Source organism: Tympanuchus pallidicinctus, unplaced genomic scaffold, assembly GCF_026119805.1.
Source record: "Tympanuchus pallidicinctus isolate F22 unplaced genomic scaffold, pur_lepc_1.0 scaffold11, whole genome shotgun sequence".
NCBI lineage: Eukaryota > Metazoa > Chordata > Aves > Galliformes > Phasianidae > Tympanuchus > Tympanuchus pallidicinctus.
Window position 1 is genome coordinate 9,762,641 of NW_026294627.1, and position 995,188 is coordinate 10,757,828.

General features: G+C 36.1%; 1 protein-coding gene, 1 long non-coding RNA gene and 1 other non-coding gene across 5 annotated transcripts; 2 read left to right on the plus strand and 1 right to left on the minus strand.

The window, feature by feature from the left end:
* Nucleotides 1-311,815: 311,815 nt before the first annotated feature.
* On the minus strand, nucleotides 311,816-332,504 carry LOC128074825 (uncharacterized). Its single transcript, XR_008203472.1, has 5 exons — nucleotides 332,440-332,504; nucleotides 330,395-330,434; nucleotides 321,129-321,336; nucleotides 317,514-317,649; nucleotides 311,816-313,097 (listed from the first exon to the last, which is right to left on the minus strand). It is a non-coding gene; the product is annotated as an uncharacterized LOC128074825 (long non-coding RNA).
* CNTN5 (contactin 5) lies at nucleotides 332,416-912,210 on the plus strand. 3 transcript variants are annotated; one of them, XM_052670906.1, is made up of 25 exons: nucleotides 332,416-332,712; nucleotides 502,459-502,598; nucleotides 587,514-587,643; nucleotides 681,789-682,007; nucleotides 690,356-690,479; nucleotides 695,721-695,896; nucleotides 736,905-737,000; nucleotides 759,546-759,749; nucleotides 770,207-770,309; nucleotides 784,468-784,649; nucleotides 790,264-790,400; nucleotides 792,227-792,356; nucleotides 794,372-794,522; nucleotides 850,257-850,384; nucleotides 850,815-850,990; nucleotides 863,436-863,556; nucleotides 876,531-876,689; nucleotides 877,090-877,239; nucleotides 888,135-888,205; nucleotides 890,993-891,227; nucleotides 899,197-899,306; nucleotides 907,946-908,132; nucleotides 908,606-908,718; nucleotides 910,062-910,230; nucleotides 911,640-912,210. In XM_052670906.1, the coding sequence occupies exons 3-25, from the start codon at nucleotides 587,586-587,588 to the stop codon at nucleotides 911,741-911,743; spliced, it is 3,303 nt and encodes a 1,100-aa protein (XP_052526866.1). In that variant the 5' UTR covers nucleotides 332,416-332,712; nucleotides 502,459-502,598; nucleotides 587,514-587,585; the 3' UTR covers nucleotides 911,744-912,210. The 3 variants fall into 3 exon arrangements, with proteins under 3 accessions (XP_052526866.1, XP_052526868.1, XP_052526867.1); XM_052670907.1 differs by lacking the exon at nucleotides 332,416-332,712 and adding an exon at nucleotides 332,736-332,868; XM_052670908.1 differs by lacking the exon at nucleotides 681,789-682,007.
* Nucleotides 627,003-627,110, plus strand: LOC128075027 (U6 spliceosomal RNA). Its single transcript, XR_008203571.1, has one exon. It is a non-coding gene; the product is annotated as a U6 spliceosomal RNA (small nuclear RNA).
* Nucleotides 912,211-995,188: the final 82,978 nt, after the last annotated feature.

Here is a 995,188-nt window from a genome sequence, read left to right on the forward strand (position 1 = left end):
TGGATTATTTCGTGTGTGAGGAATTAGCTGGATGGTCACATTCAAAGTGTTGTGTTCAATGGCTCATTGTCCAAGTGCAGACTTGTGGTGAATGGCATTCATCAGGAATTGGTACTGGGACCAGCACAGTTTAAGATGTTTCTTGTTGACACAGGCAGTGGCAGTAAGTGCACCTTCAGGGATTTTGTGGATGACACCAAGCTGTGCAGTATGATGAGCACATTGGAAGGAAGGGATGTCATCCAAAGGGAACTTGACAGGCTGGATATGTGGGCCTGTAGGAACCTCAGGAAGTTAAACAATGCCAAGTGCAAGATCCTGCACCTGAGTTTTGGCAATCCCAAGCATAAGTACAAGCTAGGCAAAGAATGCACTGTGATCAGCCCATGAGGAGAAGAATTTGGTGGTGTTGGTTGATGAAAAGGCCAATGTGACCTGATAAAGCCCAGAAAGCCATTCTTATGCTTAAAGGAGGTAACTGTCCCCTTCTACTCCAGTTCTGTGAGAGTATCTGGTAGTCTTTGTACCAGGAGTACATTCAGCTCTGGGGCGCCCCCAGTGAGAAGGATGTTAATCTGCTGGAGTGAGTCCTGAAGGTCACAAGGATGATTAGAAGGTACCTCTCCAATGAAGATTACCTTAGAGTTGGAGTGGTTCATCTTGAAGAACAGGAGGCTCCATGGAGATCTTAAAGCAGTCTTCCAGTACATAAGGGGTACCTACAAGAAGGCAGGAGAGGGACTTTATCAGAGAGTGTAGTGATAGGAAAAGATGTAATGGCCTTAAATTAAAATAGAGTAGATTTAGATTAGATATTAAGAAGAAATTCTTTACTGTGGGGGTGGTGAGGCACTGGAACTGATTGTCCAAAAATGCTGAGGATGCCTCACCCCTGAAGGTTTTCAAGGCCTTTCAAGTCCTCCATGTTGAATGGAGCCCTGGGCAATCTGACCAGTGAGAAGTGCCCCTGCACATGGCAGGGAGGTTGAAATTAGGTCTCTTCCGACACAAACCATTCTGTAATTCTACAGAAAAGAAGAAAAAAGAGAAAAAATGAAAATGATGACAATGTAAGACAATATCCAAAGGGGATGAAATCTTTCAGTTAGCAGAAACAGAACACTACGTGATTTTGGGATAGTTTTTTTTTATTTTTATTTTAGGGCAACCTAAAATTTTGTGCTTCCTGTATTTCCTACTTACTCAAAACCAGTATTCATCTGGGAGCCATACAACTAGAGGAGTAAAAAGTCATTCAGCTAGGATAAGACAGTCTTATATGTTAATATGTTGTTCACACTCTTAATAGATTTTGAGTGGAATTCTGACTTTAGATAATACTTAACGAATCTACTATTTTTTTTTTTTTTTTTTAATTTTGAACAGTGACCAGTCTTGAAGGGAGGTAGAGCTGTAAACGAGATCTTAACGCAGAAAGCTTCCCCAGTAAAACAAGTATAAATATTATAGTGATACGCACATCTTTGAGGGAATAAATGCCCCCAAACATCTTTATAGAACCCATTGAGTGAAAATTGTTTCCTGCCAAATTGCCAGGAGCTTAAGCAGGAGCTAGTGCTGTCTAATGCCATGTTCAGCTAAAGGATTCTTTGGCAGCTGCAGACTAGGATTTTTTCCTGCATTTCAAGAGAGTCAACAGGGCTCTTACTGCTCTAGGTGTTTATCCCACAACATTGCTATTCTTTTTTTTTTATATCTCAGATTGAATATCTTCAGGTGCAGTTGAGAAGTCATAGCAATATATCCCATCTGTATCATAAAGAGAACTATATAATGATATTATGTAACTTGTTAATTAGAATAAGATTTCATACAATGTTATGGAAAGAAGAAAAAACAATTTTCAGCAGTAAGCTGTAATATTATTAACCCTTGCGCTGCACAATGACTGTGAGAAAGCAACATCTGGCTTTTTAAAAACTACTGAATTCACATGGAAAACCTAATACAATTTGCTATAGGATATTTAATGTTTCATAATAATAGTAAAAAAATTATATTTAAATAGCATTTAAATTTTATGTTCAAACAATTCTCTCATTATAGAGAGGCTTTGTAGATCTCAACAAATCAAAAGTATGGGCAGTCATCCAGCACACAAAGTTCAAAAAGATCAAGGGCTCAATACTGCATGAAGGATGAGATAATCCTGGATATGTATACAGAGATGGAGACAAACCTGCTGAATAGCAAACGTGCAGAAAGGGATCTGAGGGTCCTGGATGACGGTTGACTGTGAGTGTCCTGGCAGCCAAAAGGGCCAACTGCAGCCTGTGGCACATCACATGCAGCACTGCCAGTTGGGCAAGGGGAGGGATTGTGCAGTCTCACCTTCAGCACCGGGTGTAGTTTGGATGTCACAATGTCAGAAGGACAAAAAGCTCCTTGAGAGCACCCAAAGGAGAACTGTTAATACCACGAAGGGTCTGGAGGGCAAGATATGTGAGGAACAGTGGAAATCCTTTGGTTTCTTCAGACCAGAGAAGAGAAGGCTGAGGAAGAGGCTTCATAACAGACTACAGCTCCTCTGCATAACTTAAAAAAAAATGTCGCAGATTTTCTTGATGGCAAGTTTTATAAGAAGCCATCAATTTTAGATTTATTGACATTAGGTTACTAAATTTGAGCAAACATAATGCATAATCATCAGAAGGTGTTCATCGATCTTTAAAAATAATCCACATTAAATATAGAAAAAATCATAATTTACTTTTTCCTCTAGTTTTTTTTTTCTTTTTTTTTTTTTTTTTTCCAGATAATTTCTTTTATGATATCCTTACATTTGAGAAATTAAGCTTATAGTTCAACAAACATATGGGTACCCTGAGGTGATAGTATTTGATAATTGTGATGTGGCTTTGAATTTGTTTCATCACACGGTGATTGCAACATCTAAAGAAAACATATGCTGTTTAAGAGTCTTTCAAAAATTCAGGAAACAGACATACGCCAGAACTATTAATACAGTGTTATAGTAATTTGTAATGTGCATATATCTTCTGATAGAGAGGATGTAACACTTACTAATCAGGAAGATAAATGTATGCACAAATCATTCATGGAAGTTTTCAGAAATAACTTTGTAAAAAATCTAAGTATTTTAAGATCCCTTACTTAATACTTAACCAGAAAAAAGTCAAACATCTCAGTAAAACTTGGCAGCAAATTAAACATTTTTTCAAGTGGAGGAAAGTGGAGTAATGAAGCTATTAATTAAAAGAGTAGATGTGTAATTACAAAGCACAGAGGCGTGGATACAGAAAGATCTAGCAATTTAACACACCTCATAACAAATAAAAATAATAATTAAAAATATATATCAAATTAATAGGAATACATTAAAAAATGTCTTACCAACATGCCTGCTGTAAGCACCAGTCTTTAACTGTTGGAAGTATAAACTATGGCTGAATTATGCTATGAAGTGAAATGAATTTTGTAGAATCAGCTCCAGATCAGAAAATAGTGTAGGGCTCAAACCTTTATGATTTAATTCAACACAACTGACAGAACTGTTCAAAAGGTCTCCACAACTAAGCCCCCTTCAGTAAAGGTTATTTATTGGACAGCGGGGTCACAGAAAGTTTTAAAAATAAAACTAGTCCCTTGACCTTTGTTAGCTCAAACATTCACTTTTCTGTAAAACGATCATGCCTGCCGTGCAACATCAGCACAGCTTTTTGCCATGTAATATAATAGTTGAAGGCTCTTATTCCCTGCCCTAGTGGATTCTGAGTGCTTACTGATATACAGTTGATACTGATAAAGAAGGCTACTGACTGCATGTGACTATGCATCCCTCTTCATGAGGTTTCAAAAATAACTACATCCCTTTTTTCCTTAGGCATGGGAAGAGTTCATCATTTAGTTTATATCTTTCTCTAGTCAATAATTCATTTAAACATATAATAAAGAGAACTAAATAAGAATAACTAAACCTAGCTTCTTCTGACATCTGTTGACTAGATTTTTATTTAGGCGTGTAGGCAATTAGGTGGATTTGCAGGTATGTTCCAGAAATTGTTCTTTTTCTGCACACCTGAACCACTGAAAATGGCTCAGAACAATTTTAAGAGAGCTACATACCAATTAGACTAGTACATTAAATGGGACTGGAGCTGTGGTATGTCCTTAGGCCTCCTAAACATGTACTATGCCCAATGAGCTCATGAAGCAGCTGTGACAATTCATGCTGGCAGACATGCTTTCGTGGATGGTCTATACATGCCTTTACCTGCATTGTAGGTAGAACAAAGAGTTGCAACTTTAAGAGGAAAAAATATCTTTTAAAACCTCCTGATCTCTTTGAGAGAATCTCACAGGAAATTTTAATGTTTCAGAGACACCAGGAGGATTGTATCCTTAGAGCTTCTTGTTTCTAAAAGCTGTTGACAAGCTCAGGGGAACAATTACTTCCAACAGAGTTGTTGGTGTTTGTGAGGAAAGAGAGCTTCTGCACAAGCAAACAAAGATGTAGTAGTCAGATACTGCAGAACAGCCTTTTGATAAAGTTTATTCTTTTCATGGTTCATCATCAAGCTCCCACATTTGGACATGTTTTTAAATATCTGTAGGCAATGTATCAAAAAACCAACAAACAAGAAACACTGTAGAGTTGCTTTATCTCTTGACAATGTATGTTACACTATCCCTATTAAATATACCTTATGAAGTTATATTTGATCACAAAGAAAAAGGAAATTTATTTTAAGAAGACTGCCATTAACCTCATCATCAGCATCAGTGAAATGATGCTCACTGATCTCAGTAGTGTTGGGTTTAGAATGAAAAAGGAACAGCAGGCAAACAAGCAAGAATGTAAACATTTAGGTCTAAGTATTACGACAAACTGCCTTAAATAGAGAATGAAGATGTTGAAGATTAATCTGAAAGTCTGATTTATTTGCTTGATAAATTAGTCAAGGCTTGTTCTGTTTTCATGAGGCCTGTCGGCGCTACAACTTTTCACTAATGTGTCTTCTTCACAGAATAGTTTAAATTGTACCCAAAATCTCATCTCTATGTCAGCTGCTCTTTCTGACTTTGGTGCAAAAATAAAAGGAGCATTTAATTCAGTGTCTCCATGAGGATACAGAACAGGCCTGCCAGAAAGGACTTGCGGGTACTGGTTGGTGGGAAGCTGGACATGTCCCAGCAATGTGCCCTTGTAGCCCAGAAAGCCAACTGTATGCTGGGAAGCACCAACAGAAGCCAGCAAGGCAAGGGAGGTGATCCTGCCCCTCTCCTCTGCACTGGTGAGGCCTCTCCTGGAGTGCTGTGTCCAAATGTGAAGACTTCAGTACAGGAGACACATGAAGCTGTTCGAGCATTTCCAGAGGGCCACAAAAATGCTCCGAGGCATGGAACACCTCCCCTGTGTGGACAGGCTGAGACTGCTGGACAGGCTGGGGATATTCAGCCTGGAGAAGAACAGGCTCCAGAGAGACCTGAGAGAGGCTTTTCAATATCTAAAGGAGAGCTGCAGGAAATAAGGAGATAGACACTTTAGCAGGGTCTGTGGTGATAGGACAAGGGAAAGTTTTTCAAACTAAAAGATGGAAGATTTATCTTGGATATTAGGAACAAGTCTTTTACAGTGAGGGTGGTGAGACACTGTAACAGGTTGCCTGGAGAAGATGTGGAAATCCTGCTCCTGGAGACTTTCAATGACATGCTGAACTAGATTGTAAGCAACTTGATTTAGCTGTAGATGTCCCTGTTTGTTGCAGGGGGTTAGATTAAATGACTTTTAGATGTCCTTTCCAACTTAAACAATTCTATGATTCCATGCTATTGATCAGTGTTCAGCAATAACATGAAAATTGTTGGCAATACTCTTTAATCCATAAATGTGAATCACCGTTGGGTCATTATGAGGGAATTAAACCCCATTCCAGAAAGACCTACTGTAGAAGTTCATCTTATGCAGAGTTATAAGAAGGACTTAAAACCCCTAGAGAATAACCACAAGAGGGCTATTGTAATGAAGGATCTAGAGGGTAAGATGTATTAGTACCAGTCTAGGTTCCTCGGTTTATTCAGCCCAGGGAAGAAGAGACTGAGAGGAGGCCTCATTGCAGTCTACAGCTTCCTTATGAGGGGAATGCAGGGCAGATGCTGATCTCTGTTCTCTGGTGACGGTGGTAGGACTTGAGGGAACAGCATGGAGCTGCACCAGAGGAGAGTCAGGTTGGACATTAGGAAAAGGTTCACCATTGAGATAGTGGTCAGGCCTTGGAACAAGCTTTCTACAATGATGATCACGGCTCCAAGCCTGGCAGAATTCAAACAGCATTTGGACTCAGAAAATGGTTTAAATTTTGGATAGCTCTTTGTGGAGCCAGGAGTTGGACTCAGTGATCCTTGTATGTTCCCTCCAACTTAGACTATATCTATAATTCTATGATTCTATGGTCTCTGAATAAGCAGTTGGGCTAGATGATCTCCAGAAGTATCTTCCAACACTTCTGTGATTCTTCTGTTCCATTCTTGCATCCCAAATCCTATGCTATGTGAAATCATTGTTTTTAATGATTGCCTTTATCTGTTTTGTGACCACTTGAATGTCATAAGATTGCTCAATACTCTCACCATGACCCCCAAAATCAGTTCCTGTGCAATGTTTAATTTATAGAATTATGAACCACAAATGTTTAAACCTGAAATAATGCACTTGAACAGTGAACATAAGCAATGAATATAAACTGTAATCACCTTAAACTGTCGAAACCCATTTGGCAATATCCAGGTCAGCAGACAATTTTTACCAATAGATTATTTTACAATTACTGTTATCTTGCTTTGTAACTTGACAATAGCTTGGCCTAAATTTCTGTCTCTATTTCTCCATCATGCCTTGAGGGATACTGTCTTGTTTTTATGTTTGCAGAGGAAAGGAAATTATTTTTCTTATAACTTAAAAAAAAAAAAATAAATAAAAAAAGAAAAAAGAAAAGAAAAATCTCACTCAACGTAAAACAAAACCTTTCATTTCAGTTTAAGACAAACAAGATTTAAAGAATACAGCATCATAAAACTCACAATGAAAAATTACCAAAATTGCTCTAAAGCTTTAAATCATTACAGTCACATTGTCATCACTTTTTTTTTTTTCTTTTTTCTTTTTTCTTTTTTTTCTATTCTAGACATATTTTAACTGGTATAAAGCTAGAATTTGCATGACCCATGTCCTGTACACTTTGAAAACCTGATTACTTATTTTCTTTATGTTTTTTTAATTTTTTTTTTTTTTTAATTCTATTGGATAATGGATGTCACTGAATTTAGATTTACATCCAGGAATGTACATATCAGATCATTTGCAACAACAGACCAAACTCATGTTTACTCACATCAAAATAACTTTTTAAGGTATTAGACAAAACTGACAAACCAAGTTTTGAAAAATTACATGTTGCTGGCATTTCCAAAATGCTACATTTTGAAATTCAGTATGATATTTTTGCAACTCAGTTAATGTCTGTTGTATGCTTTCTATCAAGTATTGTCCTAAGACAATATTCCATTGCTGTAGCAGAACAGAGACCCCAACTCTGTAAATGTGACAGCCTCCCAGCTAACTTATTGCAGTATGTATTCAAGATACCAAGGATGAAGAAAGCTTTATTCAACATGTATACGTCTACAGCCTGTGAGAGATGAGGCAACCTGCGTGTCTGTTTCAGTTTGTCCTTTTTTCTGTGAGAAAATGGTAGGGGTTTACAGCACTGTAGAATGAGATTGCTCATTGAGAGCTGATACAAAAATTAAAGGAGGTAGTTACCTCCTGCCACTGCAAATAAATGAAATTCAAGGAGAATTGAAAACGGAGAAGCCTTTTGAGAGAGGCTTGATAACAGAAACAAAAATTCATGTTATCAAAGTCATTTGTTAAGTTGGTCTCTTAAAGAAATCAAATTTGTTTTTTACCTACCTTCTACTAATTTTCAACTTGTGAGTGACATTTGTTATAAAAGTGTTATTTTAAGCTAATGAAATTTGTATAGAGCAAAAGTGTTCCTAAACATTTCATTTGGAATTAAGTACAAAATTTATACTCAGGCTGTAAAAATCACAGGTAATGGCTCAGATATTTTGTTGCTCATGGAAGTGCTTATTTTTCCTTAGAAGATTATTTCTTTTTCCATGTGCTTTGTTATTATTGTTTTTAACATTAAAAATTATTTAAAAGGATTTTTTTTTTCCTCATCAGAAAGCAAATTGTAGCATCCCAGTACAGTCTAAATGTTTATTATTCTCCCTTTTAACAACTGTAGTATTCTGCAGTGAACACCATGACATTAAGTAGCCAGTTTGGATGATTTTATTCCTTCAGAATTTAAATAATCTCCTCAGACAATTATTTTAAAGCTATTTTATGTCCTACAAATAGTTGGCCATCTTATCTGGCACATGTGGAAGCAAAACACATTAGAATGATTTGTTCAGTTCTGAGCAGTATCATTGTCCAGTTTTGCTTTTGTTAGACGAAACACTAAATACAGATAAATCACTACTTCTCCTTGTAGGCTCTGAATGTCAGCAAGCCAATTTCAGAATCAAGATGAGCTATACATAGGTTTGACTAATTCTAAAGGCTTAATGTTTCCTGTATGGTTTGATGAAGTCTAGCTTGTAATTCAAAGCTGGGTGCTGCTTTTCTACATACTTTCACGTGACACTGCCTTGTGAAAATGTTGGATAACACACATTTACTGTACAGTTTATTCCTGACCTTTCCTACATTCTTGGGATCATCACAATCTTCCATATTAATATCACACCTGAGCAAATGGAGTTTCTGAATGACAGGTTCATACCATCCCAGTTTGTCAGAATTATCAGAAGTACAAAGAATTTTCATGGGTGCTTTTTACAGAACTTTATAATGCCAGGTGTCTGGAATTTCTTCAGAAATAATTTTTGCATTACCTCAGAGTAAAGTGCAGTTTGTGTGGCATAATACTTGGTGACTTGAGAGTTCGGTATTTGCCACTGTATGGAATAATGGTCTCTAGAGCAAATTTAAACATATTATGTGCCCATCAGAATGAAAAAAAAAATGCCCAGTTTCATTTTAAGCTCTTCATTCCTTAAGGAAATTCTCAAAATACTCAAGTACTATGGTAGTCATTGCCTGCCAGCTTTTTAATATCTTTTCCTTAATTCCACTTTGGAGACCCAACAGCTTATTCAGAATACTTTTGCATCCAGAGACTCTTTCACAATATTGAGTTAATCTTGATCTCCAGTCAGTTACATTTTGTATTTGATCTTCCATGCTTTATGAAATAAATTCCCTTTAAACTTCCCCTAAAACTTTGATTCTATCTGAGCCCATCCACTGATTACAAGGGCCTAGTCACTACCTGTGACTCCATCCTCTATTTTTAGTTTACATTTTCTGGGTTGGAAAATTAGCATATATACCATTAAAAATCACTTTTGTTGTTGTTTTCATGTCTCTTAAGGTATATCTAGAGAATGCAAGGTTACAAAAGTGTCTTAGATATCACAGAACAAGGCAATTCTTCTACCTGGTCCTGTGCTGCGAGGGGATCTCCATGTGGCATCACATTTGAGCTAGTTAATCTTGCCCTTCCTCCAGGCTGACTGGTGTTGTTATGATGTTGCTGCTTACGCTCCAAATGAAATAGACTTGGCATTCAGTTCATGCTGTGCCACCTTATGTTTTGCACCATGTGCAATAGAGTTTCAGGTAAAATAAAAATATTTTGAAATTTGGAACTTAACTCTATACAACTGATAGAGGGGATAGAGGATAGAGGAGAGGTGTATTTTTGGAGGACAAAAACTATTTTAAAGCACCAGCAATAATGATTTTATATATTACTATTGCGTATTTATTTCTGTATTTATACATATATAAGATACAGAAAAACTTTTTCCCACACTTCTCATTTTCTGATTTATTTTTAATCAGAATGCTGTAATTCATTTTGTCAGTGAATTTATACTAAAATTGTATCTCACATTCTTCCTCCTTTATTTTGCTTTATTATTCTTCTTGTTTACTGAATACTTTCAGGTTATTTGAATCCTTCCCCAGATAATCCTGATCTTTCATCTTCTCTCACACTTCTTCAACAAACAGTCATTTTCTCTCTCTTTCTCTCTTTATTGTATTTTTTTTTTTTTTTTTACTATTTTATTATTATTATTACTTTTTTTTTTTTTTTTTTTTTTTTTTTTTTTTACTGCCAATTTTAATCCATATTTTGAGCCCAGGAAAGATTTCCCATGAGTAGCAGTAAAAATGGTATTATGAATATTCATAGATTGCTGTAATCTTTGAATTTTAAAATAGAACTGACTATTGTCATTCCAATGCTTATTCTCTCTGTTATAAAATATTCAATTGTGCCTATAGTTGATCTTAAATATCCAGGGGACTTAGCTCTATTTTTTAAATTCTTTTGCAAGACTGATTTATTAATTATTACTTACCACAAGAAGACTTTTGCAATTTAGTGCTTTAATGTCCTTTTTCTTCTTTGAGATTTTGAGGTAGATGATATCCTAGTGGGGAAGAAAAAAAAAAAAGATCTTTCTGTGAAGCAGAACCAGAATAGCTATTTGTTGCTTAATTTATGTGACAATTTTGCTCATCAATTTCTAACACCATCAACAAATAGAATTAATGTCTTTCCAGGCTTTTCTGTCTTTTTAATCCCTCATTTCCAAGGATTAATCTGGGCAGACTGTTTCCTGCATCTTCATCCAAACGTTTGATTTTCTGTTTCTAAAACTGTACACAACTTTCATATTTAAATAATGGATTCAACTGTACAGGTCATAAATTACTGCTTAAACAATTCTGACTAACTTTTTCTCCTTTGCTTTCTTCCTCTTCATCCGTACATGCATTACTCATCTTTGTTTAGAATAATATGGAGTAGAATAGAATAGAACAGAACAGCTGGATGGGTTCTACAAAGATCATTTAGACCAACTACTTAAGCAACTCAGGGCTAAAAAAAAGCTATCATTGTGCATTATTATCATCAGTTCAAAATGACGTCATACAAACATTTTTTTGGAAATTGATGGACATGGGACATCAACCACCTCCCTAGGAAGTCTGTTTTGATATTTGACCACTCTCATGGTAAAGGAAGTTGTTACAATGTCCAGTCTGAACCTCCGCAATTGAAGCTTTGCGTTGATCCCATACATCCTTTGAATGTGGATGAAGAGATTGATTTAACGTAACATAGAGCAATACTGTCCAGTCAGTCTACCACTATTAGTTGCTGTTTGATTTTTCCATAAGTTTTGGAAATATTTCATGGCCTTACATAGTGCTGTATAGTTTCAGAGGTACTGTATTTCCCATATCTAGAGACATTTTAATTGCTTAAATGCTAACATCAAGTATTATTTGCGATTTGTTCTTTTTCTTCTCTAGGTGCAGAACTCCTGGAATGGCTATATTTACCATGAGAGTGTACAAAGTGCAGTTCACTTTGTAAGAGTGCAGTATTCATACAGATTATCTTTGGAAAACTTTTGATTTTACAATAGTGTCTTTTCTCCAAAACATATTCTTATGCCTGTCTGCCACCAGTTCTGCTCTTGGGACACTGAGCTGGCTGTAGCTCATGCCGCTGTAGTAACCCACAGTTCAAATGTGTCAAGGAAAGACATTCCAAGCACCCTGCCTAGCAGGTAGAAATATCTTTTCAATTGAAGTTGGACTAGAGAGAGAATGACTCAGAAAAAGGCAAAGTAATGAGCCCATGGTAGAAAGGGTTATTTAACCACTGGAATGAATAGTGACTGCAGCAGAAAAGAAGCAACAGTGCAAAGTTCTGTGAAGCTAACAAGCAAAAAATGTGTAATATTGTTCTATCAAGGCAAATAATGCAGATATACAGCAAGGATTCCCATGCTCACACTAAACATCATAAGCAATAATATCTGATTCCTCTAGGCAAACTGGAGACAAATGTTAATGAAAGCTATTATATTTCTGAAATAAAAATCACTATTTGGGATGGAAATAATTTATGGCTACAGTTCACAGATTTGCTTGATTATATTTTCTATCGCTGGCAAGATTTATCTTCTTACAAAATTAAAACTACAAAACCAAATTTTAGCCATCAGGGCAGGAAAACTACCATACACCTGTGGAAGGGTAGAAAGGAAACTCGAGGTGCGCAGGGAAAATTTTTGCCCACAGATTTATTCAATTGCACGACCTTTTCTTTCAGTATCAATGTGAATCTGCGAAACATCACTGTTTTTATACAGACCATATAATCTTTCGCATCTCTCCTATTGTAAAATTTAGATCATACCTCCACACTGAATACAATTTCTTGTATTACACTGAGTCAAGAAAATTGATATCAGAATGGAGAGAATGACGGGGAATCTGAAGGCTATAATGAAGTGTTTTTATTATTATTATTTTTAAGTTCCCTAAAGAGAACAGTTCTCAGTTCTCAGAGCAGAGAAAGAGAAAAACCAACAAAAAATTGAGAAAAAATATCACTGCTAAAAACAAAAACAACAACAAAAAAAAGCAAAACAAACAAAAAAAGGAAATACTCCCCATGATGCACAATGGAAGTGAAATTTGTCAGGATATAATATAGCAGTAATGCTACACGGTACACTGGAAGCCAAATCTGTCTTCTTATATTGAGTTGGTGAGCTATTAATTGCATAAGGGCAGATAAAGATTTGGTATCTTTGCAAATTATGACAGTTGAAATCATATGAGATATAATTACTGCAACTTAATGTATATATATGTTATATCTGAATAACTGAAAATATATGCATTGAAGAAGATATTAAACTCAAATAATATACACAATACTTAATTTATTTGAATGTAAATAATCTCAATTTTTATAAACCAAGTGGAGGAAGAAACAAAACTAGTTAGGAACTAATTTTCCATTCTCTGAAGAATAAAACTTGTACTTATTTAGATCTTTTGAGATGTTATGGAAAGCTAAAATTTTAAATTTTCTCATGGCATTTGATATAGAATTTCTTTTATTTATCTATTTATTTGTTTGTTTGTTTATTTATACTTGAGCAGCAATCATTTTTTTGCAGACATTTTCTTTGACAAGATTTTACATTTTTGTATGAATAATAATAGTTATGTAAGGTAGTAGATTATTTTATATGTTTGTTTATCTCATGTTAATAGATACATTATTATATTCCTAAATTGCATTTTAGGTATAGTTTAAAATAATGGATACAAAAGTATTTATGTCAGAAATACAGAAATCAGCACACTTGCCTTAATTCAGGTAATCCTTGAATGCACAGTTAAAGTGATCATTAAAACAATATAATTTTGACTGTTTTTGCACTGAATAGGATGGCATTGTTAAGACAGAGGTGTCAGTGAACAACACTGTCAGTCCATTTCAAGACTATGTCTACAGAACTATATAATCTTTAAACAGATAAACAAGTTCATTGGTACCGGAAACCTAAATGATTTCATTCAGAAGCACATGAGGGGAGAACATATTATCTGTCTCCAAACTGAACAATGAGAGTGACAGTGCCTGGAGATGAGCCATATCACACAGAGGTGATGTATGGCATCTTCTGAGGCTTTGACAGCTGTTTCCAGGTGAACTGTTCAACCACAACCCACGCAGAAGCACAGTGGATGCAGTAAATTGTAGAGCGCTGTATCTTTATTTCCACCTACTTACAGAAAGATATTTATGAGTTTATTCTAAAAGGCAGAAAACCAGCTTAATTTAAGGAGTATGATTTTAACAGGTACATGATACAGTTATCTCTTCTGTCTGGCAAACCAAAAAGGGTGCTACAAGCTTCTGTCTGTAAACATTATAACAGAAATAGGGAAAGCTTTGATACTGTAACTTAAGATTACACTGAAGACAAATTCTTTGAAACCAAAGTCACAGCTGGAGGCTTTCTCAAACAGAAGTGTAAAAAGGCAGTAGTTAAACTCCTAGGTTTTTTGCTTGTTTGTTTCATTCCTTGTTTCTTTTTGATTTGTAGAACAAACCATTCAATAAAATAACTTTCAAGTCTTATGTTTGTGTAAATCATGACATATCCTAGAACCTAAAAGAAACCTACATAAGACCAAGCATCCTTGAATTTCTATCAAAAAGAACAATTACCAATAACTTAGGTTACACTATTTGCTTTGCTAAAATGGATTTTAATTAGGTTGGGGTAAAAGCAATTAATTTGGTGCGTGAGTCTCACACATAAATACTGCTATTGTAGAAGCAATGTGCTCTTCCATACAAATCACTCAGTAGCTCTTCTTGTGACCTCAAACCAATATCAGTTTCATATATACACAACATCAAAATTCTTCTTTACTTCGGGTGGATTTTTCTGTTATCACTGCTCCCAGAGTTGCCAGTTAAACTAGGTAAATATCATGGCTTTTCTTATTTATAAATCAGTTGATAAGGGAGATATAAAAATTGCTATCTATAAATCGCACATGTTTGCAAGACACATAAAAAAATAAAAGTCATCGAGAGTATTTATAAGTAATTAAAGTGGTTTGGGATTATTTATTTATTGTACAACCAAAATGTGCAGGATTTTTTTGTTTAGTTTTTATGAGTCTGCAAAGGCAATATCCAGATTATATGTAAATAATAAAGATCTTTGTAACATCTCTTTCATTCTTCATTCTTCTGCTTCTAGGTAGCCAGGATTTAACAAAATGTTAAGTGTATTTATTAATTAAAATTATTAATTAAATGAAATGTCTCCTTTTTTTTTTTTTTTTTTTTTTTTTTTTTTTTTTTTCCAAAAAGGCAAAAGTTATTAATTCTGTATTCATTTCTGATAATCTTCTGTTTCTTCCATCGATGTAATCTTCTTCCATTCATTCTTCCATCTTGATGAAGTATCTTAACATTTGTTGAAACAAATTCACCCTGGAATAGGGCTAAATATTTCATAAGCTTGATTTAATTGCTGTCATATCCAATAGATTCTCTACTCAGGGGACACTCTTTTTATAGCAACCCAATCAGATATTTTACTGTCGATAAAACCTTTTTTAATATCATAAAGCTAGATTTTAAGGGTAAAGGAACCGGTACAATTATCCTGTTGTCGGTTAATTTCAAATCTGCAATACTTATTCCTCATATATATCTTAGATTCATTTCAGGCTTAACAAAGAACACAATGGTCAAGAAATATATACATACTTAACTATCTTTTTTTGCATGTTAACCACTTTTATCTACTCTGCTTTGGACAATTATATTTTCCATGCATATTTTCAACATAGGTATTTGAGGGAAAAAAAAGAGGAGAGGAGAGGAGAGGAGAGGAGAGGAGAGGAGAGGAGAGGAGAGGAGAGGAGAGGAGAGGAGAGGAGAGGAGAGGAGAGGAGAGGAGAGGAGAGGAGAGGAGAGGAGAGGGGAAAAGAATTACAACAATCTAATAATTAAAATATATGTATTAGCCTGTTATTTTGATAAGTTGCTTTTGCATATTGCTGGATTTAATCCTATTATAGACTCTTAACTGTAAAGAGATATTAAAATGTTTTCATTTACAACACCCTTTTCCTGTTAGATATTTCTGCCAGAATATAATAAATGTTATCAACACTTACATTTATCTCAGTCAAATACTCTATACCTTCTTAGGAAATGATCAAATGGAATATTACTTCAAATCTTTTTCCATGTGTATGAGTATCTATTGTTGTGCATGCACAAAACAGCCATTTAGCCATAAAATTACCCACCCAAATTAAGAGCTCATGTCTTCAAGAGTACATAAAATGCATTTTCTATAAACTGTTCAGCTTAAAGGTGAGAGGTATATTATCACTTAAATAAAACCAAACCAAAACAAACAAACAAAAAAAACCAAACCACAGCAAATCTACTGTAATTTAGAAAAAAAAAAAAAAAAAAAAAAGAAATTGAAAATGTAAAGAGCATATTTAAATAAAAATACTGGATTGCTCTTGTTCTGAATAATTTCTTTTGCTGTTTTCTGAACAAGCAGAAAATTTGGAGACTTGAAAAAAATATATATTTTGCCCTCTTTAAGGCCAAAGATGATTTAGGTACGTATTATAGAATATATAATGGTTATATTTTCTAATGCTTTAAGATATTTTAGGTTGTTTTAGTGATCTTTTAGCTATGAAAGAAACACAAATTAGTATAAGTAGGTTTGTTTCTTCCTATCATTTGGAAAGTGCAACAAATTATTCATTAATATATCATAAATAGATGTGTGTATTTGTACCCACATCATTCATCTGTCATTATATACGTACAGATTAATTTGCAGATCAGTTTTACATTTAAATGAATAAATAAGTAAATACAAGATTTCCACCTACTTTTTCTTATGTTCCTTTCTAGTTTGATCAAGCATCTCATTCTATTATGTTTTATTTATAATCCATTTAAAACTGTGTAGAGGTAGCTATAAAACAAATTACATGTCCTATAAAAAAGCAAAGCGTTGTAATACACATCAGGAGAGAATCAAAAAGAATGAAAAGGTTTTGTCCCGACAGGAAATATAAAAATCACATAATACGAATGGCTGAGACTTTCTATGCTCGTGTCCCACAGGATAGTTTTTATAGTTTCCATCCCTTTCACATAATATCAAAGCAGATGTCGTTTATTTTCAGAATCTCAAAAATGCTGAGCCAAAGTATCTTAACGGATTTACAAGTTGTACCTGTAAACTCTTGTGAAACCTACTAAAACACTTATAATGGCCTTCCAGAACCTGAAAAGGGCCTACAGGAAAGCTGGGGAAGAAATTTTTATAAGGGGAGGTAGCGACAAGGTGAGGAGAAATGGCTTTACATTGGAAGAGGGAAGATTGAGACTAGATATCAGCAAGAAATTGTTTACTGTGGGGGTGGTGATTGAGTGGAACAAGTTGCCCAGTGAGGTTGTGGATGCCCCCTCCCTGGAAGCATTCAAGGCCAGGCTGGATGGGACTGTGAGCAAGCTGGTCTAGATGGAAGTGTCCCTGCCTATAGCAAGGGGTTTGGAACTTCATGATAGTAATGGTGCCTTCCAACAAAAACCATTCTATGGTTCTATGATTCTGTGACTGTAGACATGTGAAAACAGTAGATCTGTAGAGTCCAAGTGTTCATATTGAGGACCAGATATCTACACAATGCACATTTCAGAAGATTGTTTTTTCCCTTTTCTTCTCACTGTCTTATTCTGAAATGGATTATCACTACAGTGTCTGAGAACCTTCTGAGAACTTCTAAAAATCCTGTGTTTATTTTGTAATTGTTTTAGTCATAAAAATTTAGAATGAAAATTAAAGGTAATAATCTTGTAAATAAATTAATATGAAAACTATATTCCCTAGATAAAGAGGTCTAAAATTAATTATAAAGTCTTCCAAAATGTAAAGTTACTGAAATAATAAACATTGCATGGAAGAAATAAATTGAGACATCAGGTGTGCCTTGTAACACACCACGTGCTCTATAAATCAATAACATTAGTTCAAGTGACTATTCCCACACCTTTAAGCATAAACTGTAGTTTATTTTGAGCTTTTACTGATATATAATAATAAAAGAATAATAAAAATTGTAAAAATGTATGTGTGTGATATGTTTAAACTAAACAATTAAATGGAAAATGGGAACTTGATAATTATTTCCACTATAAAGAGAAAGAAATTATGGAGTTCACTATTTATGCTTTAATTCTAACATTTTTCCAGCCTTCACAGTCAAGCTATTAATTCTTTCAATTTATTTTTGCTTTCACTTCAGTTCTGCTTTTTAATTTTATTCACATAGATGTTTGTAATTCCAACCATCCCCATACTGCTGTCTATGTGATAGCTAAAGATTAATCTCTCACCACAGCCTCATTTGAGGTTTGCATAACAAATGTGAAAATCTAGAAGTGCAAATCGCAGGAAAAAGAGAATTGGAAATAAACATCAATAGATTTTATGCGCGTCTCCAATATTTGTTGTGATCCTTCTGTATGATGTTAATGGGTAGACAGCATTGTTCTGGAAATGTGAGATCATCTTATTTTTGTGTTCAATTCTGTTTCAAGAAAAGAAAAGGAAAAGAAAAAATGTTACTCCTGACATAAGTACCATGTGTCCTGACTAATTTACTCATACAAAACTATAGTGGCATTTTCATATACTTTCTTCAAAGTAGAGACTGTTAAACAGGTACTGTGGGAGAAATATAAGGATGTTAGGCTGTGTAGGGATGGTTTTCTGGAAAGTCAAAGTCCAGCTTGAAATATATATGGCAAGGGGTGCCAAGAAGAATAAGAAAGGCTTCTACCGGTACCCTAACCAGAAAAGGAAAGTCCAGGGAGGGTGTACTATTCCTAATGAGTGATACAGGCAAGGTGTTAATAAGGGGAAGGCTGAGGAACACATCTTTTTGTCTTAGTCTTCTCTGATTACTGCTCATCACACAGCCCTTAAGCAATTGATTTGAAACTAGGTGACTGGGGAACCAACATCTCTCCCATTGTAAGTGAAGATCAAGTTTGTGACCTCCTAAAGAAATAGAACATCCATAAGTCTATAGGTGTCAGTAAGATGCATTCCAGAGTCCTGAAGGAATTGGCTGATATTGTCACCAAGCCATTCTCAATGATGACTGAAAAGTCATGATTCTCAGGAGAAGTCCCTGGTGACTGGAAAAAGTGGCAAAATCACACCCGTTTTTAAGAAAGGTAGAAAGGACAAGCCAGGGAACTACTGATCTATTATCCTCTACCCTCTGTGCAGGATAGATCATGAAGTACATCTTCTTGGAAGATATTCTAAAGCCCATAGAATACAGGGAGTTAATATATGAAAACTAGCGTGGCTTCACCAAGGGCAAATCCTGTTTAGCCAAACTAGTTGCTTTCTATGATGGCATAACTGCATCAATGGAAAAAGCCACTAATGTCGTCTATCTGGACATCAGTAAGGCCTTTGACACAGTATTCCACAACATCCTTCTCTCCAAGTTGAAAAGGTATAAATTTGATGTGTGGACTGCTCGATGGAAGAAGAAACAGCTACAGGATTGAATTCAGAGAGTGGTGGTGTCTTCATCCATGTCTGGATGAAGATCAGTGGCAAATGGTGTCTCCCAGCGCTGGGACTGATATTCTTTAATATCTTTATCAGTGGCATTTACAGTGGGCTTAGTGCACCCTCAGAAAGTTGGTGGATGACACCAAGCTGTGGTGTGCAGTCAACATGCTTGAAGGAGAGGATGCGGTGCAGCGGGACCAAGGCAGGCTTCAGCAGTGGGCCCAGGAGAACCACAAGAGGTTCAGTAAATCCAAATACAAGATTTTGCACCTGGATTGCAGGAAGTCTTACTATCTGTACAAGCTGGGGGATGAAAGGGTTGAACACAGTCTTGCTGAAAAAGACTTGGGGGTACTGGTGGATGGGAAACTGGACATGACCTAGCAGTGTGTCCTCACAAACCAGTGAACCATATCCTGAGTTGCATTAAAAGAAGCATGGCCAAGAGAGTGAAGGAGTTGATCCTGCCTCTGTATTCTGCTCTGGTGAGGCCTCCCCTTGTGTACTTCCTCCAGACCTTGAGTCCTCAGTAGAGGAGAGACAAAGACCTGTTGGAGGTCATTCAGAGAAGGGCCACAAAAATGCTCCAAAAGATGGAACACCTCTCCCACAAGGACAGGCTGAAAGAAATGGGGTTGTTCAGCATGGAGAAGAGAACGCTCCAAGGTGACCTGAGAGTGGTCTTTCAGTATGTTAAGGGGAGATGCAGGAAAGAAGGGGACAGACTCTTTAGCAGGATCTGTGGTGATAGAACAAGGAATGTCTTCAAGCATAAAGAGACTAGCTGGATTTAAGAAAAAAGTCTTTCACAGTGAGAGTGGTGAGGCACTGGAACAAGTTGCCCAGAGATATAGTGGATGTCTCATCCCTGGAGGCATTCAAGGCCAGGCTTTGAGAAATCTAATCTGTCTGTTCACAGAATCACAGAATCACAGAACTGTAGGGGTTGGAAGGGACCTCCAGAGATCGTAGAGTTCAACCCCCCTGCCAAAGCAGGTTCCCTACAGCAGATCGCACAGGTAGGCATCCAGGCAGGTCTTGAACATCTCCAGAGAAGGAGACTCCACCCCTCCCTTGGCAGCCTGTTCCAGTGCTCCGTCACCTCACAGTAAAGAAGTTCTTGCGCACATTTGTGCGGAACTTCCTGTACTGCAGTTTCCGCCCGTTTCCCCTTGTCCTGTCTCCACTCACCACTGAAAACAGTCTGGCCTCACCACTATGGCCACCACACCTTAGATATTTATAGACCTGGATCAGGTCCCCTCTCAGTCTTCTTTTCTCAAAGCTGAACAGACCCAGTTCACTCAGCCTTTCCTCATAGGAGAGATGCTCCAGGCCCTTCACCATCTTTGTGGCCCTCCGCTGGACTCTTTCCAAGAGATCCCTGTCTATTTTGTACTGGGGAGCCCAGAACTGGACGCAGTACTCCAGATGAGGCCTCACCAGGGCAGAGTAGAGGGGGAGGATCACCTCCCTCGACCTGCTGGCCACGCTGTTAATTGCAAGGAAGTTGGACTGGCCTGTAAGGGACCTTTCCAACTCCAGGGATTCCATGATTATATGATTTTATAAACCTAATAACCTAGTGAGCTATGTGAACAATACATTATCCCACTCTCCTCAACTACAGGCGAGGTAGGAATCAAAATAACATAACTTGTTTGACTCCAAACTGAAGGAAATGAAACATTTCATTCAGAGTCAGTTTGCAAACAGCACTAGTATAGTTGTATTCCAAATTCACAGTAGATTTTAGTTTCAGCATGACACTGTACTTCTCTCCAACCATTCATTTAGTAAGAATTATTATTTCTCTAAACTTCCCATGAGATCAAAGTCAAATCCTTCTCTTTCTTCCTACACTCAACAAAACAAGACACAAAGACATGTCACAAAACTAACCAAACACTAACCTCAATTGCTGTGAAACTCTGGGAAATTACTTGAATAATCAGTTCTTCTGGCATCTATTAGTTGTGGATTCTTTTTTGTGCCTTAATGCCTAATGGAATTATTTTCACAATTTGGAGAAATTTGGAGCATTTATAGAAGCCACAGAGGGTGATGAGGCACTGCACAGGCTGCTCTGAGAAGTAGTGGATATGCCGTCCTGGGAGCTGTTCAAGGCCAGTTTTGATGGCACCCTAGAAAACCTGACTGTCTTGCCCATGGAAGGGAACTGGAACTAGATGATCTTAATGTACCTTTCAATCTAAGCCATTCTGTGATTCCGTCTTTTAAGCATTTAGGGAAAATAAGTTAATGGAAAAGGATACATAAACTTACAAAAAAAAAAAAAAAAAAGAGGGATAACAATGTGCTATGCTTATTTATATGTATCTCAGTGAATCAGAAAAAAAAAAAAAAAAAAAAAAAAGATTTTAAATCCCTTTAGAATGCCAACAAATTTTACATTGGAAAGTAGTCACATGGATGTATCGTCAAAAATCAGAGCAAGAAATCATGCCAAAATCCCTAATAATACTCTAAGCTTTGTAATTAATAGAAACCCCTTTCACTTCTGGGCTGAAAGGGTCACTGTAAATCTACATCTCTGGCTGCAAAATCATTGGAAATTTTACATCTACTGATGTCTAAACTACATTAGGTACTGTTTTCATGCTGACAGGCTTTTCCTTTGAATTAAACATTAAATCAGTCTTTTCTGCTCTGTGGGCTTTATGGATAACATGGCATGACAAAAAGGAGAGTAATAATGATTAGAAATCTCCAGAGACTATTGACTTGATACTTATCAACTGTACATAGCAATGAAAGCAGTTCATAAAGACTTCAGTATCCAGTTTAATATACAGAAAAGGGAGCTGGAGTTGCTGGGAATAAATATTCCATTCTATTTTAAACAGAGATTCAATCTATAGAAGAGACACAGACTAATGTAGGAAATTTTGCGAACATCTATGTGTCTTTATATGTTCTACTGATTTCAGAACTCATTTTTATGTTTCTTTCAATATTTCTGTTTAGCAAATTTTGGTGGAAAAAATGGCAAAAAGAGATAGATTTTAGAAATCTTAAAAGATATTAAAAAGATAGGGTGGAATTCTGAATAAATTTCAATGTGAATTTACTTTATAAACAGATAAATTATTTATCTTTGTTCCATTGCCATATCTAATGCTCCATGTATATTCCAAAGCTATAGTCCATTAAGCATATTGCTTCCCACAAATTAAATTTCAAAGCTTGCAAAAGAAGTTATCTGCTCTGGATATCATGCTTCTGTGAAATGATGTGCATTTCAATAACACTGTACAAGCTTACAAAAAATGAAGCCCCTGAATTGAGTTGCAATATACCAGATTTAAATAAGGTATTCCATTCAGTCCTAAACTCTAATTTTCACACATGACAAAACTTGAAAGGTGGCCTATAGTCTTTCAGTTTTGTTGTAAATCACTCTAAAATACAAAAGAGAAATGTTTCTAGTCAGAAAAATATTAGCTGTTTTTGGTCACAGTGTTAACAACTATTTTATTGGTGTTGTTTGTTTGTTTTAAGAATAGAGCAAGATAATATTCTCCTTGACGGATGTAATATATTTATATATTTCTATTTAACTTTCTTCTACTAAAAAGTAAACAAATATCTGCAACATATATTACAGTGTGTTTTTCTAGTGTTTGTCCCATTGTTCAACTATATGACTATTTCTTTTGTGGTCTCTGTGATCTGTTGCAAAATATTTTCTTTCACAGCACAAATTCTGAAAATATTGCCATGAACCAACAAAACGCTACAATGGAAGAAGACTCAGAGGAGGAAAGCCAGGGTCATATGATGGGCATATACCAGGGAAGTACTTGAATCAAAAGTACCTGACCGTTGCAAAGAAAGCTGAATTCATGTGAATTAAAAGGGAATGAGAGAGTACACTGTTTGTTTTAGACAAAAAGTTGTATCAGTGGATCAATTGCTAAATGGATCAAATGGTTCTGTAGATAAAATCATGGAATCATAAAATCATAGAATCATACAGTCGTAGAATGGTAGAATCGCAGTCACAGAATCACAGAATCATAGAATGGTTTAGGTTGGAGGGGATCTTAAAGATCCTGCTGTAAGTGAAGATCAGGATTGAGGCCATCTAAAGAACCTCAAGGTGCACAAGTCCACGGGACCCAACAAGATCCATCTATGTGTTCTGAAAGAACTGGTGGATGAAGTTGCCAGGACTCTATCCATCATATCTGAAAGGTTATGGCAGTCTGGTGAAGTTCCCACTGACTGGAGAAGGGGACCTTCATTTTCAAGAAGGGGAAAAAAAGATCCAGGGAGCTACAGGCCAGTCAGTCTTACCTCTGCCACTGGCAAGATCATGGAGCAGATCCTCATGAAGGAAAGCCCTAAATAAAGACAAGGTGATTGGTGGCTTCACAAAGGGCAGGTCATGCCTGACACACTTTTCAGCCTTTTATGATGGAGTTACAGTGTCAGTGGAGAAAGGAGGAGCAATTAATGTCATCATCTACCTGGACTTGCAAAAAGCATTTGATACTGTCTTGTATGACGTCCTGGTTGCCAAGAGTGAGAAAAATGATTTTGATGGATGGTCCACTTGCTGGATAAAGAGTTGGCTGGATGTTTGTACTCAGAGGGTTGTTGTCAACAGCTCAGTGTCCAAGTGGAGACTGGTGATGAGTGGCATTCTTTGTGAATAGGTGCTGAGACCAGTGTTATTTAATGTCTTCGTAGGCAACATGGACAACGCGATCAAGTGCACTCTCAGCAAGTTTGCAGACAACACCAAGCTGAGTGGTGTGGTTGACATGCTACTGACATGCTAAAGGGAAGGGATTAAATTCAGAGTGACCTGGATAGGCTTGAGAGGTGGGCCCATGCCAATCTCATAAAGTTCAACAAGGCCAAGTGCAAGGCCCTGCACCTGGGTTGTGGCAATCCCAAGCACAGATACAGATTGGGTAGAGAATGGCTTGAGAGCAGCCCTGAGCAGGAGGATTTAAGTGTGTTAGTTGATGAAAAATTCAACATGAGCAGGCAATACTCTCTTGCAGCCCAGAAGGTCAATTGTAGCCTTTGTTACATCAAGAGAGTCATGACCAGCAGATCAAGGGAGGTGATTTTGCCCCACTACTCTGCTCTTCTGAGACCCCACCTGGATTACTCTGCCTAGTTCTGGGGGCCCCAACACAAGGACGTGGAGCTGTTGGAACAGGTCCAGAGGAGTGCCATGAAGATGATCAGAGCAGCTCCCCTATGAGGACTAGACTTTTCAGCCTAGAGAAGAAAAGGCTCCAAGGAGACCTTATAGCAGCCTTCCAGCACCTGATGGGGGTCTACAGGAAAGCTGGGAGAAATTTTCCTGTTTGTAATAACTAGTATAGCCATAAGTGATAGGATCTCCAGAATACTATTTCACTTTTCTTTCCTCACTCTTTTTCTTCTTTCCTTCTATCTAGTATATTAATAATATTATGGTCTGTGTATGAAGGGTTTGAGCCATAGAGTGGACTGCAGCAGAGCTGTGGAAAACACTTTGTCTATGATATGCCTGGAATTGACTCAAACACATGCAAGATAAGACCATCGCCACCACAAAAGCTAAAGGCTAAAGGCATGAATGAAGCAGGGAATCCAGTGAAGTCAGGGGAGCCTTGATCTGTCTCAAACTCCCCTACTGAAGCGAAGTTGTTTACTGTGACAGTGTGGCTGTAAATTTGTTGACAATGAATCCTGAAAATCTAGGAGGCATAAAAAGGTGCCCAAAGAAAACTTGGGGTGAGCTTCGAGACTTCAGTACTTTGGAGCTTCAGGACATCTGGATAACAACTGGATAAGTGCTCTTACAGGCTGAGAACCTCTTCTTTTTGGCTAGCACTAGCACTGGAACCTGAACTGGTGATCTTTGTCTCTCTTTCCTCACCCTCAACCCCCATTCAATCTCTCTCTTTTCTCTCTTTTTCCCTTATGAAGTTGTTAAGTAATGCAAGGCTTACTTTGATGTCTTATAAAGGTGGATAGTTTAGCCAAACAGCTTAGTAAGATATAATCGGAAGAATGTCAGTACTTCTAAGATAATGGTAGTACAGAGAATCTCATTAAAATTGATGGCTGTGCTTGGACCTTGAATGTAGATGTACCTTAATCTAACCATAGCTTTGTGAATCTGGTAATCTTTCCATTCCTTTGTATGTGGGACATAAAACATCCAACATATTGGTGGCTGAGGTTCAACTGTCTCATGTGCGTGACTTTGTGTTTCCGCATATTTGATTTCATGAGGTTTCTGTCAGCCTGAGCAGCCTGTCCCCCATAAAGGTGTATTGTATGAAAGAAATTGACATTATAAGGAAGAAAAAAGCATATCAAATAGTATTTTCAAAAAAAGTTCATTCTTTTAATTTATTTCAGCTTAGTTTATTTTGTCAAGATTGATTTAAATACAAATCTTTAGCAAGAGAGACTTAGTAACACTTCAGTTCTAGTGCTAGACAGTCTACTCTGGAACTTCTGAACTGAACAGAATGAATCTGAGACTGTTGCTTTTCCAGGCTGCACAGAGAGGAACATATGTCAGGAACTGTTATTGCTAAACAGTTGTGGAGAAGATGTGCCACATGTTGCGAACAAAGAAAATGTTTACAGCACAGTACTCGTAGAATTCTACAGATATATCAGGCACCGACGTGAAACAAAAATGCAAATCAGCAAATGAGTGACAAGCATCTATAAAAACACCATAAGAAAACAAAGCCACAAATACAGTTTTGGGGGGGGGGGGGGAAGGGAGACCCAGAACCCCAAACACATAGGTCTTGTTTATATAACATATTCCTTTCTATCTGTCATGGTTTTATGATTTTTGGTCATCAGTATTCCACACCATAACATCATGTAATGCACTGGGAGGGGTATGACTTCTGCCGAATGTTCATCCGATGGAGAAGAACTACATTTCCCCAGGAGGCTTTGCAGTCAGCAAGGAGATATAACTCTGGGCAAGGTCACCTGATTCTTCTTCTTCGCCTGCTCTTCGCTGTCTGCGCTTCGCCATCTGCACTTCGCCATCTGCTTTTCTTCAGTCACTCAACTGGACTGCAATTCTAACCTCATCATTGTGGTGAGGTCTATCTACCATCCAGACAGACTCTCTCTCTCTCTCTCTCATTGTATTTTTTTGCTAATACTATATTTAGTAAATCATTTGTTCCACCTCAGATTATTGCTGTTGTTTTCAAGTATTTTGGAATCCCCTGTTTTCCCCTTTCCCGGAGGTGTGGATCAGCAGATCCCTCCGCCCTACTGGTCATGGAACCGGGCCGAACCAGCCTGTAAGCCGTTGACACTATCTTTCTGAGATATTAAATTAATTATTATTAAGGTAGATAACTCCATTTACACAGCAGCAGTTAGCCCTAGGTCTGAACTCAGTGCTATAACTATAGAATCATAGAATCATAGAATGACCTGAGTTGAAAAGGACCACAATGATCACTGTGTTTCAAGCCCCCTGCTATGTGCAGGGTCACCAACCACCAGACCAGGCTGCCCAGAACCACATCCAGCCTGGCCTTGAATGCCTCCAGGGATGGGGCATCCACAGCCTCCTTGGGCAACCTGTTTGTTGCATTGCCTCCTATGCTACTAACCCTAACCAGGTCAGGACCAAATAAGTGCACGTACACACCAATATGATGAACAGCAAAATGGTGTTTATTACACATGAACTCTAGCTTATATATCTTATGTGCCTCGTCTATGCCCCTAAGGCATGTGCCACACATCAATCATAGAGCTGGGAGGGCCTGTCGCGTCACATCCCGTGGGGCGGTCTCGCATTCGCCTACAACACCTGTTCCAGTGTGTCACCACCCTCTGTGTGAAAAACTTTCTCCTACTATCTAACCTAAACTCTCTGTCTCAGTTTAAAACCATTCCCCCTTGTCCTATCACTGTCCACCCTCATAAACAGCCATTCCCCCTCCTGTTTATACACTCCCTTCAAGTACTAGAAGGCCACAATGAGGTCTCCCTACAGCCTTCTCTTCTTCAAGCTAAAAAAGCCCACTTCCCTCAACCTTTCTTCATAGGAGAGGTGCTCTAACCCTCTGATCATCTTAGTGGCCTAATAATTTTTTAACTACTTAGTGAATGGAGAATTTGACAAAAGGTGTACACATCTACATTAAAAGGGAGATACAGGAAAGAAGGGGACAGAGCCTTTAGCAGGGTCTGTGGCAGTAGAACAAGGGGAAATGATTTCAAGATCAAAGAGGGTAGATTTAGGTCAAAGAAAAAATCTTTTACAATGAGGGTGGTGAGGCACTGCAATCTGTGCCCAGTGATGTGGTTGATGCCCCATCTCTGGAGACTTTCAAGGTGAAACTGGATAAGGCCCTGGGCAACCTGATCTAGCTTGGTGTCCCTGTTCATTGTGGGAGAATTGGACTAGATGGCTTTCAGAGGTCTCTTCCAACTCTAAGGATTCTATGATTCTATAACAGCAAACTGGTTGCAGACAGAGCAGATGAACTCATGGCAGCAGTTAGTGTAGTAGCCCCTTCATTTTGTTTTGAACTAGAGTTACTCGTTTCTCCTGAGCTGAATATCTGCTCTATGCACATACTCTGAAACTGTATGAAGGATTCATAACTTATTCACACTCTTTCATCTTTATTAGAGAAGGGAATGTGTTTGGTGTTCTAAACCTTCCTTTTTAACTTCCTCAGGGATCTAGTTTGTACATTCTAAAACTGACTTTCAAAGTGAATTGTCAAAGAGTAAGTGATGTCCATGGATACACAGTACGTGAATGTCTGGACCAAAGCTGTGCTGCTGATCTGGACTAGTGTTTTGTTGTTTTTCTAAAACATAGTGGAATGCTTCTCACCAATTCTCAAGGTAACCTTAGCATCTGGGAATCTGTGAGAGTGAATGCATCCACAGTGGCTCTCAGATCACAAGTCTGATTCTGTAGTGCACTAAAGGAACTAACAGTAAGGACTGAGTTAACCTGCTTGATATTTTTATTTCTTATAATTCATAAAATGTGGATCCTAGTAACAAAAGCCACACTTTTGCTTTCTGTATTCAAACAATTACTCAGAATTAGATTCTTGAGTATTTTCAGTCACTTCTTGACATAAATATTCGTTGTCTGAACATGATCTTGTGCCAAATGTGTTAGAATTTCTCCTGAATGTTAAACTTACCTTATTCCTTCAGAACTCACATTTTGTTTTTACTGACTTTCCTCCCTCTGCCCCAGTGGCCATTTTCTATCCATAGCTTTTGGCATTCTTTTATCTTGATTCATTATTACTCATCTGAGAGTAATGAGATGACAAAAGAGATGACAAAAATCGCTTGATGAAAAATGCTAATTTTCTTGCACTAATTGTTTTAGGAATGATTTTCTAAATTGCAATTCAAATTTGAAATACTGAAATTCTTTACAAAACTTTCTAGATTTTGAAATTTAAAGCAGGCTGTTAGGTACTGTAATCAGCCTATAACATATACATACAATATATATAACATATATATATGCAACATATATATACAAGTCAGTTCATGTGTGGCAAGTAAAACCAAGTTGTAATATCAGATCATATGTTATTTTGCAATGTTGAATGAATTAGAAGAGGATTACTACATCATGATATATAGTATGTTGTTGAAAATTGTACATGTTAACAACTTCAAGAAATGTGAATAGATAATTCTGTTTCAGGATGCAAGATTAATGAAGTCATCAAAGAACTAAAGCACATATTTTTAGGAAGGAATAGGATAGTAGAATGAACCTACAACTTTTTGAAAATGATGTAAAAATAATTCAGCCATTTTCTGTCAGAACAGTTATGCAGATGGATGTTTTATTGGTTTGGTTTATTGTTTTTTAATTTATTTTGGGCCTATCCAGCCATCAATCATGGTTATACAGTACACAATCACTTTAATATTGCATTTTGTATATTGATTTGTTGGCTACCCAGCCAGTTGCAATTGTATTTCACATCAATTTGGGTGGCTACAGTTCACTTCCTAGTTAACATTGACTGAATAATAAAACACATTTCCTTCTTTTAAGTAGGGATAAAAACTTATGTCGGAAAGAGGATTAAAGAATAATGGTAGAATAAATGTTGAGAAAAAAGTAGCATGCAAAGGATGAGTTTGAGTTTGAGTCCTGTTTCATTCTTTGACTTGTTTGGTATGCCCACTTGTATCACTAAGCAGATAAACAAAATATTAAAATTGCATTTTGTAATGTAATTAAAAAAAGAAAACCTTGAAGAAACCTTGTTTTTCAAATGATTTGTTCGAAAAACTAGTAAATTAAACAAGAAACAGTTTTGAATTTTAATATATAAGATTCAGTCAGTTACGTTAAGATGAAAGAAAATTGACGTTTAGAGGCATTTTAGTGTCACCAGTCTTGATGCAAATCTAGACTTTAACATACTTCACAGAAAAACAGAAAAATCCTCAGTATATTAAAAAAAAAAAGATTTTTTATAGCATTAAATGAATGATGTTGATAAGGCTCTAAGTCACTAGAACGACTGTTATGGACACAACTATTAAAAAAAAAAAGAACAAAAATAATAGTAGTTATCCATGCAAAATTCTGTCTGAGTCTTGTAGAGGAATCCCAGGTAAATACTGAGTGGTTTGTTTATCCATCTAAAGATGTAATACACCTCCTTAATTCAAAAGTTCTGGGTTATTATATGCCATATTTGGTATCTGTTTGATATATATTTAATATTTATATGTATACTTTTCCTCTTCTTTGTTCTTGATTTTTTTGTTCACTAGGTTTTCTATCCTAGGTGACAGAACAGGTCCTGAAATAGAAGACAAAAGATCTGGTAATTCAGTTGGGTAGAGGTGTGCTTCTAGAACTGGAAAACTGTGAGGAAAATAAATCTAAAAGGGGTCAGTGAGAGACATAGGAAATTCAGTGATAGTTTCAAAGGTCTTGAAAGGAATCTGGAGGGATGCTGACCACCTGTGAGAAAGGAGCTGAGAGAAGTGAAGACAAACTGGGATGAGAAGCTTGAAAGATGAAGGTGACTAATGCTATGATTTCTTTCTGATTGAGACACAATAAATTAGTGTTACAGTTTTATATCTTAATTTTTCAATGATAAGTATTTTTAGAATACTTAATTAAGTTATTTGGGCCATGATCAAAGCCTAGGGCTTTGAATTAGATAGGCACTCAAGCACATATATAGAACCACAAACACATGGGAATATTCACAAACTTCTGGTTTTACATACTCAAGTCCTGTGATAGATCATACTTTAAGCACTGTCAACAAAACTATTAATGTATATTTTGTCCAAGAAAGAAACCTACTTTTTGGAGTTATAGCTCCTGGCCAATTCAATTATGTCTTTTAGAAAGCACGGTTCAGACTGGTAGCCAGAACCAGATCTCAAACATTTTTACAGTGTTGTGGTATAAAGATATGAAATGTAACTATAATGTAACATCCATGCTTCTTTTGCTCCTAGAGTAAGGGCAGCATTCCCACTTTTTTTTCTGGAGGTGTTAACAGCTAGAGACAATATTTCACCATCTTGGCCTTTTCCTGCAGACTATGAAAGACTTCTCTGCACATTTCCAGCTCCCTTTATTTTGGGGAAAGAATAATCTGCATGGCACAGTATCTGCTCAACACTGTAAAACCATTGGTCTGTATAATTATACTATTGTTATCACTATCATATTTTAACAGCTCCTAAAGCCTCCAGTATCTTACCGTACTTATGTATATGCAGCCAATCATTTGGTTCAGTTGCTTACTTGGTACTAAATCAGCAGCTGAAAAAGCATTCTGTTGCCTCTGCTTCCAAAGGTGTTGCGTGAACAGAGCACAAAGGAGTCTGCTTGGCTCAGCAGAGGTAGGAAGGATTAAAACCAGCATCTGTGCCTCCATCAGTTCGGTACGTAAACATACAAATATGTCATGAATGAAGACAGCAGAGAGAACATTCAGATCTTGAAGAAGGATAGATAGGTCATAGTTTAAATACACTCATCTGAGTGAGCAAATGACTGAAAGTTTCGACTAGCAATAAAAGGCTGCACAGATGCAGCAGACAACTGTTCCATGGAAATGACTTACCATCTTTAGAAAAAAGCCCATAAATAATATATTTGCATGTCTTTATTGGACAAATGCTAGATTTGAATTCAAAATTATTGTGGAAGGGAAAATGAATGTGTTGCATATTAATAATATTTTTTTTCTCAAAAAGCTGGATTTGCCTTTTATGTACCAGATCACTCAAATCTATATCTCTAATTTCTGAAGAAAATTGTTTTATAGTTCTAGGTGTACTTAAACAATTTTCACAACTGGACAATAAGGATATATATAACCAATAAATTTAATTTTGTTTGTTAATGATGCAAGTTTTGAGAACTATTTTAAGTGATGAGCCAGAGAAATATTTGGAATAAAAACACTTTGATTAGGATCTTAATTTCTAGTTCTGAAGAAAATGGTAGTATTCTGAACTTCATATTTTACCAGAAGGCAGAGCAATGAAGCTGAATTTGACACTGTTTACTCAACTTTTCTCTCCCATTTCCTGAATGATAAGAGTTTGTTAATTTTTAAAAAGCAGAATGAAATGCTCCAAGTACGCCCAATTGTAAGTTACACAGAACACACTGCCTCATGATTTATCTCTTATTACTTGCAATTTACTACTAACTCTTTAAAATGAGAATGTTCTAGAGGGGTTATATATATTCTTCAAGAATAAGAACATATTTGCATTTACAAGCAGAGGGAGTAAGACAATTGTAACGATTTATGTTCATCCTTCATTCACAGCACTGTAAATTAGTCTAGCAAAGTCAATACTACTATTTAAATTATGCAAAGTTAAATCATGTCCATAAGTCAAGAAAAGATCGTGAAAAACTCACACTTATTTGCAAGGTTGTGAAAACAAGTTTGATCATGAATTTGGTCATCTCAGTTCTGTGAATCTTCAGAGAATCATGACAGTACATAGGGTTGGAAGGGGTCTCTTAAGTTTATGTAACCAAACACCTGCACTAAGCATGTCTGCATGAAGGGGTAAGTCAAAGCCTCCTCATGAATGACTGTAAGGGTAGGGAGTCCTGTGAAACCTATGTAAGAAATTATACTCACATCAAAAATGTTTCATCTGCACATATAATCATCTATACAAATAATCATACGGCATCTTGGGTCCACTGCTTCTCATCATATTTCTGAGCAATCCTTATATGAATCTGGCTCTGTTTTCTCTGCGTCTTTTCATCAGGAGGTTGAAGACAGTGTTAAGCTCTCTCCTTTGCCTCTTATTCCTAAAGCTGAAGAAAATAGTTTCACTAAGCCTCTTCCCTTTCCTCCTCCATCTGGACTGTCACAAGTCCATGGCACTGGACAGGCTTCACCTATGGTGCTGAGGGAGCTGGCGGGATGATTGTTGAGCTGCTCTCTGCCATCTAGCAGCACTGCTAGTTATCTGGAAAGGTCCCAGAGGATTGGAGGCTTGCTGATGTGACTCCCATCTACAAGAAGGGCCATAAGGAGGATCCAAGGAACTACAGGCCGGTCAGCCTGACTTCGGTACCAGGAAAAGTTATGGAGCAAATCATCTTGTGTGAGATTACATGGCATGTGCATGGATATTCAGGGGATCAGGCTCAGCCAAGCACGGGCTTATGAAAAGGAAGTCATGCTTGACCAACCTCATCTTCTGTGTCTGGGTGACCAGGCTGATAGATGAGGGAAAAGCTGTTGATGAGTCTACCTAGACTTCAGCAAAACCTTTGACACAGTCTCTCTTAGTATTCTTCTGGGGAAACTGGCTGCCTGTGGCCTGGACAGGTATACACTCCTTTGGATAAGAACTGACTGGAGGGCCATGCCCAATGGGTAGTGGTTAATGGAGTTAAGTCCAGCTGGTGACCTGTTACAAGTGGTGTCACCCAGGGATAAGTACTGGTGCCCATCTTGTTTAATACCTCTATTGATGACCTAGATGAGGGGATTAAGTGTACTCTCAGTAGGTTTGCAAATGACACCAAGTTGGTCAGTACTGTCGATCTGCCTGAGGGTAGGGAGGCCCTGCAGAGGGATCTAGATAAACTGGATCACTGGGCTGAGGTGAATGGGGTGAGGTTCAAGAAGGCCAAGTGCTGAGTTCTAAACTTGGGCCACAAGAACCCCATGCAGTGTTATAGGCTCGGGGCTGAGTGGCTGAATGGTGTGAAGAGGAAAGGGACCTAGGGGTGTTGGTTGATGCTCGGCTGAACATGAGCTGACAGTGTGCCCAGGTGACCAAAAGGGCCAATGGCATCCTGGCCTGCATTAGAAATAGTGTGGCCAGCAGGAGCAGGGAGGTAATTTTCCCTCTGTACTCAGCACTGGTGAGACTGCATCTCAAGTATTGTGTTCAATTTTGAGCCCCTCACTACAAGACGGACATTGAGGCACTGGAACGTGTCCAGAGAAGGGCAACGAAACTGGTGAGGGGTCTGGAGCATGTCTTATGAGGAGTGGCTGAGGGAGCTGGGATTGTTTAGTCTGGAGATGAGGAAGCTCAGGGGAGACCTCATTGCACTCTACAACTTCCTGAAGGAGGTTTAGATGAGGAAGGATTTGGCCTCTTCTCCCAGGCAAGAAACAGAACCAAATGAAATGACCACAAGTTGTGCCAGAGAAGGTTTAGATTAGACATAAGGAAGAACTTTTTCTCTCAGAGAGTGGTCAGGCACTGGAATGGCCTGCCTAGAGAGGTGGTGGAGTTACAGTCCCTGGCAGTGTTCAAGAGGAGTCTGAATGAGAAGCTACGAAATATTGTGTAGTAGCTTGTGGTAGCAATGGTGATGGCAGGATATTTGGACTAGATGACCTTGTAGGTCCTTTCCAAATTTGTGATTCTGTGATTCTATTATTCTATGATTCTTTGATTCTCATATAGCACACACTACTGACCTTCTTCGTAGCCCTCTCGACTGAACCTGCTAGTCATAGGTTCAGTGAGACAAATCAGTTTTTCTGATTTGATATTACCAAGGTTAGACTGATGAGATGTAGACTTGGTAAGTGTACGGCAGGCATGAAATTGGCTGTGCTACCATGTTCAAAGGGCCATGATCAGCATCCAGTATTTTGGATGTTTACTTAGAGAAAGTTACTGATATAGAGAAACAAGTCAAGTGTAAAGCTACCAAAGTTGTCATGGAAGATATGAAGTACGACATCAAGAAAACTGGTGTCCTTTACACTTAAGAAGGAAAGGCTAAGGGAAATTTTTCCGCTGTCTTCTGCTCCCTAATTGTAGAATATAAAGAAAACTGAACCAGATTCCTCCAAGACATTGAAGGAGAGATGGATTACACAACCTTTAAAGATCCCTTCCAACTCAAACTATTCTATGGATCTATGGAAGGCAATATATAAATTTCTTCACAACAAGTACCTCAGATGTGTCTCCAAAACCGCTCATTTCTAAGAGACAGAAGAAAAAGCATCACAAGCTAGAGGAGAACTCTCTGAAATGGTCCATTCTGGCTTGTAACCAAACCAATGTGCAGTGTAGCTTCTTAACAGCACAGTTTCAGATGAATATTTGATGTGGGCAAGGATCTATTCCTCTGTTTGATTTCTGGAATATACACTCAGCCATAAATCTTGTCTGTCTTTGAATTCTTATCTTTTTTCTTTGTCCTAGTTATTGATGTACTGAACATTTTACTCTCAGCTGATATAAAATAGTCTGCTTTCATCCCTGAAACACAATAAATTCTCATCATCATTCCAGAATGACAATCTCTACATTTTAAAGTGTTCTTTGTCACTTTCCTCCTACATAGGTCTCTACTTGCTACTCCTTTTCATAATAATCTGCACATATTTCTATCTGGAGACTTGCATCTAGAAAAAGCAAACCTGTATCCAGCATCAACACATAAATCAGAGATGCATATCTGTTTATATCTTGAACCTTGTTATATCAGAGATGGGCACAGATCCCTAGGTGGGGGTAGAGATTTTTACCGGTCAGGAATGGAGATTGTAGTGAGAATTAGTCTGATCAGAATTGGAAGATTAAGAACAACAGATGTAGTTTCAATCATGGAAGAAACAGTGATGTACTTCTAAATATCTCTGATCAAAGAATGGCGTTTTCTTTTTGTACAGAATGGAGATTAGAATGTATCATATATAAGGAATCAATTTCAACTACTTCAGCATTTGAACAGAAGCTTGTTACAGTACAGATTGGTATGGAGACTGAAGATAGAGACATAGCATCAGAAGTTGGATTGCAACCATCTTGTTGTTCTGACTCTACCTTTACTCATATTAATCTGGCAAGGTAGCAGAGAGATAGAAAACTGAACACTTAGAGCCAATCCTGGACCCACAAAAATTTAGCAGATGGAATTGCAGATGGGCCTGCAATTCATCTGTGCCTCTGCCCAAAGTAGTGATGATGCTGCAGGCATCTGATTCAATTTTACAGTAAATGCACAGGTAAGGAATGACTGTGGCAATCAGAATGCTTGAGTTATAGGACAGAAACTATGATGATATTGCTAACCATTGTAGATGTTTATTATAGAAACTTTTATATTACTATGTGAAAATTTGTTTTCTTTATGCGATGATGTGGGAGGAGTTCTGACTGTATTACAAAAAGGGAACAGGGGACCCCAAAATAATTTAAAACAGTGGCAACGGTCTGAGGATAAACAAACTAATTTACTAAATATGGTATCGGAATGCAAGATAACATACTATAATGCAATATAATTAGAACTGAAGCTAATAAAATCAAATATAATGAGAGAGAGAATGTCCAAAAGGTGGATACGCCTAATTGTAACACTGAGGTGAGATGCGCAGTCCAGTTGAACAGCAGGGAGACAGGAGGAGAGCTGATGAAGAAGTGCACATCAGGTAACCTTGCCAGGAGTTATATCTCCTCTCTGACTGCAAAGCTCCCTGGGGAATTTAGTTCTTCTCTTCCAGATAGGTACCTGGAACTTGAGCACTACATGATGTTATGATGTGGAATACTGATAACCAAAAATCATATAACCATGACATTCCCTCTCCTCATCTGCCTCGTCTATCATTCCTAAAGTTTCCTAAAGATGTTTCTCAGTTGAAATAGTCTAGTCATGGGAGCCATCCTACCACATCTCTGTTATCTGAGACAGTTCGCGATCTTGCAACTACACACAGATCTTTAGAACATTATATTTATCCCCTATACTGCATGCATTAGTATACAAACCCTGTTGAGAGCCCCAAAAGCATTTTGACTTTGTACAAAGGGTTTGAGGAAATTTCTCTATGATTATGTATAGGCACTTCCTTGTTTATATGCAAATGCCAGAGGTGATCCTATTTAAGATCTGTTTTGTTGATTTTATGATCGCTTTCTATCAAGGTTACTGAGTGCTTTTTCTCATCACCTCTGTTCATCACTCCCGCACAGGGATGCTGGTTATTAACAATGACAATTATTATGACAATCATCTGTCATCCTAGTTTAAGTCGTTTACAGTTTCTACCTAGCTTCAGAAACAAGGTTCATTACATTACAGAGGGTGCAAACAATAAAGAACAATATTTCTAGCTACTGTGTCTGTTTGCTAAATACTTGAATAGATGAAATGTTACAGATCTCCATAAATTATGATAGAAAATAAATATATATATGTAAATGTGACAGTGTACTTTCTACAGACTTGCCTGTTACATATTACTAGATAATAGTTCCTGTGACATAGTTTAATTAAACGAAATATTTCAGCCTTATGTGGGAACCTTTGTATACTAATAATGTGAATAAATCAATTTTCTGATATTCTTTCAAAAATTATGTTCTCGCTGTATATTTCAGCTTTGCAAGCTGTCTTTGAATGATTAAAGTGGAGTTAAAACTTACAAAACAGAGGAATAACAGGATCTTCAGTCTCAGACAACTTCCAAACACTTCAGGACCCTGCCAAAGACAGGCTGATGGTCAGCACAGTTCTTATAATTTCAGCCAGTGGGTTATATTTTACTACTCTTCAAGCTATGATGAAAAATAAATGTCTACATTCTACCTAAACTAGTACACTTTTAGCTACAGTATTTCCAAATCAATGAATCAACCAAACATAAATGGATGGTTATATCCCTATCTGTCTGACACTATCTAGTGCTTCCAAATCACCTTAAACAGTCAGTTAAGAAGATTTACGTGTCTTTAAAAATATGACAATACAAAATTTCACAGCACTCATTTAGGATATGTAGAAGTTGGAACTCTTCCAGTAGCATTTGTGCGCATCTATCCTCCCTCTCATATATTACTGAGTTAATGAATTAAAGTTTTCTCTACTAAACAAACTCTAGGTGTGTTCACGACTACATAATTAAAATATCACTCACCAGTAAAAAGAGTAAAACAATAAAGAGCAGATAGGAGTCAAACTTCAAAGGAGAAAAAGCTATGGGAAGCTTTTCTTTTTAATCTTTTTTTTTAAAATCTATCTTTAAGTAAATAAAGTCTATCTTGAAATCCTCTACTTCTGATATTATTTTCTTTTTGCATACATAGTGAAGACTATTTACATTCTGGTCTGCATATAAGTATATGCTTTGTGCATATCTATTAATAATGTCTTGGAAGACCACTTCTTTCAATCCTTGTCACTGAACACCTTTGCTCCAAACCCTTGAAGTGAACTAAATCAAACAGCATCTCAGCTGAAGACGTGTCTCAAAATAAGCGCTCAACTGAAGAGCTCACTGCTGCTTCTTCCTTGCTTAAAGGAAAATGTTACAGCAAAAAGCACGACAATCAAACAAGCATATGGAAGCAGAGCACTAACCAAACAGCATTTCTGACACTCATTTAACAACAGCTGAACTTTAGGAGATCCTGCAAGTTGTAAGCATTTGGACATACAAGAAGATTATTTTTTTTCAAAAGTGCACATAAAATTCTGAAATGCTCTTGAAGGTCAATGCCACAGATGCATAAACGCTGTGAATCTGAACAACAACTACAGTGGCAAAGACTGAGTCCCTGTATTATCTCCTGGGCCACGAGACATTTGTATCTTGCAACCAGTATACAAGTCTCCCCTTTAAATCTTTCATCCAGCCTGTGAACTAAAGTAGAACTAAGATTCTGCATCATTTAAAAAAATCTGGTTTGATGTCCCAGTTGCTCAGTCTTACTTACAGACATGGACTTCAAACACAGCCAGATAAAATCCCCATGCAAACACAAAAAGTTCATTGTCAAGCTGGAAAAATAAAGCAGAAAATTCCAATTGCTTTATTAAGATATAAATTCAGGCATAAAACTTCTTTGAGTGTATAGGTTATTTTTATTCTTCCCATTCTAGAACTAATTACAGACATTTGTTGTTACAATTAGTAGACATATTCTGCTAGCTTATTTAATCTTTCAAAATCAAATATGATGTACATAATGTATTCATTACAAGAAAGCAACTTGGCTATAAGCATAAGAAGCTTTGTCTATCTAAATCTACATCTCTTTTATTTTGATAGACTAGCTTTAAATTTATAGTCTGAAAAAAATCTTTAAAAGACAGTGTTTAAAATACATTGCTCTTATACGAATAGGCTCATTATATAGTTTTAAAAAGAAAATTCTCTTTTTCTTTTTTTTTTTTACATTTAACATGTGACCTTACCTCAAGAATAAGGTAGAATGCTACATGCGCTTTGAAAGATTCATATTTCAGAAGTTAAAGGACTCAGCACCGAAGTGTGAGGGAAATTAAAAGCAGATACATGTGTACATCTTCACTGTTGGCTAGCTTTTGTACAAATATGAGTTTCATATAATTAAATCAAGTCTGCATCTAAAGTCAACATCAATAGCTATAGAAGACAGTTACTAAAAAAAGCTGTTTCCTTTAAAACAATTATTTTTTCCAGACTTGTTAAAGACACTGCAAAAAGCAGTACTTAGATAATTTTCATTTATAAGTAATTTGTGTATGCAACCTGTTAGAAATAAAACTTTTTGATAGTAGCCATAAAAGGTGAATTAGTAACAGACAGCACTAATCCAAAGTCTGCAATTAAATATAGCTCATTAGTTTGATACTACCAGAGAAGTCGACATTTTGAAATACACAGAATTCAAATGTAGTTGGCAAAATTTCAACACCATAAACTCAGTATTTAGAACAAACAACCTGTACACTCACATGAGATAAGACAAGTAACTTCCACTCTTGGAAGTGCCTTCAAATCACACTTTAACAAAATCTTCTAGTTTTATCAAACAAAATCAGGAAAGTAATCTTGTCCCTGTACTCAGCACTGGTGAGGCCGCACCTCGAGTACTATGTTCAGTTTTGGGCACCTCAATTTAGAAAGCAAATAGAAGTGCTGGAGCAGGTCCAAAGAAGGGCAACAAGGCTTGTGAAGGGCTTGGAGAATATTCCCTATGAGGAAGGACACTGAAGGAACTGGGGTTGTTTAATCTGGGGAAGAGGAGGCTGAGGGGAGACTTTATTGCTCTCTTCAAATACCTGAAAGGTGATTGTGAGACAGTGGGGTTGGTCTCTTCTCACTGGTGACAGGAGACAGGATGAGAGGAAATTGCCTCAAGTTGTGCCAGGGTAAGTTTAGGTTGGATATCAGGAAAAACTTATTTACAGAAAGGGTTGGTAAGCACTGGAATAGGCTTCCCAGAGGGGTGGTTGAGTCACAATCCACTGATGAGTTTAAAAACAATTTGGATGTGGTGCTCAGGGACATGACTTAGTTGTGGGTTGTTAGAATTAGGGTAGTATGGTTAGGTTGTAGTTGGACTTGATGATCTTTAAGGTCTTTTCCAACCTGAGCTATTTTATGATTCTATGATCTTGTTTCATTCTTTAGGAATTTTCATTATTAATATTAATGTGATCAAAATGTGATAAAACTTCATTCTTACCTATGGATTAGCTATCTCTGAATGTACTCCCTCCTATTTATTGCCATGGAAACTACAACAGGCACAAAGAGCACAATAACACTGTGCAATAGAGCAAATTCTCTGCTATGAAACACTATTTTTTTCAACATAGTCACTGCCATCAGCTATGCATTTTGACCAGCAATAAAAAAGAGCCTTCAAGCTCTTCTGGCTGTTCTGAATGTGGCTTGACTTTTACACTGCTATCATTCTGTTGAAATGCACCACTCACTGCTCATTGTGTTTACATTCACTGTTTGGTCTCCATAAACATTCAGCAAGCATCAATGAATGTTAATCAATGAATTTTTTTTCCACATGGAGGAATTCAATTCCACACCTTCTCTTCATATGCACTTTCATTTGTCAGACTGCCCCTCTGCACCCATCTATCAGATGGCAACAAAATGTAATGGATTATTGGTTGGAAAGTTCAACTTCTACTGTCATGCCACCAACATTCACCTCTGACATCATAGGCCAAGATAATAAAATAGGAAGCATTACTATTGGAGCAGCCTTTGTATTTCAAGCTAAGAATGCATTTTCAGTCCTATCAGTTAAACTGTTTTAAGGACCAAATAATTACATTTGCCAATTTTTGATAGTTGGCATGAATTACTCACTTCTAAATATAGGTGAAAACTTTGAAAAAAAATAACGCTGTTAGGGATATTTTTCAAATATTATTCTTTGTTTTTATTTCAGTTAATTTTTGGGAACGTGAATGAAGGACTGAGGCATCACTGAGTATATAAAAATTTCTGGACATAAAGCAATGATTTTATAAACCAGGCTAATCAGCATTAACAAAAAAGAAGAGAGAGGAAGCATGGAGTATTGAAGTGAAAATTAGTAAAATAAATATTTCATTATTTTTTAAAACAAATATTTCATTATATTTTAAAACAAGTTTATCTGTATAATTTCATCATCAGCTCTGTTAACTGATGTATAAATAACGTTCTGAGACATTGTATTATGCTGGTGTCTAAGTTTAGACTGCTCAAATATAAACATATCCAACACTATAAGCAAGATGAGTAGGCCATTTCATATCTGATTAAATTCTTCTGAACTCTTAATTTCCATGATGCCTCCCATAGGGACTTCAGTATGCCTGGGGCCTTTTCCAATGCACTCTGAAAACCACAGAGTTTGCTGATTTCAGTGATGACTACAAACAATAAGAGGTAAAAGAAATCTTTGATCAAGTAATCTTAAGCTCTAAAGAATTTGGCCCAGCAAAATGACAGATATTTTTGGACATATGAAGAGTCATCTCAGTTTCCTTGGAAATAGCAAGGTAAGTAGCCATTTATGTGAACTTTCTAAAGCTAAGCAGTTCTCAAAACATCTGTTCCAGAGTGCCAAGTGGAAGTTAAATCTGACTTTCACAGAAGACTTATAAATTTGTAAGTCCAAGTGTGCATTTCAGTTTTAATGTATTTCACATCAAAATCAATTGTACCAGTTTTTATTTTCAGAATATTTTTCATATATGAGCTAATTCATACTTGTGGTGTTGTGCTGAAATGGGTGACAAAATAAGCTTAATTCTTGAATGGAAATATGAAGAACAAAACTGATCCACTCAAGTCAAAATGTAAATTTATGTCAGAAATAGTCTAATTGTTTGTAATTTCAGACTAGGCAGACTAGTAATGCTTTAGAGACTTAAAACAGCTTATCTGCTCTTGAAATCACCAACTAAGCACACAGAATAATTTCGAGCATCTGAGTTTGTGGTAAAAGAAGAACCATGTTTTCCATCAGTGTGTCCACTTCTAAAAATTTCCTGGTAATGAAAGAAATTTTGGCCCTTTCCGGGAAGCTTGGATGACTCACTATATCTCAAAAAACACATAATATTTCACAAGGTCCAACTCTTCAAATAAGCAGATTTACTGATGTAAATCATCACTGACTGATCACTGAAATAAATATTTTTAAAGTGCTGACTTTCTTAAATGAAAGAATAATAAATGAACATGACAGAGAGACTGTAGAAGATGAAACTGTGAGCAATACAGACAACAAATAAAGCTATAATATTTTATAAAATCAGTGGGAAACACAAGAATGAAACCTTGGTTCTATTAAAATCAATGAGATTTTCTTCCTTTGACTTCATTTTCACATCAGGAAAATATATACAAAAACCTCTCTTAAGGATTAAAGATTCCACAAAGAAGAAATACACACACATATCACATACATTTTTGAAGTCTGAGTATTACCCTTGAAAGCTATTTTACATAATTGCTTGTTGTAGATGGAGGAGGATAGGTTCCTCAGAACTCCAACTGCTTTTAAAGACTCAAAATTCAAATTTTTCATTTCCTGAAGAGTTTGGGGTTATTCCTGTTGGAAATATTCTTTTCTAAATATACAATATCTATGAAAGATTAGATCTTTGAAGGTGTTACCGCTTTGTAATTCCATCATGATTGCTGAAATTGATTATCATCTCCCTGTGGTGTCTTCTAGTAAAACCACGAAACTGTTCATACACCTATGTATTACAACTAGAGAGCTCCAGTATTCCTCATAAACTGCTAGTTTTATTCATGGAGGTAGATTTATTCTTATCTAAATTCTGACATACCTTGTGATGAGAATGAGCTTTTCTACAACACAGCATGGAATATCTGGGTTCAAAAGATCATTTTTCTCTTGAGGTGAAATTCACAGCAGGAATTAAGGTTCAGCATTGCAGTGCCTAAGTTTAAGACATTCTGTAGCTTAGCAGTTTTCTTAACTCCAAGTATTAGAGCTGGATCTAATATGGAATGTTAGCATTTAAAACATACCTTCAGGCAAGCAGTCCTTGGGGTGCACTTCAAGCCCCTAAATTAGATATTTAAACTTTCTTTTACTGTGTGTGTTCCAGAGATAGAACCCAAGGAACAGAATGTATTCAGTATGCTGATTGCAGACTCTACCTAAGCTAACTCTTCAAAAAATGCTGAAGAGAAGTATATCAAAGGAACAGGTGGTAGAAGATGGATTTACATCTAAATATTCAATAGAACATGGTAAGAAAGGAAACTGAATGACAACTTCTGACTTTGCTAGTATGAAAGTGCAGGAAGCAGTAGTGTAAGTACAACTGAATCCCTGACAATTAATGAGGGATAATGCATAATTTTAACGCAAATTAATGTTCAATTTTTTTCTTTTTTTTCAATTTCCTTTTATTACCTCAAATTTTGGTAACAATTAAAAAAAAACATTTGGAAGAAAATTGTATGTATTTGACAGCTTTTCTGTTTTATCCAGCTATGTCAGTAGCAAAAAAACAAAAATCCCACACTTGTCTTACAAAAACTTCTTATGTATGTATCACTGGACAATCACGTCTACAGCAGCTCTAAAAATCTGAAAAAATATATATATTAAACGCCACAGTCAAGTTCCAGAATCCCTTATCATCATGGACACCATGGTGGAGGCTCTGCTCTGAAGACCAGACGTGCAAAAGGATCTAGATTTAGAAAGACGGCCCTTTCAGCCATTTTTCCTGAAGCACAGTTTAGCACCTTGTGACAGAAGAATTTAGTATTTTCTACCACACATCAACTTGCATCGAATAGTCTTATTTCCTATGTAGAGAATGTAGCTGTTCTATGCATCATTCACTAGAGAAAATGAAGCAGGAAACAGGGATATCAAATTCTTGCTTTTACTTGTTTTTCTTGTCTCTGGCCACATGAAGGAAAATAAGAAAAGTTCCAGCCACTGGAATGTGACTTTCTTATTTTTCTTACAGATTTCTAAAAGTATTAACAGATGTGATTAGAAAAACAACAACAACAAAACAAAACAAAACAAAACAAACAAACAAACAAACAAACAAAAAAACAACTTAAGCAGTTTCTGAAGCTACTACTGCAACTACATCTGAGATTCATGCTGTCTCATTATGCAGAGACAAAATAAATCTTAAATGTGTTCAGCTCCCCAAGCAGATTCCTGCCTATTCCCTTTATCTCTTATGTATCTTTAAGATCAATAGCTCTCTGGTGAAGTTATCATTTCTGATATATGTTTATAAAATATTTAGCAAACTATGGCCCATTATTTGATGCAAACAATTCATATAGAAATCATATGCAAATTTCCTTAGGGATCATCCTCAATCCAAAATGACTGCTCCAACAGAATCAAAATTTCCTTTGGGAACCTGATGATTTTACTGAAATAGGAGCTCTCATCAAATGTTTCAAAAACTTTTGTTTCTTTTATTGTGACTGAGTATTTTGAATTTTTGTTTCTTCATATCAAAACCATGTTATTTTTCTTCCTCACTATAAATTAGGGAATCATAGTATTACAGGATAACTCAGGTTGGAAGAGATGCTTCTAGTGAAAGCTTTTATTCCAAGCAGAGTCCTGCTGCATCTGATGCATGGACTCAGATGTGAATGATCCAAATCATTTATTACAAGTTCTCACATTCCTTATATACCTTCACAAGTTTTCTTATTCTAGCTTTCCCATTCAACCCTAAAACTTTCCCATCCACTTTTAGACATCAACAGAGCATTCTACAAAGCACTCTTCAACCATTCATGCAGGCGCTTATCCAATCAGAGCCGTGAGACATTCTTTCTTCTTCTAGAGGTGTCCTTGGTTCTCATTCTGCTAGGTGAGGTCCTGTCAGGTCTACACAAAGCTGTTTCTACTTCAGGCTGAACAAGACCAGATCTCCTTGAGGAGTCATGGGGCGAATGCTTTTACCCCCATCATTTAGGTGGCATCCATATAGTTCTCTTGTGTCCTCCTTGTAGTGGGGAGCCTCACCAACTGGACACAGTATCTATGATCTATGTGTAACATGTGCTGAATATAGTGTTATAATGTTTCCCTGAATTTCCTGGCTCTCCCCATCTTCCTACAGCTCAGGCTGATGCTAACCTTTTGCTTCCAAGGCACTCTGTAAGCCCACACTCAATTTCACTTCCTAGCAGTACTGTCAGGGCTTTTCTTGCAGAGCTGCTCCCTAGGCAGGCAGTGCCCAGGCTGTACTGCTGCAGGGTCTTGTTCTTTCCAAGTGAGGAACTTTGTACTCTGGAGTTTCATGATGTTCCTTCTGGCATACTACTTTGTTCTCTTGGTTGTCCTTGAGTTCTTGAGCCCATTTACTGGTACCCATGCAACTGTCATCTACAAACTTGATAAGAGTGCACTGCCACCTTCTTCTGGTCCTGACAAAAGTTATTAATCTTAGATACCAAGTGTAATCAGGCTCCATTATTATTATCTAGTATTATTCATTGATTGCTACCCTCCAACAATGATCATGCAACTACCTGTTTGTTTGTTTGTTTGTTTGTTTGTTTGTTTTTTAAACTCTTTTTCCACCAATAACACTGGAAAAGCATGACTGGGACAGAAGATTGCTGTGAGATACAATGTCAAATCACATTTTTCTCCTTAATTTTCTCAGAAATTAGAGTATAAACTATGAAGTATTTTGGATGTTGCTTCCTATGCATTCTATTCAATTATGTTTTAAATGGATATGAAATACAGAATGCTGTTAGCTGTTCATTGTGAGGAAGATGAGCTGAATTAGTTGCTCATAACTGAAAGGAAAGCCTTAGTCACACATAAGACACTGGGCAAAGAACAATTCCATTGTCCACTTCCACTCAAACATGGTTTTTTTTTTCTCCAGTTAAGCAGCCACTAAATATCTGTACAGTCTTTGGGCATGTGTACAGTGGGCAAGAAATAATAGCTCAGAGAAAACTAGAAGCAGTAAAAGGACATCAGTGGAGCACTGATATCAGATTATTTAGCTTTACCTACAGACTTGCCTGTGACAAGGCTCATCACTCCCTTGCCTGGATTGTTCTGAGGACAAGGGCTTACCCTTCTGCCCTTCATATCTTGTGCTCTTATGGAGGAACCTTCTATCTTTCCATACCATAGAACCATAAATTTGGAAAAAACTTCTAAAATCATCTGTCCAACTGTTCATCTACCATAAATATTACCCACTAAACCATGTCCCTGAGAACTAAACCTGTCCTTTCCTTAAACACCCCCAGGGATGGTGACTCCACCACTTCCCTGGGCAGCCTGCTCCTGTGCATTATCACTCTTTCTGAGAAGAAATTTTTCCTAATATCCAACCTCATTCTCCTCTGGTGCAACATGGGGCCATTCCCTCTTGTCCTATTGGTATTATCTGTGAGAGAAGGCTGACTCCCATATCACCACAACCTCCTTTCAGGGGAGTCACAGAGAGTGATAAGGTCTCTTATACATGTTCAGGTATACACAGCAGTGTGAATGTATTAGACTGTGGGAGCTGTTGTTTATCACTGTCCATTGCTGGCCTCTTGGTCATTTAAGAGTGGCTGAGATGATAGATGGGTGAACTCTTTCTTTTTCTTGCTGAACCTCGTTCTAAAAAGGTCAATACACAATCTTTTTGCAAGCTTATGTCACTTTACCTGCACTGTATATAAGTAGATGGTAGCATGATTGAAATGCTGATTTACCATCAAACTATTTATCTTTGAAGATACTGTCTGGTTATTTAGTTCCTTACATAAACAGACAGATTCTGTTAGGGAATACAAATATCATCATCCAGCAAGCATTCTTATTAGGGAAAAAAAAAAAAAAAAAAAAAAAAAAAAAAAAAAAAAAAAAAAAAAAAAAAAAAAAAAAAAGAAAAGCAGTTTTTTACTTATTAAAATTCAAAATCTCTGTTTTTTACTTATTAAAATTCAAAATCTCTTATTAGCATGCTTGAGAGAAACAAAGAACACTTTAGTGCTGTCCAAATCCTATGTTAAGAAAATTTAGTATTATCTCTATATGCATTAAGGACAAATTGATGAAACCCCCAGTGAATTCTTCTGAGCAGCAGCCAGGGTCTGCACAGGGATTTTACTTACAAGTCAGGAATGTAGCATTGCATAGTAGTGATATGCTTTACAGATTTCTTGTATTCTTCTGGTAAATTTCCCTCTAACAGTGTTTACTTCCTTTTGAAGTTGAAGACTCTGGGGACTACTCTGAATTTGTCAAATCCCATTTCATTGTCAGCACCATCTCTTGCTACAACAGATAAATTTTGTCTATTTATTGCTCCTTAATATGTTTATTTCATTTTTATCTTTTTCAGCTACATTTTCTATTTATCTAGTCCAGATACTTAATTAGTAAAAATCCTTTCATGGTTTGATTAATTGTTAATATCTTATTCTCCTATATCTGCCAAGTCAACACTGTCTTGCTTTCATTTCCAAGCTATTGAAAAATATGTTGAGGGGCTGGGAAAGCCACAGTTATCTTAGCAGAACTGAGTGAAATATAAATAAATAAATAAATAAATAAATAAATAAATAAATAAATAAATAAATAAATGGATAAATAGATGGATAGATAGATAAATAAATAAAAGCACATTTTATTGCAGGAATCCCAAGTTGGTAATATCTCCCTGGGAAATAACGCTTGACAATGTTTTTGTTTTGTTTTGTTCCTTTTAAAGAGAAACAGAATCAAATGGTATTTGTTGCACTTTTTTAACATTTGACCTCCTGGAAAATAGCTTAGTATTTATCATAAGTTTTTACATGACTTACAGACTTTCTAAAGAAAAGAAAGAAAGAAAAAAAAAAAAACAGAAAAAAGAAAATAAAATAAAAAGTAAAAGCGAAAAAGAGATGATAATGGAAAACTAAAGGGAAAACAAGAGAGGGGAAAAAAATCTTCTAGAAAAGATCATAGAAATCGTTAATGTAGAGGCAAAGATTTGCATAACCCATACCATAGAATCATAGAATCATTTCAGTTGGAAAGGACCAGTAAAGGATATCTAATCCAACCCCGTCTGAAATTAACAGAGACATCTGAAGGCAGATTAGAGTGATCAGACCTGGTTCAGCCTGGCCTAGAATGTTTTTAGGGATGGGGCATCCACTACATCTCTCGACAAGGAGGTCCAGTGCCTTACCATTCTCATTGTAGAAGACTTTTTCCTTATATTGAATATAAAAATTCACCTCTAAGGATTCTATGATTCTAAATGTCCCTTCTTTAAGTCTGAAATCATTTCCCTTCTTATTTCACAACAGACCCTGATAATGAGTCTAACTCCTTCTTTCTTACATCCCCCTTTAGATACTGAAAGGTTCCTCTCAGGTCTCCTTCTCTCGCCTTCTCTTCTGCAGCCTGAACTGCCCCAGCTTTCCCAGTCTGTCCTCACAGGAGAGGTGTTCCACCATGCGGAGCATTTTTGTGGCCCTTCTCTGGAAGCACTCTAACAGGTCCATGTCTCTGCTGTACTGGAGGCTTCACACCTTGTCTCGCTCCAATTTATAGGAGGGAGAGGAGGGTCTTTTAATATCTATATACCTGGTGTGAGATTAAGAAAGAGTGGTTCAAATGTTGGTCTGACCAGTTTATTATAAAACCTAATCAGGGAGACAAGGAAAGGAAGGACGGCGACTATTACGAATTAGGGTGACAGGGAAGAGAAGGAGGGTGATAGGAAAGATAGGAAAGAAGCAAGAGTTGTATAAAGAGGGGATAGTCACCACTAGGATCCAGCAGAGGTCCCGTTGCACGATGTTTTGAAGGTCTGAGGCAAAAGCAGCAGGGGGAGAGCAGCAGCAGTGTGGCCGGCCTTGGGCAGCAAGCAGGTAACAGGAAGAAGTTGCAGGGTAAGTCCGGGAGAAAGCAGCAGGACTCAGGTAGCAGACCCAGGAGAGTCCGTCAGCATGCAGGAATTCCATATGAGGGATCTGATGGCAGACATCTTTGTTCTTCTTCAGCATGCAGGTAGAGCACAGAGCAAGTCCAGCAGGGAGAGAGGCAGGTCATGAGGCTTCTCATGTCAGAAACCTCTTCTTCTTCATGAGGAATCTGTTGCCAGAAAACGTCACCTCATGGTTGTAGGTCCCCTTTTTATCCTTCTTCTGCCAGCGTGGCATTCCTGGGCACTTGGGTAAGAGTCATGTGCAGCACCTCCTGAGATCTTCCTTGAGATAAACCCACACAAAACACTGCTTCCTGGCCATTAATCTGCAGTTTATCTCTCTCTCCTTGCCCCTGGCCTTGTCCATCTGTGTCCCTCAGACAAAGAATTTCTCAATCCTTGCCCAGGACTTGCTTGGACTTGTTCATCTGTGTCTCCAGCAAGCTTTGAGACAATGATGTAAAACAATAATCTCTTACACCCCTGGACACAGTATACCAGGTGAGGCCTCACCAGCACAGAGTAGAGGGACAGGATAACAACCTTTGCCCTGTTGGCCACATTCCTTTTGATACAGCCCAGGATATAGTTGGCATTCCAGGCTGTGAGGGCACTGTGCTGGCACATGTCCAGATGCTGTCCAGTAGTACCACTAAGTTCTTCTCAGCAAGCCTGTTCTCAATCCTTATACCACCCAGCTTGTCTTGGTAGTGGGGGTGGCCAAGACCCAGGTGCAAGACCTTACATTTGTCTTTGTTGAATGTCATGAGGTTCACATGGGCCCTCTGTCTAGGTATCTCTGCATGGCATCCCATCCCTCTGGTGTGCAGTCCGTACCTCACAGCTTGGTGCCATCTGTAAACTTGCTGAGGGTGCACTTGACCCCATTGTCAGTGTCACTGATGAAGACATTAAGGAGGATCACTGGGTAAGCAGTGACCCCTGGGTAACACCACTTGTCACCAGTCTCCATCCAGACATTTAGCTATTGACCATCACTCTCTGGATACGATCTCATAACCAGTTCCTCATTCATTCATCAAACAGTCCACCCATCAAATCCATATCTTTCCAGTTTAGAGTGAGTGATGTTGATGTTGACTGTCTGAAAGGTATTACTGAACTTCAGAGAGATGACATCAGTGGCTCTTTCTGTGTCCATTGATGCAGATACACCATCATAAAAGGTAACAGGTTTGATCAGGCAGGACCTGCCTCTGGTGAAGCCATGCTGGTTCTCCCATATCAATCATATTAACAGGCTCTGCTTAATCAGGCAGCCCATAATGAACAGCAACCACAAGGCTCCCTTTGTTGCCTTGTTCTCTAACTCTCAGTTTTTTACTTGTTGCCATTCTTCAGGGTCAGCTCTTCATACTACTGTTTTGATGAAGAGGTAATTTCTCCTCTCCTCTTTCCTTGCCTGTCCCTTCAGAACAACTAGTAGCCATCAATAGCCACATTCCAGTAATGGGAATCATCCCATCAGGTTTACATGACAGCAGCTACATTGATGTTTTCGAGCATCACAGGAACAAGAAACTTACAAATACATCGATGGTAAGAGAAGGAATAAGGAGAATCTTCATTCTTTACGGGATGAGGCTGGGAATGTGACCACTGAGGATAAGGAAAAGGCAGAGGTTCTCAATACCTTCTTTAGGTCTGTCTTTAAAGGTCAGACCAGTTATCCTCAGGGTACTCCACTCTCTGACCTGGTAGTCTCAACTGGGGTGCGGATACAATCCCCTGCGATTCGGGAGGATGCAGTCAGAGACCTTCTACTCCAGCTGGACTGTCACAAGTACGTGGGGCCAGATGAGATTCACCGAAGAGTGCTGAGGGAACTGGCGGAGGTGATAGCTGAGCTGCTTGCCATTATCTATCAGCACTCCTTGCTGACTGGTGAGGTCCCAGAAGAATGGAGGCTTGCCAATATGACTTCCATCTACAAGGAGAGTTGTAAGAAGGATCCAGGGAACTACAGCCTGCTAGTCTGACCTCAGTGCCAGGGAAGGTTATGGAGCAGATTGTCTTGAGGGTGATCACGGAGGATCAGGCCTTGCCAGCATGGGTTACGAAGGGCAGGTCATGCTTGACCAACCTGATTTCCTTCTATGATCTAGTGACCCGTCTGGTAGTCGAGGGAAAGGCTGTTGATGTAATCTACCAAGACTTCAGCAAGGCCTTTGACACTGTCTCCCACAGTATTCTCCTACAGAAGCTGGTGGCCCGTGGATTGGACTGGTACACTTTTGGCTGGATAAGGAACTAGCTGGAAGGCTAGGTCCAGAGAGTGCTAAATCCAGCTGGCAACCTGTCATGAGCAATGTTGTCCATGGGTCAGTGCTAGGGCCGGTCCTCTTCAATATCTTTATTGATGACCTGGATGAGGGCATTGAGTGCACTTTCAGTAAGTTTGTGGGTGACACCAAATTGGCTGGAAGTGTCAATCTGCCTGGGAGTAGCAAGGCTCTGCAGAGGGATCTGGACAGGCTGAATAGCTGGGCTGAAGCCAATGGGATGAGTTTCAACAAGGCCAAATGCCAGGTCCTGTACTTTGGCTGCAACAACCCCAGGCAATTCTATAGGCTTGGGGCAGAGTGGCTGGAAGACTGCATAGAGGAAATGGACCTGGGGGTATTGATTGATGCTTGGCTGACCACAAGCCAGCAGTGTGCCCAGGTGGCCAAAAAGTCCAATGGCATCCTGACTTGCATCAGAAACGGTGTTGCCAGAGGAACAAGGAAGTGATTGTCCCCCTGCACTCAGCTCTGGTGAGGCTGCACCTCCAGTACTGTGTCCAGTTTTGGGCCCCTTACTGCAAGAAAGACATTGAGGCCCTGGAGCGGGTTCAAAGAAGGGCAACAAAGCTGGTGAGGGGTCTGGAGCACAGGGCTTATGAGGAGCAGCTGAAGGAGCTGGGATTGTTCAGCCTGGAGAAGAGGAGGCTCAGAGGAGACCTCACTGCTCTCTATAATTACCTGAAGGGAGGTTGCAGTGAGCTGGGGGTCGGCCTGTTCTCTTGTGTAACTGTGATAGGACTAGAGGGAATGGCTTCAGGCTGTGCCAGGGGAGATTTAGGCTGGATGTTAGGAAATGCTACTTTTCTGAAAGAGTGGTCAGGAACTGGAATGGGCTGCCCAGGAAGGTGGTGGAATCACTGACCCTGGAGGCATTCAAGGAACGTTTGGATTTTGCATTGAGGGACATGGTGTGAGAACTATTGGTGATACGTGGTTGGTTGGACTGGATGATCTTGCATATCTTTTCCAACCTTGGTGATTCTATTACTCTGTGATTCTTTGATTCTGTGATTCTTAGCCTTGGAGGATTGAGGTTGGTTCTCCAAAGTCCTGTACAAGTGATATATATAAATTAATTGTAAGCATTTTGAGGTCCAGCTTCCCCAGTTTCTTTAAAAAGAAAATAGAAAGCTTTTTAGACTAAGAATGTAACCACTTGGCCTACTTGGGGCATGTACTGTTGATACGACTGAGTCGTTGGTAAGTATGAAGACTATACAACCAAGTGCAAAAGAGATGAGTTTCAGAGACAACATTCCTTGTTGGAAATTAATAACTTTGTCTGATCTTGGCTGTCTACCTACTAAGTAATTTTTTTATAGCTTTTATGTGATACTCACAGCTGCTTTACACCACAGTGTGAGGTAAAAGCATCAGAGCTCAGGTCTATCCCCACAGTAACTAATTATTTAACATTATGAAAGTTCTACACATATGTCAAGGTGTTGTTGCCAAATTTATTTGCTGAAATAACTGGTGTTAATCCAGGTCTAAGTGAGATTAAAATGTGAGAGCTAGGAAGTTATGATGCTAGGTTCCTTTTACAACTGTTTCTAGGATATAGGCCTCACTAAGCAGTTTAATAAATGCTATCAAGCATTTCTCTTTTGCAGAAGTGAATTGTTATGCTTGGGATTTTTCCTGTTGTGAACATTCATTCTAACTGATTTTTACTTTCTAAATTTGGTACCCAAACTGTATCCTGTAAGCACTCTAACAGAAAAAAAGTTGTCTCATCCTGGATTAATTCCATACAACTAGGGCAGCTTAATTGCAGTGGACTCCCTGTCTTTTCAGCGGAGAGAATGAAATGTAAGTTGTGTATTTGGCAGGCTGTCTCTTCCTGTGTAGGTCAGCAGACCTCCTTCTACTGACCACAAAAGAAGCTTAAGGGGAAAAGCCTCTGAAGACAGATATCTAAATTAATCTATGTGATTAAACGCTAGTATGCAGAGAGGTTAAAGACAGAAGTTTTATTTTCATTTGGACTTATTTTTACAGTTTATGTTCATTCCAGACTTGTTCACTGATAAAACAGTTGTTGATTGTGTGAATTTTTTTATTATTATTGATTTTTATTTTTAGCATACTCTGCTTTCCTAAAGTTTGCCCATCAAGGACTCCATGTTTACCTATGTTAGCACCACATTTAGAAGGTTCAAAAAGGGGGTCAAAGTGTCTCTAACTGAGAAGTCCTGGGACTAACATCCAGAAAATTAATAATTAATAGGTACACTCAAGATAACTTGTTAATTTAGCACAGACTTCAGTAAGGAAGACCATGACTTCTCTGTCTCTGTTAGAAACTGCTGCTCTTCAGATAAACTGTCCTTGTCACAGAGTATTTCTGAAGTGCAGTTGGAATGCACTTACAATTGAATGCAATTACTTCAGAAGTCAAGTACTTAACAAATAAGTCCCTTGGGAAAATACTCTGAGACTTACTTACCTGTTTTCAGTGAGAAACTAGACCCTAATTCTCTCCACCCTTACGCATACACTCATACGCCCCCACATTAACACTGTAGTCCTTTTCATATTTATTTAATGTAAATTTTAGCTGTTCAAATTGTTGATACAGCTTTCTTCATAGTCCCACTATAATCCTAAAATTGAATAACCGGCCTTGGTAGACTGGAATTACCTATCAGTCTAAGTTCTGGGGCAAAGCCTTTGTAGAATGTTTTGCATTGGAAGGGACTGTTAATATCATCTAGTTCCAAACCCCCTTCTATAGACAAGGACAGCTTGCCTATTCTAGATTGGGTTGTTCAGAGCTCCATCCAGCCTGATGCCTTGCTACTTCCAGTTGATAAAAGTCAACTGGAAGTTTTCTTTCAACTTTCAGCTTGCAAGTTTTCACTGTAACACATACAAATATACAATTGATGGATATGAGAAACGTGCATCCATATAGTTACTCGGTTATTCCCCTTCCAAGATTCCTAGCAATGGTTCCCATACTAAGTCATGATCATGGACAGTCTCTATCCCTCAGTCTGCTACATTCACACAAACAAAACAAAACAAAACAAAAAACTGTAAAAATTCTTGTATATTTGCTAGCTGATATTAAAAAAGATTCTAGTTCAGGTATTTCCACATCACAATTTAAAAAGAAAAAAAAAATTATATAAATTGTATGAAGTTTCTTCTACGCAGTATTGTGATATTCTTTAATCAAGACTTTTTTATTTATAAAGATAATTTAATGAGACACTTGAGCATACTTTTGAGTTAGGGATATTATCAAGACCAAATATTTATCTCAAAAATTATTGCATTCAATTGACCAACTTTTTCAACTCGAAAATTTTTTCTTCAAATTGGGAAGAAAATGTCATCCCTGCTAAGAAGAAAGCAGTGCATCATAGTAAGTCTTCCAGAATTTCTGCATGACTGAAATGTGACAACATTGCCAGCTCCCAACAAGGTGCTCTTACAGGAGCTGCAAATGCAAACTACCCGCTGTCATTGAAATTTTACTTTCTGGTCTACCTGTCCATCCTTGTATAAATTGTAAAATGTATTTTTTATTTTTCTTGCTTACTGAGACAAGAGGTTGTTACATCAGCTTCTCTAAAAACAGAAGAAAGTCGTTACTTCACATGCATGCTGCATTCATATTTTAGGTATTTTTTTTGTATGTAAAAAATTGTGTGCCAACTTTTCCAGTGTTTTGACCACTTTGCAAACATTAAAATAAAGAATGGTTTAAGATCAAACCAGGAAAATACCATTCCTTCTTGTACTTTCTGGAACAAATTGGAAACAAGAAAGAAAACGTGAATTTATCTGCCAACTCTGGTCATAACTGTAAGGGAATATATGAACGCCTGCTCTTTTAAGATTAAGGACCTTTTCCCAAGAGATAAAAAGGAAAGGAGGCAGTATTGGGAACCAAGACTGATCAGACACAGTCATTGATGTGAGGACATTTGAGAATGTTGGAAAGTTTATCTTAGCAGAGTTATCTGATTGAGGACTTTTAAGGTGGAAGACATTGACCAGAAAGCCTTCCACTCACACTAATGGTGGGTTAACCAGCAACTTCTGGGAAGGATGAACCCTGCAACTAATAAGACTGTGAAATAAGTTGCCCTAGACTGGGAAGTGGCAGAAACTGAGGGTCTCTGCAACCCACAGGGAGTGTGCAGAAACAACAAAGAGGAGATAGAGGAGATAGTTGGAAAATAGTAGAAAAGAGCTGACCCTGTGAAAAATGCAGCTGGTCAGTATGGCTGAGCCCTGTGACCTATCACCAGTTTGTCCTACCTTCATGTTTTTTCTCACATCCTCTTTTCTTTAACTATCTCTCTGCATATTCACTCTCTCTATCCTGTGTATGCATGCAGTACACACTTTCCACAGCTGGTGGGATGTATGTGTGTGTAACAGATGACTGATGCTAATTACTGTAGTTGGGGCAGGAGAGCAGTCACCTTTGGCCTATGATGCTCGCTACTAGAGTAAGGAGTTTGGAGAACCTACCATCAGTTCCTAATTTCTAATTTAAATCTCCACTCTTTGTTTAAATCCATTGCCCCTTATTCTATCATTATCTTCACATGTAAAAAAAGTTAGTCTTCCTCCTCTGGCACCCTATGCAGATGCCTCACCATCTTCTCTATGAAATACTTTGTGAGAGCAGGGTTGGTCTCTTCTCACTGGTGACAGGTGACAGGATGAGGGGAAATGGCCTCATGTTGTGCCAGAATAAGTTTAGGTTGGATATCAGGAAAAACTTCTTTACAGAAAGGGTGGTTAAGCACCCCACCTCCTCAAGGGGGTGATTGAGTCACCATCCATGGATGAATTTAAAAGCAATTTGGATGTGGTGCTTAGGGACATGACTTAGTTGTGGATTGTTAGAATAAGGGTAGTATGGTTAGGTTGTGGTTGGACTTGATGATCTTTAAGATCTTTTCCAACTTGAGCTATTCTATGATTCTATGAAACTTCCCCTTGACATCTAATCTCAATCTGCTCTCATTCAGTTTAAAACTATTCCCCCTTGTGCTATCACTACCTACCTGTGTAAAAAATTGATTTCATTCTGGTTTATAATCTCCTTTTAGATACTGGAAGGCTACTGTGAGGTCTCCCCGCAGCCTTATCTTCTCCATTCTGAACAAGCATGGCTCCATCAGCCTGCTTTCCTATAAGAGTTCTGCAGCTTACTCTGAACAGCTGCTTTACATGTGAATTTGTGATTGTTTGGAGCTTTGGATTGAATATTTTCTACACATAAGAGGAAAATGAAACACTGAGATTTGTTTTTATAGTAAAATTTTTAAAGTTTTTTTATAGTAAAGAAGTTTCCAAGCTGTTTGATGCAAAGGCAATTTGAGTAGCAACTGCCTGTAATGACTGAAGCATAGTGAAGAGCCAACTTATTAATGCATGGTCATATGAAGAAAAATAGACACAAGATAAAATAAATAAATCGTATGAAGTGCGGAAGTAAACTGAAAGTAAAAGTAGTATAGATGCCTAAGTACATTTTGGATTTTCTCTCAAAGAGTGGCCAGGTACTGGAATGGCCTGCCCAGGGAGGTGGAGAAGTGGCCGTCCCTGGTGATGTTGAGATGATTAAGCCATGACATATGGTTTAATAGCTTAGTGGGTAGTAATGGTAATGGGAGGACAGTTGGAGTTGATGATCTTGTTGGTTCTTTCCAACCTTGTAATTCTATGATTCTATGATTCTAGATTTGGATGTTAAAAATACATCTTATTCAGAGTAAAGACCCAAGAAGTACCTTTCATTTATATGTCCCCACTGTGAATCTTAGATGAATGAAGTTACATTGTTACATATGTAAGGAACAGATCTCTCCCTTACATTTTCAACTGACTTGTGTTTATTAAAACCTAGATTTTCTGTTTTTCTTTAACTTTCAGAAACAATATACCTCATGAAAACTGATCTCATTCTGGGTCTTACTCGTCTACGTCCTACAACATGGATCTTAATAATGTACAAGGCTTTCTTCAGCACTTTTTGATGAAGGGAGAAAAAAGCAAAGTCATAACTAGGACATCTGGATAGAGCAGAAGAGTGATACTGGGGTGTTTACTTCATAAGGAAATATCTAAATGGACATTATAAGACAATTTGGAGTAAGAATTAGGTTCTTTTTATTTATTCAGTTATTTAGATGAGGAGGAAAATCTATCAACATTTCCCTAGAAACATACTAACAATCTGTTTTGTTTTGTTTTTGAGGAGTAATCCGAGATTATACGATCTTCACATTTTGATAATCCAGTAATTATTTATCTGTGGCCCAGGAAATACAAGTGATGGAATCCAATCTGTAGAGCTATATGAAATTCCTAGACTTCCGTTTTTTGGAACTAAATTTTGGATGAAATGCTATGCCACAGCCTGCAGGAAAACCGATGGATTTTTTTGGAAAGAGAATAGGGGATTGCTCTCATCTATTTAAGTTCAACCATTTTAACATGTGGAATTCATGTCAGAAGACACATTTCTCTATATCTTGATTTCATCCATTATGGTAACAGTTTGGAAATGGGTCTTATTTGAAGTAGAAAAAGGGTGAATGTACTATGTGCATTAATTTTACTGTTTAGACACAGGCATTCTTGATTTGTACTTGAAGTTTAATCTGTTCTGATCAATTTTTAAATTACTTTATATTTTAAACATATTGATGAATCATTATGATTCTAGTGAGCTGTTGAAGAAAATCCTACAATTCAACTTCTTTCATTAGATCAAAATAATGATGCTAATATTTTCAATCATTTGTGAAGCCAAGGAAAAAAAAAGAAAAGAAAAGAAACATTGAGTGTTACAAATAATATTGGTGACAGGTATTTCCCTTTGCCATTACCAATGGAGTCTGTAGGCATTGCTTTAAAAGTGAAGTAAGAGTTGATCCAGCATCACACTGTTAAAGTGTACACTTTGAGCTAAGGAGCCCAAAGTTCTTCAAACATAAATCAGCAGTGCTGAAATGTATTCATCTCTGGGGACTCCAACACATAGTCATATTACTACAGCTTAACAATTTATAATATACCGGGTTGCAAATACCTCTACCTAAGTGCCATGTGACAAGTGCATTGTAATGTGGTTTACCTTCACCCTTTCTCATTGTTAGCTCATCTAACTTGAAGGACTTCTCATCTGCCATGGTCTGAGAGTGCACACAGAGAATGTTACAGCTGCTCAGAAATGTGATGGATTTAGTTATGGATTAAAACTGCAGAAGACAAGATAGTAAACTGCTCATAGTGTGAATCTTAGATGAATGAAAAATAAATTAAATGGAAGAATGAAAAATAGATGAATGGAAAAACAAAACTTCACATCTACTCATAGCAGATGTGAAGGACATACCTGTCCATAATGATACACCTGTAAAGGAAATTCCCTAGATCTTTAAAATTTACTCATTTCTTCATACAAAATTACACTTTTGACTTTGACATGAACTACAGGAAATTCTGTACTGGAATTCTGGATCAGATTTGCTTATCTGTTTAAAAATTGGCTAATAATACTCCCTACATTACAGGGAGTCCTTCCTTCTCTGTGGTACTGTCAGCAAAGTTCTGCAATTGGCTTTTTGTCATAATAACGAAGGATAATGAGGTGTTATTAGAAGAGTCCCTGTAGTCATAAAAAAAAAAAAAAAAAAAAGACTAAAAAAATGGCAACATAAGCAATTGAAAGCAGTATGTGATATGCACAGACCACAAAAGTCAGACTTTGCAAGTTTTTCAGCTGTGCTGAAAAAAAAAACAAAGCTCAAACCAGGAGAATGCATTCATTCTGCAGATATCACATTTGGAAACAACTTCCAACATCAGAAAACAAAAATTCACACTGAGGTAAGAAAAACAAATGCTACTACTCTTGCCTGTGCTCTGCAAGCACATTCACTTGAATACATATATCGTACTGATGTTGTTGGCTGACTGCTGCCAGAGATGTTAAGTTATGGTTTTTGGGTGTGCATTCAATATTAAAAAAAGGATGGGGAGTTAGTTCCTTTCAAATTACTAGCACTGGCATCCAGGAAGCAGTAATCATTTGGGTTGGTATGGCAAACCCAAGGGCACAACTAAGCACTGCACAACTCTCAGTGTCGCAGAAAAAAAAAAAGAAAAGAAAAAAAAGTTGTATCTCATCATAGATGTTTTTAACTCCCAGCTTGTCTGCTTGCCTGATAATGCTGAGACAGCAGTATGAGTATATTATATACTGCAAGACATGTGGAAACTTTTTCCAATGAAATAGTGTTTCATTGGAAATTATGGATTGGTTGAGTCTGAAAATTTTTCACTGAAAATCTCCTGAGCTTTAAGTGAGCAAGCCTACACTGAAGAACTATGCAGTTCCACATAACTCTGCACAGATTGCTGGCATATTATTCCTTGTTTAGCAGATTTGGGGCAGGTAATGCTGAACCCCATGCCTGAGTTTTGAGCACTGCTGTCTCTATTTGTCATTAAGTCTCTTATATTTGAGAGAACAAAACAGATTCTATCAATAGACTGATTTTCTGCCACAGATCTTGCAAACGTCTGATTCCCCACTTCCAGTTAGTCTGCTGCAGGCTTTCCCTCTCATGGCCCATAAGAATGTCTGTGCATCCTGTGTAATGAGTGCTGGCAGTGACGGCTCAGAGGAAGATTTAGGACAGGTATCCACCACAGGAGTCAGAGGTGGAAAAGCCCAAAACTTGTAGCTGTATTCAGATCTCAACACTCAGGGGAAGTGAAGCTCTGGAAAGAGTAACAGAACAAGAGTAATTTCAGACAGATCCTAAGGATTCAGTGCTTTGGACTAAGGCTTGCATGTTCAACCCATGGCCGACAGGCCACATGTGGCCTGGCACAATTCATATGGCCTACCCCTGCCCTGTGCCATCATAACAGCTGCTATTCCTCACTGAGCAGCCTGCCCTAGTCCAGGGCATGCATCCACTGCTCAACAGCAATCAAACAGTGATGTGTGGTTGGCACTGTCTGGGCTGAAACCAGGACATCAGGAGAAGCGCAGAGCAGTGCTACCTCAAGTGATGACAAATAATTTCATGCATTTTGATACACTGGCTAAGTATAGTCCTGTGAACAGCAAAAAACATACAGCCTTGCTTTCTGTTTTGATAAAGGAATTTGAGAATAGACTTCAAGATGGCCAAAAATAAAAAATAAAAAATAAATCATCAGTTTATATTTCTGACTCCGTTTTCAACTGACATAAGTACATTACCTGTATATATCCAAATGGAATGTACTGAGTTGCAATGAGACATTGATCTAAAAAATCTGATCATGTCTCATTACCAGATTTTTATTAGTCTTCTCTTACCAGACAAAATATCCCTCTTTTCACAATCAGATCTCATTCATGTCGTCACTTTTTGACAGTATGTACATTAGTGAATAATTAGAGTCAAGAATTAATAAGTAAAATTTCATCAAAAAGTCTCTAACAAACTCCTTCTGACATTCATTAATGTTTGGTGGACATTTATAGACACAAAACAATGAGTGTGAGTACAGTGAGGTGGTGGGTTGTGCATTTCAGCTGTGGTGACAGTGGGTCACCTCAGCTGATGCAGATTTTTGTGTGCATGGCATGCAGACTCTTGTTCTTTGCTAAAGAGAATGCATAGCTAATGATGTGACTGTTGAAAAATAGTGTTGTTTAGCTGAGAATATGCTTTATTGTACAGTTACTGTGCTCATTTTATGTGTTGTAGTCTCCACGGAAATAAATAGCAGGCATTACTTTTGCAGCAGCTTACATGTATGCAGACCAGGACAATTCTTTAGTCAGTGTGGTCCAGGCAAACCAAAAGGTAAAGGTACCCATGTAATGGCTCTGTTGTTAGCAGCTGCGAGACCTCCCCACGGGATGTGACACGATAGGCCCTCTCCCTGCTCTATGACTGATGTGTGGCACGTGCCCTTAGGGGAGTAGATGAAGCACATAGGTTATATAAGCTAGAGTTCACGTGTAATAAACGCCATTTTGCTGTTCATCATATTGGTGTCTGCGTGCAGTCATTTGGTCCTGGCCTGGTTTTAGGTCAGTACCGTAGGAGGCAATGCAACAGGGCTCTGTGTGACAGAGGACTGGCTTTTCTAGAGAGTGATGCAGGCTTTCCCCTTACACACTTCTTTAAAACCATGTCTAGTTGTTCACTTCTTACAGTATTATGCAGTAGAGCAAGGAAATATCTGAATTCCCTGGAAAAGAAAAATGCAGCAAGCATTTTTTCACTCAGCTGCACTTGTCATGGGTTTTCTGTAGGGTAATAAGCTTTCTTACATTTCAGCCTCCATCCAGCATTCCCGGAATTTACAGGCACAGCTCTGTCTTTGTCAGACTTTTCTACACAGAAATTTTTTAGTGAGGTTGATTGGTTTAGAAAGAGATTGGTTTAAAATATTCAGTCCCATTACACTGATCCAAAAGGTTTTTTATTATCCGTTAACAATCTACTCCCTACATTCTCTCTACACAAAAAAACAGATGTAGACTGGCATTCAAAACTCACTTTTTAGGGTCTATCTGTAGCTGATGGGAAGACACATGCATCACAAGACCTGGCAAAGTTGGGCACTGTGGTTTTTCATTTCTTGTTTTTGTGGTATGAATCTGCATTGACAGCCTTCATTCTGATGTTGCAGATATCTTTGTCTAGATTAGATGATTGGACTGGACTAGACAATTGTTATTTTATACATTTTAGGACTACCCTGTAGTTTCATTTTGCTTTAAAAATCTTTCATGGAATATTCATGAGTCCATTGAACACTCACGAAGAAAATTATATGCAGTGCTAGGCAGAAGACTGTGCTGAGGAACCTGCTTCCACTTTGTCTAAGCCCTGCGGCATGGACTGCTGGGGAGCTTCCTCAGCATGTTCTCTTTGCATTATTGCTGTGCCCAGGGCTGAGAACAGTTCCTGGAGAGTTTTCTGCTGAACAAACAGCTGGAAAGAAAATTTTCATGCAATACAAGTTTGCTTTTCCAAAGTATTTCATTAATCTTTTGTTGTTTCATGCACTATCACCTCACTGCAGCTTTTCTCAATTATGGCACTTCAGGCACTTCACAAGCAATACTCAGTGCAGTTCCAATAAGGACATCTGTTTTTACAAGAGATTAAGAGAGGAGTTCCCAAGTAGACTTCAATTCTCAGTTGATATGAAAATTTAAAGTTAGAGATACCGTAAACGAATTAGGAAAATGAATACATTTGTTCAACAGCTTCCTTTTTATGCAAAATATTATGTCATATTTACTTTTTACTTGAAGTTCTGTTGGAGTATAATCCTATTGTTAAGGCACATGAAGAACAAAAAGATGATCCAAGACAGCCACCATGTCTTCACCATGGAAAGATCATGCCTGATCAATTTGGTGGTCTTCTATGATGGAGTGATGGCATCAGTGGACAAAGGGAAGGCAACTGATGTCATCTACCTGGAATTCTGCAAGACCTTTCACACGGTCCTCCACCACATTCTTATTTCTAAATTGGAGAGATACAGATTTTAAGGATGGACTATTAGATGGATAAGGAATTTGTTGGAAGGTCGCATCCAGAGGGTTGTGCGTGATGGCTCCACATGGAGGCCAGTGATGAGTGGTATCTCCCAGGGTTTGTCTTGGGTCTGGTACTCTTCAGCATCTTTATTGGTAACATAGACGATGGGATCAAGTGCATCCTCAGCAAGTTTGCAGAAGGAAGGGATTCCATCCCAAGGGACCTTGATAAACTCAAAAAGGTGGGGCCGTATGAACCTAATGAGGTTCAACAGATCAAAGTGCAAAGGTTTGATTTGGGTCAAGGTAATCCCGAATATGTATACAGGCTGGGAGAAGAATTCCTTAAGAATAGCCCTGCTGAGAAGGACTTAGTGGTTCTGATTGATGAAAAAATTAATGACCCAGAAATATGTACTTGTAGCCTGGAAGGCCAATGGTATCCTGGCTTCTATCTGAAGAAAGATGGCCAACAGGGTGAAGGAGGTGATTGTACCCCTCTATTGCACGCCTGTGGGGCCCAAGCTGGAGTACTGTGTCCAGGTCTGGGGCCCCCAATGAGGAAAAGATGTTGAGCTGTTGGAGAGGGTTCAGAGGAGAGCCACAAAGATGATCAAAAGGCAGGAGCACCTCTCCTATGAAGATAGGATGAAGGAACTGGGCTTGTTCAACTGGAAAAGACAAGGTTGTAGGGAGATTTCATCGCAGCCTCCCAATATTTAAAGGGAGTTTATAAACATGAAGGAAAAAAACTTTTTACAGAAGTAGATTGTGATAGGACAAGGGAGTATAGTTTTAAGGAAGAGACATTTAGGTTAGATGTCAGGGGGAAGTTTTTTACTGAAGGTGGTGAGGTACTGGAACAGGTTCCCTAGAGAAGATGTGGATGCCCCATCCCTGTAGTTGTTTAAGACTGGACTGGGTGGGGCCCTGGGCATCTGATCTTATACTTGGTCTAGCAACTGGCAACTCTGCTTGTGACAGGGGGGTTGGAACTTGATGATCCAATCTAAGCCATTCTATGGTTCTGTGATTCTATGATCCTATGATCCTATGATTCTATATTGCAAAGGAGAATTTTAGGCAATTTGAACACTTTCTTTACGTAATCAAAAGGGGACTTGCAAGTGTTTGAAAAGTTTTCAGAAACAGAAAAATGATTTTTTTCTGGGATCTGGAAAAGGATCAGGAAACCTCTCAAATAATAATTCAATTTGTCATTTCTATGAATTAATTTTTTTTTGTGTGTGTGTCTTTTCCCACCTTATGCTCCTATGGATTTTGGTTAGTGCTGCAAAACTGCAAAGAAATATATTGTTTCAATGTTCTAAATGAGAACAATGGAAAATTTAGACCGAAGGCACAGCCCTGTATGCCAACTGTGGCAGTCATTATCTACTATAGTTTTCCTTGCATACTATTTCTTTGGTGTTAATGGAGGAAAGGAGAATATACCCTCAGCTAAATCTCTGTAGAGTACAGTAGTTTAGCAATATTTTGTCAGGGCTGAAGGAGTGGTTAAAACACAATTGTTGGCTTTTGCATGGAATTCTTGAGAATTCATACAATTGAAGGCATATCTTGCAAGGAAGCTATAATTACAAACTGGATTTTGGTAAGATAACTGTACTTTGGTGCTTTGCCTCACTAGAGCACATCAGCGAAAATCTGTATTTTGGATAGCATTCGCCCTGGTTCCTTTAGAATCATCTATTCAGTTCCATAAGGGTGAGTATAATGGTAACAAACTTTTAAAGGGGAATAATATACATGAAAACAAATATCATGAGGAAGAATGAGCTTTGGGTGACAATTGCCACATAAGCAGAGATTGAGATTTTTGGGGGAGATTTCTTTGTCATTATTGTTTTGTGGGTTTGGGTTTTGGTTTTACTTTTTGATAGAATACTAGGCAAAAAAAAAAAAAAAAAAAAAGAGTAGAAAATGAAAACATAATCTAGAACAATGTTACCAAGAGAAACAAGAAAGAAAAAAAGGAAGAAAAAAAGAATAAAGGTTACCTAAATAGAGTACCATCTAGGTGAGTTCAGTGAATGAGGACCTTTAATTAATAGATATTTATTAGACAGTATCAGTGAAAACTATAATAGACAATTATAGACAATATCAGTGAAAACTTTTTTTTCATAGATAAATAGTCTCCTGCATCTGTGGAGGCTCCTCATGACCTATTCATAAAACTGGACACATTTTTTAATCAATGGCAATTTGGTCCAAAAAATGAGAACTTTTGAAGGATATAAATTACCAATAGTATCATACTTTAAATCTTATAAATGTACTTCTTTTTTTTTGTGGAAAGAAGTGCTCAAACATGTCATTTTGACAGCTGTAATACATGGCTGTGTTTTTTTGTTTGTTTTTTTTTGTTTTCAAATGTCTTTTTTTTTTTAAGCAAAGAAAGATTTTCAGTCTTCTAGACTTGAATTGATCAACCATTTATGACTTATTCAGTAGTGGTTTGTTTTTGTTTATTTCATTTCAATATGATGTGAAAAAACTACGTTTTTCCACTCAAAATGATATATACACCAGATTTCATTTTTGGCAAAGTGAACTTATTTTTTCTTGATATTTCAGCTGCTGAAGTCCTGAAACATATCTGCCCTTGGCTGAGAGTCCCCTCATTTTTCAAGGTCCCAAACTTGTGAAAAATCTGGGCAAATTCCAGTGAAAAACTACCATCAGCTCAGCAGAAGTTAGCTGAATTCAAGTTGTTTTAAATTAAACACATCTGGCAGGTAAAACTATTGTTTTTACAGCTTTAGGACTAGTCTCCAACACTGGTTGTCAGAAGAGAGGGAGGCTTGTAAATAGTTCTTTCAGAAGAGGAGAAGACTAGCAAGCTTTTTTTGTTTAAGATTAAGCGAATTAAGTGTTGCCTAACTCACTCACATCCATTTTATCTGCTCTTTTGTTGTTACAAGAAAGGACCTTGGCAAAGCAATATTTCATAGCTGAGAAAACAGCATCACAGGCAACATTAGTTCATTAACTAGAGTGAGCCCTCTGACCCTGAAAGAAAACATGACTGTTCTTCATTAAAAAATGAAAAGTGATCAATGTTCTTTGCATGCTGCAGCATGGAGACACTCCAAAAATATATTTAAGCCTCAGTGGTACTTTTATTATTTTCTTCTATTTATGACAACATGGTTTATAGATCTGATTTGAGAAAAAAATATGTGATCTCACTTTAATTAATGGACTTGTAACCTGTTAAAACCCCAATGCATTTTCCCTTACTGTGAGCCAGTCCTGCCTGAGTAACATGACTACTACAGAAATACAAATATAATACTGTATGTGAGCTAAAATTTCATCAGATGCTATGTTGAATATATATTAGTTATCTACCTCATAAATAAGTTCCTCTGTTAAGTATAAGGAATCTCACAAACTGAACTGTTAAATTTTTCAGTAGTTATTTTGATAGCCAGTTTTACTGCTAATTCTTTCCCCTTTGTTTTGGTTCTCTCTCATCTCAGCCAGCAAAGAAGACATTAAAAGAAAAATGCACTATAGGAAGTAAAATTAAACCAGAGTAACCACATCTGCTAAATATGAGATCCTTGGGAGTCTTGCAGTTAATGCAAGACTGGGAGTCAAGAGATCTTGACTTAGTTTCTATTTGCTCTACCAACTCATATTCCATTTGCTCTAGTTTCCCACTGTAATTCTTTAAGCATATTTTAAGTAGCAGAGGCAAGGATGGAGTTAAGTTGAAGAATATTAAACAACAAAGCTATACTAAATTTCTTGGTGTTCTGGGAGCCAATTTTTCACATTTAGAAATGTAAATCAAATAACCAAAAACCAACATTTTAATTATAGAAGTAAAGAAAACTCTTACACCACAGATGAAAATGATAGCAGTAAACTATTTTTGAAGCCAGTGTCACTCTGCAGATTATTTACAGCCTCTTTAGCTTGCAGAAACATCTTAAACAGCATCTTCCATGTTCCATAAACATTACATCTAGACCTCTGACTTCTTCTTTCCCAGCCTTCACCTCTGGTACTTCAGTTTTGGAAGCAAAAGCTAGAGGTTGTGTGAGGATTCTCCATTGGCACATTCAGAGTTGCTTAATACACTTCAGTCTTACAAACCTTTAACTTCATTGTAAAGAAATTTCTTTTTGTATCTCAGTCATTACATCTCTCTACATGTAATTAAGTATTTTAGGACCTACTTATCTGTAGCTTTTATATTTCTCCTCCTCTCCACCAGACTTCAACAGAATTATCTTCCCTATCTGGACAATCTTCAATTTTGATTTTCAAGTGATGGTATGTTTGAGTTTTTTCTTAGGCTTAAACATCAGTAGTGTACATTCTTTTCTACCCTACTATCCATGCAAGTGTCTTGTTTTCCCAGTTCTATCCTGTTCATTTTAGTTGCCAGCAAAACAGTTCAATTTTGCACAAAGTTGTTGTTTATTTGCTTGTTCTTAATGAAGGGGAGAACAATAGTTTGAACTTTTACATACCAGAAGAAGAGGAGGAGAATCAATGACAGGATGAGGCCACCCCTGTAGGGTGCTTGCTATTTCTGAACTGTAGCATTGCAATTGATATTTCTTCTTGACTGCAGTGAATGCACAATCAGCTTAGAAAAAAAGTTACTATCCTCAGCTTTGGGCATTTCAGAAGACAGAAGCCAGTGCTGATCAAGCTTTAGTCTTTTCACTGTGGCCTAAAGTTAAGGTATTTTGTTGTATTTTTTAGAAAAATCAATTTATTTTGAAAAATAGTGGCTAATTCTTTCCCTGTCCTTTTTTTTTTTTTTTCAGGTGAATTTTGATGGCTGTCTACATCATCCTAGATTTTGAAAACCTCAGAAAATGTAGGATGTTTTTTGCTGCTGAATGAGTTAGGGCAGTAGTCAATCAGCAGAGAGCTGCAAAAGATCTTGGTATCTAAAGAGGTGCAGGATGCAACAGTCAGTTTCAGAATGACTGACCATCTTGCTGTAATAAGAGAATGAAGGCTTCTATCTAGGTCTTTGGAATCATATTCTAAGACCTTTGAGAGATACAATTTAAAGAACTGCCTTTCCCATTATGCTAGTAAAAGAAAATGGAAGCAGCTTTTGAGTGGAAATTTTGAGAATTTTTGACAAATAGAGAGGCAGAGGTGAAGCTGAAGAAGAGAGACACAGCTGAGAGGAACTTTGTTATGAAGTCAGAAGATGAACTGAGTTATGTGAAAAGTGGAGAGCTCTGGTCTAATAGGCTTTGGAGCAATTTAAGCAATCTAAGGGATCAGGATGATAAGAGAGCAACAAATCATGCCTCTTTGGTTGAGCTCCTTACACTATGCACAGCATTAATCTGAGAGCACAGTTCAAGCTATGCTATATACCTACTTGAGAAGGACTGAGCACCTTCATGTTCTCCTCATATCCCTTGTAAGTCAAGAAAAAAAAAGATGCACCTTCAGAACATTATTTCTCTGCATATTTTGAGCTTTTTGATTGACTTTTTATGTTGTTCTGTTAACATTTCAAGCCTTTTGGGTAGAGCATAAACAGTACAGTGAAATCTACAGAACTTAGTATAAAATTTTCATGTTAACTAAGTCTTCCACTGTTGCATCTCTTTCGTTGCCAACCCAATTTAATATTTTATTTAACTTGTCTGAATGTTATTTTATTCTACATTGTTCTAAAACTCATCCTATTTTCGGACACTGATTACAAGCCTTACACTTCCTATTTGTTTTATTCTCACTTCTTTCAGCCTCATGTGTTAAATATTTATGTATCTGTATGATTCATAATTATCTATCACTGTTTCTTTGCTTCCTGAATTTAAAATGAACTTGCAATCATATTACAGGGCAGTGGCAAAGTCTGAAGTTGTGACTTGACGTCAAGTAGGAGAATGCAGAAGTCATCTCTCTAAACATTCATTTCAATCAGTAAATCCCAGAAGAACCAAATCAAAAGAGTTTCCACTTTTGTACTAGTTTGTAGTAGCTGATCACTGCTAGAGAGGATGACAGAAAAAAAACATCAAATGTTTTCATTAAAATTTGAGGGTTTTTATAATGTATTTAGACTCATTTTTGTTTATTTTTTTTAAATCAGAAATTATTGAAAATATTATGTCCCCAGAATGGAAATGATGGGGATTCCTATGGACCTTAAGCAGTTCATATTCAAGTTCTTACTTGTCCCTAATCGTAGGAAGTGTCTGGGTGTGCTGAAATCACAAAAGTAGAAAAATGGCTTAAGATTTGTTTTGCTAGGAAGAAACTGACTTTTAACACAGCAGGATTAAGCACCACATTGCATATTAAGTCTCCACGTTCAAATCCAATAGCCAAGTAAGAAGAACTAGGATTTAAATCTCACCCTACTTCATGCTAAGAGAAATCCTTGACTACTGAGATAATGCTACTTTTGGAAAAAAATACCTTTTATTACTCTCTACAAAATGTACTTGGGACTGAAGTTAGATTTTCAACACAAGTTTTTTTCTAATCAAACTTGTTTTTATCTTGTGTTATTGTCAACGGTCTACGGGCTGGTTCAGCCCAGTTCCGTGACTCATGAGGCAGAGGGATCCACTGATCAGCACCTCAGGAAAAGGGAAACAGGGGACCCCAAAATAATTAAAAACAGTGGCAATCATTTGAGGAGAAACAAACTAATTTACTAAATATGGTATCGGAATGCAAGATAACACTCTATAATACAATATAATTACAGTTGTAGCTAATAAATCAAATATAATGAGAGTATGTCCGAAAGGTGGAAAGACCTCACCATAATGCTGAGGAGAGATGTGCAGGTGGAGCAGTAGGGAGGAGAGCCTGACGAAGAAGAGAACATCAGGTGACCTTGCCAGGAGTTATATCTCTTCTCTGACGCAGAGCCCCCTGGGGAATGTAGTTCTTCATCTCTTCCAAACAGGTACCTGGAACTTGAGCATTAACAGTTAAACTCCCAGTGCACTAATGATGTTATGATGTGGAATCTGATAACCAAAAATCATAATACCATGACAATTATCCCTCCAAGAAACTCTAATAAATCTTTTTTTCAAATGTCAGGCAGTTGTCATACATATCTACGAACCAGCTGCTACTTCACTACGTGAAAACGGAAAAATGCTGCCACACTGACTGAGGTCCTGCTCCTGCAAAAACCAAAATACTGCTCACTGCATTTCTTCACATTATTTCTTTCATTTTTCTTCTCTGTACACGTATTTACATGTCTGAACTGAACTATGCAAATATCCAAGATGTATCATTAGTAAAATGCTTGATCTATTTCAGTACCATCAGGTAAATTACTTTTAAAATACTGTAGAACATCTACTGGCAGCTCCCATTTTTATGACATTTAAAACAAAATTGCATTTAGAAGGAAATACTCTTTCCCTTCTTCAAGGAATATTTCTTCCTAAAAGATATAAATCCAATATATGATATAAATAATAAGTACCTGATTCTCACCTAAGATAAGCTTAGTTTCATTTAGGAACCTTAAGGTGCATGTGTGTGAATTTTAGTGATATAATTTACTTTGTTTCCATTTTAACTAGTAGGTGATGTAAAGTGGCATTCATGTGAAACAAGAAAAAAGCATTGATACATCAGTATTAAAGAATAATATAAGATTTGAATGTGTTAATATGAAATTTTAAGTTGTTTGAAGTTATAAACAGAATTTTGTCCTTTTTCCCTGTCAAAAACAAACAACTTTATACTCAGAAGAATAGAAAAATATTTAAGGAACAAAATCCTAATAACTAGATCTATACAAAATATTGAATATTTCTTTTCAGGAAATTTTATTTTATTCAAACAACAATACTGTATGAATCAGAAACTTGATAGATACAGAAGAGAATTCTGAAAATTTTGCTAGGAAATGCATTGCTTATAGGCAAGAGAGACATCTGATATGGTATGATATTTTGATTTACCTTAAATAAAGTAGTTTTGAAAAAAAAAAATCCTTTATTGACATTTTAAAATATATAAATGTTTTAGCACAAGATGAAATACTTTTTTAGAAGTTTGTGTTTCTTAGTAAATATAAATACTAAAATTCAGTCAACTCTCGCGTGAATATCTGTGTGGTTACCTAGTTACATATCCTATAATATTGATTACTGGATTTTAAGTGATTATAAATGAGCTACAGACGACAAAAAGCACTCTACCTTTTGAGAGCAATCTCTTTGAAAATAGACATATAGCCTCTTGCACTATAATCGTTAGAATAATAATTCTTATTAGAATAATAATTCTAATAAGAATTAGCTGTTTCAGTACAGTCTGATCCATCCCCATAGTGAGACACTTGTGCAGCAAGCCGTTTGGAAGCTCTAAGTGTAGGAAAGGATCATAGTCTCTCAGCTTCCTTTTTTATCCTGAGTGGATAGAGTTTTATGGCTAGAAAAATATATTTGTGCTCTCTCACAAGCTACTAAGCCATATCTCAACAGTCCTCAACAGACTTGAAAGGTGGGCCTGGGTGAATCTGTTGAGATTCAGCACAGCAAATTGCAAGGTTTTGCACTTGGGCAGGAGAAATCCCAGGCCTATACACAGACTGGAAGGAGCGGTCCTTGAGAGTAGCCCTGCAGAGAAGGACCTGGGGGCCATGGTGGATGAAAAACTTCACATGAGCCAGCGGTGTGCTCTTGCAGCTCGGAAAACAAATGGTATCCTGGGCTCCATTAGAAGAGAGGTGTCCAGCAGGGACAGGGAGGTGATTGTCCCCCTCTACTCTGCTCTTGTGAGGCCCCATCTGCAGTACTGTGTCCAGGTCTGGAGTTCCTAGTACAAAAAAGATAGGGAGCTGTTGGAGAGGGTCCAGAGGAGAGCCACAAAGATGATTAGGGGACTGGAGCACCTACCCTACAAAAATAGGCTGAGGAAGCTGGGCTTGTTCAGCCTGGAGAAAAGAAGGTTGCGGGGTGACCTCATTGCAGCCTTCCAGTACCTAAAGGGAGTCTACAAACAGGAGGAGGTGAACTCTTTGAAAGGGTTGATAACTGCAGGACCAGGACAAGTTTGGTTTTAAGTTGAGGGAGGGGAGATTTAGGTTGGATGTCAGGGGGAAGTTCTTTACTATGAGAGTGGTGAGGTGCTGGAACAGGCTGCCAAGAGAGGTTGTGGATGCCCCATCCCTGGAAGTGTTCAAGGCCAGATTGGATGGGGCCCTGGGCAGCCTGGTCTAGTATTAAATGGGGAAGTTGGTGGCTCTGCCTGTGGCAGGGGGGTTTGAGCTTCATGATCCTTGAAGTCCTCCCCAACCTGGGCCATTTTCTTTGTGATTCTGTGATTCTGATCTGATAGCACCTCATCCAGATACCTCTTGAACACTGCCAGGGATGGTGACTTCACCTCTGTGGACAGGCAGAAAGTTTTTCACAGAATCATAGAATCATAGGGATTGGATCTACCTCTGTAGATCATTGAGTCCAACACCTTGCTAAAGCAGTTTCCTTACAATGGGTTGAGCGGGAAAGCATTCATGTGGGTCTTAAATATTTCCAGAAGAGACACCACAGCCTCTCAGGACAGATTGTTCCAGTGTTCTATCACCCTCCCAGTAATGAAGTTATTTTGCATGCTTATGTGGAATTTCCTGTGTTCCAGTCTTTTCCCTTTGCCCATTCAAATTTTAGAATCTAATCCACAGTATGAGTTTTATTTTCTATTTCTATTTATCCTTCACTGAATGAATCTTTGCTTTCATTGTGCATACTGATCATTATATGCATTTATAGGCATAGTGTTTAAAATGGCAAATACTTTTAGTTGGTGAGATATGTGGATTGTTCGGCAATAGAACACAATGCTATATTTGAAAATCCCTAGAATAAAAGAGTTTGATTTAACATTTCTTTCTTTTGAGGAAAATATAAAGGTTTCTTTGTATATGATGTTTCGTTATACACGAGTTTTTCTTACAGACTAGAATGTCACTGCTCTACAGACACAAGATTAGAACCCAGCCTTTGTTTCAAAAAGTTTAATATCAAAGTAGTGGCTTAATTACTAGATTAGATAAGAACTACTTATCAAGTTATGTATTTTTGTCTACATTTTCCTTTTTTGCTTCACTATGTATTGTAAACCAGATATTGATCCCAAACTCTTACACACCTTCTTGATTTTACCAGCTAATTCAAAGAATCTATTAAAATTCACAAAGTTAAGCAGCTGCTCTGTAAGTATTTGCAGGGTCAGGGCCTTGTAGTTTAAATCTTTACTACACGTGTATGCAAAACCTAGCAATAGGGGGGCAGTGAAGTTTCATTTGCATCTTCTTGGAAGAAACCTGAGAACAATTCTTTTTCAGTAGTCCAACTCTATGTTTGGAAACCTTTAAAGAAAAAGGAAAAAAAGAGGGGTGTGATCCTTCTTAGAATGAGAACATTTTTATAAGCAAGTTTTATAACACAAAAACTGCTTCCAGAAAGCTTTTCAAGTGACAAGCTTTTTACACTCTGTCATTCAAAATAGGCCTCTATTTCCCAGGGAGGTAACTGTGCGGAATTTCAGATTCACCTTGAAAAAATTTTCTATTAATTGTTATGAATGCATTTAAGAAAATATATGTGTTATTTCATTTTATTTTATTTTATTTTATTTTATTTTATTTTATTTTATTTTATTTTAATCTTTTAACTTCATATTTGAAATCTCAATTCTTTTTTTTCTTTTTTTTCTTTTTTTTTTTTTTGCAGTAGATAACATATTTACATTTCTTAGTGTTGTTTATTACCGTAGATATTTCTAGAAACTCACATGCAGACCTATAGGATGTGCAGAAAATTAGTAAACCCATGAGGAATCCTCATGGAGGATGGCCTGATAATGGGCTGTGAAAACAAACCAGTTGCAAAGACTTGGCCCTGAAGAATACAGATGGGGAAGTGATTAAACTGCTGTCACTTAGATATCTCAGACAAATGCTTTTCATTTCTGTAGAAGTGATGCTGTATATCTTAGCCTTTGCTTTGAATTTTTTTTTTTTTTTTTTTTTTTACCTCATTTTCTATCTTTCCTCTACCAGAAAATACCATTTTACCAAAACTTGTATGTATAGATTGAATGAAATTTTGGTGGCTTTGTAGGAAATTTCATTTGCTATATCATCTGAAACAAAAATAGAATTAAAATAAACATAGAAAAAATAACAGATCATTAATTTAGACACTGCTACCAATGATGTTTACTAAGTATTCATCAAGAGTCAGAGGAAATTTCTATGTGACAAGTGGATTTTCTAAAATTTGGTTGTCTTGAATTTGCTTCATTAATGCAATACAGATTGAATTGATTGGTTAATTTGCATAAGATTGCTTATATGAGACCCAGAGTAACTTGATAACATCACCCTCAGCATTTTTTGTACTTCCTTCCCTATAAGATTTGTGAGCATACATGCTTGTTTTCTAGTCACAGGCTAAACCCAGATGTAGGATTCTGACCTGTAATATTTTCAAGTATTGTGAACTGCAAGGTCCACATGTACCTATAATCATGCAGCCAATGGGTGATGCTGTATCAGTATCTTTGTACTGATACTACTGTACTCAGTATCTTTGAATCTACAACTTCATCTCTTCGGACTGCCTTACAAAATGTGGAAACTGAAATGCTTTGAATTGAGTAGAACAACTTATGTCCAAAATTGCATCACTTTCTATCTTTATATTTGTTTCACCTGGGAAGAAAAAACAAAACACTTTCTGTTGGATTTGAATGCAACCTATTCATGAATGGGGCCTACCAGGGGTGAAGGAGATCTCCAGATCATTGCAAGGCTAAAGATTTTACCTTGAACTTTAAAAATATTCCTCAAGCCTCTCCCCATCTCAATAGCTTTCAATTCTTTATTTCCTTCCTCTTGTGGTTTCTGATTTCCAACTTCTTTTCAATCCAAATAAATTTAGTAGGGAAAGGAAAACACCATTGAATATTAAATAAGAAATAAAGTTACACTTAGACAAAATATAAAATCTTTTCATTTTGAAGATTTCTTTCTGTTTCTTTCAAAATGCTTCCCTTCCTCTCCATTTTTTCACAGTGAAAATCTATGCAAGGTAATTAATTGCTGTTCTCTATAGACTCATAGAATCATCTGTGTTCGAAAAGATATTCAAGATCAAGTTCAACCATCAATCTCACTTATGGAGTCCCATCACTAAATCATTTCCTTTAATGCCAATGTCACACAACTGTTAAGTGCCTTATGGTCTCCTGTCCAAATTGTTTTAATCCATTTTTTGCACAGTGCCAACTGGGATCCTGCGGGCTGTTCTGCTCTTTTCTCTGTCACGTCTTCAGCTCCATATCTTGCTTTCTGGGAGGACAGAGCTTATACAACTTTATTTCATGAGTCTCACATGCTTCTATTGATCTCATACTGCTGGAGATCTACACTAACCTTGCCAGCCCCATTGATGCTGTCATTTTAAAAGCAATAAGAATCTCAAATTTAGTGTAGTAGCACTTGCCATTTGGACTGCATGCAAAGAAAACAAATATGAATCTTATGCAAACAGAAATTAAATTAGCTATTCATAAGATTTTCAACAAAATGGAGAAACCACTTTATATAAGAAACTCTGATTTCTGTTCAAGATGCTACTGTCCAGAAAGTCTTAAATAGATTCAAGTGGTATTTTTTCAGAGATCAATTGCCTATATCCTGTAACATTATGTGAAATCTGAATAACTGAAAGACTGAAGACTGACTGGTCTGTAGTTCTGTGGATCTTCTTTTTACCCTTCTTGAAAATGGAGGTTGTTTCCCCTCTTTCATTCAGTGGGAACTTCACCAGCCTGGCATGACCTTCTGAATATCATGGAGAGTGACATGGCAACATTATAAGCAAGTTCCCTCAGAACCTGTGAGCAGATGTCATCAGATCCCATGGATTTATGCATCTTCAGGTTTTTTTGAGGTAACACAATATTGGCAGGAAGGTTCAACCTCTTCTGCCATACATCAACATCTGCCTCAGATGTTGTGGTCCAACCTAATAAAACTGGAGACATTGTTTTCAAGCAGTTATCATAATACAACAATTTGAATCTTTCTCTTCTTCTTGTCCTCAATGGCCAGGAATGCTCCTGATCTAGTTATTGTCATAGGTGTAATTTCTGAAGTATATGATTGCTCAGAAAGTCATAGGTGGATTAACGATTTGCCAATTTGCATTGCATCATGACAAAATCTATTGAAGCTGATATTAGTTTTTTTTAAGGCACCAGCTATCCATACTATAACTCGAGAGAGCTTGAAAAGTAACATATAGCATTTTAATGAATTAATTCAATATGAAATGTTTTAAATCATCTGAGAATAAAATTATATAATTTCCATTGAGTTATATCTTATATTGAACTCAGTACTGACTTGGAGTATGAACAGCAAAATTGCTGCTGACCTCTTACACCAATATGAAGGTAATTCTAATCTAAGACATCTTTTCCATTACAGCTCTTTTATTCTGCTTAACTAATCTACTTGTTCTAATACAGACTCGTAGTCTATGTTAAAGATGTTACTCAGAATTCACTTTAGCAACTGCCAAATCTGTTGAAAACTTTAAAGATGTAGTTCTTGAGCATGAACATACCCATAAATTTAGGCTGAAAATCTGAACAATGTATCTGGCCATGCCAGAAATATAATTTTAAACAGTCTCCTCATGCAAGTATGGAAGAATAAGTATTGACTTCAGAGGTTATTTTAACCAGGAATTTGCCCAGAGTACCCCAGGAGGAGACTCAGATTTGGGATCCCTTCTTTTCTTCTCCTCACTAAGAAACTACTCAGGTCATTAGTCATTTATCTTTCAGTCCATCATGATCAGTGACTATTTTTAAATTTTACTTGTTTTGAGACTTCATATATTTCCATTACAAGGGGGCAGACCACATACTGCATTAATTAATGTGTTGAAGATGCTTGATGCAAATGTTGTAATTTAAGAAATGAAGGAAGTAGGGTAAAGAAGAATCATGAGATAGCTGGGAGGCATATAATGCAGAACTAAAAACAAAAGAGCAGCAGTTGCTTTACCAAAAGTGATATTGTTAAAGTTGAACACATTCCATTATTCAAATAAGACTGCTTAAAGTTAACATGTTCTGGCTGTTTCTGTGGAAACAGAGTCAGAAAACTATAGGTAGTCAGCATGGAGCCATTAGCTGAGAAGGAGAGCTCTCACTTGCAGATTTTAGGAGCTGTCTGCCTGCTGGAAAACATGTATGGAAATGCAGCTTCCAAAAGTAGCCTGAAGGGTTTCACAAAGGGATTAGAGGATGCCAAGATTTAAAAAAAAAAAAAAAAAAAGGAGGTAATTGTCAAAAATGTGTGAAAAAACTTTTTTAATATGTACATCTTTAGAAAAATTATTTATTAAAAAATAAAGTAATATTAAAAGTCATAACAGTTATACATTATGAAATAACAACATTATTTCAAAGTGGAGATTTCAGATAATTTGACATTTTTGTGAGAAGTTTAATTGTGGTAACAGCAGATACTGCTTGTAACAGTAAACCCATACTGGTGATGGATACTGGGATTTATTTAGGAGTCAATGAGGTGAGATCTTTTATCCTTCTTATTTATCACGTATTCTCCTTTACTAGCTAGAACTTAGATCTCAATTTTCTTTCTTGACAGAGAAGTAGCTGCTGGTTCAAGAAGGCTGCATGAAAAGATGCTGCTGGTCCAAACTTAAAATTACCAGTCCAAAGATTCCCTGCTATTCTGGGCATCACCTGGCACATCTCTCTAGGCATCTCCAGAATACTCCCCTCTTCCAGAATTCTTTCTGCAGTCAACTTGTTCATTCCTGGTCCATTTCTTCCAAGGGCACTTTTTGGGGAACCTCACTTTCCACCATTAGCCTATAGCTTTCCTTATCTAACTCAGCTGTGGAAACACAAGTGATAAGTCTCCTAACATCTGGTTTCTTTCTCAGGTCTTTGCCAGCTGGAATACTCACGATGTGCCATTTGTGTTTGCTGAAAGTATTAATAAAAGGTACAATCAACCCATATCCATTGCATCTAGCGAGTTGCAGGTTTCTGCTTGAGAGTTCAGAGGTTAAGTTTTGGACATTTTTGCCCTGCACACAAATACATACTCAATTATCTGTTGCCTCTTAGCATTCACAGTTTAAATTCTTTTCCTTTTCACCTACAACAATTTCACTTATAACAAATAGCAGCACATACACTAATGCCTATACTCTCTGGGCAAGAAGCATTTGAATAAGGTTCAGTTTTCTGAATATAGTGTCTTTGTGCTTTCAATAAATCAAGTCACATCAAAAAGAAAACACACAGACATTCTGCTCAAGGTTTGAGAATTGGAATGAGAAGAAATAAATAAAACAAATGTGGAAAAAGGGACAATTAAAGTGACTAAGTGACCAGCCACAGTCCTTGGATCAGCCTCCAAACTCTAGGCCTCATGATCCTTGTCATTCTGTTGAGTTTCTGTCTTGCTCCAGAGGTTTATCAGAGGGAGAGGAGGTTCTTTGATATATGTATACCCAATATGAGATCAGTAAATGATTCAAATGCTGGTCCAAACAGCATTTATTACAAATCTTAATCAGGGAGATGAGGAAGGGGAGGACGGTGACTATTATGAATTAGACTGATGAGGAAGGAAAGGAGGGCTATAGAAAAGAAGCAAGAATTACTTAAAGCAGGGATAGTCACCATCAGGATCCAGCAGCGGTCCCGTTGCATGCCATTCTGATGGTCCAAGGCAAATGTAGAGGGGGAGAGCAGCAGCAGTGTGGCTGGCCTTAGGCAAGAAGCAGGTAGCAGGAAGAATCACAGAATCATAGAATCATAGAATCATAGAATCACCAAGGTTGGAAAAGACCTAAAAGATCATCCAGTCCAACCGTTCATCTATTCCCAATAGCTCCTACTGAACCATGTTCCTCAACACAACATCCAGCCTTTCCTTGAACGCCCCCAGGGTCGGTGACTCCACCACCTCCCTGGGCAGTCCGTTCCAGTGCCTGACCACCCTTTCTGAACAGTAATACTTCCTCATGTCCAGCCTGAATCTGCCCTGCCGTAGCTTGAAGCCATTCCCCCTGGTCCTATCACTAATGACACGAGAGAAGAGGCCGACCCCCAGCTCACTACAACCTCCCTTCAGGAAGTCATAGAGAGCAATGAGGTCTCCCCTGAGCCTCCTCTTCTCCAGGCTGAACATTCCCAGCTCCTTCAGCCTCTCCTCATCAGCCCTGTGTTCCAGACCCCTCACCAGCTTTGTTGCCCTCCTTTGAACACGTTCCAGGGCCTCAATATCTTTCTTGCAGTGAGGGGCCCAAAACTGGACACAGTACTCGAGGTGCGGCCTCACCAGTGCTGAATACAGAGGAGCAATCACCTCTCTGCTCCTGCTTGCAACACTGTTTCTGATGCAGGCCAGGATGCCATTGGCCTTCTTGGCCACCTGGGCACACTGTGGGCTCATGTTCAGCCGAGCATCAATCAATACCCCCAGGTCCATTTCCTCTATGCAGTCCTCCAGCCACACCGCCCCAAGCCTGTAGCGTCGCCTGGGGTTGTTGTGGCCGAAGTGCAGGACCCGGCATTTGGCCTTGTTGAAATTCATCCTATTGGCTTCAGCCCAGCTCTCCAGCCTGTCCAGATCCCTCTGTAGGGCCTCGCTACCCCCAGGCAGATCCACACTTCCAGCCAATTTGGTGTCATCTGCGAATTTACTGAGGGTGCACTCGATGCCCTCATCCAGGTCATCAATAAAGATATTGAAGAGGACAGGCCCCAGCACCGACCCCTGGGTAACACCACTCACGACCGGTCGCCAGCTGGATTTGACTCCATTCACCACCACTCTCTGTGCCCGGCCCTCCAACCAGCTCCTTACCCAGCCAAGAGTGTATCCATCCAAGCCTCTGGCTGCCAGCTTCTGCAGGAGAATGCTGTGGGAGACAGTGTCAAAGGCTTTGCTGAAGTCTAGGTAGACCACATCAACAGCCTTTCCCTCATCCACCAGATGGGTCACTAGATCATAGAAGGAGATCAGGTTGGTCAAACAGGACCTGCCCTTCATGAACCCATGCTGGCTAGGCCTGATCCCCCGGTCACCCTGCACATGCTGCATGATCTCCCTCAAGACAATCTGCTCCATAACCTTCCCTGGCACCGAGGTCAGGCTAGAAGCAGCAAGGCAAGTCCAGGAGGAAGTAACAGGACTCAGGTAACAGGGCCAGGAGAATCTGTCAGCATGCAGGCATCAGCTCATAAGGTTTCTGATGTCAGAAAAACCTATCTGGGGAGAGCAGCAGCAGAGCCAGCCTTAGGCAACAAGCAAGTAGAGCACAAAGCAAGTCCAGGAGGGAGAGGCAGGTTGTGAGGCTTCTCATGTCAGAGACCTCTTGTTCTTTTTCAGCATGCAGGTCTCAAGTCATGAGGAATCTGTTATCAGAAAACCTAACCTCTTGGTTGTAGGTCCCTTCTTATCCTTCTTCTTCTGCCAGTGTGGCATTCCTGGGCACTTGGGTAAAAAGACAAAGGATTTCTCAGCCCATGACTAGGACTTCCCTGGACTTGTCCATCTGTGTTGCTCAGACAATGGATTTTTCAACCCTCGTCCAGGATGTGTCCACCAGTGTTCCTCAGCAAACTTCAAGACAATGGTGCAAAAGACTAATCTCCTACACTTTCCCAGATATCACACATGGAAGAAGATCTTACTTTTTTTCCTTTTTTTCTTAGTTAATTTCTTAATTACTGATGATGCAACTGCATCAATGGACAAGAGAAGGGTCATGGGTGTCATCTGGACTTCAGCAAGGCCTTTCAGATGGTCGACAGCAACATCTTTCACTGCAAGTTGGAAAGATATGGATTTGATGAGCGGACTGTTCGATGGAAAAAGAAATGGCTGCATGATTGAGTCCAGAGAGCGATGGTCAATGGCTCGATGTCTGTATGGAGATCAGTGCCAAACAGTGTTCCCCAAGGATCAGTGCTGTGACTGATACTATTCAATATCTTCATCAATGACATTGAGAGTGGAGTCAAGAGCACCCTCAGCAAGTTTGCTGATGACCCCAAGCTGTGGGGTGCAGTCAACATGCCAGAAGAATGAGACACTATTCAGAGGGACCTAGACACGCTTGAGCAGTGTGCACAGGTCAACATCATGAGGTTCAAAAAATCCAAGTGCAATGTGCTGCACCTGACTAGTGACAACTTTCACTACCAGTACAAGTTGGGGATGAAAGAATTGAGCATAGCCCTGTCGAAAAAGACTTGGTGGTTCTGGTTAATGGGAAGCTGGATATAAGCCAACAATGTGCCCTCACAGCCCAGAAAGGAACTATGTCCTGGGCTGCATCAAAAGAAGTGTGGTCAGCAGTGTGAAGGAGTGATCCTACCCCTCTGCTCTGTGCTGGCATGGCCTCACTCACTCTGGAGTACTACATCCAGATCTGGTGTCCTCAGTACCAGAGAGACGGTGTGTCCAGAGGAGGGCCACAGAAAATAATCCAACAGATGGAACAACTCTACTGTGAGGTCAGGTTGAGAGAGCCGTGACAGAAGTTCTGCTGCTGAGTAGCAGAAATTTCTGTGGCACAACTGGAAACACAAAACACAAGGCAAGAAACAAGAGGATAATTTTGTGGTAAGTTTCAAGCACTGGCTCTATTTTGAGCTAAAGTCTTCTGACTGAAGACACAACTGAAGATCTATACTAATATAAACCTGTCAGTGGTCTCGAGTTAATGCATGTTGACCTTAAAGAAGGCATAAAACAACTTCCTTTACATTTACTTTTTAACCAATACTAAACTGAAACCTGTTTGGCATTACTGCAAAACAGTATTTTGTTTTGCTTGGATTTGTAGGGCAAATGCAATACAGGTATGTAAGATTTTCTCAAAATGCTGTCTTAGTGCTCTTGTTTTTATGGCTCCTTTCTTATCATTTATTATTCAAAGATCGCTGTGATGCAGGAAATTCTCTGACTGATTGCTCCATGCTATTCCTATTTAATCTCTCCTTCTATTTCTGTGACCTTTATTCCCATGGGATTTTTGAATATTGCTCTCCTTAGAGTCCCTGCCTCCTTGATATTCATCTTGAATGCTACTACAACTGCAGCTTCTCTTCAGCCTTTTACATACTGAAAGGGTGAATGAATCACAAGAGAACTGAAACTGATAGATGCTGAAAGATGTGATAAGAGTGCAGCGTTTTCTTTTCTTTTCTCACCCTTGCTTATGTGTTTTCTCTATTCCTTGCAGTTTTTATGCAGGGGCATTTTTCAGGGTAGCCAGACATGCTGAGATGTAAAATGAAACAATGAAAAAAGTAGGCATATGCATTAAAAAAGAGAAGCTGACACTGCAGTTAAGATGTATCTGTCAGAAGTACAGGGGAAGAGCAGGGAGAGGGGGATTTTATGGCAATTTCCCTTTTAGTGTTGTGTGATCTCAAGATATTTTGTTTTTCCTTAAAAATTCTAGAATGCCACAATTGCCAGAGAATCTGAAATGTTGTTAAAAAAAAAGGTGGACAAAAAGTAATTTTCTCAGCCCCATACCTGCAAAGATAAATCTCTTGACTTTGAAGCCAGTTTTGTTTGTAGATCGAACAAATAGTTGACAAGAATACCTGAAACAACAGCTCTATTCCTTTTGAGTAGATGGTAATTGGCTACTTTGTATAGTATTAGAAGTTTCAGTGTTATGAAGTTGGTCCAGTATTTCTTCACAATATCATTTTTACCTATAAAAAGATCAGTTTGTCAAGCTAAAATGTTTTTAGAAAGTATAACTGAAATTATTATGAAGTTAGTTACAGATATTATTTCAGATAAAATGGTATATTAGGCCATTAAATGGAATTTTACTTCCAAACTGGACCAAGAAAATGCTTGGATCATGTTCCGTCCTTCCTTCTTCCTTCCTCCCTTCCTCCCTTCCTCCCTTCCTCCCTTCCTTCCTCCCTTCCTCACTTCCTCCCTTCCTCCCTTCCTCCCTTCCTCCCTTCCTCCCTTCTCATGAACATGACTTAAGTGCTTGCTTATTAATTTATTCATGCATGCTTGAAAACTTCTACATGTTGAGGGGGTTTCTCTGATGAAAATCAAGATCCAGTTATACAGTTTCCACAGTGTTTTTCGTACCTGATACAGAAAGTTGAATGAGACACTTTTGCTGAAGACATTGCTCCAGTATCCAGTGTCATTCTTAAAAAGTCAAGCTTTGAATTTGTAGTACAGCAGCTAGTGAATTGCCTGCCTCTCACTGAATACGTCAACTTTTTGGTGAAATAAATGATTTTTAATATGTATGTTGTGTTAGCAGGGGTTTTGTGAAAAATTATATATGAATGTCTGTACACAGACATGCACATAACAAAAGAAAAACACATAAATGTCTTTTTTTATTTTTTATTTTTTTTTAATTGTTCCCAGTATTTCTGGGAACAATAAGAGTTCTGAATACTACCTACAAAAATTCTTCTGGTGGAGCCTTTGATCCACATGCCACTATTGAGAGACTACTGTAAAATGTTCTGAATAAAAAGATTATTTGAGATACATGAACCAGAAGTCTAACTAACTTGAAGTTTATACCAGCAGCTTATTCACAACTGCTCCTGAGATTTCTTGTTCACACAGACTGGAGACTAATTCTGGCTCTTTGCAATTCCTTTCTGCACATCAATTTTTTTTCTAAATGGACTAAGTGTATTGAACAAGGCTACAAGCAAGTTTCAAATATGGGAGATGGGAAATACTTCTGAATCTCCCCACACATCCGCAATGCTCAAAGAGCTCTCTTTTTTATGTAGATAATGTAGGATCAAAATACTTGTCTTGTTGTACTTGATGTAATTTCTTATCATCTGTCCCTTGTGTTTCCTAACTGCCAAGGCAAAAATAAAGGCACAACTGTGGAAAAACTAAATGGGTGAAAAAAGGGCATGAAAATGCCATTTAGACAGCTTTGCATTATGAATAGGTTTCTTACTTCTGTTTAGCTAATTCTGAGTCAAAACTCTGCTATCTAAAGTTATCTGCACACTAAACTGGCCAGTTACTGCACAGTAATCTTGCGTATATCAGGACCAAATTAAAAGTCTACACTTGTTACAGTAATTCCTGAGACTTTGTTTCTGGTTAAGCATTTTTCATACCATAGTATAGATTACACCCTGCAAGAACATATGTTGAAAAGTGAAGAAACTAACAAGGTGAAGCATAAAGCTAAAGATCTATCAGAGCTTCCATCTGCAGCAGACATGCCCTATAGTGTATACTATAACCTCTGAGTGAATTTTGAGAAGAATCAGAGTTTCCTGTCTTACAGCTGCTTAAAAAAGAGAGAGAGAGAGAGAGAGAAGAATACTTCAGTACTTATCAGTTCCTAAATTTCTTTTCAATAATTGATACTTTGCTCTAGGAGAGGATCTTTGATCACAGATGATCAAAGAACTTTAGAAATGTTACTGAGTTCATCTATGAAATACCTCTGTAAAGCAAATTTTATTCTCCTGTTTGAAAAAAAAGTAAGCAAAAAAAAAAAAAAAAATCTTAAACATAAAAGGTTATAGAGCCAAACTGGAATTAGAAGTCAGTAAGTTTATTTCCTTGCTAATTGTAGGCCAAAACTCTGGATTAATTTTAAATTAAATCCTACCTCTTACTGAATACAGAATTTTTCATCATATATATCCCAAATCTCACTTACTTCCTTTCCCAGTCATGTACTTTGGTCACTGAAATATTTTCCCTAGTCTCTCAAGACTCTCCATGATACCTTTTGTGACTCAGATACAGTTATCATTGTACCATGAAGTTAAGAATCCCCAGAGGAGGTAACAGAATGATAAGCAGAATTTCAGCCTTTGGCCTCTTCAAGGTTCTTCAAAGAATCCCTGAGATACAGCCCTAGAGGGAAGGTGGATGCAATAAAGCTGGTTACTATTCATGGATACTCTCTAGAGATTGCAAAGAGGATGGAGCCAGGCTCTTTTCTGTGGTGTCCAGTGCCATAAGAGGCAACGGTCACAAGTTGAAACACAGTCTAGTCCATATTTTCACTTCCATTTGAACATCAGGAAGCACCTTTTTTATTTATTTATTTTTTTTTCTCTCTGAGAGGATGACTGAGATACTGACCAGGTTGTAAAGTCTTCTTTTGGATGTCAGGGGAAATTCTTTACAGAGAGAGTGGTGAGGTGCTGGAATAGGTTGCCCAGAGAGGTTGTGGATGCCCTGTCCCTGGAAGTCTTCAAGGCCAGATTGGATGGGGCCCTGCGCAGCCTGGTATAGTATTAAATGTGGAGGTTGATGAGTCTGCCTGTGGCAGGGGGATTGGATATTCGTGATCCTTGAGGTCCCTTCCAATCCTCGCCATTATGTGATTCTGTGATTCTGTGATTCACCCTTGGAGATTATCCTTCTGGATGTGGTCCTGGACAACATGCTCTGATTGGACGTACTAGAGTAGAAAGACTGGACAAAATGATCTCCAGAGCTCCCTTCCAATGTCAAGAATCCTGTATCTGTGTTCTTATGTTATATACTTAGGCTGCTTTGGTAATAACACCTTTATTGCAATCAGACAGGGATGTGAGCTACAAGCTTAAATCTGCTTCTATGAAGAGTTTCTGGAGGCTGCCTAATCTATCTCCTAATTCAGTTCAATGTGTTAAAATGCTCTTTTGTTTTTAAAGAAAATAAACTTCACAAGAAATATTTTCTCATCTTTTAGATGATGCAGACATAATAAAATTAACTGAAAATCTGGGAAAAATGTATTAGAAAAAGAAAAAAGAAAGAGAGAGAATCCTCCGAATATATGTACTTGCCCAGGGAATTCTGGTGCTGCTGCTGGGAGGGCATGGAGGACTCTTACAGACCTCAATGGATTGAGCAGACCTCACCTGAAATGCTTGCTTTTTTTCTGTCCACTGGCCCATGAGCACCATTTCAGCACAGTCATCTTAAGCTCTTTTCTAGGTGGGTCTCATCTCTGGTCTCTCATTACCACAGTGTAGCCAACAAATCTGTCACCACTCCAGCCTTTCTTAGCTCCTGTGGGATTGTGTCGCACCACTGAAGTCTCTCTTGGCTCCCAACTTACCATCATTCATGAGGCAGTTCTGTTCTTGCTGCTCCTGAATACATGAAGGTAGCCTTCTCTACCTCCCCAATTACTCATGTCACTCACAATCTCTCAAGTCAGGTTTTTTCTTTTTTTTTTTTTTAAACTAAATCTTTCAATGTATTTGGATTTTTAACACGCTTCTCCTTTTAGACATGATTCACTTCTAAGATATTGCTGTGTCTGATTGACACTGAAGTCAACCCCTCAAGAAATTCAGACTGTTACCTTGCCTTCAGAGCAAGTTCTCTCTTAGGTGAAACTCTTGTTTAAAAAGCTTTTGAAACCTTACTGCAGAGCTCTAAAACCATACAGACAACTTTTCCCCAGAATTAAAAATATAGCTGAAACACTAAGCATATTTTTTTCCACTGGAAATGAGCAGAATAGTAAAAGGGTGAAGAATGTAGAACAGCTATTCCATAAGAAAATGGCAATAATACATGAAGCCTGGATGTAATACCCTGCAATTTTTATCAAAAGAAGTGTAAGTGCAAAGTAAGCGCTGATAAGACAATACAGAATTTGGGGCAATAAAGAAAGTGTATTGTCTCATCTCACCACACTGTGTATTAAGATTCCTGCCTAGATTTTTAATATGTTAAGTATTCACAGAAAATAGTATTAATAAAATGTGGCTAAATTCATTCTCACCTTCTCATAGAATTTTTATCTTCTTCTTTTTAAGTTCTACTTATTCAGACTGTATATTCTAAGCTCAAGACTAATTTTCATAATTATAAAATTATGAAAAACCAATATTTCAAGAAGATGAAAGCCCACCACAGTTTCCAGACAATACTGGTGTAATGTACTGTATCTGTATATCTAATTTGGCAATTTTTTAGAACACACTAGGGGTGTTAGTAATATTTTAATGCTAATCCCCTTAACACACAAATATAAAAATGAAGATCCATTAGATACCAGTCATCATAACCAAGAATGCTTCATTTTCTGAATCCTTATGTAGGATATCTTTGGCTGATTTTAGGAATATTACCTGTACGCATCCAGGAAGCAAACAGTCTTATTAAACTATTTATTTTTCACCTGAGCTTTTAGTTATCTTGAACAAGTTTCTTAATACTAAGTTTCCCACAATGTGCTTTCACAGACAAGTAGTGTTTACTTCTTCTTCCATTTTTTTTTTTATTATTAACTGCTTAATCTATAATACTTCTAATTTCATGCTCAAATGAAGGGCAGCAAGAAAAATATGAAAAGGTCGTCAATAACACAAAAGACATTTAAAATTAGGTGGCATGAGAAGAAGTGGACCTTGCCAAACCACATAGCAACAGGATCTTTAGTATTTCAGTAGTGGAAACTGTTGACTTGCCAGTTATTAATGCAGTTGGTGCTTTTCAGAACAATGACATTACCTTGTTATTTAACTGATCAATAGGTGGCTTATAACAAAAGTATAACATTTCCTTTAGATACTTCTCATAAAGTCCTTGTGACCATACAAGATACTACCTATGACAACAAGTAAGTGTTTTACATATGTTAGTAAATGTTCCTAACACTAATAAACAGCAGTTTAATATCAATCATGGCCAAATATCCACTGTTACCAGCCTGATTGTATTGCTCAATGTTGGAGTATGACAGTCCTTTTCCAGTTTACGTACCTATAGAAGCCTTTCTTGTACTTCTTTTCACACCTTGCCAAGTTCAGTTCCTGTTGTGCCTTGACCTTCCTAACCCCATGTCTACACAACCTAGCAGCATCCCTATACTTCTTCCAGGTTACCTGTCCCTGCTTCCACTGCCTGTACATTTTCTTCTGGCTCTCCAGTTTGACCAGCAGGTTCCAGTGCAGGCATGCCAGTTGTCTTTCTTTCCTGACTTCCTGGGAATGGAGAGCTCTTGTGCCCTAAAGGAAGTTTCCTTTATGATCTGCAGTTTTGTTGACTAACTCCTAGAATAACTGAAAGTTTGATTTCCTAAAATTTAGTATTCGCATCCTAATTTTACTCTTTGTCTGAGAGTCTGCAATCACAACATTCCTGTACCTGAAGGAAGAAGGCTTTATCAACAGGCTCTACTGTACTTTTTATCTTCTTGGATAATAACTCTTAATTCCTTTGATGCATTTAACTTGACTTTCATAGAATTTTAGAATGGCGTAGGTTGGAAGGGACCTTAAAGATCATCTAATTCCAACCTTCTGCTGTGGGTATGGTTGCCCCCCACCAGATCAGGCCATCCAGTGTCAATGCTAGTAAGAGAGAGCTCTCAGCTTCTTGTAGCATCAGAATAGATCTACTTTATTTTGTTCAACATATATCTTACATACCATTCATTTATAAATGGTAAGTTCCTGTTCATTTAACTGTTCCTCTAACAGTTAATTGGACCTAAGTTCTCCCAAACAACAGTGATAAAGGATGAAAAGTTTCTCAATTGTGATAAGATTAACAGCACATACAAAAGAACCTACCATTCATCCTTAGACTCTGTTGGCTCTTTGTCTTATATTCCAGTCTCCCAAGGCTTCACAGAGATAAGGTCTATTAAGGAGCCCGTTAAGCCCTTTGGTGACTCATGGTTACATTTTCCCCCAAGGTCCAGGGCCTCATCCAACCTGGAGTTGAGCACCTCCAGGGATGGGGCACCCACAACTTCTCTGGGAAGTCTCTGCCAGTGCCTCATCACCCTCTGACTAAAAAAAAAAAAAAAATTCTTGCTAGCATCAAAACTAAATCTCCCCTCTTTCAGTTTAAAGCCATTCCCTCTTGTCCTATCTCTATTAGACCATGTAAAAGTGGGTCCCCCTCCTACTTATAAGCTCTCTTCTATTACTGAAAGGCTAAGTACTGGAGTTTGCCTGTTGCTTTCTCACATTATCTCAGTGCTCTCTGGCTCATTGACATAAAACTTCAAATTTGCTGCAGTGTTGCCAGCAGATGTCAGGTCATGGTGCTATGCTAGCACTCTGTCCATCTAGCCTAGCTATGCCATCCCACACCTTATCATGGTTAGGTTATCACTGTGTCCTCCCTCCCACTTCAAACCTAGTATACAGCCCTGACAATGAACCCTTTCAGTCTTTCCCCAAGCCCTGCAAGTTTTTCCCCAAATAAATGAAAGCACTGGAGCAGAATTCAATTTCCCAGTATCATAAAGAGAAGCAACACTTTCCCGGACTTTGAGATTCTGATCCAGCAATTACCTTTGCAAGGAACTACATCCATCAATTATATCCATTAGATTACACATGCCTTGGCAATATGGCTGGTTTATATCCACTATAATTCAGTCAACGAACTCAACCCATATAGAGCTCAGACTGTGCATCCTTTTATTAACCTTGGAAATCTAAGAATACTCTTTATCATTCAATAACATCAGGGTATTACACCTACTTTTTTACATGTGTCAAAGCTCAAGTTGTGCACTGACAGATCGTGTAAAAGAGTGTACAGAACTAAGTACTTTCAAAATTATCTTCCACAAGAGTCAAAAATAGCTTTTTGACTTCAAAAAATACAATTATTTCAATTAAGATGTAGAAACAAAAAACATGAGGATAAAAACCATAGAAGTCTGGAAATCACATTCTTTTTCATATTTAATTTGTTACGCTTTTCATAAACAGTGACACTTATTGCATTTTCTCCCTTTTACCATTTGTATTACAATATGATCATTTCAACAAACAGTAGAATAGCAGTATGTACAGACAAAAAAGTTATAAAAATAATTTCTGTTATTATTATACAAAAGTGAGGAGAATGTAATCTGAATTTTTATAAGCACAGTAGACAAGTGTGGCAGCATAGACATTCAGCCCACTTAAATACAATCCTGGGCTGTTAATATGCACACTGTATCAGCATTTTAAGAAAGGGGATATCTGTGATGTACAAAAGCACAGAAAGCCAATATCTTTAATGCCTAGCAGAAATCTATCCTTTAAACCAGTGATTAAGCACACTAAATAATAATGTCGTGTCTGTCTTTAGTTCTTCTGCTCTGCTTTTTTTCAGTCCTGATCCCAAGCTGCTGTTGCTCTCACAAGCCATCACCATAGAGTAAGCAAGCAGTCCCAGATAGATAACTTTATAATGTTAGAGGTCATCTTCAATATTACGTTTCCCCTTCATTCTTTCAATTAACTCTTTTATCAGTAAGTTGTAGAATGTGATTGAAACATCACAGGAGATTTTGCAATATGGGAAAATGTGGATTTCAGACTGATTTGCATCTACTGGTCCAGCTGTGCTAATTAATATTGCTGAATTGTTTATTCAAGCATCTGCTTTTTAAGAATACAAAGAATGAGAGGTACTTCAGCCACTTGTCACTGATGCATGCCATGTTTCTTAAAAGCATGAATTGCCATCTACCATGGAGCTATGGAAGTCTTCCAAATGCAATTCTTACAGGATTTTCTCTGATAACACAGTTCCCATGACTACCTTTATGGAAAATACAAAGTTCTTCAACGTAAATCAGACTTAGAGCAGGTTATATGCTCACTCTGGTAATCCTGTTCTGCCTAAATGGAATTCTCATGTAATTCATTTCTGCATTAATTGTGCAAGCATGAATGAAATCATCTTTTGAAAGTACTAAAGCAAAACAGTTCTGACTTTATAGCTTGCTCCAAAACTATTGCCTCCTATTTATTTCCATGGAAACTACAACAGACAAAATGAGCACAATAACAGCATTTGATGGAGCATATTCTCATCTACAAAACACTATTTTTCAACGTGGTCACCACCATTAGTGATTTGTGCAGATAAGCTGATTGAGACGCTCATTGTTTTGCGGTGTGACAGATGTTCATGGCAATCTGGAACATGGCTTGTCTTTGGTGAATGTACCACCTCATGCCTCGTTTTCCTCACATTCACAGTTTAGTCTCCATAAATGTTCAGTGGATGTGTGCGTGTGCAATTTTTTTTTTCCAGGTGGAAGAATTTGATTCCATACTTTTGCTTCATTCATACTTCCATGTCAGACACCATTTGGTCAGACTTCCTCTCTACTGACATGTATCACAAAGCAACAAAATGTAATGGAATATTGGTGGGAAGGTTCAACCTCTACTGCCATATCACCAACATCCACCTCTGATGTCAAGGCCAACATAATAAACGTAATAAAATAGGAAGCAATACTTTTGGAGCAACTCTCATTGTCCTCAGGAAGCTACCGTGCTCTTGAGTTATGATCACTGCTTCAGTGTTTTAATTTTCCTTTTCTTTACAGATTTTTCTTCCCCAAAATCATAACTAAATAACTCTCGCACTAACAAGAGTCATCCAAGAAGATAATTTGTCTTGGAGCTAATTTATAAGGGAAGAATAACGTTGTTAGGTTGCTATTTCTCCATAGTGTTGGAGTTAATTTGTTATTAGTACAATGCAGTGACAGATCCTGTTTCACTGCAGTATAAATGAAAGAATTTAAAGAACTAAAGCATCACTAAGTGCTGTCTCTATTCAAAGGCATTAATTTGCTGTGGTAATTGTTACATTATATAGGCAATAGCTCACTGAATGAAATGTTTTGGCTTTAGAACAATGTGATTTACAAATGTGCTTATAATACAATATTTAAATGAGCAAAGAAAAATTAAGCCAATGGGAGGCTAATTAAATTGAGACTATTAGAAGGTTTCAAAATGTGCTCAGTAAGTATCTGAAACAGAACACGAGAAGATTGTGTTAAGGGGCTTTCTTGCCCTTTGCAATATCATCAGATATCACATTGTTAACTGATAGGGGAGCAGGGCCACTCTAATTTATGACTTCATAAGACAGCAGATCAGTTGTTTGAAGAAGTGGAAATTCATATGTGAGAATGATATTATAATCTATTTTGAAGTGCCATGTAAATTCTTCTCAATTCAGCCCTAGTTTGAATAAAGAGATACTCACAAAGATTCTTGTTTACTCAGAAATTACTGGTAACATTTTGGAGAAATTAGGAATACATACTAGCAGACGCTGATCCCCAAATTTTGCTCAAGAACCTCTGAAAATAGTACACAACAAACAGCACCACAATTTATTCTCTTTCTTTGCCTGCTATTTAGCTTTTTAATATTGAGAAACAACACAAAAGTGATTGTGCATGACCTGCAATCTTAGTGAACACAGAAGACTTCTTTGACAGTGACAACAGAGTGCAGTGTTTGTGTTTTGCAGCAGCTCATTTTTCACTTCTCCTTTTTTTTTCTCTCATTCCCCCAAAAAAGAAAATGAAGCAAAGTAACAAACAAAAATGCACATACAAAAGAACAATTAACTTTCAAGCTCTTTCACAAGACAAAAATCCTCAGTGAAAGCTCAGTGTTTTTCATTTTGCATGATTAAGTTGTGAAAAATAACTGTGATGGCTCCAGTTGCAGCTTCCCCCTTTTGTTGAGGCAATCTGAAAAAATCCTGATGTTGGTTATGAAGAGTAAAAATGGCAAGGTGGATGAATATTCTGTGTTCTTTTGTTCTAATGAATTTAGATGAGAATCACTGAGATTATGGCCTTACAGCAGTCTGAATTTAGAAAATAGTTCTTTTTATTTTTTAAAAAAAGGTTAGATTTATTACCTTAATGTATATATTAAAAACAAAACAATACTAAAATATTTTATTACTGTTTTGCTAAATGCCACTAAATCTTAAGTACTGACTACAGAGAAAATTCCAAAGAAAAGAAAAACATATTGCTGTCTAAGGCTCATTCTGAAGACAAAAAATATTTCCTTTTGTTTTTTCCAATTTTAACAACAACAACAAAAAAGCTAAGGTTAAATAGCATGGAATCAACAACAGCTTATATAAAGAATACATAAATAAATAAGCTACTGGTCCTTCTTTACACAAAACACTGGATCAGTAAAAGGCTCAAGCAAAGGAATTTTTTCTCTTTGAAGTCCACATTTAATGCATCCACTTTCACCAACTTGTGTATCCCTACTGAATTTAACTATTTGATCTTGAGGAAAAAAATTCTATTCATCAAGTAGATATTAGTCATGCCACAGAGTACTTGACTAGGATGCTACACTGAGAAGTGCAGTATTCTAGCTGCATAAACTAACATGAATTTTCATCTGTATAAACTGTCAACAAGAGTTTGGTTTTCTCTAGAACATTCCCTGCATAGTGACAGCGATGAAACAATATTTATCAAAACTATTTAGCTAGTACATGGTTTTGTGATTAACTACTTGCTAGTTTTGGTTATATACAATTCAGTAGGATAGTTCCAATCATATATTAAGACTTACGTCAAAATACTTTTGTCTTTTATCAGATTAGAGATGATCAAGTTGCATATTTGGAAAGAAAAGTAAGTTAGCCAAGACAGGTTGACTTAATTCTGCTCAGTTCTATTCTAATTCATCAACAACTATAGTGTTCCCCAGTACACAGTACTGAACATGTAGAAAATACATGCGTCTCTTACTGCTGAGTATCTTTCTGTGGTAGGGTAGTGTTGGTTTGTCTCCAGATGTCCTCTGAGCAGCACACTCACCTCACTCCTCTGCTCCTTACCATAACAGGTGGAAAAAATAAGATGGAAAAAGAATTGTGCGTTGATAGGAATACCACTCACCAATTATCAAAACGGACTGAAATTGGGATAAATTAATTTAATTTATTGCCAATCCACAGCAGAGTTGGATAATGAGTACTAAAAGCAAAACTAAAGACACCTTCCCTGCATTCCCATTCTTCCTAGACTCACCCTCACTCCTGGTGCTTGAACATTAAGCAGCACAGAGAAATGGGCAATGGGGACTGCTGTCTGTCCATAATGCTTCATCTCTGACACTCATTCGTTGTCACTCCTCTGCTCCAGCACTGAATCCTTTGCCTTGAATGCTGTCTTCCTGAACTGATCCTGCTTGGGCTTCCCACAGGCAGTTTTCAGTTTATTGATAACACTGAGTAGACATTGTTAAATGCGTATTTACTTTCATCAAAGTACTAAGGAAAGTATTTTGAAGAAATAAATATAAATTAATAAAATAATAAAAAAATATTATATATTAAACATGATAAACATAATTGATAAAAGCATTAATAAACATAAAATAAGTATAATAAATACAATAAAAACAATAGAAATAAAAATAGTGCGATGGCAACTTTAATTCACATAAACTGTGCTAGAAAAGAAAGAATTGAATAGTAAATAGATGGAATATTATGTAGCTGAGATCCAGCAAAATCATTTTTAATCAAAACAATGGCCTATATGCCTGTAATCAAAACATTATTCATCACTGAATGATTTTAACAGAGCTAAAACAAATGTAGTAATTAAGGAACTTTTCAAATCTTAAAATTGCTTGACTCTAAGGTAACTAATTGCACTCATTCATAAGGTTATTTTCAGATTTATTCTCTGCTTTAAATCAGTCACTGTGGAAATTTTGTTAGTTGTTTTCTTCATATCCACTAGAAAGTCCTCCCTAACTCATATAACCCTGTAATGCCTTTGAGCACTTTTCACTGATTTCCATACCAAGGAGATTAACGTGACTGAATAATACTGTTAAATTCTACCATCACCTTTTTGCGATCCACAAGTTATATGTCGTTAATACATACAGCATTTGTTGTATGTATTAAAGATTTATTTATTTATTTATTTATTTATTTATTTATTTTTAAGAAATGAAGGTCAATTCAACTTTCTTGGAAATTTTAGTTAATGGCACACACAAGAAAGGAGAAATAAATACTGCTTGTTACTGTCCCATTAGGACTCAGGTTCTTATATCCTGCATCACAGAAGGAGCAGTAGATGTAGAATAGGCATAATTGCAGTTTTGGAAAAAAAGATGCTTGAAACAACAAGTATAGAAACAACTTTCTATTTAAAGAAATACAACATCTATTAAAAAATTCTGTAGTTTAAACACACCCTGAATTTTCTGATGATAAGGATTTTTTTTTGACGTAGTTAACAATAAGGGTTTTTTTTTTTTTTTTTGACTGCAAGATAGTCAGGTCATACACCAGCCTATACACCAATTTCTTGGAGTTATTGAAATTGATGCTTACACCAATTAACTGCCTCTGTGAAAACTCTGAGAATTTGAAGTGAACCACAGCATTATTTGCTTAATTATATTAATTACTAGGAAAGTAAATACAATATTTCCTGAGGAAAATGAAGAAAAAACCATGATCTTTGGACAGGAAAGTGCTGCAGAGCTCCCTCAGCTGCTCTTCATAAGACTTGTGCTCCAGACCCCTCACCAGTTTCGTTGCTCTTCTCTGGAAACATTCCAGGGCCTCAATGTCTTTCTTGTAGTGAGGGACCCAAAACAGAACACAATACTTGAGATGCGGTCTCACCAGTGCTGAGTACAGGGAGGATGATCACCTCCCTGCTCCTGCTGGCCACACTGTTTCTAATGCAGGCCAGGATGCCATTGGCCATCTTGGCACCTGGGCACACTGTCAGCTCATGTTCAGCTGAGCGTCAACCAACACTCCCTTTCCTCTGTTATAGTAGGAGTAAGCAAGGCATCGGGATGTGATGCATCAGGACCTCCCCTGCTCTGTGACGGATTTATGACACATGCTTTAGGGGTTTACATGAAGCACGTAGGGCATATAAGCTGCTGTGTAGTTGCAATAAACGTCATTTGTTACATTCTCATATTGGCGTCTGTGTTGCCATGGCCCTAGTCATTTGCTAGCCCCAGGTGGACTGGACATTGAAAACGGGGACAACATTCCTCTTCAAGTCATTCAGCCATTCAGACTCAAGCCTATAGCACTGCAGCGGTTATTGTGGCCAAAGTGAAGGACCCGGCATTTGTCCTTGTTGAATCTCATTCCATTCACCTCAGTCCAGTGATCCAGCCTATCTAGATCCCTCTGAAGGCCTTCCTACCCTCAGGCAGATTGACACCATGGCACACATGAAATGGAATAAGAAGTCAGTGCTGATTATGTTGAGATCAGGCAGTTGTGAAGAGTAATCAATCAGAAACTATCAGAATCCCCCTTTCATATTGTGAGTTTTGGTTAAACTTATTTTGTCAAGCATCCCACTGCAAATGTGGCAGTGAAAGTTCTACTGATGTGTTTTGAATAGTTTTTCCTGTCTGGAGAATCAAGCAAAATCAAAGAGAAAATGAGAAGCAAAAGCAATCACATAGGACTTAAAGAACATGTATCTTTAATTTATATCTTCCAGGTATAGCCTGAAGTAGAATCATAGAATCATAGAATCACAGAATCACCAAGGTCGGAAAAGACCTTCAAGATCATCCAGTCCAACCATCCACCTATCACCAATAGTTCTCACTACACCATGTCCCTCAACACAAAATCCAAACATTCCTTGAACAACTCCAGGGTTGGTGACTACACCACGTCCCTGGGCAGCCCATTCCATTGCTTGAACACTCTTTCAGAACAGTAATATTTCCTAACATCCAGCCTGAATCTCCCCTTGCGCTTCTTGAAGCCATTCCCTCAAGTTCTATCAGCAGTTACATGAGAGAAGAGGCTGACCCCCAGTTCACTACAACCTCCCTTCAGGTAGTTATAGAGAGCATCTGCAAACTTACTGAGGGTACATTAATCTCCTCATCTAGGTCATCAGTAAAGATATTAATCAAGATGGGCCCCAGTACCGACCCCAGGGGGAAAGCAATGGGGTTCACCAGCTGGACTTAACGTTTCGCCAGCTAGACTTAATTCCAATCGCCACTACCCATTGGCCCTGCAGCCAGTTCCTTACGCAAAGAAGGGTGACCTGTCCAGGCCACGGGCAGCCAGTTTACCTGGAAGAACACTGAGAGAGATCGTGTCAAAGGCTTTGCTGAAGTCTAGGTAGACTCCATCAACAGCCTTTCCCTGGTCTGCCAGTCTGATCACTCAGTCATAGAATGTGAAGAGGTTGGTTAAACATGACCTGCCTTTCATGAACCTGTGCTGGCTGGGCCTGATCCCCCGGACTCCATGCACATGTCATGTTCTCACCCAAAATGATTTGCTCCATAACTTTCCCTGGTACCGAGATCAGGCTGACAGGTCTGTTGTTCCCTGGATCCTCCTTACAGCCCTTCTTGTAGATGGGAGTCCCATTGTCAAGCTTCCAATTCTCTGGGACCTATCCAGGTTCCAGAGCGGCCTGGAAGAAGCCTCCCCAGAACACTGCTGTTAACTGCATTCAAACTTCAGCTGAAGGCTAGTTTAATATGCTGTAAAAGTTTCTAGCTCTGTACTGAATTAAAATTCCCTTTTCCTCAGCACTATCAGTATAAATACCTACAGTTTCCCTAACGCTTAATACCATAAACAGTAAGATAAAGAAGCATCTGCCAAAAACAAAGCTTCCCTGTTTAACTTCTTGCTTTCTGAATTCTTGTTGTTTTAAGGTAATTTCTCTACCTAATCTTTTCTTTTCCTACATCGAACTATTGGTCTTTCCATATGAAAATCAACTTTTACATTGGGTAAGTATAGGAAAAAAAATTAGAAACATTCACCTTTTTTTTTTTTTTTTTGTTCTTACTTGGATACAATATGACTGTACAGACAGATTTCATAATATAAATTCTTTAAAATATATGGTACCTAGTATGTTTGAAAGCATTTAGAACTCTAACTCTACTTAATTGCACCTAGAAACACATGGTAAAATTGTTGTTCTGCACAAGTAAATTAAGATTAACTTATATGAATCGTAACATTATGGATCTTCTTCCTTTGAGATTTAGAACAGACACCTTAAAATAGAATTTAAAAAATATATAAAATCATAAAATAAAGTTCTGCTGGGAAGAAGTGAACATTAACAAGAGAAAGAAAGAAACAAACACACCACAAAGGTTTACCTTTCTTATAGCTGCCCTTGTTAACACCTGCTATGTGAGACTACAAAGAGCCAATGTTCATGCCACTCCTGGAGCTGAATGCTGCCAGTCAGAATAGAAGTTTGATGGCTTTGACATGGTGAAATGTTTTTTTTTTAATTCCTTCTGGTGTTGCAGTAGAAATTAACTGTTAAAGAAGGAAAAATAATAATAATAATAAAAAAGACCATTTGAGACTTTTCTGAACTCTTATACCTTGATGCTGATAAATAAGTGCTTAAACTGAAATTTGTGCGAGTGTGATATACCATTTATCTTTTGGAGGGGTGAACATGTGTATTCCTGAACAGAGTTAAAAGTTTCTCTTTAACAGGAAAAATAAAATAATAAAAGAGTGTGTTTTTAATGTCTCTTACACATCTGTTATTCCACTGGGGAAGAAAAACTGAAATAAATGCATTTTCTGTGGTCTGAAAATAAAAATCAAGAATTTCCATAATTATGAGAAGAATCAGATCCTTGCTGAACAATACTGTGTAAATTTCTCATCAGGAAAGAAAATAAATAATATTTTTATCTATTGAGAAAAATATTTTATTTCCACTTTTGGAATCTCCAAATAAATATAACAGGAATTCATTTCCTTTCAGATTTCTTTGTGCAGAAATTAGCCATTTGAGTGATGCATATAAATCTTTATTGCACTTCAATTGTGATTAAAAAAAAAAAAAAAAAAAATAGCTGTAAAACCTGGAGTATAGTAGGGTGAAATTTTTAGTGAAACTTGTCTCTTTCTCACCCTCTCCAAACACTTAATTGCTTTCCTTCCATCTGCCTATTTTTAACTCTTACTGAAATTGCCATTAGGTGTATACTATGAGAAAACAAGTGTACATTTTGTCTTTACATTTAAAAAAATGTCTTTTTTAAAATTTCTTTTTATTTTTAAATGAAGTTATGAACTCTGTAGTTTGGCAGATAGTTAACCGAATAAAGCTCTTATAAAAACAAGAGCTGAACAAATCTTTCTATGCCTGTCAGAATGATAAGGGACTCTAGGGGAGTTGAACAGCAGAAAAATCAGGTGATTACTGTAATCCTCTTATCTTTATCAGCATTATCTTAGTAAAGCAGAACAAAAACCTATGCTGGAAAGAAAACTTCAGCCTAACTTGTGAATTTCATAGCCATTCATTTCATAGACAATATTCCACTAGTCTTGTTTCTCTAGTGGTTGTGGTAGATTCTCCAAATTTCCAGTCTTGCATCCTTCATCATTTAATGCAGACCTCTGATAGAAAATGTGAGAAAGGATAAGCCTAGAGAAACAGTTAGTGAGTTCCAAGCCAAAAATCAGGCAAATTTTCAATTTTTTTATGTTTTTTTTCTGTGTGTGCTAAAGAAAAAAAATAAAATTACTTTGGTTTCTGAGAAAAAAGGTAGATATGCGTACATATACATAATATGAATTCCAGTTTACTCCAGTTTACCAGACTACTCTGATTTTCCTTAAGAGGATAATTCAAAATCAAAATCAAAATGGGAAGAGAAAAAGGAGGGGAGGGAATGAAAAAGGAAGAAAGGGGAAGGGATGGGACGGGAAGGGAAGGGAGCACTTGTTTTGTGGGATGATGCCACATGATCAACAAAATCATATTTCTATGGTGATATAACAAGAGCATACGTGCTGTGAATATGCCAGGAAACCTCATAAACCAAAGGAAGAATTGGGACCATGTGCATATGGAGCAACAAGACTCAAATGTAAGAGCCAAGGGAATATTCAGTTAAACAATGGGAGTGTTTTAACAGGGCTGTGATATAAGTGCAATAGTTCTGTAAGGTCTGTTTCAGTGTCTGCATGGAAGATTTTTTAATTTCAATCATTCTCTCCCTACCACTGTATAATTTTCTTTGCCATGCGAAGCTTTCATGTCTTTATAGATAAAACCCATCTGATCTGATCTGAATTAAGCTATCTGAGGAAATAGGATTGGATTTCTTTGCTTGAACTTCAATCTGGAGTCTTCAAAGATTATATTATTTTTTATGAATAGTGTATAAAAATCTGTTAGCTTGAAGTGTGTAATAGTAGTTTTTTACACGGAACATCAGAGTTTTAATTATTTTAGAGCCTGACATGCTAATAGATAAACCAGGTCAAGACTGTAATTCTGCTGTTGAGTATTAGAAGGCAATACAATAAAAGCCCTATTAGAAGACTCCTGAAAAAATGGGGAAAGGAGACAGGTTTAGGCTTTCTAGGGGAGTAGGGATATGTGAAACTGAGGAGGATAAAATGACTATCAGTGAACTTCAGCAGAGACATGCCAATGTCAGCCACAGTGAGGCAAATTAAGGCTCAGCTTCCACCCTGTCATCTGGAAAGATCACACTCAGATTGTAGTGTTTCTGAATAAACTTACAAGTACTTACAAGTACAGTCGGAAGCTCAGGTGAGATAATAACGTGTATAACATAATGGCTCTCTGTGATATGTTTTCCCTTCCCTTTCTTCTTTTGTGTTTCAGTAGAATGGGATAGAGGTAAGGAGGTGTGGTAGTGAAAAAATCTTGTTTTAATTTTAATGGATTGCTCCCTTTCATGGGTGTTCTGTTAATGAAGAGAGAGAGTCCATGCCTTGCACTCATCCAGGCCCTACTGACTGATGTATTACCTGGTCCTTGCACTGGGTCAGATCAACAGGTTTGGATCCTTGGCCTACTTCATTAAGTGCATGGCTCTTGATGGGCACCCCCAGACACCACCTCCACTGGATTTGCACACACCGGCATCCTTTTCCCATTTCTTGACCTTTCTCTTCACTAGTCTGGTATTCCTTTTTTCCACCCAGTGTTTCCCTAGGTAAAGAACTCAAACCATGACTTCTTTTTCCCTACTGCTCACACTTTTCCTACATGTGTACCCAATCTGTTATTTCTGATACTGTTACCTAGGCAATCTCAGCTTTCTGTGGTATTACTGATGGTTATGTGGATGCTTTTGGCTTTAAAAGATTGTACTCACCCTAAGGGCTCCTAGTAATCCCCTTCAACTGTCTGTAGAATCTGTTAGTTTCTCACATACCTCCCATTATACCCCTTGTGACATTCTGCCATCCCTCACAACATTAACTTTTGCTGGATTCCCATGCTGGTATTTGTTATGTTCAAAAGCTTCTGGTGTCTTGTCTAGCAGATTTCCATATGCTGTTCAATCACTTACCCTGGACCTATGGCATCCTCAGCAGCCTGTGTATTTGCCCACAGCCTTAACAGTATGTCCACTGTGACTGGTCTGGGGTCTTAGGGTGCAGTTTGTTTCCCACTGCTTGCAGAGGATTTGTTGTGATTATCTGTGATGTTAAGCATGTGTCCTTGCAAATGGTTTAACTACTGGGAGCCATTATAATGATGTCCTCATTTAAATGCAATAATTGCAACTTTTGATTTGAACGGTCTTAACAGTTCTGACTTCTCCAATACCTGTTTGTGATGAATCTGTAACCTTTATTTTGCCTGAAAATTGGGCTTCTTCATCTGCCATTTTCCTTCTTGTGTTTGATGCTCTGAATTTTTTTCTTCACTATAGCCACATGTATCTTCTAGCTGGAAGGATCAGATATGTCTTCCACATATTTGTGATCCTTTGTAACATTGCAAACCATCATATCTGCTGGTAAAGTGAATAAAGCAACAAACATCTATAAAATAAATTTGTATTAGTCATCTATAAGATAAAATTGTATTAGTTCCTTTCCTACGTTGAAGGAATACCTAAATTCAGAATGCATGTATTTACAGCTGATACCTGCACAATTACCAAAGGATATGTTTTTCTGAATTTACAAATCACAACATGCTGCCCACTCATTGCTTCTCCTTGCACAGGCCCCCTGTGAAATATGATTAAACAACATTTATTGTTCTGTCTGATATTCCCACGTGAAACTCTTCCAATAATTTGTATGATCTTGAAACAAACTTGGAACAAACTTTTTTTTAACACTGGAGAATTGAGATAGACGAGTGAAAAGTACGTTCTGTTTAACAATGAGACAAGATCTCTATAGAGAAATTAAAATGATGACATGGCAAAGGCTCTGTTTAATAAAGAAAGAGATCCTCCTGGCCCTATACTGCAGTGATCCTATATTGGAGCAGTGCTGGGGAGAAGTGAGTTAATGTCAGATGCATTCACAATGAGTTACTCTCACTAATCTATGTATTACTGATATATTGTTATCGTCCTCTTCTTGCTTTTTACATAGTTTTTTTCTTAATGAGTGATAACTAAACAATCACTGCTGCGTTCCTGATTCTAAAGCTTGTCTCTTTCTCACTTTTTTTTTTTTTTTTTCTGAGTACACTCTTCACTGCTCCAGTCTGTCTTGTATCCTACTTAGATGTAACATAAGCACTCGATTAAGATATCTTTGAATCTCCAGAGCATTCAAACACTTGGCACCAGGATGACTCATTCAAAATGTTCTGCATCCCTATGTCACACAATCTAGCACTGTATTAAAGGGGATCATAATAACTGTGTGACAAAAAGTTCACCAGCCATACTAAAATTGTCTCCCCTTATGACAGATTTTCAAAAAAAAAAAAAAAGTCATCTATGTCATCTGTCTCACAGTACACTCCACAAATGACAGGAGACATAAAGCTTCACCTTTTTGTTGGCAGGATGCTCCAAACTGGGGGAGATCACTTGCCTCACAGCTTGACTTGATGCAGGTTTTTCTGGACTTACCCACAGACAACTTGTTGTGGTCAATCAGAGTAATGCATACTTCAAAATCTGCATCTTTCTTAATCTTCAAATATATGAGAAATGTCGTAACACAAATAAATAAATTACTTCTCATGTACACTGAAGATAGAACAAGAAGCAATAGTCTTAAATTGCAGCAAAAGATGTTTAGGACTTCAATGGGCTGGCAGCCTTGATTAAAATCAGACGTTTAGTTTTCATTTACCTTAATACACCAGTCTGAACACTGTGATAAGTCCGAGGCTGATCAGCTCTGGTTATCAGGCATACCTATACTGAGGGGCAGGGAAAGAGACAAGTTCAGCTTCAAGAGCTGTAACAGCTTCATCTATCTGATTTTGTCTGCTAATGCATGTATCTCACATTCCTTACATTAATCATTTAAGTTAAGCATCTGAATGGTAAGTAAAGTCAAACTTTGCAATCATTTCCCAAAGATATTTGCAGAAAATTTGTCATAAATAATCTGTAAAAAACACTTTAGGCAAACACTGGTCAGGAATGGCTGATGAGCATGGAAAGCCGGGGCTTGTCCTAGTGAACCTCTTCCCCTTCTGCTCGCTGTGATTTTGTGAACTGAATGTTTCATTTTGACAAAGTATCATCTGGGCCACTAAAGATGTCCGTAAACACTTGGTGACATACAAACCCCAGAAATATAACCTGACTGTTCTATCAAAGGCTAGGACTCTCCCATACTTCTATTGTTTTATAGATCAGCTTTCAAACTTGAGAGCTTCTAACTCATTTAAAAATGCTCCATGAAAAATGTTCAGTATTAGAATATAAACGTGAATATTTGGTATATTTATAAATATTTAAGTCAAGTGTCTCACTCCTGCAATATTTTTCTCAGACAAGAAAAAAGAGAGGAAGGCCATTTCCTATATGATGGAATTGACAGGACCTTTAATTCTAATTTTTTTTTTTCTTAAAAATGAAGAGCTTTGAAATGATGGCTTTGAGACACACCGAACAATCAAGTGAAGCACTCAGAACTATTGAGAAAATTAAGACTGTTAATACTTTTCTTAAATGCTTATTTAAATATACTAACTTACTGAAAATGAAGTAGTTCTTAAGTCAAAATATCATTTACAATTTTGAAATATTTCTAACTTTTATTGTCAGTTTTGGAATTCTTTGTACAAAACAACATTTTGTTTTGAATTTTCCTAAATTTGGAGTAATTAATGTTATAAAGGGAAACAAATGAGACAAAAGTAATTAACATGTTGTTTCCTTTATTTTTTTAATAGCTCACCTTCTTTTCTCCCAGTTCCAAATGCAAAGACTTTTGTCATTGTTATTGACTTCTGAAGAAATAAATCTATTCAAGCCTTACACAAGTTATGAGCAATTCCACCTTGTCTTGCTCCAATTTATAGGAGGGAAAGGAGGTTCTTTTCAATGTCTGTATAACTGGCATAAGATTAAGAAACAACAGTTCAAATGTTGGTCCGACCAGTTTATTATAAATCCTATTCAGGGAGATGGGGAAGGGAAGGAGGGCGATAGAAAAGATAGGAAAGAAGCAAGAATTGTCACCCCCAGGATCCAGCAGCGTCCCATTGCACGACGTTTCTAAGGTCCGAGGCAAAAGCAGCAGGGGAGAGAGCAGCGGCGTGGCTGGCCTTGGGCAGCAAGCAGGTAGCAGGAAGAAGTCACAGAGCTGGGAGGAAGCAGCAGGACTCAGAAGGCCCAGGAGAGTCCGTCAGCATGCAGGAATTCTGTAGTGAGGAATCTGATGGCAGACACCTTTGTTCTTCTTCAGCATCGTGATAGAGTGCAGAGCAAGTGCAGGAGAGAGAGAGAACAGAACAAATGCAGGAGAGAGAGAGAGGCAGGTCGCGAGGCTTCTCATGTCAGAAACCTCTTCTTCATGAGGAATCTGTTGCCAGAAAACCTAAACCTCATGATTGAGATCCCCTTTTTGTCCTTCTTCTTCTGCCAGCATGGCATTCCTGGGAGCTTGGGTAAGAGTTATGTGCAGCACCCCCTGAGATGGCCATCTTCCTTGAGATAAGTCCACACAAAAGACTGCTTCCTGGGCATTAAGCTGCGGCCTCTCACTCTCTTGTTTCCTCTGGCCTTGTCCACCTGTGTGCATCAAAGGATTTGAGGGACCCTTGCCCGGGACTTGCTTGAATTTGTTCATCTTTGTCCCCAGCAAGCTTTGAGACAATGATGTAAAAGAATAATCTCTTTCACAACTTTTTTTTCCGTTCACTCAATATTCCTTATAATATTATCCACGTTTTAACATTAACTCATTCTATTATTATCTACACTGTAAGAAACAGTAAATTTATTTTCATAGTCAATTCTGCAAAAGTCAGAATGTGCTTGAAATTATTGTTTTCTCAAGTATCAAACATTTTCCAATACAACTTTCAAGATACAGTCTTCAAAACTCTGCAAGGATAATATCCAATTGAGGTATTTAAGGACTATATTTTCTTTTCAGCATAAATAACTATGTGGTGTTTTTTGTTTCTTTTTTTTTTTTCTCATTAACAAGAATAATAAATAATGAAGCAGAAAAACTTATCTCAGGCTCTTTTTTTCTGTTAAGAATTATTATAAAAATATTAATAAATTAATAATATTTTAGTCATTGATACTTATGGGAACATATTTATAATTCTATTAGTTCAGTAGTTTCAAACAGCTCATCTAGAAGCAAAAACAACAAGTGACCCATGAGACATCACGATGAATGAGAAATGTATGTTCTAACTGAACAGTCAAAATTGTAGGCTTGAAAAATATCACTTCAAATTGTAACCATAATATTTTGTGTAGAAAATGCATATTATATTAACAGAGATCAGTTCAGTATATAGCATATGAAGAATCAACTTTTAGAAATGAAAACAGATTTAGAAATGTTTTTGCAATAACTAATTTAACTAGTTATATATAGTGATGAAATATGTTCACAATGTCTTCTAGAAGTTAACAACATTTTCACAAGAAGCAAATTAATGTGTTATTCTTTTTCCTGGTGAGTTTTATATCCTAATATCTAGTGCAAGGACAGCTAGTTAATTTTGTATGGCTTCCAATATGTGGGGAAATCTTCTGACTTGCCTATTCGCAATGGCCAAAATCTATTCAATGAATTTCTTGTGTCATACTTCAATTTGTACCATGCATAGTATATTTAGCTTTGTTTGTAGTCTTGTTTTGGAAAATGTGAAGTTTTATTTTTTTGTAGCTCTTTAAAAAGAGCACTGTAGGCAGAAGATAAAAGGGCTTGTCAAACTGATACACTTCAAAACTGTGTATTTATTGCCAATGCTGTTAATGCAAGTAGTGGAGTACAAACTAACAGCAGTACTTTAAAAGCAAGTTTCTACTGCTATTCCCAAATATTGTAAAAATATTACATAATTAATAATTTTCCATATGTGCAATTTGTTTCATGATTTATGCAAAATGGCTCTTTCTAGAGTTTCATTTTATTGCTTCAGCCTGAGATTTTTTGCTGAAATTTGTGACTGCATATTTCTATGGTAACCCTGGAGAAAGGAATGGAAGAGTGCCCAGGGAAAAGAAAGGAAGGATGCTGCAAGAAGGAAAACAACATGAAACTGAGAAAAACAACCAGTGATGAAAAAAAATGTATCACAACAGCTTTCAGAAGAGGTTAGATCTACACAGAGAAAACTCCACAAGAGAATAAGAAAAATAAATTAAAAGCGTATTTTTAATACACTTGTGCTGGATAAGGTATCCCTTTTATTATCTATGCACATTTAATCTGGGGGCAGTGGAAAGAAAAGAAGGAGAATATGATAGGTTTAACAGGTATTGTTAAGTACTCTAGTATCAGCCCATTTTCCTTGTGTAAAATACTACATTTTTACCTAGTTTTAGGTATCTAAGTGCATTCCTCTATATAGCTAAGGCAGATATAGTCATCTGAAAAAAGTGATTTCATCTCATCAGGTGTGCCCTGCTTCTCTCCATTGATTGTGTGAACTGACTGACTGACTTCTAATGCAGGTATATGATTTAGGCACTTACAGTTGCCATCTCTTTTGATTGTAGTGGGAAAAGAATAAAGTTGTTCCACTATCTGAATGTATGGTTTTATTAGTAGCACCTATGTATAATTTCAAAACAACCTGAATACCTATATATTTTAATGTAATTTGATATAATTTGGGGGAAAAAATGAAGTAGAAAAAATACAAACCTTTAGAGCCACTATAAGGACTGACTAATTCAGAAGAAGTTTTGTGTTTAAGCACTGATGTATTACAGAACAAAAGAATCACTGAAAGGTTAAGGTTGGAAAAGATCTCCAGATGTGGTTTTCTCCAACCTCTATTCCATCAGGAACACCAGAGCAGCATGCCCAGGACCATGTCCAGGTGACTTTTGGAGGTGAGAGGCTCCACAGTCTCTCTCAGCAACCTATGTCTGTGCAGCACAGAAGTGCTTCCTGACGCTCACAGGGTACCTTCCAAGTTCCAGTTTGTACTCGTTGTCATTGCATTGGACAACACTGACAAAAACTTGTCTTCATTCTCTTTGTACCCTCACTTCAGGTATTTATGGGCACTGACGAGATCTCCTTGAGCCTCTTGTTCTCCAGACTGAACAGTCCCAGCACTTTCAGACTCTCCTCATAGGAGAGGTACTCCAGGCCTTTCAGCAGTTTGGTGGCCCTCTGTTGGACTATTTCCAGTATGTCCACATCTCTTTTATACTGAGAGGCCCAGAATTGGACACACGGCTCCAGGTGCAGCTGGGTGAGGGGAAGGATCACTTCTCTTGACCTACTGGCAGTGTTTTGTCTCATACACGGAAGAATCTCATCAGTATGAATCTCAACAGTAGAAGCACATTGCTGGCTCATTTTCAACTTGATGTCCACCAGAATCACCATCAGGTTGGGTGTCTGAGGCTTTTCTTCCCCTGATGCAGAACTCATCACCTCTCATATATCTTTGCGAGATTCTTGTCAGCCCTCATCTCCAGGTTGTTGAAGTCTCTCTGGGTGGTAGCACTCTGATAAATCAGTGACTCCACTGAATTTCATGTCATCTGCAAATTTCCCAAGGGTGCACACTACTCCATCATCCAGACTGCTAATGAAAGTACCCAGCACTAATCTCGTGTATTCTGCTGTATACTGGCCTCCAACTAAGCTTTGCACCACTGACCATTACTCACTGGGCCTGGCTGTTTTCCAATTCACCTTATTGTCTGCTAATTCCAACCATATTTCATCAGTTTCTCTATGAAGATCTTGTGGGAAACAGAGTCAAATATTTTAATGAAGCCTAGGAGGACAATATTTACAGCTCTTTTATCAGTTTGATCAATTAGTTATAGAAGTTTATCAGATGAGTCAGGAATTAATTCCCCCTGGCGAATCCATGCTGATTACTGCAGGTAATTTTCTTCTTTGTGTGCCTGGAAATGGTTTCCAGCATTAGCTGTTCTTTTACCCTCTCAGGAACTGAGGTGAGATTGACTGACCGGTAGTTCTTCATTACTAAGAATGGCCTTTCAATGTCATCTGCCTGTTTCCTCAGAAAAAAAAAAAAAAAAAAAAAAAAAAAAACAACAAAAAAAAAAAACCTAGAAATCTAGAATCATGGCACGATACCAGATATTTAAGATCATTGGATTGTCAATAGCTGTTTACAGTGGAAGAAGAATCTCTTCAACATCAATTTTTCTTATTTCAGCCCTTTTACTACATAAGCAATGTCATATAGAGGCTATGAGTATTGAGTTTGACATACATATAGATGTAATTGAAATTGTGCACTTTCTTATAGAGGTCACCACAGCTCATCACCTTGTTATTCTACATCTAGATGTCCTTCTTCATAAGGCATGAGGATAATTGGAGGCAAGTACTTGTCAACATTTAAAATAGACAGTAGATTATTTAAAAAATGAATTGTCCTGCACACATTTCACATATATTGTTCAGAAGGATTGTTACGTAGAAAAACTGCCATGCAAAGTGCATTGTAACAGTAATGCCATTCTTGCAAGCAAAACAAATACCAGCTTTGATGCTCTGAGACTTTAGTTTTTACTCCAATAAGAACATTTACAGAAGTAAATGACAGAAGTTTGCCTTATTCCTGATCTCAGAGTCATTACTTATGAGAATAAACAATGATAAATTATGTAAAAATGTGGAACCAGATCTTAAATCATTGTCATCCATCAACACAAGGTTGTTTTTTTTTTGTTTTGTTTTGTTTTGTGTTTTCATTATGTAAAGAAAATTAAGTGATACTTCAGAAGTTAGGGCTTAAGGAAGGAAAATTACTTTAAAAAAATATTAGCTATGTCATGAGGAAAACAACAGAATCAAACTGTCAAATCAGTTACAAAGCTACTCAGAACAAATAAAATAATGAAAGCAAATTTTATTGAAGTGCATAACTTAATTATCCTCCATTTTTTGACCTGATGCAACAGGACAAACTCATAATTTTGCGTTAAATAATTTGTTTCGCATTTTGATGAAAAGCAATAATACAAGTAGTAGTATATGTATGTCCTCTATAAAATAGATAAATGTCTATGATGTTTGAATATATCTCACTTCATCCACTACCCCACCTATTCAAAATGTATCATTATGCACAAAAGGGATCAAGCAGTTATGTGCATGCTGTCAGTGCAGTAAGAGAATTCAAAAGATCATATATAAAAATGAGATTCCTTCCTTGCTGAATTATGACTTAAGTTAAACAGGATTATATTCTTTTCTGTCCTTTTCATAAACATCTAGGGGACTAAAGTACATATCTGAGCAGAAATCTGTTTGGTTATCTGTTTTCAGGTATTGAGGCGGAGTGATTTTTAGGTTTGCTTTTTACCATGAAGAATGTCTTAACCATCATCATTCCAATTACTTAAAAATTTTATTTCATCCACGTAGTCTCTGTCTGGTAATACTTACTGACTTTGCAAAAAAACATTTGTCTAGATTTGGCTATTTAAAAGAAAATATTTATGATATCAGTATTCTCTAAAAGACAAGAAAAAATAATTAAAAATAAGCATAGCAAAGAATACATTTTTCTCACATTTTTCTCACATCTTATAATATGACAAAAGGCTAGACATTATTATCAGATGATAATATTTTCAAAAACAATGTACTGAATCTCCATATATGATGCCAAAACTGAGTATTATTGCTATGCTTCTTCCCATAAATTGGTTGATTAAGTACACCACAGGAAGCCAATTAAGTAATAGCTAATTATCATAATCACATCAGGAATACAGTCTGATTGTCTGTCGCATTTCCCTCTGTGACGACGTTTGTCCGTGGAGGTGAACTCAGCATGATTTCATATTCCCTTGTTCACTTTCACGTATGCACTTGACTTGCAGCAACACACGTTTCATAATAATTGGCTACTCACGAGGGTGATAAACAGGGACACATGAGTTGGAGTTTCCTATTAGTCATTAATGGTTTGGTAGGGCTTTTACATGGTAAGACCAGAATCTCAAAGGGATCTGCTCAACGCATTTCCCCTACAGCTACACAGTACCAATATCCATACAGTATTTCTGGAATATATGATTTGATGTATTATGCATGATATATGACTGCATTAGTGTCTATGACACATCAAGAGAATGAAACGTGAAGTCCCTTACAAATGATAGCAATTTATGTACATGTGGACTATGCACATATTTGATTCTGTCTGTCTTTGTGGCTCACTGATAAGATAGCTCAAAACCAGTTCTCTGCAGACAGTCCCAAAAAATGCTTAAGCATTAGAAATAACGTTGTTTTCAATTTATATTTTTATTATTTTATGTGCCCTCCATGAGACAAAAATAAAAACAAAAAAAAATATGAAGATCAGAATCAGTTTTTACACATTACTAAAGCCAAAATGCTTACTGTTTTGATAATCATTCTGAGTTCAGGATTATGTTTATCCATCAAACAACTTCTTGTTAAGAATTGTAACAAAATGAAGATAGTATTAAGGGAATTAAAAAATAAACAACATGACACAGTTTGGCCTGGTTTGCCCTAGTTCCGTAACAGGCGATGAAGGGACAAACGGTCCCATGCTCCAAGACAAGAGGGAGGCGGGGAAAAGTAGGGAGATGGGACCTAGATGAGAAAAAAAGCAGTAACACTTATCTAACGGAGAAAACTAGTTTACTAAATATGATATAATGAAGACATCTGAGAGCTGTAGTTCATTCTTCTCTTCTGGATCATTTCTTCTGGGACCAGGCACCCAACATTATCAACAGTCCTCAGAACTACAGCACTAAATCTTTGACTCCAAGAGTCACATGATGTTATGAAGTGGAATACTGATAAAAAAAAAAAAAATCATAAGACCATAACACAATAGCACAAAAAAAAAAAAAAAAAAAAAGTATTTGGAATTCAAGGTACCTATAAAAATATGGAAACTGCTTATAAAGTGTCTAGAGTCTTTTCATCTGCTGAGCTTGTGACAAAATCCTGACGTGGGATGCATTTATGTCGCAAACACCTTCATGTGAGTAATCACAACAACTTTAATTAAAGTCCAGTGACAAAACCACCAAACAAATTCTTTTTATATAGTTCTGCACACTACAATTTCATTTATTTGTTTATTTATTTATGAGGTATATCCAATTCAAATGATACGTTCCTGTCCTTCAAAAAACAATTACCTGTCTTTAGATACTTTCATGTTACAGAATTGTTTTTGTCTCTTCACAGATATGCATCTCAGGAAAGAAACACAAGCACTGTTCAATAGAGAGAAAGCAACAGTCCATACTGCACCTTATTGTACATTATTCATTAGGGCACAACAGAATAATGAAAATATATAACAGAACATATATAATGAGAATATATAACAGAAAATGAAGACCGCAGCTCTGTCGATACAATTTTGATAGAATACCAGGACACAAAATATGTATTCAACTCAGTAGTGATTCACACTTTTGAAATGAATTGGAAATCTGGATAAGCAGAAAGTAATGATCCATGTGGGAATTTTACCAGGAGGAAAGAACTTTCCTGTAGAGCCTTGCTTAAAGTCTGAAAAGTCTTAAAAATCTGTGTGAGTTATAAATGTGAATTATGTCCTTTTACATTTTTGATTAATAGACTTGAAGAGTAATTAGTATCCTACTGCTTTTCTTCTTGCTGCAGAAATTGACGATTTCATCAAATAAAAAGCTAGAAATTAACAGAAATACTGTTTGTATTAAAAAGTCAAGGTTTGTGAGCAACAGAAAAACTAAGAAAAGGGAAAAACACCTTGTAGTCTACTAATAAAACTTTTGGAAATTATAGATTTTTTTTTGTAGCTGAGCTTGCAAGGGGTTTCTGAAAGTCATCAGATCCAACCTCCCATTCAGACCATGGCCAACCTCCAAACAATATAACTATATTTTGTTTCAGCTTTAAATCACAGTTGAGCATTAAATATCTCCAAGGGGGGAGGTTTCCCAGACTCTCTGAGGTACTTGTTGCAATGTTTGTCCTCTCACCTTGTGAATATATTTTTTTTCCTAACAACTATTCAGAATTTCTATCATTGTAATGTATGTCTGTTGTCTGACGAACATTTGGTGTACACCTCCAAGAAGAATCTAGCTCCATATGTATCTCTATATACTCTCCTGCTAGATATTTGCAACCATATTTTCTTCTCTCTTGGCTTTTTTGTTTGTTTGTTTGTTTTTTGTACGTATGCGTGTCCACAGAATCACAGAATCACAGAATGGCAAGGGCTGGAAGGGACCTCAAGGATCATGAATCTCCAAACCCCCTGCCACATGCAGGGCCACAAACCTCCCCATTTAATACTAGACCAGGCTGCCCAGGGCCCCATCCTACCTGGCCTTGAATACCTCCAGGGGATGGGGCATCCACAACCTCTCTGGGCAGCCAGTTCCAGCACCTCACCACTCTCTCTGGAAAGAACTTAACTTCTTAAGTTAACTCCTCTTTGTACAACCTGTACACCAGACTCCTCAACACCTTGATGGCCCTGAACTGGATAATTTATTCTTTTTTCCTTGTACTCAACAGCCCCAAACTTGGCAAAACACTTTGGATATGCAATAGAGAAAATCTCTACCACTACTTTTGAGAAACAGATGTTTAAATGTTTTTTATGTCTTTTTATGACAAGGTGCAAGGTTTCACAATTTATCACTCACTGGGTCAGTCACAAACAATTGTAAGGAATTATTCTTTATAAAAAAAAATTATTATGTGACGTGGGAAGTTCACATTATATTCATATTCTAATTGTACGTGAACATCTTCCACTTCTACTCTGTGCTGAAGAAAAGGAAGCAGGATTATAAGGCCTGAGCTCATAAATATCATAATGCTGTCATATGGAAGTTGGAGATCTCTGTTCATAGAGAGTACATTTTTTTTCATGTAATATGTATGCTTTATATATAGTCCTTACATAGCTAATCAAGACTTGTGAAACTGTGGAGTTTATCTAGGTTTCTATTTTCTTGCTTTATCTTCTATACAGACCACCACTTTGAATCACATCAGAATTAGGAAAACTTTCTTCACAATACAGCAGAGAGTACTAGAGGCAAAATTCAGCTGCTTTTTAATAAAATAGAATTACTCTTTAGAGTCAGAATAACGTGAAAATATATGTCATTGTAACGACTGAAATTTTACTAGAAACTTCTGTTTGGTTAACTATTCTAGTTGTTAAAAGCAGAACAGATTTTGTCTTCAAGAGACTTTCTGTCCCTCTATACCACATATTTGTGTTTGCGTGTATTTTGTGTGCATGTGTGCACATACACAAATGCACATACTGCGCAGTTATTCGGAAGAGCATTGCTTAGTACTTGTAAAGTAAAGATTCTTAAAAATAAAGTAACAAATTGCTAGGTCCAGCATGAGAAATGATGCCATTATATGCACATTTTTAAGTGAAGAAATGATGTTCATTTGTTTAAACTTATGCCTAACAAGAAGCTGTATTATATTTTCAAAAATATACAGCCTTTTCTGCCTCTTTTGTTTTGTTTTGTTTTTGTTTCTGTTTTTTTTTTTTTTTTTTTTTTGTGTTTTTTTTGTTTGTTTTTTGTTAAGAGAACCACACCTTGTTACATTCTGCGGCCTATTTCATTGCTGTGTCTGGTTATTTCAGTCATGTTTTGTTACTTTGCTGGCATAGCAGAATATAATATTACTAATACAATTGGATGTGCCAGATGTCAGATCAAAAATACGGTGCACCAGTCTGAGAAATTAAACACAGATTTTCTTTTCAACTGTTTTTATTGAGAAAAACAACAACAACACCCAAATGCAATAGAACTTTGTCAACACTTAGTTAAAACTATTTAAAATTCAAAATTTGCAATCTCAGTTATGATCTGTGTGTAAAACAAAGCATCTCCAGCCAAGAACATAGCAAAAGTGCTGTTTAATTTTGGTTGTTAATAAGGGAAGTACCAACACAGCAGGTTAGCAGGATGATCATATTTGGAACTATGTGACTTAAATCTGGCTCACTCAGTAGGGCCCTGTTTAGCAACTATTAGGCTCATGCAGCTCTGTGTGATTGAAAAGGGAGAACTGTGGCTTCATACAAAAATCTACCTCAGTTGCTCTGACTTCAAGGCAAATTTGTAGAATATGCATGCAAAAGTTAAGGAAATAAAAAATTACGATGCTGTAGGAATACAATTATATGTGAAAAATAAATAAATAAATAAATCAGAGAAAGTGAATTGATCTTTCCTACCACTTATGTTTATGTAAGACTTTTTCTTATCTTCAGGAAATAGTTTGGCTTTCTGCCTTCCACCAGTTGAAGAGCTGAAGAAACAGAAAAGGTGTTGAATAATTTCTGAGATAGCAACACAACATCATGAACAAAAGAGAGATTGGATGGTTAGCTCTTTTCACTAGACAATATCTTTTTTTTTTTCAGAGAAAACTGACTTTCTGCTTTTCATTTCTGTCCAAATTTTCATTAGATATCTGAGTGACAAGTAATAAAATACAATGATGTTAAAGTTAAAAATAGTTATGTACAAAAATTCTTGGAATGCTAAGTAAACAAGGGCAATAATGTAAAAAATGTCGAGTGTCAGAGTTACAAACCTATTGCACTTCCCTATTTCTTTACAAAGTGACTTCATAGGTGTGGGAACTTAGAAGAAACACAGTGCTAAAAATTCTGTTCTCCAACCAGATAAACCTCTACAGTAAGTTACGTTATACTTCAAAAATATGTATGTGAAATGTTTTGAGGGTACTGACTGATATTATGCTAATCTTATCTCATTAGCCAGCACTTCAGAAATTTGTAGAACAGAAGAAATTCACTCAATACTATGGATGTGAATAAATTCACTTCCTTAATGAATGCTCTGTGACAAGTATCTACTTCCTTTTGTTGCACTATCTGGCAATGGTGTTTTGTTGGAGCACAAGACTCACCATTAACAAGATTTCCTTCTGAAATTTTGATTTGTAATTACCTGGATTATTCTGATTCCCAGTAGGACTTCTCACCTGGGAATATATTTGCACTTATACTGAAAAATTCTGGTTTTAAAAGGGGTGATATTAAAAATTAAATATTTGAAAAGAGATTACTGTCCATATAGCAGAAAAGCATGGATACTTATGTACAAAATACTTGTATAGCAAATATGTTCATGGTAAATAAGTAACTGTATTACAATAATCAAAAGTTTAATGGTATTTCAGGACTATTATTCTGAACACATTTTTTTTGAGTCTAGTTTATATACAATCCAACTGTGCTTTAGGTGTCAAGATTATAAAAATGGTGCACAGTTAGCTAAGATCTTAATTTTGGAGCAGTATTTGGCAACATCTTACATACTGGGATGGAACCGCTGGCAACCTGATATACCTGATATAGTGGGTTTGGAACTATGTGATGTTTAAGATCCCTTCCTAGATAAGCCATTCAATGAGATTTTTGTTTTTACAAACAAACAAATAAATAAATAAAAATTAAAAAATTAAAAAATAGTTTTAAAAAAATTGCCCAGTAGGAAAAGTAGATTATTAACTATCTATGTATGATCTGTGTATATCACTGCTCATGTAAAAATCATGCATATAATAGCCTTATTAAAAAGCAACTAAATGCATATAAATGCATATAAATGCAAAACACAAAGGACTGTCACAAACTGTCCGTCTCTTCATAATTTGTAAACATTAAAGGAAGAAGAAATAAGACATCATAGCTCACACAAGAACCAGAAAAAAAGAGTTGAGTCATCACATCTGGAAATAGAACCTACTACTGAGGAGCAATGGGTCAAATGGTGTCTGCAAAAACAGAGTGAGCAAAGTCACACAATGATTCGCATCCAGAAGATAAGTCTCAGTCTCTGGGCTGAAGGTCTAGACATAGGATAGGATAATATTCTCTGAGCAGCTGCAGATTCCTTCCCTTTTCCTTAAAACTTCAAAAAATAGTGCCACTAAGATCTCTTTTGAAGCAGAACTTAAAACATTATTAACTGTAGGTGACATCCAGAAAGATTTGATCTTAACTAATTGAGGAACAGAATACTCTTTGATTTTAAATGTGATTGCTTTAATTTGTATAAGCCTTTAAAAAATTCACCTTATGGGTCTCTTTTGATCTCCAGGATGACTGTGCTCACAGAGTTCACTATAGGCAAGTACAGTCTACAAGGAAATGTGTTGTCTTCTCAGTCCTGCCCCTGTAATACATGAAAAAAGTCCAAACTAAATGTATATAGTATAAAGGTTAGATTAGAACACTCATGTGTTTCTTGTGCTTTATAAAGACAACATCCTGACCAGACCTCAGAATGTAGTATACACACCTAAATCTGTAAAGAGATTAAAGGAGATTATTGTTGGACACCTACTGTATAAAAGACAGTTGCAGTCAACTATTGTCTATCTATCTATCTATCTATCTATCTATCTATCTATCTATCTATCTATCTATCTATCTATCTATTTTAAGCAGGAAAGAAGACAGATTAAGGAAAAAAAGAAAAAAAGTTCATTATTTATAATGCTATTGAATTCTTAGTAGCTAAAATGATTGCTGAGAGTCCATAGATGACAGTATTCTGTGCTCACACCATCTCTCATGTTAATTTTTCAGCAACAAATTGACAGGCATTAGTTTATTATTCATTTGTTTTTCATTATTCTTTAGATAATTGGATATTTGTTTAAAATTGAATTGGCTGGAATTAAAATACTTTTCCTAACAATATATCCATCTGCCTTTGAGTTTATAAAGAATGAGCCTACTCATTACACTCTAAGAAAAATTGGACTGGGTAAGGTACAGTTTTACTACACTATTACTTGAAATAAATTTTGTTACAAATTAAAGCCTCAGTCATTCCAGTACACTAAAAGCTTTTGAAGATTATCTACATTTTGTACTGCACTCATCAGAAGGTTAATTTACTTTTGACTCTACTAAAAACTTTGGAGACTGGGAAGAATAAATAGTGAAGTTATGCTTATGGTTCACATGCTTCCAACCTTCACACTTGCAAGGTCAGCTTGAGGAGAAAGAAGCAGAATTCCTGTTCCTTTGTATAGGGAACACACAAGAAACAATGTCCAAACTTCACAATATCAGAATGTCAGTCTTCTGGGAACGCCTCAGAAAATTTTAAATAGATGTCATAAGTTAGTGAATAAATAGAGCCTGAATTTTTCATGAACAAGTTCTGTTTTTCAAGTATTTGTAGAACATGCTGAATGAAGGATTTCAATGCCATATCTTATTTGCATTGGACTGACAAGAAGTGTTGATAAGTCCTGGTAATCTATATCACTTTCCTATGTTTCTGCATCCTTCTCAGACAAAGTATGATATCCAAGTTATTAAATATTAAATTTGCAATAGAAAACTTAAATTAAACTCTTTGTTTGTGGCCATAACAGTCAACATGTTTAAGAAGAAAATCCTAAAATCTTCCCTATCTACCTAACTGAATATTCTGATTTCTGTATAGATTTTGGGAAGAGACTTCATTTTCCCATGTTGTTTTTGTAGACAATGGCATTCAAAAAATGAGAAATCTAATATTTGCAGAATATTTTTGTCATTGATCATGAAGTTTCCCAACTTGTAAGAAGTAGCTCATGACTAAAATGTTATTTAATGCTTTAAGTTTTCTTGAATTTTTACTATCTACCTGACAAAATCTCACAAGAAGATAATTCGTTCTTTCATGACTTGAAGTATTTCATAAATGTTGCATAAACAACAGAGTATGTATGCAGTATTTTTCAAGATCTCAGAATTCATCATTTGTAAAGAAGAATTTAAAAAAAAAAAATGAAAGAAAACTTTTGATATCAAAAATGGAAAATTATTAGTCACAACTTTAAAAAATAAAAAAGAATTAGCTTCACTGTATTTCATTTTCTGTTTTGTGTCATTGTCTGCTTTTCTACACTAAGCTAACTCATCTGTCCCTTATGAAAAATATAGAATCATGACCTAATCGACAGATCAAGCTTCCTTTGAGAAAGCAAAGCTCTCTATCTATAAGATTGACCTAATTTGAAAACCAGAAATAATAGCTCTGCTTCCTGAAAATTGCCTTATATCTTAATTGGAGGTAGAATTTTTTGAAAGAGATTCTAAGTTTTTCTGTTGCAACTGCTGAAATATGTTTTGGAAATACATGTGATTTTAGTCCAAAATGCCATATGCTTGATGTTTTATTAATAGTGATTACTTACATAGATAAAAGTTGTTTTTAGGGAAGGTAAAAACAATAAAATTCTGCTATTGCCTATATTTCACTTAATGTATTTCTGACAAAACAGTTGGACTGAAGTGAAGAGCCAGTTACAGTGTGTCATGGTTCTATGTTTTTGTTTTTTTGTTTTTGGATTTCAGTATTCCACATCAAAACATCATGTAGTGTACGGGGCATCAAAGTGTCACTGCCCCAATCCCAGCTACCTATCCCTGTACATTACAGCATCACGGGATCTGGCCCTTCCGGGTGGGGGCGCCGCTCTCTTGCTGCCTGGCAGTGGGTGCTGGAGGTGCTTTCCTGGCCGTTCCAAGCTTTTCAGGTTTGAATCGGTCCCGGGAACTCTCTCTCTCTTATCTTGTCTGATTTATTAATCTCAATTTCAACTAAATTGTATATGTTGTGTTATTTTGTATTCCGATATTATAGTAAAATAAGTTTTCCTCCATAGATTGTTGCCGCTGCTTTTTCCTCCCTCCCTTCCTTCCCATTTTTGTGGGACTGGGGTGGAGGGGGGGAGGGCAGAGGCCTGTCTCCCCTGTCACGGACATAGATTGATCTGGTCAACTCCGTGACACAGTGTGAGAAATATAGATCCCATTTCACTGTACTGTCCACTACCTAAAATAGGTACCTTCTACATTTTATTTACAATCCTTCAACCCCTTATTTTAGAGTAGATTGTAGATTCTCCTCAATGTTAAAGTAGAAGTCAGTGAACAAATTAACCAATTTATAAGACTTTTCTGACTTTGATAGTATTTCAGAGTCTGACCATCTGTCAATATAAAATTGTAATACCAATTCACTGATCATAATATTTCTGTTATGAAGATTTCAAACAAAAGCCTGCAATCCTTTCTCTTTCTTAAATTATGTGCACTGTGTAATTAGTGACGTGCAAAAAAAAAATTAATTATAAGGCATTATAGTCTAACGTAGATATTTCAGGTATAGATCTATTTAAGTAAATGAGAGCATTTGCCATGTTATAATCTGCTAAGGAGAAAGATATTCTTCCAGACATTAGAATAAATCCTTCATTTTCATGGAGATCTCTTCAAGAGCCTTGGGGAAATGATTCACTATGATTTATTTTCTTCCATTAAATTCAAGGGTTTTTAACAACTGAAAATCAAACCTTAGGAGTTATTACATGTAGGCTGAGATCTGGCATTAACGAAAGACTGCTTTCAGTTACAAGACTTTGTGGAAACACTCGTTTAAATTTCAAAATGGATGTCAGGACTCTTTGGTGAATCCACCATAAATGCTGAAGAATGTAATAACTTTTTCATGAAAACTGAATTTTTCAGAAGTCTATAGAAAAATTCAAACCTCCAGAATTCTTCTAATTAATATATATTTTTTACTTCTTTACTTCTTTTTTTTACTATTTGTATTTCTATTACTTGCATTTCTGAAGTTCTGTGGCCTAGCATTTCTGTTCTGTTTGTGTCCGACTTGGATACAGAATAGGAGTCTACTGCATTTACACAACCCAAAGGAAAACAATGCTAAGGGTAAATTGGAGCGAATATTATTTTTAAGCTCGTTTACATAGAGTGAAGCAAGGGAACATCTGTTTTCTATTTAAAGTCCAAGTAACTTTTTATATTTAAGGGCTTCCCCACAGGAAAATACGTTATTTATTTCAGAAGAGATAAGCAAGATAGGAGAGGTGTTGGAGTAGCCCTCTATGCTAAAATGTGGACCGAATACTAGGAGCTCTCTCTGAAAAACAGTCAGGAACAGGTGGAAAACTTGTGAATTAAGATAAGAGATGAGACCAATAAAAGACAGCTGGTGGTTATTACTGAGACCTTCTTGCTTCAGCTGCAAGAAGTACCAGGCTCAAAGGCTCTCATATTAAAGGAGAATTTCAACCACACGGAATATCTGCTGGGAAAACAACATGGAAAACTTCAAACAATCCAGGAAATTCCTTGGGTCTGTTGACAATGACTTTCTGGTTCAGATATTGGACAGAATCACCAGAGGCAAGCGTTGCTGGACCTGGTGCTAACCAACATGGAAGAGATTGTAGAAGAAATTAAGATCAGAAGCAGTTTAGCCTGTAGTGAGCATGCCCTGGTCAAGTTTGTGATCTCGGAAATGCAGACTTGGAAAAGAATAGAGTCAGAACCCTGAACTTCTGGAGAGCAAACTTCAGTCTGTTCAAGAAACTGTTGAATGAGATCTCCTGGGGAGCTGTCTTTACCAACAAAGAAATGGAACAAAGCCAGCTACTCTTTAAGGATGCCTTTCTGAGAGAACAAGAGCTCTCCATCCCTCAGAATAGGAAAGAAGGCAGAGGAGGCAGGAAATGGTCATGGCTAGGAAGTGACTTGCTGGTCAAACTATGGGAAAAGAAGGCAATTATAGACAGTGGAAACAAGGACGTGTCACCTGGGAAGAATACAGGGACGATGCCCAGTCATGCAGAGGTGGGATTAGGAAAGCTAATACAGAGATAGAATTGAATTTGGAGATGGATGTTAAAAACAACAAGAAGGATGCTGTATGTTCATTGGTCAGAAGAGACAGGCTGAAGAGAGCATACCTTCTCTGATAAATAAGAAAGGAGAACTGGCTACAACAGAAATGGATAAGGCTGAGGTATTCAGTGAGTTCTTTGCTTCATTCTTACTGGCAGCCAGAATTCTCATTTTTCTCACATCCTTGAATCTCTTGATGGGAACTGGGGGAGAAAACTGTCCCCCACTGTAAGAGCAGAACATGTCCAAGACATTCTCATGGAGACTGATTGTGTGTAAGTCTATGGGGCCAGGTGACACGTGTCCCAGCCCCTAAGGAGCTGGCTGTTGTTGCTGAGCTGCTCTCCAACTTATTATAGCCAGCTGCAATCATCAGCTGGGTAGATGGATGGAGAGCAGTTGATGTTATCTCCCTTGATTTCAGCAAGGCTTTTGATATTTTCTCCCACAACATCCTGATACTGAAGCTGAGAAAATGTGGGATAGATGAGTGGGTGGTGAGGTGGGTTGAGATCTGGCTGACTGGCCAAACTCAGAGGGTTGTGATCGGTGCAGAGTCTGGCTGGAAACTGGTGACTAGCAGTGTTCCTCAGAGGTTGGTGCTGGGTCTGGTATTGTTCAATAGCTTCATTGATGACCTTGATGAGGGGATAGTGTCCACCCTCAGTAAGTATGCTGATTATACAAAACTGGGAGGAGCTGCTGACACACCCGAAGGCTGCGCTACCATTCAACAAGATTTGGACATAGTGGAGAGTTGGGCAGCAATAAACTAGATGAGGTTTAACAAAAGCAAGCGTAGGGTTTTACATCTGGGGGGAATAACTGTGAGTATCATCAGTACAGTTTGGGGAATGACCTGCTCGAGAGGAGCTCTGTGGAGAAGGACCTGGAGGTCCTGATAGATGACAGGTTGGACATGAGCCAGCCGTGTGCCTTGGTGGTTGAGAAGGCCAATGGGATCCTGAGGTGCATTAAAAGGAACATGGCCAGGAGGCCAAGGGAGATGATCCTTCCCCTCTACTCTGCCTTGGTCAGGCCTGACCTGGAGTACTGTATCCAGTTCTGGGCTCCCCAGTACAAAAAAGACAAGGATCTCCTGGAGAGAGTCTAGCAGAAGGCCACAAAAATGATAAAGGGCCTGGAGAATCTCCCTGAGAGGAAAGACTGAGCAAACTGGATCTGTTCAGCCTTGAGAAAAGAAGACTCGGAGGGGATCTGATTAATGTTTATAAATATCTTAAGTTTGGGAGTCAAAGAGATATGGTCAACCTCTTTTCAGTGGGCTGTGGGGACAGGACAAAGGGAAAAGGTCATTGACTGGAGCATAGGAAGTTCTGTGACAGTATGTGAAGGAACTTCTGCATGGTGAGGATAAACACTGCCCAGGGAGGTTGTGGATTCTCCTTCTCTGGAGATATTCAAGACCTGCCTGGACATCTAACTATGTAGTGTGCTGTAGGGGGTCTGCTCTGCAGGGGGCTTGAACTCAGTGATCTCCGGAGGTTTCTTTCAGCTCCTACAATTCTGTGATTCTGTGATATTTGAGGAGTTATGGCTGTCAGATGAAGAGCCTGGGGACTGGAAAAAGGAAAACATCACTCCCATTTATAAGAAAGGAAGGAAGAAGAACCCAGGAACCTGCAGAACAGTGAGCTTCACATCTGTACCTTGGAAGATGATGGAATGGATCCTCCTAGATGACTTATTAAGGCACATGGTGGGTGAGCCAGCATGGCTTCACCAATGTAAGGTCGTGCCAGACCAATCCAGTGGTCTTCTCTGTAGAGTGATGGCACTGGTAGACAGAGGAAAGCTAATTGTACTCAAGACCTACCTGGACACCTACCTGTGTGACCTATTATAGAATATCTGCTTTAGCAGGGGGATTGGGCTTGATGATATCTCAAGGTCCCTTCCAACGTCTGTAGTTCTGTGATTCTGTGCAAGGTTCATGTGCAAGAGTAAAGAGACTGAGAGTAATCATCCATAACCAGTGTTGATGGCATTAAGATGTGGATCAACCACAACATGATACAGCTCAGCATGTCTTTGCTGTTAAGAATATATGAAGACTACAAAAAGCGATGTAATCAAGATGAGCCTAGAGCATATGAAGAGAACTCAAGAGGCAGCATCACTTGTCCTTTATACCCTCATCAGCAATAATTATCACAGAATATGCATGACTCATTTTTTCATGAGTATGAAACATTTAGTAATTTAGTATCATTTTCAGTTTTTCCATATTACTTACACTAACACACATATGATCACCATCATATAAATGAACCTGAAGAGTTTTAATACCAAAAGCATTGTTTCCACTGTCTTTATTGAGTTCTGAGTCACATTCTCAGTGGAATTTACTTCCTCTTTAGCGGTACTGATGAAGTTAATATGTTCAATCCTTGTTTACCTGGACTGTCAAGAGTGCAGAAAAATTTCATGACAGGAATGGAACAGAACTTACAGTGCAGGTTCACACCCACTGTAAGAACTGAAAGACAAATGGAGACTTTTTGCTTCTAGTTCAAATTCAACACAGATTCTAGTGCTCATGTACAATGACCAATTCAGTGCACTGCTTACAATGACTGAATTTTCTGAGTAACATATTTGCCTTGTCAGAAAAATGTACAAAATGTGGCAAAATATTTCTGGTCTGTTGTGTTAATGTTCTGGTTTCAGCTGGGACAGCTGATGTTTTTCATAGTGGCTTGTATGATACTGTGGTTGACTTGAGAATGAAAGCAATGCTGATGCCACACCGGTGTTTCAGTTGTTGCTGAACAGTGCAGTATAAAGCCGAGGACGTTTCAGTCTTTCATTTTCTCATACTATTCTACCAGTCAGGAAGTTAGGGATGCACAAATAGCTGGGATGTGTCAGAACCAGTAGAGCTGACCTAAACTGACCAAATAATTCCATTGTAAGACATCATGTGGAAAAAGTAGAAAACTGAGGAGAGTTTGCTAGAGGGGTTGCTATTGCTCAGGGACTGGGCATTGGTCATCAAGTAGTGAACAATTTCTTTGTGTGACAGGTTTTGTACATATATACATATTATATATAATTAGTGTTATTTTTTCTTCCTTTCCTGTCCTAGTAATTAGCTTTTATCTCAACCTGCAAGTTTTACTTTTTTTCTGATTTTCTCCCCCGTCCTGCTGAGATGGGGGGATTGAGTGAAGGGCTGAATGGTATTTAACTGCCTACTAGGTTAAACCACAACAGATTAACAGATAGCTGAATTTCTTATATTCCATCTTCATATGCACTACTTCCTTTCTCCATGTCAGCACTAGGATCACTTTTTCTTTTTTTTTCTTGTCTTTCTATTCAGCATCACTTTTATGTTTCTGTAATTAATTATTTACGTTATTTTAAAAAAAAAAAAAAAAAAAACACCCTGGAACTTGGATGATGAAATAATAATCAGATGCAAAAATTTATGTAATTATGAGCCTTCTTACTCATTTCAACAGAAATTCATGGAGTGATATACGTTAGAGGTTTAAAAAGTAGAGGAATCTCAGCTCACTGCCATAGATAATGCATTAATAGCAAAAGTTTTTGACAGAGAAATTTTTTTGTCATTTTCTGAATTACATGTGAAATTCTTACCCATTAAAGAAAATTTTTCTGTAAACTCAAATGATCTAGTCTACTTTAATAATAAAAAGGCAAAGCAATTATCTCTTCAGTTACATAACAGAGGGAAGAATTTGAACAAAATGTGTGCAGAATTTTTATATTGTTAAAAATTCAATTAAGTTCCTTGCAGAAATTTGTTGACAGATATTTATTTCATTGTACTTCAGAGAGCCACCTAAAAATGTGCAAGCATATTGTTTCAAGTGCTGCAATGACACTTTCAGTTGAAGATAGCACTTGTCTGATAAATTGCTTTATAAATCTCACATTAAGAAAATAAAAGTTATTCAAAGACCTTTTTTTTACAAGCATTACTGCCACATCTAGCAGGACAGCTAAAGATGTTAGTGAGTCAATAACATTTATATGACTTTACGACAGAAAATGCAGTTTTCAACACTTCCTCTGAATGATGAAGCTGAAAGAATTTCACATATTGTCTGGAGAGCAAGAACAATATCTTTTTTCACTGTCATTGTGTAAGAGCAAATCTTTTACTGATGGAAGGGATCAGAACCTCTAGTAGATGGCATTTCTTGCTTTAAAGTTCTGATTCCAAACTTATGATACCTTGATTTGAAGACATATATAAATAATTGTCTCAGTTTTGGCAGAGTTAGAGACAATTTTCTTGGATTTGGGATGAGAATAGTAGTGACACCACACCGGTGTTTTAGTTGCTGCTGAGCAGTGCTGCAAAGAGCTATGGACATTTTTGTTTCTCATGCTGCCCAGCCATGAGGGCTGGGCGTACAGGAGTTAGGAGGCGACAGAACCAGGACAGCTGACCCAAGCAGACCAAAGAGATATCCCATGCAGTGGGGGGTCATGTTCAACAATAAAAGTGAGGTAAGCTAGCCAAGAAGGCTGTTGCAGCTGCATTGGTTGATTGGTTGGCTGGTGCTGAGCAATTGTGCCATGCATCATTGATTTTGAATACTGATAATTTTTTTTTCCCCCTCCTTTTACTTTCCTATTAAACTTTTTATTTCAATACACAAATTTTACCTTTTTTTCACTTCTTTTTCACATGCCTCCTGGATAGGGACTGAATTAACAGCAGAAATGCAGACAGTGAATGAGCAATTAACCTACACTTTACATTTATTAATCCCTCCTCTGACACATCATCAAAGGTATACCTTTGATACTCATGTTTTTTTTTTTTTTTTTTTGTTACAGTCTTGCCAGAATGCACATTTCTTAGGAGGATCTCTCTCATATGTAAAATCTAATTGAAGCATCTGCATCTATTGATAATCGGCATCCATTCCTCAGTTAGCTTTGCTTTAATCTGTCATCCTTCATGTGATCCTGTCATTATTAAGAGCTTCAGACCTTTCAGTGCACCTCTTTCACTCCCTATCAAGCTTTTTGTTTCTGCAGACTGATTATTCCACTTACATGATCTGCTTATTTGCTACTGTTACTTGTACAAGGGAACTTTTACTCCTACCCTTTGGTTTCACTTTTTCTTTTTTTTAATTCCACAAAATTGTTTGTAAGTCCTGCTTCTCCTCTGTTATGCATAACCATAACAACATTGGATCATCTTTCTGCTCTAAAAAAGTTGATATCTATGGTAAGCACTTGTATTTCAAACCCACAATCTGAAAACTTAGTAGTTAATTCCAGACATTCTGATACAGTTACAATAGAATTTCTATTAGCTTATTTCACAATACATTTCTGTCACAACTCTTAATGATCTTGCAAAATCCTGCAGGAGTTATTAATGTCGTTGTTAAAGAATCTGACCTCATTTGACTGATACTGAAGAAATTAAAAGGAAATACTAATCCATAAAAGAAAATTATCCATCATTTATCACATACTGCAAAATGCATTAACCACTGTGGACTTGTTGTAAAATTACAGTCCTGCAATTAGTTTGTCTAAAGGTCACTGATATCAGTAAAACAAATGCTTCACAGCTCTTATAAATCTCTAAGTTGTCAAGGTAATTTTGCAACACACCATCTAATTATTGACCCTTACAAGGTAAATGCTTTGGCAATCAGTTTCAAGTCATGCCCTTTAAAGATTATCAGATACATAGAACTCATTATGATCAGAGAATTAAGTCTTCAACACTTAAGAACTAATGCCCAGAGAACATAGAAGAGTTGACACAGTTTCTATCAGCACTTTAATAGATGACAGAAAAGTACACACCAATCTTAACAAATGCACAAGTATTCACAGTATTCAGTACACAAAAAGATAGCTACTGGAGAGAAATGTGTGGAATCTAAATTAGTAGCATATCCAGTAGTGCAAGATCCATGAAAGAGAATACTCTGCAATGAAATAGTTTCACAGCCTTAATACTTCACTGGGCTGTGTGGAGTACTCAGTGTTTTTATCCTGCTGTCCATTACATCCCTTTATCATTTCACTGAGATACCATTACATCCCTTTATCATTTCACTGAGATACTCGTTTATTGCATCTAACAATAGGAGAGCCTCTCTCACTCTGTCATGCTTTCTTTCTCTAGGATGTTACCATGAGACTTAAGGTGTCTCAAGCTTTCTACCTCCCATCACAAGCATCAGTTGCACAAACCTCATCAAGAGTCCTTTGGTCACTGATATTTTCTGGAGCTACTTATTGCTATGTTAATAGCAGTTTTTATCCTCTATATTCCCTTTCAGCCATACTACCTGCCTGCCTTCCTACACTTCCCACCTTATTGCAGCATATTCATTTATGACAATTCATAATAAATCACTTTCGTTATTTTCAGAGAGAAAGAGCTGAACGTCCAGCTGTATTTGTTCAAGAGCTCCATCAAAGATCACTATGTGCTTGCTAAGACTTCCTGCACTTTGAAGCCTGGCACTTAAGAATTAGAGTTTTGAGATCTTCATTAAAATAATAATACTTAATTGATCCCATGATTACTTTATTTACCTTGCTGTTTCCTGGTTTTAATTACAAGGTTTGGGAAACTGTCTGAAGAGTGTAATTTGTCAGACCAAATAACACAAGCTGTTTAGAATGAAAATGTCCAGAAGATGTGTGGGTTAGACTGTGTTCAGATGAAGAGAGTAGTCCAGCATTTTCCTACTTTCTGTTCCCAGTAGTTGCTATCAAAAAAAGCAGTCTTAATGGATTACTAAACCAAAAGTAAAATAAATGAAATATAATGGCTTTAGGATTAAGCCTTCTTTTCACTGTTTCTTTTTGACACTACAAATTCTCCTATCATCAGTTCATTTCATGCCAATACTTATTCTTCAGATACTGGCATGACCGTCACTACAGTCGATGGCCGTTGCAGTAGCATTGGCACCTGTGAGAGTGAGGAAATAAGTTATGAGTAAAGCAACAGAAGAGATTTCAGCAGGCACCTGATTAACATCATTGCTTTTTCAGGCCTATTAAAAAAATATTTTTGACAATGATCAATTATACACAAAAAAAGAAAAAAAAAGAAAAAAAAGAAATCTGCCATGTCTTTTTCTTTTGTTCCCCTCTTCTTTTACCTCACGGTGACAGAAAACAAGGATCTGTTTGAATGTGAGAGGGTGCAGCTGGCAGAGAGATGAGCAAGATATTTCTGGAGAGTAGCTTATTTGTTGAAGAATACAGCTGCAGTTTAACTGTAATCACTTATGCTAATTTTAAAATATGAGAGTACATAAAAATTCCAGAATTATTAATTTGGAAAATTAAAAACGAGATTGAAAAATGAGTAATTTTTGCAATTTTCTGTTTCCATAATTTCCTTTGGAAATTTTCCTGAAATGTGTTTCTGAAGTGTAGAGGAAAAAGGGAAAATTTCATCAAAATCTTAGCATGAAAACAATGATATCTAACAAATAGAAAGAGGTGATTCTCCCAGTCTATTCTGGTTTTGTGAGACTCCACTTTCATCACTTCATTCAGCTCTGGGCCTTCCCATGCTAAGAAGACATGGATTTGTTAGGGTACATTCAGAGGAGGAACATGAAGATGATCGGAGAGCTGGTGTACGTCTCCAGTGACGCTCAAGTCCATTCAGTTCCAACCCCCTGCCATAGGCTGGTTTCCAACCACCAGATCAAGCTGCCCAGGGCTCCATCCAACTATCCAACTTGGCCTTGAGCACCTCCAGGGAGGGAGCACTGCAACTTCTATGGGCAGCCTGGATGAGTGCCTCACCACCTCAACACCCCCTGAGTAAAAAATTTCTTCCCAATATCTAAATTAAATCTCCTCACATAGTTTAAACCCATTCCCCCTTGTCCTATCACTATCTCTGCATGTAAAAATTCAGTGTTTCTCCTGTTTGAACCTATTGTTCTTATTTCTCCCTTCCCATTTAGCAGAGGAGGTGCAGTCTCCTTAGCCTTTCTCTTCTGCACAATGTATCTGTACAATCCCTTGTTATTTTTCCTTACCACATGAAAGCAACAAAAATTTTTGGCCTTTTTACTTGATTCCAGTTTGATGTGTTATATTTTTTTAATCCCACTCTGAAGTATACCTGATTCTCCCCATTCACTCTATAAGAAACATCATTGATTTACCTGGGGATCTGGATTCCACCAGGCAGGTAAGCACCAAACAGAAGTCAGGTGAGTTGGTGAGCATGATAATGTTCTTCCTGTGAACTCACTCTCCAAAAGTTCACAATTCTTTTATACATTCATTCTGTTTAATTGTGACTTCTTTGAAATGATTAAACTCTATACAATCTTATTGTAATAGATGCTCTCCTGTAGGAAAACAAAATGTCTCCAACAAAAACATAGCAATTGATTATGCTGAAATACTTAATATGTATGATGTAAAATCTGACTGATCTCTTCTATGTAGTTGTATTGTGTTAGTCACATCATAGATTTGCAATGAAAGTCTTAAATGTGCCTTCATTTAAGGTTGTTTTTTTTTTATGAAAGGTAGGCTTTCCTACACTCAACCCATTTAAGGAAAATTATGCATGAATTTCCTTTATCCCTTTCAATCAGTTAAGTATGTTCACATCAATGTTGAAATAAGAAATTAGTTTTATGGCATAGAAGTAATAGGATAATCGTTCCTTATGAGATTATAACCTTGAAAAATATAATAATAGAGGAATTAGTGTGTTCTTAAAACCAATTGTGTCAATTTTTTCTTGGCAAATGTTACTTTTATCCAACATAACACTATACTTATTTTGTTTAAAGTGTTTCCTCATACCATTAGGCACAAATTCCTTAGTTCTGTAAGAACTTCCAGTTTACAGATAGCTCTAGATTTACAGTTCCATCTGAATATTCGATGGGATTTCTCTTAAACAGCAAAAGTGTTTTTTATACAAAATGTGTGTTTTCTCTTGTAAATTTCTCTTTTCCTTTTGTTTTAAAAATGCACCTAGCCATTTATTTATTTATTCATTTATTAAACTTCATGTTTTAGAACAGACACTGAGTAGACGTTATTCTGTAGCAGAGAATAAACCATTTGTTTATCTTATTTATCTTCTTATGTAAAATGTAAGTCAGTAATGTTATCCTGTTCTTTTGGCTTTGAAAAGATATTTGTAACACAACTATGAATGACAAAGAGCTTCTATACACAAAAATAGCTTTGCAATAAAAGAACTTCTGCTAATCTCAATCATTGTACTGGCAGTTAGGAAAATTATACATTTCTACATGTTTCTTTCACGCATGTTTAACAAAATAGCTGCAATCTTAACTGTTTTCCACAAGAATTATCTTTCTTCATTATGAACTTCCTTGTAACCGACAGTAATCATATTTTTGTAATATCTTTGATGTTAAAAATGTTATTAACAAATAGAATGTAGATTGCTCTGAAAGTAATGTCTCCTACTTATTTCCATTGAAACTACAACAGACAAAAAGAGTACAATTAAACAATTTGATATAGTAAATTCTCAGCTATGAAACTCTATTTTTCAACATAGTCAACATCATTAGCTATACATTTTCAGTACTGATGAGCAAGAACTCATATTTTGCATAAATAAAAATTTGCAATTTCATCCAGAACATGGCTTGTCTTTGAGGTCACTGCCTCTACTGCTGAAACACCATCCACTGTCTCACTATGCTCACATCCATTTTTTTGTATCCATAAACTTTCAGCAAACATGAATAAATGTCAATGTATGCATTTTTCCCATGGTGGAATTCTGTTCCACACCTTTGCTTCACGTGCATTTTTATGTCAGATGCCATTTTGTCAGACTGCCCCTCTGCTGCCATCTGTCACATGGCAACAAAATGTAATTGAATATTGCAGAATCATTCAGCTTCTACTGTCATACCATACTGTCATACTGTCATCCACCTCTGAAATCGCTAGCCAACATAATAAAATAAGAAGCATTACTTTTGGAGCAAGTCTCATGCACACATATGTATACAATTGTTATTAGATTTATAATCTTCAGTAATCTCAGAGGAATATACTTTAGATTGTGTATGAATATAGCAGCCAGAAATTTTAGTTTTTTAGAACAAAGAAGTATGTAACTGCAATATTACGTATGTAGATATATGTAGATATATGGAAAGTCTAATAATCAAATTGGATCAAATAAACATTAGTTGCTTCATGTCAAGTAGACTGCAAATAGCACAAGTTTTTTATACATGGTACTATCCTTATGCACTTGTACTATTAGAATATCAAGGTAGAATTTATGACTCAGTCAAAGTATTTCAAGAAGAGAAGATTTTTTCCTTTAAGACCAAATAGAATGACATTCTAAGAGTACATGCAACAAGAACAGCTGGTGCACATTCTCCTCTGTTACCAAACCTTTCATTATACACAGAATTAATTACTAAAAACCTGGAAGTATTTAAGAGCAATGAGAAAAAGTAAACTGTTTAGAACTTCTCTCTGCTGTGCTTTCTGCAGCCAAGACAATATGAACAGTAGTTCACAATGAGACAGTTGAGCAGCCAAATGGCAAAGCTTGCGTTTGAACTTCAACAAACCCACACGGTGATTTGCTGTGAACAACAAATGATCTAAAAGCAACAACAAAAAAAATGCTTCCTGAAATAGCTTTTTCACATGTGGAATTTGAATTCCAAAGAAGTAGAAGCTATTTTTTTTAAAAAAGAAGATCCATAGGAAAGGGTGATACCTCTCAAGAACAACTTGTTTCTTCAAAAAACAAGGTAATAATTATCTTTCAAAACTGTGTTTTACAAAGCATTACAGTTTTAAATAACATGGGTTTTTTTCAGCTTCTTTCATGCAACTTATATTCAATATTTTGTGTAACATTTATCTCACTTAACAATGTATTCATTGCTGTTAACTCTTCAAGTGAAAAGAATGTTCAAATATCCATTTTTTTTAAGTATATATTTTAATTTACAGTAAATCACAAAGAAAATTTAAGATTTTTCCCAAAATTGAGCAACCTCTTCCATATTCTATAGGAATCTTGATGAATACTGAAACTCAAATTTACGCAGACAATATGAAAATAATGTTCATAATGATACTACATAAAGTTATCTGCAAATAATAATACTACTAGTATAACATTTCCATATCACATTGCTACAACACAAATAATACCAATTTAAACAGCTCAAAGGATGTACATGAAACAGAAGCTGAACTTTCCTTCTGTTTTTCTGACATATAAGGAAAGTATGACTTCAGCTTTAACATCAAGAGAGTGCAGGTCAATTAATTTAATGTAATTATAAATTGAGAATAGTTTGAACTATGATTCCTTGTAATCTTTAAGAATTTTCTTAATTACTGCAAAATCTACAGTAACACACACAAGCATAGACAAGTACAATCTTCTTTCTGTCATTAAAATTAGGAAAATGTAAAAGAATGTATGCATTTAGTTTACTGTAGTTTTTAAGAAAAAGTGTACTTTGAGAGATATTTTAGGAAAATACTTCTCTGAAAGTTCCATATTGCCAAATATCATTGCAAAATGATTTTTGCTATCTGCGCTTCCCACAAAATAAATAAGTAAATACCTAAAACTACTAATAAAAAATTTATAATAATAATTTTTAATAAATAAAAAATAGCACTAAAATGCAGATCAATGATCTGCAAATCTGGTGTCTGTTTCTAGTAATGTCTCAAATCAAAAGTAGCAAAATAATCAAATGTAATGTATGTATTCTTGGTGACATATGATAATGTTTCAGCAACTTCCTAAGTGTGCAAATACCATACAAGTAAGGTAAGAGTTGATCATGAATACTTTGGACCTAATGCTGAGGTGTGAATCTTATTTTAGATCTAATAAGGAAAAAAGCAGAAAGATGTCAAAATTCCACTTCAACTTTGGCTTAGAGGTACTGAATGAGCTAGCAAACTCCAGTCATTATTACCTTCCTGCATGACTTCTGAGTTCTGATTGATAGGAATTTTCATTTGACATTGGAAACAATGATTTCACTGGCATAGGTGCATAAATGTATTACATCTTTTAACTTAAAAAAACACGCAAAACATTGTTGCTGCTGTAAATCACAGATTATAATTCATAATAAAAATAATACTCCCAAAATCAGTCATTACTATAGTTAGTTACTAGAATGTTACTGTATCTTCCTTGAAAATACTAAAAAATAAATCAATAATTTAAGTAATAAAATGACTTTACTCAGAAAAACTTCATTACTAACAATATATCTTAAATACATCATGACTAACAAAACACTGCATGTGCAACAAGCATATTGTCATGGTTTCGTGTTTTTCATCGGTGTTCCACATCATAACATCATGTAGTACACTGGGAGATACGGAGTTAATGCTGCAGTTCCATGGATTGCTGATTTACTTCCTGAGTTCTGGTTTCTTGAACTCAGAAGAGAAGAATGAACTACAACTCCCAGAAGACTCCATTTTTCTGTTTCTATTTTCTGTTTGGAAACAGAGAAAATGTATAAGAAGTTGTCAAATGCAATCAAAAAGTCATATGCACACAGATTCTATGATTTTATAATTATTTATAACACTACAACAGCATTAACTGATAATGTAATATTAGTCAGCTTAAGCTAGACACTCAAAGACATTAAAATGCTTAAGGATGCAGATACAGTCTTACTAAAATTAGGTTTCTAACTGGCTTTAAAATAATTTGCATCTTTAGATACCTAAATGCTTTAAAAATCTACTGGATTGCCATTCCCTACTTGAGCAGTCATTAGAGTAGTATAACATTATGGTCATAGGTCTAGAAAAAAAGCCATTATAAAGTTAATGAAGATGTCTATACATGGGGTTATGGCTATATTATGGCAAACACCAATGTGTAATTTCTTTTTTGCAGTCAGTAATGTATCTTATGTCTACTCCTACAGAAGAAATCATAAAGCCCTGCAGTTTTCATGTATATGAGTAGATACTGAAAACTGTAGTGGGTAGTTATTTGTGTGCTAACTTTAATACCAAATTTTGATTCATTGATCAAGAGATATTATCAATACAGTTGTCTTTTTCACATGTGTAAAGAACAGTTTCACTCAAATTAATGACAGTTGTGCCCCATAAATAACTCGTCTTTAAACATAGTCATATTTATTCTATTGAGAAACGTGAACAGAAAAATCGAAGCAAATATCCTTTCCAAAGCTTTTTCATGATCAAATTGCTCTGCTCATTTATCACATTTTTTGTACTCTGTCTGATCACAAACATTTGTTAGACAATACTCTAATTAAACCTCAAGCTCTCAGGTAAAGCAGGGTTTAGAAGAAGTCTTATTCCATTGCTCTTTGTCTGTAGCAAAATGTAACCTAAACTACTATTCATTGTGCATTGTCTTTGAAAGCATGATGTAGATCCACTTCTTACAGAAAGAGTGAGATGTTGCATAGAAAATCAAGGTGAAACTGACAGCCATAAAAGAAATCCACGAGACATCTTAAAATTTCTCTTCTTTAGTGAGCTTGAATTTGTTGTTATAATTTATTTATTTATTTATGCAATGAAGTATTCCTGAATCTGTAGTGGACATATTCTCTATTCTTGTATTTTTAAAACTTTTTTACAGGTTGGTCATGTTGATGGAATGGAAATCAAATCATGCTGAGAGAAATAACCATAGGGTTCATTTCCTAGCTAACGTTTTCACTAGGGTGCTGTAAAAAGTATTAATGAATAGCTCAAGTTTCATATATAATATCCTTATAATGTAGTCCATTTGCTTTTGTAAACATACCAGGAATCTTTGGATGGCAGGTAATTCACAGCTTCAATATCCTCCACTAATTGAACCTGGATGAAATAGGGAGAGCACTAATCAGAACTGATTTCAAATGCTGCTCACTTGAGGGAGTGAAAACGGTATATTCTCCCATGAGGAAACACTGAGACAGCATTAAACAGACAAGCCCTCTGATATGCTATGTCTCTCAGGAGAAGCAGGAGTCTAATAAACTGCAGCATATTTCCCTGCTGAGTTAGAACTCTAGGAGTAAGGAGCAAATTTTAATGAAATGGCTTGACTGCAAATGTGCAAGATAATGGCTACCTTCTGTCAGCACTTGACTTCATTTTTCTGGATTTCTTCTGTTCCCCTAAGAGAAAGGTTGGTTGCCCTCTTTTACTCAGTTTGGCCAAGGCTGAGCACTGTTTTTTTTTTTTTGGAACAGAATCCCAAAGAATGAGTCTGCATCTTTAACTAAGAGTTCTTTTTTTGAAAGCAGCTCTTTGATTTTGGATCCACATAAGCCAGCAGTAGTGCGCTCTGGCAGCTCGAAAGGCAAATGGGATCCTGGGCTCCATCAGGAGAGGGGTGGTCAGCAGGGACAGGGAGGTGATTGTCCCTCTTTACTCGGCTCTTGTGAGGCCCCATCTGGAGTACTGTGTCCAGGTGTGGAGCCCTCAGTACAAGAAAGACATAGAGATTTTGGAAAGGGTCCAGAGGAGGGCGACTAAGATGATCAGGGGGCTGGAGCACCTCCCCTATGAGGACAGGCTGAGGGAGTTGGGCTTGTTCAGCCTGGAGAAGAGAAGGCTGCGGGGCGACCTCATTGCAGCCTATCAATACCTGAAGGGAACCTACACCCAGGAGGGGAGTAAACTCTTCAAAAGGGCTGACAATAGCAGGACTAGGGGAAATGGATCCAAGCTGAAGGAGGGAAGATTTAGGTTGGATTTTAGGGGGAAGTTCTTTACAAGGAGAGTGGTTAGGCCCTGGAACGGGCTGCCCAGGGAGGTTGTGGATGCCCCGTCCTTGGACGTGTTCAAGGCCAGGTTGGACGGGGTCCTGGGCAACCTGATCTGAATGTGTATGTTTGGTGGCCCTGCTAGGCAGGGGGGTTGGAACTACATGATCCTTGAGGTCCCTTCCAACCCGGATGATTCTGTGATTTTGTGATTCTGTAATCCAAACTATGTCTTAAGAACCATCATTGACTCCTTGCTTCTCTTTATAGCCTAGCTGTGCACTTATAAAATAATAGAAAGCTATATTGGAAGAAACATAAAGAAATCAGATTTTGGTGATCTTCACAATTCCTTCTGAAGACTTTTCATAGCTGCATAAAGAGCTTAAAATCTCAAGTTTGTTATCTTCTTTTTAATTGCTACACTCTGCTCTGGTCTCATCCGCTGCAGCTCTTCTTTGATATATTCATTAAGAAGATGCCTTCAGAGACTGTTTTCCTAAGCTGTTACTTTCTCTATACCATTGCCCACTGGTTTTCATGTTTCTACAGCATCCACACAATCTGCTTATCTTTTAAGTTGTGCATCAGCAGTTACATGCAGTTTACAGTTTCTCAGGGCAGAGGCTGCTTTTGTTCCATTTCTGTGAAGCTCTTGTCAAGTAGAAATTATTATTATGTTCTGTGTGATAGTAATAATAGTAATTATAATGCGTTTTTGAATCAATCTCTATAGAAGCTGTGATGCATATAACATTCAGGGAAGAGTTAATGGTTTAAAAAATGATTGGATTAAATTATCTTTCCTCAGGATCGCTGATCATCTGCTTAAACTATCTCACTGGTAAAATTTCTTCTTTCCATATTCCTTTGCAATTTTTTTTTTTTTTTTTTAATAATGCAGAGGAATAAATTATCTAATTAAAAATGTCCTCTCACATTCACTTTCCAACTATGTCTTCTTAACACAGAAGTAAATGTAAACAGTTTTAAGACAGCATGAGCAAAATTAAGAGTCAGTCTAACTCAGTTTAATTTTATGCTACCTCTAGTCTGACATTCAGTTCTTCATGTCATAATTTTGAATTTCCATTGGGCTTACTGTTACTGCATCAATGATCATTTTATAAACCATGTTTGTTTATTTTTGTTTGTTTGGTTTTTTCTAGTTTTCATTCCAAATGAAACAAATGAGAAATATTTGCACATCTTTCTTTGAAACTATCAATATAAGCTGGATTCAAGCTTTATGCATGTTCCAATGTGCTGAGCAGTATTCTTTGAACAGTGCAGAAGACATTTTAAGTCATGAAGGAAATATTCACAACAACTCTTCATTGTTGTTCTAAATGCTTATTTCGTGATGGTCTAGCATAACTTTAATTTTCTTGGGAAAAAGTATCCAGACTTACGGAGTGAAAGTTGTAGATTCACTATAGTTTTTTAGCAACTTTTTGTGCATAAACCTAGACCTAAAATCTCAGTTTTTACAGTGATGAACAGATTTCTTTCAGTCTGAGAAGTGTGCAAGTGTTCTATCTCAGATTTCTGCCTCTCAATTGAAATTTGACATTAACTAGTCTGTTATTTCCAGTTCTGAAAATGCTTCATGAAAACATGTGTTTAATTCACCATAGACTCATAGTATCATTAAGGCTGGAAAAGACCTCTAATGTATTCTAGTCCAACTGTCAGCTCATTTCCACCATGTCCTCTAACAATGTCCCTCAGTATCACATTTCCATGGCTCTTGAACACATCACGGGTTCATTAAAGGCAGGTCATGCTTGACCAACCTCATCTCCTTCTATGACTGGATGACCAGTCTGGTAGATGAGGGAAGGGCTGTTGATGTAGTCTACCTAGTCTTCAGCAAAGCCTTTGACATGGTCTCTCACAGGCTTCTTCTGGGGAAACTGGCTGCCCATGGTCTGGACAGGTATACACTCCTTTGTGCCCTGATCTGGATATCTGGGCTGACACGCAGAATGTCTCCCTGGAGATCGAGGTGGAGACAGTTAGAGAGCTCCTCCTTCATGTGGACAGTCACAAGTCCATGGGACCGGATGGGCTTCATCCTAGGGTGCTGAGGGAGTTGGTGGGGGTGATTGCTAAGCCGCTCTCAGCTATCTAACAGCGCTCCTGGTTGACTGGAGAGGTTCCAGAGGATTGGAGGCTTGCTGATGTGACGCCCATCTACAAGAAGGGCTGTAAGGAGGATCCAGGGAACTACAGGCCTGTCAGCCTGACATCAGTGCCAGGGAAGGTCATGGAACAAATCCTCCTGGGAGAGATCACACAGCTCATGCGCGATGTTCACGGGATCAGGCCCAGCCAGCATGGATTCATGAAAGGCAGGTCTTGTTTGACCGACCTCATCTCCTTCTACAACAGGGTGACCAGACTGGTAGATGAGGGAAAGGCAGTTGATGTAGTCTACCTAGACTTCAGCAAAGCCTTTGACATGGTCTCTCACAGTATCCTTCTGCAGAAACTGGCTGCCCATGGCTTGGACAGTTTTACCCTCCATTAGATAAGGAACTGGCTGGAGGGCCGTGCTCAGCGGGTGGTGATCAATGGAGTGAAGTCTAGCTGGAGACCTGTTACAAGTGGTGTCCCCCAGGGGTCTGTACTGGGGCCCATCCTGTTTAGTATCTTCATTGACGACTTAGATAAAGGGATTGAGTGTACCCTGAGTAAGTTTGCAGATGACACTAAGTTGGGACGTGGTGTCAATCTGCCTGAGGGCAGGGAAGCCCTGCAGAGGGATCTAGATAAGCTGGATCGCTGGGCTGAGGTGAATGGGATGAGGTTTAACAAGGCCAAGTGTCGGGTTCTGCACTTTGGCTACAACAACCCCATGCAGTGTTATAGGCTTGGGGATGAGTGGCTGGATGATTTTGAAGAGGAAAGGGACCTGGGGGTATTGGTTGATGCTCAGCTGAACATGAGCCAACAGTGTGCCCAGGTGCCAAGAGGGCCAATGGCATCCTGGCCTGCATTAGAAATACTGTGGCCAGCAGGAGCAGGGAGGTGATCATCCTCTCTGTACTCAGCAGTTGTGAGACCGCATCTCAAGTATTGCGTTCTGTTTTTTGGGCCCTCACTACAGGAAAGACATTGAGGCCCTGGAGCATGTCCAGAGAAGGGCAATGAAACTGGTGAGGGATCTGGAGCACAAGTCCTATGTGGAGTGGTGAGGGAGCTGGGATTGTTCAGACTGGAGAAGAGGAGGCTCAGGGGAGATCTCATTGCACTCTACAACTTCCTGAAGGGAGGTTTAGATGAGGAAGGGTTCGGCCTCTTCTCCCAGGCAATAAACAGGACCCAAGGATATGGCCACAAGTTTTGCCAGGGGAGATTTAAATTAGACATAATGAAGAACTTCTTCTCTCAGAGAGTGCTCAGGCATTGGAACGGCTGCCCAGGGAGGTGGTGGAGTCGCCATGTTCAAGAGGTGTCTGGATGAGGAGCTGCAAGATATGGTTTAGTAGTTTGTGGTAGTAATGGTAATGAGAGGATGGTTTGACTAGATGATCTTATAGGTCCTTTCCAACCTTGTCATTCTATGATTCTATTATTCTATTATATCCATGGACCATGACTCCACCACCTTTCTAAGCAGCCTGTTCCAACAACTCACTACTCTTCCTGAGGATAATTTTTTCCTAATATCCAACTTGAACCACCCTCAGTGCAACTTAACACTATGACCTCTCATCCTCACTATTACCAAGGAGAAGAGGCCGATTTCCACCTTGTCACAAACTCCTTTCAGGGAGTTGTAGAAAGTGATAAGGTCTCCCCCAAGCCTTCTCTTCTCCAGACTGAACAATCTCATTTCCCTGAGCTGCTCCCTATAAGACTTGTTCTTCAGGTCTCTCACAGCTTTGTTGCACTTTACTGGACATCCTCAAGAGCCTTAGTGTCTTTCATGTGTTGAAGGCCTCAAAACTGAACACAGTAGTCAAGGTGTAGCCTCAGCAGTGCTGAACAGAATCATAGAATCATAGAATCGTAGAATCATAGAATCGTAGAATTGTAGAATCATAGAATCATTGAATCATTGAATCATTGAATCATTGAATCATTGAATCATTGAATCATTGAATCATAGAATGGCTTGAGTTGGAAGGGACCTCAAGTATCATCAAGCTCCAACCCCCATGCCACAGGCAGGGCCACCAACTATCTAATACTAGACCAGTCTGCCCAGGGCCCCATCCAACCTGTCCTTGAACACCTCAGGGACGGGGCAATGACCATATACAATGACCATGACAATGAAATCTTCTTAAAATGTCCTTCACTGGTACTTGGAGAAAGCTTAGAGAAAAGAAAAAAATCCAGAAAGAGGCTTCTATGTTAGTGCAATTTATTTGCAACACTAAGCAGATCATTGAAAGAGCTGCACTTAACTTCACAGATTATTCCATGATTTACCTGGTCAAAGTGATAGACCAGAATTATCACATTAATGATGGTCTAGCATAAGTGTAATTTTCTTGGGAAAAGGTAAAAAAAAAAATTGCTGAGCTTAAGCAGAAATATTTTTAGCTAAGGAAGAACTCTGTTTGTTTGTTTGTGTTCCCTGCGTGCAAGGACTGCATAGAAATTAATTTTATTCCAGTGTGAATTTTTATAGTTTTGCATATAGAAAATACATTGAATTGATTAATATTAAATAATATAATGCAAAAAATATATTATTCTATTCATGTAGTTTGTTTGGTTGCCAGATTAAAATTTGTTGAAGCATTCCAGTGGAATTTACCCATTAACACAGAACATAGCACCTGTTTTACTACTTGATCTTTGCAGATTCCTGACATTCACGTCTCATTTAGACCATTGCAGCCAGCCAACAAAGAGATTGCTTCAAAAGAAAATGCTTTTTTAATTACATGCATGTGCTATGTGGAGCAACGGGACATGTCACAGAAGATGCAGAGCACTGATGTGTACCAGTATTGGACTACAGGATCTAACTAAGGTAGCGTCACTAAAAAGTGAAGCTTTCACTTACTATCACCAGCATGATCTGATTCAGATTTGCTAGTAAATAAAAAAGCAAATAATATTGTTTTGGAAAGTCTACTTTGATTAAAAGTCTAGTTATTATTATTAAAATATTTTTATTATTATCATCATCACCACAGGAAGATAAACATTTAATTTGGTTTCTAACTCTATCAAGTGTAAAGAATCTTTCATCTTGAATCTTTCATCAAAAAGCTGAAAGGCACTACCAAATCCTTTTCCCCAGGACTGCTCTCAAGCCATTGTCTTCCCAAACCATATTTGTGCTTGAGGTTGTCCCAGCCCACATGCAGATTTGTTGATCCTCTCTTGGCTTTGTTGAACTTCTTGAAGTCAGCATGGGTCCACCTCTCAAGCCTGTCCAAGTCCCTCTGGAATTAAATACCAGAAACTATTTCTTATGTCCTGAAATTCTTCTCTCCTGTGCTTGTATTGATTGCTTGTTGATGGAAGTAATGAATTGGCTGGATTTACTTTCTTGCTGCATCAACAAATGGGAAACCACATCTTTCCTTGTGCAGGTGTTTAAGGGAATGAACAGACAGCTGAGAGACAGAAAGAGTCATTCCACTCACCATGAGGTTAGAAGACACAACTATGCACAATGGTACTATTAGGCAGTAATTGACAAAAGAGAAAAATCAGTCTGTGAATACAAAGTTATTTAAATGTGCAAAGACAGCGTACAAAGGAATTCGATCAGACACTGTTAACATTTGCCAGCTTTTGCTAAAACTTTCCTTTAAATTTTCTATCTCATTAAAAATAAAGTGGCAGTTTTGGAGAAAGACATCCAAATGAAATCTTTACTTCACTGCAGTTGTTCGCAGACAAAGATTGAGATCCTTGTCTGCTGCAGGATTTCAGTATATGTGCCCTTCATTTATTGGTTTTCCACCCATGCACTAGCCATACGATTTCACTGGTAAGATCTAACAGAAGTTATAGATATTCACCTTATTAAATAGATAATATCCTAATGCTATTCAAAAATATTATAACTCTTTGTTTCTTTAACTATAACATTCATGTGCAAATAAAGAGAACTGGCAATTTGTGTGCTTTGGGTTGACTGCCTAAAAGTGAAAGTAATATATTGTTATCCAAACGTTCCCACTGAATTAATAATGAACTGAAAACTAATTTTACATGAAGCCAATTAAAAATTCCACCTTTAATATTTAATAGATATTAATCAGTCTCCTCCACTTTGCAGTGGTGTGGCAAAATTCTTATGCGGAGATCTCGTTAACATTAAACCAGATCAGAAGCAGTCTGTTTAATGCTAATAAGTCATGTCCCTTAGGAAAGACTAATGAAGGTGATATTTGTTTTTGTGTACTGGGAGTACTTACTGAACAACTGAACAACGACTTGAGGAAATAAATATGTAAAACTCTGTGTCAGCCAATGTATCACAGTAAATTATACAGCTTTTACTTCCAGTACAGAGCAGAATGACAGGTCTGTGTGCTTTCATTCACTTTTTATAGCACATTGTAACCTCTCTTTCTATGTTATTTTTTGTGTCCTAAAAAAGCATAATTTTGAAAAGGTTGCTGATAGAATTTCTTGTAATTAATTTGCTAATACAATTGTTTCTTTTAGAAAATGTCTAGAAAATATGATAGCCAGAAGTTTGCTTTAGGTCATAAAGAAATTTGACTGTGTACATATTAAAACACAGTGCAATACATAAAGTTTTTTTAATTTTCTTTATCCTGTATCCTCTTCTACAGACACGATTTTGAATTTTTGCAAGAAGATTAATCTATCTACATGACAAAGTACTCAGGCATATAAATACCTCTGGTGTAGCTGAATTCATCGTCTGTGATTCTATTCTGGAACCCACCAACTGCAACTAATGAAGACTGATGGGAAAGTGAAAGTTTCTGATTCACCTAATGAGCTTATTGGTGTATTTAAAACAATTCTTCTGGCAAATTTTGTAGCACATACATTGGGATGTTTCCACTTGCTCTGTGCTTTGGAATTTTACGTCCTTCTACTTTCATTTGCTTGAAAGATTCTGTTAGTCCCTTATGACAGATTTTATTTTTCTATGAAAATGTTTGTTTGCTTAAAATGGAGAAAATATAGGAAATAAATGTATGAAAACATAATTACATTTGAAAAAAAATCTCTTAACAAACTTCATGCAATTCTTCTTAGTGGGTAAATTTAGGCAGAAAAAAAAAAAAAAAAAAAAAAAAAAAAAAAGTACAGTTAGTATGCTTAATTAAAAGACAGAACAGGAGTTACATGCTCATAGCTTTAGTCCGCTTCAGTTTTATCAGAACAGAATTTGCTCAATTGCTGAAGCAATATACCCACACATACTGAAGTGCCAGATGTGGTCAAAACTTTTATCATTGTATGGGAACTGCTGAATCACAGCCTGAACCTCTGATCGATCACCTGAGGAGAGCAATGAGTCAGGCCTGGGAGCATAAGTGAAGGCAATTCACCTGTGCAGCCAGAAGGGGTGGAGCTTGGCTCCATCTCTCTTAGACTCCATTTAAAGACAAGGGTAAGCTCTTTATTCTTTTTTGGTGTAACAAGCTGCTTAACCAAACTCTCTTGTATATTTCTTAACTATGATAACTGTATATTCATTGATTAAACAATCATACAGATATACGAAAAGTGTCAGATCCCTTGCAAAATCAACCAATTTTCACCAGGCTGTTACACACAAAAGAATTCGGAGTTTAACTTCTTCAGCAAAACATTAATGCCAGAGAGACAGATGGAGGAGGAGGTATCCCCTACAAAATGATTTAAGGCGGTAAAACTGCCAGGACAGGCAAAATTCACTAGGGAGTACAAATCGTTTCAAGAGCCAGGGATCAACATATAGCTGTGATACATAGATCAAAGATGTGCTTTTTGAAGCAGTAGTTGCCTACATGTGTCCAATTTTCTCTAAGAGTCACTGGAGACCTAGTCAAGATACACAATCAACTCTGATTCAGCTTATCAAATATTTGGCCACGATTTATACACACAAATTTTGGCAACAATAGGTATTTTGTACACTCTGCTTTGTATGGATCATCTTAACAGGGGTGTCAGATATTACACAGGACCAGAGGGTTTAAGATTTCCAGACTAGAAGCTGGGCAGTCAAAACAGTTTGTCAACTTCTTTTGTCAATTTCTTTGTCCATCTGGGATTTGCAAAATTAAATTAAAGTCAAGTAAAACTAAAGTCAAGTGAAATAAACTTTTAAAAATTCCCTGTTTGAAAACTAACCAATCCTTTCATTTGTATAGACTTGTATTAATTACCTTGGAACTAACTCTGTTCAATCCTGTTTCCATGAAGACAAACCTAGTCTCTCTAACTCTCTCCTGGTCATCAGGAAGAGAGCTATAACATCACTGGCTTATTGGTATTCCTGTCTTAGATCCCCATCTGATCAACAGTAAAATCTGGACCTGAATTTAAAACTAAAGCCAAAACATTCTTAAAAATCCTTCCTAGGGTTTTGAACATGTGGTTAGATGGTTTCCTTGTTTTGGAACAGTGTAGTAAATTTGCAGGCTGCTTTCTGCCTTTGAAAATCTTTAAAAAGTGTCTAAAATGCAATCATTCACCCTCCAAAGTTCTATAATTCAAGTAATCATACAACAGCATAACTATGAAAGTAATTATGAATTTTTAAGTAGAAAAAGCAAAGATACTTCAGATGTACAATTATTCACAACAAATATTGCAAAATAAGAAGAAAAATAGAATGTAAGGATTTTTTGAAGATGAGAGAGCTGCATTTCCAAGGGACTAGAGAAAAAGGTATTGGGCTTAATGATGACATTAAAGAGACTTAAGAACAGATTTTTGTTGTTAATTTTTTCACTACTTACAGCTATCCTTCAAAAAATAAAGGTGAGAGTAAGTTTTTAATGTATAGGCATATAAATGAAAGCCTCCAGCTAAAAGAATTCAGCCCAGTAAGCTGACAGATTACTGATAGTGTTGTCTTTTATTATTCTTTTGAAGTGTAACAATTTGGACTCAAAAATTGCTTTGCTTCTCAACATTATGTCAGGTAAGTTTTGGTGCTTATGTAGAAAAATAACAAAAAATCCAAAGTCATTCTCATTTGGAAAAGATCCTTTTAAAAGTGTAAGTAGCAGCATTTCTGTCAGGTCAAAAATGACTACATTCACTTGTTAGTAAAGGTGGTGATGGATGATTGGACTAGATGATCTTAGTATTCTTATCTGTTCTTAATGATTACATGATTCCCTGTCAGAATGAGAAAGATGAGATGGCACCAATTCAGCGGTAAATGAAAAGCTGTGTGTATACCTGATTTTTGCAGTTCTCAAAGTCAGCCATAGTTTAGAACTGGATTGTTGTTGTTTTGATTGGTTCTGCTTTTCAGTAAGATTCTTGATCACTATTTTTTTCTACACCATTTAAGTCTAAATTGTTGCATATTTTGATCATACGTGCACACATATGTTACTTATATATATATAAATAGATTAGATAGATGGATAGATTGATAAATAGATAATGTTTGTGTTTGTGTATTTCAAATCCTTGTTCTTGTCTACTTCCTATATTACTCCCAGCATCCAAATCATAGCAGTTTACTTCCTCCACTTTAATCCCTTACTTCAGCAATGTATGACAGTAGCAATGAAAAGCTAGATTCGAACAAGTTCAGGAACCACTTGTGGTGAAAACATGATGATATAGTTTATATGAGTTAACCACAAACTTCACTATCTACTGGAAAATGTAGTCAGGATGGACTATGTGGCCCTTGCAGAGCACTGCAGGCTCAACTGCTCTGCAGACCTCAAATGGATAATTCAAAGTTGTTTTGTGAATTAGTACAAATATAAAAACAGAATGAAACTCCTCAGGACAAGATTACTAAGTAGCCCCTGTTTTGTTCTCATATGCAGAGATGTGGAAACAGAGCAAGAAATTCAACAGTAATGCCATTGCTGTTGATCTGAGTTTCAACTGTTGTAGCTGAAAGCAGTTTTGGATTTCAAGAAAATATACTGCAATGAATACAGTGTAGCTTGCGTTTTTACCTCAACGTCTCCTTTCCTGAAATAAATATTTGCATATAAATTGCTTTGAAGAATATATTACCAACTAAGGATGGTGGAGAAAGAATTTTGAATGAATTGTAAATCCACTTGATGTTTTCAGGCTTTGAAATTTACTCATAAAATGGAATCTCTCTGCAGAACACCACTGCTTTAAATTGCCAGCACTCCCGCATTTCAAAACGATGTCATTGCTGGAGAAATAAAATACTACGGAAAGTGGAATAATTAGTAAATCAGAGAGAACTTCTCCTCATGCTGGCTTGGAAGTTCACTATTTTTGAATGCAGTAATTATTGAAGGAAGAAGCAGATTGGTGCTAAATTGACTTGGTTTAAAAATTTTCGGAATGAGGAAGCAGCAGGCATTGGGTAGAAAACTTCCAGGGGGAAAAAAAAAGAAAAGATTAGACTCAGAAAGAATCCAACTAGGAATCTAAGCTAAGGAGGAACTGTTAAAGGGAAAGATCATTTTCAAACTGTATAGAGGCAAAGGTAGAGTTACACATGGCCATACATAATATCACTGCTGTTTCAAGAAACTGTTTCTTTTTTTTTTTTTTTTTTTTTTTTTTCAGAGCAGAACTGTTAAAAGATCTGTTGTAAGATATGTTTGAAATGAGGTGGGGACATAATTCCAAAATATCATCTAAGGTCTCTATTCGGAGAGTTAGTGCAGAAAGCCATAGAAGGGATATACAGATTAAACATAGCAACTGAAAATTGGGGATTGGGAAAAAAAAAAAAAAAAAAAGGATGAAGAATGGATAAAGACATGGTACGCAACATCCTGAATTTTATTTCATAGTACTATGTGGCAGAATTGCATTTTTATTTTATTTTTTATACTAAGAAGTAGTCAAACATTAAGTAGGAAGTCACATTTTTACTTGTTTGTCTTTTTAAGATTGTAGGATGCATTTGAAATTTCATACATGAGTATTGGCCCACTGAATAATGTGAAATCTTTATCTACCACTTTCATCTGCTTGTTCTCCAAAGAAAAAAAAGCTAAAAATTGATTGGAAAATAAAAGTAATATGCTTGATTAGAAAAAGGAAAATATCACTCCCATATTCAAGAAAGAGAAAAAGGGAACTACAGGCATGTGAGCCTCATCTCTGTGCCTGGGAAGAACATGGGGCACATGTGAGATGTGGAGTTGATATGAGACAGACAGTATGGCTTCACCAAGGGCAGATCTACCCGACAAATCTGGTCGCCTTCCAGGATCGCGTGACAACACTGGTGGACAAAAGAAGGGCAACTAATGTTGTCTACGTGGACTTGTGTAAGGCCTTTGAAATGGTCCTACACCACATCCTTGTCTCTAAACTGGAGAGATACAGATGTAAAGGCTGTGCTACTAGGTAAACAAAGAATTGGTTGGATGGTCATAGCAAGAGAGTTGTTAATAGCTCTATGTCCAAGTGGAAGTTGGTCCAGAGTGGTATCCCCCAGGAGTTCATCTTGGGACTGGCACTCTTCACTATCTTTATCAATGACAAAGACAGTGGGATTGAGAATGCTCAGCATGTTCACTGATGGCACAAAGCTGAGAGGTGTAGCTGACAAAATAGAAAGGATGTACGCTATACAGATGGAGCTAGAAATGCTTGAAAACTGGGTATGTGAGAATTTAGTGAGGTTTAATAAGGCCAAGTGCAGGATGTTGCACTCATGTTGAAGCAATCTCAGATACGTATACAAACTAGGAGAAGACCTCACTGAGAGCAGCCCTTTAAAGAAGAACTTGGGGGGCCTGATATATGAAAAGCTTCCACTACCTGAAAGGATTTTACAAGCAGGAGAAGACCAACTTTTTACACACATGCATAGTGATAGGACAAAGGGGAAATTTGTCCTTTAAACTAACAAGGGAGATTTAGGTTGGATATTAGGAAGACATTTCTTACTCGGAGAGTGATGAGGCACTAAAACAGGTTGTCCAGGGAAGATCTGGATACCCCAGCCCTGGAGGCATTCAAGGCCAGATTGGATATGATCTTGGGCACCCTGATTCAATGGCTAGCAACCCTGTCCAATGCAGAGGAGTTGGAATTAGATGATCAGCAAGGTATCCCCAACTTAAGCCATTTTATGAATCTATGGTTCTATGTACTATGGGAATTCTGCAGGACATTTGGTGGGAAGATCTCCTTCAGAGCAGCCCTGCAGAGAAGGACTTGGGGGTCCTGGTGGACAAGAAGCTGGACATGAGCCAGCAGTGTGAGCTTGCAACCTGGAAGACCAACTGTGTTCTGGGCTGCACTAAAAAGGGGTGGCCAGCAGGGAGAGGGAGGTGATTGTCCCCCTCTACTTGGCTCTTGTGAGGCCCCAACTGCAGCACTGCGTCCAGCCCTGGGGCCCCCAGTACAGGAAGGACGTGGAGCTCTTGGAGTGTGTCCAGAGGAGGGCCACTAAGATGATCAGAGGGCTGGAGCTCCTCTCCTATGAATAAAGGTTGAGGGAACTGTCATTGTTTAGCTTGGAGAAAAGAAGGCTTCGGGGAGACATATTGCAGCCTTGCAATATTTGAAGGGTGCATAAAAACAGGAGGGAGAACAGCTGTTTATGAGGGTAGATAGTAATAGGACAATGGGGAATGGCTTTAAACTGACACAGGAGAGGTTTAGGTTAGATAAGAGGAGGGAGCTTTTCACATAGAAGGTGATGAGACACTGGAACAGGTTGCCCAAGGAGGCTGTGGATGCCCCATCCCTGGAGGGCTTCAAGACCAGGCTGGATGTGGCTCTGGACAGCCTGGTCTGATGCTTGGCAGCCCTGCACATAGCAGGGGGGTTGAAACTTGGTGATCATTGTGGTTCTTTTCAATCCAGCCCATTCTATGATTCTATCATTACAAAGAAACTTGCCTGAAATCATTATATCATTCCTGAGAAAGCTGCTTTCTAAAACACGATTTTTTTTTCACAGAAATTTAAGTAGGAAGGACAAATCTTAGTGATTTTTTTTTTCCAGCTATGAAAAGAGTAGGAAGAAAGCCCAACTTTATATTTCCTTCAGATTTGTATGTTGATTTTTAGGGAAAGTAGGTATAAAAGCTTTTTCGTCATGGACTTCTATTGCAGAAGACTTAGTGATAGACTATTAAACAAGCAAACATTCACAAAAATGTGATTCTATTTTATTACAACTTAAGCAGGAAAAGTTCCAGTTTCTGAGAAGGGAGATAAAAAATTGCATGGTTGACGTAAGAAACGTAGTTGAATTTTATGAAAAGTTTCTGAAAATTACAGACTAAATGGAGATAGGTTAGATAGCACACATGAAATGGAATAAGAAGTCAGTGCTGATTATGTTGAGATCAGGCAGTTGTGAAGAGTAATCAATCAGAAACTATCAGAATCCCCCTTTCATATTGTGAGTTTTGATTAAACTTATTTTGTCAAGTATCCCACTGCAAATAAGACAATGAAAGTTCTACTGTTGTGTTTTGAACAGTTTTTCCTGTCTGGAGAATAAAACAAAATCAAAGAGAAAATGAGAAGCAAAAGCAATCACATGGGACTTAAACAACATGTATCTTTAATTTATATCCTCAAGGTATAGCCTGAAGTAGCATCAGTCAGGGTCTGATGAGAGGCTGCCAACAGATTTTCCTTTTGGACTCCTCATTTTTCTCATTCTGAGACACTCCAACTCTTTTCCTATGGAGGAGGGAGGTGAACAGGAAAGAACTCAAAAATGGAGCAAGGACAAAATGGATCTCATAGGACTCTCAGTAAAACTTCAGTTAATTAAGCACTATAGTTTCCTGCCATTTTTAGTTCTGCAAAAGCATCAAACTAATGTCATGGTGGTTTTTAACAAATAAACACAATGCCAAGGTCACTGCAGAAAAGTGAAGACCTAAGAACCTTCTCTTGTCTCAGAAGAATTTTTCCAAACTGTTTCCTTTGCCTTTCTCGTATCTAATTGCCCTTTTATCAACTCAATTAAGAGGCAATTAATAGATTAATATATTCTATCAGTGTGTTTTCCATTAACTGTACCCAAGTTGCAGAAGACTACTTTTGCTTATTGAGTTTTGACTTCTTTTTCTTCTTCTTTTTGCTTTCTTCTCTTTCTCCCCCTCCCCCCCCCCCTTTTTTTTCCCCTCTTTTCTCAGACATAATTCCCAGAAGAATCTTCTGTGTGCAGATTACAGATGCAGGTCTTTAGCAGCAACTAATTTAGTCAACTGCATTTCCATTGCATCTTCTATCCGTCCTCAGTGCAATAGTGTAGAATATTTTAGAACACTCATAATCTTTTGTTTAGCTCCTCATTTTAAACTACTGGTTAGGAATACAATTGGTTTGCCCAAGTTAGTGAAAGACACTATTGTAAGTGCATGGTGTTCCGTACAAGAATAGGTCTCTGGGCCTGGCTGTTGCTCTGATTGCATCTTGCTGACAGGAAGGGAAGGAAAGGACCTGCGTTGATGTGCTACATAATGAAAATGCAGGAAACGTATCTGAAAGCCGACTTCAAGGAAGCAAAGAATGTCAAGAGGGGTCCTGTTATGTACAATCCTCCTAGCTTTTGAAATGTCAGTTTTACTTGTCGTGATGAAATTGTACATTAAAGAGCTATTAACCAAAAGACCTCTAATGAAGGCACACTGGATGTGAGTTTCTTCAGTCTGCTGATACCAAGGTCCAATATTCGGACAGCATTGCACTACTGGGAGAATTTATCCTTCAGATAAGATATTAAAATGTCCCATCTGCTTATTTCTAACATCATTTTGAGATGATAAAGATCTCATGCTACAGGATGGACGCAAGTAAGGGTGGCAGGGAGGAAAGGGAATAGGGAATGACTTGTTTCCAGCTGATTGAAACATCCTTTGTTAAATAATATCATCACAGATTAATTGGCAATGTTACAAAACCTGATGACTGTGCAAGATGAGAGATGTTTTGCAGGGCTGACTGGTGAATGTTCTGGTCTGTCTAATAGTTTAGCTGCTAAGTTACCCATGAAAGTGAAAACAATATACATATGCATTAACAAATTTAAAGCAACATATTTTGAGTACAATTCTGCTTGCTTTTACAACAAATTCTACATAAAATCCAGTAGAGTTTAAGAAGTTTAAGAGGTTTTGAAGATGAAGCATGTACTTAAGTGCCTGATGATGGATTTATGTGAATAACACTAAACAGACATTTTTGTTATCTGATTTTCAATATGTGAGTAAAAAAATTATAAATATAATATTTGATCTATATTTCTGAATTATAGACTCTAGTAACTGCAGCAAGTATAATTGATCACAGTGCACTAGCATTCTTTTCTATGGGCTGCCCTGGACTAGGCTGTATAGCAAGTAGAACTCCTGAAAATACACTTGCTAACCGTTAAGCACTCCAGTGTATAAGTGGTGAGTAGCACAGTGGAATGCCCTGATCATTAATATGCAGACACAAACACTGAGCTGATTATCAGAGATACCCAAATATTTTAATTATTCATTCTGGAGATATATATGCTCCCTTTCTCACATTATTGTTGCACCTTCTCTGTCTCAAAGTTTAGGTTTAAGAACAAAAGGAGTGAAAATGTGAGAACACGTGTCAGAATCAGAGGTATGGGAAGTACAAAGGGAATCTGTAATAAATAAATGGAGACAAAAACGGAATTAAATTGGTAGCAGGCAAGTTATAAGTTGCAATAAGATATTTTCCACACATATTATAGCTAATTATAGCTAATTCATGATTAGCCTCTGTTGGAATTCAAGGCAGGAACTGAAAACTTGTTGTAATAATCTATTAATTCAGTTAATAGCATCATTTTAATTTCCTGTTAGATAGATAAAGTGGGTTAAACAAATCCAGAGAAGAAAAGGTCAGTTGTTTAACTGTAAGCTAATATAAAGCTAAGTATATAAATATACTTTGTGTATATTTGAAAAGAATCTTGGTAGTACTGCTATTACATTTATATGCTACCTCTGTGCAGTACATATACAAGTATATGCTTAAACAAACAATGGAATTTTATTTACAAAGAAGCTAAAATATTGATACAAAAAGTGTTGTTATATATTACTGTTTATTATAATTACGAGTTATTAAGCACATCTACTAAAGTTTGAGAAATGATCGCAGGTAATTAAACATGAGTACTGTTCCAAAAGTAATAACTCTTATTTTATTATGTTGGCCCAAGATGTCAGAGGTAGATGATGATGGTATGGCAGTAGAGGTTGAACATTCCCACTAACATTACATTATATTTTGTGGCTATGACAGATGGCAGCAGAGGGGCAATGTTACAAAATGGCATCTGACATAGAAAACCATATGAAGCAACAGTGTGGAATTGAATTTCTTCATGAGGGAAAATATAGCACCCACTTATTGATGCTTGCTGAATATTTATGAAGGTCAAACAGTGGATGTGAATATAGTGAGGAATGTGAATATAGTGAGGAGGTGAGTGACAGCAGCAACAGTGACATGAAATATAAGCTTCATTGTGGATTTCCATGAAGACTTTTAAGAACGTGGCATAGAGGCACTTGTTCATTACTAGTGAAAATATATACCTAAGGTGGTGATGATGTTGGAAAAAAATGTTTTGAAGCAGAGAATTTGTTCTATCAAGTTCTACTGTGCTCTTTATGTTTTTGTGGTTTCAATGGAAATAAATAGGAGACATTATTTTCAAAGTGACCTGCATGCATGATACATAACTCATAGCTGTAGTAGTTTTAAAGAATATTCTTTGGAAATAATAAAAAATTGTCACATAGAATGTATTTTAAATACAAAAAAATGCATATACTTCTATGGGTTTGTATATTGATTGAATTATAACTTTATAAAACCTCTGTTTAAACTCCAAATTATTTTCCCTTGTATTATCATATCAACAAACAAACAAACAAACAAATAAACAAACAAACAAATAAACAACATAATTCAGTTATCAATCTGTAAATCACAGAAGCACAGAATCATAGAATGATTTGGGTATAGACCTGATTGTTCAAAGTCCCATCCAGCCTGGCCTTGAATGCTCCCAGAGAGGGGGAATTAACAACCCCAAAGGGCAACACGATCCAGGGTGTCACCATCCTCACAGTAAAAATAATTCTTCCCAAAATCTAGTCTAAATCTGCCATCTTCCAGTTTAAAGCCACTTTCATCCTGTCAATACATGCCCATATAGAAAGTCTCTCCCCATCTTTCCTTTAGGCCCCCCTCAGGAGGTGGAAGGCTATCTGAGGAGCCATTTGTTTGCAGATTTTAGATTGACTGAAAATATTAGTTTTCAGATCCATGGAACTGATTATTTGTGTGACAACTACTTTGTACAAAAGAGAAATTTCAACAACATTTGATGGAAAAAAAATTCAATGTCACCTTTAATTTTAAGGAATCAGTGAGGACTTCAGCTTCAGTCTTGGATTTATTCAAATTTTAAAAGCTTATTCTGTGAAATAAAGGATATTATTATTTAAAGTAGCTATTACATGCATTTAATCAATTTTGAAGCCAAAATTTACCTTTCCCTAAACCGTAATGAAAGTAAATCAATATTTGAAAATAATGTATCAAGTAAATAACTGTTGATTTTAAACAAAGTGAATCTGAAATATTCAGAATGATAGTTACTTACATTTAGGTAACAAATTTAATCACAGATCTGGAGTATGACAATTTTAATGCACATGCATTAGCATATTTTATATTCAAGTAGTCACCATGAGCCATGAAATATAAACAGCACGTGACATATGAATTTATCCAAATATTGGGAATATAAAAGAAAAATGTACTACGAAATCCCACTTTTATGCATATTCCTTCTTTATAAATAGTTTTTTCTTATGTAATATTTCTTGTGATTTCTCTCACCCAAGTTTAGACATTTATGGTGTGCCAAATCAATTTCTGAATCACTCACCCATTCCCCTTTTAATGGATAAAGGCTTGATTAGTCCTATCTGTATGGATCTCTGAATCATAATTATTTTGTTTACTACAAATTATTATTTTTTTCTGCTAACTTCAGTTTATTATTCAGTGTTCATAAGATTGTTAATATCATTGCCAAGACTACTAAGAACAAAAGTGCATAGCAACAAGGTCAGTAGCAACCCAGTATGTCAATGGTGTTGTGGAAACGTGCAAATAAGCATGACTAAGAGGACAGGGAAGGATTTTATTCTCCCACTTTCCAAAAACAGCCAAGATGTGCAGTATTTTTGGAATCAATTGATTTCATAATATCATAAGTTTACTGTCTGAAGGAATTTTTACAGTAAAGTAGAAATTAATGTAGTTAATTTACTACTTAGAAATCATATAATTTCAACCAGCAGTCCAGCAATTCAATAATCAGGGCAGAACGTGTTTAAATCCTCATCTCCTGGAAAATTCACTCAAGTCACTTACAAAATAGAAGGATTATCTTATGAACAAATTTTCAGTAATGGTACTGTTGAGCACTTACCCAAAAACTGGTTTTAATATCTAAAGAGAATAAAAGAGAAGATAGAGTCAGAATATGCTTAGATTAGTACAGTGGAATGACAAGACATAATGACTGCAAGTTGCAGCAAAAATCCAGTTTGATATAAGAAATATAGTTTCAGAATGAGTTAGTAAGGACTGGAACAAGTTGCTTAACAAGGCTGTGTAACCTCCATCTACTAGGACTTTCAAATTTGACGGGGATGGAGCTTGCTCATTTTGATCTAAGTTGAAAGCTAGTACTGCTCTGAGTAGGAGGTTGGACTAGATGATCTCTAGAGATCCCATCCAAATGAAATTATTTTATGAAACTATAAATGTATTGTCTGCTTCCTATTGGAGTTCTGAACAAATGTATTTTCCAGTCATTGGCTACTTTTATGCATTAAAAAAACTCTCTGTTTTTTTTTGTTTGTTTTTACCATGTATGAATTTGTAGGCAATTACTTCACACCATTATATTAGCTATACTTTATTAATTTCCCAGTTCTTGAGCTTTTTATTTTTCTCTTAATCATTTAATATTTCTATATTCTTCTTCAAGATGGTCACCAAAACTATCTGTAAGTATACTTGTAAAAGTCTGTTAAGTGCTGAACACAGAAATAGCCTTCCCTTTTCTGTTTAACTTTTTTTTACTCATGCATCTTGAAAATATGTTCACCTACTTAGCTACAGTGTTGCCTAGGGAGCACATGTTCAGTTAATTAGCTACTATTTCCTAGAAGTCCTTCAACGTCACTGAACACCAGAGGACCATTTTCTATACTGCAGGTGACCTATATATTTTGCTCCTTGCTGTCTGCCCTTTCATTTGGCTGTGTGAAAACACATACTGTCCAAAGCAAAACCATTTTCCTAAGCAATCTAAGTTAGCAGACTTGGTCTTTCCTCATTAATTATCACTCATTAATTATCCATTCTCAGCAAATCTGACCACATAATTGATGATGAAGTTAAAAAGCAAGAACTAGCCTATCAGTGGTACACAGTTAAGCATGCAGTTGTATAATTACTATTTGAAATATATTTTGTGGTTTGTATTTAAGCTTTGTTGATTTTGCACAGTGATATTTTATTCAGAATTTAATGAAAGAGGACAACTGCTTCATAGAAATTTAACTTGATTATATCAGCACAGTTATCAATGACAGTGCTTAGCAAGACACCTTCCATCATTTATCAGCAATCCTGGTAATCCAGAGACATCCCAGATGACTGGAGGTTTTTTAACATGATGCCCATCTAAAAGAAAGGCTAGAAGGAAGACCCAAAGAATTACTGGCCTGTAAGTCTGACCTTGGTACTGAGGAAGGTTATGGAGCAGATCATCTGGAGTGTGATTATGAAGCATGTCTAGGACAACCAGAGGATTAGGCCCATTCAGCATAGGCTCATGAAAGCTAGGTCCTATCTGACCAATCTGGTCTCCTTCTAGGACCAGGTGACCCACCTGGTGTATGAGGGAAACGTGTATGAGGACAGTTGATGTAGTCTACCTAGTCTTCAGCAAAGTTTTTGACACTATCTTGCACAGCATTCCCCTGGAGTAGCCATCAGTTCATGGCTTGGACAGATACATTTTTTGCTGGTTAAGAATTGGCTGGAGGACCAGACCCAGTGAGTGGTAGTGAATGGAGTTAAATCCAGTCATGAATAGTGTTTCTCAGGCCCTCCCCTGGGGCCTGTATGTTTAATATCTTTATTGATGGTTTGGATGAGGGGGTAGAGTGCATGCTCAGTAAGTTTGCAGATGACTCCGAGCTGGGAGGAAGTATTGATCTTCTTGAGGGTAGGAAGGCCATACAAAGGGATCTTGAGTCAACAGGCTGACGCAAAATGGATGAAGTTCAACAAGTTTTGGTCCCTGCACTTTGGTCACAATACCATGGAATAGTACAGGTTTGGTGCTCAGTGTCTCGGAAGATTTGTGGCAAAAAAGAATAAGAGGGTGGGAGTCAACAGCAAACTGAACATGAGCCATCAGTGTGCCCAGATGGCCAAGAAGGCCAATGTTATCCTGGCTTGTATAAGAAACAAGAATAGTCAGGGACATGATTGTCCCACTGTACTCAACTCTGGTGAGATCACACTGTGTACTGGGTTCTGTTTTGGGCCCCTCACAACAAGAAAGACACTAAAGCTCTTGATCATGTTCAGAGACAGGCAATGAAGCTGTAATGGGTCTGGCGCACAAGACTTATGAGGAGCAGCGCAGGGAATAGGGATTGTTTAGTCTGGAAAAGAGGAGGCTCAGAGGAGACATTATTGCTCTCTACAACTCTCTAAAAGGAGGTTGTGGCAAGATGGGGATCAGCCTCTTCCACCAGGTAACAGCTGTAGAACAAAAGGGAATGGCCTTAAGTTGCACCAAATGAGGTTCAAGTTGGATGCTAGGAAAAAAATTATTCTCAGAAAGAGTGATAATGCATGGAACAGGCTACCCAGGGGGGTGGTTGAGTCACTGTTCCAAGATGTTCAAGAAGTGTGTAGATACAGCACAGAGGATCATGTTTTAGTGAGCATGGTGGGGGTGGGTTGATCATTAGACTAGATGATTCTAGAGATCTTTTACAATCTTAATGATTCTAAGAGGAATTATAGCTTTTAATTTCTAATGTGCAAGCCAAGATTGTACTTTTCTAGTTTTCAGATTTGTCCAGTTCAAAGCTTGCCTGCAGAAACTGCACATTTGTAATTAAAAGCAGATTAAGGTAATTTTGTACTCTCTTGTCTGTTGCCCACTAATTTTCTTTCAAGAGAAATAGCAGCACACTTCAGGGATCAAGTGAACTAACCACTTGGATAGATAGAGTCCCCAGTAAATAACACAGTAATAATAATAATAATAATAATAATAATAATAGACATTATTACACCTTTTTCGTACTAATCTGGTAATTGGATTGATCTTTTCTGCTTAACAGTGACAAGGAAGGTAATGTTTTCTGAGAACAGAGATCCTTGGAGTTACTTTTCTAATCAAGAAGAGGATCCAGATTGCCAATGCCTTAATATTTTCAACAGGCACTTTTCATTTATTAGTAGAAAAGCCTGGGACTATCCATCTGAGGTGAGTACTAGGCTCCATGAATAGCAAAAAGCAATAAGTATTTTGGCAGGCAGTATACAACATGCACAGCGTAATAATACAAATCATGCCCTAAAATCTCTCTTTTTTTTAAAGATGAATAGTAAATAAGATAACTAGCTCAAGTATAGATATCACCACTGTGGTCATCTGGACTAACATTTAGAAACCTAAAGATAGATCTGTAGTGGCGTCCTGTGGATTACCTAAAACAAATATAGGAGCCTCACAGGTATGACACAAGGTATATGGGGGATTCTAGTGATTCTGGTTTGGTAGCTGGAGGTTGTACCATAATTACCCATGACTTTTTGTAACAGCTCCAACTGACTACACTTAGACAGCTGGCTTACACCCTTAAACAGTATAAATCCCATTCAAGCTATTGAATATATTATACTCTAATTCTCTCTTCACTGTTTCATAGCTCCTGCTACCTGTAAAATCACCTGGCCAAAAAACATTGATTCAATAATTGTATTATGTAAATAGTGCACATTATTTTTTATAACACAGTAACAGGGTTGTAGTTTCATTTTGCAAAAATTTGTTTTTCTCAGTAGAATAAACTGTTGAGCATTGAAGTTTATTCACTGCTTATGTCTGCTTAAAGCAGTGCAACATTACTATTATCTCTTCATTATGAATGTTACATATAATTTTTTGTGACACTAATACAAACTGTGGGATAAATATTTTGCTTTTCCTTTGGGATATATCAGCTACTTAACAACTGAAACAAAAGGAAGCAATCTACATTCCACAGTTCATGCTTATTGTTCAGCCTATTGAATAAATGAATGCATCTCTTAAAACCTGATAAAAAATTAATCACCTTTAGGATACACAAGACAATACCAGCTTCAGTACTGCATGCATTTATTTGGCATAGAATTACTGTATAATGTTTAAAGACAGCTGTTTCTCCAAAAGCCAGAGAAGGCAGGACAGATGGATGGGCAGAGGGATGGCAAATTCCACAGAGGTCTTTATCATCTGCTTCCCATTTCTGAAAGGTAGAAGATAATTTACATTGTAGAATGGATTACATTATGCAATCAGTGTAACTAGTTTGACTTGGTAAACAGATCAAGTCTTTTAATACTTGACTAATGCATCTGCCCTGTACTGACGGAGCTCTTTTCTGGCTATATATTTTGTAATGTTCAAAAAATACTATTTCAAGGGCACCAGCCTACTTCTCTTCAGCAGAAACTAATCAAACAAACATTAAAAGCAACCCACTTGACAGTTCAAGATACCGGAAACAACACAAAGTCAATGTTACCTTCTTGCATATCACTTCACTGCCCACATGGCAATTTATTATTATTATTATTATTATTGCAATTTATCAGTTCTGTTTGTGCCATTTATATGAAATGGGAGGATGAATGGGCCAGGCTTTTTTGTAATAAGATTTTTCTCATTGAATACTGAGGTTTCAGTATAAAATTATAGTTTATAAGGAAGAAAGCAGCCAAATGTGATATTCTGGAAAATTACAGAGTAGTTATTTGGGACATAAATTTATTATTATGTAGCCATGTACAAAATAAGTACTCCTTCGTTCTCTGTCACTGAATTAAAGCAGCTCTGTATGGTCTCCTTGTTACTTAAACCATGATTCATGAAGTCACCTTACCTACTGCATGGAGGAAAACAAAGCTATGCCCAGGGGATACAAGATACAAAGCACACATGAGAATCCAAACAATAGAGTGCTAATGCACATAACCACATGGCTGAGCTAACACTCTGTTCCAGCACTCCATGCACACACAAGTGTTTAAAATGGCTGTTACTTGCTTTAAAGAGCAAACTCTTTCAGACTAAATATAGAATATGCACATTGCAGTACCAGTTGAGACTCAAAAGGCTGACACCACTCCAACTTTTCTTCAGTTTTTACATGCAACAATTCTAATCCAAGAGAAAAGAAAAAAAAATTCTTAATTGCAATTGCAGGGGAATACATAAATAAAAAATTTATCTCACATTAACAATGATTCAGGTATTTTCTTTAAAAAAAAAAAAAAAAAAAGAGGATTAAAAAACAGCTGATTGCTATTTTTTGGTTTGGTGTTCCAGTGTCCCAGTTCATGTTAATTCCGATGTGTTTGTGGCAGAATTCTCATAGAAATAAATGATTAAGACATAGTTTTCAAACTTTCAGCTGTGAATTATTATACATTTAGATTCTTTGAGTAATTAGGATTGGAAAACTGCAAGCTATGACAAGATATCTTATTGTTGAAAGAGTAATCTATACTGAGATAGGAAAATGTTACCTTGGGGGCAGAAGAAATGTATGAAAAAATAGTAATAGAGGTGCAAGATCCAAATACAGATGAACCAGTCTTCCAGAAGGCTAAAATTAAGTTATATATTAAAGCAGTTGAATAATTTTGGAGGATTTGAAGATTCGGGGTTCTTCATTAGGCACTTGACAGTATTGACAGCTGAACTAAAAGATCTCAAATACCTTTGAGACAAACATTGGTTAATGTAGCTTGGAATGGAGGACACAAGGAAAGAGAAATGCTAAGAAAGAGAAGAACAACAGATGGTATAGCCAAAGTAGAGCCAGCAGCTCAAACTGCAAGGGAAACAAACAAATCCCAAAGGCTGTGAGTAATAAATTTGCACAGTGGGGAACACACTGTTCTGGAGAAACTTCAGTCGGAAAACAAACTGTGCATCAGACCAAGGCATTGTGTTTAATGCTAGTTGTCCTACTTGATTTTCAACAAGCCTTAAATTTTTTTTTCTCCTACAAGTCTGTTTTGAGATTTGCAAGCAATTTAGTATGATGGAAGCAATATGTTGATTCTGAGTCAGCTGCGAATAATGCTCTGCTTGACAGTAAATGTATGCCTACTGCCAAGTTGTGAGTCGGTGACCTGGCATCAGGTAAGGTCATATGTGAGCACTCATTTTTTGAAAAAGAATTGACAAGGCTTGGTTCTAACTTACAATGAAATAATACTGATGTGAAATCTGTTTTATAATAGCATGAGAAAAGTATCAGAGGGACAATCTTGCTATACTAGCATGTTGTTTTCATCTTGATAAGGCCACATCTTCCCTTCATGTAGTTTATACTTCAGCTTTAACAAAACCACTGTAATGATATAAAACAACAGGTGACAGGGTCATATCCACTGACAAAACTTAGCCTGTGATTGTAGTGCTCCTAAACAAGGTGGCTACAGCTCATGCTCATAACACAGTTGGAAAGTGCCCTAGGAGATAAAACAACACCCTTGCTGTGATTGGTACTTTGTTCTGAGAAACAGAAAATTGTAGTAAATTGGAGGCTGTTAGATAAATTTGGTCTGTATGCATAACATGGACAAAAATGTGGCATTACATGCTGTTTGAGACCTCACTTCTTAGAATAAATAAAAGTACTGCCAGAAAATAAAATATAGTCCAGCCAGAAAACTAAGAAGATTCTAAAGTCCTGTGTTAATATGACTGCACAGAACAGAGTAATATAAACAAAGACAAAAGCATACAAAAGAAAGAAAATATAAACAGGCAGGCCATCACACGACAGAGCATGAACATTTTCATAAGAAATAAAGATTTGCTATCAGAAATAATTCTGAGTACACAAACTAAAGTAGAATTTACAGATTTTTTTCTAGAAGAATTCACAAAGAATTCACAATACATTCAGTACAATTTCGGTCAGGATAATGTGAACTTTATCAATAGACCATTCACTTCACCTGCACAAAAACGGGAGAGACGTAGGAGCTGTAGGAGTCCATAATTTACTGAAACAATTTCTTAAAGCCAAGGAATATTTCCTAAGGAATCTCAGCTTGCTCTAGATACATATGTTAAGGACATTTTTCATTCCATATGTCCAATTCAAGATGAGATAAACCTCAACATCCAGCCTTTACAGTGTTATATTAATATGATCCCAGCTGATGTTTGTAGTTTGGCCTACTTCAGTTGTAGAGACTGGTAGGTAGACACCTAGATATTTAACACTGAGCTGAATCCTACTCTGATATTTATTTCATCTGATATTAGCACAGAATTATGCTTCTGTTAGCTAACGTGCTCCTGACACATCACTGAGTACTTTAGACAAATTTAAAGGGATAAAATACAGCAATGCAAGGAAAATATGCACTATTTCAGACTGACAGCTGGAGAACAGGGAACAGGTGAATACTCTTGCAGATCCATTTGACATTAGATACTTATTTAGACAATTAAGTTGATTGTGGGGGCCTATGACATTGCTACTTGTATTACAGCTAATCTCATAGATTACTTTATGGAACTGATAGAGAACTGAAAGAGGCTGACACTTCTGAAATGAAATTTGTTCTTCTGAAACAGTATCTAAATTAGGTCATAGCTGTAAGCTATGAATGCCTATAACTCTCCACTGACTACAGAGGAAATTAGGATGATTTAAGATAAAAGGGGACATTGACAAAGAGATTAGTTGAATCACGAGGTTTACATCCAAGAGCAATTCCATCACAGTTTAAGAAATTATGAATTTAGGGTCCCATTTCTGCCCTGTTAAAATCAGTACTTTTTTTGGACACTTTTTAAAAATGGGGATGAAATTGGAGTAATATTTTCAACTGATAGGAAATTTTTCACCAAAACAGTAAATGGCATCTCTGATCTACATATGCAAGCACAGGCATTTTATGATGATAATAACAAGTTCTTAAGGTTATATGCTTTTAAAATCTTTGCAGAACAAGATAGAATAACAGCAGCATGAAGTAGGGACTGAAATTACAGAATTTCATGCATTAAGTGACAGTTTTAGAAGCTCAATGAGTGGCAGAAAAGGCCCTCATACCTGCAAATAGCCAATGTACTACCATGATCTAGAGAGAAAAAGACTAAGAGAACAGTGGGAAACTAAACACCATTTAATTTACCTATTTTTATTTCCAGAGTATAGTAAAATATTTCTAGTGTTCCAAAGGATTGGAAAGAGACTTAGAAGATAAAACACAGAAGGACCACAGACAGACTCCACAGTCTTACAGAAAGGCTATCTGCTGTGTATAGAGAGCTGGAACATTTGCAGTTCAGTCTGCCTGGGTGTAGAGAACAAATCCACTCACAGTAAACACCCTCTACCTGGCTTTATGGTGCTTATTTCAGATAGTGTTTTGTGATATACAGAGGGATTCCTAGACATCTGGGTCAAAGAGCATGGCTTTCAGTGAGTATATCACATCCTCTATCATTCACCAGCCCGTGGGAAAATTAATGACATGGTGGACTGTAGCCTTTAAGACTACACTGAGAACAGTGAGTACTGAGACATTCAAACATTGGGATTCACATTTAGCAAAAACAACCTGGTTGCTAAAAATTAGCAGATCTGACAATTAAAATGGCCCTTTTCAATCAAAATCTATCTATCCTAGGCAAGACAGTCTGGGTTATTCCTCCCTTGGGTAAAGATAAGTTTATCTATCTGTTAGTCTGCCTTTGCTCAAGGACCTAGGTTTATTTGATGGATGATGTGAAATGACAGGAAAGTCTGCTGCATACTTGAAGGGTATTTGATTTTGGGTGAGAACAGCCAATGATTTGAATTTTGTGATGTTAACTGCTAAATAATGCCGCATTGTAATCACTACTATGGTTGTTATATGACTTATCAATAGTATTAGAGTAAGAGTGGGATTAATGAAAAAAGTTTTTTGCTGGAACTGAACAAAAAGCAACAGATAGACATCCAGATAAGAGCAGTGGTGCTGAAGCCAGTACTTGTTTCACCATACAACAATCCAATATTATATATAATTTTTCTTGCCTTAAGGGCTGTTGTGATGGAGCTCAAAGTCAAAGACTAAATAAACTGAATGTATTTTATAGAAGGATAATATATAGATTGAAGTAATGATATTTGTATATATCTATCAAACAGATGTACTAGAAAGTGTGGGACCTGAGCATGAGATAAACATTATGGAATAAGTAGTGAATATTGTCCTGGTTTCAGCTGAGATAATTTTTTTGTAGTGGCTGGTATGAAGTTGTACTTTAATCTAGGAGAAAAACAATGTTGATAACACACCAGTGTGTTATTTGTTGTTAAGAGGTGTTTATGCTCACCCAAGAACTTTTTGGCTTCTCCTACTGCCCTGCTAATGAAGAGTGCACAAGGAGCTAGGAAAGCATATTATCATCATTGTTATCATCATTATCATCTCTTCTTTTTCTGTTCTATTAAACTCTTTTTATTTCAGCTCAAGAGTTTTACCTTTTTCCAATTCTCTTCTCCATTCAACCTATGAGTTGTGAGTGAACAGCTGTGTGGTGCTGAGCTGCTTGCCAGTTATAACCACAGCACTTCATGAATGGTATTTGAGAATCTAGATATTAAACTTTTTCTCCAATAACTACAGTAATCCCTAGGGAATAAAGTATTTTCCCCTTCAGTTTAACTGCACAGCTTTCTGTTCAGAATAGTTCACACATCCTTATACTCTCTTAGCATGATTTTGTATTTCTGTATAAATGCCAAATGGAATGGAAAATGGAATGGAAAAAAAAAAAAAAAAAAAAAAAAAAGGATTAAGAAAAAAAAGAGAGAAAAATCCTTTTTTCACTGCATACTTAACATTAGAACCTATTCCTACTGAACATGTTAGATCCTGGGAATGTTAATGCTGCTGTTGAGTTACTTCTGAATTCTGAACTGCCTGAAAAAAACTGTCTCTGAGAGAAACAAACTGAAACTTTTATGGAAGTGTCAGAAATCACTTTTTCTTCAGTCGCAGTCAACTAGTCGAAAGAGAAAATCTACATAAGACTTTGAGGAAAAATGTGCCCCAGAGTCCCCTAACATACAGTGTCTACTCACTGTTCCATATCCTCATCATACTTACTCAGAATGCAGAAATATATGTGTAAGCAAATAAATAACAGAGATCCAAATTTTTAAAGTAAGTTTCTCGTGTTTACATTTACATTTTGAAGACAAAATCTGGAGAAAACTCTATAGCTCACTTACAGCCAAATAGCTTTATCACTACTTGCCACTTTGCTATTAAATGAATAGGCTGACAACACAGAAGCAATATTGCTAGGAATGTATTTCATATGTGTATTTCTGCCATGAGACTCCTGTATGCAAATGTCAGTGGAGCCTATAAAAAAAAAATTCCATGCAGTACTGGTAGAAGTAGAAAGAAATTTATTAAACTTTAAATACAGTGTATAGTGATGGTAGACATTTCTGAAACATTTGCTTTTGTGCAACTTATTTTTTCTTCACAAAATTATCTTTGAATATGTTTCAGAGTTCAAAAAAGTACTATCAATGTTGTACTTTAAATGTCATGATTTCATGATTTGAAATCTCAAACAATTCAAATATAAACTTTCTGACATTATGGAAATATGCTAATAATCTTTTGATTTACTATGGATACTTAGAATTTCCTGTTTCCCCAAATTTTCCTGGCAATCCACCTTTTCCAATTGAAAATCTGCTCCTGGAGGGCCTCACTGTGGCCTCCCAGTACTTGAAGGCAGCTTACAGTAATAGAATAATAGAATAATAGAATAATAGAATAATAGAATAATAGAATAATAGAATCATAGAAACATAGAAACATAGAATCATAGAATCAGAATCATAGAATCATAGAATCATAGAACAGCCTGGGTTGAAAAGGACCACAATGTTCATTGAGTTCCAACTCCCCTGCTATGTGCAGGGTCGCCAACCACCAAACCAGGCAGCCCAGAGCCACATCCAGCCTGGTCTTGAAGCCCTCCAGGGATGGGGCATCCACAGCCTCCTTGGGCAACCTGTTCCAGTGTCTCATCACCTTCTATGTGAAAAGCTCCCTCCTCTTATCTAACCTAAACCTCTCCTGTGTCAGTTTAAAGCCATTCCCCATTGTCCTATCACTATCCACTCTCATAAACAGCCATTCCCCCTCCTGTTTATATGCTCCCTTCTATGAGGTCTCCCCAGGGCCTTCTCTTCTCCAAGCTAAACAATGCCAGTTCACTCAACCTTTATTCATAGGAGAGGAGCTCCAGCCCTCTGATCATCTTACTGGCCTTCCTCTGGACACACTCCAAGAGCTCCACGTCCTTCCTGTACTGGGGACCCCAGGGCTGGACACAGTTCTGCAGATGGAGCCTCACAAGAGCTGAGTAGAGGGGGACAATCACCTCCTTTTCCCTGCTGGCCACCTCTTTTTAGTGCAGCCCAAAACACAGTTCGCCTTCCAGGCTGCAAGCTCACACTGCTGGCTCATGTCCAGCTTCTTGTCCACCAGGACCCCCAAGTCCTTCTCTGCAGGGCTGCTCTGAAGGAGATCTTCCCCGAGTTTGTATAAATATCTGGCATTGCCCTGACCCAAGTGCAACACCTTGTAGTTGGCCTTATTGAACCTCATTAGGTTTTCATGGACCCACTTCTCCAAAGTGTCCAAGTCCTTCTGGATGGCTTCCCTTTCTTCCATTGTATCGACCACCCCGCTTCATTTCGTGTTGTCCACAAACTTGCTGAGAATGCACTGCTCAGGGTGTTGCAAAAAGATGATCTTTAATGTCCCCTCCAACCTAAGCCATTCTACAATTCAATGATTCTCTGATTCAGATTTTATAGCAGCCAGTGAAAATTTTACTGTTATAACCCTTGCTAGTAATCGTAGGACAATACAATTTTGTCTTTTCATTTTCAGTTGTTTGGATAGACATTTAGTGTATAATCTTAAAATATATATTTTTTTAAAATCAGTAAAATAAAGAGCCATTAATCAACTGTTGAATTTCAAGGAAGGAAAAACGATGAACAGAAGATTAGGTTTACTTCTACACTTATTCAGTTTATAGTTGTGATTTTGTTACCAGTCTGTAAATTCTGTTATTACAAAAGCATGAGACTGAGTTTGCAATGACTTTTCATCTTCTTCTTAATTAAGTCTTCTGCCAGGGATTGTCCCATTCCAAAACGGCATTACATAAATCAGTGTGTCCTAGAATTAACTGTTACAAACAAAATAATCTACCTATAGTATCTGTATGATTTTTAATATCTATTTTTTTCCATTCAAAACTAGAATGAAAGCCAAAATGTTCCACCACATTGACAGTATAGCTTCATAGCAAATAACTTCTTTCTAGACTATTAGAAAGAATAAAACACAAAGAGCTTTTAGCAACTGAAACTTCTACCCAGATAGACTAAATCCAGCCTCAGATTCTTCTCACTCACATCTGTGTTCTTAAAATAAGCATCTAACCCTAAATGGTAATCACCTTATGCTTCCTCTGTCACTAGAAGAATTAAAACTTATCCAAAAAGAAACAAGCTACCAGAAAAGTCTTTCTCTTACCATTACAGGATTGCATTCCTAATTTAAGCAACTTGTTACATGCCTAAATTTAGGTGAGTTCAAATCAGTGCTCAAAAGAGAGATCCTTCACTTTGCTCCGCTTTTCCACTTTGCTCCATAGCTCCACTTTGGTCTATACTGTGAATGTTTAAGCTTGTTTTTTCCTTCAGTTTCCCTATGTGAGTATGTCATTCCTTGCAAAGAAGATGCAATTGCTCACCCTTCACTTTGGGTTGAAATGGTACCAGGATACTAACATTTACTGTGGGTATCAAATGAGTTATCTATTTCTACTTTGCCAGCAAAGTAATCTAAGGGTAATGTGGGATCTTCCTTTCAGCATCCTGGGGGCAAGATAAGTAGCTTGTGTCATAATGTAGTTCACAAAGTACAAGCCTGTTAATGGAAGTAAATATCTGCTCAGAAAAAGAAATTAACTAACGATTAAGGGTCTCCTTTCATGGTAAACCAGAATTGGGTGAAAATGGGATTAAATACTTTTTGAAGGTACATAGAGAATGTTTTTGACCAAGACTCTTTCTTTCATGCTCTTTTCCTCTGCATGAGAAACTCCAGTAAATACAGTATTACAGTAGGAGTATCACAATGAGGGCCTGGGGTAAAATTATTGATGGAAAAGTGATCTGTGATAAATGAGCAGATGTGTAGTATCTGCTGCCTTTTTGCACATACATTACATTTGTTTTATTTGTTTCCTTCTTAAATAGCAATGAAAAGACTTGTAATAAAATGGTCAACTCAAACTCATGGAAGCTCACAAGAAATTAAGTTGTGCTTCACCCTGTAAAGTTACGCTGTGTGACCAAAAAGGGTTCTCCTTGTAAGGATAACTGTAATTCATGCCCACAGGTGTAGGAAGAAGCAAACCAGAAATGTTATATACTGAAATCTCTGGACTACTTAGTGCCCTGTAAAACAATCATATTACTGCTACAAGAGCCTCTGATGCCTTTCAGCTGTGAAATGTGCAAGGCACTTAACCATTCTCAGTTGATGCTTTGAAGAAAATGCAAGTGTTTTGGGTTCTTGTGACTCAACACAAACAGGTTAGAGAGGATCCAGATCTGAATAGAGTCCAACAGTTCCCTAGACTTGATGATGCTAATTAATTAAAATGCTACTCAGGGAATATCTTGGTAAATAATGTGCATGTGTGTGTGTGTGCAGAGGGGAGGGAGAGGGGATTATATTTGAAAGAATTTTACTGACACAACCTGTTCCTTATTTGTTCCCCTCACTAAACTGAACTTCTCATTGCTTGGTTGTGTGGTGCTTTTTTCTTCCCATGACACAGTGTTATCCTAGAAATAACTTGGAAGATTTCATGATTTTGTTTTATGTTCAATGGCCCAGTAATCTCTAAAAGCAATATATTTTAGTTAAGATATTAAACCTTCAATAAATATAGAATAATTTAGGCCAAAATTTTTTTTCTAACACTTTTTTCCCCTTCCTTTAAGAGGGAGCAGTTTTGGCTTATCCACTACAGAAGTTCAGATGTGTAAATGATCTGATCTTTTTTTTTTAAATCTCGTGTAGGTACCTGAAGATTCCTAAAGTCTTTTTCACCCTAGATTCAGATATTCAAATACTTTTTTAGTTACAGAAGTGGCTTCAAGCATGGCTCGTGATCAGTACCTGTCTAGAATGAGTTACTAACAAGACCTTATCTTCCATCTTGCTTTATAGAATCACAGAATTACAGGGATTGGAAGGGACCTCAAGAGATCATTGAATCCAACCACCCTGCTAAAATAGGTATCCTACAGTGGGACACGGGCAGGTTTTGAATATTTCCATAGGAGACTGCAACCTCCCTAGGCAACCTGTTCCAGTGCTCCATTACTCTTATAGTAAAGATGTTCTTCCACATGCTAGTAAAGGACTTCCTGTGTTCAAATTTTAGGCCATTCCTCCTCATCCTATTGCTACACACCACTGAAAAAAGCCTGGCCTCATCCAGTTGTCTCCCACGATGGGAGAAGGGGACAAAACAGGCCTCACAAGAGATGAGCCTAGGGGAACAATGCTTGAGCTAGGGTGAGGCAGATGACTCAGCTGAAGTGCATCTACACTAATGCTCACAGCATGGGCAACAAGCTGGACTTGAAAGCGTCCGTCCATCAGGCTATCTGTGACCTAGTTGCTGTTACTGAAACATGGTGGGACACAACGATGACTGGAGTGCTGTGATGGATGGGTACAAGCTCTTCAGAAGGGATAGACAAGGAAGGAAGGGTGGTGGTGGTGTGGCCCTTTATATTAAAGACCATTTTGATATTGAAGAGCTTGGGGTTGGGAATGATAAAATTGAGTGTCTAAGGGTAAGGATCAGAGGGAAGACATCTTGGTGGGGGTCTGTTGTAGACTGCCGAATCGGGATGAAGAGATGGACGAGGCATTCTATGAACAGCCTGTGGAAGTCGCACAATTGCCAGCACTTATTCTCATGCGAGACTTTAACTGCCTTGATATATGTTGGAAATATAATACAGCTCTGGGGAAACAGTCCAAGAGGTTTCTAGAGTGTGCGGAAGATAGCTTCCTTATGCAGTTGGTACAAGAGCCTACCAGGAGTGGTGCCCTGCTAGACATGCTCTTCGTTAATAGTGAAGGACTGATGGGAGATGTGAAAATTAGGGATTGTCTTGGGCACAGCAACCAGGAAATTGCAGAATTATCTATTCTTGGAGATGTCAGAAGGGTGACTTGCAAAACTGCTATCTTGAACTGCAAGAGAGTGGACTTTGATCTGTTGAGTACACTTGTAGATGTGCCTTGGGATTCACTCCTTAAGGGTAAAGGAATCCAGGAAGCCAAATGCTCCTCAAGATGGAAATCTTAAAGGAACAAGAACAGGCTGTTCCTGAATGATGTAAGGTGAGCTGTAGGGGAAGAAGACCAGTGTGTATGAACTGGGAACTACTGTTGAGACTCCAGAAGAAAAAGAGTCTATGCCCTCTGGAAGAAGGGACAAGCTACTTGGGAAGATTACAAGGAAGTTGCTAAGATATGCAAGCAGGAAGTTAAGAGGGCAAAAACCCAGCTTGAACTCAGATTGGCCACTGCAGTAAAAGAGAATAAGAAATCCTTTTACAAATATATCAGTGATAAGAGATGAACCAAGGAGAATTTCCATCCTTTACATGATGCAGCAGGGAATGTGATCACTGAGGATAAGGAGAAGACTGAGGTCCTCAGTGCCTTCTTTATATCTGCCTTTAATAGGCAGATCAGTTATCCTCAGGGCACTTTACACCCTGAGCTGGAAGTCTGGGATGCTACACAGAATACACCCCCAGTGATTCAGTGGAGACAGTTAGAGAGCACTTCCTCCATCTGGACTATCACCATATCACTGGTCTACGGGACTGGATGGCCTTCATCCTAGGGTGCTGAGGGAGCTGGCGGGGGTGATTGCCAAGCTGCTCTCCACCATCTATCAGGGCTCCTGGTTATCTGCGGAGATCCCAAAGGATTGGAGGCTTGCTGACGTGACTTCCATTTACAAGAAGGGCCGTAAGGAGGATCTGGAGTACTACGGGCCTGTCAGCCTGACCTCAGTACCAGGGAAAGTTATGGAACAAATCATCTTGGGTAAGATCACACAGCAAGTGCGTGGCATTCAAGGGATCAGGCTCAGCCACCACAGGCTCATGAAAGGCGGGTCATTCTTGACCAACCTCAACATCTTCTACATCTGGGTGACCAGACTGATAGATGAGGGAAAGGCTGTTGATGTAGTCTACCTAGACTTCAGCAAAGTCTTTGTCACGGTCTCTCTTAGTATTCTCCTGGGGAAACTGGCTGCCCGTGGCCTCTTTGGGTAAGGAACTGACTAGAGGGCCATGCCCAACAGGTAGAGGTTAGTGGAACTAAGTCCAGCTGACGACCCATTACAAGTGGCGTCCCACAGGGCTCAATCCTGAGGCCCATCTTGTTTAATATCTTTATTGATGACCTAGATGAGGGTATTGAGTGTACCCTCAGTAAGTTTGCAGATGACAGCAAGTTGGGAGGTGGTGTCAATCTTCACACATAGAAATTTCTCTAAAAATCTCAGAAATCTGCATAGTTGTCCATGTGTTTTGCCCGAACTGATAACGAAAGCAAGAAAGTCTTCACAGTGATTTGCAAAAGTATCTGAATAAGCGTACATTTATTTGAATTCCTTAGATTATAACTCACCTTCTCTTTCCCATAGATACAAATTAATCTTGATAGCAATAATTAATTTTCAGCTTCAAGGTTTAATAATACATTGAATGCAAATTCTCACCAGCTAATTAAATTTCATATTTGGGAGACCTGCAAACTCAGTTCCAAGATGTGTTGTTTCTGTTTCTTAAAACACTTATACTCTGAGCCTATTCTTTTTTTTTTTCCTTCTTGACAGTAGGCTAAATGTTGTTTTAAAAGTGTACCTTATGTTCATTCTGATAGAAGATTCATTTGGATAAAACAGGATTTTTTTCCTCCCAGAGGCTTTATAAACTTTTCATTCTGCAGCAATAAGGAGATGAGACTCTGCCTTCGGGAAGGCTAGGGAAATCTTCACCTATAGCTATTACCAATATTACTGAAGCATGGTCAGATGATACCATATTATTATGGTTAAAGAGATTAGTAACAAACTCAGAATGTGTGATGTGAATTCCTAATATATTTTCCTACTTAGACACATTCCCGTGGGCTTGATTTTGTGCTGGATCAGACCAGCATTTGCATTCTTCTTAGAGCAGTTTATGTCTGAGACATGTTACCTGATCATACCCAGATCTTTGGAAATGCAAAACCAAACCACAGCCCAGTTTCTCCGATCTTGCAAACTCTTTAACAGTGCTCCTGCTCTCCCCATGTGGTCTTTTCACAGTGCAATCATAATGTCCTTTGTTAGCTGGGATAAGTACCATGGTATTTCAAAAGCAAATGTAGCTCGATGTTTTGAATTAGGAAACAAGCCCATATGGTATTGTAGGACAAATTCGGAGAGGCTTCATTGGGAGCACTGCACAGCAAAGGCAAACACTGCAGCCAAGTCCTGTAGTGCTGGTAAATTCTTCACTGAAAGAGCTGGAATGCAGTAAAGCTCTAAGGTGTGTTTGCTGTTTCTTAGATTTGGAGTGGGGAGAATTATGCAACTCTCCTCCTCAGGGGTCACTGTCCAAAGAAGCTGGAGCTCCTGTGCATGAGTGTCATTTCTAGAGAGAGAGGTCACAAAGGGACACCAGGCTGAACAGACACGTACTCCAATCTGGTGACTGCAAATTGATTGCTGACTCATTGCGATAAATAGTTGTTTCAACAGTAAATAGGCTTAGGAAACATGTATCTTTCTTCATCATCAAAGCATATACAAAAAAACAGAAGCCCCTTAACTTATAATTTGGCATTTTCTTTGTGGTAGTCTTGCTGTAGTTTTCCAGCTGAACTAGCTACTATGCTAGTCTTTGAGCTAATGTCATTTTATCAAATTCAGTGCTACGAAGCTTTAAAAGTTCCCTCTAACATTTTAATTGGGGATCATCAGAAATGTTTCCTTATCCAACAGTGATTCCATTGTTATTCATTTCCTGTATATCTGATACAGGTTGTAAAGTCTTGAGTTTGAGCAGAATCAGCCACAGTTACACAGGTACTCGCTTCTGCACGAGAATCTTTGATCCTAAAGATTTTTTTTTCAGCTGTGACAATATAGGTATGATAAAGTGTTTGTCATGCTTCCAGCACTGTGTGCTATACTCTAAGGACTACTTTGGCTACATGAAAGTTGTCCTTTGTGTTTGTTGTTGAAATATAATTATATTGGTATAATCTTAAATATTGGTTTTGACTTATTCCACAGGGTATCATATGAGGAAAAAGACACTGAGCTAAAAACATTGAACCATTATTTACTGGCTAAGCACTTTCCTTAATGATTAAAAATTCATTGTGTGCATTGTCATTATTTAGTTATTGAAGTCTTTACTGTAGTGAAGCTTGAAGCCATGACAAACTGTGAAAGATAGTGTGTAGTCCAAATATAGATCAAAAAATAAATAAAGGCTGGTGAAAACAGAAGAACATAGCAATAATGTTCAGTTTTTTAGGAGCAACCCTGGTAACAGCAAACCTTAATCTCACTAAATTTAAGCCCCTGGTGCAGCAGTGGATGAGGGCTGAAGGAAGTACAGCCCATGGATGCTCCCACAGGAGCAGCCCATGCCAGAGCTGCAGTCTGTGGAGGGGTAGGAGGGCTAGGAGAGGTGTCACCTGTGGGGCTGTGCTGGAGTAGTGCCTGAAGGATGGGCTCCATGGGACTGAGCTGTGCCGAAACAGTGCTGGGAGAGCCAATGCCCATGGGAAGCCCTTGGAGGATCATTTTGGGAAGGATGGCATCGTGTGAGAGGGAGCCATGTGGTGCAGGTGCAGAATGACAGTGAAGGAGTGGCAGAGACAAAACACTGTGGACTGATTGCAGTTTCCATTCCCCATTTACCTGTTGCACTTGGGAGAGAGGAAGTGGGAGAGGGTGGGTGAAGGGAAGGTGTTTGTAGTTTTTAGTTCTCACTGCTCTAGTCTCTCAGCAATAGGTAGTAAAGTACATTTCCCTCCTTATACTCGCTGAGTCTGTTTTGTCCATGATGACAACTGGTGCAGGGTCTCCTGTTCTTATCTCTGTATATAAATTTTTTTCTATTGCATTTCCTTCCCTTGTTAAAGAGGGAAAGTAAGAGAGCATGGTGAAACCACCACAGAACTTTGCTGCTTCTCTCCACTGACAATACAAGGACCAAGCTACTAATTAAAATTATGTTGCTGAAGGTTAAACCTGTTGAATGTTTGATGTTGAATGTTTGATTTGATGTCTCAGCCTGTTACTTTTTGGGGGAGAGATGGGAATAGGCAGTAGGCATGATATGAGAACTGGAGAAATCCTCTAAAGCTTATACTGTTCTTGTTTCAGATAGCTGCATGAAACAATCTCTTTCACAAGCAGGTTGTGCTCCATCTTAAAAGTAGTTAAAATTCTCTGTGCCTTCTTATAGCTGTCAGAAAGCTATTCTGGACCTTCTGTCTCTCCTTGCTGGAAACCTTGTTCTGGTTTTGAGACTGAATTTGTTCAGGGATATTTAAACTCATTTCTTTTTGTGCCAATATTGTTTTTTTTCTTTTTTCTTTTTCTTTTTCTTTGTTCTTTTTTTTAATCTTTGTCATTTATCTCACTCAAAGATTTAAAGTGAGCAGTCATATTCCTCTCGACCTCTGTTATGCTAGAACAAATAAGCCAGACCCTGCTGGAATCAGCCTAGATCACAAATAGCACGGTAGTATACATTCCTTGACTTCCATCAAACCAGCCTGCTCTGGGACAAGAAAATACACCGTACAGAACAATATCCATGCTACCTTTTCTTCTTTCAAGCACAATTGAAATAATTGCAATGCTAGTGGAAATGGGATATGTTGTGTCAATTAGAAATACAAGTTCACTCAGTGAGACTACAGCACTTTGGAATAGTGATTCACATCAACACAGCTTAATTACGTCATAAAAAAGAGTTCCATCTCACTCACTGTTGTAGACCATCTCATGCTTGTTTAGCTATGAATGCAACTGTGTTGAGCAAATACAAATAAAAGTTTAATACATGTTTTAGGCATTGTACCTTGGCTAAATATTTGAGTTCAAGTCCATATGCAGTACTGATCAAACACTCCAACTACACTAGCATAGTAAGAAACACTTTGTTCAGTATCACTGATTCTTCTTATCGATATCACATCAGTGGTTCATTCAAACTCGTTTGTTTGTTTGTTTTTGTTTTCCTACATGAGTTGGTAGAAAAGGTTTAGACTGATTTCAAAATGACAAGAAAATGACTCCAACTTCACTACACTCAGAAACATACATTTTTTTCTTGTTAGATAATATACCGTAACTTCTATACTTCAATATACAGAAGCATGGTACTGTATGAAGGGCTTGTTACCTGAAACAAAACAAAACACACACACAAAACAACAGTGATTCTCTCCAAGATGCAAAACCAAGCAAGACCCCCTCAAAAAGATAGAAAGTAGCAATAAAAATTATGTGACAACATAATTCTCATAAAATAACAAAGATAGGAAAATTACACTATCTCAGCAGCAAGCACTGGAGACAACTCCTATCACAACGATTAAAATGCCTGATGTGAAAGAAGTGACCTCTTTCACTCACCTCCAAAAGAAAATTATTCTCTGTAGTTAAAAGAATTAGCTCAAGCAAATCTCAATTTTAAAAATAGTGCACAGTGCACTGTAGTATTTAAATGTATAAGACATTGAATTTGGAGAGACAGTAAATTGTCAGCTCTATCTCCTAAACAGAAAAATAAAGATAAGAAGATATATATTGCTGAGTTATTAAGAAAAAATATGGCACCACTGTCAGTGTGTTTTACTCTCTCATGATAGTGATGGGTGGTTATTGAGCTACTATGTAAAAGTGTGCATCCGGGATTTTGTTTATCCTTACTGATCAAAGGCAAAGCCAAGACCTTTATTGAACTGCTGATGTCAACTGTGACTCCTCACAGTTTTCAGCTATGTTCTCTCCTAAAACACAAAGCAGTCCTTCATCTTGCAATCTAAAACCTAAAAACTTGGAATGGTTGTCAAGCAGGTCTCTCCAGAAATAGAATAATTCAGTGCTGTATTTGAAAAAGTAATTTCAAACTCTTTGAATTAATTTATTTCTCTTTTTAAAAATATTTTTATATAGCTCTTAGCAAAATTGGATCTGAATTTGAAAAGATTATAGCAGGTTGCCGACCCCAGTGATGCATGCAAACTAACACTTTCAGCACCTGCCAAGCATGCACACTGGGGCAGAGCCAAACCATAGCAAGTGTCAGGACCTCATCTGGTTTTGTCACTCCTACTCCAGGGCTTTGGCACCATACAGTTCACAGCACTGCCATCACTGAATTCAGCTAGGCAGGCAGTATTTTCTCTGCTGAAACCAGCAGGCTCCGTATGACTTATACATGCAATCAACAGAAGGTTCTTATGCTTTCAAATATAAAAATACATGCAAAGAAAGTTATCTATGACAAATGGTCTTTAAAACAAAGAAGTTGAATAACAACCCTATTGTTGAAAATCTTAAAAAAAAGTAACTCTTATATTTATCAGACATGAATATTTTTGCAGAGCTCTTCTATGCTGTTAAAGAGAAAATATAGAAATCCTAAACTTAAATTCTTAAGTGTGGAATACAAATAATTCTTCTTATGTGCTGTAGTTAAATTAGCTCAACCAAAGTTGTGGGTGACTGGAAACAGGGAAACGTTACTCCCATTTTTAAGAAAGGGAGAAAGGAAAACCTGGAAAACTACAGGCCAATGAGTCTCACCTCTGTGCCTGGGAAGATCATGGAGCAGATCCTCATAGAAGTTATTTTAAGGCACATATGGCTGTTTACGAGGCTGGATAGTAATAGGACAAGGGGGAATGGTTTTAAACTGAGATAGGGGAGGTTTGGGTGAGATATTTGGAGGAAGTTTTTCACACAGAGGATGATGAGACACTGAAGCAGGTTGCCCAGGGACGTTGTAGATGCCCAATCCCTGAAGGCACTCAAGGACAGGCTGAATGTGGTTCTGGGCAGCCTGGTCTGGTGCTTGGTGACCCTGCACATAGCAGGGGAGTTGAAACTAGACGATCATTGTAGTCCTTTTCAACCCAGGCCATTCTATGAGTCTATGAAATTTGAATTTAATAGGAAGTGTGTGTGGTGCACTATACCATTGAAACATAAATGGCTTTACACTCTTTAGGTTGAGATTTAAAAAAAAAAAAAAATGGCTTCTCTGAAAAACTCCTTATTAATAAATTTTGTGGTTCATTGCAAGATAACAATTCAGTGATGCAGAGCAAGATTTGATGTCAGACAAAAAGTAAAATCTGATGTGCTGGTACTGAGCCACTGCTACCAGTGGTTCTACAGGGAGCAAGAGGTTACCCCAAAGGGTATTACAGAACAATGTAATGCCTTCTGGAGATGACACTGTAACACTTTAAATTCTGGACTTCTTTCTGCTCAGGAACTTACAGCTAAATGAAACATATTTAAAATCTATAATGGTGTCCTAAGATTTCCCAGTTTTCATTCCAAGAATATTAAATATCAAGGAAACAGCTATTTGAACATGGGAAATAATAATTGGTGCTATTATGTTTTGTTCTTTTATTTGCCTTATCTAAAGTGCTTGTAAAAGTAATAGGTGTGCATTCACCAGTCAAATTCAATAATACAATTTCTTTTGAAGAACAATTCAACTTTTAAGGAAAACATCTTGTTAATGGCATTTGCCAGTACTGTTTTGTGAGTGCCATTAAGTTTACTTGGCTAGTGATAATGTGTATTTTTGGCATATGGGAGAATCTTTAAAACTATAGCATCGTTACTCCACATTTATAATTCCTATTTTAATTTTATTCTGCCATAAGAGAAAATTGACAATGCATTAATTTAAGTATCCAATTTAAACCTGCCTGAAAATAAGTGCATTCAAACTAGTAATAGCAAAGACAACAGCAGGCTAAAACATAAGGAAATGGAAGTATTATTGAAAAAATGGAAATTTTGATGGTACCACAGCTCTATACAAGCATTCTTACAACAACTAAAATTGACTTATTATTGTTGATATTTCCTTCTTTACCCATCCTTAAGAAGCTGTAAAGATTTTCAAGGACTTAGTGTAGGAGGGATTGTTTTCTTCTTTCCATTTTTGAATTAGTACTGTATTTGAATCCAACAGCCCTGGAATACAGTAATAAATCAAAAGTTATTTTTCTGTATCAAATAAACCCACATTTTTTATTTCCCCTCCCCCTCCCCCTTCTCTTCTGTTCCCTGATGGAGAAAAGGGATACTGATTGTAAACGTGTTTTTATGTATAGGAATTAACAATTTGAGAATTAAAACTGGTGTTTTATTATTATTATTATTATTATTATTATTATCAGTTTTGTTTTATTAGAAAAGAGAAACCAGTGATTCCTTCTATTAAAATTTTCCTGATCACTTCAGATTTTCGAATAGTTGTAGTTTAGTAAGAAAACAACTTCTTCACAAGGATGTTTCTGCACTACTGTTCAAATTTAGCTCTTTAGGCAGTGAGTTTAAACTTTTATTGAAAAGTAGAATATCTTCCTCTTTCTAAAATGTACTCCTTTGTTATATTGTTTTATCATAATACTCCTGTCCCAGGACACATCTTGAAGGATTTCCAAAAGAAGAATACTATGTACAGTAAATGAGAATTAATGCTTCCTGTACCATCTCTATTTTTTACATGAATAGATGGAAAATACAGATTACATAAATGGAAATTGTCCTAAGCATAAAATATAGAATGCTATGTGGAATATTTCTGAGGCTATAAGATACATGCCCTCTTTTTTTTTTTTACAAAATTTAAATTTAAAAATAAACAGTTAAAGTCCTGTTCTGTCAGAACCAATTCTGATGGAAAAATAAGTTTCTGGCATCTTTAGATTTTACAGATTTATGCCAGGGGTCATTTATGAATTAGACTGCACAGACTTATTTTGCTAATGATTGCTTTTCACAAGTATAGAGGAATCACAACAGGAGATAGCAATGAAATATGATCAGTTGACTTTGTTTATGGCCACAGGCAGTAGTCATTTGAATTTCTTGACAGTGAGTAGCTATTAGCAGACTTATTTCAGCAGGTTAAAATATTTCAAACATAACTGTTAACAGAAGGAGAAGAAATTAAATAGTCAGACTTCAAGAAGTCTGAAGGAGGAGAGTTTTAAAATTATTTTTATTTTAACTTTCCATGAAAGGATTATAACATAGCAAGTATATTTTGAAATACTTCAAAGGATAGACATGCTTCAAGTCTGTAAGATTTTTTGAAGGAAATCTCAGATGTCTCCTTCCTTTATGTTTGGAACACTGAGGTAACTGGTAAAATAACTCTCCTCCATGTGCAGAACAAAGTTGCATAAAGTTTCCAGAGTCCTAAGAGAATTAGCTGATGTAGTTGCCAAGCCACTCTCTATGATATTTGAAAAGTTGTGGCAATCAGGTGAAGTTCCCGGTGATGGAAAAAAGGCAACATCACACCCATCTTTAAAAAGGGTAAAAAGAATGACTCCAGGAACTGTTGATCTGTCAGTCTCAACTCTTGCCAGGGAAGATCATGGAGCAAGTACTGCTGGAAGCTATGTTAAGGAATTTGGAAGGCAAGGAGATGATACAGGAGAATCAGCATGGCTTCACCAAGGGGAAATCCTGCTTGACCAACCTAGTGGCCTTCTATGATGATGAAACTGCATCAGACAAGGAAAAAGCCACTAATGTCATTTATCTGAACTTCAGTAAGGCCTTTGACACAGCATCCCACAACATCTTTCTCTCCATATTGGAAAGATATAGATTTGATGTGTGGACTGTTTGATGGGAAAGAAATGGCTGCAGGACTGAATTCAGAGAGTGGTGGTAAATGGCTCCATGTCTGGATAAAGATCAGTGGCAAATAGTGTCTCTCAAGGGTCAGTGCTGGACTGATACTCTAATATTTTTATCAGTGACATTGACAGTGGGACTGAGTGTACCCTCAGCAAGTTAGTGGATGACAGCAAGATGTGGGGTGTAGTCAACATGCTTGAAGGACAGGATGCGGTTCTGTGGGACCAAGACAGGCCCGAGCAGTGGGTCCAGGTGAACCTCATCAGTTTCAACAAATCTAAATGCAAGATCTTGAACCTGGGTCTAGGCAACCCACATTACCAATACAAGTTGAGAGATGAAAGGATTGAGAATAGTCCTGCTGAAAAAGATCCGGTGGTACTGGTGGATAGGATGCTGGACATGAGCCAGCAATGTGCCCTTGAAGTCTAGAAAACCATCTATATCCTGGGCTGCATCAAAAGGACTGTGATCCTGCCCCTCTAAGCTGGTAAGGCCTCACCTGGAGTATTGTGTTCAGATATGGAGTCTTCAGCACAGGAGAGACATGGAGCTGTTGGAGCACATCCAGAGAAGGCTCACAAAAATTGGATGGAACACCTCTCCTACATGGACAGGCTGAGAAAACTAGGGCTGTTTAGCCTGGAGAAGAGAAGGTTCTGAGATGGCATGACAGTGGCTTTTCAGTATCTGAAGGGGAGCTTACAGGAAAGAAGGGACAGACTCTTTAGCAGGGTCTGTGTTGATAGAAATGGTTTTAAACTCAAACAGGGTACATTTAGGTTAGATATAAGGAAAAAATCCTTTACAGTGAGGATAGTGAGGTGCTGGAACAGATTGACTAGTGATGTGGTTGATGCCCATTTCTGGAGACTTTCCAGGTGAGGCTGGATCAGGCCCTGGACAACCTGATCTAGCTGTGCATGCCCCTGTTCATTACAGGGGAGATGGACTAGATGGCCTTAGAAGTCCCTTCCAGCTCTAAGGGTTCTATGATTTTATGATTCTATATCAGCCTGGCTTGCCTCTGTCCATAATAGGAGGCAAAAGCTTGCACAAGTCATCTTGTCAGTTATGAACAGCAGTCTGTCTACTAACTACTGGTACCCATTTCTTAACACCCACACACAGAAGAAAACAAACCACAGACTATTTGACCAAAAATGCTGAATTAAGTGAAACGTGTTCCATAGGGACTTACAGCCCCAAATCTCTGTTTCTTTCAGTGTTTCTTTTTAGATTGATTCATCTTCTTAACAGAAGTGAGTGGGATAAATAGTAATGAAAATGAGTAAATGGTAATGAAAACATGCCCTAATATTTACTTTCTATGTAACAAGAGCAGACAGGTGAATGAGCAAAGTGACAAGCCAATGCAATGTACCTCAGGTTATAGCTGAAGAGGCTGAAAAAGACAACATTTTAGTGTATGTGTTTTATGATTTTCTAATTGTTCAAAATTCAGGGTGATGTGTCCTGAAATATACTACAATCCACAACTTCCCCATTCTCATTTCCATTTTCTTCTTCTAGATCACAGAAATAAGGGAAGGGAAAAGGAGTAGAGAAATTATCTACACATACATCTCACCATAACATGCAGGCAAGAAGGATAATCATGTCTGGGAGATAAGAAGCATTCCAGTGTTGTATGTTTTCCATATAGTTAGAGAAATATCAAAAGAAGACATTTAGGAAAATCAGATTTTCTGAAAATTACAATTAAATTATAAAATCTTTTCATATATATTCCACAATCACTTTTTAAATTCTTTTCTCAAGTTTGTGACTTGCAGTTGAGGAATTAAGGTTATAAAGGCCTGCTTACAAAGGAGGAATGAATAATAGGGTACAATTATCTCAATTCTACAATGTGCCTACCTATCTGCATTAGTAGCATAACAAAAAGGAATCTCTGACTCTTATTTTGGAAGCACATCAACACAATTGCATAGATTGGTAAGGTTTCATCATGAGAGTATTAACAATGATAATTATTAGGTTATAGAATTACAGTGTCTCCTCAGAGAAGGGACAAAAGAGAATATTTCACAGAGTGGGAAACACAGGCAACAGCAGTTCACAGGTAGAAAATAGAGTTGAGACTGGGACAGAGACGTGGTCTCTCAGAGACTTGATGGATGTATGATGAATTCAGAAGACTGATAAATGATCTTAAAATAGAAATATAACAAAATAAAAATAAAAGCATAATCGAAGTGTCTAGCGTTCTCTGTTGGCACAAGAAAAGTAAGCAGATGTGGAGAAGAGCATAAAATCAAGGGCAGGAAAACAGCCATGAGCCTTCTGCCTACTTTATTTATGCCAGAGTTCTGAAAACCAGGGTTTCAGAGGCTGCTGCTAATGAGACAAGAGCTGGGTCTACACAGCTGTCACTATGCAGGCAAGGGAGAGGGGCAGAAGCAGCAAGAACAGCAAGATGATATTCTAGTACTGTCATTTTTACTTACTGTCTTAGCAAACATCTCTCTCATGGTTAGGTTAAAAAAATGTTTTTTGTACACTTCTTAGAAAACTTGGAGCACCGTATGGTGCACTGTGAAAAACTGATTAGCTAATGTCACCTCAGGCTTTGGTAAAAATATTACACAAGTAATGCAAGTAATGTTTATGAAAAGATCTAGAAAACCAATTGCTCAGAAATGATCACCAAATTTCAGTGTCACAGATTTTAGATTTCCAGGTTGAAACAGTGGATTCCTGCCTCTCTGGATTTTTTTCTTTCTTTCTTTCTTTCTTTTTTTTTAAGACTTAAAGAAAGTTACTATCTGTGCAAATGAATCCCAGGTTGTTTTCAAGGGATATATCCAACATTCAAATACAGTTCTGGAAAGATTAGTTCAAAATATAATATTATTGTGCTTATCATTATCTGTGCTCATCGGTCATGAGTATCTTATGTTATGTTCCATTTCAAAAGGTTTTTTTAAAGCTCTAAAACAGCTCTGAAAAAGAACATCTTATATGTGGAACCAGACTGGTAATCATATTAGTCTAATTAGTGTCTTAATGGTCTAATCAAAATCCAATAGCCCTTTACTCTGATAGTAATATTTATAGAAAAAGAGTCAATTTACTATTAATTGCCATTAAAATTACTGTTAAAACAGATATACATAGTTTTTTTCAGTATCAATCCATTTATCTTATGCTTGTTCCTATGTGTTTTTATGAAAACTTGTCAAAAGCATAAGTTCTTTGCTGGGAGTAGTATGGCACTGAAGGTGAGGAGTCTTTGGTCTGTTTTGGTATTGGGTTTTAAGTTTTCAAACAGTCTAAATTCTATTGTTTTTTTGTTGTTGTTGTTTTGTTTTGTTTGTTTGTTTTTCCAGAGATATCTCAGTGCTGAGAAGATATTTAAATATTATTTGGGAAGATAACTCTTTGTAAATAGATTCCATCAGTCTTGAAAGCCATAATAAGAACAATAACAAGTTGATACTAACAGTGAGTTATAGAAAATCTATTCTGTGGGGTTTCCAGTATCTTTAGCATCTAATTCACATTGCTTATTTACTGGAACGTCGTAAGGACTTGTTTAATCTTGGAGGAAGGACTGCAAGAAAATTACATCTAAACCTAGAGTTGCAATGATTTGTATAATTTCTCCATTTTCCTCAGGTGGTATAATTGTTCACTCATACTTGTGTATGAAATGAGAAATTTTAAAGATGAAATAGCATAACATGCTTAGCAGAAAGTGTATTTTTTGAAAGATATGAATCGTTAGAGACAATGAGAGTGATCTGGCGTCCTTCTAGCGTGTTGTCTGCACCACACTGCTTGGTGTTATTGGCAAATGTACTGAAGGTGAACTCCATCTCAATTGTCCAAAGATAAACAGCACCAGTAACGCTGAGAAGCTCCAGTTCCTGAGAAATACCATTTGCCACTGGTCTCCACTTGAACATCAAGCTGATGACCACAACTTTTGGTTTGTCTATCAAATCCATATCTCTTAAATAAAGAGGCAAGTATGTAGTGTGAAACACTGTCAGATTCTTTTCACAAGGCTAGGTAGATGACATCATTTGCTATCCTCTTAGCCATTAATGATTTTAATAGAAGGATACCAAATTTGTCAGACATTATTTGCCTTTACATGTTAGCTGTCACCAACCACTTGTCTATTTTCCATGTACCTTCACAGGAAACTGGATTGACATTAGACTGCAACTTAGACCCAGCAGCCTGAATGTAAGATATGTGAGATACCCTATGATATAATTTTATTCCTACAAAATGTCTCTGATCGGCCTATCCTAAATTCACATTTTAGGGTAAAACCTCAAAATACAAGATCTGAGTCTAGCTCTTATGAAACAGTTGACAAAAAACAAAGTATTAATCTTTTTTTTCCGTTTGATATGTTAATGTACATTTGAGTTGTACACAAAAAACCTTGGAGTTTATGACAGCAGTTATAAGTATACTGTCATCCTCTACCTACCACAACTTTCAACAAGAAAGCATATGCTAAGAGAAAAGACTCAAGAGGTAGATTAAAAAAAAGCCAATAAAAGTAAAAGATATGAAAATATTCAGGATAATGACCAAAGTTTGATTTCAGAGAACTCAGCAGTCTACCCCCAGGCTAGTGTCCCTGAATTCAGGGGCGAAATGTAAGTTGTATTTCTAATCACTTCTCAAATCAACTTGTAAAGACACTGAATTTAGATCACAGGTATCACCCTCTCATTGCCAGTTACATACAGAGAGACAAAAACACAGCAAAACATTATTCATCCGCTAGGTATTGTATGTCTATATTGGTTTTCTTGAAAACGTAGAAAAATATGCTTAAAGAAAATTTCCTTGTTCCTAGAAGGAGACTAAAGAAGTATTTTCTGTGTGACTTAAGGAACCAGGAACCCCATTTAAAAATAAAAGACAGATTGAACAGTTATAAATCTGAACCCTATCCCTAACCCTAATCTGAATATAAATATACAACAGAATTGCAATTAATAACAAGTACATGAGAAAAAGATTATGTCTAATTCGGTAAGAAACACTCTAGGTATTAAAGAACATGAATTATTTTATAGTCCAAACAAAGTTGGATGTATCCAGTTTGTTGCCTGTAAAGGTTAGTAGGAAACTCAGAAATCTTTTACTTTGAAACACTGGTGCTGCTAGATTTTATCACTTCGGAATTAGTGAATACTTAAAAAAAATTCAGTTCACTCTTTCGTTTAATTATCTGCATAATATTTGACGTGGCCAAGCAACTTGGTTGGTACTCTGAGGATTACATGACTAGAGAGATTAATGAAAAGGAAAATCTTCTTGATGACTATTTGATGGTTCTTAATTCTACTTGTTAATTAGGTTAGTTGTGTTTGATTTGGGGGTACAATTTAATCTGTTGCATTTTTAGTTTCATTTGTTGCTGAAATGAACTTAATATGACAGAGACTGTTCTAATATTAAAAGTATGAAATGAATTAATCCCTTTCAGTATGACGGATACAAGAAGAAATTAAAGGGCGTGCTATTTAGTAACCTTCTTTTTTTAGCATATATATTTTTAGATCTATACTTGGTGAAATAGAATAGTTAATAATCAGCAATTGCAGAGCTCTTAGTTCTCTTTCAACTATTCAAAATTCAAAACCATGAGAGAAGCACAATCTAATTGTTCATTTGCTCACCTACCAAATTATAGCATGTTTTCTAACCCCCATGCTCCTGCACCTGATCAAATATCACCTTATTACGAATGTTTTTGAAATACAATGATACCTATATTTAGTTTTAAACGATCTTTGTTGATGTATATGAAATTAGGATCGAATACATACTTTTTTTTCTAATCAGTTCAATCTTATTTCTCTTCTAACGCCAAAGGTTAGGAAATAAATTCATAAAGAAAAATGAATTATATCTACATAAGCTGTACAATTGCACTGAAAATTCTTGTGTTACAACATTAAGATAAAGAGAGAAAGAAGAAAAGGAATCGCTAGTCTTGGATCCAATCCTGAGGCTGCCAACTGGGGTTTTCCATAGAGTGCAGAATGAAGTAAAGGGGTGGGAAAGGGTAGAGGCTGACCCTTCTGGTCCCTATGGATAGTTGTACTCGGCTTCAGTTCTAGGATCGGTTGAGAAACTCCAAGGAGGTGACTAACATCATTGTGCCCTTCCAGGACTTGACCATTTCTTGATCATTGTTATGGACTGTTCCAGGGTTCAAACAGCAGTCAAATTAAGGGGAAGGACACCTGGCTCCTACCTTTAGCTTGCCTCTCAGGATGTTGTCCAGGCTCACGTGAACAGTAAGCTGGGCCTTGTCTGTTACACCCACAGAAGTTGCACAGCGTCCGTCCTCAGAAATTTTCACATGCTGACTCACAACCACTTGAGGAACCTAATCTGTTCTCCTGGGTGACCCTGCTATGGAAAGGAAATAGGATTTGAAAGACCCTGAGACCCCTCCTAACAGGAATTATCCTGTGATCCTAAAAATATCTGCTCAGTCAGGTTATCTAAGCTATTTCATTCTCTTTTTCAAATCCATGCCCAAGAATTTAATTTGGTTTAATTATGTTTCTAATAGAAGGCCAGGCTATACCTAACTACTGAAAAAGCAAGGGATATTTCCAGAAATTTTATTTTAATCCACTTTACAGGCACACAATATATATATCATTCTTTGCTTTCCAAAAAACTTTGAAGAAATCATGACTTCTAAGCAGCCTGCATCCATTGGTGAAGGTGAGACTAATCTATTTAACTTATCTATCTAGGTCCTCAGACAGTGAAGGTGGAAAACAAGTAAAATGAGAATTTAAATGTGCTTTTTGAAGATTAATACTTCCTTAATATTGGAAAGTTCCCATATGTTATATTTTGTTTAATTAATAATTTTGTCCCTAGATGATAGAATTCTGGTAATTTCATGTACTAACTTCATAGAATCATAGAATCAAAGAATCATAGAATGGCTTGGGTCTTGCCATTATCTGCCCTTGTAAAGAGTGGACTACCTTCCTGTTTGTAGGCTCCCTTTTGGTACTGGAAGGCTACAATGAGGTCACCCCGCAGCCTTTCTTTCTCCAGGCTGAACAAGCCCAGCATCCTCATCCTGTCTTTGCTGAGGAGGTGCTCCAGGCTTCTGATCATCTTAGTGGCCTTCCTCTGGACCCTCTCTCAACAGCTCTGTCTTTCTTGTACTGGGGGCTCCAGACCTGGACACAGTACTCCAGATGGGGCCTCACAAGAGCAGAGTAGAGAGGGGCAATCACCTCCTTCTCCCTGCTGGCCACCCCTCTTCCGATGGAGCCCAGGATCCCATTTGCTTTTCAAGCTGCAAGAACACATTGCTGGCCTATGTTAAGTTCTTCAAACACCAGGAATCCTGGAGTCCTTTGGACTCTTTGTAGAAAAAAATTATTTTAAAGTGACTGCTACCAATAAAAATTTCTGAAGTCATGGTGCTATCGCTATAATAGTACTTACATTAAATGGTGTTACTTGATAAGAGCAAGGAAAGCAGAATCATAATATATCCAACAATCTGGACCAATTCTCTCCTAGTTGACACAAGTGTGCCAGTGGAAGTGACTACTTCCAGTTTCAGTAGAACAGCAAAAGTCATTAGTTCTCTTCAGGCAAAGGTCAGACAGAATTCTCTATGTGGGGTATAATGCTGGCTCCAGCTTTTCTGACTGTTCTTATCTGAAGCATATTGCAAGGTATATATATGAACGAAGCTCCTGTTAGATCAGTGGTGGCAATAATTTCTAGTAGGACACTGAAGGTTAGTAGCTAGAAAAATGATTTATTGTCATGACATGTTCCATCTTTGCCCTTATTTAAGGTCTAAGCAAATGTGTTAAACACACATTTGAATGGAAATATAACAAGACTGTGTTGATTTTTTAAAAATTATTTTGTTTTCCAGAATTGGAAAACACAATTCCAGTTATGTGGTAGGATTTTTTGTTCTTTCATTATTTTATTCCTGCAAAAGCTTCAGGGAAAGACTATCATATCAATTCATTTTGAGTTTGAACTTTCTCTGTAATTGTTTCACACTGCAAAAAGGAAAAAAAGTGTTCAGCCAGCAGCAGATAACCTTCTTACTTCTGCCTGGCTCACCTCACTTAACTCCTAAACCTCATGTGTGTTAATATCAAAAAAAGAATTTCTTAAAGTTGTAAATTGACTTCTGATGTTATCACTTGGCTAAATTCCCAAGCTGATATCACTGTATGAAAATCAATTCATCTGTGTCATCCTGGATTCATTTGTAATTTACTTTCTGAGATTAGATATTTCTTCCAGAGTGTCTAATCCCAAGATTGTTTTAATGATTTCTTGCTTATCTATTTGTAACATGGGAAAAATTTGTCAAATGATTTGCTATATATCAGATGAAAAAACTTGTGTATTTTTCCCCTCTGAAAGAGCAGTTGAAGGTAAACAGCAGAGGTGCTCAAAAAAGCCTGAGAGAAGGAATTCAGAAGACAGTTTTAATCTGTTATTTAGTCTGTTATTTTGAGAAATATGCAATAGTAATTTATACTGAAGAAACTCTAGTTATTCAATTAAAATAAGTAGCATGCAAAGCTGGAAGATATCAGGAGTTGATAAAAAAGTCTGAGAAATTGGTGCAGGACAGTGAGAAATTCAAGTTGAGAGTGAGGTAAGTAAAACTCTAAGCCCAGTGCCTGTGTTTGTAGCTTTGCTGATCTCACTTAGAGCCGTAAAACACAAGTCTATTTCAAGCATGCATCAAAGAATACTAGTCTTAGGAGTGGAATGGTATTGCTGCACAGGGGTGTTATGTATCATTACCAGTGGGATGATTTGCATGCACAGTAAGATCTTCAGGCAAAAATGTTATAAAGAAAAAGACTACAAACTGGACTCACTGGATATGGTCTTAGCTACTTCAAAGAAAAAAGTGACTACTTGCAAATTCGTGTTGAGTGTTGCAATGTTTTAGCCAGGAAAAAAAGCAGGATGAAAATCTGCAAAATAAATAATAATTAAAAAAACTGCTTTTGACATATAGATAATTGATTTTTGAATGAATTTCTGCAGAACATTTCTTCTGGCTAAACAGAAATAACATCAAAACCATCAGGGCATACTGGGTTTCCATAATGTTTATTTATTCATTTGTTTGTTTGTTTGTTTGTTCATTTTTACTGTGATAACAAGGAAAAAAAGTAGTTCACACAAAATATTTTAATTCCCAGAGCATTGGAAAGAAGAAATAACTGCACAGCTGCAATGTAGATTCTTTCTTGCATCTTTTTATTCACTTCTTAAAGTACCTTCTGCTTCATGTGGTTAAGCACATGATGGAGCACATAGTAAAGACACACTGCGTGCTTCCATCTTCCAGTTATTTGAGACTGAGTTGAAAATTCAGTGGGATGAAAATTTCTGAACAACTACATCCAGGAAAGGTGACCCAGAGAAAAGCAAAACTAAAGTAAAGTCCTAATTATTAACCAAAATAGAAATATAAGCAGATTTTTAAAAGGCTTTGTCTCTAGAGATATTTGGAAGAAGGTAAGAGAGCAATGCAAGGAATCAGAGCAGTGAAATGATATCATCTCAGCTCTGATGAAGGAAATTTGTTTTAGTGACAATTGCTGGATGAAGTTGAGGGGTGTAACAGAAGCAAAAGCAAAAGTTTATAAAGTAAGTGGCTGCAGTAGTCAAGGTAACAAAATTTGAGATGCCCAGAAATTTACTTGTCATATTGAAACAATTTGCCCATTATTAAAAAAAAAAAAAAAAAAAAAAAAAAAAAAAAAGGAAAAAGAAAAGGAGAAAGAAAGAAGTAAAAGAAGTAAAAAGGCAAGAAAAAAGGAGAGAAAGGAGAGAAGAAGGAAAAGGTGGGGGGAGTGGAGAGGATAGGGGGGAATCATTACCCAATTACTCATGGGAATCTTCAGCCTCTGTGTGTCTGTTTAATTCTTGGTAAAAGCTTCACAGGTGGTTACAGTCCTGGTCAGTCTCATAAAAGGCTTTTTATTCAGTGCTTGGTGAACTACTTCTAAAAAGCCTGAATGCTGTGAGATTTAATGACTGTTGAAAGGACTGGCTTGGATCACATTTGATAGACAGAAAATCTATTCCTACTAGAAACTTTCATCTAGATAATCTTCTGTTACAACTTTTAGAGGATTGTATCAAATTCTCTTCTAGAAATAATCCTGTGCTATTCCTCAGCATGCCTCATGCAGCTAACGAGAAAGATAGAGTGAATAGTCTTCGTAATTGGTGGTGAATCCTTCTTATAACATTTCTTGAAAACAAATTCCCTCATTCCCCTAAGAAAGCTAGAAAAGTAAAAAAAGCTCCAAAAGTAAGAATTGATTCAAATGGAGGGGATATTTAGTGTGTTTTCTGTAGTAGCAAAGCTACAGTGAATATCTTGCTAACTGGCTGTGTTTTACAGTAGTATCATACAATTTTTCAACAACGCCAAACTAACAAGCTTTGAGCTAAGGCTATAGCTGTCTGAGGATCATACATGAAACTGAAGGATTGGGGTGAGGTCAGTAAACATTTGATCTAGAAGGCCTGGTGCTATTGTTTGTACTTGTTCTGAGTTCCATGACTGCCTACAGGGCACCCTCAAGGATGTAGCATTTAGGTATAGACATAACTATAGATGCCTGGCATAGATATATATAGACAAACTCAAAGCAAATGATACAGAATATTCACCACACACAGCGCAGACAGTCCTCAAGAAGTTTTCCCTCCTGACAAACTCCCTAATTTGTTGTTCTGAATGAAGCCACAAGATAACTCTTTGGCTAGTTTGGGTTGGCTGTCCTGGTTCTGTCTTCTCCCAGCTCCTCATACACCTCTAGTTCCACACCCATGCAGGGTATCGTGAAAAGCAGAAATGTCCTTGGTTCTTTACAGCACTGCAAAGCAACCACTAAAACAACAATGTGATGTCAACATTGCTGTACTCTGAAGCCGAAACACAACACCATGCCAGCTAATATGAAGAAAACTATGTCCCAGCTGAAACTGAGACAGATTTGTTTCAAAAGCTGAAAAAAAAACCAAAAAAAAAAGAAGCCACTAAATATGCAGATCTAAAACTTAGTTTATTTTCTTACCTGTCATGCTTCGAGCTATCATTGAGTTATATAATATTTCTTAAAGTTAAAACATTTCTAGAACCTATAAAACAGCTTGAACTGCTGAGTATATTTCTTTTTATAAACTGTCTTCAAAAAAAACCAACCATATGGATCTGCCTCTTTCACAATGTATTTTACTGAGCTAAACTCTCTTTAAAGAAGAATTAGAACAGTAATAACAAGAAACATTGTCAGTATTTAAACATTTTGATCCCAAAGCATTTGATATGGATTTATCTGATGTACTATAAAGAAGAAAACCATTAACTAACATCCTATTGTCTGGCATATTTTGCAAGCACATTTCTGTAATTTTGTGATAGGTACGTTCTTTCTTGAAGACTAATAGCTATGAGGAACAAAATTGTTGGATTACCCTAAGCACCCTAAGTGCTTTTTTTTGTTTTGTTTTGTTTTTTAATTAGTTTATTTAAAAAGATAATTTCTGTCAATTTTGGTGTGGCTGCCAGAGAGCTGTGGTGCCCCATCCCTGGAGGTGCTCAAGGCCAGGTTGAATGAGCCCTGGGCAGCCTGAGCTGGTGGGTGGCAATCAGCCCAAAGCAGGGCATTGGAACAACGTGGGCTTTGAGGTTCCTTTCAACCCAAACCACTCTATGATTCTGTGATTCCATGATTCTAAACCAAAAACTCTCTGTATCTGCTTCTGGCTGAAAAACTTGACACATTTGGGAATTTAGTTTTTATTGAAAAAATAAAGAATAAATCTGCTGGTTATTCAACTGACACTGTATCTGTATAAGTGACTTAAAAGGTGTTAATTGAAAACATGGTAGATTTATTTAGAAACACAGACCTTGATTACCAAGTAAAATAATGTATAATTAAGGGAATATTTTACATCAAAGTTGAAAAATAGTTTCACTGCATTGAAATAGGAACTTCATTAATGGTTGGAGTGAGGCTAAATTTCATCCTTACGTGTTTAACGATTATCAAATACATGTGAAGTGCTGAACTCTGAATACCTCTGTGAGGTCTGTAGAAACATCCACCTCTCAAGCATTATTTTCTACAGTATACAACCTGAAAATAAACAGCATATTTCCTGCACTTGATTATGCAGTGCTTATTCTCAAGTTTGTAAGAATCTTTTCTCTATACTGGAAACTAAAAAGTACTTCCTCCTTTATATGTCTTCCTTATTAGAGCTGTGTCTTGCAGAGGATTGCAATGTGATCTAGCACAATGCTGCCCCACACCCTAGGGAAGATGATACTTAAAAACTGAGCCCATGTTCCCCATTCTGTTTTGGAGAGCTATCACCAAGATAAAGATGAAAGAGATGCAAATGAACCTGCACATTCCTTTTAAATAGAGTCATAGCCTTACTTTGCAGAATCTGGTACCTAAAATGTATCAGCTATAGTGGAAATAAATAATGTTTTATTTAAAAAGTTATAGATTGCAAAGAAGCTGAGTTATGCATCTCAAATTTTGTGTGAAAACAAACATTGTTTCTATTTCAGTCACAGAGAGAACTGAGCAATGATATGCCCTCATCTCATCAAAATTTATTTTCTGTCTCTCTTGCTGTGGAGCCTCTACTGCCATCTGGTATATTTTATTTTCTTCTCTTTCAGATCTGTATTCTTAAGAGCCAGCTGCCACACAGTTTTAAAATTCTCAGTGCCTCCCTCCAATAGTTCCATACTTGAATGACGCCAGCTATCCTTTTCACTGCTGGAGAGGCTTTAATGTATATTGACTCACAGAGCCCAGCATCACAGGTTGTGACCTGTGTAGGCTGTGACTTGTAGGTCACATCATAGGGTTTTGAGCCTACCATTGTTCAAGTTAAACACAAGCCAGGTGGATGAGCAAAAGTCAAGAGTCAGCTCTTTATAAAATAATTAATTCACCTTCATTCTTTTTTTTCTTTCTTTTTTTTTTTTTTTTTTTTGTAATCCATCTCATATTAGTTGTGTATCAAAACTGGAATCATAGAATCATAGAATCATTAAAGTTGGTGAAGACCACTAAGATCGTTTAGTCCAGCCATCATGCTCACTAATCCATGTTATTCAATGCAACATTTTTCAAATAACTCCAGAAATGGTGACTCCACCACCTCCCTGGGCAATATACTTACTGTTCTGTGTTCAGAGTTTGGAAGCGCTGCTAAGAAGACTCTCAAAAGCAATGTTAAAATAATTTACCTGGTTTACCACACGAATGGAAAATGAAGTCATCTGAAAGTAACTTATTTGAAGTTCAGTTTGAGTCTGTTGTCTTTCTCCTTTCTCCTCCATCCCCGTGCCTTTTACAGCAGTGGTAGAAGCCGAAGCAGTTTCAGTCTATAGACCAGATGTTATCTGTATGCTGATGACACCTGATAAAAGATTGGCCCGGCACCTGATGAAATTGGATCACCTTGGCAAGCAGATTTTCTGGTATTTCAGAAGTGCTTGGTATGTAATAAATTAGTACTAAACTTCGAGGGAAAGTTATAAAATTCACCTTTAATTCCAAATTAAGAACATTAGAAGCTCAGTTGCTGTTAGGTAATGCATATATTAATGATTTCTTTTTTTTCCTTTGGAGCTATTCAATTTCTTTAAATACTCTGCTATTTGCCCATCTAAATTACTTTTTGCCTGGACTGAAGTTAAGAATTTTAACATGGTCCTTTGGAATTGTACCTGAATATGTTATCTTTCAGGAACAACTGTCACTGTCCTTCATGTAATTACTAGAAACAGATTTCCTGAGCAAATTCAAATATAGAGCTCCTGATCTAGGAATCACATATTGATCCACAGAGGGAGCATGCTCACTGCCTGTCACAGCAGGTACAAGACGTTTCGAGATAAAACCCATTGCAGACCGGGAATACTTTTGTGGTCTTAAAGATCCGTGACATGGCTGCACTATTTGTACTCCTCTTTGTACAGTGACATGCTAAAACCTTTGTGTTGCCCTCACCTATGACACAGCTCTGCAGGATTTCTGCTTTGTTCTGCTTTATTTTCAGTCATAATAGCACCATTTCCTGATCTCTGCTTTAGAGGTTTATATAACAGGTTGGATGGGGGCAAGGTTTTAATTCCACTCTTTTAGGGTTGCTTTGCTGGACAGATTAGTTAAAACTGCTTGTCTTGACTTTGATAAATACTTTATTCTAAGATTTTTTTATTATTTTTTTTTTTTTTACATGAAGCAATCATAAGTTTTATTAATACTTATACATTTTCTACAGCGTCTTCTTACTTCTAAGATGTAAAATTCTATAAAATAAAAATGCAAATGAAGCATATAGTATCCAGTTATTTAATTGTTTTAGTATGCATTTTTGTGACTGTTGATTTCAGTCATATTGCACTTGCTGAACATTTTTTACTGACATTTCTGACATTAAATCTCTGTCTTGAATATTAAATCTGATAGTAACAATTACACTATCCATGCAGAAAATATTTTCATACTTTATACAAAACTCCTTGAGAAAAAATGGTTTGATTATTTCTATTGATATTGTAAATAAATGGTAACTTTCTTGCAACACTGTTAGAAGTATTAGTTTCAGCTCTGATACATGGAAAGAAGTATCAGAAAAGGCATGGGGAAAAAAAAAAAAAAAAAAAAAAAGGAGGGAAAATAGCAGAAGGAAGACTTACTTTGTGAATATTGGGAAGTGAGATGGCATGACAATATCTATGTACTAATATGAACAGTTCTGAATGATTGACTACTGAAGTCACAATTCCACACTTGTCTGATTGTATGAAAGTTACTACAGAAGAATAAAAACCAACAGGAATAATGATAAAAGACAAAAACAATAGTTATGTATACACCTTTACAGGTGTTGCTCACACTGTCCTGCCAGAGAGGAAGATGAGGGGACGCAAGGTGCTGGAATCACAGATCACAGAATCACAGAATCACCTGGGTTGGAAGGGACCTCAAGGATCATGTAGTTCCAACCCCCCTGCCTAGCAGGGCCACCAAATGTACACATTCAGATCAGGTTGCCCAGGACCCCGTCCAACCTGGCCTTGAACACGTCCAAGGATGGGGCATCCACAACCTCCCTGGGCAGCCCGTTCCAGGGCCTAACCACTCTCCTTGTAAAGAACTTCCCCCTAACATCCAACCTAAATCTTCCCTCCTTCAACTTGGATCCATTTCCCCTAATCTTCCTGTTGTCAGCCCTTTTGAAGAGTTTACTCCCCTCCTGGGTGTAGGTTCCCTTCAGGTATTGATAGGCTGCAATGAGATCACCCCGCAGCCTTCTCTTCTCCAGGCTGAACAAGCCCAACTCCCTCAGCCTGTCCTCATAGGGGAGGTGCTCCAGCCCCCTGCTCATCTTAGTCACCCTCCTCTGGACCCTTTCCAAAATCTCTATGTCTTTCTTGTACTGAGAAGGGGACAAAATGAGGACAGCTGATCAAAAATAAAGGGATATCTGATAGCATGTGGTGTCATAGAATCATTGAATCACAGAATCACAAGGTTGGAAACAATCTGCAAGATCATCTAGTCCAATGATCCTCCCATCACCATTGCTATCACAAGCACTAAGCCATATCTCGCAGCTCCTCATCCAGACGCCTCTTGAACACTGCCAGAGACGGCGACTCCACCACTTCCCTGGGCAGCCATTCCAGTGCCTGACCACTCTCTGAGAGAAAAAGTTATTCCTTATTTCTAATCTAAACCTCTTCTGGTCATGCAGAGCAATAAAATTTGGGAGTTTGACAGGGGGATGTTGCTGGTTGGGCTGGGTGAATATTGGCCACTGGGTGGTGAGCAATTGGATTATGCATTACCACCAGCATCTTTTCCCCAGTAGATATCAGGGTTTCCCTAACGTTGAGCATTTCTTTCCAGTTTTAGGCACTTTCTGTAACACTGGGAAGCTGTCTTCTGATTCAGGGGTACATGAGGACTCCAGATTTTAGAAGAAGCATCTGCTGTTTCAGGAATAAAAATGTGTCTGAAACAAGATGGAACACCTTCTTTACAAGGACAGGCTGAGAAAGCTGGGACAGGTCAGCTTGGAGAAGAGCAAGCTCCAGGGAGACCTGAGAGTGATCTTTCAGTAGGTAAAGGGGGTTGGGAGAGGGAAGGCTGGGGCTGTTAGAAAAAAGGGGACAGACTCTTTAGCGGGATCTGTTGTGATAGGATGAAGGAAATGGTTTCAAACTAAAACAGTAGAGATTTAGACTGGATATAAGGAACAAGCTTTTATGATTAGGGTGGTAAGGCAGTGGCACAGGTTGCCACGAGAGGTGTTGGTTGCCATGTCCCTAGAGGCACTCAAAGTCAGGCCGCGTAGGGCTCTGAGCATCTGATCTAGCTGTAGGTTTCCTTGTTCACTGCACGGGTGTTGGGCTAGATGGTCTTTATGGGTTTCTTCCAACTCAAATCCTTCTAGGATTCTAACATAATTTCTGAAATCTGAATTTCTGTTTTCCAGGCAATTTCACCCCTTTTTTTCATGCTTCATTTTGTACATTTTCATTTACATTCCTTGTGAAGAAAGAAAGAGATTTTTTTTAATTGGTTGGCATTCTATTGATTTTCTTCAGTTACCTGTGAATCAACTGAAATGAAACTGAAAATAAATTAATTAAAGATCATCCTATTAGCAGAAATCAATATAATTCAGCTTGTATTCAGTACTTTAAAACGTTCTTATATATGAATTATTGTTAAAGGTTAAATTCTTCTGAAAATAACACTATGCCATATCAAGCCAGAAATAAGATAACTTCGTAACCTTTATCACGTTCTTCCAAGTCAACAGTTTTATATGATCAAGTTGTCTGTATCTCTCTTTCAGCCCTTCTTTAATAAAACTGATATGAAACAGAGTTCAAGCACATTTTCTATGTGCTTTTCTATTTTCTAACAAAAGAAGTCTTAAAGAGATGAAATTTCTCCAGGTTTCAAGAATAACATTTGTAAGATGTCATTTCTTCAGTCATCAGAGCCCAGTAAAAGCAGGTAAACCATAGTAACTAATCCCCTCATCATCTCCAAGAGAACCTGACTCCAGAGAATCATCTGGACAATATATAGTTAAGTGAATGTTAAGTCAAAGCATATGTTGCCTCTGATTCAGACAGAAAAACTGGAGATTTGAGAAAGAGAAGTGTTTTGAGGATGAAAGCATGAAAGGGAGTTGAGAATAGGAGTATGATGATGGATAAAGAGGATTAGTAAAGAATTAGTCAATGGAAGCTGGAAATAAATCTGTGGACAGCTTGGTACCATTAATTCTAGTTTTCACAAGAGCAACTGCATCAGAATAAGGGGACAGATTCTTTAGCATGGTCTATTGTGATAAAACAAAGGGAAATGTTTTCAAACTATAAAGAGGGGAGAATTAGATTGGATATAACGAGGATTTTGCAATAAGGGTAGTGGAGCATCGGCACAGGTTGCCCAAGAAGGTGGTGGATGTCCCATCCCTGGAAAACTCAAAGTCAGGCTGGACAGAGTTCTGAGAAGTCTCATCAAGCTGTCAATGTCCCTATTCATTGCAGGAGATTTGGACCTGATGGTTTTTAAGGGTCCCTTCCACATCAAATGATTCTATAATTCAATAACATCATCTTTTATTTTCCCTTTGTGTTTGTGATTCTTTATTGCCAACAAAGTATTTATCTTGATGTCACTGTTTCTTTCAAAGGACTTTTTACTTGCTTTTATGACTATACTGACAAACATTTCAACTGGTTACAAAACAATTTTTGCTATAATTTAAATAAATAAAGTTTTGAAAACAAGCAAGCAACAACACAACAAGCAAACAACAGCAAGAAACAACACAGCAATTCTGAAGCTTGCCTTTCTGGTTCTGAGTAGGAGATGAAAAGGAAGAAATAGAGAAAAAAAGAATACACTGATGTTTTTAAATTTCACAGATGTATCTCTAAATCACTTAATCTTATTAAGTGCCTTGTTATCCTCATTTTTTTCCCATGAAACATCAGTGTTATGGCACCCCTGGTGCAAACCAGCTCTGAATCAAAGACTGACTGCTGAGCTGTGAATGCTGAGCTTTCAAGAACAAAGTAGGGTTCTGGGTTTTTTTGTTTTTTCTTTTTTTTTTTTCCCATCTGAAGGGATAAAGAATGGAAAACATTCACTTTAGCTTTCTTTTACTGTATCTTACCTCTGAGTTTACACCACTTGTGGTACACTCAAACTAAGACTTCTGAGAGAAACTTCAGAGATCATAACCTTATGGTGAAAAAAAAAAAAAAAAGCTTGCAACAGTTGAGAGAAGAGAATTTCAGTTAATGTAAATTGCAAGATATCTGTTTTGACAAAACAAAACAAAAAAAACCCAAACCCTACATATTTTACTTTGATGAATGCCTTCAATTCCTTGCTAGAAGACTCTACAGAGTATTAACTTAGCCTACAGAAATTTCACAGAATGGTGGGGATTCAAAGGTCCTTCTAGAGATCATCACATCCAACCCCCTGCTAAAGCAGGTTCCCAACAACAGGTAGTACAGGTAGATGTCCAAACGAGTCCAGAGAAGGAGACTCCACAATTTTGCTGGGCAGCCTGTTCTAGAACCCCTTTGCTCAGACAGTAAAGTTCTTCCTTGTGTCAGTTTGGGACTTCCTGTGTTCCAGTGTCTACCCATTGCCCCATGTTCTATTTCTGCAGCAAACTGAAGTTTGTCTGACTCCATCAATTTGACTCCCACACTTTAGATGTTTATAAGCAGGGATGAGATCCTCCCTCAGTTTGCTCCAGGTATGCCCCCTTCATATTCCCAGGTCTCAGCCTTTGTTGCATGGCAAATGCTATAGGCCCCTTGTCATCTTTGTGGCTCTACACACTAGATTCTTTCTAGGAGATCCCTGTCTTTTTTGAACTGAGGACCCCAGAATTGGACACTACTATAAATATGGCCTCACCAGGGCAGAGTACTGGTGGAGGGTTACTTCCCTCGACCTGCTGGCCTTTCTCTTTTTAATGCACCCCAGGATACCACTGGCCTTCTTGGCCACAAGGGCACACTCTATAATTTCCTTCATCAACAAGACTTACACTAACATTGTGCCCACATTTTATGTTTTGATCAGTTTCTCCTTTAAAATTTCGTATCCCAGCTGATATGTTTTTTTCTTGTTTCTCTCAGCCTTTATTACAAAGAAAATCTTGCAGTGTGAAAGAGCTGACTCCTTGGGTCAGCTGTCCTGGCTGTGTCGCCTCCAAACTTTTTGTTCCTCATGAGAAACAGAAAAACCTTGGCTCCGTATGCGCAGCAAGGAGAACAATGGCACAACTTTCTTACATACTTTTCCCAGCTATAATTGAGACAAAGGAACTTCTAAACTGCCTGGTATTGATCCTAGAAAATTCAGGCACTATGAAATGTATCAGTGGATATACAGTTCTTGCAGCTGGTGTTTAGCCACAGTGGACGGAAAGACCTCACCTCTTTCAAGTTTCACAAGCTGAGATAGGGGAAGATGAGAGACTTGGTAAGTGTGAGCACGTAACCTAGGGTAAGAATCAAAATCTAGTTTTGTTATATTGATGGTAAATATAAAGGCTATAGTAATGAAAATTTCATTCAGCTCTCACACGTGGGCTTTTTTTTCAGTAAATTTCCTGTGCGTAAATACATTGGGGGGTTGTAAAAATGATCAAGTTCCTAGCAGCAATTCAAAGTAAATTCTAACACTTAAAATTGGTTTTGAATATTGTGCCCTTTCGTCTCCTGCAAATGTAACGTTTTGCCAAACATATTTGATTTCAGTTTATTTGTTTGTTTGTTTGTTGTATTCTGGGACAACAGAGTTAAACTTGGTGATTAGGCATATGGGAAATTTGAAGCAACATCCAAAATTCTAAGGATATTACTGTTGGACTGCACCTGTATCCTATTCCAGTTATACTGGAACTTCATTCACTACGATCATACCAATTTCAGTAAAAAGCCGAATGTATACTGAATATTGCATGTCAGAAATCTACAGGATCAGTGTATGTGCTTAGAAACTGTATAGTGTCCCGGGTTATTAAAATATTAACATCTTAAGGGGCCTTTCATCTCAGCTTTTAGATCCTTCTTGTGAACTTGCATGAATGTCTGGCTTCAGTCCTCTGGGCCCTATCTATTCATTTGGGAAATCTTGGCTTCAAAGAACTTACTTGCAGAAGAGGTGCTGTGCCTGACACCACACCATAAGCAGTAGCACATCCTGCTGCGAACTTCAGTGCTTTTGTGAGTATGCTACAACTGTACACGTGAGCAATTTTCACAGTTAACAGTAGTTTGCTTGAAATTTTAGAGTAGAGTCTTAGGATTTGGTCCTCTTTGGATCAAAAGGACAAAGTACATATCTACATGTTTAAAGCATATATGCACACAGTGTATTTTGTCCTTGGTGAGCAGAGGCTCTGGTCCACACAGACCACACAAAGCCAAGTCCCTCCAAAGCAGTTTGGCCACATCCATACATCACTTGGTCTTGGTTCTATGTCACATGCAATGCTCCTCAAGTTCCTTTTCTTTATCAGCTGCATCCTTCAAATATTTTCTCCACTGAAAACAATCTCTATAAAAATTATTCCTCCTAAAAATGAATTTTTATCATAAGGAACTGATAGAAGGTGCTCTAAAAGAAAGCTTAGAAACAAACCAATGTTTATACAGTGTAGAAGATCAAGGAATGAGAGAATAACTCTTAGAAGCCAAATTATTGAGCAAGATAGTCAGGCTCCAGGTATATTTCTATCTAGAACACAGATTTTCAGTCAGGGCAACTTTGTCAGATCAATACAAAGTCTTGACTGGAATTTGGATATTCCCTACAAAGACACTGAATTTGTACAAAGAGGGATTTAAAATACTCTGCTTTGGTATTGCAAATGTTCTATTTGTTCATAAAATTTATCCAGGGAAACTCTATGAGGTATATGAAAGGATTTCTTTTTTTTTTACCATTATGATTTCTTTAAAACTATCTCTGATATCTTTTGAACAGAAGTTCAGTATAAATGTAATATATTATCATTATAAAAGCTATTCCTGTGTAATATGTTTATAGAATAAATATTTTCAGAAAATATAATTTTGTTGGTTCTTTGACTTTAGACTTTAAAAATAAAACTGTGGCCTTCACATTTTAATAATGACATGACATAGGGCAAAATAGAAGAGGGATATAAGGTCAAGCCAATGTTAATATATTTACCAGGCAAATATCTTCCACTAGATCTTTAATCTACTGAACAATGTTATCAATTAGTGAAGTACATTGATTAAGTAAATCAATAAAATTCTTTCTTAACAATTCAGATTTTTCTTTGGTCATTCTCTGACATTATGGTGTCTACTTGTTGCAGATAATTTTTTTTTCTTCTGGTAGAATATCCATATTCTACATTGAATGTACAGAAAATCTGTGTTAATATTTACAGTGATATATGAATATTGTTTGTTCATTACTTATTTAGATGTAAAAAAAAAAATAATACATCTAGTCTCAGTCATAGTTTCCTCGATCATACAGATTAATATGTTGAATTTCTTTTATTCTAAAATAAGGCCTTGGTTCACCTAGTGTGTATATCTTTTGTTACAGTTCAGTTCCAGTTAGGAACAGCAATAACAAAAATAAACATCAGACTGTTCACCACACAGGCAATAATACATGATCACATGTATAGAAATTATGAAATTCAGTAATTAATTAAGTTTTTGTCATCCTTTTGTTATGCAGGATGTTTCAGACATCCCATATATAAAATGCAAATCTAATTTCCAGTGTCACTCTAAAATGTTCCTGACAACTTTGCATCTATTTTTAAGGGACCAAAAAAAAAAAAAGACAATTTTTTTTTCCCCAATTCAAACAGATACATAATCTTGCTTTCTTTTTCTTTTTGTTTTTTTTTTTTTCTTTTTCTATTCACTTGCTAATTAAACAGCATATTTTCAAATAAAAGCTAATTTTATTTCCTTTTTTTTTTAAATGTTTTGTTGTCTGTAACAGAGGTTTAACTTGTATATACTGTTTTCTGCACTATTCAAATCTCAATGTGGTATCAGTTGTGATTTCTTTAATTTACCATTTTATTGAACTTTCTGACCCATGGAAACGAATATGAGTTTTGGCAATGACATCAACAAATGAAAGTTCCACCTAAGTTTATTAATGAAAATGTTAAAATAGTACCCAATTAAACGAAGAACCACACCTCATCAAAACTTGGTATAGTTGTTCTTCATCATTCTGTTTTACAGTCCTCTAGTTAGATTCTGTCAATATGAAAGATTAATTTGCCAAGTTGATTTTAATTAATTTTGAGAGTAAGATCATTCACTAGCTTTGTAATAACATCAAAAAGCAATCAGACTTGTCTGACAAGATTAAATGCTTATAAACCTATGATGAAGTATCACGAACATGTACCACAGGCGGCAGGGGTGGGCATTTCTTCCCTTATCCAAAGCCAGCACAAGATTGCACCAGCTGTACTATGCAAAGACTTTTTCACCAGTTGTATTATGCACCAGTTCTAAAGGAGGAAAATTTTGCTCATCTGTGTGAGTTCAGGAAGAAAGCACTGAATACAGGGCTACAAAGGGTTGTCAGCCCTAGCTTGCTCCTCAGAAAAGAGGAACAAATGAGGAACAAATGAGATGGTAATGAGGCGCGTTAAAGCTAATCCACACAATGCAATTCTGCACGGAATCTCTGCACAAGTGGCATATCTCTGCTGCATGATAGATAGGAAAGTTCGTAGAATGGTCAAAAAATGACTAGCAAGGTTAAAAAAATTGCAATGACTAGTAGAGATTTTTAAAAAAATGAAGCAGATGTTTTTAATGAGAGGTTGGAAATAATAAAAATAATAGAAGAAAAATAGGGCAATTCTCTAAGATTCTTCATTGTGACTGTGAAAGACAATGTGATTGCAATTCTTCATGGATTAATTTGTTTTCATACATACAAGCTGAATATTCTAACCAGCAAGATACAGACACAAGGGTGTTCTTTTTCATCTGTACTTCTGAAGAAACTAGACACCATTATTTCAGTTCTAGCAAAGAACCTAAAAACCTTTGAGGATCAGGGCCATACCACATTTAAAGAATTTATATTCCAAGATGAAGACAGTTATGAACAAAACTCAGTAGGAAGAAAAAAATAAGAAAAGTGTGGATGATTAGGAAATGTTTAAAAATTATTTACCCTGTGTTTTTCTAATTGCCTACAATTCCCAGTTATTCACACACCTGAAGGACTTTCATTTAAAAAATCTGGGTCAAGAGGGGAAGTGATAGTTACATTTAAATGTCTCCCCTTCTTACATTTGCAATGGAAATAAAGTACTTTAAAAAATCATAAAAAAGGTAAGTTAGAGAACACAGGTAATTTAAAGGTAAATAAAGTATATCAGTGAAAAGTTTCTGGTTAGCACAGATCAGTAATATGGAACAGAGCTATTTTAAGTATTAAGGACAAATAAGAAGATGCTCAGATCCTATAATACAATATTGCTTTTAGTCATAATTCAGACAAGAAACACATTATCTTTTTAATCTGAAAACCTGTGCACCTAGAAATGCTAGTTACCATTAAAGGAACAAGAAAGCCTGCATATACATATCAGTATAGGATTCTTTAAGATGTTTGGAAAACTTAAATGGTTGCAGAGATTAGTAAGAATGGAGAATTGAATCAATATTTTATAAAGCCCGAGTGAGCATCTTAATGCCTTTTAACATGATGTGCCTTCCAGGCAAGATTTTGAATTTGTTAGACTGGTGAAGAGTTAGACAAAAATGAATGCCTATCAGTGGCTTTAAGGAGCACAGATTCATCCTTAACCATAAAGTCTTTAAATTTACTGTGCTGATACAGTCAATTTCTTTAAGACATTTTACTTTGTTCCAGGAGATACTAATTTTAACTTTTGAAAAAGTAAAGCCGTGTAATTAATAACTGGCATGTCTGATACATTTCCTAAAGCAACCTAACCATGCATTAGTATTATTTTTATTGACTGTCTCATAAGACTGTACCCTTCAACCAACACCATCTGCCCACAAAATTTGTTGGTAACACAGCCCTGATATCAGCTTTTCTTGATAAGGCGTTCATAAATAGTGATCAGGGGAAATCTGTTAGAGTGATCTGAGGTCTGAAAAATTCTATTTACAGTAAGACACGAAGGAAAACTCATTTTGTTTATGCAAGTTATTTGGTAATAATAGTCTATTTTTTTTTGTTTGTTTTTGCATTTGCACTGTATGAATTAAATTCAAATAAAATTTACTGTATACAGGAAGATAAAATCAACATACAGGAAATGCAGATAATTCTACTCAGATGCTAGGAAAAAAAAGGTTTTACTGCAAGACTTTTCTAATACTGGAAAGGGAAGAGTCTGCTCAAAGGTACTATGGATTTTTTGTCCTTGGACCCAACTAAATGTATAAATAGTTCTATCTGGACATGCTCTGGCTGACACTGTTTGAACAGCAGGGGAGGACTGGGCAATTTCCAGATCTCTTCCTACCTCAGCTGCTCTTGGATTGTGTGGTCTTGTGACATATGTACATGGTGACTTCCATATGTTATGAAAGTAATTGCTGCATTTGAATAAACATAGCAGAGTGAAGTTACAAATCATAACTCTTATGAGGAAATTGTTTTTGTGACTTACATCATGCAGATAACACGTGTCCATTCATCTTCATGGTATATCATCTAAGATACTTATTTAACATTAAATACTATGTCTATGTATACAGAAATTAATCTAAGAGTAATATCTTATTTCAAATCCTAAAATAGTAATAACTCCTAGACACAGAAGATGGTTTTTTGTGAAGATATGAAGTTGTTTTTTAGCTGGGCATCCTGAACTTCCTTGACACTGGGGGAAAAAAAAAAAAAAAAGTAAAAAAAAAGTAAACAAGTTTGGGATACTGACTTCATGATTCATTTTGGATGTTAGCTTTAGTACCAGATGAATAACTGTTTATAAATGTCTCAGTAAACTCAAGGATATGTACAAATTACACTCTAAAATAATATTATTTTCAGTTGTTGCAAGTAGATGCAGTGCATTGCTTCTTACTTCACAGACTCGAAGAAGTTCGCGACTGAGAGATAATCACATCACTGTTTGTAAATACCTTCTGTATGGGAGTCGAGTGAATGGAGCCTGGCTCTTTTCAGTGGTGTACAGCAACAGAACAAGGGATCATGGGCAAAAACTGCAACACAACGTTCTGTTCTTTACTACGTCTTTACTAGGAGGATGACTAGGAGAGCAGTGGAACAGGATTCCCAGAGAAATTATGGATTCCCTTTTTCTGGAGATAGTCAAGACTTATTTGGATATTTTCCTGTGTAACCTACTCCAGGGAACTTGCTTTAGCAGGAGATCTCCATGATCTCCTGGGAATTCTTCCAACCCCCAAATGGCTTTATCTTTATTCTGTAAGTAATAACAATTGTGTAAAAGTTGTTTGGAGTTTTTCTTCTGATTGCTTTCCATTTTATGGATAACTCTTTCTTTCACTGGATTTTATCATTAAATAATACTCTCCTTCACTATTCTGGTGATTTCTAACCCTTGGTTGTGATTTGGTCTTCTACTAATTCTTCTGAATTGTTTCTACTACCAGCATTTCTGGAATAATAGAGGTGTCTACATAGACTGCACCAGGGATGGTTAAGCAGTAGGACACAGGCTGCTGAACTGATCAGAAATCATAGCTTTTTTTCCAGGACAGAAAGGAAGAATTACCTTCAGAAATTCAAGATAAGCTGAGAGATAGGGAAAAGCAGTCAAGTGTAGTTTATTGCTTGCTTGCTTGCTGCACTGCCCACTTTGAAAGCCTTTCTGAATTTATATTACTGACCTAATTCCAGTGTATCTATGCTTCTACTATATTTTGCATCTGTTAATTATGTAGCTAATAGAATATTTGTAAGGAAAAGAAAGAATTACCCAGAACTCAGATTCAGAATGTAGTCTTCTGTAAATTCACCGTATTGATTAATTTAGAGATAGATAGTGAAGGACTTAAATATTGTGTAATTAAAGGCTCCTGAGCTCATGGGATGAAGTTCTGAGTTTGGTGTATGACTTTTATGAGGCCAAATGAGATCATCAGTAAACTAACAAAAAATGAATGTTGACGACAGCAGTGTGTTAGAACTCAAATCTCCCTGAGGCTGTCAATCCTCAGACTGTAGAAAGACATCTACCACCCTTGCTTGAATTTTGCAGCTCTGAAACCAACCATCTAAATGGATATTTGAACCTTGCCTTTCAGGAAAGGAAGCAGTGCTCATGTTCTACCTTGAAAACTAGGAAAGGAAAGCAGCACTGCAGTTTTACTTTAACAGTATCCTCCCCATTAGGAGTGGGACAATGCTGGGTTCATTTCCTCTCTGCCTGTGAAAACTTTAATTCATCTCCCCCAAACATGCCAAGTAGCCAGTTGCAGCTCAAAGAAAGAAAATTATCAGGATAAATAATTGTTCCTGTTCCAGCTGTGATGTATTACATAACTAATTAGGGATTCGTAAGCTCAAAAGATAAATAGAATAATCTTGACTTATACATGTTTATGTCAAGAGGAAGGAAGGTGAAAATAAAAATACAGAGCTCATTTCCAGAAACTCATTCCAATACTTCTTTGTGTATTTCACATAAAGTAACTTTGGTGAATGCTATATAACTGCATGAGTACAGAGACCAGAACTCAGATTGTCCATTTCATATATTCTTTCCACTTCTGATCAAGCATCTCTTTACTTTTATCCAGCTATCTAGCCAAATAATGGGAGCTTTACTGAATCCCATTTCTGCTGCAACGTGTTGAGCACTGTTCGTGTTTGATTCCTCATCTGAGCTGTCTTCTCAGCAGTATCAAAATTCCACTTCCTTGTATTTCCCATGCAGCACAGAGGTAACAGTTTTGTAGGTGAAATAAATACTCAGGCTCAACAGCAATGCCAGGAAACATAAGAGATGTCCTCATAAGATATTTGGGAAATAAGAAGTGAAATATAGATGGCCTGGATGCAAATGGTTTTATTTTCAATAGGAAAAAAGTGGTTTATATATTTAGTTCTGGCTGATCTGTAGATTATTCTGAAGGCCCACATCACCACGGCTTCTGTTTCACACAGCATGCAGGATTTACTCTGCTACTTTTTAGATAAAATTTTTCCTACAGGATTACAAGTGCACCCTGTGGCTGTAGCTACAGTTTAATGCTATGGAGGAATAATTATTTTCATGAATATTAGCAAAGATGTTAAAAATCAACCCTGAAAACCATGGAGGGTGGGGAAAAAAAAAAGAAAGGAGAAGAAAAATATCTCTCCCTAAAAAGAAGATAAAACTCTCTCCAGATAACCACCTTATTCACATTAAAAAATACTTCTTTTCCTCTTCAAAATAATACTGTCCTCTGCTTCAAAGCCAATCAACAGAATGTGGGAGAGTGCTTTTTCTTAAATGTCCCTAAAAACATGCAATACTTTTTAGAAGATTGAGATGTCTAAAAACTGCACTGATATTCATATTCTTGCAGGTTTTGTCACCAAATTCATTGAGCAATAACTACTCCCTGTACGATTGGTCTTACTCTATGCTGATTCTCTTGTGATTTTTAAATTTTTTTATTATTGGTTTTTTTTTTCCTCAGAATCCATGGCTTTCTAGCACAAAGCATGGTCAGGTAGATCATGAAGCCTCCTTGCCCTCAGATTTAGGCACTACCTTGGCCTAGTACTCACAGTGAAAAAAGGAGGCAGAAAAGTCAGGTTGAGTTATGGGCAAAAATAGAATGGAAGGAAAGCAGGCTGCTTAGAGTAAAATCTTCACAAAGTCATTATGTGGAAAAAATAAAAAAGGACTTCATGAAGTACTACTTATATTGTCGATTTCCGGTGTTAATGAATGACACAGTAATAAACTGAAAATACTGGTGCCCACAAGGAGGTTATCTTTTGTGGATCCAGATCAATATGATGTAAGTGAAATGCAAGATGTGCATTCAGGAGACATACACTGGAGTCAAATAAAATGCAATCTGTTTACTCAGAAGATTCTAACGTAATTCTAACATAATTTTCAGCCGAGGCACTGACACAGAATCCCTAGAAACTTTACAGATTCCTTAGAAATAGGAATATACCTTATATGAACAGTAGTTCTTTCTTAGAAATCCTGCTGTAAGGAGAAGTATTTAATTTACTGTTTGAATATCATGTTTTGTGCTTTCTTACAAGTGCAAAATCGCGTCCATTGTGTACAGGCCATTTATTTAAATCAAAAGTGTTAAAGTTAACACTATATCATTTAATGAAAAGTGTGAAACGAAAAGGTTAACTGATCCTGAGTAGGTCATGGAGTTCATAACCTAAGAACATTCGCTGAATTAGCTTTCCAAATTTATTATGCCATTGCTTGAGTAAAATTTCAAAGTAAAGATAATGAGACTGTGGGGAAGAATAAGAGACATGGGGTATTAGAAGCTAGGAAATTCTATTTCATGCACTCGCAGAATTAAAGTGCAAAGGGAATTTGCCATCACACAAACCAACTTCCAGTCACCACTTTAGTAAGCTTTGAGCTAGACAACCAATCTTAAAATATATTTTAAAAATACTGTCTCATCTTAAACCTTAAACTGTAAATATTTAATGAAATAAATTGTAGACAGACTTAGTACAGAAATACTTGAAGTACAGAAGGCCTGGTATTTGTATTGCCCTTCTTATGAAAGAAGTAAAGTTTTTCTCATAAAGGGCAGTTTAAAATGTCTGTGGGCCTATTTACAGTTTTGCATCTTTGAGATGCACATTATTTGCAAAAATATTACTATTCAGTTTGATTCTAGTCTGCATTTCTTCTGTACAGATCCTACAGATCCTACAGATATTCCTGGAGAAAAAAATATCTAGTGCTCAAAGCTTACAACAAAGGGATGTGCTTCCACTGTTTTAGAAAGTGATAAAAATTTCATCACGATAGATGAAAGTAAACATTATAAATTAGTGTGGAAGGGAAATAGAAATGCTGATATTTATCATAGTAACATAAATTATAACTTAATTATAAGCTTAAATGAAGGACTTTGGAGGAAATATTTGGTTAGCACAAAGGTTCAAGAACATATTTCCAACAGTTACATTGTGAGGTGCCATGGAGTCTGAGCTCAGAATCAGGCATGTGGTCATAATTCCTGAACTCTATCTCCTGTTTTAATTTTCCTGCCACCAAAATGGGGGGGAGGGTGAAATCTGCTTTGCTCCCAGTGTCATTTTTTGGAATGGAACTCAAACATGTATTCTTATTAACTGTAAGGTAAATGTTAATAGCTATCAGTGAAAGCATGCTAACTCACTGTAACTCCATTCTGAACTTACAGGATATACAATGCCACCACTGTAAGTAAGCCTTCCACTTTTGGCATAATCAGGTAGTTGTTCTTGTCAATTACCTGACACTTGCAAGAAGCCAGACCATCCAATAGTAACTCACCAGCCAAGTGGCAATTTCTTACTTATCTGTAACTTGCTTATGTGTTTGAACTGTTAAGTTTTTGTATGCTTTTGATTTAGACAGAGCTATTTTGGTACTGAATTCTGGGAAGATATGAAGATCAGAAGAAGAGAAACATGTATAAAGGTGCTGGGGTCATCAAGTAAAGCCATGCATACAGAAAAGATATGTATGCTTCAGAAGGTGCAAATACTGCAATTTGAACTTGACGCAAAAAACAAAACAAAACAAAAACAGGCAAGTGTGAGGGGCAGAACAAGAAAAAAAGATACGAACATGTCCTCAGCATCAAAATGAAATATGGTTAAAATTAACTGATATTGAAAAAGTCTAATTTTTCTGTCTAACTAAATTCTTACCTTTATATGTGTATGCATTTATTTAACATCATCTTTCAGTCATTTTATTTTCTTTATCTGAAGACATATGAAATAAACTTTTCCTCAGCATAATTATGTTCCCCAAAGTGTCATGTATAAAAATCTGATTTATCTAAGAAAACATGCCAGGAAAACAAAAAAAAAGTAGCATGAAGAGAAGGCAGATAACTTATTTATGTCATTTTCCTTTTTTTTTTTTCTGTTAGTAAATAGCTTGCAGTCCTAGCAGTACTTTCATTATACTCATTTTTCTTAGTTATCTATTTGTCCTGAAAATGTATTTTTCCACTATTTTTTTTCTCTTTTAAAATCAATTCAATTGGAATGTAATTGAATTTGTGAAGTCTTATTTAATATTAGGAGAAGATTTCTTCTGATCTTACATGCGTTAATTGGATTTCCTAACTGCTGCTATCTGCATTCGGTCACTACGTTGCCATTTTTAATATGTATATGATTTCTGAATTTTTTTACTATGTACTAAAATCTGAGTTCTCTGTGTGGGATATTTCATTTAGAATATTAAAAAGTGATTATATAAAGCAGTTATGCTCAGTAGAAAAAAGTAACAGCTCAGATTAAATTGTGAACTACAATTCTAATTCTTTTTGGCCAGGCTTTTTGAATAAGAATTGGACTCACATTTCTATCTGTTTATACCACATGTTCAGCTATCAGCCTGGATAGCGATGATAATGGAGATATTCAGCAGTCTGATATAACCCCTGATTTATTCCAGAAATGACTAATCTGATTTTTGCACTAACTTTAACTTTTAACAGTATCACATTACTCATTGTTAAAAACTAACCTTGACACTTATCAAAAATTAAAAGAGGTAATAATGAGTGAGTAAGAAGCGGAAACGAAACAATCATAATCATGAGAATTAAAGCCAAGACCATCCTCAAGAAAGTACCTCTAGTTCTGAATATCTAGACCACCCTAAAATATTTGCTTAATTTGCTATGAAGCCTTCAACACTAAAGACTGCAATCTCTGATAATGTTGTCCCCTACTAAAATCATTGGAATGTTTTTCTTAGGCCTAGTGTTAATTCCTCTTAATTCATTACCTCATTTTATAAACACCAGAAAGAATAAAAATGAAGGATGAAGACCACCTGATGAGACTAAACATGTACAAGTTTATGGGGCCTGAAACCACGTATCCCAGATCCTGAAGGAACTGAGTGATGTGATTGCCAAGGTACTCTGTCATATTCAAAAAGTTGTCTACACGATGAAGTCCCTTGTGACTGGAAAAGGGTAAACATCACTCTCAATTTTATGAAAGAGAAGAAGGAGGACTCAGGGAACTGCAGGGCGGTGAGACTCAGCTCTGCGTCTGGGAAGGTAATGGAACAAATTGTCCTGGAAGCTATGTTAAGGTACATGCAGAATGAGGAGGTGATCCAAAAAATCCAGCATGGCTGCAGCATGGGCAGATTGTTCCTGACTAATCTAGTGACCTTCTAGGGTAGAGTGATGGCATTAGATGTCATAGAATTATAGAATGTCCTAGGTTGAAAAGGATCTCAAAGATAATCTAGTTTCAACTGCCCTGCCATGGGCAGGTTTGCCAACCACTAGACCAGGCTGCCCAGAGCCACACCCAGCCTTGTCATCTACCTGGATTTGTGCAAGGCCTTAGATATAAAATTCATATCTCCAAATTTGAATGAAATGCTTTCGAAGAGTGAACTATGTAGTGTGCAAGGAATTGGAATGTCATGACCAGAGGGTCGAGGTCATGTAATTTATGTCTGGCTGGAAGCTGATGACAAGTCCTGTTCCCCAAGGATCCATTATAGGACCAGTGCTCCTCAACTGAACATGAGCCAGCAGTGTGCCCAAGTGTGGCCAAGAAGGCCAATGGCATCCTGACTTGTATCAGGAATAGTGTTGATAGCAGGGACAGGGAAGTAATTTGTCTCCTGTGCTCAGCAGTGGTGAGGCCACACCTCGAGTGCTGTATCCAGTTTTGAGCCCCTCACTGCAAGAAAGACATTGAGGTCCTGGAGTGGGTTCAAAGAACATCAACAAAGCTGGTGAGGTATCTGGAGCATAGGCCTTATGAGGAGCGGCTGAAGGAGCTGGGATTGTTCAGTCTGGAGAAGAGGAGGCTCAGGGGGACCTCACTGCTCTCTATAACTACCTGAAGGGAGGTTGTAGTGAGCTGGGGGTTGGCCTCTTCTCTATAACCAGTGGTAGAATTAGAGGGAATGGCTTCAAACTGTGCCAACAAAGATTCAGGCTGGATGTTATGAAATACTGCTTCTCTGAAAAAGTGGTCAGGCAGTGGAATAGGCTGCCCAGGGAGGTGGTGGAGTCACTGACCCTGTTGGTGTTCAAGGAACGTTTGGATTTTGTGTTGAGAAACCTGCTTTAGTGAGTACTATTGGAAATCAGTAGATGGTTGGACTGGGTAATCCTGTGGGTCTTTTCCAACCTTGGAGATTCTATGGTTCTATGATTCAACATAATCATCAATTATCTGAATGGTAGAATTGAGTGCACCCTCAGCTAATTTGTTGGTGACACTAACCTGTCAACTATGGTGCAGTTGATACAATAGAAGGAAGGGATGCTCTCCTGAGGAATCTGAACAGGCTTGAAAAGTGAATTCAAAATAACCTAATGAGGTTAGCTGGGCAAGTATAAGACACTGCACTCGAGTCAAGGCAATCCCCCCCTCCCCCCAGATATGTGTACAGACTAGATCTCATTGAGAGCTGCTTGACTGAAAAGGACTTGGGGGTCCTGGTGGATGGAAGGCTGGACCAAGCACATCAGTAGTGTGCTTTTGGAGCCTGGAAAGCCAACAGTATCCTGGCTGCATCAAAACGGGGTGGCCAGCAGATCAAAGGAGGTGATTTTCCTCATCTAGTCTGCACTCATGAGGCCCCACCTGGAATACTGCATCCAGTCCTGGAATCTCCAGCACAAGAAGGACTTGTAGCTGTTAGGGTGAGTCCAAAGGAAGGCCTTGAGGATGATCAAAGGGCTGGAATACCTATCCTATGGAGAAAGGCAGAAGGAGCTGGGCTTGTTCAATATGCAACAAAGAAGGCTGAAGCAGACCTCATTATAGCCTTCCAGTACTTAAAAGGGATCTTGTAATTAGGATGGAGACATTTTATATAGGTAGTTAGTGATAGGACAAGGAGGGATGGTTTAAAACTGATATAGGGAGATTTAGGTTAGATATTAGGAGGAAATTTTTACTCAGGTAGTGGTGAGGCTCTCGAACAAGTTACCTAGCAAAGTAGTGGATTCAAGGCCAAGTTGGATGGGGCCCTGGGCAGCCTGATCTAGCAGGTGGCAACTCTGCCCACTGCAGGGGTGCTTGAACTAGATGATCTTTAGGGTTCCTTCAAACTCAAGCTATTCTGTGATTCTATGAGTAACTAATCCATGTTTTTAAGATGTTTTTAACAATTTATAACTATGCATTTCTTCACAGTCTTCTGTCTAGAAGAGAAGGCTCCAAGGTGACCTGATAGCACTTCTTCAGTATCTAAAGTGGACCTACAAGAAAGAAGGGGACAGACTCTTTAGCAGGGTATGCTATGATAGGACAAGGGGAAATGGTTTCAAAGTGAAAGTGGGGAGATTTAGATGAGATATAAGGAAACAGTCTTTTCCAGTGAGGGTGGTGAGGCAATGGAACAATTTACCTAGTGATATGGTAGAGACCTTCAAAGTCAGGCAGGACAGAACTCTGAGCAACATGATATAGCTGTGGATTTCTCTCTTCTTTGCAGGGCAATTGCACTAAATGACCTTTAGTGGTCCCTTCCAATTCAATGATTCTATGATTCTGTGATTCTATTAATTCACTCTAATTTTTTCAATCTTGCCATATCTTCCAAAATTTTTATGGTTCCTGTTAAACCTCACATTTCTCTAACTGGTTCGCGTGTTTCTTGAGGAATCACCCATTTCATGGAGAATTTGCTTTAAGGTATTTGGTAAACATCTGGGGAAAGAAACATCTACCTTTACATTTAGTGTTCATTGTTTAATTGAGATCATCATTATGGAAGATATCTTGTTTTAAAAAAGATGATCAATTTTTTGTATCTTTAAAAAGATATTACAAGCAGAATGGATACTATTAATAATGAAATGATATTGCAATGTTATAAAGTACATAAAATTAGGATAGACTTTAGAAAAGTGTGGAACAAAATCCAGTACCAGTGACACAAAGTGGTCAACCACTAGATTTATAATCCAAGAGTCAATATTGCAGCCAATATTGCTTAACATCTTCCTTAATGACCTGAATAATAGGACAGTGCATCCTCAGCGAGATTGAAGTTGTCACAAAATTAGGAGGAAAGACTTATAGACCTGACAGATATGCTGCCATTCAGAGACACCTGGATTTGCTGTATAAATGAACAAAAAAGAATTTCATGAATTTAAATGAGGGGAAAATGTCAGCTCCTTTTGCTGAAAGGAATAATCCCAAAAACCAGGAAAGATCGGGAAGTTTCAGCAGGAAAGTAGCTATGCAGAGAGGGACCTGGATGTCCTGGTTGACAGTAAGCTGTCCATAAACCAGCAACATGTCCTTGCATTCAAGCCTAACGGTCTATTGGGCTGCATTAGACAGATTGTTGCCAGAAAGTCAGGGATGGTTATCCTTTCCTTATGTTCAGCCCTGGTGAGGCACAACTGAGGTGCTATGTCCAGTGCAAGAGAAACACAGTTGTGCTGGAGTCCAGCTCAGGATTAAATAAGGAGTGGAAAATGATTGGAGTCTTAGAGAACTGGGACTATTTATCCTGCAAGAAGGGAAGGTTGAGGGGCAGATCTTATAAATGTATAGAAATATTTGATGAAGGCTTTAAGAAGACAGAAACAGTGTCTGGAAATAGGCATACATTAAAAAAAAAAAAAAAAAAAAAATTAAAATACACTTTTTTCATACGAGGAATGTTACAAGGTTTCTATCCATGGAAATATTCAAAACTTGACAGGAAAGGACCATTGATTAGCCTGCTGTTGGTTAAAATGGTGAAAATAATCACAGGAGGTCTCTTCCAACCTAAGTAATATTCTGGTTCTGTAAAATAGGACAAAAGCTTGAAATGAACATATCCTTTTCACTGAAGTCTGGAAAAAATGGAAAAATTGTGAGAATGACACAAAAGAAGCCTAAAAGATGACAATGGAGAAGGGAAACAAATGCACAACATGTTTACTTTGAGACAATTAATTTCCAGATAATCTAATTCTAATAGCCCAAATGCAGTGAATTTACTATCACTACCTCCAATTAAAACCTACATAATAAAAGCAAATAATAGTAACACAGGAGACAAATAGCAGTTTGGTAAGGTTGTTATTATTTCTTTTTTTTATTTCTTTTTTTTTTTTTTTTTTTTTTTTTTTTTTGCTGTTTACTGAAATGAAGTTCTAAATGTTTTCTAAATGAAGTTTCTAAATGTTTTATATAAAATGATATATAAATTGATAGCTCCAAAAGTAATGCCTCATATTTACGTCCATGGAAACAACAACAACAGATACAAAGAGCAAATTCTCAGCTGCAAAACTATTTTTTAATACACTCACCATCATTAGCCATATATTTTCACCAGTAATGAACAAGACCCTTCATGCTGCGCTTGTAAAAACCTGGAATCTGATTGACATTCCCGAATGTGGCTTGTCTTTCACATTATTGTCATCACTGCTGAAACATACCACCTCACAGCTTCACGATGCTCACATCCATTTTTTGGTCTACATAAATATTCAGCAAGCCTTGATAATTGGAAACAGGTACCTTTTTTTTCTTTTCTTCATAGAGGAGTTAGTTTGCACACTTTTGCTTCATACTCACTTCCACGTCAGACACCATTCTGTCAGACTGCCCTTTTGCTGCCACCTGTCACACAGCAACAAAATGTAATGGAATATTGGTGAGAAGGTTCAGCCTCTACTGCCATACCACCAACTCTGATATCAGATACTCTGCCTCTGATATTGTGGACCAACATAATGAAATTGAAACCATTACTTCCAGAACAGGCCTCGTATTTATTACTATCCAGGGTCCAAGATGAGCCTTATAAAGCATACATAGACAGGAGAGAGAAGGAAGGAAAAAAATCCAGATACTACTATTCACTTCTCCTTAAGCAGAAAAGTAGTCATTCAGTCTCTTTGAAATGGAAAAATGGGTTTGAGTGAACAGACTGAATTTCTGATGAAAAAAATGTAGGCATACTAGCTCTGTTCTGGCAATGTGATGGAAAACCCCATCTGATGTGGCCTAAAATGCAATGAACCCTGTTTTCCATTTGCTTTGATCATTCCTCGTAGTGTTCAATTTCTTGCTTTATGTAAAACGCTGTGGAACCTTCTTTGAAATGCTGAAAGTGAGGAAAGCTTCTCTATTTAGTTGGTCACAGACTTACTTAAGAAATGCATCACCTTTAAACTGAACATTCTTTATATGCATAATATTTAGAAGACAAAATTTAAAGGATACAAATAAAAATGAGCCTCTTGTGTAATCATCCAGGCAGTAACGTAATTACATTTACTAATTGCTCCTGGAAAATATTTGAATAAAAATGGTAGTAAGGAAATTAGAATGTATGGTATCTCGGGCTCACATTAGGTGATTTTGAAGATTTATCATGTAGAAGCCTACAACAGAAAATTTGTTATTTTAAAAAAAATTCTATTTCTCTAATTTGAAAATGCATAAGAGCAAAATCTTCACCGAAAAAAACAATTCTAGAAATAATGAGTATGGTTTTTTGTAGAAGGGAGAATACATCACTCTAATGTAGAGCTTATTGATTTTTCCTCGTGATTATTTGTCATTTATCTTGCAAAAAACTGTTTTAACATGACTGGTTTCTAACGGTTACTTTTCATGATATAACCATGTCTATGCGCTGCCATATTTAATTTACGATCTTTCTTTGAAATTGCTGTTATCTGTGAGACATTGAACAGAGATTGAACAGAGAGCCTTTATCCAGCTGGTCCTGCAAAATTCTGATGGTTCACTGAAAGGGAAGTAAAGACAGTCAGATGAAGAGTGTTAACAAAAATCTTCCCAAAGCTTGTAGAAAAATAGTAGGCAGTCTTTTACTGTTAATTTTTCTAACTCTCACATCTATACTACATATATCACTTAATTTGCATCTAACGTTAAAGAAATGTATATGAACTCACGAGAATTACAACCTTACTTGTAGTCTATTATTCTTAAATAATGCAGATAATTGTTTGCTTCACATCCAGATATGTATATATATGTATATGTATATCCAGAATTAATTTGAACGATTCTTTACATTAAAATTTAACTTGTCATATTCGCTTTCCAATCTGGGACTGAATTAAAAGTGATAAAGTAAATTAAGCTTTCACATCTACCTTTGTGTAATGCTGGTCCTAATGTAAAAAACCTTCTACATATTCTCTAGTTTTGTTTCATTTTGTTTAACCAAAGATATAAACAAGTGTGTATAAAAGTCTTACAAGTACAGTGTTCATAAATGCAGTACATAAATTAAGCAAACTGACCTAAAACCAACCACTCTGCTTTTTTGCTAGGGATATATCTTTGTAAGAACTGCATTTTAGCTCTAGTTTTTTTGTTTGTTTGTTTGTTTGTTTGTTTTTGTTTTAATACAGCAGACAGAGATTTCCAAACAAGCAAGAAAATTCTCTTCCACACATCTTCATGTACAGTGATAATAAGATAATAATATACTGGCATACAAGACGTTCATGTGTATCTCCCAGATATATCCAGATCATTTGCCAACACCTATTACAACTAAAACTTCTGTATTGCACAGCAATCTGTAAATGCTGAGTAGGAAAAGATACAAGTTGCCTATAGCAGAACCAAGCTTTCAATCTATTTCCCATTCCAAAAACTAATTTTGTTAGGAAGCATTAAAAAATATGCTTGTAATTTTGGAAGAAATACACTTTCAGTAATGAAAATCCTTAGATACTGGTGCAAAATCTTCATTTCAGGAGGCACTATTATTTAGAGATCATACTTCCTAGTATATGAGAATTAATTTGAATACTTAGATTTATTTCAAAATGGGCATAACTTCCCTCTTGGTTTTAGAGTTAAACTCCCTAAACTTCCATTTCCATTTCTCTCTGCTCATTATGCATCTTCCTTGGCTTCTAGAAACATATATAGTGAAAACAATCACATCTAATATGAAGTCCCAAAAAAACAAAGAAAACTGGTGTAAATGTCATGATACCATGCACTGAAACATTTCTGCATATCTTCTTGTTGCAGCTTAAAATGTCTCCCTTCTTAGCTGTCCTCCTTTTACCTCTACCATCTATAGTAATTGTCTTGAAGTGGAATCAGAACAAGAATCTCCAACAAAATTGGAGATTCTGCTCCAATTAATAATTAATTATTTTTCTTTCTGCTACCACAAATATAGGGGAGCTTTCTTGGTCGGCTGAACAAGTTCAGAAGTCATTTATTTGAACTCATTGGCTGTTTTAATAGAAAAATTCAGATTCATATGACTTAATAAAATATGTGTTGTATATCTAGATTCACAGCTGCTATTGAGATGTTTGCATGCATAAGAAAAGAAACAATGTAATTTTTTCTCATGTCTCCTATCCAATGTCTGAGAATTGTCCTCCAAAAAGCTGTATTTTCATGTACCTTATGTCAGAGCTTCCCCTAGAAGACGGATGTCTTTATTCGTTCTGCTTTGTTGAAAGTTTGGAGACAATAAATACATAAATAAATAAAAATAAAAATAAAGCCACCAAATTTGACATATGATCGGATATAAGATTTCTTATAGTTTCAATTTTGACAAGAGTTATTTTATTTTCATTTAGGCAGTCCACTGTAGATTGAAATTAATGATGTGAGCATGAAAAGCCATGAAATGGATCTGTCTGAAATCAGATCTATTATTGATGAATACAAATAAAATTATTTCTCATAGAACTCTTCACCTAGATAAGACAGTTACTATACATTCTGTATTATATAATGTACCAACAGCAAAATTTGGAGCAATGTAGAGACACTGTTCACTCTTTAAAACATTTATTTAAATGCATTATGATTTAGGAGTCAGTTATGTCCCAGTTCTGAAAATGGCTGCACTTATATCCATAGAGAGTTACACTGAAGTCTATGGGCATCATAAAAATAAATTCCCAAACTTAGAGTGTTTAATTTTCAACTCTGGTGATATGAACTTCAAATGGTAAATCAGAATGTAGAGAAGCTACTTTTCCTAAATACCTCAGCAATTTATTTTGTCACTAAACCACAGAAAATTTAACTAAAACAAACAAACAAACAAACAAACAAAAAAAAAAAAAATAAAAATATCCAGACAATGCAGACCAAGTAGAAGAACAGAAGAGAGCTACTGAGATAACTCATTGTTACTTGGCTTAATTATATATTCTAGTGCCACTGAACGTAGTAGAATGTATATGAAAGAACGGTGGTCTTAAAGATTCCTCTGAATATCTACCAGTAGTATTTTGATTCTACATTTTATTATTCAACAGGAGATCAGGGACTAACACAATGTAATAAAAAATATTTTCCCAATGGAAATTTCTCTATGACAATGTAATGTTCTAATTTCTTTATTTGTTGGATTTACAAACAAGAAAGAAATTGGTTTTTGCACTAAAATTAAGAGGTAATGGGCAGATTCTCTCTTCCACAGGTAACAACAGGCAAATCAATTAAAAAAGGCATGAAGATCATAAGAGGAGAAATGTGTTAGTTAACTAGCAAATGAGATTAATATAATAGTCATTAAAATTGCTAGCTTCTGCACTTGAACTGGTTTAATTTTAATGCATAGACTTATTTCCAAGAATGGAAAATTTGCAGCTAGTGAATGGCTATTTCATTTGTCTTTGGTTTGCAGTGTTTTTTATAACCTATTATGTTCTAATGTCTGAGGAAAAAAAAAAATCTATATGCATGTATGCATCAAAGAAAAATTTTCCCAGAGAAGCTGTGGAGTCTCCATTTCTTGAATGATTCCAGACCAGGCTGAACGAGGCTTTGGGCAACCTGATGTAGTGGAAAGTATCCCTGCTCATGACAAGGGGGTTGGAACTGTATGGTCTTTAAGGCCCCTTTTAACTCAAGGCATTCCATGAATTCACATTTCATCTCTATCCTTCTCATCAGGGATACTTTGTCAATCTATGATTATTCTCAAGCTGATTTTTTGCTGTCTTTTAGCCTAGCTAAATAACATTTGTTTTCCAGTATTTCCTTAAATCTTATTTTGAACTTCTAACAGGCAAATCATATTAACTCACATATCTTGATTAAGCTTACTTGGTACTTATATCAGGTGGTCGTGTTTATAAATAAAGAGTGAACTGTGTATGGGAGAAAGTCAATTTGACTTCTACTTTGTCTCCTGTTACATTCTGTTCCCAGTTGATTATTTGCTCACAAATCAGTTTCTTCACAAGCTTGTTACTCTGTTGAAGTTTTTCCGACTTCATTCTGCCAAGAGATCTTCTAAACTCTTAGCCCGCCTTTAAGAGATTAAGACCACCTCTGAAAGAATGTCAAGAATAAATGTACCAGAGAAAGTTAGTGAAATTTTAAATGTAGTAATGGCTGATGGTTTAATACTAATTGCTTCCTTTCTTATTTCAATTTACTTACTGTTAATACTCCTGTGAAAATACTATAGACAAGAGCAGCATTTACTTCCAAAATTAAATTAATAAGACCTATTATTCTTCTTCTGGAAAGAAGTAATATTGACAAATTTTTGAGAGATCATGATAATGTAGATAGTCAAAACTGTGCACCTATATTTTCAGAAGCTTTTACTAAGATCTTATTTCATAGCTTCACCAAAAGCTCCTAAAAAGACTGTGCAGAACTTTAAAGAAAGATGCTTTATAGACACTGAGTGGTTAAACAATCAGAAATAAAAAAAGAAGCTTGTCTATTCCACAAGAGATAAAAGTTTCCACTGGGATATCACAGGTCCTGAGACAAAAGTGAATTAACAAGTAGTATGAAATCTTCAATGAATTATCTGAAAAAGGAAGTAAATAATGTTAAATTCTCCAGATAGTACAAATTTAATTCCAAAAGTTATGTATCGATCTGAATTCAAAAGATTGCAGAAGGATCCAACATTACCAAATGCATATGCAATAGAATTCTAAAATTTATAATTGTGTTTAATAGTATAATTTTTAACATAAAACTAAGTTATAAAATGGAAAAACATTTTTTTACAGTAAAAAAAGTATTTGCATTTATTATTCTTCTCTATGTACTAGTCAAGTCAAATGCTCTGTAGGGATAAGAAAAATAAAAAATAAATTAATTGTTTATTTGAATGGTGCTGAGATGAAAGCAGTGATATAAAATAAGTGACATTCCCATCTCCTCCCATCCTAACAACACGTGCATTTCTGGTTATGTTGGCTATGATTTTTATGAGATACCTGGTAGATATTTATGTTTAAAATTGTTGAATTTGAGTTAGCCACCATTAATCCTTTCACAGCCAATATTACAAAATTAATCACTTTACTCTTTTCCCTTCAAATGCCTATTTATCTTTGCAGATTGTGAAAGAAAAGGATAGCTAATTAAAACATTGTTGGTATGGCCATGGTTGCCGATATTTTAAGTGTGAAATGGTTTTATACTAATTTATGAATCCACTCAAAAATGACTATCAGTTACCTAAACAAAAACATATATTCCTTAGGAAATTAATCTTCATCAAGGGGTTAATAAATATGGTACAGGGCATGCACTAGAAACATTATTTTCTGGACAGGTAGGTACAACCCAAACAGGCATCTCTAGGGCCTATCATACGGCACCAGACTCCTTCACCTGAAGAACTGAATCAAGCCTCTGCGTCTAGATGTAAGCTAAAAGTCTGGTTGTACCTCCAGTGAGTGAGGATCTATTTATTGTTGTCCAGTTGTTCAGAAACAATGCACTTGAACAGCCAGGAAATGCAGGATGCAGGTCTTTTAACACAATATCTAGTGAAAATACTTGTTTCCTAGAATATTCACTGGGTCTTACGTCCCTACTCCAAGAGGACTGAGAGTTCTCTTTCATGTCTAACAGCTGTATATAAATTGTGTATAAAACGTGAGGTGTCTGTAATAGCACTAGACACCATTTCTGGTCAATCACCATCATCAACAGAGGTTGATCACAGTGAGACATTAATAGTCTGGATGAATGGCTAGATGTAGGTATCTTAAGGCTTAGCTTAGTAACAAATATGTAGAGGTCTATTGCCATTTCGTGCCTTTTGGCCCTTTCCTGAAGTTCATATTCAACTCTAAAATGGAATGATGATTTCAGAGATTTGCTGAATGTAACTAATAGAAGCTGTAGATGTATGGTGATAATATCTCTCAAAGCTGAATTGCTAAAAGGGCTGTTTATATACCACTGTCAGCATCTGCGTAGCCTTGATGAACCAATTTAATTTCAAACAAATCAAATTCAGTTTTACTAAATCCAGTAGATTCTCTTTAAGCCAAGGGTAAACCTTGTTATATTAGACATAGAAATAAATGTTAATAATGTGTTCCACTATCATCAGGTATTTTATTTCGGGAAAAATAAAACAATATGTACGGAAAATGCGCATGTAACAAAAGCAGACAGTTTTTACTTTGGGTAAAAATAAAACACTCTAAATTCCACAGGTGTGGATTTGAAAACAAAATTGTGCCTCGTAGTATACTAAATCTCAAGATTAAAGACTGTTCCTGAGAAGTTTTTCTTGAACTTCTTTTCCAAAAAGGTTTGAGTTCAGAAAATTCTCAAAAATTCACAAACTGTGAACCCCTCTCCCACTCACCTCTAGTTTTCTTGAAAAATTCTTAACTAGTATGATTTCCTAACATGTATAAATCCTAAAAACCTCAGCAAAGATGATAAGTACTTATGTTCTCTTTGTTTAAAACAAACAAACAAACAAAAAGTTCATTTTGTCTCTGTATCTGTCCATATATGGTGTAAGCGGAGCATCCTCAGCGGGAGCTAAACAAGGAAAGCCACCTCTGGAGTAAGCAAGTCTCTGTAGGTCTTCCTCTTGCCTAAGCAACATTGTTTAGAGGCTCAGCAGTCAGTCTTTGAACATCTATGTGCTAAGAATGCCTCTGTGATCTCAGGAATAGATAAGCTCTGCTCTGTCCCATACAGCTATTTATCTCAGCTTGTTCGAAGGTAAACTAAAAATTTCCTACATGGCACAACATTGTACTAAATACAAATGTTAATAAGTTCCTAATACTTATTGAAAGAGCTGCCTTCACAACTAGTCATCTTCTAACTGCAAGGTAAAATTCACGTCCTGTTCCTGAACGTGCCTCTCTGGTAGTTATAGCAGTCATAAAGCTCCTGAGGTATTGGTCTGAAAATGACTGGGCATGACAAAAATTCAGTAATCGAGATTCTCATTAATAGATTGCAGATGAATCTTATTTTATTCTTGTCTGCTTTTGTTTCTTTGTTTAAATATGAAATAATAATAGAATCGGGAACTTCAATAAAGGTAAGGATTCTTATCATCCTTCTGCCTCAGAATGACATAGATGCAGAAAATGCCAAGCAGTGTGACATCGAGCCTCTTCAACTGAATGCCATGCTAGGCTGACATACATGAAATCAGTAGTTGAAGTGAGTTTTCAAAGTTCAACAAGCAGAAGTCACATAACTTGTGACTTCATCTTGCCAACTAGGAGAGAAACACATTAAGGGTAACAAGTTCATCCAGTTAAATGTAGAAAATCCCAGGCTAATGAGCATCATATCGTATAAAGTGACAGCACTCCCTTCCTTTAATTAAAAAGAAATAAGCATACTTTGTCTGCTTTTTTTTTTTTTTTTTTTTTTTTTTTTTTTTTTTTTTTTTTTGATGAGACATTTTGGCAATGTAACATACAAGTTTATAATAACAGGTGAAGGAAGAAACAATGCACTTTATTGGACATACAGCTTTTCTGATATCTGTCTGTGCTCTGTAGCTGCCAAGTCACACACAGAACAACCTCTGTACCATGCAAAATATCCTTCCTACAATCTGTAAATATAAAAAGAAATAAAATAAAATAAAAATAACCAGTAGTTTTCACATTATGTGTAAAGATGGTAAGCAAAGTCAAACGTATGCTATTTTAAAGACAGGAAAATATCTTGTTAAAGGGAAGGGTGAGAACCTAAATTTGTGGAGATGTATATGCTTAGTAATGACACAAATAATTGGAGTATAATATAATTAATTTTTACATAATTTTAGCCACTCATTTTGCAGCTCTATAATGCAAATTTTAAAATTAAATTTGTTATATGTGAATGGTTTCTTAATGCAAAGTAGATTTGCACTTATCTTTATACAAAAAATTCCAGTGCATTCTTTCTCCAAAATATATATAAATGACAATAATAAATAAATGAATCTTTAGAATAAAGTGAGATGCAATCAAAGTAACATGATCCTTCCATCTATACTTCATAAACTTGTTGTCTCCTACCTCCAAACTCTACGTAATTTTCAGAATTTGCCCTGTGGCTTTTGTGGTAGGTCACTGTTTATCTTAATTGAAAATGTACTTATCAATACTGAATAATCTTAACTGTGAAATAATCTTCTTCAGTTTTCTGTCTTTGGTTTTAGTGTTCCTTAACACTTTTAAAATTGACGAGATTTAGAAATAAAGCTATAATCTTAACCTCAAGACCAGGAGATTAATGTGTGCTTTGTTAAATAAAAGGTGTGAGGCTCTATGCAAAGATTTATTACTAAAAATCACATTAGTAAACAATATTTTTAATGTTAGTCAAAGGCTACACTGAACAAATCTGAATGCTTCAAAATTCAAAATTTTCTATATTATAGAAAAACATAATGGAAAAACATAATTTTCACTGAGAGCACTGCATTCTTTGCCTCTTGGAGTCTTGAAATCAATATGAAACAAGGTCTTTTTCTGCAGGTATTTTTTAGGTAGAACATAAAAGTTAGACTACTACTGATAAAATACATGTGAATTTGCCAGAATTCACAAGCATCAGTCAAGAAAGCTGTTCATGTCTTTCTGGCTTTCTATCATCTAATGTAGAAGAGGGAGAAGAGGGAACAAAAAGGCCTTTATGGAAGATCTTTGCATTGAAAAAAATACTTAATGTTTATGTATATGCTGTGGGATTCAGTTACAGACATTTAGGTCCCTTATGCTATATGAAGTATGTTCACATTCTGTTGGAATTGGTAAATAGGAGACACATTGTTGGAAAGTATGGAGAACTGAAAAGTAAATCAGATTCTGTATCATCCCCAAGAAGGATTTTTGGTAGGGAAATCCTAATAGTGGGGTAGAATTCATTTCAAGGCTAAAACAACATAACATCATGGAAAACCAATTTGACAGTAAAAATCACCTATACTTTTAACTGATGATTAGATTTTCTTTCATTAAATGATATTGGGATATCGCTCACATTTAGAACAATGCTAGAGGGAAGCAGCAGAGAGTCAAAACATAACTGCCACTTGGTATTGGTCTTGTTACAGCTGGGCTTGCATCACCTTGATTCTGACAGTGATGAAAGTAAGAGGAAATGAAAAGCAGTGTCATCTATACACACATTAGTGAAAATCTGAAAATCTTGCAAAGTAAAGGAAAATATTTAGACTTACAGAAAAATAATTAGAAGTACGTTTTTTTTTTTTTTTCACACCCTTCTTTTCCTCCTACCTGCAAACTTCTGGTTAGAAGATATCTAAAATTTGATTCAAAATTAAGTTTTCCCTTTCAGATAAAAATAAATAAATAAATAAATCTAAAAAACTTTTTATGTTCCTTAAGTAAAAGAATTAAGGTGAAGATCCGTGCATGGAAAGTCTGAAGCTTTTATTAGATTCACATTGTAAATGTATGAATGCATCATTTAATTGCATAAACACTAAAAGAAAATTAATCAGGGCAACAATGGACTGATGAATTGAAATGACCCATAAGTACTGGGAGGGAAATTGTGGGCACAGATTATAGTTTGTACACAGACTATTATACATTAATTATGGGATGAAATGCACCATGCTAAGGTTAGCAAACAAAAAGAAAAAAAAAAAAAAAAAGGAAAAAAAAGGAAAAAGAAGGAACTATATTTGAGTGGCTGAGATTATTTACATATCACTGTAACATAATGTAAATTATTAGAACAAGCTTGTGTAGCTCAGGATTTTACTAGACCTAAGGGCTAGGTAGCATCCCAGAAGCAGAAAAAAGAAAACTAAGTTGACTTGAGGAGGAATCAGGGAAGTGATGACAAGCATTCATTGGCATTGTATTAGAAAAAGGAGAAATGGCATTTAGTATGGTGAAGTCACCACAGCACTCCTAGAGTCATATAACAACCCAAACACTATGAAGTCATTCGTGAGCCAGGCTACCAAGAAACATATAAAACCCCAAATCCTCTACTTATGGCTAAAATAAATGAATCAGGAATGACAGGTCTATCACCCGAGACAAACAATTCAAGCACTTTGTTATGCAGGCAAAGAAACAGTATCTAGAATAGATGACATTCTCCCATCTGCAAAAGGTTCTTAAAATTCATTTCAGATCCAAAGGCCAGTATTTTTTCCTCATATTACATGAGTGAATAAACAAAGCAATTCACCCTGTATGTCACCTACCTCATTAACCACTACAGTTATTACTCCTATCTAAATACTTGCAGAAGAAATAAAGAAATAAAAGAAATAACTGAAATAAAGAGATTTCTTCTAGTATAGAAAGAAATTTAGATTCACTGTTTGCCCAATATCTGAATTTATCATTAACAATTTTAAGTTTAGTATTTCCTGTTATTTTTTCTATTTCTCTGACCATCCCTATAACTTGTGTTCAGTTATTTCACTAATTATTCACATTCACTCAATATCAAGGTTTTCCATATATCCCTTTCCTTTCTCACTTTAATTAGTCCTTCAGACTATTCTTTTTTTTTTGCTTTAATCCTATATTGAAATTACAAAGAGTAGAAACTTCACTCAGCATTCAGATTGGACTTTCCAAATGCAAATGGAACATTATACCAGAATAACAATTTCTAAAGGTAGTACACATTCTTACATATAAGGGTTGTCCTATATCCTGCAGCATATCCCTGTGCTTTCTTGAAATCTGTAAAAACTTAAAGATATAACTGACACTCATTCCAGTATTATGTCACTGATTTTTTTCATGAACAGTTTACATTTTTCCCAATAATCTTCTTTTATAAACGGATATCTGTAAATAATAAAGATAACATTTTATGTTCCATAATAAGGAAGGAGTTACAATATAATCTTCATTATGTTTCCTTTTCCAAAACAGGATACCTGATATCCTATATTTTTTGTTAATTCTTCAAAAAAAAAGAGAAACATTTCTGTAAAGTGCCTATGTTAATCATCCATTTACTTACTAGTTAACTATTAAAATACCTAATTATTTAGTGCTTTGTCTTTTTCTCCAAATTTTTCATCTTAAAAACAGTCCACATAGATGAAAATTGACTAAATGAAGTTGTCGTACTGCCTGTACCATCTAATGGCATACTGGCTGCTGAAGGAAGAGGCGTGAGAAAGATGAGTCATTACAGAAGTGAATGAAAAGCTACCTGAAGACTGGGAGACAGAGAGAAAGAAAAATGATGCAAAAAGAGAAGGGCTTCAGGAACAGAAGGTAACAAGGATGAGGAACAGATCAAGGAGAGCGGGATTGCTGCAGTTGTTTCAGAAAGTTAGAACTCACCTGAATCATAGTATTGCTCAGTTTGGAAAAAACCTTAAAAATCATCAAGTCCAACCACAACCTAACCATACTACCCTAACTCTAACAACCCCCTGCTAAATCATGTCCCTGAGCATCACATCCAAATGGTTTTGAAACACATCCAGGGCTGATGACTCAACCACATCACTGGGGAGCCTATTCCAGTGCTTAGCAACCCTTTCTGTAAAGAAGTGTTTCCCGATATCCAACCTAAACTTACCCTAGTGCAACTTGAGGCCATTTCCCCTCATCTCATCACACATCACCAGTGAGAAGAAATCAACCCTGCTCTTGCTGCAATCACATTTCAGGTATTTTGAGAGAGCAATAAGACCTCCCCTCAGCCTTTTTTTCCCCAGACTAAATAGCCCCAGTTCCTTTAGCTCCTTCCAGGGCATATACTCCAAGCCCTTTACCAGTCTTTTTTCCCTTCTTTGGACCTGCTCCAACACCTCAATGTCCTTTCTGTATTGAGCTACTCTATCAAACTAGCCTTGATGGCTTGTTTATCCATCTCAGTTGTACTGTGACATTTATAAATGTGTACTCTATGATCAAAACGTTTCAAATTTTAAATTATGATTGTATTGTTTGGTGTACTGCAATGATCATAATTTACAATGCTTTCAGAATAGTAATCCTCAGTAACAGAGAACGATTGGTGGGAGATGTGAAGGTTGGGGAATGTCTTGGGCAGAGAAACCACAAAATTGTAGAATTCTCTATTCTTGAAGATGTCAGAAGGGTGACTTGCAAAATTGCTACCTTGAACTGCAACAGGGTGGACCTTGACCTGTTCAGCACACTTGTAGATGGGTGCCTTGGGAGTCGCTCCTTAAGGGTAAAGGATCCAGGAAGTCGGACGCTCCTCAACATGGAAGTCTTAAAAACACAGGAACATGCTGTCCCTGAATGCTGTAAGGCAAGCCATAGGGAAAGAAGACCAGTGTGGATGAACTGGGTACTACTGTCAAGACCCTGGAAGAAAAAGAGAGTCTATGTCCTCTGGAAGAAGGGACAAGCTACTTGGGAAGATTACAAAGAAGTTGCTAAGATATGCAGGGAGGAAGCTAGGAGTGCAAAAGCCCAATTTGAACTCAGATTGGCCACTGCAGTAAAAGAGAATAAGAAATCCTTTTACAAATATATCAACGGTAAGAGAAGAACCAGGGAGAATTTCCATCAATTCCTTGATGCAGCAGGAAACATGAGCACTGAGGATAAGGAGAAGACTGAGGTCCTCAATGCTGTAAGGAGGGTCCAGGGAACTACAGGCCTGTCAGGCTGACCTCAGTACCAGGGAAAGTTATGGAGCAAATAATCTCGAGTGAGATCACATGGCATGTGTGTGGTGTCCGGGGGATCAGGTCCAGCCAGCATGGATTCATGAAAGGCAGGTCATGCTTGACCAACCTCATCTCCTTCTACGACTGGGTGACCAGACTGGTAGAAGATGGAAAGGATGTTGATGTAGTCTACCTAGATTTCAGCAAAGCCTTTGACACAGTCTCTGTATTCTCAGTATCCTCTCAGAATTCTTCTGGACAGGTCACCCTTCTTTGTGTAAGGAACTGGCTAGAGGGCCATGCCCACCAGGTAGTGGTAAATGGAGTTAAGTCCAGCTGGTGACCCGTTACAAGTGGTGTCACCCTGGGGTTGGTACTGGTGCCCATCTTGTTTAATGTCTTTATTGATGGCCTAGATGAGGGGATTGAGTGTACTCTCAGTAAGTTTGCAGGTGACACCAAGTTGGGAGATGGTGTCAATCTGCCTGAGGGTAGGGAGGCCCTGCAGAGTGATTTAGATAAGGATCGCTGGGCTGAGGTGAATGGAATGAGGTTCAACAAGGCCAAGTGCAGGGTCCTGCACTTTGGGCACAACTACCCCATGCAATGTTATAGGCTTGGGGCAGAGTGGCTGGATGAGTGTGAAGAAGAGAAGAACTTGGGGGTGTTGATTGATGCTCAGCTGAACATAAGCCAGCAGAGTGCCCAAGTGTGGCCAAGAAGACCAATGTTATCCTGGCCTGCATTAGAAATAGTGTGGCCAGCAGGAACATAGAGGTAATCATCCCCCTGTACTCAGCACTGGTGAGGCCGCACCTCAAGTACTGTGTTCAATTTTGGTCCCCTTGCTGCAAGAAAGACATTGAGGTCCTGGAGTGGGTTTAAAGAAGGGCGACAAAGCTGGTGAGGGGTCTGGAGCACAGGGCTTATGAGGAGAGGCTGAAGGAGCTGGGATTGTTCAGTCTGGAGAAGAAGAGGCTCAGGAGAGACCTCATTGCTCTCTATAACTACCTGAAGGGAGATTGTAGTGAGCTGGGGGTTGGCTCTTCTCTCATGTAACCAGTGATACGACTAGAGGGAGTCATACCAGGCATACGACTTCAAGCTGTGCCAAGGGAGATTTAGGCTGGACGTTAAGAAATACTACTTTTTTGAAAGAGTGGTCAGGCAGTGGAATAGGCTGCCCAGGGAGGTGGTGGAGTGACCAACCTTGGAGGTGTTCAAGGAACAGTTGGATTTTGTATTGAGGGACATGGTGTACTGAGAACTATTGGTGATAGGTGGATGGTTGGACTGCATGATCTTGAAGGTCTTTTGGTGATTCTGTGATTCTGTGAATTTACTACTATAATTCAAACGTGTACTACAAGAAACAGATGGAGATAAACTTGACTTGTTGTCCTAACATTCTAGTATAAAAATAGCAACTGTAAAAAAAGAGATCATCAATATAGTGGTAGAACAGAATGAAAAAGCCTCAGTCATATCAGGTATGTTCAGTTTTCTAAGTAAGGATCACAAAGAACATGAGAACAAACTATGCAAAAGAAATTTTCTGTTGCTCACATTCATCATCTTGTCAGACACCAGAGGAGAAGCCTTAGAAGCCTCTCAAGAGTATAGGAATAGCAAGTGGAACTTGAAAAGAAGTAAAAGGCTATAAAGAAAACAAAAATTCTCAAAAACCAAACTAAGGTATGTGACTGTAATCAGAAAGCCAAAGCTGCTGCAGATACAGAAGATACAGATTGATACAGATAAAGATTGATACAGAAGATCTGGTGAGCTACTGTCATGTGAAGGAGAAAATGCAGGCCACACAGCAAAAGAAAATCAAAATAGCATCATTTACATAATTTGAAAAGATATTTTTTATTATTACTATATTTTTAGAATAAACAACTTACAGACCACATATAGTGTTTCAACACTATACATTTAGAACAGAAATAATACTGTATTCTATTATGGTGTTACTTGACAGGGTAGTTACATCATCACTCATGATCTCCTTTTTTTTTGTTGTTCAGAAGAGAGGAGAGTAATTTCATCATATTGCTGTTCTTATTGTATCTTGCACAGCAGGATTTGGGTATAAATTACCTTATTTAACCTAGAAACCCTACCATCAAGTTAGAAATTTTGTTGCTTCTCTTTCTGAAAGAGTTCATTAAATATTTATATTCAAAGCACAGGCAATGTACCAACAGGCATTACTACAAAAATATAATTCTGGTCTGTTAGAAAAATATAACCAAAGTAGGGAAATGCTGCAATATTTTTTGATCAGATTGAAACAAAAACAAAATCTAAAAAATGATAAAAGTGATTTTGAACATCAAATATTTCAAAGTTTTTGACACAACATTAAATAATACCTTGTTTTGGGAAGGTATGCAAAATAGTCATGTATCACAGTCGGACAAAACCTGATGTGTTCAAAGATAGCAAATTGAATTTTGAATAGAGTGGCTCAGTTGGAAGGGACTTTTAAAGATTATTTAGAAGAACTTCCTGATCACTTCAGAAAAGAAATTATTTAAAGGAAAATAAATAATTGCTAGGTTTTATGATAGCTTAGAGCACTGAGAATTCTTCAGGGTCTGATACTGCTTAATATTTTAATCAATAATTATACTATATGTATTTAGATGATAATGTAAGGGCTTTGCTAGTGCGTTGAATAGATCAATGGACACAGTTTACAGTGAATAGAGGAGGATGTGCATACACAGTGTTCTAAATCCCCTGGGTAGAAGATTGTAACTCAGCAAAATGTGTTTCAGTGCAGCATTACAATACAAGATTCTAAACATGAAAAGTGATGCAGGCTTCAGCAGCAGAATCAGAATTTTCTCCTTGAAAAGTAGAGATTTGGGAAACAGAATAAAAATGATCAGAAATAACAGTGCCAATATGAAAGCTCAATATAATGTTCAATAAGCATTGTTACTGGAAGTATAAAAGAGAAAAAAAATAATCTCTTAAAACAGTGATTGAAAGAATTTGAAGAATTCTTCATCCTGTTTGAGGTCTGCACTTCAGGAAAGACATGAATACAATTAGGAGAATTCAGATGACCCAGACAGTAAAAACAAATCCTTGATGTGAGATGCATATGGAATTCAGGCTACTGCGTTATTGAAGAGGAAATTAAGTTCATGCTGCATGCATGGCAAAAGTATTTCTCATAAGAAGTTGTTTAAATTTTGCAGATAAAGACTTAAGGGTCTGGTGGCAGAAGTATAAAATGCTAAAATATACATTGGTGATGTTAATTAATCACTAGAACAACCTCCAGAAGAGATGGTCTTACTATTGTTTGGAGCCGTTAAAAGCAGATTCAGTATTTCTCCAAAAACCATATTTTAATCCAGCTTCTGGAAAAAATATCTGCATCCTGTATGGGCAAAACATAGGACCAGATGGTCCTTTTGATAGGAAGTGCTGGTCTCTTCTGCTCTCAGTGTCTTTGAGCAAGAAAAATGAATCTTTTATTATCGTCCTTCACATAGCAGCTCTCAGAGTCAGCATTTCCAGGATTAGTGAGCTAGAGTATACTCTCTCAGCAGAACTCTGTTTCCCATTTCATGCAGTGTGTAAACAGCAGGCAATAAAGTTGTCTACTTGCTTCCAGAACACCATATTTTGCCTACAGGACCCACATAGTGGGGATAACACAAAAAACAGAAAGAGATAATTTTATTCTGAAGTCAGGATCTATGTAAGAATTAAAAATATTGATTAAAAAAAAAGAGAGAAAAAAGAAAAAAAAAAACCAAAGCAACCAACAACAAAAACAGAGTTCTATATTGACACATATTCACATATTTAATGCACAATACATCATCTATTCACTGTGGAATTCTAATGAAGACATTTTTCCAATGAGAAATATTTTTCTAGTTGTAGCTATGTGTGTTTCATCTTCTGGATGGTTTTTCTTGCAAATTACCGTGTACTGAAGAAAATACCACAAATTTAGTTTTAAATTACAAATCTCAAATATACCTTATTGACTATTCTTTCAATTATTAAAAATAATTAATTGAGATATTTTCTACTGAACCTTTCATTTAAATTCATTTTCTATATTGAATTGAACAAATGGAACTCCTGCAGATTTTCTTCCAGGATTGTGTGTGCTTTCTATCAGACTTAGTTCATCAGCACTGGCAGCACGTTAATTAACTCAGCTGTAAATGTCCCCCTGCTATTTTACTGGGATTTCTAGTAGTAACATAAAATAAGAACAAAAAGAACAGATAATGTATTGTTTTTGCAGCCAATAGTGAATGGTAGGATATTTCTCTCATGATATTTGTTTCAGTAATAGTCTCTGTGGATGATTCTCATATCTGACATTTTGATGTCAGATAGTGACAGCAGTTGAAAGGGGATAATATAAAGTAATATACTATGTATGGACACACAGTGTCCTAAACATTGGAAAGAAAACCACTGGTGTGTAAATACTTCCTTCTCATTAAGCAGAATTCTTTTCTGAAGCCTGAAGAAGCATAGAATGATAGAATCACAAAGGATGGAAAAGAGCTCTAAGATCATCCAGTCCAACTGTCCAAATATCACCAGAATCTCCCACTAAAACATGTCCCTCCATACAACTTCTCAACATTTACTAAACACCTCTAGAGACAGTGATCGGATGTTGGGAAAAAAAAAAAAAAAAAAAAGGAGAGACAAAGGAGGAAAAGGAAGGGGTACTAATGGCTTGCCCTGGGACCCTGCCAGCTCTGGGGGAAGGGCAGAGAGCTAGCAGGTAGTTTTAACAAAGAGAAAACACAACGGCAACGATCTGAGGAGGAACGGTAATTTGCTAAATTTAATCATATCAAATGAAATGAAAGTACGAGTCAAATCACAATAGTGTGAGGGAAGCACGTGCTTTTCTCCATGGCCAGCTGAGACTGCTGAGCCAGGGCCAGAGGGAGAATCATACACTGGGGTCCTCCGGAGCTCCACCCCACTTCCCTCCAGGTCCTCTGGGGATGCTGCCCCTCCCCTCGCATCAGGATACTCAAAATGCCCATAAAAGGCAGCAAATGGAACCAGAACATTAAATCTTTAACTCCCACTGGCCCACATAATGTGGAATACTGACAACAAAGAAATCACAAAACCACAATACGTAAGAGGAGATATGGTTGGTCAAGCAGGACCTGCCCTTCGTGAACCCATGCTGACTAGGCCTTATCCCCCAGTTGCCTTGCACATGCCATGTGATCTCCTTCAAGATGATTTGCTCCATAACTTTTCCTGGCACCAAGGTCAGGCTAAAAGTTTTGTAGTTCCCTAAATCCTCCTTATGGCAATTCTTGTAGATGGGGATCATGTTTGCAAGCCTCCAATCTGCTGATACCTCTCTGGTTGACCAGGGATGCTGGTATATGATGGTAAGGCTATCACTTCTATCAGCTCCTCAGCTGAGGGTGCTGAAAAGAGTGCACAGCAAGCTCACTGCCCCAGAAAGATTTGGCCTTTTCAATGATATGCTTGGTAGAGGACCATGAAATAAAACCTTGGAGGGAAGAAGAGCCCATGAAAACTGGTGAATATTCAAGAATCATTTTCTTCAAGCTCAAGAGTGACGCTACTCATCAAAGAGAAGTCAGTTTAAAATGCTGGGAAGACTGCCTTGTTGAACAAGGAGCTCCTGGCCAAACACACACAAAAAGGAAAACTACAAAGGGTGGAAGCAAGGACAGGAAACATATGACGAAAAGAGATATTGTCAGGGAAGGAACAATTTAAGTTGAAGTCCAAATTAGACCTCACTAGGGATGTCAAAGACAGTAAAGAAACTTCTACAGTGATAAAAGGAAGATTACGGAAATTGTGTGACCTTTTCTGAAAGAAGACCTCATTAGCTGATACGGCAAAAATGCCAAGGTACCAAATGCCTTTTTTTCCTCAGTCTTTACCACATCAGCCTTCAGAAAGTCCTGGGTAGCAGAGAGCAGAAACCAGTGTAAAAGGTTGGAGCAAGAAAGATGTTGTCTTGGTGAATCAAGTCCAGGAATGGACATTCACAAGTCCATTAACCTTAATGAGATGCAACCATGTGTACTGAGGGAACTGACAGATATCATTTTGAGGCTGCTCGTTGTAATCTTTCATTAACATAGCAACTAGAAGAATAGAAGAAAGCAAATGTAACTCTTATCTTCCAAAAGCACACGAAGGAGGACTGAGAGAACTACAGGCCAGTCACTCTCACCTCAGTCCTTGAAAGTGAACCTGTTCATCCTGGAAACCATTTCCAGGCACATGAAAGAGAAGAAAGTCATGAGGAGTAGTCATCATGAAATCAACAAGAGGAAGTCATTCCTGACCCTCCTGATCAATGTCTGTAATGAAATCACCAGCCTGACTGATGAGGCGGAAGAAGTGGATATAGTCTTCCCAGAATTCAATAAGGTTTTGACACTATTCCCCATAATAAACTCATAGAGAAGCTTTTGGAAGTATAAGCTGGATGAGCAGATAATGAAGTGGATCAAAAACTGTAATATTTCTAACCAAACTGGTTATTTATAAACAGGAATACTGAACAGAAATAATCAAGTAATTTAACTTCTTTCCTACTAAGTGGGCTAGCGAACATATATGAAACAGCAATATTTTTTCTGATGATTTCTTAAAAATGTGAAAAATTAAGAAGCTTATGGCAGCCAAAAGAAAAGCAAATCAAATAATCAGATGTTTTAGGAAAGAAAAAGGTATTAGTTAGAGAACGCAGATGATGAACCTACTTCTGATGACTGCATGGAAGTCATGCCATTCAGCTCAGAGAATACGTTAATGTATCAGAAGATTCAAAGAGTGAAAGAGATAATCAAAGATAGAGAACATATTTCACACAACAACTGATTTAATAGACTAAGATTCAAAAATTACAAGAGAACCATAGCATGATAATAATCCGGAAATTTCCTTCCTTCCTTCCTTCCTTCCTTCCTTCCTTCCTTCCTTCCTTCCTTCCTTCCTTCCTTCCTTCCTTCCTTCCTTCCTTCCTTCCTTCCTTCCTTCCTTCCTTCCTTCCTTCCTTCCTTCCTTCCTTCCTTCCTTCCTTCCTTCCTTCCTTCCTTCCTTCCCCCTCTTCTTCTCTCCATCTCTCTGTCTTTGAAAAAGGGATACTTTCTGAAATAAAAAATATAATTGGAAATTAATAGCAAGCAACCTGTAGTAGAGTAGATTCCAGAAGATAACACTTTGCTGGTTATCTGCAGGTTAATATTTTTATTAGTGGCTTAAAAGACAACATTAAAAAAGCATTAATGAATGACACCAAGATTGGTGAAAAATCAGATCAGACTCAGTTCATAAGGTGGTAGTCAGTTTGTAAAAAAAAAAAAAATGGTGGACATTTTATTATAGACAATACAGACAGGCACAATCAAGTACCAAGGTTAAATCTTAAATAACTCTTAAATAATTAATTGGACAATGACGTTCCAGGTGGATATGCAAGAAGTAAAAAAAAATATGTATCTTCAGATATTATATTTTTTTCTCTCTTTGGTCCTACTGTGACACTTCTAAAATCTGTATCCAATTCTGGCATCCATCTTTGAAGATTACTGAAAAATTGAAGAAGTCCTAGAATAGATCCAAAATAATGAAGGATTATAAAATATGCATTGCAATGAAAGACTCAGGCAGTTCAGTCTATTATGATATCAAAGAAACAGTTACGGTTATTATGGACAATGAGTGCCTACACTTGCTAATAGAGGAACATACACTTATTAATAAGATGTTCTTCAGTTTGGAACATAATGATACATTACAATCAAATGGCAAGAGATTGTAGCTAACTTGAAAATTAAAAAAGATGTTGATTCTTTGCATGTCAAAATAATTAACTGTTTAAACACTTTATCAAGACTTTTGATTCTTCAGACTTTAAAATCAGGCTAGGATTTCTTTATGTTAAATTAACCATAGATTTTGATTTTCTGACATGAATTAACTCAGAGAAGTCTGACACCATACAGTATACTGAAGAATAGATAAGTCTCAAAATCTATCCTTCATTATACTTTCCCAACAGTAAAGATAAGCTTTGACTCTCCATGCCCTTTGTTTTCTCATTCTAGAATGAGGCTTTGTCTCTCATGACCTCCAGACATCATCAAAAGGATTATAATATTTGATTCTCAGACGATTGTGTTCCCTCATGACATGGCTAGAGCACTTTAAACTGGTTTAAGTCCACACTTAAATTAATCTATTTCCCACTTTTGGAGTTTATAAATATACTACACCTCTAAGCAAGGATATGTGTTTTATATTATCTATTATATCATTGGATAAATAAAAATCATTTTAAAACAAAGTAAGCAATATCACTTCCCAAAAGTTTTCTATCTTAATTCAGCTTAATTCTCTGAACCTCAGGACATAAAATCCATTGATCTGTCTCCTGGGAACTATTTTGTATCCATAGATTATGTTGTCAAGTCATGCTTATTTGAATGTGCATTCTTTTAACATTGATTGATTCTGCAAAAGTAGTTTTTATCTATAAATGTTTTCTGTACATCATATATATATATATATATATTTTCCATTTTCCAGTTTAATATAGTGCACACACTTTCATGATGGTTTAGGATTTTTCTTTTGATATTCATTCTTGTATAGCAATATTTTTCTTTTGACGCATCAAATTTCCTAAATACAAGAATTTGGATTGTGTTTAGTTATCTTTACAGTTACAAGTGATTATGTTTTTGAGGGAGATGTAATATATTTTATAAAATATGTAGGCAAACTTTGGAGAAACTGAAAATGTTTTCATTTAATATGTTTCAAAAAGATTAGTTCAACAAGAATTCACATTCTAATTTATCTGATTGCCTGTGATTTAGTTTCATTTTGTATTTATACAAAGTCACATTAGCTTTATGCAAATTCATTCACCCATCTGACAACTGCCTTTAGATATGCGTAAAGAAGAAAGTGAAAAGTACAACTGACAGCTCAAAAAAATCTTCATAATTGATACCCTTTTATAACTTTTATTTCAGATTTTTTTTCTCTTTCTTTTACATTTCCAAGCCATTTCCCTCCTTCTGTTTCAATATCTCAAGTGAAAAAAGTAAATAAAGTCCTGGACAATTGGACTCCAAAGCATCAATTTTAGATGTTTATTATGAGTTACCCTTCCTTCACTCTCTAACTTTCTCCAATTTCTGTTTCCTGAACTACGAAAACATTTACCCAGTATCTGCATTCTTTTGCCAGCCATCTGTTAATCCACCAGCCAATACACAAAAAAATTCTCATTAGTTTTTTAAACTTTATATGCTCTCATACCATATTGACATTTTCAGAGAGCTGACAGTCTTATAAAGTAGCCTTATAAAGTGATGAGTTATATCAGTGAGAGCTGTGTTTCTTAAAAGTATTTAAAGTTTGCCAAAATATTACAAAAAAGCAGGAAAAAAAAGAAAAAAGAAGCAGTTTGTGACAATTTCTGATTATTGCTGATATTAGGCTAGGAATATTGAAAAACATTTGGCTTCTATTCCTGCTGACCAAATTTTTATTCTCAGATGAAAAAGATAGAGGTAGGCATCTCAAATAATTTGAATATGTGTTTTGATTTTCACACACATGAAAAACAAACAAACAAACAAACAAACAAACAAACAAACAAAAAAACACGTTTTAATATGGTTAAAACTGAAAGATTTAATGGTTAATATGGTTTAAAAACTGAAAGAAAAAAAAATCCAAACAGGAGCTAGTCAATACTTCAGTGACCTCAATACTGAAGATATGTTTAAGCATTACGTACTGGTATGGTTAACAGCACACTGTTTTGACTTGAGTTTATACTTTTTAAACATGAAAAACATAATAATATTTTTACTATAACCAAGGTCATAATACTACACCACAAATGAAACCAAGGCTTGTAAACATGAACAAGTTATCGTAAGCAGGAGCACACCATGGCATTCTGTATTAGATATTCCTGATTGTGCTCCTAGCTCAAGTTAAATACTGGATCACTGAATTTAGAATGTCTTTTTCCTTACCTTTTCCTTCGTTAACTGGAATTATGTGTATTGATCTGAAAGTAATGCCTCCTATTTATCTTCATGGAAACAACAGCAGATAGAGCACCATAGCACCACATGATAAAGCAAATTCTTAGCTACAGAACACTATTTTTTTCTATGTAGTTTTCTCCATCATTTTTGCCAGTGGTTACTAAGAGCTGCAAGCTGTACTCGTTAAATGCATGGCTGTTTTGAACGTGGATTGTCTTTCACATCGCTGTCGCTACTTCTGAAACACACCACCTACGATCTCACTATGCTCATATCCACTGTTTGGTCTCCATAAATGTTCAGCAAGCATTGATGAATGTCAGTGGGTGCCATTTTTCCAGCATGGAGGAATTCAGTTTCACACCTTTGCTTCATACTCACTTCCATGTCAGATATCACTTTGTCAGACTGCCCCTCTGCTGCTTTCTGTCACACAACAACAAAATGCATCAGAATATTGGTGGGAATGTTTAACTTCTACTCCCACACCACCAACATCTGCCTCTAATATTATGGAACAACATAACAAAATAGGAGACACTACTTAGGGAGCACCCTTCAAACTATGTATCTGCTTTGTGCTTAGTTGCAGTTACATAATAAGCTGCCACAGGCCAGCAAATGTGTGCCTGCTTTCAACTCCTCAGCAAATGATTTATATTTAAGGCCCTCAATTATTTTATTAACTCTAACAAATAAATAGATTTTAATTGAAATTGTAATTGCCATTGAAAACCAATATCTTCAGAATGTTCATGCTTTTAATATCTATCACAGTGTGGTAATTCTAATGTAGAGTCATTTAAGTAACAAGTGTTTTTACATTTCCACTCTGCTGGTTTATAATTCCAACACGAGAATTTAGTAAATATTTTCTAGGTGGTCCTTCACCATGTCAAATGCTTGTCGTACTAATCAGACTTGGGAGAGTATCTTCTATTTTTTCTTGTTGGCAATGTCAAAGTATTCTACAGGGGAGATGATTTGTGTCGAAGCTTCATCAGGCTTGAAATGTACAGAGGCCTGATCTCCCATTCAGACACTAAACCTTTGAAATTTTGTTTCATGTCAGAACAGTACATCTGTTCCTGCTCAGGGGCATGGATTGAATGAAGGATTTACAAATCCCCAGAGAAGTTCATCTACTTTATCAAGAAATCCTGTCAGTTTTTCTGCAAAGTCCAACTTCTAGTTATACAATTTCTGCTTCATCCCTGTGTTTCACCAGTGGGTAAACTAATTTCCTACCTAATGGAAAGATTTGTGACAACTTAAATGTGACATGAGGCTAATGAATTGAACTGAGTTCATTTCAAAACTCATTCCAACAAGAAAGACTTTGTGACCTACAAATTATTTCCACAGCTACACGTCATTTTTAAATGCATATTTAGCTTTGCTCAGAAAAAGTCTTTGCAGTGCCATACCTGTGTCTGAAGTAACAATTTCTTTTGTTTTTTGTTTTTCTTAATTTTTCATCTTCCCTCATCCATGCTAATATCTGAACTGTTTTTCACTGGCTTCCATTCACACTTCACAAATATTTTCTTCTGCTGTGCTCCAGCTGGCAGGAATTCAGCAGCTCACAGTGTTCAAATTTGGAATGCATCCTGAGAATATGAGGGACTGAAGGCAATGAGAAGAGAGTTGGTCTATTTTCCCTATGAGCTTCTGCAGCTGAACCCACACTTCTCAAACAAATTTAGTTACTGATTTCTTGAATTATCATTTCTAGTGCTCTGCCTACAGAGATGCAAAGACAAACCATGTGAGTTTGTTTCACAATTCCAAGAGATGTCATGAGGGAAATATTTGCAAGGAGTGAAATATTTCCTAGGAAGGACTGTATTTTTGCTCTTACCAAAGTGATACTTACTATGCTGTGTTTAAGACTGTTGCAATAAAAGCTGCCTGTGAAATCATAATTTACTGAAGAAAAATGCAGAAAAGTTTTTTTTTTGTTTGTTTTGTTTTTTGTTTGTTTGTTTGTTTGTTTTTTTGCCAGCTGCTCAGCTGATGCCATGTTAGCATATGCTTCTTTTTGCAGAATCACTTTATTTCTGTTGTTAACAGATAAAAACGAACCGAAATTGCAAGCATAGGATTATGGCAGGAATTCTCAGCTTGAAGTGGGGTGATTCCAACCAGCAGACATATAACCACTAAGCTGCTCATTCTCTTCACCCTCAAACAGTTTAATCATTGAATAAAAGGTTGTGCATGCAAACAAAATAAAATAAGTATTTCATTCACTAGTTTTCATCAGCAGGCAGGTGTTTAATCATTCCTTGGGAAGCAGGGCTTCAATATATCAAAACTTGCTCTGGAAGCAATTTTTTGCCCATCCCTAGACTACTCAACAAGGTGAAGAGGGAGGTAGTAAGAGAAAAAGCCTTGACATTGTGCAAGCCCTGTTCACTCTAGCCTGGATATTGGTGTGTTATCATAATCATTTAAGCCACAAATCCAGAGCGTAGCACCATCTTGTTGGCCTCATCCTAGACACATGAGTACACAGGGTTATAGACATTTGTTTAGTTCTAGATAGAAAAAAAAAGAAAAAAGAATTCTGTTATACTTGTATTCCCCTTGTGATGTTAGCAAATGAATCCTTTTGTTACATACAGTTCTGACAGGTGTAAGTATATAAAACTCTGTCACACATTACAAGCTCTGCTCTGTTCTACTTTTGGCTGCAATCCGAGAAAAGCATATACATTTCATAAGATTAATACATTCTCTCTAAGGTAAAATTTTGGCACAGTTCCTTTTCAGTTTAGTATAAATGTCTGTATTATCTTTGTGTTAGGAACTGAGCAGTGCTTACTAAGCCAATTAGTGTGTCATGGACAACACCTACAATGTTCAAAGCAAAGATAACCTCAGATTTTATGCATTTTCAAAATGTCCATTTTTCCATGAAAGATACTCAGATCCTCACATTATGGATGTGAACATCTTATCTATCTTGCACATCAGAGGGATGGGATTAAGGTCCAGATTCAGAAACATAAATTAAAATGTATTTAAATGCTGAGTGTCTTAATACCCAGTATAGAAGTTGGAGATGTAGGAATTTATGAATTTGCCTAGTGTTATCTGAGATGATTGAAAGTATTTGAAATGCCCAAATTGAACTGGTAGATATTATCTGGAACACATAGGAACACATCCTTTTGTGCTGGCAGATGAACATCCTAGCACTGAGCATCCTACATGTCAATAGATGCTCATATTTACACAATTGAATCTAGTTGCTATGATCAATGGAGACCAAAGAGCTGTACAGTTGCCTAGGGAAAAATTCATTTCCTAAATATTCATGAGTGAAATGTCATTTTTGACACTCAGGTATCTGAAATATCTGGAGTAGCCTGATATAAGTGACATACAGCTGATAGTATCTATGGGAAATGCATTTATTTAGTAGCATTCATATATCAAGTAAAACACCTAAACATCCTCCAACTGTGGTAGATTGGTGCATCCACACACAAAAAACTGGATCCTCCTATTTGTTCATTACCACAGAATCACATAATGACTTGGATTGGAAGTGACACTATACCATCCAGTTCCAGCTTCTTGCCATGGGCTGGTGACCACCCACCAAATCAGGCTACCCAGGACCCCATCATAAATCATAGAATTACCAAGTTTGGAAGAGACTTCCATGATCATCCAGTCCAACAGTCCACCTACCACCAATAGTTCCCCACTAAGCCTTGTCCCTTAGACAAATATCTGAATGCTTCTCCAGGGACAGTGACACAACCACCTCCCTTGGCAGCCTATTCCAGTGCCTGATCACTCTTTCAGAGAACTAATTTTTCCTATATCCAATCTGACTTCTCCTGGTGCAACTTGAGGCCATTACCCCTAGTCCTGTGGAAGAAGAGGCTGACTCCTACCTCATCACAACCTCCTTTCAAGGAATTGTAGAGAGTGATAAGGTCTCCCCTGAGCCTCCTCCAGTCTAAGCAATCCCAGTTCCCTCAGCTGCTTCTCACAAGATTTGTGCTCCAGCCCCCCACCGTCTCTGGCTCCCCCTCACTGGACATACTTAAGGGCCTTCATGTCTCTCTTGTAGTGAAGAGCCCAAAACTGAACCCAGTACTCAAAGTGCTTGCCAGAGCTGGGAGGGACACCCAGTATGGCCCTGAGCAGCTCTAGCGGTGGTGCATCCACAGCTTCTTCGAGCGGCCTGTGCCAGTGCCTCACCACCCTTTCAGAACAAATTTTCCTCCTAACGTCTAGTATAAATCCCTCTGCTTCTGGTTTAAAACTGTTCTCCCTTGTCTTATAACTATCAGACTGTATAAAAAGTCATTGTCCCAACTGCATGTAAGCCCTTTTTTATGTATTGAAGGCCAACAGTGTGTTGTCAGAGCCTTCTCTTCTTTAGGCTGAATAACTTGAGCACCCTCAACCTTTCTTCATAGAAAAGGTGGTTCAGCTCTCTGATCACCCTGGCACTCATTTGGACCCTTTTAACCACTCTACATATTCTTTGAGCTGTGTACCCCAGGCCTGGACGCAGCACTCCGTTTGAGGCCTGATTAGGGCACAGCAGAGGTGGATACTAGGTAGTCTCTAGAGGACTTTGGCAACATGTATTTCTATGATTATGTGATTCTGTGAAGGCAAAAATTTATTGTTAACCTAGGAGTTTTTTACGGTTTGAACAAAATGGAACAAATAGTTATCATTAGCACAATTACATTAATACAGTCTTAGTAAAAATTATTTATTACAGAATAGTTTAATTTTAAAAAGTTAAAACTATTATGCATAAAATGTCTTAATATCTATATTTGTTTGCCTGGTGTCATGCTCCTTCTAATACTTAGCTCTATCATAAGGCCTTCTTACACAAGAAGAATGGTGGAGTTCTGAAGAGCCACCAGCATCCTTATTCCTTTGCTGAGAGGCCTATGATGGTAGGGATTACAGTAGAGGTTTTTTTTCATTCCCAGTATACTTTGTGCTAAATTAAAAGAAGTATTATGTGAGCATCTCAGTCAGTCCCTGGATTCCTGTGATGCCATGCATATACGGATTCTAAGACTAGTAGCTATCCTACTCAGCAGGAAAAAAAAGACAGTAAAAAAAAAAAAAAAAAAGAAAGAAAGAAAGAAAACATATTTAAGCTTATAAAGGCAAGGAAGCATCTATTATTATGAATGCCTACAAGCATACTCTTACTGACAAAATATTCTGTCCACAGGTAAGACAGAAAACAATAATTATAATAAAGGAATTTAATTCCACTATCCTGTTATCCAGATACAAAACTTTAATCTTCACCTCAATCACCTCCTGGGATCCCAAGCTCATATTTATCCCACTATTGTGTTATTGAGGTTTGTCTAGATAGAGGAAGAAATTCCATAGTCTGAGGAAAGAGGATGGAAACTTGACATATCTCTATGCCTTTTTCCACTTGTCAAAGAAAATGGAAGGAACAGAAAGGTCACTTACCATATTTTCAACATTGGTAAGTGCAACAGACATACAGAGTTTAAACTGAGCATGTGAGTCACAGGACTACTATTGAAGTCATTCATTTGGTACAGGGCTTTTTGAATTCAGCAATTTTGTTATTATGTACATTTAAAAATCATAGTTTTCCCATAATACAGAAACATTCAAATCGTTTTTATTTTAGAACTTTTAACCTCCCACAAAGAATTACTCCTATCCCATTAGTTAAAATTTTGCAATATGTTCTCCTCCCTTTGCAGAAAATTACTTCTACACCAAAAAGTGTAAATTACTTCAGCTTCCTTCAACATTGGTTTCAAGTTTTTCTATGCATTACCCTAAAAACAGACAACCATGAATTAATGTTTAATTCTAGCTTTCAAAAATTCCGAGATATTCTTTAAAACTCCATAAAATCTTAAGGTACAGCTTCAGACTTACCAATTTTATCAAAAGCTATCATGAAGAATTTATACCCTCACAAAATAATGTAAAATCATCAGTCACATATTTTAGCATCCATCAACTTCCCATTTCACTCATTCATCTCCAATTCTGCTAGTCCAATGGCTTTGTAGTAAGGCTTCTTTTTTTCTTTTTTTTTCTTTCTTTTTTTTTTTTCCTTTTTTTTTTTAATTTTAATTTTTATTTTTTAATACCAGTTGCATTCTGCTCTGTACCTACTCAGGCACAGGCTAAGGGTACTGGAGTTGTGGTAACTGACCTTTACAGACACACAAGCTTTCTTGTCCTTCCAATAATTCTGTGTCTTTTTTTTTTTTTTTTTTTTTTTTTTTCTCTTTTGGCAGAAATGACATATATCCCTTTAGAGGGAAAATTAGGCCTTTGGACTCATGTGATGAAACTCGTGAGAATTGTTAAGACAAGTCACAGTGCAGATTAAGTCTTCTGTTTGATAAAAGTCAATCTAAAGGTCTTGCCTGCTCCACTCACTTTGTGCATGATGTTTTCTCTCATTCTCCACTGCCAGGAGGGATGCATTCTACTGCCTCAATTAAGATCTTAATCATGGGACCATTTAAAGGGCTGATCTAATCTCATGGATCTTATAATTTTCCTTGCTGTGCTGTTTCTTATTCAACAAAATTCTTTTAAGAAGGAGAGATTTCAAATAAAAACATGAGATAGGAAAAGTCTGCACTACTTCTATTTATTAATAGTATGCCAAGCCTTAGAAAAGACAGCTAATGAAGACATAAGTGCAGAAATACAAATTTACTTTAAAAAGCAATCCAAATTGTAATTAATTTGTCCTTGCATTCTCCATCTCAATTTCTGAAAGGTCTTCTAATTTTATAAAATGAAACATATACTAATTTGTTTCCTATTTCTTTTGATATTTTTGGTTAAAATAAATAAGACAGTCACATAGACACAGAAGAAACAGACTGGAAACGTGTATGTTACATATGTAGAAACGTACGTGACAAAGAAGCATTGTATGAACAAACACTGGTTTGCATGGGAGCTTAGTTATCTCCAGGATATACTAGAATGTATCATTCTAGCCACAATTACTGTGGATGTCAATCATTTTATAAAATATTAAATAGCAGCCATAATTATACAGAACCATTAGACAATTATTTGTCTGTTGTGGCTAAACTAATGGTGGCATGGCAAGAGATTTCAGTTGTCTTTCAGGGAAATAAAATTCACAGAAACAAAGAGGAATATCAAACATCACTGAAATAGAAAGACATAAAACTGTGGAGCATGATTCCTTTAGAAATCTTATTGTCTTTGTCATATACTGATAAGCTTGTCAGTGATGTTAGACACCCTTTTTTCCTGTGGTCTTCCTAAACTGAATGCAAATGCAAATTTCATTTTCTTGATTAGACTGCCAGCTCTAACCTTAGTTTTTAAATAGTTGTGCAGGAAGTGCTACATTTGCCAGTATACTGACTTGAGTACCACTAAGAGCTAGATGTTACACTCTTCTATAACTAATTGAGTGACTCATGATCTGCACTACCTCAAGGCAACATGCTTTAAATTATGCACTCTGACACGTTTCCCTATTTCTCCAACCAGTTGTAAAAGTTTTAATACATATACATGCTAGATCCCGTAATATTTGAGTGTAGTGTGAGGTCACAGAGACATCTGAAGAATCCCTTAGCACCTGCCTGTGTCATCTTCCAATAGAATTACTAAGGCAAAGTATCATCTCTTAAGATTACCTAGATGAAACAGATGTTGTTGCTTAGTATTCTTCATTTGCAATGTTGTTGTCCTCTCGCTATGAAGTAACCATAAAACTGTATTAAATCACAGGAAATTTAAGATTTCTTTCCAAGAGAATTCTCCAGTCTCTACTTTTGAGCTCATTTTTTAAAATGTTTTTAGCCTACTACTGCTAATTAACATGAATTCCTTTGGTATTCATTGTAATAGCATTAATTATAATGGAATTGCTCAATATTCATAAAAATTGCACTGATCATAAAGAATTAATTTTATGTTTATGAGGACATCACATGTAGTTTCTCTACACACAACAGTAATTTAGCATCTATAAAGTATTACTTAATAAAGACACAGTGTTTGATGTCTGTACTGCTTTTAGATGAGTAAAATATGTGAGTGAAACTGCAGCAGAGGTGGAGGAGTCAGTCTAGATATTTGGGAGGAAATCAAAAGCAAATTTGTTGTGGTTTAGTTGCTGCTTTCAGTTTTTTCTACACGCCTTGAACAGATTTTTTTTACTCTGTAGTGATCACTACTCTATACTATAAAATTAAATTTAGATAAAATTTAATTTAATATATATCAAGTACGCTTTTTAAGGAAGAGTTAACTTTGTGTTTGTTATTCACTGAGAATGGAAGTTCAGCCACTGTAATAAACCCTTTTGGATATTTCAGATCAGGGCTAATTGCATGCATAAATAGAGAGAATTCACAGTTTTCATCTTACTTAGCTAACATACAGTTATATCGGCACAGATTTTCTACTTCCATCAAGCTCGCAATTTGGTAACTGAAATAATATTTCAGGAATTCTCCTTTCCATAGCTTTTAAGTGGTTCATATCAGTATAGTTATAGTACTATGTACAATGGAACAGTAAAACAAAATTTATATAAAGGAATGTGCATAATAATATGCTGTAATATATTAATACCAACAATTATCTTTGAACATGAAAAACATTTTGATTGTGAGAGCTGTCTGACAATGGAACAGGTTGCCCAGAGGAGCTGTGGAGTATCCATCCCTGGTGATATCCAAAAACACAGTGGCCATGGCTGTGTGCAAACAGCTCTCTTTGGAGAAGTTTTGGGTAGATAAATGGGACTAGAGATTTCCAGGGTTCTTATCCAAGTCACAGTGATGCCTTCCTTTATTTTATTATGTAGACTATAGGCATCTTCTTCTATATAAACAAAATTTATTTTAATATGAAAAATAAAACTAGACCATCTTCCAATCCAATTAGTTAAATTAATTTTTGGAACATGCCACAATATTTTGCACATGGTGTAAACAAGTAAATGCGTCAGTATGATGAAGTTTATGCTGCTTATAAGACAGATATCTCACATTACAACAAAGTTTTATGCAAATACTGATTATAACAGGTTGTTAAATGGATGTTAAACTAAATTTATTTAAAAGGTGAGATGTATTGACAAGTGTAATCGTCAAAACTTCATCTGAATATCTTTAGAGCCCTGCACCAGATCACTTAATCTAGCAACCCTACTAGCATCTCAAAAGCCTGTGATACTAAACTTCAAATAAGACTCTAAAAAAAGCCTTCACCTTATATCTTATCAACTTTTCTAAGGAGTGCAGAAACATCTGCATTTTCAGAAACTTCTGCATAAACCTTACTAATTAAAACAATACATTAAGAAATGCAAGCTTTAAAAATAAGTAACAGTGAAAGTGATGGTACAGTTGTTATTGAACTGTTGTTCTATTTTATCAATTTGCATATTTGAAGGCCTGTGGCATGTCCTGCACTACATTCTTATCTCTAAATTGGAGAGATATGGATCTAAAGGGTGGACTATTCAGTGTATTTATGATTGGTCGAATGGCCACATGCAGAGGGTTGTGGCTCTATGTCCAGGTTGAAGCTGGTGATTAGTGGCGTCTCCCAAGGGTCCGACTACAGATCGGTGCTCTTCAACATCTTTGTCAGTGACACAGAACCATAAGAAGGATGGGGGACTGTTGGAGGGGTCTTAAGGAGTGCCTCGAAGATATGAAAGGCTGAAGCACATTTATGAAGAAAGCTTGAGGGAGCTGGACTTGTTTAGCTTAGAGAAGGCTCTGGAAGGATGTGACTGTGACTTTCTAGTATTTGAAAAGAGCTTTTAAATAAGGGAGAAACTGTTTTTTTGTTTTGTTTTGTTTTGTTTTTTTTAACCTGGTCTGATAGTGATAAGAGAAGGAGGAATAGTTTTAAATTAAAATATGGGAGATCAAGAATAGATGTTTGGAGAAAATTTTTTATTCAAAGGGTAATGAGTAGATCACAGAATGGCTTAGATTGGAAGGGGCTTTAAAGATCTTATAGTTCCAACCCTTCTGCCTTGTCAGGATTGCCATCCACCAAGCTGCCCAGGTCTCCATAACCTGGTCTTGAATGTCTCCAGGAGTGGGGCATCCACAAGTCCTTTGAGCAATACTTGGCTATAATTTCTCTTTTTTTCCTTTTTTTCTTTTTTCTTTTTTCTTTTCTCTTTTTTTTTTTTTTTTTTTTTTTTTTTTTTTTTTTTTTTTAATATTTACAGATGTGTTTCAAAATTAAAATTAAGTGTATCAATATCTATGCTGTGAATTTTAGTTCCAACAGTTCAACAAATACAATGGTCATAAGACAACTGGGAAGTCACAATATGTACAAATTTCATTTCTTCTCCAGTGAATCTTTTTATTCCCTAAAATATGCTTTGTACTTATTATGGTCTGTTTTTCCCTAGTATTAGTGAGAAAGTGAAATAATCATCTAATATAAAAGTCTGTAGTTTGCCATGCAATGTTGAAAATGCACAGAGAAAATAAGGTGTAATTAACAGGCAGAATTCCCCTTGCACCCACAAAATGATTAAGTACTTTATTGTGGAAAGAGCTACAACAAAGGCATTTCTAAAAATGAGAGCAAGAGATGATTCTGCATTTTACACTGAAGAAACTTCTTGTCCATAAGTAAAGAGTGTTCTGCCTATGCCATGCAGTCTCTGGGAATGAACACTGGATGTGTAAAAGCAGAAAAAATAAAAATAAAAACTGACAACTGGTTTAGTTCATTAGAAATCATCCCCAGATTAAAGAAAAGTGAATAAATCAACTTCTTTAGTATTAAAATCTTAAGATGCTATTATTTTATTGTGGATGATTTTTGTATGGCTTTTGCAGAAATTACTACTGAATTTGACCTAATGAGGCCAATACTGAATTTTCTGTGTGGAAAAAAAACTCATTAGCTGTCACACAGAAACTAACAGTCATTTCAAACCTGGGAAAAAAACTTTTATTTTGAGTTGCCTCCGCCTATAGTACAAATCCATTATGTGCTTTGAAAGTAATTATACTGTCTCAGCTTTTCTGTAAACCAATCTTCAAATCATAAGCAACAGACCATTAAAAATGGGAGTGAAATACATACACAAGTCCAAAGTCCATAAGTTAGATCTATGAAGTGTTCTTTGCAGATGTCATAAGTAACTAATAAGTTGCTTTATTCTGCAAAATTACTGATCCCTCAGGTAACCGTTAGGAGTCGATGTCATATTTTTCCAGATATATTCTTCTTAAGTTTCTACTTTACCCTAAATTGCTGAGGGAAATAGGGCATTAATAAATAAACTTTAGTAGATTTTTATTCTTTTTCTATCTGCTATAATATACAGTAATGAAAAACATTGCTTTCCTAAAGTTATTTTCTTTCTAGCATCCATTTCCTATAAAGGCCATTAAAGAAAGATAAATAATTTGTCTGAATACAGTTTCCTAATTCTATTCTCTTCTGGAATAGGATGCTATAAGCCATTTCAGGATTTACAAGAAAACATAAGAGTGTTTTCTTGGAACTCTATCATAAAGAAATAGTCTTGTTAAGAGTGACACATAATTTACTGCAAAAATTATGCCAATGCTAAAATGTCTCTGTAAAAGTGCATGCAATAAGTACTGCATATCTAATGAAAGAAATGCTATTGCACGCAGGCTTTTTGCTTATGACAATAAATTTATTACTATGCTTACGAAAGCTAAGTGTTCTGGGCATTGATCATTGTAAAACTTTTTCTCTTCAATAGCTTTTCTCTAGAAACAATTCTGTTTCTTTAAAAGTAAGCATGAATGACAAATGCTAAATACATGTCTAGTCAATAAAGGAGTAAGAGACCATTATAGGCTTGAGAGCAAAATGCCGGTGCAGCTTCTGGTTTACCCTTACAAAGTAGTAAAAATTACACTTTTTAAGACTAGTACTGGAAGTAAATTTCTATACCATAGTAAATTTCTATGCCACTTAGGAAAAATATGTTAAACACAATATTATGTTTACCACAATATTGGCAGAGTGTACATCATTAAACCACAGAAACAGCTAAGAGTCTTCAGTATTAATGCCAAATGATCAGAACATGGCTGAGTTTCTTTTAGGAATTTAATTTATATTTGCAAGGAATAAAAAAAGCCATTTTAATGATCAATCATATCTTATACTGTTACATCACAAATCTTACAAAGATTGGTCTCTTTTTACCTTTATTTCCTTAAAAACTTGGTTGCTGTCTTCATGGCTATTCAACTGAGTGTGTATAGGGGAGGAAATTTAGTTGATTGTCAGTAAGTTGATTCATGCCATGGGAGATGTCTCCAGATCCACAGTATCTGAAATGTCTCCTCATAGCCAATAGATATGGACTGGAAATCAGATCTTACATTTCAGATAGTTACGTAGTTGAATGATGTCCTGACAGATTTATTTACCCAGTCATCCAGTTTCTGTGGGGTATTTTTACCTATCTTCAGCTTGTGATTTGGAAGTATACTTACCTTTCAGAACATCATTTGTAGATATGTTCAGTCTTCTGCAGCTCCTTAAACAGTACTAAACACATAAGATAGTAACTGTGTTCAGTTGTAAGGATATGCTTTAGAATGTCACAAATCACTTAATAGATCCATTTTAGCTTCAGGTCAGAATTATCTGCCTCTCCAACAACTAAATAATGGGAACTTACTCTCCTATCCATTTATATTGACAATGATATATATATGCTTAGTCTGAAACTGAGTCTTGATTGAATGAGAAAATGAAATTAAAATCTGAGTTACTTTTCCCCTCAACAATATCTCTTTTGTGAAAACTTTACACTATTTTATGTACAAAAAAGTTATTTATGATGGAAACCCTGCTTTTGACTGTAAAAATCAACAAACTATTACAAAAGACCATAAATATGATTGGCATAATTTTTTAAATATTTATGTTATGAATTTTTCACGTAAACATAGGTGTAAATATTTTTATTGTTCCACATGTACACACAGAACCATGAAGGAGATTGTCTTATCTAAATAAATATTTGGAGCACCAATATGCCAGTACATGATCACAAAAAGTTAAATAGTTTTCCAAAATGACTCTCTACCCTTTTTTGTCAGTTTATTTCCCAGTTGGTATTACTGGCATAAAGCACTTCTATGCAGGCCCTTCTATTCGATGAAGTTTGAAAAATCTACAATTAAAGGAAATTTGCTACAGAATAGGTTTCAAAACTTTGAATGTGCTTTTTAATTGCCATTACTGAAACCTATGAAGAAAATAATATGAGTTTCTTAATGGAATATATGCTTCTTTGCATTGCTTCATCATTATCATAATCTGTTCTAAACTTCATGAAGTAACGTAAAGTTTTGTCAGTTCTTCAGTACAGTTTATGAACCCTAGTAACTTTCACAAGCATGAATACACCCTTGTTAAATCCAGACTGAGTAGCACATTTCTAACATTTCTTTCATGTTACACATGATTTAAACTATAACAAAAATAAAAACTTCAAAAAGTATCATAGAAGCAGTATGACTAATCAAAGAAATATAATGTCACTTGAAATGAAGAATGATCTTAAACAATATTGTTTCTTATTTTCACAGTATAATGAGAATATCTAATTTTCCAGAAGTGCTTTTCTCACATACAATCAACTTCATTTTTCCACAACTGTGTTAGTAATTTATTTAATCAGAATCAATCACTAAGTTACATGCGTACAGGTAGACAACAGCATTCTATTTTTCACAGGTATTAAAACTCTTCAGAGTTCAGTGGATGTTATGGATATGTAACACCTTCATAAGTCAGGCTGTGAAATGCATACTTAAGCATCTAACAAAAGGTGACCTTACTGTCATAAAAGGTTGAGCATTCATACCGAAGTTAATGAAGCTGCAGCTCTTACTGTACTTTAACATCAGATTAAATTTAGCTGCTTAATTTTAAACTTAAATGCATGCAAAATTTTGATTAACATGGATAAAATTTTCATTGTGCTTTGTTATTAAACTCCTGTCATCTACATGCTTGTTTTTTCTTTTAATGTTTTTCTATCCTGAAGGTGGTTACCAGATGTGATACCTTTGATTTTTTCTTTTTATTCTTTTAAATTTAATATTTTCCAGCTTTTTACACATCTATAATCATTTGAATTGTAGCAGAAGTTTTCATTGAATTATTCAGAAAGACAAGTATATTTCTGGTTTCCTGTATGACTTGACAGTATTCTTAAACTCAATTTTGAAAAAAATTTGTACACATCACCTAGAAAAGCACTAGATTGCATGACCTCACTTGTAATGTTTTTTTCTTGAATTTACAGCTGTGAAGATTTTAGGTCCAAATTAAAAAAAAAATAACGCTTTCTTCTAACTGATCTAATGTTCAAAATCAAAGACGTGCATTACCCATTGAGAAACAGCAAATGTAGAAAGATGTCTACACTTCTTTTAGTATCCTTCGATGCTGCTTTTGTTGATATTTTTGCCTTTAGGTCTTCCCAGAAGACTTACAAACAAAATCACTTAATAACATAGTCAAAGAATTGTTGAATTTGAAAGGCAGCTCTGGGGATTGTCTACTCTGATTCCCTCTTCTAAACGCAGTCACCTAGCAAAGGCTGCTCAAAACCTGGATGTGGAATATCTCTAAGAATGGAAGGTCCAAAACCACCCTGCATAACAACCACCTAATACCTTGAGATTAAGCATTTACTATAAAGTCAGTATTTTCTAGCAAGTTGGCACAGAAAATTTCAGTCTTTTTGTGCGTTAGCTGGTAACTAAACATCATGACTTGATGTCACACTTGATGACACGACTTAATGAAGGATGGACTAAACAATAATAGCTTTGTATAAAAGCCCCATTATATTACAAACATAAAGTGAATTATATAATAGTGAGGAGACCTTGTTCTTAAGAGATTAAAATTAGAGAAAAGTTTTGCTATGCATTTTTCCTCCAGTGAAATATTCAACATGAAAATGAACTAGTTTTCTAACTTTGTAATTGTTTGATTTGCTTGCTTCTTTTGCTTTTCTTCCTTTCTTTCTTTTTTGGGCTACAGAGTTACTTTATATAATTTCCTTATTTTTACATGACAAAACCAGGAAGCTAAGCCTGATATTTTTCAAAAGATTTTCCTTTTCTCAACACCTCCTTTATATATAGGTCCACTTTAAACACACAGAAAGTGAAATTTCTTGTGGTTGTCTTGATATTTAGTCCATGTGATCCCAGCATAGGAAATATTATTATGATGTTTTAGACTGTACTGCCTCTGAGGCCAAAGCTCTACTACAGATTCTGTTCTTGATCAAAAAAAGTGGACTTGAGCCTTGGAAAGGCCCTTAGACTCAAGAAGGGTGAAGAATGATAATTTCTTCAAGAAAGAAAAACTACATTATTACCATTTAGCACTATTATACCTGTTAATAAAAGTCAAAGAAATCCGAGATTTGCAATTTGGTGAGAGAATCTGGTTCACATCGAATTATACTTACTCAAAAGTTTTCTAGTTCTTGCAAAATTAAATTTCATATTGAAAATGCCTTTGATTACTTTCGCTTATTTTAACTAGATACCATTTTGAGTTTCATCTACCACAGGATACTGGTTCGTATAAACCCTGGATAATGCCCAGGGACAAATTGTGTAAGAATGCATATGGATGAGTAAGTATGCAAAACACAGATATTAAGATTTTGCCCTTGCCTGCATTGTATATTTCTGATTATTTTTTTCTTAAAGCTTTTGTCTCAGAACTCCTGAGGCATTAATAAAGAATCATATATATAGAGATCATTATATTTCAATTCTGAAAGATTCTTCATATTCAACTATAATTGGAATAGGGAGGTGACTGTTCTTAAAGAAAAGCTTAAGGATACTGTAGCTCTACTTTAAGGACCATTCTCAGGGCTGTATGATGAAAAAGAAACTACATATACGACTTCTGCCTAGGAATATGCTGAAAAAGGAAAAAAAGTTATATAATTATTAAGTAAACAAATAATGGGATATTAATTGTAAAAGTAAATATAGAACCATAGCATTCTTTTTCTATGGGATAGTGGAATTATTATATCAGTTTAAAAATGTGGGTACAACTTATACAATCTAAGGGCTTTAATTCCCCACTTGGAGGCTCTCTATAAGTTAAAAAGCACAAGGACATCTGAACTAAATTTATTTATTTGATGTTTCATGTAATGTCTGAAAAAAATACACATCTCTTCACTCTGGATATGTAGGGCTGAGAAGGTTCTTTGAGTATGCATTATGTTTAAAGAATAATTATCTATTTTCATCTGCAGAATATAATGATTTCCATTTTAAATTATACACATCTAAATCACAAAGGGCATAAAAAAAGGTCACATCCTGTCTCTTAAGGTAATTAACAGTGCTCTGTACTATTGTTAATCTAAGAAGCATGCTTTGCCTCTGTTCTGTGAATACTTGAACATTTTGAACTTATGTGAAATATAATCAACTGGTATTTTTTTGATTCTAGAACAGTTCAAGTTTGCAAAATATTTCTGATTTATAAAATGCTTTCTTTCTGGTGCAAAATTTTGGTGTGACTCGAGCATCAGAATGTTCCTCCTTTGTTCTCTGTGTCTTCCATGTGAACATCAGGGAACACTACTTTTACTGTTAGAGTCGTCGAACAACAGAACATGTTCTTCAGAGAGATCATGGGATGCCCATCCTTGGAAACAATCAAAGATATCTCAACAAAGTCCTGAGTAAATTATTTTAGATGAAACTGCTTGAGCAGGAAACAAGACTAGGTGACACCTGGAAGTCCATTACAATGTCAATCACTCAAGGATTCTTTAATTCTCCATCTTTATTGCATTGCACTTCTACTTCTTCATTTGCTTAAGGCTACTGAGAATACTTAAAGCAAATTATGGCAGAATCATAGAATTGTACATGTTGGAAGGGACATCTAGAGATCATCTAGTCCTAAAGCAGGTTCGTTAGAGTAGATGATAATCCTGAAATTAAATCAGATTTCCTTGGTCCTTATCAGTCAGGCTTCATAATTAGATCTAATTCAGAACTTACATCTCTCTATAGATTAACTCATTCCTGAAGATGAAACAATAAAAATTTTCATTTTGTTTCCTACAGTGATATTTTATTCTTCTACTTCTATTGCCAGCCATAGGATTCCTACCAAGGGATACAGTCCTTCAGAAACAGACTGATTTTGCTTGGTTCTTCCACAGGCCATAGTTTCTGCTTTGAGCTTGCTTTTGTCTGATGTCTCTGCAAGCTGCAGTTTCCTTCAGGGCTCCTCCATATGCTTCAGCACTGATCTCCACAAGCTGCTCTGTGGAGACCTTGTTTGACAAGGTGCTGCCCATGAAACATTTCTGATTTTGGATACCATAAAACAGTTATAATGATGTTTTCCTCATCTGATTTTGGCTGCTGCTATCAGAAATGTATCTTTACTATCTATATGTTTTGTCAGATAGATTTTACTCTTTTCATCTTCTGGTGCTAAGAAAAATTAATATTTTACATTAAAATGTTTCTTGACCTAGAATTGGCTTCCTTCAGTTGTTGGCTGGAAGTGTCAATCTGCCTGGGGGCAGTGAGGCCCTACAGAGCGATCTGGACAGGTTGATAGCCTGAGTGTCAACAAGGCCAAATGCCGGGTCCTGCACTTCGGCAACAACAACCCCAGGCGAAGCTACAGGCTTGGGATGGTGTGGCTGAAGGATTGTGTAGAGGAAATGGACCTGGGGGTATTGATTGACGATTGGCTGAACATGAGCCAGCAGTGTGCCCAGGTGGAAGGCCAATGGCAACTTGGCTTGCATCAGGAACGGTGTTGCCAGCAGGGACAGGAAAGTGATTGTGCCCCTGTACTCAGTTCTGATGAGGCCGCACCTCGAATACTGTGTCCAGTTTTGGGCCCCTCACTGCAAGAAAGACATTGAGGCCCTGGAGTGTGTTCAAAGGAGGGCAACAAAGCTGGTGAGGGATCTAGAGCACAGGGCTTATGAGGAGCAGCTGAAGGAGCTGGAATTGTTCAGCCTGGAGAAAAGGAGGCTCAGGGGAGATCTCATTGCATTCTACAACTTCCTGAAAGGAGATTGTAGTGAGCTGGGGGTTGACCTCTTCTCTCACGTAAGCAGTAGGAGAACTAGAGGGAATGGCTTCAAGCTGCACCAGGGGAGATTCAGGCTGGATGTTAGGAAATACTACTTTTTTCAAAGACTGGTCAGGCTGTGGAATGGGCTGCCCAGGGAGATGGTGGAGTCACTAACCCTGTTGGTGTTCAAGGAACAGTTGGATTTTGTATTGAGGGACATGGTGTACTGAGTACTATTGGTGATGAGTGGATGGTTGAACTGGATGATCTTGAAGGTCTTTTCTAATGTTGGTGATTCTGCGATTCTGTGATTCTGCCTTCTAGTTTTATAGCCTGGAGTCATATAATACTCATGAAATGGGGAAAAGCCCATCTGTTTCTTCAGTTTTGCTTTCATTGGGGTGTAGCTGATTCATTATTTTCCTTTAAGTCCTCTATGATTTTGCTTTTTTTGTTGTTGGTGCTGTTGCTTTTTTTATTTTGTTTTGTTTCCTTTTTTTTTTTTTTCTTAAATAATTTGGCTGAATAAAGATGACTTTTTGATTGATCTAAGCATAGTTTTAGTTTTGATTTTCTCAAATCAATGGATGGAACTGTAATGGAACAAATAATTTTGGAAATCGTTTCCAAATATACTAAGGACAAGAAGCTGATTAATGATTGTTGGCATGGAGTCATAAAGTAGAAATGATATTATTAAAACTTGACAGATTTCTCTAATGGTAAGACCATCTCCGTGGAGAATAATGCCTTCAATCCTTTAATATTTTCAAAGAGAAAATGATGAAGTATGGACAAGATGGATGAACTATAATTGACTGGAGAGTAAAGGAATGATAGTGGGTTAGTTAAGGCTTGAATACTGAATGAACTCTTGGCTGAAAGGGCTTTGATTAGAGACAACAAAGCCCAGTGCAAGCTGAGTTACTAGACAAATGCCTCTAGTTATAGTCACCTTCATGTTAATGATGTCAATACTAATTAATATCTTCCTTCAGGGTGTGGTTGATGAGAAAGGGTGGGTCTTCAGCACTTCTGAAGATGATTCAAAACTGCGAGGGGTGACCCATGCACAAGAATGTTGTATTGACATTCACAGGGATCTCCATAGGCTGGAGAAGTTGGTGGATAGGAATCTCATGAAGTAGAAAGAAAATGCATATTGCTAAGAATAATCCCAAACACCAATATCCACTAGAGTTCGCTGGCTGGAAAGTAGTTTAGCATGGAAGGACCTGGGGGTCATGGTGACCAGTAAGCTGACCATGAACCAGTAAAACGTCCTAGTGGGATGCATTAATCAGTGAGCATTGTCAGCAAATCAAGAGTGATGATTCTGCCCCATTCCAATGCTTTACTCAGCCTTCATGTTGCACACCTTGTATTATATGCTCAGTGGGCTGCATAGTACGAAAGAATCATAGAGTGAAGCAAGTCTAGTAAAGGGCCATGAAGACTATTAGGGGCAAGAAAAGAACCAACAAAATAAACTGTAAGAGATTATGCTATTTAAATCAAAGAATTCTGGTTTTGTTTTCTTTTGTTTTCCTAGCCATTCTTTGTTTCTACATGCCAGTATTTGTACATGCTTAAAGTTCGGGCTACTGACAGCAATATGACTGGTGGGTATTTCTGGATCTCTTGAGTTATTGTTTCCAATGTCTTTGATAACACAGGACTTTGTTCTAGTATAAACTTATCATTCACCATGCAAGCTAGTGTTTTGTTAGAAAAAAAAAACTCATTTAGGTACCAACATTTTCGTACAACTTTACTAATTCTTTTATTAACAAAAAATGGACAAAAAACATTGTATTTTCACTAATTTCTGGTGTAAGCTCTTACACTCTGGAGGCTGTTCCTGAAATAGAAGAATCTCTGATAAGAATATAAGATGAAGGAGAAAAAGTGAAATGGTAATTATCAGTGGAAGGGATGATCTTTGCCAGGAATAAAACAAGAAGCTTTAGAACTCTGACTTCTGTTCATTCCCTTTAGCTCCTCACTTAGCAAACTAACTGACTGAGTAATGGGTCACAGCTGAGGTCACTGTATCTTCTAATAATGATCCAACAATTTCGTTGACATTCATCCTTGTTATTGCTAATTTCCTCCAACCACTTCAGGCCTAATATCTTCATCTAATGCTGCAGATGTTGTTGATTCTTATTCATCTTTCAAGTATAGCCACTTGTTCAACTCATTTACACAGAAGCAGCAAATTAGTATTGCTTCGCTACAGTAGATTATTGGAGCTTAATATACTGGTTTCTTTACAGCAGCTTAGTGAAACTATTTCAGATAATGTTTAGCAGTAGCTTTAGTCTTGCAAGTATCTGTCACTTTGTATCTGTTATGCTGGTCTCTGTGAAATTTCAATAGAAGTGATTTTCTGACGTTACGTAGTGTCCTTTTTAAAATCTTCTGAAATGACATTAATTTTCTTCTTCTTTTTTTTTTTTTTTTATTTTTTTTTAACACTATCAGAGTGTTCATGTTGAGAGCAGAAGCACCTATGTTTACTCATACACACTGATAGAGTTTGTGCAGATTGGTCCTGCCTGCAGTCACAACTCACAAAAGATATTATACAATATATGAATTTCAACTGCTGAGTATTCAGACAGCATCTTGGCTTGGCTTGTTTTTGTTTTTGTTTTAATTTCCAGCTAATTAAATTAATGAGCTTTATGATTTTATTCTTTGCTTATGTTGAAACTGACCAGTGACAAATGCTTGTACTTTAAAACTTGATCGCAATCAGGAACTGATCATTAATTTTCCTTCAAATTCAGTAGTTCTTCATATTCTTCCATGTGTCAATGTGACAAATTTTTATAGTCATGATTACTGTCAGCATTTCTTATTAGGAGATACAACATGGGTTGGGTTCATCTCATGCAATGTTAGGTATCTACCACATATACATCCTTTACTTATGATTTTTCCTCTAGATTCCCTTTGTAATCAATAGAGAAATAGCAACATTTGACAGAGTATGATTCATCCAATCTATTTTATTTGTCTACTTTAAAATGAGATGAATCATGACTTAGAAGTGCTTATTTATTGGCACTGACCAAACTAGAAAGAATGATATGGATGGTATCAAATCAATCTTATCAAAGTACTCAATTTTGTTTAATGTCTCCTGCAAATGAGATGATTCTTTTCTACTGAAGGTTAGAACAGTACAACTCAAAGCATTTTTACTTGAAAATATTTTCAGTGGAGAAGATGGCTTGTACTGGTCATACAACCCCACTCACAATATCTGTATAAAACTTTGAAACTTCAACTGACTGCTTAGGATGTAATGAAATCCCAAATTGTATATATGTAGCTTTGAAGTGTTAAACTTATAATTAAATTTGTGAATTGTAGGATGGCAAATTGTTCCAGTTTGAAGAAAAGCCAAATGTTTACAGTGTGATTCTCTAACCATGGTGGTTAACCATGGACTAAGAGATTTTTCTCTCTTCCAATTCAAGATAGTGTAAACAGTGGATATCAATGTATTATCTGGATCAGTCAAATTATTGAGAAAGATAACATGTTGTTTTATTCAAAGATGAGAAATAGACTGAGAATAATCTATCTAATCAATGCCTTGAAGAAAATATTGCTTATTTTTAAGAGCTTTTTACATTTTAATATTAAAAGCCTAATAAATACATATAGTCTTTTATTTTTGCACCTATATTTCAGAAACATTTTTAAAAAATTAGTTACATGCAATCTCTTCTTCCTGTTAGTCACATTATTTATGCATCTGAGTAGAAGGATATACACACACTTTCTTCTCTATAAGATGCAAGGAATTTCCTAACTTTTTAATGCATAATGCAACTAGATTTTTTATTTTTATTTTCTGTATGACTCTTTTATACTGTGACTCACTGCTGGTAAAATTCTAGCTGTCTCCAACCTAGTAACTCAATATCTTACAATTCATGTATCCTGGTATTTACAATAAAGTGGTGTATTTCCATGTTTTCAGATTTGTACAGATATGACACATACAAACACAAATATTGCAAGTAGGACTCCAAGGGAGATTTTTTTTGTTTGGTTTGGTTTAGTTTTCTGTGATATTCAAGCCCTCCACAAATAACACAATAATAAAAATAATTTTGAATTGAATAAATATTTATTGAAATTAATTTTAAAATGTTGAGATATGCTAGGAAACAGAATAAACTCTGTTGTTCAGGCACTAGATACATATGCAGTCCTTTTCCAGAAGGAATGCTAAAAAGTGTTTTCAACAGGAATCTTAAACTTGCAATAAATACTGGTATAGGTAGACCTTTCCCACTGCTGAAAACATCTGTCAGCCTTATCTCCCCAAATATACTCAAATATGGCAATATTGGTGAAAACAAATAAATATTGAGATAAATATCAGTGAACATGGTTTCAAAGGAAGGAATGTGATTTGGAAAAAAAAACAAAAAAAAACAAAAAAACAAGGCACCAAAAAGTCAGTTTTGTAGGACAGCAGCAGAGAAAGAGGCGAAAAGACTATTCCAGTAGTGTATCAAGCTTAACTAAAGATTATCCCAATTCCAGAGCATCAGGAGTTATCTGGGAAATTAACTTGCTGTGCTCTGTTATCTTATGAGTATTTTTCCCATGAACTTGTGTTGAATCTGTCTAACAAAGTCTAAGTTAAAAACTCAGTTAAATCTGTAAACATCTTTCTGCAATATTCAAAAGCTAAATGTCTTCTGGAGCTGTAGTAGTGCTTGTAAAGTATGTGTATCTTACATCATCTCGCTGACGTCATGAAAATATTCTCAATAGAAACAAACAAAATAGTCTGCAGCTTGTATCTCATAGAATAAGAAGCGAAGTGTAGAAATTGAAGATATTTATGTTGACTGGCTCCTCCTCTCTTGGAACTTGAGTCTGGAAGCAGCAAGAATGAAAAGTTGTCCTCGTGAGCCCAATTTAGGACATTTTTAATATACTTTTTTAATGTAAATTCTTAGTCAAATCAGGAAAACAGTTCATAGTACAGTCTTCTCTGTTTTCTCCATTTCTAGAGCTGGATGGAATGTATACATCTTCAGTTGAAGACTCCATACAGAATCACAGAATCACAGAATGTCAAGGACTGGAAGGGACCCTGAAAGGTCATCCAGTCCCATCCCCCTGCTGGAGCAGGAACATCTAGATCAGGGCACACAGGAATGCATCCAGGCAGGTTTTGGATGTCTCCAGAGATGACCCCATAGTCTCTCTGGGCAGCCTGTTCTAGTATTTTATTACCCTCACCATGAAGTTTTTTCTCATATTTATGTCGAACCTCCTGTGTTCCAGCTTGCACCTGTTGCCCCTTGTCCTATCATTGGATGTCACTGAGAAAAGCCCTGTTCCATCCTCCTGACACACACCCTTTATATATTTCCAAACATTAATGAGGTCACCCCTTAATCTCCTGATAAAAGTAGATTGTTGTTTTTCCATGTTCAGTCAGAGAATTTCTAATAAAATATCCAAAAACTCATGAAGAAACACACAGAGAAACCCAGACAGCAATAGATTTGATGTTTCCAAAATAAAGTTATTATGGCATAAGTGTAACAACAGTATTGGAACTAAGACTGTGTAGCTGAGAAATAATACTTTAATATTTTCCAGATTCTGTCTGAAAATTATTTTAACATGCACCTGCTAAGTGTTCATGATGAAGAGAGTTTGAGAATGGTGACAATATTTCTGTTCAGAATGCAGCAACCATATGTTAAGTGCCTACCTGTTATCTTTGTTTCAATGTTCCATTAACTGGTGACTACTCCTGATATACTTTGATGTCTATTGTTACATGAGAAAAATATGTCTATGCAGTATATGGTATCCTCAAAAACTTAAAAGTGTGTAGTGAGAGAGGAAGAAGGGATTTTTGCTAAATCTAACAAAATTGTTGTACTTGTCACATCGTGGCCATGAAGATTGGGAAGGGTGACCAGATGGTTAGATTAAGTTGAGATGACACTCCAGGTACATACATACGAGGGGAAAAACATCAACTTTATACGAAATTTCCATAAAATAGTTATGCTATGCACACAGGTCCTTCCACAATTATATTTACTGAAATTGAATGGTTTTATTGGAAATTCAAGTAAGCTTTGCATTACTTAAGAATTTTAAAAGAAAGAGAAAAAAAAAAAAAGAGAGTAAAAGAGGTCAAAATGAGGGGAGAGATCATGAATCCCAGGTCCAGGCCTGATGCTGGAGTGCTCCATGTGGCATAGAGCAAAGAAAAATGGTAGCAACAGCAGTGAGCAGAGGGGTAGCAGCAGAGTGAAAAGGGAGGGTCTGGGCTACCCCACCTTTTTTATAGTATCCATGCAAAAAAGGAATATTCTACTAATAGTTGTAGATGGCTCCAGTTCCAGGATTCACTGAGATGCTGGACACCAGCCAAATCAAAGGAGGTGGCATCAGGCCCCTTTCAATTATTTGACCTTTTCTCCTTTATTGTTCTAGACTCTTCCAGGAGTGGTTGAGACAATAGCCAAATTAAGGGAAGGGATACCTTTCTCCTCCCTTGACTTCATTGCCTCTCAGTGCATTATCCAGGACTCACATTAACAGTCACTTGGGGCTTGTCCCTTACAGCATTACATCATGTTTTGTTTTGAAATAGTTAGCCTCTACATGATGTTCCAAGAGGAAAAGAAAAATAGTCAGGAAAATAATATGTAGGTAATGCAATTACTGTTCTCGAAATAAGATGCAGAAGGTTTTATGAACTTCCTGGAAGCAGCATTAATCAAGAGCAATTAAAAATAATGATGCCACTGGTGGTTCAGATAGCTTGTATGTAGCATATTGCCTGGTGTCTAGGAGCACTGTGGAGGAAAGAAAGAAGAGGAGGAAAGCCGTACTGTTGCTTGCTTGTCATATTTTCATACTTTTATCTAGAACATATTATTAGTCAGTTCTGAAAGGCAGATATTGAGCTAAGAGGACTTCTAATCCACCCGGCTGCAGCCATTCTTGTGTTCCTATTTCTTGAGAAGATAATAATAAATAAAGACAAGAAATTAGAAGTCAGGAAAGTGATAATTAATACTTACAGTACAATTAAATTAATCAAAAGATGTGAAAAAAAAATGGGAGGAAGTCATGTAAACCTCAGAAGTACAATGGTAAACCCTTGGGAGACTATGCAGTGTTACACTGCAAGGAAACAGCACCTAGTAAACACAAGGGAAGAGTGTTTAGCTGTAGCAAAAATCATAGCTTTAACTCAGTCTTTCCTTCAGTACATGGATGAAGAGAAAGAATGGGACAGCATCCACTAAAGAAAATAAGAATACTAGTATACGTTTTAAGTCAGGGCTGAAATACATGTAAGGAAAGTACAAGCCACTGTGGTTTGAGACTTAATAAGGCATATCCCTGCTTTGTCTTTTTTAACTTAGTTCTAAAACTGAAATAGTGATTTTTTTTTCTTTCAGTAAACTTATAAATATATTTAAATATTATGTAAGAGTAAAACTGACTCCAGATGATGATCTGTAGATTCAGCATTTGTCCCCTACTGATGGGACCAGTAAAACAAAATATATTGAGATACTCTAAAAGGGCCATTTCCACACTAACTGGATATATTTCTACTTAGACTTCTGTAACAGCCTAGAGTAATTGACATGAGGTCCTGAAGGTGGAAAACAAATGCTTTCCTTATGCAAGCTGCAGAAGTTTTATAGAATGAAATAAAACAAGCCTTAGGGGACAAGCCAAAATGTAGTATTCATGATAGAAAATGTATGTGCTTTTTTCTTCCTTTTGCTTACTACACTTTTGCAAGTTAAACTTCTATATCTAATTTAAGTGTTATTTATTTCTTTTAAGCACAGAATGGTCTGACTTCATTATTCTTAATTTTTAAGAATAATGAAGTTTTAAAAGTTCTGTGTTTCTTAAGCACTTGTTGTTGACTGTATTGCCATCCACTTAATTGTAAGGAAATGTGAAGAGACAGCTATACCAGAAGGTTTTATTAAAGTATCAAAAGCCAGCAAGACATCTACAGAAGCCAATTAAATGGCACTGCATGTCCCCAAAGTAGAAAGCACATAGAATTCTATATAAGTTGATAATTTATTCAGCAAATAAATCAACCCTTACCCAACACATTCCATAAAAGTAATCGGGAGCAATATACCCCATATGGATTAACAGTCCCTTCACGCCAGGTATATTAAAAAACATGAGGAAAGCTACTTTACTTCTCTATAACCTATTACTGAAAGATTTTCCTTGGTGTTTCACAATCCAACAAGCCTCATCAGCACTAGCAATGAATCATTCATTAAAATCACTATTTGTGTAATGTGTTCAAATTCTTATTTCCCAGGCCTCTCTTGACCAGCGATTCAAGCCCACACAGGATTTTAGAAGGGGCAGAGAGTGACCATAGAGGAGCAGCAGAGATGAAGTGCTATGGGCTATCGGCTACGGCAGCTACCATTTCCCATTCCCCTTTACTACCTGAGGGGGAAGAGGTAGGAAAATGTTTTAAGAGGAGAAGATGTTCTTGCTTTCTGTTCTCATTGCTCTAGTCTATTAGTAGTAGGCTGTCAGACTGTGTCCCTGTGACACCATAGGATGTTGGTCTCCTCACTGATCTGCCCAGCCCAGATATAGGCCCTGCCAAGCCAGGCACATCTGCAGATCATTATCTCAGCCTGGCTTCACCTAGCTCCGTGCCCATAGTATGGCTCCTGGCTGAGGTGGAGGTGAGGGCCGCGGCTGTCAGGCTCTGCACTGCTGCTCCCAGGGAGCCTACAGCCCATAGCAGTTTGCTGGCTCTTGCTGTTCTCTGGCAAAAATATTGTGCCTGGCATATTCTTCATGCCTACAAATGGCAGGGAAACAAGTCTCAGCAGAGCGTGGCAATCCTCCAGCACTGCCTGCCTGACAGTTGATTTTCCAGTGTCAAAATAATTAGCACATACATGTGACAATGTGAGGTGCCCGTTTTCCAGGCCAGCTTCCTCGCTTCTGTGTGAAGCTCCAGGGCAAGGAAACAAAACCTAGCAGATATGTCCACTCAGGCAGAAGTTCTGGAATGCTGCATATCATTTCAAATATGGGAAACCATGTTATTCTACATTAATTATTCTTTCAGAAATTCTGTGGTGTCATCAAATAAGTCAGATCAATGCAGAGAAGATGGTTAAAGAGTTTAAGACATCTGGCAGCCTGGGCTGCAGTAACCTTTCACTGGTCAAGATCATGATCTTGAAAAATGTGAGCCTGACAAAGAGTGGAGTCAGAACCCTGAGTTTCAGGGTGGCAAACTTAAGGTTGTTTGAGATATTATTAGATGAGATCTCCTTGGAAGTTGTCCTTAGAGACAAAAGAGTGGAGCAAAGCTGGCTACTTTTTAAGGATGCCTTTCTGAGAGCGCAGGAGCTTTCAGTTCCTCAGAATAAGAAAGCAGGCAGAGAAAGCAGAAAACCAGCATGGCTTGGCAGGGACCTGCTGGTCAAACAGTGGGAAAAGTACGGCAAGTACGGACAGTGGAAACAAGGACATGTCACCTGGGAAGAATACAAGGATGCTGTCCAGGTATGCATAGATGGGTTTAGGAAAGCCAAGACACAGGTGAATCTGAACTTGGAGAGGAATGTTAAAAACAAAAAGGGTTCTATGTGTACGTTACTCAGAAGAGAAAAGGAAGGCAACTCATGTCATCTACTTGTATTTCCAAGGCCTTGGAAATGATCGCCCACCACATTCTTGACTCTAAATTGGAGAGATATGTATTTGAAGGGTGAACTATTCAGTGAGTAAGGAATGTGTTGGAAGGTCCCAGCCAGAGAGTTGCAGTCTATGTCCAGGTGGAGGCTAGTGATGATCAGTGTCTGTCAAGTGTCTGTCTTCTTTAACATTATTATCAGTGACATAGATGATGATGACAACAATCTGAGAGGTACAGTTGATACAGCACAAGGAAGGGATGCCATCCAGAAGGACCTTGATAATGTGGCACAGGAAATAAAAGTACAAAGTTTTGCACATGTGTCTGGGGAATTCCAGGTATGCAGACTGAAAGAAGATCCTTTTCAGAGTAGCCCTGATGAGAAGGACTTAGGGGTTCTGACTGATGAAAAAGTTAACATGAGCCAGCACTTGTAGACCTAAAGGCCAAAGGCACCCTGGACTGTATCAGAAGAGAGGTGACCATTAGGGCAAGGGAGATGATTGTCCCGCTTTATTCTGCCCTCGTGAGGCCTCATTTGAAGTACCGTGCCCTGGTCTGGGGATCTCAACAGAGTACAGTTGTTGAGCTTTTGGAGAGGGTTCAGGGGAGGGCCACAAAGATGACCCAAGGACTGGAGCACCTCTCCTGAAGACAGGAGAAGTCAGGCTCTTCTCCTCTCATGAAGACAGGCTAAAGGAACTGGGCTTCGTCAGTCTAGAGAAGAGAAGGCTGGAGGGAGACCTCATTACAGCCTTCCAGTATTTAAAGGGAAGGGAATAAACAGAATGGAAAACAACTTTTTACACTGGTTTATAGTGACAGAACAATAGGAAATGGTTTTAAATGAAGATTAGATGTCAGTGGGAAGTTTTTCACAGAAGAGGTTGTTGAAGTGCTGGAACAAATTTTCCAGAGAGGCTGTGTATTCCACACCACTGGAGATGCTCAAGGCCAGGCTGGATGGTGTCCTGGTCAACCTGATCTAATACTTGATCTAGCAGTTGGCAACCCTGTCTGCGGCAGGGATTTGGAACTTGGTGATCTTTGAGGTCCCTTCCAACCTAGCTATTCCATGATTCTATGATAAGTCTATTTATTATTAATCTTTGCATGCAGTGTGCTTAGACATTTTTTCAGTGACTACTGATTTTAAAAAGCTCCAAACATCACTTTCTGCACTATAAGCACCAAGAAATAACAGTTTCAAGGAAACTGTTATTGGCTAATGGGTCTTTCCACTCAGCAGCTCTGAGCACTGCTTGAGAGGCAAAAAAGTGAAACACAACAGCAGGCAAGAATGCCTTCTGCTCTGGAAAGAGGTGAATATTGAAACAAGGATCCTTTTCTAAGAGGTCTTTGTTCTGTGTGTCATTAGAATCAATTTCCTTTGATATACCATTGTGCTAGTCTTGAATATCAGTAAGGTAAGTGAAGGCACACATAAGCAAGACCTGAAACTGATCTGAAATACAGAGCATAATGCTCCACAATGGGACAGAAAATTACTTCCCTCTCCACATTTCTCCAGACAGAGAGGAGCTTCTTCTTTGCTACTGCATAGGTCTCACCAAAAGGCCCAGCAGACTAAAAAGAACTGCTTTAGGATACCCAGGTACTGCCTTTGTGTTTTACGTGAGATAGCTCACTCACTTCCTTGCACAGAGAAAAGTGTATGAAGAGCCTAGAGAATCTGCTCAGGACCAGAAGCCAGTAATAGACAATATTAGACTTATGCATTTTCTACTTTTTTTTCTTTTTCATTAACTTCACCTTTGCTTGCATTTTTTTCTTTGCTATACAGTTGCAGTTTCACCTAGCTGTAGCAGGTGAAATTTGTGTTAATTTATTTAAATGAAATTTCATAAAGATGTAGAGCACATATGAGAGTAGATCATCACTGGCAGCATTTGCCTGTCTTTCTGTCTAGAGTAATAAACTGGCTTTGTTTTTTCTTTAAAGACTGTACCTTTCTACTTCATACAGAAAACAACAAAAAAAGAGATTCCGTCTAATTGCCATCTTTCCATGCAGGATAAACATGCCTACTGGAACATGGAGCTTTACAGCAGAAGTTACATGTACACTTTGGCAATCACAGGAAAACTAGAAAGGATCTGATAGGATAAAAGCTATGAACACAGAGGAGGCAGATGGGAAGCAGATAAGGATAAAATAGCATGTGGGTCAAAATGTAAGAACATGCTGCTAGGAATGAGAAGGTTTTACGGGGGAAGAGAAACAGTTTATCTTCTGTGTAAATTACACACATTCTAAATTATACTCTGTGAAAGAAATGATGCCTTATGGAACTAGCTTAGTTTTTTGTTTTTTGTTTTTTTTTTAAATGCCTTTTCAGCACAGAACTTTGAAATGAATATTTACAAGGTGATTAATTTATTTGTATGAGAATGAATACTTTTCACCTAGGAAAAAAAGCACCCTTCCAATACACAAGTTTTTAATATCTGAAAAAGTGGACAGGAATCAAGTGACTGCAGTAGTGCAATGCTTTTCAGATTGGATCTAGTTTTGTAGCTCATTTTATCCAGACAAATAAGCAATGGTCATGCTGCTTTAGTCTCCCAAATGTGATTAAATTTTCTAAAATATATTCTGGGATGATACTGTATTCAATACGACAGAGAAGGAAGACAACTTTTTCCCAGCTGCTTAATGTTCAAAATACTCCAATTTCAGAACTTGGCCAATGTAATCCATTTCTAGTATTCTGGAGTTTGAGTCGTCTGAAAATTATCTCTTAAAGTACTCAACATCATAGAAGAATAATTGTCTCTCCGTAATGTTCATGTTACGTTCATGTTACATACCTTTTCAAGTACATAAGAACCCAATTTTGAGTCCTTTCTCAAGAATAGTTGTTGACACTGAGCCTATTTGTATAATTATTTACGTTGAGATTATTTTTCCTGCCATAAGAATTTCTTTAGAAATAAACTTCTTCCATACCACCTTCATAAAAAATTGCTTTGTATTGCATTTGTACTATAAAATGTATTGATATTTCTGACAGGAAAAACAAATGTGCTGGTCAGGACAAAGCTTTTTTTTTTTTTTTTTTTTCTCTCCAAACTTTCTTTCAGCATGCAAATCATGCCACTATCAGTTAACACTAGTAGTTATTCACTACAATTTTGAGATGATATTCATACATGGCTTCTCAAAAAATGTGTTGTTTGTGTACTTTAGTATAAGAGAGCTTTTATGGGCTTATTTTTTTCTTTTTTGTTTCAAATTTAGTTCTGGTGGAAATATGAAATCTAAAAAAACAGAGAAAAAATTATTATCTCTTTTTATAACCCCTGTTTTTTTCAAGTTGTATTAAATAAATCATAATATTCTATAAGATTTAAAATCCAGCAAGGATCTAAAGCCTTCGATAGTACTCATAACATTGTAGTTTAAAGGCAATCTGCTCTGATTCAAAAGAGTAGGCAACTCTTTTGAAGTTTCTCATCTCAAAGAGAAATTAGCCTTTAAATTGAAAAGGCAATTTTTATTAAAAAATTTTTTATTAGACCAAAGTAAGAGCAAAAGATTTTTGATTGGCGTGCTGTATGTGGACATGTGTCATTGTGTATATTTATAGTTATGTAGCTGGAAAAAAAAAAAAAAAAAAAAAAAAACAGTTTTGTGAATGGCTGCTTATAATTGAAGCATAAAAAAATCTTCTGACCTGTATAATGAAGCTGTCCTGTAGACTTTTTTTTTTTTTTTTTTTTTTTTTTTTTTTAATTTTGTGAAAAGGATTCTTTTTTTTGATTTACTGGTTCATTTTGTTGTTGCTGTTTGGAGGGGAGGGAGACCTAAGACCTGTAGTTTTTGTTTGTTTCTCAGATACTTTTATATGAATTAATACAAGATAGACAATTCTTCCTTTCTTACTCTGTGTTAATTGACAAAACATAAATACTCATGAGAAGAAATAACTGAAGAACAGAGAGGGAAGCAAATAAAGGGACAGAATCGTAGATGATTGAAAGGCCAATAATGTAAAAGAGATTAAACTTTGAAACAACTGTGAATAGGGAATAATATGAATAGAAACAAAATCAGAGTTCAATGTATCATCTTTATTATAAGCCCACAAAATTTCAGAGTTTTATCTCAATTTTATATGTGAAAGAGAACATAGGGAATTACTGAAAAAAAATCACCTACTTTAAGAGCAGCTGCAGATTCCTTGTAACTTGCATTATTTATTATTCCCAGCAATGTTTTTTTTTGTTGTTGTTGTTGTTTTTGTTTCCATTCCATGGTTCAGAAACTATTAAAATAAATGTAATCTTTTCTTCTCCATGGGAGTGACATCAATAGATAATATATCTTGAGAGTGGAAAAACTCAGAAATACTCCATAATCTCCTTTTAACTCATAGACGGAATGCATTTGAAACAGTTCATAGAGGGTCAAAAGCATTCGTACTGTAATACAAAATGGAGAACTCTAACATTGTCACTGGAAAAAAAATGAAAATGTTTATGTATGTTAGTGGGTATTTAAGAAGAGATAATTACATGCAAAGTCACTAGACCATATTTATAGAATAAATTCACCTTCCTCTGGATATTTTCCCAAATTGAAGAACCTGTAGCTGAGGAGTTCAAAACAATTTCTACTTAAAGGTCATCTGAATAGAATCATTAGAGACAAGAATGAAGATCTTATCGATTTGTAATAAATATAAAATGTGATGTGAATCGTGTGACAATAAGTGACAGGATTCTGTACTTTTCATAGAATCACAGAATCATAGAATGGCCTGGGTTGAGAAGGACCACACTGATCACCCAGTTTCAGTTCCCGTTATGTGCAAGGTCACCAACTGCTAGACCAGGCTGCCCAGAATCACATCCAGCCTGGCCTTGAATGCCTCCATGGATGGGTCATCCATAACCTCCTTGGGCAACCTGTTCCAGTGCGTCATCACCCTCTGTGTGAAAAACTTCCTCCTAATATCTAACCCAAATTTTCCCTGTCTCAGTTTAAAACCATTCCCCTTTGTCCTACCACTATCCACCCTCGTAAACAGCCATTCCCCCTCCTGTTTATATGCTCTCTACAAGTACTGGAAGGCCACAATGAAGTCCCCCCAGAGGCTTCTCTTCTTCAATCTAAATAAGCTCATTTCCCTCAACCTTTCTTCACAGAAGAGGTGCTCCAGCACTCTGATCATCTCAGTGGTCCTCCTCTGGATTCATTCCAAGAGCTCTGTGCCCTTCTTGTGCTAGGGGCCCCAGGCTTGGGTGCTGTACTCCAGATGAATGCCTCATAAGAGCTGAGTAGAGATGGACAATCAGATGGTACTTTTCAGATGTTCACTCTAGTTATATGACTGCTGTAACATAAGTGTAGTTACAGTTGATAGTGAAGTATTTCTCAGGTGAGCTTTTTAATGACAGAATTGATTTCCTCAATTTCTATGGGTATAGAAACCAAAGTCCTGATCAATCTTATCTCTATATAGTTAAAAAAAACCCCTTATTTCTAACCATATATGTTAGAAAGGTTAAGGAAACTCATCTTGATTTTGATGCTTAATTCAGTTTATCTGACAACAGATATTTATAATGACATGCTCTGAAAATTACTATGATGTGTGCAAACTGATAGATACTAACTTACTGACTACATAAGTGAAATTACCATGATTACAATATATTTATAGTACACACTTACATATGCATATGTAGAACTCCTAGCTCTGTAAATAAAGTCTGTGATCAAAATCAAAATTTTAATACTACTAATAATGATACTGTTACATTTAATTGACTGTTAAATGGAAAATATACTCTTATTTCAGTGAGATGTTATTATCACATTATTGCCTACACCTGGAAAAGTCTTAATGGTATGTTAATTCTGCAAACCTGCTTCACTATTAAACACAGATTTAAAATTCCTAACTATAGTTCTACATAACTGGCTTCATAAAATATAACTTCAATTTTTAGAAGAAGAGATCAGCTAGGGTTCATTAAAGATAGACAACTGACAGTATACAAGAGCATTAGAGAGCTCCACTCCATCAACTCACCAAATAAATCCTTGACAATTCAATCTCAATAAACAGTGAAAGATTTTGATGAATGTAAAGGGGACGGGTTTGACCTCATGGGGAATAAACCCGTAATTTATGAAATAAGTGGAAATATTGCTGCAAAGCGTAATTTGAGTGAGTACCAGGATCTAAACCATTTGCACCCTTCTACCTTTCTAGAATATTGGTCTGACACCACAAGTCGCCATGAAAATTGAATAGTCACTATCTGGAAAATGCTATACTTTTGCATTTTGCAAGAGTGACAAGCAAAATAAAAAGAGCTATAGCTAAACACATTAAATACTTAAACAAAACACTACTAAAATATTTAAATTTTATTACTCATAATCTTATTACTCATTTTAAGAAAATAGCTTAGTCACATATCAAACCCAGCAGGATTTAATTTAAACATCAGACATTTATTCCTTTTTCCATAATTACATATCATGGATGGGTGGGTTGGGGGGGGGGGGGGGGATTTTTGATTAAAAAAAGTGATTCTTTGCTTCCTTGATATTTTAGAAAATGCATGGTTCAATCTACTGAGTGTTTATTTCGCAGACTGCACAGAACTCCAGTTGTCTAAAATCCTATCTTTGATATCCCACATTTTCAAAAACTGTCATTAAGAAGTAAATCAGTCCTGAAATGAATTATTTTTTTTAAAAAAATACTGAATGGTGATAAAATACAGGAAAATAATTCCAAGCTTCCATTAAAAAAACAAGCAGTTACTCTTAATTCTGTTACCTATCTTTGTGCTGAGTTTTAGGTTTTTTGAAAGATGTCTGTAGCACTTGAAAATGCTCAGAAATACCAAAAAAAATCTGAAAGAGGAAATAATAAATGAAAATAGCATTCTGATAGCAATAAACTTTTCAATATAAATAGCTTGCTCCAAAACAAAGTGTCAGTGTAAATCCTTTCATTCTCTTATTCTCAGGTACTTCTAGAAATCCTTGCAAAAGGTCAATGCTGTGGACTCTATCTTCTTCAGCCAAGTGACATAATTCGTTCTACATCAGGGATGCAATTGTCACCCAAAATAGAACAACATAAAACAGGATAGTGTGATGTGCTAGAGTAATAATATCTTTCATGTAGAATGTTATTGTACTGTAATTTGTGGCACGAATTTTCAGAAGCAGGAGATTAGACATCCTAATTCTAATGGACATGACCATGGCGACAATCAACAATATTTTCCCTTCGTGACAATCTCGAAGGGAAATCATTAAAGAATGTGTCTGTGTTTTGTTTTGTTTTTGACTAAACGCAAATCTATCACTACTCCAAAATTGTGTTCCACATTGAGGAGGGATGTGCCTTAGTCTTACAGATACATCACTTATGTCTGTTCTTCTGTATCATTATTTTTTAATAGTTTCCCTTAGTCCAAAGATGACTGCAATACTGAATACACGCACATACAACAACAGAGCAGTTTCTTGTCTGCCAATTTTGTCATAATATAAGACAAGGCCACACAGCATAGCAAAATAAAAGCCTTAATCCAGCCCCCAGAGAATACAAACAGTGCAACAGGGAAAATAAGCAGCAAGAAAGCTGCTGGTTCCATGAGAAAAATCTCAAAGAGCAACATAAATAGGCAAAGAATTAACACTGTGACCAGCAATTATCAGAGTACCACAACACCCCCTGTTAACACTGTCTGGTAAGATCTGCTGTTATTTCAACATTTTGAGCCCTATGACTGCTCCAGCTCTTGCAACAGACCCTGCAGCTGCTCCAACCCCTGTAATGGGTTTTTCTCTGTCCATTTTGACATACTCTGTAGCTGCTCTAATACTTCTGATGAGCCCTGCAAGTGCCAGTTGCTGTTCTGTTTTCTTATTTATTATCTGAATTTCTTTGATCTTTAGGTTACTGTAGTGCTTTTTTGCTCTTGCACTTAAATTGTGCACTGGTGGTAGCACTACTGAGGAAATATCTCCTGTACACTTATAATGAAGAGGCTCAAAATGCTTTGTAAATGAAATGCTATTTGTCCCTTTAACAACTGAAAGTGGGAATTTTAATATATTTAAGGCAGGCTGAGATAACTTCTGGTAACTTAAATGTCTTTACTCCAGACCTTTACTCCACATTTCCCCACATATTTTACTGTAGCTGAGTAAAACGAAGAACAATTCCTGTTCTTATTACATGGACATCTAGTGGTATTCAGTTCAAGACCTTCAGTGCTACCCTTCTGAGATTTTTAGGCTAGCAAAAAAAATGCATTTCAAGAATTAGATCTACTCAAGCTGGAAAGAGAGCATGTCTATTTAATCAAAAGCAACCAAAGAAAATATATTTTACATCCTATAGTCTTCAGAAGAAGTTCAGGATTTTTACAAAAGACTCATGTTTATTCAAAAGGCAATTGTTAAGTTAAATGCAGGAATAATTAACTAAAATTTGTGCATCCAAGTAGATGAATTATTTGAGCTTCAGGACTTAAGAATTCTGTATGAGAATCTCACTGCATAGACAGTAGCAGGAAGAAATTATTATTCCTATTGTATAGGTGAGGAAAATCTTGAACTGATGCAAAATACCTGTACCAAAAATATGTATACAGTCCTGCAATTTTTTTAATTATTATTGTTATTATTATTATTATTATTTTGTGACATGTCAGAAATTTATTTCATGCTTAAAATATACTTCTATATAGAATTTGGCTATGTAGAAGTCACCTGCATGCTTCCTTGTACAGCTTTTATCTGTCTGGTTTTAATATATTCTTTATATATCACCATATTATACATGTTACTTGATATGTAATGTGTAAGAAAGAAAGCTGAGCAGTCACATCTGTGATTTAACCCTTATTCTCTGTTTTCCCAGTTTTCTCATGTTTGATGCTTATTGCCATTTCATAACTATTTGAATTCTTCCTGAAGCAGCCGGATCTCATTCATTTATCTATTTCAGCTACATTACAGTCATCAGAATCCCTGTACTCATTCCTTTTTTATAAGACTTAGTGTCAACATTCCTCCTGAAAAAAGAAGTATAATTCTCATGTAGAATTGTTTCTGCTGTGCAGAAGACATGTTTACAATATTTGCTGGAGGGTTCTGTTTGAGAATTTAGCAACCATGTGGTTAAGTTCTGGCCTCCATCCCCACAGTCCTTGCCAATGTACTAAATACCATCAGCATTCGCAGATGTATAGCTGTCCAGATAAGATGACATCCTCTGGGTGACTATTGCCATTAGGGATATTGCAAGTTGGATCCAGCTTTTTCACACAGGCCAGGAGGCTAAAGTCTTACAAACTCATTTATGCATTTTCCTCTCTGTGTTTTTTAAATTAATACAAAGACCCAAGGCAATCCTATTGTTCCTGCTACCATATTCTGTGCAGCTTCTCTGAAGCACATCATTTAGTGTGTGGCTGTGACTACTCCCCGCAGGCACAAAACTGATCTACAATGACCTTAATTGGCTTAGAAAGCCTGCCTGGATTACAGCATAATATCTACTAGCTATTTTCTTACCCTGTATTATTATATTAGATTGCAGAATAGAGCAAAAACTAATCAAGGTTAAAATTTTATTGTTCAGACATTGTAAAAATAACACAAAGTAAAATAAAGAGAGCAATAGCCCTTATTCTAATTTAAGACAATGTCCTAGATGGATCCAATTGACCCAATTAACTGAAGGACCTAATTTGGAAGCATGATTGCTGTAGGTACTGTCATCAGAGGACAGAGACAAGCATCTCTCTTGGGGATAATCTTAATTCTGTGGTGTCTTTCTCTCCCCTTAACTGTTAAGCATGCTTATGATATCAACTGATGTACTTCTGTTAGGTATGTAAATTTAGGTGAGATGAACGTGGTAAAAAAAAAAATAGAAATAAATGTGTAAAACAAGAATAACAGCAGTAAAATTTGTTTCTATTTTATGAAAAGCTGATCTTAAATTTCTTGATGGTCCCTCTGAGATATTAATTTTCTAGTGGTTTCCTCACTGTGTCCTCACTGTGTTCAGCATAACAATCCATACAGCTGGCTGTTTTTCCATGTATTCTAACAAAACATTCTTCTGCAAAACAAAGATTTTTGACCAAAACATTTTTCTTATCACAGAATGCCCATCCATTAAAGTTGAAAATGATGAGCTTAGGGAGACATATGCACATATTTCTTATAATACGCTGTGACAGAAATAGCTCTAACTGGGTTTTGTTGTAAATATCTCAGAGGCAGGGCACTCACCCAGACGGTCATAGGCTCAGACACCTCCTCGCTCATGGGTTTCAGGCTTGAGCCTTGGGCTCTAAACATGGGTCCATTCTTTGACTTCTCACACTAGCAAAGAACAGATGGAAACAAGTCTCAAATTTTCACTCCTATATAGGGTTCCAAGACTCACTGCTTTAGTACAAGTGAAACAGCTTCTAAGCATAAGTATTTGCTTTTATTTGAGAGATTAGAGAATTTGAACCAAACACAGCATCAAGCACTAGAAGGTCAGACCTTAATGATGACTGAGCTATGTATAACGTCACAAGTGTCCACAATGGCCACAATGGCCACAAGTTGCACTGGAGGAAATTTAGATTAGACCTAAGGAAAAACTTCTTCTTTCAAAGTGTGGTCAGGCAATGGAATGGCTGCCCAGGGAAGTGGTGGAGTCACTGTCCCTGGCAGTGTTCAAGAGGCGTCTTGATGAGGAGCTGTGAGATATGGTTTAGTGCTCGTGATAGCAACGGTAATGGGAGGACAGCTGGACTAGACGACCTTGTAGGTCCTTTCCAACCTTGTGATCCTATGATTCTATGATTCTGTCTTCCAGGAAGTCTATGAATTAAGGCATAAACTGATAAAGAAGCCTTCTGGAGGCCATATTCTTTGGGAACAAATAGGAACCCTATTATTAGGAAGTCAAGAGAGGAGATTCAAAGAAAGTGGCACAAAATTTCTAGATAAGTGTGAAGACTGAAGCTATTTGAAGGAAAAATAACTCACACTATTGATTCTGTGCTCCTTGTTTTACTAACCTAGACGTTCTATGCTATGCTCCTATATATTACAATCATAAATTTAGTGACTGTGCTAAGGCTTCTGCTCCAAAGATGCAGGTGAATCTTGTTTATGCTTCTGCAAAGAAAACAGCTTTCATTTAATTATGGACTTATGCTACTTAACTACATTAATCTTAAGGCCATTTTAAAATTTGAGGACCAGATTCTTTGAACTGAAGATCACCTTGGACCTCAGTAAGTTAAATTGGGGAACATGATAACATTTGTATATGCCTAGAAATCATTTTCTTGAAAAGAATTTTTTCACATACTTCAAGTTCACCCCAATCTCCCATCAAATCACAGTAAGAAATGATTCATTCTGAGTCCTCTGAGTTTTTCCCTAAGTTAACTACATATTATGTAACTACAAACAAAATGCTTTATTTTAACTTAAAACTGGTATGAGATCCAGGATTCCTTTATATCACAATCCTTCTCTCTTCTACCTTGCTTTTAGGAAGAAAACCTGGAACCATGGATTAGCTCAGTGTAAGTTAGAAGAATCAGAGTGCCTCTGAAAGCCTATAAATAACTATTTTGATTGGTTAAATTAAGAGTGCTTCCTGCCTATTGACAGAACCTCAGTATTTATTTTAGTTGCATAATGATTCTGGAAGTCTTCAGTTGGGATGGATAGGAATTTGATTAGGAGCAGCCAGCTCAGTACATGTAACATATGCAATGTGTCTCTATAGCTTCCGAGCTCAAAATAGAGCTAGCAGATTCCTCCAAAGTCTTACACTGCAATTTTCTCTTTTGAAGTAAGCATCAGTTGTTAAAGGTAGGAAACTCAAAGGATAATTTTGTGACCATTTTGGCAACTATTAGATTAAAAAAAAAATTATTTGCTTTCCTCCCCATTATAAAGAATCCATTCTTTCTCCAGTTTTGCATGTACTTTGCCAAACCTATTTAACTGTCGGCTAAAAGCATCTCACGACACTGAAGAGCAAACATGATTGTGAGATTTTTCAGTCAGACTGCCTGATGATGTTCTAGCAGAAACTTCACTTTAACAACAACAATTAAAAAAAAAAAAAAAAAAAAAATGCCCCACACCATTTCAACACTGTGTTTCCTCAATTGAAAGATATGATTTTACAATCTAAAGTTCTTTCAACATGTTCATGCGTGTGTGTGATGAGGGAGAAAAAAAAAAAAAAAAGATGTTACATAAATATAGATTATTCTATAAACACACTGAATACAGTAAAACAGACGCAAGTTTATGCAAAACCATCTTTAAAGGAATGCTTGAACAGTTCACACAAAACACGAAGCCCTATATTTGGATACAAAGCATGTACTGCTGCAAGTTACGCTGTAATATAGGCAGAACATAATTCTGAGATTTACAATTAGGAGATTTATTATAGTCTCAAGTACTGAATCTCAAAAATAAATTTCCAGCACTAAAATGCAAATGATTTAACACCATTGAGCATGTGGTGCAAAATGCATACAGTTGAGTTTTAATAGACAAATATATAGTTAAAGGAAATTATATACAATCTTTCTGTTTAATGTATCTATCTATGCACACACACACAATAGGCAACCTGATAACTCTAACTTCTACCCATCACTAGAGAATAATGGCACAAGAAATTTCTTATTTGACACATGATGAGAAAACTTGGTACAGTGATTTTGCTCCAAAACTTTTCCAAACTATATGAAACAGCCCCTCTAATTTAGGAGCTATGAAAGATGCTAAGAATTTTATGAGAAGAAGTGAGGCTTGAGATAAGCAGCAAGCGACTGCCCCAAATTAATGTCAGAAGCATGTGACAGAACCATGGAAAAAGAAAACACTGAAGAGATTGTAGAGCCACAAGCAGCATTAAGTATCTGTCTAGTCACATCTATCCATCAAATATACCAAAAGGTATCTGCAACAGATGGCAGTCTAACTCACTCTTAAAAATCTCCAATGACAGGGATTCAAAAGATTCCCTAGAAAGCCTCTCTTGTGCTATAAATTAATTATTCAAACAACTAATTATCCTGGTCCTGGCTTCTGATATTAATTTAATAATTGGTATCATATTGTTACTAATTATTTCTGTTAATTTTACTGCAAAATCCTCCAGATTTGATGGCTGGTAGCATGTTCAGCTTTTCAAATTGTTGTACGCTCTCCCTGTGACAATTACAGCTAGCTCTTCTGTAGTTTGTTTATGACAGTGCCAAATGGGACTGTGTGAAAATCCTTAATAATGTCAAGCTACATCAAATCTATAGCTTTTCCCTTGTCCACTAGGCAATTACCTTGCCACAGAAAGAACTTAGATTGATTTGATATGACTTTTTTTTTTCTTGACAATTCCATGTCAGCTGTTCCCTATCACCTTATCCTCAGGGTGCATCCAAACTAATTAACAAGATGTTCCTAAATGTTTCTGGTATAGAAGCTAAGCTGGTAGACCTAGGTCTTCCTTTTCACTCCTCTTTAAAAATAGGCACAATTATTGTCCTTTCTCAATCTTTGGGGAATTTTTCTGTCTTCCATATGTTTTTGAAAACAATTACAAATGACTTACATATTTTGTCTGTTTTTTGAGCACAGAATATGAATACCTCTAATTGTTAACTGTTTTAGCTGTTTTAAACATATAGTTGAAACTAATTACTCCAAAACAGGATATATTAAAAAAAAGGGCTTAAATTTAAAAATCCATGTGTAAATTTCTGAAAAAGATTCAGAGCACCTGATAGCTTTCATAAATCTTTGGATGCCCTGTTCACCATATTTAGATGATATCCGCTTTTTTAATTGTTAAGAGAAATCAAATATGGAGGTTTCTCCAGGTTTCCCAGGACGTTTCTTTGTAGCCTCTTTCTGCTGCCAAGTGTGTGTATTGCCAGCAGAAAGGTTGAGAGTGCGCTGTAAAGATGCAGACAGACACGATATACAAACACCCAGCCACATAGTCTAAAATGCACACATAAACATGAATCTGACCGCACAGATCAACATAGAGTGAGAGTAGTGTCTTTATTTCAACCCATAATTACACTAACAGAGCTTTAATCTGAAAAGTACCAAGGGCTGATACTGTATCTCCTCTCCATGTGATCAAGATTAGAGCTCACGTGCAGATGTACTCATACCTTCACTCTCCCAAGCCAAGGCCACGGACACAGTGTGAGTCTCTCAGTTCCATGGGCGTTTCAGAATCACTGCCCAGACTCAGTTTTGGGTCTGGCTAGATTCAGTCTTCGGCTCACCAGACAGACCTGAAATTCAATAGTAAACAGAGGTGTTATAGAGAACAAGGTCATACAGAAAAGAGACAGGGACAGAGTCTAGCAAAAGGACAAGGGAAAATCCACTGATCAGGTGCAAGTCTTGGTCAGGCAGTTGAGAATCTTATATGGGAATGGCCCCTCTTATCTTCTCCTTTCCATTTTTCTACACTGTCTTTGATTAGCTTTTCCCATCCACTTTGATCCCTCCTTTTCCCTGCCTTCAGCTCTTCCCCTAAAACTCACATAATAAATTTCATATTTCCACAATTCCTTTCAAACATCCCATTTATTTTTATTTTTATTTTTTCACATGAGACCTACACTGATGTTTTCTCAGTTATCAGTGACTGAGCTCAGAATGATGTTTTCTAAGACTGTGCTTCAGTGGTCCCTTCAGAGACCTCTTCTGGCCTTTGCTATTATCTCTGCTACCTCCTATTTGTTGAAGTTTCTGTATTTTTCTACTTAATTCACAATTTTCCTGTTTTTTAATTAATATTGTTTGCTTTTTTTTTTTTTTTAATGTTTTATATCCTTTAAGGAGATATTCTCACAAGCCAAGCGCCCTTGCATTACAGATGTCTATAAACACTTTCACTTAAATATTTGTAGTAATGCAGTGACATACTAATTCTTCAGGATCTTACTTTTGATTTCTAGCTATTTGTTTGCAGAATGATCAATTTTATTTCTAAAAGAACATAATTATATTGACTTGTTATAAATTTAATGTGTAATTAAAGACTTGTTACGAATTTAATATATAAAGATTATATATATAAGATTACAAATAAATAAATATTTAAATGATGTTATAGAATTTTTTTATTAAAACTAGATACATAATTTTTTATTTACAATATGCTTACTGTGTCTTCTCTTATTGAAAGAAAACTTGCTGCCAAAGTTATTTAGTTAACTAAATCCTTTAAAATAAATGGAAGAGTTTGATATGGTATGTTTGCCATTCCCTTCCTATCCTTCTGCATTAAGAATCATATTACTTCAAAGAAGTACATTATCTCCATTCTCAGCAGCTCTATTGGGTATATGGAGAGATTTCAGGCAAATGAATTGAGTGGAGTAAATAGATATAAGCATGACAGAACAGAGCTGTGAGAAATAATACTTTTAACTAGACTACTTTTTTAAGACTGAAGGCACACTAATAAGCTACTCTGAAGTATGTAACTCCAGCAGCCATGGGCACCTGAACAGACTCTATGCATGTCTCTTCATCACTTTCTCCTTGGAGATATGTCCAGATATATTTCCACTGTTTTTGTTCTATCCGCCATGTATTTGTTCAAGTAATGAAAATAAGTTATAAAGTAATTTTAGGGCCATATGAAGCCTGTATGGAAGAGTTTGACACAGCTGCCTGGTCTTACCTTGTACTGCGCAACTGAGTTCAAACTTGCAATGGATAGTTATTAGTGCCATATAGTTATAAGTGCCATGGATTGTTATGTTCCATTCTTACATCATCTTACACCTAGAAAACTCTTTTCAGAAGCTAGTGTTAAGTTTCTATCTGAAAGAGAATCTGTTCTGTCACAAAATTATATGAGATGAAGATTCTGTACGAGAAAACAGTAGTTGGCCTATGGTTTCTGGAGTCCAGACTCTGCAGCTGCTCTGATTCATTATATTCTGGAAGCACGAGAGAACCTTAAGGAAAGGAAACATTAGAGGACCTATCTCTTTAAATATAGGAATATTAAATATTCTCAAGTCGTGCTTACTGATAGCTATTTTTGAAAATTATACAAATTATTTTTCTTACATATCCTTTAGATACAATAGAATTCTGGTTTTAGAATCAGTATGAGATTTTTCCTTTGTAATTCACAACAGCCTGAGGAACTTAGCATAGGATTTGGCTTACTAATTTTAACCATATAAACACTAGGCATTGCAGCTATAGGATTTGTGCAAGCTTTCTTTACTGTCAAGGGAAAAAAAGAGGTATGTCTTGAAGACAGATTGTCCTATCTGTATCAGACAGAATCTTAGCAGTTGATGAATTACTTTCAGGAAGTGTCTCTCTCTGCATGGGCTGTAGTTATTCTTGTCGACTAACATAGACAAGATGTTTAACATTCAGAAGGTTGATGCTAAGAAAAATCAATCCAGTCTCCATGACTAACAATCAAACATATTTTTGTTTACTGGAATATTTCATTCATGGAGAAATGTTAGGTATCAGAGAAGCTCATTTATAAAAATGGTAAATTATCAAATTAATGGCAATTCAAAGAGCATTTGGGCAAAACTGTCAGCCATAGGGTTTGATTTTGGGGAGATCCTGTGTGGAACCAGGAGTTAGACTCTGTGATCCTTGCAGGCCCCTTCCAGTGTGGAACATTCTGATTCTCTGACCAATATCAGTTTTTAACCAGTTCAGATTTTGGAGATCTAAAAGTTACTTTTCAAATCTGGCAAACGTTAAATTCTCATAAGAAATATCTCTTACTCTGGTTTCACAGCTGAATGTATTTTGCTGTTAATATTCTTGATGCCATTGAAAATAGCATAAATAATAAAATAACTATTCTTAATCTTAATATCAGTTGCATCTAATGTAATCTGTCCTTGCTGGTTATGTTGGAAATTCTGACATCTATTTCCTCATTCTCATTTCTTCTTTCTTCATACTTTTCCATCTCATATGAAGGATCTTGTATTTATTTTCTATTTCATCAGAAAAAGGAAGAATTCACTGATTTCTACCAAGGTTTACTCATTTGAGCTAATGACAGTCTTGCACTGAGTTTCATATTCTCTCCATGATTTACCTTATGCCAAAACATGATCAGCCTGGCTCTTCAGAACTACTTCTCAGCAGCATTGGCATTCACTGAAGAAGCACCTGCCAGTTAGAAGTTCCATTCCACTGTCTGTATGGGCTTGTTTAAAATGAGAAAGGTATGGTCAGTGTTATTTCAGTTTTCAGTTCTTTATCAGTACAAGGTTTGATTTGATTTGAACGCATAAAAATGACAGATTGAAACACTTGTTAAACAGTTTTGATGATTCATATCCACACACCTATTTGGTATACATGTTTTCATGTTCCTATTTGGTTTTCATGTTCCTATTACATAGAGAAAAAAAATGTGAAATCAAATTGGAAAGAATTATATTTATTTAATTCATAACACTGGAAATAAAAAAAAAAAAAAAAAAAAAAAAAAAAAAAACAAAGCAAATCACTGGATTTTAAATCCATTGTATGTGATTAGTCACTGTGTGATTAAGTTTGGAAACATTTCTCAGCTATCAACCTCTCAAGAATATGCTGTCCGCTACTGCTGCTGTCATTTCTCCACCTACTTTCCCATTCTGTCTTACTACTACTTGCAAACAATGAACCAAATAAACTCGCACTGTAAATGAGAGAGCTCCACAGAAGCATCACTTACAAGCTTTAATAAGCTTTTGAAGAGAGTTTATGGACTTGCAAGTGTGAAGTTTAGTCTTTGAGTTGACAAGGTGACCTTAAAAATCTGATAATTTTCTGTTTCAAGATGGTACAATGCATGATTCTGATGTTATGAAATGATGATAAAAGGAGATATTATGCACGGATAATGGACATGTCCAGTCATTGATGACTACTGGAGACTAAACATTACATTACAAATTCTTGAATATTTATTACCAAATGGTCTTTTGGAAATTCTCCTAGGGCTGTCTCACAGCAATGGTCACGCTCATCAAAATGAATAATTTATAACTCACCTGTTAGAAACCTTGCAAAACTGATAGCTTTGTGAAACTTTTCTTTAGGAATAAAGACAGACTCAAATTACAGGAATAAAGGAAAATCCAATTAAGAAAAAACAAACAAACAAACAAGCAAAAAACCAAACAACAACAAAGCATGTTAAGATATTGTATTGCATAAAAGACAGCAGACAAGAATAAATTGAAATAGATATATTTGCCACAGCAGATGGTCAGAAGATACATGTCTCCAAAAACCAACAGCTGACCCGAGCTGAATCATGGTAAATCTGAGCAGCTCCAGGACTAATTCGTGCTTCAGTGTTACCCTAGGATCAATGAGCATTCATTTCTCATAGAAGACAGAATGAGTATTATGAAAATGGTTGATAGACAAAAATGAGCAGGAGTTTACACTTTTTGAATATTTTAATATTTTGTACTGATTAGATTAAAGCGGGGCCTCCAGGTCTCTCTTTTCTTTCCAAAGCCTTTAAAAACTGGGCTCTAGAGTGAGGATCAAAATTCTTGTTTAGAAGGTGAAGCAAAAATGGCAAATCTTTAACCACATGGAATGAGATGATCCCTGTTTCATCCCCAAGAATGAAATAATCTCATGAACAACGTGTGAATCTCTCACAAATTGAATAAAGTAAGCAATATTTCATTTGCTATTTATTTTCTAATTCATGTGTGTATGTATAAATTTATAAGTTAAACTCAGGATATAGAAGAAATGAGTTCCATCTGAAGGAGAAATTCTACTTTTGGGTGGAGATGTAGCACTTGTATTCCTGAAAGAGGTGGGATTAAGGATGCACTGATGTTTTTGTTGCTAGCTGTGATCCAGGTGTTAAGCCTATTGGCCTTCCCAGCATTCACACGACTAACTCACAGTATGGGCTAACTGTGTGCCCCAGAGGTAGCTGAAGCTCTAAATCCGTACTGTCATTAAGCATGTAGCTTTAAAATTAAGCACATCAATACTCAGTACTTGCCTTTCATTAACATACTCCAACCTGGACTTTGGAAAAAAAAATAGAATAATAATGGTCCATTAGGCTCACTGGTAGAATGTGATTTTTTCCTCTGTTTTTAAAGTTTAAACAATTTAATTTACAGGAAATACACTGAGGACTGATCATCCATTACTTTTTTTTAAGGTGTTCTTAGCTGAGTTTTTAAAGCAAAGACATCAAAAAGAAAGTATGTCTGACATTTTATGAAGATGAAAACATGGTAATCAACAACTTCATTGTCTGTTCCTAAACAAGACAGAAAAAAAATGTAATTTTAAAAGTAAATTAACAGATATTTAAACAAGATTGACTAAAAGTTGATCTGTGTCAAGTAGAAGATAGAACTTGTTCTTTGTGTCCAGAAATAATTGATTGTAATGATAGAAAACAACCACAAGGTGGAGAGAAACAGAACGATTGCATAGATGAGTCCTGGTATAAAAGTAAATTGTAAAATTATACAGTATTCCCACTGGGTCTTTGTTCTGAAGGAGAAAGCAGTGGCTTAGTCAACAGTTATGCATGATGGTTATTGATTTGAATGGATGATTTTGTCTTAAGGCCAACCTCTGTCAAAAAAAAAAAAAAAAAAAAATCGTGAGCTACTCAAAGAAACTGCTAGGAGCAGTGCAATGGCAGCTCAAAATATGCTAGAAGGCAGTTTTAGCCAAAGAAATGATGAATGGAGAATGCAAAGACCTTGAAAGAAAATAACTTTATTTTATAAATACATAGGTTTCTCCAAAAGTAATACCTCTTTTTATTTCCACTGAAGCTAAAACAGATACAAAGAACAAAACGATGCTATTTGATATAGCAAATTCTCAGCTAGAAAATACTATTTTTCCACAGTCACCACCATTAGCTATGTATTATTGCCAGAGATTATCAAGAGCTGGCATGCCACACTCTTAAAAATTTGCACCAGCAGAGGTGAGCCACAGTTTTACTGTTGTTATGATGGTTCAATTACTAGGAAAATGTTGCCCATACAGTCCAACTTTTGCTGTGCTAACATCCACTGTTTGGTCTCCATAAGCACTCAGCAAACATCAATGAATGCTAATGGGTGTAATTTTTTCTACATGCAGGAATTCAGTGACACACCTTTGCTTCATATGCACTTCCATTTCAGATGTCATTATGTCAGATGCCACCTGTCACATGGTCACAAAACATAACGTGATATTGTTCAGCCTCTATTGCCATACCACCATCCACCTCTGACATCTTGGGCCAACATAACAAAACAGGAAGCATTACTTTGGAGCAGTCCTCATGTAACAGTCTTTCAAAGAGCAAAATAATTGCCTGTCTTTAGCTCTTCACTGTGTTTGTTTTCTTTTGCTTTTCCAACCTAAGCAATTATGTGGTTCTATGGGTCTATGCCAGAGGCTTTTGTAAATGGAGAAAGACCAAAAGGCACATTATATAGCTGACTCATGATTATCTAAATCTTCTTTCATATTGAGGGATTTCAAATTCTATGTGAAAAATAATCATCACTAAAATGCAAATATATATATATATATATTTTTTTTTAATGCAGCCATACCAAGGGATTTTCTGTATCCAGCAATAATGAGTATATAAAAGTGCCTAGGGAATTACTGTAAATCCACCCAAAAATAGGTTTATTTGCTGTATATTTTATATAATTTCCCAGGCTTCTGTAAAGACAATTTGGGATGTTTGCTATGTAAACTATGTAAACTGTGCTATGTAAGTACATTTATTGCTTTTCAACATACTGTATATTAGGGATGTTACCAGATATTTTGTTTTATTATTTTGTTCATGAATAACATGAATAGCTTAATTAAAAGCAGAATCATATAATCTTTATTTTAACTGAACTAGTTAATAGGTGCTTCCACAATCTACATACATTCCTATCATTCATTCCTATCACTTATAAATCTGTATCTCCTACACATGATGGTTATCTCATTTACAAACAAAATTATTTCAGAAATTTGATTCCTATGGGAATTAAGAGATATATGATCTTGTTATTTCTGAATGCATATTTTTCTTAGCAATTTTTGAATCCAGTTCAGCTGAACTATTGTCCAAGTCTGTTGTGTGCCTACACAGCCCATGAAAATAGATAGCCAAGTAAAAATGTCCTCACAGAAAGGATCTGGAATGATCACAGTACAAAAGAAACTGGGGAATCAATGCAGCAAAGTTATTATGAATGACCTAGCTTTGGAGAAAAATTCAGGTACAATTCACACATTATTAAGTATGAGAGAATCTAAACTTCAGTCCAGGATTTTCTGTTATGTGCAAATTTTAGTGTCAAAAAAGATAAGGACTTCAACTCCTCCATACTGCTGATATTTATAATGTTATTATACCTCCCTCTCCACACCAACCGCCATTCTTAGAAGCCTAAGACGATGTTGACTCCAGCAGCAGCTTTAATTTAATTCATTTATAAAAGCAGTCAAGCATAAGACACAAATTTATAGGAAGCAAGGCTTCATTAACTGTTAACAGAACTTTTTGTTAAGTACATAAGTCTGCCTTTCACTGCATATCATCTTGTTATTCTTTTTCAATAACAAAAAAAAAAAAAAAAAAAAAAATGCCACCCACAAAGAGTTTTTCAAAAGTACTGGAAAAAAAATCATAGATCTAACTAATGGCATCTAGAAGCATCACATCATAACAAGCAGCTCACACATCAGCTAGGAAGGAAAGGCAGTGGAATACTTTAACATTCAAAGAAAATTTCATCTGTCTTACAAGGGATCATACAGAACATGCCAAACATCCTCAAGTGTTAAGTTAATGTTCTGTAGAAGAATAGCCACATCCATCTCCTGCACTGACTTTGCTATATTTTTCATAGTATAACTAGGAAGATATTTATCAGCCGGTAGGACAAAAATAAATCCTTCCAATGTGTTCCAGGTATGTAAAACTCAGATATGTTGTCTTTAAAATAGGTCTCTGGAAGTCTAGATTTTTTGCTTATCAGATACCATTTACAACTTCTTGCTCTCTTCAAAAGTCGGATCTTAAATTTTATTTATATCTGATAAATAATTTAAAAAATACTCATCAAAGCAGTTATGTTGAGCTCAGTAAATTTTTATTTTTCCTGATTGTGTTTCTTGAGTGCTTTTTAAATATCCATATTTAAAATCTGTTAAAAAAGGAAAAAGGTCCTGTAACTTTTTCAATGTTCTGTGAAGAGAGCTCTTAGATGAATTTTACTTACTCCCCTCAGAAACACTTTGCACAGTTCACAGATCTACACAGTCTTTGATACTTAAGTTCAGTGTTCATTTATTCTAATTGACAATCCCTGAAATGTACTTTGAATGATTTATCTATCTAATCTCATGCTGGCTGTTGCCTTTTTCTATCCAAAAGGTATATGCAGTAATTCCTTTAAAAATCAGAATCTCAGAATCTCAAATATTGGAAGGGGCCTCTGGGTCTGTCTAGTCAAACTCTGCTCAAACAGAGACACTCACAGCAGGGTGCCTAGGACCATGCCCAGGGGGGTTTTGAAGATCCCCAAGGTGAAGACATCACCACTTCTACAAGGAACATCTGCCAGTGATTCATCATCCGCATAGGACAGAAGATCTTTCCTGATATTCCTGGCACTGGGCACCACTGACAAGAGCATGGCTTCATCCTCTTTGCACCCCCCTTTCAAGAGGATGTTGATAAGATGCCCCTGTAAGATATTATTCTGTTACATCATTGTCTCAAATCTTGCTGGGGACACAGATGGACAAGTCCACGCAAGTCCTGAGCAAAGGTTGAGAAATCCTTTGCCTAGAGAATTTTGATGGACTAGTCCTGGGCAAGGGTTGTGAAATCCTTTGTCTGAGGGACACAGGTGGACAAGGCCAGGGGCAGCGAGAGAGAGATAAGCTGCAGCTTAATGGCCGTGAGGAGGTCTTTTGTGTGGACATATCTTGAGGAAGTTGGCCATCTCAGCGGGTGCTGCACATGACTCTTGCTCAAGCGCCCAGGGATGTCACATAGGCAGAAAAAGAAGGATAAAATAGGGACCTACAGTCATGAGGTTCGGGTTTTCTGGCAACAGATTCCTCATGAAGAAGAATAGAGGTTTCTGCCATGAGAAGCCTCACAACCTGTCTCTCTCCCTGCTGGACTTGCTCTGTTCTCTACATGCATGCTGAAGAAGAACAAAGGTGTCTGCCATCAGATTCCTAACTATGGAATTCCTGCATGCTGATGAACTCTCCTAGGCCTGCTACCTGAGTCCTGCTGCTTCCTCCCGGATTGGCTCTGCGACTTCTTCCTGCTACCTGCTTGCTGCCCAAGGCCAGCCACGCTGCTGCTTCTCTTGCCCTGCTGTTTTTGCCTCGGACCTTCGAAATTGTGTGCAACGGGATGCTGCGGGATCCTGGTGGTGACTATCCCTGCTTTACCCAATTCTTGCTTATTTCCTATCTTTTCTATTGCCCTCCTTCCCTTCCCAGTCTCCCTGGTTAGGATTTATAATAAACTGTTTGGACTAACATATGAACTGTTGTTTCTTAATCTCACACCGGGTATACAGATATTAAAAGAACCTCATCTCCCTCCTATAAATTGGAGCGAGGTACCCCTGAGGCCTTTTTTCAAGCTGAACACTCCAAGAGCTCTCAGCTTCTCGCAGAATTGAAGAATCACAGAACAGCCCGAGTTGGAAGGGATCTCAAGGACCATGAATCTCCACCCTCTGCACCACATGCAGGCCACCAACCTCCACGTTTAATACTAGACCAAGCTGGCCAGGGCCCCATCCAATCTGGCCTTGAACACCTCCAGGGATGGGGCATCCACAACCTCTCTCGTCAGCCTTTTCCACCACCTTACCATTCTCATGGTAAAGAGCTTCCCCCTGACATCCAACCTAAATCTTCCCTCCTTAAAACCATTTCCCCTTGTCCTGCAGTTATCAACCCTTTCAAAGAGCTGACTCCTCTCCTGTCTGTAGCCTCCCTTTAAGTACTGGAAGTCTGCTATTAGGTCACCCCACAGTCTTCTTTTCTCCAGGCTGAACAAGCCCAGCTTTCTCAGCCTGTGTTTGTACGGGAGGTGCTCCAGCCCTTTGATCATCTTTGTGGCCCTCCTCTGGACCCTCTCCAGCAGCTGTCTATCTTATACTGGGGGCTCCAAACCTGGACACAGTACTCCAAATAACATACTGCACAGTTCTCTTTATGGGAAAGGTACTGCAGTCTCTTCATCATAAAAACAGCCTCTTGTTGGAGTCTTTCATGAATGTCCATGTTTCTCTTTTACTGTAGGATGCAGAACTGAACACAAAACTCCAGGTATGGCCTCAGCAATGCTAAGGGGATCATCTCACTTGACCTGATGGTGATGTTTGGCTTACAGCAGCCCAGGATATAATTAGCCTTCACAATTGCAAGGTTACATTGCTATTTCTTCTTCAAGTTGATGTCCACCAGGACTCACAAGCCCATTTTGGCAGGACTGCTTTCAATTGGGTGCCTCCAGCATGTGCTGATGCCTGAGGATGACCCTCCCCAGTTGCAGGGCTCTGCACCTCTCCTTGCTTAACTTCATGACATTCCTGTAAGCCTATCTCTCCAGCCTCTCAAGGTCCTTCTGGGTATCTGGCCAGAAAAACGACATTTCAACCATATTGAGAATCACTTGCAGGGATACGAATGCATTAAGATAATTTTATATATTCAACAGAATTTGAAAGCCACTAGCTGTGTCATAGCAGCAAGGAGTTGCTGGAGAAAATGCAGTTTAAAGTAGGTTTCAAGTTGCATCTGCATTTTTAGTCCTATGTTCCTGTAAAGCTCTCTGGTGAATTAATTCTCTTTTATTCTGTTTTCAGTCACATATGTTCAGTATTTAATGCTGGAGTTTGTTCAAACAAAAGCTGTAAAAATTATAAGGAAAGCAAAGAGGATTTTTTTAAACTTTTTTTTTTTTTTTTTTTTTGTATATTTTGTACAATGGCAAAAATGTGAAGATGAGATGTGCAGCTGAATGATATGTTATTTTATTTTTACCACAGAAAAATTCAGCTTCCAGTAGCCAGAGATTGAACTCCATAAAGAGGAAATTATAGAACTTAGAATTTCAGATACAATAGAAAATGGGATATTTACCAAAGATTCTGGAAGAGATATAAATTGGCTTTTATACTTCCAAAAATAGGAAAATCTCTGAGGTGGAGATCTCTTTCTAAGAATATTTCCTTGGAGAGACAGTCAAGTGAGAATGGATGACTAGAACTTGTGCATTTTAATGCTGTTTTTTATTTTTTTATTTTTATTTTTTTTTTTTCCCCCATAGATTTCTTCTTCCTACAGACCCTGTGTTTGAATGATAGGATGCATTTAAGGAACCTGGATTCCAGTTCCCATTTCAATCCATTTTCTTTTATGTCAAAACAAACAAACAATTAGACCATGAAGTAAAAAAGACTATAACTTTAATCATTTCAACAAGAGCTATATAAAGAGAAGATTTTCTAGATCAGAGAAGGTTGATTTTAGTACTCTGAAGTACCTACAAATCTTACAGATTAAACATTCTCTTAGAAAAGAACTCTTCACACCTTGCTGGGAAAGGTACACTTGTGGGAGAATTATTAAAAGCAAATCCATGTGTGTGATTATTTTATTTTTTTTTTACTTTTAATCAGAGAGTAGTTTCAGACCTTAAGAACTCTCTTTTGAGTTCAACAGGAGTTCTTTCCTTTCCTAAATTTGGTTATTAAAATTCTTAAACATTTCTGGTTAATACCAGTGCAGATTTGTAGAATATGCAGACTACCTGGAAAGGTAATTTATTCCCTGATCTTTTCCCTTTGGATGAGGCACCAGACAACATTGCATTGATGATTATACTATTGTCACTAATTTCTGAGAGTCTTATGTCTGCCATTCCAACATAAAACCAGGCCAAAATTTAAGTTTTCTGACATAGAGGAAGATGTAACTATAAGCAAGTCGTCAAAGAGCTTAACAGACTCCTTGATAGACCTTATAAGTGTGAAGCCTTGGGAGTCTAGAATGTAAGATAAAGAGCAAAGGGTGTCAAAGGATAAACAGGAGGTTCTTTTGTATGTGCTGTTAAACTTGAGACAATTGAAAAACCTTTCATCCTTTATTACTGCTGTTTGAGAGAAGTTAGGGCCAATTAACTGTTACAGGAACTGTTTGTAAGTGGATGGTATATAAGATGTATGTTGAACACAATAAACTATTCTGATGCTACAAGTAACTGTGAGAGCTCTCTAGCTCACTGAGAGCCAACATTCTGATATTTGTTTTATAATTTTGTTTACCCTAGTAAAGATAAAATAATAAAATGCAAAATGCTCAGTGCAGGAAGACCTTGTTCCTTTTAAGAATATGTGAGCCTAGCTGTCCTCTAAATATTGAACACACAAGAAAACTTTCAAAAGTAGTTGACAGTGAGAAGTACAAAGTTATACAAAGTCTAAGACTTGGTAGCTCATCTAAGTGGTAGGAATATCTAGCATCTAAAAAAAACCCACCGCACAATATAGCTAAACATATAATATATAACAGTTTTACAATTATATAAACTCAAAGTCTCATTACAGATATTTTTAAGCTTTAATGTAATTCAGACTTTGCTAGTTCATCCATTCTAACATAACCTCTAGAATGTAAAGTAACAATAAGCATTAGAGGATTAATGCTGAAAGCCTATTAGGAAAGATGACTTCCACTTAAAAAACAATTTTGTGCTTCATAACTGGAATTGGAGTTGGTAATGTTTGCTATTGGGAATGAGCTTGTGCTTCTACAAATCTAATTTCAACATACAAAATATGCATCTCTTTTTTATCTCAGATGCAAATATGTTACACAATTTAAGTTCTGAATGTAATGAAAAAGATGTTTTGAAGTCTTAATTATAATTATATTCCAGATCTTCAAACAAAGTTTTATTTGTGCAGGTTTGTTGTGAAAACTAACTCCAAGACTAATTGTTTTATTTCTAGTAATCAACATTGATGTTTTCTTTGGGCAAGTAGTTAATGTTTTTGTCTTTCTTCAGCAAGAAACTTAACCAAGAGAATATACATCTGGCATTTTATCTTTCTTTTTTTTTTTTTTTTTTTTTTTTTTTTTTTTTTTTTTTAAATTAAATTTCACCTGTTCTTTCTTGAATCAAACATTTGGCTCAAATTTTGAGCTTAGCCTTTCAGATGAAACATTTCTGGAAAAAAGGTAATGAGTTTTATAAACACCTAGCCAGATACAATGACATAATTAAGCCTACAGTTTAAAATCTACCATTTAAAAATATTTTTGACTTCTCTAACCTCATGAACTCATGTTTACTATTCATAACACATTGATGCTTTATAGTAGAGTTCGTATCTATAAGATTAACACTTTTTTGAGAGGCTGCAGTTACTTCACATGGTAGGAAAGAAAACACTAGCTATCTTTTCAAGTAATTCTGTCCAAAGCATTTTCTATGAACAGATTTCCTGAAGAATTAATCTTATTATTTGAGACTGTTTTATTATTATTAATGTATTTTATAATTTTGTGTATATCTTAAAATATGTATTAAATTTTTTGTAATTCTGACTCTTGTCTAATTCTATTAAATTTGAATCCTATTCTGTAGAATGCTAATGTGGGAGTACTTGTTTCTGTTTGCAAACATTGCACATTAGGATTTCAAGGAGAGTTGTACTCAATCTTTGTGGTTGCTCTCCAATGCTACGTATTGTATTAGGTTCAAGACAATGAAAAACTTGTTCCTGTATGACTTATGCTTGTACAGAGATAGATTGTCCTCTGGTGTAGTTCTATGACTCCTAACAGCAAGATGACGATTTAGTGTTCTGCTGTTGTGACTTCCTGTACTCAGCAAGGACCTCTAAGCAGGATGACTTACAGGAAGAGCTGTAACTATTCATCATTTAAAAATGCCTCTGTGAGATTAAAAGAGGAAAAACATATGGTTTTAAATTTATGTTTTCTTTAGTCTTTAATATCTGTACTCAAGATTGTCTCTTTCTGCATACAGGCGCATATATATGTATATAAATCCAACTACACCCAAATATGTCTGCAGTTATTTAACAATACTGACATGAGTGACAACCCCAGAGGGAGAATAACAAAGAGACTGGTGAAGCCTGTATACTGAATCTCCATGTAATCTTATTGTAGTAAAATAGAAAGCAGCAAGGAGGAATTCTCTCTGGAAAATTACAGCAGAGACTATCTGATGTGTAGGTTATACGATAAATTTCTCACACCTTTATTGCTCTACACTGTCTTAGCATCTACAAATGTTTTTCTTGCTATGTTTCCTCAAGTAAATGATTATTTGAAGAGTTTATTTGAAAATAGCCACAAATACTGCAGATTATGAAACACACAATGCAACTCATCACTTTAGGTTATCTTTTGCATATGAAAGAAAAACAGTATGTATGTAGAAATTTGATTTTTATTAATTGTGATTTTAGTGGTTTTTTTTTTTTTTAATGCAAATAGTATTCCCTGTAGGAGTAGACAGGCCAAAGTAATTAATCAAAGGCATGTCTTCTGGCAAAGAAAGATCAATCTCTAGGAGAAGAAATGTGTGAAAGAGTTTGATAAAAAGTGGCCAACTCTTCATCCATTTCCTTTTTGTCTCTACATGAAAGAAAAAAAGCAATGATATCACTTAAAAGTTCAAATGGGTCGTGAAGTGACCAAAAAGTAAATTGACAGAAGTCTCAAAGCAAATTGTAGTGATTATAAGATCTTAAACAGAAGCTGCTGTTATTGTTTTCCTGGCAAAGAAAAACATGAGGTTCCAGTGCTTCCAAAGTATATACTGAAAGTCCCAAGTAGGCTTTTAGTCACAATAAATTATTTAATCATTTTAAAGAAATTTGGTTTAATTCTCAGTAGGCAAGTCCCCATTTCACAAAAGTCACAGTATCATAGTCGCCCTTGAGTGATTCCTGCTCTGCTGAGAATGAGAGTAGATTGAATGAAAATGAAGATCAAACCAGCTTCACATCTGTAGAAGTGGTTGGTGAAGGCTAGAATATGTGGAAAGAGCAGTGCAGAAGAGCAAGAAAGTTGTTGTACATGACACCAGGCAAAGGTTTTAATTCTCAGTATGAAACATGTTGGTATTTATTTCACAAGCAGGGTTGTGAATTGCAAAATAAAGCATACCCCAGAAACACTGTAGAGGAAAATTTTCAAACTTGGATATGTCTGGGGAAAAAAAAAGAAAAAAAAAAAAAAAAAAAAGATTCAGTGGGGGAATCACTAAGCTTGATGTATCTGATCCCAGCTCTGTGTTCAGTCACATTCTACTTCATCAGATCAAACACAAGCATTCGATCCTTGAGAAACAATACAGAACTTGCATGTAAAACTTACATGTGAGTTTCCTGATAATTGCTGAGCAGCACTGGCAGGGACTTCCTGTAATATCAGGAGATGTGCTAAATTTCAAATTCAGCCCTAGTCAGATGTAGAAATACAGACTAATTCAAGCACAGTCCCCCAGTCTGACAATGCAAATTATATAACTGGAACAGAAACAGTGCCACACAGAAGGTCTTGAAGCAAGTACCTGAACTCTTTGAAAATATGGATTATTTATAAACTTCTGTTTCAATATATGGCAATATTATGTATTAAATGCATGTCTGGTTTTGAATGGAATTTGATTTTCCACAGTACTGTGAAGTTTTCATTTAAAATTCTTGAATTTTTTTACTTTTTCTTTCAGTCTCAGGATTTTGTTCAGTTCACACATAAAGATCCACACTGTGAACTGGTTACACTGTGAACTAATCCTCTGATTATTATTATTGTTATTTAATTAATTATAAGCAGTGGGGTTTTTTTTGTCTGATTTGTATTAGCTGGGGTTGTATTTTTGACACATTAAGGTTCAATCTACACTCCAGTTTTCACTCTGCATTAGTTCTATGCATCAGTTCTCATATCATAAAAGTTTTAAGGATCCAAAGAGCTGCAGTAATTATTTAAAGGTGGTACTCTTTGCTAAAGACCTTTATAGAATATTAAGTTCTTTCAAATCTAATGTGCAAGTGTTTTCCATTCTCAGAAAGGGTTCCCAAATATATTTTGTATAAACATACTATCTCTTAACAAGATGTCTAAATCCAGTGTCAAGGTAAGAAATTCTACATTAAGTCTTAATTTTCATCTCAGTTCATGTCATTTATATATGATATCAGAATATTCTGAAATAAGAGGATGGACTGATCAGAGAAACATGACCATATAAGTAACTGGCCAGTCTGATTCTAGACAAGTTGTTGTACTTAATGCTGAGATTATAATAATTTTGGAATGAGCTTATTTTAGTTAAACAATTTAATTCTGATTATATTAAAAAAAAAAAAAAAAATACTGCTTCTGTGGCTTAGAATTCCCATTTAGTATCCTGAAATACATTGCATTACATGAGTCAAGAATTTTGATACAGTGCATTTTTTCCCACATTATAGCATAGCACAAAGAGAAGGAAGGGTGCTTTTCATCTGCGAAAAACCTCAGATATCACACCCAGAGCTGCTTGCTCTTCTGTAGAGTGTGATCTGCAAGGTAGGATTGTAATACATAGGAGTTTTCTATAACTAGAACTCAAATATTCAAATTTTTTAAAGAAAGATGAAAAATACCCTGTGTAGATGAACACAGCCAGCAACTAGCTTGGTTAGATGTGGTGTTCATCTAAACAAAACAGGTGTGCAGGACCCTAACAGAATTGTGGGATTAGGCCATCAATGCACAGTAAAAGAAAAATTTCATCTTGGGAAGAAGTGCACTGATGAAAGTTTCTGCTGGAATGGGTAGCTAGCTCATGTTAAGTCTCATTTTGAAAAAATTACTTAATATTACAAGCTGGACCAAGAAAATCAGATCTGATTCATCATTAATAACAAAAATTTGTTAATTGCTTTAAGTAAATCTGTAGTTTTCTTGTGTTGTCTCACAGCAAACTACATAACTGTACAATTTCTTTACAAGCTTCTGGATTTGGAGAACATTTTTCTGGTTTTTGTTTTTGTTTTGCTTTGCTTTCCATTTCTTTGCTTCACAGTGCTCAAATAAATAAACTGTGAATCAAAATACATACAGCCATCTGGGTCTCTAGGAGGCAATTAATGAAAAATTGAGCAGAGATTTGGAAGTAGCTACTGCGAACTTGGCCTGTCAGACTGTTTCTGTTGTCCCACACTATCGTCAGAGATGTTTGAGATTTTCCCATGCAAAAAAAGTAAGTTTTTAAAAAGTCTAATACTTCCAAAAATGTTATCTGTCCCAGCTATCCTAAGAAATTTTTTACTATCCTAAGTAATTTTCTCTTAACGTTTGTAGTAAGTGTTAAGAGAATAACTTTTCTTTTCCTTCCAATCATCTTCTTTCATTTTTTTCCTTTCGGAATTGAGAAAGTAAAAATTCAGGAATAGACAAATAGTTAATAATATAAATGAGACTATCATTCTTTCATCTCTTATAAAAATTGAGATTTTTATAATACATTGAAAAGTTTGCTTTTCCCCTAAGAATATATTTTTCACTGAAAATTATTGCAATTGAGATATTTTGACCAGTTTTGAAAGTCATTTGGTTTTTAGTTGAACAGAAATATCAGTGGAGATCAGAAGGTATGGAGGCAGTTAAAAAGTAGACAGATTCCTCCAAAAACGAAACACAACATTGGGATGCATTGTAACTTGTGAAAATTCAAAGCTGGTTTTTAATAGAAATTGAATAAATTGTATGTATTGGAGCACAACCATGGATTTGCAAACAAAGTTGAAAAAATGATAACATATAAATTACATATTAGCAAGATTGCACAAATTCCACAGAAATGAACATCTTTCTAATTGAAGTCATATCTCCTGCCTTTTTGAACTGAAACAATAAAATTTCCAGTTGCAAAAAGTACACTGGGAAGAATGTCTGCAATATTTCCTAATTTGAAAGAATTATGACTACTAGCAGATCAGTCACGAAAGCGAGTGTAAACTTACAAGGGTAAGGGATGCTTCAGAACTTTCTTTCTTTCTTTTTTTATTTTTTTCTGTTAATTCAGCAGTGAAAACTGGTTATGCATATACTAAAAGTTTTTGTTATGTAAGCAAAAGAATCCTTGTGATAAGCAGCCATCTAAATCATGAGAAAATATTCTTTTTAATATTTAATTAAGAAAACCAAAATTAGAACACTGGTTTCATTAAGAGAAGTATGTTAATCCCTCTTTAACAGTAACTATCCAGAAAGATCTTAAAATATTTAGTACTTTTTTAGCTGTTGCAATATATGGCATAGCAAATTCAGGACTCATATGGCTCACCACTTAAGCTGAACATGAATTGTGTAGATGAGGCTCTAAAAAGTACTTGCTGTTCAACGTTGGTTTAAAATGAAGATACGTATTTTTTCATGGTAAAAGTAAAAAAAAAAAAAAAAAAAAAAAAGTTCAAGCCTTGCTTGATAGTGATTTACAGATACCTCTTCCTGAGTCAAGTAAAAAAAGAAAATTGCTTTGGAAACTAAGAATTATATTATTTCTGGCTACCAAATAATAGACTTACTCTTAAATTTTCAGGTGTTTCATAGGGAATTATTTTGTCATGCAAGATTGGTAAATATTTTACAGTAGCCTTTGTGATTAATTATTGTGTGTATTATAACTAAAGTCACAACTATATATCTTGTACTTTTAAACACCTGTCATGATAAGATCAGTTCAAACACTTCCTATCTGCCTTATATTCCGTCTGCACAGAAGAACCAAAATCACAGAATCACACAGAATCACAGAATCACCCGGGTTGGAAGGGACCTCAAGGATCATGTAGTTCCAACCCCCCTGCCTAGCAGGGCCACCAAACACACACATTCAGATCAGGTTGCCCAGGACCCCGTCCAACCTGGCCTTGAACACGTGCAAATGAACAAGTTCAAGTTCTCTTTATTATTATTAAAATACTGATTTGGGATGCTTTGTGGATATTAAGAATATTAAACAATATGTAAAAATGTCTAGACTAAAATGTGGTGCTTAATGCATGTTTTTTGCTATATCTATTATATAGATGATTATTATTATTATTATTATTTTACTAAATAGAAGCTTAATTCTTCAAAGTATTTAAAAATAAGAAGAAAAGTGTCTCTAAACTCAAATTTATTGGCTTATTTTTAAATGTTTTAAACAGCAAACACACTGCTCTGCTAATGTTTATTGCATAAAAGTGAAATGTGCCCTGCAGATTATTCAATAAATACAAAGGCATTAAATATACATTCTGAAGAAGAAAAAATGTACAGATGTATTTTTTTGTTGAATGACTATTGTTACCATTTATTTCTCTTACTGTAAAAGGCCCTTTCTATAATTTCAATAAAGTTATTCTGGCCATGGCAAAAATCTCTGACTTGAATGTTAAATCAAGAACAAATCATTAGATTGGTGTTAATGTAAAAAAAAATGATGAAAAAAGAAATTGATCCCACAGTCTAATTGTTTATATTTCAGACATTCCCTTGAGTGAAAAAAAGGATTTTTTTTTTACAGTACCAGCTAATTATATCTCTGACTTTGCTAAAAAGAAAAAGCCTTGTAGCTTAATCTTTGATTTTTATACCATAGGTTAAAAAATAATATTTCTAAACAATAACAGCAAAAATTTAAGAAGATAAATGTTTATAATCAAGTGCTTTCCATGAACTTACAATTCAGGGGAATGGGGGGGGGGGGGGGGGGCAGAGAGGGTAGGGGAAGGGGAAGGGGAAGGGGAAGGGGAAGGGGAAGGGGAAGGGGAAGGGGAAGGGGGAAGGGAAGGGAAGGGGAGTGGAGGAGAGTGGAGGGGAGGGGAGGAGAGGGGAGTGAAGGAGAGGGCAGTATAGGGGAGGAGACAGGAGAGCGGAGGGGAGGGGAGGGGAGGGGAGGGGAGGGGAGGGGAGGGGAGGGGAGGGGAGGGGAGGGGAGGGGAGGGGAGGGGAGGGGAGGGGAGGGGAGGGGAGGGGAGGGGAGGGGAGGGGAGGGGAGGGGAGGGGAGGGAAGAAGCAGTTCAAACGAGGATGGAACTGGTGGGCACTGCAGATAATACTGGAGCATGAAAGCAAGAAGGGAAATCGGAGAAGGCAGAAATCTAGAGTACTTGTTTTGGACCCCTGGTACAAGAAAAACTTCTTTGACAAACTGGAGAAAGTTGAGAGGAAGCCACAGATTGGGTGATGGCTGGAGCCCTTGCCTTGTGTGGAGGGACTGAAGGAGCTGGGCTTTGGATGCCTAGAGAAAAGATAGACTTAGAGAAACAAACCAGAAGCCTCCAGTGCCTAGGACAAATTATTAAGAAGTTGGAATCCATGCTCTTCGTGGCATGGAAGGGAAAATGGGCACATGTTGAAATATGAGATGTTCAGACTAGATATGCTGAGATATATATTGAGTTCATGATGACTGTCAAGTCATAGCATGAATTGCTATGAGAGGTACAGCCTCCATTCTCTGAGGTTTTCAAGATATGGCTGGATAAAAACTGGTCCAGGCCCATTGCAAACTGAGCTGGAGATTGAACTGGGATCCTCCTGATATCTGTTCACATCTGAATGATCCGATGAGCCTACTGAGAATGTAGAAACCTTTTGACAGTATAGTTTTCTGATAAGTAGGACAAAGTGTAAATGAAAACAGTCAGGGCCAGTAGCATCTGCAACTCATATAACAAAATGCAGATAAAATATATAAGGATTTCCTGACGATTTTGATAAAGTCTGTGGCCCCAGGAAGATGTTCGTCTTAACAAATTTCAATGCAAAGCACATTTCAATCTTCAAAAAGAAATAAAAGATATGGCCTTGAAAGGAACATGTAGATAACCCTGTAAATACCCCTTACTCTATTCAGAAGAATAACTCCCTGAAGCTGTTTCCTTGCCCAGACATTTCCTGATTATCTTGATGGAACTAATTGAACAAGAATTCTTATGGCCTTTTTCAAAGCTGATGTATTTTTGTGCTTTTTTTTCTTTTTCATTTTTACAGACTGATATGATATCAGTATCAAGAGTAATTAAATGTCAGTTGATTGATCATTGCAGCAGAAAAAAAAAAAAAAAAGAACTACAGAGGAAGTAAAAAGAAAAAAGAAGAAAAAAAAAAAAGCTCTGTTATTTTGATTAAGTGAAATAAAAAATGAAGCCTGTTGAAGAACACAACTTAAGCTTTTGATGTCTGAAAGCCAAGATGTGTATAAAGCTTACATCAGGAATTACAGGCGCTATTTGGAAGGGGGATTAGGCACTAAGAGGTGTGGTTTTGGGATAAGTCTGATAGATCAGGTTGATGATTGCACTTGAAGGTAATTTTCAACTTACATGATTTTATGATTCTGTATATATATATATATATATACATATACATATATGCATAAATCTTTTGTAGTGACGGAATCTTTTGTAAGTGACGTAAGAAATTTTCTCAGCTGTGTTAAAAACTTTAAAATGAATGTACATCTTGGCATTCTTCTCCGCAGCTCATCCTACTGGTACTGCTTTTTCCCAATCTTGCAAATACAGCTTTAAATAGAAGCTGAACAACAAACAAAACACTGTGACTAACAAGGAATAGTGATAGAAAATAATACCTACAATATTGTGTTACTACTGCACAAAAGACCTAGTGTTTTTCTTTCTTAGAGCACTATTAAAAACAGAGGGATGTGAGACAAGCATTACAATTTTTCCAGAGAGAGGTTGAAGAGTCTTGGGCTATGTATTCAAGGGAGACAAAAAATAAAATTGGACGGGATGCAGATATAAAAAATAGGTAGGCTAACAAAAGTGTTATAAACCACAGCATAGATAGTAAGAACAGCTTTGACACAATTCAAAAACAATAAAAACAACAATTCAAAAACAACAACAACAACACAGCAACCAAAACAGATGTGCCTATAAATTCTTTACACTTAAGGATTTCAGTCACTTACTTGTAAATTATAAAAATAGGGAAAACTTTCAAATGTGATAATACCAGCACACAGTCTTGGATAAAATCTGTAGTTTCTTACTGTCCATTAGCTTGCCATGCAATTAAAAAATTTCAGAAAATAAAATAAAATGACAACAACACAAAAACAAAACCTGTAATAGACTATTTAAGGATAATCATCACCAAGAAATTTTTCCTTTCAATCTGCGGCTTAGTTTTAAAATCTAAATAACTGGGTTAATTTGTTTTTAAAAAATAGTAATTAGTAATATTTTTCTTATTCATATGCATTTCTTATCTTCTTTTCAATAGCACTAATCTCTTGTCCTGTAGATGTCCTGTGATAATGAGCACCACAGCCATGTTTTAGTTAAAAAACATACTTTCTTTGTTTCACGTTGATCTTTACTTTTGTTGTGTGCTCCTTCATTTCTGTAACAGAACAGAGTGCACTTTCCCTTCTTTAACAATGTTTTAATTCACATATTTTTCTCAGTCCATTATCTCAATCCACACATAAAAAGAAACACTTGCAGAACTGTACTGTATGGGTTTTGTGTGTCCCTTGATGCCATTTCTACAATAAAGAATAAATTATGCCAGAGGCAGAATTCTTTAATACATAGCCACAAATGTAGTTTAATTTTTTATTTGGTGGAAACCTGTATGTTGTGGTTAACTACTAAAAAAAAATTCTTCCAACCACATTCACTTGTAATTCTTTCTGTATACGCTTCCCATAATAATGCTAAAAGTAGAGCCAATAATGAATGGACAGATTTTGAAGGGAAATTGGCAATATTTCTTCTGCATATCTCTTTGTTTCATTAATTCCTTCAAAGAAAGTAAGCTTTCCCTTCATTTTCATATATTTTTTCCAGGTTATTAGTATCAATGATAATCTCAAGTAAAAAGACTGATTGGGAAAAAATATTTAAATCAAATGGTGGTTCTAAAGTTTCAAATATTGTCTTCTGACAAAATACCAGTAAAACTCAGTTTTTATTTTTCCTGCCTAATTCCTTTTCCACTTCCACTCATGAAAACATTATTTTGCTTATAGCACAGATCCTTTCCAGGTTTTCTGGATCTATGACTTTTCTGGATCTGGGACTATATATATATATCTGTGTGTGTGTTTACCTATTTACATATTTATGTATTAGTTTATTTCTAATAAAATATTATTTTTTCTCACATTAGTTCTAGCTAGAATATCATTTTACCATGTTTAGGTCTTGTCAATCTGTTCAGGTTCAGTGAAGTAACCTCCACAGCAAAACTACAGAAAGTCTTCTTCATATTTCTACTTACAAATGTTTCACTTACAGTAAGTTTCATACTTCTATACCATTTAAAATGCTTAACAAGCAAAACAAATTCTGATTAAAGCAATCTCCAAGCTTTTGCCAAAAAGAACCACAGTTTAATTCTCTGATTATTTTCTCAGGTTTTGAAACTGCATCTAAATCAGAAATGTACTACATACATGTTCATTTCCGATACAGTGGAACTATCTATTGCCTACTGAAGTTTTCAGATACTTTGAAAACACTGATTTCCCATTGCTGTGCTTAGACATAGATTTTCATGCCAGAAAATTAAAAAACTGAAAAAGACAGAGAATATTAAAATCTATCACAGTTTTAATGTACTGTAGTAGAGAGCATAAAGAAATCTATTCTTGAGAAAAACGTGGCATTTTCTTGTAAAATCTTGAAGTGAGGAAATAATAACAGAAAATAAGTGAAAATGTCAAAAACCAGTATGTGTTCGATATTGATGGAGAGCTTATTTCTCCTCAATAAATAGTAGAAAATTTTCAATATCAGTTCATCTTTGAAAAAATATGACCTTCTGTAATACTGCCACAGTCAAATAGACCTTTAGTGAACTTCTGAGCAAATAATCATCATGTGAGCTGAAACTGCCTAGGGTCACTTTTAACTGAAGCACCCAATTTCTCTAGGATTTCAAGCTAGGTTAGGAGAATAAACTCAGAATACAGTTACATACAGTAACTGACATGAATCAGCTATTTCCTCTTCTTTTTTTATTTTTATTTTTATTATCCTCATTTCTTTTTTCTCTTTGTAATTTTGAATATACATATTTAGGTTGCATCATGGCAGATTTCTAGGCATATAAGAAACTCTGGGTGGTAGAATATATTTATCAATTAATTGCAGTAGGAATACTACATGGTGCCTCTTCTTACATTCAAAGGCAAGACAGACCTTATCTATGAAAGAAAAAAAAGTAAAATATGCTGAGCATGCCTCTCCATGTTAATTATCTTGGTTACATCTACAACCTTGCACATTTGTATGCTCACTTTGTCATTCTGTAGAATCTGAACCTTGATATCAAACAGCAGGTGCATGGAGAAAGTATAAAAGAAAGTTAAATCAAAGGTCTTATAATTATGGTATGAGGAAAACAAGAGATTAGAGACAGTTTTTGATTTTATAGTGTGTGTGAAGAAGTTACACATTCACTCTGCTAACCCTTTTCCCTTCGTTCAAATCATGGAAGATACTCTATTCAACACACTTTTTTTTTTTTTTTTTTTTCTTTTCGTGTGTGTGTGTGTGTGTCAGTTTGTCATTTAGTTTATGAAGTTTGAGGATGAGGGTGGGAGGAGAAGATTTATCTTACTGCAGGCTTATGTAGAACTGAGCACAACGGAACTTGGCAATTGAGAATTAGCTCTACTAAAATATTGGAAAATAATAAAAGGCAAAGCAGAATAGAGATGCTCATATTTCAAGTAGCAAGCACAAATGGCTGTAGTATTACTGAATTTAACAACTGAAGGAGAAGTGGAATCAACAGAGCAGTAAACATTTTCCATCATTCAGAGACCCTAACAAGTGATAATGTGAAAGATCTCACAGATACTGTATCCAGTTCTGACTTTACTGCTTAATTCAGAAAGTTAGACATTAATGAAATAAACTTCAGTTATATGCATAAAATGTACTTAGCATTTTCAGGTTTCTTGATGTCACTTCACAGTATGTGCATATGCATACATATCTACATACAAATATATACTATATATATATATATGTACATACATATTTAATACTAAGAAGTGTTTTAGAGCTGTCTAGGACAAGAGATTTTCCCTTTAAATTACTTAAGGAGGAGTCATTAAATGCTATTGCAGCAGTTGGTTTGGACAGGCTACCTGCAGTTGGTAAATGTGTTGAAGTGTCAGCACATTTGCAACAGTACTTCAGGTCTAGTTTTGAGGTCTGTTAAATAATTTCAGTGGGAAAAAGCTTTGGTCTGAGTTACTATGAAAGAAAGCCATGGTGCATCAGGAAAAGATCCTGAAATGACAGATTCCTGGCTTCTCTTGTAGCTGATAGAAGAAATGCTAAACTATTCAGGCCTCTTTCAGGGAAAGAGAAGATGGGGTAGTGCAATACTGCTGCACATCAGGTTGTTATTCAGTAGGCAGCTGGATGAGGGCAGCTTCATAAGTAGTTTAGGGTTAATGATGTTTAATTTTTATTTGACTAATGCTGCCCTTAAAATTTGCAGGGTATCTAGAGGCTAATTTGGACATAAAAATAAATAGCTCTTAATAAAACCAACCTGAACAAAAATAGCATTTAATTGTGTTAAACTTATTGGCACAGAACTGTGGGTCTTTCAGATGAAAAGTGTGTCTAAGCTTTGACTTTTGTTACTCGACTTTTGGTAGTAGCAGGGAAATAAGCTTGTTAATAAAATTAATGTTGATTTGGCAGCAAAGTTCTAATTACTTTCCTGTAGGATTTTCTTAGCTTCTTTTTCTAGCTGTAGGAAGCTCAGGACTGTGTGTGACATAAGCACAAGATCAAAGAAACACCAAGTAAACACTGGTCTGTATGCAAACATGATACAAGAATTAATCTGTACATAAACATCAGCTAGTGCAGGTCTGTAAGAGGAAATACATGGCATGCAAAGCAGAAAGCAGTGAACCATAAAGCATTGAAAGAGAAGTTAATATTTAGATTTCAGGAAAAAAGATAATAACAGCTGTAGTAACACATTCTGTCAGTTTCTGTTATGGTTCAGGCAGTTTTCATAGCTTTTGTTCTGTATCTTGGTATCTCAAGTATTTGAATAATCAGCAAAGAAGGAACTGTGGGAGATTGTCATCCTGCCCAATGTTGTTTTTCTTAAATATTCTTATCAATAGATCAGCATGAGCTTTTTTGTTGGTTTGTTTTTCAGCAAATGTTGTGAAATCCCAATGTAGATCTATATTTGAAGGACAATCTGTAAAATTTATTTGTGAATAATGAAATGTGCAGGCATGTGCATAAGAATAAGTAAATCATTCAGGTCAAACCAAGTTCTATTTCCAAAACCTTTTTTGTTTATTAAAAAAAAAAAAAAAAAAAAAAAAAAAATTGAGAAAAATTTGAAACAAATGTAATGTAATTTCAAAAACTGAAAAAATTGTACCATTCCTTTCTTTCATACTTGCTTTAAACATACGTCCGGACACTGAGACTTATTTACAATGTTATTCACTATAAAATCACTGATTTTCACTGGAATTTCTTTCTATATAGTTTTTGTGTGTTATATTAGTTTCAGGTTTCAGCACCCTTATGTGTCCAGCTACTTCTCTTCAGAACTCAGCAGCAAAGAGAATATTATCAGTCCCCAGCAGAGAAAGATGCATACATACAGAGACTCAGCAGAAAACCTGATTTATAACCTGCATAATAAATCCAAAGGATCAACACAGTTGATGGTGAAGATGTTTTAATAAATTGTGGGCATGGTCCAATCTCTTTCTGGAAGCTAAATAGTATCTAGAAGGAAAGTTTCACAAGTGGAGCAATATTTGCTCTATCTCTTTGCAATCATACAGAAATCTCTAAACCTGCAGAACTTAACATTTGGCATTGAAAAGATTTCAAAAAGTGGAATATGACAAAGTTATAGTCTGAGGTCCTGCCATCATACTCTTAAATGTTTTGTATTATTTTGAATGTTGATCATCTCTTACTTTCACATAACAAACAGAAAATTCAGTTGAAAAAGGTAGAGAAAGCCTAAAAGGAGTTGGACGTTTCAATGGGAACCTCAGAGGGAAGTCAAAGGATAGTTTAATAGTTGTTTTCTCTAGAAGACTATGTAGAATATATATGTTACTTTATTCTTATTTTCAAACATTGAATGAGTTTTTTTTCCTCCTTTGAAAGTCTCTGTCTGAGAGCCTCCAAGGTTGAAATATTGCAAGGAAATGAAGAATGCAGCTAAGAGTAACCTTGAAACTTCAACATTTATCAAACTTGCTCTGTCTGGAAGATAAGACAAAGGTTCACAAAATTGTATATTGGTGAGTAGGTAAGTTCAAATCTATCAATTCGAAAATAAACAAAATAAAACTTCTGCACAATTTTTGATGCAGAACTCACAGAAATCCTTTGTGAACTTCTTCAATAGGAGAAAATAGATGGACTAGATGATCCTAAAGGTCTTTTCCCACTTTGGTGACTCTATGATACTATGAAAAATAAACATAAGTAAATTCTTAAAAAATGTATCATGTAAACTGCTATAGTAGTCAGTGTCTACAAGAATAAGGTATAAAAATTCTGTATTCAAACTAGATATGACGGTTTTCCCCTTCATCTGAAATCACTACAAACATTAGATATTTGACCACTGTGTAGAACAGTTATGTTCAGGGAAGGAGGAGACAGAAAAGTGCAGAAAAATAGGGAGTAAAGGAGGATCATCTAATTATCAGAACATCGTCTGTAACATGAGACGCATGTAGCTGGTCTGGATCAGAGCAGAGAAGGACTTGAACGTGGATCTTTACACATCTGAACTTACTATCACAAATATTTAGCTACCTATAAAGATAAGTGAAACTTGTCTTCTCAAATTGTCTATGCTTTCTACAAGCTCTAATTGGATAGAAGAATTATCCAAAAGTACTACAGATGGATGGTGTGAGGGTTCCAGCTGGATGTGAGTTAGCTTCTCTTTTTCCATTTCATCACTTAAAAAATGAACAAAGATCATTCCTGACCAGGAATGTGAATAAAGGAACCCCCTAAAATCTCAAGACCCTGCTAGGAAAAAAGAAAGTTGTGCAAGTGTGGGAAAAATATGAAGTTTATGTGGTTCTTGAGGTAATCGCTATTGGGTAGAAATCACAGATAGAGACAAGCTATCTCATCTATTGGCAGTTCTCTGAAAAGAATATTGCAGTAGCAACAGTTTAGGTAGCATGGCTCCCCTGAGAAACAACTGATTTGTGCTGGGTTGAAAAGGGAGCTTTTGTTCTGGCTGTGACACAGATAAGGGATAGAGATGAGCAGAGCTGCAGAAAGCAGAACTGGTCTGAGAGCTGGAAGAGAGCACAGACGGATCTCAGTGTGTTGTTGTGATTCAGAAACAAACTTAAAATAGCTTACTCAACTTTCAACCCAGCAATCAAATTAAATTTTAACTCACTGAATATGAGGGGGAAGAGGAAGGGAGAAAGGGAAGGGAAGGGAAGGGAAGGGAAGGGAAGGGAAGGGAAGGGAAGGGAAGGGAAGGGAAGGGAAGGGAAGGGAAGGGAAGGGAAGGGAAGGGAAGGGAAGGGAAGGGAAGGGAAGGGAAGGGAAGGGAAGGGAAGGGAAGGGAAGGGAAGGGAAGGGAAGGGAAGGGAAGGGAAGGGAAGGGAAGGGAAGGGAAGGGAAGGGAAGGGAAGGGAAGGGAAGGGAAGGGAAGGGAAGGGAAGGGAAGGGAAGGGAAGGGAAGGGAAGGGAAGGGAAGGGAAGGGAAGGGAAGGGAAGGGAAGGGAAGGGAAGAAGAACTTGTTGGGAAAGAAGTTCTGTCTGACAGTGATGTTCAGCTGCAGAAAAAAAAAACAGTGCCAGGATAAAATTGCAGACTGTTTTCCAAATGCCTCCTAGGTCTGAGTTCTGTGTAAAGTTGGTAAAGAGACCAACCTTTCAGATCCTCAACATTTTAAATATCTGCTTTTTGACTGCTTTTTTTGCAGTTCATCTTTATGCAAGAGGGTTTTTGTTTCTTTCTTAATGGCATTACCAGTCTGGGGTAGAAGCACTGGGAGAAATAAAAAAAATCTTGATCATTTTCTCCAGGCAATTATTACTTGAAATTTGATTATCTCACCAGAAGATTTTTTACCTACTTTTTGAGTCATGGTTTCATTCCTCCAGAAAAATAAAGGCCATGACTATCTGCAGGCAATTCTCCAAATTCTCTCATTTGGAATATAGCATTAAGTTTCTCTTCCCTTATTTGCTATCTCTTCATACAGCTGATTTTGTCTGTGCCCTGTGTCTTTGACTTTGTCTCTATTCTACATTGAAAACTCAAAATTTCCTTCAGCCTGAGACTGACATAGAACTGATATTATTATACTTGACTATAAGTCAGATGAAAATATTAATGATTGTGTTTGGATAATTGAAAAATAGACAAGTTCACTGAGAATAGCTCTAGATTAATGTTATGCAACCCTAATTGTCTGTGCACTTTCGTTCCTTCAAACTAGAAAATCCACAAACTCCTAGTTTGCAAGGAGTTTGTGGCTCTTAGATTCATTTGCATGAATATCCTTTATATTCATATGCCTTCTGATATACTTTCTGTGTATGTTATTCTGTTTTTTTAACAAGATAAATTGAGGTATATCTTAAAGTCTCTGCCCTTCCTCAGTTAATGAATAACAATGTTAAAATTTCACATTCTGCTAATACTAGAGGCACTACAGAAAACCTGAAAATATGTCATCAAGTAAGACAGGAGTGGGAAAGCTAGAAAACCATCCACCTCTGGATGTTTCTGAAACTTCAAAACTCAGAGTAGTGTGCAGAGTAATGACCTACAAACTTCACAATTTTTTTTCTGTGAAAAATGAAACTTCAGTGAATAAACTCTTCTATTCTTGTCTTTGACTACTGTATGCTTATACATATACATATACATGTACACATATCTGCACATATATGTAGGGCTGAATTGTAAAGCAAGACGACTTGTCTTTGCTTTAAATTTGAGAGAAAACTGTTTTCATCTATTTTAAACTCAAATACACTTCTAGTACTTCAAGCTTTTCTAGCAGAAAACTCCATCCTGTAAAGACTTGATTTGAAGCATAAATATTCCTGAAAATAGCTTAGATTGCAGGTAAAACAATTTTCTAACAACTCTCATTTGTGGGCAAACTGTAAGTGACCTCTGGAGCCTTATTCAGCAACAAGCCATCCGGCACAGCAAGGACAAGCTGGCACCTGCAATCTCTCCTCCTGTAAAATGCCTCCTCAAAGCTGTCAGTGCTGTCATTGGCTCCTTCTACACTGACCTGCAAGTGTGAGTGTCTTCTCCCCGAATAATATGGTACAAGATATAAGGTATGATCAGATCCCATCTGACCTACACGTCTGAAATTCCTATCTATGAAAAAGATATTATGGCAGAGAGCTTAGAAGTTCCTGGAACAGTTAGATGTGTACTCCTGTACTCCTGAGAAGAACCATAACAATTTTGTAATTGGTGCTTTTAACACAAGGATTGAATCCATAGAACATATTTTTTCTTCTAAATAGCATCTTTGGTACAAATCAAGCATGTTCAAGATGTGGGTCTCATGAGGCCCCACAGAGCTGGCAATGCGACTACCTTGCCCTTTGCTAAAAGGACAGTGGCACTTTACCATGGAGTGGTCACAGAATCACAGAATGACAGAACTGTAGGGGTTGGAAGGGACCTCCAGAGATCATCAAGACCAACCCCCCTGCAAAAGCAGGTTCCCTACAGCAGGTCGCACAGGTAGGCATCCAGGCGAGATTTGAATATCTCCAGAGAAGGAGACTCCACCAGCTCCCTGGGCAGCCTGTTCCAGTGCTCCGTCACCCACACCGTATAGAAGTTCTTGCGCACATTTGTGTGGAACTTCCTATGCTGCAGCTTATGTCCGTTTCCCCTTGTCCTGTCTCCACGTACCACTGAAAAGAGTCCAGCCTCACCACTATGGCCCCCACACCTCAGATATTTATAAACCTGGATCAGATCACCTCTCAGTCATCTTTTCTCAAGGCTAAACAGACCCAGTTCACTCAGCCTTTCTTCATAGGGGAGATGCTCCAGGCCCTTCACCATCTTCGTGGCCCTCTGCTGGACTCTTTCCAAGAGATCCTTGTCTTTTTTGTACTGGGGAGCCCAGAACTGGACACAGTACTCCAGATGAGGCCTTGCCAGGACAGATGCCACTATCCTCTCATCAAGGTCCCAGGCATGCACCCATCCCTCAACAATGACCAAACCAAACCATCAGTGAGCTATTAACAGTGTGTCTATTGAAAGCAGGGCACAGGGAGGGCAGTGCTGTGCAGTGCTGATTCAATTCTGATTCATATCTGATGAACACCTTGAGAGCTCACAGAGAGTTGTAACCATTGAACAAAACTGTTGGATTTGCTTCGTAAAAGCAAGGTCACATATCCCACTAATTTATGGTTTTGTTCCTCTCTTTTTTAATGTTTTGAGAAAAATATTAAAAATTAAGATGTTTTTTTATTTATATATTAATGATATTATATTCTTTACGAGGGCTGCACCAAAAGTAATGCCTCCTGTTTTAGTATGTTGACCCATGACATCAGAGGAAGATGTTGGTAGTATGGCATTAGGCTTAACTTTTCCACCAATATTCTATTACATTTTGCTCCCTTATGACAGATGGCAGCAAAGGAAAGTTATATCTTTGAATTTCTGTATATGGAAAAAAAGACACCCACTGACATACACTAATGCTTGCTGAATATCTATGGAGACCAAACAGTGGATATGAGCACAGTGAGAGAGGGTGGTGCATTTCAGTAGTAGTGACAGTGATTCGTCTCCACTAGTGCAGATTTCTATGAGCTCAGTGTGCAGGCTGTTGTTCATCACTGGTGAAAATGCATAGCTAATGGTGTTAATGATGTTGAAAACGGTGGTATGTTTTGAAAAACGGTGATTCCATGGAAACAAATAGGAGGCATTACTTTCAGAGCAACTTATGTATATGGTCCAAGACAATTCCTCTTTTCTCAGCGTGGCCAAGGAAAGCCAAAATGTTGGACATGTGTGGTCACAAAGACCTCCAGAGAGGTCTTCTATCCTCAAAGACTCTGTGAATCTGTGTTTCTATAAATATCCAACCGTCACCTACTGATGAAAACTACCTTTTTCAAATAAATAGTAATTAAAAGATGTAGATGCAGGACAGTTTATAGGGATGCATCCAATAACTTCAGCATCGCATAGGACTGGACTTTCTAATCTTAATTTTGTATCTCTCTTCCAAAAGTGTCACTGATTCATTTTCCTTGCACAGTCCTCTGGAATCTACCTAACTACCTTGTTCTCTGTCACTAATGATTTTTTATCTTCCCTCATGTGAGTAAAGGTGGCTAGTTTGATGCAAACGATCAGCTCATACAAAGCTTTTTCCTGGATCCAAGGTGATGGGAAGAGACAGATGCTGGCCATCAGTGGTCAGTTCAAGCTACTGCGTGTACTCAATTGAAGCATACTAATGCAGTTTACCTAGATCACCACAGAATTCTAGAGTCATAAAATCCTATATAGAGGTTCCCATATTCACATTCATTTGCTTTCTTGGGAAGTCTCAGAGAATCTTCTGAAATCATTGCTGATTCATGACTGCTAACCTAGAGGGAGAAGCAAATCATACATTTATGAAACACATGATAAAATTTGTCACCACTTGGCATAAAATTTCAGAACTGAAAATTTTAAAAACAAAATACAGAGTTCCATATACGGAGCATGTTGGTCCTGTCGGGGATTTCTTGGCCTTTTCCATCTGTGATTTTTCAATTTCGTTATGACTCTCAGACTCCTTGTAAAATCTTCATTGAGGCAACTATTTTCTGCAGGTCCATTATTCTCAGGGGTCTTATTAGGTTTGGTATAGTTTATATTTTATAAGTGTAAGACCTTACTGAAAAGAATGCCTTTGAGAATTGCTAAATCCAAACTGTTTTATGTGCTGAACTGATAAATAACGTTTAAAAAACCAACACAAATACAACATCTGTTTAAATAGACAGCAGCTACATCTAGAAGGGAGAGGAGAGGGAAATCAACTCGTGCAACACCTGCTTCAGGCTAAAACAGTAAAACTCAATTCATTTTCATACAGCATTTTCAAATAAAGCCTCTCAAAATACTTTATAGGAAGAGATAAAATGACAAGATAGCTTGTAAAGGAAGAGGTCATTGAAACTCACATTGACAGTAAGAGAAGGAAGCTGAACACTGGAATGCACTGGGCTAGGATAAAATAAATTAAAAAAAAAAAAAAAAAAAAGGAGAAAGTAATGTCTGTGCACAGTATAGCAAAAAGAAGAGAAAGAAGAGATGAGTGAGGATGGGGAGGGAGATGGAAGTGGGGATGGAGATGAGAATGAGGACAGAGATAGAGACAGGGATGGAGATGGGGATGAGGGTAAGAACACAAGAACTTGCTTCAACTGTTTCCGTGTAGTATTTAAATTTCATAGTTGTGCAGGAAAGGTAACTTCGTCATGCAAAATGAAGAATCCTAGACATAAATAAATATGTTACAAGGACTGTCTTAGCAACAGAACCAGCTTCCTACTCACAACAGTTGGAGGATAACTGAGACTGCCAATACTTATCAATACATGAATAGAAAATTTGCCTCTGTTACTTTAAACAAACACAGCACTTTCCAATTTTCTGGTGCGATAGTTTACAGGCTATTTTACCACAGATCCATGAGTGCTTGAATTCCAGTCTGAATGCTTGAATTATTTATTGAAATAACAATTTTCACTTTGTTCTGTTGTCTCTGAAGATCACAACGTGAATCAGTGTTAAGGACACGGATGTGGTTCAGGACTCGGTCCCCAGTGCTGAGCTCCAGATGTCAGGCAGATGGCACCAACACACAAAAGAAAGGGATAAGAATAGACACCAGCCCAGGAAAGCCAACTCTCTTCTACTTTTGATCACATCATAGCATACAATGAGTGTTCAACGATGTGACAGTAGGTGCAAGGAGAATTCATATTGCTTAGGAATGAAAGCAAGGGAAAGGAGTGCCAACTTCAGAGCACTACATTTTTACAAAAAAAAAAGAGAAACAATGTAGCAAACCAAAGCAACAGCAAGAATTAGAGAATAAACTGCAGAAATGAAAACACAAAATACTGGAAATAAGGCACATTTTTTCATTAAATTGTTTACATGTTTGAATTGTATACATGACAAGCAGATGGACACTCACTGTTACAGGCAGGCAGTGCACTGTTTATGTGCACTGTACTCCTTTAGAGGACCAGAAAAATATAAATTCTTCATATTTCATCAGGTTTTTTTTTTCCACTGGCATTTAGTTTTTATGTTTTTTCCTTTTTCTTTTTTTCCCTACTTGTTTCTTTGCACTGTAAATAATGTATACATGGCTTGCCATCTAGCTATTTATTGGACTCAAATACATTCTTGCAAAAGTGCTAACTTTCACATATTGATGTGCATTTTGGAGGATATGGATATTTCTCCATGACTGAGAAATAAGAGAATACTGACACATATCTTCACCATGCTCTATACTATTGAGGTGCTTTGCTCACACTTCCCAGGGAACCAGGCTGAGAACCAGCATAGTGTATATATTCCCAGACACAATAAGCCACCTCCCCATTCCAAAATTGGCAGCCCTATAGCAGTCCAAGACACCCAGTTACAAGTCAGCTGTTGGCCCACATGCCACTTGTTATGTGATATACCTAAAGGCAGAAGGGATGAGAGCGCCGTTGTGAGATCATGCAAATATTGTCTTTACATATTTTAATACAACAATGCTTGTAGTACATTACTGTAAGCAAAAAGTTCTTACTTCTTCATCCACAGTGTATGAAAATCAGAAAGAAATGTGACAGGTATACATATATATAAAAAAATTTTATATGATTTGATTTGTTTTAAATCTTTCTTCTTTAAAAATCTTTCTGTATTGAGGAAAGTTAGCTGTGTGCACTGTAAAGTACCAAATTTTATTACACCACAATGCCTTCAGATGGAAGAACAGGCAGTGATTATGTAGAACATAAAAGTAACAAATTCTAGACTTTTCTATGCAAAGCCACTACCCTGCCTTTTAGAAATATACCATTAATTATGCAATTACATAATTATGCTTGAAAAGTAGTAAAAGTATTTCATTTTTTTTCTGCAGGCTCCACTTTTAAAAATGCAATTATTTGATTTTAAGTGTTGTATTTTTTTCTTTGGAAGGCACATTTTAAGCAGATAGGAATTATTTTTAGCCCTGCTTGCCATAAGATAGAGTAAGTAGTGATAAATTAGTTAGGTTTTTTCCTTTTTAGATATGGCATGTTTATTTTATTCCAAATTAAATCCCAAGGTGATCTTAAATATACTGTTTAAACTTTCTTGTAGGTAAAAATGAGAGTACATAACACAATTCCATAATATTTGTATATTTAATACTGAATTAAAGTGGTTTGATTGAAATATCCTCTAGAAATGCCCACTTCATGACATGTTTTTTGTTATTAATCTGTGAGACCAGAAATAAAATAATACAATGGTCAATGTAAGCAAGAGCAACAGTAGGTATCCTTCATTATAGTTTATCCACAGGCTATTGATAGCAAATATCACACAGGCAGCACTATAACAGACTAGATAATTGTGGGCTTTGTCATGACTCCTACAAGTCCAAGGGGCTGGATCCTGGCTGGATGTTTAGGCCCAGAGTGTGGGGGTGAATGGAATTAAATCCAGAGGGTGATTGGTCATGAGTGGCGTTCCCCTGTGGATGGTTTTGGGGTATGTCCTGTTTAATATCTTTACTGATGACCTGACTGAGGAGATTGAGTGTGCTATCAGTAAGTTTGCAGATGACACCAAGGTGGCAGAAAGTATTGATTTGCATAAGAGTAGGAAGACCCTACAGAGGGAACTGGACAGGCTAGATAGATGGGCTGATGCCAATTTTATAAGCTTCAAGAAGACCAAGTGCTGGATCTTCCACTTAGGTCATAGCAACCCCAGGCAATACTACAGGCTTGGGGCAGAGTGGTTGGAAAGCTGTGCAGAGGAAAAGGATCTGGGCATGTTAGTTGACACCTAGCTAAACATGATCTAGCAGTATGCCCAGGTGGCCAAGAAGACCAATGGCATCCTGACTAATATCAGAAATAATGCAGCCAGCAGGAACAGGGAAATAATTGTCACCCTGTACTCAGCACTCGTGTGGCTGCATCTTGAGTACTGTGTCCAGTTTTGGGCTTTCACTGAAAGAAAGACATTGATGTCCTGCAGTCCAGTGAAGGTTAGTGAAGCTGTGAAGAATCCAGAGTACAGGTCCTATGTGGAGTGGCTGAGGGAACTTGGATTGTTCAGTCTAGAGAAGAAGAGGCTCAGGGGAGACCTTATTGCTCTCCACAACTCCCTAAAAAGAGTCTGTGGTGAGGTAGGTGTCAGCATTTTCTCCCAGGTAATAGTGATGGGATGAGAAGTAGTAGCCTCAAGTTGCCCCAGGGGAAGTTCAGGTTGGACATTAGAAAAAATGATCTCTTTAAAAGAGTGGTAATGCACTGGACTGAAGGACATGGTTAGAGGGCATGCTGAGGATGTGTTGACAGTTAGACTAGATGATCTTATCGGTCTTTGCCAACCTTAATTATTCTATTCTTATATGATTCTAACTCTCTCATTCCTCACAAAATAATCAGGGAAAGAAAGCCTTAAGCAAAGTATACTTAAATTCTTCTAAAGATAAATCTATACAAAGTAAGATTTAATTTTCCAGGCCCAGTTAGCAGATTTATTGGTCTTCACACTGCTCTATGAAGTATATTCTAAATACCATTTCTGCTTTTTTTTCTCGTGTTCTCAGACTCCTTCTTCCACAAAGAATTGGTTTTGCTACAAATCTTTTGTCATTATGATACTTCAGCCACGTCTGGTGTCTCAGTCAAAGCTGAACATTCCATTTTGAATCCTCAGATTAGTCTTCACTTTCGTGGTTGTAGAGAGGAGGATTTTTAACAGTTAAGCTATGCACTTACCTCTGGGAAGGGAATTATCTCCTGAATGGAACTGGTTTCCTAAAGCTTTTCCTTCTTACTTCTCTGCTAGCAGACTTTGAAATGGCATTGAGAGACGCTCATGGCATCCACTGACAGTATGACACAGAGAGGGCATCTGAAGATGTGAAAAAGAGAACAAAGTTTAGATGCCATACACTGCAAATGAAACTTCTATCATCATTTTCCACATATTTCTGTCTCACAGAACCCTTACTGTCTGCAGTTTAAGTTCTATTTCAGTTCACTCCTTCATGTTATTTACATATCCAATCCCCATATTTTAAATATATATTTTTTAATATTGTTTTATCAATTACATCTAAGTGCCCCTGAAAAACTATTTTTGGCATACATGGAAACAGAATATTTTCCAAAAGCCCCGACCATTGCCATGCTATGCAACACTTTAAATGCAGGATGGCTAGCTAAGTATCATTTTAAATTTATCATCTTTCATTGTCCTTCTTAGGACTATAATACTCAGGTATAGAAAGGAATATTAATAATTGATAAAATCCCTGTAACTTCACTATTGATTCCAGTTTCCTTTTTGTGTGTGTGTGTGTGTGTGTGTTAGCATGCTACCTACATCACAATACTGACTTTAATTGGTCAACTTGCTCTACCAATAGAATTTGACCACTGATGTGATCTATTGCCATGTTTAGCTTCCTTAATCACAGGCACCAATTTTTCTACCACTGATCTTTACTCTGGATTATTCATAGAAGGGCTTATAACTTATATATTTCCTATATCTTTTTTGTCCAAAAGACAAGACAATTCAACCTCATTGTCATAATAACATGTAATTTACATTACTAAAAATAAGCTGATTACTAAAATTAAGTTAAATTTCAAGAAATCTTTTTGACTTGTGGTCTGAGTGTAGGGTTTGGCAATCAGGCTTGCTAAACTGTAAACTGTCTCCCTCTGAGGGTAGTAATTCTGAGAAGACCTTTTAATTTTCCTGTTGTAATATTTTCCTCTGTTAACTTATTTACTATGTATGCCACTCAGAACTAATCAAGAGAACTAATCCTTCTAAAATTGTAGTTGGGATATCACTAAAAGAGGAAAGAAAGACTGGGATTTCCAGGGATTTTCATGTGATTATACTGAACTCTGGAGGGATAGGACTATGGGTTACATAGTCGAACAGTCTGCTCTTTGAGTGTGCTCAAGAGGGTGAAAACAAGGTATCTTTGGAGCATTCATAGCTTTTCATTTCATTTATTTGTGGCTTTACTTAATCTTCTGGGAAACAAAAGTTTCTTTTCCCACTTATCTATCTTTCAAGAGTTTCTTGCACTGAGTGCGTCAAGGTACTGAACACTGTAAAGTAAATGTGCACAATAATTCCAATGGTGTCAAGGTAAAATAAAGGAAAAAAGATTAAATAAATTATGTGAACATACGCACAGTGGCCACTTAGATAACATTAAGATAGCAAATGACCCAAAAACATCTGAAAAGCTGTAACTTGGAAGCAACTGATGTCGACACACATACACACATTCATTTATTTTGTGTGGTGCAAAACACAACATTAGGTTTTTTTCTATCATCCAAAAGTTCCCAACTTCATTGAAAATCACGCATAATTTAAAATAAATAAATAAATAAGAATGGAGATTCTCTGTCAAGTCCCCAGTCATTAAACTTATTCAGTATTTCTAAACTTATGTTGTATTGATTTAATGATGCTATTAGTAATATCTGTAGAGAATGTACAAATATATGTAATTGCTATTTGGGACATTATCTCAGTAGAAAAAATACCTAATTCCACTAATTAATGCTACTTCTGTTTCTGTTAACAGTACACTGTATACATGCTAATAATGTTATTATCAGCAGCAATGAATTTTAATTAGCATTTATGTGTAGAAATGTAATTCAAAATAAACACATACATTCTGATCAGTTCATTTTATTAAATTAGTTGCATAGTTATTTCCAGAGGTAAAACATTATTTCTAAGTATCAATTAACAATGAAATCCACCATTCAGTGCTTAAGTTAAAACCTCATACATGAATCAGGCATCTAGAGATCCTATTCTAACCAATACCCCAAATCAGACTGTTGTATTCAACTCTGCTATGAATACAAAATAGGAATTATAACTACATAGTATTCTGGTTTAGAGGGTGTACTTTATATGATGATAAAGTTAGGAAAAGTAAACTTGAAGAATAGAAAATGAAACTAAACAAAAGAAATAACAGATCCAGGGACACCCAAGGAGTATAGAACATTTCAAGAAACTTAATCCAGATCTTATGAAAGCTCATTCATTGCTTTAGCTACAAAACATTAGAGATATGACTGAATCAGAGACTGAATTTTTATAGAGACTTGAAATGTGTAGCAGATTCAGAATGCAATTTGAGCATCCTCCCTGCATGAAACTACAGAAACTGGAAGGAGAGACTTAGGGAATTTGATGAATTGGCAGTATCCTGGAATCCATCAGTCTACATTATTTATTTTAGTCCTCTTAAGGGCATGTTGCAGTGACCAATACTGATATACAGAGATCAGTACAGAATAAAGTACTCTTTTCTCATACTGCAAGCATAAATGTTTGACAGTATTCCTACATTTTGTGAACTGATTTGGAAGAAGATTAAAAATCTTATTAAAAAGCTAATAAAATGCATGTGAGCCATCTTTGACACTAAGGAAATTCCAGTTCAGTTCCTGAGAGGTAGATCAGACATAGCTGTGTTCTCTTATGATTCCTATATCTTACACAATTTGTGAAATATTAATACTCTTCTCTGCAGATTCTGGAAGAAAAAATTCATAAAAATGTTAGGTACTTTGTAAAACCCATGAAACTGTCTAAAACCAATCCTCTCTCAATTGAAACACTGATTATATTACATATATTAAAAAGTGCATCTATTATAATTGATTTTACTGTGTTTGCAAACTATATAGTTTGCTCTGAAAATAAGGTCTCCTATTTATTTCCGTGGAAACTACAATGGACACAAAGTGCACAAAAATACTATTTAATAGGGCAAATTCTCAGCTACAAGACACCAGTGCTTACTCTCTTACACTTACTCTCTGCTGTCATCTATTACACTGCAGACAAATGTAATGGAAAGTTCAACCTCTACTCCCATCCAACCAACATTTGGCTGTGACGACATGAATCAACAGAATAAAATAGGAGGCACTACTTTCGGAGCATCCCTTATAAATTCAGCACTGCTGTTTCAAAAATATCACCAGTATCAACAACAAAAAGCCTAAGGTGTGATTAACTTCTTCCTCTCTACCATAAGTTTGCTTGTTACTGACACGTTAGCAATCCTAATCAGTGTTGTTTAATCCTTGCTATGCACACAGTAAACTCAATTAGCAATCCTGTACATTTCACTGTTTGGATTGCACACACAAGGACATGAATGGACAGCATGGACTTCTTTTTGGAAACAGGAAGCTTCAGTAACATTAATAGTCAGAAGGTTGTTAAGAACAGACATATGGAAAAAAGCTGCGATTCCTCTCTGGGTGCAAGGGAAAACACAAAATGTCATAGTGCTACTAAGTACATTTAATAGCCAAGATACTCACCTTTTTGTCACTGTCAGTGTTGCAGAGTAAATCTAAATGGGCAATGGGAGCGCTCGCACATCATTAAAGAAATTGTCAGTAATCCCTTGAGTCCATCTGTGTTGTAATTGCCACTGGTGGAGGAGGGAGATGTGTCAGGTAGAAATATATTTGCACACCATCCTGAGATGGCAATACTGGTAGTTAGCACTCCTTCAGACTTTTATAACTGCTTTGGAAATAATTGAGAGGGGGAAATAAATAAGAAAAAGTGAGATGGTATTTTTTACAGCTGCTGCTCATAGTATCATGACATTTAAAGTGCATGTTAAAATCCATCAAGTACAGTAAAAACATAATTACTCCATTTATGTAACGTGCATTATGTACCTAATAGGAGCAGAGTTAGTCTACCAGTGTCTTGAATCTGTTATGGAAAAAATAGACCAGAATGCTTTGAAAAAACGCTGTTTCTAAGCTTATTATTAAATTAGCATATGTGTTCTCTCTAAGAAAATTAAACCATCTGATGGGCAAAAAATGTTTCTACTTCACATGTAGAGTACAAATTTAATTCTTAACAAATTGCCTTTGCTTTTAAACTGTGCTATTGGAATGATAAGAAAAAAATCTTATATTGCGTCATCACTCTTTAAATTTCACTAACTAGTACTTGGCTATATATTTACCAAAATGTTTTTCACACATAAACAGTTTTGCTTTCAGTTTGTTACATTTGCATAAATGTATTTGTCAAAACCCTAATCCTATGCTCATACAAATCCTATAGAACAGATTTTAGCTAATTTTATAGCTTTTTCATGTTTTTCCTTTGTTAAAGGTGCTTTACACTTATTGACTGATATTTCACAACAGCAATTGAAATTCTACTAAATACTTAATGTCCTTTGCTTAAACATTCAGAGCTAGTCCAGTGTGAAGTAAAACTCTTTCTCTCTTTTTCTTTCCTTAATAAATCTTCTGAGATGGGACCTTAAGATGCAGCTCTGAGGTAAATCCTGCTCCAAACTTCCTTTAAGAAAGAGACCACTTCCAAAAACACAAAATGTCTTTGAAGCTCAAAAGATCATAGAACCACAGAAACATAGAATGGTTTGGGTTGCAAGTTCCAACCCCCGTGCTATAGGCAGAGACACCTCCCTCTAGACCAGGTTGCTCAAAGCCCAATCCAGCCTGGCCTTGAGTGCATCCAAGGAGAGGTCATCCACAACCTCACTGGGCAACTTGTTCCAGTATCTCATCACCCTCACAGTAAAGAATTTCTTCCTAATATCTAGTTTAAATCTTAGTCTAAGGCTGTTTTAAAGAAGTTTTCCCTTGTCCTGTCACTACCTGCCCTCTCAAAAAGTCCCTCCCTAGCTTTCCTGTAAGCCCCATTTAGGTGCTGAAAGGCTGCTATAAGACTGGCCATCTATCAGCGCTCCTGGTTAACTGGTGAGGTCCCAGAGGATGGGAGGCTTGCTGATGTGGCTCTCATCTTCAAGAAGGGCCATAAGGAGGATCGGGAATTATAGGCCTGTTAACCTGACCTCGGTGCCAGGGAAAGTTATGAAGCAAATCATCTTGGATGAAATTGAATGGCGTGTGTGGTGTCCAGGGGATCAGGCCCAGCCAGCACAAGTTTGTGAAAGGCAGGTTGTGCTTGACCAACCTCATCTCCTTCTACGACTGGGTGACCAGACTGTAGATGAGGGAAAGACAGTTGATGTAGTCTACCTAGATTTCAGCAAAGCCTTTGACACGGTCTCTCACAGACTTCTTCTGGGGAAACTGGCTGCCCGTGGTCTGAACAGGTCTACCCTTCTTTGGGTAAGGAACTGGCTAGAGGGCTGTGCCCAGCGGGTCGTGGTGAAAGGAGTTAAGTCCAGTTGGCGACCCGTTACAAGAGGTGTCCCCCGGGGGTCAGCACTGGGTCCCATCTTGTTTAATATCTTTATTGATGACCTAGATAAGGGGATTGAGTGTACCCTCAGTAAGTTTGCAGTTGACACCAAGGTGGGAGGTGGTGTTGATATGACTAATGGTAGGGAGGCCCTTAAAAGGGATTTAGGCAGGCTGGATCGCTGGGCTGAGGTGAATGGGATGAGGTTCAACAAGGCCAAGTGTCAGGTCCTACACTTTGGGCACAACAACCCCATGCAATGTTATAGGCTTGGGGCAGAGTGGCTGGATGAGTGTGAAGAAGAGAAGAACTTGGGGGTGTTGGTTGATGCTCAGCTGAACATGAGCCGACAGTGTGCCCAGGTGGCCAAGAGGGCCAACGGCATCCTGGCCTGCATTAGAAATGGTGTGGCCAGCAGGAGCAGGGAGGTGATCATCCCCCTGTACTCAGCACTGGTGAGGCCGCACCTCGAGTACTGTGTTCAGTTTTGAGCCCCTCACTGCAGAAAAGACATTGAGGCCCTGGAGTGTGTCCAGAGAAGGGCAACGAAACTGGTGAGGGGTCTGGAGCACAAGTCTTATGAGGGAGTTGGGACTGTATAGTCTGGAGAAGAGGAGGTCAAGGGAGACCTCATTGCACTCTTCAACTTTCTGAAGGAAGGTTGCGGTGAAGAGGGATTTGGCCTCTTCTCCCAGGCAACGAGCAGGACATGGGGTAATGGCCACAAGTTGTATCAGAGGAGGTTTAGATTAGACATAAGGAAGAACTTTTTCTCTCAGAGAGTGGTCAGGCACTGGAATGGCTGCCAAGAGAGGTGGTGGAGTCGCCGTCCCTGACAGTGTTCAAGAGGCATCTGGATGACGTGCTGCGTGATATGGTTTAGTGCTTGTGGTGGCAATGGTGATCAGGAGACAGTTGGACTGGATGATCTTATAGGTCGTTTCCAACCTTGTGATTCTATGATTCTGTGATTCTATGGTATCCTGAGAGCCTTTTCTTCTCCAGACTGAAGGGCCCCAACTCTCTCTCTGTCCTTGTAAGGGAGATTATCCTCAAACTATAAAATAGCCTTTTTAAAGTAATGGAAACTGAGAATACAATGAAAAAAAGTAATAACAAAAATTTGAAATGCCTCCCCATGTTCTGTTATAACCCCCTAGAGGGCCCCCTTTCCACCAATAAATCCCATGTTTTTTAAAACTGTACATTTTTCTGTTTCTAAGCCCCCTCAATGAGGTCATTCTCAGAGGCTTCCACTATACTGCAGTTTTCCTGCCAACTTTGTTCATCTGTCCATCTTTTCTCATTTGCTTTGGAGTGACAAATGAAATTTTCCACAATTTTCTCTCCCTTAGTAGCTTAACTGCTCTTGGATATCTGCAATTTCTTCTCATAAGAGTATATCATCTAATTCAACCTATAGCCTCCAAGGCCAATTAACAAAATCAATATCTGTCCAACTTTGTGACCACTCCTAATTGCAGGGGCATACAATTGTGTGTAAAAAAAATTAAATCATTATTCAGTCTCTCACATCTTTTTCAAAGAACGTTAGAGTAAGAAAATATTTAAAAATCTTTATATCTCAATGTTAACACTTTGAAAGGAAAACAGATTCATAAACATTCACTTTCATTGGTAAAAATTAGTTGATAATATAGAAAAAAATTTTATTAAAGATGGAGCAAGTATTTTCTTTGGAGTTATTCTTGCTTGATACTTCCCTTGGAAGATTCTGTTTGAGGCTGCTTATAACTACCAAAATGTTAAACTTGGCATGATTTTTTTCTCCATTGGGTGTCTGTCAAGCAGAAGATTTACTTTAAATTTTTTATGAATGTTTCAGCAAAAAATGATTCAGCCATTTCTGAACACAAGTTAATGGAAAAATACTCTTTTTCAGTGATGTTAATTTACAACAAATTTGTCAGTTACATAGGTCACTCCAAATAATACTTCCTGCTCATTTCAATGGAAACTACAACAGAGACAAAGAGCACAATAACACTGTTTGTTAGAGCAAATTCTGAACTACAAAACACTGTTTTCAAGCTAGTCCACGAGCTCTGCATTTTCAATAGCAATGACCAAGAGCCTGCATGCTGCATTCAAAAACCTGCACCATTGGAGGTGACCCACTGTTGCTATCATCACAGCTGAAATGCACCACCCACTGCCTCACTGTGCTCACACCCACTGGTTTGTCTCCATAAACGTTCAGCAAGCAAATCATAACAGATGTGGAAGAACAGAAATGAGGAAACAGGGCAAAGGTAGTAACAGGAAAGTAGGACTTCTAGAAATTTGGAGGATCTTCAGAGACAGAAAGGAATCAATTATGTAATGTTGGTGCTCAGTCGAGTCAGAGAGCTCTCGCTGTTTCTTGTAGCATCAGAATAGTTCTCCTTTATTGAGTTCAACATAAATATTATATACAATTCACTTACAAACAAGAAGTTCCAGTTCCTCTAAGAGATCCTCTAATCAGTTAATTGGTCCTAGCTTCTCCCAGACAACAGTGATAAAGGATGAAAGGTTTTTCAATTGTGACAAGATTAGCAATGCAGTCAGGAAGATCCTCCTGTTCACCCTCAGATACAAACGTCCTTTGCTCTCTGTCTTACAATCCAGTCTCCCAAGGTTTCACAGTGATAGGGTCCATCAAGGAGTCTGGTAAGCTCTTTGGTGACTCGCTCACAGTTACATCTTCCCCCACAGTGTAAGGATATGATTTAAGTGTCAGCTCTGACAGACAAACTGAAACCCCCTAAGACACTGCTCATCAAAACTCAGAAGAGCAGATAGAAGGGGTTTTGTTCACCCTCAGATTATAGCCTGGAGGAAAACACATGACTGATGACTTAATGCTGTACAAATCCAATGGAATCATGCCTAGCTGGTATGCGTTTTTATGCCTCTTGTAATGCTCCTTAAAAAATCTAATATACTTAAAAATCTGGTACATTTACTTGAATGCCATCGTGATTCTGTATGTTGGGATTTCTGATTTGTGTATGTGGCTTTCTTTTAAAAGATGGAATTTACACTTTGAAATATGGATGAAAAAGACAGGGTTGCAGTGTCAAAAAGTAAGAAAGTAATTGTTAGCATAAGAATTTCCTATACTACTACAGTCTACTTCCCCATATTTGTTCTTGAGTTTTTGTTAATTCATTTGAGAAATTGACATGAGAGATGGAAAGAGAACATCAGGATTTTCTGTTTCTGACTTTGTTGCAAATGGAGGAAGTCAGGACACTTCCAATCAGAAATTATTGTGTGGCACATAATGCTTGAAGTTCCTTTGAAATAGATCAATTTGCTTCAGTGGCACGTGTAAGCATATTGAGGTAGCTGTGATCACAATACTAGTAAGACATCTTGTGCTTTAAAACCCAATAGTTTTGATTGTTGCAGATGGTATTGAGATATTAACAAAGTAGAGTATGTTCCATGGTATTGGTTATTGGTGCAGCTGTTAAGTTAATGAAGTCAGTATATATTCAGTTTTAATTGTAGACACATTTTATTTGAGCTTTCACAGTACAGCTGTTCTGTGAGTTATCCTGCAATATACATATATATTTTGTAAGTCATAATCTCCATTCAAGAGGATACCTTCAGGAATTTATTTAGTTAGGGGGCCTTAAGATGAAAGATCAGTTATCAGGAAGTTGTCCCTTCATAAAAGTTTATGTTGTCCCTTCATACAAGGTTTAAAGTTTTCAAAGTCATCCTCTTTTGTCCCTTCACCTGCCAAGTCACCATCAATAACATTTGTGATTAGATTAAATAAATTTATTTTATCAAATTAATGCCACCTTTGAATACCTATATTTGATCAGATATTCTGTGTGTTACTATTTGAATTAAACAGGCAGTGCTGGCTGTACTTGAAGAAAGAGCTTCACTCTAGTTTATGTTATATTATTTTCAAATAGGGTGTTTCAAATCCACTATTCCTCGTAAACTCCTTTATTTTCCTTATGTTTAATTCCAGGCAGGAAAAAAAAACAAATGTTCTGCACACTTGGGGCCATGGAAAACAAGGACATTTTTGATTATCTGTTGTAGCATCCTCCATCTTTGTGAGGCAGAATGGTATTTCCAGATGTATTACAAAACAGACTGCAATGCCTTGGTTTATAAGAGCAAAACTTTGACTACCATTGTTAGATATTCAACCAAAGGAATCTATTTTTTTTTTTTTCTAAATGCCAAAATAAAAAAAAAAAGAAAAAAGAAAAAAGAAAATTCCTCAGCATCTTTGAAAAAATCAGGCCACTTATATTTAGGTATTGAAACATGAGTTAAGAATCTAAATTTAGTATATACCTCTGCCTGCACTGAGACGACATGGACTCTAGCTGCTCTGCAGTCAAAAGGAGGGCAGTCTTTTCATTCTGCATGCCCTTGAATATTGTGAGATTTAGATTGGGAATGTAATGGTATTTCTCTTTGTCACTCTCCAGTTCCTCCTGCTGCTGGAACACTCAAATATCAGTTCGGATTATTCTTCTGAAATTCTGTGGTGCTCCAAGAGTCTTTAATTTCTCATTTTGTTTTTCTCTTCTTTGAGGACTCCAGTTCACTACGTCCCCTAACTTATTTGCTGTCTGAATATTTATTGTTAGACAGGGATGGCCACAGTGGTAAACTGATATGTTCTTCCCCCATTCGTCATTCCTTTGTGCATTTTGCTCCCACATGTAGCAGAAGTTATGCTCCCTGTTTGCAGAATCGGTCTCCAGGGGCCATTAGATCCTTCTTGTGCATATGGTGAAGATCAAGCTGGAAGGAATGAGCAATAATATGGTTTTGTTATTCCCAGCATACTAACTAATAAGTAATACCACAGCACCAAAATCAATGCATTGTACCTGAGAACAGATGTTCTAGGTACATCTCTCCCAAGATTAGGAAACCCATCAGAGAATATGATTCTCCAGATATCTTCTGAGATTTATTCTACCTCTGAAACTACAAAGTTATTTTGCACTTGAACAAACAACTCAGAAAAATAAGAGGAACTCTGCCTGATGATCACTTCTGTGTCAGAAGCCAAGAAACTAGTTTTTAAGAACCAGTCTTTCTGGCTTTTTGCAGATCGCTCCTCAAAAACCCTAAACTCAATGGAGAAGCAGCATATAAATGGGATTGGAATAAGACAAAAATATTCAAAGCTTTTGAATGGCTGTCCTACTGGCTGTGGTTTCTGAAGAGACATGGGAATTCCATCTGCTAAAACTGAGTATCACAGCACTGCTAGTCTATTCTTTGGTGTTCATAGTTTTGGTGGCAACATACAGAAAATATCTGCATAATATGTAATTAGGTAGTACTTAGCCTATTTATTCTTAATCTAGGCAGCAGTGGATGCTAACAACAAGGTTCCCCAACAAGGAACAAAATGTCCTCACTGCCTTTAAGTTGCGTGACTAATTGCAGAACAGCTCTACCACCCTCTCTTACTTAGGCCATGGATCAATGAAACAATAAATTCAATGTACAGGTTTCTGTTCCAGGATTAAAAAAGATATTCTGACTTGATATAAAGCTATGATATGGTATATGCTTCTTTCTACTGCTTCCAAAGTTTTTCAGATAGGTTAATTTTCTGCCAGTCTCTATGTTGGACAGTAGGCATCTGTCTGCACATCTAAAAATTCAGGAGTCTTCTGTCCCCAAAGATTGGTGATTTTTGTCTTTTTATTTGTTTGTGTTCTGCAGCAACTTCTTCCCCTCAGTTTGTTAATTATCTGCTATTGCAGAAGGCCTCCATGGTTGGCTCTGAATCTTTTGCTGTTTGCCGAATGCATATTTACACATAATTCTGCTTATCCCCCTAAAAATTTTCTATAACTCTAATTATGTAGCCATGAGGAATCGAGCGGTCCTACCCAGATATTCTAGAGGACAAAATCCTTCCAATACTGAAAATAACTTTACAAACAGGAGGGAAAGAGAGGAGATTTAGATTAGATGCCAGGGAAAATTTCTTTCTCAGAGGGCAGTGAGGCCCTAGCTCAGCTGCCCAGAGAAGCTGTGGATGCCCCATTCCTGGAGGTGCTCAAGGCCAGGTTGGATGGGCTCTGGGCAGCCTGAGCTGGTGGGGGGGGAGGATGGATGGAGGAACCAGCTCATAGCAGGGGGCAGGGATTGGGAGTGCTTTGAGATCTCTTTCAACAAAAACCATTCTATAATTCTATTAAAACTGTAGCAATTGGCAGTAAAATTACAGAGTACAGGGTACTACAAAGTGCTAGAACAGTGTCAGCACATGCTTGCATTAAAGAAAAAAAAAAAAAAAAAAAAGTAATTTTCAAATACTGTCCGAAATTACCCAAAAAAACTTAAAAACTTTTTGTTATAAATGGGAAGGGGAAGACAGAGAGTACCTCTCATGCCACTCTAACACAGCATACCCAGTGCTGTTGTAGACACAGATGTGGGGGAGAAACTTGTGCAACCAATTATTTTCTTCCAAATTTACTACCTATCTTTTGCTTATGTTCTATATTTGGTTAAGGAAGAACAATGAAATACAGCAGTAATAATGGTATTACTGAGAGAGTTATCCAGTGGCAAAGAGAAAGAATACTCAGCTTAAAAGAAGAAGAGTGACTCAATGAAAATGAAGGACGTATAAAACAAAGCAGAGAAGAGCACAGAAACAACTCAGGCCCTGCAGATGTGCTGCATCTGTTTGTTTGCCCACTGGGGACACTGAGATAGAAAGATTAAGGCATTTATATGGAGATAGATAGACAACTGGATCAGATAAGTGAACTGCAGCTAAATTGACTTAAAGTCTATAATAGCAATAATACTGAGAGAAAGGAGTGAAAGTTACTTGCTGTCAGTGCATTAAACATTGAACATATATGCCATAAAACAACTCATGATCTTACGTGATGGAGTGAGAACGGAACTGACCTTGCAAAGGATATACACAATCAGCTGAAATTTTAACAGGTTATCTTAAAAGCTGTATGTTCCTTCACTTCTGAAGAATACTGGTACTTATAAATATATTATCCATTCATCATTATATTAAAGGAAAACGTAAAAACATGTCCTTGTAGAAACACTGCTGATGGGTTATTGAAAAGAAGGAAGTAAATATAAAATGTTACCATTCAAAACAAATATGTCCCTTGACAAGAGCATAAGATAGAAGTGAGTTAAAAGCAAAAATGATGTAGCCCAATAGAGATAGAAATGTTCTTTATGGTAATTAAAAATAACACTAATCTGTATACTCCACAAGGGTAAAGGCTATAAAATTTTGTTCTTTGTGACTTAAGATTGATATATATATATGTATTTGTATTTTTTAATTCCATCACTATCTGAAAAATCACAAAGGGCCAGTGAAACTCACCTTTTCACACGTAATTCTTGACTGTTGTCATAAATGGCTACTATATGTAAAATAAAATACATTTATTAACAAAAATGCTTCTGGCTTTAATGTTCACTTTGGAAATATTGAGAAATGGAGCTTCATAAGTTATTCATACCATCAGAATTAATGCAGTGACTATTCCTGGCTTCTGATTAAATGCTGTCTTGTAGCCTAGTAACACTGGAAATAATGACCTGATGATAATGTTCTGAAAATTGAGTCAATGTAGAGAAGCTTTGACATGTCAAGTTGCAACATTACTTTCCCAACAGCAGTTTGCCTGGAGAGCCATGCAGAGCTGTGGGGGACGATTTTCTTCTGGTTTGTATGGGAGACTGAATTCAAAGTCAATTTCTAATGATGGGCTCATACTCAGCCTTTCACCATAAGAGTTAAGGTAGTGGTAACTAATAAATTTACAATTTTACTTTACAATAAATTTATAAATAAATTTACAATATTTTACTAATAAATTTACAACTTTGGCATTAAGGAGAAAAAAAAAAAAAAAGGGAGTTGAAGCTTGAAGATGAGCTCATTCTCAATGATATTATTAGTGGACAGAACTCATATGACTTGGATTTGTAAAGCCTCTGTCAGACTTTCAATATAGCACACAAGACCACAAAAGGATATAAAACTTTGTGACAGTGTTGATAAGTTATCTTTCTAGAGGTGTCAATATGAAATACATGAAAAAGACATCGGGAAAAAAAATTGCAGTGGGATTGCCAAGGTTTAAGGCTAGAACAGAATAAGAACCCCAGCAAATTCCCAAACTGAATGATTCTTCTTTCCTATTTATCTAAAACAAATAATGATTTCTTAAAATAAATAAAAACAAAATACATGACAAATAAAAGAAATAAGTAGAGAAAAACATACATACATATATATTTGTACATCACATGGGTTCAGAAAGCATTAACCACTGAAATGGAGTCACTGAAGCAGGGAAAAATCTTGGTGAATGGGAACTGGGTAACAGTTACTCAGTTAATGCAGAAGTTAAAAAAAGAACCTAATTACTTGTGTAAGATGAAAAAAAAAAAAAAAAAAAAAAGCAAGGGGAAAAAAAATTATAGAAGTGCAGAGAAACATCACATGTTAAAGTAGAAAGTTGCCGTTGCTACAGAAGAAAAAATAAATTAATGAATTTATATATATATATACCAAAAAAAAAAAAAAAGAAAAAAGAAAAAAAGAAAAAAAGAAAAAAAGAAAAGAATTTAATCAGTCCGGATCCTGAGGGTAGCCATCAGAGAGAGGCGCGGGGTGGAAGCGCGCACTGCATGCATAGATGACCACCGAAGCAGCCGGGGAACGCAGGGGACAACTCACAGAAGCACAGCCGGCCTGGCGCTCTGCGCAGCGGCGGGGCGCGGCTCCGCGGTTCGCGCAGTTTCCGCGCAGTGTACGGGGAGCGCTGTAGGGCGGAGCGGGGGTGCAGTGTCGGAACGGTGTGCAGTGAGAAGCGGGTGGATGGAGGGAAATGAGGAGGGGGAAGGAGAGGGGTCTGCCGGCTCCAGGGCTGTTCCAGTTACAGCTGCCGCGGCATGAAGAGAAGGACTGTGCTGTGTGCGATGAAGGCAACGGCGCAGGGTGTTGATAGGAGAAAGATCAGTACCAGACGAGAATAAAATGCATTTAAGCAAAAAAGAAAAAGAAAAAAAAAAAAAAAGAAAAAGAAAAGGAAATAAGAATTCTATAAGGCGGTGATGGGGGATAAAATGGTTACTGGGGAAAGCTGGTGGCTTGGGAAGGGTAGCAGCGGAAAGCGCTCGCCAAATCGTCCCTTTGCTGTGGGTATCCGCATGTGCTTAGGGATAGGAGCGCGGCGTGAGCGGGCGCACACACACACGCACACACACATGCACACACACACGCACACACCGCCGGGGGCTCAGCCCCCGCCCCCGGGCTCAGCCGGGGGAGGTGCCTCAGTACCCCCCACCCCGGCGGGGAGGGGGACGGCGGGGCCGGGAGGGGCTCGCGGGAGTCGGCGGCGCGGATGTCTTCACCTGGTTCTGTGCAGCAGTGAGCCCGGAGAGGAGAGGCGGTCGGGTTGGGAGTGCTACCTCTGGATGGTTTAAAAAAAAAAAAAAAAAGAAAAAAAAAAAACCAAAAAACCAAAAACAACAACAAAAAAAAGCAGAAACAACAAAACCAACCAACTCTGCAATCCTCTGCTCCCCACAGGCTGAACAGTATAAGGGACTGCTCTATTTGAGGCTGTCGGGAGGATGGGAAAGACAGACTGAGAGTCAGGGAGAGAGAGACGGCGCACCGCCGCGGTAAGTGTCGTCGCTGTTTCCCAACTGGCACTGATTTCCCTGTTACACTCCGGAGTGTGGGCAGATAATTTGTTGTAATATTCATCGCGGCATCTCCGGGAGAAGTCTGTGAAGCCAGCGATGGTGAGAGATCTCGCTTCTGGGCTCCTACTGCAGGTTGATGTTGTTTGCTTTTTGTTTAGATTCTTGCCTTGAAATTGCTGTCATAATTGAGCGGAAAAGTTGAGGCAGAAATTCCTGTGATCTGTTACATGCTCTCTGTCATCTAAATAGCTAGCAAACTACTGCAGTGAATGAGTTGTGAGGGGAGGTGTGGGGCTCTGAGAACAAATACATATTATGGAGAAAGAATGCCTATTTTAATGGTTTTTTTTTTTTGTTTTTTTTTTTTTTTTTAATGTTTAGAAGAGCTAAATAAGTGCTTGAGGGTAAAACAAAATAATGTACCATATCGAGTTGTTTATAGCGTTGCACTGAAAGTTGTTTTCTGAAGTTTGGAATGGTACTTGGCTTTGGGATGAACAATTATCTCCTGAATTAGGGAAGTGCAGTGCAAGCACTGCTCTCCTGTGCTGACGAGCAGAGGAGATGAAATTACATAAAGATGCACTGATTTCTCTCCTCTGAAGTGAAGTGGATGGGACTATCTGGAATGCCTATGAGATGGCTATGAACTGAATGTTACTCCTACAGCATACAGCATGAAGCAGTTACTAAGATTTTTATCAGTACCCATTACTCTATCTGTACTTACTGAGATGTTTAGTTTCATTCCTGTTGAGCACAGAAACTTCCTAAAAGCATAAGAAATACACAATTGTGTAAAGAGACTTCCTAGGCGTAAAGTTTTCTATGTGTTGCAGCCAGTCAGAAATATAACATTTTGGTAAAGTTCGTTTCCTTTTATGATCATTACTATTTAAAAGTTAATATGTTATTTGGATGATGCATTTTCAATGATGTTTTTAATGGAGGACCTGAGGTCATAATCTTTTACAGGACATACAGCATTCCCGTAGTCTTTTTTCAGCTTTGGATCAGATCCTTAAGTTTGAAACTATGGATAAATGACATGGTGACTGTTAGCCAAAAGCTATGGGGAATTCCTGATAATTAAATTTGGATGACATTTTCCATTTAATAAAAGTGGAATAAATTATTTTTGAGTTATAGTCAAACTCCTTCAGAAGTACTTTATAGCAATCAAGATTAGCGAAATCAGTTTGTCATGATTAATATCATTACAGTGAATACCAAAAGAATTAAGAATAATTGGTCCATTACTTTAAAGTGCTATCAAAATATCTATCAGAATTTGCAAATATATCCTTTTCATAATCTCTCTTTAATTAGCACTGCATTTATCAGCAGTTTCAAATACAAAAAAGCCCCACCTTTCAATATCTGTCCTGCATTAGGAAGAAGCATGTTTTCTAGTGTGAAGTATACTAAAAGGGAGATAGAAAACTGAGACATGAACTCTGGTAATTAAAGAATATTTCATGTGCAGTAGCCCTCTGTGGCAATATACCTCTAGCTGTGTGAGTGATTAAGAGATGTGGTTAAGCAGACAAAGTCTTAAGAGACAAGAAGTATGTATATAAAAGGAGAATGAAGTGTGAGGCATTCTGGAAGGTGATAACAGCTGAATAGTTTAAGAAGTGTGCTATTCAACATGTAGTTCTCCTGTCTCCTATACTTACAGAGCAAAAGCCAGTGCAAAAAGTCAGAACTAGCAGTGTGTGTGACAAAGAAGTGTGACAGTAGCTGCAGATGGTCTAGAAACTGAGACCTCCAGATTTGTTTATTGCTTGATATAAAGCCAAAGGTCTTATTTTTAAATCTATGTTAAAATGACAGAGAATCTTTGTTTCATTTTACAATGAGGGCAAATATAACAAGAGTGAAAATAGAAAATAGTTTTTTTTAAAAAAAAAATACAATTGTCTAAATTATGACTGACCACTTGGAAGGAAACAGCTCTGAAAGCAGTTCTTGAGGAAAAATAACCTGGCAGCTAAGTTAAAGGAGATGATTAAAACTCCACTGTTAGGAAATAATAAAGAACAACTTTAAGAAATACATAACTTAGACGTCTGTTAGTACAAGTTCTGCATGGGAAGGTCATGACTGGCAAATTTGTTGGAGTCTCCTGAATAAGTTGCTGACATGGTAGGCTACCAGGGAATTGTGATATGATTTATGGGGGTTTCAGAAAATGTCTAGTTCTGTGCTCCACAAAATATTGATTTGGAAAGTAAATTTTTCGGAGGAGTGATGGAGTAAATTCCAGCCTGACTTAAAGATAGGGACCAGAGGGTGTCAGTAAAGGTAAGGAGCTCTGGGTGAAAGAAGGAGGTTAAAAGTGTGATGCTTTAAGTGACAGCCTGAGATTCATTTTTCTTTCTTGCTTGTTGTAAAGCTGACATGTTGAAAAATAATAAATCTGATTTGCTAGCAGCATAGAAAAATCTGCTCTACTGAAAAGATTCGGCACACTGAACGTTTTCTGACTATGCTAATTATAGTGATGTTTATTTTAAGTAATTAATGCAAGTCTTTACTAAATGCATCATAGGAAACCATACGTTAAGGGTGTACATGCCAAAGGGCTGGCATTTAGCCAACTGCAGTGATTGATTCAGTGATATCGCAAAAATTGTTGTGGGTTTCTTTATTTGTTTGTTTGTTGTCTGAATGATTTAGTATTTCTGCATGTAACCTGCAGCACAGATACTTCAGTCTCTCTGAATTCATCACACAATTCACCCCTCTTGATCTTCTCATGCTTCTTCATGTGCTCCCCCTATCAGCTCGTGCTTTGCAATCAAAAATGAGGAGCTTCTAGACCTCCTCAGTCTTTTGAACAATTTCTTATGTTCTAAAGCACTAAACTGTAATCTGCCACAGTCTTTATTGTAGTTTTAAACCCTGAGAATCAACGTCAAATAGACTTTTGCTTGTTAGTGTAATATTGGCAACTGTTTCATAAAGTTTCCTTCCCCCTTCTGGATGTAGCTTTTCTGATGCTTTTTTCTCAGAGTCTGTTACACCTCTCATTATCAACTTTTTAGCACTTTGCAAGGAAAAAATACTCTGTCTGGAAGTGATGGAGTCCCTGCTGAGTTTTATCTTCTGACAATCTTGATCAATAACACTCCATTAGAGGCCAGTGCCTTAAAAAGAATAATTGTGAATTTGTTAAAACTTTGTAAGATAAATAAGATTTCAAAGCTCCGTAATGTGTGCATGTCTATGTATCTCTATGTGCTTAAACACCCACATTTAGTATATACTGGGGTAGCTGCTGTGTCTTTGCAAGCAAAAATAGAAACGGCAATGGCATTTTTTTTTTTTTGTTAATAGAAGAAAATGTGGTCTGTTAGATTTTTTAAATTAATTTCTTGGCTTATGTGTATGAATCATACAAAAATGGGATCTTTGCTTATACGCTGTTCTCTAAAGGGAAGTTCAGAGTGATCTTCTGTTGTACTTAATAAAAGCTTCAAATCAAGTTTCAGATGGATGTATGTGGATGCAAAACAAGGGAATATGATGCTGGATTCTGTATGCTGTGAATATAATAAAACATTAGTATTACCACCTATGTTACAGTTGATGTTCTTCAGTCACCTGCTCAGACCAACTCCAAAGCTTGAAGAGCCATGAGATTGTATCAAAATGACAGGGTTACTTATGCTTTCATGTAGTTTTTACCAACGCTGTAGTTCACATCTTCACATCTTCTTTAGGACTAAGCTTACATGACAGTTTCTGGAAAAATGCTTATTTTTTCTGTTCCCATATCTGGAAATAGAAAATGCATCAAACTCTTTCCATCCATCAAAAACATCTTCTGGGAGTTTCCTTTTTCAGGATACTTTTGAAGGCTTTACTGTAAATGGTGTTAAACTGTGATGGTATCTTTGGAGAACCTTCTGCTGCTAGAACTAAAAGCAGACAGATATTGAAGATAGTTCGCTGAAATTGCTGATGGGGAAGGGATGAGAATTTTTCATTTAACATATGAAAGACAGGCTTCAGCCCCCTTAGTGAGAGATGCTGTATACTTAATAGCCAGAAGTTTAAGATTTACTATATAGCTGACTGGACTCCTTGCCTACAAATCATTTTGGTGGAGACTTAAATGTACAGCTTTGTAATTGATGTAGACAGAGTATCAGCTCAGTCTTGCAATTATCTCCCCTTGCCAAATTACAACAATTTGCAAGAATTCACGAACCCCATTTTATTTCTGTTGGTTTTAGAGTCTCCATTAAGTACTCGAGGGACGAGAATTACCCTGTGGATGTGACGATCCTGATTACTAGCAACTTATTACACCAGTGCATTCAACCAACATAGGCTAGGTGAATGAAATAGACTTTATTCAAAGTGTCAGAAGTATCTGGTCTAACAGCAAAACCTCCTCATAATATAATTTTGAGAAGATATTCAAATACTATATTTAAAAGTCTGTAATTCTTGTTTAGCCATAAAAGGATATATTCAGAAGATGTGTGTTGCAATAATTTTTTCTCAAATTAAGCTTTCAGCGTTTGCCTGAAACTTAAAGAACAAAATCACTTGAAAATGAGTCAACAAAATTTGTAGTATATATATGGTATATGTATAGTAAATATATTGAAGTATATATTTTGCTGCTTCATCTGAGATGGCTTTCAGAGAAAACATCTTCCAACCATGAAATATTTAGTTGTCCAAAAAAATTATTCTGAAAATTATTCTGAACTTGTTGGAAAATTTTAGTGTAATTCAGTGCTGATGGGCTGCCAAAATCAATCAGATTTGCTACATTCTCATCATTGTGATCACGATTATTCATTCACCTTTACTTTTTGACATTTAGACTTGTGGAGGCTTTGGGTGGAGGTAAAGGGACAGTTTCTGAAATGGTTGGGAAAGAAAACATTGAAAATTTCATGAACCGCCCTATTCCTGAATAGGAATTTCAGTATGCCTAGCATGCAAAGATGTGATTGCTCTCCAAACAATCATTGGAACTTCAGAACAAAAAGAAACCCTACAACTGAGCAGAATTTTAATCAATTTTTGTTTGTTTGTTTATTTCTATGCTTACTAATTTCTTATGCACAAGCATTCACTGCTTGGAATATTATACAGCCCAGTTTCTGGTCCGAACTATCAAGGTTTGTCTCTAGGGCTGCAAATACATAGTTTGAAAGCTGAAGTAAGTTCAAAAATAATTCTCTGCCTACTATTTAAATTACTTTGATGTACAGATCACTGACTGCATATATAAATTGTAGGCACAACCTGGAAGTACGCATATTTACAAAAATGCATATTAATTTCCAAAAATGCAGATGTCAGTTTAGTATGCAGATGACCCAACTGTCTAATTCACATCAGAAGTCCATTCTAATTAGTATTTAGAATTCTGCTTATAATAGAAGAATTGTTTGTTTTTTGTTTTTTTTTTGAAAAAAAAAAAAAAAGTTTGACTCTGTTATAAACATTATCATTATTATCCTCATCATAGCAACTAGATGCTGTAATCATAGATGAATACTGCATTGTACTTGGAGCTGTAAATAAATGGCACCTGAATTAAAGAATGTATGTCTCAATTCAAGAGCTCTTTGTCTCTTCCTCTTTGTGGCCTTTGGAAAGCTAGCATCTAAGGGAAGACACCTAAACACCTGTGTCACACAGCCATTCTACCATGGTCTTTTACAGACTTCTTAAACCTTAAAAAAAAAAAAAATAAAAAAATAAAAAAAAATAGCAGCTCTATAATCACATACACCTGCTACAAAATGTCCACCAAATATTTCTGAGTTTGTTGTACTGGCAGTCCACAGCTGGACTTGTGCCTAAAGTGCATGCTATTTAGACTTCTTTTCTAAATCAATTCATTCTTCAGCTATCCAAAATCTCATGCAAAATGAATCTTATGGAAAACAAGTGTATGGACTTCCATTTTAGATTTGGTTTGAAGGTAAGTCTCCTTATTAAAATGTTGCATTTGTTTTCGTCAATCCAAAAAATGATTTAGAGAAGCCAAATATCCTATTCTTCCTGTACAATGGCTTTTCTTTATTTATTTACTTATTTTTCATTTCTGCACATCTGAGGTGAAACAATTGCTTGATTTTTCAGTCTCATGCTTTGCTAGGTGCTCAAAATGTTCTACTCCACTGTAACATATGCAGTGTCATGTTTTATTGGTTACATAAAGCTTAGCTCAGGGAATCTGGGAATAAAGCCTTAGCTTCTCTGATGTCATAACATCTCTTTGATGCTTGTGTGCACAGATTCTCAACTCGAACTGTTGTGTAGTAATTCTTCTATCTGGACTTTGAAAGATATGTATTGGACACTGAAGTATCTTTATGCTGCGAAAGTGACTGTTACATGGTTCTGAGAAGAGTCATAATTGAAAACTTAGGACAGATAAGATAATGAGGCAGGATAATTTATGAAGGGGACCATAGGCACATAAAGAGATAATTTAGAAAACATAATATATAGCTTAAATGTCTGCAGTCTTGTTTCCCCTCTTGCATATCACAACTGACTGATTGCTAACATCCAAGTATTTATTTGCCTTATCAATCACTTTGAGTCTGAGTCACTCTCTGATGGGCATAATCCTCTATTTGTGACTTCACAAGACATCTCTGGTGGAAATTTGAATGTCATCAGCAAGAAATTGTGACATTCTTGAAGGCATCAGGTAGGAGGTGAGTGTTTACACAAGGTGCATGTTAATCAAAAACATGATATGCAGCATCGAAATAGAATCATTTAGTTGAACTTGGATTACACTCTAGCATAATTTCTGAAAAGCAGAAGAAAGGCAGTTAGACTGATTGATCAAGCCCTGCAAAAACAAAACTGGAATGCTTTTCTGGACACATTAGCAGGAAATGTTGAGCAAGTTGTGAAGGATTCAGCAAATGGGGATATTGAAAGTCATTTCCCTTCGAAAGGTCATTTTCCTCCAGAAGTTAGGCGTCCAAAATTTCTGTTATCTGCAAATTTTCATTAAGTATGCTTAAAATACTTCCAAGATTCCTTCTCTGGCAATCTTTACAAAGTAGTTTTCTAGAAACAGCATAACTTCATTAATTAAGGAATGCAAAGAAATTTGTAGGTTTCTTTCAAGGCTTACAAAAAATGTTAAATATATTAAATGTATTTATATTTAATATTTATATTTAATATATAAGCAGTCTGTGATTTATGTGGATCTGTAAAAGAGTCTCAAGTATGACAGAAAAACTTACAAGTGTTTTGTTATTCTGCATCAAAAGGAAGTGAATATAGGTGTTCCATGTGACATTCTGTATCAAATAAAAATGGATATAAGAGAAAGTGTGGTTAGTTGAACATTTAATAGATATGGAAAATATTGTTTGTTTCCACAACTGTGCTTGTTTTATGTTATCTAAGATTTCAGGAATGATATAATTCTCTTTTTATGGAGGACTAGTTTAACAGATGTGGTTTAGGAGTAACCTTTCCAAAAAAGTGATGGACATGCTTGCTTTTCGCAACTTACAGTAGTGCAACTAAGCAGCTTAGTATTCTCTAAAATCTACCTGTAGGTGGTATAATAAGATCTAGAATATTTTGTCAGTGGAAGAAACAGAGTGTAAACAGTTAGATGTGAGGCAGTGATGCTGGGCTTTTAGTTATTCCCCGTGTTTTTGCAAAATAAAAAGGCTTCACTTTCACTGAGCCTAATTTTATCTTTTGAAGTGCATAAGAAAAAAAATCCATCCATTAATTTTGAAAAGAAGAAAATGAATCACACAAGTCCAGCTTCCAGAATCACTCTGCACATAGAGCTATCATACTTCTTTAGACCATACAGCAGATTTGAAGACACTTCACCTTTTTTAAGGAAATATTCTGGTCAGTAGAAACTTTGTCAGACTATGGCCACATGAGGTTTTTATTGCCTTAAATTATTTTTTATTTGAATTTATTAGTTAACCTCTATAAAAATATATGATTGGATTTTACAACTTTATTTATTTCTACCCCCAGTGCAATCTATTTCGTTGCCATTTTCTTTTAATTTCTTTATCACCTGAGATTTTCCCCCATGTTGCTTGGCATGCATTTAGTTTTCTTAATTTTTATGCCTGATGTGCCTTGTCTGTAGTTCGAACTCAATTGCAATGTCAGACAAAGAAGAAGGAGATCAGGGAAGTATTGAAAACACAACTCTTTATCACTCTCATTGCCATGTATGAAAGCAACAAATGAATGTATTTTGTTAATACAGTGAAGCCACAGTCCTTGTGTCTCAAGGTACATTAAAGAGACTCTCTCACACTCCAAGGACTGTCAAATTAGGTGATGCAGAGGGAAAAGAAAGAAAAAAGAGATAAGAAAAAAGCACTTTCACATAAAATTCACACTGCATTTAACAAGCTTAAGAGAAAAACACTTACCCGAAGCTGAAAGCACAGGTCACTGCAGCTTGAGAGCTAGGTTTTTCCACTGAGAGTCTGTAAACACAAGCTGTTTAGTTCAGCAATTATGGGGACCTTGTAGTTATGTGCCCCCCTTTCTCTGCTCGGTACTGAGTGGGGGGAAGAAGGGGAATATCCACATAAACTGCTCCTCACCTGTCACACAAATGTACCTGCAAATTGACAGTGTTGGAGATAAGGGGGGTCACACAAACTATGCAGAGAATAGATCGAGGTTATTGAGTTTTTTGGATGCACTGGTAGAAGCTGTCACCTGAACGTCACTGGGAATCAGAGCTGTACCTACCACCCTGTTAAGTTATATTTCTCCTAAAAGTACCTTTGTGATCCTTGTAATGTCTAGTTTAAAATATATCTTCTGTAGGTATATTTTTTCTCAATCAGAGCTTGTATGTAAAGGTTGAGTCCTTAAACACAGAAAGTTTAAGCCCATTTGAAAATGCTAAAGACTTCTTTCCTTCCTTGTCAGTGCATGTATCCAGTGCTGCTTCTAGCTCTCTTCATTTCTGTGGAGATAGCAGTACCTTGTTGTGAATGTGATCTGGCTTTTGTGGCTAAACCTTACCCAGGACTGAAAACCATCCTGAGCCAAATTCCATGCTGGCAGAAGTGCGTACTGTGCTGCTAATTCTGGAGTCTTCCCTGCTCATTTTATGATGATTCCCCCTGACCTTGAGTTTACCTGAGGCCCTCAACCCCAGCCACCCTGTGAATTACATTTTCACCGGTGACAGCAACTGAGGAATTCTAGACTGAACTTTAAATCTGCTACTAAATGGATTTGGGCTATGCTAGAAACCAGCAGAGCTGCACAAAAATTACCCATTTTTGTCCTATAAGTGTCCATCTGCAGCAATGATGATTTTCTGCCTAAATATTTTATTCTTCTGTGAATGTGCAAAAATGTGGATTTTTTCCCCTGCTGGTGCTGCTGACAAGCAGAACTTTCTCATACAGCCTTATAATTAGGCTCCAGAGTCCTGTGGAGACACACAGCAGAGTGGTAGGCTTTATATTCTGCTGCACTCTAAAGCTGCAATTCACAGGCATGTCGACTCGTATCTATCCCACCTCTTTGCGTAGCTTCTGCTCTCTTTGGATCTATCCCCCTGTGTCTAATAAAAAAGGAGAATTTTGAGTAGTTTTCCTAAGCTGCAAATCAGCATTCAATGACATGTGGAACTTCTGATGGAATGAAGCAAGACTTTCAGGTTCAAGTTGAAAATCCCAGTGCAGAAAACTTGCATTGCTCCAGGTTATGCAGTGAAAATATTCAATTCCATACCAGAAACATATAATTGTTGAGGGAGTTGTTTACTTTTTTTTTTTTTTTTTTAATTTATTTTTTTGGTTGGTTGGTTTTACACTGTTCTTTTCAGCACTCACGTGAGTTTTTGTTCTGATTTTTTTCACTGTATAGCATTGCTGATGGCACAACCAAGTGATGAGTATGTGTTGCTCTTAGAGGAGCATTTGCAAAACAATTGAACAATGATAGAAGTTGTGGGGAATTTTTTTTTTCCTTTAAAATAACCTTCAACTGAATTGTTTTGGAAGTACATTACTTTAGAGATGTGAACCTTTGCCAGTTGGCTCTATAGATACTTTTCATAGTCTCAAGCAGAACTAGAATCTCAAACTAAAAGAAGAGAGATTTAGATTGGATGTAAGGAAGAACTGTTTTACAGTAAGGATGAAGAGACATCTGGTAATTGCCCAGGGAGGTGGTGAGTGCCCTATCCCTGGAGACTCTCAATTCCAGACTGGATAGAGCTCTGAGCACCTACCTGATCTAGCTGTAGATGTCCTTATTCATTGCTGGGGAGTTGTATTAGATGGCCTTTAAGGATCCCTTCCACCTCAAATTATTCTATCATCCTAAATCAGTTCTTTCTTCAGAGCTAGAATCTGAACTTTCATGGCTAATAAGCTTCTATCCCAACCATTTTGTACATATGAACTAAAATGATTTGTTTAGCTTTGTTTTGGCCCAGTTTGGGGGAAAAGGTTTTCTTCTTATCACGTGGCTAATGAGAGTTACTCTTATTCTTCAGCACTATTACCAGCAGAGAAGAGCATTTCCTGTCCTTAGCATCTTTTTTAGAGGTTTAATTAATAATGCAGACAGTTGAGTCTGCCTGCTTTGACTAAAATAATTAGCAGAGAGTAAACAAACACTTAATGTTCCACTTTATGAATGGTGTGGTGCCACTTTAAATATTTAATGTTTGGATCTTAGTGACCAGTCAATTCTTGCAGGGTGCCAGGTTACAACTACCATCTGGATAAGAAAGCTGAGACGCGAACTCCCCAGCTGGCAAGAGCTGTGGGAGATGAACTCAGAGCAGAAGGTCTCAGAGGAGTTAAAAATGAGGGCATGAAAATGCAGAAGCTATGAAAAAAGAAATGGTAAAAAAGAAAAAGAAAAAAAAGACAGGAGAGGGAGCTAATAGAAAAAAAAAGTTCAGTGGAATGCAATGGTTAACAGTAATTAATCTCCAGGTCCTGTAGGAGATAAACATCTTAAGCACATTTAAATTGCAGGTGGTGACTTCTCATTTCTCTATATATTCAGAGAGAGAACAAGGAAAAGATGCATCTCTTGGCCAAATTTGCTGACATTTTATCATGAATGTTGATGCAGAGGAGAGAAAGCCGAGAGTCTACCCACAGAAAGGACAAAGACCCTTTGCTGAGTACGCTGGAACAGTGGTGATAACAAACGTGACTTGAACAAACTCACACTCACATATGTGTGTGATTTCACACATGGGCTTAAACTGCAAATCCACGTAAACAGCCTTGAGTGCTGTAAGGTTAATCTTAGGGGAAGTTCTGGACAAGTCATTAAAAAAGGCAAAAATATTGATTGCCTGTACTCTTTACGTAATTATATGGCATAGGACATTAAGAATTACAGCTATCCTGCATTTTTATCTTAAACATTCAATAAACATACTCCTTACCATCAAAAAATTTCTTTACATTTATGCTTTATATCTTATAAAAACAAACAATTCTATCAATGTGTTATTTTTTGTTTGTTTAGGTCACCAAAATATTCAAGATCTGAAAACTACATAAAAAAAATAATTTTAAGCAAGTTGATTGTTAATTGTTACAGTTCAATGTGATTCACTAGCAACAGCATAAAATAAACATTTTATTTATTTATTTATTTACCTGGAGAATAGATGGTGGTGAAATAGGTCTGATGAACAATAATATTTTCTGGCTAATGCAGCAGTTCAGAAATGTGTCCACAGGGTTCACCCACTGTGTCCACCTCTCTGAATCAGCTGTAATACTTCAGCCCACACTGAGGCTCCTGAGCTGTAACTTAGGACAAATTTTCTTTATAACTCCTTTGTTAATTATAATCACACTAAATAGATTGCCTGGCTTGATCTTCAAATTTCACACTGACTTTGGAGGGTTGACAGAAGCTCCACAACAAACCTGTAAACATGTTGTGCTTTGTACATAAAACACTGCAAGGATTACTGTGGAGCACTGCTGTGCCATTTGTATATATTTGTGTTCAAAGATTTATAGAACCATAGAATTGTTTGAGTTGGAAAGGACACTTAAAGGTCATCTGGTCCAAATCCCTTCCAGTGAACAGGGACACCTACAGCTACGTCAAGTGCTCGGGGGCCCATCCAGCCTGATCTTGAGTGTCTAGAGGGATGGGGCATTCAGCGTTTCTCTGTGCAACCTGTGCCAGTGCCTCACTACCCTGAACGCAAAAAACTTCTGCCTTATATCTGATCTAAATCTTCTCTCTTTTAGTTTGAAGCCCTTTCCCCTTATAGAAGAGGAAATCATTTTCTAGAGAAAGATTAAACTCCAGCCACAGTTTTCTGTTCATCCTGCTGCCTTCAACGTTCTAAAGGTTGTGCAACAAGTCATCTGCTGTTTGAGTAGGAAAAGTTTCCTGGAACTGTGCTCTTGAATGCCAGAAAGTTTTGTCTGAACACGGATATAGACTCCATGTCCTCCTTGTGCTGCAGTGAGAAACTTCTCACCTGTCAGCAGGACACACCAGTGATAGAAACGTAGTCGTAGAATCATAAAATGGCTTAGGTTGAAAGCGACCTTAAAGTTCATCAAGCTTCAACCCTTCTGCCATGGACATGGTAACAGGGTTAGATGCATGTGTAATTGCCTCTGCTTTCTGTTTTTTCCTCTCTCTTTGTAACAGTCAACCAAATGCCACACTCCTCTGGGAAAAAAAAAAAAAAAAAAAAAGGTGTGGGAGGGTGAGGGGAGAGGGAAGAAGATTTACATTATCTTTAATTGGAAATGGTTTGATTTTTCAATTTATAGCAATACTTACTGGCAGTATTTTGTTATTTGTTCATGAAGATACAAAGATTTACGTGAAAAAAACATTTTGTTCAAATGATTTGTTTGGTTTTCCTTGGCAGATTCAAAACATTCCCTGTCTGTACTGAAAATGAAATTCTGTTCCCCACTGGAATTTTATTAGTGATTGTCACAAAGCTAACAAATCTGGTTTTAAACCAGTTCATCTATTAAGTATCATTAGTTCTGGACAACCAGAGATCTCTCTGTCATAGTATGTTTATTCTCCCATTTGCTAAAACTGATGCAAACATAAGAGAAGGGGTCAGTTACTTATTTATCTACTCTTCCATGACATTTTCTGAGATACGGAAACCCCCTAAAATTGGCAGCAAAAAGCAGTTTCAACAGATCATTTAGTTGCCAAGGTAATAAAAATCATGAGCTTACAGAACAAGCAGATTACTTGTATGACGTTTCATGTTCATGGCTGACTAAGAAAAAAAAACCAACAGTAACAGCTCTTTGTAATAGATGAAGTACTTGTCTTTTGGAAGAGTGATTTGCAGTGTTTGGGCAATTTGCAGAGCTGCAGTAGATGAGGTGTGAACAAGGGAGGGGAGAAAATGATCTTTAAGTGCCCAAGTTGGCTGAGTCTGATGCATTTGTATCCCAAACAGTAATTTCAAATGTATGTATGAGTGCACAGGAAAGCTGACAATTTTTTCAGAATGGTGAGTAAAATTCAAAGGACTGTGAACTGTGACTGTCACCTGTGATTGCTGAGATACACCTTACTGTCCTCAGTATGGAAAGGTGAGCAGCTAGAAAGCAGTCAGTCTGTGAACTTAAAATCTCACTGAGATTTTGCTTGTGTTTGTGTTACTTGTAACCTCTGCTACCAGAGTATAAAAATCTGGCTTGAACTTTTGATTAATATGTTTTTTACTGCACCATTAAGCTTGCCTGGTTTACTAGCAGCACAGGGAAACTCACAAATGTAACGTCATTTCTAGTCCCAAATACAAATAAACTAGTTTGTGCAGGCATCCTCAAGGACTTGCACCCTGAAATATGTTTATGAAAGTTAATGTTCAGGATATACTTCTGGAAAAGCTTGAGTCATGTCACGGCTCATATTGGCTTTTTGCTGAAATTTGGAGCAAAAGAACAGATTTTAGTGGCCACAAAATGCTGCTTCAGTCACAGATATCATCAAATCATATAATCATTAATGTTGGAAGACCACTAACATCCCCAAGTCCAGACACTAGTCCATGACTTTGCTCTAGATCACGCCCTTCGGTGTTACATCTGCCCTTTCCTCAAACATCTATAGAGACAGTGAGTCCACCACTTCCCTGGGCAGCCTGTGCCAATGCCTCACCACTCTTTCTGGGAAGAATTTTTTCCTAACATCCAACCTGCACCTCTCCTGCTGCAACTTAACTTCTCATCCTGGGAGAAAAGGCCAACCCCCTCCTCACCGCAGCTGCCTTTCAGAGTGTTGTAGATTCCAATAAGGTCTACCCTGAACCTCATCTTCTCCAAACTGAACAATCCCATTTCCCTCAGGCACTCCCCGTAAGGCCTATGCTCCAGAACCTTCACAGCTCTGTTGCCCTTTTCTGGCTCTGCACAGATTCCACACACCATCAAAACCAGTGCAAAGCCTGCCCTTCATGGGGCTGTGATGGAGTTTTGCAGTTTTCATTATGGAACATAAGTTTTATAAGATGAATTCACTGCACAGTAAATAGTGATAATCTTTGTTAACTTTCATCTACTTCGTTTGTCAAGATGATGTATCTGTAGACGTTCAAGATTTTTAAAAGATAATATGGTTTGCTGTTGGTCCTAATGGGATTTTTTTTTTTTTTTTGCTAATAGCGTGGAATTTTGCTGTTCAGCGTCATTTTATTTTATTACTCTCATTTTTTGTGTAACAGTGGTGTATTGCCATTTGGTCAAACACACGCTGTTTTGCTACTGAAGCTGTTCATCAAAGTGGTGACATTTCATTTTAGGACACATTTGGAAAGCAGATATAGTTGCTGTGCTTTGACTTGGGAAATGCCATATAACGTATGTGAAAGCTGCTCTATCACAGGAGTGGTAGAAGTTTGCCTGAGCTCAAATTCACAGGCACTTTACAATGAAAATCAACCACTTTCCCTCGACCTCCTCTCACATGGAAATGAGGCCTGTATAATACAGGCAATGTTAAAGCAAATTAAAGGAAATGCTTCCACACACAGCATGAAGTCAGCCTGAGGAATCCACTCATAGTTCATAGATTTGATTTTTAAAAAGGCTGAATAATTTTATGACCAATAATAACATTTTTAGTTATGCATGCTAAGTTAGGTATAATTGGATTTCCTGCTTCACAGCATCACGGCAGGGCCAGGAAGAGATGTATTTACACACATATGCACCTATTCACACCCATGCATCTATAAGCAACAATAAATTTTGGTAATCTTTATTAGGGAATTTTTTGAATAATTGTGCATAGGTCACTAATTTTGAGTAGTTAAGGCTGAGATATACATATCAACAAAAGCCATGCAGTGTAACTCCAGTACTTACAGTGCACACAGCACACATGAAACTGTGGGAACTTTTGTTCATTTTGCAAATGTCAACAAGTGTGGATCCAGCTGCAGGAGAATGTGTCAAAACATCAGCTCTTAATCTTTAAAAATCTTATGGGAGTATGAAACCAGTACCAGATTGCCAGATGCTGGCCACACAGTCACTGAAATGAGATTGCCTGGTTAGTTAACACATTCTTTATTCACCCACCATGGTCGTTACAGGAATCAGCAGGGGAAAAAATGAAAACAAACAAACAAACAAACAAACAAACAATCAACAAAAAAAAATTCCATAACTGGAGACCATAGTTTTTAAGCTCTTTTTTAATTATTTGGTTTAAGTGAAAATATAGCTGAATATTATAAATTAATTTGAAAACTCAGAACTCAGAGGATTATTACTGCTATGAGTATGATGAAGTAGCACACTGGGCATCATTTTATTCTTTTTCCTAGCATGCTTTTTACTACCAACCCTGGAATCTGAACCTATGGAAGAATGGAGCAATTAATGAGATCATTAAAGGTATCATGTATCACGATCAGCACTTTCAGCTGCTGGGATAGTCTAAAAACCTTTCCTAGCACTTATGCCAGTTACACTGGCTAGGGAGAGAATTAGGCACCAGCAAGAAGCCAATTAAAGACTGCACATTCAGCATGCAGATGCCTAGAGCATGCCAAAGGCAAGCAATGATGACAGAGACAAGTCCTATATTCCACAGGGGAAATGCCAAACTGCAAGGCACCAGAAGCTGACCCAGTCATTCACAATGCATATCACTGACTTACTTCTTGAAAGTGTTATCATTTTAAATTAAATGCATTAAAATCATTGTTAAAATGCAAGAGGATAAATTTCATGACTGCAGTACCCTTCTGTAGACTTCATAGATCTCTCCCAAGGCTGAATCTTGGGTTCAGTTTCATGATGAGTCAGAGGAGGGATGCAAGCACATTGATGCATTGGCGCAGAATGGTACACACCCCTTTATCAAGCAGAAAGGTATTAGATGTTTGCTGTTGGATGGAGTCAAAGCGCATGCTAGAGGAAGCTTCAGTTACGCTAATGATCAAATTGCCAAGAAGGAGTCTTCAGTTGTGCTGCCAGGACTACATCTGATAAATAAACAGTAATGAAACTGTCAGCAGAGGATCCAAGTACTCCATCCTGAATGTTCCGTCTCTATTGACTTGCCCTGTTTGATCGTGTTCATCTTCAATTTCTGTTACATTCACTTTAGAACTAACAGTAAAGGATATGAAAAACTATTAGCCTCTTACAGATCACTTAGTTCCTTGCCAGCCTTCCTACACATTATTTTAAAACATGATAGTAGATAGTACAGTCATACCTGGAAAATCATGTTCAGAAGTATCGCCTTTTAGTGATCGTGCCTATATGCTGCGGGCAGTTTTTTTAGAATTAAATTATAAACACAAACTACACCAGGAAATTCAAGTTGATGAAGTATGCATTGTCTTCAGCAGAGAGTCGAACTCAATGATCTCTAGAGGTTCCTTCCAACCCCTACATTTCTGTGATTCTGTTATTCTGTGATCATGCTTTACACTGTTAAGCAGATATAAATTATGAATTGGATCATGCAGGTGACATTTAAATAGTCTGAGGAGTTGTAGACAAGAAGGTAGAAGTATAATTATAGAAAAGTCAAAAAGAATTTTACATTGATAAAAAACAGCACTGATAGACTTGACATTGAGAATTATTTCAATACATGATGAAACTATTAAAAGTATGTTAAATGGAAAGAAGTAGGTCAGCCTATTATTAGGCAAAGGAATATCAAGTGAATCCAGAGATAAGAGGAAGAAAAAAAAGGGAAAAAAAGAGAGAGAAAGAAATGCTTATAATTTTATTTTGGAAGATTTCTGATTAATCACATGGAGAATATTGGGAGATCAAGGGAAAAGCTGTCCTATGTTCTGTGGAAGAGTAAAACAAAACTAGCCTGTTACCTATAGCCAACACCATACAGTAATCCCCCTTATGCTGAGTCTGTATGACCCATGACAGTAACTGATGAATGATCTTTCTGTCTTTATGTCAACTTATGAGTTATTTTATCATCACGTTTTTTCTCCTTGTTCAGCTGATGAGTGGGAATGATAAAATGATGCTGTGGGGCTTAGTTGCTCACCTGTGTTAAATCACCACAGATATTTCTTCACTTGCATATTTGTACTCATTCCTTCCAAATGTAAAGCCAAGCTTCACATTTTATGATTACTAACAACAGGGAAATGGATTATATTATGTTTGTATTCGATATCATCATAAAATTATTGTTTTCAGTGTACTATTGGTTCAAAAAGTGGTGGATAGTGTGTTATGGGAAGATTCTGCATCTCATCACTAGGCAAGAAGGAACTGTGCTGGTTTGGTAAACTTTTCTGAATGCTTGTTTTCATCTATTTCTTGTTTTCTTGTAGCAATCTAAAACTAAGGGCATTCTGATAAAAAAAAATACGTTCTTCTTTGTGTCTGGAAAGCATAATCCAATTACCAATGCTTTAAAAGATTGGATTTAGACTCTGTTAAGCAAATTTTTATTTGTACTGGTGAGTTCCTTTGACATCTGTTTACTACCTAAAATATTGCTGCTATCATCTAATGACCAGACATTCTGGCTCCATTCACCAGAAGTGTCATTCAATAGCTGCTCTTTAGCACTCAATGTTGCATTACATGGAATGATGGAGTTTTATGCATTTAATACATTTTAATTAATTTTCAAATGTCAAGATTAAGCATTATGAAGCAGGTGTTCTAGTAAGAATTAAACCACGTATTATCTATGAAACAATTGTACTAAAATAATTAGAAATGTGGGCGTCTGAAGGCCTTAATATTCATGTAAAAGTTATAATCTGCCCAGTCATTTCCATCATATACGAATGTACTTAAGTCTTCAGTTCAACACACACAAGAATATTTCTAAGAAGATATGTGTTCCTTCAATTTTCTGTTTAATTTGTAAACATTCTAATTTAACATCCTTGCCATTGATGAATATGAAAAAAAAAATAATCCTGCAAGTCATTAGAAACACTGACAAAGGTTGGACTGACAACACAAACACAATATCTTTCTGGATGCTACGTTATTTTTATGAGATGCTGGATACATTTGGTATACACTCATTCCACAGTAACTACATTTGATTGTAAATAAAATAATTTACTTTTGGATTAAGGAGAAGGATATTAAATAGAAGTAAAGATGAAGCATGCTTACTAAATAATATTGTTTGTGTTGGATATTAGAGTCTCCTTATGCAGCAGTGTGATAGCAATCCCATTAGACTTTTGCTCAAAAAAGACTGAAGTAATCTTTCGGGGAGGGAGGGGAAATATTATCAGTCTTATCCTTAAATCAAGGCTAAAGGACTTCACTTTTATGCTATCAATAATCTGCATGTGGGTAGTGAAATGAAGAGTGAGGAGGAAAAGTAAACATGACAGGGAAAAGAAAGTGGGTGGTGATACTGTATTTTTAGACAAATTTCTTTCAGGCTGTCCTCTGAGGAAATAGATAAGCTATCAGAGGACTGTGGGGAAAAGCAAGAGGTCTGAGAAGAGGCAGAAGGCACATCCCCTTGTGCTAGGTAGGTAGTTTCAGAACCACAGCTTTAGACTGGGGGTTCATCACCCAATTCTCTAGGTAGTTTATGGGATGTAGCACCACACCTTGACCAACTACTGTGATGTGAAAAGGACAGAAAAGTCACAATGTTGATTTGTTATAAATAAGACAGTAACATTAAGCTAAGTTGTATAAATTGGTACATGAATTGCTAGGCATCTATTTTTAATTGATTTTAATTGGTATTCCATTACCAAAGAAAATGAGAATTCTAGAAAATCTAAGGATATTTGTATAGAATGTGCAGCTAGATTCAAAAAGAAATACGAATCAAAACAAAAAACCAACAAATTCAGATATCAAATATAAGTTGACTAGTTTTCAGAAAGCCTAAGGTGCCAGTGGTTCCCCATGTCTTCCTTCAGAGGCAGATTAATATCTTGCTACTTTACATAAATATATGTTTAGATTATATATGTAGGATTTTCTGAAACACTATAAAACAATGCTTTTGTGCAATTTGTGTCCTATTTAATTTATGACATATTTACTGAAGCATTTAGCTTAACCTAGACCAGAAGAGGAGATGCCAAGTCCCAGCACATGACATTCATGTAAATTTTTATTTCCAAAAGTACAGGCCAGAAGACACAGAGGGAAAGACAACGATCAGTTAGGCTGGCAAAAATATGACAAATATTCACTTTAAAAAAAAGTACTAAATTACTATGCCACTTTTTTTATATTTTATCACAACACCTATAGTAATTTGTGAATTAATACAGTTACTACAAAGTGCCTTGCATTCATTTACCTTTTTTTTCTTTTTCTTTTTCTTTTTTTTTCCTGCTGCTACTTTCCTTCATATTGTAACAACAGTGATAGAAACACTTCATACACACATGAAATCCCACTACCTGCATGCGCTTTGTGGCCATCTCCAGACCACTTGTTTGACCTTACCTTTAGAAAGATCTCAACATTTAATGTTAAATATTAATCAATTAACTGTGTGTGTAACTGGTATTTATACAGCAGCTCTGTGGTCATTGCACAGGTTTTTTCAGACTCGTCCTTGTTTCCAAAGAAGTTTTGCTGACAAATGAAATACTTTAGGGGCTTTTGCCCTAGTTTTGTTGTCATTTTCTGTAACCTGGACGAGTGGATTTTGTCAATTTGAGATGAATTTGTAAATTTTCTGCTGCTCGGTGGAAACTCTGTAGAATACAAAGAAGAAACACAATACAAAGATTAAGGAGAGTTGAAGTCAACCAAGCACTTGCTGTTGGAGGTGGGAGAGTCTATGAGCCTTAGGCTCACTGCATGTGGAACAGATAGCATAGTTATCTAGCTTTAAAAATTTCCAGGGACTATGGCTAGACAAATTTCATACTCATGTTTTTATATCTGAAGCCTAGCAGGAAATGTTCAAAATTCAGTTGAAGTAACATGTCCTGCTTTCTCAATCATACCTGGTGTTGAACCTAGTGAGAAGCACCTCATATGGACAACATAGACTTGATCGAAGAGTTACTGAACACAGTGGAAGCATTCCCAATGTGTTCATTAGGCTTTAATTCAAGATATCTATGCTGAATGGTAGCACGTTCTGCATTGTGAATGTTGTCTCTAGTGTTGTTTTCTATTCATGAATTCATGTTGAGTGTTGCTTTGTTTGTTGATGCAGCACAGTGGTTTGTGTATAGATTCTTTTCACTGAAAGCAGTAGAGATGTGTTTGACAAAAGAAGAAAATGCCCTTATTAAAGGTGGTAAATCTTTTTCAGAATGTTGTGCAATTTATTTTGAAATTTTGTCACAGATTTTTGTGTTGGCACTCCACAGTTGTTTTCAATATTTGAAAAATGACCCATTTAAAAAAAAAAAAAAAAAAAAGTGTATGTATGTCTTTTTGTTTTCTGTCGTATTCCATTTGATTTTGGATTTAATATTTTTAAGAAGCTACTTCAACACAGATAATCATCCTAACCTAAGTTTCATCTGTTCTGAGATGTTTGCAGAGAAAGCATTCCTATAAGAAAAAACAAGGCATATGTAGGATGTCACATCTTACAAAATGCAGCAAAACCTATTTTTTTATATATTTTTTCCTTAGTTTTTTATTACAAGTACTTTCATTATCAGGTATTTATTATTTAAATGTATATTAAAAATTAAGGAAAAGAAATCTTAACGTTAAGACTCCAAATAACAGGTCTTGGCTCCCAATTTACTTGTTATATGCATTAGACCTAAATCAGCATTTTATTTCAAATTCTATGTTTAGATTTTGAAAAAGTATACTTGGGAAGAAGTTCTATATTGGTGTCTTCTCATTTTCAATAGCATGTGTACATACATATATCTGTACATAATGTTTTAATGTATCTATACACACGCACAAACATATCCGTACACATGAAACATATGCTTTTCATTTTGTCTTAAAGTGGTAGGCTCATGACACGGGAATTAGCTGCTGTATCTATAATTCAGAAGCATAATAAAATCATGCATGTAAAGTTATTTCCAGAATAACTCTCTTCCCATCTCATTTTGCCCAATGGTTTTTATAGTCAATGCTTAGCTTCAGCCTATACTTTTCAAATATGTCAAACTGTTTATAAAGGTTCACACATTGAATAGAAGATGAACTTCACTACAAAAAGGACCAGATTCTGAGATTCCATGTATGTAATTTATGCCAAAGTTAAGTGCATTTAGCAAGATTAGCTGAATTTCAGAATTGTACCCGTGAGTCTGATATTTAGCCCAAATCCTAACTTATTGTCTGGGACAATATCCTGTTCAAATATTCCATTAATGCATTTATTTGATTCAGAATTTCATATTGATATTTAATTTATTATTGTGTTCACAACTAAACATTAATTGTTCAATTTTAGAACTTTTCTTTAAATTTCTTCAAAGATCTCAAAATCACGATTGAAATTATAGAATGGCCTGGGTTGAAAAGGACCTCAAAAATGATATTTTCTGAGACTTTGAACAGAAAAATAATGTTCCTTATTTGGCGTTACAGTGAAGGAATTGGGTAGCCTGCTTTTTTGTTTTGATTTATTTTTTTTTACTAAAGACATAAGCATAATTTCAAGCAGTAGTGCTAAAATTTTGAAGTCCTTTATCAAATCAACTTTTATGAATGAGAGATCAGGAAAAATCTTTTCTTATGTAAGAACCAGCTATTTTCAGTACTTTCATAACGTATCAATAGCTTTTTTAGTGACTCAGAATTTTTGACTCTTGAATATTCTGCTTTTTAGAATGTTCACTTTATATGTACATTCATTATTCCCTTTTAAGATGAAGAAAAGAGGCAGGTAACTTACATCACACTTATAAAAATGATCAGATTTCCAAATATTTAACAAAATCTTAACTTCAATAGATAAATACTACTAGGAGTTTAGCAGCAGGAAATGCTGAAAGAGTGAAATACATATACAAATTGGAATTACTAAATTCGTTAAAATAAGTTAAATTACTTTCTTGATAAAGCGCTGTGAATTCCCTCTTTACCTTCTCTTCTGTTTTTCTTTTCACATTGTAACTATATGCACATGGATTAAATGAATGCTACCTATTCATCAATAGTAGTTTCCTAGTAAAATCTCTAATGCCTCAACCTATATCCTACCAGTAGTATTTGCATATAGTTAATCATTACAGAGAAATATAAAAATATAGCAACAAAATGGATAATATTTCAAGGAAACATCTCCTTTGCCCATACTTAAGTTTTGATATTTATGGTGGTATCTGTATATCTACTAGCCAGGGATAGTCATCTTCAACTGGTAATATTTTCTATCTCAAATATATAGCTCAGTGTTTATAAGCAGTCCCTTTTAACTCCTTATTATTACATCCAAGACAGCACAGCAAACCATGAAAAGAAAAAAAACCCAGACAAATAGTTGTTCCTTTTCTAGCTGGATTTTCTTCTGCTCTTATATTCTCTGTATGTCCTGGTTTCAGCTGGGACAGTTATTTTTTCTTCTTAGTGTCTGATATAATGCAATATTTTGGCTTTAGAAAAACAGTTGATAACACACAAGTGTTTCAGTTCTAACTGAGCAGCGCTGAACAGACAGAGCATTTCAATTTTTCAACTTCTCATACTATCCTACCAGTGAGAAGGGCTAAAAAAGGCAAAAGGAGTTGGGATGGGACAGAATCAGGACAGCTGATCTAAACTGGCCAAACGGATATTCCATACCATATGACATCATATTTAAAAAAATTGGAAAAAAACATGGGGAATTGGCTATGGAGCAGCTGCTGCTTTGGGACTGGTTGGGCATTGATTGGTGGATAGTTAGCAACTGTGTTGTACATCCCTTGTTTTGGAAATATATATATAGTCATCATTATTAATTGTTTTCTCTTTTTGTCATAGTAAATAGCTTTTATCTCAACTTTGGAGTTATACTTTATTGCTTTTTTCCTTACTCACGCACTCACTCATCCTACCAGAGGGGAGAGAGTGAACGGCTGTGTAGTACTGAGCTGCCTTCTGGGTCAAACCATGACACTGCATGAAGAGTTCTGTACGTAACAAACCTTGTAAGACTACAGAGACAAAAGACTAGGTCTTAACTTTTCTGAAGGGTAAAGATACTCACATTTATTCATTTTCTAAGATGTAAAAGTGATTAAATGTATGTTCAAGGACATATGTTGAGTGCTATACTTCAAAACAGGCAGCATCATTCAATCTGATCATCCCTTGAATTTTAAAGGCGGTGCCAAGTAAATGATGTAAGTGAAGCTACAAGTTCATTTTATAAGTAATATCAGATTGTTGGTACTTAATTCTCCTTCCCTCACTTTGTTGAAAATTATTTTTTTTTCCCAATCAGGTTCAGATGACAAATATATTCTCAGAGTTGGGGTTTTATTTTTTTCAGTGATGTGTTAGTAAGTGTCTTTTCAAAGAGTAGTTTAGGTACTCTGAATGTTTTCTTGTATCTTGACAGAAATATGCTTATTGTAATTGCTTGCTTTGTGCCCTGTACATGGAAAGACTGTGAATCTTAGAAATAAAGTACTGTGTAATGAATTAGCTCCAGTGATAACTACTGTTTTTATTATACAGCAGAGTAAACAGTCATTAATTTAAAACATGTAAATTGGAAATCTGAGAACCATATCACTAGCTGTAGTGGGACATATTCCTTCAGAGCATGATTACTTCTATAATTCTTGAATATATAAGAACTGCTGTGAAGCAGAACAGTCAGATATTCCCAATAAGAAGCATCAGCTGTTACCTAGTTAAAGGAAGAATGAAAATCTGTGGACATGGGAAGAATATTTATTCTACAATTCATCCAATTTCTAAATTAAAACCTAAAATTGTTTGAGGATAATAAGAATAAAGATAAAAGTTTGAAAGCTTATTACTTCCAATGAAGAAATAACACACTCAGCATATGGTTGAAAAATTATGACAACCACTTTTATAACTTCAAAAGAGCTGCAATTGGTCTCTGAAAACTGGACATGCTTTTAATTGAAGATATTTTCCATGAAAGGAGAAAAACACAGAAAATGAAACTGTTAGGTATGAAAGAGAACGACAAAGGCAGTAAAAGCAATTATGTATTTAAAAGGAAATCACTGCCTTCTGCAGTTCCTTAAGTTTATTCCAGAGCTTATGCTTTGGATATTGGTAATTGCCAGTGATTCATTTATGACATAGGACAGTAAGTGGCTGAGGGCTTCCAGGGAGTACAAATCTAAAATTTTACATCTCAAACTAAAGGGATCTGAATTATATTTGAAGACCTCTGAGGTGCATCGCTTACTCAGCTGACCAGGAGTTTTAAGATCCTTGTTTAAGAAGCTGGGATTGCTCAGCAAGGAATAAATATCTCTGGTTTAGATGCCTGATAATCTAGATGTGATCCTGAAGGCTTCATTTATAGATTTAAAAGAAGTGATTTCTAGAATGAATCAGCATTTCTGAAGGATTTTCTGTGAAAAAGTTTTTCCTTTTGCAAAACCATTTTTACAAAACCCTTTTCTTTACCTCCCTTTTATAGAATAAAAAATAGTTAATTCCCTTTTTCCTTACAAATTAAAGGTTATAAATCACTACATTATATTGTATTCTACTAAGACAAAGCAAATGCAGTTACACAGTCCATGTACTATGTAGAGAAGGTTGCTTTCGTTAAGTTTTATAGCAGTCTTTCATATCCTGGCAAGTGATAATATCATTTGATTAGGTATATCTCACATTATGCAAGCTCTTTGACCAGTCAGTTTTGATAATGTGAAATTATAGTTTAGATTTGCACACAGTTTAGATGCACTTAAGGCTGTAACATCATTCCTGAACTAGCAGTGTTGCCTATTCTGTTTTTCTTCTCATTTCATTCTAATTCCAGACACCTTAATATGCTGTGCATTCATTTAAATGTGGTACTTGACAATGACTGGTATATAACAGAGGTTCAATGAAGTTCATTATCAGAGGCTGTAGGATGTACCCAGGACATGCTAACTCCTTACCTTTCCAGTCCCAGGTCCTGAGTGCAGGCTGTCCTTTATGATCTGTCTATCCCATCTCATTGCTAAGGCCTAAGCAATTCCTGCCCTAAAACTCTCTCCTTTCAAATTAACTGTCAGGGTCTGAATTATTTTTACCCTCAGGCTCTGTTCTTTCACACTGATCATCAGGGTTTGAATGAATGTTGCCTCTGGGTTGTCTCCTTTCAGTTGCAATTTCAGAGTTGGAGCTATTGCTGCTCCTAGATTTTAATCTCTCATTTTCAATATTAAAGACCTACTGGCTTTAAAACACATTCAGTTTTAATATATTTTATGTTATCCTTCACAGTTGCATTGCTTGCATGGATGACACCTCCCTTTTTACATTTTTTAGGTTTATTGGTAATCACTAATCACTTTGTTAGTTTTACATTTCCTTATTGTTTCCATTTCTGTTCTGTGTTGCAGTATGATATACTAATTCTGTATTTTTTTGACACCACTTGCAAGCTCATCCTCTATTTAAGTATGAGAAGTGTAACAGATGCAGAACATGCTTTTCTTTTTGTGAAGAAATGCAAGAGTTTCCTTAAAATATTTTAGAATGCCACACAGAACTGTATAGGATTTGTCCATCTCTTTATGTAGCAACCTTTAGTCCTTACTGCAGTCTTCAGTACCAAAAGACAAGTCTTCATTACTGAACTTTCCACGAATTACAGTGCTTCATGCAAATGAAATTCTGAATTGCCAGGTATTGGTGTCGTGTGTACAAACATTTGGGTTATTGCCTTTGTAATTCAGATACACTTCCATACATCACTTCTTACTTTTTTTTTTTTTTTTTTTTCCTGTATGCTTACCTCCCCATCCTAGATTTACAGAATGACAATAATAATAATAATATCGTTCATTTTCTCCATTGCTTCCTTGCCCTTCAGAATTTCATGCATGCTGTACTCCCTTCACAAGGAGAAACTTACTGGGTTGTACAAGGGCTGTGAGGAGATAAAGATCATGTATAATATAACTATGGCATAGAAACACATAATCACAGAGTGGCTGAGGTGAGATGGCAGCTCTGGAGATCACCTGCTCTAACTCCCTAGGCAGAGCAGGATCACTTGCAGCAGGCCACTCCAAGCTGTCTCCAGCCTGCCACTGAGTATCTCCAACAATGCAATACAACAGCCTCTCAGGGAAACTTGTATCATTATTTTACCACTTTTGCAGTAAAGAAAAAAAAAAAAAAGTTTCTTTTTAGCTGGAATTTCTTTTATTTCAGTTTTCACTTGTTACCATTTAATCCTTCATTGAACATTACAGCAGGTTTACGTTCAGAACATAGATACTTCAGTCCCTTCTATCTTCTGTGTTCACTTGCAATAAAAAGACAGCATGTAAAGGACATTTTGTGTTAAAACATTCCCACTGTAGATATGAACAAGCTTGATATTAAACTAAATCAAAATGCTGTCTCATAGTTAAATTCACAAAAGTGAACATGGACACAAGTAACCTTTTCAGAAGGAGATTTTATTTCCTTTTCCTTTCCCTTTTCCTTCCCTTTTCCTTCCCTTCTCCCTTCTCCCTTCTCCCATCTCATAGAATCATAGAATCATAGAATCACCAAGGTTGGAAAAGACCTAAAAGATCACCCAGTCCAACCATTCACCTATTCCCAATAGCTCCTGCTAAACCATGTCCCTCAACACAACATCCAGTCTTTCCTTGAACACCCCCAGGGTCGGTGGCTCCACCACCTCCCTGGGCAGTCCATTCCAGTGCCTGACCACCCTTTCTGAAAAGTAATACTTCCTAATGTCCAGCCTGAATCTCCCCTGCTGTAGTTTGAAACCATTCCCCCTGGTCCTATCACTAATGACACGAGAGAAGAGGCCGACCCCCAGCTCTCCCTTCTCCCTTCTCCCTTCTCCCTTCTCCCTTCTCCCTTCTCCCTTCTCCTTCTCCCTTCTCCCTTTTCCCTTCTCCCTTCTCCCTTCTCCCTTCTCCCTTCTCCCTTCTCCCTTCTCCTTCTCCCTTTTCCCTTCTCCCTTCTCCCTTCTCCCTTCTCCCTTCTCCCTTCTCCCTTCTCCCTTCTCCCTTCTCCCTTCCCTTCCCTTCCCTTCCCTTCCCTTCCCTTCCCTTCCCTTCCCTTCCCTTCCCTTCCCTTCCCTTCCCTTCCCTTCCCTTCCCTTCCCTTCCCTTCCCTTCCCTTCCCTTCCCTTCCCTTCCTTTCCCTTCTCTTTTTGTTTGTTTTGTCAGAAATAGTTTACATGTCTAAATGCTTGAAGTTCAGAATTTAAAGATATTTTCCTTTGTTACCCTTGAGAACAGCTACTACCTAAGTCCTCAAATGCAGGTAACTGTCATCAAAGACTCTTTAACTCTGGTTCTATATGTCATAAATATAAAATTAGAAGAAATCCACTGAAAAAGTTAACTGTGTTTCAGTGGAACAAAGGCTTTTAAGCCTTCTTTACCAAATCCATAAAGTTGTTAATAGGATCCCAAAGTATTTTGTAGAAACACTCACTTCTTGCACAGCTCAGCAATTTCAGCAAACAGATTCAGGAGCTTGAAGGATTATATTTGGCCAGGATAGGAAAACAGCAACCAGAACAGGGTCCAGCGCATGGATCTTTACTATTATTCATAATGGATATATATGTACTACATGTGTCACAGCACATAAGCTGTACTGGACGGTTTCCCCTAAGTTCTTTAAATTTCAGTAATAGTTTCCTACTGGCAAAAAGCTTTACTGTATATTTAGCCACATTCTGAATGTATGTCTTTTCATTGTCATCTACAGCTGTTTGACATAGCAACACACCATGATCTTCAACTCCTGTAATACATTCATATCTGCCTTATATAATGGATTCTTTCTTCACGAGTTCAAGACCACACACGAAAGCCCATTGGTACACTAATGATTAATTGAAGTACACTGAAGTGAATGATGTACAGCCATGGACAAAATCAAACTTGAATTATTCCTGAAATAAATAAATAAGTTTACTTGCATATATTAGGCATGTGATGTGATAATCTTGACTGAGTATACAGCAAAATGCAACAGTCATTATTTTCCAGAAATACATTTTGTGTGAAGTTTTGTACAAAAGGTCATACAAATCACTTCCAAATTAAAATAAAACTTCTTGTTTGAGCATCATTAATTCCATGTTGAATAACAGCTAGTGTGCATTCAGCAGCATGATGTGATGGGTATATGAAAAGATAAATATGAAAAGATTTTGTTGATTTGTTCTGAACAAAAGAATAATTTTATAGATGATGTTAAAAAAAAAATCGTATCTGGACTGCTAATGAGTGTGGAAACTTTAATTTTTTTCCTGTTGAGGATTTGGGATTTGAAAATTTAATGTGTTTAACATTTATTCAAGCTTGTTGGTTTTTTTTTTGTTGTTGTTGTTTAACAATTATTTTTAGGCTTATACATGTCAAACTAGGTTGACTTTTTTGTTGTTTTGAGGGTTTTTTTTAGGCCATTATTTTACCATATACTTCAAAAGTATTCAAGTTACAGCTGCCTCCTTTGACCTTTCATCAAAAGCTAAGACCAGTATACTACTTTGACATGCTATCTGTTTCTCAGAAGTTTCTGTCAAAAAGATCTCTACTGTGTCCTTGTATCCACACTTCTAAATTCAAATTCCTTTCAGACAACTTATGTTTTACATCAAGTCCATGTTTATAAGAATAATATTTTGAAATTGTGTCTTGAACTCATGGTAAGTTTAGAACAGCTAATATGGATTATTGATGAGTCTGTGTTTCCATAACACAATAGTAACTCTGACATAAGATACAATTTACACCTGAGAACAGATTTAATTTTACTTGACCTCATTGTATGAGTAAATGCAGTGTTAGGGCACCATATTGCTTTAAAAACTATTTAAAACTCCTAGCTCAAGGTAAGTGCTCTTTTGTGGGGGGTGGGAGGGTGGGGGGGGGGAGGAAGCATTAATGGAATTGAAAAAAAGAGAAATGAAAAATTCATAGTCTTTAAACTTTCTTACTACTGCTAAATACAGTTAAAATGTATGCATGTGTCTAAAGGGAAATGAAATTAATCTAAGGAAATTGCATACACAGATTTCATATATGATACACAAATTTTTATATACTAGAATCTGCAATGGTAATTCAATCTTGAATATTTTATCTCTGTTTAGCTGTGTTGCACTTTGCAGCACCCAAGATGTCATGGGAATCAGTGTTGTAGAGCAATATGACAGCAAAACTTCAATTATGCCATGAATGCACTATTATGTGCATATGTTCCAGTAAGAATTTCTTCTTAGTGTATAAATTTACAAAGGTGGCAATCAAAGACAGACAATAGTAACAATGTACTCTCCTGTGATCTGTTATTTACTGTTAATTTATACTTCTGAAATATGATCCTTTTATAATTTAGTTTCATTCTTACTGTAAAGTACAACAATTCTGGAAATGTTGTCTTTGTGAATGTCCTTTAATTACAGCAGTAAGTTCATTCATCCAGTGAGGAATCATAAAATCAGAAAGCTTTTGTTACATATCTCAGGGGGAGATATTTGTAAGTATGGTGTAGCATCAATCCAAACTGAAAGTGAAATTGTCTGTTTGACTGGTCAATGCAGAGATGTCATAATTACATGTTCCAGTGGGCATAAAAAAAATAAGAGTTAAATTGAAATAAGAAACTATAAGGCAGGTAATTTGAAGTTCATTAATTTGTAATGGGTAGAAAGGGTTTGGAGGAGATTGCTAGTAGAGCTTCTAACAAAAATGTAAGTGGCTGATATAATAAAATTATAATTTTACCTGTAGTTTTGTCTAACGTTTCAGAAATAATTGCACCAGAAGCATAAGTAACAATATAGGCTGCATTTAGGACACCATAGAAATGTCCATCTTTTACTTCAGTTAATATTCAGGTGATAATTCATAAGTACAACCAGATAGTATAGATTCATACCACAATGCTATGATTATTTAAAAAGCAATCAATTAATATAGCACATTCAGGAATGAAGGTTTAAATCACCATTGTTGCATCTGAATGCATTCTGGTTACGAAATTTTTTAATGATAAAGTTGTCCTATTAAAACATGAGAGCAGATTCAGGCTTGAATAGGTAAATAGCAGATTTTCAGAACTCCAAAAATAAATTTAAGATCTCATGTTATCTCAGGCGAAATCTTATCTATCATGTACACATTGTAGCTGCTTACACTGTGGCTTGAGTATCAACTAAACTAACAAGCATGGCTAGTAAAAACAAACAAACAAACAACAAAAAAAAAATCTGAACAAGAGCCATCAATCTGATGTTGAGCCAGTCACTAGGAAAAGTGAAAATGGTCTGAAAGAATCTCAGTATTGTTTCTCCCATGTTACCCAAAGGCATCAATTTCTCAGACAAGTGTAATAGCTTACTTTCATATGTTGCCTCTTCTTTTCCATCAGATAGAGAGGAAATATAAGAAACTAGGTAAGAAGACTTAGATGTGTAAAACTGGGTAACAGGAATCCCAATAAAAATTAGACCTAGGACAAGCACATGATATCTGGTGCTTCAGTAATTCCTCAAGACAGGAAAACTACTGGTGATCTCAGGACATCTTAATGATCAGTCACTCAGGCCGGTGTTATAACAGAGTGCAAGTCCTTTCTAGTTAGAGACTCTTTTTCCTCTTTACCAATTCACGGTAAATATGAAATGTGGCATGGCTACTTTTCCTCCTAGCATGTTTGAAAGAGCTGAACTCCTATACCAAAATGAAGGAACTGCTTGGTCATCTGCTGCTGGTCAATCTATACCAGGTATAATAGTTGCAGATCTTCATTATACTCAAAGGCAAAAGAAAGCATCATTCTTAGTTCTGGGTACATGTGGAGGTAGAAGACAGTATGTATCACAGAGGCAAATGATGGAGGAAAGATTCAGGTGAAATGTATTAACAATTCTATTCGTTGAAGAATAATATTATGTGTAACTAACAGGATGATAGGTTCATTGCTGCTGAAGAAAGGTATGATATCATTAAGAAAAGGGGTGCACTACTGCTTTTGGCATGAATATAGCGTGACCCAGGTTATTTTGCTTGGTGATATTGAGATCAAAATGAAACACGTCTATTCCTACAGGTACAGCTGAAAATTCCATCTATGCTTCAGAAAGATGAAATCTTTCCCTGTTTTATTTTATTTTAATAAAATTATTTTATTTTTATGTGTATCACCTATTGCAACCAGGAACATGCCTTCAGGTTTACTTTTATCTCCTTCTCTGGAGATATTCAAGACCCCCCTGGACGCCTACTTGTGCGACCTGGTGTAGGGAACCTGCTCTGGCAGGGGGGTTGGACTCAATGATCTCTAGGGGTCCCTTTCAACCCCTATAATTCTGTGATTCTGCTTTTTTATTTTTATTTTTCACAGAAGTAATTTTTTCTAAAAAACAGGTATTGTAACAGAACTAAGATTATTCTGTAGGAGCTGGATGTAAAAATAGCAGATTTTCATATTTGACTCAAGGAGTGAATTTTTGCTTAATAAGCAATCAATATAAAAGTGAATATATTCTTGTCTCATTTAAGAAAATGGCAGTCTTCCTAAGGTTTAGCACAGCAAAATCCAGGTGCATTACATTTACAAATGCTACCTGTGATGGCAAAGTAATAGAAATATGAGGGAAAGACAACTCTTCAACTAAAATTTAATTTGACGATTAATTACATTGTAAAATCTGCTTATATAATATAGTATTCTGTAAAATTCTACCTTCTTCTTTGGATAGAATTGTCATAAATTCACATAATTTCACTTCTTTTCAGTACAATTTTTCTTTTCTTAATTTCTCTAATTCTTGTCCTTCATTGTTTGAGATCAAAGTGTTAGGCAAACTGACTCCAAACCAGTTAGTTTACTTCATTTGAAAGTGACATTGATTTCTCACCTTAGCACCGCAGCTATCTAATACTTGTAAGCAACAGTGAAACTGTATTTTTATTTTTTTTTACCCATCACATTCCTTGCTATATCAGCTCTTAACATTGTCATTATGTATCTAGAGAAAAATGATCTAAGGAAATGAAGGAAATGTGTGTGCACAATGTGGATGTTTTCATCTGTTCTAGTCACCGTAGACCTATGTTACATATACTGTAAGAGCATAACATTTCACCTCATTGTAGATTTTGAAACTACACTGTATGAATTGTGTCCTGAAATTGACTGTCTTTCTCTGTTCTCTATAAAAGGACTTGAGAGTGACCCACATAGATATAAGCGAATAACATTAGATGTATGTAGGTAGGCGAGATGAATATTTTCCAGATCTTTTGTCTGTGAAAGTGACAGAAACACCACTTTTACTGGTTGTTTATGAAAAATGTATTCTTCTACACTAATGTGTATGTGGGCACATATGTGGGCAGCTTACCATTTGAAAGTATGACTCTTCTTTATGTCATGCTGAAATGCAAAGACCCCAAAACTATCTTCTTTGAGTAGATACCCCATAAGGCATTGAGAGTTAACTTCTGACAGTTCTGGGTTATAAATAATTAACAGTCTGAATAGCATCTCCAGTAACACATCAATAAACTGGAGACGTGTTTCAATTTTTACTTAAACTTTCTTCTTTACGCTAATTGAACAATCTCTGAAAAATCTGTAGGTACATAATCTTATATTTTTGCTGCTTACATGTATGCACATAGATCTGTATTGCATAAATGAAAGCTTTGCATGTCCTTGCCAGATGGTGCAGCCCCAGAAAAAGATATTTGTTCTACTTTCTTGAAATTAATGTGCATATTTTGAAATGTTAAAATGCATTCTTTGCAGACAAGAAAATTTCAAGAATTAAATGTCCATTTTCCATGATACAAATTTCCAGTGAATTTCCAGTGAATTATCTGTGTCTTGTTATTCAGTTTTACTACAACTGGAAGGAAAATCTATAGAAAAATACAAACCATTGATATTTTAGCAAATGAGGCAGTATATCCAAGAAGAAAATATATTAAGATTATCCATGAGGAAAATAAATACAAATTTTATTAAAAAAAAAAAAAAAAAAAAACACCAAAAAAAAAACAAACAACAGAAGTGTGATAATATTTTATGTACCCATTGTATACAAAATGAACACTTACATATGCCATAGCTGTCTGGATCAGCAAGGAATGGAGCAAACACTCTAATCTCAGCATGGTGCTTAACAAGAGCACATCATGGCTACTCTTAAAATCCCAATATTGTGGGATTTCAGCCAATTCAGTGCACTGTCATTTGCTGATAGATATTCTGTTATTTATATGCCTTATCTCACCATACTCAATTCCATTATTTTGCTCTGAGAAATGTTTTTTTTAGTAGTAAATGGTTTGGAAAACACAGAGAAGTATGGAAAGATTTCTATATGCCCAGAGCCCAGTTTTGCATATGCAGAAAAACTGGTGTGTGGTTTTTGGTTATGTTTTGTCTTGTTTTGCTTTGTTTTGTTTTGTTTCAGCTAAGCATAACTTACCTTTTTATAAGCTATGCAGTCCTAGCATTCTGTCAGTTTTCTTGTGTATATGGAGAGAAAAAAAAGCTATGGCCTCAGCACTAACTTCTTCACAAATCATAGCTGAGCATTCCCTATGTCCATTGTCTCTGATCCAGTGGCTGGGGAGTGCTTCTACAGCAGCAGTTCTGTTCACATCAAGAGTGCGCTGCTGAACTATGATTCCTTATCATCCCCACTAACAATGCTTTGCTTCAACCCCCTCAGCAGGGTTGTATAACATGAACTGACTTCCCCTTGGATGATCTAACCTTCTGCTCCTGGAGCACATACAGTGCGATGTAAGAGCTGATAAGGATTCAGCCCATGAGACCTGACTGTAGATACCCCCTCCATAAATAAATGTGAATAACCCAGGTCAGCTGCTGGAAAGCATTCATGTTGCTCCACGAGACTGCTCCTGATGGGCTACACTATTTACTAATAGAATCATAACCAATGTCATATTCTTCCTAGTGTAGCTGTTAATTTAACATGCATCTAGTCATAAAAAGAAAAAAGAAAAAAAAAGCTTACAGGGATTGGTGGATTTTAAAATCATTATTTAAGCTTGTTTCATCAAAAATCTTTCTTGCCAGACCAAAGATGAACATTCCTTGTCACTCCTATTTTTAGAAAATGCATGTAACAGTGACAGCGTGAAGCGACTCGTGCAATTCCTGGAGAGTATGGATTCTCTCTTGTATATAACACAACATGTAGGAGGCTCTTAAGATTCCTCTCAAACTGTGACTGGGGAACCGTGATTTGTAATGCTGATGGCAATGTGAAAGTGGTAGCACGTCTGGTAAATTGTAGTGGTGCTATGTACTGTTCCAGCTCCATTTTCTAAAACAGTGTCTCCATTAAGGAAAAAGATCCAAATATTGCTTCAAGTAAATATTTTCTGGCCACTTATATCGAACCAGTACTGGTGTTCCCCTTAGGTCTTTGCCCTTCCTCATATCCTTATGCTGTTCTCCATTATGTATGTAATCTCACTTATTAATATCTTAAGAGCAAGTCACTTTACTCAAGAGCAACAAAACGTGTCACTTTGTCACACCCTTCACATTTTTTTATGATTCATAAATCATAAAAGCCATGCTGTGAATTCAGCTATACCAAGACTTTTCTGGAACCTCTGCGGAAATGAGATTTTTTAAATTTATTTCCAGGATAAAAATAAGATTTTGATGAGATATAAAATTCTTCATCAAAATATGCCGATTTTTCCACATCGCTCATTTAAAATATGTATGATTTACTATCAAAGCATGTGGTAGTATTGATGTAATGTACAATATTATGTGTAATTTACAATTTTATATGTAATGTACATTATGTATAGTATTGTACATATAACAAGTAACACATTTCTGTAGAAGTGGAAACAAAGGAAAGGAATAAAATTGAAACAGTTAACAATTGAAAGCAGTTCAGCTTTTTAAGAAAAAAAAAAAAAAACAAACTCTCAAGTAATGCTTTTGAACTTTATATCAGATTAAAATTTTTTTAAAATAACATAATTTCAATTAAATATATATATATATATTGAAATAAATTGATAACCACTAAGAATTTTTCAATATCTGTATTTGAGAGGAAAATCAAGAATGAGTATTTCTTTTTTCTGATTTTAAACAGGTTTGGATTAGTTCATTTCCCACTAAGCTGTTCTTGTATTTATACCATAAGTATGGTAATCCCATAGCATCTGTTACTTTAAATGTTTCTTAGTGCTATAGAATACATCAGTGTATTCTATCAGTAACTTTATATTCTATTACATAATGACAAAGTGTATCCACTGAGAAAATGAGGACATTAAAGGCATAAAAGAGCAGAGTTTCTTCATCCCTGATAATTTTAGGAACAAATTTAGTTGGAATCCTCTGATTACAGCTACTTGATAGTAACACAGGCACCTTATGAATGAAAACAAAGATCTGTTCCATATGCACAGATGCAATGCAAACAGCTATGTATTTCAGAAACTTAGGAAATCTAACGTCTTACAGAAATATAGTGTTTTAGCCTTACAAACCTTTGTCTTTTCTATATTTTGTAGCAGTATTTATGTGTTCGCAGGATTTTTAACTTTTTTTGTCTTTTTAACTTTTAATTCATGTTGCAAGTAAGAACTGAGTGCTGCCTCACCAGTTACATATCTTTAATTTTTTTATTTTATTTTATTTTATTTTTTTTCATACTCAGGAGGCCTGAGCATAAGTATCATTAGTTTTAATCATATAAAATGAAAATCTAGGATTTTACTCAGCTTGGAGTATCTGTGGTTTGGCTGAAGATGTAAGTTAACACTTTTAGAAACAACAAGATGGAGACTTTTCTTCAGCTTGCACTGTTAGAACTATATTTTACTTAACAAAGGGTTTGGGATTGTATTAGAAAGCTGCATTACATGATGCACTGCAGACATGCATGGTCCATATCCACAAAAACTAGCCTGGGAGCTTTCATTTAATTCTATGCAAGCTGGAACTTGTCCAATAAGCCAACCACAAGCATGAGAATTGTACAAGTGTTTAGATAGCAATGCTGGTCCATTTGATATCAAGGTGTTCTATGTATCAGTGAAAGAAATGCTGCTGGTGACATATCTGCAAATATTTTTATCAGTATCCATTTATTTCAGAGCAGCTCATTCTGAAACCTCCAAAATTCTCTTTATGATGCCAGTCTGAAGAAATCAGCTTCATTCATCCTGCATAAAATCCTGCAGTCCTCAAAATTGCATGGTAGTCTTTTCAGAGGATCTTGACAGCTAAACTTGGACAAGGAAATAACATCAGTCCTCACCCAGTATCCATTTTACCCCCGTATGTAATGTTCCCTACATCTTTGTGTTTCTTATAAAGTGGAACACTGCCATGCCAGAAGTGCTTATATGGCCAGGATTGCTGTAATATATTTAGGTGCTGTAGTACATTTTTTTTTTTTTTTTTTTTTTTTTATAATTATTCTGCACTCAATAGAAAAACATTTAAAATCTTTGGATTTTAACTAGGAAAAAAAATAAATCTGAACTTGATGAATTACAATAAGCTGACCAGTAATTCTTCCAGCTTGTCAAGATAAAACTAATTTTAAACAAAATGTTTAATAGAGGTAAATAGATTGATACAGATTAATTATGTTTAAATTCTTTACCATAATATTCTTCTTTTAGATCTCTAACACAGGATAGTTAGGAAAAAATGAAAGATGAGGTAAAAATTCCAAATATGTTCTAAAAAGTACTGTACTTTATTTAGGACTACTTTCAGATATTCCAATAATTATTGTTATTCAACTCCTTGATCACGGATATCTATTACATAGGACAGGAGCTGTTCAAAATGCAAGTATCTCTTTAAGTCCTGGACCTTCAGCAAAAAGGTTTCCAGTTAAAATTTGTAAGATACATTTATCTCCATTTCCTCTTTTTCCCTAGTGAACACAGTCATCTTCCCTTTGTAAAATTATGTTGCTGTCATGGATTATGTCAACTTTAACCTTTATTACACCTTTTCTGTTGTAAGTTTTCATGAATGGAGTTCAAAACAAAAGAGGAAGAATGTCTCAGAGAAGGTCTGCTTCAAAACCCATTTGTTAAATTGCTCCCTCTACTTTTGGTGCAGTTTCACCTTATTATATTTTGCCCCTTTTTTGTAACATCCTGCATCTACGTGCTTTAGTGTCATCTTTCAGCAGACAAGTTTTCATTTTTCATTTCTAAAATTTTAGTTTCCATGGAAGGATTTTTAAGTGATTTTTTTTTTTTTTTTTTTTTTTTTTTTTTAATGAGATGAGAATGTATTCATGGTTGTGGTTGTGATTTGGAATATTAAAGCTACATGACTGTAGGCTGTAGCGCTAGTGACATTTGTTATGGATTATCAACAGGCAAGTACAGATGAAAGTTGTACAGTGGCATTTTTTATGTGGCAGTACTTTTGACATATTACAACCACAGATAAGTGTCTGTAAAACATACTTCAGAGAGAACTACATGTATTTGACACATTCATACTATAAATTTTATATCTGCCTACACTTTGATGGATTAAAAACATGCAGTGAACTAAAATTTCTACTTTTTGTGAATTGTATCACAGACAACTACCTCTCTTTTATTACTATTGACAGTCCCTCCAAGTGTGATTAACTGAGATCTTCCTAAACTGGGGATTTGCTTTCATTCATTTATTCATATTCTTAAACCAAAGTAGATTTATTAATAGCAAAATTCAGATATTCAGAGATTGAGCAGACAGGAGTTTTATCTACCAGCATTTGTATCTCAGTAGTAAAAAAACATTCTAGCAATCTCTAGTTTATTTTTCAGATTGCTTAGGATCTGAAATACTACCTCCCTTTTTCCCAAATACAAAATATGGCTCTTGTGTATATATTAAAGGTTTGGAATGAGAATAAGATATTTCAGTGATTCACTGGACATTCTTTTAACTCTTGAAATTCTGCTCTTAGGTGCTGGCTTTTTCAATATATGGTCATAATTCCAGAATGTACTCTTGATCTCCAATTGATCAGGGAAGGTCTATTAAGATCAGCCATTATATAAAATGATAGAAATCATTCTGCTAGTAATATGACAATACTTGTCAAATTTAGAAGTATTTTTAAAGTAGGAAAGACAACAAAAAGTGTATTGAGGAATATAACACATTTTTCAATGTTGTTATTTTCAACACGCACAGATATGATAAATATCATCATGCTAGAAAAGACATTCTACCTAGGAAAAGCACCTTAATAGAATTTAATAGCTGGAAATTGAAAGTAGACTGAAATAAATGAGAAATACAGCATACTTTTTTTGTGTTGTATGCTTCTGCGTTTTTTTAAGATTTGCCTTGTGTAAGTATTGCAAGATTAACTTCAGTAGTGACCAGCATATTTCAATAGCAGCAGCTTTTTCACAGCGCTGATAAGCCAATGTCTACCTATAGCCATTCTGGAGAATTTAATTTTGCTGTAGATCTGGGGCAGTCTTGTGACCTGAGTACTAGCTAAAATGTCTCATGCACTCCTAGTGTTCTTATCTTAATTGAGTTTTATAAAATAATCCAGTTTGCATATTTGGAGACCACTGTGCAATGGAAATCAAACTGATTAGTTGGAACAGTCCAGAGAGTGACTTCCAAATTGTGTGCTGATCCAAATTAGTGTGCTAGGCAGTCTAAGTATCATATAATCTCCAAAGCACTTTAATCTAATTTACAGTACTGGAGGTTAGAAAGAAAAATGGGATTGGTGGAGTAACAGTAGTCAGGTAAGACAGGGACCTACTATTCTAAGCCTTCCCACTCGCAGAGAAAGCATTTGCTTCATATGAACATCTTTGGGTGAAGTTCTTTGTTTTATGTAAAGGAAGAAGTCAGGTAGTGCTGTAATTGCTTTCTGACTCTGAAACATAAAAATAACTCTCTCATGAATAGTTCCTTAGAGAAAAATCAGGCTCTTCAGATGGGGAAAAGCTGCTGCTATGTCAGAGTGTTTGCAGAATCAAGGTATAGATAATGATTGTAAAGAATAATGTCTTCACTGCAGCCACACATGTTAGACACATTGTTCAACATCACTGCCATTATAATAGCCACAAAGGGAATTTTCAGGACAACCTGGTAAGCTATACTTGAGTTATCATTTGCTAAATTGTTTAATAAAATCAAAATAATCTTGAAATATTTATAAAACTGAAGAAATGAATTCTATAATCTCTCCCACTTGAATTGAGACTCCCACTCTTACGAGGCTAATGTATACAAGTGCAGAATGTCTTAAATGTTTTATTTTAGTACTTCTACTACCTTCTAAGTATTTTCATATAAAAAGTAGACATGTAATGAATTTCAGGAATGTAGTTCTGTGGACAATATACTTTTGAAACTAAAGCTTAAAATGCAGAGGTGAAAAAGGAGGATAGCAGATCAGAATGGTGTGTGGTTTTAGGAAGCTAAGTACCATCAACACAATGGGAGAAGAAAGGTGAAGAGAAAACGAGGAGGAGGAAAACAAAATATTAATAATAATATGCAGGTTTTGAGATGAGCTTAATGAAATGAAAAAAAACACAGGAGAAAAATTATTTTGTCTTGTTGCCACCAGCAATATTTAGCCATGTCTTGGGAAACAGTTCCTGAGTACACATAGCAGTTGCCCAGGAAGATTCACTATTTTTAGCAAAAGTTCTGGGGCTTTTATTGATGAGCATGACATTTCATGGTGTGGAATATCCCCTTCGTTTGTTTGGGCCAGGTACTCTGTCTATGGCCCCTCCCCACATTTTGCCCACCCTCAAACTTTTTGCCTTTGGGGCATGTTGGAGAGTAAGCCTTGATTCTGTGCCACCACTGCTAAGGAATTTCCCAAATATTGGTTTGGTACCAGTTCTGTTCTTGCTACAAGAACAGAGTACAGCACTATACATGCTGCTGTGCAGAAAATTAACTCTCTCCCAAGCAGACCCAGTATAACCTCTATCTCTTATTCCACTCGTCAGATAAGATGGATGCATGCCTTTCACTGAACAGATGATTTCATAGGTCAGTTGCTGAACCCCAAATTCTGTGAAGTAGATAGTTGTGTACTTTGTCTCATTTTTTAGTAATTCAAATGATTTTTCTGGGCATATCTGATAATATATTGGGAAAACAAAACAAAACCAACACACAACTAGATATACTTGTCTCCCTAAAGGGAATTCTTAGGGAAATCTAAGAATGGGAATGAACACACTGATTATGAGGAGATGGTTGCCATTTCATGTAATACTCTGATTCTTGTAAAATATATAACAGTCCCATTCCATAGGCACCTGTGACATGGAAGGTAAAAGTATTTCCTTTGTTTCAGATGCTCTTAATGGATGCTGAATAAAAATCACGGATAGAGGCAGTGACATTTCAGGTGTTCAGATAATTTCAATAATATAACTACTTTTAATCTATGTGCAGTGACTCCACATTGATTCATTACATTCAGTTGACTACAGTTGGTAGGATGCAGTAAGCTTCTGACAAATGTTTATTTGTGCCTGTAATTCTAAATGTTCAAATATCATAATTGAGTAATTGAGTAACATAGCATAACAAGTTAGAAAAGATCATTGAAAGTCATCTGGACAAAAATCCACTCAAAGCTCTGATGTGAGTAATGTATGCTGTGAGTAATCGTCTTCTTCCTCACCTGTTATCAGGCTAATGAGTATACTCTGCAAATGTTCAGCTGTGATGAAACTCACAAGATTCCTGCTTTCCCCTCCCTAGTATTCTGTATCCTCCACCTGTTCAGGTGCAGCTGTTAACTGCCATTCCTTTCACGTAATGTGCAGTTCAGGTTCTGGCAAAGAAGTTTTGATCCCCTATGCATCCTTGTTGGCGGGTTGTCCGCACACCTCCTCTTCCAGCTCCTCCATCACTATTTACTTCATTCTTTGGTTGCTGTTAGTCAAGACATACAGGGAAAATCATCAACGTGCAAACAACTAAAATGTGGTCAGATAATATTAAAGGTCAGAAAAGGAGAACAACTTCAGTGAAACACGAAGTTGTACATCTGATCTACAATACTAGGAGCTAATGCTGTTGCCACTGCAGAAAGTGATAGAGCTGCTTCAGCCACTGAAAGCACTGGCAACTGAATAACTTTAAAGTTTGGATGAGCTGATTGATCAAAGATAGTATTTTAGTCTCAAAGACGATCTCTTAAATAAAATTAAGATTGCACCAAATTCCCACTTATATTCACAAATGCCTACAGAGATTGGTAAATGTATGTATTTATAAGTGTACTTTTCACCAGAGATCAAATGATTTGACTAACACAAATTTTCTTTAAAGAACATAACTACTTAAATCTCATATTGGGCATCTTTCCTTGAAGTTTCTTGGTAAAATGTGAGCATAACTCCAAGACTATAAATATTTTCAAATATGGAAAAATACATTTAATCCAAAATTACTAAATGCAGTAAGTTATTTTTTCTTCTAAACTTCATGTAAAAGTAAAACAAAACAAAACAAAACAAAACAAAATAAAATAAAATAAAATAAAATAATAAAAGGCTGAGAGAATTGGGGCCCTTCAGCCTGGAGAAGAGAAGGCTCCAAGGAGACATTATAGCAGTCTTCCAGTACCTGTATGGGGCCTACAGGAAAGCTAGAGAGGGATTTTCTATAAGGGCATGTAGTGACAGGATGAGGAAATATGGTTTTGAACTGGAAGAAAGTAGATATCAGGAAGATATTCTTTACTGCAAGAGTGGTGAGACACTGGATGCCCCCCCCCCCCCCTTCAAGCATTCAAGGCCAGGCTGGATGGGGCTTTGAGCAACCTGGCCTATAGCCGGGGAATTGGAACTAGGTGATCTTAAACAGCCCTTCCAAACCAAACCATTCTATGATTCTATGACTCATTCTCTGAAAACAATAGAATAGAATAGAATAGAATAGAATAGAATAGAATAGAATAGAATAGAAGACTTTCTTGTTCTGATGTCTCCTGCAAACTGTGAATGTGAACATTTTATTTCTGTTTTAAAGAATCTAAAATAAGGTATTGTTTTTGTTTGACTTGTAACTCATTTTGAATTTACCAAACTCTCCTTGGGGTAGCGTTCCTGCTTACTAAATTTAATGCTTATGCTTCTCGAGAGATACAGAACTCATATTGTTTTATATCTCATCCACACTAAACTCTGACATACAGAAGCTAACTTTTGTTTTTCCATGTCTTTTCAGGATTTGTCATTATTTTCACACAAATTAATTATTATGTTAATTAGTTAATTAGCAGTAATAGCACATTTATGTATATTTTTATTCACCCTACAGATGCTTATTTTTCTATTGCATTTTTCCAAAATGGCTGTTTTTGGTTTCATATTTTTTATAGGTCTGAGTGGAGGTAGGAAGTAATAATATTTCTGCAAGATATTTTTTCTGCTAATTTTCATAGAGAAGGTTATCCAGTGACTTCAAAGGTAAAAAAAAAATGATATATTAACAACATTGTTAAGTGCAGCATAGAATGACCTTTAGGAAATTTCTCATGTGAATTTGTCAGGGAATTTTATTACATGCCTCTCAATGGAGATACTCACTATTGTTTCTCTTCTTACAATTTTGAGAAAGACAAAACAATTTTTGCTAAAGGAACATAAAATGAGAGAGTAGAAAAGCTGCTCTTCTAAATGAGTATGTCTGAAGAATTAATCTGCAGTACAAGATCGGAATAGAAACCCTTGGATAGAATGCACATCTCCTAAAATGAAAGACAATAGCCTCATTTTTAAAGTAATTATTGAGCCCCTGCAGTGGTGGGTAAAACTGTAAAAGGCAAAATTCCAGCTTTGATTTAAATGAAATGAATGCCATAAATCTGTTCAAATCTTTTTGAAAACTTAAATAGGAGTGTTGACTGAAAATATCTGAACTGAATTCCAGTAAGATCTAGAGAGAACAGATAGTTTTGAGTACAAGAACTCTAAACATTTAATACATCTTAGAGTATATCTCAGATTCATTATTCATCAAAGATCTTTAAATTTTCTGCTCTTTCCTTAGGCTCAGTATTGCAACATTCTGTTAATATCAGATAGTATCAGGATTGTGATTTAACACAGCTTGTTCCTGAAAAAAAAAAAAAAAACCAACAAAAAACAAGAAAAAAAAGCACTTTGATTTTGACTTGCTTACCACCAGAATTCTCTGTGATGATATAAAGCATTGACAATACATGTACTGAATGTTCTCATGATGAGGGGTTTGACTCAGAAGATTTCAGAGTACTACACATGACTGCAAAGAGGGACTGCACCACCGTGCTATGCGCCTGGAAATATTCTGATTTCACTAACATGACAGCATCTCTGTTATCCAGATGAGAGAGCCTTTAACTTTCTGGGAGAAAATTCAGTTTTTCAGATGATGAGATATGTCTTCTTCAGAACTTCTCCTCACTTGCTTTTGTGACTACTTTTACATGATTTTATTCATTGCCATTTGGACAATTGGTTGGACGGTATACACCATATATGGTCAAATAAAAAGAAGTGCTTTTATTAACTTCATTGCACTAGCTGTTTGTCTCATATTCTATTTCATTTTTATTCTGGTCTTCTACTTCCTGAAATGGAAAAGAAAAACAGCAATAAAAATGAAAAATTTGTCTCATTTTTAATCTTTTTTTATCGGTAACAAAACTACAAGAAAAGAATTTTTTATTCTCTTTTCACAAGGCCAAACATGGTCAGCAGCAAAGTGTAAGCCCCAGAGGAAGCTCTGAAATTCATATTTCCTCTCCTTAAATCCATCATCTTAGCTCTTTTCTGGTTACCTTCCAATATCATTTCATCTCAGATGAAGGTGAGCTGCTTTTTCTGTTTTATTGAGCTGAAGGTGAGCTGTAGGCTTTGCTTTAAATCTTTTAGACCTGCCTAACACTGAGCAGCTCCTTTTGAAACCCTCGGTTACAAAATGTAAAAACAGCAATCTACTAAACAGTCATTAGAAAGAAAGCTTAGTGAACTTTCAGCTTGACCTGGATCTTTGCAGAGAACAGAAGAGTATTGCTTGTGTGAGGTCAGTGGTACTGCAGTGAAACATGGCAGCTGAAGATGCTTATGGTATCTTTCTGCATTCATTCACCATGAGTGAATGATCATGGTGAAGAACCCAAAAACTAAATCAGTCATGTTTTTTAATACATCAGCTCAAACATATTTTTCTTTCAAGAAGGAAATTACCTTGCTCATATAACAATTTTTTTTTTTTTGAGTCCTTCCCATGAAATTTGCCTAGAATTAAGTAACAACCAGAATAAACATGATGATAATTGCTAAATTGCAATCTTGTAAATTTTAAAACAGATGTTGATAATCTCAAATTAAATTTGTGGAAATTCACAGAAACACTTCTTTTGTGGATTTGTAAACTACTACCACCTTGCATCTTGCCATCTGATCTCATCAGGTAAATAATTGCAAACATTTCCTGTTAAAGTAGAAGTGTTTTTCTATTGTTAAAGTAAAAATAATAATTATTTTGATTCTAAAGCTATCAACAATGAAGTTATTGAAGAAAAAGATAAAGAAGGCATGGGAGGATCCAGGTACTGCCTCATTACTCTCTGATCATTTATGAAGAAATGTGATACTCTTTCTAAAAGAGCACAAGCAAGAAGGAAGGGGAATGTTACCTCTTTCTGCATTAGTATCACAGCCATTATTGCCTTTAAGGCTTTCTCTGCAAAATAATCCCAAAATGGACCTGAAGTAGACCTTTCAGTATTATATTTTAGTGAGAAAATGATCCTATTTGTGCTGCTGCATATCAGTTTTCTTGGTCATTCTGCATTATAAAAATATTGCAAGATTCCCAAATTATAGCATAGCAGTAGTTGTATTTTTATGCTGATTTAAAAGTCTTTATCATGCATTACTATGATCAGGCTTCTGTCAAGCAGCATGATGCAGGTTGTCCCATCTCTTTTCTGTGCTAACACTGCTAATTTGAAATTTCTAATTGCATTTTTATGATCATGCTTCCTGTCAGACTGCTACATATCATGTAGGAGGAAAGCTAGATGGAAAGGCTAATTATGAACTAAGACAGTCGGGAGAGAGAGAGAGAGAGGAGAATTATTTTAGTTTTTAATCAATATTATATTTTCTCATGCACCACCCCTCTGTTGTGCAGATTGTGTCTTAATGAGATTCAGTCCTAATCAATGAGCATACAACCAAATTAAAGGTCAGATCCAGCCTGTGTAGGACTAGTAAATCATGGGAAACTCTTTGAAATGCCTTTTCTTCCTTCCCCCTTCTTCCATACACTCCAGGAAGAACATAGTTCCCTTACTAGAAGATAAGAAAGCTTTTTTTTTTTTTCTTTTTAATCTCCTGTAACATGTAGCAAAGCAGTAGAAAGAAGGCCATCCATCTTCCTTGTTCTTCTGATTTTACTATGGTTTGTTGACTGTCACTTTATTCTCTTGCACTTCTGCTCTTTGCCATGCTCCATGCACTCATCGTCTGACACAGTTCAATACTACTCACACACTCTTGCATTTTCATATATTTTGCATAACCTCCTATCATCCCCCAGGGTATGCAACAAATCTTGAGCATCATGTTGTCTAAAGAAGCAACATTTTTATAGGTCATAACACAAATCTTTGCTGTTTCTCAAACACTTTGAAAACATACACATACAAAAAACCTGTTGCATGTAAAGGCTTCAGGAACACCATATGTAGGACAAGTTTACCCAGCTCAAGTTCTATGTTGTGCAGAGACCATATGTTCTAATAAGAGTCTTTAAAAGAGTAGTACGCACATTTCATACTCTAAGACAGAATCTGATGCTCTCTTTAAAAGCTCCATTAACATAGTAGTGTTTCTGGATTTTAAATCACTTATTCTTTTGATTCAACTTCATACCAGCGGTATCAGGTTCTTCATGCTAGAATCTGACATAATTGATCTGATGAGACTAGAACCAGGAGTGGTGGCATGGATTCACAAGTCACAACACAGAGGAGTTTAACAGCTCTCCCACGCTAGGAACTAATGTAGCGAATGTGATCAGAAGCAAGATTAATTTTTATTTTTCTGAAACTCAGAAGAGATTTACAGAAGACAACAAATGATAAACGGGAAAAGAAGGCAGAAGCAGAACAGCAAGAGTTAGAAATCACAACTAAGCAGACAGGATGCAGAACAAAGGAAAAAGCTACAGTGGCACAGAGAGTAGCCAAGAGCAATCTGTACAAGGAACTCCTACATGCTGCTAGAAGACACTAACCAATCTCCCTGATCAATATCACACCATTTCTTCTGACTCTATCAGCCTCTTAGTGTTACAGTTTGGCAGTTGAAACAAGAACAGGTAGCCCACTACAGAACACTCTTACTTGTGATTGAAAAGAGAGACCTTTCATTACAGACATCTGTGATGTAGATTCAGTGATCTTTTCTAGTTCCTCTTTAAGTCAGTTTTCATGATCTGTTATCGATAATGGTACTGTGGGATTGCAAGACAAGAGCTTAAAACAATATAAATAAAGTTTGTTGCTTTTGGCTGCAGTAAGATTTTCCCATTCAGAATACTAAATGAAAAGTAGACAAAGAAAAAACATTCAACTTCTATCAGTAAAAAAATTAAGGGTGGTGGTGGTGGTTATGAGATTTTATTTATGTATGTATACATTTAGCAGTGTGCTGGACATGCTTTCTAAAATTCTTCCTAAAGATCAAGTTCATGTCTTGCTCAGGAAATTCTGGAAATGCCATAGCATATTAGCTGTGTGCAGTGTGCATTGTTCAAAGCATGAGCTTCTATTTTTATCTCCTGCATTTTACACCTTCATTTGTTCACACTTTATTGCCACCTTCTCATCTTCTCAACACATTCAGCATCACAGTTCTGTTGTGTCTATAGGGATCAAGCAAGCCACAGAAATGAAGGATGCTACTCTCCAGACTGTTTCATTTGATTCTCTGTCCATGGTTTCACTGGCCCCCAGACAGAAGTGAATTTAATAGGATCTAAGAGGATAAAGTAACCATTTAGAAACAACAGCTACAATGATAAGGGAGCATAACTCCAAACTGGGCAGTATTACAGATCTCTTTGTCTGAGCAGATGGGTTGCAAAAAAGCAAACTTTGCATGGACCAGCTGCGAGCTTTCATAATGAATGCAAACTGATGATAGCAGTCTAGACAGGCACAACAGCTAGAAAACACATTTCAATAATACAGTAGTCTGTTGTAGAAACCAAACTTGCTTCATTTGGCATTTGTATTAAAATTAATGTTAATATTAATAGAACTAGATTGTTATGTCTATGCTTATTCTACCAGCCTGTGCCAGTTAACACAAGAAAAGATGTGAAATATTACCAAGGTAGTTAGTTAGGTACCAAATACCACAAACACATTTTTAAATTTCTGTTTATTTACCCAAAGAAACCTGCAGTTTTCTCAAAATCAAATTATTAATGTGGAAAAAAGTCTGAGAAAAATCTAAATGTCATATACTGATCAGTTAAGCCGAAGAACATTTATTGGTTTTAGAACTGGTGCAGAATATTTTGGTTTGGAACATCAAAACTTTTAGAACTTAATTTTTTAAACAGTACTATGCCTTATGAAAATTGAATCACTTCCAGTTCTGAGGTATACTATTTAGTACTTTTATCCCCATACAGCCAGCAGAAATTCTATTTCTATCAACAGCAGGCTGCAGATCTCCCTCTAATAAAATAAAATAAATAAAACAATTCATCAGAAAAAACAAACAAACAAAAGATTCTGAATGTATTAGAGAACATAAAATGTTCTCTAAAGACATCAGGAACAACAGTCAAGACATTTATCCTAGCAACGTGGCACTTAGAGTTGCCATTTAGTAGGACAGTGAAAATTAAGCATTTTGTTTTGGAGAACTCAGAACCAATTAAAGATATCCTAATGAAATGCTTTCTAATTTCTAATGAAATTACTTCCTCAGAAGAAAATTTATTTATAATAACTTCCTGGAAAAAAATTTTTAAAAAATTAAAATGTAATCTTACCCTAACACTCTGGCTTCTCTATATTTCACTGTATTCTCCATCCACCTCACAGATTTTTTCCACTCTCTTTCCAAACATCTCATTTTATATAACTTAAATGTAAAGGGAGAAATTCCAAGAAACTTGTAGCTCTCTTGCAAGGGATTGTTCATTCATTCAGAGGAAAAAATCAAGAAATAACTCTAGTCCTGTGTATTCTTCAAATCTTCCAGTGCAGAAAAGAGATGTCATGATTGAATGAAATCATGTCATAGCTTAATCACTGTGTAGGAACATAGTTCCATATAATACAATTGTGTTTGGTAAATAATTTGGCATCAAATATCACAAAAATATCTGTGTAAAGCACTCTTGTGCTTTTACATTGTCCACTCTGTTCCTTCTCTGAGAGAGACACCAGAGAGATCAAGACCAATTTGCCTGTGCACTGCTTAGCTTTCCTTTAAGCTAACATGGTACTTGTGTATATTAAATACACAAATCTTAAACAGCTGTTCTCTAGACCAAAGGCAATGAAATAAATTTTGAAAATGTAAGGTTTTGAATAAACAAGGAAAAGATCTATGCATCTATTTTAGTGATAAAATATTCCAATCATGAATGGGTTAATTTACCTTTTTTTGTCACAGTTTTCAGTCAGGTTTCAGACAGTTACCTTAGGATATTTGTTACTAAAGAACACATTATTCAATTTTATGCATTAAATCTGAAAATGATAAGCAGAAATCATTCCTGAAGGAGGAATGTCACTGGAGTCAGGATTTCAAATATAGTCTATTATACAGAGATGTGAATATTTATAAACTGAACTATACAAAAGCACCAACTTCTGAATAGATGTATCAATCTTTTCAAACTAGAAGAGAGAAAAAAAAAATAATGAGAAAAATGTAGCGGCCAAAGTAGTTTCACTGACAGATTAGATTTTTACTATCAAACAATCAAAAAGATTGCAATTTTTAGGAAGATTAAGAAACGTGACTGACCCTCTGCAAACATAAAGATACCAACAATACAAACAAAAAAAAAACAACTATCATAAATTAAAATTTCATTTTAAAGTTGCTTGTTCATTTGTTCTCCTTTATAAACTATGGAAATTTAGAACAATTTCAATTCTAATTTTTTTTTTCCTGAGCATCTGTTTTATGCATAAAATATTAAACAATTCTGAAACTAACAACAAGATCAGCATGGAAAAAAATGTCTCTGTATTCATAGAAATTAGAAAAACTCTCGTTTCTCTGGAGGGAATTTTTTTCTATAAAGAGTGCCACAAGAATAGCTTTGCATGTGTATAACATGTGAGAGTTGCATTACCATAAATTAAGATTACTTGTGCTTTCACTTCCTTTTTTTCTTCGCAGATGTTCTTCTCTTCAGTCAAGTCTAAAAATGATTTTCTGTCTGAACTTCACATTTTTAATTGAGCTTTCATGTAATAAAACAAGCATAGCCATTTGATACTTTCTTATTACATAACAGGATGAAGAGTTAATTAGAATATAAATACTTGCTGTTTTTCAGATTTGTATAAGCAAATCTAATAACTCTGTATCATTAAAATGCTCTTATGTGTCAATCACAGACAAAGAAAGGAGGGGAATATCACTCATTTAAATTTTTAAGAATGAATATGATAATATTCATATATGATAATATAATGCAATGAGGTGATTCTAGCTGGAAAACATTACATGTTCCCAGAGTCTTTTCTCTCTCATTTTCTTTATTGCTTTTGTATACCTAAAAAAGAGGAAACTCTCATGAAGAGGAAGTTTCTTACCTGTTTGGAAGCTGATCATTTTCCCTGGAGGTGTTCAAGACCAGGGCAAATGAGCAACCAGGTGAGCAGGGCCAAGCAGGGGAGGACAGCATAGGGAAGCAGGGCACATGGCTGCTGCTTTATTCCTTCCCATCTTAGGGGAGATTTAGGCTGGACGTTAGGAAATTCTACTTTTCTGAAAGAGTGGTCAGGCACTGGAATGGGCTGCCCAGGGAGGTGGTGCAGATGCTGACCCTGGAGGTGTTCAAAGAAAGTTTGGATTTTGTGTTGAGGGACATGGTTTAGTGGGAACTATTGGTGATAGGTAGATGGTTGGACTGGATGATCTTGAAGGTCTTATCCAACCTTGGTGATTCTGTGATTCTGGGTGCTGGGTAACCTGGTCTGGTATCAGATCTGGAGGTTGGCAGCCCTGCCTGTGGCAGGGGTGTTTGGAGCTTGATGATGCTTGGGGTCCCTTCCAACCCAAGCCATTCTATGGCTCTTCTATTTTGTGGCTATTCTATTACTGGGTTCTGTGGTTCTATGATTCATCGAAACCAATGGAGACACTCCACCGGGTGTCAATGAATCAGCTGCTTACGTGTTATGAGAGCAATGTCTTGGCTTTCTGGCATTTGTATCAATGTACCTATGAGGAAGCAAAAAAAGATTGCAATGGAAAGGAGAATGAAAAGCTGAACAGTAAATTTCCTACCCCCTACTTGAGGCTTTCAAATCATGACTTGAACTTTTACTATCATTCTCTCAGTTGGATATACTATTCCTCTTCCGATTTTAGATTAAACAACTTTTAGTGATAGAAGAGAGACAGCAGGATTCAGGGCAAACGTGACTTTTTCCTATTCTGGTCTGAGCTTCTATGCTAACAACACAGGAGTAACCATGGCTGGCTTTCCATGAAGGGTCTAAATGACTTTGTTTCAAGGCATTCAGTCTTTAAGTATCTCATAGATGCCTTGCTATTATCAAAGCGTGGAAAAATGCCTAGGAGCTATGTGACAAACACAGTTAACCTGACTGAAGTGAATTATTCCTAAAACTCAGCATCATAGTAAATGCTTTTTCAGTTGCTTTGTTTCCTAACAGATGTTGTTGTTTGAATTCTGTGTTTGACTCTAGTTATTTTAATTAGGCATAGCTCCATCTGAGTCCCTCAGGTCAGTATTTTATAACTAACATTTTTTCTGTCATATTGTTGGTTTTCAGCCACTGATGTACCACAGTCAGTTTATTAGCATGCAGTGCTCATTTTCCATAAGCCAGTAATTCAATTTCATTAACAGACCTTACCACTGAAAAACTAACAGATGTGCCACTCCTACTCCTCAAAGCACCTGTGACTGCATCTCTACAAGCCTGGAAATTATTGTACATGTTTTTGTATTTTTTTCTTTTTAGTACTATAAAAACAGACCTGGTTGTCTGTGAGAGTAGTAGTACTGACACATGCATGAATGCACTTGTTCGTGGGATAAATGTACCATTCTAGGAATTTTCTCAGAAATGTAGTCAAGCTACCATATGTAACTACTTTTTTTTTTTTTTTTTCTCTTAGAACTTTAAGAGTGACTGAATTTAGTTACAGCTGAGCACTGAACATTTGTTCATCAGCTTTCCTACCTTACAAACAAAAAGTATTTTGATACACAGTTTCCTAATTGATTACATGTGAGATCAGTACAGCATGTTTATAAGAGTGATACGTGAGTTAATCAGAGGATATGAGTAAAGCTGATGTGAGAACAGAAAGAAGTGTTGTGAACGTACTGGCATTTTTGGGTAGGCTAAGAACCAGGTGACTGCTAGATGAACCAGTGAGTACAATGAAAAATAAGATGTTAGTGAGGAAAAGGGAGGAAATTATCTAGAGTTCAGGAAATAAAGAATATTTGGTAGATAATTAAAAAAAAAAAAAAAATTAAGAAAGAGAAATAAAACCTTTGGTAAGTTATATCAAAAAGATAAGATTTTGAATTCTTGTCTGACTTGCATTTAATAAATAAATAATAAAGTATTTAGATGTGATCTAATACAAGAAACTTTAAATCCTTTTGATTTTGAGGTAGCAAATAACAGTAATGTGTTTACTGTGACAATACTAGTCTAAAGCCTAAAGATGAAATGGTGAGTTTAATAACTACTGAACCTATTCCGGGGTCAATGGATGCTAGTTGTGATATATCTTAGTTAATAATTTTATAATCTTGATGACTGATTTTTAGTGCAGGAAAGAAAAGTCAGTATCCCACCACTACTGATGAGTCATACACTTTATCACAGGAGTCAGTGCTGCGTTGGAGTGGGACCTAAATGAATGTTTATACGTTGAAAAGCAATTTTCTTTTTCAAACCTGAAATATGTGCTTTTTCACAAACCAGTCAGATATGGCATTTTCAAGTATTTTTGTTTTCTATACACGGCTTCTATGGAATGACATTTATGTGTCAGAGATCATCAAATGATACCATTTCTTTGCAAGCTCTTTTTTTCTTAACCATAAAAGCAAAGGCCTTTTAGATCAAAGCTTTTAAGAAAAGCTGTGACAGATAACACAGAACAATCTTTCTCTCTAATGGTCTATATTTAAATACGTTCAGTGTAAATCTTCCTAAAAAGCTGAGATTTCTGTAGAAAACTGATTATCTTGATTAGATCAGCATATGTTATAAAGTTCATGTAAAATAGGTAAACAAAATAAAGTATGATGACAAAATTGTCCTCCTTAAATATTCAAATCCTATATATCAAGGTGTCTGCTATGACTAGGCACAACTATAATAACTACTTTCAGATTGAATAAAATAAGAATCTCAATATATTACATAAATCCTTATTAATTTTACTTTTGCTTACAGAATGAACTTCTGTTATTTTGTATAATCATGTTGCAGTGTAAAAGAAAATGTCAGAAACCTCTATCTTTGTAGTGGAAGGCTCATAATGACTTTACAACTTCTTGAGTTCAAATTTTTGTTGAAGATGGCATACAATCTCTTTCTCTTTTGAACACAATCTCTACAGTGACTTTGAGGCTTCTCAAGGACTTTTAGTACAGTCATACTTTCACTTAAGAAATAAGATAGGTTTTTTTTTTTTTTAATAGAAAACTGAAATTCTTGAAGCAAACATATTTTTTTTCATACAAAATATAGATGACTAAGATGAAACTCTTTAAAGAAGGGCTTTTGTGTGGATCTGTTCCAGAGTTCATAAATATATGGAACAAATTATAGATGAAATCTAGGAAGACTGCATGAAAGATTTCTCCTCCATTGGGAAGCCAACATTTATCATATGATAAAATTGTGAGAATGGGGTATGGTTCAGCTCAGGGAGGCAGGTGATTCAGTTATTGTCTTCAGACTCCTAGTGTGTGGTGGTTAGATACAGCAGGGACAGACTTTTCACGGAGAGGACAGCAAAAGGATGAGACAACGGATTCATGTTGCAGTAAGGGGAAATCTGATTAAAGTATGGGTGGTCAAGCATTGGAAAGTTTGGTTAGAAAAAACACAATCTTTCTTGTTAGAAATACTCAGCAGTCAGATGGATTTTAGATGGATTCTATTTAATATTGAGAAACTTCCGGAAACATTGAGGTTGGCCTGCTCATAGCAGTTGGACCAAGTGATCTCCAGATGAGTCTTTCAACCAAAATTATTATATGATTCTAAATTATTAGACTTCAAGGTATCAGAGAAAATTTTCTCAAGACAGTGTGGCAATCATCTCATGATTAGAGAGGCTTCACTATAAACATCTGACTCATCCAACCAGCCACATCTATTTCTCACTTGTGGCATGCAGCACTGTAGGCTTTTGAGGCCCAGGACAGCCTCTGTTTGCACTCCCTTCACGTAATCTTGTGGTGTACTAGGATCTGAAGGATCTGTTGCTATTGTCAGATCAACACTTCAGATGCAATTATGGCACTTCTGATTGTGACAAAATAAAAAACTTTTTAATTTTTATTTTAGTTTTAGTTTTTTATTCTCACTTAAATTCAGCACACAAATCTTTGCAGTTCTAAAAACTGCTTATTGTCTCTATGGTGATCTCTATTTACAGTGTTAGGTTCGTCTCTCATCTATTGAGATGGAACTGACCCTTTTGTGAAGATATTATAGTGTGATTAATAAAGCAATTGAGAAAACAAATACATAGAAAGGTAGGAAGAGTCAGATGCAATGAACAAGAGGCAATAAAACACATTAGACTAAAAAGCAAAAGAAGAGCTAGAGAGGAATAAATGCCCATTCTGCATTAGAGGTTTCCCCATTTCCTTGGCCATGGCATTTTCCTATCAAAATATTCAACCTGCAATGCACAGCTAAATTTTTAATGAATTTCTGACTATTTTATGCGGAGAGCATGCAGGGAGAAATTCAAACACTGCATAATGGCAAATAAGATAAAAACAACCACCTTCCATTGAGCTTTCTCCTTGCTGTTAGAACTGTTGTACATTTGTAACTGCTGGCAATAAAATGTCAAGAAGGAGAGAGAGGCTTGAAAGATCCTTGATTCAACAGGGGAAAAAGATGGGCTTAGGAAATAATAATGAAAAAGACACTGCTCCACACTGTTACAGAGCCTAATTACTAACAAACCAGACCTTAACTGAAAGCTGAGACTTTCATCTCCTGTTTGCAGAAGGCATGAGACTGCGTTTGTTTTGAGAGATAATGAGTCTGACACAGAAAGCTCAGCCTGGCTACCTTTGAGCTTGGCAGCATATGGTCTAAAACTCCACTAATGATGTGAAACCTTAAACTTCCAATTTGTGAAAGTCTATGTTCCATCCTTGGAAGAGGCTTACTTCCAGCCATCCATGAACACCACTTAATACTGCTGTATGTTTCATGTCATTAACAGAGAGTGGCAGAATCAGTAAACTGAATTTAGTATGAAAGACAGCTAGTAGTATATTTCCCATGCAAGAGATGTAAGCATTCAAGTTTATATAGAGTTTTCAGCATCATAAATCACTCTTTACTGGGACTAGCAAGTCTTCCTCACATATCAGCTTAAGTACCCTTCTTCTCATATTTAGTTAAATATCAAAGATAAATGTTATAGTAATGGACTGAAAAAATTCAGTGGCACTAGTCTTGATCATTCCAGGAGACAAAATACTTGGTGTTCAAATATAAAAGCTGGATTTTTAAAATCAAATATTTGTTACTGCTATTTTTATTTGAAGTTAATATTTCAGTTATTTTTAACCTTGCAGCTGCTCTTCATGAAGAAAACCAAAGTCTTATGCCATGCTTTGTTTTTGGTATTAAATAAATATCTAGAGTAACATACTGAATCAAATGGAAGCACACAATAAATATATACATAAATAAATAAAAAAGAATTAAAAATTGGCATATTTTATTTTACATTCTCTTTCAGTCCTCTAGAACCTGCACAAGGACTTTTTATGAGCTACACTGTAATCTCCATAAGAGTCTCCTGGGTTTCTAACATATGGTAGCAATATGACTCTGTCAATTCAGTTTTGCCAAATCAAAAATTTTAAGGCAGCCTCTTTATCTAGCTAAAAATGATTTAATAATGATTGATTTATGTCACAGAAGAATAATTAACCTTACCACTTACCATATGTAGTTATTCATTAAGAGTATCTCACACCAACTGCCACAAATTAAATGAAACCTCACAATAATTTTAAAGAAAGAATAATTATCCTCATTTTGCAGATGGTGAAGCTGATCACACACATACACAAATACCTACACATTCCAACAAATATGTTATGTATATGACAGTATAGATACAGATATATGTAAATAGAGGCCTAACTTTTTCAAATTGATTATCTAACATTTAGTATTAAACCCAAGCTTAAGTGTATAGCTTAATTTTCAGAAGTGCTGAAAATCTTTTATGCTACACTTCCATGGACATGGACATGAAGTTGATCGATGAAACAGGAGAAAAGCACACCTCAGCAACTTTGCACAGTCAAGTTTGGCTCAGAAAGCATGAGACGTGTAGAGAAGGTACAAGAAAATTTAACAGATATATTAGTCAAATATTAGACCTCTTGATTTGAATATTGTAACTGTGAATATCAGTTACTTAATGCTCGAGTTGTAGATTAAGGGACATTTTGATTATCCAAGGATTTTGATGAGAACTTGATACTATCTACCTATGAATTTCACTTTCGTCTTGAATTTTGTTTATTTTTACTTTATTTAAATAAGATATCTTATTTCATTAAAAGAGAAAAGACTACTCTTGGGTAGCTAATTTAACATCTCTTACTTCCTGTAGGCACAGTATTGTATTACACTGCTATGTTGCAAGAGATCATTTACATCATTGTCTCAAATCTTGCTGGGGACACAGATGGACAAGTCCAAGCAAGTCCTGGGCAAGGGTTGTGAAATCCTTTGTCAGAGGAACACAGGTAGACAAGGCCAGGGGCAGCGAGAGAGAGAGAGAGAACACAGATTAATGGCCAGGAAGCAGTCTTTTGTATGGGCTTATCTCAAGGAAGATGGCCATCTCAGGAGGTGCTGCACATGACTCTCACCCAAGTGCCCAGGAATGCCACGATGGCAGAAGAAGAAGGATGAAAAGGGGACCTACAACCATGAGGTTAGGTTTTCTGGAAACAGATTCCTCATGAAGAAGAAGAGGCTTTTATCATGAGAAGCCTCACAACCTGTCTCTCTCCCTCCTGGACTTGCTCTGTTCTCTACATGCATGCTGAAGAAGAACAAAGCTGTCTGCCATCAGATTCCTCACTATGGAATCCCTGCGTGGTGACGAACTCTCCTAGGCCTGCTACCTGAGTCCTGCTGCTTCCTCCCAGACTGGCTCTGCAACTTCTTCCTGCTACCTGCTTGCTGCCCAAGTCTGGCCACACTGCTGCTGCTCTCCCCCTGCTGCTTTTGCCTCGTACCTTCGAAACGTCCTGCAATGGGACGCTGCTGGATCCTGGTGGTGACTGTCCCCACTTTACACAACTCTTGCTTATTTCCTGTCTTTTCTATCACCCTCCTTTCCTTCTCCATCACCCTTATTTGTAATAGTTGTTGTCTTTTCCTTCTCCATCTCCCTGATTAGGATTTATAATAAACTGGTCGGACCAACATTTGAACTGTTGTTTCTTAATCTCACGCTGGGTACACAGATATTAAAAAGAACATCCTCTCCCTCCTATAAATTGGAGTGATGTTGGTCTGTCCAGTTTATTACAAATCTTAATCAATTTGGGTGATGGGGAAGGGAAAGCAGGCAATAGGAAAGATATAAAAGAATTATATAAAGCGGGGATAGTCTGCACCAAGATCCAGTAGCACCTTGTTGAATGCCATTCCAATGGTCTGAGGGAAAAGCGCAGGGAGAGAGGAGCAGCAGCATGGCCAGCCTTAGGGCAGGTACAGCAACAGAGCAATTCCAGGAGGAAGAGGCAGATTTCAGGTAGAAGGCCCAGGAGAGTCCACCAGCAGTCAGGCATCACATCATGAGGCACCTGATGTCAGATACCCTCTTAGTTGTTGGTTCCTTTTTTTATCCTTATGCCAATGTGGCATTCCTGGGTGCTTAGGGAAGAGTCATGTGCAGTACCCTCTGAGATTTCTGTGTCCCTCGAGATAAGCCCTGGCCATTAAGCTGCAGTTTATCTCTCTCTTCTTGCCCCTGGCCTGCAAATCTTCAGACGAAAGATTTCTCCAACTTTGACCAAGACTTGCTTGGACAAGTCCATCTGTGTCCTTTTGGCAAACAGTCTCTCAACCCTTGCCCAGGACTTGTCTATCAGTGCTCCTCAGCAAGCTTTGAGACAAAGGTGCAAAAAAATAATCTCTTACAGCCCATTGTTAAATAGTGATGTAGTTTATCTAATAGAATTCTTAAAGTGTAGGCTTTTATTCAGGTTATGTTCAAAATAATGAGGTACAGAGTGAAAGCAAATTGTTATAGAGGTTACAGACCATAAAACTGGTGATGTAAATACATGAAGATGGTCAAATTTGGCCAATCTTGTTTTTGCTGAGTAAATAAGACCTTACTTTCTCACTAGGGTTATTTGCAGAGTAGGAATTCTCAAGAAATAGGTGTGAGAATCAGCTGCATTGTGAGTGAAAAACCGTTTTGAATGTGTTCTGTTGGAAAGAAATTGTACTTGTCCTGGTTAATAATTTCTTACAAACTACAGAGTTGTAAAGAAACTCCTTTTTTTTTTTTCCTACTGTGAGGATTTTTTTGCAAGCTTTTGTAATATCTGATAGCAGATACAACTGCAATTTTTTTTCTACACAAGATAATTAGCAATACTGTTAATGAGCTAGTTGTCTTCTATATTTTTAAGGTACAGAAAATCAGAGCAGGGCCACACCTTCTCCTCTCAGCTAATTGATTCCAGACTCTGGTAAGAACTTCATTTAGTGAAGTGCTCCTACCTTATGAACAGGTGGGACGTTCACCACTTCTACTGTTGTAGCTGCCCCTTGATCTGCAGTCATGGATTGAGAGGAGTGAGTTTACGTTTGGATTCTCAGTACCTATTTTATTCTTGGCTGCTTGTCTCCTTCCTAAAATGTTAGATTTCTCTGTGCTTGTAATAAAGTTGGCGTTACCCTGGTGATTTCAGACAGAAAAAAAAAGCTATCAGAGGAAAGAAATGGTTTTCCTGAGTCTATTGCCTCCTAGTCCAAGTGTTAATACAAATTCAGTGTTCTGCCAAGATTTTATAAGGAGATTAATGATTTTGTATGCTTAATTTATGGAACATTTAAAGCCTCTTGAATTTTAGGAAGGGGAAGTTATATCTCAGCAAATTGATTCAAGCTGTCTATGCAAAAGCCAAATCTTTGAGATACATTCAAAAATATACATATGTAAATATGCATGCCCTTTTCTCTACTTTATTTGTATATTTGGTAGAGCATAAACTTGCTGATTCCTTTCTTCCCTTTACTAAAACTGATAAACAAAATTATTATGAATTCACTCACAACTGTAGCCTATTGATTGAAATTAATTCCTGTGTAATAGAAAGGTTCAAGAATTTCTCCTCATTAAAAAAAAATCTGAACCAATAATCCATTTGTGGGCTTTGAATTGGAAAAAAATTAAAAGTTGAAGATTCTATCAATTCACAGCATTTTGTACCTATGGAAATGTATAATTGCTAAAGAGTTTTCTCTACACATTTTTCTAAGTTGAGAAAAAATGCAGCCTTATATTATTCAACTTTTAATGTTTTATGTGCTGAACACTTCATCCTCACTAAAAGATGTATAACCATGTTTGGTGTTTCTTTATCAAAAGATTTATGAGGAAATGAAGATTCTTAAATTAAAAACTAACATAAGTAAGCTTACTTTCATAATAGTTTTCCAAAGCTCAAAATAAGTTTTGTCATAAATTTTTGTATGTGTGAGTTTTCATGATGTATTCTGATTAGACTGGAAAATAACCTGCACAGCAACCTGTCCTTACAATTAGAATTTCAATTAGCACTATTCTAGTTGCAAACAAGTCAGTAAGTTCAAAATAATTCAAAATTATAATTTAACTCCCATAGTGAGTTGTTTGTAGACAAAAATCTACTACTACAGTGGTTCAAGTATTTTTATTAAAAATAACCATAATTTGCAATGTCTTCTATTTTGTTCTCATAAATAAGTGTCATAGGAGAAGATTCTATTTTGTCAGCAATTTTTATTTAAGCCTCGTATTAAAAATGATCTATTATGGTAGAACTATTTACATGCTTTTATCTGAACACATAATTAAGTGATTGCAGTCAAAGGTCTCAGTAAGTCAGATAGATAAATATATTAATTAGATATGAGACTGTCCATATGATAGCAAAATCAATAGCATATGGAAGATACCAAGCAAAATACCAGCTTTCAGCCTTATGACTTACTGTTCACATTGAAGTTTCTCTCATCAGTTATTTCAGGTTTGATTTGGAGATTAGCATTGTCTTTCTGTTAACATGTCCTACATAACATTTAAATGAGTCACTGTAAAGCTCAAACTTTAGGGTGTGAATCCCAGTAGAATCAAAAGGCATTTTAAAATTTGACTATTATAATTTTTTGCACACTTTCTCAGTTCTAATACTCACTATTTAAATTTGGAATTGCTGTTGTGATAAACCCCAGTCACCATGTTCAAAGGACTGATGTAAAATAGAAATATGACTATCCAGAAATTAGAATTTAGCTTGGTGCTATGACCACCAGATTTCAGGGCAGGTAAATGGAGGTTTGTTCCAAAATTACCATTCTTCTCTCTTCTGATACACCAGTGTTTGACTTTGCACCCTTTAATTTTACTTTCTTAGGTTGATTTATTTTTTAACTGGTAATTGTCTTAATTTAATCTTTATGATGATGTGTCTCGCTCCAATTTATAGGAGGGAGAGGAGGTTCTTTTATTATCTATATACCTGGCGTGAGATTAAGAAGCAATGGTTCAAATGTTGGTCCAACCAGTTTATTACAAATCTTAATCAGGGGAAATGGGGAAGGGGAGAACGGACACTATTATGAATTAGGGTAATGGGGGAAGGGAAGGAGGGTGATAGAAAAGATAGAAAAGAAGAAGCAAGGAGTCTTTATAGGAAGCAAGAGGGACATAGTCACCACCATGGATCCAGCGTGGTTCGTAGTTCCGTCTTTGATCCTCAGTAGTGGTGGGTCGTCGGGCATTGTTGTTCTATTGACGACGAAGGACGACCATGACCATGGTGATGATGGCCCTTTTTCAATGCTTCAAAGTGGTTGAGTCAGCTGTCTTTGGAGTGACAGCTCAAATCCAAAGTGGTCGAATCAGCTCTCCTTTGAGTGACAGCTCAAACCCAAGGTGGTTGAGTCAGTTCTCCTTGCAGTGGCAGCTTCTGGCCCTGGGATCTCAGCAGGAACCTCCTTTGTTCTTATCTTTCTGGCCTTGCCAGCAGATAAGAGGAAGCAGGGAGGCACCAACTTGCATCTTGTCTTCGCAAGATACAATGATATCATCCCCCAGCCTTCCATACTTAGCTGGAGCGGTTTGGCCACAGGCCAGATCTTCCGCCAGTGAACACTCCTGAGCACTCTCTTCCGCTCTTCTACAGAGCAAGCAGCTCTGGGGAAAGGGGCTTGCAAAATGTTCTCAAAGCAATATCGATTGTCACACAGTTAGCACCCATCAGTTGCCTCCTTGACAAGTCACTTAGAGTCTTATCACAAGAAAAACCTCAGGAAGCAAGCTTTGAGCCAAAAAAAAACAACCAAAGGATTCTCACATGATGTCACAATGACTTATTTCATACACTGATAATACCATTTGTTTAGTATTTCAATTAATGTGTGCTTTTGAGAACTTTTGGAGTCAACTGATCATCAGTTGCATATTTATTACCCTATAAGTAATATATAATAATAATAATAATAATAACAAAGGAGATGAAATTCAAAACAATCTATGTGAATGTATCTGATGGAGATGAATAGATAAGGCGTCAGAGATGCAGGTTCTGCCAGCTGGGAGACATGTTGGTTGACATTCAAGCTCCACTTCTTCTTAGCTCAATTTTGGTGCAACCCTAAAAGTAAGTGTATGGGAACTGCTGGATTATGGCCTGAGCCTCTGATTGATCACCTGAGGTGAGCAATGAGTCAGCCCCGGGAGCACAGGTGAAGGCAACTCACCTGTGCTGCCAGAAGGGGTAAAGCCTGGCTCCACCTCTCCTAGACCTATTTAAGAGCTGGCTACCAGTAGGGAAGGATCTCTTCTGGAGATTTGCTCTGCTGGAGTTGCGTAAGTGAGCCCAGGATATGGGTAAGCTTTCTATCCATTCTTTTTGTCGTTATAAACTGCTTTGCCTAACTCCTTTTTTTATTTTGTAATTATAACATCTTAGTATTCAGATTATATTCAGATTATACAGTAAGGAATTAGGAAAAAGGCAGCAGGAGATCTACATGGATGAGCACATAGATCATGGAAAAAAGTCAAATAGAAGAAGAGAATCTATGGCATGTGGGAATGGAGTCTTGCCACCTGGGAGAATACAGGAACATTGTCAGGCCATGCAAGGATGCCAGAAGGAAGGCTAAGGCCTCCCTGGAATTAAATCTGATGACAGAAGTTAAGGGTAATAAGAAAGGCTACTATAACTGTATCAGGAAAAGAAAGACTAGGGAGAATGTGGATCCACTGGTAAATAGAAATGAAAATCACGATTAACCAATCTGGTAGCCTTCTTTGATGTCATAGCTGACTGGGTGAATGAGTGGAGAGCAGTGGATGTTGTGTACCTTGACTTCAGCAAGGCTTTTGACAGTGTTTCCCATAACATCCTCATGGGTAAGCTTTCAAGCTGTGGGATAGATGAGTGGAGAGAGAGGTGGGTGGAGAATTGGCTGACTGGCAGATCTCAGGGGGTTTTGATTGGTAATAGAGGGTCTAGTTAGAAGCTTGTCCCCAGGTTTGATGGTGGCTCCAGTGTTGTTCACTATCTTCACAAATGACCTGGATGATCAATTCTCAGAGTGGTTGTGGTGTCTCCTTCTCTGCAGATATTCAAAACCCACCTGGATGCTCCTGTATAAACAATTATTGGGGACTTGCTTTGGCAGGGGGTTGAACAAAATGATCTTGCAACCCCTACAATTCTTCAATTCTGTCCCCTCTGAGAGCAGGCTGAGAGAGTAGGAACTGTTCAGCCCGGAGAAGAGGAGGCTCCAGTGATACCTGGACCTCTGGAGATGAACTTTAAGTATCTCTTCCAGCCCTAGTTATTCTACAATTCTACAATTTTTTGTTTGTAGAGAATTGTCTCAATTACAAAAATACATTAAATTTGCATAGTGAATGAATAGTTTTGACTAAATGGCTTCTTAAATGATCTGTTGGTCTCTTTAAAGAGACCTTATTCTCAGGGGTTTGGAATCTAAGGAAATGGTTGTGCGAAATTACCTACTAATTTGTAATTGTTTTTCACGCTTTTGGACAGCACTTTGCAAGATAATCCTCGAATGGATAATTTTAGTATATGCTTAATTTTAAGCATTAGCTAAAATCCATTTATCAGTGGGACTGTTTTCTTGAAGAGAGCTAGATTTAAAATGTGTGTGCCTTCATGGATTAATTCTGTAATACAGGGAGACATAAATCTTGCAACAACTCAACTAGGTGTTAATTACACTTTTCTGAAAACTGAATCCTGTGTAAGTAGCTGAGAATCTGGACATAAGAGTGGAACAAGAGCTAGCCAAATAGGTTTCCTCAGTTTCCATTCGGTATAGTTGCTGTCAAAACTGAATACAAGTTTTGCCAAATAAATCTTTGTTCTGTGAGTTTTTTTTTTTTTCTTATAACTTGCACATTGAAAATGTTTACTTTTTTCTTCTTTTAAGCCTTAAACTATTCTTAAATGGGAAGAACTCTATGAGTGTCATCTAGACAAGAGCTTAAGCTAAGACTGTCTATTAACTTGGATAAAGAGTTATCAAATTGAATCTATTTTGCTTAAAGGGGGAAGAGAAATAATTGAATCCTTAGCTGGATACTGAAGTCTCATGTAGATGTGACAAAGAGGAAGAAAAAGAAACAATTATGGTTTCATAGGTTTAGGCTGATGCAAATTTTGGAATTGTCCATACTGTATTACTGCCTGTATTTCATATGGATGTCTTGTATCCTCCTTCGTCTCTACCAGTTACTGTTATTACAATTACAACCAAAAAACAGACTAAGTATTCTGCATGAGCCACTGTTGAACATTTTTATGTATGATTACTTGCTTTTCTGCTCCGTACCACTGGCAAGGCTGCTCAAATGAATGAACATGTCTGTGAAGTACTTGCTGGGAACTCTTCATGAAATTGTTTTCTTAAGATGAAACTTTTCCTAGAAATGAGTAAGCTTTAGTACAGCTCTTACGAAGAAGTTTTCTCATGTATAAGCCAGATGTCCACAGAAATGAAGTAGTATACCATGGAAACACTGACTTCTTTGTTATTTTTTTCCACAACATAGATAAATGCTTAATTATTGCTTAACACACTTCATTTAACTGTTACTTATCAGGATGGTTAGAAAATGCTAGGGGTTAAACCTGGCCTGTCTGCATCTAAAGTGGGGTTCACCATGAAGATTTTATTTCAGATTTCTCTCTCATTCTGAAAGATCTTCCCACCTACTCCCTGGAGTAACTTTTGAGAAAGCATCAAAAAATCTCAGCGAAGTAATTAAAACAGTGTTTGACTTTTCATAAAAAAGGAAAAGTATTTCCCATTCCTTCCTTAGAATTCTAACCTCAGTACTGTTCCTATTGTGTCTCCTGCCAAGCTTCCTTGTTTCTGGCTCCCCAAGCATATAGCAATGATTAAAAAAGAGGAGATATAATGATAGACATGTTAACATCTGCCTTTTGAGATAGTCAGAAATTCCACAGCTGTTGTGTAAGACTTACGAAACGTGACATTTATTCAGAGCTCAGTGCATAGTTTGAGTAATGTATGGTATGTAAGGTAAAGGTCATCCAGTAATTGATGAGCATAAGAGGACATAAAGAAAAAGTGAACAGCTGATCATTCCTTACTACCTATCCATCCTACAATGTTGTATAAAGTAAGATCTTGTGGAAGAAGTTTTTTTAAAAATCCAGCATATTTTTGAACAGAGGAAAAATAAGCTGTTCATTCTTGAAGATTTGCATTTACAGCATAAAAAAGTAGAATTTTCTGTGTATTAGTTCAATGAAGAAGTAAAATAGATTTTTCAAAGGCTTTTTATTACTATTCATCCACCCAAGTATTTAAAATCCCATCTAAGAAAGTTATTGGTTTGCCTACTCAGGTCAGAAGGGGAAGCGTGCAGTGGGTGGGTTCTGCAGACTGCAGCTCTTTAGGCTTGGTTCTTCTCTCGTTTAGGACAAGCGCAAAGCTCTACATACATTGTCAGCTCCTGTTAGTTACAATACACAATTTTTTTCATAATACAAATCCACATTTCAAGAAGAGCATCTCAGATTATTGGTGCCTTTTGTCCTATGTGTCTCACATAGTTGAAAATGGAGTAATACATGAGAAACAGCAAGGTTTAAAAGGCTTGCAACTCAGTTGAAAAGAAATGCATCCACCAAGAGAAGCCATTTCTCTAGCACAAAGGTCACATTTCAGTTAAACATTTTGGAACTCAACAAAAATATTGGCCATCTTTTGAAGTTGCATGGTTGTTTCTTTCCTTTCTCTGAAATTACCATAACTTTAACCTTGATGCACAGAGAAATTGACACAATCTCATTTAGATCATTTTTATTTTGCTGTTTCTGTTTAGAGTCTTTGAAGCAGACTCAGCAGACAATACTCTAACTAGTGGTTATACTTCTAAGAGGATGTTATAATTTGGCCTTCTGTCTCTGCAGGTTCAGCTCTTTCTCATTCTTTACTCTGTACACATCAGGCTTTTTTACTGTTCCAAGTTTCATGCCTTGCTGACTTGGTGGCTCTGTCTAGATCGTCTTTTTGATCATATACCTCATAGAGCTGCTAGATGTACATTTTCATTGGTGATTCATTCTGTGAGTGTCTCCTTTCATGCATTTTATGGCTATTTTATTCAGAAGACTGCAGAGATGATTGCCGTGTTAATGTTTTTATCCAGATAGTAATACTGCAGGTGACTACTGGTAATTAATCATCAAATCCTTTATTCTTTTTATAACAGAGGAGCTTTTTAACACTGTGCAAGAGTCATAACCTGTGAAAACCAAAAGTGTTGGAAGAATCGGACAGAAATAGCTAGAAGAGCTGTTAAAGAAATCTGTGTCAAATACTGAAACTAACCCTAAATATTTATAGGATACAAGTGTGTGTAAATGGTAGGAAAGCTATTTCTTCCTATCATAAGTTTTACAGGTGTAATTCCCATTAAAAGTAATGCAGCAACCATCATTACATGTCACCCCAATGTCACAGCAGTGTGTTAAAGTTGATAACACAGATTCTCCCTTGCAGATAAATTACACTGCTTCAGCTGTGTAAATGCACATTTTGTTTTGAAAAAAAACTGTACAAGCAGCCATTTTTCTCATCCTTATCTATAAAGACCATTAATGCCCATTCAACAAACCTTTCATTGCACTCAGTAAGAATATAAATGGCACAGCTGACAGCAATGTCAGGCAGTCAATGTTTAGACATGAGCTAATATTTTCCATTACAGACTGTGATTAATTCACTATGATTGCAGTTAGAAGAATTAGCAGAATAGTGTCATATTTACAGATTTATTTTGAATGTTGAGTAGCACAAAACATACTTTAAATGATATTCTACTATGTTATGTCTGTGCACTATAGTCAATAGAGATATCTAGAATAGCCCATTATTGTGTCTTCCAGTCATTATAGTGATCGATTAACACTGACAAAAGATTCTAAAAATCTACAGTATCTAACAGTCTTCCAGAGAATCCAGCATTAGGAGATGTTCAAGGTAGCTACTTGACACATCTGTTCTACTTACTACATATACTATAGAAAATATATTTTCTGTAACACTGTAGAAATATTTGTATTTTGAAATAGTACTGGATATTTTCATTGTAAGATGACAAGAGTTTTAAGACTCTAAAATAAAACAGAAGAACACATACAGACACACGCAAAAAATACATACTTTAATTTCTAGGAGAACATGTTTTTGACTGATTATACAACACTCTTATGTTAATATTCAAACAGATACTAATATGTGCATTTTTTTCTTAATTGTAAAGCACCTGAACAACGTTGTGTGAAATAGACTGTTTTCCAGCAAAAGTAAAAGGATCTTGTCTGTCTTTGCATTTCTGTGCTTTATTAGAAGACATAATAAAGTTTTCATTAGAAATCTATAATATTGCTTTATCCCAATTCTAATTTTTTAGAACTATTTTTGGTCAATCAAATTTGGGGAATTGTGGGTGCAAAAAAGTAGACAAAGCAACTGCTCAGCTCTTAAGACATTTACTTTGTGTTTTTGTATGTGTCTGTCTAGTGGTATGGTAGGTTTGTTACTCATTTTGTTTTACTTTGTTTTAAAGAAAAGTTTTCTTCCTATGACATTTCTGTGAGAATATTTTCACAGGAAATTTCCACTGGGAAAATTTGATAGATGTATTTACGTACAAAGAATTGCAGACAGGTATCTAGCAAGGTTTTCAAAAGATGCCTAAGCATCTAAATACACTAGAAAAGCACACCATGATACCTGCCCAAATTTAAAACACCTATATACCTTTAAAAAGCTAATCTTCAGCCTCCATGTGTGCAATTAATCCCATCTAACTTGAAACATCCATCCTTAATATGGATGTATTTGTCTGAGCCAGACAGCATAGTGACATTTTATAGTCAGAGAAGAGAAATAGCCACTTGTGGAACATGATTCATCTCATCATGAATTAGAAGTCTGAAATGTTCAGATGAATTGAGCCCAAAAAATGGCTATTCATCTACACTGTATATAGGATGCTGGGGTGACAGTCTGAGACATCTCTGGCTATATTCCCAGCATAGGAAGTTAGGCGAAAGTCTAAAATGTCTGATTTCTGCAAGAGTTGTGGATCCATTTCCTAGACTCAAATGGCTTAAGCAAATTATGTCCAAACTTCCTGTGAAGGAAATATTCAAGTGTCTATCAGTCCCTTTATGTGCCTCAGTTTCTCTGACTGGAAAGCTCATTCTGGACTGTAATGAAAGTATGGAACAGGACATGACTTATAGACGCAAATAGGTCCATGGGTTATGATGTGAATGCATCAGTTCTGTATTTCAGTCCTCATCACATAACATAATGCCTTTTCTCAAAAGTGTTATGGAAATGTGTAAGAGTTTGTGATTCATAAAGGTGTGTTACTAATAAGGGGATTTCTGTTGTCCTTAAGGAGTGAAAGTAAGGCCTTGAGAATCATGCTAAATTTACTTTGTGATTGACGCTTCAATGTTTTCACTTTATAGTTCAGGAAAATAAGAATTCAGATTTTGAATAGTTTTTTTTTTCTGACTTCAACATTCATCAACACTTCTCTGCAATAGGGAAAAGGTGGCTTTTACTGCTTGAGATGCTGGATTCTTTTCCCTCTCTACTTTGTAAGGAATTCTATTATGTTTCCCAGTTATCTTAGCAAGCTGGGAGTGTTATTTGCCTTTTCACGTTCTTATTTTCTCAAATATAAACCTATAAATAAAATTATGCAATAATGGTATATAATTGATTGGTAGATCCTAATCTTCAAGGCTTTGTATATTACAGAGATCAAGTATGCCTTCCCAGCTATTTTCTCTATTTAAGGAAATATTCACATCTAAAGTAATGCATAGATTCTTACCAATTTCTAAGTTTCAACATTACTTATTCCAGTATTTTTTTGGTGCATCAATACTTTCACCTGGATATCCTCTTATTCCTGACTTTTATCACATTTCCCCCCCCCCCAATTTTCTGTTTTTTCCTTCTGAAGAGGATTATTCCATTGGGTTATTGATCTTTAGTGTAAAACCTACTCCACTATCTCTGTTTTCCATTTGTGGTAAACACACAGCTTATTTCTAGTTTCTCAATCTTAGTTTTTTCTTTTGCTTTCTTCTGATCTGTTACCAAAATTTTGTATTATGTTTTTTTTTCTTCTAATATCTTTCTATTCACAATTATTTTATTTGTCCTAGCACAAATAATGTCAAGGTTCAAATTCTGTAAGATTTGATTTCTCCAAACAGTCTTGCAAACTCTTACAATTTCATTACAAGTTCTATGCTATTTCTTATTTTACTTAAAACTTCAGTTCCTAAAGGTATCTGAGAACAAGCAACTCCAAGCTTTTATCAAAATTACTAAATGCTTAGCCCTCAGGATTTGACAAAAAAGCCTAATCACAAAAAGAAAGAGTATATTAAGGACTCAGATACCAGAAGGCATGTAAAAATCTAGACTACCCCTCTTTTAATATTTCTCTTCCTTTATATTGCCAAGAAAAATAGCCTCATAGCTGAGAAATGAGAGAATTGCTGTTGAAGTTAGATATATAATTACATGAGGGAGAGGGAAGGAAAGAATATAAAATAATAATAATAAAAAAGTGCACTGGTATTAGGAACACTGGGTACCAACTATCACTACAAAAATAATCCACAAAAGTTAACTAAGATAATTTTTGTACTTGTCAAGTTGAAAAGTAAGTATGAAAAAGCTTTGTGTAAAACCAAACTAAGATTACCCTGTTAAATGAGAATGATTATTGTGATCATACAGGATAATTTTTCTGAAGCTCCTGAAGCTGCTCAGAAAACCACATACAGCTTCATGTAACAACTTGGGCAAAAAACAGTGGATATTGCTAGACAGTAAAGAAATTCACAATATTTCTGCAGACTTTTAGGAGCTATTTAACTTGGACTCCATTTTTGTCTTTTAGATTTATTTATCCCACAAGCTTGTGAACAACATTCCATATTTTCTTCTGCAAGTAGGTGGTGATATTTAGATTAGCCATTCAAGAAAACTGGAAAATATATTCAGTTATTTCTCTTAGTATGTATTCCTTTTTTTCCGAATTGTATTTCAACAGCATGTGTTGATTTCAATTACTATGGGAGTTTATCTTTAAATATAACATATTGTGCAAACATACTATTGCACAGTTGGCTTCAGTATCATTCTGCTTGCTTTACTGCTTTAATCACCAAGTATTGAGTCAGTCACATTTAACCATATCAGATAAGTGGACTGACTGAATATTCACCAGAGCTGTACATGAAAAAGAAGGAGAAAACAAGATTTTGTGAGGTTCTATTTTCTGTTACATGGTCAGTTGTAAATGCAGATTAGGCCTACACAGACTCACTGGAATTAGTCAAGTTTTCTCTCTTGCAACAATGCCTACATGTTTATTGTTAATGAAACCGTAAAGCATTCCTTAGAAGTGCTGCATTCTGAGTTCAGGGATGATTTAGAGGGTATTAGTGTGTGCTTTAAATTAGATTGCTGTTGGTCAACCCTAACACTTTCCAAAGATCAACTGTATATAATTTACTTCAATATATGCGAGATTATCACAGAGTATTTTAAAACTCAAGACTGCAGATTCATTTTCCCTACGTTAGGAAGATGGAAAATAAGTGTTTGTTTTTTTGATGAACTAAAAATAAACAACTGAGTTCTTATTTAACAAAATGTTAGTGTTTGTCTAAATGTTAGCATGCAAATCTTATTGACTTTCGTGGAATTGTCACTTGGTGCCATTTTAGTACATGTTGTAATTCCTTTTTTGTCTCTGATTTTTTTAATTAAGATTCAATTCAGTTAAAACTGTGCAGTCATCCTAGCCTGGTCAACAAGGAAGCTGGGCAACTAAAACAATTCTAACGTAGCAGGATAGAGAATTAGTGAAGCAGGGAGACTGAAGATTGAGTTGAAATACTGTAAGCGAAAATTCAACATCTTAGTACCTCTGGTATGTTGTTTATTTTTGAAGTTTCATTTTTAGGTATACAATTCTTAATAATTGGAATTACAGTGAAGATAGTTTGCAATTTTTTTCTGAAAATCAGAGTTCTCACATAATCTGACAGTGCATAATCATACCTGTATTTTGACTGAGACTTGTGAACCAGCTCTGGTTCTTTTATAGTGGTCGCTTTCCCATACTGATTAGTGAGGATCTGCTAAGCATACAATAATGGGAGGACCAATAATACCAATACACAATTAAATGAAAGGCATATCATCTGCACTTAACAATTGTGATTATTCATATTCAGAGACCAGATAGTAATTTTGCATTAAAGCATGAATGAAGAGATCAAATGAACTAAAACAGATTGACTCACAGTAATTGAAGGTGGTTATTTGGAGGCAACTGAGAAGAAAAACTTCAAACACATGGCTGAATCCTGATTTCTTACATAGGTTCAGCTATGTGCTGCAGCTTAGACTAACTGATTTATTGATGAGAATAAGAATGAAATTCTTAAATTATGAAGGTATAAAAAGCAGAAGAAGAAAATGAAGGGAAGATTTTTTTTCTTTGTTTTCTGTTGGAAGTCTTCTCTTAATTTTGCATCATAAGTATTCTGCTTGTGTGTGTGTCATTTATATCATGTGAAAGGTCACTAAAGAAACACTTGAACCACTTTCCCTATGAGGAAAAACTGGGGAAATCTGGGTTGAGTCAGCCATAGGGAGAACTTTGAGACCTTTTGTGGTTTGTAATAGATGAAAAGAACTAAGATCACATATATAAAAATTTAAATGTGATATTATATATATTCACACAGCAATGGGATGTACTAATGAAGGTCGGGATCCTATTCTATCAGAATATTCACAGTGAGTTAACATTACTTCCTGCCCTGGAGAACTTAAATTCCAATTAGATAAGATAAATACTAGTGAGAATGAGAAGTAGTAACATACCTTTTTAAAGTCCCTGAGTAATTTTTCTGAATAGCATCTAGGTCCCCTAAACGTAAGCCTTCCACTTATGTTTATTGCTTACTCTGTGGTCATTTTTTTTCACATAATTTTTCACCATAATCTGTTTTTCTATTTATTTTCAAGATCAGTATTCACTGATATTATTTACTGATATTGCACCATACCAGTAAAATTACTTATTAAGCCCTGAGATAGTCATGTTAAGTTTAGCATAAATTATTACACAATGTAACTATGAAAAAGAATTTTATGGGTATAATTTTCTGACTATAAATTTAACACTGTTAAGATCCAAGTTCTACTTGTGTTTAAATATGGTTACGTATTTTGTCTTTCTCTGTTTGTAAATGGCCAAATAATATTTCGTATTGTAATGTAGTTTTTCAGAAAATCACAATTGTATTCTAGAGAAAGCAGGATAAAATAAATAATGAAAAAAAAAATCTGTATAACATCTCAAAATTTGTATTTTATTTGAGCAGGCTTGTCACTGTCTTTTTTGAGATATCAGTCAAAATTGAAAGGAAGTGGATTGTTGTCATCCAATTTTACAGAAAAGCTACAAAAGAAACAAATTTAAGACAGAATTCATGTTATTTATCTCTTTATATCTGTAATGTAGCTATACACATCTGGAGTTGTTTCTTTTGGTTATTTTCATTCTTGTAGAAAGGTAAAAGATGTTATAGTTCAGACCTTCTATTTTCTATAAAAGGCAGAGATTAATTGCTTGTTAAAAGTGACTATTTACCTCTATAGACTGTAGTTCAAGGTTAAAAGAAATGTTTCTAATCTGAAGTCATGAGAAAACTGGCAGATGGAAAAATTGAACAGTCACATCTGAATTTCCAATCCGGTGTTCCTTCTGTAGGGCCCTCTTTTAACAAAAATGAGAATTATAAGGACTGCTCCTCAGGAAACTGAAAACATATTCATTTAAATGCTTGATAAAATCTTAGGTAAATCATTGATTGCTCGTGGAGATGTTGCTGGCTGGAATGGGCTTCCTAGAGAGGTGGTTAATTCTTTAGGCCTGACTGTTCAAGAGGCATGTGGATAAAGCCCTGTAAATTGGTTTTAGTTGGTTAGCCCTGAAATAATCAGGCAGCTATACTAGATGAAATTTGAATGTCTCTTCCATCTGAATTGTTCTGTTCTGTGCTGTTCTGCTTACTTGGTAGTCAGTCTAATCTCCTCGCAGTCTAGAAAGCTAATTTTATCCTTTACGGCATCCAGAGCAGTGTGGCCAACAGTTTAAGGGAGGTGAGCTTGCCCTTCTGCTCTGCCTTGGTGACACCTTACCTGGAGTACTGTGCTCACATGTGGAGTCTTCAGTACAGCAGATACAGAACATCCAGAGGAAGGCCACAAAAATGATCCAAAGGTGGAACGCCTCTGCTACGAGCACAGGCTGGGAGAACTGGGGCTGTTCAGCCTGGTGAAGAGAAGGCTCTGGGGAGGCTTGGAAGTGACCTTTTAGTATCTAATACGGGGCTGTAAGAAAGAAAGGGACAGATGTTAGCAGAGTCTGTTGTTATAAAACAAGGAGAAATGGTTTAAAATTAAAAGGGGGAGATTTAGATTGGATATAAGGAAGAAATTTTTTACAATTAGTATGCTGAAGAACTAGAACAGGTTTCCTAGAGATGTGGTGGGTGCCTCATCCCTGGAGACATTCAAGAGCAGGCTGGACTGGGCTCTGAGCACATAATGCTGTAGATGTCCATGTACATTCCAGGAGAGCTGGAGTGAATGTCCATTATGGTACCTACCAATTCAAGAGATTCAATGATTCTATGATTTATTTATTAATAATCTTGCACTGTAAATAAAGCATGGTAATGAGATTGACATCCAGTGACATAAGGAACATTTAAAATATCATGAGAAATGACTAAACAAAATCGAGGTATTTCTTAGTTTTCTGTACATTTAATTTATATTTTAAAATTCAAAAGCATGTTTTGAATGTTGTATTTCTTTCTGATTTCATAGCTTACAAGTTAAATAAAATAAAAGGTGCTGTTTGTATTTTGAGGGGAAAAAAAAGCAGAATTAGAAGTAATGGATAAAATCTTAGAGCTATTTTTGCTTAATACTGTTTTTTTTTTGTTTTTTTTTAATTTTATTTTATTTTTTCAAACAAAGCTGTACATGTGAAATCTAAGCTCTTAAAATTGTGGTGGCTGGCTGGCAGAGCTCAGAGGATTGTCATCAGTGAGAGTCTGGCTAAAGGTCCGTAAGTAGAGATATTCCCCGATTGGTGGTGCTGGGTCCAGTCTTCTTCATCTTCATCAGCAACCTGGATGAAAGGATAGAATCTATCCACAGCAAGTTTGCTGATGATACAAAGCTAGAAAGAGTGGCTGACACACCTAAAGGCTGTGCTGCAATTCAGCGAGACCTGGACAGACTGGAGAGTTGGGCAGGGATGAATCTGATGAGGTTAAACAAGAACGATTGTAGACTCTTGCACCTGAGATGGAATAACTGTGTGCTTCAGTAGAGTTTAGGAGATGACCTGCTGGTGAGGATCTCTGTGGAGAAGGGCTTTGGAGTCCTGCTGGATAACAGGTTGGCTATGAGCCAGCAGCATGCCCTTGTGTCCAAAAAGGCCAATGGGATCCTGTGGTGCATTCAAAAAGCATGTTCAGCAGGTGAAAGGAGGTGATCCTCCCCCTCTGCTCTGCCCTGATGAGGCCACATTTAGTCTACTGCATCCAGTTCTGGGTACTCCAGTTCAGAAAAAAACAGGGGTCTCCTAGAAGGCATCCAGCAGAGGGTCACAAAAGTGATAAAGAGCATAGAGCAGTTCCCATATCAGGAAAGGCTGAGTAACCTGAGTCTGTCAGCCTGGGCAAAAGACTGAGAGTTTATAAATATCTAAAGGAAGTTGGGAGGCAAATGGATGACGTCAGGCTCTTCTCAGTGGTGTGTGGCGGTAGGACAAGGAGCAATGGCCTGAAACTTGAATGTAGGAAGTTCTTTACTAACATGAAGAACTTCTTCATGGTAAGGGTGATGGAGCACTGGAGTGGAAGCACTTGCCCAAAGAGGTTGTGGAGTTTCCTTCCATGGGGATATTCAAGATCCATTGAATGCCTACCTGTGTGACCAGTTGTTGGGAATCTGCTTTAGCAGGGAAGTTGGACTTGGTGTCTTGAGATCCCTTCCAACCCCTGCAATTCTATGATGCTTTGAATGCTATTGACTATAGCAATCCATCTGAATTTACACTGACATATTTATCAACTAATCACAACAGTTAGAGTTAAGAAGATGATTGTTGTTCCCTATAGTACGTTTCCAAGTAGCAATATTGTATAGTGCTAGTTATATTTACTTAGCATGCCTTTAAAAGATACTGCTTTTTCCTTCGTCATCTATATTGTACGATGCACTAGATATGACATGGTATACATGCATGGAGTTCCGCATTTTTTCCTCTTTCAATTACATGCTAAAATATGTTATCAATTTCTTAAAAATTTTATTGATGATATAAAAGCATATTCTTGATCCTACATGTCCTTCGAATATTACTTAGGTGTTAAAGTTATTAGCTAGATTAATTTCCTTATCAATTTTTCATCAAATTCCTGTTAAAATATGTACCTACACAGTGACAGAAAATATGAATATTATTCTGACAGATGTGTCAGTGTTGCTATGTTAGAAGTATGGATACATGATGAAGTGAATAGAAAAAGGTTAATATATGCTATAGAATGAAGACTGAACTGGAAAACTGTTTTCACCACAGTTGTCAAAGGAACAGAAAGAGGAGTAGTAGAGGGTCTAGCATTCTGTATTTAACCATACTACCTGCTGTGTTGCAAGAACTTAGTATGTTAAAGTTAACAGTTGAATGGCTTAAGAGCAGGTCTGTGTACTGATGCTGTAGCCTACTGAACATGCAATTCAGAAATGCAATGATTCTTCCCTCTCTGTAGCATTTGCAAGCAAAGGCCTTGAGTTTTCACCCTGCCAATTCAGCTATGGGCTAAGGAAATTAAGTAGATACCAAATACATATTCTAATGGTGATACCTGTATAATCAATTTCCAAGCATTTTGATATCTAATACAAGTCATTAGCACAAGCATGACTACACCAAGTTACAAAGGTCAGTACTTGAAAGTGAAGTTTTTAATAGGAACACATACTTATTGGACTGTAGTCACTGGAGGACACTATTAATAGTCACTAGAGGTCAGTACAAACACAGAATTCTCCAGGTTCAGCAGTTTTTCCCGAAGATGGCAGTGGTACCCATGCAAACCATAAACTTGGATGCACAGCAGTACAGAGGTCCTGTAAAAACTCCCACATGTGAATGAGATGGGGCTTCAAAACATTTGATTTATATCCCATGGGGACGTTGGAATCCATGAGACTTCTTTTTTATTCTTTGTGATGATTCATTACATACTTTTTCTTCATCCCTAGCACCTTACCCAGACTTCTTTCCTGATGCAGTTCTTTTCTTTAACAATCTTCTTTGTCTTTCCACCTATAGCAAAAATAATTGGTCTTCTATAATGTTTCCTCTTCCCTCACTCATTTAAGTCTAGATTCACAACAGTTTCTTGTTCTTAATTGAAATACATATAAATAGTTTTTATTATTTATTCAGTTCTGGGTTAAGAGTCATAATTTTTTTACAAAATGTTTCACTTGTTCATTGTTATGTCTAAGATGAATCAGTGCCAAGGGCAAAAATATATTGGTATTTATTTGAGTCCTAGGAGAGAGTGTTGGTGGTTTTCTGTTTGTTTCCCTCCGGTAGGAAGTTACCATACAGTAGAAAATAGTGTGCAGAGTTGACAACCATAAAATGTGGATTCCAATACTATTTTTGTTATTGACTAATTCTGCTACCTCAGGAAAGCTTTTAACCTTTCTGATCTTCACTCTTTCCTCTTCTAAAATGTGAACATCAATCCCCAGCTCGGAGAATTGCTAGTGAGGTCTCCAGAGAGAATATCTAAAATACTATAGCATTTTGAAGAATCGCTATGTCCAACTAATCTTGCATATAGAATTTTACTGTTAGTTCACTAACAGGAGAGATCAGCAGTACATCCAGACATCTATTTATATGTAAACTTTGTAAATATTATCCTGTATTTTTCTATATTTAGTTTTTTTGCAAGAGGATTATTAAATCATCATGTTCAACAGCTTCAGTGATACTGACTTATAGATGTCACGTTTCTCTGTGTAAATGTGAGTATTCATGATAGTTGTAGCATTTAAATTGTCAATATTCATTTTTGTAGTGTCTAAATAATCTTAATGCAAAAGAAGAAATAAATATGGTGGAAAAAGAAAGAATTCGAATGTACTATTCATTTCTTAATAGAGCTTCAGATTCAGATATTCTGTATTCTCTGATGTATTTCACAAGTGAAAGTAGGAGAAAAATGCAAGAAATTTTTATAAGAAAATGTAAAAATCTCTAAAACACACCAAATACTGATAAAATCTTCAGCATCTATAATATGTAAGAGTAAAGAAGTTAGAAATGTTACATTCACTTATTTAAATGTTGAAACGTGTATTCTTGTTATCGCAGAACTATGATAGGCATGTGTTATTTAAAAAAAAAACAACAAACTTAACATGCAATTATTTTCTACTGTTTTATAACTATAAATAAAATTACAGAACATCTATTAATTTAACACAACCTTTTCAAGAAAATAAATAGAAATAAGGATTTTTATTTTTTTCTCCCTGGTTAAAACAAAAGGAAAGTCTTATACTGGACAGATAGCATTGCCTACACAGAGCATGTGACATGGTTTGGCTTAAATTCACAGTCAAAGTCATGGATGTCAGAAATGTTTTTATTTTTTTCTCTTCTGTGATATGCAAGTTGAAAAGAACATGCTTTCATTTCTGAAAGAAAAGAGAATTACTGTTTCAAGAAATGTGCAAATACAACTTTTGATATTGTGTTGTATGGTAGAACCTCCTAAGGAATATTTATTAGTGTAGTAGTTTTATTATCTAACAGACTTGGCATATTTAGTCTCTCCATGTGGCATTTTTTTGTATGGAAATATAAATTGAAATTGTAATACTTTCCTTTTTTTTTTTTTTCCTTTTTCTGTTATATAAAAAATCAATATTTCCATTTTCTCTTTTCATTCCTGACAACCAAGAGGATATTAAAATTTATACACTAAGATTTTATTGTAGTCTGGATTACTCTGTGGTTAGCTTTCAGATCACTTTGGTAGTTGAAGATCTCCTCAATGGATTAATATCCACGTATTGCCTAAAATTACTCTTAATACTGATATTATTTGATATATTTCACCCTTCAGTTGCACAGAGATATGCACTTCTCATTTATGACTAAAAAGGTATACACCATTCCATGAGAAAAGTATTAGCAAAAAAATTGCAGGACAGAAAAACATATATCTGATATAAGTAGACAGACTGCGTTACTGATCTTTCCACAGTAGAATTTTCCTACTGCTTTTTTTTTTTTTTTTTTTTTTGTCTTTTAATAGTGGGAGAACTCATTTTAGTTTGGTTTTTTATGTTTCTGGGTGTGGCTTTTAAGTATTAATTATTTATCTATATTTTCCCCAATATGGAATTTTACTTTGTTACTATGTTACTTTGCTCATTTAATGTTAGGTTCTCGTTGTTCATACCCAAATTTTCTTAGTGCAGATGTCAAAATTCTGTTCTAGGGTTCATCTCAGATATGTTAGATAATATTATCTGAAGAATTCTGCTGAAACACAGCAAACGCACAAAAACAGGAGGCAGCTGGAATACATTGAGAATGGAATGGAAATTAAAAGTTCATTTGGAAGAGACCATCTGAGTTCATCTAGTCCAACTATCTGACCACTTGAGGGTTAACCAAAAATAAAGCATAGTACTGAAAGCAGTCCAAATGACTCTTGAACACTGACAGGCGTGGAGCATCGAGCAACTTCTTTCTCCAAGTGAGAAACAAGATTTGCTATTCTGTACCTCATGCCTTAACAGTGTTATGTATAGTGTTAACTTGTTATGAGTGTGAAAGCTAAGGGAAGCCTTAGCCGAAGTGACCATCAAATGGTGGACTAGATATTATGAAGAAGTCCTTTATTGTGAAGGTGGTAAGACAATGGAACAGGTTGCTCAGAGAGGCTGTGGATGCCTCCTGCCTGGAAGAGTTCAAGGCCAGGCTGGATGGGGCTTTCAGTAGCCAGGTCTAGAGGGAGGTGTACTAGGGAGGTTAGAACGAGATGATTGCAAAGGTCGATGGGGCCAGATGAGATCCACCCAAGAGTGCTGAGGGAACTGGCAGAGGTGAGAGCCGAGCCGCTTTCCATCATCTGTCAGCGCTCCTTGTTGACTGGTGAGGTCCCAGAAGACTGGAGGCTTGCCAATGTGACTCCTATTTATAAGAATGGTCGTAAGGAGGATCTGGGGAACTACAGGCCTGTTAGCCTGGCCTCGGTGGCAGGGAAGGTTATGGAGAGATTGTCTTGAGGGAGATCATGCGGCATGTGCAGGGTGACCGGGGGATCAGGCCTAGCCAGCATGGATTCATGAAGGGCAGGTCCTGTTTGACCAACCTGATCTCCTTCTATGATCTAGTGACCCATCTGGCGGATGAGGGAAAGGCTGTTGATGTGGTCTACCTAGACTTCAGCAAAGCCTTTGACACTGTCTCCCACAACATTCTCCTGCAGGAGCTGGCAGCCCGAGGCTTGGATGGATACACTCTTGGCTGGGTAAGGAACTGGCTGGAGGGCCGGGCACAGAGAGTGGTGGTGAATGGAGTCAAATCCAGCTGGCGACCGGTTGTGAGTGGTGTTACCCAGGGGTTGGTGCTGGGGCCTGTCCTCTTCAGTATCTTCATTGATGACCTGGATGAGGGCATCGAGTGCACCCTCAGTAAATTTGCAGATGACACCAAATTGGCTGGAAGTGTGGATCTGCCTGGGGGTAGCGAGGCCCTACAGAGGGATCTGGACAGGCTGGAGAGTTGGGCTGAAGCCAATGGGATGAGTTTCAACAAGGCCAAATGCCGGGTCCTGCACTTCGGCCACAACAACCCCAGGCGACGCTACAGGCTTGGGGCGGTGTGGCTGGAGGACTGCATAGAGGAAATGGACCTGGGGGTATTGATTGATGCTCGGCTGAACATGAGCCCACAGTGTGCCCAGGTGGCCAAGAAGGCCAATGGCATCCTGGCTTGCATCAGAAACAGTGTTGCAAGCAGGAGCAGAGAGGTGATTGTTCCCCTGTATTCAGCACTGGTGAGGCCGCACCTCGAGTGCTGTGTCCAGTTTTGGGCCCCTCACTGCAAGAAAGATATTGAGGCCCTGGAATGTGTTCAAAGGAGGGCAACAAAGCTGGTGAGGGGTCTGGAACACAGGGCTGATGAGGAGAGGCTGAAGGAGCTGGGAATGTTCAGCCTGGAGAAGAGGAGGCTCAGGGGAGACCTCATTGCTCTCTATAACTTCCTGAAGGGAGGTTGTAGTGAGCTGGGGGTCGGCCTCTTCTCTCGTGTCATTAGTGATAGGACCGGGGGAATGGCTTCGAGCTACGGCAGGGGAGATTCAGGCTGGACATTAGGAAGTATTACTTTTCAGAAAGGGTGGTCAGGCACTGGAATGGACTGCCCAGGGAGGTGGTGGAATCACCGACCCTGGGGGTGTTCAAGGAAAGGCTGGATGTTGTGTTGAGGGACATGGTTTAGTAGGAGCTATTGGGAATAGGTGAATGGTTGGACTGGATGATCTTTTAGGTCTTTTCCAACCTTGGTGATTCTATGATTCTATGATTCTAAATATGATAGTTGTATTACACAATTTTTGAACTAAATTGAGTGCACATGAGGTACCTAAATAGCCAGATTTTATCCATACTGAGGTTTTCTGGAAATTTTCTTTAAAGTTTGTACTTGTAGTAGATTCGATTAACTTTGGGTCTGAGTCAGTATGGGAATATTTATTTCTCAGTTTAAACCTACAAATACAATCAGGGATTTTGCCAGTAATCTGAGAACTGGGAGAACTGCACACTCAAAAGGTCGTACTCAGATGGTCACTCAAATACAGACTCATAAGGTGCAATTTAGAACCAACTTTTTACATTCAAAATCCCTTGATGATATCTAATCCCTGAGTTATCGAACACTCTCTCTTCAGTGTGACTATTGCATCTGTCAGTGTGGTCAGTGTCAGTGTGGTCCCCTGCACTCCTCTACTTAATTTTCTTTATCCTAACACACGTGTTTAAAAATTAAATCCTTCTTCATGAGATCTTGCTTGATATACGTGAGTTCCAGAAGGAATGTAAATAGGTACATCTGTCTCATTCATTTTGTCATGCAATTATATTATTACCAGTGCTCACTGAATTTCAAATCCCTACCTTTGTATGATCCAACGGCTCTCTGATTTGAAACTCTTCTATGACAGTCCCTCAGCCATTGTCAGGTATTCTGACAATGCCTCAATGGTGCTGAATTTGGTCCATTTTATGCACAAAGATAAAGCAATGTGTTACTGTCTTCTGGGAAGCTGGATTTCTGTTTATAATCCAGTGAATGTCACTTTCATTCTTAACCATTCATTCTGACTCGTTTTTTTTTTGTTGTTGTTGTTTGTTTTTTTTTGTGAATCTCTCTCTAGGCTTGTAAGTCTTATTATATCCTCTACATGGATGTTTGGCATTTAAGGCTGGAGTATGAGTTTTTCCAAGTGGCAAAGATGCTAATTTATTCTCATTTCAGTTTTTTTTTTTCTTCATTCTGTAATGGAAGTAACACTATTATCTCAGAAATATTTTTTAGATTGAGATATTCAGACACTTAAGTGGTGAAGCTGTGTAAGTTTCTTAATTAGAGAATAAGATATTTTTGTCCAATTTCCAACATATCTGAATCAAGAACTTGCTTAAAATTAAATTGTACTCACAGCTGTTAAACACCAAACTGTTGTTTCTTTTTGCAAAGTGTTTACTATGGACCCAAAGTTAAGTCTCAGAGAGCTTGATTATTTCTCTTAGGCACATTCTTGATTCCTAAACTGCGTAGAAACTTAAAACTGAACAGTAAAAATGCTAAGTACGCCCTGTAGATTTATTGGACTGTTTTTCCGTAAGATTGGAAAGCTGACTCTGGCATGAAGGCCTGTTTGCTTAATTAAATCTTCTAATGTGTAAAACTGCTTTATGACTTTTACATAACTAATAAGCTTATGTTCTTCAGATAATTTTTCTTCAATATTATTGAGTAATTAACATTTAATTCTAATCAAATCTCATAATTTGCTGTTATGATTACCATAGAGATCCAGTTCCAGAACGCTCAAAGCAAACTGTCTTGCTCTGCTAAACAGGTACTACAGATCAGTAATGCTGCCCCAGAAGATTTTCTATGTGTATTCAATTAAAACACAAAGTTTATCCCTAATTTATAGAAGTAGATGCCTTTCATATTGGATAAATGGTTTTAGAATTAGTTCAAATTTCAACACCTCTATTAAAATACAGAAAGGCTAAATAGCAATGTGAATGTAATTCCTTGCTCTCTCCCTCCCCAGACAGTCTAATGTGGAACTAAACTGCAGTACGAGTACGTAGCAGTACTTATATCTGGCATAAAACATTGCACAAAGATAAGCAGAATGCCTCTTTTTTTCTTTTCTTTTTCTGAAGATTTTTTTCTGTTAAAAAGTACAATGTTTTGTAAACCTAAATTTTTACAACTGTTGCTATAGAAAATATACCATAAACAGAAAATCGTAGTTTCTAAAGAAGAGGATGCTCAGCGGAGACCTTATTGCTCTTTACAGCTTCCTGGAAGGAGGTGAGGTGGGGATCAGACTCTTCTTCCAGCTAACAGAGATAGTACGAGAGATCATGGCCTTAAGTTGTACCAAGATTCTAGGAAAGATTTCTTCTCAGAAAGAGTGGTAATGCATTGGAACAGTTTGCCCAGGAAGGTTGTGGAGTCACCATTCCTGGTGATGTTCAAGAAAAGGGAAGAAGCGGCACTGAGGGACATTGTCTAGAGCAGTTGCAGAGATAGGTTGAAGGTTGGACTAGGCGATTTCATTTTTTTTCCAACCTTAATATTTCTGTGATTTTATGATTCTCTGAAATCAACATGTGCATTTCCTTCTAACTGATAAAGTGAGGAAGTGGGCCCAAAGTAATCTGAAGCTAGCAGATGTTTAAGAGTGTTTGAACTCTGTGTTTGATAATGTTGCTTGTTGCTTGAGTGTTTGATAATGTTGCTTGTAAAGATCTGGGGCTGGGATGCCTGGAAGATCTGAGTCTACAAAACTAGGGGAAGTCTTCCCTCCAGGAGTGGGACCGAAACACTGAATGCCCCAATCTTGTTGTTCTTACCGGTGCCTGAGGCACGTCTGCTTCTGGGACTGACTCAGGCCTGCTGTGTTAACAACTCCAGAGAAGCCTGCTCCAGGGAAGATTGCATTTCCTGCAATGTGGAGGTAAGCTTTGAAGCCTCAAGTAATAGAGGTTGAAATAGGTCTGAATTCTTATTTCCACAGCAGGAAATCCAGGTGCTCTATGGACAGCATGGATCCCAGTGCTCCCAAGTTCATTGCAACAATTCCCAACTAGAGCCACAGGGATTTGTATCTAGGGGCAGTCATTGGGCCAGGGCTGTTAGAAAGCCTTGCTCCAGTAATTTCTTATCTGCCATTAACAGTGAATTGGCATGGCAACGGCACTGCACAGCTGTGCTGTCTGGAAACCATACTTCATTTCAGAAGTATTTTCCTCCAGTTTTCCTTGTTAGTGAGGGTGGAAATAGGAGAAAAATGCGAGATGCATACAAGTGCCCATTCACCCATTAGAGACCTTACAGCAACCCTACAGAGGAGCTCCTAGTTTAGATACGACTGCTTCATACAACAATGTTGTATAGGCAATCAGCTATAGTTTCAGTAGCACTCTCTTCTTGTCCTTGTTTTCCTTTTCCATTTTCACTGAAAATTCAGACAGGTGTTAATCATTCAGCATATTTTGCAAAGTGATGCATATACTTACACTTTTAACTAGGCAAAAAACAAAAGTGGCATCTTGAAAGATTTATTGAATAAGGCTGTAGCATAAGAACATTTTCCTCAAGGAGGATGAAAATAGTTAACAGAAAAAATCTCATTTAAACTTACTAGATCATAAGATAATTCCCATAACTGTGAGATTACTGACACCAGTGTGTATATTGTTCTTTTAATTGTTTGCTAATTAGCAGTTCTGGAGCAGACCAGATTGCTGTTTGGCAAGCTGCACTGTGGCATAGTTCTGGCTCCCCTTTTCTCCTACACTCCATCTGTTCTTCCCCTCTTTCCTTCCATTAGCTGTGAGTAGGGGAGTGTGTTTGCTCATGGATTCAAATGAGAAAGCAGATTTCCCCAAGAAGAAATCTGACCTGACCATTTTGGAATTTTAAAGCACAACTGAAGAAGAGTGGTTCTTTTTTTTCCTTCTTTTTTTTCCTTCTTTTTTTTCCTTCTTTTTTTTTCTTCTTTTTTTTCTTCTTTTTTTTCTTCTTGGTGTGTTTCCTAAAGAAATATTGAACTAAAATTATTATTAATTATAATTAATAACCTGTACTCCTTGTCTTCAAAGTTTCAAATCAGAGAAATATGCAGACCAGAGAAATGAGCAAAGAAATAACATCTCAGATAAAGGAGAGAAAAAAAAAAAAAGAAAAGACAGAAACATGAATAATAATAAAAGTAATCATTAGAGTAGCAATCTAGGTTTCTTTCCACTTTCTGTAACCACCAAGCAGTATGCACATGAGAAAAAGTAAAAATGATTAAAAGGAATTAAATAGAAGCAGCAGCAACTTCTCTGAATAAGCATGAACAATCACTGACACGAAACAAGTCTCTGCTGTCATTCCATGTCATCTCAGTCATTGCTTGAAATGTAAGCATTTAATTTACAGCCCAGAAGCCCAGTTATTATTCTCTGAGATCATACAAAGTTCTGGCATAAATGGTGTGTGCCTGACCTGAAGTCTAATTCTAAAGATGTAAATAACAGTCTGTTGAAGATGGACATATAAGTTAGAATATTTAAAACTGTGCCTCCCAATCACTTGCTATGAAATGTATGTGATTTTTTTTGTTCCTGGTCTTCATTATGATTAAGATGTTGTAGACTTGAATGAAATCAACAAAGGGAAATACATTTGGATGTGTCACAATATGGTTTCTATAAATATGTAGTAAAGAAAGATAGATGTAATACCAAAATTACTTTCTCTTCCTTATGAAATTGTTTACATCTTTGTTATGTTTGGCATGACTAAAGTGGTACTTGATGTCTTTTAGCTAATGGGTGACTTATATTTTTTACTTTTCCCAAACGAAAGTATTATAAGTTTAAAGGTTAATGACAAAGTAAGATGATTGGTGTCAAAATCAATGGTGGGTGAAAAGCTTGGTGTAAGCCAGCAGTGTGGTCTTGCAGCCTAGAAGGCGAGTGGTGTCCTGGGCTTCATCAAAAAGAGGGATGGCCAGCAAGAAAAGGAAGATAATTGCCCTTCTCTGCTCTGCCCTTGTGAGGCCCCATCTGCAGTACTGCATACAGGTCTGAGGTCTCTTGCACAAGATGCATGTGGAGCTGTTAAAGTGGGTCCACAGGAGGACGAAGAGGGCTGGAGCACCTCTCTTCTGGAGAACAACTAAGGAAATTGGGCTTGTTCACTGTGGAGAATGCTACAGGGAGACCTCATTGCAGCTTTTCAGTACTTCAAAGGAGCTTATAAACAGGAGGGAGACTGAGTTTTTACACAGGCAGATAGTGATGAGGGGGAAGAGTTTTAAAATTAAAGAGATGAGATTTAATTAGATGATAGGAGGAATTTCTTTACTTAGAGTATGATGAGGCACTGGCACAGCTGCGCAGGGAGCTGGAAATGTTCTATCATTGGAAGTGATCAAGGGCAGTCTGACGGACCCTGGGCAGCCTGAGCTGGTGGAGGGCATTCTGGCCACAACAGAGGGTTGGAACTAGGTTATCTTTAAGGTCCCTTCCAACCCAAGTCATTCTGTGATTTTATGAAACGTAAAACAAGCAGAAAATCTGAGGTACTGGGATTTGATTCCTTTGTAGAAATGGCAACTGTCTGCCGAATTTGTTCTTCTGTAATTGCACTGCTCTTTGTAAGCCTTGAGGTGCCACATCAAATACTGATCATGACTTCTCTTAATAAGTTAAACAGAAACTGTGGGTGAGGAATGGTTTTTTTTAGCACCTAGAATTCTGCAGGTCTAACCAGATAGCTATTGGAAGTTGTATTGCTCAAATGAATTGTGTTTCAGAGTTATTTCAAGGATAAAGAACACAGCAGTGTTAGCACTTTTTTACAAATGAAATGTAATTCACTGCTGTGGATTGCACATTTATTTTTGTTCTGCTGCCTCTCTCACACAGAACATTGGGCTTGTAATAGCGTTTGCATATATACAGATGTTAGATCTTTAAGATCATACTTTGTCTTGTTGCAATTTTTTTTAGACCTTAGTATGCAATTTTATCTAAAAAAATATATACATATATCAACATCCAACTAGATTCAAAAAATACTTGTTAATCAGTGTTTTTTTTTTTTTTTTCTTTCAATTTCATTTTTACTTGATTCAATTTGATTCTCAGCAACAGTGTTGGAATTCTGGCTGTACCAAACAGAGATTATTAGCATCTTGCTGTGTAGTTGACTTTGGGGAATTCATGGTTCCTATATAATGAAATGTACTTTAAGCTTCTCCAGCGTCAAGTGGTTGTGACCATGACTAATGAATTCAAATTGTTGAATGGTTTGGGTAGGTTTTTATATTTTGTTACAGAGCAGAGGGTTACATTTTACTTTTAAAGAGCTGTTTGCAGATTTTTAGGAAACCAAAATTAGATTATCAGACACTGCATGTAACATATATTTCAGTATGCTCTGAATGCCAACATGGCGTTCTACACTCAGTGGAGCTGATCATTAGATATCCTACTACTTTCATTTTTGGTGCTAGCCAGTTGTCTAGATCCTCATTGTTGTTTCCTACAGCACTTCCTTATTTCCCATACTTAATCAGGTTTTACAGTTAGCTATTACTAAATAGAGCTACTCTTGAAAAATCCTCTCTCCCTAGACAAACATGAAAGATAGGCATCTAAACTGCTCTATTTACATCTGTTCATTGTTTGTAACAATATCTTCCCTGAGATACCACAAAATTATCTGTAATATCCAATAGAAAATTTAAAATATATATAATTTATTTTCTCTGGGATAAATATACAATTTAATATGCCAATATTCTCAATAATGATATTTTTTTTCCTACAGTTTCCTGTTTCTCCTGTTCCCTATTCAATATGTGTGTTAAGCCAGTAAGCAGCATCATAAAATGCTACAGGCTTAAATGCCTGCCATATGCTCATGGAGCACAGCTGTTCCTGTTGTATCAGAAAACAAAAAATAGTATTGCTTCAATTTTCATTGCCTAGAAAAATAAAGTTCTGTCCAGAATATCAGTGACTTAAAATTAAGGATGATGTAGGTGGGTATAAAATAGACAGGAAATTTATGTAAAGGTTTCTTAAGACATTGATGTGATCATAGAATCATAGAATCACCAAGGTTGGAAAAGACCTAAAAGATCACCCAGTCCAACTGTTCACCTATTCCCAATAGCTCCTACTAAACCATGTAATGCCTCTTGAGCCACCTCTTCTCCAGATTGAGAAATCCCAGCTCTCAACCTTTTCTCATAGGAGAGGTGCTCTGGTCCCTTCAGCATCTTGGTGGTTCTCCTTAATACTCCATTATGTCCATGTCTCTCTTCTGTTGGACAGCCCAGAACTGGATGCAGGACTCTACGTGCAGCCTCACCAATAGGTGAGCAGAGAAGGATCACCTCTCTTGACCTGCTGCCAATACTTTGCCTAATGCAGACAAAAATATTTAGTCTTTCTAGAGTCAAGTGTTCTGACTCATGTAGAACTTGTACACCAGCGTATCATGGTGCCTGTGGCAGTTCCTCCCCACGTGCAAGTACTGTACTTTTCCTTTCTGAACATCATAAGATTCCTGTCAGTCCATTTGTTCATTCTGTCAGGGTCCTTCTGTATTGCTTGGTGGCCCTCTGCTAAGTCACTCTGTTACTGTACTTTTCTGTAATCCATGAATTTACTGAGGCTGCCAGATGATCAGTGAAGAAGTTAAACAAAACTGGACCCAGTCTTTGTGCCAGAAGTCTGGTGCCAAAATTGGTGTCAGTAGAGATTTAGGCTTGTTCTAGTATCAATGAACAACATTTGATTTTGCAATTACCAGCGGATCTCCATGAATGTAACTTTCTGTTAATTTGATATCAAAATTATCTAGTTCCTCTGCAAATAGAAGTACCAAAAGTCGTATATAGTGCTAAGGATTGTTTGAGAGGTCTAAGGAAGCATTTTAAAGCAAAAGTCTGTTTATAGGGCTGAGCACTACTGATAGATTCATTCAAACAGAAATCCATCAAAGGCTTTGCACTCAGAGTATACAGATTTTTTATTTGCACTAGATTTTATTTTAAGCAAACATGCCTCATGAAACTCAAGATATGTGTTTGTTTGTCAGAGAATTTAGTTCTAGCCATTTACTGCAGATTAAGAATCAGATTAAGATTGAATTACAAACAAAATCCAGCTGGATGGAAGGATGGAAGTGAAAAACTGGGTCATATTGACAGCTTTGACCAATGATTATCTAGATAAACACAATAATCTAAACAGAACATCATTGTTTAGATGTGTCCCTAAATACTGTATCTGTAATGATTTTAATACTGTTGTCTGTTTAATCAACTACTATAGCCACTCAGATAACCATCTGCCTTAAACACATGCTATGTATCTCACAGTTGGTTTATAAACTCAGTATGCTCAACATTTTCTTAATCTGAAAATATAATGTCTATACGAATGGTTTATTAGCAGCTGAAAGCTAGAATATGGCTGAGTTTGCCTTGTTTTCTAAAGTTTGTGGCATTCATATCTTCTGAAGAAATTTACGTACCCACCTTTGCCCTAAATAACCTGCTGTGTAACCAAAATATATTGAATTCATTTGGAATTATACATATTTCTCAAAGACATTTTTCTTTGTTAATGAAAAGTTTCTGAGCAAAGACCAGCTTATTCTGAATATTAAGAAATATACAGAATGTATAGAGAAACATAACCTTGTCTCTATTCCCAAGAAGTCAAAAATGCAGAGTAATATATTGATTTCATAAAGCAGGTACAAATGTTCTATAACAATGAGACTCGTCAAATGAAAAAGTCTAAAGGAATTACCATGGGAAAGAAAATGTTGTTTAATAAGGTATAATTTCTTTTTAGAACACAATTTATTAAAAGAGTCCTTAGAAATTTACTATACATGAAAATGCAATCACACAAAGCATATTTTTCAATGGTCTCTTCCGTATTTGTCTTCCACAACTCATTGTTAGTAGTATACATACACCTTAAGCAGAACCTGAAGTGTTTACTGACTGCACAGTGGATTATAATGACTCAAAATCAATTCTTGGTTTCCAATTAGAGTCAATTGTGGAGATTATTTTGGTAATAGAAACTAAAAGGAAATGGCATAATGACTCGTTCAGGGATTTTAAATACTCCACTAAAAAATCTAGCTTTATAACCATAAATCATCACAAGATAAGTTCCATTGCAAATGAAGAAAGAAACACTCTTTCATTAGTTGAAAGAGAAGAAATAGACAGTGGCATAGTAAACAATCTCTTCATTCGTGAGAATCATAGAATCAGAATTGCTGAATGATCTGTGTTGAAAAGGACCTCAAAGATCAGCTAGTTTCAACCCCCCTGGTACGTGCAGAGTTGCTACCACCAGACCAGGATGCCACATCCAGCCTGGCCTTGAATGCCTCCAGGGATGGAGCATCCACAACCTCCTTGGGCAACCTGTTCCAGTGTCCACCACCCTCTTTGTAAAAACTTTCTCCTAATATCTTACCTAAATCTCCCCTGTCCCAGTTCAAAACCATTCCCCCTTTCCTATCACTATCCTCTCTTGTACACAGTCATTCTCCCTCTTGATTATATGCTCCCTTCCTTTCCCCTTTTTAAGGTGAGCTGAACTCTTTTGAATTCCATCTAGCCCATAAAATTACCAGTATTTTGTATCTCAGAATCTGGGGATAAGTAATATTCTCTTGTTCTTATAAACATCTAAATCAGATCTATTCTCCAAAGCATTAAATTGTACACCCAATATATTGTTTGTTTTTCTTAATGGTAACATAAAAGTGCTAATCATTTTTAGATCAAAATCTAAAATAAGACAAATTATGTCTTAAAGTGATTGCTACACTCAACTATGAAGGACACCCAGCTGACTATCTCTGGTATGGACATCTGATCTGGGAGTGTCTGGGATAAGCTGGTATAAATTTTCACCACAGTGACAGTACAAGAGTATTTAATTCTTGTAGGACCAATTACATCTGATAATTAACAAAGTGAATGGAAGCCCTGTAGGGAGGAAGCAATATCTGAACAGGGAGAAAAACTGGGGAACTTAAAAATATCTGATAGGTCAGAAATGACTACTCTGAATAAATGAGGAGAGGAAGTAATAGAAGAAATGTTAGAGGTCATGCTCGAGAAGTGGTAATGTTGTACCCTTGACAATTGGATAGTCATTAAAAGCATTCATTCATCATTTCTATTTAATCACAGCACCTGAAGCATTGAAGTAAATGTCAAAGTAAACTTTAAAATTAAGTTAAATGCAGATAGTTGCGCGACCTGTCCCATGCAGCCTGTGAGGCCAATTAGCACAGACATAAAATTAATAGATCAACTGATTAAAATGTCTCTGTTTAACATAATTCATTGAAGGTAAAAAGAACTAAAATCCTATATTTTTAATTTTACCTAAAGAAATTATTGCTATCTGTGGTTTCTATGCACTGTAATTTGAGATATATTAAAGTTAATAGGAGATATATATTTTATAAAATATATGAAAGAGCCTTTTCTGTATTCCACTGTTTATTTTCCTATAGATACGTCATTTAAGATAGTAAATTTTATTTAACTTAGTTTCCATACAGTCATTGACATTCATAGATGGATAGTTATTCAGGTAGTTCTGTTGTTCATCACTGTCAAGTCTGTTATACTAAAATTAACTGCAAATGCAAAGGCAGAAATGGGAGGCAGAAAGGGCAATTAAACTCTAAATGTGCAAGCAGCTCTACCAGGCATTGGCATGTAGAAACTGTAGAAGACTATATAATATAAGGGAGTCTATCAGCCTTGTAAGTTATCTCTTGATTACCTCCAGATGTTTCAGGTTTGTGAATTTACACTTGAAATATATGGTTTTGCATTAGTATTTTAATGCATTCAAATGTTGTGCCATACAAAAATTGGTTCATGAAATAACTTGTTAACCAGTATCCTGGAGCAGCAAATACAGAATTCAGAAAAGCTCAGTAGTGTATACAGCAATCACAGGTTAACATCTTTAAAAGGATTGGCCTATAAATGATTTTTTAGGACTGCAGGATACAGCCATATAGTACAAATGAGAAAAAAAAAAGAAAAAAAAAAGAAAAAAAAAAGAAAAAAAAAAGAAAAAAAAAAGAAAAAAAAAAGAAAAAAAACTAACCTTTCAGAGACATGAAACAATCAATCAGACAGCATAACTTGGGCTCATACTCTTATATCCTAGTACTATGTGGAATTAAGTATCTTATGTCTTCAGGTCGGTTAAACTTATTAAAAAAAAAAACAAAAACAAAGCAAACAAGCACATAAAACCACATACAGAAAACCATTCTGAAGCACTGAATTATAAACATGTTGGAACAAGAAAGAAAAATATTTAAAGTTTGTCAAATTTGCAACGAAAAAATGAAATTAAAGACTACATTATCTTTTTTTTTTTTTTTGTAAAGCTAAGCCATTCCTTAGCCATTCCTTCCTCACCACATTTATGCTCATTCACCTTCTCACAAGCAATCATTTCAATGCACTTGTGCTAACAACTAGAGATGTCATATATACCCTAATTCTGAATTAATCCTGGATTCATAAACCTTCCACTCAGAAAAAGGCAAAGGAGAGAGAATCAAACAGGATCAAGAATATTTTTTATCTGTTTCTAGTGCCCCAATAATTATAATGTAACTACACATTCAGGGATTTCTCATAACTGATCGTAATGAAACATGCAGCAATTTTTTTGTCTGTGATTTCTATGGGAAACTGATTCCTTACCTTATATCTCACTGCTGTTTTAATGGCTGTTATCAGGAATATACTTAATCTAAGATTAAATATAGTGATAATCTAGCTGTTGGTCATGATTTTGTGGAAAACTCAGCATCTCAGACATGAATGTAATCTGTGATAATATCAAAACTGTAGCAACTAGCATAGCTATAAATTACAATTGAGTTTACATTTTCTTTCTAAAAATGAAATGCGAGTCCCTTTAATTATAATTTAATAATGACAGATGGCAATTTATCAAAATGTTTTACAAAATAATTCCGGTACTTTTTTGTTGTTAGTTTTTCTGTATGTATGTTCTGTGTTCATCATATCTTGTATTTATTTTCCATCAAGGTATTTAGGTACCTGGAAGTTTATGGGCATTAGATTTTTTCCTTCAGACATTCATAGAATAACAAAGCCAGTGTAACCTACAAGGTTCAGAATTTAGGGTTGGTGCTGATTCTTAGCTATGTTGAGCCTCAGAAAATCTTTTTGTGTGTGTCTGGCTCTGAAAGAGAACATAATATATACGATACCAGATTAAACTATGGGCAGTGAAGTGTCTGTTCTGCACATGCTCTGCTTACAGTAGAATAGATTTCTTTAGAATAGATTGTTTTAATTCCCTTGCTGTGAATAGAATGACATTAACAGTTATGCTGACCAGCATTCTGTGCGTTCAGGAAATGGTATACTGGGATCTTTTGCAGTGTCCTAAAACTTGAACGTATGAAGTTCTGTACTAATATGTGGAAGAAGTTCTTTATGATAAGGGTGATGGAGCAGTGGAACAGATCACCCAGAAAGGTTGTAGAGTCTCCTTCTATGGAGATACTGAAGATCCTTCTGGATGCCCACTCTTGTGATTTATTGTAGGGAACTTGCTTTAGCAGGGTTTTGAACTTGATGATCTCTTGAGATCCCTTCCAACTCATTCAATTCTGAGATTCTGTGATATCTTTTTGTACTGAATTTGTTGATTTGTGCTCATACTTATTTTCTTGATGTTATTATTTTTTTCATCTCCCATTAATGGGAGCTCAAGTGGTAACAGAATTAGAAAAATACAATAAACTTTTAAAAAGTGTACATTCTTGCAGTAAGTCACATGAGTATATTTTTTAGAAGACTTGTTTTGCAGGACACCAGATATTGGCCAGTGTTACATTTGAGACTCTTCAGTATGGCTGAGAGGCTGAGAGGGTTGAGAGAGATACACAGAGTGCAGTAGTAGTTGATTGGGGCAAACTCATTTTGGTTCTGTGCAGCAATAGAACAAGGGGAAATGGGCTGAAAGTGAAACACAGGAAGTTCTGTACTATCATGATTAAGATCTTTACTGTGAGGGTGACAGAGCACTGGAACAGACTGCCCAGAGAGGCTATGGAGTCTCCTTTTCTGGAGATTTTCAAGACCCACCTAGACACTTTTTTTGTGAGACCTGCTGTAGGAACTTGGTTTAGCCAGGAGGGTTGGACTCGATGATCTACAAGTCTGTGATTCTATGATTTTATGAGTCCCAGCCCAGTCTACTTCACAATGAGTCCATTCTGTAACAGGGAGTTTGATCAGACAGTAAAATGTTTTTTTCCTACATTTTCAATAATAAAAATTCTACATTTTTATGCTACTTAGATTATTCCCTAGTGTGGGATTCACGATTTAATATTACAAGAGCTATGGAGAACATGTGAGTATTTTCTGTTCTCAATAATATTTCCAAAGTAACTATAGCATTGAGAAATAACATCAGAAATTGCTGATAACAATATTTCTCCCATTCTCTTTATCTGTTTTGCTTCACTTGGCTTTAGATATTCTTATAGAGTCTACTTCTGTAGGGATTTTTATGTGTCCTGGTTTAGGAGCACAAATGCAATTCATTGCCTAAGGTTGCTGGATAACAATTGCTGGAGCTTCTAAGAACAGTTTAAATGAACTAAAAATAGGGTACAACAATATTTTACTGTGAATTAAACATTTTTAAAATTCCTTTCTTCAGCTTCTCATCAGCCCTATTCATCTCTTGTTCTGTACTTCTATGATTTGTTGATTATTCATGAAAACAGTGTAATGGGCACATGGTAAATGTGTACTTTATCAGAGTCGTTTCTTCTCTTTGTTCTTGTGGAAAAGTGATTGCATTACTTTCCCGTGTCACTGTTTTCATCATTTAACTATCTGGAAAATTATTCATATTTTCCTAATATCAATTTTAATCTTCTCTGTTAAACACATTTATTCTGTCTATTCATTTATACTGTCCCTAGTGAATGTGGAACATAATTGCTCACTGATGAAGCTCTCCTCATATTAACATAAGATAAAATAATAAAATGTAATGACTAACAGAGTCTATCTGATGCCCTTAGAGATCTTGTCAGTTCAGCCTTGTTTGCAGCAAAAGACAGAAAAAGTGTAACTCCAAATATTTCACGTATCTGTAGGAGTACTGCTTGTATTATCACTGGCTGATACTATTTTACTTATTGCTTTGAATTGAATGTATCTCTATCATTATTATTATTATTGTAATTGGGTTTTACTCCCATAGTTCTCATGTTTATAAATTCTTTAATTTTATACAGATATATATAAATATATAGAATTATTTCTAACTTGTAATAAATCTGCTTATTCTTGTGATGTCTTTATGCATATTGGCTACCGTAATTAGGGAAGAAATGTGTATTTTTAACATATACTCACACCTTAAAAATCTCTATTAATATAATATAAAATTTTTGTTCATGCAGTCAAGTTTTCATAAAATTTTCTCCCTAACACTTAATATTTTTTACTGAAAATCTAAATATTTTCTGGTAATATTTGCTAACCTTGGGCAAAAGAGGGAATTATTTTTCACCATGCTTTGCTTGATAGTGTTTTAAAAATTGTAATACTGTCTTTAAATCTCTTTGAACTTTTTATTTAAGGAAAAGTTTCTTCAAGCTTTTCTGTTACGTATTTTCTAAGCCTTTTTTTAACCTCCTTGATTTCCCTATCCTTCTTTCTATTTTAATAAAGCATATTGTCATATAATCATGGAATGGCCTGGTTTAGAAGGAATCTTACAGATCATCTTGTCCCAGTACCTTGCCCCAGATAGGAACACCTTCCATTAGCTGAGATTGACTATCCAACCTCGACTTGAATTTCTCTGTCCCTGTAATCAAAAACAGTGCTCACAGCCTGTGGAACCTCACAAGATTCAACTAGAATTTGTATTATTATCTTTCTTGTTATGTAAATAATTTCTTTAAATACAAATCAGATTGAGCTGTATTTTCTGTAATGGTAAGGTATATATTCAGTTTACATTCCATTAAAACTCTCTGTGTCCTTGGTATCACATCGCTACTAATTAGTTATTCTTCATTTTGGATCTGTCTTTCTGTTTTTCCTAATAGCGGTACTTTACAAATATCTAAATGATCATAAATATTTGAAGGCAGGTAAATGGATGAGGCCAGGCTGTTCTCAGCTGTGTGTAGCCACAGGGCAAGAAGTAATGGCCTAAAACTTGAACACAGAAAGTTCCATACTAACAGGTAGAAGAATATTTCAGTTAGGGTGATGGAGTACTGGAATGGGTCATCCAGAGATGTGTGGAGTCTCCTTCTACGTAGGAAATGTGACCTACCTACTGCAGGAAATGTGCGTTAGCAGGAGGGTTGAACTCAATGATCTCTTGGGGTCCTTTCCAACCTCTGGAATTCTATGATTCTGTGCTATCTCTCCTTATTGAATCAGGCTTTTTTTTTTAACCATTTTTTCAGTATATTAAAATCACGTTGAAATCCCATCCTGTCCTACAGATTGCTTATAAACTATTCTATATTTTACTTTAATTAGAAAGGCAGTGTATATTTTTCTATAAATGTCTAGAATGGACAAATAACGTGTTTTCTCAATAAATCATGGATAGTAATTCTTTGGAAACAAAGGCCTTCAAAGACCAGTATTTCAAACAAAGGGCTGACACTGAATAAAAGATTATCTGCTATTATTAATAATGCAGCATATACATTTCAGGATAAATTTAAATATTATACTTCCTGATTTATTGTTATAAAAGCTTAGGATAGGCACTTTAATGTCTATCAGAGGCAGTGTTTATTTCATTCCTAGAGCATTTACTATAAAGTGTTCTTGAAGGAAGGTATTGAGCAGGATTACTCTCTGGTCTGATCTTGTACTGAAAAATCTGAAATCCCCGCTGTGATGAGAAGACATATCAACTCTGAGTGCGCGCATAAGCTGAATCCTAGAATCATAGATTCATAGAATGTCCTAGGTTGAAAAGGACCTCAAAAGTTTCAACCCACTCTGCTATGTGCTGAGTTGCCAACCACCAGACCAGGATGCCCGGAGCCACATCCAGCCTGGCCTTGAATGCCTCCAGGGGTGGGGCATCCACAACCTATTTGGGCAACCTGTTCCAGTGCTTCACCATCCTCATCTTTCCTGTGTGAAGAACATCCTCCTAATATCTAACCTAAGCCTCCCCTGTCTAATTTTAAGACCATTCCCCCTTTCCTATCACTATCCACCCTCGTAAACAGCCATCCCCCCTCCTATTTATATGCTCTCTTCAACTACTGGAAGACCACAATGAGATCTCCACAGAGCCTTCTCTTCTCCAAGCTGAACAATGGCAATTCCCTCAACCATAGAGGTTCTCCAGCCTTTTGATCAACTTGGTGGCCCTCCTCTGAACCCGCTCCAAGAGCTCCACGTCCTTCCTGTACTGGGGGCCCCAGACCTGTATGCAGTACTGCAGATGGGGCCTCACAAGAGCTGTAGAGGGGGGGCAATCATCTCCCTCTCTCTTCTGGCCACCCCTTTTTTAATGCAACTCAGAACCATTGGCTTTCTGGGCTGCAAGCACACACTGCTGGCTCACGTCCAGCTGAAAAAGATAGCAGTGTGGTGGTTTAGTATTATAGAGATCTAGACATTTACAAATCCTTCATGAAATCAAGTGAGTTTTATTTTTTGCTTGTATTTATTTATTTAGCATTTTGTTGTTATTTTGTTTTAATATGGAGGTTATTTTGCTTGTAAATGGAGTACAATTGATGCACAAATGATGAGTCTATTGTCAAGAGATAATAGGTAGAAGACTGAGATGCTTTTTACGTAAGTTACATTTCGGAGAAGAACTGGTCTTCAAAGATTTTATAGATCTTGCTATTGCAGAACTGGAAGGCAAAAAGTGAAGCATTCATACAATACATTAATGCATATACACACTGTAACAGTGTCAAAAGAAGTCATATCACAGAGAGAGCAAATCTTGGAAACAGGCCATACAACCACTCAAATTCATTCCTGCAGGGCATGGGAATGTATCTGGAAATTTAAGAAGGAGCTTTTTCCTTTCTTCTCTGAAGCAAATTTTTCAATTTTTCCACTGTTGGTTTGCTCCTTTTGACTCCATTTGATCTCTTAGAAGTAAGTTGTCCCCACTTCCCTGGCCTCATGGAAGGCGCATCAAGCAATTGAAATGGGAATGTTCAGTCTGTGGAAATGTTCTGATAAACTCTAATGAACAGTCACCCTCTCCATTGTGTTTCACTTGCTTGTTTGTTTTTGTTTAGTTTTGTGGAAACGATAGATGAAGAAAGTGTGGAAATTAGTTTCAGCTGTTTGCCTCTTGAGAACAACCCTACTTGCAAAAGCTGGTACCCTCAAATCAGTTGTGATATAGATGGCAGAAATACTTGGATTAGAAAGCATAGAATTTCTGAAGCTGAAACATGACTCAGAAGATATAATTTTTTCTTTCTTGATTTACTTTAGTTTCATGTTGTGATAACCATTTTCCTATAAGGCTGCTACAGTATTTTCCATAGGTTAAAAATGACAAATTACTAATAATGCAGGCAATTAGGAAGAAATATATATGTATGTAAACTGTCTCAAGCTAACACAATGCTTTGTGATGATTCTAATTTCATCACCAGGCTTGAGCTGTTAATTCCTGATGAGAATCAGTGTATATTATCTGGGACTTTCCCTAACACTGCTATTCATTTGCAGTATTGGAGCTGGTTCATGGATAGTTCAGGATACAAGTAAATTAATAGTACCTTCTTACAGACAAACCAACTCCAGGGTGGGTGCTGAGATGTTTTCTTAAACTCTTCTCATTAGTACAACCATGAGCTACTGCAGAACGGCCTACTGAAGTTTTCAGCATTAAATGATCTGTACTGGTCTGCAAAATGATTTGCCCCTGACATCCCAGGCTTCAGTGCCATTACACTGATCAAGCCAATGGAGGACAATCCTCTAGAAAATTTCTTGTTTCTTGCTGTGCTGTACAGGTTTAAGTACAGTTTTACCCTGCTAATTTTCTGTAAGCTGGGACTAAATTTTCATTATATATGACAGCAACCATAACAAAAGAAGAAAATAGTGTATGTCTCCTTCTTGGAGAAATCAGGATCTAACTGCCTGTTTTCTAGAAGAATATTCTGACCATGTAAGGTATATTATTTCTTCTCTTATATTTGGGTTATGGAAAATAAAAAACTAAAATCAAATGATGAATTGATGGATCTATCTATCTATCTATCTATCTATCTATCTATCTATCTATCTATCTATTTTCATGAGACGGGGAATAATGACCTGAAAGTACTGGCAATGAATGATACTGTTGGCAAAAGTTATGTATACATGAATAGACAAAAACAGTCTATATGAAGTGATCTTGGGAATAGAGACAGTATTGCAGAAAACATCTATATATACACTTTACAGATATCTACAGCACTGCACATGAACAGTAAATTTGTCCAGAATGACTATGCATTGAAGATTGACTTGCATATTGAAGATTAAACAGGAGAAAAACATTTGGCATTCAGTTTCTTTATGTGATTAACGTATAGCTAATATAGAGAGAGTTTGTTTTTTTTTTTTTTTTTTTTTTTTTTTTTTCTTTTCTAATCAAATAGGCATCAGTAGAGAAACAAGAACTTTTTTCTCTCCATTTTTTCCCCCTAAAGATCCAATACTTCCCTTACATGCTTTGCATTGTGCCAGTGTGTTTGTGATGCTGTTCCCCTCCGTCTTCATATGAGTAGCTAAATGATTATGACTTTTCTAACATTGGATAGCAAGTACCTGGCATTCTGATAAAGAAACATGCTTAGTCCTCCATTTAATTAATTAAAGACCAGCACTCTGGTATGAATAAATCTGTTCTAAGACATGCATGCATTTCAAATTGTCTTGAAAATCCTTTATAAAACAGGCACTGCTGCTGTGTTCTGGCCAGGTAATTTTTTGTCAATATCAAGGCAGTCTAGAGTGGTACATTTCTGTTGTATAAAAGAAATGAAAAAAGCTAACATATGTTATTGTGGCAAATGTGAAAAGAAAGTCACAAAGCAGTTAACTTATTTATTAAAAAAAAGTATTGTCCTACATGAATTAATCTAAGCTTGTTAATGCACAGTAATAAAGATAATGCATTACCATTTTCTAAAGATCAGCTTTTTATTTATTTCTTCCATGAATTTACAATAAATGGATGATTAAACCTTTTGGAACTTGACAAGCACAAGTCTCTGTTGTTCACATTAGAAAGATATATAACCTTCCCTAGCGTGAAAGTGTATTTATTATGACTACAGTGAGCTCAATAAATGGTTATGATAATGATTCTGACAAAAAAGAAAAAGTAACATTCCATCTTTCTTTTTCTTTTTTTTTGTTTTCTTCCCTAGTGTTCTGTGTATACAGTAATAAGTTACTGAGATGGTACATTGTTCAATTTCATTGAAATTGCTAACACTGTAGAATGTTTCAGATGTTAAAATGTATGTGAATAAAGAGTCATAAGGTGGGAGCTGTGAAGGAAGACATTCTGCTCGGTGTGAAAGATAGCTTTTTGGAATTTCAGTCAGTGTTTTTATCATTTTGTGTCATTTATTCCAAGCTGGACATCAGTACATGAGAGCTCTCCAGGGAGGTTAGCTTGTTTGCATTGTGTCTGTAAGCAGAGCTTTAATGAAATTCAAGAATTGAATGTCAGAATCTCTTGGTAAAACTGAAGTAAAAAAATCATCAAAGCTAGATTGAATGAAGAATGGGATAGAGAGCAAAAGAGGTACAGAGATGAAAACAAGGGAGAGAATACTGTCTCTCACAAGAACAGTTGATTTTAGTAGACAACTGGAATGGAAATATTTTTTTTTTCATCTCATTACCTGGTAATATTTCCAATGAAATAATTCAAAGTTTAGAGTCCCTGACGGTTGCTCTGTTTTTTAATTATTTGTGAAATATCTATTTCTATTATTGTGAACACAATGCTAGTGGTTATCATTAAGACAAGCTGAAAATAATTCAAGCTGAAATATAATAAGTTATATTAAGATTTGAATTTTACAGATTAAGCCAATCACTGTTAGAGAGCAGGAAAATATCTATTGAGAAAGAGATTATCGGTGTCATTATTTTTCTTATGTACCTTCCCACAGCTCATGCCACATCTTAAGTAATGAACTTTGTGAAAAACATGAATCTGAAGATTTTTATTTCTTTGAAATAAACACTAATATTTTCGCCTGTCTGTTTTCACATCTGAGAACCTAAGAAATATTTGGAATCTATAGCATGGCTGAATGTTGCAGAATGTATTTAACCATACAGAACTCATGCATACCTATCTATGTATGCATGCAAATTCAAGCAGAGGATAAGTACACATACACACATAGAAATACATGCAAGATATTCTTCCCCCTCTGCTTATTTTGGTTTTAAAAAGTAATAAAAATGACGTTGGAAAAAATATCTGAATGCCTGTTAAGGTATTAATTTGTGTATGCAAAAAGAGACAAATAGAACCTCCATGATTAGCAGAATTAAGTAAAAAGTCTAAAATACTGAAAATACTTTATAGTCTTTCCAGTGCTACCCCTCTTTTCTGTCCCCATAAGTAAAACAAGTGGCCTATGACATGTCTTGCACACATTATTGATGACTTACGAACACCTCGTGCATCTGGATGTTTTACTCTGGTCTTATTTTCCTTCAAAATATAAAACCTGGTTCAATTTGCAATTTATTGTATTAAAATATTTAAGGAATGTTCTGTTTTATTTGGTCTACCTAATGTTTACCTGCCTTAAATGTTCACCTACTTTAAATTGTCAGTTTGAAAATTATTGATCCAAGAGTTAATTGGGTTTGCAGCAAGATTTGTAGCTACTTAGCAGCTATTTAAAGTTAGAAATATAGTACTGTATTTAACCTATTCAATGGATATCTCTGACGAAAGAATGAATAACTGTGTTTTAAAATTGTGCCTCGTGTTCTATTTGAAGTTCACCATATCCGAAATGTTATGAATTTTGATTCCTATCACAGAATCACAGAATCATAGAATAGTTTGGGTTGGAAGGGACCTTTAAGATCATCCTGTTCCAACACCTCTGCTATAGATGGGGACACCTCCCTCTAGACCAGCCCCATCCAGTGTGGCCTTGAATGTTTCCAGAGTGGACATTCGCAACCTCACTGGGCAACCTGTTCCAGTGTCTCATCACCCTCGCAGTACTAAATATCTTCCTAGTATCTGGTCTAAATCTACCCTCTTCCACTTTAAAGCCATTTCTCCTCTCCTGTCACTACCTGCCCTTTTAAAAAGACCCTCCCAGCTTTCCTGATGGCCCTCTTCAGGTACTGCAAGGCCACAATCATAAATTGTAGGCACTGAGAACTCTTTTCCTTCAGAGAAGTTGATGCGCATATGGAGCAGAGTAATGCCACTCAGACATTAAAGTGTTTTTCTGATTATTAAAGCCTCACCTTACTATCTTATATCAGAGCTCGTGGCCCACCAGGGATAACTATATTGTTTCTACTATGTAAGATACTGTAATTTGTATGTGATATTCATTTTGTTCAGTGAATATTGAGAGGGAATTATTTTTTATTCCATAAGGCTGAACTTACTTTTTAGAGTCTTCTTAAACCAGTATTTGAAGTGCAAGTAATATGAAATTCAGGGAGGAATACCAAGGCTTTGGAATCCTTCCAGGGATACGGGTGATATGTTGAACTGATACTCAAATGAAAGAGCCAAGAGGTGAAAGGAAAGTAGAAACCAGGGATTTATCTCACCTAATCTCAAACATGCAGTATAGACATCAATGTCTGAGCCAACCAGACATTGCTAATCAGATTCCCTTTATAGTCAAGGGAGAGAAACTGCTGCTTTTATAGTTGGATGCATTTGATGGAACTTGGATATCTTCTTTGGCATGATATAGTTATCAGCTAAGAAGTGTCTTTTTTTTCTCTCTTGACTACAAAGGAGCAGTCATTTCACTCCTTAGATGCAGGCCTTGTAGATAGCTATGCATGGTTAAATAAATGCCACTCCAAAACACTGTAAACTAGGGTAAGAACAAATTATTTTGCAGGTATTTTCATGCCTTTTTAATGAGATTCCAAAGCTTCTGGAAATGTGCAATGACAAGGTACAACTGGAAATTGTAATTAAAAAAAAAAAAAAAGAAAAAGAAAAAAAAATCAAAACCAGGAGAGGCTATTTCTGTAAGGATCTGCTTTGATTTTAAAGAAGAAAAATCCAAGAAAGAAATTACTAGTTAACACTTATTAATTTGCTGATATGGAGTGTTTTTGTGATTGCTTTAAAAAATGGCCACAGATCAAAGTTGGTGCTTCATTCATCAACACGATGTTCTGATTTATAAAAAGAAGCAATAGCTCAGATGAGCCACAAAGAACAAAAGAACAGTATTATCAGAAGCTTGTAAGCTGTAGGTGAACCTGAAGGAGCGAGTCTGAAACCTGAAGAGAAAACAGCAGAAATCTTTCGAAGCTGTCATAAAAGAGGCTGTGAAACTCAATTCAGGCTTACACTTTTATGAACATGAAATGAATTTTCCAAACTTGATTCAGTGGAAATAACAGTAATAAGCACAGATGTCTTATATAACCAAGCTAATAATATTCATATATACATATATATGATAATTTATAATATATGTACTCTATACTATCACAGGTCTTATTATTTCTTGTAAAAGAAGTTCATGCCTACACTCAATGTTATTCCTCTTTTCTGTATTTCCTTTTTCTTCCGCAAGAAGGAAATCTTATTGCAAGTTCAGGTAAAATAACCAAATGAGTCTGAAGCATTTCCTCATATAGAGGTATCAGTGTAGCATCTGGATTGCTCATTACCTTAATTATTTCCAAACATCTTATATAGTTTCCTTTTATTATTGCTGTTTCTTATAATTTGTAAAGACACCTAACCTCCTTTTCAAAAATGATGCTCTGGTCAATTTCTTTAACATTTAATCTGGAACATTTAGTTTTCCTATTTGCCATTTCTATGGAAATGTGTAATCATTATCAGTCCTGCTAACTAATGCAGTCTCATTTCGAAATTTTGCCTCTTTGCTCTTTGTTAAGGGGGTAAAACATAAAATAAGAAAACAAATTAATACACTCATTCTGAGACTTTAAGTTGGTCACTGTTGACCTTTACCTCAGGGAAACCCAGTAGTTCAATCTGACTTTGAATTTTTGCTCCTAGACAACCTTTAATCCATGGCAATACTGCCCTGTCTCCCCAGCTTAATTAGCTCATTTAGAGCTCTCTATCATGACATATCTCAACAAAGACCTTTTGAAAGTGTTTCTTCTCTATTCTTCACTTTCCCATTACAAAGAAATCAAGCACTGAAAAAATGATACCATTGTCATAGTGAGAAATAAAGGAATGTCTCATATTCAAGGTTAACTGTCTAGTCAGCTGGAGTTATTCTCACTTGGAGTTTCCAGCTTTAGAGATTGAATATCTTACACTGATTGTTTCTACACTTGATAGCATTTGTTTTACCTTTAGCATTTCAAGTAAGTGCAACAAGATATCTACTATCATGAAAAACTTTGAACCCAGATTATAAAGCTGTATTGGAATCAGAATAATTTTTATAGCAATCTATTTTGGTTTGTTTCTAGATTCTAGTTTTAATAATAATAATAATAATATTGAACCAATCAAACATTTTTTAAATTAGTGTTTTTCAATATTTGAGAGGTTGAAACTAGATAATCATTGTGGTCCTTTTTAACCCAGGCCATTCTATGACTATGATTATTTGAACAAATGTTTCATTCTTTCTGTTTGTGATGAATATTTTATACATTTATGTATAGATACATCTGTATATCTTTCAATACATATAAAAACTGAATTCCAGTTGGTTATAACAGTTTAGAAGATTCTTTTTCCAGAGAAAATAAATAAATAAATAATTGAAGTATTGAGGATTGCCCTAAGTAAGTATAACAAGATTTTGAAATCATTACAGTATTTTGAAAAGGAGATCGCTGAATTTGTAATGCTCCAAAGCAGTGCAAAGTCTCTATTTTGTTGTTGGCTGACTAACTTGAAAATAACCTAAAATCAGTTCATTTGGAAAGATGCACAGGAAAAACCTTACTGGTAGTGCCATATAGAATAATATCAGTGGCAGCCCTCAAAAGGGTAAAGCGCTAGGATCTGTTTTGTACAGTCAGAGCAGAAAATTAATACCCCAAGGATTAACTCGCCAAAGTCTGAAGTAATCAGTAGCGTAATAATTGTATCATAGACACTGTCACCATCCTTCTGCTGTACTGGATTGCTAATGGCAACACTATTTGCTAAGGAGGAGCAGTGACAGGTCTAACATTTGACCATACTCCAAATGACCACATTAACACAGGTAACTAATCATGATATCTACATAGCAGCTCTTATATTTCCTATCTTTTTATGTCATTTGTGTTGTGGACATGTTAATAAACAGCCTCACAAGTTTATGAATACTTAATAAGAGGTAATGCCAGAATAAGCCTGTTAGTCACATAATAGCTTTTCATATAAATAACAGACAGGGTGATTTTGGGGCTAATCACTCAGTGTTTTATAGTGATTTTAGACAATGTTTCTAGCTAGTCTGAGTGAAGTAATTTGGCTTTGATTGCCTGCACATGTTAACATTTTGTAGTACAGCCTTGCAGCAAATGGCTAGGTAAATCCTCACTTCTGCAGTGACCAGCATGTGTTGCAACACATCTAAACAAGGACAACATTCTGCTTTGCTAAATTAATGACTGAAAAATAATTTGTTTATGTTTTAGTGAGAGGGACTAGTTCTTTCATACATTTATTTTTTATTAATAAGGATGGTCTTTTTATAGCTTTAGAATAACCTTAATTACAGCTGAAAAATGGCTTTAGTTAATTAAGCACTAAGCTTTTTTGAATTGTAATATTCTATGCAAACATTTATAATTAACAGTATATTAGATTGATAGTTTTAATATGTTAAGTAACAGAGGCTGTTTTCATGTGAAATTGAACCATCTGTATATATATGTGTGTGTTTGAATATAATATATATATTGAGATCCCTTCCAATCCCTGACATTCTGTGATTCTGTGATACTGCAACATAAATTTGCAGATTATATAACTTATAGAAACAGAGATGGAGAGACTGCATTCATACGATTATTTACGGGATTCATTTTGTTTGAGTGTTAAATTTATATTCTTGTGCTGCGTGCTGAAGTGGTCACAGTAAACATTGGACTTTTGCATCTGGATTGTTTTGAAATAGAGCTATTTTGCCTATAGAGATCTTAATTTTGCTAATAGGTTAAGTGCAGTGAGATGAATACAGACATTCTGTCTGCACTGTGATAAAGCCAAATTAATACCCAAAGGATTAACCTTCTGTACTGTGATGATTATTATTCTAGAAATTGCTATTAAATGCTCCTTAAAACATGACTCCTACCAATAGGTTACTGGAATGTGTTTGGGAGGAGCAGGAAATGCTCTTAGTGTGAGATAACTAAACTTAGCATCTTTTAGTCTTTCTCATATCTGTTTTAACAATATTAAGTAATATATATATATTTTAACCAAAAATTCTGTAGAGAATTACTTATCTTAAAACTTATATATTATACTTTTCATTGCTAGCAAATGCAAAACTCAAGTTCTGGGGTCAATTTTACTCCAGTGAACTACCTTTCCGTAAGAATCTCCGACCAAAAACAATTAAGAGTGTTTCAAAATGATCCTTTGTTCACTTCTATCCATTCCTCTTTGTCAGCTGTCATAACAGGTTTTGGTTTCTGCTCTGGATATGAACTGCTGAAGTAAGTTAATTAAAAGATACTGGGTCAGCTCCCTTGGTATGCTTAAGCAAGAAAGGACTATTGGATTTGAGTCGTTCTCCCTGTGAGCGTACAACATGCTACCTGAAGATTGCTAATACACCACTGACCTCATTTTTATAAAATATCTTAAGAAAATCATACTAAAACCTCAAAAATTATTCATCATGACCTGTGCTGCAAACTGATATAGAAAAGTTGATTTGATTCAATGTTGAGAGTGGCCTAAAATTTCCATGAAATGTTTTCAGTCACACAAAGTATTTGAATTTAAACAAACAAGCAGACAAAAAGCACTGAGCTGATAGAGAAAATGCGATAATCCTATCACAAGTAATTGTTGCATTCTCATTGCTTAATAGAGGAAATATTGCTCGACTTTTTAATTATTTGTGAAAAGGCAAAGATGGCTTTATTTTCCCATTAAAACTTCCTTTCCCGTGGGTCTGTGTGCAAATTTGAAACATTTTGAAGGCTGATTATAGAGAATATTCTGCTGGGCTACCCATGAAATACTTCTCCAAATACCTTTACTGGTTTTTATATTTCACTATATTGTACTACGGCTCCTTCATAAAGTTATTACTTGTGACCTTCTCTGGCTAGCCTTCGTTTGTTGTCCGTTGCTCTTTCACAAGGCTTGGGATCCATCTCATGCTGACTCCCCAGCAGGGAGTGCCTAACCAGGCTGCTTTGGATGCACTGTCTACCCCGAGTGCAGGTAGTGGTGGGGAGTGAAATAAAATGAGACACCTCGATGTTCTGCTTCGCTTTTGAGGATTAAAGGATATGGTTTGGAGGGGAAATATTGGTGGTAGGTGGATGGTTGGACTAGATGATCTTAACAGGTCTTTTCCAACTGTAATAATTCTGTGATTCTATAATTCTATTTTACCACCAGGTGAATATATAATAAATTCAGGTAGTAATTAAAACATATTTCTGCATAAGAGTTAACTAATAATAATTCCCTGTTAAGCTGTCTTATATTCCAGAGTCCCAGAGATCTGTTAGTTAAAAAACCTTGTTGCACTAATGCATATCTGTTTTAGGCTTGTGGTCACTTTCTTAATTTGGCTCAATGCTTTTGCTTAATGCGTCATAAAAACATCTAGTTGCACCCATTGCACACCTTGGCAGGCATGGCCTAATTTTAAAGTCTGCCTTTTGAGTTGATAGCACATTTTATTTAAGAATTTGTATGGAATAGTTTGTCTTGTCTCATGTACTCAAATCCAGCACTGTTCTTTAGCTGTTCTTTGAAAGCTTTTGATTTCCAGAAGAACCATGTATCTACTTCTTGATTACAATCCTCTATAGGAAAAGGGTCAAAAATCAGAAATGTTGTCTGAACTTTTTTCAATTTTCTGTATGACATTCAGAGCACCTTTCTTACTGTTTTCAGAATATTTTAGTTGTACTATGATGTATTACCGAATTATTGTGCTAAGAGATGTTGGAAGAGATGTTTTTCTCTCTGATGTTGGAAAATGGCATGCAGATTCAGACTACTCACATGGCAAAGAATCTTTATTTTTCCTTAGCTTATTTATCAAAATACTGCTGACTCCTGCGACACATCTGGCAGAGCCCCTGATGTCAGGTGATGGGCAGCCAGTACCAGCCATGGAGCACTCTACTCATTCCCTTCCTTTTGCCTGCACAAAATGATCATGCGTGCACAAACTAGATAAATTTGTACTGACTCAGTGGGAGCAATTTAAAAGTGTATCTCAAAGGCAGCATACATAAAAGACTTTGCGCACGTTTATTACAGAGCATGTCATTGCTTGCCATACTGGCTCCCTTCCAGAGCACCTTAGGAATTTCAAGCAAACTATGAGAATTAAAAAGAAAAAAGAAAAGCAGAAAAAATCCACATATTGTACTAGAAAATATTTAGAATTATTTTTCATATCCCAGCAGTAGGATAAATAACATATAATGGTATCTAAATATTTGAGAATGATCTCATATTACTTTCATTGTGTAGTAAACTTCCTGTACAACATATGTAAATCGTTCATGAGTATGAATACAGCATCATGAAACAGAACATCATGATACAGAAATTTATTCATTTATTGCACTTTTTTTTTTTTTTTTTAGTCTGTGTGTGAACAGTGCTGAATACTTAGAGCATGAACAAATAGTACCTTTATAGCCAAATCCTTTCTATACCACCTATTGAAATACAGCCTTCTATGTAGATTAAAATTTCCCAATTGCAAATACAGATACTGAAATGATTATAGAGCCAATAGTGAAACCCCATATTTCTTCCCAGCCCTTCAATAAGCTGGAAATGTCTGTAGTTCAGTGCATTCCATACTACCAGTATCTAACATAAGAGCATGTTTCAGAGGGTTTTGCTAGAATGGTGATGAAGAGACAAAGATCAGCTATGATATCATTACTGTAAAATTGGCTTCCATAGTTTGCTTTTTTGTTCAGGTTTAAAGTTCCTTCACCCTATGCATATTTGTATTAATTTTTCTTTAACTGATGATCATCTCTGCTTGACTTCATGAAAAAATAGTGACCTGTATTAAAAAGAAAAAATAGGAGAATGATAGGAAATACAATCACATAGGACGGACATTTAAAAAATAGCATTAAAAATAAAAGTAGGAATTAAAATATAGCTATGGGATAACAACAATAAAGTGTCTATCTTATGTAGCTTTTCTTAGCTTTATGCTTGCACAGGTGGAAGAAAAAAAAACACTAAAAATCAATAAAGTCCAAAAGAAATTAGAGGAGAGAACAATTACACATAATGTAGGCTCAATGTAGTGTATCATGCAAGTTTCTTCCACTCTGCTACCTTGAAGCTACATTAAGACTGAAAATTGCAGTACTCAAGCATTAAGAAGTTTAATACAAAGGATCTTACATGCAAAAAGCCCCACATTATCATAAAATTAATGATTACCATAATATCAAAAAGAAAGGACTCCTGTAAATCTTTTGGATAAAAATAGCATTCAACAAATATTCTTCATACATTTCCTCTCTCTATAATCAGAAATTTAAATCTGTAGGTGTGCACCTACTGCTGGCTGGTTGTTACAGTGCACCAGAAAAATTAGAATCTTACAGTTTCAGTGAATAGAGGGGTTTGTACAATAGAAAAAGCAATGACATAAAACACTGAAGCTACATTTAGTCCTTAGACATAAAACAGTTGGAGTACGTGGAATGCTCTTTGAAGAAGCTTGCTAATGATCAAGAGTTGAACAAAAGAAGTTACAGGTTGGAATTATGCCAGTGAAACAAATTTCTGGAATATGAAATATTTTAGATGACATTTCTTATGAGGATTAAGCAGGGCCACACCATATTGAAATTATCTGTGGAATCAACTCATTTAGAAGATACACGGTTTTGCAAAGTGTAAATGAATTGTAACTTCTACATTTGGCTTCAGTTGTAAGCTGATATGATCTTTTAAAGCTATCCTGAAATTTTTCTGGAAAAATTATTTCATGTGAAATAAAAAATTAGGGCACCTACCATCTATGGATTCCATCATGCTCCCTAGAATCATTTTGTTTTCATGCATTAAAATAAGAAAATGATATTTTTTGACTTTTATTTTTGCTATTCAGCCTGATTTCCCATAAAACAATAAGATTATTTAGTTAGTTAGTTAGTTAGTTAGTTAGTTAGTTTGGATAGAAAAGAAATAATTATAGGTTAAAAACATAGTTTATCTCAGAGATAACTCAAAATTCTTATTAAAGAAAGTATGTGGAGGATCTAAAGTGATTGAAAAGAGCTTTGTCTTGCTCATCAGAAAAAGCCTTAAGTGTGTGCTGCATTGTAATGACTACCTTCAGAGAAAACATTCCAGGTGTAACTAATCAATGCTTTTGTCATGTTTTTCTGTTTGAGCTTGAACAACAGGCAAATATCTCAATGCTATCTTTGTATTGCATACACTGCATTGTATTCCAGTAGTCAAGCTATTATAGTGCCAAAGGAAAAAAATTAAATTTATTTTGCTAAAAAACACAAAGAGGATGAGCTCACCAAAACCTGTTTGAGCTTTTTGCCAAAAAACAAAACAAAACAAAACAAAAACATTGTAGAAGGATGCTTTACAATGTAAATCTTTCAGATTATCTGTATTTTGAAGCTAATGGAATAGAATACTATACTGCACTTTTCAAATATCTGTAATACTCAGTATAACATTCCCAAACTTTACTGCAGACTAAATGTCTTTAAAAGCTAATGTCAGGGGCTGTGCTTCAGAAAGTCTATCATTATCTCACTTTGTCAATATAAGCTATTCATCTTAATAACAAATGCTTTCCTGGAAAATAAATAAGACACTATCCTTCGCTCCACGGTGCTGTTCTACATATTGCCACAATCTTTCTTGATTTACTCAAAAGTAACTTAAAAAAGGGCTACATCTCACTGTACATGAAGGGAAGGAAAGGAAAGCTTTGACCTCTGGAAAAGTGCATTGGGGCTTGAGAATGGAAAGTTGGTGAAGAACTACTGAAAGAATTGAAGCCTTTTTACGTTACTAATGAGTATCTAATCCCCATGAAATATGAAGCGGAAACTAATTTGGAGATTGCAGTCTGGTGCTTAAAGCTTGAAAGCTACAAACAATATTTACTACCTGGCTAGCACTAGTAATAGTACAAGCTATACGAAAACTTTATGATTATTCTTTTAAAGCTGAATAAAGTCATTTTACATTCCATTTATTTATTAGCTATTTGCATCAGTACAATGCTGACTAATTCAGTAGTTTGAAGGAGAATAGTGTAAGTGAATCAATAATTCACAGCTCTGAATGATAGAACTAATACAGCAGCCTCCTAAAATGTCAGCATGCAGTGTGAAGCCTATTAATGAAAGGTTCTCTTTTTCACAGAGAAATTAAATAATTACTAGTCAGAACAACTCAGAGTACCCATCTAAAAACTTATGAATAGTAAACCATTCTTGAAAGGCTTTTCTATTGTTGTATCTCAGATAAATTAATGTTTCCAATACAGTAAATATTTTTCTTTATTCCAGACAACTAGGGGAACTGGGAATCATGATGTCCCAAAATGCTGTTGCGTGTTTCTTTTATCATATGGAAGTGAAGTGTAGTCGCTGGTCATGAATTCCACGTATCCATGAACCAGGGCCTAGCAAACTGCTCTGATCTCAGACTTTCTGTTCACCTGTGCCCAGGCTTGACAAAAAAAAATGCCCGAACCCACACACCAGATAGATTTTTAAAGAGCTCAGTTAATTTTGAAACAGTTAAAAAACAAAAAATTATTTTTCAGTTCAGATATATATATAAATAAATATTTATTATAGATAGAGAAGCTAGGAATCAAAATTTAGATTTTTGCAGATGAAAGAAAGTAAGCTAGCAGTTTATTGATATGAAAAAAAAAATGGCCATATACACTGCTTATATAGATTATAGACAACAGCAAATGTAGCAATGGAAGAAACACTGATAAGGCATTTAATGAAGATTTTTCCATTTATAGTCATTCTGCAATGTTCACATTACAAGTCATAGTCTTGGACAAAGATAAAACCCTCCCTAATTCAGGAGAAGCAAAGTGCACATCCCACAAAATGCTTAAATTTCCCACATGTAAGTTTAAATAGCAAATAGAATGTAACATGGAACAACTTCATATTCAGAGGGGTCAGATTCCATAGTATCATCATATTGATGAAGCCATATGTGACATTTATTGCTGCTTTGAGAAACCAAAGCAATGCTGTACGGATAACATGCCTCAGTATCACTGCTCTGATGCATAGCAAGTGTTACTTATTGTACTTCTTCACAAATTGCATCTAATCATTACCGTACTTTTTTTTTTCTGTGCAGTTTACACATTCCTTCAGATGACATGTTTCTAAGACATTGATCCCCTTCAGATATACAATTATTCCAGGTTAAATTTGACAGAATGCTGTTCCTGTGTTTCTTAAGCTTCTTTATATTATTACTACTTTTTCGTCCTGACTTTTTTGTAGCTTTTAGGTTTAGGATCTGTTATCTCGCATGGATTTGTTTGCTTTCTTTTTTGTTTGTGTTCCTTCACAAATGCAACAACATTATCTTTCTGCAATGGCTTTACCTTTTTTCTAAAACTCTATGATAACCAATATAAAACATCTGGATCAGAAGATATGGTGCGGAATTCTGCAGATACACAGCATAAGACAGTCTCAGGAGCACTTCCAAATAGCTGCTTAAGCAATAGGAGGGACAAAAATTATGTAGGGAGAACATGATACTTGATGTTACTTGAAGCAAAGCAATAGTTCTTAAAATTGCTATCCATTAACTCCCTGCAAAGACTAAATCATCATTTAATTGATTTCTCATAAAGTACTGAAAATATTACTGTGTGAAACAAATGTCGGTTTCATGGAGAACTCCAAGTAAATGGAAAATAAATAAGCATCAACTGAAGCAAAATTGTTATATCATTTTAAATACAGTTTTTTATTAATTGCATCACTTTCAGTATTATTTTAATTTTTTGTCACAAGCCACTCTGTAAGTCCATCAGGATATGTTTGAAGATTATGGACACTGGTGTTTCTGTTGAGAATATACATCATATATTATTCAAACTTATTTTCTACTTTTAATGTTTTTGAGTATTTATTTAAATTAGTGAATTATTCTTATACTTCAGATCATAATCATAGAATCATAAAGTCCTTAGAGTTGGAAGGGGCCTTTAAAGATAATCTAGTCCAACTCCCCTGCAGTGCACAGGGACAGCACAGCTAGATCAGGTTGCCCAGGACCTGATCCAGCCCCGCCTTGAAAGTCTCCAGGGATGGAACATCAACCATATCACTAGGCAATCTGTTCCAGGGCCTCACCACCCTCACTGTAAAAGACTTTTTCCTTATATCTAACCTAAATCTGCCCTCTGTAAGCTTGAAACTATTTTCCCCTGTTCTACCATCACAGACCCTACTAAAGAGTCTGTCCCCTTCTCTCCTGTAGCCCTCCTTTAGATACTGAAAGGCACACCAAGCTCACCTTGCAGCCTTCTCTTCTCCAGGCTGAACAGCCCCAGCTTTCTCAGCCTGTCCTTAGAGGAGAGGTGTTCCAGTCCATGAATCATTTTTTTGACCTTCCTCTGGACATTCCAATAGGTCTATGTCTTTGTTGTACTGAGAATTCCACAAAATAACTGTCTATTATCAGTTGTCTCTTAGCTAAATTTAACAATTTAGTACTAAATAAAATTAAATTTTTGTACTGCTACTGAGGAGTGATGAGTACATTCCAGCCTAATACCACAGTTAAGGCACATTGCCAGTAACATCTCTAAACTAACTCTCTTTCTTTCAGTTTTGAGTATCCTATCCAGAATGGGCTGTGGGGCTGGGAATTATTTGGTAAAATGCTAATTATTGTGGGCCAACATTCTCTCAGCAGGATGCTCAGAAATTGTATGAATTTATGGGAACTGGTATAGGAGCATGTAGCTTCATGGTCATGTTTAACTAATATCAATACATTTTTTTTTGTGGCTACTTCGCTACGGTGTGAAAGTATCACTATCAACATTAGCTGGAAAAGAGATAGATAAGCCATCACAGGGAGAAGAGCTTTGCAAAATGCTAATAATGTTGTTTTTTTTTTTTTTTCTGAACACTGTGACCTTTGCTCTAGAAAACTCTTACAAGAATGAAAACATCACAATAAAAAAAAAAATAAAAAAAAAATCCTGCTTAGTTTTCTGCTTGTTGTGGAATATTCCACAGAATCACAGAATCACAGAATCACAAGGTTGGAAACGACCTGCAAGATCATCCAGTCCAACCATCCTCCCATTCTTATCAGTGCCACAAGCTACTAAACCATCTCTCGTAGCTCCTCATCCAGGCGCCTCTTGAACACTACCAGGGACGGCGACTCCACCACCTCCCTGGGCAGCCATTCCAGTGCCTGACCACCCTTTGAGAGAAAAAGTTTCTCCTAATATCCAACCTAAACCTCCTCTGGTATAACTTCTGGCCGTTTCCTTGGGTCCTACTATTTCCTGGGAGAAGAGGCCAGACCCCTCTTCACCACAACCTCCCTTCAGGAAGTTGTAGAGTACAATGAGGTCTCCCCTGAGCCTCCTCTTCTCCACTGAACAATCCTAGCTCCCTCAGCTGCTCCTCGTAAGACTTGTGCTCCAGACCCCTCACCAGTTTTGTTGCCCTTCTCTGGACACATTCCAGGGCCTCAATGTCTTTCTTGTAGTGAGGGGCCCAAAACTGAACACAATACTCGAGGTGCGGCCTCATGAGTGCTGAGTAGAGGGGGATGATCACCTCCCCGCTCCTGCTGGCCACACTATTTCTGATGCAGGCCAGGATGCCGTTGGCCCTCTTGGCCACCTGGGCACACTGTTGACTCACATTCAGCCGAGCATCAACCAACACCCCGAGGTCCCTTTCCTCTTCACAGTCATCCAACCACTCATCCCTAAGCCTGTAACGCTGCATGGGTTGTACATGTAATGCTACATGTGGCCAAAGTGCAGAACCCGACACTCCAAAATCAGTTGTGATGCAGAATCTTTCGTGGCATACAAAGTTAAGGAATATATGGATTTGGACAGAAAGTTCTTACACATAATTATTCTGTGACTCACAAATAATAATTTTCAATATGGTTTTTATGTCATTGGATATGTGGCATTATTCAAGCTACAATATATATAGACTTAGCAAATATTTTGTTTAGGAAATTAATCCAGCTTTTCCTTTGTAAGTAACAGAGAGCAATCTCTATAATGTAGCATTATCCACCAGTGGCAAATCATAATGAACAACAGGAAACCTGGGGAACTTAAGGGAACTTAAGTCAGAGTTGCAGCTGGATGTATTTCTGCTTTTTGTTTCTTTGTTTGTTTGTTTTTAATCGAGTAATTAATTAATTAATTTAAAGTTTACATCAGAGTAAGGCTGAAGAAAAGCAAGTTTGTTTGTCCTGGAGTGCAAGCATTCAAGTAACAATGGCATACATTAATATATTCACATTACCTTAACAACTTAGAAGAACAATTCATATTTCAGACTAAACCAATTAAAGTGGTAACCACATTTAGTTTGTAAATAATTCTTTAAGACTTTGGCAATTTTCATGAGACTATTTTAGACAGCAGTATAGACTGTTCCTCCAAAAACTGCAAATGCAGATAGTTGTTTCTTCCTTGAACTGAAATAATATAGAGAAGGAATACTTTCTTCTTTGGAAAAGCCAATATTAATTAAAATATTCACCTTCTTCATAGTTAAGTATAAAAGATTTGTAGCAATGGAGATAGCACAACTACAGACAAACTTGAAGCAGAAAATTAATTATTTCTGATCAAAATTTTGACTCTAATGCAGACTAGGTGTTTGTTGCATTAAACCATATCAGGCAACCCTTAGAACTGGTCTCATATGGAACCACAGAAAACAGCTGTTGCTTTTGTCTTTAGAACTGTACCTAATCTTTAGTATGATCTCTTAATACAGCTTTAGCTGTATTAAAAACTCTTTGATTCAGAAGTAGGTGTGTTTGAAATTTAATGATGTCACTTTTTTTTTTTTTTTTTTTTTTTCTCCAAAGAAATCAGCAGCAAACTGATAGCTGTAAAAAAAAAAAAAAAAAAAAAAAAAAAAAAAAAAGGGTGTTACATAGTGTGACAGGGTATGAGAAGTGAAGGCAGACTTGTGTGTTGTGTGCTCAGGCATTGCATGTCTTCCACTTAGTGTACGGTGTGAACAGTGAACAGCATTCAGATTTTCAGATTTAAGGATCAGTAAACTTCAAACACTACGTTTTAATATAATTGGTGATAATAATTTGGTCTTATAAATATTTGAGTTATGAACCTGTCTACTCTTAAAATATATCATGTTAGCTATCCAGTCAAGAAGTCTCTTATTTTTATATATGATCATTCTGCAATCATTACAAATTTGCAAACCAAAGCTTTCTCCAGCTCTTATTTTAACTATAGGAAACATGTGGGGACACTGTGTAAATCCAGCCTGCACAACTTGCAAATCTGCTACATAACTTGTGCTACAGATGAGCCTTGTGAAAGTCTTTCACGTAGTGCTGAGTGAATATCCAATGGGAAGCATTATCTTTGAAGTCACTCTGAGCCACTCCTGTGAATACTGTGTAGTATTCAGTATTAGAATGAAGAAAGACCTGCTCTAAACTGCATCCGCCATTGGTGTCCACAAACTGCAGCACAGTCTGGTCATGACTTGTACTTTAATAAATAATGACATTAACTGCCCACTCACTGACTTTCAGAAGTGCTACCAGTCTTAACAGTACGGCACATCACTGATGTCAGTGAAGCTTATGATATGCCTTATTACACCAAAGAGATACAAGGGAAGGTCTTGGTTTCATATAGGCACTATTCACAAGTAAGGCATGACAAAATAACTTTCTTATATAGACCAGTAAACGTTCAGGATTTCTTGAATTAGAAAGGCACTATCTGTTTCCTCATTAACTATGGAAATCAGTGCCTTGTACAATGGCTCAGTTAGAAATACCTGGCAACAAAAATGTTTTCTCATTTTAAGAAGTAGAAGCTGTGCTTGATAGGTAGAATCAAAACTACAGTTTTTCTAATGTCACTGAGTCATGCAAATAAAGGTTTTGGGGTTGTTTTTTTTTTTTGTTTTTTTTTGTTCCTCCTTCTTCCTCCCCCCCCATATTTTCTATAGAGATTAAAATGTTCCATCAATTGTACATTAAGCAAAAGTTTCAGCCTTAGCAATATGTGCAGGTAGTCAGTAGGGTAAAGCCTCCTTCTTGTTTGAAATTCAGAATTTTACAAAGCTACAGTGGTACCTTATTGCTCAAAGACAGATTCAATCTCTCCTTCTCTCATTTTGTATTAGATTTAATAGAATTTTTTCCTGGAGTACAGGAAAAAATCCAGTCTCTAGTAGATAACAAACTGTTGTGAACACATAACAGAAGCCTATGCTTGGCAATTTTTCCTGATTTTACTATGCGATAATTACCAATGTTAAAAAATTAATAAAATAAAGCAAATCATGGACTTGGGTGATTCTTTCAGTACAAAATCTGTCTTGTACTCTTTTTTTTCTTGTCTTCAGAAAATAAAAGTGAAACTCTTTGGGGATGAAGGAAAGAGAAAAAAGTACTACTTAAAAAAAATACAGCTTTTTTATTATTTATTATATTTTTTACTTATAACGTATACATGTCTTCCACAAATATGGTACATTGACTTGCCCTATAATAATGCGATTTTTAACATAATTTTTGCTTTTCTTGCTATTAAAGAAACTTCTACTTTTGAGAATTTCCAGAAATGGCTGAGAGGCATTATTTGCTGAGGCTGCATAAATTCTTCTTACTCAGATGACAGTAATTGAGGATAGCTGCACCTGGAATTGGCTGAGTCTGACAGACACAAGGAGAACATAGCCATACTTAGGCAAAGAGACTAGAATTCTGTAGAATGTTAAATTATTAAATCCTTTATTGTGGTTGTTTGAAGGGTCACAGGGATAAATTGTAGATCTTTTTTGCTTTGACTGCAACTGTTAGCTGCTTCTTTGTCCTAGGAGTGAAAAATTCTACATATATTGAGTGAAAACTGAATATATCTAACATGAAGTAAAATTACAAAACTTGTTCACTTGCTGTGATGTTTCTTACAATTTCAGGAAATAATTTAAAAATAACAACATCAGTTATAATGAAATATTAAAGTGCAATTTAAGAAAAAAATCTCTTTGAGTGAAATAAGCTAATTAAATGTATTGGTTGAATATTTTTATGCTGGCTTAAGCAGCTGTTTTCCTCATATACTCAAAGGAAGATGGCTAGACAGATATCCTTGTGGAGAATTAATTCCTTTAAAGACTCAGTGTTTGGGCTAATGAAGCTATGCAGTGGTGTGAGCTATTCACATTGGTTATTATGTTATTCAGTATGTGTACAGAATAAACTGTATAGACTTCATAGCTGTGCATTGCATAGAGTATATATTCTCCTATGTAAAAATACTGATACCAAAAACTAAGCAGTGCTACATAGAAATTTTGGTACATAAACTTACTGATAAATCCATTAACCATTTCACTCTTAACTTGGTCTTGTACACCTTGAAGGTGGTAAAATAAAGTACTCTAAAACTGTTTATTCTGAGACCACTGTAGTTAAAAAAAAAAAAAAAAAAAAAAATTATTAAAGTGCTACATCAACATTTTTGTAACTACGGTGGTTGGTGGTCTCAGAATATACATAAGATAGTGTCTTCAGAAGGATATAATATTAAAATAGCACCCTGAGAAGGACAAGTATCTTCTCATGCAGCCAGTTCTAGAAAGAAACATAGACCTTCATCCTAAGAATACAGTTTTAGAAAAATGAAAAGAAAACCTATGTCAGGGAACTTGCTTTAACAGGGTGGGTTGGACTAGATGATATCCACCACTTGTGATTCTATGATTTTTAGTCTAGTTCAAAACAATTAAATAGATCTTCAGGTCTGAAAGAAAAACATAGGTTATCAAAACTAAAGGCTAGTTGGAGACAATTTCCAGGACACAGTCAGCTATTTTGAATCTTAATACACAGTACTATATGGATATACTGCACAATATGCAGTGCTTAAACTTCCCTCCTCTGTTTAGTGAACTGAAAAGTCATGGCTTCCCTCTCAGTATATCTTGTGGTTATTTTGGCAGTTAAACTCTGGACAAATAACAGATCTTAATGCAGTATGTAATGAGGGTGTAGATTTACTGGGAAGAGGAAAGCCTGAGTTTTCATGTCTTCTTTTTTTTTTTTCTCCTCTGAAATACTTCTGAAAACTACTGTTCTTCTGTGGAGATAAAGAGGTGAGCAAGTATCTAAATGCAGCTTTTGAGCAATAGAGGCGTTTGGACTGAGGACTTTGGACTGAGCTTCATCCTGCCTATCAGCTTAAGCTGTTGGCAGAGATGCTTAAGTTAAAAGTGCTGTTTCCTTGGGCTCTATATAATCTTTTATAGGAGAAAATCTATTTCTGCCTCCCTAACCTAACTGCCTGTGGAGGTGTCCAATTCTCTCCAAGGATGTGAGGTGAAGTAAAAGGAGCAATGTACATTTTTGAAAGATTATCCAAAAAAAAAATTTCAAAACATCAGAAAATCATGCAGGAATTTCAGGGACAAAAGTACATCTATTCACTGGAGAAATAAAAGATTATCTTGATAAGAAGCAGAGCTGAGTTTAGGGGAAGAGAAACAGCAGAAGATGCTCCATGAATAAATAAATAAATAGATAGATAAATAGATAGATGAATAAATAACAGGTTTTGGTACCTACATTTTAAGTAGTAGTGTCTAAATAATCCAATTTACACAAATTAGAACATTGTCATGTAAATATGTAAATATTCATAAGATGTTTCCCCTAGGTGAACATGCATTGTTAACACATATATGGATTCAGTAATGCAAGTAAATAGGGCAGCATTTAAGTATTTTGCTACTCAGTTTTTAAAGAACCTTTCCAGTTTTGAACTGAATAGGGGAAAAAAAAAAAAACATGTGCCGGGAAGTTCTACCAACGTATACATTCAATTTATTGCCATTAAAGCCAGATACGGTACACTAAGAGTCTCTCTGTTGCTTGTTTTGCCAAATGCCAGGGAAAAAAACCAAACTTTTTAGGGTACATGAGAAGCAGAAAGGAGTCAATGAATAAGGAATTATGACCATTGAGACAAACAGAAGAAGTAAAGAGAAGTTCAAATTCGATATTATGAGGAAAAGCAGATGAGCAACAATGCACCTGGAAAAAGAGAAAGGTAGGCGTATTAAAATGTGAAGTACTTTCCTGAGGAGTGGTGGTAAAGAAACACACTTGAAATGGAGATTAGCTGTATAATACAGATAAATCTGGGATATATGAGCAGCTGTTTAAAGAAAAGTGAGTTCTACTGCAGGATTTATAAGGTGCCTATATATAAATGCATGATATTCAGCAAAAGCCTATACATCCAAGTGTCATTCATAGAAAGAAAAAAACGTAAAAATCTGGGCTGAAATGAAATCTACATTGATGACTAAACTTTGGATACTGGCATCAAAGAATAAGAAGAAATCATGTTTTTGAAGAAGTAGAAGACAAAAAAAAAAAAAAGGATTTTTAAAAAATAACTGACTGTAGGTGTAAATCTCGTCACTCATCAACAAATAAATCCATATGGACTTTAGTTCTACCTGTCCTGTTGCATTTATGATACATCAGTAATTAGCTGAATCTGTTGCTAATCATTGTAGCTATATATGTAACATAAATTCACTGCAGGAAGCAAATGTACTTCTATTTATTATTCAGTAAATCCAGCTCCATATCACCAGTAACAGTGCACATGTTAATATCTGCCTTCAGTTTAACAAATTATAGCTACTTGTTCTAGGTATTTACCAAATTTTAATGACATTTAGATTCAGAATTGTATTTTAATATTCACTGTAATGAGTGTCAACTTCTTATACGTGAAAAAATAGACATAGACATGTGGATTCCAAATCTGCTAACACACATAATATATTCTAAACTATCAATTCTAAAATAACTTCCAAAGAAAAAGTCCCTTGGACCTAAGCTGGAGACAGCTATCAAAATCTGTTTATGAAATTAAGAGTGAAGGAACTTCAGAGGTAAAGCTTAGAGCTTTGCTGGATAAACAGTTCTATGAATGCTATTCAAGAGGTCATTTTGCCACAAATGGCAATTGGGATGTGAAATGATGGAACTTTAAAAAAAAAAAAATAAAATTATATGTCCTGAGTGGTAATAATGGAAGTTTAACTATCCAAGCAAAGAGTGAAAAATATAAAGGACAGGAAATAAAACTGAGGGTATGCTTGTGGATGTGGCACACAATTGATTTTAAACTGAATATGTGCATCAGCTGAAAGGGAAGGAAATAATAATTTATCTGGCATTAACTAACAGAGTGAAAGACATACACTTACATAACCTTGTACCACAAATGGATAAAGGGAGAATAATTTGAATCAAGGTTATTTGTTCCTAGTGAGTTTGGTTTTTTAAATTTTTTATTTGTAAGTTTAAAAATTCATCACAATTTTAGACAAAAGAGAAAATTCATTATTTAGATGTGCAGATGTCAAGGAGTGGCAGAGACACAAAGAGGAGGGAGAAAAGAAACAGTGACAGCTCACTACAAATGCCTTTTGGCAAAAAAATGAATATGGTGTTTTTCTTTCTGAAAATCATAGAATCATAGAATAGTTTGCATTGGAAGAGATCTTTAAGAAATTTAGTTCCAACCCCTCTACTATAGAAAGGGACTCCTCCCTCTAGACCAGGTTGCTCTCCATCCCGGCCTTCAGTGCTTCCAGAGAGGGGGCATTCACAACCTCACTTGGCAACCTGTTCCAGTGTCTTGTCACTCTCCCAGTAAAATTTTTTTTCCTAATGTCTAGCCTAAATCTATCCTTTTCCATTTTAAAGCCATTTCCCCTCATCCTGTCACTACATGTCCTTACAAGAAGTCCCTCCTCAGCTTTTCTGTAGGTCCCCTTCAGGTACTGAAAGGCCACTATAAGTTTACCCCAGAGCCTTCTCCAGGATGAAGAGCCCCAGCTCTCTCAGCCTGTCCCTGTAGAGGTTTTGCTCCAGTCCTCTGATCATCTTCATGACCCTCATCTCGACCTGCTCCAACAACTCCATGTCCTTCTTGTGTTGTAGGCTCCATTATGCCCAGGCACAGTGCTCCAGGTGGGTCTCAGTAGAGCAGAATAGAGAGGCAGAATCACTTCCCTCACCTTGCTGGTCACGCTTCTCTTGATGCAACACAAGATACAGCTGGCCTTCTGAGCTGCATAGCACACTGCTGATTCATGTTGTGTCTTTCATCCACCAACATCCCCAAATCCTTCTCAGCTGCAATGATTCTCAGTGTGTTGGGGAAATGATGGCTTTGTGGGGACAAGTGCCCTTCTTTAAAAGAATGTGAATTCCCTTACTGGTTACATGTTCTTTGCAGAAGGCGTATTCTTGTTCACTGAGAGTAGATACTGACACTGACCAACGAATATCACACTCTGTAGGAGTTTACAGTGATCAATTTGTTTGTTTGTTCTCTGTTTGGTATGTGCAGTATATGCCCTGCTTTATTTTGCTAAGAGGGCAGACTGTGGAGAGGGAGGCAGCCTGTTATCAGAGAGGGTCAGATAAAAACTTGACTAAGCAGGGATTCAGTCAGGGATTGCTCTTTTTCTGATAGAGCTTAGAAATTCGTAAGTGGCTTGAGGGACTTCTCAAGTTTACACTGAGATGTGCAGGAAGAAGAAAAGAGCACAGTGAAAACTGCAAGGAAACTGAACAGGCAGCCACAGAATGACCCTGGAGAAGGCCAGGAACAGATGTGCATGAAAGTCATGGTGAGGAATGAATGAGAAAAACTTCTATGGACCTAGATGTGTACAGTGGGATATTCCTTACTCACCTTTTTTATTACTGTGGCAAGCTGGAGATCTCATTTTTCATACTCTAGAATTTGGTATTCCAGTTGTGTTACTATTGTTTAACAGTAATGTGTAGGCAGATTCAGCTCATCACTGTTCTGAACCATCTCACAGTTCCTCATGAATTCTAGGCTAGGATTCTAACATGTATGAAATGACATATAAGCCATTACTGTCCCCCATGTCTGACAAGAGTTATGTTCATTCATTCACGTACTCCAAAATATAATTTGTTTAAGGTATATAAACCAAAAGTCTCTAGAAAGAATCTGTCCATCAGTCAACCAGAACTGATAGCCTCATGGAGCTCTGTCCATAATTTCTGATTCTACAAAGGTATTTTTAGAGTTATCTTCAAACTCCAGTCTAGCTGAACGGATTGCCTTACTTGTCCAGAAGATGCTGCTACAGCATTTGCTTACCTGCACTTCTGTACTGTAGCTAAGACTCTGCTTTGACAAAGTAACTGTTGTACACTTCATAGTACAACAGAACCATGGAATAGTTTAGGTTGGAAGGAAACTTAAAGTTCAGCTAGCTCCAAACCTCTGCTGTGGACTGATTGCCCCCCACTACATCAGGCTCCTCAGGGCCCCATCCAAACTGGCCTTGAGCCCCTCAAGGGATGGGGCACCAGAGCTTCTCATGGCAGCCAGTGCCAGGGCCTCACCATCCTCTGAAAAAATAATTTATTCCTAACTTCTAATCTAAATTTCCTTTCTTTTAATTTAAAGCCATTGTATTTTACTATCAGATAGTGTAAAAAATCCCCCTCCTGTTTTTAAGCTCACTTCAAGTACTAGAAAGCCACAATGAAGTCCCTCTGGAGCCTTCTCTTCTCCAGAATGAATAAGCCCAATTCCCTCAACCTTTCTCTACAGGAGATGTACTCCAACTCTTTGATCATCTTCATAGCTGTCCTCTGGACCTGCTCCAAAATCTCTGGGATTCTTGTGCTGGGAGTCCCAGAGTCCCAGGCCTGGACACAGCACTATAGATGGGGCCTCACAGAAGGGCAGATTGGAGGGTGAAAATAAGGTGCTGGGCCACCTCTCTTTTGATGCAGCCAAGGATGCAATTCCACATAAAGCTTTTCCTTGGATGAACTATTCCAAGATCACTTATTTCCTTAAAAGCCCATTCACAAGTATCTCAGATTTTAAGTCTCTTGACAGAAGAACTATTAGTTACAGGCTTCTCTGTAAATGTCTTTGGTGAGTTTTACATGCTTATATAATAGAGGCATAGTTAAATTCATTATCTAACACAGTATCACCACGAATTTTATTGAAGAGTATCAGAAAAGACAGAGGTGTTGTAATCAGTTTATTTTTTGAGCAAAGTCCACATCTCTAACCCACAAGTTAGGAGACTTGAGTTTTAAGGTTTTGTTTTACCCTGAAAGGTAAAATACCTTCTGGAAGCTTAAAGAAGAACAAACAGATAGAAATTTGATTCTATAGTTAAGTGGTTAAGATAACCAGCTAGCAGACAGCAGACCAAAACATTAGTTTGAATATTAGGGTTTTTTTTGTTTTGCTTTGCTTTTTTTGGTTCTGATAAAAATTTACAAACAGTCCAGAGATGCAAGATCCCAGGTTAAGTGCTATTATATGTATTCTCTAATAGAGATGGCAACCATGTGTGGATCAATAGCTCATATGTTTCTTGATGTTTCATATACATGTATTTCCTGCCTTTTTAAAGATGCACAGAAAATAGAGAAAATCACATGCAGAAGGCAGCATTATCACTAATTATATATTAAAATGACTGTACACTCTGCAGCAAAACTGAATAGGGAATTTTTCCCTTTCTAATTTCTTACAGTACTAGCAATATACAATGTTCCATGTAACAATAGCATATTTTTAAATCTTGCACAGAAAAGAGACTTTTAAATTGATGGTATTGCTTTAAAGTTGACTCAGTACAAACTAACTTCACTGCATGATACCTATCTATGACAGTACTTTACTGTCATCATCATAATTTCATGGAAAATGTGGAACTAATCATTTGCTTTGAATAAGATGAAGCTTGAACTTTCTGCTCATTTGTGTTTGCTGCCTAGGTAGTTAATATGTCTTGCTGAGTGATAAGATTAATATGACTGCAGCCTAAGGTCCCAGCTCACTCATATCTGTTTAAAAAGGATTACTGTCAAGAGTAAGGCAAGATTATTTTGGCCTTTGTATGTAGGCAAGTTAACTGTATGCAAGTAACACAGGAAGATGCCTATTGCTGGGGTATTTTGAGGAGACTTATTTGGGGAACTGTCTACTTTTAATACTTACTCCTGCGATTTGGAAAAGCCCCGTTAACAAGTAATGTAAGCTGTGGCTTTGGTGGAGGATGGCAATAGAAATTTTAAAGGGCTGCATCATTCTATGAGTACATATTACACATAAATTCCTCTCATTTAAGTAGCTCATATTTAAAATTGAAAGATAGTTTTCACAGAATCACAGAATCATAGGGGTTGGAAAGGACCTCCAGAGATCACTGAGTCCAACCCCCCTGCCAAAGCGGGTTCCCTATACCAAGTCGAACAGTTTTACAATTCTGTTAAACACAGCTGTTTATTAGTGTTGCTGATTTTTTATTTTTTATTTTAAAGGGATGTTTATTCCCAGACCGGATGCTTAGGAGTAATAAAATGCACTGAGATGTGGCAGTTAATCACTATTCTAGTACTGGGGTAAAGACTAGTCTGAGATAGCTCTATGAAAGGAAAAATGTTAACAAATGAGAAGCCATTCAAGCTTGTGAATATATCACCAGCATAGAGCCAAACTAATGCCATCATGTGAGGAGAAAAATAAACTGGCTCCATGTAAATCTATGCTCTCTAGATTACCATTTGGCTCTGGGAATTTGCATGACTCCGTTCAACTGGCATCATACATTATTCACATTAGATAATAAACACTGCAAGAATTGATTCTGTCTATCCTCTTCATCCAAGTTTAACTAAACTGCAATCCAGAAAAATTCTTGGTAGACAGTTTGGAGTTACTGAGTGTTATTGACTAGAATATGAGCTATACAGCTCTATTAAATCTTTCTCATTATACCTATGTTCATTCTATCAGTATTCTTTATCCTGTCCCTCCACATCTACAATCTCATGTCCATTATCCTCACATTATTTAATTTTCTATGTATGTCCTTATCTCCTCATTCCAGGGCCTCATCTGTTCTAGTTTCCTCAGCATCACATTAGTACATTCTGCCCAGAGCCCTGCACCAGTCAGACTAATTCCTGTCCTTGGTCCTCTTGCTGTGGTAAAATCATAAACATGCACTTGCGTATATTCAACAAAAATTGTTTATTACGTACTCCCTCTGTAGGTATAAGCTATATTTTTGTTAGCTGTGTTATACTTGTATTTATATAATTGGGATTTGGGCAACTGTGCTACTTTGAAATAACACAACTTGCATCTAGAGATCAACTTTTCAATTCTACGAATAGTATTAACTATAGTTTCTTCATTCCCCTTATGTGTTTATTATAGACATTGTATGCCTTTATGCAACGCTTCTTGCAATGCAAGGGGCAAAATGGCTTTCATCATTTTGGAGTAGTCCTTAATTAATCAGATCTTGTATTTCAGCACTTATTTTCTTTACTTTTTCTCACCTCTCTATAATTTGTTCCTATATTTCTAATCACGAGGGGATAATGTCACTTCATTACTCCAGTGGTCCACAGAATTCACCTGACTGCCACCACACCTTTGACATTGCTACTGTGTCCTATCTCTCTTCTCTTTCTTTCTTCTTGGAGCAATTTCAACAGAATAGAGATTTTGACAGGTCTCTTTCTCCACTTCTTACTTGAAGGTTTTCTGTTCTGTTTCAAGGATGTAGGTTAACACACCCCCTGGGCCAAATTTAGGCTGCAACTTGGCCAGCTTCACTTCATAGCCTTGTTGTATGAGCACAACTTGGCTAAATGAGCAGAACGAAATGCTGATTTCTGCCTTTCACTACAACAGTAATGATTCAGTACAGCTCCCATGATAGGCTAACATAAATTGCATCTATTTAGGAATCAGATAAGGGTAATCTTGAGCAAAACTTTTAGCCAAAGCTGATATCTATTTGTTAGATGGTAAGAAAGAAGTTAAGAGCAAACAAGAAGAAATGTTCACAGTTAAACATACCTGAATAATACAGAGATGTTTGGATAGTTACTGAGCTGTAAGCAATCACTGTGCCTTCAGATTGAATCTCAGCCGTCATAACAAAATTCAGTATTCTGTGTCATATCAGTATTCCACAAATCTTGCCCAAGATTCCTAAATCCTGAGTGTCCTTAAAATAAATTGTAAGCCTTGAGATATTTACTTTTGCCTATTACGCTAAGGCACAGAAGAATGTTGAGAATTAATTAAATTGAAAACAGAGTAGAGCCCGACAAGTTTTGGAGCATTAAATTAAGTTTGAATGGTGTTCAAGGTCATCAACTGTAATGGGGTCATCAACTCAATACCCTCTGCAGAGCTTGTTTTTTGTTAAGCAACTGTGTTTTTCATTGAGTTTGTGCCGATCACTAAATGTACAAGCAATAACCAATTTATTTATTTGACTAAATGTGTCTTTCATAACAGCAATAACAGAGTCTAGACAAGACCTTTTCAAGGGATTAATTTCCTCTCTAACTCAGATGGCCAAAATCCTTCTGCCATTTCCTTGATGCCTCACACTGTGTGGCCCATATATAAAGTTGTTCTTTGCATATGTGTTCCTTACTGTTTTGTTATGCTATACCAGAGGGTCAAGTAACCCCAGTGGAACTTGGAATAAGCAGGATTTCTATTGCTGACTTAAACTAAACATTTTTTTTTTTTTCCATTCTGGCTAGAAAGGCTTTTTCTCCTTCAGGTCTGGGGAGAAGAAACAATATGGAATCAATAGAGCAGAAGTAGCAGATGCCATTAGTTTCACAGAAGGGTTTCTAATCCTCAGGAAATAGATGTCTCGGATTCTTCACAGAGTTCTTACTCCACTGATATCTATTATTTTAAACCTATCCTGTTAAAAAGTCTCCAGCATTAAACTGCCTAGCATGATTATTTGTGGATCTTTTATGTCCTTGATTGTTTCTACACAATGCAAAGCACATTCTCAGCAGGAATCCCACTGGGGCATAGTGTACTATGCATATAATTGCTGAATATCACAGGTGCCCTCCAGCCATTGCTACCTTATCTAAATATTCCCTACTATTCAGTCAAGCATGTTTGCTTCATAGATAGTTTTCTCTGTGGGGAAAAACTTTTAATCAAATGAAATAAAGAAGAGCATAGGTGCAACCTTTATGTAAGCAATTATGTACTGGCACAAAACAGTTACTCATTCACATCAAGAACAACTTATATTATTAATCCAGTAATTTTTATCCTCACAGGAACTGAGTTTGTGGAGTTTTTCTTCTGGCAAAATAGTTACAGATTCATTTTTGGCAGATATAACTGATTTTTTTTTTTGCTCATGTAAAATAATTAATTTTAAAAAAATCATGTCACAATTTGAAATGGGGACACAATAACTCATTTTCTCATTGTGGCACATCAATAACTCTTAATTATGCATCTATATCCATTTAATTGCCTACCAATGTTATTGTTGAAATTATTTTAGAAAATTTTGAATAACAGAGAGCTCTCAAAGGAAAGGGGAAAAAAGCCAAGAAGTAAGCTTGTTTTGAGCATTCTGTGTGTTGAGAGATTAAACACAGAAGAACAAACAATCTAGATGTGAAGAATCTGTACAGCTTACAAACAAATGACAAATAAATTCAAGAAACTATTATCTCTTACAAGACCCGGACCTACCATTCAGTATTATCTAACTTCATTAACAAAGTTTATACTATCCCCCAAACCTTGATTATAATTTCAATTAAATTTTAATTTGAAAAACTTTACTGTAGTTTGAACCCTTTGATACAGGAAACCTGAAGCAGCATCTCATACCGCAACTCAACTGTGGAACACAACAGATCTTTCAGATTTTTCTATAAAAGATAATCAGTACTTAATACAAAATTAACTATAGTTTTTCAAAAACACTTAACCCTAGCTTTTTAAAGTTAAGAATCAAGTACAACTGCTAAGCACATAGATCTAAAAAAAACAAACCAAAACAAAATACGTGTTGTATTTTGCTAAAAGCATTTATCATTATTACTAATTCCAATACCCATTTGTTTTGAATCTATGATCTTTTCACAAAGAAAATAGCACTTTGATATCAAGACCAGAAAATGTTTCAGCCACTCATAACATAAATAAATAAGATCAGTTTGCTAAACCATCAGATGTTAGGATAGTATCTTGCCTGGGACATAAACGTAATCATCCAACTAAAAGAACATCATGACACAATCTCCTAAGCTATCAAAATCAATGCTAATGATGGAGAAAATCATATGTCCTATTGTATCCGAGAAACAGGAGGGGAAATGGTTATTTATGAGGGTGGATAGTGATAAGACAAGGGGGAATGGTTTTAAACCGAGACAGGGGAGGTTTAGGTTAGATATTAGGAGGAGGCGCTTCACACAAAGGATGGTGATGCAGTGGAACAGGTTGCCCAAGGAGGTTGTGGATGCCCCATCCCTGGAGGCATTCAAGGCCAGGCTGGATGTGGCTTTGAGCAGCCTGGCCTGGTGGTTGGCGACCTTGTCTATGGCAGGAGGTTGAAACTAGCTGATCACTGTGGTCCTTTTCAACCCAGGATATTCTATGTTTCTATGATGGTTCTATGCTTATGTCATAGGAAGTTAAAAAGTTTGATGTTTTTGTTGTTAGATTGTGATTTTGATTGTAATATAGTATGCTGCATTCCTCTTTTCCAAACTACAAATCTGTGGCTAGCATTGCTAACTCCATTGATTATACCCTCTAAAGTGATTATAAGATGTTCTACATGTAACTTATACACATGCAGATTCTTTCTGCACTGAAAAGACACCAAGGGTCTAATAAGGAAACCTAAAGAAAATTGTTCTTCAAACCCTCAGAAAATGGCTTCAGAACAGGTGCAAGTAGTCCACTACCTAAATTTCATGTAGTGCTTAAATTCTGATTTTTTTCCTGTAACCAGAAGATTCAAGGAGCATTCTGTTTTTAGTTAGGCCTGAACATCAAAGCACTCAGGTTGATTCCACAGCTTCCCTTCACAGAATGAGACTAATGTCTCCTTCAGCCCTATTGTTCTAAATGCTTATTATTCTAGATGTTTTATAGACATCTATCAAAATAATTAAATCATGTCAAAATGATTGATGAGCTAGAAAACAGATCTTGGGAGATACAAATGATAGGTGACCTGCTCTAGACCCTGCCCCCATCGAGCAGGAATTGTCTTTTAAATGAGAATACTTCTTCATTGTTAACTCTGTATTAGAATGTCAACATGTGATAAGACTGCACTAATCAGTGTAGTCTACCCTAGTCAGCTGAGTTAGAATAGCTCATACACTATGGATAACTTCTGCAAAGGCTTGTGTTCTATCCCCATGCATAACTGCCTTCTAGTGTGCATGACAGGTAATCCAGCTTTCACAGATCACCAGTTCTATGAGATCTATTTCAAGTAGGAAGAGAACAGCACCTTGACCTTGCAAAGCAAAGCAAAGCAAAGGGTTGGGATACCAACCATGACATAAAATTATGGTGTTTTTCACACCTCTCTGAGTAGCTCTTCCTAATATGGCTGACATAACATATTTAATGTGAGTTATTGAAGTGGAAGTAGCAGTCAAATAGAGGCATGAAATCTTGATCTAATTTCTAAAACAGATTATGACTGCTCCAGAATAAATGTAACATGGTGTTGATTAAAAGCAGTATCAGAACTTAAACTGAATATTTCAAGTTGATGCTGGAGAGGGAGGCAGAAGAAGATGATTATTCTCTTATAAACTTTACAGATAAGGAAAAGAAAGAAATTTCTTTTTTGCATGATACTGGTGTCTTACTGACATATTTGAGAGAAAAAGGGAATGTTTATACTGCTGTTATACAATGCTGTATGCCTTTCAGATGTTTGATATCTCAACATAAGAATGGATGCTGTAGAAAAGGAGTAATTTTCTGTGTAATGTTAAAGAAATAAAGATGTTTAAGCGTAGATTGTTAATTACGCAAAAAATGCTAAAATGATTTGTTCTGAGATAATACTCAAACACTGTTTCTATCTTTCCTATAAAACAAAATTCTGAAAAGTATATTTACCAAGAAGATAAAATCAGACCTTTTTTGATAAAATTAAAATATTTATCTATTCCTTCATGTTTAATTTCTAGAGATACACTCAAAACAATTTCCTTCATTAAGAGAAGTCCAAAAATGTGGAAAACAGCCTCTTCAGAATTTTTAAAATACTTTGTCACATTTGGAAAAGAGTTGATTATATATAGCATTTAATATTAAATATTTCAGCATTTCTGTTAAAAAACATGATCTTCTCTTTTATGAGATACATTCTACATCCTCACCAGTGCTTTTTTTGGGTCCATTATATAGACAATAGAGCAACAAATGGAGTGAGACTCAAGAGCACTATAGGGTGCTCTCTTTTAATTTGTATAATACTACGGGACTGCAGAACAGACATTCTATTGTGTTTATGCACTTCTGGCAAAATTAATCAAGGTACTAAAAAGCAGCTCTATTTACACATTCATACGAAAATGTCATTTATTCCAAAACAGTTTATGATGTGTGCAGGAAATCATTGATAAAACTAGAAAAAAATTCCAAAGTTGGTGAAGAAGCTGTTACCTTGCCCTCAGCACACACATATTGTGGACAGAAAGAAATGCTTAATCATAAAATCATTAAGGTTAGAAAAAGACCATTCATAGATTATCTAGTCCAACCATCAGCCCATCTCCTAATCACATCCCTCAGTGCCACACCTTCACGGTTTGTGGAAACCTCCAGGCACGATGCCTCCACCAGGTCCAAAATGATGGATGTTATTTACTGCCTGAATAAGTAACCAGCAAGTTATCAGTTCAAAACTAGACATTCAGAGTTTGACTAAATCTGATCAAGGCATAACCAATCTTTTCTTCTGAAAATATATTCAGAAAACAGCATGTAATAATTTCTTCTGTGTATAATATCCGTGCTATGGCTATTACAATTAGTGGCAAAATATTCAGCTCTTCACTAAGGAAGTCTGTAACTAAATAGACTCAGTACAGGAGTTCATGAACATTTGGGGATTATAGCCCCTTATATCACTATGATTTAGTAGTGATTCTCCACTAGAGAGAACTTCACTCTTACGTTACATACATGCAGTTACAGAAATACACAGAGAATCTTAATGTTTGAAGAATTCATGAAAAACACTGTGAAAACTGTTGAAACAAAGAAGACATATGTTTGTTTCCATGGCCATAGCAAACTTTCATTAGTTTACCCAAGTTTAAAATAAATGTTAAAATTTCAAGTTTAGCATTAGCATTAGCGTTCAACAAGAATTCTTTACCTAGTTCTACTGGTGTAACTATTATGTCCTTGTGAAAAGAGCTGAGGTTGCCTAATTTTGAAGCTGTTTTTTTCCCCTCTGATTTCAGTTTTTGTGGAATTCTGTTCTTTGTTTAGATATTATATAGGGATTATGTCTCAGACATAGATTTTACCTATACAAGAGTAATTTGTAAAAACCTATAGCTTAAAGATGTTCAGTAAATGTAGTTTATCTCTGGGAAATGTCAACATTCAGAATTTGTAAATAAGATAAAGCAGAATAAAATGAAACAAATAAAATTTGATTACATTTTTGGTTCATTTTATATCATTTTCATGTGTTGAATAGTATAAATATGTCAGTATGCTCATACATAACACTAAAAATAGAGAACACTTAAATATGTAAAAATTTGTAGTATTGTCTGAAAAAGTTTTATGCAATCAATAATTAACCTTTCTTTTTTCAAATCATCTAGAAGCAGAAAAAACTTACCCTGGAAATGATTAAACTGGTTCTTGATTCTTGAGATCTGTAATTTTCATCACAAAACAAAATGCACATAAAATCAAAATGGACATCAAAACAACAAAACATCAAAAAAAGTATCATCACGACACAAGCTGGGGACACCTAATGATGTAGGAGATGCTTTCGATGAAACCACATGTGGACTGAGATGCTAAGCAGTTACCAATATTTAACCATTTACTAATCACTCAGAATGCAATTTGATTTTCTGACAAAGGCATAGTATAGAACAAGGAAGCTGAAGATGATTTTAACTCAATAATTTATTTTAATAGCTATTTAGCATGACACTATATAGATTTCACAATGTTAACATTGTTTTAGCCACTAGCAACAATATGATATTATTGAAAGTTAATTTGGAACACAGGCATTATTATTTGCTAATCTAATTACTTAGTGAGTCTTAGTGAGCTGCGTAGCCCGAGGAAAATAAATGGGAACAGCACCAAATCAGGAGTCTGGTATGACAGGATCTTCAGGCCAAGTGATCTGAGGTGTTGCCATTTATGAAAAGCCATTATATTCTAGGTGCTTTGCTTGAAGTGTATTTTCTGTTTTGAACGCGTTTTTTACCAAAGTGATGTTTGATTTCATGACATCATTTTCTTAATTTCCTAAGAATCAAGCTCTTACTTTTTTTCACTCTTGTGACCTCTCTTCTCACTCAATGAATCATTTGAAAAGGTAATAAGGAAAAAAAAAAAAAGAAAAATTCCCTTTGAAAATATCACTTGAAATGCTTTAATAAATCAATGGCCTCAAAATGAATATTGTGTTGTGCTGCTGATAGGCAGGGAGAAAGGTTGCACCAGTTAAATGGAAACTATTGTTAATTTACAGTGCCTTATTTCTGTGCGGGGATCTTCTACAGACAATACACAGAAAGTCTGTTTAAAACTAACGATATCTGAAGAAATAGAAAATAGATGCTTTTTTACATTCTGTGTCATCATAATATCAAACATTCCATTTTGTGCTCATTCAAAACAGAAATACATATTATAGTAGATGGGACCTGTATATATTTGTGGTTTTCTGCTGATGTATGTTAAGATAAAAAGTAAAATGTTAATGTATCAGTAGTTTAATTTATGATTTGTTCCTAAAATCATGGTACCACTAAATAAAAGCTAACCTTTACATGCTCCTTCTCTTCCTATGCTTAACTTAAACTCTAAAATGGAATTTAATTAAAGCCCCTACTTACTTCAATATCAGAAGCCTTGTCAGTTTAATTGATTCTTGGTCAAAGTAATATTGATTAGCTAAAAGCAAATCCATTTCTTTCCCAACAATTAAAACATTTAAATAGGTTCTGTGTCCCTTTTGATATAAAGACATAAAACTGCTGGCAGCTATTCCTACGGCTGATGTTGATCATTAGCAAATGAGGTAATGTACATTTATTTTAGTACTTATCTTGTTTTATTATAATATTCAACTACATTAAGATCTCTAATGTTCACCTATTAAAACCTTGAGAATCATATAAAAAGTCCTTGCTATATTCTAATGTAAAAATTGTTTCAAATAAGTTGATAAGCTTTTTTGTTTTGTTTTGTTTTGTTTTTGGTTTTTTGTTTGTTTGTTTCTAAATCTCAGCCTGTGTGTGAGAGCTTTCAATTCTCATGAGTTACATAAAATGTTCAGCTTACATAAAATGTTCAAAAATTATTACAATGCCTTCTTTCAGAAATCAGGTCTAATTTGCTTGCAGAGAACTGCTCTAATGGTTCTTAAGGCTAAAAGTCTTCTCCCAGAACATTCTCCAACGACATCTCTCACATTGCATCTCAAATAAACTTGTCTAGAAAGTTTCTACTTTTTGCTTATCATATGTGTTCTAGCATATCTTTGTAAGACTTCTGAAAACACTAGAACATCTAAGATTTCGAAAAAAACTCGAAGAACATCAAAAGTGAATGTTGTATTATAGGTAAAGTCGATGTGCACCTAGAAGATGTTTCCAGCAGTAGCCAATACCAGTTCAGAAGTGCAGCATATATATAGAGTGATACTTTCCACTGTAGTATTTTCTTAGTGTTTTAAGCACTTCTGGAGCTGAACTTACAATTAGCCTTTATCTTTCAATAAGCCTTTAATAAACCCATGAATGCATCTGATACTCTTTGAGGTTACTGCATTTTTTTAACCTCTGCAGCATCACAAAGAACTACTTTTCAGAAGATAATTACCAGGGCACAAGAATGCCCTATTGTTTCTTTTAACCTTGCAAACTGTTTCAGTGAGTATTCAGCTTTTGTGTTATGTGAAACAGTGAAATGTAGCTCATTTTTTGTGTCTCCATATAATTTATGACCCAACTCTTTACAAAGCTAAAGAATTCTAATCTTTTTATTTTCCTATTTGTCTTTTTCTGCCTTTTCTATCTCTGCTAACACCATTTATAAGAAACCAGTATACAAGATGAGGGAGGATAGTTCTTAAGAAGTTGGTGCAATGCTTTTTTGTTCATCATTTTCTTCCTAGCAGTTCCAGTAAGTGTCTTTCAGTCAGTTAGCTGGGATCTTTCTGAGGAGAAGAAATGCAGTTCTCAAAAGTCTGGATAAGAGGGACTTTTGTCTATTGTCCTTCTAAGGAAGCACAGACAAATAACAAGAAGGTAGCACAAGACTATCTTTTCTTAGTATCATTTTATGAGTCCCCCTATATATTTCTGACTTTTCCAAAATTTTTCTTAAATGCACAAACAATAAGCAGGCCAAATAAATAATGCATATTCTAAATATTCCTGGAGTTTCCTAAGTGAATCTTTGCTGCATTTTTGTTTCTCCAGTATTATTGGTCTATAGTTATTTTTTCAAATACAGATATGTCCAGGTAAAGTAAAGAACAATAAAACTCCACTGTTCTATGATAGGTAAGAAGCACTGAACATGCTAATAAGCATTCTGGGAGTTGAATTCATGAATTTCTCTACACATCTACCTCCTAATTTTTCCCTGTGTGCCTTTATCTCTTTATTTTTACACCAGATGTGGTTAGGCAGGGCAGGTGTCTAGTCAGAAGACTGAATTACTACATATAATTTTACAATTGCTGCTTATCTAAGGGTTTAATAATTGCCTACAATAATTGAAATTTGTGGCACTATTATTTTTTTTAAAGCACTCAAAAGTGGGGAAAAAAAAGAAAAAAAAAAAAAGATTAAAAAAAAAGCAGTAGTCATCTGGAATGAGGTCCTCACTTGCTGATTTGCCAGCAAATCACACCCATCTTCAAACACCATAAAACCTTTTTACTCCATCCCAGGGATCCCACTCTCATCAGCAGTGTGGATTCTTATTTCAAGAAACTCCTTCAAACATGGTAACAAGCCTCTCCCTGCTTCTCACCTTTTGAAGAGCATTTCTTTAACTTTTCAATAACTGATGGTTTCATTCTGCCACAATTTCTAGTCATAAGGCATAGCAAAGTGTCTACAAAAACAGTCATTTTATTTCTTCTTCCTTCTCCACACTAGGCTGTTTTTTCATCATTGTTTCTTGCAGCAGTGATGCCTCTATGGTAGACACCTGCTCATCTCCGATGTCACCGTGAAGATGGAATAATTTGCATGATGAGATACAGGCAGGATAATGCTGGCAGTATTATCACCGGCATTGCAGCACACTGCAGTCACCCTACATGGATTTTTCAGGCAGAGTGAAGATTTCAGTCCAAATAGCAGGACTACTAACAACGCTAATAGAATGAATGGATATTAAAATCATGGGACAGCAACCTTCTCTTTTTTTTTCACTGCCCATGTGCTGCGATGGTACTGGTGTGTATGGCTGTCTCCTGAGAGCATCTGTCCGCCTGTCTGCATGTGTTCATGACTGATGCTGCTTTCTGGACACTCCACACACGCAGCAGCATGTGGTGATGTGAGAGGATGCGGCAGGCTGCATTTCCTTGGTTTTTGTTACTGTCAGATTAAAGACAAGGATAAAAGGTTACTGCATGTTCTTTTTCGTCTTACCTTTAAAAACTGTATTAACCTTCTTACAGAGGAAATAAAAGCTAGCTGTACCATTACAGTCTGACCTGCCCTTTTAAAATTAGACCCACTGACACTTCCTGAAAAATATCTAAAAGTACTCTATATACTCAGTGTGGGCTGTATAGTATGTCTTTTATTATTGACACTTTCCTCAAAGGAAGGATCAGTAGAAGATTTAATTTATATCTGGTCTTCGTTGTTTATCTTATTTTCATGCTGACATCACTTCCATTTCACACTTACTTGGCTTTTGATGTGCCTGATTCGAGGACAGAGGGATGGTGAATAATAAAAATGTCTGAACTATGACTTCCAGTTGAATATTTTGTGCTTACCCTGTGTTATATACAAAACAAACCTAGAAAATGATTGCCTGTGCAGATGTGTCTGCTGTCAAGAGATATCCACTGCATAGAGTGCAGACACTGGACAGGCTGGATAGCTGGGCTGAAGCAATGGGATGAGGTTCAACAAGGCCAAATACCAGGTCCTGCACTTTGGCCACAACAACCCCAGGCAATGCTACAGGCTTGGGGCAGAGAGTGGCTGGAAGACTGCATAGAGGAAATGGACCTGGGGGTATTGATTGATGCTTGACTGAACACGAGGCCAGCAGTGTGCCCAGGTGGCCAAGAAGGCCAATGGCATCCTGGCTTGCATCAGGAACAGTGTGGCCAGCAGGAACAAGGAAGTGATTGTCCCCCTGTACTCAGCTCTGATGAGGCTGCATCTGCAATACTGTGTCCAATTTTGAGCCCCTCACTGCAAAAAAGACATTGAGGCCCAGGAGTGGGTTCAAAAAAGAGCGACAAAGCTGGTGAGGGGTCTGGAGCACAGGGCTTATGAGGAGAGGCTGAAGGAGCTGGGAATGTTCAGTCTGGAGAAGAAGAGGCTCAGGGGTGACCTTCTTGCTCTCTATAACTACCTCAAGGGAGGTTGTAGTGTGCTGGGGGTTGGCCTCTTCTCTCGTGTAACTGGTGATAGAACTAGAGGGAAAGGCTTCAAGCTGTGTCAAAGGAGATTTGGGCTGGACGTTAGAAATACTGCTTTTATGAAAGAGTGATCAGGAACTGGAATGGGCTGCCCAGGGAGGTGGTGGAGTCACCGACCCTGGAAGTGTTCAAGGAATGTTTGGATTTTGTGTTGAGGGACATGGTTTAATGAGAACTGTTGGTGATAGATGAATGGTTGGACTGGATGATCTTGTAGGTCTTTTCCAACCTTGCTGTTTCTGTGATCACGTGATTCTGTGACACCTGTGAGGCTGGCAGATCTGATGCAGGCCATTCTTCCCAAAAGCCTGCTGAAAGGGATGTCTGGATTCCTGGTGAGATTCGCTAGAAAATCTGAGATTAAACCAAGTGTCTATGGGAAGCAACAAAAACATTCTCGAAGCAAGAAAGTCAGTGCTTAGAGAAGGTTTAAGCACTTGGCTGATCAGTGCCAATGCCTTGAGACCCTGGCATCTACTGTACATGCACCTACCTAAATACATACACCAAACTGTGACATGAATTTCACTATTAGAGATGCAGAAAAGAACATGCGTCAGCATATGTTTTAGGCATTGCAAGAAGTCTCAAAAAAAACATAAATAGTTTTGTTTCCTGAAAGTGACAGATCTAAGGCAGGAAACACTGCATGTAGGTTCTACCTCGTGATGGGATTCATGCATATAGTGGCAACATGGATCCACAAATAAACGCAAGATTGCATTGTAAAGGGATGAAATTAAGGTGTATCTTCATGCAATTGTGTAGCAGGAATCAACCAAGGGAGTTGTTTGATTCCCGCGTCTCTTGATAGATGTGCCCTCAGTTGGACCACCAACATCCAAATCCACTCTTTAATTACTCTTGAATAGATGTACCATCAAAGAAAATTCCAGTATGATCAGACTTGTCTTTACGCTACATATAAGATTTGGAAGATACGATCTGAGACATTATACAGTCATTGGTGGTGTAGACTTCATAATGCAATTAAGGATCGTTTCGTAAATCCTTCTGTCACATTGGTTCCAGAAACCCCGAACTTTGTCCTTTTATCATAGAACATTTTTTAAAATTCTCACGGAGTTTCATTCCATTCTTACTGTTCTGTCAACACCTGTTTCAAAATAGCCAACAATTTCTGTCTCTCTCTCCTGATTACTGCTGGTTAGGTTTTCCCATCTTTCTGGAATCCTATCTCACAGTGATTAGAGTGTCTGCAGCTGGCAGCGCCATGGGCCTTTCTGCCAAGAGCATCCCTAACTCCTGCCATCACCTGCTATCATCTACTCAAAGGAATCCTGTTCCTCAGTGTCTTAACCTCTAGCTCCATTTCTCCTTAGGGTAAATATCTGCTCCAAGAATCTTTCTTTGTGCTGTTCATAACAGAAAAAATGAATGATTTCAGTAACCATGATTAGATCTGACACATATAGCCAATCCTACTGTTGTTCTGTGCAGCAGCAGCACATTTCTTATTCAAGTGTGTTAATTCGCTGAGCTGGTCTGTAGTATTTCTGTACTGAAGATATTTTGATAATGTCATTATAAACTGTGTTTGTCTAGCAGTCATGGACATTGCTACACTAAAGCTATTTCATTTTTAACATAAAATGATGGTTTCATCTTTGCATTCTTTAAAAAGGAAAATACGTATGTGATGTTGTGGCTGAACTTCAGGGAGTTTTCTAGTGTAATGGTTTTTCCTAGGTTTTATATCTGATATAAAATTATACCAGTCCAGTGAATTGACAAGAGCTACACCAGATCATTATATCTGAGGAGCCAGTCGAAGTTTCTGACTGCTGATGAAGAGTCACTGGAACTGGTGTCACAATGCAGCAAAATTAAATAAATTAAATAAATAAATAAATAAATGAACAAAGAAAGAAAAGAAAGAAAAGAAAGAAAAGAAAGAAAGAATGAAAGAAAAAAAGGAAGGAAGGAAGGAAGGAAGGAAGGAAGGAAGGAAGGAAGGAAGGAAGGAAGGAAGGAAGGAAGGAAGGAAGGAAGGAAGGAAGGAAGGAAGGAAGGAAGGAAGGAAGGAAGGAAGGAAGAATCCAATAGATTCACAGCTGTGTTCTATTGATAATGACCAGCAGACTGCTAGTGCTTTTGACTTTAGGGACCAGGTTCAGATGATTACCCTGTTGTTCACAGTTTGAACCCCTAAATAGACTACAATAAAAAAAAAAAAAAAAAAAAAAATCCTTATCTCAAAAAACCCCAAACCAAGAAAAGCAAACAAATTTCTGAGCACATAACCTAAAGCCATTTCTTACAAAGACCACTAAGACCAATGCAGATCTGAATGTTGCACTAGAATAAGTGGAAACTGTAGGAGTCCAAATTGGCCTGTACATCAACAGTAGTGACTCACAGAATGATTCTTGTATACGATTCAGCTTTTGACTACATTCTTTTTGGAATTGTGTAAATGCATTCTCTTGTAAAATTTGTCTTTCTATAGAACTTGAGAATAAATGCCTGGCTTCACAGGGAGATGCTTGGTTTAAGTATATGTATGTGTATATATATTATTACAGGGGAATATATTATGAAAATGGAAAAGTCTCAATCCTAGAATTTTATTTGGGAAAATAAATGATAAGGAAGGAAAATCTAATTTGTCACCACTTTTTCCTTTTCAAAACAAAATCCACATCTAACTTGAATGAAAACCTTCAAAAACTTATTTTGTGAAGGAAAAGTATGAGTCAGTTACAGTCACCATGAACCATGATTTCTTCACTGAACTCGCACTGCTCTGTGGCATTCTTTCCCAGGCCTGTGCAGATAGTTTACCAAGTGTTGGCTTTGGACTGTCATAAGTATTCTGGATTTCAGTGCTGATGATAATCTGACATATACTACAGTGATTTCTATGAAATTAGTTGAGTATTTTGGCTGTGTTAGTCATGAGATACTTGTTATGATAAGAAATATAAATCCGAAGTACAAAAAGATCAATTTCTATAAATGATTATCTTAGTCACAATAAAAACTATGAACTAGAGGAAACATAACTATGAAACAGTACATTCTTCTACTGTCAACTGTTAATCGATTGCCTTTAACAAATAATATTTTCTCTGAATTATTTAACAGATCTGTGGCTTTATACAATTGCTACAGTTTTCTTTAAGAAGTGGTTTTCTTTATGAGACAGCTTTGAGATTATATTTTACAATTACTATTTTAAATATTTTCTAAAGAGTGTCCAATGCAGAGACCATATTTATGGTCATGTGGACATCATCAGCCTAAAAGACAACCAAAAGTTTATACACATTTCAAGAATTTTAAGTCCTCTTGGCCGAGTCTCACAGAACAGACTTGTTATTTATTCAGGAGTCTCATCTTGAGAGGATTTGCTGTCAGAAGTACTGTCTCATGAGACTTGTTGTAGAACTGAATGACAGAAATGTAACGGCATTTATCTTTCCATTTTGTTAACCTACTATATCACTTCTTTTCCAAGAATGCTGCCACATTTGTCAGGAAATGATTGTTGACAATAAATGATCCAAGAAATTAAAAAATTAGAAATATGTGAAATTGAAATAGTTATGGGAGATACTATTTAGTTAATATGTAAAAGCCAGCTTTTCCCATTTATTCAAAACATGACCTAATAGTGTTTGAAAGAAAAAAATATTCAAAACTTTTCTTTCCATTTTCCTTTCAATCCTTTTTTCTTTTTCTTTTTCTTTTTCCCCTCTCCTCTCCTCTCCTCTCCTCTCCTCTCCTCTCCTCTCCTCTCCTCTCCTCTCCTCTCCTCTCCTTCTCCATTCTCCTTCTCCATTCTCCTTTTCCTTTCTTTTTGTCTATTTATGAGGTTTGAAATGGTTTTCAGTAAATTTTCATTTTTGTTTTGCTCTACTGTTCTATTATCACAACATACATAGTGAATTCTACCCCAATCAACATCCTGTTTATTGATCATGGCTATCGTGGACCTGTAGCAATGTCAGTGACTTACCTAAGCATTAGATAAATAGACGTGACAAAGAAGAAAATAAGATACTTGTTCTTACTTTTCATCTTTTTGATGAACTACTGAAAAATGGAGATTCTTCTGAAGCTCTCACTCTAAAGCAAAGTCACGAATTTTCAGTTATGCAGACATGTATGAAGTCACGAACTTTTAGCAGCTGGAAAGTAATATGCCTACAATTGGGATTTTTCATTCTGCTTTAAATCTTTTCACTTGAGATCAGTCTGGGGCTAAAAGGAGATGTAAGAATCCTTAAAACTCAGATAAAACACAATTTTGATAGAGCATTCTGGTGTATTTTCCTGAAACATATCACACCACAGACTTTGAGATTTTGTCTACTTACTTTATAGTTAATGTAATTGTCAAAATAAGTTGTTTTAATTTTTATTTTCTTTAGTTTGGATGATAAAAAAGGCTTAAAGACTATGTATGATATATAACTTCAAACAACAAAAATGTGCAATAAAATAAAAGTACCTGAAAGTACAAGTTAAAACAGTGTAGACTTGTTAGCTTTCTTTATCATGATAGAAGTTTTCTTTCTTGAATGAGACCAAATTTTCTTGGATAGTGAAATTATTTATTATTTTCTCTAATGTTTCTCTCTCTCTGTAGTTGTTCTGTGTAAAAATGAAGAGATCAACAAAAATATGAACTTTCACTTTAATATTCCAGTATATTAAAATAGTTAGAATATACACAGGTGTATCTTACAAATGCTTCTCTTGATTTGTTTTCTCTTATCTGCCCACTTCTACCATGTGAGTGGAAGGGAAGGTGCATTAGCTTAGGTTTACTTTGTAAATATAATGCAGGTGTTAGGGCTACAGCAGAAATGGCATTCTAAACCAGAATACTCATGTGTCTCACAGGCTTTTTTTGTGTGCAACACAGAAAATAGCCTCCTACGGTGATGTAGTTTTTCTCAGTCTTTTCTTAAGCTCATTGGTAATAAAAATGAGACACACAGAAAGTTTCAGTTGTTACCTTCATGCATACATCTATTTTTGGTCCTTTTTTTTTTTTTTTTCTGCTTTTTTTTTATGGAGGTGAAATTACAGGATATATCTTCTCCTAGATACTTCCTTTCCCCTCCCTCCTTGAAGATTCAGAGGCACAAAGAGTTTAAAATTGCTACATTAATCTTATATTAAAGGACTAATATAACAATAGTGAATGCTTTGTACAGTGTCTAGTTCACAGTTTAACAGCCCAGTTTTGTTTGTGTGTTTGTTTTTTGTTGTTTGTTTGTTTGTTTATTTGCTTATATCCTTCATGCCTCTCCCATTGGGGCTGTCTAATGCCATCTGTAAACTATGTTTGCTATCTATATATCAACTGACTAAAAATTTAACTTCTTTTAAAAAATCTTAGGAAGCCTTATGCTTTCCAACTTGAGGAAGAAGCTGTTTCTTTAATTCATACTCCTGGTCGTATCGCATTTGAAGACTTGAAATGACCTGAAGTCTGTCACTGTTTTGTTTTCATAGTTTCCAAATTGTTATGGTTTAACCTGGCAGGTGGCTCAGCGTCACACAGTCCTTTGCTCATTCCTCTGCTTCCCAGTGGTATGGAGGAGATAACCTCCATACAAGAAATACAAGAAAACTCATGGGTTGAGATAAAACTATTCACTATGATAGTAAAAAGGAAAAGGAGAATACTTAGAACTCTCTATATGTGTATAAATGTATATAACAAGTGATTTACAAGCAGTCACTCACCAACCCAGTTAGCCCCCAAACAGCAGAAGAGAGTGAGATGAAATTCCATTCCCTTCAAAACTCCTTCTACATGATATCATATAGTATGGAATATCCCTTTGGCCTGCTTGAATAGCTGTCCTAATTCTGTTCCCTCTCAGCTCCTTCAGCCACCCACTAGCACTTCGCTGGGAAACTTGAATGGCCTTGGCTCTACAAAACTCCATGTAGTAGCAACTGTAAACATTGGTGTGTTATCAACGTTGTTTTTTCCAAGAAACAAAACATAGAATCGTACCAGTGTCTCTGAAGAGAACAATTCTGTCCCAGCTGAAACTGAGACATACTGGTTGTTTGTCTCTTCTCGAGAGCTGCCTGAAGTCTTAGCTGTTCTGTCAGAGAGATCTTGCTAGCTCTCTTCTTCCAGTTTATCTTATTGCTTGTCTTCTTTTTCATGTGTGTGTTGATGTTGAAAACACATTTATAATCCAAGTTAGCAACTGCAGCAAAAATTCAAGCTAACATATTTCTATGATAAGTGGCATAAAGTTGTATCTTGTAGCACACATTGCAATTCTTTGACTCAACAGAATAGATAATCAAACACTTCACAATATGGTCAATCTGGAGACCAAACACTTTTCAGGTTTAAAAAGGATTTGTCTTACGGTTCCTATTTTTATTTCCCCAGTTTTCCCCAGATTTTCCCAAGCTGACATCTTCTTTGTATCTTCTGCAGGTGAACTTGCAGCTTCCTCTAATTTAACAGGACAATCATAAAAAGAGAAATCTTTGCAAATGAAGTGGTGAATGTCAGCTTCAGAGTGCTCATTTACTTGTTAATTGTATCATATGGAATGTTTAGCATATCTTGTCTCCAGAACAAAGGAACTAAATAAATTAGGTAATATAGTCAGGTAGATAGATAAATATCAGCATTGTTCAGGCTAGATATTCGTTGTAATGAATTGAAAAAAAAAAAAAGAAAAAAAAAAGTCCTCGTTTTAGCACAGCCCTTTAATGAATATATATATATATATATATATCAGAAACAAAACCTGTTTCTGTCTGTGATTCCTTTAGGATGAAATTAAGAAGACATTTCCAAGCCTCAGTGACTGGGCTCCGCAGTCTGAAATTACATATTCATGTTTTAAAGCCTGTTGCGTGAAACAGTCTGAAAACCTTTTAAATCAGAGGCAGACTTTTCAATTAATTGGTAAGGAATAGAAGTGCAATGTATGGAAGAGTTTTAGAGTTACTTGAGGTAACATTCTCTTTTCAACTGTAGTTTGAGAACAAGTTTCTGTCTATAAATAGGACAGAACTTGTCTGAAATATGCAGAAACAACAGAATATCAGTGTAAAATTGTTTACTTAGTTTTTTATATATATCTATACAGAGAGACCTTAATACGTGAGTATCTCTAGGAAACTTCTCAGGAAGGGGTTGGGACTAAATGATCTCCAGAGGTCCCTTCCAAGCTCTATGATTCTGTACTATTTTGATTCTTTAATCTTTCTTACAAATGGGAAAAGAGAGACATAATCATTTCCATAGTAGCCAGTAACACCAGCTGCAGATTGTGCAAAACACAGAAAAAGGAAACTGAGAGGACAGTGTCACAGCTACTAAATATATCAGAAATAAAAATCCAATAAATCCAGGCAGTGTGCACATCTAATAAATTTGGATTTCTATCTGTCCTCGTGGAGTCAGTAAAGAATGGCCATTAATGTGCATTAGTCCTTATAAGACCTGGAAAAATGTCACAGAATTATCATATAGTCTTTTGAGTAAATGTATGTAAATGTATGTAATGTATGTATGAGTAAATGTATGTAAAACAGTAGCAGCTATGTCAGTGAAAAAGCATTTTCGGGGGTCAAAATCAGTCAGAGTTTTCCTTGGAAGGGAATTAGTGAGAACAATCACTGAGCTACTAGGACTAAAATGGGTTTTTTTCAAAAGCCCTAAGTGATGGTGGTCCAAAATATGGACAAGTGAAGGAGGAAGAAGTTGATGAGTGTTTGAGAAGGGCATGGATCCGTATACCAAGGGGGAACTGAACAGATGCAGTGTGCCTGAATTAACTGAAATGATAATATTTTTCAGATTCTTTTTATTGAAATAGGCTCTTGGAAGCAGTGAGTGGTGATTTGTAGCATCTCTTATAATGAAAGGTTCAATATATACTTTCTTCAGTCTTATACTAAGAAGATGGAGGCTTAAAAGATATTCACTTGAACTTCTACACTGTCATAATTGCATTTCTGTTTTTCTTCTTTTTATATTTTTATTGTTCTACTTTGTTAATATTTCTTTGATGCTTTCCAGCCTCTATTTCCTTTTCTTGATATGACCAAGTGAACACAGTCATTACAAAAACAAAACCAAAAGGAAAAAAAAAAAAAAAAGTTAAAAAACACCACAAAACCCATTATTTGATTTTAGTCACACTTTAAGAATTATTTTATATTTTGTATTAATTTTCAAGCTTTTGGTAATTGAATTATTATTCTTTTTTAATGATTATACTGAAAATGATCACATACTGTTTCATTTGCTATAATTTTTGCTTTTGCTCACCTGGAATCAGATTACGTCTCCCAGAGGCAGAACTCACAAAATAGCTGAGTCAATGAAAGCACAGCACACTGTAAATGCACCCAGCACTGTGCTTAAGCATCAGACAGCCTGCTGCGTGATGGCATGATGTGGAACACTGATAAAACCAGGGCACCTCTTAGACATTTAACAGGCTTATTGCGATGTTAGTTTCCATTAAATAACAGAATCGTTGTCTTTTTTAAATAATTCCTTCTCATTTAGCACACAAAAGCTTCAGCTTAGTGTAACAAAGTTAACTGTGCGTAATATATAGCAAAAGAGTTCAGTAGTATCATGGAGATTCAAGTATGTAATAATCACAAAAGATCTAGGTTTGAAATCTTTGCTTGGTAACTCACAAATGAAATCAATTTAATTCTAGATTCTGGATTTGCAGAAGTATAACAGCAGTGCTTCAGAACTCTGAATTGTACTGGATTGTACTTTTGAGTTCTTTCATTTTTACAGTTTTGTGTTAGTATATGTCCTTTAAGACAGGACTTTGTGTGTAGTGTTAGCGTGTAATGCCTTCCCATTGCAATTCCAAATACTATCTGACTGTAGCCTTAAAAAAACTGTTAAAGAAATTGAACAAGGCACTTCAATGAACTTGTAACAAGAAAAGCCCTCCATCAAGTCTTCAGATGAATTAAATCAGGAAAACACTGTTAATTGGAGCTCTGCTAATTAAATCCAGTTTCTGGAAGGTAATTTTATTTTACCAAAAAAAAGCTCAAAGATTCTGTATTTCTATATGTGGCCTTTGATCATATTTTCAGTCATTTTCAGTCACAATATGTCAATCTATTCCTGTTTAAAAGTCAAAACTTTGATCTCATGAATAAAGATGAGCTTTTTTCCATCTTTTTTTTTTCTGAATTAAAATAGTTTTGTTGGTGTTTCGTTTGTTTTTTTCCCTGCCTCGACTCAGAAAAGTCTTAAATGACACCTTCAGCTTATTATTGCTTCAGCTTATTATTGTTTCCGTGGTTTAACCTCAAAAATGTTGACTATTCCGAGGCAGAAAGCCTTGTCTATCATGAAAATATAAGTGTGCCTATATGAAGACTATATGCAGCAAGTTAAAATCTCAGCTAATACCAAAGCTAACCTGTAAATAAAGTAATTTTGAATTTGCAGGAGACTTATTTTTACCAGGAATCAAGAAAGGACTTGAAAAGCTAAAGGGTTTTATATTTGTGTTTTGCTCTATATCAATTATAATTAACTGAACTTCATTGAATATGATTAAGCACAAGTAAGCTATTGATTTCAGTGTGGTTATTTATTTATTCATTTATATATTTCTATTTATGTGGTTCTACATTTCCATAGAGTGGAACTAAATCACTTTTGTAGTCTTGGTGGATAAATGTCCCTTCTGCAAAATAATTGCAAAATACTTTATGTATGGAAATGTTATATTTCACATTATTCTTTTTTCTTGGTGGAAGAATACTGTAATTCAGAGTTAAGTAATAAAAAATAGCAACACTAGTATTAAATTGCATTCACAAATTAAATTGTGAGGTAATTTACACTTCTGTGTATTTTTATACAATTCTGTATATATGTAATCCATTTTGTAACAAAAATATCTTGTATTAGTGGTAACCTTAAGATCTATCAAAAGTCATTGTTCCCCATGAGAAGTCTAAAATTTCCTTAGTTCTGTAGCTGCTCTTTAGAAATATAAAAGTTTCTCTTTTTTAAGAATAAATTTAACAAAGTAATGAGAAGATTTACAGAGACGCTCCATTAACTCAGATAATTGCTGATAATTTTTGAAGAGTTAAAAGCTTATCTTCAAAAATTTTTTATTTCCTAGACATAAAACTTTCACTTATAACTTAATATTATGCTATGCAATATCCATGAAATTTTATTTTACATTGTCAATATATTTGCATTGGGTAATACTCCATCAATGTAACTTCAATTTATTAAATTCATAAACATGAGGGCTTAAAACAACGTCAAAGACAGGAAGGATGACAATAATGGATAATAGCTTGGCTGGAAGCTCAGAGCAGGCATAAGCTAAGTGGAAAGATTTGAGAGAAATGTGGGAAAACTGAAAAGAAAAAAAAAGAAAGTAAACTCCTACCAGAAAAGAAAATCTGTGATTAGTGGCTCATTTTTTCAGTAATATATGTTGTTATAGAACAATATTTTTAATGAAATAGAGTGCAATAGAAGCAAGTGTGTGTATGATGAAAAGTAAAAGAATACACTGTAAAAATGTGTTCTATGTTACAAAATGCACAACTGGAAAAGAACAAGCAAAGTAATGACCAAAATTCACTTTCTAATTGATAAAAGCACAAAATGGTTTAGAAAAAGTAATCTGTATGAGAATACAAGAGATTGACAGAGAACCTCTTTGACGGAGTGAATTACAGTTACAGTGGAAGTTCTATGATAGAATAGAACAGAAAAATATTAGTATTTTTCAAATTTAATCTTTTTTTTTTTTTTTTTAATCTTTGGACTTTAATGATAATTTTTCTAACTCTTTAGTTTCAGTAATGTGTTTCCTGGTCTTCAAATATTTTTTTGTATGTATCTTTGAGTTTATGATGCCAGATACTTTCATGACGTCTTCTCAGAGACACAAAGTTTGTACACTCTGCTGATAGGTTACTGGCTGAAAAAAAAAAAAAAGAAAAAGGAAATTAACATCAGCAAACAATATACTTCCACTCAAAAAAATATATATATTTTTTTATGTAAAATCTTTGGTAATCTTGCAGTATGGCTCCTGGACTGCTCAATAAACTTTACATATATTGGTCAGTTGGATGGATGTGCCAAAGTGAAAAAAACAAGGAAAAAAAAACATTACTATCAAAAGTTTTTACAGAAGAATAATGAAAGTATAAAGAAAAAAATCAACTGACTACCAGTTCTTTCTGTATTTTTTGCTTCTGATAATCTTTACCTGACCCATGTAACGATTTCAACAGTTGTGTCTGTGATCTTGGGAGTTTACTGAGTAGTTGGATGAAATTTCTTGAAGCCATTGGCTTTCTTCCTCCAATCTCCTCAACAAGTCTCACTTCTCATATTCGCAATGAGATTAAGGTCTCATTATCAAAGCCAGTCATCATTTTTTCCTCACTAGCTATAGCACACATGAAAGAGCTTTCTGATTAAGGCTCATTCAAAAAAATCTGACTTATAACCATGAATCCATTCAAAGAGTGCTCCCTGATTATAAATAATTCAGTAAAACTAGGTTTAACATTCACTTTATCTAGACAATAGAATTTTATAACTAGTAGTCACCAGTTATCTGTAGAGTTAAGCAACATGTCTTCCAGGGAACCTTAGTGAGACTCTAGCTCTTAGGCAGTTTAAATAAGGTCAATTTCAGTAAGTGCAGTGTCAGATTAAAAACCTGCAGCAACAACAGCAAGCCTTTAAGAAAAAAGTGATGAAAGCATTCATCTAAATTCAGTAATCAATAATTCTTTATTCTGCCATACAAAAATGTTTTATCATATTTCTCTTCAAGGTGAGTAAAAAGTCTAATTCAAACTCTTGTAAATGAAGGTATGAGACACAGCACTTGTGTACATGGACTATGGCAAAGGTAGGAACTAGGAGTGACAGAAGTCTGGATTTAAATGCTGTGTTACACAGCATAACTGTCTGTATGGGTGCTAAGGACACATGAACAACTGTAGTACAGTAACACAGTACATTCTACAATCTTTTTAATATCTTTTTAAAAAAAATAAGAAAAAATAAGAAATGCTGAAAAAGTTATTCTTAATCTAGAATGTATGTAGAAGTTCATTAACTAAACCTAATGCTGACATAACCACATAATTAATCCCTACAAATATAAACTCAGAATTGTAGTTAGAAGAAATTCCGAAGAAACATTAGCTGTTCTTTCAGGATCAGTGACACTGGAATCTGTTTTCCCCTGTAATTCCATTCCATTTGAATGTTTATTACGGCACTCATTGAAGCTGACAACTGCTGGTGGAACATTAATAATATCATTGCATTCAGTGAATTATTTGAAACTTCGAAAAGACAAAGCTCACAAGCTCTCTTATTAGATCCACTGACAAGGAATCTCTTCTCTCCAACTAATGAGTTCTTATTTTAACAAAATTTGTGGTTTTCTAGTAGTGTTGAGATTTCTGCTTTCCTGCTACGCTTAGTAGATATTGACTATGGAATAGAGAGGGACAGGGCACAGGCATGAAAACAGATACACACAAACACACACACGCATTAACTCTGATCATATGTGCTTCGTTTAATAGTGAAACCATGCTACAGACTCAGCCTGGGACATGTGATGATCACAGTCAAACATAGCTTATGCATTGCTATAGGGCATCAGAAAAATAGTCTCTGGACAGCCAAAACTAACTTACACTAGTTCTTTCCTTCTGAGTGAATTTAAGTATTTTAAATGAAATTCAGAATATTTTACTTGCTATTTTGGCTCAGATCATTGCAGCTGCACATTTAATCAATTTTGAAGCATAGAAACATTTCTCTAACTCATTATATAATGAAATCAGAAATTAGGAACATTGAAGATTTTTGTTGTTGATCTCCATCTGTTAAAGTGCTTTAATTTCACTTTATGAGTCCAAACACTCTTGTATCTTGTTTGATTCTGCTCTTTGTAAATCCTCATTTTTCCCTGTTCATAGAATCTTATCCCAAAATCTTCCACTCAGGTAAAGCTGAATGTCTGAGCGGTTAGAAGAAACAGATTTTTCTGTTCATCTTTTGATATTTCTGCTTAAAAAACAAGCATTGCTTTGTAAGTAAATGAGCCAAGTGATTACGGGTAATTAACTGGTTGGATATCTAAGTAATTGTTCAGTACTCATAAGCATTTTTAGTAAGATTATGCTATCATTAAACCACATTCATAGTGTATTAAATGTCTTAGCCAAGCACATTTTTCAGCACTTACTAGACGAGCTCTCATGGAGGAGAAGTAGTAAATACCAACAGGCTCTTTAATTTGATAAAAGAGGTATAATGAGAGCCAATAAAGGGAAGCTAAATCCAGAGCTTCAACTCAGAAATGAGGTGTGATTTCTTAATAATTGATCAGAAATTAGAAGTCATGGATTCTTCATCTCTTGAAGTTCCCAAAGGAATATCTTTCTGAAAATCTTGCTTTATACCAATACAAAATCACAGAATTGTAGAGGTTGGAAGGCACCTCAGGGAATAATATAGTGCAACCTTGCTGATAATGCAGGTTCTGCACAGTAGATTTCACAGGATAGCATCCAGGAAGGCTTCGAATATCTTCGAAGAATGAAACTACCCAACCTTTCTAGGTGGCCTGCTCCAGTGCTCTGTCACTCTGACACTAAATATGTTTGTCCTCATATCTGTATGGAACTTCCTGTGATCCGCATTTTGCCCATTGTCCCTTGTCCTGTTGCTGCACACCACTGAAACAAGCCTAGCTCCAACCATTTGACTCCAACCTATTAGATACCTGTTTACAAACTGTTTGTAAACAGTGATGAGATCCCCCTCAGTCTTCTCTACACTGAACAGACCTAGGTCTCTCAGACTTTACTCATAAGGATTATGCTCCAGGCCACAATCATTTTTGTGACCCTCTGCTGGATTCTTTCTAGGAGATCTCTGCCTTTTTGGAACTGGGCAGTCCAGAACTGGTCACAGTGCTCCAGATGTGGCCTCACCAGAGCAGAGTAGAAGGGAAGAAACCACACCTGGTTATGCCCTTTTTAATGCACCCCAGGTCCAATGCACCATTGGCCTTCTTGGCTGCAGAGGCACACTGCTGGCTCAAGGCCAACCTGTTGTCCTCCAGAACACCCAGGTCCTTCTCTGCAAAGCTCCTAACCTGTGCTGACGCATGTGATTATTCCTCCCCAGGTGCAGAACTATACGTAACTTCATGTGGTTCCTCTTAACCCAACTCTCCAGCCTGTCCATATCTTTCTGAACGGCAGCACAGCTTTTTGTTGTGTCAGCCACTCCTCTCAGCTTTATATCATAAGCAAACTTGATGAGAGTGGATTCTATCCCTTCATCTAGGTCACTGATGAAGATTTAAACCCTATACTGACACTTGGGAAATACTGGTAGCTACAGTGCTGCAACTAGATTATGTGGCAGTGATCAAAACCCCAAGAGCTCTGCAAGTCAGCCAGTCCTCAGTCTACCACAGTTTGTCTGTTGCATTCATTGCAATAGTAACTGGGTTAAATAATATGGCCTGTAGTATAGAACAGGTCAAACTTTATAATTTAATCATCCTTACCATTAAATTATACTTACTTAATTAAACTTACTGAAAAACACAGAGGTCTGGAACTGCAATAATAATACAGTGGCAGAATGTTAGTAGATGAAATAAATAACTATCCATTTCATATGTTAATAAAAGAGATTTTCATTTTGTACTATGTTATTATTTTGTATATTTCTAATCAGCATTGCTCTGGATAGGTGATTTGCTCCCTTACATGTTTTCTGTTCCTACATGTGCATTGATGTAGTTTCAGTTAGCAGGATCATAATGCTGGAGGCTGTGGAAACAGTATGTCTTCATCCATGATTAATTCAAATGCTAATTAAGAATTCAATTTGGACTCTAAGGCTGTCAAATCCCTTACTACAATCATTTTAAAAGCCTTCTGAAAGTTATATTAAAGATACTTTTGGGGTAGTAACATTATTAATTGTAGTCAAAATTTGTTCACAATTTTCAGAAATATGGAGAAAATGGAGAATTAATTATAGCATCATAGAATGGCCTGGGTTGAAAAGAACCTCAAAAATTATCTAGTTTCAACCCACACTGCTATGGCAGGGTCACCAACCACTAGACCAGGCTGCCCAGAGTCATGTCCAGCCTGGCCTTGAATGCCTCCAGGCAGGGGGCATCCACAACCTCCTTGGGCAACCTGTTAAAGTGCATCACCATCCTCTGTGTGAAGCACTTCCTCCTAATATGTAACCTAAACCTCTCCTGTCTCAGTTTAAAACCATTCCCCCTTGTTCTATCACTATCCACCTTCATAAATAACCATTTCCCCTCCTGTTTATATGCTCCCTTCAAGTACTAGAAGGCTGCAATGAGGTCTCCCCAGATCCTTCTCTTCTCTGAGCTAAACAATAACCCAGCTCCTTCAACCTTTCTTCATAGGAGAGGTGCTCTAGTCCTCTGATCATCTTAGTGGCCCTCCTCTGGACCCATTCCAAGAGTTCTACATCTTTCTTGTATTCTTTCTGAATAATACCCTGAATAATACAAATCATTGTAAATACTAAATACATTCTCCAGGCTAGTTTTCTTGACACAATCTGAGAAAAACAGTAACTATAAACAAGAGATGCAAAGGGTTGAAGTAAGTTCTGCGAGTTCACAGATGCATTAGGGATTAAAAGAAAGACTAACTTACACTCTTCATTTTTCATAGAATCATAGAATATTTGGAGTTGGAAGGGACCTTACAGATTACCTATCTCCAACCTCCCTGCCATAAGCAAAGGACTCCTTCTTCTAGATCAATTTTTCCTAAGATATACTCAGTCTTATCTTGAATATCTTCAGGGTTGAGGAATTCACACCTACTCTGTGCAACCTGTTCCAGTGCCTCACCATCCTGAGAGTTAAAGAATTTCATCCAAATGTCTAATCTAAATCTACCTTGTTTTAGTATAAAGCTATTAAGCCTTGTCCTATAACTATGTGCTGTAACATTTCCTGGGGAAAAAAAAAAAATCCTTCCTCATCTTTCCTTTAGGTTCTCTTTAGGCATTGTATGACCACTATAAGATCTCCATAGAGCCTTTTGTTCTGTAGAATAAATCACTTCAATTTTCTCAGCCTGATTACATAAAAGTGATGCTCCAACCTTCTGATTATCCAGGTGGCCCTCCTCTGGACTTACTCTAACATGTCCATATCTCCCTTATGCTGGCAGGAGAATCATGTAAACACAGAATATCCCAAGTTGAAAGGGATACAAAATTATTATCAAATCTAATTCCTGGTCATAGCCAGAGGGTTGTTGTCAACAACTCTACGTCCAGATGGAGGACAGTCAGGAGTGGTGCCCCCTAGGGGTCCATCTTGGCACCATCTTGGTGCTCCTCAATACCTTTATCAATGACATAGACAGTGGGATTGAGTGCACCCTCATCAAGCTTGCTGATGACACCAAGCTGAAAGGTGCAGTTGACACAGTGGAATTGAGGGACACCAGCCAGGGAGACCTGGACACACTTGAAAAGTGGGCACATGAGAATCTAATGATGTTTAACAAGGCCAAGTGCAAAGTGTTGCAGCTGAATCAAGGAAATCCCAGGCAAGAGTACAAACTAAGAGTACAGAATACTCACTGAGAGCAGCCCAGCAGAGAAGGGCTTTGGGATCCTGGTGGATGAAAAGTTGGACATGAGTCAGCAGTGCGCCCTTGCAGCCCAGAAAGCCAACAGCATGCAAGGCTACATCAAAAGAGAGATGGCCAGCAGGGAGGGGGAGGTAATTGTCTCCCTCTAATCTGCCCTTATGAGGCCCCGTCTGGAGTACTGCATCCAGGCCTGGAGCCCCCAGTACAGCAACAATGCAGAGATGTTGGAGTGAGTCCAGAAGGGACCACAGAAAGCACCTCTCTCATGAAGGAAGATTAAAGGAGTTGGATTTGTTTAGCTTGGAGAAGAGAAGGCTCTGAAGATGCCTCATTGTGACCTTACAGTACTTGAAGGGAACTTATAAGAAGGAAGGGGACTCACATTTTTCATGGTCTGATGGAGATAGGACAAGGAGAAATATCTTTAAACTAAAAGACAGGAAATTTAGGTTAGATTGAAGTAATTTTATATTCAGAGGGTGGTGAGGTGCTTATACAGGTTATCCAGAGAGTTTGTAGATGCCCCATATCTGGAGGCTTTCAAGGTCAGGTTGGATGAGATCCTGAACAAACTAGTAGGTGGCAACCCTGCTCATTGCAGAAGGGTTGGAACTAAAAGATTTTTAAGGTCCCCTCCAACTTATGTGAGTCTTCACACCAAAAAGATCCTTCATGCAGTCTTTCTACTCACATTCCCAAAAACAAGCATACAGTTCCAAGGAGATGTAAAATACTACACTTGATTCAGTTTCAGCAAGACATGTTCTTTGAAACACAAATCTAATTTAGTTTGTCTGAAAGTCCTTCCATCCAGCTTCCACACCATCGAATTACATGCTTAGGAAGCTATGCAACAGGTCTTACTACTGTGCCGAGTAGGGTAATTGTGTTTTTGTGGTATCAGTCTCCCTCCACTGAAATCAATGCAAGACGCTCCTGTTTGTTGGCCTACAACTGTAGCATCACAATTAAATTCTCTGCAGTACCTATTTGAATCAATAAGGGGCCAAGAGGTCTTGACAAGCTATATTTTTTCTACTATTGACTTTGATGACTAAGCTGGTGCCCTGGTGTCTGACCACTGATTCTATGAGAGGGATCTGTCAAGTTGGAGGCCAATTTTGTGCTATTAAACACATCAGAGTTTGTAATTAAAGAAAATGTCAGAGTGCCACATTTTTCATCATAAAGCAAAGCAATCCTTCTACCTGCATTAAAAAGAAAATGAATGGTACAGATGCACTGGAGATATATGCACTATTTTTTTAATTTTTCTTTTATAGACTACATTGAAACTTTAATCATGATAATTATCATTCCACTGTGTATGGAAGATGATTTACTTTTATTTCTCCTGAATTTAAAAATTTAACAGACCATTTTATGAATTATTTTTTTCAATTGCATGATCCGGCCCCATTTACTGTTAATTAAAGTGATTGATAAAATACATTTTAAAGTAAATACACCAATTTCAACAAGTCTTTTCTTTATGATTCAAAGATGACCAAATGTTGATCAGCCCCAACTCACTTTTGTGTTAAGTAACATGAATTAGAATTTTTAAATTATGTCCAGGGCATTTGACAGAAGCATGCATATCTATGAAAGCAGAAAAATGAATTACTTCAAATTCAATTTTTTTTTCTCATCATATGTCTTGAAATGCTACAACACTTGTTTCCTATACATGATAATATATGTTTAGGATGTCTATGAAAATATGTGCTACTGACTTCTAGAAAGCTCTTATCTGCATGCAGTTTAAATTATAATTTAAGACAGGTAGCATAATTTTTAGGAGAAATATACTGATTTCTTGAAGAATTCTGACCTACTGTCAATTTCCAAATACAGAAACTGATTTGAAATTGTTTAATAATATTATAGTGATTTCTCATTCTGATTTTGTGATTTTTTTTTTTTTTTTTTACTGGATTTGGCAATAAATTAAGGTTCGTGTGTACGTGTCTACGAAAATACATACCAGTAAATCCAGTAAAAGAGCTATTAGCTCAGCAAACTAGTTGCTCGAAGTAAAGGAGAAACTTGATAAATAAAAATAAATTTGAACTTTGAAATAGGGAAAGAGACACAGAGATATTTAGCAGAGAGTCATTTGAAGAAATTATTTTCGAAGGGAAGTCATCTATTCCAATCTGTGGCTCAAATCAGGACTAGCTTCAGCTTCTCAGAGTTCTTCAACTCACATTCAGGAATTACCAGAAAATGTTGAATATCAATATAGGTTTTGAATATCAAAATAGGTTTTGAAGTCTTAAGACACTAAATACTAGTATCACATCACATCAGGAAAATCTGAACTTTCTATAACATGTCTGGAGATGAGAGGATGGTAGATGTCAGGCCTTTCTTCATTTGTCCAAGGTCACACAGAGATTTCTTGTCATAGCAGGGTGTTTAACATGTCTGACCCTGAAAGTTTTGTTTTCTAGAACTTGCCATTTGCATTTCAATTTTCACAACTTTTCTTAGAGTAGCTTTCTGAGGAATTATACTGAAATTTCTTTGAATTGACTACAATGCTTTTAAGTTATTTATTTCTTAGGAATGCCCTATTTTCACGACATTGTATTGTAATAACATCAATAACATCATTCATGTACTAGAATATCCTAAAGATTTTTCTCAACAGTGCTTTTGCCTTAAAACACATATTCCAATAGAATTCTAGGTCATTTCTGAAAATATGAAAAGGAATTAAAATTTCTTAGGAATTACTTTATTAGCTGATTGCAGAAACTTTTATAGTTTAAATAACAGTACATTAATTTTATTGGGCAATTAATACTATTTTGGAGTCTTGAAAGATATATACAGAAAGAAAGTATATTAATAGATTGATAGATCTCTATAATGATAAGCAAGAAATTTGCTTATCATTAATGTTTTGCTAGAAATATTTAGTAATACTACAGAAATGCATTACCTGTTATTCGAGTTTTTTTAAATTGCCAATTTTTATCACTGTTGCTTTCTATTTACATTTTCTTCATCTTGGCAAACTCCTTTGATCTAAAACCTGGCATGTTTAATGCTACCAGAAAAGTTTGGCAAAGCTTGAAGACAACTGACAAATAATAAGTATTACAAGAAGTATAAGTATTATTCAAATGTCCCCTAACTGTAAAACTGAGCTTACTTAGTGTTCCCATTATTCATTCAGGAGTAATTTTCTACTGGAGTATTATATTTTCCATGGATTTTTATCTCAAAATTTGTATTCCAGATAACTGGCAGCATATATACACTGAGCTTGCTCTAATTAAATGTCTTTTCTGTTAGGCTCGTGTAAATAGTTTTCTCAGTGGAACTGAAAATTGATAATCTGACAGAATATGATGCTGTCACTATCTTTAAATATATATTAATTTCCAGAAACTCCTGTAAAGATAATCAAATCTGTCTGTTTTGACTAATTGGAAAATAAAATTTTGTATGCTTATCCCCATTTTTTGTAAAGTGTTTTGAGAATGACAGTTAAAAAAATATGAAGCACATATTACAAACCACTTTCCAACTCAGATAATGTCAGAAAAGAGTAATTCAAAGCTTACCTTGCTTGGATGTTACTGAAGGGTCAAAATTTGAGATATTTTAATTGCTTTCACTTCTCCTTTGACTTTCAAAAACTGTTAAAGAAATAAAAGCTTGAGAAGTAATAAACTGAGAACAGTGTTAAGATTTCCTGTCTAAATATAAAGGTATTTGATTCAATTTGTATAGCAATATAAAAATTTAATCTCTTATTCTTAGTTGTTTTTCCATTAAAATAAAGATTTTTAAAAAATCTATCTTACAATGTTCTGAAAAAACAAACAAACAAACAAACAAAAAAAAACAGATTACAGGTATATGGTGTATATCTAAATGTAAAGAATATATGCTACTATCTGCATTTTAACAACTCTTTCTACAATGAACCTCAGAAGTGAGAAGTCTTATGATTACAGAGAATTTGATGTGGCAATTTACAGAATGAAAGAAGATCAACGGATAGACAAGACAAAAAAAGGTTTGCTTTCAAATTAGAACTGGCATGCCTGCCCTGACTCTAGTAGTTTTCAAGTTCTATCCACAGTACTTAGTGATGCTAATTGTTTATGATCATGGAATCATAGAGTCATAGAATGGCCAGGGTTGAAAAGGACCACAAAGATCATCCAGTTTCAATCCCCCTGCTATATTCAAGGCCACCAACCACTAGACCAAGCTGCCCAGAGCCACATCCAGCCTGGCCTTGAATGCCTCCAGGGACGGGGCATCCACAACCTTCTTGGGCAACCTGTTCCAGTGCATCACCACCCTTTGTGTGAAATATCTAATCTAAATTTTCTCCTAATATCTAATCTAAACCTCCCCTGTCTCAGTTTAAGACCATTCCTCCTTGTCCTATTGCTATCCACACTCATAAACAGCTGTTCCCCCTCCTATCTGTATGCTCCCTTCAAGTACTGGAAGGCCACAATGACATCTCCCCAGAACCTTCTCTTCTCCAAGCTAAACAAGCCCAGTTCCCTCAACCTTTCTACATAAGAGAGGTGCTCCAGCCCTCTGATCATCATAGTGGTCCTCCTCTTGACCCACTCCAAGAGCTCCACATCTTTCCTGTACTGGGCATGATATCTACATTCCAATTATATAAGCACAATTAGTACAAGTAGAGGAAAAATTCTTCACACATCACAAAGGTAATAGTAATTTAATATAGATTTATGGGCATAATTTGGAGTAAATCATACCTTCATCCAAGAATTTGTGCTGCCATTGAAAGATGGTCGTTCTACTACTTCAACTCTCGTCTAATGAAAATATGTTAATTAAAGTAGAATTAATTGAAAAGACTAGGAAAAGTTCAGATTAGTTTTACTGGAATACCAAAATCAATTCATTTTTTAGAATGTATTTCAGATTCTTAACCACTTTCATTAATTTCATAGGTGTACATTATATTGCTGCTATTTGCTAAAACCCATAAGTAAAGTATATTTTGAAGTCATTAAAAAGGTCATCCAGGATAAGTCATCTACTTGTTTCACTACTGTTGTTAGCTACCTTGAAACCTGAATGGTAGTATGGCATATGCATTTATCCTTGCAATAATGGAATTTCATATATATATTTTTTATTGTGATAATATATGCCACATGTATTTAAATAGTGATTTTATGAAAAAGAAAAAGGAAGAGAAAGAGAAAGAGAAAAAAAGAGAAAGAGAAAGAGAAAGAGAAAGAGAAAGAGAAAGAGAAAGAGAAAGAGAAAGAGAAAGAGAAAGAGAAAGAGAAAGAGAAAGAGAAAGAGAAAAAGAGAAAAAGAGAAAAAGAGAAAGAAAAAGATATGCCATAGATAGAGTAATTTGGTTGGATAAAATATGTTCTGGAGAACTGGTTATTAATGGATAGTCTTGGATTTATAGAAAGACCTGTGCAGAAAATCTATTAGTATATCTTTTACTGTTTTTTACTAGTACTAGCTTTCCATTGAGAAATAACTAGGAACTTTTTAGTTCTACGCTTTCACGGGCACACACATAAGCACACTTCTATATCTGCTCACTTTGTAACTGTGCTATTTTGTGCAGTCAAAATAAATTCAAATAATTTTCATTTGTCATAACCCAGTAGTTTACTTTTTCACTTACACAGGAAAAAAAAAAAGATGTGCTCATCCTACATAATGATGATGGATCAATATTTTAAAGTAAAGAATTTAAGGAAAACAATGCATTGGAACACAGATTTTCTAAAGCGATATAATATTTATATATCTATATAAAGCAAATATTTAGTTATAGGAATGTATTAATTGTTGCAGCTCTGAGTTCTTTAATTCACTTATAAGTCTGCTCTTTCTACAATATTTACTACACTGTTTGCGCAGCAAGCTAATTCCTTGAAAATTCCCAGAAGTGTTAGAATTTTTTTTTCCTGTAACCAGGACAAAAGTGGCATATCCTTTCAAAAGGGTTCAACTCCAGTTCTAAGAAGATATTCTGCTGCTGCTGCTGCTTTCATTAATCTACTTTAGATTTCATTTCTGTCTGCTAGTGTGACTCAACTTGTACATAAAAGTGTTATAAATATTGATGATAATTGTTAAACATGATATAGTGTTCCATGTTAGCAGCTCAGATACTCAGGAGATAATTCTCTTCCCTGGGAAATCTCAATCAATCACAAGAAGTCCCCTGTCAAGGGAGAGGAGAGAGGAAGGGGAAAATGGAAGGCACAAGGAAATTCAAAGGGGAAGAGAAAAGCAGGGAAAAGACATTTTGATTCTAAACGCTAGCACAGTTTTGATGTACATAAATAGCCTGGTCATTCTTTTCTGACTGTTTTACAGTGTGCTTTTAATATAAGCCGGTCATATCTGTGGTCACATCAAATGAGACATAGCTATGAAGCTGAGGCAAGTGATTCTCCCTCTGTATTTTTCCCTGCTGAGAAATGAGCTGGAGTACTATTCTATTCACCTCTGGGCCCCCAGCAAAAGAACAGTTAGAGTGGTTCTGAGAAGGGCTACCAGAATGCTGAGAGGGATGGAGCACCTACTCTGCTGAATAAATACTGAGAGAGCTGGAGTTGCTCAGCTAGGAGGAGTGAAGACTCCTTGAAGGCATGACTTTTTTGATATTCTTATGTGGAGCCAGGCGTTGGACTCAATGATTCTTATGGGTTCCATCCAACTCAGAACGTTCTATGATTCCATGATTCTCTCATTTTGTGATTTTGTGAATGTATTGATATGAATATAAAAATGAAGAATCGGCAATTTCTAAATAGATAATCAGATTATCACAGAATGATTGAGGTTGGAAGTGACTTCTGTGACATAGACTTCTATGTTCATCTGCTTCAACCCTTGTTCCATGCACAGAGCAGGGTGCCCAGGGACACTGAGAAGAAATTAAAAAGAAAGGAAAAACATGAAAACACACAGAAGCACTAGTATGTGCTTAGCAGGGCCAGCAATTTCATCTGACTTTATAAAGAATTTCCAGATGTAGCAGTATTCCCTCCCATTTACTTCAGGTTCAATCACAGGTGAACTTCTAAGATGAATGGACAGCAGCAAGGGAAGGGGAATGGAGATGAAGATGTTCAGAACACCATGCATGAGGAGAAAGAAAGATGTAAAGAGTTTTCTGGGACAGACAGTTGCCCTATTTGCACCTGTGTAGGATTTATCTGGGTTCAAATACTAGTGTGGGTTTCAGTCATGTTTCTTTTTTTAATTATTATTTTAAATAATATCTTTGGCATTCATTCTTCAGTAGTTTTAAACCTAGGATTTGGTCCAACCAGCACATTTTGTCTATCACAATTTTAACACAACTTTAATTAAAATGGTATTTTTAGCAAGAAATTTTTTCTGTGCTTAAAACATTCAAAGCATGTGTCATCTGCTCCCAAGCCTTCAGTTAATAAATATATAATTTATTTATAATTTATTAATAAATAAATACTCTCTTGATCCTCCTCAGATTTTTAGGCAACTGATTGTAACATTTATTTCTGATTTGTATGTCATTTACTCCACCTGTTTAATTTTCATAGAACTGTAGCATCTGTGTGTCAATACTCAGTGTACTTTATTCATATTAGATTTCAGGAGAAAGTGCTGTAAATGACATAACAAAGCCACAGTGGACACCACCAGTGAAACTTTCTTCCCTCTGCAGTTTCAAGGTACTGCAAAGCAACTTCCTCTAGATTAGCGGGTGCTTTAGTTTCTTTTTGTCCTTTGTTAATTACAAGCACTGTGTATTGTCTGATCTTTACTCCCGCATTGCCCATTCTCTTGTGGTTTACTAAGCAATGCTATTTTCCTTGCACTTTTAATAGACCACTCTTCTCTAATTGAAGGATCTCTGCTATCTGAGAAGCAGCATGTTCCCAAATAAAAGTGCAGTGACAAGCAGGAGACTTAATTTATTATAATATTTATGCAATGACTCACTGTTTGACTTTGTGCAAATCACTTAGGAGATCCAAATTTACTGGCACCTGCGCAAAGTTTGGGTGTCTCCATTGTTTTTATCTACCACAGAATTTTGTTCTGAGAGTGCTCAATGTAGAGAACAGCATTTAAAGGCAGTAATAGTGACAGGTGTTTCATGTACTCAAAAATCAGGATACCATTAAAGTGTTTCAAAGTCAGCATCTTAAAACACCAGGTGATTCCAAGCATATATTTTTAACGTTGCCTTGAATAATTTCCCCTATCTGCAGATAGGAAATAATAGCCCTCACAAGATCTACTGATTGCAAATTTTTGCAAAACTTTTCAGTGTTGCTTGTGTTACAGCACAAGACATTTACTCAGCCATATTAGTATTATTAAATTACATGTACTGGAAACATTTCAAACAAGAACAGATGGAAATAATCCAGCTGAAACTTAGACTCAGTTTATTCGACTGTGGCCATTTGCCAGGACTTTTGATAAACAAAATTTAGTCAGTCACTGCACATGGATTCATGCTGTTGGGTACCTTATGAGTTGAAACAAAAAGTTAATTAGTTATAAACCTACTTCTCTTCCTAAAAAAGTGACATACATCTGTGAAAAATCATTTGTGGTTGCAAAAGGGAAATAAAGACTCCTGTTAAATAGAGTTGAGAGTAAGTATTTCGCCACAATTTAAAATAATCCAAGCAAATAGATGTAAAAGATGTTATGCTCAGAGGAGCTCATCATGATATGATTACTTACATTGGCAACCAGCAATGACAGTGCACTAGTTACCAAAAGGCATTGGCTTTCTGACAGTGACAGCAGCAGCAGTTTCGGGAAACATCTTTGGTCACAAGTTGCAGCAATGTGGCCTTGTCTGTGAATATGAAGATCTTGTTGGAGTGAAGCTTGATAGCAGTGAAGAAATTTGGTCAGAGTTTCTTTCTGTCATCACTGTGACCACTTTACTTCATCAGAGCAAACATAATTGCATGATAGTACATTTATGGAAGATTAAACTGACAAGAAAACGCATTAAAAAAAAAAAAAGAAAAAGATTAAACTCAGTAGAAAAGTTATAGTGTAAATTATGATTTGAAGAAATACAATCCTAAACTTTAGTTGTGTGCATAAACCATACACACAGCATGGTTTTATTCATCATTCACCTTCCACAGGCTTTCCTGTTGTTGATAGAGAAGCAGAAACAGAAGCTAAGCATGAAACCAGATGTAAACATTTGCCCACTGGACAGATTATCTAGATTATCTTTTTTAGGATCTGTGTGACAACACATTAGTAAGAAATATCTTGTAGACACTGAAACGAGAGGCAAAATTTATGTGGCTTGTGGACATCAAGACATCCTGTAAATGTAGTGATGAATCTGTTGCTATCGCCTTCTTGACCACAAGGGCACATGGTTGCTCATCGCCAACCTGTAGTCCACCCAGGTCCTTCTCTGCAGAGCTCATCTCCTGAAGGTCAGCCCCTAGCCTGTACTGATGCATGCAGTTATTCCTCCCCAGGTGCAGGATTTTACACTTGCTCTTGTTGAACCTCATCAGGTTCCACTCTTCCCAACTGTCCAGGTCTCGTTGAATGGCAACACAGCCTTCAAGTATGTCAGACAATTCTCCCAGCTTTAAATCATCAGCAGATTTGCTGGTTCTATCTGTTTATCCAGATCACTGATGAAGATGTTGAACAAGATTGGACTTAGACTCAGAACCAATTCCTGGGGAGCATTGCTAGTTACAGGCTTCTAACCAGACTCTGCACCACTGATGTCAACAATCTGAGCTCTGCCAGTCAGACAGTGCTCAATTCACCTCTCTGTCCACTCATCTATCCCGTATTGTCATCTATCCCGCATTGTCTAAGTTTCATAGCAAGGATGTTTTGGGAGATAGTGTCAAATACCTTGCTGAAGTAAAGTTACACAACATCACTGCTCTCTCCTCATTTACTCAGTCATTGATGACACTACAGGAGGCTATCGGTTTGGGGGTTGGAACTATATGATCCTTGAGGTCCCTTCCAACCCGGGTGATTCTGTGTGATTCTGTGATTCTGTGTGGTCAAGCATGATTTCACTTTGGTTCCAATCCAGATTGACTACACCTGATAACCTTCTTCTCTTCCAAATGCTTTCAGATGACATACAGAACAAGTTGTTTCATCACTTTTCCAGGGATGGAGGTGAGGCTGACTAGCCTGTAGTTCCCTGGATTCTCCTTCTTGCCCTTTCTGAAGACTAAAGTGACATTGGCTATCCTACAGTCTCCATGCACTTCTCCAGTTTGTGAGGACCTTTCAAAAATGATAGAGAGCAGTTTAGCAATCACCTCTGAATTCTCTCAGCAAATGTGCATCCCATTGGGACCCATGGATCTGTGTGCACTGATTTTGTCTAGATGCTCTCTGTCCAGTTCTACCTCGATCAATGGAAAGTCTGCCTTTATCCAGACACTCTCTCCTACCTCCAGGGTCTGGGATTCCTGAAGGATAGTCTTAGCAATAAAGACTGAAGCAAAGATGGCATTCAGAATCTCTGCCTACTTAGCATACCCTCTTAACAAAGCATTCTTTTCATTTAGTACAGTACACACATTTTCCCTAGTCTTCCTTTTACTGTTGACATTCCTAAAATCTTTTCATGTTATCCTTTACCTCCTCTGTATGGTTTAGTTCCAAGAGGGCCCAAGCCTTATTTCTTGCATCCCTACAGGCCCTGATAAAATTCCTATATTCTTCCCAGATGAGCAGGCCCTTTTTCCAAATCTCATGGATTTTCTTTAAGTTCATCCATGAGTTCCTGCATTGTATAAAAAAAATAGTTTTTAATATTATTTATCACCAAGGATAATGCATATGTTTGAATCAAATTGTTAGATTCACAGGTTTTTTAAAAATATTCCTGGATATTGAGTCTTTTTACTACAGAAGGCAAAAAATCACTCTCAGGGTCATAGTCTGCTGCTCAGAATGTGGCATGTATTATCCTCTTTCGCTTACTCAACTTGTGTCTATAGGTAACAAATCCTAACCACTGCAGGATATGGCTTTTAGTTTTTAAGGGGAATTATTTTCTTGTTATGCATTTTAGTTTGGATTAAACTAAGCTTTTATTGAGATCACCAAACTACTGCCCATCACACAAGTATGGAATTGGTTTCACATTTTCAAGTATAAATACTCTGCTAAGCTCCATGAAAATACATAATTACATAATTAATTCCTGTATGGATAAACATAAAGCAGAAATTAAAGGATAGTATGAGTTGTGAAAAATCTCAGAGTAGTTTTAAGTGCTGAAGCTCTATTGCAAAATATTTCATCTTTTAAATCGGTGAAATGTGACAGCCTGTATATTAATCAGTGCAGTTGCTGAAGAGTCTGAGAAGCAGTTTATTGCCTTTAAGACTTATTGGTGTAACTACCCTTGTGTTCCTTTTCAGATTCCCTTTTAATCTTCACCTGTGAAGGCTGTGTGGTATCAGCAATAGATGAAAGCATAAAAAAAGCCCAAACAACAAAAACCAAACATAGAAGATATTAAATGGAAAGCACTGCACCAAGAACTCAAAGGCAATCTCAAAACATTCTTGATGGAACTGCCTGTTTGTTTTTTTTTTTCTTTTTAGAAAAAGCATATTCTTCAGTGTAGTCTAGAATATAAGGAATCCCAGTGGGCACTTGGTAACACAGTTATTTTGATTTTAATGGAAACTGTATTTGCTGAGGAGGGTGCTATCTGCCTTGTAGTTCACTGGGTAGCCTGGTGCAGCAGCAGGACAAAGGATATGGAGTAATTCTCACCTGTAGTACAGACACAGTGAGACCTGCTTTGACTATCTAGTTATTCCTGAAGTTTCCTTAGGAACGATGTGGAGGCACTATATTTCTTAAAGAGGCTTCTTTCTTATACATAGCTGATGTTGCCCTGTCACGTTTTCAAATTTGTCAGTATCTGCAAGCTCACTTGACTCAACAGGAGAGAGGCTAAATGAAGTGGGAGGAAGGTTTAATTTAACTACTTCCAGAAGCAAAGTGAAATTACTGAATAGGCAGGTGAGAAAAAGTTAACTATTTTTCTGAACAGTGCTGCATCAGAGGTAGTAAATTTGTTTAATAGATGGAAAAGGGCAAGTCAGTCATCAGAATGTGCTAAGAAAAAATGAAGGGTATTGTACTTATATATGAAATGAAAGTGTAGAAAGGAATCACTTTCCTGTGAGAAGACAAAAGCAGGATAAAGAGCTGTACTATTTTTAGTGCGGTAACTAGAATTGTAGCTATATTTTTCTACCTACCTACAGCAGATCTCAATCAAATATCTCTCTAAACCTATTACCTCTCCATGTCCCTCTCCTACCTTGCCCTTCTACAATATTTTATAAATTTATCACTGCTTCCCCTTTGTAACATATAAAAATGCACTGATTCTTAAATGGGCATCAAAAGGCATGTAATCTGTCTTGTCTGAGGTTCACTGGCAGACTGCACAGCCCCACAGTGAGCTATTCTTCATGGCCTTCCTGCATAACCTTTTTGTGGATACTGATTCCACACCTCTCTTCTGCTCTAATTTCCTGTTCACCCTACAGCATAGCATCTATTTGTCACAGAATGTGGGAAAGTATAAAACTCTGCCGCTGGAGTACTCTAAGGATTGCAAATAGCCAAAGAAAGGTTTGAGACCTTTGAGTGTAATGGGCTGTAAAAGTAAAAGCTGTGATTTATAGTTTCTTCCAGTTACTGAAACCTAATGACCAGCCCACCTTATGTGGAATTCAATGATGTGAAGATGTTTATATCTAATAAGAAGTTTGAATAAATTGTGGTCATTCTCCTTTTCCTTTTAATGCATCATATTTTTCTGTCATTGTTCAACCTTTTTTGCACAACGATTTTTGTGACCTTCAGTTCAAAGCTGAAAATAATATACACAGATTTATTATTTTAAAAGCAAAATAGATGAATTATTCCTGTTTCTTCAGCTTAAATCAGTCTAAAAGTGAAAAATATTAATATATAGGCATATAGATATCCATAAATACACAATAAAAGTGTATGTCATACATGCACACACAGATGTTGGATATATACCACTGTAATTTATGTAAGAGAAAGATTAATGATTAATCAGATTAATAAAATACAGGAATTGGTTCCAAAAGGTATTGTGACAGTGTGAAATTATTATGTGCAGTTTATTTTTATGGAGAAAGAAAAGAGACATGCCTTATATGTAAATTCTATATTTGTTCTATTATTGTTATTTATTATTATTATATAATTCAAAAACTAACTGTCTCCTTGAGGCTTTCTCATTAGTCCTTATTAATGTTTTAAGCAGAATAGGTAAGAAAAGAGCACTATTAGGAGGAATAAGCTGAAATTGCCCTTTATGCTCTCTTGATATCTACCTCTTTCATATCGTTAAGTGCAGTTTTCTTACATCACCTGAATGCAAAGCTTGGTTTCATTCAGGAGTATGGCTAGTTCTCACAAACCTCAGCCCGCCAAAAGGATTCAATTACTTTTTCCTCCACATCAAAGATGCTTTGAGGCATTTTTATATATTTGCCTGCAATTTTTTATACTTGCCACAACTTGCTAATTCTTCAGCGGTTTTCAAGTGAATACTTCGTCTGAATTTAGCACTTAATATGCAATGAATAAAATCCTACAAAAACTTGACTGTTTTCTACATGGTGAGCATCACAGAAGTGTGAGCAGCCTGCCTTCATCCTACCTCACAAATCTAAATGGTTATTGGTCTGCAGACATGTCTTTGAATCTTTCAAGTAGTGTGGGATTCAGTAATATCTATGGAATTGGTAGTTACATCTACCACAATGTCTTTGGTTGAAGAACTTTAGACATATAATGTGGTACCTAACAATAACATAGACATCTATGAGTAGGAAAGGCAATTAGAATGTCTGTCACATTTATTTATTTATTTACTTATTTATTTATTTATCTATATTAGGCCTAAAATTATGTAATAGATATAGTTCCCAGCTGCTGACTAATTCCCAGGAAAAAGGCTTATGTAGAGAATAATTGGAACAGGAAAACATTCTTGTGACTCCTTTCATTAGGATAAAGCACTGAGAAAGTCAAGGCACAAGAAAAACAGGATTCAAAAAAAAAAAACAACAACTTGTTTTAAATGATTTTGCTGTATTTACTGTTTAGTCAGTTAAGGCTGTTGCTTCAGGAAAAAAAACAACAACAACAACAACAACAAAAAACTCTTTTTCAGCCCCCATATGAAAGTTAATTAACCCAAGAGCTCACATACTGTCACAACAGTGGGATGATTTTTTTTTCTTTTGTAATTGAAGATGCTAACAATTGTTGAAATTCACTAAAACAGTTGTGTTTTCTCTAGTGTTGCCAATTTAGCTTAACGGCTGGCTATTGGGGTAGAAAAAATTAATTCAAACAATTAGTTTAAGGGAGTATTATGCTGTGTTTTTTAGGAGGATAAGCTAAATGGTGACACATGCCTATAGCATCATTTCAAATGTCTCATTTGAAAATAAATAGATTAGTAATAGTTTTACTTGTATGTTATCTGTAAAAGGCTACTTATTAATATTAAGATGATATGGAAAATCATCTTTGGAAAAATACTCATGAGATCCATTAAAATCCAAAGAAAAAATATTTTAAATCCTTTTCATTTTGTCGTGACACAATAAACATGTAAAGTTTCCTTTCTCTTCTAAATACTACTCCTTTTTTATAGGATAGCAAATCATGGAATCATAGAATCATACGATCATTAAGGTTGGAAAAGGCCAGTAAGTTCATCTTGTCTAACCATCAGCCTTCACTACCATGACAACTAGCCATCACCTCTCAGTGCCATATCTACACATTTTTTGAACACCTACAGGGACAGTGAATCAAATACTTCCTTGGGCAACCAATAAATATAGGAAACTAATACATTTATATATGTTTGTTTGTTTGTTTGATCCCACAGATTACTGGAAAGGCACCCTAACACTTTTTGGTTCACTTCAGCTCCTGAGCATCATCACACTCCACCCCTACAAGAACCATCCTGTGGAGATAATCTTCATTATAAAGGGCAACATCTGTACGGACAACAGGAAAGCTAAGGTATCTGATATTTAAACTAAACTATATTTGGAATATGCTTATGATATTTATGGCTTGCACTTCTTAATTCATAAAATAAAGACCGATCATAGAAGCTCTTGCCAGCAATTCAACTTGCCTACTGGAGGAACTCAGATTAAAAAGTAAATAAATAAATAAACAAACCAGTTTTATGGATAATACTCATATACTTCCCAACATATATAGGTTTGTAGAAGGTTCTTTCCTGAATAAGTTTACCAAACCTTGTAAATATTTTAAAATAGTAACTGCAGTATTCTCTGAACCTGAGAGAAATTAACAGCTTTTAAAAAATAATCTTTCGCTTATGTTTAATTTTATCTAATTCACCCTGGAAAATTCTGGAAACAAGAATTAGATACTAAGTCTATATTGCTTTTTTAATCTTCATGTATTTCAACATGACTTGGTCTGGTTCAAGAATACAGTGCTTATTTTATCAGTCTAAATTCATAGACAAGTTCTCATGAAGGTAAAATTAAGATCAAGGCTAATATAACCTGTTAGCTAGTCAAAGTTTGTTCCTAAATAATCTTAAGTGTTTTGTGTTGCTCAGCACATGTTTTATTAGCATCTTGAAATAAATAAAAATGTATATTAATGAAGCAGGTGAAAGTGAAATGTGGTGTGCTCATTAAGAGCCTATTGTGATATAAACTAGTGCAATGAAGCAGCTGCAGGTATGAGACTCCTGAATCTAATATTCATTTTCCAGATGAATGATGGATATTCAGTTTAAATTTATCATGAATACAGCTGCAGATGGAAATAAGATGGAGTAAACCTCAGCAGTTGTCTGTTAGCAGCTGTGCTTCATCATATAATAGCTGAATGACTTATGATCATGCAGTTCGGAATATCTCTAATTAATTTTTAAGTTGAGTCTTTATTCTCAACCTCAAACTGTGCTTTATTAATAGGTTAACATAAAGAGCCTGCTGAAGTGTGATGTATGGCTGTACAAACATATTTGGAAATATATAGTTCATTGGTAGATGTCATCATTTTACCTGCTTACATAACTAATTGAGAATCATATCAGAAGACAAAATGAGACAGTGGAGTCCAACCAGACATAACTGAATTAGAACTGATGAACTTGATGTGAGGAGATTCAGAGTGTCATTTTAAATATAACATAATTTAACTCATTTTCCTGCCCTTGACAGCTTATTGCAACCACTAAAACCATAGGAAAGATTGGCAGGTGAATTTTAACTTACATTCACTGAATAATTCTTATTATAACAGCTGATTTACTGAAGGATAAACTTTACATTAAAAAATGGGTTTGCTCTGAGTTTGTGTCATTCTGGAATCAAAGTGTTATCAATAATATCCATGAGGAGCAAGAGATCATAGAAGGAGAGAAGAAGGAAGCATTTTTCCAAATATATAAATGAAAATCCACTCTCTGTTTGCTTTCTGTCCAAAGAACATTAGAGATAAATTTAAGTCATAATTTTATTTGAGAATTAAACATCTTGAAGATTTCTGTTTATCAAAATAATAGCTATAAGGTGCATACTCTATTTCAGAATTCTATAAGCATTTTAAGTATTATCTCTCCTACATGGACAAGTTGAAAGAGCTGGGGCTGTTTGGCCCAGAGAAGAGAAGGCTCCAAGTTGTCACAATAACAGCTCTTCAGTATCTAAAGGGGAGCTACAGGAAAGCTGAGGACAGATTTTTTAGCAGGTGTTAGAACAAGGGGAAATGGTTTCAAACTTAAAGAGGGTAGATTTAGGTTGGATACAAGGAAAAATTCGTTCACAATAAGGATGGTGAGGTCCTGGAACAGGATGCCCAGAGATATGGTGCATGACCTTTTTCTGGAGACTTTCAAAGCCAGGTTGGATTAGGCTCTGAGCATCCTGTTCTATTTGTTGGCATCCCTGTTTGCAGGTGAGTTGGACTAGATGACCTTTAAGGGTCCCTTTCAACTCTGAGAATTCTATGATCCTATGATTTAGAGTAGAGGCTTTTGATTGTTTGACGTAGGTAAATATGTCAGGATCATTTCTTTAGATATTCTTTCTATGTAAATCTATAGTATCTGAGGGCAGAACCAACTTCTGGCCTGCCAGATTTTGTGTATGATGGTAACTTCATGCTCTGTTACTCTGAGTCTTGTATCTTGTTGTTAAATCCATGTAGTTCATTTCTAATAAATGCTATCTTCAAGCATGCAATTATATAAATCCTTGTGTAAAATAATAATAATAATAATAATAATAATAATAAAATTGTGTTTTAATCTGATACAGAGCTAGATTTGCATAGTTATTTCTACACTGCCCACCCTCCAGTGCAATGAGCAAGCAAATTGCTTGGTAAAATGAAATAACTCCTGCGTTGAGTTAAAGACAATTTAGTAAGAAGGGAAAAAGAAAGAAAGAAAAAAAAAAAGGTTTGGAAAGGAGAAAAAAGCAGCAAAATAAAGAATTTAAAAGCATGTGATGCAAGACCTATCTCCAATCTGTCCCTCAGCAACATTCGCTTTCCCAGCAACCTCCAGTTTTGTCTTTCTGCATGACAACATACAGTATGAATTATCACTTTGGCCAATTTGAGTCAGTATCCTAGTTCTGTTCCCTCCCAGCTTCCTGTATACCACCAGATCCTTGCTGTCAGGTCAGTATAAAAAGTAGAAAAGTCCCTGATTCTGTGCAAGTGGTGATTTGCAGCCACTAAAACATCAATGTGTTATCAATACTCTCATCTTAAATACGAAAAACAGCACCATACCAACTGTTAGGAAGAAAAGTAATTCTGTTGCAGCTAAAACTAGGACAACATGCAGTCTAAATAGGCTAAACACAAATCCTGCTGCATTTTTTTCCACTTCTATAACGATGGAGATGATTTGGAATAACTTTGTGCCCAAATTTGAGTTATTTACTGGTGAAGAACATGCCCTTAAAATGGTATCTTTGCTATCTCAAACTCTCAGTAAGTACTCACTGTGTACTAAAAAGTGTTCGCTAAAAGAAATTTAGGGAAAACACTATTCCCTTGACTACAATTGCTTGAATTTTCACCCAGCTCTGAGCTACAATAATGCTTTCATATCTTCTTTCCTGAAATGCACAAGATTTCCAAGTTTTTGCCTAAAATTCTGATACTTCATCTGTTTCTGTTCTTCCTTTTCTATGGACTTATGATTGGTTAAATTTCCAAGGAATAATGGCTCCATGTACAATTGTGTTAAATCAGAATAGCTGATACATTTCAAAGTTCACATCTTCATTTTAAGCTAATTATTTATGTAGAACAGAAGAAAAGCTTATGTAAACAAAAAAACCTCTTTGATGCATATATTTGAATAGACCGTGCCAATTCTTTCATTGTATCTATCTTTACCATGTTGACTTGAGCATAATGATTACATTTAATACATATTTTCAGAACTGCTTTCTGTTTCAGATTTTACCTGAAGGGCAAAAAGCAAACAAACAAGCAAAAAAAAAAACAAAAAAAAAAAAAACAAAAAAAAAACAGCTATTAGAAAAAAAATAGTTGCTAAAATGAACTATATAGAATTTTTGGTATGTGGTTAGGAAAAAAGTATCAGTGCTTTACAAAAACACAACTCCACACTGTGTTCCAAATGTGAAAAGATTTCAAAAGATGAACATCTTGAGTGAATGGAAAGATCTGACATGTTACTTTCTGTACATCTGGAATTAAACAAATCTTAAATGGCTTGTGCTGGATAAAAGAAAAACAGGAAAATGACCTTTATCTTTGTCACAACTGCAAATCATGTTGTTCCATTGTTCCGGTGATGCATAGAGGTGGAAATAACGGAGATGAGTACAATAGACTTTTCCATAGACCGAGTTTTCCAGGTCATTTAATTCTCTCTACTGTCTTCAGAACCTTTTCAACGGAGCTAATGATAACAGATTGCCACATTATCCTGTTCACTGTGACCTGTTTGGGTAGATTCCAGAAATTCTACTCATTCAAATCTATGGTTGAGGAAAGGTATTTACTGAATTGATTTCTAATGGTAATGATAATGTATTCCGGGCAAATAAAACAATACATTGCTTATTGAGTGTTATATGTGTTGAATAATGATTCTGTTATTTTGAAAATTGATACTTTGGATCTGGATTACTGCTCTGTTGCATCTGGTTCAGAATTTTTCTTGGAGAATCTGGCCTTCTGGCAGTACACAATCCTTAGGAATATTTTATTTCCCCCAATCCAACAAGGTTTTGTGTTGTTTTTTTTTGTTTGTTTTTTTGTTTGGTTGTTTGATTGGTTGGTTGGTTGGTACTACTGACTCTCAGCAGCCAGCTTGAAATTTGCTAGATGCTAATTAGGCAGATGCTCATTCAGAATGGAGATAGATGTAGATCTTCAGGGCAGATAGATATTGGGGAAGATATTGTAATAATCCCTTCTTAAGAAATGAGCAATATAAAGTTTTAAATTGTAAGCTATATACATTTTGTGAACAGTATAATCTGAATATAAATTTTCAGAGCATCGAGGATCTCAGTCTTGAAGACTGTTTAATGATTGTCTTGTCAGTTGTACAGTTATCTTTTAGGATAATCATAATTCTTTAGCATGTGAGGAAATTACCTCAAGTTGCACCAGGGGAAGCTTAGACTGGATATCAGGATAAATTTATCCATTGAATGTATAGTTAGATATTAGAATAGGCTGCCTAAGGAAATAGTGAAATTGTTATTCCTGGAGGTATTTAAGAGATATATGGGTGTAGCATTTAGGAATGTTGATTAGTGATGAACTTGTTGATATTGAGTCTTTTCCAAGGTTGATCTTTTCCACTAAATTATTCTATATTTACACCTTACATGGGTTTCAGGTCTTTGAGTGAAAGCCAGATGTAGAAATGCCCGAGACAAAGGCAATTTCAGAATTTCTAGAAGCTGCCCATATTTTTCATATTTTTTGTTAAGTACAGCAAACTGATGGATTAAAATTCATAGTAAGAAGACATTGGAAAAAATAAAATAATATGTAGGTTTTCAATTCTATGTTTTACAGAGACATAACATTTCAAGCAAATTGGTTTCATATAAGATTGTCTCCATTTTTTAATTATATTCATATAAATTCAAAGTTTTCAGAAATACTTGTTAAATTTACAATTGCTTTATTTTTCCAACTCTAATAGTAATATAGTATAATGTAATATATTATTATTATTATTAATTATAATTATATTACTATTATTATTGTAGTAGTAGTAGTAGTAGTAGTAGTAGTAATAAAATACTATGAGAATGCTTATACCATGCAGCATTTTCTATGACTAGTAGGAGAGAAGATGTTGTCAGCAGATTGCTTTTTTCTCAGGTTTCAAACCCGAATCCACACCCATATCAGTCATAAATATTCACATGATTTAGTGTTAGATTTGTTTGTATAATCCATAAATTATTCTAAATATTGGAGATGAGTACGATAGATTTTTTCCATGGACTCTGTTATTTGCACCTTAATCTCTATAATGGAAAGATGTAGGTTCTTCACCAATTATTCAGTTGGTGAGGAATTGGTTGGATAGTCACAATCAGTGAGTTGTAGTCAACAGTTCTTTGTCCAGTTGGAGGCTGGTGATGTGTGTTTATCTCCCCAGGGTCCATCTTGGAACCAGTACTCTTTATAAAAGACATAGACAGTGGGATTGAGTATACCTCAGAAAGTTTGCTGATGACACTATGCTGAGTGTTGAAGTTGGTACAACTGAAGGAAAGTGTGCCATGTGGGGAGATCTGAACAGCCTTAAGAACTGCACCTACATAAACCTAATGAGATTCAACAAGGCCAAATGCAAGATACTGTGTATAGGATGAGGCAATCCCAGGTATATGTATAGACAGGCAGAAGAACTCATTGAAAGCAGCTCTGAGGAGAAGGACTTAAGGGTCCTGGTGAATGAGCTCATCATGAACAAATGGTGTGTGCTTGCAGCCCAGTAAACCAACTATATCCTGGACTACATCAACCAAAGGATGGGGGCAGGATGAGGGAGATGATTGTCTCCCTCTATTCTGACCATCTAAAGTATTATGTCCGGGTATGGGGACACACCACAAGAAAAATATGGAGCTGTTGGAACATTCCAGAGGAGGGCAAAAAGACAATGAGAGTTCTGAAGCACCTCTCCTATGAAGAAAAATTGAGGGAGATGGGCTCATTCAGCCTGGAAAAGAGAAGCCTCCAAGTTGGCCTTGTTGTGACTTTCTAGTACTTAAAGGGAGATTATAAACAGGAGAAAGACTAACTTCTTTCATAGTCTGAGAGTGACAGGACTAGGAAGAATGGTTTAAAACTGAAAGAGTGTCAATATTGTTTAGATATTAGTAGGAAGTTTTTTAAACAGAAGGTGCTGAGACAGTGAGAGAGGTTGCCCAGAGAAGTTATGGGTATCTCATCCACAAAGATACTTAAGACCATGTTGAATAAGACACGAGGCAGCCTGATCTGGTAGGTGACAGCCCTACCTACAACAGGTGAGTGGAGATACATGATATTTGAGATCCCTTCCAACCCAATCCATTATATGATTCTTCTAGGGTACCAGTAGTAACAAAAAAAAAAAAAAAAAAAGGAGAAGTATGGCAGATGGAATATACTTAATATATTTCAGGGCTCTGATATGCTTTCATGAAAATAAAAAGAAATCCATAATCTCACATAGAGAATCAAATATTTCATAGTATAAAATGACAATTTAAAAATATGCATCAAATATCTCTAATATGTATCACAGCTCCTTTATCAGCACTTTCAGGACAGGGGAATAATAACTTTTGTTCTGGCATGATGAGGAGAACTAAAGCTCACTATTATTAGCTGACATTTCACTAAAAATTAGTATATATTGGTTATAGCAGGAGTAATTTTCCTATTTAAATTTCTGATACTGAAAGTTATTTTCATCACTTTAATAACATATACAGTGAAATCTGTCTAGAATTTTTGTAATTAATTCCCTCAAATTCATATGCAAGTTGTTATTGCTTTAATCTAACATTTGATACTGATAGAAAAGAGCTGCAAAAGATTTAATGACATTAGGCAAGTAACATCTTACCAAGTTTGTCATTACCTCCTGACACAAGTAATTTTAGAAATCAACAGTCTTGTTTGTTAATGCTAATGAATTTAGCAGTCACACATTATTGGTCATGGTCTGGTTTTAATGTCTTTTTATAGGATTGTGAGGAGGTTGTTTTTTTTTTTTGTGATTATAGACTTGAGTATTATTGATAGTACTACTGTAAAAGCACTTGTAACCAGTTTGTGTCTAGATTTTCAGCCATATTAAAGAAAGTGTTTACATATAGAAATAAAGTCAATGGATTCTTAGATAGAAAAGGACTTCAAGATCTCTCCAATCCAACCTCCTATTCAGAAAATGACAGCTCAGACTGTGTAGGGTTATATCCGGTTGGAACTTCAAATTGTCTGAGGACATAGAACACACAGTTACTCAGGGTAGCTTGTAGCACTGCCTGAATGTCTCTAGAGTGAAAAAGCTTCTATATATCCAGGCTCAATGTCTCCCAAATTAATTTACATCTGTTGTCTCTCATCTTCTCAATGTGCATTGCTGTGGAGAGCCTGGCTCCATCTCCTCAGTGACTTCTCAGATGTGGTTAGGACTGCTGCAGTTAGGATCGCTGTTAAATATCTTTTAGAAGCTGAGGATGTCCAACTCCCTTTTCCTCACATGGCAAGTGCTCCAGCCCACACAGTCTTGATGGTCTGCTCTGAAATTCTTTTCAGCTTGAAAGCGTTTTTGTACTGGGTGAACAAATATGGACATTTTTCTGCATACAGAAATTCAGAATCATTATTGAGTTGACTATTTTTGTTGTATTATTAATCTCAAGCCAATTTAATTTGAAAGCATGAATCTTAAAACATGAATTAGACTCTGATGTACCAAAAACAGAATTTGGCTTTCAAACATATGCATCTAAAGAGTATATCTAATTTCTTGAAACTCAAGATTCTGTATTAATCCTACTGTTTTAAAATTTCTTAGAATGAGATAAAGATGTAAGAACCACAATGCTCCAATTTGATTTTTCAGGTGCTTTCTTTTTTTTTTTTTTTTGGTGATATTTGCACTTTTACAGTTTCCTGTAAACATCAGATTTTATCCCTTAAAGATAAACATCTTTATCTTGTTTATCTTTAAGGGATAAAGCTAACTGAACTCTAAATTTTAACTGATGCATAAGGCATCCTCGTATAACTGTTCTAAATGAGTGGGAACCATCACAGTTCTTACTATGAAACAAAATAGCTGAACTGTTCTGCTCCACTGATGTTGGCCAACAGCAGGTGCTCATGTACAACTCTGCTTTCCCAGGAATTCAGCCCTATCCTCAGATCAAGGACATGTCAGTCTTTGCAGCAGCTTTCAAAACAGTGTACATCATGAGAATATCAGTAAGAAACATATAAATTAGCATTGTACACATGCTTGGGCAAATTAAAGACTCGATTTTACACATAAATATGAAGTTGATTACCTTTTTTCCTCTCTTTGATATGTTTTAGATATGACTTATTTTGAAATCTTTTATTTATTACTAGATCTACTGATTAGTGTGACATTTTTGTTGTAGGCTTTGACCTCCGTCTTGATTCTTGCAAGTGATGGTATTCTACTTTCTTGATTATAGATATTAAAATACATCTACAATACTGTTGCTTTTTCTAGAGGCAAGAGAGAAAACAAAAATGCAAATGACAAAATTAAATCCTTCAGCCATAAACATCTGAGAAAGAAAACATTTGTGGTGTTGTCTCCAGTTTCCTTCTATTAAACAGAAAGGGAACTCAGTATTTATACATCAAACACAAAAATTACAGTCAATGGATGTTGTGCATATGTGAATCCTGCATTTAGTTTGATACTTTTTTTGTTGTTGATGTGTTGTTGCTTAAGTAAATACTTAAAGCGTGAACTTTTCCAATAAATTAATAGAAATAGTACATAGTCTTAATGTAGGATTCAATAACTGAAAATTTTAACTCATCACTTATTGGACTAGAATAGAAGCACAATGCTTTTACAATGCTTCTCTTCTTTAAGTCCAAAATCTATTAAAAAATCATAGTTTAAAATGAAAGAGTGCTGAAATTGTCCTTAATTTTTGCTAGAAATATGATTGAATTTATAGAAACAACAGAAGTAAAGCTTACTCTTAACCTCATTTCTTTGCACCTACTGTAATTGAACATTCATTTAAAAATCATTCCATTTCAGATACTATATCTAGTGATTTACTTTTCTATTGATGGTTAGAGAGATATAGTCTGTATTCATTTAAGAACAAACAAGTAAATGTGTTATCAGACAGAGTAGTTGAATATAATTGTATGATTAAACATTAGAATCTGGATAGATAATCAAAGCCATTATGATCACAGTGTCTTAAAATTATTTGTGAAGGAAATCACTGATTTCTTTACTAAATTATAAAATGTGGAAAGAAGCAAATACATTGAAGAACAGTTGTGAAAGAAATCTTAGTGGGCTTTGTGTGTTCTGGATTTCAATGACATTTTTTTGTATATATGAAGCAGAGAAAAAAAGGATGCTGGAAAGCTGGAAATCAAGGCCTTTGAAAGGAATTCTATCCCCCCCCCCCCCCCCCCCCTTTTTTTTTTTTTTTTTGCCAGACTGTCAAGGCCACTGTTTTTCAAGAAAACCCTTTAACAGAAGAGAAAGGAAAAAAAAACAAAATCTAATCATAAACTTAAACATGATAACTAAATAAAAGTACCAGGAAAACAATACAGAATTCATGCTTGGATAATTTGTAAGCACCAGGCTATGTAAAATTAAGTTTAGTTAAATTGCTGTTTCTAATAAGTAAAATGCACCATCTAAATGATATAATAGTATTCCTAGTAACTGCTTGAGATGTTTCATGCAGAAAATTCTATTTCCAGAATTAATAGTCTCAAAATATTTCACACCAAATTAGGAAAAGTGAAATCTTTTCTAAGTCTTGATTTGTGCAAATGTAAAAATATTAATGAGATGCAACCATAACTAGCAGAACAACAGAATGTCACTGCAAGTGTCAGCAATTACTTTGCAAAACTCATTTCAACTGGACACACACAAAGAAAACTGCTTAGTTCTCTGTAATAAATGTGAGCTAAGTAATTGTTTTACATCTGCAGAGTGAAATAAATCTACCTTTTAGTTTAACGTTCAGGAAAAAAAGCTAGGGTGATCATCTGAGATTCTACATGTATTGAATATATTTTCAGTAGCATGATTGACTGGACCCTGCAGCGTGGGAAAGTACATTTTTATCTGCCAGCTTTCGTTATCTACTTCACAGTGTAGAGATAGCATCCCTGTGTGAAGGACTTGATAAAGATATAAACATGTTGGGTATAACTCATTCTTCTTTAGGCAAATCTTCATTTTGGAGCTTCTTGTAAAGATAAAATTGGCTACATAAAATTCAATAAAAGGCTTCTGAACTCAGTTTCAAGGCATCCTTCTGAGCACTTCCTTTGCCTCCTCACTCCTTTAATGTTTCTGTACTAGTTCTAACTCTCAAGAAATGTTATAACATTCTATCCGAGATCATATATCAGCAAGTGCTATTCTTTTTGTATTAAATTGTTTTTTGATAATTAATGCATACTTCAGAAATGCTGTTCATTTTTATGTATACATTGATATGTAGATCTTAGTTAATTATTTTTATAATACTAAACTTCAGATAGATTCTTATCCTGCTACTCACAGATCAGTAAAAAGATTTGGCTTTATCACAGAATCATAGAGTTGGAACGAACCTCTGGAGAACATCTAGTCCAGCTGAAGCAGGTTCCCTAGAGTTGCTTACACATGATAGCATCCAAGTAGGTTTTGAATATTTCCAGAGGAGGACAATCCACAATCTTTCTGGGCAGCTTATTCCAGTGGTGTGTCATTCTCAAAATAAAGAAGTTCTTTCTCATGTTCAGATGGAATTTCCTGTGTTCCAGTTTGTGCTTGTTGCCCCTTGTCCAGTCACTGCCCACCACTGAAAAAACGTCTGGCCCCATCCTCTTCAAACCCAACCTTTTGATATTAGTAAATGCTGATAAAATCACCTCTTGATCTTCTCCAAGCTAAACTGTCTCAGTCTCTCATTCTTTTCTAATAAAGAAGATGCTTTAAGCCCCAGTCATCTGTTCGGTCCTCTACTCAGACGTCTCCAGTAGATCCCTGTGTTTTGTAAACCAGGGAGCCAACCACTGAACACAGTGCTCCATGTGGCCTCAGCAGGGCAGAGTAGGTGGTGAGGATCATTTTCCTTGACCTGCTGGCCAGTCTAACCTGCTGGGTTAAATCACAACAAGAGTAATTCATATTATTTATTAAGATAAATACAGTAAGTTATAAAGTAAAAATTAAACTTATTTATCTTTTTTCTTAAAAGTCACTTTTACTTTGTAAGTCACAGACATGAAGTTAGCTAATGCTATAGAGAAAAAATTGAATTTAATCTGCTAATCAGGACAATAACCCCTATACATAAGGTGTAAAGGCATTGTGCCATTTGAATAGACAAATATGTTCTCACTGGCTACTATATGCTGAGGGCGGTGAGGCACTGGCACATGCTTGCCAGAGAAGTTGTGGATACCCCATCTCTGTGGATATTCAAAGCCAGCTTGGATGGAGCCCTGGAAGCCTGATCTGAGTGACAACTCTATCCACAGTGAAGGGTTAGAACAAAATTATCTTTATGTTCCTTCCAATGAAAGCCATTCTGTGATTCCATAATTTTATGAAAATGCATACAGAGTCTTACAGGCTAATTTTCTATTTATTTATATAACAGAATCAGTGATCTGACTTGTTGGAATTAAAGAAGGGAAGGTAGAACAGCAGACAAAGTATCTGAAAAATCTGAAGCACTAGTTTTCATATGGTTACAGATTCAGAAGACAAAATTTATGGAATAGATAACTAAAAACTTGGTTCAAATTCCACTATACCTACCAGAAAAGCTTCTGGCAGTGACAAAGGTTACATCAGCCCATGTAATTTAAAGAAATTTACACCTTGCTCTCTGCTTGGGAAATAGAGAGCTAATTTCTTAGAATAGCAACTGAGTGGAGAAACAGATTTGCAGATAGCCAGAAGGCACAAGGTAGCATGGAACTAAATGGTGAAGTTGCAGTATATCCTTTATTGTGTTTTTTGTATCAAGAAACAAATAAAGAACCTACACATCAAAATTCTACAAAATTCTAATCAGAACTAAAATACATCTCAGCACTTAGAAATGGAGTAGGAAAGGCAGAGTGGCAGAAAACCCTCAGAGGAGGATCACATTATTCAAGTAATCTAAGCAGATAAATCAACAATTAATTAATTCTTTGAAGACAAACAGAAAGAACCTCTTAGAAAAAACAGGCAACAATGCCTATAAGGAAACGAATGGTCCAGAATGAAAACTGTGTGATGACTGTGAAAAAAATAATAGTTCTGCCATTCAAATAACTTCACAAATCATTTAATAAATAAAAGGCATGCCACACATTGTAACCCTGTAACATACTAGCATTGTGTGGAGAACAAAACATAAGAATTAAATAGAAAGATTAGAAACAAGAATGTCTGTTGTACAAAATCATGTCAAGCTTTTTTTTTTTTTTTTTTTTTTTTTAATTAAAATGTGCCTAGTGAGAAGGAAGTTGTAGGTGGAAATCTCAAAGAAGTTAACAACAGTTCAACAGTTAATTAATATCCACAGCATAGGTGATGGCTGTTTAACTGCCAGCTAAGTAACCATGTGGGTGAGAACAGTACTGTGTGAGAATAAGATTGAATTTTCAGGAATTAGGCTTGAATTTCCACTTCTTTATAGGGGATACATAATTGAGTAGCAGCAGAATGAGCAACTGTGAATATTGGCTTTACTAGTTATTTTTATTTTTCCTTTTGTAGAAAGGAAAATGAACATATTATCCCACTGAGTTTCTACTAAGTTGTTAATAATATTAAAAATTCAGTGCATAGATCACAATTATTACAAGAGATTTTTTTGTGAATATAGCAAAAGAATAATAGCTGAGAATGAAGAATGACTCCATTTTCAATCCAAATTCTTTAATATTTTCATGCTTGCATGAAATCTATCAATATTATTTCATTTTTTTATTATTTATAGATTTACATAGTAAAAAAACAAATGAAACCTTAGTATTTCAGTATGTGTAACAATAAAGTGGCTCTATTTGAAAATGTTGTAGCTGTCCTACAGAAGTAATCAGTCATGTTGCTAAATTTAAAAATAATTTGACTGATGAAGAAGAAATGTGTGTTTTTCGTGCATAATGCATTCATTTTCCATATCAAATTAGCTCCCACATAAATCCAGTCTTCGAGACAAATGAATGTTCAGTTAAACAAGAATCTGGAACTTATACATTAAAATAAAAGCAACTCCGCAGATCATAGTAATTGAATGAACAAATGGATATGCTCTAGTATCTATTTAGCTGTTTACATATATATTGCAATGTTGCATATAGTTAAAACATCCTTTTTACAAATCAGTGTTCATTTTTTGATGCCAGTTGTACAAGGTTAAAAATGCATGTATTGTTTAGAGAGTATGATTTCTTTATCTTCAAATTAGCATGTACAAAACATTCAGAAATAGTCATTCCAATTAACTATTTCCATTTACATAAGCTGTACCTGTCAATAAAAGAAACCTGGCATGGCTAGGTGAAAGAAATCTGAACCCAGTGTTATTTATTAAATTTTGTTTGATAACACTCTTCAGTGTGATGTTACAGAAGTCAAATGGTTAAGATTTTGCAAAATGCACACTGCAAAGCTATAACAAAACTTTAGAACTTTATAGTGTAACTGTAATATATAAATGTAATCTATGTTTAGTGTAAGATAGTATTCTTCACAGTATTGTTTGAATTATGCATTCAGTCCTTTTCCTATTCTGAATTGCTGATGAAATTACATCCTTATGGGTATCAAAACAGAGCTTTGCAGTTCTATTATAAAAGCACTTTTTTGTAACTTGGCTTTTCTTTTTGGAGTAAAAGCCTGTTACCTACAATTGACATACCTCGACTGATCTATCCAGAATCTTACTTAACTCTTAAAGAACTTTAATCTACTCTTAAGGTCTATATTATGGTACAGACTGTAACCACCTTCAGAACCACACATACGAGGTATCTGCTATTGCAAAGTTATATTTGCCATCTCTGCTGCAGTATCCTGATTTCAACACCCTTCTTCTTCTAACCACAACAATTGAATCCACTATTGAAAGCTTTTGCATAACATTTGGGTATGTATTGCGTACCTCTTTTCTGGCTCCTGAGAGTTCTTTCTTGGCTGTATATTTAGAGAATGAATACATACTCTTTGAACATGAAGTCTGCAACATTGTTGGACAAAAAAACTGCTCAACCCACAATGTGGAGCATTTTTTTGAAATCATGTTCAAAGTAGTTTACTGATTATATTAATGACACATAATTAGCCAGCCATCAATTAATCTTATTTTCATAATCAATAATAACAATGCAGAAGGTAAACCATAATGCTAGACATTTGTAAACTGTTAATAAATACACTTAAATTGTTGAACACCCTTTTATAACCAAATCAGACATATGAATCACACAGTCTCACAGTTGCAGATGTGATCCGGCTTTGTTTGCACTCACCATGTGAGATAGCACCAACAGGCACACACCCAAGGTATGGGTCATGCATTGCAGCCTGCACCCCACTGAAAATTTCCGTGATCTTTCAATGTTGCTTTTCAAGCTGACTCCCCTGTTTACAGAACAATCTTGGTAATGCCCTGGTTAGCAGTTAATCTAGGAGCCACTGGCCTCTTCCCCTCTAACATCACTGACGTCTGGACAAGTAGAATCTCAAATCTTTTCACACATCATGCACTTCCAGTGCTACCCTCCCATCCCCTTTTAGCCACAGTGAGGCTATGGTGTGGGCACCATGCATAGTTGCAATCCTGTTTTCTTTTTTTTTTTTTTGTCTTCTGTTTCTTCTGTACCAGATTTCTGTTTCTAGTTAGAAAGGAAGAGAAGAGCCTAAATGTGCATATGGGTTTGTTGACTGTGAATCTGCTGAAAGTGAATGAGAGGCAAGTCCTAGCACTACAGTTAGGAAATGAGAAACAGATCATGTTGTTTTGGGTGCTACAGGCTCTCCTACTCAGGAGAAATATGTGAGTCAGTTCTGTACATGGTTAAGTACAAAGTAGGCTGCTCAGGAATAATGCTGCCTACATAGGCCAGTCATTCATTACAGCTTATTTACCCTGTTGTAATTAGTTTGCATCGTTCTTCTAATTTCTGTGTTCTTTATGTAATTCAACCAGAGTGATTACCAATATTCCAATAAATGATAAATTGACCACATGTTGTATTGAGAAACAAATCCTTCGAGTCATTGTTCTAATCAAGTATATTTACACTGGAGTGTAATTTGCACTTTTTGTCATTTTGCTTTCAGATGTGAGAGAACATTTTATTTACTTTTTCTTTCTTTGACTGGGGCTTATTTTTCTGTCAAATACTGAGACATGATATATATTGTAAAAGTAATTGGATGTGGCTCAAGAAAGAGTAATAAATATCTAGCCAATGTTTCCTTTCAAATAAAAAAAAAATCCTGAACTTGATTTAGTACAAGCCTTAGTTAGTAACTGTGGATGCTTGTTTGACAAGGGATTTGGAGAGCTAGATGCAACAAGAAATCAAATATAGTTGACTACACAGCTAGGTATGAATATTTTGAAATTTATAGCCTTGTATCTTGAAAGGGAATTTTTTTGTTTGTTTGTTTTATTTAAAGAAATACAAGTAGGTCAGCTCTACTGATTTTGTTTAGTCCAAACTGAACATTTGTACATTTGCACATCTTTCAGCTTGTGGAACTCACTGTTTTTATAAAAATAAAAAATAAAATTAAAATTAAAAAAAAATCTGCATCCATACACCTTCAAAACATTATACCTGACTTTAGAATTGTTATGTGACTAATGTCAGATTCTGCATGTCTAAAAATGCCTTTTAAAAATGAATGAAAATATAATTAAGGTTCACAGAATAATTCCATGTTTTGAAATATAAACTAAAAGTCATAATAGCTGAGTTTTGGAAAGAGCAGTTAGGATTTAGTAGTAAGTGTGCAAAGCTTTCTGTATTAGAAAAGTCATATAAGAACTTCTAATAGGATTTGGAAAAGAAAATGCTTATAATCTTTATTCAGTTTTTACAGTCTTTTCCTTTTCGAAGCTTTAGTATTTACTTGGGTTTGTGCAAAGTATCTTCACTTTATCTCACTGTGGCCTAAATGCTGTTTAATGCACACCACAGTAAAGCAACGGCAATTCTGTGGAAATCATCAGCCTTTTTTAGTAGTAGCCTTTTTTAATTAGATTTTCATTTGGTGTCAGATTTCACCAAAAGATGATATTTTAGGCTTCCTTTTTTTCATGCAGTATTCTACATTTACACATATACTATTTACAGCTACTATTTACATAAGGTCATAGAATACCCCAAGTCAAGCATGGATCCAGGATGATTATCAAGTCTGGATCTTGTGAAACCTAATCTATGAGTGTTGTCCTAATGGTTCTTGAATACTAGTAGGCTTAAGGCTGTGACTACTTCTCTGGGGAGCCTGTTCCAGTGCCTGACCAGTGAACAACTTTTCCTAATATCCCATCTCCACTTCAAAAGCCACTCTGTCTGAGTGCTAGGAAATCCAGAAGGCAAATGTGGACCATGAAGTATAACAAAACTGCTGTCCTGATGAAATTCATTAGTACTTCCTTCAGTACCTAACACCAGGGACAAAAATTGACCTTGTAATAGGCTACTTGAATGCTCAATCTACTAGAACAAGAGCAAAGTTCTCCTTTCCATGATTGTTTAACTAAATTAAAGAGCCTGGCTTCTTGCCAGAAACTGACAGAAGATAATATGTTTTCTTCTAGTATGGCACACAGGAAAATGTAGCTTTAGATCTTTAATTCTTTGTAAAGTCTGGATGAAAGACTTGCATTTACGTTATACTGTTGTTTTAGTTCAGAGAACAAAAAACATATTCAAGTTCACTGGAGAGATCAGTTCTCTAGAATTATCCATTACCTTTCCTTTCCTACACTAATACGTGCCTTTATTTCACTCCTTATTATAATCTGTACCTTTATCATTTAAGCTGCTTCTTAGAACTGAGTTTCAAAGGTAGAATGTAACAGATATGAATTTATGAAGGTTGAAAGAGGATCTGAGTGTCCTGTATTAGTTCTGGTTGATAGGTTTCCATTTCCTGTAATGCAATCGCTGCTCACCAGCTTTGCCTCCTCAACAACAGACTGTCTGCCCTGCAATTCATGACCATTATTGATTATTTTGGGTGAGAAGTAAAACTGATATGTATTTCTTGGCATTTGTCTCAACAACTGAAGTAGAGCTGCAAAATGCACCTCTTCTGGGAGTATTTTTTTAAACAAAAGTAATTAAAAAGTAATGATACTTTAAGAAGTTCTGATACTTAGCACATTATGGGTGCTTATTAGAAGTTTGAAGATGAACAAGTCCATTCAGTAGAACTTTCAGATTGCATGGCTCTGGTAGAATGGCATGCTTAGGATAGCATAAGATTTTAATTAAGGTGAGAATTGTGTTTATTTTTCAAATGAAATATCCTATAACTCAATTGTTTGTTTGCAAAGATTAGAAAAATCAATATACTACATTTACGCTCCCAAACCAGAATCTGTGTTGTGAGATAATAAAAAAATTATTTTCACTATAAAGGTATTTTCACTGCTGTTTGCACCAACAGAAAACATGCTTGGTGCCAGAGGTGTCATTGATTCCTAACTGCTATGATCTGTGGGAATCTCAGCAGACGTTTCCCATTATATTTACTGTGTAATTTCTGTGAAATCTTTCTATTTTTCCCCACTTTCCTCAAGTTTTTTTTTTTTTTCTTTCTTTCTTTCTTTTTTCATTTGTTAAGTTAAAACACGGAATTCAAGGTTATCCTTATATAGTGCTATCCATACATTTTTCAAGCCACAATTATGAACGGAAATTTCAGAGCATCTCTAAAAGTATCTCCAGAGGGTGACACAAAGCAGTCTTTTGTTTTCAATGGCTGTTTGAAAAATAAAATCTAATTTAGATAATGCATCTACCATATGAATATTCTGATTTTGCTTATGCCTGGAGATACTTTCTGTGCTTGAAATTCATGGTACTTCCTGTTGGTACGTATTGTCCCTTTGTATCATTTTTAGTTATCTGCAATAAATTATTAAAATCTTTGAGAGATGAGATTTCTTGTAATTGTTTCAAGTTCATTAGGAAGATCACAGTTGAACTTTTTGAATGCTAGATAGCTGTAATTTTTCCTGAAGAGTGGGGATTTTTCTTTTTCTGTCTAACTCCTGGAAATCCAACAGCAGCCAGACACTGAGCTTGCACATGCTCCTTGAAAAAATCCATTCTTCAAAAACACCTTGGATTCTTTATTGGGCATAAGTACTGGTTTTGTAGTATTTAACCTCTGTATTAAGGATATAACATAAGATGACTGCAGTAGCAAATACTCTACTGCATATATTTTTATTATTGATTATAGATATGTCTACATCAGGTCCCCTGCAGCTAACAACAGTATTTGCTTTGCTGAAGCTGCTAACTGGACAACTTCAAAGCACGAGAATGCCAGCAGTAAGGATGAGAGCACTACAGTGAGTTTCAAAAGAAGGGGTTAGCAGCAGGAGTCTATCAATAACCCCTATCTCAGCTCACTCTCAGCTGTGATGGCTGTTTGACAAGGACACCCTCCTGCACATCAGATTAACATGCACACTGGGAGACTGTGAAACTTTACTGGGTATAAAAGAATACCCTGGAATTGCATTTTAATTGTCCTCCATGTACAGGTTAAATACTGTTATGCATTTTAGGCTGATTTTCTTGTTGGAGCAAGAGTAGATAGAGAGTAGAATGAAGATACAGATTCTTAAACATTTGATCCTTTATAAAACATTTGGTTTTACTGAAATTTTATTTTGCCTTAGAGATTTTGATTTCACATCTGTTTGAGCAAGTTTTAGAAAGGACTGACTTCCATATGAGGGAAAATATATATCTAAAATAAGACTAGGAAAAGTCTTAGATTGTTTCAGAGCAAGGTGTCTAAGCAACATACCGTGTCATATTTTCTTTGTGAAAAGTTTGTTCCCTAAGGTTTAAGGCAACATATTGTAAGTATAGGTAACTCAGTGAAGTTTTAATGACTGTTTACAAACTATGTTTATTACTGACTTAGAAAGTCAATAATATATTTTTTAATTCAATTAAATCCTGAAATCATGAAATTACCAATAATATTTATTTGGCAGTTATGTCAAGAATTCTGAAGTTATCTGCTATTGTCATTATTGTGACAACTGTAAATAATAATATATAATAAGATGTAAAATAAACTTCTAGCTTGTACTCATATAATTACAAATATTTTTGATAATTTTATAAAATTAATAAGAGCTACTGTGGAACTAACAAGGGAGATTTTTTTTTTTTCTCTCCTCCCGATTTATGCTAGTATAAGCACATCTTATTTGAATTAGACCATCTAATGCTGTTTGGTAGTCAGGATTAGAATTCCTCACAGGCTTTGCATTCTCACATGGATACCACTTCCATTTAGCTATTTTCCCGCTGGTAGTTTTAAACTGGATGTTAACACTAATTGCAGAACACTAAATAGTTCATTTTAATCTTTAATAAGTTTACATCTTTTCAAATTGATTCTTGGAGTATGAAATCTCTGTTTTTATTGCCATTTAATGTCTTGGCATTTCAGAACACGAATATGAAACTGAATTTTTTCCATTGTTTTGTAAGATGATTCAGTAGCTATTAGTATCAGAAGGTATAATGCCCTTTTTTATTTTAAACACAGTTAATGCTCATAATAATAAATTCCATTTATCAGAGTCTATCAGTGCTGACTGACTGATCTTGGCAAGCACCAAGAGAAGGCAAAGTCCAATGTAGTTTTGTAAATGTCAGTGTATGACATCACCATGGGGAGTAGGCATCTTTCTGTACTGACAGTACAGAGGTTGTAATTAGAAATGAATGACAAGGTGCTTTTCATCCTTGATGAGAAAAGATTTTTGTGTCAAAATATCTCACCACAGGAACATTTTTTTCTCTAAATGTTTCTTGTTCTGAATACAATTTGCATAAAAATAAGGGGAGAAAGGATGGGTGAAGTTATTGCACAGTGTTGCTATGTGACAAAATAGCAGATGTTCTGCATTTATAGATAACAAATGTTTGAATGCAATCATATTGTGATGTTGACAGATACCATTTGAGGGAAGGCATAATATATTCACTGTTTGAAAAAAAAAAAAAAGGAAAAGAAAATCAAGAATATTAAAATTTTAGAGGCTTATGTAAAGAGTTGTTTTAAAAAACACTCAAAAAATTATCAGAAATGTGCTTAAAGGATTTAATCACATGATACATAACCATTATAAAAAGATAAATGACCTAATTTATGTTTTTGTGGTCTTTTAAATAGCAGATCTACCTGGTCAGTCACTTGAAGTGAAATCAAATACTGTCTGAATTTAAGATACTTAATAATTGGCCTCCTAAATGGAATTATACTGGTAATGTTGAAATTAGTGTTAAAATAAATGACTGTGTTTAAATTATTTTAAATTAAATGATCTTTTAAAATTAATTTATATTTATATTTATATTTAAATTTAAATGATCTTCAAAGCTCTATGAAAACACTGCAGAAGGACATCAGATCTTTTCAAAAATATATATAACTTCAAGAATGGCTTAATCTGAAATCATGTTAGGTAAGAAAGTAAACTATCTGATAGAGAGTTTGTATTAACATTTGCAAAACTATCTGATCAGTGTGCCAAATGTTCCCTTTTCATAGTGAATATCATTGTTGAGAATTAGATGTCATATGGATTGTAACTTGAGCTTTCAGATTTAATTTTTCTGCAATTATTTACAATTTGGGTTTTGATGAATTTGCAGATAGTGTATTCTTTTGCTTGTCATGTCCTCTCCCTCACATTTCTTCACAAATCCCCAAGATATGAAATCAAATCCTACATCTGGAATGCCTGTGCAGTTAAATGAAACTTTTCTTGTATTGACGAGCTTTCAAATGTAACTGTCAAAGACTCACATCAGAGAGCCATAATTTAAAACATAAGTACAAAGCAAGTCAGAGATCTTGCAATAACTTTTGTCTGATTGCAGAACCCCATGAACTGTGTATGTATACAAATAAATACATTATGTACTAGATCTACTGAAACAGGAATAAGTGGCTTCTCCCAACAAGGGTTACAATTTTTGTTTGTACCTCTAGTGGGATTTTTGACATAGTCTACAATGAAAAAGTGTGAATTAGCAGTCTGTGGAGCCTTTCTCTGGTTGACTAACACTGACTTTCTCTTTTCAAACTTTTTTTTCAAACTTCTGAGTTTGAGTCTCATTTTCCTTTTCTTTGAAAATGGAAAAATTACAGAGAAATACATGGAGTTTAATGGAATTAGGTCAGTAACAGATGACATAAATGCAGTGGGACATTAGTGTATTTTCTGAGTAGATCTTTGATAAAGAGATCCAATTTTATTCTCATTTGTTTGATATACACTTTTATAGGTGGAATTTGAATACATAGTCTTTAATACATGTTTATGAAACATAAATGCATCAATGCAGTGTTTAGAACTCTGATATACTCTTCAAAGTTTTTATTACCTTGACACCAATGTGCAGTACATAACTATGAGTCATTTTGCTAAAATCTGAATAATCATTAAAGCATCCCATAAAATATTTTTAAAACTGCGTGTCACGTTAAGTGTTCAGCTGAGGTAAATAGCTATCAAAATGTTGTGGCATAACCCAGCATACAGCTCAGTACCACCTAGCTCTTAACTCCCTCCTCCACAATGGAATGGGGAACAGAATTGGAAAAAAGACAAAACGGTCTGAGATAAAGTTTAATAGGACAGCAAAGGAAGGAAAAATAATAATTTTAATAATTATAAAAGAATGTACAAAACAAATGATGCACAGTGCAGTCATTCACCACACACCAACTGATGCTGAGCCAGTCCCCAGCTAGCAACTGCCTGCCCCAGGCAGCTCCCCCATTTTCATTGCTCAGCATGATGGGACATTCTTCAGACCATTCTGTGTCCACAATCCTGATTCTGTCCCCAGCCAGCTCCTTGTGTACCCCAAGCCTCCTCTCTGGCAGGACAGTACTGGAAGAAGAAAAGTCCTTGGCTCTCTTGTAGCACTGCTCAACAATAACTAAAACATCAGTGTGTTATCAATATTATTCTCAACTTAAATCTAAAACAGCGTCAGGCCAGATGCTAGGAAGAAAATCAAAACTATTACAGCTGAAACCAAGACACTAAATTGATTGCTGCTGCTTGAAAATATAAAGCAGATAGAGAAGTCTGTGCAAAAATAGATCAGGAAGGGAAAATCATGTGAAAATGAAGGACTGGGCACTTAATAATGTGATTTCTCTGTTTCGGTTATCAGATTGACAAAAGAAAGACACTGGCTATGTAGACTCAGCTTCCTCCATCATTAAAATGTTTGTCAAAATTTTCAAAGCTCTCTGCCACTACCCTGTCTTTATTCCCTCTACTATATTTTTAGATGTTTTTATTGGTGTTAATAGTCTGAAAGATCATTTTGTTTAAGATCAGGAAGAACATTATTTTTTATTATAAACTAGCCAAAGCTTGGATGAATTTTTAGCACTTTTGTACATCTCTCTTTGAACATCGGGTAGGAAAGCTTAATTTGAGAATATCTTGAACAATGGATTTTAATATTCCATAGTTTACAGGAATTATGAGTATATTTGAAGATACTGATGAACTTCCATGTAGTGGCAAGGATGAGCAGATATATTATGTGCTCACTGCATAGTAGGCATTCTGTATCTCTTGCATTAGATGTACAATGAACCACTATAAAAAGTTTCATATTTAAGATCAGTCTGATGTCTGTTTCATTGTTTGTGTGACAACTGTAGAGAATATTTCTTTGTATCTCTATTTACTGCACAGAGATCTCCTTGGCAAAAATGATCTGTAATACGCACTAAGCTTCAATTTCTATAGGATTCTTGCTGGCTTTGTTGTAAAATGTTGCTGTCATTTATTTTGTATTTAGAGCACATATAAGTTGATAACAGTGTTTGTTTCCACAGGAAAAAAACACGAACAAAAGCAAAAACCACAAGTATTTGAATTTCAAATTATTGTCAATGAATAAGTGTGCTTCTGGGAGACTAAATAGCAATTCTGTAGTCCAATATTTTTGTCTCTGTGTTTGAGCTACTACTTGGTGCTGACCAAGTGCAGTTTCATGCACTGATTTTATTTTAATTTTCCTCTGAATTACACCCTCGGGATTCGGAGGGAGTCTCAAAGGCATAGAGAAAAAAAATATATATGTATTGTGGGTAATATCTGACTGTTCCAAATAATATACAATCCAGAAGACTGACTCTGCTTTAGACTAGAAGTATGACATTATTCCTTGGTACCTGAACATTATACATTATATCTATGGAGAAAGATTTCTGCAATGAAGGACATGTGCTTACCTCTTAGAAGGAAGTGGCAATTTATTAAATAAATAGAAGAAAGCTAATGAAATTAATTAGGTGTGTGCTTGGGTTAGATGACTGCAGTTATTTCTATATATGCTGAAACACAGCAATTTAGTGTTTGATTTTTGTTTCTTTGTTTTAGTTTAGTTTAGCTTTTAGCTTTTAGTTTTTAAATTTATTTTCATTATTTGTGGAGTATTATCTAATTTTATCTGTTTCTATATCAAGTTCTATCTGCTTTAAAGCAGACCTACCTAGTGCTATGTGTTTTATTCTGCACAGACATATAGAAAACAAAGAATGATTAATTTTCATGAAGGCTTGAAGATTCCAGAGTCTTCATTCAGATTAACTCCTCCTTGCTGCCAGTTAATTTGCCTCTGCAGTGTTTTCCTGAAATGGTGCATTGTTCCACTTTACTAGGGAGTTAGGTCAGAAGTGGTAGGTAGCAACTTTGCTATCCACTGTTCAGTTTTTATGCCTTATCTAAGAAGATAAAAGCCTGACTGTTCTTCCAGTATTTTTACATATTCTGCAGAACTTTAATTTAGAACAGGGCTTCAATTGGTTTCTGTTTCAGCTGTCAACACTTAGTATCCCTGCAAATTGAACTTCTGTTGTCTGAAAAAAGTAGTCCCTTCTAGTACAAAGTACCAAAATGAAGTAGGGATGGGATCCTGTGGGAAATACTACATGATATCATAACTAAAACTGTAACAGATTGCTGAGATATAACAGGGTAATAGCAAGTTACATGCATTCTGACACATTTTACTTTTTTTTTTTTTTTTGACTTGGCCAAGTACTTTTTTTGTTGGTGGTGCTGCTGGCTGTTTGATTGGTCATTTTTCAGTTTGCTGGAGATTTTCTTCTTATCTAAACAATAGGAAATTACTGTTTAAAAAAAAAAAAAAAAAAAAGCAAGAGAGAGTAAAAGTTATTTTCATCTTCAAAATGGGATTTTCAGGAGTAGTTGACAAAGGTATTCAGGTACAGAAGTATGTAGGTGAAACATGTATGTTTGATGTATGTAACTTATAGACACGGAAAATTGAGTTTTTTTCTGCTTACCTCTAGGGAAGTGCTGTAATTCACTCTAGTTTTCATAAGATTTTGACAGACCTCAAAAAAATGTTTTCTGTTTGATTTCTGCTAGAGTTCTTTGCCCCTTTGCTCCATCCTCTCTCTGTTTTTGTTTTTTGTTTGTTTCATTGGTTTTGTTTGTTTGGTTTCTTTGTTTTTTTTCCAATTTTCCTTCTTTTTCCATACTTCAGAAGTATGTTCCTGAACTCTGTTTTATTGATTATAGAAAAGTACAATAGTTCCTCCTAATGGAACTGTGCCAAGTTTCATTATGGTGCTTGGCCCTGGAAGATGCTTTTGGAAGCAAATTTTGCTTTCCCCACAAAGACAAGATTAAATATGATTAGTGGATTTAGAGGGTGTACAATGAAATATGCTGTGTCCTCAAAAGAGACCTAACAAATCTGACCACGTGTAAACTGACATTGCATAGATTTTTCAGAGCAGAAGGCTGCAGAGATTTTCACAATAGGCAAAGTGCATCTATAGCATCCAGAATACGTATTTCTCAGAACTGAAGTCCCAGACTTATAAGATGGATATGCTAGAATTTCTGTTTTTTTTTATGACTGTAACAGCCTGAGTTTTAGCACAAGCAGAACAAACTTTCTTTTAATTTCAGCAATAGTGCTTCATAAAATACTAGGAATTAACTTCAGAAAAAGTACAAACAACAACAAAAATGCATAATAATTTGGAGGCAAACAAACATGTAAAACAGTAACCTGAATCTTCAAACACATTCAATCACATTCAACAGAGAAGTGTTTATTCAAAGTAATCGCCACATTAACAGTGGCATAGGAGCCACCTGTAAAGGTAATTCCAACTATATAAAAGGAAATGAGTTATTATATAGAATTTCACTTGTTAGCAAAATAAGGTCTTATTTTCAATATGGAAATAACATTTAGGAAATCAGTTGTGCTTACTTTTTTTTGTTTTGTTTTCTTTAAGTTTTTCAATCGTGTTGTCAAATGCAATTTAACATTAAGGTGTATATGCCATCTGGGTTTGGCAGAGCTCGGTGAATAGAAATGGGAGAGCTGCTGGAGACGAAAGTTATTCCATGATACTAAATAAAAAGAAAATAAATTGTCACAGTTTATTTTGAGGTTGAAAGTCCATCTGGCCCAGCTCCTGCTCCAGCAGGGATAACTAGAGCAGAGTGCTGAAGACTATGTCCATGTGGCTTTTGAAATTCTTCAAGGAGCAGTCTCCACAACCTCTCTAGGCAACCTTTGCCAATGTTCCATCACCTGCACAACACACAAGTGCTTATTGATCATCCGAGAAATGTGCTTTTCATTGCCTCTTGTTCTGGTACTGGGCACTGCTGATAAGAGCCTGGCTCTGACTGCTTTGCAGCCTCCCTCAGGTATTTATAGACACTGATGATATCACCCTGAGCCTTCCCTCCTCCAGGCTGAAGAACAGTCTGAGCTCTCTCAGCCTCTGCTCACAGGAGAGGTGCTCCAATCTTATAATTATTTTCATCTCCCTTTGTTGGACTCTCTTCAGTACTGTATAGGGACTGTTGAATCATGGCCTGAACTGAATTGATCATCTGAGGCAAGCAATGAGTCAACTGTGGGAACAAAAGTGAAGGCAATTCACCTGTATGACTGGAAGAAGTGGAGCCAGGCTCCACCTCTCCTAGACCCCATTTAAGGGCTGACTGCCACTGAGGAAAGATCTTTTTCTGGAGATTGTGCCTCTTGTAGTTTTTTTTTTCTGCAAGCCTAGAGATGGGTGAGCATTTTCATTTATTTCCAATTATTTTCCAACGTGATTTTTTTTTAGCTATATGATCTCTGGATATCAATTTAATCACACTGCTTTGTATATGTGTTGGTTATATGAGTACATACTCACATGTATGTTTTATTGTTTTATGCGTGTTTATATGCATGTTTATTTTTTGAACGGAGGTGTCCAGAACTAGCTATGCTGTTTTCAGCATGTCCTGGTACCTGGGATTATTCTTTCTCAGTTGTAGTACTTTGTATTCCCCCTTAATGAACTTCAAGAGAGTCTTGTTAAGGCATTTTTCATGGATTGCATCATGATTGTCTGATATATTAACCACTCATAGTTTTGTGATAGCACTGGAGGTATGCTCTGCTCCATCATCTAGACTGTTAATGAAGATGATGTTAAAAAGGACTGGCCCCAGTATGGATCTCTGGGGTACTCTGTTCATTACTGGCTTGTAGATAGACTTTGTGCTACTGATTACCATTCCCTAAAGTTGACTGTTCAGCCAGTTTTCAATCTCATCCAGCCTATACTTCAACAACTGCTCTGTGGGAAACTGATGGAGGACAGTGTCAAAAGCCCTACTGAAGTCCGGGTAAATATAATCTCCAGGTTACCCTGAGTGATCAAAGATTATTGAGAGTGACCTTGTAATGACATCTGCCAGCCCCCTCAGCATGCATGGGTGCATCCTATCAGGGTTCATGTGTTTAATGTGTCCAATTTGCTTCAGTATTACCTGACCTGATTCTCTGCTTCAGGCTTTCCGTCTGGTTTTGAGGACCTAAGCTCCCTGAAAAGTAGTGTTGCTATTAAAGACTTGTAAATTATATGACACAATACTATTGTTTCCGGTCCAAATTATTCAACTCCCTTATTCCAGAGCAGTGACACTAGCACTGAATTCTTCACAAGTACGAGAATGTGTAAATTACTTCTTCGTGAAGTATTATTAAAAGAATAAGTTTAATATTAAGAAAGCTAATACTAGATAATAATTTTGTCCACTTGTTCTTTTGGTTCATATGATTGAGAAATATGATTGAGATGATTGAGTTATTATGGAAAGAGAATATATCCTCCTTGATTTAACAAAGGAAAATAACCTTTTTCAGGCATTAGATTTATTAAAATCTCTATTTTAGGAGAATATAATGACTTGATTTGATAAAGATCAAATGAAAACATCCTATTTGATTGTTGGAAAAAATCCTAGTGTGCTTCCCATATAGCGTAAACAATATTATGAAAAAAATTTAAGATCTAAAGCAATTAAGAATTAGTGATGGTCTCATAGGTGAAATGAAGCAGAAAATCCTGTGTTAAGCACTTGTAAAGAACTTCTTCCAAAGCACTGCTAAAATCAGGCCTACACATCAAACCTCATTTTAAAGTTAATAACAGGATTGAGTTCATAACTTAAAATCTGAGAATACTGAGGTAGACAGTTCATGCTGAGATTGAAACCCTCTAATGCACAATGTTCTGAGTGGGTGGTCGGCACCAGAAGGCCAAGTTTATTCTGAGTATAAAGTCGAAGTGTACAGAAAGACTGCATAATAATTCTTAATACCACATTTGGCTGAAATAATAATACACCCTGAAAGCTTATAGTTTTGTGAACTCTGAGCATTTTGAGAAGAGTTAGAGAAGCTGACTGCTTTGCATCTTTATAGTTAAATGTTTAGACTATGCTCAACTGTTTTGTCTGAGGTGATAATGAACCAAGGGATGCTGAGTGTGAACAAGGAAGACTGAATTACTACAGTCCTACAATACTAATGCTGCTGCTTAAAATATTTTCATAGTTGATATCACCTTGATCTAGAAGACAGGAAGTCAATTGTGATTTAGCCTTTTGGTTTTGCTCAGCAGGTAAATGCCATACCCCTTTAAGTAAAGGATGTGGCATTATTGAAATCTGAATATTTAGGTACCTGATTATGCAAAGATGAAAAGATAGTGGGGCACTCCAGAGTAATAGTGCTATTACTTTGTATTTCTGTGGGGAAAAGAAAGATTAAAGATAATAACCCAGAATACTGCTATACTTTATATAATTATTTGCTGTAAAATAGTGAATTATTGTATCATTTGTACTGAATGCTATTAGCTGAATAGTTAACTATTTCAAGAAATGGTGCTACATGCTTGTTCGTTGTCCATGTTAGTGGAATGGCTGGCAAAAAAGAGAGAGGCCATTGTGCTTATGTTCCATATTCAAACGATTAATTTAGTATGAACAAGGCACAAGCTGAAATATAATTATGAAATCATATTAAAAGAATAGCATTTCATAAGCATTTCCTTTAGACTTCATTACTTCTTTTTTTTTTTCTGGTAGGCTTAGGTTGATCGGTTCTGTTTAACTTTATAAGAAGGAATCTAGGACTGAAGCAAAATCACTGCAAAAACTATGTTTACTTCAGAAGATCTACAGCATTATTAATGATGGCTTTTTTTTTGCAAATATTAGTGGGGAAAAAATGCTTTGTAAAACTGTATAAAGACTAAGGGAGATAAAGGACATCTTTCATGTGCTAGCATGTGTTAGAACCAGATATTTGTAGAGTAGTTTATATACTTCATCTCAGAGAGTGATGAGAGTGATCTCAGCAACTCTCTTTTTCAATGCTCATGGGAATGCTTCACTTTAATTTTAGATTTTATTATCTGAGCAGTGCACTCAACATCAACAGGAATATACTAGCTATTTCTTAGTATTGTTAAGGAAGTCAGAGGAAGTAAGCTGAGGAAAAGTGTCTTAAATATCTTGCCAGAACTAAGCTTTAATTATTGGTGTTTATCTTTGCTAGTCTTTGGTAACTTTATGGTTATATACCTTGTTTATTGCCTGGTGTAATAATGTCTTGCTGAAAATTGAAAGAAAATCTGTGCGCATCCATGACTGCTCATTTTCTTGTATTTCCTTTTCCAGTAAGCAACCGTACATTTCTTTATGGAGATCTTGTAAACACTTACAGAGAAGTATCTATGTAGTAGTCATGCAAGAACACAGTGTATAGTATCCAGTTATAAAAAAGACCAATATGTCATCAAAATATTTGTAATTAATTTTAGTTTTATTGGAAGATATCATTTCAGCTCATAGAGATTCCCAATCAAGAAATCGAGTTTTGCTTGAACATTTTCTGAACTATTTCAGCAATTTGGATAGTTCTGTTTCTGGTATAGATTAAGTAATATTTCCAGAGACACACCGTAGATCTTGATATACTTATAGACAACCAAATACTAGTGCATAATCAGCCCATAAGAACCTGAGTAAACTTGACAGATCATTCCAGGAACTTTATTTCTTCATTTTCTGACAACTATACGAATTACTTATCCAATTCTGTAGCAACTTCCTCTAGCTCTTTTTAAAGTTTGTGAAATTTAAACTATTTCAGAAGAATAGACTTAGTAACAATAATTGCTAAATGTGGCCATCCTTTATTTAATTAAATATATTTTAGCTGGCAAACTGAAAGATCAGAAATGAGACATCAGAAAAGAATTATATGGGGAAAAATATAGATTTTTTTTCTTCTTTCAATGATGCTAAAATGCAAGAAGATTTAAATCACAAACTATTTTTTGCCCCTATGTGCTTAAGCAGATTATAATTAGCAAAATGAAATAATTGTTATTATTCATGATACAAGGTTTCATTTAACAATTCCATAAAGATTTCTTAGTTAGCAACATCACATTTACAAGAACAGTGTCATTCCTTAATCTAGCCTGAAAGTCTGGTTAACTTTGAAACTAAACGTTCAATTCAAGTCGGATATTAGGAAGAATTCCTTCTCAGAAGGAGTGGTGAGGCACTGACACAGGCTGCTCGGAGAGGTGGTGAAGTCACAGTCCCTGGAGGTATACAAGAAAATTGTGAGACGTGGCTCTGATGGATGTTGTCAGTGGGTGTAGTGGTGATAGGTTCCCAACTGGGCTAGGTGATCTCAGTGGCCTTCTCTAATATTAATGATTCTATGATTCTGTGACAATAATTGTTATAATCCTATTTAACCTTTGGAGAGCTGAATTCAATGAGTTATTTTTCATTTAATTAGGGCTGTTGCTCAATAATATATCAGGTGAAAAAATCCTGCAGTCATTTATGGCAAGATGATATTAAAATTGTGAGAAAAGACAAGTAGAGAACTTGTCAATTTGTGACAATTTCTTTTACAAAATAAGAATTCTTTTATATATAAAAATTTCTTAATCCCTAAAAAGAAAAAGTGTAGAACTTGTTTTAAGTCTTGAAAAGAACTAACATTGATTAATAGAATTTCAATACACTGTTAAATTTTATTTACATAGGGGTGTATTCTAAATCTGCAGAAATCTCAGATAGTGAAATTTAGTTACATTCAGAGTTTCAGTTGGTTAAGTGTATGATCAAGTTGCTCAAAACTGTAGAACTGCCAATGGATCGTTTACTTTAACTGTCTAAGTTGTCTGGTTTTTTTTTCCACAACCATCTAGAGAACTGACTTGAAAAGACTGTTTTATATTGTTTTTTTCCACAGTATGTCAGCATTCCTTGAATTTGCAAACTATTCAGGGGAAGAAAAATGCCTCAGAGTCCTCAGAAAGATAAATGGTTACTCTCTCATGCCTATTCTATAATTATAATTTCTGCTTTGCAATGTATAGTATCGGATAGAAGTGTTCTTATGTAGTATAAAAGGCTGAACATCTTCACAATCATATCCTAAATTAACACATCACAACAAAAAATAAATACGAAAATATATTGTTACAACTTATTCAGGTTCTTTTCCATGCAGTAAGGTATATAAGTAATCCTTACATGAGAGAAAACCTTGATTTCTGTAAATGATTAAGGACCTGCCTACCTTTAGGAACTAGTGGATTAATTCTTTGCTTTGCTTGTATGTGTAGTTTTTGCTTTACCTACTGAAATGTCTTTATCTCAATCCATGAGTTTTCTCAATTACCTAATTATCTATTCCTATGTCATTAGAGTCTAGTGCAGCTAATCCACAAGAGTTGTTATCATATTTTATTATTTTTAATTTTTTTTGTTTAGTTCTAAAATACTACTTTAAATTAAATAGTAATAACACTTTGACATGACCTTAATTTACTGTGAATTTCTCTTATTTAGATTTCTTTAGTTCGGATGTATTTAATCAGATCTGGAAATAGAGGATTTGAGGTTTTTAATGTTTCTTTTTTTCTCAGAAGTCTTATAAAAATATAATGTTAAAAAAAAAACTATTTTAGAAGGGCTTAATTGTTAAGCATCACATTCTCTGGAAAAACATCCCCCATCTTCAAACATCCAGAGCTCCGAATTTATTTTTAAAAATTAAAGTTAGAAAGAACTAAAAATACAAATAATATGTCTAATAGTATAAAATAATGAGACATAAAATTATGTGAATTCCTTTCAGAGAACTTGTAATCTATTCTTGTAGCAAAAATACAAAATAACTTCAAAAAGTACAGCTCAGAATTCAGCGCACCTTCTGAATACACTTGCATTTCAGAATTATGAATGTCTTTTAAAAGAATCTACTAATTTTCCTTGTCTATTATTATTCCCATTTTTTTTAATTGATTTTGATGGCCTTTCTGCTTTTCCTCTTCTACAGTTTCTACAGAAACTTTTCATATTCTTTAGAAATCAAATTGTATTTGAGAACCCAGGCAATTTTTTCCTTGTTACTCTGGGGGGTTACATCAAAATTCATTAGAAGTTACATTAGGCTATACAGGCATATAGGTTAGTAGTGCCTCATTGTGGAAAAATTCAGGCTTTACATACATACATCGACTTTTTCACCTCAGAAATATTAAAAGGTGATAATGAACACAAATTTGCCTGCAGTGTTATGCCTTTGAGTATAGGATATTGTAACGAGCTGTCTTTAGAGGTCCCTAAAAACACTAAAAGATTTTGTCTATTATAGAATTATGAAGCATAACTCCTACAGAGTACGCTACCAAAAAAACTGGAGATATCTGTACATCTCATACTTTGTTTGGTGTTCACAGTGACTCAGCTTGAAAGCATGTAAGAGAAATAAGTGGTCTTCCTTATAGAAATCAAGTATTTTGATTCAGAGATATATAGTTGTTTTACTATGATCATTTTGTACTATTATCAAATAATGTTTTTCACATAAATTCAGAGTTTTGTGTCATGTTGGAAACTCAGGCTACTTTTTTTTTTTTTACAACCTGTTTTGGATTTTGCTAGAAAATTTCTAAAATCATGTATGCTTTGCTATGCTTTGCTGTGTAATAAAATCAACACCAATACCAACATTGTGCAAATCCTGACATTTTCTACAATGTGACTCATGGACCTGCCAGAGGAAAGAAATTGATATTTCAATAGTTGCTGTATTTTATTTTTTGCTTCACTGGAATCTACTGGAGATTAATCTCCTACATCAGTTACATAAGAAGAGGATCTCCACACTGAGAGTCCTTAATATAGGAAATCTAAGCAATGCAATGAATTAGGGCAACAGATTACTGGAGAGTTAGCAGCAACCAGTGGCATTGGCCATAGTTCAAATGGTCCTTATAAGCATATATATGAGTATTGTTTTTTTTGTTATTTTTATTGCAGTTGCAATCAAAGAAAGAAGGGATTGCAAGGGATATCATCTAGTCCAACCCCCTTACTAAATCAGGTTCCCTTGACTAGGAAAGCATCCAGGTGGGTTTTGAAAATCTCCAGAAAAGGAAACTCAGCAATTTGTCTGGAAAGCCTGTCCCAGTGCTCTTTCACCTTCAAAGTATAAAGAAGTATTTGCTAATGTTCAGATGGAACTACTTGTGGTCCACTTTGTGCCAATAGCTCCTTGTTCAGTCGCTGCACCACGCTGAAAAGAGCCTGGCCCCATTCACTTGACCTTCTCTTTTGATATTTCTAAGTGTTGATAAGATTCACCTTGGTCTTTTCTAGGTTCAGCTGTCTCAGGTTTCTCATCAGAATGCTGCAGCCCCCTAATCATTTTTGTTGTCCCCCACACTACTCATTCAAGGAGATCCCAGTCTGTCTTGAACTGAGGAGCCCGGTGAAGTACTGGACACAGTACTACACATGTGGCCTCACCAAGGAAGACTAGACAAGGAGGATCACCTCCCATGGCCTGCTGGCCCTCATTCTTTTTAATGCACCCCAAGACACCATTGGCCTTCTTGGCCACAGAGGCACACTGCTGGTTCATGGCCAACCTGTTGTGCATCAGGACAACCTGGCCCTTCTCTGCAAAGCTCCTTCCCAGCAGATCAGGCAATAACCTGTACTGATTTGTGCAGTTATTCCTCCCACAGGAGCAAGTTCTTATTGCTTGCTCTTGTTTAACCTCAGATTCCTCTCCATTCAGCTTTCCAGTCTGTCCAGCTCTTGCTGAATGGCAGGACAGTTTTCTATTGTGTTAGCCACTTCTTCCAGCTTTGATCCTTATTTGAAGTCCTTTTTGTGTATATGCGTTCAACTATGATATGGATTTTTTGCTTATTTCTCAAATTTTGTCAGGAGAAATAATTTGTCATTAGTGCTTATAGAACTTCTTCATTCCTTAAATAATAATCTGTCCAAATAAATTAATTATTTAGGTAAAAATCTACGTTAAGAAGTTCAGGTGTATACAGAACAGCCATAAAAAGCTCTGCTGCATTACTGTATACATCATAATTGATTTCTAGTGACTTCTTTATGAAGAAATTCAAAATAAAAGATGTTGAGAAAGTTTTCATGATGAGAAATGGCATCCATTCATTTGTCTTTGAGGCATCATTTATATATTTTCTATATCTTACCACAAAATGTGAATATTATCCTCCCCTAATGCTTCTGTATTCCCTAATAATGAATGTCCCTCAGTATGGGACAATCTGTGCTCAGGGCTTACTGAATTGTCTAATTCCGTAACCCAGGTGTCTCTACCACTGACATTTAGTATACCCTATATCTGTACTTTTGGGTGACTGCCATTGCTGCATTAAGGTTATGTGACAGGGAGAAGTTTTGGAATCACAGCATATTGATGAGTGCTAGTTGCTAGAGACCGGGAGCAACAGATGGATACAAGCAAGCACGCTGAGTTGTTCTAAAGTAGGTGGGAGACTCAACTTAGCAGCTGTCAGACAAACCATCTCATCAGCTATTTAAGTCTCTTGTTCGTTTTCAACAGTCACTGAAAAGTAAAATGCTTTTTGTTCTATCTGTATCCTCTTCTCTGCGGTGATGTGGCACAGAAGCCTGGGGCTGCACTCAACATCGTAAGCCCAGCCTTAGGCTACATGCATCCTTTCTTCTTCCCTACTTGCATGTAGTCCTCAGCCCTTTTCTTAAGCCATTTTAGCACACTGGCACTACAGAATAGTACTCACTTTTCAAGTGAGTTTTCTCCCATGCTAGCACAAGGACTGAGTTTGCAGACTCTCATAAGTGCCAGAATTAGTGCAATTAATGAGGGCACAAACTTGGTCATTCTGAATAAATAAAATGTGTGTAAATTATTCATTTTTTTTAAATTAGCTCACTGATGTTACATAGGGTTTTTTTTTATACATGTATATCATTTAGCAAAATAATTACTTTATCTACCAGATAAAATAAAACAAAAATAAAAAGCATTTGGAGATAGGAGGGCCACATAGCCAAGTTAGAGAAGAGCATGCCATGCTGTTTACAGATGGGATATGGACTTCTCTGCAGCTAACGCCAGGCTGCACTAGTTTTCCTACCTGGCTTTGCAGTAATGGGAAATAGTTCCATTTAAAACATGACTGCTTTAAACCAGTGGATTACATCTCATAGTCAGGTTCTTGACTCCCTCCTTCTATATAGCAGTCTTTGTTTGCATTAGCCTCTTCAGAGTTGAGCTAAGAGAGATTGAATGTGAAGATTAATCTCTCGCTACAGATGGTCTCCTTTGCAAGGAATTAGTACATTTCTAAGAAGCGTGGGGCTAGTACTGTATTTCTCCATCATTTCATAAAGGCTATCAGTTTGTAGTGCAGGAAAAGCTATAAAAATACATTGGTTGGTATTCATGTATTTTTTTCTCCACAAAGGACTTCTTTAAATTCTCTCCCTGGGTAAGAGCCAACCAAGTTCTCATTACTGGGAACTTTAAAATCTGTGCTGATCTGCAAAACAGAGCATGAGTGATGTAGACATTACTTACATAATTGGTTTTGTGCATACTACAATCACATACTGGCTTTAAAATATACCCCCTTGGTGTGTTCATTATATCCATATCTCATCCACTTCAGCAATAGATATTTGCAGTAATTTATCACTGTTTATTTTAGGAAAGCAATGAATATTCAGCAATGGCCTGCATTCTAAAAATTCCCAAAATAACGTACCTGTTAAAATACAAAACATGTTATAAATTTAACATTTCTCTTATTAAGTTCTACAAATTACAAAGAGATGAGTTACTGTCATGTCATCTTCCCTTTTCTCTTTTTTTTTTTTTTTTCTTTTCATTTATTAGTGGTTGGAAATGAAACCAAGAGTCCTAGAATGGTAATTTGGGCTTTTGTTTGGTGATAGCGTAATTTATTATTCATCTTGTCTTCTTTTTATATTAACATGTTTTCATTTTAAATGATTCATGAGGTTTTATGATTTCTAGATTTATATCTGTAGAAGTATTCTACATTTTATGCAGCTCTTTAAAGGAATACTTAATTATATAAACACTTAAAGATACTGATAAATCTCTTGTAAGGCATGTACAGTATAAGTGGTAACTCCATAATTTAGAGCTTTATATCACAGCATGCTATAAAACTTTCTTATCAGCAGTTCTTGGCAATATAAATTGATATGTTTGGTACTAAGAAGTAATGTACTCTTTCCTGTAGGTCACCTTACTCTGATTTACCCTTAAGCTAGTCTCTGCATTGAGAGTAGATTTATTAACAAACTTATAGATGAACTGAAAGCAGTTCATCCATAACCATAGTTAGTAGATGACCATGACTTATTCAGTTGTGTAAATTACCCAAGACACCTCAATTGCTGCTCTGCGGCAACAAGGTGAATATTCAACTTTGTGAATCAGTGCAGTACTGGAATCAGTAACGGAAATATCCAGAGGCTCAGGGCACTGTGTCTGTTTACTCCAAATTGATAACCTCTTACTGCACTAATTCTCAAAGGGGTTATTTGCTGCAGCAGCAATTCTTAATACTCTTCTGATTGCAAAATACCTTGCATCAGTGCTTAAAAGTGATAAGGAAAGAGGAGATCCTCACTGCAAAACAGCAAGACCTTAGTAGGGATTTACATAAAGAGGCTATGTGTTATAATATCCTCCTATGAGGGATTTGGGGGCTGGACGTCAATATTCCTAGGTCCATTGTTCTACCAGAAAGAATAATTATACTTATGTCAGGGCCTTATAGAACTGGTAATGAACTATATATCTCATTTAGGCATTAGTTTCCACATTATTTATCAGCTGAGACACGTTAGAATCAATAGAGCAGATACCTCACACTACAGCATTTGTGTTACAAATGTAGTTGTTGCATGTACTACAACAGCAGTCATAAACTCATTCTACTCTTTTCTCACTCCCTACAAGCCAGACACTCCATTGCCTCCTTTCCAATAATTTATTCACAAGTGAGTTTGTTCCACCAGCAGATTGTTTGGAAAATGACCCTTTCATTTTATCCAAAATGAAAACTTCTTATTACATTATATTAGTTTTCACATAGATATAACATCAGGGAGCAGAAGGAGAAGAAACAATTGTTCCACTACTATTAAGCGGATGCCTGTGTTCTATTGCAATATGTACAAAAAGTCACCGAGTGAGAGACAGGCAGCCAGGGAATGGGTAGATTGTCAGTTATAAGAATTGATTTGATCTGATAAATGGATCTGATAATTTGTTGTTTCTAAGAAAGTGAAAGAAACCTTATTTTGATTCAGATGGATGGTCAGACTCTCTTCTGAATCTCTATAATTATGTTCAGAATCCATAAGAAATTTTTAGAAAAAAAAAAATAGAAAAAATCCTTGCAGTAAAATATCTAACTAACCTTGAGTGCTACAAAATAGACATTAATTATAAAACCATATCTATCTCCTTTTTTATTTGCAGTTTTCCTTAACTGAGCCTGATAAGAATAATCTTAAAATAAACAGTCAACCACGTGTTCCTTTCTAAAGAGTAACGGAAATCTAAAAACCTGACACTTGGTCTCCTCAAGTGCCGAGTTCCTTCATATCTTCTGAAATATCCCAATACAACCACAGAGTTTCTTCATAAAAACTGTGTAACTCTGATGAGGAGCTTGTGCTACAGAGGTCTGCATCAAAGAGAAAAGTTTTTACCAGATGGCTGTCTGGCTTCAAGTGGAATACAAAAAAAAAAAAACTTGCATGAATTCTTAGGATATTTTTTGAAAGTTTCACAATACGTGGAAGAATTTGACCATAAATCAGAAACTGACAATCTTTTAGAAGAGATGGGCTGAAGGTTACTTAGCAATTTGCAAATGCTAGATTTAATCAAAATAATTATGAATCTACATATAATTTTAAGACAAGTCATTAATGCATCAAAATGTCTGCTGGACGGAAAAAAAATACACATTTGTATTTCTTTCAAATATGTCAGATACATGCAAATTTAATCTCTAGTTGTCAGTAGAGATTCCAAGCTCGGTAGTATTTTTCTGCTATTCTTCTTATGGAAAAAATAGTTATTTCACATTTCAACTGACACTGATCATGGAGTACTTCAAGATAGAGACCACCACACACTCTATGTGCTGATTTAAAAAAAAAAAACAAAAGTCAAACTAAACCAATACTTGTAGTGTGTTTAGTCAGTGGAGAAACAGACTTAAGGAAGTGAACTCTGACTGTACTTCAAACTTTGTGTAACAAAGGAAAAAAAGAAAATAAAGCAGAAATAGATGTGTTGTAAGGGAAAGCCAGCTGAACTGAAATTCAGCTGTTTTACCCTCTGTGATTCTTCAGCTGACTTCTACATTATTTATGTAGAAATATCCAGATTGATCCAGAAGTTTTAATGTTTATGTTAGAAATCTCATTTCTCAGTCTTGTAACTATCGTTGGGAAGGCCAGAGTTGTAGCATATGGAATGATTAGAGCCCCTGTTCAGAATTTTCAGGTAAGTATTAAATATATACTAGATAAGTCTTCCGCACCCTTGGCAAAGATAAGTTTTCAGTCTCCTAGAAGTAGAACATTGCTTTCAATATTGAAGTATAATTTCTTTGTAAGAGCATAGAGATTTCATATTATTTCTCTCCTATAATTAAATATTTCCCATCTCGTGCTGAAGGCTGTTGAATGCATTGAGTAAACTTACTTTATTGCTCTGAATAGCTGAGCCTTGCAATGTATTTTATTTTTTAACTGGTGTTCATTTTCTCTATAATTTTGTTCCCATTGCAGGATTTTTGTAATTTTGGACTGACATAGCCATGGTTTTGGTTCAGTTTTTGAACTACTTTTTTTGCAAATCTATTTGGTGCTTCATTCTTTTCTGATTATGTCATATAAACTTCTGAGCAAGTGAATATATGCTGATGGTTGTCACATCTAACGTGAATGTAACTTACAATTTATTTTTGTTCTTGAAATAGTGTCTCTTTCAGCTGGGATGGAATTGTTTTCTTCAGAGTATCTGGTATGATACTATGTTTTGGTTTTAGGAGAAAAACAATGTTGATAACACAACAATGTTTATAGTTGCTGCTAAGCAGTGTTGTACAGAGCCAAGACAATTCTCAGTGAAGGGCTCAAGGAGCTGAGAGGGAACAGAATTAGGATGGCCAACCTGAACTGGCCAAAGTGGCATTCCTTATCATATGAAATTAAGACGAAGGACTTTTGAAGAGGATGGGAATTGATCTTGCTCTCTTCTGTTGCTTGGGGGGATAGCTGGGCAGTGGTAGGGGGGTGGTGAGCAACTGCTTGTGCATCACCTGTTATATACATTTGTATATACATTTGTCATAATTATTATCCTTTCCTTTATCTCAATAAGCAGTTTCATTCTCAACCCACAAGTTCTACCTTTTTTTTTTTTTTTTTTTTTTTTTAATTCTTTCCCCCATCCCACTGAGAAGAGAAGGAGTGAGCAAATGACTGTGTGGTGCTCAGCCACCTGCCAGGTTAAACCACATCAAATAGAAAAAGTGGTTGTCCTGCAAACAAATCTACTTTTTATCATAAATTTAACATGCATCACAAATTAATGGAGGCAATTTCTATAGTAACATCATAATCCCTGGAAGAACTGCAGCTGTCTATTCAGGTGCACTCCTTGATGTGAATAATTACCTTCCATCCTCACTGGATAATTGCCTTTTGATTGAGGTCATCAGACCAATCATGTCCATGAGAGCCAGAAACTATTGCTTGGGTGAAAAGAGATGGGGATGGGAAAGAAAGTAGAGACCAGAACATAAACTGTGGAAGGGAGAATCAGTAAAGAGAATTTGCATGTATTTTCCTGCTTCTTTGTTTTTACTGGTGTTTCAAATAATGATTGCATGAAATTGGGTAGCTATTAAATATGATAAAGCCTGTATCTATTTTTTTGTTACTTTCTTCAAAAGAAGAGTGTTATTTTATTAGTCTTTAAGCAGATAGTTTTCTAAATGCAGGCTTTCAAAATAGTGCCACCATGAATATGTGCATCCATTTGGAACTCCGTTGTTGTTAATAGTTTACACCAATGGATTTAGCAATTTAGTATCTTGGATTTTTTTTTCCCTAGGTCTTTAGATCCCAGTTTCTCAATATTGGAAATTGCTTTCACCTAGTTAGTTAGTTGACAGTGATACAGCTCAGAATGGCAGTTATTACTGTGGTATACATCTTTCCTATTATTCCATAAATTTGATATTGTTTGCATTGTAGGAAAAAATTAGCTAGGCTATTAGCAGTCAGTTTCAGCATCTTACTTCCAAGTTGTATTTAAGAAGGTTTTCCTTCTCTTTTACAAATTATGAGCAGGCAGTGGTGCACCTTGATGCTTCAAAATATTTTGGTATTTTTCATCATGGGTACTGATATTTATGATTTCCACATCTAGCAAGAAATTATTTCTTTGTACTTATGTACATTATTAATTTTGTCAATGGAGAAAATTCAGCATGATTCATGTTGATTGACTATGGAGAAGAAACTGTTGCATCATATACTAAATAAGCTTTATGCATTTTAAAGAATAGCCTTTGTTTATAGTTTGTTTTTTTTTTCAAGTTAATAATTATATACAAGGGTTAAATTTAAAACTGGGTGGTTTTATTTTTTGCCGTTGTAGATGAAAATGTGAATTCTGGCTATGCTGTTATTTATTTCTCTAATATTTAACAGAAAGTGTGTCTTGCAGGAAGTATATGCTAGCCATACTTCAGAAAGAATATCTCATGTTCAGAAAGAATATTTCAACCATCATGTAGAATGTACTTGCATAAACCATGCTTGGGCTAGTAAATTTACTTCCTCTGTTCAGAGCATCTTCAGCGAGTGAGTTGTTCTGTTCATGAGTGTATTACATTACATTTTAAACTGCAAATAAAACCTAGTAGTTTGTGATGAGGATGGGCGTATGGTAAATATTGAAAGAGTTTAGGGTTTGGTTTTTTTGTTGCTTCAGTATGAGATGAATTTTCATAAGTCTGTTTGGAAATAAAGCTTCAGATGGCAAATGTAGTGTTCTTGAACTGTCACCGTGTTAACATGAGCAGAGGATTTACTCTTTTCAGTGACTTTTCAAAAATTGTTTACCGTCAGAATCTGCTGCTGGGAGAGATATAAAGCAAGAACTTGTGCAGTAATTCTTCCTTTAACTTTTATAAATCTGCTTATATAAAGTGGATACTTGAAAATAAAAGCAAACAACATTTCAAGCAGTGTAAGGAATGAATATATATAAATTATAAAATCATAGACTATTCCAAGTTGGAAGGGAGCCATAAGGATCATCAGGTTCAACTGGCTTCACACAGGACCATCCAAAAATCTGACTGCATGTCTGAGAGTTGTCCGAACGCTTTTTGAACTTCGGCATGATCGATACTATCAGCACTTCCACTGGGAGCCGCTTCCATTGTCCAATCACCCTCTCAGTGAAGAATGCTTTTCTGATATACAACCTGAACTTCCCCTGTTGAAGTTTCATGCCATTCCCTTGACTTCTGTTGACAGACACCAGAGCTCTGTGCTGCCCCTCTTCTTCCACATTGTGAAGAGCTGCAATGAGGCTTCCCATCAGCCTCCTCTTCTCTGAGCTCAATAAAATAAGGGAACTCAACTGCTTCTTATACATCTTCCCCTCCATACCCTTCACCAGCTCTGTAGTCCTTCTTTGGACACTCTCTCTCTAACAGTTTTATGTCCTTTTTATATTGTGCCCTCCATGGAGTCAACAGTGCCTACCAATTTAGTAAGCAAGCTTGCTCTGTCTTACATCCAAGTCCTTTATGTTCACATTTAACAGAAGTGGTCCTATAATGGTGCCCTGGGAAACTCCACTAGTGACCAGCAACTAGCCTGATGCAACCCCATTTACCGCTTTTAGCACAACCCATCACCTAATTGCTCACCCATTGCATTATTTTTAATATTTTTATTTTTTTATTATTTTTTATTTTTTATTTTTATTATTTTTATCTAGGTATATGCTGGATCTTTTGTCCAGAAGGATATTATGAGAATCATATTGAAAGCTTTACTGAAATCCAAAAATGGTAATTTCAATTGGCTTCTCTTGGTCAGTTAGTTCAGTAAACTTGTCATAAAAGGAAATTAAGTTAGTTAAACAGGACCTTCCCCTCATGAACCCATGTTGGCTGCAACCAATGACCACATTATCATTCAGGAGTTTTACAGTAACTCCCAGCATAAAATCTCCATAATTTTATCAGGCACTGAAGTGTGACTGTAATTCTTTCTGCCCTTCTTGAAAATTGAAACAACTTTTGCCAGCTTCCTATCAACTGGAATCTTTCTAGATTCTCAAGACCACTGAAAAATAATTGAGAGAGGTATCACAATGATATCAGCCTTCTCTCTGAATACCCATTGAAAATCATGGACTTATAATGCAAGCACATGAAGTGGCAAGCCCCAGGGCTGACTGGGAGTTGACTGTTGCCATATTCATGGTCCTGCAACGTGGGACAGCTGGGGTCCCAGGCTCTATCACTGGTATGGAAAATAGGGGCAAAGAAGGTATGAAATATCTCTGCTTTGTCTATGTCCCTGTTTGTAAAGTAACCTTTCTCATAAAGCAATGAACTAATGTTCTCTCTGATCCTCCTTTTGTTGTTATCGTATTTTAAATAAACTTTATTGTCCCCCAAGATGCAGGTATTTGATGCATTAAGCTTCTCTGCTATTTTCAGTGTTTCTATAGCACAATTTGTTTTCTTTTTTCTAGAAAAATTTGACTGAAATATTTCAATTATTCTTACAAAACAGCTTATTTAAAACTTGTAGTCTGAATTTGCCATCTAACAGTAGAATTTGTGCACTTGAATGTTCATAGAAAAGGATAACTAAAGCTGTACTCATATGAAAACAGAGCTAAAAGAAATGCACTGGATTGCTGATAATCCTTCTGTATGAAACTAGAATACATATTTCCATTTGTTAATCCTATCTACATGAGATAAATCCCTGTGCTTAAGAGCACTGCCCACCACAAACTGCTTGGTGTTTGGCAGAGTAACACTGCAGCCTTGGCAAGTGAAGGATTCTGTCTTGCCTCTTCAAGGGTCAGAGCTGAGAAACCCAGTTAAGTGGGCCTTATCTACCACACTTGGGATCGCAGGATGCTTGATACTTTTGGGGTGAGTACAAGATAATGATGATGAGTTATCCTAGCGAGCAGCTCTTTAAATGGAGAGAAGTCTGGGCTTTTTCTGAGACAGAGTGAATCTGCTGGAGAAGATATTGGATTTGACAGAAAGACACAAAAGATATCATGGTGAGTGACAGTGGAAAGAAAAAAACGTTTGGAAGTTAATGATGTGTGAATGAGGTAGGTACACCAAAGTTCTGCATGTAACTGAAAGGAAATTGTTGCTGATAAACACTGACGGTGGCTGAATGCACAGGGTGCAGAGTTGGCTTTGAAACTCTAAGAGTTTTCGTGGTGCTCCGTCAAGGCAGTTAGTGTGAGTCACTTTTTATTCAAGCAGATGAACCACTACTATAAGACCACAATAGTCTGTACTTTGGTCTGTCTTGGTGGAAAAACACAAATATTAGAAAAACAGAGAGAAAAATCTATATTGATGGGTGCTTCTATGAGATGGGAACAAACTTTATTATCTTCATGAGGAAGAAATTACTCTGTGCTTCACTGCTTTATTTATTTATTTATTTATTTATTTAACTTGTCTTCAATAACTGCTTAAGTTTAATTTATGTCTTCATTAATCTCTTGTTGTTGTTAAATTTTATTGCTTGAAATTAGATGTAATTGGAATTGGATGAAATTGGATCAGGAGTGTGAATGTCTGAATAGTGCCCAGGACAAGTGAGTCAATGTTTGTGCCCAAGTATCTGTGGGAGTTCTGCTGTAACAATAAGCAGAGGACATCCTGTTTTTTAAAAGACCTTAATTTAGTTACCTTAGTACACTGGTAATACGACAACAAATTGTTCTCCAACTTTTTCCTTTTTTTTTTTTGTGATTATTGAGAACTTAAACCTGAAATTATATGTGGAGAGTTGGCCTTCTCTTAACCAATGAAAATGCTGCTTTCTTGACAAGATGAGAACAGGTGTGTGAAAATTGTGTTTTCAGTACTTATTCTGGAAAGAAACTGAAAAGTTAAGTCATGAAATCTCTTTGGCTTTTAATTCTTCACAAACTAATGTGAATTACTTGAAAGAGTGGCGGAAAATGTTCCTATCCATTCTCCCAAGCACAGATAAAAAGTAAATTAAATGACAGGACAATATCAGGAGAAATTGAGCAATACTGACCTTTTGTTATGTAAAAAGGTTAATACTAGACATCTTATTCTAAGTCTGACTGTACTATAATATGGTTAACTACGCCTGGCAGTCATAAATTCTCAAATATATAAAAGCAAGGTAAATGGAAAGGATTTTTATTTGCAAACTGTGGAAATTTAGAATAAAAAAATCACTTAAGCTAGAAAAGACCTTAAAGATTAAACATTCAATTTGAAACATTACTACTAAGCCAAACACTATGCCATGTCAAAGCAGCTCATCTACACATTTCTTACATACCTCCAGGGGTGCTGACTCCATTACATCCTGAGCAGCCTGTTCCATTGCTTAAACATGCTTTCTGTGAAAAAAGATTCTTCCTAGTGTCTAATCTAAATCTCCCCTGTTGCAACTTTAGAATTTTTCCTCATGTCCTATCACTTGTCACCTTAGAAAAGAGACCATCATCCTCCTTGCTGCAATCTCCTTTCAATTATTTTAAATAAATAAAATTAATAAAATAAATAAAATTTTAAATAAAATAAAATTAAAAAGAGTGAGGACAAAATGAGACTGAGGGGAGATCTTGAGACTAAAGAACCCTAACACCCCCGAAAGAAAATATGTATTGTTATGCAGCCCATTCTGTTGATACCCTCTCTTAAGATATTTGTACATATTACAAAGATCCACTCTCAGTCTCCTCTTTTCTAGGTAAACAGGCCCAGTTCTCTCAGAGTTTCTTCACAGGAGAGATGCTCCAGGCCCTTAATCATCTCTGCAGTTCTTTGGTAGACATGGTTTGGGAATGATCACCAATCACTTCCCTAGTCCTGCTGGTATTTCTGATGAAAGCCAGGATTACATTGGTCTTCACAGTCATCTGAGCACACTTCTAGCTTATGTTCAGTCAGCTGTCTTCCAGCACCTCAGGTCATTATCTGCCAGGAAAATGTCCAGCTGCTCTTTCCCAATCCTGTATTGTTGCACAGCATTGTTAATTCCAGATGAAGCACCTGGAATTTAGCCTTGTCAAATGTCATACAATTAGATCCAACCCACTGATGCAATCCGGATCCAGTTGTACAGCCCTCCTACTCTCAACAAAATCAGTAGACTCATCCACCTAAGTGTCTTCTGCAAACTCTCTGAGGGTGCATTCAATTCCCTCATCAAGATTGTTGATAAAAACATTAAACAAACCTGGCCCCAAAGCTAAGTCCTGGGGAACTAGTGGCTGGCCATTGCCTATCTTTAACTCCATGGTTGACAGCCTTTTTGGCCCATCAAATCAGCTAATTTTTTATTCAGAGAATAGTACATCCATTCAAGCTATGAGCAAAGAATTTCTCTAGGCAGATGCTGCGGGTAACAATTTCAAATATTCTGCTAAAGTGTAAGTGAACAAAACACACGGCCTTTTCCTCATGCACTAAATGTCAACTTATCAGAAAAGATCATGTTATACACTTCATAAACCCATGCAGACTGCATCTGATCAACTGGTTGTCCTATATTTGCCTGGAATAGCACTGGAGATGCTCCATAACCTTCCTTGGCACAAAAACAGACTGTCAGGCTTGTAATTTCCAAGCCATTTCTACCTGCCCTTCCTGTAGATGAGCAACATGTTGTCTCCAGTCAGTTTAAAAATATTTAATGAATCTTGGTGAAATACAAACTTGCTATTGTCTTTAGAATCTGTATTCTAAGGAAAAAGGAATGAGGATGGTAGATGTAAATTATTATGGGGCTAGGGTAAGCAATTTTGAATGCAAAATATGTTCAATGCACTCATTTGTAGATCAGTATTTTTCATTTTTTTCGACATACAACATAATCATGACGTTCACCATTATCTCAGTATAATCTCTCTCAATAATTTCCACCTTATTCAAATATTTGGTTTCAATAACAAATTGAAATATGTTCTTTTATTTCTCATTCAGACTACATGATGTAGACACAAAACTGAGTGGTAACAGCAGAGAAAAATGTGCTAAAAATAACTCAATTAATGAAATGAGTAAAGCAATTCATAATATATTTGCATAAAGTAGTGCATTTATTAGGATGCATGCTAGGAAAAATTTTGAAATATATATTTTTTAATTAATCATAAAATGGATAATGGAGTGATATGTTTAAAGACCAGTCTGGTTCTGTTAAGCAAAAGAAAGAATCTCATTGTCTTTTTCTGTTAAGTACTATACCTGGACAGAACTGATTAAAACTTCTCATTGATAAATACTTTTCATTCCAAGAATGAGATGCTGAAAGATCATGGTTTAGTAATTCTGCCACTGTGACTAGGAAGGTGTAGGTGTGTTGACAATGGTACTTGAAGCAAACGCTACTTTGAGAAAAACATCCTGCTTTTCTCTCTTCAGAGTAAAATATGTTACTTTGTCAAACTTCCATTCTTAGGTTTCTTTTTTTGTCTTTTATCAGATTGATTGTGATGTACCCTGTTTGGTACCTGGGAGTAAAGTGTGAAAGAAAGAAACTTATTACATTTCCTCAAGTAACATTTGGGCAAATAGACTTCAACTAGCTTTTGCATATTTGACTTGAATTGATTTACAAAGCAGATGATCTTTAGTCTTTAAAAGTTGGTTGTTTAATCTAGTTTTTTTGGGCAGGTATTCTTAGAAACTCCGAACTCTTCAGCTTCCACTGAGAAACAGAGCTCCAAGCAGGTGATGTCCTGGAAGGTCAGGTTTTAGGTCCTGGTAGGGGTGGATTTGGGGTCCTGCTTGGTTTTGGGTCCTGGAAGTGGATCTCTGGACCCTGGAAGGGTCAGGTTTTGGGTCCTGGAAGGGTCAGGTTTTGGGGCCTGGAAGGGTGAGGTTTTGGGGCCTGACAAACCTGAGCAATCATCTGAGGAAGAAAAAAGTTATAAATCAACCTATATAAATCTAAAATTATATTTCATATATGATCAATGGATTCACAGGCTTGAGAGCAACTATTTTGGCAAGACCTATCTAGAAAGGGTAAAATAGCACTATCTCAAGATGCACTTGCACAAGATCTGGGACAGGGTAAAAATATATAGAGAAAATATACAGAGAAAAAAACTAAAATATTTTTTCTTTGCTAATCTTCACAATAGCAGATAACATAAAACCAAACCAAACAAAAACAAAAAAAAAAAAAAAGCAAACAAAAAAAGGTGTTGAATGTGCCACAGATTAAGTCCAGAGGGAAAAAAAAAAAAAAAAAAAAAAAGAGCATAATTGGAGGCCTAGCAAATTTATTGAAAATTACTGCTGTTTACCTAGAAGAAGATAGAAGCCAGCTAGGACATAACCAAATCTTTGAAACAGAAGACAAAAGAACAAGTAATACTTATGATACTCTCTTATCTTCACAGCTACAGCTACAAATCTACTTAAATGTGGGGTAATTACTTCTTATGATTATTTATCTTATTAAAAAGCAATTACGATTGAGGTTGAAACAGTACCTAATGTACCAAGAATGAAAATGAACCTACTTAAAGATGAGAAATGGTCTATAGCAATCAATATAGAATGGCTGTAATAGGATGGTCTTGGAATAGTGCAGAAACCAGATAGATTTGGCATGATTCCTAAGGCATTTGTTCTGTATGGAGACTTTGCATTATGGGACTAAGTTAACTAAAGAGCACCTCTGTTGAATTAACATAAGGTCTCTTTTCAACTACTTGGAGAGTTTTATCACAATTAATAACTTTAATTTCCCAGTACAGTCTTTTTCTTCTGTAGAATGATAGAATTTTGAGTTATGGCAGGTTTTTCTTTAAATCATAGAATCATCAAGGTTGGAAAAGACTACAAGATCATCCAGTCCAACCATCCACCTATCTCCAGCAGTTCTCATTAAACTATGTCCCTCAACACAATGTCCAAACATTCCTTGAACAAGTCCTTGCCACTAGAGTAGGATTTATATATATATATATATATACTGTATGTTTTGTGTAAGTTGCTTTATTCATTTTTGTTTAAAACAATTTTATTTTATTACAAGATGACAATTTTGTCTCTTCAGGATACTTGCTGTTAATGACAAGAGATGTGTTTGTTTTTCATGCTGAATAGACCTGGGATAACTTCCTTCTGAATAACTACCACAATCTTAAGTTTTCTTAATCAAAACCACATCAAAAATATGTGGAAAGAAAACTATATGTTAATACTACACCTAAAAATGCAGAGTACTGTTAATACAAAGGCACATCTAATACTTTCTGAATTTAACTTGAATTGTTAGCACTAGGACTACCCTTAGAATATACTGATTTCTTTCTCTCTTTTCTTTTTTTTCTTTTTCCCATTGTATAAAATTCCTTCTTGGTCACAAGCATACTGCATTAAATTTAATGACTGGGTGCTCAGAATGTCAGAATATACTGAAATGCAAAAATATTGTAGAAAGAAAAAAGCAGCCACAAAAAAAAAAATAATCTTGATATGGAAAATACTTAGAAGTGTTTTTCAGTTCAGTTCAGTTCAGTTCAGTTTCACTATTAAAGTATGGGAGTTACCTTTCTTTCTAACCTCTGATATTTACATTGTGCACTGCTAGAATAAAAGGGAGCCAAAAAAAGTGTTACACAACCAAAAATATCTTTCTGTTCCTTCTGTGAGATATTTCCAAACTACTACTTCCTCGAGTTTAACGTTTCCCTGGATCAGTAAGATATAATACATATTCTGAAGTTCATATTGACAAATATGTTAAACCTGTGTTGTATTGCAGACTAAGCTAGTATTTATTTTCTGGTTTGTATGGGAGGAAAGCTTGATATTTCTGAAATATTAATAACTTTTGTAACCTAGTTGAATTTGGTCATACTTGTATGTTTTATACACATAACACCATAGTATGATTCTCAAACAGATATAAGTTAATGAAGTCTGATTTTAAGTGGATATATATGCATTTTTGCATCTAAATAACTGAAGGGTCATGTTTGAGTTTTTTGTTATTGTTTTGTTTTGATTTGTTGGTTGTTTTTTTTTTTCTTTTCATTTTACTAATGTGGATTTTGCACTCAATGAATTATACTGTTCTGGCCTTATTTTTTCCTGTACTTCTACAATTTTTTGGCCTTTAACCTGAACTTCCGAGTATTGATATACTTTATTGGATTTCAACAGATCTCTCAAAACAATTTTATTACCATGCTTTTTATTAAAAATGTCTTTTTTACCATCTTACAGCACATTAATCTAAGGCTTTGGGGGATTTTTTTAAATAGTTGAGGATTTTTGCCATCTTCTTACTGTTTTAAAAGATATAGATTATTTACAGTAATACTTAGAGGTTTCTACAAGTATTCCTAAACTGTTTTACGGTAACTATTTTAGAACTATTTTCTTTGATTGTTATCTTTCATTTAAAATTATAATTTAAGTAATAAATAGGGTCACATTTCAAAATTAAATAAATAAATAAATTTAATTTAAAATATATTTTTCAATTGTTTATTTATGTTTTTACCATTACTTCATTCAACCTCAAAAATAATATTTTGTGATATCTCATTATTTCTGGCAAAGCCAGCCTTGCAGAAGGTGAGGAGGTATATCAGTTGGTCCATGTGCCTGTCTTATTTTAAATTCAAAGGTTTGAGCACTCTGTGCTTATCTTGTCACCCTCAGCAAGTTTGCTGATGACACCAAGCTGAGCGGTGCAGTTGACACGGTAGAAGAAAGGGATGCCATTCAGAGGGACCTCAACAGGCTTGAAAGGTGGGCTCTGGTGAACCTAATGAGGTTCAACACAGCAAAGTGCAAGATTCTGAACTTGGGCCAGAGGAATCCCAGGTATCTATACAGACTGTAAGGAGCGGTGCTTGAGAGCAGCCCTGCAGAGAAGGACCTGGGAGTCTTGTTGGGTGAAAAGCTTAACATGAGCCAGCAGTTTGCTCTTGCAGTTCGGAAAACAAATGGTATCCTGGGCTCCATTAGAAGAGGAGTGGCTAGCAGGGAAAGGGAGGTGATTGTCCCCCTCTACTCTGCTCTTGTGAGGCCCCATCTGGAGTACTTTGCCCAAGTCTGGAGCCCCCAGTACAAGAAAGACAGGGAGCTATTGGAGAGGGTGCAGAGGAGGGCCACGGAGATGATCAGGGGACTGGAGCACCTCCCCTACGAAGACAGGCAGAGGGAGCTGGGCTTGTTCAGCCTGCAGAAAAGAAGGCTGCAAGGTACATTTTAGTACCTAAAGGGAGCCTACAAACAGGAGGGGAATCAATTCTCTGGAAGGGTAGATAACTGCAGGACAAGGGGAAATGGTTTTAAGTTGAGAGAGGGAAGATTGAGGTTGGATGTCAGGGGGAAGTTTTTTACAGTGGTGAGGTGCTGAAACAGGCTCCCCAGATAGGTTGGATGCTCCATCCCTGGAGGTGTTCAAAGCCAGATTGGATGGGAACCTGGGCAGCCTGGTCTAGTATTAAATGTGGAGGTTGGCAGCCCTGCATGTGGCAGGGGGTTTGGAGATTTATGATCCTTGAGGTCCCTTCCAACTCAGGCCATTCTGTGATTCCATGATTCTGTGATTTTCATCACAAATTGAAAAAAATAAAAAATGACTGGCAGCATTCTGAGCCATCCATTTCCTTACCAGAGTAAATCCAAATAGTATGTGACATAGAAAATTCATTATTCACTGTGGACTCATGCTATCTCATGTTTTCAACGTTAGAATATTCTATAAATAATAGATTTCTGTGATAAGATTTATTTATCTAATATTTTGATACCAAACATCGCAAAATTATTCAGAGTACCCTTTGGTTTGTCTAATATCTTTTGTAACAGTATCTCTGGTTTCTGTTAATGTCTATTCTGAAGCCTTCACTCTCTGAAGCAAGTAGTTGGAAATTTGAGTTATGCAAAGAAAACTGAGTATTGGCTATTCAAAGATGGAGATGAGTCAGATAACTAAAAAGAAGCCTAAGAGATACAAAAATCTCATTTGTCTAGATGTCCAGATATTTTAAACAGGATCTCCACAGATTTAAGATACACAAACTACTATAAGTAGTAACACATTTTAAATACAGTAGAAGCTCTCATTAACTATGCTTTAGCATCTGTAAATGATAGTCAAAAGTTCAGTCGCATTTTGAATGTCAGGAATAATTTTGACTAAATGGAATCATAGAATGAGTTTAATTGGAAGATACATTTAAAAATCATCATGTTCCAATTCTTCTGCTTTGAGCAGGGACACTTTCCACTAAATGAAGTTAATCAAAGCCACATCCTTGCTGGCCTTGGATATTTTCAGGGGTGAGGCATCCATAACTTCTATGATCAATCTATTTCAGTCCCTCAGCACCTCTATAATGTTATAAAGACTTAATATTATCTAATTTCAGAAATAAGAAAAAAAGTGAGGGAAAAAAAGAAAAGGATGATCTTATAAATTTGGAACTCAGCACATGGAAACCAGGGAGAAAATGATCTATGTAAATAGCAAAGTGATGAATATGGGCTACAGCTCTGATATGACAAAGAGAGAATATATAGTCTTATGTATTAAACAAGATATCTTCAGTAAGATTGGCTAAATGTTATTGCCATTTTGTCAGACACTTCTAAAAATTTCTGTGGAATACCAAAGTAGAGTTTGTGATCAGTGAGAAAGTAGATACAAACCATATTTACCAGTTAAGAAGTACCCAACATAAAATAACACAACACAAAATAAACACAACACAAAATAAATTTTAAAAAAAGAGTACGTCTTGTAAAAGAACACAAGAAATGCTATGGCCACAAGCCATTAAGGAAAACCAAGTATATGAAGAAAAGATCTATCAATGATGCTGCAATGTACTTCTTGGTAATTGGGGAACTTGGTTCCCCAAGTTCTTTTCAGTCTGCTGCATCACACATTCTACTAAGAGGATATAATTAATTCAGTGTCAAGGTAAATTAAGCTGAAATGGTCTTCTTTAAACAATATTTAAATAGAAAAAAATGCTATTAAAAATTACCTGCTAAAGGCTGTAAATAAACTAAACTAATTAAATCCAGAAATCACAAATACTCAAATACACATGTATTACCTAAACTTACGACTTTTGAATGGTTGTATTTAGTATTTTAGCTGTACACTTTAAAACAAAAAATGTTTGTATTTAATCATAAATGTCAATAATGAAAATGTATTTTAAGTATTACAACTGTATTTGAGGTCAAGCTTAAAGAGAAAAGAAGATTATAACATTAAAAAAAAAATTCTCCTTTATGCACAGAAATATTGGAGTTCATTCTAATCAGAAACTTTTTGTAGGGTTTCTAAGCATGCTTTTCAAAATACTTAGACAGATTGAACATTGTGACAAAGATCATTTCTCAAAAATGCAGCCAGGTGCCATCCTCAAAACTGACTGCATCAGCTCTGCTTCTAATATTGCCCTTTTATGGTCTTCCATAGGAACAGTCATTTGAATATTCTGAGGAGAGGAAGGATTTTGGTTTGTTTTGATATTGTTTCATAGATATTTTTACCTTTGTATTAGCTCTCATCTTAGAGATGAAGAAGCAACCAGATCGCTGAAGTATCTTGTTGCAATGTTAGTTGTTCTATATGTTGAGCCTTAAATTCTTGCTCTAAGCTGTGACAACATAAGACCTTCAATTTATGTTTTTGTACAGTTGTTTTTTTTTTTTTTCCCCTTTCCATTCCATTGAGTACTCTAATATTGAAAATAATGGCTCTTCTTGAGAGTGAGCTATTTTCCTAGAGTTTCTGTATTCTAACTTGAAAAACTGTATTTCTGCAATCTATAGCCCTTCTTCTAACTGTTGAGAAAGCAAGGGGAGAAGTCCTTACATTAGAATGCCTGCAGTAATTATTGAACTACACTAATTGCTCTGGTTTGGAAAGGGCACTGATGTATTTTTGATCTTTTTAAGGTGACAGAGATTAGACTCTTTAGCAGGATTTTGGCTCAAATGCTAAATTGAAAATTTCCAGGAAAAAAAAAAAAAAAAAAAATTTCAGATTTTATAATTTCACTTTTCCCCATTTATGTTTATCATTTATGTTCTAAAATATTTACAAAATTTGTATAATTTCATTTACTTTTATTGAAAAAAAAATCTTTTAAGACTTTTGAAAAAAATACACAGCTTTTCCATGACATATAAACTGAATTTAAGAATCATTTTGCATTCCAAACTAAAGAAATATAGATTCCTTGTTTGAAAAATTGGTATGTCTATTACTAGTTCCATTAGAGAATAACTACCATAAATACCATTAAAAGCAAAAAATAGCTTACTTTCATTAGCTAATACTACTAAAAACACTTTTCATTTTTTAAAGGTAAATTACAATTCTGATGTTTGAACTAATGCATTATTCTTGATGCACTGAATTATTGCTTCCGTTTTGAATCTCTTTTCAAACCAGTTCTTTGTTCTTTAATCATTCTACTGTGTTTCCACTGGTTGCTGATTCCAGAACTTTTCATATTATTGTCAGTAATACCCTCCCAATCTTTTGTAAAAGGATAGTTTAAGGATAATTATGATGTCTTGGTAGTACTGATAAATATTCTAACTGAAAAAATTTTGTCAAACCTTAGAAATAATAACTTGAGATAAGAAAAAGAGAATAGAAAAAAATGTGTATGGAATACATGGAAATTCTTGTAATTTGTAGCTTCATTATTGCATTAATATTAGGAAAATTAAAGGATGAGTTTTATCAGTCTTAAATTACTGAAAGTGCTGTGCATACAGACAGGGATCTATTTTGCATTTTAGATGTGGTATAAAAATACACAGTAGTTGAATGCTCATAATGTTTTACATGTGAAATATCTTTGGAAGAGTGATGTGTTATAATTTTACAACTCTCAAAGAGACTTGTGTCACTCCAGAAAACACTGCAATTTCTTGGTCACCATTGATAAGGAGCTTAAAATCCAATTTTTTCTTCCTTCTCCTTATCAATGCTGGCCACTCCTTTAACACGGGATGCTTTACACTTTGATAGACATCCTCTAATGAAACCAGCTACGCTGATGTGACACATCTATTTCCAGCTTTTCTGCCTTTTCACTCACAGTTTACTGCCTCTGCAGAGGAGGCAATGAAAAGAAAATGTGTTCTAGCACTTTCAATTTGTATTCTGATTCATTAACTTAACCACTAATTAAAAGATGGGTTTACTGTGGTTTTGCCAGAGTAAAATATGCAGTTCTCTCTTACAAAGCTAAAACTTTCTTCCATTAGGAAGGATATGCACATCAGGACAGGTTAAACAGCCCCTACAAGTGTATACTTGGAAGAGCTCTTTGATTTTGCCTATATGCTTTCTGACATATTTGCATAGGTTCTGCATCTTGGCTAAGTCTGGCGTGATGTGATGATATCTTTGCCATGAAAGTAGAACTTCATAGTCCAGTACATGAGGCATACTCCTCCGCCCTCCTAAGTAATTTCCCTTCCTAAGCTATTTTCAGCTTTAGTCTACTCACTTATTAGCTTTTCAATTTCAAAAGTATCAAAAATGACATAATAATGAAAAAGCCATTGCATGAAATCATGAGAAATTACAAAATTTTTGCACCCACTTTCAAGTATATGGAATCTGCACACTTACATTATTGGATTCCACAGTTCATATAAAGTGATGATGCATGTCATTGATAGACCTTTAATTTCCCAAAAGCTTCCAAGCAAATGCTAACTCAGCAGCATCCCCTCTTTTGCTTATAATATGTCTTTCAAATTCTGGCTCTGAGGTTAAAGTATTCTGAGCAGCAAATACTACTTTTATTTACTTTATTTTTCTACATGTTGTAAATATAAAATAGGTCATATCCAAATAAGACATTTATTTTTGCTTACAATAGCATTGTTCATCAAGGCAATAGCTTTACTATAAGTCCTCTAAATGAGAATAAAGGTAGGATAGTTTATGTCATAAAGCTAATTTTAAAAGTTTTAAACTAAGCCATATGTGAAATAATATGATTACAATGAAAGCTTGCCGAGCCTCTTCACTGAATGAAATCAGTCTCTCCTACATACACACATATACAGAGTTTTAATAGTGACAAACAATGCATGTCTGACACATTGAAAAGAACAACTGCATTTGTCTTTCATGCATTTAACCCTACTATTGTGTAAAGCTTACAGAATATATGCTTAATGCAGCATATTACCACACCACAATTAGTTCTCCTGGAAAGTAATTCTTCCTTTTTAAATCCATGGAAACTACAACAAATACAAAGAGTATAATAACTTTATTTGATAGGGCAAATTCTCTGCTACAAAGCACATTTTCCAACACAGTCACCACCATTAGCTTTGCATTTTCACTGATATTCACAGTGATCTTTCACAATGAAAGATCTACATGTCCATCTAGAAAATGACGTGACTTTCATATAACTGTTGCCACTGCTGAAATGCAAAATCCAGAGCCCACCAGTGCTAACATCCAAAGTTTGGTATCCATAAATGTTCAGCAGGTGTCGATAAAAGTCAGTAAAATGTCAGATAAATGCCATTTTTTTTCCACAGGGAGGAATTCAGTTCCACACCTTGCTTCAGACAGACTTCCATGTCAGACACCATTTTGTCACAATGCCTCATTGCTGCCATTTGTCACACAGCAACATATAGTGAATAGTGGTGGGAAGGTTCTACCTCTACTGCCATACCACCACCATCTGCCTCTGAGGTTGCGGACCAACATAACAATATTAAACAATAGGAGGCATTTCTTTTTCCCTTAGCAGCCCTCATAACTCTTGTCGTTTGTGGACTGCATTTGTACAGAAAAATTCATAATATTAAAATTTCTGCAGCAATGTGAAAGCTTGCTTGCTGTTGTTTATAACTGACAGTAGCATTCAGTAATCAGGAGAAACCTATAGACAACTGATTTCTCAATACTGGCTTTCTCAGAGTTTCTGCAGCTGCACAGATTTTGTTGTGGAAATATTCAGCCTTGAATTCAATATTTCACTGTTCTTGTACATGATTAAATGATAGAGGTTTTTTTTTTGTTTTGTTTTGTTTTTGTTTTTGTTTTTGTTTTTGTTTTGTTTGTTTGTTTTGAAGGATAATAAAGCGTAGTCCTTTCCAAAAATAATCTTGAAGTACTTCTTAAGACACTTGCTTACATACGGAGCAGATGTTTTTCCTTGAGCTTGCCATAACAACATTCAGATCTGCTTCTTTAATTGTCCATTTGGAATTAGGAGATGGCGTTCTATGAAAGAAAATGAAGTTGTTCTTTTAAAGAAGGCATTATCTTGCAATTTTAATCACTCAATTTCATCTGCTGTTGTAACCTTAAAATTAGATTACTGAAATAAGTTTTGACTAAAAATGTTTTAGTTATTCTGCTGATTATTAAGTGTTCTAACATACTGGTAACATCAAATAGAAAACCAAGTGATAACAATGAAATAATTCTGTAGAAATTTACTATTAGTACTATAAAGTACACTACTGTTTGGGTTGGGCTTCTTTGAAAGTCTGAGGGTCTGTTCAGCCCAGGGAAAACAAGATTGAGAGGGAATCTGATAAATATTTATATTTTGAGCAGCTCCTGCTCTTTGCTGGGTGATAACTAATACAAAGAGACAATGTAAATTTGTGTCCCATAAATATAAGTTTAAATATTCAGAGAAATGGAAAAATGACATACCTCCTTCAAACTGTACTGAAATATATTTTTTTGCAACTTCAGTGATCTTTAAATGTTCTTATGGGCAACCTTTCTGACTTCCTAAATTCTTCTTAAAAGAAAGATTTGATGAAGAGTTCTTAAAGAGCTCTAGTTTTCACTAAATTTGCTTGTTTCAGGTACTCATTAATATAAACATAAGGAGATAAACTGAGTGCTTTTCTTCTACTAAATACAGGAGGTTGTAATTTACAATTTTTTTTTTAAGTGGTAAAGTCAGGTGACATTCTGAAATCTCATTTTCATGATATTTAATTTGCCTTTTACACGCTCTCAACATTAATAACAATAAGCAGTCAGTTTATTAACTCAAGACTTTTATCTACAACTTTTAAAATATTTGCTATTTAATATATTCCTCTTCTGTTGTCATTTACCTATTCCATGGATATTTATTTCTTTTTGCCTCATTTCTTTAAATAGGTTAATAAGACCTTGGAGTAGAATGATAATCAGTCTGTATAACTTTGTTGTTCCTTGAAGTACATACATATGAAAGTTATAAATAATGCAGTGGCTGCAGCACTAGAGTACAAAACAATACATATGCCAATAAAGACACACAATGTGGGGAGTGAGTCTGGCAATACTATGAACGTGTCAGCAGGCAGACTTCCCGAGAAAGGTAGAGAGAGAAGAAAGAGGGAACTGTTTCCAGAATCCTTGTCTTGGAGAAAATAAATATTAATAATCCTGGTGCTAAGAGCAGAATGAACAAATGCTATTAATACTGTTTTCCCTAAAGGACAATACTTCACCATGTCAGTATTTCATCATGACAATACTTCACCTTCACAAAGATGATCAGAAGGCTGGAGCATCTCACCTATGAAGACAGACTGATGGAGCTGGGCTTGTTAAGACTGGAGAAGGAATAGCTTAGGAGAGACTTCACTATGACCTTCCAATACATAAAAGGCACTTATAAGCAGGAGGGAAATCAACTTTTTACACAAGTAGATATTGATAAGTCAAGAAGTAATGTCTTTAAACTAAAAGAGAAGAGATTTAAATTGGATGCCAGAGGAAAAAATTTCACTGAATGGGTGGTTATGCCTTGGCACAGGGTGCACAGGGTTTCGTATAGAAAGATTTTTAGTGTCAAAGAAAAGTTCTATGAAAGATAACTTTGCAGTGGTTTTGGTGCACTTTGAGGTGCAATTGCTGTGCTTCATGTAAATGTGAAGTCAAGAGTAGTCAGGTCTGATTTTTCTCTGAAAATCATGTCCTAGCAAACTAGTGGTAGAGTTCCTGAAATATTTTGAAGATAGTAAGCAGACCAAGCAAGTAGTAGAAAAAATTAATATCACTACATTTCATTAACTTTTGGAATTAATTTTCTGTTATAAATATTCATATTACTGCAAGAAAGACATTGAGGCCCTGGAACGTGTTCAAAGGAGGGCAACAAAGCTGGTGAGGGGTCTGGAACACAGGGCTGATGAGGAGAGGCTGAAGGAGCTGGGAATGTTCAGCCTGGAGAAGAGGAGGCTCAGGGGAGACCTTATTGCTCTCTATAACTTCCTGAAGGGAGGTTGTAGTGAGCTGGGGGTCGGCCTCTTCTCTCGCATTAGTGATAGGACCAGGTTTCAAGCTATGGCAGGGGAGATTCAGGCTGGACATTAGGAAGTATTACTTTTTAGAAAGGGTGGTCAGGCACTGGAATGGACTGCCCAGGGAAGTGGTGGAGTCACTGACCCTGGGGGTGTTCAAGGAAAGGCTGGATGTTGTGTTGAGGGACATGGTTTAGTGGGAGCTATTGGGAATAGGTGAACGGTGGGACTGGATGATCTTTTAGGTCTTTTCCAACCTTGGTGATTCTATGATTCTATGATCCTATATTTCTCCTTAGATTAAATTTACCTAATTGTACCCTCAAGCACATAACCTGAAGTAAAGAACAGGCCACTTTAGAGTCCCCCCCCCTCAAAAAAACAGAAACAAAAACAAAACAAACAAATAAAACAAACAAAAAATACTAGTACTTTGGGAACAGCTGACATCAGGTAATGAACAACTTTTTCCATTTCCTATTCCACCATCCTTAAGCTTCAGCTGTTGATTACTCTTGGAGACAGAAAAGTGAGGTGAATGTTTGGGTGTTAGAAAAGTACGTTTCTTTAGTTTCTTCTGTCATGTTTGATTTTGCATTCTTCCTCCATTTGTAGATCTATTTATATATATTCTAAAATTAAAGCAATCATTACTCATATGAAAAATGTTGATGTAGCCTTATGGGCAGAGCAATTTTTTGCACTTACAATCCATTTTTTTTTTTTTTGGTAGCATTCTGAAGTGCTTTGAATATTGCTGCCCAGCCTGTATGGCTGCCTTTTCAAGAACTGTATTGCATTGCTCAGTGGTACTTGAAGTGGCAGTCTGTGAGGTTTATATAAGAACAATTCAAAGACATTTAGCCCTTAGACTTTCTTTAGTCTTATGAAAACAACATCATCATATTCATGGAACCATATTTGTCACAAAAGATCAAGTCAGCAAGGGATCAGAACGTCCCCCTTTTAGCACACCCTTTGGTAAATCCTTGCTTGGTTGAACACATTCCCACATCTTATAGACTACTAACTACTTTCAGATTATCTACTATAACTATTTAATATGTATTTAATTTTTTTTCCTAATGATTGAAGAAGAAAGATGTGTGCTCTCTGCCTGGGTTTTACACTTGAGATCTGCTTTCTGTATCACTGCATGTAATACACTGGAGGAATTGAAAAATAGTAATTTACAATTTAAAAAAATTTATGTGGACTTACTAGATAAAATATAAATATGAACAATATGGTAGATCTTCTTTGTTTTATTGATTTTTTTGTTACTGATTTTGTTTTACACTTCCTTCTCTTCCTATGCTCCATGTCCAGTAATAAACTTTTCTACGTGACATGTTAATTCAGATAGGATAATATGATACGCAGTGCAAAAAGTCTATGAGAAAACATTTGGTTATGGAACAGCTATGCAGCACTGGCAACCTGAGGAAGGAATTTTGGATAATTTTGTCTAATGTATGTTTATTGAACGTACTAAAAGAGTAAATAATTAACAGTTTTACGTTTGTCCTTCTGTGTTTATGATGTGAAAGTAGTTTCATAAAAGTATCACAGGGTTTTGAACTCATTACTCCCACATCTGTAGTCATATAACAGTTTTTGAAAAAAAAAAAAAAAAAGTTCAAATTCTAAACCAACACAATAGAACTCAACCAATATAATAAAAGCAATTACCAAGAGCAATACTGTGAAATTTCATAGCTATGAGGTAATTTTTAGTTTGCTTTTTTTTTTTTTTTTTTTTTTTATGTAAGATATACAGACTTGGTCTTGCCACAGTATTTTACTTGACTACTACCAGTGAAACAAGAATATCCATTTTGATGCTAACATGGAGATATCATCTATAATCTCTCCTCTAATATATGAATACATTTAAATGAAGAGAAACTCATGAATTAACTGTTGTGTAGAAGCCAGACTAAATTTCTATTCATTGTCACCTACCTGCATAGTCTCATTTCATGTAGAAGGAGCAACATTTGTCTGTAGACTATTGTTTGTCGGGTCTCTACTCAAAACACAATGCCTTTTCTTTTGGTTCTATCACAGGTCTCAAGGACAGTTCTTAGTTGATGAAGGTTTTTAGTTTAGTATGGTAGTAACACTGTAGATGTGTTAGGTTTAATAATAATAATCACATGTTCTGCTACACTGAGAAAAATAATTTCACAACAAAATGTATCTTTTTTGATCAGTGCTATAATCTCACTTTCTTTTATTCCAGAAATATTTCACAGAATCACAGAATCACAGAACTGTATTTATATTTTTCTTAAAGAAATATGACGTTTTGTTTTTTTTTTCCCCCTGTTATTGTAGAAATTTAATATCTGAGATAAGTTAAGTTTTAAAGAAAAACAAGTGCTACTGAAAGGTGTCAATATACTTTACATCTGTAGCTCTGGTCAAATGCTTCTTATTCTCCAATAGAATGAAAGTGCATTTTCTACTTTTAGTTAGAACTGTATTTTCATATATGTCAAAGGTCTAATGAATCCTGTGAAATACAGCTTTTGCAAGGTATCCATGGTCTAACAGATAGGAATTACTTACCTTTAGCGTTGCTTCACATATAATATTAAACGATTATCTTGTTTGGAGAATGCCTGATAGATTATTTGAAGATTTTAATCTTATGTGCAGTATAAAACCTTTGTGTTCCATGAGCCAAACCTTCTTTCAGTATATGCTTCAACCCTGACAATACCGTAATTACAGAGAAAAAAATCTTAAATAAATTGATCTGTGATTCTTAGGTGTTTTTGCTTTTGTTTTTGTAGTTTAAAAACTACATTATTGTGTTTGTAAAAGAACACTTATTTGATCTACTTAGGCTAAATAGCAGAAATTTTCAGTGTTTTTATTTACTTGCTTTCTATTTATATAAATATTATGTCTATTATAATATTATCTTCATGAAACAGTTTACTGTTCATCCTCATCAGATGATGATCAAAAGATTACTGTTCATGTAATCTTTTAGAGCATTATACATATATATTAGAATATGCAACCTATTTGTTTATGCAACCCATTGCAGCCACCAGCTGGGCAAGAGCTGCAGCAGATAATTCAACTTTTCTTGCATCAAATTCAAAATCCATATGGTAGACTGTGAGTTGTAAAGTAAAAAATTAAAAACATTTCAAATCACCAGGTCATTTTCACCTGCCTACATAGTCATATTCTACTGAATGTAATAGGGAGCAATGGTTTGTTCTTCTGTTGCTATGCTATCTTTGTATTTTGGGTAATATTAAATTATAGTTAGCTACAGTTAGTAAATAACTAAAGCAGAATATGAGTTACATAGCATAGGATGTTTTTTACTGATAGGAATTATCTTCCTGGAGAAATGTTAACTAGATCAGACTCTTACATTGAAATCATAAAAACAAATATATACGTATTTCCTCACATTATTTCTTATAGCTCTGTTCTCCTAAATTAGAGATTCAAATAAATCCTGAAACTTATATGAGGAGAATATATTCTTTGTTTCCTGAAGTTGGAATTTATAGTTAGGGAAAAATTTTTTGTCTGAAGGAATATTCTTCAACAATAAGGCAGGAGAATTACTTTTAAGTAATTAAATAACCAACTAACAGGTATGTGGGCAGTTCTTTTGTGATAAGTACTTGATTACAGAAGCTGTCAAGTTTAATCTCATGTTTGCAGTTATAACAGTAATTTCCATTCCAACAAAGCAAGGATACAAAGGCAAAAAGCCATGCATATAGGATGCATTTTATATTATACTTCTTTTAGACATTTTTTAGGTTGCTTCTTCTTTCAAGCAACTGAAAACGTTAATCTTGATTTTCTTTTACATGCTTAGTACCAATATTTTTGAGGGTGATTGTTCTGTGTTAGTACTCAAATGTTTTGATAGGGTTGACCATGAGTTAATTGATTATGAAAGGAAATCATTTCAAATTTCAGTAACATAGTTGAGATAAAAGCCAAGGGAAGCTCTATAAACAGCTTAATTAAAGATTTCTCAAATGTCTGTAATCTAGGGAATTATATTACTTTCATATCCCAGTTGAATTCATCTGTTCATTCATCAGCAAAATGCACACTGGATTCTTTCCTTTTAAGAGGAAATTTTTAAAAGCACTTCCTAGAAAACCTAAATATACTTAAGGGCAAAAGTCACACAATGATCTGCGTACACTAGTATATTCATAGATTTAGCACTGTCAACTTTTATTTCATCTTGAAAAAATAAAGCTGTAATCTGTAGGAGATAAATGTGAAAAAGTAACATTTCTTTTATCTTCATAGATGAAAGCAATAACAATGTAGAACTAACTCTTCTAAGGTATTTTAATTATTTGCTGCTCTTGCCATTTACTCTAGCTTTTAGGCTTTATGCATCATACTTATCACAAGCACAAAGCTATATTCTGGAAGCAATTTAAAATAGTTGGAGCAAGGCTATTTGGTAGAAATGTTGTTCTCCATCCCCTTGCCATGTGGAGAAAAGGCATTTTCATTTGTGCTTCCACTTGGTAAATCTACTTGTTAGCCATTTTAATTAATGGAAAATTGCTGTACAGTAATACCAGTTTAATTTACGCACTCTTCTTAACAAAGGTTTTGCAGATGCAGTAGGCAATAAGCCACATGATGAGTCAGTCACAGAATTTTACAAATGGATTCCAAGATGTGGTTCTAAAATTGAACAAATACCTTATTTAATTGGACAAATACCCTATTTAAAATGAGCACACTTTTTCTTTTTTTCCAAACAAACAGATAAAGGAGAAAATCTGATGACCATATACGGAAAGTCAGGACATTTCTGATTCCAAATTCTACAAACTAGACTCTAGAAAATAGATGAAGAATTAAAGAAATACCCTCTAGGCTTTTAGACAATATCACTAACCCCTTAATAAACTGATAATTTGGGAACTTACATTGAAACTCAGAAATTATCTCAAGGACAAAGTAAAGGAAAAAAAAAAGCATTCTTTTGTTTGCAGCTCATTTAGTGTGCTATTAGAGAAGGCTAATGATTAAGGTGTCACATCAATTTAAATTCAGTATTCTAAAAGCAATATTAAGCATTCAGTGATGTATTTATATATTTGCCTCCCTTTATACCTCATAGAGTCAAACTACATTATAGTTTAATCTGAATGCCTGCCCACAGGGATACCATATGCAGCTGTCCCATATGACAGTTTCCAATGGGAAAATAATCAAGATGTTGAAAAGCAGTAGTATATTTTCTTCTTTTGATTATTGAGGCATTCTGAAATCCAGTAACACTAGTAACTGTTCTGTGAAAGAACAAAGCCCAGCACTGACTTTATACAAATGCTCAGCACCTACATTCCCTAACTGATCCAGAGTCTTTCAAATCTACATCTTTCAAAGATTGAATTCACTGAGACTTTTGTAGGTTGTCTATACAAATCCACAGTGCAAAAAGATCTCTAGTTAACTGACATATAGTATGGTCTCTTTTTGTAGCATCATGAGACCACAGTCTCAAATTGAGACCCATCCTTGCACTGTCATACTATGATTTTTGCAGGAACTGCATCCCATGTTTTCTTCTCGGGTGTTTTTTGTTTGTGTGCGTGTGTGTTTTCCATACTAGTTTCCAAACTAGTTATTCACATTATTCTTTTGCTAAATATTCATGCAAACCATAATCATGGTCTGCCTCCAATTTAGTGCATGTTCTATATCTGTTACAATGGCATGTTTGAAAAATTACTTGTCCATGTGCATATTGTGCAGGATGTCTATAGACAATGGTCAGCCATTTGGTATATTACCATCTTGCTCATTATTCTGACCTGAAATGTTTGTCAGTCACATCCTTCAGTTTTCTGTGATTCCAATTGATTGCATGACTAAATACTTAAATTTTATATTTTCAAAATTGTAAAGCACTGCCTCTGCCTAAAGCTGAGATAATCTTGAATGCCATAAAATGCATGATTCATACAATTCATTTTATTACTTGAAATGTGTTTTATATGAGTCTAGCTGAAATTTTAAATTGAGTCATTTCTCAAGGAACAATATGACCTGCAACATAAAAACAGTAAAACAGTAAGAAGAAATGTAATTTTTTTCATATAATTAGTTTGTTGTGGTTTAACCTGGCACAATTATTTGCTCACTCCTCCACCTTCCCAGTGGGATGGGGAAGAGAACTGGAAAGAAAAAAAAATGTAGAACCGATGGGTTGAGATAAAAACATTTACTAAAATAGAGAAAAGGGTAGTAGTTATGACTATATATACACACGGAAGTATATAACAAGTGATGCACAAGCAATTGCTCACCACCTGCTGACTAATGCCCAGTTAGTCCCTCTGTGAGCAAAAGAGAGCCAGATTAATTCCCCTTCAAGACTCCTTCCACTTAATGTTATATGGTAGGGAATATCCCTTTGGACAACTGAAGTCAATTGTCCTGGTTCTGTTCTCTCCCAGCTCCATGGGGCCTTCATTCTGAACAAATCAATTGTGTCCCAGCTGAAAATAAAAAATAGGTTTTTTTATTAAAAAAAAAATCATTTTAAATGTATTAAATGATTATGAAGTAAACAATATTAAGAAAAAAATAGAAAATTATTTGGAGTATAGAAACAAAATATTTTGTTTAACTTAAAAATCTTTTTTTTTTTCAAATGAATTGAGAATGTTAGTTTTTCTGTTTGTTGATATTTTTATATAACAGTCAAAGGACGTTATGCACTGTTGAGTCTGACCTTTGGCAGACAACATTCTTAGTATTTGTTTCTGACAATTGTTGGCAATGAATATTTGTATTAGTAATATGAAATAAATATTTCTTTTCATGGAATTCATAGAATCCTCAGAGTTGGAAGGGACCTCTGGAGGAAGTCCAACTCCCTGCAATTAACAGGGACACCACAGCTAGATCAGGTTGCCCAGGGCCTGATACAGCTTTGTGTCAAAAGTCTCCAGGAACAGGGCATCCACTACATTTCTAGGCAGCCTGTTCCATTGCCTCACCACACTCACTGTAAAAGACTTTTTCCTTACACCCAACTTAAATCTCCCCTCTTTAAGCTTGAAACCATTTTTCCTTGTTCTATCACCACAGATTCTGTTAAAGTGTCTGCCCCCTTCTTTCCTGTAGATCTCCTTCATATATTGAAAGGCTGCTATCAAGTTCTCCCCAGAGTCTTCTTCTCTTGACTCTGAACAGCCCCAGCTCTCTCAGCCTGTCCTCATAAGAGAGATGCTCCATCCCTCAGATCATTTTGCGGCCCTCCTCTGGATGCACTCCAACAGCTCCTTGTCTCTTCTGTGTTGAGAACTCCACATCTGGACACTGTACTCCAGGTGAGGTCGCACCAGCACAGAGCAGAGAGGTAGGATCACCTCCCTCGACCTGCCGGCCATGTTGCTTTTGATGCAGCCCAAAATACATTTGGCTTTTTAGGCTACAAGGGCACATTCCCGGCTCATATCCAGCTTCCCATTCACCATGTCTTTTTCAGCACAGCTTATCATGTAACTCTTTATTGTTTAATTCTCAGCATCAACGTAATAACTATTTTGGACTCTCTGTGGAGATTTCCATATATCAATTAATACTGATAATAATTAAACATGGTCATTACAAAGCATGCAAGGCCAATTGTATTGGAGAACTGAACATACATTGCTGACAATAAAAAGAATGAAAAAATAAATGAGAAAATTTTGTCTATTTTCAGACATCAATCTTCAGAAACGCTGGCTCAGAATCTGTTCTTCTGCTTCTACTAATTCATCCAGGAAACATACTATTCAAAAATTTTATAATATTTAGAAATATGACAGAAAAGATGCCTGAAAAGCCTTTTCCCATGTTGACAGTTGACACTAACAGTGCAGCAACACATCTGGTGATTCTTCCTTTTTTAGTGACAAAATCTGTGCAAAGCTGTCGGCAAAAGTAACATTTAGAGGTGCTTAATTTTTTTTAATGTATCCTTTTCAAATTCTTTTCAGTTTCTCATGCTTTTCTAAATTCATATGATCTTCATCTCTCAGTAGTTTTAATAATTTTATTGCTGAAGGATTAGCAAAGGGAAGAAATGCAAGGCAAGTAGCATGAATTACAAAATCTGTCTCTAATGACTGATTTCAGTTATGAAAATAAAATTGTTAATGCTCTAATGAGAATGCAATCTTGATTTTACTAAGCAGAAAATGCTACAGAATTACAATTTTATTTTAATACCTCATTTATTTTTGCTTTTCTTTAGCTGCTCATGTAGAAATATATGTCTTATGAAATACTTTTCAAACTATGAGCATGTCATGCTGTCAGTAGTATCAGGTACCATTTTGTCAAAGTGCTTGTTATAGGTTGTGGAGGAGGAATCTAGGTTAGACCTGCTTCTGGTTAAGAATTAGGGCAGAGAAAACAGAAAAGCAGTAGGGCTAAATTGCCTATAAGACTCTTGATTGAGAGGAAAGAAAATAAAGATCAAATGGTATTGATTAATGGAGAAAGTCTTAGGTTTTCCAGGAAACAAGTAGAAAAGTTAGAAACCCACATAAGGAATAATAAATTACAGGGAAATATTGTGGTGTAAATCTGCTGGACAGCTCAGCACCTCACAGCCACTTGTTCATATTCTGTAGGTGGGATGTGGGAGAAAATCAGAAAGGAAAATCAGAAAATGCCTTAACTCATAAGTTGAGATAATGACAGTTTGCTAGGTAAGGCAGAAGCTGTGTGTGCAAGCAAAGAAAAATTATACATGAATTCATTACTTCCCATCAACAGACAGATATTCAGCCATTCACAGGAAAGAAGAGAACATCACACTTAGCAGTTTCCTGGGAAAACAAGTACCATCACTCTGACCATTCACCCCTTGCTCCTTCTTTCCAGTTTTATTGCTGAACATGATGCTATATTCTATGAAATACCCATCAGCCAGTTTTGGTCATCTGTCCTACTTCTGTCTGCTCTCAGCTCCTTGTGCACACCCAGCTCCTTGCTGGCAGGGCAAGTGTGAGAAGCTGAAATGTTGTTGGCTCTTTACAGGACTGCTCAGCAACAACTAAAACTTTGGTATGTTATCAGCATTCTTTTCACCCTAAGTCCAAACACAGCTGCTAGGCAGAAAATTATTAACTCTATCCCAAACAAAATCCTGACAGGAAGGGAAAAAAAAAAAAAAAAAAAAAAAAAAGCTGAAATATAAGTCTTATGAGGAACAGCTGAGGAAACTGGGATCATTTAGATGGGAGGAGGAACAGAGGAGACCTTACCTCTCTTTTCAAGCTCCTGAAAGAAGATTGTAGTGAGGGGGGGGTTGGCATTTACTCTCAAGTAACAGAGATAGAAAAAGAGGGAATGGTGTCAAGTTGTACCAGAAGAGGTTCAGTTTGGGAGAAGAAAAAATTTCTAAAGAAAGAGTGGTGGGGCATTGGAACAATCTGCCCTGGGAGGTGGGGAGTCACTGCCCCTAGAGGTATTCAAGAAATAGATATGGCACTGAGACATGATTTAGTGGGCATGGTGTTGATGGGTTGAGGACTGGACTAGATGATCTTAGAAGTCTTTTCTAATCTTAATCATTATAGGATTCTATATTTTTATGCAAGAGATTGTTTTGACCAAATGCAGAGAAAGGTTTTGGTATTCTTAACAGAAAGGATGAGAAGACTGTTCAAACATGGTGATGTGAATCAGTACTTAACATAGTTGATGAAATCTTGTCTCTCGCATACCTTTAAATATGATTTAATTACGGTGTGATACCATTATGCCTTAATGACATTAATCAACACAATATGTATTTTAAGTTTATTATGATAGTTCATGAATATGTAAATGGACAGTAAAGAAAAAGTAAAGGAAAAGTAGTTTTTGTATTTGTTTCTGTTTTATTTATTTATTTATATACCACAGGGGAATCTTTGTATGAATTTCATTGGAAGTAGCTTGGATTTTTTTAGTCCTGGATTGTTTAGTGAAGATGCTCAGGTCAGAATATCTTTTATTTTAAAACTTTTCCTTATAGCAGCTTCAGAAATTACATTGTAACTCTTTAGAGGAATTAATTCAAAAATCCTAAATGCAACCAGAGAAATAAATTACACAGAATCACAGAATTGTAAGGGTTGGAAGGGACCTCTAGAGATCATTGAGACCAACCCCCCTGCCAAAGCAGGTTCCCTAAACCAGATTGCACAGGTAGGCATCCAGGTGAGACTTGAATATCTCCAGAGAAGGAGTCTCCACAACCCTCCTGGGCAGCCTGTTCCAGTGCTCCGTCACCCACACCAAAAAGAAGTTCTTGCGCACATTCATTCTGAACTTCCTATGCTGCAGCTCATGTCCATTTCCCCTTATCCTGTCTCCACGTACCACTGAAAAGAGACTGGCTTCACCACTATGCTCCCCACACCTCAGATATTTATAAACCTGGATCAGATCCCCTCTCAGTCATCTTTTCTCAAGACTAAACAGACTCAGTTCACTTAGCCTTTCTTCATAGGGGAGATGCTCCAGGCCCTTCACCATCTTTGTGGCCCTCCGCTGGACTCTTTCCAGGAGATCCCTGTCTTTTTTGTACTGGGTAGCCCAGAACTGGATGCAGTACTCCAGATGAGGCCTCACCAGGGCAGAGTAGAGGGGGAGGATCACCTCCCTCGACCTGCTGGCCACACTCTTTTTAATGCATCCCAGGATGCCATTGGCCTTTTTGGCCACAAGGGCACACTGCTGGCTCATGGCCAACCTGTCGTCCACCTGGACACCCAGGTCCCTCTCTGCAGAGCTCCTCTCCAGCAGGTCATCCCCCAGCCTGTATTGCTGCATGCAATTATTCCTCCCCAGATGCAAGACTCTACACTTGCTTTTGTTAAACCTCATCTGTTTTTTTTTTCTGCCCAGCTCTCCAGCCTATCCAGGTCTCACTGAATGGCAGCACAGCCTTCAGGCATGTCAGCCAATCCTCCCAACTTCGTATCATCAGCAAACTTGCTGAGGGTGGCCATTATCCCCTCATCAAGGTTATTGATGAAGATGTTGAACAAGACTGGACCCAGCACAGACCCCTGGGGGACACCACTGGTTACAGGTCTCCAGCCAGACTCTGCACCACTAACAACGACCCTCTGCGCTCTGCCAGTCAGCCAGTTCTCAACCCACCTCACTGTCCACTCATCTATTCCACACTTTCTCAGCTTTGTTATAAGGATGTCGTGGGAGTCAGTATCAAATGCCTTTCTAAAATCAAGGTAGACTACATCTACCACTCTCTCCCCATCCACCCAGCATGTGACAACATCATAGAAGGCCACCAGGTTGGTCGAGCACGACCTCCGCTTGGTGAACCCATGCTGACTACTCCTGATAACCACCTTTTCTCCCAGTTGTCTGGAGATGGCATCAAGCACAAGCTGTTCCACCACTTTTCCAGGGACAGAGGTGAGGCTGACAGGCCTATAATTACCCAGGTAAATTATTGGAAGTGAAATTACTGTTGTAATGAGGTTTCCTCCTGAAGGAAGGAGATGAATAATATATCTTTAACTCATTCTCACTCACTCATTTTTCAAAATGAAAACAAGTAGAGGAATTTACTTAAACCAAAGATTAGAACTGCACAGTTGAGCCCCTTAGTACATAATGTTCAAAGTCAAGTAACTGTGTGATATAAGCCCCTTCTTTCATACCAACACATTCATTCTTTTCTTTTTTGCTTCCTATATTTTGTTGTTGTTTTTTTTAATACCAAAGCCTTCCTGAATTACTGAAAAATTATATTGTTTACTTTGTAATTCCGTTTGGCAAAGCACTGACATACAACTAAGTATTCAAATATATAATTTTAATTCTAAGCTTGTCTTAATCATTCCAATATTTTGTACTTCACATACATTTAAGATAAGGTTTTATGTAAAAAAAAAGGAAAATGTGTGACTATATTGACATGAATATAATTATATGAATAATGAAAATCTCTTTTTCTGATTGATAGGAAAAGGCTTAAAAATGGCATAATTGTTGTTATAAAAACTGTTGAAGATGGAAATAGATTTTCTCAGCTTGGAAGCAAGCACTTTTTCTGCCACTGTTCAAAGTTCTGTCTTTAGTTAGCAGTAACCTAAGTGATATTGGCTAAAAGCATTAACAGGAAATTGTGAGATTTTTCTGCCCCATCTTTGATCATTTGAATAAACATAGAGACAAAAATATCCCCAAGAAAGAGGTGAGACTCCTTTCTTTTTCATTTATTAATTTCTTCTTGGAAACTTCTGAGGGTGATGGGGGAAAAATAAAACTCTACTATTTACAGGAGAGAAAAGTATTTATCCAAAATTTATATTTTTATTATAGATGTCAAAAAGGAAAGAGATATTAAACAATCCAACAACTTTAATTGCATTAACTTTCTAATGTATTATATGTAAATATGCAAGGGAAGAGACTGGCCAACAGTGGCCAGCAAACAAGGACAGCTGCATTAAGACAGGACAATTCAGTTTGTATAGGAATGGGAGACACAGCAGATTTATTTTTGGATTTGTAGCTAACCTGTAACATTTCTTCTGCTTGTGCTATGAGAACAGAAGTCCTATGGGAGCAGAATGTCATGATCTGTCTTTAATTGCTCACCTTGTTCATTACTGATGACATACAATTTACATTGTAAAAGGATAGCTGAGAAAAATTGGAAAATTAACCTTTTTTTCCCTCTTTTATGTAGCAATCTAAACTTCAGAGATATGTAGAGGAAAAGCAGGTTCTCCTTTGGTCTTCAGATAACTTAAACTGTATATTGTCTTTATCTAACTGAATTCAAATCACAGAGTGTCATCTTCTGTAATTCCCACCTCTCATTTGAAGTATTGGATGATTGTTCTTAAAATTGAGGTGCCTTTGCTATGTTTAGTGAGTTCTCAAGCCATCAGCAGGAGGATGCAATTCCTTTTCTTGTCCTCAGTATAAATGAAAAATCATACTTAATTTTTTTGAAGGATTTGGATTGATGAGGAATGGTTGTCTTCTGCTTCTTTTGAGAGAGTGGTGAGGTGCTGGAACAGGCTGCCCAGAGAGGTTGTGAATGCCCTGTCCCTAGAAGTGTTCAGGCCCAGATTGGATGGGACCCTGGGCAGCCTGATCTAATTTTAATTGTGGAGGTTGGTGGCCCTGCATGTGGCAGGGGGACTGGAGATTCGTGATCCTTGAGGCTCCTTCCAACCCTGTCCATTCTGTGATTCTGTGATTTTAGGAAAGACAAGAAACCAGACTCTGTATCAGCTTTTGCCTTATTACATAAATTGTTGCTCAACCTCCTCCTCATCCTATATATTTTTGAGCAAAGAATATAAAGAAGAAAATAATTGTTTTTAATTTATTAATTATATCATTTAATTCCTTACATATCAGTAAACTATGTTAATGTTAAACTGTGTTAATTTATTTTTTTAATATTTTTAATGTATTCCAACATAATGTGGAAAACAGAAAAGAAATTAAATTCTTGTGATTTTTTTTTTCTTTCCAATTGTACAGTTATTTTGATGAAAGTAGGCATTATGCCAGAAAAACAGAAAATCATAGGGGCAGTGATGGGATGGATAGTTCACTCTCTGTCAAACAAGTGACTGGAAACTGTATCATGATAGATCCTATACTGGTTAATTAGTGGGATTTGCCAACACTTATCCAGCATGTACCAGAACACTGAGTAGCCCCAGGCTTGTACTTAACTGGCTGATTTTTGCCTGATGCAATAGCAGAATTTCAGCACACTATCAACAAAAAGTACATAGTTCCATCATTATGTTTCCTTACATTTTGCTGAATTGCTGTTCCAAATTTATATTTTATAGACAGCATGAGTTTGCCAATGTGAAGGACCCATTCAGCACAGGAAAAGCTATGCTAAAAATTTAAAGTTGTGTATAATTTGTGTCCTTACTTCTAAATTCTGTCTTTTTGTTTTCATGAAATGTAATAGAGGAAAGAAATAAAAAAGAAATTGGCATCTGTCATTTAATAAACTTATAGCTGAATGGATCTCACAAGCAAAATTCAAATGTCAAATTTTGTGAGACATGTTCTGGTAGATGTGAAAAGAACTAAGTAAGATCAATGGAAGTGCTATCAATACAATCAACAAAATTGCATTCCTTCATGAATATTGGTTAAGGAGGAACTCCTCCCCAGTAGAAAAAAAACCAACCAACCAACCAAACAAACAAAAACCTTTAATAATTTATCTCAGAAAAAAAACCAGATGAATGAGCACAATGAGCAAAAATCAAGAGGTATTCTAATTCTCCTGACAGAAGTGATAATTTCCTGCTATATTTTGGAAAATGTTGGTACTCTACAGGAGTAAGTTTAAGCTTACAGTTGTAATCTTCATGACAGTAAACTCCATTTTAGGATGCTGACAGCAACAACAACAAAACTGTAAACACTGCAGCTACTTGAAGCAAAGTGCAGAACTGGTTAAAGAAAAGAGAAAAAAATAGGTCTTCGAAGGCTCTTCTGCAGGTCAGGCAGTATTGGTTTAAGATGAATTAATTTCAACCGAATTACCTAGGAATGTGCTGTGTGGCTTGGATAATTCCACAGAAATATTGTCATATTTGATCTTAATTAATGTTTGTGTACTGGCAATCCCATAGCACAGTCCTCTTGTTAATTAATGCAGTACTTTAAGGATGAAGTGGTTCAATTTCATTCTGAGATGTCATATATTTCACAACTTTGTACATGACTGCTGTGTTATGACATTTTATGTGGACAAGAAACTGTCTTAGTTTTGTTCTTGTTCCATTTCTTTGTTTTTGGTTATGAATTTAATGATAGCATCCAAGGTTACCAGGCTACCAGTATCATGGCTAATTTCCAATTTGCATATGCACCAAACCAGCCTCTGCTCTTTCAGACTATGGCATTTCTAGTTACAAAGAATCTTTTAGGTTGGAAAAGATCTTCAAGTCCAGCCATCTGCTGTTCATAGCAAAATCATGATCTTAAGTGCCACATCCATGTATCTCTGAAAATAACTGCAAGGATGGTGATGCCACTGCTTCCCTCGGCAGCCTATTCCAATGCCCAATTAATCTTTCCATGCAGAAATTCTTGCTGATATTCAATCTAAATCTTACCTACTGCAAATTGAGGTTGTTGTCTTGTGTGCTATCGTTACTTAAGAAAACAAATAAATACCCTCCTCCCTGCAACATCCTTTCAGGAAGTTGAAGAGAGCAATGAAGACCCTTCTACCTCCAGACTGAACAATCCCACTTCCCTCATCTACTTGTCATAAACCTTGTTTTTCTGTATCTTCACCAGCTTTGCTGCTTTCCACATTTGAGCAACTCCATGTCCATCTTGAAATTAGGGACCTAAAACTGAGAACAGTACTCAAGGTATAATCTCATCAGAGCAAAGTACAGAGGGACAATCATTTCTTGTTCCTGCTAACCACACTATTTCTGATGCAGGCCTGGCTACCATTAGCCTTCTTGGCCACCTAAGCCCACTGCTGCTTCATGTTCAGTCAGTTGTCAAGCAGCACCCTCAGGCCCTTTTCTGCTGGGCAACTTTCCAGCCAGTGTTCCCCAAGCCTATATTGCTCTACAAGATTGTTGTGACCCAAGCAACTTGGCTCTTTGCTTTATTACTGTTTCGCCCAGCATCCAATAAAGGATGGACTAATCATTTTCTTATTTAATTACTTACAAAAACATTTTTAATTGTCTTTTACCGTAGCAGCTCTATGATCCTTTGATCAACTCTTTAGCCTTTGATCCTTCTAATTTTGTCCCTGCATAACCTCACAGCATCATAGTACTTTTAATGAGTTGCCTCATTCTACTTCTGAAGAACATAAGATTTCTATTTCCTAAGTTCCAGAAGCTTTATTTTGCCAGAATTCTGTTTGGGATCCTAAATCTGTTTGTGTGTAATGCAAAGTTTTAAATATTTTTAAATATACTATTCTCCAATATATTATTCAGAAATGATTTAAAGGAAAGAATGACAATTTATACAAAAATCTCTGCAAGAAGCAAATCTACAAACAAAAAAAATCTTGCAACAACCATTAGCATACTTTCTTCTGCAACAGGTATTATAATATGCTTAAGGAATTAAACAAATGATGAAATGTTAGTACTAAATATATACGTAAGACCCTCCTCCTTTGCCTCATTCTCATTTCACCAGATACATTGAGATCTCTCAACTTTAGGCAGCTACTAAGTTACACTATCTGATGATTGATCTTAACACAGAAATAATAGGGTGCCTGTATAACACATATGGATTCAACATCTAGTAGATAATTTATTTGCATGTACAAAGCAACCTGCAATTCTCTACTCGTGAGATACTGTGATTCTAAACATCTAGTGTAATTGTCCTTTAACAGTGAGGTAAAAAATCCCCACAGAAAACAAAGAAGATTGTAGTAATATGAAGAGGAGTACTTAAAAAGGCAGCCAGGACGTTGTGGTATCCTAGGCTTCAAATTAAATGTCAAATTCAATTTCCCACTGGAAGAATGAAGTGTGTGACTGCCTTTAGAGGGGCAACCTGACAGCACAATTTCATAATTGATGTCTACCCTAATAGTGAGTTAAAATACAGGAAGAGATGTTACTTGACTGCAATCATATCTTACTCTTTAAAAATAAACAATCCACCTCCAGCTAGACTTAAAACACATTTGGTTGAAATTTGAGCGTTTAGTAAAGTTCAATGGCTTTGTTTAAAGTCCTTGGGAAAATTATGGTAAATACAGTATGATAAAAGATAACCTCCCTGATGGGATCGTGCCACCAGTTATGTCTTTATGTCTCTGACATTTTGCTCATACTAAAATTAGATTTGCAAAGGAAAATGAAGAGGTACTTATTCTATTTAGAGTATTTTATTTTTTTCCTTTCTATTCAGATAAGCTTGTGTTTTAATGAGACTTCCAACCCACTTTAATAATGTACCATTATATCTTAGTGAACTATCTTCCATATAAGTGATAATAATGAGGTATGTTTAAATATAAAAACACATCCTTAAACATTTAGTGCTGGTTAAACTTTTAGTGCTGATTGTAATTAGAAACTTAAGAAACGTGCAATTAAATATGCTCATTTAAAAAAAAACAACAACAAAACCCACAAACCACAGATAGCGCTCTGCAGTGTCAGTCAATTTGTAGCATCATCAATATTCTTCAGTATGGTAGTGTTTAAAGTGGAAAATAGCTAAAAAGAAAATTGTTTACATTTTTAAACAATCATCACTGTTTTAGATCAACAGCAAAGTGTTTTCAAACATTAAAATCTGGATGCATTTTCAAATTTGATATCTTTATGTCTCTAACAACGAAGTTAAAAAGTAATAATTTCTAGTATTAATTAAAAAAATCTTATCTATCCTGAGATCTTATGAATGTATATGTATTTCTAATAAGTAAATGCATTTCTAATACATAAACAACTGTCTACTCTATCCATCTATATAATATGTTATTCTTTCTTCCCTACTCAGTAGTTTGAGATTTGAATAGATATATATTTCTAAAATACAATCAATGATAAGATATGTTTCAAAATTATCTGGAATGACTGGTGTCTCTTCAGCTTCAGGAACTTTAATCTTAAATTGAAGGAGTAACGTTTTTGATTTGTTTGAATTTTTCAGTAATCTCACCTGAATAAATATGCAGTAACAACTTTGTGCTTATGCACATCATTGTACAATGGGGATGCACACTTGTTTCTATCCATATGTACCTTAGCTTGGAGAACACATTATTTATTCTTTCTTAGGTAATGACAACAAATGCCAAAAAAAAAAAAAAAAAACCAAAAACCAAAAAACAACAACAAAAAAAAACCCAAAACCACGTAGGTGCTTACGTGGATATTTTTAAACTTTTTTGAAAATTCATTTGATTATATGTTAAATAAAATAAATAAAGTAAAACAACTAAATTTTGACTTTATGTAAAAAATCATTCTTGTTATCCAACATGAGGACTAAGTTAATGTAAAATTTGCTACAATGGCTAATGCAGACAGTGACCCGAACTTCACAAACAAGAAGTAGAGGGAAGTTTTCTATAGAATGCTGTTTGTTTTTCTTTCTATCTTGAGGATTGTCCAGAAAAGAGAGGTATACACACTGACAGATCAATTACATATAATCTTTCCATACAACACTGCTCTTCGTATTCCCCATCTTATCCATAGAAGAAACAGCCTGTTCTACTTTTTGGTATACTCTTTTTGTACCAGTGTCCTAGCAGGCTAGCAGCATCATGTAAGGTTCACGTGCAAAAATTAAGTGGTTACTGAAGGATCTCACTTTATCTTTTGTATATACTGGAAGCCTGGAGGCACTGATTATAAAGTGAGTGGGATTTCATGTCTTAGGTACAGAAAATTTGTTGGTCATTTTTAGGTGAATTATTGAACTGTATAGTGAACGATAGACCCTGTTGTAGCTGAAATGATTTTTCTGGAAGTAAGTATAAAGATGAACTGGATTTACAGGTCCAGAGACTGTGGCTATTACTTCAGAGAATGATATATGTGAAAAACTCTGCTCGTGGAGAGCTGAGTGGTGATGCTGTTTTGTGTTATTAAAATGCGTAATGTAATTAATCTGGCAGTTGAATTAAGCAGAAGGCTTATGCAGTGCTTTTTTATACTGGTTGATATAATACCAGATGCAAGTGTTGTCAAGGATATTTATTTAACTGCAGACAGCTTCTTTCTTGGCACTAGTTGGCTGGTGCAGAAGAGAGTCCAAGACCTGCTACTCCTCTTACATTCTGGATATAGACCTACTGTGTATTGTCAGTGCTTGTTACTGAGCACAAAGCAATAGCAGGGTGATGCTGCTGCTATCACTGTCCTTAATCCCTCTGCTTGACAAAGAACTAACAATTTCCGGATGTGATGGAAATGGAATTTCTAAACAAATTTGTGTGTCTGAAAAGAGTAGAATATTTATTTTTCCTGAAGTTTTTGGATGTAAAGAAATCATGTATGCTACAAAATATGTACAATGAAATAAGTCATTAATGTTACCTCAGTTTTATAGCTGTTCATCCCTGAACTGCTCTGAGTCCATAAATGGAACTTAATAAAAGTGCTTGAATATATTTCCTGAATAATTAAAGCAAAATACTGAGGAACGTACATCATAGAGGAAGAGATATCTTATTGCAATACACAGGGAAAGCAGTCTAGTTTTCAAGTCTAGTGGAAACTTTCATACTGTATTGAACAAAAAAGTGAAGACTGACATAACTCAATTTTAACTGCCTGTAAGTTGACTGGAGGATTTAAAGTAGCCATCTAAGCTTCTGCTGTAATCAGGTTTCCATTACAGTTAGCAAAAGAATGTTTGAATGCATTTTCTTTCAGGTTGCATATTTCTCTTTGCTTACAAATGAGCTTATATAACTAATTTATGAACTGCCAAATTTTTCACAATTTTCATCTTTGCTCTTATGTGTCTGCTACGTATGTATGATTAATACTGATGTAGCTAAAAACATATTGTCATAAATGCTACAAGCAACCAGAGAACTTAAGAAGTGGTAGTAATGAACTAATGTAGTTAGAAATGGACTTCTATTCTGAATTCTGTTGAAGTCAATTTGTGTTGCAGTTCTCATTCCTATGGCAAAGCAGGAGCAGCAAGGCTCTTTAAATTGCTTCATCCACAGCAACGTGTGAGCTGAAGTTTAGGAAATGGCAGTATCTTTGGTAAATGGGTAGAAAAATCCCAAGTAATTCATTTCATTGCTTTTCTTCTTAAAAAGCCTTATCCAATAGATTTATATTAACCTTATAACAAGTCCATGGAAGCAACACAGTAATGCACAGTTGTACCCATTCTCAGCAACTGATACTTAAAATTTATCCTGAACCTGGGCGGTATCAACATCTTTTCATGCTATATTCATGAGAATGAAGTTAAACAGCAGCACCTCACTCTTACTAGTTTAGAGAAAATGAAAACTGTTTCTGCCATCTTTGTTTTCTTTTGAAGATACTGATGACATTTTATATCTGATTTGCAATAAGAATCCCAAATTATCAGCTCCTCTAACAATATTGGATGACCTCTGCCACAATTCAAAAAGCTTTCCCTGTCAAATAACTATGTTGATCTCCATTATACTTATTAATTAAAATTAAGTGAATTAGTTATATATATATTTATGTGTGTTTAATATATACATATTAGTCACTGAAAATGCAGTGATTATGAAGAAATGGTAATGCTTGTTTTTCTCACCAACTTCATATGCATGTATTGGAATGGAAAAAATTCAGTGTTTCACATTTAAAAACTCATTTCAAAATATGTAAATGCAAATACATTCAATTAATAGAAGATAATCAATATTTATTATAATATTAATTTATTATTTTCTGGATACTGTGCAGGATTTTAAAAATAGATTGAACTCATCTGAATAATTCAGTAATTCAGGACTAAGAGACATTTTGAGATTTTTATTGAGTATTTGGAAATGCTTTGTTTGGTTCTTCAGAACATTAGTTCAGACATTCATTACTATAAAAATTGTGATTAACTCACATTTTAAAATTGGGCAGTTTTCTTTTTTTGTACAGAATCGTATGCTTCTTGCTAGAATTTGACTGATGTCTTTGAAAGCTATAATAATATCATGAATTTAAAAAACCCTATAAAATATTAATTTATATATTGAAAGTCCTCACTTGCCAGGAAGAATTTAACAGGTTCCACTATAGAATAAACTTATAATATTGTTAGTAGTAAATTAAATGTTCATAAAACAGTTCAGAAATTGTCTTACGAAACTATGAAAAGTTGTGCTTTATTAAATTTTCTTTAAAATTGCTTGAAATATTATTAAACCTTGAAAATAATTCATCTTCCCTTGGGGTGGTAATCAATCCTGAAAGATTCCTTGCTGTTTACATTGGCTTAATATCATTTCACTTTCATTTGTCCTATAAGAAAATTCACTGACATTTCATTGTAAATGCGTCCATGATATGACTTTTATCAAATATTAACTTGATATGACTTTTATCAAATATTAACTTAATATAATTACATTACGTTTAAACCATTTTGTAAATAGCATTGTCAAAAAGACTCTGGACTGAGCAAATTAGTTCTTTATTTAATGCAAGAAAGATCGTGAACTCAATAGAGGTTATTTATATTCTGTCTAACCAGTGTCTGTCATAATCATGGTCTAGTAGTTAACTTTATATGTAAATATACCATCAGGGAACACTCAAGAGTCAAACTCCTTGTAAAAATTTCAGGCAAAACTATCGTCTCCACTGTTCATGATGAACTTTGTAACATCTTAGCCTCTGCTTTTCTGAAGCCTTCAGTTCTCCATGGAGTGAATGTTACCAGTCCTGACACACATGGGAGCAAGGAAGACTTACTGAGCCCTCACTGGAAATTCAATTCACATCTTTCAAGTTCTGATTGAAGTGCAGGTTGTGCAGGGAGGGACTGAGCCTTCAGTGTTGATTAGAAGATTTTATTTCAGTGATTTGAACAGTAGATCTTCAGTTAGACCTTGGACTTTTTCCAAGTGCAATGATCCCTTTGTAGAAAGCCTAGTCAGTGATACTTACCTCATTCCATTTATTAATTTCATAGCTTTTCCACACTGAAGAATCATATTAGCAGTCTAGTTGCATTTTAGGGCATCCTTTCCAGGATTTTTTTCTTTTTGTTAGAGACGTGTGGTTGGCAATAGTTTAATTTCTTACTATTTTAAGTTCCTGCTATTATAATATCATGTACAATATCAGAATTGCTTATCAATGGTTACTTCATCATTATCTGTGAATATGGTGGAGAGTTTTTTGTTTTTTTTTTTTAAAGAAAATGAAAGTTATATAATTTGAAATGTCAGTGACTTGAGATTTCCACTAATGTATAACTAGTACAGGAAAAATAAATGTTACATAGCAAACATTTGTTCAGTAAGTTATATTCTTTCCTCTGATCACTGTAAAGCAAAGACCTACTTTGAGAGGATTTGGATTTAAGTAATTATCCTTTTCCTGTTTGTTCAGATAAGCTGATAAATATGCAAATGATTGAAAAGGAAAACGAAGTAGTGAACATGGAAGAAAGCACTTTGATATCAGTATCAGAATATCTATGCTAAGAGCTTCACTTCTTAATTATTGTAATTAAAAAAGATTCATCATTGTTGCATATAAATTTCTCCTAAATACCAGAAAACAAATATTAACTATAGTAGGTGCTGTTATTATTAAAAAGAATATGATTTTACTGAAAATAGTTTAGGCTTCTTTTGCATTAGTTTGACAGCATTCACGTTTCATGTATTCTTGTTATTTTTGAACAGCCACGAGACAATATCCACCATTTCACTACTACATAAGACAATTCATTAAAATATGTTTTAATGAACAAAAAATGTTTTAATAAGTTGTTTACAATCAGCAAACAGAATTTAAACAAATTCCAAAGCAGTTCGGCAAAAATTCTGGGCAAAACAAAGAACTATGGAAATTGAAAACCACATCTTATACATAACAAATTAAATCTGTTAAACAAATTATTTGTTGCACATTATATGAATCAGCTAGTTTAGATCACTGATTTTTACAAACCGCCAGCAGGGAAAATCTATATCTTCTGTTTCCAAAAAAGGAAACTCACTGAATCTGTATAAATTATGAAGAAACCAGAATAAGAAATGAACGGGAATAAAAGCTCAATAAAAAGCTTAGTCCATCCTTGCTTTTAAATATTAGACTGTAGATCTAACTCAAATCATGCTATGATGAAAAATAAACCTGTAGAACATAATGTGTTCAAGACAACTTCATTTTCTTTAATGAACTTAATTTCAAATGAAGTCAAGAAACTGTTCCAAAAATGTTAGTTAGATTTTTTTGAGTTTCAAATGTATAGTTCAAGTGAAATGATTTAAAAATTATTTTCAGCAGCATCTCTTGCTTAGTAGTTCTTCCACTACAAAGTGAATTTTTTTTACTATTTTCTCAGGGTTAAAGAGTAAATGCTTGTTTTACAAGGATTCTTGTTCTAGGTTAGAGATAATGAAGACTCAAAGAATAAAATCCAGAAAATTAAAAATATTTTTGAAACTGCTTGCATATCTGTCCTTATAGAATGATTGAGTCTGAAAACAGGCACTTTCTTAGAAAACTTACAAAATATTCATGAACTGCTTATGAAACAAAAATAAAGGAATTTTTCAATTACAAAAGACTCTCTAAATGTCATCCAGAAATCAGATAAAAGGCATTAATTATAAAGAACCCTGGAGTATATCCCTTAATTAATTGTAGGTCAGAGATTAGAACAGACGCAAGCGTTTCTTATATATAGTATTTTCATGCTCCTTCTATTATTGCATACAAAACACATTTGTGATTATCTCACATGTAGAGTGGTAGCTCCATATTAACTGTCAAAGTCTCTGTCAGATTCTATGGTCTGTGCTCCTTAATTTGTAGATGTATGATAACTCTACCATATTGCACTCCTTGCACTCCTTTTGTCCATACAGCTGGTAAAATGTTACCAGTATCCTTGACAAAACAAGTTATATGGGGGGGAAAAAAGAAAAAAAAAAAGTTCAATATTCTTTCATTATGATAATAATCAAGGTTTCTAGGTAGGTAAATTTTATAGTGCTAGCTTATTTTGCTGACAATTCTTCTACTGAGATAAACCAGAACACAGCAAATATAATATACAGCAAATATCTTAACAGGATTGCCAGTGTCCGATATACATGACTTAATTCATAGCATCTCCTGTCACTGAACTGTGCTTCTACTTTTTAATATCTTGTGTACTGTGCATTGATAGGGCCAGGTGACAGTCAAGAGTTGTCACATAAAAGTTGTTACAGCTATTGTTCTGCGTTCCTTGTCTGGTGCAAGTTACCATAGTTCTGCTTTCATCAATGAATATTTCATTAATATATTATTTTTTTTTTCCCATGGAAATTAAAATAATTGTAACTTGAGAATTCAATGAGAAATTTAGAGAAATTCATCTTTCATTATGATGCTGCCTTTGCTCAGCTTCAATTATTCTCCATCCTATTTCTGTTCTACTGATAGCAACATTTAATTTTTTTTTTTTTTTTTTTTTTTTTTTTTTTAAGTCTGGATGGGTACAGCAATACCTTGTTCTAGCAACAATGTCATGGTTTAGTGGTGAACACTTTGATGAACAAGTTAATTTGTGATTTCTGTGTTGCACCATTACAACAGCAGCAGGGGAGAAATCAGAAAAAGAGAAAGTTTGGTGGAGCTGAGGATGAGGGTGAGGGGGGAGGCTGTGTTCTACCTTTTTTAACAGACATGGCCATAAGGGAAAAAACTTAAATATTAATGAAAATACTTATTTCCCAAAGGCCTGGCCAGCAAAGAATGCTAAAAGAGATAATTCACTAAGCAGAGGAGCACAGTGGCTGAAAAGCATATTATCACTGAAGTGAAAAACAAAGGCAGCTGATGTTAATAATTAATTGAGAAGGTTTCCTATGGAGGTTTAGATGAGATACAAGCACAGTGTGTAAAGTCACTTGAGGAACACACAGTTATGCTGCCTTTCAGAGAAACTCAGATTAATATGTATACCTTATGTTAAGTTATCCTGGTATGAGTTACCTGGAAGAATGTGGAAATCCTTATTAGGATTTGTTATGTGTTGAAAGCTGTACCTGTGTTGTGCTGTATAAATGAAAGGTGACAGGCTGCATGTTTAGATTGTTGCAAGAATTACTACCAGTACCTAAATAGTAGCTGTCAACTTGTGCTCATGCTGCATTGCTATTTGTGTGTATGCATACATGCTTGTCCCTATAAACGAAAGAAGGACTGTCAAAGTATGTCACAGCTTGAGCTTCTCAGAGGGAAATTGAAATGTAATAATACAGCAGGAACTATCTCTTACACTACAAAATTGTCTTTTCTTTCTGACAAACATTTTCAACTTTTCCTCTGTTCACTTTCTGTGAATATTCTAACACATGGGCTCGGTCTCCCAAAACAGCTACTGTACCACATTACTAAGCCAGTCTGAAAGCATGATATTGTCCCCTAAGGAGGTTAACAGGAGCAATTCTCCATTGTCACCTAGTGCATTGTTCTGCCCTAGAGGATTGTGAATGAAGGGAATCTCAAAGGCTTCCTAAAAAGATATGACTAATTAAGCACAGGAAATTACATTTGCAACTTGATGTTTTTCAGTCAAAGACCAGAAATACACTCATGCCTGAATATTCTGAAATTTCTCCTATTTTGATTGTTAAACTAGATGATCTTAGAGGTATTTTCCAACCTTAATGATTCCATGATGCTATGGTTTTGAACTATTAATATATTAATATTACTGATAATATCAAAGCAATAATTAGGAGCATAGAGATCAAAGGTGTAATGTTCCAAGGTGTGTGCGCTAACCATGGCAAAAAAAATCTGAGGAATTGTGGAGGGAGATGAGTATGAATAATCTATTCTGTATGATGTTTCAAATGTATTGCTAGATTCTTTGTACATCGAGTAAACCAGTAGACACTGGAACCTATTCCAAACCAATTTTCAATTAGTAAAAATGCATGAATTTTAGAGAAAATCATTCTTTTGTTTCGGGCTTTCTACAAGTATCAACATACTGCTTTCAGGCAGAGAATTCATGCTAAGCTTGGCATCTTGGAAATTCAAAACTGCAATACACAGACAGCTTTGGGATGATAGCCATGCATAATACTCAAAGCAATGCCACAGCAATTTCAGCTATTAATGCAGGTGACTACTGGAGCAAGAACCCTCTGAGTATCTGTCAGACTACTTGCCCTATTGTAGAAAGAGTTCTTTGGAACAAGATTTCTAATTACATTAGGACCATGTTTGTCTTTTGAATTGTCTATCATGTTATTGTGAGATATTTTTAGTTTTCTTAACAAAGATTTGTCTTTGTCTCACTAGGCAAAGCTTTAATGAAGAAGCATCAACACTGCTAACAGTTGCACAAAGAGAGACCGAAGACCTTTTTGACCAATGATGTGGTTGTCATGGAAACTATTTCTGTTTCTGTCACTCACCGGGTGTCTTTCAGGTAAATTGAGACAAAAACAAGAAAACTCTGCTTACCATTTGAACTACAGTCATAGGAAGATGTAAAATCATTATTAAAATTATTTGCCTAAGTGGTGAAATTGGAAAGGATTATTATTAAGAAATTTACAAGTGTAATCCATCTACGTTTATTTTATTTGTAGTTAAACCTGATTAAAAAGAGACAAAACTAAGTATCTTATTTGAAAAACAAAACAAAACAAAACAAAAAAAACCAAAAAAGCAAAATAACAAGAACAATGCTAGCTGTGTTATTAACAAAGAAAAACAAAAAGTAAAATCATTAATTGCACAGTGCTTTCCTAAGGAGTAAAAAGTACAGAATGCTTCACACTGGAGTCTGTGAATTCTTATCAAGTTCAAGTTCTAGAAACTATTAGGTTGTTTTCTTAATACTGGATGTGATTTATCGATTATGCTGATATTTGCATGGGTATTAAGTGCATTTCTTTTGCGAGTTTTTGTCACGACATTAGCTTAGTTGATTTTTCCATTGCTAGTAAAGAAATAGATTAATCAATAATCATTTAGGCTTATCATATGGGAATTTTTGTAATTTGAAGGAATTCTGTCTCTAATTGATCTTTTTTATTTACCACTGTTTTCATAATGCTTCCTTATAATCTCTGTCAACAATTACCTATCATCTTTCAGTTTCTTCTCAAACTCATGATTTTTTGTCATCACACGATCACATTTTGTACTAGCCAATGAAATGGACTATTTTAGTTTGTTATAATGCTGTGATATTGGAGACAGGATTTTAAAAAAGGAAAATATCTATGGATATCAATGTCTATTCATTGAATGCACCTATAAAATGATCCAATTGAATCTGCTTTCTTCTAACATACTTCATTGTTTCATATTATCTAAATCCATTTTTCAAGATCACAGTGAGTGTTTTTCTTGTTTTCACACATTGTGTGTCACCATTATGAATTGACAATATTTCTTTCTGGCAGGAGATATCAAGGTGTACTTTTGTATTTCATTTTGTATTGTGATTCCTTAGGACCCTTACAGATTTATTCTACATTATTGGAGTAGATCTGGACTCCTTTAGTAAATCATACTTAACTACAGAATTTCATTTTACATGCTGTTGCAGTCAAAGTATGTGTGATAACGTATTTTTCCCATACACAACAATAATTTTTAAGTTATTTCATTGGTAAAAATCATTCATAGAAAATTTAATGCTCTGAGAGGAAAAATTCATCAAAGATATTTTTTAAGAAGGATTAAAGTACATTTTAATTAAATTGTCAATGTTCCCAGTAATTTCATTTACTATCTCCGTATCTTTCACATCTGATTACATCATTATACATTTGAGCTGCTTTTATATTGCAGTACTCAGTAGAACATGTTTACAGCTGTATATAGTTCCTACTGCTGATGGAGCCTAGTAGTAAGTTAGATGCCTGAATGCACTCTCTTCTTAAAGATAGAGCAAAAGATATTGGTGCTGCTTCAATAGGATAAAGTTCATTTGATTCCTGTTGTTTTGAGCTATGTTAAAATTCAATAGTTATCATTAAATCATCAGATCATGGGATCATTCTTATCAACAGCCAATGTTTGGAAGAAAGAACTCCATTGTTGTATTGATTTTGCAATATTGAGGGAAATCATCCAAGAAAAGAAAGATTATCTCTTTGGTTTGTGTTGACTCTATTTTTTTTGTTATTTTAGCGCTGACCCAGGTATTTTGGGCCTTGCTTATGCATAAATGTTTACAAGCATGCTGAGCTGTGTGGGAAATGATCTGTGGGTGGAGAAAAACGTATTTTCTCAATACCAAGCTGAAGATTGAGTTAGGACTTTTACTCCAATTTAACTATAAGTAACAGAACAGCTCGGCTACCCACATTCTGAGAAACATTACGTTTATGAAGCATCAGTAATTAAGAGAAGCAAAGATACTCCCAGCATTGATAACTTATGGCAGATATTATTACATTTCAGGACAAATTGAAGAAGAATTAAGATGTTTTGTTAGACCTGGAGTCCACTTAATTTCTTAACTAATTGTTGAAAAAAATATACTTTTTTGGTTTTGTAGGGATTATTTTACACCTCATAAGATTATTCTGTAGGAAAAGACCTCTGGCTGTAAGAGAATGGGTTACCAAAGAAGGACTGCTAATCTGAAATTCAGAGAGGCCTTTCTTTTGAAGTGAATTCAGAGGTAGCTGTCTGAAATTTAAAACAAGGTAGTCAGAATTTAATTTGTTGGTAATTATTAGCTTTCTTGAGAGTTAATGTAGATAAATATATACAATTATAAACAATTTGTTTGAGACATTTAAACAGGAATAACAAGAGATAACAGGTGTCTATTGATTTTTCAGTGGAAAACCAGAATAATATAGCATTTTGCATTGACAATTTTTTTTTAATTTTTTTTTACTTTTTTCCTGGATTATTTGATTGCCTTTGTGTTCCTGCTGTGTAGCCATGACATTACAATTCAAACTGCACTATCTTGTGTACAACAGGGCTAGAATTATGTTACTAGGATTTTACTGTCCCAATTCTCCCGCATCAATCTGCAATCTGCTTTTATGTGTATATTAAATATTTTTTATTTTTAGTTCATGCTACTAATATATAAGGAGAGAACTTTTTTCCTCTGCCCATTTGTCTGCATTTTCTATTTGAACACATGTTGCACGTTAATCATGTCAAAGAGAGATTCATTTTCTCTGTAAGGATTTATAACTCAAGGCATCAATGAAATTATGGGTGTAATGCAAGTAGCAGAGTCTAGCAATATAGATGTGGTACCTCTGAGACCCAGTGGTCACTTTTCACAGAGCCAAGTGGGTGAAAACTTGTCCTTATGTATTATATTCTTATTGTCCCCATCCTTATGTACCATTCATTTCTTTGCACATAAAATATTTTCCCTCCTACACAAAGACTTCCTAAATAATGAATTTTTCTTTCTATCCCTCAGTGTGGTGCTCAAAATTAAAAACAGCATGACTTTTTTTTCTGAACAGTTGCTTGCTAGAATATGATATGAATGGACATTTACTAATAATGCTCTTAAGTAAGAAAGCATATGTTGAGCAAACACAAGTGTCCTTTGTATTTCTCACCTACAGCTAGCAGTGTGCTGAGGTGCTCCCAGTCTTTTATTATGACCATTCCTCTCCATCTGGATACTTGGAAGCTTTCAGGAATTGTCTCTGTCACCTGAATTTATCAGCATCAAAAGTGCATCACAAACTGCAAAATATGTGACTTTCAGAATTCCAGCAGCCGCTGCCAGAATTAAAATTCATAGCCTAAGGTTCATAAACTCATTAACCAAACGATATAAAGACTACATACTACTGTGAGTTCCAGGGCTATTTCTCATTTTTATTTCTCTCCCTTTTTGACAGCATCCTTTCTTCCTCAGAGCAGACAGTATGTGAAAGGTTGCTTCTCTGCCAATTGAATGATGAACACATGAATGACCTGTGTTTATCATTGATAAGCCTATGCAATTATCCTTGCTTCCTCTCCCTTCTCGAGCCCAAAACTGATGACAGTATAGCAAATAGCATGCAACTATGCACTTTTGATAGAGGAGTACAAAAGCCTGGAGACAGAGCTCTAGATAAGTACAAGAGCCTGGGGATGTTCATAGTCTCATTGTTCCCAGTAAAATGGAAAAGTCAAAACACTCTTAACTCTTGTATTGCCCATCCAGAAATATTGTACTGGCAGACAGTACAAAGCAAAAGAAAATCAACTTCTTACAGTGCTGGAATCCAGTACAGACTGCTACCCACATTTTCAACATGGATTCAAAACTCAACTTAATTGGAGGGAAGAGCCCTTATCAGCTAAAAGTAGCTCTTTGTATAATTTTTAATTCAAAAGAATGAAATGCTAAAAATAATTTATTCTTGCCAAAATCCTACAGTGTGTTTAATGTCAAGTAATTGGGAGCATTAAAACTGAAAACATTGGGGTCATGAAAAGAGGCATTTTAAGTATGCACAGAAGGAAGTATTTTCATGAACAGCCCTTCAGCTTGTTTGCATAGATTTGAGGATGGTGTGTTTTTTATTATTGTGGGTTTGTGTTTATTTTTTTTCATTTTTTAAAAAAATGTGGAATAAACTATTCAGGTTTTTATATTTTGCACATCATTGGGATTATGTAGTGATATGCTAATGTGGTGATTCGTAGTGCATCAGCATGCTGGCTACAGAATTGTAGGCAACCTCTATATGCTTCACTTTTACCATGGAAGTAATTGATATGCTGGGCCTTGTCAGAACTGAGGCCACAGCAAATGTGAAAATATTTGGAACAGGGAAAAAAGTGACATTGCCATGTATACAAGCAGTAATTAATGACTGATATTTCATCACATAACAGTAATAATACAGACACTAATATCACATGTATTACATGCATAACACATTATAATTACCTACATACCTAAGTATAATTTTTGAGCTCCATACAGTGAAGTTTGTTAAAACTCATGTTTCTTAAAAGCTCGTAATGAGCTCTTATCAGTCATACCAACAACTGATGTTTAGATTAACTATAGTTTGCAAAAATTTAGCAGTGATGCTATGGTTACCATCTGGAGAAAATGTAACCTGCACATCTTTCCTCATTTTTTGCATTTCTTAATTGCTGAATAAGTCTTAATGTAATAAGCTGTTTGGAGTCATTAAGTCAAAATCTGATGCTTTCACATCCTTTTATGTTGCATCAGATATGATCACATGCTTTGTACTGGTGGCAATACTAAAAATCATAACATAGAAATGTTTTTTTGTGTCAAAATAATGGATCTGAAGTCTCACAATTTTTGCAGAAATATTCCTTAATTTCCAGGTTACATAATACCGTAATGACTCTACTCCGTTTGTATACTGAAAATGAAAATTTGATGGAATTAAATCCTAATGGATTTCAGTCTTGATGGAATCTCATTCCTCTAGGGTTCAATGAAAGCACCAATCAGTATTACCTGTCTATTATGGATTTGTTTAATGTGTTTGTTCATCCCTCTCCATCTTTTTGGATAAAATAATGAAGACTGAACCTCCTTTGGCTTCAGAAGTCTATCATTTGACACTAAAGATACTCAATATCTTTAGCATTGACATACACTATCATTTATATCAGTACAGTCAATACTGAGTCATTCTGTTTTGCCTGCTGTTTGAATTTTTCTTTTTAGAAAAAAAAATCTTGTTTACTTCAATGGGTTAATACAAAAATAATAGACTAATAGGAAAATGGTATTAAAGCTATTAGAGAATCTTTTAAATACACTGATGTTATGAAATCTGCTGTTAAGAAGATGTCACAAGAAAGTCATGATTTAGCACAGAACCTCATGTTGCAATAAACATCAGCCATGCAGGCCCTGATTCATCTTATTTAACTTAAATGCTTTAAATATGTTGGAATATAATGTTTCTCCTTCACTCTATAGTCAGTGTAGAGAGACATTATATTGCTTTCTGGAATTTTGTACTAACACAATTTCTAACATGAAGGATATGAAGTTAGATGTCTTTCAAGTTTCTGTGTGATTTGAGAATGTAGAGACATAGCATACTGCTGAACAGATATTAAATTTTCTTAACAAAGCTGATATGAAAATATATATATTTTTCTAAAGTAGCGCACATTGTACCACAAAAGCTTTGAAAATATAACAATAAAAACTTCGTCTGATAAGAAGCGAACAGTTTTGAGTGCTTGGTGATTAAGAAGGACCCAGACTGTTGGGTAGACTGCATGAATGTTGCTTCATCCTTTCCTCCCTACATCTGAGCTATAAGGTGTCTCATCCGAGTCAGGTACATGTTAGGGAAAACACTTGCCATATGGTGCCAGAAAAAGATCTCTGAACATCTGGCAGCTTCCTGACTCTGAGAAGTCTTTAAAAAAAACAGCAGGTGATGAACTGTGTTATTTGCTCCCACACACATAACTGATTTTATCCTTAGACATAGCCCCTACAGTTAACAGATGAGGGAAGTCAATTTATGTCTCTGTTCCGTAATTACAAAAGGCTTCCATTGTTAACGTTTTATAGAACAAATTGATTATTAGAAGAGTTAATCTTCTACATTAGATATTTTTTTTTTTCTTCAACCCAAAGTAATGTTCAAATTTGTAGCCAGTGTAGCGTAGAGACTAATGTAGCATTGTCACTGCAATGAATGGCCAAGTCTATCTCTCAGGTACAGTGGAAATGTCACCACAAAGGATCCATCACTTTAATTCATAAAACCTGTCTCCCACTGCCTTCCAGTAGGATATTAAAAGTAGTTATTCAGTATTTTCACCAAAAGATATTTCACATATTTTCTCACTACTGCAGTGGGTGATACTCCACCTGAAGTGCTCATCTCCTGGAATCACTGCTGCTTTTATTTTATAGTGCTGGGAATTAAGCTGTTGTACAACACTTTGCTACAGTAATACTTGTTTTGCAGGAATATTTGTAATAAATCTGCTGTTTAAATAATTCATTTCACAAAGTAGCTATCATTTGCCCCTGGTGTGATTATGGATGACAATTGCTTATGAACAGAAGTAATAAAATCATTAACACTGGGTCTCAACTTGCAACTAAACTCATTTTTCCTTTCTTCTAATGCCAGTCTTATACAAGGAACAGTTAGCTCATAATGTAGAATAATTTTCAGTTTCAGTGCAACATTAACAATATCACAAATACAAAATAATAAAAGTCATTAGCTTCATTTCAGAAAGTCATTAGAGGCTGGAACAATGTATCTTAAGCATTGTCCTGGCCTTTACTAATAGGAATGCAATAAAAAGGCAGTGGAACCTTTGAAATAATGACAAAATCATCCTTGAAATTAGACACAGTTTTCTAGTAATGAGGCTAAAAACAATATTGTAACAGTTCTGCTAGGAAAGCTGGTGGATATAACAATGCTTCAAGTCGGAAAGTAAAATTAAATGTCTTAAAAAATTAAATGTTTTATTAAGTTTCTAATAGAAATTCCATGGAGGATATGATTAAACTCAGAGCAGTCTTAAAGTTTGCAGTCTGTGTGGCACATGAAGAAGTATTCTTGTGCTAAAAAAAAAAATGGTGTGGTTTTGTTTCTCTCCTTGATTATCAAGTAAATGATCTTACAGCAATTTCAAATACTGCTTCATTTTGAAGATACTCCAAAAACGTAGACATGAACTGTTGTATTGAAAACCTAGATTACATTTACAAAAATGACTTAATTTTGTAAGAATTGTTGTCAGTTTCTCCACATAGAAGGCAAGCAGGATGATGTGGAGCAGTCACATACCTTATCAAATACAGAATAAATGCACTTTGTAAGTACAGGAGAATGTGAGCATGTGTAACTACAAGAGAATCTCTTACTTTTACCCACTTAAAAATACACTTGTCAACTATATAGCTGTCTTTGTTCAAATTGCTGCTAGAAGTTTAGTGAAAGCAATTTCTTAACTGTAGTGTAACTAAACCTCTATCCTGAACTGAATGAAAATGAAGTGTGAAAAATAAATGTGTCGTCTGTCAGTATGAAATGTGAATCTACTGTTCAGTGTTAAAGCTCTAGGAGGCAGAGTTTATTGAGCTCCATAGAGCACTATGACTGGTAACAGCTTTACCCAGTGGACTGTTTTGATAGGTAGTTTTCTTCCTATTAAGTGCAGTAGCGTGAAAATGCTGATAACATAAAGAACATATCCTGAGATTTCAGCTTTTATTCAGCACGGCTACCTTTGCTGTGTACTGAGGCCACTTTCAGAAGTGATTTTCATTTACTTCATTGGATTTATTAGCCTTAATGTTGAGTACCACAATACAACTGCTTTACACGTTGTTCTATTAAATACTCTATTTGAGCTGATTTTGATTGGGATTTGTATGTATAAGTGCTAAGACAATTAGGGAAGAGTTTTTTAAAACAACACCAAAAACTCAGCATGACTACAGCCATTGCAACTCACGAATTCAGTGGTACTCACAAGGTGAACCTTGTGATGAGTACATCATGGTCTCTGCTTCTTGTGTTTGCCCTTAATGTGGTGTGCAACTGTGAAAAGTAGTGTTTTATTTACGGCATTAAACGTAGTATCAATTTAGCTCAGTGCAAAGCTGTAGGTGGTTTGCTATGGCTCACCACACAGCCATTAACGGTATCATTTTTGCTCAGCAGAGTTGCAAATGATAGTATTTAAACTCCCTATAACACTGTGAGTGATAGCATTCTCAACTTATCTAGGAAGACACTTGAAGACAGGCATTCTGACTGAGTCTTTTGTGTGAGCTAAGTAAGTGAAGAATATATAATCTCACCAGTTGCAAGAGGATGCAGCAGACTTGCATTTTTGTATCGACTTATTAAAGTGATTAAAAAGGAACAGTGGATCACAGAGTCAGCAGATTTCTGAGGTAAAGATGAGTGTATTCATAAATATCTCTGAACATTATTACCTGTGTAAGATAGTGGTTCCAAACCCCTACTTTTCTCTGAAACCTGTGGTAGAAAATGGATGTGAATATTCTCTAGGACTCCAACTTGCCACTGAACTAACCTGTTCAAAAATTTTGAGATTGAAAGCACCTCACAGAGGACTTAAGAATGTAAAATATGTAATAGGAATTAGAATGAAAATATGATGAAATACTAGAATGCAGATACTAATATTTTATCTCATAACTAATTTGCAGCAAGGTATTATAAAATGAGGTTTGCAATCATCTTTTTTAAAGCTACTCATATCAGAGATGGGCAGAGGAGTAGAAATGAGAGGAATGCATTTCCTCTTATTCATTCAAAGGTACATTAAACCCAACCTAACAGTGTGCACCTGTACTCTGGTTTGGGGACCTTGTGCAGCTGAGAGTAGAGGAAGCCTTAAATCTCTTTAGATTTGCAATTTACATGTGGTTTCTATAATGCCAAAGAATAATTAAATTTAGTTCAAAGTAGTTCAAAGTAGCATATTTTGCTGTTTTGGTGTACTTTTTTCTTTTTCATATTCTTGTGTAGTGCTCATTTCTGATAGAACAACAGGAAGTTACAGAAGTTCTGTTTTCCATTTGCCAGACTGTCCTTTAACACATCTTGATAGCTAGTATGCTCTTTTGGATTCATCATTTCTATACACTTCACATTCATAAAAAAAAGGTTAAATTCGAAATAATTAAGCTCACGAGAGTGAGACTTAAGCTAAACTGAAGATGGTAGAATCCTTTTTAAGGTTTTCAATTCCTTCTCTTGTCAAATTCCTTCTCTTCAGTGAATATTTAGATAATTCCAGAATAAAAAAGGTATTAAAAAATGAAAAGAATTACAGGGAATAAAATGTAGTTTCTCTTTTTTTTTTTTTTCCTTTTGTTTCCGTACAGATGCCCCATAGCATTTAAAAATCAAGAATTCTGATTCTTTTAAAATCAGGAAGACTCTATTCTGTTAACAGTGATGTCAACTGATAAAAGCACATTGCAGTTTCAGAAAATATTATTTGATTCCACTCTAATTTGTGATTTGAAGAAAAGCCTAACAAGCCATCATGGATAATGCACAATAATACATCTGTTTTAACATATCAAGAATGTAAGATCTTGAACAGTAAACTCAGTTTTAAGTTTGTTATCCAGTAAATCTTATTTTTAAAATTTAGAATAACTAATGTCCTGTAACTTGCTCTTGAAAAAAAAAAAAAAAAATATGGCATTTTTTATGCTTTAGAAATACAGAAAATATTCTGAATGTACAGAAATATCAAAAGTTAGCTAGTATTAATTATCCAATAACAATTACTCCTTTCATGTAAAATTAGTGACCTAGAATCAACTTCCTTTGCATTTGTAGCAACTATACCTTTTTCATGATTTTTTACTTTTAATCTTTATAATTCATTTGTAGAAGCTCTTTGAAGCTTTATGGGAAGATGTCAGGTACTGATATCTGAAAGATAATATCACTTCTGTAATATGAGGCATGCTCCAAAAGTAATGCCTCCTATTTTATCATGTTGGCCCACAGTGTATGGCAGTGGAGGCTGAACTTTCCCAAAAATATCCTGTACCATTCTGTTGCCACGTGACAGATGGCAGCAAAGGGGCAATCTGACACAATGCTGTCTGGAAGTGCTTATGAAACAAAGGCTGGTCACTGAATTCCTCCAGAACTTAGAGTAGTACACTATCGGTGGAAATAATATAGCATTTTTGTTACAATTTGAATTGCACATCTTAGTACAGCAGCTTAAATTTTTAAAAGATCTTCAATAATGTCAAGTGAGGAAAAAATTTCTTTAAAATTGAAATTAAAATGTAAAAACTTTAAGTGGGAGGATTGAAGCAACAATTTAGCATTTCAATAACTATATTCTAATTTTCATCTAAAAAATATATGATTAAGAACATTTATAATTCTTAGCAATACTTTAGAAAGGAAATCATTGAGTTTCAAAGCCTATTTCTACTTTATTAAAGTGTATTTTGTAGTAAATTATGGAGTGCAATAATGAGCTTTTCTTAATTATCCTCATTTTGACATTGCACATGTCATTGAAAAAATTCATTATGAAGCACTAATTAATCTTCCAAGTAGAGAGAAGGCATATTGCTTTCTACAAGGGCTTCACATTTCCAACATAAATCTTACTGGAACTTTCTTATGAAATATTAAATAACTTTTTCTTTTCTATCTTTTACTTACACACATCTGTCAGTTTTTCTTCTACCTCAGCTAGTTAGAGAATCATAGAATCACAGAATGGCCTGGGTTGGAAAGGAACACAATTATCATCCAGTTTAAACCTCCCTGCTATGTGCAGAATCACCAACCACCAGACCAGGCTGCCCAGAGCTACATCCAGCCTGGCCTGGAATGCCTCTGGGGATGGGGAATCCACAGCCTCCTTGAGCAACCTGTTCTAGTGCGTCACCACACTCCTGCTAATATCTAACCTAAATCTCTCCTGTTTCAGTTTAAAACCATTCCCCCTTTTCCTATCACTATCTACCCTCGTAAACAGGAATGCTCCATCTTATTTCATTCAGCAGTGGAAGTGGTTCTACAGAGTATTCTAATAAGCCCTAAATTCCTACAGCATTTGGAGAGATCATATAGAGATGTTATTCATCTGTGTAAAATATGTAAAGATGTAAGTAATTTGTAACACTAGATCAAGTGAGATAAGTCTTACTAAAGACAGAATTAATCACAGTGTTTGTGCTATTTTCTTGATGTTTAAGAATTGAGAAATTGTAAAATAAAAAAAAACCTAGTTCTAGCCTCAGCATGCTATTAATGAAGATTTTTTTTATGTGAAATAGAAGTAAGGGATAAAAATAGATATGTCCTATTTTTAAATACACAAAGAATTTTAATGTATTTGCAGAGAAATTCATTAGAACTGTTTTCCAGTGCTCTAAACAACATCGTCATAACTCATTTTGAAAGAAGTTTGTCTAGCATGTGGCTTAATTTATCAAAGAGCAACAAACAAAGCATTACCACTGAAAGTAGCAACAGATGAGTTTATTTCTGGTTGGGAGTCTTGAAACTTAGTGTTCTCACTAAATTATATCCCTCAACACAAAATCCAAACATTCCTTGAATACCTTTAGAGTCAATGTCCACCACTTCCCTGGGCAGCCCATTCCAGTGCCTGACAACTCTTTCAGAGAAATAGCATTTCCTAACACCCAGCCTAAATCTCCCCTGGCACAGCTTGAAGCCATTCCCTCCCGTCGTATCACCAGTCACATGAGAGAAGAGGCCGACCCCCAGCTCACTGCAACCTCCTTTCAGGTAGTTATAGAGAGCAATGAGGTCTCCCCTGAGCCTCCTCTTCTCCAGGCTGAACATTCCCAGCTCCTTCAGCCTCTCCTCATAAGCCCTGTGCTCCAGAACCCTCACCAGCTTTGTCGCCCTTCTTTGAACCCACTCCAAGGCCTCAATATCTTTCTTGCAGTGAGTGGGCCAAAACTGGATACAGTACTCGAGGTGCAGCCTCACCAGTGCTGAGTACAGAGGGATGATCACTTCCCTGCTCCTGCTGGCCACACTATTTCTAATGTAGGCCACGATGCCATTGGTCCTCTTGGCCACCTGGGCACACTGTCAGCTCATGTTCAGCTGAGCATCAACCAACACTCCAAGGTCTCTTTCCTTTCACAGTTATCCAGCCACTCATCCCCAAGTCTGTAACACTGCATGGGGTTGTTGTGGCCAAAGTACAGAACCCAGCTCTTGGCCTTGTTGAACCTCATCCCATTCACCTCAGCCCAGCAATCCAGCTTATCTAGGTCCCCCTGAAGGGCCTCGCTACCCTCAGGCAGATTGACATTACCTCCCAACTTGGTGTCATCTGCAGACTTACTCAGGGTGCCCTCAATATCCTCATCCAGGTCATCAATAAAGACATTGAAGAAGACTGGCCCCAGCACTGACTCCTAGGGAACACCACTCGTCTACTACTCTCTGGGTAGTCAGTTCCTTATCCAGCCAAGAGCGTAACTGTCCAAGCCATGGGCTGCCAGCTTCTGCAGGAGAATACTGTGGGAGACCATGTCAAAGGTTTTGCTGAAGTCTAGGTAGACTACATCAACAGCCTTTCCCTCATTCACTAGATGGGTCACTAGATCATAGAAGGAGATCAGGTTGGTCAAGCACGACCGGACCTTTGTGAACCGATGCTGGCTAGGCCTGATCCCCCAGTTGTCCCGCACATGTTGCATGATCTCCCTCAAGACTCTGCTCCATAACCTTCCTGGCACCGAGGTCAGGCTAACAGGCTTGTAGTTCCCCGGATCATCTTTACAAACCTTCTTGTAGATGGGAGTCACATTGGCAAGCCTCCAGTCTTCTGGGACCTAACCAGTCAACAAGGAGCGCTGATAGATAATGGCAAGCAGCTCAGCTATCACCTCCACCAGTTCCCTCAGCACTCTTGGGTGAATCTCATCTGGCCCGATGGACTTATGACAGTCCAGCTGGAGTAGTAGGTCTCTGACTGTGTCCTCCTGAATTGTGGGTGGTTCAGTCTGCTCCCCAGCCAAGTCTACCAGGTCAGAGAGTGGAGTACCCTGAGGATAACTGGTCTGTCTAATCTTTAAAGACAGGTGTAAAGAAGGCATTCAGAACATCTTCCTTTTCCTTATCCTCAGTGGTCATATTCCCAGCCTCATCCAGTTAAGAATGGAGATTCTTCTTAGTCCTCCTCTTACCATTAAAGTATTTGTAAAAGAGTTGCTTGTTCCTTTTTACTCCACCAGCCAGGTTGAGTTCAAGCTGGGCTTTTGCCTTTCTGATTTTCTCTCTACACATCTTAACAACTTCTGTACTTTTTCTGAATTGTCCATCCCTTCTTCCACAGGAGCTAGATTCTCTTTTTCTCCCAGAGCCTCAAGAATAGCTCCCTATTCATCCATGCCAATCTTTTTCCCCACCGGCTCATTTTACAGCTCAGGGGGACAGCCAGCTCATATGCCTTCAAGAATTCTTTCTTGAAGAGTGACCAGCCATCTTGGACCCCTTTACTCTCTAAGACTGATACCCAGTTCTCCCTCTGGAAGTCTAAGGTAGCAGTTTTGCTGTTCCCCCTCCTGGCTCCACCAAGAATTGAGATCCCTACCAGTTTATGGTCACTCTGTCCAAGACAGCCCCTGACCTCCACATCTCCCACCAGACCTTCTCTGTTTGTGAACAGCAGGTCTAGAGGGGCAGCTCCTCTTATCGACTCCCTCACCAGCTGCATCAGAAAGTTATCCTCCATACACTCCAGAAGCCTCCTAGACTGCTTCTCCTGCTCTGTGTTGTATTCCAGCATATGTCGGGGAAGTTGAAGTCCCCCATGAGAACAAGGGCTGGCGATCACGCAGCTTCCACCAGCTGCTCGTAGAACTCCTCATCTGTCTCATCATCCTGGTTCAGCGTCTGTAACAGACGCCCATCAGGAAGTCTGCCTTGTCAGCCCTTCCCCTGATCTTTACCCATAGGGATTCAACCTTATCATCCCCAGCCACAAGCTCAATAACATCAAAGCACTCTCTAATATAGAGAGCCACGGTGACACCCTTCCTTCTTTGCCTATTCTTCCTGAAGAGTTTGTAGCCAGCCATAGCAGCAGTCCAGTGAGACTTTTAGGTGAGACATGACCACAGCTGGCAGCAATACTAGTAACTTGTTCTCCTCCATCCTATTTTTAAATTGCAAGTAGCTATAAAGCTAACTTAGCATTTATTATGAATTCTGAGAATCACACACTTAGAGATATTAATACTCAAGGCCATACACTAGCTCTGATGAACAAGCCCCTATGTTCTTAATGTAATAATACAGCAAGATTGAAAGTCAAATTTAAATTAGCAACATATTATTATGCCAGTAGGCAAGGATTTCTGTTAATTAGTTCACAATTAGTCCCTCTTATTTCTAATTTCAGAGTATTAGATATTGATGGAATTAATAGATTAGAAGCTGAATCTTAATGGTGTCAAACAGGCCAAAATGCAAATAGGGATGATTTTAATGGGTTTTATTGATTTATGTGCATGTGCTGTTTAATCAGTTTTGTGCTTGACTTACGTAATTGTTTGGTTTATATATTAGTTCATAAAGAAAATGCAAGCTCTAGTGATCACTTCATTGTATTGTGAAATAATGTTTTGTTTAAAAATACTTTTCTATCACACAACTTTTAGAATCACAAGTAGAGCAGTTATGATTTTGTACTACTTAGAGATGATGGCATAACTATTTTCAAGATGTCTTCATGAGCATTTTAGGAAACATTAAAACTTAAATAAATATTGAATCAAGTAATCAGCAATGAACTTCTATGGCACACTAATTAATTTCAATCTGTATGTCCTGCAACTGCAAAATGCATTAGTAATATTAGTCTTCTATCTCTGTAATTATAAAGGACCTCCAGAAGGTGATAATATCCTCCAGTGTGATACAGAAATGAGAGTATCCTTGTAACCAGCATGTACATACAACTACTCTTTTAGTGTTTTGCTGAAACACGACTTTCAGGTACCTCCAGTGCTTCTTAATAACAAAGGGGGGAAAAAAAAAGGGGGGGGGAAAGAAAGCCAAACAACTGGTAAATGGATATTGGTCCTTTAAGAGAATTTACATCATACCTTGGATGAGCCAAGTAGCCTCTTGAAAATTGCTCTCCTTTTTGTGGGTGACATATTGAGTGAAGTCCTACAATGCCAGGTACACAGGCATGCCAGGTACAGTGTTCTTTTCTTGAAAGATTAAATCAAATCCATCTATCATACAAACACATTAGTGCAGATTTGCCTAAAATCATTCATCTTTCTGATAGATTTGTACCAATCATCTATCAAATCTAATTTCTGTTGCCTTCTCCTGAACGTTTAAAAGCTTTGACCAAATTCCTTTCCCCACCCCACCCTTTCACTTGGGAGATTCAGCAAGTAAACCCAATAGCAGTGCATTCACAACAGCAAGAGGATTTTTTCTCTATTAATTTTGTTAGATCCTACATTCCAAGCAGTAAAAATGAAATTTATGACACCCTACTGTCTTAGATGTAAAGTATCTTGCAGTGAATTTGCTTTAATGAAACTAAAACTGTAGAGTATGACTGGAGAGTAAAAGTCCTTTGGTACTTTCCTGAATTCGTAATAGATTCAAGAACAAAATCAAAATAGTGAAATTGTAGATTTTTCAAAACACCAAGGAAGATTTAGAATGCTACATTCACAAGTATTCATCCAACTTCAAAACTCTAATTATCTGATATTCATGGATATTCAGAGGTTTATTTTCCAAAAGTTGTTTTACAAGTATCTTGCAAAAACTCTGCTACTTTTATAGTATACCAAATAAAATCAAATCTATCTTTGAAATAGAAGACCTATTTGGAAGTTATCCTGAGTTCTATACTATTTATGTTTCTTAATTTTCAAATTAAGCCAAAAAACAATTTGTTTAATTTTGTGATTTAATATTTAAAAGCATTACTTTATCTATTTAAAAAAAAAAAAAAAAAAAAAAAAAAAAAGACGTAGATATGCTAAAATATGCTTTCAGAGAATGAATATCCTGAGTTGGAAAGGACCCATAAGGATCATTGAGTTCAACTCCTGACTTCACACAGAACCACCTAAAAATCAGACCATGTGTCTGAGCACAAGGTCCAGATGCTTCTTGAACTCCAGCAAGTTCAGTGCCATGACCACTGCCCTGGGCAGCCTGTTCTATTACCACCTGGTGCTGGTGCAGAACCTTTCCCTAACCCACACCTGTCCCTCCTCTGATGCTTCTCCTTGTTCCCCTGGGTCCTGTCACTGTCATCAGAGAGCAGAAATCAGTGCTTGCTCCTCCACTCCCCTTCACAGGGAAGCCGTAGGTGACAATGAAGCCTTTTCTCAGCCTCCTCTTCTCTGGACTGAGCAAACAAAGGTATCGCAGCTGCTCCTCGTAAGTCTTCCATTCTGGACACTTCACCAATTTTGCAGACCTCTTTTGGACACTCTTTGATAATTTTGTGCTCTTTTTTTACTGTGGTGTTCAAAATTGTAAACAGTGCTTGAGGTGAGGCCACATCAGTGCAGTGTAGAGTGGGGCAACCTCTTCTCTCAACCAGCTGGCAGTGCTGTGCCCTGGATATGATTAGCCTTCCTGACTCCTGGGAAATACTGCTGACTCATCTTCAATTTGCTATCAACTAAGACACCCAGATCCCTTTCAGCAGGGCTACTCTCAAGCATCTCGTCCCCCACTCCATATATATAAGCAGGATTGTGCCTTCCCAAGTGGAGAATCAGGCACTTGCTCTTGTTACACGCGATGCAATTGGTGACTGCCCAGCTCTCTAATTTGCCTCCATCTCTCTGCAAGGCTTCTCCATCCTTGATGGAGTCAACTGCTCCTCCCAGTTTAGTACTGTAAGCAAACTTGCTCAAAACATCTTCTAGCCCTACATTCATAGAATCATGGAATGGCTTAGGTTGAAGGAGCATTTAAGTATCATCTCATTCCAATGCTCCTGACATTGAAGTCATTTATGAAAATGTAAATGTTTCATAAAACTCATCTATAAAACTCATATATATATTTGTTTTGTATATAATCCTTTTAAATAACAGTTTTGGAAATAAACAGGGATTTTTTTTCTACCTACTCTGTATCTGTTTAAGAAATCTTAAATGTTTTGTCCTCTGTTTATATTAAAAAAAAAACAAAAATAATACTCCATAGAGATAGTTAGCATCCATGTTAAAAGCCCAATTGGTGCCTATCATGCAACTGATTATTTCTTCAAGCTGTGTCACTACTCTACAAGGTAACCATAATCAGATTTCATATGTAAGATATTATAACTTTGTGTGAAAACTATTCCAACCACTTACAGTTTATCCATTGTGAAAACATCAGTCTTTCCAAACAAAAGGAACTTAGCAAATATAAGAGAAATCTGCACAACAAAACTTTCCTTTTTTTTATTATCAATACCTAGAAGCTAGAACACGTCTAACAAGCTGGCTTTAAGTATCACACAGTTTAAATTAATTCATAGCAGACAATAGTTATGTGTTTCCTTGCTCAAAAGCCTTATTGATCTTTCTCAATAGTGTTCTAACAGTGCTGTCCAAAACAACATGTACTTTTTTACATATCTCCCTTTTGCATAGATCTCTCTCTTATCTTTATAAAATGAGATATCCAGACAGTTCTTAGTTATGAAATATGAATATGTTATAGAACCATAGAATGTTTTGTGTTGGAAGGATCTTTAAGATCATCTTGTTCCAATCCCCCTGGTCTAGGCAGGGACACTTCTAGACCAGAATGCTCACAGCCCCATCCAATCTGGCCTTGAATGCTTCCAGAGGGAAGGCATCCATAACCTAACAGGGGAGCCTGTTCCAGTGTCTCACCATGCTCACAGCAAAGAATTTCTAGACTAAATATACTCTCTTCCAGTTAATCCTACTGCTACATGTTTCTATAAAAAGTCCCTCCCCAACTTTCCTGTAGGCCCTCTTCAGGTACTGGAAGGTCCCTGCTGAGCCTTCTGTTCTCTAGGCTGAAAAGCACCAGTCCTCGTAGAGTGTTGCTCTACGCTCTGCCCTCTGCTCCAGCTCCAGCCCTCTGACCATCTTCATGGCACTCCTCCGGATCTGCTCCAACAGCTCAATGTCCTTCTTATGTTAGGGGCTCCAGAACTGAACACAGTATTCCAGGTGGGGTCTCACAAGAGCAGAGTAGAGATGGAATCACCTCCCCAAATTGCTGGTCAGACTTCTCTTGATGCAACCCAGGGTACAGTTGGCCTTCTGGGCTGCAAGTGCACATTGCTGGCTCATGTTGAGTCTTTCGTCAACCAACATCCCCAAATCCTTCTATGCTGCGCTGCTCTCAAACCATTCTCCACAGACCTGTACCTGTGCTTGGGATAGCTCTGAGACAGGTATAGGACCTTCCACTTGGCCTTATTGAACTTCATAAGGTTGGCATGGGCCCACCTCTTGAGCCTGTCCAGGTCAGTCTGCATGGCATCCCTTCCTTCTAGCATGTCATGTAGCGTGTCAACTTCCTTATATTTTGGAAGTTGAGAGCACTCTTCTAATTTTTTCTGCCTACTCCAATAAGAGAATTTTGTAATACTTGCATAATCATGGCCTTTTCTACTTGCAAGCACTTAGCAATACATATTTAGTGCCTTTTTACTTCTACTTTATTCCATTGTCAAAGCTGAGATAAAGAGTATTTTCCTTAGCTGTCATTTATTTTCCAGTCAAAACAATGGGAGTGTTTAACTTGTTTCATGTGAAATAAAAAGTCAAAACAGAATTAATCCAGCATTTTCCTGACAGATAGATTTTAGATAACGTTTAACAAAATATATATATATAATCAGTGTTAAAATGTTAGATAGACACAAGCTATGATATATTTTTCCTTTATGCTCCTGGCATTATTTTTTTGTATGTTTGCTTGTTGATTTTTTCCCAGATACTGTAACCTCTTTGCTTTATTTAACAATACAGACTATACTTACCATGTTTTAGGAGAAAGGACAATAATATCATCATCAATTACTGCATACCAAAGTTTTACAGAACTGTCTAGGTGCATCAGGCCTGCAACTTGGTATTTTTTGATGCCTTAGCTTCTCCTACTATTACTTTAAAGTTACTGAGAATAATCAGAGAAAGTGAAAGTATGGAATGTGTAGTTTCTAATTTCTGTTTCACTTTTTTTTCCTAGATTTACCTTTTTATATTGTTAGTTGTTTTTTGTTTTGTTTGTTTTTTTTTCCAGCTCTTTTCATATCATCCTTCTCTGTGTGAATTATCAAAGTGAAAAACATAAAAGTGTGACAAAGGCAGACTAAGCAAATCAACTTAATGTATTCTACTTATAAGAATTAAGCCCATTAAGCAAATTTTAGGCATTCAGTGAAGAACTTAAAAACAGGAGCACTGTATTCCTTGACACCTTGTACTACCAAAAAAGAAAATAAGACACCTCAAGAAGGTTCTTCAGCTCAAATTATGCACTCAGATTAGGCACCCAAATTATCCTGTGGGGATCTGTCTCTCTTTACCCACTTCCAAGGGTGTGCATAGACTTTGGGGACATATAGAGGAAGTGTAATCTAGAAATATAAATTGGGATGCTGTCATGTCAGACATGAATCCAGAGGTTGAGTAATTCTAATCCTCCTAAAAATCCTTACAGATCTTCTAAAGCCATCTGGACATGCTCCTGGGAGATCTGCTTGAACAGGGCAGGGCATTTGGAGAAGATGATTTCGAAAGCTCTTTTCCAACTTCAGGCATTCATTGAATTAGTCAATCAGTATTGGAGCAGGTTAAGTCAGTCAGGGGCTACCAAAAGTCAGTGTAGATACCAGCAGGTTTACCAAGAAGCAGCAATCTACGGAAAAGTTGTTTTCCATGACAGGAGGATTCATGGGATAGATCTATTTTCTTACGGTTTACTTTTCTTTGTGCCTCATGACTTTTTCTGTAGGTTTTAATTTATGATCTGGGCCTTTCTCTGCTCTCAGAGAATTCAGCAGATGGTGAACATTAAGTTCAGTAGTAAGAAGGCGTTGCTTGTGTCAGGTGAAGTGAGGAAACTTTTTTAATTTTGGTTTGTTAATTTTAACCAATGTGATACATAGGCTATAACAATTTATTTTACCATTTCTTTATCTTTCTCTCACTCCTCTCTCCCATCATCTTTTTTTTTTCCCGTACTTCTCCTTACTATCATCTCATTATTCATCACGGTGTGCTTCCTCACAGTGCTGTGTTAGCCACTACTCTAGTCTACCTTTTTGATTTGTTGACTTCAATGCTTGCAAAACACTTTCTCCTGAGATTAAATTAGAATACTTAAAATCTTCATAACTTTTGTAACTGGCTATGACCTTGCTTGAGAAAGCAAAACAAACAAATAAAAAAATCCAACACAAAAAAAAGAAAAAAAAAGAAAAAAAAAAAACACACACAGAAGAAGCTTGTATGCACTTAGAATTACTATTATGTGCAGTGCATTAGCTGAAGTTTGCAACTGTTCGTTATTGTGAAACAAAAAATTCTTTTGAGATTTGTTGGCACTAAATGCAACTGCAGAAATATCAGCAGCAGCATGTTCCTTACATTCTGAGTGAAACCCAGAGGAACTATGGCTACTTTCTTTCCTCATGTACATTTATTTTCTACTTGTTCTGCAGAGCTCAGAAAGAAAGTAAAAAAAAAACAAAACAATTTACAGAAGTATCTACATTGTTCTCAGACTTTACCTGAAGAGTCTATAAAGATGCATATGGATGCTTTGGGCCTTTTTTTACCAAAGAGAACAGGAAAGTAAATAAGTTCTATATCCATAGGATGAAAATATAAAATGCTGAATACAAATGTTTTCTATTTATGCATTTTTTTCTGCATCCAATTTTATAAGATTAAAAAGAAAAAAAAGTGCATTTTCATCTCCATCTTTTTCATCAGTTATTTTAGATATATTTCTTGTGTGAGTGTATTTGCTTGCTTATGATTTAGTCTAGTTTTGTGGGATATTTTATGTACGTTTCCTTGGTTTTTCTAAGGTTCACATGATAAATATGTTTCAAATTGTCCTGGTTTAATCTTCTCAGTAACTTATAAGGTGCTGTGTAGGCTTAGGATGAGAACAATCTTGATTACACATCAGTGTGTTAATGGCTGCAGAGAAGTTCTTGCATACAGTCACGGACTTCTAGCTTCTCACACTGCCCTGCCAACAAGGAGCTGGGGTTTAACAAGGAGCTGTGAAGGAACAGGCTACCACTGCATAGGAACTCATTAAGGATCAGTTGGCTTTTTTTTATTGTTATTATTCTTTATATTTTTTTCTCTCTTACTAAAGTTTATCTCATTTTTTTTCACTTCTACTCTTTTTGACTCTCCCATCCCACTGTGGAGTAGTGAGTGAACAACTGTGTGGTGTTAAGCTGCCTACAGGCTAAAACACTACACAAATACATGGGCATAAGAACCGTCTCCCTTTTAATGTACTTATCACTTCAGCAAGACAGCTTTCACAACATAAATGGTGTCACAAAATTGTCATGAGCAGTTAAGATTTATTTGACTGCTCTAGTGTGACAATGTTTTGTATCTTTTGTAATAACATGATTACACATCAAAAAGATATGAATGTATCAATATTTAGACATTGTTATACAGTGTCATAACACCTTGACATACTAATCTCTCACTGTAGAAGACATAAAAATAACTTGGCTTTAGAGTAATACATTATTTCGAGCTATAAGTGCAGTTTGTATTTTGAATTCAGCCATTGTCTATTTCTTGGTATTTCCCAATTGCCTTTAAAAAAAGAGAAAGGAAAAAACAGTTTAAAAGCTTTCTCTGACATTGCTTACACAAAAAGAAACATATATTCTGGACTATGGTGAGATGATGGACTAGAATACTCTCAAAAGACTATAAAAGTTCTGCTAAAATGAACGCACTCGATACTGTAAATCATTTTTTTCTCAGGGACCTATATAAATAAATAATAAGTTTGCTTTGAGTACTGTAGTGTTTTTATTTTTTTAAAAGTAAACTAAAAAGTACATAAAGCATTATAATAGCCTTTACATCAGAACTGTAGTGATTCAAAGCAAATATTCAAAAGATTCCCATATTTTAACACAATAGGAGAGGATTTTCTGTTGTTTTTTCATACAGATTCTGGCATTTTCTAGGTTTATTGCTGCCAGAATTTCCAGGAGAAGACATAATTGTTTACATCTCAGTGTAAACCCATTTGACACTATCACAGGGTATACAGAAGTTCCTGTTACAAATGCTGGTTAACTGCAGCTGACAACAAATGAAAAAAGTCTTTGTCAGTTCCTTGCATAATTTTTTATAAAAATAGAGAACAAAATTCATGCCTCTTCTAACCACGTTTACTCTTCCATTTTTCATCATCTTTTACTGAAACAAGTTTTCCTCAATGGGGGATTGTGATGGATTGTTTTTACCACACATACCTGTATACATAGTGCTCTGTGCACCTGGAAAACCTCAAACTCAAAAAAGACCTGGTTTTAATGCATCTTCCATATATGCTGTATAGTTTTCTATGATTTTATTATTTGCACACAGACACTGTTAGGACAGTCAGCAATACTAAATGTTCCAAATTTTTTATAATCATTTTGCCATAAGAAATTGTTTAATATTACAGCTTATGTTTTTCTCTGGTTGGTTGATTTCTTAAATTTTTTAAAAAACTCACCAGCGAAAATATAGAGATATAAGAAAACAACAGAATTAGAGAACTATTTAATTTGAAAGGAATCTCCTACTCAAAACAGGAGTAATAACATCAAGTGGACCGACTGTAGAAGCTCAAATGTTTCTGCTTGTGTAGTCCTGGAGAGATGTGCCATACTGTGGAGATAGAAATGTATGCCTCAGCGTAGTTCTCTCAGGTAGCTAATTAATACTATTGCCATCATTCTACCCATAGCAAAATGGCAGCACAGATGTTGTTCCCTCGCAGAAAAAAACTTTGAGTAACCTGGTCTAGAGAGAGGTATCCCTGCCTCCAACAAGGGGGGTGGAACTAAATGATCTTACAGGTCTCTTTCAACTCAAACCATTCTATGATTCCATGGTGCTAAGTTGCTTAGTCAAGGCTATATCCATTCAAGCCTAGAATTCTTCTGAAAAAGGAAAATACCACAGCCTCCCTGGGAAATACCCTTGTGGTATTTTTTGTCTTTATACTTCATACAAATTTTCTTATGTTTTAGCTTGTGTCTGTTAGCTTTCTTCCCATTACTGTGTGGATCTCAGAATAGTTTGATTTTGTCTCCTCTGATCAGCTAGTTGAGGATAGCAATGACATTTCCCTTTCAGCTTTTTCTCTAAAGGCTCCTGGCTGTCTAAGATGGAGACTTCTCATAGGAGAGATGCTCTGAGTTCTTAATCATCCCTGTGCCACTTGCTGGACTTGCTCCAGTATGTCTCCGCTCTCTTGTACTGGGGAACCTGACACCCCGAGCTCTCCAGCTGTGCCTCATATGGGATGAACAGAAGGGAAGGATCACTGCTCATGGCCTGCTGACAATGACTTGCTTGATGCAGATCAGAAGGCTGCTGCTCTTTCATGCCTCAGAAATACATTCAGGACCAGGTTAACCTTGTCATCCACCAGAATTAATTGCAAAGGGAATTCCCTGTATTTTTCTGTAAAGTTGCTTTCCATCTGGTCCAGCCTATCCTGTTCTGGTCCTTGTGATTATTTCCAACTACACTGTATGACATAAAAAAATTTAGAAGCTTCTGTGTGTCGAAGACAGATGTGAAAGCACAGGTAGATATCATTTTTCTTGCACAACTAGATTCAATTTGTTTTGTGATCTATAAATATTGTTTAGTAAGCATTGCATAAATATTTCATTTTATAGTCTTACAATGAGGAAGAGTTTTGGGTGGTCAGAGCGCTATTTTTATACTTGCTTATAAATCCTTTTTTTCTCTGAAAGTCATCTGAGGTGATTGTCCTAAAGTACTTAGAGATGAGACTTAACTTTTCAGATCATTATGAAGGTTTTGGACCTACTCAGAAAAAAAAAAAAAAAAATTCCTATTTTATTTTCAAGTGTTGTGCATAGCAGATCATGTTATTGCTTTCTGATCAATCTATTTTTATAGTGATCATCACTTCTTCATTGCCTCAAACTATTTTCCTGTTCTGATGCTTTGGTTACCATTTCAAAATACTCCTGTCAAATGTTTCCAATGAGTCTCTCAATTCAAATTTGCAAAAGGGGCATTGTTACATTATTAATTTCTCTGGTATAGCACCTTGTTATTCTCTTACAACAGTAATGTTTGTTCATCAAACTTCACAATGAATTTGTGATAAGATTAGCCAGCAGATATAAGGGGTGTTCGTCTACATTTTGATTTTGTATGCTTCTTTACTAGGATCCTTTCAGACCTAGGTTTTGCACAGCGCCAATCATAATGTAACTGCCTCTTAAGAATTATGATAGCATACAAAATATACTCATTTCTACTTCCTTAATAAACCAAAGTCTATTGAAAATAATAGCTTTTCACAATTTGTTACCAATGCACATGCATGTCTTAATCAAGGAGTCTCTAGCTTTAAATTAGTCTAGTGTTAAATTAGCACTTGTTCACAGAACAAGATTGCCGTGCATTTCATTATAGAGTGGACTTTTAGTAGCTGCATAAAACCAAAATATTAGTGCTGCCAAACTAGCAGATGTATGTGTGTGGGCACTTTTCAACCCTTCTGTATCCTGTGTTGGTGTAAATATGTTGTGCTTTCTCAAGATATAAGGTTTGTGTATTGTCTGTTGATTAGTGGCTTTATTCACAACTTTCGTTAAGCTGGTTTTAGGTGCACACAGTTCTAACATGAGTGCAATAATTAAGGAAAAAAAAAAGAAAAATAGGTAAAGATCATTCGTGAGAAAGGATACAGTAAAGAGATTATTTCAAAGTTCCATTTTGGCATAAGCTAACCTAGTGGAGCTGGTTATATTGTTATATTTACTTGCATTTTAGAATACCCCAATATTATTTTACATTTTCAGAGCAGGACAATTGACATACTGAAAATCTGTTTTGCTCTTTCCTAACATATGCTACTTTGTTTTTTTTTTTCTGACAAGGTTTTCATTGATTTTGTGTATGCAATTCCTTTCACATCTAGCTAATCCCTGTTGTAGGTTGAGCTTGATAGGCATCTAAGTACCATCCAACTGCTCGCTCTGTTCCTCTTTCCAGCTTCAGTGCAACAGAGAAAGAAGAAAGGAAGAATAAAAGAAAAAAAAAAAGAAAAAAAAAAAAGAAAAACTGTGGGTGAAGATATAAAGTTCACAATAAGTGAATGACAAGTGAAAAAAGACAGAAAGAAAGCAAAACAAAATAAGTGATAGTGATGCAAAGGTGATCACTTACTACCTCCCATGGCAGACAAATGCCTAGCCAGTTCCTAAGCAAAAAATATCTCACTCCTCTAACCATCCCCCCCCCCTCTATTTTTGCTGCTGAAGACATTATATGGTCTGGAATATTTCTTTTTTTAGTTCAAGTAATTTTCCTGGTTGTATCCCTTTCCAATCTTTTGTGCACCCTGCAGTCTATACACTGGGGAGTGCAGAGTACAAGCAGAGAGAGCCTTGACACTGTGCAAACACTGTTCAGCAGTAGCTGAAACATTAGTGTGTTATCAGTGTTGTTTTACTTTTAAATCTAAACAAACAAGCAAACAAAAAAAAAAAAGAAAAAAAAGAAAAAAAAAAAAGAAAAAAAGAAAAGAAAGCCAACACCATACAAGCTGCTGTGAAGAAAATTAACTCTATTCCACCTAAACACTGCAATCTCCATCCTTCATTCCTTCATTCTGTACCATCTACACTATGCTCAGTGGCATATGCACACTAGACTTCATACCTATACTATCTAACGCACACTGATTAACCACCACCCACTTCCTGTCTTTTGATATATATGCATATATTACTTTCTTCCCACTTCTGTCAAACATCTGTAACATATCTGTAAGATGTCCATGACTTGCGTTCTGTCTGTTGTGACAGTTGCTTAGGATAAGGAGAGGCATATGCTATTGGATGTCAAAGCCATTTCAGGTTTGGCCACTGTTTCACGGGCCTGGTTTCTACGTTTATTTAGGTGATTCTTGTTCTAATGATTCCTTCAGTGTACAATTCAAATTAGGAATTATTTTCTCCCTTGAGGTGCACATTGGATTTTCCCATCCTCCCTTGTTACCCGATGTTCTGAAGTGAAAGCAATCCCTCAAGCAGATTTGCTTTTCCTGACGAAGGAACAACTCATGCTGCCTTTTCCAGGCAATTTCATACAAACACTATCCAAACCTTATCTCCTTATACAGAACACTACTACTGTCTTGGTTTCATCTGGGACAGAGTTATTTTTCCTCATAATGTCTGGCATGATGCTACATTTTGGCCTTAGGAGAAAAACAATGTTGATACCACACTGATATTTTAGTTGTTGCTGAGCAGTGCTGTACAGAGCAAATGATGTTTCAGCTTCTCATACAGTCCTGCCAGTGAGGGAGTTGGAAGTGCACAGGAAGCTGGAGGGAGAAAGAGCCAGGACAGCTGACTCAAATTGGCCAGAAGAGTATTTCAAACATTATGACATCATGTGAAAGCTATGAAACCAGGGGAGTTTGCCACAGAGGTAGCTCTTGCTTGGGGACTGGCTTGGCATTGGTTGGCAGATGGTGAGCAATCACATTGTGGATAACTTGTTTTGTAAGTATATATAAAATTATTATTACTAATATTTCTCTCTTTCTTTTCTCTCTTAGTGAATAATTTTTATCTCAAAATTCAAGTTCAACTTGTAATTTTTCTTTGTCTTGATTCCCTCCCTCATCTCTCTGGAATGATGCAAATATGTAGAATTATCTTCTTATTCATATTGCAGAGAACAAATAACACAAACAAGGACTAAAACACCTTAGTTTAAAAGTGTATCCCTATTACTAAAAATGAATAGATGTGAAATAGAATAAGCGTGCATTTTTATGATGATTTACTTGTCTGCATTTTGATATTTTTTTGTAAAATAGTGTACCATACCTGTTTTTGCATGAGACTGCCTTTATGTACTTGTAATGGAAGTAACTCACCTGTGGATGGCTGAGTTCAGAACAGATTGCCCAGAGAAACTGTAGAATCCCTTTCCTTTGAAATATTCAAAAGCTTCAGGAAACTCCGCTGTAGTTTGGACCACACAACCTCCAGAATTCCCTTCTAAATTCAAAATCTGTATCCATGTTATTTGCCAGCCAAGTGGCTTATGCTGAATTTACATTCCAGTGCTTGCATGTCCCAGTGCTCATTGCTTTTAGTATGGCTTTTAACAGTCCATTATATGGATTAATTTTACAGGAGGCTGTTGCATTATAAGAAATTTGGTACAGCAAATCAATCCAAGGTTCCTTGGCCCAGGTGCTTAAAGAGATATTTTAGAAACAAGTTCTACTCTCTAACTCAGTTATTTCTGGGATGCTATTTCATCCCAGAACCTACTTTTCAAGGCCTACCTGCTGTCCAGTCTGAGGAGAGTAATGAGCAGAGCTCAAGGAATACAGAATTTGTCACTTCACTGTTGCAGTTGTTGGGTAGAAGATATTATTTGAACAAGTTCAAGAGAAGCAGGTGTCTTGGGTCATTAAAAACAAAGGCAGTTTTGGTGAAAATATTCATAGTGGAAATCCTCATTTAGGACTATAAATTGCTCTTGTTCAGGAGGTTACTGTAGTTTAATGAAATATTTCTATATGTCTGCTGTCTTTAAAATTTAACCAAAGGAAGATAAAATGTCAAGCATTAGATGGAAAGTTACTTACAAAACTGTTAATTATGATGGCTAGTATTATCTTTTATTGACTTCACTGGTTATTTTAAGAAGTTATTACCATGTACAAGTTCTGTTAATGTACCTCCCTTTTTTAGGCTATTACAATCTATTTTTTTTAACTTTTTTCTTCATTATTTCAATTTATGACTTGGACCATTGACATAGAAAAGTCCTGATGATAAAGTGAAATTATATTATGATATAAAGTGCCTTTCCTTTGGGGCTTGCTCAATATTTAATGTTTGATGCTACTGTGTTGGACTTGGCACTTTAGTAGTTTCCTGTGTTACTGTACATTTCCTTATCTACAGGAGTACCCTTGAGGTCTTGTAATTTGCAGACAGTAGGGACTTTCTATCAAGTTTTTGACTGGCCTCTTAATTATTTACCATGTCAAGGATTTTCTAATGTTTTTATTGCCCCCTCGTGGGCCATTTGCTAAAAGCAATTTGTTATTTTGGAGATAAATTATCTTTATTTTGACTTATTTGAGTACACAGCAAAATGAATTATAAATAGGCTTTTTCACGTCATCAGAGATCCTATTAAATTCTGCTGCCTCATTTTTTCCTATTCTTAAAACATCTATTTTTGACTTTGCTAATAACAGCAAACCTCTTGACATTTTAATGCTACAGTTGACTTTTTCAAAAGACTATAAAGATGAGGTGCATTAAACTATTATTATTTGATAGGGTTTTTTTTAGGATTTATAAAGAAGAATGTCCCTGTGAAGGATAGATCACAACTGGACAAAAGTAACTGTTGGATTGCACTTGACTAATGGATGAGTTTATGCTTTTAGACTAGTTTATCAAATTAGACTTTTACCACAGATGAGAATGTTTTTTGTTTAGTCTCAATACGCATATCTTGGGAAAAAAACAGCTGTGAAAATTCTTCACCCTCACACTGTCTGTAGGTATCCAATCCAGTTCCTTGATGAAATGGAATGGTGAGTCATTGCAGTTTTATCACTGAGTATTACTTTCAAAATTTCCCTTACTTTCTTTCCCCTAAAAAATGTAGAGTTAATTCTTTCCCTCTTGGTAATACAAAGATTTTTATATGAGGGAACATGCTAGGTTGCCTTGGATTAGTAGTTCTACCCTCTAGACTGTTGTCTTCTCATCTCTGACTTGAAAAAGTACTTGTATTTATTACATTTCTAACATAAATGTGTCAAGTTGATATAGTCAGGTGAGTTGAATCTTCATGATCTGACTTTGAGAACAATGCAAGATTGGTTCAGAAGATCTTCATGAATAACTGTGTTAGGCACATGCAGAAATAATTGGTATGCATATATATACATAGTGTTTCTGTTGTTTTCTATTCCCTTCAAAATTAACCACTTGAATACCAACTAGAGACTTGAATATAATTCCATAGTATTTTTCTAGACAGCTTCCTCCAAGAAATAAATAGGGTTATTAGACTGTTACTTTTTCAGTCATATTTTTCCAGTATGCCTGTGTTTCAATCTAGCTGTTTTTGTTATATATAAATATGCATCTATGTATACATACATGAATTGACTCTCTCTCTTGGATGAAGAGTATTCTGTAAAATATTTCTCATAGATTATCTGTATACAAGTAGCTCTGTCTGTTATACAAAAGGATTAATTTCATGCTTTACTTTGCAGATTCTGGATTTGCCTTGATATTGTCTAGATATAACTATAAATTTGCATTTCATGACGGAGGGTGCTAAATATGCTTAAAAACTAGCATGTATGTAAGAAAAGTAATGAGAATTAATTTAATTCACTGCTGACATGTATCATTTTTTTTCACATAGAAAGTATCCTAATTGTGTTAGAAAGTATTTCTAATACTCCTCAATTTTTATGAAATTGTCTTACGGAAAGCATAACATTCTACTTATTAGCCTAGTTTTAACTCAATTAACAAGATAGTTCACTACTGCTGGTTTAACCATTTGAAAATCAGTTTACTTACAGAAACTCTTAAAATAGTATGAATTCTGGCTATTCAGATTTCTCTTGTTCTTCAGGCACCAATTTGTGTACACATAAATTGACAATAGCCTCCTGCCATATGGCAGTTTAAAGTCCTGTAGCTCAAATATAAAGACCAGCATGATCAACAGCAGCAGTATAGTATTGAGTAACACTACCTCAAACTCTTTTGGAAGAATTTAGGCAGAAAATAAAAATACAGGTCATTTTGTGTTGTTTGTTTCAGGAAATAAATTAAATCTATTGGTAAAATAGATTTATACCTATAATAAAATACTTGAAAGTTTGTACATTTGTCATTGTTTCTTTAAGAAGTAAAAACTGTCTTTAATTTCATCTTTTCTATGAAAACATACAAGCCAGCAAAAATATCTCTCTGTGACTTTCATAATCACTCCAGAGGCACGATTTTCTTATATGTTTATATAATCAGTATTTTAATTCTGATCTATGCTTTCATTACTGTGTCTTAAAAATGCCAGGAAGAGTCACACAATACAGAGACCTTAGAACTATGTGGTTCTCACTGTTGTCCTCAGAGTTTTTGGTGGTTGTTTTTTTTTCTTCATATTAGTACAACTGATATAATTGTTTATTATAATTGTTTTCTTTCTGAATTTGTTTTCCCTTTCTTTCCAGCAATTCCAATTCCACAATTCTATTGCATTCATTTCTAAATGTCAAGGCATTATTTGAAAGTTATCATTTTGGAAAACACTGGTAGATGATGAAAATGTATAGAAAAAGGGGGGAGGGAGGAAAGACAAGCGATCAAAGATAAATGGGAAGCATTAAATGCGGCTACCATGCCTGAACTGTGAGCTGTAAGGTGGGAGAGAGGAACAAAGAAGAACAGGATGTTGCAACAGGTGTGCTACATTACTAAAAGAAACTGCTGAGAAGAGAGACTGGCTATCACAGTCATGTGGATAACACAGATAAGCATTTTCTAGATTGCTTCTGCAATTTTGGGACCCTGGTTGCTCTCAGTACTGACAGTTTCTGGGAAGGATTTGTGCACTTTGGAATTGCCAAATTTTATCTCAGAGAAAAAAAAAAATACCCCAGACTTTGCGAGAGCATAAAGTTTGAGTAAGCAAGTAGAGAATCAGACACTAACTGTAAGGAACAGAAATAAACTTGGGATTCACTTGGGATTTTGAATTGTTAGCAATGATTATTCCCAATGGAGATGTTGTTTAGAGGTTGTTTATAATTAGAGGGATTTTTTCCACTGCTTTGTCCAGTCCAATTTGCTCATTTTGTTGGAAGAATCAATAGTGCTAGCCAAAATAATTAGCAAATCAGTAGTAATTAATATAGCATAATGTGCATGTCTTCCTTGTTAAAACTGGCATTTAGGAATGGCCTTGACAGAGTGGCAGCCCATACGTGGAAGCTGGTGATTTTGCAGACTGACAGCTTTTAAAATTTTGACCACTGTTGTGTTTCATACTCATTCAGTGCAGTTGTGAAAACAGACAAGAGGAGAGAAAAGCTTTATAAATGAAAATGTCCATAATAAGGATAATTATTTCACTGTTAACAGGGGGAATACATGCATAACTTCTATGATTTCCAGCTTTGCTGTTTTTCTCAAGCTGTTACTTAGGAGCTGAATATTTCACTTAGCTACAATCACTTCTACTGGAGCTTTAGAAGCACAAAAGCAACTGATGAAAATAAGTCTAATGAAAACTTGAGGGAGTCTTGTTCATGTTGCTTTATTTTAATGAAAGAGTATTTGTTTTACAACATGAAAAAGGAGAAGTATCCTTAAGAAAGAATGAAGAACTTAAATTAAAAATAATTTTTCTCATTCTACTTTTTCTATTTTTAGAGGATAAATTAATATCATGGAGATACTGAAAAAGGGAGGTGTTTGTCTATGTTGGGAACTATCAGACATGGAGAATATAAACACAAATACACATAATCCAGTAATCATCCCACAGCAAAATAGAAGGAGAGGTAGACCTATGAAGATCTTGCTATATCATTCTTTACTTGTGATATATATGAGCTTTTCTGGACTCAGCATGCCTCAGCATTTTTAATTCACATTGTGACCACTGCTTTGTTCCAAAGCTACCTAGTTGGTAAATACAAATCTCATTTTCTAGTGACCAATTTATCATATCATATCATAGAATGGCTTAGGCTGCAGGGGATCTTAAAGATCAGCTAGTTACAACCCCCCTAGCATGGACATGAACTGGTGGCTTAAGTCCAGATTTTACTATGTTTCCAAAAGTATTAAGGTTTTAATTTTTGTTATGAAGTTGCATTAAAGAACAGGCAATTATGAGTCAGTAACTGTTTTTACTATAAGAGTGGTATGAGAGAGCAGATAGAAAAGAAAGAGAAAACAAGAAATACAAAGATATAACTTATGGTCTATTCTCTCTTAAAGAAGAGACCAGCACAATGAAAATTTGGTATTAGATGACATATTTTTGTAATGCATCATGCTATTTATTAGCACTTATTTAAAAAATCCTGGAAATAGCAGTCTACCTTGAGATTGATCTACAAAAGTCCTGAAAATCAAAGGAACCTGATGGGGAACCTCCCTCTTATCTGTATCTGAATGCCTCCTAGCATGTTACATATTAGCTGAATTTCATCTAAATTTCATCCTAGAATCAATAATAGGTACATGATGTGATCCTGCTGAGGAACAGATTTTGGAAATGAAATGCATTATAAAGTAGAATCTTTGCATACTTCTAAATGCGTATTGAAGTAATGGAGAGCACTTAATGCAGTGTAGTCAACTGGTAGTGTCAGTCTATCATAGGTTTTTAAGTTTAGAGCTAATACATTCATTTTTTATTCTTATTTGCCATGAATTGTATAATCATTGAGGATATATATATATAAACTCTTTGTTTTTCACAACAGCCTGTATTCTCTAAGATACAAGGAGTGAATGAAGGAAAAGGTTGTTTCTGGAAGTAGTTCCTTCTATTTATCAACACTGTTTAGACAGAAAAATTCTGAAGAAAAATTACTGTCTAGATTTGTGACTAGGCTGGCATATGTGTAAAAGTTACAAAGGAAAATAAGTCATCCAAGCTGTCAGTCAGAAACTGTTTAAGTTGTAATGATAAAGAGGATGAAAGAATTTGTTTTAATTTTAATTAAAGCTAAGGGGACAGAAGGTAAAATTCACATTAGTATTCTGAATATTATTGAACATTTATTCTTTTCTGATAGTCTGAGTCAGCAGCCTGTTTGAATCAGTCACTTTTAGGAAATCATATTATTGTATATTGGTTTCATCACTTTCCTAATTCTGTTTGGAATATAGCCATCATTTAGTAAATTGCAGAACAAAAACATCTGAAGTACTTTGTGGGAGAAAAAAAAAAAAAAAAAAAAAAAAAAAAAGAACAAATAAGAGTAGATCCAGCAATAATTTAAATTTCACATTTGTGTGTCAGTGAGGAATGTAAAGTTACACTTGACTACTGTCTCACTCCAGTTTATAGGAGAGAGGAGGTTCTTTTTAATATCTGCATACCTGGCATGAGATTAAGAAACAACGGTTCAAAAGTTGGTCCGACCAGTTTATTATAAATCCTAATCAGGGAGTCAGGGAAGGGAAGGGAAGGGCAGGACTATTACAAATAAGGGTGATAGGGAAGGAGGGTGATAGAAACGATAGGAAATAAGCAAAAATTGCATGAAGCGGGGATAGTCACCACCAGGATCCAGCAGCAGTCCCATTTCATGCCATTTTGAAGGTCTGAAGCAAAAGCAGCAGGGGGAGATCAGCAGCAGCATGGTCAGGCTTGGGCAGCAAGCAGGTAGCAGGAAGAAGTCGCAGAGCCAATCCAGGAGGAAGCAGCAGGACTCAGCAGCCCAGGAGAGTTTGTCAGCATGCAGGAATTCCATAGTGAGGAATCTGATGGCAGACACCTTTGTTCTTCAGCATGTTGATAGAGCGCATAGCAAGTCCAGGAGGGATAGAGGCAGGTAGTGAGGCTTCTCATGTCAGAAACCTCTTCTTCTTCATGAGGAATCTACTGGCAGAAAACCTCACCTCATGTCTGTAGGTCTCCTTTTTATCTTTCTTCTTCTGCCACTGTGGCATTCCTGAGCGCTCTGGTGCAGCACCTCCTGAGATGGCCATCTTCCTCGAGATAAGCCCACACAAAAGACTGCTTCCTGGCCATCAATCTGCGATTTGTCTCTCTCTCGTTGCCCCTGGCCTTGTCCATCTGTATCCCTCAGACAAAGGATTTCACAACTAGGACTTGCTTGGGCTTGTTCATCTGTGTCCCTAGCAAGCTTTGGGACAATGATGTAACAGAATAATCTCTTACAACTACTCAAATGTAATTTTATTTAGTTGATATTTGAAACAAGTCCTACACGTACTATACATTCTTGAACCCATCTTTGAGTAGAAAGCATCCTTTTCCATAACAATCTATAGCTATTCTGAAGACTTTATGTTGATATTTTCCTTGAAATCCAAGATAAAAATTCTGTAAAATATCATAAAGGAAGAATTAATAATAGTAGATATTTCTGTTATATAGAAGTCATCTGATGTACGAAAGAGTTAAAAACAATAGAAGAAAAAAATTGCAGAGAAAGTCCAAGTCATATTTAATTTATTTTTACCAAGTACATTTTTGTGCATTACCTGGAACTGGGATTTTTTGTAGCTAAAAGCACTTGCTTACTTTGTTTATTCCAGTGTTAGCAGCAAATATTTTTATGCAATTAAAACTTGGAGCTGTTTTTGAAAACACAGAAAGAAATGTGAAGGACATCAGGATTTATTTCATAATAGTTTGTAGGTACTCAGCTTCAGAAAATGATCTTTGAAATCCCAGGTCATTCTTTGCTAATATTTCTGAATATTTATATAGTCCTTATGCATACAGTTTGTACTGGATGCTCCCCATGTGCTTAAGTAGACGTGCTACTCAACAGTGTGTAATGTGAAATAGAGCAATGGTAATTCATTGACATCAACGCCATATCAGGATTTCTCAAAGAGATGTTCACTTGCCTGTGAAGCCTGAGCAGGAAGATTTCAGGACTTGCTTACCAGATAAACATAATAACAGCCAGATATAAAGTAAGAACATTGAAGTTATGGTAATTAAAGCTGTTACCTGGTGGACTAGAATTGAACTTTTCCCTGGTTTCCTTGTTCCCCAGAGTGATCAACAGGGAGAAGATATAACGAGAGAGTGTTGTTTTGGTTTTTTTTTTGTTTTGTTTTATTTTTAATAATAATAATTATTATTATTTTGTTTTTTCTTTGTTTTAATCTTTCTTATGATAATTGAATTTCCATGGAAGCTGGAGCAGCTTTAGCAGCTGAGAGAGCTTCATCCTGCACGTATTTGACTCACAGTTTAAGTCAGCCCTTTCAGAGTTGATAGATAGGCTTTCTTGTGCCTTCACAGAACAAAACTGAATTGAATCTTTCCTAATAAGCAAAAGGGAGGAGTGTATTTATTGCCCATGGACTCATTTCACAAGGAAGAACTAATTCATCACTGTTCTGCAGAGGACTGTTAATGGTTCCATCCCCTTCCAGAGACACATGCTTGTACCCAGACACACCAGCAAACCTTTTACATTGATAATAAGGGTCCATTCCACTGTCTGGAGTCTCTTATTTTTTATGTTAAAGGGTTTTGTTGTCTGTCAGGATGTCAAGCTTGATTGCTCTTTTGATTTACCAAAGTGTCTCTCCACTTTTCATGAAGAATTCAACTTAAAAGTTAGTTTTATTGCAGTTTGTATAGAAATTTCTGGAAATTTTTTACTGTTACTTAATTTAAATAAGTGACTACAACTATATTTTATTATTCTTCTGTGCTTGGCAACACAAAATCTCTCTTCCAAAGAGGTTAAGTCTTCTCTCTTAGCAGCCAGGGTTACTGGCAGGTTTAATGACAATTTCAATTCATAAAACATTATAAGGTTTTGTGAAGAAAAACAAAGATCAGAGAAAAAATTAAAACACACAAGACAGAGAAATGAAAAATAGTAATTGAAACTGTTAATGCACTAACATTATCCATAGGAGACAAATTTAATATGCTTGATTTCAAGATTTACAAAATTTGGCAAATAATTTATTCAGTAGTATTTATTCTGGAGTTATCTACATATCACATTCCATTGTAATCTGTTTTAGCCAGAATATAAAACCTTTATTAGGAGATACTGTGGGATATAAACTGGAAGATATTTATCTTATTGACTAGCAGTTGTGATTCTTCCCTAAAGATTACATAATTTTTTTCAAAATAGAAAGAATCAGAAAACTGCAACAAGATCTGCCCTCTCTACATAACCTTCACAAATCAATGGCTGTGTCTGTCTGTGTTTCATCTTACAGAAATATATATATATATATATGACCTTCCCAAGAATACGTTTTTCAACATAGTTTTCACCATATTGCCCTGCAACATTTCAGTTTGATGTTTTCAGTCAAGGGCAGCAATGAAAGCCTAACCAGCTTAAGTCAAAATCTTTTTGGAGCTAATGCAGAGCTGTTCCAGGTACAGAGTTTTGATTGTATTATGAATTTTTGGGAATAAATGTTTCATATCAGTTAAAATAGTGAAGGCAATCCTGCTAGAGGTGCTGTATAGCAGGCTTGCCATGGTGTTTGCAGCAGTACTTGGACTGAAGTTTTCCTCAAGAACAGATCCAATGATTACATGTAATTGGAAGCCTATAAAGTATCTGCTTTAATTCTCAACATTGACTACAGCAATAATGAAAGTGAATACTGATAATATTTACTAGTTTAGACAGGAAACAGTATTCAGCAATATGTTCAAAGGCCGTGTCTAAACAGCAAAACGTTAGTCAGTGTCCGAAAGTGATTCAAATATCACCTGCTGCTGACATTTAACCACAAGTTAAGAGAAACAAAAAGAGAAAAAAATGCAGCAGAACTTGGTCATATTTTATACTTACTGTCTGATTGCTTTGGAATAAAATTCTATATAAATGTTGTGCTGAAAAACATCTGTTTTGGGAAAGAACCAAAGAAAAAAAAATAAAAACCAACCAGAAACAAAATTAAAAAATAAAACTTGGAAAGACAGAAATAACTTTTATCTTCCAGTGCTAAAATATAAACTGGAATAGTCAAGAATTGATGACAATCTTCAAGCAAATGGGGAAAGAAGTTATACTATGCTGCTTCCCATTTAGGTTATCCTCATAAAGAACTGTTTAGTTCAGCCTGGGCATGCTCATCAAAATGCCACTCTTCAGGATGCCAGTAACATATCATATCTCAGAACAAAATGTGCAAACAACTATGCTGCCAATTTTTGACTGAAACATTTACAAACACAAGTGAGCACAATATTATAACTTAAGTTGTTTCTCTGTGGATCCTTTTTCAGGTGGAATTTAATACTTTTTGTGTGTAGAGATCAAAGAAAACACATAGAGAAGACGGATGTGCACATTTCAGATTTCTTCCCTCTCATTTTCTCTCACTTGGATGAGATGCACGAATGAATATTTAGTAGAAAAGGGAAGCAAAATGTTAGAAACACACTTCTTTGCATAGATCCACAACATTTTTTTCATTAACAGCCTCCTTGTTCTGTGCAGTGGTTTGAGACCTACCTTCCAGAGTTTCATAACTAAAACAGCTAGATTCAATAGAGACTACTTTGCTCCAAAAATTATAAATCTTTCATAGAAATTAGAGTAAATAGTTTCTTAATTTTGTTATACATGAAAAAAAAAAAAAAAAAAAAAGTGTCAGCAATGTTTTACTAGCTGTTTGCTAGCATCAGGTGAAAGATTTTCTGTTACTATTCAGGGAAACCTGCTAATGGAAGGAAATAAAGATAATTTATTTGATGTATAGATATGACTTACCATGGGGTTTCTTTCTGGTAATGTAAGACTAATAAGACTGCTGAAATGAAGCACAGCAGATTATATTTTGTTTTCCACTGACTGATTAAAATACTATTTTCTACCATAGCACAAATTACGATAAAAATTTGAAATGCATTTCTTTTTGAGGGAAAATAGGCTGGAATAGGTGTATCAGAGGTTCTCTATAATACAATGCTAATTTCCTCATCCAATCTAACATGGTACTGGGATTGTGATTACACATAGAACCATGAGTGTAGATTTTGTCTCTTGTCTCTCTATGCTGTTTCACTTGAGAGGACATCTTCTGAAGGTGTGGAGCTCTTAGAGTGGGTCCAGAGGAGGGCCATTAAGATGATCACAGGGCTAAGGAACCTCTCCTATGTAAAAAGGTTGAGGCAACTGGAATTGTTTAGGTTGGAGAATACTCTGGGGAGACCTCACTGTGGCCTTCCAGTACTTAAAGGAAGCATATAAACAGGAGGGAGAACGAGTGTTTACAAGGTTGGATAGTGATAGGATAAGGGGGAACGGACTTAAACTGAGACAGGGGATGTTTAGGTTAGATATTAAGAGAAAGTTCTTCACACGGAGGATGGTGACACACTGGAACAGATTGCCCAAGGAGGCTGTGGATGCCCCATCCCTGGAGGTATCCGAGGCCAGGCTGGATGTGGCTCTGGGCAGCCTGGCCTGGTGGTTGGTAACCCTGCACATAGCAGGGGGTTGAAACTGGATGACCATTGTGTTCCTTTTCAACCCAGACCATTCTATGATCCTATGAATGTTCTGTATGTGATTGCAGGTAGATATTTAAATGAAGTACGGAGAGGAATGACTCTTATAGACCCTTGAAGGATATGGAGGTCCTCTTTGAAATGGGCTATAAGTGTCAGTAGGAAAGTGAACTCTCTTCCCTAAAAAGCAAAGAAAATTTTCTGTTAGGACTACAGAAATGCTTTGTGACTCTGGCTTTAGTTTGGCTTACTTAGGGGTTAGCACACTAGCATCATTTAGGTGGTATTGCACTCATCTTTCTCTTTATGAACTTTCTTAATACTGAAGATTTAATAAAAAATTCAAGATGTTCCTCTTCAGCATGATTCGGACTACTGAAAGAGAATGAGAGAAACATCTTGCTACTGGGGCTTATTTTATCATGATACTTCTTTGTAAGTCCACAACAGAATTCCCCAAAGTAGTATAACCCAAAGTATTGTCTGTATCTCACAGCCAGGCAGGATGCCCAAATTTTCGATGAGCAATAGGCTAGTTTGTAAGAAACAGCACGTATATGGAGACCAAAATACAGGTTGTTACTGCAAGTATATTACAGGTTACCTTTCGAGTAGGCTACTCTTCTGTGCTTGTCATTTACAGAACAACACTGATACTGCTAGAAATGGATCCTCTAAGCATAGATGACATTAATATAATTTTTCCTATGCCTATCTGTGTTGGTATTATTTCCAGATAGAATCTTCCAATACCATTGTTCTGACTTCTGCGTACACTAGTTTAGTGTAGTGCATACACTAAAATTGGAATGATTCAGAGAAAATTAGCATGGCCTTTATGCAAATTTAACACACAAATTCGTGAAATGTCCAAATTTTTTTTAAGCTCAAAGAGGGTAGATTTATGTTAGGTGTAAGGAAAAAATATTTTACAGTAAGGGTGGTGATGCACTGAATCAGGTTGCACAGTGATGTGGTTGATGCCCCCTCCCTGGAGACTTTCAAGGGGAGGCTGGATCAGGACCTGGGCAACCCGATCTAGCTGTTGATGACCCTGTTCATTACAGGAGAGTTGGACTAGATAGCCTTAAGAGGTCCCTTCGAACTCTAAGGATTCTATAGGATGAAATTCCATCTTGCTTCCATCTTGCATCCATCCACTCAGCTTGCTGAGTGACAAGTGCCTCAGAATAGAAGAATTAAGTACAGACAGCCTTTTCATATAGACTTGCTAACTGTAAACTTTAAATTAGGTCACAGCACAATTATTATCTTTTTAATCACCTGGCAGAGGGGCTGTGAACAAAGGGTGAGAGGATTATTCATCGTAATGAAGAAGAAAGTAAGTAGTAAATCAAATTAATGAACATCATATATGAATGTTTATTAATGTAAGAAATGTAAACAGAAGCATCTTACATTATGATTGTGATCACAGTTATGAATTAGTTGGCATAACAGAAATTTGATGAAGTCACGTGACTGGAACATTAACACAAATAGTACTCATAGTACTCATTTCATAGGAGGTTGTTTTTTTTTTTTTTGTAAGCCATTACCGTAATTCCCCTGACTATAGATTGTAATGACAGAGATTCAGAGAGAAACAGCAGAATGCGAATCTGCAGCTATAGAACACGGGGCAAAAGGCAGAAACTGATACACAGGAAGTTCCATACAAACACAAAGGAGAACTTGCTTGCTGTCAGAGTTATGGAGTACTGGAACAGGCTGCCCAGAAAGACTGTGGAGTCTGTTCCAGAGATATTCAAGACCCAACTGGAATCTTCCTGTGCAACTTATTGTAGGAAACCTTCTTTAGCAGAGGGTTGAACTTGATGATCTCTAGAGGTCCCTTCTAACCCCGGCAATTCTGTGATTGTGTGAAATGACATCAAATTTTGGGAAAAAAAAAAAAAAAAAGAAAAATAATGAAGAGAAAGTAAATCTAATTTTGTCTATAAGCTGATGGCTTTCTGTAACTAGATGGATTTGTCTGTAAAAAAAAGAAACAGTAAGTCAATTTAGATATCCATTAAGAGGTAAAGGTCACAAAATTTAATAAAAGAGATAGAGAAATCAGGAAAATAAAAACATGAGAATTGTTTGTGAATCTTCATGCATCCACTTTAAAAAAAAAAAAAAAAAAGTGGCCAATAAGATACATTTTCAGAAGTGTGCCAATATCTTTATTGATGCCACACAGGGAGTTCAGCCTCTGAAATTCCACTAAATGAGGCTGATGTCTGATATGTTTTTTCAAAATAAAGAACGATGTTGACATTGGTATTCGAAGAAAAAGACATATTCAAATGGCCAGCTGTGAGCTCATGGTAGGCTTAATGACATCAGCTAAGAAAACCTACAGCCAATTATTTAATTAAATTACAATTATTTTTAAAAGAATGTTTATAGTTTATATGGACTACAATTGCTTAAGGATCTGGGAAACGTACTCCTAAATAAAGCAGAATTTTTAGGCAGTACTTATTTCCTATCCATTCAATATAAGCAGTTATCTGGAAATAAGGTGAAAATTTGTCACCATTAGAAAATAAAGGAAATGGAGCAAATCATAACCAGTTCCAAGTTGTGAAAGGACAGGAAAAGACCCAAAAGTGACCCAAAACCCACATCTGATCTTGACAAATTTTTGAAGATAATTATTGTTCATATAATACAAGAGATTACTTGAATGGCAGTTTTAGTTGCAGTACAGCCTGCAAAATGTGACTAATTATCTCCCACAGCTCTAAGAAACTCATTTCCCAAGGGAAATGTGGCAATAAAACTTTGTCCTTATAACATTTTACATTTGTAAAAGATTTATAAAATTCACTAATTAAGCTTGACAAACCTCAAGAGAACAAGTAAAGTAACAGTTTACTCATTTTTATGTATGCTGCACACCCAAGTAATGGGACTTGCCAAAGGTCACACAAAGTTAGAGGCAGAGTCTGAAAGAGAAAAAAAGACATCCTTTCCAAAAGGCCAATGACAAAAATGTGCCCAGCAAACCATATTCTTCTGCCATAGTTTAGAATGCGGAGTGCCTATGCTTGTTAAAATGTCATTGGGCAGTGTTATGATAGTTTCTATCTTCTTGTTTGCTCTACGTTGTTGTATATTAATGCAGAAAGAGTAACTTTCTGTATATTAGATATAATAAATTGGCTGTTTTTAGGATTACTAAAATAAATCCTACATTTTTTTCATCATTTTTCAGAATTTTTTAGCATTGTGCACCAAGAGAAAGCTTTCTGAGTGGGAAAAAATGTCTGAAATGTCACCAGTATTTACTGATATGGTAATAAATTAGCAAAGAAAGTGAACAAAAGTATTTGGCTTGCTATAGAGAGGTTCTTCGTATCACAAGAGCCACCTGAAAAACAAAATTGATTGTAGGGTAGGGATGAGTGAAACTTGATTTGAAAGAAAAGCCACCTGCAGCAGAACAGAGTACTGAAATTCCAAGGGAATCTGTGCCTTATGCCCCAAATTTCTCAGAGAGAAAAATGTAACTATTATATATAATTATATATATATATTATAAAGAATTATTTATATGTATATATAAATATTGTAATTTGTTCAGGTGCCTATCTTTTGCTAAAAAGGGATACATTATTTTCTTTATTGTGCAAAGCTAAATATCTTTTTTACATGAATAAACTTAAAACTTGTGAGCACATAAGTCTAACACCTGAAAAGACTGGAGGATAAGGTCACTATGGCTTTTCTGTAATATCTAACATAATCTTCTCAGCTATAGGAAAAAAAAAATAAATCTGAGACTTAGTACTCTCTAGGGCTTACTCCAGAGGAGTACTAAAAACCTATGTCTAAAATGTTAAATAAAATTTTATCAGAGGTCAGTTCAAGACTGGTTGACAAATGGCAGCAAATGTTCATTGGCCAAAGGCAAAATTATTTAGAGCTATCTCTTCCACCAACAAGTCTTGGTGAGAGTTGGGTTGCTCAAAATAAAGTTGGATGTGAAATTAAAACTTCTGTGTCCACAGCATTGAAACTTAAGTAGTATGAATAATCTTAATTGATCAAACTCATTATCAAACTCACTTCATTATATATATTACATATATACATATATGTATTTACTTACATTCCAAATCACAAAACACAGACACTTGGAAAGCTTTACCAAAGTTGTGACAACTGCCCTGAGAAAACTGCTGGAATTTGCAGCCAGTAGATGTTCAGAAAATAAATAAATAAATAAATAATAAAATCTGCACTGTGCTTTTTTCAGGTTACTGCTTTTTGATATAAGACAAATTCTTCAGCCTTTCTTCACATTAAATTATCTTTAAATCATGAAGCTATCTTGCTTGAAATCGAGTTACTTTTAATTTGACATTCAGAGGAGAGCTTATTTAGTGGTAGGATGAAAATGAAAGCAATTTCATAGTGTCAGTCCCTGATTCCTCTTTATTTGCAAACACACTTTCATACAAACAAAAGCAAACATATGTCTAAAGTGGCTGCAAAATAATTAATAGTCAGGGAAAGGATGAAAACATGAAGCAATATCAGCATTTAGTTTGCTGTAATCAGTTCAAACAATTTCAAAACCGAAATGCAAATCTAAAGGAAAAGAAGCCAAATGCTCAGTCTCTTAACAGTAAAACTGTCCTGACATCTTTACATTATAAATATTTCAGATTGTTTATAAACCTTTACATGGGGACTCTCCTTTTCTTTTCTTTTGATAAAATAACTAAACATCTAACAAAATATTGGTAAAATATCAAAAGATACAGACTAAACTACTGTGTTATATGCATCAGTTTCCTAATTTCTAAAGCCAAACTGATTTTATAACAATATATTTTGCCTACCATTCTAAGGCCTTGACTTGCCTTCTAGATTGCAGGTGCAGGTTACTTATCTTCTAACATCAGCTCCTTCTTTGCATTTGTTAGTGATTTGCATGTCCTCTAGATGATAGAATAGATACACCTGCATGCTGGAGGGCTGTATTATATCATTACTTAGGCTCGTGTCAGGCTACTTTGTACCCCAGCACAGCATTTGATGGTAAGCACTTTGTTCTTTGCTTGCTTCTTTACTTCTGCCTGAGTTATTTTTCCTCTTTCAGCAAAATAGCTTCCCTGAAAGGCAGTAGTTGTGTGTGGTTTGTTGGGTTACCATTAAACAGGACAGCAGTCAGAAGTGTCATTAAAGAAATTGAGGTGGGTTTTTTTGTTTGCTTGCTTTTTATTATTATTATTTTTATTTTTTTTTAATGCAATAATAGATACTTTTTCAGGAAATGTACTTATCTTGGGATCTTAAGTTCATTCACAAACACTGGTGTTTTCATATTCTTTCCAATAGACCCATCAGTGACTCCACTCAAATGGTTTTAGTAACCTTCCTAGATCTAGATCCTAGAGTATGTCTTTGACTTACCAAAGTTACCTGTCAACCTACACACTAGTACTATAAACAGGAGAACAGAGTTGATTCTAAATCTGGAACGTACTATTTAATTTAATGAGGACATATGAATTCAACACTGATGATTTAACTTGAATGTAGCTATTACTTAAGCTGTTACAAAGTATTACTATGCAGAAAAAAATGCCTGCACAATGCATATATAATAAAGAAGAGCATTAATTTGGCTAGAATGTCTGCAATTCTAGAAGTTCTTGTTGAAAAGAAAGATTGCAATTTATTTAAAGAAAAAACTTTTTTGCAAAGGAAAAAATTCATAACCAATAAATCTTTAGGTTGCTAGTTCATCCAGAATATTATTTTTAAGTTGTAAACATGAAGCATGATTTATTGCTTATAACTCATGCATAAAACATAGTGAACTGAATTGAAAAATTATTCCACTATATTTTCAATCAAATTAAGTTGTTTTGTTTTGTTTTTTAAAAACAAAGGAATTAAATGTTTCTATTATATTTCTTTAGTCACCAGATAGAGGTTGATTAGATAGTGTAATTGCTGAGGTATATTTTTCTTCTTTGCAATATATTCTTGCATACATACAGTGAGTGCATACATAAACAGAGAAAGCTAAATACGTTAAACCAAGGCATAAACCTTCAACAGCAAATTATAAAATACTTACCTTTATTACAAAGTATTTTAATATCTGTTTGAAAAGTACTGTTTGTTTTCAATAATGTTACTTTAAAAAAAAATAAAATAAAAAAAAGCACAATTCTGTGCTATCTCAGCCCTGGTTTAGAAAACCTATGATGATGTCATTGACATCCATATATGCTGAGAAAGATAAATCAATGACATGCAGTGCAAAGCTAACTACCCTGGCAGAACTACAAAATGTAACATGGAAGATGTATGTCTTAATTACTTGATTCACATACAAGAATTTTCAGCTGCCAACAGGCTGTGTTCAGTGTAAAATACAAATCAAAGAGGACTTAAAATGACTGACCTGAGCACTGCTGTGCAGTGAACTTGTACTCAGAACTGAGTGCATAAATTTCCAAAGGAATTCTGATTTCTCTTAAGAAGTAGAAGGTGTGATATGTTCTTGTGTTTCTCCCTGTGATTTCTGAAAATGTTAAACTGTTAGTTCATGGTGTTATGCTTTAGTTCAACAGGTAACAAAGCACCACACAGTCCTTCACTCAAATCTTTACAACCCCCACGTGGGATGTGGGAGCGAACTGAGAAACAAAACAACAATGTAGAACACATGAGCTAACATAAAAACCATTTACTAAGACTATTATTTACTAAGAACTACTGACAAAATTCAACTTTGTTCATGAAAGCATTGCGTTTTTCTTCCTGGTTTGTAAGGCTATCCAACTACTTCATAGGATCAGTAAACAACTTCAAAAACCTTTCCAAATCCATAGAACTAATGTTTTTTCATAAATTTATAATTGTACATAGCACAGCTTGTTCAAATAGAAATACAACGGTTATCTATTACTCACACAAATTTCACAGTTGGAAGTGATGGCTTTTCTTGGGTATCTTTGTTTCTTTTAACTTATTTTGATGTCTGCAGGATTTGTAATTCGGCTTTTAAAGCTGGTTTAGCTTTTTTTTAATAGTCTAAAATTAGATCAAAGCAAGAAGATTTGTTTGTCATACTAAAACTTCATATGTAGGATTTACATGAATTACCCGAGTGCATATTACAGCTACTTAAAATGCTCTCCAGGGTTTCAAGCATTAATTCTTAAGTGTGGCAGAGATTCAGAAAATATTTTATACATCTGAATTTCCCTAAAATGCACTCGCTCATTTCTGTTTTATGGCTTTCTCTTTATAGATGTGAAGTGGGTGACACACAAATACAATTTCATTTGTTCATGTAAAACCTCAACAAGCCCTCAACCCTCAAATACATGGTTCATTTTTATTCAGTGTTGTTTCAAATAACTGGGAAGGGAAAGAGCTACTGTTATGAATACAATGTAAAGTAATTGTTGCAATTGTCAGAAACTAGCAGTTTGCTCGTATTTGATGGTCTATCTCCTTAATTCTTGTCTACTTGCTCTACCTCAAAAAATGCTGTACGTCTGGTTTTATAACCACATTTCTTCCTAAATCCTGGTTATTTGTGGAACATATGCTGATTATACCACACAGACAAGATGCTTTTACTAAACCTGTGGCCTTTCTGAATGCCGAGTATGTAGTAGAGTATAAAAAAGGTTTTTCTAATAATTTTGTCTTATGATCGTCATAAAAAAGCATGTAGCTTTGTGGTAATTTATGATAGTGCATCTGCTGAGATACAGGATCTTGGAAAATCTATCCTGAGAATGGTGTCCTAAACTAGAATTATTATGCATTCATTAAGTTGCAATAAATAGAAGAACTAATGCATTAAAGTTAATAGGGCTGCTGGAGATATTTACAGTGAATAACAGTATGAGTAGCTCTCAGAGAGATATGAATCTCACTGGGAAATCCATTTCAGTATAAAGCCTCTAAAAATTGAGTAGTGAGAATGCAATAGATTGGTGCTCATGGCATGCTACTCAAAAAAATCTGTCACTTCACAATGAACTCATTCTGGGTAAATTCATTACTGCTTATTGGAAATAGCCTTATATACTGTAGTATATAATCACAGTATATGTTCTTATTCTTTGGATAGTGATATTTCTGTGACTTTTAGTAAAGCTGACTAAATACAGCATGTCTAATTAAAAAAATATGGTTTGATATGGGAATAGTTGGACAAATAAGTTTTAAAGATATTCATATTTTGGTAATAAGGCTTCAGACTATATTTTCTATAAGAAATTAATTGAATATAGTAATAAAAACAAACTCTAAAGTCATGTGTCATCAAAATAATACATACTTTTAAGATTCTTCTTCAAATATAGTATTGAAAGAGCATTCTAGATTCATTTTCTCATCCATCTAAATTACAATTAATTAATGGCACCAAGTTTTGCAGAAAGTGTTCTTCACTAATGACATACACTTGAATTAATACTTGCACATGTACCTTCTTTGGCTAGCAAATTCTCTGCATGAAGAAATCTCTGCTCACAAGACATATTTTGATTTTAGATGCGTTCATTATTCTGTATTTCTCTATAGGTATTGTTCACATTTCCATTGCTGTTTCAGTGCAAAGCAGTGCTTGATAATTGAAGGATCTACTTTTCCCCCATTTTCCACTATTAACATTGATAGTATGCTGTCGCCTTAGTTTCGGTGACCCTGATTGAAGTCTCCCTGTGAAAGTGTTCCGACAGCCCCGGCCAGTTTCACACGCTTTTCATGACACCAATATGGCGAGCGGTAAAATGGCGTTAATTGCAAGGAGCACATCCTTCTTAAAACTTTCCCCATGCCTTAGGGCTACTACCTGACCAATGGACATGTGGCATGTCTTGTTTCTTCCTTATTTGGTCTATCCTGTTCTTCTATCTTATCTTCAAGTCATTTGTTGCCATGGTTTCCCAGGGGCCAGGGGGCCCCTGTCGACCCTGGCGACTGCCCCAGACCATTCAGTTAACTACAGTATGCACTGTACTTTACAGTACTATACATTTCCTAGACAATGTCCAGACAAACTCAGAGTTGGGGATTTAATGCAAATATTCTCTTATTTAAGGTTGAAGATGGCAGAGTAATGTATGTAAAGGCTATTGGAATGATCTAATGTACTGGCATAACAGAGAAGAGCATTGCTAAGGAGGAAGTTGATATCTAAGGAAAATAAAGTTCAAAATAACCATAAGAAAGACAAATACCTTGAAGATACTGGACAAGACTGTATACTAGATAAAATGAATACAGTTGTGTTCTCCAGCTATATTCATGCTCCAATGCTTGCCCAAAGAATCAAACATCTCTGTGAAGAATCTTCTTTCTGTCAATGTACCTATGTAATGTACAATTGCATTACAAAACCCTCTGCAATATATCACACAATTTAGACTTTGAATATCTGTTTATTTTTAGTAGCACTGAATTAGTCTTTTTTTTAATACTAATACTAATACTTCTGAAAGCAAAGATAATTTTAAAAATGTCATAAAGCAACACTAACAAAAGGTTGTTTTGTTTTGTTTTGTTTTTAAAGCAGTTTGAGTTTTTTCACAGTTTGGGCTCTGCATTTTCAATTGGCTGTTCTGTTTGCAGTCTCGCTTTTCCTCAAAATAATATTCAAATGCAGATATTGAGACTGCAGATTTGGAGATATAGAAATGAAGCAGTGAGTCAATAGGTTAGCTTATAGGCAGTGAAACTGCTTTATTGTAGAAGAGTTCATGTGGAATAGGACTCAGTTATCACTTAGGACAGAAATCACCATGTAGAAGAAACCAAAATACTAGAAATTGTGTAAGATTGCTTAACTTGAACCATCAGCTATTGTCAGGTTGAAGACAACTGCATGGATGTGCACTAGTCAAGACCAATGTGTCCAGAGAATATACCTAAATAAATTATGAGGTCTGGAGTACCTGTAGTCCAAATCACTTGAAATATCCAGTGCTTTATCTTTTTTGGAAAAAAAAAAACAACTGAATTCAAACTGTTGGTTTACCCTGTGGAGATGTATTTTTCTCATATCTCCAAGCAGTTAAACTGTGAATGCTAGCCTAGATCTTATGGGAAATGGAAATGTGAGATGAAGGAGCTGGCTGAGTTCAAAGACCTACATATTTGGTGTACAGTGTCCCCAGTACAAAGAGGGGCAAATCAAATGAGTCTCTGACTTATTTTTTAAAATTCTACATTGTTAAGCTATACAATTGACTTGATTGCTCCAGGATCTTTTCTTGGCAGTAAAAGGAGGCATTTTTAGGGAACTATTCATCTTATTCTTCAAGATAAGACAATTTTTGTTCTAAAAAGGTATCTTTTTTTTTTTTTCACTTACAGTGAAGAGATCTAGTGGAATTAGCCCAAATATGTGATGAATTTGCTATGGCTGACTAAAACAAAAAAAAAAAAAAGGAAATCTCTCCTGGAACTTGAATAATTTCCAAGAACAAAAGCAGTATGGTTCACTGTATGATAAGGGTAACCAGAATCTCTCCACAGCAGTGTGATATGTGACTTAAAAGTGGTATTCTTTCATATTACTGATGATCATATGCTCATCCTTGTTCTCTTCATTCTTTTTATTCCTGCAAGGAAAAAGAAGTCACATATATGTGGGAGTGTCAAACATAGGAAACAGATTTATATCAAATTTAAAAAGGAAAACATTACTATCATGAAACCATTTCAGCAGGTTGATGTCAAACAGTACAGCCAAATAATTATCTCCAAATTATCTCATTTATAATCAGCAAGATACCTTTTAACTGGGCTGAGCATTATGCTTTCTTCACATAGAGCTAACGGAGCCTATTTCAAAAGCATATATACTAAAATGAATTTCTGTTCTTCTCTTATTATTTAGTTCTGTAAGATGACCTGAAGCAAGTATTATAAATTCATTGAATCCTCAGTAGCCTTGCCTATTTCAAATGAACTACATGCAGTACCACAATTTTCTATACCTTGTTACTTTTATTTCAAATTCTTACCTCGCTTTTGTCCTGATTCAGAAACTTTCAACATTTATATAGTTTCAGGGAAATTTCACCCAATTTCACTTGAAGATGAGGTAGTAGCAGTTTCGGAAGAAGCTGCATGAATGCATATGTGCAGGTGTCATAAATACATAGAAAAAAAACCAGAAATTGAGAATCTAAATATGACAACATTACAAGCTTAACTTCTGACTTAATTGACATGATGGAGAGTTGTGATAATTTTCATGGCAGCAATAGTGCTAGATTACTTTTTTGCTATTGTTTCAATTGAGACATGTAGAGAGCAAAGAAGAAATAAAGAGAAAATCATAGTCTGTAAGTCAGCAGACAGGAAAAGCAGCAACAAATTTCTCTGTAAAATCTTAGATATTTCATTTTTTATTTTTCATTAAATTGAAAAAGGAGAAGTTTCAGGAGATGGCAAGTAACTCTAGTGATAAGAAAATATTAGAGAAAGAAATACAGTTAAAAACAGATTAGAATGAATCTTTTACTCATCCCTGCCCCATCCCTGGAGGCACTGCCCCATCATGTAGGTATTCAAGGCCAGGCTGGATGTGGTTCTGGGCAGCCTGGTCTGGTGGTTGGCAACCCTGCACATAGAATGGGGGTTAAAATCATTGTTTCAACCAGATGATCACTGTGGTCCTTTTCAACCCAGGCCATTCTATGATTCTCATCCATAGGCGTTTATCTACTGTACGTAAGGAAGGAGACAGTTGTAATGCAAAATGGAAACAATAATGCTCTTTGTTAGATGGGAAGTAAATCTTCTCTTCCAGTGTAAGAGTTTTCTCTGGAGTATTGTGCTCAGCTGAAGAGAGATCAGAAAAGCATAACAGCGTAAACAAACAAATAAACAAGCATATGAAGTATGGTAGAAAGATTAATTCTATAGAAAATAAAATAATAAAGCAAGAGAAGAATAAACCAGTTGGGCTTGGCAGTTTTATTTCTTAAGTAAATAAACGGTAATTACAAAGAAGAAATAAAATTAATTGTCCTCTGAGAACAACATAAGCAAATCAAAAGATAAAATTGCAGCAGAAGAGATATAGAATAGTCATTATGGAAAACTTCAATTTATGATGTTTAACTGTCTACATGAAAATTGTTGTAGGACACTGAGATATATTCATCACTGCTTTCAAATACTGTCAGAATTGTTTAGATACAGCTAATATTGCAGCAAGGGTGCGAATGGGCCACAGAGGCCCCTTCTAGCCTTTTATTTCTTTCTGATTTTCCTATTGTCTTCTTTTGAAGTAACTTCATTTGTTGTTGACAATGTAAAGAAAAGTGTACAAAGTAACTGTACCTGTATTATATAAAGAAGTATGTGCCAACAAACCCATAGTACAGAAATTATACTATATAGAGTTAATATTAATTCATGTTATGTAATGTGGTGATGAAGAAGAAAAAGAAACAACAAGATGTCTACATCAGTGGAAGTTACGAGTGAACATGTTATTGTTATTATAGATGCCAACACTCACAGAAGTCTAGCCCTAATTAATTTGGCAGTAATTCTTGTCATAGCTGTAACAAGTAACATCCAAAGAGGAAACTATTTTATAGTCTTAGTGTAACGATTGTTAAAAAAGGTGGAAGACTCAGGAGTATTTTGGAAAAAAAATAAAAATAAAAATTAAATATTAATGAAACCACTCCAAATGTTGCATGACATTAAATAGTATTTGTCGTGGGTTTACTGTTTTAATAGTATGTGGACGCGGGTATCTATTTTAAAAGAAAGAAAAAAAGAAAGAAAGAAAAAAGTACTAAATAGAAAGCACGTTATTCTTCTGTTAATAGGAATGAAATAACAGTTCTACAGTGTTTGGTTTGCTTTTATAAAAAACATGACTCTAGTGAAATGCTGAAGAGGAAAACAATTATGTGGTTTCTCAAACGCTGAAAGTATTTAATTCTTGAGTCCAAAGTCAAAAACAGAGTTAAAAGAATAGTTCAAATAGATGATATTTTTCACCCTTTCTAAATTTAAGAGGAATTAACTAGATTCTCTTTAGTGCTGCTTTTAAGTATACCTTAAAAATCAAACACCATGCAGAAAAAGAAACCTTAGTTCAAGATCATGCCAGTCAAAACACATTCACTCTTGCAATAAAACAAGGCAAATGAGACTTGTTTTTTATTAATGTTATTCTTCCCTTTTCATTATTAATAGAATGAATAATCTCTTTCTTTTCCAAATTCACATTATGTTGTTGAGAAAACAGAGCCATTATATTTAATACATGTTGTAATTTATCTTCATCTTTAAGCATTTGGCTCTGTGAAGTAAAGAGTAATTACAGATAAGAGAAAGCATAACCTACAAGTAATTGCATTGTGTATGAACTCTGCCTATCTTGTTTATTGTTATCCTCAATACTATGAAGAATAAAGGAAGCATTGTTTTCTTCAAGGAATATTAAGTTGTGAAGAATTAACTTCATTTTAAATTGCCTTCTTTCTTTCCAGTGTGCCTTAGCCAAAAGTTAACATAAATCTGTTCCTGCATATGTTTTTGTAAACATACACTTATCTATAATAATACATAGTTCAAAAAATATTTTTCCTATCATTAAAGGTCAACTCCATCTTAAAAAAAAAAAAAAAATCTGAACATCTATACCACTTTATAAAGGAATGACTTACAGAAAAGTTTTGACCAAGAGATGAGAGAAATAATCCAAAATTTATTTAACTCTGTTTCATTATTCTTTTTCCATTATTTTAAGCAAGGTTCTTATGTCTGCAGTGTCAAAAACTATAACCCAAGAGGCATCCCCATCATATTCCCACCTTATTTTATGGGCAATATTTCACCTTCATTAATCAAATAACACAGTGGCTGTGCTTGCATAGACTATTTTGATATTTCTGATGTTTCTTTAGACCACTGTCCGTCTTTGTGGAAAAGAAGACTCTAATTTAGGCTATTCTAAATTTGTAATATATTTCATAGACTACACATTTTATTACATATTATTATTTTTTTGTTAAAATTAATTTGTAGTAGAACCTCTTTCTTTTATAGCAAATAACTACATAATTTGAATTGTTTGACTGAAAATATAAAAATCTGAGAATAGTATAATAAAGTTCTACAGATTTCCTAGAAATATATATTAAATATGAATGGAAGTGAAAGATATCTCATTTAGCCTTGCAGATCTAAAGTCTATGTTAACAACAGTCAGATTTTTGAATAATGCTGTGGAATGCTTCTGAACCATAAAAGCTCTTTCCCAGACTGGCATGGTGGTGATATTTTACTTACTCCTCACATAAAATTTGCAAACTTTCTAATTTTTTTTCAAATGAGACACAAAATTTTCACTGAAGGTAAAAAGCATTTTAAATGTCAGAATATGACTTGCTGAACTCTTCAAAATGTCCAGTGTCCACTTGTTGCTTCTTTTGTAGTGTTTCCTTGAGACACGTACATACTTACACAAATGATTTTTCTTATCCAGAAAATTATTTAATGAAGTAGAATTATAGGCTAATGTTCATGCTACTAAGAGTTGAGTACTTTTATATAAAATGTCTTACATTTACTGATAATTTATATGAATAATGTAAGTTAAACAAAAATAAAGATAAGTCAAAGTAAACAAATGAAGTACAGTTTGGACTGTCTTATTCTGGCATTTCTCATTGTTCAGTTTGTTGTCATCTTTAGTACAATAGATTGAGTAATCTGCACCAGGCTCACTATGATTAAGAGAATTAACAAAACTATCATTTAGATGGCTCCAGATGCTAGTAAATTTGCAGCTGGGAGCTCTTATAGGCAAAGCTGGGGGCATAAAATAAAAGTTTACACTTTAACATGAATGATTGTAGGTGCTGTCTTCACGACTTTCATCCTTTGAAGTTATTACCAAATCTCAGAACGAATTTTATCCCAAAGAACTTTCTAATTTCTCATTTAACGGGAAAGATAAAACAATAGTATCTGAACACCCTCTGGTACTTCTGTCAGCTGCTAATGAGTTCACAGACTCGGGCAAGGAGAGAATAGGTAAATTATACAAGTTAAGGGTAGCTAGCAAAGAAAAGTATTTAGTGGTTTCTGCAAGTTTGGTCCTGTACTTGTTATTTCTTGTATTATAAATTGGTGTTTTCAATAATGTGATGAGTTGGAAGAGGAAGTATATACTCATTATGGAAAAATAATGATATTGAATTAAAATTACTTAATTTTACTGTCATTCTTAAGTAATCTAACTCTCTGAATTGGTACTTCATGTAGTTCATCATATTTCATCTTAAAGCAGTTTCAAACTCTAGAGTAAAAATAAGATTTCCATTTAAAAAACAGTAGTCTCCTGAATTAATATTGCTCCATTTAAACAAAAAGTAAGTATTGTAACACCAAGTTTAAGTATTTATGATGACAGACATTTAAAAACCCATTTATTGTATGTTTTTTTTCCTCTATCTGAACTACATGGAATCTTTTGTTGTTGGCAGTTCATTTTTTCTGTTTGCAAAATGTCTGGTATTTTCTGTTCATCAGGCCCACTGACTTAAATAGTTTCTATTCTGACTCTGCTGTCACAGTAGAGTTTGTGATTTATCTGTTTTTATATCCATAAAGAAACAGTCCTAACTAAGTGATCTCTTGCATAATCAGACTGGCTTGGAGTTCACTAAATGCAATCTTGCACTGTGTATCTCAATTAATCTTGCAGACTGTGGCTAATCACATCCCCACCAGGCAGACTTACATATCTCACCAAGCTGGATTATTAAAATCCATATTTCACGTTAACAGCCATGTGTGTGAGATTAGTTTCTAAGTAGTAATGCACCTGCCATAAATACCTCATATCTAGTATCTTCTGAAATACTGCTGCTGTCAAAGATGAAAAAGCATGATGTGCATTTAAAATTAGTTTACATTTCTTTTTTATGGGCAAGTGATCTTTCTTCAGTCCTTTTCTTTGTTCTGTTATACCTAAAAAACTAGAGAGTGCAGAGCTTGGTAAATAATGTATTCTGATGAGATTGATAGAATAATATAATTCTATTAACTTTATTCATTTTTTATCATTCCAAGTGAAAGTTGAAGTGAGAAAACGTACATTAATTTAGATTTGTACCACTAGTTGTACATTAAAAGCTGAATTCTATTCAACTGTGAAACTTTCCAAATCTAAGTAACTCCAGTAACATCAGTTGGCCTAGAAGTTGTCTTAGTACTGCCTTTTTACCAATTATACTCTAGTATGAAACACTTTCAATCTGATCAGTAGACCATTAGCAGGAGATCCAGACATTGAATCTTAGAATTTCACATCTCTTGCGCCTGTAAAACTGACTGATGCTATGTTTTGTGTCCTATAATTTTAAAAGGAAGATTTTCCATTTTACTCCCTGTAACTCACAAAATAGTTGCAGCACTGATGCTTTGGATCTGTAGGAAGGCCAAGCAGACTTTTTCTCATTACATCATTTCATGTCTGTGGTTTAACGGATCATTGGAAGAGTTAAGAGTACAGATAAGCAAATATGCTTTGCACAAAATTGCTAAATGTGATGATGCTTTACATAAAGGAATAGATTAGAATGTTTATTATTATTTTCCTAATGGACTCCTCCTTAACATTATGCATCATTCCCATGGGAGTTGGTTGAGGTCTATTTGCATTCAAACAAGAAATGCTCATCTCACCATCATTTGGCACAGGCATCCCCGCCCACTGCTGGAATAAATGGGCAAATCCCCTGCTCCTTCACAGCCTTCCAGGCTTTCTGCAGGGTGAATGCCTAAAAAAACTCAAATGGGTGCTTACATGTTCTTAACAGATCTAGTGCTTTTCTGGTGATATACAGCCCAATAGCTCAACACTTTCTGAGGAAAAACTGTGATTTAAAACAGCTATATTACAGTAGCATCTTCATTGACCTTTCATCATCTTTCACGTGTGCTCCTTGGAGTTTTGATGTTTGAGGGAGGTAAAGAGGGAGTGGAGAAGGAGACAGATCTTCCAAGAATAATCTGGACTGTTGTTAAGGAACACACAGTAAATTCAAATTTTAACATTAAAAAAAAAAAAAAAGCTGCATAGTTAGATTCGTTAGATTCTTCAAATTGTTATATTCGATGTGCAATTTTCTTTTAAAAACATTTTGTTCTGAATAAAATAGATATGGAGGATGAAATATGTAAATGAAACATTCCTGCTTACTGGGCTTCCAATTGCTCTTCAAGTGTTTCAGTTTCTGAATAATTATATCAAAGCAAAATACGTAGAACAAAATTAATAAAATTAAGTAAATTTTAAAGTTATAGGGATAAATATGGTATTATAGTATGAAAGCAGCCAAATAACAGCATGTTTAAAGATTCAATGCCTTGATATATTCAGAGACACATTTTCAAGGATATAAAGTTATGGGTTTCTTTGCTCAGAACTGAGATTTTCTTATATGTTGCACGTCCTCTAACAGAAGAACCTGGATCACACTAGATTCAATCAGAAAAAAAAAACAAAAAAGCAACAACAAAAAAACAAAACAGGTGATTATGGCATATATTGCAAATGTGACTGATCAGATGTTTAGATAACATTTCATGTTCGTTCCCTAGTACACTGAATTTTATGTAATAGTAGTGATCCATTTTAAAATACTTTTAAACACTGCTATTTTTACCATACAAGTCCATAATAGACCGAAAGAGCTGTTTGGATTTAATATTGCTTATCTTGGGCAGATTTCATGAAAGATACCCCATTATCAGTCTCAAATTGCTGCTAATGTTTCAAAGTATATCAAGTAAAGAAGTGTAATTCATCAAGACACATCAGTCACCATACAGGAACGTAACAGCTGAACACCCTCCAGGGATGCACAAACAAGAAGAAATATACTGGAAGTCCTGAGGTCAAATGCTTTACCTAAGAAGTATATTAATTCCCTAGAGAAGTAATGCCTTAAGAGTTTAATTTCCCTTAGACAAATAAACAAGAACAACAAAAAGCATCCAAACTTACACGTGTACTGACATCAAATACAAAAGAGCAACCTGGAAAGGCTTGAGAGATGTGTTAATGCCAACCTCATAAAGTTCAACAAGACCAAGTGAAAGGTCCTGCACATAGATTGAGGCAATCCCAAGCGCAGAAACAAGTTGGGCGGAGAATGGTTTGAGAGCAGCCCTGAGAAAGATTGGTGGCATTGGTTGATGAAAGGCTCAACATGAGCTGGCAATGTGCATTTGCAGTCCAGAAGGCATACCACAGCATCAAGAGAAGTGTGACCAGCAGGTCAAAGGAGGTGATTCTGCCCCTCTACTCTGCTCTCATAAAACTCCACCTGGAGTATTGTGTCCAGTTCTGGAGTACCTAAATCAAGAAGGACTTGGAGCTGTTGGAGCAGGCCTGGAGGAGGGCTACAAAGCTGATAAGAGGGCTGAAGCACCACCCGTGTAAGGACAGGCTGAGAGAACTGGGGCTTTTCAGCCTAGAGAATGATCCAGGAGGACCTTCCAGTACCTGAAGAGGGTCTACAAGAATGCTGGGGAGGGACATTTTATTAGGGCATGTAACAATAGGACAAGGGGAAATGGCTTTAAACTAGATAAGAGTAGCTTTAGACTAGACATTAGGAAGAAATTCTTTACTGTGATGGTGGTAAGACAATGGAACTGGTTCCCCAGCAAGGTTGTGGATGCTTTCTCTCTGGAAGCATCTAAGGCCAAGCTGGATGGGGCTTTGAGCAACCTGGTCTTGTGAGAGATGTCCCTTCCTGTAGCAGTGGAGTTGAAACTAGATGATCGTAAAGGTCCCTTCCAACCCAAACCATTCTATGATTCTGATTTTGCAAACTCAGAGTAACTCTCACAAGGTATGTACTGCTTCAAATTCAGTAGTCAGCAGAAAAGGACAAAAACATAGCATCATGGAATCGTTTGAGTGGAAAGATCACATGGTCTAACCATCCTGCTTTGAACAGGGATATTTAAAGATAGATCATTTTCCTCAGAGCCCCATCTAGTCTGACCTTGAATGTCTCCAGGGAGAGGACTTCCACAACCTTTCTGGCCAACAGGTTCCTGTGCCACAACACCATTATTGTAAACTATTTTTTTTTTCTTCTATTCAGCCTTCTATCCCTTCTTTAAAGCATTTCCCCTTGTTCTTTCTAAAGAGACACCACTAGGTAATCTGTCACCTTCTTCCTCATAGTACCCCTTTATATACTGAATACCTGCTATTAGATCTGCCCAGAGTCTTCTCCAGGCCTTGTAGGAGAGGTGTTCCATCCCTTGGATCATTTTTGTGGCCCTTCTCTGGATGTACTCCAACAGGTCTATGTCTCTCTGTATTGAGGACTCCACATCTGGATGCAGTATGCAGTACTTTGGGTGAGGCCTCACCAGCGCAGAATAGAGGGGCAAGATCAATGTCCTGGTCATTCTGCTTTTGATACAGCCTGGGATACTGTTGGCTTTTTGAGCTGTGAGGGCACATTGCTTGTTCATGTCCAGCTTGCCATCCACCATTACTCTCAGGTCTTTTTCATCAGGGCTGCTCTCAATCTTTCATTTCCCAATTTGTATTGGTAATGGGGGTTGCCACAACCGAGGTACGAGACCTTGCACTTGGAGTTGCTCATGAGGTTCACCTGGACCCACTGCTCAAGATCAAGTTTCTCTGGATGACATCCTGTCCATCATGTGTGTTGATTGCTGAGAGATTTGCTGAGGGTGCACTCTATCTCACTTTTCATATCACCGATGAAGATGTTAAAGAATGATGTCCCATTACTGATCCCTTAGGGACACCACTTGTCACTGCTCTCCATCCAGGCACTGAGTTATCAACCACCACTCTCCAGGTACGATCTCATAGCCATTTCCTCATCCTTTGAACAGTGCACTCATCACGTTCATATCTTTCCAATTTGAGAAAAAGGATTTTATGGAGGATCATGTCAAAAGCCTTACTGAACTCCAGATAGATGACTTCAGTGACTCTTCCCTTTGATCATTCCCATTGATCATCATATATTACATCATCATAGAAGGCCACTAGGTTGGTAAAGCTGGACTTGCCCCTGGTGAAGCTATGCTGGTTTTCCCATGTCACCTTCCTCTCTTCCATGTGTCTTAGCATAGCTTCTGGAAGGATCTATCCCATGATTTTCCCTGGCACAGAGGTAAAGCTAATGTCTGTACTTTCCTGAGTTGTCCTTTCTATCATTCTTAAAAATGAGTGAGATGCTGCCTGTTTTTTCAGTCACCAGGGACTTAACATTGACTGCCATGACCATCAAATGTGGCTTGATGACTACATCAGCCAATTTCCTTAGAACTCTGGGACACATCTTATCAGGACCCATAGACTTGTGGATGTGTAGGTTCCTCAGGAGGTCACTAACCTCATCTTATTGGGAGGGGCATTACTCCCCCAGCCTGACCAACCTAAATGAGGGCTTTTTAAGGAGCAGTCATCAGTGAAGACTGAGGCAAAAAAAGTTATTGAGTAGCTCAGCCTTTTCCTTCTCTGTCATTACCAACTTGCCTGTATTCCTCACTAGAGGAAAGATCTACCTTCTTGGACTTTCCTTTTCTGGTTGATGTACTGGAGGCTGTAGAAAGGCACTAGAAGCCTGTCTTGTTCTTCTTTGCAGTATTTGTCAAGACCAGTTCCAGCTGGGTCTTGGCCTTCCTGACCCCATCCCTACACATCCCAGCAGCATCCCTATACTCTTCCCAGCTCACCTGTCCCTGCTTCCACTGCTCATGCATTTTCTTCTTGCTCTCCAGTTTGACCAGCAGATCCCATTTCAGCCACGCTGATCTCTTGCCTTCCTTTCCTGACTTCTACAGCAAGGGTTGCAGAGCTTTTGTGCCGTAAAGAGAGCTCCTTAGAGGTCTGCAAGCTATGATCCACTCCCTTGTCTCTGAGGACAGATTCCCAGGGGTTATTGTTGACTAACTCCCTGAAGAGATGGAATTTGGTTTTCCTAAAATTTAGCATCCTAATTTTATTCTTTGACATTCTAATATGCCTCAGGAGTATGAACTCCACCATTGCATGATCACTACAGTTCAGACAGCCTCCAATCCTGAAATCACCAATCAATTCACTTGTGTTGGTGATCAGTAGGTTCAGTATTGCATCCCTCTACAATATAATGCCTCACAAACAGCATCAGAGCAAACCAGCTGCCAAATGTAATGGTTGCTACGCAGGGCCTTCGGCCTTCAAGTTCTCTCTGTGGTAAGGGAAACCATAACTTAATTATGTTTATGTAAATAACTATCAAATATAGATTTTATGTCTCCTCCAGCCAGTAACTCCTTCCCTTTGATAGATAATATATCTATCAAATTACTATTTGATTACTTTGGAGTGTTTGAAAACTAAAATAATCCCTGCTGACTCTAAGGTCTTTAATACATGTTGGATTTCAGATTGAATAGGTGCTGACGAGCCAACTACTTAGCTACATGTGATATTTGCATAGAGAATTAAGCTGATATTTTGGCTGAATACATTCATAATCTAAGAATGACTGTTTTTTATGCCAGTATTTAACTGTACATATAGATGATTTTGTTTTCTTCCCTAATACCTTTTGGTTGTTTGCACACTGAGAGCTGACCAGGGAAACTGTTGAATCATAGAATGGCTTGGCTTGAAAGGGAATGCTTAAGGATCACCTAGTTCCAACCCCCTCCCATGAGCAGTGTTGTCATCCATTAAATCTGGCTGCCCATGGCTCCATCCAACCTGGCCTTGAATGCCTCTAGGGATGGGTCATCCACAGTATATCTGGGCCACAGTGAGGTCTGAACAAACCCAGTTCCCTCATCCTTTCTTCATAGGAGAGTTGTTCCAATCATCTGATGATCCTTGCGGAATCCTCCAGTCCAACTCCAACAGCTTCACATCCTTCTTGTGCTGGGGGTCGTGAACTTAGATACAGTGTTGCAGAAGGCGCCTCACAAGGTCAGAGCAGAAGGGGCAATCAAGTTCCCCTCGCTGCTGCCACCCCTCGGTTGATGGAGCCCATGATACCTTTGGCCTTCTGGGCTGCAAGCACTCTCTGATGGTTTGTGTCAACATTTCATCCACTATAACCCCTTCCATCTGGTTTGACATCATTCTACTTGCAAAGCATTATGAATTATATTATTAGTATCAAATCAGTGTTAACCACTTTTGGAAGCAGGGAAAAAAAAAAAAAAGTATTTTAAAGTTTTAAATTTTAAGAGTTTTAATTATTAAAGGATTTTTTAATACACTGACTGTTTTAATTTGCATGAAAAATGTGAAGACTTTGAGCACTTACTTCAAATTATTGCATTCATTTAAGTCCAATAGCGTATAAAGCAGCTTACCCAAAGTAAGCATTCCACTGAAAAAATATAATTCCAAAAGTATACCATTTAATTGTTAAGCAAAAAGAGACATATGTAAGAGGAGATACTGCTGCCTAAATAAAATGTTTGGAATGAAAAGGATAGATTTTTTTTTTCTTTTTTTTTTTTCTTTTTTTTTCCCCAGCAGCAAAATGCTTTTACCCATATTATTTTTGTCCATGCTTTGTAAATAAATTTCAAATAACATTTTCACCTTGATCTTTCAAAGTAGGTTTTGTCTGACTTTTACTGGTGATAGAGAAAAGGGGATTTGGTGTACTAAAGGATTCTGAAGATTTGCAATAAAGCAAACAGAAAGATCTGTGGGTTTAGATCCCCAGACCACCTACAACATTCTAACAAACTAACACTCTCCGCAAAAAAAAATAGCCTGCAGACTGTCCATCTTCTGGGAGATTTCAGAGAATAAAGGAGCACTGTATTTTGTTTTTACACTTTTAATTTCTGTGAAGAACTTTAGTAACTCTTGCTTTCTTTCGTTCACTTGATGAATTCTCAGTTAATTAGTTAGAGATGCTTTGACCAGAAAAACTGAAGGAACAAATGGGGAAAACAGTATGGGCCTCACACCTATACTGTCTTGCAAAGTAGAGGGGTCAGCGTCCAGACTTAATTAGGGAAATTTAAAACTATTAATCATATTCTTGAGTAGCTTGGCTTCCATGGGGATCCATATTTCAACACTAAAATAATTCTTGCCTGAAATTTTTATTAAAGTATACAGTAGCTTTAATATTAAATACAAGTTCTGTTTTTCCTTACATCACTGTGTGTTGAAAGGTAATGCACGGTTTTGTATAATCATGTTGTTTGCTGTCCTTTTCATGTCACCCTACTTGCCACTGGCACTGCTCAAAAAGCTGAGTCCACAAAACACACACCTGGATCATTCTTGCAGTAGATCTGCTGTGCCAGTTGTTCTCTTGTCCTGGGATTAAAATATCCAATGTTATGTTATTTTAATAAAAGCTGAGGTGACAAAGCATGCACCTGCATTTTTGTTTACTGCACTTGCTCTATCACTCTCCTCTCTTCTCACAACAGCAGCAAAAAACATATAGCCACCATTAGTGAAAGTAGTCCCCTACAAATTGTTTCAAATGTTATGTTTCAGATAAGTATGAAAAGTTAAATATTCAAAGACATTCAATCCTAAGAGTATTGTTACAAATTACAAGAAATAATGTACAGAAGAACAAGAAATCATTTTACACTTGAACTTACTCTCTTGGAAAGAAATTGTCATTGACATTGAGGGCTGACAGGCCAGCAAAAGCATCAGGCTTTATTAAAGTAATAACAACAATAACAACAAAAAGTTCTATAATCATTTTCTCCAGTATCCCTTATCAACTTGATTTAGAAAAAAAGTTTGGAATAACTTCTGAAGGAAGTTGATCATGTAATTTATCAGTGGCTGTAGTGTGAAAACAGTACAGTAGTAGTGTAGTATTTGCCTAGTTGTAGTACTACGAGTGATGTTGCAAGTCACAGAATTATTCAAGCTAGAAGGGGTCTTCAGTAAGTCTTCAAGCTTCTGCTGACAGCAAGCTCATCTATAGGGGCAGACTGAGTTGCTCAGAGCTTTCTATCCAGTCAGGTCTCCACAAACTAAGGGGCAAAAGCCCAAACATTTGGAACAATGGGCTTCTCCCTGTGTCCAGTCTGAACTTCTGTCTTACCAGTTTGTGCTTACTGTATTGCCATCCTCCCCTGCCCAGCTGTGAAAAGCTGTGAAAAAGGACAGTTTGTCTCTCCTCGGTGACCTCCCCACAGTCATGAGGGCTGTTGTATGGTTCCCAGAGGTGTTTCTTCTCTGGGCTGAGAGGCCATGATTTTCTCATAGGATAGATATTCCTGCAGCTCTGGAGTCAGGGATTCCTCCTGATCAACCAGCAGTTGTCAAGAAAGTATTTCACTTCTGAAAACACACACACAACAGTCTGCAGGTTCACAGGCACACATACATTTGTAGATTGCCAAATAATGGCATGGCCCCTTAAGACCATTCAATACCTCAATACCTGTATCCTGAGCCCTCTCATCTACCTCAGGCCTCCTCCTTGCCTGCTAGTCCAACTAGAGACTCACCAGGAGTTTCTTAGTATCCCATCAATTAGTGACTGTAAACTTTGTTTTTTACCCTATGTTTGTGTTTCATTGTGTGTCCTCATTTCTACTTTCACCTTTATATATTGTCTCTTTCTGAATCACAAAACTCTTTGATTGAATAACCTTGGTGAACAGATGTTCTCAGCTTCCACACAACAGAATCATGGAATAATGGAATCATAGAATGGCTTGGGTTTGAAGGGCCATTAAAGATCATCCTCCTCCAACCCAAATGCTGTGGGCTGGATGCCAACCATTAGATCAAACTGTCCAGGGCCCCATAAACCTGGTCTTGAGCATGTCCAGGGATGGGGAATCCACAGCTTCTCTGGGAAGCCTGTGCCAGTGCCTCACCAACTTCTCAGTGAGAATTTCCTCCTAATATCTACTCTAAATCTTCCTTCTTTTTGTTTAAAACAATTCTCCCTCAGCCAATCACTATCAGACCATGTTAAAATTGGTCTCTGGAAGGCCACAAAGAGGTCTCTCTGGAGCCATCTCTCTCCAGAGAGACAAATTAAACTCCCTCAGCCTTTCTCCATAAGAGAGTCACTCTAAACCTTCAATATCTTTGTGCCCACCCCCCCACACACACCTGTGCTAGCAGCTTCCATGTCTTTTCTGAGCTGGGGGCATGGACACAGTACTCCAGATGGGGCTTCATGGAGGAAGGGCAGAAGGGAGCAATCCTCTCCCTCACCTTGCTGGCCATCTCTCATACTCCCTCATACACTCCTCATGCAACACTCCTCATACTCCACATACAACACATACTCTTACATCATAAATATATAACAAATGAATACGTTTATGTTTTTATATGATATATAAACATATATATCTGTTTACATATTTATATACCTCAAAATTATATGTATAAATGTGTAAAAACATGATCTGTTTTTTCTATATATTTAATTACATTTGACAGAGTAGTATGAAGCAACATGGCTTATAGATTTGCTGCTCAGGAAGAAATGAGACCTGTTGCGTGCTTTAAGGAACTACATATTGAAAATGTAATACTGTAGACATTTTTTATCCCCTAAAGACAATCTTTAAATATTTTTCTTTTTATATTTTCTTGTTCTTTCAGGACCTGTCAAAATGATGTAGTATTATAACAGTTTTGCTGTTCCACTGACTTTAATAAAATTCACTTTACACAATAAGCTCTCCTTTGCTCTTAAAAATAACACTAAGTTTACCAAGAGTATTTTAACAACTTATTTCCATTCTATTTTTATTTTTTGTATTGTATAGTATATTATACCAGTTATTACCGGTATCTGTCTTAATTCTAATGGCAACTGTAATGGTAACCCTAATTCCTCTGTCTGGAAATATCCAAAGAGAACATATTGTTCTCAAAATGGTCTCCTTTTATGGATACTACCAAGTCTTTTTGAATACGATGGAGACCAAACTTCAAAATCGAATTGCATTTATTATCATCCCAGAAACTTTTCATTGCCAGGAATATCTTTATTACATTAATCGTGATCTGGTGACAGTTTGCATCCACAGTTTGCATGGGATCCTGGGCTCCATCAGGAGAGGGGTGGTCAGCAGGGAGAGGGAGGTGATTGTCCCTCTCTACTCGGCTCTTATGAGGCCCCATCTGGAGTACTGTGTCCAGGTGTGGAGCCCTCAGTACAAGAAAGACATTGAGATTTTGGAAAGGGTCCAGAGGAGGGCGACTAAGATGATCAGGGGGCTGGAGCACCTCCCCTATGAAGACAGGCTGAGGGAGTTGGGCTTGTTCAGCCTGGAGAAGAGAAGGCTGCGGGGTGACCTCATTGCAGCCTATCAATACCTGAAGGGAACCTACACCCAGGAGGGGAGTAAACTCTTCAAAAGGGCTGACAACAGCAGGACTAGGGGAAATGGATCCAAGCTGAAGGAGGGAAGATTTAGGTTGGATGTTAGGGGGAAGTTCTTCACAAGGAGAGTAGTTAGGCCCTGAACGGGCTGCCCAGGGAGGTTGTAGATGCCCCGTCCTTGGACGTGTTCAAGGCCAGGTTGGACGGGGTCCTGGGCAACCTGATCTAAATGTGTATGTTTGGTGGCCCTGCTAGGCAGGGGGGTTGGAAGTACATGATCCTTGAGGTCCCTTCCAACCCAGGTGATTCTGTGATTCTGTGATTCTGTGTGCATAGATTGAAGTACTCAAAATATTAAAAATTCATATAATAAACAGGACAGACATCATTTATAAACACAATTCACAAAAAAAAAAAAAAGACAAAACTCATATTTTACATCTCAGTTTCAGAACTAGACTTGTCATTTGGGATTTATGTAACTCATATTTAGGTTTTCACTTCTGAGCTAGTCTTCTTAAATGCTGCTCGTAATCTTTGGAAAGGAAAGCACTTTAAAAATACAGTTCACTCGTTTTAGTGAGAGATTAATTATTCTCTTCACCTGAAATATATTGATTTTTCTTCACTCACTATAAAATGACTCTTGAATGACTTGAATAATAAAGACATCTGTATTTGGTTGTGTGAATCCCATTTTATTACTTCTTTTCTATAGGAGTGATGTCCTGTCAGTTCAAGTGTTTTTAATATTACAGTGAATGTGAACTATTTAGCATGAAATGTACTTTTCTGAATTCCACACTTATCTACACTTCCCACATTGCAGGTAGCATTTACAGTTTCCTCAAAAGTAAATAGAGATATGAAGATACACTTGAGGATAGAATTTTCTTCGAAGAAAGTAATAATGCAATGCAGTTTGTCCTTTTCCTTTTTGGAGTTTTTTAATGGCTTTCAAGTTTAAATAGCTAATTAGTATTAGGTTTTGTTTGTTTAAATGCAGCAAGTTATCAGCTAATTTTAGTTATTTGCTTTCCAACTGTGACAAAGCCAAGTATAACCGAGTTTTGGTAACATATATTTTCTCCTTCAGCTGACTTTTTCTCAGTGTGAATTTGGATATTCTATACCTCTCTACGGTATTTCTAGGAAAAAGTCTCATTGGTGCCAGATCAGCCACAGTGCATAGGAACCTCCAAACCTGCCTGACATCAATTTATTAGGGAACATTTCTGAACTAGAAACCTTATGTTTAAAACAATGATTATAAACTGTGATGTGCCAGCTAGTTGCACCATCACAGAATATGGCCTCTAACAAAAGACTGTATCCTATCTGTCTACTCTAACAAAATAGCTCTATTTTGATTTTATATTATTACTATAATTTTATCTATATATGTACATATGTATGCAAACTGTTATCGGACTTTACAAATAATGATACATGAGTTGAATAGCTACTCATTTAGTTTGTCATAGGTACTACAGGAAGAAAATGAAATACTCTATGATACTGGATTTTATTTCATCTCGTTTGCTGTTTCTGAATGCTTTCTGGACTAGTAATTCCGCAGAGGTTATTAGCTTTTCTGAGGGGATTAATTAGGAGGTGAAACATACTGAGATATATTTATGCAAATAGTAGAAAAACTGAATTGAAAAGAAAGAATATTTTCAGCCTACAGCAGGAGAAAAAAATGCTTTTATAATAGTGGCAATATGCCAGCTTCACCGATAATAGCTGATAATTACCCCCAACAGCAGGCCGCGCACCTGCTTCGCGAGGTCTGAGGACATAAATCATTATCTTCTGAAGTCTCAAGATTTTATTTTTAAATTTTCTATTTGGACCCCCAAACTCAACACTACAGGGACAGATGGTTGAGCATGGCTTGTTTATCAGTGCAGAGTTCTCCAGTTTCTTTGCAGGTGAGGGATAAACATCACACTGTGAGATGAGGTCAGTCTTTTCCCACAAAGGGGTAAATGAATGCCTATAATAATTTTGCAGATCAGGACTTTAAAGCTCATGCAGTGACATTAAATATACTTCTGTAAGTAAGTAAATAAATAAATAAATACTTTAACCTTTACTATCTCTGGAATATATGCACAATAAATAATAGAAAAGAAGCAACTGTTAATATGATTCCCTTATCATTTAATTTAGAGCAGTCTATCAGTTTGGCATAAAGATTTGTGAAGCTGTATTTATGGATGCAATTGAAAGACTGTATTTCACTCGGTGTTTAAACTGGTCTCAGCAGACCCCTGAACAGTCTAAGATGCATCAGTCTTTTTGTGACATTTTGTGTGAGGGGTAAAAACACATTTACACTCCATGTTGAAGACATGTTTTATCTGTTTTTCCTTGGAGACTAGTGTAGTTTAAGACATGTTCTTGTGAAAAAAATGAAGATTATCCCAGAATTACAAATGATAAAACTAAAACAGACATGAACTAATAGATTTTCCTGTCTCATAAATAACAAAAAAACATTAATTTGTAAAGGGTGAAACTAGAACACAGTATTTTTGAAATAGCAGTGGAAGAAAAAAGTGCACCTAACATTTCAATGCCACTTTCAAATATAATTTTTCTTTTTTTTTTTGCTTTTCTTCGAAGTGAGGTTACAATTTTTTATATTCTTTATTAATACTGAGCTATCCTTTTTTCCATGCCTCTCACTCTCTACCATCTTCCTCTCCTCAAATAAAGGAAAACTATAGAAGGAAGACTTTAATGTAGTGTGACTAACCTTGGAAACTTTGAAGCAAGTTTTGTTTCTGAAAGGTACATCTATGCTATTTGATTTCCTGTTTTTTGTTTGTTTGTTTGTTTGTTTTTGTTTTGTTTTGTTTTGCTTTTGTTTTTGTTTTTTTAAGCTTTTCATTCATAGCCACTGAAAATGTAGATATTTGGTACCAGCAGTGGCCTCTGGTCTCTTTGAGGTCCCTGAATATTCAAACCACTGATCACATAATGGAGAATTGTATACATTTTTCAAAGACCATTTATGCTGCTTTGTCTCTAAAGCAAGTCTGATAAAGTTTACCCATCTTGTCAAATGTCTAGAGTTTGAAGAAAAAGGGGTGCCTACTTAGATGGGAAAGTAGTATGCTAGAGTTAAGGATCTTTTATTTTTTATTAAGCAGTCCAAGACCAGTTACTGTGTCTTTGTAAATCAGAAATGTTACTTCCTGCATATGATTAAAAGTCTGCAGCACATAGTGATGCTAACTTAATACGACATAGATATTGAATTATTCAATAAAATAATTCATTATTCAATAAAAAAATGATATTGAAAAAGGGAAGGCCAGCTTTAAGCTTTAATTTCAAAAAACAACATCTTATATACCAACATACTTAAAATTACTAATTTTCAATATAAGGATACCTATGGACTGGAGAAAAAAATAGTAACTTATTGGTACCCATAAGTGATGGTAAGAGATATCTGAATAAATATCTAATCATTGTTGTAGTCAGTGTAACATTTTAAATAATTAGGATGACATTAGCCTTATAGAAAAGGCTAATGTTTCTGATGGCAACAGTAAGTTTACATATGAAATAATAGCATGTAAACAATTATAAAACTTAAAAATGTATTTGAAACTTTCTGTGAAGTTCAGAATTAGTGCTTATGATTTGTGTTCAGCAGCAGTTGAAAAAATAATACATGAAGTAATAAGTCGGATCTCATTTGCTGTATGAAGTAAGGTTTAACGACATTCTTACTTCTTTGGCCCAATTCCTTTTATCAGCAGTAAAAATCAAGATATGTGTCTCTCAAAGTGATCTTGCATGATGATCACAGGGCTTTGGTGGACTTTTGTTGAGGGGGATGCGTTTTCTAAGCTGCTATTGATCACTGAGTCACAGCTCAGAGTAGCAAACATACTTGTTCTGCATAGAGTTTTAATGAGAGGTTTATGAGACTTTTAGAGATTGCTTTTCCCAATGTAATACAAAACTGGCAAGTAAGCAGGGAACTTCTAATAAAACAGTGAGTTCTGACGAAAATGTGTGAATCTCTAGTTTCCAATCATAGTATAAATATTGGAAACAGTGTCTATTTCATAAATGCATCTGCACAGCTCTGAGTTGCATAGTTTGCATAATACATAATACAATAACTGTTTACACTTTTCAATGCAAATAAAATGCCAAATACATTTTTTTTTTAAAGTCATACTTGAACTTACTGAAAACTAATCTACATGAAGAGTGATTGTGGATTTCTTGAACAGTCTGTTCTAAGGAGTCGTGAAAGGTTTGTATTTCTTACAGTCCTCACTTCACCTGCTCTATGCACAGGAAATAATGCTTATTCATCTTGAAATTATTACTTCTCTACTGTGTAAAATGTGCCTAAACATCCACATAGTCTTGAGGTCTGAGGCTGTGCAGTGAGGATGACAATCATAGAATCACAGAATTATAGAGTCATCAAGGTTGGAAGAGACATCCAAGATCATTCGGTCAAACTGTCCTCCTACCACCAATATTTCCCCACTAAACCATGTCCTTTAGTACTAAATCTAAACATTTCTTGAACACCTCCAGGGACAATGACTCATCCACCTCCATGGGCAGCTCAGTCCAACGCCTGACTACTCTATCAGATTTTTAAAAAATTTGCCCTGGGAAAATTCAAATTGACTCATACTGAATAGTCCAGAAAGCAGAATTCTAATTCCATGCAGTGATGTCAAATTTCTGAAATCATCCATTTCTGAAATAATTCCTATTTCTGAATATTGCTGGGGAACAGAAACTTAGGCATGACTCATCTGATCTGTCTCAACAGAAGCATTTCTTAATTTTCCATACTCCAGAAAGTAATGTAAACTATAGCCATATTTTAACCATATCCATAGAATAGAAAAGTTGTCAAAATAAAAGTAAGGAAAAAGTAAGGAAGTAAAGAAATATTTACATACAGAGGCTTTACAAATGAAAAGGAGAAGCTGAGCTTTACCCCTTTCTTTAATAACCTGAAGTTTCTGACAGCTCTGCTATCACCAATGTGATACCTGTTTTTAAGATATTTACTTGTAATGACTCAGTTCAGCTTTTTGAAAAAAGATTATAATTAATTGCTTTTAAAAATATATCATCTAAAAGAATATAAAACAAAAAAAAAAAAAGAAGTCTGGAAACTGAAGACGTAGTCTCATTCTCATTATTTTTATATTTTCAGTGCATAAAATATGTCAGACTGTTAATGTCATTTATACAACATCAGAATTCAAGCAAAAGAAATCTCAGCCTGTTTTTCCTCTAGCCGGTTTCTGCAGATTTCTTCAGTTTTGTTTCTTTTACTGGTAATATCAAGGATCTATTATGTGATCTTGAAGTAAAATTTATCTGAGCTCACTAAACTGAGTTAGGTAGTGACCTAGGATATTCTAAGCATACTTATAAAAACAGAGATTAAATATTACTACATTTACAGACAGAGTTCATGAAGTTTATTTCAGCTCTTTCCGTTGTACTTGCTGAAAGTCTTGTAAACCTAGTGCATAATGAATTCATAAATATATGCAATATTTAACATTTATGAAACATTTAGCTTAGTTTACAAAATCTTAGTTAAAAAAGATTATCAGACACAAGCTGACTGCTAACAGAAACACATCACTTGTCCAGGAGTTACTAAAGAATAGCATAACCTAACATGAGATAAATTATATTTTAGGACCTTTGGCTTCATAAAACAGACAAATTTCCTTTGAAGAGAAATTGTTTAGCAACATTGAATATTAAGTCAGATTGCATGCAATTTATCAATAGCATGCTAAGCAGAAATAGCATGGGGGCTATTTTCTGATTTTCAAAGCAGAGTATTTTCCAGGTCCCTTTGGAAACTATAAAGTTCTATCTACTTTATCTACTTTAACTTCTGACTAAATTTCTTTTGATATTCTCATTGCAAGTACATAGGCAAAGACCTTGAACCTCTTTTTTTTTTTTTTTTTTTTTTTTTGCTTCGTAAATTGAGGCAGAAGGTAACAAACAGATCACTGTCAGACCTGGGAGTGTGTCTATAGCACTCCCTATATATACTTTTTTCTATTTTTATGATTTTATATACTGTGTAACTTATGAAAGCCCTTTTAAACAAAGCAGATATTCAGGAGCTCAAAATGGTTTTGTGAAAGATTTCTGACAAATCTATTTTACGTTTTTAGAATAATCACCGTTCAACTGTTAACTGTCACTGAGAAAGCTGTCACCTGATGAACAACTATAGTAATTTTTAAACCATATTTGTTCTTATTTTAAATTTTCATATATTTTTACTTGCCTAATCTAGCTAATATTCCTTCTGGCATAATGAAGTGCTCTGAAAACAGCTATGAAAGTTTTTGGTTTGCTTATATGGGAAGATTCTTCTCTGAAATGCCAGCATTCAGTCTAATTTATGTGAAGAATTTTCCTTTGAGGATGAAAAGTCACTCTCAGGAAGATTGCTCATCTCTGTGCAGTGTTTCCAGTACAGAAAACTGTACTTATGCAGAGATCTAATACAACATCCTGATTTTGACATGAGTCCTGACTTACAGTTTTTGGCTATAGCCACATTGTCTTCAGAGACAATTTCTGCAAAGCACTTTTAAAATGTCTTATCGTTATGTTTTGTTTTGGTTTTTATTCTTGCTGTTGTTGTTGGTTGTTTTTTTGTTGTTTTTCGTTTTTTGGTTGGTTGTTTTTCCAGAAGTGATGCGAGATCTTTAATTTGAATGATTCTGCTGTAAAAGATTCTAACATGGAAACAAAGTATCTGAATCACGATCTCAATATTGACATAAATCCACAAGAGACAACTGTTCCATATTGTGAACTGGCTCACAAAGACAGGATAAATCTTCTTCTCCTCCTCTTTCAGGAAGAATTATAATACAAAAATGCACATTTTGGTATGGAGATACAAACTTGTTAGTAAACTAGGTGAAACTGGATGAACCTAGTCTGTTTCACTGCATTTTACTTTCCTTCTGCTTATATCATAATAGTGAATCAGCAGAAGATACATTGCTGTTGAAAGTACCATATTATCTCTTCAGAGAGATTAGGTTGCACAGGCTGAAGATAGTCTATTATTCTGTGTCCAGAAGAAAACATGAATCACTGTATAGCACAGACTCTGAGATACCAACACATAACCTATGCCAGTATGTTATACCATGTGAGATTTTTTTTTTACATATTCTAAGTTCTTTCAGAAACTTTCTAGATGCACAGAAAGTTTGGACTGTAGACACTTATGAAATGGTCAAAATTAGAAAGAATGAGAGCAGATCTACAGAAAAAAAGGATTTTTTAATGGTAGTCTGTTTTTCATTAGTGGGAGAAGTATGTGGAATAGTTTGTGTGAGATTCATCATCAAAATAGTGACAAAATATGTACCTGACTCTGTAATTACCATTTCTTATTGCATCATTTTTAACTGGTTTTACTATTGTAAATATGTGACATCTATGAGAGTAAATAAGTTTCTAGAGTAAAGAGTAGGGTCACAAGGGATAAAATAAAAGCGAACAAACAAGCTCAAAATCAGAACAACAACAACAAAAACCCTCAAGTTGCTTGTGTCAATCAGCAGATCTCAGGCAGTGGTGGGGAATTTGCTGTCCATTACCTGCACCAATGAGTCTGAATGCCTGTTAGGCCAGTCAACCATGACAAGTGCATGAAGAAACCTAAGAGGAAGATGGAGAAAAGGGCAATTCATATTTTTCTTGTTCTAGTTTCATTCTGGCATGCCATTTTCTTCTGTTGACTGTTGCCTCCCATATACAATATATCCTTTTCTTGTATGAAGCACAGATGCAATTTCTCTTACTGTTTGACCAAAGACATAGTATTAGGCAGTCCTTGAAATTTTGGCCTCTAGCATTGTCTTAAGTTAATGCAGCCCTGTACTATAAATACAGATAGGAATGACTTGCACAGTAAGATTATTTTAACATTGTCTGATATCCTAGTTGAGTAAACAAAACAAAAAAAGTATATATAAGTAAAATCCATTAGAAGTTCCTCCTTCAGCTTTTTATTCAAATCATTGCCTTACCCTCTACTACTTCACTAAGGCAGCAGCTAAACTGTGTGTTTTCCAAACGTTCTCTGACTTAGTTTCAAAACTTCTCTTAGCCTAAAACTCTTACTTCAGTAGCCCACTTTCCTGGAATGTATATTCTCAAGTAAATATCCTCTTTTAACAATCCTGATTCCACCACTAACTGCCAAATTTCAAAAGGATTTGTTCATTGAGGAAAAAACTGATATGTGGACCTTTATGTTTTGAGCACAATCACAAAGTCCAAATTGCTACAGGTTGCATAACTTTCTTGCCTTCTCAGTATCATCATGTAGTCCCCACCTAGTAGTTTTAAACCACTATGTTATACATTCTTCCACTTTTTTTTTAATTACAAGTGTTTAGGAAATGTGAAGATTGACAAAGCCTTTGTGTGTTACAAAAAAAAAGTTGATTAAAAAAACCAACACACTGCTATATGTGTATGCATTCTTATTTGAGAATAATGAATTTTTTTTTCTAAACTATAAAAAATGCTTGAATATTATTTCTGCATTGCTGTCACGGAGTTGACTGGATCAATCTATGCCTGTGACAGGGGGGCAGTAGGCCTCTGCCCTTCCCACCCCACCCCAGTCCCACAAAATGGGAAGGAAGGAAGGTAGGAAAAGAACAGCAGCAACAGTCTATGGAGGAAAACTTATTTTTCTATAATACTGGAATACAAGATAATACAATGTAATACAATTCAATTTCAATTGAGATTAATAAATCAGACAAGATGAGAGAGAGAGTTCCCGGGACCGAGTCAAACCTGGAAAGCTTGGAACGTCTAGGAAAGCACCTCCAGCACCCACTGCCAGGCAGTAAGAGAGCGCCCCCCCCACCCGGAAGGGCCAGATCCCGTGACTTCTGTAATGTATAGGGATAGGTACCTGCTACTGGGGCACTAGCACTTTAATGCCCCGTTCACTACATGATGTTTTGATATGGAATACTGAAACCCAAAAAAAAACAAAAAACATAAAACCATAACAATTGTGACTTACAGAAATATTTTCCAGTATTGGATGGTCATTGTATATAAGTTCCTCTGAAATTAATGCCTCCTATGTGTTTCTGTGGACAATACAACAACTACAAAATGCACAATATCATTCTTTGATAGAGCAAATTCTCAGCTACATAACACTATTTTTCAGCATCATCATCACTATTAGCTGTGCATTTTTCCTAGCAGTGAACAAGAGCCTGCATGCTGTTCTCAGAAAAATCTGCACCAGCAGAGGTATCCACTGTTTCACAGCTGCTATGATGATATTGCCAATAGGAAAAAGTCCACACAGTCCATCTTTGATCAGCCCGAACAGATGGAAATTAGAAGGTGCCAAATATGGACTATACAGTGGGTGCGGTAGGACAGTCCAGCAAAGATTGGCAATGTGCTCCACAGCCTTCTAACTGGTATAAGGTGTGATGTGATTTTGTTGCAGGAGAAAAGTTATCTGCATTTCTGGCCTGCCTCTGGAAGTTTAAGCAATTAGCTTAGTCATCATGCAGTGATCAGCTTTGATGTTTTGTCTGAGTTATAGGACATCCAGAAAGATCAGCTGTCTCCTATGCCAAAAAACACAACACATCACTTTAACTGCTGAGATCTGTACACTAAACTTTTTCTTCATTGAGAAAATTGTGACACCAACACACCATGGACTCCAGCTTATTGTGGTAATGAAGCGATTCAGGAAACTGTAACCTTCAGCCTCATACTGGTTCAAAAGTTTGTGACAGACTTCCATGTGATTTTCTTTCTGTTCTTATGTGAGTATTCATGGGACACGTCTGGCTGCTACAATCATTTCCAATGCACTGAAGCCAATATTCAGCTCCATGCTTATTTCCTGTTCATAATCTTCTTACTCAGGCAAATGAGATGATTGAGATGTTCCTCACTTTGTGACGTGATAGCTATGCATTGCCATTTGGAACATGGCTTGTCTTTCATGTTGCTGTTGCCACTACAGAAACACACCACACACCTCATCACTGTGCTCACATCCACCATTCGTTCTCCATAAAAGTTCAGCAAACACTGATGAATGTCAGTGGCTGATTTTTTTTCCACACGGAGGAATTCAGTGACACACTTCATGCTCACCTCCATGTCAGATAGCGTTTTTGTCACACTACCCCTCTGCTTCCATCTGTCTCACTGCAACAACATGTAATAGAATATTGGTAGGAAGGTTCAACCTCTACTGCCATATCACCAACATCCACCTTTGACATTCTAGGCACATATCATAAAACAGGAGGCATTTCTTTCTTAGCAATCCTTGTATATTTTCTGTAATGTATACTACTCACAAATATACATCCATTTTTCATAGTTTTACTTAATCTTTGTGAGAAGGAAAAAATGTAATTAATTGAGGTTTTACCTAGTATTTTCATGATTTTTCCTCATTAAGTATTTATATTGGCAGACTGGAATATGTGGTCTTGGCTGAAGTTGTATTATAGTCCTTTGTAATGCAAATTACTCAAAACAATATTATTAAACTACAGAAAATCTTTACTGCATAAAATAATTTAAACTTGCAAAAGATAGAATAAATACATTTTTTTCCCTGGTGTACACAAATGCTGTTGAATGCAATGGATTATTGTCTATTTATGTTAAGAAATTCATCCTGTTGCAAATTTATCATTGTTTAGTGCCTTTTGAAACATCTGGAAAAAAAAAAAAAAAAAAAAAAAAAAAAAGAGCACTCCGGTCTTGGTCTTGGACCAGGAAATTGTGTTAAATTAACCTTGACTTTAAATATAAATATTGCATTAAAATAAGCTACATTTTTAAATGCTATTCTGGATGCGTTTGCAGTGTCTAGTATATGGTTAGATTTAGGAGGATAAATCTGCTGTTGCTAGAAAAACCATATTACTGTATGCACCATCCATAGTGGGGCAAAAGTTTATGCCGTTTTCCATCATCTTGCTTGGTCAATCCTAAAAAAATAATGCATGTTCGAAGATCCCTGCAAAAGACAAATTGACATGAGATTTGTGAGTAACCATGTTGAGTGAAGACCACATTCCCTTTGAATAACACATGGACTCAGACCAAAGAGCTGGAGCAGACTTTGTTCAGGGACAATCAGTCTTTGTTTCACTGACTTTAAAAGGGTTTGCATCAACAAACTCTCTTACTTGGCCTTGTAACATTAAAAGTCTATTTTCAGCTTGCACACTGGGATTACTGCTTGCTAGTAAAAGGTCAATTTCTGTCATATTGAAATCAATTTGGAAAAGACGAATGCATTTAATTGCTTCAATAATATCATGGCATCTAATATTTTATCACACAAATGACAGACAGACACATTAAAAACTCAAGCTGTTATGTACCTTGGAAAATAAAAGTACTCTCTGTTAATTCTGTGTATGACACCAAACTCTCATAACTGGACTGGTGAAACAGGCCTGCTATGCAATAAATAAATCTTTCAAAAAGTCTTTTCTGTGAAGGTTCTCTACTTATGACAATTAAAATTGCCTGTAGTGACTCCAGTACTATTTGGTTGACTTTATACTATGGAAAAAAATGAGTCATAAGGTGCCTCTAGTTATGATTTTGGAAGTTAAGAGGAATAAATTTCTTACTTTCTTTTTTCCCAAGGCTTACAAAAACATAGTGTCTGAAAATACACAAACTTACTCTTCAGTTTACTTACTTTTATTTATTTTGAAGTCAGTCGCAAGTACTGATTAATTTCAAGCTCATTCAAATTTGTTCCTAGCTGAAGTACGTCTGTGATGTGAAAATAATATTAAATGAATAGATGGAGTATGAAAATGTGTTTATTTGGGAATTGTAGTTATCGAGACATTGACCAAAAAAAAAAAAAAAAAAAAGAACCCACAATCATATACATATTTTTATATATATTTTTTACTGAAGAATTGGAAAAGATTGGTCTTGGTGGCTATATTTGTTTAGCAGTTAGATGCTTTTATCCCTGTTCTCACTTTCTCTATCATCATCATTATCTCACAAACCTATATGTTTAGTGTATTTACATATGTGTATACAAATATTCCTATAGTCAGTACTGTTCTTCATCTGAAAATAAAGTTTGCTGCTTGAATAAAATAATTTTAATACCTAAATTAAATTTAAAAAATGTTGATTGAAGACAGTAGGTTTTAAATGTCTTCAGGAAAAATATTTCTGGTCTTTGGTGCTGTGGCTTATATGGAGATTCCTTTTTGCTCTATAGAGAACCTTATCAACTTGTGAGAGTCAGAAACATGCTGACATGAATCAGTCCTTCCCAGAGTGGTGTCATAACCCAACAGCTTAGTAGACAGGCTTCTGGAAGGAAAAAATTACTGTAGTCAAAGAGCTCTGAAGAGTTTCAGAGGCTCACAGCATGTCAGGGTTAAGAGAACACATCAGTCCCACAAGGTGTAAGTCTTTTATCTGAAAAGAAAATAAACATAAGGTTGATATTCTATGGATGTACATGAAGTGCCCATTACTCTGTACAAAATCCTATACCTCAGGATTTCTGTGTTATCATGTGTGGTAGTTGCTAGAGGTTTTATTTTTGTTGTAAAGTGTACTGAAATAGATGCATTTAAAGGTATTTTAGAAAAAAAAATATTTTAGGAAAAAACAAAAAAAAAAAACAAAAAAAAAAAAAAAAAAGATAAAGGATTCTTAAAACAATAAAATTTCCTAGGCATTTTAGTATTAAGCTAAAGACATGCATCGTCTTCTATGATAAACAAACTAAGAACAAATCCAAAGGGAAATTTCACTCTGGTATTATTAGTGCTTGAAATTTATGTATAGGATGTGTAACTAAGATTTAGTTTATGTTTTTCCAGAATTGATAATACCAAGTGCAGATGGATTTTCTAGATGTGAGGATAGCACACAAGTAGATTCTCAATATTCTTGCTGTTCTACTACTTCTTCCACTTCTGTAAATAACTAAATAGAAATTGGAGCAGTGCCTTTTTAAAAAATATATTAGAGCAAGGGAGCTCTTAGAGCACTGTTGACTTTTAGAATCAATTTTATACTTAGTTGACATATATCTGAAAATTGTAAACGAGCATGAATATAGATTTTTTGTGAGTACAGCCAAGCTTCTTGGTATTGCAAGAAGCTTTTCACCCTCTGGTTGTATCACCATTTAAAAAGTTATTCCAATAAAACTTGTGTCCAACTTGTCACAACCTTGCAATTTTTTTCACATTGAGAAATAAATATTTCTTGAAAGAATAATGTTTTAAAAACAAGAGAAAAAATATTAAAACACATGAACTTTTAGTGAAAAGCTGTGTAAATTGTTATTGAACTAATAATCATTTTTATTCTGTAATATCCTTTTCTACAAACATTTTCTACAGAAAATATTACCTACATTTTTTTTAATTTTACATTTTCAAGCTTGAACATTTCGTAGTGTAGCAATTTCATAATATTTTCTTAATGACATCCTGGCTCACAGATCTAGATGAAATGAGACACCTTTTCCTATGATCTGTTACTCCAAAGAAATGTAAAGTGTAAGGAAATTTTATTTGCTGCCCATATAACTGAAAACCTGCAAAATAATCATCAAAGAGAATCTCAGATTTCATTTGGACAGTAAAAAACAAAAACAAAAACAAACAAACAAAAAAAAACAAATAAAAAATGAAAAAAAAACCCAATCGTTTTTCATAGAAAATGATGCTAAAATAAACAAATGGTAACATTATAAAGACTTTTAATCATGGTGTCCACATAGCATACAGCCCTCCTTGAACTCTATCCAGTCTTGAGAAGCTACGAAGTAGTATTAATGAAATCAATAGATTGCTATTTCAGAACAATTAATGATGTCTTCACACAACTTCTGTTAAAAATGTATGGCTGTCTATAGACTTGCTGTGTGTCAGCTTCGCCCTCTGATTTCTGGATTCAGTACAGTCTCTGGCAGCCACAAGTCTCCAGCAAAATTTCCACTGACTGCTGTGTCTTCCAGAAGTCTGAGACAATCAACAAAGTTATGTATGATCTTTGGGATCTGCCCATCTGATTAGAAATCTCTGTATTTTCTTTAACTATACTGTTTGTGTTTCACAGTCAGTGATTATGTGAGGAGGACAGGATTACATGGGCAAAAGTAGTGAAGAATTAGACAGAGTTTTATTCAACAGGCTCTACAAAAGTGAATTCCCAGAGACAGCAAAGGTAATTGCTGGTCATTTTTGTTCTCAGTCAACTAAGCAGCTGTGTGAGGGCCATAGACACAACTCCTTGTGTGACTACATAAGCAAAATGTTGCAGAAATCTTTAAAAAGAGAGCTGTAGGAAAGTGATGGAAAATCCTCCCATAACAAAGTATGTAAGTAGAAGATCTTTCTTTTCCTTTGCACTCTGTATATCAAATAGATGTTGTTGTCTAAACAGATTTCTGGTTTGAAACCTTTGAACATTTACACAGCCCATAGGTAAATTTCAAAATTGTCACCATCATTCTGTGTACTCAGATTTCACAATTCTGCAAACATCCATAGAACAAGATTTTCACTTAAAGGTCAAGCAATCTTTTACATAAGGGAGCACAAGAGAGTAGATGCTATTTTTTCAGACTGTGCCACGATCTCTTTTGAGAGCTTAAAATGGTAGTAGCAGCTGATATTTATTTTTGGTGCTTTAGCAAATGAGTGTTCATCAACAACATAATGTCTGGTTCTGTTTCTAAAATGAACAGGTATTTCGACCACAAAGTTTATCTGCACTAACTTTCTATTTCCCTAAAGCTCACTGATAGAAGACAAAGAACGGAGAATGGAGAAATTGAGCATAAGTTGTTCTCAAAAGCTTTAGAAAGAAACAGTCTTTCCCTGCTGTCAATAGTTATATCTTCCAGAAGATCAATTTGTGTTCCACACTGACAGTGAAAAGCAGAAGAATCTGATTCACACAGATCCTACACAACAATGATCAGAGCTTTTTGGAGGGAGCCTGTTTGTGCCAAAGTGAAGAAAGGGATACAAAAACAAAAAACAAAAAACAAAGAAAAACAACCAACCAAAACAAAACAAAACAAAACAAAACAAAATCAGCCTTAGGAGCAATGAAGGAGAGTTACACACTCTCAAATATTTTTAGAACCATTCCTCAGTTCAAGTTTACCACCTTTGGAGGAGATTATGGATGCAAAACGCAAATAAACAAATAATAAAATTACAATCTTTCTCTTGTTCATCGTCACAGAAGGCCAAAGGGAGATAATCTCAAGAATCTAGCTCTGCTCATTTATACAGAGGAATGTGAAATTAATGAAAAAGACAGCAGGACAAAAATATAATCCCTCCAGATGTGCTTTTACTGGTATTTCCCTGTAAGAAAGAAGGGCCAGCAGATTAAATAGAGTTTAAGAATCAGGTATTAAAAGTGTCAAAAACAAAAACTTCCTTTTTGAAAGGAAGCTTAGATAGTATCTACAAATTAACTCACAACCAACAAAACCTTCTTTACACACACAATAATTATGCAACATGTACAGGTTTTTATTGCTCAAAAAGAGACAAAAGTGCCAGGATAGTGTCTTCAGTGACTATTGCATACAGTACTGCAGAGGCTCCATTGTGACTCATCTGTGGACCTCGGTTGAAGATAAACACTGTGGAATTACATTAAATTGATTTTCTTGACTAATGAGGTCCAGAAATCCAATCTGCTTTGTTGACAAATAGAGACGGGCACTGACACACAAGGAATTTGGAATGCTGTTCAAAAGTTGAATTTCCCACATGTTTCATTAGTAGATGTTGTTGCATTTTTCCCTCAAGCTACTTTCTATCATGTGAAGTGTAGGACAATGGATAGAAATTTTTGTCTCTGGAAACCATGTTCCTCAGGGGTACCCCCAGATGTTTCCTTCCTTCTGGCTGTTTGATTTTGTGCTGTCTGATGCCTCCTAGAAAAACAGTTCTATAGGCCTTATTATTTCAAAGTAAAGGAAATTTCAGGCAAGCAAAGGTATTTTCTCCATTATCATGATTGACATTCATTGTCATTTAGTAATGCAAAACTGTAGCTGGGAACATAAAACCCATAGAATGCAAATCCCCTCTAAATGATAAGGTTTATTGATTCAATATCTTTTCTTTATAGAGAGGTTTTTGTAATGAAAGCTACAGCCTGAGGCTTCAAAAAAGTCACACTAACTGTGTTTACAGTAAAGTTATATATATCAACTAGATGACTTAGAATAAATCTTTCTTTTCTGTATTGTTCATACTCAAAAATTTACTTATATGACAGCTCTAAATTACAATGTAACAAAAAGAAATTTTATAAAATCTCCTGGAAAGCAGTCTACATTTTAGACAGACTTGATTAATTAAAAATTTTTACTTAATTAAAAATTTCTGCTGAATTTCATATCTATAAAATAGCAACTAATTTCAAAATGGAAATCAGCAATAAAGCCAAAACAAATTCAAGACGTGGCACGCTTTTTCTTATTGTTTCCCATCTGCAATCCTCTAAGTGCCTGACAAACTATTTAATTTAATTTTATTTATATATAAACTTTAAATGCTTTGAAATTTAATAGATGTTTCTGATTGCCTTAGAAAAGTCCTTTGTGGTGACTTTTAAAATCAATTGCGCTGATTTTTCTCTGCTGCTTTTTAAATTTTCATTGCTTATTCACTTGATGTACATAAGGGGACTAAATTTGTCTATCATGGTGTTTCAGTGCTTGTTCCAACATTACATCTGTTACAGTGCCAATGCTTGCAGATGATTTGTTTCCCACATAGATGGCTCAAATGCATTTATACATTTTAATAGAATTATGCATGCAAATTTATAATAGCATTGTTTGCTGGTATAATTTTCTCCTCAGACTTGTCTTTGCTGTTAGTCATAAGAAAACATGCCTCCATTCTAGCTTTATCATTACCATATCATGTGTTTCTTCTTAGTTCCTAATAGGAATTCTTCCCAATCACATTACTGAAAGACTAGGTAACATACTCAGAATGATTTGTTTGAGGCTGTAATAAATCTTTGACTAGTCTGAAAAAAAAAAAATGTTACTACATGTGACTGGACATAATGATGTTGTGGTTTGTTTTTTGAGGGGCTGCATCATTATATTAATTGTAAATCAGTTCAAGCATTTTGACTGAGTCCTTATTTGATATTTTAGACCTTTGTTCTCCTTGAAACATTGTAGGAGATCATTGTGAATTCTATTTCTAATATAGAGCCTTTTAAGTTGCATGTAAAGAATGTAAAATTGTTATAATGTCAGCTTTTCTCAGCAACTTAATTCATGTCTGCTTTATAGTCTAGCAGCTATTATTCCTAGTCACTGGAAATCAATACAGCATCCTGATTGGTTTATCCAAAGAAGTTAACCTCTGTATACTATCTTTAAATGTATTTTTAGTATAATAATAGTAAATTTCCATAAATATGCATCGCATCCAAATGCTATTGACATTTGTGACGCATCAAATGAATACTTCAGGTCACAGAAAGTTATAAAAGAGGTAAAAATATTATAAATAGTCTGAGGCTTATCAAAGAAAAATTCTAAGCATGATTTAGGTACATAAGTGCTCACCGACTTTCACTAAGAACAAAGGTATTGCTCCCAAAGAATACACTATAGTGGACAAAGAAGATAAACCCATCCAAAAATAAAATCAGAAAAACGTGGTTCGGGTTGTAACTATCAGATGATTTCTAGGAAAATGCACTGTGCTTATATGTACTTATATGAGCTGTGAGAATATGTGGAATGTAAGCCTATCTGATCTATTCTTAGAAGACAATGACAAAAGAAAGGATAAGCATAAAATGGAACACCTACATATTAAGGTCTTAATGAAGAAGAGATAAAAGAGACAATGCCAATGGACTAACACCTCAAGTCACTGAAGGAACCTCACAGCTGTATCTATGGAGAGATCAGAGAAAGGAAGAGATCAGACATGGGCTATGGATTAACAAATCTGGGAAAATAGAGAGGATAGGTAATAATGCCAGGAATAGTGCCTTGTAGATGAAAGGAAAGCTGGGGATGTATTTACTTTGACTTTAGTTAGACCTTTTACAGTCTCCCACAAGATCCTTATAGAGAAGCTGATGATGTATGGGCTGAATGAGAAAACAGTCTAATTGACGGAAAACTGTCTGAATAGCTAGCTGGTCCCAGAAGGTGATGATCAGTGAGTGGCATAAGATCCAGCTGGAGGTCAGTAACTAGCAGTGTATCTCAGAAGTCAGTACTAGGTCCAGGACTAAACTAAACAGGACTGTTTAACATTTTGATTAATGATGTGGGAGATTGGGTAGACTGTACCCACTTCCTATTTGCCAGTGACACAAAACCAGATGGAGTGGCTGGTGTGATAGAGACTCATGCTGCCAACCAAAGGGATCTCCACAGGCTGGGTGACAGGAACCTCATCATGTTCAGTGAGGAGAAGAGCAAAGTCCTGAACCTGGAGAAGAACAACCTCACACACCAGGACTGGGTAGCACTCAGCTAGAAATCAGCTCTGCAGAAAAGAACCTGTGGGTGCAGGTGACCACCAAGCTGAACTACCAGCCAGATAGATAGGGAGAGAATCCAAAACAAGGCCACCACAATGACAAAGGGACAGACCTCAATTATCAGTCCAGTGTTTTCCTTTGAATTCTCTTCTTACTATCCTTACTCCTAACAACTTTCCTGGGTGAGAGTGATCTGTATTCTGGGTATGTAAAACACTAATTAACTTCAAGCTAGTCTATCAGCAGTATGGGAGTTGGTTTCCACAAGACATAGATCTGGGAACTTGGTAATGAAGAGACCACAAGATTGTCAGTGGAGGAACAGCTGTTCCTGGAGGAACTACTGCAGGTAGCTGGCTACTAGTGAGACTGTAGATCTGTACCGGCTACTGGGGAGACAGAGGTGTAGGTGTGGGTGTGAATGTCACATCAGATCTGCTAGCAAGATATGGCTTTGTTTGGCCAGGAAATCAGAATCAGGTCAGACTATTTGTATTATTCATGTTTGTGCAAGATCTGCTAGTGTTTCTGTAGTGCCTGTAAAGGCACTGTTTCAATAAACTGATGGTCAGTAGTGTCTGTGTAGTGTGTGAGGTGCGTATGAGTGCTGTCCGTCTATATGAAGAATAAATGCTTGGTCTTGCAAGTTGCTGGATCTAAAGTCACAGGACCACAGCAGGCTGGCACTAACAGTATGGGAGGAACAACTCTCCTGGGTCTAAATCCATATTTGATATCACTTTAAGATGAGATTATGTGAGTACCTCAAAAAATTCTGTATGCTTAAATCATTTTTTGAAAATCCTGGACATCTATATCCTTGGAAAATTTTATCAAATATTTTTAAAGTATTATTTTGATTTATAGTCATTTTTCTGCTCTTTCTTACCTGCAGCTATTAATCAAACTTTCAAAGTTATCTCTCTGCATGCTAACAGAACCATGAATGTTGCTGCAATATTTCAACTTGTCATAACAAAAGTCCTTTTTTTCACCTTCTTATGGCTTCATTTTGCCAAAACTTTTTTGAGCTGCAGATTTTAGGTTTTGATGGGAGTGCCATTCATGATCTGTTTGCCAAAGCTCTGAGTGAGATAAACTTTGGTCATTTGATTTTTTTGCACCAAATACATAACATTTATTCCTATACTTAAAAACTAAAATCTTCAGATTGCTGAAGTTTACAAGACTACTAATTAGCTCCATAGTAAACTGCACCTTTGGCTTTGTCTCAGTAACAGAACAGTTGTATCAGTGAATTAACTCAGTGCTCCTAGTATAATTATCCTATTATTTCTAAATTATTTGCACTTTGATGGAGATCTGCTGTACAAGCATGTCTTTTCCATCCTAAGTAATGGAACAATCTGTGTCCTTCATTCACACTGCAGACTGTCTCTAGCCTCTACATCCTTTTGATGACTTTCTTTTGAATTGCCAAATTTCATTGAGGTTGCCAAGCTCGCTGTCAGAACAGAGGATTAGAGTTCAAAATGCAGTCACGGTGGCACCAGATCCTGTGGGTAAAAACAAACACTGAGAACACAGAGTAGAAGAATTACAAATCACCCAAAGAAACTGGATTATTAAGGTTTTATTAAAACAAAATTATTTCATTTAAAAAAATAGTGTGCTGATGAGTTTGTATTAAGTATTAACCAGATTACACCCCATGCAATACAAATCCCTGCACACTGAACCATAATGCAATAAATTTAATTGCAAAGACTGGATGAATTTTGGAAGTTATGAAAGATTTTTCAATTCACCTATGTTAATTGATCTCAGAGAAAGAAGGCAAGAAATAAACTTTGGCATTTATGTTTTCATGAAAATATTGTTTCCATGCAGGAGGAGGATGAAACAACATCCATAAAAACACTCAAATCCAAGTATTTATAAGGACATTTACATACAAATATGGAATCATGTAATCATAGAATTCTTTGAGTTGGGTGGGACATTTAAAGGCCATCTAGTTCAATACCTCTGCAGTAAAAAGTATAAAGTAAACACTTATGACCCCATCCAGACTGACCTTGACTTTCTCCAGCATCCACCACCTCTCTGAACAATCAGTTCCACTATCTCACCATCCTTATTGTAAAAAAACTTCTTCCTTATATCGAATCTAAATATCTACTCTTTGAGTTTGAAACTATTTCCCCTTGTCCTTCCATAACAGACTTTGCTAGAGAGTCTGTTCACTTCCTACTTATATCTCCCCTTTAAATACTGACAGGCTGCTATGCTATATATGTAATATATATGTATTTTATTTTTGCAAACATTTCAGAAACAAGATAAAATGTATTCCCTCAACTACATTTCTACTACTTTCTACTTCACTTAATCTAAAATGCTTAATAGGTGCTTTGTATACTTACATACTTTGTATACTTGAAGATGAGAATAAATTTCACTGTGTGTAAGTTTTGTTTAATACCTCTTAACAGCCATTAATGGCACTGACAATATATCAAGGGATCATGAGATTCCTAAGAAAAGACGTTCCTACATGAAGGTCTCAAAGATTCAAATTAAGACGGAGAGTCCACTGGAAGAACTAAAAGTGAACTGGACCCAAGACTAGGGACAAAATATAATTAATCATTAAAATCAATCAAAAACAAAACGTTCACTGACAATTCTCTAGAAGTTGAAATGCTATTTGAATTAAGCATGGTTAGAATTTCTTGCTCTGGTACTCATTGCATGTGCAATTAATGTGATATCTGTTTACCTATACAGCTTCCAAAATGTGTATATTTTTTTCATAATGAAATTATATTTTGAAAAAAAAATAAATAAATAGCTGTTAGTTCTGCAAACAAACTAAATCTGTAGATTACATAAACCTGTTTAAATCTAGCTTTTCTATGTTATTAAGATATTGTTTTTATTACAAACTGTTGTTGTCTATATTTGTTTCAAAAAACCCTTCCGATTTTATATTTCTGTATGGAACTTACGTACTTTAATGAGAAATGTCACATATTCTTTCATTCAAAGATGAAAAGATAACTATACCCATTAAAGTGTAAATTAAGTAATAATACCTTCTTAAAACGATTCCAGAACTTCCTCTTAAATAAGTTGCTAAGTTCAGGATGTGTCTTTCAAACTCTTTTTGAGAATTGAGCAACATTCTAGATCATATTTTTCTGTCTAAGCATCAGTTTGATCCCTCAAACGATTATAATAAATACTTATAAGTGTAAATTCATTTCAATTGTCAAGAAAATCCACAGGTATTCTCCTTTATACGTTGATTATTAAAGGTTTGGAGGGCTTCAGTTTTCATGGTTCTATGAATAATTTAATTAAGCATTTGACATAAAAAATGGAAATTTCAGATTTCTCCTTTGCTGTGGATTGACAGACTATTGTCCATTTAACGTTGGTATGCAGATGGATGTAGGAAGGGTTACAAATAAGGATTTTTATCCATCTAATTACTTTAATTGATTTGTGATTAAATATTTGACCTTTTGTATTTGGTTTTGCCTTCACGTTCAAAATTGACAGCTCATTGTGATGTTCATCAGCCACGGGGAAAATAAGTTAGGATTTCAATTATAAGCATGCAATGTTGGCTAATCTATGAATTTTACATTAGTAAAGCCGCATACAGAATACATGTCACCTTTCAACTGAAAAATGCTGTATGGCAATTACCTGAAGAAATGACAAGGGAAAACATCAAAAAATTGACAAAAATAAATATCAATTAGGAGTATTGGAGCACTTTTTAGGTATATGTTCAAATTACACCTGAAGTACTACTACTCATCCAGGTCAAAGATCACAAGATAATTACGATAACCTAATTTGTACATTATTTCATTGGGCTGCATGAGTATAGCGATGCCTTCATCGGTCTATGCCGTTCTCTGTAAATGTTATTTTTGAGATGAGACTGTCCTAAAAATCCCTTTTATTCAACAAAGTGACAAAAATATTCCATAAATTGATAAACTGTAGTATCAAAAAACCGATAAATACTAAACTAAATGGAATTTGCAAAATTTAAAACTTCTGATATTATCTGGAGTAAAATGTTCTTTCATAAAACCTATGAGAAGAGTTTTTTGAGTAAGAGTTATATTTATTACATCTTGAAAATGATTTTCATGATATGCCTTCAGTGAATTTGAAAAAGCAGTAAAGCACCTCCTCAACAATCAGTTTTTGAAGGCCATGCTAAGGCTGAAGCATACCCAAACTAATTGTAGTCTGCATGTGATATTACCATGTTTTGGAAGAGAAAATACAAACTGTTTCGATAGAAAGAGAAAATGTGAGAAAAATATATAAATATTTTATTATTAAATAAAATAAATAAATAATAAATAAAGCATTCTTTATTTAAGATTATTTTTCTTTTGAATGAACATTCTATAATTATATTATATTGTTACTTTTATTATTCTGACTGCAGTTGTAAGCATTTTGTAGCTGAAAATGGTTGAAGTTAAAGTATAGTTTGTTTGATCTGGAGGATTTCATATGTTGGATGCAAAAAGGAATAATAGGGCAAATACTGAATGTTATTTGCTTCCCCATAAATATGAATTGACAGTAATAGATTGTTTTTTTCAGTAAGGAAGGAAACAGTGACTAAAGCTACAAAAATATATTTATATTATTCAAAATAATTCCCCATAAAAATTCATGACATTTAAATTAAGACTAGCAGCACAGTATTTCAAAGTCACTGACTCATTTTTCTAATAGTTACTGGAAATATTCTTCATTATTTTTCAGTGAAAGCTTCAAGTCTTCAAATCTCCTCATTTATGTTAATTTTAAAGAAATCAAAATATCTCTCTTTTTATTTCTTTTTCACGTCTATCTCTGGTATTCCATGATCACAAATTTACTGCTTACTGCGACCAGTTTTCTAAGAGTAAAGCAAATTCTGAGAAGTGAGGAGCTATTTTGGATATTCAAATTCAATTCTTTTGAATCTTCCATGAACACTGTACTACTAAAAACTTCAACAAAACAAATTTTGGATAAAATTTACATAATTCTCTTGCCAAAGTTCTGACAAAAATTTTGTTGGTTGTTTTTTTTTTTTTTTTCCCTGATATTGCCCACTATCACCAGTGTTGCCCAGTAAGCAGTGTCCCTCAGCAGTAGAGCGAATACAGACTCGATCTCTGGAAGTCCCTTCCAACCTCTACAATTCTGTAATACTGTGATTCTGTGACTAAGACAACAGGTATCCAAACAAGTTGTAATGTTTCCCTTTTAAAATCAGTATCAAAAAGTGGCTATTTACAGGGAAGGTCCATCATGTCACATGCCATGTTCCTCTTCACTACATTCAAAATGAACCTAGAAAATGAGACATCGTCCCAACAGACAGTAGACTTTACTCTCCATAAATTTTAGTAACTACAAAGACTGTTAACAAGGAAATATTGGGTGATAGATTTGGTAAATTTACTTCATCATCTTTCTTCATTTGGAGAAATAATATATTTTGGTAAATTACATAGTATTACTGATAGAGCTTTATTGACATGTATTTTGACACAAATCTGTTCAGCCTTGAGAAAAGAAGGCTGAGAGGGGACCTGATCCAGGTCTATAAATATCTAAGGTGTGGGGGGCAGAATGGCGAGGCCAGACTCTTTTCAGTGGTGAGTGGAGACAGGACAAGGGGAAACGGCTGGAAACTGCAGCATAGGAAGTTCCGCACAAATGTGCGCAAGAACTTCTTTACAGTGAGGTGACGGAGCACTGGAACAGGCTGCCCAGGGAGGTGGTGGAGTCTCCTTCTCTGGAGATGTTCAAGACCTACCTGGATGCCTACCTGTGCGACCTGCTGTAGGGAATCTGCTTTGGCAGGGGGGTTGGACACGATGATCCCTGGAGGTCCCTTCCAAACCCTACAGTTCTGTGATTCTGTGATCTACCAGATAAAATATTAGAAGATAGTACCGGTGCACTTATTTGTCTCTATGGATTGTACTATATGTATATATAGGAACATAGATAAACATATTCCATCCTCAGAAAAAAAAATCCCTCCTTTCTTAATCAACTTTTGAAATTAAATTGAATATACATTGACATATCTGAAAGCAAATACTGTAATTGATAGGAATTATATTATTTCTAATAGAAAGAAAAACAAAAAATATATCTGCAATCACTAGAAGACAGTTTCTCTATTACCCTATTACCTCTGGTGCTGTTTTTCCTAGATGTTGAATCTGACTAAAGAAAGACTAAACAGCAGTATGTGCTGGAAATAATAAAAGCTGCATGAATAATTTAATGATTTGACATAGATTCATTATAAAGTTGCCAAAAGTCATTCAAATCATAGTTTGATGTTGGAAAGAAAATGTGCATTTATAAGAAAAAATGTAAACTTAAAACTGTTCTATTCTTGTTAAGATGATTATGTTTCTAGTGCAAAGAACTATGGAGGCTAATACAAGCAGCTGATCGTATTGTGCTTTGTTTCTAGCTGCTTAATATTTTCATTGGGTTTAGAAATTCCTTAGCTGGATCTGCTTGCAGCTGAATAACCCTTAGATGCCTTGTCCCAAATTCTTTATTATTTCTAAGAATGAGAATAGGGAAAATATAATTTCATTGAGCAGCTCAATTGCACCAGAGTTTTAAAAGCTATTCATAGGTATTCAGTGAATTTTCTGAAGGCCTTTAAGTATTGTCTGGTAAAAACGCATTATAGAGTAACATTTATGCTTTAGCAGTTTAACTATGTACATAAGTAATGGAAAATAAATTTATTCACTCAAATCTCAGAAGTCTAATCCAAATCAAAATTAAAAGAATAATTTTACTGTAATAGTACCCCTATGAAAATATGTTTTAATTAAGCCAATGCAAGTAGAAATCTAAATCTCTGGAGGCAAACATTTGGATTAGGAAGAGGTTTTGTTTTCAGGTATGTCTGATTTCTGCTCTATTTTGCAGCAATGATTTCAGGCTTCAGACTTTCAGTACACAAAAAAGGGATGTAGTGTTTTTTCAAAGCAAGAGTTCATTGTATAGTACCTTATGTCCTTTTTTCCAGGTGCAATGTACACAAAACTCCATGTGAGAAAAATAGGACTGTATTCCAGTTATCATATTTTCAGATATCTTGCAACATTTCCAGGGAAAGTATCAAAGGTTCTGAGCTGTGAGGATGCAAGGCCCTTCACAGCACACAATGCCTTCTTACAGTAAAACCTGGTTGCTATCCCGCAGCCAGGACTTCCACATTCACAACTGAGCATTTCCATTCTCTGATGTAGACTATGTTAGAGTGTTGGGTTCCTTTACTTTATGTTCACATTTCCCATTCTTTGTTCTCTAATTATGGGGAAGATGTCTACTCTGCATTAAGCATTTCATGGAATAAGTTTAAGTGCTAAAAGTTCTGCTGCAGATCATTTATCTAAAATCATTTATATTTACAAACACAAAGTATGACTTTTTTTTCATAAGTTGAATTAGTACTCGGTGAGTCCAAAATAACTCAAAAGTATTAAAAAAAATATCAAGAAAGCAAAATGACCTTCTCATTCTGGCCCCAGAAAAAATGTAATGATAATGGATTTTCGTATGAAATTATGAAGTTTTTTTTCAATATTTACTGGGAAAAAGTTATTTTAGAAATAAAATACACTGATATTGCAAAATTTTAAGGAATACATTGAATCAGTTTTGTTTTTGTTTTTGTTTTTGTTTTTTTTCATTTATATCCCAGTTATAACGTTACAAGATTTCCAGAACATAGAATCTCTTGTTGAATTTCAGTTAATCATGAGACCTAGTCAGGTGCGACCAGCAGGCCCAGGTGAACATCTTGAGGTTCTATAAAGCCAAGTTCAAGGTCTTGCACCTGGGTTGTGGCAACTCCCGCTGTCAGTACAAGCCGAGGGATATAAGGATAGAACACAGCTATGAGAAAAAGTGTCTGGGGATACTGGGGGATAGCAAGCTGTATATGAGCCAGAAATATGCCCTTGCAGCCCCAAAAAAACAACTGTATCCTGGGCTACATCAAAAGATGCATTGCCAACAGGGTGAGGGATGTGGTCCCTCTGCTCTGTGCTGGTGACTGTGTCCAGATGTGGAGTCCTCAGTACAGCAGAGACATGGAGCTGTTAGGGAGCATCCAGAGAAGGGCCACAAAAGTGATCCAAGAGATGGGACACTTCTCCTACAAGATCAGACTGAGATAGTTGGGGTTGTTCAGCCTGAAGAAGAAAAGTCTCTAGGGTGACCTGAGAACAGCCTTTCAGTATCTAAAGGGGAGCTGAAAGAAGGAAGGGGACAAACTCTTTAGTTGGTTGGTGATACGGCAGGGGGAAATACTTCAAATGTTTCAAACTAAACCAGAGATTTAGAGTAGATATAAGGAAAAATTTTCCAATAACAGTGGTGAAGTCCTGGAGCAGGTATCCCAGAGAGGTTGTGGATGCCCCATTTTTGCAAGGTGAAATGAATTGTTGTTTGTTATATTGATCCTACTCCCTTCAAATTAAGATTCAGAATTAAGTCAAGGTGTTGACTGAGCAAAAGTATGCCTTCAGTTATTAAAATACTTGAGAGTGAAAAAGGAGAAAGGAAAAAGAGGAGGAAAAAAAAAAAAAGGGCAAGTCACCACTGAGGATCCTGTGATGTCCTGAGGGTCCGTCCTTTTTTGTCTTCTGGCCTGGTCAAGGATGCAGTGGGGCTTGAACTACTGGCTGTAGGGTTGGCAATTCCTCTTATGCCAAATGATGGTCCCTTCCAATTGGGCTAGTGTTGCCAGGAGGAGAGTGCCTGGAACTCTGTATGTATCTGTCCATTGCAGGGGAGCTGGACTAGATGGCCTTTAAGGCTCCCTTCCGACTTGAATGAATGTATAATTCTGCTTTATTTTTCCTGTCTTTGTAGGCCAAGAAAGATGATTTAATATATATATGAAGCATACTGCCCTTACAAAATAAATACTTCATGATGTCAGTATAAAACAAACAAACAAAAAAAACAACATAAATCTGAGTACTTACTTTTGCCTTTTCCATCTAATTGCCAAAACTTGTATTTAAAACCTAATTTTAAATGATGTATCACATCAACAAGTAATCTATAGATTTGTAGTTTGCATAGAAGAAAATAGATATTTTCAGGTACTGTTTATCTGCTTTTGCCAAATTCAAGTCTCTTGTAATTGATAGAATATTGACATTTTTAATATCTGATCAGAAACAATAAGCACAGCATGAGAATGATCTTTTCCAAAACATGACTCTAGGAGCTCACTGTCACAACGTGTATAAAATAAAATGCATACTTCTCTAACAATAAAGCATTAGGAATATAAAACAAACCAAGCTATTTATGCTTGGAAGATTTTTCTAAAAGCTCTCCAGTGTGACCATGGCCTAATACATTGAAGACATTTTATTTCAATTGTGTGTGCTGCCCAAGTTTTGGAAGGGAGCACTTACAGTTTTGTTTTTTTCATGTTAGGCCAATGTGAAAAAAATTATGTCTTGTCAATGGACACAACAGAAAAATCATTTTTTTCTTTAATGGCAATCATTTCCACTGTCCCATGAGAAAGTAATTCCTTCATAGGTGCTTGATACACAGTCTGTCTCCCTTTGCTCATCTGTATCAGTGTATTTTTTAAATTTTCTTACTTCCTCCTTAAGACTTTTGTTCTCCAGCTGTTGCTGTTGATTTCAATAGGAGTTCCACTTGCTTGATTCCTGGAGTAGTACTTTAATCTATTATAATGATACAGTTTATTACTCAATCATTTGGCATTAGGCAGGAACTAAAAACTTGAACACTCTCCTTAATTCTAGATGACGACATTTTAAGCATGAGCAGAAAGGAAAAAAGAAAAAAGAAGTTACAGAGACTAAGTGGAGTTGGTTTTGGCATATATGTGTTTATGAGAGAGATATTCCTGCAAACAAGCTCAGACTTTTTAGCTAACTCACTTGACTTGCAGAGTAGCATTGAAATGAGGAGCATATTTAGCTTCCACTGATAGTTCTAAACTGCAAATACATTGTAATGAAAGACTGCAATGGAAAGATGATGGCTTGGGAGACACTTCTCCTAGTGACTTGGTTACAAAAGAAAAACAATTAAAAATATAGAAAACGTGTATTGCCATAATTAAGAAATTTAATGAACATGAAATCTATATTGTTTTAAAGCTAAGGGAGAATTTTCTCTCTCAGATCTCTATGTTGCTACCCATTTCTGTCTAGAATATGAGTCCAACTTGTAGTCTATGAAATCTATGACACTTCTTTCAAATATAAGAGTTCTTGACTTCTTTTTTTAGTTTTGTTTTTGTTTGTTTGTTTTTAATTTTTAACATGCCAAATCAAATAAAAATATATTTTCTATTCCATTCTTGTTAATACCTTTTTTTTTTTTTAACTAGATATCTGAATAGTCTGCTTACCTTTATTAAATGTTCACTTCTTGGGGTTTTTTGGTTTTGTTTTGTTTTGTTTTTTTTGTTTGTTTGTTTGTTTTTGGTTTTTTTTCCAGAATATTCAGAAGCTGTTCCTGGTGTCCCTACATCATATGCTGCTATTCTAAGAATCAAATCTGGTAGTTCATCTTTAGCTTCATCTAACTCAAAGAACAGACCACGATTAAGCAATCCTTCATTAGGAAGTGTACCTTCGCCAGGCTGGAGAGGAGCTGCACAACCTTATCATTCCCCAACAAACCTCTATCACTTTTCAGAGGCCTTCAAACATGATGGTAAGCCTAATTTATCTCTCCAAAAAGCCCTTGTTTATATTTGGCCAAAACTTTTTTTTTTTAAGCAGCATATCTCTATCAGCATACTTCAGTTATTTTCATATATAGTTCTGAGTTTATTTAAATACAACAAAGTAGAAATGAGAATCTTTCAGATTTTTCAGATTAGCCTTATAAGCATCAGTTAAAATATTCTTTTTTAAAATATTGCTATGCAGCACTGTTTTATATAGTTTTTGTCACATTAAAATAGCAAGCCAGTGATTTGAAGTTGCATTACAGCACAATTTGATCTTTTAAATTAATATACTTAAATTTGAAAACCAAAATAATAAAATGCCTGTTCCTCTTATCTATTTTTTCCCTTTGGAATTTTTCTGATTTACTCAAGAATGATAGCAACATCAATTAATGATGAATAGTAAATCTTTTAAAATTACTTTTTTCTAAATTGCCTAATTTATATAGTCAACCCTATACATGCAGGTATAGATAAATTTATTGGTGCAATATCATCTAATTTACATTTAAATTCAATAATTTATAGTAATAATACATGTTTTCTCATATTTGCATATGTTTAAAGAAGCCACACATTTAATCATATTTATCTGAATTATATATATTCAAAGGAAGGAATATGGGGGAGATAAGGTGGAAGAGGGAGGGAGAGAAGAAGGAGGCAAGGAGAGGGAGAGAGGTTAGAGGATCCTTAAACAATGGTCTAAGGAAGTAGCAAAGGAATGAATCACAGATAAAACCTCAGAGCAATAACGTTTGCATTTGTGATTGCAGGATTACAGCTCCTCTCAATAGGAGCTGTAATTTTTTGCATTTTTTCCTGAAAAAAACTTTGCATTTATTGAAAGCTGATGGTATATATTTGCCCAGGGAGGTTGTAGAGTCTCCTTCTCTGGAGATGTTCAAGACCTGCCTGGATGCCCACCTGTGCGACCTGCTGTAGGGAACCTGCTTTGGCAGGGGGTTGGACTCGATGATCTCTGGAGGTCCCTTCCAACCCCTACAATTCTGTGATTCTGTGATTCTGTATATACATGTATCTTTTGTGAATAGAAATAGCTTATATACTAGCATAATATGTTCCCTAAATTAAAGTTTATTTAACACACAAACAAATAGAAATATAGAATTGGACAAATTCTGTTTGATTCTATTTCTGGAACTGGTGCAGTTTTCTACATTTAACTGTCCTCTGCAATACTCTTTGTAAGCAGTGTGTAGACTAATCTTGGTTACAGTCCATGAACCAGACACTGATAACTCCTCCCAGGCAACCTGATGTGTGCAGGTGAAAATCAAAGTTCAGGATTAGAAGCAGAATATATTATCCTGGCCTTCAACAGCATGAGTTGAAGGCCAGGATAATATATGACCAAAGGAGAAGAAATTGGTAGCTTCAAGGCAAAAGAAGGGAAATTTTATGAATAATGTAGTATATTCTGTATCTATAAAGTATGTCTTTCCTGATTGATCCTGATTTTTCCACTGCATTTCCTTAGGAAGGGGCAACCGGGAAAAGAAAAAATAATAATAAAAGAAAAAAATAATAAATAAGGCATCTCCTTATGTTTCAATTTGATACAGTTTGACTGTTATACTTGAATGAGAGATGTACCTGGGGGTGTTCCAGGTAAGTGTTCTACCACCTAAATCCTTGGCTTTTTCAGGAGATATGCTGAGATCATGCCTGATGTAGGTCAGCAAACATGAGTTTTCTCAAAGCATAGAAAACATATTCACCTCTGCAGTTTAGCTACATCTATTTTGCAGCAGAAAATGAAGAACCAATGACTGAAGGCATAATTTTAAAAGAGCCATAACTCATAAGCCTTGATGAACAGAGCACTTTACATAGAAGAGGGAGACTTAAATTCTTTCAAGGAATTCATAAAACAGTCCTAAGAGAGTAAGTCCATCAATTACTGGTCTTCTTCCTACACCCAGTTGTGTAGATGCAGACTGTTGAACAAACAGGAAAATTTGAGACATCTGACTATTATTTTAAAACTCCTTGATTATCTGAAGCACTTGCACGGCACACACACAGGTGTGAAACAGGACTTCAAGATCATCATTTCTCAGGCAAGGAGAGATTGAGAACTCTGTGGAAAGAGGCTGGATATCTCTGAATGATACTCTATCTCATCCAAGATGGTGAGAACAGCAATTATCTAAACCTTTCAATTCATAGTATGGAATATTTTCTGTTAGTATGTCTGAGATAAATATTTATACTTAACATATACAGAAATATATAGAAATAACAGAAAACAGAAATAAATTGTCAATCATTAGACATTTCATGTACTTAAAGTAAACTAAGTAAATTTATTGATTTATATTTGGTCTCGAGGGTTATTCATTATTAAAAATTTCTTGAGAGATATTTTAGTTATTTTTGTACAAGTTTTATGTGATATGTGTTAGAGTTAGGTGAAAGTACTTATTAGACAGCGTGTTCTAACTGTGAAAATGGTACAGAACTCTGTGCTTGTGTGTGGTCATTAGGGGCCTGCTACAAGTGAGAGGATGTTAATTATGTGGACAAAGAAGATTCATTATTATAATTGAGCACTTGTTTGATTCAAACATGTAATGTATAGTATATGCTCAGGTTTGCCAGAAATAAAAACAAAACACTCACTTTTATTAGCAAATAAGTATGTGTGTTCTCGAATGATTTAATTGATTTTCCACAAGACATGCTCAGTGGCCTGACACACAAGCTGAGTCAAATTTTTGTAGAATGTGAGTACCTAGTTCTACAGTACTGCTAGGTATCCTCTAAGTATTTAAGTAAGGTCTCAAGTAAGATATAGAAAAGTGGTAGCTTTTGTAATAAAAGTCTATGTGAGAAGCACAAATAGTTCCCACTGAAAATTGAAATTGAAATTGTAAAGTGAAACATGTGCTTAGTATATATGCTAAATATGTCTATCTTTTCACAACCTTGGTTAAGGTAGAAATAAAAAAAATAAGGTGTGTACAGTGCACTTTCTGGTGCAATCAACACATGAAAGGGACAGGATGCCATCCAGAGGGACCCAGACAGGCTTGAGCAGTGTGCCCGAGAGAACCTCACGAGGTTCAAGAAATTCCAGTACAAGGTTTTGCACCCAGGTCAAGGCAACCCTCATTATCAGTACAAGGTGGGAGATGAAAGGATTGAGTGCAGCCTTGCCAAAAAGGAGTTGGAGGTACTGGTAGATGGCAGGCTGAACATGAACCAGTAATGTGCTCTCGCAGCCCAGAGAGCCAACAGTATTCTGGGCTGTATCAAAAGAAGTGTGGCCAGGAGGGTGAGGGAGGTGATCCTATCCCTTTGCTGTTGAGGCCTCACTCAGATTGCTGAGTTCAGATGTGGAGTTCTTAGTACAGGATAGATAAGGAGCTGTTGGAGTGCATCCAGAGGAGGGCCACAGAAATGATCCAAGGGATGGAACACCTCTCCTATGAGGACTAGATAACTTTTAAAGGTCCCTTCCAACTCCAAGGATTCTATGATTCTAACCCAATCCAGGGCTCTACCCATCTCAGGCCCAGTCAGTCCCAAGGGTTCAAGGGTCAGTCCCACGTCTCCTGGTGACTAGGAGACATCCAGCCCACGGTGACACAGACCACCGCTGGCCTACTGCCCACTGTGATATAGGTTCTGCATCTCTAGAGTTAATGCCTAAAGATAACATTTTTTATTTCTTATCTCTATTTCAATGTCCTTGCAGAAAACAGAAAATCCCTCCAGCCGAGTGGCTGAGAATGGGAGCACACCATGGTCTGGTTGTGCCCCTGTCCCAGCCTCCAGTTCTCAAAGACAAAGAAGGAGCAGCCACCTCCTGTTGTGCCCAAGGCAACTCCACCTCCCTGCCTGGGCCCTGTCTTCTGCAGCCCTACATCTTTCCCCCCTCAGCCTTTGCTTACCCACTGCTCACCGCTGCACTGGGCTTGCCAACTACCTGCCTTTTATACACATCCGAGGTAGCCACCAACATTCTGCCCACCATGACACAGTCACAAGGGCAGGTTTCTGAATCTAATGGAAGGCACATCCTTCATCTGCCTAGGATAAAAGGGCTCTTCTGCCTTGCTCAAATGTAGAGGGAAGCACAAATCCCATTACTAAGTTGCATGGGGAAAATGGCCTACATGGTGAGCCCATTATTGTTCCTGTCCGTAGGGACAGGTCCTTGACCAGGGCTGTGTTCATCTCACTGCCTTTCATTGCTTTGTCCCACCTTTTCCCACCTCCCCTTGGCCTCCTCCATGCTATCAGAATCAGGGCAGAGGGACATAGAATGCAGCGTGGGACTGCAGATAAATAAAAAGATTGTCTGAATGCCAGGGAGCAATTCACGTAATTAATATACTTTGTGCCACTTTGTCTGTCTGAAAACCTGTTATCCAGTGATATGGCAATGCTTCTAAATCATCTGGGAGGGGCAGTGGGGGTCACGAAGGCTTTTCACAGTGCACTAAATATGTATTTCAATGCCAATTGTAACACCTTGAAGCCCACCAGCTCCATCTGTGGACAGGTAGTTCAGTCCAGTGACACAGAACATGGCCCATCTGCCAGCACTAGGATCTACCGCATCACTTCAGGGGCTGGGAGGTCTCACATGATCTGCAACTGCTGCACCAGAGCACGGCAGGGGTGGCACACACTTTTTTTCTTTTGTTTTGTTCAGAATTCTCTATTTTATCTAAAAATCTAACTATCGTCTTGGTTACTTATGAGACAAGAAAAAGATCTCAAAGAACATAGTGGCACAACTTGTTCTTGATCAAACTGTGGTAAGATCCAAAGATACATTTTTCAGGCAAGACTCTCAACAGAAAGAGCAATCTGATGCAATGTATTAGGCCTGGAACTAACAGTCAGCATTTATTAATCCTGGTGTTGGCTTTCTTGAGCATAATAAGCAGTTCTTTAGTCTAGTTTATAAAAGCACAAATGAACAATGTCTGTGAATATTAATCAACATGCAATTATACCGTAGATTGATAAAATTGTATCTAGTTTTTTAATGGTGATTAAATATGTGTTTAATATGTGGTACAACACTCCTAAAAGAGAAATTAAGAAATTCCCAGTTGTAATCAGGCCAAATTCATGTGGTAATCCATGTCAGACTGGAATGCTAAAACAAAATGCAGTCAAGCTCTCCTAAGTATTTGCTGTCATAGTTAATGTATATACAACTTAGAATTCCTGGATGACTGACCGTTCCCAAATAATACACCAACATTGGTAATTAAATTAAAAATATTTAAAAGTGACATCTACTCAATATTTCCAGTCCTTAAAAGCAGTGACAGATGAAATTCACCCATTCCTAAGAACTCTGATAAACTCCCATGCTGACTGCGGACAGGTTTTATCTGAGCACTTCAGATTTTAGTCTATGTACTTTTTCTCTTAGAGGTAATATCTGCCTCAGAAACAATAAAGCTAGGATAGTGGACAAGGAAGATACAGTATTGTTCAAAACATGAAATGAAATATTACTGACAAACTGAAAATTATAAAGCACTATGAGGTGCTTTAAAAGAATTCCAAGAATTTTGAAGCCATTCAATGTATCTCAATGCTAAATATCAACTATATTCTCTTAGCAATAAATTGAATATTATAAATAAATATATAAATAAATAATAAAAACAAACAAACAAACTAACAAATAAATAAATAAATAAATTATATTATAAATTAAGATTTTTGTTCTTTAATTATTTTCTTTAGTATGAAAATGCTGAAAACGACTTTGAAGTAATTGGTATTTAAAATAAAATCTGATGAGTAAGTATGATGGCAAAAGAAGCCAAAAACCTGTTAAACTTTTTCCTGAAAATTCAGACGTTTATTCTACAATGCCATAGGTTTCTATAGTATGAGTAGTGTTTTACACATTCGTATACATTTTTATTCTAGAAAAAAAAATGATTAAATATATACATAAACTTACACACATTTGTTTTTGGAGATTTAAGACAACTGAATCACCAATTTGCATTCCTGAGTCTCATACTAGTGAAATTGCAAAAATTATCAATATATACTGGCTTCTGACAAATGTTCTTAAATCTCACAGTTTCAGAACTTTTATTAGCACTATGTTTAAAAAAATATTGAAAATTTTCTTTTTAACCATAAGCCATATAATATTTTAATTTGAAAATACATGCATTTCAAAATATTTAAATGAAATTTTTGCATCTTCAGTATATTCCGTTTTTTGCTTTTAAAATATAGAAAGGAGGTATACAACACTGAAGATTTTCATTTTCTGGTCTGTCACTGGAGTTTAAATAAAGATGGTATTTTTAGGTGGTCTGTTCTGACTTCTTGCATATCACATATCACACCCCACTGCATTTTATTTAACCAATCATTAGGTAACCTTAATAAATTATACTTTGCTTAAGAGTAGGCTTTTTTTATTAAACACTTTGGTCTCGTCAGAATAGACCTATTTCTCCAATTATTCTGGTGTGGGTATAGATGATATTGCTGGGAAGTAGGTTAGTCAGTTTAGCTAAAAACTGTTGAACAGTCTAATTTATTATTATGTCAATTTTGAGACTCTAATTAATCTCTGCCAGAATTCCACACTCCATTTGAAATGCAGATAAGCAACTAACTTCATATTTCCATCTTTTAGAAACAAGACTTGCATGCACTTAAATTTCTCTATTACTTTTATCTTATTGCAAACAGAGGGAAAACGCATTCTTTTTATACTTCATAACAAAAGTATTTTTTTGGCCACAACCATTCAGAATACTGGTTTCCATCTAAGAAGTTCTCTTGATTATAGCAGAAACACCTCTATTGATAGTGACGCATGCACCTAACTAGCATTGCAGCCATTTTCCTTCCTTTCCAGCAATCCCAATGCGTAATAAAATATTCTATCTATTGGGTTACTTCCTGGGTGAAGATAAAACCATTAGTCTTCATCAATACTGTCTAATCATGCACCTGCATCTGCACAGGATTGCACCTACTTCTGAAACCTTTATTTAATTTTGGAATTGTTATTTAATTCTTGCTATTTCTAAGCTCTAAGTGGATGAGGGCTCTGATAATATATGTTCGGAATCATGAATATTCCTACAAGAAGCAATCCATACAATGCATGTACCCATAAATTAAGATAAAATCCTGTTTCTCCTATACTTCAGGTGATAGGACAAAGTGACTACTTCCCTGCTCACACAAATCTTTAGGCTCGTGCTCTAATTTTGATGACTATTTTGTATCTAAGTGACGAAGGAGTTTGGAGCAAGCTTAAGTTGATTCAAATTCTGCAGTCTCCTGTTGCATAGTGAGCATTTGAGTTTTCCAGACTTACATATAATGAATGCTATATTTACAGCCTTTTACTTTTCTGAAGGTTACACTTCCCTCTACCCACTATGAAAGAACAGGACTCACAGGCATACTATATGCATCTATCCAGTTTTTCTTGCTCAGAAACCTAAATTCATACAAGGATACAAATGTATACCAAAATTAGAAAAGACAACGAAGAAGAATGAAATGTCAGATTTTCATATGTACTATTTATTAGTAGAAACCCACTGCTACCATAGTTTTACAATTGTCTTTTCTTAGAAACTCTTTGATGTAAAGGGTAAAGCCATATCTCAGTTTTCTGTGATGGGAGCTGATGCGGATTTCTGTTTACCTTACTGTGTATAAGCAGAAATCATTCATTCTTAATTCTTTCTATCAGCTTTATGGAAAAATTAAGTCACCGCCTGAAAAAGTGGTTGGGCACCTGGTGAAGGGGTGTAGCCAGCCCTGGGAGCACAGGTGGAAGCCATTCACCTGTGTGACCCAAAGGTCCATCCCTCCCTAACTCCTTTTAAAGGCTGGTAGCCAGAAAGGAAGCATTTCTACTTGGAGATTACCTCCTTTGGAGTGTTTGGTGAGCTATGAGTATTGGAAAGGGGCAACCAATTTCTTCTTTATTGTTGGATTGTGACTTCTACCTTTCTTGTGTGATTTAGAGCAGCTATACCTGCTATTGTCTACTCTTAGACTGCACATTAGGCTTCAGACCAAAATATGTTTGTTAAGAAAACCATTTTATCCCTTATCTTAGATGATACTATTTCATTGTTAAATTAAAAAGATTCCTTTTGTATATACGTGTATATATATCTTTTAACTATTGCTTTTTAATATGGCATCTGAAATAACATGGATTAAATCTTTTCCAAAACAAAGACAATTTTGCTAACTATAACTTTACAAAAGCTATAAAACATCAACTTTATCAGACTTTCAAAACAATAAAACAACAGCACTTCTGTTTCCACAGAAAGTGTCGATTATGGACCAGTGTTTACACAAGAGCCAGATGATGTGATTTTTCCCACTGATTCTGAAGAGAAGAAAGTGTCTATGAATTGTCAAGCTCATGGAAATCCTACCCCCACATATAGGTATGTCTTATAGAATTTCTTTGTAACTTTAAGAATATTTACTACTGGTGCATACTTACAGCTGAGAGTAGTATGCTGCAAACACTTTGTCCACTTACTACATCTGACTCTTCTCATATTTTTTATGAATTAAACTGATGGATCGAGGGTTGGGAAACATACAGTCAATTATTCTTTTGCAGATGACATTTATCTTTTTGTATAAAGTTAATCTTCATCTACAGAGTGAGAATAAAGACTCAATTGCTGTCTTTTGTCTTATATAGAAGTAATCATTTCTGTGTTTTAACTATTAAAATTATTTCACTAATGGATTCTTCAGCATTAGGGACAAATTCCCCGTAGGCTTATTTGAATCACAGAATTTGCATATTATTGGTGGGGAAAAAATTCAGAGGCTGTACCACCTTTAGATATCCACACCGCAACAGAAAGGATTCTGTCTTACTGCAACTGATGTGCTGATATCATGTATGGTATAACCTCCTCAAACAGATCAGATGCGGTTAACATAAGGCATGCACAAGGCACACTTTCTTGAGAAAAGAGGGAGGCTCCGTTCTCAGCCCTCCCACACAAGCTCATTAATACTAGAATCAGAGGATGGTTTTGGGATCGTTAAAGGAAGGTGCCTTTAACGATCATTTAGTCCAGCCCTGCAGTTTTGTTATGGTAAGGAGAATTATTATGAAAATTCTATCTTCTGACAATCTATGCCATATCCTTTCTATCTTTGTCCAACTATTTTTATGTATTCCCGGAAGAATTCAATCAACGAGTACTTCAAGCATACCCATTTTTTCATCTCTTCAGAGATTCACTGGTATTAGCAGCTTCAGAAAAGGCTGTCCTGTTGCTGTTCATTCAAAGAAAGCTTTGACAATAAAGGCTTAGCTCTAACATTGCTGTTTAACTTCTTTCAGTTGATGGTATGTACAGAGTATGCAATCTACATTGGCAATCAGTGCAAGGGGGGTGGGGATGGGGTGGGGAACAACAATGTGAATGGATATGTGGAGATTTTACAGAGTGGATGCAGAAGGGATTTAAACTCTGAAAATGTTATGGGTAGACAAAAGTTTGTTGTATATCATTGTGCAATTTTTGCCATGTGAAATAGCATAAAGAAGAAACATTTGCATATCATCAAAGTCCTTGTCCTACTATCTACTAGCACTGGACAATAGAGAACTTTGCTTATCTGGGCTATGAAGTCTGCACTACTGAGAATTCTTTTTAGCCGGTAAACAAAGCACAGTACGATATTTCAATTATTTTTTTTTAAAGCCTTTAAATGAACTCTTAAAGCAATCAAAAATACTGAAATGAAGATTGTTCCAATCATTTTTACTTATTTCTTCTATTCATAGAATGGCTTGGGTTGTAAAGGACTACAAACTTCATCTAGTTTCAAATCTCATGCTATATGCAGGGTCTCCAGCTGCCAGACCAGGCTGTCCAGAGCCACATCTAGCCTGGCCTTGAACGTATCTAAGAATGGGGCATCCACAACCTCCTTGGGCAAGTTGTTTCAGTATGTCACCACCCTCTGTGTGGAAAAACTTCCTTCTAATATTGAAAATAAACCTTCCCTGTCTCAGTTTGAAACCATTCCTCCTTGTCCCATCACTATCTACCTATGCAGACAGATGTACTCCCCTCCTGTTTATATGCTCCTTTCAAATATTGAAAGGTCACAGTGATGTATCCCTGGAGCCTTCTCTTCTCAAGGCTTAACAAGCCCAGCTCTCTCAGCCTGTCTTTGTAGGAGAGGCGCTCCAGCCCTCTGATCATTTTAGTGGCCCTCCTTTGGACCGATTTCACCAGCTCCACATCCTTCTTGTACTGGAGGCCCCAGACTTGGATGCAGTACTCCAGATGGGGCCTCACAAGAACTGAGTAGAGGGGGATGATCACCTCCCTCTCCCTGCTGGCCATCCTTTTTTAGTGCAGCCCCAAACACAACTTTTCATCCATCAGGACTGCCAAGTCTTTCTCTGCAGGGCTGCTCTCCAGGAGATCTTCCCCCAGTCTATATAAATACCTGGGATTGCCCCAGCCCAAGTGTAGCACATTGCACTTGACTTTTTTTGAACCTCATTATGTTTTCACGGGCCCATTTCTGCAGCCTGTCCAGGTCCCTCTAGATGGCTTTCCTTCTGAGTGACTGATGACGTGGTGTTCATAACCTATTAATTTTTATTATTTATTTTTTAGATTTTTATTCTTTACAAAAGATTTGTTTCTCTTTGGTCAAGCTCTACTCAGAAATTAAAATTTTACATCCTGTTTTTGTTGTTGTTGTTTTTTAATCCCAGCTGGCAGCAGGTTATTCCATACCACATGACATCATGCAACATGCTGTAAAGCTGTGGGGACTTAGCCAGGGGCAAAAGGTGTGGTGGCTGTTGCAGGAGGCATTGATCAATGGATGGTGAGATGTATTGCTGTAGGAGTGTCCTTGGGAAAACTGCTGTACTGTTCTCAGGTGGGGAGTAATTGTGCATATATGCTATAAGAAAGTTTTGTTTCTGCTTTTCTTTCTTAGTAAATAGCTTTTATCTCAATCCGGGAGTTCTCTTTTGTTTCCAGCTCTCTCCCTCATCCCACCTATGGTTGAAGTGGCTAAACAAGCATGTGGTGCTTCACTGTCTGCTGGATTAAACCACACCACTTTCTTTTTTTTTTCCCCTCCCTTTGTGTTCCAGTCCTTACATAAGAACTCCCTGAGATAAACTTACTTAATTTGCTCAGCATTTATTCAAGTCACACTTCATTATTATAAGTCAGAATCCACATAGTGAGGAGAATTTCCATGAAAAATATGGACATTCGCAGTATTCCTATAGACCTTCATAGGGCATTGATGATAATGAGTACGTGCAGAATTCTCCAAGATGTCACTTCACTACAGCTGTGTTTCTTGTGAAGTACTGAATTTTCTTCAGTTATGTTGAGTAGTCTCCTGAGTCCTGTATTGCCACAAGATCAATCTGCCCTCTGTGAAATGGGGAAGAGTGAGAACACAGTTTAATAGGTAAAACAAAAACTGCGTACACAAGCAAAGCAAAATAAGGAATTCATTCAATACTTCCCAACAGCATGTAGATGTTTAATCATTTCCAAAAATGCAGGGCTCAATCATATGTAAGGATTGCTTGGGAAGACAAGTGCAATAGCTCTGAACATTTCCCTGGATAATTTCCTCCTCCTTTCTCCCAGCTTTTACTGCTGAGCACATCGTGTGATTCAAAATATCTGCAGTCAGCTTAGGTCAGTTGCCCTAGCTGGATCCCCTAACATCTTATGCACTCACAGCAGAGCAGCATAAGAAGCGAAAATATCCTTGATTCTGCTTAAATATTGCTCAGCAGCAACCAAAATATCAGTGTATTATAAAAACTATTTCAGTGCAGACGGAGAAGAAAAAAGCACAGGACTCTGCAAGATGCTATGAAGAAAACTGTCTCAGCCAAACCTGCATGCTATTTTATTTATGTTGGAGATTTCTCATCAGTAACATTTCCTGATATACAAAGGCAATTGAAAAAAATAAATAAATATATTTCTAACTTTATTAAGCCAAATTAAAATGTTTTGAAGTATGTTGTTGTTTGTCCTCAAGAAAAAAAAAAAAGTACAACTTTTCTCATAAATTACTGTCTTTTTAGTATTATGTTTGCGTTTCTCTCTTCCTGTTGGGCAAGCTACTTGGAAGAAAACACATCCAATTTAGGTTTGCTTTTCCTTTAATATTCTTGGATTATATGATGGGAATACATTCATTAGAATGGCCTTGAGACATAGCCAGGTAGATATGAAGCTCCTAAGAATTGAGGTTGTTTTACAAAAACATTTTTCATTGAATTTAACTGAATGTGAACTAAGTGAAGTGAGCTACTTTAAGTGAACTATTTTGTTTCATTTCCCAACTGGAAATACCAAAACATGCCATTTTTACTTTTTCCTTACCTCAATGTCCATCAAGATCAAATAATTTTTCACTTTAATCATATACATATATGTAAATTAATTTTCATTAGGATTTCATTCAAAATCTTATTTAATAAATCGTTCAAGATGAGAATTTATGTTTTTAGCTCTGCTACATATGGCTCTTCTTAAAAAAATCTGTCAATCCTACAGACCTTTCCTAAATGTCCCATGCGATATATTGTCATCAGTGCTCCACTTCTTGTATTGAATGAGGCAGGCCTCTTCTGTGATCAAAAGTTATCATGATAAAATGGGCAAATGATGGTTTTATGATCCATCTTAATTCCATCAATTCTGACTTTTGGAATGAGAAAAATTCAGAGTTAATTTAGCTGAGTTCTGCTGCCAGTACTTCATTCACCATGAATGTTTACAAGATAGGGTGAATTGATAGTCATTCAGCTTCTTTAAAGTTGCCTCTGGAGCTCAGACTTTGCCAAGTTCTTCCAGTCTTTTCTGAATTTTGGCAAAGCGTGAAAATGCTTGGCAGTTTCCTGAGTAGACTTTGAAATTGCAGAGTGATTGTGACCTGGTAATGCAGGAAAATATCTATGTCTCATAATAATGATGTCATGTGAGGGTTTTCATAGAGATTTGTGATACCTGCTACTCTGCTTATATCTTCTTTGAAATATCAGAATCATTATTTTAACAATTTTATTTTCCTAACAGTTTAACATGAAAGCTGATTTTAAAAGTCTTCTTATATGAGTTATTATTCTCTGAGATAATGCGTACTCCCCAGAGATTATTCCTGAGAACTGAAGTCTACTTATAAGCCTCCCAAAATATTTTCTCTTATCTAATGATCTATTTGAGGCTTTGTTGTTTCAGTCTTCATAGATGAATAAGAAGAATGAAGCTTTTCACCAGAAGAATATCCATGCTCCATACTCCCTCAAAACAACGTATTTGTCTAAGGCTTTAGTGATAAAATGTGAATTGAAACTTCATTTATTATTGACATATTATATGTATAGTCATATTCTTGACTTTTTCACATATTCAGGATGCATCTGCTACAGAGATTTAAATAGTTTTGTAATACCAAAACAAAACATCAAACCTTTTACAAGTTTTCATGTGCTGTGCAGTCTTCATTCAGAGTTTTCCCAAAGCACTGGGGTACAGAATAGACTATCTCTCAGTAACAATCATCCCTAGTGATAGCTGATGCTTTCAGGTTCTGTATACAATTCTTTTGGCCCTAAAATGTTCAAGTAGTTTTTTCTTTCTTTTCCTCAGATGGCTTCGAAATGGAACTGAAATTGATGTTGAAAGTGATTATCGCTACAGCCTAATAGAAGGAAGTTTGATCATCAGTAGCCCTAATGAGATGAAGGATTCTGGACAGTATCAGTGTTTAACTACCAACATGTTTGGTAGCATATTAAGCAGGGAAGCTGTTCTTCAGTTCGCATGTGAGTAACAATCTTTTTCATTTTTTAGGCTAGGTAAATCTTTACATTGTTTGATAAAGTAACTGTGATTTCAACGCATTAAAAATCACAGTGTCTGCTGATGTTGCTGGGTTATAGTCTCAGAACTGGAAAACAAAATTCTTAGTAGGTAAGTGGTTTTCTCTGGATTTTTGACTTTCTGGGCCCTTTATCATTCTAATTACATCCTGCTAAAATCTGTTTGTTGTTTTTTTCTTTGTTTTGACTCTTCAACCACAAGAAAAAAAAAAAAAAAAAAGGTGTTTTTTTTATTTTTTTTTTAAGAGAGAGAATGAAGAATGGGGTGGAAGAGGAGTTAATTTTTTTGTTTGCACGCCTGCCTTTGGAGGTGTCAAATTTGTTATGCCACAGTAACCTGAATGTATTTTCTCCTTGTTGAAGCATTTACTTGGGAATTGTGGTGAAGATATCTCATGAAAGTAGTTTAATGGAGGAATGCTAGTGGGAAGACCTGAGCTCAGACAATGTTGCGGAACTTATGTGAGAGAAGAACCTTTCATAAACACAAAATTCTAAAAAAGAAAGTCATAACTAGCTGAATTAAGTCATAATTAATTGAATTTATTTCAGAAATTTGTGAGGAGATGTTTCACAAGGGCAATTTCAAGCTCAATGTGTATTGGAAGAATTTGAATTTCTACCTTGTATGACACTCTGTCTTCAGCTCTTGAAGTTCTGCAAATTTTTGTTTTTAAAGCCTTCTTCAAGAGATTACAATTTTGATAATTTCTGTATATATTGGTGAACATTCAGATGTCAACTATTTACTTCTCAAATCTAATATTTAAACACGTTATGAACTCCTTTTATTCTGTAATTCCAACAGCTAGTATGTATGTCTTCTTTCGATGTCAGTATTCTTTCATCCTGAGGTTCTAGACCCGTTTACCATACTCTTCCAATACTGAAGTTCTGTCTTTCTGCATTAAGCTTTTCTGTCTAAAAGTTGAAGCAATATAGCATGTGCATGCTAGCAACTGTAATCTCTCTCAGTTTGAATTCCACACCTCTTGGAGACTACATATGTTCTTTTTTCCTATTATAAAGCAAGATATTAGAGCAGTAATAAAATTCCTTTTTTTTTTTTTTTTTTTTTTTTTTTTTTTGTATAGCGTGAAATATTTTGATATGCACAATAAATTATAATTGATGATTATCAGATAGAGGTAGGTATTAATATGTAGAAGTTCTACTCTCATTACACAGTACAACCGGAAATAGTTTTATCACTTTCAAAAATAGAACAAAATTACTCAAATGTTGCAGTTGAAACAATATTTGTATGTATTTGTATTGTGCAGCAACTCACAGTGTGACTGATGTCACTGTACTGTAAAATTATAGCTATCCGAAGTATAGCTCCCACAGCTTTGTTGTAGCAAACAAGATTAAAAAAAAAATAAATGACATTTTTCTCTGTCATTCCAGCTTTAAAATATCTTCTAAGACATTGTCTTTCATTTGACCAGAACATTCAGCTAGATTTTCTTTAAGTGAACAATAGATCACTTTCCTCCTGAGCTCTTGGGGAATATAAAGTTTACATTGGCTTGCAAAGTACTAATATTTTTTAGAATAATTGCAATAAAAAATAAATAAATTTTAAAAAATGATCTTGAATAATGTTGTAAACATTAAATTGAATGGGTTTTAGTTTCAGCAGTGTTCTTCATTCACAGCATGGAACTCTGAAGAACCATACAGAAAGACAGAGACAGTCCAAACAAAGATTAGTTAGCATTATTCTGATATAAATGCAAGAGTTATCAAAATGTCATATTTTTTATGAAATACTGTAAGACAAAATTTCAGTATAGTTGAAATGCAGTCTTTTTTTAGTGTTATTAATTAGAATCATAGAATCACCAGGGTTGGTGAAGACTGCCTAGATTGTCTAATCCAACATTCCACCTACCACCAATATTTTCCCATTAACCATATGTTATAGTATGACATCCATATGTTTCTGTCAACGGTTTATGGGCTGCTCCGGCCCAGTTCTGTGACCAGCAGGGCGGAGGGATCTGCGGATCCGCGCCTCTGGGAAAGGGGAAGCAGGGGACCCCAAAATACTTGAAAACAATAGCACTGATCTGAGGTGGAACAAATGATTTTACTAAATATAGTATTAGTAAAATACAATGAGAGAGAGAGAGAGTCTGTTTGAATTGTATAGACCTCACCACAATGCTGGGGTGAGAAGTGCAGTCCATTTGAGTGACTGAAGTACAGACGGCGAAGGGCAGATGGCAAAGCACAGGCGGCGAAACGCAGGCGGCGAAGCGCAGATAGCGAAGCGCAGACAGGAAGAGCAGGCGAAGAAGAAGAGATCAGGTGACCTTGCTTGGAGTTATATCCCCTTGCTGACCGCAAAGCCTCCTGGAGAAATGTAATTCTTCTCCTACGGACGAACATTCAGCAGATATCAAACCCCACCCCCAGTGCATTACATGATGTTATGGTGTGGAATACTGATGACCAATAAAACCATGACAGCTTCTTGAATATTTCTAGGGATGGGGACTCAACCACCTCCCTGGACAGCCTGTTCGAGCACATGACCTCTCTTTCAGAGAAGAAACTTTTCCTTACATCTAACCTGAACCGCCCCTGATGCAGCTTCACTCTAGTCCTGTTGCTAGTTACAGGGGAAAAGAGGCAGAACTCCTCCACATCATAACCTCTTTTTAGGTAGTTGTAGAGAGTGATAAGATCTCCCCTAAGCCTTCTCTTCTCCAGACTGAAACAGTCCATTTTCCCTCAGCTGTCCCTCATAAGGCTTGTACTCCAGATCCCTCACCAACTTTGTTGCCTTTCTCTGAACATGCTCCAGGGCCTCAATGTCTTTCTTGTAGTGAAAATTGAACACTGTGCTTGAAGTGTGGCCTCAACAGAGTTCTGTGCAGGGGAACAGTCACCTCCCTGCTCCTGTTTGCAAGTGGTTTCTGATACAAGCCAGGATGCCATTGGCCTTCTTGTTTACCTGGACACACTACTGGCTTGTGTTCAGCTGAGCATTGACCAACACCCCCAAGTCCATTTCCTCCACACAGTCTTCCAGCCATTCTGCCCCAGCAGGTAGCATTGCCTGAGGTTGTTATGGCCAAAGTGCAGAACCTGGCATTTGGTCCTGTTGAGGACTATTGGCCTTATCTGGGGGATTCAGCCTGTCCAGATCCTACTCCATCCTTTCTACCTCCAGGAAGATCAACTTTTCCTCCCAGTTTGGTGTCATCTGTTGAGGGTGCACTCAGTGAACTCCTCCAGGTCATCAATTAAGATATTAAACAGGTTCGACCCCGATACTGATCCCTGTGAACACCATTCATGACCAGTCGCCAGAAGGATTTAACTCCATTTCCCCATTGCTCTCTGGGCCCAGCCCTCCAGCCAGTTCTTTACCCAGAAAAAAGGATAGCCACAGCCTGCCTGTTTCTCCAGGAGAATAAGAGTAATAACAGAAGGCGTGCATGTACCCAGTTATTTTCAGTAAAACAAAAGATTATTTTGAAAAACAAATTTTGTAAGGAAAAATCCCAACTCACAGAGTAATGGGTATCATACAGTTTTACTGACGTCAGATGTCTTGATGGATGATCATTATGGATGTCAAGATTTCTTTACAAGTCCTCTCTATCCTTGAAGGAGTCAGTATTTAGTATAATCCAAAAAGCTTATTTAGTATTATCCAAAAACTTGGTGTGCATTCAAGCAATCAATTCAGATCATTTATAAGAACATTTAAGAGAAGTTGCCCTAAAATACATGTACTTTACTTAAACTCTTATTTTGTACTGATGTGCAAAATAATTATGTCCTTGCATCTTGAAGAGTAATTCTTTTAGTTATAAAAATAGATGACATACAGCTCAAAAGAATGTTCAAGATCTTGTGTGGAAGAAGCAAAGCAATTAGTGGAATTGATACCCTGGACTTCAGGAGAGCCAATTCTGATTTATTCAAAGATCTGCTTGGAAGTATCTCATGGTAGAGTGTTAGAAGGTAAGGAGGCCCATAAGAGCTGGTTGGTGCTTAAACACCACTTCTTCCAAGTTCAGAATTGGTGCATCCCTAGAGTAAGAAATCTGGAAAAGGTGGCAAGAGGTCTGCATGGATCAGCAAGGAGCTTATGGATAGACAGAAAGGAAAGAAGAAGGCTCAGGAGATATGGAAAAAGGGCCTGTCCACCTGGGAAGAGTATAGGAATGTCGTCAAGGCCTGTAGGGATACCATGAGGAAGGCTAAGGACTTCTTGGAATTAAACCTTGCAAAGGAGAGAAAGGAAAACAAGAAAGTTTTTGTTTTGCTTTGTTTTGTTTTATTTTGAAGTACAACAGTAAAAGGAAGAGTAGGGAAAATGTAGGTCTCCTAATATGTGAGTTGAGTGCCTTGGTATCAGAGGATGGTGAGAAGGCAAAGATTCTGAATGCCTTTGTTGCTTCAGACTTTACTGCTAAGACAAGCCTTCAGGAATCCTATACCCAAAAGGTGAAACAGAGAAAGTCTAGGTAAAGGAAAACTTTCCGTTGGTCAAGTGGATCTAGTCAGGGAGCATCTAGCCAAAATCAATGCAGACATTTATGGGCCCTGATGGGATGCACTCCATATGTGCTGAGAGAACTGACAGAGCTGATTACTGAACAGAATCACAGAATTGTAGGGGCTGGAAGGGACCTCTAGAGATCATCTAGTCCACTTCTCCTGCCAATGCAAACTCCCTAGACCAGGTTGCTTAGGTAGGCATCCAGGCGGACCATGAATGTCTGCAGAGAAGGAGACTTGACAACCTCCTGGGCATCTTTCTATTGGCTCTCTATCATCTTTGAAAGGTCCTAGCACATGGGAATGGTGCCTGAAGACGAGAATAGCCAGTGTCACTCCAGTCTTCAAAAAAGGTAAGAAGGAGGATCCAGGAAACTACAAGCCAGTCAGTCTCACCTCTGTCCCTGGAAAGGTGATGAAACAACCTTGGAGATGGATGCCATCTCCAAGCAATTGAAAAAGTTTATCAAGAGTACTCAACATGGGTTCACCAAAGGGAAATCATACTTGATCAACCTGGTAGCATTCAGCGAGGTCATTGCTGGTTGTGTAGATGGGGGGAGAGCAGTGGATGCTGTATACCTTGACTTCAGCAAGGCATTTGACACTGTCTCCCACAACATCCTTGTTATGAAACTTAGAAAATGTGGGATAGATAAGCAGATGGTGAGGTGGCTTGAGAACTGTTCAACTGGCAGAGTTCAGAGGACTGTCAACAGCAGCAGCTCAGAGTCAGGTTGGAAGCCTGTAATTAGCAGTGTTCCTAAGGCATTGGTGTTGCATCTGGTCTTGTTCAACATCTTCAACAACAACCTTGTTGAAGAGAGAGTCCACCCTCTCTTCACTACCCTCAAATTTGCTGATGTTACAAAGCTGGAAGGATTGGTTGACACACCAGAGGTTCTGCTACAGTTCAACAAGACCTGGACAGAGTAGAGAGTTGGGCAGAGAAAAACCTAATGAGATTTAACAAGAGCAAGTATAGGGTCTTGCAACTGGGGAGGAATAATCTCATGAATCAGTACAGATTATGGGATGACCTGCAGAAGAGGAGCTCTGTGAGAAGGACTTGGAGGTCCTGGTGGACAACAGGTTGAGCCATGAGCCAGCAGTTTGACCCTGTAGCCAAGAAGGCCAGGGGTATCATGGGGAGTGCTAAAATGGGTGTGGCCAGCTGGTCAAGGCAGGTGATGCTCCCCCTCTAGTCTGCCCTGGTGAGGCCACGTTTAGATTACTGTGTCCAGTTCTGGACTCCTCAGTTCAAAGAAATACAAGCTTCTCCTAGAAGGAGGCCAGGGGAGGGCCACAATGTTTATAAAACTCATGGAGCAGGTCCCATATCAGGACAAGCTGAGTAACCTGGGTTTGTTCAGCGCAGGGAAAAGAAGACTGACAATGGATCTGATAAATGTTTAGAAATATCTGAGAGAAGTGGAAGTCAAATTAATGAGGCCAGGCTCTTCTCAATGATGTGTAGCAGTAGGATAAGGAGTAATGGCCCAAAATTTGAACACAGGAAGTTCTGTACTGACATGTGGAAGAACATCTTTACGGTAAGTATGATGGAGCAACTGAAACAGGTTACTCAGAGAGGTTGTGCAGTTTCCTTTTCTGGACATATTCATGATCTGTATGAATGCCTACCTGTGCAAACTGTTGTAGAGTACCTGCTTTAGCAGGGGTTTTGGATTTGATAACCTCTTGAGGTCCCTTCCTGTCCCTTTGATTCTGTGAAGTAGCTTCCTGTGTCACTGGTGATTTTTGTGCAGCAAACTAGAAAGACCAGCTATGTGTAGCTAAAGCTCTGTTTGATCTAAAGTTCTGAAAAAAATTGCTAAATTTTTAAATTAAGCAAAAGTTTTACCACTTTATTTTTCCTTTTTCTTTTTTAATTGTTATTTTCCTCTGTTTTCTTTTACCCAAGGTTATGCTTTGTTAAGAAACTAAGAAAAGGGAGAAAATAAAAACGTTGCAATAAAAGTGAAGAAGAAATCAAAGCAGATTTTTGCCAGAATTTTCATTTGTCTCCAGTATAATTTTATTCAGGAAAAGGGAAAGCTGTCTTGGTTTAACCCAGCAGGCAGTGGAACAACACATAGGCATTCACTCACTTTCCTCTCTAAGTGGAATGGGGAACAGAATCAGTAAAAGAAAAGAATTTAACTCACGAGTTGAGATAAACATTATTTACTTGAAAGAAAAGGAAGGAAAACATAACAGTAATGATTTTATTAATATATATGCACATATGTATATGTGAAAGCTGCTCCAAAAGTAGTGCCTTCTGTTTTATTATGTTAGCCTTTGATATCAGAAGCAGATGCTGGAGGTGTGGCAGTCAAGGCTAAGTTGTTCTGTGTTGTTGTCATGCAACGGATGACAGCAGAGGGCAGACTGACAAATGGTGTCTGATTTGGAAGTGAGAATGATGCAAAGATGTGGAACTGAATTCCTCCATACAGTAAAAATGGCAGACATTAACATTCATTCATGCTTGCTGAATGCTTATAGGGACTAAACAGTGGGTGAGACCACAGCAAGGCAGTGGGTGGTGTGTTTCAGTAATGGTGCCAGCAACAGTAGGGCAACAGTAAGTAGCCTCCACTGGCACAGATTTTTACGTGTGTGGCATGCATGCTCTTGTTCATTGCTGGCAAAAATGCATAGCTAATGATGGTGACTATGTTAAAAATAGTGTGTTGTACCTGAGAATTTTCTCTGTCAAGTTATTTTGCCTTTGTATATGTTGTAGTTTCCATGAAAATAAATAGGATACTTTCAGTGTGACCTATGTCTGTGTGTGCATAGGTATCTGTGTATTTACAAAACAAGTGATGCACAATACAATTGCTTACCACAGTCCAGCTGATTCCCATCCAGTCCCCAGTCAGTGCCTGCTTCCCCTAAACCACATCCTCCAGTTTTATAGTTCCATAGGGCAGCATGTTCTTTGGGGTAACCCTTTGGCCAGTTAGGATAATCTGCAAGATGTTCAAAAGGTAAATTATCAATTTGCTTTAGTTTCAAATGCCATTTATGTTTCACAATCTCAATGAAGAGTTCATGTTAAAAGTTTTCTTAACAAGATTCTAATAAACTCATTCAAGAGCATTAGAGGAGTAATTACTGAGTTCTATGATCCTTCTTTATATCAATGAATTTAGCAATGTTGACTGTGAATAGTTCTACAGAAAAGTTTATTCAGGTCCAAGCAAATCTTTAAGATTCCGCATTCAATGGTAACAAAAGGGAAAATAAATTAGTCATTTTATCTGCATTAAGAAAAACTGCACATATGAACTCAAGAACATCAGCCAAATAATAAAGCAACCATTGCAATTTTGCAGTTGCTGCAAGCAGAAACTTAGATTTGTTGATTACCTAGTAGCTTCAAAGATGTGCATAACAGTGAAAATATCTTGAAGATATGAAACAAAAACAGAATGTAAAAGTTTTATGAAGTAAAACTTGTACACTAAGCACCTATACATTGGTAGATGATTTTTATTTTATCTCTATCTCCCCTGGTTTCTCTTGTTAGAAATCTCTGTAACCTAAAGGGGAAAATAAAAATTAAATGTTAATTTATCAACGATTGCTTTATATATCTGTACCTCAACTAAAAAGTGTTTCTTAGCTCTGCTTTTTTTTTTTTTTTTTTTTTTTGTGTGTGTGTGTGTGTGTGTGTGTGTGTCAGGTTGCCCAGCTTCTCTTTGGAGCAATGCACTGCAACTTTGATTACAATAGAGGATGTACTTACAATCTCTGTATTCCACTAAGTCACAGAACAAAACTAATTTTCTCTGTCTGTGGATTGCACAATGAATTATTACAATCTTTCCCAAGTCTGGCATCAAAGTTTCAGTTAAAAACAAACAAACAAACAAACAAACAAACAGTGAGAAGGGTTAGTGGGTAGTAAGGGTTACAGGAAAGATTTTCATCTGCCGTTTATGCAACTTCTCACTGAAATTTTATTAACCTGCTTCTCATTGCTGTTTGCTGGCTTGTTTGTTTGTTTGTTTGTTTGTTTGTTGTTTTGTTTTTAATTGAGTCTAGTTCTAATTTAATCCACAGAGAAAGATATTGATTTGATAAAATTTGTGCCCCCCTTTTTTTTTGTGAGTTACCGTGACTTTTCAGTCTTGTACAGAATAAGAAGTTAACCATCCAATGGACATAAAAATAAAGAGATTTCTGGGGAGATAGCCTATGCACTACACATTTCATCATGGCACACTTCTGACAGTTGACTAACTTTAACTTCCTAAGAAATAAGCTTAATGACCCATGTTTTCTTTCCTGACATCATGCTCCCCGGATCTCTTTTTGGATTTCCTACATGATTTCCTATTAAAAATTTATTTTTTAAGATTTAATTTAATTACAGCCTACTAGAAATGAGGGAATCCTTGAAGTCTTGCATTAATTCCAGAATATAAACTAACAAAATGCTTGGTCACATTATGATATCAAGGTTTCTTTCTAAATCATGCAAAGTTTAACACACACACACACACACACACACACACGCAAAAAAAAAAAAAAAAAAAAAAAAAAAGATGAGAACAAGCTGAATTGAGAAAATAAATTAGAATATTTTTACCATTATTTTCTCTTTTAAAATATTCCTATTAATCCTGTAATACACACTGTTCACTGCTTTGTGCTGAAGCCAACAGAGCAATGTGGCAAATGTTACCATGTCAGTTAGGAATAGAAAGAACTAAAATTGAAGTTTACACTATAAAACTTTGGGATTTTCTCTCTGTAATTCCAAGCTGCTGCTGCCAGGAAATTTCTCAGCAATACAAGTTTTCTTAAGTGACAACTGTGACAGTGGATAATCTCCACTGGTGCAGATTTTTGCAGGCATGGAATGCAGGTTCTTGTTCAGTGTTCGCAAAAATGCATAGCTAATGATAATGAAAATGTAGAAAAGTAATGCTTTGTAGCTGAGAATTTACTCTACCAAATAGTGCTATTGTGCTCTTGGCATCTGCTGTAGTTTCCATGGAAATAAGTAGGTGGCATTACTTTCAGAGTGACCTACATAAATATCCTATCTTAAAATATTTGCTTAATCTTTGAGGGGTTGATGGAAAGATCTATGTGCTTAAAATTAAGCACATGCTTGAATTATTTTTTGTTGTTCAATATGAAAATTTCTGAAGTGAGGACTGCAACAAACTGTGTGTGGGTTTTTTACTTCACTGTCATTATGACAGAAACATGACAGGATTAATTAAGCCACATGCCAATCATTTATTGATCTTTTATTTTTTTAAGTGAATAGATAGCTTAGAATAATAAATGTCATGCCTCAAAAATACAGAAACTCACTGCAACTTTTATCCATCAGGAAAGGTATTTATGAGTTCATCAATTTGGCTCTGACAAAACATTGCGTTTGACCTTGGTTTACAGAGGTGAGTCCATCTGGTCCTAAAAGCAAGTCTAGAGATACAATAAAATCAGCACTTGAAAGGTCACCTTAAACTGGGAAAAAAAGCATCCAGTCTTTATAAAAGAAATGGTAAAATGAATATTACATATCTTTTGTTTAAATTTCCTAACAGACCAATAGTGGGTATTGCCAGATAGCAAACCTTATTCAAGAGAATTCAAATATGTTCAAGAATGATATCTGCTGAAAACTTCAGGAGTAAACACAAAGCTGTATCTTCTGCTACTCTCCTTCCATACATTAGTTCCTAATGGCATTCCAGAATTGTTTAAAGGATCCCTGGCACTGAGACCAAATCAAACGGAAGGGTCAACATCTGTGATTTTGAAGTCTTCTGTTTTCCAAGATACACGGTACTTCTAAACTGTTTTTTGGGAATGATCCCTAGTCACTTTAGTTAACACCCAAAAAATATTGCAAAGGTTGTCTTGGAGAAAGCTATGGTCATATCACAATATGCTGTGAGCATATTCGAGCATGGAAGTGTAATTCTTGATAAGCTTCACAGCTAGTATAGGCAAAGTTCAAATGTCTTGAATAAAGTCTTTATTCAAGACACCTTAGTGTACTGAAGGAAACGTATACACTGAAATTTTTATATATGAATCAGCCATGTTGTAGATGTGTGAAATACAATTTTATGTCATTTTATGACTTTTATTACATGAAAAAAATTATGAAAAAAAATAATGCTATAAAAGTATTAAACAAATCTACTCATAAATTTTGGTTTATACTTTGTCATCCCTCCTTAATTCTCAATCTGCATCTTGAACACTGTGGATAGGCATTTTAAGATAGAGATTTAGTTTGAAGAATCCCAGATAGACATTAAGTCATGTGGTAAGGTGGCAATCAAAAATATAAGAAGGCAGTACTAACTTGCATTGTTTTCCAGAAATAGGCTATGAAGTGAGGCTACCCTTGTTCTCTTTAATGAAGGTGGTACTCTGCATCTGTACTTGCTAATAGATAACTCTTTCCTTCACTACATCTGTTTGACTTTCTGTGGTGAAATCACACATTACTTCATTTCAGAAGGGTGTTTTGACAAAGCTGAGAGTCAAATCCCAGAAAACTCTAAAGCAACAACTCAGAAGTTTTCATTCTTTTGCAGGGTAGTATCAGAATGAAGGCAGCTTGAAAAGTTGAGGTCAGGTGCCTAATTATGGATTACACATCAATATAGTGCAAATTTGATTTTCATTGTAATGGGTTACTAGCTTCAGGAAAGGATATCAATTCTGGTTGTACTCCATTGAGCATTTATTATCTCATTCCATTTGAATAGCTCACAGGCATAAATTCATTGATCCTGGTATCTATCAAACACCAAAAAGTTATCATTATTTCAAATGGAAATGAGATTTATTAATCCTGTCAGGTTCATTTATTGCTACATAAGTTTTGATGCCAAAAAAGTATTCTGAGGTTTAAGATCTTCACAGTCTTAAAGTTGCACAATGTGCTTTAAACAATACATTTTATACTTTTTGTTCTGTGGAAGTACTAATAGGAATCAGTCATGTAGGGAAACACAGTTTGAAATGTAATTACAGCAATCATTTAAAGATGCATAGTACATCTACTGACTTCTTGTTTTAGCATCATGCATTTCTCTGCGTGACTGGAAGGCTCATGTTTAACCTGCCTATAACCTACTTACCTATCTTTCACAGTCTAATCTATCACACAAATGAACTATTAGCCTTGGCATTTTAATATGAATGACAATAATTAAAAGTAGCATTATTAAATGGAAGAAATTTTGAAAGGCTGAAGGAGAATTCTATGCTAAGTCCCTTTGCAAGTTCTAACTTGCACTGACTTTTGGCAATTATCATATCTTCTCTCTACTTAACAATCTTAAGGTGTTGCAGACCGTGATGATCAGTACATTCCATTCTTTCAAATTAAAGGTTTAATTTGACTTAAATTTCTTGCATGGTTTTTGTAATGCCAGTAGGGCATGCTCTTTTCCTTATCCTGACATAGCTGTATTGTCATTTCCTTAGGAAATGGATCAGGACCCTGATCTGGCCAAGAAATAAACTTTTCTGATGGAGTTTTCTGTTACTCTTTTGTTCACAAACTTCACAAACTCATGTATGCTGATGTTAGTGATAGGACAAGGAAGAAACCACGACACTGAGAATGAAGAAGAAGATGACAGGGCATTTATTCTGACCTGCTCAGGAATGGCATTGAATATAAAAGCAATTGAGTCACTTTTGATAACCTGTGAGACATAAACTGAGAATTACCAAAAGTCACACTGAGTTAGACTGACAAGGATATTAAAAGAAATACAGATACGCTTTTCAGAAGGTTTAATAAAGAATGAATAGGGAAAGAATACCTTTTGGGGTTCCTTAAGAACAGAATAACTTATGTTGCTGACTCTACACAAGGCATGAGATTCCTGAAATGGAATGTTATGCGTTTAAGTTTGGAGATGGCAGAAGTCAGGAACAGCAAATGTAAATCCATTGATCTAAAATAGTAAAATACAGCTACTTGAAACATCCATGAAGTCTATTAATATCGTTTAGTACTTCAGTGACATAATTTCAGAACAGAGTGCTTTTCCTGGGCCAATTTGTCTTGAGTTCTTCAGGTTATTTTCATTAATGTTCAAATCACCTTGATAAACTTATCTAATGCTACAAAAGTGGAAATTATTTTCAACACAGAAGTTAGATTCTCAGTCAAAACAACTATGCACTTTCTTTTTACACTTTCTCATTGAACATGGCAATATCACAGCCATTTTGCTTATCACTTCTTATTGTCACAAATCAAGAATGAAATCAAATCAAGCATTTAGCATAGTTTCTCTCCATTTATAACAATGACATAAGAAGTATACTTTGATGACCACTGTATGATGATGTGATGATTGGCAAGTCTCCTAACAGTCTTAAATTACTGAACTTGAGTAAATGCAAGACAGGAAACAGAAGTTCCTTATTTCCTCTTCACTGATTATAAAAACATCTTTCAAAATTTGATTTCATCCAACATGCTGCATATATAAAAGGGGGTGAATTCAGTCTATAAAGCATATTATAACCTTACTCCATATGCAAACACACACACACAACTAAGCAATTAAAGAAAACTTTAATTAGGTTTCAGCCCTATGTTTCACCAAGCATGGAAAAATGTAAAAATACCCTCGGGATCCTATAAATATGTAAATCATGAGCCCACCCACCTACCCATACTCCATACACCATACTAATTAAAAGATAATGCATAAAAGACTGAAACTTATAACACTGTTTAAATACACATTAAATATTACACTGAATTTTATTAGAGTTCCAAGGTCAGACATCCAAAAGTTAACAGATGGGGCAATTACAATTTCTGAACTTACTTTTTTTATACACGAGTTCTACAATCTTATCTAGTGGAAGATTCCTGTCTATGGAGGGTAGTTGGTTTAAAGTTTGAGAGTCTAACCTTTTGGGTTGTCTGGGCCATGCTGAGTGAAGAGGAATTGTCTAGGGCTGCATCTATGAAGGTTGCACTGAAGGTAATGCATCCAATTTATTTCCAGGAAAACACTCTTTCATAGAGCAAATTCTCAGCTACAGAACACTTTTTTTCAACACAGTCACCGCCATGAGCCAAGCATTTTTACCAGAGATGAACAAGAACCTGTGTGCTGCACTGGTAACAATCTGCACTGATACACTGACAATGTACCACCCACTATCTCAATACATTCATATCCATTGGCTGATCTCCATAAAGGTTCAGCAAACATAGATGAATGTCAGAGAGTGCAATGTTTTCTGCATGGAGGAATTCAATTCCACACCTTCATTTCATACACACTTCCATGTCAGGCGTCATTTGTCAGACTGTCACTCTGCTGCCATCTGTCAAACGACAAGAAAATGGAATGGAATACGGCTGGAAGGTTCAGCCTCTACTGCCATACTGCCAACATCAGCCTCTGACATTGTAGGCCAACATCATAAAACAGCAGGCATTAAATTTGGAGGAGCCCTCATAAAAATGTATATGTTACAGCTAATATATTTAAGTAATAAACCTTATTTTAACTTTTAATGTTTTTTTTTTATTAAAACACACAAAAAAGAGACCAACAAAAACATGAAACTAATGGGATATTTGACCTTGTTTTTATTAAACGAATGCATCAGTTTGGCTCAATGGAAGTGGTTACTATTCTCAGTTAGTTTTCAGGATGTTTGTCAGGGATGTCTGATTAAATTTTCCTATTTCTTTGCTTTATCCTTGAAAACAGTTGTTCACAAATGTATGTACTGCCAGAAAATGAGTGAGGCATGACTGTGAAGTGAGGGATATACTTCTCCGGTTAGAGAGAGGATATAAATATCTGGTAAAGAGATTTCACTGGGTTTTTGATTGCAACTCCATACATTCCATTTGAAAATATTTAAATAATGTATTTATGTTGACTGAAAGTGGAGATGCAAATAAACAAAAAAAAAAAAAAAAAAAGATTTTTTTTTTCAGTCTTGAAACCTATTCTCAGATTTCTTTATCAAAATGGAAAGTACAGCTGCATATTTTTTGCTGCTCACAGAGCTTGTTTAGGGCAGTGTAAAATTCAAAATCCATAAACTTATTTGCTGTAAATAGAATTAGTACTGCACTGACCTGCATCCTTCCAGCACCCTTTCAATGCTTTCTCATCCCAGATGAGGTTAGCAGTACATTGATGTACAGCTGGTGCTAAGTGACAGTTGCATGCTCAGGGCCAGACCAGGCCCCTCTGTGAGACAGAGCCACTGCCATGAGGGTGCAAGATGTAGGTGGGCCATATTGTGAACTGTGCTGGGACACACGTGGTCTGCGGTTTGTGGGTTGAACATGTCTGGTTTAAGATATCTTCCATTCTAAACTATTCTGTGATTCTACAGTTCATTCTATGATTCTAAGGCATAGATTTTTGACACAGTGACTTTTTTCTTTTTTCTTTTATTTTTAACATGAGAACCCTTAGACTCTTTCAGGTCACAGAAAAATTTCCACTTGCTGATCAGTTTTCTGTTCTCTTCATTGAGTACACAGTCCTCCCCTTCATTAATTCAGACTATTTTAAGCATACTCTGAAGACAAAATTAATTTCCTCAGAAACTTTTCCTAGTGGTCATTATTACCGCATCCAAGAGCTTTATGAACATTAATACATTTATTTTTACAACATCCCTGTGAAATGGGTGGTTATCTCTTTTTTTATAAATGGAAAGCTAAAACATGAGAGATTATTACAAAATATCCAGTACTTTGAAGAGCTCTATGTGAGCTCACAAGGAGTTGCTCTTACAAAGCATTTAGTAGAGTCAGAACTGATCACTTGCCTGTTAATCACTCTTACAGATCTTTTTCTCAGTCTTTGTATAAGTCATATCTCAATCCTCTCTCTGGTTTCTGATCCATATCATACTATTGATTAAGCCTCTAATCTCATTTGTGGTTTCCTTACTTAATGAAAGCATCTATTTGACTAAAAAGGATAGTAATATCTTTCTATCTCTTTTTTAGACTCCTTATGCTCACACTGCTTCCTCACATTCATTTTCTCTGACTCACAATTCCCACTTCCAGTCTCCTAAACACAAGTTTCTTTTTCTGTCCTTATTCAACACATTCTATCAATTTTTCAGTATATGTACTTCTGTATCTCTGAGAGAGTAAGTTACAAATACTTATTCTGCTAAAACTAGAGCTAACTGAAAAAAGATACTCTGATGTAAATTATTGGACCTCTTTATCACAGTATTTGCTACCCATTGTGCTTATACTGATGACTGAATTTCTTTAAAGTACAAATATCCGTTGACAGAAAAGCCATTTTGTATACAAAAAATTGTCTTTAGATTAAGTCATTTAAATTATTGTTCCATTAGCTCTCATGAGCAAACTGGGTCAAGGCTGAATGACGAACTGTTACAGTATGTTGAGTAAGATGTTCTATTGGTAATTCAGTAACTGGTGCTTTCTCTTCTAAATTATTAAATCATTACTGCAGAACACATTGTAATGAAACAGGTGCTCCTTAGAAAATTTCTTCTTGGAAAATGATTTCCACTTAAATACTTGCTATTTATTAGAATTTTCTTTACTATGAGACCTCAATCATCCCCATTATTTATTTAATATTATAACAATTTTTTATTACTGTGACTCATGTCTTAGGTGGTAACACTTACATTTGGAGATTTTATGACAGTTTTTATTCAGCCATATTCTCAGAATTCTGCTGCCATTTTTCTCTCCTATTGCCATCTTTGTTGCTTGTTTTTGCCTACAGTTTTCCTTTATGGTGTACAAATGAAAGATTATTGTTTCATCCAAAATGGAGCATGGGAAATATGGAAAATCCTAGCTCATGATCATTACTAGCTATGAAAATTTGCTAATACAAATAAGCACTCAAGTGGTTTTTCTTTTCCTGTTTCACTGCTGGTTATATGAAGTCTGGTAGCATGTGCAAAGGCAACATTGAAAAAATCACATCTCTTTTAATTTTTGATTTACTCATAAAAATCTCCGTAATTCATTCAAAGCATATACATCTTCTAACAAAAAAAAAATCTCAGAAAAAGATCTCTCATTCACTGTAAAAGGCAAACTGGAATACTTGTAAAAAAAATCAAAGCCAGCTGAACAAAAGACATTAAGTGTTCTGAAATCTAGAATAATATCATAGCAATCCCAGTGCAGAAGGCAAATCTTTAAGCACTATATCCTACAAAATACAAACACCAGCAGCGCTTACTGCAAGTTATTAGGACTGCATTCCACACAAAGGTCTTTCTGTATATTTTATTCAAAGTTCTATGAAATATACAAAAAACAAAAGATGTTTAAAACAAGGGATACTAGATCCAAAGGAGAATTAAGCTTTTTTTTTTTTTTTTTTTTTTTTTTTCCAGAATAGAATTCCAAAGTAATATCTTTTGGAATAAATTAAAAAAAAAAAAAAAAAAAAAAAAAGATAGTTTAATAATATCAAACAGTTTTATATGCCCATGTTTAGAAAACTGTGCTATAATGGAATTTTATGTATGTTATATATATGTTGCCAAAGTGAAAACAAAAATGATTATTTTTATGCAAAAAGCTCTTCATACAAAATGTTTCTGTATTGATAATTGTTCATGTCCATATAATGTGTCCATGCATTTCCTTTTGGGAAATATTTACATAACAGAGGGAGCAAAAGAATAGAAAAGGAAGCGACATGGAAAACATCCAGGCCTGAAATCTGTGGAAACTTTTACTTACTTAAATTAATTTTCTATCAGAGAAGTAACATGAAAAGAAACATATTTTTAAAAAACCTTATAAGAAGGACATTAAAGTGGTATATAAAGTTATCCCACAATTACTGGGGAGAAAACTTCACTGCAATTCCAGCTTTTACAGCATTGGAGGTAAGTTAGTTGATTTAAATAAAATGTTTCCTGAAATCATAGAATCATAGAATGGCTTACATTGCAAAGGACCTCTAGTCCTTAGTCCTCTAGTTACAAGCCCCTGCTGTGGGCATGTTTGCCATCCACTAGATACAGTTGTCCCATTCAGACTGGCCTTGAATGCCTCCATGTGTGAGCATCCACTTCTTTGGGCAACCTGTTCCTGTGCCTCACCACCCTTTGAGTAAAAAATTTCTTCCTAACATCTAGCCCAATTCTCTCCTGTTTCAGTTTGAAACCACTGTCCTTGTCCTATCAATATCAAACCGTGTAAAAAGTCAGTCCCACTTCTGCTTGCAAGATCCCCTCAAGTACTGCAAGGTTACAGTGAGGTCTCCCTGGATTCTTTTCCAGGTTTCTCTTCTCCAAATTGAACAAAGCCAGCTCTTTCATCCTTTCTTCATAAGAGAGGTGCTCCACTCCTGTGATCATCTTCATGGCCTGCCTCTGGACCTGCTCCAACTGTTCAACATTTTTCTTATGCTGGGCCTGGCTTATGCAAAGCCTTTGACATGGTCCTAAATAGTAACATAACAAAATCCTAATGTCAGTTTTTTGTACATTCAATAACTCGTTTGCAGCCTTATAATAAACATGCTTTGCATTCCTTTGGCTTCATAGAGAAAAATATTTGCAAATTAGTAAAATACCAAATCATTCCTATTTACAAGTAGTGAAGCTTTCTAGATCAGTTACAAAGAATTCTTCTGATTTTATCAGTTTTGAGACTAGCATTCTATGACAGTGTGTAGTGATGAAGACAGTATTTGGCCATTTACTTTCAGTTATTCCAGGCTGCCAAATTTTATTCCTTTTTTTGTTTCTTTGCAATTTTTGTTTTAATGCTACTTTTCCCTGAAATTTGATGGAGTTTTTAGTACAGTGCTTATATGTTCTTGTTTATTCTTATCTCTGTTAATGAAAAACAGCCAAGGGAAGTGAATCAGGCATTGATGGCGGAAAAAAAAAAAAAGCCAGCAGCTTTCTAAAAGCAAGAAATACTGTTTGTGTGATTTTTAGCAACAGAAGAATCTGTAAATGATGTTCATTGTATAGCTCTATTAATGATCTTAAAAATCTTTCTTCTGCTTGAGCAGACACTGTTTCTCAATCATAATTGTGACTGATATTTTTTAAGCAGACTAACGGTATGTCTGTAATTGCTATGAAAATGCATGCGAAGTAGGTCAGTACAGCCTAAGCTAAAAACAAAATCTTCACTCTTTAAGTGGTTTTGATTCCACAGAGGATTCTGCTTTTCTGCTTCAGTTTATTCTAAAATCTACCTTTATACTGCCTAAATATGTGCTATCTATCAGGTGGTCAATTTGTTTCAAGTGAAATCTAGTTGTGCTATGGGAGGTTTATCTTGGATATTAAGTAGTTTCTTAATGGAGAAGGTACTGGGCATTGGAACAGCCCTGCCATGGAAGTGGCAGAGTCCACATCTCTGGAGGTACTAAGAGAAATGTGGTTGTGGCACTGAAGTGTGATGAAACTCAGTGGATCAGGTTGATGGTCGGTCAGACTTCATGATCTCGAAGGTCTTTTCCAACCTAAATAATTCTATGGTTCAAGTTTATTATCCATAGGAAATGCAATAATGAATAAATTGAATTCGTATTCACGTGTTGTTTTGCCTCACATAGGTATCATCTGCAACATTCATATAAGTTATCTGAGGTACACAATGCCCATTCAGGTTGGGAAAGATTTACGTACTTGAAATTAAAATTGAAATAATTACTTTTTTTTTTTTTTTTTTTGTATTTCAGACGTAGCCTAGAAGTAAAGTACCTACCTAGGAAGTAACACTGCATTTACTGTTTTTATCTGCCTGATGCTACAAATTACCATAAATAGAAATACCTTTCCCACATTAGGCGTAGTCTATAGAAGAAAGACTATAATAAATGATTTACAAATTTCAGTGTTTGAATTATATTGACTGCAAAGATGATATTTTTGATTTGGCTCTTTAAATTTCTTCTTGCAATGAAAATACATCTAAGCATTTATGGATTGATTTATAAAACTGCTACTGCATCTACTCTTATGTAGGTTTTTTGCAGGTTTGTAGGTTTCTAATCTTCTATATTGCTACTGATTGTTAGTCAAGAGTACTTTGAGTTAGATATCTAAGGTCTTCAGCATCTACAAATATGATATATACAGAAATATAATTATCATTTATCATAGAATAATTTGGTTTGGAAGGGATCATTAATGGCCAGTGAAGTCTCACCAGCACAGAGTAGAAGGGCAGAATCATCTTCCTCTCTCTTCTGAGCATGCTTCTTTTGAGTCATTTCAAGACATGGTTGGCTTTACTGGGCTGCAAGAGCACACTGCTGTCTCATAACCAGCTTTCCAGTACCCTTAGGTCCTTTTCAAGAGGGCTGAGCTCTAGACTTCCATCCCCCAGCTTGCACTGATAGTGGGGATTGCCTCCACCCAGGTGTAAGGCCTTGCACTGGTATTTGTTGAACTTCATGAGGTTCTTCTGGGCCACTGCTTGAACCTATCTAGATTTCTCTGAACAGCATCCCATCCCTCAGGCTTGTCAGCAGTACTACTCAGTTTGGTGTCATCCACAGACTTGCTGAAGGTGCATTCAATCCTACTGTCAGTGTCATTGATGAAGATATTAAAGATTGTTGGTCTCTGGTGCCTGTCCTACCTCTTTACCTTATTTTCTGTGGCCTTCAAGTTAACAAGGATGTTAAATTGAAGAGGATTTGGAGGACTGAATAGAAAACCAGTGTGCAGTCTAAAAAACTGAATTTTTCTTAGCTCAACAAGTGAAAGCTTACTAATGAACTGATACACAATAAAAATACAATCACAATGGCTCTGTAATCTAGCAGTAGAAGCAGAAACAAAATTCAGCCATCGAAAATTAAAGTAAACTTTTAGATTAAGGGTAAACTTAAGCTTCACAGGGAGAAAAAAATAACTACTAGAAGAACATGGCTAGTAAAGTAGTGTAAATATCTTTTTTTTTTTTTTTTTTTTTTTTCCCCTGGAGATATATCTATTTTGAACAGCAATTAATCTAGACAAATCCTACAGTTCATGTAACAAAAGAGTTACAGTATATATTTGAAATTGCCATTTCTCTATCACTTAAAGAATACAGAGATGTTTAAAAATTGCTGTATTTCTGACTACTTTGCATATTCCATTGGGAGCAACATGGCAATTATTCAATTGCTGAATACTAGCTGAAGACAGTAAAGGTAAAATTTGCACAAACAATCCCTCATTAGGAGCACTCATGGCAATCTGATTTATTCGTATACCTTAGGATATGTAGTCTGATTAGCTGCTTGACTTTGGCATACCATCTTTTTACTCCTGGGATCTCTGAAATTTACTTTCACACATTTTCTTCAGTCAGATATATCTGATTTGTTCTATGTGACAATCACTGAATTAACCTTGTCATGTCTGACCATATGAAACAAATTCAGACAATTAGACATGAGCCAGGTAGCCATTAATGTAACCAAGATTATTAGTAATGGATTTTTTACTTTCATTATATTTTAGTCCTGAATTTTTCTGGCTTCTGGAGAGAGTTTGTTCTGGCAGGGAGGTTCCTCTGAGATATTCAATAACAGTATCAGACAAGGCGGCCTGATCAAAATTGGTCCTGCTTTTAGCAGCATTGCAAGTGATCTCTAGAGGGCCCTTGCAACCTGAATTACTTTATGACAGCTTTATGGAGAGGAAAGCAAACTTCTTGGCTAAGTCAGGTTCTAGTTACATCAATATGAATTCAAATTCAAATTCTTATTAACAGTAGACTCAATACCTGTCATTCAGATTTGGTTCTGGGCTCCCCAGTACAAAAAAGACAGAGATCTCTTGGAAAGAGTCCAGCGGAGGGCCACAAAGATGGTGAAGGGCCTGGAGCATCTCTCCTATGAGGAAAGGCTGAGTGAACTGGGTCTGTTCAGCCTTGAAAAAAGAAGGCTGAGAGGGGACCTGATCCAGGTCTATAAATATCTAAGGTGTGGGGGCCAGAATGGCGAGGCCGGACTCTTTTCAGTGGTGAGTGGAGACAGGACAAGGGGAAACGGCTGGAAACTGCAGCACAGGAAGTTCCGCACAAATGTGCGCAAGAACTTCTTTACAGTGAGGTGACGGAGCACTGGAACAGGCTGCCCAGGGAGGTGGTGGAGTCTCCTTCTCTGGAGGTGTTCAAGACCTGCTGGATGCCTACCTGTGCGACCTGGTGTAGGGAACCTGCTTTGGCAGGGGGGTTGAACTCTACGATCCCTGGAGGTCCCTTCCAACCCCTACAATTCTGTGATTCTGTGATTCTGTTATCCACACATACTCCAAAACAGCAAGAGTTGGCTGCAGTGTAAGTTGTCATAGTTTTCTTCCACGAGAATGGAATGAGTCAATCTCCCTCTGATAACTGCATACACATATATATTGAAGAAAGTAATGGGAAAATATGGATATAATTCTTCATTTTGAGGTGGACAGAAAATACTGCTTGGTGGTATTTTATTTCTATACAGGTATGGAAGGTGCTTTGATGTACAGAGAGAAGCTGGATTGATGCTTCTGTGCACAATAAAGCTCTTCTTCATTTCAGGAAGTGGGTCAAAAGCAGCCGCTGCTGTTGTCTCATAGAGGTACATACTGTATGGGGCTGCAGCTCCCAAGCTATTTTTTACCAGTAGTCCTAATGCTGATTGCATGTCAATATATATTAAAATATTTTAAGTGCTGCTTTTGGTGGGAGAGTTTTTAAATAAACAAGCAATTTATTTCACTGGATGGCTTACTATCTTATGGTCTGTGGAAAATAGAGAATAGCCTTCCGCTCAGGATGCCTATATAAAACCTTTTATACTTCCTGAATAAATATATACATTGTAGTCTTGCTTGTTCTTTTAAACTGAACACTATAAAAGGCAAGGATCACTTTAGCTGACTTTAAGAACAATGCTTGACTCTCTATATACTTCAGGTTCTGGGGATCATTTGAGTCCCTTTGCAGTAACTTGTCTGACTGGTACTCATATCTGAAACACAGAAAATGGTGGGATTTTTTTTTTTTTTTTTTTTTTTGGTGAACTATTCTGAAAAATATTCTGATTTTTTTTTTCCATTATAGGCTTTACATTAATCATTCACATATTGGTGTTATATACTTCTCTTGCTATTCTTCAGTAGTGGGAATAATATAGTCATAGAATCACCAGTGTTGGAAGGGATCTCCAAAATCACCCAGTCCAATCATCTACTTAATACCTACCCATATTTCCCCACTAAACCTTATCCCTTAGTACAACATCTAAATATTTCATAGCACCTCCAGGGATAGTGACTCCACCATCTATCTCCCTGGGCAGCCCATTCCAGCATCTAAGTACTCTCACAGAGAATAAATTTTTCCAAATGTCCAACCTGAATCTCCCCTGGCACAACTTGAAGCCATTTCCTCTTATCCTTTGGCCAGTTACACAGGAGAAGAGGCCAAATCCCAGCTCACCACAACCTTCTTTCAGGTAGTTGTGGAGAATGATAAGGTCTCCCCCAAGCCTTCCCTTCTCCAGACCAAACAACTCAGCCACTACTTGTAAGACTTGTGCTCCAGACCCATCACCAGTTATGTTGCTCTTGTCTGGACACACTCTAGGGACTTAATGTCTTTCTTGTACCTGGGGGCTCAAAACTGAGCACAGTATTCAATTCTGATTATGACACAAAAATAGAATTACAATGTATTAAATAAAATATCATATGTTTACATTTGAATATAAAGTTGTTAAATTCACCATTCGTCAGACTCCATCAAGCCAATGGAATGATATAAAAGATTAATTTGACCCTTTCCATTTACAGTTTTAAGAGATAGTTAACTATAGTTTTTTTATCATGAGCACTTTTCATTAAATATATTTCTGTCTATTTTTTACATCGTGGTTTTTTTTGAAAGATTACATTGTGATTTTTTGAAAAATTTTACATCCCGCAATGACATTCTGTGCCTTTGTGCTTTGTGATTTAAAGGGCAAAGATACAAGGAAACTGATCCATATGTGGCGTATATTTGCATAACAACCTCAGTAAAACTGAGCAAGACATTCAGGAAATTGAGTATTCATATATACTCAGCAATCATTAGACTGTGAATTGATTGTACAGCTAGTTTGGGGCCCTTCATCAAGAAAAAATAATTACTGGTAATCTGGAAGGTGTTCAGAGGATATCCACCAAGATAATGGAGACTGGACATCTGCCATGTGAGAAGAGGGTGGTAGAACTGAGCATGTTCAGTGTGGAACAGAGGTGGCTTCATGGGGCCTGAAAGCAGCCCCCAGTGCCTACAGGGAGGTTATCATGGAGATGCATCCACCCTCTTCAAAATGGTGACTGACAAGAGGAAAAGAGAACAAGTGCAAATTGGATCAAGAGTTATAAGGATAAAAATTTTCCCCGTTGGGACAGCCATGCATTAACACACGTTTTCCCAGAGAGGCTGTGCAATGTCCATCTTTGGTGGTTTTCATGACCCACCTGGATAAAGCTACAAGTAACCTGACCTAATACTGTAGCTGAACAAACAAAAGATTCAAACACAATATTGGACCAGCAATCTCCCCAAGTCTCCTTTACCCTTCATTATGCTATGATGCTATAAATCTGTGATCTATCTGATTTTCTTCTATACATCACTTCATCTATTAAATAACTGACTTTAGTTTTGCACTAAGCTCTAAAAGTCTATTTACTGCAGACAAGGGCTGCTAAACTCAACATTTTAACTTTGCTCAAATGACAAAGATAAGTATTTCCATGTTCTGAGTGACAGGATTGATGGAAAGCATTTTGACACCAAATTGGATTACACAGAGAAACTTATATGAAAATATTTTTCTCTTCATCTCAATTTAAATATGTAAAATTATTTAAATATAATCCTAAAAAATTTAAGGATGACTTGAGACTTGAGACTTCCAGTATAGGAAGAATGTAAAACAGAATATTAAACATATAGCTTTAGATGTTTGAACTTATTACTAAGGGGTTTTTACTGACAATTTGGGAATTCCAGCAGCCAATATTTGTTTAGGGGAAAAAATCAAAATAAAGCATAAGAAAGAAAGGGATTTTTCCTCCAGTAATGTGATCTTGTTGGTATAACAGAGAATCTAAATGACAAGTTGTCTATTCAGTTTTGCAGAATTTGGCTGAATGTACATTTAATGGATAGAAGACATAATGTATCCTCAAGAAATATCAACTTGACTTTTAAAATAGTATTTTTACATGTGCCATGGGAAAATGAAAGACAACTTTATAAGCTACCATGAGGCAAGAGAAAGCAAACATCTAGAAACCTGGACTTGTGTCATCTAGTTCCATCAGCTAGAGAATTCCTTATAAAGAGACAAGTGCTGAAAGCAGCCCCACCACTCTATCAATGGATTTCACACAAGTGCTCTGCTCATCCATGGAGATATTGGAGGTCATTCAGTCCCACATCTAGGCTTAAAAGAAAAGCGGTCAGACTCTTCCTGATCTTCCCCTGTCAATACTGATGTCTGTTATCTAGAAACAGCACATTCTCTCTTGCTCAGCACCGGGCCATCAACTACATCTGAATCACAAGATTCAGGGCCATCTGCTTTTGTGCACACCATTCTTGATTTATAAAAGCACAGGCTAAGGCTGCAGGCAAGATCTGAGAAAAGAACAACACGCAGAAAGTTAATAAATAGTAAACAAAACTGCATTTGTTCTTTCAAAAATGATTTAAATTAAGAATTGTAATGTAGTTGCAGATGTCTCCCTTTTGATACTCTTTCCGTTTTCAAATGGTGAGAATGAGTATACCTTAATTCATTAATGAGGGCAAGTTTCTTTACTGTAAAAGTATGAAGAAAATGAAAGTGGAGCCAGGCTCTTTTCAGTAGTTCTCAGCTCCAGGTGAAGAGGTAATCTTCTGTAATATCAAATGAGAAAAAAACCAGTTTTAGAATCAATCTCAGTGACAACTGCTGAAAGGCTGGTTGCATCTGTGCTTTCTGAGTGGCATGCTATCACCAAATAAAGATGATGTGCCAAGCAGCTAAGCACTACATAACATATCAGTGTTCTTTTCATAATGCTGTATGCATTTTCTCATCATTGATATAATTGACTGCTGTAGACTGCCAGCGAATAGCAATCTTGGAATGTCTTCTTAAACACATACATATGTATATATTAAAATACAGAACTTTTCTTAATTACACAGAAGAAGAAAAGCAGGACACAGTAAGATATGTGAACCTCTAAGATTTTTCATACCGAAGAAACATTAAGTTGAATGCTTAGGTTGAGACAAGATTAGTAATAGACTACTGCATTTAATAAAAATCTTTTAAAATCCTTTATTGTTATTATAATTATAATATTTCCCACAAATTACAAAAAAAAATTGATTATTCTGCGCTCTACATTTCACATTATATAACAAAAAGGCAGAACAACTACTATTTTACTCTCCAGCTGCTGAGTAGTCTGCTGGAGGCAAACAGAATTTATTCCACATTCATAGTTGATGTATTGGACACGCTTTCACTACAGGCACTGTGCCATCAGTGTCTATGTCATCTCTCCTAAAAGTCAGTGCCTGTAAGATCTAACAAGACTGACCAATCACTGTCTTTACTTACAAAATGCTTCAGGAAAGATTCACAAGTCATCCATAGAAATTCATTGTAGAAATGTAAGAGGACAAAATGACAATTAAGAAAAAATTGTAGAGAAAATTAATGTGGAATTGCATTTATTTTCCCGGTAATCCCAATGGCCAAAGACACAACCATTAAGTTAACTAGAAAACCTAATGGATCTGTATCAAGGCTGAATGTCAAACTAATGAACAAAATCTCATTTCTTGGCATAAATGTTCAATGAAGCTATGGTGTTTCCTATACTCATTAATATAAACAAATTTGTGTTGTATTAATAGTCATCATATTCTAAATAAGTATTTTGAAAGAACTGATTTCTGTTCAGGTTATACCAATGAGAAATGACTGAAATGACAGCCATGAACTAGAGCACTTCTCCTGTGGGGAAGGCTTAAGGGAGCTGGGGTTCTTTAGCCTGGAAAAAAGTCAGAGAGGATCTGTGTCTGTAAGTGTCTATAAATGAGGAGTGTGCACAAGGCTTTTTCTGGTGGTGTCCAGTGCCAGGATGCGAGACAACACAAATAAACTAGAACACAAAAGATTCCATCTAAATAGAAGGAAGCTCTTCCATGCTTATGTTGGCACACTGACACAAAGAGGTTACAGAGTCTCCCTCTTTGTCTATCTGGACATGGTCCTTCATGACCTGCTCTGATTACCCTTGCTTGAGCAGGCAGCTTGGACCAATGTCCTCCATAAGTCTTTTCCAACCTCAACAATACCATGTTTCTGACAACATGAGATTTTGCATCTACTTCTTCTGCCTTTGCTTGAGTCTGCAATTACAAGTGCTTTTTTTGTTGTTGGTTTTGTTGTTGCTGTTCTTGGTGGTTTCTGTTTGTTTGTTTTTTACTATAATCGTTTTTTTCTGAACTTTGAAGCATTCATTTAAGCCATTCCTCAGAGCTTTTTACAGATCACCATATATCTTCAACAGAAAATATTTAATTAAAATTACTGCAAAAGCATTTGAATTCTACTTAATAGCTATAAACTTCTATAATAGCTCTTCATTAGCCACTGGTAATTTGAGGAGTGTTGCTCAGAAATCACTATTTTACTGTTTTGCTTGCCAAATATGTGGGTACTTATTTAAGTGTTTTAATTTTCTTTATCTTATTGAGTATATGCATCCTTCCTTTTATTTTAAAGGAGGATAGTGCAGATGGGAAGAAAACAGTTTTTCTAAGAGACCATCAAAAGAACTGTATCACAGAAATGAGAGAATCACAGAAAACACCAAGGTTGGAAAAGACCTACAAGATCACCCAGTCCAACCATCCACTTATCACCAATAGTTCTCACTACACCATGTCCCTCAGCACAAAATCCAAACGTTCCTTGAACAGCTCCAGGTTCACTGACTCCACCACCTCCCTGGGTGGCCCATTCCAGTGCCTGATCACTCTTTCAGAGAAGTAGTATTTCCTAACATTCAGCCTGAATCTCCCCTGGTGCAGCTTGAAGCCATTCCTTCTATCACCAGCTACACGAGAGAAGAGGCCGACCCCCAGCTCGCTACAACCTCCCTTCAGGTAGTTATAGAGAGCAATGAGGTCTCTCCTGAGCCTCCTCTTCTCCAGACTGAACAATATTCCAAGTAACAGAGATTTAATGCTACCTAACAAGGCATCAGGAATATAAAAAATATTGCAATGGGATCTTCACGAATTGAATAGCAAGACTGTTGGATTAAGTGAAACAAACACAAATGAGATCCTTGCACATACAGTGGACTTCATGTTGGTTTATGATAGGTATATATATTATCAGCTGCTATTTTTTTAGTTTGATTATAAACACAGGTTCCCTCTGAACATCACAAATCAATTCTGTGCTGTGTAGATTACAAAATACTTGCACAGATTGCCCAGAAAGGCTGTGAAATCTCCTCCTTGGAGATCTTCAAAAGCCAGTGGGACGTGATCCTGAACACCCTGCTCTGGGTGTCCCTGCTTGAGAAGGGGTTGGACCTGATGGCCCCTAGAGCTTCCTTCAAACCTTAACTATTCTGCGATTCTGTGATCCAGAATCAGGATTTTGGGTCTCTAAATCTAAACCTATCTACTTTGTGTTTTGGGAACATTATCATACAATACATTAATTCCACAGTTTTCAGTAAAAAAGTCTACAAAAGGTTAAAGTTTGAATTTTGCCTTTAATTTGAATATATTTAGAAAAATATTATATCCAGATTTCCTGTGTATCATTTGAAAAATAAGATCAGAGCTGAACTGAGAAGAGGTAAAAACTATTTATTCATCTTTTACTAATGAATGTCAGACATAATTAAAGGATTTTAAATTAACTTCTGTCAGCCTCTATGTAGTTATGTCAGAGCATGGTAGATATTGAGACAATTAGAAAGCAATCTGGAGATCAAGGAAATATAATTCACTTTATTCATTTTCCTTTATTGTCAGATATCTAAATGTATAGGCAGCTGAATCTGATATAATTGATTAAATTCCCCACTTAGTCTATTGAACTCTTAGAACACAATTCATTTGTGTCATGTTGACATAGGTCAGACGAATCAGGCTTTTAAAGTGTCTATTTCTTTGCATTGTTTTCTGCTACATCAAAGTAGATCATATGATAAGCTCCACATTGACTAGCTACCATTACTTAGTCACAGTACTATTCATTTTAATTTTGCTTTCATTTGATTCACATTTTTAAATCATAACCATTTATGACATAACTGTGGCTGAATCAGTAAACATAAATATTCTAACATGATGCTTTACTTAGAATGAGTTTAATCCTAAAATCCATGCTTGTGTTGTTAACAGGAAACATATAATATATAGTAGTAATTGAGTTGGACAAAAATGAATGTATGGTTCCACAGTAATTGTTCGTGTCAATAATTTGCAATTACACTGATAAAAATCCCTTTTTTCATCTCTTTGGAATGTGAAACCCATAATGTGGTTTATAGTGTAGTAAGCAAAACAGTTTATATTAAGATACATTTACAACATGCATGCATTTTTCCTCAAATGTTTAGGTACCATCTCCTTAAACATCAGTCTTTCCAATGATATTTCATCTGTCGTTAATCTTGAATCATTTTCATATTATTTTCCATACATCACTGTTTTCAATATTATTTCTTCTTAATCTTTTTTAAGAGTATCTCTTAATTTGTTATCATTTTGTATAAACAAATAATGAATAAGATATATATTGAGCAATCATATTCCAAAGTATACAAAGATTTATGCCTCCATTTAAATCATTTGAGTAAGCTCACTGGAGACCATTCCAATAAGTAAACTTAAATATTTATTTGTAGGATCAGCTAGAGTCACAAGCAGATTAATTCAGAAGCTCAGATATTTTCTTAGATAAAAAAGATGGGAAAGTTTTCATTTTCTTATCTTTAGCAATATTTTTATTAGTTTTAGGCGTTCAACTCCATAAGATGTTTTCTGTAATTCAAATTAATCTCATAACTTTTACTGTAAAACCTTTCAGATTTTCCAATCTTCTTTTACAATGATTGCACCAGAACAACACATCATAATTATGTGACAGAGAAGTTTTCAAAGGACTTGATTTTCAGGCAGAACCCCCCTCCCCCCCAAAAAAAACAAACAAACAAAAAAAAAAAACAGCTATAACTTCCAGTGCAGTAGGAGAAACAAACTACTTTTATATTATGCAATGATAACTAGGTCAAGCCTGGCAGGTATGAAAAGATATTCATCCTGAAATATTAAAGACTCACATATTCAGAGTGTGACACGTTACTTCTTGTTACTAAGTTTCTAAGTCATTCAGTGATTATCTGGCAATATTTCTTCAAAACTGTGGTTCTGTAAGCACTTCTTCTGTGGAGTTTTTTAATGATTTTTCTTTCAGTGTTCAATATCCAATTCATTATTTACATTGTTTTGTATTAAATTTGACCAATCAATTCAATATTTTTTTATTTCACAACCTCTAGCTATGAGATCCAAACTTGTCCCTTCTTTGTTCAGTATAAATTCCAGACATAATTTTTCACTAATGGCCACTTTTGCTTTGGTGAAATGTACTCCTTTTTTTCATACAGCCTATCCACTATACTTACTTATTTCATTCTTTGCTGACAAAATTTTATTATGTGTTTATTCTTTGATACCAAATGAACACAAATATATTTGAAATGGCTCAACTTCTTTTTAAGATTTTTCTCTATGTCCTCTTTCATGTCTGACTCTCTCTGAATGACTATTTTATTGTAATTTACTAAAAGGCCAGTTCTTAACAGGTTTGATTTCTCTAACAGAATTTTTCCTACATGGAGTATTTATGCATTCAGAACTAAGAATTATTGAGACTGGAATTTATTTTTTAGACCTCTCAGTTGATGATTTGGCCCACAGTAATTAACACGTGTATCATGGAGCCCAGTCTTCTCTTGTGACAAGACTTTGTATAAATATAACTTTCAGTTGTGGCCAGTTGTGGCTTTAAGACTTAAAGTACTGCACAATGTTTTTGAAGAAATGTATATGTTCTGATAGAACACCCAGACCTATTCTGTAACGAAATTAAGTTGACTTTTATCAAAATACCTGCCTTTCCAGACTATTTTTTTTAAAGGCTCGTGTACTGCAGTTTTTAGATATATGTGCAATCTTGGTCAGTATGGTGTAACAAATGTTTTATTTTCTCATACGCTGTGTGGACAGAAGCCCATATGAAAGGAGAAGGTTTCCTTTGATTCTCCTTTGATGTAGTGGTAATACTTCCAAATTATTAATAACTTCCAAGTTAACAGGTTTCCCAGATTTGATTGCATTTAGTTTCAAAATCAGCAGTCAGTAGGGACATACTTGGTGGTAATTTGTTTTGCTCTAAAAAAATCAGTAAAAAAGAGAATTATTGTTAAAGAAATCAATCCATATTGTGTGGAACATCTAATTGATGTTCAGGAGACATTATTTACTTATATTTCTATTGATCAACTAACAATATCATATAATAGTGATAAATGATAAAGGAGTTTAAATTGTCAAATGACATACGGAAGGATTGCTGTTTGATGTGCATTTTCAAGATTGTGATCACTCATGGGTAACACTGTTAACTGATCTGCATAGTTCAACTTACTCATCTGTGTCTTTATTCAGTTTTTATATAGATATCTTAGGTAGAAAATGACTTCTTGAGAGACAGAAAGTGTAGAGGAGACAAGAACAGAGGAGCATCTGAATTCAAAAGTGAATGGTCTAAAAGAACATTAGAATAATAAGGTAGATACGTGGAGAGGTAACCACTCATGAAATGATAAGACATTTTACAAAGGTTTAACCTATTTGACACGACAAAAAAAAAAAAAAAAAAAAAACTAATTTGTTATTCATTGGCCACACATTGAATCATTACATGAATGATCAAAACATCTTCTTAAAGGATTTTAATGGATGTGTTCTAGTTTACAGATTCAACAGTTTTAAGTACATAGACAGTATTTATAATAGTTCAGCTGACCAGTGACAGTTTATTTATCTTCTGTGATTTTCACTTGTTCAATTACTTGCTCATATCCTAAGCTCGTATTGCAATAACTCAGCTTCCCTTGATGTTAAATAGAATGACATGCTCCAATACAAATTGTCATATTAAAAATCTTAGCTAAAATAATTTGTAACAATCAAATGCTACCTATGAAACACTTTGTGATTCTAAGGCCTTCGTTTCCAGTTGACCTATTCAGCTAACTCCAAGGTCTTGATGATTTACTTTTTTAGGTGTGTTCAGACAATTAGATCAGACAATTGACTTGTTAGTCATATAGGACACCACAACTTGTAGAGAAGAGCAAATAAATAATTTCCTGGAAAATATGACCTTTTCTTTATGACACACAAGAACTGAAGTACTGGGGCATTTATACACATTAATCTGGTGAAAAGTCAGCACAGTGAAATGAGAATTTGATATGTCATACCTCATATACATAGCATCTGCCAGCATCTTGCTGTTACATGAATCTAGACAGTCATGACATCATGTTAAACGCGAACTTCAATTCTCAGATATTTGTCCTAATTCAGTCACGTAGGACATGCAATTCTAAATTTCTAGTTTCCTTTACACAAAACATTGCTTAAACAGAAGCAAAAACAAAACAAAACAAAACAAACAAAGAAAAAAAACTAATAAGAGCCAAAATATCCAAAACATTATCAAACACCTAATATTGTTCTTTAAAGTTGGAACTCTGGTATGGAGTACTTTTCTTGCATTTTATGCATTTATTCTTCATAGAGAACCTTGGATTCATGCCACTGAATAAAAATATCCATGAAATTAAAATAAATCATTGCCTGAATTTGTAGATCTAAGTCTTTTTTGTAGTCAGTAAAAAGAAATAATCAGTTTTTGACTAGGATTAATCTCTTCTTAAATTAGAGACCTAAACGAGGTCAGATGAAACAAGTTGTGGAAATGCAGTGATATTTTTTCAGTGCAGTATAAAAGAAACAAGATAAATGTAGAAACTATGGAAGTTGTAAGGATTTAAATTGAGATGATATCAATAGCACACATTCAGAACTTGAAAAATCTTTCATGCTTTCCCAGGTGATAATAGTTTTATATTTTAGCTGTTTTATATATTTCTTTTAAATGTGTAGCTTATAGGAGAAAGGAACGTTGATGCTAAAGGTTTACACCATTGCCCTATAACAAACAGAAGTAAAAACATAATGTTATCTTAATAATAACATTAAGTGAAAAAACATAGGTTGCTCTGAAAGTAATACTTCCTATTTATTTGCATAGAAATTACAATTAGGAGCACACAATAAATCCACTCTATAGAGCAAATTCTCAGCTACAAAACACTGTTTTTCAATATAATTGCCACCACTAGCTATGATTTTTTTACTAGTGATGAACAAGAACCTACATGCTATGCTCAAAAAAAAATCTGCACCACTGGAGATGACCCACTCTTTCACAGCTGCTGTGATGGCATCACTGCTAGGAAAATGTTGCCAACACAGTTCATCTTTCCATCAGATGGAAGTCAGAAGGCATCAGTTCTGGAGTGTACAATAAGTGTGGTAGGACATTCCAGCCAAGATTGGTAGTGTGCTCCACAGTCTTCAAACAGATACGGGGCCTGGCATTATCGTGTTGCAAAAGATCGTTTTCTTCTCTGGAAGACTCTGGAAGTTTGAGCCTTCATTTTAGTCAGCATCACAATTTGTGATGCTTTGTTTGTGGTTCCAGGAAATTCAGAAAGATCAGCCCTTTCCTATGCCAAAAGACAGTGAACATCACTTTACTTGCTGGAGTCTGCATCTTGAACTTTTTCTTTGATGGGGAACTCACATGTTGCCACTCCATGGACAACTATTTGTGATGACGCCCCATCTCGTCTCCAATAATTATGTGATCCACTAATCATCTACAGCTTTGTACTGATTCAACAAGACCTGACAAACTTTCATATTGTATTTCTTTTGTTTCTCTGTGGGCATTCATGGGACCCATGTGGTACAAACTATTCCAATGTTGCTGCCATCATTTCCAATGCATTGAATCATAGAATCATAGAATCAAAAGCCAATTGAATTGAATATTGAAGACAATATTCATATTGGCTTCCATATTCAGTTCCTGGATCATAATCTGCTGATTTACACAATTGAACTGGTCAAGAAACCCTTCATTTTGTGGTATGGCAGCTGTGCATGGCCATCCAGAATATGACTTGTCTTCTATGTCTCCATTGACACTGCTGAAGCACAACACCTACCACCTCACTGTGTTCACATTCACTGTGTGATCTATAGAAACATTCAGTAAATAATGTATTTCAGTGGGAGAAACTTTTTCCACATGGAGGATTTAAATTCCAAAACTTTGCTTCATATATGCTTCCATGCTGGATGCCATTTTGTCAGACCACCATTCTGCTGCCATTTGCCACATGGCAACAACATGTAATGAATGTTCAGCCTCTACTGCCATATTACCAACATCCACCTCTGACTCTGTGGTCCAACATAATACAAGTCATTACTTTTGGAGAAGCCGTCATGGCTGTAATCAATGTTTGGCACTGTAACATAATTTATCTCAATGCCACACATCACGTTCATATGCAGTGGTCACAAAGGTGTTTTTTCTGATTACTATTAATCGTATGTATTGGCCTCCTATCACAGAATCACAGAATCATGGCGGTTGGAAGGTACCTCAAGAGATCATTGAGTCCAGCCTCCCTGCTAAAGTAGGTACCTCACAACAGGTAGCACAGGGAGGCCTGTGTACAGGTCTTGAATAACTCCATTCCATAACTACTCCAGACAACCTGTTCCAGAGTTCCATCACCCTCACTGTAAAGAAGTTCTTCTCCCATTATTCTTTTTCTGATCACTACACACCACTGAGAAGAGCCTGGCTTCATCCATTTGCCTCCCACTTCCCTTTAGATATTTTCAAACATTTATCAGATCCACTGTTAGTTTTCTTTCTCTCATACAGGATATGCTGTGGCTATGTATTGGTGAGAAAACACCGCAGCAGCAACAACTGTGTCCTCCCAGTGGACTCCTTTGAGGAGAGCCCTGTCTTTTTTAACTGTGGAGACAAGAACTGGACACAGTAGTCTAAGTGTGGCCTCACCAGGGCAGACTATAGGGGGAGGATCACTTCCCTCGATCTGCTTCCACATTCCCTTTAATGCACCCCAGGATAGCATTGGCCTTCTTGACCACAAGGGTAGACAACTGCTCGTGGGCAACCTGTTGTCCACCAGGACATCCAGGTGCTTCTCTGCAGAGTTTCTCTCCTGCAGGTCATCTCCGAACCTGTACTGGTACATGAAGTTATTCCTCCCAGGTGCAAGACTTGCTCTTGTTAAATGTCATCATTTTTTTCCCTGCCCAACTCTCTACTCTGTCCAGGTCTTGTTGAATGGTAGCAGAGCCTTCTGGTATGTCAGCCAATCCTCCCAGCTTTGTATCATCATCATCAGACTTGTTGGTTAGAAACTAGCTCTTCATCCAGGTTGCTGTTAAAGATGTTGAACAAGATCAGACCCAGAACCAATGCCTTGGGAAAACTGCTAGTTACAGTCATCCAACCTGTGCAGCTACTAACAACTCTCTGAGCTTTGCCAATCAGCCAGTTCTCAATTCACCTCACCCTCCACTTATCTAATCCACATTTTCTAAGTTTCATAACAAAGATATGGGAGACAGTGTGAAGCACCCTGCTGAAGTAGGTACAAAAAGTACACCACATCAACTCCTTCCCCCCCACATATACAGCCAGTGATGACATTATTGAAGGCTTTCAGATTGGTCAACCATGATTTCCCCTTGGTGAATCCATGTTGACTACTCCTGATAACCTTCTTCTCCAATTTTTCTGTATCCAGAACAAATTGTTCCATCAACTTGCCATGGGTGGAGGCAAGACTGACTGGCCTGTTGACTACTACTATAAAGTTGTGGATTTTCAAATAAATTATAAGGAGGAGATTAATCTCAATCAATTCTCTGTGGCACCAGGAGAGGAGGAACTTGTCTTTCATTGAAAGTGCTAACTGGCATCTAGTTAAAGAAAATTACTACAAATAAAATGGTATTTTCAATATATGCTTAAATGTGTGAATTTAATCGGGGGAAAAAAAAAAAAAACAGACTAAAAGAAAATGAGAAAATGGAAAAAGCACTTGTAAGCACAAAGGAAAAAGTAAGAAAGTAGAATTATAAATACTGTGTGTACAGAATTTTGACAAATTAGCATCCCACTCTGTGCCAGGAAAGTGTATTAAAAAGCAATCAAATAGAAATGTGTATGTGTGTTTCTGAGGAAGAAGATAAGCTCATGTAAAACAAAGTGTTTACAATGTAGTACAGTGAATGTATTACTCAAGTGCAAGTCTATTTGCTCAGCAGCTCTAGAAATAGAACCATTTACTGATGCAGTTTATTTTGGTTATTAACTGTTAGCTATTGTATTTGAAAGTCTTTTCTTTCATTTGCTACTTAAGGTAGGTTTAGGTTGTCTGTTGGATTAAGTTGCTGCTGCTGCAGTGTATTCACTCCAGTACATAGCCAAGCACCACCGCACCGTTCTTTCATCGGCCCTTCTCCAAATGAACAGGGGAAGAAAATATGAGGAATAGTCAATTATTGCTCTTCAATTTTACTACGTTAGCATGTTTTAAGCTCCTTTTATGGATTTGTAAAATCTATGTGATAGTAAATGGAGAAGATATAGAAAAACATTACCTGATTAAAAGATAACACAGCTAGGCATAGGCTGGTAGATGAATACACAAGTAAGTGGATATTACTACTGCAATTAGTCATAATTTATAAAAATTACAAATGTGAAAATGTCAATAAGGTCAAGGAAAAGAATATACCTTAACAATTCTTTTGTGTTTTCTAATGAAAATGTAGTTCAGGATTAATTAATGGATGGTTTGTACATTATAATTTATGCTGGCAGCATGTTAGAGAGAAAATTACTTTCTTCCAAGAATATGCTTATGGACTACCGTTGTCCCAGGTTTCTTTAATCACCTCTGAGGAAGAAAAAAAAAGGAATTTTATGATATGTATCACAGGTTCTGAAATAAGTTTCTGTAATGCATATAAAAGTAAAGTATCCTGCTTTTTCTCTTTTTTTCATTTAATTTATTTTCAGGCAGGAGTCTTTAAGTTTATCCTGTGCTCTTCATCTTTTTTTGTTGTTGTTCCCTGAAAACATCTGTCTAATTACCTTCTTATTTTACGTAAAAATTTCCCTGAAACTCCTCATTGAGTCTGCAGATACAGTGAGACAGAATAAAGTGCGTATGTTTAGAATATATATATATTCCCTATCTTTCTGTTTTCTCTTGCTATGTACACGTACACTAATTTATTTGATGACAAAGGCTTTTTTTTTCTTTCAAATTATCAGACTGATAATTTGTGAAGGAGTCAAAAAGTTTCGGGGAATGAATGATAACAGCAGAAATAATAACCATGATATATACTCTGAAGTTTCTGACTGTTGCTCATATTTGATTACTTAAATGTCATATGATAATGTGATTTTTCAAAATTCAATTTTATTTTTTTTTTTCACAAAATGTGGTTAGATGATGTTTCTGTCATGTTAGCAATCTTTTTGCCTTAGTTTTCTTGAACACTTTTTCTATCTAACATCTTCAGTATCAAAAGTTACTCTTGCTAAGGTCCAATGAGCGATTCTAAGTACAAAGCTCCTCCTTCTTAAACTAGCATTCCTAGATAATATGTGTATGCCAGTACAAAATGATAGTTATTTCTTTACCCATCTTAATATTCTATGATCACTGATTTTACTTCATTGAACCTAAAACTTCCCTGTAGAATCATGGATATCATTTTTTCTTAATTCCTACATTTAATTCTTCTGTTGCCTGTGTGAGCCTCATGAGCTACTGAACAAATATTTCCTATTGCTTAGGGTGTAAAATTAAGCAATATTTTTAATATAGGCTGTACTAGAAGTTTGAAAAAACATGTTTTTAATCGAATTTGTTTTCTGTAAATCTTAGCTTTTTAAAAGAGCTACAATTCCAGCTCAAGTTTCATTTCTTAGCTCTGCCTCTCACATACAAGGAAAAGAAGGCTACTCTGTGGCAACAAAACATTTATGTTTGTCCTTGGCCTGAATTTTACTTTGCATAAAGCTATTTTTACCTTGTTAGAAAGAAGATTGCCTACTTTATATTCATTTTAGGTATTTTCAGCATATGCCCTTAAACGTTTTAATACCTATCGTATGATACCCTTTTAAACTCTGTAATAAACTGCACATGAATAGTTTAAACTCAAAGCATTGTACTGGAAGAGAAAAATGCTCTGCATTAGTCTAGTTTCTACTTTAAAAAGGAATTAACTGGTTTAAGTGACTGATAATGAACTACGAAGCCTTCTACAGCTTCTTTGTGTGTTTCCCAAGCACTAAACACCAAACACAGATCAATTTTTTATTTTTAATCTGATATTACTTTGGTAGCAATCATTAGTGGGCTGTTGTCAGGGCTGCAAAAACCTGCCTCTTCACTCTTTGCAGTGAACTGCAACTGAGACATAGAAACTATAACTGAAGTGAATTGGAAGGATAACAAGAGTTAAAAATGTTTCAGCTTTTGGCTTTTATATGAATTCTTCTGTCAATTTACTAAAAAAAAAAGAAAAAAAGAAAAAAAGAAAAAGAGCACCTGAAGTATTAAACTTAATGTGACTGATCCTTCTATTCTCATCCACATATGTATAATCAAGAACTGGAAGAAACAATTGCTAGATTTCCTTGGCTATTGGTCCTTTCCTCTCTTTACTTAGTTGTTTATCTGACTGCTAGTTCTTTCCAGCTTTCCTGTTACTTTCTGTTCCTTTGACTTCCTTGAGAATCTTCTCATTTACTTCTGATTATTCCTTTCACATTCTGCAAAGTATTTTGTGATCTACTGTGTCTTCTATACTCTTGTTAGTATGAACATTTTGTATCCTTAACACACGTCAATGCATACAAACACACGTGCTGAGAGAAACTTATACTTCAGCTCCGTTCAGAAGAATAGGAGTAGCCTCTGCAGAGAGCCATCCTGCCAGCCAGATGTTTTCGATCAGCGTTACTGCTTTTTTCCCAATCTTCTAAATTGTGTCAATGATCAAGGACAGTACTGAGCTAGTTATACCCGAAGTAGGACATACAGAACATGTTCCACCAAACACACTGGATTTAATGCCTTGCATCTTCACTAGCTCCGGAATTACTGTACTTTTTCTCTCCCTCAATGGAGATTGCTCTTGTGTCAAAGGTTATTCTTTAGTAACAAACTAAAAATAAATAAACAAATAAATAGATAGATAGATAGATAGATAGATAGACAGATAGATAGATAATTGCACTTTTTTTTAGCAATAAAAATGATTGTGCTATTCTGCGTTTGCCAAATATCTCCAGATTGATCTTCACATTAGCAATGAAGACTGGCTATATATTTTCAAAGAGGTGAATGTTGTGTATTTGTTAGGTTTGTGTGAAGGAAAATGGAAAACGTGCAGCTAAAACCTCTTGAACTGCTCTGAAAAGATATAGTGTTATTTTTGTCACAAGCTCTGTGATAAGGTTAAATAACTCTAATAACTCTATAAAATGAACTTCCCTGGAGAATTAAAGAAAAAAAAAAAACAAAAAAACACAAAAACAGCATTCTCTAACCAACCAGTCAAGTTGGTTAGAGAATCACCACAATATGAAGGATAAATTCATTCTATGTGGGGCTGCCTTAAAGAGAGTTGGAGGTTTATGTTATAGTAAGAATACTGAACAGATGCAGATGGCATCTCTTTAATTAACCTTTAAGAGTTTTTAGTTTTTAGAAATAATAGTTTTAAATTCCTTTTTTAATAACTTTTTTTTTTTTTTTTTTCCCCAATATGGCTACAGGACGTGTATAAAATTTCCCTTTTGTTTAATTCTGAATCTTCCATCCTGGACTTATTATTGTAATTCAAGAAAACTCCATGCATGATCCTTCACCTTTCTTTGCTTTTATGCTTTTCTTAAGATTAATTTAAACCAGAACATTTCTTACAAATTTGGTTTCAGGCGTACTAGAAATGACCAAGTTAATCTGTGAAAACAAATCTCATGGATTTCTTAAAGAAGTATAAAATATCGCTTCTCTGTCCCCCTCTCTATTTAGAAACTCTGTCATTTCACTGCTACGAATTTTTACTATTGAATTCACAGTATTTATGTTTGCTTAGTTATTAAATTCTCTATATCAAATGTTTCCAAATTGTTTTTTTCTTTTCTTTATAGAATGAATATAGCATACTTACAGTATGGGTTCCAGGTATTCAGTAGTGTTACCTCTTTTTTCCATTGTCAGAGGACTGCAAAATACTGGGGGGGTTGTTTGTTTGTTTGCTTGTTTTGTTTGTTTCTTTGTTTTCTCCCAATACTGACAAAGGAAGTACTGCAATGATAATATTGTAGCATACAGAGAAATTGCTTGGTTTGATTTCAGGACACAACCTGAAAACGTGTTGAAGCCATGATCCACCAGTTAGTTTTGTACATCTTTTACAAACCATGAAGTTTGTTCATGTATACACTCATGCACGTTGGCAGTATGTGAGGAGTAAATCAAAGTGTTCCTTAGGACACCCCTATGGAAAAGATTCATATCACATTTTCTTGAGGAGGGCTGCAAGTACATTTTATGGAAATTTGGTGACATTCTTCTTGCCTGAAAAATTGACCTTGAAAAAAAATCTTTGAGGACACACATGGCTTTTAAAAGGACTCAGCAACAATCCATTTTGAAAGGTTATTGTCTTCATAAATTTTGCATTAAAATAAAAGTTAAACATTGGTTTGTTAAAAAAATAAAAATAAAAATAAAAATTGGCTGGTATATCTGTTTTATTTTAGAAAAATGTAGACCTTAAAACCAACCTACATAAAGTCATATAATCAAAATAGTATACCAGTGAAAAGCAGAGATTTTTTAACTAAGAAAACACTGAATTTCAAGCTGTACTACCAGACAAAACGACTAGCTATGCAGGACTATCTCAGTATTCTCTAAATATGAAGTAATAATAATTAAATCACTCATTAGATTATTTTTTATTATAACTTAATAATAATTAAGTCATTCATTAGATGAAGAAGAAATAAATTATAAGTTACAGTAGTAACAAATATTAAAATTTTTGTATGTAACTAAAATTGCTGTGTTCTTTTAATAGATCTGGGGAATTTTAGTGGTCGGACAAGAAGTGCTGTCTCTGTACGTGAAGGTCAAGGAGTGGTTCTGATGTGCTCCCCTCCACTTCATTCACCAGGTACAGTAGGCTGCAGCTTGTATGCATACTGATCCTTTACAGTACGCTCATTATAGGATGCTTGACATTGTTGATATCTGTATCTGACTGTGGGTCTTGAAGATGAAATATGCACAGTTCTGCTAACTTTTTGGAGCACGAAAGGAGTAATTAACACTCATTCTGCAAATTCCACTGGATAGCAACAGGATTTCTGTTATGAGAATGTCTTATTCCCACTACAAAAATTCAGTGTACCAATTGTCTCCATGCCAATAGTGGTGAATATGCTGCCTTGAGATTACATAATATTTCTCCCAGAGTTTAGAAACCTTCAAAAATTGTTCCAAGGGTCAGTGCTGAGATATAGATTTTGAATACATATTGGCTTCTCTTTTCAGAAGTACAAACATGGTTTTGATTACTTTCATTTGCTGTACAGCTTAGTTTTCAGTACACAATAGCATAATTACTAGCAGCCAGATATATCATAAATCCCATCAAATGACTATGAATTTCCAAATTTAATTGTAGTTATGCAAAGAGATCATGTTTCTGCTTTTCAGATTGGTGCTCTTGAAAAGGCTGTTGTTAGCTAAATGTGTTTTCACATTTACATAACACATAATACCTAGAGACACAGCTCTAGACAGAATATCATGTTAGCAACTAGGTGCAGTATAGCTTATTGTTTTCCCATTTGGGAAATGAGATCTGTACAGAATGGCTTTTCCTGACTTCAGATTTGAGTTCCAGAAAAAGTCACATTGCAGACAGAAGTGTAGGAAACAATACCTCCTCTGAATTTCAATTGTAGAGATATATTCTGTTTATATCTATTGTGGGATTGTTGTTATTATAATGATGAGTGTGATAAACAGTTGTAATTATCTCATCATCTCTCTACTTTTCTGACTTCTGAATACATTCTCTTGTTGTAGTTGCCTTCATAATCTATTTCTGCATTTGACTTGATGGTCCACATGTGATACAATTGGCTGCAAGATTTTAAGCTTGATTAAGATAAATAAACAGGGAAGAAGTTGTAGGCAAAAAAATGTTCCAAATCAAGAGCTGAATTGCATTTCTTCAAACTGACTGGCAGTGTAAGGATGGATGGGCAACAACAGTGCAATAGTCATGTTTTTTAACTGCTGTCATTTAATAAAATACACCTAATATGTCATCAACATACTTTTAAATTTTCCCTAAAAATGAGCTGCTAAACTTAAATTTAGCTAGATTTTCAATGCCATGTTCTACTGCAATAGACACGTTACCTTTGATTGTGAAAAACTGTACTATTTCATTTTCATCACAGTGCCATCAAAACTCTGCTTGGAAAATCCTGTACTTAAAATGATCAATGGCTTTAGTTTATGTTGCTTCAACATTGGTAACTATGACAGCAAAAGATTCCTTCTGGAAAAATAGTTGTAGCCTGTATTGGCATAGTTCTGTTGTGATAGAAATTCATAGAATGGAAGAATAATCACTGAAAGCTAAAAAATTTCATTGATATACAAAATCAAGCACAAGCTCATGAATATGGTAAGGGGACCTGACCTTCCTTTTTTTTGTTGTTTGTTTGTTTGTTTGTTTGTCATGTAATATGCAGAATCAGAAGCAATTTCCTTCTGTCTCCCTTCTTGCAAAATGAATTATGAATTGTAGTAAATCTTTTGTGGTATTGCTATGGGACAGAAAATAATATCAGTAGTGCCTGGAGACACCTGAGAAAGTTGGGGGGGAGGGGAGCTGTCTCCATCATCCTTACAAAAAATGTTACGCTTGATTACGTGTCAATAATATTCAGTGAAACTCTGGTAGTGAGGTACAAGACATTAATGAAAGATGACTGTCAGATTAAAATCAGTATATGAAAAATTTTTCAACAAGCATAGAACTTCAGAGGGGAAATGTGTGAGCTCAGTACTGAAATTAAGTAGGAAACATGAAACTTCCCTTCTTTTGTTCAACTTCCAAGTTCTTTTATAGAGTGTTTTATAAAGTGTCAAGGATTTGCGTGAAGGAACATTTAAAATACAGTTATTATTTTTTTAAAGAATTCAATTTCTGGATTGTAGTTTCTGGGTCTGATTTTCAAAATGTTATTTCTCCTAAGCAGCCCTGAGAAATTTTGACCTCTAAAATCATGAACAATAAAAAAATCTAGAAGTTAACAATTAAATAATAGTTAAATAGTTAAATAAATATTTGAAGCATGTGTGACATGTGAACATCTAACATTTATAAGACTATGAGTTGTGAGTAGGCTTTTGAGAGAGATTTTTCTGTAGATGAGCAGTGCAAGCTCCACTATATTGATTAATTCACATTCACCAGCATCTTTAGGAATAATTTTCACTCACTATCCAAGGAGATAAATCCATGATATCTTATCAGATCTAATAATTCTCCACAGCATTCATGATCAATCCATGTTTCAACAGAATCCCATTCTTAAATCTCTAAGTCAATACTTATAACGCCTAGGAATTTCCAGATTGAGCCCTTATAGTAAATGCAGGTTAAAAAAAAAAAATAACACTTAATGTTGGAACACTATATTAAAAGAGATATAGGTTTATTTACCTGTTTTCAAACAAGAGATAAATAATTATTTTTTTATTGAATAGTGCTCACATGTTCTTTTCACGGAACACGGTTCTTCTGGAAAAATATGACTGTATTTACAAAACACTGATATGTACAAATTATTCATGTTGGTTCATTATGTTGTTCTCCAAATATTTTACAGAGGAGATATGCAAAGAAAACCCCAAAACACAACAAATATGTTCAGAATATTTCCAGCGTGCACTCAAATGAGAGAATTAAAGGGAGAAATATATGTTGATTTTAATGGCTGTATTTCTTAAGTTATCATTATCTTTGCTGAGAAATGCCTTATCAAAAAATTGAGGGAGTTTTACAGGAGATATTCTTTGTAGTAAAATACATTCAAGAAAAAGATTTTGTTCAAACTTCGTATGATAAACAGCAACCATCAGATTCTCACCTGCTTCTCTGAGACTATTACTTATATACATGCTTCTTACTTCACTAGGAATACTACATCATTTTAATTTTTCTACTTGAAAAGATTTTCTGTTAATTCTTATTTTGTTGCAAAATCTGAAGTTGTCCCTTGAGAAATACATGGATAACTTGGACATTCACAAACATAGCATTTCATTCTTAAAAAAATAAATAAATAAATAAAATCACCATAAACATTTCATCTACTTCTTCTCTACCCTTTACTGCCTTTTTCTTCAGAATGATTTTCCTAGGCTGTAAATTTGTTAACTGAGAGATTCATTAATTACCCACTGCTTAAATAACAAGCTTTGTTTGATATCTCCATTTAAAAAGGTTTCTGCTGCTTTTTTTTCCATAAACATGATTATGGTTCTTCATTGTACTACGCTAAAGAATGTAAACATTGGGTTTCATTCAGTCATTTAATTATCTTAATTACAAGATTTACCACAAAAAGATTAAAAATGAAAGGAAAATTTCATCAAGATTTACATGTTTCCCTCAAAATTAATACCTTCAGTTGAGCTTTTTAAGGCTTTTATTCAAAGCTTTCAGTAGCAGCTTAATATAAAATGAGGTTTCCCATTGCTATAGTAGTGTCAATATACTGCACTCTGTTGAGTCAGCAAAGTAGAGTCAGTAGTCGTCTTCTGCTTCACTTCAAAGAGACATTGCTGTCTGGAGGCAGTGTACAACATCTGTACTGAAGATAAATTGAATTTTTTTAAATCTCTTTCAGGAGGACAAATTTGATCTTACCCAATTCTAAAACGGTAATATAGGCACTAGCATTTATGCCTTCATAATTTTCATAAATAATTGAATAATTGAATCATCGTTGGAAAGGACCTTAACTCACGCTCCAGCCCACTCACCCCCACCATGGGGAGGCTTGACGCCCACTAGATCAGGCTGCCCAGGATCCCATTCAATCTAGCCTTGAACAACGCAATGGGGCACCTACAACTTCTATGGGCAAACTGATCATGTATCTCACCAGCCTCTGAATAAAGAATTTCCACCTAACATCTAACCTAAATTTCACTTCTTTTAGTTTAAAACATTCCTTCTTATCCAAGCACTATCAGACCATGTAAAAAGTCTCTCTCCATCCTGATTGTATTTTAAGCACTGGAAGTCTGCAATGAGGTCACCCCAGAGTCTTCTTCAGGCTGAACAAGCCCATCTCCCTCAGTCTTTCTCAGTAAGAGTGATTCTCCAACCCTATGTGGTCGTCTTTGTGCCACTCGCTGAACCCATTCCAACAGCTCAAAGTCCTTCTTGTGCTGCAGCCCCTGAGCTTGGATGAAGTACTCTAGACCATGCCTCAGAAGGGCAGAATAGATGAGGACAATCACCTCCTTGTTGCTACTGGCCACTCCTTTTTCGATGCCGCCCAGAATACAGTTGGTCTACGGGACTGCAAGTGCACACTGCTGACTCCTGTCCAGCTTTTCATCCACCGGAATCCCCAAATCCTTCTCAGTGGAACTGTTCTCAGTGAGTTTTCCCAGCCTGTACAAATACCCAGGATTGCTCCAACCCAAGTGCAGCACCTTGTAGTTGGCCCTGTTGAACTTCATTAGTTTCATATGTGCCTGCTTTTCAAGCTTGTCCATGTCACTCTGGATGATATATCTTCCTTTCATTGTGTGAACTTGCACCACTCTACTCGGTGTTATGTGCAAACTTGCAGCAGTTTTTTTTCCCAGAACTCCCTACATTAAGCCCACACTGCATCAAGATAGGTACACAGAAATAACGGGGCAAATCTAAATGACTTCAGAATTGTTAGAAGTAGACTTTTGCATAGCAATTATTTATGATAACAAGCTTCTTATCTTTGGGTTAGACTACCTTCAGTATGTTCGTGATCTTGCTTACGAGCAGTTGACAGGAATATCTGCATGAATGCTACATCAAATGCTAATTTGAAGGTATACATAAATCTTACGATACACTAGGATGGCTTTTGTGAGTAAACTTCAAACATATCAAACTGTATATGCAGAGGCCAGAAGTTCATATTAAAGACATGGATTTTGTCCCAGGATCCAGATTCTGGTGGTATTTCAGTCCACAGCATTAAAGAACTTCAGTTTTTATGTTTATCTATCCAATTCTTCATATCATATGAAACTTACACGAATTTAGGTCTCTGTAGTTACATCTCCCTCTCCTCAACAGTGGGTGCTTCTTCACCATTCTAATTGTCCCTACAAATAATATTTCATCCTGACTAAGATTTATCATGTCAGTACAGTTCTGTTGTATTAAACAATATATGCATTGTTGTTTTTTTTTCTATGATTTTTTTTTCACATCTGACTTTTCAAATCAACTCAGGAGAAAGCTGTGTACTTTAATTCCATGAGGAACCAGTGTGTAGCTGAAATAGTCACATTTCTCTTCTCCCTTGAGAATGATGAATTGGACTGTGTTGCTGATTCCTAATATAAACACTGTCAGTCTTCTCAAAATAAGACCTGGATGGGTCATGCATCCAGTCATAACTATCTTTTGAGCTAAGTTGAACTTATTCCCCAGCCAGTATTTTCTATTTAGAGTTTTTTTGAGACTAAATGTACAATGACACATGTGAAGGCAAATAGAAAATTTCACATTAACTGGACATAACAGTAATCTCCTTCTAACTACTTCCTGGGAAGGCTGAACAGCCCAGTGCTCTAATGTTTCTTCTACTACTAGCAGAAGTGAGATTAAGAGGAATGCTACAGGTTTTTTTTCTATATTTTTCCTTAACAAATATCAATGTTAAAAAGGAATGTAAATCTATGTCCTAGAATTATCAAATGGTTGGCCCATAGGAAGGAGACCTATATTAAGACATAAGAAACAACCATCTCAACTTCATCTCTTTCATAATTGTATGCCATAGTTTGTTTCTTTTCACCCATTTTTTATTCAATTTGGGAGCATGATCTGAGAATCAGGAACAGGCCGCAGCTAACAGTGTTAAGTACTGATTGCTAAATTTAAAGGGCAGAAAAGTATAATGAATTTAGTATGTCACATATAAAAGAACAAAATGAAACAACTTCTCTTTCTGTTCTTCACATGCCCATAACATAAATTGTTATAATGCAAATACAAAATGAATTAAAAGCATTATTTCAGGAGCCACTCCTACCACCTGAATGAATTAGCTACCATGAGTTGAAGGTACCTGAACTACCCTTTCAGGTTTTATTATATTTTTGTGTTTATTTCAATTTAATTGAGTAATAATGAAGTACAAACTTTGCTATTTGATAATGGGGAAAAAAAAACGCTAAGACTGTAACATACAGAATCATAGAAAGAATTTCTCAGGTTGGAAAAGACCTTAAAGATCATCGAGTCCAAGCACAGCCTAATCACACTACCTTAACTAAAAACCCTCCGCTAAATCATGTCCCTGCGTACCACATCCAAACAGTTTTAAAACACATCCATGGATGGTGACTCAACCACCTCCCTGCGGAGTCTATTCCAGCTTAACAACCCTTTCTGTAAAAAAGTTTTTCCTGGTATCCAACCTAAACCTCCCCAGCACAACTTGAGGCCATTTCCCCTCGTCCTGTCACCTGTCATCAGTGAGACCAACCCCGCTCTTGCTGTAAGCACCTTTCAGATACTGGAAGAGAGCAATAAGGTCTCCCCTCAGCCTCCTTTTTCCCAGACTGTACAGCCCTTTATTTGCTCCTTGTAGGGCACATTCTCCAAGCCCTTCACCAGCCTCGTTGCCCCTCTTTGGACCTGCTCCAGCTCCTCAATATCCTTTCCTTTTAACTCTATGTTCTTGTCCTAATACTCATTCAATGGGATATTTTCTCTCTTTGGCACATTTTATCCTAGGAGATGTTTTGCTCTTGCATCCACTACTTTATCACCTTCAATAAAATACTTTTGAAACATTCTTGTCTAATAACACTAATTCCCATGTGTGTTATCACTGAAGCAAATGTTCATGGCCCCTGACATGTCTCAGTACAGCGATCTGTATTCTTTATCTGTGCAACTGATTGATGACTATGCCTGTAGTTTTCATTATGGAATGAACAAACACAATTAACTTTGCTTTTTTTTTCTTCTATGGTCTTTTCATTACTCAATACATGACCAGTAATTTTCCTGCTTACTTCCCTGGAGCACTTTATACTGTTTCCTTCCTCAATCTTATTGAAGGTGGTGCATGCATTTGAGGATATGAAATTTAAGATTTCGTGGATAATAGAATTTTCAAGTGTGGCATTTTAACTAGCTATGTTTGCCAAAAAGGAGATACTCCCCGTCTGTTGCCTGTGTGTTGCTGCTAGGCTTTAATTGCATTTTTATGAAATGAATATGCACCACATTCTGAACAATAGCTGTATAATAGTCATATGAATAAATAATTATTATTAATTTAAATTTTGTTTGAAGCCTTGATTCTTCTTTTTAGAAATATTTCTAAGAGCAGTAACATAAAATAAACGTGTTGCTGCATCAATTTCTCTCAAGAAACTTGTAATTGTATAGGGGTTTTTTTAGAGCACTTTTCCAAATATTATCGCAATCGTAAATCATATCATAATAAATCAGTCTTATCAGTCATATAAATCAGTCATATTAATATATTGATAATATCAATCATAAATTAATCTTATCATAAATAATTCCCATCCTCTTAAAAAAATTAATATTTATTTCAAAAAAATGTGCTATTTTTTGTCTAAAAGCTGACATATCGGACAATGATGATGAAAAGTTTCCGTAATTGATAAACTCCTCAAATAGTAGTCTGTTACTGTGATGTCTCAACAAATTAGAACTACCAGGATCCCCTTAGTCTAGTGAATAAACAAGACTGCATTAGCTTGCTAAGTTTAACTGAAATCTGTGTTCATGGTGTCACAAGCACATTTCCCCATGCAATCTTGTAAAAATACCAATTAAAGTAGAGAAAAAAAAAAAAAAAAAAAAAAAAAAGGTACAAAACTTCCATATTCAATTCCATAGGTTATATAATTTCACAGAATGGCCAGGGTTGGAAGGGACCTCAAGCATCATGAATCTCCAACCCCCTGCCACAGGCAGGGCCACCAACCTCCACGTTTAATGCTAAGCCAGGCTGCCCAGGGCCCCATCCAACCTGACCTTGAACACCTCCAAGGATGGGGCATCCACAACCTCTCTATGCAGCCTGTTCCAGTACGTCACCACTCTCTGGGTAAAGAATTTCCCCCTGATGTCCAACCTAAATCTCCCCTCCCTCAACTTGGATCCATTTCTCCTCAACCTACACATATCAACCCTTGCAAAGAGTTGATCCCCCTCCCCACTGTAGGCTCCCTTTAGGTGTTGAAAGGCTGTAATGAGGTCACCCTACAGCATTCTTTTCTCCAGGAAAATTTCAAAAATAGCAGGAGCACAGCATTAATAGATATAAGATTAGAGAAACATACAGTAGTTACAGTTAGAAGGTGTACAGAGTTTTTGCAAATTTAATTCTCCCATTTTGCTCTTTCTATTAGAATCTACTTGGTATTTAGCTTTGATATTTTACTAAACTAATAGCATGAACAACATAATTTCACAAACATGGCAGTTACGTCTACTGTGTTTAATTAATCCCAATTACCTCTCCACACCACAGAAAAGATTAGCAAGAAAGAGTTCACATGTTAATAATTATAACTAAGGAGAAGAAATACAATGCTGGTCAAATAGCTGAAAAAAGAGAGAACAGAAGAAGGAGGAAGAAATGAGAAATTACTCATTTCTGAGGATCTAGATTCTAAATCTTTCTCTCCATTGCCACTGTGAGTAAATTTTAAAGGACTAAAAGAGGATGAAAATATCAGTTTTAAGACAAAATATTTTTTACCATTCTCAGTCCACACATGAATACTGAATTCAGTATTGATTTTGGTAGAGATGAAAACTGAAGATGATATGAGGTCAGTCTTGACTCTGAAGAAGTAAGTTTTAGGCTCAACTGATGTGTGTTCTATACGATGCCATTAAAAAGATTGTCCATGTAATAATGTTAGTTATTATTTATTTTATAAATGCAATATTAAAGTGAATTTAGTAATGCAGTTCTTAATGAGACATATTGACATATATTTAATCAGTTCAACAAGAATGTTCCAAATAAAAGAAACTGTATGAAAACTATTCCAGTTGGGATAACTGATTTTCATTTTTCCTTCTCAAAGGCAAAATAGGGCAGAATAAATTGCTTTGAAATACATACCTGGATGTACTTACGTTCCTTTTGCCTGTGCAACACAAAAAAAGCTGAAAACAGTTAGAATTTAGAAGTAAATATATTAAAGACAATTTCTTGGACTTATCAAGGGCGAAAATGACTGATAGGGTGGGTATAAGCATAATACATTCAGAAGGAAATCTGCTGAATCCAAATCACTGTGCAGCCTTATCTTCTGATGGCAAAATACATTTCCCAGAGAAGTGACAGTCAAACAAAGCTCTCTTTTTGATCTCTGTGACATCTTTTATAATGCCATTCATTCTGACTATTTGCTTGCTCCCTTTTATCTCCTCTGTTTTCATGCTATGTTCCAATATTGTTAAAATCATCGCTGATTACTTAATTAGCCAGCTGAAACACTTCCTGTTCTGTTGGTGTTATTACACTATAGCAGAGAATAAGTAACTGGAAAATTTAACTTCATTCTTTAGTTCATTGAAGCATTAATTTTCATGGTTATTTTTCTTGTTGGAAAATTAAGCAAATCTTCCAATAACAACTGTAGGGATAAAGATTTAGTAAGAATAAGAAAGAACGGAAACAATGATACAGATAATACGTATGAACAGTTTATCTCAATTTGGCCTTTTCTGCTGAATCCCAAGCTTCTTTAGGACTAAGGATCAGTCAAGCCAATGGTATGGAAAGAGACAAAGTTATGAAAGAAAGTTGTAGCCCTATGGTCCCAATTTCTGAGATCTTTCTGTCACTGTTATTGTTCAGTAGCCTGGCTTAAAATTTTCTGCTTCATTGCTGAAGTTTAGATATACTAGACAATTGACAAGAGTTGATTCTTTCCACTTTGTTCATATCATATATAAGAAATCTGGAATCTTGGTCATGACTAAGACTTGGGCTCATTTGTTTTGAAGGGCTTAGAATGACTAGATTCCATTAATCCATCCATTATCTATTTAGTGTAGTAAAAAAAATAAAACCAGTGAGAAGCATACAATATGCTTATCAAAATTATCCATGTAGATATGCACTTAGAAAAATGTCATATGTACAGTTCTGAAAGAGATGTGGTAGCCCGTGAATCAACATGTGAATGCTGCTTATTAGCATTTATACATGCTTCCTATTTTTACTCTCTGAGATACGTACTGAGTAAAGCTCCAGACAAGTTCACTGGTGTGACTGTGTTAGAAATTATAAACATTTATGTTACCCAGAAAACTTCAAGAGTGAAAGCCAAGGAGAGGAGGAATGGCAGCAGGTCCCACCTCAGCGACGCAGGCGGCGCCCTTACCGATCTACCCTGGTTCCTCAGGTGCCTCTAAGTAATAGGTTTGAAACCCTGGAACTGGAGGGTGAGGAGGCTGAGAATGAGGTGGTGGAACAGCCTCTGAGCTTTGCTAAGGTTGGCTCCATGCTTGAAGACAGCCTCTTCCAGTAAAGAAAGAAGGGTGATAGTTGTAGGTGATTCCCTTCTACAAGGAACTGAGGGCCCAATATGTCGACCTGACCCCACCTGGAGGGAAGTGTGCTGCCTCCCTAGGGCATGGGTCAGGGACATCTAGAAAGCTGCCTGGGCTTATTTGCCCATCTGTCTACTACCCCTTATTGGTAGTCCAGGTTGGTGGTGATGATGCTGCCAAGAGAAGCCTAAGGGCTATCAAGAATGACTTCAGGGGCCTGGGGAGGGTACTGGATGGTGCGGGAGTGCAGGTGGTCTTCTCTTCTATCCCTTCAGTGGCGGGGAAGGACACTGAGAGGATCAAAAAACCCTCCTCATCAATAAATGACTTAGAGGCTGGTGCAGGGATAAGAACTTTGGTTTTTTTGACCATGGAGGAATTTACTCGGCTCCTGGCATGATGGCTGCAGATGGAGCTCACCTGTCTGCAAGGGGTAAAAGGATCCTAGCCCAGGAGCTGGCGGGCCTCACTGAAAGGTCTTTAAACTAGGAAAGAAGGGGGAAGGGGACAAAATGAGGGCTGCTGAGGTTGTGCAGGTAGTTCGAGGTTCAAAAGAGAACTTGATGGGTGAGGAGGGTGGAGTTCGTAGGGATGGAGTGTGGCAGGGGAATGCTGCTTCCCTGAAGTGTCTATACACTAATGCACGCAACAGGAAGAGTTTGAGATCTGCGTGCGGTCGCATGTCTACGATCTAATTGCGATCACGGAGACGTGGTGAGACAGCTCGCATGACTGGAATGTTGTCATGGAGGGCTATGTGCTTTTTAGGAAAGATCGGCCAGCAAGGTGGAGTGGTGGAGTTGCTCTTTATGTGAGAGAGCAGCAAGAATGTACTGAACTCCACCTTGGGGAGAGCAGTGTAGCAGTGGAGAGCTTGTGGGTGAGAATCAAGGGGCAGGCTGGTATGGCTGACACTGTTGTGGGAGTGTGCTACAGGCCCTCCAGTCAGGAGGAGAAGGTTGATGAGGCCTTCCAGAAGCAACTGGAAGCAGCATCACAATCCCAGGCGCTGGTGCTTATGGGGGACTTCAATTATCCAGATATTTGCTGGAAAAGCAATGTGGCCAGGCATGCTCGGTCCAGACGGTTCCTGCAATCTGTTGAAGACAACTTCCTGATGCAGGTGGTGGAGGAATCGACGAGAGGGGTACTGCTGGACCTTATTCTCACTGATAGAGAAGGGCTTGTAAGGGAAATAAAGGCGGGGGGCAGCTTGGGTTGTAGTGACCACAAGATGGTGGAGTTCAAGATCCTGAGTGGAAGAAGTAAAGCAAAAAGTAGGATTGCTATCCTGGACTTTAGGAGAGCCAACTTTGATCTCTTCCGGGACCTACTTGGAGCTATCACGTGGGCTAGGGTGTTAGAAGGGAAGGGGGCCTGTGAGAGCTGGTCAGCATTTAAGCAGCTCTTCTTCCAAGCTCAGGATCGGTGTGTCCCTGTGAGGAAGAAATTGGGAAAGGGTGGCAGGAGAGCTGTGTGGATGAGCAAGGAGCTCGTGCGCAAACTCAAAGGAAAGAAGAAGGCCCATGAAATGTGGAAAAAGGGTCTGACTACTTGGGAAGAATACAGGAATGTTGTCAGGGCCTGCAGGGATGTGACAAGGAAGGCTAAAGCCCACCTGGAATTAAATCTGGCGTAGGGGACAAAGGATAATAAAAAAGGCTTTTTTAAGTACGTTAACAGTCAAAGGAAGACTAGGGAGAATGTGGCTCCCCTGCTAAGTGACGGGGGTGTTCTGGTAAGGGGGATGTTGAGAAGGCGGAGATACTGAATGCCTTCTTTGCTTCTGTCTTCAGTGAAAAAGCTCCCCCTAGGGAATCTAAAACCCTGGAAGTTAGTGAGAGGATCTGGGGAATGGAAGACCTCCCTGCAGTCAGGGAAGAGGTGGTCCGAGAGTGCGTAGGCAACATCAATGTTCACAAATCCATGGGACCCGATGGGATGCATCCACAGGAGCTGAGGGAGCTGGCAGAGGTGATTGCTGAATCGCTTTCTGTCATCTTTGAGTGGTCTTGGAGGATGGGGGAGGTGCCTGAAGGCTGGAGGATAGCCAATGTCACTCCGGTCTTCAAAAAGGGCAAGAAGAAAGATCCAGGCAATTATAGGCCTCACCTCTGTCCCTGGAAAGGTGATGGAAAGGCTGGTGCTGGGTCTGGTCTTGTTCAACATCTTCATCAATGACCTTGATGAGGGGATAGTGGCCACCCTCAGCAAGTTTGCTGATGATACGAAGTTGGGAGGATTGGCTGACACGCCTGAAGGCTGTGCTACCATTCAGTGAGACCTGGACAGGCTGGAGAGCTGGGCAGAAAAAAAACCAGATGAGGTTTAACAAAAGCAAGTGTAGAGTCTTGCATCTGGGGAGGAATAATTCCATGCACCAGTACAGGTTGGGGGATGACCTGCTGGAGGGGAGCTCTGCAGAGAGGGACCTGGGTGTCCAGGTGGATGACAAGTTGGCCATGAGCCAGCAGTGTGCCCTTGTGGCCAAGAGGGCCAATGGCATCCTGGGATGCATTAAAAAGAGTGTGGCCAGCAGGTCGAAGGAGGTGATCCTCCCCCTCTACTCTGCCCTAGTGAGGCCTCATCTGGAGTACTGAGTCCAGTTCTGGGCTCCCCAGTACAAAAAAGACAGGGATCTCTTGGAAAGAGTCCAGCGGAGGGCCACAAAGATGGTGAAGGGCCTGGAGCATCTCTCCTGCGAGGAAAGACTGAGTGAACTGGGTCTGTTCAGCCTTGAGAAAAGAAGACTGAGAGGGGACCTGATCCAGGTCTGTAAGTATCTAAGGTGTGGGGGGTGGAATGGCGAGGCCGGACTCTTTTCAGTGGTGAGTGGAGACAGGACAAGGGGAAACGGCTGGAAACTGCAGCATAGGAAGTTCTGCACAATGTGCGCAAGAACTTCTTTACAGTGAGGTGACGGAGCACTGGAACAGGCTGCCCAGGGAGGTGGTGGAGTCTCCTTCTCTGGAGATGTTCAAGACCTGCCTGGATGCCTACCTGTGCGACCTGGTGTAGGGAACCTGCTTTGGCAGGGGGGTTGAACTCTACGATCTCTGGAGGTCCCTTCCAACCCCTACAATTCTGTGATTCTGTGATTCTGTGAAGTATGAAGTTGTTCAGCGCTTAACTTTCCTTCTTAGCAAAGGTCAAGAGGCATCCAGATGAGTAGTGCTTATAGTATCTCTGAATCACTTTGCTTTTCTCCTCTAATTTTTCTTGAATCTGAATAGCTGAAGTAAAGGTTCTGTACCATTTCCCCACTGCAGATTCCTCTTATACAGGCATCAGAAAGCCTTTTTTTACCTCTAAACTATAGACATCAACTTTGAAAAGATATGCTAAATTTTTCAAAAGCAGCTTAAATGCCTCAAACCTCATTTGTTCAACTGTTGAATTCTGAAGTGTTTTGGAGGGGAAGTTAGGAAAAGGAAAAGGTCTTTGAAAAAGATTAGTATTGTAAAAACTCATATTCTCAGCACAGAAAGGATCATATTTGTATACAGATTACATGAATAATGCTATTTCTATTAGAAAAAAAATCTGAGATATTTGGAAAAAGTATATTATTTTCCTTATGATGTATATGTATATACTGTGACACATCAGCTATGTCTTTGATTCCTAATGCTAAGGGGATGAGGAGAAGAGATTATAGTCATGGGACACTGCCCTTAGCTGGAAGTAAGGCAGCAGAAGACTACGTATTCTTTCTAAATGACAATTATATGACATGTAGATGTGCAGAGCAGCAGTTCACTGGGTTTCCAGTAGAGCAGAGCAAGGTGCATTGAAATAGATTATTCTGCAGATCTGAATTTAGCAGTGTAACTCAGACATTTTTTAAGGACTGGGCTCAGAATTTTTTGTTTAAACTTGCCTAAGAGCCTGAAGGACAAGTATCCTTGAGATCTGTCTGAACTTTATATTTTAAATGTTTCTGGCACAGAATAATTTTTTTTTAAAAATCATACCAATAAAAATCAAGTAGACATACTAACTGGTCTTTTACTTTTTCTCTGAAAAAAGAAAAAGGCCATCTTTTTGTTGTATGCAATGTTGTCTTTTTACAGATCACGTGTGGGAAAGATATTTCATCAACCTTTATATGTTTCAATGTCCGACTACAGTTCACACATGTCAAAAGTAAAAATGAGATTATACTATGTACAGTAGAAACTGTAATGTTACATTTTTAACCTTCAGTATAAAATCAGTCTAGACACTATCTTTGTTTTTTTCCAATATATTTTAGTTATTAGCTATGCAAATGATTATAGGACAGAAAATATTTAAAGATTTATCACTGTAATTAAATCTGAACAAAGATAAATATGTGATTGGTAAAACTGTGTTTCAGGTAAGTGAGCAGTAGATACAGAGCCCCCAGAGCAAAAAAGAGGCAATTTCACTGTTAGCAGATAAATAGACAATATCTATTTGTTTTATACAAGGGCATTACAAAGCAATAAAAATTACCTTCATTAAATATTTTCTTGGAGGATTAATGAGCACTGATAATAAGTCACAGCAGCACAAAGAAATGCACTAAAATTATTTATCTGGTTGTGTTGGGAGGCAAGAGGATCAATCCATTATAGCTACAAAGAAGCCTTCAATATTTTCTCCCAAATGTGAAATGTATTCCATCATTAGAAAGTGCAGCAAGTTGCACCCTTATTCTGTGGTTGGTACACTGATTATCCAAATACCAAGTGATCAAGTGTGGTGCTGGTGGTAAAAAACGGACTTGAGATGAAATGAGATTTTGTATTTTCAACAGGAGAGATCTATGCTTTTTTTTCCTGAACTTTTTTTTTTTTTTTTTTAAACTGAGTATTTCTGAATGGTGAAGAAGCTATCATGCTGTCTGGCTCCAATATACCCGATGTGAGATTAAGAAACAATGGTTCAAATGTTGGTCCAACCACTTTATTATAAATCCTAATCAGGGAGATGGAGAAGGGAAGGACGGCGATAGAAAAGACAGGAGAGAAGCAAGAATTGTGTAAAGTGGGGATAGTCACCACCAGGATCCAGCAGCAGTCTCATTGCACACCATTTCAAAGGTCTGAGGCAAAAGCAGCAGGGGGAGAGAAGCAGCAGTGTGGCCGGCCTTGGACAGCAAGCAGGTAGCAGAAAGAAGTCGCAGAGCCCAGGAGAGTCTGTCAGCATTGCAGGAATTCCACAGTTAGGAATCTGATGGCAGACACCTTTGATCTTCTTCAGCATGCTGGTAGAGCGCAGAGCAAGTCCAGCAGGGAGAGAGGCAGGTTGTGAGGCTTCTCATGTCAGAAACCTCTTCTTCTTCATGAGGAATCTGTTGCCAGAAAACCTAACCTCATGTCTGTAGGTCCCCTTTTTATCTTCCTTCTTCTGCCACTGTGGCATTCCTGGGCACTTGGGTAAGTCTTGTGCAGCGCCTCCTGAGATGGCCATCTTCCTCTAGATAAACCCACACGAAAGAGCGCTTCCTGGCCATTAAGCTGCAGCTTATCTCTCTCTCATTGCCCCTGGCCTTGTCCATCTGTGTCCCTCAGACAAAGGACTTCACAACCCTTGCCCAGGGCTTGTCAATCAGAGTTCTCCAGACAAAAGATTTCTCAACCCTTACCCAGCACTTGCTCGCACTCGTTCATCTGTGTCCCCAGCAAGCTTTGAGACGATGTAAAAGAATAATCTCTTACACATGCAAACTTCATGGTTCATATTTATGTACACCAAATTCAGCCCCTAATCTGGAGTGAATTGTTTGTTCTTTTTGGTTGGTAGTGGAGGCTTAGTTTTTTGTTTGTGAGTTTGTTTGTTTGTGTTTTCTTTTTTACGGTTGTAGTTGTTGTTTGTTTTATATAATTTAGAAAAAGAGAATAATCAGCTTCTTCACAGTTCCTAAAACTCCCAGATTACATCAGACTTTGGCTGTTATCAGTACTATTCATTCGCCAGGTAGTGCCATCTTGTGGGATTGGGGTAATCAAGGGAAACTTTAAATGGAAGAGAAATATATTTTCCCAACAGGACACCAGAGGAGATAGATTAGTATCTCTCTTATCACATTTCAAAAAAGAATACACAAATCAGACTTCTTTCTTTTGCAAACACTGTAATTGCACAAAAGTGCAGTTGTGAAATGTGTATTTGCATGTTTTACCCTTGAAGATGCAATAATTAGCCATTATATTAGCTCTACATTTAGGTTCTGGGTACATTTAAGAGAATTTCTATAGCAACTCTTGTATCTTCACATGTTTAAAGGAAAAAAGAAGCATTTCTCAGAAGAGAAGGCTTGAAATAAATCCGGGAAACAACCATATATTAACAAATAGAGGAGTGAATATTTGGTGATACCTGAAGGCCTCAGCCAGAGCTCTTGTTAAAATACTTAGACTTATTTCTCACTGCACCTCGATGACAGAAAGACTTCAGCACTGCCAAATAACTAGCATTTTTTTGCATCAGAGTGATGTGTCCAGAAACATCACAAAGCACTAACAATAATGCAGAGATGCCAGTGCTCCATCTTCACCCCCTATGAAAAATATGTAACATTGTGACAGTTTAGGAATTAGTGTGAAACAGAGAAAATAGGTCTACTAAATTGTTTAAGAAATGATAGCAAAGAAAATTTTACACCATACAACACAATAAATTCCTTTTGGCAGGAGATGGATGTGCTTTTCTCACTACTTCATCACCAAACGACCTAGATTTTCACTTACATAGCTCACTGAAAAGTCCTTAATAAAACAGAAACAACTTGGATATTTGAAAGGCATTCCTAATGACCTTCAGAAACATGCTTTTGTAAACAAGGCCAGTCATTCATAAAAGAAAACACCAGCTTTGCTGCTACCAAAATGATTTAAATAATTTCCACTCCAAGATTTTGCATATAATAGAACATGCCAGAAGATTACTTATCCAGCCCAAGCCACAGAAGAATGCCAGTTTACAACTATCTCTATAATTCATAATTTCTTTTTAATTCTCTATGTTACTGTGTGCTTTGATTAACAGTCTAGAAACAAAAGTTTGTTTTTTTGTGTGTGTCAACTACAATTTCCAGCAGTGACTGAATCATCTTTGTGATTTCTACATACATGTTGTATTAAACATAAGAAAAATGGCCATAAAAACAAAAAATGTGCTCAGCGTGTGTACTTTTTAAAAAATACTCTATACTTTCTGTATACTGCAGTTTCTTATTTCACCTAAACTTTTTTTTCTTTTTTTATTGAAAGGAAAGTGAGTAGAAAACTTTTACTCAGCTTTAGACAAGTTTTTTTTCTCAGAAAGAGTTGACTTCAAATGGTTCATCTGTAGAGTCATTACTTCACAGTTTTACAGTCATAGCTTTCTTTATTTAGATTTTGGCAGTAGTCACATTTAACTTTAAAATGTTCCCAAAGTCATCATTATTTACTTGTCAGACTTTAGATGCATCTCTGGAATTTAATGTCCTATTGAAAAGTTAACGCAGTGAAAGTTGTGCTGTATGCTTAATCAAACAATACTACTTCTAAAATATTTTTAGCGAATCATTACAGGAAAATACAAGCTTGAAGTTTACTAGATGTAGCAATCTGTATACAAATTGAACTGATATCTTCTTAGTTTTTGGCATCTTCTTGGTTTGACATTCACTCATCAATTTACCATTTCATAAAAGTGGGATTTTAGATGATACATAAATGCGAGGCCTTTCATGTAATTTACACTTACAGCTGTAATGAACAGCTGCAATACCTGTGATACATAACTATGTCCTGTAGTTCTAGAATTTTAGTGGTTATACTATGAATAACAGAAAAAATAGCAATGTTATAGAATTTTGATTCTGCATCATCTATTAGTTATTTTTAAGTGTCATAATTATCAGAGTATTCACTTATGCATGCTACTGATGGGGAAAAAATGAAAAAAGAAAAAGCAAAACAAAACCAGTAAATGATTCCTGTGACTGGGAATCCTTTGTATGCAACCCTAATTGAAGAACCCTAACTTTAATTTTTCTGGGATGCAAACACAGAACACAGTTCGAGAATATGAAAACCAGTGTGTTTTTTTCTTCTCTACCATGGCTTAAAATTTAGAAGTAAAGGGATTTGTTCAATGGATCAATGTCAAGATTCACACATTTTCCCATAATTGAAGTACTTCTTTTAACAATTTTTTGTAAAATCATTTCTGTGAGATCATCCATCTATTTCTATCAGCTAAGATCTCTTGAGTCACCAAATCTCAAGCTAACTGTAGTTGTTTCTGATTGTTCTGCATAGCATACATTGGAAATTTCAGGAAATTTCCCTGGGATAAAGGTATTTCCACTGAAATCTATGCATAATGTGTGGACATAACCTTCCAAATTATATCTGAAAATGCACTGAAGTCATTACATAGGTCCAAGAGAAATTTCATAAGGTCAGATCAGTTCCAATGATCCTTCAGAAGCATTCAAAATCCTTTGAGTGTTTGGAACTGTATTCCCACTTTCTCTTACAAATGAAAGTAGTAGCTTTTTCTTTAATGTCAGTAGGCTGATGAAGACAAATCAAACTGTTATCATTTTAACTGTTATTATTTTTTTGTTTGTGCTTTGGATTTTGGGTGCTTGGTAGGAATTCAAATGCTGTGCACAAATAAAAGTGATAACTGAAGTTTAATAGCATAAACTGTCTGAATTTTAGATTCAGCAGAAATTCTGTTGTTTTTTTACAAACTTGAAAAGTGAACCCACATCATCTTCATGGGGTTCAACAAGGCCAAATGTGTAAGGGCAATCTCAGATATGTGTACAGACTGAGAGGAGGACTCACTGAGAAGTAGTTCTTCTGAGAAGGACTTAGGGATGATGAATGATGAATGAAAAGCTGGACATGAACCAAAGTGTGCCCTTGCAGTATGGAAGACCTGGTCTGCTTTGAAATAGGGGTGGCCTTTGAAAGAAGGATGAGGGGGGCTGATTGTCCCCCTCTTCTCTGCCCTCATGAGGCCCCATCTGGAGTACTGCATCGAGATCTGGAGTCCTCAATACAAAAAGAATGTTGAAGGGCTACTAAGACAATTGGTGGGCTGGAGTACCTCTCCTACAATGACAGGAGCTGGGCTTGTTAAGCCTTGAAAAGATAAGGCTCTGGGAAGATCTCATTGCAGACTTAACAATACTTAAAATGTAACCAGGAGGGAGACAGACTTTGCATAGCCAGATAGTGCTAGGATAGGAGGGAATGGTTTTAAATGAATGGTTTTAAACTAATGGTTTTAAAAGTGTGGAGATTTAGGTTAGATTTTAGGAAGAAATTCTTTACTTAGAGAGTAGTGAGACATAGGATCAGGTTGTCCATGGAAGCTGTAGGTGCCTCATGGAGGTATTCAAGGCTAGCTTGAATAGGACCCTGAGAAACCTCATACAGTGCTTGAATTAGTGGTTAACAATTCTGACCATGTCAGGATGGTTAGAACCGAATGATCTTTAAGATCCTTTTCATTCCATCCTATGATTCTTTGATGTTTTTCTCAATCTCCTGTTCCAGTACCCATTCGCTCACCACTCATTTTTACAAGCAAAAATCATCTGGAAGTTGACAAAATGATAGCATCCCTACAGACTCAGCATCAGCAAAAACTAAGTCTTTTATTTCATTGGAAGTACAAAACTTCATTGCCTAAATCCATTCCCTAAAAGTAGTTCTAATTAATTAATGAATAATTCACATTGTGTGTATTTTTAGGGTACAAATGTAGTAAATTCTACAGGAACTGCCACTGAACCTAGAATGATGACAACTTTATATTTAGTCTGAACTACTTTTAAGCCAGAGTATTTAGTGAGAGTGACTGATTGTTTTTTTGCTTGAATTGGTAACAGGTGTTTTCAGTTAAAAATCTATGCATTTTCCTTGAGTTCTTATATTCATCATCAGTTTGTTGAGTTCCATGCTACCGTAAATCATTTCTGCAAGATAAGACTTCATAGCAAAATGTAGCAATGAAATTTTCAGACAGAAATGGTTTTGGCTAATTAGTATTTTGCTTGAAACACAGCTGCAAAGAAAGGAAATTTTGAACATTCAGAGAACTCTCTGTGAGCCCTAAATTCCTCAGAGTCCACCCTGTAACTGCTCAGAATAGTAATTAGATCTGTAGTTCTCTGTTTTGCAAGTCTTCCCCAACCTTGTGATGAATTTGTTTAGTCTTTTAACATAGCATTTTCACAATCAGTTTTTAATGAGAAAATCTTCATCTGGCTTCAAAACTGAACTGAACTTCTTTGAAACCAAACCTGAACATCCTGCGTCTACATATGATTTACACTGCTGGCTCATATTAGCTGAAAAACTCTTGTTTTTGCATTCCATTTTCTAATGCTCTTGACACTGTTAGAGTCAGTTTGGATACACAGCTATGGTATATATTTTGGGACTTTTTGCACCATAAAGAGCTATATTAGTTCTTCTTCTATCGACAGAAAAATGCAAAGAAAAATTGAAATTTTGAGGTGTTTTCAGTTACTTCTTTGACTCTTCCTTTTTCCAGTCAACTTTCTGTCATGAAAACGTTTTGGCCATAGCAGAAAAAAAAATGAATGACAGAACTCAACCAGCAGATGTGCAATTAATATCTTCAGATTGCTACTAAAGCTGATTATAATCACCTAAAAATTTATGTCCAAAAGCTTGGAACTTACTGTACCAGAGGAGCAGCCTGCATCTTGGGGAAGTGGGAGGGATTCTGCATACCTGAGGTAGTCTTGACTTTTCTAATCTTGTAGTTACAACTTTAAAAACTATCATAGCAAGTGATTACAGAAGAGAATGTCTCATAAGTACTGTGTATATAGTGGAGAACTTATTTAATTTTAGAAAGTGAAAAGAAGCAAAAGTGGAAAAATAAGAGAACAACATGTAGAAAAAGTATACATTTGGTTAAGACTTTTAAGTCCAATTTGTAGAATTTCATATGAATAATTCCCTGCAAGGGCTAAATCAGAATCTCATTATTTTTATTGATATTTCTAATGCAAAGACTTTTATGCATTTAGACTTGTAATAAATCATGATATAATTTCATGCAGAATTTTTTTTCTTAATTATTTTAAGTATAATGGGAAAAATATATATTTCTCAGGGGTACAGAATGATTCCAAGGATAAAAATTATAACCAAGGCTCAGATTTTGATTATCATTTTTAAAATAAACCACTTTGATTAGTCTTTGATCCATCAAGTTATGAGAAAAAGCACTTGATATCTTTGGTTTAAGGAACCGTTGATTGACTATAGGGATTTATGATTCTTATAAGAAAGATCCTCAAATTATTCAGATAAGCAGATAAAGAAGATAACAGAAATGTAATAAAGTAAAACCACCTGCAAAGAAGGTTTAAGAGCTATTAGATACTGTTGAATGTAAAAACAGAAGTTGAGAATAAATGCTGTTTATATGCACATATGAAAAAGTCATACACTGTAGGAAGCATCATGTTATATTTCATTGAAAATTTGAACTAGTGGAGAAAATAATTATTTATATTTTATTTCTGGATTGACCTTGAATAATTAGGAATAAGAATTATCTAATATTGTATGGGTGATATCTTAGTATGTTAAATAATTTAATTATTTATTCTTAATTTAATCTGTCCTCCAGGAAACTTGTGAATTCAGTTCTTTGAAAAAATTATCATCGCTTATAAAAGAAAAAACGTTTTAAAAGGTTTTAGCTCTTGTTTTGTTTTTAGATTATTTAAATAAAGGTAATCGATTTTCCTTTAGTGTATCCTAGCAAACACAAAATATTTTTTCCATTATAGTTTTCTCTTATTTTTCTGTTTTCTTTCAGAGATCATCTATAGCTGGGTGTTTAATGAGTTCCCATCTTTTGTGGCAGAAGATAGCAGACGCTTCATCTCCCAGGAGACAGGCAATCTCTACATCTCCAAGGTGCAAAAATCTGATGTTGGCAGCTATATATGTCTGGTAAAAAACACAGTGACAAATGCCAGAGTTTTGAGTCCTCCTACACCTCTGACACTGAGAAATGACGGTAAGAAAGATGTTGTTGCTGGGTACTTTGTGGAAGCAAAAATTGTTTAGCTAATGCAAGAGCCATGATTATTTGTTTGTTTTTATTTTCAATGTGAGCATGTAAGTACTTCTGAGACCAGCAAGAAAAAGGTGTCCATGAAGACAGTTTTTTAAAACATCTTATAGTCGTGGGGTTATTTAGATCTCTGAAGTCAAGTGCAGTCTGACACCTCCTGAAGTATTTTGTTTGAAACTCTTACTCCTTTTTGCTATTCTTATGCTTTATCACTGACACAGAAAAAAATTCCTTTCTCACTAATGTTTGGTTCTGTAGGAGTCAATACTATTGCCAAATGCAAGTGACTACTGTCATGTTTTGATGCCCTTAGGCACCTGAGATATCCACAGAAGATGAGCAAATATAGCAGAGAACATAAAAGACACATCTGCCCTTACAGTCCAGCTGGATGCAAAGAGAGAAATATTGATGCATCTTGGCTGGTACAAGAAATGTGGTTAGAAAACTGAACAGACTCTAATGCTTAAAACATTACTTGATGTTCTGAAGTCTGTTACCCTTCCAGGCTCCAATTCACTGCATTGATTAAGGACCATCAGGAACATCACAATAGAGTTGATTGCAAAGATAGCTACCCAGATGCTTTAGAATTCCATGAAGGCATGTCACTGCAGTAGGAGGGGTTTTTGTTTTTTTTTTCTGTAAAGAAGTACTTAAACATTATTTTCCAGAACTAGCCTTGAAGTTGGAGTAACTCAGTCATTTTCGAAATTCAAGGGAAAACACCTTCCAATAATATTCCCTATGAGGCAGCATAACATCTCAATATAAGTTATGTGTATCTGTATTTATATAGCTCCCTATAGAGAATATTATTTTTTGCTTGTTTGCGAATAGAACATTTTTTTTGTTTTGTTTTCCATCAAAATAATGTTACTTTTGAGAATAAATGTTAATAATTCCATAAGTGCCTATATTTTTTTTCAGGATGAATTCTAGTTCTTCAGAAATTAATTCCAGCAATTCATGATATATGAATTCACATTTATATAAATCAGAGAGAGAAAGAGAATCTGAGACTTGTGTTTTTCTTATAAATTTATCTAGCACTAAGACTATTTCTATGCTGTAGAAGCATTATAAACACTGGACATAAGCAGAGATGATTTAGATTTACAGACTAAATAAAAAAGTGTGTTCATAGATATAGAATGGAATTAAGTTAATCTTTATTCATTGTAACTAGGTTGAAAGCTGTCTGCTGAATGTGCAGTATCTGAAAGAAAAAAGCTGCATGTTTTACTACATCATTTCTTACTTTCACTTTTTTTGTACAGTACTTATGATAATTATTGCATTGTACGTGTTTAGTTTTACCAAATGAACAAAGCATGTATGATCCCTTTCTATTACTCCTTTGAACATGAAAATAATAATACAAAATCAAATTATTTTTAATCATTTCAAGTTATGACATATTGTCATATTTATTATTTGTATATTGCTTTATTGCTTACATATTAGATTTTTTTCATGTTCTTATTGTGTGCAGAGATTCAATGGATTCAACAAATAATTCAAATATTCTGTGTTTCTGTGATTAGTTATCCATAATCTACTGTATGGTCACACAACAGAAGAAGTGGGGAAAGTAAAGAAAGATAAAGAATGCAGTTGACTTCACTGAGCTAGGAAATAAAATGATGCAAATTTCCTTAAATGTCAAATGAGTAGCATATGCCAGCCTCAAGCTAATTTGTGTTTCATAGTGACTGTCATACAGTTGTGATAATACAACCTTCTGATCTGTGCTGGAATATCAGGGAAGTGTTTGCATCTAGGTGAACTGCTTCTGAACAACTTCCAAATTTATTTTTTCGCATGCATGCATTCCTACCAGACTTCCATGGCTTTTTACCTATTGGAAATTCTGAAAAGTTTCCTTTAATATTTTTTTATTTATTTAATAAAAATAATTTCCTTTAGTTTCCTTTTAAGTATTTGCTGGTAGATTATAATAAGAAAGTTGGAAATAAAATTACATTAAAGAAAACATGCATGTATCTGAAAATTTGTCACTATGTTGCTGAATTCGTTTGTAATATTTTTTTAAGCTTTAGAATATTCAAATGAAATTAATTACATTCAGCTTTCCAAATATTTACTTTTGTGCAAAAATCATAGCATTCTGAGTTCTAGCAGCTGGGATCCCAACTGGCATCCTATTCAGTCAGCACATTTGTCAGAAACTACAGAAGATTTTATGGTTTAAAACAGTTTTTACAAACGGCACTGTATAAATAAAATAATTAAATGTTCTCTAATATCTCTACATGTGTATTCATTAACTCAAAAATATTCTACTTGATATATTTGTTGCTTTTTTTTTTTTTTTTAATATATAAACATATATTAAAAACAGACGTATACCTGTACTCAGGGGAATGGAAATCCTTTCACAAAAATACTCCTATGTTAACATTTGTCCCTATGTTTCTCTGAGGAAGAAAGAGAATAACTTGAAGGCTTTCTGTCAAACTCTGCAAGGATGTAGAAACTTCCTTGGCTTTCATTAATCTTTTATTTCTTTCATGATGAGTCTCAAGGAGAGACTCGTTGCTACAGCAGCTAGTTTCTCAATCAAAACCTTTTTGGTTCTGTATAAAGATTCACAAAAGAAGTGAGAATTACAATATAGTAAGAAACTCATATTCTGACTTGTAAAATTATTTAAAATTTGTTACATGCTGGGACAAGCTCAGGACATTTCTTAGAAATTGACAAGATTATACAAAAAAGTAAGAATTGCTAATAATTTTGCAATTAGAATACTATGTAGGATTAACATTTCTACTCCATTTGACTAAGATCAGAAACTTCACTCGAAGTTCTTAGGCAAATACTCTTAACCACTGAGCAGTAGAATGTCATTTGCTAATAAATATCTTTTGCTAATAAAAAAATGGCAAGAATAAATCTGTGCCTAACCTTCCTCATGAGTGTAAGAAATCTTTGGATTTTGTTTTCTCTCTAGCATTCTAATGATGCTTAATTAAGGAATCTTATATTCTTCAGTAACTACTGCCTTAAAAGCTTGTCATTTATTAAACTATGTCTTCTAACTTGCTTGAATCAAAGTAGGCTTCTGAAGTTAAAGAGATATTACTTAAGCAGTTTTAAAGAAACCCAAATCATTTTAACTGAAAGGATTTGAGGGACCATTATGGAAGTTTATGCTCTGGGAGCTTCAAGAGTGTAGTTAGTACCTGGAAGATTAATGGAATAGAAGGATTAGCACCTACACAGCAGAAATAAAGTGATACATGAGGATTTCTCAGTAGTTTGATTTTTTTCCCATGAAATCAAAGAAATATATTTTTTTTATGGATACAGTTATAAACTCAGAATTTCTCTGCAAAGTCATGGATGGGAAGGAAAAATGAAAAGGCAGAGCTGTCCTTTCTGAAGTGGTAATGATTGATATCCTATCTATAGCTTGTTCAGTTGTGCTTAGCTGTAGAAAAGACTGACAATGAGAAACAAATCTTAGTATTTTATTTCTTTTTTCATTTTCATTAAATGTCCTACAGGGGATAATGTAAACTGTTTTAGCTATGTTAATACATGTAAATGTTTTCAATTCTACTTTGTCTATTCCTGGTGCATGTGAACACCTCACAATCAATGTTTATCAAATTACTGTGATTTAATGAATTATGTCATCTCTTCTGTTTGATGCAGACAATACTGCATCCAATGGGCAATTTGGGTAGCAGAAATTTGAACTCTAGTCAAAGATTTCTAACTAAGTCAGAGCAACCACTACAAATTAAAATTCATTTTACGTAGATTTTTCCTTATATAAGGTTTTTACAATTACTGTTTTCAGTAATTGTAGATATCATAGAAAGGTCATTGGTGTTTCAGTTCAACTTTACCTGGCTAGGGAAGACTCTGAGTGGACAACAGTGTGGACAGTTTTCAGTCCCCCACACACTGATAAGGCACAGACCTAGACATGTGGAATCATAAGGAACATGACTTGTCACAAAATAAGGGAAAAGACTTATTTACAATCAGTCTGAGGAATACTGAAATGTTGGGGTCATCTCTAGAAAGGTTGGGAGAGCGAGATTGTCAGAAAGGAGGTGTTTTCATGAGCAGGTAAAACTGAGGAGATCACATGATCTCTGTGATCCTGCATTGAATTTTTATTCTGTTGATCAGTTTTATTTATTGCTGTATTTCATGTTTGATAGTTGAAACTAAAAAATGACAGAGAAAAATTTTTATGGCCATAACTAAACATCACATATACGTCTGACAAATCCATTCTAGTTAACATAGCTCAAGGCCTCGGTATTTCCTAAAAAATCAAGTTTATTTTATTGCCTGATGCAAATTAACAAAGATCTTGAGAAAAAGAAAACAATGATTGTTTTAATACTGACTGATAGTGACCGAAATGGTAACTGGGTAAGATAAGCAGCCTGAAGGCACCAGTCACGGCAAAACAATAATAGTGTAACATGGAAAGGTAAGACCTTGATAATTCCCTTGAAGTTTATGTAAATATGATGACCTCTTTGGTCTCAAATATCAAAAATAATTAGTATAAAAAATATCCCTTTGCAATAATAGACTTGTTTCCTAATTTTTGCAAAGAGCATTGATGTCTTACAGACAATCACTTCATAATTTCTCTACATTTTCTGCCAGTTGCTGCAGGCATGTTTCATGCTAATGGACAAAAAACACAGAAGAACAGAACATGGTACAAAATATTAGCAGATCAGCATTTCATTAGGAATGTGAGATGCTGAAATAATGACATGACTTGCAACGAGCATTTAGTACTTGAAGAGATAGCACCTAATAAAGATTATAAATAATAATAAGTTGAAAACATAAGATTTTTAAAGATCATGTTATCCCTCAGATGTGCTCATATTTAATAGCATAAGACAATTTAACATGATTGTTTTCAGAAACAAAGTCTTCTAGAATAAAACTTAAAAAAAAAAAAATCATCAAAACACAAAATCTCTCAGCTTGTCTACATAGTCAACAGATGGCAGAGGTCAGATATTGTAAAGTACACTCTAAAAAGGTATATGACTCCATCATACAAGCTATATGAATTATTTTAAGCAGTGGTTACCAGAAGACAATGTGAGGTTCCCATAGCTGAAGTTTTAGAAGTTTTAGAAGAAATACAGACATTTCAAACAATAATAATAATTCACTATTACTAAAGCCTACAATAGTCTAAAACAGATTGGGATGTACAATTTTTGTTTTCTTGGCTGCAGCTTTTCAAAATGGTCTAGAAAAACAGTGTCGATTTTTAAACAGGACTTAAGGAGTATCCAAGGATCTACAGACTAATTAGTGTGTATTCTGTATGAAGAGTTTTGAGAGAAAAAATATTTTAAAAGTGCAATTAGTAGAATCATGGAATCATAAGATGGTTTGAGTAGGAATGGTCCTTAAAGACTGTCTAGTTCCAACCTCTCCACCATGGGCATGAGTACCTTCCACTAGATCATAGATTGCCCAAAGACCCCTCCAACCTGGCCTTCATAGAATCATAGAATCAGTCATAGAATGGCCTGGGTTGGAAAACACACTAAAGTTCGTCTAGTTCCAATCCCCCTTCTACAGGCTGGGCTGCCACCCACTAGATCAAGGTGCCTAGTATCCATCTGAATTGGCCTTGCATGCCTCCAAAGATGGGGCATTCACAACCTCTCTTTGTAACTTGTCCCAGCACCTCACCACTGTCTAAATGTCTTCCTAATATCTATCCTAAATCTTCTCATTTTTAGTTTAAAGCCATTCACCTATGTTCCATCACAATCAGACCACGTAAAAAGTTGGTCTCCCTCTTGCTTGTAAGCTCTCTTTAAGTACTGGGAGGCCTCAGTGAGGTCTTCCCGGAGCCTTCTCTTCTCCAAGCTGAACAAGTTCATTTCTCTACCTTTCCTCATAGTCATGCTTCTTTGATCATATTTGTTGCCCTCAGGTCATGCTTAACCAATCTGGTGGCCTTCTGTGATGGAGTGATGGCACTGGTGGACAAAGGAAAGGCAACCGATGTCATTTACCTGGACTTGAGCAAGGCTTTTAACATGGTCCTCCACCACATCCTTATCTCCAAATTGGAGGGATGTAGATTTGATGGGTGGACCACTTGATGGATAAGAAATTGGTTAAAAGGCCGCAGAGGGTGGTCATCAATGGCTCTATGTCCAGGTGGGGGCCAGTAATGAGCGGCGTCCTCTAAGGGTCTGTCTTGGGACTGATGCATCTTTATCAGTGACATTGTTGATGGAATCAAATGCACCCTCAGCAAGTTTGCTGATGACACCAAGCTGAGTGGTGTGGTTGACACAGTGGAAGGAAGGGATGCCATACAGAGGGACCTGAACAGGCTTGAAAGGTGGGCCCAGGAGAACCTAATGAGGTTCAACACTGCAAAGTGCAGAGTTTTGCACTTGGGCCAGAGAAATCCCAGGCATCCATACAGACCAGAAGGAGTGGTCCTTGAGAGCAGCCCTGCAGAGAAGGACCTGGGAGTCTTGATGGATGAAAAGCTTAACATGAGCCAGCAGTGTGTTCTTGCAGCTTGAAAACGAATGGTATCCATCCAATGGGTGACTCCAATAGCCCCATTTGGAGTACTGTGTCCAGGTCTGGAGCCCCCAATACAAGAAAGACAGAGAGCTGTTGGAGAGGGTTCAGAGGAGGGCCACAAATGTGATTAGGAGACTGAAGCACCTCCCCTGTGAAGACAGGCTGAGGGAGCTGGGTTTGTTCTGCCTGGAGAAAAGAAGGCTGTAGGGTGACCTCATTGTAGCCTTTCAGTATCTAAAGGGAGCCTACAAACAGGAGGGGAATCAACTCTTTGAAAGGGTAGGTAACAGCAGAACAAGGAGAAATGGTTTTAAGTTGAAGGAGGGAGGATTTAGGTTCCATATCAGGGGGAAGTTCGTAAATAGTAATAGTATGATCGTTCGTTAATAGTAAATATGAGAGTGGTGAGGTGCTGGAACAGGCTGCCTAGAGAGGTTGTGGATGTCCTTGTCTTGAACACCTGCCCCTGCAGGTGCTCAAGACCAGATTGTATGGAGCCCTTGGCAGCCTGGTCTAGTATTAACTGTGGAGGTTGGTGGCCCTGCATATTGCAAGGGGGTTGGAGATTCGTGATCCTTGGCCATCCTTAATCCTGGCCATTCTGTGATTCTGTGTGATTCTGTGACCCAACAGCTCTCCATCCATCCTGTACAGGGGGCCCCAAATCTGGACTCAATACTCGAGCTGGGGGAACCTAGCATATTGTTGGCCTTCCAGGTTGCAAGAGATCCCCCATCAAATCTAGTTTGAAGCTCTAATATTTATCATAAGATGCAGTAGGTTGAGTGCCCCTGCTAACGCTTTGTCCCTCTAACTTAGCTGTGCTATCATGTGCCGTGTCATGGGCAGGGTTGCACCTTCCCCCTTCAAACCTAATTTAAACCCCTGACAGTGCTCCTAGACAGATCCTGGGCCAGAATTCTGATTTTCTCCTGTGACCTAGGTGGATCCTATCAGCAGCCATCATCATGCCAGGCACTGACTAAACCATCCCACAGTCATTCATATATATATATATATTATTAAAAAAAAAAAAAAAAGGAAAGAAATTGTAAAATCACAAGAAGTATAATTATAAATGATGAAAATTATTGCTATAGTATGAGACAGTGGGGGCAATTTTTTAATGACAGATTAGGGTAGGAATGATTTCAGTTCAGGCTAGAGAAAATGTTAATTGGCTAAATTTGGCTGATATCCTGACTCTATTTGAATACCCAGGGCACAAAGTTTAATTTCCTTTTTTCTCTTCAAAAGAAAAAACATATATCAAAATCTTTCAACCTTTAATGACATGGCTCAGAATTTGCCTTCTTGTACAAGGCTGAGTATTTCTTTAAGAGCTCATTAAACTTTTAATTTAAGCTATTGATTTAATCATGACTTTTAGGAAAATAGGTCATAATAGTTACTGTATCTAATACTTGCATAACTATGTGTTTGTTTTTTGTTTTTTGTTTTTAACTAAATCTACCAGTATTTAGATCCATGTAATGAAATAACATCGTTTTGATTTGATACATTTAAATTTTCTAGCTGAACTAACTTAGCTTTTAAAGACATGTTTAAATGCTTATACATTTGGATATATTCACATTTTCAGATGGAAAGAAAGATTTTGTTATTTCATAGAATCATATCATAGAATCATAGAGTGGCCTGGGTTGAAAAAAACCTCAAAGATCAGCTAGTTTCAACCTCCCTGCTTTGTACAGGCTTGCCAACCACCAGACCAGGCTGCCCAGAGCCACATCCAGTCTGGCCTTGAGTGCCTCCAGGGATGGGGCATCCACACCCTCCTTGGGCAACCTGTTCAAGTGCATCACCACCCTCTGTGTGTAAAACTTCCTCCTAATACCTAACCTGAACCTCCCTGTCTCAGTTTAAGACTATTCCCCCTTGTCCTATCACTATCAACCTCTGTAAGCAGTCATTTTTTTATAAAAACAAGAGAAAGCTGATCTAAAATATATTTTCAGAAAACAAGATGAAGTCTTTAACCAAAGATTTCAGGCTAACCTAATGCTTCCTAGCTATAAAATCTCTGTTGTTAGTTTTTCCACTGGGGCAAAAAAAAAAAAAAAAAACAACTCTTCACTCAGTGAATGAAAAAGGCACTTAATAGTAACTAATGAAACGAGGAAATCTGCATGTCCCATTACACAGATAAATACTATGACCACTTAGTTGTATACTAGCTGAATGTTATTTTTGATGATTTTTACTGATAATTCTATACTGATTTGGGAAATCATGACAAAGTTTAACATAACATTCCAAGGGTGAAAATCGAGGGCTTTCTAAATCATGTAATGCAGAAATACGTACCAAGTTGTAGAACTTCATTCTTGTCGTGCACTGGTAAATGAGAGAACAGATCCAACATTTCTGAAAAAAAGCTCTCACAAAAGTAACCTGTGGAAGCATTTGTAGAGCACAGACCTGATGGAAAATCCTTAGTTTCATAAGGAACATTTGAAGGACTATAATTAAAGTTTACTATTCAGCTTTTTTTTTTGTCCTTCTAGCTTGTAGGTTATTTTTTTGCCTATCACTCAAGCTGGTCTTCTCTCAGTTGCAAATTCTATATTCCATTGCTTTCATGTGCATCCTTATGATTCTTCCTTTATTTTTTCTTGCATAAGAGATCTCCTTCTCACTTCTTTTTCTCTTAAAGTCTTATTTGTTTGTACACTGGAATTTCTTTGAAAAATCTTGAATGATTTTTATAGATTTAGACCAGTTTTGCCTTGCTGTTAGTGTATCCACAACTCAGATTCTATCCAGTTTTCTAATCCACAAATCTAATTCTCATTCTTTTTAATGTAGGTTTTACTGCTTACCCTGATAGCTCATCCTCTTTCTAATCAAGTGCAGTTGTTAGCATATTCTTCTTTCATTCACACTGTGACATTTTTCTCTCAGTCACGTCAAATACAAACTACACACTTTGCCTTATGTAAACTGTCTCCTTCTATTCATTTCTAATTCTTGCAATCCTACTGTCAGTCAGTCCATACTAAATACCAGATATCTCTGCTGATGTCAATGTTTACATCTTTCATATCCAAAAATGATTTCCTAGTTTTGTTTAACATGTATAAAGTGTGTTGTCCCGATTAATCATTTCCAAAATTAAAAAGGCTGTTGAGAATTAAATCATTGAACTTTTTGTCCCTCTGCATGTCTGTGTTTGTGTCTCTACACAAATGATTTTACACAAATGCGTTAGAGGTTTTTTCCTGATCTTGGAAGGTTCTTTGTTGATACATATGATATCATATGTAAGTTTCATTTTTATGGTAAATAAAGCTTTGGTCTAGGAAAGTTCTCATCCTACATTAACCTTTCAAAATGTAAACATTAATATATGTCTGCGGAAATTAATCCTTTTTTCTCAAAACTTATTGTAGTGTTGCTAGTGGCCCTGAAGAGCATTTTAAAATATATATGGGATCTGAAAAGAACATATCAGATGAGGCATTGGCACAGACTGCCCAGAGAGCTGCAGTGCCCCATGTCTAGAGGTGCTCAAAGCCAGGTTGGATGGGGCCTGGGCAGTCTGAGCTGGTGGGGAGCAACCAGCCCATGGCAGGATTGGAACTGGATGATTTTTCCATCTTATATTTCTGTACTGTCCTTTCCAACCCAAGCTATTATATGATTCTGTGATTCTATAAATTGGGCTATTTATGCCAGTTATTAGCTTTACTGCTGGGCATGTTCAACGTTAAGCCACAGCATTTTTTCTGATATGTATATGATATGTCAATATATGGAAAACTGGTGATATTTCATTCTAAACATTTCTTATTTTCCAGGTGTGATGGGGGAGTATGAACCAAAAATTGAAGTTCATTTTCCTTACACAGTCACAGCAGCAAGGGGAACTACTGTTAAGATGGAATGTTTTGCACTTGGCAAGTAAGTCCAGATTATTTCATAATTAGACATGATTGTTTATTAAGATGTGACACGTTTAATTTGTTGTCCCATTGTTTTGTTGTATTGCATTTTCACAGACATCCCTTTCTGCACGCTTAAACTAATTATGAATTCCCTGCCCAACCATTTATGTGGACAGTAATTCGTTCAACTTAAAAGTCTGTCAAAATGAAAAGTAGTGTTCTCACAAAGAAAAAGAGAACAGTTTTTGTGTTGAAAATTTTATTACACTCATGCTTTTATTTATTGTGATAACATTTTAACATTTTGTTCTGCCAAAATATCATAATTGGAGAATAAAAAAGATTATTATCTTTTTTTTTCCAAAATACAGTTATTGTTTTTTTGTTTGTTTTTGTTTTTTGTTGTTGTTGTTGTTTATGAAGATCACAGCACAATGATCTGAGCATTTCCTAACACAGTTTGTAGAAACTGAAGTTCTCTCGTTTCTACCTGAGCTCATTGCTTTACTATTGAATATGTGTTTTGTATACATATCTAGGTGGGGAACTGATAGTTTTGATTTTGTCATGGCAGTTGCTGTTATTGTCATTGTAAAGAGTAAGTGTGGCAAGGATAGTATACATTCAGGCAGATCTAAACAGTGATTCAAGTGACTCAAAGAGAATATTGTTGCCTTTGTATATATATTAAAAAATGTGTTCCATAATTGAAAAATCACAATTAAAATTATGGATATATAAAAAAACACAAAAGATTTTCTTTTTCAAAAATGTACACCAAAATTAGAAGAGGTCTGTGTCAAATGTATCAGTGAAATCACACAGTACTGAACACCATTCGGTTTGTTTTTGCAGTGATGCTGTTTTTGCTCATATTTTCCCTGGTCAAACAGCTTAATATCACATATCCTGCCTGCTTTTCAAGTTAATGGCCTAACAGGGTACATACAGATTCCTCATGGGCTGGCTTGAATTAAGAAACAGCGGGAGGTATTTGCTTTGTACCATTTATGGTGGAATTTCACAATTCAGTTTGTCTAGGGCCACGTCAGGGGTTCCGTATGCTCTTCTTTTTTGTCCACCTAAGTAGGAAATAAATTCCAGAGGAAAGCAATTTTAAAGTAATAATTTCCTGAAGATCACCACTCCACATTGCTTGGTAAATGTGGTTTTCTAGAACAATCTGTTGAGGCCTGTCTTCGTCACCTGAGAGGACCTTTTTATGTTTTGATAGCTATTTTGACATTCATGTCATTTTTATTACTTTTTGTTGTTGTTGCTTTGATGGTTGGTTGATTTGGCTCAGGTTTTTCCCTTAACAATTTATATTTAATAGCTAGATGAGATTTGTCTTATATTTGCTTTCCTTCACACCTGTTTCTGCTGGCAATCCAAAATCATTTGATCAACATCCTAGTTAACCTTGGTGACTACATCAACAAAATATTCATAAACAACTGCAGAGGAATATCGTTTTAATTGTATCTATTTATGCCCAGTAACCTTAAAGTGAACAATAGGACAGTGCTCAATCAGTCCAAACAAAATTTAGGAGGCATGCAGGGAACCATCAGGCAGTGGCTGGATTTTGTAGATTCATGTTCCACCAAAATGTGAGTGGAAGCTTCGAAAAAAAATGTGTGGGGAGAACTTCTGTGGGGTAAAACACAATTTTTATATTTTGTACAGCAAAGACAAGGTAAGGGGCACATGAGAGAGAACAGAAAACCAATAAATGGGGAGATTTACAGAGAGACTAGATTACATGAGAAGAATAGCTGATTGTATAGGCAGGTTGCTCCAGGCTTCCTCCTGTCAGCAATGCTAACTACTTTTGTGCCGGGTTAATATCGGCAACAACTCTCTTTTAGTCTCCTGGCTATGGCTGGAGCAGTAACCAACATATTCGTTTCATTTTCTTCCTCTTGTTGGAATTAAATTGCAGTTGCAGGCAGATTCCTAGTCAACTGTCACTTTCCAGTGAAGAGGATGTTCTCAGAATGTTGTCAAGACCAAGCATAAAACATCTTGTAGGCAAGAAAAGCAGGTGCTAATACTTTCCATTATCAGCATCTTGAGATTTAGTAAACTGTCTCAAAAAGACTCAGTCTTTCAAGCCGCCATATAAGGAAGGTGATGGTCGACAGGAAGGGCTTCAATTAGTTCATTTCCAGATTCATATTTGGCACTGAAATTTAACAAGCAAACAAACAAAAAACAACAAAGAAAAACAGAATACCTGATCCATCAGGAAATTTAAGGTTCTAATAAGTTGATCCCATTTGCTGCTATTGCAATAGGCAAGTACTTTTAACATACATACTCCTTATCTTCTTATCAGGTTCCCTGTTCATTTTCATCACTTTCATTTTTTTCCCCATCTCTTATTTCTGATAGCTTGTACAAATTTTTTCTTGTTCTGCTGCCACAAGTGCCTATTACCAAACCATATCAGCTTCTAATTAGCTCTTTATTTAATATGTTGAGATTTGAAGTCTCAAAACCAACGTGCTGCTGTTTTCCTTTTGCTTTAATTTAGCAGTCTCAAAAATTGCTCTCCTCTTACGCATGTAATTGTGAGTATGACAGACATTCCAGCAAGATTTCCAGGCATCTGAAAACATTCCAAAAAGAGCCTAGTTACAGATTATATTTATTAATAGTGTTTATTTAGAGCTGCCAGTCACTATGACTATAGAAATTAAGTGAATTGGATCTGGGCTGTAGAAATTGAACAAATTGGAGCTGTGCAGCTTTTGTCTTCAAACTAAATTGCTTAACAGGTAGAAATTCTCCAAAAAGGATTTTATTTTGACCTACGCAATATGTTGCTTATTCAGTTGCAAGAGAAAATATTGTGTTGTGAATGTCAGAGATAAATAGATTTTGTAGTTTCTGAAGAATTCAAAATAATACAGAAATGAAATATGTCTAAATAATGTTATTTGAATGACATAATGCTGCTTATAATGATCAACAGTAATTGGCAAAGAAATTGCTGCATTTATCCATTGTAGATATATAACAAACAGAAGAATACAAAATAAATATATATGTAATATACATTAAAGTGCTTTTTGCAATTAGCTATGTTTAGTGTTTTGTCTTGGTTTTTTTAATGCTGATCTACATTTATTTGAAGATGTTTTTTACAACTACATTTACTCTTATACACACACAAAGACTTGTGTTTTGATTACTTCTATATTTTGCATATACCTGTACACGGAGCACATATATATGTTTTTTGTCACCCTTTTAATTATGTCATATTAATTAGGATCATTTGAATTTGGGCTTCTTTGCTAGTGTAACAGACAGTCGTATTTTTGGCAAAGAAAAATTCAGAAAAATAAACTCATACAATAATAAAGGACTAACTTTTTTAACTTTTCATAAGAACTACGTTACAACATGCTTGCAATGATTTCGGTCACAACACTCTTCATTTTAACACTTTCTGACTTTGGAGAATATTTATCTCAGAAGTACTTTTAATTTATTTTTACATGGGTCTTAAAAGCAATAGTAAATGGAAATAAATTTTATAAATAGTTTAGACAATGATACAGGACTCTGTTCAAGTTTTAAATACACTCCTTTCCTACAACCAAACAGTTGTGCCCTCAGAGGAAAGCAGCTCAAGAAAAAGGAAGTGTTAGTACAATCCTGCTCTTTTTTTCCCTTGTTTCAGGTATATAGATCTAGATTGACTTCTGCTTTCCATTTCAAACAATTTTTCAAACATACTTTTTCACACAGATATATTTTAAAACCAAGTTGCATCACATTACATGACCTTCACAGTTACCCTTTTTTTTCATTGTATTTTTGGCAATGCAACATACTATACTGCTGCTTTTACTTTGTTATCAATATAAACCTCACTGGTTTTTCTGGTTACAGCAAGGAAATAAAATATATATTTTTATTATGTGGTGCCTGTGATTCTATGATTCTGTGCCTAAAGCCAAGTTTGAGTGAGTAATCATATTTTATTTATCACTATAGCAAATCAGAGGATGTGGTCTATAGCCATATTTGCTAAAGTTTAAACTTTGCTTTAAAAATGGAATTAATATTTTAATGAAATATATATATATATCCTTTTTTTTTTTTAATGTTTTACTTGTTTTTTAACCACACAGATCATCAGACAGAGATTTTAATCACAAAAATCGATAGATAATTGTTCCGACAGTCATTTTTTCTTACATTTCATATGATTGTTTTTCTATATTTTGACAGAAGGTTTCATTTTGTGTTATTTTGATGCAATAGGAACATCTCTACAGTATAACAATATTATTTATAAATGCTAATTTAGTTCACTTTACTAATATAAACTCTTTGCCTTTACTGCAAAATAATCTCAGTAAAAGATAGGAATTAAAGAGATATTGACTTACTTTTATTACTTCTATTATGACGAGGTTGTGGTAAAACTATTTTTCTGGTGTTACAGTTAATTTTGCTTTTTGTATTTGATGTATTTGATGTGTGGACCACTCACTGGATAAGGAATTAGTTGGATGATCACACCCAGAAATTATTGGTCAGCAGCTCAGTGTCCAAATGGAGGCTGGTGATGAGTGGTGTTTCTCAATTATCAGCACTGAGATCGGTGCTATTTAACATCTTTGTAGGCAACAATGGGATTGAGTGCACCCTCAGCAAGTTTGCAAACAACACCACGATGGGTGGTGCAGTTAACATGCTTGAGTGAAGGGATGTCATCCAGAGGGACCTGGACAGGCTTGAGAGGCGGACCCAGGAGAAACTCATGAAATTAAACAAGTTCAAGTTCAAGGTCTTGCACCTTGGTCAGGGCCATCGCAAGCACAGATACTGATTTGGCAAAGAATGGCTTAAGAGCAGCTCTAAGGAGGATTTGGGGATATCAGTTGATGAAAGATTCAACGTGAGCTGGCAATGCGTTTTTGCAGCCCAGAAGGCCAACCACGTCCTGGGCTGCATCAAAAGAAGCATGGCCAGCAGGTTGAGAGAGGTGATTCTGCCCCTCTAACTCTGCACTGGTGAGGCCACACCTGGAGTACTGCATCCAGATGTGGAGTTTTCAGTGCAATAACAACATGGACCTGTTGGAGAACATCACCACAAAAATGATCCATGGAATGGAACATCTCTGCTATGAGGACAGGCTGAGAAAGCTGGGGATCTTCAGCCTGGAGAAGAGAAGGCTCCAAGGTGATATTGGATCTTCAGTATTTAAAGGGGAACTACAAGAAAGAAGGGGACAGCAGGGTCTGTAGTGATAGGAAAAGGGAAAATGGTTTCAAACTTAAAGACAGCAGATTTAGGTCACATATAAGGAAAAAGTCTTTCTTTACAGAGAGAGTGGTGAGGCACTGGAATGGGTTGCACAGAGATATGGTGGATACCTTGTCCCTGAAGACTTTCTAGGTCATGCTGGGCTAGACTGTGAGAAACCTGATCTAGCTGTGGATGTCCTTGTTCCTTGCAAGGGAATTGGACTAGATGACCTTTAATTGTCCTTTCCAACTCTGATGATTCTATGATTCTATATTCTGCTCTGCTCTTGTGAAACCACATCTGGATTATTGTGTCCACTTCTGGGGCCTTCAATTAAGGATTGATGTGGAGCTGTTGGAATGAGTCCAGAGGAAGGCCACAAAGATTATCAGAAGTCTGGAACCCTTCCCATGGAGGGACAGGCTGGTGGAGATGGGGCTTATCAGCCTAGAGAAGAGAAGGCTTCAGGGAGACCTCGTAGCAGCCTTCCAGTACCTGAACGGTACCTGAATGTTATCCAGGAAAGCTGGGGAGGGACTTTTTATAAGAGTATGTAGTGACAGAATGAGGGAAAATGACATTAAACTTGAAAGGGTAGCTTTAGACTAGATATTAGGAAGGAATTCTTCACTGTGAGTGGGGTGAGACTCTGGAATGAGTTGTCCAAAGATGTGTATGTCCCCTCCCTGGAGGTGTTCAAGGCCAGGCTGAAAGGACTTCAAGCTAGTCTAGCAGGAGCCATCCCTGCCTAGCAGGGAGGTTGGAACTAGGTGACCTTAACTGTCCTTCCCAACCCAAACCATAACTATAGAATTCTGTAGCTACAAATTCTATAATTCAATGATTCTCTTCTCTGAGGTAAACTACACCAACATCTCAGCCTTTCTTCACAGTAGAGGTGTTACATTTTTTGTGTCTCTCCTTTGGATGCACTCTAACAGATCAGTGCTTTAGTTTTGACAGACTGTAGTGGAATTGCCAGGTCACAGCTTGAACCAATGGTTGAGCACCAGGTAAGAAGGAGTAGCTTACCCAGGGAGCTCAGGTGCAAGCAATGCATCTGAGTGGCCAGAAGGAGTGGAGCCTGGATCCACAACTCCTCACCCTCATTTAAGGGTTAGCAACTGAGAAAAAAGAATCTCTCTGGGGAGAGATGGCATTCTTCTTGATCTGTCACTGGTTGTCAGATGGATGAGACAATTTTTCTTTGTTGCCTGCTGTTGCTCCATAGTGCTTATTTCTCATTAGGAGGCATTGTCAACACCTTTATTTGCCATACATGGACACAGAATTGTATGTAGTACTCCAAGCAAGTTCTCGCAAGAGCAGAGCAGATGGGGAAAATTGTCTTCTTGACCTGCTGGCCACTCATCTTTGTATGCAGCCCAGAATATGGCTGTTTTCTTGGTGGAGGCTTTTAATCCACTGGTATCTCTAAATCTTCTGCAGAGTTGCTCTCAATATGTTCTCTGAAACATTACTGGCAGTGGAAACTGCTTCCAGTCCACATGCCAGAATCTTGCAATTGGCATTGTTGACCTCCACAAGATTCACACAGGTTCTCCTCTCAAACCTGTTAAGGTTTCTCTGGCATGTCTATGGCACCACTCAACTTGGCTTCATCAGCACACTTACTGAGGATGCACTCAATCCCACAATTAAGATATTGCATTGTACTTGTCCTGACTCAGAAGTGCTTGTGTCCTTGAGGGACACCACACATCACTGTTGTCCATTTAGACACCGAGTTACTGACTATAACACTTTGGATATGGCAATCTAGCCATTTCTATTAATTGTACCCATATCCCTCCAATTTAGAGGTAAATACATTATGGTGGACTGTATCAAAAACCTTACAAAAGTTCAAGTAGATTACATCAGTAGCTCTTCCCTCCAACACTGGCAGTAGTGTTAGCCATGGGGTATGATCTCAGATCTTTATACCATGGTGGCAGTTGGAGACATAGTTCAGAAATGCTGTCAAAAGTGAAAAAAATTTTCAACCCCTGAAACTGCTCCTCTTTTAGATACTGTGTCTCTTTGTACTTTCCCATGAACATGAGATAGTCCTTGCCTCTTCCTATGACAACAGTGATAAACAGAGATACTTGTGATACTATAGATGAGTCCGTTTTCAAAACATTTAGTGCACATTTACAGCTCTCATTTCCACTATTCCTCGGACAATAACACATAAACTGTCACCTCCTACACAGGAGCTGCTGGCCAAAATGAAGCATGAAAAGATATGATAAATCACTACAGTGAAAAATGAAGGGTGGGAGATTGAGGAATACTAAGAAGTTTTTAATATATAATTTGCAAGTGAATTGAAAGCTAATTTTGACTTAACTTTTATATGTGTTATTATACTCAAAATGCAAGATCCCTGGCTTGCATTAAATGGAACAAATCATTCTAGTTAGTACATATTCAATTGCTTGTGGAACTAGAGATTCAAATACTGTATGCTTGCTTGTTTTTTTTCTTTGCAAATAGGAGAAGTACCAGGGGAACAAAACAAGCAAGAATGTTAGGACTGTCAAATATTAGGCAAATCATAATGCAGAATTCCATAGATAGCAATTTGCTTTCAGTTTCAAAAATGATCTTTTCATGTACAGATCACAGATCTGTAAAATGTCTGCTTGCTCTTATAACATGGAAATATTAATATAAAATAGTGAAAAGATTTGACTAACATTAAACTGCAAGCTAGAGAAAAAAAATCATATACAAATATATGTTTCTAAAACCCATATGACAGAAATTCATGCTCCTCTATGCCCTTTCACACCACTTCTCAGTCTCGAAAGCAGTTTTTGTTAATTAATTATATTGAGTGCCAAATATGAAAGCTGTGAAATCTACTCTGCACATTCACTGATAACAAAACAATCCCAAGAGGTAAATGAGTGCACTCAATAAAAAAGTACTTGTCATTTTTATTCGTAGAGATGTCCTTCCACCTGGAGACAGACTTTTGATTAGAAGAAGGAACCTTTTTAAATGTGAACATACCTCTTTGATGCTCAATTTCTTTATATAAGACAGGAGCAGATCTAAGATTTGTTTCCTTCCATAGTACATACTTTTAATGTCAAATAAATCTTAGACTTCCATCAATTTAAAGTTCATTTTTAATCTACAGTAAGAATTCATATAAGGTGCTAGAGTAGGATTGGATTTAGTTCCCGTTTTTCAAGTTAGATTTATTTCTACACTCCTTTGAGAAGATTTTCTCTTGAATAGACTTTATAATGTTGCAAATATTGGAATCATTCATAGTAATGTAATAAAGATTCTTTGGTAAATCCCAGGTAGCACTCCCAGGCCTCATTCTGCCTCACTCTGACTAAGTGCTTTATACTTACATTTTGTTATTTAGATTTAATTGCTTTTATCATATGACATTAGAAAAATGGAAAAAAATCAATCCCAGCAAGCTGCAAGTCCCTATCAATAAGACATCAGTCATGAAGAATCAGTATTACCAGTTCCTTCTCTTTCTCTCCAAGGACCACCAAAGAAAACTTGCAAATGTAACTGAAAACTCTGTTTGGTAATTTAGACAACCTTGATTTATATTTAAAGACAAAGGAGAATTTTTGTGAATGGTTGCTTTTAGCTTCTATGAAAGGTGACCTTCAAATTGAGGACAAGAATGAAACGCTTATGCTGCAGAAATCTGCCTGCTTCCGTTTACATTCCAAATTTACTACCCAGAAGCACATATGTTGGATTTCTCTCTGTGTCAGAAGTTGAAAGGATCAGAAGGAAAGAATTTCTTGCAATTTGTAGATTCTTCATGCATTATCTCCTATATTCACACAACAGATGTCATATATGATTTTTACATTTCAAATTTTCTCATATGCTGTTTACATAACCATATCCAAGTCAATGGCTTATGACATCTTAACTGTTTTTATGTCCTTATAAATTTATAAACATATAATAATGTGTCCACTTCAAAGTATCTCCAGACAGCAAATTGAGATAGAGATTATAAAAAGACTAAAAAAAAAATCACAGGATGAATGAAGAAAAAAATGAACTTTGTCCATATTTAACAATAGTAAATAATTCATTGCTCCTCTATTCCATGATGTAACATCCATTATTTAATGATGAGTAAGCAGAGTAAGGAATTTTGCAGTATGACCAAAGTTGAATTCACAGGAGCTGTTCAGCATTTTCCACTAAATTTGTCATTACCTAGCCTTGGTGTTATGATTTCTCTGATTTAATGCCATTCTCTAACTTCTAAATGTAGACACAAAAATGGAACAGATTGCCCATGGAGGTGGTAGATGCCCAATCCCTGGAGACATTCAAGGTCAGGTTGGACAGGGCCCTGAGCACCTGATCTAGCTGTAGATGTCCCTGTTCATTGCAGGGGAGCTGGACTAGATGACCTTTATTTATTTATTTATATTTGCAGCTGAAAATTAGAAATTTAGATCAGCAGAAGAAGTATTTTAAATTTCCAAAAATATTTTTATTTCAGATTAAATTGGTAAACAAAAAGTGTATGAAATTTCTTCATATATGTTTTTCATAGCACTTCTATTTCTAATGAGACTTGTGAATATTCCCAACAAATTCAAGAGCATTTATCCTAAATAATATTTTGCTGAAATGTTGCACTTACATTCTCTTCTAGATAGGAATACAAAATTATAACTTGTATTTTCTTAAAAACCAAAGTGAACAAAATTGCCGTAATGGCTACCACAGTCACAGATTACCTCTGAATTTTTTTTCAGCTCAAAAAAATAGGAAGGTTAATGATAGTATTTTGGAATTAAATGGTTAATTTATTTTTTCCCAATGATGCTAAGATTTATCAGCAAGATTAAACACCTTCCAAAAGTGAGAAGAAAGCTTATCTTTAGTTTAACTGAAAGTTGTGTTAAAGTACTCAAAGGAATTAAATGTGAGTCATTTTACATACTCAACAAGTAACCAATATTCCCATACATTATCTGCTTAGACTCAAATAAATTATAGTTATTACAAGATTTTAAAATTTTGCATATTATATTATTATATATAAACTCAATGTGATACTTTTATTGTCAGTTGTTTTAAAAATAAATAAATTAAGCTGTGGATCATTTGAAAAGATGGACAATATTTTGTTGATGATCACAAATTTTAGTTAGCTTTCATGGTAGATCTTGTGAGTTTTCTAGAACAGTCATAATTTTATTCTTTCACATCCTTGCCCAGATATTTTTCATACTTTCATTTTATACTCACACGAGTCACAAAGGCAAATAGGCACAGATATTTTTTTATTTCAGATGTAAAATTCATACCTCACTTGTGAGTTATGCAAGGAAAATAAGAAGCTTCCTTAAGCAGAGCTACAAGATGTCTGTGAATAATGATTTGCTGTTTGGATGTACTTTCCTTTGAAAATCATTACATCTACACTCTAAAGTAATTCTTCCTCCTTGAAAAATTCCACTTACTACTTCATACTGATGAAGAAAAAAGGGAATTTTTAAAATATATTTCCTAATGACCCAGAGAATATCTAGTTTCTTTTTTATTTGCCATGTTATACACACTTATTTTCTGTAGCTCACACTAAAGCAAATTTCAAAAATTTAAAATAAATTTAAAGGAAATTTTCTGAACACTTGAATTTCAGAATAATCTTGTAACAGCTAAATGAGACAATAAAAGTTTATAGCTTCATTGTTTCATGGAAATATGTACCATGAAAAATTCCATTTATCATTCTGATGTATTGAACCAGTTTTCTTCCAAGACAATAGAAGACATACCTCAGCTTTTTTTGTTGTTGTTGTTCTCATTGTTTTACTGTTAGTAGGGCAGAAGGCCTGAATTATGGGCAACGCATGGCAATATTATGGTGCAAAATAGATTATACTTGCCCACTTAACTTGTTCATAAAACAGCAGTTATTGAGTAGTACTGCACTGTACCAGCACGAAGAATTTACACTGTACGCCAGTCTTGCAATCAATAATGGTTACTTAATATTTGCCTGGCTAGAACTGCTGTTTTGCAACCAGTAAGCATGGCATAATTATATTATATATAGAAAGAGTACAAGCATGTAAACAGTTCATACTCCATGATGAATCCAAAACAGTTCTTGTGAAATCTCCATGAAGTCACTAAAGAAAGACTGACTTTGAGCATCAAAGTGAAATGTGGAATTAGAAATATGAAAAAAAAAAATAATATTTTTGTTTTGTGCTACTTCTAACATATCAAAATAATTCCTTCCAGTACCAAAAGGGAGTCTAAAAAAAGGAGGGGAGTCAATTCTTTGAAAGGGTAGATAATAGCAGAATAAGGGGAAATGGTTTTAACTTGAAGGAAGGATTTAGGTTCGATGTCATGGAGAAGTTCTTTACTATGAGAGTGGTGAGATGCTGGAACAGGCTGCCTAGAGAGGCTGTGGATACTCCATCCCTGGAAATGTTCAAGGCCTGGTTGGATGGGGCTCTGGACAGCCTGGTCTATTATTAAATAGGGAAGTTGCTGGCCCTGCCTGTAGCAGGGTTGGAGCTTGATGATCCTTGAGGTCCATTCCAACCCAAGCCATTCTATGATTCTGTAATTTTGATAGTTACTTGTATTTTGAAAGCAAATCAAAATATGTAGCCATGAACTGGAATATCAAATGGGAAAGATAAAAAAAAATTAAAAAAAAAAAAAAAAAAAAAAAAAAGTAGGTTTTATTGGTTTTGTAAAGAAAAAGAGGTATCCTTTTATTTTTAATATTAAAAATGGAACAGGATGAAGTAGTGTTTGATAAAAATGAAAAATTCTTCATGGATTTCTTCTGTAGGGACCAGTAATAAAAACCATTTTGAAAGAACAAAGAGCTATTGTAGGAACTAAATCTTAGAGATTAATCCACACATGTTCAAAATGAAGTAACTTTTGCCAAGTAATCAACACAACAAGCTATTAAATGATTATGTTTCTGATATACTCAAACAAATAGCGGATACAATTCCAGAAACTGTACTTTAGCCAACAAACAAACTTTGTAAAGGCTGTTGTGCTTACAGACTCAGTGAATTTCTGTGGCATTCAGGAGATACTAACATCCAGTCAGGAGTCTATGAATTTTTTTAATCTTAATAAGGCATTTGAATTTGGAGCAACTCTGCCAAAAGTCTGATCCCAACTTCAGTTTTTCACTTCCCAAATTTTCGCTGGCTGAGAAATAAATAGAACCATAAACATCAATAATTGTCTGTCACGGAATTAACTAGATCAATCTGTGCCTGTGACATGGGGGCAGTAAGCCCGTAGGCCTCCCAGCCCCTAAAAATGGGAAGGAAAAGGCAAAAGGGAGATGGGAGCTGGGCTCAAGGAAAAAAAGCAAAACAGAACAGTGGCAACAATCTAAGGAGGAAAACTTATTTTACTAACTGTGATATCGCAATGCAAGATAACACAATATAATCAAATCTAATTGAAATTGAGACTAATAGATCAAGTAAAATAGGAGACAGAAAGAGTTTCCAAGTCCAAGCAAACCTGAAAACTTGGGATGGATAGGAAGCACTCTCTCACACACACCCTGCAAAACAGTAAGAGCGAGCAAGAAAGAGGAGGGGCCAGATCCCATGACTTCTGTGATGTACAGGGACAGGTACTCGGAAATGGAACATTAACACTTTAACTTCCAGTGCACTACATGATGTTATGATGTGGAATACCAAAAATCAAAAATCACAAAACCATGACATTGCCACACCTGTATTTGTTGTATATCAAATCAGTCAGCTTTAAATATTGGGAAAAGGGTTTGTTTGTTTGTTTACCACAGCTTCACACAACAGCAGCAAATCCCATCAGCTGAATAGAGCAAATTATAGTAGAAGTGAATAGATTCTTTAAATTTCAATCTCTGCCAAGTGTATATCCCAGTCTATACTCCCACAAGATCCAACTGTATCCATACCCAAGTTAAGACTTGAAAGCAATTCAAATGAATCCAAGATATTTTTATGAAAAAGAATCAACATGTAATTGTTACATTTTCTTGTATAATGTCCACCTGTCTTTTATCTGAAGTAGTATAGCTCACAGCTCACAGTCAAACAATAAGGACAGTTCTTTTTTTTTTCCCTAAGTATCTACTGCCATATTTAGAGAAATGTACCAGAAAACCATGGAATAAAAATCCTGTAAAATGAGGAGTGCTTGGTCTGAAAAGAAAGTTGAATGAAGTCAAACATTAACTAATCTAGTTCTTCTCTCAGTATGATTGTAAATGAAAAATTGGAGCTTTCCCATAGTCCTCTGTGGAAGCTACAGTGATAAACCCTTCCTCTCTAGGGAGCAAGTATGTAATTCAGTCAGAAGTGGTACCTACCAAACTAGTTTTATAACTTAATATTATAACAGTAAAGGTCTGCAAGACTTTGGTCACTTTATTTTACCCTAAGTACAGTGTTACTGAAATCCCACATGTGGTCAGATGTATCAATTACTGACCTCCAAGATTGCGTGTTTATGGTAGGAAAATCAAGAAGTGGTGGAATTTTCTCAGTTCATCTAGTGTTTGAAGTTGTTATTTTCTTTTACCTACAGAGTGAATATGTTCAGGAGTAAAGCATAGAGTTCTGAAGAAGCTCTAAAGAGAGCACTTATAATGATTTATTTGATCTCAATAAGATCTTGGCCTCCCTTGTGGATGAAACAGACAAATTCCATGTAAGAAACCATTTGTTAAAGATTCCCTGCAGAAAGTGAGCTTTATCAAGCATATATGAACTTCATTGTGGTTATATTTTATTGCTCCTTAGATTATTAAATGTTTAAACTACCGGATCACAGAATCTACATTCTTAATAGTGAAAGAGTGCTAACAGAAATTTTACTAAATATTTCAGCCCTGTTCCAACAATCTCTTGGAAGAAAGTTAATGGTCATAATCCAAGTAAAGCTCGTCTGAGAAAATCCCAAGCTGTGCTTGAAATACCTAATGTTCAGCTAGAGGATGCAGGGATGTATGAATGTAAAGCTGAAAACTCACGTGGAAGGAATGTCTTCAGAGGACAGCTACAAGTGTACAGTAAGTGTAACTGAACACAGTACTATACAGCAATGCTTTGTCCAAGGATTTTACTGTTTATGAAGTATGCTAAGGTCCAGTAGAAAATAAATAAATTTCTTCAGAATTAAAATCATTATTGAATTAAGATATATATCTTTGTTCCCCAGTAATGAATTGAAGTCTGAATCATGAATGAAATTGACTTCCTCAAAAAACTAGCTTAAGATTTCATTTTTCCTGATTCTTATGTGTTGTCTTCTTTTTAAGAAGTTTTGTTATAATTTGAAAAGTCTATAATTTTTCACAGCAAAATCACAGATTAGAAGGGACATCTGGAGATCACCTAGTCCAAACTCCTGCTAAAGCAGATTCCCTACAGTAGGTTGCACAAGAAGGTGTCCAAAGAAGGAGATTCCACAATTGCTCTCAGCAGCCTATTCCAGTGCTCTGTCACTCCCACAGTAAAGAAGTTATTTTGCATATCTTTGTGGAATTTTCTGTATTGCAGTTTATTCCTGTTGCCCCTCATGTTGTCACTGGAACCACTGAAAAAAGCCTGGCCCCATCCACTTGACAGTCTCCCATTAGATACTTATGTAGGTGTTGACAAGACCCCCTCTCAGTCTTCTCTAGGCTGAACAGTTCCAGGTCCCAGTCCCAGACCCCCTCTCAGCCTTTCCTCATAAAGGAGATGCTTGCAGGCCTTAATAACCTCTATGGCCCTCTACTTGATTCTCTAGAAGTTTCTTATTTTAGAATCATGAAATTTTAGAATCTTTTGCATTGGAAGGAATGTTTAAAAGCAGTCCAGACCAACTCCCCTGCGATGGGCAGGAATGCCTACAGCCATCAGGTGCTCAGAGCCCTGTCCAGCCTGACCTTAAATGTCTCCAGGGATTTGACACCTACCACAATTCTCTGGACAACCTGTGCCAGTGCCTCACCACACTCACAGTAAAAAGTTTCTTCCTAACATCAAACCTAAATCTACCCTTTTTTAGTTGAAAGGCATACCCCCTTGTCCTAACAAACATTACAGAAATCTACTTCAAATTATCTACATTATCTGTTTAACAGCTATATGAAACACATATTATTATATTTCTGTTATATAAAGTCTACTACCATCTTTAAGATTATCTTATACAGAATTCAAAACAAAATATGAATCAAAGTTTTACCTGTCTGCAGTAGTAGGAAGCGAGTTCAGTGCAGGTAAGAGATCTTTCAAGTGGAGGAGACTGACAGCAAACTTCAGCACATAAAACAAGAAATAAAAATTGTTAATAGTTTCTTGAAGTAACATTTCTCAGCCTTGAGATGAAGTACTCCCCAGTGAACTTCTTACATCAGAGCATTCCTGAAAATAACATTAGTGTCTCTACAAACCCTGACATCTCATTCCAAAGTTGGTTGATAAGAAAGATTTTCGACACAGAAAGTGTAGCCAGTTTACAAAGTTCTCAGTATCTTTTGTTGAGAGCTGTTGCATCAGGATATATGAGGTTTACTCAAAACAGTATTCGCTCATACACCTTTCATTCATAACAACACTTGGCATTAATAGTTTTACTTAAAAGCTCATTTTCACATCTTATTGCTACAGGAAACAGAGATTGTTTTTTATCTCAGAAATTCAGATGTAGACCATCCTTCCTTACCAGAGAGTTCTTGTAAAATTTTAGAAATTTTGCAAGAATTCTAGGACCAGTTTGTGTCATTCTGTGACCAGTTGTGGTCTCACAATCTGCATGTCTCTGTAGGATCAGACTGTCTATTTGAATATTCATTTCATCAATTGCATCTAATCTGGGTAATCACTGAATGTTTTGGAGAAGGTCCACAGCACTACATCTGCCTGTTTGATTGGATTTAGTAACAAACTACTGATTTTTCATTTCTTACCTGGTGCTGCAATACAGATATACCATGACTGCTTGACACAGCTAACTCTTCAGATGTTCAGAAAGTGGTATTTCGGTTGCTCACAATTTAAGATTGATGTAGTCCCAGCACTTGGTGGAAATTCAGCTGTAGACATGACAAAGTCATTAAAAATATAATTTTGATAATGCAAGGCATCTTCAGATACTTGACTGCAACCTATTTTTGAGAGATGTGGTTTTCCCCTGGTGATCCACTCATACTGCCATTTATGTGAAATTTTGTTCAAGCTGAATCTGATTAATAGATGAGAGCACAAAAGATACAAATTGAGTGGAGAAATTGAACATTAACCTTTTGGAGTCGTGGCTCCTCCTTAACTTCTGACTACTTTCATGTTCCCAATGGCAACTGCTCTGTGCAGTCCCTGCTTTTTTCTCTCTCTGACCCTGCTGAGTTTGCTTATGTGTTACCTACTCACTAATATCAGCAGAGTTGTGATGTGAACCAGAGCATGAGAACACTTTTCCTTGCTATTTTCCTTTCATCTGAATCAGTTCCCTGGCAATTATACAGAAACTGGATAAAGAGAGGAAGATTGTACCTTCAGCTGAAATCAGTTGTCTTAGCTTTCTCACCTATTTTTGTTCTTTAAACTTTCAGAAAATGAATTTCTTTCACTGCAGACTTCTATTCACACTGTAAGATACTGTCTGAAGTCATTTTTCTACATAAAATTTTCTCTTAAATATTCTTTCAGCCATTTTCTTTTTAATTATTTGAGAAAGTAGGCTGAATTTTCTGCATCTTAACTTTTTTTTTTTTTTTTAAACATAGGATGTAATAATTGGCCTGCAAGCTTGCTGTTTTATCGCCAACGTGTTTTTATAAAATATTTTTACATTCTCAAATAAAAATATGGAGAAATGTAAATTAAATTAAATAAATGAATAAATAAATCACAGGGTGGATAGTGATTTCAAAATTTTTTCAGCCCTGTAGAAAGTTATAGCACAGTACCGATGAAGGCCACTGAATAATAAAACACATCCTTCTACTCTTACATTTACCCCACAAACTCTTCCCTAAGCAGATAACAACTGCCAAACATCCATTTTTCCCCTAGCCATTAATGTTGCGTGTATAAAATAAATAAATTAATTAAAAATAATTTCCAAATCTGTTTAAATACACTTTAGAATTTATATTTTCTAATTCAAATTAACTGTAATTATGGAAGGAGGTTTCTTTTGCCTGCATGTATGTCAAAACAACACTTAAATTTTTTTTGTTTGAAAAAGAAAATAGTCAGCGGTCATAAATGCAGTTAAACATTTCATATTTTTCTCTTTTAATTATTGACAATGTTTAGGAACAAGTGTTAAGACATTATGCAGAAAGGTTCTTGCTGATGAGCAAAGAATAAACTAAGTTTTCTTGTGGCAAAGTAAGAATAACATAGAGAGGAGGAGAATTCAAAATGTATGCTATTTGTTTTAATTATGTTTTTAGTTCTGTTCCTATTACATCTACATATTGCTTTGCCATTTTATTCCAAATTCTCTTGCTTCACTTAAAGGAGAGAAATTCTGAGTCATTATCTTTGCTTATAGAAAGACTGATAATTCTGAATCCAAAAGCTATTAAGACTGTTAAAAAAAAAATAGAGTAAAAATACTCCATGTAGCAAAAAAAAAAAAAAAAAAAAAAAAAAAAAAAAAAAAAAAGATTATTGATACTAATAGATTGCACAATTATGTTTTTCCCATGCCATGACAGTAGAGGCCAGTAGGTGGGAATGGTGGTTTTCTGCCAGGAATACCTCCACAACCAGTCATGGTGATGCAGTACTTAAGTGTAATCACATTCACTATTTAATTCTTTATGGTCTTGTTCATGGTGACAACATGAAACTGTATATGTTTTGGGTTGTATAGTAGAAGTTCCAGAAAAAGCAAAATAAGGAGAGAAATATAAAGAATACCAGTTCAGTGCCTCTTTAAAATTGCATAATTTTAAGGCACCACTAGCTAACTTGTACAATTTTTTAGGTACTCATTAATCTCTCACCTTTTCCAAAATCACCTTAGCTTGCTCATTTTCGAAGTAAGGAAGTGCTTCCCAGACTGCTTCCTTTGTGCATACTGAAATACTTCAGACAGTTGCAGCTAAACAATGCAATTGAATTATGTTCTTAGGACAATTAGTAGGCAACAAGTCAGCAAGGACTCTCACAGACTGCTCTGAAGTATTGCATGGGATCTTTTGATTAACATCAGAATCCAGTGATTCAGTGCAGAGGAGCATTTATGACGCATACCTTCACAGTACTGAGAATAAAAAAAGATGGAAGCAGTTGGTTTTGGCCTTGGTGTGGAAGAGAGGCTGGGTTTTTGTTGTTGTTGTTGTTGTTGTTGTTTGTATTTGTTTTCCCGCAATAAAAGAGGAATGAGAGATTCTTTCTATGACACATGTCCAGTTTCTGACAACTATCTGGTCAGGGACTTTTATGCATATTGTTCTCTGCTTAGGAATGATACACACCCCTTTCACTCTCTGTATAATACTTGCATGAGATGTAAGCTACAAGAAGTTTGTCATCTGTCATGCTTCCTCATACCTTTTCATATATTTGATTGGTGACCTGTCAAATGACAGCTAGATTTAAAGATTTATTTTTAAACTTGGTTCCTCACATTTAAACACGTTATCAATTATCCAACAATTGAAGCAGAGAATCTGTCGTGATAGAACTGAATTTCCACTTATTCAAAGTAGAAGAATTTTATATTCCTTTAAAAATGAAGGTAATTACCTATTTATTCTCTACCATTTAAAATCTATATAACAAGTATCTTTAAGTTAATTAGTCAGATCTATTACCCTCTTTGTTACAAAAATTGATGCTGCTACATGAAAACCCAGAATGTGTCTTTTAAGCAAATATATTTTTAATGAATACATAAATTCTTTACTGGCTCATACTAAGTTTTCTAAATGGTACAATTCTAGAAACAGATACCGTATTGATCACTGAACTGAAGATTTGGATGTCTTCAAAAATGCTCCCTACTTATTACATGAAATCCAGATATTAATGATCACACGTATGGCTAACAACAGACTAGCTTAAAAAAATAAAATAAAATAAAATAAAATAAAATAAAATAAAATAAAATAAAATAAAATAAAATAAAATAAAACACTGACTTGCTATGCAAATCCTGTTAGTAATGAATGTTGGAAATCTCATGTGGGTTTTATTCTTAAAAACATTAAAAGCATTTTCTCTCTTGAAATATGAATTAAAATCAAGAAACTCATAGACTATCATGATTCACATCCTTACTAAAATTAAAATAGTTTAGATTTTACAATGTTACTAAATTTTGTATTATGATTACAAAAAAAATATTCCCAAATCCACTCATAATAAATGCATTAATATGTATTACTCTAATTCAATCCTTTGGACTGATTAAATCAGGCAGACTTTCGATTCTTGGCTATGATACTACTCACTGCTTGATGCCATTATGGTATTTCCTTTAAAGTTAAGTAGTATCATTTCATTATTTTCATATTTCCTCTTTCGGCTTTGGTTGTTTGCTTAATTATGTTTCTTTTTGAGGCATAGACTTTGTAAAAAACATAATTCAAGTTCTTTAACTGCTTAGGTCTTAGCATATCTGCTAGACACTTATTATGTGGTATGCTTCATACATAGCGTGGTATATTTTCCTTGCAGCCTACCCACAGTGGGTGGAGAAACTTAATGATACTGAATTAGATAGTGGGGAACAGCTACGATGGGAATGCAAAGCCACTGGAAAGCCAAGGCCCACGTATCGTTGGCTGAAAAATGGAGCTCCTCTCTGGCCACAGGTACATTAGATGTGGTGTCAACAGTAAGCTGCATGTTTCTTTTTCAGTACAGATGAGTTTAGTTAAAGTTATGAAAAGTACATCAGAAATGAGTGTTTTCTCTATCAGTTTTTAAAGTGTAATTATAAAGACAAGTACTAAACATTTGTTTCCTCTGATTCAACTTAACATAGTATTGCAATCATTAGTAATTCTCTCTAGTTCAAAATATATGGGAAGAACTTCCAAACTATGCTTGTAACTACACTGCCACTGTCCTGTAATGTTTAAGTAGTCCCCAGTACATTTATTTAATTTTCTTTTTTAGACAGTGATATTAATTTAATCGCAAAATTATGTTAGAGGGTAACAATTCAGAGAAGGACTATCTTTGCTTAAGCATATGCTCCCGTATATCTCTCCCAATAATAGGTTATTTACTGCATAGCATATTTGATTTTTACTCACCAACACATTTGAAAGCTATGTAAGAGGGATAAATATTGTCCTGTTTTCATCAGTTTTCAGCTCTCTTCAGAACTCACCATCAATACCATTAAAATGTTCCAAGAATGTAAACTCTTCAATACACTCACCTGATATATTTTAAGGGTCGATCTAGATAAAATTCTTTTTTAAAAGAACACTTAGGTCATGGCCTGTCATTTGTTTTACTTTTTTCTATTTTTCTCAGTGAATAATCAGCATATCAATGCCATTCACACCTTGGTTGTTTGTTTTCTTTTTGTTTCTGTTTCTTTTCTTTTTTAGTTCTTTTTTCTCTCCTAGCACCTTTTCTTTTTAAAATCTCAAGATATTTAAAGACAGTTTTGTAAATTTGTTTCATACTTTTTTTTTTTTTTTTTTTTTTAATTAAAATAAAGCTGTTCAATCCTGGTAGAAAATGTCTCAATTTGTAAAAGTATTCACATAATTCACATAAGAATTTACGAATTTACGATACTTTCTTCTCAGTGACTGTTGCTTCCATCTGTGAGCATCATCTAATTATGCAAAGAATGAGATATAAGCAGAGTTTATTTTTGAAGATATGAGGCATTGATAATAACGTTGTATGCTTTATTTTATACTTTTCTGCCCTTTAGAGTGAGCTATCAGTCCTGGAATTGATGTAGTATAAGTATCTGTACTTTTTGGCTTTCTAATTTTCTAAATCAGTTGCATTAGACTTTTAATTTCATTTAAAATTAAAGGTTTACAACCAAGAGAATATTTTTCATAGTTTTCTCTGCAGTTTGACATATCTTTTTAGTAATCTTTAACAAAGCCAACAATATGTGTTAATGAAACCTAGAGATGTTTTATAGGAGTTCAAATTACTCCTCATGGAGTTCCATGAAGTACATATACCCATACACAGCTATTAATGCCTTTCTTTTACATCTATGGTAATTATTTACTATTACCATACCTTTCAAGCAACAAATTTGCTCCACTCATTCAAACAATCTTTTACGTCTACTTTTGAGAAAAATAGTGGCATGACTGAAATTGAACTGAAATCAAAGATTTGAAGATCATCATATGTGTTCCACTTCCATACAACTGACTTCTCACCCCATTAAAGTTACCAGGTTGAACTGCTTTTAAAAATCATGTCACAGTGATAGCAGCAATCAAAGAAACAAATAGACAACAGCAAGCATAGGATAATATTTCCTTTCAAATATTCTTGGAGGTTTTCCTGACCTGCATCATCTATTTTATTTTTGCCATCTCTTAGATAGCGAGAACAAAGTAAGCCCAAGGAAGTCTGTTGCTGACTTTTATTTCAATTCAGCAATGTCTTTTTTCCCTTTGCCTTATACTTTCTTATTTCATTACAGAGCAGAATTGAGATGGTTAACAGTGTACTGATGATCCGCACTGTGAACATCTCAGATGCTGGAATGTATCAGTGCTTAGCAGAAAATAAGTATGGCACCATTTATGCCAGCGCCGAGCTGAAGATTTTAGGTAAGTATTATCAAAAAGAACAGACTTCTCCTTTTTTCCTGTTTATCCTGCTTAATAATTACATTTGTTCTTGGCATCTTATGATAAAGAACAGCTTCTGTCAGTCCAGGTTTCGTAAAGCAGATAAAATTGGCTTCTTTTATTCTCTTGTTACTTATGTGTGACTGAGCCCTTTATTGACTGGGAGAGCAAATATCCTTCCATTAATTGAGTTTTTTATTTTGTAAATTACAGCTTCAGTTACATTTTGCAAGTTTCTAGGTCTATGACAATTAAAATACATGGAAAATAATTTTTAATTCCTCAAATACAAGTGCAAGTAAAGAAACAGAGGAATATTAGACATATTGCTGATTAAATTTGTATTATTTATATTACTTCTAACAGGGCCATTAATCAAAGGTGATTAAATACGATGCTATATTACATATTTAAAAATTTCTTTTAAATTCAACCAAGACTGATTGAATACTGGCAGCATTTCAGCTAGTATCTGACACTAAAGCAAATACACTATGTAATGTTTCTCAGAAAATGAAGGAAAATTTTAATTTTTCATAAGCTCAGAGGGAGTTATTGAAGAAAAACATGAAGCATGCCTCATCAACACTTCCTAGCTTTTTATAAATCAGAATGTGATAACAAGCAATAGGACACTGAGACAAGCTTTTGAGAGACTCACTTTCTCTGAGCCACAGTCAGTGGCTGCACTGTTTCCATCACTTTGCATGTCTCTTTGAGGTTCAATCAGGAAAGAGATCCTAGTTACTTACAGTTTTTTCATTCCCTTTGTTTGTTTGTTTTTTACTTTTTTTTTTTACCTATACCTATTTTATCAAGTAGCTGTACATTTTCTTTGGTGTTCTGTAACACAGTACATCATTAGCATGTATCGCTGCAGAAAAATTGGCCTTCATTTTGCGACTGCAGAAATTGTGCCCCTGTTAAATTTACCCATAATATTGAGTTAAAGTAGCTGCTGTGATTTTTTGGATTCTTAAAGGGAAAATTACAGAATAAATTGCCCTTATACATATCTCTGATATGAAAATTACCAAAAATGATGGCAGTACATTGCTACATGTGTGAGGCAATGAAGCATAAGATGTTCTTACATATGTAGTTGAGATACTTGGGGAGGAGAGGAATTGTTGTCTCTGCTTTTCCAAAATGAGCTTGAAAAATACAAACAAATGATTTCACAGATAATCATAGAATGATTCATGATGGAAAAGACCTTCAAGCTCATCAAATCCAACCATCCCATTACTAAACCATGTCCCTTAGTACCACATCCATTCTTAAACATCTCCAGGAATAGAAACCATCATCACCCTGAACAGACCATTCTAGTGCCTACAGCTTTCCTTTCTTGTGAAATTACAGTAATTACTAACATTTTTCTAACACATTATTATCTTGACAACGTTATTATAATCAATGGGACTTCTTGAAAAAGGGTTTAAACAACTCCTGTACAAAAAAAAAAATTGGTTAAATATCTCCTGTAAAAAAACTCTCACTTTTCAATCCCCAACACTTAGACAAATAAATAAATAAAATGGAAAGTAATGCAATTATTCTAACATTAGCATTATTTATAAGAATTAACTCTAGGGAGTTCAATTTAGATAGCTATGGAATTGATATTTCTTTACTTTTTAACTTTTTACTTCTAACAAGCTATCCATGAAATCCAAAAATTTCAGAAAAGGTGTAGCCTAATAGCTGTGGAATTCAATTTCTAAAGCTGTTGGATTTAAAAAAAAAAACAATTTTAACTTAGCATGTTAGCATGGATAACATCTCCTTAATTAATAACTTGATTAACTTACAGACCTACCATTTAGTCTTGAATGTTATTTCAAACACCTTCTAAAATCCCATCTAATCAGCGGTATGGCCATTGCAAAACCATAAATGAAAATTCTGTACTCCAAACCAAACTATTAGAATGTAATGAAATGGAAACCTATGATCATTTTCTGTAGAGTTAATGTGCTTCTTTCCAACAGCTTCAGCTCCCACTTTCCCACTAAATCAAATGAGGAAAACAATAATTATTACCAAGGGCCAAGAAGTTGTCATTGAGTGCAAGCCACAAGCCTCTCCAAAGCCAACTATCACTTGGAAGAAAGGAGACAAAGCTTTAAGGGAGAGTAAGAGGTCAGAAGCCTGTTCGGTAAACTAAATATTGTCTTTGCATGCTTGATTCAGTGGTTCTAAATGAAAATGCAGACAGTAACAAGAACGAGCATGCGTAAGCATGTCTATGACTAGCATCAAGAATGAGTATACATAACCATGTCTATGACCAGTGCAAAGAACAAGCGTGTGTAAGCATGGAAATGGCACAATTATTTTGTCAAGATTATGAGGCTGATGGTATGGACTCTATTGTACCCACAGTATTGAAATGAAAACTTTTCAAATTGTTCAGAGATGAAGACAGATGAAAAGACTGTTTGGGGTTTTTGTTCCCTTTATTTCCCTCTATTAATTTCAAAAATTCTTGTTGTGCTATATCTACTATACATTTTGTGTTTGAGGATATTAAAAATAGAGATGGAGAATGTCAGAATAGCATAAAATATCAAATGTGCTTATTCATTTGAAATGCTTTTAGTAAAGCGGATTGATGTCTTGATCACATTGGAAGTCCAAGAATAGCTTTAAAATGATTCAGAGATGAAAAATATGATTCCATTATAGGATTTAATTATACAAGTAATTTCTGTACTCGGCAGCATATCTATCTAACAAAATAGGTTTGATTACATAAATTCTGTCCATCTCTGTACATTAAACATAGCTTAAGTACCACAGGTGAAATGCTGGCTCTAATTGCACTTTACATGGTTGTATGTCTGTGCACTGGAATAGTTTTGCCAGCCTGCACGTGGTCTTTACATACATATTGTAATCTTATCTTCTTTCAGGTAATGTATGTGAATGAGCCACTTAAACTGACTGGCATTAGCCAAAAAAATAAAAGCAAGGGCTTTTTATTTATTTGTACAATTCTGATGACAGCACTATAGTGCATCTGTTGCTGTTAGTGACAAAAGTCATTTCATTCAGGTGAAGTTTATTTTTGCCTTATGCCAATTGTTTTCTTCAGAAAAGAAAAAACAGGTAATCTATTAAGCCATATTGGCTATTTGGAGAAAAAATGGGAAGCAACATTGTATAAAACATTTTATTAACAGATATGTATTGTATAACACATATTGACAAGGTATATTACAGCAATTTTTACAAAGAAGCCAATAACAAATATTCTGAGATGGATATTTCTTATGCTATTGCTGCATAGTTTTCACCACATGAATACTCATTTCCCTCATCTCTGCAAAACTTACTGCATCTTCTTAATTACTGCATATAAATCATCTTTTTAGTCCAACACTGGTAAAGCAGTTCGGTATTTACCCCATGTTTATCCAAATATAGTCCAAGTCTGAAATTAAAATATCATAAAAATAAAATCTGGAGCTACATTTTTAGTATTTGCAGCTTTTGAAACTTGTTTATTTTGGCAGAAGCAGGAACACAAAAAGATAAAATAGGGAGATTTAATAGAGTTGATTGAACTCTTTGAAATATTTGGTTTGTGATAAATTAATTTTAAACTATCCAGGAAATCCTTTGTATCATTTAGAGCAATCAGCTTATACCTATTTTTTTGTCTGTCAGACAGTATCTGTTTCAAGAGAACTCTGTTCAGTCTTTATATATGGTATTCACTAAGCAATAATTGTGGAATCTTTTTGAAGAGGAGATGAGGAAGGTTATAATATTTTGATGAGATGTGTGAGAGTTTTCTATGTGTGAGAAAAATCAGCTTTCCTCAGATACGGGTAATACAAATTTCAGCAAAAACCGTTAAGAATTATCATGTGGTGACATTACACAAAAAGGTAACACATAAAAGGTTTTAAAACATCCAAACAAACAAAAACCCACAGTTTAACATTCTGATTAAATAATAAGGAAAGCCAAGAAGAAATCAGTCCAATACAGTTTTGTCTTCTGTAGCTTTTTCCTTTTCCACCAAAGTTTGTGCAAAACATTAGCTATGTTGTGTTTTGCTTTTACTAAGTCTATCTTCCTGGAAAATGAATTTGCCACAGTTAGAGACATCAGTAAAAAAAATAGTCCCAATACCTCTCTGTACAAAATAGGAAAATCCATTTAACTAGTGGGTGTGCTATAATCTATCCCACTTCTTCCAGTCTGTGCTGCCTTCTCAGGTTCCTCCCATAGAATTGATATCTGGTTGAAAAAAAAAAACCTCCGATGACATTTTATTTTGTAATTGAGCAGAAGACTGAGCTTGAGTACAATGTCTGATGATCCCTGCAGTAAGATCTTGACTTTGGTTCATGGAATTTAATGAAGTTTGAAACACTGAAATGTTCCAGATTCATATAAAAGGGTAAAGCCTCTCACTCAGCAGGGCAACTATGGAAAGAGTCATATGAGCACCATCTATTGGCCTGTTTTTACCTATAAATAAATTATCCAACTCAGGGTTTTCATATTCACAATCTATTTGTGCAAGATTTGCTCTTCTTGGTGATCAGTCATTTATAATACATGTCGTTTAATCATAACTATCAGCATTCAAGACAAACATTGTGTGAAAATAAAATCTCTTTCACATCACATTATCTTAATGAGTCATTAATACATTCAAAGATACATTAATTCATTGTTTGTTTAAGCTGAGATGTGAAAATTAATATACTATTATTATGTAGAAGTTTCATAGTTTGGTAGACACACTTAAGCTGCATGTTTTCATTGGTCATTGGACAACAATTAAATTTCTAAAGTATCTTTCCTAACCACATTTCCCTAGTATTTGTAGTTTCATAGTCTGATAGGCTGTGTGTCAGTTATGGCATTCTGTGATAACGTATATTTTGATTATTGATTTGAATGTTGATATTTTTAATCCATAAGAATTTTATAAAGATCTTCAGAATCCTTTAGATGATTAGAAGTTCTAGTTATATAGAGAAATGAATTGCATTTGAATCCAAGTGTGAAAAATCAGGTTATTCTTTGATTTGTATTAAAATGTTTGGCTGGTACTTTGATTTAGGAACTAAACAGAAAGAATTAGATCCTTGTGCAAGAGTACGGTGCAAAACAAACTTTTTTGTGAAGTTTCTAAAACATTTCAGTCAGGCACTTTGTAATCAGTAATTAAACCCTTACTTAGTAGTTCGGTATGAGGTTCTAGGCAAGACCCAGATCCTCACTATTTAAATCAAAGTGCCAGTTAGAAGCCTGTTTGTAGCATAACCTTCTTTAAATTTTTTATAAAGTTAAAAGAATTCAATAAAAATGGTATTTCATCAAATTACTCTGGTAGATACTAAGTCTTATAATAGCAGAATAGACTGAAATCTGACATTGATTACATCAGTATAAATCATGAATAATGCTAATAAAAATGATGATGAGATTCTGGACAAATTTATTTAAAGTAAATTAATTACATTTCTGAATTCAGACTTCTGTAAGCTGCTGGTATTTGAATATTAATTCATTTCTGAAATGGTGTTTCATCACCTTCTTACGCAATCTACATTTCTTGTCTAGATTATCTTCCAGTTGTCCCTCCATCAGTGTGTATCAGCTGACCAAAATGCTGATCAGTTTGAAAGATTTGTACTATAGCAAGTATGGTCAGATAGTGAATTAATATAAACTCTTTTTCCTGCAACACACATGATTCTCCATATTTACAGAACAGAGATGTGACTTATTCATACAAAATTACCCACTATATACTGCTGTTGAGGAAAATTCCTGTCTGCTGCAGAACTCCTGGTATAGCAAAATTCAGATCTTTACCTATCAATAAAATTGTTTAACCAGCATCTCAGATACCTTTTAGCTGCTTATGAATTCACCAGAATTTAATGATTTGAACTCAATTTTAACTGCTGAAGCGACTGAGTTTGGGTTGTTTTTTTTAACATATTTTTGAAAAAAAGTGAGGCTAAAACAAGATATATTTTGAGGAGAAGGGAGATTTTTTTTTGTTTAATTGATGTCTAACATCAAGAAGAGCACCAGAAACCTGCCACTATGAATTGTATCTGGGCTTTATTTTCTTACTGTATTTATACTTTAAAAATAGTAGTGAAAATAAGTAAAAGTAAGATTCCAGAAGAAAAAGAGAGTCTATGTCATCTGTTAGAAGGGACAGGCTACCTGGGGAGATTACAAGGAATTAGCTAAGGTATGCAGGGAGGAAGTTAGGATGTCAAAAGCCCAGCTTGAACTCAGATTGGCCGCTGCAGTAAAAGAGAATAAAAAATCCTTTTATAAATATATCAACAGTAAAAGAAGAACCAAGGGGAATTTTCATCCTATATTTGATGCAGCAGGAAATGTGGCCACTGAGGATAAGAAGAAGGCTGAGGTCCTCAACACCTTCTTTAGATCTGCCTTTAATAGCCAGATCAGTTATTCTCCGGGCATTTTACGCCCTGATCTGGAAGTCTGGGATGATACTCAGAATATATTCCCAGCAATTCAGGTGGAGACAGTTAGAGAGCTCCTCCTCCATCTGGACTGTCACAAGTCCATCAGACCAGATGGCCTACACCCTCAAGTGCTGAGGGAGCTGACAGGGTGATTGCCAAGCCACTCTCTGCCATTTATCAGTGCTCCTCATTAACTGGAGAGGTCCCAGATGATTGGAAGCTTGCCGATGTGACTCACATCTTCAAGAAGGACAACAACAATGATACAGGGAACTACAGGACTGTCAGCCTGACCTCGGTACCGGGGAAAGTCATGGAGCAAATCATCTTGGGTGAGATCACATGGCATGCGTGTGGCATCCAGCGGATCAGGCCCAGCTAGCATGGCTCATGAAAGGCAGGTCGTGCTTGACCAACCTCATCTCCTTCTACGACTAGGTGACCAGACTGGGAAAGGCTATTGATGTAGTCTACTTAGACTTCAGCAAAGCCTTTGACATGGTCTGTCACAGGATTCTCCTGGGGAAACTGGCTGCTCATGGCCTGGACAGGTATACCCTTCTTTGGGTAAGGAACTGGCTAGAGTGCCTTGCCCAACGAGGGCACATTCACAGGGGTGAATGGAGTTAAGTCCAGCTGGTGACCTGTTTCAAGTGGCGTCCCCCAGGGGTCAGTACTAGGGCCTATCTTGTTTGATATCTTTATTGATGATCTTGATGACCTAGAAGAGGGGATTGAGTGCACCCTCCGTAAGTTTGCAGATGACACCAAGTTGGGAGGTAGTGTTGATATGCCTAAGGGTAGGGAGGCCCTTCAGAGGGATCTAGATAAGCTGAAATTGCTGGACTGAGGTGAATGGGATGAGGTTCAACAAGGCCAAGTGCCAGATCCTGCGCTTTGGCCACAATAATCCTATACAGCATTATAGGCTTGGGGATGAGTGGCTGGATGATTGTAAAGAGGAAAGAGACCTGGGAGTGTTGGTTGATGCTCAGCTAAACATGAGCCAACAGTGTGCCCAGGAGACCAAGAGGGCCAACAGCATCCTGGCCTGCATTAGAAATGGTGCGGCCAGCAGGAGCAGGGAGGTGATCGTCCCCCTGTACTCAGCACTGGTGAGGCTGCACCTCGAGTATTGTGTTCAGTTTTGGGCCCCTCACTACAAGAAAGACATTGAGGCCCTGGAGCGTGTCCAGAGAAGGGCAACAAAACTGGTGAGGGGTCTGGAGGTACAAATCCTATGAGGAGTAGCTGAGGGAGCTGGGATTGTTCAGTCTGGAGAAGAGGAGGCTCAGGGGAGACCTCATTGCACTCTACAACTTCCTGAAGGGAGGCTGTGGTGAAGAGGGATATGGTGTCTTCTCCCAGGCAACAAACAGGACTCAGGGAAACAGCGACAAGTTGCACCAGAGGAGGTTTAGGTGAAACATGAGGAAAAACTTTTTCTCTCAGAGAGTGGTCAGGCACTGGAATGGCTGCCCAGGGAGGTGGTGGAGTCGCCATCCCTGGCAGTGTTCAAGAGGCTCCTGGATGAGGAGCTACTACGAGATACAGTTACGTTTGTGGTAGCAATGGTAGTGAGAAGATGGTTGGACTAGATGATCTTACAGGTCATTTCCAACCTTGTGATTCTATGTTTCTTTACTTAGAGAAGTTATCAGGGAGAGAAATTGGGAATGGATGCTAAAGGTGAAAAGAAAATGAAAAAGCAGTCATTCTGTGTTAAAAATTCTTGCTTCTTCTATGGTGTAGAATATATGGAAGAGAAGTCTAAATGCCATGCCAGGTGACTGAAAGCTGCCCTGTGAATAAAACAGAGGTTATCCATAATATTTGGTCTATTCTGCTAGTGGTGATGTGATATTCACTTCCTGTGAGCCTCACTTGATGTCATTGGAACTGATTCACAGCTAAGAGTTCAGTAGTAGCTGTACAGTGAATAACTGAGTAGTGAGTGTTAACAGCAAGTACAGTGAAATTCAGTTTTTAAATATCACAAATAAAATATTATGGAGCTATCAGACACTATACACATAGAGAAATATTAATAAGGCAATTCTGCTTTCATAATCCTATGATATAAAATTTCAGGACATATATTGACCTGTGAAGAACACACAAAGGACTAATCAGAACCAAGTAACAATCTCCATCAGTATGTTCTACCAAAAAGAATAAAACCATTGGAGGAAGCAAAAATTTCAAGCAGTTCATATCATACTTTACAAGAGAATTAACTGAAAATACTAAAATTCTACCTTTACCCAACTTCTCATCATTTTGTGTCATTTCATTTGTATTTCTCAAACAAGCTGCTGTGAACAAAGTCAACGAAAAGAAAGAGAGAGAAGAATGAGATATTTAGACAACCTTGAAAGGTCCTTTCCAACTCTAAGGAATCTATAATTCTATGATCTTGTATTTTGGTACTGAATTCCAAACACTAATACAAGATTGCTACAGGTTGAATAGAAAGAGACAGAGAGAAGCCTGAAATGATTTAATTTTACCAAAGTTCAGGTTAACACTGAAATCTTTCATCTACAGAAGCAGTTGTCCAATTGGCTGTCATATTTTTCTATGCAATTATTGGAAGCGCTTAGAGCATTTAATTTTAAAAATGTCATCATTCAAAACAGAAATGAAAATGGACATTTTTATATTCTTCTGGTCTTTTATACTCTTTCATTTTCAGTTTTGACAGGTTCTTATTACAGTTCTATTTTTTTTTTTTTTTTTTTTACTATATTTAAGGGTCTGTCAATATATCCATTGTAAGTTTCCTATTTTTAACAAATTTATAGTGCAATTGTTAGAGGAAAAAGGAGTAAAAGAAGGAATAATATTTAAAGAAGGAAAGAAGAAGAATTTCAGATGTGAAACAAGACCAAGTGAAAAAGATTTTTGTTTGTAGATGAAATTTATATTTAATTTTAATTTTATTTTCACTTTTGTGGTAACATTCCAAAAGAATTCCAGTTCCATCTAACTGTGAAATGTTACTTCACTTTAAACTGAACTATGTGCTCTGTGATGGCAAAATATAGTGCGTATGTAAAAAGGTTGGAAAATTATTCTGAACTACAATTTTCAGTTTGTCAATTGAACCCGAAAAGGCATTGACCTATATCTGGCACAAACTTCTCTGCATCTGTATGATACCTCACACAGACACCACAGGATCACAGTCCTCCACTTTTTGATGAAAATGCCACTTTTCTTTTTTCCTTTGTTAGTATGATTTTCAAATTTAATCCAGTTCTTATTAGCAGGATATTGTGCAGTTTGGTAATTTTACTTTTTATCTCCAGCTAAATATGCAAAGAAAAAGTCTATGTATGAGTTTCAATTGATTTGGCAAATAGTGTTTTCCACAGGTTACCAAATCAATTCAGTGGTTATAAACATCCAACTCTTTTCCAGTAATGATAACCAGGAGAACAGTTTCTGTTAACACAGAATCACAGAATGGCCAGGGTTGGAAGGGACCTCAAGGATCATGAATCTCCAACCCCCTGCCACAGGCAGGGCCACCAACCTCCACATTTAATGCTAAATCAGGCTGCCCAGGGCCCCATCCAACCTGGCGTTGAACACCTCCAAGGACGGGGCATCCACAACCTCTCTGGGCAGCCTGTTCCAGCACCTCACCACTCTCTGGGTAAAGAATTTCCCAATTTCCCTATTATTTCTCAATAATATTGTATTGAAGATGATTCTATTAAGTTATTTAGGCTGACTATTTTTAGGGAAATGCTGTTGGATTCCAATACAAAAATTGCATGTTTGATTATTACAGTGCATTGAAGCAAATATTATTTTAGAACAAGATCCTCTTCCTCAGTAGTTGAGTCAATGTTTGAAGAAATATCCCACTGTCTCCTACCAAGACGCAGTTCAAAGGGGATATAACTGTGTAAAACCAGACTTGAGGTTCCTTTGGGGTGCCCTACAGCTTCCCTCCCTGGCCTTGAGCTGCTGTGTCAGCTGAGGGCAAGACTCCCTCTGCAATATCCATCAGGTACATGTGGGTATTTTAAACTTCTTCAAACACCTGTAGGGGAAATAGACACTAAAACTTTGGGAGTTGAGAGCCACCTGGCAAAACTTGTCATTTCAGTACTTCTGTACAATTGCTTTTCTTTATATTTTATCAGTTAGTGAACTGCAGGTTTATCCCATAGCTTTGCACAAAAGGAAAAGCTGAATAACCTTTTAAGTTGCTAATCATCAAAATTTATTTTGTCTATTATGTATCTTTTAATACCTTCTTACACAACTCAACTAATTATAAGTTAATAGTTCAAAACTTAACTAGCGTTCATTTTTTCTGCTGTTATAAATGATTGCCTGTTTGTGCACTACATATGCAGAATGACAAGTCATCAGTTGCTTAATGGTTTTTCTTTGCTTAAGGCTCTTTAGACTATGACTTTCAGCATAATTTATCCTTAGTAGAAACAGCATCTAAAATTCTTGGGAATTTAAACACTTAACTTCGTGTCACCAGCTGATCCTCAGATTCCCGTGGCACTTTAATGATCAGGAAGTAGTGAAGAGAGAAAATGAGAGACATTAAGAAAGGGAACTTCAAGACAAGTCATAACTTCCTGTGAGAGTTCTGCAAGTCACTTCTTTCAACTTTTTGCATAAATCATGGTCTAATTTAGCTGTGGCAGGCTCATAATGGGAATTAGAGATCTGGTTATAGAGTAGAGAAGGGAAACAATGGAACCTTGACTAAATAGTGAAAACAAAAATCTTTTTACAAAAAAAAAAAAAAAAAAAAAAAAAAAAAAGCTCCTCATTCAAAACTCATACTGTTTCACTTACTAATTGACAATCTTGTACAATACCAGTTTTGATAATACAGTGATTTTGGTCATCCTCCTAAATAGCTTTATTTTAATGTAAAATCCCCGGTGATCTCACCCATTAAAGAGAAGATAATTATACTACTCAAGGAAACCAGCAACCTCAATTTCTTTGGAAGAAAAGTCAGAAGATTGTAAGGATCTCAATTTATCAGAATTTCCAAAATACCAAAATAGGCAGAGAACTTGAGTAAAGAAACAAGCTGGAGTCCATCATGCCTGGAACATTTCCTGCTTTGTGGAACCTCAGGCAAGGGAACCTCAGGCAAGAAATGCATTTCTCTTTCTGTGGGTGCAATTTGTTCTGGTTCCTGTGACAAAGTTACACTGCTAGATTTCCCTTCTCATCTTGGACCTCTTGTTTTATAATGGACAGATTTAGGGATTTCATCCACTTGATAATAGTCCCCTTTAGTTTACCAGGGCTATTTTTCTATCAGATTGTTTCCTTAGTTGGCTGGTCATGAAGAAGTAGAAATGCTTGTGCCAGAGCTGCTCAGGAGGGATGAGAGCAAATAGTCATGGAACAAAACTAGTTCTCATAGCATAGGAGTGTCCAGGATAGCACACAACGTATCTCATGCTTTCTTGCCTGTATATGCTGCACACTAATTAGGGCAGATAATTTATCTACACAAGTAAATTAAAAGCAGTCTAGTAATCTTGGTGGGAATTGCATGAAGATGCAATCAGCTATGCTGTTAAGCAGTTAGTCCCTGGCTTAATATTAGCCTGCACAAAATAACTGTCCCTAAGTAGTCCTTCCATTTTAGGAGCGCAGATCAAAAGATATTCTTGCTAGGCTGTCCATGTTCTGCTGCTATGTTTTACAGACTAACAGCATCTAATAGGATGGAAACAGTTTTGTGATCACTGAAACCTCGGATGAGGTTTAACAAAAGCAAGTGTAAAGTCTTGCATCTGAGGAGGAATAATTCCATGCACCAGTACAGGTTGGGGGATGACCTGCTGGAGGGGAGCTCTGCAGAAAGGGACCTGGGTGTCCTGGTGGATGACAGGTTGGCCATGAGCCAGCAGTGTGCCCTTGAGGCCAAAAAGGCTAATGGCTTACTGGGGTGCATTAAAAAGAGTGTGGCCAGCAGGTCAAAGGAAGTGATCCTCCCCCTCTACTCTGCCCTGGTAAGACCTCATTTGGAGTACTGCGTCCAGTTCTGGGCTCCCCAGTACAAAAAAGACAGGGATCTCTTGGAAAGAGTCCAGCGGAGGGCCACAAAGATGGTGAAGGGCCTGGAGCATCTCTCCTATGAGGAAAGGCTGAGTGAACTGGGTCTGTTCAGCCTTGAGAAAAGAAGACTGAGAGGGGACCTGATCCAGGTCTATAAATATCTAAGGTGTGGGGGCCAGAATGGCGAGGCCAGACCGTTTTCAGTGGTGAGTGGAGACAGGACAAGGGGAAACAGCTGGAAACTGCAGAATAGGAAGTTCTGCACAAATGTGCGCAAGAACTTCTTTACAGTGAGGTGACGGAGCACTGGAACAGGCTGCCCAGGGAGGTGGTGGAGTCTCCTTCTCTGGAGGTGTTCAAGACCTGCCTGGATGCCTACCTGTGTGACCTGCTGTAGGGAACCTGCTTTGGCAGGGGGTTGGACTCGATGATCTCTGGAGGTCCCTTCCAACCCCTACAATTCTGTGATTCTGTGAAATAAGTATATGGAAAGCATATGCCTAATTATTTCTCCAATAGAGAAAAAACTGCTGTTTAGTTGTGCACATATAAGAATCTTATCCAGAATATCTGAGGCATTATATAAACTGAAATAATGACAATATAAATAATAATTGCTGTGATTCAGTAACATGTTACCACACAGCCATAAACTGTCTGTAGACACAGCTCTGGTTTTTAAATTGTGAATTCATAATGTTAAAGAAGACATTCCCAGAGCATGTTGGGAAATTAGTAAAATGAACCCAGATTGTTTTGATTAAGAAACCTTGTTAAGTTCCAAAATAATATTATAATAGTTGAGTACATATTTTTCTTTATAGTGCTGTACACTGCTGAAGTACACTGTAAGTGTTGTTCAACATGTCGTTAGATCTACTAGTCAGACCCACGATGTTTGTGGTAACTATAGATAAATATTTTGTATTCACAGTCTGATAAAATTCATTTTGAACCACAAAGCCATCTTTCCAAGGAATATTCTTCCTCATCTGTCATAATTCATGATAAGCTAGTATGCCTTTTTAACACATTGTCACTTATTGCATCAAGATTCATTGACATTTGCTGTAAAAACCTTATATACTGAATTAAATTTAATATTAAATTTCAATATTTCAAAAGAATTTGTGATGCATTTTGTATTTACTCTGTCATCATATTCTGACTGTATGTCCATCTTGAAAATTCATGGGCTGTCACTATTTATAGGTTAATTTTTTTTCCAGAGAACAGAAGTCTAAGCATATCATTTAAAACTTAAATATATTTGCTGAAAATTAAATTGTAGAAAATATCTGATGCAAGCATTGTCATGTCTAGAAGATAAATATGGTATAAACTTGTATTCTAATGAAATTTGTAACAAATTAGAATGGTCTCTGTCTAGAAAACAGTAGATTACATTTAACTCATATATTAAAGATAAAAAAATAATGAACATCTCAATATCAAAAGAATTTCAGACTTCTGTTCAACCCTATTTATCAATTTCAGAAACCAGAAATTTACTATCCAAACATTAATCTCAGCAGCTAATTTCTAAACCATCTATGGCAATGCAACTATATCAGACCCAACATGAAGGACATTTTATGTCAAAAAAGGGCACATTTGTCTTGTTTACACTTCTGTGTATTTGCATGCACTATAGCACAACTATCTTTTGAGTTGTCAAGGTTGAGATGTGCTTTGTATTGAACCTATTAGATGTTAAACTCTACCTGAAAATTTTCTATCAATTATCTATAAGAAAAACAAAGGCATTCATTTCAATTACTATCACATATAAGTATCACATTATTTCTGATTATGACTTGCATCCTCATATTAAGCACTGTCAATACCATTTTCTCTTTGATCAAGGTGTTAAATTAAAATAACTTTAAATATTTTTTCCTAATAAATGATAGGGAGGAGAAAAGAAATTCAAAATAGAACATTTTTGAAGAAAATAACAGAAATGACCCATCACAACTTGTAAACTGTTGATCTATTTAAAGTAGTGAAACAAACTATTTCTAATATGATCTAGTGCAAAATATCAATTTTCTCATGGCAAATTGCTCACAATAGTGAGCATATGATTCTACTGAAAATATGATTCTATTGAACTTAGTAACTTCTATGGAAGTATTTTCTATGAAGGTTGCTCCAAAAGCAATGCTTCCTATTTCATTACATCAGAAGCAGATGGTGGTGATACAGCAGTAAAGGTATAACCTTCCCACCAATATTTTTTTGCCATGTGAGAGACAGCAGAAGAGGGGCAGTCTGACAGAATAGCATCAGACGTGGAAGTGTGTATGAGACAAAGATGTGAAATTTAATTCCTCCATGCTGAAAAAATGGCGCATGTTGATGTACGCTGGTTGGATGTTTATGGAGACCACTGAGGATGTGCATGTAAGCAAACTGAGGCAGTGCATTGTGGTGTAATTCAGCAGTGACAACAGCACCATGAAAGACAAGCCACTTTCCAGGGGGCCACACAGATATTTATGAGTGCAGCATGCAAGCTCTTGTTCATTGATAGTGAAAATGCATGACTAATGATAACTATGCTGAAAAATAGTGTTTTGTAGCAGAGAATTTACTCAGTATTGAATAGTGTCATTGTGCTCTTTGTGTCTGTTGTATTTCCATGAAAATGAGTAAGAGACATCAGTTTCGGAGCAACCTATTTGTATACATTTTTGTGATTCCTGAATTTTTCATGTTCCTTTCAGTGTCTGTACATAAGCAAGTAAATAGAGAGAACACCAGAAATAAAAGAATAATACTCTAATGCACACAGCAAGGCTAAAAACATAACAAGACTTCTATTTATTAAACCTGCCTTGATAAAAAAGAGAACATTTTAGTAAGAACAAACTGAAGAATTTCATATTTGTGAAGAATTTGAATGAGCATCCCTAAACCTTACCTTTCCCTTCCACATTCCTTTTGCAATTTTTTTACTTCTGTAGTTTCTGTTTGTGAACTTTAATTACTAACATCCAAGATAATCATTATGCCATTTTAATCAGATTTTATAAAGCAAAAATCAGCTGCAGTTTTAATATCTGCACCACTTCACTGGGTCTAATCACAGAATCATAGAATCACTTAGGTTGGAAAAGACCTTAAAGATCATCAAGTCCAACCATAACCTAACCAAACCACTCTAACAAACCTCTGCTAAATTGTGTCCCTGAGCACCACATACAAATAGCTTTAAACACATCCATGGATGGTGATTCAACCACCCCAGCGGGGCCTATTCCAGTGCTTAATAACACTTTCAGTAAAGAAGATTTTCCTGATATCCAACTTAGACATACCCTGGCCATTTCCCCTCATCCTGTCACCTGTCACCAGCGAGAAGAGACCAAATCTGCTCTTGCTATAAGCACCTTTCAGATACTGGAAGAGAGCAATAAGGTCTCCCCTCAGCCTCCTTTTCTCCAGACTAAACAGTCCCCATTCCTTCAGTTGCTCCTCATAGGGCACATTCTCCAAGCCGTTCACAAGCCTTGTTGATCTTCTTTGGACCTGCTCCAGCACCTTGGTGTCCTTTCGGTACTGAGGTGCCCAAAACTGAACACAGGACTTGAGCTGAGGCCTCACCAATGCTGAGTACGGGGGCAGGATGACTTCCCTAGTCCTGCTCACCACATCATTCCTGATGCAAGCCAGGATGCCATTGGTCTTTTTGGCCACCTGTGCACACTGCTGGCTCATATTTTTAGCCAACTGTCCATCAGTACACCAAGGTCCCTTTCCATCAGGCAGCTTTCCAGCCACTCCTCCCTAAGCCTGTGTGGTTGTTACTACTAAAATGCAGAACCTGTCACTTGGCCTTATTGAAGCTCACACAGATTACCTTGGCCCATCGATCCAGTCTATCCAGGTCCCTCTTTAGTGCCTTTCTGCCCTCTTGGCAGATCAACACTCCCTCCCAACTTGGTGTCATCTGCAAACTAACTGAGGGTGCACTCAATCCCCTCATCAAGATCATTAATAAAGATGTTAAGTAGAAGCAGCCACAGTACCAAGCCCTGGGAGAAACCACTCGCGACCAGCGGACAACTGGATTTAACTCCATTGATCACAACTCTTTGAGCCCATCCAGCCAGCCAGTGTTTCACCCAGCAGAGCTTACACCCATCCAAACCACGGGCAGCCAGCTTCTCCATGAGAATGTTGTGGGAGACAGGGTCAAAGGCTTTACTGAAATCCAGGCAGACATTGACAGCCTTACCTTCATCCACTAACCAGGTCACCAGGTTTGTTAAACAGGATCTACCATTCATAAACCCATGCTGACCAGGACTGATCCCCTGATTGACCTTTAACTGGTCCATGATGGTTCCTGAGAATATCCGTTCCATAACCTTCCCTGGCACCAAGGTGAGACTGATAGATCTGTAGCTACCAGAATCATCTTTCCAGCCCTTTTTGAAGATGAGCATCACATTTGCCAGTCTGCAGTCTAGGGTGCAGTCCATCCAGCCTCATGGACTTGGGAGCATCCGGCTTTCAGAGGAGGTCCAAAACCATTTCATCATGGATTATGCAGGACCTATTCTGGAAGGAAAAAAAAAAAAAAAAAAAAAAAAGCATGCAAGCACACAAGCATGCCCACACAGCCTATTCTCTTCCCCCTCCCTATAATATACTAGGTTTTTTTTCTTCCTTCTAATATGATAGCCTGCCATCTCTGTATACAGTCATAATATCGTTTTAAATTATGCTCATTGGGTATTAGCGGTATTAGCCTATGTTCAGAGCAGATCTAATCAACTTAAAGCTGGAAAATGTATTGATTTAAGTTACACAATAGTGTCATTAAATTAACTATGCTAAAGCCATTGAAACTTGATTTCATTTCCTTCAGACTAAAAATGTACAGCTTCTAGTTGAAAATTCTGGAAGATGTATGAAGGAAGTGTATTATTTTCATATATAGTGACTTAAAGTGTCTTTCTTATATAGTCATGATGCATAAAACCTTATTACATAGTCTAAAGTCTCTGGAAAGTTATAATGGTATTGTAACAATATAACGAGGTGATATGGTATGATAGGAATATGATTATATAGGAATTAGCAAATTCATCTTCTGAAGTTTTTAAATGCTTGATCTTGTTCTCAAAAAGCTTTCATTTTTACATACTTCTCAAAAGAAAGAAGAAAAGAAAGAACTTCCATTTCTGCTTTTTCCTATTTATATGGAAACTATCCTCTTTGGGGCTTGGACTCGATCTCTGGAGGTCCCTTCCAACTTCTACAATTCTGTGATTCTGTGATTTAGCTTTTTCAAATCCATGACTCACTGATTCTTCAGCCAGAACAGCTATCAATAGCAGAAGGAACCTTTATGTTTCTCTTCTAGACTCATAGAATCATAGAATCACCAAGGTTGGAAAAGACCTCAAAGATCATCCAGTCCAATTGTCCTCTTATCACCAATATTTCACACTAAGCCACGTCCCTCAGAACAACATATAAACGTTTGTCAAACACACTCACTCCTGTATGTCAACAATCTCGTAGGGATTGATCCAAGATCTAGGGACACTCCAGATGCCTAAAGATGTGTGTTTTCGGTCTTCCTATCTTGAAAGTCTACATCTACCGTTCCCTTAAGTCTACTGTCTAGCTTTCCCTCCTTCCTTGTTGACATAGTTTGGGAGTTTGTCTCTTCAGAGAGACAAGAGAGAATATCCTGTCGGTCTGTCTACTCTGCCAATTTTCTCACAGTTTACCTGTAGGCACTGCTACACTAATTTCCACGTCTCTGTTAGCTCTCCTCCAGCCTGGAATTTGAATGTTTGCTCCCCAGTCTCCAGCTGCAGAGATGTTTGAGTCCATTCTTGGGAGTAGTTAAATGAAGACAGAAGGTGCAGACAACGTAATTAGGAAATAGACAACAGAAATCTCCTTCTGGTAGAAAAATAGCCTCAAAATCTAACCCTCATTACCAACAGCAAGACACCAAAAGTTACCAGAAAAAAAGTTGTGAACTGTAGCAATAACAGCTAGATCTCAATGCTTTGGAAAATGTATTTCTTCTCTAGTTGATTATTCAGTATTTTATATTTCTTTCATCTTTCATGGAAATATTTTCTTAACTCCTTTTCTCAAAAATTTCCTGATCACTCATACTCATAAGCTCATACTTTTAAGGAAAAGGTGAGTTAAAAAACAAATTCACCTTTTGAAATTATTCCCCAGCATAAGTAGACTAAGATTTTGGAACGTTTTCATTAGGCAAGAGAGGAAATAAACTCTTTTACTGTAAAGCAAGCAATAGCTCACTGCCAGAAATGTTTTAGATTTGGTAAGTATTTGACCTGAAGCTAGAATGTGGATCAGGTAGGATATGGACATGGACAAAGTTCTGTGCAGAGACATAGCTGTCATCACAGGACGTGAAAAGAGTATGGCAAAATTGGCTGAAGGACTTCAAACCTTCCAGTACAACCACAGAGTGGCCTGGGTTGGAAAGAACCATATGATCATCTAGTTTCGACTCCCCTAGTGGGTGCAGAGTCACCAACCACCAGACCAGACTGCCCAGAGCCACATCCAGCCTGGCCTTGAGTGCCTCCAGGGATGGAGACAACAACAGTGATATTAAATATGCTGGATTTCCCCCTTCAAACACGGTTTAATAATTACTGACTCAGTTGTGACTGAGATGTGGTTCCTTTTGCTTTTCTCCATCCTCAGATTTTTTCTTTTCCACATAAGACTTAGATTTTGATGAACAACATTTTCTGGATTTTGAAAACACTATTCTGAGGATCTATTCATCTAATTGAAGAACCTCCTTGTTTCTGCTTTTCTCCTCATTCTGATTTGTTGCATGTGTAAACTCCAAACAATCCAACAACTCCGTAATGGAAATTACAAGACGGCTTTTTTTTTTTTTCCCCCCAGGTAAAAATAGAGGGAAGTGAGAAGTTCTCTGTTTACATGGCCTTGAATACATCATAATAAGATATGGTTTTTTTGCACCATGAGTTTTTACTTTTAATGGCAATTAGCCATAAGAAGCACCATATGGTTATCTCCATATTAAATCTTTCAGAAGAGAAGTAGTGCTTGTGAAGTATTAAGTTTCATCAATAATTAAGTGTAGCATTCAAAAAGGTATATCAATTTACATTTTTAATCACAATATTCCCCTTACTGGCTTTAAATCATTTTCTCAGTCTTTCAAATTCACATGCAAAACACAAAATATAATTGTAGCTGTGTTATATTTTAGGGGTGATTTTTATTCTGTGCCCTTTCTCAGAATTAAGGCCAATGCAATAATTCACTGCTGTCCACTGAGTACCTTCTCAGGGACAACATACATCCCATTTGATAGTCATTCATAAATAGAAGTTCCTAACCTCTAGTGTCAGTTTGAAAGACTCATGAGGTTCAGTCTGTTCAATTTAAATGTGTGTGCTTTTTTCTTAAGGATAAAGTTTCCATGTGATGTTTGAATTCTGCATTATGGCTCCACTGCGCTTTTGTGTGACATTCAGGTAAAATCACATCTAAGAAAGCATAATCCAGATTTTTTATTGAAAAGAATCCCTTGTGTCTCATACATACTATTATAAAAAGAAATCCTTACAACTATATCAGTAAATGAAGTGTTATTTATTAGAAGGCAATTCTTTAGCAAGACATTCCTTATTCTTCTGTATGTAATCTGTCCCATGTTATCAATAAAAAAATTGTCACTGCATGTTGAAATAAACTAATTCAAACACTAATTCAACAGGACCATAGAATGTAGAAGGCCCTGTGATAAAACTGATTGTACACTGGTCCATTAGGTGATTCAAATAAATCACCTAAGGAACAGGTATCCTAGGAGCAGTATAAGGATACTGCTAGTCTGTGTAGGGAGGAGGTCAGGAAGGCCAAGGACGAAGTAAAGTGAGACTTGCAAAGGGCACTAAGAACAAGAAAGGTTTCTAGAGATGTTCCAGTAAAGAATATCTAAGAACGTATACCCCCCCTAGCTCACAATACAGGCAAGGCTAGTAGCAAGTAGGAGGCTGAGGTACCCAACAACTTTTTAACTCAGTCATCACTGGCAACTGCTCTTCAAGCACCCTTCAAATGGATGAGTTGGCAAGTGGGCACTAGGGAAGCAATACCTCTACTCCTGTAAGCAAAGATCAGATTCACAACTGCCTGAAGAGCTTGAACATCCAGAACTCTACAGATCCCAATGAGGTGCATTCCAGTACGGACTGGTTGTTGTAGTCCACTCTCAACGATATCTGAAAAGTCACGGCAGTCAAGTGAAGTCTGATAGGAACAATGTACAGTTAATTATACAATTAACAGAGTAGCATGTTTAGGTTGGTATTTTACAGGGTGTATAACTAGAAGGATTATTATGATAGAAAGTGATAATAAATAAATAATAATAAAAAAAAGCTCACTCATGTCCTAGGCTCAGAGAAAAACTCCAAAGGAAGCAATCTGCAGAAAGAAAGTCTTCCACTGTGGCAGTCAGCCCTTAAATAGAGTCTAGGAGAGGTGGAGCTGGGCTCCACCCCTTCCAGTCATACAGGTGAATTGCCTTCACCTGTGCTTCCATAGCTGACTCAGTGCTTGTCTCAGTGATCAGTCAGTGGTTCAGGCTGTGATTCAACAGTTCCCATACACTCCACCCCCTCATGGCATGAATCAATGATCGAGTTTACTAGAGGGTGAGTCTTCCCTAATTACAGAGATCCAACACTTATACAATTTCCCATTGCAATGTATGTTGACACAATTTAAGATGAGTGATGATTGGTTTGTGGTTGAAGTTCATGTTCTCTCACGGGCCAGTGCTCAAAGGTGTTACTGGAGGCATGTAATCGTGTGGTGCAGGTCCATCCTATGCTCCATCAGTCCCACGTAGACTATTACTGGATGTTGCACATGATTTCACAGCAACACTGGAATGCTATGATGGCATTCATTCCTTTTGGTGATTCTAGAGGCTCAAAGACTCAGAGGGAGTAATACAGATGTTTTCAGAGTCTCAGTCCTTAGTTGTTTTTCTTTTCAGGAGAAGTATGGAATATCCCCTAGTTGTACTTATAGTTAAATTCCCAGCAAAGTGAGATCTGCTGAGAAAAACCTCATATTTTTCAAAAAAAAAAAAAAAAAAAAAATTGTCAGCTTCTTTATTTTTAAAAGAAGAGTCATATATAGAGATTTCTAACATATGCTGGCAGGTTGTCTGACCTTCCATTAAACTAATGGTACAGAAATGGTACAGAAAGCCAAAGGTTTAGAAATGTACGCTCGCTACTTCATACCATTTCTGTCAGAGCCACACAGAGTTTAAGCTGTGAGCCGTAATGGTGTTCTGCAGGTTGCCAACACAACAGTTTCCAAATATCACTACCCAAAATTATTTCATGAAAATACAACTAGAGTTTATCAGAAAAAAATATAAAATCGTAGGTCAACTGGACAAACTTTTTTAGTGTGACTTATATTTTATTATAATTGTTGAGAATATATACTAAATAACACCACTGTCAATAAAAATCAGAAATTAAAAACAATTGCTACAGTTATCATCTGGATTCACCAACTGCTTCTTATTATCAGAGTCTCAACTGATGAATTTGAACAAATGAGCTCTATGAAGCTTATTATTTTAAAATATCATGTCTAATATTTTCAGTACTTAAGAATAATCATAATGTAACATTATCTATTAAATTTCTCACTCTTGTAAAGTTCCCAACAGTTCCTAAAACACCAGTCTGCACTGTGTCATGAAAGCAGTAACAAAAGATCCACTTACAGTACAAGAATGACTATGCAGACAGACCTACTTGGGAAATACCTGGCTTAGGGAACTGCGAAAGGGAGACAAATCACTGGGGATATGTTGAAATGGAAATACACTCAGAACAGTCTTCAGAGAAAACTATGTTAAAATTCTCCTTAACCCTTACGGGAAAGATAAAAAAAAATGAGGCGGATGTTTTCCCAAGGTAAAGTATCAGAACTATATTAGTAATTATGTATTAAAAATGTCTGAATAATAAAGGGAAAATTTTGATGGCAAAATTGGTATCATTATTTAAATTAGCCAAGCCTTCATTCTGTTACAGTTTAAAAACAGAAGCATGTGGAACATTTAACTGGTAATATCACAAACAGAAAAGTTAACATTTGCACTTTCACAATACACATGCACATTTCAAACAAAAAGGGTAGGGGAAAAGGTTAAAAGAACTCTGTGATTCAGCATTGCTCATGCAACAGAAAAGTGCTTTTCAGAGTGCAAGAAGACAGGAAAATATATGCTGCTCTAATGCTCTTGATTCTAGGCATCAGAAGAATTCAGTTTCTTTTCTCTTAAAATGCTGAGAATAAGAACATCTTATTCTAGACTGTAGCTTAATGTTCTTTAGTGTGATCTTGAAACCTTTCTAGGAGAAATGAAACACCTGCTGCACTTCTAATACACATACTGAAAGTTCAGGAATGTCTCTGCAGCTGCTGTCATCCTCACAGCAGGGTGATTGAAGGATGAGTATTGATGACACGGGTTGTTAACAGCACTCTGCGGAGCTCTGAAGTAGATTGCTCTGCAGTATTACTATCTGTGTATGTTAGGTTGGATTTTGCACTTAGCAACTGGAGGGTGTTGATCAATAGCAAGAAGCCTACATGAGGGACTTTGTGGAAAGGCATTAAACTCACTGAAGCAACTAAAAGAAGTTTCAAGGAGTCATGATGGATTACAGGCTGCTGCTCTTGCCGCATTCTCAATAGTAAACTGACTGTGAGCAAAGAACTGCCATCAAAGAAGGCCAAAATGAACATCAGTTAAAATATTGCAAACTGACAGCTTTTTCATTTCATGGGAAATATTATATATTCCCATTAAAAGATTCAGAAGCTTAGCCCAAAATGTGATGAAGAAACTGAACCGACTGAACATTATCCAAGCTGATTATTTTTGTCATTTAAAAGTAACCCAGGGGATTTCTATCCCTGGACTATATATTATAATTTATAAAAATATTGTATTTCAATGAATGCAAATGACTTAAAATCATAAGAGAAAGATCAAAGAAAGTGAAAACTTGAATTCAGTTAAAATCAGAGGATCACCGATGCTGAACAGTCACTTTGCATGTCATTTCGTTAGTTCCTTATAATTAAGCCAAAAGGTTTTCAAACATTACCTGAACAATTTATCTACAGACCTTTACTTAGTAAGATCAGTATAGAGATCAGCAATTTCATAGAAGGCTATTTCATAAGCCAAACAGAAGCAGAAAAAAAATAAAATCACATTTGTTCTTTTGCACAGAAAATGTACAAATCATATGCTTAATACAAGCATTGTCTTAATCTACTGTGTTAGACACTGCTCAGGCACTCCAGTTCCCAGATGAGGATTCAAGTTGCTGCAGTAAATGATGCTATGTAGGTGGGTTTCCCTTCTTTGTGGAAGAAGTGCAATTGATTATTTAAACTCCAGTAGTCAAGATGAAAAGCTTGTTCTTTCTGTGTAGATATCAGGACACATTGCTTGTCATGAAACACAAACACAGCACAAAGGACCTTGAAGAATTATTAGCAATACTAATGAGATTGATATTCAATACAACACATGAAAACAATACTAATATTTTCTCTGACACATGCTAATGCTCTCATGAGATCCTCTTTAAATCTTAACCACTGTCCATAAGAGTGTGGCATTTGACACATACATTTTTGTGACATAATGTAAGGCATTTCTTGAAGAAAAAGCCTGAGAAAATCTAATTTGTTAAACACAAAATCCAGAAGATATATAACTTAATCTGTTTTGTAAACCTTCATCTCAACTCTAATTTTGTCTTGTAGTAGAAAAATTGTTTCTGCCTGTTTATAAATTGCAACTTCAAAAGCTGTGTACTTAATTAAATGTCCGCAGACTAATCTCATCACCCTGCTATATCTTCATAGTTCGTGATTTATAGATAGGCAAAGGGTCATGCGAGCCATTTACAATGTTAATGATGATGTATGAGAACAATCATTTTAGTCTGCGACATTTTATTAAAAATCTTTAGGTGCAGGTTGTAATAATGATGCAGGTTTATTATCTATCTGCCTTTGTGTGTGTAACCTCTAGAAAACAATGAGAAACTTTGAATTGGTAAAGAGCTGGGGTCAAGCCCAGAGGAAAAGATGGTGTGCACATGGGAGATCTGTGAAAACACACCAACAGAAAAATTAGGCTACAGTTCTGACTGTGGTACCCAGTGGTAAAGCCTCATAACATTTCCTCCTTCAAACCCAAAACCTGGAAATAGACAAAGCTCATAAATGCTTTACAGTACAGAAGCCCCCTAGTCATCGCAAGTCATGGCCCCAGTCTCAAGTTTTATGGTATTTTGTATCTCCACTTAACTGATCTAGTGAGATTGCCTTAAAACTGATGCTCAATAATGTTGAGATTTTAATCTTCCTCAACTCCTTTACTCAGGTGTATGTGTTTTTAGCTGAAGTCACTTGAGAGCCCAGTTTAATAGCTAGGCCTTTGACTTGTGAGTTTACCATGTCTCCTGTGACTGTGATCTTGTCAGCACAGGATCTATTGTGTTTAGTTGTCACATTGCCTCATACTTCTCTTTTGAGCAAAATGTTTTTTACTTGTCTTGCTGAAGACAGCATTTTGAGCCATCCCAGCCATTACCAAACCAGAAAATGGTTTCTTTTTCTAACCATTTACTTAGCAGTGAAGTAAGAGGTAATGTAAGTGTTGCACCCAGAGTACCTATCTAAGGCTTCCAGGAATTGTATCTGTTCTTCTTTTATCTTTTTACTTACAGTTTAAATTTTAATTTACCGTCAGAGAAGGCAAAGGTCTAATGTGTTGGATACTCAGATAGACTTCTGAGCTATTTGCAGTCAATATCATAGAATCACAAGGTTGGAAAGGATCTACAAGATCCCACTATCATTACTACCACAAGCTACTAAACAACATCTCATAGCTCCTCATCCAGATGCCTCTTGAACACTGCCAGGGACAGCAACTCCACCACCTCCCTTGGCAGGCCATTCCAATGTGTGACCACTCTCTGAGAGAAAAAGTTTTTCCTTATGTATAATCCAAATCTCCTCTGGTACAACTTGTGGCCATTTCCTCAGGTGCTGTTTGCTGCCTGTGAGAAGAGGCCAAACCCCTCCTCCTCACAGCCTCCCTTCAGGAAGTTGTAGAGTGTAATGAGGTCTCCCCTGAGCCTCCTCTTCCCCAGACTGAACAATCCCAGCTCCTTCAGCCACTCCGCATAAGACTTGTGCTCCAGACCCCTCACCAGTTTTGTTGCCCTTCTCTGGACACACTCCAAGGCCTCAATGTCTTTCTTGTAGTGAGGAGCCCAAAACTGAACACAATACTCAAGGTGCAGCCTCATCAGTGCTGAGTACAGGGGGATGATCACCTCCCTGCTCCTGCTGGCCACCTATTTCTACTGCAGGTCAGAATGGCATTAGCCCTCTTGGCCACCTGGGCACACTGTCACCTCATGTTCAGCAGAGCAACCAACACCACCAGGTCCCTTTCCTCTTCACAGTCATCCAGCCACTCATCCCCAAGCCTATAACACTGCATGGGGTTGATGTGGCCAAAGCGCAGTATCTGGCACTTGGCCTTGTTGAACCTCATCCCGTTCACCTCAGCCCAGACATCCAGCTTATCTAGATCCCTCTGAAGGGCCTCCCTACCCTTAGGCATATCAACACCATCTCCCAACTTGGTGTCATCTGCAAACTTACGGAGGGTGCACTCAATCCCCTCTTCTAGGTCATTAATAAAGATATTAAACAAAATGGGCCCCAGTACTGAGGGACACCACTTGAAACGGATCACCAGCTGGACTTAACTCTACCTGCTAAATGCTACCTGCTGTGAATGGCCCTTTATCCAATTCCTTACCCAAAGAAGGGTTTACCTGTCCAGGCCATGAGCAGCCAGTTTCCCCAGGAGAATCCTGTGACAGACCATGTCAAAGGCTTTGCTGAAGTCTAGGTAGACTACATCAACAGCCTTTCCCAGTCTGGTCACCCAGTCGTAGAAGGAGATGAGGTTGGTCAAGCACGACCTGCCGTTCATGAACCCGTGCTGGCTGGGCCTGATCCGCTGGATGCCACACACGTGCCATGTGATCTCACCCAAGATGATTTGCTCCATAGCTTTTCCTGGTAACAAGGTCAAGTTGACAGTCCTGTAGTTCCCTGTATCATTGTTGTTGTCCTTCTTGAAGATGGGAGTCACATCGGCAAGCCTCCAATCCTCTGGTACCTCTCCAGATAACCAGGAGCGCTGGTAGATGGTGGAGAGCAGCTCAGCAGTCACTTCCACCAGCTCTCTCAGCACCCTAGCGTGGAGCCCACCTGGTCTGATGGACTTGTGACAGTCCAGATGGAGGAGAGCTCTCTAACCGTCTCCACATGTCTCATCTCTGGTGAGCCTTGTTTTGTCTCCTTCTCCTGACGTAGCTAGTTTAAAGCTCTTTCAATAAGTCCCACTAGTTCTTGTGCAAGGGAGTCATTTCCCTCTTTGAGATAGGTGGATTCTATGCATGGACTACAGGCCAGGGGCCAAGTAAACTGCCCCATGATCAGAGAACACAAAGTTTCTGCCTCAACACCAGCTGAGTCAATTATTCATTACACGTGCTTTCCAAGCCCGCTTCTTGTCCTTCACTGCCCCTGAAGATATAGAACAACCACATATATTGATTGGTGATATATTTCACCAAAAACTTGGGAAGTCTCCTACTACACTGACAGCAACACTGGTGTGGTTTATGCCATGTCTGTGCAGCTTCATAGTTGTTGGAACTCTGTGGATGTAGGCACAGACTTAGTTTTATCCTGCTTCTAATATTTTGGAAAACATACTCAGTTACTTTTTAGTCACTGGATTTCTATGGTTTTATAGGGATTTTTGTAGAACAGCAATTTCTTCTGAACTTTAAACCGTCCAATTTGTGTGATTTCACAAATTAACAATTTTTAATGGTAGAAAAAAAAGAATGAAAAACACTTATACGTATTTGCATGGTATCACTTATATATAACCAGTAACATGGAGGATCCTTCAATATTTACTTGTATAAAATATTTTTTCCTATGTATTTGTAAATGTAAATCAGTATTTGTTTGCTTGCACTGAAACTCCTTTGTAGGCAAAACAAATTTCATGTTGCACGTTGACTTTTGGTGTGAACCCCTTTCCAAAAATTAATCACACACAATGTGAGACCTTCAAGCAGTTTTAAAATTAAAACTCTTCCTAGTTGTGTACAGATTCTTTTCTGACATTTATTTTCTGATACTCTTCAACATAAAAGAATATAAGCAGAATGCTTCATTTTCTTCTGAATTTATTCCCTGCTATTCTATACTCATGTCAGACAGCTAAATCCTGATTTATAGCAATTTATTTTAATTAATTCTGGACACCTGCAATCTGGAATTTATTTGGCACTGATATAAATTTCCTGACTCCAATCCAGCTACTAAATTGCTTTCAATCATGTTTAACTACTTCTTCAGATATGGAGACGTGTTGTAGTATAGAATTAATGGTTTTTAGTTGCTGTTTTTTTTTTTTTTTTCAGATTGCTGTTTTTATATCTTTTCTTATATCAAAGCTAAGAACTTCATATAATCACAAGATAAAATTATGCTAAAATCTGTACATTTTGTCAACTGTGAACTGGATTTCCAGTTATTAATATTAAGGGCTCAGAATACCTTTATTCTAAATTGGAGATTGCTTCCCTTGTAGATATCAAACCCAGTTCATCCACAAAGAATCACAGGCTGCTCAAATATCTTTCAACTTTCAATAATTTTTATTTTAATTGGCTGTTAAAATGAGAATGTATTGGTATCACTGTTCCCATCTGTCAGTTATCTTCAAGTTCCTTCCCAGATTACCAGATTCAGACTTGATAAATTTAATTCCCACAATTTTCTAATTAGAATAGCATGGAGATATTTCTAATATGTTGAAATGTACAATTTATTTATTGTGTAAAATCGATAATGTGACCCACATTTAGAGTAATGAGGATAAGGTCTCTGTGTAAGATGACTGACTTCAGCAATTACTGCAAGAGTGCATTACCAAAATTGTACAATACCTCTGTCAGCGACATTCAGGAGAATGACCGAAAGTGTGGAATTAATTGGAAGTACCATAAAACTATTATCCAAGGAACTTAACCCTTAAGCTACAGAGTATCTTCTCTTAAATTATATATATGTAAATATATATGCATATATTTAATGAACTATATTTATATTAAAAAAATCTTTGAAATACATAGACATATGAATTTATGTGTGTGTGTGTGTGTGTATATATACACGTATATACATTTTTATATATGCTTAGATTACTCTATGCATCCATTCATGGAATTTTATATCTTGCTACTATAATATAGGTGCATGTGATTATCTGGCAGACATCAACAAGACTTCCCTTTTTTTCTGTGCAGGTGAATAAGTAGTACAAAATAGATACAGAATAATTAGCTGATTACTCCAGGCAATCCAGTGCTCCTTTACCTGTCTTCATGGCTTATCTTGGTAACAGAGAGAAAAACTTAGAATGAAGGAAAAAAAAAAATAAATAAATAAAAAAATCTAAGGAAATAGATATGCACTAGATTAAGCTTCACTGAAACATTCCATGCTAGCACAGAAACACAGAAAGAGTCATTGAGATTATTTTTAATCTCATAAGTGAGGGTAGCAAGTATGTATCTTTCTACTCTATTTGTGAATTCTGCCAGAGAAGTTCAACCTAAATTTAGGATAAGAACTCCATCAAAGGAAAGTTCCTAACTCATTATGTTTGTACGTGCCTCTTGGTGTTTTCAATTCATTTTGGAAGCTTGGTCTTGTAAGGCATCATTGCTTCTAGATAAATATATATCATTGTCCAAAATTTCAGATCACTAGATGGATACCAAAGCTACTGAGTGGCCTGAAATACTCAGAATTTCCTTGAGTATTATAGAAAATATTCTTAAGGAGTCAGTGTGTATTCCTGTCTCTTCGATAAGCAGAGTGGAGATCTGCAAACAGGAATCTGACTTTGGCAAGGACTGCTATTATCTCAAGTAACTTATTTGGATTCCTTGGAATGAGAATAATAAATTAGAAATTTACTTTCCAGAGACTTTGAGTGTTGATTGTTCATAAGATAAGATCATCACTTGAAAGAGACCTTGGAAGGCCACTAGTCTTAGTCACTAAACCAGATCATCTGACAGTGCTTTGGTGCACCACACTTTGATTGTTTTGAATATTAATTCTCCTGACATCAAATGGGATACTGAAGAAATGATGAAGAAATCGAAAACTTTGTTTGATAGCTCACTGATTATTTCATTGGCCCTAATTTCTAGTTAATTATGATGGGATAATTTCTGACTTATTCTGTTTAAATCTAAAATAGGAATTATAAATATTATAAATAAATTTTGAATTGGGTAGCATTAGCCCAAAATCTGTCAACCCATTTGTCTTCTGTGAAGGACATAATCTCCTGTGATTCACAGAATCACAGAATCACCCGGGTTGGAAGGGACCTCAAGGATTATGTAGTTCCAACCCCCCTGCCTAGCAGGGCCACCAAACATACACATTCAGATCAGGTTGCCCAGGACCCCGTCCAACCTGGCCTTGAACACGTCCAAGGATGGGGCATCCACAACCTCCCTGGGCAGCCCGTTCCAGGGCCTAACTACTCTCCTTGTGAAGAACTTCCCCCTAACATCCAACCTAAATCTTTCCTCCTTCAACTTGGATCCATTTCCCCTAGTCCTGCTGTTGTCAGCCCTTCTGAAGAGTTTACTCCCCTCCTGGGTGTAGGTTCCCTTCAGGTATTGATAGGCTGCAATGAGGTCGCCCTGCAGCCTTCTCTTCTCCAGGCTGAACAAGCCCAACTCCCTCAGCCTGTCCTCACAGGGGAGGTGCTCCAGCCCCCTGATCATCTTAGTCGCCCTCCTCTGGACCCTTTCCAAGATCTCTATGATTCATGGATCCTGTAATGTAATGAATTATTACAACAGGCTTGATAGAAAACAACATTGAACATTTTATGTGAAAGGACACCTGAGTTAATAATCCCTATGTTTTATGTTTCTTATATTGTTGGCAAACCAATGGTATTGCCTTTCAAGTGCAATTTTACCGTGGTTACAAGTTTGTGTTTTTTACTGATAATCTTTCTTTGTATTTTCTAGTCTAGAATTATATGACTAAAATACCTTGTTTGTCCTCTGACACTGCTAATAAGGGTCACTGCACACCATGTTCCAGATTAGTGCACTAGTGCCCCTGCAGCAAATTTCCCATTGCAAGGGAGCAAGTTATGTCATAAATTTCGTCTGGATGGTTTTCTCATGGTTCATTATTTTCTCTGGTGCCTTTGATTGATAAGGGATTCCCATGTGTGGCAAGCCTATGAGCAATTCTTACTCATACAAACACTGAAAACTGCACTCATCCTCATGCATTTCATTAATAACTTCAGTTTATGAAGAGAAGACAAGCCTGTCTGTGGACCTTGTCTCTTTCTTACAGTGTAAGAATGTCTTTTTACCCTCCACCAAAAAAAATGTCTTTAAAGTGTGAAGAAGAGTACTTCATATCTTTGCTCTAGAATAGCATGGTACCGTGACATTTCCCAGAGTAAATGGAATGCTCAGTGTCCTCTGATGCCATCATGGCCTGTCATGTGTGATCAAGAGAAAATGATATGCTTGCGGAGAGTACTCATACTCTCAAGGTATGGAAGCAAACACGCATAAGGGCAATACATTCTTCAAATTGCTGTTACTTGCATGGCAGGAACAGAATGCATTGACTGCTTTACAGACGTACCAATCCCAATTAACTTTAAAATAAAAAACTTTAAAATAAAAAAAACGATCATGGTGATAGAGAAAATACGATGTGAATGGATGTTAAGATAAACATCATCTTGAATGGATTGTACTGTAAATGCTAGAAACTTACATATTTCTATGTCTTAAAAAAAAAAAAAAAAAAAGTTGAACTTCTAAAATTATTTCCAAGTCAACAAGAGAGAACACAGTGTATGTCAGATGTTAGATGTATTTTAAACAACTCACAAATCTGTCTGCAGCCTAATTCTTAATATATGAAAGGAGCTATTTACACCACAGGTAGATAGCAACTACTGGATTGAAATGATTTGATCAGGACAGGTTCCACTCAGTTTGATGTGTTCTGCAAATCCAGTGTTGTTAGAGAATGATTTTCTGCATTCATGGAAATAAAATGAAACAACTTGTCTTTTCGTACACTAATTAATCTTCAGGGAATGTGCACAGATGAATTTCAAATAAGAAATTCATAGTCTTAAAAATGTCCTTTAACAGTAATTGATCTTAAGTTTCTTCTGCTTTAAAATGTTTTGATAGGTGTAGGCTAACTTCTTAAGGCAGCTGAGAATATGCTCATTGGTAAGTGCTAGTTGGAAAAGCCAAAAAAGAGTCTGATAATTGAATTTTTCTTAGTTTTAGAGAGGCTAGAACTGGAATGGACAACTAGTTAAGCATGTCTGAAGTATTTTATAGCTCTGATCCTCCTAATTCTCTTCACTCTGTAAAATAGTATTTGACTGTAGCATTTCTTCTTTGAGAAAGAAACTTGTATTTAATAAAAATGCATAAAATGTGGTGTACCACACTGGGGAGGGATTTTTTTATAAGGACATGTAGCAACAGGACAAGGGGAAATAATTTTAAACTGGAGGAGGGTAGATTTAGACTTAGGAAGAAATTCTTTACTATGGGAATGGTGAGACACAGGAACAGGTTGCTCAGAGAGACTGTGGATGTCCCCCACCTTAGAGGCCTTCCAGGCCAGGCTGGATGGGCATCTGAGCAACCTGGTCAAGAGGGAGGTGTCCCTGCCTATAGCAGGCGGGATGGAACTAGATCATCTTAAATGCCCCTTCCAACCTGAACTATTCTATGATTTTTTGATTCAATTCTATAATCAGCTCCCACTTTGGTAGATTTTGGGGAGAATTTCTTTTAATTCCTTTCTCTTTTACGTTATGAAGTATTTTGGGACCTAGCATTCTCTCACCCTAAATAAATTTCTGAATGATGTTCTTTTAAGCTGTGTAGTACAGATGGAACAAAATTTTTAATTTTACAATGCTTTCCCTAAATCTTTGCTCACTTCCCTTTTTTTTTTTTTAGCAGGATTCTTTCATAAAAATTCTTTGTGCAATATAATTGTGTGTAGGTTGCTCAGAAAGTAATGCTTTTGTGGAAAATACAACAGATACAAAGATGACAATAACACTAATCAATATTAAACAAATTCTCAGCTACAAAATGCTATTTTCAACATAGTCACCACTATTAGCTGTGCATTTTCACCATTCATGAACAAAAGCATGCATGCCACGCTCATAAAAATCTGCACCAGTTGAGGTTTACACTGTGTAGATGCCTTTTTGAAAGTCTGGCTTCATGTACCTGCCATTCTTCTGATTTTATTTATCAGGCAATCACTGCATTTCTGAAGCATGACAAAACAGAAGCAAGGGCCAGTCCATCACCTTCATAGCAGAAGGAGAAAAGCAGAAAAACTTTGAAAGATGCTTCTTCTAGCTGTCAGTCTGCTTCCAAAATGTAATAAGTTAGTGGCTACATAAAACTAAATATATTTATTTTCAAAGTTATTATTGAGAAATTAGGAATGTCACTGTCACCACTGCCAATACCTATCACCCACCATCTCACTGTGTTCAGGTCCATTGTTTAGATCCATTAACATTCAGCAAGCATGAGTGAATGTCAATGGGTGCCAATTTTTACCATGTGGAGGAATTAAATTCCACACCTTTGTAGTACACTGTAGTTTGTAGTACAATGCTCCTTTGCTGTCCAGGTGATAGTGGAGGGACAAGATGTACACCCTGTCATGTGGTGTGGGAGAGAAGACTATGTACTGGCGAGCATTAGCAACAGGCTAAGCGTATATGGTCCATACAACATGACAGACCTATTTTATTTTATTTTCTTAAATTAGCATACTCTCTTTAAAAGATCTAACAAACAAACAAACAAAACCTCCTAGAACGTAGACCATACTTTCAAATTTTGTACCATGTCTGTCTTAGCCCTTGTCACATGATGATGGAAGAAGATATTGGTAACATATATAAGCTGTGTTCAGCCTCTGTGCTGGGTGATGGATCTCTAGTACATATCGGAGATGGCTGAAAAATTCCTCCTTTCAGACTCTAAAATACAGCAGATGCTGCTCTGCCAGTTTTCATTACGCTAAACTAGTGTGGCAACAAGACTGCTTCTGTTTTGAAGTTATCCATTTTCTTAGGGATAACAAATATTTCAGTTTCCTCTCTCACCACTGAAATATAGCACATCTCAACAGCTAGCACCTCTGCCTTTCATATATTTAACAGAAAAACTCTAAGGAAAAGAGCACAAATTAAAATTTTAAGTGATTTAAGGACACTGAACTATTCAATGAGTTGATAATGAATTACTATTTATAAAACATTCAATAGCAGGGGATTGATTCAAGAGCAGACAGTTCTTAAAACTTTTATCTAACGTTCTCAGCTGTGCTGAGTTAATGAAGATTTGCAATTACCATGAATTTTAACTAATACTCAGCTTTATTTTTAATTGTTTTGTTTATAAAATGCATGCATTAATCACAATAAAGTCATATTTTATGACTTTCAAAATTACCAGACAGTAATAGAGAAACTCTAGATAGAACAGTTTATTTATGTCTTTTTAGAGATGCATTATGAGAGGTGATACAATGAAAAATAGAAGTAGTCCTATTAATTTATTCTTCTGAAGAGAGTTAGTAATAGATTTAGTATTAGATATTTTCTCAGCTCCATTGTGTCCCAGTGATTTATGAGTACAAATGAAATTATGGTCATATAAACACTTCATTTAAATGTTCCTGAAAGGAAATTTTGAGCAATGAGCAATCAAATACTTACAAAAAATGAAATTCTAGCCCTAACTATGTCAGGGAAATTTAATCACAGACTTCCATGACTGAGGAAATTTAGTCTTGAGTAATCTAAGGCAAAATTTATACTAAAACTGATTTATACTAATAAATCTATCATAGTGAAAGATAATCAAATACTATAAGCCTATTTCTAATTGCTATTCTTCTCTTACATCTCTTGTATACAAGTGTAATTTATTTTTTTACATAATTGATGTCGTTTCAATTGATAGCCCTGTTACAGGGTGGAGATAAGCAGATGCTTATGGGATACCCAAAGAATCCACAGATCTGGAGGTCAAGATCAGGCAGGATCCTCTACTCAGAACTCCCGTTCTGAGCGCTTCCTTACAAAGGGAAACATGTGCAATTACTTTTAAATTTATTTGAAGGTACATAAGTGACATTTATTTTCAGAAATGTCACAAGTGGTTCTGAAGCCACAACACATGATAATCATTTTGCACGTTGGTGTTGTAGGGTCTAACTGAGTTCAGGCTACTGGTGGGCAATGTGGACATCGTTTTGCACTGAGACCAACTATAGTGCACTGAGAACAATAGTCTCTGAGAAATAACATACAGTGCTACTGACAGAAGTGGAAAATACTGCCTAGTGTTACCATCTCTGGTCTCATGTTCTTATTTTGTTTTCCTTGTGCTTACTTGGTCATAAATGCAAAGTCTGTAATTGACTTCCATCTGAATACAATTATGTTAATCTTTTTTACAAGGTCTGCTCCCTTGTACCACCTCTATCAGCATATGAATTTTTTTTAAAAAAACAAAAATGGAGCTGCTAGACACAGTACAGACTGTAAAAAGCTCCAAGCTTCTTCTCCTGTAGTGTACTCTACTTTTTACCAGGAGTTATTTAACTGAAAAAAGTGTTAAATCCTTTTCTTTGTAGACTGAAAGGGAGATATTAGTCAAACGTAGCACAATCTTTGTCTATCAGCATGAATGTGGAAGGGCTGGAGTACAGTAGCAGTTTCAGACAGCAAGGCAGCACTGAAACATGCTGCTTTTAAGACCCCTCAATTATTTTCTTTGGATCAAAAATGAATTCCGCTACAATCATCTGAGCCATGGGAGTAGCTGGTATCCTTACTAAATGAAGTACAGATGCCTTTCTAAAGGTCCAACTTCATGCACCTGTCATTCTTCTGATTTTATTTATCAGGCAACCACTGCATTTCTGAAGCATGACAAAACAGCAAAGCCAGAGCCATTCCATAATCTTGATAGCAGAAGTGGAAAAACAGAGGAAAAACAGAGAAACAGAGAAACCAGAAAACTGCTTCTGCCAGTCTGCTTCAAAAATGTAGTAATTTAGTGGCTAGATAAAACTAAATGTTTCTTTTCAAAGTTATTGCTGAGAAATATGACCAGCTTCATCCTGGCTTGTATCAGAAATAGTGTTGCTAGAAACTTCATAGCTAAAAGTAGATTTTGACAATATTTTATTGTAATTTACTTTTTATTTTTTTCTTTTTTAAGTAGGTCACTCTGAAAGTAATGCCTCCTATTTGTTTTCATGGGAACTACAACAGATACAAAGAGCGCAATAGCACTTTCAGGCAGAGGAAATTCTCAGATACAAAGCACTAGTTTTAACATAGTCACCACCATTAGCTATGTATTTTCAACAGCCTGCATGCCATGGTCATAAAAATCTGATGCTGAAATCCATCATCCACTGCCTCACTGTGCTCATATCCACTGTTTGGTCTCCATAAACATCACTGTATATCAGTGTCTGCCATTTTTTGCCATATGGAGGAATTAAATTCCACATCTTTGCTTCATATACACTCCCATATCAGATGCCGTTTTGTCAGATTCTCTCTACTGCTGCTATTTGTCACATGGCATCGAAGTGTAATGGAATATTGGTGGAAAGATTCAACTTCTACTGCCATATCGCCAGTATCTGTCTCTGATATTGTGGGTCAACATAATGAAACAGGTAGCATTACTTTTGGAGCACCCCTTGTATATACCTTAGATTAAAATAAGTATTTTCCCTTAGTTCCTTATAGAAGTACTTTTCAATATTTTCTGTTGAAGAAGGAATCAAATTAATAAATAATAGATCCAAAACCTCTAGGTAGGATACATAGAAATATAATATTTTCATGAAAAATCACAGATTTTATGTGATATTTTAGTGTTTTAATGTCAGATATAATCATTTGCCACCACTGAAAGAGAAAAAATTGTCAGGCATTCATGTATGCATTCAGATGAAGATAATTACTGTTTTCTTCACTGCTACATAGCTTAATGAAAATGTGAACCTTACAGATTAAAAAATGAACCAACAGACCACAGACAGTGGGGTCAAAAATTACAGTGTATGATAAAAGATTGTGCTTTTTTTCATGGAATACATTTGAAAGTCTAAGCTGTAACCACTGTTGAATGAAATGAGGGAAGCAATTAGATAAGCAAATTTAAAAAAATGTTTTCAGAATAAAATACTTGTGAGTATGGGAGAAAAGCAGTCAAAAATAAACAGATTATATTTTTTTTAAAGATTATCAAAGAAGGCTTTTATAAAACTGAAAAATGCTAGGTAAAAAGCAGGCTATGTATGAGGTTTTCAGCAGTCCTAAAGTACTCAAGTAGTCAAGCTGATACGGCCAAAAGAATCACAAGCAAGTGTTCATTTGTATAATAGATTAAGCAGTGCATTGTGCAATAGCCAAACCCCTCAGAAACTGTAGAGCTGAATTACAATGGACCTGGAAACTGAGCTTGGTTTTGTGTCTTACTAGTATGACAGAATACGTATGGCAGAAATGGCTGACAGAGAGCTGGCCATGTCAGAGAAGAGGGGAAGGGAAGGGAAGGGAAGGGAAGGGAAGGGAAGGGAAGGGAAGGGAAGGGAAGGGAAGGGAAGGGAAGGGAAGGGAAGGGAAGGGAAGGGAAGGGAAGGGAAGGGAAGGGAATGGAAGGGAAGGGAAGGGAAGGGAAGGGAAGGGAAGGGAAGGGAAGGGAAGGGAAGGGAAGGGAAGGGAAGGGAAGGGAAGGAGAAAAGGGGAAAGAAAGGAACAATTCCAGCAGAGCAGAATTCAACTTTTTTGTATGAAAAGGAATTTAATTTACAATCTGTAACATACGTGTTCTTATTTATGAGACTTCAGAACAAATGAAGGTTGTCTTTTGTAATATTAAGTCAAAAACACAGATTTGATTCTGTTTTTTGATAATGAACTTTCAATAACTGCTGATATTTCTATCAGTTCTGCTGATATTTTATTCAGTTATTCTATCCACGAAAAGAGAGGAAGAGAACAGTTCATATTTGTTGATGAATGCTTTATAAATACCTAATTTTCCTTGCATATCGGAGGTGTCATCCACTTTCTTAGCTACATTTCTTATTGTGCAGTGGGATTTAGTCCCTTGTTCACTATACCACTTATGATTTATTTGGTTTCAGTATGTGACTTACTTGTCACCATTATCTGTACAGTTGGAAACACTATTCTACAACTGCAAATTTCTCTGCTATTAAGTTAAATTTGTTCCATTTCAAACTATATCAAAACAATCTCAACAACACTGTTGGGAATTTGAATGGAGATGCTTAGTCTTTGAATAGTTCTTGTTGTTTGGTCACAACAACTCCAGGCAACCAGACATGCTTGGGGAGGAGTGTCTGGAAAGCTGCCTGATGGAAAAGGACCTTGGTGTACTGATGGACAGTTGGCTGAGTATGAGCCAGCAGTGTCCAGGTGGCCAAGAAGACCAATGGCATCCTGGCTTGTATCAGGAATGGTGTGGTGAGCAGGACTAGGGAAGTCATCCTGCCCCCATACTCAGCATTGGTGAGGCCTCAGCTCAAGTCCTGTGTTCAGTTTTGGGCACCTCAGTACCGAAAGGACACCAAGGTGCTGGAGCAGGTCCAAAGAAGATCAACAAGGCTTGTGAACGGCTTGGAGAATGTGCCCTATGAGGAGCAACTGAAGGAATGGGGACTGTTTAGTCTGGAGAAAAGTAAGCTGAGGGGAGACCTTATTGCTCTCTTCCAATATCTGAAAGGTGCTTATAGCAAGAGCGGGGTTGGTCTCTTCTCACTGGTGACAGGTGACAGGATGAGGGGAAATGGCCTCAAGTTGTGCCAGGGTATGTCTAGGTTCAATATCAGGAAAATCTTCTTTACTGAAAGTGTTATTAAACACTGGAATAGGCCCCGCTGGGGTGGTTGAATCACCATCCATGGATGTGTTTAAAGCTATTTGTATGTGGTGCTCAGGGACACAATTTAGCAGAGGTTTGTTAGAGTGGTTTGGTTAGGTTATGGTTGGACTTGATGATCTTTAAGGTCTTTTCCAACCTAAGTGATTCTATGATTCTATGTTGCTACTTCTGTTTTACTCGAATGGTAAATTAAGATGACTCTCCTATGTTCACATTTGAGAATACATTTCATCAGTTTTCTATAGTAGCATTTTTATATTTCACATGCAGTAATATAACTCTTATTCATCTGTAGACTGAAGATACTGAAATTCAGGAGAGAGAACTTTTATTTTAAGCTTGAAATAGATGCTTTGGAATCAAAATGATTCAGTGCTTAATGGAGGTAAAATATACTTCTAATAAATTTATTTCTGATCATATAAATTTATTTCTGATCATATTACAAATCTGCATCAATCATTTTAAAACTAGGAATGGCAGTAAACCATATGTTTATTTCCCTTCCCTCTAGTATGATAAAGAACCTAGAGATAGGGATAAAATGAATGGCTTTGTATTTTTACCTAAAAAATATGAATTAAAGGAAAACTAGCAAAAGTAACAAATTTTAACAAACAATTGAAACTATTCTGGGACATTCTCAGTTTTTGCATGACTGATCTGAAACCACCGTACCATGAAGATCCATGGAGAAAAATAAGAGAAGGGAAAGGAAAAAACTTTTATTATACAAAGTTGAAAAAAATTAGATCAGGTCTTCTGGAATGGCTTTCATCATGATTTCTAAATCTGCATTCACCTACTGCGAAGATTTCTCTTTGTCTTCCAAATTCAAGGCTATCTGCACAATAATAAGCTTATAAATTGTTTCATATAGATAGCTATTGCAGGATGCTGTGATTAAATAGACTCAAGATCAACCACAGTTATTCTATGATGGATTACAAAGGATTGTCTGGTTGAAAGACAGTGAAGAACACGAAGATCATAATATTCTTCTACCAGTGTACTTTTTTTTCCTTGGCATATATATCAAGTTCAACCTTATATCAAGACTATTAAATAGAAATAGGGGCCAAGCAGTACAGTGGTCCCACTGTACTAGAAATATAATACATTTCTCAAGAGTTTTCTGTAGTTTTCATGGATTGAGCAGCGTCCCATACTGGTAAAATTCAGTTACTCTGCAGAAGCTCTTTCTATGTCTGACTCACAAGAAAGAAAATAAATCCTTAAATAGTTTGTTCTAAAACCAAACACAGTGAAGCCACATAAGGAATGTCTGATAACAGCACATAAGCAATCTGCTTGTTCCAGTTTGCTAAACAAACAAACAAATAAATAAGTAAATAAAATTAAATGTCTCACTAGGTTTTATGTGAATTAAATAGTCTGTCCTCTTATGTTATTGGAAAGTCAATAAAAACATAAGGCTATCATAGATTCAATATTGAGTTTGGACTAATTGGATGAAAATGGCCATTCCTCATCTAACTCAGATTTGTGGTGGGAAATGATTCAGAATAATTGCAGAGTGACAGAATAAAGTTCAGTAACACTAAGAACTAGAAATAGTTGTTCCATCTTCCTCTATATGTTCCAGAGTTGACAGCAGTAAATTTGAATGAAATATTTTTTACAATCCATCATTCCATTTTAAGAAAACATATTTGCACGTGTAGTCTATTATCAATGTATTAGCTTTCTTCTTTCAGGTATTTGGACCTTTACATTTAATTTATATACTTGTGAATTCTATTTTAGTGATTTCCTATTGATAAAAACAAATGAAATTAAATTTTATGGCTAATGTCCTAACATGAAAACCAAAACCTAATGTAACAATGTACAGTAAGAAGAAAGACATTATTTAATTGCAAAGATATTCATTGTTTAGAAATGATTAATTCATGTGGCATTTACAAAGATGAAAATGCTAATTCTATAATAAGGTAATTAGAGAGAGGCATATTGCCTTGAATTAAACAATAATCTATCTGTATGTCTCCCTGAACACAGACTTAATCTAAGTGGAAGTCTTTTAAATGCCTAATATTTGATATTTTTTTAAGAAGATGTTAATATTTTGCCCAACAGATGACTCTGCACATTAAAATAAGGCTTCAATAACACTCAAGTATTTATGTTCCAGTAGCTTTGCAATATTTAAATAAATTTCCATACATAAAGCTATTGATCTGTAGAATGAGTTTTAAAGGGGAGGAGGTAAAACTTGGCATTCTTTATTTATAAGTTGATTTTGTGGTCAAATAAAACCTGTCAAATTTGTTTTGAAGGGCTCTGTCTTTGAATACAACATTTTTATTTTTTTGTCATTTTGCCATGGAATTGATTAGTGAACACTTTAATTGAATGCCCAACTGTGCTTTTGGTTTTAGAGTTTTGCAGAATACAGATTTTTAACATTTTATAAATGCCTAATGCTGTAGCAAGTTGAATATCCAAACTGTTTACTGACATATTCTCTTAGCAATATACTCAAAATTTTGTCAAATGATATTCTGGAAATCTGGAAAAGCAGAAGATAAAATAAACATTCACATACCAAATATAAACTTTCCAAAGCCATAGATAGATTTTCTGTTGAGTTAGTTAATATGTAATAATTACATTTGGAATATGGGAACATCACCCAAAATTTTGGTACTAGAATACTGACCTAAAATATGTTGTATTTTTCTGCGGTGGAAATTCTTAGCAAAGACAAGGGAAGTAAATAATTCATATTTTAAATACACATTTGCTCCATCACAGCTAAGAATATTATAGAAAGTTAGTGGTATTGTTCTTAAAACTTCCAATGATTTCCTATTGATATGTGTCTCTGATAATGAGAAAGCAAGTCTTGAGCTACTGAATTCCAATTGAGATAGAAATTTAGGTAGAGCGTGAGAAAAATGTTTATATAAATTTTCCTCATAATATACCCATCACAAAATAAATGGCTGTAGTGTTCTGTGCTGCCAGCAGCTAGCTTGGGTTACTGCAGTCAATGCAGAAACAAAAGTTTTGCTGTTAGTAGGTGTACCAGAAAAGATTACCCCTTTGTAATTATTTTATATTTAGATTATTTAATCTTTAAAGGAAAAACTAGAACTAGATTAAATTCAACCCAAAAATTAAAAATAATAATAATAATAAAAAAAGTTTAGCGATTACTCATAAGTTAAATTACAATTGAGATTAAACAAATACTATGTCTTCACAATTTCAGATGTGAAAAAAAGAACATTTTTAATAGGACTCAGTCCATATCTCAACTCAAAAATCCTTGCATTCCATTGAATTTGGGCTTTGAGTTTACCATGATATGTAACATCAGCAATATAAACAACTGCACTTTAAGATGAAAATACTGGTAAAATATGATATTTTATCTTGCTAGTGTAAGGTCTCTTTGTATTCAAAGTGAACACTGATCTTTCATTCATTTGATTGTTTTTTATGTGTGTGGAAAAGGGGAGGGACTTTTCTTCTGTGCTGTTTTTGTTGTTGTTGTTGTTGTTGTTTGTTTGTTTGTTTTGTTTTTGTTTTTAGTTTTTTTGGAAGCCTTTTGATAACACTGGATTCTCATCTGTAATACCTACTATTTGATCATTTGCACACTTCATCACTGATATTCTTCCTAATTTACAATTAAATTGAAATTTTTGAACACAGTGCCTCATGTTGGATTAGTTCAGAACATAGTTGGAATTGTTCCAGAGGAATAACAAGTTCCAAAATAACCTCTGTCACTTTCTCTATTCAAGGTGTCCTCATTCTATTCTGACCTCTTGTGTTCTCCCTACAAAACTTTACTTGTAACTAACTGATAACTTTGAGTAACAACTGACTACAAGTTAATAATGTTTCCTTATACCCTAACAGTTATGTGCATCTCTTTGCATGAATGTCTACAGTCTCCCTCTTTGTGATTTTTTTTTAACGGTCATGAATCTTGAAGTAAATTATGCTTATAAATTTAGACAATCATTACTTTCTTGATTAAATAAATACAAAATGTGTTCAGGCAAATTATAAATGTAACTAATTCAAGCTTGACCAAGAAAAGCTTTTAGATGCAAATCCCAGTTATATAGAAAAAGTGTCCTGTGTAAGTGCAGTCAATGGACCACAGTTTGTAAATGACTCAGAGGTTCCTTTCTCTTCACACAGGTATAGTGGTCCACTTTGCATAGATGATTACTGCAAATTCATACTTATTTTATGTTTGACAGTAGTACCAACTGGTTAACAAACTGACTTATTTACTTGAACACCAAACTGCTAATCAACTGGCAAGACTAGTTTCTATTTGTTCTAGTACAGACTACACATACAGAGTGTCTTCCTTGGTTGGATTATACAAGTAGCTACACGCCAATGGCTGAGCATTGATTCTGAATTCGTTGTAGCCAGCTTTGTAGGAGGCAAAACTCATGTTTCACACTGCCTTCAACTTAAATTTCTTATGCTCTTTTCCACTGAACTGCCATAAAACAGTACTCATTTTCTGAGTGCAACAGATTGCTATGAAAGAACAGTGATAAAGTTACTGAACTGATAAGCCCCTGCCAAAAACGATCTGAAGAAAGCTGGACGGATGCCAGTAATGCCCCCTTGCAGCCCAGAAAGCCAACTGTGTCCTGGACTGCATCAAGGGAAGTGTGGCCAGCAGGGTGAGAGAGGAGATGCTGCCTCTCTGCACTGCACTGTTGTGACTTCACCTGGAATATTGTGTCCACATATGGAGTCCTCAGTACAGGAGAGACATGGAGCTGTTGGAGCACATCCAGAGGAGAGCCACAAAAATGATTCATAGAATGGAACACCTCTCCTCTGAGGGCAGGCTGAGAAAGCTGGGGCTCTTCAGCCTGAGGAAGAAAAGGCTGTGAGATGACCTGATAATGGCCTTTCAGAATGTAAATGAGGGCTGTGATAAAGAAGGGGACAGACACTTTAGCAGGGTGTGTGGTGATAGGACAAGTGGAAATCTAAGCAAGCTCAAAGAGGGTAAATTTATGCTAGATGTAAGGAAAAAATAAATAAATATAAGGAAAAAAGGGTGGTCAGACACTGAAACAGTTTGCTCAGTGTTGTGGTTGATGCTCCAACCCTGGAGACTTTCAAGGGAAGGCTGGATAAGTCCCTGGGCAACTTGACATCTATCTGTGGATGTCCCTATTCATTGCAGGGGAGTTGGACTAGATGGCCTTCAGAGATCCCTTCCAACTCTAAGGATTCTGATTCCATGATAAGATGCTAAAGATGCCAGCTTGTTATTCCAAATACCTCCCAATTCATACTATCAAGTTGTGTTTGAGTAGTAATCTCCATTAGATTCAACATCTGAAGTTACTAAATAAGCTACTTCAACAATATGGATAAGTCTAGAGATCACAGTGTTTGTAATTGTCCATTCATAAGGTTTGTACATGATTTTGGATCTTGAGTAGTACCTTGAATACACTGACATCCAGGGAATGCTTGACATTGTCAAGCTCAAACACCTTGTGTGCCTCATTAAGTTCCAAACTTAACTTCTCAAAGGACAGTTTTTACCTAGCAAAGATTGAGTTATACTGTATTTCTTTCCACTGTCTTGTTGCTCACAGGAAGCTTAGGTTTCTGCTTTCATGAACAACATTAAGTAAAATCATCTTATAAAATAGGTTTTCATTTTTGCTGAATGACCTTGGCCATGAAAAATTAAAAGAAAGTATACTTTATTCATTATGTTCTTCTACTTTTCTGTAGCTACGAATAATACTGTAATTGTATCCAAAATAGATACTATGTGGAAAGCACAGCAAAGGTTAAAGTTTCACTAAATATTAGGGAAAAAAAATGAGTGAGGTTACAGATATAATCTCAGTTCAGTAGGAATGCACATAAACGTGACAGGAGCATGAGTCAGACAGAGTTTTGAGAATTTTTCTGCAACTTTTCAACAAAGTGAGCACTACCCAAAGCACCAAAACACCTTGAACCACAGGAGTAATACTTTTCTTAGAAGTGAAATAAAATCAAGGAGCATTTTTAAAATGAAGCAAAGTTGGAGAAAGAAAAGTGAACATGTAAACAGATTATTCGCATCCACTATGTCCTTGGAAGTATCATCCTTCCCTTCAGGTTTGCCCTTAGTTCAGCAATGTTTAATCAAGTTTCAAGAAACTCTGTATGTAGCTCTCACTGGGTCCCTAGGAAATATATCTTTCTTTTCATCACCTCTGATCCCTGACTGTGTCTGTTCCCAGGCTTCAGAGGAGAAGGAAAAGGAGATGCTGAAACAGTGAACTACACAATGACAGGCAAAACCAATGCCATCTGTTGCTATCTTCTTTAAGGATACATTCACACTTCCAGCTTTAGATATTTAGCTTAGCCTTGCCAGGTCCCTGTGAATTAGTCATCTGCTTTAGTAGAATGATTCAGAATATGTAAGTACAGTCATTAAAAAATGATCAGATTAGCTTTACATACAGAATGTGTCTGTGTGTGATACAATGGCTATGCAGTGGCTTTAGAGTAGCTATATAATGAGCAGAGAGTTCTCTACTGGTTTGGTTCTCCTCTGTAGCATCCTTAGAAAGGATCTTGCTACACTTACATGAATTTGTATTATCTTGTGAGTGTTTATCTGTATAATTATATGACACAGCTTCCTGTCTGGTAGTGTGATAAAGTCAGTGACACAGTATCTTTCCCACCCTATTCTCTACAGTCAGTGTTACAAGATTTATAATGTTATTATTGATAATGCAATTTGGAGGTAAACTTAAAGTCTAGAGGTAAACAGTAGTTAAGGCCATAACATGCTGCTTTGAGCAAGAAAAGCTTCAGGGACAAAAGGCTGAAGAATAAAAAGGTGAAAGGAAAAAAGTAGAATTTAGGAAAACGGGGAACATCACAGGGTTACAGAGTCACAGAATTAAAGAGGTTGGAAGGGACTTCAAGAGATATTTGAGTCCAATCCCCTGCTAAAGGGGGTATTCTACAATAGGTCGCACAAGTAGGCACCATATCTCCATAGAAGGAGACTCCACAACATCTCTGGGTGACCTGTTCCAGTGCTCTGTCACCCTTAGCATACAGAAATTCTTCCAATTGTTTGTATGGAACTTTCTGTGTATACGTTTTAGGCGACTGCTCCTTGTCCTGTCACTACACACAACTGAGAAGAGTCTGGCTTCATCCCTTTGCCTCCCATCTCTCTTTAGATATTTATTAACATCTCTCAGATTCCCCCTAAGTCTTCTTTTCACCAGGATGAACAGACCTAGGTTACTCAGCTTTTCCATAGAAGGGAGATGCTCCAGGCCCTTTTTCATCTTTGAGGTTCTCTGCTGGACTCCTTCTATGAGATTGCTGTCTTTTTTGAAATGGGGAGCCGAGAACTGGGCACAGTATTCTAAATTTGACCTTACAAGGGCAGAGTTGGTGAAGGGAATCACCTCCCTTGACCTCCTCTCCATATCTTTTTAATGAAACCCATTGACCTTATTGGCCACAAGGGCACACAGTGAATGCCTTAATGCCATTTTGACTGTCTCATAAAGCAAACATGAACCACAGATGAGTATTAGAGTTTTCCATTAAAATTACAACAGCAGATAGATTGTGATGATGTTCATCAGCTGTGCCATCAGTCTCTAGGCATTACAAAGCTAGTGCCACTTGCTCCTGCCTGTAGACTGAAGCTGGTGACTCTCCAATGCCCTTTATCAACTGATGGCGTAGCACTGCTATAATAACAGTTCAAACCTTGAAATTAGCAACTGGGCGTCTGCATCAGAGGGAATAAGTGGTCCCACCAGTGGGCTGTAATGATGAGCCCCTACACTTAACAAGAGTTCAGGGATACCACATTCCTTGTACCAAAAATCTTGTGGCTTAAACAGCAACAAGAGCAATATGAATTATTGAAATAAGAGTGGGAGAAGAACTCATTAACAAGAAAGAACTGGGATTCCTGATGGATGAAAAGCTTGACATGAGCCAAGAGTGTGTGCTTTCAGCCCAAGACAACTGTAGCCTGGGTTGCATCAAAAGACAGGGAAAGGGAGGTGATCGTGAGGAGAACTGTGTTCAGACAAAAGAAGTATGTGGAGATGTTGGAGCGGAGACCAGGAATCAGGCTGGATGGGACCATGAGCAGCCTGATTTAGTGAATGGCAATCCTGTTCACAGCAGAAGGTTGGAACTAGACAATTTTTAAAGTCACTTCCAACTCAAACCATTCTATTATATTCTTCCAACCCTAAGCCTTGTAGCATTAGCAATTGCATCCCTAAGTGCATCTCCAGTCCTCTTTGGAGTTGTGACTATTGCAGCACATTATCTTTGCAGAAGCAGTACAAACACTGACAGACAGGAGATAGAGGCTATGTACAGAGGGTTTGTGCATGAAGTAAAATAGGACAAGCATTAGAGCACGGGGCATTGAGCCTGAGTGCGTCTCTCAAAGTCTGTGACCATCTCACTACATGTAGCAAGAAACTCCACACAAAAACACCTTAAAAGAACTTTCTTTGGAAGCATCCTGGCAGAGTAGCACAGATGTAGTCACTGAAAAGTTTTCACTGTATCATTACTCTTATTTATGCCCTATTGCTTAGAACTTATGTCAGCAGAATAATTCCATCCATTCTCTTTCATGCACAATAATACAGTTGTAGATAGATATGTCATAAGAAGTATTCCAACTGAATTGTTATTGCAACATATAATCAAAATCTTTTGAATCATGACTAAAGTGCCAGGCATTCCAAAGTAAACTGAATCTGTTAAGTTTAAATGAATCTGATCAGTGGATTACTTGTCAGTGAGAAAATTTTACCATTTTCACCCTTCATATTAGTGACAGTACAGTTCTCTGAAGGGAACATGTCTTTTAACTGCCTTTTCCCAGTCAGAGGCCATATATCAACTTTTGATACTAGAGGGGGAAAAATGAAAGGTTTTATTTCACCATTCATAGTATAAGATTCTCTTCCAGAACGCTAAGTGAATTCTGCTGACCCCAAAACTAGCAACAATAAAATTTGTCCATTATGGCAAAGTCCCAATTACTATTCCCACAGTCTAGAAGCAGTTTTATGCTAGTCTGATGCTGTCACACTATATCTCCATTGAACTGATGACCTCTCCTTCCCTCAGCACGTCTACATTTGCAGATCAAACTGTTGTGGTTTTTTTTTCATAAAATGTAAAAAAGCTAGTACATCTTAGTCACATTCTAAGGTTAGTTAGGTAATGCCGCATGGAGATCACATTGAAATTACATATGTGACATTCGTGGAACCAGAATTTTGTAAAATATCCTCTAATTCAAAGGTAAAATTCATGGAATGACACATAACTACATGGACCAGTAGATCCCTCAAATAATCTCAGTCCTTGCACACCTGGAACATACTCATTTCATTGTAGTGCTTATTTCTAGGAGAAATTAGACAAAATCAGATGCATCTTTTGGGGTTGTTATATGTGTTATATCAAAGGGACATAGAGATCATGTGATCAAATCCTTTTCCTTTTCAGTCCTCCCAACTGGGGTATAAAGATGGATTCAAAGCCCTTTTGCTGATTTGATCCATATCTGGTAGCCACTCTTGCATGTAGTCAGCAGTTGGTACTGGTACTTGGCTATCTGGTTTGAGACTATAGCATTTTGCTCCCAGTTAATGCAAATAACTGACTGCCCAGGTAAGTAAGGGAGTGGGCTGTGCTTAAACAGTGTAGATTAAGTAATTGTCATCTGTATTTTTTTCCTCTCTTTTTTTCTCCTGAGTGTATGAGGTCTATCACAAAGGCTGTCAGCTCTCTTCTACCGACTTCTCCTATTCACATGGGAAAAGAAATAGTATCTCTAACAAAAGAATTGTTCAAGTAGGTAGGAAAGATTAACTTTCATTTCTGTGTTCCTTGGAGATACAAATTGCCATTAATATTCTAGTAGCGTTTTTGTCGAACATGAATCAGTGTTGGACAGCAGGTTCCATCTGTCTGGACGTTAATACAAAGCTTACAACAATAATACTGTAGTTAGATGAATACTGCCCTGAGCATACAAATACTTCCAATGTAAACACCTAATTTACTGTCTTAAAATGTACAAGCATCACATTTTAATGAAATTAAAGCTTTTGTGCTGCAGGATAATATGGAAATAATTCAGCTGTGCGTATTACATTGCTGAATTTAGCACTTCCAACATAGGATAGTTTGGCTGTTTTGAACTGTGTCTTCACCCACTATAAATCAAAACAGATCCTTATGGCAGAATAAAACCATTTCATTGTACAATGGCTAAATATCTGCTTCCTTGAGTAGCTACTTTGTCTGGATTTTACTACTTACATGCATCGCCTCCCAAGCTGTCTTTCTCATGAGTGAAAAATTGAAATATCTTAGAGGAACTAAAATTTCTCCATTAATTTCTCTTTTTCTTCTGGGGGAATTATGAAATTCTACAAGAAATTTATTATTTTTAAAGCTTCTGAGAAAAATAGGATAAGTTATTGATTCATTGCTCTCATTTAGGAACATGGAAAAAATTATTACAACAAAAGCCTTTTTCTCGAAAAGCAGAAACTTTTTCTAAGTAGCAAAATATTTCTGACATTGAGACATTGTGTAAAAAAGAGGAAAACATGTATTAAAATATTAGTATAATTTTTAATTTAAAATGTATCAAGGATACAATATGGCAAAAAAAAAAAAAAAAAAAGAAAGAAAGAAAATAGTATTTTCATCCTTTCTTCAATTATTTCAAAATGTTTAGATGCATTTTGTCTTAAGCCCAACATATCTTATAAAAAAGGATTCAAAAGAAATTTTTGGTTAGAATAAAACACAGTGACCTTAAGTAGCCCTTCCTGCTCTGGAACACTTTTCTTGAGATAAATTTTGAGAAATTCTTCCAGTTCCCTATTCTTGCAAGTCAAAACACATGTTGGGGCAACACATTTGAGCAGAATTGCAAGGTATCAGCAAAGTAATGCTAAATATTTGATAGCTACGATTGATCTCTTTTATTTTTTATTTTTATTTTATTTTTTATTTTTATTTTATATCTCTTTTTTGCACTAGCAAAAACAGAATAATTAAAAAGTTTACTGATTTGTTTACTTTTTATAGGTAATATATAACAGATTTGAATCTGTTCTCCATTTACAATTACTTTTGAATTCAGTACTTTAATGTTTCAATGACCTTCATGTCATCACTGGCTTTCATGTTATTAAAATCTAACTGTCCCAAAGTTCTGGTCTGAGTAAGAGACATAATAGTACTGCTAAAGCTGATAACGACTGGTCCACTTGTATGGAGAAAAAAAGCACTTCAAGAGACCATGTTAATTCTAACATATTGGTGGTTTCCAGCCTTTACTGCTCAACAGCACTTCAGAAATTGTATTTATTCCCTGTTCTCACAACAAAGACTACATTTTCTTGCCAGTAAATTTAAATAACGTGCATATATAGATACCATTTCCTTTTTTCTTGTGCAGATGTTTCTGTATAGCAAACAGCAAGGACAAAATGAGAGGGGCTGTTGTGCCTCCTTTGAAAAATCTCACCACAAGACATTTTGCGTAGATTAGATTAAATAGAGCTGAAAGTAGCTTACAGCACATTAATAATAAGTCTTAGCATATTCTCATGACCTAGGACATCAAACACAGGAACTGCAGCATTATAAATGTTTTAAAATCTGAAGAAAATCCAATTTATTCAGTGCTGTGCCAAGAGACTGGGCCAAGCATCATCTTTTTTCTAATTAGGTCAAAAATATTCAAATGAAAAACTCCATCTACTGTGATAATATAAAACATTGATATTAAGTAGTGGCATTCTGGTTATTTAAGTGTTTTTACTATAGCAATAACTCATATCCATTTCCTGTGAGATGTAGAGACTTGAAGTACATCTATTATGAAAGACTCAGAGAACGTGTAGGGAGATGAGAGAGCTCACAGTCATTCAAGGAGAAATAAAGATTTCAGCTATTTACAAATACTTGTCCTGATTCCTCGTAATCTACATTAGAAAATACTGACAGGTCCCACATCCAAGCTAATGTGTAATGACAGATAGCTCAGATCTGAACACTGTGAAGGGCCACAGGCTAAGTGAGTCAGAGCAACTTCTCTGCATTTGCATCTTAAAAGTTCTTCTATCTAATATGCACACAAAACAATTTCATACTCCTGTTTTTAGAACCTAATGAGAAATGCAAGGAAAAAAAAAAATGACTTACAATTTCCTTTTACCCATCTTCCATGTGTTAAAATTTGCAAAGCTTCTGAGCAACTCTTTTCACTAATCTTCCTGATTGCTTTGATTACTATTAGTACAATAAAAATAACTTCAGAATGGAAATGTCAAAAACACCAAAACCAAAAGAATTAAAAGTATAAAAATGCAAAAAACATAGCTTAATCAAACTATTTATTACAAATTCTTTTTTTCCTCTCAGAACATACTCACATAATTTGTTCTTTTGTTGGCTTTTTTATATTGCATTTCTTTTTTCAAAATACATAAATCTCCAAATATATTTGGAGTCTGTCTCGCTTTCATTTCCAGCATTGTCTCTTCTATTGTTCCCCAGTAAGATCTTGATGGATATGTAGCAGTTATAACTGTATTCAACCTCTCAGCTTCTTCAACATGTGGATCCCATTGCTCATCATAGACTTTAAAACGAAACATACCCACATTGTCTGTACATCTTCTTGTGAGAATCTATTATGAATGATAAAACAGAATCAAAATTAGTTCACACTTCTCATTATCTTAATCTTGCTGGAATTCTCTGCTCTCTGATTTCATATGTGAAAGGAAGAACAAATGCACATCCTGACAATGATGGGTCAAGGTAAAACGATTTCTGTTGATAACGAATGATGAGATTTTCCATCCTATTAAACCACTATGTCCTCTACTGGTTGTGGATAATATCTGAGAACTTATTTACTGAATTGTAATAGATAACATAGAACTGTATATATATAGAAATGTATTGTCTGTAATGCAGAAGAGCAAAAGAAGGTACGGTCTATCACTGCATTTCATTTATCAATAAGAACTAATTGTAGGGAAAATTACTATCAACAATATGGCAGACAGAATAGATCTTCCTCTTTTATACCGAAGCAATGATGAGAGCATGTTCTCCTAGTCTATCCTTTCCCTCAAAATAAGAAAAAAGATTACAACCACTCTCACAATCTTTCTGTGTAGAAAGGAAGAAGTATACTCTGAATTATAGTTGTTTATGCCACAATACTACTTCATATATGAGCAACTCTTAAGAAGTACTGTATTCTATTTGATTCTCTTCTCTAAATGTCACCAAGCCCGAAGGAACCTGAACTTTATCACTCAGATTTGTGAGAACCTCCCTTTCTGTTCATCCCATCATCAGTTTCCTCTGCCTCTCTTCCAGTCGACACTAAGTGAAGGCATTACTGGGTGACAAATGGAGGATTTCCAAACACCATTTTTAAGCAAACAACAGCAGTTTGTATGTGTGTGGTTTCCACTCTTCAGCTTTCCAGCAGACACTTCTCAGAAAATATCTTTCTATACACCAGAGCAAATCAATTTCCCATAAGCAAACTGTATAAAACTTCCAGATAAAACATCACATATTTATCAAGGCTTACCTTTCCAACTATACACTTTATTTTTAAAAGAAGAGTAAAGCTGATGAAAGCGCTGATCTATGTGAGCGAATGGACGAGGGGAAATGGCCTTAAGTTGCGCCAGGGTAAGTTTAGGTTGGATATCAGGAAAAACTTCTTTACAAAAAGGGTTGTTAAGCACTGGAATATACTCCGCAAGGAGGTGGTTGAGTCACCATCCATGGATGTGTTTAAAAAGTCTTTGGACTTGATTTAGCAGAAGGTTGTTAGAGTTAGGGTAGTATGGTTAGGTCATGGTTTGTCTCAGTGATCTTTAAGGTCTTTTCCAACCTGAATGATTCTATGATTCCATGATTCTAATGTTTGTTTGTTTTTTTTAAGGATGTACTAAAAAATGTTTCCAATCTTAGGTGTTGCTGCTGGAAAGTAGATTCAAGTAGATTGCAAATGTTTTTAGAGTGAAAATACTCAATTGGAAATATTGTCTGAAAACTGTAATTACCGAGCATTTTCCAGCCTTCTGCTGTCAATCTAAGTCCAATTCTGAAGCTTCAAAGAAAAAAAAAAAAACACACTCTTACGCATGCTTTTATAGTTTTCTAACAATTCTCAACCTTGTTTACTGGGTTAAGCTATAATTAACAAAGCTGATTTCATAGTAATGCTACTCACACTTGCTTTGTAACTTGCTGATATTCTAGACAAGGAAACCACAGGCACTGCAAGCTTACATTTAACATTCAGAGTATTTCAAATAAAATCATAGTGGAAAAGTACAATATACACAGATCTCAGATGCATTTTGAAATTCAGATTCAATTTCAGTTTAACTCTTTTCATTATCTATTGAATTTTTTCTAGCTTCATAGGTTTACAGTATACAGTAACACTTGTGTTGAATTGATTTCTGAGGCATTTAATGTCAAAGAACATCATCGCCTTACCTCTCACCACCACCATCAGCAACACAACCTATATCCCTTAATTCTTCAGACTGCCTCTAACATTGTATTACAGTTTAGGGTCAGTTCTTTCCCCCACCTGACTTTGCTGGCTCCAAAATCCTGCTGACATTTGAGAGCCTCTTTAGTACTCCTGCTCACATCCAGACCTCAAAAGTATGCACACACACAAACCTCTATATTTGTGCAGTAAATGATTAAGTCCTCTCACAGGTTTTGTGTCACATTCATCAGAGTATTATCATGTCCTGCCTGCGAAGGGAAAGAGGGTGATGAGAGCAAAAAGGGAAGGGATAGGCCCTATCTAGCCCCTGTTTGGAAGTGATTGATAAAATGGACACCAGCCAATTCAAAGGAGGGAACACAAGACCCCCTCCCACAACTTAACCGTTTCTTGGGCATCATTCTGGACTCTTCCAGGGACAGCTAAGACAGCAGTCAAATTAAGAAAAGGGACATCTAGCTCCTCTTCTGGCTTAATTTTCTCTTGGGAAATTGTCCAGGCTTATTCCTTATGCCAGTGAAGTTGTCTTGGGTACTTTTAGGCTATTTCTGTATATGTGAGTAGTATGGACCATTAGAGCAATTTGTTAATACTGTCTTTATTGCCTAATTCAGGATTTATCTTGAGAGTAGCTTACTTATCCCTTACTATCCCTTACTTTCTTCCACATGTGTGGCTGAAAGTTGATGCGCTCCTCAAGAATCCCTCCCAATTTCAACTGAAAAAGATTTAGTGAATGTGCTCATATACTTTTTTGTGTTATAAGACAAAGCCAGAATAAGTTGGGACTATGAGAGAATGCACTTCTGAACCACACCACTGATGAGAACAGTAGTTGGGTTTTTGTGCCTTAAGTGACATTAGATTATAGTAGGCACTTATGTTTGGAGAACTAACTCAAGATTAGAAGCTCAGATCTGGTTCCAGGTTGAGATATCTAATTGTAATCAATGCTCAGCCAGTTCCTTAATCATCTTAAATTTTTGTATTAATTCAGTTGAAACAACTGTGAATTTCAGCAGCCTAATCTTTGAATCCTTGAAAGAAGAAATTTGCATTTATTTTCTCTAGAAAATATTTTATATGTTAAGCGTTATAGCCATACAGTACTGCCAAGAGTACGCTAGATAAATTTTATTGAATTTATCTCCTGTCCATTAGCTGCCATATTCTGACAATACTTTTTACCAATATTCCTGCTGAAAATCTTAGTTGCTATTGACATTAAACGAACATAATCATTGATTCCAAGACTTCAACTTTTTTTTTTTTCTTTTTTTCTCTCTACTGTTAGGTAGAAAAAAAGCACTTTTTTACAGTAAGCTCATGTTAAATTTTCAGAGACCTCGGATGAACAATATCCATCTTCTTTAAATGGTTACAATGACTTTTGCTTAAATTTAGATAATTTCAATAATAAATAATTAAAAATAACAAAACCATGACACTATCATATTTATCTCTCATCCATCCAATCACTATATTCTCATTTATAATCATAATCTTTCCCTAGTTTTCTAATAAGTTAATAATTTAGCTTTTTTTCCTGAAGTGTTCAATTATCCTTAACCATACCCCAACTTCATTTCTACTGTCTTTGTTACTCTTTTATTTATGGTACTAAAAAGCCTTTTGCTATGAAATTTTCTTATTAAAATAAGTTGACACACTCCACAGGTGGTCTCTCCATGACAGAAGTATTGGCAGGGAAGGAGGAGAAGCCTGCATTCCTGCTGTGTGTAGATAGTGTTGTATGAATAAATAAAGCATTTCAGTTTCCATCACAACAAGCCTCTGGCCTTTTCCCAAACACACAAAAAAGATGGAAAGCAAATTAATGCTAAGCATTTTAAGGAAAGTAAATTTCTGAGTCAAATACTTCACCAGCATATATGTTTGCATTTCCTTTGACTGAGCAATTACTCTTTTTCTCGTGGATAGCAAGAGCTTTTAGCCGAATAGAAATTTAACTGATTGTACACATAAGACTCATTAGATAATTTTTCATATTCATCTTACTTTATTTTCCTCCAAGATCAGAACGAAAAACAGTTTTATATCAAGACTTATGTTGTGTATAAGATTTTATAATTTGCAAACATTATAGGAGTGTCAGTTCATTTGTTTGGTGCTGACAGTATATTGATGAAAACAATTACTGTTCTGCAAAGGCTATCATCATACTAATAACACGTCTTCAGAGTGACCACAGAGTGTTGAAAGAAGAAGTACACAAAAGCCTACTTACAGCAGGAGAAAATGAAGGAAGCTTACATCCCAGTCATTTCCCAAATCAAATTTCATTCTAGTGAAACACACATTCCTTTTTACTTCAGATGTAAAAGAAGTTACAAATGTGACGCAACAAAATTTTGGGCCTTCCTAATGGAGAAACAACAACAACAGCAACAACAAAAAAGCTCAGTGAATTCTGATTAAAAAAGAAAAAATTTTCTAATATAGTTATGCTTTGTTTAAAATTACCTTTAGACAAACAATATGATTCAAATACTGATACATATTTGTTTAGAAGAAGAAGGGCATTATACATTATGTTATACTGGGGAATTTTGTTGTTAACATGTCCTTCCCCTATCTCATTCATCTTTGAATCTATTGAGCTATTATTTTCTTCTACCTCTGTGCTGAGAGTAGTGACTGGAGTTACATCTGATATTGGAGTACATTTTTCCTTAGAATGGAATTATGTTCTTTCAATTTCTATTTCTATAAACTTAATATAATAAAACACTGTTTATCACAGTCAGACAACAGGGTGTTTTAAGGTTTGTGTTTTTTTTTTTTTTTTTTCCTAACTACAGAAAAAAAAAAGATTCACAGTCTAATATTGGCAATTTGGCTTGAATTCGTTATTGCATCACTATCAATTTAAACAGAAGTTAAATGAATTTTGCACTGTAAGTTGTCCTGCCTACAAAGGGAATTCTTTACCTTGATTGGTTGCTGAAGAGATCAAGCTTGTTAATATTAACAAGGATGAGAACACTTCTTTATTTCTGTTGAAAAAAGAATAAACTACGGCATCATACTCTATGTGATATGTGACCATTAGGCTCAAGTCAGTATTCCTAGCAGGAGTTTTTGTCACTGCTTCAACAGTCAGAAAGCCTTCTCTGGAGAGGTATATCTAAAAATCCAAGCATGGATGGAAAGAGCCACTCACCTCCATAGATACTTTCTCTAATATAGAAAGAGATCTTACCTTACTTTCAAAATAAAGGAGAAGGAAGCATTTCAACTCATGCATTTCTATGTGATGCTTGCAAGTACTTGCTGAGGATTATTTGGCTTCAGTGTCCATGATGGCTGAAGAGTTTCAACCCTCAGTTTTCATGTCCTTCAGAGGGCCTTCCCAAATCACCACCCAGTCTGGGAATGAATGTGCAGTATTTCCAAGCAGGCTTTGGCTTACACACCATGTTAGAGGTAGCATTTACCCTAACAGCTGTCCTCTGGCAGAAGAGAGGCAGTTGTTTTTATACTATTCTCCCAGGGCTGCAGCTTTATCATAAAAACAAATTTTTTAGAACAGCTGAAACATGTTTATTTTCACTTTTTTTTCATCTTCATGTTCTTTATGACTAATATAGTGTAAGCAAAGACTGAATTTGAAACTTCTAAATGTAACAGCTTAACATTTTTAATGAGTATACTTCAGCAGTATTACATAGAGATGTATTGGAACTGGAATCACACAAGATTCAAGGTGCAAAGGAAAAAAAAAAGCTAAGCTACAAAAAAAAAAAAAAAAAAGGGCCCATGTTACACTGTGTAGTAATATCATAAATCACAGTTTGACCAGATACAATTAATATTATGGGGTTTTCTTTCTTTCTTTCTTTCTTTCTTTCTTTCTTTCTTTCTTTCTTTCTTTCTTTCTTTCTTTCTTTCTTTCTTTCTTTCTTTCTTTCTTTCTTTCTTTCTTTCTTTCTTTCTTTCTTTCTTTCTTTCTTTCTTTCTTTCTTTCTTTCTTTCTTTCTTTCTTTCTTTCTTTCTTTCCAGTTCCCTTTTACATTTTACTTCTCATTCTTCTCAGATTTGACTTAGAAGATCATTTTTTTTTCTTTTTCTGAAAATGTGCTGGATATTGAAATTTGATTTGACAATAATATAGAAGTGAAACTTTAAAGACAAACAGGTTCATTAGAATTCATCACTGATAAGTGTCAGAAGACACTAACTCACTGATGCTTCCCTGTAACTTATTGATTAAAGATTGAGAAGGAGTAAAATGGGTATATTGAAGCTCTTTTGAAACAGAGAATTAAATTATCATCTTCATCATCCTTCATTATAGAAGCAGCAGTTCTCAATCCTATTTGTTAATTCTAAAAATCATCATGGAATTTGTCTTCCAGGACTGGAGTTATATTCACATATTTTTCCTTTTCAGGATAACTATTCTTCCACAAGGAAGCTTGCGAATTCTGAATGCTTCCAAGTCTGATGAAGGACGGTATTCATGCCAAGGTGTAAATGTATTTGGGTCTGCAGAAATTGTTGCATCAGTATCTGTTAAAGGTATGAAAAAAACACTTTAATGTCATTGATGATTTCCCATTGTTAATGTTTCTTTATTGCTTACAATCTCCAGCCAAGCATTCAACACTGTACAAACAGAATAAGAGACCATTTAAAACAAAGTATCAGGTTAACTTCTCTTTGATCAAGCTCTGCATGAAATTGCACAGTTCAGCTTTTAAATTTTAGCAGTGTGTCAGCAGAATTTGTGTAACTATTAAATCAACTGGATCATAAATAATTCTATAAATAAAACAGAAGAAAACAGAGAAACTAAAAATCAATACCCCTTTTAACGTGTGCTAGTTTGGCAAACTCATTTAGCCCTTACTCCTTTCTGCATGGGAATAAAGAACTCAAAGATATTTTATTGATGTCTTTCTATAACTACACTTCCAACTAAATGTTCTTAATCCTTCCATATTTCAAGAACCTACGAGAATAGAGCTGACTCCCAAGAAAATAGAGTTAACAGTTGGAGAAAGCATCGTCCTCAGTTGCAAAGCCCTTCATGATAGCACCCTAGATGTCACTTTCTACTGGACACTTAATGGGCAGCCAATTGATTTTGATAAAGAAGATGGACACTTTGAAAGCATCAAGGCAGTAAGTAACCATGCAAATTTTATGCACTGCAGAGTGATAAGAGTTTGCATGCTTTTATATGTTATATAAGATAACTTGTTTCACTAATGTTGAAAAGAAATGTAGAGAAGATGAAGATTTCAGAACACAGGGGTTAAGCCTTCATGCTAGCTGTGAGGCATCTGATGATCTTCCCAAGGGAACAGAAAGCAATTTAAATCCAACTCTTATTACATGATTCAAATGATTTTGATGTAGAAAAGATGTTTCTATAAACATTAATTTCTTTTTCGCAAATAACATGGATGTTGAAGTGTCCTTATCTCTGAATGCTTTTATTTTATTTGCAAAATATCAGATATTTTGGTATCTGAATAGTAATGAACATATATTTTATTTTCCACCCCCCTGCACAAAGTAGATATTAGTTGTCAACTGTTATTAAAATGAACAAAAATAATTTGGAAAAATGTGCACATAAATTACACATTACCCTATGATTAAAACAGTTTGATGCGATCAAATAATAGTATGATAAAGTAATGTAAACCTGTTTGTTTTAAGTTAATGTTTCAAATATAAGTACAATTAAGAAAAGATAACTTTACATTGTAAAACTTGTTAGCTGAATTCATTTCTTCTAATTGGCTTTAAATAAATCATACCATACATACATACTGTATCAAACTATATATATATATGTGTGTGTGGTTTTTTTTTCTGTTGTTAGTGATTTGTCTGTTTGTCTTTTAATTTAGCTTGACTTAATAACCCTTTTAGTGGAAAAAGATTAGCAAGGCATGCCTTAGTGTGAAAGTTCTTAGCATACTTCATCTGACAAAGTCCAATACACAATATCCAGTACTAAATATTTAAGAAGGAAAACTTTCTTTTTTTTTTTTTTTTTTAAACAAGGTTACAATGTCATCTGATTCAAGAAAATGCCCTATAAATACAATTTAACTTGAAGCTTTTTTCCTAGCATTTAAAATATAAATGTGTTATGCAGTTCCTTCAGTATATTTTAGATTTTCTATGTTGGAGGGAATTTCTAATCATTGAGAAAGACATTTCTTATACAAAAGTAAAGTTAATTTAACAAAATTAAATTTTTATATGTACTCAGGAATAAGTAGATTGTGGAAGTATTCTTCTATAATTGCATTTCTTCTAGAAACAGCCATCACATCGATAAAAGTAAAGTTTGTCCAGAGGGAGAATTTGGAGTAGGACATACTGGACCTATATCCAGACAAATATTCATGCAGCCATAATGGAATCAATACTTAATATCTAAATGATGAAGTAGGAAAAAAAAATTGTTTAATGAGTAAATATTTGCCATCTTCAGAGTTGCTATTTACTTCCACAGCCTCATTTACCTTTCTGTTAATCACATTTGTATAGTAAATTAGTCAAGAGGATAAAAATATATTTCTTTCATTAAAATCTAAGATATGACCAAGTATTAGAGGAAAGAAAAACAAAGTAAACCTCTTCAGTTTATCCTATCAATTAATCTCCTTTAATCCATCCTTCACAAATAGGCATACATATTAAAATTACCACTTTAAGAATGCAGTGAAAAGGAATCTAATGATCTCTTGAAATATAATAAAATTCAATTTTTATCCCTGATTTTCTTTGAAAAAATACTTCTTTATTGCATGTGTTGATCATGTACAATTTGCTTTTCTTTTCTATGCATCGAAGAAAAATATATCCTTTGTGTGCATGACATTCTATAATTACACATCTATTTTGTGTTGCACACACTGATTGTTCATCAGAATAAAAATGTTCCAACTTTTTTGTGTTCAGTCTATTTGTTTGAAAGCCTGACAACTGAATATTATTTGAATGTGCTTTGTTAATAACAAAACTATTCTCAGCTTCTAAACACCAGTTGCACTGTGTGCACTTTCACCATGGCAGCTCCGGGTGTTATGATAAACATTCTGATGCTTAGTGCAGTACTGTAAAAGCTATAACCTAAGTAATATTTATTTGGGTCATAGATAAATTTCCACTTGGTAAAATTGTGTGTTCCCTAGTAATCACAATTAATTGGAAGACTTATCTAATACATATCATTTTCCTTGCTTTTAAATTATGGGAGCTGCTCTGAAAGTAATGTCTCATTTTATTATGTTGGCCCATAGTATCAGAGGCAGATGGTGGTAGGGTAGTAGAGGTTGAACCTTCCCACCAATTTTCCATTACACAAGGTTACCATGTGACAGATGGCAGCAGGGGGACAGTCTGACAAATGGTGTCCGACACGGAATTGCATATGAAGCAAAGGTGTGTTACTGAATTCCTTAATGTGGAAAAAATGGCACCCATTGACATTCATTGATGGTGATGAATTTACAGAGACCAAGCAGTGATGTGAGCACGGCAAGATGGCAGATGGCATATTTCAGCAGTGGCAACAGAGCTATGTAAGACAAGCCATGTTCTGGACAACCATGCAGATATTTACTAACATGACATGCAGGCCCTTGTTCATCACTGATGGAAAATGCATAGCTAAAGATGGTGATTATGTTGAAAAATAGTATTTTGTAGCTATTTTGAGAATTTGTTCTATCAAATATTTTTGTAATTGTGTTTAGTTTCAATAACTAATTAGGAGGCATTACTTTTGGAGCAACCTACATATAAATTTATTACAAAAAAAAAAAAAAAAAATTGTTTCCATTTTCAGATTGACAATTATTTTTTATGCAAATTAAAAATTTCCTTGTTGCTATTTACTTAGCTACAAAAGATTTTATATCTATGGCAATGTAGATACTTAAGGGACTTGTCTGGCAAGAGGATAAATGTTGTACAGTTGTCAAATTGCACAAAGCCGTGCATGAAGGGAATATTAAGGGAAAGAGACTAAAATCCATTGGGGTTATTGCTGCAGTCTACACTTGAAGACAGGAAAACATGCAAAATCTTTTGCATGAATAACTCTGCAATACATTTTGTAGCAGAATTGTCATTCAAAGGGATACAAATATTCAGGGTCTCTTGGCATTACAAAAATCATATCTGATCTACCAAAAGACACTGTAACATTTCAGGATCTGTGAGGAAGTAGTCCCAGTAATTAAAAAAAAATGACATTGCATGGAAGTCTGAACTGACAAGATTTCCTCTTGGTAACACCGGTGAACACTCTGGTACAGAAAACATATGCTTTCTTGTTTCTGTTAGAGTAGCCTTGATTCTCTATTTTACTCTTTTTGTCAAGTCTAGGAATCCCATTCAAAATCCTAGTCAGAATTTTCTTTTTTAAGGTTTTCAATTAAATTAATTGACCTTAATTTTCACCAGGAGGTATCACTTTTCTAGGTAAAACATCTGATTTTGTGAGTAGATTTTCATTCAGCTATCCCCATTCCAAACTTGTGTTTGGAAGTTGATACTGTTTTTATGGCACATAAGCACAATGATTTATTGTGGTCATCCACATATTTGTAAGCAGCAGCATTTCTCTCAGAGTCCCTCACCTTGATCTGCATGAGTGTCTTTCGCTCAGTGACTGAGGAAAGTGTTTTAGTTACAATATCTTCTTGGTCTTTGGTCTTAACTGAAACAGAAACCATGGGAAGCAATAAACGTAAGCTGACAAGTTGAATTTTTCAGTGGTTGTTTATCCACACGGAAGTGAGTTAAAATCTACTGTTTCACTTAGAAAAGGCTATAGAGGTCTGGACAGAGCACTGTCTAGAACTACAGACCTAAATCCAATAGCATAGAAACTATGGGAGTGCATAACTTTGCATCTTTCCCTATGTCTTCCTTTCTCTCCTCAGTTTGCTTGTAGAACAATCACATTTCAGTTAAGATTAAAATGTCATTGTCATTTTCTAGATAGGCACCACTAAGTTCTACACTATGTAGAATCAATAAAACAGCAGGCTATTAATAAAATCTTTGCTCTTTATTTGACATTAAAAAAAGAACAGCATTAATTAAGTAGGGCCCTACTTTAACACAGACCCCAAAGGAAAACAATAGTTGGCAAAAGCGTTGCAGAAGAGACATGCTCTGTGCATAGAAGATAATTCTCTTTCAGGCTAGTACTGCTATATCCAATTCACTGCAAATAGCCATGATAGTTAGCTATTGGTTGGAAAAAATAGAATGGAGATCCAATTAATCTGATATCCAGACAATTCAGCCAGATTTTGCCTATTTGTCACACTACAGCAATTAAATACTTGAAAGATTTGAAGTAGTTTCCAAATGAAATTATACTTTGTCTTTTGAAGTATTTCCTGTAGTAATATAAATTTCTTGTGTATGAAGGAGGGGACAAACTGGAATAAGGGTTTGTCAAAAGTTTTTGTTTGTTTTGTGATTAATAGCTACAAACCAAAAGTCTGAACACAGAGAAGAATGTGGATTAAAAAAACCCTTTACCATGCACTTCTTCTGGGCTATAAAATATCCCAGTAAACAGCTTACATTTGCAGACATATCTGCATGCCACATTAGAAAAGAACAGTGAGCATTTCCCAGAATCAAATCTGTGGTTTTGGCTATGAGTAAAGAGTGAGAGAAGGTAATAAATAGCATGTGTTCTCTTTCATTTTACTTTGGAGCAGGTAGATAACTGATCATTTTGGACAATGTGAGTCTCTTAACCTCCCTGAATCCTGTTTTCTATTTAAAAATAATAATAATAATAAAAATGATTAACACTAAAAAATAACATCCAAATAATTTTTTATACTGGCTTATTCAATTGAAGTATTTTTTCCTTTCTTTATTTAAAAGAAACACATTATAAAAAAGAAAAAAAAGATCCTAGAGTATATACAAGATATTTCACAACAAGACATTCTTTATTCTTTCCCATTTACTTGCAGCTGATGGACGATTTAACTGCTTGGCCCTGTGTTAATCTGGGCTGTAACAGCACCACTTGTGCTTTGAGCATCTGATTAATACGGCATAATACTAAGACTCCTGTGCAGTGTATTTTTCACATACAGTTCTGGAATCTTGCTCTCAAGCTGCTGTTCCTGATCATCTCTGGCAGTATTTCTCCCTTGCAATTCTTATGCTGGTGCTCTTCTGTTTCTGATCTTACAGCCTTGCACCTGTAATCCCAGTTGTATTCCTATGGCAGAGTTCCCAATGGCCTGAAAATCACCTGGACTTCCTGTTGCCTTTTTTTGTTCCTCATTTTGTAAATTTTGAATAATGTTAGAGCAAAAGAAAACACAATGTGCAACAAAGTAAATAACAATCAAAAAACTACTTTAAAAATAATATCTAATATGTCTTCAGAAGTTTAACAATCCCTCAATGTGCAGCATATGTCCTTAATTAGCATATTCTAATCAATGCTAATCAATAAAAGAGATTGGACAAGTCTCAAAGAAAAGGACAGTGCACAAAGAAAAAAAGGCAGTAAAAACTGATACAATTCTCAACTTCCTCGTTGTCATCTTCTGCACTGGAGAGAGTCCTGAGAGGAGAACTCACTCTGGCTGGCCAACAGGAAGAGTATTCCCTTTTCCTTCCCCTCTTCCTTCTCCCAAGTATGGCTGTCACAATCTCCTTTGTGTTTAATGCTAATTAACCCATCACATCTGCTCTTCATGCTTCCTTTTCATGTGTCTTCTTAAGTGCCACAATTCTTACCACTGGGTTCTACTTTCATTTCTGGCATCTGTTGCCATCACCATTCATATGTTCAAATCATGTCTTTATGATTTATTTTTCCTCTTTATCTACATCTTCAAATAGAGCACAGGTATCATATCAATCATTCAGTCTTGTTTGATCTAAGCTTTTTCCTAAATCACCTTCTTTTCAGTTTTCAATAAAAACTTGATCTATGATTTTTTTCACAGATCTACTCTAGTACCCGAGACCTTGATTCCCAATATTCATTTACTTCCATCTTTTATTCTACCTTCTCTCAATACAATGAATTAGATTAATTTGCAGCAAATCGGGCTGCACTTTCATGTCCACTCTGTTCACTCCAACACCTACATCTGTTCCTATCCTGTACTTCGCTGGCAAAAAACAAGTTTTTCATTATTCCTGTTATCACAAATCAAAGTACTCAGAAATATACTGCTTCTGGAAGGGCCCATATCCCCACTGGAAGATTCTCTTACATTCTATAGATTTGAAACTTTGAGAACCGTCTCTTTTACAATTTCTTATAGTCAGGGACAAAGTAAAATATGTGTAACCTAGTGGTTCTCAACTAAATGGTACCAGCCTGAATGCTATTATACTGCTGTTCTTATTATATTATATGCCACTAATCACAAGAAACAGTAACAATAAGGAAATATTTGATTAAAAAAAATTTATATGCTTAAAAGATGAAAGGCAGTATGTAACTTTCCACGATCCCTACACCAACACAGAGACTTGTTTTAAAGAAAAAACATTAAATATTTGCAATTTGTAAACAGCACGAGCAAAGAACAGACAAGTGGTTGATGTCTTAAAGCTAAGAATTTGCATGAAATGGCATTTACATCATCCTAAATGTATTTTGAACAGAGGTAGGCTGGAAGCCAACAATCCATCATACTCTACATATAAATTGTCGGCATCATTTAAAAGAGCTTTATTGTATTGTTATTTTTCATTTACTGTTGATGTTACAAAGCTAAAATTGCCATGAGCTTATTTCGTGAGATCATTATTTTACTTCAGATAAATTCACCAAAAATAAACTCCACTGCTAATCAAATATATCAAACAAACAAGATTCAGCTGTGAAATCATTTTTCAATTCAGCCTGACTGGCTTTATTTCATTAATAAAGACTATTCTGCTAAATCCAATAATGTCTGAGTCAGGAATTCACCTGTGTTCTAGCTATTAAAAAAACCCATATATTCTGAATAATTACTTAAGCTGAAGAAGGTCACATTAACGGCTGTCATCTTTCTTATTTAGGATCAAATCACTGTCCCATTTAATTACAGAGTATTGTTCTACTCTTTTCAGTTCATACAGAAAGGTGACTTCATAACATCTTTTCAAGCTTTTTGTACCATGTATCAACCATTCTCTTCTATATAGAAACTCCCTTTGCAGGAAAACATCTTCACACCTAACTCTCAAGTGAGGAAGATGAGAGCTAGACACAGCAAACCCCTGCAGTTGCAATAAGGAACTGAGTCAAACACCAGTTAGGCTTTTATCATAAAAGTTTTCCTGCAATGGCAGTCAAGCTCTGTCCACTCCTTTCCCTTTTGTTTTAACCTTTTGTAGTGCCATGATCTGTTTCAACATCCTCACTAACCTTTTATGTACATTACTCTAAGCAGGAGATGGTTTTCATCACATAGTGGCCAGATGGAGTTCCCATTCCCAATCCATCATAGAAGTAATGCGCAGATTTGCTAGACCCCAAGCCCCTGCAGTGTAAAATCATCTCTATTGATTATCCATGATTTTAATCTGCCTTTTCTTTTTGTCCCTCTTGACAAGACAAAACAGAGCTATACTCATAGAACTGCAGCTGGAGTGTGAAAAAGTAGTACTATGACCAATGTGGAAAATGACAGGTATTAGAAATAGATGATGTGACTGCAGGTGAAATGAATAGCACTATGATGAGAGAATGATTTCTAAGTTTCATGCATGTTTTGCAGATATGATTCTGCAGTTTCAACAGATGTGATGAGCTGTGCAATAATCAAACCAATGTTTAATTCCTCCCCGGAAGTGACAAGGAGGAAGTAAAGAACAGACTTAATGGACTCTAAGAAAGGACTCTGCATTATGACTGTGATCTCCTTTTCAAGTATAGGCAGCTTATACTCTTGTGCAAAGCTTTTAAAAGAAAAGATAGGATACTGAATGAACTACCTTGATTTGGAGATAAAAACTCAGAAAATGAATGTCTGGATTAACATGGAGGTTTCCTAGCAACTGGCTCAAGGTAATGAACTCAGTCACACAGGAAGAATAAGCAGAATTCTCTGCTCTTTAAGAACCGTCTGTTGAAGTTGCTTCACAGCAAAGCAATTCACATCTTCTTAGGATTTATGAAACAGCCAGGAAAAATCCTCATACAACTTCTTCTCAGTAAGGAGGTAGGATGGATAAAAAGTATTAACTCTGCATTACTTTCTGGTTTTGTGTCTTCTCTGCAAATCACTAGCATTAAGGAAATGGATGCAAAAAAACAAATCCAACAGGATGATGCTCACTGAGCAAAATATGAATATTACATGCTCTTTGAACCTTTTCGAGTTTGGGGAAGTACCTTTATGTTAAAAGTAAACATATATATAAGTGGGATTAGCTCTTGTGAAAAATTAGTTCAAGAAGCACCTTACTGGTAATTCTATGTAGATACACTGAAGACATAATTGTGACCTCAGATAACGTATTACATACAACACTGGAGCAGCAAGAGGAATAGATTCTTCGTATGCTTACAATGCTCACAGCACTGATCACTGGAGCCATGCAGAACCTGATTAATGAGATATTCTGGAGTATAATATAAATGGCACAATGATTTGTTGTCCTAGAAAGAACCATTAGACATGACAGATAGCATTAGTAGCTGTGTTATTATTTTTCAGCCTTTTAATGAACACAGGGAAAATGTTCAGCTTTACAGTAAGTTCATAGCTGATGTTGGCCTTGAAGGTTAATTTTACCTCTCTTTATTGTCATTAGAAGTTGACTGATAAATCTGCCTTCTCTTAGTTAAATACAGGGTATTTTCCACACAAAAGACACTTACATTGAATAAATATAAGTATTTATATACTTGGCTAAATGTGTTATAAATGTTATTCTGAACAGTGAACACACTTTCTAAGAGCAAGGTCTTACACCTGGATTGCAGCAACCCCCACTAACAATACAAGCTGCGGGATGGAAGGATAGATCACAGCCCTGCTGAAAAAGACCTGGGGGTACTGGTGGGTGGCAAGCTGCACAGGAGCCAGAAATGTGCCCTTGCAGCCCAGAAAGCCAACCATATCCTGGGCTGCATCGGAAGAAGATGGTCAGCAGGGAGAGGGAATTGATCCTACCTCTCTACTCTGTGCTGTTGACGCTATTGCAAAATGTGCTCTGTTTAAGAACATCAAAATAATGGAGTAACATGCAGCTTTTTGAAATGTACACTTAATAAAGTGGAAATATAAATGTAGACAAAATTAGACATGCTAATTTTGGCTTTCAGTAATATTAGAATCGCATAGTCACTGATACCTCAGGCTGTTCTGAGTCATTTAGCCAAGATGTGAGCTCTTTCCATTCTACTTGCAATCTTCTCACTTGTTCTGTGTCTTGCCTGAAGGGGAAAGAGTGCTTTTGTTGAAATGTCATTTTCACTGAAAGAAGACAAAAAAAAAAAAAAAAAAAGAGAAACTTTCTGACCTTGGACATTTTTCTTAATGGAGTATCTGCTACATTCTTTCTTAGTAGATGCTTTAAAAATGAATTGTAAATTTTAAACAAGCATCTGCAGTAACATGTTATGGAGATTGGCTCAAGATAGCCAGCACATCAGTTTGACCATAAGAATTTACTGAAGCCTTGAACCTCTTATCACAAAAGTAGCCTTATTCCAAGGTTTACACTAATAAAAAGCAAACACGAGAACAGAAAAAAGAAAGGTAGGGGACTGGTGGGGTTGGGGCATAAACCTTGAATCGCTGATATTGTAGTGTCTTTTCTTTGAAATTCTCGTCGTTTTTAGATCAATTTAAAACTCCAGTGCATTCTTACATGCATTGAGTGTTTGGCCTCAGCCTCTCCTTTCCTGACTTTGTTCCAGGACAGCAGAAGTTCAGAGACAAGGCTAACTTCCAGCATAGATAAATGTCATGACAATCCAGACACCACTATGTAGACAGTAGTTTAAAGAATGAATTGACTAAGGGGGAATCTCTGTATTAATCACCACAAGATAACGAAGATTCTATTATGGCTTATTACTACATCTTCTAATACCTTCCTAGTACCTTTCCCTTCATTCCCAACAATGAGGACTGCTTTAGGGTCAATATGGAATAGTCCTCACTTTCTAGTGGATGAGTATGAGCATAGAAACAGCACTTGCATCACTTAATGAAGCTTTTGCTTATTCTTTCTATATGCTATGTAACTTTGTACAAAAGTAGGATGAAATCTAGGAATACAGCAGCATTTTATCCACAACTTAGACTTTACCAAACTCCTACTTGTCACGGAATTGACCAGATCAATCTATGTCCGTGACAGGGGCGACAGGCCTCTGCCCCGCCCCCCCCCCCCCACCCCAGTCCCACAAAAATGGGAAGGAAGGAAGAGAGGAAAAAGCAGCGGCAATAATCTATGGAGGAAAACTTATTTTACTATAATATTGGAATACAAGATAACACAATATATACAATTTAGTTGAAATTGAGATTAATAAATCAGACAAAATAAGAGAGAGAGAGTTCCCGGGACCGAGTCAAACCTGGAAAGCTTGGAACGGCCAGGAAAGCACCTCCAGCACCCACTGCCAGGCAGCAAGAGAGCGCCCCCCCCCCCACCCGGCAGGGCCAGATCCCGTGACTGCTGTAATGTACAGGGATAGGTAGCTGGGATTGGGGCAGTGACACTTTAATGCCCCGTACACTACATGATGTTTTGATGTGGAATACTGAAACCATAAAAAAACAAAAACAAAAACATAGAACCATGACACTACTATATAAAATTCTGAAATTTTTATCTTATATAATGGTGTAAAGGCCCCCAAATTAGTAAAGACATTTGGTGCTATTGAACAGCAAATAATTTTTTCTTTTTTAAAAGGCCTGATCAGCTCCTAGTTATCTTAACAGATTCTAATATATCATTATCCATAATAATAAAGCTAGTGTCTAAACTTATATACATCTGTATTAAACATATCGCAAGTAATTTCTTTCCACTCATACACCCTAAACAACCCCAGTTGCATATCCTGTTATGCTGCATTAAATCCAAGTGTTTCATGGGTACCTTTTACTGTATTGCTCTCCACTTAAAGCAGTGATTCTTGCCATGTCTGCTGGTCTGTCCAGCTACACCAGTACACAGATATTAAATGTATATATATATTTTTTTTGTTTTTTCAAATAATACTATGATGTATATAGTCATGAGCCCCCAGGAAGATAGGATGGCAGCCAGGATTGCTCAGCTTCTGAGCAATTAAACTAGACAGCCTTGACTTTCCACCTCTCTTTTCCCTCTTTACATGTGAACATGCTTTGGTAGAGATTTTGCCTTGGTTATGAAAATTAAGAGAAGACTAATTAGCCTAGAAGTGGCCAGGTTGTTCGACTAGATGAACTTTAAAGGTCCCTTCCTAATGCTCATATAAAAGCAGTTCATGCAATAGCTTACAATATTAATTGTTGGATTTAATAAAGATATACTTTGTTTTAGTATAGATTATTATAGATTATAATTGAGAAGGAAACTGTAATTCCCATACCATATGCTTAGGCTGGCCTTCATTCACTCTTATCTGATCAGTATAATATAACAATATATATACAATAATATAACAGTATCTGTGGATACTGTTTAATGTGTACTAAATCTAGCTGAATGATTTCCTTCTATATATGTATGATGTAAATATGATATCAAATATGATATATGATGTCAAATGATATGAAATAAGATAAAACTGACTCTAGTTAGTTTCAGATAAAACTGTGTATGTGTAAAATCCGATATGATCATTTCACTTTATTAAATAGTATAGATATTTCTAAAAAAAAGCCATCCATTCTCAAAATAAATGGCTGTTCCATCTTCCAAGTTTCTGCTCATAACTCTGGGAGGCTGTAGTTACCATTGCCTTGAATACTGAAAAACAAAAATCTGAACTAGCTTTCTATTGCACACATATCCAGGGTTTGCATGTTTCAGATTTCAATATGTGTAGGTTCTGGCAGGGAAAATGAGAATCTGTTTATATTTTCTTGATCTTATTTAGTATTAACTTCTCCTTTGTCAATAAGAATCTATTAACATAATCTTTTAAATGATCTTAATTTCATTTGAGGTACATATTCCAAATATGATTGCATTGTAGAAAAGAGGAAGAGGAAGGAAGACTCGTTTTCATTTCTAAGAGCACATTTGCAATGCCAAGGATTAGATCAAATATTTCTGTTTTGCTCTTTAATTAATTTCTTTGTGTTAGCTTGGATTCATTTTCTTTGAGAATGCAAATATCCATGGAGTGCTTTAAGCAAAATCAAAGTTATTAAAAACCACAAATCCTCTTCTTTAGTCCTTATTACTAATTGTATAAATGCAGTGTGCTGATTATCTGCTGATAATCCTCAAAAGGGGATATTAGGGGACATAAATGTTGTAAGATGGAAGCCACAGATGTGAATTTCTCACACTGCACAAAACACTCTGTGGGCTACCTTGAAAACACGGATTTACTAAATTTTAAATGGGTTTTTCATGCCTGTTTCAGCAAGCGTCCTCGGCAGACCTGATGATCAGGAACATCCTGCTGATGCATGCTGGGCGATACGGCTGCAGGGTCCAGACTGCAGCAGACACTGTGTCAGATGAGACCGAGCTGCTTGTTAGGGGTGAGTGGCCTCAAAGCACCCTCTCATGTAAATGGGAATGTAAATGAAATCTTAACAAATTGCACAAATGTAGGTCTGTATGTAGGTAGGTATGATGCGTTGTGTGCTTTTTCTGCAATTCTCTGCCTTTCACCTTGAAGTCAAGGCATCCTCCCGGGTTTAATGGTTTAGAAATATTTACCCTTCAAGAAAAGAGACCATAAATCATTTTGTAAAATGAAAGGTACAAACAGTGAAGCAGAAGCCCCTTAATAAGACAGAGATCTTTTTTTTTTCTCACTTGGAACTGTGTTCACCAAATTTTGACAGCATCTTTAGGCCCAGTTTTGCAATTGGTTGAGTTACTCTATATCCCATTTCATGCAGTAACATGTGGTCAGTGCTCTGCAGGACCTAAAACCAAAAATAGGACACTATTAGACTCCAGTAAAGCCAAGCTTTAATGCCATATGTACAACCCCTTATGCAGAGTATGTCTGTGTTATGAACTCCGTGTATGTGTGTGTGTATACTCAAGTTCACTTTCCAGCAATACATCTGGAGAGTGCTGCAGTGCCTAAATTCACAGATCTCTGCAGGATAGCAGAGCAGGACAGTCTCACTGTGGATTACTTGGCTTTTGAAAGAATAAATTGAGAGATATATTTTATTATCATTGATAAAAAAATGAACTTCAGTTAAAATATAAATCAAAATTATATAGAGATTATAATCTTTCAAAAATATTTATTCTATCACATTTCATCACTTCTTTAGATTTGATGTTTTTATATCCATCACTTTTAGGATGAATATACACTTGAAATGATAAAGAATGTTTCTGGTTGAGTGCAGAGCTCTTCACATTTTGATGAGAGTAGCTGCTAAATATTTCCATAAAGTCATTTTGAGGACCATCAACTTTCTATGAGCTATGGCAGTAGTGGGATGGTGGCATTCAGTTTCCTCAGCATAAGCACAAAATGCCATTTTAGCTGCCTTATGAAATCTGAATCGACCTTGTGGGTTATGCAAGTCTTATGTTACTTTTACCTCCCTCAGACAAGAGCTGGAGGCTCTATGGGTAGGCAAGGCAATGCCAATTCTAATGCTTTGGAATTTATTAAGTGATAAAAGTCTCTTATCTTACTACTATCTAGAACATTTCAGACCAGCTACTAAATTGTATATAAATGGGTTTCTTGAATTTGAAATAGAAAATAAATATTTATCTCAGGAAGAGGTTTGAGATAAATGTAAAAAAGTGTATTATAAGAAGTATCAGAATGTATGTATTCAATGCCACATTGCCATGCCACCTTGCTCATGAAATTAAAACTATGACAGCTGTATAATAGAATTTAAATTGAAATATACTTTGTTTAAAATGTTGGTTCCTTATTTTTATGATTTAATAATTATAGACTGCACTAAGAAAAGTTTAACTCTGACATAAACTGCTTTACATTATGTGAATGCTTTTGTCTTGATGTAATTTTCCATGAAAATACATAATATAGGGTTTGCTGAAGTAGTTAATCTTAAGACATCTATGCATAATAAATAAAATAAATTCCTACAGTGACGGTATTTCTTTCACAAAAAAAAAAAAAATGCAGGATGACTTTGTTTTTTATTGCAGCAAATGACTGAAGCCATTACTATTCAAGCCCAGGCTGGATGTGTCTCTGGGCAATCTGGTTTAGTGGTTGGCAACCCTGCACATAGCAGGAGGTTTGAAATTAGATAATCTTTGATGTCCTTTTACAACCCAGGCCGTTCTATGATTCTATGATTCTATGATTAAAGTACATTGTAGAGTCACTAATGATTACTCTTCATGAACATCAATGTTGCAAAAATCCAAAATATTTAGAATGTAATCTATCTTTCCTTACACTGTTAGAAGAACTTGATTTTGATTTCTATATCGCTAATACTTTTTTATTCACTCATCTCTTTAATGAAAGCGCTCAGTCGCCTACAATTTGACACTCTTTGGTGATCCCAGATTGCAACTTATTTCAAACACCTTGAAGTATAGCTTTTGGAGATACTAGGCTTTGCTTAGGGAAACAGATCAGCAATAGATCTTTGAATAGCATGTCAGCATACTGAATAATACCACCTCACAAAAGAAAATGCCATCTATGAAAAAAAAAAAAGACAACCACAGCCACCACACAATAAAGTGAGATACAAACACAAAGCCATATTATTATTTATTTCCAGTAAAATAATTTTCAGTAATATAATTTCATTCTATTCATATTGAAAACAATTTCCTGGTTTAAACTTCACAACCTATGTCATAAGGAAGATACCAGAAACATTGTTGTAAACTGTGAGAAGCGCCAACAGAAGCCAAATTCCAGCACATCCATGAAAATGAGAACTGATACCAGTGACAGTAAACCAGGATACATATCCTTAATAAATATACATATATATTTTGTAAACTCACCTTACTTGTGAGTTATTCTATTGGAAGGTGCCTTGAATATAGCCCAGGGAACTAAACATGAAACTACTTTTACCACTGCACAGAAATTTTTCCTTGCCCTGCACTGTAAAGTAGAATTTAAATTCCAGAACAGAAGTAAATGTTATCACGTTTTTTGTTGCTGTTTTTGTTTTTGTTTTTTTTCAGTTTAGTTACTAACATGGAGGTAATGGTGCAAAGTCTCTGAATTTACTATGTATGTGTGTGAGATGTAAAAAAAAAAAAAAAAAAAAAAAAGACAGTTGCAAGTTTCTATTCTTCAGTTTTTTATTCCTGGTTATAGACTTTTTAAAAATATTTTCAAATCATTTTCAAAAACACTACCTTACATTTCTTAATTTTAGGGAAGCTGCAATTAAATGTCAATTTTTTTTTTTTTATGGTTTTTTTTTCTAGTTAATCTCTTTTGGGAATACTTCAAATTTAGATATAAAATGATGTGTTAGACCATGTTTGGGCAAAACAAAGATTCAAATCCCTTGAGCTACTTACCTCTCAAAGGACAATCCAGATACATTCCTAAGTGCTTTGAAAATCTGACTGAATTCTACATGCTAAAGTAAAAAATAACTTTTTAGTGATTTCTAGTCACTTTTTTTGTTCTCTAAATGTTGTTTTCTGAGCTCAAGTTATCTATTTTTCCCTTTTTGTTTCATTTTTCCAGAATGAAACAAAGAATGCAGGTGTCATTAAGAAGAGATGTTTTGTTGACAGCTGGACCTGTCAGGAAGTACATTAGCTTTCCAGCTTAAGTGTCTTGCATTTTAATCTTGATATGGGTTATGAATGACAAGTATTTCATGCCAGTCTCCTGCTAGTGAACAATGACCTTCAGAAGACTGCTATCCTGACATACTTGGCACGATCTGTTTATGTTCAAATAGATTCCATAACTTGGAAAAATATTTCCTTATTCAATATAAGGTTCTGTGAAATTATCTGCTATGCATAATCATAAATTGCTTAAATTATTATTGACATGAATAAATAAGTCAGTCATTCACTTAAAGCATATTAACTTCATTTTTGTTTTATGATTTATAGAAAGATATGTTTCACTGACTCTGGCACCTAAGCCCAAGAAGGTTGGGTAGCAAGTTCAAATTTAATGCTCAAACACCTTTGAGGCATTTTAAAGGTCAAAAAGCACTCACTTATTCACCAGGTGCCTGAGTTTTAAATATTTAGGATTCTGTGCGCATACAGAAGCTCCTCAGCTGCACAGTGTCATCCATCTGATACCTACCATACTTTCTAGATGCACACTTTAACTCTGTGGAAGTCCTCATTGTGGTCTTTAACTCTCTGAATATGAGCAGGATGACAAGTAGGATTCAGCTCAAAGCCCAAGAGAGCTGTGGGCCATTGATTCAATTCAGAAGATGTGATACTCATCATTTACCATCAAGTTCAGCAACTGCAATGCTCACCTACAGGGAGAAATATTGCTGGATTTGCTCAGATCCTGACTCAGAAACACACTTGCTTCTTCTCAAGAGGATGTTATATCTGCAGGCAGTGGTTTAAATGGTATCAAGAAATGCCATACCTTTTGTGAGGCAAAGTAGCAAGAAAAACAGAAGCCAGGAGAGGAACAAATGAAAACCTGAATCTTTTGAGTGGGATTTAGGATCCCTTCCAGTAGCAAAAACATTTGATTCTTTCATTGAGCTGGACAGTGCCCAAAAAAGGAACTCAACCATTGTCAACAGATTAAGCCAATACACTGAATTTGGAAAGCTAAATAAAATACATACATTTCTTCAGCAGAAGAATAAGAGCAAAAAGATTCATATGCCACTGCAAGATTTTCTGGAAGGCAATCATCAGAGCCTGTAGCAGCAGCAGGAGGTGTATGGTGTCAACTGATATAATTCAAGAGCATCCAGAAGAGAAAGCATCTTTTCCCATAGGGTGGTAACTAACTATTCTGGAGCTAGGCATGCACAGATGTGCTACTTCAGAGGAATTTTGTAAGAGGCGGTGTGTATGTCTGATGGGAAAAGAAGCAGCTTTACTGGAGTAAATTAATGTAACAACAGTCATATCACTGGACTTACACTGCTGACACAAGTCTTCACTTGATTCCACTTCATTTATGCCTAGCGATTTGGTTGCTTGAGATGTTCTTCGTGCAAACAAAGCTGTTTACAGAAGAATCTACATAATTCCTATAAAATAAAATATATATATATATTTTCCACAGCACTTGAAGTCATCAGCTGTTTAAGAAGCAGAAGTTATTAATGTTTTTCTGAATGTCAGTCTCATTCTTGACTTCAGTCCATAGTTCTCCCATGTTACATACCATTCTAACTTTTATTTATCCACTCATATCCTCAATTTTTGGTGAATATTGGCTAGCAAAGAAGCACAGTATCAAAATGTTTCTGGTTGGCTGGATTTCCACCTATCATTGGCACCCTAGTGCTTGAACTGTCTCTGCACTGATTTTTCACAAAACTGAAACAGAACGCTCTAATACAGGATAAGTACGTATGTTATGTTCAGACACTAGTAATATTCTTTTCTCCTTATTCTGCAAGTTTGGCTTTGCTTAGAGGATCCTTGGCTTGGAGGATTAGCTTAGAAAAGCAACTGCACAGTTCAGTTGTATAGTTCAGCTGTATAGTGGGAGTCGAGGATGTCACACAGCAGTCTGCAACTTTTACAAAGGTCAGTCTGAGGTTTTTGTAGTCTTTTAAAAGCATAGATCCCACTGAAGCATGAGGCACTCCTGCTGCAGCAGCAGCTTCAGAGAACACCAGGGAGTTTCCTGCACAGAAGAGGTTCATTGCATGGCACTGTAGTCTGATGTGAATCAGACTGTTCAGACTGTTCATAGTGAGTGATGTGGGTTATTTTATACACTTATCCTTTTCTTGTCTTATTTTTAAGGCTCGTCATGATAGACTTAGGAATATAAGAATGTGAACTAAAGGTTTTTTTTAACATCTGTGAAAGCTTCAGTGCCTAATCAAAAGTACCAAGTCTCCAATAATTTAATATATATTTAATGGGAATACATATATATATGTTACTGATTCGATAACTTTGTCAAATAAATTCTGTCTCTTAAGACATATTCGTAAATTATTCTTGCAAAACTCCTTTGCAATATGTTACACCCAAGCTATTTAGCATTAACCACAAATTACTGAGCCAGATGTTGCATGCTATATTACAAACTGCTTTAAAATGCTCTATGGACCAGTCATCTCCCCTCCAGATTAAAAATCTTTCTTTCAGATTGTTTCACTAAAGCACTGTAGAAACAGTCAAGGCTGAGCACTGGTTTTACAAAAGAGCAGAGAGAACCAGTCCTATAAACCACTGACTCAGTGTTTGATTTTTTGCAATGTAAACAGTACATATATTTAAACCTATTAATCTTATCTAAGAAAGAAATCTGCTCTCCTCGTGTTATATTTTTAGAGAAGTAATGTCTCCTCTGAATTCCACTGAGCTGGATTAAATATAACTCAGGAACTGTTGGTTAGACTTACCACACAACTCCTTTCAGCTGTGATATTGCCAATAAAACTTGAAGACAAGCACTTCAGTTTAAAGGCCACGAGCCACAGCATTATTGCATAGAATGTAAACAAGGTCAGCAAATTCTTTGTGGTTCTTGAAATTACATTTGAGCTGTAGCACAGGACATGGAGATGCTTTAAGTACAGGCCCCATTCATTGGACACACTGATATGACTGTAATGATAAAATGCTCTCTGAGCACAGCTAACTTTTCATACAAACAGTTACATTCCTCCTCCTGCACCCTTTCTCGAACAAGGATGGGCACCACAAACTACCTGTTCATCTGTATCAGATCATGGAAATCATTTATTATGCCCAAGTATTCTGTAGAAAAGGCATAATTGGCATGTCATAGGTTTGAAAGTATGATAGGGACAAGCAAACAATACAAAGTTACATAAGATCAATAAGGTCTATTCTTTGGTTCTTTTTAGTATATAATTTTACAACAGCTGCTCCAAAAGTAATGTCTCCTATTTTATTCTGTTGACCCACAATGTCAGAGGCAGATGTTGGTAGAATGGCAGTAGGGATTGAATATTCCCATCAATATTCCATTACATTTTATTGTCATTCAACAGAGGGCGGCAGAGGGGTATTCTGACAGAATGTTGCCTGACATGAAAGTATGGATGGAGCAAAGGTGTGGAACTGAATTCCTCTCTGTAGAAAAAAATTGCATCCACTGAGATTCATCAATGCTTGCTGAGACCAAACAGTGAATATGAGTGCAGGGAGGCAGTAGATGATGCACTTCAGCAGTAGAAATAATGAAGTAAAAGATAATACATGCTCTGAATGGCCATGCAGATTTTTATGAGCACAGAATGCAAACTGTTGTTCATTTCTGGTGTTTTGTAGCTGAGGATTTCCTCTATCAAATACTGCTATTGTTTTCTCTGTATCTGGTGTTGTAGATGGATCATCAGCTGTTTAACCTACAGACTCCAGACCAAAACTTCCAGCAATCTGATTTTGTCTTGAAGTTATAATATGTTCAACAGTTTGAATGAGAGAATCCTAGGAGTTTAAAAATAGAACAGAAAAAAAATTCTAACTAAGCTACACCTTAACTCATATCTATGTCTTCAGTCAAAAAAAAAAAAGCTTAGAATCAAGTTCAAAAACATAAATGAGGTGTGGTAATATTCATGAACTCAATGCCTGAGAGAGATCTATCCTTGAAGCTCTGAGTTGTGAGAGAAATGGAAGCAACACAAATCAGATCTTGGACAAGTGATGCAGGTTGTCAGAAGAATAAGCCAATAAGAGAGGGATGTCTAAAAATCACTTCTGTGTTCTATTTTAGACACCTTTATCTAAGTGAGAGATATTTATGCCATTCATAATGTGTTTCAGAGGCTACCAGTTCTTTCCTCATAAAGTGAGATTTCAGTTAATGTTCCCTCAACTGTTTTTATGCCACAAAGTATAGATCCAAAACTCAGAGGCTCTGGAGTGTAGTCTGGAATCTGCGTCTGAAGAATCCTCCTTGCTTGTCCTAGTCAAGTTGGATTATGACTTCTCCATCCTCCCAGGTCTTTATGTAGCTGTTTTACCACTTGAATACACCACATTTGTAGGAATGAGGCTGAGAATGTAGCTTTAGTGCCCATTGCATTCATGACAAATTACACTTTCAATCCATCCTCTTGTTCATCAATATATGGAGAGCTGTAGGTGGACACAGCATTATGGATTTATGCTACAAGAAACAGTCCGGCTCCTGTTTGTCTTGTACTTTTTCCATTATCCTGTATTTATTACCCTTTCTCTTCCTCTTTTCTTTAACCTATTGTCTTCTTAATGACAAGCTATTACACTTTGTCATTCAGAAAGTAAAACCTTCAGGTCAAGAATTCTATATTCATGAAATGTTACACATCAGACTTTTTATTAGTTTGGTAAAAGTAAGAATTATCTTGATCAGAATGTAGTGGAATAAATCAATGCATATCCTGGGATTCACAGGAAAAGAGCACTGACTCTCTGAATTACTAGAGTTATTATTGGAAATAGTCTTTGAGGAACTCTCATGTTAACACCGAATCATGGGAAGTAATCTAAAGGACCTCTCAGGATGATGATCCCAACAATAAAAAAACACATAAAATACGTTCGCCGAAATGTATACATGTATGTCCTGAAATGAAGCATCCATCCATGGAACTGCTCTGAAAGAAGATAACTGACTAATATCCTTATGCTGGCTTTCCAATGTTCCTAGAGCTGCATAAGAGCCTATCGCAGCCTCAAATATCTTCTCTATGAAGGTCAACTGCATTATGATGCACTTACAACCAGCCATTTTCTGTGTAGTTTCCAGAGAACCATTTGAGCAGACAGTGCATTTTTTCCCCAATTGGCTATTCTCGACTAAAAAATTGTTTTAGAGATCCTGAACAATAGCAGAGCCCTTGGGAAAAACGCTTCTCTGCATTAGCCTTCCAGCTGACACCATGAATGATAACACCCAAGCATAAAATTTAATGAGATTTCTATAAAAATGAATGACATCTGCATAGCACTCAGGTCCTGGCTAACTCTCATACATTTGTTATCACAGAGGCTTTTGTCCCTTATTAATCCGCTTTCAAGAGTGCCTGCTGTTGGAAATGGAAATGCTTTTTAGCAGTCGTCCTACAGACTGTGTAAGAGTACACATCTCAGAAAGCATAATGACACATTGTCATGACTAGGAATGCATTTGAAAGGTTTAAAAAACATGAGAGAACTCCTACAACAAAATCTATCGAGAATTTAGCAGGAGACATCCGCATAAATATATTTTATGTATTTTTATATAAGTAAGAAACTTGTTCTATTTCCTATAATAGCGTGGCTAGAAACTCTTCAGTAATATTCAGTGTACATGGAAGAAATATTGTTGAAGAGAGAAAGTACTAAAATATTTTCTTCTAATTTTATTTGCGCTTGGAAGCATGTTATAATTCTTGGCCTTGGGTTCCAACTCAGTAAAAGCATATGATTGTATCAGAATCCCAGCTTTCCTTTAAAATTTACCCCATGGCTACAAATAAATATTTCACTAGCATTTTCCTACATCAGCAGAGAGCCTGAAACAATAGATGATGAAGATTGAAGACCTCCCTCCTTTATTAAATTGGCCCCAGGATTTACTATTTTGAGACAAAGGCTTGACCTGGTGCATCCCACCAAGAGAAGAGCAAATATATGGCAAGAATGAAGGAGTGCAGACAACACATCTTTAGAAACACAGAATCACAGAGTGATTTAAGTTTTAAGATTTAAGAAAGGGACCTTTAAAATTATCTATTTCTAACCTCCCACTAGACCAGGTTGCTCAAAGCCTTATCCAGTCTGGCCTACAATGCCTTCCAGGGGGAGGCGCCCTATTCCAGTGTCTCACAAATCTCATATTAAAGAATCTCTTCCTTATATCTGGTCGCAATCTACTCTCATTCTGTTTAAAGCCATTTCCACTCATCCCATCGCTCATCATCTCCCTTGACCAGCTGTCACGCTTCTCTTGATGCAACCCAAGACAAAGCTGGTCTTCTGGGCTACAAGCACACATTACCAGCTCATTCTAAGTTTTTCATCAATCAGAACCCTCAAATCCTCCTCCTCAGGGCTGCTTTCAAGCCATTCTCTGCCCAGCCTATATTTGGCCTTGGGATTTCTCCAACCTAGGTGCATGGCCTTGCACTTAGCATGTTGAACTTCATGAGATCGGCATAGGCCCACCTCTCAAGACTGTCTAGGTCCCTCTGGATGGCATCCCTTCCCTCAAGCGTGTCAACTGCGCCACTCAGTTTGCAAACTTGCTGAAGTCTATCCCACTGTCCATGACACCACAAAGATGTTTAATGGTCCTAGAAATGATGCCTGAAGAATGCCACTCATCACCAGTCTCCACTTGGACACTGAGCAGTTGACACAACTCCCTTAGTGCAACCATCCAGCTAGTTTCTTATCCAGCAAGTTGTACATCCATCAAATCCATTTTTCTCCAATTTGGTGATCAGGATGTCATGTGGGTCAGTCAGCTTTCAGTCATGTTTTCTCACAGAAGGAAAACCAAGACCTTTCAACTGCAAATGAAGGGGGGTCTTATCACATCCCACCTATTAACTGAGGGAGGAGAGACCAGATTCACAAGTCCTCCTTCCTCAATTAGTTTAAAGCAAAAACATCAGTCAGGATCCAAATACAATCATCAGTTTTATTCAGAATCTCTGTACTACAATTATCTTAAAAATACTGGCACACTTACAATTATATCCTTCTGTGTGGCTAAATTATATGAATTTATGGGAAACTGAAGTACGTCTTGCATTACTTGATAACTTCATGTGGGAAAAACAAAAAATGGAGAGGCAGAGGAGAAGTGGATTAAGAAAGATAGACAGGACAGAGAAGGAGAACAGAAGTCCGTGCTCTAGCATTGGTCCAGCCAATAGGTGTGTCTCTTTCTGCAAGAGCACTCATCCAAAAGTTCTGAAGCTCAGAAGGTCCTGAGGCCTTGAAATCCCCCTGAGATTCTCTTGTGCATCCTTTTATGCCTCTTAGATTCATATCCTTCATAGTCAATGAGTTTGCCATCAGCGTTTTCTGTCAACAAGTTCATCATCAAGATTGCAGTCAAGCCATTTTATCTACACAAGGCTTCCTTCTCTGACTGCATCTTCAGCCTTTAGCTTGTTCTGATGGTGATGGTTTTGTCCTGCAGATATTTGAGACAATTCCAGTGTAAATGTGAAGTGCATTTTGTTGGTCTGCTACAGGACTTCAGAAGGCCAAGAGTCATAAGGGGGTATAAGGTGAATCATCATCTTATCCTGGACTGGACATAAAGAGCACTGACAGCAGCAATTCAAAGTGTGCTAAGCAGGCAGAGCAAAGAAATAAAGAAACTCCTGGCAATGGGATCTGCTCACCATCCTTGGAGGGGGAAAGCATTGTTCTTCCCATAGCCCAGTGCAGTATTCTAGGCTACTGCAAACATATATTTCATAGAGTATTTCACCATTCATACATCTATAATAAACTTCAATGAATTCTGTTCATTGTTTGTTTTGTTGGTTTTTTTTGTTTTTGTTTTTTTGAGATAATTATGTGACTATTTTGTTGCTTTTATTCTCATAAGTGCTATGTTACCAATATTTTAATGTTCATTCATGGCTTGTAGGTTATTAACAAGTAAACAGAGAAAAGTGAAAAGTATAACTTGCTTTATTGCTTCAATAATTCAATGTCTGCTTCACGCTAAGACTATGGAGTTGAATTATTAAAAAAAATCGGAACAAAATGTATGTTGTTCACATAAACACTCTTTTTATATTCATGTAAGACTGTTTTTAGTTAAAGGATTCTAGCCAGAAAAAGATTTGGTTACATAAAATAGCAAAACAGACAAATAAATATGTAGGTAGGTACATGAGTTGATAGATAGATAGGTAGATACATACATATATAATGGTGAGTTCAGCAATCCTAGCTACAACTGCAACATCAAATGTTGAAACCACACCTGAGAATATACCTCTCTTATCCATAGTTCCTGAGCTCTGCTTGAACCACACCACTCATGGTACCTTACAGTTATGATGGAAAGGAATGGAGGGTGTCCAAACGATCTGCTATAATATAACTTTAGAAGAAAGTCTGACACATGCAAAGAGCATTGGGGTTCCCCAGAAATGCAGCCACAGTTTCTTTTTCTTAATAAAAGTGTTTTCATCATTACCTTTCCTCCATGTTCATTTTTGGAGAAAATCGACAGTGCGTTTCTGATTTTACAGATTTCCATCTATGCAGAAGCAGAACTTCAGCCTCCAACAAGAGGAGCCTGGGAAAAAATTGGATGCCAAAAATATTCAGATTTTTCATAATTAATTATAGCTATTAATCAAATCATATTTTAATTAAGTAGCATTAGAAGTATTGAGTCCTGTCCTGGATTTGTATAAGTTTTAAGTACAGGAAATCACAAGAGAGATTTTTATCCTGCATTTTCCCATAGCAGAGATGTGTCTTTCCCCATAAACATCTGTTTCCAACAGCTGCAAAAAAGGATCCTGAATCAGGGAAAACTTGCCTCTGATTTGATTTGGCAAGTGCAAATGGACAATGTTTTAAAACACGATTAAGATCAATATCAGGAAGAATTAAAGGAGAAAACTAGGGGTAGGGAGGAAGTTATAGGCAAGTTTTCATTGCAAATTTATATTTATTACAAAAGGCTTTACTTATTGGAGAAGTCACATGACTTAAAAACTTTTCTTATTAAGTATAGCAAAGTGGAATAAATAATAGTCGAATTTCTCAAATGAGAATTTTTTTGGTGATTTTGTTCGTTTTTAAAGGAATCACAGTAAAGATCAGTCTTAAAAATATTTGGGTTCGGTTTTCGATAGCTTTCAGTCAAATAGCTAGTGGACTTTCAGAAGGACAGTAGTCCAGATTATTTTATTGAATGAGTGAATTTGATAAAGAGGCTTTATGTTGCATTCTTAATTCAGTTATTAGCACTATTAGTATTCTCCTTACAAAACACATCCTAGCTTGCTTCATTTTGATATTTACTTCTCCTGCTGAGAATTCTCACACAAAGAGATGTGATTATGACTGTTCAATCTAGCCTAGATGCTTTCTTTTTTTCCTTCAATTTTACATTCAGAACAATTACAACAAGATTTTATAAAAATCTGTTTCTATTCCTAGTTCTTCTGCTGTCACTCTGACAGGTTAATTGCTTCTACCTGCATAACATTTAAAGAGTAGAGACAATCACAGTTTGCCAGTAGAAATTCTTCTATACAAGCTATCACCATGATGTAGTAGTAGTGTTCATTTTAACTCCTGTATTTCATGGGTATTGAACACACTACAGAATATCTCTCCTGTATTATTACTGTTCAGCAATGATGATGGTGTGCTTTGTTTGATTATTCCAATTTATTTCTAGGTCCTCCTGGTCCCCCAGGGGTTGTAATAGTGGAGGAAATTACAGACACCACAGCAACACTCTCCTGGAGTCCTGGGGCAGACAATCACAGCCCGATCTCCCTCTACAACCTGCAAGCTCGCAGTCCATTTTCTCTCGGCTGGCAGACAGTAAAAACAGGTGAGAATAACTTTAAAATAGCGCAGGCTTCAAAACTCCTGCTCTGTGACAATAATAACCAGCATCAACTGTAGATACTCTTGAAATAACAATGGTAATTTAAAACCAACAATTTTTTAAATTATTTTTATTCCTTTCATGTTACTTAGCAACATCTATAAAAGGACAACACAAAGAGTCCTGAGTTATGCAGTTGTGAATAAGCAGAAATCTCTCCCCTCTTCCTTTTATTCTTTGCCTTTTCAGGAGTACCACATTGTAAAAAAAAAAAACCTCTGATTTCTAACATATTTGATCCTTAATATCTGTCATACCTAATGGTCATACACATTTGCCACTGAAACACTGCATGTGAGCTTCAACTTTCTGAGCGACCTGTACATTTTTTCACTGTCTGCAGTTCCTGATGTGATAAGTGGAGACATGGAGTCTGCTATGGCTGTTGAACTGAACCCTTGGGTGGAGTATGAGTTTAGAGTTGTAGCAACCAACAAAATTGGGACTGGAGACCCAAGTGCACCATCCCGCATGATCAGAACCAATGAAGCAGGTAAAGAGATAAAAAGGTTGATTTTTCAGGACTACCAGAAACAAGAACTGCTTTAATATAATGATGCTACTATTCTCTTTTCAATGGTACAAACTGTGTTGAGTCAACATTGCTCCAGGATAATACTCATGCAGAATAATTTGTTTTATTTACAGGAACAATGTTTAATTAACATAAATTCCAAATGACCTAATTCCCTGCTGTCTTACTTCATCCAGGCTACCTTCATTTTGGCTCACTTATTGGCTGCCTCCTGCACAGCAAATCTGGAGATGGTTTCCACTATACAGAACGCTCTTACCAAAAAGAATGGGCAATTCATATGGAGCACATACCCCAAATGTCAGGTTGCAGGGAGTGACTTAACCTGTTGTTAATATCAGGGACAGCAGGGATACCACCTACATGAGCTGTAAGCAGCTGGACAATCTGCTCAAGACAGCAGAGCTCAAGGAGGAGGTAGAGAAATTAAGGAGCATCAGGGACTATGAGCAGGAGAGATACTGATGGAGTAAATCCCTATGATACCTGTGAGAAAGGCACAGGGACGATATAACTCAAACACTGGTGGACCCCTTACCCTTCCACCATCTGTCAGAGGGAGGAGATCTAAGAAAGAAGGAGATGTGGAAACAAGTCCCAGCTTAGCATCACAGATATCCCCTCTCTATCTATCTAGCTTTCCCAGGTACCTGTCTGCTATAGGTTTGAGGCTCTGGAACTTGAGGGACAGGGAAGTGCAGATGCAGTAGAAGGTCCACACAGGAGATTGTCTAGGGTAGGGTAGTCTACTACACACTTCAAGATTGCCTTTGCCAAGAAAGAAAGAAGGAGAATTGTTGTAAACACCCCCCATTCTGAGGGGAATGGAGGGCCCGATATGGCAACCAGACCCTACCTGTAGAGGTGCACAGCCTCCCTGGAGGCCCGATGAGGGAGATTATGAAAAAATTCTGGTCTAGTTCAATCTTCTGATTACCACCCTTTACTGATAGTTCAAGCTGGAAATGATAAAGTAACAGAGAAGCTTGAGGGTTATCAAAATGGATTTCAGGGCATTGGGGCAGTTAGTTGATGGAGCAGGAGTATGGGTGGTATTTTTCTCTATCTCTTCAGAGGTAGTGAGGGATACTGGGAGGCTGAGAAAAATCCATTCATAAATATGTGGCAGAGAGGCTGGTGAAATTGCAAGAATTTTTTTTTTTTTTTCAACCATGGACTTGGCTCCTGGCCTGATGGCTACAGATGGGTCTCAGCTGTCTCAAAGGCAGAAATGATCCTAGACCAGGAGCTAGCAGAACTGGTTGAGAGGGTTCTAAACTAGATATGAAGAGTGAAGGGGTTAAAATGAGCCCACCAGAGATGAGCCTGGGGAGATGATGGCGTGTTTGAGGATGAGGCAAATGCCGCAGCTGAAGTGTATCTAAATCAGTGCACACAGCATGGGCAACAAACAGGAGGAGCTGGAAGTCATAGTACACCAGGCAAAGTATGACTTAGTTCCCATTGCACAAACATGGTGGGATTGCTCCTGCAACTGGAACGCTGCAACAGATTACTAAAAGCTCTTCAGAAGGGAAAGGCAAGGAATGAGATATGGGTGCATAGCTCTCTATATTAGAGAGTGTTTTGATGCTTTTGAGCTCAGGGCTACGAATGATAAGGTTGAGTTTCTATAGATAAGGCTCCCTATGGGTAAGTTTCTTCACATCTATCTTTCAAATTCAGACCAATAATCCTCAGGATACTTTACCCATGATCTGGAATAAGCCTCCCATGATTCAAGTGGAAGCAGAAGCATTCTACTCCTCCTGGCCTGCCTAAAGTCCTTGGGGCCAAATGAGATCCACCTGAGGGTGCTGAGGAAGCTGGCGGAGGTGACTGTCAAACTGCATTTTACCATCTATCAATGGTTCTGCTCATGGTTATGGAATGGTCATCCTGAGGGAGATTATAGGACATCTAGATATCAGGCCCAGTCAGCATGGATTCATGACAGGCAGATCCTGCTTAATTAGCCTGATCTCTTTCTATGATTTAATGACCTACCTGTTGGATGATGGAAAGTCTGTCAACTTAGTCTACCTAGACTCCAGCAAAGCCTTTAACATCATCTCCCAGTGTTCTCCTGGGGAAGCTGGCAGCCTGTGGTTTGGACAGGTACACTCTGCTGGGTAAAGAACTGACTGGAGGGCTGAGCCCAGAGGGTGGTGGTGAATGGATTTAAATCCACCTGGCAACCAGACATGAGTAGCATTCCCTGGGGGTCCATTCTGTTTAATATCTTTAATGTTCTCTTTATTAGTGTTTATTATCAGTACCATCTCTGTGCTGGGAAACATCATGCAGTAGATCCTCTTTGAAGCTTTTCCAACCTTGGTGATTCTGTGATTCTATGATTCTACTTTATACTTCATTCTTCTCTTTTTACTGCATACCTTCTGACATTCTTCCACCGACCATCAACTGCAGGGTCCTTCTCAGTCCCTTCATACAACTCCTCCCAAGCAGCCTCTTCCCCATTACCTCTCATAGCTTCTCTCCTTGAAGATACATTGAAACCTTTTTCCAGTGAGTTAGGTAAGCCATGGAATGCTGCTTAATTTGAAATACCTTGTACTACATACATTGTATATAAAATGTGAGTGCAAGTTACATGTATATATATATATATATATAATATATATATAAAACTTATAAAATAACTGATTTTTATCCACCTACCATGTTTTTAAGTTCCTTTTTCTTCTTTGCCTGTTTTTACCAAAGTCTGCTTTTACTAAAACATTTTCCAGCAGCTCTTGTTAAGGTCTTCATGTACATCCAGTTTTGAGCACTCCTTTGGACAATAAATACAGCTTTACCTCTGTAAAAATTTAGTAATAGGTGTCATGGAATTAACTAGATCAATCAATGCCTGTGACAGGGGGGCAGTAGGCTCCTGGGCCCCCCAGCCCCACAAAATGGGAAGGAAAAGGGAAAAGGAATAGGAAGATGGGAGCTGGACTCAAGGAAGGAAAAAATAAAAAAACAGCGACAACAATCTATGGAGGAAAACTTATTTTATGATTATTATATTGGAATAATAAATCAAATAAAATAGAAGAGAGAGAGTTCCCAAGACCGAGTCAAACCTGAAAAGTTTGGTACAGCTAGGAAAGCACTCTCCAGCTCCCACTGCAAGGCAGTAAGAGACCGTCCAACCAAGAAGGGCCAGATCCCATGACTTCTGCAATGTACAGGGACAGGCATCTGGAATTGGAGCATTAATGCTTTCTCCCAGTGCACTACATGATGTCATGATGTGGAATACTGAAAACCAAAAATCACAAAACCATGAAAACAAGTCATACTTATGATCAGGAAAAAAACTGAGGAAGGGATGAAACATGCATTGTGCAGTGTATTTTTTGCCCAGTGATTAGTACTCTTTTCTGAGTAAGGCTCCACTATTGTTGCCATCTGGAGAAAACAGAGTCATTAACAAAAGTAGCAATAATTTCTATCTAAGTACACAGGACTCTTCCTGACAAGCAGACCTATTGCTGATAATAATGCAGGTCTTCTCAAATGAAAGGTCAGTCACATATAAGCTCAAATAGGAAAAGGCCACACTCGGTGTTTATCTGCACTTTTAGCTTTCCAGTTAGAAACACTTTTTTTTTTTTTTTTTTTTTTTTTTTTTTATTACCAGAGTTACAGCTGCACAATTGTCACATTAGAAGGAAGTATTTTGTAGTGTGACACTGAATTCCAGACAGGTGCCAGTAAAACAACTTAACAGTCTTTGGAGAAATTGAAGTTCAGTTTCAGAAGTTAGTTGTCATCACCTCAATCTCAAAAGAGCTTTATTTAATAAAACCCTTTGGATTCTGTTTTCTGTTGTGAGCTGTTTTTGTTTTGTGTTATCTTGTTATCTTGTTTTTTCTTTAAATATATATATATGTGTGTATACATATACATAAAACATGTTTATATATATATATAAAAACAAATGGTTTCTCACTTCTATTCTGCAGAGGCAGTGAGAAGACACTGTTCATAACTAATAAAATATAACTTTCCAATTTGTTGGAAACTATAAAAAGTTGTAAAGTAAAAACAACAACACAATAGACTCTGCTTTAAACCAAAAGCAAGGAAAACAACAGCAAACTAAACCAAGAAAACAAATATATCAATGTGTTACACGTGTAAATGGCATGCTGTTTATAAATCTTTATTGCATTCTTGAAATGCCAGAGGCTTCAATTTGCTTCAATCAGGCATCCGCTTCTTCCTACAACTTCCTGAAGGGAGGTGGTGGTGAGGGCTTTGGCCTCTTCTCCCAGATAACAAACAGGACCCGAGAAAATGGCCACAAGTTGTACCAGAGGAGGTTTAGATTGGATTATACGTAAGGAAAAACTTTTTCTCTCAGAGAGTGGTCAGGCACTGGAATGGCTGCCCAGGGAGGTGGTGGAGTCGCCATCCCTGGTGGTGTTCAAGAGGCGCCTGGATGAGGAGTTCCAAGATACAGTTAAGTGGCTTGTGGTAGTAATGATAACGGAAGAATGGTTGGACTAGATGATCTTGTAGGTCCTTCCAACCTTGTAGTTCTATGTTTCTATGATTCTATGATTCTTCCTGATTTCTAGCTATTCCTGAATAGCTACAGAGGTGCCTTAGGTCTTAAATCTTGTCGGTCTCCTTATATTGTCTCAGACAAGTCTGTCAACGTGAATTGTCATCTTTGTGGTTGTTTTCAAATACCATAGTCAAAGGAACAAGAAAGTTAGTATTAGTTTTCATTGGGTATGGCTATTCATAGATGGCTTTCCAAATTAGCAAATTAATATCTTCGTGTATTACTCGATTATGTATTCTTTTTCAGAATATCTCTGTACCTTGTTGTTTTTTTTTATCTGAAAGCTTCAAGGCAAAACCTTTACTACCATGGGCTTCAGTTCCAACATCACAGATCTGAAATCTTAATAGAGTGCATGTGTAAGGACATTATTCTTTAGAAGGAATATGGTATCAACCTCCTCCTCATGACCTAGCAGACTAACCTGGCCCTTTGCAGTGATGTTAGACGTGCTCTACAAGTAAAAAAGACAGGATGCACTGGAAAACATCCAGAACTATCAGTCTCCCAGCAGAGAAGTTGAGTGTGACAGTGTGCTCAGAGGAGAGCCATGAGCTGCATAGCTGCATAGACAACACACAAAGATATCAAATGTGTGATTCTGCTGCCATTATTTTATACTTAAATGACAATCAGCATCTTTAATTTAATGGCATCTGCTAACTTGGCTGGAGGCTAAAGTCTTTTTCACTCCCCACACCTCACTTACTTTATCACTTCTTCCCCAAGATAGTAACAACATTTTATCAGTCCATTATTTAAAATACCCATGGAAGGAAGGCTTGGGATGATATAAGGAAATCATCGGAGTAATAAACAGGTTTTTGCATGCTTTAATTATTTAATTAAGCCCTAATCTTGTTACTTAGTCCACATTTAGTTAACATGATTGCTTTTCATATATACTTTCATTGGAATGGATAATACTGCAATTTTCTGGCACATCTAACTTATAGCCAGCTGCTGCATTTCAGTCACGTGTAGCCTTGATACATATTTTACGGGTCCACAAGGTGAAAAGAGCCAGTAACATGAATTTAGACATGTCTGGCATTCCACTACGGCAGTCGGGCATTTGAAGCCTGAGGGCAAAGCATCAATTACATTGTCTATTCATGGGGAAACATGGAGAGAGGGAAATTGAGTAGAATCAAAGTTTAACCTGCTAATCAGACATGAAGGCTTGATTTTATGAGGTAACAGTATAATGCACTCAATTAGTATCAGATTGTGCACAGGATTTATTTTTAATAAGTCCTTATATTTCATTAAGCCACACTTATTCTCAGCTAATATTTCTTTGTGTTATTACAAGGAAAACTTGTCCTGACAACAACATGTTTTAGGCTGGGTTTTTTTAGGGGATCTTTGTTGCTGCTAGTGGTCAGGTTTTGGATCTTTTTTTTTAGACACCTGTGGAAAATAAGTTTCCACTTTTGCTATTATCATAATTATTTTTGCTCAGTTTTTAACATTAGGACATTATTTCATGGGCAAATGAAGTCATTTCAGAAAATGTGCCTCCACAGGGAAAAACAGATGAAGAAGATAAAGTAGACGATAATTGTTGACTGCATGTTTATATTTGAAATTGTCTACTCACAAGTAATATTGCAGGCCCAAATTAATATGCACCTATTGACAAAGAGTCCGAACAGAAGTGCTGTTAGAAAACACACCAGGAAAGCTGGCATATATGCCACAGCATTTGAGATTTCAGACCTGGGGGTGATAATCTGGAGGATATTCAGAATCCCCTTTTAAATTACAAATACTAAAAATACAGAGGAAAATGTTAATGGAAGAAATACAGATCATGAGACCAGTTGGTGTCTTTCACACATGGAACAGGTTTTCACTTAACATCTCTCTGTTTCTGAGGTCTGTGTGGAAGCATGCATACATATATTTAAGTAGACATAAAAAGAAAAAAAAATTGAAAAGAAAAATGTGTTATTGCTTTGATCTTCACATTAGGAGGCTGTGACAAGCTGGCAACAAACCTTTTTACCCTCTTTTTCCACAGCTAGTATTTGTCTTTCAAACTGTATCAGTATGTTAAAAGATACAAATAGCTTTGAAATAAATAAATAGTAACTATATCTTGAGCAAACATTTTCTTAAGGGCTAAACTGAAGTTTAATAATTCAACTCCTCAGAAGTGTAGCATTTTGTTTTCTTTTTGCTTTATTTGAGCAAATGTTTCAGAAATCATACAGAATGTTTTAAAAGATCCTCATGGAATATATCTTCACAAATGCAGGATCCCAGCAGAATAAGAAAGACATTTTTATTAAAAATGGAGCTGTGACTTGGGAAATCTGGACTCGGTTTCTTATCAGAAACTTCTCTGTCAATTTGAGCACCTGGTATTATCATTTCTTACTCTGAAAAATGGGAGTAATTGGGCTCCTGCTTCGCTTTGTCTTCCTTCTATCTCACCTACTTAAAAGTGAATTACAGGAACTAAATCTAGCTACTGTTTTTCTACAGAACTGCTTTTCTACAGAAATGCTATAATCAACTATAACCTTGGCTGCCAAATAGTTCTGTTCTACACAAAAAGTGAAGCACATTACAAAATTAAAAATCTGTTGTTTCTGTTTGTAATAATCAGAAAACACATTAAAAAAAAAAAAAAATTAAAAACCACCTAAGATTTTGTTAGAAAGCAAATAAAAGAAACACTTTTAAATGACTAATTATTCATTCATGGACAACATTTATTTAAAATTTCTTTACAATACCAGAATGTTAAAAAGTGGATGAATTGTTTTGCAAATACATTCATGTTTTCCAGGTTTAATGTGTTACTTTATTTTCCTTTCTAGAAGAAAAGGAAGCTATGGTTCAAACAACATAAAAATATTTTCAGTTAATCCACGGAAGTAAAAAAAGGGGAAAATAAGACTAATTTTAAACAAAATCCAATTTTTCTTGTATCCTCTAGCATTTAGAAATAGCATTAATGAAAATTAAAGCAAAACCAAAAAAACTGACATTTTGAAATAAAATATTCTGCCTTCTCTTCCGTTTTCACTTTGTTAAAATGAAACTGAAGTCAGGTTACACCTTTTAAAGTACAAATTGAAGTGTTTCACTAAGCATTGAATTGTTTTCAATATTTTGGACCGAAGTGACCTAGATAAAATCTCTGAAAAGGCCATCTGTATCAGAACCTGCACTTTCCAGTTAAAGAATCAAAAATTAAGTAGCTGTTCAGAGTGAAGAGAGAGGAATGTTTAAAATTCTGAGCAAAAAAGCTAATATAAGTATCTCAAAGAAAAGACCAGTTTTCAAAATGTTGAACATAGTAGAGCACTAGAAGGAAAGATATTTTCTGTCCCATGTTAAGATTTCACATCAGCAGTATTATCTATCACCTCCAAATGTTTCCCCAACCTTTAAATTAAACACAAATTTATAATATATAGGTGGCATTACTAGAGATTTTTAGCACTTACCCTCTGCTCTCTTACAGTAAACCCTCAGGAATATCAATTCTCTGCATACATTTTTTCCTTCATAAAAACCACTGCTTTTCATGTCTATATAACTTGTAATGATAAAATACACACAAATTATGTAACAATTGGCCATTTCTGATAGGCTTTCTATATTAGCCTTACTTTTTCTACTTTATATTTTTCTCATATTACAAAGGTTTTCTTAGGGGGATGACTTTTACATTCCTTGTGTCTGCTCTTAAAGAAAGCATTAAAAGTTTATTTTTGTTATCCAAGGGGACATAGAGAGAATCCAAGTCTGTTGGGTTTTAGTTCCGTTTTCAGCATGCCAAATTACTTCAAGGAAAATGGCAATTCCGTAAGAAACAAATACCATCGTTTCCATTCCTTCAAACTATACTGAAATTGTTTTCATTTTCTTGTTTGCTTGACTTAAGTGAGGGTTTAAATGTTGATGTGTGATAGCATGCAAATACTGTCAGTCACATTTACTGTAACCCACATCTAGTCACCACATCTGCCAAAAGTTCAGAACACTGCATCACCAGAACAACATAGAAACATAAGTTTTATGTGTTCTGCTCCCAATCCTAACAGTAGCTGAAGTAATAAAATAAAAAAAAAGTTGATTTACTCCTAAAGATCTTACAGTTTAAGACTAAAGTGGGAGAAAATCAATACTAGGTGATCAACACAGGGACTAATGAGGAAATTTTAAATTAATTGGAGACATACAGTCAAGTTAAGCAGAGTCACTTTTGGTGATCTTAAGTACCAGTGTTAAGCCAAGGAGTAATTCAGTTCCCCATGGGTAGGGAATTTATCTTTTATCTTATTAAAAGAGGTGTATCAGCACGGAAAAGAACTGCTTGTTATCAGTTGGGATTCAGAAAACACAATGCTAAATTTCTCAGTTTTGTGACAGACATTAAGAACAAAGGTCATAATGTCATTGTCCTGCAGGCGTTTGGACCCTATGTCTGGGAACAAAGTTCAGAAATCACATCTCTTTTTGTGGTGCAAGTGTTTATTCATGTGTGTCAAGAATTAAGAGTGTAAAGATTTGGAAGTCACTAATTGCATGGCAGTAAACTGGCTCTGAGTGAGAAAATTCAGATATAAAACTGTTGTGATGTTGCTGAAAGGGTTGATGATATATAACCTCAGGGTCTAGCATAAATGTGTTGTTTTAATACTTTTCTTCGTTGATTTCAAAATGTTATCCCCTAACTGTAAATAATTTGCTTTGGTGCAGTGCAGAGGAAATTTATTCCTTTGACACATTTATTCTTTTAATGGTTATTCATTTGAGAGTTTTGCTGCTTGAATGTACATTTTAGTTTGGTGCAAAAGAAATCCATCGTTTTGACAGTTTTATTCTTTTAACATTTATTCATTTAAATAGGGCTTCAGTCTGCAATGCTTTTAACAGGAAAACTCTAGACAGAGGACAATACTCATTAAATAAGTCCATTATGTTAGTTACTTCAAAGGTGTACAGCATTTTTTCTTACTAATAATATGGCATCTACACAAACATTGCATTCATCTTTATAGCAGCAACAGAAATGTCTTAGAAAGAGCAAACAGATACTAAACATAGTTTAAATATTTTCCATTGGAGATGATATGATAGTTTATATATTCTGTTTAATTGATAAAATTATAATAATTACATATAATTATAATTATATAATTAACTCAGCTTATGTTCTTTACAGGAGAGATCATAGGTAAAAACTTCAGATTAATTCTGAAGTACCATGTGAAATTTCAGGATATAGTAACAACTGCATTTTCATTGAACTTGTTAATGTTCAACAGGAGATATAGAGTGGTGTACATTTGTTTGAATCTATTTTTCTTTGTACAGTTCAAAGGCACCATGTTAGTCAATAAATAAGCTCAATAGCATGCAATAAGGCATTAACAGTTCTACCCATACCCTATGTACTATTGTAAGGAAGAAAATAGGGAGGTTATATCTAATGGCATATTTAATCAAATAAAGAATGAGAGCACTGCATGCTCACAGTAACTGAACTCAGGACATTCATCATTTGGAACTTCATTAAATATACTAAATAATAGAAAATATATATATAATTCCAATAATTGCATTTGAATTGCAATTGAATAACTAAAATTTCTAAAGATTTACTAACTTTGATAACCTTTAGTTTGCCTTAAATTTTAAAGAATATTCAAGAATGAATTGTAGAGTTTCCAATATTTTGAAAGAAAGGATAAAGGCTGTTTAAGAAAGCTAACTAAAGTATCTGATTGGGTCAAAAAACTATCTAATTGGGTCCCTGACAAGGCATAATAATATATATCTTAAAGAACCAAAATATTCTAAATCACTAAACACCTTGGATATAGTAGAGATATTTTAATTAATTCCTAAAATTTTACCTGAACTCTGAAAAATGGCTGGTTCCCTGGTATTTGATTTTTGAAATGCTTTTAGAAAAAGTAGAAATGCTAATAAGACAAATTCTGTTTTATCTCCCAGATTATATACGTACACTGAAAATTTAATTAACGCACAGAAGAAACAGTGCTTAAGTGACTTTTTATTGCAGTATACCTTTTATTTTCTGTTTATGTTTTGTTCACATTTATAATCATTCCCTTGACTGTGGAATTCCATGAAATGAAATGAGCAAAATTACTTTACCACAGTGTTTTATGTTTTTTCTGTTCTGATTTAACAGCCTCATGTCTTCTGCAGAAATTTATTACTATAGGGAAAACTTCAATAACTTGGACATTCTGATTTTCTTCCTTTTTGCTCACAGTTCCAAAGACACCTCCAGCTAATGTAAGTGGCAGAAGTGGAAGGCGTCATGAATTAGTAATAGCATGGGAGGTAAGGGAGTTTTCTGTTTAAAGATCTTGTTTAAGTTTACTTCTTTGGGGACAAAGTAAACAGTACTGTTCTGGGGTTTCCTTACAGTAAATATTGACAAGATATAAACACAAAATTGTGTTCATTCTAAAGTTTCTAAATTAAATTGTACTTTAATGTGGTTTGAGGATACTGCAGAGAATCTTCTTCCCTTAGTGGCAGCTCCAAGGTTGCCCTAATTCATCAGTCTTTTCTTCCAGATTCTTAGGTACAAGTGATATCTTTTTTTTTTTATTGTAAGTGAATGCTACATAGATGAAATAATTGCTAAAGGAAGATAAAGAATCTCTACTATGTTAAAGTTTACATTTGAATTAAGGAAGAATGCATTTTTTAAGTACTTTGCATAAATAAAATCTAAAGGCCTGAAGCAGACTTTTACTTTGAGAAGATATTTCTGATGCGAGGTACGACACAGATGTATGACCATGACAACAGGTAATTGGATGAGTGAAGTTGTTTTCTCTGCTGATCATAAATAACACAGTAGAGTAGAAACTTTCGAGGTGTTTTCAAAATTTCTAGATTCATCAAAAGAGTTTCAGAGTAAATATATATACAAATTTATATTATTAAAAAAATCCATCTAATAAAGATAGAGAGTTTCAATAAAAATCATAAGAGAAACAGAAGATTCTGACAAAGTGCTTAAAGTGTGACAACACTAATTTCAGTTTGGTTACAATTTTCAGGCTATGAACAGCAGTAATTGAGGGAGACTATGCAAAATCCCTAACTAAACCACAGGTCTCTGGAATTGTATCTGATGAAACTGGCCTCACTGAAATCTCTTATGTAATATATTAGCATGTAGTATTCATGTAAAGTGTGTTTACAGTGTTCCCTAAGCATCAAGAGGAGAGGCATTCTTTTATATCTAAGGGATGCAAATTGCCAATAGGGGAGAAGGTGCCAGTCCTTCTCCAATGTTTATAATGAGCTCGTTGTTTCCATCATCACTTTGTGTTCTTCCTAATGCTGATACTTTCAGCACACTATTGTTTCACATACCTCTTAAAGTAATAATCAAATTAATTTAACTGTAATTAATCAAATTAAGATAATGAAATGACATTTCAAGTGTGTCAATCATAAACCATGAAGTGAGCCTATATACACATTTTAATAGCTTGAAAGATTTCTAACGTTTCTAATTTGGATTATCTTACTTTCAGAAGTCCCTTCCAACTCAATCAATTCTGTGATTCTATGATATTCTAATGGTAGTCACTCAATTTCTTCAAGAAATGATAGAGCAAAACACAAAATCATGCAGTGAGAAATAAGAAATAACCTTTTTACACTGGATAATACTCTGAGTGATATCAACAACTCACTACAAACTACTGTGTTTTCTTGTTTAGCCACTGCATTTCTGTAAGGCACAGCCACAGTACAAGTTAACATGGCTCCGGTACAACTAACATGTACTTTCACAAGATGCAAAAAAGTCTTTGTTGGACTTACTTAGGCAATAGGAATTCAAAAAGTACTTTGAAATCTGAAGAAATATTGGAATGCTGTGTGGTTTTCTGAGAATTAGGGAAGAATAATCTTCTTAGGACACCAAATTATACTCAACAGGTTCAAATAAAGTTTTAATGCCCCAGCTTATTCACATAATTCACATAATTCATTTAGCATTTGCGCTTGAATCCAGAGGTTCTGCTACTTCTCTTGTATTTCCATTTTTTGAGGGATTTTATTTGATTTTGTCTAGTGACAATCTACTGTCAAATCTATGAATATCATGAAGAGCTCCAAGGCTGCTCCTTTCTAACTCACTAGGTACAAAGTCTGTCGTATTTTTGCCTTCCCTACCTTTTATCTTTTCAATGTATTTATTTAGTTTGTGTTTTCCTTGGATAAGTAGTGCAGTTTCAGAAAGCTGGATAGAAAATGGGTTCTGCAAGTGAGTTGCCTAGTGATGAGGTATTCAAATACAAAGTGGATTGAAGATGATTCTGTGTCTCCTGTGTCTCTGCTCTGATTTATATGTTCACCAAATCTAAGATGGACACTTCGAGATGCGAAATTTTAGGCACCCTCTTTGGCATTTCCCAAGGGTTGACATCTGTTAAACATAATCTAATGCCAACCATGATTTTATAACAAATTTAGGAGGTAAGTTAGTATAAAAAATTCCATTTCTTGAACTGGACACTTAAGATACAGCTTTTACAATGCTCAGTCTCTCAACAGATAAAACTTTTTCCCAACTGTCTTCTTATGACAGTTGTGTCCCAATTTAAGTGGTTAATTTCATAGATCCTATGAAATAAGAAAAGATTTTTTTTTCATCAAGACTTTTTGTTTGAGAGTAAGGACTACTAGGTTTATTACATTATATCCTAAGCCTCTAATTGAACACCAGAATTAAACTTCTAACTTGGACTGTAATAAGTGTCACTTACATCATATCATAGGAACCCTTACAAAAATATGTTGGTCTACACTTCTAGCAAGACCACTTGAAGGAACTATTCCATTAATATATCAATGGTTAAAGCATTAATCAGAAACTGTAAAGTATAAAAGAAATATCCTTCTCAGCACACAAGCCATTCAGCAAAGAAACACTCCTACAGGCTTCTGATTTGGAAGTAATTGTGTATTAAGGTGTGATAATTAAAACTCTATAAAGCAGTTGCAAGAGGCCACCCTGACACAAGGTAATAGTCAGTCTGAATGATTGCTTTCTAAGTTAGTAAAACCACATCTAATCATTATCTGAACTTTATTTTGTAGCCAGTATCAGAAGAGTTTCAGAACGGAGAAGGATTTGGATATATTGTAGCATTCAGACCTAATGGAACACGTGGTTGGAAGGAAAAAATGGTGACATCTTCAGATGCCTCAAAGTTTATCTATAGAGATGAAAGTGTTCCACCTCTCACTCCTTTTGAGGTGAAAGTTGGTGTTTACAATAACAAAGGTGATGGTCCCTTCAGCCCAATTGTGGTCATCTGCTCAGCTGAAGGAGGTCAGTTCAAAATGCTGTGAAATTAAATTGTATATTTTTATCTATATTAAGCTATTTTTATATACTGTGTCCTATTATTCTTACGCTTTTTTCAATAACAGATGTCAAAATTCTGTGCAGAAGTGTAAAGTACTATTAATCTTGTTTTGCAGAGAAGCAGGTAAACTAACTTGCCAATATTATCCAGAAAGCAAGTGACAAAGTTTAGGAATCCACACCAGTCATGACAGAAACATATGTGTTTGTTTTAATGAAGCTTCATCTCTAGCATGATGTCTTTGTTCTTAACTGTAAGCTGAGTTGCTCTAAAAAAAAGATGAGCAGAAAAAGACTGATATTTTTTAACGTATGTTAGGGTCACAATGCCTTTTGATTTGCTAATTGGACAACTGTTCAAAGACTTAACATCTGCACCTGTGTATATTCATTTCCTACATAATGAACACTAGAGGTGCATGGAATGCAAATTTATTCTTGTTTTTATTTAATTTTTCTTTTGTTTTCTATCTTTATTAGTTTGTTTGTATAAATAATTAAGCATCTATTTTAATGTGTAAATATTCAATATTTAAAATTATATGAACACTTCAGAAATAAAAATGAAAAATATTTCAGGAAAATCGCTATGAAATGAACTGGATATAACTCTCAAAATATTCTCTGAGAAAAGACTTATTTGTGCTAGTCAAATAAATTGTTCTGTACTGATAGAAATCAGCATATGTAAATTACCATTCACAAAAAAGATAAGTAAATGTTTTCCATGGAAATAATGTGAGAAGTTTTATTGCTGGTAGTCATATTCTCCTGCTTTTTTTAGTAGTTCTCTCCTTAAGAGTTACTCCACTGTCTACTGTTAAGAGAATAAAATCAGTAAGGTACTAGTGGAGACTAGAAGAAACCAGTAGAGACTAGACTAGAAAGCTGAAGTGTCAAGATAATGGTTTTCCATGTGAAGAAAAACATTAAACATTATGTTTAACTGCTTCAGTGGAACAGGAAAGAGCCACTGATGTCATTTATCTGGACTTAAGTCAGGCCTTTGACACAGTACCCTACAACATCCTTCTCTACAAATTGGAAAGATATGGATTTGATGAGTGGAATTTTCGATGCATGAAGAACAGGCTGCAGAATCAAATCCAGAGAGTGGTGGTCAATGGCTCAATGTCTGGATGGAGATTTATGACAAGTGTTGGCCTACAGGGGTCAGTGCTGGTACCAATACTCTTCAGTATCTCCATCATTAATACTGATAGTTGGGTCAATTGCATGCACAGCAAGTTTGCTGATGACACCAAGCTGTGGGATGCTAGGACTGTTCAGCATGGAGAAGAGAAGGCTCCAGGTAGACCTGAGAGTGGCTTTTCAGTATCTAGAGGTGACCTACAGTAAAAGAAGGGGACAGAATCTTTAGCAGGGTCTATGGTGATAGGACCTGTGATGGTTTCAAAATAAAGTAGGTTGGATACAAGGAAAAAGACTTTTACAATAAGGTTGGTGAGGCACTAGCAGAAGTTGCCTAGAGATGTAGTGGATGTCCCGACCCTGAAGACACTCAAGACCAGACTGGACTAAGCTCTGAGCAACCTGATCTGGCTGTGGATGCCGCTGTTCATTGAAGGGGATCTGAGCTAGATGACTTTTAGAAGCCCCTTCCAACTCTAGGGATTCTATGATTCTACAACTATTGAAGGTGTGATGTTGAAGGAGAGAGTTGTATTGGAGTGACTGCCAACCAGCATTCTAGTTATTATAAAGGTTGAGATTGCTGTTTTTGCTAAAACTTCCAACAGCCTATTTCTGATCCAGTGTTTGAATCAGTATATCGGATATTCGTACTGTTACAAAAACAATTCCATTTTAAAATGTAACATTTGCCCAGTGTATATATGACATTTTTACATTTTTCTCAATGGTAAATGATACTGTGAAACTGATAGTGATGATTGTGTTATTTAAAAATTTCATATTTTTCATATTGCTTTGTGCAACATCCAAACCCTTCGGAAACTGTAGAGCTGAATCACAATGGACCTGGAACTGAGCTTGGTTTTGTGGTAGCTCCAAATTGTGCCTTTCTGATTACACCTTTCTAATTTTAGATAAATTTTGCATGACACTGTTATTCACGAGAAAATTTAGCAGCACTGAGTACTTTGGATACTAAATAGCACTAATTACCTTATTCTGTCTGTGATAATTAGTAGATTATTTACTGACTCTACTGAGTAGAAATAATGTTATTATAGTCTTGTTTTGGTAAATAATTAAGACCCTGTAGAAAAGTTAATCTTAACAAATAACAATAGATCTAGTCATTAAATAGCAGGAAGCTGGTCAATAAGTTGCAGCCGTAAAAATGAGAGAGGAAATGAAAATGTTTTGGAATGCCTCTAAGTCAAATCTAAAATCTGTAAAATCTATCTGAAATTAATACAGCAAGAAAATGTACATTTACATGGCAATACACTACATCAGAGGATTTAGAGGTGTGCCCACTAAAGGATATTCAGATTAAGTAAAACATGTATGTTATGCTTGGACTGTAGTGATGAACTTAGTGGTGTTACTCAGGTGGACTTGATGAACTTATTTTCCCTGTAGTGTAATAGAAGTAATGAAAGGGATAAGAACAGTTTTGCCAAAAAGTGAAGTGAGATTATTTTTTCAAATTTAATAAACCAGAAAAAAAGAAATAAATAATACATTAATATTAAAGAAATCAAGGAATCGAGGATTGTACCATTCACTTTGCATAAATAAGATTATATAAGGAGAATGGCTAATACGAATGTGAAAATATACCCATTTTTGCATCTATAATGAAAAACTTCAGTACTGTCAATTTCTTAGAAACTCAGCCTTTTTGTAATTTAAGCAATTCAGACTTTAACATCAACATGTACCAATAATGAAATTAAATAATGAAATTTAATCTGTTTTTTCTATTCATGACTACCATTGATAATCAGACCTTTTAATATGCTCAAAGCCATGGGGAAAGATATTTTCCCTCCCAAAGTAATGAAAAGTTGCAAAAAATAAATTATTATCAAGAAAATTATTTCTATATATGCACTTTAAAAAGTAATGTTTCCACCACATTTGCAAAAGCATAACCACAATTTATTGTAAGCTTCACATCAAATAAAGACAGAAGAGTAATTTTAAAAGTGGATATAAAAGGAAAATGGTATACATTACAGAATAAAAAAGAAAGATCATGTGAAACACAAATGAGGCATTAATTTGAATTAAATAAAAAAAAAAAGTGGATTTCAGATTATATGGATTACAGAAGAAACATTAACGTGATGTGAATTAGTTCTTGAGTTCATAGAAGCATAGAATCATACAATGGCTTGGATTGAAAGAGGCCTCAAGGATCATCAAGCTTCAACCCCCTGCCACAGGAAAGGCCACCAACCTCTATATCTAATACTAGACCAGGCTACCTATCCAACCTGACATTGAACACCTCCGGGGACGGGGCATCCACATCCTTTCAGGGTATCCTACTCAAGCTCTTCACCACTCCCTTGGTAAAGAAAAACAAGAGGAAATAAGGTTGGAAAAGGCATAAGATGATACAAAAGCTATAAATACATTAAGAAACTGATTAGGAGAATGATGTAAAACATCATTCCTTTCCTTCAGTACAAAAGTACTGAAAGGAAAATATAGAGCTGGAAGGCTACTGGCAGACTTTCTTTAAGTTTAATCTCAGATCTTATTATTTAGTATTTCAAATGCTAGCAGAAGAGCATGATTATGATACTGCTGTTATTACAAGTTTGTGATACTCTTTTAATGCAGGGAAAGATCTGAATAATAGGAAAAATGTGAATTGCAGAACGTAGGTAAGAGGAACGCAAACAACATGAAAATGTATGTAATGAGAAAAGAAACAAGCCTTTCCATTACAAAATGGAAATTGAATAATTGAAACCTGTTTGTTTTTGTTTTTTTTTTTAATCTAGAAGAAAGATTTGCAATTACACTCTTTTAAATATAGCCTTATATTCAAGAAGTCCTGTAGATGATTTCATAATGAAAGCTGAGCTCCTTGGAGTTTAGGTGAACCTGAAAATTATTAAGTTGTAACATTAGCTACTACAGTAGATCATTTTCTGCTTCTGTGAGCTGATCAATTGGAATTTGGCTTGAGCTGTCTTCATTGGAATGTTGGAGATGAAATTCTAATCCTGATATGTAAGAGTTTATTAAAAATTCCTTTAATGCTACTGGTATACAAGCAATGCTCTAGACTCATTCATTCCTTGTGGTATTCCATGGAGAAAGAAGAGCCATGGAAATACGGATACTGGGAACAATGTTCATGTGAGAGTAGCATTACAGAAATAGCCTTCAGAAGCTCTGCCACATAAGTATGGGTTCTTCAGCACTGATAAACATAGGAGGGCCAGGCCAGATCTCAGCACTGCAGGTCTGATCACTGCTTCACTGATAGTTCATTCCCTTCCCTTCTGGTTTGTCTCTCCTTTAACGTCCCATGGAAAGACTGTTCAAAGAAAATATGGATATAGAAAAAAATTTAGAAGTTCAAGAGATCAGACCAGTCATCTGATTTTTGTTCTTTTGGTTATCAGCTTTTTAAACTCACATCTCTGGTTTTGTGTTTTCTCTTCTGCCAACACCCTGTTCCCTTTTCCGTTGTAGCACAAGATGCTGGATGCAGTGTTAACCTGCAGGCTGGCACGCCATCATAGATCTGGTGGAATAGCCCATCTAGGGACATGCATCCATCAGTCTTTGGGGTGGAACTGAGCATAACATCTCTTGGCTTTTCTCAGGAATGAAAGCTGGAGGTGCTCTGATTTGGAAGATCCTGTTGCAAATAATTCCACTTTCTTTACCTACAGGATAACACAAGAGGGACTCCTCCTTTTTTCCTCCTTTCATTTTCCTTTTCCATAAATCTCGTTTGTGTGTGTGTTTTATTTTTTTTCCACAGAGAGGAATGATCTGTCAAGGCTCTTTGCTGAAGTCCTAAAATCTTAACTATATTCAATTACTTGGAATGATATTTATAACTTAAAATGAAAGTTCAGATCCTGAATTTAGGGAAGTGTATAAAGTTTTCTTCTGGAGTCAAAATGAGAAGTAAATGCATATCATGTGACTGAATAAAGGGTCCTGACTGAGGTTTCATTCCACAGAAGAATTAAAGAAAAATACAAGAATTCCTTGAATTCTGTTTTGGTTCTGCTTTTTTATTTGTTTTTGTTAGATCACATGGAAATCTTCAAGGATGAACATTTCAGAAAAAAATGGATTGGTTTCTTTTGACAAGTAGAGACCCAGTAACCAACTATTCATTTTCCTGTCTGCCAGTACTGAAATTCAAGATTCCCTCTCTGAATGTCAGATCAATACGATTTCTGTAATTCCTTGCTTTGCTTTATTATGGTCAACCCAAAGTGCAGCAGATTAAATATGTTTCCTTATAGAGTGATTATAGCACATAGGACTATGTTTTTTAGACATTGCACACAGCCTTTTGAGAAATTTCCACGCTTCATGTTTAATTTGATCGAGGTGTATTATAGGAATCGTTAAAGATATTTGCCTTTTTTTTTCTGTCAGCATGATCTCAGGAAGATACCAATAGATTTAGTATAATGACAGGATATTTAGAACAGAATAAAATCATAGCATCAGTGACCATAATGGGAAAACCAATGAACCTATCAAACTTATCATTAGTTTTAGACACACAGAATAAAGCATGACATTGGACTGAACCACATAATGTATATTATATCACCAGAAATTATATGATCCTCATCCTATCTGAACCCATATTAAATGTTATTTCATCTCCATAAACTTTCAAACAGTCATAACATACGTTATTCCTAAATATATAATTTCTGGTTTTTTGGTGAACACTTAGATTCTTAATGTATAATACCAGTGAAACTACAGTGAATAATTTCTGGATATGTAAGAAACACATTTTCTTCACATAAAAAAAAAAAAAAAAAACAAAAAAAACACCTATTTCTACTTCATTTGTTCAAAACAATTTTTAAAAATATCAGGAAATATTCAGCCTTCCTATTCTGAGCAATACATAACCACCCTTAGTGAATGCTATGAAGAGGAAATGGTTTCTGCATTTATAGAAAGTGTAAAGGCTGCCAACCAACATTTTGTGTACATCACAAATTACGTATCCCACTGCAATCTTTTTCTGACAACGAGGTAATTGCTTCAATAATACAAAAACTAGAAAATAGCTTTTGCTGCACAAATCCTAGTAGTGCATAAAACAGAAAGCAGGATGTAACTATGGAACAGAAAATCGTATTATGAGGAATACATTTCTTTATAGCACATTTCTTTCAGTATTAAATTCAGAAGATCATTTTATTTATTCTTAGATATTTTTAGTGCTTTTTTCCCCTTTTTTTTTACCTGAAAAGTTTCGTACATATATAATATTTATTAGTAAGTCTCATTCTAGATGAATGCTGTTTTGAATCGCATCAGAAATGCTTCTTTTCTTTAGAAGTAAATAAAAAAGAAGATCAAAAAGAAATGCAAACGTTAAAAATCTGACATCAAAAGGGATGAAAAATATGTACAATTCATATCAAAGAAAATGTATAGGGCAGCAGTGCCAGAACAATTCTTGCAACGTGATCAGAGAAAGGAGAGTAGCTAAACATTTTACTGAGGCAGTTTGATCAATGAGAAAAATATATAATTTTAACTCAGGCTGTTCCATAAGGAATTTCCTCTCCTGTAGCCTTGTTAGATGATCCTCCAAAACACATTATTTACAAAGTTCTTTGATGTGCCTCCCCATAACATAAAAGCCAGGACCTCTGCCTGCCCTTCAAGATCAGATCAACACATTAGAAATGTAATGAGGAACATTAGGCCAAAGAAGAAATTGCAGACTCTTCTAGTACAGAGGAATACAAACCTTTTTGCTGAGCAAGTGAACTTCACTAGAAAATTGGAGAGAAGCTAGTACAGAGTTCAAGCCTTATCTCCATACCTTGTCTTGGGCAACTTTTCAATAACATTTAGGTAGTAAAGAAGAAAATCCAAAAGACTCCTTTAGCTCAAGTCTTGGATTAATACATGAATATTTTGGGACACTCCCCCAGTGCACTAAATGAGGATACAAATTTTTGCTATGGTTCAAAGCATATTCAGCAAAGCTGTCTATGTATTTACCCAGATAATTATCCAGCCACCAAAGGAAGCTGGACCTCCATGAAATACTTACTTATTTCAAAGTGCAAAGTAAAACTACTATGGCAACCAAATTGGGCAGCCCTAAGCCATTGGTGTGAACCTTTTCCATACCCCTGCTGCATTAAAGGATGTTCACCCCAGAGAGAGGGCAGGGATGACCACCCTAGACTTACAGGTCCTCTGGTCCAGACCATCAAAAAGCCAGGACTACACAGCGCCCTACAGGTAGCACAGACTTAAGGCCAATGGTAACAACACAGATAATGAGAGGAACAATTCTAGGACCTCAAAGAGTAAATACTTGATAGGAATGACTGAGCACCATAGTTAGGTATTATTCAATCTGAGCTGGAAAAAAGGCACTCAAAAGCTAGGAAGAGAATGAATGCTCCATTTATGTCTGAAGCAAAGCTGATGAAGTAGGATGAAAAGTGGGGGGAGGAAGGAGGTCATTTACAAACATAAAAGATTTTCAAAAAAATCATAAGGGATCCTGTCACAGTTTACTACACCCATCATCAACGATAAGATATTGATGTAGCATGACACAAATAAGTACAGCAATAATAATCTCTTTATCTTGTTCAGTTTTTCATGTTCCTCATAAGTGTCATACCTTCTTGTGAGTATTAAGGTAGAATAAAGGAAGCAAATGACAGTTTCAGATGGAGTGTTTTTGATAAATACAAGTTGTTACAGTGGAGGTTTATTGTTTCAATTTTTCTTAATACAGAACCCACTGCTGCTCCTATCGATGTCAAAGCTACGAGTTTGTCTGTATCAGAGATTCTTGTTGCGTGGAAACATATTAAAGAAAGTCTAGGAAGACCACAGGGATTTGAGGTACGAACACAGAATATCATAATGAGTAGTCTTGTTGCTTTTGCTAGCATTGCATTCTGTTAACGTGTGGAGTAGTTAAGCTTCAACAGAAAAAATACTCATTTTAGCATACACATAACTAGCTGCAGAACAATGGTCACAGCTTTAGTACTGGCACATCTTTTATTTATGTGTGCTTGAAAACTGTTCAACACCAGTTCCCATAACATCTCTTTGACACTTCAAAAAGAGCTGAAAGAACCACAAGTGACCCAGCATGCCTCTTTCACAGGCTGGGGAAGATTAGGTATTGACTGTTTCCAGCTCCAAGTGACCAGTTCAAACTTGTTATTATTTACTGAGAGCAACCAATATACAGAAAATCAGTCTCTGCCATCCCTGTGCTCTCATCCAGCAGTGGCCGGGGGACATCTGCTGGGCAGATCACAGAAGGTTGGATGGCAGGAGGGGAAGCAGCAGCAACACTGTCAACAAACAAAAGGGGGGGCTTGGAAACAGCCCTCTGTGACCTGGGAGTTGAAACCAGCATTTGCATTGGACCATCTTGGTCCTCTGGATCCTGTTGTATCTTTGGATCCAGTTTACATTCCAATTTTCCAGGAACAGATAAAACCTGTCTCTTGGGGCAACTGTGATCCATCCTAAACTTGTGGTTCGGCTATGCTGCTGCTTGAGAAATAACCCAGCTTGACTCAATTTACTGATTTGGCAGTGCAGGTTATCTCACCTGCACTTTAGTCATTTTAAGAGTGCTGATGCTTTCCTTCTTGTCTGCACTAGCAAAGAAAAGACAGTAAAGAAGTAGATTTGAGGCAGATGCTAATGTAATGGATACTCAAAGACTGACAAGTTGAATCTGAATATAAGTTACAGTACAGCAATTAACATTATTAATATCACTGAATAATGTGTTTACTCTCACAGAGCATGCAGCTTGAATATTTTGTAGTACAAGTTGCCAGAATTTAATATAGCTTCTTAAACTCATCTCCTGTGTAATGTTTATTTTTATTTTAAATCTTGAAAAAATATATATTTTTTTTCCTCCAGCAAGTCCTGAAAATTTATTTTCAAGGAAAACTCTGAGCTAAAACTTTTCATATCCTTCATGTTCTTGTTATTAATCTTTGGCAAATGCATGATAGCTCTAATATTGACTAAGAAATGCAGGTTTGTGTTCATCTCTGCCTTATGTTCAAATTAAAATGATGTTCCAAGTTCAAAGATTCTGTAAAAAAATAATTCAGAACTCTTGTTTGTCCTTGCAGCCTGCATATATGGCATTTGAAATTGTGAAGAAAGATAGCCTCTGAAAGCATTACACTTTAAAGTAGCCCTCACTTTACTATATATATCTTAATTTCCTTTGTCCAAATCAGATATGAATTAAGTAAACGAACTAAAAGATTTCTGAATGAGGCATGGGCTTCTGGTTTCAGTAATAAGTACTTATTTCTTGCATCTTCTTCAATGACTCTTTGAGTCCTTGTCATGTAAGCCATGATCCAAAAGCTTACATCATGCCAACACTACTGTATTGAGTCCTCAGAAAATTTATCTGCAGAAGTGTTATAGTTCTATCATAAGTACACAACTCCAGCAACAATATCATACTTTAATACTGAATATCATACTTTAATACTGAAAAGAGAAACTCTTGCTGTTGCTCCATGTTCTGTTGGCCAGTGAAGAACTGGGGCAGATTTGCTCTCCAGCCCTTGAGAGGATCCTGTCATGATGCAAAGAGACTTTACAGAATCACAGAATGGCTTAGGTTGAAAGGGATCTTAACAATCATCAAGCTCCATTCCACTGTCATGGACAAGGTTACCAATCAATAGATCAGATCAGACTTAGCCCATTCTTAGGAAGTCCCAGTTTTACTCTGAGTTGTGATGACACCATTTGATCCTGCCACACTTCCCCTGAGGAAACAATGTCACTCATTCTCCTCAGTCCTTCTCAGGTAACTACAAAAGGACTCCTGACAGAGAAGTATGCTGATTCACAGTCTCCTCTACAGTTCAGTCTCTCCAGTTTAGTTGTAACAGTCTCTGAGCTATGTTTGAGTCTTGTAATCCAATAGCACACTAACACACTAACACAGTATGTACCCTCAGCAGCTTATCTGGTCAAAGAGCTGGGATCAGGCAACCATCACCAATGGTCTTTGAGAGTAAAAACGTACTCCACCAGAGCCACCAGACACCCAGCCTTGGGCTGGACAGCCATGTCTAGTACAGCCCATTTACTGCACAGTTTAAATGCAGTTACTTTACTCTTTTTCCTGCATGATTTGCTGTAGATTCCTGGTACTTAGATATTCCTTTACAATTTATTCAGGCTGTGACCACAAGAAGAACCTCCAGGTCTATTACTTACCTGAGTTTCTTCCCTACATACACTTCCATGCTGAACTCTGCAAACTCTGTCATTTCTCTCTCACTGTGCTTTAGCCCTGTTGCTCTTTTATGTTAAAAGTATTTTTACTATTTGTGTATAGCTTGCTTCTTGCAGTAAAAATGATACCTGACCATTTACCTTTAGGACTACTATTAGTACTAAGGAGAACAAAATTGTATCCAATAGAGATTATTTTCACCTTACAAATATTGTCTCTGTCCACACTGAAGTGTTGCACTTGTTACTAACCTCTGTCTTCAATTTCCAGGCCAGGCTTTTATCCTTTGAAATAACTTACTCACTGCACCTTGTCTTTCTCTCTTTAGAAAGTTGACTTTTTTTTTACTCCCTCTCAGGGATCTTGGCGTCTTTAAATTACACCTACTATTTTTACCCTTATCCTCATTCCATCGATCACATTGATTCTCAAAATGTTGTGAGGTTTGTCTTACATCATTTTAAAATAAAAACAGACATTTTCTTTTTCAGATGAAAATATTTTCTCTATAAATTTATTCTTTCATAACTTGAATGTGTTTCGCTTTCATTACTTACTTGCTACAAATCAGTTTCCTTAGCTCTACTGATTAGTCCTAATAATAGATGACTCTGACAGACAGAACAGTGGACTCTTCATATCAGAGGTGATCTTCCTGTCCTGGAATGTATTTAGACCCATGGAGTGCAGCATGTTCCAGTGCCAACAATAGCACTTAATTGCTCTACTGCCCTTATTGACTTCTTAAGAATGAATATGAATGTTGTTTTTGATATTGCAATCATTAACATTGAACTATATTAACACTTTTTCTCCTCACTGCTAGTGCTATACACTAGCATTACACTAGGATTCTAGCATGAAGACTACAGAGTAAATATTTCAAGCAAAGTATCTATAGTTCACACAACACAAAAATGAAACAAAAAATATATCCCTGCTTCTTTCTGTCTTTCTCCATGAAGGAATTAGAGCTTTCTTTTGAGGCTGTTGCTTATATTTGAGGATAGGGTTAATTTTTTTCCCCTCATTTTAGACAGAATTTCTTTGCTCACTTGCTGACAAAGAACTATTTCAGGGAATAGTATTTGCCCTTTTCATTCCCATTCCCAGAAAGAGTGATTTTCACAGCTGCCTTTGCTCAATAAACAGAAGAGCAGATAGTACTGCCCTGAATGATTCAGCAGGACAGAACACAATCCGAGGATGATATTGCTAGAGTTTTCAGTTCTGTTTTTGGGAAAGATTTCATCAGAAAGGATCAGTGTAGTGAGTCAGTGCATTCCAGTATCAATTTAGGAACTCTAAGTCCAATTTTGCTTAAATACTGACAGTATTTCTTCAAACCATTCCTTTGGTGCAAAAGGAAGGATCCTGTATAGCAAAAAATCTCCTTCCCATCCCTTTCTTCAGTTTTGGTGAACACAAATTTAAGCTAAAAACTGGTTTTCAAGGTTTTATCACATGTAGGACAGTGCAGAATACAGCCTGTAGATCTAGTAATCCTCAAATAGCAAATAAAAAATATGCAAAAGTCCAGTGATTGATAAAGAGATGAATGATTTCTTTTTTGTTAACAATTATCTCCTAATATGGAATTATAATGGACGATGTGTTGTCTCTAAAGCATGTGTCACCCCACCCCGTGCAAATTAATCTGACCAGACAGTCTGTTCTTATGTCTCGATTGGTATTCTGTCCACGGCCACCACAGCAGAGACAACCACCTACACACACTTTAGATTTCCTAGCCTTTTAGCAGTAGTATTATAGAAGGGGGAGGTGTTATATTCTAGTGGTTGAATGCTTGATCTCTAATCAACAAAAGTGACAGAGGATTTACTACATACAGACAAGTCTGGAGTGACCCAGTTTCACTCCAGCCCTGTTTGCATTTTGTACTAAGGAGTAATGAAAGGCACAGTAACTTGTCCAATTGCACATTGTCATCCCTGAAAGGCAGTGTTAACTGTTATGTCACATGAGTTTTATGCAAGGTTTGCAGTACACATTTGCATCTTCCAAAGCACATATTATTCCTGACTTCAGTACAGATTTGTCAGCTGTCTGCTCAACCTTACTAAATATGTGCCAGCCACACTCTGATGAAGTAGAAGTAGCTTGAAAACTTTGTCAGAATGGTAGAAAAATATAGTGTGTGGTTAATACTGTTTAGAATCCATAACCCAAAGGTTATAAAATCTATTTCAGCCTTAAGCAATATTTTCCTTGTCACTTACTGGTAGGGAAGTGAAAGGGAAAGAATTACTGTCAGGAAGAACATATTTTTTATTTTATTTATTCTTTTCCAGCTAATATTAAGTACAGATCTCAAATCTCATGTCTTTGCCATTTGAATTCCCCTAAAGGGTAGGAGTTTGACTAAGCAAATCAAAAGATTATCTCGCAACCAAAATGGATAAAAAACAGAAAATCTTGAATCTCTTTTCAAAGAAGAACATCTAAAAGTTTTTGCTGTTCCTTAGATGTTCTTTGTCTGTTTATACAATAAGAATTACATCTACATGGTTTTGGAATTACTTTTTTAATTTACTCAGGTGTTACTTAAAGTAGATTAGAAAGGGTATATCAGTGTTTTTACCAAAGACTAGTAAAGCAAGACAGAAAAAGAAGAATTAGAGTTTCATCAGACTGAATACCAATTTACCAGATTTTGCTTTCGGAATGAATGAATTTTCTTAAACATGTAATAAGCAACTGGATAGCTTTAAATATGTCAACTTAGCCTATAAAATTACAAAAATCCCTCTAAAATCCTGACAGCTACAAGCATTTCTCACAGGATTCCAACAGCTTTTCAAGTCCCTAGGGTATGGATCACATTTTAGATCTTTCATGAAGGTCTCAAGAGATCCATGCTATTTTCAGTGTCATGTGTGTCTCATTATTTCACTTTTGTGTCATGAATTGTTTGCTGCAAGACTGCTATTTTCTATTAACCAAAATCAGAAACCTAAAAATTTATTGATTTTTCATTGGAAAATATGACTAGATATTTGATGATACTTCTCAGTGTTGAGATACAATATGAGACTTCATCTCAGGTGTATGCAGGACTATGTTGAAGATAGGAGTACTTGAAAAAAGAGGAGGATGTAAGATATTCCAGGGAAGACCCAAAGCCTAGGCTTACTGAACAGTGTTTTCTTTCTCCTTTTTAGTCAGCAATCATTATGATGAAAGCCATGTAACTGAGGTTGATTGGCATTTTTGCAGGAACATTTCATCTTGTTCTGAAAACACTCACACCAGTATGTTGAGGTGATGCAAAAAGCAGCAGTAAATGTACTTTTTCTGTTCTAAGTGCTCGGTTCTACAGCTGCTTTTGCGCTGATGCTAATATTTGGGGAACTGCACACTGTGCAAGCTCAAGGAGCCAAAAGATTTTCTGCGAATGATAATAAGAACAAGTTGTGTGAAATCTGAATCGTGGCTTCTCTTTTTCGGGGCTGCAGCAGTTCTTTCGGCTCACTTTTCTTTCCTTCTTCCAAGCACCTTCTGTACTCTGAGATCCCTCCAAGTTCATTTTCAGTTACATCAGAACTGTTGGTGTTGGTAAATCAGAGAGACCGGGAAATTTTCTGTGTTTTATCCAGCCTTCAAGAAACCTCTCTTCATCCTAGCTACTTCAGGCTCATATTTGAATTGCCTTATTTGGAACCTTGGCCAACAGAAAGAATATCCAGACTGCTTTACTAAAGTAACTGCTTTAGCAGGGGAATGGATTCAATGATCTCTTGAAGTCTCTTCCAGCCCCTGCAATTCTGTGATTCTGTAATTTATGCTATATGATATATTAATATTCAAAGTTATCATTAATGAAAACTGGTAAATCCCTTTTGACCAATTAAGGCTGCAGAAAATAACTAGTTTTTGTTAATGTACATATAACTGTGCATAAACAAATCCTCTGATTTAAGAAACCTGTCCAACAATTTTTAAGATCTGCAGTATTTCCACGCCAGTACAAATCAGTGCTAGGTTTCCCATCTGTTAAAAATCATTTGAGTTTTTTAATCACTTTTTCCTTGAGCTCATTTAGCTCAACACATAGTTGTACTCATATAGAGAAAGATAGAAGCCTATTTTGAGATCAAAGTCCAAACTCACCTGGTAAAACTTTAAGGAGAATTTCAAAAGCAGGAACCAAGCATTTAAAGGCTTTGAAGTACAGGAGATATTGAATAGAAACAATGCCACTCGCTTTTCACGTTTTTGCTGGTTAATAAAGCATATATGTTAATTCCCCAAAATACAACCCTATGTCAAGGAGCAACACCTTTGTCACGTGGTGTAGCATTAGTAAAGGAATATGCCATTATTTTTGCAGACTTAACATATAAAATAAAATTAACTTCAGAGCTTTATAAGCCATGATGGACACAAGCAATATCTGGAAAATCATGTTTTCACAACAAAACAAAGCTTCAGTGCAAAACCTGGGCTCTGTCTACTGTCATGTATACTGGGACATGGTGTGCTCTGAATTAGCTACCACAGTGACACCTACTGAGCTACTTCAATTTTTTTTTCCTGGCTTTCTTAGAATAAGAATTTCACTGCTTCTGATGCATTTCCACCCCTGCCACTGTCCACTCACTGTCCACTGGTGTGATCTTGGGCAAACCACTTTTCCTTCTGATCATTCTTTGTTAGATCTCTGGCAGAGTTGACTAATTGGTTAATAGGGTCTTCAGGACAACGACTCTCATTATCCATTCATACACTGATAATACTGTATGACTCTCAATATTATAGTGCTGTGCCTGTAAAGATGCATTAGAAGTAAAATGAACTCATCTAACTGCCCAGCAGATAATAACTAGATCTTCAGTTCTAAAATGTAAATGAGGTGGTTGTTAATTCTTCTTTCCTTCCAAGGAAGGTGTGAATAGATGTTACTCAAGCTTTCAGGAAGTGAAATACCTGTGTATTTCAGAATCATACTTATTTCAACAACTGTTGAACATAGATAGATTTGCTATCTAATGTGTAATCAAAGTAAGAATTAATGCAATATGTACACAAATTTTACAATTAAGGAAGTTGATAACTGTGTTGGATCAAACTGATACACACTCCATCAAAGGGAATACAGCCACTATATATATATATATGTATATATATATATATATATTTAATGGCTGCCTTGGCGTAAAAGATCAGTATTGTACTCATTGGTCTTATTTTTCCATGAATCCCGTGTGCTTTTTCATTCAGTATTTTCTGGGATATATTCTCAAAAGTGTTGTATTTCCCATGACCTTTTTCTCAGAGGAAAATGTATCCAGATATAATATGAATAACTTATTGTGAAATAACAGATTTCACAGAAAAGGTCAAAACGTGGAATAAGTGCAAGTAGTTCTCATCATGAAAAATGGTAGACTGAATATAGCTATTTGAATGGTACATTAGTGACATCTTCTGTTAGGGAAGAGTGTCCTGTGAGAACTAGGTGGAAGTCACCTAGATACATTAGCGAGAGATATTATTGTTTCAGTTTTTCTTCCAGTTAAACCCTGCAAATATCTGTCTCTGAGGAAAGAGACTAGACAAATTCATAGCTCAGTATTAGGCCTTCTTTGAAATTATAATAAATTAAACACAAACATCAGCAATATGGACCACAAGCCACCAAATTTAGACTTGCTATGCCTGAAAAGAAAGGGCAGGCTAATCAACAATCAAAATTACATTTACAGGAAACATCTATATTCAAGAACTAAAACTGTATCCACTTCCTTCTTTTCATTCAGATAAGATTTTTCAGTTCAGTGCAAGATTTCCTCAGGTATTTTGTCATTTCCTGTTCATTACATTGATTAAATACCTGGCAGCTCTGAACTCTACAGAGCCAGGAATTGAATATTGCTCATGTCATTTTTGAGCTGATATGGCCCGAGCGTCCTAGGCTGAAGATAGATACTTCTTGTAATTTAAAAATGATTGAGCTCCTCTTGAATTCCCTGAAATACTTTTGACTTCCTGCCAGTGCTCATCTTCTAATCTTTGATCTTACTAGTCACATCTTTCTGTCAGTGCACTGCAATTCAACACATTTTAAGTAGTTCCATGATGTTCTGATTCTCACTTCAAACAAAAAGACAATCAGACAACAGACAGGACTGGAAAAGAAAAGTACCACAGGAAAATATGTAAATCTTGAGCATTCCAAATGTGTGTATTAATCTTTCCTTTGATCATTTGTTGGCAGATTGGTTACTGGAAAGACATGGAACAGGAAGAAGCAGCAGAAAAGGTGAAAACTGCAGGAAATGAGTCATCTCTCCTTCTGACAGGATTAGAAGGAAATACATTATATCACCTAACTGTGCGGGCATACAATGCTGCAGGGTATGGACCACCCAGCGCCGCTGTGCGTGTAGCAACCAAGAAGTCCCGTAAGTGATCTCAGTAACTTTGCCCAAAGAAAGAAGCAGTCAGAAAGCAAACTCTGTCCTCTTCATATATAATAAAATACAGAGATATTATATAATAATCAGGAATCACTTATAGCTCTGATATGTATCTTTACTTCTATGCAGAGATGTGAATTCATATGTCTTTACATTCATAACAAAGATAATCTTCCTAATATACAATGTATTTTTGACAGAGATAAAACAGTTCCAAGTTGTAAGTTCTGAAGAATTGATGGGTTAGGTTGAGACAATCCGCCACAATCTATTAAATGATAATTCTGGAAAAAAATATAATGAAGTATGGAGGAAAAAAATAACAGCAAAACTCCAGCTAGAAGCCTGTTAGCACTTATAGTTGTAAATATAGTAAAAGACTGACATAATTTTGATTTGATTTTAAAGCAACTTTCTAAAAATATATTTATACATATGTTTTTATTTCTTCTTCCCAGCTCCCAGCCAAGCACCAAGTAATGTTATGTGGATACAGGATGGTTCTCACGTGTCCCTTGGATGGGAGCCAGTCAGACCTCTAGCTAATGAATCTGAGGTAATGGGATACAAGGTCAGTGCCTCCCCTCCCTCACAAACTTTCCTCTCTTCTAAACAATAACTCCTATTCCCTATATTCTTTTTTTCTCTTGGTAGTTTTCTGTATACTATACAGATTATCTGAAACCAGTTTTCACTATAAAAAGAATATATAAAATTGAAAAGTGCTAAATGTCCCAATATTTTCTGTGTTATGACTTTCAAACTGAGATTATAAACTAAGTAAGCTCTGAGTGTATCAATTCATCATATCTGGCTGAGAAGTGTCTACCAGTAAGATTACTTTCCTATGAACACTTCAATTTAACTGTGTGTACAGTAGGAGCTAATGAGATGCAGAAGAGTCAGACATCTTACAATGAAATTAATATTTTTATGAAGGAATTTTTTTTTATGTTTAATGTTTGTTTTTAAGTATTATGCTGTTGATGTTCAATAGTCATCTGGCATTTAAAATCATGGAGTTCTAAACAGCAAAATACCAATTAATACTTATTTGACAAATTATAAGAAGTGATGGAATTCATTAAAATTTTAAATTTGAAAGAAAAGGAATCTATGTTCTTAGTGAGGTTTTTGTGGGTAACCTGAGGCATACGTATAACCATTTCACTAGACTACAATCTGGTATCTCATTAGAAACAAGAAGAAATGTCACCATGAAAATGTAAATTGATTCAGTAAGCTAGAAAATTATTTAACCTTTATCAGTACTGCTGAGATCCTGAAAAACTTTGAGTGGATGCTTTTTTACATTTCCTTAGACCTTTTTTTTTTCTGGAAACAAAAACCCTCATGCTGAAATACCAAAAAGGCAGCTAAGTATATTTCTCCCACTTCACATAAGCATGTATTGAGTTTCAAAGGAGACACAGGGGTAAATCTGAGCTATTTGGAGTTGACTTAGCCAGCTAAGGTAGACAGTAAGGACTTTATTTAGGGAATTTCTTACATTTGAAACTAAATTCTTTCATCAAAATTGTGAATATCTATATGAATGTGGGAATGAGAATTTAATCAAATGAAACCCAAAAGGCATCTTAAAGAAAGTTTGTCAACTGGAAAAATATTGTGTAACACCTAACAGTAGAAGGCAGCAAGTCCTATATCCTTGCTTTGGATCCTTTCAAAATCTTTTCTCATTCATTAATCACTAATATACTTGCCTGTTACTGTTTGGAAGCCATATTGTGTGGGAGAAGAGGGAGCAAAGACGGTAGATGTAAAAGCAGATAACTGCTTTCCTTAACAAAATCATGAATGTCCTAACATTTCAGTGACTGTATCGTATGCACAGAATGTCTGATATATAACTTGAATGATCTCCATGACCATTATCTGCTTTATTGGCCGTAGGTGTTACTTAGGCAAGAAGGCCAAAGCAACAGTCAAGTTATAGAAACACAGAAAACTTCCGCAGTGGTAATTCTTCCTGATGTTGGTGTCTACATTATTGAGGTCTGTGCAGTCAGTGAAGGAGGCGATGGGACTGCTAGTCCCCAGATTAGAGTTCCATCTTATGCAGGTAAGGCTACATTTATATTTGGAAGAGTGGCAGATATGACAATTATAGCAAAGTTCATTAAAAAGCAAACAAACCTGCATTACTCTCTACATGATAAAAATTGTTCTCACAGTTCCCTAGCAGTTAGACAAAATCACTGATAGCAATATTAATTTTCTGTGCTACAACATGGTCATCTAACACCATTTGAGATTCTCATGAGTATCTCAGGCATTCGTGTGGGGCTGATGAACAAACATAGAATATGCAAGAAATCTGTGCCTTTTTAAGGTTACATCTAGAAAACTAATTGAGTTATGGATGTCTACATGGGTGATAGGTGTCTCAAATTCCAGTACAGTTACCAGAGACATAATCCATACAGACAAGTAGTTAAGCCTGGAGAGCAATTCATCAGAGAGCCAGAATTTAAATATTTTTACATAATTTGGCATATAAAGGCAACAAGATGTTTTAAGGTATCTCAAACTTTTACTCAGAGCTTGTAGATATGATACAGGACTTAGAGGATACACAGAATGCACCATTATGCACCGGAAGGAGGCATAACATCTAACACAGCTAAAATACCTTCAAGTTTTTTCACTTAGGTACTGGAATCCCCTGTGCGTGTCCGTGCTAGAAAATAGTTGTGCTTCTCTGTGAGTTCAACTGATTCTCTTGATTAGATATGACTTATTAAGTCATAATAGTAACAGTATTAGCGTAATTATCATTATGTAACTGATGACGACTAACTTCTTTTTCTTCAGTTGAAGCAATATGTTAAAGAATTTGAAGTATCACTGTATTAAAAACTTAAGAAAAAATGTGCAGACTAGTGGGAAGAAAATAAATAAACAACATTGTCTTTTGCCTAAGAGAATATGGCATCTTAATTCTAACTTTCTATTAACGCTTACTTCAGTTCTCTTAAGCATTGTTTTTTAGTCCTTAGTGCTATGAAGAGTCTAAGCTTAAAACTTCAATCTGTTCTTAAAATTTCAGCTGTAATTAAGAGACTCTGCTATGATCTAAAAACATCACTGGCCTACAGGTCAAAAGACCAAAACAAACATCAGTATCAATCATAAGCTTTCATTCTTTCTTCCAAGAAGAATGTTTGCAGGGTACCTTCTGCAGCCTAATTCTTTATGAAGATTAAGGCATGAAACTTACTTGTTCTCTTTGAATTTTCTATTAATTTACAGAGTGAATGTGAGAATTCAGCATGTGAGTTTCTATAGATATCATCATTATACCTCATTTCCTTATGTCTGTCTAGGGAACCTAATTTGGATTTACTCTGCCCAAAAGTTAGATTTTTGTTCAGTATTAAACTATACAAATTTTGAGTAAAATTTAGTGTCTAAATGTACTGAGATTTGTTTACGATGATGCTTCTTTAATTACTTTCCTTTCCATTTCAGGAGGTAAAGTAACAAGTGCTCAGTCCACCTTACATATGTTCTCTACTTCCTCGTCCTCTGTAACATTGCTTTTGGTACTCATGGTTCCTTCAAGTTCATGGTGAAGACTGCGGACTTTGTTGTTGTTGTTATTTATTTGCTTTAGCTTGATAACAACAAGGGATGGAGTTTTATGTGTGTGGAGCAACAGGAAACCCAAGCTAATGCTTAAAGACCCATAGAAATACCTGTGGTGCACTTAGAGGAGTGTTGGAGACACAGTCAAAAATTCATCAGGTTTTTTTCTCTTAAGTTTTTGTAAAAGTCCTCTGGGAAAGGGGACATTTCTTGGCCCAAAAATATGCAGATTGTATGTAATAAACTTTTGTAAGCAAACGTAATTTCCGTCAAATGTACTTTACTTTTATAATATGTTCAATTTTGGTGACCCCAGTTATGTATCATTAGGTGTTTAAACAGTGGTGTCTAGTACAGTACATCTGTTCGGTTCAAAAAAAAAAAACAAAAAAACAGCAACATTCTTTAACTAGAGAACAAAGTTTGATACAAGTTCACCTAACACTTCTTGCATTCCACATGGTTGGCTGTTCTTACTGAGAAGAGAGAGAGAAAAATATAATTGACATATGTATGCTTTGCAAAAATACCAAGAGTTTGTTCTTAAAATGCATAAATACACATTAAAATAGAAATATATATATAGTCAATACAATACTAGACAGAACATTCAAAAAGTGGCAAAGTGGAGTTGAAAATAAGCCATTTGTTTTATTTTGAGGTAAACTGAAAATAATTGAATATAAACTTTAAAGGAAACAAGTACCATTGTTTTTCATCAAATACTGCATGATTTAATGTCAAACAATCAAGTATTTATTTTCAATAGGAAATAAAAAAAAAAAAAAAATCCTAATGCATATGGCAATGAAAACTCCACTGAGCATTCAAACTTACACTAGGCTGCTACGTGAGCAAATAAAAAAATCCAAGAAGTCAAAGCTACTTTTTCCAACCATTTCCTTCTTTGTTTTAATTCTGGGCCCATTTTTTTAGATAACATTGTATACTTCACATATTTGGTAATCCAGTTAATGCATATATAAAGGCATATAACAGAGAGAGCATTAATATTTTGGAATGTAGTCATTCACACATACATGCTGTAGCAGGACAAATCTTGGAGAATAGTGTTTGAAAAAAAACTTTGTATAATTATCAGTGAGCATTATTACAATTATTTTGTTACCTAGAACTGTTTCTATAGCTCTATAGATAAAATTATTCTGATAGGAATTGTGTGCTATCAGTTCTAATACCTGCTTTTGCTGTCTAAAAGCTTTTTTCACTCAATACAAAATTTGGACAATTTTTCTACATGTGAAGGCATTTCCATACATTGGCACCTGAATCAAAATGATCCCCACTGTATATGATGTGCTTGTTTGTTCAATTAAGGTACACGTGATGTTATGAGGGATGGATTTTTACCATGAATGTCTAACTATTGTGACAAGAATGAACACACTTCATCTAGGAAAAAATTGAAAGTGTTTAAGAGGCAAGTCTTACTAGCATAGTTCTTCCAACTGCCCATCCTTCTAAAAATTTTGATGCAAATCTGTTTCGGTTCATAGGTTCTGTGACAAAAATGCTATTATTTTGCCAGCTCACTAGCAAAGTAATACTTGGAATGTATACTCCAATGATGCCCTTTCTTAGTATCTTTAAAAAGAAGTGCAATGCTTGCTAGCTAAAAATCTGACAGATGACTACATTCCTTTTGAATATTTAACACTGGAATTTTTCAGAGACTATTCAACTTGATTCTTTAGTACTTTATTTGTTGGTGGAGATTGGATATTAGGAGAAGGTTCTTCATAGAGAGGGTGGAACAGGCTTCCCAGAGCAGTGGTCGTGGTGTTAAGGCTGCCAGAGTTCCAAAGCTCTCCAAGACCTGCCTGGATGCCTACCTGCGCGACCTGCTGTAGGGAACCTGCTTTGGCAGGGGGGTTGGACTCGATGATCTCCGGAGGTCCCTTCCAACCCCTACAATTCTGTGATTCTGTGATTCTGTGAAAACTATTCAGAAATGCTCTTAAAATATGGCTTAGTTTTCAGGAGGCTCTGTGTGGAGTCATGAGTTGGATTTGAAGGTTCTGGTGAGTCCTTTCCAACTTGGGATATTCTATGATTCTGCCACTCTATGACACCCACAGATACTAAAAAAAAAAATAAAAATCTGAAGATGTAAGCTTCAAATGTACTTAGTTAAAACTAGGTAAACAAGGGCAGAATGACGAGCTGAGCCCAGAATGCTGTATAGTTACAAACAGGAGACCTACTTGTATCCACCCCTGTTTGTAGGAAAACCTATGAAGTGAAAGTCAGGAAGGTGAAATGCACCGAAGAACAAACTCAAAGGAAATAACTACCTGTTGTGGTTTGCAAAGCTGTAGCATTGCTACTGAGCAGAGAGCTTGCTCTAGCAACCTATCATTCTTCAAAAGTTTAAAATGAACAAGAATGAAGTGATGAACCAAAAAATATAACGGCTATTTTATAAATTTGCTAAGCATAATTTCGTCTATTTTTTATACAGATGCTTGCCAATGCAGTATGTTTCAGAGTATTCGAAAAGGTGAGAGTCACTCCTGGTGACAGTTTAGTTAATTTTCTGAATACAATAAATGGCTGTGCTTTATAAGAAGATTGGAAGTCCTACGAGGAGATAGAGCTACATCTAGCTATATCTCAATCTCTAGTACAAAATGCAGATAGAAACACTGACATACCATCAGGTAATGCATTTGTAATGCAGGGACAAAAAGGGATATATTTTATATTCAACATAAACAAAATAAGTTTATTAATATATTTAGATGCAAAATACGTTTTAAATGTTTCAATACCTACATATTACATGTGACTCTGTAGTAGGACGTTTCCTTATCACGACGTATCTTTTAGTTGCATTGAAGAACTCTTTCCTTTTTCATGTAAAAGTTTGTAATAGTGCAGTCTAGCATCATTGAGGAGACTGTATTTTTGTATAATGCCACAATATCTGTCTGGAAAAGAACAACTATTAAGAAAATTTGTTTTGCAGTGAAAAAGAAAGCTACCATCATGGCCCATATCAAAATGTTAGATATACTGTATGCAACCTGTATATATACTATATATAATGGTATATAATGTGGAAGACACAGTAATATAATAGTTCCTGTGTACTGTTCTTGTAACATTAGATCTTTTTAATAAATAATTCTTTTTATTGACTTTTATCTATCTCCTGTCAGCTCCTGAACTATGTTGGTATACAACTGAGTGACACAGACATTTCTGGATTCCAACAGCAACAATCTTCTATTTACATGATTTTCAAAAAGAAGACAATGAATCTGGAATACTGACTGTGGAAGTTCAAATAATTTTTGCATCTTTCTAATTTCTGATCTGTGTTGGTTTTCCTGGGCAGTTATTACTTTCATAATTGAATAACTGAAAGCCACAAGTAAGCTGGATCTTTTAACATGAAGCTATAAGTAATAAACACTTCTAAATAAGACTCCAAATTAACCCCCGAGATAAAAGCTCTTCGGAATATTAAAATATCTTGAAAGAGCTTTACAAGAAAGCCACCAAGGACAATTCATCGTAGTGAAGTACTTTCTAGGATTTTTCTGGAATGTGTAATGTTCTTTCAGGTGTCGTAAGCATCCCACAGCCATGTAGGTACAAAAGGACAACATGATAGTTTCAAGTTCTACTGAAAAGTATTGTTTCCTTTGTCTTATACTTGAAACAATTTGTGTAAAAAAATCACAAGAAAAAAGATGATTTCAAAAAGACACTTAACCTTTTTGGGGAAAAATGTAATAGCGGATGACTCAATTATAGCAAATATTTTCCTTTTTGATATTTTCATTTGACATTTTAATAATCCCCAATCACTTCTTTATGAAATGCATGTTTACAGGGCAAGTGACATTGCAAAATACTAAGAAGTCAAAAGGATCATTCTAAAAATAAAAATAGATTGCTACAGCCACCATTAGAACTGAGACTTCGATTTCAAAATGGGTATGGCTTAAATAGAATATTATATCAGGACTTCCATTAAATTAGTTAGGAATGTCACGGAAAAGTGTAATGACCTGTTTTTGCTGACATGCAGAACTGTGCATGTAGAAAATCCATATCTATCAGAACTTCTACTAGACCACAATCCATTCTTGCCTTTTTATGGCAATTATCCCAGTTCCTCTGAAGTTAAGACACTTTCTTTCCTACTTGCTTCTTATGTTTTGAAGTAAAACGGTGTCAGAACAAAATGAGCAGCACTTTATTACAGTAAGTTAGATGGCTTTAGGATATTACAAAGAGCCTCCCTTAGCATGTCTACCCACAGGCTGCTTCTAATAATACATGCCATGAAGCTAAGGCTCTAAGTCTTTTTTCTCCATTCTAGTAAATATAGACCTGACCATTCACTTCATCTTTATTATGGTACTCTTTTTTTGATACTTCAAATAAGATTATGAAAGTATGTGTGTACTAAAGATTCACAAGCCAAGGAGAAAACTCAGTAAGAAATTGTATATAAGCAATTTCAATATTTGCTTAACAGAGTTGTCAGTTGCTTGAGCAAACTGGCACAGATGTGTAGATGTGCAGTCATTCCTCCCTCTTGCACTCCTTTTCCATTGTTAGATTATTAACTAAGCAGTCCAGCTCACATAATAAACCTACCTAGTATCAGAAAATACTCATAAAGAAAACTATGATGCCTGTTGATTTATCTTTTACTAATGACAGTGAGAAAGATATATGTCTGGCCACAGAAAAACATTAATTTTTCTCCTCTCCAATTTAATGTCACTCATTGTTTCTAAGAATTAAAAAATAATAACATGAGTGTTTTCCTAAAAGATACAAGATGCAAACTAACAAAAGGAATAATAAAGTCATGCCATACGTGTTAATAAAAAGTGAATATATTCTGCATATTTTGATTTTCATGGAGAAAATAAGATAGGAAACTGATGCAATTTTCTTTCAGTAAAAGAAAGAGCACATAAAAAGAAACTGAAAGTATTTGTAGCATATTTGGGCCAAAGTTTTAGAAATAATTATTTTATTTTACACCCACATATCTTCTACAAAAGTTACTTTTTAAGACTGCATAATCAAACAGGGTATTCTCTCTGATACTCCTTCAGAACTTTCCCTATGCAGAAATCAACACTGAAATCAATTATTTATTTTTCTATAACTCAATCCCTTATTTTTGTGCAATATACACACCCAAATCTATAATTATTTTGAAGAGTCTTTCTATGTGATTATACATTTCTATACATACGCTCACATAATAAAGTTTACCATGTGCTTCAGGTTGAAAAAAGAACATGAATGTCCACACTCTTAGGGCCATTAGATTATCATACATGGGCAGTCAGATGGATTAGTGAGAGTATAAGACTTATATTTGCTCTTTTGTAACTTGAGGAAGGCAAACACAAATTGTTCAAGCTTCTAAAAAGGAGAGAGATCCACCAATGATCCGAAAATTTTCAAGGGAGCTGAGGTGCAAATTAATCACTGCTTTTTTATCCTGCCCAAAATCATTCAAGGTACACTGAGTGTTTCTCCTGCTCCACTACAGAGATGTTAAAGAAACACTTCATCTTGTCCTGTTGGGCCATAGGCAGCTTCCTTCTTCCTCTGCCCCATCTTTGAAAAATTGCAGAAGTGTATGTATATGGGACAGGGAAAAAATACAGAGGCAGCCATAATTACCCCTGAGGTTAGCCTGGAATTAACCCAGCATTTTGACCTAGCAGTGACTGCCTTCCAACAAGTCATCTCTTGCCCTCCAAACACACAAGAGTGGAAATATCTTCCTCCATTTGAGCACGACTGCACTAGATTAGCCAAAAACTCAACTAGACTACTCATTTAATGAGAACAATGATTCTGAAAGTCCTTTAGAACAAGAGATCTACAGCACCTTAATAACTGGTGTGACAGCATACTGACAAGTATGCAGGGGATACCTACACCTACAACCCTTCCCTCCTTCAGGAAATAATTTAACTTTATTTACTACAGTGAAAAAAAAAATGCTGCACAATGAAGTTTCAGATTTATCGTATTACTGATACGATAAGAAGACATAAGGAGGAGGACATAATGAACTTAGAGACTGTGAAGACAGCAAAATGGTCAAAGTGATCACCTGGAAAATCTTCCTCCTGGGGAGAAGTTAAAAGGAATGACTCCTGAGTTAGGAGACAAGTGGGCAATAGAAAAGAAGATATTGCACCTCAACTCTCTCCTGTTTTTCTCCTGTGCAATGGACAAAGCACGCAGATGGTGAAAGACCATCAAACCTCCTCTTTGGAAATGGAAGAACCCAAGTGCTTTAAATTCAGAGTTAGTCTACATTATCTGTCCAATAAATATTGAATTATTTGACATAGAAAGTTCTATTATTGAAAAGATGCTGCTTCACAATATTCCCTATTCCCAGAACCAGAGTAATCAAATCTACTCTCAGACAGGTAACACAAGCGAGAAAGGAAAGGTGTGTGAGATCTGTGATATCCTTCTGTAAATCATTTACTGTAGATGGAACTAAAAAACACATTTGATTATGTTTTGCAAAGGGACACTCACAAGTACCCAGGAGGAAACTGTGAAGATATTCAGGATAATAAAACCACCTCTCCACACACATAGCTAAAATGTAGGAGCAGAAGCTGGATCTCTGGAATCAAACTCCAGTATTTCCACCACTTCTGAATCCTTACTGCTAATTTTTCAACAAGATTCTAATCTTATGGTAAAGGCTGTTGGCCATTTTTGTTACCTGCTAATATCTAATCAAATAAAGACTGTTAATAAAGACAAAACTCCGCTATAGATCTTGCTATCCTTGCACCCTCTTTTAAGTTAGACACAGTGCATAGGAGAGTTTTAGTAAAACAGTAGAAGCGAAATTAAATAGCTCATAGGAAGTCTTTTATAAGTAAGAATATCACATTCACTGAGACTGTCACAGAATGGGGAAAATGAAAATGCAGCATTTTTACTTTCTTTTATGCTGAATACACTGCGTGGAATGATTTTTGGCATAACGTAGAAAAGACGCCTGATTGAGGTAGGTTATAAATGTAAAACTTTGTTTTCTGATTCTGAGTATACACACACTCACTAATTAACTTGAGCAGCAGTTTATAAGACCAGCTCTGACTCTGCCCATTTAATGAACAAAATCCAATCAACCGCCCTGTTAGCGTAAATGGAAAATACATGTCTGCAAGAATGACAAATAACTGATTGCCATCGTGATTAGCATAACATGCCTCATGGGAAGCTGTTTGGCATTCAGCTCTCACTAGCGCTTATAAAGGACTGATACAAGTCTTGATGTGTTTTGCATTGGGTTTGCAGCTTATTTAAATAGTAAGACAACTTCCTAGGTCTGATGACTGACATTTTCATTTTGAAACGTTATGTTTCTGGTTATAAGGTAATGAAGAATATTTTTCAAACTACCAAGGGTGTTCTCAAATTAAATTTATGTTTGGTTCATTCCATAACAAATCAAATTTTTAGTGGTCCCAAATGTTCTAAACATACATAAGTTCAAATTGCCCCAGAAAAGCTGTTGCTGATTCACAGTTAAGCTACCTAGTGACTTTGGAAGCTGTGTGCTTAAGTCTGGAAGATTTTAGAGTCTGTTTATATTTCAGCTAAAGTTTCTATAGAGACATACAGAAACTAAATACCTCGGATGATCCCCTATGATTTTAATATACCTGAGGTAATTTGAAATGCTACCAACAGAAAGTATAGAATATCTACATTTGAAAACTGGGCAATTCGGTTACTTCTTTCTAGTTTCATAACTTCACTTCCAGGAAGGCTCACAGTTTAGTATATTGGTCCATATTTTTAATATATTAATATCTTTTATATCAGACAAAATCCCTTTCACATGAGAGTAAACACCAGAGGCTTTGGACTAGGCTGCCAGGACTTGTACATAATTGGCTCAACTATGAACACAGTTCCTCCTAGACTGCAGGATCTTGGGTCACCATCTCTGATTGCATCATCTGTGGATATCTACAGAAGATTTTTTTTATATTTTTAAACCATGCAAGTTAATATGAAAATCTTGAATTAACTGATTATGAAAAATGAGTAACTCATTTTGCCCTATAATTTTAAGGGAGTCAGAGCTTCTAGAAAGGCATAATGAAAAACATCAGAGAGTGAAATAATCTCTCAAACTAGCATAGACGCAAAAGGGGAGGAAAAAGAAAAATTGTTTGAACTGTCCCCTGAGCTCCTAAATAGAGGCACTGAGCTATGATTTTCAGGAAATTCTCTGTAAAAATAAATGTATCGCATTCAGTGTCTTCAAAAGCTAAACTGTCTGCACAGCAACACTTAAATATAATGCATATTGTCAGTTCAAGGAACTCGGAGAGGAAACTGGGATCTCACTGATTACAAATACAGTGGAAACGAGTGGAAAATAAATGTAAGTAAGTAGAGTTAAAGAAACATCTAACACAAGCAAATAAAAACAAACAAACAAACAAACAATTGGAATCATTTCAAATGGCATAATTTTTGAGCTCAGAACCTGCACAATAGTAGCTGGGAAAAAAAAGTTCAAATAAAGAAAGAACTTAAATTTCATTTCTGGTGAATTTGAAACATAGCTTGACCATTCTTTCAGTGGTCAAGTTAATAGAAGGCATACAGAATTCCTATGTGAACATATTTATCACCTTGTTGCCTGTATATCCCATCCCACTTTAAATTGCTGATCATATGAGGGATTCCGTTCAAAGGACTTTTTCATATCTGAAGCGAAAATTTCTTCATCCACCAGTAATACTGGACTGATTGAAGACAAAACCCTGACATTCATTCTGGTCCTCAATAACACTACTCACCCAAGTAGCTGCTGAAGAGCTGCTTTCATTTTAGCGTTTTAACATTAGCTTTATAGCTCCTGCATAGCCTTGCAAGACCTGTTTTCGGACAAAATGCCCACTCTGATCTAAAGGAAACCATGGAGAAAGGATTCAAAGGGTCCCTCAGACCCAAGCCCTGCTCCATCAGGGACATCCAGATCAGGGTGCCCAGGGCCTCGTCCAGGCACCTTCGGAAGATCTCCAGGGAAGAGACCCCACAGCCTCTGGGCAGCCTGTGCCAGTGCTCCTTCACCCACAGCGCAGAAGTGCTTCTGGGATTCAGAGGGAATCTGCTGTGTACTGGTTTATACCCATTGCTTCTTGCGCTGGCACTGGGCACCACTGACAAGAGCCAGGTTCTGTCTTCTTTGCACCTTTCTGTCAGACATTTATGGACATTGATGAGATCCCTTTGAACCTCTTTTACTCCAGAATGAGCATTTCCAGCTCTCTCAGCCTTTCCTCACAGGAAAGGTGCTCCAATCCCTTCATCACGTTGGTGGCCCTCTGTTGAACCTTTTTCGAGTGTTTCTAGGTCTCTCTTACAATTCAAGGCCCAGAAGGGGGTACAGGACTCCATCTGCAGCCTCACCAATGCTCAGCAGAGGCAAAAGGTTTCAATTCAGGTTTAAAATTGATTCAGAAATTTTAATCCTTCATCGAAATGGTGACTTTTAGACTTGAAAATTCCAAGAGAAAGCAGCAGAAGTCTTTATATAAAAAGCTTAATTATACCTGGAAAAAAAAAAGAATGCACCTATTGAAGATAGTCATCTTAGAAGGAAAAGGTAATATGCAGAGGATAAAGCTATGAAAAAGTGTAAATATAAGTAAAATATGTGTAAATATAATAATATTATATATATATATATTATATAATATATATAATATGATAATATATAATATAATAAATATAAATATATTTATATTTATATATAAATATATATATTTATAAATAATATAATAAATATAAATAAAAAAATATAAATAAAAATAATATAAAATAAGTGTAAATATAAGAACATTCCTTTTGATAGTCAAGTCAGTTAGTCATAAAGTGGTAACCTGAAATGTCCTTCTCATGTCAGTAATAATTTGGAATTAAACTAAAAAAATTAACAGCATTAAAACAGTTGTATAACTATGCAGATCCTATAAAACCCAATAGATTTTAAAAAAGAATAAAATCAAAGATTCTTGATGTCCAAAGAAACATATTTTTCCACTGGCAAAAAGAAAAATGCTGTTTCCCTTCCAACTTTCAAAATATATGGGCATGTTCCAGATCAAAAAAATTTTCCAAACTGATGATACAGAATTGAATCTGAAATAACTGTTCCTCTTTTGGTCTACAGCTTTTTTTAACCTGTAACAGAAGTTAGAATGAAACATTAAGCTAAAATTATTTCCATGCTTTAATACCTAATCATAATGGTGGGATGTCTCAAACCTTCAGACTCATGCTTCTCTTTGATAATAAGGATCATACAGGGCATATTTGCCTTTGAATTGTTTGGTTAAATGCTGAAGAAATTATAGCTAAAAGTTTTCCACTCAATTATGTAGTCTCTGTTTTTAAGATCAACAGTTTCCCTAGATGCTACAGCAGACAAAAGTTTGCTTGCAAAAGATGCCAAAAAGAGTTTTCTAATTCTTTCTCTTTGAAGTAGTAGTTTTATACACAATTCACTTTCATTGTCAAACACATATGCAGGAGTGTACATGTGTTCATGGTATACATGATAAATACCAATAGATATTTGGTAGATGCCCCATCCCTGGAGACACTCACAGTCAGGGCAGGGCACTAAGGAACCTGATCTACTGTATGTGTCCTATTCATTGCAGTGGGGAGGGAGGTGGGGGGAGATGGACTAGATGACCTTTAAAGGTTCCTTCCAACTCATATGATTCTGTAGTTCTATGATTGTCAATAGGGTTCCTTGAATTTCTTTAAAATGATATTTCTTAATGCATGGTATTCCAGAACCTAATTAGGCAGTAAGTAACTTGGCTAGATGGTGACCTTTTCCAGGTGGTTTCTAACTGTAACAGGCTACATGAAATAGGAGGCCTCGGGTGCTGAATGAAACTGATCAAAACGAAAGACCATTCTTTCTTTCATACTACCATTCTAGAGTGCTGTGCAAATGACTAGGGTCTTTAAGGCAAAATCATAGTATATGACATTTCATTTTCATAACCTTTTCATTCCACGAAAGCATGTTTTTAATGCTATAGTCACTGTAAAATATTAATGATTTTGCTGCATGCAACAAAATTTATATGGCAATATATTCAGAGTCATTTATAAGAATATCCACTATAAGTGCGCTGCAGGTACAGAGAGACGATTCTACTGGAAAAGTGAAATTTTCAAGAAGATACGTAAAGTAACCTCAGATTTGTATATAAGTGTATTGTGTTATTAACTTGAAAAATAGTTCTAACTTTAAAGGAAATGTCAGTGAGCTCTAGGAAGTTTTTAAGTAAGGCTCAATTCGAAGTAACAATGAACCCATTTCAAGCAAAGAAAATTTTTCACCAAGAAAGAAATTGTAAATTCTGTCTTATGCTTGGAGTATCTTTCATACTGACTTTGCTGGGAACTTCTACGTGGGTGTAAAGGTTTCTGCAGTACAGCTAACAGCAAATGCATTTGTATCAAATGTATCAAATCAAACAAAATATGTTGAAGAGAACATTTTCTGGTTTTACATTTCAAGACTTCACATAGCACAATGTTTCATTTCCATATTAAAAAATAAAGAAATACAATTATACTTTAATTATTTAAGCTTGAGTGCTTTCTTTTACAGCTGTGAGATTTAAGAAAGGGGAAAGGAGCACATCTCCTTTGAATAAAGGTTGAGGGAACTGGGATTGTTTGGCTTGGAGAAGAGAAGGCTCGGGGAAGACCTCATTGTGGCCTTTCCGTATTTGAAAGGAACACATAAACAGGAGTTTATGAGGATAGACCGTGATAAGCCAAAGGGGAATGGTTTTAAACTGAGACAGGGGAGGTTTAGGTTAGATATTAGGAGGAAGTTTTTCACACAGAGGGTAGTGACACACTGGAACAGGTTGCCCAAGGAGGCTGTGGATGCCCCATCCCTGGAGGCATTCAAGGCCAGGCTGGATGTGGCTCTGGGCAGCCTGGTCTGGTGGTTGGTGACTCTGCACATAGCAGGGGGTTGAAATTGAATGATCATTGTGGTCCTTTTGAACCCAGGCCATTCTATGATTCTATGATAAGAAAGGAAAAACTGATTATTCCAGGAAATTCAACAGAAATTTATTTCCTAAGCCTTTTTATACATCTCCACCTCTCCTTTAACATGTAGCTTTCAGTAACATTAACTTTTAGAAGCATATGTAGAAGGAAGGGGTATAGAAACTATACTTACAGTATAAATCAGGTTAAATAATAAATTTATGATAAACTCGTGGTCGGATGTTGTTAATCAGTTTAACTCTATTTTTAATCCAGCATCAGGAAAACCTTATTTCTTTCACTCACGTGAAGTGACGAGCTCAACCCTAAGAGCCAGATGAGCTTATGTTCAGCTATTTTCACACATGAAGATGGAATTGCTGTTGTAATACTCCTCGTACAGGCACACACACAGAATTAAAATAAATAAATAAATAAATAAATAATAAAACAAAATAAAATAAGATGGAGATATTTCTAAGTAATTGTATCAGAATGTGAAAATACTCTTTCAAAATTCTGGAAAAAGAATTGATAAAAAAGAGGAGGGGACCTGACTATGCAAAACTGATTATAATATAAGCTGGATAGCTGGATAAAGGAGAGATACTTTACTCTGTAAATATCAGGTATTTTGCAGGTATTTTACCTTGTAAGCCCTGAAGCTATCAGATTCAGAACCAATTTTTAGGAATCCCAGAGACAACAATGACTGATTAGATAATAGCACACTTAGATATATATTTATATATATTTTCCATGTATCATTTCTGATAAGATACAAAAGATATATTAGATGTATTTCTAACACAGTTTGAGAGTTTTAGTATAAAGGTATGCTGTACATTTATTCATTCTCAGAAGTATTGCCCAGTTCTTAATATTAAGCTAAGATGCTGATACTCATTTAGACATTAGATGCCTTGAAATGTTCATGTGTCAGTCTAATAATACTCTTTAATTCAGTTGTGCAGCCAAATAGATATTTTTTCAGATTCAAATTTCATAGCTTTATGTTTATTTAAATATTTTATTTCTGTTGCAATTACTTTGCAAGGTAAAATATTTCATTTAATTCAAACAAATACAAGTTTTTTTTTCAAAAGCATTATTATTTTAACCTTACAGTTAATTCAGTTCACAGCTCAAAATAAACTAGATTCACAAATGATCCTATTTTAAAATTAATTTGCTTTATAGTCCTTGGTTTTAGACCGAGGCAGGGTAGGCATAGTGACAGAATGTTCAGCAGGGTTAGCAGAAACATGAGAGCTAATAACTCAATTAAAACAATTACTTTTTCAGGGCATGGAAAGGCAACAGGACAAATGAAAATGGTGACCTATCTGTTCAACTAAAAACCAAGATCATTCCATTCTTCAAAATCAAGTTTTGCCCCAGTATTCTCATTTGTTATGAAAACTCACCATCTACACAACCTGATAAAAGCTGCAAGATCCTTATTTTCACATGAAGAGATGTGAGGTGCAGGCGAAGTCCAACAGGCCTACCTGCAGATCTGCCTCAATAGCAGGAATAGCAGAGCTGTATTACACCATGCCAAGTTTTTCCAAATATAATTTCAGCACTTAAAACTGACCTGAAATGGTTTGCCATACAATTTTACCTTGTAAATACAATAGAAGTGTTCTAGTTTTCATAAGCAGTATGTTCTAAATATTTCTGGAAATTTCCCAGACTACTGAAGCATTTTATATGTCCAAGATTTAGTACTACTAGAAGAAAAAGAGATTTTTCACTAGTTAAAATCACAAGAGAATAGCAAAACCCTTATCTCGTGGCACGACTTAAGAAAAAAATAGCCAAGCATTTTTCCACTCAGAAAGGTTTGCTTAAGCATTTCAAGCCATTTCAGTGATAACAGGTCTCATTTTCCTGATGTAATTAGTAAAAGAAACAACAATTACCTACAGGTTCATTAAATAAATCAGCCCTGTTTCTCATTGTGAAGTTAATGAACAGTAATGCAGGTGATTGCTATGGACACAGTTCATTTGTTCGTATTCAGTAACAACTCTTAACAAGAGAATATTACTCTTGCTTTTAAATTTTATCATTCAATTAGATCAACGCTTTCTGCTTTTTCATTTAATAACTGAAAATTATTCTAACTGAAAGTGAGTTTTGCATTCTAATTAAGAAAAGTTTGTTCAGAGTGCAATATGTGAACAGTCTCATAAGTGTTTTTGTAAAATGCTTACATTCACGCCATGTAACTCTAACCTACCAGTAGCATAACACAAGCACTTATTGTTGTGAAGCTCCCTTTTTAATATCACTTACAGAAATCTGGACCCATCAAAGATAGCTTTCTTTTCCAAGATATAACTCTACACATAAAAATTTCCATTCTAACCTGTCTGGGAGCTTGTGTCTCAGTCTGGTCTTGGCTTTGTAATATTACATCTAAACTTCAATAAAGAAATATACATAGGCATGAAAGTCTCAACCTTTTGGAGAATACATCTGAGTTGTTATTACAGTTTATACTATGGTTTTGTTTCCAGAATGTCATGTTTACTTCAATGGTTTTTATCTTTATTTTCAAGATGATTGATCACCACGGTCCACTGTGTGCATGTGTATATTTATACTCATTTTAAAAGCAAAAGTTGTGCAAAGCTTCTAAGAAAAACATTGTTAGTCAACAGTCCTATTCCTCAGGAGGAAAGAACACTTTCTATCATAAGAACAGAAATCATTGCTCAAGACTGACATCCCCTTAGAATTCAAAGATAACAGCTGAATTTCTACTGGAACTAGAGCACAGGTATCATAATCACCACTGTTCCAATTGTATATTTGTTACCCACTTTCATTATGATAAATTCAGGACATTTTGATATACAGTGACAAATTCCAATCTAAAATATCGTCATACCATAATTTTTGTCTTATTTTATTCAGAGAGAGTGCAACATCCTGATGTGTAACAACTACTGCCATTGGTTTTATAGCAAAGTAGTATTGCCATTGCCTTTATCTTTCACCTGTCCAGGAAAGATCTCAAAGTTCCTTCCATAAGATTTCTTGAGCATTTTGCATCATGCACCAATTTGGTAAAGACTGTTTAATACTGAGAATTAATTAGTAGCAGTTATTACACTGAATTATGATATTTTTAACATTTTTTCCCTTACTGTGAAAATTTACCATTATTTTGTGACAGAGAAATAAACGTCACATATTGCCTTGGCTGTGTTTACATGCAACATGGCAACAGAAGGACTTCATGTTTCCCTTCCAAGAAGCAGAAAGCCAAGCAACAATCAGCTGACCATAAACTTTTACCCTAATATGCTCTGTTCCACAAATATTTATTTTTATTATCAATTATCAAAGGAGAACAAGGTTCCATTTTATGAAGTCTCCATGCAAATAATAGAGTAAGGATTACATTTCCAAAGACTTTGGAAGTCAAAAGAGTTCACAATTCTTGTTAATATTTCAAAAGATGAAGGTGTTTTCTTTTGGATCTGGCATCCAAGTAATGTGAATACCAGTTTAATGTGAAACAAACTAACTAACTAAAACAAGGAAAAAAATTAAGATAGTATATGTAACTTAAATTGCAAGCTCCAAAATGGCTTCAACTATAAAGAGCTGTTTAGAAATATAGAAATAAATAAACAGGGAAAAAAAATTCAGTTTTCAGAATTTTTCTCAGTACACCCAGCTGCAAACTGGCAGGATGTTTCAGTCCAAGTAAACAAATCACACCACACATCAAAATAATGCACATAATTTTAAAATCCCTTTATTCAATAGAAACCCATTTACTTGATTTATGAAAAGGAATATTTCAAAAATACTGGAAATACTGTTACTCTATTTATTTCCACTGCATTTAAAGATTATTCAGCTGGCAGTTGCTAAGGGAACAGCCTTCATTTATTTCAAGTGTTATCAGAACCAGAATGCTGCTCTGCAAGAGGTAAGTCTACAGAAAATAATAGTATTAGATCTAAATAAATGAACTATATACATATATATATTTCTGATAAACTTTCATTGTCTTACTGAATTTTAAACAACCACTCAACAGCACTCCAGGGGTTTTATTTGTAGTGGAAGTCGAATCACATACCACAATCAATGTACAATGTAGATATTTTATAAGCAATACAAATAACCTTTTAATGACATTGTGTACTCTACTTGTTGGCATCATTTCTCTTCTTTATATCCACAAAATTGCAATTTTTCTCTTAAGGTAGTCTCCTTTCAAAGATAAGAGGTTAAACATATTGAGTCCAACTCAATATGTCTAATACATATAGTCCACATAGTCTGACTCCCCTGGGATGAAGAGAGGCATCCACAGCTCAGAGCCTGGTCTAGCCTGGCCTTGAAAGTCTACAGGGACAGGGCAACCACATCTCTGCACAATCTGTTTCAGTGCCTCACCACTATCACTGTAAAATGCTTTATGTGCAAAATTCTTTATGTGTAACCTAAATTACCTCTCTTTAAGTTTGAAAAAGTTTTCTCTTGCTTTGATTCCAGTTCTACCTCATATTATTGCTCCTGTCTAAATTGCAGTCAAGTGCTGTTACTCTAACTAAATCTTTAGTTTTGCTCAGTGGATATACAAGCTGTGGCTCCATCCAGAAAATTCAGCACATAACACAAAAATTCAAGGGGAAGACTAAAAAATGAAAAAATAACTATGTCACAGCACTAATCCCTCGTTTGGGTAATACGTAATTCTTGTCCTAAAAAGTAATCTGTGATATCGACTGGCAGAGCACAGAGGGTCGTCGTTGGCGGTGCAGAGTCTGGTTGGAGACCTGTAACCAGCGGTGTTCCTCAGGGGTCTGTGCTGGGTCCAGTCTTGTTCAACATCTTCATCAATGACCTTGATGAGGGGATAATGGCCACCCTCAGCAAGTTTGCTGATGATACAAAGTTGGGAGGATTGGCTGACACGCCTGAAGGCTGTGCTGCCATTCAGCGAGACCTGGATAGGCTGGAGAGCTGGGCAGAAAAAAACCGGATGAGGTTTAACAAAAGCAAGTGTAGAGCCTTGCATCTGGGGAGGAATAATTGCATGCACCACAGGTTGGAGGATGACCTGATGGAGAGGAGCCCTGCGGAAAGGGAACTGGGTGTCCTGGTGGATGACAAGTTGGCCATGAGCCAGCAGTGTGCCCTTGTGGCCAAAAAGGCCAATGGCTTACTGGGGTGCATTAAAAAGAGCGTGTCCAGCAGGTCAAAGGGGGTGATCCTCCCCCTCTACTCTGCCCTGGTGAGGCCTCATCTGGAGTACTGCGTCCAGTTCTGGGCTCCCCAGTACAAAAAAGACAGGGATCTCTTGGAAAGAGTCCAGCGGAGGGCCACGAAGATGGTGAAGGGCCTGGAGCATCTCCCCTATGAAGAAAGGCTGAGTGAACTGGGTCTGTTCAGCCTTGAGAAAAGAAGACTGAGAGGGGACCTGATCCAGGTCTATAAATATCTAAGGTGTGGGGGGCAGAATGGCGAGGCCAGGCCGTTTCCATTGGTGAGTGGAGACAGGACAAGGGGAAATGGCTGGAAACTGCAGCATAGGAAATTCCGCACAAACATGCGCAAGAACTTCTTTACAGTGAGGTGACAGAGCACTGGAACAGGCTGCCCAGGAAGGTGGTGGAGTCTCCTTCTCTGGAGATGTTCAAGACCTGCCTGGATGCCTACCTGTGTGACCTGCTGTAGGGAACCTGCTTTGGCAGGGGGGTTGGACTCTACGATCTCTGGAGGTCCCTTCCAACCCCTACAATTCTGTGATTCTGTGATTCTGTGATATATTTGTGTTCAACTCTTTCTACGCTCTTTAATTGGCTTTAGTGTCAGAAATTAATTAAGTCTATGTTCCAAACAGACAATCTTATTCAGTCACCCATACAAAACAAATATGTCCCCTGCAGTAACAAAGACTGAACGAACAAGGCAGGAAAAAATAAGAAAAATTACAAATATAAACTATACCTTCCTCACAGGAATCATATTTCAATACTGATAATGTCAAACATGTTCATGAAAATGCTCCGTGCACTTGTATTTGACAGTGTTGATGTTTTTGATGTCAATAAGATACAATCCCTAGAGAGTATTTCTGTAAAATGACAAATGTGTAGCCTTCACATGTTTTGCTGCACTACATGTTGTTCTTGTAAATACATTTGTACTTTACAATTGATCTGGTGGTATTAAGTGGTTTCCTCAGATATATTTTTTCATCTACACAAACAGAAAACAGTGAATTCAAAAAAATCAGTTCATGAAGTTAATTCCCTGCTAGCTAAAAATATGAAGAGAGCAAATGGATGATGTTAAAATGGAATTAAATTTGAAACTTTCTGTAATTTAGAAAGTGGAGACTTGCTTACCATTCCAATTAAGTCCTGTGTTAAGTACTCTGAAGTAATTGCGTTATTGCTCCATTTGTATTGATGTTCTTTGAGAGGCTGATCTTTTTGCACTATTAAAAAGACTGGAAACACTAATTCCAGGCATCGCATATTGACACCTGTTTTGCCACACTGAATTGCCATTCTATTTTTTACATTCTGGACTTTATTTACACAGTAATTTAAATAATCCAAATCAAAATTATTTTACTCTTATTATTTAGAGTTGACATTTCAGTTGCTGAGTTGTTCTGAGGCTTCCTTTCAGATTACAGTCTCATTCTGCTTCTCAGTGTCAAAGCTAAGACAAAGGCATATCTTCAGATCTAGGCAATCTATACCTTAATCATAATATATAACCTAGTACATAAAAAAAATTAGCCACTGGTATGAAAAAAATCTCAAAACTCACGATGTGAACTGGGGCAGCAAAATCTCCCCCCACTGTAAGAGCAGAGCAAGTGTGAGACTACCTCATGAGACTGAATACATACATGCCTATGGGGCCAGATGACACACATCCCAGGATCCTAAGGGAGCTGATTGATGTGGTTGCCAAACTGCACTCTGTCATATTTGAAAAGCCATGGCTGTTAGGTGAAGTCCCTGGTGACTGGAAAAAGGGAAACATCACTCTCATTTATTAGAAAGGGTGGAAGGAGGACCTAGGGAACTACAGGCTGGTGAGCCTCACCTCTGTCTTTGGGAAAATATGAAACAGATCCTCCTGGAAGACATGCTAAGGTACATGAGGGACAAGTAGGAAATCTGAGACAGCCAGTACAGCTTCACCAAGGGAAGGTCATGCCTGACCAATTCAGCTGACCTTTCAGGATGGAGTGACAGCATTGGTGGACAAAGGGAAGGAAATTGTCATCTACCTGGACTTCTGTAAGGCCTTTAACATGGTCTTCCATCACATCTTTATCTCTAAATTGGGAAGAGATGGATTTGAACGATGAACTATTTGGTGGATAAAGAATTAGTTAGAAGGTCACAGCCAGTGGGTTGTGGTCAATGGCTCTATGTCCAGGTGGAAGCCAATGACTAGCAGTGTCCTCCAGGGATCTGTCTTGATCTGTCTCAGTTCAGGAAAGTCAAGGAACTTCCAGAGAGAGTCCAGAGAAGGGCCACAAAGACTATCAAAGATCTGGGGCATCTCCCTTATAAGGAAAGGCTGAGGGTCCAGGGACTGTTTAGCCTGGAGAAGGGAAGATTGAGAGGGAAATGTCATCAACGCTTAAAAGTATCTAAAGAGTAAGAGCCAAGTGGATGGGGCCAGCCTCTTTTTCAGCAGCAGGACAAGGGACAATAGATACAAACTTGAACACAGAAAGTTTCATAAAAACACGAGAAAGAGCTTATGTTCTTTGATGTTAACAGAGCAATGGAATAAGCTGCCCACAGAGGCTGTGTAGTCTCCTTCTTTGTAGATATTCAAGACCCATTTGAATACTTCCCTGTTTGACCTGTTTCAGGAAACCTGCTTCAGCAGGGTTTTGAACTAGCCGGTGTCCAGAGTTCCTTTCCAATACCTACAATTCTGTGACTCTGTGACAACCCAGACCATATTATTTAGGAGACAAAGAGAATTAGCATTTTAATCTGCATTGAGTGTATACTTCTGAAGCAAATCTTGATCATGCTAATTTAATGCTCTTCAATTGTCATCCTGAGGCAGTCTGAAACTCACTATTTAAACTATTTTGTGATGTAACTAAATCAGAATTTGTGCTCTAACCCAAACACTCTCCCTTTGCTGATATGTATACAGGCCATGTGACCAAACATAGAGCCACTCCAACATAAAAAACAAATACCCTAATCTTTTCTGTTCTAATCTCTCCTTGTAGAGTCATCCAGCAAAATCAACTTCCCTTTTGCCTGCTTCTTTATTAGATTTCCAGGACTCACATTCCTGGCTATACGGTTATTTACAATAGCCATAACTCTGATTTACAGTGTCCCATTGATTTAGAGTCAGGTTCCTCCTTCTTTCCTCCCCTTTCTAAGCAACAATGTTTGGTGTCTTTTGCTATAATTTTTAACTACAGATTAACAGTGATTAAGATCTGGGGTGGCTGCAGGTAGAATCCACAACTAAATTCTCATAATTACAGAGGATGTACTAGATCTGGCCCAGTACACAAAAGACTAGAAGAGTGACAATACATAAATATGATGAAATGTAGCACTTTTTTTGCAAAGGCTGCAGTGGCAATAGTTGGTCCATTTCTGTAAGTGGACAGGCTGAAGAAGTGGGCCCATGAAAACCTAATGAGGTTCAATAAGGCCAAGTGCAGGGTGCTGCACTTGGGTTGGGGCAATGCCAGGTATTTATACAAAATGGGGAAGAACTCCTTGAGAGCAGCCCTGCAGAGAAGGATTTGGGGGTCTTAGTAGACAAGAAGCTGGACATGAGCCAGCAGCGTGACCTTGCAGTCCGGAAGGCCAACTGTGTTCTGGGCTGCATTAAAAAAGGGGTGGCCAGCAGTAGATGGAGGTGATTGTCCCCTCTACTCAGCTCACCCCATCTGCAGCACTGCGTCCAGGCCTGGGGCCCCCAGTACAGGAAGGATGTGGAGCTCTTGGAGTATGTCCAGAAGAGGGCCACCAAGATGATCAGAGGGCTGGAACATCTCTCCTATGAGGAAAGCTACGGCAGGGGAGATTCAGGCTGGACATGAGGAAGTATTACTTTTCAGAAAGGGTGGTCAGGCACTGGAACGGACTGCCCAGGGAGGTGGTGGAGTCACCGACCCTGGGGGTGTTCAAGGAAAGACTGGATGTTGTATTGAGGGACATGGTTTAGTAGGAGCTATTGGGAATAGGTGAACGGTTGGACTGGATGATCTTTTAGGTCTTTTCCAACCTTGGTGATTCTATGATTCTATGATTCTATGAAAGGTTGAGGGAACTGGGCTTGTTTAGCTTGGAGAAGAGAAGGCTCGGGGGAGACCTCACTGTGTCCTTCCAGTATTTGAAGGGAGCATATAACAGGAGGGGGAACAGCTGTTTACAAGGGTGGACAGTGATAGGACAAAGGGGAATTATTTTAAACTGAGACAGGGGAGGTTTAGGTTAGATATTAGGAGGAAGTTTTTCACACAGAGGGTAGTGACACACTGGAACAGGTTGCCCAAGGAGGCTGTGGATGCCCCATCCCTGGAGGCATTCAAGGCCAGGCTGGATGTGGCTCTGGGCAGCCTGGTCTGGTGGTTGTGACCCTGCACATGGCAGGGAGTTGAAACTAGATGATCATTGTGGTCCTTTTGAACCCAGGCCATTCTATGATTCTATGATTCTAAGTGCTGGCTGTTGTTGAAGAAATATTTAAGTAGGTATGTAAGAAAAAATTGGAAGAGCAGGTATGTCACTCAGCTTTTCTTGTGCACAGTTAAAGATCTAACTCCCCCACATAAAAACAACATATACATAATCTATTACCAACTTTTAAGTAATCTTTCCAACATCAAGAATATAGATCAGAAATTCAACTGCTTCTGTGTTTTTCTGATAATGCTGTGCTGTACTTTCCTGCTTCCTATGATAATATTTTGTCATTTAGTTTCATAGAAATCAACATGAAGCCAAAAGTTGCCAGTGTAAAGAGCACTAATTTCGTCATTTAGTTTCATAGAAATCAACATGAAGCCAAAAGTTGCCAGTGTAAAGAGCACTAAATGTTTAACTTCATTACTATGCTTGGTGATAATACATTTCCAAATTCAGTAAAATAGCTTCAGAGAAATAATACCATATCAGATGTAGCAAATGCCACAAGAACTAGACTAGAAAGACACTGAGAGACAAAGAAACCAAGCATCCCTGGGGAGCAGAAGCAAAAACAAAACAAAACAAAACAAAAAAAACCTACATTAAATAAGAGCTGAAGCAGTAAAATCTAAAATAAAGTCAAAAGGGCATAGAGAGGCATCCAAGGGGATAATCTAGCAATCAGGAGTGTGAAATGAAAGACCCTGACTTGGAAGGCTCTGAAACAAAGTATCAAAAAAGGCATCTTCCTTGGAGATGTTTACAGTACAGCCTTACATGGCTGAAAGACCAAAGAATTAGAACAGATCATCTATAGTAAGACAAATAAGTGATATGGAAAAGTTCATGTGTACATATCTACATATCTATATATATAGAAGAACAAAAAAATCCATGTTTTAAACAAGAATGTTCTTATAGCACATCAATGTTTTTGATGCCTTGATGTGTCTCCTTTGAAAGCGCGATCTCTGTGGTCCATGACCACCTCATGGATAAACTGGCTTATTACTTCATTCTTTAATCTGTGCTCTGTGAATTGGAGATGTAAGTTCAATTCTGATTAGAAACTATCATATGAATGTTTCAGCTGTTTGTGGATAGAATAATTGAGTCTTAAACATCCATATGACATCACAGATTTAATTAGCTGTTCAAGATGTCAGAGGTAGCAATACATGCATCAATGTCTCTTCGTAGAATCTTGTAACACAAACATTTAAGTGACAATGATCCATCCTGTCTTGGCAAAGATGGGAAAAAATGGAAAGATGGACAAGTCTATATCACATAAAACAGTGTGCCCAATGTAATTATATTTAAAATAGATATTAAGAATCACCAATCAACAAAACCGTACCCAAAACTGCATGTAAACTTCATGCCAAGAACAAGAATATGAGGAAATGTATGAAATACACCAGTGTATAAAATACTGCTGTAACTCCTGATGGAGTCTGTAAACAGCTATAACACAAAGTAACTTTAGACCCATCACATTTTCACTATGCTCCCTGTTTTATCTCAGCGTACAGCTACAACCTATTCATGCTCAGGAAACTTATCTGTAATTTTGGAAGACAAGGTGGTCAAATACATTATTTTTTTTCTGTTTTTTGTTGTTGCTGTTTGTTTGTTTGTTTTTGTTTTTTTCCAGATGCCTTTAAAAGTTAATTGAACTCTGTTTTGGTTTCAGCTGCTAATGGTTACCATCCCAAACACTTGAGATACCAGATATTGCTGATTTTATTCTTTCTCTCTGTAGTTCTTCTCTTCTGGGCAGGTATCCAGGACTTGAGTATTAACAGTTAAACTCCCAGGCCCCACATGATGTTATGATGTGGAATAACAAAAACCAAAAATCACCAAACCATGACATTGTGTTAGCTGAATCAAAAATAACAGCTAGTTTTTAATTTTTACTGTCAGAGAGAGGCCTGAATTTTCGTGATATCAGTGCAACCTTAAGAGTAACAAGCATAACACTACACAACAAGGAGAGACGCAGAAGCAGTATTTGAAAGAAAATCCTTCTGAAAATTATCTTAATGAGGACACCCTGAGACAATTTCTCTAAAGAACAGATGATGCGTTGATCATGTTACACACAGAACAGAATTTACTGGAGAATAACTCAAAACCAGATGAACTAAAATTGTGGAACAAGGTTGACACTTCTGAATTATTTTTCTATTTCTCATAGATCTAAGTTTATTCCAGTATTGTTCTGCAATCTCTTCTGGAATAAGTTAAGCATGCTTAATGTCCTAGAACAATATAGAGTACCGCTGGCTACAAATGATGATGCAAGAATGAAAAATATATTTTTTAAGTATGTAAGTGTTAGGGAGAATGGAGAACAAAATTATATCACTGTTAAGAAAGCAAAAGTCAACTGAAGTGAAAGGAGATTGAAGGAGAAATGTTAGAGAATTAAAAAACTGTGGTTGTATGAGGACACTACATGACATTAGTAAACCTGGAAACATACAGTACTGTAGCCACTGAGTAAGAATTACTTATATGAGTTCTGTTCTCCACTGGTAGTTGTCAAATTCTGTATAAATTAAAGAGAGATATTTTGCTGTGGGTCTTAGGGTTTTATATCATAGAACTATGGACAGTAAATGTCAAAATCTAATAGCTAGTGTACTTAATAACAGCTTCCTTCTGTAGACAAGATTTTAGAGGCTATAGTCTATTTTACTTATTTAGTGCTAGAAAAAAAAAAAAAAAAAAAAGCTAATATCTGGTAGGTTAGAAAGCCCACAGTAGTCTGACATGAGCATTCATCTCAAATAGGTATTCCCAAATTTATTTTAATTACCAGGAAGGATGAATGGAGAACCTCTAATTTATTCATCTAAATACTTCTCTCTCCTTTCCCCATGCATAAGTATATGGACACTACATCATTTGAGAAATAATCATCAGTAAGTAAAGCTCAGCAGTAAACACAGAGATGTTATCACCCCCAATAGAATCTTCTTGTTCATAGCATATAAATGTTCCATTCACAGGTTTGTATGTTCCTGTTCCACTAAACATTTGTGCACACGTAAAATGAACCAAGTTTTTTTTCTCATGATTCTTTATAACTATTAGAAAATTGAATATATGTATTCCCACAACATTTATATGGTAACATACAACAGCAAAGCAATTTTCTCTTTCTCATCTGTGACCAGGCCAATCACTTTCACCAACTGAGCAGTAGGTCACACACTTTACACGTCTCACAGTGCTTGACACAAGTAACTGGCATTTTAAATGATGGACAGAGAAACAAATTTGAACAAGTGAGACTCCAGAAAAATGACAATTAACAGTCATAAAACAATTTCACAACAATAAAATATTAAGGGACTAATACACTTTATAATTTGGGAGGTATAACATAAAAATATTTATGACTTCATTCTTATCCTGTTCATATTAGTTTTTTTTATCAGATAAAATTATATGAAAATGTTATATCAGTAAAAATAAATAAATAAATAGTGCAAAAAATACCCACAAAATTGTATAGAATGTTTAATTTTCACTGAAAATACATGCTCAATTTTTGATATAAAGATTCTATGTTTAGAGCTCCAAACTTTTACAGGTTCTAAAATTCTGCTACAAATCCATACATTCTAAAGCCCTTTAATGTCTCTGAGGCTGATTTTTTTTTTCCTCAATTTTCTTCCAGGTGTTTTATCAAGATACAGAAACAGATTCCTATGCTGGAACAATCCCTAGAGGATCTGCGCAAAAAGATTATATTCCTAAATTTACTACATAAAGCTAAATGCGTGAAGTTGATACTGTGAATTCATCTGTTGTTTTGGAGTGTCTCAGTTCTGCAGAAAGGCAAAGACTCATCATGTCCAGCAATAATTATATGAGGGAGCAGAACTGTGCAGCCTCAGGACCAAATTATTGCCAGAGAGGAAGAAAAGATTTTCTTCTCCATTAAACACAGCAAATTGACTGATGAAGATGAGAACTTCCACCCACTTTCCCCAAAAGTTATTGACCTCTTGGCTAATATGAGCCTAATTAGGTTCTGAAAGGAAAGCACTTGAACCACAGTTTGCTACGTTGTGAGTGATTGCAATGATTGCAAGTCACTGAGCACTGACTCCCATAGTAGATGGGAAAGGCAGATGACAGCACTGTGGAAGGTGCTTGAAATGAGAATAGGAAACGGTTGACGTACCCTTGTCCTCAGCTTTCTTTCTATTAACTTTGGTTAGATTATTATCCCTCCTACCCATTAAACTGATTTAAAGTAGTTCCCTTAATCCCTTCTGCATCTGACTCTAAACTTCAATTTTCCTATTTTCTATAAAAAGCCCATTTACACATTACAAATAAATACAGCCTGCAAATAGTTACATCCCACTAAATAGAGGGCTGAAAAGCTGAAGTCCTTTGAAATGCAAATTCTGGCAAGCTGCAGTGAGACTGATGCCCCAATTTCAATCACATCTTTTAGCATTAGAGATTTGCTTATACTCACCTGTTTCCATTTTCCTAGTATTTCTTATATGATTGATGGAAATAATTTCCATTCCTTTTAAAATAGTTCTAACAAGGGTTACACTCTATGGCCTGCAACAGCTGATGGACATTTGGAGAACAGACAGAAATATACCACATTCACAATTCACCATGCTCACACTGTATGAGGATTTAGGATTTCTCCGGGCCACTTTCAGACAAGAAAAACTTCTGAGTAATAACAGGGAAAGTCAGTGAAATGCAAAAACTTCATGCCCACTGTGTTCCTCTGAACATATTTTGAGAAGCTAAATTCAGCTTTGATAAAAATTCCTGAAGTTCTCCATACTTTCCCCTGCTAACATTAAGGTGAGTTTGTTTCAGTGTTTTGACAACTACACAAACAAAAATCTGCTTCTGTATGTTTAAAATAATAATGAGGTCTTTAGACAGCAACCTATATGAAGGCTGAGCAAACCTCCATTGCACCAGAACTCGGAAGATTTTACATCTCAGGGGAGAAGCCTTTTTCTTGAAACTTGTTTGCAAAAGAGGAAGAAATGATCTCTGATATTCTCCATGGGCACCAGTGCCTCCAAGCTTCTCTGCCTCCTGACACATAAAGGGAATAAATTTCTCTACCTGCTGAACAGAGCCAGGAGTTTGCAATATGTTCTTCCATGAGATCTTCTCCACAAATATATGCAAGTACAAATAAAACCATCTCTGTGCCACATCTGGATATACATTGAGGCAATCATCTCAGTCTCAGTGATATACATTAATGCATTTGCATCAACTGCCAAACAGTGTTTATGAAGAAAAACTAATTGCCAAAAAATGTTGGTTTTTTTTTGTTGTTGTTTGTTTGCTGTTGTTGTTTTTATTTAAGGGCTGCACAGAAATATATAGGGAGAATCAGCCCATGGACTTCCAAATAAAATCTAGTATTAACGCATCATGACTCTAACTTTCTCACAGACATGCAGATTGCACTTTGTATGGAAATGTAACTACCTGTGTGTGCATTACCCAAATGTCTACCTTTGCAAAGGTCAATAGAAAGATTTTGTTCCTTTTCCTGCTGCATTAGAGTACAATGAAACAACGAGGCAGGATGTTTTCTGCATAAAGATGGTTGGGTTCTGGTAGGGTTTAAGGAGCGTGGAGTCTTTTCCACGATGCTGTGAAGGGCACAAGTGTTCATAAAGGAAAGTGAAACCTGGCAAGACCTGCATTTTTTATTCTGGGGAAGAAATATATATATAAGCAAAGAAGGAATAATGAAGTATGCCCTGCAGCAAAGCACATTTTATTTCCTGTAGAAGTTTCTCCTCTGTTGGAATCAGAGAGTGAGGAAGTAATAATATTTTCTCTTCCTGATTACAATAAAATTCTGTATACCAGTGAACAACCTTTAGACATGACAAGTCACAGGCTTTTCTAGATAGAACCTAATGATTTGAAAATGGGGTCATGCTTCACAGTAGTTTAACATTTGCACAGTAGCTGGTTTTACTAGACTTCCAGTTTCTTCTAGGTTAGTTTACTAGAATCCTGAGAAGCCTAATTGCTGTATATATATTTGTAAGGCTCCACAAACCACAGTGAGTCACCTGCCACATGATAGAAGGTGTCTCAGAATAGGAAAACTATATTAATGTGATATTTTCAAAAACAACTTTCTATTAAAGTAAAAATTTCACAGTGTAAATTTACTGCAGTTCAAAACTTTATACTTAAGGAAGAAATTTCTTAGCAATCACTCAGTTGTAAGTTAAACCCATGACTTTCAATAGCAGAGCAGTCAAAGGTTCAATATATATTAAGTGTAAAATTAAATTAAAACATACTCTTGCATATCCTGCATTATGAACCATTATTTCAACCAAAATGTAATCATAGACCTCAAACTTGGACAAACCAACAATATACTCCTTCACTGTGAAAAATCCAAAGACCTACGAGAAACAAGTACCAAGATATTTCTTATTATCTTTTTCACTACTAGGGTTAAAAAGAAAGGTGAGGAAAACAGCCTGATTAATTAAAAATGACAACAGCTCTCTCCCAGTGGATCCAGTTTCAAATGCAGACACAAAAGCAAACATATACTGCTATATCACGAAATCTAAGATACCATTTAGTTTATCCACTATAATATAAATAATTATTTTACTGTGAGACTAATTGTCAAACTAAGGTGGCTCAATTACAGTGACAGTAGACATTAAGCACTCAAAATAAAGATGCTCTATATTTGAGCATCCTAAATATAAAACTGCTCCTGGATTGCCAAATTTATGTCTGTTGAATCATCACTGAAGCTATTGCATGAGATGGCTTTCTCCCAGGAATCCAACACAGCTGCTTCACAGATAAATTAGGCTCTAATAGTTCATAGTCATTGACCATGTCACTTTTGCTTTTCCACAGAGCCAAGCTGATGATTATTTTCTTACAGCATTTCGGGAAAGGAACCAGTATTATGACTGGCAAGCTCTAGAAGATTTCAGCTGATGCACTGGTTTGTATTCAGGTCCTAAGGTAGTGAACTGAAAGAGATGAACCCATCCATTTTGCTGCCCTGCTGTGTAGATAGCTTCCTTTGGCAGAAAGGCAATTTGGATAACCGGAGTGATAACATGTTAAAACAACACAGCTATATTGTCCCAGATCAGTTATTGGAGACTGTGCTATCATCTTGAATCACAGAATCACAGAATTGCAGGGGTTGGAAGGGACCTTAAGAGATCCTATGTGTGACAATAGATCATACAGGCAGGCGTGCATCCAGGGCTTGAATATAGACCATAGGAGAAGACTCCACAGCTTCTCTGGGCAACCTGTTCCCGTTCTACATCACCCTTACCATAAAGAAGTTCTTCCACATGTTTGTACTGAACCTCCTACGTGTAAGTTTTAGGCCATTGCTCCTTGTCCTATCACTACGCATCACCAAGAGGAGCCTGGCCTCATCCATTCGCTTCCCTCATCCCTTTAGATATTTATAAATTTATATATAATTCATCAGATCCTCTCAGTCTTCTTTTCCTCAGGCTGAACAGACCCAGGTTACCCAACCTTTCCTCATATGGGAGATGATCCAGAACCCTCATCTTTGTGGCCCTCCACTTCGTGGCCATCCTTTGTGGCCCTCTCTCTTCTAGAACATCCCAGTCTTTTTTGAACTGAGGAGCTCAGAACTGGACAAAGTGTTCTAAATGTGGACTCACCAGGGCAGAGTTGAGAAGGAGGATCACCTCCCTTGACCTGCTGGCCACATTCTTATTAATGCACCCCTTGATACCATTGACCTTGGCCACGGGGGCACACTGCTGGCTCATGGCCAACCTATTGTCCATCAGAACACCCAGAGTGCTTGATGTTCTACTTTAGTCACAAATGTTTGGGAACACATGAAATTGTAAAGATGAGAGACTGAAACTGCCACAGATCTGCCCCAGTGTGGCTTAGATCCATGACTAATGGAGAGGACAGAACCAGAGACCCACACTTGCAGGAAAGGGGATAGATGGAAGACAGGGAGATGTGCCTAGTCAGAAAATAAAAGGCATCAACAACGAGCTAAGGTAGAAAGGCTATTTATGAAATATGAAAGCAGAATGCAAGATAACACAATATAATGTGATATAATCGGAACTGAAGCAAATAAATATAATGAATTATAGAGAGAGTGTCCAAAAACCAAGGTCCTTACTCTGATGCTGTATGTGAGGCAGATAGGGAGCACATACAGCAGAGACGAGCAGAAAGAACAAAATCGTCCTGTGACTCCCAGTTAGTTTTACCTTTTCTTCTGAACAAAATCATACATGGAATATTGAAGTCTTCCTGTGTGACCCAATCTAGATGTTCCTGCTCCAGCAGGGGGATTGGACTAGATGATTTTTCAGAATCCCTTCCAATCCCTGACATTCTATGATTCTGTGATTCTGTAAAGTCTTCTGGGAGCTGTTGCTCATTCTTCTCTTCTTGGACTAGGTAGTCTGAACTATCAATAATCCACGGAACTTCACTATTAACTCTTCAACTCCCAGTGCACTATGTGATGTCATGATGTGGAATACTGATAATCCCAAGGAAAAATCCTGGATCATATTTTCATTTATCCATAGTTTTTTACTTGTTGGGCTGCATAATATAAGACATACTTGCCTTTAAAAAAAAAGTGGTGATGATCTTTTAAGTTATCGAGGCCAGTTCCCGGACAGCAGCTTACAGAATCACAGAATCACAGAATCACCTGGGTTGGAAGGGACCTCAAGGATCATGTAGTTCCAACCCCCCTGCCTAGCAGGGCCACCAAACATACACATTCAGATCAGGTTGCCCAGGACCCCGTCCAACCTGGCCTTGAACACGTCCATGGACGGGGCATCCACAACCTCCCTGGGCAGCCCGTTCCAGGGCCTAACTACTCTCCTTGTGAAGAAGCTTACTAAATTAACATTGCCATTTGACCTGAAGGTCTGGTTTCAAAATATGCTTTTTGTCAGAAAATCACGTGGATACATATTATGGTTCTAGTTAAATGATTGGAATGATTCTATACATTATATTTACCCTGTGGATGTATTATATACTTAGGATAACTTCGCTATTCACTGTCTTCACATAAGTATTAAGGGAAGTAAACTGATAAATATCATAAAAAACTACAAAAATTGCTCTTAGAATAATAGCCAGCAATGCTGCTGAGCACTAAGTTTTTCAGACCTTTTCCAGTGCTACTCCATTATTTTGCTCTACAATCTGTTTTAGAAAATATAACCATAAATATCTTGATGAGGTAACTAAGGCGAGAGCAGTGATATCATTATTAGTCGTAGGATGTAGAATGTTAGCTATTTTTTATGTATTACAAATATACATATTCATATACTTTATTAGTTTTATGTATTAATATATTTTTTCTGTATGATTTAAGGAGCTTGAAAATATTACCAAAAACAGACTTTATGTTTACTTTGTGTTATAAGTATTAATATTATTTTTCAAGTAACAAAAGCAAAGCACAGCATTGTAAAGCTAAATATTTAAAACTGACATTTATACTAAGGTCAGAGGCCTAGAATGATACTTAGACATCATTGAAGAACTTGCTTTTTGTTTGTATTGCCACATCTCCCCACGAATTTGGGAGCAACCAACATGTCTCAAAAAGACTCTACCTGCAACAAGGAATTCAGACCCAAAGTGATTTGCATAAGGTCACCCAGCAACTTTGCAGCAGGGCAAAGAGCAAACTGACATTTTCAAATTCCAATCTTTAAGACAATCTAGACTGCTGCAGCCCACAAGGTAAATATCCAGCTCTCACAAATGAATGCATGACATATCTTCTTCCCACACATAAATATATGCACTCACATTTGTAGAGATTTTTCTTTCTCTGCTTCTTTGTATCTTACACACAAAAGGTGAAGCATAATAGGTTGTTGTTTCCTTTACTTGTAGTGCTCAAGAATAAACAAAGTCCAAAACTATCATGATTATGAGCAACCAATTTTGTTGAAATGTATGGAGTATATGGTAGATTTAAGAAAGCAATGATACAGCCTTTTAACTGATTTGAGATTAGGTATCTCAGGAGACTTACACCAGTCCTTTTGAAAGTGACAATAGACAACTAACAGAAGTGAGGAAACAAGCTGAACATCCTCTTGTCACTTCAGTGATTAGAAAGAGATAATTAAAATGCTGGTTTGTTTGTTTTTTTTGGGTTTGTTTTTTTTTTCCATAGATTTGGCAGTGTATGAATCAGTATGTCAAATGCCAAGCTGATCTCAAATCAGTGGAAGAAAAAGACATTGTGAAGGATGGTAAACAATCATAAATTAACTTTCTGTGATAGACTAACAAAAATAAACCAGTATCTATAGCTTAGAGGATGGAGAGGACTGGTTAAAACTGCAGCACATGCTCAGCAGATTCTGTGATATAAACTGTTGCAGCTTTTTTGTGAAACAAACTCATTTAAAGCATAATATAATATTTACTAGAAGCAGGATTTTATTGGTTGAAGTTAGTGCAGTTTTATACTTTGGGTTTCCCATGGTAGTATATTTTCTTCCTTCTTTGTAAGCAACACCTTCCTACCAAGTATCTCATCTTTTCACAAAATAACAGAAGTAACTTTCTGTTTTGTAACAATCAATATTGTTCTTTCAGCTCATAGAATTTTAAACACATTAGAACATTAACATAGGTTCTGTGTCTCCTATTCCCAAAATATAATCTGATCTTTAACCTGCACTTACACCAAAGAATTTCTTCCTTTGGCTTATCCACAAAATCTTTCCTTTTTAACTATTATGTCATACTCAAAGAAAGAGAGATACCTTCTTTCTGGTGGATAAGATTTTGCTAAGGACCAAATTTCCATGAAGCTGTTTACTCACTCGCCAACCTCAAAGGACATGGGGAAGCAGTGAGATGAAGAAGCTCATTTACTATCACAGGCAAAATGGCTTTAAATTGATGGAAGTGAATATAGTTTATCACCAGTTAAAATAGATTTGGGTAATGCAGAAAAAGATAAAATAACACTCCTTTTTCCCAGTTTCAACTTTATGTCTACCAGCCTTCCCAAATCCTGAACGCCCTCAAACTCTAGCAGCAAAGGGGTGATGGGATGGAGAGTTGTGGCCAATCCATAACAGTCCCTGTCTGACATTAATTCATATTCACACTTCTGCTCTGCTCCTGTGTACAGCCCAGACACTATGCCACATTCTTTCTTCTTATTCTGAAAAAGAACATCCTTACAGTTTTTTACTCTGCCTTCCTAAGCTCTTGATTCCCACATCGTTCAGAAAAAGAAACAAAGGCATATCTGAGAGCTAACAGTGTTGAAATGAAGAGATGCTATTTAACCTGAAACAACATAATATTTAATATGATAGCAAGCAACTGAAGAGTATTCATAATGTTTTAGTTATATAGCGCTATCAATCAATATTATTCTCTCTAAAGACCTAATTTTGAAGATGCTTATAGTTTGCATTTGAGTATAAAAATGTCCAGACAGCTAATTCAGATACAGTTGTTTACACCTTAGATGCCTAAATGCGCATGTTGAACTCAGTGTTCTGAAAACCACTCTGTGATTTTTCTTCCAAAAGCAGTATCTTTGGTTTTAGAGGAAAGGTTTTAGAGGGCAAAAGTTCTTTAACCTTTTGTTAAAATTATTCTTCACAAGAAAGATAATAGAATTTCCTTACAAGCAAATGAATTAAAGATTCATGATTAAATAGGAAAAGGAGTTAAAGCAAAAAAAAAAAAAAAAGGAGGTTAAGATCTGGTGTTTGACATTCAGATAAAATCAGAGCATTGGTAATGTACAGCATAGCCTCCTAATGGAAGCTAATGTATGTTAGCAGAACTTTGCCCTTAGTTTAAGAGTTACTACAGCTGAAATAAATGGGCCATCCAGTGCTCACTCCCAGAAAATTAGCCTTGTTCCTTGGGTTATGTATGAGTGATGAATTGCTAACACTGAATTGGGTATTCTCAGTTTCAAGAAATGCTTTGCATTCTTCATAGGTAAATTGAGTGAAAAATCCTTTTGGATTCTCAAATAATTTTAAATGACTTGAAAATATTTTTCATGAATCTTTCACCAAACTTACAGAATAATATGTCATGTTAAGTTTCTGAATTTGATCTAGGACTACTCAAACAAAATACTTCTGAGCTAAGGGAAAATCCTTTTGCTTCAGGGGAAATACTTTCTGTTTTGTGCTCTGTACAGTGATGTTCTGGGTAGTAATATGTGAATATTCTTAAAATGGAAATCTTTGTTATGAATTAAATTAAATTAGATTTACTTTCTCCTCATTTTTATCAATAGAAAAGCAGAATAGGAGACAGAAGGCTGGGGCTGACTGCCTACAGAGATCATCCAAAGCAGCTTGTTTCCCCTTGGAGTATTGTAGTGCCTGAATTCTGTCATCAAGCTGTCACTAGGATGAGTTCTGACCTGATGTCCAAAGGCAGCCATGCACTCAGGCACATCCCATTAAAGTCACCAACTTAACGTGCATCTTCTGTCACTTTACCAGTGCATGTACCCTGCCCATCTATCTGCTGTCAACATTTTTAAATCTGAGCATCTAACAGACTTCATGTATCAGAGTTTACTTTATTAGCTCAGGCAAAAATGTTACCTCATTTTATAAGTGGGGAACAGGAAAACATGCACAGAACAGAGCTCATTTCAAAACATAGCATCATCTAGCGATGGGACAATACCAAGGTCAGTGCAACTCTAATGGACACCTTGGTTGGTTGTTTTTTTTTCGTTTGGCTTCCTGTTAACTTAGAGGTGGAGATGCTGTGTGAAGAATTGGTGTTTCAGTGATTAATCATCTGTACTGTTTAAATGGATCCCTCAGTTTAAGTCAGGATTTGTCTGAAACAACCTTCCAGCTGTGGGATTTTGTTACACTTCCAGTTTGCAGATTAAACAGACTACTGAAAAGACAACAGTCTTTTTTACTCCACATGTTTATTTATAGGCTCTCAAGGCAGACACTTTAACATTTCCTTCAACAACTCAGAGAGACAAAGGTACAATTTAATGTTAATCAGACACTTAAACGCTTTCTTCAACAACAGCATTTTCCTAGAATGATTGCTGAATTTTCTAGCAGAAGTAAATGCAGGGAATCAAGCACTATAAACACAATATTCCACATCTATCACTGTGTTATAAATGTGGAAAGAGAAACTTAACATCTGTCATATACACAATCATACGTTTCTCTGAGAACAAAGCTATTAACTAATGTATTAAAAAATCCTACTTTTTCCATGCTGTAGTTAATTAGAAAAGGAACCATTTGCATTTTCAGGGAAACCTGGAAGGATGAGGACATTGTCATTTCAGAACAGGGCGCAGAAAAGGTGATTTTTATTTATTTAGTTATTTATTTATTTTGAGGGGGGTGGAGTGGGGTGCAGTAATTTGGAGGCTAGATTTATATTATGTGATTCAAACTGATGCTATAGCAGGAGTTATAAAATATAATATTGGCACATATTCTAAAATCTGTCCATATACTCTATATGAACATGGTTTCATTCCCAGTAAAACTTAGAAATTACAAAACGCAGTTAGTGACACCAGCCTTTTATTTTAACTACGCCAAAGAAAGACAAGCAGCTTCTGACTGACTGGGCTTCTCAAGGATGTCATGAGGCACTGTCTGACATTGTAGTAGTGCCACAGCAGAGAGCACCCTTCATTTGTGTCCAGAGAAGCTGGTAAGAGACTGGATCAGGTAACTAGAGATAAGAACAAAGCTAATATCTTGAAGTTGCACCAGGGGATGTTTAGGTTGGATATTTTGGAAAAATTTATTCTCAGAAAGAGTGGTAACACACTGGAATGGGCTGCCCAAGGAAGTGGTGGAGCCACCAACCGTGGAGGTTTCCAAGAAACTTGTATGTATGACTGAAATAGAGTTAGTTCTCTTCACTGTACCTTCCATGGTGCTGTTTTGGATTTGTGAGCAAACTACAGGTGATAACACTGACAGTTTAGTTGTTGCTGAGCTACACAGAGCTAAAGACTTTTCTTCTTCCTATGCTGGCTTGCCAGAAAGCAGGCTGGGTGTGGATAAGGAGCTGGGAGGGAAAGAGTCAGGAAAGTTGATCCAAACTGACCAAAACCCAGCAAAGGGGAGTGACGAACAGCTGTGTGGAGCTTACCTACCTACAAGTGTTAAACAATAACAAAACCTTACTGGGGTGATCTAAAAATACCCTTAGCAAATATAGTTAGAATGCTATTTGCTTTCACTAATATTAAAACAATATTAAGGTCTATCTGGTCAGGACAATACAACCTTCCTATTTTCTCCTCTCTAACAAAGGCTACTACTTTTTATCATTTTACTAAAAGTACAGAAACAAAGCAGAAGGGTGACATGTATTTCCATAGGGATGAAATCTCATTTTAATTTACATTTATTAGAATTATTAGTGAAGTACCACAATATATAAGTATTATAATATATGTGCACGTAAATTTTTAAAGCTTGATTATTTATATATAAATTATATATATACATTATATAATTATATATATAATTTATATATGTACATTATTTATAATTCTGTTTCATTATTTTTATTAAAAAGGAAAAACTAAGGATAAAATACAGACATAAGATGCTTATTGAATTACAAATTTCAGTTAAAAAAAACAGCCTATGAAATACATCAGGACTCTTCCTGTTAAATGTATCCACTAACATTCTAGCTTCAGCTGACCTTCACAGATGCAAATTCACAGATGATAGTGGTGTGAAATTCTCTCTTGAAAAGGAAGAGAGCTGCAGATTCTGACTTACTCTATCACAGAATCATATAATGGTTTGGGTTGGAAGGGACCTTTAAGATCACCTAGTTCCAACCCCCTGCTACAGGCAGAGATATCTCCTTCCAGACCAGGTTGCTCACAGCCCCATCCAGTCTGGCCTTGAGTGCTTCCTGAAAGGGAGGATCCACAACCTCACTGGGCAACCTGTTCCTGTGTCTCGCCACCCTCAAAGTAAAGAATTTCTTCCTAATATCTAGTCTAAATCTATCATCTTCCATCTCCAGTTTAAAGCCATTTGCCTCATCCTGTCATTACATGCCCTTATAAAAAGTCCCTCCCCAGCTCTCCTGTAAGCCCCCTTCAGGTACCAGAAGGCCGCTATAATGTCCTCTCGGAGTCCTCTCTTCTCTACCAGAGGAGCCCCAGCTCAGCCTGTTCCAGTAGGGAAGGTATTCCAGCTCTCTGGTCATCTTCATGGCCCTCCTCTGTATCTGTTCCAACAGGTCAATGTTGGAGGACATGATAGGGATATAAAGGATACATTTCAGCTTGAAGTAACTACATAACGCATATTCAGTATTTGAAGTTCAATCTGATATATGAAATTTTTGCATACAAAATATGAAGCCCTAAGATTTATCAATGATTTACAGATGTGAGGAAGATGAATAGATTTTCTCAAAGAGTAGAGGAAATAGCATGCTGAATTTCACAAATCAAATTCGACATTCTAACTCCAACATCTATCAGTACTGGCAATTTCACATGAAAATCTGTAAGAAAATTTTATTTATTCAGCACCTATTCAGTTATTGAAAAATCTGTATACTGCATGATTTTCCTTCTCTACACCTATACTTATGAAGTGGCATTCATACTATTCTCGTACAGTTCTCTGTGACACAGAGCTGTGACTTTGTGCTGCTATTGCCACTAATTTGCCAGTTAGTTAAGCTTCAGTGAATGCTCTAAGTTGTTAACAGCAAAGAGATTGCTGTTATTTTTTATGTTTGCCAATGACTTCTTAAGTTTTTCCTTCATTTCCCTGTCACAAGAACACTGTAAGAAAAGCTGCAAGGCCTTAAAAGAAAAAAGTCCTTCGAACTTATTCTTTTCATGATTTATTGTGTTTATTTCAATATACAGCTTAACAGACTGACCATGATTACATGCATCAGCTTTAAAAAATGACAATCAAAAGTACAGCAAAGACATTTTTACAGCCAATCACATAAGGACCAGAACAACAAACAAATGGAATTGTTTCTTTGAGTGTCTGTTTGTAAAAAATAAATGTAAACCCAAGACAGAAGAAATTTGATGTAACTTTTTGCAGGAACAATTTTATCCTGTATTCAGCCTACAAAATATGAAAGAAGTAGGCCAATTATTGGTAACGCTATTATCAGCCAGGACAAAAACATGCTTCTTTTCTTCACTCTTATTCATTCTACCATTCTTTTACTATGTTTCCAACTCCTGCTGTGTTGGATTCACCAAAAAAAAAAAAAAAAAAAGCACAAAACTTATCATAATTTGCCCTATAATTCCCTGAAATTCTCTTTAATCTACCTTTCATGTTGTTCCAGCCATTAGTAATACAAACCATTCTAACATTTGGTCCTCATGCCTAAGTTGTTATGAGACCCAATGGCTAAGAAGATTACTTTGTTACTGTTAAGACAAAGTTATGTTGGCCTATAAGATGTGTAATTACACAACAGTCATGCAGAAAGGAAATTGGTAGCCCATCTGTGTAGACTGTTAATTGTATCTCTGTAGAATGTGTTAGAGTGTTGGTACACTATCATTATTATCCTGGAATACCATCTATTATTAGGAAGATGAGCATGCAATCAAGATCACAGCAAACAAAACATAAATTTATTCAAACTGTGAGTCACAATGCAGAAAATATATCTACATACATACTAACAAAAACAAAAAGCAATTCACAAGATGCATGTAAACTCTGGAGCTTATCTTTCCAAAAAGAAGATATTTCTTATTTTTCTTTTAATAGGAAGACACACTACCTTACTATATTTTAATAATGATTATATATATTGGATTTTGCTAGAAAATGAGCATTTGTATAGCTGTCATTCTAATTTAGTTAGTTTCTGCAATGAAAATTTTAATAGCTTTGCCCCAGGGGAGCATTGTTGCCTGCTGAAAATACCTTCAGTGATAATGCATAGACTCAAAAGACATCTACTCATAGACCAAATTTACCATCTACTGTTTGCACTAAGATTCCCTGTTATAAACAAGAGCTGGAGTACTCCTGATAGAAAAAAAAAAAGAAAGCTATTTATTTGTTGTGATCGTGCAGTGGAAATGATAATGTACTGAAGCATAGAAATCAGAGACCACTAAGCTAAGCAGGACTGCTCTTGCCATCAAAGCAGTAATGAAGATCCACACAAAACACTGGTGAAATTGCACTCATAGAAACATCTAAGTACAGGTTCATAAGAATGAATTACATGCATTGAAAATATCTGCATACAACGCTGGGGCTTGAAATTACTTGGAATATGAGAAAATTAATTTATCCTTAAGACAAATGATGAAATGATGGTAATAGACAAATAAACCAAGATAAAAATTCAAAACAGAGTAGGTGCATCTTAAATTTGGGATGTGTTAATCTGAGCTGCTAGGCAGATAGTCCCACACTGCACTGGTGCAGTTTCATATCACTTGTTTTCTTTTTATATCAAACAAAGAATATCTATTACAAAACCAGTCTTGAATTAATTCAAATTGAAGTTAATGAGCACATTTTAACTTTGGAAAAGTCACTTGAGTAGCAGGATAACTCTGGAATAAACAGCTTAAAGTGCTGCTATTCACACATTTCTGATTCTTTTTCGTGCAGAAGATTTCAAGGCTCAATAGAGGAGAATTGGAGATATGGTCCCATATTGCTTTCTGGAGATAAAGCCAAGATAGAGAGAAATGTTGAAATGCCATCAGAAATTCCCAGAGATGACACTTAGATACCCATTCTGTCCAGTCTGGTAGCCAGAACTTCAACAGAAGTTCAGTAAACTATTTACTGCACCCTTTTTTTTTTTTTTTTTTTTTTTCCTTTTTTTCCAATGCTCAGCATATGGTCTGATAAATCTGTAAATTCCTATATGGAGGAGAAGCACAGTAATTTAGTTTCTACACCAATATTCAGGTACAGACATTTTATATCCATCTGTTATCTAACAGAAAGGAACTCCCAGCTAACTAAACCAAATTCATATATACTAAAATCTGTGTAATGCCAAACCAAAAGAAAAAAAAAAAAGTGTTTAACCTATAGAGTTCTCCCTGTGATCGTGCCCAAACATGTTTTGCTTGGACTATTATTAGGTGATAAATTGAGAAAGGTTATCTTAAATTTACTTTCTTAGAAGATAATCTGTATATCAATATCCCCAGCATAATCATTTGCATTATCAGCTCTGCCAAGAGCTGATATGTTTTTGAACTATGCAACACCCCACAATCAAAGTCTAACTCAATGCTAGATATTTCCAACTGAGAAAACTCTACAAATCGTATCTATTTTTATAGGTTTAAGACTTAATAGTGTCATTTCATGTTTGAATACAGTGCTTATCTTGGACATTGAGTTATGAAATTATGACGTGCATTGCATACTCAATGGCTTCCAACTGAATACTGTGTGGAAGGTCCTTGCCTTTAAAAAAGCAGGGAAATTAAGATCAGATGTATCTTAAGCATAGTTTCAGTCATTTAGCCACAGATTTTAGCTGGGAAGGTATATACTTCAAAGCTTTAATCTTGATGATGGCAATAGATAAAATTAAGAGCCATTCATTTTTACCTTATGTATGTTTGTTTTACCTCTATAAAATGTTTGTGCTCTTGAACTGCTATATAAATCTTATCTAATTTTTATATCTCATAGAAAAACTTGTTTCAGATTTTTACAACCACTGTTAGAAAACTATTGTCACAGCTTCAACAATGCATAATTTGCAGTCTATTCATGGCAATTCATAATAAACAATATCTGAATAGATTCTATTCCTTTACATATAGAAATCATCATGAATACTGTGTAGCTTTTATTTCTACTAGGACAATCATTGTGTTGAAGTACAACCTAATAATTACATTCTACAAGTTGATGTTCGCACACAACATAATTTATACTATATTTGTTTTTCACTGTGCCTACGCAAGCGAAAAAGAACATGGAAAATAGAGGTTCTGGCTTCTGAGAAAAGTAGGAGGTATTTATATTTTTATGTCCTCAAAACGACATTTGTAAATACTGTAACAATTAACAATTTCTATTTTAAAATTATGACATACCACAAATGATGTTGCTTTTAGCAGGCCTAATTCAGCCAGTTTGTGTACATGCATTGTTTTGGCACAGACTTCCATACCTCATATTTTTTTTCCCCACTCTTTATAAGTGATTACTTAATGAATTATTTTTGAATAATCTGTGTATGCATACTGTCTTACTGCAGTTGATTCAAACCTTACAGTGAAGACTAAGCTATTGTCTTCTACAATTCTTATTGCACTATGTAGATTTTATTATTAAACTGAATTTTCAGAATATCATTTGAAGATAGGAAAAGGAAATAATTTTATTTGATACATGAAGATATTGTGCAAAGACAAATGAAGAAGGCCCTACTTTGGGTACTTTATTACATACTTCATCTATTAGGAGAAATAAAAATAAGCACATTAGACTGAGTTTAAGATGTTCATTGTACAGCTCTCTAATTGCAGTTATGAAAGCATTTTCCAACTTGGCAGACAGAAAGTTAAGAGCACAAGCAGTGAAAGAAGTGGATGACGTAACTTGTTTAACATAGGAAAGACTGTGGAAGTTTGAGGAATCAAACCAAATCTAAGCTTTGGATTCCAGAATCACGCCGGTGGTTACTTCTCCTAACAAACAATAGAGCATCAGTGGCTGTCTTGCTACTGGTACAACCTCGCTAAGCCATTTTTGACTCCCCTGAATTCCTTGTCTAGTCTCCATGACTAGAAAACATTATTTTATTGTCTGATTTTTGGAGGGTTGGTTTTATATATATATATATTTTTTAAATTCAGAATGTCTAAAATAAATTGAAGTTTGTATGACAGCTGAGCAAATTAATGTTCCTATAATAGGAAAACAAGGTTATGCTTGCAATAGGGTTTTATTCTGAGAAGATCCAGGAGAATCTAGAAATGCATGTCCCAGAGGGACAGCACTGGAGGATGACACAAGGTAGAAGTAACTAAAACTGATTCAGTCATATCTGTGCTGCCTGTCAGAAGTTGTCTCTAGCACGTGCCATTTCCACAACTGGCATAATGTCTATGTGGTTCAAGAGTCCAACCTGAGTGACCAGGTGGCACCAGCAAACTTCCGACGAGCATCTAGTTCAATTTTCCACTTCAAGGGGAACTACCAACAACACTACATTGTATCAGCTAAGGCTTTGTCTAGCCAAGTCTTGAGAACTCCAAAGGTCATATATTCCATAGCATCTTGTACTGGCTCCACCAATATCCTAGAAATAGTTTTCCCTTTAAGTTCTGACTGAAAACTTTTCAATAGACATTTTGCAGCCATTTCAGTTTCCTATATACATCAAGAAAAAATTGTCTGTTTTATCCTCATAGGTACATTTCCAGTAGTTGTAAACCATTACAAGATTGCTTTCCAGTTGCCTATTCACCACATTAAAAAACACAGATCTTTCACCACCACCATAATGTGTTTTCTGGGCCAAAGCTCTCTTGATAGCCTCTGATAAACCTCTCCAGTTTCTTCATATCCCATTTTAAGCATAGGCCCCAAACTGTACATGTTAGGGAACTAATATGCCTCAGTCTGCTTTACTCATCTTTTACCAATTGCAACTTTGACAAAATCTGGATTATTATCTAGGAGTTTTTCACAGATAAATTATAGCTCATGTCTGCACCTTAGTCAACTACCATCCAAATCCAGCTCACAGAAGCAAGCTAGAGTGAGCAGTTTAAAATAGTTAAATGGCAATTTTATCTCCCTTGGGAGACACTCCAGAGAAAGAATTTTCATCAAAACAAAAAATTCCTTATTTACTCAGGAAAAAAAAAAAAAAAAAAAAAAAAAAAAAAAAAAAAGTGCTGATAAGGATTCAGTCTCTATTTATATGCCTAAATATCAGAATTATTCAGAATTATTTTTTAAGAATATATAGCAGCTCCTATTATTTTCAAAGACGACTCATTCAGTGGGCTGGTTATATTTTTTCCAAACACTTTAGAATTTATGAGATATTCACAAATCTGTTACTCAATTTACCACATTTGTTGAAAAGACAACTGTAAAGTATGAGATGAAATCACGAATTTCTGAATTTTAAATCCTAATTGATATCATTTAAAATATGACCTTGGAAACATTGCTAATTAAACATTTACCACCAACATCTCATTCCTTACTATTCTTCCTTGATGTTTGGCTGAGTGTTTATTACTACTGTGTAAGTGCAAAATGTTGTTATTTTGAAAGTTTAAAGCATGTTGAAAAGACTTAGATTTTCATCTACTGTCTTCGTTATATTAGAAAAGACTTTCTGTCTTTCTATCATTCTAAAAAATAAAGAAGAAAATATCCTTTTAGATTAAAACTTACTCTCTAACTGGATTTAATAGATCCATCTACCTATTTGCTCGCAGTACTTAAAATGCATTTTTATGTGTTGTGCTGTTATGCATGAAAAAATGCTGTTACTCCGGACCAGAAAATAGTACACTTATCTCACTGTGCTTTGTGTTATATAATTGATCCAAATGGAAAAGTACTCTTTATTTTTTTTCACAGATAGACAAATGATTTAACTTTTTAATTAAACTTTAAATCTTTTAATTAAATGCCTAAATTGCAAAGAACTATCTCAGTTTAAATTGTCTTTAGATTGCTCGATATATATTTTCCTATTGCATCTCCTCTGACCTGGAAAGTAACAAAGAGCAATAAATCACATTCTCACTTCTTAATTGGTAACATTAACACTTCTTTAATTACCCAGGCAGACAAGCACTGATTATGCAAATGCTGCAGGTAAAACAAACTGATGCTTGTAAACCTAATTCCGTCACTAATGTGTTTCAACCACTTTTAAAGTAGTCACTAACTTCATTTTCTTGTTTCCCACAGTATTGTCATACATACCAATGTTTCCAGTACTTCTCCATAGGAAACAATATGTCCCAGTAAATAAACCACAGCTTTAAAGAACTCTGCAGTATCTTTTCAGTTATCACCAATCTGAGGCGATCTTCAGCTTTCCTTCTCTACATATTGGACGTTTCTGTACTATGCCTATACAGATGATAAAGTCTTATATAGAAACTGTTTCTGAATCTGTGCCCAGGACTTCATGTTCAGCAAGGACCACGGCAAGGATTCCAGACATCACTGCTGTGCTAAAAGTAATATAGTACAATTACACCAACAACCCATTTCTTCAGTGGATTTTTGTTGTAGGGAGCCTGATTTAGCAGGGGAGACGGACACAGCAAGCTCTAGAGGTCCCTTCCAACCCCTCTAATCATGTGATTCTGTGATTCTATTGTCTGAGGAGAGAGTCTGCAACTCTTACCTGTCAACACAGTGTCACTGGTAAACAGATTTAACTGTAGAAACTAAATATATCAAAACCCAAAGATATCTATCCAATTTCTTTGTTGCTCTGAATCTCAGCTACAAAGGACACAATGTTTATGTGGAATACCCATGTTTTTCTTACATGTTATATACCCAGATAAAAGTCTATGGCATATGTTGAAGATCTATTCAACAAACAGGGCTGAACACAGAGCTTCCTATAGCATAAATCCAAGTATTCTTCTGAAGAAAGTCGGCGTCTCTGAAGAAATGGAACCTGTTCTTACAGCATTTGCACTTCGCAATTTTCTAAAGAAACACAAACTTATTCCTCCTAACGTGTTTCTTATAATAGCCTGCTGCTGATGGTCAAGGGGAAGGCAGCTGCCAGGGAAACTTAGGAACATTTCTTAATTCTTATGTAACGAACTAATTTAATTTGGTAAGTGCTAGGAAACATTGACTGGGCGTGCTCCACTTTGTTGCCAGATTGGATTTAAGGAAACGTGGTAGAACTCATATCTAACAGAATTCTGTTCTACACGGGAAGCCTAAATCAGTCATTGAAGCCCTCTATTTTAAACAATAATCTCCAATTTTTAACAATGTGACAAATATGAAAATCCATTGAGAATATAAAAAAGCGTAAGAATCCAGGCATGGTAATCTGCATAATAAAAATTACTTAGTTTTCTTTACAAGAAAAACATATAGCTATGACGCTGAAAGGAATTCAGTCAGTTTATTTTTTATGTGGAGCACCTGATAAAAAGAATTTTTCTTGCTTCAGGTACATTCATGAGGAAGCTGCCAGAATGATGCTTGTCAGATTAAGAGTGAAGCAAATTAAATTATTATCACTTCTTATTCTCTCCCTCTGCCATTTATTTATTTTTAAAGTTATTTCATTCCATAACACAAAATGTCACTAAGTATAAAGATGTCAACTTGGTATAGATATTACTTCACATTTATTAAATCATGAAGGTGTCTCATGAACACTGCTGTTAATATTGATGTTCAATCAGTGTATCACCTAAGAAATAAACTAACAAAACTATGAATCCTGGAATTCCAGCTTGCGTTCCTGAAGAGTAACATTATCATACATGTCCTGTCATGCTCTCATGTTTGCATTGCTATAATGATAACAGCAAATTTGCTGCGAAGGTTAAACTTAACAGGTTCCCTGGGGCAGTGGTCACAGTAAGCTGATGGAGTTTGAGAAACATTTGACAATGGCCTCAGACATAGGGTTTCAATGTTGAGTGGTTCTGTGTGAAGCCAGGAGTTGGATTTAACGACCCTTGCCAGTTCCTTCCAACTGGGGATGTTCTGTAATTCTATGACTGAATTCGATGTTACTCTGCTGTTTGTTTGAAGCACTAGATAAGACCAAAGATGATTGTAAAGTAGAATAATATTTTTTAGATAAGGCAATCCAAGATAAATCTTATATCTTATTCTAGTACTATGAATGTTTTTATATTTCATTAAAAATTTGGTGTTACATTTGCTTTGCAGAAAGATGCCATCACAGAACTCGGATACATACCAATCAGATTTAAGAGGAAGAGATGGTGACAAGTTTTCATGTTTCTACGTGACCATGGAAAAGATAACAAAGCTTTACACTTCTCGCTACCCTGATGAACAATATCATTAATATACTTGAATTAAATTAAGCTCACATTTTTAACCTAGGCTAATAAATGACTGCCTTTATGTAAAAAGGAAATATTCTTGATTGACAGCAAATCCAATCAAGATTTCATGCAACTTTAATTTTGCGCTTTGGATTTGATGTGTAAAACATATGATCATGGAAGAATTTTGGTTATTGCAATTCTTGAAAGTTCTAAAATAATAAAATAAATTTTTAAAATCTCTGATGTTAATAAAGGTACTGCTCATAGAAGGAGGGGAACAAGATGACCCAAGTAAGAGAGGCAGTTATTTTTCTGCCAGTCCTAGAAACTTAAAGAAAATCAGATTTAGTATGTAAATGAAGTACTAAGATACATCAAATACCATCATCGTGAGTCTAAGGAAGATTGAAAATGTCAAGCAAAACTGTTTTCACCTTTAGGCGCAGTCACAAGGTTGGTCCACAGAGGTTGTTGCACACAATAAAATAGCCATTTTGAAAGTATTTTGCTTAGCTATTCTGTTCCACTTAAATATATCAATAAAGCAGAATATTTGCAGTATTGTTAAGCATAATTTTAATAAAACATGGCACAATTTAAAAACTATTGGCAATGTTAAACTGGAAGGCAATGGAGAACGTTGTCATTGAACACAGAATGTTTTATCATTCTCTAAATTCCATTCAGTAGTTTCAGGAATCGTTCAAAATTAGTGGGAAACTACGATCACTGAAATTATAACGGTGAGATCATGCAATCATGTATCTAAATAAAATTGATTGCCACCCACAAGAGATCTCTATTCTGAAGCTCAAAGTTTTAAATAGAGTACTTGCAGTATAAATCCAGTTCCTCTCAGAGAGTGACAGAAGGATTTCACAACTGATAAGACCAGACCTTGGGGCAGGAGAAAAGCTAAGCTGGCTTGTAACCCTACAGATGTGATCTCGAGGCAGCTATTCACATGAGCTTTCTTTTTCTCAAATTACCTTTCCAGGTCTCACAGCTGTTAAAACCTCAGAAACATAAATCCTGTACCTATTCAAATATTCATTCATGATTTTATTTAAAAACTCCCATCTGTGATCCCACTCAACTCAGTGTAAAAACAAAGAGAGGTAAGGCAGGAACAGTTTGCAACATTTCTGGGAGCACAGTCTTTCTTTCTCTAAATATCCATATTTTATTTTTCAAAAATTTTTTTAAAAAGAGGAAAGAGATCTTGAAAGAACAGTCCTACCTAGAGGATAGCCAAATTGACTTTTAAATTTTTTCTTAATGTTTCTTCATCATCATTCTACACACGCAAGAAGAAAGACTACAGTTACAAGACCCGTATAATCTTAGCAGAGTCAATGCATTCATATTTCTGACAATAGTTTCTCATAACCCAGTGAAAAAGTTGTTTATTTTAAGTACACAGCAATACAGTTTAGTGAACAACACTAGCACATAATGGATCTTTTCCTGGGATGTACAACTCTAAAGTACTTAACAAAGATATTTGAACTATCTGTTCTACACAGCATCAGAATTCTTCCTGAATTAAATTTCCAATTACACTTTAAGTGAGGTATGAAGGCTGTAATATTGAAAGAAATTGTGATTTATGTAATTAAACATAAGGCTTACTAGATCTAACTTTGAATAAAACATTCATTCTGATTAGTAGAAAGGCAGGGGAAATGTTTTTAGTAAAAATATCTGTTTAGTGTTCAGAACTGGGCTGGTTGATAGGCAAATGAGATGAGTTTAAAAAATAAAGCAGAAAACTGATTCGTTCAATAAGGCCTATCTTCATGTTTTTGGATCAAAATATTTTAATTCTCCAATAATACACTATGTGATCTTTTAGGTTCCTGCTGTGAGCATTGTGAAATGTTACCCTTGGCAGCTCTAATAAATGCTAATAGAAAGGTCACTTTTACTTCTGGTTTGTTGTGCCCTTACCCACATCACTGTGAGAAGAAGTATCTCAGTTGTAATCATTCCATGGGTTTTGATTCTCTTAACCTTTACTGAAACACGGCCACAGATTGAGAACAATTATTTGATTGCTCGAGGCTTTTCTATCTTAATGAAAATAACTATGAGGAATCTGGACTTACATACAAATAACATTACGTCCAAGAAAGGTACTGTGAGGAAATCCCACTAAATAGGACACGGGACATGAAATCAATAAGTCACAGAACAACAACAAAGACAAAGGAGGAAGGTTTGGATCTGAAGAATGATTTCAAGTGATTTTCTGATTTATTCCATCTCAGGATATTTATGCTATTAAGGATCAGATTAGTCCTTCGCGATCCTTGATGAACTTCAATCTTGTATGCGATCTACATTTTCTTCAGGCACAGAGCAAAAAATAAGTTCATAGCAAGGCAAATTTTAGGAAACTATTCTGTCTTTAAGCTATGCTGACAGACCTTTTGAGGCCTATCTATCTTTGAGAAAGAATGCAGATTTTCTAAAAAGAAAAAGCTACTGAAGATCCATGTTTAGATCATAGAATCATAAATTCACAGAATGTCTTGAGTTGGAAGGGGCCTCAAGGATCACTAAGTTTCAATCTCCATGCCACAGGCAGAGTTACCAACCACTAGATCATTTACTAGATCAGGGCCCCATCCAACCTGGCCTTAAACAACTCCAGGGATGAGGTATTCACAGCCACTCTGGGCAACATTATCCAGCACCTCACCACTCTCTCAGTGTCATCTAATGTCATCTAATCTAGATCTTCCTTCCTTTAGATTAAAAGTGTTCATAATTGTCCTATCACTATCCATCTGTATACAAAGTTGATTTCCCTCTTGTTTATAAACACCCGTTAAATATTGGAAGGCTGCAATGAGGTCTTTCTTCAGCCTTTTCTTCTCCAGGCTGAACAAGAAAAGTTCCTACAGCCTTTCTTCATAGGAGAGGTTCTCCAGCCCCCTAATTATCTTTGTGGCCCACGTCTGGACTCTCTCGACAAGCTGCATATCTTTCTTCTGGTGTTGGCCTCAGACTTGTGAAGCCATGTCGGTTAAAGCCAATCACCTTGTTTTATTTTACATGTGCTTTTGTAGGGCTTTCAGGAGAATCTGCTCCATGAATTTGTGAAGCACAGAAGTGAGACTGACTGGCCTTTAGTTCCCTGGATCTTCTTTTTTTCCTTCTTGAAAATGAGGTTATGTTTCCTTTTTTTTTTGTTTCCTTTTTTCCAATTGGTGGGAACTTCACCAGACTGCCACAATCCTTGGATAGCAGCTTTGCAATTTCATCTGCCAGTAACCTCAGAACCCTGGGATAGTTTGTTTAAACATTTATTTGAGGACATATTGATGTTCTTTGTCTTCTGAGCAGAGATCCTGGTCAATCACTTCTTAAGCAAAACCTTAGTCTGATTGTAAACCAATCAGGATCTTGTATGTACAAGAATTTCTGATGAGACCTGCCATTTTTCTTCGCCTTGTTGTGATGGCTTCTGCTGTAGCATTAGTCTTGCTTTCTTGATATCACATATGAAATGTTGAGAAAGACAAAATATGGCGCAGTACAGAGGATCTTCTAGAAACTCTTATAGCCCTGGTAGATTTGTGGTGCCTACCTAGAAGAATATTTGAAATGCATTGAGTTATTGTTCTTCTGTCTCTGCGATTCTATTCCCTGTTCATAAGGAAGAACGTTTATTTGGAACTACCATTACTCTTTGCATATTTAAATACAACATCCATTTTTCTAGATATATCCAACTAAATCACAGACAGTTGCACACTTTAGATGTTCTGTATGTTAGATTTTATGAAGCAGCGTTCATTCAGCTTGCTATTTTTGCAAGTTATTACAGTATGCAATATTATGCACAAGATAATTAGGAAAACAAATTTCTAATTAATTAAAATGGTAAACAGCCAAAGTCAACATGACTCAGAATGTATAAGCTTTATTTATGGGGCACTTTTTAGCATTGCTAATACGCAGTCAAATTAATCATGTCAGTAGATGACCTTCTATCATAAGTGATTAATCCACCTAATTTCTGAAGATAGCAAAGTTTTTCAGGAAAAATGTAATTTATTATTAAATATATGGAGGTTTCTCTTCCCCACATTCTTCTTTTATTTCATTTTGATCATGTGTACATGCAAATGCTACACGCTTAGTCTTTTTGCCTCTTATTTCATAAAATCTGTGAGATCAGTACTTGTATGATCTGTGCTCCATACACTATGATCAGGTCTCTGAAATAAAATAACAAACACAAAGATGAGTAAAATGGATATTTTCCAAAATAGCTTGCAACAACAGAAACCATTAAAAGTTTATCTTAAAATTAATAAAATTCTAAACCTAGCTATCCACCTTTTTATGATCTTAGCTTTTTTTTTTAAGAGCTTTTATAAGTGCTTTCCTTATTGATTTGTTTGTCCCCAGGAAGAAGGCAATAAAACTGCAAAGCTGATCTGAAAATTTTAACACTATGAAACATAAACTTATGTATCTCATAAGGATTCAGGCTTTTAAAAAGTTGACATTTTTATTTCTGTTTCTGCACTGGAATTGTCTATTCTGAAACATGAATGTGTAAAAATGGAAAATGCTAGAGAAACAGGGTTTCTGTCTATGGTGGCCAAGAGGAAAAATCTTTTATTGAAATCCCACTTTATACTATTTTCAAAAAGTAAGGGCCTGAATTTGTTGCCATATAGATGTTATTTAAAAAAAAAAAAAAAAAGCAGTAAGCCAATGGAAAAAATGAATTTGAGATACACTTTCATTTGAGGCCTCTCTTTCCCAGTAAACCAAGGATTTATTTATTTTCCAGGTAAATCCAAAGCCATTCTGAGGGTTCCCTATGCAATATGTAGAATTAGAGAATCAGAATTGGTAAAGAAATATATTATTTTTATTAGACCAGACAAGGGCAGATACAGGAGCTATCAGGCATATTAACCTCGTTATATAAATCTAAATAACTCATATGAATCAAAGAATCGTTTGTGTTGGAATAGGCTTTAAAGACCATCTAGTTCCAATCTCCTGCTCAACACTTCATCCAACCTGGACATGAACATTTCCAGGGATGGGGCATCCACAGCTTCTCCAGGCAGCCAGTTCCAGTGCCTCACAATCCTCAAAGAACTTATTTCTTTTATCTAACTTAAGGTACCCTCTTTTAGTTCAAAACTCTTGCACACTGTTGTAACATTATAATTCCCGATGAAGAGCCTCTCACCACACATCAGGATTTTATCAAGCAGATTCCTGAAGGTACCAGAGTCTTTTCTCCTAAAGTCCAGGGTTTGTGAACTTGTTGTGCGTTCTACTTGCTGCCTTAAGAATCTTGAATTCATGGGCTTCATTGTAGCCAAGGCTGCCTTTGACCTTCACATTCCCAACAAACCCTTCTTTGCTGATAATGAGGTCCAGCATAGCACCTCTCTTCATCTCCTTGAAGAAAGAAGTTATCATCAAAGTTTTCAAGAAACATCTTGGATTGCTGATGTGATGGTCATTGTGTTGTCACTCTACTAGATGTCAGAGTGGCTGAAGTCTCTTGTGAGGACCAGGGCTTGTGAACATGGGGCTGCTTCTATTTGTCATTACAGAATCTCAAGTGTTTGTTCTTCCCAGTCAGGTGGCCCATAGCAGACCTTTATTATAATGACACTTAGCTCTGTCTTCCCTTTAATCCTAACCCATGATCTCTCATTTGTCTCTTTATCAATCTTCAAGATGAACTCCTCACATTGTAGCTGTTCACAGACACAGAGAGCAGCATCATTCAGAAATAATTCAAAAGGTGATAATGCCTTTCTTTGAATGTAATCCTGTGAGAATCCTAAGAACTCTTAAAGCTTTGCCTGTGGGTAAAACAGTACTTCAAATCATATGCAAAAAAATGAAGTTACAGAAACATAACAAGGTATTCCTTAAAAATAAGGCATGTAACCTGCTCTTCTTGCCAAGCACTGCTGACTAGATTGCCAGGATTCTAAGAAACTCTTAATTAAGATATAACAACCTGTGAAAGCAGATTTCTGGAACATCAACTCTAACTGAAACAATACAAAGCTTCTTCTAAAAGAATTGGGTAAATGTAATTTTAAGTCACTGTAAAAAAAAAAAATGTATATTTCAATGGCCAGAAGCTGACAAGAAGCAATTTAAGAATAAAAAGTCATAAAATATTCAATAAGGTCAGAGGATTAGTACTCAAAGCAAATACCAGTAATTATGACTTCTAAGGCAGAAAAAATTGCGGATAGACCAGACATGAATTAGCAGAAATTGCTCTGAGCCAGGTCTTAAACACACTACATGAAAACAACAATTATACAATGTTATGTACTAAGTGATGACATAGTTGATATCAAAGGTTAATTCTACAATTGCTTATAAACTTGGACTGATAAAATTCTCAAGAATGCTAAGGCTAGCAATAAGGGATTTCTTTGTAATGGTAGATAACCGTAAGGAAAAGAAAACTGGGCACATGTTATTCAAAATAAAATAATGCAACAATAATGAGATAATGCCAAGTCTTAGGCTTGCAGGTGGAAGATCATTCTTCCCCCTCACTCATCACAAAGTAATCGAGAATTTCAAGAAAAGTGACAATGCTTCCACACTTGAAGAGAACTTGTCTCTGTCCCTTAGTACGTCTGTGTATTCAGATGAGCTGATGTGAATTTATGTGCAACATAAATAAAAAGCTATCTAGAAGAATAGTTTTCCACTCTAATAGAAAGACGATATGCAGCAGTAGAGCAGTAGCCATGAAAACAAATAAAAATGTGGAGCTACAGCATTTGGATTCACAGGAAATCACAATTGTTATGATGTGGATTATTTTCTGCATGACATTATTGTAGATTACAACAGTTACAACAGTGTTCCCAGCAAGCAGGTATAAAAGCTGAATAAATAAGAGAACATAGAATCACGTCAAGAATCTTTTTTTAAAAAACTTTATTTTGAGAAAAGATAGGAAAATGCAAAATTCATAAAAGCAATGTGATATCAATAAACGAATTTAATTTGTGGCTCAAGAATTCATTTCACCAGGAACTTATAGATTTGTTAAAACAAATTTGTTCAGTTAAAACAAGAATAAAGAGAACAGAACCTGAAGAATTCCTAACAAGTCTTGCAAAGAATACAGTCACATGCACACACACACAAAAAGCTGAAAATCAAATGAACTGCATATTCTGACACCTGGGTTTCAGCCCGAGGAAGAAGTTGAGATGAGACCTCACTGCTCTCTGCTGCTCCCTGAGGAAGACAAGCAGAGGAAGGTGCTGAGTTCTGCTTCTGGAAGTGATGAAGGATGGGAATTGTATAGAGCTCTGCCAGGGCAGGCTCAGACTGTGCCTGGAAATGTTGGGAAATGTTTAATTACTATGTGGGTAATCAAATACTAATGAACACACTGAAAAGTTATAATATACCAAATAATAATTGATGTCATTAAGAGATGAGATTTTATATCTTAAGTGGATCCGGTATCTTCTCTGGTGTCTTAACACATTCAGACTAAGCACAGGCTTAAGCAAGAGGCTCAGCTTGATGTTAACTGATGTCAAGAACAGATCTTTCCCGTTTGACATTACCACTTAGTTCATTTTGAGAAAAATCTGAGTTCAGATACAGCAACATTGTGTGACTCCTGAGAAGGAACATGGAAGAAAGTAAATGTGAGTAATAAAATAGATCTAGAAAGTAACGGCTTAACATTCAAGCAAAAATCAAAGTAAATAAAATTGTTTTACTTTGTATGTATTTAAAGACCAAATTCTTTATGGGTCTATGCTTTTTTTCATTGCTTTATCTCAAATTGAGTTTTGAATATATTACCAATTCTTTTTCCCATAAAGGCAAGAACGTAGAACACAGTTATAATTCAGTCTGTTCTTTGTAGATGTTTGATCTGTTTTCAGAGACATTTTACCCTTATGCATGCTCAAAAGGAGTCATCAGTTATTAGTATTAGTTACAGAAAGTTTATTATTTCCTACCTTTTATATCATGGAAAGAGCAACATAGTTGCTCATAGTCACATACAGTTTAATTTTGTTGATTTCTTATTCTGTAGTGTAGCTTTAGTACAATACAGTTCAAAAATTTGCTTTGTGAAAATAAAGAACTATCCAAATCTATTTTCAGTAAGGTTTTTGAAAGAGTATTTCTTTTTGATCAAAGATTAAATACATTATTAAAAACACTACAGAAACCAATAGGAAAAACAGTTGTTTGCTTACGTGTTACATCCAGAATAAAAAGAAAGAAAAAAGTAATATTTAGCATGTCTCGCTCCAGTATAGAGTATTATTTGAACTTGTTACCAGTGGTCTTTTTGTTTTTGTCATTGGGGCACAATACAGAACTCTGTGCAGAATGCATAATATATTAATGTAATATATTTGTGATGGAGACAAATAATATGTTAACACCCCACATGCACATCTTATTTCTGCATGAGTGCATGAGAACATGCTATGAGTTATTTCTATATAATAAGGAACAACATCTTGTGCATACAGCGAATTTTAGATGAGAGTTCACAGGATGGAAATAAAGTGTAACCTATCGGTACTGAAAAGCCTGGTAAGAGAATCTCTCACCATAGGACAGATTGTGCTTTTACTTAGAAAGGTATACACATTGGTGTGCATTTTTATTCAAGAAGAAACAAGTAATGACATGTGCTTTGCATAATTCAAGTTCATCTTCACAGTGTTCAGCCCACACTCTGAAATTGGAAATATTCAATGCACACTGCTTTTGTATCTAGCTCCTAAATATTCTATTAATTGTCCATTACACATTTATATCCATTATCTTTTATGAATTACTCGGATTTTACCTCACATGTTTTGTCATTAGAGGGCAAAGAAGTAGCCACTGTTGCTGGCATTCTAATTTTAAAAGCCAGGAAATAATGAAAATGCAGTAAACTTGAAATATGTCATGTTGGCCCTCACTTTATTTGTTTTCTTTGCCTGATCTTTTGCTTCTGAAATGTAAAGTAATTGCATTTATGTCAAAGTAACTCCTGATCACATCTGACGTGCTTTTTACCAACCCTGTGACACTAATTTATCAGCATTACAGCATTACAACATTAACATTACAAATAGCCTTTAATTTGATTCAATATATAGTACTTACAGTTTACTTCCCAAAACAATTGCTTGTGGACTTGAAGAATTCCTGCAGTTTTCCTAGGATTTCCTATTTGAAACTTAATCTAGTCTTGCCCAGGGAGGTGGTGGAGTCACCGACCCTGGGGGTGTTCAAGGAAAGACTGGATGTTGTGTTGAGGGACATGGTTTAGTGGGAGCTATTGGGAATAGGTGAACGGTTGGACTGGGTGATCTTTTAGGTCTTTTCCAACCTTGGTGATTCTATGATTCTATGATTCTATGATTCTATTATCTTGAGTTGGAGAAAAATTAAAAATTTCTTTGATTCAAGATTCTTTGTCTTAACTCAAATAAGATACACATTCTCATTTCCATGCAATCTATTTTGTTGACGTAAATGTTAAAAAAAATAAATATGCTTCATAACTAATTAAATGTGCAATGTGAAATTTCATTTTTAACTAAATTGAGCAGGTGAGTGGTATTTGTTTGAAGAACAAAAGCGAACACATTTGTTCTTATGTCTAACTGAAGAACTAAATAAAGAAGCATATAAAAGTCAGAGTCAGAACGAAGAGAAATGAAATAACATGCATTGTCTTCCCGCAATCCCAGGTTTAATCTCATGCTTTTTTAAATTTATGCACTGAAATACTGGCCTTCAAAATTCTTACTTTGAATGAAAATTGCCTAAACTAAATGTCAAAGTGAAGGATAAAAGTATATCCTGTCTGAATTCTGTGTCACAGGAGTCCTTGATAAGTGAAAGCTTCCAAATCTACCACCATAAAGTTGGGATCATCCGCCATAAAATTGAAGAAGTGCATTTTTTTTTAATCTTCAAAGGACTCAATTAGCATAAATTAGTCCCCAGATCACTGCAGCAAATTTTAGCGGGAAAAAACTATTAACCCCCGCTTTCACAGTGACTAAGGGAAGACCAATAAGGTAATGCAAAAAGATTCTATTGACAGTTTTATTTTGAAAGTGTGCAGTGTAATTTTGATTGGTGACATCTTTGGGGTGTTGATAAACTAAAATTGAAAGAAAACATGCTGCGCTGAAATGAGTAAAAATTTAGTATACGTAGATCCTGTTGTAGAGGGTTGGTTAACCTGCAGATCTACTGTTTTCCTTCTGTCTCTTTGCATAGGATCTAAGGTATCCCTTCACACAGATGAGACCTACCATTATGAGGGATAGACTTCTAAGGAATTAATACATTTGTACCCCAAAGAGTATGAAGGAGAAGGTGGCAGCACTGAAATAGGTTTATTTTATCATTTTAAAACCTCCAGCTGTCTTCTGTTCCTACTAAGGTAGACTTCCAGCTGAAGTGCAATTTCAAGCAAAGAATCGTGCAACGGAGTGCTGAGAAATGTTCACCTTTTCAGCCAAAATAAGGAATACCATTGTAACTAGCTGCTTACGCTGGCTGAGTGCCCAGCATGATTAATGATGCTTTCAAACTGGTTTTAGAGGAGCACTTAAACTTGCCCTTATGAATCTCATGTCTGTCAGTTTTCCAGTGCTTTGCCTCTTTATTTGAATGCTTTGTTGCTCAGAGAAAAACAGCAGGGTAAGACTGAGGAAATTTAGATTTATAAACTTATATGCTGTTAGATGGGATAAAAAAAAATCATGAGAAGGGAACAATGTGAATATTAAAAATGAAAATAAGCATCATCAGTAATTTTACTGGATATTGGTTATTAGCTGCATTGATCAGTGTTTCCACAGTGTACATAATGTCTGTTAGTGGGATGTCCTTATATACATTCATTATATAAAGGAAGAACTGGAAATGAAGACAGGAATTAAGTCAGGTATGTGTTTATAGGTCTCTCTGAAATGGTACAAAGAGTGAAAATAAATAAGTAAATAAAAAAGAAAAAGGGAGGAAGGGAGGAAGGGAGGAAGAGAGGAAGGAAGGAAGAAGGGAAAAAGGGAACTATATGGAATGTTCAGTTACCTCCAACCTTGAAATGAGACAAAATTATTCAATGTGATAAACTCTGCCTGCTAAGAGAAGGCAGACAAATGCATACTATAGTTTTTAACTTCCTTCTTATATAAGATAATTTTCCCACTACCTAGGAGGACATTACCACCAGAGGATCTTGACTGAGCAAGCAAACAGCTTCCATGTCTGTCCATCCTCTCCACAATAGCAAGCAATGACTGATAGCTACATGCTTCAGCACAAAATCCATTGTTTGTGGGTTGTCTTAGTCTCAGTGGATTGAAAATGCTCCCAAATCTATTTAAAATGCACAGACTTGATTTTAAATAGTCAAGCTTTTCCTTGGTCTCTGTTTTCACAATTCTTAATCATTATAGTAGAACTTTTCTACCAGTTACTTCAATTATCTGGGAGAGAGACTTGATATATGTTTAATTATTTCAAAGACTGAGAAGTAGAGATAATCAATACAACATGACATACAATGGGTATATTTCAGTGATAAGAAGAGAAGGTAATAAAATCATTGCAAGTACAATTCTAACTGTCCTTCCTACCACTCATCCACTATCCCCCCAAAATTATAAATAAAAAATCCTGATTTTATTTAGATCAAATCACTTTCTAAACAGAGAATAAAAACTTTTTATGGATTGCAACTTTGTATATGTTTCATAAAATCCTAGCATTTTAAAAGGACAAAATGAAATGTTGTGTTTTCAGATTGTTTCTGGAGACTTCCTTTTTTTTTTTTTTTTTTTTTTCTTCCCCAAATAACAAGAATTTCTCTTCTAAAATTTTAAAGTTGTATCAAACCTAGATGCATTGTTAAGAGGAAAAATGGCACCGAAAATCTTCAACTAGCTCAGCAGCAACACAAATAGCATTCAGCATCATCCAGGTTGAACAGTGCATTCAGGTGTGCTCCAGAAATTATCAGAAGCAGGTGATATATACTCTGGCAGAGAAAATTTATCACTTGTTAACCGCTAATTAGTGAATAAATAATCCCCTGTAGTTAATTTCTTCATTTGCTCAAGATCTACTGGGATTCATTTGAAGTTTTTATAATGAAAAATAAAGCCCTTTGTTTCACTGACTTATTTTATGTTCTGAAGTTTTAGGAAGGAATAACCTTCTGTGTTTTAAGAGTCTTTTAGCTCTTTTCTAAACGACTGGGGAATATCCTCTAATCTATGATTCTATTTATGGCAGATATTCTAGCATCAAAGAGAGGAAAACATCAACACTAGACTCCCAAACCACTGAGGATGGGATTGAAACAAGACAATTTGAGGCCAGGATTAAGTCTGGTCTTTTCCTAGCAGGTTGATAAATAAAGATGAAGTCATAAATCAAAACACCGAAACGAAATCTTGAATTAATTACAAAGAAATCACATTAGAAAGACTGCACTGAAGAACACAAACTCAGTATTGATAATAGACCTGAAAAAAGAAAAATATAGAGCTTTTTGAAATGTTCCCTCATTCATAAGAACTGAGAGGAAAAGTACAAAATGCAAACAAAAAGTACATTTCTAAGTATTGATTACTTGTACTTTCCTTAAAAAACCAGATGAATTGAATTTCTCCATAGAAATCTTGCTTCAGAAGAGAAGCGTTAACTTTCTTTACAAAATGAAGGATCTTGATAAAAGTACTCCCACTGAAGATCAGAACTTAGCAAGATGAACTTAAGATTACATTGATTCAAAGAAGCAGTGTCCATAAATTCACTATCAGATACACAACTTGTAAATCAAGATAAAAATTGGCTGTCTGGGTCTCCAAATTTGCAAAAGAAAGACATAGTGAAAGAACTTTCTATTGCTTCCACATTTCCCTAGAAGACCATATATTCCAAGGGAGAAAAATTCTGATTTTTCAGAAAGCAGGCTTTTTTATTGAACGTGACACTTAAGGATGCAGCAGATTCCTGAATATAAAACACAAGTACGGACCAGATGTTTTTCAAAAATGACTGGAATTTGTAAGACAAGTCCATGCAGCATGCATTAGTATGATAGCTTACACTTAAATATAAGGCATACAAAATGAGTTAAAAAGGAGAACAGCTACAGACTGGGTCTTTTCTGCACTGCACTAGAGTCTGTTGGCATCACAGGGATTTTACGTACCAGAGTAAGATGTATCTCTGCAGTAAATCATCTCTAGTTGATCTATCAGCATGGGAACTTCTCAGAAAAAATCTGTTACTGAACACACAAGTCCCAAAGCGATCAAAATAGGGGGAAAGATTGTACAAGTACAAATTGGTTCCTTTGTATGTTCACCTGGAGTGGGCATGCTGCAGCCAGCTGTGGTAATGAGGAAGAAGAGACAGTTTCCCTCTATTCCCCCCAGTAAAATACTCCTTCAGGACATCATCTTTGTACAATGGGATCATTTTTCAATTTTGTTAGAAATAAAAGTAACAAGAAGTAGAATTTTTTTTGATGATCTGACTCTGTAAATAGTCTTACAGTGAATAGTAAATAGTAAGCAATATGGGATTCCTCTGTTTAATTGTATTTTAGAAATAAGATGGTGTCTCCAGACAATGACTGTGTCACCGAGAAAATTAAGATACAGTACTAAAAAAGCAACACATCTTTCTAGAGGTTATTATTCCACATCTGCCATTCTCTAAGAGGAGAGATTTAGGTAAGCTGGAAGTGAGATGGACTAAAATCTGACTGCACTGCCAGGATCACAGGGACGAGACCAGCAGGATGAAGTCCAATTGGAGGCCACTCATAAGCTGTGTCCTTGAGGGATCAACAGTGGGGCCAATGTTGAATATTTTCATCAGTGATCTGCATAATAAGACAGTGTTCCCTCAGCACACTTGCTGATGTTTCAAAGCCAGAAGAAGTGGCTGATACAACAGATGGAAATTTAGAAAGACTTGGAAAGGATGGAAAAATGCTTGGATAGGAACTCGTGAAGTTCAACACACAAAAAAGCCAAGTTCTGCCTCTAGAAAAAGATAACCTTAGGCTGTAGGACAAGTTGTGGCTAATCAGATAGAATGTAGCTTGGTAGAAAAGGATCTGGAGGTCTTCCTATTCAATAAGCTGAATGTGAGCCAGCCATATGCCATTTCTGTTAGGAGAGTTAAGAGCCCTCTGGGCTGTATCAGGCAGATACATTACCAGGGGGTACAGGGGTGAGGTGTTCCTTCCTGTCTGCTCAGCCCTGGTGAGATTCACTTGGGGTGATGGGCTCCCCAGTGCAAGAAAGACATGGGCATACTGGAGTGAGTCCACAGAAGGGCTACCAAGTGATTCAGAACTTGGAGCATCTGCCATTAAAGCAGAAGCTGAAAGAGCAGTGATCATTTAGTCTAGAGAAGAGACTAAGGATGATCATATCAGTATTTAAAAAATACCAAACTTATGAGGCAGTATGAAAGGCAATTCCACACTTTCCCAAGGAGCATCGTGTGACAGGACAAGAGGAATTGGCCACAAGCTCAGATACAGGGAATTCCATTTGAAGAGAAGACAAAATGTTTTTACTGAACAGGTTTCCTACAGGGACTGTGCAATTTCCATCCTTGGAGAAGTTCAAACACTGGCTAGATACAGCCCAGCAACTAGCGGAGAAAGTAGAAGAATTCAAATCAAAGGCATGAAGTTAAGCCCGGGAAGAACCAGGAGTGGGAGAAAAGTGCTCTTAGCTTTGTCTTCATTCCTCGCTATTTTCAATAAGCAATAAATGTAATTCACCTTTCCCAAGTTGAGTCTGTTTTGCACACAATGGTAATTGGCGAGTAATTTGTCTTTATCATGACCCACAATCATCTCTATTCCCTTACCCTCCCATATTGAGGAAGGGGGTGAGAGTATGGTTTGGTGGATGCCTGGCAGCCAACAAAAGCTACCCCACCACAAAATATGTAAGATCTAGTAGGCAAAATGATGACAGTAGATTTGGTAAAATAAGACTGAGCAGAAAAGCAGAGGGTTTACATTTCTGTTCAGACATGTTCAAGATGAGGAAAACATCTCCTGGCAGCCATTGTGATTCTTAGGGCAGGTATCAGATGATTTCCAGATCTCAGACATCAAACTGAAAAACATCTTCATTATTCAGGTTTACTATAAGGATAATTCATTTAGAAGAGAATTGAGTTCACTATCTTTCTGTCTATATATATACATATATATAGATATATAAATTGAACATCAGTCCTTCCACTGGAAGTAAAACATTTGTTTGCCAGATCTTATTTTCTCATCAGAATTAAAATATGGTCATTATGAGGTAGATGGTAGACTCATGAAAATTCCAACAAGAGACAAGAAACTTCTTAAGCCTTTAGAAACTGTGCCTGTCACATCCATTTGACGTGGACTTTTGCATCTTTCTTCCCTGGAGGCTACTCTCTTTTGAGCCACAAAATATCACATAATGCTCCAGGCACAGATGGCAGCAGAAGGAGAAACCGGAGTCAGACCCATCTTCCTGGCCTGCAAGCACTGCACCTATCTACAAGTGGATAACTGGTGGCACCAGTCAATACGTGAAGAGACAGTTTTACAGAATTAACATCACTCAGTCTATAAAGAGGGTACAGGTAAGTTTCTTTCCTGTTTTCCTTTGACAACACATACTACTCTCTTCTAGTGAAGTGCTAAGTGACATCTTAAATTCTATCCCTCTTACGATTCAACTAATAAAACAGTTGAATGTAAGAAACACATTTAAAAGTTTAAACAACACTAATTATATTTTCCCTTTTAAACTGCTTCATTTGGAACAATCATAAATTTTCACTGACCAATAAATGTATTCATTCAAAATCCATAAACTGTGATAGATGTCATAACTCATATTTTGACATCAGGTTTTCCAAACTGACTTTGTAGCTTTGCTGGCTACTGGCTGACTCTGACCAGGAGAGGGCATTTTAGGATTGAGTTATGTGACCACAAAACGAGGAATAGCATTTCTGTCAAACTGTAACTCACTGACATTGGGAAAGTATATGTTGGAGAAGCTTGGAATATATACTCTGATTTTTATTGCTTTCAACATAAATATCATATTCCTAGAATTTAAGTAAAATGTTATGTTCAATATTTACTTTATGAGGAGCTAAACTTTTGAAATTGTTCTTGTTTACTGTGCCTGTACAGAAATAATGTAGAATTGTGATTTAGACAGTTTAATGTATAAACAGATAAAAACTTCATATGAAAAATGCTCACTAAGCAGGAAGAAATTCTGCATTGAAGCCAATGGCTATAAAATCATATTTTAGTGAGCAAAGGGCCTATTTCAGCAATATTTACTGTTTAGTTACATGTTCATAAAATATCCTGAGTTAGAAAGGAGCCTCTATGATCACTGAGTACAACTACTGGCTTCATAAAGGACCATAAGAAAAGGGGGAAAAATATATATATATCTATATATGTATATGTACATGCATATATTTAAGTGAATCAAATCACTTGTCTGAGAACACTGTTCAAACGCTCCTTAAACTCAGAAGGAGAGGTGCTGTGAACCACCTCCCTGAGGAGCCAGCTCCTGAGCTCACCACTTCTTCACTTCCATTTTGAGATTCCTTTCAATATTAAGCTTAAACTGTTTTTATACTGAATGATTAAAAGCAAGTAAGAAACTTGCCTTTTCTTAAAAGATACAGTTCTTCAGCTAACCTTGTTAGTTTCAGATGTGGTTCTTCAAAGTGAGCAGAAAATCTGTATTGAATAAATATGATAAAGTTTAATTTTCCAATTCCTGCCAGTTTGCACAAATGGAAAAAGTGCTAGAAATGCAGCATTGCTGGCTGGCATTTAAAACTGTACAACCAAATCTGCCTGCATAATTATGTGCTCAATTATACTAGCCAGGCTTTTCAAACATGGATATCCAGTTACATGCCTTGATTTGAGATTACAATTCTGCTAATGGTGCGTGTACAAATTTGTATGGTTAGATTTGAGACTTGAGCTACAGGCTCAGTCAGCCATAACAGAGCCCTAAATATTTCCTTGGGTAATGGAGTTTCAGTTTGTAAGGGCAAGTGACAGACCTTTTCCACGGTGCTTTTCACAAGCTCAAAATGAATACAGAACAAAGATTTCAACAGCAACCTTTGCTCTCATTGCACAAACATGAAGTTGCCAAGATACTCTCAGTGATATCTGAAAAGCCATGGCAGTCTGGTGAAGCCCCCTTGGGAAAGAAAGAATGACCCAGAGAGCTATTCACCTGTCAGCCTCACCTGAATGCCAGGAAAGATCACAGAGCAAATCTTCATGAAAGCTACGCTAACAAACATGGAAGAGAGGAAGAACTAGCATGGCTTCACCAAGGGTGGGTCCTGACCAACCTTGTCACTTTCTATGATGGTGTAATGGCATCAGTGGACAAGGGAAGAGCCACTGATGTCAGCTACCTGGACTTCAGCAAGGCCTTTGACATGGTTCCCCCTAACATCCTTCTCTCCAAATTGGCAAGATATATATGGGATAGGTGAACTTTCGGATGGACAAATAACTGGTTGTGAGATCCTGCTCAGAGAGTGATGGTCAATGGCTCAATGTCCAGATGGGGACTGGTGATCCTCAGGGGTCAGAACTGGAACCAGTGCTCTTTAACATCTTCATCAATGACATCGGAAGTGGGATTGAGTGTACTCTCAGCAAGTTTGCAGATGACACCAAGCTGTGGGGTGCAATCAACAACCCAGAGACAGGATGCCATCCAGAGGAATCTAGACAGGCTTGAACAGTGGGCCAAGGAGAATGTCATGAGGTTTGATAAATTCAAGTATAATGTCTTGCACCTGGGTCATGACAACTCCCACTGAAAAAACAAGCTGGGGGATGTAATGATGGAACACAACTCTGCATGGAGGTACTGGTGGATGGTAAGCTGGTCATGAGCTGGCAATATGCCCTCACAGCCCAGAAAGCCAGCAGTATCCTGGATAAAAATAAGTGTGACCAGCAGGCTGAGGGAGGTGATCCCGTCCCTCTGCTCAGTGCTGGTGAGACCTTACCTGGAGAACTGCATCTAAATATAGAGTCCTCAGTACAGGAGAGACTTCGACCTGTTGGAGTGCATCCAGAAGAGGGCCACAAAAATGAGTGCTGAGAGAGCTGGGGCTGTTCAACCTGCACGAGAGAAGGCTCTGGAGAGACTGATAGCAGTATTGAAAGGGACGCTATAAGAAAGAATCATAGAATCAAGGAGGGAACAGTTAGAGTTGTGATATGGCAAAGGGGAAATGGTTTCAAAATGGAAGACTGGAGATTTAGTCTGGATATAAGGAAGAAGTTTTTTACAATAAGGATGGTGAGGCACCGGAACACACTGCTCAAAGAGGTGGTGGATGTCACATTTCTGAAGACAAACACTCAAGGTCAGGCTGAATGGGGCTCTGAGCACCAGATCGAGCTGTAAGCGTTCCTTTTCACTCAAGGGGAGTTGGACCAGGTGATCTTTAAAGGCCACTGCCAACTCAAACTGTTCTACAATTCTGTGATTCTAAGGATGCTGTCAAGTAAGCCCTGAGACAAAATATAGACATGGAAGAAGGTATCTACCATATCCTTTCTTTATCCATCTAAAAAATCTTAGAAATTACATTATCTTCTTTCCTGTTGCTGTCAGTTTCCACTGCATGAAAAGTCACCCTGTCAGAAGAATATATTCTGGATCATTCATATTTTATTCTATATTCTATTATCCTAAACACAAATTCCCACATGCAAAGTAATACTTGAGGAAGAAACAGAGTTCAAGTCACAAAACTTCTTAATCTCAATAAAACTGCTTTTTCTTGCCCTGCTCTACTTTACAGAAGACAAATAAGGAGATTTCAATTTTTAATCTTACTAGTTATATAAAAAAGCATTTAAAATCAGATGTACAGTGTTCCCTAGAGAGAGAAAAGGCTATGGAACTATAAATGCTAAATGCTATCTACAGCCCTTAGCTGCCCCACTGTCTGGCAATCATTTGGTGGAATAAAGTAGCTGCATAAAAAAAAAAAAGAGGTTTTGAGCCTGCTGGATTTTTCTATTAAAATAAAACCAACACTTTTCCAATCTACATATTTCCAAACAGCTTACCACCACGAACCTGAAAAACCTGTTCTCATGTAAACCTGCCCTGAAATAATATTACTTTTGGCAAGGCATGCTCCTGTGGGAAATTCCCAGTCAACTGAGTGGAGTGATACTGATCTAATGAAAACCATAACAATAATGACAGGGGAAAAAAAAAAAAAGAAGTGCAAATGGCTACTCAAACAATTAGTATACATGCCTGACTTTGCAGAAACGATAAAAGGAGGGAAAAAAAAAGCACCAAAAACTCCATTTCTCTCAAGGTAATCTGATTTAATGAGGAACCTGCTTAAAGTCACCTCCAAACTCCACCTAAGTATTTGCTAACATTTTCAAATCAATGCCTGCGCTGTGTTCTTAAATCACCAAGACAAGAAACTCAATATGGATTTTCAGTCACTGCAAATAACAAGAGACCATGAAGTTCAAAGCACAGGATGAAATGGTTGTTTTCTGAAGCCAAATCCTAGAAAAATTATTCTGACAGGAATACAACTTATCAGGTATAAGCTCACCCTACATCCATCCAGGCCAGCTCCTAGCTTCCAGCTAGGACTTCGCACACTTTTGTCACAGTGGGCCTGAGGGCCACCACAATGCCAGATAGTGAGCCACAGCCATGCCTTCCTTGGGAGCAAGCAGCAGGGGCTGCAGGCCTGCCTCACAAAAGAAGAACTTCATCCCTAGGGGATGTTCAGGCTGGATATTAGGAAAAGATTAATCTGAGAAAGAGCAGTAATGCATTGAAATAGGCTGCCCAAGGACATGGCTGAGTCACCATCCCAGGAGTTTTTTAAGAAATGTGTAGATGTGGCACTGAGAGACATAGTTTAGTGGGCATGTTTGTGATGGATTGACAGCTGGACTAAGCATTTTTTTTCAACCTCAATGTTTCTGTGATTCTGTAATTCTATGACATCAGTCCCAGGCACAGCAAGATAACAAAGCAGGCCCATCCAGAGTTAAGCCAATCAGAAGCACCAGAAACAGCAGTAGAGTAGACTCAAGCTAAAAGGTCTGAAGCCCATCCAGAAGACGGCACTAAGGACAACCAACCTATACTATAGGTACAAATCCATCCAGAAGACAAGGCCACAGTCTACAAAACAGCTCCACAAGGACTGATTGTGCAGGCATGAGCTTAAAAGGAGCTTCTAGATCAATGGGTGGAAAGGGTACCTGAAGATCCCAAGTGAGGCTGCTCTGGGCATATAAGACATATTAGATCTTGCAAGGTGTTGACATTTGAATCACGGTAAAATAAAATATTAAAAAGGAGGGTGCACAATCTCTCGAAACGCCTGAGATTGTAAGGATAGGTTCACAGAATCATAGAATAACTTGAGTTGGAAGGGATGTTAAACACCACCCATTTTAACACCCTGCCAAGGGCTGGTTGCTCCCCACAGGTCAGGCTACTCAGTGCACCATCCAACCCTGCCTTGAGCACCTCCAGGGATGGGGCATTCACAATCTCTCTGGGCAGCTGTGCCAACACATCACCACTCTCTAAATAAAAAATTTCCTTCTAATACCTAATCTAAATTTCTCCTCCAGTTTCAAACTATTCCCCCTATCACTGTGTGCCCATGTAAAAAGTCACTTTCCCTCACCTTATAAGCTCCCTTTAAAATTACATTACTTCAATCTCTTTAGAATATGCACTAAATAAACACACTTCCGATTTATAAACTATCTCTTAAAGGACTGAAATGATGATATTTTCCTAGCCTCTAATTGCTGAAAATAGTGGCCAGTATTGATAAGCTGGATGCCTCTCACTAAGATTTCCGGCAATGATATGTTAGAGAAATAATCACAACATGCACTGATGTATCTCCTGGTATCTGCAGGCAGATCTTGCCAGCTGGAATTGTACACTGTAGTCTCACGTCAGAGGCTGGAAAACATGATAATAAGTCTACAGCTTTTCCATAATCCATTGTTAGGAACATAGTCACAGTTAAATTTGAAAAATATGAGTCTGAGAAAACCTGAGTAATTTCCATAAAGGCAGCAGTTTAATATGGGCAAAGGACTTAATGGAATAAAGATCTTCTGGGAGGATGCGTGTTTGTCTGCCTGTCTATGCTTGACTTGAGAGAGACATTCTTATAATCTGAGAAAGGAACAAAAAGCAGGTGGATAGACTACAGCTAGGATTTTTTGGATATATGAAAAAATTATCAGAAAGACATAGTAGAGATAGAAGAGCAGAGAGGTCTGGAAATCAAGAGAGAGGCTAATGGCTTCACATTATAGATTGGTGGATCTTAATTTTCACATGAACAAGTCCAGGATTAAAACAAGGAACCATGAATTTCCAAGAAAAAAACTAAACAAAACTAATCAATCATCATGTCAAATAGTTATGTGCAATGGTTGTGATCCCCAGAACGATGAGATCATATTTCTCCGGAATTAATAAAAAAAAAGTTTCCTACCATGTGGTGTATAATTCTAACATTTTCAGCAAAGAATGCAATAGCTATTTAGGTCAAGAGAAAATTGAAATCCTTATTCTGATCCACTGACATTTTCCTCTACAATTCTGGAGAGGCAGATGAATAAACTCAGTGAGGAATATCCAGTCTTGCCTGCTTTGGGGAAATACATGAACTGGAAATGAAAGCTTTGGAAATGGTGCAGATATTACAGGAATAGAAATCATTAAAATAAATAAATAAATAAATAAATAAAAGACAAGTTAAAATTCTTAACTGAATTAGATTTCTTGGCAGTCTTCCATGTAAGTGGTGAGGCCCAGGACTGTTTACCTCATAATACAGCAAGCAGATAAGACTGTGTAAGTGGTGCTTCAATATAGAAAAAGCCTGATATGAGATGCCAGGAAGGATAGACAAAGGCAGTCAGTCTTGGTATAACAAAGAAAATATAAGACTCATGGCCCACACTGAAGTGTCACCAAACTGCCTGTGGTACATCAGGTTTGCATGGACACAGAGATCTCTAGTGGGACTTCATTCCTCCTTGCGTAGGAATACTTCTTTATATTAAAAAGGGCTGGACTACCGAAGAAAGCAGAAAATGACAAACATGTAAACCAAAAGCAGCAAAATCACCAGCACAGCAGCAATTTTATATACAATTACTGCAGCATATTACAGGTTTGGTATCTGAATCAGCAGAGCTTTCGGAATGGAAATCCATGAAATGTAAATCTGCGTAAAGCTCATTTGCTGTCCCACATCTTTTATTTTCTGAAGCTACAAAAATTTGCTGGAAAGCACAGTTTTGTTTTATGATGTGCTTTAATTTTACAGTTCTAAAATTTTGCTTTTCCATGGTAAAGATTGCAAGGGAAATATACTAAAAAGGCTTCTTTATCTAGAGCGGATGTCTCTCTTTACTAAATTATTGAATATTTCACTGAAAATGTGAAAAACTTTCATTTTTTTTATGGTAGGTGATGTATGGCTCCAAAGTAAAATCATATCCTTTATTAATATCCAAAGAAAGGACGACACACAGTATTAATGTAGGTTTTGTTATAGAGACCAGAGAATGCTTAACAGTAGGCTGGAGAAGAAAAATGTTCTCAATGTAAATTACTATTTGCTCACAAATGCCTTCTGAATAAGCCAGAGAATATATGTTCAAATTAATTAACATCAAATTGAAATTTTCTAATATAAAATCAATAGTGAATCAATCAGAAACTGGAGATTAAAGCCTGAAGTTGAAATAATAACATTAAAAATAATCACGGAAAAGGTGATAGAAGGGACAGAAGATCCATGGGGAATACAGAGGAATTGTCTGAGCATGCAGGGACAAAGTCAGATCTGGTGAGATGAGGGACACTGAGAAAGTCCTCTACAGGGAGATCAGCAGGAGGCCCAGTGGGCCCAGTGCTGATTGAGGCAGGAGCCCTGGTGACAACAGACATGGAAATGCTAAGGCATTTATTACCTTCTTTGCCTCAGTCTTTTCTGTCTTCCTGATTTGCCACCAGGAATCCCAGAGCTCTCAGACCAGTGGGAAAGCCTAGACCTAGCAAAACTTACCCCAAGTAGAGTACAATCAGGTTATGGAATATTTTAACAGAAGAGACATACACAGGCCAGTGGGATCTGGTGGGATGGGTTGGGATGGAATAGCATAGCGTAGCACAGCGTAGCACAGCGTAGCACAGCGTAGCACAGCGTAGCACAGCGTAGCATAGCATAGCAGAGCATAGCAGAGCATAGCATAGCTGAAAGAGACCTTCAAAGATCATCAAATTCAACTGCCTGACCACTTCAGAGCTAACCAGAAGATAAAGCATGTTACTGTGGGCATTGTCCAAATACCTCTTCAACACCCACAGGCATGTGGAACCAACCATCTCTCCGGGAAGCCTGTTGCAGAGTTAGACCACTCTCACGATAAATAATCTTTTATTACTGCCCAGTCTGAACCTGGTGCAGCTTGCTGCTATTCCCATGCATCCTGCTACCAGCTGTCAGGAGCAGAGCCCAGTATACACCTCTGAGCTTTCCCTCCTCTGGGAGTACTGGAGATGTACCCACAGATCATGAGTAAGCTGGCTGATGCCATTGTTGGACCACTCTGGATGTCTGGTGATATGGATTTGGAGCCTGGAATGGAGTGGGAGGGCATTTCCTGAAGTCTGGAAGAAAGTACATGTTTATAAATATTTGGTAGGAGTATTAAAAAAACAGCATCACGCACTTCTCAGTGGTGTCCAATGGCAGGACAAGAAGCAATGAGCACAAACTGAAAGACAGGAAATTCCTCATGAGAATAGATATTTTCACTGGAACAGGTTTCCCAGAGGAGCTGTGGAGTTTCCATTTCTGCAGATACTCAAAATTTGAACCAGTTCCTGTTGTTTTGACAGCCTGCAGTAGCTGACTGCTATAAGCAGAGGGCTGATCTGCAGAGCAGCCTTTCCACCTCAGGTTGTCTGTGGTTGTGTCAAATGTGCTCTCAATGCGAGGTCCCAGGCTTGACCTACAGAATTCTCATGCTTTTTACTATTTCTAGAAGATGGCTTGGACATCTCAGCATATCTCAGTTTATGCTGCAACTGAATTGAATCCTCTGGTACTTACATCAGTGAAAAATGTTAAGATTTCAGCTAGGCACAACTTGGGGCCATTCCTTCTAGTCCTGTCACTAGTTACAAGGGAGAAGAAGCAGATCCTCACCTCACCACAACCTCCCTTCAGGTAGTTGTAGAGAGCACTAAGAACTCCCCTGAACCTCCTCTTCTCCCAATTGAATAATCCCAGTTCCCTCAGCCACTCATCATAAGACTTGTGCTCTAGACTCTCACCAGCCTTTCCCCGGGCACACTCCAGGGTCTTGTAGTGAGAGGACCAAAACTGAACATAGTACTCAAGGTACAGCCTCGCCAGTGCTGAGTACAGAGGCACAATTACTTCCCTGCTCTGCTGTCAATACTATTTCTGATACAAGCCAGGATGGCACTGGCTTTTTTGGCCACCTGGGCACAGCGCTTGCTAATGTTCAGCTGAGTGTCAGCCAATACTCCGAGATGTGTTTCCTCTACACAGTCTTCCACTCTGCCTGCTACAAGCCTGAAGTGTTGCCTGGGGTTGTTGTGGCCAAAGTGCAGGACCTGGCACTTGGTCTTGTTGAACTTCAACCCATTGGCCTCAGCCCAGTTATTCAGCCTGTCCAGACCTCTCTCTAGGGCCATACTACCCTCAGGCAGATAGACACTTCCTCACAACTCGGTGTCCTATATAGCTATGTTATATATAAGCTGTCTTTTACTAAGGTTCTAATTTTCACCAATTCAAATTCTTCACTACAAAACAGAGGCCACCAGTGACTCCTGTGATGCAAACATGAAAGTGGCAAGAGGAAGCCACATATTCAAATCACCCTTATTAACTGTTATCTTCTCTCTTTTCACATACTTTATACAGTAATACGCACTTACAACCAAATCTTGGAGATTCTGTTTGGCTTTTATCTCTTCTGCAAATTTAGGAACTTTTGAACACCACAGGAATTTGATTCAGTAAGCACTTCATTTCCAACCCCATACTCTTTTAATTCAGCAGAAGTGAACACATTAATAAATATTCACTCAGTATGGCTTGTTGTTGCTGAATAGAGTCCTTTGGGATTTAAATCTTGTAGATTCACTACAGAACTTTTATCATTCAAAGAAAAAAATATCCAAGATACTTGTATGACCAAGCCTTGCTTTATCTTTTTGTTTTGAATAACATTTGCAGAATTTGGCTATAAAGCAGCTTCAGATGTTATGGTGTTGCATTCCAAATGAAATGACATATCACTGATGCTGATTATATGTAAATGAAAAATGCTTCTTAATATAGCAGTTTTTGTTATCTAACTGTCATCATTTATATTTCCTCGCATCAAAAGATAATGATTTTCTTTCCAATTAGTGTGAATGGTTGTCTGTATTCACTTGTTAAATTTTCTCTGTGGGTGATCAGTAGTTTGATACGTGCTGGCCAAGCTGATTTACTTCTACTACTAAGTATCACATTAAATTGGAAGAAGTGAAAAAATGCAGACATCTGTAATAAAAGGGTTTACCTGAAACACTGAATCTAATTTAGCAGATTCCCTTCTGAATAGCAGTAGCACTAAAACTAATTTCAGGCACACACTATATTTTGCCTCGTTATTATAACAAAATAGGAAGAAAACTCTCTAGAATTATAAAAGTCACATGATTTTCCAACAGCAGCCTACAGTTTTTATCAAATATTTTAGTATACAGTTTCTACAACACAGTCCTCAAAACTCTTCCCTAAATTAGAGCTTACATTTCTTTGAGTAACATCTTCTGGGCATTTTTGGTGTGGTTTGTGCTTGTACTCAGGCTGTCATCATTTGGCATAGCAAAGCAGACCCATAGCTGTTTCTCTGCTAACTCTTATGGAAATAATCAGTAATGTGTCTTATAGCAAGCAACACAGATTGTTAGTTCAACTAAATTAATGCATTACAGCACTTTACTTCATTTCCCCACGCTTCTTCCTGACACTAATGTCACCATTGTGTGGTTACCTCTGCGTCAGAGAGCCTTACCTGATCCCTTGTGGTAAGTCAAAGGTAAGGGCAAAGGAGAAGGAATAGTGAAGCAGATACAGGCAGGCAAAAGCATTGAGCTGCCCCTTCCAGTAGAGCTTGCTGCAGTTTACATTAGATGTTCACAATAACTATACTTGTGAGTAGCAACATCAACTCATGTACCAGATGCAGACCAAATCAAGCGTGGTAGCAAAAAAGGAAAGCTTGACTTTTTGTAAAATAAAAGAAGGAAAAAGACATTTTTTCTTTTCTTAGGCAATACTTTAAACAAACGGAATATTTTTTGGAAAAGACCTCTACACTCTCCTCAGACTAAACAGCTTTAAACTTTCACCTTTCTTTTCAGGATCACTTCCAAATACAATTCTTCCACATTCCTGCTGCAGTTACAACCCCATTTCACACACACACAGACTTCCATACATCCCATACAAGGGGATTTGATGTTGTCCTGCACCCCATCATGTTTTGTGCATGACTGTTCTAGAATTGATGTTTTCTTTTTTCCCCCTGTATTTAAGATATGATGTGTGATGAAACTGAAGGCTGAATCAAAGTTGAATACCCTAAGTACTCAGCTGCTAACTTTTTCCTTAGGAAAACCTGACTTATTTTCTTCAGCTCAACAGCCTCAGAAGAGTCAGGAATCATTTATGTCCATTTGCTCTTCAGAGTTTCTGTAGAAAAAATGCTAACCAGAACACAGGTAAGCAATTCTGAATTTAAAGTGTCATTGGAATCATCACAAAATTCATTTTTTGTGGGATGAACACTAGCATGATTGAATCAATTCCAGCAGAATTAGATGTTTTGCAAGTACATGATAAAGTAGATCAATTAAATCCAAAGTTGTTGTTTGCTCATAAGGTTGTGGCACCTACAACCTTTCTTTGATCATGAGCATCCCACACACATTCACAAGGATACATTCCTCGGTTGCAGTAGTTTATAGCTAGTCAAATTGGTACAGCGAGATTAAAGAGATTATAGACATAAACAGCTGTGGAAATAGAAGTCTATGTTGTTTAGTAAGCCTGGGGGGAGTTAACATATACCTTGAAGTACTATCATTACACATATTTTAGATAAGAAATTAAACCACTATTAAGGCAGAGATCCATATGAAAAAAATAAAAAAAAAGATGCAGCTGTGAAATGAATCAATAGTAGAGATGGGCAGTGATATACAAAGAAGATGGATGAGAAAGGCAGGCAACAGCTAAAAATCAAGAGATCTACAAGTGTGTGATGCTACTGCTGACTCAGCATTCTGCTTCCCCACATTTAAGGTCTGCAGTCCAGAGAGTAAATCCTAACAAAACCTACAGCACGATAGTAATCACACTTCAGGGCGAAGATGTTTAAGTGTAATGAAAACAGCTGTTTGTGGGAGGGGAGGAAAAAATACCAACATGGAGTAACTTATCTGTAATGAGTTTTCTGTTAAAAAGGGAGATGGTGTGACTACTTCTACTTAATAAGTTTCCAATTAACATTTTATGCTTCATGTCACATACCACCAGAGACCAAGCCCAGGATATCTCCAATGGCTGGAACCTTCCAGTGGGGCTGCCCCTGTGAATCAAGTGAGAATACAGCCTGTTGGCTGAAGCACTGCAGATTGGCACATTTTTTCTTGATTTGGGCACATATCCAACTCTGGTTTTGTTCAGACTCTGCCATGTCTCCCTGCCTCAGCAATTTGAAGGCATAAGGCTATCCTTTTTTCTGAGAAGACCTAAATTATGTGGTTGGAAGATTACTCTTCTGCCTAGAGGATGTTGTTATATCATGGGAATTACTGTTTTACTCAAGCCTCAAACTGGTTCTCCAAGTTTCTGTTCACACAATTTTGTATGACTACAGTTATTTTCATTAGCTTTATATCTTACATTTTTCATAAAACAGATCCTGTTCTGTAATTGCCCTTTAAAAGCAATTACATCAGCTTAAGTAGCTGAATGAAAACTGTACTATTTATCTCTAATACTAATCTCTTAGGACGGAATTAACCAACCACTAACTTTATTGAACTGTCCAAGAAAACAGGAGAAAATAACGGTCGAGAAGCTATAATTTTAGCCTGAACTAAAAAAAAAATATGAGTTAGCTCCATCCTCTGTCACAGGTATCTAGCAAGACTTTGAACAAGTCATTTATGTCACCTGCCCCAGCTGTCTTTCAAAATGATAAATTACTTCCTCACAGTACTGATAAGGCAAAGCTACATCTGTGTAAGCGACTATTTAGTACAGTCACCATTTCTCTTCCTAATACCCTGCATGACAGATATTATCATAGCACAGCAGCCCATCTTTCAAAATAGAGCCTCCAAAACACCAAGATCCTCATAAAAGTCTCCTGAACTTATTATACAGTAGCTTCTGAGAAATTGTCAGATAGGATTGTAGGAAGAAAGAGCCATTCAAATATATTGTGTTGTGCAACTGAAAGATATGCTGGTAACTGATATACTGGACTGCCTGGATGCACCCTGTTCTGGCTGTCCCTGCTGGAGCAGAGGTTGAAGAAACACATGGACCCAGAGGTACATATAAATAGGTAATGCTTCAGTATATTTTCTTTAAAAAACAGACATCATTTGCTATTGTGAAACTCCTTGGCTGCACAAAATACAGCTCTTCTCGTGAGTTGTGAACATGACCTCATGAGGACAAAACTTCTGAATCAGGGGCCCTTCTTCTTTGCATCAGATGGCGATGCAGAAGCTAAGTGGTAAAAACAGAACAGTATGTTTTTTTCTAGCACACTGAATGAGACAGATATATCTCTCTGAAGTAGTAACGAAGTGGGAAGAAGAAACAAACTCATTTCATCTAGATACACAATGTTAAGTGCTTACTTTGATAACTCGGTGAAAACCTCTATCTTGGCAGCCAACTGCAATGACACAGAAGGCACAGATAATTCCTTGTCTGTAGCAGCTTACATAATTGGAACAATGAATTTGAGGTATTTTCTCAATAGAAATGCTTCAAAGAAACACTGAAAAAAAAGACAGCATCTGCAAAAAATAAACTCTTCATCTCAGTAGCCCAGTGACTTCAGTTTAAATTCTCAAACTAAGTTCTCTTTTGATGAAGGCAGGTTATCCTTCAGTATTTGTGATAAGAGTGATAAAACCAAAGAAACAGATGTTTAACAAAGCTAAAATGACTAGATTCAAAGCCCCATGAAAATAATCAGAATCTCTTCAGTAGGACTTTCAAGTAGGCCTAAATAAGCTTAAACTTTATGAAGACAAATAAAAATGTGGATGACAAAGACCTCACAGCCTTGCAACACAGACGTTAGGTTTTCAATTATATTTTCAATTACCAATATCATACAGTCATCATAGAATGATTTGGGTTGGAAGGGATCTTTAAGATCACCTAGTTCCACCCCCCCCCTTGCTACAGGCAGGGACACCTCCCTCTAGACCAGGTTGCTCAAAGCACCATCCAGCCTGGCCTTGAATGCTTCCAGAGAGATACAGAACAATTCAGAGAGAGGGTATAATTTAGAAACTTCATAGCCTGAAAAATAGAAGCTAGGAGAGATTGCTTGAGAAATTTACTACTTTACACACAATTGACAAGATTTAGGGACAAGTATGAAACAGACAATTTTCAAGGAAAAAAAGTGCAAATGCTCTATTATTCATAGCTTTTAAGAATAAATGAGCCACTATTTGCACAGTTAGGTATTCTTATCATTAGCCATTTTTTTCCTGGCTTGAATCTCTCATACTGCAATTTAAAAAAATTACCTTTTGTCTGCTTGAAGTGAACAAGGAAAACAGAAACTTGCCTCCTCCTTGAAGCAAGCTGATATCACCGCTCAGTATTTTCTCTGCATACAACATACGCTTCCTATGTTCAACAATTCGTTTCCTAGATCTCTGCTCCATGTTTCCACATTTTTCTTGAAGCACCATACCTGAGAACAGAGCAAAGCAGTCCAGCCCAAAGCTTACTGATATAACAGAGCTGCTACAAAGTGTGATTTTAACAATTATATGATATTGTTAAGTAAAGCTCAACTTGTGAATCTGCTACAATCTCTAGATTAATGCATAAAATTTCTATTTGAATAGTTGTTCCTGTATTTAACTGAAAAAAATCACTTTTTCAGGGACTTTTTTCCCAAGCAATTTTTTCATTGAAAATACAGACTACATCTCAATTCCCCTGCCGTTAGTGTTACCTACAAGTTTAATAAAAATATCAAAAGGTGGATTCTTAAGTCCTTCAAATACAACAGTGACAAATTTTACTGACCAAAGTAGTCTCTTCCTACACAGCAGTACTTCTTTTAGACAAGGTTCTGACTGAGTTTCATAGGCTGAGGACAGATTTAAACAATATGTTCTCCCTCTCTCCTCCCAGATAGAAGGTAATCACTGAGCAATGCTCCATTTTGTGTTACAAAAGTAATAAAAAATTAAAATCTAGCCTGGATGTTTCTATATTGCAGCAAGCTTACTTCAACATTTTACATTCTGAGTCTTCATCAATTACATGAAAATCACCCAGGTTAGCTATCATAGCCTGATATCACATTGTTTTTTGTTTGTTTATTTGTTTTTAAATGAATTGCTTATTTTTAAACATCAGTAATGTACTTGCTAAAATGAATATAAATGCATTTCATAAACCCTATGAAACTGATACTAATAAAAGTCAGTTATAACAAAAAAAAGCCCAGGGTTTTTTTTTTCCTTAAAAGAACTGCAAAAACCAACAGGATTTTAATTCAAGTTACAAAGAAACACAGCTATCCCACTGTCTACAGGAGGGCTACCCTGTTGTTCCTGAGAGTAATGAAAACATAATGAATTAAACAAAAAAATGACAGACTATGAGAAGAGAACAGAGTTCAAAAAAAGTGCATATTTCCTTTGTTCATGTGAAGATCTATTATGCATTCATAGATGAAGCCATGAAAAACAGACTTCACTTGCTATTTGATTTGTTTTTTATCAAACAAGAAGCTCTTTACTTTTTGGTAGTAAACAATTTATTGGAAATTACACATTTCAGAAGAAGGGGAAAACACACCTCAGAGCAGTTATCAATTTTATAATAAATGTAAAAACTACTAAAAACAGAGCTCCCCAGATAAAAAGTATATTTAGCTAAAATATTCTTGGGAAGTTTAATGTTGCACTGCATGTTGTCTATGCATTAGGAAATACACTAAAATCCTCAAAGGGATACTGCTATTCTATGACGGGTATTTTACTAAACTTCCAAGTGTAGAAAAACTTGAAGAAGAAACGTCCTTCGGACACATTAATCTGTCTCAATTTTCTTATTGAGAAGAAAAATGTATTTCGTTGTATGTATTTTGTTCCAACACTGACTTGCACAGCCAGCATCATGCACTGTGACTTTCTCACCATAACTGCTACTTAATGGTATTGGCATGAACTGATTGACCCATTTTTAGAGAACAGTGGGACTAGAACCCATCCTCATAGGTTTTAATTCCTAGACACAAAAATTCCTCTGTTCTTATTTGCATTAAGGAATGCCTTATTCCTGGATTTTAGCAGAACTCAAGGATGAGCTGAATTCAAAACTATTTCACTCTAGACATTTCCCAGCATGCACAAAAGCAGAGCCATGAGGTGCTTAACTCACCATAAGCACTGAGCAGCTCTCTAATGTTTATGACGGAAGCTTCTTACAATCTCTGACATGAGCTGGGGACCTTGTATTAGAATGGCTGGTTAAGTTCTGCTGCGGTGCTTTTTCCCCTCCTGTCCCAGAAAAATAGCTGAATTTCCCCTGACTCACTGCTGAATTCCCAGTATTTTTGAATCCAGTAGTGCTCCTTTTGGCTTGCCAAAGGCAAAAACAATTTCACAATCTCTGATGTTGACTCAGCAGGTGTCAAACTAGATGACACTATAACATACGAAGATTCCCCAGTTCCTTTTTTCCAATTATCCACTAAACAAATCTAAATGCAAGTTAAGTGTTAAAGAGTTCTGAACGCTGAAGACTAAAATTGTCCAGTGGATGGCAACTAACATGATACATTCAGGAGCTCTTAGCCCTACTGACTCTTGTATTATGTCTTACTGACTGATATTGTAAGAATAAATTAGTTTCTTTTTCCACCCAATTAAGCATAATACAAGTTACAATCACAATATTAAAACTACATATAGTGAAGTTTGAACATCAGTCAGAAATGAAGACCTTTCCTTACAGATCTCATGCACCTACAAATCAGAGAATCATAAAAAGCCCTATCCAGTCCGGCCTTGAACGCCTCCAGGGTAGGGGCATCCACAACCTCCCTGGGCAACCTGTTCCAGTGTCTCACCACCCTCACATTCTCACATAGAATTTTTTCCTAATATATAGTCTAAATCTTCCCTCTTCCAATTTAAAACCATAGACAGCAGAAATCTAACAGCTTTCCTACTTGTATGCAGATGTTTTTATACTAAGAAGAAGCAGTAAGTGAAATTAGTAGTGCTTGTTACTTTCTGTGATTTTCAAGCCACCACAGCTACTGGTTTTTTATGTTGTATGTTGAGTAGCTTTTGTCTGCTCAGTCTCTTGTACTGCATCATTCTCATTTGGGATTTGGGAGATGCTAGTCCCAGTGCCTGGATCTTAATTAGTTTTATAGACTTAGTTCTTTGGGTACAGACCATTTTGAGCACAAGGCAGAATCACAGTCAGGAAATATTTACGTTCAACAGAGAATCACATCATACAATGGCTTGGGTTGGATCATCAAGCTCCAACCCCCTGCTGCAGGCAGGACCACAAACCTCCGTATCTAATACTAGACCAGGCTGCCCAGCGCCTCATCCAGCCAGGCTTTGAACACCTCCAGGGACAGGGCATCCACAACCTCTCTGGGCAGCCTGTTTCAGAACCTCACCACTCTCTTAGTAAAGAACTTCCCCCTGATATCCAACCTAAGAATAACTTGAGAAGTACCAAAGCTCTTTGAGCATGGAGACAGCGTAAGAGTCAGTAAGCATTAATTTTTTTAAAGCTGCATCAGGGAAAGTTTGGATTAGATATTAGGAAAAGATTCGTCATCAAAAGGGTGGATGGGTAATATAACAGGCTCTTCAGGGCAGCAGTCATGACACAATGTGATGGAGTCCAAGGAGGGTTTGGGCATTGCTCTCAGAAATATGGTTTGAATTTTGGGTGGTCCTGTGTGGAGCTGGGAGCCAGACTCAATGGTCCTTGTTGGATCTGGTCCAACCTGGGATATTCTGTGATTCTGATTTTTTATTTTAGCTTTAAACTTTGCTGTTTGAAGCTTCTCCAAACCACTTGGAATAAACACATTAAAAAGACTGGAGATTTTTCAAGAAATATGGATGTGTAATTTTTGATTGAAATCTGAAACACTGATAGGAATTCACAAGCAAGTAGACGTTAGTGCACAGAGACCAAAATCTTACAATAAGATCAGTCATTAAGTACAGGTTTTTACTTCTAATCAATGATTTTGGCTAACCAGGCCAATCACTCCTCCTCTGACAATGTTAACTTGCAGAAAGAACAACGAAAACTTTGGTAGTTGTATCATTTAGCAATCAGTTAACAACATGCAGATTATATTCCAAACAGAGAGCAGTATCCCTTTCAGTTCATACATACAATAAATTGCAAAGCATGAAAGTACTTCCTTGGTTCAATTTTTATTTATGTTCAATTTTCTTTGGAATTTATCACTGCTAGCCAACATAAACCTAGCATCTATAATCTTAATCTAATAAAGAGAATCTGAAAAGTTTTAATAGCATTTTTACTAACTAGGTACTGGTAATCTTGGCAATTCCCATGAAGAAACTAACAGAAAACTTAGATATTATAAGATCTTTAGAAAGCTAAAACAAATTAACATACTCCATAAATGATTCCTTGAACAGGGTTTTTAATTCTATTAATATTTTCTGTCCTATATAGGCACAGAGCTTATCTTGTACCCTGAAGAACATGAAGGGGACTGCCCTTGCATTCTTTTGCCTTTAGTCTTTCACACTTTCAAAGGGAAGCAGTTGTTTTCAGAAGACAATAACTTAGTAATTTTCCCATGATTCTGTATATCAAGGCACAAGAAGCAAGAAGGGACTTGGCAGAATTTCTATTTCAAAATATTCCCCTGTAGATGAGAATCACTCAGCCCTTATCCACATTAACTGCTAAACTAACATCTAACAGAACTAGATTGAATCATAAAACTGGAGGTTGTGCACATAGACATTTGCACATTGTGCAGGTAGAAACATAAACTGTCATAACACCCCTCCTTCATCAACCCCAGGCTAACAGGAACATAATAAAAATATGCCCTGGGGACCCCCCAGAGTGAAAGTAGAGCCATTTGCTGGAAGTTTGAGATCAGTATTTACGTTTAAGAAAATGAAGGAGAAATCTACAAAAATTGATCTGACCTCATTAACATCTAAGATTTTAGGACAAGCTTAGAATAACAAAAAGAAGTGGAAGAAACAGGACAAAGTTCCTCAGGGTTCAGAATAAAAGTATCTCACTTTTCATGCATCTCTTCACAGCTAGTGATAACATCAAGCTAACACATTTACAGAAGCCTTCTACTTAAGGGACTGGTGCTACTGAGGTGTCTAAAGGGGTTTTTCAGCAGAGTCCACTCCATTCTGGCAACTAGTATTCGGGATATTCAAGAAAAAACCCTTTTCAGTATGTCTAGGCTCCTTCCCAGTTTCTCTTGCCTTCTGAAGTCCTAAAACCTGGTGTTTCTAGTAGGACCCTTTATTGGAATCTTCTTAGGATGAGAAAAACAAAACAAACAAAACAAAAAAAACAAGAACAGAAATATATTATTTCCTGCTGACTGTAACATTTGGAGATTTTAGACTTCCCAAAAATATCCTCAAGTACCTTGTTTTCTTTAGAGTTCCCCTTACTCCCACACAAAGAAAATAGTAAGAGTTATCTTTCTATCAAGATTTTTGTTGTTGTTGCTGTTAGATAACCTCTCTGTAGGTGTGCCAAATAACTCATTTATCTGATCCTCCTCCAGACACAGGCACAGACATTCATTAAGCTCATGGGTTAGCTATAAACATTTTCTCTGCTAATGAAGAATAACATAGGGTTGGGTTTACATCTGCTCAAATACAGATTTATGAAACAAAAAACATTCTTAACCACTTTCCTTAAAAATACATTTTCTTTTTTTTCTCCGAGGGAAAAAAGAAGGCAACACATATGAACAAATGAGATTTTTACATAGTATGTGACACACTGCAAGCTAGGAAATTCTCAGTTCAGCTAAGAAAGATGGGATCATTCTGAGAAACATATGGAAACAGTTAGAAGTAAGTTATGTGGATGGAGGATGTCAAGCTGGAGGGAAGTTCTTAGCAAACACTGCTGAGGACTTGCTTAGTCTTGGTCCATTAACATTTCCATTCATGATCCTGATTCCAAAAGTAGAAATGTGGTTCTGGAACTTTTGAAGATGAAAAAATTATAGAGAAAGAAATGAGTCATCATGATTACTGGAATAATTGCTCTAAACTAAAATGCAAAGTACTTATTTTTGGGACCAATGAGCACTTCTGCTTAATCTTTGGGATCTGGTGGATTAAAAATGTGAATTAGTGAACGTAAGAGGCACAATTAGGCCATGAGAGACAAATACATTGTTAAAAAAAAAAGGTGTAGTGCAGTAGTGTAGTCATTAATCTGGCTTAGAAAGGTTCCATGTATAATTACAGTAGGCCATGATAAAGTAAGATGAAATCAAATTTGAGGAGATCTAGGCAAGAACTATAAGAATGAGGAAGTACATCAATATTTTATTTTATGACAGAAAGCTTTAGCTATCATATGGCAGGCTTAGGGACAGTTGTACAATTTACTGGGTAAATAATTGGCTGGATGGTCAGGCTCAGAGAGTCATACTGAACTGAGCTAAGTCCAGCTGGCAGCTGGTCACCATTGGTTTTCCCCAGGGCTCAGTACTGAGATTAGTATTGTTTAACATTTTTGTTAATGATCTGGTGCCTGGAAGCGGTTGTTTCATTATCCACTGGTAAGACTAACAGCTAAGATATTGTGTTCAAGTTTGGGCCACTCAGTGCCAGAAGGACATTGAGTTGCTCAAGCATGTGCGGAGAAGGACAATGAAGGTGGTGAAGGGACTAGAAAAAAGTTGTTATGAGGAGTAGCTGTGGGAGCTGAGGTTGTTTAGTCTGGAGAAAAAGAGGTTGAAAGGAGACCTAATCGCTCTCTACAACTATGTGAAAAAGGTTATAGCAAGGAGAATGTTGGTCTCTTTTCTCAAATGACAAATGTTGGATGTGAGGAAATGGACTCAAGATGTGACAGGAGAGGTTCAGCTTGGATATCAGGCAGAATTTCTCCATGTGAAGAGTGATCAAGTGTTGGAACACACTTCGGTGTGAAGTGTGAAGACCACAAAATGAGTAAGCAGCTTTCAGCTGCTGTATCACCTTCTCAAAAGCAGTTTTTGGCAAAAAGTGGGTAGTGCTGAAGTAATTTTGTGAACAGTGTTGATGACTGTTCCCATTGCAGTTACTGCCAACTTGAAGGTGTGTTTACAGACAGCTCTCCTTGAAACCATGTACATGCATTATGCACTTGTATACATATTTCTCACTGTCACAATACGTATGGAAGGACTACTCCAGGTAAACATACAAGAATCACCCAAATTGCTTCTGAGATAAACCCACTAGCACACTTGAATAACACCACTTTATTTGAGTAACTGAGCTTACAGTTTCTCAGTCTTTTCAGGATACAGTTGGCTCAGCCACACACACAACCAAGTATTACAGCAGAATATGGGCGTTCCCAGCTGTTGTTTTGTATTTCCTTGGCCCACACCTCCCTCCCTTATCCTTTGCTGCTCTCTATTCTCATTATCCACCTCTGTGTGAATGTTCCTGCCACCGGCCCACACACACACCAGGCAGTCAGGCCATGCCCATGCTGGGCGTCACAAGAGATCCCTGGGCAATGCTGGCACACATGGGGTGGCCACCTCAGGCATCACCTCCTCCAGCTGTGGCAGATCCCCTTTTCTCAGCAAAAGTGGCCTGCACTCCTCCACCAGTCTGCTGAATAAAAACAGCCTCCTTTTAACACATGTTGTTAGATGTATACTGGAAATGCATAACTTGGAGTTCTCCTACAGTTAGCACACAGTGGCTTAGGCTGAAAGGAATCTTAAAGATCATCTGACTCCAAATCTCTGCTATGGG

Bases quoted from the DNA above. Each gene is read 5' to 3' on its own strand.
- CNTN5 (XM_052670906.1), top strand. From the start codon at position 587,586: ATGATGTGGTTGTCATGGAAACTATTTCTGTTTCTGTCACTCACCGGG. The intron at 690,480-695,720 runs GTATGTCTTATA...TCTTTTCCTCAG, and splicing joins AATCCTACCCCCACATATAG to ATGGCTTCGAAATGGAACTG. The intron at 908,719-910,061 runs GTCAGTGCCTCC...TATTGGCCGTAG, and splicing joins CTGAGGTAATGGGATACAAG to GTGTTACTTAGGCAAGAAGG.